The following is a 1,029,433-nucleotide window of genomic DNA, read 5'->3' as shown; positions in this document are numbered from 1 at the left end:
TACGTATAATTCTCAATGAGAATTGATTGTAAATAGTCTGTCAAATAATAAAAACAAAAACATTGTCGTGAACAAACTCGCGTTTTCCCAACGAATCTAATCCAAACACTAGATTACATTAGATTCAGCTGGAATCAATCATACATAATAATTATTTACTATTATTCACGTTATAGTACCAGAATTGTTTACTTATAATTCTCAATGAGAATTGATTGTAAATAGTATGCCAAATAATAAAAACAAAAACATTGTCGTGAACAAACACGCGTTTTCCCAACGAATCTAATCCAAACACTAGATTACATTAGATTCAGCTGGAATCAATCATACATAATAATTATTTACTATTATTCACGTTATAGTACCAGAATTGTTTACGTCTAATTCTCAATGAGAATTGATTGTAAATAGTCTACCAAATAATAAAAACAAAAACATTGTCGTGAACAAACTCGCGTTTTCCCAACGAATCTAATCCAAACACTAGGTTACATTAGATTCAGCTGGAATCAATCATACATAATAATTATTTACTATTATTCACGTTATAGTACCAGAATTGTTTACGTATAATTCTCAATGAGAATTGATTGTAAATAGTCTACCAAATAATAGAAACAAAAACATTGTCGTGAACAAACTCGCGTTTTCCCAACGAATCTAATCCAAACATTATAATAATACATACATAATATAATACAAACATACATAATAATTATTTATTATTATTCACGTTATAGTACCAGAACAATTTACTTATAATTCTCAATGTAAATTGATTGTAAAATACTCCCAAAAAAAAAGAAAAAAAAAAAGAGAGATCTTATTGAGTTCGGCTGTCATAAAAATTTCCTGTAACTTGAATTCTACAGCGAAAAATGTCTCTAAGCTGTGATACTGAAGATATATTAATCGCTTAACGTACAACGACGTCTGGTAGACGGCGTATATCATTTTTAACGTGGACGTTTAGACGATGCCAAGAATTGTACATAATTTTACGTTGGCCTACATTAAATGGTATTTTTAGTACGCGTAGAGTCCTATTTCGCCTGTGTGTCAACCGGTTAATAATACATATTTTATTTAAACTTTCATCTCGACTTTCTCCATAGAAATATGCTGAAGTCATTGTTACAATGATGTGCGTATGATACAACGTTGTGCGTATAGTAATTGATATTGCCAGACCTATTGATCTTTGCAAACTCTATATGTAGCTTTTTTTTAACTATACCAAAAAAATCTACGCGATTAATCGAATAACGTTGCTTGTACCGGATAGCCTTGGCCAGTTCAGAGAACAGGATTCGTTCGAAGATCAACGTAGCAGTCATTTGAAAGGAACAAACAAGATTATACACGGTCATAAAAATTCCCATGTCGATCGAGGAAACAGAAAAAAGGTTGGTCGCGAGAGGAAATGACAAATTAAACAAGCTAATACGAACCTTGTACGCTGCAGATACACCGAGACCCGTGAAACGCAAAAAGCATCCGGCGGACCTCACACACACGCGCGCGCATCACTCTGAAATAAAAAACAAAAACTAAATTAGAGAAACACGCGCCATTAACAAAACAACATTAGAGAAACTCACTGGAGGACTGCTGGCACTGTTAATTCAAAAACCTTCTATTTTCTACTCTGCTCGACAAATTAATTACAAAACGTACCAAATTCCCTCCGCAAAAAAGAAAGAAATAGAGGAAGAAACGCGAAAATTTTCACACTAAGCTCGTTGATAAAAATATTTCCACGATCAATGATTCCATGGTATTTCTTTTTGGAAATATATCAAAAAACTACCTACTGGTATTTTCCTCAGCAACACGCCACGGTAAAAAAAATATACTAAAATGTACAGCTTGCGAGTACGTTAGAAAAGAAAAGAAAAAAGCAAAGATTTGCACGTGGAGGAAAATATTGCTCAAAGGAAATTGCTAATCCAATCATCGACGATGTTTCCTTGTCGTACTTTCGCGTGTTTCAAAATCCTTTGATCCTATCGAACAACCTGTGTATACAAATTCCATCGGCAATGGAACCGGCGTTCTTTAAAAACAGCCACGCCGCGATATAAATCAAAGTAAGTGCGTTGGACTCGTGGACAGAATGGCCGGGAGGTAGGTACATAAAACGGGAGCAGGGGAGTGGCAAAAGGATAGAAATAAAGCGAGAGAAATAAAAGGCTGTTGATACATGCACGTACGTAGGTACTCGCGAGAGAAGGAACGTCGGCCGCTTCTCGGCCCCGTCTGACGGCCAAATCGAGCAGCAAGAGACGCGGCAGCACGTGCTTCTCCCGCATTACGAACCTTCCGAGGAATGCGGTCTGCAAACATACAGGTTAAGGGACTCGTGCGAGCCGGCCGAGCTCGTAAATCACTCAACGATCGTAATCGCCGGGTTCCGCGTATACATTCGCTAAACATCGTGTTGCTTTCGGGGCGAGCGTGTGTGCGAGACACTGTTCCGTTTACCGGCGTAAGAAATCACTCGGGGACCACACAGACACGCGCGCGCCTCCTCTTCTGCTTCGAGAGTTGCGGAAGGTAATGGGCTCGCGTCATTCAGCGTCACGTGCATGGATTCTCTCAACTTTCTCGATCAGCGTGAAACGTGGTGCATCGTTTGTCTGGTCGCGGCACTCGGTTCACCCGGTGACTCACTCGCTCGTTGCTCCATTTTATTGCGTACGCGAGACCCAACCGAGGCAACAGCCACGGAATTTCTTTAAGGAGAAACCGTTCCGTGCAAGTGGCTCGGATTTCCTGGCAGACGTACGATTTGTAGCAGCGAGATTTCCAACCTCTTCTTCCTCTTCGAAAATGTACTTTTGTCGGCGCAGTCGTTGCTTTAAATTTGTTCCTTGTTGGTTGTTCTGGTTCGTGCGAATTGCTTTGCTTTGTTTCGTTCGAGCCAGTCTGTTGCTCTTTCGACACGACGATGCCAACTAATTTGTAGCGGCGCATGAGTCATAGGACGATCTGGACCGAGAGTGACTCATGTTGTTGTTTTGCCTCCGAGTATCGACGCTGCTACGACGCACGAGATTTAAAAGTAAACAAACTCCGGGCGAAACGATATCGCTGCTACGTGCAACCGTCGACCGGTGTCAAATTACCGGTACTCCCCCCCCCTTCCAGTAAAAATAGACGAACATGGTCTCTAGGACGATCATTATCATTATAGCGAGTAGCACTGAGATTTTTAAATGTATATGACTATCACAAGTATTCGGTTGTTTCGTCAACATTTTGTTTAAATCAACATGTTTAATATCCACCATCGTTCGTGCACTTTAATAGCGAAATTTAATAGCATCGTTTGTGCCCGATGTTGTTCTTCTGTTTGATAATTGGAATATTGAATAAATAATGAGAGAATAAATATGTGATAAAATTGGTATATTCAATTTCAAACGGAAAGTGACATTGTTTCGAGAAGTATAAGAAAAATTCAACCATATTAGTCTAACACGAGTATTTTAACATTTGACTAGCGATTGTTATCGTCTATATATGTACAAGACGTGCATGGAAAATTAAAATATTGCTATTACTGTTACAACAATATTACTATATTTCTCGACACTCTCTTCAACTTGCAATTCCTTTATCAAATAGCACGATAATACACTAAGCTCATCCATCGAAACGTGTCGATCAAACTCGGTCAAACTTAGAAACTTTCACACAAAGAAGACTAAAAAGAAAACACCGTACTGACCTCAGTAAAGAAATAAAATAGACAAACTCGAAGATGGTACCCCCCTGGGAGTAGCCATTCACGTGTTATTTAGCAATTAAGTTTGAAAAATTACCAAATGTCCAGCTGGACAAATTGTAAAGTGCAAATTAATATAGCAAATTCTACGTCAATATCTTCGTCTCCATGACTACGTCCCTGGCCCTCGATCTTGAAATTCCTCCACCTTTGACACGGAGATAAATACGCTAAGCTCATCCATCGAAACGTCTCGATCAAACTGCAGCAAACGTAAAAAATCGCCCTGGCGTCGAATAGAAAATCCTACGTCAACATCCTCGTTTCTACGACTACTGCGTGTCTCGGCTCGGCCTTGAACTTGAAATTCCTCCACCTTTGACACAGAGATGTATACGCTAAGCTCATCCATCGAAACGTCTCGATCAAACTGTAGCAAACGTAAAAAATCGCCCTGGCGTCGAATAGAAAATCCTACGTCAACATCCTCGTTTTTACGACTACTACGTGTCTCGGCTCGACCTTGAACTTGAAATTCCTCCACCTTTGACACAGAGATAAATACGCTAAGCTCATCCATCGAAACGTCTCGATCAAACTGTAGCAAACGTAGAAAATTGCCCTGGCGTCGAATAGAAAATCCTACGTCAACATCCTCGTTTTTACGACTACTGCGTGTCTCGGCTTGGCCTTGAACTTGGAATTCCTCCATCCACGGCGCATCACGATAAAGCAGCGCAGGTTACCAAGGCATGCCAGTGTCCTCTATGGCGGTCTCGTAAGCAGCAAGCACAAGGTGAGCCGTTGCTGCAGCCGCACGGATTCGCGATGTTTACAAACGCGAGCGGAAAGGATGAGGGCAGACGAGTCTGTTTAAAGGGCGGGCTAAACGGAGGGATGAAAGCGGTTAGACAAAGACGGAGAAAGAGGAATGTGGAGCGGGGAATCCGTGGGACGGCAAGAGTACAGCGGATTGCGAGCGGAGGTGGAGGAGATGAGGAGGTTTGAGGAGGATGAGGCCAAGGAGTACGGGGCCAGAAGACGTGCAGTTAGACGCGGAACGGAACTGCAACGGAGCAGAAATGTTATCATAAGCGTGGTGAACTTGACCTACTCCATCGAGTGGTCTCCTACAACCACCACCAGCACGATGATATGAAGTTACGGGCCGCTCGTGCGAACCCGTAACACGATAACAGCTGTTGCATACCTCTCGATTCGCGGGACAGCAAAAGTTTCGACGATCGCGTGTCACTCTCACGTACACACACCGTCGCACGCAGACAACGCGGACGCGTACACGCGTCTCTACAGACAAAGAGAGAAAGAGTCCACGCTCCTGCTCTCCCTCTCATTCTCTTTGCCTCATTTTTTTTTTTTTTTTACTCTCTTTCTCTTTCTCCGTCGCGCTTTCTCCGGTTTTTTCCCAGCTCCCAGCAGACACGTTCGCGCGTACGCGAGACACTTGGCGTATACGGCCAGCATCCAGAAACGAGTATTCCATCCACGTCGATCACACGACAAACCGCACGTGCCCCGTAAGGATCGGCCGACAGAGGGGCAGAAAAAAGTGGTTGTTTGGAACTGGGGGTTGAGGGATCTCGACACGCCTAACCTGAGCAAACGTGGCTACCACGCTGACTCGAACGCGAACGTACGTAGAACGGCGTGTCGGTGACGGCGTTGCGTAAACGTCGATGGCGCGCCTCGATTTGTCTCAATTTGTCGCTAGTCGGAAATTTGTCGAGAGGTTAATTGAAGTCTGAAAACTGTTTAAAATATTGATCGCGTGCTGGCGTGTTTGATTACGGATGATTGATGACGTCTGCCGTAAGTGCGGCGTGCTGGCGGTTTTTTCTCCAAGTTATTTACAGCAAGTAACTGTAGTTGCTGTGTACAGGGCTTATGAACTTTCCATTGGATTCCTCTTTTTGCTCGTCAGATATTTCCAAACAGCACAGCGTTCTTTCCTAGCTTTTTGTCGCTGCTTTACGAGCGTAGCAATTGTTTCGAGAGTTTCAACAGAGAGTTGACGACCTTGCGAGAGAGGGAAATTATCATTTTGATAATCGTTTTTCTAAATGAATATTTATTACCGCAGTAGAAATAAAAGGTAGCGTTTGCCATTGAAAAGATACGGCTGGCTATAAAAATATCCGGAAACCATTCGCTCAACTTTTCGTAAACAAAATCATTTTACGTAGCCGCAAGTAACGTGGACGCTTATCGGCGACAAACGATCATCGATGAATCTTTGTCTTTGCAAGAATATTAAGAATCGTCTTCGCTTAACACGGCACGAACCATGTCACAGGGTTAGATCTATTTGCGTAAATCGAGTTACGCGTCGCGTTACGAATAACGAAGATCTAACTTCTTTCATGGAAGCTGCGTGAAAGTGGGACGAACCTAAGTTCTTTGGCTTTTCAATACCTTTCGTTAAAAGTACTACGTTCTTTTAGGAAATATCCTTTTTGGAACTCGTTTAACGGAGAAAGTTCTAAATTAATATTTGCAGCGATTACAAAGCACGGTTGACCCAATTAAAATTTCACCTGTTATAATAGAAATTTGCGAAGAGCTACAGCATGTTATTTACAGCGTTGATCGAGTTATGGCGGGATAAATTTAGAACGATGATAGCGGAGAAGTAAAACGTAAAAATCCTCCTACACATTAAATCAGACTCGCGTCCTGAGGAACCCGCAGGGACAAAGATAAATCCCTCTAATGGATTTCCTCCCATTCTATTTCCTTTCTCCTTTCATTCTACTCGCCGCTACTCTTTAGTATAACGACGACGATACAATTTTCGTACGTTCTGAAATAATTTCCCGCGTGTTCTACTCTTGTGACTGATCATCTCTGGTGATTGACGATCAAATTTGAGAGACTTAAATACAAATACAAAATGTTGGTCAGCCGCGAAGTCTTGCGACTATCATCGTGTGATAGCAGGATAATCGTTGCATCTGGAGGAGGATGTGCGATCGTACGCAAAGTGCAACAACCTGTTATACAAAGCGTACGCGAACTAACGTCAGCGACATGACTCATTGTACGATGGCCCGAGAGCGAAAGAAAGCGAAAGCTGGAAGACAGATTGAGATCGTGGAACGAGTAAAAAAGTAAAAGTGAAACTGCTGGACCCAAGGAGACCTGCGGGGATCTGAGACAAGGCTCGGGTTGTCCTTTAAAGAGGAAGGGCAGAAAAAGACGAGGCAAGAGGAAAGAAGGATATCTCAATAAGACATCGATTGCTCATTAGTAACACGAGAACGATTCCCTGCTCTCCTTCTGCGTTTTATCCGCCGTGTATACAAAGAGTCGCACTTCTTTATCGTTCAGCAAGATCCTTCGACTTTCCTCTTTCGAACGGGGCAAACTTGACCCGGTAAGAATCGCTTTTATCGCCGCAGCTACGTACATTCGATAACATTCGTATTTCTTGGTAATTGGAACTTGGACGAAAATGGAACCAGAATGTTTCGTAGGAAGCGTGTAACTTCAGCGCGCAACTAAATGTCACATCGTTGAACGTTGAAGACAGTGAGAAGGACGCGACTTAATTACGACATGAAACAGCAGTGATCATTTTGACGTCGAATTTGAAAACTGCTCCTCTGAACATAGAGAAGATTAGAAAGAGGAAGCTGTTTTCCAAGTGAACTGGCTGAAAATCCTCCACACGCTAACACTCGTAATCCACCTGTGCCTGCAATTGGAAGCAGCCAATCCTCAGCAGAGACGTAGCAAAGATTAGAAACAGCAACCTGACTTTCCTCCAAAATCATCAAAATCATGTAGACGAAATATTATTATCCAACTAATAGCCAAATCATCAGAAGCAACCTGACTTTCCACCAAAATCATCAAAATCATGTAGACGAAATATTATTATCCAACTAATAGCCAAATCTTCAGAAGCAACCTGACTTTCCACCAAAATCATCAAAATCATGTAGACGAAATATTATTATCCAACTAATAGCCAAATCTTCAGAAGCAACCTGACTTTCCACCAAAATCATCAAAATCATGTAGACGAAATATTATTATCCAACTAATAGCCAAATCTTCAGAAGCAACCTGACTTTCCACCAAAATCATCAAAATCATGTAGACGAAATATTATTATCCAACTAATAGCCAAATCATCAGAAGCAACCTGCTTTTCGACGGAACCGTGAAAGCTCATACAGGAAAATTCGCAGCTATTAGAGACTCGCATGATCCTCTTAATGGGAATCGGTTAATCTCGAGAGGAGACGTGGCAAAGGTGAGGAACAAGAAGCTGCTGTGCGAATAAACTCGGTGAAAATCCTATATACACCGGGACTCATAGGTTAGAGTCTACTTAGCCATGTAATCGGAAGCAGCGGATCTTGAGGAGGAAGCCAGTAAAGATCGGGAACAGGACGTGCAACAAGGAAGTCGTACGCGAAAGGGCAGATCGCCGTCGATGTTTACAGGCAGCAGGAGCGATAAGCGGACCGGATTCCTGCAGCACGCTGCCATCGCGATAAGCCCTTTACCTTCTCTCCGTCTCTTTCTCTTCTCCTGGTTGGTCTTTTTCCCGGCAGCCGGCACGCTCTCTCCATCTCTGTCTGTGCTGTGGTGGCGCGGTCGTGCCGCGAATCTGGAGCACCAGGTATCCGCTAACGAACCGTGCAAACGTGTCAGCCGGTGCTCGTACCGGGCGCACACAGTGTCGCGTGCACACGGAAGTGCATATAAAGCATACACGGACACACGCGTGCACCGGCGTGGTCTCGACGGTAGTTTACCTCGAACCAGGCAAGTTCACCTACATTCGCGTGGGGTGCTGCGCCGCAGAGGGAGAAGATTAAAGAGGGATACTCGACCGGAGGTAGAAAGAGAACGAGGCAACGAGCTGAATGAACGGCCGACAGAGGGAAGAAGAGAGAGCAAAGGGAAGAGCGAGGGATGGGCAGGGTGGCGACAGGGGGGAATTTAAACCGGCATTCGAAACTTCGCAAACCCCTTATAGCGACCTCGCCTACCTGTTATCTCGATCAACCATCGATCGGTGGTTACTAACGAAAGAACGACTTTAGTCGTCCTTCCTGCCTCCTCCTCACCCTCCTGCTCCTCCTTTCTCTCGCCCTTCTTCCGCGTTCCGCGTTTCACCGTCTTCCTCGTTTCCGAACAGCCACCTCCGTCTTACCCAGCGCTTTGAACTTGACCCAGTGAACGAGGAGGAGAACCCGCAGTACAGGACTACTGGAATATTTCAGTTCCAACGAGCCGTACCGTACCGCCACCCTTACGAACCAGCTCTGCCTTGCGAGGGACGCCACGTGTGACACGAACCCCGAGATATCGAACGACTTTTAACCCGTCGGGGGAATCTTTCTGACTCGATCGAGCGTCTACTCTCAGTCAGCGAAGCGAAGGATTATTCCGCTTGTGTATCGGCTTTCAGCTCGCTGCTGCCTCGTCACGCTGGCTCCTTCTAAACTGGCGTTTAGCTTCGCTAGGCTACCGGCGGATTCATGAAATTTAGAAATTCTCGTTCGGAAACCGGCTGCCTTTCTCGCGTTTATAGCGCCACCTTCTTCCAAGTTTCACGACTCCAGCGTTGGGTAGGTTCGTTTGAAACTACTAGGGAACATTTCAAAGTGGTGGGAAATAATTCATGGAAAATAATTAATGGAAGTGGCGGTGGCGAATCTCGTTTCCACTCTGTGAACGTTTAGCGGACTGTGTTCGCGCGCTTCTCAAAGATCTAAGGACGTGAACGAAACAATACTCGAAGAAATATGAATTTCCACGAACATCATTCGCACGAGCTATTGATTGCTACTCGTTCGACGAAAATGAATAATTCCAAGCGATATGACGCCGCGTTTAAACTCGATAGGACTGCGAAAGGGTTAGGCAAGGGTTGCTTCGAGTCTCCGCGGAACTTTGGCAGGCTGGAAGTTTCGTTATGAGATACACAGCTCGTTGGAATGATTTAGAGTCGTATTATCGTAGATTTTGGGCGAACGAGGGGAGATATGGTGACTGTGCACGAAACTGTGTCTTGGAAGTAGGCCAGCTGGGACAAGCGTATGAATCCTTAATACCTCGGTAGAATGATCCGACACGTACTAGATTTCATTATTATTTCACACGCTATGCGGTAACTTTAAATTATTATCAATTGTTTTCAACTTATCTCGGCGTATTTGTTGCCAGATTCATGGCAATTACCTAACTTTCTTCAGCGATAGACAAAAGAACGGCACGTTTAACAAGTTTCGTTGAATCGTAGATTTTCTAACTTACCATGTTTGTACATTCCTCGAGGGCTCTCGTTTTCAAGAAGGAAACACTCGTTTGGTGCTCTGGCGAGAACGTTTTCCACCGCTGTCGGATATACTTGGCAAAGATACTTTGCCGGAAAGAAAATGCTCGGGTCAAGGAGACGAGATGTAGGACGCGACTAGGCTGAGTGGTGAAAAGGGTTTAGACATTGAAGATAACAGCAAGTTAGTTTTTAACTATGAAGAATGCTACAGCCTGTAACGGACTGGACTATGCCACTGCCAGATTTAATGGTCACCGTTTCGAGTGCAGTTTACCTCTCTTATTCTGTAACGAAAGGAAATATAGGCGACTTCTTCATAGTGTTCTACGATTCAGCAAGATAACAGCCTGTGCAATCTCAGTTGAAAACACTGTACAACGCGTTAACCGTTCCACAATTTTATCAGATGTTGTTCGATCGACACGCGATGAAACGTAGCTTCTGACAACCAGACGAAGGTGACATAACTTCCGCTGAGTCTCCTTTTCAGCAGATTTCTCAGGAGAGAAAGCTTATTATGCGTTAACGTAGCTCGGACATCTGCTGCATCTTCTTTTTTTCAATAATAACCGAAGAAAACACTGCAAGTGCAAGGAAACAGATTTTTCACGAGGAAGAGACGACTTCGACCGATCAATCGACATTAACCGTCAACCGGTACTAGTTGGTGGATGAAATCGCGTGTGAGAAGGTACATTGTTCTCCAGGCCTGTTCCATTTTTGCACTCACTGCATTGCTTCTGATCCTGACAGAGCTGTTCAGTAATTAGCTTTCAATTCGCCACTTATTTATCCTGTTTGATCCGACCTACTAAGAATCAGCCACATCAAATGGAAAGATCGAATAGGACGTCGACTACGTGATTCCCCATCGATCTGCCCATCGGAGTTGCCCGCAAAATTCCAAACGCACGAACAAGCAACTACGTCAGGCTGTCCTTGTTCGTAGCAAACGGCGTCTCTCGTTTCGCTCGAACGGTTAGGATCTCGCGTGGCCGGCAATCGTCTTCCTCGCGGCGTCCTTGTTGCACGAGGAGGTGCGCGTCCGCCCAGTCCAGTCGCATTCCCGCTCGCTTCTTCCGTCTTTGTTGCGCCAGCTACCTGCTGGCTAAGTTGTTCGCGGCGATAAACAAAGGAAAATACCGGGGCTGGCTGAGCGCTGGACGAGGAGAGCGGCGGGTGAAAGACGAAGAAAAATAGCGACGGTGAGCCAGAGGGATGGCACGTGGAGGTCGGTGAACGTGGCCAGACGGTGAGCAGAGGGAAAGGGTATTTGTGTTGGCGAAGGCAAGGGGATGACGCGGCGGTAGCGAGTCGAGGAAGCTTCGTTGGATATCCATGCTTCTTGGTGGTCGTGATTGCGCGTTAGTCGTGGTGGTATTACCGCAAGAGGACGTTAGGAGAGAAAGATGCCGAGGGAGGAGGGAAAGAGAGGGTGTAATCGGCCGACATAACGGCCAAGCCTGGTGGCTAGACCGGGAGGGAACGAGGAAGAGAGAAAATAGAGGCACGTCAATGGGCGAACACGAGAGGGCCCGCCGTGAATGTGTGAATGAAGAAAGAGAAGCTGGGATCAGGCGGGGATGAATGGGTGCATCTTAGCAACGCCGCCAGTCAGCTGATATCCCAGCCTGACATCTCTTTTAGGGAATCCCGCAGCCACCGCATCTTGAATTTCAAATTAGCGGAAACTTACCCTCGTGTTTACGCGCGCGGCCTCTTCCTAGCGAATGATAGCGAATGATGATCCGACGACTTGTATTTTTATCGCGCCGACGTTGGTCCTTTAGGAACGTCGTCCCTTTAAAAAGAGGCTGCTACGAGATGAATGGCTAAATGTCGTTCAAGTCGAATATCCCATGAAAACGGTTGATAATGTTCGAGTTAATGACGTTAGATATGGTCAGTTGGAAAGCGAGAATCGTGCGGCGAAGATGCTGCGATCGACGACCTTAGCGATTTTTACTTTTATCGTATTGGTCTTGCCGACGTCGTCGATGCATCGCGAACGTCATCCTCAGAAGAGAAAGAAAGTACGAGATGGTTGATTAAATATAATACAAGCCAGTTACTTAACCAGTTAATTGGGTCAACGATATCGATCAATGTATAAGTTAATGACGTTATACAACGATCCTTATCTTCGCCGTATCGATATGTATAAGAGCGTCCACGATCGCAGTTTTTGAAGAGGCAGCTACATGATCGATCGACAGATGAACGTAATCTCACCGACCTATTTCTAGTGGAAGACTGAAAATTGATTGCGCAGAGGATTGGCAAGATGTAAATTCTAATTGACGACGCTAACGATCTCCTACAGAGAACTGAACCACAGAAGGACGAGTACGATTCGAAGGACGTGTGTTTACGAAGAAATTGAATTGCGTTAGGATTCGAGCAGTTGCAATGACTGGGATGCTAAACGTTACCGCAACACCATAACGTGATACCTGCAAGCACAAAACTAAACCGCAACCGCTGAAATTCACGCAGTCGATTCAACAAGCACGTCGAGCTACACGAATGATGCCCGACCCTCGGCTAGACATAAAGTCGATCTTAAAACGCTCGTAAAACTTCACCGACCATTCAAGCTGCACGCGCACAAAGAAAATCCAAGAGAGAGGGAGAGAGAGCGGATCGGTTATCGCAGCTGATCCTTCGCAAAACGATCACGCCTGGTGACGTAGTGGAACGATCGTGGCAGTCGCCTTTAAACAGGGCCATTGACCCTTCGCCGTAGGACCACGCGAGGAAAGGTCGTAGTAGCGGGAAACGATCCGTTCCATTCACGAACGCTCTAAGAGAGGCATTATCTCCCTACGACCCTGAAATTCCCGCTGCCCTCTGCCGCTCTTCGTCCTTGCGCGTCTGTACACTGATACGACGCCGTAGCAAACCAACCCCTCGCGTTCCTCGTCTCGCAGGCGATGAGTGGCGGCGCCTCCTCGCCTCAGCCCCGGCATCTTCCTCTCTACCTTACTTTATCGCCTGTAGGCGCCTGGCGCTTCTTTACGCCAGCGTGTGAAGCGTTAATAGCTGCTGTGAACCTGACCCAGCCGACGTGCCACACCAACACAAGCGAGCACCCTTTGCAAACCACTACAGAGAAAACGCTAGTTGTACGAGAGCCGCGTCATTACGGGCCGTGGCAGCCGAGCGTACGTCGTTACTGACGCCAGCCACTTCATTAACGAGCTGAAACTCGTGCAATTGGTGCAGTTTCTCAACTACCAGGCCGGCTATATCGACCACGCACGCTCTCTGCCGCCCGTTTTCCCTTTCTATTTCTCGTCCCCTACGACTCCCGTGAAAGGGGATTAGCCTGTCCGACGAAGATCAACCTGCTAATTAATCTGTCCGCTTCACCGGGCAGACTGTTTTTCTGCACTTTGCCCGTACATAGTAGAAGGTCGAGATGGTGCGTGGTGATCTGACGCAGGGCCAGGACCCAGCGATTTGACCTACTGACCGAGATGAACGAGGGATACTTTTAACTTTCTCTTGCACATGGGTTAAATCTACATGGGATTCAAGGAGGATGAAAACGCATCTAATTGGAACTGATTCGATCTCGTTGATCCTTACTAAGTAGCCTTCTTCGGAGACGAATTTATTAGGACGCGGGACAAGCAATTGTTTCTTACTTTCCACTTGTGCAGCGTGCAGTTGCGAATGAGATAGGAATGATAATATTGGAAACAGGATGGAGCGCAACACCGAGCATAAACTGCGGCAAGTTAATTTAATATTCGCACGGTTTAATGATCTTCATTTATCTGACAACGAGGAAGCGACGACACTGTTGCCCCGTATAACGAAATACACAAAAAGAATGTGGAAGGGAAAACATGCGAAGCGAAGTAGAAGGAATATTCTCCGAGGCAGAGCCGAGGAAGCTTTCCGAAACTTCCGCCAAGGAAGCGCGCTATGAAAAGCACGCTGGGAACCCGAAAAGCGACAAGCGATGATCACCGGTGAAACTTACAAATTTAAAACACCCGATTGTCCTGGCTGGAAACATCGCAAAGCCTCGATCCGCTCGAGGAAAGCCGCCTCCTCCGACGAGGAACAAAACGAAGCGACGCGAACGAACCTCGATTTGCCCGAGTTCCTCCGTCCCTTTCTCTTGCTGCACGTTGGAACGCGAAAGCTCGCGTAAATCCCCTTCTGAATGCGGCGGCAACCCAGTTTATCGGCCGTAGGCGCCACAGGCGCTTCTTTATGTCGGCGTGCGAAACGTGAATGGCTTCCGTGAACCTGAACCCGACCGACAAACCACCGTCGCCGCCAATGTCAACGGGACAGGCCGCCGTTAACCAATGTCAATACACCGGCGACGTGTGTCACCAACATGGACGAATCGGCACACGGACGACGTCGCAGGCGGCCGCGGCGTTCGTGGATTTGTTTAGCTTATACGGTGGCCTCGCTCTACAGCTTCGTGCGATACATCCGTGTAATACATACTTACACACGGCCCTGTTCCCCGCCACAGAGAGGCGAAAGGCTTCTGTTTAATGCACGAGCGGTTGGGCGCGTGCCAGTTCTTTCTAGGGTCGATCCGTCCGTGTACGAGAAGAAAGATAAAGAGAGACGGGCAAAGGGAGATGAAGAGAGAGAGAGGAAGGACGGGGAGTAGGTGGATTCCGAGTTAGACGAGAGGAAGCCAGACCTGATGGAGAGAAGCACGGGACACATAGCTAACGACCAGACCTGTTTTCTTTGACGCGCTATCTGTCACGTTTGATTACGATCGTAAATCTCGCGCTCTCATTACAGCGCTGCCCACGCGGCCTCACAGAAACGACACGTTAGAGTTCGTTTGGATCTCGCCTGATGAGCTCTGCTGCCTTTCCTGCAGCTGGCGTTCTTCTATCTGGACTAGTCGAGCGTTTTTGAACGTTTTCGAAACGTAGGAAAGTTGGTTCTTGGAATTTTCATGAATATGATGGAAACACGTCAGTAAGGTAGAGTTATCTTTGTGTCAAGTTCATTTTTATGACTCAGGCTGGTTGCTATATGGTATCAGAACAGGTGTATCGTAAACTACGTTTGGCTACCACGTGCTCCTTCCAAACAGTAACGTTTCCTCGGCTCAGGTGCTTCAGATCTACGGGTCACGCGACTCGCTGTTCAACGAATAATTTCCATCGTGTACCTATTTTAATAGTTTGTTTATATCACGTAGCTCGTATTCTCGACCCAAGATACAAGTACCAGAAACAGCCACGAATCTCATGGAGTGAGCGAAACGATCCAACCGTCACAGACCCAAAGCTTCGAGAAGACCTGCATCGCTGTCCACTTTTTGAAACCTGCAAACCTTCCTCCGGTCGTTCCTACGTTCCCAATCCGTAGATTAGGAGCAGGCAACTCGATTTCCCTCGTTTCTTGATAAGCTTGACAAGCAGCACGCACGCTGCTCTCTTCGCAGGCACACGCGAAGGTAAAAGTAGACTTACTTGCGGGCAGGCGAGCGTTCCACGTGTTCTGTGTGTGCGCGAGCACGTTCCAGCGCGACGGCTAAATAGACGGTAGAAGAATCCGTGCGCAAATCGCGGCCGCTGCGAAGGTTTTGTCCCGCGGCGTACCTTTCTCTGTCTCTGTGAAGTGGCGCGTGCCGGTGTTCACCAGCCAAGGAACGAGCACCGCGCGCGTCTGGTTTCCGATGGCGTGACCGAGGGGCCGAGATTTTCATTGAGGAACAATAGGCACATGACACCTGCTGAGAGCAAGCCTAGACCTAGATTACGACAATAATGCCTGGCTTCAGCCGGCCAAGCGGATGGAGCACGAACACAAGCGTCATGGAACGAAGAAAGACAGGGCCACGTGGTGAAGCAAAAGGGAGTCTGAAGGTGGACGAAGAGGTAACGTGTTGGCGGAACAGAAAGAGACGGAAACCGCCTGGCACGAGTCTAGGCACTGGGGCAATGTCACACCTAAGCTATTATTCTCATTCACCGCGGCCAGACTTACGGCAGACTAATAACCTGTCACCAACTGCCGCCACGGTTGCGACCAAGCCTCCTTCCGTTTCCTTCGTCTCTCTGTCTCTCTCTCTTTATCTCTCTGCGTCACTCTTTAACGTGTTACTGGCAACCCTCTTCTTTCCTCCTGCTTTTCATTATTCTATCTCGCTCTAATGGGATCCGTGTTGGTAGCCTGTGCGCGTGTACACGTCAACGTACCGCTTTCCTCCCCCGCAGGCACGACACCGTCGAACCGTTCTCTTTTACAGCGGCACGAGCCACGGTCCCGACTATTTATGTAAACGTCAACTAACCTCAGGCAACCCTGAAGCAGGGCTATTAACTCGGCCGCGTGCCGCCGCAGACGCGTGGTTTCCCTGCTGATGAGGCGGTCGAGCGCGGTTTCCGGCAAGAAAAATCACATTCCCGTTTGCTTTGTGCCGCTTCGTCCGCGCGACTCCGTGCGAGCGACAGAGGTAGACAGATAGACATTTATGACTGTTCCGATGCTTCCATGTTATTGGGAATGAAGAGTTCCTCTCTTTTTTCTTTTTCTTTTATGAGGGAAGATTGCAGAGGAAGAACGTGGCGAGTCGAATTTCAAAATTCGGTACCTTGCCGGTGTGAAAACTACATTCGATTCTAATTGTAGCGCCAGCCACTTTTTAAAAGTTTGTACTCATGACACGTCAATTATCATTCACGTGTACCATTATTTATTTAAAATTATTATTATTATCAATTATTATACACGTGGAAGACGAAGGCTGGTGTGAGAGCAACGCAGGTATATTTTTCCTTTCGGTTTCCTACACAGCTGGTACGTTTTGCTTGTGTTACATCGTGTGTCTTTGAATTTTGCGCAAACATCCGCACACCTAATTACAACCACGAGCAAATAAGGGGAATAAAAATCGTACCTGATGCCGCATAGTCGCAGATTGTCGCTGCTCGCTCGTGGGCTGCAGGTGAAGCGTCTTGGGGTTTCAAGGATTGTCCGAAGGAACCTGAAAAGTTTGGAAAATGGTCAGTGTATAAAGTTCGTTAGAGAATGGTATAGATAGGTTGGAGGGAAGTTTGAGATCGATGATGGGAACATAGGGAAAAAATTGGTATAGCGAAGAAGGTTGGAAGTTGGGCAAGTTAAATTGCTTTAAGTTGGGCTCGTTTTATTCAAAGACCAATCTCATCCTCGAAGGCACTGTCGCGTTCCAAGAAAATTTCACCTAAAGATAACGACCGGTTTCGTAAGATCCCTCGCAATTTCATACTTGTTAGTAACTGCAGCTTCTTCGCGTTAAACGTTTCGTTCCAACTCTACCGACTCTTCGATTGTTCAACCAAACGTGATAATGAAACTAATTCCCTGTCTGAGCGTGGGTCTGGCGGTTGGGAATCCACGTAAAACAATAGGTCCAGCACGTAATTCGTCAGGAAGCGGCTAACTGCGAAGAATCACGCATACAACAGAGGCAAAAGGAGTTTCTCCAAATAGAAAACGACCGCGTATCCAGCAGCCACGAGATAAAGCACTGCCAAATAGCCGGTAGATCGAGCGTAATCCTTGGCCGGTCCATTCAGCCAGCCATTCAGTCATCAATTTAGCCCGGCAAGTTGCGTTCACGCTCGAAATCCCTCTAACGTATCAGCCTGGCCAAAAAGAAGACAGGTGACGGTCGTGCGAGTTATAACGGGGCATCGAGCCGGTTAAAAGCGAACTGACCTCGCGCAACCCTGAAGCGAGAACAAGCTATTAACGCGGCGTATGCCATTCATTCTTGCCTGGTTCCCCGATCGTTCGTCTCTGTCCCGCCGTTTACGCCGTCTCGTTTTCTCCTTTGCCCTGTTACGGTATACGTACACACACGGAAAACGACTGGCTGTGTCGTGGCTGATGGCCTAATAGTACATAGTTCGAAGCCATTCACGAGCCAATGAACGGCTGGCGGAGATGGTTGCAGGGGAATGGCACCTTTTGTGCAACTGCTTTCTGTTCGTGTTCCTGTCACCGTGATAGCAGAACGTGGTACAGTCGGTAGGAAAAATACGGCAAGGTCGTCAACCGGACCCTTCGCTGAGCTATGACCACGTTTCGTGAGAGCGTCGATGGTGTTGATATTAGTAGAATTATGCAGTGGGCGAGGAAACCGCGTCAGGATTAAAGGCTTTCTGTGACAGACAGCGATTTTATGTCGCGATTCAGACGCGATACCTCTACGTAGCAAGCGTATAAGATTATAAGCTGCGAGTGGCTTTCCCACTGGTGGAATATCGAGGTCTGAATGTGTCGCGTAATTTACTTGAAACCGTTGTAGTTTCAAGTCAAATTAGGACAGCGGCGCATATTTTCCAGCAAACTACGAAGCTTCTACTTACAGGAACGTTTTACAAAGAACAATACGAAGAATATATAGAAATAAAATCTCGTTATTCGTTTTAAATTGCACGATATTTGCCGGCGCGCTTCGATATGCACGCGTGTACACATTCTGATAGCGCAAAGGCTATCTAAGAGACGATTAACAATTTCATCTTGTGAACGTGTCAGAAAAACTGACAAAACAGCGTTTGCCTGGCTTCTGCGTGTCGACAGATTTACTCGGCAAATTCGAACGTCACGTACATTGAAATGTCAGGCTAATTTTACCGCTCATTGGCCGACATCGTGTTCGTTTCATCGACTATACACAGCGAACGAAAACGAAGAAAGAAAAGAGAACGAGCGGAGCTGATCGAGCACATGTACGTGACAAAGCGATGTTGGCGGAAAGGAGACTAAAGGTTGGATAGATTAAAGGGAAAGAGAGGGTAGAAAGGGTGAGAACGCGATAAAGAGAGGGAGGTGAAGGACGAGCAGCCGCGTGGCGTGGGAGAATCTGTGTAATTCGCCACGTGGTCGGGCACCCTGGGTCGTACCGATGTTACGGCTGCTTGATCGTCTATAATACCAGCGCAATCACTTTGCACGCCCTCCAGGTCGATATTTTTACCGCCGCCGGTTGATTTATGGTCGTCACGGTGTCTCGTGAGAGTTGGGCCAGTGAAACGATTCGCATAACGACTCGTCAACGAACAAATGTCAAATATTTCGCTAATCGACAGCAAATATCTCTCTGTTTAATTTTGAAGCGCGTGAAACGTCAATCCTCATCCTCTTTTCTCTCCGAGTTTCCCCGCTACGTATACTTTTCTACTTGATTTTTCCGCATAGCTGACAGTCCTTAACAAAATGAATTTGTATTTCTCAGCTGTTCCTCGGATGATAGACTAGAACCTAGTGCTACGCTTCATGCCACCTCTATACGTGTGATGTAGCTCATTAAGCAAACAGCTACCTGCCCACGTCTACCTGCACGAAGGTGTACGAATCTGTGTACCCAGTCACCTGTACACGTGTGTCAATATACTTTTCTTCGCATCTGGAAAACTGCGAGTTTGCCGCGCTCATAGAGCTTACACGATCATTGCAGTCTTCGAGGCTCAAGGCCTACTCTACATCCCCGTAACGCAAGTGCCAAGTTCTACCTGTTCCACGAAACGCACGCAGACTCCAAGCTGTTGGCCAAGTAACAATTGAACGAAGGGAATCTCCCTTCGTGCTACGAATTCCCTAAAAAAGGTATCCACCATATGGTGAACCATGTTGGAGCCTCGCCTGCAGGAGCCTTCCATCCTGACGATCTCTTCGAACCAAACAGAAGCTGCCAGTCGAAAGACCAGCCTGGAAGATGGAAGTCGCTGAGCTTTGGCCAGCTGACGAGAGGACAGTGTCCTGAAAGGACAACTGGCACGTGGCTGCGGAGATCGATCTTTGGATTGGACTGGTCGGTGGCGTGAGACAAGGCACGGCGACCGGATCGAGAGGTCCAAAGAAAGAAGGGAAGACGAGAGAGACCGGAGGAAGAGGAAGAAGGAGGGCAGCGAGGATGTAAGAGCACAAGACAGCGCGGAACAGGAAGAGCAGGACGAAGGAGGACGAAAGGGAAAAGAGGGTCGGACGACGGTGTACACGGTGGACGTGTTGCACGTCTCCGGCGTGCACCTGCCTCTCTGCTGTCTCTGTTCTTTGGGAGGGCGCGTGATATAAAGTGGCTGAGAGGAAACGTCGCGGCGCCAGAGGCAGCCCGACGACTAAAGGGAAACGAGCGGGATGGGGTGGACGGGCGGATGGGTGTGCGGGGGGCGAGGGGATGGAAAGGGAGGGATCGGGAAACTATTGACCACGTTGGGAAGCCGTTTAACCCCCACGGGAGGACGTGCACCGCGCTTACACACATACACAGAGACAGGAGCGAGCGAGAGAGTTTCACAGGCAGACACACAATGGTCTCACGCACACGCAGCCCGTGTATACGTACACGTGTGAAACGAACGACGAGAGGCGGAGGCAGCAAGGGAAAGCATAAACGGTTGCACACAAGGAAGTTCATTCATGACTACGGAACTTTGGTAGGTGTGAGGTCTGCACGGACACGACCTAACGCCCAGTCACATCGTATTCGAGAGTACGCGCGTAGTACGCCGCCCTTTCTCTCTCTCTCTATTTTTCTCTCTTTGTACGTTCTCTCGCTCTTTCGCTACTTGGACTTGGTGTGCAGCGTCGTCGTAAGCAGTCCAAGGATAAAGAACCACTACGAAGGAAGATGGAAACAGGTAACTGAGAGAGAAGGTACGGATGACATTGTCGTAAAGCGATAAGATAGAGAGCAGGCACGTCCAGAGCACCTGCATGCGAGCAAATCGCTGATCGGTATCGGAGGTCGAAAGTGAAATTCGCCTGTGTAATTATCGCGCGCCAGGTTACACGCGACCTGCCGACAGTTGGGAGCAGACGAGGATCGGGTTCGCTGGTTTCTTCCAGCTTGCGATAAGATAGACCAGATACCTGTTCCGCTCGTGTAGGCCACCGTAGGCTTGTTTCCTTCTGAGCGATTTACCTCGTCGTCTCTTGCAGAATTCGGTCACGAACGATTCTGACACCAGTCCAGGTTTCACAGCAAATTATTCAAACTATTGGTGGCGCTAAGTCTCGGCTTAATCGAAATTCTTCATTGTCAGAGCTGCTTCGAAATTTTGAAACCAACACTACGACAGTGTAAGTGGTGGAGTATCGCGAGACCAGTTGGTCAATCAAACTTTCCATCGATCGAGTAATTAATTAATTAGACCTGAACACGTGTACGATATTACATGATCAAAAGTTTCCTATCATTTTATTGCACTTTTTACGCATAAAGATTACAAAATTAAGTAAATCGTTCGCACTAACAGCTGCAGTGCTACTATAGTTTTCCTAGCAGAATTTCTTATTGTTCTATACATCAAACTAGAGAAAGTTGTGTCGCACAATAGAGCTGACTATACCCTGCAGAGTTCAAGATCGAATTCTCAGATGTTGAAAGTTACAGTGATTCGTGTAAACCAATGCTGTTCGTTTAATTTCCCGTGTATCGTTGCTCTTAAATTATACGTCATACGCAAGATTATGGTCTTGGAAGATTATCGTCGACTCGCTAAGAGAGGAGGAAAATAAATAAGAAGCGCAGGTGTATTTATGGGGAAAAAGAAATCACTCGTGAAGGCACTTTCGTTTTAAATTGAACCGATAAACGACTTCTACGAGCCGATCGTTTTTCCCACTTCATAGACACTCACTTTCGTTTATTGAAAGAACTCGAAGGAATATTTTTTCCTTTCCTTCGTAGAGTGGCTCTGTCAGGTACCGTGATACGATCGTTGTAATTGTCCTATCTAATTACGTTCAGAATGATTTGCCACTAGTAGATTCTAACAGAGAATCATCATCCATACGAGATACCACGTGCAACAAAACTGACAAAAGCTTGTCTCAGTAAACGAATAGTATTTTCTGTACTTTGGCGTATCTCAGTCGGTCAATTAAGTAATTCGATATATAAAAAGGTGAAGTCGCTATCGTAAGTGTTTGTACAGGTGAGTCGTACGATAGCTTTTTTGGCAAAAATCGTCGCCAAGGGTTGAGATAAGTTGCGATAAGATAGGGAGCATCCGCTTGCGTTTCTTCGCTGTAAGTCTGAAGTGAAGTGTAGTTGAGTACATTGAATATCAAATAACAGGAAGCACAATTTTTATTAAAAATAATTTGACCTATGCAACTTGAGGATTTCGATAAAATTTGCATATTTTGATACGCTGTTGTAACTCTAAACTTCGTCCTGGCATTTTCTCCTTGCTTTGCTCCAAGAAAGGACAGCAACAAATTGTTAAAAAGATTGAAAAAGACAGCGTGCGATTTTTATTTGTTATCGTTGGCTAAAACCTGTGTCTCACTTACGTCCTTCGGTCTCGTCCCTCGTTTTCTCTCAAAAGGCAAACCAGTCGACCAAATTTCCCAATATCGTTGGGTGCTCGAATTGACATCGAATTTCAAACTTACGCAAATTACGTGCTTGCACGATTTCCATTCAATGGCGGCGAGAAACCAAGGTAAATAAAGATAAACCGCGAGGTACGCGTGACAATTACAAGGTTTCCCGTGAACTTGCTAAAGAAAGCAGTTTATCGAGAAACGAAGTTGTTCGTTAAAAAGTACAAGGCACAAAGGAACGCGGCTGGTGACTGAAACGGAGCGAGCTGAATTTCTGGCCCGAGACTCTAAGCTTAATGTTGGAAAATCGTTTCCATACATTAGAATAAATAACGACGACACAATGGAAATTATAATTGCCGGTGAATCGGGCGGCTCTGTTGGATTCCACGTTAATGTAATTTACATGATATTGCAGTTCGTTGAGGCAAACCATCGGGCGTAGATGAATTAATCGATTTATTTTAATTTACGCGCTTTGTTCATTGAAATGTTACGCGAAATACTGTACACGACGCTGTTTTACTATGCCGCTGAATGAATAACGCGAAAGTCGAGTCGAGAAGCAGTTAGAAACGAAGCAATTAGATCGATCAACGATGTAAATGTAACAGATCTTCGAGAGATTTTTCGATAGAGAAAGGAATGTGTAAAAATTGCATTGCGAATGCGGTGAGAGGAAATGACAAGCATCAGCTTTTAGACCGCTGTTGCCACGTAAAATCAACAAAGACGAAAGAACGATGTACGAATAAATAAATAAATTTCAATATTCTTTTACTCGCCATGAGATAATACATCGATGGAAATTGAAAAATGAGACACGCACTCTGAAACGAGTATCGTGTACGAGTACTTAGGAAAGTTCTAAGGAGATAAGGAAGCGCTTAGTAGGACGCGATCGCCGTTTCTACTTGAATCTCTATCAATATATTGCCTTTTTCCTTGGTTTTACTTTCTTCTTGAGAGGAGCTAATAACGTTGCTGGAAACTCAAGTTGGGCTAACGATGCTGCTGTCCGATCGAGCAATTCCTTATCTCCTTAAAACTTCCATAAATATGCTACTGCTTCAGACGCTTATTTACGTACGCGTGTATTTCATTCGCCTATTGTCTGTAATACTATTACGTCTATTCGTCTATTGTCTATAAACTCCGATCTTATCAATATAGGCAATCTTATCGATATAATATACAAAATTTGATTAAAGTGATATACACTTGGCAGAGAAAAATGACTGCGAAAGTTGGAAACGTTAGAAGAGAGATTCGCAGGAGAATGGCGCGTAATTCGCAGGAACTTTACACGAAGGAAAGGATAAATTTATTATTAACGTCACAAGGACCGACATAATCGTCGTCCTAACTCGAATAACGAAAATCTTCTGACTGTAGGCGCGATGACTCGACCGAGTCTCGACTCAGTGGCCTGGACATTATCAAACGTAGGATGAACGAGCGAGAAAATTAACAGGCGAGTTCGTATTTTCCCACGACGAAAAGCACAGCTTTGACGGAAGATTTATTTCCCTGGAAAGTTCGAAGAAGCAGAAAATGCCCGCTTCCTCCTTCTTCGATTTCGCCCGAGCGGTGTAAACGATTTCCTGAGTTTCGTTGCAACATTGCCACGAACGTAAAAGTACGTTCTCGATAAGTCGGTAATTATTCACGGCACTCTATATAATAGCGCGTAACATGGACAAAGTAGAGGATTAACAAGCCAAACGTTGAACCAAACGACCCATAAAGATACACGAGATAGCATAAAATGGCCGTTAAATCGCGACACGGCGAGCAAATTGTTTGAAGCGTAGCAGCTTTTTCAGATGATCGCCAAGTCGATGAAGGTATCCCTCTCTGTATCCCTGTTGCTTGCACTCGTCGCGCTCTTCATCGTGCGACAGCCGCCTACCTAACGCCCTGTTACGATTCGCCGATTAACGATAATCGTGCCGTTACGGTGTTTCAGTGGCTCAAAGCGCGTGCAACTGCGTCCTGCCTCTCCTCTTTGCGTCCTCGTCCCTCTCTGTTTCACTCTTGCTCTATCGTTCACCAGAAGCACGCGGCCCAGGCGTTGATTACTGGGCGGCACAGCGACGTCGGCTAATAGCCCCACTAACTACCCGGAGCCCTGATTGTTAGGTTACGATCACGGTCTTTGAAACTCGCCCCACGCATAATAACTACCAGCTAGCAACGGGGATGAACCGTGCTTGGGCTTGCGGCTGCTCGAATCACACGCTGCTAAGACGAGACGCAGCGCACTTTGTTTGGCGAGAGAATCTCGTGGAAAAGGGGAAACGTTGGCGTAATAATCTTCCAGGCTGTTGCGAAGGTTCCCTTCGTTTTGCAAGAAAATAATAGCAAACTTAAAGAGCGAATAAGACACGTGGACGAAACACGTGGAACAGCGCGCGTTTGTGTGTGGAAGGAGCAGGTAGAAAAGCGAATCGATGGTATTAGTATTTGTGGAGGGAAGGGCGGTAAAGAGCGCTAGAAGGGGCGACCAGTGGAACGAAGTCGACAGGTTTGTTTTGTTGCAGCGTGCTTGAGAGCAGTTCGAGAGCCTTCACTGGCCATCGAGAGTTTGTAGCCAGGCGAACAACCGTTTAAACTCCGCTTGGATATCACTGACCTGCCCCCATATCGTAGCGACGTCACCTCGACAAACTGTTGGCCCACATGTACCGCCGGTTACGGGCTTCGTTCTCGCCCTTTCATCTCTTCGGCTTATCGACGTTTTACGCTGGCATTCCCTCCATTTATTTCGCAGCCTCGCGCCGCTACCAACGTCGCTGCGCGCTTGTTTCCGACCGAAGCTGTCGCGTTGTCTTCTCATCGCCGCGACGTCAAACGACCTTCCCCTTCTGTGTCCTGTCGTCCTGCGAATCGATAGGCCTTCCACTGTCTGACGAGATTCCACGAACGGAACGCTCGCGACAGGAACGTGGTCTGTACGAACCGCGATATTTACATTGTATTCAGGTGTACGGGTTTCGCGTTCAATCGCGCGAAAGTTGGTTACTCCAACTTGTATTTTCATGTTTCAAAAAAGTGACTACATTTCCATGGATTTCGAGCTGGTCCTGTTGCATACGACACAGCGCAATCGGTCAAAGGCCAGGACAGTTGAACTCGATCAGCAGAAAAGTCACCGAGTTTGCCTTACAGTCACAAACGGTTTTAGTTACGATCCTAAGTGTCTTGTACATCATTCTCCGTGCTTATTGTAACATTAGTCTTGAAATTTAAAAAAGAATCCGTGTTCGGGCCCTTTTTGTCAAAAACTGCAGTCGCTACAATTTGTTTATACGGCAGAAATATCCTGCATAGATTCACCATAATTGCAACGCTATATTCGATACAGTCCATTATTTATGGTTTAATCCAATAACACGCGATACCAAGAAAGATACAACGCAGAGAAATCGACAGAAATTACGCAACAGTTGCACGGAAGGAAAATTCCTGCGCGATTTTTCGCTGGTCTACTCAAATTACCGGAAACATAGCGTATTACAGCAACCCTTTTCCATTATTACTATTCGGTCGAACGTTTCGTGGGTGCTTCCTGTCCCGCGATTCGGCCAATGGAATTTTAATGTCAATATTTGCGAGCACGCAGGATGCTGCGTAGTTCGTAGGGAGTTATGTTGCGCCGATGCGTGTGTAAATAATTACGAGAGGCAACTAAAATATTTGCAACGCTTCAACGGTCTATTGTTGGCGGTTTGCTGATCATACTTTGCCTACCACTGCCGATGCTCGTCTATTTGAAAATTTCCTGCGGAAAGCGTCGTCGCGTTTCCTCTAACGACACGCTCCTTTGTTCTTCAACGATTCTAATGATAACTCGTTAGTATCGTCGTGCATTACATCGAATATTTCGCTCGCTTTTTCCGATAAACGCGTGAACAGTTAAACGTTGTATAGATTCGCCAGCCATTGTACGAAACGTCTGTATTTTACGCAACGCCGGTGCAGATATTCGAGAGACAGCGGTTGGCGAAGGAACAGGGACAATCGACGTTCAGCAACAATGGAAACAGAGCCGGCCAGACAGAGGTAAATGCCCCGGAAGCTCGTACGTCGCAGAATCCGACGGCAGTTTCCGCGAATCCTTTATTTCTCGGAAGTTTATGATTCAAGTTACGGCGATCCAACAGGGGAAGAAGAATGACTGGCCAAGTTATATGGCGGTCGAAACTACGCTGTCGGCAAAGGGGACAAGTTCAAGTGGCAAGGTCAAGTCCCACGCCACCCACCAGCAAGATTTATTATAGTTTCCATACCGTGTCACACGTTGACCCAGTTTGAAAAAAAAAAAAAAGGGGAGAAAAATGTACTCCGTGGCGACTGTGTCGAACGACATGGCTCGTGATCCGACGATTTATTTCCGGTCGCGTGCGTTCCGAACGCGATGGATTGATTGCCTTCAGGATTTCGTTAACGAGTTCCACCAACTCACCAACTCGCGCCTTCTGCTTGTGTGCGGACACGGGGAAAAATGGAAAATCGAACTCGTCGCTGGTGTACGACGACCGTGGGCTCGTCGATGAATTTTTTCAAACGCTTTTCATCTTTTTCATCTAACTGACCGATTTGATAACGATGGAAATATTCTTCGCGGAACGACGTACTTCAAATCCTAGTTGCCTTGTTCGCTTGTATATTTAAAATGTAAATTTCTATCGAACGAAATCTATGGAATGTTCATCGAATTAATTCCGGAGGAATGTTATTAGACTATCATTAGATGTATTGTCATGTACATTGCACGTTTCATAAAACGACGTTAGGTATGTGGCAGTTGTTGAAGTGGTCCCACTTGGAGCAAATGTCTACATCCTTTTAGTTTTCTCATGCACTGAAACCATCGACAGCGTATGAACGATAGACTGGGACGAAGGCAGACCATAGACAGGCGTGGATGGCTTAGGGCTTTTCAGTTATAGTTTCAGCACCTGGACCAGCTCAAATTATATTGCTACTCGTACTTACACTTCTGTATTAAAATATATTTTCTACTTTACAATTTACCCTCTGTTCATACATCTCATAACCTCAATAGTAATTCGTACGTTAAAATATTCCTCGAAACATCTTCATCCCTTGACAGGCTGAAGAACAGAACGAAGCCACGTACATTGTTCGCTGAATACGATAAACAAATTATATTTCACATCAATATCGAGGGATTAAGGAAGCATAAGAGAGAGAGTTGAATCTCCTGCACGAGATATAAACATTCCCTTCGTCCGCCTCATCCACTTGCTTCGGAGAAGTAGGAAGCTTTCTTCGAGTACAGCCCAACCACCTGTTATACGAACAGGAATATACAAATCAACGAAACAATTGCGTGAAATCTTCTAAGACGACCAGGGAACCGTTCTACTCTCCTCCTTCTGCTCGTATGAAACAGAAAAGCGCACACAGTGGAAACCTGTCCGTGTACCTGCTGGAACCCTCTCACGCTCCTCGCCATCCTCGGCAAACAATTCCACATCGACAAAATTTCCACATCCTCGAGCCGTGTGCTGCAGTCGTCCGCGACCTGAATCCTCTGAGCGAACACCTTGGGCCAGTGGACGGTGCATAGGCTTTGCTAGCGCGTAGGAAGCTGGCGGCCAACGTGTGATGGCGTCCTGAAGGACCTGTTGCTCTGACCGGTGGTCGGATCGGAGGGTGTTGGTGTTTGCCTGGCAGTTAGAAACAAATGGCCTCTGGTACGCAACAGAGACGGCCATAAAGCGGCGGCGGTTAGAGGCGGAGGAGTCGGTGTTGGTGGAGCAAGAGGGAGATGAGGAGACGGAGAAGCTGCAGGAGGTGGGGAAACGGTGTGGCAGGCTCGCGAGTACATCTACCCTTTGTTAATTCGGGCTTAATGGAGGCGGAGGGGCCTGGAAGAAGGAGAGGCGCGGCGTGTTGCCTCTGCGAGCAAAGCAGACAATGGGGTCACTAGGATGTTTCGTGCCAAGTTTTCATCGCCGGACAAGTTTAGACCGCGGCGTACCGCCGACCACGGCCTTGCTCGTGCTCCTTATTCCAGCTGGACGTGCACGAAGCGAAGGATAAAGAGAGAGGGAGATGAAGAGGAAGATGGAGCAAAGGGAACGATAGCCGGAGCGAGATCCAACCGATAGGATCGTACGGCTTCGAACACACGGCGTGTTTTCGCGGCCGAGACAGACCTGGCGTGCTTTGGCGAAGCCGACTCGTACATTATGGATGCGGCAGCGAGCCGTGTTTTACGTAATCGGCGCGTGCCACCGGTAATGCGCGGAATGCGTATCGTGGAGAAAGGAAGCAGCTTTGTTTGGCAACGCTGTGTGCCAACATATTTTCTGATGAATACGCCCGTTTGAAAAACTCCGCCGACCGATAAACGCCGATCGAAACGACCTTCCTATTATGACTGCTCTTGACCTACGACCACGTCCATTATGTTCCTCTGCAGGTTCGAATCTGCCGATCGACCGTGTTCCTTTTATCGCGTGATTCGTAGTATGGGAACAGCGGTAGATCGAACCGAAAGGAGGCAAAGATTTTGACCATTCGAAGCTGCTGGACTATAAATCGTTGGAATGGACTTCTTGCAGCTTCGTGGTGGCGCTTCTATTTATGGGAATTTGTATTGTCCTTCCTTTTTCCTTTTAGGGCTTGTAATGGTCCCAATTCGGGAGGAAATGATTCAACTTGCGCAGGAATACAAGAAGAATAAACAACAATTAGAAGGAAGATGTCTTATCTTTTTAAACACATTGCAGATCTCCTCAAAGATGAAGCATGGCAAACGTACAGTTAAATGATTTCCCATATTGGTGGAAAGAAGTGGTGCCATTATAAAGTGTACAAGCAAATTACCTGTATGTTTGTTTGCTATTCTCTGTGAAGTTTTACTACAGCGAAAGAGTAGGAGTAACTGTGACAGTAATAACAACAGCGGTTGGCCTTGCGTATAAAAATTGCTTTCATAGCCAACTACAAAGCGCACAGTTATCGAAAAATATTTATAACGTCGTCAGCTGTCTGTTCTTCCCTTTCTGCCCAAGTTAACCCATTTTAGAGGCGACCGAAACTAATGAAAAACGAAATAGAATATCGAACAGAAGAGCAGTTCGGTGCGACCTAAGGCCTCTTTTCCACTTGCGACTAATCGCGACCACAAAATCCATTGTCGAATGTGACACAATTTCCATTCGCGTTTCCGCGACACATGGCGATTTATCAGACGCGTGCAACTACCAAGTACATGGAATAATAATCGCCCACGACTGAACGTCATTTTGCTGACAGAGGTGCGACAACTTCTGACTGACGGCGTTCCAGCATGTAACAGTGTTAACTTGCAACGATGCTAGATACCATTATACAGTAATAACATATAACAATACCTAACATTATAATTTATAATGCCTTGGATATGACACAATTAATATAACAATGGGAAAGTGTTCGTGAAGCTACACGTACGTTTGCCAATGCTCGACAGAAAGGCAATATCGAATCATTCACGTTGTTCCTCAGTTTCACCTGAAATCTGTTCCTCGCAGCTGACTACTTTTTCCACGCAAATGGTTCATCAACCTTTTACAGGCAACGCGATGGCGGATCGATCGGTGTGTTAAAAACAGTACGGTTCCGTTAAAAAGAAGCAAGAAGCTGGGGAAGAGTGGGGGACAGGCCTGAAGCCGCAGCAGCAGGTTAACACCTGAAGGAAACTGAATCGTCAAGCTTGCCCCGGATCCGGCTGACGGGACCAGGAATACCGCAACGACAGAGACTCGTTTTGAGCGGAGAAGCTGTCGAAACTCACGTCACGGACGTATTGACTAGGAAATCCGACGTAGGAGGAGTCGGAGGCGAGCGATGAGAGGGTGAGCCAGTAAACCGGGACTCGACCTCGCTCCGCATCTATGCCGCACACATCGAACCGAATGCTGCACGGCTGTGTGCATATCGGTGTGCAATACATCGAGCAGCGGCAAACTCGCAGTGCGAGCGAGCGAGAGAGAAAGAGAGAGAGAGAGAAGAAGGATGACGGCGGAGGATGAGGATGAGGTTGGAGGAGGTTGAGGGTGGAGGAGGCCCTCCAACCTCGTTTTCGCTTTCGTTCGGCCGCTAGCTCACGTGGCACATATTCACATATTCATCTCTACGCCCCTGCCTTCATCCCCTTGGCGGATACACACGGAAACGTAGCACGTGAGCCGATGTTCGTACGCGTACGTGTGTGTACGTGTGAAACGCACACGGCCGAGGAACGTGACGGTATTTCACGTGGATGCGAGAGAGGCTCAGCTGTGCCGTGACGTATAATCCCCGACGTGGCCCTAGCGAAACTTATTCGGCCACGTGCTTTCGAAACTTGCAGCCGACGCGCGGCGTGTGCGTACACACGGACCACCGGGTTCCCACGCGATCCCGCTCGCTACCCGTCGCGAAATCGGGATGCACCGTTGACCTTGCGGCTATTGCCACACCGCACGATCTACGATTTACGAGGCCGCCGCTGCGCACCGAAATAGTTGGTGGAATTACCGTTTTCAATGGCTCGAGGTATCGCGTGGGCTTTAAGAACGAACATCGAACAGGTGCGGCGCTTGCGGTTTTTTTACGCGCCCAAGAATTTTTTAGGAAAATCAGGTAATCTGATAATCAGGCAAGAAAGGACAGGTACGTGCCAACAGCCGATAATCCTGGCTTTTCTCAAGCTTCGAGAAATATTCCAACAGAGTGGAAAGACGCGATTCCATCGAAGAAGCTGCGCGATCTTGCGAGGGCCGAGACACAGAGCCAATCTGACTCGGCTTTAACGTGCATCCAGTGTAGGACTGTGGTGCAGGACGCAAAATAGCCGTTTCGCGAAAATCCCCGAAGCGTGTCATTCGAGCTTTAGGGAACCTGTTGCTCACCTCTGCCTGCATCGTCTCTCACCTACCACCCTACTTTCCTTTTACACTACCCAGCCCTGTCTTCCGTTCTGTACACCAGCGATCGCGTGTACGTGTGTACAAGCAGCGACAACAACCACTTTGCGAATGCTCCGAGATCCGACCCAGAAGTGAAAGCAAGGAAGGAGGAAGAACGGAACGCACGCCACTGTCTTATGGTAAAGTTCGCGGGTTGCACCGAGGGACCAACGGGGATTAAGTGGCGGGGCGCCACTTGTCAGGCTGGCCGTTTCTACACCTGTTCCCTGTCTATTGTCTCGATTTATTCTGTCACATCGGGTGCGTGGAAAAGTTTCAGTCTTTTCTTTTCCTCGGCAATTTCCTTCTACTTGTACAGAGTAGACGCAATGGTCCTAATGCCGTGGCCCATTTCGCGCGGCTTCTCGTCAGCCAGAAATGCCATTGCCACGTTCTCTGCTGTCCGACTAAACTGCGAATTTTAGTCCTTCGAAATGCATCCACGTCGTTCGTTCAGACATGGGAAGAGACGAAGTTTGGCGGAATTAAGATGAACATGGAAAAATGGTAGAATGCTTCGCACTAACTGCGGATCTAAATCGCTCATAGAAGAACAGATGATAGCAGCGGAAAGTAAAAGCGAATAAATCGCGCTCTTTATATTGAGAAATATGAAAAATATCGCGGATTCAACCTGCCGAATAAACCTTCGTTCACAGACCTGAGCAGAGACGAAGTTCGGCAGAAATTAATGGATATCAATGTCGAAAAGTGGGAGGATATTTTGTATTAATTGCGGGCTTAATTAAAGTCATAGAAACGCGGATATTATCTGCTGCTAACTACTACATAGGAAAAGGCTGGAATCGTGGAAAAGATCGGCACACGACGCTCTTGGTATTAAAAAATACCCAAAATATTGCGAGTCTCGGTCTTTCGAAGTTGTCCATTCAGTGCTATTTGGAAGAAAACGTATAAAGTAGCCAAGATGGAGGTAACTTTTGTCTGGTTTGCGAGAAATACGGAGACGAAGGTGGTTTTAATGCGGATAGAGCGAAATAAAGATTTCATCGGGGCGTACTCGGCTGGCGGAAAAAGAAGGAGGGCGGATAATTCAGGGAAATCAGGCTGTGGCAAAATGTTAACCGGGCCAAACACAAACGGTGCTCGTCCCAGTAGTACTTCTTTTCAGCCGCAAATGCCGAGTACCATGTAGACGTTGACAATAGAAGCGGGCGCACAAAGGCCAGCAGTTCAACTAGAAAACTTCTTTCATCCTCCTCGAAATCAGCGAGCGTTGAATCGCAAATCGTCGCATTAAGACGAGCCGCGACTTTTCCACGAGAGCAATCTCAGCGTACCACGCGCCGTGTGAAGAGTTCAATTTGTGCCAGAGGCAAAGATCCGATTCACCTCGACTCGTCGTCTACCATCGAACTAGCGTGTACATTTTCAAAGAGCGAACGCAGGAGGAATTAAAGAGACCGACTATTGATTCCTCTGCAGCTTGGAAATTGCTTATCAGAAAATGGATTTCAATTACGAAAGAATATCAGGAAACAACCAAGTTACAGGAAAATCGATGCTTATTCGAATTCAGCCCACTCGAGTTTGACTAACCCAACTTCAAAAGAACGTTTAATAGAAGATACGAAGAAGAAAAAAGAAAGAAGGAATGGGAAAAGTGGAAAACAATATCGAAAAGTGGAAATAACATTGCGTTACAGAGCGACCTTGTCCTTTTCAAAGCAACCGATGGTCCGATGTGTATCAACTTGGAACTTAAAAGCCAAATAAAATAAGAAACTGGCGTTAGAAAAGTAGATCGGTCACAGGTCGGATGATTCTGCTATTTGGCATAAACTTTCTCCTTCTTTTTTCCGTGACAATGACGCTACGCGTTCGGCTGCCAATCGTTCAACTGAATCGAGCCCGAATATTTCCGTTTCCACGAAGACTATGCGGCCTGAAAGTTTCAGTTCCCGTTCTTCCCCGAAGAAGCAGACCGCAGTGTCTACGAAACTTGGGGTCAGAATGCAGAAGCTGAACCGGGAGACGATCGTCTATCGCGAAAATCAAAATATCTCAGCATCGTGGCATTTGGAAGTGGAAAATTCAGTTTGCCATCGGAAAGTGCAACTTTAAATTTCCCGTGCAGGCGGCGGAGCCTGAAAATCCTCGGAATTCGGACCTGTCCTGAATCGGTGGAAGTAGACCGCAGTGTGCAGGATGCTTTGACGCAAAATGCAAAAGCGAGACGAGATCGTTGGTCCCGACAAGTCGATAATATCAAGACAAACCGAACAAAGTTAGAAAATATCGCACGGCCCATCCTGCAGCTGACGTTTCCACCGAAAAAGCGGGGTCGGGCGATGGCCGGAAGAGGGGTCACCGTAGCAATGACAAGGCAACGAGCGACCTTGGGAGCCTTCCCACGGACACGGCTAACTCGTACGGCGAGCGTGCAGGGGGGAACGAACGCAAACAACGAAGCAACACGGCAGCGTGAGCACAGTCGTCACCGGCGGTAACCTACATTTACCATGGAAGAGAGGAGAGCAAGCGAGCCGCTTCTACGTGTACGTGCACGAGCAACAGCCCGAAGGCGGTCGAGGGACCATTTGCTGTGGCATCCACTTGCACGGTTATGAATGGAGAAACTTCTGGTCTCGTGGGCTCGCGTAAACGTTAACACGCCGTCCGTACACGCGAGGGTCGGACCGCCACGAAGAAAGGGCTCCGGTTTATATTCTCTGCGAGGCTCGTGCAACTGCAAGATCCGCCAGGCCAAAGGAACGGAAACTGAAGAAGGATACAACGAACAGAGGGAAGGTGAATGCGAGCGGCGAGGACCGCAAGATCAGCGGCCATCCGCAACGCGCTGCTGTTGTACGCCAAGCATAGCTCGGCTTCTCGCTCGCTCTCGCGTCTTCTCTTCGTCTTACCCTCTGCCCATTCCGCAAGCGTTTATCCGACGTGTACATAAATATCCGGTCGACTACTCTGTGTACACGAAGAAGAGCGAACGAACGGCGATCCCGGCCGTCTTCCCTCGTGGCAGGCCCTCGTGTACGTGCATAAGTACGTGGCCCAAGTAGGAGATGAAGCAACCGTGCACCGTGTTCCTCCATAAATATACTTTGCTTACATTCGTAGGTTCTTGCGGATGAGAGAGCCGGGCTGGCGAGAGTGGCCGGTAGCTGCGAGAGTACACGCCGCCAAGCAGCGGCGAAGAGGGGAAAGAGGCAGACAGATGAGGAACGTGTACACGTACATGAAAACCACCAACACGCAGAACAATGGAGTAAGCAACAGGTACGTGTATGTACCTACACACGTATATAGACAGGCTGGCGCATTTTCCACGTGGGCCGTGCGACTGTGCGCTCGTACATATTCGTACATAAGCTGGGCTCACCCTACGCTAGGTATCACAGCTCGATGCGCCTTCTCTTTCTCTCCTTCTCTGCGTCTTGTGCCTGCTCTTCCGCTTCCTCCCACCCTTCCACACCCTCCTCACACAATCTTTTCACCCTTTTTATCGCTCGACCCTGTTCCCTACGCGCGCTGTCTCGTTCTATCCGTCTTTCCACGTCGGTCTATCTTCCTATCTGTGGCTCAAGGCCGTTCTTCTTCGCTCCACGTGGATGAATCGCAAATCGCGGCTGGTCGCCAGTGGACGCGCGTCAAATCGAGCGGAAGCGACCAGACCAACGCCAAAGGTTCTTCCGCGTTCCTGCCGCGGCTCTGAGACCCGCTAGGTGCCAGGCAAACGAACACGACCCCGTTGTTGGGCAGAAAGAGAACGGCTCGTGGTCACGCGATTGCAAAGGACGACGATGGCGATACGTTGACCGCTCGACAGCTGAGCTTCCGTGACGCGTAAGCCGTGCACTTGCGAGGCTGTGAACCGTGGACAGACAGTAGAAGAGATACCGTAGCTACCCTACTGTAGGAACCTACTGTTGTTCCAAACGTGGGCGAATCCGCGGCCACCTTGCGACTGTAGCTTCTGCAGCTACGTCGTTCGAAAATAGAATTCGAGAACGCAAGTCGATGGGAAGGTACCGCAAACGAAACGTTGCGTCAACGTCTGAATGGGTTGGTCCTTGGCTCTTGCGACCTCGTTGGACACTTTGAGAAGCGCGTACCTCGAAGCAAGCGATGACGAGTATACTCGTCGAACACAGAGTACGCGTGGCTGTTGTAATTGGCTGTCTTCTTTTACGTAGAGTAGACCCGTCATAACGCAAAATATTGCCGTTTCTCCGTGACGAGTATACTCGTCAGAGGCAGCTAACTAACTGTTTTCGACTGGCTTTCCCACTGTGTATGGGACTCCATAACTTGACAAGTCATTTATCGTCGCGTACGTACATTCTCCTCAGAGTTCCGACGACGAGAATTGAATCCAAGATACTTTTATCGATAATTTTAATTAACGTTAACGAAAGCTTCTTGAAGGACAACTGTTTTCTTTTCGCGGATACTGCATGCTCCAGGAACTACGTATGAACCACCCTATAGAAGATCGAATTGGCAGAGAACTAGAGAGACGGATGGAGGAGGAGGTTCGTATGGACGTATCGTAGTACGGCATAAAGATGATAGAGCCGAATACCGAGCGCATACCAACAGTTTGACGTCTGTCTGCCAGCATAACCATCACGGAATTCCGCCTGGTGTTCTTGACCTATTAGCTGCAGGGTTGCAACCTGACCGTTTCACTTTCTCTGCTTGCGCAGCACTGAATGGAAAATTCGAGACCGAACTGTGAATGAGAAGAATACGGTTCCTACAGGTAGGCTGACGCGTTATTTACTTATTTATTTATTTATCTACCTATTAAAGCAGACGTATAAGTACGCGTAATATGAAACGCACATAGAAATTAAGTTCACGAAACTGCGTACTAGCAAACAGTAGATAGCAAACTAATATAAATCAAATAAGGGACAGCAATTCTTAATCGACGACCGAATTGAGAAGAAATATCAATCGAAGTTTACTATTATGCCATTGGCATCCGTATGGTAGCATACAGCGTTCCATGGGGTTTGCATAAAGGAGATCATAATATCGCAGACGTCTCGCAGGGGCGTTCGATTCGAGGCACTCGACGATTCAATGGCAGTCGACAAGGCCATCGAACACTCTGCAGGCGAACAGACTGCCACGAATCTTCCCTGCGTTCTTATGGCGACGCGAACATTAGCTTGGAAAGGATCGAACGAAAGGAAATTTTCATACAGTCGATGATATTCTTACGTTTTCAGCGACGATAATGCAACAGCTGGTGACGAACGAAAGCAACGGCGAAGGGTCTGGCAGGACGTTCACACGTTCGATCCGAATTCGCGAAACTTCGATTTGAAAATAGCAAGGCAACTTTCACCGAGCATCGGCACGCACGGCACGATAACATGTTATGACGACACGGCGTGTTTACCCGGCACTCGCTCAACACCAATGTAACGATATAAGCCATTCGTTCTGTTCCTGAAGGCATTACGCGCCGCTATAGGCGTCGTAATATCGTTGTTTGCGGATTGACCGCGTTTTACCATTCGGCTAATTAATTCCATTAACTCGCTGCGGGGTGGAATAAAAGCGCGCGTATCGGCGCCCGGCAACGGAATTGTAACGCGGCCACGCGCACCACACTATTCCGTGTGTATCGAATTAATGAAGTTGGTAATCAGCGTTGCCAGATTCTGACTTTCGTACGCCGATGGGGACGAGGGGGGAGGAGGTGCCTCGCCCTCCCTGCTCCGGCGTTCTCGCCCGACAAAAGTTAATTACTGCGGCCAGATACATGGGCGTGGGCGTGATTAATTATCGCGGCGGAGCGACGAACTCGCACCTTTGCCGGCATACGCAGAAATTTATGGAACATGTGCTTTGCGCTGTTTGGGAAATAATACCTGGTTTAATTACGAGACCGGTGTGCACGCGCGTCTGCAATTATGGGGAAATAAAATGACGATAACGAACGAGCAGATCATTACAATAGACGTACGTCGATGCGACGCGATTCCGCTACCAATATCCCGCTTTTCTGTTTCTTCTTTTTGCCTCCCGTTGCTTCCTTTTTTCGGCCACGTTTGTACGCGTCTGTGGATAGCACTGGCGCGCGTTGAAGCGGATCAGAAGCAAGTAATAACGACGCGGCGAACGATCAACGTTATTTTCACGTGGTCAAAGTTCCGTCGACGGAATTCGCGATAATCGCATTAATCGTGGTAATTAATAGGGCGAGACGTCCCGCAGCTTCGATATCGTCTGATAATCGACACCCTGTCAGCGTAGCGATAAGCGAGCAGCGATCCGACCAACGCTCTTCGACTTAAGGAGCAAGCAGCGAGACGATGCGCGTTGTTGCGTATCGAAGGAACGTACGTCGACGAACTGCAAACAAATCGACTGCGAATAGTGACGAAAGGTGGAGCTGTTTGACTTTCAGTGGAATGTTTCAGCGATCTACGTTGTATATTCGGCTGTTTAGCTTGTAATTTGTTTTGTTTCTAATTGTATGTGTCTGTATAGTTAAATACGATATGTACAGTGAAATGATTGGTTTCAAAATTTAATTTACAATTGTACGTTCATTGTTACAGGGCTCTTCAGCTCGGCAAACTTTATGTAAATTCTTACATCATCCGACTAATCGATTTCTCGATTTTTATTAATACAGGCATTTGCATTAAGTCGGACGAACGAAAGAAATAGCGACGAATGTACAGTTTTAAATAAAATTTCCAAGCTGGTCGTTTCACCAGGTCTGATAAGGTTTGATTACGCAAGTTGCGAGAAAATTTTGTAATTTAACGAGCATCGTTTGTCAAGATCTTCCCATCGTCCAAGGGAATTATTTTTTACGTAGTCTGTGATAGAAAAGCAGTGTTCGATGATTAATTGATTTTCCAACGTGAGAAATCGAATCATCCTGTCTTTTGTCAATAAGAAACACGTATGGACATTGGAGAAAATATCTGCGGGGAAAAGGCCGACGAGTTGCAACTTCTCTTCCCAACGTCGACTTCGAAGTTCCATGCAAATCGATATCTAACGTTTACTTACAATGTGCAATTATTATTAACGTAACAAATAGTGTAGATATAAATACGTATTGTCGCGACTTGTAACAAGAAATATGCTAATAAGTTAGTCGCTGTGTAATTGCTTGACTATGTTAATATGCGACATTCAGGAAACAATAGAACTTACACAAATTTATTATTAATTTAATAACTTCGCGTTACATGAATTCCAAACGCACTATTCTATATAATATGCTGCCAGAGATATTTTAATAAATAATTCCTATACGTAATAAACTATTCAGAAAAAGCCACCGCCTACGCCAGTTTATTATCTCTTTGATAATTCCTCGTTACGTCGATTTAATTCGCTAGGTATCTGACGTTTTATCATTTAACTGAATTAGCACCTGCAATATATTCTACAAAAGATATTTTAACAACTAACGAGAAGATATTTAATAATAAACCAAGCAGCAAATGCTTCCTTAACTTAACACCCGGACAAACCATCGCCTACGTTCCATTTCATTTAAAATTCTACATTCGCAATGTTATTCCTTTCGTTCGTCCAACTTCACGCAGATTCTTGTATTGGTTTGGAAACTAAGTGATTGCGGGTTTTGTCATTAGATGGTATTGGCAAAACCCGCAATCATTTAGTTGCCAATATTAACAAAAGCTGAGAAACCGACTAATTGGATGATACAGGAATTTTATTTTTCTTTTTATTTGGAAGAATTTTACAATCAATTCTCATTGAGAATTATAAATAAATTATTCTCAATAATAATAAATAATTATCGTAGCTGAATCCAATGACTAAATCTAGAGGGTGTCCCTTTAGCCTGCGGATCTGATCCATCGTGTCGAGTAATTGAATAATTAGTAGGTTTTGGTGCTTGCTAATTTACATCGTTACATCTATTACTAAATTTGCATATTTCTTCTTTAACTGTAGGTATCGTTTCGTTGGTAACATAGCAAGGTGCATCTATGAAGAATCTTAGAGTTTCTTATTCAAATCGTCGAAGAATTTCCACGTTGGAATTAGTTGGATCCCATAGGTCCAAGCAGGTTTTCATATGGCTAATAATACAGGAATTTTCTTTTTATTTGGAAGAATTTTACAATCAATTCTCATTGAGAATTATAAATAAATTATTCTCAATAATAATAAATAATTATCGAAGCTGAATCCAATGATTAAACCTAGAGGATGTCCCTTTAGCCTGCGGATCTGATCCATCGTGTCGAGTAATTGAATAATTAGTAAGTTTTGGTGCTTGTTAATTCTTACGTTACATCTATTACTAAATTTGCATATTTCTTCTTTAACTGTAGGTATCGTTTCGTTGGTAACATAGCAAGGTGCACCTTTTAAGAATCTTAGAGTTTCTCATTCGAATCGTTCAAGAATTTTCACGTTGGAATTAGTTGGATCCTAGGCTAATAATTAGCTAATTTACATTAGACTAATAATACAGCAATTTGCGTGAAGTTACAGCTACAAAAGAAATAACGACGAACGCAGAATTTTGGATGAAATGTGGAAACCGGTCGCCTGACCAGACCTGGTGACGTTGGCTACTGTTAAATCATGCGAGATCGCCGATCACTATCCCAGATGTTTGTATCCGGCATCGAACACGATATTACCTACACGTAGGTGTATCGACGATGTTCTGAAACAGCGGTGCGTTTATGTACTCACTGGCAGACTGTAAGTACGTAGTACTGTTATGCGTTGGCATGCGTGACGCAACAGGAAGGTGCGATCCGATGTGGACTTCCCTGTGCCGCGTTGGAATTATATTTGGAACATCGTATCGTCCTGTACATCGCCAACGTTTCAGATAAGCAAACGCATTCTAAAAGACATTTTCGCTGCCGTTAGCCAGGTGGCATTCGCCCGAGGAATGTGTTATGCTACTTGGGGGCCGGCATTATTACGCAGGTATAATGAGCGTAACTGTACGAAATATGCGCAGCAAGGGATGGAAAACAAATATTAAGTTACATATTTAGAAAGTTCGTAGCGTGTCTAAGGTAGCGGATATTAAATTCTCCTTTATATTTCACTACGATAGAAGAGCATCGTTTATTAGGATATTTTATCAGACAGAGGAACGCAAGATGCCCGAATGGGTCGTTTTTCTCATTGAAAGATAAATATTCAGCAAGCAAACGTTCGATATGGAAGAGAAATTGTCAAGAGACAGAGAAAAGAGAATTTTTTTTTTTAATAAACGTTGAACCTCGACTGGAATATTCTTCTATTCGCAAGATTGTCGTTTATTCTGGTTGTTGTGAATTTTGTTCGTGCCACGCAATCGAATACGTTAGAAATCTGTGGCGAATGTGTTTCTATTAAAAAATGGAGAAAAGATTTCCGGCAGAATGACGAGGCTATTCAACGGAAGAATGAAATGCTAATCCACGAACGTGCGTTGCTTCTGAATTTTCCTTCGATCTCGCTTTCAATTTCCCGATCGACCCGATGTATTAATTTAATTTATCGATTCACTTCCCTTATCGATCTTTAATAAACATGCCTCCAAATTTATACGACGAACTTCCCGAAAGAATTGTAAGAAATGTTTCTAGTTTTTCCTAGAAACCTACAAAAAGGAAGAAAGGAATTTTTCTATTACCATCAAAAATATTTCCAATCTTTGACTTAATAAGTAATTGTAAAACATAAACAACGAGCATTGGAGAATTTCCTCAAATTTTTTGAAGACTCGGAACATCGACGAAGCTAATACTGAACGTAAATAATCCAATGAGAATGGTTTCGAAGATTTCTAGCATATACTGGGTGTTGCTAATATACAGAATAAACCGCAAATGTAAGTTTAGAAAACACAACATAGCTGAACGTATAAACGAAGAGTATCGATGTTGCAATTATTTTATTAATTCCGTATATCAACTTTGTGTCTTCGAAGCACCGATTTTCGAAATTGTTTTATCCAAAATAATATTTAATATACAGGGTGGTTGGTAACTGGAGGTACACGCGGAAAGGGGGTGATTCTACGCGAAAAAAGAAGTGGAAAATGTAGAATAAAAATTTAAAAATTAAAAAAATAACGTCAATCGAGACAACGATCTACAGTGAGATCCGTTATAACGAGACGCGATAAAGTGCACGCGTACCGAACGAAAATTCAAGGTCGATTTTCTCGAAAACAAAGCCTCAAACGAAAAATTTTTATTCTATATTTTCCACTTCTTTTTTCGCCTAGAATCACCCCCTTTCCGCTTGTACCACCAGTTACCAACCACCCTATATATACATATAATAATAGAATATAAAATATAAATAATAATACATATAATAAAATGTAATTTAACAAAACGCAACACGGGAAGCTTCCAAGACAAATGTATGAACATTACGCGTTATCCTGATCGTCGTTATAATCTTACGCTTGCAAGATGATTTAAGATGATTTAAATGATCGATCCTTTCGCATGGTTATTGGCGTGTGATAGTTTCGTAGGAAATAAAATGTCGTTTAGTATGCAGTTCGTAATGAGAAATTGTATAATATGAAATATGGATCGTCTATGGTTCTAACCGTATAAATATTTATTAGTTATGGCAGTGTTATCACTATGGTCACGCTTTTAACCCCGTTACGGTGCTCAACTTTACTTCGCGTGCGAAGGTGATTCGCATGCATGTAAATGTTATCTTTGCGTTGTTCACTGCGATGAACAGACGGTTCTAGCGCAAATAAAAGAAATATGAATCGTATCGAACAGCGGATGATGCAATCGATGGGGAAAAATGACGAGTTTCCAAAGGTCGAAGCAAAATGGAAAATTTGTCTACGCAGCGATGACGTACTGGCCGTAAGATAAAACAATTTCATCCTCTTTAATTAGCCGCGGTACTTACATAGCTAATTAATTAGCCGGTAATTAAGCATCGCAAAAGGATAATTTCTCTTTTATCCGGCGAGATCTCGTTTTAAATGAAACTTTCCATTGATTCGAGTATTCGAAATAAACCTGTTGCTAATCTCTCCGCGTGTCCTCGTTAACGTAAATAACTGAGCGTGATATTACACGGTATAATAGATCTTCTTACCCTCAGTCGTACGTCTTCTTGCGCGTTTCAAACGCGTCGAAATTACCAGTCGAATAGGAAAATATATCGGCTGATCTGCCAACAATGATTTTCCACGGAGGTTAAACTCGTTCCCTAAATCCGTCAGAAGTGAAAAAGCAATGAGAACGTGAACACTTTTCCGGCAGTCAGTGTGCAACAGCGAATCGAAGAATTCCCATAAAAGACACGCCGTAAGATTCGTAGCCTGAGGAAGTTCGCGAAGAATGGAAACACCATAAGAAGGCGCGATGGTTTCTCTCACGGCGCTTGTACAGTAGCCGCTTAGAAAACTCCCATAACGAATCCAAAATTCCATTCTCTCGTTAGACTGGTTTGCCAAGGTCGCCAGGAATTCCTCCCTAACAAGCCAGCGTAATTAAAGGAATAATCTTTAATTAAAGTAAAACACCAAACAATAAAATTAATCATCGCGTTATCTTCTTACGAGAGTTCGTAATTATATTAACGCAATTAACGAACCCCTGGCGTTCCTCGAGCGAGACGCGCGCTTATGCGTGTTCGACGGCCGAGGGAGCGTCGGGACGCGTCGCAGCCGAGCGGACAGCTCGCCGCCAGCGTCGAGCAGCTGCGTGAAACAGCCGGCTGGACGAGCCTCGTGTGTACACATATACTTCAGGTATAAGTGCATTAACGTTCTTCCTGCTGCACTTCATTTCTCCCCGCGTTCCTCTCGCTCCGTCTACTTCGCCCTCTCTCCGCATCAATCGACGATTGATTGGCAAGACGAGATAAGAATCTGCAATTTGGCTGTACAAGAAGCAGGCTTGTTGCTGCAGCAGATCCAAGGTTACTCGAGTGTCGAATAATTATCGAGCGACGCGATACCGAGTGTGTACAAGGACGCGTGCACGTGGACGTAGGCTGAAATAATTAGAGGGTTGGCTGGTCGTACGAGTTGATCGAGCGCCCATGCGTTTCATATCTTAGGATCAACTATTTCAAGCCATTTAAAGGCCTAACGATGATCTATCGTAGCGCGTTACGGATACTACGTCTACTAATACTTTACGGATACTAATTCTGTGTTTATAGTCTGTAGATTTAAATTCTGTAGATTTGTAGAAAGGTGGAAGAGGGAAATGTTAAGTTGTAACGCGAATGCTACGGCATTTGCTGTTTTATTCCGAGTATTTGATCTTCTCATTGATTTTGACTATTAGAGTGGAAACTGTATTTAACCGGATACTGCGTTTAATATCATCGACAGATCAGAGGTCGAAAAGGCTTGCTCGTTTCGAGGGAAGAAAAATTACTTCGCAGTCTTAGGAGAAATAGCCGCGCGTAGAAATGGAGAATATGAAGCTCCTCTGACTTGCAACTATCAAGCTAGCTGTTAGGAATAAAAACGAGAATTAGTTGGTATAAAACGTTCCTCGCTGCTTCCTTCCAGATTAACACGCCATAAAACCTCCCAATTCCAGCACCTAATTAACGCCAAATATTAACGTACGTATTTCCCTCATTTGAGAAGACTTCTGATTAATCCTTTATCTGATTTCCGTATCCCTTTCTGCTTGCTTGCGCGAACTTCTCACTGGCTGCTGCTTCTGCAGGCGTAAATATGCGATATCGATGGAAAAACCAGAAGACAAATATTAACAAAAAGTGCGGAAAGCGCATTGTGCAAAGATTATACGACAGCACGCGGAACATTCGACAGTTTGAAAAATTTGAGATTGCAAGAAACGAAGGATCGACCGTACGAGTCTGTGGAAACAGCCGCTCGAAAGCGTACAAAGGACGAGCATACCGGAAACAGCTATAGTGTCGTGCCATCCGTGCTATAGCGTGGGCAAAAGGCAAACGACAGAGTGGGGCCTGATGTTGGAAGAGGCCCACCACATGTACGTCTGCACAGCTGTCCCTTCGTGTGCACTCTCAGCCAACGTTTTGCTTTCCCCCAGAGGCTAGATTCTTGCTTCTTACTTGCCCTTCGTTTTTCTTCAAATTCGCGAAATTCTGTTCACGGTTAGCGGAACTGCGTGCAACGACGATACTAATTGCGCACAGTGCGCGTACGTATTTTTCATACACATCGTATGGTGGGTTGTGTATTTTTAAAATAGCGTACCGTATGCTATACGCATCGTCTTTGATACAACGTGTTTCTAGCGTAGCGTGTGTTCAATGTAATTTAACATAAATGCATGGCAACTGAATTGATTACGGAAGAACGTAGATGCGTTAATTGCATTTATGTTTTTTGCTTCTCTCAATGAAAAGCAAGGATTCATGAAGTGTCGGATTTTTCAGACTCTTTCATCGCCCTTTATATTACGCGTACCAAACGACCGATACGAAAGATGAATTGTATTACGAAGATCGTGGTGTAGATTGAAATACAAGTCGATGGAGCTCGTATCTCTTGCACTTTCTACTATCAGTACGTTCTTCAAGTACACGATAACAGGTGTGGTTTTATGATCCATTTGCTTTATCGATTCCTCCATTAAAAGATTATAATATAGATGTGATTCCATACGAATGAATACTTTTTACCACTTCAATTTTACTAACTAAATATTTGATTCTTCGCTTAGACAGGAACGAAAAAGTTCGATATCACGTCCCTTGAAGCGGATCTACTTCTCGCTTGGGTAATTAAGTGACTCTTGTACCGGCCACTATCGGACATCTATGAGAATAAAAAGCCAATATCTTGCCCTCGTGGTGTCCTCGTGCAAAAAAGAAAAATCGTAACAGCTACACTCTGCCATACACTTGTCCCTAAACGATCTGGTAGAACAAGAATCTTAACACGCCCTTAATACGTACACAGTGATTGATGAAAAAAATAAACTCTAAGACTTTGGGCGTTTCCAATTTTACAGTCCTCTCCGTGTAGAACACAACGAGTTAGCTTTTTCGTTGGCGAAAGATATTTAACGTATCTCCGGTCTATTTGAAAGTAAACACCAGGTACATTTTTAATTATTCGTTGCGCGTCTCACAATGTGAATATTCTTTCGTATTTTCCTCAAGCTTAAGAAACGTACGAAAAACATCTTGCGCCTACGTAGATTGAAGAATTTTTACTTCAATTTTCCAGGATCGTTAGATTCAGCCAGAATCGTACGATGAATATTTATTATTCACGTTATAGTAGCACGCCGGAATAATTTATTTATAATTAATTCCAAAATTCTTCCAAATAAAAAACAAAAATGTTTTTCCAGGAGATGTATAACCCCGCAAAGTGTGTACTATGTCCTTGCTTCTTTATCTCTTTGTATACATAAAACACCCTATATATATATACAGGGTGGTTGGTAACTGGTGGTACAAGCGGTAAGGGGGTGATTCTAGGCGAAAAAAGAAGTGGAAAATATAGAATAAACATTTTTCGTTCGAGGCTTGGTTTTCGAGAAAATCGACTTTGAATGTTCGCTCGGTACGCCTGCACTTTATCGCGTCTCGTTATAACGGATCTCACTGTAGATCGTTGTCTCGATGGAAAAATTAAAAAAAAAAAATTTTGTATTCTACATTTTCGACTTCTTTTTTCGCGTAGAATCACCCCCTTTCCGCTTGTACCACCCTGTATATATATTTAAACGAGTATCCTTAATGAAAGTTCAAAAAGCTGGAAAAACGCGTGGCTTCGCGGCGTCTAGCTCGGTTAGAGATCAAGGCAAAGTGAAAGAGACAACTCGTGCTAACTCGTATGTGGAGCACATAACCGAACCGTAGAGGAATAAAAAGAAGCAACGAAAAAGCAACTGTGTGTGCATTAAATTGCGGCAAGTTTCCATGGTTCGCGTCAACGGCTAAGAGACATCCTTGTCACTTTCTTCTCTCTCGTATGCTGGTCCGCCCACAAAATTCAACTCGAGTGCATTCCACCTTGCTCGGCTTGTTCACGCTTATTTACTGGACGGTGATTGCTGTTCTCGAAGAACAGTTTCGCGATAACCACGAACGTCCTCGCTGTGCTTAGATCAACGCACTATAGCGGCCGTCTCGCTATAAATAACGAGGCCACGGTAAAAAGCACAAAACTGAAACGAGTTCAGTGGAACATCGCGCAGAAGAAGCCGTGAAAAAGTTTGTAGTCGAAGGTTTAGACTGGCGACTTTAAAGAAAACGATCGACCAACACGGCGTAAGGAAACAATAAAGGAAACGATCGACAAAACGAATTCATGTATGAACGTATTTTTACGATTTCAACGATCATAAAGTGTGCAACATCGACGTTCCATCGTCGCTTATTTTTAAATTGTTTTCACCGATTAGATATCGTTTATTGCCGGGTAATCGATGAATTCTGCGCTGACGTATCGCGCTCTCCAACGAAATTGATAAGGACAGAATGGAAATTTTATTGGCTAGAAATAAAAATAAAAAGGAACGACGAAGACGCGAACGAATCTTCCAACTATTTCCGCTGTAATCAGAATCGGAAATGAGAACCTAGAGACATCTCGAAAGTGTTTCCCTTATTTCTATATATTTCAAGATTCTTCCTACTTGCAAGAAGGCGATGCCTCGTGAAAATGAAATTATTAGATTGAGAACGTAGGCAACTAGCGGCAGTTCCGAGGGAATCGATTCAGAAATATATCCCGGCGTCGGAAACATAATTAGCATGTCAGTGGCGTGTTACATACAGCGCCTCGCACTATTTTCGTATTCTCATGTACGTCGAGCCCAGGTGCCTTACGACGGTCCTCTTTGGGGAACTTTCCGCGTTCACCGAATCGCGGTCGGTAAACAGTTCCCTTCACGGATGCATATGCGCGCACTATGAGCCCAATTCCGCCAGAAACGATTGGTTCCCTCTTCGACATCCTGACGTATCGCCGATATTGCAGCTACCTTCTATTCCCAGCTTTTCTCGCGATCCCACGATTTTGTTTGCAGTATAGATCTCGCCTGTGCGAGCGAGACAGAAAGCACGAATTTATACGAGGCTCGTCCGTCTCTCTCGCTCTTTCTCATTCCCGCGCAAACGCTCCCACTATATATTATGTCCATCCTATTCTCTCGTTACGCCATGTCTCTTCTATTTCTCTATATACTTCTATTTTCACCGCTGCTTTATTTCTCGATGTATTTTATCATGTGTACCGTGTTTGCAGCGGTAATAGAGTTTTATTTGTGCGTGGAATCGAAAAGTATTAAACAGCGGCCATTAATGGCCACACGCATTCGATTTACCGTCCTATTGAGCCATACATTGATACGTGATGCTCTTTAAATTGTCCTCAATGATAGAACAGGCATCGAATGCTCTTCGATTTTTTATGATTTTAAAGATACACGAGAAACAAAAGCAACGAGAGTCCTTGCAATTTTGAACAAATCGTAAGATACTCTCTTCAAAACTCTGAGATAAAATGTTATCGAATGGATAGATCTCGAAACGGAAAATGTAGTAGTGCTGAACCGAAGTAATCTGGAGTATGCTATTGAGAACGGCCGCTAGACTTTCCGAACCGTTTGAAAATTTAATGTACGAACTGTAATTATATTTGGCGTCAGCTTACATCGATTTCCGAGAGAAGTACGGAAAATTCGTAGCTTCTCTTGAGATCGGTAGAGCTTTGGTGTTATATCTGCCCGGTAGTTTGCAATAGAGAATTTCTCGTTCCAAGTAATTTACCGAAATACGTGTTTTATATCAAAGAAAAACTACATTCAAATACAAGAGTCCCAATAATGTTGAATTAGAGCGAAATTTCGTATCTCTTCCGCCATTTTGTCATAACCTACATCGTATATTATATACTACATTCTTAACGTAAAGAAAAGAATCTACGATACGTAAGACCAGTTTAGAAGTACGTTCGCGTGAAAAGACGATGGTTACGTAGAATCGTTACGAAAAGAATTACGTTAAAATTGTAGAAGCGTGAAGAAGAGATACCGTAAATATAAAAGAAAAGGTTGCTTAATCTAACCGTGAGCAGCGCCGAAATTTCGTCGTAGGCGTTCCGCAGCCCGGTATGTTCGTTGTTACAAAACGTCGGCCTTCGGCCGCTCCCACCAAGTCAGATTTCAGTCCAGAGTTCTCTCCTCGTGTGCCTTGGTTTCGTCATCGGCGCAGACAACGAGCTCCCGGGGCTCGCTCGCACGAAATTCTAAACACCGCCGCGATATAACAAAACCACTGGCCACTGGCCACGAGAACGTCTTCATCTAAAACTATTCTCGCGTCTCTGCTTTATCGGCTGCTGATATCGCACCGCCTTGGCACTTAAGCTCCATTTTCCAGCGGTATTATTTCCAAGTACTAAAAATAGGATAAATATACCTTTTCGTTTAAAGTTTCGACACTACCGTACTAGGATACTCGTCCCAGTTATTTCAACTACATTAAGGCAAAAGATATTTAAAGTCATCAGGTCGATGAATTTATAATGTCATTTTATGTATTTCAAAAATTACGTATACATGCCTCGTTACGTAGAATACTCGTGAATTCGCAGAGCAACTATTTTCGATAGCGATATATATTCATTTCATCGTGGTAGATTCGAGACTGTGATTTTCATTTCAGAGGAATCGTTAACGTTGCATTCATCGATTCGTAATTCGAATTGATTTCTGGGCTGCTCGATACGCGTTGTTTTCGGCACGTGTTCCACGAAAGTGGACTCGGTTGGCAAACACGTCGCCGTCAGCGTATCTCCGACGTCGCGCCGTGACACCGTGGGCAAACGACGCCTGGTCTGGTATTCATACAGAATCGAGTTACAAAACCGAGTTGTAAAAGGTCTACATTGACGTTGTCTTATATCACGTAGCCGACGCAAAGCGTAGCGCACCAGTACCATCAGCAGCAACAGCGCTGCTACCCGGTGCTGAGTCACTGCTGCGTTGCCGATACACATCCACGCTATTGCTGGTGGCACGGTCGTGTAGCGTTGCCACGTTTCGTGCCTTCCCTCCCTTCACACCACGCCCCTTCGTCCAACACGATAGGCGTCTATCCCCACTCCCTGGCCCTCGAACGATAAAGAGGAAAACAGGAATAAAACAAAGACGGAGAGACCGTGCCGATGGAACTACCGTAGAGAAAGAAGGAGAGCGGCGAGCCAAGCGCAAGCCAAAAAGAGACAGAAACAAAGAGAAAGAGGGACAATTCAAGAGCAGAGAAGGACGAAAGAGGCGTCGCACCGCGCGTTCAAATTTCATTGCGTCAAGCTCACGGTACTCTCGCGTCTGCTTAGCGCGGAATTCAGAGAAAACGTCGGTAATGGAGTTTCGTGAGATAAACGGCAGCAGCGACGCCAGCGCGGCACGGTGTTGGCCCTGGTACCGGATAGGGTTACCAACGGGGCAACCAAAACATTCTCCAACAATGAAAATCCACCCTCCTCCGATCCTCCCTTAGACGCGCGTTGCAAATGTATATTCCTTTATATATAATATATATATTCCTTATATTATCTACTAGATATAGTGTTTAACAGAGAACGTTCGACTTGTCCGCTTTGTTTTTCCTCTCGAGTCGAAGTCGTTGCGGCGAGTCAACAATCCTCGAATCTCCAAAGGCGCGAAAACAATCCATCCATCAGGGGTGTTTACGGTACCGCGCTCGGTCTTCTTTCAGCGGAGGTTGGCTGGCAAGAGCGACCAGACTCCGGCACCAGAGTCCGTTTTGCGCTCTGATTGCTAACCCCGTGGTTCTTAAATCACCGGTGATCCCGATTTAAGCTCCGACCGCGTGAATTATTTTTCGCGTTCAAGGGAGCAACCCGAGCTCGGTGTTTATACATCACCGTAGGCGTATGTACTATCGCGGCTCGTATAAAACACCACTAAACAACGCGCTTCCTTTCTTCTGCCGGCTTTAAATTGTTTACGTAACGGTAAATATAATGATCTTTTTCCAGTACACGCACGGTAAAACGCAGAATAGGTTCGCGCGAGCTTCTGCGTTTAATGCAGAAATCTAATCGACCGTTCGATCGTGCCTATCAGATAACGGGCAACAGTAGTAATGGATGGGCTTTGGTAAGCCGTGAGAATGCCAGTATCGAACAAAAACGTCCGCCGCGATTACAATTACCGTTCGTTCGTTAGACGCTCCAATTTCCTACGTTTCTAACGATTGGCCTTACGTCAACTACACAGCACTTTGCAAAAGATGTACGCAAGGTATTTATATCGCGTGTTTTCCATGCGATCTTTTCACCGAGTTCCACGAACAACATGAAGATGTTGGTTTCGTTGAGAGATTGGAAAAATCGTGAATTAACCACGTTAGTTAGGTTCGATTCGGAAGAAGCCGAACGACTCGATGCTCACAAGCTCATTCATCGCGCAGACACGATATAAACGATAAGAAATTCTGAGCCGAGTTTGGGAAACGACGTTTGTGGCTTCTGAACGGTTAATTTCCCACTGTAGTTAATTTTGTACAGTACCTTATTTCTAAGCGAGTTACCAATTTCACTCTCATTGTCAACCTGTTTGTATTTCGTGTGGCATATAGCAACCAGAAACCTGTAATTATTTGTTCCGGTTTTTCCTACCTATTTCCGTCCTGATAATGTTCTAATCAATTTTCCGATGGCCCATGTGTATATGACATTGCTCTTTCATTTATCCCGAGGTTCGGCGGAAAAATCGGGCAATATCGTAAATAACAGAAAGGCCAATATCAGCATATTTTTCGAAATAATTGGGGAAGCTGGCTGGCGTGTCCTTGGGAATTCCACGCAAAAATAACGTCACCGATACGTAGTGCTTCTTCGAATTAAAAGAGAATGCCAGGCGATTTTCCGGGAAAACGATGCATCGGAGAGTGGCTGCACGGCCGGGAACGTGGCATGGAAAAGAGGAAGCTGACGTGGAAATAAAAAGGACGACAAACGAAAAGGGGAGACGAGCGAGAAGCAAGGACGGCGCGGCGACCGAGAGACGGAGAGAGCGAGAGAGACAGAGAGAGAAGGAGGGAAAATACGTGAGAGAGTTGTGAAACGGGAACGCCGTGCGCATCGCAATGCAAATGCAACTGACCCGATAAAGCTGCATTGGGTCATAGAAAGGGAAAATACAACCTACAAACGTGGGGTTGCCGCCAAAATACGATTTTTATAGCCTCTGGGCGCCACGCTCTTCTCTTCTGTCTCTCACAGTGACGTCCGTCGCCGACCAACGCTACCCTTCGGCGTCCCACGCACACCCCCGCGTTTATGTTCACCATCTACGTTCATCCTGATTCTGCCCCTTCGACTTGCTCGCCCGATCTTCGTCACGAAGAGTACGAGAATGGAAACTCGAATGCCCGAAGCTCTACCTTCGCCGTATTCCTGTCCATGCTGTTACATACAGTTACGCATACGCACGTGTGTGGAAGAACTTATTTTTCGACTAATAAAGACAGGAATTTAGATGCGGTGCGATCGATCGCGTTGGAAAATTTCTCTATCTCAGACGACGCTGCTCGAACGAAAATGGCAACTCGAATGGTCCAAGACCGCTGATTTCCCTCTGCTTAATTTTCATTGACCGTATTGGCTTCCATTACAGGGTAGAATTTATTTTGCAATTAATAAAAAAAGCCGGAGAAAAAGATCTAGTTAGACTTGATCAGATTCGATGAAATCTGATTATTGGATTCGTCTCGATCGATCGTGTTGGGCGTTTCTTACTCGCTGCTCGAACGAGAATGGAAATTCTAATACGCGAATCATCCTCGTCTTTCTTTGCCATCACTCTGTTCCCAGTGATAAGTAGAATTTCGTTTGGAATTAATAAAAAGACGGACTTACACTCGTTTAGATTCGTCGCAGCGAAACGACTTGCCGAGGAATCTTCGCGTGTCTGGCTGCTTAGTCGCTTTGCTAATTGCATTGTTCTTGAGCCGCGAGAAAACCACTCCGCACGTATCACCGGCTTTGATGCGGCCCAAGAATTCTTAAATGTTCGTCGAGAAGCTAACTGTTGCACATTTCCCTTTTTTCCTCCGCTTAAATTCTAAGACTCTACGCGAGATCCTCGTCTCTTCCGAGGACGTGTTCCACGTCGTTTGCTTTCCTACCGCGATCTTCCTCTTTACCCGTACGATCATTTCCGAGTACAAATCGGCTCGTCTTTAAAAACTGGTTGTATCGTTTCAGGCTGCGCGAACGCGTCGTGACAGAAGTCGACGTTACGTCTCAATTAATTCTGAGAGCGAAGGGATGGTAGCACGCACCGTGGAATACCGACGAACGATAATACTAAATTCGCATTCTCAAGGAGAAAATTGCACGCTGCCTTCTAATTGCAACGACCAAATATCCAGCGACGTCCTTAAATCTCGTTGCTCGATTTTACTTACCGAGTCGCTGATAACCGAGCCGCTGGTAAACAGACGCGTGAAATATACGCGCGACAAACACGTTCGCAATATCAAATTTCTCGCCATAGAATATCCAGATATCTGCTATCACGTTCGATGAAACAACGATGAAATAAAAGCGGGAGAAAGAAGCGAGAAATTAAAGAGACCAGGCAGCAGACGTATTATTATTTCGCAAAGAATTAACGAACAGCCGAATGGCGTTGGATTTTAGGGGAAATCAAATGTTTCATTACGGTGAAATTTTGAATGGCACAAAGTCAAAACAGGTAACGGCGGTAACATAGCACGGTTGCATGGCGGCAAGTGGGGCATAATAAATTTAGGTATCGATCGAGCGGCAAGAGCGCGCGGATCTCTCGACCGGCGCACACCAACGCGCAATATTGTTGCACGTGAAAATAACAAGACCGCGTTTTCAAATTATGGACAATCTCGCGGAATTCACTTTTATGAGTTAGACGTGATCAATAGTCGCGCCGGATGCGGCGGGGATCCGACGACGAAACGTTACGGCTGATTGTATCTATACCACCCCCCCCCCCTACATAAACCTAATTAAATTCGAAACAAACTTTAGCCAGAGTGGCGGTATTAGTTTCTAGTGCGTTTTAATTAAATGCATTCCGCCCGTGAACGATCGCGCGAATTCGAAAAAATGATCGGACGCGCGTCTTCCTCCTGCCTTTTCCAAAAATCCCCGTTATTTTCGAATCGCGTTTTCTTCTCCGTTTCCGTCACCAACCACGTGGTAGTTTGCAAGACAGTCTCGTTATATCGAGCCTGTCCGTTCATTTCTTCATTTCGTGGCATCATTGGCATCGTGGAAGAGACGAACGAGTTACCTCCATCACAGAAACAAACAATAGGGTGAGAAAAATAATTAGGTAGATCGAGGAAATACTTGCGCTTTTCTATTTATCAAATTAATCGATGCGTCTTGCAGGCAGCTCGTATCCTTGTAAAATATAAAATGTTATCGCTATAATTATCCTTCGTTGCTATTATTTCATTGCTATTTTGTTATTATTTCAGGTTGCGACAAGAGGATGGCGAAGAGAAATTTGTCGTACGATCGGCAAACCAGTAACTGTGACAATACCATTTTATAGAACAGAGGCGAATTAGTAGACAAGTCTCGTGGAGACTTTTCACCGAGATTTTCCATCGATTTTTCATCAAACTTGAAACACGCGAATGTCCAGTTCTCGCGCGGTTTCGCAGTACGGAAAGAGGAAATCTAAATTACCGCATGCCCCTTGCACCGAAATCAGTGTATGAACACGTGGTTCAGTGGCGATCGGTCGGGGTAGAAAGTGCTTACGGGGGTGAGAGTGTAGAGTGAGCGGAGAATGGGGTGCATGGACATCGGCCGGACATCGGAATGGGAAACGGGTTAGCCGAATGACCGGTGGTCGGAATTATAGGGGTGGTGAATTGCGAATACTCGGCGTCTCCATGCCAAAAACAATGCACGCAGTAAAACGGTAAATGGAGAAACGACCTTATAAATGTCTGGCCGATTAAACGCCCATCGGGTTCATTCGCAAAGACCACGTTATAAGTGGCGTTTGAAGGGAACGCGAGAGAACTGTGCGTGTCTATGCGGCTGTCACGATTAACCGAGATGTCGTAGGAAAAACTGAACCGTGCAACGAGAACGATATATTGCGGCAGCAGTGATAAGTAGCGAGCGTAAATTCATATTTTTAGGAATTCAGATAACGAAATCTGGACAGACGATCGTCGTTTTGTAACGAACGTTTTAACGAGTACTGTACCCTGCATGCTTTGTACTTTATTATGCTAATGTATCGACTCTTTTTATACTGATACCTTGTATATTTTGTACAATTTTATCCTTCGTACGTAAAGCGTCTAAGATGTAGCGTTTGTTGAAATATCTGTGATAGGACGATAGTTTGATCGAATCTCGTTTTTTTAATTAACTCATTCGTACAGATATGAATGTGCATAAGCGTACTTTGTATACCAGATATGTTTGTGTGTTACGCGCATTCCCAGTTTCTTGTGAACGTAAGTACAAATTCGTAGCCTAATGGCAAGCAACGAGAAGATACGTCGAAAGAGATTTCTCTGTAGCAAGCAGAAATGATTAAACAATTCTGCATTTTTATATTTTATATTATATCATATTGTAATATTAAGCGTCCTAATTCTGTCTAATTTCGACCTTATCGTACGGTATCAAATTCTTCGAAACCCTAAGAACAAAGTGGCAAGAAAATAATTTTAACAATTCTACGATTAATAAGGATCGTGCAATTATTTTACATTATATCATATTGTAATATTAAGCGTACTAATTCTGTCTAATTTCGACTATATCGTACGCTATCAAATTTTTCAAAGCCTTAAGAATGAAATGGCAAGAAGATAATTTAAACAATCCTACGATTGATAAGGATTGTGCAATTATTTTATATTATACCATATTGTAATATTAAGCGTTCTAATTCTGTCTAATTTCGATTATACCGTGTGCTATCAAATTGTTTAAAACCCTAAGAACAAAGTAGCAAGAAGATAATTTAAACAATCCTAACGATCGTGCATATATTTTATACTATATCATATTGTAATATTAGGCGTTCTAATTCTGTCTAATTTCGACTATATCGTACGCTATCAAATTCTTCAAAGCCTTAAGAACAAAGTGGCAAGAAGATAATTTTAACAATTCTACGATTAATAAGGATCGTGCAATTATTTTATATTATATCATATTGTAATATTAGGCGTTCTAATTCTGTCTAATTTCGATTATACAGTACGCTATCAAATTCTTCAAAGCCTTAAGAACAAAGCGGAATTGCACGTGGGAAGACGTTTAGAATTGCGAAAGCGAATCGATGATTTAAAAAGGGGAGGAAATATTTGTCGAAATGTCGGTTACCGTGGAATTCGTCTGTAACAAACGGACTGCATATTCCTCCTCTGCATTTACATAAAATTTCAAGGCGCGGGAATGTAGAAAAAGCGCGCGCAACGTGTGGAAATATAAGAAATATTCAAACTGGGCTAGTAAAATAAATCTTTACGCGGTCTCGCTGCTTTCCACTCGCCTTAATGAAAACATCAAAAAATCCGCAGCCCGGTAATAAGTTTTCTATAAAAATACGCCAAAGTAGAAACACGTTTCCAGGCTGACAAATACGTTCTAACGGCGGATTTTACGCGTAAGGAAAAACATAATACACTGGCGAAAGAAACGCATCTTGTTGGCGCGCTTCTCGAATCGCGCATTTCGGTAATCGATATATACGAAAGGTGCGCGCGAGCGGCCGAATCGCTTTTAGTCTCATTTAAAATGCATCGCAGTATACCAGCCTCCTCGTCCCTTTCTCCTCGCGTACGTACGCTAGCGCGCGTTTTCCTTACATTCGCGCGAGTATTTCAAATGCTGTGGCGTTCGTCCGTTTGAAAAACGTCGAATCGAACTCGTCAAGTTTCACGCGATACGTCGGAAACGTTTTCTGTCTTATCCGCGTATTTCGATAGTTGGCTATTTTTAACGCGTGTTTATCGATACTTTCCAATTAGTTTCGACGATAACAGTTCCCTACTTAGTCTACATTCTGTCTATTTTTACCTTCGTCGCTTGTTTACAAGCCGTAAAAAAACAATGCCAATTTCATGGCCTCGTATTATCTAGTTCGATCTAAAATAATTCCCACATGATAGTTCATCTACCTGCTATCTATTGGTAGGCAAAGGAGTTCGGCTTTTTACTCGCATAGATCTGGAAATCATTGTACATTCGATAGAAATATCGGTGATGAGATAAAATTCTAAGCGACAAATTGAACCACGTTTTAACGAAACAAAAAGGAAAATTCTCGATTAACTCGAATCCGATGTTCATTCGTTAAGGTCTTACGTTATTTACTAGACTACTAGATTTCCTATTAAATTATATAGAAAATTTCAGTTTCTGAATTCCCCGGTGCGAAAAGTCAGGGGAAATTCTTGCAAACGACGAACTCACTTCCGAAAATATTTCTTCTTCGTACGATCGATATTTCTTTTCTGCCCTGGGCGATGATTAAACATGATAAACATGGAATGGTAGCGAGGGCGAGGTATTAATAGCGTCACCTTGGAAGGCCAGCATTTCCTTCGACAGCAATGTCAGGTTACGTAAGGTGAGAAGAGTAGGACAACAAAAGGGTGAAAGGGCTAATAATACGTGGAATTAATTTTAGCCTGCCACGACGAGATACGAGTCGCATTGTTAATTGCCAGGGAACCTGGAGAGCCTCCATTAATCAACGGTCCATTCAAGGTATAACCAATGAGGTATCGACGGGCCACCATAAATCGTTACATCGCAGCGGCACCGGCGAGAGGAAAGAGCGACCGATCGACCGGACTCGTGGCGCGACTTTCAATAAAATCGCCGTGCTGAAAATACGCGAAAGTCGAAATAGAAGCGGCGTATCGATCGACGAAGGGTGCTCGAGCGAATCTACGAAATGTCGAAGGTCGTAGCTGACTGGGCGACGCCGTTCCTCCTCCGACCGATCGTTTGCCAGAACAACGAAAAACCAAGCAGTTTCCCGATCGTTTTCATCGGCCACTCACGACCATTTCCTTGCATGCACGCGTCCGGACACGCTGTTTACGGTTTCCACGTGGCGCCACGCCCCAACCCACCGCGCGCGCCACTTGCCAAAGTCCACGGAGTCCCGGCAAAGTTTCCTAATCGTAGGCCGGGGAATCCCCGACTCACCCACCCCACAGTGTCCCTGTCCTTGCAGATCAGCCGAGAGACGCGCCGCCGGAACAATCGTTGACCAAATTCTCTCGCCGCCTGGAAACCGGAGCCTCCCCTTTAAGCGTCTTTGCTTTAGACCCATCTACCCTTTCGACCATAGACTTCTCCAGAGCTGGCGCTTTCTTCGAAATCGTGCCTGATAACGTTCTTTCTCTTGCAGCAAGAAAGTTTCGCAGCCATTCGCGATACCAAGTGGAATGTTACGATGTAACGTTCTCGCGGTGTATTTTTGCGCAGTCGAAACGTTCGCGCTATCCTAGCCTACGGACAGGTCGACGATTTATCGATCGTCCGGCGCGATCTACTTTCTAAATCGAGAGCGATCTTCGTGGAATAGAGGGAACTTATTTGCGCATGTGGGAAGACAACGTTTTGTCGCTTGTTTGCGTACGATCGTTTCCAGAAACGATCCTTTCCACGACTGTCCTCGTCCCAAATCGGAACCGATGATTCCGCTTGTCGAATTTTGCGGGTTTTTCGATGAGAACACAGTGGGAGACTTCGCTTCTATTCTCATGCGAACGATATATTATTTTCTGGAAAAAGAATATCAGTGGAGACACATCTCGAAGCAAATCTTAGAAACGAATTACGATCGAACGTTTAATCTACGAACATCGATCGTCTCGTAGAATCATTTCGGACCAATCTACCCTTTCGAGAGCGGTCTCCTTTCCTCGAAATTATGTTCTTCCCAGGCATTGATGACATCGAACAAACTTCGTAGCCAGCCTCCGTACAAGTATAATCTACTATTTTCTCGAAGGGAAAATATCCGCGGATGCACGCCAACGCGTAGCGCTTCGTTTAACGTGATTTTCAAAAATACTCTTCCTAGAAACATTTTTCAAATCGTTGCCGACGGCGTTCCTCGCATAATCGACAAGATTCCCCAGGCTTGCTAAATACCAGAGGAGATCGAAGTTCGCGCGATAATCGCGCAGACGACAGAACCTACCCTGTAGGTGAGTCTGCCGCTGGAAATAACGCGCTGCTTTTTGAGAACCGAAGAAAAACCGCCGACAGATCGTTATCGAACGTTGATCAACGCGTGCGAACATCGGCGTTGTCGATCGAAGCAGGAAGGCACGTTGCGTGTCCGAAAATAGCATCCATCTCGTACGACTGCACGCAATCGCGGCCGCGGTTGGTCCGTGGCGTATGGAGATAAAAGCAGGGGAAAAGGGAGGACGCGGATACGGGGGCCCATGGAAACCGCGAGAAATCATAGCCGCTTCTCACCCCGTTCGTCGTTGCAGCGGCACAAAACGAAACGGTTCTCTCGGCTTGCCGCTAATCTCGCGGCCGATCCGATCGGGGATGAGCACGTACCTGTAGGAAAAAAGGAAGGAAAAAGCGGAGGACACGGGGGAGCAGGCAGAGACAGGTTGGGAAGGTGGAAGGGATGGGAAAAAAGACGGCGAATGGTAGCAGTAACTCGGTGTACATTCGGCGAGACAAACTTGATCAATGGCCCCGGACGAGCAGAGTCGCGAGGAGGATACGTGTGCGAGGCACACGGAAGCGTGGCGCATTGTACGAAAAGCGAGCGTGGTATTAATAACAATTCTCACATCTGGCCGAACAAACGTACATGCCATAGACGAAAGGGGTTGATCGGGTGTACGTGCGTATAAAATATACATAGAATTTCGTCTGTAAACGTATACAGGGACACCAGCGGCGATACCGGCGGAGAGAAGGAAGAAAAGAGGGAAAAAAAGGAAGGGAAGAAGCAGGGGGTTAGAAAAGGGGGAGGAAAAAGGAGGAAGGCAGAAAGGAAAGGAAAAAAACGCAGCGAAGCGCGTGATCGTCGGAGTTTTCTCCTGGTGGTCCCCTGACGGCCACGTGGGAGGGAGACAGCGAAAGAGGGGAAAGGACAGGGTGGAAAAAAACGAGGGAGAATAGCAGCGCCACCAGCGCCAACCATCATCCCCTTCTTCTTTCTCTATCGTTGGTGCGCAGAGAGGCAGCGGTGGCTGCAGCGCGTACGTACATTTATTCGAAAGTTCACAAACACGCGGCCAACTTGCACTCTGCTAATAAGTCATCGGTGTTCGTTCGTTCGTCGTCAACCACCACCCAGTAGCGCGCCGCAGCCCCCACTACGGGGGTCGCGTTGCCTCTCAACCGACCCACCCCCGGTTCTACTTCCCCTCGTTCCTCCTCCACCTCCTTCCGTTTCCCCTCGTTCCACTTCGGCTCGGTTCTACTTCGCCCACCCCCGTTTCCCTTCCCAACCCCCTACGTGTACGTAGAACCTTCCAACCGTGTTCGTTCGTGTACCATATCCTCTAGTCTATGTGTATGTGTGTGTGTGTGTGTGTGTGTGTACGTCGGTGCGCTCGCGTTTTACGCGAATTCCACCCATCCCCTGTCGAATTCAAACCGACTCACACGCACGCTCGCGCACACTAGCAACGGCGCTTTCAAGCACACGCTAAACTACGCTGCGGTGCGTTCGTGTGCGATACACGGCCGTGTAAGTTAACCCCGTATTTCTCGCTTGTACGTGCACAGGCATTCGCGTGTGCCTGACGCGCACAGCCTCGCTGCGAAATCCCATCTAACTATAGACGCGCTGCTCCCTTCGTGTACACGCTTACACGTGTACGTGTAGAGGCAAGTTTTTGTAGGCACACCGAGACGAAAAAGCTGACGACCACGAGCGAGCGGCGCGTGTGTGCGCGATCGCGATCGCGATAAAGCTTCGCGAAAGCGTATACGGTGGCGCAGCCAAGTTTCACCAATACCGGCAGAACGCTATAGCAAAACATGAATACACGGACAGATACGGTGATGGTACTGGGCGCTGTTCGTCCTGCTTTAGACAACGCCGGCTTGCTCCGCCTCGCTCTGACCGGGTTACGCTTGCAAGCACGCTAGCTCCGTTCTCCTCGGCTCTCTCGCGCCTTCTGTCTTCCCACTCCCCTGCAGCCGCTTCAATTTCTATCTATATCGCCGTCTCCGTCGCTTCGCCTCCGGTTTTTTGCCCGTCTCTGTCGAGAACGAGCGGTCGGTCGAAAACTGGGAAACCGTGGGTCGCAGCGCGCCCAGCGAGAAGAAGAGACGTAGCTGTGACGACGCGTGGTCGCCGCGAGTAGCGGCGCGCGTTGCGCCGTACTTAAATTACATGATTAAAGGCACTTTAATTAGTTATTCGACGAGAGGGAAATTTATCGTCGAAGCAGTTCGTACTGGTTTTCGCGCGGTTTAATTTCGCCTCGAGCCGGGGATAATGAACGCGACCGCGCCAGTGTTCCACTGTAATTCGGTCGGAGGAACGAGTCGCAGAACGCCACTCTACTCGCTTTCAAATATTCGCGTAAACCGGACGATTTTACGCGCGGCAAAATCGATAGGGAAATTTCCACGGAAATTTCATCGTGTTACGCAGCTGGTATTTATAGCGCGCGTAAAGCAGATCGCACGAGACGAGCAACTCGGCAATGCCAGTACGAAACGGGGAAAATCGATTTACCGGACCGATCGAGAGGAACGCTCGGCTATGGCGACGCACACGCCAGGCGGATTACGTCGGATACGAATTTCCGAATCGAAGATCAGCACGGGCTATACAGGCGGGCGAAAAACGAAGGGAAAGTCGCGAAACTTAATCAGACGCGCGGTGATGCGCCAGACGAATGAGCGGCTCGTCCTGCACCGGAACAGGATATTTCCCATCGCGGAAGGACGAAAGAGAGAGAACGTTTTTCGTGTCGTGTACGCACACGCTGCACGGCCGAGTATTAAAGAGGCAAGAAACGCCTAGTTCTCCCACGCGAGGCAAAGGATCGGTGCGGAGGGTGTGCAGCAAGGGGAGAAAAAGAAAAAGAACTGAGAGAAAAAGGTGATCACGTTCGTTTCTCGCGGTCTGCACGCGCGCTGCCTTTCGCGGACCGACTTTCGACGATTCCATACACACGTAACTACCAGCTGTATCTCTCGCTCGCTCTTTTTCTCTCCCTGTTCCGCTCTCAGCGCGCTGCTCTCCTTCTCCCTCGTGGCTACGGTGAAAGCAGTGCCGGTGAAAGGTGATTGTGGCACATCCCGCGTGCCGACGCCACGCGTGTCTTTCCCCGTGCCCATTTTAATACCAAAATAGATTCCTCCGCCTTCTTCTTGCTCTCGCGCGAGAGCACGCGATCGATCGACGATCTATTTTTCTACATGTGCGCGCGTGTATTGTAGGAGCGCGAGGGGGTGGAAGGCAACGCGTCGGCGGGGCCGTTGCGACGAAGAAAATATCGGAGAATCTTGTACGTCGTCGTCGGCGTCATCGTCGTCGTCATCGACGGTTGCTCGTTGTCCAGAGTCCAGGCTGGCGTAATCCGGCCTGCATCAGACTCCCCTTTGCCACCCACGTCCAACCCTCGGTCGTCTGCGTCGCACCCTGCACGTTCTCGTTCTCCGTCTCGCTCCATAATTCAGTCGGCGCTGCGATTGGTCGACGTCGGCCGCTGACGTCACGCGAAAACCGGCAGGATAATAAGGAACGAGGGGAGGTCGGGCGGCAGCCACTGGAGAAGATACGAAAGGGATGCGAGAAGAGAGAGAGAGAGAGAGAGAGAGGAAACGAGAGGGAATGAGAGGTGGAGACGCCGAAGGGGGGTCGGGAAACGGTGGTAGTCAGGCTGCCACAAAAATACCCTGTCAGATAGAAACTGGCGCCCAAGCCTGGCGGACGCTACCAGCGCCGCTCTGCTACCGACGCTACTTGCACGATACCATCACGCCGATACCGCCTTCGTCTCTTCACCCTCCGCGCTTCCACGACCCAGCTGACGCGTCCGCCCCCGTATCTTTCTCTTGCCACCCGGTATATTTCCTATATTTCATCGGTTTTCTCTCGCCACTCCGCCGGTGACCAACGTGCTCCTTCCAACCCCCACGTGCCACGTTTCTTTGCTCGTCCGCTCTATTCTACGCTCTGGTTGCCTTCCTCGGCTACGAGAATCCCTCGTCGAAGCCTCGCGGAACGTTCGCTGGGAAAGATCAAGGGAGAGAGATAGCGGAGCCGCCGCCTCTCGTAATTTCCTCGTTATTCGTTTATGAAATTTAAATGGAAGAGCTCGGGGAGACGAGATGGTGGTGGTGGTGGTGGTGGTGGTGGAGGAGGTGGAAAGCAGGTCGCCGAGGATCGGCGAGGAGGAAGGTCGCGAAGGGAAAACGTGGATACGATGGAAACGCCGCGAAGGAGCCGCTGATGTCAGGTCGAAGGATCGATTTTCAAGGAAGATGGCGTCCTACGGTGGCCGCTCCACCCTCCCAGCTACCCTCACCCTCGCTCTCTGCCACCCACACGTGCGCGCACGTTAAAGCGTACACGTAAAGAGACACACTTACACAAGCCCTGGTCCCTCGTCGCCACCCCTTGCCCTCTTGGAACTCAACGGTCGATGAAGTGGAGTTCTCCTCTCCTGCCTCTCCTCCTCCTTTCTCTCGCTCGCCCTCGCGCTTTCTATTCGCTCTCTCTTTGTCTGTCTTACGCTCGCTCGTACACACGCGCGCATACATGGACACATAGATACATAGACGCACACAGGGACACGCGCTCTCTCCGTTACTGTTTCTGCTCGCTCACCTACTCGGTACTTTCGAAAAATAAAGAGAGATAAGGAAGAGAGATAGGGAAACGTAGGGCTGTTAAAGAAGAGCCGGAGATAGGCGATGGAAGACGGCCGGGGTTCATTATGCTTCTTGAATCGTAAACAAACAAACAACCGCGACCTGGCAGGATCCGCTCTGTTTCCGTGTGCAGAATCGCGAGCAAGGATCGCGAAGACCGCAATCAGTCGCGATTCTACGCCAACCGACGAAAGGGAGGAAAGACGAGGGGACGGGGTGGCACACGTTCGAAATTATACGCGGCTGAAATATCCATCGCGATGGAAAACAATCCAAGATGAAGTTGACCCGGAAATTTACTCAAATAGCAACTCGGTATCTTTAGTTTGAACAGCGCTCGCCCCGTTCTCTCTGCCGGGCCACTATATATATAACCAGCCAGGCCAGAATCTCCACCGTGAAGCTTTCCAAAGATATACCGGCAATTAAAGCTTTGCGCCTGCGAGTCCGCTCTGCTGCAGGACCAACCTACCTCAAAACTCAAAACTAGAACGATACGCCAAGGTAAGTTATTTGAGCGAGGAACACTTTGCGTGGAATAATCTTGCTCGCGTGTTACGAGACCACGTCGTTGTTCCGTGTAACAAAGAGAAAGAACGAGCAAACGTCGTTCGTTTCGAGTCCAACGGCACGATGTTTCGCGACAAATTGCTCTGACAAGAAAAAATATCAAACACGAGGGAATGATTCGAGTAACTTTATGCTACGGTTATTCCAGCCTCATTCCTGTATTATGGAATACCGTTGCTTTTTAACGTAGCAAAGACCGGGCACGAGGAAATATCGTACACTTTAGGCCCAACAGAGAAAAGTATCAGGACAGCCAGGTTCAACAAAGAAAAGCGCTAGGAGAAATAACAAACATCAGTGGGAATCGGTCGAATGATACGGTAGACTCGTTTGAGTCAACGAGAGGTACTTTGTGTGGAATGATTCAACTTGTGTATTATGAGACGCCGTTGCTCTTTGAGTATGACAAAGAAAAAGAAGGAGAAAATATTATCATTAGTGGGAATCGGTCGAATGTTACGGTAGGCTCGTTTGAGTCAACGAGAGGTACTTTGTGTGGAATGGTTCAACTTGTGTATTATGAGACGCCGTTGCTCTTTGAGTATCACAAAGAGAAAGAAGGAGAAAATATTGTATACTTTATGTGCGACAGAAGAAAGTATCGCAACAAACAAGTGCAACAAGAAAAGGTATCAAACACGAGGGAATGATTCGAACAAACGTACAGTGGATTATTTGAGTCAGCGATAAGACGTAACACGTAGAAACTGATGGGGGCAAAATAAAAACTGAGTTCAAGAAAGAAGATATTTCTTTCAGTTTCTTTCGTCGATCCATTTCATTGCCCCACGACGTTATTTTTGAGCAACATGGAGCAATATTTCTTAAGAAATGACGTCTACAAAGTACATCACGAAGATGGCTAAACTGGCGCGAACGTCTGCAGTGTTTGGTAGCCGCTCAAAGGTATAGAGATACCAAACACTAGAAGAAATAAACGTATTAAATAGATCGCATCGTGAAAGAAAAGAGACGGGGGTATCGACACTGCATATGTACATTTTCTTTCACCTATCTTTACGATAATTCATTATCGACGTCATTTTTCAGTAATACGTTACGACATACGGATATAAAAATATGGATATTGTGGGAAACTAACAGGAGGATCGTGGGACAAGGTAATAAATCGACGAAAGAGACTGAAGCGAATTAATTATGCGAAAGCCGCGAATACGTAAGTGAGCGGATACTTGTGAACGAAAGTGTACACACGCGCCACTAAATTAACATAACTAAATTGGCACTGAGAATATTAACATCGAGCAAACTTCTTCCCTTTTTCACCATGACAAACTACGTCCCCGTAAAACATACCAGTTAAACTGTCGATGTAAACGATATACACATGCCATTACGTGCTACTCACAATTATTTTGTTCCACTGTATCGAGCATCACGCGTTGTACGTACACCAAAGCGGCACATTGTAATCCAATTAACACTAACCTTGATCAGGCCCGCTCTCAAAATTTAATTGAAAATTGTACGTCCGTCGTTATTTCTTCCGTTCGTCCGACTTCGTGCAACATCGAGAAACTGATCAGTCGGATAACGCAAGAATTTACATAAAGTTAGAGGAGGGAAAGAAATAACGATCGACTCTAAATTAATAAAATTAAATTAACAGAATTCCAAATTAAATTCTCAGGCTGTCCATTTGGCCTGGTAAAGTTAACGTTAATCGATAAAGATATATAATTATAACTGACATAATTCATCGTAACAATAACAAGCTAACTAGCCTAAGAGGAAACGCGGATCGCCGAAAGATGGTTCATAAGCGAATTTGGCGAGTTACTCGGCTCGACTCGGACCAACTCAAACAACCCATCTTACCCTGTCACGCGTGATACTCTGGAGCGTCGTTGCTGGCTCCGAGCTTGCAACACGTAGCGCCAGCAACGTGCAAGTACGTACGAAGGTGCGAGCAACCACCAGCCAGATCGATCGATCGTATTTGTTTATTAACCTATCGGCCGTTTCGATTGAATTATTAGGCTTTCGCGGGCTACGCGGATAGGACGCGCGTAGGAGAGGACATTACGTCGAGATAAATTTTGTGGGTTAGCGGTTACGCCGAGGGACATAACTTTTTCACAGCGAGAGCTGGCGTGCACGCGACGCGAAATACACCGCAGGGGAAAGGCAGAAGTAGCGTTGCTGACCGAGCGGCTGGCGATCGGCCATAGGGACAGGCACGGGCTGTTAGGGCGAGTAACGCGGGCGCGTGCGCGCAGCGGGGGCCGCCGCCGCTCGAAACTTCAAACGTGCCACGTCGGCGCCGAAATTGCAGCATTATTACGAAGTTGAATTCGACCGCAGGAATAATTACGCGCGGCCGCCGCCGCACAGATTAATATTTCCATTCGATTTAGAGGCGATTCGCCATATATTTCAATCCGCGATTAATGACTTTCGCTATCCTGTTGGGCCGCGCCTCATTACGAGTAATCATTCTGTGTACCGGCGTGTCGCTCCGGTTCGTTAGCGGTTCGCGGATTCTTTCGAGGGATAAACTCAGCGTCACCGCGTCCGCTCGTTTCTCGCCGAACAACGGAGCCTGCGAGGCCGCTTCGGAATTGAAGGAAATTCCGCGACAGTCGCGTCCGACTGTTCCTCAGTGGCGATGCGGCGCACGCTTCTCGTTGCGTAACGTCCGCGCGCTCGTCCGCCATCGAATTTCCGTAATTAATTAGCGCGATCGATAGCGGAGAAATCCGAAAAATTGGAATTTCCAGCGGAACGTCACCGAGAAAAATATCGGCGCGGAGATATTGGCAAGCAAGAATCGCCGCACGGGCTGAAATTCAATTTGGCTTTTAAGTAGACGATAGTTTAACACAAAGGACGAGCAACGGCGGTTACGAATCGATGTAATTAAATCATAGCTGGGGAAAAATAGAAAAAGAGGGGGGCGAGGCGAACGAGGGGAGAGAATGCAGGTCGAAATATTGGACGGAATATCGCGCAGCAAAATTCTGGCCGCAGCTAGGCAACCATTTTCATCGATCGCCAGCGGCCGAGGGGGTGTGAAAAGGGGTCGGCCATTTTGTTTATCGTGCGCTAATGTCGAATGACCGCTAAAAGTGAATAACAGTTGCTTTTCCTACCCTTCAGTCAAACGTTAACGCCACTCTTCCGCCAGTAAATACGTTCGAATCTAATTCGTCGCGGGAAACCTTATCGACAACTGCTCGCGGACTGATGGATCACGACAAATATTTATTTCCAAAGAACGTGTACGTATTTATATATTTTCCTGATCGAGTAGATGGCCGAGAGTTTTTCACGCAACCGAGACGAACGTAAATCGAAGGACGCCGAACAGACGATCGATGAAGGGGTAACCGCTGTTCTGATTTTCCTGCCGCGTTTCAGAAGCCACAGAGGCGATCTTAATCCTTCCACGATCCTGCGGTCTTCGTATTTCAATCTTTTCCTCGTTTCAGTAAGCGGGAAGAGAGGCTGGATCTTCTAAGAAGATAACGATTTTCCCGCGTCTGGTCAGGAAAGCAAAAGCGTGGCTCGAACTCGATCGCCAACTTGTACAATTGCGGCCTTTTCTTCGTCTCGACGATTACGTCTTTGTGATTTTTCCGATGAAACGTACGATTAAACACGGTTCGCAATAACCTGCTACTCAAGCGATATCAAAGCACCAAAGCAAGCTACCAAAGCGCCGATATCGAATAATCGGCCGATGGAAAGAGCTTTCGTTCGCGTTACGTCATTACGACTCGTAATTAGCGTGGGTGGGCTTTCGCTGCGATGCCCCGTACGCGAGCAAGACTCGCGAGAAAGCGTAAAAGCGTCATCGTGTTACGTGGCGAATTATAAAGAATAGAAAAAGGAAGAAGGGAAGGAAAAACGGTGGAGCGCGTTTGCAGACGCTGTCGCTTTTATCGTCGGAATCGGCGCGGCGAAGGAACAAGCTCGTGGAAAGCGTGACAGGTGTTGGGCGCGGGAACTGCAGCGAGTCGATGATCAATGCGATGTTCGTTGGTGGGCATCGAGAAGCGGCGGCCAGTCCATTAATCATTGATTAAAGTTAACGAGCTATGCTCCGCGCTGTAGACGCAGGAAAATTTGACGAATTACGAAGATCAATATGCAACGTGCCTGATCAACTATCAGACAACTCGCACGCGGCCAACCGTCTTCCAAGCTTCGCGTTCGTGCGATCGTGACCGCCAAAATCTTCGATTTCTCGTCTCATTCGACGACAAAGTCACGCGAGCTTCCGTTCGATCGTCGTCAAGAGGAAGAAGAAGAAGAAGAAGCTGCGCGAAATCGAACGTTGTAATTCACCGAGGAGGATTCCTGGCCATCAGTCAGCTCGCACAGCAGCGTCGCTGCTCCTCCTAATTAATGTTAATGTCTGGCGTTTCGGCGCGGTGCGTCGTCCAGGAAAACACGTCGACGGGCAGCCAACCAAACGGTGAGGAACGGGGCAAAAGTGCAGTTCGGATTGTTAGCCCGCAGTTTCAAGAGCGGCGGCCTCGCGATTGGTCGGCTTTTTGCGCGGGAATCGATCCTACGTTTTCAGGGGATGCCCCGCCTGTGTAACGAGGGAGAGGAGCAATGAACTTCCGGCGCAGGCCAGCTGCCATTGGACGGTTCCGCCTGCTGCTACAACGTCATTGGACCGTCCTGGAACAGCGGCAGTTCGAATGTGACGGCCAAGGATGAAGCTTTCGGTGACGCAAGCTGCGAGCCGAGTTCGCGTCGCCTTCCAATCTACGACGAAAACAGATTCCGCCAACTGGGACGAGCATTTGGCGCGTTGGAACTTGTATAATACGATTATTCTATTGTTCTATTGAACATTATGACGCGAAGGTCACGCAAGACAGCATACGTTTTTCTTGACTTTTTTAATTCCGTTAAAAACCTGCTAGCAGACAGGAGAACATAGTTTGGACGAATAAAGTTTCCGTACTATGGCCAGCAATATTTTTGGAGATACCAAGAGGATGGAAAATAGACGTTTGGCCCGAGAATCAAGCAATCGACCATCTGCTAAATTTTAACGCTGCTTGCCTGGTCTGGTCGCTTTACTAAAAATAGAGCGACCAGGTGGAACAGGTTTTATGTTTGTTGATGTAACTACTTCAAGAAAAACTCTATATCCTTATTTATGCATATCCGTGACCTAGAAACCGCTATTACGCAGGAATATTCTAAATAAGGAAAGATCCCTTGAATATACATTATGTTTTGGGTTGCAAGGTCTAGGGACAAAGGGACTGATAAACAGATTTCTATTTACGTTGCTTGTAGCCTCTGGCTAGAGCTGTAAGGTTAACCTTTTTGGTAATGTCCTTTTGCTAGGAATATAAGGACGTGCTCCCTATCGATTCCATTGTCTTGTAACACCAAGATAACGAGGACCTGGATCAGCATAAACTTATACCTTTATTTATTTCAATATATTTTTCTATTACAAGTTCCTCCATTATCGATTCCATTGTCTTGTAACACTAAGATAATGATGACCTGGATCAGCATAAACTTATACCTTTATTTATTTCAATATATTTTTCTATTACAAGTTCCTCCATTATCGATTCCATTGTCTTGTAACACTAAGATAATGATGACCTGGATCAGCATAAACTTATACCTTTATTTATTTCAATATATTCTTCTAGTACAAGTTCCTCCACTCGTCCTTCTACCAGTCAACCTACCAAGTCTACCTGAACCTCGACAATAGCAATGGAACAACCAGAACAATAGTTGATACTACGTTCGGGAATATTTCTGGAAATATACATGTTTAGCCTGAAATTCGAATAGAGCGACAATTTTTATCTGGCGAGCTGCAAAACGTCCATAAAATGAAGTGGAAAGGACCCATGATTTGTTATGTTCTTCCTGCGTAGAAGAAACTGTATCATTGGTAACTTTACGTTAAATCGAAATAGAGAAATCCGTGTGTTTCTGGATATTGGCAGCAGTCGAAAAAGGAGGAGAATGGGAGGTAAAAATGAAGGAGAAGCGCATGCGGACGCTACTGCTAAGCGTCTTTGTTACGCTGAATATGCGTATTAATTCAGTAATTGTACATATTAGTAAATGAGCTTATTCGATGTATGCACATACTAATCGGCCAATAAATGTGAATAAATTTACGATAGTTTCATAAATGCGAATACATTTACAAGCGTCTAGTAAATGCGAGCAAAGTTGCGACTAGTAGATATTTTTACACCTAATCGATACTTTTGCCAATACGAATGCACACACTGACCATAGCCAATATAAACATTTCACGTTCTCATTGCTACGTTTTTACCTCAACCTTCGTTTCAACAAATACGTTTGCTAATGTAGCAAATTGAACGCGCTCGGTCAAAATATGCCTCGTATTTCGCAGATACAGAATCATTCTAAACTGCGATAACAAACAAATATGCTACGATACATCGAAAAAACCAACAAGCTTCTCGCAGGAGAAAATCACGCCAAGTGAAAAAGAATGAAAAACAGGAAATACGTTTCCACACTTTCACCACGCATCCGATGATTTCACGTTGTTCGACTCTGCCGACGACCCTCCATTAACGTCACCATACATCGTCGAAGAGAAAACCTGGTCGTTCACGAGGAGGGTTGCGAGAGAAAGAGAAAGAGGAGAATCCCCTTCTTTCCAGCCGATCGTTCCGTTTACCAACGTCACGGACAAAGATGACCCCCGTTGCCACTTTAAATACCAGACGCCTCCTTAGGAATCACCTGTTGACTGCATTTCCTTGCCGCAAGGAAATTACAGACACAGCGATCTCGTGCGAGGGCAGTGAAACTCGAGCGGAAAAACTTTTCCAACGATCGTCGATCCGTTTACCCAAGCGCGGCTACTTACACGACTCGCTTCTTAACCTCCCTATCTACCGTTTCTTCTCCGTTTTTCCTGCTTCTTCGTCCGTTTTGTCTATCGTTCATTCTGCTCTCTCTCTCTCTCTCTTTCTCTGTCTATCTATCTATCTTTGTCCCGGTTGGTCTCGTCGAACCGCGGCTTCTTTCGCTCTTCAACGTTGGCCAGAGCGACGTGGCTGTCTCTCTTCGGCCCTTTTAATGCCGCGTTTCAACGAAGAAAACTTCATGCTCCGTGTAAAGTGGCATAATTAACTTGCCGTGGCGACTTCTTAATTGCGGAGGAGGAAAAGTTCAAGGACCGAGCCGCGTGTATTTTGCAGCGGATCGCGCGAAAGCCCGCGGTAAGAGCCGGAGGGGCAGAGAAGGGGCAGCAGAGGGGGGAAAAGCGAGCAGCAGAAATCGCGTCAACACCGGTGATTAATACGATAACGAGGAAAGGAATAAGGGAAAAGATGTTTACCGACCAACGACGCCGACTTCTGCCGACGTTCTTAACCGGACGTTAAATGATTACATTGGCAATTACAGCGGAATTACTGTAAGCTCGGATTTCGCGATTCTCTTGTCCGATTTTGATAGAAAACTTCCTCACACGCGCGTCCACACCCCTCGAGCTAACGATACGCTGTTCTACGAGGCTGACTTTTCCGCCAATTAACCCCCGCACGAGACGTTCCGGTCTTTCGAGTCGTTCACGTTGAATATGTTCCCAGTTACGATACAATCATCCTCATCTTTCTTACACTTCGTACAACTCCACTAGGAAAGGAGGATATTTACGACCTTCGCTAGCCGTAGCTTGAAACGTCCATCTGCATCGGTAGATCATAGGAGACTTAATAATTACAATTGTGTTATTTAATTTTAAAGTGTCTTCCAAAGTTTCAATTTGCTTTAGTTCCATTCTAATTGGATTCTACTTTTGTTTTACCAATATCTTCCTGGAAGAGACTTCCTCATTTTCCTTACATTTTGTAGAATTCCTAGAAGAGGAGGATATTTACAATCTTCACTAGCCATTGCTTGAAACGTCCACCTGCATCAGTAGATCATAGGAGACTTGATAATTCCAATTGTGTTACTTAATTTTAAAGTGACTAGTCATAACTTGAAATGTCCATCTGCATCAATAAATCATAGGAGACTTAATAATTACAATTGTGTTATTTAATTTTAAAGTGGCTAGCCATAGTTTGAAACGTCCATCTGCATCAGTAGATCATAGGAAACTTGATAATTCCAATTGTTATTTAATTTTAAAGTATCTTCCAAAGTTTCAATTTGCTTTAGTTCCATTCTAATTGGATTCTACTTTTGTTTTACCAATATCTTCCTGAAAGAGACTTTCTCATTTTCCTTACATTTTGTAGAATTCCTAGAAGAGGAGGATATTTACAATCTTCACTAGCCATTGCTTGAAACGTCCACCTGCATCAATAGATCATAGGAGACTTGATAATTCCAATTGTTATTTAATTTTAAAGTGTCTTCCAAAGTTTCAATTTGCTTTAGTTCCATTCTAATTGGATTCTACTTTTGTTTTACAAATATCTTCCTGGAAGAGACTTTCTCATTTTCCTTACATTTTGTAGAATTCCTAGAAGAGGAGGATATTTGCAATTTTCGCTAGCCATAGCTTGAAACGTCCATCTGCATCGGTAGATCATAGGAGACTTGATAATTCCAATTGTTATTTAATTTTAAAGTGTCTTCCAAAGTTTCAATTTGCTTTAGTTCCATTCTAATTGGATTCTACTTTTGTTTTACCAATATCTTCCTGAAAGAGACTTTCTCATTTTCCTTACATTTCGTAGAATTCCTAGAAGAGGAGGATATTTACAATCTTCGCTAGCCATAGCTTGAAACGTCCATCTGTATCAGTAAATGATCGTAGGAGACTATAATACTTTGGATCGAGTATTTTCAGTCCCAAATTTGTTTATTAGTTTGCTTCCAATCGTCTAATATTTAGTTGTCTACCTTATATTCTATATTTTAGAAGCAATTGCTCGTATCTGTCATATTTAATATGAAACATATGGATTAGCGTAGAGAAGCAAAGAGACAAGAAGAGAGAATGGAGGAGGCTGGAAGAATACGAAAGTTGGAAAAACTATTTATCATTGATAATACTCATGAATATTTCTAATAAGAAATTATATACAATATCGCAACATGTCAAATTTATGCGATTGCTATTTCAACCACGTCGAAGTACACCTAATCTGTACCTGTCTAATCTACAGGTGAGACAAAATAATGAAAACACAACTTTTATATATATTCTACGATACTATACATACATATACGACACACACACGATACGCAAAATGTACTTAACTTACTGTAATTTACTGTAATTATTTAATGTAATTAAGATAAAATACCGCCATGCAAATTATCACAGTCGCCTCGATAACTCAAAACTCAAGGATATCAATTAGGAGTTAAGTTATACACGGTGTGTCTAGATTTCTCCTGATTCTCTTCAGGGTATTGGTCGGAATGGCTGGTACATTTCAAGCACCGCGTAGCCAGGCTTCGAAATGCAAACGAAACATATAGTTATCGATTAAACCAGCTCGCCACGTCCAGTTACAAATCACTCACGCGACCGTGTGTATAATGAGCCACGCTGTGGGCAAACTACGCTCGTCGCTCGACTTATGTTTATTCCGTTAGCTGCGACGGTTACATCATAAACTCACGTAGGACGAAGCAGAACGAAGGGGAGAAAAACGAAGAAGGAAGAACGACGAGGAACAGCGAACGTAAGAAAGGGGTAGGAGAAATTAACGAGAAAGTTGATTCCCTTATCTAGAAACGTGATACGGAACGATATTTTTCAACATTTTTCATTTTTTTTCTTTTTTAACGCCAGTCACGATACCATGCGACGTATAATACAATTCCTATTATTATGGCGTATCCCGTGTAAATACGTCTATTTTCGTAAGAGCCAGGACCATTCTTAGCCTCGTACAGAACTTGATAATTGACACGGATTATCTGGCAGGCGATCAGAGCCAATGGAAACTTGGTACACGTGCAAAATAACGATCGAGGACACGATGCACAAGGGGTGGTGGAAGTAGCTCGGAAAAATCAAATCGTTACTTTATTTCAGCTAATCTATGCTTGATCTTAGCTTGGATAATATCGTTACAAAGTTGAAATTCTCCGTATTGTTTGTTATTGTCGGTACAAGTATGGCACTTGGATTTAAAAATCACGTTCGTTTACGGTTTTGTGATATTTTTCTAGTCGGTTTGTAGCTATTTTACACGCGGATATGTTCGAGCGTTAATGCCAAAAGATAGAAATATTGGCGCAAAAGGAGGATGGAAAACACGACGCAAAGGCTGGTGGAAATAGCTTGGAAAAATTAAATCAAACCTTTATTCCAGGTAATTTATGCTTGATTCTACCTTGGATAATTTTATTACGAAGTTCAAGTTCTCCCTCCACATTCCTTCTTTTATTATTAATATACTACGCCTGGATGAAAAAAATCACTTTTACGGTTTAATTATATTTTTGTTGTTAATTAAGACGAAAGAATAGTTTCTAGGGATTTTAAACGTAGATACGTCAGATATTAACGCTAGAACACAGATTTAATGTTAGAGGCGATTTCAATTTTCCAGAAAATTATTTCCATCCCACATGTGTGTACTATACCGTGCTTCTCAAAATTAAATAAAAATCGCCTACCCTCTACTTTCCCGTTTCTCATTGCACACTAGCCCGTGGTTGTACGAACTTGCGAACAAAATTACGTTATACAGGTTGTTACAAAGCGATGACTATTCTCCAGTTTTCAGACGTCGAATAAGACATTTTACATAAACAAGTACTTGCGAACAAAATTACGTTATACAGGTTGTTACAAAGCGATGACTATTCTGCTGTTTTCAGACGTCGAATAAGACATTTTACATAAACAAGTGCCTTAACAATTTTCAGTTTGATACTTTTAAAAGTTCATCGAATAATTTCTCACAGCGGAGGTCTCTGCCGTTTGAAATCTCTTCCAGGGAAATACAAAAATCGAGGCTCGTGCTATTTCCACGTTCGCCGTGGTATCTTGCGCGGACAATTTATTTCATGGAAAACCGTGACACTGCCATGAAGCACCATTATAGTCGGCGGGAAAAGACTTTTGCAGCCCTTCGCTGGGCTTCGCCACTCACAAATTGGGAATCCAGGGCGCAGAGTTAGGCAATCGGCGCCGGATTGAATCCGCAGCCCTCGGATAATACGACCGCGTCGCTGTATAAATTCCTCTTCGTCTCGCATCTCGAGAGTCAGCAATGTACCGTTGGATCGCCACGGCGGAATAAGAAGACCGGCGATTAGGAGCCGGTGGCATCGCGAGATTTGCAGTTCGCCTTGTCTCGTAATCGAAATCCACCCCACGTGGCTCATCGAATTGCCGATTTTTCGAAGCTAATCCTTCCGCAGGAAATGGGACGTGGTTGACGATCCGGGCTTCCAACAGGATCGCAGCGACACTTAATCCTCTTGCACGGAGAATAAAAGGATAGGAGAGTGTGTGTTTTTGTGTTTGCGCCTGTGTCTGTCTGTCTGTCTACGGGTTTATCTGCTGTCTGCCATCTTCTCACATTATAATTGCGCGTTGCGAAATTTTTACGTAAGCACACGGACGAAATCGTTCTGTTGCAGCGAACCGTTTCACGGAGTTTGTATCAGAGACGCAAAATGACGTCTCTTTGCGAGCAGACGATTCAGCAAAAATGAAGTTTCATTTGGGCGGAACCGATTCGTCGATAAATCCGAAAGAAATTTAGAAAGCAAGCCAAACGATTAAGAAATGTTCGTTTCTAACTGCTCCGATTTCGAGTAGCTGTGTTACGAACGATTGTGATGTTTTTCGGCTACCAGTGACTATCATCGATGATGGTAACCGCTACAGATAACTGGAATTTTCCTCGGTTACCTCGCTAACCATTATCTATAGGGCGAGTTTTTATTTTGCATAACGACGATCATTGTATTTGTTTGGCTGCCGCTAACCAACGTTGATTCGACAAGGATTTTTCCCGGCTATTGTCGATCGTCGTTAACGTTGTCGTACATTAACGTTAGTTGGAACGTGTTCATTGGCAACGTAGAAAAGATTAATTACAAAACCTGTGTATTTTATAAACGAAAAACGACATGAAAATATAGGAAAGAGAGAAGAGAATAAGAGACATCGTGGTCGAATATTAAGGCGAAATAAAACTGTTGTAGTGCAATTACATCTTCTTCTTTGTTTTATTTATCTTAATCCGTTGTTTCACGTATTTTCATATCGTTGTTCCGCTTAATAAAATATACAAGTTTTCTAATTAACTGGCTTCACGTTGTCAACGAATACGTATACTAACCATCAGTAATGTTAATAATAATCGACAACAGTCGGCTGCAGAACGAGAAAAAATTTTTGCCATCGATAATGGTTATCGGTGAACAAAATAAAATTCCAGTCATCGTTACTGCGGTAAGCAAAAAAGATTTCGGTCATTTATATTGGTTACTGGTAACCGAAATCAAATTCCCGTCATCGATAATGGTTATTCGTAACCAAAATAAAATTCCCGTCATCGATAACGATTACCGGTAATCAAAAAGGCTTTAATCATTTATGACGGTTATTCGCAAGTAAAATTTCCCTAATTAAGGATATTAACTCTTGTAACATAATTTTTTAAATTTATCTTATGGCGGTTTCGTATTCCTCTTTTGTTATCATCTATTTAATTATTTGTATGTTTAGCGTTTAATAAATTCATTAGCGAGCAAAAAAGGGAAAAATAAACGCGGAAACATAGGTAATTTATTATTATAGTATTTGCAGAATTATATAATATTTATTAGTTAATTACATGAAGTCGAGGAGCTTCGTTTGTTTAGAAAATTTGTTTCGTATTCCTCTTTTGTCGTCATCTATTTAATTATTTATATGTTTAGCGTTTAATAAATTCATTAGCGAGCAAAAAAAAGGAAAATAAACACGGATAATTTATTATTATAGTGTTTGCAGAATTGTATAATATTTATTAGTTAATTAGCTTCGTTTGTTTATGAAATTTGTTTCGTATTCCCCTTTTGTCGTCATCTATTTATTTATTTATATGTTTAGCGTTTAATAAAATCAATAGCGAGCAAAAAAAAGGAAAATAAACGCGGAAACACGGATAATTTATTATTATAGTGTTTGCAGGATTAAATAATATTTATTAGTTACTTACACGAAATCAAGGAGCTTCATTTGTTTAGAAAACAATTATATTAACAACATACACAAGTATACATATATATACACTTCTTGTGTACGAAGTGCAGAAGTAATTTCTTTCAGATTTTTCCTAAACTAGAAATAAACTAATTCGTCGACAACAGCTTCTTGCTATATATGTGCCAGTACAATAAGCTTAAACAGCCTTACAGAAAACACCAGACGTAACTCAAAAATGTACTTATTCTACAATTGTTATATTAAATCGTCGAATGTTATTATTTTAATGCGCGTGTTACAGAGGAAACCTGATGAAAAACGCGGGGTTGCGTCCGTTTTTCAACACGTTTGCCAAACGAATTGTTCGGTCTTTGCGTCGATACCGCGCATCATCGTAGTTCGCCACGTTCACTGCGTTTCTACGTTCCCTTTGAACCCGACTTAATTTCTGTTACAGGGGTATTACGCCGAGGCCATTAACTCGCCTCGTGTAACTATTAACTTCCGGCGGATCTGAATGCCACACGCATTTATAATAATTCTTCTGCGCAAAAAATGACTGCCAAGTAACGAATCAATGTTGCGTTTATACGTACACCTACACGTACGCGTATACGCGAGAATAAATCTGGCTTCTACGTGACTAAGTGACTCGCTGTAGAAAGCGCGTGCATTTATCAAAATGATAGCGCGCTGAAGGATGGGCGCGCCAACGTTCTTCGAATTTCTCAATCAGCGTAAAGAGCTCGATGAAGACCGACGAAGAACGAAAAGTCTGCCGGAGGACCGATATTTTCAATTTTTCGGAAAAGATCGAGTCGCTCTTCCCTGTCGTACGAATAATTGTGCCATTAAAGGGTTGGGTTTAAAACGTTTGAGAGTTGGTTGTGTCAAGGCAGTGATCAAGTTTTGTCCGATCAACTTTTGGTAAACATAGGAATAGGGAATTGTACTTTTAAAAAGCTGAAATCACTGGTCTTTAAAAAATACCTAATAATAGAATATTTTTATATTTATCGAAGCAATTCCATGTTATGTAGTATATTTTTGGTATTTTAAATCCGTCTGGGACTATGATCCCTAAACGAGGGTTCGCACATTTATAAAATTGTAGAACCGGTCGTTTTGTCTGCTGTGGCGTTTCTAGCGTTAGCATCTAGCGATCCAGCGATCGATCCGGAATTTTCCTGATAGCTGATACGCGGTAGAAATTAGAAAAACGTGTGGTAAGTTGTAGAAAACGAGGAAACTGGTTAATTGGGGTCCGATAAACAGAGTGCAGGACTCCTGTACACTTTGACAAGTGTCAGTCATTTTCACTGCTATTGGTATAAGTAGCCTTGACACAAAATTATTTTCAGTTTGAATACATAAAAATATTAGAATAAGCAAGGTAGTGCAATAGAATAGAGTGGAAAAGAGGGGAGGTAGACATGTAAGAAGGGAATTAGATGTAAGAGATGTAAAGTTCGTCCAAAGCCGAAAGGCACGGTCTAAACAATAATAAATAAAAATAAAATACATAAAAATATTATTCTTTTAGTTATCGTTGCGAAAGTCATCACATCATTGCGGAAAAAATATAACAAATTTGAATTTAATTTGAAAATAAATTTAATTAATTAATAAATTAAATTTGAAAATAAATTTTTGTAAAGCCAATCGATTGGACTGGTGTGGTAGTTCTAGTGTTAAACATCGTGCAAAATATCAACAGATCGTTCATCCCTGTAATTCGAAAACTAATTCGACAATATTTGGCGAACAGCAAAATATCGTATTTTGTAAAGAAACTATGCTGTTTTCTTCCATGTTTTCGCGAGATACAATTTTCATGAATATCATTTTCATTAGAATCGTATTATTGGAAGAATTTAAATGCAACAACGATCAGATAGATTTCGATTCTTAAAACAGTACAGCAACAGCTTTAGCCCAGAAATTCGAATGAATTACACAGATTACCATACAAACATGATTTTTATCCCACACAACATAGTCTTTTCATTTTCTATTCTTATCACGAGAAATAAAAATTTCTACTTTGGTTACGGCTCCTATATTTCTCCAATTTTCTTGCTTCCAAAAATTGTTAAATAGATTCTTCTTGTAATGGATTCTAAAATAGACTGCTGCATGCACTCTGCAGTCATTGAAATTTTATATTCCGTAGACTGCAATAAAATTCATTCTTTATATCCCATTTATACATCTCTATCCTACAGCTATTTAAATCCTTCGCGATTCGTCAATTATGATAGCTACATTTTACTTATAATTACATTTATTTACACGTTTATTATTCTTCCTTTTGTTCATCCATCTGTATGTAAATTCCTATATTATCCGATTAATCAGTTTCTCAATTTTTGTTAATAGAACAATCTACATAAAGTCAGACGAACGAAAGAAATAAAAAGGGTGAACGTAGAATTTTAAATTAAATTTCGAATGTTATTATTTCATTGTTGAATTAATCGCCGACTAAAAATACTCATACGTTACGGAGTATCTTTAATGGATGTAAAATATTTGCACGAACTTCTGCCAGATTACAACCAACCTTCCCATTCTACCGTGAATCCTTTGGGAGACAAACAGTCCATATAACTGGAGTTCATGCAGTTTACTGATTTACTATCTGCGATTTCTCATTCAAGTAATAAAACGTTCGCATAGGCAAAGCAAGGAGATTGAATCAACAGGACTTTGGTTAGTTTGGAGGCCGACTAAGAAGTTGAATAAAAAATCCAGGATGCTGGAAACATAGGAAATGTTGAGATTTCTCGAATGGAATATCAGAAACGTTTATTTCCAAAAGAAGATATTCTGTTGCGACAAATTTTCGCCGAAGGATTAAAAGAAGCTTGAAAAGTGCTGTTCCGAAAATGTCAAGTTTCCCTCTCGCATTTCCATGTCTCATTCAAATTCCACAGATTTGAAATTCCTCCGGCTGCTTTCAGACATCGTCGCATCCAACGACCGATTAAAATCTCGAGGAATAAAATAGTTTCCAGCGGTGGAACTAATTGTACGGTTACGGCGCAACTATAATTTCGCTGGTTTCAGGTTGCCCTAGCGAGAATTTTTAATTTCCGCGCGGCAAAAAATTCCAATCTTCCTGTTCCGCGAGATCGCAATCGCAGAAATTTCCAAAACCTCCCACAAACGCGCCTCCGCTCTACGAAAATTCGCAGAAGGGAAATTTCTCTCCGCTAAATTTTTCGTTTCTCGTCGAACCTGGAAAACGTCGTCCGGATGACTTGGAGGCGCGGTCACCGGGTCCCCTTCGGCTCGTTGTGTCTAAAAATGAAGCAACTGGTCCTGCCACGTTCTGAAATAGGCCGATTCCTAGGACAGCTGCGGGCTACAGAATGCAGCATAGAAGCGGACACAGAACGAGAAAGGAAGAATAAAGTAAAAGAGAGAAAGAGAGAGCGAGAGAGGAAGGTAGAGGGAAAGAGGAGGTGAAAAAGAAGGAGAAGAGGAGATTCACCGTTAGAATCGAAACGATACGCGACCACGGTGGTCCAGCGATACGATTCCACCACGAATCACACGATTTAGGGTCGTCGAAAGTGCTCGAAATTTCCATGGTCGCGCCTAACGTACGTACGCGACAGGATACTTCGATATTCTTTCGCAAGCGGCGACTTTTCGTTATCGTCCGTAAGAAAAGCCATTACAAGCGACCGGTTCTTCGAAACGAAACAAGAAGTGCAAGTTGCGGCGGATCAACCGGCCACAGAACGATACGGCGAGGACAATTAGTAGCCTTGCGAGGATGTTGCTCGTTCGTTTCGGGATCGAGATAAGATTTAATATCTGAACTATGTATATACAGGGTGGTTAGTAACTGGTGGTACAAGCGAAAAGGGGGTGATTCTACGCGAAAAAAAGAAGTCGAAAATATAGAATAAAAATTGTTTTTTTCTTCTAAATTCTCCATCGAGACAACGATCTACAGAGAGGTCCGTTATAACGAGACGTGATAAAGTGCACGCGTACCGAGCGAAAATTCAAAGTCGATTTTCTCGAAAACAAAGCCTCGAACGAAAAATTTTTATTCTATATTTTCCACTTCTTTTTTCGCCTAGAATCACCCCTTTCCGCTTGTACCACCAGTTACCAACCAGCCTGTATATGCAGATGGAATAACACGTAAAAGGGGGCAGGACGTGATTCCGTATGTAAAAATAAGAAAATAAGGTGGAATAAAATTTTCTCGGTTTCGGCTTAGTTCTCGAGAAAATCGAGTTCGAAAACTTGTGGAATAAGCTCAAGTATATGAAATATATGAACGTGGCTAATTACCGAGCGGATACGAGCAAACGAGCAATAGGATGTTATCGTAGAAGCGAAAACAAGCAACAAATATAAAGTAGAATTTTTCCTCGAAAATCGAGAATCGATCTGCTGCTTGCACGCGTATGATAAATTGTCAAATTTATTTTTTCGGAAGCAAGGCGTCTCGAGAAAAAATCCTATTCCACGTTCTCGCCTTATTTTTACGATGTAGAGTGACGTGCTGTCGATCATTTAGTCCCGTCCAGTCCAGGTTTCGTCATGTTCGCGTATACTTGATAAATATTCAAAGTCGATTTTCTAGAGAATTAAGCCGACGATGGAAACGCGTTATTCTATACCTTTTCCTTATTTTTCCACAAGGATAATTGCATATTAGTTGGTTCATTTATTTGCATAATAATAATTATTATTCGCTTCATACGTTGTCAACAATTAACTATTTCTTTTTTTAATAACGTTGATCACAAATGGTCAACGAGACTTTGAACTCAACTATTTGTACTCAAAAGTCATTTGGACCTGTATCGATTAGCCTAGGTACTCGTCTTACTTTAAAAAATGATAATAATAATAATGATATAATTAAAAAGAAAATGAAACGTTGGATTTCTATTGTCCTCGGTATTTACTTCGCCCCAATGAATTATTCAAAAGTTGTTTTAGTTGGTATAATTTGTCAGAAGTTAGTAATCTAGGATAACATTGAAATCCATTAACGCAAGACCTATGTCGGTCAGCTTTGCGCTGCTATCTGTACTAATTCATCTTATTGTTCGAAAAGTTACTTTTACCTGAGCAATCCATCATGTGGCAACCTCTCAGGTACCAACGATTCAACAGTGCGTGGCTATATCAATTGTAACAAAAATCTACGTCCCTCGTTGCCACATTACACGCTGTTGTTTTCAAGTTAGAATTTGCCAATTATCCAGCGAAAATGAATTGTCTAATTCTGCGTATCGCAAAAAAGACGACGATGCTTTGACCCAGTCTGAACTACTAGCTTCAACTACCTGAAAAATCCACAAAGAAAGGAGAGCAAATGCCAGGTGTCCTGAAGTCATACCTTACCAATTATCAGGAGGAAATCAATTTTTAAATTCTGAATATTAAAAGAAAGACGGTCTGAGACCCAAACCTATAATCAAACCAATTAAACATGTAAGTCGCTTAAAGCCGGCTGGAAAATTCAGGAAAAAGGAAGATGCGCCCGAACGAAGAGAAAACGAGAAAGCAGATTGACGGCCTCGACCTGTAATTTGGAAATTATTGGAACAAAAGGAATTTTGTAATTTTCTATACATCGAAAGAAGGACGTTAAGAATCGACGGGAAAGGAAGATGCACGTAAAGCTGGGACAAACGCGAAGATCAACGATGCCATCCACGCGGTGCAAGGATCGAAATATCAAAAAGTAAATATAGGCTTTTCGATAAAAAAGATACCAGTGACCTTGAATTAAAAAGAACGCGGTATAAATCGCGTGCCGCTGGAGAGCGTGCAACTTTCTTCTAAGAAGCTTTTCATACGAAGAATGCAGATGTTCAAGCGATTCTGAGGATCCTAAAACTACGTCAGAAATCGGCAAAAGGAGCGATAGCCCAAGAAGGACACGTGATAGCACGAAGATGCCAGACGCGCAAGGACCGAAATCCCAGAAGACCTCTGGGTGGAGACCGCTTTTCTGCTCGCACGGTGACGAGAGATGCACATGCGGACACGGTGTTTCTGGTTCACGGTCGAGTCACAAAGTGGCCGGTTTAACTTTTAAATTGAGTGCAGGGCGAGGCAGTGGCGGGCCCGAGGAAGGGATAGGCAACAGAGAACGAAGCTACCAGGCACAGGGAAAACTGTGCGACTCGAACTCGGTGCAAGTAGGCATGGCTTCCTGTTGGTAGCCGATGCGTGACGCCCACACCAGTCATCTAGCTTCTTGCAAACGCGCTGGCGAAACCACCGGTCTCTGCCATTTCTCCTGTCCGCTGACGGGATCATCGAAGGCACGCTGACGCGTCATGAGATCGGTTCTTCGTCCACGCGTAACGCGTGTACCGGTCTACGTCCTGTTTCTGTCGATGCTACATCCTCGTGAAAACGTATGGGACCGTTAACGGTGGCGCGGCATTTCCGTACGGTAGGTGCGGTTCAGCAACAGTCGTGCGACCGTTTTACTGTTAGACCAAGCCACCACGTTGTAATTATCAATCGTTCGCGTTTATTTTTCGCGGGCAAAAAACTGTTTCCTCCGATACGCGGCCGGCTACCTCGTCAGTCTGGAATTATTTCGATCCGCCGGTCAGATAATGTTTAATTTTAATTTTTAATTCGAACACGCCGGGTTCAGCGATGCTGCGCTCTCTCGACTGGAACGCACGCCAGCCCGTGAATCCGAGCAAATTGGAAATATACTTTCGTACGGCGGAAGAGTCGAGGACCGGGCTCGAAGATCGCTCGCTCGGAAATGTTGGCCGGTTGCACGCGCAATGGTAACTTGACGATTCCTTTCGCAGAATGCCACTCACGGTCTTTGTATCCTTCTTTCTCCTGCAATTCTAATTCACACAGGTCTCTGTGAGCAGATCAGTGCCACTGTGTTACGTGATCGATCGTCAGATATTTGTCTTTATTTATCGATATTTGAACTTTTTCTCAGCAGATTGGGATTACAACAGGGTCGCAGAAGACGAGGGGCAATACGAGTAACGTAAGACGCACGTAGATCTGTGCAGGTTGATATTAATGCGGATTATCAGGATAAATAAATTGGGATAAAAATAAAATCAGGATAAATGCAGGTAGTTGTACTATGTAATATGGTTATTGTACTGGTATCGTGTATCGGTATTGTAATTTAATTTTCTACTCTTTTCTCGTTTTTCCTCCAGCAATTATAATTCACACAGGTCTCTGTGAGCAGATTACGTGCCACTATATTACACTATACTACGTGATCGAATATCAGATATTTTCCAACAGATTATAATTACAACAGGGTTGTAGTAGATAACGGGTAATACGAGTAATATAAGACGCATGTAGATCTATACAGGTTGATATTAATGTGCATTACGAGGATAAATGCAGGTGCCTGCGTGTATAGCTAATAGAGTTTACCTTAAGTTATAATTATCATTATGCTTTAACGTGCATGTGTTTTTGTTTATGCGCACGTTTCACGATTATTCTTCTGATTTATTTCCTATGTGCAACTGCAAGTGACCGCAGAGCTGGAAGGCAGGCTAAAATACACGATACGATTATAATTCTAATTACGAATTACGTTCTTATGATTAGTTTACTAGTATACTTTCTCAACTATCCTTCATACTATGCTTCTTGTATCATCTATATAGTATATATCTGTATATACTATACTATACTATATCTATATAGTATCTTGTATCATATATATAGTTGCAAGATAGTAGCTGCACATATTTTACAAGAATGAAACGCTGTATGCTTGTGTGCTACATTGTTATGCCACTTTGTGCTCGCTTATCTGCTATATTTCTTACACTATACATTTACAACATTACATAACACGTCGTTGCTCTTGAGTCAACGGAAGACTCACGCTCGTTTGTGCCTTGGAATACCAACGTTGTTTTCGTTTGCTAGATACCATCGCCGTTGTTTTCGTTTGCTAGATACCATCGCCGTTGTTTTCGATCGCCAACCGGAGTTACATCTGAACTTTTCATAATAACACCGGTCGATACAAATAAACGAACGTGTTCTCTAGGACAGTTATTATAGCGAGTGAGATAGTGGAGCAGAGGAGCGTACAGTCGAACAGTAGCATTGAGCGAGCAACGACTACGACATACACTATCTCTGCACTTGTACTTACGATGATTTTAATATAATTGACTATTATCATTTTCATATCACTGGTCTCTTTAATAAACCAACCAACACGTTTAATATTCATTTCACTGTTATACAATTTTTAAGGAATTGAATGAGATTACAGGGCTAGTACGATACGTTTGCACGATAAGATATTTGCATGAATGAAATACGATTTGCAGAATTTGTTAATTCATTTAGTTCTCTGACTCGATCGTTTGCACTTGGTTGATTTTAATATGCATTTTCGTTGGGAATTTGATGGATCCTTTGGAAGGAGAAATATTTTATTCGATATCCTAGTTAGTGGCCGGTTAACCGAATTTCTGCGGATTAAATTCACTTATCTAAACGTGAACTCCTATTATTTGAATGAGAAATTGTAGGTAGCAGGCAGAGTCAGTAAACTTTCATTATATGAACTCTAGTTACAACGAACAGCAAAACCGAACGAATTATTCTCGAATATATCAAGCCACTGGCGAATAACGAAACGCTACTGATTTGAAACAATTGAATTCTACTTAATTAATTTTCATAGCAAAAGGAAATAGTTCGTAGAAAACTTATGATTATTTGGCATTCACTATAACAGAATCTATATATCGTTATAACATAATAATAATAATAATAATAATAATAATAATAAATGACGAAAGTATTAGAACATGTGAATGTTCATATTTAGAGATATACATACAAGAAAATTTGATGAAAATTTGAAAATGTACGCAGAAATTACAAGACATTTGTCGCATTCTAAACAACCAATCACACGTTCCAATTGCATATTTAGAAATATTTAAAACGTTACATTAGTGGGCCTCATTATACGTTCAAATTATTCATTTAAAAATACAAATACAAATTTGAAAATGTACGTAGAAATTACAAGACATTTGTCGCATTCTAAACAACCAATCACACGTTCCAATTGCATATTTAGAAATATTTAAAACGTTACATTAGTGGGCCTCATTATACGTTCAAATTATTCATTTAAAAATACAAATACAAATTCGAAAATGTAGGTAGAAATTACAAGACATTTGTCGCATTCTAAACAACCAATCACACGTTCCAATTGCATATTTAGAAATATTTAAAACGTTACATTAGTGGGCCTCATTATACGTTCAAATTATTCATTTAAAAATACAAATACAAATTCGAAAATGTACGTAGAAATTACAAGACATTTGTCGCATTCTAAACAACCAATTGCACGTTCCAATTGCATATTTAGAAATATTTAAAACGTTACATTAGTGGGCCTCGATATTTAGCGCCAATTATACGTTCAAATTATTCATTTAAAAATACAAATACAAATTCGAAAATGTACGTAGAAATTACAAGACGTTTGTCGTATCCTGTACAGACAATTACGCGTTTCAATTACACGTTTAAAATACATAGATACAGATTGGAAATAAATTCATGAATGAAGGTAAAAAGCACAAGTTGTAAACGTACAATGAATGCGAGTCGCAAGATTATTTAAACAATTCAACATACGTTACAGCAACAAGCCTCAACGTTTAGAACCAATTAAGACAACTATTTTAAGGCTCTATACTACTTTTTTATCAGATATACGACCACAGTAAACGCCTCGTAAGTTTCATAAACATTTGCAAATTGCAGAGAATGAAATTGAAAAGAAATGAAATTTAAAAAAGCTTCGTATAATACGCGTAATAGGAAACGTATAATAACAATAAATAATACGTATAATAATATTCCAACACGTTCGCGAGTCACCGCGTGAATTGCTGCAAACGTTCCGATAAATAAAATCCTAATATCTGCCAATTATCGCCATATTATTCAAATTACAGTGAATAAAACGTAATGACATTATTAGGAACAGGTCCGAAGCGATGAGTATCGTGTGGAACAGAGAGCCGCGTGTTTTGAAAATTGGCCGGAAGTGGCGGCGCCTCGGCACCTTCGAGCGAAACGCTGAAAAGAGCATAACGCGAGGGCAGAAGCCGTGGGAGAAAAGCAGGATGAAACGAGTGGCCGACCTTGAAACGTATCGTACGAGTTCCGTGTAAATGGACGATCTGTGCCCGACCGAGCCAAATAAGCGGTTTCGAGGTATCGATTTTAATTTAACATTAACGAGCTCGTTCATTAAACTTTTGATAATGCATTGCTCGATAAATTTCGCCAGGTGAACTCTCGCCCTCGTAACAAATACGCGGGGTCACTATTACGCGCCGGCTATAATTATAAAATACTTTTCGAAACGCGAGAATATTTCCGCTACAACTTTTCCGCGTTAACCTCGAACAACGAAATTAAATTCTCGTTAACCCCGTGGATACAGCTCGATCAATTAATCCCGATTAATAAAAGAATAATAGAGGAAAATGAGCGTTTTATTCGATGAATTTCATCGATTAGAATTGTCGCGAAAAATTAAACGATCGATGAAATAAATCGCGTCAGTGTAAATCATTGCCATTAGGAATTCTTATCAGACAAAAGTGAGAAATGTGCTGGCGTGTGTGTGAATTTAAAAAAAAATGGGATCGCCATGAAACTTGAAACGTAGAACAGAGAACTATGATAAAGAAGGTCGGAGAAGAAACTGTGAATCGAAATAAATGTATTAATTATTTCGTGAATAAGAAATGGAATATACGCAATGAAATTTTCAACGACAAATAAACGAACGACGAATTAAACGAACGCAGTGCTTCGAAAAAAGTAACTGGATCTCGCTTCGATTATGGATTCGATTGCCGTTAATTGCACGCCAGATATTTCTCATGGCGACAAGAAGTAACATTAATGGAAATAAAATTGCACATATAAATGTATAAATAATCTGGCTAATATATAAAGCGAAAAACTTGGCGTCGACCGTCGACTTAGTCGGCTAACGATCAAATCGGTGAACCGTTTTGCACCTCGTATTCACGCGCAATGGCCCGTTCGTGAGACCGACGACACCGGAAGTCGTCGACCATTCGTACGACAAGGTGGAGACTCGTGGAAAGTTAACGAGCGTGCCACGACGTCGCTCCATCTCCTCGCGTAGATTTATCGTGTTCCGATTTACAAGGCAATTCGCGTGCTGCAATAATAAACATAGCGAGTAGCGATAGCAACAATAATAGCAGAAACAGCAGCAGCAATAATAACACTTTGAATTTCACGAGCGACGGTATTAACAATTACAATGGTAAAAATAACGACGATCGTCGTAACGAATAACTGATAACTTGCCTGTAACGAGCGTCGTTGTTATAATTGCGAAATAAAGATATGATAATAAAGAAATAAAATATGAAGAAATTGCAAGTGACGTTTATGATAATCTCCGTATAGTTGTGATATTTTCCTTCGACGATAAACAGCAGCGCGTACGTTCTTGTAAGATAAATCCGTCCAAATCTCGCATTTGTCGCTATGATTTCTAAGCGAAAATAAATTGGAAAACTTAGCTCGCTTTCTTCGACTCGTTACGCATCGATTTTCCATATCGATCTTGTAGTTTGAAGTGTGACAGATTATTCTAATTTTAATCGCCACTTAATCTATCATTAAGTAGCTTAAACTTTCATAACAAGTTGAGCCGAGATTAAATGTAACATTGAATACGATAACATATTTCTAAGTATTAGTTAAGTACCAGTTAAATGCCACATTCTTAAGATTAACGTACAACTTCTGAAAATGTACGCCAGGTCCTCTCTCCTGGCTGTGAAGCCGAAAAATAAGTAGAGCCACACACACACACACACATATATATATGTCGGGTTATCATTAGAGTTAGGGGCGTGTAATGAATGTTCCCGTGAACCCTTGTTACGTACTATAAATGATATCTTACTGATACAAACGTAATTACTACAGAGTTTAACGAGTCATGTATATTTGATAAAAAATTAGTATACCGAGTGAACAGTCGTTTTAAGCAGCTCGTAACAGATCAATGAAATTTGAAAAATTCGTAAAAGGTTTACAGAAGCGAGCCTATGTACATTAGGTTTATCCTGAAAGCTGATATTATATTCCATTTCAGGTTCTTCTTTTTCAGATTAATCAGCAGTTCTTTTGTACGTGCGAGTGTTTGCCATTAGAAGCTGTTCCTTCTTTCAGAGTTCTCTTGTATTGACGAGCATGAATTAAATCGAGTAAATTAATCATTATTGAAAAGAAAGAAGAAAATAGACCTACAGTCTTAAGTACACGGATTTGTACGGGTTTCTCGTGCTTGTGGAAAAGCAGCGACACGCGATCTTCGACAGACGCGTCGTCGTATAAAGAGAACCCGGTTGCAAAGTAACACTGAACACCGTCATCGTGGCGAAACAAAGCGGCTCCGCGGCACAAAGACTATTTCATCCGTCTGTGAAGAAATGTCAAACACGTCGGTTGTCGGGCCCGGCTAAAGGCAACTGGAAAACGAAAGGGTAAGATAGAGAAAAATCGCGGTCTGTGTATTCATAGACGCGGCTCGAAAGAGACAGTGGCGGAAGAAAAACGGAAGGTGGAAGAGGAAGCGAAACGTGAGAAGCCGAGGAGGAAAGGGAAAGCGAAGGAAATGAAATAATCTGACGGCACAAAGCAGACAAGAAGAATCACTCGAGGTGACTTAACTCTCGAAAAGTTTCAACTTCCAACGAAAACCCTTTAACCAAGTGAAAACGACGGACGTAGAAAAAGAGGAGGCAGAGTAAATTTCAATTTCCACGGCGCAACATCGTGTCTCTTTGTCGAATGTTCGGAAGAGGATTCGGGACAGCGTTGTCGCGTTTCGTTTAAAAACAAAGCAAGAGGAGGAGAAAGAAAAGCGGATCGGTGTTTCACCTCGCCTTTCTCCGCTAATTACAAAATTAAAGGACCAAAGAGACTGCTCGCGCCGGATGAATGAAACCCCTAATTTACCGGGCAACAGTCGCTTCAAGGTTACAAACGTTTGAAACAGAAACGCGGCGGTAAAAGCTGCGCTCAATGCTCCGTGCATCGTGGAGGGGCAGGGGGGAGCGTAAAAAGCATCGTCGCCGTAAGAAGAGAAAAAGCAGCAGAACAGAGAATTAAAATAGTGGCGCCACCAAAGAACAAGATACAAAACCCGCGTGGATGAAGGGAACGAAAAGAGAGGAGAGCCAGTGACACGGTACCGGGAAAAGAAACGAAACGATCGTGATACGCGTCTAGCGAAAGGGGTGACGCGAGTAAAAGCGGCCACAGCGAGCAACGAAGAGGAACAGAGAGGAGCGAAGAGAGAAGAAGAGTTGGAAAGTGAAAAATAAAAGCGTCCTTCAGCCGTCTAATTATTTTAATTTGCATCGGATAATGAACGCTGCAATTAAAAATAATAAAAAAGACCTGTTCACCCCTCGCGTGCCACGTTCCCTGCTCGCAATGTGCAAAGAGAATGTAAACACGGATGAACGAAGGCTGACGCGCGACAACCAGCCAGAGAAGAGAGGGGAAAAGGAAACGGGAGAAAAAGGTGGAACGAAACGAGGCGAAAATCGGGCTGACATCGAGTCCTGCGTGATAGGGTTAATGAGTCAACGGGTCAATTACACGGCGTCGATTGTAAAGCGCGTTCGAAATACAGCGGAGTCTCGGTTATCCGATTGCCGTTTGGCCCAAGTTCCGTATTGTTGCACCAGGTGCTTTGAATTTTATCGCAACTTCGCTTTGCTCCTTTTTTCTTTTTCGCCATTTTTTCACGAAATGTACGAAAGCGTAAATAGTTGAATATTTGCGAAAGCAGTTAGTCAAACTTTCAACGACCATCCATAACGAATTAAGCTAAAACAGCCAAACGTAGAAACGTTTTCTATGATTTCATTGCACGATTTACGAACAGTGATACCATCTTCCGTGCACGTGCCAGGTAAGTGGCATCCACAACACGTGGAATGATCGAGGTGCCAGAGCGAGGACGAAAAAGGAAGACGAAAGAAAGGAAAAGGTTGGGTGTATTGAAATTGTTCTTTGGTCATCGGCGATCGAACGTTCTCGTTACCTATAAGAACGACGAACACCTTGAAGCGCAATCTCGTAGAAAGGATTTCTTTCCTTAATTTCAATATGAGCTTTCTTCCGCCAGCTACGGCACGATAATGGGCGAAACGAAAGAAACGTTAATTCCATTGGCCTAATCCGATGTTATCGATGAGAATAAAAAGCCCGGCGAGTGACTTTGCCGCGGTAGAATTTCTCGGCGAGCATCGCGCTTCTTCTCTTTCTCGTGTGCCCCGTTCCCAACCGACCAGATCCTCGAATAATTGTGATTCTAAAATGTAGTCAGTCTTTCGCGAGTACCTTCAGAAAATGCACGCCTTCTCATACTCTATTAAGAATATTATTTCCTTCCGTGGAATCGTTCTTCCGCCACCGCTGCCCGAGGACGCGAAAGACCAGAGTGGAAGAAGCATCCCCCGATTCAACTTCTATCCAACCACGTGCGTCTCTGTCTTGCTCCCTGCGGCACCGTTTCCGTCCTTCTCCCACCCTCTTTCTTCTCGTTTCACCTGTTTTTCCTCGCCTTTAGCCGATCTCTGTCGCGCTCACGACCTCGATCTTTTCCTCTTCTGCCTCTGTCTCGTGTTCTTTGCCACCGCGCCGTTTGCTCCTTCTCTCTCTTTCTTCATTTTTCTCTCCGTCTGTTTCCCTTCGGCTCGCCCTAGCCGCCCTCGTGCGCCCGGTGCACACGCGGAAGGGGAAATTTTCTCTCCTCGAGTTTTCTCCTCTGCTCGCTAAGCTCCGCTGATATTACCCGACGAGGAAATTTCGCGATATTCCTTGGCGAGAGATTTATAGAAAAATTAATTATGCAACTTGGAATCCTCTTGCCTCGGACGGCCGGTTTGCACGCGAGCCGAGAAGAGAAGGCGAAAGCGAAGCAGCCGGTAGACGCGCCACGCGTGCACACTTCGAATCGCCGATCCTCTCGCGTTTCTATCGATTTTCCTACGTTTCAGTCGTTGACCGCCTGAGTAGCGGCCAACGCGACAAAACGCTTCCGCGTCACGAATCCTTTTTTCGCGGCCGTCGTATCGATCTCTTGGAAAAATAAAAACGCGCTGTCTAATGCTTAGTCTTACGTGTATTAGCCCCGTTGATGATGGATAGTCTCGGCGAAAAGAGAAGAACGAGAAGCCGAATGAAAGTGCAAAGCAGCTGCCGATCCTACGAAAAGGACGCGTCACTTGCGTATCTCGCGTGTTTCTTCGTTCGAGTACGACCAGCGTTTCTGGTGTTTTAGATGTCTTTAATGAAAATAAAAAATCATGAGAATAGGCGCCAGTTGATGTATTAATCGTTGGTAGGGTCAGATCAAGATTCTGAGAGAATTAATTTTGGCGAAGCTAATGAATCTAGGGCCAAGGTAGAGATAAGCTTTGTTATAGATATATATAGATATATATATAGATATTATGTGCGTTATGTATGTATAGATGGTACATGTGTGTTTGGGTGACGATCTTATTAAATAAAATAAAACGTCTATATACATATGGATTTTGTTATATTTATATTCTGTGATTCTCTACGTTGCGCTGTATTTGTACGGAAGCGAATGTAGTAATCCCATAGGGAAGGCAATAAAAATTATTATAAATTTATAACGAAATATATTTCCATATATTTTCATAAGTTTTTACTCGAAAATAGTGCTCGATATTTTTCGCTACTTGCACGTTCATAAAGATTAACATCCTTCGATGATTTATTCGGTTTTCCTAATTGTTCGCGTACAGTTTCGCTAAAAGTTTGCCAGGCACTTTTACAAGGCAAGCAGATATCAACAAAACGATGAGAAAAGGGAGGAAATAATCGCGGGATCTATAACTGGCACGATCACGACATATTGACGCAACTATAAATCCCCTCGATTCTAAACACGTCGAGCATCGTGTATTTATCTCGAACATGTTCAAAGATCTGTTAAAACAATCAACGTCCGATTCTCATCCTTAGAACCGATAGGCGCAAGAAAGAGGGCGGAGATCTCGCTAGAGCCAGGCGAATTATGCGCTGAAAACGTTTAATGGAAGATAAAAGCTGGCATAAAAGCCTGACGTAAATAATCAACAACGAAGATGCGCAAATTACGCACATTGTTTTATACGACTGTGGACAACAATTTCCTCCGAACTGCATCTTTTAGATTAATCGAGATACACCAAAGGAGCCTCGTGCGCGTGTCACTGTTATTTCCAGATTATTTCAATCTTGACATTTTCATAAATTCACAATTATTGGAAATATATCGGGCGTTTGTTCTCGCCTAAATCGTACAGGCATCGCAAGGAAACAGCCAATTTATTACAAAGCTGCCACAGACGAATCTTTCAACAAGCTCGATCAAATTGCGGGGATAAAAGCTGCAAATTACAATTACAAAAACTACTTTACTTGATCGAATTTTATATCGTTCTACGAACAGGGCGTAAAATTATTACGTGTAGAAAGTTTTCCGATTCTATTGAGAAAATCGGGAGAAACGGGATCCACTGAAAGGGAATAAGCGAGTTTTGCAGTTATTTGAATAGGTAGAAACCTTTCTGGAAACGCACGAGGCGCACCGACTCCGCCGAACTAAAACCTACAAGTGGCACGAAAACTCGCGATTAATAACAATTTGTGTGGCAAATTCTGCGCTGTCGTACGAACGACACGCGTTAACAATCGAGTCGCTGTGTCAGAGAAATGACACGCCTTTCTGGAAGCAGCGTGCGAACCACCTCGATTCTACCGATAAAACCTGAAACTCGTGCAGAGAAACAGCTGATCGATAATTTACATAGCAGATAGTTCATTCATACGGCAGATTGCGCGATATTCTGCGTACGGTGTAGAAACGAGACAAGTCCTAAGGGAACGTTACCGAAGAGGAGACACGGCAAATGGCAGATTGGCGAGCACCGGCGAAGACTGTGCCCGGTAATGAGATGAACGAGCATGCGGATCGCGGGAATTTCAAGAAAGATACAGGATAAACCTGGACAATGCGGAAAATTACAAGGAGCCGTAGCACGCGGATAACAATGCCGCCGGTGGAACCCTAAATGCCCGGGCCCTTTTCCGCTGACGAGGTTGCCTAGTTATTGCCCCGGAGAAGATGCGCCCGATGCATAGATTACGCGCGGCATGCGACGCGCTCGTACGTGATGCGCCGCAATTTCGGGCAAACGGGTTTATTCTGATACGACGTCGTTCAGACGCGCCACACGAAATTAGTCCAACGTTCGTAAACGCCGAGCCCTCGAGAGAATTTGCAAGAGTTACAAGGACTCGTTCTCCTTCCGGATAATAAGGAACTTCATCCTGTCGCAGACTTTCATTGCGCACGCCCTTCGCTTACGACGTTTGCGCGAGAACGTATCCTGGTTGACACGTGCAAGAGTAGATCCTTTGTCTTTTCATTTATTTTTCTTTCCTCCTTTTCGTGATTCCTTTGGCCAAGAGTTTCGGTTTTATAGGGTTCGTTTAAGTTGCTCGTTCGGTAGGCTTTCTTGAAAGTTGAAAGAAGTTGAATCAATTTTCAGGGGTTTTTTACGAGTTTGTTCGCGTTGACGGATTGCGAATTTAGTCTTGCGGCTGTTCCACGAAAGAGGATTGTGTGGCTTTCGCTTGGAAACTAATGAAAAATTGGTCGAAGTTGGAGTTTTTCGAATTTTTCTGAAACGTTCTACGATAATCTTACTTTCAGATCCTGATCGACCGAAGTAGTTGGTAGATCTTCCTTCTCTATATTGTCTTCTCTCTCCTCCGTTATTTCCTCTTCCGCTCCTCCGTTTTTCTGCCCTCTTCGTGCTCCGTTTCTTCTAAAATTTCCATAAAGTGATTCCTCCACTCTTCTTCGCTCATTTCTTCATCTATACCCTCTCTTCTTCTTCTTCTATATTTATTTGTGTATTTCCACGCTTCTTGTTCCGTTTTGATCTTCTTGATTTTCTCCATTTCTTCTTCTTCGTGTCTTTCCTTTCTTTGTTGCACCACTTCTTCCTCTATGAACGCTTCTCTACTGCATTTTCCTTTCATAAACTTTCTCATCTCTCTTTTTCTCTCCTCCCACTCCTTGTCGTACCACACTTTCCTTATCTTCCTTATTCCTTCCACCATTTCCTTATCTTCACTTTCTTCTTTGGCATTGCTTCGTTTACCTTCCTCTTCATTTCTGTCCACATTTCCTCTGCTGTCCTTCCATCGCAGGTCCAGTCTTTACGTTGCTCCAACATTCCTCCATTCCCTTTTCTCCTTCTCTTCTTCTTTCTTTCCCCCGTTTCCTCGTAGTTCTATTTCTAACGGCATGTGCTCCGACTCTGTTCTTTTTCCTACTTTCGTGTCAATTATTTCTTCGGATCGACCGAAGCAAGTCGATCAGAAATTACCATCCAATCTTCCGAAACATTCGCGTAATTTGGATTTCGAAATACCCCGCCACTTCTGATTACTCCTTTTCCTTTATATCTCGGCCATCGAATTCCATTTATATTCGTCAATGGCAAGGAAATGATTTATCGAGCGATTTATATACGATCATGTAGCAGCATGACGCGAGCAACTTTTTCCTATCGTTCAATTAATTACTCGATAAATATCCATTGCTCCGGACGTTGGACTAACAGCCTGAGCAATTATTACCAGCTATATATGGAATTAATTGTTAGTAAGAAATGTCTCGTATCAATAAATTCATCGGATCACGCTGTTCCATTAACATCATCTCGCCAGCCGAAATTAGCACCTGCACACGAAAGGCTATTTCATACGCTGAACCGACTAATACGCGATGGTATGTATCAATGACGTTTTACGCTGCTTAATGACTGTATTACGCTGTAGCGTAAGCTCAAGAGATGCGCATGGATAGAGAGAAAGTGACGCGGATATGGCAGAAGCTAACGGGCCCGTTTCGCCACAAATTAGCGTCGTAGACGCGCGCCTTGATATTTCATTTGCAACAATGTCGCGTGAAATAAACTCGCAGGGAAGACGCGTCAGGTGTGTGTTCTTCAATTTGCGTAATGCAGAGCTTAAGCTCGATGGCGAAATAATTCGTAGAGTTTACGTAAATAAAGGAAGCATCGGATCCAAGGTAGTTGACTCTGAGCAATTGATAAGACGATAAAATAAATAAATTTCCTAATACCAGGCAGTCCAACTATCGATGAGCTTATCAAGCAACGAAGTAACGTGTGAAAGTTAGACAAAGAAAAAGCTCATATGCAGAAGATTTTCACTTGGAACGACCAATTAATAGGACGATAAAAAAGCAGATTTCTGTCGTTCGTACTTCCACAGTTTCGTAATTCCGGGCTCGAAATAGTAACGAGTTTATCAAGCAGCGAAATAATGTGTCAGAGTTACGTAAACGAAGGAAATTGCTATGTCCAAGAGATTGTCAATTCTAACGACGAGTCGAGTCTAGCCAATTAATAGGATGAAAAAACGCGAACAAGTTTGTGCAGTTTGTACCGTTCGCATTTCCGCAATTCCGTGCTGCGACTGTTAACGAGTGCAATAACATGGGAAGGTTATGCGAATAAAGAAATTACTATACGCAAGATGTTCTTCGATTCCAACGACTCTGGACTCGACTCTGGTCAATTTTAATACGACGACAGACGCTGAAGAAATTCCTGCCTTAGCCCATTATCGAAGCTTTCTATTTCAGTCGCCAAGTATTCTTCAGATGTGAGAGATCACGTTTGTCAGTTTATATCGGTTTACTGTACTGACCATTTTAAAGAATTCCATGAGAAGTGATATGATTTAATTTCTTATTTGTTTCTTCCAGACAAATAATTCTTTCTTTTCTCCTCTGTTATAAAGAATGCAGGACGCGATGTTTGCGAAGTAACATTGTCTACCAATCGTTTTTTTTTTTTTTTTAGTTTATTCACAATTTGTCCGATTTGGACATTTGGTAGAATTTTTTGGCTGTTTGATTATCACGTGGGTGACTACCCCCAGCGGGAGACCATCTTCGTATTTGTTAGGTCATATCCTTTTTAGTCTTCTTTCCATGCTTGATGTGTCGATCGTTTCGAACAGTAAAAATCGATAGCCTGCACGAAGAATTCGGATGTCGTTTACTGCACCTTTGTCCTTTGAAGTAAAAATGGGTTAGACGATCTAACAGCAAAGCGGAATAACATGATAATCGAATGATTTAAATTCAGCGAAATTGAGCGAAAGGTTGCGCCGATGGAAGATTAACAGCGGACGAATTACGAAAAGCGCGGGAAAACGCGAGCGTCGGGAAACTCGGTAGTAGAGGGAAAAAATTGAGTAACACAGATTAAAGGCGGAGACTGGATTCTCGTTGTAGTCGTACCACGTCGACGGTGCTTAAAAAGTGCCCCCTCGGCGCCGCGCGAGAATACAAACGCGACAAAAAACTCCCCCTCGAGAAGCTCCTCGGGATTCCCAACAGTCGCCCTAAAACCGACCACCCTAAAAGGGCATCCCTCCGCCCTTCTAACTTCCTGCCTGGCCGCCACTGCTGCTTTACCGACGTAGGGGACCCGATCGAGGAAACTTTTCCGTACAACAGGCTGCCTTCGTCCGATGTCACGTGATCCAGGAGTTCGAAGGGTAGAACCGGCTTCTCGCAAAAATTACGCTACCCTTTTCCTTCCTCGGTTAGTTCTTCTTTATTTAGTTGGCAGCTAGTAGCGAGTTAGCCTCGGCGTCTTTACAGTCTTTGGAAATTAATTCGAAGGAAGAATATCGTTATCTTTCGTTATTCACGATGAGAAAAGTTGTACGAGTACGGCAGAGAGTTAGATGGGAAGGGTGGACGATATTATTGGCGGAAAATTGAGGAGTTAAAGTGGCCTCTATGAAAATTTAAAGGTTTCTTCCTTTTTTTTCTTTTTTTTTTGCTTTCTTTTCGAGAGATGCCGCGGTCTCGTCGCCTTACATCAACCGCTCGTTGTTCCTTAATTAAATTGACTTTTTGACTACGATGCAATTACCGCGTCGTGAATAAAGCCGGAAAGAAAATTCTCTGACCCAGAAAGCGTTGCTGAAAAATTGCCGTGGTTAAGCATGACGAAGAACCGCGATTTCTTTTCTTTTCTGTAATCTTTTCTTTTTTTTCCACTCCCGCCCTCCCTCCTCCTCTTCTCCGCTTCTTTTTTTCTTCGCCCTGTTTTCGCAGATTAAAAGTAAATTTCGAATTTACGCGTGCCCACCGGCATCCGGAAACCGCTCGATCCGAATATTACGGTCGGATTAATGAGAATTTACGATAACAAAGCTGACTGTAAAAATCGATCGCGATTCCAGCTATCGTACCGGTTCCACTCGAAATGGAGAGTGAAATGCCCGCTTTGAATCATTTTCATTGGCTCTTTGATAAACGCTGGCGACCTGAGCTTCGAAAAATAAGAGAAATGGAACTGAGGCTGAATGTTACGTAAGCGAAAACTCCATCGTGAGTATGTAATTCCTGCTAAATTATAAGTTTCTTCTCGCTCCGTTTTATTTTTTTTTTAAATCCAACATATACGCTGGATATTAACATTTCTTTTTAAGCAGCAACATCCCGTGTTACGATCGATAAAGTGTTTTCGGCACACGCGTATATCTGGAATTGGACCGGCCGCATTTCGTATTCATTGCGTGGAATGAACATTAATGGGGAAAAAATAATAATTCATCAAAAGTGCGGACAGGTTTTCGTGCTAACGACCTCCAGTCACGAATCGAGCATTCCTGCGTAATGAATCAAGATGGTGACACAAAGTGGTGGCACCCTACTGACCCTAATGCGTGCGATCGCGTTAAAAAGAATAAAACGCCGGAAAGAAGGAGACAAAGAGCTGCGTAACAATTGGCAAATTTTCTATTGCTCCTCGATATTTCTATATAAAAGACAAAAATATAGATATACAGCTACATGAGAAGATCTCTTAGTCTGGTGAAAAATGCGATAACAGAGGCAGGAAAATAATTAGCTGATAAAAATTGCTGCAGAATAACACGGTAAGACGAGATCGTGCAGTTTTCGATACGAAACAGATAAGAAAGTTATTTACAAGAGATATTTGTTGAAGTTGTAGGGAAACAGTGAATTAGCAATTATGTACACGTATCGATTCACACGATCTTCTGGTCTACATCCCGTTAAAGTTATCTGAAGCTAATAACAGATTAATTGATTATTATTGTTAATTTCTCTGAGATTTCGATAATTCCTTAGGAATCTTCATTAATTCGTCTTCCTCGTTAATCCGCCTTTACGTCGTTCGATTTCGAGCTGCAGCTTTATCGTAGAATACGATAGTTCGCAACTGTCGTGTCGATGTTCCAAGATATTTCTAGGAAACAAGGTGTTTCTTATAAAAAGCCATAGGAATATTATTCTTCCATTTGTCACGAACAAACATGTTCAATTGTTTTCTTTTTTCTAGTTTCTTAAGGCACAAATACCAAGCAACACGTTACGTAAAAAACAGGTAATCGCTACGTAATACGATGACACGTGTGATTTTTTCGCCAGGAGCCGCGTCCTACTTGTCGCTTGGCGCGAGAACGTTTGCACAATGATAAGCAAGTCCATTTCTGTATCATCGCTAAGTGTCCTAACTTTCCGATGATACGATAGACGATAGGCCATCGTTTAACACTGCACATTAGTTTACACCAGCGAATATTCCTTAGCCGTCTGAACGATGAAACGAAACAACTATTACATAATATCTACGTCATGTAACACCTACGCTCTTCATATTTGAAGACCACCGCCGTGAAATCGCGTTGTTATTTTAAATATTGCATCGCTGGCTACACACGCAACCGCTAGAATGCGGATTTTTCTGCGTTTGCAGGAGATTCGAAAGCGAAAAATTCTGCAAAACGCGTGTATGAAATACCCAAAAGCATAGTGTTTTCCACGATACGATACTTTGATGTAATAATTTTATAATAGTTGATGAATAGAACATAATTTTTAACCAACATCCTATTTGTTTAATTACATTCTCAAACGCGTGAATTCGCATAAAAATGTTTGAGTATTACGTTTCGGATGTTGGATGTAGTATATTCTGTACAAAATTTGAAAATGTTAGCCAATTGTTTGGAACGGTTAAAAAATTCTACCAAGTGTCCAAAGTGGACAAATTGTGAACGAAAAGAATTAAATAAAAAAAAACATTGTTTGGTTGCATAGGATATTTTTGAAATTAGTTAATTTCGATTCGTTAGGCGAATGAAACTGTTACGTGAAATTAAAAAATTGTTAGGAAATTATATTCTCAAACGCATGGATAAAAATGTCTGATTATTACGTTCCCGATGTTGGATGTAGTATACTCTGTACAAAATTTGAAAAATATCAGCCAATTGTTTGGTTGCGTAGGATATTTTTGAAATTAGTCGGTTCGTTAGGCGAATGGAACTGATACGTGAAATTAAAAAATTGTTAGGAAATTAGTTTCAGGTGAATTGTTTGGTTACATAAAGTTACATTTGGTTTTAAATGTTAGTGTATTTACATGTATTGATTCACGTGTACATGTGTTTAATACATCTCTTGCGAAATTAGAAATTCTCTGTTAAATAATCGTTAGTTACTTGAAGCACGTTAATAAGTCATTTTGCTCCTTGCACAATTTACGTGCTTTTATTTTGGAGAAATACCTATATTTATATCATTCGTATAAATTAACCAAAATGTGCTGTTCAAGACCGAAGCTGGAGTATTTGAACAACAGAAACATTTATCTTATTATTATACTAAGCCACGTCACCGTAAATCAGGCACAGATTAAACCTTGATTCTACGACCTTCTGCTATTTCAAAATATATTTAATATTACGCGTCTTAGCTGCATTATATGTATTTAAAGCTACAACCTTGTAATGAAACATCGATATAAGACAACAACGAAGGATTGGCTACTGAACGAGAAATAAAAATGATTTACAATATCGCGCGTTAACGAGGGAACAAACAACGAAGAGATTAGAACTAGTCAGATAAATTAGTGGCGTAAATAGAAGAACGACGAATTGGGTAGAAAACGACAAATAAAGAATAATTTACAATAGAGCTCGTTATTAATGAACATGAAACATAATGACGAAGAGATTAGAACGAGTCACGTAAATTAGTCACATATAATATAAGGAGCGAAGAATCGGCTACAAAACAGGAAATAAAAAAAATAATTTACAATTCACGTTAATGAACGCATAAAACGAATAAAGGAGAGATAAGAAGTAGCCGCGTATAAACATAACAGCGATGAATTGGACAGAAAACAAGGAATAAAAAATGATTTACGACAGTGCTCATTAATGTAGAAACAAATGACGAAGAGATTAGAAATATGTTAGGAACATAGATCTTTCTGTTCGTTCCAATCGCTCCGCTACATTCTTTCCACCTGCATTTCCAAGACGGACGGACGAAGGAAGAAGAAAAATCGGACGAGAAGGCTTAAATATATTCAGCTACGTATACACGTGAAACGTCTTTTGAGCCGAAGCTCAGGGTCGACCACACCGGATACGGGGACACAAAGTTTCGACTCTACCAATTCCACAGGCTAAAGGAATTTCGAAGGCCCTTTCGGGATAATGGGCCATGGGACCGAGGGTTCAGACCTGTTTGAACCCGGCTCTCTGAACTTAGGCTACAAATACCAGTGGGCGCCAATATTTCGAAGTAAACTCGACCCTTACACTTCAGGTAGGTCGCACAACGTTTCGACCAAGCTTAGGCCCGTTCAACCACGAAATCGTAGACTTCGCTGATCAATGACCAAACTTTCCAAGAACTACGATTGTAAAGCTGTAAAATGGTTGAAAGCGAAGGAAAAATATCTACCTTATTACCAATACATATTTTTATTATTATTACAATGGATATTTGTTCCTGCTAGAACGAATAATTTTTAATTGACCAGAAGGACTTGAAGAATATCTACTTTGTCATCGATATTTATTTTACCATTAAATCGATGAATATTTCTTCCTGTTAAAATGAATAGTTTTCAATTGGCCAAAAAGGTGAAGATACTTGAACTTGAAGGAAGAACATTTTGTTAATCCGATGAATATTTCTTCCTGTTAAAATGAATAGTTTTTAATTGACCAAAAAGGTGAAGATGCTTGAACTTGAAGGAAGAACACTTTGTTAATCCGATGAATATTTCTTCCTGTTAAAATGAATAGTTTTTAGTTGTCTAAAAAAACTTGAAAGGTTTGAACCTGAAGAAAGATCTGCCTTGCCTTTGTCAATAATCTACTTTCTTATTGATCCAATGAATATTTCTTTGCCAGGATGGATATTATTTATTGATCAGGAAGCTGAAAATGTTGGAACTTGGAGAAATGTCATCGATACCCATTTTATCATTAAATCGATGAATAGTTATTTCTGTCGGAATGAATAATTTTTAATTAATCAAAAAGGTGAGGATGCTTGAACTTGAAGGAAGAAAACTTTATTATTAATCCGATGAACATTTGTTTCTGCTAGAACGAGTAATTTTTAATTCGTCAAAGAGTGGGAGATCGGTCGCTAATACTAAGAAGCGCTTGTTCTTTGCAAAGCCGCCATCGATAAAAATTATCTGTCGAAGGAGAAATTCTGTTCGCACCGAGGATGAAAGAATTAAAAATAAACTACAAAAAAGAGACGGATACGGTAAAAAGTATTTATATTTTTTTAACAGAAAAAAATTGAAAAGAAAATGACAAATGACAGTTTCTTCCACCTGTGTTATATCTGCAATTGTTATCTGCTTTATTGTAACATTCAAGGCTAATGTTTCTGAAAATGTATCGTCGTTTCTGAACAAGGGAAAAAATGTGCTATACTTGAAATCGATTTTCGCTATTACAAGGGAGAAATCAAAGTTCGCCTGCGGAGAAGAGGTCGTCTCCTTTTAAAGGGTCATGAGGTCACATTAAAGTCGAGCTCGTGTTATGCACACCCTTTTCGTCCTATCTACGCACATGTAGCTTAAAAATGCGGACGAGTCGGAATAAGGCCGACTTCAGCAAACAAGTGCAACCCTCGGTGACAATAGAATCCTTTAAGACCGCGGTTAAGCCACCTTGCACCTACAAAACGAGGTACAAAGGCTTCCGTAACTAGCTAAAAAGCCAGACGCCTTTTCTTTCAAGTACAATGCTTTGACCCCGTACGTTGCTCGGTTCACCGATAGAGTCAGTCGATTCACCAGCACAACCATCGCACGCACAACCATCGTGTTAGCGTTGTATTCGATAACTGTATGGATTATCGACACGTATATTAGCGAGCCAGTGTTAGGAGATTGTTTTAATCAACTGGTTGATCCAACGTGTCATGATTGTTTTCACCGAACATTTAGTGACTGTACATTCGAGTGTAATTTGCGTTCAAGTTTAGTATAACGTAGAGATTTATCATTTGTTATGATGAAATTGTAATCAAGTTCGTACTAATATGGCTAGAAACTATATCACGAGTGAAATGATAAACTGTTGTGTTCTTTCGTTTCTATGAATTTTGATATATTACAAAGGACATGGTAATTGTGCTGTTGCTGCGTTTTTATACATTTATAAAACTGCTTGGGCAATTGTGACACATCTTTTAGCATATTACAAAGTTAAGTCGCGAGATATATGAAATATTCGTCAGAGTGCAGCTCTGTAATATTTATGATAAAAGTTTTATTTGCCTGCAATGTTTCCCTTTTAACAGAAATAAGGATCGAAATATGACATCCCTTCGTGGGTGGGACATGCAACATTAACAACAGAAAGTTCTGCATCTCTCCCCGTAGTAACATTCATACGCAGGTTTCGTAAAAGCTGAATGAAATTCCATTATACGCTTCGGGCTAATCTTCAATTACTCGCCATCCTTTTCGCTACTTAAATAATTTATCAAAAGGCAAAAGCTATAGAATATGTCTTTTGGAAAATGTATAAAATACAGGAAATTTATAAAAACCGGATCTCTCGGATTTGTCCTACGGCGACCAAGTTCAAAGCTTTGTGATTTCGCTGGTAAGAATACAATTATTTAAATTAATCAAACCGTGAACTCCTCGGTTAATGAAATCCTGTCTAGAAAGTAGGAAATATTTTTTAACTCGATTCGCGAGTATTTCGTGAATCGTAACTCGACACTTTCTAATTAATAAACAAAGAGACACGAACATATCGCAAATTAATTTTCACTACGGCTACATTTTATACAACTTGATACAAACACGACCGAAGAAATAGGAGCTGAAGGAGGATTTTTCTTCGCTTTCCAGACATCATAACGTCATACTTTGGATATCGTAGGTATTTTGCCGTTGTATCTTTGAATTTCCCACGAATATATAAACATCCGCGACCTAATGATTATTCAAAGAAATTTAAAATATACAAACGATGTTAATTCGATCTTGTCGTATAAGCAGGCCAAGAGGCGTAGCATTATTTGCACTGCGTGACAGCATTAAAAATGCAAAAAGATGGACTTGGCCTCGCGACGTCCAGTCGACGAGAGGAAATTATCATGAACGTTGCGTCAGTGTCGGATCAAAGTTCGAATTTCCACCATCGAATAACAGATCGAACTGTCTTCGATTCGTTCGCGTAAACTCTGCAAGCAAATACAGGCGCATTAGCAATTAACGTCGCGATATAACGCCAGCGCAACACATAAGCCTTCGGGTTAATTAGGTGAATATCGAATTCAGCTGCACACGCGTCTGTCGAAATTCCTCTTACATAAACTCCAACTGTACGTTTTCGTGGAGACAGAAATTTCGCCACCGGAAGCCCGAGCTAAACTACTGTATGGCGCAAACAGTGCAGCGGGGCTAAGATTTAATTCGCCGAAAGCGCGGAGGTGCGGGTCATTAACGTAATGGTAAAATCATCCGCGGATCCCCGCTTAATCTTTCCAGTTGTAAAATCCTCACGTTCCTCGTCATCGATGTAACGCTGTAGAACGACCGCCAGAGACATCGTAGAACATCATCGTGAACTGTCGACGTCCCGTGGCGGAACGACGAGGACGAGAATTCTCTGCCTCGTCGCATCGTCCGAGTGCATCGGAACGTCCACTTAAAAATAGAACGCGCGGTCTTGATTCAATTTCAGAAGCCCGAATTACATCTGCCCGGATAAATTTGCGGTCGATCCGTTCTCGAAATCAATTAATAACGATCCCACCAAGTCATCCTGCGAAATATATCGGCGCAAAATCGTGATTAGCTTCGGTTAATAATCCACGGCCATTATGTATTTAATCCTCTGCTCGAGATAGTTCAAAGAATTATTAACCCGCGTATGGGTGTCGCTTGATAAATTATCGAGCATTTTACAGCGTAATGTAATAAATAAAACAAAGTATTTAGCTGGTAAATAGGGACGGCGAGTATATTCGTCATTCGCCGTATCGATCTGTTTTCAACGCAATAATTTCTTCATTCGAGGATTCATAATATTTTTAGGTATTTCTGTTAACGATAAATCACGTCATGGTTAAATGTGGAAAGGGTAAATTGACTTAAGTGAAATTGATTTATCTTTGTTACTTTTTTGTTTCATGATTGTGGAAGTTTCTAATTAAGGAATAATCTGGCTAATAGGTTAAGAGAAGAAAAATATTTCCTTTCGCGAAATTTCCAATTAACTTGAAGATTTTGATATTTGAACTTATTTAGTAACAACGGGGGAAAAAGCGCGATAACGTGAATTGAGTGACGCCTGTGTTTCCAAAAATGGCCAATTTTCACCTTCCGCCTCAACCTCGAATCGAAATCCAATGACGAATTTCGATAACGTTCAAACAGCACTATAATTCCGTGAGAGTAAAAGAGAATCCATTTCGTATAATTTTACATGTAAACTGTAATATACTATAATATTGCCTTTCGTATATAAAATATATATGAATACGTTTTTCATATTCCATTATCGTGCACGTATATCGTTTGTATAGAGCGACATAAAGGTAAAAAAATATTTTCTATTCGAATGTTATAACGTTAATTAATTAAAATGTCACTATACTATATTTTTAAGAATCCATGATATTTGCCGAGAAAATTATTTCCGTTTCACGAAGCTGGTTGCCTGTGAAAATGTGCGCCGGTATTTATACGGCGACCCGAGTATACCAGGCAACGTACAACACCTCAGACGAATGGAGAGGAGAAATGCGCGCGGCTGCAGCGAAAAACACTGCAAGGACGCACGCCGGATGCTCATCCGTACATGCTGGCCGACATTCAACAAGTGACTGACACTGATGTCGCGCGAACGATATCCTACATCCTCTAGCCTACGAACCGACAGGGTTGCATCGACAGGAACGCGGAGCGGGGTCGATCGTTTTTCCCGAAAGGTCAAGAACGAATGAAAAAAAAAGTTGTGTTCTTTCGCTATTTCTATGCGCCGGCCCGCCGAACGAACAGAATAACGAGCGCACTAAAATACTTGAAATAGCCGGCGTTGAACCGCATAGTCGCGTAACCTCAATATCAGCAACAGTAAAACAACTTCTAGACGTTCCTCGTAAAACGTAATAGAACGCTTCGAAATCGTTTAATAACCCCTTCCCGATTGCGAACTCGATTAAAAAGTCCGCTTTCGACGTTCGTACAAAACATGCAAAATCACACAAGATTGTTCGGGGCAGATGTTAATTAACGACGTGAAAAGAACGTACTCATATATTCGTAGGGAAGAAAAAAATGTAATTCGAATGTCTGTCGTTGTTGTTGTTCTTGTTATTAATTCGGTGAATATGGTTGGATGTACGATTATCGAGAAAAAAAAAAAAAGAAAAGAAGGGAGAAAGAATGAAATCCGTAGCGGATTTCAATAACAATCAAAACACGGACGTAACAAACGAGATGCGACGGGTTTAATAATTTACCAATTGAAAGTGCAATTACTCACCGTGCTCGCCGATAATTTCAAGTGACTGAAGGGCCCGTGAGACATACGGAGTGTATCTCAAGGGTTAATTCTGGCCGGTATACCGTTGCCGAGATTTCCAGCCGATCAATCATTGACTGGTTACGCCAATGCAGCCACCTATAAAGCCACCAAAAATTAACGTGAAGCGATAATTGCCGCACCTATTCCTCGAAATATGTATACGCGATCAGCCTTGTTCATGCCTCTCCGCGATCTCTGCACTTACGAGTGAGCTCGTGCATATCGGCGTGAACGCCGTGAAACTGCGTCGTTACTTTCCGGTTATGACTCAAATAATTAATAAAACTAAATTTTCATTCTACCTAATTAAATTCAAATTTCATTACGCTGAAAGTTTCGTTTGAACACGGACAACGTGCTTCCCATTCTAGCAACGTCTAGTAACGCGGATTAACCTAAATGCCATATTTTTTCGTTTACTAGTTCAAGTATGAAATAACTTTTACTTTTTCTTGCATGCGTTTCTTAATACTGTACATAAATTTCATTGAATGAATCTACACATCGACTATAATTTCATTACAGACGCATAATCATGCTGATCGACGTCATGAAATAAATAAATATATATGTGTGTATAATGCGATAAAGAGAAAGAGGCAAACACAATGGCACGTTCGAAATAAACGATTAGCTACGGAATTTTCTGACGATAAATTCAAGTTCATTGCGTATTAAATAAAAAATACGTTTATTTAATAATCACCGTAAGAAGCTATATATTAAAAAATTAAGATCAAATTCATGTATTAAAAATAAGAAGATAATGTATCTGATTATTATCGTAATAAAGATAAACTAATGGTTATGCACAGCAAGTAAGCATGTACGCTATTCTATTGATTGTTATCGTTTAAAATAAGACGACTTTATATAGTGTTAATTGTAAAAAATAGATTAACACAAAGATGAAATACATTTGATATAATCGTCGGTCGTTTTTAAAATATATATATACACACAGAATAAGAACATGTATGGTAGGTACGCGGTATTTATAATTAACGATCGAACAACATACTCGCCATCAGTAGTTCTCTGTGTTCGTTAATGTACGCTGATTTCCGCTGTAGCTTCTTTATCTAACCTTCAAACCGGTTGGCCATCGTTCATCGTTATGTTGAAAAATTGCGTAGTCGAATTGATTAACGAAGAAGAACAAAGCTGCTACGACAAATACAAGTTCTTCTCAAACTGTTCAATTAGAAATATCGAATCGAATATCGAGAATTATATTACAAATAACCTAACCTCGAAACGCATTTATTTACTCCTGCGCACCATCGTCAGACGATGGCGCTCTTTCTGCAATTCTTGACAAGCACATATATATTTCTTCCGCGTCGCCACAATTTCGAAATTGTACGTTTTCTTTGTCGCTTGAATCAACGTACGGCGCAAATTGAAGATGTTCAAGGAACTTTGAAAAATATCGCTTCATAATTATATCTTTGGAACGCAGCTTTCGATTCTCGAACTCGCTTTGTATATCGAACGATATCATTGGTGGAGTTCAGGTAATGGCGGCGCTCGCTGCACGGGGCCCATAGGCGCGTAAATATCAGCACGGATGAGCGCCAACGAGCAAAGTAAAGAACTGGCTTTACTCTCTACTCATCTCGAAACAGAAGAGAAAGAGGGATAGAGAAGGAAACTAGTGACAAAGAACGAAAAAGAGGGGCTAGCAAATAGAAAAAGAGAAAATCGAGGGGCCGTCATAATTCCTTGAATTGAACGGCGGGTTATTCTCCACCAAGGTTACACCGACGTAGAGGTTGAACGAAGCAAGCGGGCCAAGCAAGCAGGCTAGCAACCTAGCAGGCAGACTAGCATGCAAGCAAGTAAGTAAACGAGCAAGGCAGTCAGGCAAGCCAGGCAAGCAGACAGGCAAGTTGGCTGGCAGTGAGACGCAGAGAGAAAAGCGAAAGAGGGGGCACATGACGAGTAGGATGAGAAGAGGTTGGGTAAGAGAGGAAGGAGGAAGGTAGGGAATCGATAGAACGACAAGGACGGTGCGCGAGTATATACCGCAGCACGGCAGCATCAGGCGTCGTCGGCGGTATATGGAGTTAGATCAGACGGGTGGAGAGAGAGGAGGGTAAAAACGTTTCGAGGCGTCCCTGTCTGGCGGCGCCACCGTTGCGTCGCTGTAGAAACGTGGTACCAATGCTGCTGATGGTATATGTGTGTGAGTTAGCGGTAACGATATAGAATAAGGGAATGTTAGTGGTAGTAGGAGTACGGTGGGGGAAACGTCAGGCTGGCAGGCTCGTGGGAGAGAGAAGTGAACGGCGGACAACGAGAGCTCATGGGGCGACAAGGAAGGGGATTGGTCGAAGCGTCGGTACGACTGGGGGGAGGAAGGAGGGCAACACGATCAGGTCGGCAGGCGGGTGAGAGAAGGAAGAATAGAGAGAGAAGGGGAGAGAGAGAGAGATGGAGGAAGAAACGTTGATGTCGAGCAGCGAGGTGAGCGAAACAGAATGAGGAGGGGAGTGGACGGGCGGTTGGTCGACAGCATGGGAGAGGGTCAGAGGGGTAAGGGGAGGTAGAGCCGACTTTATGCAGCTGCGGGACGATAACAACGATGGGCTACAGGACCGCCGCTATAGCTGGGGAAATGCCAAATGGGCTACAGGACTGTGCCGGCCTAGCTGTACGTTCGCTCGCTCGTAGTGGCATGGCGGACGGGCGGTAGAGAGAAGCAGGCAGGAAAGGCGGGAAGGAGAAAGGGATTTCAAGCGGTCGTCTCTTCTCGTCTGCCTCTGCGCTCTACCTACCTATGTATACCTACCTACCTACCCGGCCCGGGTGCTCTCTCCGGGTACTCTTCTCTCCACTGCCTGGAACGTACCGTCCTGGCCATACCTAACCTCTACTGTTTTCTGTGGCTAGCGCCCTTGCTGATGTTCCTCAACATCGGAGCACGTAGCCGCTTACGCAGACTTCGATGTCATTCATCTTGAGCGAGGTCGATTATTGTTCTCTTTCGGGTACCTTATGTCCGTACGAGTATGATGTCACGCAGTACTTAGGAGCACAGCAGCCTCTGTTAAAAACCATAGAAAAATGTTGAAAATTATTTCTCTTCACTTAATTGGTTGAATTTGTCAAAAATTTTATATTATTTTATAATAAGTTTAATTGTTCGAAAATGGACAACCTTTTCGAACAAATACGTATAACTTTTTGAAACAAAATATCTGTGCCAATGTTCAGACTAAGGTTATGTAGAGTACGTACTAATATTTTACTATGTATGTTTTATATCGTTGAAATGGGAGTAATTTTCCTCTTCATTTAAAAGAAACGACATTCGTTACTTAAAATAAAATTTCTCTTATAATTAGTAATACCAACGAAATTTTAGAATCGTATAATAAACGTTATATTAATAAACACCAAGAGAAGTTGAATCCACGGTTTTATAAAGCATATTATGACTTCTATGTAGCACAAAGAATACAAGCAATAACGTAGATGGTACGTGAGAAATGGGGGAATTGTATATACATATACAAGTGAAACGAGAGTGTATTCTTTATATATATGTTATATATATACATATATATATATATATATAAAGAATACACGACCCGTAAAAATCCATATTTAAAACACCAGGACTTCACCTTCATGAGAGAAATTAATAATTCGTTCCTTTTCTTTTTTTGCTTCAGGGTTTTATACCAGCCTGTCCAGAGTTCTATCTGGGAAATTTAGATTTCGTTGGAATTTCAAAAAACCATCCGAATCGATAATTCACTGTTAGAGACGAGAGACTAATTTTTTCAAATGATCGTACCTAATTCACTCATCGTTGCCAGGCACGAGAAAAAGTAACGTTCGATTAATGCAATACAAGAGAAATCTAACTTTATCATGTGTTTGAATTTGCCGCTGATTGCTGTAGGTGGATATATAGAGGCGCGAGAACAGCATGCTTTCGACAATCGTCAACGAGATACGTCGGTCCACGCAATGACGTCAGAGGCTGGTCCAATCCTGTCGAATACGTCCGTGGCCCGATCTCACCCTATTGAGCGAGAGAGAAAGGAAGATGCGGTGTATACGTATATAAGGTAAGCTAGACAAAGATGGAATGGCAGGTATATAGATATCGACAGAGAGGAAAGAGACAGAGAAAGAGAGTCGCAGAGGGACGCAAGAGCCAGCAAATAAGAGCACAGTCCGACAAATAGAAGGAGAAGACAGTTCGAGTTCCGCTCTCCTGCTCTTACGAGACGTTGTGCACGCTGATTCAAGCCTTGCAATATTGTTGCCAGAATTGTTCGTTATAATTTACAATGTTCAGAATATTACTGATGTGATCGTTGAGACAAATCCTGATTTTCTATGACATATGACGCGCTCGAGCACAAATACATATAAGTATTTTTCGTACATGACAAATTATTTTTCATGCAAAAGAACGAAAGAGGTTATGCGACAACGATTGAGAGAAGAAAGTATCAAAACACCTACATGTTTTCTATTCTATTCAAATGTCTAAACTAGAAGTTTATTAAATGTTATAGCTTTAACAGACACGATTGATAATGTAAAATAATTTTAACTGTGTTTTATATTTTTACCGTTCACAAATTACGAAAGAGATTCAATGCTAGCTTGATGTTAGAGTTAGAATTTAAAATTTCCAGTAAAAATCCCGTCTTTCGAACTTCATTGCATATTTATCGACTAGCAGTAATAAATGGACTTACAAATTAGTTCTCTCTACAAAATTGTTTATTGCCACTGCGAACTAAAACGGTCAATTACTAAAAGACAGATACGTGCATACTCAAACAGAAAACGATACAAGTGTTTCATTCGAAAATTAAACGTGTGAGGTTATTAGCAATAAATTATGATAGTAAAGTAAAATTATTAATGCGCACCTCATGTACACATGATATTTCCAAAAGTTTTGTATTACTATTGAAATTATTGAACTTAATTGGCGAAATTAAAAATTTAGTATTTGTTTTTTTGGTATTATAGTAATACCGTGTTTATGAAATGGGATATTATTTCATTTTTCAAATTATTAATTAGAGGTTAGTAAAATATTCAAATTTGCAGTAACCTCAATATTATAAATTCAATATTGAATTCAAAACTTTCAATAAAGCCTTCATATGTTTAAAATACTTGTATATCATGAAAATTAGGCATTATTATATAAACTTTTAGAGAGCTTTAGAAAGGGAGATTTAGAAAAGCTTTCTACATTTTATTATTTGAATGTTTTTTTATACGATTAATAACTCCATATTTAACATTATTATATCTTTTCCAAACTACAAACATAAATAATAACATATAGTATAACACGAATTGCAATATTTGTTATATGAACGAAGTTGAAATAATTTTAAATATAGAATAAATATAATCATCGGGAAAACTGATAAATATAATGTTAATTTTAATATTAATGAGTACATAAATGCAAACACATAATAAATTCTTAAAAAATATATTATAATATAAATTAATAAAAATTTCATGGTTCGTAGATTGATTAAACTCAACATAAAATTAAAATCTATAAATATACGAAATTAGCAATTATATGTATATACATATAATGTAAAACTTAGTGTAACAATATATACTATTATTAGCTAAAGAAAATAATGATAAACTATTAAGATTGCTAAAAAATATTGCTAATTTATGTTGTATTTAAATTATACATAAAAATTTATTTTTAATAATAATAATAATGCACGTTTAGTTTTTTTGTTTCGTCAATTAAGATCAATAATTTCTATAATAATGTAATTAAAAAAGTATTCTTAGTGAGCATATACATATGTATATATAAAACACAAGGGAGCAGTGAGAAAGTAGGTTTGGCATAGCCTACGAATAGGAATTTCTGATGTTCTAAAAGAAGCTTACATAAATATTGAAATCTGAAATATTTATCTAAATATCTTTGTGTGTTACACCCAAAAAATAAGAATAATAAAAATTAAACGCACATTACGTGCAAAAATGAAAGTAAATATTATTTTACATAAGAGTTTAAACTCCAGTTATAAGCTTAGTTCGAATTGCAGTCGCTAGGCAGCGCATGCGCATATACATCTATCTTTCCCACTGAAAGTTTTTGTGCAAAGGGAAAAATTGAAATTTAACGTATAAAAATCAAAATATTCTATCTTGAGTTACTAACCGCTGACAGTACTAATAGTGTATAATTATTTGCAACAGAATTCTTTCTCACGTTACATATTATGTTGGAAAAGTACGAAAATAATTAGATACAATATCGATTAATACATTAACACATACATATATAGGTAACTATATTAATAAAGGAACAAAATTGTATTAAATCGTTATGTTACTACTTACAACTTATTTTCTGAAAATGAACGAACATTTTCCTTTTCTTCGCTGTTATACCGTTCAGCAATTTAATAAATATTAATTAATCAATGAAATTAATCTTTTCCAAACTTCAACATATTCACTTTTATACAGGTCATAATGTTCAAACAATCTACACTAAACCAAACATTAAAATAATTTAGAAATATACTTATTTTATGGATAATCAATTGCAATTATTGTTGATTAATTTTAAAATACTGCACATAAGAACTTAGTATAAAATGTTGTAAACCAACCATATAATTCCAACTTATTAATTTTTTAAAAATTGTATACTGATATAGATTTGTAAAATTTATGCAGGTAGTAAAACAGTGTCAGCAGTGCCATCTGTTGATACCATAAAAAAGTATAACAGTTATAGACAGAGTCGATAATTTAAATTTATACGTATCTTTTTACTCTATACATATTTATTAAAATTACATCCATAAATAGAATTAAAAAATATGAAAAAGATAATAAACAGTAAAAAGGATATAAATTATTTATCAATTATTAATCAAATTATGCCATTATTAATCAAATTAAAAGAATACCTTCATAAATTACATATTTTTAATAATAATAAAGTTTAGAAATCACTTTAACCAACTTTTTTATATTGTACACATCACTGTAAAATGAAAATAAAATATTTAGACGCTATACTTTTACAGATAAAAAATACTGCAGAATTTTATTAAGGTTCAGATGAGGAAATGTATCAGGGGATATGTAAAAACACTGAAAACGAATTTCCATTATTTTATTTAAAAAGACATTCGTCGTACAATATATGTATAACAATTCATCTTTGGTATAGACTATCCAACACAGAAACGCGTAAATTTTAATTAGAATCTCTATGCTTCTATCGACGAAGCATGTACAAAAAGCCTTTATTTTAAAAAACCGTCTAAACATTCACTTCACCATATTATGAGTATTATGATATTTGTCAACACTTAGAATCACGTCTCAGTATTCCTGACACAGATGAAATAAGTAAATTATCTCTGTTCCCAATGTAGCTAAAACACAAAGAAAAGAAAAAAATATTTGTATACACTTGTACTTTGAAAAACTAAAGGAGAAATTAAGAAAAGTTATCGTTAAAACCATTCTCAAGTATTAAACGGTCGTGGTTTCATCTTAGGATTAGATTTTACATTCGTGATAACTGGTGCCTGGGACAGAAACTGCATACACTGCATAGCAGCATGGAAATATAAATCAACATAGAAGGGCACGTTTTACCGCAAAAAGGTGTACAAAGAATAAGAGGGCGCAATTAGGTGCAATATTCGCGAAGAGAAATCATTAAATTTTAGATAATGCCGAGATAACATGTAGCAAAGCATAGCATTGGAAAGGAAGCTTATGTATTACTTGTAGCGTACGAGAAAAAGGTTTTAAAACGAACACTTAGTTGAGGCTAGGTACGCGAACTTTTTTGTACCGGTGAAAGACCTTACACTTCGCGTGTAGTAAAGGCTTTCAAACAGAAGCGACTATAAAACAGTTTTTTATTCCCTTCGCATAGCATACGTTCTGTAAGAGAAATTTTAAACGCTTGCAGCCTTTAATTTTATATAAACAAACCTCTAGTAGAGGACGTTTTGACTCGTTTATTATTTTCTAAACATGCACTCTTAAAACGTTGATATATATGGAAAAAGAGATAGATAAATAAAGGAATAAAATTTATTTATTGTAAAAGAAATTAAATAATGGAGAAATAAATATGACATAATTTAATCGGTAAATGAGCATATATTTGAAAAAATGTATTAAGAAAAATATTATAAGATAATATGTATAATCAAACGCATAAAGTTTAAGTTACACGAAGAAGTTAATTAAAATATCACAAAAAACATGTACATATATGTATGTAAAGGTAGCAAGAACATTTCAAAGTTACTAGTATTCTTTTTAATAGAATTTATATTTCTTCTTTTTAATACAAGTAGAAAAAGTATAGCATGATATATTAGAGCGTATTGAAAAATCTTTATAAATTATTTATTTAGAAAGGAAGTCTCTTATTGACACAGATTATTTGGATTTTTAAATTTCTTTAATCTTTAATGTCCTTTAATTCGTAATTTTAAATCAGTGTACCTTCAATATTAAATATTGAACCATTGCATGGACACTGAAACTTTCTGTATATTCTTACATGAAACATAAAACATCTTACAAAATGATTTGCATTTCCCAGTAAAAAATGGTATTTCAGCATTTTATACAAGAGAAAAGTGTCGTAGAAAAAGCAATATCTCATACGTTCGAACAATATGTATTTCAAGTACCAAATATTCGATACATCTTGTTCTTAACATTATGTCGAGGAAAAAAAAAGAATCGTATCCAGACAATATTATTGCTTCAACGGAAATTATCGTTAAAATGACGGAGACTTTTTACATCTCGATCTACTGAATTAGTTGGTTGAAAATTGATGCTCCGGTGCGCATAGTAGAATGACTAGCACTCAGGATCGATCGGGTGAAAATGCTGCTGCACCTAACATTATCGACTAGCTGAGGACAAGAGTAGCACGAACCAATTCGAGGAAACAATACCGAGAGCGGATTAGTTTTCAATCATGTACATCGATATACTTTAATCGCAATTCTTTTATCTTTTTATGCCGTTCCTTTAACTCTATGTTGCGGACGCTAATCTTTTTTTTTTTTTCTTTATCCCATTATATTTAATGTAATAATATTACCACGAGAATATATACACCTAAACAAAATTTACAGTATGAAGAATATAAGGATGAGTACGCTCTGATTTCGATTCGATATCACGGTTATCCTTTCTCTTATAAAATAAGTTTGCTCGCGCAAATTCGAAGCCTTCGTTAGGAACAATGAAATAAAAGTTGAACGCTCGGATTCTAATTGCAAAATTCATTTATTTTGCTCTACGAATGCAGTCAAGAGTTCAGAGAGAACAGAATCCTCAATCCTTTTCTTTTCCTGTACAGTGCATACCGTTTCGGAGTCAGTAATGTGTTACTCTTCGTTCAATAAAATGTGTGTTAAGATCCGATGATCGTCGAACTTGATACGATGAAATAGAACTCAGTTTTGTGCCCCTGCCATGTAATACACACACGCACGCACACATACATATTACACACATACGTTAATTGTTTAGAGAACACTGGAAAATAGTAATTTTTCTACAGATGATCTCGTGTAATAAAGAAGAAAAGAAAAAGTATTTAAAATACTTGACTGAGAAAGAAAAGCAACGGAGCAGTCTCTTAGAGGATACGAGTCTTTAAGGATCTCCGTCGAAGGTTATCGTTAAAAAGTATCAATTAAGTCCGTACATTCTCTCCTACACTTATATTGACATGTTACATAAAATAGCCAATGAATTACAAATAATAATCGCTAATCGATACGAAGCTATTGTTTATTAGTATTCCCTATCTTCGGTACTTAATGTATCTCGGTATCTAAGGTATTTTGAAAGGACGACAAATCTTATGCATACAATTTAAGTAGCTGTACGACTTGTAAGCCGCAAGAAAACGTATTCTTGATGGATATCACGTTCTTCGGTTCGCTTACAAGATCTACAACCATTATTACATACGAGTTCAACTGATAAAATGTGCCACGAGTAAAAATGATATCTATATATAGATATTTACATACAAATATCATTTTTACTACATTACAGTATACATATATACACACTATACGTGTATATATACATACACATGTATAAGCGACACATTCATTTCATTTCTAACAAAATACAAAGCATCAACGTTTTATTAGTGATTTACGACTGATTTGACGAATATCCGATATTATATCATGAAAAGATAATAAATAACAAGGCAGTGTACGACGGCCATGCGACCATATGCGAATAATAACACAATAAAGCTGCAATGACATACATCTTAGAGCGTGGTCGCATCAAGTCGAGTATCAAACGTTGATTGAAGATCTCTAAGTTGACACGTCACAGTAAAAAAATGTTAACGTTAAACTTACAAACGCTTCTTAATTTAACGCTTTGCGGTTCATAGTCACATTGAAAAAAACAAATAATTTATTCCATTGAATTTTACATGATCAATACATTACATTCTCATTTGTCGTATCGCGCGTTATCCAATTAGTTTTATCAGAATACTTCAAGTTCGACACCTGTAAATAATACTTATAAATCAAACCGCAAAGAGTTAACGATCCCTAAACTTAGAACATCAACGACGCTATTTTACGTTAATTGAACATGATCGTGTACGTTTGAAGAAAAAATACTAAGGTTCGTTGAAATCGAGCACTCGAATAAAAATGAAACACAAAGCAAGTAAAGAGCAATCATACGTCGCAAATTACCAATATGTACTTCGGTTCTTCCGACTATCGACGCAAGAACAAGAATGGATGATATGGGGATGATGATATCTGATGATGCCGTGAAAGTCAGCCGAGAAGAACTTCATACATATTGTCAGTTAGCGTCCAAAGATTTTAATTTTATCGTACTGATTGGCAGAGTCAGTTCACATTTTCAAATACGATATTAATAGACATAATATAAAAATATAAGGTATTTACCGAAAGAACAATTAAAAAATTCGTTATGGCAAAATGTCGGCAGTTTACAGTCGTTAACGCTTCGGGGCTGTTAACATCGAGCTTTTTAGTATTTTTATTAATCATCGTTAACAGAGGTGACCCTAAAAATTTCAATAAAATCGTTCAATCGTTGCGGTTGAGCATTTTCGGGCACACTTATGTTATCGATTATGCATTCGATGAATTTGCAATCGTACTAGATTTTATAATATCAATTGGAAATTTTCCTTATATATCTGACTTAAGGATAAGTTATTGTGTAGGATCAAATCGAACATCGGCAACGGTCTTATCCGCTCTGATATATCCTCGGATATATTTCATCGTGAAACGAGGACTATCAAGCATACAAGATTCAAATTCCGTTTCAGGTAATAAATGGAGATCATTATTTTTTAACAATCTCTATTCTCTTTCTATCAATTCATGATGAATCGTGCAACGCCAAAAGAAAATTACTGAGTATTGAAATGGTTTTTGTTGTAAGGACACCTTATAAATAAATGCGAGGTCTGTCAAGTGTCCTGTAAAATATGCATTCGTTTAAAGTCTCACAATCGTTTAAGGTTCAAAGTCTCATAATCGTTACTGACTATATGTGCACTTATAGATAACAAGTCTAGAACACGCTGACGTCGCAATTCGTTTATTTCATTTATTCGCTTTTGTGGATCGCTGAGCTTTTCTAGCATAGCCGCTGGCGAAAAAGGGAAACGAACCAAAATCAAAAAACAGAAAAGAGAAAATACGGAAGCTTCGATTGCTTGCTTATTATACTGTCTACAGTCTACAGTCTTCACAGTGTCTTCAATCAGGCAGGATGTATATTAATTTCAATAAAAATATTAGTATTAGTACGATAATCTGCCAAAGAAATTACTATAGGTGATTAACAAATGAATTGTTTTAAATTCCCTATGTCTATCAGCATATCGTTAAATCACAGTCAATTTTGCAGGAATGGATAATAAATAAATAATCGAGTTCTTGTCAAATTCGGAAAATAATTTACGAATCCTAAAAAGAAAGAAAAGAAACTGTCGGGAAAAAAGCGGTCATTTCATAGAAAAAATGTTCACATTATCAATCCGTAGGAATAAATGAATAAATTTTCAAACCGAAGTGTTTTTCCTTCTAATCGGATTGTTCTATATTAAATACATTTTATATAACTAATAAAATAATGAGTACGTGCAATACACCATGTTACAGTCATATCATTGACCATATACGAATGTCATGACTTTTATAGGACATTAATAAATGCAACACAAAACTTCCAATCGCTCAAAATCAACTTAATATCGATAAAATGTTAATTATGATACACAATATAAAATACAGAAATACGCAATGCATATAGGCCAACATCATTCTAAGCTAGAAGTATATGTTTCGATAAATAAATGTCAAAAAAGGCAAAAAAAAAGAGAGAAAAAGATAGGAATATGATATTACATTATAGTAACTCGCACAACGTTCCTCACAACGCGAAAAAATATATCTAATATAGTCGAATAAAATTCATTGTAAAACACAGTTTATCGATAGTAAGTGTAGACTTATGATTCAAAGATCACTGTGTTACTATCAGTTTATAAAATTAAGTACACAAGAGAGTATGCAAAAATTATATCGTATGGTCTAAAGCCAGCGACTTTTCGAGGCATTACCAATTCAGTCTTAAAATCATATATAATCAAAGTTCCCTGATTGTTGTTAGAAACTAAAATAGTGATCAAATCTTTAAACATTATATGTATAATTATAGAAAAATCTTCAAACTGATGAATTAGTTCATTTGGCACAAAGTACATTCGGTATTTTAGCATACTCCAACTATGATGAATTTGCTATCCTATAAATGTTCATACCGTAACATTTCGTTTAGGCAATACAAAAGAAGGATACACATCGTAAAATGTAATAGAAAACAAAAAATCAAAAATACTTTTTAATTTTACTACAGCGAATGACATTTTCGATTATCTCTGGGTCGATTTAAATTAAGAATAATCTGTCTACTATAAAAAATACATTTGTGTAGACAAACCAAAAATGGCAGGACAAAGTATAACGAAATAAATTAAGCAAGTGAAATAGGAACTGAGTGTTCGTGAATTTTTAAAGAATTTTCTATTTAACATAATCGACAAGCGTGCAATATATCAAACTGTAACATTAGAAAAGATAATCGAACGTGAAACACGCTGTATATGTCGCATCATCGTCTTCCTTCACATTTGTTGAAGAAATAGAAATCTTATGAACTGTATTTTAAATTAACGTATTACATCTTTAACGTCGTACGATTTATGTAAGGTGTAGGGAGCCAACTTTTCAGTTTATATCTGCGGATAAGTATTGTGGGTTGGGGTTATGTATGAAGGACTTCTTAAAATGTATAAGAACAAGATTAAGACGTCGCAGCTACAACTACAGGGGGAACAACGTCAGGTTCGCCGGCACCATCGGCTACTGCAGAATCAACGACCTTTTTGACTTTTATAGATTCTGCACTAGTCTCAGAGGAACTCTCTGGTTCACCATTTTGCGCAGATGTACTACCGCTCGTTGACGAATTTTCATTCGATGACCCCTCGTTTAGTCCATTTCTCTGTAATTTATCATCTGACAGTGGTACATCTGTATCTCCGTTTTGTGTTGTACCATTTAATTTTTTCTTTTCAGAATCCACTGTATTCGTTTCTTTTGTTTCATCCGCTACAGTTTCTTCTTTCGTTGGTTTCTCTGTCAATTCCTGTTTTGATGCTTCTGCACTTACTTGTTTTTCTGCATCGTTTGCGGACGTTGCTGTTTCCTCTGTTTCTTTCGTTTTAGGGGATTTTACGTTAGTCAATTCTGTTTCTGTTTCAGATTTTGTTTCTTTAGCTACTTCTGTCGTGTTTTTAATTTCAGTATTTGTATCTGCTTTGCTACTAGTAGCTTCTGGCTCTGTTATCGTTGGCGCAGTAATTTTTTCTACACTTGTCAATGGTACATTACCATTTTCTGCAGGTTTTTCTTCTGTCTTAGTGGGTTCTTGCGCAGGTTTTACCGAAGATTCATTTTCTGATGCTTTAGTTTCTGTTATACTAGGAGTAATTACAACTTTTTCAGTGGATTCCTCTTTCGTTTCTTTTTCTGGTTTATTAGCACATTCTTCTGATTTTTCGTTTATACTGTTACTATCTTTCTCTTTTGATGCAGTTTCAGCAAGTTTTGCCTCTGACACTTTCATGTCATCAGATTTAGTTTCTTTAGCAGTATTTGACGATTCTTCAGTCTTATTCTCTGTAATAGAAACTTCTTCAGACTTTGATTTAGGCTCACTCATTCCAACGTCCAAGGGGTCATTCGCAGTAGGAGTTGCCTCTGGGATAGATTCTACAGACTTCTCTGTATCTATTGGCTTTTCTACTTTTTCAGAAATCGCAGACTTCTCATCATCTTTTGAAGGTATTGCTACTGATTCGGCGTTACTACTCACGTCAGCTTGCACATTTTCGGAAGTGTCTAGTTTTGTACTCACCTCTGATGGCTGAAGTTCTACCTTTTCAGCTGTATTTTCCAGCTTTTCAGCGTTTGGCGCATCTTTTGTATCAATAACCATTGGCTCTTCCATTTTCACGTCTGTGACTGAAGCTTCCTTTTGTTGCTGATCTTTTATACATTCTTTTGCTTCTTCTTGAACAACTTCTTTTGTTTCTACTTTATCGGTCATTTCAACATCTTCGGAAGTATCCATTGGTTCACTAACATCAGATGTACTCTTACTTTTATTTTCTTGAACTTCTGTAGTTTCTAACTTTTGTCGTTTTGTAGAAGTTTGAAACGTTAAATCTAAGAATGACTTAACAGTTGTGGAAGCCACTCTTTCTTCATCAGTAAGAGGAGCATTGCCTTCACGCAGTACTATAACAGTTGATAAGCCTGCTTCTTTCGCAGCAGCAGCTTCTATAATAGAAAAACATAAGAATTAGTATCTATTCATGAGTATCACTGTGGTTTGTAAATGCTAATATACCACGATATACATAGTTACTAACCTTTGACAACATCAGTTAAGAAAATTACGCTTGATGGTTCAGCTCCAATTTTATTTAATATATTTTTATAACTACTTGATTCTTGTTTTGCACCTACTTCAGTATCAAAATAACCACTGAAATACTAAAACACACACAACAATACATTGTTATACTTTATATAAACTATATAATAAAATATAATATAAATAATTTATTACATTCAACGCTCATATAGTTATAAGTACTTGGCATCTATCACAGGTAAACTATAATAAAGTACCTTAAGTAAGTCACCATGTATAGAATGTCCAAATAGAAGTTTTTGTGCTTCAACACTACCACTTGAATAAATATAGACTTTTTTACCATCACTCGTCCATGATTCTAGTGCTTTCGGTACATCTTCATAAACACTATACAAATAATTCATTTATCATTTGGTGAATCATTTTTAATTGTTCATCATGTTACAAATTGTTTATCATAATTGTAGTGATATATTTATGCCAAACTGAAGTGAGCCCTTACACAACATATTCACCTCACTACATATGGTGTTTATATTATATAGCTATATATCATTATTTATCTTTAAACTCTTTTTAGATATATAGCATTTTCCTTTGATATTAATTAAAATATAACAGTTAGCAATAAATTACGAAATATATTCAGAGATATCTATAGTAGGCTTACAGATAAACTTTTTATAAGCATACTATTGAAAATATATCATATTTCATAATCATATATATCATAATCACATTTTTTACATGTACTAATTTTAAATATTGAATTTTGGAACCTGAAAGTGTTTTTGTTGTAAATTTTAATGAGAAGAAACTATCAGAAACTCACTGTGCTTTAATTGTTCCAGAATTATAAGCTTCGTGCCACATGTGCCCCTGTAATTGTTTCAGTGCACCAGTTTTTCTGTCACCATCCATTTGCCATAATATATTTTTTACAAGTGATTTTCTCTCTTCTTCTGCATTAGTACCAGTAATTGGTACAAAACCATCAATTTTATCTTCTTCATCTTTCTTTGCCTACAATCAAAATATTTAATACTTAAACACAATGCTTTCTTTATTAACAAAATCACACATGTAAAATTCATTTTAAATAATAAATAAATATTATTATAAATATTATATTATATCTTTAAAAATATCATTATTTTTAAAAGAATATATAACCAAATAATTATAAAATAATTATCCCAATTTATATTTTTTTTAAATTGTATTATTTATTTATAATAAACATTCTTGTATTTAATTCTATTTTTGTTTTAAATTTCTTTTTACTATATTATTTATATTTACCTTAGACATATGTGATAACATTACAATAGATTTATTATAAGTAAATGAACTTTAGAATGTAAATTAATATGAAATAACATGTAATGATATAAAACTTCAATAATTAGAAAAGTAAAATATGTATGTTAAATGAAATTCTAAAAGAATAATCAAATAACAATAAACAACTGAATATTCAATGATTTGATTTAAAGAAAATTATATTTATATAAATTGAAAAATAAATATAGTACTAAAAATTTATTTAGCTCCAATCTCAAGCTTTATAAATGTGCAATCTGGGTATCATTCCTCTGGGACAAAGAATGTTCCCAGGTCAATGTCTAGCAGTAAGCAGCTGCCTCTTACCTGTCATGCTATTGGTCACTCTCTAAAATACATCACTAAAAGTTGAAGCACTAAATTTACTGTACTGAATTAAGATTTTAACAACAAAAGAAAGACATTTAAAACATAAATAAAAGAGTAGTATAACATATATATATATATATACATAATATATATATATACATATATATATATGTACATATATATATGTACATATATATACATTTTCTATAAACAATCCATGTCATTTAAGTATCATAATTCTTTATATTATCCTCAAATATTTTAATATTTCAATATTGATTAATAAAACGGTTATTTTTACATACAATATTTATGTTAATATTCAATTGTTTCCAATATTTACCTGCTCCTTTAATTTTTCAAAGTCTTGTTTGAATTCTTCATCTTCCCATTTAGCTTCAATATATTTCTTTAAATTCTCTCGCACGTAAGGAAAAAGTGTGTCCTGAAAGGAAGGTAAACGTGAATGTAGTGTGTGCTCGTCGATCGAATTAACTGTGCGATGCGCCGTTACGGTTTCCGTTATTTTGAAAAATCGCATGTGTAATTATGTTACGCACAGTAATGCTTTCGTAGCTAAATAATCCACGTTTCGAATATGCAGAATTTTCTAAATGTTTATTTAGTTTGTTTTCATTTAAAACATGTTAAAAGTAACAACCTCAACATTTCGCAAAAAAAAAGAACATTAACAGTAAAAGTAAACAAATATAAAAATGTTAATGTTCAAAATAAGAAAGTTCGACATGATTTATATGATATTTTATTCGCTTTAGATTAGACGAAAGCATCTATTGCCTGCCATGAAACTCGCTGTCTCACGAACAGGGAACCTGAAACTGGATTTCAGCCGGCATAGTAAATGCTGAGAGAGAACACACACATACAATACGCGCGAAACTATAATCCACAAATTTTTTTTCGTACAATGACTCCATGATAACGTTCAGAAATTTCTCTGCGAGATATTAGCTGTGTGGAAAATTTTGATCATTAGGTAATGTCAGAGAATGTGTTGGAGAACCGGTGAAATGCGAGAACTGTAGGGCGCGTTCTGCCTCACGGCCATAGTCTTTGTTACCTTCACGAAGCTTATGCTCGTCGTGGTGCCTTCGATGTCAATTAAGATCACCGTTTCCGACAATAAAGTTTCCTCTTGATCCTGAGTACGTTTTTCCCCGGCCATTTTTACGATTGACTCGCCTTCGACCGTAGGATAAATAACAAATATATCACCTCAGTACGTTCAAGCACGGTGTATATGTCGACGCGTTCTTGTTGAGAGCCGGCGAGTGAATTCGTTCCTCGTTCTGCGCCGGTGTGTGTGCGAAGCTGCCTCTCCCTTCACCCCTACTTGTGCTGAGCAACCAGGATCGTATTTATCACGCTTATTCTCGATTGCATTACCATTAAACTCCCTATTATTTTTTCCATTAAATAGTTGCAATTTTTACAGCTGTACATAAACTTTCATAATATTTTAGTTGTTTAGACATCAAACATTATTTTTACCGCCTTTGCATTCGCTATTATTATATTAATTCTATGAAATTATCGTTCTACTTCTATGGCAAATTGTTTATTATACAGTATTTAAATTTACGATTATAGAAGCATAATTCGAATGTAATTTGCAAATATAATGTTTATATTTAGTAATGCAATGGTAAAGCTGAATTTTATATGTTTTTGTTCGAGTTAAAAACTTTTTGATAGGATTATTAGTTTGATCTCAATAAAAGATTATTATCACTACATGCAATATTGTTTTGTTACGAAATGGATGTTTAAACATATAATCTGGGACAATAAATTACTGAAATAAGAAAGATATTTTTTAAAATGTTAAAGGGATCTCAGGCGATAGATACATTCCTGAATCTGGTACGAAAATTCTAGATTGGTGTTGGTGAATATGTACTTGCAGAAAAGAGCATGTGTTACGTATGTGTGAATCGCTCACTTCCTTCAGCCAATGAACGAAGCTGGTTTGCGTCTGTGCGATCGTAGCACGTCATTATTGCTCCGCAAAAATTGTTTTGATGAATAGCCATTTAATAAATGTAGACTTTCAAAAAATTTTCTATTAGAAGCTTTCTAAAATTTAAGTATATTCTCCACAATTTACTTTTCAAGTAAAGTAAACCATGATTACAGTAAAAAACCAGGATAAATATTGACTCGCTCGAACGGTTTCCGATATTACTCCGCGTAAAAGTAGTTCCTCATGTGTTATTTTTGTTGATTTTCCAAAAAATTAAGGAAATTTGAATGATATTTACAAGCAATACGAAATACTATGTACGATTCTTTTATATTTGCTGAAAATGCAGATTTTCCTACATCAAAAAGTTAAATGCCTTGTTATGTACGATTGCAAGTACAAAGTAACACAGCTGGTAAATTCGACCACCTGATTTTTGCGAGACAGCGCCGCATCGGACACTGAGGCGCAACCATTTAAATTTTGACATTTGTCTCAGCTGCACGTGTCTACCTTGACTGTATCTACATATGAGAACAACGTGCACACTACTACTGTTCAAAATTGTTATGCGTTTTCTTTTCTTTTTTATTGCTCCATCCACTTATGTTATGATATTATATATTTCATTGTAAATATATAAATATTTGAAAAAATGATATTAGATATAAATATAAATATAAATATTTAAGCAGCACTTTAATTTTTGTAATATGATAATAAAGATGTTGCAATGTATAAAAGTCTCAAATCTTATTATTTTAATCCAACAATTATAAATAAAATTATTACATTATTAAATATTTTTTGGGACATAGAAACTATATTTTATACTAATTAATAAGGTTGCTTGGAAAATATTATACTACAAAAAAATTAAAAATATAAATGCTTATTCGGTTTTTATTATAAAATTTTCTTAATAATTTATTCACAGCAATAAGAAGTAATTACATGTCATATATACAGTATGTTTAGAAAATGTTAACTATGTACATGTATAATAAATTACATATAATTCTTTATTGTAAATATATTTAATGTAATTACAGTATTATAAATAATTGTACTAATGTTATAAATACATAACTGAATGTGTGTATGTGTGGAATAAAACTGAAATAATGCACAATAAAGACTACTTTGCAATGATTTTTCAATATTTTATTTTTGTAATTCTGTTTATATCCATGAGTTTTTTCATATAAATACATATAAATTATACTGCTTTACTAAAGTAAAAAATGATATGTTAAATACGTAAAATAGCTTTAATATTTTTAACTGCCTTGATGTTGTGAAACACGTTTATGACTTTTTCAATATTAAATCCTTAATAACACTAAAATTAGTAAGCATTCCTGTAGTTACAGTGGTATCTTGAGTAATTGGAATTTATTTATTTTGGAATCTTCATATTTCTTCTACATTTGAAATTTTAACAATAGTTTATTTTCAAATACTAAAATTTAATTTTCAATGTTTTTATAGATAATTTCAGGTACTATGTTTGCAACACATTGCAGTATATGCTGTTTATGTTTCATACTTAATTACCCTATAAGATATTATATACATAATGAAGGACTGATTTGAAAAAGTAGTATAATACACATATTATTATCATTATAAACCAAATAATTATAAATTTACTTGAGTGCTATTAAGATCATTCTAAATTAGAAATATTATAGTAAATATATCTTACAAAAAAAAAAAAAAAAAAAAATGAAGTACATTACAAACATATACAAAAATTGAAAAATATTTCTAGAAACATGATATTAATTTTATACAAGCAAAGAAAAAATTATTTTCTTTTAGGAAGCTTTGTATAAAATTGTATAAGTTTTTGTGTAAAATGCTAATAAGCTTTTGTATTAAAATATTTAATAACAAGTAGTTTAATAAAATGTTAATATAGTATTTATTATTCAGTTGTTTAATATGAATGTATTTATTTCATGAAATAATAATTCAATGATTAAAATATACAAAGAAATATTTTAATACATTATTTAGTAGCAAGTTACATGTCATTTTTTTATGTAAGAAAGATAAAGAAATTCCTGTTTTTAATTATTTAAGTAAAATAAAATTAATGAAAATAATCTAAATTGTAATGAAACAGTAAAAAATTAGATGTTAGACCACGTTCTTAGTCAGTTCTTTTAATTTTAAATTGCATTTATAAATATATAAAATAATTAAAATAAATATATTTTTGTAAATAAAATAATCTACTAATTATAATTAATTAGTACAATTTTAATTTAGAAATTTAATTTAGTTTCACTGTATTTTTGTTTGATTTGTATGTAAATCATATCTACTTAGATTTTATATTTTGTAATTTTTTTAGTTTCTCTCCCAGATGTTTATTTAAATGTATTCTAATTTCTTGTTGATTACTACACTTTTTTCCACATTCTGGACACTCTGGATCTCCTTCTCCGTGTTCTCTCTTTCGATGTTTAGATCGATTATTATAGGTAGAAAATGATTCACCACAATCTGGACATTGATAAGGTTGTTCACCAGTATGTTTTCTACGGTGATGATCTCTGGAGTCTTTTCTTCTAAAACTCATATTACAATATTCACAGACAAATGGTTTTTTTCCAGTATGTAATAATACATGATTATATAAAGATTTAGTGTCATTAAATCCTTTTTCACATTGAGCACATTTATAACGTCTTTCACCATCATGTTTACTTTTAATATGATTTACTAAAAGTTGTTTTACTCTATATGTTGCATTACATATGTCACACTGATAAATAGGGTCTACTCTTCCTTCATGTACTCTCTCTTTATGTGCTTTTAAAGACATTTGATGTTTAAATTTCTCGTGACATTGTGCACATTCATACCATGGTTTTTGTTTTATTAAAATTGGATCCTGATTATTTATTTCATGAATTTGTACCATATGATATTTTAACATACGGTAGGTTGGAAAATCTTCTACACAAATTGGACATGTAAATAATTGTGGTAATGTTACACTTTTATCATTTTTCCAATGCTTCTCTAAATGTTCATTCATATTTTGCTTTTTACTAAATGACTTATTACATATGTTACAAGTGTATCTGTTATGAGAAAAATGAATTTTTCTATGAAGCTTTAAAGCGTTTGTAGTTCTACATCGTTGACCACAGATATCACATTGATATGGTCTCTCACCTGTATGAATTCGATGATGTTCTTTTAATCTAGCTTTTAACTGAAATGACTTACCACATAGTTCACAAATGTGAGGTCTTGCTCCTTTATGAACAAAGAGATAATGTTCATATAAAGAATTTTCTGCTCTAAAATCTTTTCCACAAGTACTACAAATGAATTCATTCATATTTTCATTATGCCTCATTTCATGAAATTCTAGTCTTTCTTTTCGTACAAAATGTTTGGGACACTTAGAACAATGATATTGACGTGGAGAAATTACTTTTGTCTCATTTCCATCTATCATTAAAGAAAGTGTAGAATCTTCACAAGTAGCACATGTAACTAAGTCATTAATAGCATCTGGATCTAAGTCTGAAATTAGTTTACCACAAAGATTACAATTTATAGATACTTTCTCCTGTTTTGTTGTTGCTATAGCTTTTTGTATGACATCTTCACTAATAGCATCTTCACTAGTACCAACTTGTATTTGTTTTACACCAGAATGTTTATAATTTTTTTGATGTCCATTCAATCTAGTTCGTTTTGTAAATAATTTTCCACACTCTACACAAATATAACGTTGTAAACTCTTGTGTGTGTGAAAATAATGATCCCATAATAAGTTTTCATTACTTGTTTCTTTATCACATAATGTACATTCATATTTATCTATTTTACCTAGCTTGTGTCTTTCCATGTGAAATTCATATTTTAAGTGTGAAAGATAGCGAGCACCACATAATTTACATACATATTTTAAACAAGATTTATATATATCATTTTCATCTTGTATATCATTTTGTTCAAGCATAGTATCTTGTGATGTTGTTATACATGTATCTTTCTCACTTTTATAATCAGTCTCACTGTCTAGCCAATAAGTATTATCACTCTCAGGTTCATTTTTCACTAATGGATCTGCATTTTCTTGTAGTTTTGATATTTTTGAGAGATGAACAGAATTAGATTCCTTAAGATCTTCTTTTGTGTCTTCTTCTACTTCAATTTTTATGTTTTGTTTGCTAGATAATGCATCAATACAATTTAAATTTTCCTCTTTGTAGTAATTTGTTGAGATTAATACAGGTAATGTTAGGCTTACTTCTTGATTAGGCATATTTTCAATATCTTCAGTAATTGTTGTTTTGTTTCCATGTTTTAAATGTACATTATTTTTAGTATTATTAAGATGTACTACATTTTTATGTATTTGTATATTCTTTTTCTTTATATGTTTGTTTTCAGAATGATTTACCATAGCTAATGAGATTTGGAAGGTATAATCACAGCCTTGAGGATTACTAACTAATAAAATCATTAAATCTACATTACAATTTGGACATGTATATATAGCATCACTATGAATTTGTGAAAAGTCTGTTACTTCTTTAGATAGATCAAAGAAGGATTCTATTTGTGATACATTTTCTAATCTTTTAGAATATTCCAGTACTTCTTGAATAAATTTGTAGTAAAAAGTAATTTTGTCATAACATGACAAACATACATATTTTGAACCATTATCATCAATAGATATCTGTAAAAGTCATTTAAGGTAATATTAATTCAAAACCTTCTCATATGATATATTAATAATGTAATAATATAATAATGTAATAATATATATATTTTCTTATATAAAACAGACAAATTATTAAGATATTTTAATAATCATTAAGTTTAAATAAAATGTTCAGATTTTAATCTGCAATTAATACTTTTAATTTCTATCACGTATTGTATATTAACGTACTGAAATTGGCAATGTTTCCTTTATTTTATGTATTAAATCTGTTGATCCTTCAAAAATACTTTTATGCTTTCCTTCTACAAGATTTACACCACATAAACGACATATTAATGTATCCTTTGAAGTATCCATAATTAGATCTCTGAAAAATTTATTATTAAATATAATTTATGTAAAGATTAAAAATGTATAATATATTGCATATATTAATAGTTTTCCATATCTTAATAAATCATTGAGTAATTAGTTGAAATTTATTAAAAATATATTGTATTCACTAAAATATACTACACTTACACATAGTTTTGATGATTTGTTTATTTGAGGTTATTATATCTTTATGTAGGTATAATTACCTACATTAATTAAAACATAATTTTTTTATTATAAATAGTATATAACTTATTAAGGTTTGTTTTAGAGATTTTAGATAGTACTTAGTATTATAATTATATTATTAGAATTACAACATTAGCAAATATTTTTCTCAACAGTAACTTAAATTTTTATATATACTATATGAATGACGTTTGGCAAGTTGTTTATCCTTAACTCTATCATACTATACAAATCTTCATGCAAACCAATAATTACTAAATACACATTTTCAAATGGAGGTTACATGAAAAGATGGTCTTTAAGTTATGATTTATGTACATACATATGTAGAATGTATATATACATTATCTGAAACAAATATTTGAAAGAAAATAAAAGCACGTCAGTGAAATGTACAAAATGTATTAGTGGTAAAAGTTAATTCTATAATGAAAAATTTAATAGAAACAATAAATGGATAGATAAAAGAGTATAAATTTTCTTATTCATAATGCGTTCAATATTTTCTGTCATTTTTATATATCAAAACAATAAGTTTTGGCAAGTGAATTGACAGGTTACATGCTTAATTTGCAGTTTATATACTATTTTCACTAACTCATATGCAACATAATTTGTTGCTAATTTGAGAGAGTAATATTTCATTCAATTAAAAAATATCAATAAAATGTTGCATGAAATATTAATGTCATTATGGGGATGTTCAACCAATGCTTTGCAAATATTGGAATCAGATGTAATTATAATATAATATTTATTGATATTGTAATTTATTTTGAATTATATATACAGTTTATTTGTGTTTTTTAAATGTGCTGTTTTCAGACTGTAGATCTTGAAAAATATTTGCATCCTGGTGAACGTGTATTACTTAAAGAAATATTGGATGTAGTTGAACAATGCAATATTATTAGGAATTTCATTCAAGAATATACCACATCTGATGACTTAAATTCTACTCAAAGTATTACAATTTAGCAATTAGAAAATTTATCTCATTATATATTAATTTATAAATCATTAATTCTTAAATATAAATGGTAGATTTACAAGATGTTCCTCGTGGTTTATACTTACAAGCTCTTTGTGAAGGAATAGATCAATCTTTGGAACCATTTCGTAAGGAGATTGTTGATTTAGAAGATGTAGTTCTTCATGATAGTTATACTCCATTGTCACTAATACTTTGTCGTATCCAAAAATATATTTGTCTATTTTCTGTTTTAAATTCTATCATAAGAGAGGTAAATAAAGGTTATTAGTATAAAATAATATAATATAATATCATATAAAATGATATATAACACACTTAAATAAAAAATTAATTCTTTTAATTTATTCCAGATTCGCACACAAAAAATTCATGGCTGTAAACTATTGCAATGTTTGCATCAAAATATGTATACTGGTATTCCTGATGTTAGATCTGCAATAGAAAAGTAAGTATTATATTACATTATTTTGTTTTCTACTATTTTACATATTTACTTTTGCCAATTACTTTATTTCATTTAGAATGTCTCACTGTGTGCATACAGTTTTTTATAAACATTTAACTAGCTGGCTTTTATATGGCCATATAGAAGATATGTACAATGAATTTTTTATTCAAAAAATATCTGAGAGGGAAAACAGTTTGATATTAGTAGACAATAAGGATAATTTTGATAAAATAAATACAAAATTTACTGGAGATATGTGGAATTATGACGTTCAAATTGATCTACTTCCCTCTTACATAAGACCATCTTTAGCAACTAAAATCTTAACTATAGGGCAAACTATTATAATGTTTGGAAATGACCCAAGACAGAAAAAAGGTAATTTATATTTAAAAAATTTTAAATTGCTTGAAACATGGAATGAAACCACTAACTTGTTTACCTATTAACAGATTTTGCTATAGTTGATCAAACTGAAACTTCTATATGGGGAGAAAAAGAATATGAATATTTTCTTAAACTTCAAAATTTACAAAAAAGACATATTTTTAATATTGTTGAATTTGAACGCACAATCGATGAATTGAAACAATGTATAACAGAACTTTTATGGCGAGTTGCTGTTGAAGAAGCACACCTTGTGCAACAACTTAAATTAGTAAAAGATTTCTTTCTTATGGGACGTGGAGACTTGTTTCTTGAGTTTATTAGACTTACGGCTCATATATTAAATAAATCTCCAACACAGCATACCTCTAGGGATATTAATTTAGCTTTCCAAATGGCCTTAAGGAAAATGCATTTAAATGATGAAAATGCCATGGATAGTTTTAATTTTATAGTTCCAGTTCCACCACATGAAAATGAAGATATTGAGGTAGAAGGTACAGAATTTACTGAAAAGGAACGTGAAGATCCAATTGGTAAGATATTTTCTTATTTAATGATATATTTTTTAAGTGGACAAATCTTCCGATAATATAGTATTGATATTATTATAGAAAGACGTGGGTGGGGTATGATTACTTTAAAGTACAAAGTCATATGGCCATTACATTTATTATTTAATCCATCAGCTTTAAATGATTACAATACATTATTCAAATTTTTGCTAAGGGTTAAAAAAACACAAATTGATTTATGGAACCTTTGGAGTGAGCATATGTATTATAAAAACATGTAAGATATGATTCTAATATTTTATACATAAGCAATCTGATTTTTATTAAATATTAATAGTTTTCATTATTACAGTGATATTGGTGTAATTCAACTAAGAAATAATTTAATTTTCATTATTGATAATTTACAATATTACTTACAAGTTGATGTATTAGAAAGTCAATATACTATAATGGAAACAAATATGAAAAATACCCGAAATTTTGAAGATGTACAAAAAGCACACTGTATTTTCTTGGCTAATGTTATGTCACAAACATTTTTATTAGGGAGTTCAACAGAAAGAAAAAATCCTGTACGTTATATTTTAATTTAAATAATTTTTGAATTTTTATCTATCAATTCATTTGATAAATATTTTTGATAGGTCAACAAATTAATAAAACTCTTATTGCGACTTTGTGATGACTTTATCTTACAAGCATCTATGTGGGAAGTAGGTAATTTGCTTTTAACAGAACAAGAAGAGCTTAAAACATTATCTGATACTCTTGATAGTTTAATGGGTTGGTTAACCAAAACATTGAATAGAGTACGTGCACAACCAAGTGGAGAGCATTTAGCTCAATTATTGTTGAGATTGGATTTCAATAGATGGTTCAGTAAAAAAATGTAAAGAAGATTTATTTGAGTATCAGTAAATAATGGAGAAACATATGATGTATCTATGGTATTTTGTTTTAAAATTATTCTTTGCATAAATCTATCTATTATGTATATATTGAACTTTTTTTTTTTTTTACTTAAAGTACTAGTCCTTTTTTGACAGTGAAAAGTACAATTATGCAAAACTCCAATTTTGAGCTTAATTTAATAGGAATATATTAGAAAAGAAAAAATAATATCTTTAAATGAATGTAACACATAACAAGTATTGAAATAAATTTTTCATTCATTTGTTTATTGAAAATAAATTATTTATTGAAAATAAATTATGATAATTAAATATATTAAAAGTGAATAATTTAACTTAAACTTCAGCCAAACTATTGAGTACATTCAGTGATACCAATGGAAGGATAAATAATTGTAATTCTCATAGAGGAAATTAAAAATTTTATATTTTTATTCTCATTTACCATATTGTTGACTAAGTGTACACATAGATGAAAATTCATCATGAAAAATATATACAGATATGCTTATGATAAGAATAACAATATTAATGATTTTATTTGAATTGAAGATATTCACATTTGTACATAGCCTACATCTCATGTACCCAAGTCAGTTGTGGATATACATATAAATGTATTTACAAATTTAAATACTTTTTTTTGCAACTTTTATAAATAATACCATATCTGGAAAATAATTTTATTATTGTATAAATTCTTATCATATTTCATACAAGTACATTATAAATGTATTTCATAAAAATTAATAACTAAAATAATAAAATTATGCTATGATATTTCAATATTATGAATACTATAGCATAAATAGAGTTACATTATGCACTAATACTTACTGAAAAATACAACTAAAACAAATGCTATCATCACCCACATCCAGCACCGCCAATATGATTGTGTTTGTTCTTGCAGTTTTAGTGATTCTGTTTTTAATTTACTTGTATTAACATCAGTTAATTTATCAGATTTTTCAAGTAAACCAATATCTTTTTTTATAATGGCATTTGCTGCTAAAGCATGCTCTTTTATGCTACTAGTCATGGAAAGCATATTCTCAGCAATTTTTTCTTGAATATTTCTATTATATTTTAAAATTGCACCTAAATCATCATCATGCATGTTTGTACTAGTTAATCTTTGTCTTATACCATCTTCTAATGTTCCCAGAAAAAAAAGATGATTATTATATTCGTAAATTATCTTTTTTATAAATAGTGATATTGATATACCTTTATCACTATGGAATAATTCAGCACGCAATTCTCTATTATATTTTGCTGAAGTTTTTTGATGTATCTGGGTTGTTATATTTGGACCTATTGAATCATTAAACGTTGTAGAACTTTTTGGTAACATTTGTACAGCTGCAACTCTATCTACTGGACTTGTAAGTTTAGTTGTATTTACTAATCCCTTCAGGAAATCTATTCGTTTAATGTAACCCATCATGGTATCCTTAGATGGTTTACTGAAAAAGTATTAAATTTTAATAATTTTATAATAATTTCAAGTACATTAAGTTGTCATGTTGCTCATATGGCGCACATTGCTTAAAATTGAAATTTTTGTTAATAAATATATATTTTTATTAAAAAATAAAATAGAATTGTACCGTGGTAATGTTTGTAATTGTTTGATCATATCATCCAAAGCAAGGATGTACTGAAATGATTGATACATTTGTTTTGAATAAATTACATTAATTTTAAATAATTAATCATTTTTTAAATTATTTTTTAACCTTTTCGAGCTTCCAATCCTTATGAGGATCATCTTTTGCCATGAATTCACATCTTGTTAAAAGTCGCCTGATATCAATTTCTTCTCTAGACATTTGATTCATTTCTGGTAATTAATAAACAGTTATAAAAGAAATTCATAAATAAGTACTATATATAAACATATAACGTTTTTCCAAGTTAATCCTTTTTACTTCGAGATTAAAGATTACATATGTAAAATGTATACAGAAAACAGAAGTAACCACAAACTGATACAAAAGCACCATACATTATGTATCTATGTCATTTGCACACTGTTTTACACGTTTACAAAATCCTCCTAGAAACATCTATCAAATTATTTATTAAATTAAGGTATTATGCATTGAGAATAATGTTTAGTAGTTCGTAAATTTTTAATCGTCGGTTTTTTAAAATATTACAGTACACCTGGCTACACGTATTATTTCGAAAGTAATTAATACACTATTAACACAATATGTACATATTCTTTGTTATCATTTTTAAATATGCCGCTACAAATTCATAACTAGACGATAACAATTTATTGTGAATGAAACGGTACATAATGCATTTTTTGATCCTACCGCAACTAACTGACTTCATCAGTAGACGCCTTTATAATAACATAATTGTTAATTTGTTCTATGTATATTACATATTACAGGTGTGAGAATTCTATACTAAGGCGTGCGGAATGTGTAGTAAAGATAAATTAGAAAGTTTATAATATACGAATATAGATAGGTACTTTGAGAAATACGATAGTCACAGATAGCGATTGACGTTGGCATACGGCATACATCACTTGGGGGGCCGATCCCAGTACATTTCTCGGTAGATTGACAGAATCGCTAAGATGGCTGATATAAAAGAATCTCCGCCGCTATTTGATACTAATGAGGTGAAAGTTGATGATTTAGACGACGACGATGAAGATATTTTTGCATCAGCAGTACAGGTAGTTTTTATATTGTTTTCAGACATGTGCGTAAAAATTTCACAACCTATGTATTAGGTTCACAAGTTTATTTCTATTGTATTAAATGTAATATTTGTAATTTGTTACTAAAATATAATAAGATCGTTTGTAATAATTTGAAACATTTCTTGTAAAATAAAATTTAATATTGTTTAAACATAGGATCAAAGTCAATTAGAAGATTCACCTCCTTACAACGGAGTATCAACTATTCAAACAGAATTACCAAAGTTAACTTTACGAGATGCACCAGAAGAAAATTCATTTTCATCGGTATCAAGTCCTGCACCAGGACCATTAAGTTCACCTTTGGGACCAATGAGTACTGACATAGGTGATCTCCATGATGTTCCCATAAACGATAATACAGATGTACTTTCAACAAATGTTATACAGACTCAGTCACCTGATGTGGTATATTTTAGATTATTAAATGTTAATAACAACAAGTTAAAAAGTATATGTTATAGTTTATATTTTACAGGTATCGACAGATTCTTCTGATGTTTTCTTAAAAATTACTGTAACTTCTCCTCAAAAAATAGGAGATGGAATGGGTGCTTATGTTGCTTACAAAGTTGAGACAGAAACAAATATGCCAATATTTAGAAAGAGAAACTTCAGTGTTATTAGACGCTTCAGTGATTTTCTTGGCCTTCATGACAAATTAACAGATAAATATCTTAGAAATGGCAGAATAATTCCTCCTGCTCCAGAGAAGAGTGTTATTGGTATTGATAGATATTTTGAAGTCATATTATTTTTATCATACTATTCAGTAAAATAAATGAAATAATTATGTGATTAGGGACAACTAAGATTAAAATGTCCGGTGACAAGAATCAAGAACAAAATTCCAGTTCTACAGAATTTATTGAAAAACGCAGAGCAGCACTTGAAAGATATTTGAATAGAACTGCAGCTCATCCAGTGCTTAGTGTTGATCCTGATTTTAGAGAATTTTTAGAAGCTGGTAAATCGTAGTATAAAATAAAATAACTTTTTAAATGCAATCATACTTATAACTGTGTATATCTTAAACAGATATGGAATTACCTAAAGCTACTAATACATCTGCACTTAGTGGTAAAGGAGTAATGAGGCTGTTTAACAAAGTTGGAGAAACTGTTAACAAGATAACATATAAAATGGATGAAACTGATAAAGTAAAATTAAAAAATGTTTAATAACTTATATTTGCAATATATATAATATATATATATATATATATTATAAAATATTTCGTATCATTTATTTGATTAATTATATCGAAAATTTTTAATAATTAAATTTATAAAACATATTCGTGTTAAGCAGTATTTTTCATTTTTCTTATTTTTCAGTGGTTTGAAGAGAAGACATCACAAATTGATTCTCTTGATGTTCAACTGCGTGCATTACATTCTGCTGTTGATACCTTAACTAATCAGAGAAGAGAATTAGCAACATGTACTGGTGCAACAGCAAGATCCATTGCAGTTCTTGGTCATGGTGAACCAGGAGCATCTCTTGGAAGGGCATTAGCTCAGTTAGCTGAGACATTGGAAAAAGTAGAAGCGATCAGAAGAGCGCAAAGTAATAGCGATCTGTATCAGTTTGGAGAAATGTTAAGAGATTATGTTGCACTGATTGGAGCAATAAAGGTTAGTAATCTATTTACATATAAATGTTGCGCATTCCAACATTTTAAACATTTTAAAATATTGTCAATTTTAGGATGTATTTCATGAAAGAGTAAAGGTTTTTCAAAATTGGCAACATGCTCAAATGATGTTAAATAAAAAAAGGGAACAGAAAGCACGATTAGAACAATCTGGAAGAACTGACAAAACGAGTCAAGCTGCTACTGAAGTAATAGAATGGGAAGCAAAAGTTGATAGAGGGCAAGAAGAATTTGACAATATTTCGAAGATAATTAAAAAAGAAGTTGAACGATTTGAATTAGTGAGAGTGGAAGACTTTAAGAAACAATTAACAGAATATTTGGAAACCATGTTACAATACCAAAACCAACTTATTAAATATTGGGAAAGCTTTTTGCCTGAAGCACGAGCAGTGGCATGAACATTCCTGAAGTAATATTGAAACTTTTTCTTATTATAAGGAAAAGCAAAATCTATAAATGAAAAGTTTCGTGCAATTTTTTAAAGCAAACTTTTAATGAATGATAAATAACGTTTTATGAAAAACGTACATTTATCGATTTGCGGTACAATAATAATGTTTGCATAATAATGAAAGAATTATCATCTTATGGCAATATTTGGAAAATTCATAAACAATAATTTCGAAATACTGCCAATAATGCTTTTATACATGGAAAAGCAACAAAAAAAACGTGGCATATTTCATTCAAATTCTTTTATGTCGATTATTCCTGAGTATCATGCGTTTACAGTCTTCTTACTATTAGTTTATATTAGAGATATAAAGCGCATAATACTGTTTGTTAAGAAATGTTATATGATAATAAAAATCGATTAAGATTGTATAAATAGAGAACATTAAATATCTATTTGTTAAAACAAAGATTTTTCACATTATTTTCAGGATAGTATATAGGCATTCCAATAAAATTTTTATTAAATTTAATATAATTATAATATATATACTTTGATAAGTGTGGGATAAAGATATCATATTTTTCTATATGTTAAAAAGTTAACTATAAATTGCAATAAAATTAAATCGTTAAATAATATCTATCCCTATTTTATTTATTAAAAACATTTCATTAATATTTAATAATAAATATTTTTTTGACCATACGTAAAACACATTTAGAAGACTACAGAGAACGAGAGAACTTATCAAATGCTGTTTTTATAAAGTTGGCCAACTTGTTTTAGTATGCAAAATTGGTATAGTGTCACGAATGTGTTAACTCTTTCGTATGTCGTACAGTGCGTTAGTGATCATGAATTAAATTAGGTTATCAATTATTCATTGTGGTTAATTGTCATTGACAATTAACAAAATTCATGCATGAATATTGTTCTCGTTTGTACGAGTGTTTTGCATACGTGGCAGAGGTTGCCACCAATCAGAAAACGGGAGTTTTGATAGGCGTGGCTTCGAACACGTACACTTGCCTGTGCCTTCGGCAGCCATAATCTTGAGAAGTCGTGTGTGAATTCTTGTCGTGATTCTCTGTAGACAAACAGAGTTCGTTGTTCATTTTACATTCCTCAGTAGGAACGATCTACTGAATTTTCGGTGAGCAGTGTAAGTTTAGTGAGTTTATTAGTTCTATTGTTTTAACGAAATATTAGTACAATATAAATCATCTTGCCGGTTCTACCCGATTCGTGGTTTAACATTGAGGAACTTGACTCATCTTCAATGATTATGTCGTCGACCTGCTTGTCACCCATATGTCATGTTTATCATACTTTTCTCCAAAATTTTCATCTAACAAATAATCCCATTATAAAACACTTTACATATACGCACATGCACGCATCGAATATACACTTACGTATACGCGCACCCGCACAATATATATATGCATATATGTATATACAATTATATATTATATATATATATATGTGTATATACACAATATCATTTATTTTTTTACTCTATATTATTACGTGCCATAAAATGATACATATATTTTACGGAAAAGTATATTTAATATAAATATAGAATTAGATTTTTTACTAATTTATAGAGTTAGTAATGGAAATCTTTTTTATTGAATTAAAGAATACGTGTGTTTAAATATATTACATGTATCATGTACAAAGTACTATTGTACATATCAATAGTACTCAAAGAAAGTTAACTAGAAGATAATATTTCAAATAAACTATGATAAGATTGTGTAATATTATGCAAGAAATCAAGAATACTTTAGTTAACTGCTTATAGTTAATCTTTTCTTATTATGTACAAATTAATTAATGAAATCTTAAATTATTATTATATAAATTGATTATTATCATATAAGTACTTTACTATTACAGGTAGAAATATATAAAATGGATGTCCAAACAGGATTGGTATATGTAGCAGTAGTAGTCATTTCTGCAGCAGTTATTGTTTTAGTATCAATGTTTGGCATAAAAGAAAAATCTTATGAAGAAGCAATAGCAGAACAGAGAAAACTTCCTGATGATCTTTTGTTAAGTATGTATAATTCTATCATAATATGATATAAAGATGTCAAACAAATAATTTGGTTTGTCAATTATTGAAAAAGGGATTTGTAGTGCCTTATTGATTAAATGAATTATATTAAACATGTTTTAATATTATTATGAATAATTCTTGGCACTTAACTTAAATTATTATATTAGAAGTTAGTATGAAACATTTTTATAAATAAATATGGTAATAGTTGTATTAATATTCATTTTAGATAAAAAAGATAAAAGTAAAGAAAAGAAACATAAAAATAAGGCAGGAAAGAAAGTAAAAGAAAAGAAAGAAGAAAAGGAGGAAAAGGAAGATAAAGAAGAGAAACCAGAGCATGTACAATTTGAGGAAAATCCACAAATTTTACCATTAGAGCCATTACTTCGTGTAAGTACATTTATTAAATATATGATTACCTTTCTTCAAACTTTCAGTTGATCTAAATAACTTTTGTAGAAATATTTGTTTAACTTATGCACAGAATGTCCTGCAACATCGGAGAACTGCTCATCGGATTCTGCTGTTTATATACTTTTTTTATAGTTTTCATATGCAGGATCCACTATCAAAGCGATTCTCCAATGTTGTGTGAGACCTTGTATTTACATTATTTGTTCAAAAAATAAGTAAAACTATCAGAACCAGTTAAAATTGTTTACTTAAAAATACATTTGACATTATATTTGTTAATAAAATAAGTTAAATAATTATTAAATTATTAATTTTCTAAGAAACTTCAATTAGAATAATTGTATTGTTTATCTTTTTTTGTCTGATAAGATATAAAAATTGATCTATCTTTTAAAAAAATGTATTGTTCAATGTTAATTGAAGTATATAACAAATATAGTTTAACAAGATTGAAGTTCGTTTCTCTAATTTTTAAATATTTATTATATATTTATGCGTGAATCGTCATGCATATTTATAAAATAAAGATATACACATGCGCTTTTTTATTCTTGAGTTTTCATACATTTCATGCATGAAATATGGTATGCTTACATATTGTATGTCACACTTACATATATGTCATTTAAGGTCTTTCTATTCATGATGTATCATATTTCTGGCTAGGTGTCATCCAAACCATAAGGACTAATTATAATATTTTAATGTAACTGTTCAATAACATGCAACATCTTTTTACATTTGTACATCACTTTATCTGAACTAATGCATTTATGTTTTACATGGTTTAAGATAACAATCTTATTTAATCAGTGAAATTTTGTAAAAAACACCCAAAAAATGTAGTTTGTCTCTTTCTATTATCTTCCATCTTAGTTTTTTAATTACTATAGTAATTTTTTTAAATGTACTAATGTGAAATAACTGCACACTCCTATATCAATGTAAAAAATCCAGTTAATAATGTTTTCCCTCTAAAGTCAAATAAATCATATATACATTATATTAAAATGGACATTTGCTCTTTTAAAGAGATAATTTCAATTTTTTTGGAAAAAATTTGTATAAAATTAAATTTATTTAATTAGCGTATGGAGAAATAAAGTTTTGTAATAAAAAAACAATTTACAAGCAAGTTGTAGTATTTTAAAAACAAATGATTAGTGTTTGTTATACATATAGTAATATGCATTTTTAAAAATATGTTTACATAATTAAAATTTTCTACATAGCAACTTTGTTCTAATTTTATAATTTTTTAATTCTTTATAAATGTATGTAATATAATTAAAATTATGCCATGGTAAGTTAATTTAAATTGTAATGTTGAATATGTAATGAAATATCTTATCTTATATTAAAATAACCTCACGAAACATTTAATATATTTAAAAACTGAAAAGTACAATAAGAATTTATGAATTTTTATATAGATTTACATTAGAAATTAAATAAAATACTAATATAACATGAGACAAGTTATTTAAAGCAAAAGTTTGTTTTTTTTTTGTATATTGCTCATTGATAAACAGTTCTAGGACCTCAAGATTAATTTCTATAAATAACTGTTCCATACTTGATAATATCTTATTTTTATTGCTACTTTATCATGTAGATGAAAATTAAGAGAAATAATAAAAAGATATAAAATCCAATTGAATAAAAAATACTCTTTTAATGATACATTTATATTTTTTAATTATTCATTTCTAGAAATTTGAAAATGCTATTATTGAATAACTAATATTTTCACAATTATATTAAAATTTAGTAGTGGTGAAGAGTATTAACTGTTTTTTCATATTAATATCTTTCTTTTTAAATTGTGAATGATGCAGTGGCTTTATCAATTTCAGGTATATATGTTTGGCAAGAAATCAAAATAAGTACAATTTCAAGGTGAAAAATGCATCTATAATATTTATATATAAGTAAACTAAAAGATACTACTATTTTTTTTGTAAAAAATATTTTATCTATTGATAAAAACCATAATGATTAAAAAAACTATAAATTTTTAGCTCCTTTATATATACATATATACACAATAACTAACCAATATAAATAATTCTATATGTCCATTTTGATATAATGTAAAATAATATTATATACCTGTTATTATAAAAGTGAAAGTGCATTGCCTTCACTACTTTTAATTAGTTCAATACATGGGAAACATTTTATATATACATTGAAATCATAGGAGGGTAGCAAAGGAAGTAAGAAGAAAGGCAAGCATGAAAAGGTAAAGCCAATTCTTGTAAATAAAGATGAGCCATTGGTTATTGTGACTGAATTAAGTCCTTCACAACCCCTCTCAACAGAGGTTAATCATTTTGACCTCATTCAACCAAAGGACGACCTCGAACTCATTCGGAGTCATAGTGTGAGTGAACTGCTTTTGGTAGAATATTTTATCTCATATGTGTTCCATTCATGTTTTCATATTTTGCATAACTTGCTGCTTCTTTAACACTAAAGCTATATATAATGCTTCTTTTGTATTGTTAAAGCATTTTTCAAATTTACCTACGCCTTCAGATTTTAAACTAATTTTAGTTTGATAAATTAATAATATTAAAAAAATTTTAATAAAAAGAGTTTTCATAAATTGAGTTTAAACATAAACTTTTAAGTTGATATTATACACGATATAATTGTTTATTAACATTTTCGCTACAATATCAAGTTATTCTAATTATTTATTTTTTTCTTGTTGTGTGTTCTGTATGTATGTTTTTTTATGAAATTTTATTAACACATGATTTAATACAAAATTAACTATTATATCTTTAATCTTTAGAATTGTCCCATACACAAGTTTAAATACATATCCTAGTATATTTTAATATGGTTTGTTCAACAGAAAGAAAATTTACAACAAATTGGTCAGTCTGAATCAATTATAAATAAATCTCCAAAGGAAACTCCAACAAAAGTAAAGAAGAATGTGAAAGATTCAGTGAAAAAGAAGGATGACAATATTAAGGAAGAGAAAAAAGAAACAATTAATAATACCAATACATCAGCAATAGCTAATAAAGATTCTGTAAAAGAAATTAAAGAACAAAAAGAAACTCCAGTTAGAGATGTAAAAGAAATTATAAAAGAAACTGTAATTTCTACTCAATCATCAAATAAAGAATCGAAAAAAGCAAAGAAAAAGAATGATATTCTAGCACAAATTGGTAAGTTAATATATTAGTTAATTCAATTTCTATATTAATTTCTTTAAATGAATTTAAAAAATCTATATATGTGTTTTACTTTAATGTCTTTTCATTAATTTTTATAATTTATTTTTTATTTAATATATTTATATTGCATAAAACAAAATTATATATACATATATACAGCCATATTTCTTTTAGTATGATGTTTAATATTTCTTAAATTAAAGATGATTAATTAAGCTTATGTTATCAACTGAATAAAGTGATTCCATATATTAAACTATCTTATCAAGACATTTTTATTATCAAGTGCTTATGATATATATATATATATATCTTTTTTCATTTTTGACTCCTTTTTTACTTTAGGTGGAGATAAGGATGCTGTCAATGTATCTTTATTAATGCCTTTAGTTCAGAAAGCTGAACTTAGCCGTTCTGAAATACAAATTCTTATTGACCAACTTTTAAATAAACAAATGGATAATCCTTCAGAACATTCAGAATGGACAGAAGGTCGCGCAGATCCAGTTATTAAATTAAAAAAGCAACTTGCAGAAAAGGAAAAAGCTTTAGCCGATGAACATGAAGCAAATATTGCATTTCAAAATAAATTGAAAGAGTTACGTGCTGAGTTGAATTCTGAAAGGTCTAGATTATCAGCTAATGTAAGACAATTAGAAGAAGCATTGAATGCTAAAGTTACAGAAACTCAAACTCTACATACACGAATGCAACATATCTTGGAAAGTCATGCTGCTGAAAAACAAGGATTTACTAGACAAATTGAACAATTGCAAACTAAAGTAAATGAAAATGCTGCAATTATTCACAAGATGCAAGAGGATCAAGGACAAACTCAAGGTCATATGCAACAAGAGTTGATTGCACAACGTAAACAAATGGAAGTACAATTTGCACAAATGCGTGATAATGAAAATGCATTAAAAGCACAATTAGCTCAAAAACATGTAGAAGTACAAGAATTACAAAGTGAGTTACAAGCAACTTGTGAGAGTAGCACTGCTGAAATAGAAATGTTACGGCAACAATTAGGACTTATGCAAGGTCAATTGATGCATTCAGAAGGACAATTACAACATTTCAAGGAAGCTGGAGATAGACTGCAAGATGTTGCTAGGCAGCTTGAGGTAAGAAAAAATTGATACAAGCCTTTAAAAGGCTTAATATGTCAATTTTTTCAAATAGATAATTAAAAAAATTCCAGAAGGAAAGATCATAGATGTGGGTTGTTATTTGTACAATAAGCTTCTTCCCTCTCCTCATTTTTTGTTGATAAAAACAAAGATAAATAATAATTTTTACATTATACAAAGCGTTAATAAATTGCTAATAAAATATTTATATTTATTTGTTTAGGATTCCCATCGTGCACATGCTGATTTAGAGCACAGACTAAAAAGCGCTCATCGTCATGAACAGGAACTTCAAAAACAAGTGAATTCATTGCAAAGTGAATTAAATTCTGTAAAAACAGAAGCTAATGATGCTTCAGCATTAAAAACAGAATTGAATAAAGCTCAGTCTGAATTAGTGAAATTAAAATCTGAGCTGTCAGTATCAATGAATGAAGTGAAATATGAGGCAGCTGAAATTACAGCTCTTAAAGTGACACTTGTTGACAGAGAGGAGGAACTGAAAGTATTTCAAGAAAAGCTTATTAACAAAGACAAGGATCTAGAAACATGTAAAGAAGAACTTAACAATGTACGAACTGAATTAAAGCAGTCAACAGAAAATATAACACAGTTGGAAACACAGTTAGAGTCAGTACAGAAGAATTTAGATACTGTACAAGACGAACTTAACAAGACAACAAAAAGTCTAGAAATAGCACAAGGCGACGTTAATACTAATCAATCGAACATGGAGAAATTAGAGGAACAGTTAAAGCAGTCCCAAAATGAATTAGAAGAAACCCGTGCCGAACTCAAAGCTATAAATGAAACAACAAATGAAATGAACGTGTTAAAGGCAGAGATAAGTAGGTTACAGAAACGTGATCAGCGATCAAGTGAAACTCAGTTACAGATTACACGACTGCAGGAAGAAAATGATAAACTTTCTATACAGGTATCATTTATTTAAATATCAACATAAATGTAAATTATATTTCGTTGAAAATATACAGATTATTTTTTTTTCAGCTCACAAATCTCGCAGATTTGCAAAAGCAACTTAAGCAATTACAAGAAGAAAATGAATCACTGGCTTCTCAATTAGCAGCAACTACTGAACGTCCAGCTGCAGAAGGCCGTGAAAATGGAATTGATGATAATGTTCAAAAGAATGTACAACTTGTAGAACAAACCAATTTGTATGTATAAGTCTATTTTAAAACACTTAATTTAGTATATTTTGATTCCTGATGATCAATGTTTCCTATATTAATTATATCTTAAAGGCTGGCCCAAAAGGAGAGTCAATTAAATGCTTTAAGAACTGAATTAACACATAAAGAAGTGGAACTGAATCAATTAAATACTCAGATTGATGCATTACGAAGTGATGTAAACAATCAACGTACTCTTGCTGCCCATTTAAATAATGAATTGGAAGCACAAAGGTCCAAAAATAATGTAAGTTATAATATGTATAGATAATCTTTTTCCAGTATATTTATTTAAGATATATATACATGTATATACATGTGTGTATATATATGTTAATACTACCAACACGTAAGTGGTTAAATTGTTATATAAATATGCAGTTAAATTTTTATATAAAAATATTTTTTTATATTTATGTATTTTTGCAATCAATTTTTATTGCTTCCATCACTTTGCCAACCTTCTCTTAATTTTGAAATTTCAAAAGAATTCTTTAAATATATTTGTCAGTCGTTTATATGAAATATCTATCTCAAAGTTTTACACTGATCTTCATTTCTTTATGGTTGGAACAGGAATTACGTGTAAAAAACTGGAAAGTGATGGAAGCTCTTTCCGCCGCCGAATTGCGTGCTAAATCTAATAATGGGAAAAACTTTGATGTAAGTCCCCATTTTACCTATCTTAATCTTTATTCTTTTCTTTCTAAATTTAGAACTGATCTGTTTGTTTTTAATATTTTATATATGTATAATTGAATAAATTATAATCTCTCACCTACGCTCTCGCCCCTTTTCCCCTCCACACTCTCTCTAAAATATGAATATTATACATGTATATTCATTCATTTGTTCTCTTTAATAAAATAGATCAAATTTAAATGAATAACAATTAATTTTTAGGAAATTACACAAAAAGTAAAAGCAGAAGAAGAAAAGTTAACAAAGGCTTTATTAGAAAGGATATTCCCAGAAATAAAAGTATCTGAAAAATCACATGAGCTGTGGCTCAAAGTTTTTGAAGAAAAGGTGAATACAGTTTTTACTGAATTGAAGAAAAAGAATACTACTGATAATCATTCAGAATTAGAAAAACAAAATAAAAATTTACAAGATATGGTTTCGCATTACAAACAAATTATTGACGATACAGTAAGTTTCTATTGTATTTGTAATATGTTCTTGTTAAATTTTTACTTTGATTATATTTATCAAAAATGTATTTACAGGAAGGTATGCTTAATAAGCTGCAAAGTCATGTAGAATCAGAGGAAACAAGGTGGGAGTCACAGCTTCGACAGAAAGAAAGTGAGGTAGCAGGTCTTAGAATTGAATTGAATGAACTCATGAGTAAATTAAATATAAATGAAAAGGTAAGCTCTGTAAAAATATAAAAATGCATTTATCTTTAATATTTTGAAATGTAAGTAAATAATTTCATATGTTTGTAGTTACAAGATAAGGTAGTAGAATTGGAAACCAGACTAAAAGAAGCTGAATCTTTTAAAGAACAAGCTAATGCTGAATTATTGACACATAGATCCACACCAAAATCGGTTTTGAGTGAAGTAGATACTCATGATTTAGGTACATTAGAAAAGCTTCAAGAGGTAAATCAATAAAGAAATAAATTATTACTTGGATATGCTGAATAATATGTCATAAAGCTATTGTTACATTAATTATAGGAAAAGGCACGATTGTCAGAAGAACTTCAAATAGAATGTAACAAAAGAGCAGCGGTAGATGCAGAATTGGATAAATTACGATGTGTAGTTACACAACTTCATCAAAAAATGTCACAACTTAAGGTATTATATATGTAATGTATATGCATATGTATATGAACAACCTGAATGTTACATATTTTTGAAATCAAATTATAAAATATTGAAATTAATTATAAAGTACTATATATTTTTAAATTGTAAATATTATCAAGGATTTCTGTTAATTTTAGAGTGAAGTTTATGGAGGTTGTAGCAGTTCAGAACAGCCAATATTAAATGGACCGCCAGCTTCTGAATGTTCTAATTCCGAGGTTAGTATACATTGATTTTAAATGTTTCTTAAGTGTCATAATTAATTTTTGTCCAGTGCCTTTTGTATAAAAAAGTTAAAAAGCTTATGTTATAGCTGTAATGACAAATATTATGGCTATAATGCGAAAATGTGAAAAACTACATAATGCTGCAAAATTCTGACGTGATGTATCAATTATAATTAATTTGTGAAATTAATTACTAACAACAGACCTTTTGTGTTTTGCTGTTATTGTACTATATGTAATGATTATATGGTAACAATTTATATATAGATATTATTTTGTAAAAGTCAATTAAATACATAACCGTTTCAGTGGAAAGTAAACATTTTTTATTATGAAGTTTTCTTCAATTGAAACATGGAATTTACTTGATATAATATGATTCTAATGATTGGGGTTAGGTTGTCTTTTACAAAGTATTATCTACGAAAAATTCGTTGTTTATTAGATACGTAATATAGGCAATCAAATTGATAAATTAATGGGGAATACATAACATTGTATTGAATATAGTTAAATCATATTAAATTTTATTTTATTAATACTAGCAGCAAGAGAAAAAGCCCAAATATATATATAATTGACCTTTGAATTTGGCTGCTAAATTTTACAAATTCAACAAACTCAAATGTGGTATTATTGCCTGCACATATTAATTTAATTCATATATACACATAATTTCATTTAATATATTATACATATTAAACTCATATATACCAATTATTCAATGATACCACAATTTATACCTATATAATACTTTTGTGCATTTAATGAAATTTCGATATTATACGATCGCTAACAACAACGATTAATTTGCTAATGTTGCTTATTAGCAACTACTATTACTATTTTATAGATATTTTGTGTATAGTTTTGTATTTAGAAAAATGATATCAAAAATTTACATTTTTGATTTAATACAAACATGAAATTGTTTTCGGAAAAGAAAATATTACTTCGTCAACCTATAATTACATAGTTCTTATAGAAAAAGAGTTATACATTTATAAATAATACATACATTTTACTACATTTATTCATGTGCCAAAAATGTAAATTTTTTTCAATAGTATAAAAAGATATCTGCTTTCGAATTCCATCATTTTTCTAAATGCAAAGAAATTTTATGGATCATATATTATTTTGAAATAATATAAGAAAAATATGTGAATTATTCTAATAAAATATAAAAAGTTGAAGTTTTTATCAAACAGATATGTATCAGCAATTTGATTGTTGTGTATCATTTGATGTTTGAACCATCTCTATTAACAGAACGACAATTTTGAAAATTTTTCTTTGCTTGATATATTAAAAAATTTGATAAATTGTCGTCACCTAATGTAATGTGTGGTGAGTTAAATAATTATATATCTGAAATGCAGCTCCCACTAGCAACACAGACTCTGATAGCTGCATTAGAAAATATTCTTCTCAAGAATACAGAGTTCGCAAATTGTTCCATAACCAAGCCTATCAATTTGGTTCAGTCTCAACAAGAAATTGACAACAGCCCCCTTACTACAAAATACTCCTCCAAATCTTGTCATATGACAGATCACAACACACAGGCTAGCTGGAATCCATTGATGGGCCAGCAGCATAAAAAGCACAAGAAAAAAAGGAAGGTAAACTCCAAAACTGTGAAAAGAGGAACAAATATTACTGGCTCTGTTACTGTATAGGTGCACTTCAGTTAGTTATTAAAATATGAAACATTTTTATTTGGGCTCAGTATTACAATGAATGTTATTTCAATTAGTATTATGTGTTTTATTAGTCCTAATTATTACATTCATTACAAACGCTTACTCTTTGCATTGTAATTGAATGTTCTATAATATTGCAATATAAATTACATAATATATAATTTTTAAACGTCTGCTGCAACATTTAGAAATAATCAATACTAGAAACAATTTTTTGATATTATATACATAAGATAATAACAATTCCTTGTGATAATCCTGAGACCTGTGTTATTATTTTATTATAATATTACAGAGTATTATTTGGTAGTCTATAATTTAAACAGTATTTTGTAGTAGATCTATTCTTCATGTATCTCAATAATTTCATTGTTACATACTTTATTGTGGCTGTTCATATAAGCATTAAGAGCAACCATTTACAAGTGATCTGTAGTTATACACAAAATGATGAATTTATATATACATATAAAATTGTGTTTTATAATCATACATATAAACACTTATTATATATTGGTTTTATGTATAGTAAAATAGTATTCTGCACAATTTATTAAGAGTTACTTAAATACGATTTATGTTTGATCAATGTATGTATATGTATATATATATATACACACACATATATATATATTGACTTTAAATTATTAATTTCGTATGATTTATAAATGAAAGATTAAAATAGCAGTACTAATGACAGTAAAACTTTATATTTTACTACACTTTTATGTAGTGGATTTGTTTATGAAATGTGTATAAACACATAATATCTATAATATTTAATAAGCTACGATATTCGTGATATATCTATCGAAAGTGTATGCTAGCAGCATTTTATATATCATATATGCATTTTGTTTTAGTTTATTTCGTTCTGAAAGGAGGAAATGCGAATAGCGTATGTATTGCAGCAAGCATCCTACCTAATTTTGTACAACAATGTTTTCTAAAAGTGAAAATAAATTATTTTTTAGGAAATTATCTATTATGAAATCATTTAGTATTGCAAAACAAGTTTCAAGAATCATTGGCAATTTTAGTTTGGAAAACTCGATGCAAACTGTAATAACATACTTGTCCCATTGTCCCAGTGTTTGTTTCATAGAAGATAAAAAAGTATTTAAGATTTGCTTAAAATAGCGGTTATTATTAAAACAGCAGCGATTCATCGTGACTCCACGATTAATAAGAACATTTGCTTTGACGTACGAAATCTCATGCTATAACGATGAATAACAATTTTGTTATTTTGATTGTTCTGACAGTCCACTAAGAAACCCATGGCAAAACGGCGCAGATTCGCAGGTATGCAAATCAAAGTATGAGATTCTGGAACTTTTCCTTCTTTTGAAAGGGTTGATGGTAGACTGCTATTAGCAGTTTATGCCAGGTCTTACTACAATAGTCTATTTAAAAATATTAATTTACGTTGCACCACACATTATTTTTTGTAGTATTAAATGTTATGTTCTTTTTTTAATGGGCACTATTTTATCATTTGCTTACAATTAGTAGCATTTCTACAACCAAGGAATAACAAACATAATTACTCAATAATTGAGTTATTTATAATATATTAGACAGGTTGATATTTTATAATATATTTAATATTATCTTTTTTTATTAAAAATTTATTGGTTATGCTTTTTGTTAATTTCTATAAAATATAATAGTCATAATTCAGATGTTAGAAAAAAAATCTTGAAATATCTAAGAATTGCAAATTTATTCTTATATTATTAGCTAGATATCTCTGGTTACACATAAATATTTAATTACATGTAACATAAGTAAAATTTTATCACATATTGTGTAATATCTTTTGTATTATACTTGTACATATTTCATTTGATAAATTCTCAAATTTCTTAAAGATATTTACGTTAGTGATTTTTTATTATTAGCTGTTTTAAGTTATGAGCTATCATAATGTGTGTGTCCCCTGAAATATGTTGCACAGTGTTTAGATCTCATTAGCTTTATACTTTACTTGATCATGCAGTTTGAATGTCTTGCATCTTGTCTGTCCCAATATGTTGTTAAGGGAGATCAATTTCATATATTTTTATTTCCAATTACATCAAATTTTACATATTATGAAACTCGTTACATTATAGTACAGTGTTATTTGTACTGATGTAAAATATAATCATGTGTCCATCAAATTATTTTAGAATATATCAATGCCGTATGGATAGTAAGGAAACTAATTGATTTGTCTAATATCAACTATTCACTTCTAGAAAGCGCAATATTTTTTATATAGATATAGAAAAGTTGTACAAAGACGAACAAAAGTTTATAACATTGCCGGTGCGGAAAGGAGCGATGCGAAGATGATGGGTATCAAAGAACATGCATAGCTACATGTGGATCAATTTTTATGAACACAAACACTGGGGTAAAGGGCACACTATAAAGAAATTTTATGTTTGCTCTATCAAATTGATTATGTGATTTTTCATTAATTTGAATCATAAATAGTTATTCATTATAGTTTTCCATCATTGTTATATTTTATTTTCATAATTTGCATCGCTTTTGCTCTTATATGTTTAATTAACTTTTTTTACAGATGGTAAACACATTATTGGACATAACATAGCATTTTTTTTTAGCAGCCACAATGTTTAGTAAGAAACATGCTTATATTAATAGATAACAAATACTATTAGTATTATTTTGCTATATAGTTAAGTTTATGCTGTTTGATTTAAATTTTGTAATATTAAATTAATGTAAGAAAATAATTTAAAAAATACTAATTTCTTTATTTTGAAATTTTTACTTTTTCTAAAAGTTCAAACAGCATGAATATTATTCAAGCTTTTTAAGTGATCCGTTTATATATTTTTTGCTTGCAGTAATATATATATATATATATATGTATTTGTGTAATCCTCACATGTGCAATTAATATTTTATTAGCTAACTAAGATATTTAATATTGCTTTTGTGTACGGTGATGGATTCTATTCAATACAATTTTAATATTGCGTGCTAATTTATTAGCATATGCTGTTAAGAAGGGTATGTGTAGTAATGTATAAAAATGTATCATATAAGTAACATATAAAATTAAAATATAAATAAGCACGCAAAAAGTAATTAGATATATTGTTTTAGTTTTTATTTCCAGTAGATATATTCTCACCTATCTATTCGTATTATATATACAATAAAATTAATAACATTGAAATCAATAATGAATCAGAAAAGTGAATTGGCTGTTTTGTATCTGCTGGAATAAATGTACAATTATTTTCAATTTTTATCTATATAAATTTTTTTTCAAGCATAGGATAATATGATAAACCTCTTAATGTATTTTTCAGGGTGGTTCAAGAAAAAAATAACTTTAAAGAACAAGCTGCGTTAACGCAGCACGACACCAGATAATTGATAAAGAAAATACACAAGAAATTACATATGCTCCAATACTACATAAACATCAATGGTAAATTTTGCTATTGAGAAGACTAATATCACGACGGAAATATGATGAATAATGTTTCTTATGGAAAGAATATATTATTTTATTATATGGAAAGAAATATAAATAATGAACTTTGTAGTTAGACACTAAGAAATGATGAAACTGCTGTTTGTCACAATTACACAATTAATAGATATAAAAAAAGCATAATTAAAAAATTATTAAAATCATGCATTGTAAATTACAGAACAATAGTAATTATTGTTTAAATATTATTTCTGTTACATAAAGCATGTTTATCAGGTTTGAAGCCTTCATAGTTTATTTAAAATTTATTATTCATAAAATCATTTATAGAATAAAATGTACGTACATATGTATAAATGTACGCCTAATGGAACGCACGAATTCTAATTTTGAGTAGGTAACACAAGTATTTTTACGTAATTTTTTTTAAATTAGTAACGAGCAATTAGCAGAGTCTTAGATTATTTTCATATTGTTAAAGAATTTGTATACAAAGCTGAGATCGTTAATGAATTGATGTGCAATAAATATGTTCGTGCTATCATTAGTATAAAAGTATATAGATGGAATTCAATACGTGGTTTCTTAAGGAAAATTCACGAACAAGTAATTAATTTCGTAAAATATGAGAAAAATTTAATAAATCAACTCTAATGAACTTATAAATCAGTAATTCAAAAATGTGTTCGAACAGGATGTTTTGAATATATTAAAATATAACGAAGTATACAAATTATATTAACAAATTTATGTTTTAAATAATTTGTAAGTACGAAATTTGGACAATGATATAGAGTAGACCGTATGTAAATGGGGCATTTAAAAGAGCGTTTGTTAATGTTTTTATGTGTTAGTTTATTTTACAAAACAATATAATTTTTATTATAATCTACGTTACAAGATATGAAATAGGTGATAATACTCTATTTATAATATATTAAACACTTGTTTCTTAAAGTATCATTGTTTCGTTTATTTACAAAATTGTATAAGGTTTAACACACATAGTACTTATTTATATTTTACATTTAGTAAAGTACGTAATAAGATTATTGTTTTATTTCACGTTACGCAATATACAAATTTCAATAATAATTTGTAATTATAGTGAACGATGTAAATTATTTATTCACATTTTATAACAATCCCAAGTTTCAGGGTAAAATACCTTCAATCAAATAATTTTAACCAAATACCTGCTATAATGGTTATTCAATATATTTCTTCAGTTTTTGATAATATCATAAAAAATGCAGTAATAGTATTTTTTTTAATGGTATTTAGTTTAAAGTACAAAAAGGAGTAAAAAATGGTATTTATTCTATATAAGTAATTGGATAATCCATATACGATACTATAATGAAAAAATATTTTTAATCTATCAATATTCACAATTATAATAGTACAATACAACACGATAAAATACAATACAATATAACGCAATTATTCTAATGCATTTTTTAAAATCAATTAATGACTTAATCTGTGATGAATAAGTATATAAAACACATAGAATTTATAATTTATACCTATATACACTTTATTCACCATAGCAGTATCACAGGTTACAAAATGTCTTAAGATCCATTATGTACCAATTAAGTAACTGATTATTTTTGTTTTTAACACATTTAATCATCAGATCATTGCTTAGTTTAGCATAGTTTGTAAAAATCCTAGAATGTAACTACCCAAATCTTCATCTTGATTTGTCCATGAAACATACACACTTTTTTGATCATCTTCATCACCTTCTACTTTTACTAAAACAGATTCGACAGATATTGATCCATCTGTTAATTGAACTGTCCAGCCTGGTAATCTCTCTTTCAGAGGTTGTAATAATTTTAAAGTCGTTGAATGTGCTGGACCAGGATCCCTTACTTGTACAGTGGATGTAAATCGTACTATATGTTTAGTTATACCTGCAGCTTTTGTTACCTTAAAAACAAATTTTCAATTATTTATTATGTATAGCTTAACAAATATACAAGTATGTATTATCGATAATTGAACGAAACGTGATAATTACTTCATCTGCGTCCACAAGACATACTCCATCTTCTCGTAACATTAAAACACTGTGAAGTAATCTTCGTCGTTTAGGATCTGGTGGCAAAGCCGAATATCTTTTGGCTTCAGACTTCAATAATGCTAAAGAAGCGTCTACTGGCACTTTGGCAATGGTTGTGATAACACAAGTTTCTCCATTTGCAGGATTGTAACAATTTGTTCCAAATTCTTGTTTTATTTTTTCTTTTAAAAACTCCATTTTAGCAAATTCTCCATGTACAAGCATAACATTTTTTGGCTCACAATATTGTATTAATTGCATAATACCTTTTGCATCTGCGTGTGCAGAGAAAGACATATACTCTACTGCCATTTTGACTTCGACAATCTGTCTGTTTTCGAATTCAATTCTTCTAGAACCATTTAAAACTTTATGTCCAACAGTGCCTTGAACGCAAAATCCAGGCATAATAACCATATTTGCTTCGTTTGGAGCCCATTTCTTAAAAATTTGTAAAGATAATCCTGCATGCAACATGCCCGGTGTAGCAAATACTACCATAGCTCCAGGATTATCAATATATGCTTTATCAAATGGTTTTATATGTTTAAAATCAAACATATTTCTTTGCACAAAAGTTTTCTTAATTTTTTGATTAGTCCAAGTAATAAACATTTTATAATAATTATTCGCTTTTTCAGTTAATCCTAAAGCAAAATATACAGGAACTTTTAAATTCATTCGCTCCCAATATGTTTCTAATAATATACATAATTCTTGTGCACGTCCAAGAGCAAATACAGGAATTAATACTTTGCCACCTCTATCTATGCATTCATGAACCTAAAAGATAAATTTATAAGTCTCATGTAAAATCTAATACACGTGTAGTATTAATAATATGAACATACTTTCTTTAAGAAGTCTCTTTCTCTACATCTTTTAGAATCTCTGATAGTTGTTGCATATGTTGACTCTGATATTAATAAGTCTGGTCTACATTTATCTATCCAAGCAGCACCTAAATGCCTATCAGGAGTCATATTGTAATCCCCAGTATAAACGATTGATTGTGAGCCAACTCGAATCCAAAACATTGCAGCACCAAGTACATGTCCTGCATAATATGCTTTTATTTCTAGTTCCGAATCAACCATCACAGATTGATGCAATGTAACAGCAATGACCTTTTTCATACAGTCTTTTATCATTTGTGACGTAAAGAAGTTGCTTTCTCCTTTACGTTCTACTGCAACTTTTCTCATATCTTCGAGTAAGATTGGTGCAATGGCTTTTGTTGGATGCGTCATATAAATTGGTCCAGTATACCCTACCTGTAAATGCAATCATTTTGTCAAAGATCATATTTTAATATGTAACTTTTATGATCTATATTACCATTTCTGTAAAGTATGGGAGGGCACCACAATGATCTAAATGAAAGTGTGATATAATCACACAGTCTATGTAATTAGTCGTTGGTCCTTCTGGGATTATGTATGAAAAATCTGGGAATCGTCTTTCATCATTGAATCCCATGTGCATGCCACAATCCAACATAATGTTCTTTCCACCCATTGATACAAGAATGCAGCTCCTTCCAACATCTTGACCAGCTCCCAAAGGGGTTACTTTGATATCTGGCATTTCTCTAAATAATGTATCTCAATTAAAATAACCTATTCATTTCATTTATTTATATAATATTATCATATAATAGACAAATATCTATTATAATAAGGAAAATTAGTTTCGTAAAAATAGAGAAAATATTATTATTAAATTTGTAATCAATGATATAGTAAACTTTCTATCATTATAGTTGTTACCTATAATATCAGTCCTTTGACTGATAGGCTGTTTAAAAGAGTTATTTGATATGTTATCAAAAACGGTCAATTCACAAATATTAATTAATCATCTTTCATTTCGTTGCTATTTTTGTATAATGAAGGACAAACCGAATATCGGTCCTTGTTGCTTCATGTTATTAACCTATACTTTTACCGTGTCTTTACCGCAGACGACATAGAGAATGCAAGCAACTGATAGAATACGACCAATATAGTAGCGGCCTAAATTAAAACTAAAATCTTCTATGAAATTACAAATAAAATATAGAGAGGATATTCTATAATCGCAGAAGAAGTGTAGACTTTTATTCTTATACATACTTCTGCTTTAAAAAATTGCGATATAATCTATAAATAACTTAAGCATAAATTATGCCCGATAAGTAATCAATTAATGAAGAGAGCAAGAAAACCAGCAGAAGGAACAACGAAAGCTGTACGAGCAGTGTTGGTAAAACGGATAAAAGTAAAAGTAAAATCAGAAGCCATTGTACAGAGAGAGAGAGAGAGAGAGAGAGAGAGAGAGAGAGAGAGAGAGAGAGAGAGAGAGAGAGAGAGAGAGAGAGAGAGAGAGAGAGAGAGAGAGAGAGAGACATTATTAGTTTTTCTATAATTATTTTAGATAAATATTTTATTTCTACATTAAAGTATGTTGACGATCGATCCACGTGTTCAACTCAACGATAACCATGGATGATAAACGATGTCGTCATCGATAACAAATCAATGTTCATGTGCCGAGCCTGTGCAAGCGCTGTGTACGTGAGAATCAGCAGGGACGTATGAATTTTCATGTGCGTCCTGCTCCGTAAATAATTCTATACAGTAATTGTTCAATATATCTAATATATTTCATAAGTTCATATAACCAATGTGTACCGTTCGTATTACCAATTTAATACGGTACACATAATTTTATAAAAATAGATATATAGGATATACACATATATCGGATTAATACTACGATTTATAAGATTTGTTCATTTGCATTTTTTTACATTGTGGAAAGTATCTAGTAAACTTTGTAAAATTCTGTTCTTTGATTGTTTTGAAAGATTGTTTTGAAAGACATCCATAACATGTACAAAATTCTACGATTCCATTTGTAGATACGTGGTGTTCCTGTTTTACCTATAATAAATATTGATATTTTATGTACAGTTACCTACATGATCGACCGACACTCAAGAATTTTTAAAGTAGCGTTGCGCCTGTATCATGTCCAACCTTCTTCCACCGGACTGTGGAAACACGTTCCTGCCCCTGGATCGTTAGACGCAGTTTCACCAGTAGCCTCCTGTACGGCTACAGTGAATAATTAAGTAAATTAATATTGCAAAAATGAGGAAGTACTCGCGGCGATTTGGTTTGAGAATTTTCTATTTTGTAGCTACATATGGTAAACTAGAGTTGCAAGATGGAATGAATAATTCACTTTGATAGTCCTTCTGGCTTTTAGTCATTTCTTTTTCAGCACACTTTATTGCTAGAATATTTATGATTGAAAATACTGCTCGGGATATGTCGTTCGTTAGTAATGAATTTCTTTTCAAGTGGGATTATACCGTTTACGCGATAAAGTTGTATTATAAATAATATGAGCCGATCGTTTTTAAGGATATATTAATAAGGAATAAAACTAACATACGAATATGGTAAGTTTCAAATTTGTCAAAGAAAGAAAAACAAGTGACGTTTTATATTATTTTAGAAATTCGAGAAGCGATAAATTTTAAACACAAACGCAAGACTTGCGGATTTTCCCGATTTCCTAAATCACAATTATCTGGGAAGGTATGGAGGCAGGCTCGTACACAGTTTCAATACTTTATTCATATAATTTCGTAGTTACGGCATTATTTCTATATATTTACATATCTCCAATTTTTTCAAGGGAGCTTGTAATGCGTGCCTGTGCGCGCACTACTATATTATCCGTGTGTATCTGTACGTGTATCTGTATGCGTGTTCACATGTATTCGTGTTTGTTTGATCATGTTTTAGATCAAGTTGTAAAACGTATCGTCGATATCGTTTCATTTTCTCTTGTCGCTGCTTACATTTTGTTCTCGTCCCCTTTATACTCGTGTCCTATAAAACATAGAACGCTACGGCGAAAGAAAGAGAAACTGCGAATTGGTTGCGCGGATCCGTCGTGTTGCATCATGGCGTCGAAGATCTGCGCGTCTCTAAAGTCGGGAATTCTAACGAAAACGGCACAGGAGGCTTCGCATCGACATGTAAAAAATCTAAATGCATTATTTACGCTACGGCTCGTATTTTATATACTTGGCTCGTATCCACATTTAAGTTCCCGAAAACGAAAGGGGCTGGCCCGTGCGTGCCGAAGGAACACGCCGAGCCAGCCAATTGGCTCGATCGCTTTTTCTCTTTCGTTGCAGGAGAACACATGCGTGTGATTACACGTGCATCCACGCGCGCCACGCACCAATGCGTATGTGTATATACCCTTTCCTGTCCGAGGAGGATCGATTTCCGATGTAAGCATTATACGCGCTCGAATCCTATTATACATACACACATACGTATAACAATATACATGTATACGCGTAAGAATCGGGAGCTTCAGCTTCTTAAAGAACAAAAATATTCAGCGCGGTCGCTGTTGATCTTTCGGCATTGCGTAACATTCACCGCACAATATCGTCTGTTTTCTCGTTCTGTCATCCACTTCTTCTCCCCCATTTCACACAGAGTCTGCGTTTTTCTCCGCTTTTCGCTGTCCACGAACAGAGAGAAAGAGAGAGAGAGAGAGAGAGAGAGAGACACGCGCACACACACACACACACATAGTTACTTTTCGACTATCTATAGATTGAATCGGTTTAGCGCGCCCGAACGTATAATAACTGTACAATTGTAAAATATAATTCCATCTAGCTATAGCGATTCTAGATACACTTGTGTGTCAGCTTATTATTCATTTTTTTTCTTTTTTAATTCTTTTCTCTTTTTGTCTGCATACTATCCAACGACTTTCGGTTCGCCATATCAAGTGTCTCACGCTAAGAAACTTTTCGCCTGCGGACACGCGCCATTTTTCCTTCCTACGTCTCATACACGTGCCCACACACACACACATATACACACGCGCGCGTTCCGTTACAGACACAGACACATATACGACATTCGTTCGGTTTTGTTTCTCTCGCTCTCGCTTTCCTCTCACCATTTATCATTTATCACGCGTTCCTCTTTCTCGCTAACACTTTGCTTGTTGCCGCACTACGTATTTTAATAGTTAAGTTTAGGTATGACGTTATCCGCGACACACTTAAGTTCGAGGCTTTTAACGCGTTAAGTTAGAGTTTAGAGTAACATTTTGCTCGATAAGATATCTTTATTAGAAGTTAATTAGTTTAGTATAAACGTTAATCGTCAGTACACCGAAGGATATGCAGATAGAGAGTTTGGAGGGCAGTGATAACAATATGTTCGTGTTTTCTCGATGGGTGGAACGCGTGTTCTTGATTGATGGCGTGGCGTTCGTTGTGCCACGCCAACGAATAGCAAAGTCAGTTGCGATTGTTCATTTTTCAAGAGAAGAAAGCAGCAAAAAATTACCTTCACCACGGTACTCTGTTCCGTATACCACGAACACGCTGATACGTTATCGTCGATGAATTACGACCGACATCGTTTAACTAATCCGATAATCGTATCGCGTTCGATCGTACGTCAAAGGCGCGCGACTTTCTCGCTTCTCTTGTCCCTACCAAGACAAACGACTTGTTTAATCGTCAGAGAAAATTATCTTCGTACTCGAATGCATAACCTTTCGTATAAGCGTTAGGAAAACGGCTACGTTTAATCGCACTTGCACGCTTCGAAATTTCATACCGTTTCACGTAGAAATTACGTAAATGCAATCGGTGACGCTCGTTTCAACGTGCTGATACATCACGTTCCATCCTTTGAACGAATACGAAGCGACGACATAAGAAAGAAAGCAGTTTCGAATTTTACCAAGTTTCACTAGAAAAGCCGTAAGACGATCGGTCCGATCTTCGTCGTATTTATCATTCGTCGACGTGGCAGCACCAGGACGTTCCGTTGTTTTAACCTTTTCGCTACTACGTGCAACTGCACTCTGCGTAAGATGCCACGAACGCAAGTCGTGCTGCACTTTGCGTTCGATGATCGCGAGAATTTTATTTCGCGGTGGACAGCAACGACATTAGACGAACAACGAATATGACGTTTCTACGCAGAGAATGGACAACCGGAAAAATGCTAAGATGCGATATCGTTAAGACTGCCCACTCAACTTTAGCCACGTAAATACACGAAATCCACATCGACTTATCGTTTTTTATAACCTACGATCGATCTCGATGGCGTGACGCCTGTGGCAATGTCGAGGAGCGAAGATCGTCGTGCCATCTTTAAGCGTCATGCGTAAACCGGTTTGTTCGATCGAACCGATTCCACGAGGTATCGTGTGAATAAGAAACCAACGACGAAGAGAATGAAGAGAGAGAGAAAATAGACGAAGAAGAAGGAAGATAAGAAGAAAGCGGAGAGTTGGAAAGCTCGTGACATTTTTATATCGGCAAAGATCGTGCTATATTTGGATTCGTCAAGTTCTTGTGCGATTAAGGTACGAAATGTTTTCGTTCGTCGTATTTTTTTTTTTTACCTTCATTTCTCCCCTTTCCTTTTTTCGATCCTTTAGAGAGAGAGAGAGAGAGAGGGAGTTTAAAAAGAAGTCTCGGTCGCGTGCCTAGCGATGCTTTTCGGTTTCTTTTTCGGTTACCGTACGATCGGCCAATTCTTGCTTTTCGTAAAGAGAAAGCCGGGAACCAGCAGCGATAAACTGCGAGAAATACCGTGACTCGCCTCCGCGGTACTTTCGATTCGCCTCGTCGTACGAATCGGATCGTCGAGCCGATCGGATCGGTCGAAGAGTCTTTCGTTCTGATATGCGTTGGAACCGCGGTCGGTTCGGTTCGGACCTCGGCTTCGGAGTTTCTTCTAATTAAAACGCGTTAATCGTGCTTCCCTGAGAGCCTGTACTCCGACGTTATCGAAGGTGACGCCTCACCAAGTTTCTGCTACCGTCGTCGAGGGCGCTGGTCGAGTCGCTGGCGCGATCGACCGGAAAAGCGATGCTTGTCCGAGAAAGAAACATCCGCGTGATATCTTGCGCTTTGCAGATCTTACTTCCAGCGTATCGGTACTTAGCGATCAGACTTTCGTCGTAGACGTCGGATCGCTAATTGTAGAAGTTAGTTGGCGCAGTAGTTCCTTGCGTGGAAAACGATAAGAGGCGAGAATTCGAATAAAGAAGCCGCAACGACGGAGACGAATTGGCGTATGATAAAAGGAGAGAAATTGGACGATCGATCGAGTAAAAATCGCAGGCGGGACGTGAGTAGAAAAAGAGAGCGTGTCACCTGCTGCGTTTGACCTGCGACGCGATAACAGCGCGTTTATCGTTGGCGATCGGAGCGATAATTGAAGTATAACGAGAACGAAGTTTGGCGGGGTCGTAGGGGCGCGCATCGAGGCGCGTTCAACGCGAATCGCAACGATAACGAGACTAATGAGCGCACTCGTTAGCGAGAGTCGCACGCCGTGGAATGAACAAGAACAGGTACGATAAATCCGATAAGAAAATGCTCCACCAACTTTCTCCGCGAGTCGTTCGAGAGAGCGGTGCGAGGTCGAGTAGCGAACGGAGAACAAAGTTGTCGGCGTTCCTCGAACATTTAGCCACCGTGCGATCTCTTCGAGGCTGGAAACACTTAGCGATTGAAATAACCGTTGCATTTCGTGGAAGAGAGAGAGAGAGAGAGAGAGAGAGAGAGAGGAGGTAATGAAGAGGCTGAGAAAATTCCTATTCTTCTCTTTTTCTTTCTGTTTCTTCTTCCAAACTGTTTTTTAAATTTCCTCGCTTGAGACGAGACTCAGGACGTCGCACGATGTTCGAGGCACGCCGTGCGTGGATCGAGTGGCGAGTTCTTGGCATACGTTTGAACATTTACAATAATTGCACAACTTAGAAGCCCTTTAACGATCGGACGTTTCCTTCGTATCTCGTCCTTAGCCAGTTTCCTGGCCGAAACGAGAACGTTTCCTCCTCTCCACCTCCTGTCTGAGCGTCATCTTCACATTCTCTCTCTCTCTCTTTCTCTCGCTCTTTCGTTCATTCAGAGTCACACACTGGCACTTGCCGTTTCGACGAATGGTCGATCGCTGTGGGACGACGCACAGTTGGGAAAATCAATGGCAATCGCGTTTGCAAGCGAGCACGTATCGAACGATCTTAAATTAATCGAACTTACATATCCCCCTTCTTGTCAGTATCACGTTTCATTATTGCTTATCCGTGAATCCATCCACCGACTCTTCCCTCTTTTCCGGACGACACGCTTTATCGAGAGACGTCCTTTAGCCGACTGCGGGACATTTGGACGAGCGCTTTCGCTTAAGGAAATCCCAGCGGGAGTTTAGTTAATTCAGCAGCTTCGCGGCGATAGAGACGACCGAATTACGGCAACGAGTAGCAATTTGGCTTAGGTTGGTCGACGAGGACGTTGAAACACGCGCGTAATCGACGCGGTCTACGAACCAACTGGATCGTCAGCTAGTCCAGACTGGTGCTCTTTTCACGTGATAACGTGCTCTGGTCGGTTTAAAAATTAGGCGAAAGAGTATGTCGCGGGTAACGACGAACATTCACCGGCGAATGAAATAAACGAATAACAAATTAAAATAGCGTTTCGAAACGTACATCGTGCGGAAATTAAAGCATCGATAGTCTATAGGATATCCGTCTTAAGTTTATTATCGATTGAACACGCAGTAGAACAGTGATCTCTATGTACACGTAGTTGCAATACGAACACCAGTCTCGACCAGACGCCCGTTAGAAAGCCGGGAACACCAAGCAGCGTGATACGAAAATATAGAGTATTTCGCCGGTAATTATACTTTGGTCGCGCAAGAGGCAAGCTACGCTTTCGGATGGCAAGGTGCACCGTAAGAAGAGATGCCGCTGTCGACTGGTAGCCGGAGGAGAAGCCCGCGGAGAGTTTCTATAGAGGCGGATAGAGTTGAATCGAAACGGCCTCGAATATCCACGAAACGGAGTTCGTGCGACGCGCCAGTATAATTAACCCTTTGCAGCCCTTTGTTCGAGGATGTACGTGCAGCGAAATTTCGCCTGACAGTTTTTATTTCGCAAGGTATGCGGCGGGATATCCGACAGAGACGCGAAACGTCGAACGAAAGGAAGCATCGCGCGGCGCAAGCAAGAAGATCATTCTCTGCAAAGGAAACAACGATAGTCTTCCAGGAAGAGTACAAAAAGACTATGCCGCGCGAGTATCGAGATAAAGCGACACGAGGAAGGAACGCGCGCTGGCGATTTCGGACATCAAAGGGTTAAACACCGGTCAAGCTTGATTCGTTTTTTTGTCTTTTTCTTTTTTCTTTTTTTGGCAATACTGCGTTCACACCCTGTGTATACGTATAAGCATCGATCTGCGCATGGCTACGTGTCATTTACTATTTCGACAGTGTCCTCCGAGCGTTTCCGCGCGCGATCACTTACAGCTTACAATGTCCGCGTCCCGCAAGAACGCGTTAAATTTACGGCTAATACACCGACGTTACTTCGAGTCGCTTCTTTATATTCAAACAAAACAACGCGGACTATCTCTCATCCCTTTCATACCGTTTCCATCATGCACACCGTAACACGTATCTGCACGCTCTCTTCCATTGTTGTGTTAATAAAATCTATAATTTAATAAACAATTTACACGCATAACATAATCGATAAATATCGTGTATGTATATATATATATATTTTTTTTTTTGCTTTCTTCTATACAACAATAAGTTCATTAGTCGCTAGATAGGATCGTTCGTATTGATACTTTCGTTCTTGCGCGTTAATTCCAACACTTTCTCGTTGCTTTGCGCTCGCGCTTCATGGACTATGGCAACGTCCGAACGAAAGCGAATTTTACTCTTGCTCTGCTGGTCTTTGCCGATCCTCGAAATACGTGGCGCGCACAATTTACGTCTCCTCGAACGATCGTTTCTCCTCTCGAACGCTTCACCTAAAGGAGGATCATCGTGCACCTGAATGCTATCGTTAATGCGCGATGAACCTGTCCATGTACAACGAATATACAACTAACAACGTGTCTAGCAACGAGGAAGAAGTTTGATTTTACGAGCCTGCGCGAGAATATTCGTCTCTCCCTTTCAATTAATTTTCCTTTTTCGGGCAAGTGGCGCGCTCGTATTTCGAGGACTCGACGCTTCGAGTCGCGTCGCCTGTGCTCGACGTCGCGTTAGCGTCGACAAAGTGCTGCAACTAAAGCCGAGCGTCGCTCTGACGAAGAGTAACAACGCCATGCTCCGCGTCCGTCGCCGCTCGGACACGTTCTCGATCGGCACAACCATTCGATACATCCTTCCGCAACGCACCTTCCGTGCCTCTGTCCCTTTCCCTTCTTCTCTCTTTCGCGTCTGCGTTTCTTCTTCATCCGCCTCTTGCTCTTCCTCTGCCTTTCCGCTCGACGCGATCGGTCTCGTCCCGTCGTTACGCCGATCACCGCCGCGAGCTTCGGACCGCTCGTTGTCTTCCATCCTGGACGCGCGCAGCCTCCGCCGACAGGATCGTCGCGCACAGCGTCGACCAGGCTCGATCTCCATCGATATAACATTGGATATGCTTATAACGCTGATTCACCTAAAGTTGACCGGCGGCTGAGAGATGGGATCTTCCCAGCGCGATGACGCACGGTCATCGGACGCTGCCTGTGCCGCCGGAACAACGATCGCATCACGACGTCTGCGAAGATCGCTCGAGACGACTCGTCTCGGGCGCAGTCTCCTCTCTCGTTCGCCGCGTTTATCCGCGAGGAACACAGCCCGTTCTAACGTTCGTGGAGAAACGCGTCGAAAAACTAATAGCTAAATAGTTCGCCTAGCACCAACGAAGGACCTAAGAAGAGGCTGTCACACGTTCCTCGTCAAGTTCTTGGACTCGCGTGTTCACCTGGCCACGAGGTTTTCAAGAGCACGTGCGCCACTCAAGCGGACGCGTGAATCTCGAAGACTGGCCGTCTCTACACGTACCACTCTTTGATGTCTATCAGTTCTCGTTTCTTGTTCGCTTTGCTGCCATTTGCGCCGTTCTTCATGGGCCCGTTGAACGGCTGGCCGGAGCCAGCAGCGCCGAGCAGCGCAGCGTTCGGGTCCTGACAGAAGGTCTTCGTCTCGTCCACTTTGTAGCTGGTCTCTGGACGATTCTTGAACTTGAGGATGATGAGGATGATGAGCACGATGGCGATCAATGCGGCGGCTATGATGCCGATTATCAGCGCCGCGTTCTCCGCCGCCTCGGACGTTATCCTCTTGTTGTTGTTGTTGTTCTTCGGCGGCGTCGGCATCGGCGGGTAGATGGGCGGAGGGGGCGGTGGAGGTGGGTCCGTCATCTCCGTGGTCGTTGTTTGGGTCGTCACGGTGCTCGATCTCTGCGTCACAACGCTACTGCAACGTTCGAAACGAATGATTGTGAGTATCTGTCGCCTGAATGCTCGGAATATCCCATCATCTTTATCGTTTACGTGATATCGTTTCAAACATGATATCGAGTATGATAATGGAACGTAATGAAAAATTCAGAATGAACGACCTGACCAGTTGCGATCTGTTTGGAAAGCGTGTAGCTAAAACGTGTGGCTAGTAAATGCGTGCAAGCGATGACGAGTATACTCGTCGAACACAAAGTGCGTGTGGCTGTTACAAGTTGTAACGAAACAATCGTTTTATTTCTTAATTGTATCACTCGAATTTATCGCAGTTTACTATGTTGCAATTTGTAACTACTTTTTACGCACGACGAGTATACTCGTCAGAAACAGCCAACTGGTCAACGAATGATCATTCCTTTGTTGCTAAAATTTCTTGCGTTTTTCATATCGGTTTCAAGTTTATGCAACAAATAAATGTTAATTATTCGTTTACGTGTAACAAAATTGAAGATTCTTAATTTATAGATAATATCTATAATATAACAGTTACAAATGTAAAACCAGTCGAGAATGCTGTACATGTTCTCTCAGTTGCTATATGGGTACAAACTCTGATTAGAAGCGTGCAAGCTCGAACAATTCCATTTATTGGGAATAAGTTTCCATCATTTTTTGTCTATCGCGCTTTCACGATACAAGTTGCTCTATCCGACAGGGGAGAAAATATTTCGGATAACCGACGAGTTCGGATAATAAAGTTACCCGGTTACGAGTTCGCCTAACTGACAGTGAACAAAAACTGGTTCGGACAAACGAACTTTTACCGTATTTTTATCTATTCTCGAATTTATCAATTCCACGGAAAATTAATATTTTTCGATGGTTTAATTTTTTGAAAAATTCGCAAAATTCAGTGACCGCTGTCTTACGTTTCTATCGATTCTATCAATTTTGCAAATAACTGGTATTTTTACTTCTCTGTCGAGAGGGAAGTCGTTAAGCGAAGAAAATACAGGAAAATTGAGATATTTCCAGTCGTCCTCGTTGAGAACGTTCTCGCGGCAAGCGTGTGGAAAATTTGATAAAGCGGAAGATTATGCGACGTTACTATAACATTTAAGCTACGGAACAACCGTGCGACCATTAATTTACGTTAACGCGCTGTTTAAAAACGAACTATCGTTCGAAGTATCAGCTACGAGAATTTATTTCTACGAATGTATTTGAGAATTTATAGTAATCAGCAAATGATTGCTAATCTTTCGCCCAATTTTAAGATCGCAATGGAGGAAATTGCGAACACTATTGCTACTATCAATTTCGTCTCGAACAATTCGACCAGCAGCTAAATCTACCGCCAGTTTTAAATGTTCGATCGGACGAATCAGTTGAAACTCTTAATTAATCAAATTGACGAATTAAATTTCACATGAAACTCCGTAACTCTGGGATTTTGTGTGATAATTAAAAACGCTTTTACAAACTTAGACAAGTTATGAAAAATTGCGCGTGCTGCAGTAGGAAATACAAAATACATTAAAAATTGCAAACATATATTTTTAACGCTTCAACCATCGACCAATGCTTTCGCGAGATATTCCATAGCTCTATAACAATTAATGTCCGAATAATTATAATTATGTAGATATTCTGCATGATTACTTCATAAACACGTTATTATTGTTTCCCTAAAATCAATTCCTTTGATATGGAACAACGTATTATTATTAGATCGTTAAGCCGCGTTATATACGTCGTTTAACAGCGGGTTAAAAAAAAAAAAAAAAGCTCCCTGACGCGAGAAGAGTTGGCAAGTTTTTCCATTTCCTCGAAAAAATAAAACGCAATCTCTGGACGAAACTTCTGTCAAATAAATCAGGCGTAATAAAATACGTACATAATACAACATCTAATTTTCTCTATTCAATAAATCTCTCGTTTCATTCCTATCGTTTTCGTCGCGAAAGTAACTAAACAAATATCGTAAAATAAATTTACGGCGTTAGAAAAATCATACAGTTAAATAAAACGTACAAATTGAAAGAATTTGTCGATATATTTCTCGCTATATACGCAGCTGCAATAATTATAAAAAAGTACGCTGAGAATCTGAGAAGCGATCTAATCGCCGGTGAAATACGCGAACACGTACAGCACGTACGCTACCAATGAGAAATTTGGAATTGCTTTGCTCACTTCTATTATTTTCGAAATGGAAACATTACATAGACGACGATAATAATTTCCCTTGTCCCGACAGACTTTTAACAAAAGACTTTCCGAGAATAACGCGATCTCAAAAGCAAATTGTTCCTCAAATTTTCCCGGAGCAACGTGTCGCAACGATCGGAAACTTGTGACTCGCAGCTCGCTTCTAAAGCAACCGAAGTACCTTTATTAGCACGCAAAGAAACCAGAAACCCGGAATCACTTCGCAAGTTGCATCGTCGATTCGAAATTAACGCTACGGACATCCACGTAGCTACAGTTTCTCTCACTTGGACCAACTTCTAACGAAAGAGCTGCCCTAGGTATCGAAACCAAAATCCCAGATCGACCTGCAAACTCGCTACCTCCCGTACAAAACTCCGTAGAAAATTCCAAACTTCTGGTCGAGCAACGAAAGTACACCCTGTGCATGCACCTGGCGCAGAAAAGAAAAGAAGAAGAAAGAACCGAAAGGAAAGAAAAGCGAAAGCGGAAGTCGGAAGAAAAATGGAATACGTTTCGATGGCGATGGAAACAGTTGAAAATTGGCGCGGAGCAACGACGCCGGAACCGACGTGTCGCCGGAAACGCAGCGGACAGACGTGCAGGCACAACGAACCCCGGACGAGTTAGCGGAATTCGTGTGGCGGCGAGGTTCCAACGTCGCCGCGGGTGTCCTCGCGAGCAACTGGCAAACTCACCTGACGTGGCTGGTTTCGAGGTCTGTGGTTGACACATTGTACTGGACGGAGTCGGTGACGATGTCCCGGGTCGATGTCGACGGCGAGCCTGGAGACGTTTGCGTGCTGATGTGGCTGGTCGTGTACTCGCGGCCCGTCGTGTACGCCACCGAGCTCGAGTCTGCTTTCGGATATGGAAACGAGAAACACAGACAGAGATAGAGAGGGAAGCGTCAGCCGGCTGCTGCAATTACGTGTATCCGATTGGCTCGAACAGGGGGATGGGGTAGTAACGTGCTACCGACAATATTTACGCGTGCGTAGGCCGGCGATATTCACGCGTGCGTGGCCAGCAGCCACGTTGCGAGCACCCAACCGCGCTCTGGGACTCGTGTTTCCTGGCTTCCAGGGACAACCGTTCGATCATTCACGCACGCATACCGACCATCGTCTACCGCGTTCTGTATATACGCGTTTCTATACAATTCCGCGCTACGACCGGTTAATTGCTTTCCTTTTTCGCTCTGCCCTTTCGTAACGTCGTGACGAACGCGCCACTATAGACGCGTTTACGTAAAACGGGTTGAAAGTTTCCGGGAAATTTCAGACGCCGGGTGCCTCGTGCTTGTAGCTCGGCCTGGCGATGTTTCCTAATTACAAGCCTCACCGTTATGTTTCGTAATTGGCGAAGAATATGGCTCGGTTTTACGGAGAATCGACGATCGTTAGGTCCTCATCTTCGGCTTCTATTTTTACGACGAATTGATTACAAGCTGGCTATAGTTTTCCTGTTCTTCTCAGTCACTTGCAAGCTGACGATTTGTATTATACTCTTTGCCACGTTTGCCTTCGCTCCATTTGACTCTGCTCTTCGCTTCCCTCCGATATCCTTTTCTTAGGTCTCCTACTTTATTCGTGCAACGAGTGGCATTGCAAAATGCTATATTTGCAAGCCACTCATATCGTGATAGTATCTAGCGAAATGTAATATTCATTTGGGATAGAGATCTGGTCAGAACAATAGGATTAAAATATTCAGCCAGAATTTCGTAACAGTGATACGACCCGGTTTAAGAGCTGGAAATACACGAGAAGTTTCAAGCGTTTTAAAATGTTTCGGCTGATGGAGAAATGCCAGATACGACGTTTTAAGCAAACAGATTTTATGCATCGACCAGCTATCGCAGTAATTATGCATAGAACTGTACATGTGCAGCAACGTATTTGGTTCTGGTGAAATTAGTCTGGCTATAGTCTGCGAGATACTTTCGCCTGCTAATCCTCAACAAACATCACGCGTTTGATAGTTTGCATGAATTTAAACGCGCGAAGGGATCGTCGGATGATGGAAAGCACGTAGCAGAGTTAAAGGAAGAAAAGTTGGCCGGTTGACGTTCGTCCGAGGTTGAAGTAGGTTTGATAGTGGTTAATGATGAAGTGGCTGGATTAAGCTGAGTCGAGCAACTAGCAACTTGCGTTAATTTTGTATAACACTACAGGTAACTCGCCTTGCTTTGCCGACAGTGGAAAGTTCACGAGAGTTCACGAGATACGAAGTTGACGAGAATACTTGGAGAATCCATGAAAGCGAAGAGAATGAAGAGGCGCGAGTAATTTGTCGTTTCGATTCTTTTTAAATACTCTAAATATCTGACATTGTCATTTTTTTGTGTTTTCGATATTCTGTTTAAAATACTCGTTTTACTGGAAACATCTATTCTTCTAAAAGGCTTCGCTTTTGTTTCGAAGGAGAATTCGGTTTATCGCTGGAGGAATACGAAACGATTAGAATCGGAATGTCAGTCGACGTGGTCGTGAGGTCGATGATCGTTAAAGAAACAGCCTTGACTAATTGTAAGTCGGTGCACACACGAAACATAACATGCGAGGCAGAAAGCTCGCTTTACAACGTTCGCCATCGATTCGCGGTTGAACTAGTTACAATATGTCTACCGGGTAGGTTCGTTAACCGACGACTAGGATTCGTCGATCGAAGCGTCTGCTGTCCTAAAAAATTACACCTGGCTGAGAATAGTTGTGGAAAAAAAGTAATTTCGTCGTCAAACTCGCAACCGTCTGTTAGATCTTAATTGGTTTTATGAATGAAGCAATCTAATTTAGAGTCTTGTAAATACCTATGATAATTGAAGATTAAATAGAATACTATCATATTCGAAAACTATCACGTTTGTCTGTACATAATATGACAGGATTTTAACAAACATACAATTTTCAATTTCTTCCAACGATGTAACGATACGAAGATTAAATTAATAATCATCGATCGAGAACATTTATTCGACCAGATTACCTTAGGCTACTATTTTTTTATCCGTATGGTATAATTACTGTAACAAGGCTGTTGGAACTTTCTCAAAAAGTGTAACGATATGTACTTTATATGAAAGAAAAAACTATGAAACCATTGGTCGAAAGCTGTTATCCAACCAAATTACTTTACAATTACTTCAACAAGACTGTTCAAAGTTCCTTAAAATATTGAACGATATCGATTTTAAATGAAACAATATGGTCTTTAGATGAGACAAGGAACCACAAAACCATCGGTCGAAAGCTATTACCCAACCAAATTACTTTACGCCACTATTTCTCAATAGATAGAATAATACAATTACTACGACAGGACTGTCCAAACTTCCTCGATAGATGAAACGATATCGATTTCAGATGAAAGAAAAAACCATAAAACCATCGGTCGAAAGCTGTTATCCAACTAAATTACTTTACAATTACTTCAACAAGACTGTTCAAACTTCTTTAAAACATCGAAAGATATCGACTTTAAATGAAACAATATCGTCTTTAGATGAGACAAGAAACCATGAAACCATTGGTCCAAAGCTACTATCCAACCAAATTACTTTTCGCTACTATTTTCCCATACAGGGTATAGTACAATTACTCCTAGAAGACTTTCAAACTTCCTCAAAAAAAAGAAAAGAACATCGATTTTAGATGAAACAATTTAGATAAAACAAGAAACCATGAAACCATTGGTCGAAAGCTACTATCCAACCAAATTACTTTACGCTACTATTTTCCCATACAGGGTATAGTACAATTACTCCTAGAAGACTTTCAAACTTCCTCAAAAAATCGAAAACAACATCGACTTTAAATGAAACAATATGGATTTTGGATGAAACAATTTAGATAAAACAAGAAACCATGAAACCATTGGTCGAAAGCTACTATCCAACCAAATTACTTTACGCTACTATTTTCCCATACAGGGTATAGTACAATTACTCCTAGAAGACTTTCAAACTTCCTCAAAAAATCGAAAACAATATCGACTTTAAATGAAACAATATGGATTTTGGATGAAACAATTTAGATAAAACAAGAAACCATGAAACCATCGGTCGAAAGCTACTCTCTTCAACCAAGTTACTTTACGCTACTATTTTTCCATACAGGGTACGATACAATTACTCCAACAAGGCTGTCCGAACTTTCTCGATAGATGAAACACGATGTCGTGTTCATCTGAAACAGAAGCCCATAAACCATCTATCGGCAGCTACCATTCGACCAAATTACACTACAGTTTTTCCCTACGCGATACAATTACTTCGACGAGACTAATCAAACTTGCTCAAGCTACGTTGCAGCGGAGCTTCGATCGCGTGATAAAGTAGCCGAATCAGGATTTCGTCGAAGGTGAATCTGGTGAATAAAAATGAACAATAAGACGATAAAATGGAATAGTAAAATGGAGAAACGAACTTCACGAAGGTTGTTCCGAGTGTTTTGCTCGACGTTGGACGCGAAATTGCCTTAACCGTGATAAACGAGCGGCGAGCGAGCGATGAAGAGGAGCTTCCTATTCCGCGATGAAGAGCGGCGTACTGAAAAGAAGTCGCATCAACGATCTCGTCGAACGGGGGAGTGCTATTTTCGTGACGGTCAACTTAACCAGTGGCAGTGGGGATTGGCGGAGCTTTCGCCGCATCAAGTTGAGGGATATGCAGATGAAGAGGACGCCCACGGGCCAAGTATTTCCATAACGAGTTTCCATGCGTGCCTCGATCTTCTTTTCCCATTTTTCCATTTCTTTTCTTTTTTTTCCTTCCGTTTCGTTAGCTTCTTTTCCCACTTTTTCTCATTTATTCACGTTAATGGTCTCAAAGCTCGACGAACTCGATTTGCTTCGATTACGAACAGCGTAGACGATTCCACAGCGAATTCTATCTGGCTAACAATAAATATTAATGCGGTGGTGCGTGCAGAGGAACGTCACCGGAGGCTGCTTGCGATTTTCATCGACTGTTCTCCATCGCGCGCGATCCTCGACGTTGTTCGGCGGGCAAATTTCGTTGTCGATATTTGTACACGTAATAATTGATCTTCGACGTTCGTGGAATCTATTGTTTCATCTTAATGAATTCTAGATTATACGAAGATACGAAGAAATCGAGAATACAACGCTTGCTAAAATATCTTGTACAGAAAGGCGCGTCTTTAATCGTCTGATATTTTCATATCGTTCTACTAGAATCGATTAAAAGTAATCGTTTTCTATTCTTTCCTTTAGTTTTTAATTACGCGCACTCCACTTCGACTTGCATAAAGCAAGGGAGATCGTTTCTAACATCAAAAAAATCGCGGCTCTATTTCTGCAGACGAGAGAAGCTCGAAGAGATTATCAACAGCTTCGTAAATGATGCTCGTACCGTCTTTGAACTGGCGGAATTAGAAAGAGACGAGTAGTGGGAAGCAAAAGAAGAAAAGAAGCATCGTCGAACGATGCAGAGATGTAACGACAGTAATAGAAAAGGAGTACTTGGATCGAGTGACAGAATCGTGCGCAGGAAATGTTTCTCGAACTAGATACGCTTTAATGGAAACTCCTCTCGAGCATTCTCTAAACAAGAAGTCTCTTTCATCAACAATGCTCTGTAAAGCTATTGCGAACGGAATACGAAAACCGTGGCTCTTGAAAAAGACCATCAGACGAATTTCCGGCGCGTCGAGCCTTGGAAAACCACACCAGTCTTGGAAATACTCCGCCTGCATGAGCACGTAGCGCATACTAGCAAGTGAACGAGAGGAAACTATGCGCGGAGGATCAATACCTGGGATAGTATGGTTCGTCGTGAGTATAGGCAAATCAAGTGTTCCGAAAACAACGAACAATAGGAAACTGAAAAAGAAACAGAGAAAAATCGGGCAAAATTCCTGCAGAGGTGAAAGTTCGAGGCGAGCACATAGGAGGGAAGATTTTTGCGTAATAAGAGCCTTATCAGAAAGGTTTGATAAGAAGCATTAAAGAGTCGTAAGAACTGGTCGTATGAATTTCACATATGCCTCCTTGTTCGAGAAGGATGTTCAACGATTATGCAACGTTTGCAATGCGAAGATGACGATCGATCTTGTCACATCCGATAGGAAATAGCACCGTGGCAGAAGCTTGTAGCGAATTAATGGCAAGTCTACAGAATTTGTCTGAAACGAAAGCTATTAAAAATATCTAATCAGCGTTCAAAGGTCTTTGAACGTTTGAAGAACCACCCGCACTCACTTAGCTGCCATCCTGAACGGTGCACCGATTTGTTTGCCAGCTCGAACATCGTCGATTTATTATTAGTTTGCCATTATATGAATAATGAAAATACTTCCGTGGCGTCCTGAGCGAAACACGTGTTTTCGGCGTGGCAGTCAAAGTGTTAATCCACCGCTGGTATGGTCGTTGGTCATTTTGCCACGAAGACAGGAACGTTTAACGAATGTTTAGTCGGATTAATACCTTTGGTTAACGATCACCAGGCCATAGCTGCAAGCTCACGAGTAAAATACGATCAAAGTAAATGTAACAAAGTGGCACGAAACCGATGAAAAGAAAATACAGAAGGAAATGAAACGGACCAGTGGCGGATGTGACGAAGATCTCCTCGGTGGTGACGGGTTCCCCGGAGCCTTCCTCGCAGTCCTCCTCGTCGTCGCACGACGGACGCTGAAGGTCCTCCTTGTGATGCTTCGGCCTGAACGTCGTCGGCGACCTCGTTGGCGCGACGTAGACGGGCGTTATTATGTCGTCTGTGAAGAAGGAGAGACAAAGTGGGGTTAACGATTATTGAAATTGCGTAGGATGGCATGCGATGCTCGCATAATTTCCGTACGATTGCGTGGTTCTCGCCACGGTTTGCGTCATCGGTGTAACGGAAAACGAAAATGTGGTTACCGGGCTGGCGGCGGCGGCGGTGCAGGGAAAGGGCCGATAATGGAGATAGAATGCGTATTTGATTGGGGAATTTTGTTGGCCGATATCAGGCTCGTTTCAGCTTTCAATTCGGTTGCCACGGGAACGTGGTCGGTTTTTCATTTTCAACCATATCATTCCGGGCTACGCGCGCTGATCCTGTCTCGATGGATGACAGGCATCGATGGGCTCCGAGTGGGAATAATGATATTATTAACCCGGCGATCGGGATATCGGTTGTATCAAACTCGTGAGTGGAGAGCTTTTTTCTTTTTTTATTCTTCTTCAAGATTCGAGAGACGATTGGATCGGACGATCGAATGGTCGAGGGTACAATTGGAACGGTCGTAATTGACGTAATTCGCGCTATTGTTGGAGCGAAAGATATAACGATGATGTGAATATCGAATTACGAGGAATTGTAAGCTATAGTTGATTCGTATGGCGCTTTGGTCTCGTTTATTTTCACATTTCCTTTCTTCATACTTGCGCGTTCACGCTGTTTATTATTTCAGGCGGAAGACGTAATTACGATCTTTAAATCGTACGGCATAATTCAATTAGTATTTCGACTACATTTTTTTAAATATTCCAACTCACTGTGCTTTCAGGTTTACGCTATGCATCGCTTTGGACAGAAAGCGTAGTTTCTAATTTCATGGAATATTATCGTAATCTAGAAAATATGTTAAAAACCAGAGTATATTTATATTGAAAATGAAAACACGGAGGAAAATTTCCGTCCTCGTAAAAATGTTTATCGACGTTTCGTTTAATTCTAAATTTAGACCAAGTGTGAGGGTAAGTTTTATAACCGTGGCCCTAAATAGGTTTAACCTTTAAGCTGTGTTACGTTCGTCATTAATTACAGGCGGAGTCAATCTGCCTCGAGTAAATAAACAGAGAAATGGTATTTTGTCAAGAGGATTATTAAACTATTATCAAACACTGGGGTAAAATAATAAAGATGTTTATTCTGAAAGCAGAAATCTACGTCTAAGGATTATCAGGAGGAATATGTTTTATCTCGTGTATTGGAAATTATCTTTTCAACCTTTCGTTGGACTGTATAATTTCCATAAACATTCTATCTATTTTCAGAAATATATTGTTTCACGTATCGTTATTATTATGCATATCGTATTGTATTTAATCATTGACGAATTTCTACATTACATTTGTATTGTGTTTCATAACGTTGTGTCGATAGCTTTATGAAATTTTCTCAGTAAAACCCCTAAACTATACCGAGCTTGTATGCGTGTAAATTCGAATTGCTTAAAATTTCCCGCGGGAAGCTTCCTCGAAAATGCGCCACATTAACAAACGAAAAAACACTGCACGTAAAATGCACAATGAAAAACATACAGGTAAAAGATAAAGTAGATTAAATATTACAATTCTTACAATTGAATCTACTTTTACCATACACAAAAAAAAAAAAAAGAAAAAAGAAAAAACGAAGAAAAAGAAGAAAAATACGTTCTTCTGCGGTACAATGCTTTAAATACTTGGTGACTCGATATTATCGCTGGAAATGTCGCGCTTCTAAAATTATCCGGCGCCAGCTGTTAGTCGTTAGCTGCTTTCGTAATATCGTGACGATCGGTGCGCGTCGACTTATTAAAGGGATCGTATTAATTCAGTTTTTAGTCAGCCGGAGAAGATTTCCGAGCCGGCTGCCAGACAAGACGAGGAGGTCGACGAAGGAAAGAGAAAGGAGGGGCGCCAGCCAGGGATCCTAAATATGCAAATGAATCGAAGATACAACCGGGCAAGCATGAAGACGAAAAGGTGGCATGCCATGCGATATGCGAACCCATTCGTGCGTGTGTGTTCTCCTTTGCCCTCTTTCGGTTCCGTTATTATTTTCACCTACAGAGATATATATCTCATCGACGATATTTTCGCAATCGATTTCTTAGAAAAAATTCATCGCCAATTTCGTTTGCGTTATGGTACATTCGAATGATTATGCGAGGCGATTCTCCACTTAATGAGGATATTTTGTGATATGAATTTGCTATCGAGGTGACTATTTTGTTGGCAACTAAGTGATTGCTGATTTTGACATTAGGTGGTAATTACAAAATCAGCAATCATTTAGTTGATAAACTAATATATTTTGAAATAGCATTTGACTATTTATCACTGAGTATTAACAAGAATATAGTTATCGCTTAATGAGGATATTTTGTGATATGAATTTGCTAGCAAAGTGACTATTCTGTTGACAACTAAGTGATTGCTGATTTTGACATTAAGTAGTAATTACAAAATCAGCAATCACTTAATTGACAAACTAATATATTTTGAAATAGCATTTGACTATTTATCACTGAGTATTAACAAGAATATAGTTATCGCTTAATGAGGATATTTTGTGATATGAATTTGCTATCGAGGTGACTATTTTGTTGGCAACTAAGTGATTGCTGATTTTTGACATTAGGTGGTAATTACAAAATCAGCAATCACTTAGTTGATAAACTAAGATATGATATTTTGAAATAGCATTTTGCTATTTACCACCGAGTATTACCAAGAATATAGTTATCGTAACGCAGTGTAATTAATTCAACGAAGTATATTAATCGTGAAAAACATATCTGGGAAGTTCATACGGGATAAAATAATCCGCAGAAGCTGTCAGCAGCATATTCTAATGTTTGCATACATACATCATAAGTAATTGCCGTTTATCGATATTTTTCTGCAAACATATTTCTGCAAACATAAAAAATAATTAGTTCTGTCTCGAGATAATTATAAATCGTGTTTGATCGAGGGTTTTAAGCGATGGGTAGATTTAATGCACGTTTCTTTTCCATTCGTAATGACGGGATAACTGAAAATGACAGTTAGATTATTTAACGAAATGTTACGTCGATGTACGTGATGTTGAGAGGGCCGGTGGAAATTGCATTTGCACAGCATCGCTGTTTATGATAAAATGTCGTGTATTTTATATTTCAAGTAATTTATCAGTATTATTCATTCAGAACAAGAACGATAAATTTATATGACCAGAGTCCTGCGCTTTCGAAATGATTGATTTCTATAAATTATCGCAGTATTTGAAAAAATAAACAAGTGCGAAAACGATCATCGATGAAACAAATAACGAAATTCCTATCATCTCGACTTGTCACATCGATGTTTATTTCATTTCCGATATTTATAATCGATAACATTTTCATAAATAATACATTAGATAACAGAGATTCCGTAGTTGCCAAACTCTGTCAAAATATTGTCCCTCCGTCGATTTCATTTCTTCATTTCTATTTTAAATAAATTGCTTTGCAAAACGTATTTGTCGAAAAATCTGCCAACTACGATCGATAGCACTTTCATAAATAATATCGCCGAACAAAAGAGATACCAAGACTAAATTTCCAACGTTACGTTTCAATTCCGTTTCGATCTAAGCTTCCTCATTTTTCTCATCGAATCTCATTTTTAATTTACGTCGAATAATTAGTCGCATCGCGTTGCAATTAATGAAAAAAAATTTGGTAAGAGCCGCCGAAAGGCGACAGTGCCTTACCATTTATATGTGTTCCATCCTTGTCTAGGGGAGTGCTAAACGTCTCTCCTTTCATACTACACGCTAGATGTCGTCTGTTGCGTTCTTATATAGCAACGTAGCGAGCAAACGACCACTAGCGAGAAAGCAATTTTTCGTGAATAGCTGGAAAACGAGGGATCGAATCGAAAAGTTGTAAGGACATTTCTTACTCGCCACGATACAACCGATCGAATGATATAACGTTCGAGTTCGTTCGTCGTGTATGAAAAATTAGTTATATCTATATGTATATACTATGTCTATATGTATACTTGGCTATTCAGCTTTAATTTTCAGTTCACACATGCGTAATTATGTTCATTCTCAATTTCTTCCCATTTTATTCTCCTCAATCTCCGAAGATGTCTGTTAATTAATAGATGCTCGGAATAGCGACTAGCAATAACATCGAGATGGAAATTATTTTGCAAATGCACATGCGATTGGACTAGATGACCAGATGATCGAATGTCTAGGTGAGATTCTCTCGTCGAGCAGATCGATTTGTGGACGCGTGACTGGCAATTCCCAGTGAGTAATTGTTCTCTCTCAAAACAGAAAATATCGTGCGATTAACTTTGTCATACGTGTTCCAGGAGAAGTTGGTGTAACATGCACGCAGATATATAAAATATGGATATGTGGTAGATAGAAGACGAGTTAGGCGCGTAGAAGAAATTCCTCCGCGAGCAAGCGTGCAGAAGGAATTACTTACGGCCTTTGGAAATGTTACTTACACTTACCGGAACCAGGCTCGTAGATTGGCGTGCATTCTTCGTCCTCATCGTCGGCGGCGCAACCACTTCCGGCACCGGAAAATATGAGGTCGTCCATGACGCCTGGGAAACCGGACGCCGGCGTCTGCGGTGGAAAAGAGATATGAAAATTTATTGCGTCGTACTAAATAAAAAGGTATATTCCGTTCGAGTGTTGGACCATTGTTTCTGTCAATATGAAGGAAGAAAATGTTAAGTAAATTATGTAATTTTTGTTGAATAATTGATAACAATTTGTAAATATCTAATACCTTTAATAATAGTGTTAATAATAATATTATTATTAAATAGTAGTTACTTTTAATAATTACTTTTACTAATGCTATTATATATTATTTACTAATAGTATTATTATTAATAGTATTATTAAATAGTACATAAATAGTATATAAAATTGTTATTAAATAATATATAATAATATTAGTAAGAGTAATAATAATACTTTTAATAATAATATTATTGTTAAATAATAGTTACTTTTACTAATTACCTTTACTAATATTATTATATATTATTTAATAATAGTATTATTATTAATACTATTATTAAATAGTATATTATTAAATAGTATTAATAATAATACTATTATTAAATAGTACATAAATAGCATATAAAATTGTTATTAAATAATATATAATAATATTAGTAAGAGTAATAATAATACTTTTAATAATAGTCTTAATAATAATATTATTGTTAAATAATAGTTACTTTTACTAATTACTTACTATTTTATTATTATTTTATTATTAAATAGTATATAAATAGTATATAAAATTATTATTAAATAACGTATAATAATATTAGTAAAGATACTAATAATACTTTTAATAATAGTATTATTATTAAACAATAGTTACTTTTACTAATATTATTATATATTATTTAATAATAATATTATTATTAATACTATTATTAAATAGTACATAAATAGTATATAAAATTGTTATTAAATAACATATAATAATATTAGTAAAAGTAATAATAATACTTTTAATAATAATCTTGATAATAATATTATTATTAGAAATATTAGAGTCAGGGCTAAGCTATTAATATTTCAGCTAATTAAATATTTTTAACAATATTATTATTACAAGCATTAGGGTCAGGGTTAGGCTATTAATATTTTAGGTAATTAAATATTTTTAACAATATGATTATTAAAAGTATTAGGTAAAATACAGTTTCACTTTGGGAATTTAAGGCAGTTTAATTTTATTAGAACACGAGGAAGCATTATCTTGAATGTGACGTTCATATTTATTAAAGCACACGGTAAAAGTTATGTACGTTGGCAGAGAGATTTTTATGAATTACCAATTTCTATTATCCATATCTATATTCTAATATTCATATCTAATATAGGATTCGGTTATTACGACTAAAACCTTCGTAAGCGTAATTAAGCCCAGGACTTCACAACGATTTACACAAACTGATGTTACAGATCATTAATTACGATTATGTAACGTACTGATAAACGCACGACAATATCTATATATAACACTACTAGCGAATGATTTATCAGTGAATAATACCTAGTTAAAGACATAAACAAAATTGGAAAACAGAATATCTTTCCGTGTTTACAATACTTTACGTAATCCTTTTAATGAAATTAATAGAAGATAGTACAACAACTCAATTAAATAACTAGAAAAATCTTCGTCAAATTTGTTAGAAACAAATAACTGTAAATCAGGTGAGCAAGTATATTATCCTCTGTATTTTTCTAATTTTTCTATATTCGATTTCTCTACGTTTAATTTTCCAGGCATCCATCATCATGTGCATAATTTCCCTGATCAACGACTGCGTAAAATATTGTTGGAAATTTGATTACCTGTTGCATCCTCTGCAACGGAGCAGCACGGTCCAGCAGACTTCCCGGAGGTAATAACTGAACATCTCCTCTGGTGATAATTCTTCCATCCTTCGCCGCAGCGAGTTCCAAAATTCGAGCGCCATTTACGACCAGACCGGCGATTATGCCCAAGAACGACCTTTCTACTCTGCCTTTGTTGCGATTCCATCGACCACCAACTTGAATAGTCGATTGACTATTGAACACCGTCAATTGGCGACCTGCGAACAACAGTAAATATTGTCAGAGAATGGCCCTTTCAATTAACCATTCAATTTCCCTCGATTGGTTAGTCGTTACGCGTAAATGGTATCTAAGCACAAACAGTTGTAATTAGACCGATGATATTCATGCACATTCGCATTTGTATCGATGTAATGAAAAATATAGAATTTAGGTAGAAAATTGCTTTACCTATTGTTAGTATCTTATCCACCTGTTAGATATTCTAGACAGTGGCTTATTTCCCATATTTATTAGGTGCTTTCTGTGTATTTTTGCATCTGCAAATTTTCCATACTATACGCGGTTTAATTATAATATCGTATATGATAGTCCAATTAAGTATACATTGTTGCAAATAGCGATCAACGTAGAACAGGATTTTACAATTTGTAGTTTACAATTCGCAATTTTTAATATTCAATTTAATGGCTATAATATGAAATGAATTATGTCATTACGCTTGAAATTTTGTATTATATATATAGAAATAAAAATAATTTTCGACAAAATTTCGTAAGTTGTTATTACTTATCGATACTTTGAAACTGAGAATTTTACTTTTGTCATAATTATATTCGTTAAAATCGTACACAGTAAAACGATGCCTATTCTATCGAGGCATTTTCCATTTCCATGGGGAAATTATTTTGCGGTAATAAAATTATCAAGCAAGTTACAGCTAACATTATGAAATGTTTACCACCTTTAAATAAACTACACACAATCTCTCGGTTAAAATTAACTTAACTTCTCGAAATTATCCGATTACCCCTCGAAACGATATTAAATTACCATTAACACGTTTAATTACAACTCTGCGAAGCGATAACAAAGTATAATATATGACCCCCCTCCAAAGAAAAAAATAAAAAAAAAAAGAAAGGAAAATGCTACTTTGTACGCGCTGGTGAGTATCAAAGGGATAATTTATTCCGTTTCATTGACTGACAAATGTTTTCGTTTGACCACTTATCAGGCGAACAGAAGTCTCAGAGTCTGGCATGGACTATTGACTTGTCCACTTGGTCAAATAGCGTGTCTTATAATTAAAATTAGATGGAGGCGATCTTCTTGTGTCCCCTACTCGTTCGCCAGGGTTTGCTTCCAGACCTTTCCCTTTGAACGGTCTCAATTTGGTTGGTTTTAAGAACAGGATAACATGTTACGTGTGCAACCTCTTTAGGGTCCGATTCGTCCTTCGAAGACGACACCACACGCTGCTTCCACTATCGGCGGCAGATTTGTGATAAGAATAGCTTCCGTGATAGATTCTATTACGCAAGTTAGAAAACTGTCTACGACCAGGCTGACAGTGTAATCCATCTATCTATATATATGTATACATACAAATATATTCATGTTAACAGAAATGGAAATTCGAGGTTTCAGATATGTAATAAAAAAAAACTACAAATTGGCATTTTTAAAGGATGTCATATTTCATCCTAGTTGTTTCTTATCTATGATATTGGAAGCCTTCTTCTTTTTTGAACGTTCAGTACGAATCGATTTTTGTTGTTTTTCTAATTTCTACGCTACTTGCTGGCTATGAATAAATACAATTATTTGAATAAAATATAATTGCAATTGATTCGATAGAGCCAGAAATACGAGCTTTGCAAAGATAGATAACATGACGTCAATATATCTTATATAGAACCAATTAATAATTAATGTTATGGTTGTAAATAATGCTTTGGTTCAGAAGGGTGACAGAAATACCTACCCAACTCAAGAGCCATAAATAAAATACATTGGTATTGAAGCGAGAACATGTAATTAGCGTAATCGCCTCAAAATATCGTAATGAAGTGAAAAATTGCCCGCTTATAACAAATATGACTCAAGAATATGACTTACGTCCTCCTTGAGGACGTTTCGTAAATCCCATTAGGCGGAAAGCAACAAAATTGTAAATAGCACTGCGACGGTGTCGTTAACGAGGCGATAACGTTGCAACGAAATTCGTGTCGGATGAAATTTCATCCGAGACAACTTTCGAGGAGCAAGTGGCTGACTGACGGTTTCGCTCACAAGCGAAGCGAATTCGTACGTTCATCTCAGATATGTATATTAACAGGAGACACGGATCAGGCCAGCATAGTCGTCTCAGAGGTCCCCATGCTCGTCAACCTCGAACCGTGACGATAAAGTCGATCGGCAGAAGATCGATAATGCGGCTATTTTTTTATTAGGCGACTAGAAACCGAGGACTTGGCACGCGATCGGACACGTTCGAGTAGCTTCACCCACGTGACCTGCCATAGGCGAGTTAAATACCACTTTGTAATAGGAAAGCAACAAACCGAGCGAGCTTTCTCGCCATCGAGCTTGCTCAGCAGCTGGAGGACATGGAGGGTCATTATCCTTCGACTATGGATAATAATTTTCGGCTGCCCCGAGAAAAAATGAACCTGGCTGACAGCCTTACCAGGGTCGCAGAATCTACCAAGAGGATCACTCTGGTGCCGTTTTAGGCAGTGCGGTAATGGCCTCTTCGACCGTCCTGCCCTTCCGCTCGCTTTTCTGCTTCCGTACGCTTCTTTATATCAATTGGAAATATTTTAGTTAAAAGTGGAAATGTTTTTTTGGCGGGCGGGGGGTAGGATATGATTTTCAATGATATTTGACGCTCCGTGTGTTCAAATATAAAGTAGGTACTTGGTTGTACTTTTTGGATAAATTTGAAACATTGTTTTTGTGATATATATTTGCGATTGACGATAGCTGGTTCCGTGGATAATGTCGATTTTGGTTAATATTGATTTAACTCATTGGTGAAGCTGACAGATAAATAATTTATGAGATCATCTAAATAATTTATAACAAATTACATATTCTTTTTCCAATTTTTCTTGCTGATCTATCCTGATCTGTAATGATCCGTGATGTTGACAGTATTTATGTAATAATTATACTTCCCAGCTAATGCTAATTTATTTACATTTAGTGTAACTAATTATGCACGCGAATTAGAAAAGTTTCACGTAGACGATTCCTTTAGAATTATTTCATTTTTAAATATCGCCTAAATCGCCAACAACTTCTATTATCATCTGCAGAATTATTCTAATTCTTTTGTCATCGTGAACAATGCCTATATATAAATTATTACATGGGCAATTTTTGTCTTATTAAAATGTAGCTTAAGATAAAAGTTATATATTCGTAGCTGGTAAATTAGAAAGCTTTCAAATAAGAGATGGAAACGTTTCGATCTGGCATTCTGTACATATAACCGATGCGTATTGCGATTAAGTGAATTCCAAGCTTCTCGTGGATCTTTTATACGTAACGTCAATCGAGTTGACGTCATTACTATAGTATACTGTGACTTCATATCCACTGTGCGTCAGATAAAATAAGCGGACATTATACTGTGTTTATGGCAGCACGCTTGTATTCTGACTTGATATTTAGTATATCATTGAAACTTCCGCCAGTTCTTTTTCTATTCTTGTAAAATGTACATTTTATCAAATATATCTATATACCGGAATAATATTCGCTAGAGTGTTAAACTGACATACAAAAAGAGACTTTCCTGGCGTCGACGAAATTTCAACAAATTTTTTACGCGCCTAATATACTCGTATAAAAAGTTTCTATGTGCGTTCGAATACATTTACGAGCTACTATGTAAACACAAAAAAAGGCACGCGTCAGCTAAACTGAAGAGGTGTTCTCTGAGTGACTCACGCGGAACTCGACTCTAGTTCACATTTTTTCTGCCCACTCGACTGGCACTTGCCGACCAAGCATAGTGAGTCTATCAGCGTAGTATAAAAATACAGTTGGTTGGTCTCAGCCTAAGTAACACACACATATATACGTATATATAGATATATAGAAAGGAACGCACGTGCCAGCACGCGTCTCGTAAGTATATCGTCAATACTATACTCGGCTTCCTCAATGACTTTTTGTCAATAACAATGACAAGAAGAAATTGGTGGAGCGACAGATGCTTCCCCGAAGAAGATAATCGTGTCACTCACACCGCATTCCGATTTGAAGAAGTCCAATAAACTGTATCACTTTATTAGGAGAGCAGAAGGTTCGTGAGTGAGTTCGGGTTCCCTGTCCGACTTAATCGTGAGATTTTAGGCAACCAGACGTCGTTCGTCGGAATCCATGACCCCTCCAAATCCTCGTCGACCAATAGGAAACGACTCGTGAGTCTTCCACTTGAGTCTTTTTCTTCAGTTTCTTTAAATACGATGTTTTGAGTGGATCGCAGATTTTATTTAAGTACAGAGGGGAAATTCGAAGGTGTAAAAATAATGCAGAATATTCAATGTAAAATACGTACTCGCGTTATTACTATAATATTTGTATAATTATTTGAAACGTAGTTAAATGCTACGAATGTGAGTTGTTTAGTTATATTTTTGGAGACATTAAATCGCATAAATATCCGCACAGTTTAATAATAACATTGTTTGATTCTTGTAATATATTGAAATTCACTTTGATAATTCATTTTATTGATACAATTAGAATTATTACATTCTATTTGAGCATTACGATAACATAATTTCTAAATTACATATTTTTCAAGAGCATAATTTGTAAACTATAAATTTCCATCGTACAAACAATTGATATATGCGATTATACGCTACAAATATTATTACCACGCGTATAATTTCTCAAATAGAAATTATGCTGGTTTATTCGATATACTCTGCTTCTTATCATGGCGAATGAATTAAAATAATTCCCCACCACTCTTCCCTATTTAGTATACAACCCGTCTCTTTATAGATACATGTAGAGACTTATCGACAAGACCATCATGTTTTTAATGAAAATGACGTTCGACTTACCGATCGTAGAGAATTTTATTTTAAACAGACCTGGATGCGTTTCTCGTTAGATCGGTGGCATAAGAATTTCGCTCGTTTAACCGTCTAACGTTTCGTGGCAATTAGCTCTTGCACGACATAATCTAAATTAATAAGTAAACTGACAGGCAAGTATGGCGAACGTGGAGGTGGTGGACCTGAAAAGTGGGTTAAGAAGTTGTCTTCGGACGCTTAGATAAGTGGCGCATTCGGTTAAAATGGATCAGGAGAGAAGAACCCGCAGGTGGATCGGGTTGCCTAATATTTGGCTTCGCCTTGGAATTCCTAAATCGACGTCCGGCAGCGATGGCGTCCGGTTTTCGAGCGGGAAGCGACGCGACGCACGTTGCAGTCGCGAGCAAATTTTATTTGAAATAAACGCGGGAAAATGAGAATGTTTGAAACAAGCTATTTCATTATTTTTATCTTGTTGAAATACTATACCATTGGTAACGTACGAGAAGAAGATATTTATTGCGCTACTCGTACGTTTCAATGTTTTTGGATTATGATAATGCACAGTGTGAGTTTAATAATACTGCATCGGTTCATAAAATATGCAAAAGAAAACAGATTTTCCGTTTCGATTAATTTCTGCGAATAATTTGCATCTTAATATCAATCTGAATTTTAAATATTTCTTCTATTATATTTATTTATTATAGTTAGTGGATGCTGTATCTAACAGATGAATAGAAGTAATCAAAAAATAAAGAGAACAACGGATAGAACGAAAAGAATTTATATTTGTTCACAACAAAAGAAAATTTCATTTTTTCGCGACTTCGACGGAAGAACTGACACGAAAGATTTCGTCGGTTTTTCTTTGAATACGATGAAATGTAATTGGTAATTAATGTAATGGTAAGGTAATGTAATTGTTCGCGTACGGATAATCGGAATGCCACGATTCGGTTTTTGGCCGATCGGCAGGAAACGCGCGTGTGTTCGATTTAATTCCACGCGACGTTTATCGTGCGAAACGGGCGAACGATCGAAATGGAAACGCGGCGGCCATCGGACATCGGTCCCACGGACTCGGTTTGGGAACTGTTTGCTTTCACAACGATTTTACGGTGGGAACAAGGAATGCCATGGCGCGTACGCTTGGGTATGGGAAACATCGATGATTCCCAGGCGATGGGAGCACGACGTTTCGTACGTACGAAACGTGAACAGGACATGTAAACGCACTTTAACGTGCGCTCTCTAACCAGTTTAGCGCGACATGAGTCGCTTCTTGCTTATTTAACGCTAACGTTACCAGGTCCGGTGAAATGACCAGTTTCAAAATTTCATTTACAATCGTACGTTCATCGTCTAATTTTACGTAAATTCTCATGTTAACAAAAATTGAGAAATTGATTAGTCAGATAATATACAGGGTGGTCTGTAACTGGTGGTACAAGCGGAAAGGGGGTGATTCTACGCGAAAAAAGAAGTCGAAAATATAGAATAACAATTTTTTTTTTTAATTTTTCCATCGAGACAACGATCTACAGTGAGATCCGTTATAACGAGACGTGATAAAGCGCACGCGTACCCAGCGAAAATTCAAAGTCGATTTTCTCGAAAACAAAGCCTCAAACGAAAAATTTCTATTCTATATTTTCGACTTCTTTTTTCGCGTAGAATCATCCCCTTTCCGCTTGTACCGCCAGTTACCAACCACCTTGTACAACGTCACTAATGTATACTAATTTATTACCAAAATGTAATGTTAGTAACTTGTTTTCATCAAAGAATCTTCTTTCAACCTTCAACTACTGTACGAAGTTTCTGAGTTATGGAACGATAATCTTAAATAAACAGCCACTTGGATTACCCTTACGCAATCTACCAGCCAAGCAAGCAATTGAGGAGCGTGAGAATATTAACAAAACTTCGATGCGATACGCAGCACGTGCTGTGCCATTATGACTACGCATGGTCAAGCAAACAGGCTGCAAAAGGGGTCTGAATAATGCAAGAATCGTGTGAGAGCCGTGGGTACGTGAGCTCGTGATCGTACGGCAAAAATCATTTTACACAGGAGAGAATGGCCGTGAACAAGGATCTTTGTACTGCGAGCGAAGCTACGATGGAATGTTGTTACTATGTCATACACCTACAGTCCATATATATCTATATAATGCTATCCATGTTTATTTTTAATAATAATTTTTGAAAGTTTGATATAATTGTCTGCTATAAAACTTTCAAATTAATATTTCCATGAAATATTCGTAGACCAATGCTCCGCTATTTGTTAGCAAAAATTTCGCAGCGTCGAATATTCAGTGTATAATATGTAATGATATTAATAAAAAAGAATTTCATCAAAATACTATTCTATCGTATTTAAAAAATGATTTCATTATCCTTTGTCATTTTTATCTTTTTGTTGCGATGTAGAACATATGCTCATCGCAGAAGTATGTTTCTTATACCACGAAGCGTTATAAATCTTCATTTCGAGTAATAATTACAAACGAAATAAAGTAGAGTTTGATCTGAGATACTTTATCGTTGATGCTTCATTATTTTTACTTCTTTTCTATGATATGGAACTCTTGTGTATCGTAGAAATATTTTTCTTGTAGTTTGAGGCAACATAAATCTTTATCTCGAGTATCAATTAAGAACGAAGCAAAGTTGAATTCAATGCAAGAAGTTTAGCTATTTATCATTTAATAATTTAACGACGAGTATGTTTCATCTCTTAGTTGTTTTCATAGTTTCGTATCAATATTGATAAAACGTAATAGCGTAATCTAAATAGCTAATAGCATTTATCTGTCGAGTTTATCGTCTTCTTATAGAATTAAATTAAATTGTACAGGTATCGAGCTCTGAAAATTTCAAATTACGATATCGATCCTATCTCAATTTTAATTCCAAATGAAAATTTAATTCTAAGTAATCAATTAATTCTAATTAACGTTCCTGTATGAGACTTCAAAATTTTCGATTTAAAATACCTCTGAAAGGTGTAAATACGTTTAACAAGTAGCATAAAAATTATCACGAAAAAGTAGCATTTCGTTCGACTGAAAATTACGTTTGCGTATATACATCGTAACAAAATTGCATTTCCTCTGATTGCTACAAAGTTTGTATTATATAAATATATCTCGTTAAAAAATACATCGAGCGGAATAAAGTTCGTATTCACGCGGAGTTATCAATGAAGAAGTAGTAGTAGTAGTAAGTAGTAGTAGTAGTAGTAGTAGTAGTAATAGTAGTAGTAGTAGTAGTAGTAGTAGTAGTAGTAATAGTAGTAGTAGTAGTAGTAGTAGTATTAATTCTAAATAACGTTCCTGTATGAGACTTCAAAATTTTCGATTTAAAATACCTCTGAAAGGTGTAAATACGTTTAACAAGTAGCATAAAAATTATCACGAAAAAGTAGCATTTCGTTCGACTGAAAATTACGTTTGCGTATATACATCGTAACAAAATTGCATTTCCTCTGATTGCTACAAAGTTTATATTATATAAATATAGCTCGTTAAAAAATACATCGAGCGGAATAAAGTTCGTATTCACGCGGAGTTATCAATGAAGTAGTAGTAGTAGTAGTAGTGGTAGTATGCGGTGGGCGATGACTATAGAAGTAAATGAGCGGAGAAAACCCGTTAATACCGCTATAGTAGCAGGTAGTAGGCTCGTCTGGTAGGTTCAGAACAACCTTGAGATTTCAAGGCCGTTCCTAGTACGAGCTCCACTGGTTTAGGAGAACTACCACTTCAACATGTTCGCCGGATGCTTCTAAACACACCGCTTAGATCAACCCTAACCTTCTTTACGCTTTATACGTATCGCGCGCCTATGCCAATGCCTATAGATCTCTACGTACTGTGTCTTTATTATCCTTTTGCCGAAATACAATTTTTTATTTCCACTTTCGTTTACGTTTTACCATTTATGTATATTTATAATATTTATTAATTTATGATAGTTATCATGGTGGTTGGCATTTGAGTTGCAGCTTCAATTCTTCAATTATTTATTATGGAGAATTATTTAATTCTCCATTATCTTGTTTATGCGGCTTTCATACTGATTTCTTGGGTATATTAATTTATCGACGAATTATCTTCAATGATACGAGAGACTGAAATTAGTGAAAATTTTCTGAAGAGCTTTTAATTGGCGATGTAAAAAAAGGTTTCAGATTCGTGAATCGATTAAGAAAAAGGCAATTAACATAATTTAACAATAATAATCGATCCGTGTAAGTTCATACTTTGCCGAACATAACTGAAGAAACAGAACTGCAGTAAAAATTTGTTTCTCTTATTCAAATTCTACATTTTGACGAGTCTTATATGTTAACACATATTTTGAGCATATTGTATGTTCTTTTATTATATATTGTGTGTTGTATGTTATATGTTGTGTATTATGTGATGTATGTTAATGTTGTATCCTAACAACAGTTTACGCGTATCCCAATACTCGGACTTAATCGAGTTGTAATCTGAGAAGACGATGGCAAAGTGTGGATAGCCACCTAATAAAACGTCCATAAAACCGAAATTAGATTCAGGTTGGCAAGGCGTTCCTTCTGTCCGGCACATTTCAAAAACGTGAGAAGCGTATACAGAGCCGCACACTCCAACAGTTTGAGCATTCGATACGTATAGAACCGCCACTTTCCCATGCCACGTTTTCTCATGGCTTTGCTACAAAAAATAATGAGATTTCGGCGGCTCGTCGAGCCGCTGCTGTGAGAACCAACCCGTGAGAAGATGTTGAACTTGAGGCTGAATTTGGTGATTCTTGTATCAGGTGACTATCAAAGGGATGCAAGTCGTTCTACGACATCGTTAGCGAGTCTTCTCCCAGCTGATTTAAACGTCCATCAATGACGTTGCTGCGAAAAGATGGAGCGGGAAGAACACGACGATATAAACTAAAAATTATAATGAAAAATAATATAAATGACATTTAGCGATTTGTTTCCCTTATACTTCCAGCAAAACTATCATCTACTTTATAAAAGACAGTTTGATCGTTTGATTATTCTCTTCGCTATATCGGTTCTGTTTTTCATAAACCGAGTTGATCATTTTCCTCAATGCATCCCCATTTGTGTACTTTGCTGCGTATGTCGGCTGTTCCTCCAATCGTTTCGTGTATTTTGCTTTATTACTTTTTGCCAATTTTCAAGCTTCTAACAACAATACCTTTGTCCACAACGAATCGTTAAATTTTTATCGAATAAAAATGTAATCTTTCCTCGTTCTGCTTAACCTTTTTCGCAAAGTTTAGCAGCACTTGCCCTACGTTCCACGTGCGTTGCTTCATTTTAATTACGCACCTCGTACGGGATTTTTTAAACAAAATTCCGCGGTTAACTGGCTGAAATCTTCCTCGAGGATGGAGCGGCGTGTTGGCAGGTCGATCGAGCGAGGAAAGCGCGCAAGGGGTAAATCGGTAGGGCGTTCGTCGACCAGCTTGGCTTCTCTGGTCTCCTAGTCGATCTGGGAATCTGTTTCCCCTGAAGTCGCTCGAATTCCCACGATCATGGGAACAGCGTTTCTCGGTTGGCCGGCAACTCCTTGGGAACGGTGTCCCGTGGGAAGTTCCCTGGCGTCGAGATCGTGCGAGACGAGGAAGAAGAAACGACGCGCGCCCAACTCTTTTCCAGACCTGAACGCCTACTACCGAAGCAGATCGGTCCGCTGCTTCCAGGGACGAACTTGTCTCACGCTTTCGACCAGCTAGCCTGTGGGAATCGGCCGTGTCTCGTTCGGGAATCATGCACCAGACACGTGAGAAAGTATGCGAGACGCGGCGAGCCGACCAGATCATCCTTGACATTTTTGTCACGTGCCGAGCGTGATCGTCCTTTCGAATGGCGAACCTCAAGTTCAAAGGGCGCGCGTCGGGTTCAGCCGGGTGACGGCGTACGAGGAACGAAAATCTGTCGATAGCAAAATCTCAGATTTTTCTTTTCTTTCTTTTTCTTTTGGAAAGGTTTTAAGAAGATTCTCTTAGATAAAGATAAGAAGGTTTTAGGAAGATTCTCTAAAAAAGAGGTGAGGTTTCGCTGAAAAATTTAAATTATTTCTTGCCAGACTTGTACGTACGAATTTTTGGTATTATTAAGTTAGAGAAAATGTCAAATCTTCCACGTTTCTGTTGGTCTTGCACGAAGTTTCATTATACGTACAGATATGCTATTTACCAACTTCCTATCGGTCCTTATCGGTCTTCTAAATATATTGCAGACATATTCTCCCCTAATCAATAGAATCCACGTCTGGTCCAATTACAAGCCATGAGAAGCAATCTCGATAAGGGTCGAGCTTTACGATCGAGCGAGTTCCATTCTCAAGGATTCCAGCGTAAGGTCGAAACTCGATACGGAGGGTTGGAGGATTTAAAGACCGCTATAACATTGCTATTAGGTTACGTTGATACCCAAAATAAGAGAACGATGAACGCGTTAAAACGAATTGCTATGGTGTTTTCATGCCGTGGTACAATTAACGCGACCCTTTCACCGTAGTCGTTAAGAGTAAATTAATTTTGAGATTGTAAGGGCGCGACAGAAGAAAAGTTCTCGTAAAACAGACACAAGGCAGGGTACTAATATTCATGCAAATTCCTATTATTCCGAACCAAAGCACCAAAGAATCGAAAAAAGATATGGGAGCTGAGCAGGGATCTATTTTACCCACCAAATATTACAACGAATACTATACTTTGAATTTGAATATTTTTACATGTTATACGCATTCTACGTTCTTCGCAGTTTGAAATTCAGATGCATAGAAATTCGCGACCCACACGAAACGTGAATTTGTAAAAGGTTCCATCGACGAGCGATATATTTAGCTTGTCCCAAAAGTTTCTTTCCTTTCATAAGCAAATAATAGACGCGCAGCATTTTTTCTTTTATATCGTTTTACTGAATTTATATACCGTGCGTCTATTATTTCCTCACAAAGCGAAAGAATCTTTCGGGACAATCCAATACACGCCTATTAGTGTATGAGCTGTATTGTCAACACGTATTTCAAGATTCTCGGCTGAAAAATTGCCAGTTTTATACCGGCGATATACGTCCAATACTCCAGATGGTCCCTTTGGACACCTTACGCGCATATCAACGCGGTAGGAATACCGAGACATTGACAATATGTACACGTACACATCGACGTCCTGAGAGTCGCTGGAGAAACATCTACGAGACAGAATTTACGCAGCGACCTTAATAGTTAACGAGGCCAAGCTGGAAGGGCCAGGGAAGGGAAACGAAAAACGGGAACAAGACGAAGAAGAGATAAAGAAGGTATCCTCTCGGAACGAGGTCGCGCGGCGAGAACGAGGATCGCTCGCTTCTTCGGCCAATTAAATCGTTCCCACGGGATCGCACCGTGGGAGAGTCTATTCGGAGACGCAAGAATCGTAGCACCGGGTTTGCCAGGGTTTCATCCGACTCGAGAAAGTCGTTGCGAAGAGCGACGATCGTCTCTCCTTCGTTTCGCTTTTTGTTCCCTTTCTCCGTGGTCGTCTGTATGTCTGGTTGCCTGGTTTCTCTTTTTTCATTTTTCGGACGGGTTCCGCGGACACGTGCAAATAGGAGAGGAGACGTCGGAAGCACGAGCGTGCTCGCGTGAGAACTCGACAAGGGCTCGTGGGAAAACAACGAAGGCGCGTGGCGCTTGTCGCACCAGGACTGCATGAAGTCGCAGAAAGTCGACGCTGTCTGAGCTTGTGGCGCGAACCCACCCCCTCGCGGGTTCCGCTTTTCGCTACATGTTTACGTGTACAGGGTGTTTCATAACACACGGCACCGTTTCAGCGGTAGATAGGAGGCACAAGACAATGAAAAACGTTTTCATATAGTCATGTGTCCTGTTTGACTTGTTCATGCTGTCGATTCTTTATTTGAAATTGTCATTCTTCATCCTTATTTTAAATAAAATTTGCCCAAGCCTGTAGTTTGCATGCGAGATGTTTCATAAGACGCGGGAGCCACTTCAGGAGTAGATAGAAGGTACAAGAACAATGAAAACTTTCAAATCGCCATTCTTTATCTTTACCTCAAATGAAATTTGCGTATTGTATACTTATACACATATACATAGCGTTTCATAATACGTGGCAGACACTTCAGAAGTGAACAGAAGCAATGAAAAGTAATGAAAAAGGTTTGTATAAACGCGTGTTTTATTTTCACTTCATTTTAAGCTCAGATCAATCTTGCTATGAACAATGGACCAAAAAGAAGTTCCTGTTGAACCCAATGAGTAGCTTCCACCAAAGTCCTCAGAGCTGTTAGGAAATGCAAAACGAAGTACATCACGTGGAGCAAGTTCTTCTATTCGACGTTGCAACATGGCAATCGTCCAAAAGTCATCCACCTCGAAATTAACTCTAATATTACCACTACAAAGATATAATAGATAATCCTTAATGAAGGTTCTACCTCGTTTCCTTCGATCCAGTTTAGTTCACTGACCAAAAACAATGCCCAAGCAACGATTCGCTCCGCTAACGAACAGCAGGAATATTCAATTATTTCCAAAAAGATTCATTGACCTGCCTTCGTGAGAGCCATTCATTCGTATTCAGAGTGCGCCGTGCACTAGGCAGAACAGGTTTCTCGACGCACGGACACCTGTTCTCCTTGCAACGCGTGTCCCAGGACGTAAACAAGAAACCGGTTTGGTATTTCAAAAAAAGAAACTTTTATCAAGTACGTTCGCGAAGATCCTTGAAGGACGCGTCTCACTGGTTTGTTAGTCTCGGAGATTAGGAGATCATGAGGAAGAAGGTTCGCCCTAGGCATTTGGGATCCCCTTCCGAACCCGCAGGGCTCTCCATTTAAGGAAATGATCACTAAACAGAATTCAAACAGCAGGGTAGCATAACGTAGCTGGAAGTTTCTGCTTTTGGGCGCATCGTGACGTGCAACGCTCGTCGTTGTTCTTTAATCGATTATGGAAGATCTCGTTTGATTTTGGTAATTATTCGATTAAACTTTCTTCCATTTTCAATATTTAACTGCAGTCTTCCCTTACGAAACGAAGAGACACTGCTTGCTGCTTTTACGGTGGTTGCAAATATGAACGAACTGGCACGTTCAGTTTTCTCTACAACTAATTACCTGTTCTTTTACAAATTCTCTTGCTGATGAATTCCGAGCATATCGGCGCAAATAATAAACATTTTCGCCATGCATTCTGATCATTGTGCGCTCAAGATCGAAACAAATGGAATTTCGAAAATAATTTCAAGTCAGTGTAGCTTTTTCTGTTGCTAAGGGTCCAACGTTTGCCGCTTACGGTGCTGTGCACAAGAAATCTCACTACTGGCGACTTGCCTAACAGGGAAACATGATACAGCGAAGCGTTGAAAGCCTAAAATCTACAAAGGAGGGTCTGGCCCTCATAATTTGTAGTTTCACGCCTATTTAAAGAAATGAAACTGGTAAACAGACCTTATAGGGTAGCATAAGGCGTTTGGAAGTTGCGTTCTAGAATGCGGAACGAAGGTATTAAGGGCGTGAAGCTTGGCTTCATCGCTCATTCAATTAAAATGGTTAACTACATTAGAAAGCGCGGACTTCTGTTTCTTTGGAAATTAGAAATTAGAAACGAAGCTCAGTGTCGATACAGCAGGAAATAAAATTAATATCCGCTAAGTTCGACAATTATATCGTACAAATAATTCTTTTTATAATCGCGGAGAAAATTATATTTCGCGCCATCTTAATTAGATGAAAAATTCTTCCCTCTGTTAAAACCTTCATATTTCTAAATTTCTCATCGAGTCATATGTATTTTTACACGGGCCCAAATTTCTCATACTAGTACAAATAAAATAAAAATAAATTTCAAAACCTGGATTAATAATAGTTATTAATATTCAACCATCTTAATTATTCTTCGTACGACACTTGGAAAAACTGATTTCTTATTTGAATTATTTATTTGTCTGCGGAGGTTAATGAGTCAGTCTCATTATCGTTGTTTTTTTGGCGATTAGGAGCTGATGCGTGCGCGGAAGAACATTTGGCAAGTTGAACGGGAGGCTCAGGTATAATTCACCTTCCTTCCCTTTTACCCTTTCGCTTGACCTTCGTGTGGAAAGAAACCAATTTGGTAAACAAGTCTGCTAGGGCACCATAAGACGCGTGGAGCTAGGTCCTGGCTTGTCCTGATCCTGGAGGAAGTTACAAGTGTCCTTGGAAAGCTGCGGGCACGCGCGAATCGTGCCACTCAAGTGCCATCGTTTTTCTATTACGCGACGAACGAAGGAATTTAATTTCTAATGGTTAAAAATTCATGGCAAATATTATACGTGATATTTAGAAATTTGAGTATTAAATTTCCCTAGAAGCATTGACATTATTATCGTTTAAAGCGCAAATTTTAAAATATCTATCTTCTTCGTTTGATTGTGTCTATCGGTTAAGGAAAATAAAAGAAAATTTAATCTATTCTATTTAATTTAATTTAATATTTAAATATAATTTAATTAACTATTAATTATAATTTAAATTTTAGCTATTTAATTTAATCTATTGCTCAAAAGAATTAACTGTAACCGAAGCAAATAAAAGAAAGAAAGGAAAAGTGGAAAATCGCTGTCCACTCATACCATCTGAACGATTCGAGTCAATTTTTAAATATTAAGAATCGGCTCTGAATGTTGCTCGACTGATAATTTTGGACAATGTTACATTTCTACATTAGATGCATAAATTTTCAGAATATTACACACACACACACAGATATATATAAATCGTGTTTGTACAAAGAAATGACTAACAACAATGTAATAAAACATAATAAAAAATCGGATTTTGATGGTCTCAGGGTGTTTCACGAGAAAATAAATTCCAACAGAGGAATATTTAATAGCAAATTTTGTTAACGATGATTTTTACGTCGTTTTACGTCTCTTCCTAGTTACACGCTCAAGCATGATGCACGCATGCAGCAAGAAAGAAGAGTAGTGAAGAGAATCTCACTACCTAGATACGCTTGGAGACTAGGAGACCATATAATCCAGAATCCTAGACAAGCTGCGTGGCACAGACTACGTTTTCACATAGACGTGCCGTATCTATGGGATCTACCTTACCAGTATTTTAGACATTTTATATTGTTATATTTATATAATTATAAATTGAAAATTGAGGCTTTTCGTTATTTGCTAAAAAAGGCGTTCTGTTACCCTGCAGAGTTAGAACAATTTCTCTGCTTCGATCTCGATATTGCAAAGACATATTTATATTTTTATACTTTCGCACTTTAAATGTCAGAAATGGGAGAGAAGCTTCGATCACGTTCGATCAATTTTCTAATTGTATTGGCAGCACTCATAGCCAGCTAGTGATTTTAACATTCAAAAATGTTCTAAATATAAATTAACAGAATATTTAGTATCAGGATCTTAGAAACGCGAAGGAAGCGCCTGAAATTGCTAGACCGCCTGCGTCAATTTCGAGACTCGTCTACGATCTACAAAGCTGCCACACAGATATCCGTCTACGCTTTCGTACCGAACATTCTCAAGTTACTTTGCATCGACACGTGCACGTCACTAACACGCAAGCAGCTAAATACCAAACAGGAACAACTTCGATGATTATTTTCCTAAATAATCTTCCAACAATTGCGGTACATCTTGGCGCGTATTTTACGACTTACAACATGCCAATTTGTCCTAACACGCGCCAGTCGCACGAAAAAGTCTTTTACACACCATCGATATTAAATACGCTCTTTCTGTGACAAAATTTCAAGCCAAAGTACGCGAATTTCGCGTTACGGAAGGTGCGCATGGTAAGAAGAAAATTTTGCAAATTATGACGCAAAGTCGTACATTATGTACGCTGCACATGTTCCAAAAAGACGTGTGCAAAGTGTGGGAATATTTTCGCGCGGCAGGTACTCGCTAACGCGTCACTTAACGCTCGCCATCTTTGTTGCAGCCACTCGGGTGGCTATCAGGGTAGCAAAGAGCAAGAACAAAATAACCCGCGAATCCTTCGTAGTCCCGCCAGTCCGCCACGGTCTTTGAAAATCACGCTAACGGAAATTTTATATCCTCCAGGTAACAGGATCGCATGATCTCGAGGGAAGGACACGGTGTCGGGGCGCGTCGGTCAGAAAGGGCGAGAAAAAAGGAACGAACCGGATTTACAGGCGCGCGGATGAAGACGAGTCACGTGACATTAGGAAACGTCGATCGGCGTGCGTTAATGACCCGTTAAAGTTCGCGGGAAGGCGTGAAGAACGTTGTAAACACGAATTAATCGAAGACCCAGTACCAGGCTCGCAGAATCCGCCAGCTGGTTCCTTCGTCGTTGCCACGAGCGCGGTTTCGGCGTCAGAGAAAGGGTTAATTTTCGACGACCACCGACCAGGCTGCCATGAGATCCCCGAGATGTGTCGAGCGCGAGCGACTTTCCTCGTTCCGCTTATCCCTCCCCGCCTGTCTCGGTCGTTGTCTGTCTCTTTCACTTTCGTGCGAGAAAGTCATCGCCGCACCTGCCGCCGAGCGAACAAGTCGACCTTCTTTCTGGGTTCGTCGGCTGGCGAAAGGGTTAACACTTGTGGAGAATCTGGTACCATTTTGATCAGGCGAACAGGAGAGCTTGGAGGATGGGCAGCGCAGGTGCCTGAATCTGTCGCCTGGGTTAAACCGGCTTTCTTTTACTTGCCACGGTCGACACCTGCCACTGCTGCTCCGCCCATGAGTTTCGAACGGCCTCGAGCTACGCACCTGGTAGCCTTTTGCCACCTTCGATGATTTCCTTCGTAAGCGCGTTTTACGAGTTCAACAGGCGACTTCGGCTACTTGTTACGATGCGTAACGAGACGCGCGGTATTTGGAAACGCGTGCATATCACGTTGAAGCGAGCTCGTCGTCAAGTTGCAGAAGGAAATTCTCTTTCACGTTCGAAGGACACCGATGGCTGCCACGCGTGTGAAAGAATGCGGCGTCAGCCGGTGGTAGGAAGCATCGATTAAAGTCGATGACGATCGGTGTCATTGACAGTCAAAAGTCAATATTCTATAGCGCGGCGATTAGGCGAGCAGGTAAGGCGAAGAAGTCGCTTTGGGCCGGATCACGGGACGTCGAGGACCCCGAAATCCAAGGCTCCGGGTTCGCGGAGCGTGGCTGGCACGCGGCAAAGATTTCCCCGAAATCATTCGAGCGTGTCGAAGCAGCAGGGTATTAGAACAGAGATGGAAGTGTTCGGAAAAGGCGCCAAGCCTGTCCGACTTTTATAAAGCGTCGCATAAATTTCTCAGTCGAATTCTGAGTCCGCCCATATTGTAAGCGTATGTCGTTCGACAGGACTCGTGTAACTATTGTAAACGCTGTACGGCTGGCTGTTGCCCTACGAAATTGCCAGTCGCTGTAAACAAGAATCAGGAAAGCAGGTGGCCCCAGATGGTAAATTTCTGGACGAAATGTACGTGCACGGACGTCGCAAGAAGGATGTCGCCGACCAGATGTAATAAACGGTAGAGATACATGGCGCTAGTGAAAACGGGATTGATGGAGTTATAATATGAAAATAATTCATCGATCGCGATATTACGTTTTCGGCCATAAACCTGCCAGGAGACTAGAACCGCGCAGCAGGCCTTTCTAAGTCGTTCTATCTAGCTTTTTATGAGTAGGTTTCTCTCCGGTGTTGGGTGTCTCGCGCGTTATTTAACCCGTTAACATAATCGTTGCTTGGCCGTTAGGTTTTCTGCTCGCCAGAGTGGAAATTAATTACTGCGGGCTAATAGGGAATTTCCGACCGGATTTAGGTTTCGCGAGCGTAGACGCGAAATTGCGGTAATTTTAATGGAAACATGCCGGGATGGATCGGCAAATGATATTCTGGTAAATTGCTATCTGCGAAACGCGGACGATTTATTTGACAATTCAGACGCGCGCGGGGCAAATGCAAATTTTTCTCGTTCTACGGGAGGATTCTTTTCTGACGCGAATCTGTGACTTGGGAACGACAATTGTGTTGTTAGCAGTAGTAAAATTAAAATAAAATAAAAAATAGTAAAATTAAAATAAAATAAAAAATAGTAAAATTAAATTCGCGATTATTTCTATGAAAATGGAAGCTCGAAGTATTACGATAAATTCGTAGGTCGTTCTATTCCCGCGACATATTCAAATTTAATTAATTAACGGGTTATTAAAACTGCTGTTTTAATATTTACCGTTGCTTTTGTACATTGCCAAAAACAAAATTAACAAAAAGATTCCACTTTTGCAAATCCAAAATCCCTCGGACCGGACAAGATTTTCCCATCTCGTTAACGCGATATCGATTATCATCCGGCGTATTTTGTTTCTCAAAAATTGGCGACGTAAATTTTCGATCATCGCGCGCGAGGGACTTGCACAGGACCGCGTCCAGCGTGCTTTCGAATTTCGCGTCCAACTCGCTCCCGTCTCGTTCATGCTGCTCTGATGAACGTGAGAATAATGTCGATTCGAGCCGTGCATTTTCGTTCTCACGCTTCGTGCGGAGCGTGACAGCCTTCGGGAATGACTTGTCCGGAGTCGGCGAACGCGTCCCGTCCTTTATTAGTCCCGGCATTCCTCGTGTTTGCCGCGCGACACGGCAGCACGTGCCGCGCAGGAAAAAAGAAAGAAAAAAGCGACTGGAAAAAACTGCGACGCAGCGTTTCGACGTATCGCTGCTTCGTGATCCTGAATTTCGGTGCACTTCCTCGTCGCGCATGCTTCTCCGATAATCGTGAGAAGGAACCGGATTCGAGCAAATTCCCAACGAGGATAAAAAGTGGCAGCTCGAAAGGAAGAACCGTTTGCTTTTCGAGAAAATCGAGCTTGAAAATTTGTCAAGAATCCTCGAACAAATTAATGGTCTACGTTCAGCTACCAAGTTTTACGTTTTCGTACTTGAAATTCAAACTTGAAACCTACTTCGCCTTGTTTCTTATCGCGTTACCTCAGTGTCTGTGCTTTTGCTATTTGTACTCTGACAGCGTCTACGCTTCGGAAACGTACGCGTTCGAAATGTAGAAAAGAAATGTAGAAATACCAAAGCTAAAGTATTAAAAAGTCGTAAAAGTATATAGAAAGCACGAAAGGAAAGTAATGAAGCTACTTGGTCGAGAATTATAGATAAAGCTCGTATCAATCACTCGGTTCGTAACGTGTCTTTCTATTGAATTTTCGCGCCAAACACGCGAACGCAACGGCGTTTTCCCCGCCGTCCAGCACTTTTCCAACCGAAGAAGAGCGCCTGTAGAACTCGACGACTCAATGTTCTCATTCGTTGAGATTTAGACAAGAGCCAAGAATCAATTAAACCGATGTTCCTCGTTAATGATTAACAGCATAATAATATAATAAATAGCATAATTGAAAACTATTTAGAAGAGGAGATTGTACCGCGATTCTACGCTACGTTTCCCAAGGAAAGAAGCGATTTTCGCCAGTCGTCGCGCCCTTGGCGCGTTCCTTGGAACGGCGTCCGATCCACTCGGACGATCGCTTCACGCGTGATCACCGTTTGCCAGACGAAGGCTCTTTTTCGCTCATGTTCCTCTATCACGCGCGAGAAGAACGCACAGACCACGGAATCGTGGTTCTCACGGCCCGTGGGAATCGAGCACGCAGAACAGCACGCGGCTCGGATCTTCCAGCAACGATCTTTTTCCAAAGGAACCCCGCTGGAATATTCATCAACGGGTTGCTGTTCGCCGCGACGCACAGGCCAGCTCGGTTTATACGAACACAGCAGAGATAACGAGCGCCTTTTTCTTCTCACATTCTTCGCGCCAGCGTCGTGTTTCACGAGCAGACTTCTAGTAGTTTAGGGTTCGCCGGCCGCAGAGGAAACCCGGCTGACGAAAGAGGCTGCGAAAAGCTGCGAATTTTTTAGCGAGAATTTTTAGCCGGCCAACTGGCCCTCGCAGGAATTCGCAGAAAAAACCAAGCCAGATGTCCCGGCGAAGATTACCAGGAGAGAAGGGCCTCTACCTGCACACAGATAACGCGAGACGCGAGCGTGCCGAGCGTGAGAAGCGAGGCACGAAGGGGCGGCTTGGTTTTCTCAGAGATAACAAGCTGCCAGGAGGCTCGAGGAGATTTCTCGAACGCTAGAAAAAACCAGGTTACACCTGCACCATCTCGTGCGATAATTTGCTAACCAGCCTGCGAGTATGAGAGCGCGAATATTTTTTTGGGGGGCTGCGAGCTTATCGGAACGAAAGCTGCGTAGACCGCGGATTTTTACGCACGGTCGTATCTTTGAGAACATAGTTGAGAAGGCAGAGACTCGGCAGAATAGTTGTTTTAGCTGCTGTGTATCGCAGAAAGTACTATAGTTCGTATATTTTATGTATCTCTTCGTGTTACGCGACGAACTTGGATTTTTTCGAATCTTGCAAAGACACGGTGGATCTGTTGGAAGATGAAGAGATCGCCGCTGCTTGAAAAACGAGGCTGAGAAGACGAAGGGAAAACTGCATGTTAAAGTTTATAGCATCGTTGCGTAATAACGCGATCTGTTCCTCGACTGTTCGCTGGAAACGACACTCGGTCAGATACAAATTTTTCAATTTTCCGCACTTCGTTTGTCCCCTGGAATTGAAATTTTCAATTTCCAATTTTTTCAGTTATTTCCGACGTGCGCGTTTCGTCGTTCTGTTATCGACGAGATCAGCCGCTTTACAGCGCAAAGTAAATACTCTGTACAATGCCAGTCGTGTTTTACGATTTTCTGTTTAAGTAAATTTCGATTCGATTTTCCCGCCGCTCTCCGCTTCCTGCGGCTCCCAGATTTTCCGCGTCGTTGCGTCCGCGTTGCATTTTCGTCGCCTCGTCGAAGCATTGCTTCTTTGATAAACGATTCGTTCGCCTTTTATTGCGTTACTATTCCATTTAATCGATTGGTGTTACATCACGTTTATGGGACAGTCCTCGGCGTCAGATTTATACGCGTTCGTCGAGTTCTCCCTTGAATTATTAGCCCGAGGAAGCGCAACCGTATTTACGTTTATATTTCACATTTGTAAATAATTTTATCGCGTCGTGTGAAAAAATATTAAAAAAGAAAGACGACTATAAACTACGATTTTCTCATTTTATTTTCACCCCATTCTATGTACAACTGAAAATTGAATTACCTCGTCAAAACTATTTCCCCTGCAGCCATTAACTTTGACAAGTTCTACCATCCATTTCATTTTGCCATTCTTCGATCAATTTTGTCTATCAAACACGAACGAGCAATTTCGCTTATCGCGCATTCAGCTTCAACGTTATTTATTTTCTATCTCTGTCGTTGTATATTTAACGCTAGGCTAATCGATCTTTACCACCTACTCGAATATATCGTATTATAATATATCGTAATATAAGGTCACCATGCGCTGAAATATTTTTGCACCTGTCGTACCATCGATCTAAGCAGACTCATTCGAGATTTCCAAGTTCCTGCGATCTGCTTGTTAATTTCCAACGATCGCTTTATCAGTACGTGCTTGTCCTTTTCATTTTTCCCGTATTTTCTCGCGTATGCGCCGTTTCCAAGATAGCTGCGACTATGTACGCGGCACATCTCGCCACTTTTTTCACGATATCTCGTTTGCCGAGGACCTTCCCACCTTCCCACCTTCGCCCCGTCGCCCTTTCCTTCCTCACCTCCTCCGTGAAGAAGCTTTCTCGCATCGACTGATTCCCTAGTAACCCTGAGAAGAAGCGATCTCTCTCCGGAGCCGCTTTCTCACGGGGCTCGGAGCCGCTGCGGTTCCCACGAGCCGCCCTCGTGGACGACGCACACTCCTCGGGAATTTGCCTCTTCTTTCCAAGAACGGCGCAAAAAGAAACGAGATAGGAAGGAAGCCGGTGCACAGAAGAATCCTCGTTTCTTCGAATAAAGAGGACAGATCCGGTCGAGGTACGTACCCTCGCCGAGGTGCCTATTCTTGTCGCACTTTTCCATGCGCACGTCTACGTATCTCGTCATGGCAGTCGTAAACGAGAAATAATAGCATCCCCGGCGGTTGGCTGGCAGCGGCACTGTGCAGTCACGTGGCGGTCGGCTAAGTCCATTGGAAATTATCGACGAGCCGCAGCCAGACGCGAAATTCCACGAGTTCAAAGGTCCACGACGCTCGTTGCAGCGAAGGGGAGAGATAGGCGGGAAGGACCAAAGGTTCGAACCCTCCCACGACCCCTGCGGGTCTCCGACTCGCATCGACCGACAGACTGGTTCCTCCTCGAGGAATCGAGCGTGAGAAACATCCTTGCCCACGGTCAAATTCAACCACCTCGGTATTAGGGCCTTAGGCGATGCTAAGAAGCGTCACTCGAATCGCTGCGAGCAAAACGCTCGCCGTAGGGCTCACCGTCATCGCGCTCTCGCAATGCTAATTGCACATCGACGATTAATATTCCACGTCGCAGGAGGCATGCTGAGCGACTTGGTGGAAGCGCATTTAGAAGGATTTTGATTTTTAAAGATAGTAGGGTGTTGCACTTTTTAGAAAAATTATGGTATTTGATGAAGGTATGGGAAACACATATGTGATTGTCAAAGTGGTCTAAGTAAAGAGAATTAATTTTGCACGTTGCAGGGTGCAAGTAAGTGACTTGATGGAAGTGAACTTAGAAGGATTTTGATTTTTAAAGATAGTAGGGTGTTGCACTCTTTAGTAAAATTATGGTATTTGATGTAGGTATGGGAAACACATATGTGATTGTCAAAGTGGTCTAAGTAAAGAGAATTAATTTTGCACGATGTAGAGAGCATAGTAAGTGACTTGGTACAACTAGACTTAGGAGGATTTTGATTTTTGAAGATAGTAGGGTGTTGCACTTTTTAGAAAAATTATGGTATTTGATGTAAGTATGGGAAACACATATGTGATTGTCAAAGTGGTCTAAGTAAAGAGAATTAATTTTGCACGATGCAGAGAGCATAGTAAGTGACTTGGTACAACTGGACTTAGGAGGATTTTGATTTTTGAAGATAGTAGGGTGTTGCACTCTTTAGTAAAATTATGGTATTTGGTATAGGTATGGCAAACACATATGTAATTGTGAAAGTGGTCTAAGTTGCATGTTTTTTGTTTGGAGAACTAATCTTGCACGTTGTAGGAAGCATAGTTAGGTGACTTGTTGGAAGTGAAGTGGATCTCATAGATGTTAGGATCTTGCACTTTTTATCAAAATTTTGGTATTTGATGTAGGTATAGCAGACACATATGTGATTGTCAAAGTGGCCTAAGCTGCATGTTTTTTGTTTGGTGAACTAATCTTACACGTTGTAGGAAGCATAGTTAGGTGACTTGTTGGAAGTGAAGTAGATCTAGAAGGATTTTCATGCTCACACATGTTAGGGTTCTTCGTTTTTTAGTAGAATTATGGTATTTGATATACAATGGCAAACACATATGAGAATATGAAAGTGGTCTAAGTCGTATAAGTACGTATCGCTTAATAATTATATAGTAAATTATTATACAAGAGAATTTTCTATTATATTTTATTATACACTAAAACCAACACCATAATATTTCCTACTAATTTATTTTATTTTTTGCTGTTATTTTTACCATTCGAAAAATAAATATCTCTTCCTAATAAAGCTATATGAAACGTAGAAAAATTTTTGTTAAGCTGAGTCAAGATTTCGTTAACGTTGGACGCATGAAATTCGAGTTTAGAGCGTAACGTGTTCTACTAAGAGCATATGCTCTTAAAGTGGTCAAAACTACCCCCGAACCAACGTAACCTTGTAGATCCGTGAATTTTCGACCGAGGCGTGACCTAAGAATTAGGATGTCAGAAGTTGGGTAGAACGATTTTGAGATACTCTCAAATCGTTCACCTGTTCATTATACATGTTCTCTCGATAATGAATGGTTTCAAAGTTCGATTTAACGAAAATAATTGCATTACTTTCAATAACTTAACAAACATTTAAACGACAAATATAGTCCACTCTCATTACGACATTTGGATTACTTAAAAGACAGATGTTTCATGAAAATTGGCATCTTAAATAAAACAAAGCCTGTAGCCGCGCTTCGAAAGAAGACAATTCTCGTTCATCTTTCGAAATTACACACAATCAACTTCTGTTTTCATATCGTAAAACATCGATAAACCAACTTTTCTAAACCACAATTTCAGTATTTTTCAAGAAACATACACATTCCCTGTCATCGATAAATGAACTTCTCTAAACTACAATTTTAGCATTTTTTAAAAAACATACACATCCCCTGTCATAGTCTCTTCAATTTACATTACCGATTTCTTCCTCACCAATCATCAAGATCCACCTGTTTACTAATTACTGCCATTGCACGGACTAACTTCTTTAAATCCCTAGGATATATTAAACCTGGTATATTAAACCCTGAGAATTTCAACTCAACTAACGCCATAAAGACAAGATATTGGCTGATAAATATCGCCAACTACGGACGGTCGTAATTACTCGCAACAAGCTGCGGCATTGTCGACCTAAATTCCCTGATATTGAAATTCACGTCGCCCTCATCCTCCGTTTTATTATTTCTGTCGGCAATAAAACGACACCGGGCTTCTTCATGACATATTCATGAGCCGGCGGAGCGCAGCCATTCGTGGAACGACTATTATATTCCGGTCCTATTAGAATGCATAGAAAGTTGCCGCAGGGACGTAAGGCGTCACCCCAAGGGGAACAACTGAATAGATTCTCCTAATTAGCGGCCAGGCAAGTATACGACACGAGGAAGGTTTTTCAAATGCCGGGCGTGGCCAACGAATGGCCCTCTAATGCTCAATCTATTTATCGCTCTGTTGAGAGCCATTGCTTCAAACCTTTAAAACATTCCGAGTCGATTTTCTTCCAATCTTCACGTTCGTTTGCGGATGGTTCGCGTCGAAATTGGCGATCGGACGCGCAGCTCGAGCGACGAGCCGGGCATTTAACGCGAGTTTACGGACGTTTGTCTGCGACGCGCGTTACAATTGCTGGGAGCAGGAGGAGACGTCCGGCAGCGTCGAAGCTTCCCTTTAGTCCGACTGATCTACTTAGGTAGCCAGGAAACACGAAGCTGGAGGAGGTGGAATGGATGAATTGTCCTGGGAAATAGGACGCAACTGGAGCTTGTATCGCACCGACATAGCGGGAAGGAAGTAACTTGTTTATCTTGGAAATACGAACGACTGAGGATGGAGAAAAATCGAGTTGATCAGCAAGTTTTACGACGCACGAAATATTTGTGTGGCTGTGACGGTTAAAAAATACGTGAAAGATATTTTTTAAATAACTGTTCAATCTTCTCGTTTCGTGGTCGATTATCGTTCGAATATCTTGCGATTTTGTCGTCGATAGTAACGGCAGTCGAGCTGAACGTTGCGGCGTCTACGTGCTATTTAAGATATTTTTCGAGCAGAGAAACATCGGCAACAGGGGGTAGCTTGCAGAGGGGTTGCTTGGAAAGGGCGCGCAAGTAAAAACATCCTCGAACAGGGTTGGCTATGGGCAATACGGAAAAAGACCTTCCACGTGACCTTTTTTATCAGAGTCTCAGCGAAGGAAGGAGGATTTCGAGGAACTGGCTCGTTGGAGAAAATACCACGTCTTTCTAGCGAGCTTTAACATCGCATCAGCTACTTGTGCGTTGCTATTAGCGACGACGACGACTGAAAATCCTCTGGCAATATCATTTTCTCGCGCAACATCGCGTCTTCCTGAGAGGAGAGATTTTTTCAACTGAGACTTTCCTTTAGAACGTTTTCTAATCTGAAATTTAAAATGCCCTGTACTTAGAGCAGTTAAAAATAACGCGTGTTTATTGGAGCGACAGTGTGAATTTTGCAACGCTGACGATAACTCGTGACTCGTGAAATTTCACTATAGCAATAATTTGCTTGCAGAACAAAAATAATTTGCTCGTAGAAGCAAGGGGATCCTCTTGTTGTTACAAGTTTCATGACCACAGCAAGATAAGATATTTATACAGATAAGAGTTTAATTTCATGGTCCAAGTGCGGATATTTATTTTACGGATTCATATTTAAATTTAAAAGACGAAACGTAGATAGGAATTTGTTTTGCCTACCGAATATAACAAATACTATCGTCGTACATCTTCGCAGTATTATGTGAGTCTTGTGCATTTTTCCTGAAATTTGAGTGACGAACACTCGAGCGAAGTATTTAAATGGCTTGTTAATTGTTCGTTGTAACAGCATGTCAGATAGTTTCCTTAGAAAACGAACGAAACTTAAAACAAATAACTCGAAGAAAAATAAATAAAAAAGGGACGATCGGGGACGACAGAACCCAGTCACGTGATTCCAATGCGCTCGACATCGTATCGCCAGGAAAGAAAAAAAAGTAACGATCATCGCGTGTAATGGGATCTGGGCACGCCCCAGGCACGCGCGTGTCACACGCATGAGAGAGGACATGTGACTTGGGGACACGCAGCCCTCCACATATGAAGCAGAGCAGCAGGAAGCTCGAGGAGGAAGTCTTTCAACGCGAGACGTCGCTGGGATGTGTGGAAAAGGGGTGGCGGGACGAGCCTCGAATCGAGGACGATGATCATGCTAGGAGGTTGCTGCGTCGTCATGGGAAAAGGGTCGAGGTTTCTACGCTGTATCGAATTTCTAGGGAACAAGGTGTCAGCATCGCAAGGAAGGATCCTTCCTTCGCTGCGACAGTTCCAGTATTTCTCTGTCGATGTTGATTTTTGCCGCATATAGTACACATACTACCAAATATATAGTATCGAAATAGTAGACCAAATATATAGTTGACGTAGGTGGAAAAGCTTCAGGCCGTTTAGTGTGCAAAAGAAAAATCTTTTCGCTGTGAGTCATCCTCGTTCATTTGCCATCTGCTACAGGTGCATCTGGATTTTTATGCGAATTCATATTGTCGTTAACGTGGTCGTGGCAAAATTGAAGAATCTTGGTCTTCCATTTGGCAATGTTCCACGTAGCAATGAGAATGGAATTGCAGCGTAGAATTTAATTGCAACTTCCCTTGCTACATAGTTTATTGATAATGCTAGAAGATGATGTCACAACTGTACAGTCAATAGAGAGAAATACAAGTTCCAATGAGATTTAATTAATCGTTTCTTGGTTTTCGTCTGTGCCATCTATCTAAACGAATGGAACTTTCAATCCTCTTTGCAACTAACAGGTGGCACAGCTGCACGCTTTTCCAAGAATACCTTGTTCTTTTTCGTAAATTTCCACTTGCGTTGACGCGTAAGCTTGCTTTTCCTCCTGGAAAGCTTGTTTCCTATCACTCACCGTGTTTTCTCTGCAAGCTCTGGGAGCTAGTCAGAGATTAGTTCCACTTATCAAATATTATCGAAATTACTATGCCCTGGATAGTTCGCGTATTCTTGCGCGTTCTCGCTGCTCCTGTTGACAATAACTCGCAGCTTGTGGCTTGTAAAATCTCAACAATGGCAATATACAGAGAGTTCATTTAAAAAGAAATGAAATATTCCTTCGAGAATCATTGCAGGTGAGTTAGAAATTCAGAGAACTCGCTCTACTCAATTGTCATCATCTCAATCACCAAAGAATCTATCGTGTGCTGTAAAAATAGAACTCGACTGTCTCCTATTATTAAATACAACGATTATTATAATTTCTGCGAGTTCCTCGTACGCATTTTAAAAGTCATCCATAGACATTGACGACAACGATAGTGAAATGTTCCACAGAAAAACCAAGATTCCTCACATTTTTCTACCTCAAAGACTTTCTCCACCGCTGTACACGTACAAACCAATTTACAATTGTTACATTTCCATTCTCTGGTCGATTAGAAAAACATAAACCATGTTTGTCCTAAAGGGTTCAGATGATCTAGAAACGTATTAGGCGAACACGGACGTCAGGAGCTTGCTGGGAACTTGATTCGCCGGGTCGGCGCGGTTTCAAATGGGGTGTTGGAAGGGACGAAATTGGAGCACAGTGTTGTTGCGTGGTGTTGTTGGCTCAAAGGGTTAATGCGACAAAGGCTCGAGTTGTGCGCGACTAGGACACCAGAAACAGACAGAAGCTATATCTGTAACAAGAAACTCTCAGTCTTCCTGGTTCCTACCTTTCGTGCGACTTCGTAACTCGCGACCGAATAATCCTGATCTCTCAGCAAATTAATGTTTCGAGCTCGCTATACAGTGTACTTATAATATCATCCCTTCACAGCACGCACATTTGCAAGTCTTTAGATTCCGCTACTGCAACACCCTGTTTTTTAAATAATCCTCGTTTTTTAAAGCTTCTCGTTTTAAATTCACCGTGCGATATTTTTAATTCTTCTACAACGTACTAATTCGCGGCTTTTAATTCTACAGCTGCCGTTTGCGTTCCAACATCTTCCAGATCGAGCGACAGAGCCGGCGCAAGGCAGCTTCACCGCGATCTACGAAAATTACCCAATTTAGAAACACCGATTTTGATTAACTTTTTGCAGAATCATGATACCATTAACAGACGCAAGACGTTCTTTTAGCGGCGATGATTCAGTTCAAAGAAAAATCATGAAAGTTCAGTGTAAACTCCATAAAGTCCTCGTATCCTGGAAACTGCTTTAGATGAAAAAATCCGGGCGCTTTCAGAGAAACGTACTTCTCAGAGAAATTAAACTACATCAATAGATTTTTGCGAAACTCATACATGATTACCGATCTTGTACTTTTATTAAATTTGATGTCTCTTGAAGGCGAATTATGGATGCGAAAAAATATTACTTGGATTTGTTTAAAAAACTGCTTGTAAAAAATATACAATATGTAACAGAGCATTTGTAAATAAATAATTCCTCGTAAAATTGAAGTGTAGGATTCGAATGTGTATTCAGGCAAAATTATCGAGTACGAATACTCTTCTTGTTACAATTAAACGAAATTACAAAAAGAACATTCGCATTTGCATTCGTAGTTGGCGTTGTGGTAGCTGAAATGTAAAAGGAACATTTAACTCGCAGAGCTTAAAATAGCAGCCAGGATACAACGCAGCAGACGATGATAGAGACATCCTCGCACATTTCTATTTTTCCATATTTTTGTTTATATTCATCCGCCTCATTTTCACGCGTGTAATAAAAATGAAACAACGCATCACCCTAAACGGTGCTTCTTGAAGGTTTGAATCATGCGCGCGCTCGATGAACGTGGTTTTGGCGCAGGTCAGGACACGAACAAAAGCTATGTGGCTTCGCCTACCAGGATACCATGAACGCGCAGCGACGTTTCATGGTCACCATGGATATTTTTTCTACCTGCAGTCGACCTGCTTGGCGGCCAGTCCCCAGGCAATGCGACTTACGGAATGTCAGTTCGGCCAATTGAGTGTTCCGAGCGATGGTGTTAATTAGTCGGAATCGAAAGGGTTAAGGGTCTACTTCGAAGGTCGTACCACTTAAGGACTAGGAGAACATGCAGTAGCAGGAGCTACAGCCAGTTTTTCGATGGTGTCCACCGAAAGTCTTTCACCACGCCCAGGGAACAAGTTGCGGCTGGATATGGCGTCTTGGCTCCATTTTGACGCTGACGAATCACAGGTTTCAAAATGAAATTAGAAATTGTACGTTCATTGCTACCTCTAACTGCTACGTTTAACTTTGTGTGAATTTTTATACTTTTGTGCGATTTTTGTATCTTATAGAAAAATTGAGAAATTGATCGATCAGATGATAGAAGTCAGAGGAAGAAGAAGAAACAGCGATGAATGTACAACTTTAAATGAAATTTCGTGTGTCCTGCGGTCGAGCAATTCAACAGCGTTGACTGTTCTCATTTAAAAACCATTTTTCAAGGAAATCGCGCGTGTGAAAATTGTTTGATATATTCTACGTTTAAGTACGAGAGATGGCAAGTGCTTGGAATGGCAAAATAACAACGTTACCTGTTTATCAGTTTTATATCTGTTGAATTAATTTATAAAAACGAAACAGTCTATGTGTGTATTTTAATGAATTAATGTACGCAACCATCTTTGGAGAGATTACATTGAATGTGCAATTAGCAGAACTTTATAATAGCCATTGTTTGGCATTCATCGTGAGTTTAAGTCGCTACGAATCAGACGAGCTACGCATAATTTGATAAATTTAGCTACCAGGCTAATATAATTCGCGTAGAGCATGCCCCGCCCTGCAGCCTTTTATGCAAGCAAATTTATTCTAATTAAATCAAATTAGATGCACCCCTCTCCACTCTTTCGCATCTCCTTCTTCGTTGCCTCTCTCTTCCTCCCGTTTCGCTTTCTCTTCGCTATGGAAATATAGCGATATCCTCTTACTATATTCGCATTGAACGTTCGCAACGTTCATTCATTTTCGCAAGGACGAAAATTACAGCAACTGGAAGAATGAAAATTGGTCTGTCGCGTGGTTTACCGTAACATCGTCGATTTCTTTGTATTTCACAGATAGAAAAGTCTAAATGGAAGAGACAAGAGAAACAGTGGAAGATAAAAGTACCGAACGAGTCTTTGGAATTGTCTGTCGCGAGCCACGCTGTTGGCAAATAGCGTTCGATAGCGTGAGCTGATTTTATTACGAAAGATGATAAATTTCACCGAAACAGTTATGAAGCCGGATCGCACGCAACCCGGGAGACTCGAACGCGCGACTGCGAAACGTCGTTGTGCGCTTAACGCGCGTCCATTGCACTTGCACGCGGAAAATAAAATTTTGCCGAAGCAGCTGTTGGGAAATTAAAAGGAAGGAATTCGAAGAAAATTCTCACGGGTCCTCGGAGTTCTTTGCTACTGAAATTTCCATGAAATTTACTCTCCGAAGTCCCAATTTATATTTTCTTGTTCGTACGTTTTATTTCGTCTTGGCCTCCAAATGCTCGAAGCGTCTTCGAATTTACGAATAAATTTTAATTTCCACGAAAAAGCGCAATTTTAACAGAACATTGTAACTACCTTTAACACATGACAAGTATACTCTTCGTAACGCAAAATACTGTCGTTCATTCGCGACGAGTATACTCGTGCAAGACAGGTAACAGGTTAAAATTCTAGTTATTATTTCACCTTAATTACAATTCAGGTTAAAGTTCAGTTAGCAGTTTCACGTGACGGTAAAAATCGCCAGCTACAGTTGCGAGGGAATGTACATTTACAGAGACGTTTACTACGATGGAGAAACACCATAGATGTTGCCACGAGTGGCAGGATATTATGAGCGCGCAGAAGGCACTTCCATGGCTACCCATAGCCGCCATAAAAAACTCGGCGTTAAGTATACTTAAGAAACAGATTACTCGGAGCAGCTGTTTACCTTCTTTTTAGACATCTCGCAAGCTGCACGATAGCGATCGTAAAATCTAATGAAGTGGATTAATATCTTCGAAGGTATTAGGGCACTAGAACGTGGAGGTGGTTTAGAAAGAAAATTTTCGTCGGTCGTTCGAACGGCCGTGTTTACCATTTCACTTTTGAAGACGTTTCCATTAGGAAAACATGAATTAGAAAACGGGAAATTACAGGAAAACACGTTGCGAGTGCGATACCTGATGCACTCATCGGGAAACCTGCTAGTTTTTTCGTCGACTTCTATCAGGAAATTATCGGTGTACGAGGAATTTGATGGAAAAAAAGGTACGAGAAACGTTCGTTGCCTTTGCTGCCACAGCTTTTTCCATAGGACGCCATAATATCGTCGGGGTGGAAAGCGAAAATATATTTCCCGTGACGAACAGGTAGGTACTCGTTTATTCCTCGAATTTTGGTCGAACGAAACTGCAAATTGTTTGCTTTCGAACAGGAGTTCAGAAGAGCGCGAAGGTTGCAAAGGCTGCGCGTGGAAATATTGAAAATCGTGGAAAATTGGCAGGAGGAAAGTCACCGGATCGGGAAAGCATAAACGTCGGAAAACGTGAACGATTTTCCTTCCATCGATGCGTTCTTTTGCGTCCTTAATTTGTACAGTGTCAAGAAAAATAGACCAATGATTTTCTCTGTGAAATAGAAATATGTATATGGTATTTATTTATCGTGATAGAATGTGAGAAACGGAATTTAGAAATTCCCTGGCCAATTCATAAACAAACAGGATCGTACACTTATTGACACGTTGATTTCTTTGTAATCAGGATAGCATAGGTTTCAAGCAGGTCTGCAGGTCTAGGAAGGTAAAAGGACATTTTGAGGAATCTATCGATTTCGTTGTCCGCTAGAACAGGGTAGTATGAGCAGTGGAAAATCGTGGATAGAGCAACGTGTTTTCCGGAAAGTTCGCTGCGCATACCTGCGCCTGCAATGTACACAATGCTATCGTTAAAACTTTGAAAGTAATTAAAGTGAAGTCTTACGGAGCTAATTGTAACTTACAGATGTTTTTTAATCAGAATAGAGAAGCTTACGTGTGTATATGTTATAGTTAAAAATTAATTGCAAAGTAATAGGACACATAGGAGAACAATAGAAAAAGAACAACTAATTGTTAATTGTCGAATGGATTAATTAGAAACCTGTGGTTAGAAAATCGAGTGGAAATGTTTGATCCCATTGAGTTGGCTAATGGCTTGAAAATAAATCCTACCAAATTATCCTATCTACTCTATTATTAATTATTATTATAATAACAAAAGCTATTCCTATTTTGTAATAATTATTTGCTTCGAGACAAGAGCACAATATGTTTCTTGCTGTTTCATTGAATTGATAAATTGAAAATAAAAGATCCAGTTAATCCTATTACTAATATAATTGTTATATGATTATTGCGTTTATAAGAACAAAATTTATTTCCAAGTTATTTTATAATTACTGTTTGCTTCAAAAAAAGTGTACAATAATTTTCCTCGATAAAGAACAATCGTATTCCATTGAATTCACTTGGTTGGAAAATAAAAGATCCAATTAATTCTGTTACTAATATAATTGTTATATGATTATTGCGATTAATTCTGTATACAAGAACAAAATTTATTCCCGAGTTATTATAATTACCGTTCGTTTCAAAAAAAGTGTAAAATGTTTTAAAATTGTCCTACTGGACAAATTGTAAAATTTAAATAAAAAAAAAAATGTTTTAAAAGAACAATCGTATTGTACTTTTTCTTGCGCGCCAAGCTGTTCCATTGAACTCACTTGGCTGGAAAATAAAAGATCCTATTAATCCTATCACTGATATAATTATCAATAAATTAGTGCGATTAGTTCAACAATTAAATTCCAATAAACAAACTTATCGCTGTCTTATAATGATCGTTTGCTTCGAAAGAAGCGTGCGATATTTTTCCCGAAACGAAGAACAATCGTATAGCGCTTTTTCTTCCTCCACGAAGCTATCGGAACTTTTCAAGCTCGACTTTCTTCCAATTAATCCTTGACCGTACACCGACACAGCTACAAAAGGAGAATTTAATACCTTCGTTCTTATCTCCCTAACTGCCCATCTTTACTTTCCTTTCAGTCCCCAAATAAAGAAGCAAAATGTTTCATACGCGTAAAAGAGCTTCTCACAAGGCCACTGCAAGCGACAGCTTAATTATTCGAAGAAACTTATGATCGTGGTAACGAGCGGTATCGTGGTTGGCGCTGGAATTTAGACGGCACACCCTCGAGGAACTTAATTGCCTGGAAGAATTTACAACCGGGCGAAAGAAACCAACGAAGAAGAAGAAGAAGGTTACCGTGAAATTAAGTGAGAAGTGACCGTTTAATGAGCGCGCCAATTATCTCCGGCTCGGCTATTGGGACCACAGTAAAACGATGGAGGTGGACTTTTCTTGATGAGTCTCCGCTCATCGCCCGCTTGTTAGATCTGTCTCGTGAAGCCAACTTCTTCATCCATTGCGTGGGAATTAAAGAAAAAAGTTGAGGCATATGCTTTGAATTATTAACAGGCTCGTCGATAAGATTTCCTTGAAAAACAAATACGAAATTTCGTCTGTTATTTTTAAGCTTCTTCGTTGTAAGAAAAAAACAATAACGCCATGTGCAAGTATAGAAAAATTTAAAAAGTACAAATTAAATAATAAAAAAATAAAAAGTTTCATGTTCTTCTACGATCATCTTTCCTATCACGTTCCTGCCCTGTACTGTTTGTAATCATCTCTTCTTCGTTTGTAATAATTTCCTTATTGAGTTTTGTTAAGACGAATTATTAGACGGAAAAGTTAAAAAAAAGAACTGTTAAAGAACTATTAAGCTAATTCATGTCTTTGAATTCTCAAAACGTGTTAAATTATTTCTGTACCTTGAAATGAGAAGTGGCAATGTAATATTTCTGCAGCGAGACTTTTAAAATATTTGTATGTTCCATATAAAAAACAACAATTTTTGCAAATTCTATCTAGAAAACTATAATGGCATTTGTATATGCCAATTGTTCATAAAATAAACTTTCTGCAAAGTACAGCATAAAAGAACACACAGTGTAAGCTTCGATTCTCCGTTTAGTAAATTAGAAAATAAATTAAGAAAGAAATTGGAAAATACATTAGAAAAGAAACTGGAAACGGTAGAATCTTCTGTGCGAAAAATGATTCAAAGATGAATTTTTTAACATATCCTTAACTGCTAATATCTCTTTATGAACAAACTGTATTAACTTCACAAGTACAGACGTTGCAAAAATATCTTTTGCATTATTTAATTTGTCGTAATATGTATATCGCCAACTGCAAATAATAATATTATTGTAATTAACACGGTCGTTAACGATCCCCCAAAAATAACGCTTAATTCAACAGGTAGTCGTTTAAAAAGAAAACTTTCGGAACAAAAAGCCCTGTATCTTCCACGAAAAACGTCGACTAATCCATGAATCATAGTTACACACATAGTTAACTACCACAAGAAGCGTCACGCGGTTGGTTCTAACGGAACAGGCAAAGGGAATGAAGGAATGTAACAGAGTAGCAAAAAAACGAGAAATTGGGCGTGAGAATGTGGTGCTAGAAAAAAAATTGAAGTCTATTATTTGTCCTTCTAATGCCAGGAGTCCAGCGAACCTAAGGAGTTTTTTTGCCCCAAGGAAATTTGACACCGCGTCGCGTGATCTTCTAACACGTGCGAGAACATAAGTCTGGTGGCTCGGGCTACACAATAGAATCACGTTAAAGTTGGTTCGTTCGACAAATATCAATTTATCATCACCGGTAGCCTAGTTCTTTTCCAGGAGAGTAAAATATCCGAAGAGCGACAACGATTCTCATTTACTTTGAACCATTTGGCCGCCAGAAACCAATCTATGCAGCGACGAAAAGCTTCGTTAACATGAACGAAGGGAGTAGGTTGTTAGAAACTGGCAGCAAGTCAGCGGACCAACCGTTGAAATTCATTGACGACGATTTATGTGGGTAAGGGTTAAAAGCCTACGAGCCAATTAACATGCCCTCGGAGGCTAGGGAAGCAGGAAAGTCCCGTAGGTATGTTTCTGAAGGAACTTTCGAGGAACCACGTTAGGTTCGTTCAATGGCTGCTACCTCTCGAATATGTAGCCAGAAAATAATTGTGCCATTCAGTGAAAAATTGCAATCTTTCTTATGACACGTAGATCTAGAAATTTATATCACAGCTGTATACATTGGCTGATTTTACAAAAATTTAATTTTGTATTTAAAATGCGTCTATGCCCATCGTTTGAAATTATCATTTTTAAGGGAAAAATTATAATATAATTTCCTGGTCGTACAAAATTGTACAATCAATTTTTTTTACATTTCCATGGTAGTTGGAAAATAAACAATTCGAAAGATGAAATGACGTAATATAAGGAATTTGTATAAACAGCGAAGCAAATCGAGTACAGGTATATGTATAGAATAGTTCTTTAAGCTTTGTTGGTTTTGTAGATTCGGCAAACAAAACAAAAATTAAAACAGTAACAATTATCAGGTTCTAAGAAACAGGACGACAGAAGTACGACAGAAGCACGAAAGAGGTACTTTGCAAAAGTGTCTTTTGCTCCGCCTCCAAGGGCTTAGACCTCCCCAAATGTATAAAATTTCCTAAGGGATTATACCTGGCCTTATACATGACGAAATTTTAGACCGCATTAAAACATACTTCATACTTTCATACTTTCTTTCATACTTCCCTATTCCTTCTTTCGTAGTTAATAAGTAAAAACTATTATTTTTATGTAATGTTATTAATAATTTCAATTAAGAGTATCTTACTATTATTACTAATTGTATATCGTAAACTGATATATAATATTGACAGTTCATGAAAAACATACTTTCTTTCATACTTCCCTATTCTTTCTTTCTTAGTTAATGAGTTAAAACTATACTTTTTTGACGATTATAATTCATTTCAATTACGCGGATCTAAACTATTATTATTAATTGTATATAGTGCACTGATATATAATATTGAGAGTTCATGAAATACTTACTTTCTTTCATACTTCCCTATTCTTTCTTTCTTAGTTAATGAGTTAAATCTATACTTTTAAGACTACTATAATTCATTTTAGTTAAGCGTATGTAAACTAATGTTACTAATTGTATATCGTAAACTGATATATAATATTGAGAGTTCATGAAAAACTTACTTTCTTTCATACATCCCTATTCTTTCTTTCTTAGTTAATGAGTTAAATCTATACTTTTATGACTACTATAATTCATTTTAGTTAAGCGTATGTAAACTATTGTTACTAATTGTATATCGTAAACTGATATATAATATTGAGAGTTCATGAAAAACATACTTTCTTTCATACTTTCCTATTCTTTCTTTCTTAGTTAATGAGTTAAATCTATACCTTTATGACTACTATAATTCATTTTAGTTAAGCGTATGTAAACTAATGTTACTAATTGTATATCGTAAACTGATATATAATATTGAGAGTTCATGAAAAACTTACTTTCTTTCATACTTCCCTATTCTTTCTTTCTTAGTTAATGAGTTAAATCTATACTTTTATGACTACTATAATTCATTTTAGTTAAGCGTATGTAAACTAATGTTACTAATTGTATATCGTAAACTGATATATAATATTGAGAGTTCATGAAAAACTTACTTTCTTTCATACTTCCCTATTCTTTCTTTCTTAGTTAATGAGTTAAATCTATACTTTTAAGACTACTATAATTCATTTTAGTTAAGCGTATGTAAACTAATGTTACTAATTGTATATCGTAAACTGATATATAATATTGAGAGTTCATGAAAAACTTACTTTCTTTCATACATCCCTATTCTTTCTTTCTTAGTTAATGAGTTAAATCTATACTTTTATGACTACTATAATTAATTTTAGTTAAGCGTATGTAAACTAATGTTACTAATTGTATATCGTAAACTGATATATAATATTGAGAGTTCATGAAAAACTTACTTTCTTTCATACTTCCCTATTCTTTCTTTCTTAGTTAATGAGTTAAATCTATACTTTTATGACTACTATAATTCATTTTAGTTAAGCGTATGTAAACTAATGTTACTAATTGTATATCGTAAACTGATATATAATATTGAGAGTTCATGAAAAACTTACTTTCTTTCATACTTCCCTATTCTTTCTTTCTTAGTTAATGATTTAAAACTATACTTTTTTGACTACTATAATTCATTTTAGTTAAGCGTATGTAAACTATTGTTACTAATTGTATATCGTAAACTGATATATAATATTGAGAGTTCATGAAAAACATACTTTCTTTCATACTTTCCTATTCTTTCTTTCTTAGTTAATGAGTTAAATCTATACTTTTATGACTACTATAATTCATTTTAGTTAAGCGTATGTAAACTAATGTTACTAATTGTATATCGTAAACTGATATATAATATTGAGAGTTCATGAAAAACTTACTTTCTTTCATACTTCCCTATTCTTTCTTTCTTAGTTAATGATTTAAAACTATACTTTTTTGACTACTATAATTCATTTTAGTTAAGCGTATGTAAACTATTGTTACTAATTGTATATCGTAAACTGATATATAATATTGAGAGTTCATGAAAAACATACTTTCTTTCATACTTTCCTATTCTTTCTTTCTTAGTTAATGAGTTAAATCTATACTTTTATGACTACTATAATTCATTTTAGTTAAGCGTATGTAAACTAATGTTACTAATTGTATATCGTAAACTGATATATAATATTGAGAGTTCATGAAAAACTTACTTTCTTTCATACATCCCTATTCTTTCTTTCTTAGTTAATGAGTTAAATCTATACTTTTATGACTACTATAATTCATTTTAGTTAAGCGTATGTAAACTATTGTTACTAATTGTATATCGTAAACTGATATATAATATTGAGAGTTCATGAAAATCATACTTTCTTTCATACTTTCCTATTCTTTCTTTCTTAGTTAATGAGTTAAATCTATACTTTTATGACTACTATAATTCATTTTAGTTAAGCGTATGTAAACTAATGTTACTAATTGTATATCGTAAACTGATATATAATATTGAGAGTTCATGAAAAACTTACTTTCTTTCATACTTCCCTATTCTTTCTTTCTTAGTTAATGAGTTAAAACTATACTTTTTTGACTACTATAATTCATTTTAGTTAAGCGTATGTAAACTATTGTTACTAATTGTATATCGTAAACTGATATATAATATTGACAGTTCATGAAAAACATACTTTCTTTCATACTTTCCTATTCTTTCTTTCTTAGTTAATGAGTTAAATCTATACTTTTATGACTACTATAATTCATTTTAGTTAAGCGTATGTAAACTAATGTTACTAATTGTATATCGTAAACTGATATATAATATTGAGAGTTCATGAAAAACTTACTTTCTTTCATACTTCCCTATTCTTTCTTTCTTAGTTAATGATTTAAAACTATACTTTTTTGACTACTATAATTCATTTTAGTTAAGCGTATGTAAACTATTGTTACTAATTGTATATCGTAAACTGATATATAATATTGAGAGTTCATGAAAAACATACTTTCTTTCATACTTTCCTATTCTTTCTTTCTTAGTTAATGAGTTAAATCTATACTTTTATGACTACTATAATTCATTTTAGTTAAGCGTATGTAAACTAATGTTACTAATTGTATATCGTAAACTGATATATAATATTGAGAGTTCATGAAAAACTTACTTTCTTTCATACATCCCTATTCTTTCTTTCTTAGTTAATGAGTTAAATCTATACTTTTATGACTACTATAATTCATTTTAGTTAAGCGTATGTAAACTATTGTTACTAATTGTATATCGTAAACTGATATATAATATTGAGAGTTCATGAAAATCATACTTTCTTTCATACTTTCCTATTCTTTCTTTCTTAGTTAATGAGTTAAATCTATACTTTTATGACTACTATAATTCATTTTAGTTAAGCGTATGTAAACTAATGTTACTAATTGTATATCGTAAACTGATATATAATATTGAGAGTTCATGAAAAACTTACTTTCTTTCATACTTCCCTATTCTTTCTTTCTTAGTTAATGAGTTAAAACTATACTTTTTTGACTACTATAATTCATTTTAGTTAAGCGTATGTAAACTATTGTTACTAATTGTATATCGTAAACTGATATGTAATATTGACAGTTCATGAAAAACATACTTTCTTTCATACATCCCTATTCTTTCTTTCTTAGTTAATGAGTTAAATCTATACTTTTATGACTACTATAATTCATTTTAGTTAAGCGTATGTAAACTATTGTTACTAATTGTATATCGTAAACTGATATATAATATTGAGAGTTCATGAAAATCATACTTTCTTTCATACTTTCCTATTCTTTCTTTCTTAGTTAATGAGTTAAATCTATACTTTTATGACTACTATAATTCATTTTAGTTAAGCGTATGTAAACTAATGTTACTAATTGTATATCGTAAACTGATATATAATATTGAGAGTTCATGAAAAACTTACTTTCTTTCATACTTCCCTATTCTTTCTTTCTTAGTTAATGAGTTAAATCTATACTTTTATGACTACTATAATTCATTTTAGTTAAGCGTATGTAAACTAATGTTACTAATTGTATATCGTAAACTGATATATAATATTGAGAGTTCATGAAAAACTTACTTTCTTTCATACTTCCCTATTCTTTCTTTCTTAGTTAATGAGTTAAAACTATACTTTTTTGACTACTATAATTCATTTTAGTTAAGCGTATGTAAACTATTGTTACTAATTGTATATCGTAAACTGATATGTAATATTGACAGTTCATGAAAAACATACTTTCTTTCATACATCCCTATTCTTTCTTTCTTAGTTAATGAGTTAAATCTATACTTTTATGACTACTATAATTCATTTTAGTTAAGCGTATGTAAACTATTGTTACTAATTGTATATCGTAAACTGATATATAATATTGAGAGTTCATGAAAATCATACTTTCTTTCATACTTTCCTATTCTTTCTTTCTTAGTTAATGAGTTAAATCTATACTTTTATGACTACTATAATTCATTTTAGTTAAGCGTATGTAAACTAATGTTACTAATTGTATATCGTAAACTGATATATAATATTGAGAGTTCATGAAAAACTTACTTTCTTTCATACTTCCCTATTCTTTCTTTCTTAGTTAATGAGTTAAAACTATACTTTTTTGACTACTATAATTCATTTTAGTTAAGCGTATGTAAACTATTGTTACTAATTGTATATCGTAAACTGATATATAATATTGACAGTTCATGAAAAACATACTTTCTTTCATACTTTCCTATTCTTTCTTTCTTAGTTAATGAGTTAAATCTATACTTTTATGACTACTATAATTCATTTTAGTTAAGCGTATGTAAACTAATGTTACTAATTGTATATCGTAAACTGATATATAATATTGAGAGTTCATGAAAAACTTACTTTCTTTCATACTTCCCTATTCTTTCTTTCTTAGTTAATGAGTTAAATCTATACTTTTATGACTACTATAATTCATTTTAGTTAAGCGTATGTAAACTAATGTTACTAATTGTATATCGTAAACTGATATATAATATTGAGAGTTCATGAAAAACTTACTTTCTTTCATACTTCCCTATTCTTTCTTTCTTAGTTAATGAGTTAAATCTATACTTTTAAGACTACTATAATTCATTTTAGTTAAGCGTATGTAAACTAATGTTACTAATTGTATATCGTAAACTGATATATAATATTGAGAGTTCATGAAAAACTTACTTTCTTTCATACATCCCTATTCTTTCTTTCTTAGTTAATGAGTTAAATCTATACTTTTATGACTACTATAATTAATTTTAGTTAAGCGTATGTAAACTAATGTTACTAATTGTATATCGTAAACTGATATATAATATTGAGAGTTCATGAAAAACTTACTTTCTTTCATACTTCCCTATTCTTTCTTTCTTAGTTAATGAGTTAAATCTATACTTTTATGACTACTATAATTCACTTTAGTTAAGCGTATGTAAACTAATGTTACTAATTGTATATCGTAAACTGATATATAATATTGAGAGTTCATGAAAAACTTACTTTCTTTCATACTTCCCTATTCTTTCTTTCTTAGTTAATGATTTAAAACTATACTTTTTTGACTACTATAATTCATTTTAGTTAAGCGTATGTAAACTATTGTTACTAATTGTATATCGTAAACTGATATATAATATTGAGAGTTCATGAAAAACATACTTTCTTTCATACTTTCCTATTCTTTCTTTCTTAGTTAATGAGTTAAATCTATACTTTTATGACTACTATAATTCATTTTAGTTAAGCGTATGTAAACTAATGTTACTAATTGTATATCGTAAACTGATATATAATATTGAGAGTTCATGAAAAACTTACTTTCTTTCATACATCCCTATTCTTTCTTTCTTAGTTAATGAGTTAAATCTATACTTTTATGACTACTATAATTCATTTTAGTTAAGCGTATGTAAACTAATGTTACTAATTGTATATCGTAAACTGATATATAATATTGAGAGTTCATGAAAAACTTACTTTCTTTCATACTTCCCTATTCTTTCTTTCTTAGTTAATGAGTTAAATCTATACTTTTATGACTACTATAATTCACTTTAGTTAAGCGTATGTAAACTAATGTTACTAATTGTATATCGTAAACTGATATATAATATTGAGAGTTCATGAAAAACTTACTTTCTTTCATACTTCCCTATTCTTTCTTTCTTAGTTAATGATTTAAAACTATACTTTTTTGACTACTATAATTCATTTTAGTTAAGCGTATGTAAACTATTGTTACTAATTGTATATCGTAAACTGATATATAATATTGAGAGTTCATGAAAAACATACTTTCTTTCATACTTTCCTATTCTTTCTTTCTTAGTTAATGAGTTAAATCTATACTTTTATGACTACTATAATTCATTTTAGTTAAGCGTATGTAAACTAATGTTACTAATTGTATATCGTAAACTGATATATAATATTGAGAGTTCATGAAAAACTTACTTTCTTTCATACTTCCCTATTCTTTCTTTCTTAGTTAATGAGTTAAATCTATACTTTTATGACTACTATAATTCATTTTAGTTAAGCGTATGTAAACTAATGTTACTAATTGTATATCGTAAACTGATATATAATATTGAGAGTTCATGAAAAACTTACTTTCTTTCATACTTCCCTATTCTTTCTTTCTTAGTTAATGATTTAAAACTATACTTTTTTGACTACTATAATTCATTTTAGTTAAGCGTATGTAAACTATTGTTACTAATTGTATATCGTAAACTGATATATAATATTGAGAGTTCATGAAAAACATACTTTCTTTCATACTTTCCTATTCTTTCTTTCTTAGTTAATGAGTTAAATCTATACTTTTATGACTACTATAATTCATTTTAGTTAAGCGTATGTAAACTAATGTTACTAATTGTATATCGTAAACTGATATATAATATTGAGAGTTCATGAAAAACTTACTTTCTTTCATACTTCCCTATTCTTTCTTTCTTAGTTAATGAGTTAAAACTATACTTTTTTGACTACTATAATTCATTTTAGTTAAGCGTATGTAAACTATTGTTACTAATTGTATATCGTAAACTGATATATAATATTGACAGTTCATGAAAAACATACTTTCTTTCATACTTTCCTATTCTTTCTTTCTTAGTTAATGAGTTAAATCTATACTTTTATGACTACTATAATTCATTTTAGTTAAGCGTATGTAAACTAATGTTACTAATTGTATATCGTAAACTGATATATAATATTGAGAGTTCATGAAAAACTTACTTTCTTTCATACATCCCTATTCTTTCTTTCTTAGTTAATGAGTTAAATCTATACTTTTATGACTACTATAATTCATTTTAGTTAAGCGTATGTAAACTATTGTTACTAATTGTATATCGTAAACTGATATATAATATTGAGAGTTCATGAAAATCATACTTTCTTTCATACTTTCCTATTCTTTCTTTCTTAGTTAATGAGTTAAATCTATACTTTTATGACTACTATAATTCATTTTAGTTAAGCGTATGTAAACTAATGTTACTAATTGTATATCGTAAACTGATATATAATATTGAGAGTTCATGAAAAACTTACTTTCTTTCATACTTCCCTATTCTTTCTTTCTTAGTTAATGAGTTAAAACTATACTTTTTTGACTACTATAATTCATTTTAGTTAAGCGTATGTAAACTATTGTTACTAATTGTATATCGTAAACTGATATGTAATATTGACAGTTCATGAAAAACATACTTTCTTTCATACATCCCTATTCTTTCTTTCTTAGTTAATGAGTTAAATCTATACTTTTATGACTACTATAATTCATTTTAGTTAAGCGTATGTAAACTATTGTTACTAATTGTATATCGTAAACTGATATATAATATTGAGAGTTCATGAAAATCATACTTTCTTTCATACTTTCCTATTCTTTCTTTCTTAGTTAATGAGTTAAATCTATACTTTTATGACTACTATAATTCATTTTAGTTAAGCGTATGTAAACTAATGTTACTAATTGTATATCGTAAACTGATATATAATATTGAGAGTTCATGAAAAACTTACTTTCTTTCATACTTCCCTATTCTTTCTTTCTTAGTTAATGAGTTAAAACTATACTTTTTTGACTACTATAATTCATTTTAGTTAAGCGTATGTAAACTATTGTTACTAATTGTATATCGTAAACTGATATATAATATTGACAGTTCATGAAAAACATACTTTCTTTCATACTTTCCTATTCTTTCTTTCTTAGTTAATGAGTTAAATCTATACTTTTATGACTACTATAATTCATTTTAGTTAAGCGTATGTAAACTAATGTTACTAATTGTATATCGTAAACTGATATATAATATTGAGAGTTCATGAAAAACTTACTTTCTTTCATACTTCCCTATTCTTTCTTTCTTAGTTAATGAGTTAAAACTATACTTTTTTGACTACTATAATTCATTTTAGTTAAGCGTATGTAAACTATTGTTACTAATTGTATATCGTAAACTGATATGTAATATTGACAGTTCATGAAAAACATACTTTCTTTCATACATCCCTATTCTTTCTTTCTTAGTTAATGAGTTAAATCTATACTTTTATGACTACTATAATTCATTTTAGTTAAGCGTATGTAAACTATTGTTACTAATTGTATATCGTAAACTGATATATAATATTGAGAGTTCATGAAAATCATACTTTCTTTCATACTTTCCTATTCTTTCTTTCTTAGTTAATGAGTTAAATCTATACTTTTATGACTACTATAATTCATTTTAGTTAAGCGTATGTAAACTAATGTTACTAATTGTATATCGTAAACTGATATATAATATTGAGAGTTCATGAAAAACTTACTTTCTTTCATACTTCCCTATTCTTTCTTTCTTAGTTAATGAGTTAAAACTATACTTTTATGACTACTATAATTCACTTTAGTTAAGCGTATGTAAACTAATGTTACTAATTGTATATCGTAAACTGATATATAATATTGAGAGTTCATGAAAAACTTACTTTCTTTCATACTTCCCTATTCTTTCTTTCTTAGTTAATGATTTAAAACTATACTTTTTTGACTACTATAATTCATTTTAGTTAAGCGTATGTAAACTAATGTTACTAATTGTATATCGTAAACTGATATATAATATTGAGAGTTCATGAAAAACTTACTTTCTTTCATACTTCCCTATTCTTTCTTTCTTAGTTAATGAGTTAAATCTATACTTTTATGACTACTATAATTCATTTTAGTTAAGCGTATGTAAACTAATGTTACTAATTGTATATCGTAAACTGATATATAATATTGAGAGTTCATGAAAAACTTACTTTCTTTCATACTTCCCTATTCTTTCTTTCTTAGTTAATGATTTAAAACTATACTTTTTTGACTACTATAATTCATTTTAGTTAAGCGTATGTAAACTATTGTTACTAATTGTATATCGTAAACTGATATATAATATTGAGAGTTCATGAAAAACATACTTTCTTTCATACTTTCCTATTCTTTCTTTCTTAGTTAATGAGTTAAATCTATACTTTTATGACTACTATAATTCATTTTAGTTAAGCATATGTAAACTAATGTTACTAATTGTATATCGTAAACTGATATATAATATTGAGAGTTCATGAAAAACTTACTTTCTTTCATACTTCCCTATTCTTTCTTTCTTAGTTAATGAGTTAAAACTATACTTTTTTGACTACTATAATTCATTTTAGTTAAGCGTATGTAAACTATTGTTACTAATTGTATATCGTAAACTGATATATAATATTGACAGTTCATGAAAAACATACTTTCTTTCATACTTTCCTATTCTTTCTTTCTTAGTTAATGAGTTAAATCTATACTTTTATGACTACTATAATTCATTTTAGTTAAGCGTATGTAAACTAATGTTACTAATTGTATATCGTAAACTGATATATAATATTGAGAGTTCATGAAAAACTTACTTTCTTTCATACATCCCTATTCTTTCTTTCTTAGTTAATGAGTTAAATCTATACTTTTATGACTACTATAATTCATTTTAGTTAAGCGTATGTAAACTATTGTTACTAATTGTATATCGTAAACTGATATATAATATTGAGAGTTCATGAAAATCATACTTTCTTTCATACTTTCCTATTCTTTCTTTCTTAGTTAATGAGTTAAATCTATACTTTTATGACTACTATAATTCATTTTAGTTAAGCGTATGTAAACTAATGTTACTAATTGTATATCGTAAACTGATATATAATATTGAGAGTTCATGAAAAACTTACTTTCTTTCATACTTCCCTATTCTTTCTTTCTTAGTTAATGAGTTAAAACTATACTTTTTTGACTACTATAATTCATTTTAGTTAAGCGTATGTAAACTATTGTTACTAATTGTATATCGTAAACTGATATATAATATTGAGAGTTCATGAAAATCATACTTTCTTTCATACTTTCCTATTCTTTCTTTCTTAGTTAATGAGTTAAATCTATACTTTTATGACTACTATAATTCATTTTAGTTAAGCGTATGTAAACTAATGTTACTAATTGTATATCGTAAACTGATATATAATATTGAGAGTTCATGAAAAACTTACTTTCTTTCATACTTCCCTATTCTTTCTTTCTTAGTTAATGAGTTAAAACTATACTTTTTTGACTACTATAATTCATTTTAGTTAAGCGTATGTAAACTATTGTTACTAATTGTATATCGTAAACTGATATGTAATATTGACAGTTCATGAAAAACATACTTTCTTTCATACATCCCTATTCTTTCTTTCTTAGTTAATGAGTTAAATCTATACTTTTATGACTACTATAATTCATTTTAGTTAAGCGTATGTAAACTATTGTTACTAATTGTATATCGTAAACTGATATATAATATTGAGAGTTCATGAAAATCATACTTTCTTTCATACTTTCCTATTCTTTCTTTCTTAGTTAATGAGTTAAATCTATACTTTTATGACTACTATAATTCATTTTAGTTAAGCGTATGTAAACTAATGTTACTAATTGTATATCGTAAACTGATATATAATATTGAGAGTTCATGAAAAACTTACTTTCTTTCATACTTCCCTATTCTTTCTTTCTTAGTTAATGAGTTAAAACTATACTTTTTTGACTACTATAATTCATTTTAGTTAAGCGTATGTAAACTATTGTTACTAATTGTATATCGTAAACTGATATATAATATTGACAGTTCATGAAAAACATACTTTCTTTCATACTTTCCTATTCTTTCTTTCTTAGTTAATGAGTTAAATCTATACTTTTATGACTACTATAATTCATTTTAGTTAAGCGTATGTAAACTAATGTTACTAATTGTATATCGTAAACTGATATATAATATTGAGAGTTCATGAAAAACTTACTTTCTTTCATACTTCCCTATTCTTTCTTTCTTAGTTAATGAGTTAAATCTATACTTTTATGACTACTATAATTCATTTTAGTTAAGCGTATGTAAACTAATGTTACTAATTGTATATCGTAAACTGATATATAATATTGAGAGTTCATGAAAAACTTACTTTCTTTCATACTTCCCTATTCTTTCTTTCTTAGTTAATGAGTTAAATCTATACTTTTAAGACTACTATAATTCATTTTAGTTAAGCGTATGTAAACTAATGTTACTAATTGTATATCGTAAACTGATATATAATATTGAGAGTTCATGAAAAACTTACTTTCTTTCATACATCCCTATTCTTTCTTTCTTAGTTAATGAGTTAAATCTATACTTTTATGACTACTATAATTAATTTTAGTTAAGCGTATGTAAACTAATGTTACTAATTGTATATCGTAAACTGATATATAATATTGAGAGTTCATGAAAAACTTACTTTCTTTCATACTTCCCTATTCTTTCTTTCTTAGTTAATGAGTTAAATCTATACTTTTATGACTACTATAATTCACTTTAGTTAAGCGTATGTAAACTAATGTTACTAATTGTATATCGTAAACTGATATATAATATTGAGAGTTCATGAAAAACTTACTTTCTTTCATACTTCCCTATTCTTTCTTTCTTAGTTAATGATTTAAAACTATACTTTTTTGACTACTATAATTCATTTTAGTTAAGCGTATGTAAACTATTGTTACTAATTGTATATCGTAAACTGATATATAATATTGAGAGTTCATGAAAAACATACTTTCTTTCATACTTTCCTATTCTTTCTTTCTTAGTTAATGAGTTAAATCTATACTTTTATGACTACTATAATTCATTTTAGTTAAGCGTATGTAAACTAATGTTACTAATTGTATATCGTAAACTGATATATAATATTGAGAGTTCATGAAAAACTTACTTTCTTTCATACTTCCCTATTCTTTCTTTCTTAGTTAATGATTTAAAACTATACTTTTTTGACTACTATAATTCATTTTAGTTAAGCGTATGTAAACTATTGTTACTAATTGTATATCGTAAACTGATATATAATATTGAGAGTTCATGAAAAACATACTTTCTTTCATACTTTCCTATTCTTTCTTTCTTAGTTAATGAGTTAAATCTATACTTTTATGACTACTATAATTCATTTTAGTTAAGCGTATGTAAACTAATGTTACTAATTGTATATCGTAAACTGATATATAATATTGAGAGTTCATGAAAAACTTACTTTCTTTCATACTTCCCTATTCTTTCTTTCTTAGTTAATGAGTTAAAACTATACTTTTTTGACTACTATAATTCATTTTAGTTAAGCGTATGTAAACTATTGTTACTAATTGTATATCGTAAACTGATATATAATATTGACAGTTCATGAAAAACATACTTTCTTTCATACTTTCCTATTCTTTCTTTCTTAGTTAATGAGTTAAATCTATACTTTTATGACTACTATAATTCATTTTAGTTAAGCGTATGTAAACTATTGTTACTAATTGTATATCGTAAACTGATATATAATATTGACAGTTCATGAAAAACATACTTTCTTTCATACTTTCCTATTCTTTCTTTCTTAGTTAATGAGTTAAATCTATACTTTTATGACTACTATAATTCATTTTAGTTAAGCGTATGTAAACTAATGTTACTAATTGTATATCGTAAACTGATATATAATATTGAGAGTTCATGAAAAACTTACTTTCTTTCATACTTCCCTATTCTTTCTTTCTTAGTTAATGAGTTAAAACTATACTTTTTTGACTACTATAATTCATTTTAGTTAAGCGTATGTAAACTATTGTTACTAATTGTATATCGTAAACTGATATATAATATTGACAGTTCATGAAAAACATACTTTCTTTCATACTTTCCTATTCTTTCTTTCTTAGTTAATGAGTTAAATCTATACTTTTATGACTACTATAATTCATTTTAGTTAAGCGTATGTAAACTAATGTTACTAATTGTATATCGTAAACTGATATATAATATTGAGAGTTCATGAAAAACTTACTTTCTTTCATACTTCCCTATTCTTTCTTTCTTAGTTAATGAGTTAAAACTATACTTTTTTGACTACTATAATTCATTTTAGTTAAGCGTATGTAAACTATTGTTACTAATTGTATATCGTAAACTGATATATAATATTGACAGTTCATGAAAAACATACTTTCTTTCATACTTTCCTATTCTTTCTTTCTTAGTTAATGAGTTAAATCTATACTTTTATGACTACTATAATTCATTTTAGTTAAGCGTATGTAAACTATTGTTACTAATTGTATATCGTAAACTGATATATAATATTGACAGTTCATGAAAAACATACTTTCTTTCATACTTTCCTATTCTTTCTTTCTTAGTTAATGAGTTAAATCTATACTTTTATGACTACTATAATTCATTTTAGTTAAGCGTATGTAAACTAATGTTACTAATTGTATATCGTAAACTGATATATAATATTGAGAGTTCATGAAAAACTTACTTTCTTTCATACTTCCCTATTCTTTCTTTCTTAGTTAATGAGTTAAAACTATACTTTTTTGACTACTATAATTCATTTTAGTTAAGCGTATGTAAACTATTGTTACTAATTGTATATCGTAAACTGATATATAATATTGACAGTTCATGAAAAACATACTTTCTTTCATACTTTCCTATTCTTTCTTTCTTAGTTAATGAGTTAAATCTATACTTTTATGACTACTATAATTCATTTTAGTTAAGCGTATGTAAACTAATGTTACTAATTGTATATCGTAAACTGATATATAATATTGAGAGTTCATGAAAAACTTACTTTCTTTCATACTTCCCTATTCTTTCTTTCTTAGTTAATGAGTTAAATCTATACTTTTATGACTACTATAATTCATTTTAGTTAAGTTTATGTAAACTAATGTTACTAATTGTATATCGTAAACTGATATATAATATTGAGAGTTCATGAAAAACTTACTTTCTTTCATACTTCCCTATTCTTTCTTTCTTAGTTAATGAGTTAAAACTATACTTTTTTGACTACTATAATTCATTTTAGTTAAGCGTATGTAAACTATTGTTACTAATTGTATATCGTAAACTGATATATAATATTGACAGTTCATGAAAAACATACTTTCTTTCATACTTTCCTATTCTTTCTTTCTTAGTTAATGAGTTAAATCTATACTTTTATGACTACTATAATTCATTTTAGTGAAGCGTATGTAAACTATTGTTACTAATTGTATATCGTAAACTGATATATAATATTGACAGTTCATGAAAAACATACTTTCTTTCATACTTTCCTATTCTTTCTTTCTTAGTTAATGAGTTAAATCTATACTTTTATGACTACTATAATTCATTTTAGTTAAGCGTATGTAAACTAATGTTACTAATTGTATATCGTAAACTGATATATAATATTGAGAGTTCATGAAAAACTTACTTTCTTTCATACTTCCCTATTCTTTCTTTCTTAGTTAATGAGTTAAATCTATACTTTTATGACTACTATAATTCATTTTAGTTAAGCGTATGTAAACTAATGTTACTAATTGTATATCGTAAACTGATATATAATATTGAGAGTTCATGAAAAACTTACTTTCTTTCATACTTCCCTATTCTTTCTTTCTTAGTTAATGAGTTAAAACTATACTTTTTTGACTACTATAATTCATTTTAGTTAAGCGTATGTAAACTATTGTTACTAATTGTATATCGTAAACTGATATATAATATTGACAGTTCATGAAAAACATACTTTCTTTCATACTTTCCTATTCTTTCTTTCTTAGTTAATGAGTTAAATCTATACTTTTATGACTACTATAATTCATTTTAGTTAAGCGTATGTAAACTATTGTTACTAATTGTATATCGTAAACTGATATATAATATTGACAGTTCATGAAAAACATACTTTCTTTCATACTTTCCTATTCTTTCTTTCTTAGTTAATGAGTTAAATCTATACTTTTATGACTACTATAATTCATTTTAGTTAAGCGTATGTAAACTAATGTTACTAATTGTATATCGTAAACTGATATATAATATTGAGAGTTCATGAAAAACTTACTTTCTTTCATACTTCCCTATTCTTTCTTTCTTAGTTAATGAGTTAAAACTATACTTTTTTGACTACTATAATTCATTTTAGTTAAGCGTATGTAAACTATTGTTACTAATTGTATATCGTAAACTGATATATAATATTGACAGTTCATGAAAAACATACTTTCTTTCATACTTTCCTATTCTTTCTTTCTTAGTTAATGAGTTAAATCTATACTTTTATGACTACTATAATTCATTTTAGTTAAGCGTATGTAAACTAATGTTACTAATTGTATATCGTAAACTGATATATAATATTGAGAGTTCATGAAAAACTTACTTTCTTTCATACTTCCCTATTCTTTCTTTCTTAGTTAATGAGTTAAATCTATACTTTTATGACTACTATAATTCATTTTAGTTAAGTTTATGTAAACTAATGTTACTAATTGTATATCGTAAACTGATATATAATATTGAGAGTTCATGAAAAACTTACTTTCTTTCATACTTCCCTATTCTTTCTTTCTTAGTTAATGAGTTAAAACTATACTTTTTTGACTACTATAATTCATTTTAGTTAAGCGTATGTAAACTATTGTTACTAATTGTATATCGTAAACTGATATATAATATTGACAGTTCATGAAAAACATACTTTCTTTCATACTTTCCTATTCTTTCTTTCTTAGTTAATGAGTTAAATCTATACTTTTATGACTACTATAATTCATTTTAGTGAAGCGTATGTAAACTATTGTTACTAATTGTATATCGTAAACTGATATATAATATTGACAGTTCATGAAAAACATACTTTCTTTCATACTTTCCTATTCTTTCTTTCTTAGTTAATGAGTTAAATCTATACTTTTATGACTACTATAATTCATTTTAGTTAAGCGTATGTAAACTAATGTTACTAATTGTATATCGTAAACTGATATATAATATTGAGAGTTCATGAAAAACTTACTTTCTTTCATACTTCCCTATTCTTTCTTTCTTAGTTAATGAGTTAAATCTATACTTTTATGACTACTATAATTCATTTTAGTTAAGCGTATGTAAACTAATGTTACTAATTGTATATCGTAAACTGATATATAATATTGAGAGTTCATGAAAAACTTACTTTCTTTCATACTTCCCTATTCTTTCTTTCTTAGTTAATGAGTTAAAACTATACTTTTTTGACTACTATAATTCATTTTAGTTAAGCGTATGTAAACTATTGTTACTAATTGTATATCGTAAACTGATATATAATATTGACAGTTCATGAAAAACATACTTTCTTTCATACTTTCCTATTCTTTCTTTCTTAGTTAATGAGTTAAATCTATACTTTTATGACTACTATAATTCATTTTAGTTAAGCGTATGTAAACTAATGTTACTAATTGTATATCGTAAACTGATATATAATATTGAGAGTTCATGAAAAACTTACTTTCTTTCATACTTCCCTATTCTTTCTTTCTTAGTTAATGAGTTAAATCTATACTTTTATGACTACTATAATTCATTTTAGTTAAGTTTATGTAAACTAATGTTACTAATTGTATATCGTAAACTGATATATAATATTGAGAGTTCATGAAAAACTTACTTTCTTTCATACTTCCCTATTCTTTCTTTCTTAGTTAATGAGTTAAAACTATACTTTTTTGACTACTATAATTCATTTTAGTTAAGCGTATGTAAACTATTGTTACTAATTGTATATCGTAAACTGATATATAATATTGACAGTTCATGAAAAACATACTTTCTTTCATACTTTCCTATTCTTTCTTTCTTAGTTAATGAGTTAAATCTATACTTTTATGACTACTATAATTCATTTTAGTGAAGCGTATGTAAACTATTGTTACTAATTGTATATCGTAAACTGATATATAATATTGACAGTTCATGAAAAACATACTTTCTTTCATACTTTCCTATTCTTTCTTTCTTAGTTAATGAGTTAAATCTATACTTTTATGACTACTATAATTCATTTTAGTTAAGCGTATGTAAACTAATGTTACTAATTGTATATCGTAAACTGATATATAATATTGAGAGTTCATGAAAAACTTACTTTCTTTCATACTTCCCTATTCTTTCTTTCTTAGTTAATGAGTTAAATCTATACTTTTATGACTACTATAATTCATTTTAGTTAAGCGTATGTAAACTAATGTTACTAATTGTATATCGTAAACTGATATATAATATTGAGAGTTCATGAAAAACCTACTTTCTTTCATACTTCCCTATTCTTTCTTTCTTAGTTAATGAGTTAAAACTATACTTTTTTGACTACTATAATTCATTTTAGTTAAGCGTATGTAAACTATTGTTACTAATTGTATATAGTGCACTGATATATAATATTGAGAGCTCATGAAAAACATACTTTCCTTCATACTTCCCTATTGTTTCTTTCTTAGTTAATGAGTTAAAACTATTATTTTTATGACTGTTATTGTTCATTTCAATTAAGTGTAACTTGCTATTATTATTAATTATATGTAGTACACTGATATACAATACTGAGTGTTTATGAAAACCATTATGATAATAAGAATAGGTAATTGAAAAGAATACTCTTTAAATCCAATTGTAATTCAAAGCAATTCAAAATTATTTACTTCGCTTATTAAATGTCGCAAATTACAAGAACTAAATTACTTTCGATGTTCTGTATAATTTTGTACGTTACGTGCTCTTCTATATCTTTGCAAAATATTCAATCGCTTCGATCATTTTCTATTCCTCAAACAAGTTCGATAGACAAATCACCAAGAAATTATGATCACCAGTTAGATTTCCCTCAAGTATTTTCAACAATGGTAACCAATTCCCACGACACGCACGTCACCCGGGTCATCATCGAGGGCCACGAAAACGCTGGCTACTCGTGGGATCGTTCACCCTACCAACGTCACTAGCTTCCCACGGTTCTGGGACCGTGAATGGCACGAGGGAAGCTTATAAAAGGGACCGAAAGACTACAGTCCCATTCAGTTGCTTGCCAGCAACCATATCGTTGCTGTACCTTCACCACTTTTTTCGCGAGTCGTGTACTTGAACGTTGCAACGCGAAACTGAACTGTGTGTTACTTTTCTTGGGTTCAAATTTACCTGTTCTGTTTGTTAATAAAAAAGAAGAACGATCGAGAAATGATCGTTTGATTTGTTACTGTAGCTCACTGGTAGAGTAATTTTCTTGTTTACAACAGACGTGTACTATTATTTTTTAATTTATATAGATGTGTATAAAATACACAAGTGGCTTACAAATTACAAATGATAAAATAATTTACATAAAGTTACACAAAATGAAAAAGCTGTGACTTTTCTTCTGTTCACATATTGTAGTGTTATTTAGTAATAACGCATGAAAGTGCAACTTTCATGGTGACATTTTATCATTTCACGTATTGGTGACTATTTACTGGCATATTTTCCTCAAGCAACGTGTATTCTTAAATTCAAATCACTATCAAACATGCTAGTTCATAGGAAAATTCAGAGATTATAGCAGGGTCAGGCTTGGGCATTGTCTAAATGGAACATTTGACAAATGATTATTTAAACGATATATCATCTTCTTTGAGCAGGTATTATTTTGAAATAGTTGGTAACTGATTAAATAATTTGGCTATATCGTTTACAGTCAAACATACCAAAAACACAATGTCTAATATTCAACTCACATTAATTATATGTTATTTTATTTCCAAATAGTTAACTAAAATAGAAAATTATTTGACAACAATTTACCTGTTCTTAACCCAAGATAAAGTTACTTTTCCTCATATTATTTTGAAAACAAGAAGAGCAGCAAACTACTTGAAGATAATTCATCGTTTCAAATTATCATTTTTTAATCTTCATTTCAAATAAAATTTGCCCAAGTCTGAACAAGGCTAAGCATCGAATCCGCATGAGGAAACTATGACGATTCAACGAGTACTTTGACTGTGATTCCTTTGACGAAGAGTGGCGTCTAACGAAACCTGAAGAAAGAGTGGTCGTTACTTACCGGATGGATGATTGGACTGCAAATTGTAATCGTCGACCTGCAGCGTGCTGTTCGGCCCTGTTCTAGTGAATCTCACCACGTGGTACTGGTTGTCATTCACTTTCACACCGACCTCACCGATTGGATGATCGTTCGTCCCCATATTGTAAACAGCGAACACGTTTCCCTCCACCTGGAAAGTGACGAAAAATATAATTAACAATTGCTGTGAACGCTTATGTCAATGACATATATGAAATTCGAGAGTTGCAGCGATTTTGTTGTCCGTATCTGTACAGTAGCTCGTGGACAAATTGGTGGAACGACGTGGACAACGATTTTGCGAAATTCTATGTGCGAGCAAACTTGATTAATTTCCATTGTACGTATTCATTTGGTCGATAGTAGAGACAATTGTGTCTTTGATGGTAATAATTTTGTTTCTAATTGTATATTTTCCAAATGAAGAATATTAGTATCTAATAAGAGTAGATTTTTACATGGAATATCCAGGTTTCTTGATAGAATTTCTATCAAATATGTATTTCGACGTTTCTTGTTTTTCATTTGGTAATCGTATCGATGATTTTAATGAGAACTGAAGTATGAAGGCGTTTTAAGTTATCCTTATACTTGTTTAAATATTTCTTGTCTAGATTGTCCAGATTCACAGGCTTCGTATGCTTCATAAGATCAAACTTTTGCTCCCTTCGTTTCTTTTCTTTGATTTAGTTACTTCAGATTACTTTAAATACTCACTTAATCGATTAATCAATGTTTGATCATTATATCATTTGTGTTATTTTTCTAGAAATTACGTAGTACCATTAAATTGTGTAATGAATTAATTAAATAAATAATAAACATATTCACTTAGATTAAAATTGACATAATTAACGTCTTTAGACATATTTCCACATGTTTCTCTGTTTTAAACGTATCTCGTAAAATAAACTGCTATTTAATATATATTCCTGCTTACGCATTTAGCAGCGATTAAACTACAATTTGCCTGTCATCGCCACTTAATATTCGAATCTTATTACCTACATCTAAAAATGCCATTTGCGTTTTTCTCTCTAGTAATAATCAGCGTGAAATATTGTCGCACATAAAATTACGTATGTAATACGCAAATTCTATTTAAATTTAAATATATTACAGCATTATATCATATACTATGTAACATATGAGAGAATTTGGCATTTCACAGGTAAAATCACGCGATATACATTCTTACACTTATCGTAATCAGTTAATTAACAAGTAATACTTATACAGAAATTACAAATTCCTTCCTTTCTTGAAAATCGACGTAACAAAACTTCCAAATTATTCTATGATTATTAACAATTTAATGGTTTTACGAAACACTGTGTGTGAACAAATTTTGTACTCTTTAAGCAGCTTATGAACTATGCCCTAAATTAATCCTGTAATTACTAACAATTTAGTAGTTTTACAAAGTGGTACGTGTGAGCAAATTTTCTACTCTTTTAAAGCAGCTTATGAACTATGATCCAAATTATCCTATAGCCACTAACAATATAATGGTTTTATGAAATATCATGTGTGACCAAATTTTGCACTTTTTAAGCGGCTTATGAACTACGACTCGAATTATTCTATCGTTACTAACAATTTCAATCTCGAGATAGTCGTTGCTGGAAGCAGATTCTATTCTGACGAGGACGGCGTCGCTCACGCTTGTTACAAAGCCCAAGGCCACCGTGTCTCTCTTCATTTCCGGCCTCTGATTCGGCGGGAACGTGTAGGTGATAATTCCTCTGCCGGCTCCGAATTCGTAAGCTGCTGCTTCTGTAACGACACAATTGCGCACCATGAGCCCAGGAAATACAGAGTTAATAGAAAATTAGTAAATATTAAACGCTAGAGCTAATCAATCATCACTAAAATGTGAAGTCTGTGAGGAAGGAATCGCAATGACAGAGATCGTATTACATGGAAAAATAATTTGCCGGAGGAGAAGCTAACATTTCACCTGATACATTTTTACCAAAAACTCATTCCACTTTCCAGTGATACGTTATCGTACAATTATAACAGTTGCTTATTATAGTACCTATCATTAGTAATCGTGCTATCGACACTGGTTTGTCAGGATGAAAAGACACGAGGACTATCTTTTACAACTATCAAACAACGTATAGTCAACATCTGTCGTTCGAGGACAATTCACTTTCGATTCTTTTAACTCTATGTTTCTATGAATCTAATTAATGGCCAAAAATTTCCCATTTCGCACAGTTGCTGTTAGTCCACGACCTATTACCCTATCATCCAATTTAATAAATTTATCAATAAGATTTGTCTCGTGATTCTACTTAAATATTTCTTAAGATTCATCGATCTTCTAAATTTTACATTAACTATATTTGTATGATTCCATGATATTATTCTAGGAGAAACATTTCATTCTACGTTCATTCATTTTATATATACAGAAGCAGAATTTTCAACATGACGTTCTCTTCGACAAACAATGTTGATAACAATATTGCAAGAAATTTTTTTAAGTTGCTTATCTTTTTCTAAAATATCCAGGTCGTGAAGTATATATGTTTACAGTAATAGCGTTAACACCACTCAACCTAAGTGCTCTAGATTAGAATGATCAGATACGCCCCGTAAAACGAGGCAACTTATTTCGTCTCTTCACGCAGTCTCTAACGACAAATTTTTCGTACAAGAATTTTCTACCTTCGAATAACAAAACGCCGAAGAAAGAGGCTGCTAATCTACTCGTTTATCAAACTCCTTAGAAAATATACGCGTAATCGGATATTCTTAATACAAATTACTGTCGTTTTACTTAGGCTAAATATACTCGGGACGTACAAAATTTAAATACATTGTTTTAATACATTCGCTCAATAAAATAGCGCGAGATGGTATTTTCTATGGAAAGAGTCTGCTGCGTGTCACAACGAAGATAGTTACATTGGGAAATATACACTCTGTACAATTTCGATACGCATTACATTATTATCTCGAAGACGCTTTTGATAAGAGAAAAGAAAAAAAGAAAAGAAAAAAGTGAGGAAGATAGGAATCGTCGGATTAAGCTTCCTTGAACTTCAAGGAACGTGTTTATTGTGAGTCGGTAGAAACTACTGGGATACTACGTTATCAACGTTCGTCAACGATTTTATTAAAAAATGTTTCAAGTGGAATATGTTGCATTTAATGGCCAAATGAGTACATTTTGATTTCTTAATATCTTACATCTTCTAAGATACTAAGATAACTTTCGGCTTCATATCAGTACATGTAATATTTGTTATATTTGACATTCTCTAGAAAAATGTACTTTGTACCGGAAAAGCCATAAGTTTGGCAGATACTTTAACTCGAACTCGTCAGGTTTGATGTATGAAAGACAAAGATGATACAAGCTTTATACAGCTCTCCTGCTTTATACATTAAACTCAACAAATTCGAGTTGAAACATCTACAAAAGTAATTGTTCTTCGGTAACAATATTATTATACATCATCAATGTTATCATTACTAATTCTATTATTATATTCATTATCAATATATATAATAATATTGTACAATGTATAAAACACAGAGATAATAAAAGCGTCTGTCCTTCTGCTTCATACTATGCATCAAACGCAACAAATTCGAGTTGAAACATCTACAAAACTAATTGTTCTTCGGTAACAATATTATTATACATCATCAATGTCATCGTTGCTATTTCTATTACTATATTCATTATCAATATATATAATATCATTGTACAATGTATAAAACAGAGATAATAAAAGCGTCTGTCCTTCTGCTTCATACAATACATCAAACGCAACAAATTCGAGTTGAAACATCTACAAAACTAATTGTTCTTCGGTAACAATATTATTATACATCATCAATGTCATCGTTGCTATTTCTATTACTATATTCATTATCAATATATATAATAATATTGTACAATGTATAAAACACAGAGATAATAAAATCGTCTGTCCTTCTGCTTCATACACTACATCAAAGTCAACAAATTCGAGTTAAAATATCTGCTGAAGTCCCATTACCTTAGGAATGAAACTTTATTTTACAAAGTAAGTTGAAGCTTCGGTGACAATATTATTTTATACGTTCCTACCATTGCCAGTACTATGTCGATCATTATATTCATTATCATATTACATTGTCAAACAACGATAACAATACTGTTACCAAAATAATATCATTTTGCAACCAAGCCTGTCGCTAACGAGTCGTCTCACCCGATAGTTTCCATCGACTCAGCAGACAGTTGGCAACTAAATGAGTGCGGATTTCGTCATTAGGTGGCAATGACAAAATCCGCACTCACTTAGTTGCCAAGCGAATATTTCACGCGCGAGGGAAGAAGTGCTAGCTTCGTGCAACGAGTCCTACGGCGATGTTTAAAGTGCTATCGAAATTTTCCCGCCTCACAGAACGCAGCCTGTTATTTGTGCGCCGTGCACATGAAATATTCATGTTTTTACCTTCGTTACACGTCGGCCCAGTAAAACTGGTCATGTCGCAGTCGCACGTGTAACTGTTCCACTGTTGCACGCACGTGCCATGATTCGAGCAGAGATCGTGCGTGCACTTTTTGCCAGCGTGCATGCTGGCGTACATGTCGCAGCCAGATTCCACCAGAGAGCTGGGAACCACCGCGTCGGAGATCAGATTGGTGCTCTCGCCACTCAGGTCCAGCGACGACAGACAGCCCTCGAAACCGTGTCTGCTGAGAATTTGCTTCGGTAGCTGGCCGTACTGCGACTTCTCCACGCCACCTGAAATTATGCGAACGTCGCGTTAGTTTGACGGAAGATCGCGGTTTCCTTGGACGCTCGGACAAATCCATAGATCGTCAAATGGTTTGCACGATGGTCGAACGAACTACATTGCAAAGAATCGTTCAAAGTAACGACCAGCTCGTTGCTAAAATGTCGTTTATCAATGATAGTTAGGTTTTCTTTGCCTGTTGATACGAAGAAACAATTACCCGCAAGTGATAGAAACCAAGCGCTTGGACTTTGGAATGGTATAAAATGGAAGATCGACGATAAATTAGAATTTCTTTTTGACCAAGAAACGAAGCTCAGTTGCTTGCATCTGCTTTTGCAAGAATCGCTTCTCTTTTGACTTTGTTCTCGCGATAAATAAATTAATTAATAGTAGTAGTAAATTAGTAATAAAGGAAGCATAATAGTAAAAGCGTCATGATTTTATCAACTTTGTTTAAATGTAGCTGAAAATGTTTAGAAGAAGGTGAAATATTTAGGAAATGTTCAGATTAGGATCGAAGCTACGAGATCACAAGTTGATATGATTTTGATTATTGTATCAATCATATGTATGAATTAATTATACGTATAATACAAATATAACGCGTGTTCTATAAATCGCTAGTAAGAACCACGTGCTGCTTGTGGTTTCCAAATGCATTTGAAGATTCAAGTTCGAAGTTGCAAATATTTTTTAACGCTCCTGTCAAACATTTGCGTCTTTTATGTAGCGTTCGTAACAAAATTCTAACTCTGGCAAGTTGCGTAAATACATTGCAGGGAAGCGATTAGCGCAATCTCGAATTCGTGACCGTTGTCAGTGGTTTGAAAATCGTTTATCAGCGACTGCTTCGCGTAAATCGGATATAACGTGTCCGAGAATCTGCTATAAATTGAAATTTGTATAGACAGAACTGAACAGTTACTCGTGGTCTGCCAACGAATATCAGTTAGTTTCAAGCAACGTTCAACGTTTTGTCATTGACGCTTCTCAGGTACGGTTCCAGTAATTATGCCACTGCGTGACTTAAAAACGAGTCAGATTACTTGAACGAATTGCATTCTGAAAGAGAAACACCAAACCTAACGTACAGATACAAAGAATATCTATCGGTTGATAATCGAATCATTACGATATTTTCACTCATTTTCCGAATATAAATTAGAGCGAGTTAAATTATCTTGCCTAGTGGGCAGATCGAAGAACTTTGTACAGTTCTCAATTTGTGTGCTCGTTTAACAAAACTGCAATTTTCAAAAATATCATCTTATTCTTCTTGGAAGTAAATGGTATTATGTTTAAGATCGATCTGTCTTTCTTAGTTCTCAATTTTATGAATATGGCAGCTTTTCAGACAGTGTAATTATCAACTCGAACATAGATGTGTCCAACACCATTTACCTAATTCGCTATTTTATCTCGTGAGAGGTTTTTCCACGCTTTTTCTCGATCCTGCTAAGAGACAATTAATAGAAATTGCGATTACAACCAACAGGTGCGTGAATTTCTGGAAAGTACGATGAAGAATTGGCTGATAAGTGGAAGGCGCGCGATCAGTCTTCTCTGCATCTTCCTTCTCGTGCAGTCGTTTTTGGTTACTTGGTCGAATTCTGAACCCGAAACGAACTCTGCGATGTCACGGATGGCTGTAACCCCTGCAGTGGAATATAGACTTGTACAGAGATGTCACTTGGGTATCCATGGTCGCAAGTTTTTACCCAAATGGTGCAAAAAATTCTACTGATGTTCAGACTTTCAAAATTTACGACTGATACGCATATCTTTGTTCCTGTTCCTCCTCTTTTTGATCATCGACTTTCGCTTTGAATCTTGAGGAGCGTTGACGTTGCAAGATTCACAGGACGTTGATTACCAATTGGTCGATTATTAATTCACTGATTTTCTGTATTCAGAATCCTGTTCCTTGTCAATTGAATTACAAAGAATGCAATAAAGGAGATAACGCAAACATTGAATTTCTTACGATTTAGTTATAAACTATAATTACAACATTTTTACAACTACGCAAATTCAGTCTCCTCACTGACTTACAGATGAACGTGCTGGGAATATACGATATATTAAAAGCAACAAATATTTTGATACGATCGAGCTTAGGTTCCAACTATATCGAAATATAAGACACAGAGTATATGGAACGAATTACAATTACGCTAAACCAAGCAAACGTATCCGTGACACATCAAGAAGAATTTCAATATTCGAGTATGGAATTTACTTCTTTTGCCATTTTGCTACCAGAAAGTCTGCTTAAGATCGTCTAACGATTTCTGCGACTAACCGAAATCCGTGGAAGTTTCGTCAATTCCCTTTGTAGGGTTAAACAAACTATCGTCATAGTTAATCGTCTTTTCTCGCTTCAGAGAAACGTAACGCGAGTAGATCTACGTGGAGCAGATGCGCAATGAAAGCGAAGGTACAGAGCGTTCAGAAGCTTCAGTGAGCGAAATTAAAAAGAATTCTTCAGTCAAGAAATATATGAAGATTTTCGATTAAACGATCTTCCAGAATGCGAGATGAATTTTCTGCATTTGACAAAATATTTGTCCAATATTTTAAGACTTTGCCACTTGGAGGAAACGCGAGACATTGCGCGAATATACAGCGGCTCGCATTAACATTAGGATACTCTGTGAAATAGAATAAATTTCTGCATGTACGATCAAACGACCTGAGTTTCTTTGAGAAGCTACAGTTAGTTGACTGGACGACGTTGAAGTTCCGAAAAGATCGCGAAGAAAATGGCGAAGGTCGCTTTTCACGTCTATTTTATCTGACTCCGTAATGAAAATTTTAACAATACGTTCTGTGCATTTATGTCTGCTATATACACGCTAAAAATTTAATCGGAATCGTTTGGTGCGCAAGTGGCCAATCATCGAAAGATACAAAAATCTTTTAGATTTGTTACAGGGAGAGGCGGAAAGTGGCGAGAAGCTGCGATTCGCACAATTTTTCACCTTTTGTAGCTCGCAGCAACGTTAATGCCAAAATTATTTTGCATTAAAGAGTGTTCTAATATTAATACGAGCCGCTGCTTGTCGCAAACAAACGATCAAGGTAATCGCGAATTTACGACTCTGATTCGAATTGAAAAATTGTTTACGAGCGATTGTTCCGCGTAGCTCGGATATAACGCGCTGCAAAACCACCTATAAATAGGAATTCGCCTAGGTTCAATCAAACAGTTGCTTGGAGCCTCAGAGAATCCTCAACTCTCAAGCATCGGTAGGTATACGCTTAAGCTTTAGTTTCTCAGCTTTAATTCCACTGCTCGTTACATTGCACGCGTTAGAAATGAATCAGATTATCACAATCCCGATTATTTTCTTGTCCAAAAATTGCATATGGAAGCTTCGCTTGTTTCATAAATGTAAAAAGAACAAAGATCCTTAGCCCTGTGACTAGGGAAATCTCGTCACAGAATTTCCAATTTCTTGAACGTAATTTTTTCCTCGCTTGTCGAGCTCCAATTTTCAAAAACGTGCTTCCTTTCTTCCTACCAATAAGTGGCGTCACAGTGACATATTCAGGGACTGAAACTAGTCCAATTGAAATTAATTTGTTGCCAATTTTGTGGACATAGCGTGAAATTAAGAATTCCAACATAGCTGACGTTAAAAAACAAAAACTACACTAAGACTTGCGATACAGTTTCGTTTCCTCGTGTAACGCTGCTTATACAGAAGATCCCCCAATTTCTAATTAATCGTAGCTTCTTCGATTTGATTATATTTCCATTCTATTAAGATATAATTAAGAAGAATTGGAATTGCATCATCCAACAGGTGAATCAAGTTGCAGAAAGCGCCATGAAGAACAAGCTGTTTAGTGCGACATGTATGGCCAGCATTCTATTTGCCATCCTTCTCATCCAATTTTCGATAACTTTATCGAATTCTGAACCTGTTGTGCGCGGCGTGGTGTCAGAGGAGGAGCGGATGGGCAAAGGCAACATTCCAGTTGCCAGATCCTTTATCAACGTGAAAGCGCACACTACTCCCATTCCAAAATGTCCACCTGACCGTCCAGTATTTCTCAGTGGACATTGCAGGGCAGTTTTTTAACTCGCCATTATGCAGTTAATAGGTTTCTACGTTTCAAGATTCCGCGAAATCAATTACATTTGTCTCTGTTTCTGTTTACCTTTCGTCGCTTCGTCGATGATATGCAGTGAACGTTACTCACTTGCTTATTGATTGTGCATATTTATGTAGTAGTATATTATATATATATACATATATATATATTTGTACTATATATATATACACACACACATATGTATATATATTTGTACTATATATATATATATATATATATATATCTATATGTAGTCCGTAATAAAGGGAGTAAAGGTTGCATTTAACGTGTCATGATTTATCAGCCTATTTAATTTATTTGTTTTATTTACCTGTTTAATTTATCAATGTGTTTAAATATACCCGGAAATATTTAAAAGAGCAACGAGGTCGTATGATCGAATGTTCAAGTGGAAAGCTGATATGTAATTGTTGAGGTTATTAGATGTATAAGCAGGGAAACGCGTGGATAAATTGTAGAGTAGAAAATATATTTTAACCCCTTAACCTACAACTACGGGCATAGTCCGTAGTACGATGATCGAGCCAAATATTTATAATATACAGGATGGTTGGTAACTGGTGGTACAAGCGGAAAGGGGGTGATTCTACGCTAAAAAGGAAGTCGAAAATATACTTTACAATTTATCCACGCGTTCCTCTGTTCATACGTCTAATAATCTCAACACGTATCATTCATTGTTGTAATAGATCCATTCCTAAGATTGCAGTACAATAATGAACAAAGTTCTACCTGGAAAATATTGATGACAACATGTGGAACGATGCTTGAGGCTAACAGGCGAGAGACGAAAACTGTCCTATTGCAACTGTAGGAATGTCAACTTATATATTCGTGGACACGTTATATCCGATTTACGCGAAGCAGTCGCTGATAAACGATTTTCAAACCGCGGACAGCGGTCACGAATTCGAGATTATGCTAATCGCTTCCTTGCGATGTATTTACGCAACTTGCCAGAGTTAGAATTTTGTTACGAACGCTACGTAAAAGAGGTAAATGTTTGACAGAAGAGTTAACAAATATTTGCAACTTCGAGCTGGAATCTCCAAGTGCATTTGGGAAAAATAGGCAACACGTGTTTCGTACCAGCGATTTATAGAACACACGATATATTTAGATATGATTTAGATATATTTAATAGATTAATTTAAAATAATTAGATAATTGAGATATATTTTAATGTATTTAGATACATTAAAATATATTTTCATACATTATATTGTATTATATTATTATATTATATTATATATTATTTTATATTATATATATTATATATTATGTTATATAATATAAACAAGTATTGAAGTTATATATTAAATATTATCATATAGTACACAGGGTGGTTGGTAACTGGTGGTGGCGGAAAGGACGTGATTCTACGCGAAAAAAAGTCGAAAATATAGAATAAAAATTTTTATTTTTTAATTTTTCCATCGAGACAACGATCTACAGTGCTGCTAGTATGGACTCTTCAGTAAGGCTCACCTAACAGACCTATGCCTTAGACACAATGAGAGAAGAGAGAAAGTGAGTGTTTCGTCCAAGATCTGCTAGTAGACAACGATATACAGTGAGATATAACGTACCGCACGCGTACCGAGCGAAAATTCAAAGTGGATTTTCTCGAAAACAAAGCCTCAAACGAAAAATTTTTATTCTATATTTTCGACTTCTTTTTTCGCGTAGAATCGCCCCCTTTCCGCTTGTACCACCAGTTACCAACCACCCTGTATAGTAAAGTGCACGCGTACCGAGCGAAAATTCAAAGTGGATTTTCTCGAAAACAAAGCCTCAAACGAAAAATTTTTATTCTATATTTTCGACTTCTTTTTTCGTGTAGAATCGCCCCCTTTCCGCTTGTACCACCAGTTACCAACCACCCTGTATATTGTTATGTTATATAATATAAATAAGTATTGAAATTATATATTAAATATTATCATATATTATATATTATATGTATATATTCTACCATATTAATATACTAAAGATATTAAAATACTCTACAAATACTCCAATATGATAGCAATATCGCAAAAGGAAACATTTTATACGAATGGGACTGTCTGTGCAATACTTTAAGATTCCATCGGGTGGAAGAAATCGCAGCGAGTTGCGCGAACATATTTGCGAGAAAGCGATTAGTGCAATCTGGAATTCGTGACTGTTGTCCATGGTCAGAAAATTGTTTATCAGCGACTGGTTCGCGTAGCTTGGATACAACGTGTCCGAAAACCGTCTATAAATTGAAATTGCTATAGATAGAAACGAACAGTTACTCTGAGCCTGCCACTGAAAATTAGTTAATCTCGAGTTAGTAGTCAACATTTCGTCATTGCTATTTTACAGGTACGATTTTATTCGTTATGGTCACTTACAAAACGAATTAGATTATTTTTCAACGAATTCCAACAGGAGTTGAGAAGCTTTCCGAAAGAGAAACTTTAAACCTAACGTACAAATGCAAAGAATATCGATCGGTTGATATTTTTGTTCATTCCCCGAATATAAGAGGAACAAAGATCTTCGATCTGTCGACTAGGAAAAATAATTTAGCTCGCTCCAATTTACCTCCCCGTTTAACAAAACAGCAATTTTCAAGAATATCATCTTATCCTTCTTGGAGGTAAATGGTATTATGTTTAAGATTGATCTGTCTTTCTTAATTCTTAATTTTGCGAATATACGCTATAGCACATTTTCAGACAATTTAATTGTCAATTCGAACATAGATGCTTCCAACACAATTTACCTAATTCGCTGTTTTGTCAGATGAGCGGTTTTTCCAGACAGTTTCTCAACTCGTAGTTGGCGATAATTTCTCCAATCGCATCGTTTTTGCATCTTGCTAAGAGACAATTAATAGGAATTGCATTTACATTCAACAGGTGCATCAACTTCCGGAAAGTATCATGAAGAATTGGCTGGTAAGTGGAACACGCGCGATTGGTCTTTTCTACATCTTTCTGCTGGTGCAGTCGTTTTTGGTTACTTCGTCCAATTCTGAACCTGATGCGATCTCTATGATGTCACGCAAGGCTGGAGTCACTGGTCCAGCTGCTAGAATCCGCCCTCGAAAAGTTACAAAGCCGAAGATATGCGACAAGAAACATTAAGATTCCTCAAATTTATATGATTGACACGCATATCTTTGTTCCTGTTCCTCCTCTTTTTGATCATCGACTTTCGCTTTGAATCTTGAGGAGCGTTGACGTTGCAAGATTCACAGGACGTTGATTACCAATTGGTCGATTATTAACTCACTGATTTTCCGTATTCAGAATCCTGTTCCTTGTCAATTGAATTACAAAGAATGCAATAAAGGAGATAACGCAAACATTGAATTTCTTACGATTTAGTTATAAACTATAATTACAACATTTTTACAACTACGCAAATTCAGTCTCCTCACTGACTTACAGATGAACGTGCTGGGAATATACGATATATTAAAAGCAACAAATATTTTGATACGATCGAGCTTAGGTTCCAACTATATCGAAATATAAGACACAGAGTATATGGAACGAATTACAATTATGCTAAATCAAGCAAACGTATCCGTGACACATCAAGAAGAATTTCAATATTCGAGTATGGAATTTACTTCTTTTGCCATTTTGCTACCAGAAAGTCCGCTTAAGATCGTCTAACGATTTCTGCGACTAACCGAAATCCGTGGAAGTTTCGTCAATTCCCTTTGTAGGGTTAAACAAACTATCGTCATAGTTAATCGCCTTTTCTCGCTTCAGAGAAACGTAACGCGAGTAGATCTACGTGGAGCAGATGCGCAATGAAAGCGAAGGTACAGAGCGTTCAGAAGCTTCAGTGAGCGAAATTAAAAAGAATTTTTCAGTCAAGAAATATATGAAGATTTTCGATTAAATGATCTTCCAGAATGCGAGATGAATTTTCTGCATTTGACAAAATATTTGTCCAATATTTTAAGACTTTGCCACTTGGAGGAAACGCGAGACATTGCGCGAATATACAGCGGCTCGCATTAACATAAGGATACTCTGTGAAATAGAATAAATTTCTGCATGTACGATCAAACGACCTGAGTTTCTTTGAGAAGCTACAGTTAGTTGACTGGACGACGTTGAAGTTCCGAAAAGATCGCGAAGAAAATGGCGAAGGTCGCTTTTCACGTCTATTTTATCTGACTCCGTAATGAAAATTTTAACAATACGTTCTGTGCATTTATGTCTGCTATATACACGCTAAAAATTTAATCGGAATCGTTTGGTGCGCAAGTGGCCAATCATCGAAAGATACAAAAATCTTTTAGATTTGTTACAGGGAGAGGCGGAAAGTGGCGAGAAGCTGCGGTTCGCACGATTTTTCACCTTTTGTAGCTCGCAGCAACGTTAATGCCAAAATTATTTTGCATTAAAGAGTGTTCTAATATTAATACGAGCCGCTGCTTGTCGCAAACAAACGATCAAGGTAATCGCGAATTTACGACTCTGATTCGAATTGAAAAATTGTTTACGAGCGATTGTTCCGCGTAGCTCGGATATAACGCGCTGCAAAACCACCTATAAATAGGAATTCGCCTAGGTTCAATCAAACAGTTGCTTGGAGCCTCAGAGAATCCTCAATTCTCAAGCATCGGTAGGTATACGCTTAAACTTTAGTTTCTCAGCTTTAATTCCATTCCTCGTTACATTGCACGCGTTAGAAATGAATCAGATCATCACAATCTCGATTATTTTCTTGTCCAAAAATTGAATATAGAACCTTCGCTAGTTTCATAAATGTAAAAAGAACAAAGATCCTTAGCCTTCTGACTAGGGAAATCTCGTCACAGAATTTCCAATTTCTTGAGCGTAATTTTTTCCTCGCATGTCGAACTCCAATTTTCAAAAACGTGCTTCCTTTCTTCCTACCAGTAAGTGGCGTCACAGTGACATATTCAGGGACTGAAACTAGTCCAATTGAAATTAATTTGTTGCCAATTTTCTGGACATAGCGTGGCAAGTTCAGTGTCACTGAAATTATCAAGTCAAACAGCAAATATACATAAGAAATTTCAGCTGCTGCAAATTCAAAAACTCAAGCCAACTTCCAAGAAGCGCCATGGCAAACTGGTTCAGAGGAATAATGCGTTTAAGCAACGTTCTCTTCGTCGTCGTTCTTATCCAACTTTTAGTGGTTTCTTCATATTCCGAGGCTGTCGACGACAATATGCAACTAGAGGAAGCACGGGGTATTATCGTACCGCGTCAAAGATGTCCACCTGGTCAGGTGAAGACTCCAAGGGGATGTGCACCCTCGTAAGTTCACTGTTCGAATGTTTATAAATTTCATACTCGCAATTTTTATTGCGATTAACATTCGCGCATCACAACTACATTCGTTTCTATCATACTTTTATCAAATTGATTATTTTTCGAATATATTGAAACGCTTGTTACAGTTTGTAGAAAGACAAGTGTTTTTTACTTAACTCGCATAACTTTTCTTCCCAACAATTAAACATTCTACCATTAAAATAATAATTCGACTAACCGATGAACGAAACAAAGACGAAACCCTGTTAGCAATTAGTAGCTCTCAAAATTAAAACACAAGTTAATTAAAACTGCGCTTAAAATGCTGTTACTGAATTTCTCTATGTTCCAGTGGGCCCAGCGGATAAACTCGAAGCAAGAGGAACTGGATTCGAGCACATCGGTAAAGCGATGAATCTACTTGCTATATTTTATATGCTATAACAATTCTACCTCTTGTTTCAATTTGAATAAATTGAATATACAAAACACTCCACGTCTCCTCCGTTCAACTTGCCATTCGCCGTAAATTCCAATCGATTTCAATCCAAGAATCTGCGCCACCTGCTTATGGCTAGTCGTTGACGCGCAAGACAAGCGAACGCGATTCTTTACGACATCGACAAATGGTACAGTCGTGGTGAATTATTCTGGAAGAGCTGGTACGATGATCAGTACGCGAAATGAAGGATAATTCCCGAACCAAACGACTTGACGAACGAGTCGTTGCGAAGCTGCGATTTTTCATTGCGACTGTAAAAACACGCCGACTTGCTTGTTATTTACCAACGCTATCTTTATCACTTGTTTATCGAGTTATACCGCTGACGAACGTTAGAAAAATAACGAAGCGAATGTGGGAGACCGGCGCAAGGGGACAGCCAACTGTTTATGAATCTAATCTCATTTCTGATAGAATAAATACGGTTTATAGGTCAGGTGCGTTGTTCATTTCAGCTACCTGGTAACGCATTCGCTTTGTCAATCGGATCATCTTTCGCGTAATCGTAGTCGGTTATCGGTGAAACTTCTTTCACAATTCCAACTATCCAGACAGACTTCTGCCGGTTTCTTAGAAATTCGTAGTATCGCTAACGCGATAGTAAGTACCGATCGCGTTGCTAACGTTAGTGTGACAGAAATAGTGTGGAATAATTAGAGATGACATTATCGTGATCGGAATGTCAGCAATTGAAATCGCCGTGATCGTAAAATACAAACGTTTGACGAAGCAGACCGGGGAATATTTTCGACGAGTATACTCGCGACGAAGGAATGGCAATGTTTCGCGTTACGACGAGTATACTCGTCATGCGTGAAAAATAGTTACAATTTACCGTTTAAATTGCAATTTAGTATTTTGATCTAATCGCAGCAAATCGTGGAAAGTAAAACAAGTCGTTTCATTGCAATTTAATTGTACACTATAGCAGCCACACGTGCTCTGTGTTCGACGAATATACTCGCGACGAAGGAATGGCAATGTTTCGCGTTACGACGAGTATACTCGTCATGCGTGAAAAATAGTTACAATTTACCGTTTAAATTGCAATTTAGTATTTTGATCTAATCTGTGTTACATAGGCCGAGCTATCGTTTAACATGATCGCCTCAGTTATTCTCGTGGCGAATAAAAGTGTTTTGCCATGGACGATACGACCTCGAGAGACTTTCAACTTGACATCTGACTATTTTTCATTTTTTAAGTAAGCTAAGTATAATTCATCCATTGCTCCGTAACTAGCACCATAAAACATATTTCTCTTCATTTCTCTTCTTTTTCTGTTCCCTTATCGTCACCCATTCACCGCTACATCCTGTTAGCGAAGCTGAAATTAAACGAAATTCAAAATACTCGGCAAACGAGTAAAGTAAGAGGAAACTGCGTGTACAGGCAAAAATAAAAATTGCCTTCTCACGGGAATATTGCGGTTAGAAGTTGGATATACAAAAGGCGAAACGCTCGAATTACGTCCTTCATTCGACGGTGATCAGTAGTGCGGCTGTTTTTCTATTCAGCGCTGTGTATCGTCGGCCTCTTAAGCATCTTGTTAAATAGCTCGTGGACTTTTAATTTGACGACGGAAGAACAGAAAGGATCGTTCAGTGGATCGGAATTTACAAGATAAATCTTGCAGAAATTCCAAGATTTTGAAAAAAGTATCATGAAGAATCGATCGTTTCACGTATCGTGTCCGATCGATGCGTTTTTCGTTCTTCTCGTCGTGCGACTGTCACTAACGTCGTCCACTGCTCAGACGATCGACGATAAATTGGAAAAATACTCCGCTTGGCAAGAGGACGCCACTCCATTATTTGCACTGTCAGAAATCAGAAATCGATCGGCCAAACGTTACACGGCGGAAGATCAGCATCGAACGAACGGGATGAATACCTTGGTAACGGACGTGGATAACGGGGAATCGTCGGAGAATGGAAATTCCTATAAGAAGAAAACTAATCGGGTCGGAAAAATGATGGATCGTTGGATTAGAAGAAAGAAGCACCTAATCGGTCTGTCTCGTTTGTTTCGTGGTTTCAAGTGTCCCAGAGGTACGCTGAAGGATCATCGGGGAAAATGCAGAAAACCTTATCAGTAGTACATTTCACGATGTTAATTTTATATTTGGAATATTCCACATAATCGTAGTTATTTTACTTTCGATGATTAATTTGCGGATTCGTGAACACGCCGAGCTGCTACAAATTTTCTAATTCTTTGTTCGTCGATTAATACGACGAAGAATTGATCGCAGAATTTCTAACCATTTTGTGTTTTCAAAATTTTTGTGCCTATAAATGTTCTTAGAAATTTGATCAAAGTGTATGGTATGGACACATCCCGAGTTTTGCAGATTCTGTAAATAACATCGAGTTGCTACAATTTTTCTAATTCTTTGTTCGTCGATTAATACGACGAAGAATTGATCGCAGAATTTCTAACCATTTTGTGTTTTCAAAATTTTTGTGCCTATAAATGTTCTTAGAAATTTGATCAAAGTGTATGGTATGGACACATTCCGAGTTTTGCAGATTCTATAAATAACATCGAGTTGCTACAATTTTTCTAATTCTTTGTTCGTCGACTAATACGACGAAGAATTGATCGCAGAATTTCTAACCATTTTGTGTTTTGAAAATTTTTGTGCCTATAAATGTTCTTAGAAATTTGATCAAAGTGTATGATATGGACACATTCCGAGTTTTGCAGATTCTGTAAATAACATCGAACTTACACGTAAGAAATGTATACGCATATGCAAATGCATCGTGCTACTTTAACTTTGTATTCTTTAAAAACATCACAGAAATATAAGCAATTTATCTACAGTTTCTGGCAATTTCCTTTCGTTCACCTATTGCACGATCTTCGTACAAATTCTTCGCCTGATTTGAAGCAATCGTAATGGATTTAGCAATTAAATATTCCACGACGACGATGATTAACGATATCACGACGGTTGTTAGATTATAACGAGTGTCAAGCTTTATACAATTTACATTTTTATCGTATTAAAAATATTTCATTAAAATTTTAGATATTTTACATTGTTTTATATTGTTGTTGATATTTTATATTGATAAAGGAAAATGATCTCTGCCGTGATTTTTGTCGACTAATTATCAGTTGTATGAGAGCAGACCCTTTCAGGATGTAAATAGGTAGCCTTGAAGAACAAGCGTAATTTTTTATCTCAGTCCTTCCCAAACTGTTTGCCAACGTTTTAAGCCGCACGATAACGGGAAAGCTGATCGATCAATCGGTTCACTCTTTTTACAAATTTCCCCAGCGATCGAACTCGCTAGCTAACTGATATCTCTTCGAACACCATAAACTCCACTTATCAGGCGAAAATATGTCTCTTCTAAACGCTACAACTTATTGTTCCGAAGATAGGCGACGATAAGTCTACTGCTCTTTTATTTTTTCCATTTTCTATTTCTATTATGTGCAAGTTTCTAATTGGTCTGGGTGGTTGGCTGGAGGTGGTTCGAGAGACATTGAAGAGGGGATTTTCGGCGTTATAAATTATTTTGCGAATCTTGCAAAAGGTAGGTTCCCTCATTTTTCTGCCTATGGTAACCCACTGTCGACGAAATATTTGCAACGCTTCTTACATTACGTGGTAAGTCTTCTGATCAGCTGCGAGTCTTTCGCTACTTGAAACTTAAATTTCTGGCACTCGGACGACGCTGCAGATGCGACCATATGCGTTGAAAAATATGACAGATTTTCTAATTTCCTTCTCATTTTCAATCGTACAATTTTGTACGTCTCATACGAGTTATATTTTCCTACGTCTTCTACATTTCGTTTGGTAACGCGTTAGCAACGCTGATATCGCTTGTTATCACTGCACCGGATATTCTTTCAGTATAGCGACATTCAAGGAGTCCCAGCAACTTTCTAAGTACAATGAGAAATTGGTGCAGCGATATGCCATTTTGGACGAGTAGTTTCCTCATTTTTATAATTCTGTTGGCAACAACGTTAACGTTATCGAAATGCGAGACAATGGAGGATCGAAATATATTGGCATCTCCGGGAATTAAGATGCGATCGGACAAGGAAGTCAACTTTAGATATATAATTAATCCTCCTCTGCGTCCATGTCCTAAACATCAGAAAAGGGATCACTTGGGAAAGTGCAGAGACATCTTGTGAGTATGCTGTTACACCTTCGAGTATTTACGCCAGCTTTGGATAAATTACAGAAAAACAGCGAGCTCGAATAAAGTTTAGTTAATTAGTTAATTACAATTAAGTAGAGTTTATTCGAACTGAAAGATAAAAGCTAACTTCGATCGCTTTGTTGCGTTTCATTCGGACGTAACGTAGACGAAACAGCTTTATTTCGCGATTAGATCAGGTAAATCGCTTTCGAATAATTTTGTATTTTATTTTACTGTCTGCAATAAGGTGACTAGTAGTATTGAGATGTTCGTTTCAACGTTAAGTATCCAATGAAATATCATTCATACGTGTACTTGAGCTGCGTGAGATCCGACAAAATTATTTTACCAAGGTAACGATATTTCCTTTGAAAATTGCTTGAATTTCCATTAAGTACGATCTTAAGTACGATGAGTCTGCGAGCTTGCGGACACCGGCATCTCCGATCCAGACAATTGAAAATTGTTTCACGAGACATTTATTCGAATATAAAATATCGTTTGAAACGTATAAACGTTTTAAAGTAACAGGCAAGTAGAACAAGACGAAATAGTCGTTGTTCAGATGTTTCGTTTAAAACAATACTTTATATATTTATTTTGTTTTTTAATAAACTGTCTGATCGTTGATTATATTGATAATTATAATAACACTGACTTCCAACGAATCGTTTTTTACCTACGTATATAAATGAATGATGTTACGACAATGACACCAGAGTAGAAGACGGAAAATAGTTGGATATGCAAATTACAGAAAAGTACCAAGAAATGTGGAGATAAACGCAGGAATAAACGAAAGCATTCAATCTATCGAATTAATTTCATTCGTTTTGTACTTGTTTTAGATCAACTCTTATAACAAACACTTTAGTCCAACACGTATAACAAACACTGGTTCCATAAAATTTCCTCGCAACGACCATTTGGTAACACTAATTTCATATTTTCTTTTCACATTTCAGTGGATATCCTAAGAACGGTTGCGAGCTTCCAGCTGCAAAAATCGTCAATCTACTTGCGATAATTTTCACCTTGCGAGTATTCTCCTCTCTTTTACGTTTGTAGCTACGACGAAATAAATCATTTTGAAAACAACATACGTCCAATGCTTGTTTCCTTCGCGCTGCACTTGCTAATCGTTTACAAGTTTTCTGTTCGATGATGATACACACTGATCGCGATGAAAATTCGCGCAAGCGTTCGCTGCAGCTACCCGTAACAATTTATCAGCAACAGGCTGCTCGTTTCTCGCTTTAAAGGGAGAAATTAACCCTTTTTATTATTTTCTTAAGTATTTATTAATCGACGAAAGATGCGAAGGAAATGGAAGTCGTAGCGTATCGCGAGAGTGAAATTCGTGGAAAGGATTTTTCGGAAAAATCACTTGTTAAAAAAGATTCGATTTGCGTGAAATGGCTGGGATAAAAGGGATGATCTGTCCCTTAGGATAAAGGCAGGTCCCTCAGGTAGCTGCGACCAACGCTTGCGCGATGTTTCGTCATGAAAATCGGCGCGTGCACGTGGAAAATGTTTTCCACGATATGTTATTAAGGAAACCGAAAAAATCGTGGTAAACGCGATTACAAGATCAGTAAATAAAACACAGACAGTAAACAGAAATGTTGATTATGAGTGCACGCTACTTCCGGATTTTTATTTTTGATTTTTTATGCGAGATGCAACCACAAAATAAAAGAAATCTCATATCTATTTCATTTTTTTCGCGATTTCCAATGCTTCTGAGCAACTGGTAAACAGCATGAAGTCGTTTCCTAGCGATAGCGAGGAGTCACGAGTTTGTTCAAGTTTGTTACCGTACGCGTAAAATGCTCGTTTTATTTCCCGACCACGCTCCGTCAAGAACAAAAAGTTATCATCGCTTTGAAGTTGTTTTACGGTTTCGTTTCACAGTTTTGTCTTTGTCTTTTCAAATATTTCATGTTCATTCGGTTGCCCTCGGATGCACTTGCAATATTTGTCCATAGCTCGTCCGCAGTTTTCGCGCTCATTACAAAATGCTCTTCCGTTCTGTTTCCCAACATTCTGAACCGTAAAACGCCGGTTTCGATCAACCGGTTGGCTGTTGCGACCTCTGTGAAAAGTCTGAAAAGCGTGCGCCGAAAATGTGTGGCAAAAAGTAAGCGATGACGAGTATACTCGTCAAACACAGAGTACGCGTGGCTGTCATAGCGCAGAAGTAAGTTGCAGCGAAATGGCTGTTTTATTTTTCTTACGCGTGACGAGTATACTCGTCGTGAAGAAATGGCAATATTTTGTGTTATGAAAAATAAAACAGTCATTTCGTTGCAACTTATTTCACACACAAAATATTGCCATTTCTTCACGACGAGTATACTCGTCGGAAACAGCTAACTGGTTACAGCTCGTGTACCATGGAACTTTGAATATCCGAGCTAATACACGTCGGTCGGATAATTGAATCGCTTCGCTTTCGTATTTGTGAAAATTACACATCTCGAGTTTACTGTTTTGTAAAAATTCACGTTGAGCAGAGACGAAGATTTCCGTATAAGAACAAAGTACAAAATTCCTTCAGATTCCATTTTCGTTGGCCAATTTTCTTTACAAGGAACGTGTAACGTAGAGAATATCTTACGTCTTTTATTGTTTGGAAGAACATAAAGTGAGATTGATAGATAGACAGAGGCATAAACGTAACAGTCAGTGGCAAGCTTAATTAGTAGGTCAGAAAACAGAATCAGAAAAGAAATGAATGAAACGAGTGTGTAACAAACATAGCAAACATTCTCAGATAGCTTTAAAAGTCTGCAGACTGTAAACCAAGTCTCTTCCTTAGCCGAGAGACTGAGATGAAGATTAACCCATTGTTAAGTAAAGCAAAACTCAGATTATTTTGATGAACACTAAATAAAGCATAGGATTAAATAATCCTAGTCGTATCGTGATCGTTTTTCCAATTAATTTCGATTAAGCAATACGCAAGACTGGTTGATGTAATCAAATGATGAGTAACGAAAGTACTTCAAGCAACAGGAAAACTCAGCTCAAACAACCAGATACTATAAATGAAATCTCATTCGTATAAATAAAGTACACTTTTAAATATCTTATTTCTACGTTATTTGTATCTTATTTAGTATCTTGTTTGTATATTTTACCGTGACATTTTGTTATAATTTTATCGGTTCGCTTATACAACGTAACAGAAGATATGTTGCGTTGGCAACTAAGTGATTGCGGATTTGGTCATTAAGTGGCAATGACAAACTCCGCAATCACTTAGTTGCCAAGCGAATAATAACAACTCTGATAAAAGTGGCTTTTTTCACAAGATGTGCGCGATATCGGAAACTTTCGCCAATGATCGTACACACACGTGGCGTTTGTTTGGAATTTTCCAATTACAGGGGATCTCCAGGAAAACGATGATTAATATCAACTTGTGGAAATACTCGCGTGCATTTTGTGATTATAAAAATTCCTCGAACGGTTTATCGTCTGGCAACTGTTATCAGTCGTTTATCGTGCCGTACCGTTGGTCAGTGTCGTTAATAAAAAGCGAGACGACGGTCGAGATGGTCAAAAACTGCTAATGATTCTAATCTCGCTTGTGGTGGAATATTGTGGTTACGACGCCGGATGCGTTTCTAGTTAAATTGCACGCAACAATCTGCTCTGCAGATCAGATCGCCTTTTGTTTCAATAGTGGCCAGTCGTGCAAGACCTCTGTCTTCGTTGTTTCCTATCTGTCAGCCAGTTTCTCGCCGAGTTTTTCCACGTGGACGACTGTGTTGCGTACGCGAAATAGCTGCACAGCCAACGTAATCGTCGATTGTAGCTCGCAAGGTAGCGAGAAAAGTGGTGCGTGATAATCAGCCAGACATTCGTTCAAAGTAGCGGAGTTTTCAATCGAATTGTCTCGGTGGAAAGGAAGGATGAGACCGACCGGCGTGCAATTTTTCATCGGCATTTTCTTCCTTCTTCTCGTGGCTCGATCGTCAGCAACGTTGACAAAACTGACCACGTTGGACGATGTGGTGCCCGATAAGTGGAGGGTCGTGTCTTCTGGCCAACCTCCGCAAATCGAGCTCCGCTTGTTCAAGAGTCACATGCCAGAGGACAAGACTTGGTCGAGCAGCATGGAATATACGATCTCGCGGAGCACCGACGAGCCGGGAAACCAGGACGCGGATGAGAAAGCGGCAAGCGCTATGCCGAAAACGCAGCTCGGGTCTAGGCACATCATTCGAGGCGCCAGGTTCAGGTGTCCCACCGGTCAGCGAAGGGATCACTTGGGAAAGTGCAGAGACGTCTTGTGAGTGTTCCATTGTATCTTCTCGAAATTTTCCTATTCTTCCAACGTTCCAATGATTCGTCTGTATTCCCATGTTCTGTCCGCGTTGTGAAGAGCATCTTCTTTCTCGTGTACTTGATTAAACAGCTGCATTTTGTATTCTCTACAAACAGCCTGCGATTCTGTCGAGTACGTTTCACCCGATTATCCAAATTTTTATCCAATTTCAGCGTGGTACCGCTTAAAAACGATGTATAAGCGCATCGGACAAGAAACAGCGCAGAAGACGCAGAGCCTCGTGAAAATTCCATCCTTCACCGACGAGCTTCTTTCTTCTCCTTAAAGTTTTCTCTTAAAAAAAAAAAAAAAAAAAAAAATAATAAGAGAACCTTCGATGTTCTTTTCTTCCAACTTCTTCTCTCACTTGTTACACGCTTACACGGATTCGGATCGATATCTCAGTCGGACTGAAGGATCGTCAACGCGATGCTGACGTAATGAGACGAGATAAAGCGATTTTCGAAGGTATCAACGGTATCGGTGTATTATTTATACGCCAATGCGTCTGATGGATGTTATTACGCGCGGTACTCATCGATTTTCAACTCTTTATCTCGCGGCGCGATATATCGGCCGAGCCAATCCCTCTTCGCCTCTGCCACGACGCGATTTATCGTTCACGGGATTTTCGAAATTCACCGTGATTCATAAAGTAATATTTCGCCTTCCAACTATCCCGATACGCTTTTACCCTGGTCGAAGGTCAGCGATATATCACTAAGCAACGTTTCTTACTTCGCGGCTCGAATAAATGCCCGCCGTGTTTTATATTTGAAGCATGCGGAGCTCCGGCTATAAATTAGATTTCCGCGTTTTATAACGCGGTATCGCGTCGGCTTCGCTTTTTCCGTCAACGTGTACGCGTGTCAAAGACGACATAAATGTCCACTGGGTTCGTTACTTGCGCTGCAACGTCTACCGTTAGAGAGCAGCATAAATGCGTGTTGCACCAAACGTTTCATTAGCATCGTGATAAGGCTGGACACTATGGCGATTTATGCTGGTCGAATTAGAAACGTAGTCTGCGCAGTTCTACTAAAATTAGAGACAAATGCAGAGATGAACGTACGTGTTCGAACTCGTTTAACGCACGAACATTTAATAATAATAATGTGATCATACATGTTCATATTTGTCAGTTAAAACAAGCATTTACCAGTTAGCTGCTGCGACCTGTTTGAGAGATGTAAGCGATGACGAGTATACTCGTCGAAGACTGCGATGACGAGTATACTCGTCGAAGACTGCGATGGCGAGTATACTCGTCAAAGACTGCGATGGCGAGTATACTCGTCAAAGACTGCGATGGCGAGTATACTCGTCGAAGACTGCGATTACTAAATTGCAATTTAAACAGCAAATTGCAACTACTTTGTATAAGTATAAGAAAAGCTACCTGGTTAAAATAGCAAATGGGTTTCTTAGTGTCTGGTAAATTCAAACTTCTGATGGAAAAACGAATATCTTGAAAAACGTGTAACAATAGTAAAAATAATTGCGTTAAAATTGCGCCGTGTTTTCTCGAAATATGACGAAAGATATATTGAAAATTGTATGTGATCGTATTGTATAATCTTTGAGAGACGAGAAAACTTGCGTGCAAGATTCCTGCGAATTTCCTATACTGCGATACTGCGAGTGTTTACGTCAAAACTCTTCCACAGAGATTCGAGTTACCGATATTCGATCGTGTTTTGTCTCGAAAAATTGTCGAATGAAAATGGCGAATTTGAAAAGATATTACTCACCGATGTACAAGATTCCATCCAGGTCGAGGTTCTCGTTGCTGCCCTGACTATTGACAGCTGTCACATGGTCATCGACGGCGAGCGTGTGTCTTTTTGGTGCCGGTCTTCCGATGCTCACTGCGTGCCATTTGCCGTCGTTCAGCCTGGACCTGGAAGTGTCCCTGACCCTGACGGGGCCGTCACCCAGGTCGAACACGTAATGAATGTGTCCGTTGACTAGCTCCACGGCGATGAAGTCGCGTTCTCGACCGGCGTTGTAGAGAATTAGACCGTTCGATTCGCGTGTTCTGAACTGCAAGGCGAGAAACAGCGTGTTAATCGACTTAAACAAACGTAAGTTTCCCTTTATAGTTGCTGGACCTGCATTTGCGACGACCACCTTGCGGATAAGGAAATCACGGATGAGAATTTTGGATGGGAAATGCAAGTAAAGTATAAATGAGAACTGAGTAAGTGCCAGTGTGTACGCCACTTAATGCGCGCTGTTGACGAAAGAAAGTGGAAGTTGAAAAGAGAAGAAGTTGAAATTGAACCTGCTGTTACGTTTGTAGAATGTACGAAGTGTAATGTTTGAAATTGAAATTGATATCGAGGTGAATTAAAATAAAGAATTGTTTCTAAATGATTTACCTGATTCTTAGTATAAAATAGATTTATTTTCCTTATACGTGTTTTAAATAAAAATAGCAAAGGTGTCGTTGAATCTTCCTTTTCAATCAAATTTTCAATAAAATGTTGCTCAAGTCTGAGTTCAAGCGGCGAGTTAATCCTCTGCTTGCGATCCTATTTTTCACTGTACGCTGTATCGTTTATGTTCATACGATGCTTTTTAAGCTTTTGTGTTTCAAAAGATCCTCAAAATTCTCGAATATTCTTCCCAACTTCTACAGCATCCAATACTTTTTATCGTTGCACGTCACCTTGCTATTTTTAACCAGTTAGTTGTGGCGAGCTCTTTGAAAACTTTGAAAAGTGTATATCTAACATCGCAGAAAGTAAGCGACAGCGAGTATACTCGTCAAAGACTGCAATTACTAAATTGCAATTTTTTAAACAACAAATTCTAACTACCCTTTACACGTAACGAGTATGCTTGTCATAAGACAAAATATTGCTATTTCTTCATGACGAGTATACTCGTCAAAGACTGCTATTACTAAATTAGTATATTTTTAACAACAAATTGTAACTACCCTTTACACGTAACGAGTATGCTCGTCATAAGACAAAATATTGCTATTTCTTCATGACGAGTATACTCGTCAAAGACTGCTATTACTAAATTAGTATATTTTTAACAACAAATTGTAACTACCCTTTACACGTAACGAGTATGCTCGTCATAAGACAAAATATTGCTATTTCTTCCTGACGAGTATACTCGTCAAAGACTGCAATTACTAAATTGCAATTTTTTAAACAACAAATTCTAACTACCCTTTACACGTAACGAGTATGCTCGTCATAAGACAAAATATTGCTATTTCTTCGTGACGAGTATACTCGTCGAAGAACAACTAACTGGCTAAACAGAAACGTGGAATAAATGAAAAATTATCGGTCGAAAATTACGCGGATGGAGGGTTAATTAACAGGCGTCTGTTCTCCCAACAATACAAGTTCGATCGCGAAGATCGATCGTCCTCTTTGCACGACTATCAAAGCCGCGCTTCTCTTTCAAGAGAAAAACTGTCGATGGAATTAAACGAGCGAGCCGGAAGTTGTATGAGAGGCGATGGAAAAACAGCAGAAGCTCGTCGATTACAGTCGACGTAATTACGAAGGTGACGGCCAGAGAAGAGCTTGTCTGTCACTTGACACGGAAGAACGGCGCATGATTGGGTTTTTACGTGCGCCAGCGTCACACGTGCCACAATTAATCCGGAGTTTGTGCATCGATTCGTGAGCACCGAGCACCGATCCAGGCCAGGATGGATCTAACTGGGCGAACCTTTTGTGGGGACGCGTCACCGTTGACATTTCATTTCCTCTGTGGCCCCTGAGCCACGGCACGCGAGTTTCCCAACATGGGTCGAACCACTTTTCCCACCAGATATTTCAACTGGCCTTCGTAACACTTTCGTTCGCGTGCAAGTAACGTCTTCAACGTTTTCCAATTTTGTTAAAGTTGAATTTTGCGCGGAATAATCAGACACCTTGTATGTTGCTACACCTTGTCTTTTTGTTTTAACCAGTCAGCTGTTGCGTCCTCTGGAAACTTTGGAAAGTGTGTACCTAAAACGTGTGGCAAAAGGTAAGCGACGACGGATATACTCGTCAAGCACAGGGTATGTGTGGAGATTATAACGTACAATTAAAGTAATCGAGTAACGTGTAACCAGATGACTGTTTTATATCTTTTACGCATGACGAGTATACTCGTCATGACACAAGATATTTGTATTTCTCCATGACGAGTATGCTCGTCGAAAACAGCTAGCTGGTTAATGTAACAATAGCGTAACGAGGAAATATCGCGTACTTCAGGTGCAGCAACGTATTAGAAACGAGAAATTTATTTGAATCAGCGAGGAGGTGGGTCCGCTTATTTGCTAAATCCCCAGAAAGCAGTAGGCAAAATCGATGTATCCATCAAAGTGTTTCAGCGATAAAATTAAACAAACTTCAAAAACTAAAGCTATAGACGCTTTGGTTTCCGAGTGGCTCATACAGAAAGAAATAAAATAAACAACAAAATAATTTCCAGGAATAAAATCATATCTACATATACACGTTACCAAATTATAATAATTGCGACTGAGAATACCAACATTAATCGAACTTTTCCTTCGACCAGTAGCAGTTACATCTAGAAAACTATGAGTAGAAAACTATGTCTGACGACCTGTCAATTTCATAATTGAACTTGGCAAACTCGGCAGCAAACTGCAAACTATGACTCAAATATCCTTCTGGATTACCATTTCTTCTGGGATCTGGTAAATGAAGAGTTTGTTTCCTACCAGCTATCTACCTACCCTTTCTCGTGACATTTCGTCCACGTGAAAAAACAAACATCGTTTTTATTTTTAATGAAAAACCAATTTAAAAATACTGATGGTAATATTTACAAACAATGACTATAAAAGATTATGCTGAAAAATGTCTCGATCACATAGCATGACTCAAATATCCTTCTGGATTACCATTTCTTTTGGGATCTGGTAAATGAAAAGCTTTTCCTACCAGCTGTCTATCTACTCTTTCTCGTGACATTTCGTCCACGTGAAAAAACAAACATCGTTTTTATTTTTAATGAAAAACCAATTTAAAAATACTGATGGTAATATTTATACTTAAAACAATGACTGTAAAATATTGTACTGAAGAATGTCTCGATCACACAGATACACCGAATTCTTATAAAAGAATTTCCCAGTCGCTTTTAATTTTTTTAATTTTTAATTTTTACAAATCTTTTTAAAGTTTTAGTTTTTCAAAGAAGAAAAAAGAAAAGAAAAAAGAAAAAGAAAAGGTATCGTTGAAAAATGTTTACCTGGAAATAGATATTCGTTTCCACGTACGCTTTCAGCACGGGCAAGCCGACGAACGTGTGCTTTGATGTGAATGTCACCGGATAATGGACTGGATGGTTCCTTTTGCTGAATTTCCCCGTAACCCTGATGATCGGTGTTACACCTTGATGAGAAGCCTGATGATTGCCGGAACTGCGCGCTATCTCCAGGTACGGGTAGCCGTTGAACCAGATTTGTTGGAGAAAACCAACGAAATGCGGGATTTCCTCACCGGCGTGCAAGTAGCCACCGACGTGCAGCGTTCGGAATTCCAAAATGCTTTGCTTGCCAAGCTGCGTTTCGGCTGTCAAACAGAGCGGACAGTTTTTCAGAATTTCTGAGAAATTACAAAATCTCAAAAATTACTCTTCTCAAACAGTGACATGATCTTAATTTTAAAACATGCTGTTCGACCGTCCGAACGTTTCTTCTGATTCAAATGACTTTTAAATACAAAAATGACGTTTCGATAAATTTCTACACGTTCGACATTCTCTTCGGAGGGACAAGTATCTCGATTTATCGTTTGCACTTTCTTCGGCGAAGAGCAAAACCTGCCAGAGTTTCTAAACACGGGCCACGTTAAATAAGAAAATGGACTGAGATTAAGGGAAAATCATTAATAAGAATCTGGCCTTGCAAGGAAGGAAAAAGGAAGAGCAGAAGAGAAGAGAGTCGAAGGAACCTCGAGCTGCGAGTTACACGGGAACTATTTTAATTATTAGACGGCCCTGGGATTGTCCTTATCCAGGGACAATGAAAACTCGATATCGGTGCATTGTTCTTTGCGACCATCTTACCGGAGTCGAAGCCATTAAGCTTAATTGTCCCCGGACACAATGCACTGAACTTTGTAAATTAGTAGTGCGATGTAAGTATCGACAGCCGTTGCTAATAAATCTACCAAAGTTGCCTTGAAACGTAGCTCGCAGCGAAGCTAGAAATGAAAGGGGTAAGTTTCACCCTATTAGACAATTTTACGTAGATGTTCGTATTAGGCTTGGCGAATTGTTGTTCGTAATGAGGATAATAATTAAAAGTTTGACACGACTAATCATTTCAACTATTTTATTGCTGTGTTTATTTTAGATATAATACAGTTAATAATTAGAGTGGGTAAAATTGTATTTTGTGCTGAGATCAAATAAACAATGCATGAATAATTCTTTGTATTTTGCTTTTTAGACAAAATGCTAAATAATTTGGACGTTGAATTTGTATTAAAATTGTAGCTTTCGTACGTGTCTTTCAGTTTTATTCAATTTAGCACGGTTGTTTTAATTTCAGCTTGGATTTCAGTATTTCTGGTGCAGCTGACAATATTGTTATAATGGAATCAAACATTGTTTCAGGAACATTTAATGCAAATACGAAATACGAAAAAAGAAATTGTTTCATTTAATAGCTGAACTATCATGGAGAAGTTTATGTTTCAAACACAAACGTATGAAAAATACAATGTTTAAAAATCAACAATATTTATCACCTTATTAACTAACACAGAAAGTTATTTGAAAACGATTCATCTTAGAGCAAAATTATGTTATATCTTCCCCGTGTTATTTCTGGTTTAGAAACAGCAAAGTACCTGAAACGCTAATAGGAACCCGGAGATGACAAAATATTAAAACATGAAATTTGAAATTGATTTATCTTATCGCCAAATTATGTTATATCTTCCCTGTGTTATTTCTGGTTTAGAAATAGCAAAGTACCTGAAACGTTAATAGAAACCCGGAGAAAATAAAATACCAAAGCAGGAAATTATTTGAAAACGATTCATCTTAGCGCAAAATTATATCTTCCCTGTGTTATTTCTGGTTTAGAAACAGCAAAGTACCTGAAACGCTAATAGGAACCCGGAGATGACAAAATATTAAAACATGAAATTTGAAATTGATTTATCTTATCGCCAAATTATGTTATATCTTCCCTGTGTTATTTCTAGTTTAGAAATAGCAAAGTACCTGAAACGTTAATAGAAACCCGGAGAAAATAAAATACCAAAGCAGGAAATTATTTGAAAACGATTCATCTTAGCGCAAAATTATATCTTCCCTGTGTTATTTCTGGTTTAGAAACAGCAAAGTACCTGAAACGCTAATAGAAACCCGAAGAAAATAAAATACCAAAACATGTAACTATTTGAAAACCATTCATCTTAGCGCAAAATGGTATCTTCCCTGGTTTCATCATCATTTCATTTCATCATCAAAATCATTTCTGGTTTAGAAACAGCAAAGTACCTGAAACGCTAATAGGAACCCGGCTAATAGGATGAGAAAATACTAAAACATGAAATTTGAAATTGATTTATCTTATCGTCAAATTATGTTATATCCTCCCTGTGTTATTTCTGGTTTAGAAACAGTAAAGTACCTGAAACGCTAATAGAAACCCGAAGAAAATAAAATACCAAAACATGAAACTATTTGAAAACCATTCATCTTAGCGCAAAATGGTATCTTCCCTGGTTTCATCATCATTTCATTTCATCATCAAAATCTTTTCTGGTTTAGAAATAGCAAAGTACCTGAAACGCTAATAGAAACCCGGAGAAAATAAAATACCAAAACATGAAACTATTTGAAAACCATTCATCTTAGCGCAAAATTATATCCTCCCTGTGTTATTTCCGGTTTAGAAACAATAAAGTACCTGAAACGCTAATAGGAACCCGGAGAAAATAAAATACCAAAACATGAAGTTATTTGAAAACGATTTAGCTTAACACAACACTGTATTATATTTCCCTGGGTTATTTGTAATTCAAACATATTAAAATACCAAATCAGAAAACTATTTGGAAACGTGTTATCTCGACACAGAATTACGTTCTACTTTGGCCATGTTATCTGCAACGCAGAAATAATAAAACACTCGATACGATTCGTTATTTTAAATTGTCGCTTCTTGCCTACTTGGAATACCATTCGCCTGGAATAATCGCGGGTCTGTGCATGTACAAATATACTCTGACCTCGCAAACACGAAACCCATCTGGATCTTCGCAATTGCAGGCCGACTAAAGGCTGTCGCGACGAGCGAATAATCAGAACCGCAAAATGAGACACGTTGAAACGCCTTCGTCGTTAAGCCGTCCCCTTAATCGCTCGACCCACAGAATCCAAGTATGTATATACGTTGACGAGCGGCAAACAGGACATAGCTCATGTTCGAAATTACAATGCCAGGCAGCTGGCTGTGATCTGTTAAGGGCCGCCCTGACTAACGACCGATGGGGCCGATCGTGACCCGATCGACCGGTTTAATCGAATCGTAAATTGACATCAAACAACGATCCGTGGAAATTCGTGGAAGCCAACGCCGCCGTGTTAGCCTAATCCGCTTACGGACGAAAGAGTTTCTCGCAAGACACGCTTTAACCACAGCAGCGGTAGTTTTGCGGCAATCGGCGTTCGCTGAAATTTCGCGAAACTTGCACGCGCCGCTGGCGAGTTTCGCCGAGCAACGGCCGATTCCACCGAGTTGTACGTGTAACCGGCGCTTCAGGCCGAGAATTTGATTATAACTCGCAGAACGCTTATCGCTTGATCGAATCGCAAGCGAAACAACTTGGAAATTACCGGAATATTGAATTGGCCGGCGCTGCCGATTCCAATTCGCTCACCAAAGTAGCCACGTTGGCGTAATTATGTAAATGAAAAAGTGGAGACTGGCTGACGAAAGTATCTCGATACTTTGAACGTATCGCCGGCAGAGATGGCGTGCAAGATCACCGACAGTGATTTATCACAATGGTCGCAGAATCACGATCACGGTCGTGATCCAACTTCCTTCAGCGGCGTGATTTTCTTATCTCCAGCGAAATCTTGCTCTTATCTGCGAGCGTAATTTTTCATGTTCAATCATTTCTTATGAAATACTTCGATATAGCTCGCGTGAAAATTTCATTTCTAATTTTCCTAATTACGTTTAATGTTTTAAGATTAAATATCCTGCTAATGTTTTTACTTGCAACAGAACGGTTGACGGAGTTTTAAAGAATTCCAATATAATGTTTCCAGACGATAATTAAGCCAACATTTTTCTTTAGAGTAGCTTGTCATAAAAGTAATCGCAAGAATATTAACGTTGGAAAAGAGAATTTCCTTTTTTCCCTTAGAAGTCTTTTAATATCCATGGGAGAAACTTTCGTTCGCCTTACGATATTTATTTTTAAATAGATAAAATTTTACGTGTCTGTAGAAGATTTAAAGATGCAAATTTTCATAATCGTCGTCTTTTTTAAAGAACGACTTTAGTTGGTCGTTCCTTTTCGTCCTTTGTCGTCCACACGTTCCAAGCATCTAAGAAACTATCAAACTTCTACACTCAAAGTAAATGTAACGCACACCGTTCAAAACTAAAATTATCCCCCGAGATAAATCGGAATTTGTATCTCGGTTAATGAAGTAATCTGCGGCGTTCAAAGACTTACTAACGCCGACTGAAAGTTTCAGAAGGTATATATCGTTCCCAGCATCTCAAACACGCAGATCTAACTGTCAACATTATTAATTAAACGCGTTCCGCCAGTATCCTGTTAATCCTTTTCCTATTTTGGCTCCTTAATTAGATTACATTTTATAAAAATGAAAGCCACAAGCATATCACGATATTGGCTTCCAATTTTCTTCTAAATTATCTGTTTCTCGTTAATTAAGGTGTGCAATCATAATCCTCTATAGACATACGTTCCATTAAAATTCACATGAAATTCAAATCACGTTGGAAATCAAAAGATCGACCATCCGATTTTTACATTTTACACTCCAATTTCCCGACTTGACAATTTCTCCAGATGCAAACGGCCCAAGAGAACGAACAATCGATGAACTAGCTTTTCGCAAAACGAAGGAAAGTGGAAAGTTCAAGTGTCCAACTGAGAATTCGCAGGCGATAGAACGACAAAGCGCGTTGAGTTCAAGAAAACACAGGAGAGGCACGCTAATCGCAACAAGTTCCGCGTCGTTGGGTTTTCCAACGCTTTTGCTAGTTGGCAACTAAGTGATTGCGGCTTTTGTCAATACCATCTAATGACAAAATCCGCAACCACTTAGTTGCCAAGCCAATATTTCTAAAAGCTCGATGGCCTTAGCATCGCATCGTTGGGCTGCGACAAGTGGAACCACGAATCTGTACAAACAGCCATAATTTACGTACGACAGGAGGAAAAATTGCGAAAGGAAGAGAAGCACTTGGACGGCGTTAATTGTTTCATCGCGTGCTGCTTCGACGCACGTGAATTTCCATGGCAAAGCGAAACTATGAGCGGAGGATCTTTGTCAGTTACAGTTTCTCGTGGCCAACAACCCAAGGATGTCATGCACTCAGCGGCGTAGTAATTATCGTGCGATCGATGCGAGCGACGAGCGACTAAGTGAAGATCGTGTGCAGCTTATGGCGATGCTGGTCGGTCAAGCAATTTAGGGTATTGCCACGTAACTCGATATTGCTGGCACTCGCCATCCATTTAATAGGCTGATCTGGGGAGCGGGCCGGCAGGTTTGGGTGTTTCGCTTTATTGAAGAGCCATGATGCTTTGCAACAAACGTGCTCCTACTTGACAATAGCCAAAGGCTCTGTTTTAGACGCTACTTTATGGCCTGTACCCTTCACAGTGCGCTTCATACCTCCACTTGTTCCAGTTTCCAACTTGCACGGCCATGTTGAACGCTTGCCATTCCGATTCTCCTAATTGAAATTAACTCGGAGGCAGCTAGTTTTAGGTCGCCTTTGCGGCATGCTACAGAATCGAGTGGAGAAATGTTCGATGGTTGCTGCAAGATTCTCTCGCAACAAGATTCTTAACGTGTCGAATATCTACATGTACATGGAATTGACGAGATATTTAGCGAAAATTAGTGCAAAACCGTATAGGCAAGATTGTCATGTCTATAAATAATATAACGTTTCTGAAAAGTGTATTACACTGTTTCGTAGTCAATGTAGGAGAATTCTTACGCACGTTACTGTTTATTTATTCCATTCCTCTGACTTCGATCTTCTAGAAAATTTCATCGACTAAAGGGAAAATATTCCACGGTTTTTCACGAGTACGAATAATTGTGATTGATCGGTCGATTCCTTGAACCGGTCGATCGTCATGTTTCATAGGAGACCATCGGTGTCCTAGCACTTTTACGAATGCTAGAACACTTATACGCATTTACTATAACTCATCTACCATTCAACTTTGTCTCGTCAATTCCACTAAAAGAAACATATTCAAAGATCGTGCTCGCGAGGCCCAGAAAGGATGAACGTTTGAAGAAACGATTAATATTCGCCTAACGAGTCAGTCGTACACTTCTCTGTTACCATGAAATTCACACAGTGCGGATGATCGTTCTCGATGGATAGAGAGTGGAACGTGCTAAACACAATTGAACGTAGTATACATAGTACATATGTACGTGTATATACGTACAGGCGCACAAATACATGTAGGAAGAGCAAGAGCGAGAGCGAGAGAGAGAGAGAGAGAGAGACATATACTGGGTGTCGGTTATCGGTTATAGACAGCGATACACTGGCGTCCTAGATACGCTGCAAAGCGCATATATTACGGCCAGCTTTACAAGAGATTGGACGCGGCGGCATTGAAACTTTATGCACGGTTCGGACAGGCCGATTGGATTTTCCGGCCTATCCAGACTACCCTGCCCGATAAATATAGGGACACAAGCAGCACCGTGTTTCCAATCGATTCGAATATTATTCGACACTGTTCCGGACTCTTTGGATATATATTAGCTTATTTATTTATTTATTGTACACCGATTAGGTTGGCTTATGTATATTGTAGCGCGAAAAGATTTTCATTTGTCACAGACGAACTTCTTTTTATTCAGTTAGCTCTTTGCGATGAGTAGACTTGTGAAAAGACAGCAATATTTTGTGCTATGACGAGTGTACTAATTTTTGTCAGACATTTTAGGTGCACACTCTTCAAAGTTTTCAAAGAGGTCTAATTGTAGTGGATTACTTGAGAAACTTACTTTTATTCAATTAGCTATTTGTGATGAGTAGACTTGTGAAGAAACAGCAATATTTTGTGCTATGACGAGTATACTAATTTTTGCAACACGTTTTAGGCGCACACTTTCCAAGGTTTTCAAAGAGGTCTAATTGTAGTGAATTACTTGAGAAACTTCTTTTTATTCAGTTAGCTATTTGTGATGAGTAGACTTGTGAAGAAACAGCAATATTTTGTGCTATGACGAGTGTACTAATTTTTGTCAGACATTTTAAGTTCACACTCTTCAAAGTTTTCAAAGAGATCTAATTGTAGTGGATTACTTGAGAAACTTACTTTTATTCAATTAGCTATTTGTGATGAGTAGACTTGTGAAGAAACAGCAATATTTTGTGCTATGACGAGTATACTAATTTTTGTCAAACATTTTAGGTGCACACTTTTCAAGGTTTTCAAAGAGGTCTAATTGTAGTGGATTACTTGAGAAACTTACTTTTATTCAATTAGCTATTTGTGATGAGTAGACTTGTGAAGAAACAGCAATATTTTGTGCTATGACGAGTATACTAATTTTTGCAATACGTTTTAGGCGCACACTTTCCAAGGTTTTCAAAGAGGTCTAATTGTAGTGGATTACTTGAGAAACTTACTTTTATTCAATTAGCTATTTGTGATGAGTAGACTTGTGAAGAAACAGCAATATTTTGTGCTATGACGAGTATACTAATTTTTGCCACATGTTTTAGATGCACACTTTTCAAGGTTTTCAAAGAGACCTAAGTATTTTTCATTTTTGTTGGTAGATTACTTTTTATGTCGAGAAATATTTAACGACTTGATAGTCGAGAGAACCTTGAATGAAAGAAAATTCTCTGTCTACCTGAATGTATTTTATTTTTTTATTTTTATTTATATTTGCTTTATCGTACGGCAAAGAGAATTTCGAAAAATTTGTTCATCTTCCCTGGCATCTTTGCTTCCCGCTCGATGTATTTCATTTTTATTCTGCTCAATGGAATTTCATTGTTATCCACACTACATAGCAACTTTTAGTTTCGATAGGTGGAAGCTGCATGAAAATTTAATTGATCAACTTTTTTTACTTCGATAGAAAATTAGAAATTACGTGTGCGTTCCACGGGCGGAAACAAGCGAAGTTATAACAGGTGGTCAATTTAAACTTTCAACTCATTAAAATTGTGTGCGACTTTAAAGCACGGAAATTTTCCACACACGCGCTAGTGAATTTGTTGCTCGAATCTCTTCCGATAGATGTTACGTATTTCATACGACATTATTCTGTCAAATTGCTAAATTGACTCGACATAGCCAGCTTTTCAACGTTTTAACTAGAAATTTTTCATCTCGTTTCGAAGGATATCGCACGATGATTTATTAAATAACAATATTACTGGCTCAATCAATTATAAGTTGTAGACTTTTGATTCTTCTTAGGCAAACCATTTTTATATTTATGCAAATTTGTAATTTTACGTCGTACAGGATAATTGGTTTATAAATTTTATTAAATAAAATACGTCACGCTATTAAAATTCTCAATGCAACTTTAACGGATCATGGTATATAAACATTAAAAAAACGTATGGAATATGTATATATACACAGAGTATTGGATTCAAGCGATTTAAAAACATTTAAATTAACTTATACACAGATAATCTGACATCGAGATCGTTAAATAAAATCAACCTATTTTCCAATAATATCGAGAGAAAAAAAAAACGATATTTTCAATCGTCGAAATAAAACAATTTTTCTTGCTTGCAAACGTTTACAGCGACGATAATTGTAAAACGCGATACGAAATTGCCACGCGACGTATCAAAATTCACCGCAATTTCCCATCACCCGTTTTCGTTCCATTTTCCTCAATAATCGAGACGAACGGGAAACTAGCATTTCAGCTTTTCATCGTAATATAAATAACAATAATTTCCACGTGGAATTGCCGCAGAAACCTTTCACGTTAATTTTATATTCGAAAGCGGTCTTCGTTGATACAATTTTCAACGTTTGTATACGACTTTGCCCGAGGAATCGGCAGGCGAATGAGAGACTCGATGAAAATGCAAATGCTTGGAGCATAGCGAATGTTAAAAAAGACCATTTCCAATGGTCTAAAGTAAAACAAAACTAAAAACGATTCTCTCTTTTCAGTTTCCATTATTTGATTTGATTATTCACTCGTCCGGATATAAAATTTCATCGCACGACTATAACCGAAACACTCTGCTTCCTTGGAATCGCGAAAATCGTTTCAGTGAATTATGAATCGTTTTATTCGATCTGAGTCGCGTTATCGATCGCAGTTGAAATGCTCAAACTCCGAAACAAGAATTTATCAAACTTGGAGCGTGACAACTGTGTGCAAAGAGATATCATTTATTTAAAAAAAAAAAGACACTATCGAGCAATTCCAGGGCAACTTGCTCTTCGTGTTGCTTGCTTATCGAGCCTCATAAAACGTGATATAATATTTACCATTCTTACGTCAGTCAAATACAGGTGATTCATGAATTTATGGTGCAGAAACATGACGATTCGTGTTTCATATTTATAGCTCTTGGCTCACTTTCGCACATCGAATCAACGATGTTACAGTCTCTGTACAACCGAGCATTTATTTCTTATCGTTTGTCAGTAGGAGAAGCGACAAATCGATGCAGAATTTTAATTTGATTAGATTTAAATTCGTCGTCGTGTTATTACGTTTCACCTGCCTTGCCTTGTGCCTTCGCACGCTCTTCTTCCAACTGAGTCGGCAGATTATTTTTACGATGCTCGTAAAAATATAATAATACGCGACAAGAAGCCTGTAAAACGAACGAAATAAAAGTAGAATCCTGTTAGAATGAGCGAGCTGAACGATTTTCTACAACCATGTTAATTTCAACGCCAACAGCCTGTCCACTTTAGCAACTCGAAGCCGAATAACGTGTTAATCGCAGTCAACGTGTTAATACGACAAAATAATATGCGTTGCACGATACACAGCGCAAACATGCATCTTCGTATCGGAGAAGTTTCCGGCAACTTCAGTGGCGCAATTTTTGTCAATACCACCAAATGACAAAACCCGCAGTCACTTAGTTGCCAAGCCAACAGGTTGTCCTTCCGTAAATGATCGCCCGTGACATGCTGTAAATTGTCGTTTAGCCTCAAATGTAATTTATATCGCGTGAGTTATAGTTAGTCAACTATACTCACCAGGTACACGCTGGGAAGGGAAAGGAAAAGGGCCAGGTAAATTGAAAAGAATCGAAGAAAACGACAAGGAAAGACAATGACGGTATAAAATACGAGAGAAGGCGGTTGATAAATTTCATCGATCGGATTCGGAACACACCTGGATGGTTCTCGAGGCGCGAGAATGGCAATTCCGCAGGCGTGGAATTCCTGCAGGAGGAAGGACGGTGTGTTTCCTGGCGCGGAGTCCGCTTCCGGCTGACGATTATTTATGTAAAAGGACGCTTGGCAGGCAGAAGGCGAGGCGACGCGAGAGAACGACAAATGGCAGGGGCGAAATAAAAATGGCGTGCAAGTTTCGTAGGACGACGCCAGGAATTCTCCGGAGTCGATCGATCCTCCGCGTCTCTTGCAACGCACGGACGCGTTTCCAGCCGCCGGCCGTTCTCCAGTCGATCGCAAGGAACAGCCAGAGCCATAAAGAGAGCATTTGCATGGCTGGAGGTGTTGCGGAAAAGGGCGGGAGACTTGGCCGGGCAGGCCAAGTTTTTAACCAGGCGATTCGATCGCTGCGCAGGATATTTCCAGTGTTTTTACAGCCGACGTCTGTGTGTAATTTCGTTGGCCTATGTAGGACGCAATCGTTTCCAGCTTATCGATCACGGGGAACGTCAAAATTCTTCTTTCTTATGGTTTCATGTGCGCGGAGTCTAATGGCGCGCTATAAAAGTTTCTAATCATTTCGTGTTCCATGAAACTCGAGAATCCAGTCCGAAGCTCTCTCGAAGCATAATTCATCAGCTAATAGTAATATTCGTAAATGGACGCGGATTTTTATGCAAATTTACGCTGTTGAGGATGTAATTGGAAACGTGGAAGCTTGGTAGAAAATTGTTTTGTTATTATTGGCAGTGTTGTACTTTGGATATTTTGTATATTTTCTACTTGGAAATTTTCTATAAATTCGTAAAATGTAGCTACGAGTTGTAGAGAAAAAGAGAAGCTTGTACATAGTGTTACGTTAATTTATATTAATTGCACCGGTCGTAATGAGTTTGGTAGAAAATCGTTTGACTTGGAATTTTATTATTTGTTATTATTGACAGCGTTGTACTTTGGATATTTCGTAAATTTTCTACTTGAAAATTTTCTACTTGAAAATTTTCTATAAATTCGTAAAATGTAGCTACGAGTTGTAGAGAAAAAGAGAAGCTTGTACATAGTGTTACGTTAATTTATATTAATTGCACCGGTCGTAATGAGCTTGGTAGAAAATCGTTTGACTTGGAATTTTATTATTTGTTATTATTGACAGCGTTGTACTTTGGATATTTCGTAAATTTTCTACCTGGAAATTTTCTATAAATTCATGAAATGTAGCTACGAGTTGTAGAGAAAAAGAGAAGCTTGTACATAGTGTTACGTTAATTTATATTAATTGCACCGGTGGTAATGAGCTTGGTAGAAAATCGTTTGACTTGGAATTGTATTATTTGTTATTATTGACAGCGTTGTACTTTGGATATTTCGTAAATTTTCTACCTGGAAATTTTCTATAAATTCGTAAAATGAAGCTACGAGTTGTAGAGAAAAAGAGAAGCTTGTACATAGTGTTACGTTAATTCATATTAATTGCACCGGTCGTAATGAGCTTGGTAGAAAATCGTTTGACTTGGAATTTTATTATTTGTTATTATTGACAGCGTTGTACTTTGGATATTTCGTATATTTTCTACTTGGAAATTTTCTATAAATTCATAAAATGTAGCTACGAGTTGTAGAGAAAAAGAGAAGCTTGTACATAGTGTTACGTTAATTTATATTAATTGCACCGGTCGTAATGAGCTTGGTAGAAAATCGTTTGACTTGGAATTTTATTATTTGTTATTATTGACAGCGTTGTACTTTGGATATTTCGTATATTTTCTACTTGGAAATTTTCTATAAATTCGTAAAATGTAGCTACGAGTTGTAGAGAAAAAGAGAAGCTTGTACATAGTGTTACGTTAATTTATATTAATTGCACTGATCGTAATGATCTCATAAGTTAGAAATAAAACTTATGTACATACATTGACAATCATGTACAATGAATAGCTAATGGAAAATAAAATAAATAAACAATATATATAGACTTCTGTTCTCTTTATAATCTCACAATTTTCTGTTAAACATTATAACCTGCAGTTTGTTCGAAATTTCTCAATTTCGTTCATTGTATGCAAATTTGTTGCTAATACAGGTAACTTGAGATTTCTACCTACAATTTTGTTAATGGTATCGACTCGATCTAAATTGTCCCAGTAATTTTGCAATTGTGACACACTTCGTACGTTTCTGCACGTTATGTGTGCGTTTTAATCGCAATTTAACAAAATAAGCGGTTGCGTTTGGAAAGAAATAAAACGTCAAACATAAGAGAACAATCGAAAACAATCTTCGTCTTTTTTAATAAGAAATTCATGGAACATGGCGTTATAGAAGAAAATTTATCAATTTTCCGATCAGACAGTCAAAGGATAAGATTCCTTCAGGAGAACAAAAATCAATCGTTGCTTTTCTTTCACCTCCTACCTCTACTTTTCTTTTCTCTTTCTCAACTTGCAAATATCCTCCCATATCCTTCTTTTTCTCCTTTGCACCGATTTCTCAGAATTGTTTGCGTGGCACTCGAAGCGATCTAAAAATTATTTTAAACGGACCAAGCAAGTGAAAGTCATACTTTTATGTATGAAGACTGAAAAGGAAACACCCAGCAGACCTCACAAAGGACACAACTTAACAAACACGAAGATGGTATCCTGCTGGGGGTAGCCACCCACACGATAATCAAACAGCTAAAAAATTCTACTAAATGTCCAAACTGGACAAATTGTGAATGTAAAGAATTAAATAAAAAAAAATAGCAATGGAACTATTGCAAGCTAAGAGTTTCTTAATTCCATTCATAAAACCTTATCTTTTCTTACTTTAAACTCGCGGTACGACTTCCTCGTGCTTCGGTTATCTGGATATAGCGCGTGTCATACGGGATTGCTCGTATATCTTAATCTTATCAAGAGAATTACGACAAACGTTGACAGGTATGTTACCGGCAACCTCGTTTTCAAGATATCAAAGGCGAATTTCTATCGTTCCAACGACGCCAGGATCGTAATGCTCGTATCGAAAGAGGAAACGATGATACAATGGATACAGGGGCGTAGGAATGCGATCGTAGATAAAAATTAGAAAAAGTACGTATCTTTGTAATTTCTCAACTTTATCGGTTTTCATATGGAAACTGTAAATAAATATTTTTCAAGAAATCAGCTAACTGAAATTAAATCTTCGCTAAGACGAAGATGTAAGGTTTAATAAATAAATGTGATTTAATACCGTGGAAATGACAGGTTAATGATTTCTATAGAATTATTTATCGTAATTTAATCTAATTTGTAATTAAAATAAACTGCAGTAGCAAAATTAAAAGGTAAAAGAGTCGTTTCGTTGGAATTTGATTCTTGTAACAGCCACGCGTACTCCGTGTGTACTCGTCAAAGCTCGCTTTTCCGCACACTTTTCAGGGTTCACGTTTTTCGAAATCGTGAAACAGGTCGTAGCAGCTGGTTAGGTTAAAAAAAGGATCGATAAATAATTCGTTGGTAAGGCAAGTCGTAATAAAAACTTTCCTCTTCCGTTCGATTACATTTCCATGAAACTCGCAGCCACATTTCTGATGGGAGTCGTCGCGTCGGTGCATCGACAAGCAGCTGAAACCCCGTGGCGAGATGCCCTGGAAAATCTTCAATTAGCATTCATAAGAGCGACCCGATTCCAAGGATCGCCGGCTGAATGCAAACGGCCTTGCATTTGGAATTTGCGATTTCATCCGGGGCCACCGCTTTGGGAAATTTGTAATTTAGCTGGCCGTGTGTTCCATCGTCGTGCACCTACCACTGGTCCGAGCGGGCAAATTCCGCCGGCTGAGCTACGACCTGAACGCCATGCTTTTTCCAAAGTTTCCAGTTTCAGTTGCAGCTGCAGTTGGCGAGAAAGACGCATAAGCAGCCGTTCTTACAACCCCTAAGGGAGATCCGATTTTGTCTCTTCGTTCCTCGTAGCTGATTTACAGGCTCGTCGTGCTGCCAGGTGAGCAGCACACGGTAGTCAGTTTTATTGAAAGCGACAGCGAAAAAGATACGAGTTGACGATACCAGTTCTCGAGTTGGCAGGTTCAGCAAGGTTTCTTTGCTTTTTGCAAGTTTATACAGAAGATTATGCTAATGATCAACTAATGTCTGGGTTAGCAATCTCGCCATGCTGTCTTTTTCGTACAGAAGTTTGAAAAATACATCTGAGGGAGTTTCAAGTGTAGCGAGAAAACAAGCAGCTTTTGGTGAATTTTTGTTGTATGAGATGTTCAAGGAATGTCAGTGAACAGTCTTGAAATAGGAACGTAATTCTTCTAATCCTCAGTTCCTCTTATCGTTTGATCTCCACAATGTAATGGTCATCTTTGACAGTGTTGAAAAATACATTTGAGGGAGTTTCCAGCGTAGCGAGAAAATAAGCAGCTGCCTTTTGTGAATTTCTGTTGTATGAGATGTTCAAGGAATGTCAGTGAACAGTCTTGAAATAGGAACGTAATTCTTCTAATCCTCAGTTCTTCCTATCGTTTGATCTCGACAATGTGATGGTCATCTTTGACAATGTTGAAAAATACATTTGAGGGAGTTTCCAGCGTAGCGAGAAAATAAGCAGCTGCCTTTTGTGAATTTCTGTCGTATGAGATGTTCAAGGAATGTCAGTGAATAGTCTTGAAATAGGAACGTAATTCTTCTAATCCTCAGTTCCTCTTATCGTTTGATCTCCACAACGTAATGGTCATCTTTGACAGTGTTGAAAAATACATTTGAGGGAGTTTCAAGTGTAGCGAGAAAATAAGCAGCTGCCTTTTGTGAATTTCTGTTGTATGAGATGTTCAAGGAATGTCAGTGAACAGTCTTGAAATAGGAACATAATTCTTCTAATCCTCAGTTCCTCTTATCGTTTGATCTCCACAACGTAATGATCATTTTTGACAATGTAACTATCGTTGGCAGACAGCTATAGTCACAGTATAGTCACAGTCATCAGAACGCAAACGTTGAGAGTTTCTCCTACGGTTAAATGGTTTACTTTTCTATCTTTGGTTTTACTACGCGAATTGGAATATTTTAAAACGTCGATTCGATTTACGGCAATTAATTAATTTTTTGAAAAGAAAAGCAACTTTCTATCTGGATCGATTGCAATCTACAGGCTGGAGAATTATGCTCAGAGATATTTCATTGAGAATTAATTCGAGTGCGATTGTCTAACGCACGGAGAATACTAAGATAACGAAAAGTGTTGGTTCAGTTACCTTCTCGCTGGCCTGTCGATAATTTACAAGCATCGAGCTTAATACCAGTCGAAGCTGTCAAACCGTAAATTATTATCGAAAATATCGGCCAGCCTGAGGCGTTTTCCTTCTACTTTCTTCGAGAAATTTTCCACGGCAGTTGGCTGTTTCCTGAGCCTTTGAATAATTAACGAAAATCGTCGACAGCAAGTTTCGCGAGAGGAATCGACGCGTCTTTGCACGCCGAGGAAACTGCAAATTAAAAATTTCTTCCGCGTAATTTCTCGAGCGCTCGATTCCACAGCTATCGAGATAAAACGTAAGCGTGGCGCGTTCCTTTCTAAACAGAAGCTTTCCAGTCTAAAAATATTCTCGAAAATCAACCTGTCGATGTTTGTTCAGCCGTCTTCAGGAATTTAACGAAGCAGCGTTTTAATAACTATTAGCAATTATTTATATGCAGCGATGTTATGTCTACGCTATAACAATGAATTTTTATCGCAATTGCAATGACTCGTATGCAGCAAGACTCTTGTTCATTCAGTGTCTTCCTGAAACCATTTTCTAAATTTTTAACAATTTTGCAGATTGAATGGATACACTGGCAAGTGAGAAGATTAATTGAGTTAGGAACAATTTTGAGACAAGCAAAATGAAAATGCGTATTTTCTATCCACCTGTTTCCATTAACAGCAATTTTAGAATTGCAGTGGCGCGAGCCTATTAACGCACAAGCGCCAGAAAGCTCAGTAATCGAAGCACTTGATCGATCAAAAATTTCTTTCAATCGTTCGACGAAATAGAATGGCTTCTTTCATATCAAAAGCAAAATATTGGGTTGGCAACTAAGTGGTTGCGGATCGTGTCGTTAGTTGGTAATGACAAAATCCGCAGTCACTTAGTTGCCAACCCAATATATTGGCTGCGTCTTAAAAAATCATTCTCATAGAAATTCCGGAAGACTTCAAACTATAATATTTATAAGAAACGTAGACGATATACGAAAGCGTAATTGCAGTGACGAATCGACAATTACTATCGTTATCTAACTATACTTTTTTATTTCTATAACGAAAGACGCGTAAATTTGTCCAATTTAGACGAGTTTTCCGAATAAATTTTCGGCTCATAGAATTGACTATTATTTAATCTATTTTTTAAATTAATTATTTATCTAATTATACTTCTTTATTTCTATAACGAAAGACGCGTAAATTTGTTCAATTTAGACGAGTTTTCCGAATGAGTTTTCGGCTAATAGAATTGACTATTATTTAATTTATTTTTCTAATTATACTTTTTTATTTCTATAAAGAAAGACGCGTAAATTTGTCCAATTTAGACGAGTTTTCCGAATGAATTTTCGGCTGATAGAATTGACTATCGGAAGAGAAACGTCCGTGGCGGATCCTCTGTTGCGCACTTCGTACCATTTTCATTAAGAAAAGCGTCGCAACCACGAAATGACACTTGTTTCCTCGTTTCTGCCACGCAATTTATCGACGAGAAACTTTCAGGTGGAATAGCCGAGCAATTTCGAAATTTCATACGTCTCGTTCCTTTCGATTTCTACTTCCACTTCGACTCGATTAATTGGAAAACTGAATAGAATTTCCTTTCCCATACGACGTGCTATTATTTTCTTGCAAATTATTTTCTACTCGTTTCTATACAATTGTCGCCTAATCCAAGACTTGAAAATTTCAAATCTCACTCTGAGAATTTTCTAATATTTTCATCTCTAACACCAACACCTCTTTTTCTCCGTTTCTTCGTCCACTCAAAACTTTTCCCGTGTTTCCTCCTAAACAATATCCGACAATATCCATACAACGTTTGTACAAGTCTCAAAATCCCAAGATCATTTTACGTAGGCGATTTTGCGCGTTTAATTTGCAACTGTCGCGTAGCGCAAATTTCAACGTACCGACGAAGAATCGCGGATAATCAGCCAGCCGATTTATCGCATACTCTCGCGTCGTATCGTATTTTCACGCGAATTATGACGCGAGTATAAGCGGCGCGAGGCTCGTACCGGAAAATTCATGGAAATAGATGGTTAATTTTATTTTAAAAAGCCTCCTTTACTCGAGAGAGAATCGCCGTTCAACGTAATAAACAAAGTAAGATAAAACGGAAGACGCCGGAGGAGGAAGTGGCTCGTACATTGAAGTATATTCGAGTAACGAATAATTAATAGAAAATGAAATAAAATAAGGACAGACAGTGCAAGCCAGGATATACGCGTCTCATTTTTCTCGGTCTTAATAAAATTCTTTCCGCTCTGCTTTCTTTCATTTTCTTATTCCACTCGGCGAGATTTACTTTCCACTTTTTATTCTCTGCCCGGTTTCCTTTAGCACGCCGCCCTCGTCGTATTTCCTGCGCAGCCAACGCATTGTCCTTCCATCACCTCGGGCTTCAACGTGGAATTCCTGCTGGAATTGCTTGCGCTCGCCTCGGCTGTTGCTTCGATATTTATGCTAAATAGGGATTTCCTATCTAAATACGATATTGTAGCGCGGGCCAGTGTCGCAGAGGAAACAACGCGCCGTACAATGGCCGTGTTCTTCGGCTGCTGCATTTTCGCATTAAAAGCACAACTAGATTACTGCCACTACTTCTTATGCAATTTTATTAGTCGTCTCGTATGGTCTCCCGATTTTTACCCAGGAACAGTATACATGCTGCGTGTTTTTGTGCAGTGGTTTTCGATGGCAAGGAAGAGGCTGCTCAGCGGGAAACTATGAAAACTTCCTGTTTCATTTTGTTGAATTTTATTTGATGGAAACGCTTCGAATATTTGCGGCGATTTCTCGCTGTAAAACAGACACCACCGAACATCCTACTGAACGTGGCACGCACATACCGCAAACAAGGCAAGTGAAATACTAAGGACTCCACATGGAAACAGCAAACTAAATCAATAATAGTTTGTTCGTTTCAGAAAAATCAATTCAAGTACCTTGAACGTGTTCGTTTGAACGTTAAAGTGAGTTAGTACGAACACGTCTTTTCTTGTGATCTGACTCAGTGAATATTACCATCTTCTACCGTGTGTAGCATAATTTTCGTTAAGATAGAATTTGAAAGTGGATAAGTTTCTGTATTGTCGTTCGTAGAAAATACTTTGACAAATTGCACAGTGTTTTTATTTTTCTTTTTTTTTGTAAATTTTGCTCGTGACAGCTGGAAGAATATTTGGAGAAATTTTTGGGGACAAACGCGACTCGTTTCAACAAATTCTGTTTCTGACAGAGCAATAACAGTTTTACAAATTTCACCGTGTCACCGGAGAAAACGTACTTCCTACTTCCGCGAAACAGAGTAATATCGCGGGTAATTCTATCACGCGGAAACTCGCGAATATCTTTCAGAAATATTCCGGCCGTTGCAAATTTCTTTCGCCGGACAACATTTTGTACGTTGGATCGCGTCGCACGTTAAAATCCACGTCAAATGTTACGTGAAACGTAAAAGTACTTTACCGCAAACGAAGCTTGGCAACTGCAGCCTCGAGCGAACAGGCGAAATCTTTCAGCTACACAGCTTCCCCACTTATCGAAATTTCCCAGTAAATGAGGTCTAACGAAGGAAAATTCCACGTACAAAAGCTTCGTACGAATTACCTTTACGTTTTCGCTAAATATTGCTATTTCAAGCTTCCTCTTGCAACTTATTTTATTCGACGTACGTCAATGCGAAAGTTAGAGCGAAAGTTATGCGGTCGAAACGCTAGTTGTCTTAATTATAATACGTTATTGTGATTAGTTCGCGTTAAATAACCATCGTTACCTGTTTAACCAACATCTATTTAATCCATTTATTGCAAATGTAAATTGTAGTAAAGATCCTACAGTAACAATTGGAAGAAAGAAGATAATATCGAGCGATTGATGAAAGTTGGTCTCGTAGAGGGCTGGCTATTAGAAATTCCAGTTACAATGTGGCAAATAATTGGAGTTAAAGTAAGTTTTATTTCGACTTGTACAGGTTTCCGCGGAAGGTTTACGAAGAAGATCGTAGTTTCACAGAGTCCGAGTGTACCTGGTACGTTAAACTGCTTAGTCGTCGAGCGATATCGCAGCGTGATAATTATCAATTAAACTCTAGAATTTTAATAAACTTGGCAAGTTTCCTGGAAAATCGATATGATTTATAATAAAAAGTACAAAGATCTAATTATCGTTATCAAAGATTTCTATTCGCTGTGAATTACGAACTGGCAGTATCCTGGTAACAAAACTTTCCTGCTGCAGTGTTTTAACAGCGTACGATAGGTTTTCGTTCGAAGGAATTGGCGACGCAAAGTTGCGCCATATCCGGGAAAAAGTTGCGACATTGATCGTACGTATAAATCTTGTTCGACGAAAATTCATTGAGATTCGACGTTTTGGCAAAATATTTGCCGGCGATATGAGGCAAAACGGGCAAACGTTAAAACGAACTGGAACGTTCGAATCGTCGGAAAGCGGAAAAACCTGCGTTTCAAGTTGCGAGCGGAACGAGGACGCGCACGTTGGTTGCAGTTTCGCAACTGTCGTTACAAAGCGTATCGATGCAAATGAAACGACACGACGTTAGAAACGTGGAGCGTAGGGTAAGGAGCGTAGCAGGGCAGAGTAAATTGTGTGCCTGTGCCAGATGTAAAACGGTTGATTGCCTTGCAAACGTTGCGTTCCCGACGACGATTCTACACAGAGCAGGTAAATGGTAACAGTGTAGGAGAGTTGTAGCCGAGTGCCTATCGCTGCCAATGAGAGACAATCGGATTTAGGTTCGGGGCGATAAAGAACGCGCGATAGATTGGAACGCAGTGCTAACTGTTACGAGCTAGTTAGTCCGCGGTGTTAGGACGCGTTTGACGATCGTAAAAGTATCGATACGCTTTGTCGTTTGTTCGTAAAAAGGGAAATTGCTTCCTTAATCGATGCGACAACTTTCGTTGTTTGTACCGTTGTTTCGTACGCTGCCTTTAATCCTTTTATCGCGACATGTTTCAAGTTGTTCCTACGGTTGTTTCATTCCAGCTATTCCAAGTTACCGATGTACAGGGTGTACATAAAACGAGACGATTTTTACCATCGTTTTTCGACTAGTTTTTTGGAACTCGAATATTTATACATTTTTATATTTAACACTGTTACGATAATTAAATATTACGGGACTCGTTAAGGGAAGAAAATTCTTGTCACAAGACAGGAGAAATATTTACAAAATTATTACAATTGAATTATTTACAAATTTTCAACCGTTTCTGTCGAATCGAAAAATATAGAGAAATTTTATGGGTCTTTAAGCTATTTAAGTTTCAGCTTGCTATTTGAGAAAAGATTTATGCACCGATACAATAATTGTTTATAAATAGTTCAATTCTGTGATGATAATTCTAGACACAGCAATGTACTAATGACACGTGTTAGAAGATCAAAGTCATTATCGATGATCGATAATCGTCTTTCCTTTAATCGCTCAAAAATTACTGCATAGAAATAATTTGTTGTTTATACAGGGTGGTTGGTAACTGGTGGTACAAGCGGAAAGGGGGTGATTCTAGGCGAAAAAAGAAGTCGAAAATATAGAATAAAAATTTTTCGTTTGAGGCTTTGTTTTCGAGAAAATCGACTTTGAATTTTCGTTCGGTACGCGTGCACTTTATCACGTCTCGTTATAACGGATCTCACTGTAGACTGTTGTCTCAATGGAAAAATTAAAAGAAAAAAATTAAAAAAATAACGTCAATCGAGACAACAATCTACAGTGAGATCCGTTATAACGAGACGCGATAAAGTGCAGGCGTACCGAGCGAAAATTCAAAGTCGATTTTCTCGAAAACAGAGCCTCAAACGAAAAATTTTTATTCTATATTTTCGACTTCTTTTTTCGCCTAGAATCACCCCCTTTCCGCTTGTACCACCAGTTACCAACCACCCTGTATATAAATTTCTTTCCTATCGTTGCAAGGTTTCTATTGGAAGCCGAACGCCATAGCGAAAGAGGAAAAATTGAGAATATTCTTTGAGCGATTGCTTGAACGACGAACGATAGTGACTGAGATACTTTTGATATCACAGTTCGTTGTAGGCGAAGAGATCTATCGTTTTCGAAAGAGCTTGTCTTCGGGGTTCAAGCTTTCGCGAAATCCAAACGACCGAAAATACGATGTTCCCCTGAAAACGCGACCACTCGTTTGAAAACGACGCAGAAAGAAAAAGAGCATTGGCGGCCGGCGAAAAAAGAGGCAAAATGTTGGAAATGAATATTACATAAACCTGCGATCCAATTTTCTGCTCTCAACGGAAGCTTACGTCACCGCGAGGCATCCAATAAAAAATGAACGACGCTCGGTTGAAAACGAAAAACCTGGCCAAAAGCTATCTGCGCGTAACTCGCCATTGACGTTCCAACAAAAGCAAAAATATCATCGTGACTTTTTAACGCGATTACAGCTCGCAGGTACGCCGAAGGCGTCTCGCTTCCAACAACTTTCCAAAATATCTCGCTCGCCGGCCAAATTACGCGTCTCACACGGCGCACAGTTACGAAATGGTTGATCGCAGTTCAAACGTAATTGTCAGCATTGACAAACTACGTGGTAGAACGTGTCACGTTGTTTGTACGATTCTCCCTTCCATTTCCCACTACGATTTTTTTTTCTTAATTTTTGACACACCTTGGGAAAATATTATTTACGATCTTCCTCACCTGCGCGATATATTTTTCAAATATCGTTGCGTCTGTATGACAACGTGTTATGCAAATCTCAAACTGCTACACAGCGTTGTCTCTACCGATTGGAAAAACGTCTGCTCTTTAGAAACGAAAATTGACAAAACCAATTCGGTTTCAAAAGTAATTTGAAAATTCACGAATTGAGTTACGACTTTCCAATCGATCTTCGCGAACGTAGCTATTGTACAGTTTATTTTCAGCGTTTCGACGCTAAGGGAATTCGACTAAAGAAATTAGCGTGTCCACGAATGCAGTTAGAACGTTATCGACTGAGCAAAGAAACCTTGTCTTTGACATTCTACAAAAATCGTTGCTCTAGTTGCGACGATAAGAAGAATAAAAAGTCAGTGGCTCTTCTGGCGGCTGGAAAATCGCGTCTGCAGTTGGCTTTCCAAAAAATATCGATTTACAACGTACTGACTGATAGACGTGCGCGTACGAAAAAGCGATAAAACCGATCCGGATAGAAATATTTTCTCTATTCGAGCTGGCTCGTTGCAGACGACCGAGTTCGAATTTGAACACGGCAACCCCTTTTTGTATTTGTTCCTTGAAAAGCGCCAACGAGATCACCCATGTGTGACTAAATACCTCGCACGAAAATCCAGAAAGGGATTGGTATAATAGCGCGATGAACAAGGATGATCTGAATTCACAGCGTTCTCGTTACTCTCGTTGTGGTCTATGCAGGTGGCTTAGTCGGATATTCGTCGAGTTTCCAAGATGATTCGGTCTGGCGCATAGGCTTTCAATTTTCTACCTGTCTGTATTTTTTTTTTTTTTTTTTTTTTTTTTGATAAGAGCCATTTTGAATTCAGATATCTCACTTCGTTCGTGCGTGAGGTGGTTTGAACGCTGTATTGAACTATCGTGGTCCTGATTTCTATCTACAGTGAATTGCGATAATATTGCGACTGTGCGATACGCGCGTTTGCTTGAAATCGTGTTGACGAATCGATGTATCGAACGTTAATGAAGTGTCGTCAATCGTACGGAAATATCACGCAGAAGATGATAGGATAGAGAAGTTTGCGCAACTGAGGCGAAGACAGGCATCTTGCAAAGTATCACGCTTTTCAGACTCTTGTTCAGTCAGTGTCTTCCTGAAACCTGTTTCTAAATTTTTAACAATTTTGCAGATTGAAAGGATACACTGGCAAGTGAGAAGATTAATTGAGTTAGGAACAATTTTGAGACAAGCAAAATGAAAATGCGTATTTTCTATCCACCTGTTTCCATTAACAGCAATTTTAGAATTGCAGTGGCGCGAGCCTATTAACGCACAAGCGCCAGAAAGCTCAATAATCGAAGAACTTGATCGATCAAAAATTTCTTTCAATCGTTCGACGAAATAGAATGGCTACTTTCATATCAAAAGTAAAATATTGGGTCGGCAACTAAGTGGTTGCGGATCGTGTCGTTAGTTGGTAATGACAAAATCCGCAGTCACTTAGTTGCCAACCCAATATATTGGCTGCGTCTTAAAAAATCATTCTCATAGAAATTCCGGAAGACTTCAAACTATAATATTTATAAGAAACGTAGACGATATACGAAAGCGTAATTGCAGTGACGAATCGACAATTACTATCGTTATCTAACTATACTTCTTTATTTCTATAACGAAGGACGCGTAAATTTGTCCAATTTAGACGAGTTTTCCGAATGAATTGTCGGCTCATAGAATTGACTATTATTTAATCTATTTTTTAAATTAATTATTTATCTAATTATACTTCTTTATTTCTATAACGAAAGACGCGTAAATTTGTCCAATTTAGACGAGTTTTCCGAATAAATTTTCGGCTCATAGAATTGACTATTATTTAATTTATTTTTCTAATTATACTTTTTTATTTCTACAACGGAAGACGCGTAAATTTGTCCAATTTAGACGAGTTTTCCGAATGAATTTTCGGCTCATAGAATTGACTATTATTTAATTTATTTTTCTAATTATACTTTTTTATTTCTACAGCGGAAGACACGTAAATTTGTCCAATTTAGACGAGTTTTCCGAATGAATTTTCGGCTCATAGAATTGACTATTATTTAATCTATTTTTCTAATTAATTATTTATCTAACTATACTTCTTTATTTCTATAACGAAAGACGCGTAAATTTGCTTAATTTAGACGAGTTTCCCGAATGAATTTTCGGCCGATAAAATTGACTATTTAATTTATTTTTCTAATTATACCTTTTTATTTCTACTACGAAAGACGCGTAAATTTGTCCAGTTTAGACGAGTTTTCCGAATGAATTTTCGGCTGATAGAATTGACTATTATTTAATTTATTTTTTAAATTAATTATTTATCTAACTATACTTCTTTATTTCTATAACCAAAGACGCGTAAATTTGCCTAATTTAGACGAGTTTCCCGAATGAATTTTCGGCTGATGGAACTGACTATTATTCAATCTATTTTTCTAATTAATTATTTATCTAATTATACTTTTTTATTTCTATATCGAAAGCCGAATCGATGTATCGAACGTTAATGCAGTGTCGTTATCAATCGTACGGAAATGTCACGCAGAAGATGATAAGGTAGAAAAGTTTGCGTAACTGAGGCGGAGACAGGGATCCTGCAAAGTATCACGCTTTGTCCGACTTATCGCACTTTCTATCCCTTGAATACAGGAAATTCTTGCCTGTCCAGAGCCACTGGTAATTAAGTCGTGTCTCGACCGATTCTACCAGCGACAAGATGAATTCCTTGCATACTAAGATCAATTAATTCCTTGGCAGTTAATAATCTCGTACTTTGATATTAAAAAGTGCCAATTTGTACGAAGTAGAGCAATCGGTTTTGAGTGAACCCCGAGCAACTGAATTGATTTAACCCTTGACCTACGATTTACGTTCGAGAATTTTGGGCCGATTTACGTTTGGTCCGATCATCGTACTATGTGCTATGCCCGTAGGTTATGGGGTCAACGTAAGACTATGTCGAACGATGGTTTGTACGAAATGGAAAAATAGTATTTCGCGAGAAGAGTTGTTCATCGACTTACCTCTGACAGCGGGCTCGTCGTCGATCTGAAATTTCAAGGAAGCTGCCCTCCTGGAGAACCTGAGCGTGTGCCACATATCGTCGTTCAGACCTTGTCCGGCGACCAGTGTCTGAAAATAAAGGGAAATATATGACATTAGTGACAAAGGAAATACACGTTTAACAGGTTTTTCTTGCTGCTTGCGACAGAGATTTGTTATTATTTTTGAACAAAGCGAGAAGCCAGGCTGGAGCTTTTAATTAAAATTGCTGTGTGCGAGCGCTTGTTGAACCTTATAACTCGTTACGTAATTAAAACATTTTTCAAATTTTTCATTCTCGCATTATATTCGTCAAAGTATTTCTCCTACTTATATTTTTTAATGCTGTTCGCATCTATAGAAGCCCATCACACGAATCGAATAACTTAATATTAAATAATAAAAGTTAAATAAATTGCATTCAAAGTTATAATACGAGTCAACGTTACGATTCAACAGCTACTCGACTAATTTTACTAATTTTATAATTACTCGAGATTGGATAAAAAATAGCGATATTATCGTTCGCGGTGAATCACCACGGAAGGATAATTGCAAAGCTAAATTTGTCTCGAACTTCGATCAAGCGGGTTTAATTAAATTAGGATTCCTATGAACCGTTTCGGCCAGAAACCACGTTCTACAATCAAAATCTCGCTCTCATAGTATTCAGAATTATAAGCTGGCCGCAAGCTTGCAACCTGCGTTCCATTCTTCGGCTTACGGGTCGCCTTCAAACGAAATTGATTGCGTGCTGCAGGATGAGACAGCTCGAACGCCGAGGAAATTCGCGCGATGAAAATATCTCTGGCGGAAACGTGCCGATTATTGAATTACACCGTGCGGATGCAATAATGGACACTTGAGCGTGAGCAATTAGCACGGTGCGATCGCCGGCCATTAAGAAAATATAACGAGGCTATTTTTCAAGGATTGTTCATTAAGCCCTTAACTCTTTCGTCAGCTTAATGCTTTTCCTTGAACCGTTGCATCGCTCCCACGGCGCTCAGAAGCTTCTCGTTTTCTAGTTTTCCACGCGGCGTGGCGATATGTTCGTTACGTAACAGTTGATTTCTAATTACAGCTAATTAGCAAGGAACTGTACTAAGCCGATCGATTTCAAACAATTTCATCGATTGCGAAATGATAAATTGAGGAGCAGAATTTATTTATTTCGTCGAAGGGAAAGATACTAGGTTGTCCGAAAAGTGCGTTTCCTTCGCAGACACGTCTTTTACGACAACGCGTCTTTGCACAAACATGAGAACTAATCTGTCGAACGTTGTGATCCTAATTCGTGATTTGATAAAATAATATAAAATGTTGTGCATCCGTTGTTTCTTTATAAAACGAAAGAAACTTTCCGGACGACCTAGTAGAAAGCCGCGAAAACGTCCACGTGGCTTTTTCACTCGCCTGAGATACGTTGAGAAACGACGAGAAGCGAGTGAGATGGTGTCAAACAGACCCAACCATCTCGTTACAAATAATATCTTTATATCTTTGTCGATAGAAGGCATCGATTTATGTAGCGACAGGGTAGTTTCTCAATTGGTAGATGCATTTTCTGCCATATCCGGTTGTTACGGTTCGAACTGGTTTGGCAGAATGGCACGAACACTGCGTAGGAAAATGGTCATCGGCCATCTGACGAGGCGAGCTCAATTTTTGCTCTACTTTCCAAGGAATCGAGAGCCCCGAGGCCTGCAAATGGAAAACCTGAAATTCTACTCTGTCGAACGGAGTTCGCCATCAAGTTTCCCATTACAATTACAATTCTCGAATATACTGCAGCGAATGAACGTGTTCTGATTGCAATAAAAAATTATTTTATCGCAGAATTACCGCGGTGGATCGACATACGAATCGGTACGACATTACAAAAGATCCTGTGACGTATAAATCGATCGTTCGAAATTTTCGAGGACTCAGCCGGAGCTCTGTGTATTCTCATAATTTTGCACGACAAAGGAAAACGTCGTGTTACTTTGAGATACGGAAAGAAGCGAAGTACTCGTCGATGGAGCGACAGCGCGTGGAAATATCGCTGAGTCGATTGGCCGAAACGTGGAGTATCGTTTGGGAGTTTGCACGCACGACCGACGTATGAGACAGTTTGAAATAATTTTCGCCCGACGACGAACGAGTCCGTCTGGGATTTATGGCAGCGGAAAGCAACGCGATCAATCGGACGTGTGTTCGTCTCGGTCGGTCGCACTCTATGACGGAATTTCGAATTCCACTTGTGTCATAGGTGGCATTTTTCTATCGGCCGTGTGGTAGCCCGCGACAACCTACAAAGCACGCAATCGTCTTACCTTTTACCTTCGCGCGTTCATCAATTAATAAACAAGAAATGACAATTAATAAATAAGAAACTGTAATTATTCATTTTATATTCGGTAGAAAATTGTCCATTTTCACGAGTTATGGGGGCTGTGCTTTAGATCACATTGTTATATTATTATTAGTATTATCGTTTTGTTTTATTAAATGCCAAAAACACGACAAGTTCCACCGCTTTTTCATCTTTGCACTCGTTCCATTTCATGGTTTTCCGGATAAATGGTAACAACTTCTCTTATTCCCAGGGATTATCGCTCTTAAATAACGTGCTGCGAGAATGTTTCATTCGCAAGGAGCTGGGAAGACGGTCATCCGTTTAAGGCGCACAGTAAACAAAATCTTGCGATTCGACGAGAACGTAACGCGACAAAAATGGAATTTTCTTGAAGAAACGGACAAGAGGATTCTGAAGGGAGGGCGGCGTGGCGATTACGGCAAATCCACAGCTTTGGCTGCGTGTGTATTTTCGTTACGCCAGAGGATAGGTGAAATGTATGCACGGCCCCGTTGTTCAGAGCTCGCTCAACGATCCTCGATACGCGTACAGTTAACCATAGCGGTGAGTAGCATCGATAAACTAACAACACGGAGCCTCTCTCGTTTGGTTAAACCACCATAAATCCGGCCAACTCGTCACTATCTGCTAACTGGTTTGGTCTACGCTGCCAGCCGCGATATTCATCTATCACGTGGCATCTGACACACGTTTGTCATCTGACGTCACCTTTGCACCGCCAGCTATCGTTCGTGCTCGCCTCTGTGAAATTTCACTGTTATTTTCAATCGCTGCGGCTGGCGACCTTCCGATCGACGACAGTCACGCTCGTCCCTGATCAAATTCATTATCATCTCTAGACGAGATTAGTATATTCTCTTCTGAGATACATAGTTTGTCGATTTTAGTCCAACAGAATTAAAGGTGATGTATTTACATATGAAACAAGGAGAGATATATTTTGTTGGGAATTTTGCATTTTAATAAATAATGGTATAGGAACACTAAATTTACATTTAGAATTCATATTAGAATAGTTATACATTTATTTGATAAGCGATTGCAAAGATATTCATCGATACATAGCTGCACACGCATGATTGTTAATTGAACAGTTTCTATTCATTTGATTTTCGAGACACACATACTTCCACACACTGATATTCACATACAAGTATCACTACTAAGCAGCTAACACAGTCTAGCACATAAAATTGTACATATCTCGATATATTTATCATAATTATTAGGTCGTTTTATTAAGCTCAGTTCTGTTAGGTTTTAGCATTCTCGAGGAGGATTCTGGTTTTTAACGATGAACGCGATAGCAGATGTAGGTTAATGACAGATATTAAAAAATATAACACGTTATAATAGCATGCCGTGTCGCAATTTAAGAACACGAAGTGTTAACTCACGAAGAGAAGAAGAGTGGTTTGTCGTAATTTCGTAATTACATCAGTTTCTTTATATTTCACAAAATCGCCAGGTCTAAACGAAAGAAACAACCACGATGAAATATTAAATGAGTGTTTAGAATGCTCCTTCATAGCCACGCTCTTCGGAGGTAGAATTCCACGATGTAGGTTGATCGAATTATGCAGCACCCTGACCTTGATAACATATTCCGAGCTCCTCCTCGTTCTCATTATCTAATTGTTCTACTCTCATCAGAGTTGCTATTAAAAAACTCTACAAACTGTCCAGCAGTTTGTCTACATGAGAGAGGAATCCTAACATGGCTCAAATGCTTCTAAGTCGAAGTGACAACTTAGGGAAAATCGAAAACTAAGACCGACAGAAATCATGCAACACTTTGACCTTGATAACATACTCCGAGCTCATAAAAATCCACGAACTTCTCCTCGTTCTAAACACCTAATTGTTCTACTCTCATCAAAGTTGCCATGAACAACAAACAAAGTTGCTGGAATTCTGACTTGGCTTGAACACTTCGAAGGGGAAGTGACAACAAAGTGGAAAATAAGACAGACAGAAATTGTGCAGTACCCTGACCTTGATAACATACTCCGAGCTCATAAAAATCCACAAGCTCCTCCTCGTTCTAAACATTTCATTGTTCTACTCTCATCAAAGTTGCTATTAACAACAAACAAAGTTGCTGGAATTCTGACTTGGCTTGAACACTTCGAAGGGGAAGTGACAACAAAGTGGAAAATAAGACAGACAGAAATTGTGCAGTACCCTGACCTTGATAACATACTTCGAGTTCATAAAAATCCACAAGCTCCTCCTCGTTCTAAACATTTCATTGTTCTACTCTCATCAAAGTTGCTATTAACAACAAACAAAGTTGCTGGAATTCTGACTTGACTTGAACACTTCGAAGGCTAAGTGACAACAAAGTGGAAAATAAGACAGACAGAAATTGTGCAGTACCCTGACCTTGATAACATACTCCGAGCTCATGAAAATTCCTCGAGCTCCTGCTCGTTCTACTCTCAACAAAGTTGCTATTAAAAAACTCTACAAACTGTCCAGCAGTTTGTCCACACGAGATAGGAATCTTAACTTTGCTCGAACGCTTCTAAGTCGAAGTGCCAACTTAGGGAAAGTCGAAAACTAAGACCGACAGAAATCATGCAGCACTCTGACCTTGATAACATACTCCGACCTCATAAAAATCTACCGGCTGTTCCTTATTGCAAATATCTAATTATCTCGCTGAGGAGAAATTCCGCGAATTGCTGCAATTTGTCCTCGCAAGATCAGAATCTTCGCTTGGCTGGGGGAAGAAGAAGGCGCAACTTGGCGGCGGCAGCGACGATTGGAATAACAAAAGCTTTGAAATCTGACGTCGTCAGCCAAACTGGCTGAGAAGGTTCACGGAGGTGACGTGAAAAAGCACTCTTACCAGCGAGAGCCAAGTGAAATTACATAGAAAGTCTATCAGTAGACGGATATTACGGTCCTCCCCGGGGCAACTTTATCGCCGACTCACGCTCCGATAATCGCGCGTCTCTGCCGCTACCTACGAATCAATCCGGCAATTAAGGGACGTTTTGTCGCGGTGCTCGAGCTCGATCCAGCTTTATCGAATTCATCGGCTCCGCTTGGCTCGGCGCAGGAAATCGCAGCTGCATAAAGCGTTCAATCATGCCACGCCACGCGATAGGGTTTATCGATCGTCAGACGGCCTGCGTCTTTTTACCTGTTGTTTTATCGCAAGGCTGGTGGTGCTGATTGGCTGGTAGGATCGGCGGATTATTAAAAATATCGTTGAAAATTCGACGCAGTTGTTGCTCCATAAACAATTTCGCTGGGTCAGGGTTAGGCAAGGGACAGATTTCTTTAAAAATAGGTTCGTATCGCGTGGCTTCGTACCTTTTTCCGCTGGCTTTCGTTCGCTGATTATAGTTTCGACGCCTGTTAAACGGACACGCGTATTGGAAAATGGGAAATTCGTGTTGCCAATGAATCGTTGATCGCCAAGTTCTCGTAAAAGTTCTTTCGTTTTATCATATATTTAATAATAATAATAATAATAATAATGCTCCCTTCTGTTCTATTAAGAAGAAGACTACACAGCGTTTGGAAAATTAGGTTGTTGTAAAAATCATTGTTATGAAAGAGATGTTTGTGAAAGAGAGACACTTTATATGGAACAAGCTAAGAAGAAAGAACAAATCCACATCTGTGCAACGTGGAAAGCTAGTTTCACGAAAAATAAAGATTCCGACATTGATGCACCGCATGGCATTTAATCAAATTTAGTTCTCCGATTCTACGAAATCACGGACGATACGAGCTAGGAAAACGAGAACTGCGAAATTGATGGAAGTTTTGAAGCTAATTGCAGGATATATATGGATGTATGTTGTTTGCCACGGAATAAATTTAATAAATCAGTTGGCGATTCCGTTTGTGCCGTGCGATTCGACAGGGACGAAGCTGCATTTTTCTCCAAAATACTTCTCTGAACGCGGCTTTTGATTTATAGCGTTTCACACGGTGATTTGTGTTTAATTATAACGCATTGTGCACCGGCAACAGGCCTTTGCCGATTGTAATTGCGATCAATCAATGAAACAGATCGCAGACGTAAACTTAATACGATTATTCAACGGTCATCGATCGCAGTTAGGATCGAACAACGATCGATCAATCAAAACTGTGACATCGAATTTTTAATAACGTCAGATTTTATTAGAATTTATTCGACGTTTCTATAGCTCATCATTCATAAACGAAGAATTAAATATTTTCGAAACGACGAAACGAAGAATTACGTTTCCTCCAGTTCCACGTGTAGCTTTCTATTTATCTCGTCATTTTATGTGATTATCGTTTTATATTGAGGAAACTACGCATTTTTCTATCTTTACATCCTACAGCTGCTTGGTGTCGTAGAATTTGCATAACCAATGTTCCCAATAAATATTACGTAAATAGCTTTATATTTAATTTCTGTGAATAAAAAATGAAGAAATTTTCCTTACAATTCCTTATGTATTAAGTAAATTTGCTACTTTTACGAAAATAATTGAATTAACAAGCTTCTCAACTCGATTTACGAAGAATCAAGAAGAAAAAGATGGATTTACTCGCGTGGAATCTTCTGACGTCAACGCGTACGCGAATTACAACAAACCCAAACAACATCTTCCTTTGCAACAAACTCGTACAATTAGCCGAGTGTTCTACGTGTAGCGTGGAACGAAAAGCAGGTTACAATGGCAGCGAGTAGACTTCCGGTCTGTCGTTGCAGAGAAAATTAACACGGTCCGAGTGGAGGAAATATCTGTGTCGACCACCCAAGTCTGTCACGAGCTCGTGAAGCAAACGTTCTCGCCTTATCGCGTTCATTCTCCGATTGCTTCTTCCTTCGACGATCCATCGGCGGAGAAGTTGCTCCTCCTTCTCGAGGAAAACCGGAAGAACGATCGTAAAGGAGAGGAAGAAAAAAGCGAGAGAGACGCGACAACTTGGCTGGCTGCGCTCTTCTCGTGAAAAGAAACAAACGTACGAGCTGAAGAGAGAAAAAGAGAAGGAGTCGTTCGTTCGCTTCTCTCCGGAAGAATTATTTCCAAGGACGACTCCGGCACATTACTTCCGGTCCGTTTGTTTTCCACGGATAAAACTCGTCGGACGTAGCCGAAAGAAAATAAATAGAGATGATGCGGAACGCGACGATCGAGAGAAATGGGGAAAAAAGTGAGGGATCGAGAGGTTGAACGAGTTGGGGGCGTAGAGGCGGAAGCGGAACCTTCCCGGAAATTGATCAGGGGATCGTAAATATTTGACGAACGGGGGCAAATTTTAATTAAAATTCGCTATTTGAATATTCAGCCGGCTACAAAGAATTTTCTCCGCGGCAAATCAGCTTACCTGATCAGCTCCGCTCTCCGTGCGCTAATTTCCACGGTATCTCTTTAGGTCAACTAATCGTATTTCCCTCCATTTTCCCCTCCGTTCCTCCCATGTTTTCTTCCGCCTGCCGAAATTCGTGTTTCACTCGCAGCGAAAGTATTTGAACATTCCGTAGGAACATTTTATAAATAAACCGTACAGCGGTTTAGAAGAATATTTCAATTATATAGAAGCTTTTTGAGAACAGAGTTAAGTTAGACAAGCTCGCGAAGGTATTTGAGGCCTTGTGGAAACCTTTTGTGGATATATCGCGTGTGTTGTACGAAACGTAGCGAAAGTATTTGAACATTCCGTAGGAACATTTTATAAATAAACCGTACAGTGGTTTAGAAGAATATTTCAATTATATAGGAGCTTTTTGAGAACAGAGTTAAGTTAGACAGGCTCGCGAAGGTATTTGAGGCCTTGTGGAAACCTTTTGTGGCTATATCGCGTGTGTTGTACGATACGTAGCGAAAGTATTTGAACATTCCGTAGGAACATTTTATAAATAAACCGTACAGTAGTCTGGAAGAATATTTCACTTGCATAGGAGCTTTTTGAGAACAGAGTTAAGTTAGACAGGCTCGCGAAGGTATTTGAGGCCTTGTGGGAACCTATTGTGGATATACCGCGTATGTTTGGAAATTTCTGATTGTAATAATATGCAGTATAATGTAATAATTAATTACTGTAATAAGTTACGTAATAACGAGGCAGAATTAATTAATTATGATTATGTTGGCAAAGTTTGGGAGGAGTTTAAAAATATTCCTGGAAGCTACGAAATATTTACTGTACAAGTATACACTTTGCAAACATCACCAAATTATTTGTACCACTAATTAATTGTTCGCTGCATTGGTAAGCCTCGTATAACAACTTTTTGATAAATGTACAGTTGCAATAAATTGTTTGTGACTTTGGTATGCATATTCAGATCGATTAAAAATTTTAGAGCTTGAAAAAGCTTCGTATAACGCGCATAATATATTCATAAAAATTTCCCGTGGCAAATGTGCAAATATTTTCGCGAGTCATTGGAATCGATTTTCCACGACCAACAAGGCGAGATGCAAATTTTAGGAGAAGAGTATGTTAGGTTGATGCTGATTGCAGGACCTCAAATATTCCAGAGATCGAGGTAAAACTTAATTAGAATATCTTAATGAAAACTTTGGGATTATTTGTCTTCGACGAGTTTTTCAGAAATTTTATGAGAAACCTAGCGATTATTTTCGCATGCAGAGAATTTTTATATCCAATCAACATATGTAAAATACGATGTGATATTTTTTGCCACCAAGTCTTTAGTTCTCCACAACGAAAATATCGTGGAAAAACATATATCATCAAACTGGTTTTTCACCATAAAATTTGACACGTTGATCTGCTGAAAAGACTTTAGGTCACGTAAAACGCTATTATCGGCCATGAAAATTCTAGATAAGATTTAATTCATCCAACAACCTCCGATAGAGCTGGTTTTAACTTAAACTTTGCGCTCTCTACTCAACAGCTTATAAGTTTAAAATTCGCCTGATATTTCTTGCACATTAACTAATGAATTTTGAAATTGCGTTTCCAAGTTTCCTACGTCGATTTAAAATAAGAAAACTGCCTTCCATAGCTACACTTTTCACAAGCTACAAATATATGTTAACAGTTTCTTCATTTAAAATTCCTATAGAACCACTGCTACGATACGACAGAAAAGAAAAAGAGACAAAACCGACATGATAAATGTATTTATGATGGTCCGGGTTACTGAAATGAACCTACCTTATATTAAATACCAATGAAAATCATAGTGATCTGTTTATTATCTAGATAATGGGCCCTCGTAATTAGCTTGAATAACTGTACGTGCATATATCACCTGTGACACGTGTACACACGTGCATACGCGTGTAACGCAGATAATGGAGTTCTGCCGGTGATTCCATCTGCTTGCAGCACTAACTTGTTCATATTGTTTCCATCATTTATTCGACATTCACTGGCATCTCTATTCACAGTGTTTCGATTCTCGATTTGTGCAAATTGCACGCAAATACATTTCCGCGTACGTACGATCGCCTCATTGAATCTCGCTTTATTTGCTTCCACGATAAATCCTGTTTTCTAATCTACTGTCTGATTACTCAAAAATCATAAAATATTTGACAAATGAAAGGGAAAAACCATCTTTGTATTCGTATCCCCTTTCATCTTCATTCAATTTAGACGATCAATTTCAAATACTGTGATTTAAAACGTGAACTCTTTGAAACGAAATACTCATCGTATGCAGAGTTCACCTGTAATTATATTGTAGAAGAATTGTGTTTAATTAAACCTAGCAATTATGGGAAAGGCTGTGTTTCCAGAACCGGTTGATTTTCATTATTGTTCTATTGTTAAGTTTCATTTTATTATTTAACTTTCTCTATTTAATTCTTTGCTGATAATCATCCCAAAGGAAATATCCTAATCGTATTGAGCAGATTTTTGCGACAAGCATCGAGATCTAATCTACTGTCTGATACTTAAAAATCATAAAATATTTAACGATATTTTTATTCATATGTCCTTTTCCCTACGAAAGTAAAACATTTTCATTCAATGTAGACGATCAATTTTGATATCAATTTCAGATACTGTGATATAAAACGTGAACTCTTTGAAACAAAATATTCATCGTATCCAGAGTTCATCTGTAATTATATTGTAAAAGAATTGTTAATTTAATTATTTGTTAATTGTAATTAATTAAACCTAGCAATTATGGAAAAAGCTGCGTTTACAGAACCGGTTGATTTTCATTATTGTTCTATTATTAAATTTAAAATAATTATTAACTTTCCCTATTTAATTTATAACGATCGTCTCACTGAATCTCGCTTTATTTGCTTCCACGATAAATCTTGTTTTCTAATCTACTGTCTGATACTTAAAAATCATAAAATATTTGACAAATGAAAGGGAAAAAGCATCTTTTTATTCGTATCCCCTTTCATCTTCATTCAATTTAGACGATCAATTTTGGTATCAATTTCAGATACTGTGATTCAAAACATGAATTCTTTGAAACAAGATATTCATCGTATCATCGTAAGAATTGTTAATTTAATTATTTGTTAATGGTAATTAATTAAACCTAGCAATTATGGAAAAAGCTGCGTTTACAGAACCGGTTAATTTTCACAATTGTTCTATTATTAAGCTTCATTTTATTATTTAATTTTCTCTATTTAATTCTTCAATTTAATTTCTCATAATATCCTAATCGTATTGAGCAGATTTGTGCGAGAAGCATCGAGATTTCACGAAAATGAAATGAGCAGAGAATTTTACAAATACGAACTTCCCATCACACTGAAAATTTCCAAAGAGTTTCCAAACGTTTGCAAGCAAATATAGTCTACATATCAGATATACTACTCTATGTTTTAAAAATATATTTTTCAGAAAATCACACAGCTCGCCTTACGATCTTCGTCGATCGTTTTATCGAGTGGAATTTCTAAACGCAGTATCATTTTTTTTAAGCTTTTCGTTTACTTTTCATCATCTAAATTACGAATATTCTCCGATCTATAGCGTTGCATATCTACGCAACGAGTAATTTTGCAATCGCGATGCTTCCACTTGGTGGAAAAATAAATCGCTGGCCGACCTCGAGGTCAGATCGCCGATTCTTTTATCGATCGATGCTTAATGCAAATTCGTCAACTTTCAACCTCTCCCCTATCGCATAGCTCGTCCTACTTTCATCTATAGTTTAACCACCAACCAAGAAATACCATTTTAACTATAGAATAAAAGTTATATAATTATAATGAAACTTTTCCAGTGAGAAAAAAGAAGTTTTCACCATACAGGAGAAAAAATACACAGTGGCGAACGGAGGAAAATTTAAAATTCATACTCGTGTATAATAACTGCACTAAATTAATCCTAACTTTTTAACTGAACAATTTTTACCATATTGATAACAGGTACGTATATGCTTTTGTCAATTATAACTATATTTTCTAAAATTATAGAATTTTAATGATTCAATCGTTTTTGCCAATTACAATTCATCTTCTAACGTTATAATTTTAATAATAAAGTTATAGTTTCAATAGCTCAATTATTTTTGTCAATCAAACAAATCGATGCTTGTAAAGTTGTAGCGTTTTAATAATTTAATTCTCAAGTTAATTATAATTGTTTCCCTTCTTATTTTCTGCTTATCCATTGCAATCTCATTCAACGATGGAAACTTCATTTCTTATGGTATTTTGCAGACGATAAATGAAGAATTTATTACGTAATAATATTAATTTCTGTTTTCACAATTTTTTTTATTTATGGTGCAATGTTATGATGCTTTTTTCATTATGATGCAACGATAATCTTTCCATTCTGGAATTTGCACAGAGAAGAAACTTCAATTGCAACAAATTGAAATTCTCCATCGACGTTTTCCCTCTTCTTTTAACCTTCTTCCTTTCAATTTCCTTTTATCTTTTACTGCTTAATACGAATATAAGGGAATACTGGGATATTTGTGATTAAAAAAATCTGTCGATCGATGAGTTTCAATCAAGTTAAGATCAATAATTACAGACACGAGGTTCATCGAGTTCAACTTTGCAGTTTAATATATTCGTGCTGGTTATCCGAACGTTTCACCGGGTCCTTTCCCAATTTCGTTTTCCAATTTATAACCCAAGTGTGGGTAGGTAATTTCGCGCACCGTTAATTAATTCGACCCATTTAATTGGCACACAACGTTCACCCACTGACCTAATTCTCGTTTCTATCTGTTTACCAGTCGGACAGCTGCGAATCTATTTCCACATATGTGAACGCAATTCGAATGTAATACAATGTTATTTATTTAATTGATAAGATTTTCAGTGATACCATCTACACCGTCCAATTTGCATTATGTATTTTAATACATCGATATTTCTCTCTCTCTCTCTCTCTCTTAATGTAAATTTTTTTCTAAAAATTCTGCATAAAAGCGGAGTTATATTTTACACTGGATTAATAATTTTCCTATTGCAAGAGTTCAAGCTTTGAATTATTAAGCTCGCAGAGAACAAGCTAAGTCCATTCTTGTTAAATTTTATGAATTTTATGCTACACGAGATGCTTTATTAATTACTCTACTCACTTTGATGCAATTTTATGTTCAAAAAGAAGGATTTTAACATTACACGAGCTGCTAAAATCTGCTGAATCGAGATATTTTGTACAGTGGCAGCTATACACGTACAGTGTACAGTCAGCAAAATTAAGTTTTATTTGTCGTATATTAGACAGTTGTAGAAAAAATAATTATACTTTATGTTTATAATCACATTATGTTTATGTATGCAGGATAAAACAGTGAAATAACTTTAGGAATTCTTCCAAGCATTTTGTACTTTCTCAACTTTCTTTCGCTTATGGTCGCAGTAATTTAACGTTTGAAAGCTTTCAGCAGCCAAGTTGAAATAAAAACAGAGCTCTCGTAACGCAAGATAAAATATCTTATTGACGCAGTGTGAAATTACTCGACCTCAGATTGTTTCTCTGTAAAACAATACGATCAGAGAATAATACGATTCATCGCCTCTTTTCCCTTACAGTCTTTAATTAATAGACGAATTTCCGTTATTTTTTAGTTTCATTCCCTTTATGAGCTACGACGTTGCGTATGCAAATTTTTCTTAACACATGCAGACTTGGTATATACATATGATCGTAAGAGAACTCACGCTTGGCTAGGGTAATTGAAATGTTCATTACCGTATCAATTATTCCGTTCAATTATCGAGACCGTGTAGAGGCCGAGATTGAAACATAAACGTAAATTACAGCCTCCTCTAATCGCACGCGGTTGTATTCTACAGCTTCGACTAGTTTCCACCGGGAATGGGAATGTGTGAGCTCGCAACTGTATTCCGAACTCGATTTTCACCGACGAATCCGTTCGCTAACAACATTGGGAACGTCTAACATAATATTCAAGGAGATTTGTTCAAACGGCGGCAAATTGAATGAAATTTTAATTCAAAATTACTCGCACGCCTAACTACTGTTCTTTTTATCTTCCAACGCACGGTGCCTGCTCGAAAGTTGCCAGCATTTTCTATTAGATTTTCAACGAACATTTGCTCATAATATGTGCCCTTAATATTATTTAAACAATGTAAAAATCTTTGGAGAAGCTATTAACAGCTCTAAGAATTATTAACTTATTCTAAATTTTATATAACAAAGAACGTGTAATGAATACGTTAAATATTAATATAATAAAATATGCACGCGATTATTCCTAGGGAAAGGAACATAATATTTATATAATAATCCATCTGCCTTCGACTTTTTACAACAATCTTTGCAACGCTTGTACATGAGTTATTTGTCTGGCACTGAACATTCCAGCACGTAACCGCATCAAACATAGTTGAAGCTGTAAAGCACACGCTGATCGAGTCGAAATAAACGCGTTTCAAACACATTGGAAATTAGTTGATTAAATTAAAGTGGAAATTATTCGTTTCGATTTCGCGATATTTCCAGGTTCAATTAGAGAACGTTCACTCTGAGAAATTGCATAAATGTTTCCACTGACTGTAATTATGTCGATGACGGTGTCTGATGTATTTTACAGGATTTTATCAGAATTCAGCTTTATACGTAATTCGTAAACAACATTTACGTTATCATTTCGTTAATCATTACAATATTAATACATTGTTATATCGACGCGATTGTCTGGCTATTTAAATTTTTCCCAAGATCATCCGCCACTCTAATCTGGTTTTTGGCCCAACAGCCGAAGAAACGCGTTCCCCTAACTCTTGGCTTATTCGAAATTTCAGAGACACTGCAATTGGAAACAACTCGTTGGCAACTTGCAAGCATGCAGTGTTGTTTCAACGTACATAAGCTGCTCGCATTCGCGGTTCCAGTTTGCAGAAGGGCGAAACGTCTGGTGACGCGAAGCACACATTGGACTCGGGTAAAATGGAGCGAGCAGACAGCTGCATTGATTAAATAACGAACACAGAGCGTGCCGACTTTCCTCCAATGGAAACTGCAACGCTCGTCGCAGTATTATGGAGAAATAAACGGCAGAACGTATGACAAGATACACCCCGACAATTATCACTCTAAGCTTCCACTCTTGCTACCATCTTTTTATCGTTTTCTTTCTTCTTCTACGACGACACAAATGTTGTTATCTTTTTATCATTCTATGTTGAGCAGCTAATATTTTCCCTCGTGATGACAAGGATTATCTTCGACATTCTTTTGTGACTTGCTTCTAACCATGCTTTATACAGTACAAGATAGATATTGGTCAGATGTCTCTTAGGACATTATTTTCTAAAATTATCTTGCACCCATCTTCTCAATTACTCGTTGCTCTATCGCCATCAAAGAGTTCAATGCGAAAAATGTAGAGAACAGCTCATCCTTTGTGTAATGTCCAGACGTGCACGCCTTTCTTAAACAAACATTATGTTTTAATTATCCGGTAATCTACAAAATTCATGTAATGTGCAGAACTGCACAAAATCTGCAAAGGTGTAGGAAATATTTAAAATACTCGAGTACTCGACATAATATTTGCAGAGCGAAACAAACCTGCTGCTACTTAAGTTAAGTAAAAATGTGAATTTACAAATGTAAATTCTGCCGTGAGGATCGAGCAGAAGACTCTGCAGGCGTTCTTTCGATAACAGTTTGGTCCATGGGAATCTTTCAATGCAAAAATCAGTTTACGGGAACCTAGCATCCAGTTAGGAACGGCAAGCAAACTATTGTTTCACGATTGAGTATTATATGCACTGGTGCAACGTCTAGCGTCTTTCTCTGTTCCAGCAGCACCTTCCGCCGGAGGACTCGAAGCTCCGGGCGAGCTATGAATTATGAATACACGTGGCGTCTATTTTCGTTCGATTTGAATTTTTACAGTCAATTTATTCCATGGCGGAAAAACCAGCCGAATGAACCGATGAATTACGATCGTGCACGGGATGAGCAAGGTCGTTGGAATTTTCATGCGTTATCGCGTGCCACGGAACCGGCGGATTTCAATTTGCTCTGAGCACCGCCAATGCCTCGCACGTTGCTACTAAGAATCCACGATGCACACGAACGATATTTATTTTAAGAGCGACAGTTTATAGTTTCGCAATGATCTGAGATCGCGTCGTTCTCTTAGTCTGCGCAGTTTGCCGATCTTGTCGGCACATTTCCTAAGCTTAGAGCGGCTGTTGCAGGTGTCAGATTCCCCAGACTGAGAAAGAAGAACTGTGTCATAATTTTGTACCTAAACAGTGAACTGAACATTTACCAACGCGTCGTTTCTACTTCTGATTTTAAGTTGAGCAAGCGCCCGGATGCCTCTGAGTGGCAGTGTATTGCACATAACAATAGTAATAATAATAACAATTAATATTATATACAATAACAATAACAGAGAAGAAAATAAAGCGGCGTTCTCTGTTAAAACTAAGTGAACGCTCGCATACTTAGTTAACGTAACGATTTCAACACAAGGTACAAAAGTAGCAAAGTCTAAATCTGACAACAGCAAATCCCCTTTCGTTTTTTCTTAGCCTAGCCGCGAGTCTCATAACTAATTAAATCACGAAACAGCTCGTCGAAAGGCTTTTGGTTTTAGACCAGCATCCCTCCCTTGGCAAAGCTTCTTCTTTGAATATTACGCTGTTGATGGCACTGCGGTAAGAGAAACAACTTCACCGCAAAAAGGCTGAAATGCTTTACGTAACGAAATATTCTTTTACAGTATTCTGCTGTGTTATTTCTACCGGTACTACGATATTCTCGGATCTCTAACGAGACCGGCTTAAACAATACCGGCAGGTAACCAACGCTGCAGGCAGTTTTCCCAAAAAGGTAGCATTATTAACTAAGAACTTGGCAAGTATCGAGCTGGCGAAAATCTGACCAAAGTTCATCCTCGCGTTTTCTTCGTTAAGCCTCGATGTAATTTCGTCGTATCTTTTGAAGAACGAGATTTGAAACTGCGACGTTCGTCGATTCGTAAATCAAAGCTGCTCGTCGAGTATCAGCTGCTGTGATAAGAAGGCAGCACGGATCATCTGAGCACGTCGATTAAAAAGCGATGGAAATGAAATCGCTTTTTTCGGTAGTGCTATAAATTCGTAGTCGGTTAATAGTCGTAGTAATAAATTCAACTTTTTACCACTGGCAGTTTTGTAGCGGCAAAAACAGCGAACGTTTTGAAATTGAGAGTTGCACGGTTGATGAGCACGTTGGGATCTTTCAGCGCTGTGAGTTTCGTACGTGATAAAAACGGAGCTTCACTCCGCTCACGATTATGTCGATTGTAAATCGGTTTGTTTTTTTTTTTTTTTTTTTTGCATTACAACTCTTTGATAAAGCTTCAAATATGATTTATATGTAAAATATTATACGTTTGTACGTATATCTGGCGTATGAAGTAAACGAATACGAAACCTATTTTTTATTTCTTTTCCGATAAATGCGATTTAAATGCCGTTGGCTCGTTATCGGTGCGAAGCTTTCTATTAGGAAGGAACTTGCGAAAAATTGGAAACACGTCGACTCACCTTTTCCTTGTCCCCGATGTGAATCAGCATCTTCGCTTTGCCCTCTTCCAGGTAGATCTGCAGTCGATCCGAACTGTTTTCCAAACTCGTTGCTAGCAGAAGACCACGTGGTCTGGTGGTTTTGAAGCGAACTACAATCTCCTCGGTCTGAGTTTTCGAATCCTCTGGCATCAACGCTGTCATTTGTTGCGTCCCGTTCAGGTGCAACGTTGACGCGTCTGGATGAAAGCAGAGACAAGATCAGCTGATTTGTACGAACGTAAATGCGCTGATGATATTTTGGCTTATTCCGTAAAAGTCTTTCTTTTGCAAACAATGCATCTCTATACAATTTTATACGTTTTTATACAATGGAAGCTAATCTATAAAACGTGTGTGTTTTTAATTACAACAAAATAGATCATATGTAATTTAATAAAAATAATATAAAGCAAAGCGCATTTGTTATTTCCCAAATAAAAAATAACGTAATAATATGGTGTATGTAATTTCGTTTATTTCGATAAAAATCGAGGATAACGAAATAACGTGAATAAAAGTAATGGAAATAAATGTGCTGCTATTACGCCTCTAATAATATTGCATTAGAATGCATTATCTTATTATATCGCAGGATTATTACGTTACACTGGAAACTCGTTGCTCGGATAATTTCAATAACATGATTAAAACTCCATCGTGAAAATCATGATTTTCGTTAGGAACGCAATTACGCTACGTATTAACAAGTAAGCATAACTGTACGCATGTTCTCTTTACGATTGCCATTAAACGTATGAAGTTTTTAAATATCGCAGTATCGTACGAGGTGCACGGAGCAAGCGACGTTATAAGAAAAATTCTTTACCTTTTCCACAAGTAGGGCCAGTGTATTGTGTTCCGGTACAATCGCAGTGAAACCTGTTCCAACCCTCGAGACAATGGCTACCGTGCATGCAGGGTTGTGAAGCACAGTGGGACGTTTGAGTGTGACAAGCCGGTCTGACAGCTCCTGCAAAATTGTCCAGAGAAACGAAATTACGTAGACAGTGACAATTGCTCTTGGTTCAAGTTTTCCCATCCCACTGAACACTTCACTGACACCAGTGACATCGTATACGACCAGTAACGTTGTTAGGCGAATAATTACTATACTATTTTTGTGATTTAATAATCGGTAGACTACATCAGCGAAACATCAGGATTATACGAGGATTATAAGGATAGAAAATTATTAAAAGCGATTTTGAAATATTCGCAGTTGTATTGGGATGGCAACTAAGTGATTGCGGATTTTGTCGATAGATAGTAATGACAAAATCCGCAATCACTTAGTTTCCAAGTCAATAGACGAACAAAAGTACGTGGACGAATTAAAATAGAAATGGAAAATTCATATTATAAATATCAAATTGGACATTAGGTTCGACGAATAATTACTATAATAATTAATATACTATTTTTGTGATTTAATAATCGGTAGACTACATCAGCGAAATATCAGGATTATACGAGGATTATAAGGATAGAAAATTATTAAAAGCGATTTTGAAATATTCGCAGTTGTATTGGGATGGCAACTAAGTGATTGCGGATTTTGTCAATAGATGGTAATGACAAAATCCGCAATCACTTAGTTTCCAAGCCAACAGACGAACGAAAGTACGTGGACGAATTAAAATAGAAATGGAGCACGACGGAATTAAATAATAAAGACTGTCGCGTTCAAAATGGAAAATTCATATTACAAATATCAAATTGGACATTAGGTTCGACGAATAATTACTATAATAATTAATATACTATTTTTGTGATTTAATAATCGACAGACTACATCAGCGAAATATCAGGATTATACGAGGATTATAAAGATAGAAAATTATTAAAAGCGATTTTGAAATATTCGCAGTTGTATTGGGATGGCAACTAAGTGATTGCGGATTTTGTCATTACCCTCTTATGACAAAACCCGCAGTCATTTAGTTTCCAAGCCAACAGACGAACGAAAGTACGTGGACGAATTAAAATAGAAATGGAGCACGACGGGATTAAATTACACAGACGACTGTCGCGCTCAAAATGGAAAATTCGTATTATAAATATCAAATTGGGTATTAGGTTCGAATTGAAATTTTCGTGAAATATTCACCGAGGATCAATATTACGTAAGATTAATTCTAAATGTTGGCTTGCAGCTTAAATAAATATTCAGTTTATAAATATCGAATGACAGTATGAACGGAAGTCCGTTCTATGTGTAATTAATAATCGATGACCGATTCGGATTAACCAAATCCACACGGAAGGATATTTTTCCAGATGTACACACTGGTATGAAAGTGTTAAATGCTGATGAATATCGTTGAACAAAGTAATGTTACGTATATCAGTGCGAATAGTGAATATATTTTTTAATTAATAAAATATGTAAAAAGTAACATTTACGTAAAGAACAGAATTAGTGAACGTGTCTGAGTATTCGATAAATAACGAAAGAGAGTATTGGTTGAACAGATGCTGTGGTGTCCGAGTGGTTAAGGAGTCAGACTCGAAATCTGATGGGCTATGCCCGCACAGGTTCGAATCCTGTCCGCAGCGAAAACTTTTTTTACCATTAAAAATACATTTTTTTTGTTCCGATTTTTTATCTTCTTACTTTTCAACCATTTTTAGCAACAATAAACAACATTCAAATATTTAAATAAAATATTTAACCATTAATATCGTTGTTTTTATTTCTTCTACCTTACTACTGTTCGATGCTTTGTCATGTTTCATTTTGTTTTTCTTAAAAAAAGGGGGAGAAAAAGGTAGTTACATGTTGCAACAATATTAATGTTAATTAATATTATAGTTTATAATAGAAATTTCATATAATTATATGTATACAATGTATGTTTTGTATAGTATGAATATTGATATAATAATACGTGTATGTCAATGTTCAGTAACATTATTTTTATTGGTTTTGCGTGCAGCAAGATTATTCTACTGTGGAGGTAAACATGTTTCTTTAATGGTAAAAAATGGAGAAACTGGTAAACACAGTATGTGTACTATACATATTGTACGATACACGAAGGAATACAATTAGGTCAACATTTTGCGGCTGTTTTGCATAAAGTAGAACGCTATTATAAAAACTACTTTATTATATTTTTGCAGTATATCGTCCTCTTCTATATCGATATAAGCAATATTTTATACTATCTTTTTAAACCTATTCTCCAAACAAAAATGTATCATTAAAGAATTTTATAATTGAGTAATACATTAAATAAATGTCACGATGTTACAATGAAAAATAGATCAAACTCCAATGAAAAATCTTTACTGTTACAATATTTATCTATTCATAACAAATCAATAAACTCGATAAGACAAACAAAATGATTAATTGACTCTTGAATGAATCAATAAAATTATATAGCTTACTAACACCAAGTACTAATTTTATGAATTAAATAATCGAAACATTATTATCATTAATTTCCAAAAGAAAAAAAATCTGTGATACCACCAATAATTCCTAAAATTAATATTTTGAATTAAAAGTGATTTTAAAAAAGGAAACTCGATAAGACAAACAAAATGATCAATTAACTCTTGAATGAATCAATAAAATTATATAGCTTACTAACATCAAGTACTAATTTTATGAATTAAAGAATCGAAACATAATCATTAATTTCCAAAAGAAAAAAAAAAAAAATCTATGATACCACCAATAATTCCTAAAATTAATATTTTCAATTAAAAGTGATTTTAAAAAAGGAAACTCGATAAGACAAACAAAATGATCAATTAACTCTTGAACGAATCAATAAAATTATATAGCTTACTAACACCAAGTACTAATTTTATGAATTAAAGAATCGAAACATTATAATCATTAATTTCCAAAAGAAAAAAAATCTGTGATACCACCAATAATTCCTAAAATTATTATTTTCAATTAAACGTGATTTTGAAGAAGGAAACTTAAATTTTCGTAATTCCTCCATGGAATCTCTTCCACTATAAGATATATATACAATCCTGACACAACAAATTGCAATCTGGCGTAAAGTATACTTTGCGAACTTCGATGTTTCGAGGATCAGCGATCAGAAGATTGACAAGCTACGTTATTCTCAACGAAATGGAAAGTCGATGTTCGCACTCGACTATAAAATATGGAATATTCTCTTACCAGAATCCTGTTGCTGAGCGTATCCAGCTATATCTATTGGTTGGCCGTTTATGACAAGATCCCTCATGCAACCGACGTAACCCTGTCTCAAGGCACCTGTCCATAGTACTGGAGGGACTGTTAGGGGTGCAAATGGAGCACCCACACCGCCGATATACAGCAATCCATCGAGATCTAATTGCGTGGAATCACCTGAAACACGAAACGTTACGCTGTTATTTATTTAATTTACCAGCGAGGAAATTATAATTATAAATGGCGTACATTTATTTTATAATTTGTTACATGAGCATATTTAAACGTAGATCTTTCACGACGAAATATTTCCTGTAAAAAGCAATTTATAAATATGTAGCTACTCTTAAGCAACGAAACGATAAAGTTACTGTAGCAGATTATAAATAATATCAACCTGGCAATATTTATCCGCCGAAGAGAGTCAATTTTTCTTCCAAACGCTACAACTTCTCAATCTTTCCTCTTTCAAAAATAGCTCGAGTCTTTCGAAAAAGATTTCTTCGCACTTTCGCGCTCTGACTACTCTCACACATGCTACACTGTCAAAGTACATCTGACACTGTCAAACCACAGAATCTGAATTAAAGAAATTACGTTTGTACTTGAAGATTGTCCTATTTACATTGCAAATAGTTCCCCAGTCTCATACAACCGGTAATTAGCATAAACAGTATTCTTAAAAATCACTTGCTCCTATTGTTCTTACACGAGAATATTTCTTCTCAAGTTACTTAATATTACGTCAAATATAAATAAATAATTGTAAAGAAATTTGCTTCTTTTACTGTTTGTTAGGGGAAAACAAAGCTGGAAATTGTCGAGCGTGCATGTGTGCGTTAATTAACCGTTTCTTCCCTTCGCTGCTCGTTTTTCCAATTTCTAATCGGACATCGTGAGCGATACAAACGGAACGTATCGGTGACAAATGTAAAACGGTGCGTGATGAATCGACGCGTTCACGTAGTGCGTAATTCATACGCGTTCGTTCTTTCACGATCGGTGTTCGACCCGTGACGCGTGAAATTCGTTACCAATATATCCTTCGAAAGTTTGCGTGATGTATGTGACAGTGTGTCATCGTTTGTACGGATTTTTATTTCTTTTTTTTTTTTTTCTCTCTCAAGGCAAATATTTTTACAACGCACGTTGTTGTAGTGCGAAGTAACAGCGCTCGTAACAATTATAAATAGTTTAGTCGACGTGATATAAAATCCAATGTTGCAACAATTGAACTTGAAGCTTGAAAATATATCTCGTTTTCAATATCATGACCATTCTCAATGTAACACATAAATACTAATATACATAATATTTAATTAATTTAATAAGATATTCGATTAAATTTTTATCCAGACAATTTCTTATTCGAATAAATCCTACGGGATATTTGTTCGTTACTGACGAATAAAATTTCATCCTTAATTTTTATTCGTTGTCTGCTGTTAAAATAGAAGTTCGCCTAACGCCGATCGTATCAAGAAAATCGTAGACTCACAGTGTGAAGTGACCATTGGTATTCTAAAACGATTAAAAGAAAGAATTAAAAAGAAGAAGACGTTACGACCAATTGCCCTTCTTATTATTCGAATCTCAGGTGGCTGCTATAAAGTGAGTACTTCGTAGCACTTTCCACTTAGGTCTCAGTCGAAAATTTCGCCTTAATCCAGACCATGCCGCTCTACTTTATCACACATAATCTCCCTTACGAAACATCTCTACGTTCTAGTAATTATCCTCGTTATCTGCCATTTACGATCCTCTCATTACGCACTCAAGCAGCGAAAACGCGCCATCTCCCAGACGAGGTTGTTCGAAAGGGCTCCAACTATGCCTAATTGTTCTGCCTGACGCTCACGAGCCCCGCGTTTAATCCTGCGTTAATTAAACGCCGATGAAATTATTTTACTTGCGATACTTTTATTTCATTGAGGAAAAATTTATTTTCCTTTTGTTTCATATGTTTTATTGTTAGTTGAAAGCAACGCATCTTAGTCCTGGGTATTCACAGTCAGATAGCGAGACGACTCTTGGAAGGCTTAGTGGCCAGCGACCGAGGAGCAGTGGTCGTCACTTGTGGAAACGGCTTGAGAATATTTATACAGATTCATTAAAAACTCACGAGCTGCGCTTAAGTTCCATTATCCTCTGGTCGGTTATTTTTCTTTCCTTACTGCACCGTTCGAAACCAAGAGTTCCCTGTCTCGTGAAAAAGAAAAAAAAAAAAAAAAAGAAAGGAAACTGGAGGAAGAAAGTTCACTGACTCTCGAATCAGCAGTGAGACAGACGTAGCACTATGAAAATAATATGGTTATGGAGTAATTGGATTTTCTTGGTAAACATAGGTAGATGTGAATTTTGTTGCCTTGTAAATTATATTTGGGAAGGGATTTTTATTTTCAATTTGCATTTGGATATTAATCTGTATTTTGTATTTGATTAATTTTGGTTACGTATTTGATTAACTTGTTTGTATTATAAAACCAGATTAAGAAGAGCTTTTCATATTATTGATGATAATTGGCATTGAAATAATTTGTTGAATAAAGTGATTTACATACATAGAACATGAATAGCAACAGATGAGAAACTATACATGTAAAAATAAGAAAAAACATTTGGATATTAATCTGTATTTTGTATTATAAAACCAGATTAAGAAGAGCTTTTCATATTATTGATGATAATTGGCATTGAAATAATTTGTTGAATAAAGTGATTAACATACATAGAACATGAATAGCAACAGATGAGAAACTATACATGCAAAAAAAAGAAAAAACATTTGGATATTAATCTGTATTTTGTATTATAAAATCAGATTAAGAAGAGCTTTTCATATTATTGATGATAATTGGCATTGAAATAATTTGTTGAATAAAGTGATTTACATACATAGAACATGAATAGCAACAGATGAGAAACTATACATGTAAAAACAAGAAAAAGCTCTTGGATATTAATCTGTACTTTGTATTTGATTAATTTGTTTGTATTATAAAAGCAGATTAAGAAGAGCTTTTCATATTATTGATGATAATTGGCATTGAAATAATTTGTTGAATAAAGTGATTTACATACATAGAACATGAATAGCAACAGATGAGAAATTATACATGTAAAAACAAGAAAAAGCACTTGGATATTAATCTGTATTTTGTATTATAAAAGCAGATTAAGAAGAGCTTTTCATATTATTGATGATAATTGGCATTGAAATAATTTGTTGAATAAAGTGATTTACATACATAGAACATGAATAGCAACAGATGAGAAACAATACATATAAAAACAGGAAAAAGATTTCCTTATTCATGGGATACGTTCAATTTTACAACTAATTGATATTGTGTTTTAAAATATTGGAGTTCTTGAAATTACTGTCAATTTTCAATTATTTTCTTCATTTTACAAGAGTTTCGTATTTAGATCTGCCCACAAAGTATGCTCGATTATTGTTTTTCTGTAGCGATACGTAGATACATTTTGGAATTAATTTAGGTCTCAAGTATGAACATTTTTAGTGGCTGTATCGTAGAATATATCGCAGAGAACCTGCTTTAAAATTTTTATTATTTCGTACATGTTCATAAACTTTGCTGAATTGAGGCGGTGCTACAGGAAAATATCGTTGAAATTAACATTTATACGAGTTAAGCCCCCTTCAAGGTAATAATTAGAACATTAAAAAGCTGCTTGAGGAACGCTTTAATTATTGTACTTTTGATTCATGAATACCTCAAAAATATTTCATTACAACTTTGCTTTCATAATAACAGTAATTATACATTTGCATATTAAACATGCAAACGCTTCTATCTTTGGCCTTGAATTTTTATATCTGCAAAATAAATTCCTTTACGTCCTAAGTCTAAATTTCTTGCCAACATTTTATGTCTTCGCAATCTATGATCAACGCCAGTTTACTAGTCGCGTAATTTAACTTTATGCAAATTACCTTCATCGCGTTACATGTGCATACGACTAAATTTAGTAATTTTTTAATAAAATAATATTAAACACTCTATTGCTCCACGTAACTTGACGCGAGAAACATCGTTGTAAAAACAAACTTGAAGAAACAATGCTTTTTATCAACGTTTCGTCCGTCGCTTCTGCTCGTCTTAAAACCAAAACCTTCGTGTTACGTCGCCTTTCTTTCGGACGAAATTCCAATGTTCCTTAAATTTACAAGAACCTTCGATATCTTTGCCTGGGTTAATCGAGTCCGATAAACGTGGCATCTGCAACAACTCGTGCGCTTAAACTCTGTACAAAAGGACGATCGAAGTAGTACACGTTACACGACATGGAATTCGGAAGAAAAATGTGGAGAGAAGGTTACACGGACGAATCTTATTTTCTTGGGCAGACGATAAGATGGAGAGAAAAATGAATATGAGAGGAGAGAAATACCGAAAGACGCGGAAGCACGGAAGAGAGGAAATTGCAGTCGACCAAGGAGGATGAGTGCTCCTCCCTCCTTGAAAATTGTTACCGCCGACAAGCGTGTAAGAGCTCGGCGATGAATCGAGCTGACTGAAGCGAAGAATTTCGGCCGGTGATCATAATTTGCCAGATCAAATTTATACCGTGCTACTTTATTCTACACGGTAGATCACCGGTGGCCGATTGCTGAATTACGTCAATCGCGTGTCTGCTGCGGATATGTACAGTGCGGCGAATGACTATACACTCGGCAATATTTTCACATTATCGATCGTCCACATGAATTTCCTCGAAAACAAAAGGCGGTTTAAAAAGGTCCATGGCCAACGACCCACTTTAGATTATTTTATGGAGAATTTTACGAGGCTGCCTGATGAAGATGCGATTACAAATATTACGCAAACGCTGGTCCGCCGTCTCCGTACGAGATGAAAATTAGAAAAACAAAAGATAGATATAACAGCGTGATACTTGTTGAATAGGGAAACTCACCGACTTACTCGCACGTTCAATTATTGCAACCTGGCCACGCATTATAATATTGAAAATCTATGTAAATAAGCTCTACGTCACGTAGAGGGAGGTGGTGCACATCCGAGTTTCGTCGGAAATGCTTCTCACTTGATCAGCAAATTTCCAATCCAATGTTCCTTTTCTACCTCTTGCGTTAATATCTACCAAGTATGTAAATATGAAACCGAAATTTTTGTATAGAAAATACACGTTTATTGTATGAAAATGATTAAAAATATTATATTCGAAGTATTGCCGATCGCTAGCTATACATTTTTCCCACCTGTCTGGCAATTGGTGGATGCTACGCCAAAAAAACTGTCGCTCTTTCGAGGCAAACCAGTCATCGAGCCATTTTCGTACATTTTCGTAAGAAGTGAAGTGCTGGTCAGAAAGAGCGTGTCCCATCGATGCAAATAAATAGTAATCGGACGGAGCCAAGTCTGGTGAGTAAGCCGCGTGCGAAAGTATTTCCCAACTGAACGCTTCGATCGTTTCCTTGACCGGTTTTGCTTGTGATGGTGCATTATCATGAAGCAAAATTACTTTGTGTTGCCTTTTTTGATATTCTGATCGTTTTTCACGCAAAGATTGATTCAAATCGATCATTTGTCGTCGGTAGCGCTCAGTATTAACGGTTTCGCCAGGTTTTAACAGCTCATAATAGATCACACCCTTCTGATCCCACCAAACACAGAGCATTGTCTTCCGTCCATAGCGATTTGGTCTTGTAGTCGATGTCGCTGGTTCGCCTGGAGCTACCCATGATCTTTCACGCTTAGGATTCTCAAAATATATCCACTTTTCTTCGCCAGTCACAATTCGGTGGAGAAATGACTTTCTTTTGTATCTGGCGAGCAGCATTTCGCAAGTGGTTTTTCGGTTTTCCTGCTGTCTTTCATTCAGTTCATGTGGAACCCATTTTCCCACCTTCTGGATCTTTCCCATGGCTTTCAAACGTATGGAGACGGCTTCTCGTGTCACGTTTAATTGATCAGCGAATTGTTGTTGCGTTTGAGCGTCATCCTCATCCAACAATGCTTGCAATTCGCTGTCTTGAAACTTTTTCGGTGGTCTTCCACGTTCTTCGTTCCTCGCGTCAAAATTGCCACTTTTGAATTTTTTAAACCATTCAAAGCACTGTGATTTACCAAGAGCATGCTCACCGTAAGCTTCGACAAGCATTCGATGCGATTCTGCAGCAGTTTTCTTCAAATGGTAACAGAAAATCAATGCTGTCTGCAAATCGTAGTTTCCAGGCACAAAATTGGACATGTTCAACGCTATTACAAACTATGCTGTTGTATGAAACTTGTATTGTTCTGAGTGGAAAATGTTTGTGAGATGTCAACAAAGACTTTTGGCATCAATGACGCAGTTTAGTGATAACTACATTATCAGCTAGGGCCATCTATAGGCAAATTCCGGTTTCATACTTACAGACCTGATACGGACACCGGGTGCAACCACGTTCGACGCGACGATCGTGTAAAAATAAAAGTAACAGATACAAAGACAAGCGAAAATTACAGTGCGAACTAAAAACGAAAATCGCGCCAACGAAGCGAGACGAACGTGGATGCGCAGAGTGAACGACGTTCGGGACACGCGTGAACTTCTGAACGTGTCTGAGCGCTCGCTTATCGTCTCCAAACTGGTTTCCGCGATTCTCCGGATACGTATAGGATTTTTTTATTTTTGAGAAGATTCTTCTATTCTATTGGCTTAACCGTAATCGCGCTTTAAATCCTGGTGATTCATGTTTTACAGATTACGCTGCTTTCAACGCGAATAACGCCGCCGACCATTTAATTCAGTTGCGCCTTTGAGGTTTTAGCATCAGAACGAGATAAAGGATTTCCGAGTGTTTCTTTCGTTCCAAGTAAATCGCTTCGTGCTTAAATGCTTTCCATCTCTTTGTACGCTTAAAGAGATTTTGATTTATCGGGATTGAAATCGCGCAGTCGTGTCGCGCTGGTTGAAGCGCTTCTTCTTTGCGATTTGCAATTTTTTTCTTTGCCAATGTATTATATTCTGTGTTAACCAGTTAGCTATTTTTCACGAGAATAGTCGTCATGAGGAAATACCAATATTTTGTGTTACGACTGGCCCTCTCAGTAATAAAATTAGAAAACGAGACAGTCGTTTCGTTAATTCTGTATTAACTTAATTCTATGTTATAATACACACTTAAGTACACACTTTTCAAGGTTTTCAAAGATGTAAGAACCAACTGGTTAAGTGTTTGAGATGTTTCTACTTCAATTTCTGGTTGCTGCTTATAGTTGCATTCATTTTACACTTCCTAGAAAGATTCTTTGTCTTAAAAATCTTGGTACGCGTAATTATAACATAAATTCCAGTTATTTGAAATTTGTAAAGCTGTCCAGCAGCAGACACCGTTTCATTCTTTGATGATCTATCTCTCCAAATCATTCAACGCTGCTGTTAAGCACTCGCATGTCAGAAGCTAGCGGTTCGTTTTCATTTTCAATCGTATTATATTCAAATTCTCTCGCTTGATCATAGAACGATATTAAAATGAGGAATTCAACACGATGACGCGTCTATTGCGTTCTTCTCCCGTCATGTGCATCCGCGATGATTGAAACGCCGCAACAGACGAGGTATAATCGGTTCTTGATAAGATGTTTGCGGGGAAGGGAAATTGTCAGAGTGGACAGCAATTGGAATCGTAGGCTAAGCTTAATTGCAAAGGCTTAAGCCGGTTGCATGAGGGTTTTTCGCGTGTTACGAGCGCAGTTGGCCCGCAGCAAGCGTTCACACTCGAAGAATTCGCGCAAACTCGTCCCAGGCGAGGCGACGAAGCACAGTTTTGAGGCTGAAATTGCTAAAGGGTCGGTTCTCAAAGGGGAATTTCACGGACAAATTAACTGGCCGTGTAATTCCAGCGACCACCAACAGCTTCGTGAAACTTGCGCTACCGTTGATTCTCGATAAATACACAATTCGACCCAAGTTGTGAATTTCTTTCGGTTAACGCTAACACCATGAACACGCTCCAATACTCAGCTGTATTCGAGATTAGCGAGCGACAGTTCGCCAAACTTTTGATACTCCAGATAGCAGCGCGTTTGCTGTTCGCTGTACAATTTCTCTTCCTCCTTTTGCATTATTTTAATCAGTTAGCTGTTTTCGACGAGTATACTCGTCATGCGTACGAAGCAGCTACAATTTGCTGTTTGAATTTCAATTTAGTAATCGCAGTAAACTGCGAGTGAAAGAGTCGTGTCGTTGCAAGTCAGTTCCTTAATTCGTTGCAATTTAATTAATAATAAAATAACAGAATAAAAGACGCCACTGGGGATCGTTCGTGGTTGGAATTTTACGACACTCCGCCATCGCGTACACGTACGTGAAAAATCGGCGGGAAATTCGGCAAGACGACGGTGTGAGAATCAGGCCAAGACGGAAGTGGCCGGAGAGAGGCCAGGAAGAACGTGATTCCAGCGGTGAGTGCCGGCTTCTATTATTCTGAGATATACAGGGTGTTTCCTACTTTTCCGGCAACACCGTAGGCGCATAATCTACAAATAAAACAAAGAAGAAAAGAAATGGTGCGGAACAGCAGATTTAAAGCTGGACAATGCGGAAAGTCGATCGTCTTTACTGTGCCTGTACCTGCGCCACATTTCTTGTTCTCTGACTATTTACTGCAGTAGTTTGTTATCGTGTGATGTATCGTGTGAGACAGCGTCGTGTAGAAATTCCAAGATTATTTTCAAACGAAGAACACGCCGAATTATGTTTGTGCGTGGTATCTGCTGTACGAGAACACCAGCGTGTGTTTCCTGCAAGAAAAGTACCACATGGTTCGGTATTTGTTAACATCTATTCAGGCTAACACCTATTTACCTACAATTTTGTAACAAAACTATTACAAATTTTTCCTTATTTTCACTTGTAGATCATATGCTTGTACGATCTTGCAGGACGAGTAGAGAACACCCTGTATATTGAGCTGGGCGACAAAGAAGTCGACGAAGAATCCACCACTGCGGCAACTCTCTCTTCCTTTTTGTTTATTTATCGGTTTAATAAAGCTCCGCCCGAAGCTATATCACAAACTTCCCTATACTTCTTCGTTTGTTTGACTTTTTATCCTTTCCCCTATCCTGGCACCGGAGTTTTCAGACTTATGAATAAATTCGCGATTAAATCTACCAGGAGTTTCTGATTGTCTTCTGTGCGGCTCAAGGAGATCCTCTATAATTCTCTCTTTGCATTTGGCGACGAGAAGTTAGATTAAATGAGAATTTGTCTATTGAAATTGCTATTGTTATTTCTTAGTTACTTGTTCGATTATATTCCACAACGTTGTATTGTATTTAGCGATATCAGATTTGATCTGAGTTGTCTTTGGAATTGCTCGAGCAGATTATTTACAATTTTCATTTTGCATTTGAGGGTAGAATGTCAGATGAAATGGGAAATTGTCATAAGTAAGATTATTGTCTTTTGAACGACTCAAGAAGATCCTTTAGAATCTTCTCTTTGGCCTTGGCGATGAGGAGCTACACAGGTTCGATCTGGATTGTCTTTGGAATTGCTCGAGCAGATTATTCATAATTTTCATTTTGCATTTGAGGGTAGAATGCCAGATGAAATGGGAAATTGTCATAAGTAAGATTATTGTCTTTTGAACGACTCAAGAAGATCCTTTAGAATCTTCTCTTTGGCCTTGGCGATGAGGAGCTACACAGGTTCGATCTGGATTGTCTTTGGAATTGCTCGAGCAGATTATTTAGAATTTTCATTTTGCATTTGAGGGTAGAATGCCAGATGAAATGGGAATTTGTCATAAGTAAAATTATTGTCTTTTGAACGACTCAAGAAAAGATCCTTTAGAATCTTCTCTTTGGCCTTGGCGATGAGGAGCTACATTAGACGCGAATTTTTCATATTAACATAATTTATAATAATCCGAATTGATTCATTCCAACAGAAGATCGTTCAAAGTAACGCGTTATGAGAAGTGTTGGATTAAATGTGAAATTGAAATGTGACGATACTTGTCGATTATCATTTAACATGTTTCTAATTTACCATGGAATTCCCTCGGACAATTAAACTTCCTAAAATTTATTCTCCTACAAACGACATGTACCGCTTCTTCGCCGAGCTCCATAGAAAATATAAATCGAAGAGGCAAAGTGAAATCGGCATGTTCTATTTTATAACGAACCAGTGCAAGAACCTCTGTCGCCAGTTTTAACACCAAGTTACACCTGAATTAAAATGAAAGCTTATTAAATTTCAATCAAACCGAAATTAAACTATACCTTTATCAAGTTATTTAAAATGTTTAAAGCCGGTCCAGCAGCAGTCACCGTTTCATTCTTTGATGATCTATCTCTCCAAATCGTCGAACGCTGCTGTTAAATACTCGCATCTCACAAGCTAGCGGTTCGTTTTCATTTTCAATCACGTTATATTCAAATTCTCTCGCCTAATCATAGAACCATATTAAAAACTATACACCAAGAAAAAAAAAAAAGATTTTCCAAGAACAATAACCATTACGAATTACCATAAATGTCCAGCCATCGTAGTTTAAACGACCAGATCTAAACGACTAGAGTCCGAGCTCTAAATTTCGCTCGATTAATCGTGATCGTCAGGAGCGTAGTACCGAGGTAGCGAATAAAAGCGAGCGACTTTCTAAAAAGACAGATCTAACGAAGGGTAACTACTAAGCGGTAATAAAACCAGAGGATCGTAGAAAAAGGCAAGAGCGCAAGATTTATTACGTTCCACGCATGGAACGGTTAGCTGCACCTGCAGATAAGTGTCCTCGAGCGTGTAACTCTGAATTATGAGTGGCTTGCTTCTCGATCCCGCGCATTTTTACCCTCCTTCGTCGTTTATTTCGTCGACCGACCGGATTTACAGTTCCGCCTGTAGTCCGTAGATTAGACGATAAACGCCATACATCCTGACGAACGAGTGGGAAAATTTATAACGAAAGAAAGAAAAGAGAAGAAAAAAAGAAGAGTCAAGAAAGAGAAGACAAAGGTTGCGTCTGCTTACCTGGTGTACGGAATTCGACGATGGAACCGTCGACGGTGACGCGTCCGTCTCTTTCGACTCGACGAAGTGCCACATCGTGCCACGTGCCGTCGTCGATTCGTTGTTTCGACGATTTCACCTTCACCGGTCCGCTTCCGAGGTCAGCGTGCAGGTACAGATGGCCATTGAAGATCTCGAAGGCGAAGAGATCTTGCTGCAAAAAGGAAACGACGTTTTACTTTTACCTTCGGATGGTAAAATCGCGACTTTACAACTTTCACCAAGCTTCCAACGTTTCTAAATATATGTTGAGATATGTGTAATTGTCTGTTAAATTGCACTGGGTTAAATGCGTAGTAGAGATACTTGTATGTGGGCATCAGTGTGTGGAGGTATGTGTGTGCGCGGCGTCTGGAACACAGATAAATGTAAACTAGTGAAGAAAGTGGTGAGACGCGTGCAAGTGTGTATCGATGAATATCTTTGCAATCGCTTATCAAATAAATATATAATTGCTCTAATATAAATTCTAAGTGTAAATTTAGTGTTCCTATACCATTATTTCGGCTTCAAAGATCCACAATTCTCAACAAGATAATTAAACTACCCGCGAATCAGTGAACGTACAAAGTGCACGTGTTACTGTCTCTTCGTTTTTTCTGAATGATTCCCATCTCTTCCCAAAGTTTTTATATTTTCTACTAAATAGCAGCACTAACTGTTAGCCGCAACAACCGTGGCAATCGAGCACGTGGACGTTCTTTGACGTTGAAAAAATATCCCCAAGATACGCGTAGCTCTGTAGTCGCTGAAACCCGAGCAGAGGACGAACGATAAATTAAAGAAAAGAAGAATACGATCGAGCACAAGCTCTTTCGTAGCGACCAGCCGCGTTTATTTCGCGACTAATAGCCATGTGTTAACGTGTGTATTTCCAAACAGAGAGTTAGTAGTGTGCGTGACAGACACGAACGCGAACCCGCCAAGCATTTGTTCGCGGGATCCGGTGATTCCGCTAATGAGCAACTGGCGCCCTTAACGAGAACCCGGTTTTCGTAACTTTCCGATTTATTTCACGCCGTTGCGCGCTACGCAACCGCGATTATTCGCGACGACGCTGACGCCAGCCCCGCGCTGCTCCTGTTTCGACGTTGAAATATAATTGTGGGAATTACGAGGCGGTACTGTTAAACCGAGGGAAACTCGACTGCAGCGACGAAAATGCATTTCCTCTCGATCGTCGTTTGGCCGACTCGTGGCCCATATCTGCCTCGTCTGTCTGTTCGTCGAACGTGCAGATTCTGCGATATACAGAGGATGTGCGACAAGCTGATTCCTCGCGAACGAATAAGTGAAAAGCGTGGAACGAAGGTTTTTCATATGGTGGGGCTTCGTTTATTGGAGCAACAATTTGTACAGATTTTCAGCTATTAGGTTGTCCGAAAAGTTTCTTTCTTTTACAGACACGTCTTTTCCAACGCTGCATCTTTAACAAACGTGAACCTTAATCCGTCCAACTTTGTGATTTTTATCTTGACAGAAGAAAATGGACCATACGTAATTCGATGAAATAATATAAAATGTCGTGCATCCAACGTTATTTTCTCACAGAACGAAAGAAACTTTTCGGACGACGTAATAGAAACGCGAAGACAAGAGAGCAATTTGCCTCGTCGCTTGAATCTTATTGGACTAGTGGCGCGACACGTCTGACAGTAATTTTCAGAAGACTGTTGCATCGTTTCTGGTATCTCTCGGATTTATCGTAACGTAAGATGCAATTCTGAATGGAATTACACGCGTCATTTTGAAAATTAGCAGACATTCGTTGATACCTGGTTCTTCAAACTTCAACGTACCATAGTGTGTATCTACTATGATATTAAGGAGCTGTGCAGGGTGTGAAACGCAGATGGTAGTCCATGAGATAGTTTCCAGGAACAAAGGTGCTTCGGAGCAAATTTTTTTCTTTTTTTTTTATTTAGTTGTTTACATTCACAATTTGTCCGATTTGGACATTTGGTAGAATTTTTTGGCTCTTTGATTATCATGTGGGTGACTGCCCCCAGCGGGGTACCATCTTCGTGTTTGTTAGGCTCGGAGCAAATGGAAGACAATTTTAGAATGAAAACGAGACAGGTGAGCAGATCGCTGAGGAAATAATTACGTAAGAGAGTTTGAACGACTTGTGCAGAAAAGACAATGTACAGATCGTAATCTGTGCAAGCAGGACCAGCATCTGCGCTAGTAATCTCAAAGGCATAAGTAGCTCAAACTGCCATAATAAACCACTATTATTTATTATTAAATTATTACGTTTGTCGCTGAAGAGAAGATAGAAGAACCGAAATTAGATTCTTGCGAACGTCGTCGAAGTAGACGTTGAAGTGTTTGGAGGAGAAGTTGGATATTTCAATTTTCCAATTAGTTTATTTATAATTACGACGAGAACGAGCAAGCACAAGTTTAGCCTTTTTTCGATTTTTCACTTTGTCAGATAAAAGGACAATCTTCGATTTTGTCAAATAAAAGAACAATACACCGAATCTTAAAACTGTTCCACGAAAAATCGGCACACTCGGCATTAAATTATCGCCTCCTTCCTCCGCAGTTTTCGCATATGCATCTTACAAAATTCATTTCCTGATTGTTCGACGATTTTATCGAGATTAATTAAGGATCCGATAATTTCACGTGAAATCGGTCGGACGTGGTTCGTTCTGTTAACGAGGTGCTATCAGTGATTTTAATTACATTCTCCCCGAATGATTCGTTTTAGGCTTTCGTTAATTAAATGTATTAGTAATTGAACGAATAATATCTGACGAAGAGTTTCGGTGATTCTATTCGGATATTTCACGAGACGTTTTGCATGTAGAACGTTCATCTTCGGATTAGGAAATACAAGCTCAGTCGGTTGTCTATTTATTTTTCCATCGCAAGCTGATACTGTCGTTTATGCTATACATAGCCCAACGGAACTTTTATTCTACACAACAATGGAACATTTGTTTTTACAACGATTGATTTAATGGTAGCACGCGCCAGTTTTTTAATTAAAATATAATTCCTGAATATTTTGTGCATATAAACAACAAAGGCGTGTTTATTATATCTTCGTTTATATGGCGCATAATTCGATGAAATTCGATGTACAATATTTTAACTAACAATTACCAAAGGCTCAAGTTTTCAAACGAAATGTTGCTTTCGTTTCATGTATATTTTATATATAACAAAGCATTTTAAATCACGTGAACCAAATTGAACGAACGATACATTCGAAATTCGCACCATTTCTGTAAATTACGATTTATCAACGTAGAAATTCGTCTCTTACTTCGACGAACGATCGCAGGTTTTTCAACAGCGACGATGTAATTTGATTACGATTCCGTATCGGTTCAGTCTTCCAGCGACAATTTTCCAAACAGTATTCTCCATTTGATCAGATAAAAAATGCATTTTCATCGTGGCTGGTAATTCAATCGCCTGTCCTCTGCCATTTCATACAATTCCATTTCGTTATCACTTGCTTTCTCGCTCGAACAAACATCGACTTTCAACCGATCGTCGTTTCCAACTTTCATTTACATTATCGTTCTTCCACCTTCGTTTCTTTATTCTTCTCCCGCCGATCTTTCCCACTGCTATTTAACTCTTCCATCTCTTTTCGTTTCTTCGTCTTCGTTCCGCTTCTTCTCAACTTGCAGCAGCTCGTATACATTTTCAGATTCGCTTTGAGCTTCAACAATTTACACTCAGATAATCCAATCTCAACGCATTGCTAACAGTAAACTTCAAAGTGTTTGGAATAACGCGGACGATTAATAAATAAAATTCACGAGGAAGATTTTTCTTCCTCTGAAGCAGATTATTTTCCCAAGGACACTTTATTCTATCAAGCCGACTCTGCCTCGTCATGTGATCGAACCCACATTGCGCCAATATTTTCGCATATGTTTTCCACATATTTCTACGATATTTTCACAAAGCATATCTTTTTCACGAAAATTATTCTGCAAACTCGTAAAATCGTACGTATTTCTCGTTCAGCCGGCTGCTGAAGCGAGCGAAACTCTGATTAGAAGAAGACTAAAGAGATATTTCTCTTCGTGTTCTCTATAGTAATTTTCCTGCCATTGATTACTCTGTGAAACTACGATTTTCTTCCGCGGAAACCTGTACAAGTCGAAATAAAACTTACTTTAACTCCAATTATTTGCCACATTGTAACTGGAATTTCTAATAGCCAGCCCTCTACGAGACCAACTTTCATCAATCGCTCGATATTGTCTTCTTTCTTCCAATTGTTACTGTAGGATCTTTACTACAATTTACGTTTCCAATAAATGGATTAAACAGATGTTGGTTAAACAGGTAACGATGGTTATTTAACGCGAACTAATCACAATAACGTATTATAATTAAGACAACTAGCGTTTCGACCACTCGCGAGGAAGCACGTCAACGGGAGTCGCAAATTCCCCTTACGATTAGATAATCGACGCCGCGAAATGATGGATCCCCTATTTCGATTAGGATAATAGAGGTAGTTAAATTAAATATGATGCTGATATAACGAGTTCTAAATCACAGTTTATTGCAACAACTTTGCAAAGAAGATAGTTACGCTGGTGCGCGTGTGTAAGTTAAGTAAGCGACTGATCTTAGGGTGGAAACCCGGTCGAAAGATGTCGACTGTTTGAAAGATGGAAAATCAGCCAAGTTCGGTGACGATGCTGTGGCGGAGGAAAGCCGAGGATGGGAGTGTCCAGCGCACGGGACCATCGGATTTGTCGATGACAATTTTGGCTAGGAGAGTGAGGGAAATAGGCTTCGTTGTTAATTGCTTATTTGCTATGGTGGTGGGTGAGGAAGGATGCCAACCGCCCTTGAGATAAAGTTGCTAGTGGGAGGCCCCGTACGTGAGAAAAGGCAACTTCCCGTGTCAACCAGCGGTGGACGATAAACTTTAGAAAACAATTCAGCGAAAGGATATTTGTTCGGTCTGAAGGACCTTGACTAGAAAGTTCCTGAGATTTATAGAGAGTACTTGAGACTATTGAGGGTACGCAGTAAGAATCTTAAGACACCAGACTACCATCTTGCGTAATTGCGTTACCATCTGACGTAACAATTAAAAATACTTTTGAATGCTTTTACGAATACCTTGTCCGCCGACTAAAAGAAGAAAAGAAAGGAAGAAACAATATATCAAACGAAATTTACATACCCTTGTGTGAGCTCCGCTACGGCTGTACATGATCAAGCCGTTAGGTTCGTTGGTCCGGATTTTGAAGGATATACTGCCGGACTTGGCCGCCTTCCAAGGTGGCAGGACCTGAAACACAGGAGACATACGTCTCTTAATACCTTCCACTCTTGGCTACCACTTCTGAAAGACGTAAAACAGAAAGAAAAGGAAGACAAAGAGAGGTAGATAGATAGATAGATAGATAGAGAAAAAGAAAGAGAAAGAGAGACGGAAGGAAGAGCGAAATCCCTCGACGTCCTGAAGAAGAATGGAGAACATGGACAGCGTCGGTGGTCCAGCGTGTTCGGAATCCAAAATTTCCTGCTCTTCGTCGTGCACGAGTCCATTCATCATGCATGACAGCTTAAATAATCACGTTTCTCGTGCTCGTGGAATTTTTACTTCAATTTCGCTGCGGTACCGAGTCTCCTGCGGCTGACTGATTTACGTTTCGCCATCGAGAAATTCACCGCAGTTCCGTCTCGGCCGCGTGTCCCATCGCCGCAAAATTCTCGTGCGACCCATTTGTTGCTTGTTTCTCGGATTTACAGAAACAAAAAACAAAAAAAAAAAAAAACGGGAGAGAGAGAAAAAGGACTAACAACGTCAGATCCGTGACGAGACGGGAGAAACAATTAGCCGCGAGTCGCGCGATTTTGCCTCGTCCTTCGGTTGCTATCGTTGGATCGTACGGTGACATCGCACGAGAGTTTCCATTTTTGTCCAGATTTTTCAATCAGTTTGTTTAATTTCAAGACACCTGAATTTCATTCTCATTCTGCGTCTATGCAATCAGCGAAGAGTCTGTAGCTCGACGCGTCGACGACAACAGACGCTAATCAGCGTCCTACGTATTCTACTTGATGCGCTATCTTAGAATAAATGTTAACTGTTAAACAAAACAGTAAAAGAATCAATGGATGCTACAAACAAAACGTCGCGAACATTGTTCTTACGTTACGTGTTTGAACAGTAAGAAACCGATGTTTAAACAATGTTTTGAAGACCTTTTACTCAGCAACGAGGAGGCGGTCGAAAATGGAATTTCAGTCTGTTGAATATAGCAATTAAAATAATATTGGAAATTGAAAATAATATTGGAAATAGTAGCAATTAAGTTGATTTCACTCGTCGATGATGATGACCTTTCATACAATTTACAATATACATTTATATTATTATTAAATATCACACTTGTTAAATGCTATACTCTTCTGAATCTCCCAATTGTTTATTAAATAATCCAACAAATACGTGGGAATTCAGGCTATACGCTTTTCAGAGCGTATCAGTGTGTTAAGTTTGGTTGAGCAAAATTGAGCGAATGGACGAGCTACTATACTTTTCTCGATGATTATCAGTTGCATAGCTTCGATGACAGCGTTAGACGATCGATGCTGTTATATTTAACTCGTAATTATCAATTTATCAATCTGTATCTGCAAGAATCTTCGTCTTCATCTTCCTTTTCCAACGCGTTAGTTGTACGATACAATGAAAATGCAGCGGCTTGAGATTAACCGAAGATCGATCGAGCTCACAACTGTTACGTGTCACCGACGATCTAACGATACGATTTCTTGACGAGTTTTTCTATCGAAATAGAGTTCTCGTGTGATGAGAGCAACGTGGAGTGTCGGTGTTGGATTTAGGATACTTGAGTTAAGTTGAATTGGAAAATGTTTAGCTGTAGCTGCTATCATGATCTAGGGTTTTCAACGTTTTGTTCGAGTCTGGCAGGTTCGTACGAGACGGAAGGTGTCTGGGTAAGGTACACGAAGATTCGGAAGAAACGCGGTCGAGAAGCCCGCGTTTTACAAGTTGGAAAGGAGATCGAAAGTGGTTCTGGGAAACAGATAGCGAGAAAAGTTTTCTTCTTCTCTCGACGTGGATATTTAGTTTTTCAATTCTACTCTGCAAATAGAATCTTCCCTTTCTCGTAACATTAAGCGACGTATCGTTGATGGGATAGAATCGACGATCGAAATTTTCTAACGTGTTATATCGTATGGAAATTTCTTTCTGCCGTGTAGATTCTGGTACAGTAGAACCTCGGTAGCTCCAACGTCTGCAATTCCGAAAAGCTACGTGCAATGGGACTACAACTTTGTTCATTCTACTGTGCTCAGTTGTAGGAAGCTTCGTATAAATGGGAATAGAAATTTGCTGTAATTTCTTCTTTATATAGATAAATATGCAAAATGTAAATATAATCGAAGAATAAAATTTTGTAATTAAATTATGATTTCGTTCACGTTCAGACGCCTTGTTTTATCTCTGTAACTCGATTCAATTCGAAGAATCGCAGTTCATCTTTGTAGCTTACCGTGTGAATTTTCATGTAAACTGATAGTTTTTCGTCAGTCAATTGAAAAGCAAATGTTCATAATTACTATCATTAATTTGTGCCATTGCGTCGTTGAATGTCTATAAAACGACAAGCCTAACACGTGTAGAATAAAGCTGATAATAAAGCTTCGTTATAAGTTGAAAGCTTCTTTATTGCCAGAAAGCAAGTTCCGATAAGCTTTAAAATCTTCGTAACTCGACGACTTAAACTCTTCCCTTGAGATTCGAGTTACGCAGGCTCTACCGTAATACGAATTCGAACAAAGTTTCCTTGCTTTTACCTTTGCAAAAACAAAATCCTGTAGCATTGGATAGTAAGTTTAATCGTTAACTTTGCGTGGTTATGAAAATATAGAAAGTAATCGACCTAATCATCTTAACACGATGACTACTCAATTACGATTACTCAATAAAGGTTATTGAGATTAACGATCTACTGATCTACTGAAAATATAGAAAGTAATCGACCTAATCATATTAACTACTCAATTACGATTATTCAATGAATATTAATAAGCTTATTAAGATTAACAATCTTCGATCTACTGAAAATATAGAAAGTAATCGACCTAATCATCTTAACACGATAACTACTCAATTACGATTACTCAATAAAGATTATTGAGATTAACAATCTACTGATCTATTGAAAATATAGAAAGTAATCGACTCAACTATCTTAATACGATAACTACTCAATTACGATTACTCAATAAAGATTATTGAGATTAACAATCTACTGATCTACTGAAAATATAGAAAGTAATCGACCCAATCATCTTAACACGATAACTACTCAATTACGATCATTCAATGAAAATTAATAAGAGTATTAAGATTGACAATCTTCGATCTACTGAAAATATAGAAAGTAATCGACCTAATCATCTTAACTACTCAATTACGATTACTCAATGAAGATTAATAAGATTATTATGATTAACAATCTACTAATCTACTGAAAATATAGAAAGTAATCGACCTAATCATATTAACTACTCAATTACGATTATTCAATGAAGATTAATAAGATTATTAAAGAGTTGAATTAAAGAGTTTAATCGAAGAGTATGAAGTATCGTAGAAAATACTATGAGAAACAAGTTTCTCGGCAAGAAAAGAAAACTTATGCATCGAAATTCACGGAAAGTAAAATTGTACCTGCGTGTGACCGTTTCGAAGGAAACTCAATGTCCCATTCGTTTACGTAGATGGCATGGACCAAAGCCAAGAAACAATTAACCGATACTTATTGCTATTTATAGAATATTTGTCTCTGTAGAGACGAGTTTGCGACACCATCTTCTGGTATTATCGACCAAGAATTATCATTATCATCATCCTCTAACGTTATCCTTCTTAGGAAAGGAAAATTCCACTTCAATTCTACGCTACGTTGTTTCCCATTGCTGTGCTCCGAATGTGTCTTTCTTTTACAAACATGTCTTTTAAACAATGCATCTTTATGCAAACGTGAAACCTAATCAGCCAAACGTTGTGATCTTTATTTTAATGAAACAAAATGAAAAATGCGTAATTTAATGAATATAAAAGAAAGAACGTTTTCCAATGAAAAGCGAAGATCGTTCAATTTTGCCGCCTTTTTTACCAACAGTCTGCGATTACATCAAACTATCAGGTTACCATGAAACAACTGAACAGGTCCAGGACTCGAAAACACTATCTTCGCGGGTTTGTTCTTTGAAACGTTTCAACGTGTAAGTTACAACACGAGGCACGTTGCTGCGCGTTTAAATAAAAAATCTTTACTGCTCGACCTGACGACTAGAAGGAATTATCGGACATCTGTTTCACCGAAAAATGCGACGGGAACACGTGACAGGATTTTACGGTGTCGTTCGGTAGTTCAGAGAAACGAGAACAGTAGGAGACCGCGAAAGGAAACGCGAACCACCACCGCAGCAGCTATTTCGTTTGATGTGGATTCATAGCGGTTAGGCGTGAGTTGCATTGTTCGTACAGTTCACCTTTTAACGCTGTCTTCCTTTAAATATGGCCATTTTACTCTTCGATATCATGGCTGTAATAGTTCAAACATAACGTAATTGTCTGCGTTCTCGTCTTGACGAAAGAACCAACAAAGTAGCCTGATCGCTTTAGCGAAAAATAGATAGAGTTTATGCGAGTCTTGAAGGTAGCTCGTAGCTGTGTTCGAGTATACAGGGTGGTCTGAAAATCAGTCTGCGCGATTGGGCAAGAAAATGTTTACCAAAACGTACAAGAGAAGAACGCGAGTGAACGACGAAGAGAGAAAGGGGAGTTCAGCGACGTATAAAATACAAACACTGTGATTTCTTCTTAACTCGGAAACCAAACTTTCTTCCTTCTGATTTCCGATCAACGAAACGTTTACCCAACACGTTCGTCACATTTTTCTTAAGACACCGAATACGATTCTACGTACATTTGCATACCTTAATAAAAGATAAAGAAATGCAAATTATATCCCAAACATCTCCCAAATACGTCTATGCCAAATCGTGAAAAAAAAAAAGATTCGCTTGGTCTGACACTGCATCGTGTTACGCTACTGGAGCCCAGCGAACCATCCAACTTCATGGTGTTTCTTCGCGATAATCTGTGCCGTAGGATCAACAAAATCCATGAAAAACGACAGAACAAGTTAACCACCCATTATCATCTTTTGTCTCAATTTTACTTCGATCAGCGTCTTTTCATTTCGGTTTAAAGTTCATTTTGGAAAATAGCCGGTCTCTTGTTTATTAGCCGGGAAGAACCGGACGCCGCTATTCGTCCAGCAGGTTCCGCATAAGTAGCCGAAAGCTGTGCGCGAAACGAAGGCCCTTTGTGTTGGCCGATTGTCTTTCGAAGCGGGGCAGCTTGTAATTTCGAATTCAGAGCGGTTTCGGGGAGAGACGCGGCGCGGGCTGCACCAAGTGTAATTGCAGCTCCGTGACAGCGAGGCCAATTTTCGTGATGAAGAGTCAGCTTGAAAACTCACGGTAACGAGACTCATTATTTATTCTTGCTGCTTTTGTTTGCCTGGTATTTTCTATCCTTGTCGAGCAACTGGCAAACAACTTCGGTCCGTGGCGCTCGCCCTCGCTGCAACGTCCTTCTGCATCTCGTCTTTCGGTTTGCATTTGTTCCCAGTTGAACACTATAGCTCTCCCCGCTCTTTTATTAATATCTCGTCTTTTCACGTGCGATCTTCTCTGACAAGCGAAACCACGTTTAACGTGTTAAGAAAATTTCTAGTGAAAAACTTGCACGAGAAATCACACCCATTGAGAACATCGTCGTTTTATCTTCTCCTCCAACTTGGCAGGTTTGTCAAGTGTTGAAAAATACGTTGAAAAATAGAAGTGTTGAAAAATATGTTGGGTTTATAGTCTCAAACGACTGCAAGAGTGCGATAGCTTGTTTCTCGTATTTTCGTCAACAGTTATATTTTCAACTATCCGAGAAAACCTTCAGAATAAAATAAAAATTGTACCCATGGTATATCTTCCAGGTAAAAATAAAATATCCAGGCGATCAGCTTTCCATTTTCTTTTTAGCCTACATTTTTCCTCGAATACCCAAATATCGATTATTTTTCCTTCCTTTTTCTTGCCAATTCCTGGACAATTTCTCCGTAGCCTGCACGAGATGATCCCGCGCGCACAAAGTCAAAGATTTGTCTAAGAAAATTACGTCGGCAGTTCGCTGTATCGGAGCTTCGCGCTAACGAAACGGAGCTCCTGTGGGAATATCAGGGAACTGTCGGCACAGGTTAGTCCTTCATCCGGCTTCGTGAATTTTCTGCAACGCGTTCATATCTTATCGAACGTGTTCTTCGAAACGAGGAATATCTTAACCGGTTCGACGTGCTTCTAAATTCGAAGCAGCACTTCAAATTCTTCCGAGTAATTTTGCTTTTATGATATTTAATTAGCCGATGCATCGATGACGCATGAAATTTCGCGTAAAATTCATTTATCCTTGACTTTGTGACGGTGTAGAAGAGTGGACGAGAATTTAGCAATACGACGATAACAAAGGACGTTAGAATATTTATAAAAAGAAGATTCTAAGTAATAAAATAATAACAATGATAAAAATAATAAAACATAGCGTGAAGGCTCCAACTTTCAGATAAATATTAATAAGCTTAATAATTCTTGACTAATATTTGTAGTCTTTCGATATTAACTCGATCTAATTATATAAAATACGTAATTTTTTGTACAAATTTTACAGACTTGTTAATTTTTCACCATCGCAATGATTTTTCATCAGCGTAGAAAATTGTTGTATTTAATATAACAAAATGTTTTCTTCTGTTTGCCTCGTCGCGTAACAACTGCAAACGATGTTGAACTAATTAAGAAGCTATTTCTGATATTTCCGCCATTATAACAGATGCAACTTAATTCAAACTGCAGCAACTTAAGGTTCTCGCGGCTCCAGTTACAGCAGCAGTGACGTAATTCAGAAGTTGCAACCTGCAGGCTTCTATGGTGCAACTTATAGTAGCAAGTTGCCACGAGTTACAATTAAGAAACTTAAAGCTGTTGGTCGAAACTGGTAATCGATTTATAATAGCAGGATCTTCGGTCGAAGGTGAAAATCTTCCAATTGCTTTGTCGTCGAGCGGCGATAAAATCGAAAACCAGAGAAACCACAGCGAAAATGAAAGTAGATCGATGTTTAAAGGCTGTGGACGATCGCGATGATTCACAGCGAAGAAACTTGCTCGAAAATATTAATATTAATATTAAATATTACATTAAAATATTAATATTAAATATTTCGGAAATAAAAATGTAAGTTAATTCCTTAAAATAATTCAGTTCGATATAATTTTGGGGAAAATTCGAGTTGAGGAAACTCGATGATCCAAGTTAGATTCTATGAACACTGCAAATGTGCTAGTTTTAACAAAATAGCAAAAAGTAAATTTCTGATCGTTTTTTGAAAACATAAATTTGCTTTGAAAAGTAGACATTTCTGTAGAGGCAACTATGAACTTGTACCACAGTATCGAAATAATTTTCTAAATAAATAAATAAATTTTAACGGTTTTAATCGATAAAAACGTTCGGAATAATTTTTATTCCAGTGATTTGTGTGGAATTTAACAAAATTGCACTAATCGAAAGGATACATTTCGAGGAGCGAGAGCGTTCGTATAGTTCGAAACAAGTAGTTGCGATACGACTGAGCGAAAAATAAGTTGCGATTCTCGTAAAAATCTCTCAGAATTTACGTATAATAAATAAACACCTTGTTGGCAAATAATAAGTTCGCCACGATTCCTCAAAATATCTTCAAAGTGATTTATTGTCCGCTCAAGTGACCAATTACGGCAAAGCAAACTTTGAAATCCTATAACGCAGTCTCTCATTGATCAGCTACGTACTCCTTCCACTTACTTTTCCATAAAGTTCGGCGAGCAAATTTCCTTTGGAAAAAGAAAAGTTAACATGGCGCCGGAAGAGAGTGGGGGGAAGGAGCTAAAGAAATCCGAACATAGCTGTCGGACGATTAAACTACGACAACATTGGGAAGATTAAAAAGCCGGAAAACGAGAAGGCAAACGCGATTGAAAATGAGAAATCCTCGACGCCTTGAGCATTCCAACGTGGAATGGAGCTCGGTGTTTACCGGTTCGTTCATTAGTCGACTCTGCAAATCGATCGTGCCATAGTAGGTGGCAGGAAAATTAGTCGGCGAAAGAAAACCTCGTACGAGTTTGTTGAGAAGAGCGAGCTGAAGTTACGTAGCCGCGTGTGTACCAACTCTGACAGGTACTCTGATACATCGGGCGTAATTGTATTCGATGTGTTGCACGTATACAGGGTGGTTGGTAAATGGTGGTACAAGCGGAAAGGGGGTGATTCTACGTGAAAAAAGAAGTCGAAAATATAGAATAAAAATTTTTCGTTTGAGGCTTTGTTCTCGAGAAAATCCACTTTGAATTTTCGTTCGGTACGCCTGCACTTTATCACGTCTCGTTATAACGGATCTCACTGTAGATTGTTGTCTCGATGGAAAAATTAAAAAAATAACATCAATCGAGACAACGATCTATAGTGAGGTCTGTTACAACGAGACGTGATAAAGTGCACGCGTACCGAGCGAAAATTCAAAGACGATTTTCTCGAAAACAAAGCCCCAAACGAAAAATTTTTATTCTATATTTTCGACTTCTTTTTTCGCGTTATCTGTTAATTTATAATTTATAGGTGAGTTTAATTAAAACGGAGATACAGATCGATGTAATGAAGGTGAATGTAGAAACGTGCTGATATTTTACGACGCGAGATTTTATCGAAGAAACAATATTTTTTGATGGTTAAAACGAACGATCTCTCAGGGATGACCTCATCGCGCGTGTCACACAGACATTTTATAATATAATTCGCAGGATAGATATTCATACGAGATATAAGTACGCGGAAACGAGGAAGAAATGAAATTTCGAACGAGTTTCACAAACGCAACGTTCAACCACATTAAATAATCCGTCAGCCAATATTTCCACCAGTTTAAAAATAAATTCTTCCTTCCAAAACGTACGTCGAATTTCTTAAACGTTCCAATGAAATTATCTACCGATGTTTCCTGTAAAACACACGTTTCATATCCTTCGTGAGCGTTGAAAATTCTCGTTGTTCGCAAATATTTGGACACTTTGATCGATCGTAATAATATCCGGATTTGACCAAAGCGTATAAAATAATAATGAATTATTAATTGAACGCAGCGTTCGTTATTTACTTGCTTTTTACGAAATTAACAGACTGCGGATTTAAATTTCGTATTAAGATAACAATAGCGATAATATATTCTGTTATTATACATTGCATATATTGCAATTTTTATTTAAATATCAGCGCATTGACGTTGGGAATCTTTCTATCAGATAGGAAGACTCTTCTTAATCTAATTTATAATTCAGAAATTAAATAAAGAGTCTGTTAACTAAGGAAATGATTGAACACGGGTTCTAACGATTCTAAGCGTCAGTTTTTTATCGTTTTAAAAAATGGATTTAATCGCGTTATCACGTTACGTTACGTTAAAGTCATTTCCATTCGATGTGCAATTTCGTAGTAAAATGTGTACAGGAAAAGCGTAGGTAAAAAGTCGAGTTTTTCCTTGAAATGTAAAAACACAACGCGACATCTAACGTTTGTGGAAAAATGTATATTTTCATCGAATAGATAAACAGAATTCGAAGGAAAAATTGGCTCAAGAATCGTTTCATTTTTCCCCTGTTATTTTTCCTCCTATTTCGAATAGAATCGACTCGCTTAGCTTTCCGTTCGTTGAATATGGAATCAGACCCTGCGAAACTCGCGTTCGTTCGTTCGATAGCATTCGATAAAATCAATTTGTAAAATATGTTTATTGAAAGGGAGAACGAGAAACCGAATATTCCACTCGGATCGAAAAGCGTAGGAAGAAAATAGCAAGTGAAACCGAGTCGACCGGTTCTCCTTTTATTTTCATTTTTTCTTTCTACATCGCTTCAATCTTAGGAAATTTCAGGAGGAGGAATCGCGGACTCAAGTGTCGCTCCGGAGATGAAGAAACCGGGAAAAGGAAACGCGAAGAAGAGCCAAGGCAGCGGAAAACTTAAACGAGCGACTCGGTTTCTATCGTCAACAGGAATATTCCGTTCGTCCTCTTAACGAGCTCATTATCTTCCTTCAAGTGCATATTAATTGCTTACCCTCTGTTAATTAGTAGAAAATTGGTCAACGAAAAGGAGTTCTCCTGTCCTTTTGTCGCCGCCATCACGCCACCTACATTTACACACCTTACGATTGATGGTAACAGGCGACAAGATTTAATGGAATATAATTAAACAATTAACAGAGTTAATTGCAATTCTGTTTACGATGCTTTCGAGCCGACAAATTTAGTGCAGATGTTTGCGATACTCGAAAAGCGAAGGTGGGCATTTCATTATCAACCCGAGCTACTTCGCCTGCTTTGAGAATTTTTCAACATCTGCTGAATAGAAAACCTTCTCCCCCGCCTTTCGACGTCAAATAAAATATATTTTTAATTACATTTAAGTCTTGAATTTCCGCCAAATGCGTCAACATCCGCATCGATTATGATCGAAAGCTTGCAGCGTATTTTCTGTCACTCAGATGCCCGCGTGGACGTTCATCCTACCACGTGTCAGTGTAATCCGCGTAGTCGAAGCGTTCGAGGGAATAAGTTGGCGAAATATGAGGAAAGTAGCGAGGCGGGCGAGGATCCTGCACGAAACAAATGTCCACTTGAGAAATAAACTGGCCGAGCCAGCAGAGGAGTTGGCGAGACCGGGCCATTTTTGCGATTCCTCGAGGACCATCACGATGAATCATAGAACTCGTTCCACGGTAAAATCTCTCGAATTAGCTGGGAATGAGAAATCTCGTTTAGACCGGCTGGCCATTCTCTCCCTCCTCTTCTTGCCGCTCGCGCAGCTACTCCAGCGGCGAACGCCAACCCTCTGCTTGCGTGGTTCCTCCACCCTCGGCCCTCAGAAATTCGTCTGGAAAGTCGGAACCGCAAAGTGGTGCTTCGTCGTGGCTGGCAAAGCAGAATATTTCATGGCGAAAGGGTCTTTCACCCTTTGCCCTTCGACTTTCCAGTCAACCGATCCTTCATCCCCCACCACGCCACTTTAGCTTTGGCAAATCAGGTCCGCGAAACTGTGTCGGGGGACGACGCAGCGACGATCAATTAGAGAAGTTAAATTACTTGGCGAAATAAATAATTTGCCGATCCTGCCGTCCTAACTTTCCCTACGCAGAGACACGAAAGGCTGGCTGCTGTGACCGAATCGAGTGCACGCGCGGATTCGGCCAATGTTTTATGGCAAAGTATCGACGAGCCACGTGGAAATTTGTCTGCACGTGGCGAGAATGCGCAAGGAGGGTTCTCAGCTTTTCCAGAAGCGAGCAATTTTCCGAAACGTATCATACGTGTCCGTTTGAAGTTCGTTCGACCAGATGGAAGTTAGACTGTTCATTTTGCGTGTAATAATAATTGTTTGGTGTATGAGATTAGGCCAAGCTATTTTTCAGAAGTTGCGATTTTTCCACCTTGCACGTTATGAGGTTTGCGACTCGGGCCACGTGGACAACTTAATTGGCATGTTAGGAGCTCGACAAAATGGACAAAAATCTCTTCAGCTATTCGTTCGGATATTAATTCTATCGTTTCGTGTCGATTTTGCAAACGTTTGGCAAATAGAAAATGTGAGGAAGAAAAGAAGTCTAAAAGTAGAAAAGGATGCTACCTGGCTTTTTAACAGAAGAGAAGAGCAGACGTTGTTTTGTGTGTGAAATGTGAATAAATTGTGAATGTGCTGATTACGACTGTCGCGTCTACTGCAAGTTGACTTTAATGCGATTTTTTCTGTCTGGTTAGATCGTACGAGAAAATAGTTTTATCTACTTGTTCTTTAATCTTATCCAACCAAGATAAATTGGAATACCGCGAATTATCAAATTACCTGCATCGTAACGAAATCGCTACTTGGTGCCATTTCTCAGTTAGACCAAAGTTTCAGGTGCTTGCCATTTTTCGCTATTACCGAGAGTTTGAAATATAAAAGTTTATCAGTTTCTCTGTGAATGTTACGCAGTTTCATTTGCCCCATCGTCTGCTGTAATTTTTTATTCGTCTCAAACTACAATGGCATTTCATTATTCCACGCATAATACGTTTCCTCGAAAAGTAACAGATTGTCACTTAGTTTGTGCGATTAAGCACGTCGGAATTTAAGATGTCGAACAGATTTTAACGACGAAAGCTTCGAGGATTGCAAGAACAAAGATAGTCTGCCGAGAAGACAGTGGAAATTAGCGAAACTTCGCATCTGTACTTGGCTAATGGGTTTCGCAAATTAGAAACTTGCCATTCGGCTGTAAATTTTGGAAACGTTAAGTTCGATAATATCGGCGAAGGAATTTCGAAGAAAATGCAACAAACGGAGGCAGCGAATCGATGGATGCTTGCAAAGTGACAGATGGAGAAGTTTTCTGTATTAAAATCAACGTTGGAAATATTTGATTACGCAAGTTTTGGAAGCTCGCAGCCGCAACTTGCAGAATTAAAAATCGCCTGAAACAAGCTTGAGATCGATAAGCCAGCGAGAAATTTATCCGAAAAATTCAGTCGGAAATTCCGAAAAATTGTTGAAATTTCAAACTGGAAAAAATGTCCAACACCGCGAGAAATTTTCATGGAATTCAGTTTGAAATTTCCACGAGTGTCCAGGCGCAGTGGAAATCGAACGAAGCAACGGTGAACGATCAAATTGGTAAAGACTTGTTTAGCAGCCAGGAATTCGTTCTCGATCCTTGCGCGGTGAACAAGATATTTGGATAGTTGCGGTTGCCAGCGAGGACTTTGTTTAATTAAAGTGGCAAAAGCGCTAGACGCAGCATGAATTATCGCTGTGTGCCTTCGTTGCAAGTATTTCCGGAATTTGTAGCTTGAAATTAAAATCTTCCGAATTGTGGGATGTCGCGCGAGAGCGCCGATGGGAAATTTTCGTCTGAAAATTCCATGAAAATTCGCTGCCCCGAGTTCTCCAATGCAAATTTCCACGTCTTCCGCCGACACGAATTTCACGCGCAACGAAAAGAACGAAACGTTCGATGAAAATTTTCATTGCGTTGCTTGGCTCGAAACATCGACGTGAAAAAGAAGATTAGTCGATTAGAAATTCGCTATCTATGGCTCGCCAAAGTATTTCTACGTTTACTCATAGATTAGCAGTAGATTTTTACGCAAATTTTATTTTTAAAAACGTAAGCAAAAATGCAGAAAATTGTTTCATCTATCGGATACTGTAGAATTATACTTTGCACATTTTCTATATTTTTTCATACGTGCGATTCTGCACTTTTCCATTTTCTATAAACGCATGTCTTATACAGGGGGGTTGGTAACTGGTGGTACAAGCGGAAAGGGGATGCTTCTACGCGAAAAAAGAAGTGGAAAATATAGAATAAAAATTTTTCGTTTGAGGCTTTGTTTTCGAGAAAATCGACTTTGAATTTTCGCTCGGTACGCGTGCGGTACGTTATAACGGATCTCACTGTAGATCGTTGTCTCGATAGAAAAATTAAAAAAAGAAAAAAAAATTAAAAAAATAACGTCAATCGAGACAACGATCTACAGTGCGATCCGTTATAACGAGACGTGATAAAGTGCACGCGTACCCAGCGAAAATTCAAAGTCGATTTTCTCGAAAACAAAGCCTCAAACGAAAAATTTTTATTCTATATTTTCCACTTCTTTTTTCGCGTAGAATCACCCCCTTTCCGCTTGTACCACCAGTTACCAACCACCCTGTATAAGACCACCCTGTTTAAAAATTGACCAATACGACTATGATGTTACGATGTAAATAACACGTGGTCAATTGTACATTAATAAAAGATTTCTAGAAATATCTTGTCCGAGCTACCGTTAATTACTGTTTGTTCCAGAGGCTTATCAACGCGAGTCCGTGTCTGTTGCAGAAAATTCCCGCGATATTTAAATTAAGACGCGCGTTAAGATCTCTACTATCGCGAGATATTCAAATTACACGGTGGTCCGAGCGTTCCGAGCAGACTATCGCGTGTCTTATCGTCGTATCATCGGTCTGCCTTCAACTGGAAGAGAATACCATAATCGTGGTAAAAATCAGCGACTCGCGAGTTTTCTTGAAATAGGAGAATTAGAGGCGGACATCTGCCGTGGATGCTGCAGCTCCGATTGCGAGGATTTTCGTACAGATGCCAAGAGAGTTCACGTGATAAGAACTTCGTATTTTACAATTTCAAAAATAATTGTTTCGCAAAATATTCTTACAATTATAATTCTGTACGTTTTATATCGATGAAAACTGGTGGAAGTTGGTTCTTCAGCAGGAAAAGGAAACTTGTGTATCAACTGCGTGTAGAAAGAAATTTAGACGTAGAAACTGACGTTTATTGGCGTTTACGTTTTTCTCTCTAAAGATAATCTTGTAACACCATCGCACGACTATTTAGAAAGAGAAATTCCACTCAAGTTCCTACAGTGTTTTTTTCATTGACACGTGGAAGATTTTCCAACAGAAAATTAGTTCAATATTTTCTACAAGCATTCGTCGATCTTCCCCGTCATATGTATCATCTCCGTGTGTGTATGTGATCGCGTGGAAATCCAGGCGATCTAATTAACGGGGAAAATTGGCCGCGAGTCAACGGCTACGCGGATCAAATTTTTCAACGTAATTAGCGAAAGCTGGAGAATCGAGCGACCAGCAGCGACGAACAAAAACGGAATGCAAGTGTCGATGTTCGTCAACTTGCTGGAACCCAAGTGCCCTAATTAGAACAGAAAACCAAATACCTCTCTCTCAATTACCGAGTTGCCAGTGGAACAGGTAGCCGATGTTCGTGTTTGATGTCGAGTTTGCACGAAAGAGACCCGATCTGGGTTTGCTTATGGGGGTAGAGAAATTCTTCCTGCTTGGTGGTGGTAGTGGGACCGGATCCGTGGCGAACCGCAAGGACCTTTATCCCGTGGGATACGCTTAATCCGTGAAAAGGATGACAGGAGACGGATAATTCAAAGAACGAGTTTCCACCAGAGCAGCGAATAAAGCGCTACTTTGAAGCGGTTGTAAACACACTGGTCTTCAGAGGTGGTTTAGGCAACAGCGACAGTACGAAACTATCAGTCCCCAGTCACTTTCTTCTAATCCTTTCCATTGCTCCTGCTATTCAGCGTCAACCGTCTATTTGTTCCTTTTCACCAGCTACCTGTTTCCCACGAGTCTACTCGTCACGAAGGAATGGCAACATTTTGCGTTACGACGAGTACACTCGTCATGCGTTTAATTGTAAAAAGTAGCTACAAGTTGATCCATTTGCATCCAAGCGCGCATTGTTATGCGATCTGCGCAATTTCCATTTTAATCTAAATAATTTTTACTTTTTTCCTCTGTTATGAAGAATGTAAAATGCGAGGTAACATTGGTGATAACATAACAGGTGGTGATGGGGACCAGTCGCCAGTTGAACGCCGCTGATGCCTTCAAATGGCCCCTTAAGTGGGCCATGATGCGAATGGGTTAAATTGCAATTTAGTAACTGCAGTGCATTGTTTCTCACGTAATCTCGCGTGCACCCTGCGTATTTAGTAAATCTTGGAGTAATTTTTCCCGCGTCCAGTCATCGCGATATCCTTCGCAATCCTTGCGGTTTAGCCCGCTCATACTTAAGGAGACCATTAAGGAGATAATCCTTGCTCGCCGATCGATCTACGGTAAACACTTTATCTTGGCAGGATACGAAGGCGTTTGCATAATTTTCACAGGGAATTCGCATGGATGAAAGGATCGTTCGCAGTGTCGATGCAGTCGTAAACATTTGGTTATTCAGCGTTTCGAGTTTTGTAAAGATTTACGAAAGAGGAGTGGAGTGTGTATGTTAGTCTTATGGGACGATGTATCGGTTTATGGGTCGTAAAAATTCCGAAGTAGCTGGTGAGAGGAGATTTTGTGGCTACGATTTGGATAAAACCATAGATGCCATTCTCTTCAAATCATATTACAGCCTTCGGTGAAGAAAACAGAGATCATAGCCAGCTTCAGATTTCGAACGCGGATCCATGCAAAACCTGAACTCAACGTTCGCGTAACGATCGTCGCGTAGAAACTGCGAACGCTTAGGAATCTATAGAACATTTTCTTCTGGGAATTTCCCTTTCGAAAGCGATGGAAAGTTGTAATTCGAATTTGAAAAATTGTAATTTAGCGAAACGGACAATAACTGGTTATTTAAGTAGAATATTGAAGAAATTCGTGTGTACTTGTATTTAGAACGAGATGTTTCCTTCATATATCGCAATGATTAAATTGTAAGTCATAGAGAATGGAATATAAACGACAGGAAGAACTGTTTTAAAATTGTTCAAGATTCGAAATCAAAGAGATAAATAGCTTTAAATGGAGAAATGAGCGAAGGGTTCAGATGGTTTCACTTTTTCAATAGAACATCATGTTTCTTTAGACGAAATATTGAATGAAATATTTGAAAAATTGTTGATTACAGAAGAACAGAAATTTTCGCGTCGCTTGTTCTAAATTTAAATTCACGTAGAAGATTCACACCGATATTCTGATTACTCGTTGCAGTGGATAATGAGGTTTTGAGATGTCTATTACAAATCTTCCTGATACTCGATTCCTCGAAAACTTCTTTGATATAATCGATAATATACATATACGCAATAGGACAGAATTTAATTTAAGATAAATAAAATCTAAATTAACATAAATTGCTTTGGAGCAACGATACTTTTCGAACATTCCTTTAAACACTTTAAACTGTCTGAGACGCAGAACCATTTCCAAAAGAAAAATCTAAATTAACATAAATTGCTTTGGAGCAACGATACTTTTCGAACAGCCCTTTAAACCCTTTAAACTGTCTGAGACGCAGGACCATTTCCAAAAAATAAAGTTTAAATTAATATAAATTGCTTTGGAGCAACGGTACCTTTCGAACCGCCCTTTAAACCCTTTAAACTTCCTGAGACACAGGACCATTTCCAAAAAATAAAGTTTAAATTAATATAAATTGCTTTGGAGCAACGGTACTTTTCGAACAGCCCTTTAAACCCTTTAAACTGTCTGAGACGCAGGACCATTTCCAAAAGAAAAATCTAAATTAATATAAATTGCTTTGGAGCAACGATACCTTTCGAACAGCCCTTTAAACCCTTTAAACTGTCTGAGACGCAGGACCATTTCCAAAAGAAAAATCTAAATTAACATAAATTGCTTTGGAGCAACGATACTTTTCGAACAGCCCTTTAAACCCTTTAAACTCCCTGAGACGCAGGACCATTTCCAAAAGAAAAATCTAAATTAACATAAATTGCTTTGGAGCAACGATACCTTTCGAACAGCCCTTTAAACCCTTTAAACTTCCTGAGACACAGGACCATTTCCAAAAAATAAAGTTTAAATTAATATAAATTGCTTTGGAGCAACGGTACCTTTCGAACCGCCCTTTAAACCCTTTGAACTTCCTGAGACGCAGGACCATTTCCAAAAAATAAAGTTTAAATTAATATAAATTGCTTTGGAGCAACGGTACTTTTCGAACAGCCCTTTAAACCCTTTAAACTGTCTGAGACGCAGGACCATTTCCAAAAGAAAAATCTAAATTAATATAAATTGCTTTGGAGCAACGATACTTTTCGAACATTCCTTTAAACACTTTGAACTCCCTGAGACGCAGGACCATTTCCAAAAGAAAAATCTAAATTAATATAAATTGCTTTGGAGCAACGATACCTTTCGAACAGCCCTTTAAACCCTTTAAACTGTCTGAGACGCAGGACCATTTCCAAAAGAAAAATCTAAATTAACATAAATTGCTTTGGAGCAACGATACTTTTCGAACAGCCCTTTAAACCCTTTAAACTCCCTGAGACGCAGGACCATTTCCAAAAGAAAAATCTAAATTAACATAAATTGCTTTGGAGCAACGATACCTTTCGAACAGCCCTTTAAACCCTTTAAACTTCCTGAGACACAGGACCATTTCCAAAAAATAAAGTTTAAATTAATATAAATTGCTTTGGAGCAACGGTACCTTTCGAACCGCCCTTTAAACCCTTTGAACTTCCTGAGACGCAGGACCATTTCCAAAAGAAAAAGAAAAAAAAATCGAAACCGAACAAAGACATCGCACACCATTGTCCTCGTTGCTATTTATCCGCGTTGCTGGGAAATTTCGCTGCAGATTCGCCGGCATATTATATCAGTCGCCTTGTTACCAGTCGCTCGTTAAATATTCATGTAACGTTTCCGGTGAATATCCATCGACCGACCTATAGAGGAATATCCGCACGACATCACAGCGAAAACATGCCTCGTGTTCCCTTGGCTGTATCGGCTCGCGTGTATCGCGCACAGGGATTATAGAAAGCATGACATTATTGCGTGAACGAAATGGCGTCATCTTTGCCGTAAGACGCCTCGTCTCCAAGGGAAATTCACTGCCAGCCTGAATTCCGCGTGACACTGTGGCTGGCTGTATACGTTGGCTCCGTTTGCTATAAACAATTTTTACGTGCCCATTGTATACGTTGTATAGAACGTCTCGACATTTCGATCGTATGCAACGAGACATACTACTGTCATCATTATACATCGATACAATTTCCAAACCATCTGAAAATCTATAGAGAAATTATTTATGGCAAACGTGTTTTCCGTAAGAAATTCCTGTACTGCGTGAAAGCCATCTTCAGCGTGTTTGCACTAAATACTATTATTAATTATTAATCATTATCAATTATTAAGCAATCAGATTTTCTATCTAATCTCATTCAAGACGACTATTTATCTGATATTATAGATATTAAATAACCAACGAAATTGCAAAATGTTTCATGGAACGTACACACACAATGAACGAACATAGCATGTTCTTACGGAGAATCTAAAGTGTTCGAACATCTTTACTAGTCTGTGTAGGTTATATGTAGTTGGTTATATTTGTCGCAGTATATGTTTGATTCTACCGTTTAATTATAAATCGTATTATGTAAGTGATATTAACGCAGAGATGATACAATTTTCTTGGAATTATTTCTCTCCTATGAGAATGGCAGCGATGATAGGAAAGTACTATAAATACTAGGACTTTCGGTTTGGTTCTCTGGAGAGCTCTGTGGAAAAAGGGAAGTGTGAAGGGAAAAAGGAGAAGGAAGCACAAAGTGACACGAAGAAGGGAAAATAAAGGGTGAGAATACTAGGAAAAAGAGAAAGAAAAGCGAAAAGAAGTCAGGAACGAGAGAGGTACGAATCAGAAAAACTGGAGGAGAAGAGGTTAGGAAGTCAAAAGCGCGGCAAATAAAGTAAGGTAGGGAAACGACAGATGGCGTCAAACAGAGGAAGACCGAGGAACGCGGGTAAAGCGGCAGATAAGGCAGATTTTAAAAACACATTGGATAAATACAGCTTGTAAGAAAAAGAGACACCAACCAGGGAGAGAGGAATGGAAAAAATAGAGAAAATGGAAAGAGGATTTGAGGCAATGATCAAGGAAATAAAAGGGATATTCGAAAAACAAGTGGAGGAAATGAAGGGGGAGATGAAAGAGGAAAGGAAAAGAAGTGAGGAGAGCCAAAGAGAGAGAAGAGTGGGAAGGGGAAAAGAAAAGGAACTATTGGGCAGAATTAGAAGGACAGAGCAGAGAGAGAGAAAAGAAGAAGGAACATAGTAATCAAAGGAGACTGGAACGAAGAAAGCAATGAAGGGACAGTAGGAAAAAATGAAAATAGGGGCAGAAGTAGAAAGAACACATATGCTAAGGGTGGGGGACAAAAACACAAAATAAATATAAATACTGTTGAAGTGGTCACCGCTTCTAAGGAAACTCTACATCTGGTCTTTTTTAGTTTTCTCAAGCACTGAAGCCATTGACAGCGACGAAGACAGACCATAAACAGTAGACAGGCGACGTTGGCTTCGGGGTTTCCAGTTATTGGGTAACACAGCTAGCGTGCGGATCTGGACCAGCTCAAATTGTATTCTTACTTATAATTACACTCCTATTTAAATATATTTTCTACCTTACAATTTATCCACGAGTTTCTCTGTTTGCACATCGAATAACCTCAACAAATACTAAAGAAGATACTATTTAATATGATGGTCGTTATGGTGAGAAACGATTTCCCCAATGGTAAGCAATGTATTTCCTTTTTAACCGTGAAACAATTTTATCGAATTAATCGGAGCGAAAAAAGCCTGATAAATTCACCGGCAGATAAAGATTCCTTTCTGCTATAGGGAAAATAATTGCTGCAACTAGTTGTTTGCGATGAAATACCGTTTGACCGTTTGCAATAAAAAAATAAAGGGCCAGCGTATCAGTTAGAAATGATAGATTTACTGCCGCGTATTTAAACACGTCGAGTTATTTGGCGCGGCCAAGAGAATCTGATAAACGTAGCGAGCGATAAAAAATTCTTTTTACCGGCTAGAAAATAATTTCTCCGACTGGATATAACCGGCGAAATATCGTTTCATTCTCGGAAACAATGAAGGATGATTAAATCCTGCATTTTCAATTCTCAAACTAACAAGAATTAAATTATCGCTTTACAATATCCGTTACAAATGATAAAAAGTAGCCTTAATTGGCAAGTAGACTGTGCACGTTTATGCAGATTTCCATTTTTATTGATACGACTAGAGAAATTTAATCGGCGATATTCGTTCCAATCGTTGAACCAAGATCACAGGAAATAAACGCGACGCATTTTCTCATGTTAATGCTTTCTATATGTAAAAACGAGCATTTAACATGAAACGTAAAAATTCAGAACTAGCTGATAAATTCGTGAAATTTTGTAGAGAACAACAAAGAAATTTGTAATATAGTTTTCTGAAATATTTGAAAGCAACGTCGTTTACATAGAAGAGAACGCGTATTTAATGCAAAAATCAAACACAACGTTTCTCTGTTATTTCGGGAATGTTTTATTTCAAACGAGCAAATGAAATTGCTTTATTATTTTAAAACTCTCTTTTGTAGAATCAAAATTTAACTCGTATACGTTATACGTATATTTAATTTGCATATTGCGTTTCTCCCCTGTAATAAGTACGTGGACGTTATACTTGAAATATTTGATACATTTTTGCCTATTACGTGCATTATTGATATCCGATGTCTAGCAACGAATGATCCAGAGTCAACGATTGTACGATCGGTCAGAGGAGATTTGATCGTCGAATAAAAATCTTCGTGCAGCTTTTCACGCATAATAAATAAAGCGCATCGCGCCTTGGGAAAAGCACCACAGCTACACCGACTTTGCGCTATCGATTAGAGCAACTTGCGTCACATCACACGAGCTTCATGCGCCCTCAGGTTTCAATTTGTCGTTAGAAAATTCAACTAGATGTTTGCACAGCTTACGCAACGAAAGCCAAAGAAAAACGGTACGAACTGTATTTTTAAAGATCAGCTTTACGCGGAATCAAAACGTTTTAAATCAGAGTTAGAATATTATTTTTTTTAAACAGCTGCTTAAAAGCTCAATTAATACAAAATTCAGTGTCAGATATATCTCGTCGGAGGAAACATTTTTCTTACATTGCTTGTTTATAATATCCTATAAACAACGGCAGAAAAAAATGCGAAATTAAACATTTTGGCGGGTTTGAAAAAGAAATAAACTTTAAGGTGCTGTAACAATTATTTGAATAAACTTTTTGATCAACTTTTTTAGTTCACCCAGAAGAAAAATATATAATAATTTAATCCTTTCTTGGATTTTTGTTTCAGTCAAGAATTACAAGGTGGATAACAGCAGCCCATGAAATAGGCTTATAATTCTTTTTTTACTTAAAAAAAAATTTTTTGTATTCGTTAAATATATACAAAACCATAGCTCAAAATTCGATAACTTCATTTCTTTCTTTCTCTTCTAAAAAAAAGTCACAAAAAGACGCAGTTTTGGAACATTCTAATTCAGGACACCCGTTGAATTTTATTTAATTTAATTAATTTTATCCCTCAAAATCCATGAATTCATCTTCGTTAAAGATCGACGTTAATTATACCAACAAACTGTCATCACCTATCATCATACGTTCAATAATTGGCAAAATAAAGAAAACCGTTTCGACAAATTTGGCCACTTGAGCCTTAAATAATGCCGTGCTATTTCCCAAAAATAAAACAAAATTCCTACCGGGACGTTTGCCGAATCTGTCGAAGAAACCGGTCAGTTTGTCCAACTTTGGAATATTGATCGGGCCGCAATGTAACCTCTGGGCCACGATACGAGGCGCTAGATCCCCGGTTTCAGATCAATTTCACTGGAGACGACGCGGTGGGACGAGTAGTTGCACAGCTCGTGGCAGATTCGAGGGATACTAGCCAGGGCCACAAGTTAGTTACGTTGTTAGCGAAGGGAAATGCAAGGGATGGTACGTGTCGGAAGCCAAGGTTAGGTTGGACGACCTGTTCCACCGAGGGTTGCACCGGTCGAGGATTCATCCTGAAACCGCATTCCTTGCGATCCCTAGACGAATCGGTCACCGAGGTGCAAGGCGATATTATTCGGCCAAATGCTTCATTCATATTGGAGGAAATTAGATCTCGTTGAAAGATTAAAAAGGCTAAAACGACGTTTATTTTTTTATAATGTTGGTCTGGTCTGGCGATGGGACGTTTACTTGTTCAGCTACTTTTTCGATTATTTTTAAGCGTAGAATTGTAAATAGACTTTTGCTTTACATTTATTTACATTAATTAGAATTGTCGGACGATCGGGAAAAGTGAATTTTTATATTTAAGTTGCCCAAACGTTTCTTTCGTTTTAGAAGGAAATAATTTCTTCTTTTATATTATTCCAATTTGCATATTGTTTCGATAGAAGAAAATGGATCATACTTGATTCATTATATTATTGATTGATTATAAAATATTATAAAGTAACGTAAAACAAAAGACGTTGTGCATCTATTATTTGCTTGTAAAACGAAAGGAACTTTTATTTAGATAGATACTACTCCAATATGCATATTGTTTCAATAGAACAAAATTGATCATACATAATTCGATGAAATAATATAAAAGAGAAGACGTTGTACATCTATTATTTCTTTATAAATAAAACGAAAGAAACTTTTGGGCAACCTTTTATCATGTAGATACCTTTTATGAATATTATAGAAAGGTGGAATGTTTTAGATATTTTTGCAAATATACGCTGTAATAAGAAATTTGCAAATTCAGAAGAATTACGACATAGTTTACAAAAAGAACGAGATTAGGATATTCTAAATAAACTTATCGATCTGTATTTCTGATGATAATTTAGTAAAGCAAAGCGTAGAAAATATTGCGATAAATTGAATTTGTAGAAAGGAATTTTTAATATATCGTCCAAAGTTCACGATTCAATGATACGTATTATTTCTCCATTTTGGAAATTTCAATTTCGTTATAACGATTGAGAAATAGAAATTGGAGGGACAACGTTTCCGATAGAATGGATATTCTATGGGATATTCGAGTTAGAAGATAATTTATTTCCTACTACGTTTATACAGTGAAATATATTTGTTGTTGCGGCGCAAAAACGACAATCCACGATTTACTGTGTTAGTGATTTCCAATTTTCCGCTTATTTCCGCTGCCGAAATAAAATCAGGATGCAACGAAATCGTTTCGTTACGACCTACTATATCGCTAACATTTGACTGACGCTATCTCTCTCGAAAACAACGTTCTCGACAGCTAAAACAGGCAAAAATATTCCAAGCAAGATTACCTTTCTCTTCGTATTTTCGAAGCTTCTATTTTAATCCTGCTGGTTCTCAAATTTGTATACTCCAATGCAGCTTTCGTTTCAACAAACAGCGAAGCTTTCGATATTTTCTGCTTCCAACTTGCACACGATATTCAGGCAAGAAATCATACAACGTCGACTGAGAGTTTGCCCCGTGTGTTTTTCAAATTTGGAAAATCCTTTCATTCGATAGGAAAATGCTATCGCGTTCAAAATGACGAAAACTATGCAACAGAGTTAAGAAATAATATTGGGATGGCAACTAAGTGATTGCGGGTTTTGTCACTACCATCTAATGGCAAAATCCGCAATCAATTAGTTTCCAACCCAACAGACGAACGAAAGTACGTGGACGAATTAAAACAGAAATGGAAAATTCATATTACAAATATCAAATTGGACATTAGGTCCGACGAGTAATTACTATAATAATTACTATACTATTAAAGTAATTAAAATTAGTATAGTATTAAAATAATTATTATTTTTGTGACTTAATAATCGACAGACAACATCAGGATTATACGAGGATTATAAAGTTCGACAATTGTGGAAAGAAAATTATTAAAAGCGATTAACCCAATAACCCAATAATAATAACACGAATCTCACTCGCCACGTGCCTATCAGTTTTTCAATAAATAAATGCTACGAATATATAATACTTTCCAAGCTAATACGTTAAAAGTCGAGGCATAACATTGGGAAACCAAAGGAGCTGCATTTATATTCCACATGCTTCTCCAAGTATAATATATCTTTAGTATAATATATCTTTTACGCTTTCGAGATAACCATGAAACAAGAACGGATGAACAGACACGATATTCTTGAGAAAAACCAGCTAAATAAGTATCCTGTTTTATGTGCTGGCATATACATCATGATCACGAGGGAGTATCTGCCAGCAAGCTTATTACGTTATTCGATCTATGTGAATTTCTGCTGAATAGAGATGTATCTGGGTGTCGTTAATATCAAGAGCTGTCAGCTGTCATAGTGGAACGTCTACTTCTTGGAGGAACCGCGAGATTAAGGTTGATAGGATAGGACTCGTGGATTGATTAGTGGCTCGAAATATGTCGATAGAAATTAGCAAGGAAGGTTCGCAGGTATGCGATAACTTCAATCGAAACTGATTGCTACGGATTCGATCCAAGTCTCGTTAATTGCGTTCGTATAATATATCGTACACAGGGTATTAAAAGACAAAGTGCGAAGCTGAAAAGCCTGCAGCTATTGCCGAGAGGAGTGAGAAAATCAATCGATATCTATCGATGAAAACCGTCAGTTTAATCTGTCTTGTGTGTTAAAAATATTTGAAAAGTTTCCTCCATTTTTATAGAGAAAAACGTAGTTGAATTATAGTATTGTAATAACGAAATAAATAAAACAAGCAGAATGTTTGCAAGTATATGTGTAATTAGTATATTTTACCGTGGCTTGATGCAAAAAGTACCAATGTCGATATTTATCTGCCCTTTCAAATTTCTTTTTTAATACGAGAAGAGAGAATCAAAGATATCTGAGTCTTTCATCACGTTTTACATTTTTCGCAGACAATTTATTTTCTGAAAAATGTTTATGTTAGCTATGTAGATGTCGTTATAATCATTTTTGCATAGAATCAGAAATTGTCGTTTTTTATACAGAATTTGTATCGTTTGTTTCAAACGTCTGGAAACTCAATACCAATCTCCATGTTTAACTCGTTTTTTGCAAAAATATGACACTGCCCACTTCTTGCATCAAGCCATTGCTGTATCGAAATTGCAGCAAATCACGTCCAATTACTCTCTGTTCCACGATAATAATTTTTATATTAACAAACCTTTTTTTCCACCGTGCTACAATATTTTCTCTCGTTTCTGTAATTACTATATCCTTTACATTCTGCATTGCCCGTAGCAGTTACAGTAAGCCATTAAAGTCTTGGAATTTTATCTCTCAATATCCCGCATAGATGGCAGAAAAATAAAGTAACGTGGTACTTCACGACGAAATGGATGTATAGGTACATTTTTAGGATTTACATTTACGACAGCTACATATCTTCCAAATTTGAACGTATAAAAGCCAAGTGTTGGCAATAAATATTCATGAGAGTAGAGAACCTCTCCTTATGAAACTACTGAATTACAATTACGTTTAAAGACGTCGAATGACACCTTGGAATATTTATTACATTGTTATTCTACCTATAACTTACTTTTATTTTATGCACTTTGATTTCAACCTCTTCTCTGTGAGAGCAATTCGGATTGTTAAATTTTTTCTCAGACAAACCAGGAGTTACGAAACTCGAACGATATCAAATCGAATCGCTGATTGCTGCAAGAATAAAAATCATCGAAACGAGCCACTTTCTTTTGGCAGTTGCAAGTGACGCTAAATCACCGACGACTGGACTATCAACAATGTTCTCTTCGAACTTGCTGCCTCTGCTGACATACATTTTTTTGCTTGCAGAAAATTACAAGCGGAAAGGGGGTGATTCTACGCGAAAAAAGAAGTGGAAAATATAGAATAACAATTTTTCGTTTGAGGCTTTGTTTTCGAGAAAATCGACTTTGAATTTTCGCTCGGTACGCCTGCACTTTATCACGTCTCGTTATAACGGATCTCACTGTAGATCGTTGTCTCGATAGAAAAATTAAAAAAAGAAAAAAAAATTAAAAAAATAACGTCAATCGAGACAACGATCTACAGTGCGATCCGTTATAACGAGACGCGATAAAGTGCAGGCATACCGAGCGAAAATTCAAAGTCGATTTTCTCGAAAACAAAGCCTCAAACGAAAAATTTTTATTCTATATTTTCCACTTCTTTTTTCGCGTAGAATCACCCCCTTTCCGCTTGTACCACCAGTTACCAACCACCCTGTATATTCATATTGGTGGAATGAAAGTGAGACACATTCGCAGAAGTGGGTCACATCCGTAGAATAATTCTCGGCAACAACACGAAAAGCCATACGGCGAGTGATTTATGTGCCGAAGACAAAGAATTTAAAGAGTTTGAAGCTTTCCCGTTTCAAGTATTACAAACGACCTTTGGCCTGGCTAAAGTGCAAAAGGGGAGCGTACGGTGTTCGCCTTAACAGTGTCACGATGCACCCTCGCTGCGGCTTTCCATGTACTTGCCTGTGCCTGCATTTGCCTGGAGCTGTCGAAGTAAAGTTCCTGGCGAGTTGCGGCAACCACAAGTTGCTTCGTGTAAGCTGCAAGTTTCCAGCTAGATGCGCAACGTTATAGGTGGATGCATAACCGCAAGGAACTATGCCATGGCCTATAACGTTGCCTTTTGTTAAAAGTACTTTGACCGTGGCGCTCGAAATTTATATCTTCGGCATCCTCATGGATTCGGTCGTCTACGTTATCCTGTTGTTCTGTCCATATAAGAAAATCGAAATCCTTCGACATTTTTCCGCGACGTGACAGAAAAGAAAGAGAAAGAACGAGGATAAGGAAATGGCCACAGTTTGCGAAAAGAGAAAGCAACTTACAAAAGAGAACTGCGAAATTGGACTTCGGCTCAAGATTGATAGCTATTTATGGACCAGAGAACACGTGTATGGACGATTCTGTGAAACCAGATTTCCAAAATTCGATGAATTGGACTTTTTTTTGGAGATTTTTAGATCGTGGGAAATGTGAAATTAGGTTTGAGCCATGTGGCGTGGTAAAATCGCTAAGGAAATTTAGAAAGTGGATATTCTCGACTCCTAACTGTTGGCGAAGAAACAGACATTGAATTTTTCTATTCGTCTGATTTCTAGGATACCGTTGATCGAAGTATCACGTTAGATGAGTAGCAGGTGGAATTTCTCCGGTTACTGTACGCTCCATTATAATACGTACAGCTCACCTGAGTTACACGTGCGAATGTAGAACTTTATACACTAGAAACACTGGTAATAATTGCATCTGCTGCTAGAAATGCTTTGAATTACAGTTTTCCAGTGTAATTTCGTAGCAAGTGGAATTCCTTTAATTACGATATAATTAGAAAGCTCTAAGCTTTATTCAGATAACTCCGCAACATTCTCAATTTTCCTCTCTTACATCACCACGTGTATATACATACAGATTTATTAATTTCCAAACATCGATCCATTGACTCTTGGTGGCAAGTAAGAAACTAATTGTAAGAAGCAGAATTTCCTCGATTAGACCGACGTGGGAATGAAAAAAGTAAGGAAACTGTATGGACACAAAATTTCCCAACGATATTTGCTGCCTTAGAACCTGTTTAATTTACACGATAGGAGGACTGATCGAATAAGTCTGAAGCTGCGTAATAAAACGTAACAGAATGCAACTGAGCGTAGAAATCGGTTGCCAGTGAAACCATCGTCGTCCTCGGTCCGATGATCACTGTACCGAGCGCACTATACGACTCGATTTCTTCGAGAACGTCATCAGAGATCGATACCACTGCGGAACGTTTACGTTGTATCAAACGCGGAAGAATGTGGACTCGTTGGATTTGCAATGAAACAGTTGCGCCGTGTTTTTGCACGGCGGTTAACAGCTGACTGGAAGGAGTTGTGGAGTTCGTTGCACCGGAAACTTGGCACACCGGTAGCCGAGTAATCGAGAAATATATGTATATTCAAAGTTATTTCGTGTTTTCTTACCCAGAGCCCCACCGTGCTGCAGCTGTGCAAGAGTTACGATATTGGTGTCGTGGTTACGCGACCCATTGCTACACCCCGAGCTTCGTAGACGAGAATTTAGAGAGAGAAAGACAGAGAGAGAGAGAGAGAGAGAAAGAAGGGTAGAGGTAGAGTGAAAGAGAAAGAAAGAGAGAGAGAGACAGACAGACAGAGCTTACTCGCGAGGTGAGAGAACCAAAAAGGGGACAGTGTACGTCTTTCCATGTAACACATTGTATATGTATGTTTATGTGTATATATATAGATGTATGGTAGGAATGTGTGAGGGTACGTGTACGCAATGTAGGTGTAGGTACAGGTGAAACGATCGTGAGACAAGCTGAACTGATGGAACGTCGATGTTGCATGTCCAAATTTTCTTTCGATCTTCTCGCACTGGTCGCCGATGCACCGATAACCTTATGCACTCCTCCCATAGCTGAAAAGACGATGATGACCCAGCGACGTTTCGTGGCCTGTTATTCCGCTTAACAACAAGGTTAGCCGCTTGTTGCGTAGATCGCTCGTTGCGATGCAAACGACGCTAAATTCCTACGAGTCACGTTATTCTGTATGCAGAGTGTTCGCGCCACGTCGAACGAAGATTCTGGCTCTGACGAATGTTCGTTCGTTTTGTCATTTGCGTTAGAATCTCGTTCTGCCCTCGTTGCCCGTTTCTTTTCAGCAAAATCTCCTCCCTTACGACTGATCGAATTTTAAATTATCGCCGAGTTGGAAATAGCTGAAACAGCACCGCGTTACGTTTGATCCGCTGGTGACGTTGCGCCTATCTTGGAAAGATCATTCGTGCACGTTAGAAGCGTGAACATTAACTTGAGAAAACGAAGTGTTGGACGATTTCAAGCGTAGAATGCAGATACCTGGTACGAACGATGTTTCGATAATTTCGATAATTAATAGCTAATTAGGTCGATCCATCATCAGCGAACGCGATATTCTATTCTCGTAACAAATTAAAATACGTAAATTATACAAGCTATCGAAGATACGGTAATAAATATAGCGGTTTGATAATGTGGATAGTTATTAGCTAATTAGGCCAGTCGTTCGATGAATCTGAAATTTTGTTCTCGTAACTTTGATAACTGATTCAAGTATTATGGATGACTGTTGCAGTATTAAACAGGGATTATCTAAAGTACGTGTATCGTATTATCGAGTACATCGTTAATATAAGCTACAGCTAAATGTCTTAATTAACGGCTAAATATTTTAATTAACGACCAAATAGTCCAGAGTTTCCATTCTACTTCAGCCAATTAATTCTTTGTCTCTGTTGTTTCGAAGTCGGGCTTGTCTTAGTTCGCATGTTCTTCCAATGCATTTCCCACGGCTCAGTTAACTGCCAAACGAAAATCAGCGTTTCAAAGTCTCAGCAAATTGTCCCTTTCGATAATTCAACAGTCCAATTTTCCATTCCAGTCGATTCATTGGTTTAAACGTCGAATCGAAAAAAAGAGACTCAAGATGTGGCCAAAATTTCTGTTACACGCGGTCAAAAGATCATTCTTTCCGCACAAATAAATATAAACTCGAGAAAATAGAGATTTTCCATCAACTTTTTCGAATTTCACCGATGCAATTACCTGTAACGTGTTACATACGTAAATACACCACGTACAGAGAATTTTAATTAAAGCGGCGTGATCAAGCGCAATCCAACTAAATGATCATCCTTCTACGCGGATAAAAGTCTACGTTAATTCCACAAAATCGTGAAAAAATCTGATATTCGTAATTTTAAACAGTTTGACAGAGTCCTGATAGAAGATATATTAGCTGAACGTTACAGATTACGTTCGAAATTGATTTTCTCGAAAGCTAAATCTCCGATGAAGACACTTCGACGCTATTTTTCCATACTTTTGACCTACTTTTGTGCAAAGAAATGGCCACATGTACCGTTATTTTCGAACTATACCTTGCTGTTGCATATCGAGAAAGGAAAGGAGAATTAACCAGCGACTTGGCACTTTCAATTTCAATTCGATTCGATCGTATCACGAACTACTGCGCGCTGCGAGTAACAAAGTTTCTTCAAAGTTCGAAGTTTTAAAAAACGGAAAACTCTGCACATCGCAGATAAGAAAATGTTCTCGCCTCGCAATGAAAAAGATGAGTCGTCACCAAAGGACTAAACGTAACGCCGAGAATAATTTGTGCAAGTATCGTGGCTAGTTGTCAGCGAGAACTGGCGACGAAACCTATCGACGTGAAACGGTTGTCTTCCACTTTCCCCAATTTCCCGCGAACGTGTGTGTTGCAGCAAAGTCTATCGAAATAAAAATGCGAATCGTCGTCGATGACGATGGCCAGCCGGTGATCGAGGGACAAACATGGTCCGTGTCGCGTTCACACATGGAACGCGGTCCGTTTTCGTCCTGAAAGAACAATTAGACGTAGATTTTGTTGCGTCAACATGCAGGCGGTGCGATTCGTTCCGTTCCTCTTTTCTCATGCATTCTTTCAAGTGCATCGAGCTAAAGGCAATTGTCAGACGCTTATTAGTCGCTCATTCCACCAGGCACAGAGGATGAGTTCGATGAAATGAGTATATCTGTAGCCGGGTCCAAGATTCACGTCGCGTCACGGTTAATCAAACATCGAGCGATTCGTCTCGCGAGCAATTAATCGTCGGATGGAAAAGTCAGCCAACGTTCGACCGTAGCGTTCCGCAAACTCTACGACTCTACGATTTTTCTTCCCGTTACAACAGTTTCGCGCTAGACACATTGACAACGATCGATTTCGTATTATACGACGATAGCATGTTGATGATAATGAACGCGAGCAGACGCGTGTCGGATCCAACTTCTTTCTTGCTTTCGCGCGCAATTAATGAGAAATTGGATTTGAAGGAAACGCGAGCGCGAGTATCGCGACGATGGCGTAGATGAGGTCGGCGATCGTGACGAGATGAGTGACAGTGATGACAATAACGAGAGGAGCGAAGATTATTGCGTGCATGTGCAGTGACCAGTGGTGTATACCTATGAAGGCTAGGCTTTAAGATCGTGAGCAAGATCCCCACGCGTGAACTATATATACAAATCGTGACAGACTTCCTAACCATTCCACAAGAAAGCCCGCGGGGAAGCGAGGAAAAATCGGCACGACGACGTGGCGAAAGCATCCGAATTGAAGCACGCGATGCAAGTGGGGGATATTCCATCGACTCTTTCCACGTGTTCCACGTTAATAACTTTTTCAACTTGCCTTTTAATTCTTCGCTAGCGAAAATATCAGCTTTAAACCGCTGTTATAGTAAAACACGATTCGGTTCGTTTTATTGTAGACCGTTGGAAAAAATTCGATGGAAAAGGTCGGTCTGTAGGAAAAATTCCATCTGCTCGAGTGTGCTCTCGGTAGCGAAGCTAACCCAGTTGCTGCTGCTTGATCATTCAAGTCGTCGAGAAGCAGACTGGGCTAGGGGGCGGGATGGGTGGTTGGGTTTCAGGGTTGCAGGCCATAATCGAGAAACTGGATGGCAGTTGAGGAAGAGAAACTGGAAACTTTTCATCGTCGTGCCGATTTCCCCTCGTTTCCACCGCGTCGCGAGTCTCTCTCGACAAAAAAGATAAAGAAAAGAAACTAAACAGAAGATGGAAAGAAAGAGAAATATATATATAGAAAGAGAGAGAGAGAGAGAGAGAAAGAGAGAGAGAGAGTGGAGCAGGGTACGTGAGTGGTTGGTGAAGAAAAGTTGGTGCTCTGGTGATCGCTCCTCGCTAAAAAGCTAAGTTTCGCGTGAGATTTAGCCAATTATATACGTATATATATATATATATATATATATAGAATAATTATACAGGTGCGTATCAAGTGGCCGGGCGAATCAGCTTCAAAGAGAGCGCGCTTTACGGCTGCGAGCTCTCTGTTGTGCTTCATTCAATCAATCTTTCTTGCTTTTTTTTCGTTATTAAATTCATTTTTTTTTCTTTACTTGCTTTTTTCTCAATCGTTCATTTCTTTTTTTTTTTGAAAGCTTTGGATACTGAGGCTTACCAGGTGGGACTCTGGGCTGGTGAAGGTAACCACGGCGCCGTGAAGTCGCCTTGCACTTATTGTCGCCGCAGCCTTCTTAACACCCGTTGTGTAGATCCAATTGCGTGAGTTCGGCCCGATTTTCGACCACGACCACGAAGGCGCGCAAGAGGCAACAACATTGAGAATCGATTTTAGAAATTTCGTCTGTTTTCGGACGGCTAGTCGAATTTCGGATTTCTCCTCGACTCTTTGGTTCTCTCTTTTTATTTTTTTTTCAACTTTATTCTCTATACGCTCGTTACCTTGGTCTGGCTAATTCGGGGGATAAATTATATTCGTTTGAACGACAGACAGGCGCACGGATCGAAAGAAAGTTGCGAATAATTAACGCGTCGCGACGCTCATAGGTTGTTAAGGAGGGTAATCGTGGGAATGCGAAACGTTGACGAAAGGGTCGCGTTATTTCGATTATTCTCGAAATACCTAAAAAAAAAATGCAGTCCTGGAAAAGAAGATGGATTACTGATCGTTGAGTCTGCTGATGGTTTGCTTCGTCCTTCCGATGCTTCCTGATAAAATTCCGTTAGAATTATACTTATCTAATCGACTTAAATAGTAGCCTTAGTTAATTAATTAATTATCGTTAATTGATGAATTATTCTAAACGCATCGTGACGATTTACAGCTATTCACAGCGATTTTATATAAATTTTCCCGAGGTTTGGATGATCGAGTTCGCTTTGTACGATAATATTTCTCTCTGGGTAAAAGTTAACAGCAATTTTCGAAAGGAAACACCAAGTTTGAGGAAGAAAATATTAAAAACCCTGCAATTTGACGAATTTATCTGTTCTCGAATGAAACCGGGTGTATCGAATTGGAAATTGAAATCCGTTGAAAGTAATATCCCAAAACGTTTTCCTAAAACATTTCCCGAGGACTTTCACATTTCCCGAGATATTACACCGCTCTCAGTTATTAACAGAACTACCGAGTTGTAATTCGCAGCTAGATATGTTCAAACACGTATGAAAAATCAAGTTTCTGTAATGCAAATAAATAAATATCTGGTATAATAAATAACGTCTGTAGGTAACGTAATTATAAATAAACAATGAAACTTTTATAACGAAAATAAATCAGTATCTACGTAATATAATAATGTTTCCATGTTTTTAGCAATTTCAAACATGAGATATATTGCCAATTGGATGGATTTGCTAATTCCACGATTTCCCTGCTTCTTCTTTCTTTCCAAATTTCCCGACTTTTCTACGCAACAGAAGCGAGAGTTGCTTTCGACCAAACTTCATTTATCCTCTGTATCGACACACGTTGTTCGATGGTTTCCGGCCGAGACTCGCGAAACAACAATTAGCGCCGCACGACCGACTAACTTCGAATCGCTGCGGACCAGCTCGTTATCCGCGTCGCTGTAACCGACAACGAATTCGAAAAGAGAAGTGGAATATAGCGGGAATTTCACGGTATCGCGGATTTATTGGGCCGATTATTTCCAGATGCCAACGCGCGTTTGATTATCGGCCGACATTCGCATCGTTTCACGCGGCTTACAATGTCTGACGTATGTACGTCGAACGGCGAATAAATTATCGTGACTTTATGGCCTTAAAACGAATCCCATCCTGCAATTCCGCTCATTGAATTTCGCGCGCGCGTTAATTCTTAATTAACGATGCCTTCCAATTTCCACATCGCCATTATGCTAATTTATCGTTGCAGTTGTACGCTTTCGTTTAAAATTCCATGTTTTTCGCAGCAGGCGCGCGGTTCCCTTCGCGAGACGATTATTGCGATCGACTACATGATCTGCGTTTAACGCAAAAATCTATCAATTTATGTATATCGTAAGCGATAACCAACAGTTGGTTAATTTTATTCTTCGCTGTAAATGCGGCGAACAGTGTAATTCCGTTTTAAAGTGGCAACGACTTTTGTAATGCATTAGTTGCATCAGAGGATCGAATGCTATGAATACGATGCGGATTTATGTTAAAGTACAAGACGATAGAAATGATTTTAATAATGAAAGTAATTAATAACGAAGAGAGTAGCTTATTAGTGATGATTAGATGGTAGGATGTTTATACATTTATGGCAAATTTCAATGCACCAAAGTATGCACGTAATACTAAAAAATGTATTAGTTGCTAATTTATAGTTCCTAATTTTTAGATTTTTAGATCCTAGAGGTAGAATAAGCAAGGTAGTGCAATGGAATAGAGTGGAAAAGAGGGGAGGTAGACATATAAGAAGAGAAATAGGCGTAAGAGATGCAAAACCGAAAGTTCGTCCAAAGCCGAAAGGCACGGAGTAAACAATAATAATAATAATACTAAAAAATGTACAGATTGCGGAAATAATAGACGATTATGATATTCAGAAGAATGAAAGAAAATTCGAGAAAGTTAAACGATATAAATTTACATAAACGTTCATAGACTGGCGATGAAAAGTCACAAGTGTTCGCTTTTGATGATTTTAATAATGAAATTAATTAATAACGAAGAGAACAGTTTTATAAGTGAAGAACATTAGTGATGATTAGATGGTAGGATGTTTATGGCAAATTTCAATGCACCAAAGTATGCACGTAATTCTAAAAAATGTAGACATTGCTAAACGATATAAATTTACATGAACTTTCATAGACTGGCAATGAAAAGTCACAAATATTCGCTTTTACTTATACAAGACGACAGAAATGATTTTAATAATGAAATTAATTAATAACGAAGAGAATAATTTTATAAGTGAAGAACATTAGTGATGATTACTAGGATGTTTATGTATTTATGGCAAATCTCAATGCGCGTAATACTAAAAAATACAGATTGCGGAGAAAATAAAGGATTATGATATTCAGAAGAATGAAAGAAAATTCGAGAAAGTTAAACGATATAAATTTACATGAACTTTCATAGACTGGCAATGAAAAGTCACAAATATTCGCTTTTACGTATGCAAGACGACAGAAATGATTTTAATAATGAAATTAATTAATAACGAAGAGAATAATTTTATAAGTGAAGAATATTAGTAATGATTACTAGGATGTTTATGTATTTATGGCAAATCTCAATGCGCGCAATACTAAAAAAATACAGATTGCGGAGAAAATAAAGGATTATGATATTCAGAAGAATGAAAGAAAATTCGAGAAAGTTAAACGATATAAATTTACATAAACGTTCATAGACTGGAGATGAAAAGCCACAAATATTCGCTTTTACTTATACAAGACGATAGAAATGATTTTAATAATGAAAGTAATTAATAACGAAGAGAACAGTTTTATAAGTGAAGAAGATGTTTATGGCAAATTTCAATGCACCAAAGTATGCACGTAATTCTGAAAAATGTAGATATTGCTAAACGATATAAATTTACATAAACGTTCATAGACTGGCAATGAAAAGTCACAAGTGTTCGCTTTTGCGTATATCAAGGAATTCCCATAAAGAACTTTGCAAGAATATTCGAAGGTATCGATAAGTTAAGTTAGTGATACGTCGATAAAAATCAGAAGATATATTTGCTGAAGCAAGTTACGAGAAAATTACTGGGGACGATATATCAAACACTTTCTTCCACGGAGAACAAAATATTGCTATGAAATAGACGAGGGTAAATTATGACCCGCCGTGAATCTTCCTAAAAGATAGTAATACTTAGAGACTAAAGTATGTCAGCGGAGTAATATTTGGTAAATCGGAGGATGGTTTTGTATTTCAGTGAATTTCGAAAATTTTCACCTTAATTAAAAGGAAATTATACAACGATCACTACGCACTTTAGCTCAGCGTTTTAATATTATCACGTGAATGCAATGCTGCCGATTTTAATTCTTATTCTGCCGTATCGCTGTTTCATATCGTAACGAACTCGCGATTACTTTAACAATTAGTAAAATCTTCGGTCTGGAAAACGTTCGTTCGATATATGTACACCCGTTATGAATTCTCGATAATACGAGAATCAAAGAGCAACGAGAAGATCGTGAATTGCTATTATAGTGCGATGAATAAAGAATTATCACGGATAAACGAACGTAGCAAATAATAAACGATGATCACGATGCACGCGTAATTGAATATTAAAAATCAATGCGCCGTGGAAATAAAATGTAATCGTGGAATTCGATTTGGGAATTCAGATGATAATTTAAGCCGGCTAAAATTGTTATACGTATCGTAATTACATTTTATTTATTTCGCCAGATTTTAAGCATTTTTATTGAATTTCCATGCTAGTGAGAGTGTCTCGTTATAATTGTCACTATATCTATTTATCATTATTGGCCACGAGATTATAATTTTGTCGATACTCGTGACCAGAAAGAAAAAGATTGAAATATGTAAAAATGCACAGAATACAGAAAATATTCAAAGTAAAATACTATCTCTAACAAAATAGAAAAGAATTTATTTCTTCAACGAAGTATACGAAAATTTACATTTGCGTGGACGTCAGCAGTCTACTGATAACTCTTTACCGATAATCTCAATACAATCAATTAATTAAACAATTACACAAAAATATCCACAAACCGTGTAATTTTTCACCATCACAACGCAAGGTAAAAGGTCATAGTCCTCTACGCAACTTTAAATGGGAAAAACCAAATTCCTTCAAACTTAAAAAATACCTAGGAAAAGAAATAGGAATTTTAAATGGCATTTGTTCTAGTAGAATGATCGACATAGCTCCGTATGCTCGCGCTGTACCAAAGCCAGTTCGCAATTATTTTTTGATTCGCCATTAAATCTCGACGAACGAGGCTCGAAGCACGCTCATTTCTGTGCAATCTAGTCGAGACATTAATTTACTTTAATAGCAGGGCCGGGTTTATGATTCGATTCGATTGTCGCGGCCGAGCCAACGATCTCCGAGCAGAAATTCAGCAATTATCGATTGGTTGGCGTATTATTTCGCGCGATAATTCCATTTTCGGTATGTTTAATGCCGAAATGACGGCCACGCGAGCGTTTTAACGCGAGCTCTCCTCCCTCCGCCCTTTAATTTATCGCCGCGCGGCTCGATGATTGACGAACATTCATCTTCGTTCGCGTTACTCGCCTGATTTATGCCTCGACCTATGCATTCGACTTTTCCGGGCTCGATACTGTGTCTGTTTCGCGAGACATCGATCGTGAAACTATGTGCGTTTCAATGAAATGAGAAACCACGAGAAATAAAAACAGAAACGTTTGAACAGCATTGACACTAATTTTGCCAAGCTCGGTCAAATGGTCGACATTGCAATTTAATTTAAAGCTGTACACTCATCGGTGTTTCTTTGTTCCTTCCATTTCCTGCAATTTCTATATTATCTCTTTGATCAATTGCTCCATTTTTCTTGATACAACAATTTACGTAAAGTTAGAAGTTAAACAAAGGAAGCAACGATGAACGTGAAGTTTCAAATGAAATTTTCAAACTGGCCATTTGACGACTGCAGGATTAATGTTGGAATATACAGGATGTCCCAATTTTCCAGCTGGACGTTGCCGGTATATTCTGTAGGAAGAAACGTCGTATAAACGTAGGTCATCGGAAGTATCGTTAACAAGTTATGGCAAGAAAAAATGATATACGAAACGTATGGCAGCGTGCGTTACTGCGGTGCAAGGTATGAACAGGAGAGGAATACTTACACCTGGTAGCAGTCGGTGGACGTCGCACCTATTTCTACAGTTCCAATTACAACTGTTGTTTCAAAATGTTCATCGTTCCTGTTAGTACAAGATTAGCAGCGGCGAGAGATTGAATTTATTATTCTTCCCAGGCTTTCGTTTATTTTACCCATTGAAACTGCACTTCTGGCTACTAGCAGATGCAAGTATTTTTCGTCTATTCGTATTTTCTATTTTATATTTTTTTTTCTATTCGTATGCAGTAACAATATTTTATAGCAAGTTCATTTCGTGTGTCGTTCATTTTTCAACTCGTCGAACGATTCTTCCAATGACGTTCATATAAGATTTTGTTCTTACGTTAATCGATAGAAGAAAAAATTGAGATACCCTGTACATGTAAATAATATAACGTACATAATATACAGAGTGTCTCAAACTTGATCGGCTACAGTACGAGGTTTTAATCTATAGGCAGAAAAAAGGAAGAAATGTTGCAGGAAGTTGAGCAGTAAACAGATATTGTACGCGAAGTCACTGTATTATCGTGTTTATCGTGTAATTGCAACTGTGTGTAGTTGGTAGTTATAAAATATAATAATATAATAACGCGATTATCTAGTACTTTTAATTCCACGTTTGAAAATGTTGTCGTTGCGCTCGGATGCAAGCGCTTTACAACGACCAACAGTGGAATTAATTACGTTACGAAGTTCTACAAAGAGAATTCCGCTGAGCCTCGATAACTGCGTCGTTACCCGCTTCGTGCTTGCAACATTTATAACTCTGCAACAAAGCGCTCTTTCGCAGACTTTGCTTAACATTTTGTTCGTCTTTCTGTCTGTAGATTAAGCTTTTCGGACACCGTGTATATTATATGTTATATCAAGTGATAATTACGAGTAAATATGTGCTTTAAGCGGATAGATGATGTTTGACGATATACACGTGGCGCGAGTTTGATGCACAGTTTACCATTAAAATACAGGGTGGTTGGTAACTGGTGGTACAAGCGGAAAGGGGGTGATTCTACGCGAAAAAAGAAGTCGAAAATATAGAATAAAAATTTTTCGTTTGAGCCTTTGTTTTCGAGAAAATCGACTTTGAATTTTGGCTCGGTACGCGTGCACTTTATCACGTCTCGTTATAACGGATCTCACTGCAGATCGTTGTCTCGATGGAAAAATTAAAAAAAAAAAAAAAAGAAAAATTAAAAAAATAACGTCACTCGAGACAATGATCTACAGTGAGATCCGTTATAACGAGATATGATAAAGTGCAGGCATACCGAGCGAAAATTCAAAGTCGATTTTCTCGAAAACAAAGCCTCGAACGAAAAATTGTTATTCTGTATTTTCGACTTCTTTTTTCGCGTAGAATCACCCCCTTTCCGCTTGTACCACCAGTTACCAACCAGCCTGTATTATAATATGTTTTATTGTTATAATAAACTGTAACTGATAGCGTCACGACTGTCTTGTAGAAATTTATTAACAGATAAAATAAAGGTCGTTAGTAATTTAATTACAAGTAGCAGAATACACAAGAATGTAAAAACCAGTAGAATTTATTGCACAAGGTGAGCGTGTTATTTAAGAACTAAATTCCTGTCTACGAGACTGATCCCCTTGGCTTCTGAAATTTCCCCTTATTTACGTACGAACTAACCTGTGGGTAGGAAACGTCGCACGAACACAAATTACTTGAACGCCATTAACTAAATGTTAATTACATTATCTGTTACGGATGGCCCTAATTAAATTCGCTGAAACGATAAATACTTGGTATCGTTACGTCACGATTAATCGACCGTGATAAATGGACGATCAACAGCGAAACCAATTAATCTTGAATCTCTCTTCCAAGCTATTTCTAGTCGCCATAAATTTCTAGCACGCCTAATAGCTATAATACATTGATTATTTCGTTAAATATGTTAATTCATAGGAAGAACCGTGCCAGTCAGATTTATCATTCGCGCACCCGCTGCTGAATCATCATTGTCACGAGCTTCGAATATTTTACTTTACAACGACGAAGTGAAGCTTCCCACCCCCACCCCTCTGCGTAACAATGAAATTTACCAGAAAAGTAAAACCAGTTGATACAGTCTCGTAGAGTAATAAAACGTAAATGTAATTTAGTTGGACCATCCATGTCGAAAAATCAAGCTAAGTAAAATAATAAATGAAACAAAGTAAAAGTTAAAGTAAGCAAAACGAAAGCAATCGAAGTAAAGATCAAAGTTTAAACGGTAGATTAATAAACTAATAATACTGAATATAAATAACTAATAATACTAATATAATAATAATATAAATAACTACAAATAAAATAAATAAAACACACGGTGAGCCTCTACGTTTCTTAATTGTATCGGCGTAGAAAGCTCGCCATATGCAAATACGATAACCCTTCAACGATATCGAACGTTTCACCGTCGAACGGAGCAATAAATTCGACGAAGAAGATTCGACCGATAGAAACGATTAATCAACGCCGTACCTCGTTACGCTTTTATTAACAGATATCCAAAGAAGAAGATACGCGGATAAATCAGTTTGCCTGTTTCGTGCCGAGCAGACGATAAATGAAAACGTTGGTGGTGCGATAAAACGAACGTGAATCGTTGAATTACCGCGACTCATATTGGCGAGATACGGGAGCCGCGGCGAAAAGAAAGAAGAACAAAAAAAGAAACAAAACTACGTATATTATCGATTAGTAAAATACGAACGATCGCCACGGACATGAATTCAGCCCGTAATGCCTCGTGTCCTTCCCCTTTTCCCTTTCTTTCCCCATGCACCTTCCCCCCCATGGCGACCGCCTGCTTTTTTTATCGCGTCCTGTTTCTCTACTCTCGCTCGTCCCACGGGCCTTCCGTTTCCTCAACTTCCTCTGTTTATTTTGTCCCTGCGAACGACCTCGTGCGTGTTTTTCGCGATTTGTTTTTGATTTACAGTTGCATTAACGCGTAACTTTTTCGGACAATGCCCGCGCCGGAGTTTCAACGAATCCGAGAGCAACGCGAGCTTTCGTCGACCCGATGTAACGTCAGGGAAAAACATGACAAATTCCATCTCTGTGAATTTTCTAATTTCGATAGCACACATTCTGGTACATTCTGCAAGTGGAAGCTACGGAATTTACGGTTTAGTTATGGAACGATAGCGTTTACGATTATCGCAGGCTGGTTTGTTAGTATATTTTTATTTTTTCCAAAGTTCTAACATTTGTTCTTCTGTATTATTTAATTGAATTATATTGTAGTAATCGCACGTAATAAAAAGAAACCTACTTTTGCCACAACGTAATAGATAAAATACGAAAAACAATGTCCGTTTCGTAAGCAGACGTACTTGTAGAAGGTTTTCTAGCTTCGTTTGCACGTCACAAGACGTGGCAAATTTTCTCTTTACATACTTATTATAATATTATAGTATTATTATCTATTATAAAACGTTTAAAAAATTAGAAGATCACGCCGATGACGAAGCGCGGTCTGCCGTGCTTTTACGCTTTTCGAACGTCGAGGACATTCTGCCAGAAGATTCCACTATCGAATAACCGCGGTTTTACAAGCAGTTTACAGAATTACAGTAGCGAGGCTATGGACGAATCGTTTACGACGATGCGTGCGGCAATTCAGCTCGTTTCTTGTTGCAGACGAGTTGAAGAACGCGTCTGCAATTTCATGACGAATGATAGACGCAACAAAGCGGATTGCCATTTTGTCGTGAAATTCAGCCAGTTTTTTGTCGATAACGCGTCACAAGGAGCGATAACTTTAAGGGTCTGCGTGTCCCGTGTAAGGCGAATTGTGTGTACAAAAACTCGTAGAACATCGCGGTAAAAAATACGAACAAAGTTACGAAGAAACAAAACTATTTAAAGCGCATTGTTGCTTATTGTTGCTGGAAAATGGCAATTATTTTCCTGCGCCACCCTCTTTCCATATCTTTTGCGAGTAAATTTTGCGCGTTGTATATTGCAACGTTTTGAAATTTCTATAGCAAATGAATTATAAAATCTACCGATTAAGATATTTCTTCAAAAAAAGGGAATCTCAGGAGAGAAGGCGGAGTTTCTCATTGAAGAAAATCGTGAGATTTCCTTCGCGATCGTTTACTCAACGAATCCAGCTAATTTCGTATTCGTTGAAAATCACCGGAGCCATTTGCACTTTTCCTTCACATCGAGATTCTATTCCCTCGCAGGATTCTCCGCCGAAAAAGATTTTACTACTCGCGAGCGAAAGAACGACGTGGCATGGAGGCCACGAGAGAGGGGAGACAGAGCAATGTAACGAATCGCTGTTGATTCTACGGTCCTTCTTCGGCAATAAGGTCCCATTGCGAATGAATTAGCATCATCAAGATAGTAAAGTCTCCTTACAGTGAATTCAGGCTGGCAATTTAGCCAGCTACATCGTCGAGCACGTCCCCGGAGAATAAATCCCCTCGAGATCCTTCCATAGGATAACTTTCACTCCGTCCCTTATAAGATTTTATAGGATACTTTTGTAAGATAAGTTTAACGAGCTAAATCGTGCCGTTCCTTTCGGTTTTATGAACGAAAGCAGTTACTATTAAAAATGAAAATCCTTGCGATAATTGAACGACGAAGAAAGAAACAATTAGACTTACGCGTGTGAAATGCTACGTGCAAGTTTGAAGGGGAAAAAGTGGTGGATTCTTCGTGTCTTTTCAATTTAGACGTTACTATCCTTTGTAATGTCTATGATTTAATTTTCCATCTGATAATTTTCTACTTAATCTTTCTACTGATAAAAATCTAGGAAAATTCCTCTAGTAATTTCTATTACTAGTAAATTCAATATTCGTAGCAATTGCTGGCAATAATTTTCCTCAATAGAATTCTAATAATAACAATTAATCAAAATAAGGTTTCCTAATAATTTTCATCCACAAAATTCCTGTAACTTTGAAAAATAATTTCTGCTAATAAAATTTTATACTCGTAGTAATTGCTACCAATGCTCGTCCTTAATAAAACCATAATAATAATAATTATGCTAATCTCTTCTAGTAATTTCCGTTACTAGAATTCTATACTTGAATTAATTTCTTAAAGCAACTTCTCTCGATAAAATTCTCCTCCGCTTAATAATTATATCGCACATTCTCCGCTGCGTATCTCGTGGCTGAATCGCAAAAGCGATTTAAACTCTTCGAAGCTGCACTACTGTCGTTCGTTTCGAATTCCAGCCGATTATTCAAATTGCCCGAAATCGATGCGATCTTCGTTCTAACAATTTTACGTGGCAGCTACTAACCTGATAAAATAAATAATTACGTCGTTATCGCTCTTGCAGTTTCCTCTGCTACGATAAACAGTCTGCAAGAATGTACATGGGCGAGCTCGTTTTCGTACGACTTAAAAGCGAATTATTATTTTAATATTCTCGTTGCCGAAGATTTTGCTACTCGATATTCTTCATTATTGTACTAATTGTTATTATTATATAATTTTTATGATCTCACAACATGGAGTTTCTTTTGTAAGATAATAATAAATAAATAAATATACAAATATTCTACTATTACGTATTTTTTAAAGAACAGTCATTTTGATTGGCTTTGGTAGAGATAGCTACGTCTCAAATAGTTCTAGCGTTAAATGCTTGCTGAACGATGCGTCATCGTCGATGGAGTCTGAACAAGAAGGGGAGGAATTGCAGCAAAGTTTCGTCGAGATTTTCGAATTATTTCGAGCGCCACATTTTCGCGAACGTTTTCGAGGACGTCACGTAAGCCACGGTCGTTGGGACAACTCGAGGCTTCCGCGATTTCGTGACTGATTGTGCCGGCAGTCTATGCGAAACGCGTGCACAGAAATATGGATAGAAATATGCGCGCCGCATACATCGGCCTCTCGTCTTCCGCGAGAATTCCAATCTTGATGAATATTATCGGGCTGTCGCGGAATTGTTTAACAATGCAGCTACCAAGCCGGTCGGATTGGCTGATATCAGAATCTCTGTTTTTATGTTTTCATGTACTAAAACCACTACACGCATCTCTGATAATATCAACGTTCGCTCGTGTTGAGAGAGAAATGCGGTTGTTATACGCGTGACGGACAAAGTTATTGGCGAAGAACAGCTTTTCGTTCTAAGTGTAGCTCGATATATCGATACGCGGTGCGTTAAAGAATGAGCACGTAAAATATATAGACGTGAAAATTCCTAAGATTTTCTTTCGTCGAAATATTAAAACGAAGAGTAGAATAGTCGGGTATCGTGAAAGCAGTTAATCAAAATTACGATTGATTAATGAACGAAACCTAAATACACGTAAGTACGGTATTACGTTATCAAAATGCTTTCTATGATTTTATTTATTACACGACTTAACACTAATACTTTGAGGTGTAGTTGTGTCCGTGATAATTGTTGCGCTGGCTGTAGATGTGGCTGCTAGGGTACTGCTATTTTTCTTCTAATTTAAATGCGTGGAAGAAAGAAAAACAGGAAAACTACTACGGGTCCCGAACTATTGTAACCTAAGGCGCTAACCACTGCTTTTTTTTTTTGTTTATTTAACCCAAGATACAATTAATTACATTTTGGTATTCATAATAAACTGTGAATTTTGGTAATGATGTGTTAGGCAAAAGTACCGATACGCGACGGTACGACATAGCCATACTATATTATGTGTCAGCGCTTTACATTTTTTGTGTTAAAATCTAATCTTTGGATTTAAGCCGCTGGGGAGCGGAGCTTTTATGTAATTTTGTTTTTGGTTGATTTTTCTGTCCTGAAAACAACGCTAACCACTGCGCTACCGTCGTCCAGTAGAAGTTAGTGTCGAGTGGCGGTATTTGTTGTCGAGCGCCGCCACAACTTCATTGCAAACGACGATATAAATATAACTGAGCATAAATCTACTGCATTCATAGCGTTAACTTGAAATTAATAACAAAACCAGTAGAAGATTCGATACAAATATAGGTCAGTATAAATCTGTTAAATCATTGATAAAGCTAATAACAAAGCTACTAAAACATTCAATATAAATATAACCGAAAATTGACTTCACATTTCACCCACGTTTCCATCTACTTCGCTTTCTTTTTTCTTTCTGAAGAAATGCACTTCCACTATTTATCAGCTGAGCGAACTCGAAACGAATGAAAATTTCCAACCATCACGTCGACCAAAGCCTATCAGCCTTTTTCGAACCGCAGGTTACAACGAGATTCTCATCTCGATCCGAAGCTCATAGTTAGAGCTCGAACTGGGGTATAAAGTGGCACGAGGAGAAGCAGCACGAACAGCCCGTAAAAATGGAGAACAGGGACAAGCGGTGCACCGGTATCGTTTATACGTACAATATTTCGTGGCACGTACGTCACGAGCACGAGCTCGAGCTCGCGGACCCGTTCGTTACGTAACAGCTGCAGTCTGATAATGAATGTGAAATACAGGCGAGCTGAGTTACGAGCCGTTATTGCAGGGCCCGCAAAACGCCAGCCGAACTTTGAGCCTGTTCGACGAAGCGCTTCACGCGAGAAACATCCAGACGACTGGAAATAACGTATAGGCAAACCATAACACGTAATATGATCGATGTAGTATATCGATGCCGATAAGAGAAACACGGCTTCGTTACTAATTTGAACGCCAATTTCCAAGCGTGCACGGATCAAATTTCAGAATGGCAGAATTTCAAGACCACGGGAAGAACGTAATTTGATCCTCGCCTTTCTAAACGTACGACACGGGACATTCCAATTCACGCGCCAAGGAACGTCCAATATGCAACAAAATAAACTTGTTATGCTGCCTTGTGATCTTCGAATTCTATCTTCCTTGAGTGGATCGTTGGATATTTTGAAACCATCGAAGCTAGAGGAAATAACGAGTCGTGTTCGTTTTGTCCAATTTATTAAATTACCAATTACGACAAGTTGAAATTATTGTGTTTAACGCATTTATATAAAAACCTTCTCATTTATTTTTCAAGGATTTAAATCGAGCACTTTTATTGTTAAGAATAATTACTCAAAGACGTCAAAGATTAATGTATCAGTTTGTCCCAAAAGTTTCTTTCGTTTTACAAGTAAATCGTAGATACGCAACATTTTTTATGTTCTATTGGAAGAAAATGCACCACACGTAATTGAATAAAATAACATAAAACAAAAGCTATTGTACATCTATTGTTTTCTCGTAGAACGAAAGAAGCTTTTGCTACAACCTAATATGTAAACGTAAGTATGTATACCAATAAATACCTTCTTCGAATCGATTAAATTTCCGGTTAGAGAAAATAAAACAGCCATGAATATTCAACCGCATAAAACGGCGACACGTTTCATTTTCATGGAGGCATTAAACCCTCGAATTCTTTCATTCTGCGACCGTCCGCGAGCCACTAACTCTGTGAGTTTCAAGCAAGCCCAGAGCCATATTACAGGGAAACCTTCGTCCGAAATCCACTCGGTCGTCATAAGGTTAGCATCATATACGTTTGGCCGGTGGTGTGCTTTACTGTCTTAACAGCTGTCAACCGTCTATTCGTCGTAAACCACGTTTCAGCCTGAGATCATGAACAGAGATGAAGGTTGCACGTCGCGTGGAACAACGAGCGTGGCCGTTATTCAACCGGGTTAACCCTTAACAGCCGCCCTTATATTTCTTCTCGCCCCTGTTCGTCGCGTGCTCATCCCCTTCAGGGATGCTTTTGCGCGGCGAAGAAGAAATCTCAGCCAGTTGGAAAATATACAGCCCCGGCTAAATAAAATACCGTCGACCAGGTATGAGCGGTATCTTCAGAATGAAGAAGCTCGCTGTATACGAGAGTGCCGAGGACAATACTAAAAAATATGGCAGCGTTGCTGCTTCGTTTGCCAACCACCCTGTACATATAATTCCTTTTCCACCATTTCTGCCTGCGCGACCACCCTTTAAAAACGTGACTTCGGCTTTCACGCGCGCAAAACCGGTTGTTTTTCTGTCTGAATTATTAATTTGGATTTTTCGACGTTCGCAAGTGAGAGATTTAGTGTCGAACGGTGTTTTCTACATTTTTTCGGGTTCTACTCGACGCCTGCGGAATTTTGCTTTTGAAATGTTCCGTAAAAGCATGATACAAGTATTTGAAATAAGTATTTTAAATAAAACGCGGGTAAGACGATATAGTAAAATGTAGACTCTAATAATTGGTTTTAAGGGCAGCATTTAATATATTAAATAAAGGAATTCATTTGTTCAATCGACTAAATCGATCGACCAAATTAATTCAGATAATTTAAGAGAAAATATTAATTTTGACGAGTACTTAAAAAAAAAAAAAAAAAATAAGATAGAAGAATGAATCAAATATTTTCATTCTTTCATTTTATCAGAGATATTTCATTTATCCTCCTTTCATTTAAAATACAACGTTCCTACGTGTGGAACGTTACGTGTAAGTAACTCATACGTGTCGTCATACATATGTATATTTTGAAATATTCCTGCTTCGTACCATGAATTTTCCATTCGCGGTTGTTATTTCACTACATTATTCGCTGTTGAGGAATAAGCTAAACTTCTTAAACGTCTTCGCAAAGAGTCACAAAGAAGCATTCTACAGCGAGAAATATCGATTTTTCGAATCTACATTCGCTAAACAGAGAGCGCTGTAAGCTTCTAAAGTTTTAATAAGTCAAATAAATAGAGCAGGCTTTCCTTTCAAATTGCACGTTAATCGTTTTCATGATACAAAAATCTGAGAAACTTCATACATTTTGTAAGAAATATCTAATCAAATGCGATATACCAAAGATAAATATGCAAGTCATCCCGATTATATGACCTTTGATCTAACTTGTTACAGATTATGTAGAAAGCTTTGTTTTTTTTTAAGTAAAAATTAGTACAAGCCCACGAAATTAAAAAACAGCATAATTCTGTTTTCTTTTACCTTTATGCTAAATGGTAGTATACTTGTTTGACTAATGGCGTATCTGTTCTACTTTCAGGTATAGTATCAGCAGAGTTTGCTTCATTTTGCCATGCCAATATTATAAATGTTTTCCAGACAGAGCTTCGTTACGTTAAAATTTCACACAAAAGAACAATTGCCCCTCCCCCCATGCTAATGTTTGACGTAAGAAAGAAAAAAGCGAACGATTCTCTGTTCTATAACTTTTACGTAAATTCCAATGTTCGCGGAGGTTGAAACCGCGTTAATAAAAAAATAATTGCAATATTATTCGCAGCTACGATCTTTGTGATATTTAGAGCGATAGAAATACTGTAAACCTAAGTGAGTTAATTTCGAAGGAATTTCACGGTTGATTTAAAGGAACAAAGCATTACGATAATTGCAGTAACCCGTAATAAAAAATCTGCGATTTTCTCGTTTCCGTATGAGCGAGTTTGAAACGGCGATTTATGAGGAAAACGCTGACCAGGCTTTTGTTACTCCTGCATTGTTCCTGCTGACCGTTAAGGCAGGCAATCAGGTTCGTCATAAGACTAAAACGTGTCTGCGATCCTTTTAATTAACGCCACCACCTTCTTATTCCTTCGCGCGACTCCCTTAATTAACTCGCGCGCCCACTTTTCGAGAGGTCGGCTTAATTGCACGGAATAAAACTCGAAAATATAATCCACTAACGAATTTATTTACGTCGCGTGTCGTTGCCACGATCATCAGCCTTTTAGGAAACAAACCTCTCTGACAGAATTATTACGCTGTTTCACAGCTCTTACGATATGAGAAATTTTAATTAATTAACTTGCCCGTTCTCCTTCAGCTTTTTCGTGTCTACGCGTTTCAAATTTCTACATCATCGTAGGTAATATTTCGAATATTCGGGGCTCCAATGAAATTTCCACGGGTTGTCCCGCGAAAATACATATAATATGCCTGTTAATGATGAATTAATGCGAGTATTATTCTCGAAACTCGTGTCGAATTCAGAATGACAATTCCATTGTTTCAGTAAATTGAGACAGTCGTAACAATATTATCGTGACGGTCGTAAATTGTCAAATTTCCATTTTCCGTTGTTTCCACGTTATTGAATTTCTCAAGACGTCGCGTTCAACTCTTCTCAAATTATTATAAAAGGCAGTTAACGTAACGCGATTGCTTGATTACGTAGCCAAGCAACTCGAGAAATTTTCCAAGTAATTTCAAGATTTCGTTAAATTATCCTAATGCAAGGTATATCAAACCACAAATCGGTGACCGCCTGTTTGCAGTAAAACACAGAGTAATTGATTTCCATCTCGTCACGATAATTTGAAATTAACATTGAATCGTTAGAACCAATCTCGATTTCAAGGATAATCAAAATATCGCTAATTTTAATATGAAAAATGACTACACATTTTCCCGACAAATATCAATGTCCCTTAAATAATTGAAGAAACGCGTCAAAGAAAATTCCCAACATCGACGCTTGTTTCTAAAAAGAAGGTTGCAGCTGACATTCGTGGAATCGCGTCGCGAAAATTGCAGGAAGCGTTGAGACGGCGAGGGAAGCGGTTATGGTTGCGCGAACGTCATTAAGTGTAAATTTCGCGGCGCTAACGTCCGACGGAGGCGACGATACGCGGAAATACGTTGTACGGAATAGACAGTGACACGCCAACTACGTTGTTCGATGCGTTGAAACCGCTTTAATTTGGAGTTTCGCGGACGACTACGGAATAACCGAGCAACCGAGGATTTCACCGTTTCGTGTGAAAATACCGTAAACTGTCACTACGACATTTGTCCACGTGTTTCGTCCGAAACCCGTGTAACATAGGAAAATACGCGAAATATGGATGAACATGGAATGAACAGAGAGAAACAAGAAAATAATTGAAGTTGCTACTTTAAAATATCTTTCTGTCGATGTCCGTGCGCAATTATCGCTGATATACGGTGATTTTCTAACTAAAATACAACGAACATTTTTGACCATATTATCATTCTCTCGTGTATCTTTTTACAAACAATCTTGAAGCACTATAATGAGATACGATTCATCGTTACGTATTTTGGTAGATAATTTTGCATCGTAGTTTGACGATGCCACAAAAATATAGTAAGTTGCTAATTTCCAATTGGCTGGATTTTCGCGTTACAACAAATACAAGCAAATGACTTTCCTAAACATTTTTTGAAAATAATCTGTATACTACGAACATTGACATACGTCGTTTACCATTCTATTTCCCTAAAAATCTGTGATTACTCGGACAGTAATTAAACTATGAAATCGCAAATTTTCTTCCAACAATAAAATAGAAATTAATCGGCAACTATTCAAACGATAAAATAGAAATGAAACCGTTGGAACACGTGTAACTAATAGCAGCGCGTGTAAGGCACTGCAGAAACAGCGGGCAAACAAGAGAACGAACAAAACGATACGCCCAAGCGTAGCGGTGGGAAATTAATGGAAACGACTATTAACACGAATAAATACAAAGGAAATGCAGGACACGTAAGGAAAGCGGAACAAGAACAAGCAAGTGGATGTAGGCGGTTGAAAAGGAATGGAAGAGGAGAGAGGAGAGAGGCGCGGGAGGACAGAAAAGGGACAGGAGGACGAAAGGAGAGAACAGAGACAAAGTGGCACGTTGAAATGGCAAATGTTTACTATACCGGAGCTTTACGAATTATGCTAATCCCGCACCAAGAGATGGCCTGTGGCCTGTGAGGAGGAGACCAGGAAATACACGCGCTAGTGTTAGCATAACACGTTGTACCATTCTATTCGCGCGCGCTATTAAAAACGAAGAACGTTAATTGAAACTACGTTATAATTACACGTGAAACGTCGTTAGACCGGAGTTGATTTTAATCCGTTTAAAAATTAAAGTTGAAAAGCTGCTACGAGTATTTGCCTATCGCTGCATTTGGATATCGATTCGCTCGATCCAAGTACATTAAATTGGCAAAAGTTTGACGCTGTGAGAGTGAAAAGTCAAATCGCGCTTCTCTATCGTTGGGTTGCTTCTTAAGGTTAAGAAAAATATGACAAAATTCTTCGTTGGTGTACCCTTCGATATTACGTCAGAGTTTGCCTCGGAATTCAATTAAAAATCTTCCGCCAAATTAAGATTGAACCATAAATTTTAAGACACCTTATGGTATGGTAAGCTCGATAGAACACGTGAAACGATGAAACAGAGAAAAATATGGAATTATATAGGAATTAAGACATTCCTGAAGATTTGGATACCTTTGTCTCAAGAAGAAGCTGCTGAGTTACCATTAAATCCAAATACGAAGAACGTTATGAAAATTAAATCCATATTAAGCGATTCGTAACAAAAAGTTTGCATTTTATTTCAAAAGAAAGCGAATTAATTTGCATACTGAATAATTACGCCTCTTTTGAATTCCCTGGATTTGCAGATTTATAATTTGCAAAGATTCCAAGTTAGCAACAATGGTCCAATACTAGCTATTTTCTGGTACTGTCCTTTCACGCGGAAACAATGAGATTCTTTCATTGCTTGCTTTCTCTCATTCTCGGAAAGATCTGGTAAATATCAAGTAAATACAATACGGAAGAAATAAAGTTCATTTCTTGTGCACGGAGAATGTTCATCGATTTGACCTCTTAATTGAACGTTCCGTCTGTTTTCAATAAATTCCAATTCAGGCCGACCTTTTAATATTCAAATCCGCGCGTTTCTGCGATGCTTAGCGAAATTATGAACACGGCAAAGAAAATAATTGAATTATTCAGATGGTTCGCAGTGCCTTGAAGAAATATATATGGTAATTGTTCCAGGCGTAATAGACAAAACAAACAACTACAATGTTCTTGGATAAATTGAAATCGAAGAATAGGAAAATTTCCGCCAGACACGTACTATGAACTTTATAAAACGTGGTGGATACTACGAACTCTGCTTATGAAATAATTTCTTTCGTTTTGACGAAATGTAGAAAACTACATAATATAAACAAAATAATTCCAGTATTATAATTTCCTCGCCCGAAATATCTTTTTGTCAACAATTTCTTCAATTTCTCGCCCCTTCAAAATTCGACAACCTTTTGATCGAATTCCTTATCTCCTTAATTGGTCATCGCGAGGCTAATTAGTAACGGATCAGTAACTTATGGTAGAAATGGAAACTAAATAAGCAACAGCGAAGAACGCTACCGAGGCATCCTGAATTAGTCGATTAATTTCCAAATATCGTTGATCGTTAGTATCGCAGAAACCATCGAAACAGCCGTGAAAACGCGACTATAAATACGATCGTGGCACGCTTAATTATTATAAATCACCGGAAAGGATGGCCAGCGGAGATAAGGTTTTTTTTAAATCCACCAACCTGGTCACGCCCTTTAATGGAAATTATCGATCACCCGTGGACTGATGCGTCCCCCCCTTCTCCCGGAAGAAAATGTATTTTGAATTACAGAGACGAAGCTGGTCGGTATTGTGTATTTATTGAGAAACAGCATCGTGAAATATCAGGAAATGGAGAGTAGTTGGTTGAAATCGAATAGTCAATATCGAGAAATTCGGTCTAACTGTTTGTTAGGGTAACTAGAACTCGAAAACAAACGTTGTAAAATGAGATGTTGTTGGTTGACTGTTTACAATAATCCGTAAATTGGAACTCGTGTGCTCATTTGTTTGTATGTTTCAAGGACTACTTAGTCTTTGTAAAAAAGTAATTGAGAGGTATATGGTTCCTTGTGATCGCAACAAAAAAGAAAACAGAGTTTGTATGTTTACGTAAAAATTTGGAATAAACAAGACGAAGTAAAGTGAAACTAAAACATCGTTGAAGAAGAATTCGAATTAAAATCGATGTTGGAATAGCAGAAGATCGAGCCAAAGCTGTTAAAAAGATAAGAGTAAAGATTTTCAAGTACCGAAATTAGGGTAAAAGCTCAGAAGTGAAAAGCGAGAATCTTAAAGAATCAGATAGCTGAAAAGCGAGAAATCAGGATATCGGAGAATCGTAGCTGATGAACCAGTTCGAAGATCAAAGATATCAAGTGGTCATGTATAAAATGTTAAAACGTTGGAAAATTTAAAAAATATGAAGCATCAAAGTGTCAAAAGATTAGGGTCAGAATATTAAACAGGATTGGATTAACACATTTTCTAAAATAGATTGTTATAAGGTATATTAATTTAAATATATTTTTTACAAGTGCAAGAAATTAGTATACACATTATTGTATTAATATATGTACCCGATTTTTATTAAAATTTCCTAGACGTTACTGCTTTAATTAATATAATGCTAGTCTTTGTATAAGTATAAAAGAAACTTGTTTATGTAATTGTTTTGTTACGACCTTTGTTAAAACCACATCATAGGCATAAGATAATAATACAGATCGTAATCATTATGTATCGGCACGTACTATTAATTTGATTGTGCAATTAAATAACATAATATCAAAATTAACCAAATGTTGAAATACTTTTGAGCGATAGTGTATATGTGTAAAACAACATTGTTCTATAAATTCATTAACAATAAATCAAAAACAATGTTGCGTTACTTAATAATCCAACCATTTAACTGTAAGATATTTGGAAAGTTCATGTAACAAGCATACAATATGGCGCCCGGAAAGTACCAACTACGTTCCTCTATGAAATTAGTGCAAGACTTATATACGATTAACATTTCACGCAACGCTTTTATAAGATACGTTAATCCGTAGAAACGACTCGTCGCGGTAAATTTATACATAGAATAGAGTTAGAAAATACAAAAGAACGATATTTTCTCTGAGTATACGAAGTTAAAACGGTGTTGGACGCAAATTAATTGGTTGGAAAGAGGCGCCTTGAAGCGTACTAAAAGAGGTGGCTTACCCCGTTGAAATACCATGGAACGAAATCCTGTTGGACAATGGGCATTCTGCTGCAGCCTGGAATTCCTTTTGCTCCCGTATTCTTCTACTGTTTTGCATGGTTTTTGTTGCAACACTCGCGACATTTTCACTCAAACGAACACACAACGCGTAAACGGAGAAAAACGAACGTTAAAAGTTACGTCGCGTCACGCGAATCACTGACGCTATGCTTCTACGTCGGAAACAGAAACGAAACTAACGCGGGTACAACACGGGGCCTCGTGAAATGTCAACTATCGAACTACGTATAATAGTACACGAAAGTGTTTCTATTCTATTGTGTATATATGTGTGTATATTCATATGTATATATATATGTGTGTGTGTATATATATATTCATATGTATATATATGATTTATAAAATAAATGCTTGGTAAAATGTCTGTATTTTGATAAATAATTCCAATAAAAATCGAAAAATTTTTAATTGCATTGCTTCTAACATAGATATATATATATATATATATATACTTAATGCGACTTACTTTATATAAGAAGAATTCTATTTCTCAATTCGATATCGAGAGTTGATAATGTTAATACACGATGAAACGATAACCGAAGAATCCGAATATTCATAACTTTTCACGATATATGATAAATTACATTATGAAATAAGTTAAATAATTGCCCCGTATTGCTTGTGACGTACGTGTTTGAGATTCTCGGCGAGACTAAATATGGCAGCAGAAAATCAACCAATCACAGCGCCGGAAGAAAGTAAAGCGCGGGAACAAATCGTGACGTCACCTTCCTGCGAATCGATTCTCGATCTCAATAGAAGCAGTAAACTCCCGACAGTCGTTTTGCAAAATGGCGTGCTTTAACGAAGTGTATAATAAAATTCGCATTTGAGAGACGCATAAGTAAACAATATCGAGATATTTCCCGCGAGAAATTCACGTTTGGTTGCAACATAATAATTTACGTACGTATTCTCGTCGTATATAAACTATCGAACTACATACGGTAGCACACGAAAGTATTTCGACTATTAATGTTCTTTTTACTTCCTGATCAAGTTTTATACTATCAAATTAATATCAATTCTTTGGATAATAATAATTGAATTTAACAAAATCGTATACTGAATTTCAATACACATATATTCCAATTAAAATAGACAAACTTTTAATTGCATTGCTTGGAACATACATATACATATACTTAATGTGTCTTTCTTTATATGAGAAGAATTCTGTTAGTCAATTCGATACCGAGAGCTGATAATGCTAATACACGATGAAACGATAACCGAAGAATCCGAATATTCAGAATTTTTCACGATATATGTTAAATAATATTATGAAATGAGTTAAATAATTACCCCGCATTGCTTCCGACATATGTGTTCACTATTCTCGGCGAAACTGAATATGGCAGCAGGAAATCAACCAATCACAGCACCGGAAGAAAGTAAAACGCGGGAAGAAATCGCAGCGTCTAGCTTCCTGCAGTAATCTTTCGATAATCGTTCTACAAAATGGCGTGCCTTAAACGAAGTGTATAGAAAAATTCGCATTTGAGAGACGCATAAGTAAACGATATCGAAGTATTTCCCGCGAGAAATACACGTTCGGTTGCAACATAACATGTCACGTATGTATTTTCGTCAAAAACTGATTTCGAGGGACGTGCATATATACGTATCGAGTTATTTGGCGAAAGTTCGACGACAGACTGTGACTTTCAAACAGTGAGTGTGTGAGCCTGTGTTTGTTGTCCGAGGATTTGAAAAATATTTCGTTAATCTGTTATCTTTTGTTTACGTCGGCTGTAATAAAGTGGTGTTTACGTTTTGTGGCCCCTCGATGACTCAAACAACGAACTCGAGATTTTAATAGATCTTCGGAAAGAAGTCGTAACCTTGGCCTTCGGTGAGTTGTGATTTCATAACTTTTTAATTCATAATTGGTAGCATAAGGTTATTGCAAGTCTGATGAAAATATGGATAGCAACCAATTGCAGTTGAATGTCTGGCCTGTCTTGCACTATTGAAATTTTGCTAGTCACTAAATTTACCAGTATTAATATGTTCCCTTGCACAAGAATGACGATAAAATAAATGAAATTTTACTAATTGCAAGTTATTTGATTATCCTATTTAACGAAAAATTATAAAATCATAAAATAGAATTCTATATAATCCGAAAATCGTAACTTGTCAATCTGCTAGTACGTGTATTGTAAATTGGTAAACTTTTGTGAAATATTGAATTCTTATTATTGTTCCTTGCAACTTCGATTTTGCGTACCATATTTAAAATGTACATAAGATGTAAAGTACATTAACAAGTAACAGTAACAAAATTGTTTCAAATGAGGATTATCATCCTAATCTCAACTTATCAATTGTGATCTGATAAATAAGAATTCAAAATACAGTTAAACTGTGTTGTGCATACAGTAATCTCTTTCGGATGAGATTTAAATATACATATTGTGATATTGTATCCATAATAACATGAATAATACGAAGCTTCGTATTATATATATTATATTTTTTAATATATTTTGTATATCTCATTTTATGACAACAGACAAGCAAGCTAAATATATTCCCATCATAAGCTTCGCTCTAATTTCGCATCGTTTCACCTGAATTTATCGTGAAGTTTCATCCCGTCAAAACTTTGCGTCAATCTTTTTTATCTTAAAGGATTAACGACAGTTGCAGAACGCCGCGTTGTTTCGGGTTTTGTTTAAATTTCCGCCAAACGAAATTCGTTTTAGGAACGAAACGCCATTCGTTCGCAGAGTGCTGGTCAAAAGGTGTCTCGTTATCGTTTCGTGATTACGGCAATAATGCCGGAATTTCGCTCTGCGGCATGGAATTTGTACGGCAAAATTGCAGGCCCGATTTGCGGTTTAATTCCAGAGAAAGTGGGAGTCTAACGAGGCCTTTGATTATCGTCGGGGAAGGGTTGCGTCGATTCGGGATCGTCGTTAGATCGCGTCTTAATTAAAGCGTTACCGTAACAAGATTTGAAAGAACGGACGCCACGTTAATTGCCTCGCGTCCCTTGAATCCTGGTCAGATTTTGCAAAATGCAAATGACAAAGCTCCTTCTCATTGTGATATCGCGGCGCTATTAACCTCTTAACTGGTTATAGTCTCTCACGAAAGTATTTCAACATTATGGAAAATTCTAACGTAAATAGTAACGAAAAATATTTTTGGAATACAATATATTTTCTATCTATATAGTTTTTAAAATTTAGTTTTTAAAATAGTTTTTAAAATTAGGTCATTATTGTCTCTAATGACACGAAGCAACATGCTTCGTTTCCTGAGCCCTCGATTTCCTTGTTGCAACGGAAAAATTTGCCAGAACTGGTCATTAATGTTAGGAACGAAACGTTGAAACGGCGAAACAAAAAGAAGCGAGCGCGCACGGGGGGAAATGAAGTTTCGCGAAAAATGGTGGTTCTCGAGTGGCTACTAACGGCACGTCTGGTTACAACTTTCGTTTGCAATACTTTTCGCGAGTAATTATGACGTACTGGGTCGAGAGTAAGTAGTCGGGCGTCCCTGAAATTTGAGCCGTTGAGAACGAGATAATAACAGGGCAACTGGCTCGCTGCTGTGTGTATACGTTTCTGAATAGTTTTTTACCTTAAATGAAATTAACTGCTACCCGGCGGAGTTTCGACGTAGCGATAAACACGCCATTGAAAAAAAGCGACGAATGCGAACGAAAAATACGTAAAGGTTTTTTTGACAAAATAAAGAATCACTTTGTCAGATTTCAAGAAGAGTTTGGGTAAATTCAATTTATGCTATTTGTTACTTGACTTATGTTTGACACTAAAAGTTATCTTTGCAAGCAGCGAAGTGATTGTTTTATTTGCAGTTTGGTTGCTTCCAATTTTTTCATTTTTACGTTGCGTATTACAATATTGATGTTAAAATATTATTATAGAAGAACATGTTAGCAATTTTATTTCCTGTTTGCCCTTTTCTCTCTTTTTCTTATTCTGTTTTTCGATTATATCAATGCTCGACGTTCACGATTCGTTACGTATTACGTAAAATCTTCCCGCAAACGTTTAACTTCATACTTACGTGCTTTTAATATTATACAATTACCTGTAACTACTCAGAAAAACGGAAGAGGTAATTACGTTCTCCTGGTCCGAATAAATTTATCTCTGAAAGGATTAAGAACACTAAATTCTTCTATAACACGAAGAATATTTGTTCACAAAATCTTGTTGTAAGTAAGCTGTTCGTAAATTCGTATAATGAAGTTTTGCTACTCGATTATGTGAATGATCCGTCTCTATTCGCGTAAAATGAAATCACCAGGTTTCAATTAAATTTCCATTGAAATCGACGCGTGTTTGCCAGCACGCAAACGTTTAAACGTAGTTTTACATCGTCGCGACAAAACAAAAGCTTTTTTCGTACGCCTCGAGTTCGTCACAAACGACGCAGTCAACTGGCGAGCTACGCTTTTTACTGTTTCTCTATTCTTTTTTTATTTTGTTAACGAAAAAAGGACGCGAACGTGTCTGCAAAAAATCAAAATTTCAACAAATATTTCCGGTAACGGTTGGATCCGTAACGATTGTTTATTTTGATCTCGTAGGTTTTGCGCGTGTATATTTTTACGCTTTCTGCATTCGCCTGCATCGATGGCGTATAAAGTGAACGTGGCGCAGCTAGAAAAAGTTAGTTCGACTTTCTTTTCACCGCGTACGAATTTGCAAGTTGTAACGGAATATTCAACGCAAGTGTTTCTGCCACTCGATAATAAAATATACGCCGCATTCTACGTAACATTGCGACCGTAACTACCACGAGATATTTTTCTTTCACTAGAGTCAATAAATACAATTTTTTACGTATCAAACAGCTTCATAAAATTTATTTAAATGACATACGCAAAGATAAAAGTGTTCTCTTCCCCTTTCCCTTTCGTCTTTTTATATCGTACTCTAGAAATTTGCAACTGCAACTCGTATCCTTATTTTGCTACAAATTTTCCAACACTTGGAATAATAAATATTTCCACAATATCTTCCCCAACAAAAACTAAAAATACCAGGGCGTTTTTTCCCTTCCCGGAGGAAGATAAACATCAACAAAGTGTTTCTTTTGTTGCGAGCATTGGAATTTCTTGGCAAATGATGTACCAGTAGAAAGAATATCAAAATTCTGTTGTCATAGTATAATCACAGTCTTGTAGTCAGTCCAGTCGCTTCGTGTCAACTGTAGATTATTGTTGTACAATTTACAAGTCGCTTTCCTCTGCAATTCAACGTATTCTACTATTAGCTTGTCCCAAAAATGTCTTTCGCTATCTGCACGCAGCTGCTTTATCTGGCTATGTCGATACAAACATGAAACCTAATCCGTCGAATGCTGTGGTCTTTATCTTCTAACTGTTTTCTAACTATCGTAGGACACGTTTCTTAAAACAAAAAATGCCGTGATCTATTATTTTCTTCTAAAACGAAAGAAACTTTTACGACAACCTAATATATCGTTCGGACGAATATCGAATGACTTGTAAAAAATTATGTTCGGCCAGAAATGAAAGATAAACACCGAACTCTCGATCGTCTCGTTTCACGGGCCGTCCGAATCGTAGATAAACTTCGACTTGCGATTTCTTTCTGTTCGGTCAGCGTTCGTTAGTTAGGTAATAAATACACGGGACAGCGCACACTGGCGTGTGTCAACGTGCGAAACGAGCGAACATGGCAAATCCGGTAGATAAATCTGATGGCTTCCGGGAAGGTGCATGTCGTAAAACAAATCAGTCAGTTTTTGGTTCGCGTCGATTTTTTTCTCCCGCTTTTCGAGCGCCTCTGTGAAATTGCGCGTTGCCAACGAGCGCAAGACACGCGTGCAATTTTCTATATCGATGCATTGACGACCAAGCAGCGAAATTGAGCGTAAATCGAAGAAGTCTAAAGATGTAAAATTTTGAGTAATCGGAATCTTTGAAATCGGAAAGGAAGAAATTCTCTTCTTAAAGAAATGAAACATTTCTACGTGGAAGAAGCTACAAGAAAAACGTATCTCAAATAGTTAGGGGCCTGTATCGTTTGCTTTATTTTTATTGCAGCAATAACGTAAGAAAGATGAGGGGCTCGTACGAGAATCGAACAGAATAATGCAAGGCCATTACTTACCGAATCAAATGAATCGTATTTATAAAGTTTCCTTGCGAGTCGTAAAAATGAATTACGATTGCGTGAAATGAGATTTTCCTTTGAATCGACCGTTGCCAAGTGTTTCTACGATATTTACGCGAACGCTATTAAGCATTCGAAATTGGTCCGTTGTTAAAAATATTTGTTTGCGCGTTACCTTTAAAAACGAATCGGCAAGCTATTCCATCATTGAACGAAATTCATATAGGGACGTGCATCAGGCAATTTATTCGCGGAATATGCGCGTACGATGAGGTACGTACGTATACTGTGTGGTGTAATTTAATTCGCGATATTCACTAAACTCGTCGATATTCTTGTTTATTTAATATTACCGACTTTAACAAGGGTAATTATTTTTCAACGTGTACGCTATATCGCGGTATGATACGTCGAAATTTGTTCCGATAAAGGAAAAATGTGCCGAAAGTTTCTCGTAGAAAATTCAACATTTTATAATCAAATTAAAATATACAGGGTGGTTGGTAACTGGTGGTACAAGCGGAAAGAAGTCGAAAATATAGAATAAAAAATTTTTTTTTAAATTTTTCCATCGAGACAACGATATCTACAGTGAGATCCGTTATAACGTACCGCACGCGTACCGAGCGAAAATTCAAAGTCGATTTTCTCGAAAACAAAGTCTCAAACGAAAAATTTTTATTTTATATTTTCGACTTATTTTTTCGCCTAGAATCACCCCCTTTCCGTTTGTACCACCAGTTACCAACCACCCTGTATAACATGGAAATATAGATTTTAAACGCGGCATTTTATTAATGGCAGACTCAAAGTGTTTTAGACAACGTCGTGTATTATCATTTAATACCATTTTCCATTAAGCTTGCTGCAATGTCTCCAACCTATTAACCGACTTGTTCTCTAATTTCGAAACTTCTGAGGGAATCGAACGTTAATAGCGACAAGTAAATTTAGTTACGCGCTGTTCGATGGATGTTTAACAAAATAGCTGAAAATCGTAACGATGTAAGCGAAGACTTTGAGAGTTTAAATTTAATCACACGAGTATTTCATTTCTTTAGAAACACCGGCTATTTAGTTATAGTTAGTTTCATAGTTTGCAAGACGACCAGGATATCGCCAGGTTATCACCGGATTTTTAATTGGCGTTAAGCGACGAAACAATAAAAATTCACGCTACGCGCAGCTATAAAATATCACAGTGTGGTAAAATGGAATTATTCAGGGTCGGAGGGAACGGTGAAAATCAAATAGCAGTTAGGCGAGTTACTATTCCACTGGAACTGTATTCGAAGGAGCAGCGTTCCAGTTGGAGAAGAAAATTTCGCGTCTTGCCGCATCCGGCCGATAAATAATTCAATAGTTTGAATGGTTGCGGTCGGGCTTCGATGGAAATGGTAAAATTGAGATGCATAATTCGCGGGCAACGGCCCTTTCCCACCGATTTCGTGGAAAATACACGTACAGAGACCGTGGGGGGTGGGCGACGCGAGCGCAACCACCGGTGTATGCGTTAAATCTACGATAGAGCTGGCATTAAATAAATAGCAGGCCGAGTACAGCGATGATAATTCGACTCGTAGCTGAAGATTTACATGCATTTGGTGTAACGTGTTACGGTAAACATTGCTATGCATCAAATAATTACGCGTTTAATAAATGGATCAACGTAATAGCAGAGTGTTAATAACGAGCGTGGAATACGCCTACGTGTGCGTTTAAATATTTGATACTAATCCGTAATAATTACGGTTTGATGTTTTGATTTCGAGGTATGCGATGATAACGATGATAATGGGTTAGCAACGGTTCAGAATCGCTTGCTTTTCAAACGAGGTTCACGGAAATGGTTTACAGCGGCGTTGCATTCTCAGGATATCTCCTTTTCGTTAAAACGATCTATCCGCTGCTTTCTCAACGTTTCTGATATACCGACACGTTTCAAGTTCGAATGATATATCGGCGTTTTTTGTATATCACAAATAAAATTGTATCGTGCAGATTATAATGGAACCTGTAAATTACACACCGATGAACGCACTACGAATTGCTGTTCAATTCTGATTCGTAAATTACGACGAACCGTCATTTTCTCCATTCTATTTGCACCTTGAACGTGCAAGAAATTTTCACGAAACCTGGTCGGTTTCAAGGTCTTAAATATCAACCAATCATCCGAAAGATTTCCGCGCGTTTGTACGCAGATTATACGAGACTATAATCTAGTTGTAATCCAATTATGCGAAACATAGGACTCGTTGATGCATGATAGTCAGGTAACAAGGAGAAACCGGACGAGACCATACGACGACGAATTTTTATTCGTTTTCGCGTTCGATGGCCGAGCGAGTGAAAGAAGCTGGCGAACGTTGCGACAACGTGGCAACAAGGCGAAACGCGGGAAATTAAGACAAACGCTGGAAACCGTGAAATTCGCTCTCTCGTTCGTTAACTCGCTGCAGGAAGCGCGATCCCGTGACAATAGCATTCCGTTCGGCTTGGTTAAAAAGCTTAGCGACGACAACTGAACGGAACACGAACATTAAATCGGTAATGCGATAATGCGAATCCGGAGCAGTGGGAATAATTCGGGATATAACGAGTTTCAATTAGAGTGGCCGGCGTGCAAATGACAACGAGCTGACCCGCGTACTCGCGAGTATGCAAATACGGGTTTGTCCGGCTACGAAAATATTCCGCGACTGGAATTGCTTAACCAGCGGTATTAGTAACAAACCGAGCGATACTGCGCGTTTATCGCGCTGTAACCACCGTAAATTGCGCGCGCGGAAGGAAGCTGGCGAGAAGACGAAGCGATTTTTCCAAATTACATCTCTTAATTACCAACCATTTTTTATTAACCCTGTTATTTTATTTAGCCTACGTTATAAGGGTAGTATTTGCTTAAATGAAAGAAATGTAAGATTTAGTGCACGAAATTTCTATAAAGCCATTACATTCTTTGATAGAATCTTATAATTAAAATAGGTTCTAGCGACAAGTTTGATACCGTGTGATGCATTTTGGCAAAAGTAGAGAAGAAACGTGATATAGCGTACTTCGGTTGGAGCAGTAGGAAAATACTTGTAGAATACGCGCTGTACATTTAGAATTCGACCATTAACACTTTGCCACGTTGGTCATATATGACCCGGCTACGGTTTCTTCTATGACGCTATGGGTGGTCATTGGTGACCGGAGCACTTCAACTTCTTACAATTGTAAAAATTGTATGAAAATTGACAGTTAGGACATTTTGAATATAATCGATAAATAGAAGATACTTTGCAATAGAAAGTGCCCCATTGAGCAATTAAACAATTTTATTAGAACATCAATAAAAACAAATGAGAACAGGTCTTGCATCTAACGGTGCATTGTGTTAAAACACTTTAAACATAAATGTGGCTCGTCAATACAATCTGGACAATATGTGGTCACCCTTTTGGTCCGATTCTGAGCGATTTTTGATCCTAACTGTTTAACATTTTTTTTATAACACTCTCTGCAAAATTTTCGTGCCAGGTACGCTTGCCCTTCTTTCTTCTGTATTTCGTGTGGCAATCTTTATCGAATAAGTATATTTGACGGTTCTGGTGAATGCCTCTGTGTAAGGTGCATGGCAAGTGCCATTCTAAAATCTGGTACCTTGATTTTTGTTTTTGTTGCTTGTTTATAGAGTATCATCGCGTTTGAAATTGATGTATTTAACGATAACTCTAAAGCTAATTTTGTATACCACTTGAGGGTTCTTCTATGTGCTTAGAATATGCTATCATTTGATCTGACAAATCTACAGCACATTTTCCTCTGTTGTAATCTACCACTACCATTGGTTTATCGCAAACATAATTTTTTTTCCGGACCTCTACCATTTCAACCGAATGTTTCGTCGAGATCATAAAAATAATCATAGTACTGTTTACTAACATCTTCTACACGTTTCATCAATATATTCTGCACGTTTTGCTTACGACGAAATGACGAATGCGATTGGTTTGTTGAAATAAACGAAGCCTCGTTACAATATGTCGCTATCAACTGTTACCAAGACGCCACGGTGGTCACCCGTGACCAACAATAAGATAAACGGTCCATTGGGGAAGAATGTTGTCTTGCACCATCAATTTATTATTATTATACCATTGTATGCTTTGAATAATAAAAATACTGCCGTGGCGTCCTGAAGGAAACGTGTGATTTCGGCGTGGCAGTCAAAGTCTTAATACGTGTGGTAAGTAAATTGTGATATTAGTTTTCAATTTTTTAAGCAAAGATATCCAACGATTGTGGAATTACGGATTAAGTTCCAGCAAATGTTAAAAACATATATTATTTCAACTTTTATAAATTATTTAAAATAAATATTGAAACACATTTATTAGAATATTACTTCCATATGAATATTTTCTGGAACAAACGGTCCATTGGGGAAGAATACTGTCTTACACCATCAATTTATTATTATCTTGCCATTATATTTTTTGAATAATAAAAATACTCCCGTGACGTCCTGAGGGAAACACGTGATTTCGACGTGGCAGTCAAACCGTTAACGCTAATTGTATCAAGTTTGAAAATTGCACGTAAAACTGTACGTGAAGCTGCAAGTTTCAAAATCAAATTTACGTTTAGTCGCCTTGGACTCCACGTGGAACCTCATCGCCACATTCGTCGGGTTGCAGGCAACTGGCATTTTCGTGACAACACGAGGGCAAACCATATTACCACGAGTCAATCGTCGACAATTTCTCTGTAATCTTAAACGAGTGTGCGTTCTGTTTTTCGTATTCATAGCATTTAATAAGTATGTGCATTGTATAAATTTGATCGCCATGTTGGCGAGCTCGCGCGAATAATAAAATGAACGCGACAAAGGTTGCTGCGCGATAATTAGTTTTTGCGCGATCGTGAAATTCCCCGAAGGACCTTTCGACCCGCTGGCCAATTCTCTCGGCTGGCAAATACTCGATATTGCACCGCGGCCAAAGGGTGTCGCGATTTAATTGAACCCACTGTCTAGCGCGACGAAAGTGCTCGGCGACCCCTTTTTTTTCTCTCTCTGTAACCCCGTTCGCTGGCAGAGATTGCCCGATACCGCGTGCATTGCTCGTTAAAGTGTTAGATGGTTATTTTATATACGAATATTCCGCAGTTTAATAGTTTTTTCGTTCTATGACTTCGTGTGTAGTAGACACAGCGTTATATGAGCCGCGCGTGTCCAAAAACATTTCTCTCAATGAGATTCCGGAAGGTACATTTGTTAGCACATCGACGACGAGGGACGATAATTCGCGTTTAACATATTTCACGCGGTGTCCTATAGAAAAGGTTGAAGAAAACGGTAAAGAAAGCATTAAAGGAAATGTTGCGAACGTGTTTTTACATTGCATGGTTGAACAGTAAGGAACCGTCATCGATGTTTAAACAATTTTTTGAAAAGCTTTTATCTACAATAGTAACGAGGAGGCGATCGAAAATGGAAGATGAGTCTGTGTAATAATCATCAAACTAATGATTTACTTAGGCATTTTAATTCTAACGATTGCAATAATATTAATAATTTCGTATCTGTTGATCCACTTGATCGTTAATAAATCACCTTCCGTTAAGATAAAATTTCTAGGAAAATTTCATCGGAATTGCTGGTGCAAGTTATCGAATATCTGTCATATTTCGAGGTTCAAACGAGTCCGAAAACCAGCCTAATTAGATGGTTTCGCGTGTAGTTCAGTAATTAAATGTCTTTTAACGCGCTTGGCTAATTAGCCGGCCCGTGTTAATTACGCGCACACCGAAAAACCCGTTCACGACAATAACCGACATTATCGGTTCGGCGTTCGCATTAATTAAAATCCGGCCTATTTGCTCCTTAATTGTTCAACCACGATCATCCAGAGTGTCTTGAAACGTCGAAAAGTCGGCTGCCGCCATCGACCAATTCTCGAAACTCTGGCGAATAAATCTTGAGATTTTAATTGGGACGTCTGGTGCGAACGAACATTCTCGCTATTTTCTCCTTCTAACCCCTCCCCCTTTACGTTTCATCCCTCCTTCGTTTTTTTTTTCTATTTTGAGAAACGTGACGAGTTGCTGGCAACGTTTCGTCTCACGGGGAACCAATTCACCCGCGCTTTTCACTTAACCGTTTCATTTGGAATTCACCGCTTCGCATCTCGCTCACAGAAGCGAGGTACCTTCGCGAGCTAACGTCCACCAAACAGTGGACATATTTTACAAATTGTGTATTGTCAATCGACAAAGAATATAATCCTTCCGGATAGTGTAAACAACGCTCAAGATTGAAAAATGGTTGCTTGTCGAAGTAATGAAAATGCTGACGTAGCAACGTTGTCAATATAATCGAATGGCGGTTTGAAGTCGCAAATTCTGTTGGTATTTTACCCAAATATTCGCATACACAGCTGATGAAATTTCAAAATGTTTTGTATAACACGAATGTTCGTTGTTAGTGTTGCAACACTTTCCAACTTTGAGCGACTTTATGATCAGCAGCGTAACCAATGTAAAATTAGATACACATACAGTTAACACAATGATCGATTTAATTTTAAGCCGAATAGTCAGCAGTTCGAATAACAATTGCCATCTTCCGCGACTTTTACCGGTGCGGAATTTTGTTCGTCGCGCCTCGTCGTCGTTTATCGTGGAACACAAGCCGAACGGAAGGTGTAATTATTGCCTTCCACTGGCTATAACGATCGCGCCATTCAATTAATTAAAAGGGCCTCTTTCACGGAGCTGGAAATTTCCTTAAAGTTCTCGTTTAACGCTGATAGAAAAGTTTCGTCTAGAGTCGAACCTGGCGAAAATAACGAGGGCGGATAATCGAAGGGACCATTTTCGACAAGTATAATCGACTTCGTTATGTTAACGATGATTACGTTTGTCTCTTCGGCCTGAGAGGAGATTCGTTTAATCTGCGAAATGTTCGTAATGTTCTCGATAAAATTTGTATTCTTCTGCTTTCGTTGCTGTGAATTATAAGCTGAAACAGATTTTCTGCGTTGCTTCGATATTTTGAAGAAACCACTGGTCGTGTCTGGATATATCGAGTGGAATTGTTTTTGTAGAAGGTAAAAATCGAACGCTATGGGATAACAGGAGACGTTACATGGCGAATTATCGTCTTTCGTAACCGGAATAAAAGACAAAAGAATGATTTTTCAGCAGGACAATGCTTCTATTGCTACGAAAAAGCATTTTTCGAATTTCGAAATAGAACTATTGCCAGTATCGAGTCTTCATCGGAACACGACCCTGTGGTCAATTCTAGTGAGAAAAGTTTAGGGTTAGGAGAGTTCAACTGTGCAAGATACCGTTCAACTTAAAAAAAGAATAAAATCCGCGAGTGTGGATATTTAAAACGAAACTTTAAATGAGCTAGCGGATAGTGTACCTAACGGATTAATAGAAGCGATGAGAAACAGAGAAAAATCCATTAAATATCTAGTGAAAACGTAAGAAAATTAACATCGAGTTCGCATCTCTTCGCAGCGAAAAATCCAACTTTAACGGGAAGCTTAACTTTCTATAGACTTCGAAAGAAGAAAATTGTTGTTTGTTGTGTCTTCGGTTTAGTTTTACATTATAACACGTCTTAATTTTCGTTTTAGTAGCACGAAAGGTCTAAAAATATTCAGAATTGAGTTTACAATTATTCACAACGTTGTATCTCTTCTCTTCTTCGTGATAAAGTCGACTGAACTGATCGTAAGATGATCGCATAATACAAAATTTGCTAAATCAACTGTTCTTCTCTTCACAACGATAAATCCAATTTTAATGAGAAGTTTAATCTTCCATAGACTTCGAAAGAAGAAAATTGTTGTTTGTTGTGTCTTCGGTTTAGTTTTACATTATAACACGTCTTAATTTTCGTCTTAGTAGCACGAAAGGTCTAAAAATATTCAGAATTGAGTTTACAATTATTCACAGCGTTGTATCTCTTCTCTTCTTCGTGACAAAGTCGACTAAACTAATCGTGAGTTGATCGCATGATACAAAATTTGCTAAATCAACTGATCTTCTCTTCACAACGAAAAATCCAATTTTAATGAGAAGTTTAATCTTCCATAGACTTCGAAAGAAGAAAATTGTTGTTTGTTGTGTCTAAAGCTAAACGCTTTACATTATAACACGAAATTATACGATCGATTTCTTCAATTTTCGTCTTAGTAGCACGAAAGATCTAAAAATATTCAGAATTGAGTTTACAATTATTCACAGCGTTGTATCTCTTTTCTTCTTTGTGATAAAGTCGATTAAACTAATCGCGAGATGATCGCATGGTACAAAATTTGCTAAATCGACTATTCACCGATTATTTACCCGCGATATTCGTTACAGAAATATCTTGCGACCTACGAGCAAAGCAGCTACTAACGCTATTGTATCGTTTGATGAGAAATCGAAGAGATTTCAATTGAAAAGCCAGTTTTGTTGGCGAATTACAACGGATGAAATGAATTTAAAACCGCCCGCGTAACCGAACAATGGCCGGTGATCTTTCAATGAATCCGTAACAGCCACGATGGCCCGAATCGAACGTGTAACAGCCGTCCTTCATTTTCCCGAGGTAACGAGAGCGGAGCTAATACGTTACGCGATTCGCTTCGAAACGAACACCATACAATTTGCTAGGAAATGGTGTATAATTTATAGAAACGAGGTGGAATGGAAACGTTCTGGGGTTCATTATTAGTCGAAACGAAAATATTCGCCGAAGCTTACGATACATCTTGCGTTTTCCGCTTTCTATCCGCTTTGTTTCATCGTTGATTCTACTTTCTCGTCCGATTAATTATCCGCTGGCTGCGTGGAAATTGAAAAATTTAAACGTAGCTGCGAACAGGCTAGTTTTCTTCTTTTTCTTCTTTTCGTCGTCAGAAACTGATTAATCGGATAATATTAAATTGTCCGACAAGTTTCTTCGTTTTATGAAGAAATAATAGACGCACAACGCTTTTGTTTTATATTATTTTGCCGTATTACGTACGATCCATTTTCTTCTGTCGAGATAAACACCGCGACATGGTTCCAGACCATGGTTCCATGGTGGCAGACTTGGTTCCACGTTTCTATGAAGGTGCACTGTTGTAAAAGGCACGTTCGCGAGAGAAAGATACTTTCGGGGCAACCTAACGCAAGAATTTACATACAGCAAGACGAACAATAAAAATAACGACGAACATGCGGCTTGAAATCAAATTTTCATACCGGGCCTGGTGCTGTTAGTGTTAAATTCTGCCTGTCTCTTTGCTTCTTGCGAAATCCCGATGCTTCTCACGTATGAAGTATCTAAGCTCTAGAGTACCGCGCTTCCTATAGATAAAACAATTTTCCACCAAGGTTTTAATCTTTCATCCGCATTCTCGAAGATATGGATTCATAAAAATCCCGTTTGCCAGGATTGAGTCGTAAGTTTGCGACGAGTAGAACGTACCTTCCACGGTCTCTTCCTTCCACCAACATCGCGCGCGTGCTAAATAATTTCTTGCGAGCTGTTCCGCGCTTCCTCTGAAAATTCTCGTTGGATTCGTGTCGCTGTTGGAATACACGCGCGATTTCCCGGCGACCTTAACGCGCCATCGATCAACCGACCGAACTATAACGCCATTCCTTCGTCATGTTAACGGCGGTATGGCGATTGTCATTCCACTGAGAGTCTTTCATAGCTCGGTGGAAGGGCTGGCTGCGACGGCTTGGAACGTCATCAAGTTTCATCAGGCCGTCCTTTATTTATGGCGTAATGGCAGCCATAAAACGCGTGGCGGCGGGTCGGAAGTATGATTCAATTACGAAAATGTCACGGAGGCCGGCTTGAAAATACGGCGTTTACGTTGGCCGTTCAATTCGGTGGCCGAAACTCGGTTTATAGATATTTTATGAGCCCCGTGCCTCGCCTGCCACGCGTTTTCATTGCCGCGTACATCACACGGCCGGAATTACGCGGATCGCAGGAATTTCCATCCCGGGATCGTTCGGAATTCGTTTCATTCGCCGGCGATTCTTTCACGGCGAGAAATTGTTGTAACGTGACAACAAAAATTGGCCAGTTTCGACTCTACTGTCGATCCTTTCACCTCCATTTTGTGTACGTACAAAGTTTCTACGATGCGTCCAGTTTGAGTTTCTACGATGTTCCAGTCTTTCAGTGTTTTCCACGGACGATAGAATATCGCAACCAGCAAACGACGAATCGTACGCGAGGAAAATATTGCTGACCGCTTGATTGAAATTGTCGAACGTATCTTGGCAAAAAGTATCGATGCAATTTGTTGGGACGCGTAGAAGTGCAGTAGAAATATTTCTTTTACCAAGCGGCACATTTTACACGTGCAACGACTGTTTTCGCGAGAGTTTCTCGAGAAATTCTATGCAGTTTCTCATGCGGAAAGAATCGCGCTGCCAAAAAGATGCGGAGTTCATAAATATTTCAAGAAACGATCGGTCCACGTTAATCGAATAAATGAAACTTCACATCGGAGGATTGTTCTGTCATTCGAAAATCTCATTATTCGACTGATTTTGTTTGGCCGGTAGTTGGGACAAGCCAGGCTCTGCTACCGCGCTTAATATCTCAGCGAGCCTTCTTCGTTCAATGGGAAACGAAATTTCAGCGAACGAATCTCTCGGTTCGATTATCAATTCGAGCGTCTAATGAGAATCTCGCTTGCGACGCGGCAGAACAAAACTTGTTCCCACTTTTTCCCTGAAATGTCTAGAGCAGGGACGGCGCACGGCCCAGAACACGAAATTACGATTCCACCACTTTTACCGGAGTTGCTAATTGAAAGAAAAATCGATCGATGCCACTTAAATCGAATCGTTCGTCAGCCAAATCCTAAAAGCGTCGATGAAACGTACAAGTGGACACGAGAGGGGATGCGTTTTAATTATCGGTAACTACCGCCGGTCTGATCATGGACAAAGAACGATGGGAACAAAGAGGAGAAGAAGAAAAACCGTTCGAGTTCCCTGGATGGACCGAGCTTGGGAAAAATTTACGACTCTTTAAGACGAGCTCCACTCCCTCTTCTTTCTTGCTAGCCGTCCCTTCGATTATTTAATATTTGTCCTGTGTAAAATATTCTCCTCTTAATCTCTCTGTCTCGAAGTAAAGACGAGACAAGAGTTAGGATTGGTCAATGTTCGGAAATATAAGGTGTGTTTAATTTTTTGAAAATATAACGCGACGTACATTTTTACGAATATTGATCATTTGCCACGGGCAATTTGTAACTTCTTACAATTGTAAAAATTGAATAAAAATCGACAGTTAGGGCATTTTGAATATAATCGATAAATAGAAGATACTTTGAAATAAAAAGTGCCCCATTGAGCAATTAAACAATTTTATTAGAACATCAATAAAAACAAATGAGAACAGGTCTTGCATCTAACGGTGCATTGTGTTAAAACACTTTAAACATAAATGTGGCTATATCAATCAATACAATCGTCAATACAATCTGGACAATATGTGGTCACCCTTTTGGTCCGATTCTGAGCGATTTTTGATCCTAACTGTTTAACATTTTTTTATAACACTCTCTGCAAAATTTTCGCGCCAGGTACGCTTGCCCTTCTTTCTTCTGTACTTCGTGTGGCAATCTTTATCGAATAAGTATATTTGACGGTTCTGGTGAATGGCACTGTGTAAGGTGCATGGCAAGTGCCATTCTAAAATCTGGTACCTTGATTTTTGTTTTTGTTGCTTGTTTATAGAGTATCATCGCGTTTGAAGTTGATGTATTTAACGATAACTCTAAAGCTAATTTTGCATACCACTTGAGGGCTCTTCTATGTGCTGTAAAATATGCTATCATTTGATCTGACAAATCTACAGCACATTTTCCTCTGTTCTAATCTATCACTACCATTGGTTTATCGCAAACATAATTTTTTTTCCGGACCTCTACCATTTCAGCCGAATGTTTCGTCGAAATCATAAAAATAATCATAGTACTGTTTACTAACATCTTCTACGCGTTTCATCAATATATTCTGCACGTTTTGCTTACGACGAAATGACGAATGCGATTGGTTTGTTGAAATAAACGAGGCCTCGTTACAATATGTCGCTATCAACTGTTACCAAGACGCCACGGTGGTCACCCGTGACCAACAATAAGATAAACGGTCTATTGGGGAAGAATGTTGTCTTGCACCATCAATTTATTATTATTATACCATTGTATGCTTCGAATAATAAAAATACTGCCGTGGCATCCTGAGCGAAACGTGTGATTTCGACGTGGCAGTCAAAGTCTTAATACGTGTGGTAAGTAAATTGTGATATTAGTTTTCAATTTTTTAAGCGAAAGATATCCAACGATTGTGGAATTACAGATTAAGTTCCAGTGAATGTGAAAAACATATATTGTTTCAACTTTTATAAATTATTTAAAATAAATATTGAAACACATTTATTAGAATATTACTTTCATATGAATATTTTCTGGATCAAATGGACCATTGGGGAAGAATATCGTCTTACACCATCAATTTATTATTATTTTGCCATTATATTTTTTGAATAATAAAAATACTCCCGTGACGTCCTGAGGGAAACACGTGATTTCGACGTGGCAGTCAAAGTGTTAATTTAACTGGACACAATGACTGATCGACGAGATTATGACTAATCGCGCGTACTTTTTCTTAATCTCAGTGTTAATTTGATGGAGTTTCTGGGAAATTAGAGCCTCGCACGAAACGTCATAATCGATTTGTATTATCAGATAACGATCCATAAACGCGCTGGAAATAATAGCAGAAACTATTCGTAAGAATCGTAGAAGGATAATGAATCGATTATTATACGTCGTCCTCGAGATCCTTTCAATTTAATCTCACGGAAAATATTTGGCGTTGATTAAATGGAAAGCTCTGAATCTGCGAAGTTTCCAAAAATCTGATTATAATTCGCGAATCACATACGACGTTCATACAATCAAATAATCAAATGAATAATATAAATGAGAGAAGAAATTTAGTTTAATTATTACTGTAATAATTTAATTTATATTATATTAATAATTTATATTAATAATAATATAATTTAATAATAAATTCGTGAGATTAATATAGAACAAATGTAGGTCCTTGGTAATTTAAGATTTCCAGTAAAATAACAATTATTAAAGGTATTATTAATACCCTGATGATTATTCAGGTTTCTAAGCTTGCACAGGTGTCTTAGTACGTACATGAAACTGACTTGTAAACGATTCTAACGTATCGATAATTTTCCAGTTCATCTTTATCTATTCATTATTTAATTTACATATTTTTATGAATAGATTTATGGAGAATCATAAAGGTTCAGCTTTCGTTCTCTTCTTCGTCGCACGAACATTGTAAATAATCGAAACAGTTAAAAATAACGAGCGTAGAAACTTTCAAGTGAAGCGAAGTTTTTATCGGGCGATTTTCCAGGATTTACGCGGCAGTTTCGGATCAACTCGCGCGTTTGAAAACGCCGTGGAAACTTTGTCAAACCGAATAACGCGCGATACGACCGCATCGTCGGATAACGCGATCTCGTGTTAACGTGGAAAAACGACTACGAGAAATTTGCCAGTTTCCCTACGCTGCAAGCGGTGTATTTCAATGTTTTAGTCGTTTAATTCCGCGGCAACGCCGACGAGTAAAAAATAAAGAGAACGCGGCGAATTTCTCAGCCGCGTCAATTTCCCCGCTAAGTAAAATTTGGAACGATACCGTTTCGTATTTTCCACGTCAACTGTTCCAAGTTGTAAATCCTGCAGCCACTGCGTATCAGCTTCCGCATAGAAATTTTGCAAATTATGTAGAAAACCGAAGAAGAGCGAAGCGATCTTGGACCTTTGGACGAGAAACGAGGCAGCCAATCGGACGAGGGTGCGCCACATCCTCAGGTTCCGCGCCAGGAAGCTGACCCTCGTTTCTCCTATCGAGCCAACAGGACACGGACGCGATTCGCTGAAAATTATGCGACAGCTCATAACGCGTTATGATTGTTCCGCTCGTTTCTGCAAGCGGACGTCCAGGAAACGACCGACGAGATATCTCGGCGTCTTCATCACGAAACGTAAACGTATCTAGCGTGAATTACGAACGTCCTATCGTATCAGCTCTGCGCCGTTTCTATCGCGAATCTTAGGGTGTTCCCTGGCCTAATGCTTCGATATTTGCCGAACAATCGTCTTTCGTGCTCGTTTATGGACTTGGGTTTGATCCTGGAGAAAATGAAGAACAGCGTGGCCAACGAAGCAAACGGAAATTTCGCGGATTTCGAAACCTCTTAGGACAAATGACTGTTGGTTTTTAACTATCGTTGTGAAAAATTCTTTCCTTCAAATTATTTCCATAATGCGTTATTTTTATCGCTAATTATTTTGCGTTATTCTTGGTTTGTGATGATCGTGTCTTCCGTCACGTTAACAAAAAGTAAGAAACTCTTCCTCTCAGCAGCTAACGAAACTCCGATTACAAATACCTGGCAATGGATCTTAGGTTTAGATATGACAATACCAAATTATATATTGATAGAAGAATGCAAGCTAACAGAAATCAAAGAGAAAGCACTAAGAAGAGCAGCAAGGTATGAAGGGAAAGCCATAGAATCAAAAAAGGAACTAGTAAAGGAGTACATAGAGGAAAGAGAGAGAGAAACTGGGGAAATGGCCAAGAAGGGAAAAGAGCAAGAAAGAGGAAGCAGGGACTAGAAGAGGTGAGAATTGGGGGGACACAGATGGAAGCAAGAGGAGAGCAAGAAAGGATGACAGTAGACCAAATTATAGAAGAAAGAAGAAAGAGAGAAGCAGAGGAGAGGGGGAAAGGATAAGGGAATCCAAATATAACATACGTTACAGAAAAATCGCCAAAGGAGAGTTACCAAAATACTTAGAAGGGAGGATGAAGCGGAAGGACAGAAAAATATTAGCAAGATTCGGATGTGCAAACGAGACCAAAGCAAGGGAATGCTGGAAAGAAGAGGAAGAAAAAAGATGCAGACCATGTAAAAGGAGAAAAGAAGACCTGAGACATGTAATGGAAGAATGCGAAATAACGGGAGGACCAAAGGACACAGAAAACATACTAAACGAGACTGCAGAAGGACTAACAGAACTAAAAACGATAATAGAGAAGAGAAGGGCAATACCAGACGGGGAGGAACGACGATGAGGAAGCACAGCGAGCAGGCAAAAGCCCAAAAGTTGCCATAGTTTTGGAGACAGAATAATTAAGGGGGTGCAATATAATAGAGTGGATAAGAGGGGAGGTAGATATATAAGAAGCGAAATAGGTAAACGAGATGTAAAAGCGAAAGCTCGTGCAAAGCCGAAAGGCACGGACTAAGCAATAATAATTAATAAATAGCTGACACTATATGATGTAATTTTTATCTGAATAATAAGTTGCATTGTTATTTATCGATGGTTGGAAAGAGAAGCGAGACACCTAGGAAACTTTTTCATAACCTTGCTGGAACATGCTATTCCCAGGAGCGAGACTTCTCAAGTTTAGCGATAAGTTGGAAGTAGAGTTCGGCACCGAGGCTAAGTCAACTTTATAATTCATGGCAGAATTTTTGTGCGGCTTTGCAAGTTACGCTTACCTGAACACGGCTTTAGTCGCGTCCCTGGATGCTTCAATTATGAGACTAGTAACTTTCCATCGCTTATCGAGCCCGTGAATTTCGTTATTCTACATCTTGAGTATGTTACGCGCTGGAAAATAGCATCGCCCTTTTAATTGCAAATGCTGCTGAAGCATCGACCACCAGAACCTAACATTTACATCAAAGAAATCGAAACGAAAGATAGAAAAACACAAGGCGAGAGTGGAAGGGGCAAAATCTTAATCCAAAAATCCCATAAAATCCCATAGAATTACGGATTCGTTCATTGTGACTATCTCGATAATTGCAAGTTACGAGATCAGATTCTCCAAATGAAGAAATTTCACGAAGAAAGTGACGGCAGATGGGCTGCGAATGAAAATCTGGCTTTCCAAGAGGATGACGAACATGGTCCTCGGCGAACGAAGGGAAACGCGATGGTTTTCCGAAAGAGCAGAGGAACGCAGATGGCGCAGATGCGGGGCGCGTAACCATTGGACGAATTGACATCGGAAATTCGGAAAACAAGCCCCGTTAAATGACAAACGCTAATGCGAAACGATGCCTCAATTAAACGGCTGTATGCAAATCGCATTTTCCTAGTGGGCGTCGGTCGCGTGTCCCACGTGCGCTTATGCGCGTACGTGGCCGTGGAACAAGCGATGAATTCGCCTGCGACCCCATCGACCAACAAATGGATATGCAGATTTTCCCAATTAATCGAATGATCATTTTTTCTCGCTTCGAAATTCGCCTGCCCCTAGAAAATACGCCAACGATCCCGCGGGAATATTAATAGCTCTTTTGCTCGCAACGACGTCTGGAGCTCACGCGAACGCACCAAATTCCCCCGTAATTGCAAATTAAATCCTGCGAGTTTCAGAATGTTCAGCTTCGTCGTTTTTCGTCGTACGGTTATCGTGCCCCTTAAGACTCTCAGCGTACGATTAAAAATTCTGTAACTCTCAGATTTTAGATTTTTCAATGTGAAACCTGTGTGTTTCTTTCTTTCTTTAATATCAACAAATACGCTGATTCTAAATATCGTCAAGAATCGACGAATAAAAATGTATGGCCAAACAAGCGAAACCTCAGGATGGAGAAACACCCTTAAACAGGTTAGAAGTTGCAGAGTTTCTGATTGAGAGATTTAGCGGTGTTTTGGAGAACGAAATTTTGGGAAATTTAATTGTGTAGATTCTCCGTTTGGAGCTGTTAGCGAGCTACAAGTTCGTTTTATATTTTTGCAAGGTTGGCGAGGTAGTATACTAGGAAGATTGATAAGAACCTTTCGAGCAGTTTCTTGAATTTCGTACGTGCTACACAAGGCATATGTTGCATGAGATATGCAAATATGCGAAGTGGGAACCTTGTACATAACTTTAATTTAAGAGAGTGGAAATTCTGGAATTTTGGCGTAATATTCGACACCCTGGTGGGATTAGATACATCCAGCTGTATTAAAAAGCAAAAAGGAGGAGGGGAGGGTAAATTTATTTGAATTCCTCCTCTCAAATCTTGAATATTCATTACTTGCCACCGACCAATTAAAACAACACTAGGAACAAGTAGCAGAATTTGTTTTATATTAATTCTTATCTTTACCTTACTTCCAACGAAAAGATTTCGATAAATTTAGTCCATTTGTTATTCCCAAATTGCCTCGGTTTTTCAAGTATCGTACATATATTAAAAACTGCTTGTCGATGGAAAAAACGATCATATAATATATATGTCGGAGACGAAAGGACATCGGGGCCTTTCTTTCGCGATTTTTGGGAAGATGCCCAATACTTTAGTGTACGCTATTTATTATAGCTGTACTTAAATAACGAAACTTAGAGGTAGTCGTTATGATTCAATCCGATTATGTTTGCGATTATGTTATTCGATGGAAAAATTAAAAAAAAAAAAAATTAAAAAAATAACGTCACTCGAGACAACGATCTACAGTGAGATCCGTTATAACGAGACGTGATAAAGTGTAGGCGTACCGAGCCAAAATTCAAAGTGGATTTTCTCGAAAACAAAGCCTCAAACGAAAAATTTTTATTCTATATTTTCCACTTCTTTTTTCGCGTAGAATCGCCCCCTTTCCGCTTGTACCACCAGTTACCAACCACCCTGTATATCTATGTGTTTAGCATCGACGACAGCAGGTTAATTAGATAAACGTCGCTTAGAATTTGATAATTTTGCGATTAAAAATTTCAATAGTCCACATTGGCTCAGCTTCTCAAGCTTAAATTGCAGGGGAAAGAGTAGCATCTATTAGAAAACCGGGAACGGTACATGGTCTCTGAAATCTTCTCTTTGCCATTCCTTTGTGTAGCATTGCAACTTCGTACTGCTCATAAATCTTTGCCATCTGCATCGCTGCAGTATCGTGGCATTTAGGAAAATTGCGTTAAACGAAATTTCAGCTGCTCTTGACTAAACGCATCTCTGTTTGCCAAGTAACTTCATCAACCTCAAGAATCATTAAGTTTGATCCCATTGAATAAGTAGCAGATATAATATTAAATAAATAGAACATATTAATTAATATTAATTAATTGCAACGTGAGAGAGAAAATGATTGGTTTTAAAAGAATATTAAAAAGAAGTTATATATAAATTACATAATACAGGAAAAAAGATTCTTTTCTTTAGGCATTAGATTTTCCTTGTAATATTATCCTATGGTGGAAAGTTTCGTAGTATAATGTACTTACTATAGTAGTATAATCATATTTCACATTCATATTCAGGTTATGACAGTTTAATTACATTTAATTTGCCTTTCTGTTTTCCAACAAAATACGACAAAGTGTCGTACAAGGATTTCTACGGTGACGAGGAAGCTGGCCTTTGCGTCGCCATATTTCACCGTCTAATTTGTAAGCCATGCAAACTATTTCTGACAAAATGTTCTTAAAAAGCAGCAGGGAAATTTAGGTAGTGCTCTTTTAGTATAATTGTCTACGCCAGGAATAGTTTTATCCCGGTGAAACGAAACACGACAAACCGGATTCGCCTTGCAAATAAAATTCTATTTCAAAAATGATCTTTTCCTCGTTCCAGCGAGGCTTCCTTCGCGCGCTTTGTCTATTTTCCCCTGCATCAGACCGGAATAAATAAATAACGTTGCGGAATTTCATATTAAAAATATAGTTCAACAACGTGATCCAATGCACAGCTTTGAAAACGCGTTCCTATTATTTCGAATTCGCCTATCTTCCTCAAACCTGAAATAACAAATCTTTCGCATTTTTCTCCAACCTGTTACCCTCTTTGACGTTTCATGTTATTGTATTTTTCTACAAGCAATATCACACATACGTTAAACAATACGAGAACTTTTCGTTATACATTGCTGACTTTATAATTATTCTTCAGGAATAATTTTGTCTATATGAATCTGTTATATATAAATATATTTAGAATATAAATTTATTTAATTATGAATTCTTTAGTGTAGTTTTTGGCGTTTTCCAGATCAGACATCTTATGCGTGAAGCTCTTTTCTTACAAAAAGAATGTTTCATAATGACTCAAATATTCAAAACATGAGATAATTTCTTAATTAATATCATACACTTTTTACTGCTTTTTTAATCATAATACAAGTTATTCTTTTTCTTATTGGACTTCTCTTTCATTAAACAATATCACACTTTCACTAATTGTTTCTCTTTGATTAATTTTTCTTCCCATATGATACACATAAAACGTGTGCACAGTAGATAATTTATTATCAGAATGTCGATCAACTTTTCGATCCAACGTTTCCATTTGCAATTGGATGGAAAATGGCCGGAGGAACGTAGCGGAAGTAGGTTCATCCCGATAATGTGAAAATTCGAAAGAGCTTCAGAGATTATCTTCTTTTCGCTTCCATGGGAAACATTTTGATACAGCGGATCCGAGTAACTTTAAGCGACGGTATCGTCGAAAATTTTTCATTACAAATTTCTAAAGTAAGAAGAAATAATCGTTTTTTATATCTTTTTTTTTTTTTTTTTTGTTAGCGTGCTTCGGACCATGCGACTATTTTCGCAGTGGGTAACGGTTTTTCGATTTCGTTTCCATTGCGCGCAGCCTTTCAATTGGATGGCAATGGTGGATGGCCACGCGTCGCGTCCTTTCCTCCTCGTTCGTGGATTTTCATTCTGCCGGTTTCAATTTCGATATTGGCGAATGTTGGATTGGTTTCACGAACCGTCCACATAATCCTTTAGAGTCCTTCCACCGCTACACATACCATTATCACTCGTCTAATTTATTTTATCTCGCCGCAAAGGATAAAGATTTATTACCTTGTCCCAAGAGCTTCTTTCGTTTTATAAGGAAATAATAATAGGAATAATAATTTCTTATTTTATATTATTTTATCGAATTATGTACGATGCATTTTCTTCTATTTCCATCATTACGATCATTTATTTATGATCATTGATCGTAAGGTGATCGTAAAATATGTTGAGCATCTATCATTTCTTCACGAAACCATGAAACCAACTCTTATGGGACAACCTCTGATTACCAGTCTGTAATTATCATGGAACTAAATTGTCCGATTTAAACGGAGAAACTTTATGAACAAGTTAGTAGCTTTAGGCTCTTAAATTTGTCAAATGTTCCCACTTTTGTGCATAAGTACACTTGTCTATGGAAGAATGATTCCTGCAGAACCATATTTCCGCAAGTACTATACGTTCGCAGAGACGAAAGCACGGTGGAGCGTCAAAGGAAGAGCTAAAATCTTCGAGTCGTTTCGACTCGTCGAAATTGCCCAGTAAACGAGCTTTAACAAACGCATTTCGACGCATAGAAATTTTGTACGATGGCTCATGCTCACCTTTTCGGGAAGTGCTCTAAGCTGCCTCGTTAGAGCTCGTTTCGTTCAACGCACGTAAATTACAAAAATATAATTATAAATTTGATGATCTTTCCTCGTTGCAACAAACAAAGGTCGTAGTAGTTGTCCTATTTCATGGAACCACCTACGACCGTGGAGTTGCGTGGAAGGAAAGCTGCAGACGTAAGAGGAGAAACGAAGAAAAAATGGGAAATGAACGAGCTGAGCCGAGGGCGGATTCAATCTGCGACTCGTCGGTCGTCGGATCCTCGTCGTATCGACGGAGAACGCGCGTGTCGACGAGCACACGGGCGAGACGTATGATCCGCTTAGGGAGATGACGCGGCATTTTCGTGTCTCGCGGGATCCGCGCGCGATTCGCACGAATAACGTGAGCCGCGCACGTGCATCGACATCCAGCGCCGGATGCGCTGGACTTTTGCCACTTTCGCTCCGATGTATTCAGGCCGCCGCGAAATTGAATTCGTGCACACTGTGACACGCCGCATCCCCAACTCCTGCCTCGGATATTTTATCAACCCCCGTGTACATACTCCGGCGCGGGCTTGAAAGGGTTGCGGCGAACGACCATCGAGAATAGAAATTTTTGGTAAATCTTTGCCCCGAAGGCGCAGCGGAGACACTTTGTTCGACTTGAAAATTTTGGCAATTAAAGTGGTTGTTGGCGCGTAGACTACGAATTTCTACGCACATTCGAATATTAGCTGACTTTGTCGTCTGCAACGTCTCGCTTGTTTTTTCATTTAATTTAACGCTAATTTTAGCATTCTCGGTCGAACGATCGGTTCTGAAATTGAATTTAAAATCGTCGGATAACATTTCTTTTGTTCGTCTAACTTCACGTAAATTCTCATGTTAACAGAGATCGAGAAATTGATCGTCGAAGAGATAATTCGCGTTGTTTAGTCGGCACGCTTTGTTTCAATAATTTGTCAACTGGTAGCGAATAATGGATTATTTCTGAAACAGGTATAACGTGATAAGTACGGTAATATTTATGGGAAGTTACGTAGAATTTCTAGAAATTTACTGTTGTTTGTAAAAGTATTAAACGTGGCAGTGATATCGATACAGAGGAACCAGGTACTTCGCGATTAGCTTAATTAACATTTATTGGCCCTTGGTATTATTTAAATGAGATTTCTGTCGAGATTAATTCTCGATATCCAGCAATTACTTAAAATCAATCATTTAAATTGTTAAACGTTTCAATTTTCATTAACGTATTTAACATATTTTTGAATAATGAGTTAACCAAACCATCCCGTGGTATTCGTCGATGGAATTCATCTAAGCTACAATTTTTATCTCAAATTAAATAAATTTCACGACGAAATTGAAAGCAGCTTGATAAATTCTACAGAATAAATAAACGAAAACGCGGAGGACTTTGTAATAAAACAAACTACTTAACAAACCAGTTAACCGAATTTACGGAATTTAGTTTTAAAAATCTTTCATGGGGTTAGGTCGTGGAGCGCGAAAATAGATACAAGCGACGAGTATTCTCGTCGAACGAACTGAAATAAAGCTTCTGCTCGACGCATATACTCGCCATACTGGTCGAATGAGAAAACGACACCGAGCTATTTCTCAAAATTTCACCACGACATAACCCTTCGATCTTATCGCGTGTGAAACTTCACTGCATGGCCTCGTCTTTCAACAAAACAGTCGAAAAGCTGCAGTTGAACATGTTGTCTGACAATCAGTCGACACTGAACGAAGAACAAAAAATTATCGCAACCGCTATAAACACTGTAATATGATATTCCACGCGTCGTAGTCTCGCTCAAGATTCCCACGGGACGTTCGACAAAAAACTCTTTCGTTCGTTCTGCGCCTGTCGAAACGCGTACACTGGAGCACCGCTGCTCTAATTCGTTGTTTGGTCGGTGATTATCGAGGAATTAGGTCGGCGCGAAGTCGATAACTGCGTTCGAAGGTGGCTCGCGTATAAACCACGTCGATGGTCACCATAATCCTGGAACAGCCACGCTCGTAAACAAAGACCGCGCGACAGCAGCAACTGCGAAACGTGCTTCGAGGAAGCGCGTATCGGCGGCCACCTTCGCCTCGCCATAAATGGCAGCAAAGAGAATTTGCAATGGTAACGACGACGTTTCGTGGTTTCTGAAAGCGCCTAGTATACGCGTGTTTCTCTGGGCCTCAGGGTCTCTCAAACTGTTTCGCTGGAACTCCATCAACTTGGCCAAAGATCTTGTTAAACAGAATTTGAAGATATCAAGAAGAGTCCGAGGATATGAAGTCGAGGACTTGAGCGATCTCTGATCTTAGGAACTGGGCTGTCAATGTCCACGCAAATCTGTATTTTTGCGAGTGTAATTGCTGTTAAATAAACGGGTAGAACTTGAAGAGAAATTTGTTTTTCTGAGAAAGCGTTTGAAGTGCTGCACCGCAGGACTCTGTACGGATGAACCTAAGAGGAGGAAATAAAAGAGTGAACCGAGAGCAATTATGCAAATTTGTATGTTTATGAATGTAATTAAGCAGATGAAGGCTAAGCAGAGATTTCATGTAGCAAATACGGTAGCAAGTATTTTGAACATTCTACTTATTTTGCATATTATTCCAACTATAGCTACACCTTCTACGCTTTCGTTGCTCTTGAAATTTAACGTAAACGTATACTTAAGCTGGTAATAATAGTAAACGAAACACGAGTATCTTGTACAGGTTATTCCAAAAATCGCGGTACGAGCGGCGGGGTGGTGATTGTACATGGAAAACTAAACCGAGAAAAATGGATAACATTTCTTCCTTTGAATATGAAATATTTCTGAAGAATGACGTATATTATCTGCAAGTTTCGAGGCAAGAAACTTTTCTTTCTGCTCGTGTTTGTGCCATCAAATTCGGAGCGTACTAACAACAGCGTTGAGGAACTAAAAGCAGACATTGTTTTGGCTTAGGAAGATTTCAAAAATACGCGTAATTCGCTGCAAGAAGAGCATAATAATTTAGTTGCAGGAGTACAGTACTACTGTGTATGCAGCAATTATGTTGTTACATCAATCAAAGGATTTTTAACAAGTAGCAAGTTTATCCTTATTTACGAAACTATGCAAATTAAGCACAGAATAAAAGAACATCGTGACATTGGCCACGTCACAAGTTAACTCGTGTTTTCATGGTCAAACGTTGCAGACCGGCCACGAGGAAACTCGCGATGCGCTACATTTCTACTGGAAGTAGCTGGAGAATGGATAACCGTGGATTCCAAAGGATGCAGCATTGCACCTGGCACTTCTCGAATTTCTAAAACAGCTGCTTATAATGATGCACCTTTCAAGCTAAGAGACCACGTCTTAGGAAAAATAGTCACTGGCAGAGAAACAAACGCGACTATAGCGTGTGGCGTATGCTGTTCAAAAGGAAAACGCAGCGAAAGAACATATACAGGGTGTTTGGTAACTGGTGGTACAAGCGGAAAGGGGGTGATTCTACGCGAAAAAAGAAGTCGAAAATATAGAATAAAAATTTTTCGTTTGAGGCTTTGTTTTCGAGAAAATCGACTTTGAATTTTCGCTCGGTACGCGTGTACTTTATCGCGTCTTGTTATAACGGATCTCACTGTAGATCGTTGTCTCGATGGAAAAATTAAAAAAAAGAAAATTAAAAAAATAACGTCAATCGAGACCACGATCTACAGTGAGATCCGTTATAACGAGACGTGATAAAGTGCAGGCGTACCGAGCGAAAATTCAAAGTCGATTTTCTCGAAAACAAAGCCTCAAACGAAAAATTGTTATTCTATATTTTCCACTTCCTTTTTCGCGTAGAATCACCCCCTTTCCGCTTGTACCACCAGTTACCAACCACCCTGTATTTGCAAAAGCTGTTGTGATCGTTACACAGAAATATTCAAAGTTGAATAATAAATAAAATTTATTCAAGTTTATTTATATTGTTCTACTTCCACATGCAATTGCGAAATAACAACCGGTGACATGAGACAAATTCTCGGTAAAATTGCCGGTCAGCAATGTATTAACAACAGGAAGAAAACACTAGCAGAACCAGGAATTTTGCAAGTCGAAACTCGCAATTGGTACACGTTGTCTCTAGTTTTCTCTGAAACGAACCCTCCAACGACAAAATGTTATTCCTCTTCCTCGACTCATTTCTCCGCGTAGAATCGCTACCCTGTCACGCTACTCTCCATTTCCATAGTTTGTCCGAATTATGAGGAACAGCATATACGTGAAATTAATATCCAGAATCGATAATTCGAATTTGATAGTCGGGCGAGAGCCATAATCGAGAAATTGGAATGAAAAGTTTGAGAAGCACTGAGACCACGTACAGAGAATGTTCGGAATGCTATGAAACGCGCTTGACAATCATTGTATGGAGAGTCATGAACCGTTGCTATAGACACTAAAGGGAAAATGGCGTTTCAACTGCTTTCTGTTCTTTGCCAGGCGAACCGCGCCGCGTGATTCAAACGCGGCTCTGTTTAAATTTCCTCGCTGGTAACGCGTCATTCGGTAAGGTCAGCCATTACGAAAACCCTTCATACCTCGACTATACGTGTTTTTAAATTTGCCTGTAACAATACCGGCAGCGCGTTTACTAAATCATTCTGCCTGTTCTTCCGTTTAACGATCTGCTTTTCATTTTCTTTCTTCCCTGGGATCTTAGCGACCACGTGCTCCAAGAATTCATTTCCTTTCTCGCGATAATTTATGCGCCTGCATCGAGTAATTTCGCATGGAATAACAATACGACGTAAGTTTCGTCGACCGGAATTTATTTCTAGAATTTGTCAACGATGCCCGCGACGCTTGGCGACCTTTTGTGTTTGACGCGATATCATGGACGAAAGGGAATCGTAGATGAGACTTTATGGGTGCGGTAGAATGTCGATTATCGGAAATAATAGAGGGATAAATCGTTTCTTGTAATTGCTTTCCTGTATGGCAGATTTGCTAGACCAAACGTTCCAGATATTCAACGAACAGACGTAGAAGGCCGATGAATTATCGAAAGAGGGAAATTTGTAGAATATCCGATCGCGTCGTTCCCCTCGGACTAAAGGCATTGCAATTTATTTTAATCACATAGAATCGTAAGAACGGGTTTCTAGCCAAGCTACGAACAAATTCTCTACGTCATCTTCCTTCCATTTACTTAAAATTCTCAATGAGAATCGATTGTAAAATACAGCCAAATAAAAAAGAAAAATCTTTCTTCCGTCCGCTTATCGAAAAGTTCATCAACTTTGTCCGCTTTGTCAACTGTAACTTAAATCAACGCAAGCTAAGTAATTGCGGATTTTGTCATTAGATGACAATAACAAGATTCGCAGTTACTTAGTTGCCAACCCACCACGTATATACGAAATCCCACAAATTTCGAACACGCGTTTCGTTTATGCGATTAAACGGAGAACGTTTTTCATATATCGTAGAAGTACGGGAGGTTTTCAAGCGATCAGATCGATTGAAATGTACATCGCGTTTTCATATCACAGGCGTAAATTAATTTTTAATTTGTATCAAACGTAGTCGACTGTCCTCGCGGAGAAATTACATCGGCAACGAATGTGTTGTAGGTTGAAAAATTGCCAATAGACAAAATTTTCTGAACATTATCGCCGACAGACTATCGGTTGCTGGATCCTATCGCTTTTTACAGAAGCGAATGATATATAAAGACAGCTAGAATGGCAATTTTAAATTGACAGCGTGACAGGAACTCGAGTGAAACAACATCGATTCGAGCTGATCGAACGTAACATTCGTTGCATAAAGGAAAGCAATGCTGTTCACGTATGGTTCACGCTAGTTTCCAAATATAAACAACTTGGAACAAAATTTACATACTACGTTGTCACGAATATACCACTGCGTTTAACTCGCACGCTTTTTTCAGCCACCGGTCAAGTAATATTTACGTAATCGACATTCCATCGCGACCATAAAACTATTGTATACTCTTCGATCTTCGCCGTCCGACACGATATCCGACCTCTGGAAATCCATTTCCAATCGACAATCTCTTTAAAATAGCATATTAATAACGGTAATACGGGAAACGAGACGTGTAAAATGAAATGGACGAAAGAGAGGAAGAAAAAGGCTATGAAATACTTTAATTTTACTAAAACAATTTAAAAAATTAATTCGACGAGTGTCTCGAACACAGAGCGATAGAATATTGAAGAAAATGAAGAAATTAAACGCAAGATTCGTCGCTGGACAAAATCGAAAACTCCATGTGCAATAACGTTTCCCATTAAAAGAAGAAAAAAGAAACAATACATATACAGAGTCCGCGATATGCAAATAACACGTAAAATAGGAATAACGTGATTGTTTATGGAAAAATAAAAGAACATAAAATAACGTTTTCTTCGTTTGCGAGCAAGTCGAGTTTGAACATTATTAAATTAGTCAAACAATTATTTCTCGGCCGGACCCTCAAATATACAACAAACAAGAAAAATGAAAAACAGCGAAGAACAAAATAACATTAATTAAAAGGAAGAAATTAACGAGAATCGCGAGAGTCTATCGAAAGAAATAGTGGAACGAAGATTAATCCAACGAATGGCTCAAACGCAAAGAGTTAAAAAGTAGATACACCAGGGACTACACGCGCGATTCGTTCGTTAACACCATCAGAGAGAAACGAGCAAAGTAATTTCCTCGATGCTGCCGCCCCTCCATTCGTACTTGGCACTGGGGTTTGTCGACGTTGCACGAGGGATATTTCTTATTTTTCATGAGGAAATAATACGGCGGGAAATACTCACGAGATGAGAGTCCCTGGTGGTGAAGGTGATTGGGTCCGAGGCTCTGGGTTCCCGACAATGGAAATCCATTTTGCCCCAGGCGGCCGCGCCCGCGGCTCCGCTCCTGGCCGCGTCGATCAGCTCCATTTTCACCCCCTCCGCCACGAATTCGACCTGCAAAAAGGGTGGAAAAACATTTTCATTACATCGGCCGGGCTATCTCGATCGCGCCGGATGCGCTGTAACCGGATTTTAATATCGCGATGCAAAGCCTTCGGGGAACAAAGCGCGAATTTGGGAAACGCCGGTATTCGGGCATTATCGACCCGGAAAAAGCGTGTGCGTGCGTTTCGAGAGGAGGTTGATACGGAGGTTCAAGCGAAATTCATTTCGCGTTCGTTAGTGTACGGTTATCTGTATGATAATTAGGTGGTCGGTAATTTTCTTTCTTGCGAAACATTTCAACGTTTGATCTTTCGGTTGCAAAAGATTTTTCAAGTGTAATGTAATTTCTATAGTGAAACAATTTCGCACTAAGGTCCTATGTTTCTCATTATATTTTCGGAAATGCGAATTTGCATAAAAATCCATAGCATCAATTTTATGTTGTCAAATAATCGGTAATATTTCAATTTATTAACCAAGAGTAAAATATAATATACAGCAAGAGTAAAATATATAACACAACAAGCTGGTACTTTGTGGGAGAACAGTTTGAAAATTCTACTACTTTTGTATTTGACTATGCGTCCTTCTCACAGTCTTGAAGCATCCTGCATTTATCTTGTATTTGTGTAATAATATCTGTTCAGGAGAATCTACGATTATTTAGGAATCTACGATATACGAGGAGAATTTACGATTATTTCAACACGGCTGAAGATATTCCTTTCGCGATATTTCATCCGCCACCGATAATCCCAAAGAATACGAAGCGAGAACAAGAAAGGAACAAGCAAGCGATAAAATGAAATCGTATCGCGGCTCGTAAAAATATTTCGACGTTTGCCTCGTCATTAAACGTTGCTTAGAAATCGAATGAAATAGACTCGTGCGGAAGAGCAACAACCGTAAAAGCGATAAAGATAGCAATGAGAATTTACGTAACAATAAGTGGACGAAGAGAATGGGATCGGATATCGAGTATTTTTGTTGCGAATCGCTGGACAGGTGAACAGGCTGAATTGAAAGATAAATCCAGTTACGAGATTATTAACGTACGCATTAACATAGTAATTACGTATTAGCCATGATTTATGTCTTTTATCGAACGCGGAGAATTGCGATTTAGTATCCGCTGCAGAGGCGAAATGTTATTTATCAGGAAGGTCGAAACCGCGGCGGATAGTTAAAATTCGCTCGTTTTTCTGTCAGATTTACGCGCCAGCTTTTTCATCCCTTGCATAAACAATGCAATCAAGCTAATTAATCGATCCACCGCTTATCGGGCACTAATGAAAAAAGAAAAAAATGCTGAGGGGGATAATCGATCGATGTAATTGGTCGCAAGTAACGACGTTCGATGTGTTGGCAATTTTTGTTAATTTAATAGAAACGATGAAGGAATTTGCGGAGATTACAAAATTTTGACAACTACGCGCATATGTTTGTTATGTTATCGTACAGAATTTCCGTATCTGTGAAAATATGACGATATCGACGTTCTTCTCCAGATACGGAAATTTATTTATTTTTGTAACAATTTCTTTGCCGAGGACCAACACCGGTTACATGTTAAAAAGTTAGGTGAACGTTAATGCTCGCTATCAGTGCACCGTGTAACGTAACACGATGTACACAATCCGATTGCAGCGCTGAAATTTCGTACCTGGAAACTGGAAACTAAAGTCAGTTATTCGCCAAATGATACGTTTCTATTGTATTTAGCCTGCGCGTGGATCGTCCAAGCAGACGAAGTTTCGTTACATCTTAGACGTATTTTCAACAAAGTGTACGAATTCTATGGCGGCTAGGCTGTGGATATATTTATTTATATTCGATACAGTTTGTAAAAATGTTGAGAATTGTGGATCCTGATAGCGGAAATAATGTTACAGGAGCACTAAATTTACACTTGGAATTAATATTAGAATAGTTATATATCTATTTTATGGACGATTGCTAAGATATTCATCGATACACACTTGCACGCGTCTCAGCACTTTCTTCCATACCAGCTGTTAACTGAATTGTTTACATTCCTTTGTTTTCGAGACGCACACACATACCTCCACACACTGACATCCACATACAAGTATCTCTACTAACGCATTTAACCCAGTCCAGCGCAGAAAATGATACATATCTCAATAAAAAAGATGCACATAAACAGCTAGGTGTAAATAAGTGTACAACTCTTGTGTCGTCACAGTAGAACACTGTTTTGATTTCTAATGGCTCGCGCAATGATCTGACTGTAATTAAAGAATTGTTAACGCTGTCGAAAGAACATTTAACGAATCGTGTGTTCTTATCTACCATATTCATACACTATCCGATTAAGTGCAAATATTAGGTTGTCCGAAAAGTTTCTTTCGTTTGATAAGGTGATAAGTAACAATTTCTGTTTTATATTATTTTATCGAATTAACTTCGTTCTATTTCTATTATAAATAAACTAATATAAAACAACAAACATTATGCGTCTATTATTTCCTGATAAAACGAAAGAAACATTTCGGGCAACCTAATATATTAAACTTCACGTCATTTCGTGCTAAACTTTCAGGTGGCTAGGGAAATGTAGAAAATCGGATAGAAAAATCTGCTCACTATAGAATAAGCATGTGTACGTACGAGTTTTAGGCGCCGAAAAGCGAGCTATAAACTTCACTTGGATGTGCCAGAAGCTTCTAGCGAACACGTCTATTGTACGTCCAACATTATCTTACAAAGTTCAAAGCGAATCGGCGATTTCGGCCAGGCGAACGTCTATGTAACGATCCTTTATGGTTGAAACGCGACGATCAAAGTGCTAAGACCTCATTAAGATTTCTGACAGACCTGTGACTGAATACGCCAACTTTGGCCAGCATTAGCGGACGACGGTATAGGCGAACGAGTGAATCGGCTTGGCTATGCGAGTTGTCTCCGACAAGTGGCACGAAACCATCGAAACCGCGACACACGGTATTATTTCAGAGCTGCTGGGCTCGTGTTTAAATTCCACTACAGAATATTCTAACCGGCCATGAATTCGAATTCACGCAAGTGAAATTTCCTGGCTGGAAAGACGATCCAAGGGAATGTTATTCGACGAATGACGAACGTTTCTGTCGTATTTAGACTGCGCGTCTCGAACATTAAAGTAGACGCAGTTTCGTTGACGTGTTATACAGTGGAGCGAGTAATTGTAAATTGTAAAGGCAATGTCATTGTTCGATTTTTCGTAGAATTAAAGCAAAGATCGTTTATAGTGTCAAATTATCAAATGTTTTTCCAAGTCTATCGAAGATTAAATTTCCTGTTGAAATTGGCTTCTTCGCCACTGTCAGTGGATTGGCAACTAATTGATTGCGGATTTTGTCATTAGATCATATTGACAAAATCCGCGATCACTTGGTTGCCAATGCAATACGATAAATCGAAGAAATAGCGCAGCAAATGTGTATGCGTTTCTGATTATTCGCAGCACTGTATGAAGGAACTTACGGCGAGTAGATCGTGTTTCTGCGTATATTTGTACCGAATATACTTTGTAAAATGATGAACATGCACGTAGAAAATAGAATGTTCTTTCATCGATATATCCATTCTCCGTCTGTGTGTCTAAAATATAATATAAATATGCATAAATATTCGCGATGAAAATTCCGCTCCAAATTGCTAATATCTGATCTTGCATGCTAATGTCGATGCATATTTTTGCAGAATGCAAATAGAGAAACGAAATCCGGATAGAAATACGTTGTGCGATTAGAAGATTATATAAATTCGTTTTCTATTTTGCATTTTTTCCATAGTCCATATGTTCTGCATACTTATGTGTACCAACATATGCAAAACATACTGTACATGCCTCGAACTTACTGCGTATGTGCGTAATATATCACCACGAGGCTATTTGTTAAAAAGTAGCCAACTTTCTATCTGGAGAGAAAGCGAAAATTCATGATTCATTAGCTACGAAATACAACGTTTCTTGATGAGATGTGCTGACTCGGTATCGTAAGCTTCACACGGTCCTCATATACTTTGGAGGTGTTTTTAAGCGTTTATTTATTATTTTTCTTTTATTATTTAATTTGTACTTCACAATTTGTCCAGCTGGACATTTGGTAAATTTGTCTAGCTTAAACGAACATTATATGAAAACGAAAAAAATCAAATCAAGAAACGATTTAAAGAGAGCTTAGGAAAAATGGGAGAATATTTCAAGTAGTTTCAGAATTTGGTAAATTCAATGCAATTGCATGCGAGCCATAATAAAATCGAAAGGAAGCCTCGTAAAGTATACAAATAACTGAATTTAGTAACTTTTTCCTGTGTATTAGATAAGCCTTATCAGCTTCATCTAGTTCTAGTTTTAAACAATACTAATTCAGTATACATTTTTGCCATTTCTTAGATATTTGTTAATATTCTCACAAAGGGTATAGATATTCCACTGCTTTTTTTTCATGAAAATTATACTGCAGACTTGCAAGGATACATATTTTGTATCTGTAAGTATACAAATAATTAAACTTATTAATTTTCTCTCATGTATATCAGATAAACTTTATCAGCTTCATCTGCTTCTAGTTTTAAACAATACTAATTAAGTATACATTTTTGCCATTTCTTAGATGTTTGTTAATATTCTCACAAAGGGTATATATATTAAACTCTTCTTTTTTTAAAGAAAATTATTAATTAAACTTATTAATTTTCTCCCATGTATATCAGATAAACTTTATCAGCTTCATCTGCTTCTAGTTTTAAACGATATTAATTAAGTATACATTTTTGCCAATTCTTAGATATTTGTTAATATTCTCACAAAGGGTATAGATATTCCACTGCTCTTTTTTCATGAAAATTATACTGCAGACTTGCAAGGATACATATTTTGTATCTGTAATATACAAATAATTAAATTTAGTAATTTTCTCCCCTGTATATTAAATAAGCCTTATCAGCTTTATCTAATTCTAGTTTTAAACAATACTAATCAAGTATACATTTTTGCCATTTCTTAGATATTTGTTAATATTCTCACAAAGGCTATATATATTAGACTCTTCTTTTTTTATGAAAATTATTAATTAAACTTATTAATCTTCTCCCCTGTATATTAGATAAATTTTATGAATTTCATCTACTTTTAGTTTTAAACAATACTAATTAAGTATACATTTTTGCCATTTCTTAGATATTTGTAAATATTCTCACAAAGGGTATATATATTAAACTCTTCTTTTTTTAAGAAAATTATTAATTAAACTTATTAATTTTCTCCCATGTATATCAGATAAACTTTATCAGCTTCATCTGCTTCTAGTTTTAAACAATACTAATTAAGTATACATTTTTGCCATTTCTTAGATATTTGTTAATATTCTCACAAAGGGTATAGATATTCCACTGCTCTTTTTTCATGAAAATTATACTGCAGACTTGCAAGGATACATATTTTGTATCTGTAAGTATACAAATAATTAAACTTATTAATTTTCTCTCATGTATATCAGATAAACTTTATCAGCTTCATCTGCTTCTAGTTTTAAACAATACTAATTAAGTATACATTTTTGCCATTTCTTAGATATTTGTTAATATTCTCACAAAGGGTATATATATTAGACTCTTCTTTTTTTATGAAAATTATTAATTAAACTTATTAATCTTCTCCCCTGTATATCAGATAAACTTTAGCAGCTTCATCTGCTTCTAGTTTTAAACAATACTAATTAAGTATACATTTTTGCCATTTCTTAGATATTTGTTAATATTCTCACAAAGGGTATATATATTAGACTCTTCTTTTTTTATGAAAATTATACTGCAGACTTGCAAGGATACATATTTTGTATCTGTAAGTATACAAATAATTAAATTTAGTAATTTTCTCCCCTGTATATTAGATAAACTTTATCAACTTTATCTAATTCTAGTTTTAAACAATACTAATCAAGTATACATTTTTGCCATTTCTTAGATATTTGTTAATATTCTCACAAAGGGTATAGATATTCTACTCCTCTTTTTTCATGAAAATTATACTGCAGACTTACAAGGATACATATTTTGTATCTGTAAGTATACAAATAATTAAACTTATTAATTTTCTCTCATGTATATCAGATAAACTTTATCAGCTTCATCTGCTTCTAGTTTTAAACAATACTAATTAAGTATACATTTTTGCCATTTCTTAGATATTTGTTAATATTCTCACAAGGGTGTATATATATATATTAGACTTTTATTAATTTCATCTACTTTTAGTTTTAAACAATACTAATTAAGTATACATTTTTGCCATTTCTTAGATATTTGTTAATATTCTCACAAAGGGTATATATATTAGACTCTTCTTTTTTTATGAAAATTATTAATTGAACTTATTAATCTTCTCCCCTGTATATCAGATAAACTTTAGCAGCTTCATCTGCTTCTAGTTTTAAACAATACTAATTAAGTATACATTTTTGCCATTTCTTAGATATTTGTTAATATTCTCACAAAGGGTATATATATTAGACTCTTCTTTTTTTATGAAAATTATACTGCAGACTTGCAAGGATACATATTTTGTATCTGTAAGTATACAAATAATTAAATTTAGTAATTTTCTCCCCTGTATATTAGATAAACTTTATCAACTTTATCTAATTCTAGTTTTAAACAATACTAATCAAGTATACATTTTTGCCATTTCTTAGATATTTGTTAATATTCTCACAAAGGGTATAGATATTCTACTCCTCTTTTTTCATGAAAATTATACTGCAGACTTACAAGGATACATATTTTGTATCTGTAATATACAAATAATTAAAATTAGTAATTTTCTCCCCTGTATATTAGTTAAACTTTATCAACTTTATCTAATTCTAGTTTTAAACAATACTAATCAAGTATACATTTTTGCCAATTCTTAGATATTTGTTAATATTCTCACAAAGGATATAGATATTCCACTCTTCTTCTTTTATGAAAATTATACTGCAGACTTGCAAGGTACATATTTTGTATCTGTAAGAATCTTCTAAATCAACGACGTTGTACGATACGTTCGTTGAAATTAATTATCCTACGAATGCTCCTCACGTTCACTGTAGCTCTACAGAGCTATGAGCGTTCACGCGCAGCTGTATCTCATTTCGTCCTGGAGATACGGACGAATGTTGCTTGCCTTTCAGCTCTCGCCGATAACATCATTTTTATGAACATTTATAGCAGGCAATTTCTTACGAACATAAAATTCAATTCAAATACTCCGACTATTCGTGGCCAAGTATCGATCATCTCTTCGCGTCATCCGTGCGTCATTAAGCAAACAATGCTATCCAACGGGGAAACGACAGAACCAGGATATTTCCCCGGAGAGATGGGACACCAGTCGAAAATCCAGTGGCTGCCGCGTTAAATGAAACTTTCGGCATCGTTCGAAAAAGAAAAAAAAAAAAAGAATCCACTCGCGTGACTTTCTTTGTACCGTCGTGTATCGAGCCCATTCTTTACTTCACTTCTCCACTGGAGAAAGGAAAAGACAGGGACGAGCTAGCTATCGTATAAATTTCCTTGACAAATGCACGCGCGTTTTAATATTTCACCCCTTTTCTGAATTCACACGAACGAGAATTTCCAACCAATAGCCGTGTTTCGGTAAGCGCTGCTTCTTGCATCGTCCGTAGTCAGAGCTTTCGTGCTTTCTTGAGATGCGTAAATTCATTTCGATTATATAGAGTCAAACAACGATTATCTTTCTGAAAACCTCTTCAAGCTGCAGTCCACCAAATGGAGAATTTTTATTATATTTCTCTGCATATTAATTTTTCACATACATTAGATTCTACGTGTGTATTCGTGTTAAGAACCACGCGATAATAATAGTTTTAGTGGATTCAATTTTAATTCTTCAATTTAGCTCCTCTTCCAAGTACTCTTTTATCGTCGCAGAAATCGTTAACTACATAAAATCGCTAATTAACCTGAAACTCTTATAGAGAGGCTTGCTGAACCCGAACCCTATTACAATTATTTCTCTTCCGCAAGAAACTGCCGCTGTACTTTTCGATAGTAGCCTGCCTTGTTTCGCGACTCACGGCCGGACAGTTACGTTCGCTAAATAAATCGCGGCAGGTTAAAGTGGATCACGCGGAACCCACGAACGAACGGATCTCGCTTACCTTCCTCAGGCATCCGACGAAGTTGTTGATCCCCTTGGCGCCCTGCAGGGATCTCGCGTCGGCGCCACCGCCCACCAACAGTCGATCGCTCGCCAAATGTGTGAACGAGCCCGCAGTGTGGCCGTGTTCCGCGTAAATCCCATCGACGATGGCGGACAGCTGCAACAAGCAATGGGGCCAAAGTTCGTCAGGGCTTTCTCGAAAGTTACGGCGGCGTCGCTGGCTTAAAAACCTCTCTCTCTCTCTCTCTCTCTCTCTCTCTCTCTCTCTCTCTCTCTCTCTCTCTCTCTCTCTCTCTCTCTCATTCACTCGATAGGTCCCTATTTTGGATTAAAGCACAGCCAACTCGGCCTGTCGCGAACGCGGTTTCGCGCGACAGATTAAATCTCATCGGTCGATGTCGGCTTTCGATTCAAAAGAATTCGCCTGGACACGAGTGAAATTTCGACTGAAATTTCGTCGACCTCGTAACGTTTGCTCTCCACGGGACAATTGCCGTGTACTCGCGTTGTCTATGCTCTTTTCAGTTGGCAATTTTTTCCTCCTTCTTTTTTTTTTTTTGTTGGGGATAAGATCTGTTTCCTTTTTCTATTTTTCGTACGATTAATCGTACAAGATTTGGGAGTGTAATTTGTAAAGAGAATATTTTTGTTAATACCGTGACGATTGGCTAGTCTCGGACGTAAACTCTCACGTGGAGGATTAACAATATTAGAGGAAGAGTACAGAGAAAGAACGTATTTCCTGTGTTTTACGGAGCAACAGTTTCAAAGCTCGCTACGTTACCGAGCAATCTCGTATTATCAAAATTCTCTTTATGTTTGTTTCTTGGAATAAACATATACGTGTTCCTTTACTCTTCCTGAAACTCTAAAAAAATTTTGGTCATAATATTAGAATATTTTAGATATTAAAATATTCTTGGGACAGTCGTCTACTGTCTACTCAATTAGGAGTTTTTTCTGCTCCTCCTGTGTTTCTTTTTTCGTTGTCGGAGATGAAAATTATAAAATAGAAGCTCTGTAATTTTATCCGTATTACTATAGTCCATTACGCGAACTGATTATAGGCAATAAATTAGAAGCTGTAACAATCCTCCCTCTCGTAACAATTATTTCTTCGCTCAATTTATATTCGAGGAATTCGCGTGTATATTTCAAATTGAACTGTCAGAAATGAACCCTCAGTAGGAGAAACAAAAAGAAAGAATATCAGCTACAGAAATCGTTGCTACCATCGTTCTCCCACTTATATTATAATCCATGGCGTAAAGCTAATTTATTTGCGGTGTTTTGAATAATATCTTAGCTGTCACATACTACGCATACTACACACACTAGTGTAAAAACATGCTGCACACAATAATCCAACAACGCTGCACGTTGCAGATTTTAGTCTGCAACGTTTTATCGAATTAGGATGTTAAATGATAGAGCGTGATAGATGTTGCTTACTTTATACGTAATTTAATCTGCAACATCTATGTAGCGTATAATGAATTATTAAGGCAAAACCGCCGACGACAACCGTAAACCCAGTCTAACGAGAATATAATTTGCCATTAAGGAGGGTCAATCTTACCCTCACGACGCGGATAAATACATTGGAAAGAAAAACGAGCGGTTGCTATTTCGTGTTGCGGTTAATATCTTTCTCCTTGCTGGTTAACTATCCTCAGTCGAGGAACAAAGAAACTAGCAATTTTCGCATCAACTTCGACCAGATATTATTCCGCGAACTGCACGTTAACGAATGCCTGAAACACACTAAACGCCAGAAGATAGAAAAGAAAAGACAGTTTATTTATTGCATAGAAAATTAGACAACAATTTCACGATAAGCATGAACGTTTCACGTTCCTGGTAATCTGCAACGCTCAACAAATATTCGAGAGTCAGTTGAGAAAAATGTATTACGAAGATGATCCACACGGAACGAGATTTATGGTCATCAGATGCAACACTATTGCCAGAACGCTGATCTACAATGTACACTGTAATGTGCTAATTATGCAAACACAGAGTATGTGTGAAGAATGTTTTATTTATTTTTATGTGAGAAATGACTGTTTTATTCTTTCTTTGCCATTCCTTCGTGACGAGTATACTCGTCAGGAACAACTAACTGGTTAGTAGCATAGATGCGTGTGTATGAACGCATAACATTACAGAAATATTGTACATGTAAACGTGCCTTATTACGATTACGTGAATTGTATTAATTTCGCCAATGCTTCAGGCTGCAGACTGGAATTTTATTGGAAAAATGCTCGGCTATTTCACACGCATCATACAACTTTATCAGAGGTGATAAAACATGCTGATGGTACAATTATCAGTTGTATGTCCGACAGTTGTATGTTAGGCGACATATCGATGCATTTGTAGCAGTAGGACGCGATTTCGATTCTTTCGTTACTACGGCTGATTATGGTCGTTTGTCACGAAACGATCTACTGCTGCTTCACATACAACGTTCATATTTTTTGAGATGCTTGCCGCAAGAAATATGAATGCTTCTTCCCAATACACGGTGACCTAGAATCTGCATGTAAGTCCGTCAGACCGCAACGCTATACATCGTTCCATAAATCAACTCTTACGACTCTGCTAAAACTCATTGCCTCGTACAACAGAAGTTGCTGCTCGAACAGCTAACAATTTACTTGCTGCACGAGTTCTACGATTTCGCGCAATTCCAGTTGTTTCCTTTATCGTAGTCCTGCAAAGTCCATCAATCACACCGGTATATTATTACAAAGGTTGAATATAAATATTTCGTTGAGTCGGTGAATGTCGAAAAAGGGATAGGAAAAGAAAACGAGAAGGCAAGTGCCAGCTTTTATTAAATTTTCACCGGTGACCCACTTTTTATTGCATTTTTTGGAATAATTAAAACAAGACAAATTTCATGGACTGAAAAATGTTCAGACACGCGAGTGACTTGGATAACATCGTCCAGGACAAGTGTGAAAACATAATACAACAAATTTGGAAAAATTGAACGTTATCGGGAAATATACTTGTCGCGGTTTCCAGCGTGAAATAATATAAAACGTGCGCGTTTCGAACGATCAAATTTCACCAGTTTGTTCTATGAATAGAAATAAAAAAAGAATGTTATATAATCGTAGAGCTGCAAACGGTTGTAAAAATATGGTAACGAAAATTGATAGAAATGAAATTGAGAGAGCAAACATTCCGCCAATGGCGGGTTTTTCAAAAAATGTATCGATTATTTCGGTAAACTTTGCGTCTCGATTCCAACAAAGCAAATTGCAACGTTAAAAATTACTACGATTCGCTAATAATTTATTTATTACTCTACTTTACTATCACTAAATTAAATTATCACTTTTCTGACCGACACACATCCAACGATGCAACGTTAAAGTAGCCAAAATTGAAGTACCAAGTAAACAGAAATAACAAAACCGCGAATCAACAACAGCTGGATCGTCGATCGCAACGACGCGTACCGCAAGCTCATCGGACACGAGAAATCCGACACGCGTCGACGATCTGCTGGAGGTGGCGCGCGAGGAGCAGACAGGAAGCAAGTGGCCGAGAAGTTCTCGGTGGAGGGCCGGTACAATATCCGACGAGGCATCGAGCAACGGTAAACATCGTAATGCAGCACTCGAGCTTGGCAGCCGCCTTTCGAGGAAGCCGAACGTTCCCGCCAGCTCCTTAACGAACTGTTCTCTTCCCCTTAATTTTATCACGCCGCCTCTCTCCATCTGCGGCGGATTTGTTTGCTCGCGAAGGAACGGCCAAGAGAAGATAAGAACCCGGGAATTATGAGGAGATCGCTGCTCGGCCGCTGGCCCACGGAAGAGCATCCTCCAGAGCAGCCTAATTACGAGCAACGAACCTCGTAGCTACCCCGTAAGAAGAAACCACCGTGGATGGCGTTAGAAGGTGGTGCTACGGTGCGGCAGGAGTGCGTCGAGGAGATCTCGCTCTCACGCTGTTCCCTTTTAGCGAAAAAGAAAAAGGAATGAGATAACCGGCGGATAACGACTATCGACGCCTTCCCTTCAGCTCGTAATGGACTACTCGACGTTGCGCTCCACGAGAAGAGCCTCTTGTCTAAATGCTAAACTTTATGGGGGCCGTCACAGTTTCCCTCGGTTGCCCCGGGCTTCTCAGCATGACGATAGTCGAGAGAAACGACAGCTCCGACGATCTTACGCGACGGATTTTCCGAGATCTTGTGCCTTTTTCTTCTTTCTTTGATTGGACGATCCAGACTTTTTTCTCCTGCTGCAAATTGGCATGAAAAGCAGCCACAAGACAGTAATCTCGCATGGGGCATTTTGGACGACTCGGTACGTGGTCGTGAAGTGCCCTTTTCACGCCACGCTTTGCCACAGTTACGACAGTTGGGAGGAGAAGTGGCGCTGATGCGACGATCTTGTCTGAAAGCTTTTGGATTTTCTATGGAGTTTTGGAAAATTTGCGTTGATTGGGATACAAGGCGGAGAAACCACTTTACGTGCCACGTTTTGCACTTGATGTGGTAGCTTGGGGAATTATCTTGATTGCGATGAAAGACAGTGGTAGAGTATCGATTCTGTGTGGAAGATTTTGCATTTTGTAGGCAGTTCTCGAGCTGCAAGTTTGAAACGATTAAATTTCATTTGGCTATGGCGTCTCGTAGATTTCCGACGAATTAAACACAATGGAATATTTGGAATTTGGATTTCGACGTCGATGAAGATATCGAAGCGTTGAAACAGAATGGAGCAACGTGAAATTAAAAAACGTGTTTTATCGCGTAGAAAACACTAAACACAGCACACCCCTGGGAGGGGGTTAGCGAGGTAGAAACATTAAACGAGGGAATTTTTCGTTCAGTTTCACCTGTAAATTGATATAAATTGAAGACACGTGCCTCGATTTCCCGCGTTGATCGATCTATCGGCCCAGAAAAATAATTATTTCGCTGACATTGAATTATAAAAATTAATTACCGCACCTGTCAGCGAACACGAAAGGGACAATAGACGCAAATACGTGTGATTCATCAGTGACATATTAAATCTTTAGGAAAAGACGAACAAAAAATAATATAAATTGTCCGTCAGTTTGAATCCATTTATCAAAACGAATGTAACTAATTTAGTTAATAGCTGGTTCCAAAAGATTCCGAATTTCTAGCGTTTCGTTCTAGTCGCTTTGTCATGAGGTTACCGTCTTTCTGTTTATAGAAAACGATGATCATTTCATAAAATAGAAACCTGACCTATACAAATTTAGTAGATAAACGAGAGAAGATTTTGAAATTCAACAATGAATTTTTTTTTTTACAAAAATTCCCCTTTTATTCGGTTTCGACGTTAGGCTCGCGTTCTTCGACGACTCTGCGTTTGATGGTGCACAAAATTTGACAAATTCGTCGCCTATTTTCGAGAAACGTATTCGCGAACCTAGCGAGTCGCTGAGAACGAAGAAATCGACGAAACTGGTCTCGTCACGCTTTCCTCGCGATTTTCCCATTTACTGCACGATAGTTGCGAGTTAGTTTATCATCCGCGGAACAAATTATTACAATGGAACGTCGAGAAGAAGCAAATCGGTACGAAATTGCTTAAAATGCGAAACTCTTGCTTGGACCTCGCTGATTCTACGCTCGCCTTAAGAATATCCTGCGAGTGTACCACACGGAACTTCGTTTCCTGTTCGCGTTGGATTCTGAGAATTACCGTACGAAATCCAGACCGGATTGATTGGCTTAATTAAAAAGTTTTACGCTGGTTTCGCCACGAGCCAGGATTTTCCTCCGGCTCTAAGCCGATATTACTCACCACACTCACCGCTAACCTTCGACGCGATTAACCCCGTTGTTTAATTCCTCTGCGCGTGGAAAACAGTTACCGCGAAACGGCAAGGACCCTGTGCACACGCCGAACAACGTTGTTTCGTTGTTCCACTGGATTTGCAAAATCCGCAGCTGTAGATGTAGATGTTCAAGAACTGGCTATCTTCCGGACATTTTTCGAGCTCTTGAAAATTCATCCAATATTACGAATTGCACGAACCTACTTGGACCGAGTGGTCGATTAAGCTGCTTAAGACTTAACAAACAAATAGAATTTTCTACGACTTAACGAAAAGATCGAATATTTAACTATTCGAAACTGGAAAGATCTATTTACAGATGCAGATCATTTTATCTTCGCTCTGATAAATTTAAATTATACTATTTACGTATCAAAAGTAAAATTATATTACGCGTAACGAATGGGAAAATCTTCGACGAATTGAATAAAATTACAATCGGGTAAAGCATCGACAGAACTATCTGTCTAAATCGTGTAAGTTTGAGTTTAATTAAAAACCGAAAGGGAAATCTGCATACAGATTGATAGTCCTGTCAATTTATTTATTAATCGCGCAGTTTGAAAAATTATACGGAAGGACCATGGAATTTTCTATGGTTGGGAAACCTATTTTGTGAAATATTCTCATTCAACGACAAGTTGTTACTCGAATCTGGCGCGCTCTTACAACGCTGTATTCGTTCGCGACGACCAACCAAATGAGTGACAATTCCGCTTCGCATTATCGTGGAAAAGTTACACAGGAAAGTTGTTATGAAAGCCGTCGCTGGAAAAGCTGGCGGGAGCACGCGAACGTCGGTGAGAGAATATCGAAGTTTATTTTAGAGGCCAATCGAAATTCGTTGGCAGCCGAGCAACACCACGCAAGTCGACTGTTCCAGGGTCGCACAGCTTTCAAGCTGCCTCACAATTAAAACTTACACGCGCCACAATCAGCGCGCGGCACGGAAGCAACCCTTGTCTCGAAACTTGGCGATATTATAGCCGTACAGACGACCGATCTTCCAAGTGGAAGTTCAGTGCGAGATAAGCGCAATCAACGAGCCCGTTCCTTTCGTAATTGCACGCTAGTGTAATGAGGTCGATGTTCGAGCAATTCCTAAGATTTCAACTTTCTCCGTGACAAGATAAGAAAAGTTTCGTAAACCTATTTATAAATTTACGTCGCGTACTTTGTTCCATTTTGTCCATTTCTTCCATTTTTCTTTTTTCTACAGTTGCACTGTCGATTATCCAAAGTATAATACGCAACTGTAATGTCAGAAATTGTAGAAACTTGGCGTTGAGAATTCTTTCGTCGCTTGTCTCGAAGCGATCGAAATCTTCTCGCTAATCATCGACGATGGAAACTCATCCGGAGCGGTGGTTAGCGAGAAATTGGATGAAATGGTCGAACGGGAAATGGAATTGCCGCGGCTCTTTGTCCTTCTGCTAAATTGCTGCAAATTGTTACCATTTTTTATTTCTGTTTGTCGCGGAATGTATCGTCGAAATGAAAATGGCCGGCGGAGTGCAGGGGCGTCGTTAAATCGGCAAAATTACACGGGACAGAGGCCGTTCAGAATGATTTTACACGGCGGTTGTGCCATTTTAAATACTCTGCAATTTGTATAAAATCTCGATTTCTCGCGAGCACTCGACTTTCGTTCGAAAGAGAACAAATTTTCCCTGCAATCTCGTCCATTTCGTTTTAACGCGTAGTTTTCAACCGTAAGAACAGCGACGCCTTCTTTCCTTTTTTTCACTCTTTCTTCGTTATCTTTCGTATCATTCGAAAATCCGATTACAAGCGACTGGCCAATGATTATTTATCCGACCATTTTCACGCGAAGTTGTTTCCTTCATTGGATCTACGTAACTTGGAATATTAATCACGTGGCAGATTCACGAGATATTCGTAAAGAGTAACAGAATGAATAATATAGAGCAATTCTTGCGAAAAGATAAGAAGAACATACAGAATAAAATTATTTCGTCCGAGGCTTAGTTTTCGAGAAAATCAAGTTCGAGGATTTATCAAGTAGACTGGAACGTGGTCAATTCCAAGCTGAATAGGAGAAAATAAATCGCTGGAATTTTATTCTACGTATGGATATAAATCGAAGATATAAAATACAATTTTCTACCAATCAAACTTGCAGCTTCCGCCAAAACTTTTCATGCCAAAGGAGCGTTAAAAAGTATTCGAAACATTTAACTGGTAAGCAGTTCTCGAAACGAGGAATCTTCTACTTCCAAACGATTTAATATTCTTTTAATTTTCCACGAATTTAATATTCTTTTATTCCACATGAAAATTATACGTCGTCGTGTAAAATTACGTAATCGATATCAATATTGGTACCTCCACATACTTTCATTGGCTACTTGTGAACATATTGGGTGGTCCGAAAAGTGTCTTTCTTTTACAGACACGTCTTTTACAACGACGCATCTTTATCCAAACGTGAAACCTAATCTGTCGAACGTTGTGATTTTTATCTTGATAGAACAAAATGTATCATACGTAATTCGATAAAATAATACAAAAGGAAAAATGTTATATATTATTTCCTTATGAAACGAAAGGGACTTTTCGGACGACCTATTATAAGAAACGCGTGTTTTGTTGTAATATTAATCCAATTGGAAAATGTTTCGCACCACGCAAGATACGCCAGCGTTAATATATTTACAAATATATTACACGTATTAGAAGAAACTCGTGTCTCGATGTAATATTAATGCAATTTGAAAATGTTTCGTACCACGCAAGATACGCTGGTGTCTATATATTTACGAATATATTACGTACACGTATTACAAGAAACTCGAGTCTCATTGTAACATTAATGCAATTTCGAAATATTCTGCAGCACGTACGATACGTACGTAAAAACTTGTCACGCTAAATGTTCGATTACTTGCACGAGCTGTATGTTAATCTCGCACGTGCCACTGTATATTAACACTAGAACCACTGGTAATTAACACGAAGCTATTTGTACCGAACCAGTGAAAAAGACTGATCTTTAAAAAATACGTAATAATAGAATATTTTTATATTTATTGATTTATTACTTTCTTACAGAAACAATTCCATGTTATATAATACATTTTTGCTATTATTAATCCATCTGCGACCATGACCGACCTAAACGAGGGTTGGCACATTTATAAAATTGTAGAACCAGTGTTTTGACTGCTGTGGCATTTCTAGCGTCAGCATCTAGCGATCCAGCGATCGACCGGAATTTTCCTGATAACTGATATCGTCGTATCGAATGATACGCGGAAAAAATTTGAAAAAACGCGTGGCAAGTTGTAGACAACGAGGAAACTGGTTAATTGGGGTCCGATAAACAGAGTGCAGGACTCCTGTACACTTTGACAAGTACCAGTTATTCTCACTGCTATTGGTATAAGTAGCCTTGATACAAATTATTTTCAGTTTGAATACATAAAAACAAAATAAAATCCATTATATTATTCTTCCAGTTATCGTTGCAAAAGTCATTACATTGCAACACGAAGTAGGAATTTGAAAATAAAATTGTAAAATCAGTCGATTCGACTGGCGTGGTAGTTCCAGCGTTAATCTCATCGAATCTGCTGTTCCAACAGATCCTACCGTCTCTCTATCGTGGAAAATCGCGCAAAGTATCGTCGCTTTCGCAATATCTCTGCCAAGTCTTATAAACAAAATGCGCCAGGAGCGCGTAAAAACTAAAGAAATGAAAAAGCTACGACACCGTAACTCGTGTTATAACGCTGATATCCATAAAGGGGAAGGAGTTCTCGATGAACTCGTTCGACTGTTCGTTTTATCTAAACAACCGCGCGAAGGAGCATAAGAGGACGAGAGGCTGGAACGATAATGGCGGTTATTAAAGCGCGATTTTGCAGGGATACGTCGGCGTTCGAATAATTTTATTAAAGTTCACCGATCAATAGCAATGGCGGGACGATTCGCGCGCTGGAACGAACCGCTGGAAAATTGCGATGCAAAAGTCGTCGAGGTCCTCCGCGAGCCGTATTTTACGATGCCGTTAGAAAGCGGCGATTCTCGAGTTTTTTTACGCGGTTTTTATGCGACCGCGGTTCGCCGACGTCGCCTCGACGGAAGAACACGGGGGAAAAAACAAGTCTGCGAGAATTTTTCCCGAGCTTTGCTCGTATTAAGCTCGTTTACAAAAGCTGGTCTCGCCGCTGCTTCGGCCGCCCTCTAACCGAAGAAAGCCGCTTTGTATACAACCGTCTTGACACGCGATTCAATTTCCAGACCGCTGGAAAAATGTCGCCTGCGAGACTGTCTGCTTATTTTACGTTTTTCCAAAGTTGGCGGAAATTCGCAGATCACGTGGTTAAAAATTGCGTTACTTTCGTCGCTACGTTTGCTGGCGCGCTATTTTTATTTCCGCCAGTGATTTACACGGATAAGGATAATTCCTCGCGATTTTCTTTATGCGAAAAACGTTTTTGAGTTTCAAATTTCGCGCTCACTGCGATTCCTCGGCTCGTACATCGTTTTTGTGATATTAACTTCCGACATTAGGCTGTTTCAGATCGCATTTCTTAGCGTTTCGACGTATGAAATTTCTGTGACAATAGAAAATTGCAGTCAATTATCGTTTAAACAAGTGGCCTAGTTTCACTGGTTTTAACGTACATTTAATTACGATAACATTAAATTAAAAAGTAATTTACTGGTCGATCAAATTTCTGATAAATCCTTCGCTTATTCTTCGGCTCCTCACATATTCCATTTTCTGCATCCTCATACGCGTTCGTCTGCCAGCTAAAGATATCAGCGAATGGCTAAGTTGTAAATTGCAAATTATAGGATTTTCCGCCTTTATTATTAAAATTATTGTTGCTAAATGAACGTGTAAAATGTGCACTGTTATTACGTATATTACGTATGGAAATTCGTTGGCATCAAATTTTCCTGCTCGTACGTACCGTTGCGCATGGTCGAAAAGAGCGCAGTTATGAGAAAAGGGACAAAATAACAGCAGCTACGTTTCTCATTTTGTAATTCCCACATTTCGTTATTATTCTACGTCTATTTTTTTACGAAACAATATTATCTTTATTTTAAAGCCAATCTTCCTTCCCTCGCGGACCTCGCTGTATATTTTCTTCCTTCGATATCGATATTTTCTTCTCACCGACTGTTTAAAATTGCCACGCTACTCGTAATTCTCGAAAATCAACCGGCACGAGAATCGACAGCAATCAATTTCAATTTCATCGAATGTCCAACGTGGCCGTATTTTCAATAAACTTTTCCACCCTTCACCTTCCACGCTGTACCAGATAAGAGTCGACCGTGATCCGTTATTGCGTATACCGTTTCAGGCAAACGTCAGCTTTCACGTGTCACGTTAGCTTTCGGGAAATCTTGCTCGACAAGTAAATCGCGTTAATCAATTTCCTAGCGACTACGTTTGACGTTTCTCCGCCAACTTTTTCCGCCGTCTGCGGCGCAAGACGTGCCGCTGCTATACACGTGTCCCGCTGTCGTTCGGTTGCGCGAAAAGTCAGCGGCCAGGCGTAAGGAAAGTCGAAAGTTTTCCTCGTAAAATCAGCATTCGAGTGTCCTATTCTATTTTTTTTTTTCTAACGATATCTTGCCGCCGGATGGCGCTTCTCTGTTTCTCTTAACGATAAACGCGTTCGAGTCTTTGTAGACGTCAGCGTGTTCAGCTGCGTGGAATCGAAGAGCTTTGGAAAAATGAAAACAGAGGATATTTGGAATTTATCACATGACGTGGAATATCCAAAATGAAATGTTCTTTCGTTTAACATTATTACCAGGCTGTGGATATTTGTGGATTTTCGCGAAATTAAAAGCTGCACAAATACACGCGAAGCATGTAACGCGCGGGAATATCCGAAACAGGGAATTTCCTGCGATATTTTCATATTTGGTTTATCGACGGACTACCTTTATATTCGATAATAGAGGAAGATGGTAAAAATCCGCGGTCCAATTATTTCATTAAAAATCCATTGGCATCTCTTTCGTAAATAAAACTGCGTTCGTTGTGCCTTTTTCCTCCTCCTCAAATTTCCCTCCACGAACCTGTTCAAATCCGCGTTCCACTTACGCACCGATAGATACTTTTCCGTTGTGACCGACAGAGTTCAGCTCTGACCTTTTCGCCGAGCTTTCGCCGTAAGAGCCGTTTAACGAAAGAAATATCAGCGACGAGTGGAATTAATCGCGTTAAGCAATTTTCCAGGCTGCGGAGGCGTCGCCGCGGCATCGCAACTCCGATTCCGTAGGTGGACTGCTGAATACGAATTAGCGAACTCGAATGGAAACTGCGCTGTCCGATGGAAAACAGGCGGAATGGAGAAAAGCGAGAGGAGAGCCGAGAACGTATGGGTTTGCGGACCAAGTAAATTACAGCGTTGGGCTTGCAGCGTGCAGCAGTTTACTTGTTTCATTAATTCTCCCTCTTTCCGCCTCGTGCTTCGTGTTGCTGTTTTCCTTGCTTCCTCTTTTTTCCTTCTCCCCACTGGTTTCCTTATTAGTTACGCTTTTCCCTTATTACCCTGTCACCCTTTTACGGGCTTCGTCTTTGTCTCGTCTTAACGACCCTTCCTTTCCACTTTTCCTTCCCGAGTCTCCCGTAGCCTGCTCGTACTTCTTTCGAGCGTCTGCCTTTCCCTCTTCAATTTTACTTTTGTTCGTCGAGCAGGAAATTTTGTTCAGGCTGTTTGCAATTTGCTAAACTTAAGGCTAACGAGGCTATGAGTAACTGTAAGGGTTGCAGAAGTATATCCCAGGTTCGTGGAAGTTTGTGCTTCAAGTATATGGAGAAATTAATAGCACGTGGCGATCAAACGAGTATTTTATAATTTCGAATGGAATTTGACGTGTTTTATCGACCTCAAGCTTCGTGTAATTTCTGGTAAATTTATTACCAGAAATTTATTATAAGTCTAATTTTATTTAACGCCATGTCACAATTAAATGTGAAATGATCGTGAAATCATTCAAGGGAATTAAATGGCAATTTTTGTGAACGTAAACAATTGGAAATGTAAAAATGTGAAGTCCAATTTTATGTAACGCGATATCACAATTACATGTGAAATGTAAACAATTGGAAATGTAAATATGTAAACTGTAATGCACACAATTGCGCCTGCAACGAGATAAATTTTCAACATTTTTGCTTTTTAATCCTCTTAACAATCGCCGTTTAACATACACCGCTCATAATTCTCATGCCTGAAACCTCGAGTTTCCTTCAGTTTCACTCATCCGCGTCATCCATTGCTCCCCATTTCGCGTCACTCATTTTCACGCCTCCGCGACACTCATGCACACCCTTCCACCATTTCTATCCATCTCTTATTTATCTCCATTTTCCATTTCATTCGCCCGTTTCCATCTACCATCGGTCTCGGCCATCTCGTCCCCCTTTCCATTTCTCTTTTCGCTTCCACTTTCACGTTCCAGCCTTTCGTTCGCCGTCCTGTCGTCAGCTACCCATCTCTTTCCCCGGCGGCTTGTTTTTCAGCTCTGCCAATTTCCAACTCGCCTCTTTCCATTTTCCATTATTTACCTCCGCCTCCTACTTCTTTCATCCTCAAATAAACCTGTCATTCTCTAATTTCCCAACGTTCTAAATCTTGCGTCGCGCTCACTACGCTTTCTAATCTTCTCATTCGCCAGCTCTGTTACTCTCTCGCTTTAGCGTTTACTGTCTTGTTTGGTCTCTAGTCACTTGGGCAACGTAGATTTATTTGATTCTCAATTTGGATAATTTATCCAGTTGGCTTATGAACAATTGCCACGTTTTAAATTATCTCTCGTTATCACAAGATTTTCCGCTGTTAGTGGCGCGATAAGTATCGAAGTACGAAGTCTATTGCTGTGTACGCGTATCGTAATTCGCTAAAGAACCGCCAGTTGAATCGAGGCCAATACATATTAGGTTGTCCGAAAAGTTTCTTTCGTTCTATAAGGAAGCGATAGACGCACAATGTTTTTTGTTTTATATTAGTTTATTGAATTATGCACGACCATAATAATAAAAATAGAACGAAATGGACCATACCTAATTCAATAAAATAACGTAAAACAGAAATTGTCGCTCATCTATTATCACCTTATGAAACGAAAGAAACTTTTCGGACAACCTAATACATTGATGATATTCTCTTCTAACTGCATTATAACAGACGTTTCTCACAACGTTGCATGTGCATGTTACGCCTGTCCAATTTTCATTTAGAAACTGAAGATAAACAAGCAATACTGACGCGTACATAGATGTGTGTACATAGACGCACATCTATAGGCAGAGTTCAGTGTAGTGGTATCGACACTTTTTCTCGAATATCCTGGAAATTAAGTCCAGTCCATGTAGGGAAAAATGATTGAAAATATCGATTTCTGCAACATACAGAGAAATCATGAAGATCGTAGCGAGCTTTCCTACAGTTTCAGCAAAGTTGCTAAATTTATGCCGCATATTATGACGTTCAGCATTTTCCACTGCTTCGATAACTTCAGCCCAAACTGTGTCAGATTCCGCCTGTATGTCTTGGCAGCCGTCGTTCTCATATTTTCTTTCATCTTGCCAAAGTATCTGGTCCGCTGTGTGGTTTTTCATACTTTGGTTAACGCGAGGAATAGCGCGACCATGTTCGGTAATCGCAGCGCGCTTCCACACGCGGCTACGGTGAACGCGTCGCTGGCCAGAAAATATTCGCGAGCTCGGGCGAGACGAAATCTCTCGACAGCGTTTCCTCTTCGTGGCGCGATTATGCTCGCGGCCCGGCATTATTTGTTGCGCCTGGAAACGACCGACAGGGAAAATACGCCGGAACCCGGCCACCAGATTGTGTACGAACATGTGTACGTAGATGGGAAGGCGGATGAAGCCACGACGAGACGAAGAATTGCAGAGAAGAATGTTGGACGCTGCACGTTCTTCGCACACTTGGCACCAGTGTTCTTAATCTTCCTGAGGTATCTGCGCCACATTCTTTCAAATTCTAGGTCGTTTCTCTTGAATTGTATAAAATATCGTTGTTGATCACCTTCTAAGTTTTCTCTGCTATTTCTATAGCTATAACCCTTGGCGCTCTTACGACGAGTGTCACTCACCAGATATCAGTTTTTATCTCAGCAGCTCCTTCGACAAAGGATACCTCTGTCTATAAGTTGCGCGTCTGTGACAGTGTATGCGTCAGTATTGCTTGTTCATATTCTGTTTCTAAACGAAAATTGGACAGGCGTAACGTGCATATGCAACATTGTGAGAAACGTTTGTTATAATTCAGTTAAAAGAGAATATTATCAATGTATTGTTTTTTTGTGAAACGTGAAGAAAAGCAGGATTGTAAAAGCAGGAATATCATACACTTAAAGATTAGAAAATACGACAATACTGTGAATAGAACTGGTATTTGAGTGAATTTCTTTCTTCCTTTATTTATTTCAATTATTTTATTTCTTAGTTCAAGTAAATTTCAAATAAAATACTTAAAATCGAATTAAAATTGAAATAAAATTTAGAGTGCAAAAGGTTAATATCTTTCGTGTTTACTCGCGTCTTTCGTATTTCCTCTGTCGTTACAAACTCGATGTTTCAGCCCAGTCGAAGAGGAAGCCACAGTTTTAAACAAATCTGTATAACTAGTTTTTAGGGATTTTGAAGATTTGATATTCTGTCGAGAAAAGAAGTGCCAGTGCTTGCTAAAACGCCAATGTGTGTTCCTTTTGTCTCTTCTTTCTGTCGAGTAGTTGTTAAGTAACGTCAGAATTAGGCTTCGAACAAAACGGTAAGAATCTTAGGGCGCCAGCATCTTGAAGAAATCAAGTACAAATATGTACAATTAATACAAATCAAAGTCACAGATAGTTAACTACAATTAACAATTGCACTAGCTTTGAACAGATTGGAAGATCGTTAATTTCAGGTGTACAATTAAATCTACAATTCTGCGAATGCTTGTCCTTGTCTCTTCTTTTTGTCGTGTAGTTAACAGCAACGAGGAAATTAGGCTTCGTAGAGAACAGTGAGAATGTTAGGGAGCCAGCATCTTGGAAGAAATCAATTACAAATATGTACAATTAATACAAATCAAAGTCACAGATAGTTAACTACAATTAACAATTGCACAAGCTTCCAACAGATTGGAAGATCGTTAATTTCAGGTGTACAATTAAATCTACAATTCTGCGAATGCTTGTCCTTGTCTCTTCTTTTTGTCGTGTAGTTAACAGCAACGAGGAAATTAGGCTTCGTGGAGAACAGTGAGAATGTTAGGGAGCCAGCATCTTGGAAGAAATCAATTACAAATATGTACAATTAATACAAATCAAAGTGACGGGCAGTTAACTACAATTAACAATTGCACTAGCTTTGAACAGATTGGAAGATCGTTAATTTCAGGTGTACAATTAAATCTACAATTCTGCGAGTGCTTGTCTCTTGTCTCTTCTTTTTGTCGACTAGTTGTTAACTAATGTCAGAATTAGGCTTTGAAGAGAACAGTAAAAATCTTAGGCAGCCAGCATCTTGAAGAAGTCAAGTACAAATATGTAGAATTAATACAAATCAAATTTGAAAAACAATCTACGTCACGAATAGTTAATTACAATGAACAATTACACCTCAACGACATTTTTAATCTTAGCTGTACAATTAAATCTACAATTCTGCGAGTGCTTGTCTCTTGTCTCTTCTTTTTGTCGTGTAGTTAACAGCAATGAGAAAATTAGGCTTCGAAGAGAATGTTATGGAGCCAGCATCTTGGAAGAAATCAATTACAAATATGTACAATTAATATAAATCAAAGTGACGGATAATTAATTACAATTAACAATTGCACGAGCTTCCAACAGGTCGGAAAAACTTTAATTTTAGATGTACAATTAAATCTACAGATCTGTGAGTGCTTGTCTCTTCTTTTTGTCGTGTAGTTAACAGCAATGAGAAAATTAGACTTCGAAGAGAATGTTAGGCAGCCAGCATCTTGAAGAAATCAATTACAAATATGTACAATTAATACAAATCAAAGTGACGGGCAGTTAACTGCAATTAAGAATTGCACGAGCTTCGAGCAAATCGGTAGAACTTCACGCCACTCAACGTCGTCCTTAATCTCAGCTGTACAATTAAATCTACAAATCTGCAAAAGTTCATTTAAGCTTCTTCACGCGCATAATAGCGAACGAACAAGTACTTAGTCGTCAGATCGAAGCTGGTGGATCCAAAGAATGATCGACAGGTGCCATAGAATAATCGCAATTTTTCACTGAAACTTGCCACGCCAAAATAGCGTTAAAAAGCGTTCGGAACATTTAACTGTGAAAAACGACGGTGATTCGGAACGAACGTGATCGAGCCGGTTCGATGGTTCACGAACACCAGCATTTCCCCTCGCTTTCATTATTTCAACTACGAATTCCGTATTGGTAAATACGGGACATCGTGCGCGTATTTTCATCTCATTTAATTCTTCCAAATCATTAATACGCCGCGAAACGGCCAAGGGATTAACGCCGTAACCGGATTTCACGGTTTTAACGATGCCGATGTCGGTTCGCCGTGGAAAAGCGGTCGATTGGTGCTCATTACGCAATAAAGTTGCCACGCCGCGTTCGCAAAATGATCTATTCCCATGACTGGTCTTTCTCTGCTCGCCTGAAATCCACTTGCGCGCCTCCTGCCCCGCCGCCTAAGCGTTCCATCGCTGGTTTCTTCTCGAGAGCCTTCGTAGATCATGTCGCGCGAAAATAAATGATTTCCCCGTTTTTAACGAGATCGTAAATTACGGCGATGCTCCGAGTGTCTGAAAAGCGGCTCGCGAAATCTTGCCAAGAAAAAAAAGAAAGAAAGAGAGGGAAGAAAAAAGAAAAGAAGACCGGCGGAAAATCATGGCTCGAGGGGGAAAAGTCCATCGCTGTGGTCCATCGCTGCGACCTGTTCGAGTTAAAGTTAATGAAAGCATCGAAGAGGTTGGGCAAAAGTGTAGCATAAAGTGGAAACGGTTTGAAAGATTGTTTTGTCAAATAACGTTCACCAATTTGCGACGTCTGCGAAAACCACGCTCGTCATAACGCAGAACATTGCCATTTCTTCGTCAAACGCAGAACATTGCCATTTCTTCGTCAAACGCAGAGATACGCGTGGCTGTTGTAATATAAAATTAAATTGTGACGAAACTATATTGTTTTATTTTCTGTTACGTACGACGGCTGATAGAGAGAATTTGCAGTAAGTTTGCGCGTGGTATAGTCTGTCGTCGTTTCATTATGCGTATTCCTTTTTATGGAAAGTCGGGAATGACACGAGTTGGAAAATCGTCGGCCGTTATTTTTACATTCACTCGTGAATTCCTCGGCGACTGCGAGTTGAGCGAGGCAGTGAAGCGCAGGCGAAGCGCGTCAGTCACGGCTCTTTTCCATTTCCTTCGAAACGACCGATGCTTTGAGCGTTTCTTTCGCGTCGAAGCATCGCGACGCGGTTATTCGAGGTACTCGGTGACTGAAAATTGTCGAAGCACAACCGGCAGTCCTCGGCTTTGTGGATCGTTTTAAGGAAATTAATTAACGAATTCGCACGTTACTTTATGTCTGTGATTTATCCCCTTGGAACCAGGTGTCTCGCAACCGGAGCAGCAACGCTCGGTGGTAAAGAGAAAAAGAAAAAGAAGAGAGAAGCTGAAGAGAGTTGATTAAAAATGTTAAATCGTTGGATAATTGAAAGAGTGAATGGAATAAGAAGGAATTTCTAACGTAATTGTAGACGTTGTTCGCACGGAATTACAACTCGTGATACTTTTACAACTCCACTCTCGTTACATTAATTACGTTTTGTATTTTTAAACTAACTTTCCAAATGTTTAAGAAATATCGTTTAAGAGCTTCGCTGCAACGAAATTTTAATCGTAGCGAAATTTAATTAGCGCCAAGGAGACATTTTTCCTCGAAAGGCAAAGACTTTCGTCAAACACTGAATAAATTCTCGTACAGTTTCGCTACTAATTAACAATTCTTTGATTCTTAAACGCGTGTTTGCTTTATAGATTTGTCCTTGTTAAACAGCGCTTTGGAAACTTTCTTTCCTCGTTTCATCACGATGGAACAAGAACTACAATAACTATAACACTACAATACTTGAAAAATGGCTGATAAAATGAACAGCTTTGAACAGAAACTGGACAAGTCGAAAATGTTAAAAGTCGTGGCGAAACGAAGAGAACTGAATTAAACGCGACTTGTTTAAACAACCACGTTGAGATCTTAGATTTAGAAAGCCATTAGCGTGACAACTGACGGAAGAAATGGGATTTTTCAAAAATGTACCTGGCAAATCTTTCTCGACGCTTCGACTTGTCCGGTTCTCGCGCCAAAAAATGAGAATTTCAATTTACTTTTCTTCTATTTTCTCTCGTATTTCTCAACCAGTTTCCCGGATAACTGGCACGCATTTACTTCCTAGTGGCTGATACGATTTTTCTTTTTCCGAAGAGATTTTGTATCTACGAGAAGAAAGGCACGCGATTAACAGAATACTCGAAACACGTTAACATTAACGTTTGAGAACAAACTATATTTTAGAACAAAAATGGACGAGTTTTAAACATAGCGGATTTTTCTTCCCAAAGGTCAGATCGGGCAAGTGGAAAAATTGTTATGGACCGTACGGCACCGCACAAAAATACGTAAAACTCGAAAGAGCAGAATTTTTGTCACGGGATTCGAATCGCCAGCTTCTACTTAAAAAGCGAATTTACCTGGCAATTTGAGAGGCAAATCGTAAGCATCGAAAGGTTCTGTTGGCGAATATTTCATATCTGGATCGGTCTTTTGTCCCCACGTTGCTTTCTGGGCCATTTGCTCGCCTGTTTTCCACTTCTGGCCAAACACGGTTCAACGGCAAACCGATTTACATTTTGATTTAATTTATTCCATCGTAAACTCATAGCGCTCGGCCGACGTGCACGTGTGTACAAACCGGGTCGCTCGGCCGTCACACGAGCGTGTGGCATCCGCGCTTTTTGCGGTGAAATTAAAAACGTTTAGCCGCTCGAAATTGAAAGCTTCCATGCCACAGGTTCGCAAGAATACACACGCCAGCTTCGTGTATACTTTTGTCCAAGTAAAATAGCCGATAAACTAATAAAATGAATTTCGATAGAATCATTCCAGTCGCCTTACTGAAAATCCATCTCGCGCGATGTTCTTTTTCCAGTCTTCTGCTCCTCCCTTACGTACAGTTTATCGCGTATGCTATAAACATTTAGAATTTTATTTACTGCTTACGAGATATATTTTATTATTATTTATTATTGCTTAGTTTTTGGCTTTCGGTTTTACATCTCTATTTCGCTTCTTATATATCTACCTCCCCTCTTATCCACTCTATTATATTGCACCCACTTAATTATTCTGTCTCCAAAACTATGGCAACTTTTGGGCTTTTGCCTGCTTGCTGTGCTTCCTCATCGTCGTTCCTCCCCGTCTCGTATTGCCCTTCTCTTCTCTATTATCGTTTTTAGTTCTGTTAGTCCTTCTGCAGTCTCGTTTAGTATGTTTTCTGTGTCCTTTGGTCCTCCCGTTATTTCGCATTCTTCCATTACATGTCTCAGGTCTTCTTTTCTCCTTTTACATAGCCTGCATCTTTTTTCTTCCTCTTCTTTCCAGCATTCCCTTGCTTTGGTCTCGTTTGCACATCCGAATCTTGCTAATATTTTTCTGTCCTTCCGCTTCATCCTCCCTTCTAAGTATTTTGGTAACTCTCCTTTGGCGATTTTTCTGTAACGTATGTTATATTTGGATTCCCTTATCCTTTCCCCCTCTCCTCTGCTTCTCTCTTTCTTCTTTCTTCTATAATTTGGTCTACTGTCATCCTTTCTTGCTCTCCTCTTGCTTCCATCTGTGTCCCCCCAATTCTCACCCCTTCTAGTTCCTGCTTCCTCTTTCTTGCTCTTTTCCCTTCTTGGCCATTTCCCCAGTTTCTCTCTCTTTCCTCTATGTACTCCTTTACTAGTTCCTTTTTTGATTCTATGGCTTTCCCTTCATACCTTGCTGCTCTTCTTAGTGCTTTCTCTTTGATTTCTGTTAGCTTGCATTCTTCTATCAATATATAATTTGGTGTTGTCATATCTAAACCTAAGATCCATTTCACATATCTTCTTTGTATACTATCTGGTCTTTCTTCCATGTTCCAGCCTCATACCTCTGCTGCAAACAGCGTGCTTACGAGATACATTAGGTTGGCAACTAAGTGATTGCGGGTTTTGTCAATATCACCTAATAACAAAGTCCGCAATCACTTAGTTGCCGACCCAATAGATCTCGTGCAAATATAAATCGCGTAAGAACCACGTTACAAATAGAAGTTTCAGAATAGTTTCGCTACTTTTGATGGTATCGCGTTAGCGTGGAGAGAAAGTTTGTCGCTGGTAATTGAGATTATTTCAATTTTAAAAATTATTTATTGTATTCACATGTGACGAATAAGTCAGCAGCGAATTAAGCAGTTGGCTGTGTTTCACGAGTATACTTTTTGCCACACGTTTTAGGAACACGCTTTTCAAATAGGTCGCAACAGCTAACCGTTTAACGAATGAATAAATTAATTATCGATATGAAATTATGCATAAAAAATAATACAAGTCTGATGAACTAATTGGTTTGAACGGCGAATAAAATAAAAATTGCCTGGTTAAAAATAGCTTATTATTTGTTATTCGATAAAAATATGTTGCTTGCACAGTGCGTGAATGTTTCTGGGAGGAATGTAACTTTTGAGAAAATTTCGTGCAATTCTTCCACGTCAAATGAACGTCGTGTTTTGTCATGTTAATACGTGCAAATGTGTAAATTTAATTTTCACGAATTACAAATGCGCGGTGCACTAAATTAACCATTATGACGTCACATCGTACGCTTCTAACGCAACTGTACGAAATTCGTTATCATTTCCATTTACGCACAGCCTGACGTATAATGTCTGTCACGTACAATTAATTTCTGTTAATTAACGTTGTTATCGAAAAATATTATATATCATAAATTTGAATATTTGTACGTTTGATCATCGCACTAGCGTACCGAGTTATTTACATTCGACGAACATAGTTCCCTTTGATAACAGATGGAACAGAGGAATTTGTTAAAATTCGTACAACAGCGGCAGGAAAATGTAATCTTCTTGTTTTACCGGATAAAAGAATCTCGGTGTATATCTGAGCCTTTTATTTTTTGACGAACGAGTTTCGCCGATTAAATTGTTTGTCACGCTACGCTAGTTTCCCTACATTTTCTATTTCTACGTAAAAAATAGAAGGAAACAGCACGGCTGGTTGAACAAGAAAAATTAACTATTTTCAACCATTTGCAAACTTTTCCTATTTTCTTATTTTCTCATTGATCTTAGACTAAATTGTACAATTAACAGATACAATTAACCAATCGATAGTAGATTCTACAAATAGAATCGTTTTAGAAGATTAATAATACAATATAGAAGTAGAATTATCATAAATCAACGAACAGTAGAATATTTAAATAGAATTATTAAAAATCAACGAATTATGGTTATACAAGCAAAACTATTCTAAATCAATTGATAGTAGATTATACAAGTAGAATCGTTTTAAAAGATTAATGATACAATATACAAGTAGAATTATCATAAATCAACGAACAGTAGAATATTCAAATAGAATTATTATAAATCGACGAATTATGGTTATACAAACAAAACTATTATAAATCAATCGATAGTAGATTATACAAGTAGAATCGTTTTAAAAGATTAATGATACAATATACAAGTAGAATTATCATAAATCAACGAACAGTAGAATATTCAAATAGAATTATTATAAATCAACGAATTATGGTTATACAAGCAAAACTATTATAAATCAATCGATAGTAGATTATACAAGTAGAATCGTTTTAGAAGATTAATAATACAATATACAAGTAGAATTATCATAAATCAACGAACAGTGAAATATTCAAATAGAATTATTATAAATCAACGAATTATGGTTATACAAACAAAACTATTATAAATCAATCGATGGTAGATTATACAAGTAGAATCGTTTTAAAAGATTAATGATACAATATACAAGTAGAATTATCATAAATCCACGAACAGTAGAATATTCAAATAGAATTATTATAAATCAACGAATTATGGTTATACAAACAAAACTATTATAAATCAATTGATAGTAGATTATACAAGTAGAATCGTTTTAGAAGATTAATAATACAATATACAAGTAGAATTATCATAAATCAACGAACAGTAGAATATTCAAATAGAATTATTATAAATCAACGAATTATGGTTATACAAGCAAAACTATTATAAACCAATCGATGGTAGACTACACAAGTAGAATCGTTTCAGAAGATTAATGATACAATATACAAGTAGAATTATCATAAATCAACGAACAGTAGAATATTCAAATAGAATTATTATAAATTAGCGAATAATATTTATACAAGCAAAACTGTTATGAATCAATCGATGGTAGACTACAGAAGTAGAACTGTTACAAAAGCAACGTCACGATTACGTGATATTATTTTCCAACTGTTTGAAAACGATGATGAAAATGACGATTACAGCTGTCTCGAGGTTCGACCAAATTACGCAATCGCCAAAACTAATCATTTTATTTATATTAAATTATTACAAATTAAGATTACACATAACAAGTTACACATGGAATTATCAGAATTTCAGCATTTTAATTCTACGTATCGTATTATTTTTCCACTGTTTCATCCGACTATCTTCGTCGTCCATTTTCCAACAACTCTCGAAACGTGCACCTCGTGTGATTTAAGAGTGTCAAGTCCACCGGTAGACCACCGGCAAGCGTAAGAATAAGAAGGAAACGACGAAAGAAGAAACCTTTCAGCCTCGATGGTCTGAGGGAAAAAAGCAATTTCGAAAGTAGATCTTGGGGAAAGCAATTCGAAAGCACGAGATACCGACACCTTCGCTACCTTTTTCGACATCTTTAGTTCAACCTGCCGTGAAAAATTAATAATGTGGTATTATTGGACACGGTCAGGGTCGAGTGTTCCAAGGAAACTCTATCGATCAGGTTTTAATAAATGACAAGCGTTTTTAGGAAAATTCACGCCACGTTATTTCGTTCGGATCCTACGATTCTTCATCCTCCGTAAAAATCCACTGCACTTACGTTTCGTATTTTATCGAGCTGAAGTTGTTTCCTAAATTTGCATCTTTCTCCTCTTCGTTTCGGCCAAATTCCCATCGATATGTTCGTATAATTGCAAAGTTTGCAAAATTTCAAGCATAGTAAAATAATTTCCATTATGCAAGATTTATGTTGAGGAAAGGAAGAATTTTTCCAAATCCGACAGATATGAAAATTTGTCGCTCTTTCGTCCATAAATCTACGTATTCGTGATAGTGATTTTCTTTTTCAATTAGCCAATTAGGCTCGGCGGTACAGTCACATAAATCTCGCCTTTGCAAGTTTGCAAAACTGGACGTAACAGCTGATCAACTTGGAATTAAAAAATATTTCACAACTCGCTCCAATTTCAAATTTGTCCGCATCGGGTAGCTTCTTTTTCTAATTGCGTAACTTTTTCGACACTTTGTTAGCAGAAAGCAAACTAAAATAACTTTCGAACTAAAACATGGAATCGTATGGAAACAAGAGAAGAAAGAATAAGAAACGAAAGGGAACAGAGAATCGTAAGAGCACGTCGTGCAGATATTCAAAGCAGCTTGGAAAAAACACCAACACCACGAATAGCCTAACATTTTAAAGGATTCGATCTCCTCTTCTCTATACGATTTCCATCGTACTTTTGTCGTTCCAAGTGTCAAAGGATGGCACACGAGAAACTTTTTCGTGCCTTCGAGAAATCGCGACTATTTTTAACAGGATCCCGCTCGTCCATCTCCTTATGTCCGCGGGCTGCGACCTCTTATCCTTCGACTTGTGCCACCCCCTAGGGATACAACGAGAGAAGTCGAGACGTTCCTTCGATCCTTCCTATCCTTTCCTCGTCAACTTCTTATTTCCTGCCACGTGGCTTCTATTCTGCTAACGCGCCACAATTCCGCCTTTCCCCGTGCAACGTAACATCGTCCAGAAATTCCAATCTAAAGTTTAACTGCTAGAAATTTCCCTCTGCGAGTCGGATCTCGCTGAGAATTTATCAGCAAGTTGCTAACGTTTTTTAGCAACAGATACAGTCCGCGGGTGTTTCGCGTGTATTTGGTAGGATTGCAAGGATATGGTCGAGTCGGAATGAATTTCTCGCGGTTCCAAGTGACCAGGGAAGGTGGGTTGGCTTGTTATAGAATATTGTTATAAATAATGTGCAACAGGATGCGGCCTAGTAACACCTACAAGCGGCCACGAGGCGACTCCTTGTGAAAAAATAAGAGGAAAATGTGGGACCAAATTTGTTCGCTCAAGGTTTTTGGGAAAATCGTGTCTGAAAATTTGTCAAGTATACTTTCGATTATTTAGTCCAGCTGGACAAATTGTAAAGTAGAAATTAAATAATAATAAAAAAAATATTATTGAACTCGCAAAATTAATGCTCGCAGTGTTGAGTCGTAAGCCACGTCTGACTGCGATAATCTAAGTTAGATTCGAGTTGAGTCACTTGGTCTCAGTGCCACTTAATGATCAAATTATGTTTTATAACACATACCTCTACATACGACGTTCTTCTGGCAAATATTTGAAATTTATCTTGAAGTTGCTCTCGAAAATATTCTAAATTCATCTTCGAAAAATCGTGGTGGAGTTTTCGTGTACAAAGTTGCCAAAGCATTTCGAACCTGCTAATTCTAATTTGCCTGATGCCGTTTCTTTTGTCTGTAGGCGAAGTATATCTATATCGTTGGAGATGTGTGAAGCAGCAAGCGAAATACAATAAAGATATTGTTTCGTCAGAGTTCGTGATACGAATGCAACGTTTGAATCGCGAATTCAGACTCCGTTGCAGTTTCGTGGCCAGCGAACCGTGCATTTTCTCCGACTAATCTGATCATTTCGTCACTATCAGCGTCCATTGTACATCGTCGAATATTATCACGAAAACTACTGTATATAGCAGAGAATTTCAGATGCTATCGATATTTGATACAAACGCTCGCTGAGTGTTCGTCAAGCATTGTCTTCCACCCTAACTTTTGTCAAGTTGACAGTGACGCTGAATTATATTAAATTCGTAAAGTACACGTACAATCGTCGTATCATCCTCGTTCGTAGACGATTCGAATAATTGTACAGGGCGATTCATTTTTGTAATAGTTTAACGATATTTCACATCAAAATGTATAATTGTCTTCTACCCTAACTTTTGTCAAGTTGACAGTGATGCTGAATTATATTAAATTCGTAAAGTACACGTACAATCGTCGTACCATCCTCGTTCGTAGACGATTCGAATAATTATACAGGACGATTCATTTTTGTAATAGTTTAACGATATTTCACATCAAAATGTATAATTGTCTTCTACCCTAACTCGTGTCAAGTTGACAGTGACGCTGAATTATATTAAATTCGTAAAGTACACGTACAATCGTCGTATCATCCTCGTTCGTAGACGATTCGAATAATTATACAGGGCGATTCATTTTTGTAATAGTTTAACGATATTTCACATCAAAATGTATAATTGTCTTCTACCCTAACTCGTGTCAAGTTGACAGTCATGCTGAATTATATTAAATTCGTAAAGTACACGTACAATCGTCGTATCATCCTCGTTCGTAGACGATTCGAATAATTATACAGGGCGATTCATTTTTGTAATAGTTTAACGATATTTCACATCAAAATGTATAATTGTCTTCTACCCTAACTTGTGTCAAGTTGACAGTGACGCTGAATTATATTAAATTCGTAAAGTACACGTACAATCGTCGTATCATCCTCGTTCGTAGACGATTCGAATAATTATACAGGGCGATTCATTTTTGTAATAGTTTAACGATATTTCACATCAAAATGTATAATTGTCTTCTACCCTAACTTTTGTCAAGTTGACAGTGACGCTGAATTATATTAAATTCGTAAAGTACACGTACAATCGTCGTATCATCCTCGTTCGTAGACGATTCGAATAATTGTACAGGGCGATTCATTTTTGTAATAGTTTAACGATATTTCACATCAAAATGTATAATTGTCTTCTACCCTAACTCGTGTCAAGTTGACCAATTTTTATAAAATTATATATTTTTATATATTTTTATACTTTATACTTATTTATATTTATACTTTATTTATACTACTTAATTATATATTCTATACAATTATTATAAAAATGAATCCTGCTGTGTAATAAATAAATAAACAAATAAATAAATTTGTACAAGTGCAGCTATTAATTGTCATAATTAAATATAGCTAGTAATTATTACAATTAAATACTGCCAATGTAAAAGTTGAATCTCTCGTATGTTTCGTACGTTGCTACCACAGCCACATACACCGGGTGTCCAAATATTTATGCACACGATACTGTATATACCATCCACTTATGTGTGTGTGTATATATATATATAACTTATGTTATGTAGGGACACGATCGTCATTTCGTTTCCTGATCGAACGAGGGAAATCTTGTTAAGGAAAGGGATCAAGGATTGCGTTTAGGGTTATTGCTCGAAGGAAACCGAACGATTTAATGGGCTCGTCCAGGTTCTCTGATCCGACTGCAGGTACGAGGTATTGTCTTTATCGACGTTTTCAGTGAAAATATGTCAAACCGATATTTCGAACGACGGGCAGCCGATGCTTTTAACCGTCGATTAATTTTGAAATTTATGTCAAGACACTGGAGGTTGCGATCGATCGGCAGCTTTTATTTGGCGCTCTCACTCGTCTTCCGCATCTACGATTACCGATCTCCGCATCCCGACGGTTAAGCAAATAGAAAAAATACCTGAATTTCATCAGCTTATGGGTTTCTTCATTTGCTAAACGCAGCAAAGTAATAAAAAACCTGGTACTCAGATTGTATAGAAATTGTGCTATACATTTGTATTATTTCTACCCTGCACGTTATTATTTGCTACTACAAATTACATAGCAGAGAACGTACATGGATTTTAGTTTGGTGGAAATGGTATTTCTTCAATTCTGAATTAGCAGGAATATCAATTATCAAGTTTCACATGAACATTTATAACATGTTCGTAGCACAGATTGCTCCAAGTTTTCGTTCAAGTTCGGATCAGCGAGGAAACACGCAATCGTCAAAAGTGGTTTCTATAATTGACCTTCTATATGGCCACTTATTCATATAATAGCAACATTTTCATCCGTGTCATAAATTTAACGCGGTTCGCTAACCTTCGCACACAGTCTGCACACAAATTAAGAAAAAAAAAAAAAAAAGAAAAGAAAAAAGGAAGGAAACGAATAAGGGCAGGCAATTGCTCTCCGTACTTAAGAGAAAGCGCGAATGAATCAATATCCAATAAATCGGCAGACGAGTAGCTACTCACCCTGCAGAAGCTGGTGATGGAGGATATCTGAAACAGAAAGCAGAAAGGAACGATCAATCGTTGGAATACCAAGCGAAATAGCACAGCGATAAATAATTGGATATCCAACTTCGAGATCGGATCATCGTACCGAATATTCCCACACACTGGAAGCCTCTTTTTGATTATGGCCAGTCCAATGACTTCATAATATCATAAATATGATACAATGTAGAAATAATAGTGTTTAACACTAGAACTACCACACCAGTCAAACCGACTGGTTTTACCATTTTATTTTCGAATTCTTACTTTGTGTTGCAACGTAATGACTTTTGCAACGATAACTGAAAGAATAATATAATGAATTTTATTTTGTTTTTATGTATTCAAACTGAAAATAATTTTGTATCAGGGTACTTATACCAATAGCAGTGAAAATGACTGGTACTTGTCAAAGTGTACAGGAGTCCTGCACTTTGTTTATCGGACCCCAATTAACCAGCAACTTGCCACGCGTTTTTCAAATGTTTACCGCGTATCATTCGATAAAACGATATCAGTTATCAGAAAAATTGCGGCTCGATCGCTGAATCGCTAGAAATGCCACAGCAATCAAAACGTCTGGTTCTACAATTTTATAAATGTGCCAACCCTCGTTTAGGTCGATCATGGTCGCAGCTCTAGCGTTAACGTGGTGTTCAGTCATCAAGTTGGAATAATTCTAATAATATTGGAATAATAATATTATCAAACACGTACAATTAATAAATTCTATCAGAGTTCGTTCGCGTCTTTCAATTGAACCATCGAATGGAAAATATTGGAAGCTTTAAATGTTCCTAATTCGACGAACATAGTGTCATCTCTCGTACAATCAGAACGAATATTATTATTCAGACTTTACAAGTACAAATAACAAACTACCAATAGTAGTTGCTTCTCTCAAGTAACTGGAGCAAGTTTGACAATAGAAGAAAAGGAATTTTGCAAGTAAATTTCCTGATCGGCCGAGTAAACTCGTGCTGTGCAAATCGTCACGAAACGATGATTAAATACAAAGATGGAATGAAGAAAATGACCAAACTTCGTCTCCTACATATATATATATATATAGATACTGCGGAAGAACATTTTAATTAAAGAGATCCGTGTACGCCTAATCTTTTAAAAACAAGCTGCACAGCTCGAGTGGAAAGAGGGCAGCGAGCGAATTGAAATTCAAAAGTCGTCTGCAGACAGAAACGTCGACGACGAAGGAATAAGGAAGCTCTTCGAGGAGCTGGTCGCTAGGCGAAGAGCCTGCAGGAGCTTCTCTACGAAAAACTTTCGTCCTGATTATCATAAGAAGTTTCGCGATGCTCGAAAGAAAAGAAAAAGAGGAGATCGGCCGTTTTACGTATTCCTCGACGTTACAGCGACCGAACTTGTGTGTACACCACCACCGTGGAATTAGATAACCGAGCTGACTTGTCTTCGAGCGTCGTCGCTCGCACGCTTTTGCTAATGGCGCGCTCTTTTAAATTCCTCGCGATCCTCCATTTTGTAACTTTCGTCTGGCAAAGGGGATGGGACAGGAGGGTGGTGGGACGATTTTAAAACGCCAGACTTTCTAGGTCGGCCGGAATTAGACGCGAATATAGGAACAGCACGGTTTGAGGCAGTTGCTTAAAAAATACACGGTGTCCCAGTTCTTCTTAGGAAAACGGTGTCAGGGTATCGTACGAGTGGAGATAAGAAAAACGTTGTACAAGCGTAGCTTCGTAAATGTTGACACGTAATCGAAGGCTTTGCACAGCAGCGACCAAGCGGCTGCGATTCAGTACGCGTAGATTTTGTCATTTTCTTCTGTCGTTATTTGTTAAATGTTCTTCTTCATAGACGTAGTATTAATAATAATAATAATAGTAGTAAATATTAATAAATGTAAATGAACTGTAAATGAGACATTTTTCATTCCAAAGGCGAAACGATTAATATTCTTACGTTGCACGGATCGTCTGGCAGTGTAAAAGAGTTCGAAGCGATCGAGGTTGCTCAATTTAAAGTGATTTTACGCACAGTATTTTACGATCAGCCATGAAATTTAATTCGCTACAAGCGTTTGATGAAAGAGAAATGCAAAGATCGTGCGATTCACCGTGTATCGATCTTATTAAATTGGTTCCAGTTGACCCAATTTCCGACGTTTCTTCGTATAACGAATTGTCCCCGTTTCAGTTTCAACTCTCACTCTCGCGCTCCTCGCAAATAAGGAGAATTAAGCCGAGACAAGTTCGTTGAATTTTAATTTAACGAGCGAAATCTGTTGGGTCAAGGCCGAGAGAGCATTTTACATTGCAGAAAACTGTTTCGTTAAATGTTAATTAACGTTCAGATCCGCCATCCGGAGAATAAATCAAGGAGAACATAGGCCATTAAAAATAAGTAAACGCGTTTCTCTCCACCTTCTGCTTTCCCTTCTTTAACATATCTTATTGCTGCGAGTAAATGACTTTATTCTTAATCGAAAGAGCTAGAGAAAATGGGAAGCTCGTTTCACTATTTTCATTCTCGTTCCCCTGCTTTTTCCCCCCTGTTACTCGTTTCTATTATACGTCTACCGTCGACTTTTAAACTAAAGAAATTTCACCCCCTCGTGCTTCTTCTTACGCATTTCATCTGCACGAAAATACCACTGCAAACGGGAAATTAGAAAATTACATTTGTTGGATATTTTCCATTCCCCTTGCAATTTTCCTATTTCCCGTGGACAAGCAAGCAAGCTCGTTCATATCGACGCCTAATTGTTTTACCATTGCAAGCTCCCAAACAGCGTGGAAAAATCCTGAAAAATTCACCGGAAACCTCGCTACGCGATACGATCAGCTGTTCGAAAGATTCTTCGCGGGAATAAAAATTCTGACTGTAAAGAATCGCGAGCCGAGACAAAGTACGAGAAAATTGTCTATTAAACGAAAGACTGACAGATAGAAATCGAAGAAACACGACCAGATGCAATACAACTTTGTCAATGAAACGACCATTCGCATCGTCCGCTATCTCGCTACACAGTTATCAGTTCTGCAAGTATGAAACCGGAATTTGCCTATAGATGGCCCTAGCTGATAATGTAGTTATCACTAAACTGCGTCATTGATGCCAAAAGTCTTTGTTGACATCTCACAAACATTTTCCACTCAGAACAATACAAGTTTCATACAACAGTATAGTTTGTAATAGCGTTGAACATGTCAAATTTTGTGCCTGGAAACTACGATTTGCGGACAGCATTGATTTTCTGTTACCATTTGAAGAAAACTGCTACAGAATCGCATCGAATGCTTGTCGAAGCTTACGGTGAGCATGCTCTTGGTAAATCACAGTGCTTTGAGCGGTTTAAAAAATTCAGAAGTGGCAATTTTGACGCGAGGAACGAAGAACGTGGAAGACCACCGAAAAAGTTTCAAGACAGCGAATTGCAAGCATTGCTGGATGAGGATGACGCTCAAACGCAACAAAAACTCGCTGATCAATTAAACGTGACACGAGAAGCCGTCTCCATACGTTCGAAAGCCATGGGAAAGATCCAGAAGGTGGGAAAATGGGTTCCACATGAACTGAATGAAAGACAGCAGGAAAACCGAAAAACCACTTGCGAAATGCTGCTCGCCAGATACAAAAGAAAGTCATTTCTCCACCGAATTGTGACTGGCGAAGAAAAGTGGATATATTTTGAGAATCCTAAGCGTGAAAGATCATGGGTAGCTCCAGGCGAACCAGCGACATCGACTACAAGACCAAATCGCTATGGATGGAAGACAATGCTCTGTGTTTGGTGGGATCAGAAGGGTGTGATCTATTATGAGCTGTTAAAACCTGGCGAAACCGTTAATACTGAGCGCTGCCGACAACAAATGATCGATTTGAATCAATCTTTGCGTGAAAAACGACCAGAATATCAAAAAAGGCAACACAAAGTAATTTTGCTTCATGATAATGCACCATCGCAAGCAAAACCGGTCAAGGAAACGATCGAAGCGTTCAGTTGGGAAATACTTTCGCACGCGGCTTACTCACCAGACTTGGCTCCGTCCGATTACTATTTATTTGCATCGATGGGACACGCACTTTCTGACCAGCACTTCACTTCTTACGAAAATGTACGAAAATGGCTCGATGACTGGTTTGCCTCAAAAGAGCGACAGTTTTTCTGGCGTGGCATCCACCAATTGCCAGACAGGTGGGAAAAATGTATAGCTAGCGATGGGCAATACTTCGCATAAAATATTTTTAATCATTTTCATACAATAAACGTGTATTTTCTATACAAAAATTCCGGTTTCATATTTACATACGTGGTAAAACGATCGGATATTAAAAATCCAAGATGCGATATTAAAACTTGGGAATGAGATACTCTCTTTTTCTGTCGCCTGGTCGATCGCAATGGGGCGAAATAAAAATCGAGCGGATTAAAGGAAAAGTAGCATCGCGGTAATAACAATGGTTGCTGGTTGGAAGCGTTGCCCGAATACCGCTGGCTTTCCACGTTTTAATGAAAGTCCTTTCTCCGAAACGTAATGAACTTGACCGAACTTTATCGTCGCGAGTTGATCAGCGAATTTAATCGGCCGCCAGCGAAGCGGATAACCGATCAGAGGCGAACAATGGACTTACCAAGTTGCCTGGTCGTGGCGGTAGTTACGTGATAACTGGCAAATCAAGCTCTGTGAGGCGTGTGCATGTACGCCAGGGCTTGTTAAAGTTGTTGGAAATTTTTCTTATTTCGGGAAACTATCGCGTTAAGGTACAGCGAGTAATCCGTTTATTGAAAGTCAGTCAGACTTAATATGAATATAATTGTTCGCTTGTAAGGAATTGTACAGGGCGCTTAAAGGAGAAACCTATGGCTTTAAACATCGATAATTCGATGTTCGTTTGCGCGACAAGTTAAAAGATTCGAATAGAAAGAAACATGAGAAAAGCTAAGTACAAATATGTACGCTACGTATTAAAATTAAATTGGAACAAACAACGGATAGAAATAAAGAATCGAAGTTTTATTCACCATCGATGGATAGATATCCGATCGAACGAGTATTTACTGGAATAAGAATTTAGTCGGAGAGAAATTTAATCGCATAACTCGTTCGAATAAAGTGATACATTATGGATAAATATTTCTGTGTTACATCGTATGCGAGGTATATATTTTCAAGTTTCGTTGTCCAGTTGTTGCGATATTGGCTTCTATAATTAACTTTTTGCAAATGCCAGATTAGAAAGTTTACCGTTGCTCGGTGAATTATTCGTCTGATAAATTAATACTCGGAACTGTATCGGTATATATTTGTAGAAAATTAAGTGGAAACAAACAATTACTCGTATTATTATTCCAATAATTCTGCGATCCTTATTCGAACGAATATAGAAAATAATTTGTTACGGACAAGAAGTAATTATTCCAGGAAAAAATTATTTTCGCTATGTTCACTGATATCAATCCATTCCGTTAATTATATTAGATATTAATTCGAAATAATTTGAACAAAATGCTGTAAAGTAACTCTGATGCAAAGTAGTTTATTGCGACTTAATATAATAATAATGATAATAATTAATAAATAAATAATAATAATAATATTTAATAACGCGACTAAGAACTTGTTGTACTAACGTTGCTGTACTGTATCTTATATTTTAGAACGTGGAAGCTTGTCGTATCTTAAAAGTACATGGACAGCATGAGAAAGCACTATAAAACAAGTATGATAAAAGCGTGAAAAATATTCCACATCGTAACACAACTAAACTATATACGTTAGCACGTGACAGTTAAAAAGCTAAGGGTTTAATGTAATAAGAGTTGAGCAATTTTCAAGTCATCGACGTTACAGCTGTCTTTTATACTCGGTTATTTAATTACAATTATTTAATTACGATTTATCTTTAATTTCCTAACGTAGCCAGATTTCCAATTCACTTTTTACATTGCTTATTTTTAACAAATTTATCGATTCCAAATATAGTGTTTAATGGTTTACGTGACGTTCGATACTGATTTATCAAATATCATTAACTGACGCGATAAGCCCCGTTGATCGTGTACTAATACCGTTAATTAATTACATTTAGAATTATTATCCTGCGGTATAATCGCACATTCATTTACGTTTTAATGTCAAATATACATAATTAATCACTAATGACAGAGACGAGAGAGATACACATATTATCTGCCGTATTATTGCTATGTAATTATAGTTCATACAGAGACTAATCTGTGCGCAGCAGCGTAATCAATTTCATTATTTATAACGATGTAATAGTTGCAAAAAACGTGTGTTAGTTTGTGAAAGCGTTACACGTATACACATTTACTTTATTTCGGTTTTCATTTAACTATAATTATTCATATTCGTCGTATAGTTAACTATACGTTAACTAGTTACTGTTTTTGACGAGTATACTCGTCACGAAGAGACGACACTATTTTGTGTTTCGACGAGCCCTGTAGGTAACAGTCGTTTCCTTGCAACTTAATTTTATATTGCAATAGCTACGCATATTCTGTGTTTGACGAGTATACTCGTCACGAAGAGACGAGTCTATTTTGTGTTACGACGAGCTCTGTTGGTAATCAAATTAAAAAACGAAACAGTCGTTTCGTTACAACTTGATGTTATATTGCAATAGTCACGCATATTCTGTGTTTGACGAGTATACTCGTCACGAAGAGAAGAGTCTATTTTGTGTTACGACGAGCTCTGTTGGTAATCAAATTAAAAAACGAAACAGTCGTTTCGTTACAACTTGATGTTATATTGCAATAGTCACGTATATTCTGTGTTTGACGAGTATACTCGTCACGAAGAGAAGAGTCTATTTTGTGTTACGACGAGTTCTGTTGGTAATCAAATTAAAAAACGAAACAGTCGTTTCGTTACAACTTGATGTTATATTGCAATAGTCACGCATATTCTGTGTTTGACGAGTATACTCGTCACGAAGAGAAGAGTCTATTTTGTGTTACGACGAGCTCTGTTGGTAATCAAATTAAAAAACGAAACAGTCGTTTCGTTACAACTTGATGTTATATTGCAATAGTCACGTATATTCTGTGTTTGACGAGTATACTCGTCACGAAGAGAAGAGTCTATTTTGTGTTACGACGAGTTCTGTTGGTAATCAAATTAAAAAACGAAACAGTCGTTTCGTTACAACTTGATGTTATATTGCAATAGTCACGCATATTCTGTGTTTGACGAGTATACTCGTCACGAAGAGAAGAGTCTATTTTGTGTTACGACGAGCTCTGTTGGTAATCAAATTAAAAAACGAAACAGTCGTTTCGTTACAACTTGATGTTATATTGCAATAGTCACGCATATTCTGTGTTTGACGAGTATACTCGTCACGAAGAGAAGAGTCTATTTTGTGTTACGACGAGCTCTGTTGGTAATCAAATTAAAAAACGAAACAGTCGTTTCGTTACAACTTGATGTTATATTGCAATAGCCACGCATACTCTGTGTTTGACGAGTATACTCGTCATCGTTACTTTTTGTCACGCGCTTTTCAAAGACGACGCAACAGCTAACTGTTTAACTGGTTATATACCGATTATTATCGATTGGTTAATAGCAACGCGTCATACTCAGACTGCGTTTCTACAAATTCAAATATTTATGATGAAAAATATGCGAAAATAGACCCAAAAATAGGGATAGAAATATTCGAATAAATATTTCCCTGGTGCAAACACCGTAACAAGTATCGTGTCGCAGATAATCTGTATATTTTCCACGCTACCTACATCTGGCACACATTTTCCTACTTTTCGCATGTGCCACAAAAGCGTACGAATTCGTAGTCCGCTGGTAGGAAAGACGTGTCCTTTAGAAAGCGGCCGAAACGTCGCATGTCGTAGACCGTCGGCTCTCCACTCAATAAACCAAACTTCCTTCAGATCCGCCATCCGAAAGCTAACCTTGAGGTGGCTGAAGCGAACAGATGCTGCAGCCCGAACATCCCCTGATACCCAAGTTACAAGTTAAAGCCGCGCCTCGAAAAGACAGATTGCGCGATCTCTCGCGTGTCATTGGTCCGGCATATACATTCGCAATGTATATTCCGGCCCGAGTGGCAATCTCTGTGTGCGCGTCTCTGTCGCCCTCGAGAGCCACAGTTATCGTCGCATCTCGCTCCCCGCAGCTTCTTTATGCCCGAGGAGAAGCGCGACGACCGGAAGCAATGGCTGAGAGCCGCACGCCTGGTGACACATCCATCCAGAAAGAGACCGGAAAAGGGATATTTCGGTAGCGTGTGTGGCCGTGGTGCGCGCTCGGCCAACTATAAATCAACGTGCACCAACTCGGCTTCAACTTATGCATCGATACGTATCCTTCGTCGTCGCGACGCGGCAAACTCACGGAATACCTGGCAATATCGTATCGAACTGTGCCATCTTCGGCCAGTTTTCCTCCCTCGAGGCAAAATCCATCCAACGAAGCAACGAAATAGCGACGCCTCTTACGTAACGCGCGCGCGATAGAACGAGCGGAGATTTTTCTCGTTCGGGTAATTATGTAAGAAGGTGAAAAATGGTTGACACGGGAAATACGGAGACGCGGACGAGAGGAAAGCGCGGCTTCAACGCTGCAGCAGTCGTTTCACATGGAAAAACACTGATATACGTACTCTTTATGGTACGGAGGTCGTAGTCGCGGTTTTTAGCTCGCGAACAGAATCCTGGCGCTGAGAGATTGCCAGATAAGAAGAGTTTTAAGAGTTGTAGAAATAACGATTGTTTAAGTATGGCGTTTGTACCGGACAAATTCAGACGAGAAGTGGACAGTTTCTACGGATTATCTTCAATTATCTCTTGAAATTAAATCTCGCGATGCGTCTGATTTGCAACAGGATGGTAATAAGTTTGACGATTGGTGTAGATCCAACTGCTTTCTTTCCATAGATGCGGAGATGCGTGGCGTTTCCAGCGAACGAGCGCAGCTGTGGTACTCGACCGACAACGTTGCTGAGCAAGCCAGTGGTTTGATTGGAATATCAAGTAACGAGTAAAAATAAAAAATCAAATTTTGTGGAATTTACCTGAACATAAATGTGATCGAAATGAAAATGATGTATAATATTTAAATATTTCAATGTTCATTGCTCAGTTGTTTTTTGCTTTTATAATTAACTTTCTTCAAATGCCAGATTAGAAAATTTATCATTTCAAATTGTTCACGTGGTAAATTAAAGTAAAAATAGTATCTGTACAAACTTGTACAAAATTGATCGAAAACAATCAATTGTTCGTATTATTATTTCAATAATTCTGGAATTATTATTCGAACGAATGTAGAAAATAATTTGCTACGGATAACAGTTTTAATTATTCGACAGATGAAGTATTCGTTTGATATGAATTTATTCCGATAATTGTCCGAGAAAAATATTTATTCCAAAGTTTAAGGGTTCATCACGAGATATAAAGATAAGAAATAATAAGATTGCACCAGCACTTTCTTTGGATATCTCTATAGAATAACCTAACACATTTTGCTATGGAATAATTATTATTGCTACATATATTGATAGATAAACATATTACGACATAATTCATCACATAAAACAGAAACTCGTTGCAACCAATTCACATGTCCTGATACAATCAATCCTATTAGAAGCTCGTTAAAGGAATGACCTCATCTCACTGCATTTTTCTAACAATTAACTACAATGTACACATCTTACTCAATGTACCTTGGTCCTTCTAATTTCTTTCAACGCAATTACAATTTCAAACTTCCACAAGCCAAACTCCCATCAAATACGACCAAACATCTGTCACACACGCCATTCCTCTTTCACTACTCAACCAATCGCTCAATAATCTCACAAACATTGCTCTATAGAATAACCTAACACATTTTGCTAAGGAATAATTATTATTGCTGCATATATTGATGGATAAACATATTACGACATAATCCATCACATAAAACAGAAACTAGTTGCAACCAATTCACATGTCCTGATACAATCAATCCTACTAGAAACTCGTTAAAGGAATGAGCTCATCTCACTGCATTGTTCTAACAATTAACTACAATGTACACATCTTATTCAATGTACCTTGGTCCTTCTAATTTCTTTCAACGCAATTACAATTTCAAACTTCCACAAGCCAAACTCCCATCAAATACGACCAAACATCTGTCACACACGCCATTCCTCTTTCACTACTCAACCAATCGCTCAATAATCTCACAAACATTGCTCTATAGAATAACCTAACACATTTTGCTAAGGAATAATTATTATTGCTGCATATATTGATGGATAAACATATTACGACATAATCCATCACATAAAACAGAAACTAGTTGCAACCAATTCACATGTCCTGATACAATCAATCCTACTAGAAACTCGTTAAAGGAATGAGCTCATCTCACTGCATTGTTCTAACAATTAACTACAATGTACACATCTTACTCAATGTACCTTGGTCCTTCTAATTTCTTTCAACGCAATTACAATTTCAAACTTCCACAAACCAAACTCCCATCAAACACGTCCAAACATATGTCACACACGCCATTCCTGTTTCACTATTCAACCAATCGCTCAATAATCTCACAAATATTACACGCACAATGCCAATTATATATTTAATAACTGTATATCACACACACACACACACATATAAACGTATAACCAGAGCAAGCAACAACCCTACTCATTCCCATTCAATGCCAACTCCTCAAACCTCCGCAAACGAGACGTAGCTTTCGCTTGGCCTGCGAGTGACACGCGTGCACCTACTCCACCCTGCGCACACCCTCCGAGTACTGTTCTCACCTTTAACGAGTACAGTTTGTCTAGAATTCACCTGCGCGATGGTGGGGGTGTCTAGACATCCAATCTCTTTGCCCTCTTCGTCGCACGCGCTGCGACTTGCATTAGCGTTCACGCCGGAAGCTGCAGCCACCTGGGGCGTACACACGCGATCGACGGCTAAGATTCCAGAGATTTTTCCTCACGAGACCGCCTGTACGTCGCGCCAAGTGCCAAAGCCATGTGCATATAGGGTGGTCGAATTATCCGAATTACAATCAGATATCGTTAATGATGACGAAACTATCGGCGCTAAAACGTCGAAACGTAGAAGATGGATGGTACGGAGAGTAAATCACAGACACATTCGACGTCACCTAGGTATCCATTGTTGACCAGTTAGCCGTTCTCGACGAGTATACTCGTCGTCGTTTACCTTTCAGAAGTAGAAGCTAAAGTTTTCAAAGAGCAACAGACAGCTGTTAATTAATGAATTAACACGCGAATGCTGCGATAAATGCAGACATTTTACAGCCATTGTGTTCCACGAAACACGTAGAGAATGTTTCCCAGTTGCCTGAGACACCCTGTAGAGTAAACTGTACAAGTTTGCTCGCCTGGCGCGGAAAAGGACCAGCTTATCGATACGTGGCGCTGGCACAAAGAAATTGCGGTGGTTGTAATGCGCGTACACGCGCTCGGCAAACGAACCAGCAAGAGGATGGTGGAAACGTCTGGTGAAATTGAGCTCGTGTTTGTCTTTTGGCAAAGGTGGAAATTGGTCGACGAATTTCTCGCGCTGCAATATCGTTCAACCGTGGCCAAGATATTCTCGAGGATTTAATGGCATTCGCGAGGGGATTAATGATGGTAGAGCCGCGGTTTTACTTTGGACTTACAGAAAGTGCTAGCGATCAAGGGATTAACAGTGCGACGAGGGTATTGGAATTGGAAGGTCGGAGAAGCGTGGAAAGGGAAAAATTGATGTGACGAGATAAGTGGGAGGTTGAAACATTCAAAATTAAACGACTTAAGAAGCAAACGTGAAGATTATTTTCATTATTTGCATACTTGTGTCGCTTATTGCTGCAATTCTCTGCACTTTTAACTTTACGGACTTGGAGAAAGAACGAGCAAAGGATACGAATTTATCGAGGAAATCAAGTTTGAATAATTTAGTTTGTTAGTTAGGAAACGAAGTTGGATGAAATGAACTTTCATAATATAATGCTTGTAACTTAATTAGGCGTCAGGATCAAACTGAGTAAACTTACATTCTTTTAATCCTTTTTCAATTTGAAAAATTGCAAAATACTGCTGCAACGAGATACTTTATCATCAAAATAGATTCTTATGAGAAGAAGGAATATTTAATTAATTTGATTAATATTCAGCCACTTTGTTCCTTGCTAATATTTCTTCCCTGTAATTCTCTGTTATTCGGCAATTTTCTTTCTAATTGCAATTATCCCCAACGATGTACTCCACGTACTATAAAATAGTTAGAAATGAACGTTCTCTATTTTTTTTTTTTTTTTTAATTAATTCCTACATTGGATTTGTTAATTTTAAATTTATTTAATTACACATTTATCGTGCTGTGTTGGTTTTTTTTTAGCTACAGTATGATTGGCATTTTGGGATTATCACGTAGGTTTATCATACGACAGTCTGCAAAGCTAAAATAAGTCAGCTCGAAGCTTCTATCTTTTTCCATACTTTACGCGGAATTTACATTTTCTCTAAGCGTAAAAAATCGCTTTTTATCTTACGTCGTTTACAATTCTAATTTCTCGATTATTATGATACGGGCGTGATAACGTGGCACGTTCCAGATGATTGTCGCGGATGTTACGCTGAAAAATAATTCTTCTGGCAACGGTAATAACATTATGAATTAAGATGAATCTCGTTAATATTCTCTTCTGTCCTTTTGTATTTTCCTTGTTGACTTACCGATGGAATACATTTTTCTCCAATTTCCATAAAACTCTTCTTTTTCTACGTGCCGTGGCGTCGTATTTGAAAGACGCGTGAACACGTAAACTCGATCGACCCAGTTTTACAAGAATTTATAATTCACACTGGACTATCGTAACTAATATTCTGAAAAATGAACCGAACATAGTGCGAAATAGATTCAAACAGAATTCCACAAAGATAAGGAACGATACTTCGATTTCTTCTTTCTTCGTATTTTCCATCCACTGTAGACGTAAACTGTTTAATGCAACAGATGAGGAACAAATGCGAATAAAACACAAAATAGCAGAATATCCGTGTTATTGCTGTAGATTTTCCAATTGTATTGCTATTATCCGATTGAAAAGGACAAACAGAGTACACATTTTCTTTGTATTTTATATTTCTTTGTATTTTATATTTCTTCGTATGTTCCTTATATTTCTAGCAAGTTTACAGACTGCGATGATAACGAGCAAACACGCGAAGTATCTAAAACGAACGCATTTTTAATTCGCCGTGTTTTACGTTTTACACGGAGACGTTTTGTACAAATTTTAGCATCGAATCAACGACGACGAAGTTCACAGAGAAAATGAAAACTACAAAGCAAACAAAGATGAATAACATTTTCCTAATTTCACCAATCGAACTTGGTAACTTGGCTACTGATGGGGCGATTTTTTGACATCTTCCCACACGTTTTGTACAAATTTCAGCATCGAATCAACGACGACGAAGTTCACAGAGAAAATGAAAACTACAAAGCAAACAAAGACGAATAACATTTTCCTAATTTCACCAATCGAACTTGGTAACTTGGCTACTGATGGGGCGATTTTTTGACATCTTCCCACACGTTTTGTACAAATTTCAGCATCGAATCAACGACGACGAAGTTCACAGAGAAAATGAAAACTACAAAGCAAACAAAGACGAATAACATTTTCCTAATTTCACCAATCGAACTTGGTAACTTGGCTACTGATGGGGCGATTTTTTGACATCTTCCCACACGTTTTGTACAAATTTCAGCATCGAATCAACGACGACGAAGTTCACAGAGAAAATGAAAACTACAAAGCAAACAAAGACGAATAACATTTTCCTAATTTCACCAATCGAACTTGGTAACTTGGCTACTGATGGGGCGATTTTTTGACATCTTCCCACACGTTTTGTACAAATTTCAGCATCGAATCAACGACGAAGAAGTTCACAGAGAAAATGAAAACTACAAAGCAAACAAAGATGAATAACATTTTCCTAATTTCACTAATCGAACTTGGTAACTTGGCTAACGATGAGGCGGTTTTTTAAATCTTCCGAGAAAGTGACGATCGAAATATTGTTCGAATATTTACGTTTTCCACGCAGCTGTCGATAATTCTCAGCGTCTCTTTGAAACGGCGATGCTCCTTCGAGAATTCCAGCAACGAGATTCCTTGCAGTCGCTCAGACGAGGCTTTTACACGCCGATACAGCGTTTCGTCTTTTAATCCTTCCGCCTTCTTTAATCGTTTCGTCATTCGTCGAGCTTAAAGCGGGTCTCGCGAGGCCGGAAACGACACAGCTGAAAAGCGGCTAGGAAATAGCAGCCGTTCAAGCGTCTACACGGTGGCAACGATTTCTTCGAGCCATTCGACGAAGCCGAGCAACTGGCTCGGCTCTGCAAAAGCAACACGCGTCTCTCCTATCGCAGTTAACTTTTCGAATTGAGCGTTCGACGATGGAAAAACTCGCGTGGAGCGAGTGACGAGCGGCTCGGGTTTAGAGCAGACAACGAGTAGTCAGATGACCGTCGGTTTCGGTGAAGCATTGTACCAGGCATGTAAATATGAAACCGGAATTTTTATACAGAAAATACACGTTTATTGTATGAAAGTGATTAAAAATATTTTATTCGAAGTATTGCCCATACATTTTTCCCACCTGTCTGGCAATTGGTGGATATGTTCAACGCTATCATTTACATGGCAATGAACAATTACGTCGTAACGAGGAAATTCCGTTACGTGTCCTGCTATACAACATATTTTTTTTTTTTTTAATTTAGTTGTTCACATTCACAATTTGTCCGATTTGGACATTTGGTAGAATTTACTATACAACGTGACTTAGAATTTCCGATCAATTCTTTTTGTTACACACTAAACCTGAGAATATTTTTAATTATTTTCAACGAACCGCATATTCTGAGCTGATAATTAATATCGTACGTCACAGACGAAAATCTTAACACGCGTCATTGAGAAATTAAAGAAACTTGGGCTATCTTTTTGGTCAGCAGTGTAATAACCGTATCGCGAGACATTTGCCACGCGCCAACGAAGAAGATCGCCCTCTTTGCATACGTCGTACGATATCTGCGTCTATTGTAGCACACGGTACACGTTACTCGCGATATAATCGGTCCACATCAGGCTGGTTACTTCATCAATCATAAAGGAACGACTAGCGAGCAGATGGTGCGAAAGACGTCGGCCCGTTATTGACATACCCGGACCAAAGGTATGCCGGTCTCTTTGATCGAAAGCTCGACTGCCAATCGGCGAGAATGCCGCGTATTCCATAATTCCGTCGGGAATATTCGTAATGGGGGAAACGAGGTATTCGACGAGACAGGACTGTGCGATGATGTGGGAAAGTGGAGGAAAATGTTAACGGGTGACGAGCAGCTTGCCAATTCAGAGAGAACACTTTGGTTCTGATACTCTGACCATGACATTTCGTATTGTATCCTTCTCTTTTTTTCTTTTTTTTTTTCCAACGGGGCGAAGTTTGAATTAAGTTTGTTATTTAAGTTTGTTACACGTGGCTCGCGGAATTTAAGAATTTTAACTTGTTTACGCAAAATTTATACTTTTATAGTGGACTGTGAATTTTTATTTGTTTAGGAAAAATTTATACTTTTATAGTGGACTGAGAATTTTAATTTGTTTAGGCAAAATTTATACTTTTATAGTGGACTGAGAATTTTTATTTGTTTAGGCAAAATTTATACTTTTATAGTGGACTGAGAATTTTAATTTGTTTAGGCGAAATTTATACTTTTATAGTGGACTGCGAATTTTTATTTGTTTAGGCAAAATTTATACTTTTATAGTGGACTGCGAATTTTTGTGTCTTTATGGAAATATATTTGATAAATTGTTTAATATCAGTTTCATATAAATATATACGTAACACAAGGAAATATAAAAGATACGAAGTGAGGTACTTGTTGCAATATTTGGTGGTCCAAACGAATCTCTACGTAGGTTTCGTTGTTATTAATTAAATGAAGAAGATATTCGAGTTTTAGTGCGTCGTGTCTTCTTCGCGAAACCGATTGAAATCTACGTTTCTACTATGTGATGATAATTAATGAAAATTTATTTCGTCTTGCAAGCTAAAGAAAAGCTCCATCTTCGTAGGATTAAAATTATGGAATCTTATGTCACCATTAGGATAAAGAAAAATTCTTCAGTTTCATTAATGACGTTTCGACTAATAAATGAAAAATGGCATGAGTCTTTAAACAATTCTTCGTAGGGTTAAAATTATGAAATCTTCTGTTACCATTACGACAGAGAAAAATTATTCAGTTTCACTTATGACGTTTCGATTCAAAATTGGAAAATGGCGTGAATCTTCAAGCAAATCTTCGTAGGGTTAAAATTATGAAATCTTCTGTTACCATTACGACAGAGAAAAATTATTCAGTTTCACTTATGACGTTTCGATTCAAAATTGGAAAATGGCGTGAATCTTCAAGCAAATCTTCGTAGGGTTAAAATTATGAAATCTTCCGTTACCATTACGATAGAGAAAAATTCTTAAGTTTCATTTATGACGTTTCGACTAATGAATGGAAAATGGCATTAATCTTTAAACAGAAAGATATACTCGGTGGTAACTTACTCTAAATGCTTGGTTGAAATATGAAAAAGTTACGAGAAACGCGAAATACGAGAATATATCGTAAATATACAATGGTATGCAAGAAGCAAACTATGCCATCAGTCTGTTTGTTCGCATTTTATGCAGAATCTGCCTTAAAGATAAAAATCGAAGTTTCCAAAGGTTAGGGTGCTTCGGAGTTTTAAATGGCCAAATGAAAAACTGGCAAAGTGGCGCGAATAATCTTTTATCCAATAATAGCGCGCATTTCGCCTTATTGTTTAGCAGAAATTTATCGTATAATTACGCGCCAACTTTGTGCGGTGCACCTGCGGAATTTTAACCTCGTGGTTATTTCATTAACAGGTTAATTCTACTTAACTATTTTAATACCAGCAGATATTAATAAAGCGCATATATTATTCTCTGATATTGCTAATAAATTAAATTTCAGCAAAGTAGGTGAATTATGACGCAAAATAAACTGTGAGTTACTTGCGAGTAGCTTACAATGAAATTTAAAATAGAATTTATGGGAAGAAAGTAAATTGCTATTAATATCTGCTACGTTGATCGCCATAATACACGTTTGCAATAAATATATCCAAGTTCCTGCGATCATACTTGCTCCAAACTTTTCTAACATGATCACGACACTCCTCTACAGCATAACGAAATTTTCAGATGGATCGTAGAAAATTTGAACAAGCGTGCAGATATTTTCGCCAGTTACTACGTACAAATCATCGATATATCTTCTTTTCCCATCTGCAAATTAGCTGGAAAAATATTTCACGATCGAGTGACCAGTGTACGTGATAGCTATAGCTATGGATGTATTGGGTTGGCAACTAAGTGATTGCGGATTTTGTCATTAGGTGGTATTGACAAAACCCGCAATCACTTAGTTGCCAACGCAATAGATGTAACACGCGCAACCTGCAAATAATTTCGTATCGTATCGTTTTGCACGTTGCGAACGTCTGACAGAAAAGCGAGACACGTGGCGGAACTCGTGCGTCGCGTTTTTGGTCTTTGGTTTGTTCGGCGTTTCGCGCGTTTCCACGTCCACGAGAGCTGAGCAATAGGAATATCGCAACGATATTCGCGGCGCACGATTCTCGCCACCTCCGTAATGGAAAGGACGTCGGAGGCGGAGGACGTCGGCGAACAGGAAGCGGCGAACTAGTTATCAAGGAAGGTGAACTTGCCTGCGTATATTCACAGGCCGACCGGTTAGATTGAAACTGTCAAACTTTGCCCGTCAAGTTCCAAGTTTCTTGCCGTTGCTTCCGGCCATGTTGGTCTGCCCGACAGATAGTTTGCGGTGCCGTGGAAATTTGTTCTTTGAGCGCGTATTTGTTTTCCACGTTGTTTATATCTTTGTGGGTGTTGCAATGCGCTGGTACAACGCGACCAGATGTTTGGGTAAAAATTGATTAAGAAGTGGAGCAAACGTCGAAGGAAATGCAAACCTGCAGTTTTTTAAATTTCTATTAATTAATTATTAATAAATAATTCATTTCGAAATGTATACCATAAATTAATTCCTTACTTTTCGACCATTGTACCATGTAACGTACGCAGGTTTACATTTAAATGGAAAATTTGTATTTCTACGTTGTCAATTCCTCCCCATTTGCAGAATTTGATTATTAAAGATACGTACATGACGCGCGAGTACGAACAGACGCGTTGACGTATCGCGAAGACGATTCCTCGACGACTGAAATATAGAAACGAAATGGTGCGAGTCGAATGTAGCGATTATTTGATCGCTTAATGGTTTTAAATCAATCGTATAGGACTGAAATGACCGGATCGTAGGGACTTGGAAACATGTCGTACCGAACCGACATGACCGAGATATTTCTCTAACCTTCTCGTTAATTAACGTTACAAAGTAGCGGTATTTTTACATAAATCGTGCTATTTCGATTTATTAGAGTCGAAAGTAACGTTTCTTTGATCGCCGGTTGGTTTTGTATCATTCTTATGATTAGGACCGACACGACCGGGTCGTATTGAGAAACATTTCGCACCGAACCGACATGACCGAGATATTTCTTTAACCTTCTCGTTAATTAACGTTACAAAGTAGCGGTATTTTTACATAAATCGTGCTATTTCGACTTATTAGAGTCGAAAGTAACGTTTCTTTGATCGCCGGTTGGTTTTGTATCATTCGTATGATCAGGACCGACACGACCGGGTTGCATTGAGAAACATTTCGCACCGAACCGACATGACCGAGATATTTCTGTAACGTTCTCGTTAATTAACGTTACAAAGTAGCGGTATTTTTACATAAATCGTGCTATTTCGACTCCTTAGAGTCGAAAGTAATGTTTCTTTGATCGCTGGTTGGTTTTGTATCATTCATATGATTAGGACCGACACGACCGGGTCGTATTGAGAAACATTTCGCACCGAACCGACATGACCGAGATATTTCTGTAACGTTCTCGTTAGTTAACGTTACAAAGTAGCGGTATTTTTACATAAATCGTGCTATTTCGACTTATTAGAGTCGAAAGTAACGTTTCTTTGATCGCTGGTTGGTTTTGTATTATTCGTATGATTAGGACCGACACGACCGGATCGTATTGAGAAACATTTCGCACCGAACCGACATGACCGAGATATATCTCTATCATTCTCCCTTCATATTTTTCACCAAGCGTTCTATTTCTACAAATTACAGTCGAATGTACCATAACGTTTATTTGATCGCTGTAGGACTTTCGTAAAAATCGTACACCTCGGGCTCAAACGACCGAATCGAACATCGTAACGTACAGATTTATGTTCGATAATGTAATTTCTATATGTGCTTGTGGTAAATTTTCATCCTTAAAAGATCTTCTGGCGATCCAACGGCAAACACAAACACGCTTCGAAAGTCTATGCACAACGAGTAGTTTACTGGAAACGGGTACGCGATTAATATTGTTGCGCTTATCGCGCGCGATCGCACGAGAAACGAGAGTACACATTTCTCTGCGGCTATCTGTTATCTTGTATCGGCGATAGCGCGGAGAATGCGGCCGCTGTCACGATACACAATCACGATTTAAGGATTTTGGACTCGGTCGTATCTACTGTCCCATAATGCCAGCCATTTTATGGATTCCTGTCGTTCTACGATTTATTCTACGTTTATTTCCTCGCATAAACTTTTTGTTCCCTGATTTTCTGACGCATACGCCTCGTGATGCTAACGAATGTCGCTGCACTGTACGGGAATGCCAGGTCGTTGCATATGAAGTAGACGATTTCAGCGTGAAATCGTGAAACATTTGGCAACTAAATGTCACTGTCTTATGCTATGTTGTTATATTGCGTTATATTAGGTTGTCCGAAAAGTGTCTTTCTTTTACAGACACGTCTTTTACAACGATGCATCTTTGTACAAATATGAAAAATAATCTGTCGAACGTTGTGATCTTTATTTCGATAGAACAAAATGTATCGTACGTAATTTGATAAAATAATATAGAATGGAAAATATTGTGCATCCATTATTTCCTTCTAAAACGAAAGAAACTTTCCGGACGACCTAATATTATCTTACATTATCGTGCAACAAGTTCGTGCCATTTGTTCCTCTGTTATGTACGAGCTTTTCATTTTACTGTGATTCCCATTCTGTTGAAATACCAAACAACAATTGTTTCGTTTGGAAATATCAAAGATGCTAAACAAAATCTTGCAAATATTCAACCGACGAGCCTTATGTTTCGTCGAACATAAAACGGGCCACGTCTTAATCTTGTCCAGCTTCGCTTGACGACCCTATTTCGGATTTCTCTTCGAACAACATGTCGCTAAGCCATTTTTGCATATAATTGCCAAGTCGGGAGAAATAAACGCTAGAACCACGTACTTGACATGTGGAAATACGGATAATATGCGAAAAAACGAATCGCCACGGAAGACTCTGGAGACGAGAAAATTCCTTCGTTCTTGCCTCCGCTTAATTAGCGGTATTTCCATTTTAAATCCCAATTTGCAGACCCTCGTCGTCGCTCGTATTTATTTACGCACTGCATGAGACATTTCTACGACTCTTTTATCTCTCAAAATTTCTCGGTTAGCTGGACATTCGACGATTCTTATTCAACGATGATCCTGTCACTGCCAGGCGAATGCTAGCGAAAATATGAATTTGCACCAGCATCGGTAGCATAATCGTTCGCCTATAGCCGATCGAAGCTAATAACAGAGCCGATGTGCGATCGATGACGACGTTAAATCACGGCAGTGTCCCATGCGAATCGAATTCGATACGAAGCCTCGCACGGCCGTCCATCTTGGCGAAGGGAACGGGGACATAATCGCGTTTCATTTGCCGCGTGGGATCTTAGAAGAGGCACTGGGGCTATCTATTTCTGGCGGACTATCGGTTATCTTGTATCGGAGATAGCCGCGCGGGGAATGCATCGCGGCAGCGTGCACGCCAACGATTTAAGGGCTGCGGATGTGCAAGGAGCTATGAATTAGGTCGCCAAAGCCATGCGGAACCCGCGCTAATGTTCCCGGTAACGGCACTCCGGTTAATTTCCCCCAACGCTCCACGTCCTGCTCGATCGTCTGCCTATTTGTCCGTGATCGGTGCCGGTCAATGCGATGTTAAGCACGTTAATGGGATTCTTCGAGCGAACGATGACGAGCCTGACAGCTTGGACTGCAGCTCGTTGGAAACGTCTTGCGGTTTACATTGGGCGAACGAGCTCGGGAAAATTTAGTAAAACGAAGGCGTAAAGTCTCGTTTACGTTGGCGAACGTAGCTGGAACGATCGTGTGGGTCGTTAGGAGGAAGAAAGAAGCAGTTAGCTGATGTAAGAAACGAGCGTTAGCTGGTTTTCAGTGAGTTGAAAAATTGCAGGTAAAAATCGCTGCAAAATTTTGCACAGCCTTCGATGTAAAAACCTGGGAATTAACGAGTTGTTGGTTTAACAAATTGAAACGTTTGGTTATAGCCACATTGTGTTTCACGGGTAGACAAATTTTGGATCCACACGCGTATGATAAAGACACTGAAGGGAAGAATATAATTACAGGCGAATAAATGTGCGAAATTGAAGGCCACGTAATGGGAATTTACGACTCCCGTTGACGTGCTTTCTAGCGATCGCGTCTCTCCGCGAATGGTCGATAAAACACAGTTAACCGGTTAAAAGGAAACGAAAGTCGTTGAAACGCGAATGACAGGGAAACGAGCATCGAAACGAATGGAAATAAAAACTAGGCCGAGTAAATGAATCCTGTCCAGCTCGGCTGATGATTGTTGACGCGAATAGAATCGATTCGACGATGGCGAATACGTGGCAGTGTTAAATCGACAAACCGGTATTAGGCTCGCCTCTCCTCTATCGCCATGTTAACGCGTAAATAATTGCATTAGCGACCCTATGGCGCGTAATACGCGATGAATGTCGCTGTATACCCAGAACACACTAACGATATTGCTCTCACGTCCGTTCGCCGATCTATTTGCTTCGGGACACCGATGGTGAACAACGAAATCGACCCGAGTCCGCTGTGTTTCCGCTTTTAACGAGGTTAATGCGAGGCCTCGTGCAGATCGTTTAGAGTGTCCATCATCCACACACGGGAAAAGTTGATTCTTTCATAGCCTTGCGTTGCAGGCTTGCAGACGCAGCGTGAATCTCGTGTACAGTACTCTTGTACATTGAATGGAACAGATGTGGGGCGGATAGGTCGTGACAGGCACAGTTGATGCATAAGATTTTTGTCTTCATCAGGGTTTTCTTTCAACCATCTGGGCCGCTCTCTCTTCTTTTCTTCTAGGAATCGTGAAAAACAGGACTATGAGTGCCGGGATTCGAACCTGAGTCTGCAGCGTTCGTAGCCAATTACGTTAACCACAGCGCTGCCATCGTCCGGCTGAGGATAGGCTCTTTGTGTAGCAAGTCACGGAACAGGAACCGTTGAAAAGTTTGCTATCAAGTGCCGCTACAGATCAAATGGCAATCTTGAATATGGTGAAATAGAACACACACGTGGACAATTTTAATCTTCTGATGTTTCGTACATTAGAAGCTGAGCATAAATGAAGATTGCAGGGAAGAACGTGGCGAGTACGTCGACTGTTTTATCTTTCTGTCGATCTACGGTATATTTTTATACAAATTGTATAAACTCATGACATATATATTTATGGCATTGGATATGTAGCTAACATATAGTAGAACGTACTGAAATATGTTTAAATCACAAACTGAGCTGCGAATAGAAAGGTGCACAAGTGCAAGGAACAAGTAGCAGTGGTCAATGTACGATCAGATGTGTGCGTAGAACGAGGCTGCTGAAAATCGGAAATATTACCACGTTACTCAACATATTTGGCGAATTTCATAAATTATTATTAAAGACGTATCTCATGAACAATCTGCAAACGCGATTGAGAACCCACAACCGAGACAGACTTTCGTTTCACCCAGCAAATATCATACAGTGTATATCTTCTACATTCGTGAAATTTTTCTGACGCATTTACGTTTCCTACAAGTGCAATGAGATTCGATGAGAGTAACTTGATGCCAGCAAGAGACACAAAGAACAGAATCTTGCCGCTAAAAGAAAATTTATTGGAACCAGGTGTACTCATACGTTTGATTAAAAATAGCAATTCTCCTTTGACAGGGGATGATTGGGAAGAAATTGACACACGGTTTTAATAACAGATTCAACTCTATTCGCGTTATTTTCCTTTCATCGAGGATACATTAATATCCGATATCGAGTCCTGGCAATAGCATCGTGTTTAATATTAAAATAGACGACGGGACAAACGCGGCCGCTTTAAACAACATTATACGAGCAGAATGAATACGCGACCTTTCGTCGTGCGCTCGTTCGATAAAATGCACTGCGGTGTCGATAAAGTGGCCGCGAAATCGCGCAGCTATTTACAATAAAGTTTAATGAACCGACTCGACGACAATGACTATCGACGTGTTTTCAATTGCCAGGAGAAACGAAGCTGCACGGGCAAACGGCGTGACAGCTATTGGAAAACATTTCCAAGCTCGCGAAGAAACGCCGCGAGACTAATATCTATCGTCGCGTGGCTGCTCACATTCCTTTCCGTGTTCACGCTCCAATGAGAAAGAATTCAGCGAGGTTCACGAAATTCTAGAGGCGGATCGATGATGAAAGACAGAGAGCCGGCCAACGTCGATGCCGAGCATTAATATTTCATGAAGTTTGCCCGACTGAGACTTGCAACCTCCATACATTTGCAAATTCGAAAATAGAAAACCATCTTTTATCTATGGCTTTGAATTCTCGAAACAGTAAATCGCAGAGAAGCGGACGATAGATCTGGGCAGCGAGAATTTGTACGGTTGACGAACGATCGAGAATGGAGCGAGCGTTTCTGAGAAATCTGAGAGATCTGAGACGTTGAAAAGTTACTTCGAGACTTGCCTTTAAAAGAAATTTAACCCTTTCAGCGCTGCGTTGTCCGACCGCTCACTTTTTACGAAGAAGCACACCGTGATCTATGTATCTTTTACGAAAGACATTGTAGTCTGCTACACATTTTGGTTTTCCTTTTGCTTTGTCGGTTTGATAATCAGTTCTTTTTTGTTTCAACGAAATCATCAGAATGTGAGGTAGAGAACAGTTTTGCTATTATTAGTCCATCTGGGTCCATGATCCCTAAACGAGGATCGACACATTTATAAAATCGTCATATCGAATGATACGCGGTAAAAATTTGAAAAACGCGTGGCAAGTTGTAGAAAACGAGGAAACTGGTTAATTGGGGTTCGATAAACAGAGTGCAGGACTCCTGTACACTTTGGCAAGTACCAGTCATTTTCACTGGTATTGGTATAAGTAGCCTCGATACAAAATTATTTTCAGTTTGAATACATAACAAACAAAATAAAATTCATTATATTATTCTTTTAATTATCGTTTCGAAAGTCGTTAGATCATTGCGGAAGAAAATATAACACGAAATAGGAATTTTAAAGTAAAATTGTACACGCAGTCGATTTGACTGGTGTGGTGATTCTGCGCATACTAAAAACATGTGAATTCGCATAAATATCCTATAATATCACTGATAATGTTCCGATTAAATGCGCGATGAAACGACGAAGAATTTCGAAGGAGTTCGAAAACAATTCTTTCTTTATCTCCACGAATCTCTGCGTTTCTGGCGTCGGCTAAAAAAACATGTACTTGATGAACGATTTCTAAGGAACAAATATCAATAATTACGTTACGTGTGTGTGATCTGAAACTCTCTAAACACTCGCAGTTTAATTACAAATACTCGAGGAAAGTGTTTTTCGAAAATAGATGCGATCAGATGGTCAAAAATAACGTTACCCGTTCGCTGGCTTCGTAACACCAAACCGGAATATCAATTTCAATTTAAAGAGGACTGTGGTCGTGTTCCTGCGCGATTTTTACAACGAGGAACGAAACCTATGAACCTATGAACCTATGAACTGGCGCGAAAAAAGGTAGAAGACACGGAGCAAATACGGAGAGAGCAGGCGGTTTGTTTGCGAATGCAGAAGTACCCCAGCGTGCAAGTATATTTCCAAAACTTGTTAAGCTCTCTGCCTTCCTGGAGAATCATTATTAAAAGGGCTGGATGCGCGCAAGCAGAAGCTTATTATTCGCTTCGGCGTTGAATAAAACATGGAGGAAACGGGAGCGCGTGTGACGAGCGATTTAAAATATTCAATTGAATGCACGCTAGAAGCGGCAAGCTCTTTCCCTGTGGAAGCTTCGTCGATTTTGATCCACGCCAAAGTAGTAAATTACACGTGCGACACGAAATTACCGGAAAAGGTAAGTGGCTTACAGGTATACTTTAGTCAATTTACAGTAACAGCACACGAATGTTAGCAAACTGTATAAATTAATGAGTGAACTAATGGCCAGAAGCGATACATATCGTCTGCTTATAGAACCAACGCGTAGTAGAATTTTATTATCGCAATAGGCGGCATCGCGATTCCCAAGACGCAAGGGGCATCCACAATAGCCACACGCTATGGATACCGAAATTTCGCCGAAATCATCGTACAAAAATTGTTGAAGTGGTCACCACTTCTAAGAAAACTGTACATCTGGTGTTTTTAGTTTTATCAAGCACTGAAGCCATCGACGGCGTATAGACAATGGACTGGGACGAAGGCAGACCATAGACAGTAGACAGGCAACGATGGCTTTGTAACATCAGTCCACATCAGAGACCAGGCCACACACAGAGAGCAAGGTGGCAGCTAGATGTCTGCACATCCTTGGCGCGTACTCTCAGTAGTCTTAGGGATCCACCATGGGTCTTGGCATTTTCATAGTTGAGGTCTTTCAGACCAAACAAGTATCTTTCGTTTCAGGTTTCCTTTACATTTATTGCTTGCCACGGGTCGACACGGGAAAGCTAGTTTTCCTCGCGTTTGGTATCTTCCGTTAGCAACTTTCTCTCGGGGGCGGCTAAAACCCTTCCTGGTCCACCAACCTTCTTATTATCCAATCGGAAGCGGTGTCTACTGCCCTCACTTTCCTAACCAAAATTGTCATCGACAAATCCGATGGTCCCGTGTCCTTGGACACACCCATCCCTAGCTTCCCTCAGACACAGTATCGTCGGTGAAACTTCACTTATTCCGTATCCTTGGAATAGTCAACGTATCTTTACCGGTTTCTACCCTCAGACCAGTCGCGTACTGAACGTATCAGTGTAATTAGGTTTTACATAAAGTTGCTGGATTGAATTGTGATTTATGTGTGTTAATTCAGCGTGTATTCCATCGTGATCGCTGAATTCATAATAAAGTTTAATAAAAGCAAAATTGATAGTTGTGTTTCGACTCAGCTATTTTATTTTATCATTGAACCTTCAAGTTTACGTGACAGCTTCAGGGTTTTCAGTCAGAGGGTAACACTGCTAGCGTGCGGACCTGGACCAGCTCAAATTATATCGCTACTTGTACTTACACTCCTGTATTGAAATATATTTTTTACTTTACAATTTATCCACGCGTTCCTCTGTTCATACTTCTAATAATCTCAACAATTGCAATAGGCAGCGTCGCGATATGCAAGACGCAAGGGGCCTTCACAACAGCGACACGCTATGGATACCGAAATTTTGTCGAAATCATCGTACAAAAGTAAATCAAAAGAGAGTCATTTTTTCGTTTAAGGCCGAGCGTTTCGTCCAAGTTTCTACTAATATCAAGTAATTATTTCTTAAATTAGTGGCGACGTAGCTTTCGAAAAAGCTTTCTTATTTGATGTGTATTTTAAAGTCCGAGGATTATAACTTTGGCGCGAACGTTTCGTTGAAAAATTTTGTCGATATTTGTTAATCTGTACGAGATTATTTTATTTCGTATCCATTAATTATTTAAAACCAATTTTACCACGTGATAACGATAAATTAATAATAGAAAATGCACAGAATTTATTCGTCGGTACGTGATTATCAGTTGTGACACTGTACATTAAATTGCAAAATGTGTGTGAAAGGTAAACAAGTGTCCGAGTACTCTCGACTACTCGTCGTATCATTGGTTGCTTGTAATTTTCATAAAATTCAATCCATTTCACGAGCCTGTGGAAACGAGATGAAACGAATGAATCTCATTACCTCTTGAACCTTCCTCAGGACGATGATCTTGTGCCACTGATTATCGTCGAACCGGATTCGGACTGGCTTTATGTGCAGATCTAATCTTCCTTTAGCCAACGTCATGCCCACGGCTGCCCCTCCGTCTCTCAGAGATACGGTCAGATAATCATCTCCCTGTCCTGCAATGACACAAAGAAAGAAAAAAAAGCTAGGTTACTTTGATGTGAATTAAACGGCAGGCTTGTGGTTACAGTCTCGTGGTTTCGTCAGCAGCCAGTGGAAACCGAAACGCGATTCAAATTGATCTGCTTTGAAATCGTAGCGAAAGTTGGCCCGAGTCAACTTAGGATAACACGCGGACCTAACGAACACGAAGCTCGTGTGGCAAGAATTTGGGAATTCTTAGCGTATTTAATAACGTATTTAATACGAAATAATCCGGTGGAATAAAACGAGGGAAATTCACAATTTCAAAGAAAAATTAATCCCAGTGAACTGGCTGTTTCCCTTTGAGGCCTCGTAATGTCGAAAGATCGGTTCATCGTTTCGCATCGTTTCATCGTAGACGCAAAATTGCGAGCTTAAGCGGCGGCTAAGGTTAATTCGTACAAAAATAAGGCACGTCTTTGTGAATTATTTGCGACGACACAGTTAAAATCTCTTGATTAAAACCAATAGTACATTGAAGTATGACATTCGAAGAATATTGTATAAAATTTCCACGGAGAAATATTAAAAAATACGGCAATGGCAGCAATTATTCGGACGTGTCTCGGGAAAAAGTAGAATTGCTTATAACTTGGTGCTGTATCATCTGAAATCAAAAAATCAAAGTTCATTCGTTGGGTAACAGTTTTCCCCAGGTAACGCTGGGAGGGTTTTTCGAAATTTCAATTTTTCACTTTTTTGGAACACCTTGAAGGGAAAATTATCCGCAAATTTTCGCAAAATCGGTTAATTTATCCCTTCAAAGTGTTCCAAAAAAGTGAAAAATTGAAATTTCGAAAAACCCTCCCAGCGTTACCTGGGGAAAACCGTTACCTAACGAATGAACTTTGATTTTTTGATTTCAGATGATCCAGCACCAAGTTATCAGGGACACCGCAATTCTACCTTTTTTCCGAGACACGACCGAATAATTGCTGCCATTGCCGTATTTTTCAATATTTCTCCGTGAAAATTTTACACAATATTCTTCGAATGTCATACTTCAATGTACTATTGGTTTTAATAAACAGATTTTAACTGTGTCGTCACAAATAATTCACAGAAACGTGCCTTATTTTCTACGAATTAACCTTAGCCCCCCTTAAATCGTCCGTAAGAACATGTACCGCACGTGGCGGCATTTTCAAACTGAATTTTCCAAACTGTAAATTGCACGTTCGTAAAATGGGCTGTGCGACGAAACGCCCGGTTCGACGCGACGTTGCTCGCGTTGTTCTACGTTTTCCGTGTGCGATGGCCGTGCCATAGGCGAACTTCGATAAACCGCACGGCCAACAAACGATAATCGCGCAAACAGTAACATATTCCTATCTCTGATTTCTCGTTAATACGTAACTTCGTTAACCCTTGCGCGCGTAAAGAGCAAAGGTGCGCAATGAGATTATAATTGGCGTTAATCCGGCGTAAATGTAAGATACACAGGGCCGGACGTGTATTTAATCCGGTCTGTAACCCAAGCATAATTATACGAAGCCGCAGACTCGCCTGCGCCCTTTACCCGGAAACAATAAAAATAAAGTGTCGTTTGCCGCGTCTTAATCCCTCGTGCGCGTAACGAGCTCGCCGATATACCGAGCATAATCCGCGGGCTTTTCAGTTCGTTCGCCGTGATAATTATTAACGACGAGCTCTCTCTGTCTTTCTGTCTCTTTTGCTCCTGTTTCTGGCCGAGTCAAACCGGAAACGAAAACCAGGCAAACTAATGGTAAGCGGATACAAGCGATTTATACACGTCGTTTCAAGTTCTAATCCGATACGAGCTCGATTACCGAGAGAAATTGTCGAGAGTTTGACGAGACTATATTTGCTCTTTTCCTGCGTTTCCTTTTTTCTTTTCGTCGTATTTTTATTTCGTCGTTTTTTGGAGTCTATCGTTTGAAGCGCGGCTGGTGAAAACGGAGCGCTGGAAATGACATTATTTCCGCTTGTTTTCCCGCGGTTAATACTGTTTTATTATTATCGCTGAGGAGATTTGTAACCGTGAAATGGACGACTTTTATCAATTCGTTGCAGCATTCTATTTCATATTGGTTTACTCCGTTTTCCTGCTATTTCCCTTGTCGTAACAATATCCTTTTTCAGACAATTTGTATTTGTCGTTTCGTTGGACCGTTTCGTTACGAAGTGAAGAATCAATTTTGCGGACACGCATTGCTGGGAGACCTGTTTCTAAACGTTCTGAGACGAAGTATTGTCGTGTATTTAAATAATCCTCGTGGTTGAATTAGTTTGATCGCAACGATAGTTTGTTTTCGTTGAATCAAGAATATACGTTTTATTGATATAATATTTAGTTATCGGGTAATCTGTCGAAGGATACTTATGCAAAGACGTTTTTAGAAGGAGGAATTCTAATTTGAATAGGACGAAAATAAATAAAAAAATAATTCTATTGAAATTTCAATCGAACAAATATAGTTGCCACGTAACGACTACGTTCACAGAAAATATGCCACGCGAAAGCCAAACTGATCGATCGAAAAGTAAACGCTAATTATGCACACGCATACTATATTTTAGTAGAAATTGAGACATTTTCTGGGGAATATAGTCGATCGCGGAACGTTTCAAACTGCTTAGGGGGGAGGGGGCTAAGGTTAATTCGTACAAAATAAGGCACGTTTTTGTGAATTATTTGCGACGACAAAGTTAAAATCTGTTTATTAAAAGCAATAGTACATTGAAGTATGACATTCGAAGAATATTGTGTAAAATTTTCACGGAGATATATTAAAAAATACGGCAACGGCAGCAATTATTTGGACGTGTCTCGGAAAAAAGGTAGAATTGCGGTGCCCCTGATAACTTGGTGCTGGATCATCTGAAATCAAAAAATCAAAGTTCATTCGTTAGGTAACAGTTTTCCCAAGGTAACGCTGGGAGGGTTTTTCGAAATTTCAATTTTTCACTTTTTTGGAACACTTTGAAGGGATAAATTAACCGATTTTGCGAAAATTTGCGGCTAATTTTCCCTTCAAAGTGTTCCAAAAAAGTGAAAAATTGAAATTTCGAAAAACCCTCCCAGCGTTACCTGGGGAAAACTGTTACCCAACGAATGAACTTTGATTTTTTGATTTCAGATGATCCAGCACCAAGTTATGAGCAATTCTACTTTTTCCCGAGAGACGTCCGAATAATTGCTGTCATTGCCGCATTTTTTAATATTTCTCCGTGAAAATTTTATGCAATATTCTTCGAATGTCATACTTCAATGTACTATTGCTTTTAATAAAGAGATTTTAACTGTGTCGTCACAAATAATTCACAAAAACATGCCTTATTTTTATACGAATTAACCTTAGCCCCCCTTAAATACGAATGAGTTGAGTAATTAAACAGATTTTTAGAATTAGAGAATAGGCTCGATTTCGCCTTTGGGAATTACATTTTTGTCAATCGAATTGTACATTATACGTTTTTGAGATGTTCGTTGAACAGAGTTGTACGACATTTCAGTTTAGAAATATCTTTGTTCGATAAGCGTGTTCGTGTAAAATTCTACTCGAAAGAATTGGCACTTGCCAGAGGCGAATTGCATTAAAAGGATAATAAAACTTACGTTGGAATAAATGAAGAACGTAACAGGAACCTCAATTACGCGAGACGCACTATGGAAATACGCGCGTTTCGCTCAATGGTTTAACTACGACTGACCTGAAACGACGTACTACGCTCGTCCCGAGGGTCACTTCTAGGAATTCCTCTACACAACAACGATGACCACGAGGGCCAATGAAAATTTTCACAAAGAACGGTGATTTAAAAATTGTTAATTTTGCTCTTGATCATTTGATAATTAATAATGGTCGTTACTATTACTTATAAGAAATATTCTATGGATAACATTTTACTTTCTATGTTTAGTTATATTTAACAATTATGCAATTCTGCAATTTGTGGAATTTCTTAGTGGCGAAAGAAATTATTGCGTGGATTGTAATTTTGAAATTTAGAGCCGCAAATGCGATAATTGAACGTTTTAAAGCTCGGTGGGTATTCTTGTATTCTTGTGGGTTAGTCAGAATTGTTTGCATTGAGTTGTTTTATTTTGGAAAATTACCATTACCATTACCATTACCATTTTATGGCAAAATCAGCAATCACTTATTCGCCAATCCAATAAATTGAAACAGAATATTCCAAAATTAAGCAACTCGAAGCAAACAATTGTGAATAACCCATAAAGGTACAAAAATAGCCATTAAATATTTAAAACGTTCGACGACAAAAATGGAATAAAATTATAAATGTATTGGGTTAGAAACAGAATTTTCCAAAATTAAGCAACTCAAAGCAAAGAATTACCAAGCAAATACCATAAAATGGTAATGGCAAAATCCGCAGTCACTTAGTTTATATTGGATAATATATTGTACAATTTTATTTCATTTTTGTCATTGAACGTTTTAAACCTTGATGGATATTTTTATGCCTTTATGGGTTATTCAGAATTGTTTGCTTCGAGTTGTTTAATTTTGGAAAATTACCATTACCATTACCATTAGTATTTTATGGCAAAATCCGCAATCACTTAGTTGCCAATCTAGTATATTGTACAATTTTATTTCATTTTTGTCGTCTACGTAATTCGGACCATCAATGACGTTTATTTCAAATATATACAAATTACAGATCTATGGTTTTGTTGTCAATGAGACCTTAAAATATGCTCATAAATAAAGATAACTTTCACAAATCTAATTTAAACTCGTAAATCCTATGAACTCGTCGTTAAGCTTCGTACACAATGTTTTTCATAAATGTTAATAATGCAAATCTCTTACGTTTTATTTTACAAATATCCGTCGATGAAACGTTCCACGAAAGAACTGTCTATTGTAATCAACATGCAGATAAATATGTTTTTATCATTGAAAATGTACAATTGAAAAATATCTTGTTTAACGTTGAAACATCTCAAATATTTACCTACACATATATGTACGTATATTTAACAAACTATTACAAAAATTGAAACGAGTAATAAAATCCGTGCATTGTAATAAAAAAGTACCAAATTAGTTTTGGAAATGCTCACGTTACACGATTGCTAACGAAACAAATGCAAGTTTATGACAATCTGCAATTCAAGACTACCAGTTATGATCCGTGAGCTGTAAATTTCCTTTCAATCCACGGCGATGTGTTCTAAATAAAAGCAACTCAAAGATTTACGTACTTGAACTCGTGCAATTAAATAAAAATAGATATGTCGATGTGACTTGTTATTATTCGGCTGGAAATTTTTATGGAAATTCATATTTTCCGTACAAGTGAGTCAACTATATTTTAAATAGAGATTCGTATAATCTTCCATATTCTAAATATCATAACAAATATTTTACATCGCGCGTATTTAATATCCGGTCGTCCGGAAAGTTTCTTTCCTTTTAGAAGGAAACAATGGGCGCACGACATTTTCCATTTTATATTATTTTATCCATTTTATTCTATCAAAATAAAGATCACAACGTGTCATAGAAGAGATTAGGTTTCATGTTTGTATAAAGATTCATCGTTGTAAAAGACGTGAGTGTAAAAGAAAGACACTAATATTTAAATTTTCCATAAATGGAATAAACACCTGTGCTGTCTCGTTGTAATTTTTACCTGTCCAAGTGACACGAGAGATATTTTTTAAGATATAGCCGTTTCGTACAATGCAGACTGTTGCAGTATGCTGCATTAGAACGTATCTATCGTTAAATCAGAATTATTGTCGAAAACAGTAACACGCAATGTCCAATTTGGAAAACGAATTCTTCAATAATTCGATTGTAAAATATATCGATATAATAATATTACGACTAAATCGATATTCGTCACACGCCCCTACGTATTTATTCGAACAATTAATATTCGTTATTTGCGTCACAGAATGGCAGGGCGCGTAGATATCAGCGCAATAATTAAACTACAAACACGTTATTCAACCTACTAAACATTTATCAAACTAAATTAGATATTTCCGTAGGAAAATCAGTTGAGTATTTTTAATGGAAAATAGTCGCAACACTGTCATACTAATTGTACAGCGCGGTAATAAAGTGTCGTATCGTTATTTATTCATTTATTTGCATATCTAATTTATTAATTTTGATTTACGAATTCTCGTGTACAAACGACTATAAGCAAATGGGAGAATATTTTGAGTGAATGTTAATTAGCGAAACATTGATGGTCCTACGCTACAATACGTGGAATAATTGAAAAGCTTGGAAACGACGATTAAATGGTAACGCAGGCCGAGTGCAGTAAAACAGATTTGTATCGTAATAATTTAGAATAATATTTTCATTCTATTCTAATCGTTTCTATGTTAATTAATTTAATTTGAAGCAACGAAGACTTGCGAATGTAAACCAACAGCGGCTGGAAACATTCACGTCGTTTTTGGCACCTGTCAGAAATTCGAATTACAATATTTTCACGTAAACTTGCCATTTTCCTACAGTCGATTTATTTGTTTATTGCTTGGTCATCACGTCGTCTTACAGAGGAAGAAAAAAGAAATCATTTGTTACGGTTTATGACACACATCCTCGGAGTGCCATTTTTACCAAACGTAGCGCGGCCATTTCTGAAAGTCTCCTGCCGCCGAGGTATTTGCATTTAAACCGTGACCGCACGCTAATTATTCCGGAGTTAAGGCGTGTAAAAAATGCAGGCTGCACCGTAGACTTAATTGCAGCCGGCCATTTGCATACGCCTAACTGCATCACGCGTGCATCGTCGTCTCTAGCTGTGCCAAGGTAAAACAAGCCTTCCGTTCGCGGCCCAGAGGAGCCAAGATGCTCGGCAACGAGCGAGATAACGAGTTACCCTGATGTCTCGCAGCAATTTCGTAACTGGGAAGCGTCGAAGCTGAGAAACGATAATCGCGATTATATCGCGTTGGCAACTAAGTGACTGCGGATTTTGTGATAAGATGGTAATGGCAAAACCCGCAATCACTTAGTTGCCAATCCAATAAATTGAAAGAGAATATTCCAAAGTTGAACAACACGAAGCAAACAATTGTGAATAACCCATAAAGGTACAAAAATATCCATTAAAATTGAAAACGTTCAATGACAAAAATGAAATAAAATTGTACAATATATTGGGTTTACAACTAAATGACTGCAGAGTTTACCATAAAATGGTAATGGTAAAGGTAATGGTAATTTTCCAAAATTAAACAACTCGAAGAAAACAATTGTGAATAATCCACAAAAGTATAAAAATATCCATTGAGATTTAAAACGTTCAATGACAAAAATGAAATAAAATTGTACAATATATTATCCAATATAAACTAAGTGACTGCAGATTTTGCCATTACCATTTTATGGTATTTGCTTGGTAATTCTTTGCTTTGAGTTGCTTAATTTTGGAAAATTCTGTTTCTAACTCAATACATTTATAATTTTATTCCATTTTTGTTGTTGAACGTTTTAAATATTTAATGGTTATTTTTGTACCTTTGTGGGTTATTCACAATTGTTTGCTTCGAGTTGCTTAATTTTGGAATATTCTGTTTCAATTTATTGGGTTGGCAACTAAGTGATTGCAGAGTTTGCCATAAAATGGTAATGGTAAAGGTAATGGTAATTTTCCAAAATTAAACAACTCGAAGCAAACAATTCTGAATAACCCATAAAGGCACAAAAATATCCATCAAGGTTTAAAACGTTCAATGGCAAAAATGAAATAAAATTGTACAATATATTGGGTTGGCAACTAAGTGACTGCGGATTTTGTCATAAGATGGTAATGGCAAAGTCTGCAATCACTTAGTTGCCAATATTCCTTTGCTTCTCCTACGCGTTTATATTTCCCCGATATATCTCTTAGTATTTCTATTTATTATTTATATTTTTGCTTATATCTAACTCGTTGCCAACACGATAGTACGCGCGTTTACGAAAATTTTACCGCGAGCTGATAATATCGAGATGAACCAGTTACCTACGCAGCCATCCAAAACTTGAATAAATATGAAAAAAATGAAAAATAATAAATTACCATTTACCAGAGAAACTGGAAATTTGAGTAAAAAGTAATATGAATAAAATTTAGTATTATGTTTGTTTTGTATTCCGGTAAACTTGTTATATATTTTATTAAAAAAAAAAAATATATATATATATACAAAATAAAAACTCGCGTACAGTTCGTGCGTATTACGTTAGCTCATCGTTCGCGCTATTATACTTTCGGAAACAATTTTTTAATCGCAAATTTACGAGATAATACACGAGCGAGGTAAGATAAGAGATACTTTACGCATTTCGTCGGTTTGTTATATTTTATTACAGTTCGAAATTCCACGAGGTTTGCCTCGTTCTCTCGCATAAATCTGTTGTCGTGCAATTGAGTTTCTCCGTGGACGTAACTCTGTGCAGTGTGCACATTCTGCGAAATACTTTGTTCCGGGTAATGGAGTTGTATATAGTTGCAAAAAGATGATATCGCTGTAAAGTTGGACATGCAACTGAACGCCGTAGCTTAGTATAATAACGTAGTTTGATTCTAAATTAGAAGACCAGATAAATCTGCTACAATGGACGCAACAATTAGGGATTATGTGATATATTTAAACACACGGTAATTGCCGATAGTTTCTGATATTTTGCGATAGCATTGCTATACATTTCGGATATCCTGAGACGTTTAAAAGTCAAATAAGCTCACGATGTTTTATAATTTAAGAAAAAATCTCTGTTAAATCATCTTCTATTCGCGTAAATCGATCGGTTCAAGCAAATAGAATTGGACATTGGGCGTTAACTTTCGCCAGTCGTCGTACCATTTTTCCAAATAATTATTAACTACGATTTTTTATTTTTTTTCTTTTATATCGAGTTATCTGTGAAAATAATAAATTGAATTATCGTAGTCGATGGAACTGACGATTAAAGATAAACAGTTGATAGAGTTGCAAATGTTGGCAAATCGAATAAATATTAAATAAAAGGGAAGATATACCGTAGGAAATAAACAGACGGAAATGGGAATTCCATTTAATTTTACTTGCGAAAACCATCCTTCATGCGTTTATTCTTCGCAACTCTCCTTTAATACAATTAGTTCTTCGTGGAACTTCATATCGAAGTCCAAAGTGGTTGAAACTTTTAACTTGATTATTTGTTCCTTTCGTGTATATTACATTCAAGCACTACGAACTTAGTATTGTGCATAAAATTTGCCTAGCAATGGCGTAAACTTTATTACACCAAGTTGCACGAGTTGTTAAAAATCTTTGAATTAAAATTATACAGGGTGGTTGGTAACTGGTGGTACAAGCGGAAAGGGGGTGATTCTACGCAAAAAAAGAAGTCGGAAATATAGAATAAACATTTTTCGTTTGAGGCTTTGTTTTCGAGAAAATCGACTTTGAATTTTCGCTCGGTACGAGTGCACTTTATCACGTCGCGTTATAACGGATCTCACTGTAGATCGTTGTCTCGATGGAAAAATTAAGAAAAAAAAATTTTTAAAGTAACGTCAATCGAGACAACGATCTACAGTGAGATCCGTTATAACGGGACGTGATAAAGTGCACGCGTACCGAACGAAAATTCAAAGTCGATTTTCTCGAAAACAAAGCCTCAAACGAAAAATTTTTATTCTATATTATCGACTTCTTTTTTCACGTAGAATCACCCCCTTTCCGCTTGTACCACCAGTTACCAACCACCCTGTATAATTCAGAGAATAATTAAGATAAGAGAATTTTATATTCAGAATTTTCAAGCTTTTTTCACTACTAGAAATATTCATAAATACGTCCATAACATAGTATAAATATTTAGAAATATGTATTTAAAATAGCAAAAATGTTTATACTGTAAATATCGAGTTGGCAACTAAGTGATTGCGGATTTTGCCATTACCATCATATGACAATATCCGCAGTCACTTAGTTGCCAGTCCAATAGAAATAGGCTGTCACGTTGAAGCGTTGAAATGCGAAAGAATGTGGAAAAAACGTGTTGTCGCTGTATTGTAAAGACACAGAGAACGAGACTGAAATGGCAGAAGTGTAGAGAACAGTAAATTCATTGGCAAATGCTTATCGGCGGGAATTCGAAAATAAAATGAGATAACGGAAGAGAAATCATCGATGTCGTTATGAAACATTAACAGCTAATAAAAATAGAAATTTGTTAATTACCGGCTGGGCAGGAAGCGCGATTGCGTCCATTGGCTGTTTGAACAAAAAAGCTTTTATAAATATAAATTTAAGAAACACCTTGTGTTTTATGAGACGTGAATGAAGATGGAGCTAAACATGGAGAACTGCATTCCGAACAGCGTATGAAAATGAAAAAGAATCGCCTTACAATAGCACGATATTTCTTTCGAATAAACCAAATCGGCCGTTGAATATTTCTCCACTCTGTGTCTTGCCATTTCGCTTTATCTTGTTGCAGAACATGTCATGTTCTTAGGACAAAATGTTTATACAGCGGGCTGAAATTAAATTGTATACTACGTAGCTATGTTTGCCACTTGCAGAATTGGAAATTATTGTCGGTGAGAAAGTTGCATGCACGTACATTGCTCGTATGTGTACCATTCGCGTAACTACGCCAGCTATGAAAAACGATATCTGAAAGAAGATTTCGCGAGAAACATAGTTTCGTAACGCGTACAAATTTTATAAGTTTGATATTATAATCTTTCCGGAATCTTTTTTCTAATAATAATTTTCTAATAATAATTTCTAATAATAATATTTTGCATAATCTTGCCAACTTTTCCAAACCTAAGGTACGTTGGTCTATGTGAGAAACCTCGACGTATAAAGCCCAACACAAACATCTTAACACCCACACGTTCTGCCTCGTTGCACATCCTTGTGCAAAGCAAGCCCGTTTCGCCGCATCTCAAAAATAAATCAACCCTTCCATCAGCCTGGCCTTTAAGCCCGAAAAACACACTCTCCGGCCGTGGGAAGTAAAAGCTATAAAAGTGGCGCTTTAAAACCTTCCTGCACTCTCGTTATGATAATCGCGGCGCGCGCTAAATTAGTCACCCGTTTCACGGGATAACGCGCACGATATCCCTGGCGAGGGCAGATTAACGCGCGAGATATTAAGCAGAAGTAGAATTGGCCGATAAGTATCGCGACCAGCGAAACGTAGTATCTGGTGCAGCTGCATCGTAGGTGAAATCAGGGCGAAAGAGAGAAGGAGGAGGCTGCGGCATCGTGAACTCGAAATCTATACGCTAGCGTTCGCGCGAGTACGTTCCGCAATGCTGTAACACGCGCGTCTACAGGTCGTTGGGCGTAACGCGGTCAGCCGGGTACGCGGTGCTCGGCTGTGCGCGCCAAAATAAGTAGAAAATGGAAAATAACATTTTATTGTCCGGGAACCTCGTTTCCCGGAGAATCGAGTTTCCACGTTCTTGTCGAGTACACTCGAACCTGCTTGATTTCGCATAGCGAGAGTCAGTCGCGAGCATACGCGCCTCAAAGCCATGGAATTTATTCAAAAACTCTTACACCTGTGCTTGTGTAAATTGAAAAATGAACAAGCGTAAAGTGCGTACGCGAGGTGTACGTATTACACGTGTGAGAAGTATGCAGATGTACGATAGAAATTAAAACACACGTATAAATAGGCTTGTTACATACAGGGTGTTTGGCTGTACAGGTGTCAGAAAATTTAGGGGCTGATTCTTGAAGCCAAAATAAAACGAAAATCAAGAATACAAAAATCGCGTTTTCGGCTTTGTTTTTTAGTTATTGGCGATTAAACAGCGACCAAAATACGCCTGCACGCGAGCAGACCTCCTTACACGAGCGAAAGGAGGTCGGTCTAAGCAGCGGGGCGCACAGTGATCCTCAAACCGAACACATGGGCGCCGGGCTACCTCGTGCGAGTCACAGAGAAGACCACGAAATTTAGAAACGCAAACGGCCGCGTGTTGCAAAAGAAATGGTAGATCGAACATTAAACCTGCTTACTCGTGGAAATGCAGAAGAAAATCAACCGTACACGTGTGTAAGGCAATGTCAGGCGAACTTTATTTTTGTAAAGGGTATACTCACTTTTGACTCTCGCTGTACGTAACACTGCACGCGTGTAGGTATACACACATGTACGCAAGTATATGCAGATGTATTCATTGCACACACGGCGCGTGTTCTACTTTGCTACGTCGCATCTCTGTCGTCCCTCTCCGCAGTACTGGCCCCAGGTCGCTTATTTGTTCCCCAGATAAGCTGTACCGGTGGTCAGCCGCTTAAATTATGCACATTTTTGCCGGTGCACAAGACCACGCTGCCGAGACGAGTTTTCTGTTGCCGATCTTTATGACTGAACATCGCGCTACAAGCGAGATCTACGTCCTCCCGTTTCTAGCTGTTACGTCATTGAATCACGATCATTAAACCGTGGATTTTCATGTATATGTACAGAACATGAGAAAGCAGAATGCAAGAAGGTTATGGTAGGTGAAATACCCAAAGTAAATTGGTCTGTTTCGCTTTGATTTCTTTGATCGTGTTCGCATGGAAATATAAAATCGCAGGTGATCGGCAGGCAAGGAAACGATCATTTGAAATTCTCTAGGTGAAAATGCAACTTGCTAGTTCCATCATTGTAATCGATATTATATCTCGATGTACATCGTTGCAAACGTTAGAAGCAAAATCTTCTGATGGAGCGTACGATCGGCGAAAGTTCGACGTATCAATCAAACGTACGAGAAAATAATAGGAAGCGAATGAAAAACGAACGCGGGCCAAGTATAGCCGTCACTCACGCGTTTGCCCCTCCTATCTTAAAAACCTCGGTCCGCTAACACGATATATTTCTGTAATTGCAGCCATCCATCACACAGCGACCGCAAAAATACCAATCTCGCCCTTCGAGCAACGAAAAAAAAAAAAAAAAAAAAAAAACAAGAAAATGGAAAAAAAAAGGAGATCCCGCTCGTAATACCACACAATGTATCGTTGAATCCTCGAAAGCAGCTACTCCAAAGCTCGATAATCGAGGGCTGTATCGACGCAGCAAACCGCCGTGAAAGTGGCAGCGCACCGGTTCCACCCTAATTGCAATTATCGTCATCTCTGTTTCTTCCAATTCTCCGATGCTCACGGGATTGTGATTATCCGCTTCTATTTACAGTGTGCACACCGAGTAACGAGGAACGGAAGATCATGTGTGAGATATTACATTCGCCATACTCGGATCCAGCCTTCTGCAACGAAATCCGAGCGGCACAGAGGCCGATACGTTATCAGAAAGGAGGATTCCCCTGGGACCGACGTCAATAAGAAAGCCGCCAACTACGCTTCTCTAATTATCGGCAACGGGATATTAGCTGCAGCCTCTACGTGACACTGGCTCTGCGTCTGACTGCAGCGAATCCTGTGTTTCGCGAGGGCAAGACAAAGAGAACGGCTAATCGGGTTCCACCGGGACCCTAGAAATGTGGCTGACTATAGCTGACCGTGGTATCTCCATGGGAGAAGAATAGAGAAATAGCTAAATATTTCGTAATTAGTCTCTTGCACGTGAATTCTTGTTTTCCACGCTACACAAATATCGACGAAGGCGGACTATGATTTTTTGTACAATTTAAGATTCTTTGTATTTGGTATTTTTAATATTCCCTTGCTCGTGGTGACTGTAGATCGTCGTTTTGGATAATTTTATTAATTAGCGGCGTGGCTAAACGATCTTCCAACTCTAGGGCAAAGATAGACAAAATTTTATTGGGAAGATTCCATGCGAATATTTTGGCTTGGCAACTAAGTGGTTGCGGATCTTGTCATAAGGTGGTAATGACACACAAGAGTAGTATTAATTACATAAAACTAATATTAGTGCAATTTTACAAAGCACAATTCACGTAGTATTGGCGTCAGTATGTTTGTAACAAATCAGATTTTACTTTGATCTCAAAATTATACGAGTGAAATTTATTATAATATACCACCTGCTGTCTGTCGATATTATTAAACAATAAATTATTGTACGAATCCCAAGTTATTTTTCAATAATCGTCGTTAGGGTGTAGGAACAGTGTATTAGCTTGGCAACTAAGTGATTGCGTGTTTTGTCATTACCACCTTATGACAAAACCCGCAACCACTTAGTTGCCAACCCAATAGATTTAACGAGTCATTTAGAAAAATATTGCTAATTACATGCAATCGGAGAATTCTGTTATGGAAAATTAGGAAAAGTAAATCATTTTGCCTGCAGGATTTTATATAATCAATATTACTCTCATGTTAAAGTGAATATTTATCTTACATAATTAATTTCCATAGTATTCCGGAGTTTGAAATGGAAATAATTGTTTTAAAGTAGCGTCATAAAGTAGAAGATAACAATTAACATAAGCTGAAATATTTTGTTCGAAAACAGTGTATGATATTATAATTACAAATACGGTTACATACTCGGTTTCTACAATTTCCTTCGCATGAATAAATACGTATAATACGATCACACAAAAACTGAATTCAACTGCACGAGCTGCATCGGGTTTGTCAAGAGGAAATTATGTGTCTATTATGATAAATAATATATTAATTATTTATATTCGCTTGCGTAATATAATAAAACTAAATAAAAATTATCTTATACTTTTCAGCGATATCAGAACTATCGACAGTAGGCAATAGTTCAATACTTAAAAATTAGAATATTGTGCCTCTCAATTTTATATAATACGATTTAACAATCAGTGACAACAATTTCAATTCTGTAGATTTTAGTATTGAAAATTCTACCAAAAACTACATTCCGAATATCAAGCAACTTCACTGATTCATCTAACTGTAAGTGAACTTGCATGTAAGTATACAAACTTAATCAATTGAAACAATTAAAAATAAATTGCGTAATGATTCAATGTACAATTTAACAATCAGTGACAACAATTTCAATTCTGTAGATTTTAGTGTTGAAAATTCTACCAAAAACTACATTCCAAATATCAAGCAACTTCACTGATGCATCTAACTGTAAGTGAACTTGCATGTAAGTATACAAACTTAATCAATTGAAACAATTAAAAATAAATTGCGTAATGATTCAATGTACGATTTAACAATCAGTGACAACAATTTCAATTCTGTAGATTTTAGTATTGAAAATTCTACCAAAAACTACATTCCAAATATTAAGCAACTTCGCTGATTCATCTAACTGTAAGTGAATTTGCATGTAAGTAGACAAACTTAATCAATTGAAACAATTAAAAATAAATTGCGTAATGATTCAATGTACGATTTAACAATCAGTGACAGCAATTTCAATTCTGTAGATTTTAGTATTGAAAATTCTACCAAAAACTACATTCCAAATATCAAGCAACTTTACTGATTCATCTAACTGTAAGTGAACTTGCATGTAAGTATACAAACTTAATCAATTGAAACAATTAAAAATAAATTGCGTAATAATTCAATGTACAATTTAACAATCAGTGACAACAATTTCAATTCTGTAGATTTTAGTGTTGAAAATTCTACCAAAAACTACATTCCGAATATCAAGCAACTTCACTGATTCATCTAACTGTAAGTGAACTTGCATGTAAGTATACAAACTTAATCAATTGAAACAATTAAAAATAAATTGCGTAATGATTCAATGTACAATTTAACAATCAGTGACAACAATTTCAATTCTGTAGATTTTAGTGTTGAAAATTCTACCAAAAACTACATTCCAAATATCAAGCAACTTCACTGATTCATCTAACTGTAAGTGAACTTGCATGTAAGTATACAAACTTAATCAATTGAAACAATTAAAAATAAATTGCGTAATGATTCAATAGACGATGAACATAATGAAATAGAAAATATTAAAATACCACTCGTCTATATTTTATTCCTTCGCAGCGTATACTTCGATGTAATACTCTGTTTTGAAAGATCTGTTCGGCTCTTTAAATTTTCCCTTCCGTGTTGCTGCTTATATCGTTAGCCCATTGACCCCTGGTGGCAATTTTAAATTCTACGAACGCTGTTTTAAAAGCGTTTTTCTAGCCACGCAGCTGCCTTTCGTCAGAACAAGATTTCAGTTGTAGTTGGAAACTTGAATCTCCTCCTCAAGACATAATTTCACGGGGGCGGAGCATCCGCAATTTTGAAGCAATTTACGAAGCACGCCAGGGACATTTACTTTTTACCTGGAGTGGCTTCAGTCGCATGGCGACCCGAGAGCTTGTAAGAAGCAGTGCCTGCAATGCGACCGATGCGAATATTTCGTTGGTTTCATGTATATTTAATCCATAGGAAAGCCGCAGGAGAGGTTTCGCTGCGCAACCAACGAAATTCATAGGATGCTTTACACGAATTTTATAAAATGACTTTTGCTTTGCTCGCGGCGACTTTCTATCGAAGTACGTACTTTGAATATTTCGCCAGTTTCACGGATAAATGGAAAAACGAGGGCGCCGCCACGTTTTACGAGCAATACGTTGCATTAAATAAGCTACGATCGAATGATTCCAATGAATTTTCGATTAAGACTCGCCTGAACGACGAATTCTGATAGTCTCGATCAGGACCATGACACGAGTTTCGAACTAACCATGGGAAATGTTCGCTGCGTATGAAGATGTTTTCCTCTTTTCATTTGATGAGTTCGATGTTTGAAGAGAAGTAAATAGAAAATATCGTGGAAAGAAATTTGTTCGCTGAACTTACCGGAATAAAACAGTAGTCCATTCGGTTGCCTGGTTTTAAATTGCAAGCTGATTGATTCCAGCGTGCTGAGGATCGGATCTCCTTTGCTCAGATTTATCGTGAGATACTCGGTGCCTCTGAAAGAGGCTTCTGATGGCGCTTTATCTGCAACAGAACAGCATAAAGAATTCATAATTAACCGATAGATAAATAGCAGGTTGAAAATATAAAAAGCAGAGAATAAACGTAACGTGACCTAATATGTTAGAAGATCAGAACATCGTCGTGTGGAAGAATACGATTAAGCGTATAGTCAGAGTGTAGAAACTTACGTCACTTTCTAGAGCATGTGACAAATTAACGCAGATTGCAGGAGATTCATTACGTTTCAATTTGTTAAGTAAAATTTATTTGTAAGTATATTTATATATGTCGGACATGAAAGGACATCGGGGCTTCCCTTTGCAATTCTTGGGAAGATACACTGTTTATTATAGCTGTACTTAAACAATAAAACTTAGAGGTAGTCATTATGATTCAATCCGATTATGTTTGCCCGAGATTTGTGACAGTGGGCTTGGGCTCGAGGTGACACGACCGGTCGCCGAACGTAGCCACGGTCACGGGATGGACATTTTTACCTAACAGAGAAGTGCCAATATTATGGGACACGCGTTGTATTAACAATCAAACCCCGGGCAGGAGCAATGTCGCCGCTAAACGGGACTGTCTAGCAACGGCGGCTGGAATTTTCTTGGTATCCCCGGCCAATATGCAACGAACAAACGCGATCGTAAGGAGAGGAAAGTTTCCATCAGTCTTTTATCCTTGCGATCACCTTGCAGAGTTTTCACATCGTCTTTACGCGCAGTACTATACCGAGCGTCACAGCAAACGTTACTTTGTGCTTCAAAAGAGCTAGCCCGTTGATCGTGGATTCGTTATTGAACCTAAGAACATTGTCGTTAACATCTCGAGTGTCTAATCACCACGGTTATTTGTCAAACTCTGTAAAAATCATATTTATACCAGTAAACATAATCTCCGTCGTACAACAACGATGACTAGTCCGAATGAAGATTCGTTACACGCCCCTAAATATATCATAGTACTACGAATAGTAAGATAAATTAACATTCAAGTTCATTATGCAACTGTTACCAACGTGTATTTTTATTATCAATTTATTAGGCGAAAGCAAGCCAAGATTGCTCCATTTAACGTAAAATTGACAAATTTGTAAAAGCGAAAGGAGGCGGTACGTTGAATTTCTGAACGCATGAAACATCCATTAGGCAGGTAATCCACTTTCGTGGATTATAGTTGTACGTACAATTTCCACTTGCTTGGATTATGCTTGTTCCTGCAATTTCCAGCTTAGTAAATTTAATTAAAAAATAACAAATTAATTTCCAACGGTTAACTGCGATAAATAGCTACGTTGGATACTTCAAATTTAATTCACTTCAACAAATAGGTACGTCAGACTCTTCGAGCTTCGTTTCCAAATTAATTTCATTGTGCAGCATTTCAACTTACGTTTCTTACATTTTCCTATTAATTGCGTGTAGATGAGGTTTGTTAGACTGCGCTTAATAGTCATGAGGCTGACATTAGGATGTGAATTTCTGATTGATTCCAGCATTACGTGAACTATGGTGGCTTTCCACGCTCGCCACCGGAGTTTGCATACCAAACGCAATTCTCGAAAGTCCTCGCCTAACTATCCTTTTCATACAAATGCGCGTAATCCTCTGGCCTGACCTCTGATATCACCGTGTCTACAGCTCAAGTCTGCCTAGAAGCTTCGCTGATGAGTCGACCAGCAACTGCCGGATGGAACCTACTTCCCTTTCCTCGTCCTCCTCTCTCTTTCCTATCATTACATCGCCATACAGCTTTACTATTAGTGGACACGGGTGTATTCAGCTGGAGATTAAAGTAGTCTTGATATTTTGGAAGATGATTTATGGCCTTGCTTATCCTTGCAAGCAAGGAAGTTGGAATACCAGTGTTATACAACTTGCAGCTACGTTCAAGCTGCTCCTCTGCAACTTGTTGTTGCAGATTCTTCCTTCGTTCGCGGATCAACTCGCAGCAAGAGCAAGCTAAGCCATCATGCGTATCATAATTCTTCTAATTTCGAAGCGAATCTCAAGCAAGCGCTGAGAAATTTCCCAGCAGACACGTGCAACGATTACTTCCAAACTCGCCATTGTCACGTCAATCTGCATCTGAGGCCAGACGTGTGCAGGTCCTCGCCGCGTACCCTCAATAACCTCAAGGACCCACCATAAACTTAAACTTAGTTTTAATTTAAATTTAAATTTTATTATAAAATTTAAATTTAATTTAAATTTAATTAAAATAAAATTGAAATTTAATTTAAATTTTTGTTTATTAACCCTGTAAGTGTTATTGGTTTATGGATGGTCCTTGGAACAGTCCTTAGGTTTATTATACGTTCGTACAAATTACGGAGGAAAAGCGGGTATTTACCTAACGGGAAAGCTAGTTTTCCCCATGAACAGTGTCACCTACGAGCCACGTTGGTAGGAGGCTTCCTCCTCCCATCTTCATTTATTAACGTGGGCTATGACCAATTGGCATCGCGGATCGCTAGCCTCACTTTTCCCAACGAAAAGTGTGAACAACGAATCCGCGTTGTCAGTTCAAAGGGCACACCCACACCGAGCTTTCCTCCGTAATAATACGAGAACACCTCGGCACTGAAACTACAAACTCTCGTCAGTCGACATCTCTCAGATCAGTCGCGTAAACTGTGCTTACAAAGTTGTGTTATTTAACAAAGTTCGATAGAAAAGGAACATAAAGTTGCGCTACGGCTCAACCTTCTTGTCTTTAAAACCTAAGCCTTAATTTTACGTGACACCATCTTCGTCGCCGACAGTTTGGTAAATTTGGTTTCCCTGCGAAACGCAAGCTTCCTGGAATCGCCGACAGATCTTTAAACGGTGTGAAGACATCGCCTCGTCGAGATGAACAAAGGCCGAGGCCTTTTGTCCAGGTGCATCCGCTTCAGGTCCGACTTAATTGAAGGCAACGAGCGTGGCATAAGGGTTTCGCGCTTCGTCTCTTGTCCCTTTATTTTTCCTTCGTTCAATATACTCGAGCTTTTGAATTCGCTGTGCAGACGTCTGATCTCGTCCACGTAGCCGCGAATACGCGTCGCGGGTACTGGCCAGACGTTTCTCATTATTTTCCATCTTGCCATTGTCGTCAGCCGACCAAACAAAAGTGCAGCCGACGCAAGGCCAGGCAAAAAGGCCATAAGACGCGCTTTAATGGCCCTGGAATGGCGCCAAATTGCGTCGCTTCGGTGCACCGACTCGTCGATTGAAACGTTCATTACCAGCGCAAATCAAGCGACGATACGCATCCGCAAAACCGTGTCTTGCAAAGCCAGTGACTTATCGAGATCGATCATCTATTTTTAACGCACTGATACGATTAAAAAATTTAGCAAATCGACGAAGAGTACAGCGAAGGTTAAACCAGTTTTTCGTCCATTTTTGGTCCTTCGATTTTCCGACTGAATTTGCTGCCAAATAATAGTTCACGATGAGACATGGAATGTAGTAAATTTTCAAGTTTAATTACAGCAGACCAGAGCCGGCAATTACGTTAGAGATTCCCTTATTCGAACACCCATTAGCCTAATATCCGAACGTTGTATTATTCGAACGCTCTATTATCCGGACGTAATATTTCGTCGAGTAAAGGACGCCCTTTTCCGCTTGGAACGCGTACGTGTTTCATTAGTATTCACGCGCCATGTATTATTCTACGTAATTAGTGTAATTTCTTGTCTTATTCGAATTTTCACTATGAGAATTTAGTATGAAACTAACGTTAATTCAAAAATGGGGAAAGTGGCGTAGGCGCGACGTAATTAGGAGAAATGCACGTTGGAAGAGCCGCGAACATAGGAAAACAAAAACACGATAGTGAAAATTATGTAAATTACGTGGATATCTCGGATGCTGGGAACAGTAGAAAAATGTGAAATATTCCTATGTAACGAAATGGTCTCTGTTACGTCGGCCGACTCTCTACCTAAACCAATCCACACACCACGGGCAAGATGGTAGCCGGATGTCTTCAGATCCTTGCTGCGTACCCTCAATAGTCTCAAGTACCCTCCATAAATCTCAGGAACTTTCTAGTCAAGGTCCTTCAGACCGAACAAATATTCTTTCACTGAATTGTTTTCTAAAGTTTATCGTCCACCGCGGGTTGACGCGGGAAAGTTGCCTTTTCTCACGTACGGGCCTCCCACTAGCAACTTTATCTCGAGGGCGGTTAGCATCCTTCCTCGCCCACCACCATAGCAAATAAGCAATTAACAACGAAGCCTATTTCCCTCACTCTCCTAGCCAAAATTGTCATCGACAAATCCGATGGTCCCATGCGCTGGACACTCCCATCCTCGGCTTTCCTCCGCCACAGCATCGTCATCGAACTTGGCTGATTTTCCATCTTTCAAACAGTCGACATCTTTCGACCGGGTTTCCACCCTCAGATCAGTCGCTTACTTAACTTACACACGCGCACCAGCGTAACTATCTTCTTTGCAAAGTTGTTGCAATAAACTGTGATTTAGAACTCGTTATATCAGCGTCATATTTAATTTAACTACCTCTATTATCCTAATCGAAATAAGGGATCGATCATTTCGCGGCGTCGATTATCTAATCGTAAGGGGAATTTACGATTCCCGTTGTCTCTGAAACAGTCTCATTGCTATAAAGACGATGACACAGGATCAGTGCGTGTGTGTGTGTGTGTTAGAGCGATGATATGCAAATTCGACTTTTCGACTTTGCTTCACAATGTAATTTCAAACAGTCTGAGACTTGCCTTGAACAAATACAGTGTTTCTTGCGTCGTTGTTTACCTGTAACGCTTTTTACACGAAGAAATAAAGCGACGAGTAGCGTTGGGCGAAGACGAGCCAGCGTCCGAGAGTTGAAATGCTTTTTGTAAATAACAATTCTTCATACAATGTAGGAAAAGGGTCTGCAGCGTTGAGAGGGACATTCCGTGTTCCATTTCGTATTCTCTTACGTTGTATTAGTATGGAAGAGCAATGGTACAATTCATATTGCTGCGTTGGGAATTCTACAGATGCGTAACTTTTGTGACCCGAGTAACTTTTGTAACTTAAAACACGCTTTTTCTTTTATTTTTTCGAGCGAAGAAACGTCTCTATCTCTACGACAGAAATTACCTTATTTCGTGTTACTTAGAGTGAAACTAATCGCTCGTTCTTCGTTGTCTCGCAGCTCTCGAGAAGATGATAAAAGCAGAAGAAAAGTAAATTGCATCGTATCGTCGTAACGCGCCGACCAGATATCCGATAACGTTTCTTTCAACTTTTTATTTCATCGTTGCACGTAACGTAATTAAAGGACAATATCGATCGCATGGAATAAGCAAAGGTTGTTTACGCGTTGCATCGTGTAATTAACTGTTAATTTGTACAATTCGTTTGACGCAACGTGAAACTTGCATGATATTTTGTAATTGAGTAGCTAATTATCGCGATATCATTGGCCAACGTATTTTTCGCTTATTTTTCAAAAGTCGTCTCGTTTAAATCGCCACTTTCCTTCTCTTACTTTCTATCCTACTAAACGAAATCTGTTTTTATTACTTTAAACGACTTACGTCTTTCGTTAAATCAACTTCTCTATCATAACACTGGCCTCCTTGTTTGAAACATGCTATCCAGCACTTTTCCAGATACGTTGAGATATTTCAAGTTGCCAGTGTTTTCTGCGTTTAATTAAAGTTATATGGTGTGGGCTATTATGTAAAGTAACGAGGAAACATTTTTAATGGAACGAGGGAAAAGATGGAAGAAAGAAACCGGTAGAACTTCAGCTTTGAAACGGTAGATGGGACATTTTAATTAAAACAGGGCAAGACGTTTAAAATTTCACCGCTTTTCCAAATGCATCTTAATATACTACGTGCATCTGCATTTGAAAACTGCGTGGGCTATTACGAAATATTGGCTATACACGTCATGTGAAATGAAATGAAGAAAAACAAGAAAATGAAAGAAGAAAAGCTACTAGAACCTCAGTTTTGAAACGATAGATGGGACATTTTAAACGGGACAAGACGCTTTCAAATTCCTTCTTTTTCTAAACGCATCTCCATTTTAAAATTCAATTAGCTCTCACAAAATATTGGCCAATATATATTAAATTGAAAAAGAGAACCAAAAATGGACAAAGATCCTACTGAAACTTCAGCTTTGGAATGGTAAGTGGGACATTTTAATGAAACAAGACGCTTTCAAATTTCTCCTTTGCCTAAACGCATCTCCCTTTTAAAATTCAGTTAGCTCTTACAAAATATTGGCTGCGTATATTAAATTGAAAAAGAGAACCAAAAATGGACAAAGATCCTACTGAAACTTCAGCTTTGAAACGACAGATGGGACATTTTAATTAAACAGGACAAGACGCTTAAAAACGTCTCCTTTTTCTAAATGCATATCCATTTTAAAATTCAGTCAGCTCTCACAAAATATTGGCCAATATATATTAAATTGAAAAAGAGAACCAAAAATGGACAAAGATCCTACTGAAACTTTAGCTTTGGAATGGTAAGTGGGACATTTTAATGAAACAAGACGCTTTCAAATTTCTCCTTTTCCTAAACGCATCTCCATTTTAAAATTCAGTCAGCTCTTACAAAATATTGGCTGCGTATATTAAATCGAACGAAAAGAAACAAAGATGGACAAAGAAGCTTTGAAACAAAACTCAACATCCACACGTCACAAAAGTCACCAGCGAACGCCGCTGTGACATCAATCACATCTCAACATTCATCAGAGATAGGATATCGACCCCCGACCTTCGGACACTTTTCCACATCATAACCTACACCTAGCCCCTCAACATCCTAAAACCAAAACGTATATAAACCGAGACTTCACCCAGCTCGGGCAGTTCTTGTTCTTGTTCTAGTCGCTGTTCTCGTACAATCGCTTTTCTCCGGTGTTCAGTGTTATTCTTGTAAGTGCTAAAATTTATAATAAAGTTTAAAATAAAAGAAAATTAATAGTCAGGTTACGACTCAGTCTTTTTCTCTCTTACAAACCAAGTATCAATTTTACGTGACACCGTACTCGTCATTTCATTGTTCCTTGAACCTGGTAGCTTTTCGATCTTCACGGCAGGCGAACCTGCACAAGTATCAAGAAGATCATCGAGCTATTTGCGACCGTAGCTCGCGAAGGAAGACATTTTCGCGGATGGGAAGCCTTGGCCATCCGGCGGAAGATCATCTTCGCGGCTTTCCGTTCTCCGTTTGAGTGCAACATGGACAGCTTCTTCTTCTTCTTCTTTCTCTTCCTCTTTCTTTGCCTCGTCTCGTGTCAGGAAGCGGAGACACGAGTGAAAGTGTCATTAGCCACGTCGAAGGGAATATTCTCGGCAATCCTCTTTTCATCTCGCTCGTTTCTATCTATTGTTCACGGTGTGCTCGGCTGCTTCGAAAGAAAACGACGTCGAGCATCTAATCCTGTTAGACGAAAGCGGTTTGCATCGTCTTCGTTTAACGGCGAAAAGAGTTTGCGAGGAAAAAAGAAGCCACTTGGACGTGGTCCTGGTGCGATCCAGCTTCTTTCCATTTGTTTGGATTTTTCGCCGAGAGGACGCTGAATCAGTTTCAGGCTGACTTCGCGCTTTATCTCGGCTGAGGCTTGTTCAACCGAAGCAGCTGGCGAGAAAATCGTACTTTCAATTTGGTGTGCAAGATGCTACGAATTGGCTGTATTCGTGAGAGCATTGTTTAAGGATTTGGCGAAGCAGCGTGTTTTGTATTTGTTATTACGATACGATATGATGTTTAGTATCAATTTTCAATACAGTAGAGTGTGGGATCTTTACCACAATTAGTTTATTTACAATAAATGGATTAAACAGACGTTGGTTAAACAAGAAATGATGATTGTTTAACGTGAACTAATAGCAATAACGTGTTATAATTAAGACAACTAGATAGTTCATTTAAAACACTCGTCACCACGGATCTTCCTGACTTCTCCACTCACATTCCCTGGCTTCTCAACTCGCACTGACTGTTAATTCGTTTTTGTCCCTTGGCAACCCCTTGTCTCTTGTCTTAGCCTCGTGTCTTTTGTCTCAGCCCCACCACGCACATGTTCCGCTTGCTTATAATTCGCCTGACACCCCCCAGGCTCCTCGTCCACGACGCTACAAGAGTCTTGTCCGAGCTAACAGGCAGACAAGATCATTTGGATAATAAAATTCTCGCATAACGAAACAATTGTTTTCCCATATGAAATTTGATTTATTCAAGCATTGTCAAGGATTGTTTAAATATTTATGCATCTCGTATCGTTTTCGATTCTGAGTCGTATCATCTTTTTCACCTAGGAAACCGTACAGAGTTAGATTCTTTCTCTGGAGAAAGTACCATCCCATTATCACTTTCGTTTGCTGTTTCTATTTGTATGAAATTCATTATATCAGTATATTTGATTATACAAGGTGGTTGGTAACTGGTGGTACAAGCGGAAAGGGGGTGATTCTACGCAAAAAAAGAAGTTGAAAATATAGAATAAAAATTTTTCGTTTGAGGCTTTGTTTTCGAGAAATTCGACTTTGAATTTCGAGAAAATCGAGACGTGATAAAGTGCACGCGTACCGAGCGAAAATTCAAAGTCGATTTTCTCGAAAACAAAGCCTCAAACGAAAAATTTTTATTGTATATTTTCCACTCTTTTTTTCGCGTAGATTCACCCCCTTTCCGCTTGTACCACCAGTTACCAACCACCCTGTATTTGATTTGATATATTTTTCCTGCTGTTCCCAGCAGATCTGAGGGATCTACGTGCTTCAGGCAATTTTCTACATCGCGTTTCTGGTTTCTAATTTCTGTGATCGTGGCTGCACCAACGTCCTGATTTCGTTAATTCTGTTACGCTGTTTCGAGTTTTTTAACCTCTTAACCTTAAACGTAATATTTACGTTTGGTCCGATCATCTACTACGGGCTATGCCCGTGGTTGTAGGTTAAGGGGTTAATCATGCGATATTCTATTTCCACAGATGGAACGCTATTAATCTCATGCTAAATTGCCCTAATCAAAATTCACTCTGTCGAATATGGGAAGAACACGTCATTTTATACGAACGCTGATAAAATATGTACATATTTGAAACTGATAACAGAGCGTTCGGATAATGCAACATTCAAATATTAAAGTTGTGTAACAAGCAGCTCTTTTTCTTCGATGAAAATTTTTCACGCAGACCTACTCGTCGAGCACAGTTTATTAAATTCAGCGTTTCGTATTTTTCCATAATTCCGTTTCCAATTTTTCGTTCCGATGGTTCCATTGTCCACCAACAAAATGCTACGTAGACCTAACGACCCATTAAGAGGGCAGACTTATCGAGATCAGATCTTCCAGTAAATAAACGACCATAAAGCGGTAAAATATCAGGACAGCTGACATCACGGATACATCAAGCTGAGTAGTCCATTCTTCCATCCTCCTTAAAACTGGTCGAGAAAAATGAAAGTAAATTCAGAGCGGAATACCGGCAATTTAGCACGGGCCAGAGCCCTTTAAGTACGGTTCACGCTAACAGAGCTTACGGCGGCACGCTTCTTCATTCATTGGACAGCGGGTTCAGGACGCGGGAGTGGCTGAAGTAGAAGTTTTCAGCACGCGATGGCTTCGACTCGGAAGAGGAGAGTCGAGGAACGGAAAGCTGGTGTCTGAAAGCAGGTTGCCAGAGGGTTGAATCTCGCCAGCATCGACTAATTGTGAAACACGCCCACACGGCGACTCGTTGAATTATGAAGAAACTTGGACGCTCGTTGCGCGTTCCCGAGCGAATTTCTTTCGCCACGCGATTTATGGGATATCGGTTGAGCCGGGTTTCGCGGCAAACCAGCCCGCTCGATCATCCAGGGGTTAATTTGTTCGTCGTAATTACGCTCGAGATAAATGCAATGCCCGGTCTCATCTGGCGTTCCAAGGCAACCTATGATTTATGCATAATTGTATTTTCTATATTTTTCTCTCAACCTGATTTACAATGTCACTTTCCGGCTTCTTTGGGTTTTTAATTAAGCGAATGCTGCTTCTTCCGTTAATGATAATTAATTTAATACAAATATCGTTAAACTCGTCTACCTTTGGTATTCTCTTGCCTGAACGTCTCAGGGCTGCAGTCAGAGGTATAGTTGCGTTCTTTCGCATTTCTACCAGGTTGTTACAGTCTAAGCGTAGCGTAAGTGTAACATCGATTGGGTGTTTATTCTGAATATGCGATGTTAAATAAGTTTATTAACCAAGCGAATGAACGATGGTTCTCGAGATGGAATTTCATGCCAATGAGCGTATCTATCGTACGTCTCTTCATCGTAGAAATGAGAAAGTCGGAAGGTGCGATTAAACGTTTTATTGTTGAATATCAAAGTGTTCCAACTGACGTTTCAATGGCCACATTTAATAGTTCAATGAATCTACAAGGCAGGCAAATGAACAGTGGTTCTCAAACAGGCTTAACTTCAATGATACATCATCAAGATCAAAGAACATCGCCATGGTAGACGAAATTTCATTATGAATTTTATACTTTCACATTAGAAATCGACAAGTTAAAACGATGAAAACCAGGCAAATGAACAGTGGTTCTCAAACAGGCTTAACTTCTATGATATAGAATCAAGTTCAAAGAATATCGCCATAGTAGACGAAATTTCATTGTGAATTTTATACTTTCACATTAGAAATCGACAAGTTAGAATGATGAAAACCAGGCAAATGAACAGTGGTTCTCAAACAGGCTTAACTTCTATGATATAGAATCAAGTTCAAAGAATATCGCCATAGTAGACGAAATTTCATTGTGAATTTTATACTTTCACATTAGAAATCGACAAGTTAGAATGATGAAAACCAGGCAAATGAACAGTGGTTCTCAAATAAGCTTAACTTCTATGATACAGAATCAAGTTCAAAGAACATCGCCATGGTAGACGAAATTTCATTATGAATTTTATACTTTCACATTAGAAATCGACAAGTTAGAACGATGAAAACCAGGCAAATGAACAGTGGTTCTCAAACAGGCTTAACTTCTATGATATAGAATCAAGTTCAAAGAATATCGCCATAGTAGACGAAATTTCATTGTGAATTTTATACTTTCACATTAGAAATCGACAAGTTAGAACGATGAAAACCAGGCAAATGAACAGTGGTTCTCAAACATGCTTAACTTCTATGATACAGAATCAACGATGGAAGAACATCGCCATGGTAGGCAAAATTTCATTATGAATTTTATACTTTCACATTAGAAATCGACAAGCTAGAACGATGAAAACCAGGCAAATGAACAGTGGTTCTCAAACAGGCTTAACTTCTATGATATAGAATCAAGTTCAAAGAATATCGCCATAGTAGACGAAATTTCATTGTGAATTTTATACTTTCACATTAGAAATTGACAAGTTAGAATGATGAAAACCAGGCAAATGAACAGTGATTCTCAAACAGGCTTAACTTCTATGATATAGAATCAAGTTCAAAGAATATCGCCATAGTAGACGAAATTTCATTGTGAATTTTATACTTTCACATTAGAAATCGACAAGTAGAACGATGAAAACCAGGCAAATGAACAGTGGTTCTCAAACAGGCTTAACTTCTATGATACAGAATCAACGATGGAAGAACATCGCCATGGTAGGCAAAATTTCATTGTGAATTTTATATTTCCACATTAGAAATCGACAAGCTGGAACGATGAAAACCAGGCAAATGAACAGTGGTTCTCAAACAGGCTTAACTTCTATGATATAGAATCAAGTTCAAAGAATATCGCCATAGTAGACGAAATTTCATTGTGAATTTTATACTTTCACATTAGAAATCGACAAGGAGAACGATGAAAACCAGGCAAATGAACAGTGGTTCTCAAACAGGCTTAACTTCAATGATACATCATCAAGTTCAAAGAACATTGCCATGGTAGACGAAATTTCATTATGAGTTTTATATTTTCACTTTAGAAATCGACAAGTTAGAACGATGAGACGTTTATTGTTCGCAGCGATTCCAACTAACATCTCGACAGTTACTAGTCGCATGTATTGCACACTGTGCATTTCAGCTCGTACTTTCTATTTTCTTTTCTCGACTAGAGTCAGCATCTTACCTTAAATTTTATCATGAAATCCGCGAAAGCTAAAAAATTGTGGCTTCAGGACGGTGTTAGGAGGGTCTCGTCGAACGTCTGCCAAGTGGAAAGTAACACGTGCACCAGTTAGTGTAACGTAATTAGCATAAAAGGGCGGATGTTCCGGGCTGGTGTATCCGCGAGTCGCGATAATTACGTGATATCCGGCAGATTGGTGTGTCGCTTAGCACGGTTTTGCTCCATTGGGGCTCATTTGCTGCGCCATCTCGCGCTTCCCTAAATCCACCGTTCGATTTCATCGTAATTTCCAGCAGCGAACGTAAGTATCGCGTAATTAACGTGGCCTGCTTCGCTACTAATTAAGCCGCTTCTCCGGGTATTGAATAATTTCCACGCATACCATCACTCGTCTCGTCGCCTTTAATTAATGCAACTCTTCGACAAAATCTTGCACTCTCGTCCGGCCCGAATAATTGCTCGATAATCGGATCAACGTTTGATCACTGTCTGGAGATACAGGCCGACATCCTATGGGATTTCGTGGCACGCCAACTGATATTAGATTGTCCGAAAAGTTTCTTTCGTTTTATACAGAAATAACAGACGCACAATGTTTTTTGTTTTATATTAGTTTATTGTATTATACACGAACATAATAATAGAAATAATAATATAAAATAATATAAAATAGAAATTAGTGTTCATTTAATATCACCTTACGAAACGAAAGAAACTTATCGGACAACCTAATATATCGATATGAAAAGAAAGCAGAGATTTTCTAAGACCTACGACCTGTCTATAATTTAGCGTAATCAGTTCCAGACTCGTATTCAGCGTAATTACCGCAGCTGATAAACCTGTCTAAATGTATCAGCAATATAGCAGATGCTTCTCAATCCCATGAGTTTGCATCGTTCTCGTTGCTACTTGGATTCGAAAATGATGGAATATAATTGAAGACGGATTAACGCTTAACCACACGGACCGGTAGCCTGTGAGAGGAATGTAAATTTTGATTTCCTTACGGTAACAATAGAGTGGAGGATTTTGGAAATTTGGTATCCGAGTGAATTTAATGGAGCAAAAGATATTCATAAAGAAATAGTGAAATATCCGTAGTGAATTAATTTTTCTAACACGACACGAATAAACATTTCGCCAATATTACTACAAATTTTTCATTAAAAATAGTACTGCATCTACCGTGCTCGAGGAAACATTGGATTTTCTGTACCACGTGCTAGACATCGAAAGATGCATTTAAATATAGCAAAGATAAAACAACTTTACTTGAAAAATACTAATTTTTCAGCGGCAATTATAATAATTTGGCAATAGCAGCCAGCTGTGACATTAGTTGAAATTAAATAACCTGTTAACCGCATCGTCTGCGTCATCGACGTTGCACAAGCGCAGCTACGTACTGCATTCTAAAGCTTTATTAATTACATCGTATTCACCGGGAAAGCTGGCTAACGCGTTTTTCCACGCGCAGGATAATCGCCGATATAATCAACTCCACTGAATTTAATATTAATTACTTGAAATTGCTCTCGCCACGCGTTTAACGTGCTATTTATTTTAATATACATTTTCACCGTTAAAGAGTACACTTTTCTCGCTCACCTAATTGCCACGTGCGATCTGAAAAATTACCTTCAGACTAAGATCCAGCAGGAGCTACGTTTAACATGATGAGACATTTCGTGAAATGATTCTCTTGCTATTCGTGCAGAAATGTCACGGTATCGTCATCGTGAGCGATCTTCAAGTTGTATTCGTATCCAGCTTATCGTTACTAGCCTGTTACATCGTCAGCTTCGCGAGCCCTTGGTCCTGTTGCGAGATTATCCGCCAGCTTTAGGGATCCGACGACTCTCAAAATTCTTTACAACACGTTGGTTACGCCTGGAACGCTGCTCTTCCATCTGCAGTCCCTCCCAGGTGACGCACGTTGTCTCCATTGAGAGGATTTAGTCTTCTACGTCCCTTTTCTGTAAAATTGCAAATCCCATCCTCGCCACGTAGTTACGACCCTCGGATTATTCACCTTGGGACAACGTAGATTCGTAGCTGGTGGCATATTCGCGTACAAAATTGTAAAACAGTGCATGGAGCGTGCAGAGATTGTTCAGTCTGTTAAGCTTCCTGGTCCAGCCAGGTCCTTTTGCCCATTTTCCACACGATTTTCCTTACTCGAGGAAGCAATTACGCTTGCAGCGGTTGGATAAACCGAATTGCAAACAATTGCCAACTCTCTGGCCCATCGATTGCTTCTTGGTCGCTTGCTGTGTTTCAGAAAAATGCTAGAAACTTGCTCTGTCACCTGCTATCGCAACCAGCCGCAGTTATTCGCTCGCTTGTATCACTGCGCATCATCCTCTTCGCGTCAATCGCAAGATGATAAGATGGAGGTAGGGAAAAGTCGGGTTTTCCGCGTGCTTCGTTAATGTCGCACGCTCAAGAAGGCTACCCGCTCAGAAACAGCAATAGATAGACACCCTGCGTGCCACAGCCATCGAAACAATAACCAAATACTAGCGGAATAGCCGTCTCTGAGATACATCAGATGACAATCCCTTCAGAGGGACTGGAACCTCAGTATAAGAACCTGTTTGGAATTTTAAGTGAATTCTCTTGAGTGAGGATTCCCTTCTTTAGGAAATTCCGAATTGCATATTCTGCCCGAGCTGTAAACCCAACGACTCCGAGGTCCGGTAAAAGATCCCTGGAGAGGACCAGGAGGAAGGGCAGGGTGGACAGGCAAAAGCCAACGGCTGGTAGGGAGAATCAGCAACGTAGAAGGACAGTTCATCATCAGACATCGTGCCGTACGGTTGAAAGACTTCACTCCCAACAAGATCTTACCACCGCTGTGCATCACACGTTACGTTTTTACAACAAGTTCAACACAGTGTTGGATTACTCTAACACCCGATATATTAAACCTCCTCCATCTTGAGCGTTGATTCATTTGACCTGACCGGTTGCTAGATAATTCGCAACAGAACCCTCCAAAATGAGCGCTCGAGACCATTCGGTCGTAACACTTTGAACCGTCACTCTGTTGGATTTGCATGATAAATTCGATTGCCATAAACAAAGTTCAATTTCTTCAGCTTATTTGTGAAACGTTCGAACCGCGACGCGAGGAGATCACCGGCGATCTATCATTTTCCTGATTTCCTGTGTCTCCTACGTGACATTAGCGTTGGCTTCTCCCGTGCTTCCACCTAACTCGTGCACTCGTGGTTATCAGTGCGCTGATCCTGGCACGAGCATCGATGGTTCAAGTTTGCAAACTTCTCTCAGTCGCATAATTCCCTCAAACAAAACACGCAACGTCTCTCTGCTCCTGTTCTGCTCGCGCGTTCATCCATCCGTCCGATGTTTACCGTCTTGAAGGCGTCGTGAGTTGGAACACGCGTCGCGTCTCAAAGTGCAGGCCTATAACGAACGGTCTGAAGACGCTTTATGCGCGGCAACGAACGATACACACGCAGTTACTAATCCGTATTAATCGCCGACCATTCATTAGGAAGTCAGCGATGGGTGGTGGTTGCCCGTAGGGGATGCTCGTGCTATGTAGTTTCGCACCTGGCGCACTCTCACGATCAATCGTCCCACCCCCGCGGCCCTTTTACCGTAAATCTGCCGGCTAAACTCCGTCGATGCAGCCGTGGAAGACAATGACCAAGTGAGTTGCTACTCGTTGCAATACGTTGGAGAAGGCAGTTGACAAAACATTAGGTCGTCCGGAAAGTTTCTTTCGTTTTGTAAAGAAATAATAGACGCACGATGTCTTTTGTTTTATATTAGTTTATCGAATTGTGCAGGGTCGTAATAATAGAAATAGAACGAAATGGATCATACTTAAATTAATAAAATAATATAAAACAGAAATTGTTCACAATTGCACACGGCTCTGACGTCTCCAAGTAGCTGGTCCAGGGTTTGGGCGGTGTTGCCCTGTAGCTGACAACCCCGAAGCCATTGTGACATCAACCAAATCTCAATGCACATCAGAGACCAGGCCACACACCGAGGCCAAGGTGGCAGCCAGACGTCTGCACATTCTTGGCGCGTATCCTCAATAGTCTTAAGAACCCACCATGGGTCTTGGCATTTTCATAGTTAAGGTCCTTCACACCAAACAAGTATCTTTCGTTTCAGGTTTCCTTTACATTTATTGTTTGCCATGGGTTGACACGAGAACGTTAGTTTTCCTCGCGTTTGGTATCCTCCGTTAGCAACTTTCCCTCAAGGGCGGCTAAAACCCTTCCTGGTCCACCAACCTTCTTATTATCCAATCGGAAGCAGTGTCTACTGCCCTCACTTTCCTAACCAAAATTGTCATCGACAAATCCGATGGTCCCGTGTCCTTGGACACACCCATCCCTAGCTTTCCTCAGACACAGTATCGTCGGTGAAACTTCACTCATTCCGTATCCTTGGAATAGTCAACGTATCTTTGCCGGTTTCTACCCTCAGACCAATCGCGTACTGAACGTATCAGTGTAACTAGGTTTCACATAAAGTTGTTGGAGTGAATTGTGATTTATGTGTGTTAATTCAGCGTGTATTCCATCGTGATCGCTGAATTCATAATAAAGTTTAATAAAAGCAAAATTGATAGTTGTGTCACGACTCAGGTATTTTATTTTATCATCCAACCCTCAAGTTTACGTGACACCATCATAGCCTGTCTACTGCCTATGGTCTGCCTTCGTCCCAGTCTATTGTCTATACGCTGTAGATGGCTTCAATGCTTGAAAAAACTAAAAAGACCAGATGAAGAGTTTTCTTAGAAGTGGTGACCACTTCAACAAATTTAACCAACGACACTTCTCACCACCCACCACACGCCAATTGCAACGGTCGCTTCTTGGACGTCTCCCCGGATCGTTCGATTTGCCTGCTGTTCCATCTTCATCGACGAGCTACCAAACACGTGCAGATGACGAACTTGTAGTTACAAAGGAAACACGCAGGTGTTCTTTTAAAATCGAAATCAATTTCAATTTTTCGACTCCGAATTCGTGCTATCACCGAGGGAGCCGGTCCAAATGTAATCAGCGCGAGTAACATTTTCCTAAAAAGGAGAAGCAACGACCCGCCGACCTACAAGCGCGTCAGACTGGAAAACAACGAGAGAACAACTGGAAGATGATAAAAGTGGAAGAATTTTACAATGCACGAAGTGCTGTCGAAGTTGCGGACCATCTCTGCGTAAAAATCCGGCGGAACCGTAAAAAATTAAATCAGAAGAAATCTCCGCTCTTCTGAGTCGCGTACGCACGACGCTGTTATCGCGGGTCGCTAAAATATTCACGTGCCGCTGCGGGGATAGAGCGCGTTATAAAGCGCGTTTACCAAACCGGAAGCTACGCTTTTCATCGCGATAGGGAGCGTTTTTATTGCGCGAAATAGCGCGGCTCGGTCGAGGGACGAGGCAAGTTACGAAGAGATTTTAATAAATTCCGATGACTCTGGCAGACGATAAAAGTGGCATTAACAGTGTCGTTCGATCTCATCTCCGATGTCCTCGTTGTCCCCCGTCGTCGTCCACGCGGGATTAGCCGAGTAATCTCTCGAAGAGCTTCGTGAACGGGAGTAACGAGATCCCGGGAGGAACGAAGACCTTTTCTCATCTTGGAAGTCGCGTTTCTGTCCTCGTGTTCCTACTTTCTCTCTCTTTTTCTCTCCTTTCTCCTTTCCATGCTTTTATTCTCGACCTTTTTTCTTCTTTCTTACTTTGCAGCGCGTGCAGAAAAAAAGTTTCCGATCGGAATAAACTCTGGGTTTCTATGGTCTCTCTTGTCCAGTGTTTCTCTTCCAGGTATCTCGTTTCTTCTTTTCTCACTGTCGCTCTGCCTTGTTTTAAGGAGAAGGTTTCTCAAGAAGAAACAGATGGAAATAGCGGAACGTTGTTGCTTGATACATGGAAGCTCGATCGCGATGATGCGGCGGTTAGACGCTCGGATAAACGCGAATTTCGATAAATATTTCAAGTGGTTTTAAAGTTTCATTTTCGACTTGTTAGCCAGCCAATTATCATTCCAACATTCGACCCATTCCACTTTGCACCACTCCAACCAATATTTCCCGACCTTCCCTCAACTTTGATTTTAAATAAGTTTCACGGCAAATTCCCTTTTAGAAGTTTAACTTCAAGTCGATCATTTTTCCTTTTTCTTAATTTTAGTTCCTTAGTTATCGGCTATCCATCTCCTTTCAGATAGAAATCTGTCTCGTTGCTAATGGCTTGGCAACTAAGTGACTGCGGATTTTGTCATAAGATGGTAACGGCAAAACCCGCAATCACTTAGTTGCCAATCCAATAATTGCACCGATAGGTGGACCGCTTTCGCGTAAATTATATCCTGCGATTAATAAGCGTTACAAATCCTTTAATACGATAACTCGGCGGAAATAAAATTACCGGTAAATTAATTCGCATAAAAGAAGAATAATCGCAAGTAAAGAGGTGGCAGCTTATATCGCGTAGAAGAAATCCGCTTACTCTTGTGCCAGCCTGCAGCAATCGGCAACGATTTCCACGAACAAAACCAATACGCGATACTTCATGAAAGCTATAGAAAAGCCCAGGCTCTTGAAACATTCAGCCGCTTCGTTAGTAGCTGCTAACACGCTCGTAAAACGCACAGCTTACACGCTAATAAGACATCGGCTGTAACCCGTGGATAATAAAGCTCTTGGAAAGCTGGCTTGCCAGTCCTTTTAAATAACCAACGACTTCTCGGTAATCGTCAGGAGGAGGACGATAATCCGGATAATTCCTCGACTAAGGAAATAACGAGTAACGAAGCAAAAAAAGTCGATCGACGTGGTCGGTTTGCAGGTCGTGTTCCTCGTTTCGTCGCGTTACTTCCGGCTACTCCGAGCGCGCAATGAAACAAACGACCCTGAGCAGCTTAAGCGAATGGCCGAATAGAAGTCTATTGATTTCGATCTAGCTCGTTTAATAAATCTCGATGGATCAGCGGGATGAAAAAAAAAAAAAAAGAAAAATGTGTAGGTAAAGAAGTGGGCCGATTTATTTCCTGCCTCCTTGTCGTTGTATCCTCCATACATCCGCAGGATTATCGAGTTAATCCTGGCAACGTCCTCTTACAGGACGAACGAAAAAGGATCACGAAATATGTACACGGCAGCGGATACGAGGAGAAATTTTCAAAAGGGAAGATTCCCAGCGTGCCCTGGCCGCTGAAAAAATTATTCCATGGATCTTCAACAGAAACTATGATTCCATGGAAAAATGTTAATGGGATACGTATGGCAGTAGGGTTTTGTATTTTTGTTGCTGATAAAAGCGGTTGATCTGGACGATCGCTTGAGTTTCCTGGGAAATTTGTAGAAAGTGTTTGCACGTTTTACCATAGGAAACTAAATATTAGGTTCTGATATGCGAGATATTTTGAAATTGCGTTTCATTCGCGTCGTAAACTCGCCAGCTTCGCCGTAAAAACCAAACACTCTCGTTTTAATCTTTTTCGGATAAACTTGTTTCTTCTTCCTTTCGTTTCTCTGCTTTCTCTTTCTTTTTCCTCTTTTTTTTTTTTTTTGTTATAGTGTTCTTTGGTACGTGTCGCTAGGGTCTCGGTTTCGCGGGGATCTCGTTACCTGAAGAAAGTTTCTGGGCAACTCGTTAAGCAAGTAAGAAGTTGAACGAAATTCCAGGAAAATAAGATGCGATACGCCGCCCCAAAGTTTCATCCCCATGAAATATCACGTATTTCCGTCATTAAAACTTCGATTCCCCAGCGCGGGATAAGATGTCAGAGAGACATTAAATCATTCGTGGCTGAGAAATCAGGAATATCGTTCGAGCATCCAATTAGAAGCTACGAGTTCCAGGGACGTGTTATAAATAGCTTTCGGAGCAAAGAGTCGAGACGCTGCACTTCCTTCAAAATTATTTCCTCTGCGAATGAACGGGGGGACACTCGTTTTGCTTTCTTCGTTTGTAACTTCAAGCTCTTTGCGTTTAAAGTGGTCACAGCAGTCACTTGACACTAGAACGATCGATAGTTAACGCGAAGCTATTTCTACCACAACCAGTGAAAATCGCTGGTCTTTAAAAACCTAATAATAGAATATTTTTATATTTTTCGATTTATTATTTTCTTACAGAAGCAATTCCATGTTACGTAGTACATTTTTGCTATTATTAATCCATCTGCGACCATGATCGACCTAAACGAGGGTTGACACATTTATAAAATTGTAGAATCAGTGTTTTGACTGTGGTATTTCTAGCGTTAGCATCTAGCGATCTAGCGATCAATCCGGAATTTTCCTGATAACTGATATCGTCATATCAAATGATACGCGGTAAAAATTTGAAAAACGCGTGACAAGTTGTAGAAGACGAGGAAACTGGTTAATTAGGGTCCGATAAACAGAGTGCAGGACTCCTGTACACTTTGACAAGTACCATTGCTATTGGTATAAGTAGCCTGATACAAAATTATTTTCAGTTTGAGTACATAAAAACAAAATAAAATTCATTATATTATTCTTTGAGTTATCGTTGCAAAAGTCATTACATTGCAACACGAAGTAGGAATTTGAAAATAAAATTGTAAAATTGTAAAAAATTGTGGTAGTTCTAGTGTTAAATAGATCGGCGAGTTAAGTTTTTCTGGCAACATTTTGTTATACAAATCTACTTTCGATTTTAAATACGCCACATTGCTTACTTATATTTTCTATTATCTACGGATTTTTCTTCATGAAAAATGTTTAAACTAATCGGTTATAAATAAGACGTAAAGAACGTCAGAGCAGTGGTTGATTTTGTATTTGCATTTTTCTTTTCTTTTTTTTTTTTTTTAATAATAGGAGGCAATTTCATTGTGTTTAATGGTAACAGAGAATGTTAAAATACAAAGGTAGAAAATTAAATAGTTTAGAGTTTGCAGTACTCGTTAAGAAGAGCGTAGAATCGATTTTCTGTAGACTAAAGTGTCATTTTGTTTCTGCAAGCAACTTGATTAATGTCTCGTAGAAAAATATAGAAAGTTAATGAAAGAATCGATTTGAAATTACACTAATTAGAAAAACTTTAGAGAAATTATAGTATCACGATGACAATTTATCGCAAATGTCAAGAGAAAGTTTTACAATTAGCAAACAGAAAGATATTATTTTCTTTGCTTTATGAAAGATGCTCAATGTGTCTGTTTCTAATTGGAATACAACATTTGAACATGTCAATTATCTAATATGCATGTAATTTAATTACAGATTGTCTGACACACTTGAATCGTCCATTCAATTAACCTACATCTGTAATTTCTGAATAAATTAGGCTCGTAAAGCGTACCTTTATAACGAGATACAAAATTCTATTTTACTGTAAAGCTATTAACTTTAAAATCTACGTTAATTAAACATGTTTTATACCTTTTAACGAGTACTATAATCTCTTTAAGCAGTGTCTAAGTTACGACGCTCTGAAGAGTCGTTAAATGTTTTCTGGGGTATCGCGGTGGTTAGCGAGGCAGCAATTATTTTTCTTGAAAATTTCATCAGCCGTACTTTCACCTTTATTTATTTCAACGCGGATGCGTTCTAATATTCCAGTGGACATAATTAACAGCAATAACAATGATCCGATCATCGTAAAAGAATATCGCCATTCAGAAAACAGAAGAAAATTGCACGCCTCTCTTAAACACCTTTTGCAAAATCGATTCTCCGTAAAGTACACACCTACAACTCTTTTTAAACGTTAGGTGCGTTGGAAAACCTTGTTCTTGTAAAAGAAGTTGGAAAAACTGCACACAATTCGCGTAAGACTAAGGCAAACAATGGAGAAAACAATGTAAGACACAGAACTGCATTCGATAAAAACGTTTTATTGAATGTGTATTAATGTGTAAAAATTCATAATTTTTTAAAAAATCCACGTTTTCTTATTGATGGAAAAAATATACCCAAAGATGTATCCTTCGTCTGATAGTTTCGTATCGAGCTTTGTAACGAGCCATCCAAGTTCTCCAATCTCTTTGAAATCTCTGAGATGGGAAAACAAAGGAGGATGCATTGGAGAAAATAATCAACGCAATTTATAAAAAGCAATACATTAAATCGAGCATAATCGAAATACCAAAGAGGATAATCAAATAATCAAACTTATTTTTATATAAAATTCATAATGGCCCTACTGGAATTATAAATATCAAGGGAACGTACCATTGGTTGCCATTTACATTACTTTTTTTTATTATTTTACTATACCTTTTTACTATCGGCTTGCTCGAAATTTTACTGGCTTGACAACTAAGTGATCGCAGACTTTGTCAATACCACGCAATGGAAAAATCATGGAAAACAGAATTTCGAGTTCCTGTAGCAAACGTTAATTGCTTATTTCGCGTGAACCGCGGCGGAAGAAGCTTTACACCGACGCGTATACACGTCGCACGCGCTTAACCGGCTAAGGGAAGCTCGACTTATCGCTCGGCCGTGTAACTCTATGAAGAAGCTTGCTGGCTGAACGAGGGTCATCGAGGTCTGTGCATAACCGTGCGCGCAATATCGCAGCCGATTTCGATAGAAATGTTTAACCGCGATCGTGCTTATCAGCCTGCACAGCGGCTCATAAACAGCCTATCGCTATCTGCTAGGAGCACGAGAAGAAGGAGGAGGACCTTGTGCCCTTCTTCAACAGCTATTCGCACGCCTCGTATCTATCGACCTGGCGCATCCGCTCGACGAACGATCGCAGATGCTTCACCTTCTGCCACGAAACTGTCGCAGATACGCGAATGATATTTCCCGGCCTCTTAATGCCGCGCCTCGTCCGACCAAACGAAGCTTGAAAAAGCCAGCGACAGGGACGAGCGTTCGCCGGAAATGTGGAGAAGATAGGAACGCGGTGGTTGGCGGGTTTCGAGAGGGTGAAACGAGAAGTTTTCAGCGAAAATACCACGACTCGACGACGTTAGGCGCCATAAGGGAACATACGATATGGATTGGCTGAAGTAGAAGATATTTTGATGACTTTTGATGACTGTGCAAGGATTTACGATACCTAACGATCTTCTATACGCAGTTTGGGAGAATGTGCGACGAGTAATCGTGGGGTTGACTGCGGATATCAGAACTGTTGAAGTGGTCACCACTTCTAAGAAAACTGTACATCTGATCTTTTTAGTTTTCTCGAGCACTCAAGCCATCGACAGCGTATAGACAATGGACTGGGACGAAGGCAGACTATAGACAGTAGACAGGCGACGATGGCTTTGTAACATCAGTCCACATCAGAGACCAGGCCACACACAGAGAGCAAGGTGGCAGCTAGATGTCTGCACATCCTTGGCGCGTATCCTCAATAGTCTTAGGGACCCACCATGGGTCTTGGCATTTTCATAGTTGAGGTCTTTCAGACCAAACAAGTATCTTTCGTTTCAGGTTTCCTTTACATTTATTGCTTGCCACGGGTTGACACGGGAAAGTTAGTTTTCCTCGCGTTTGGTATCTTCCGCTAGCAACTTTCTCTCGAGGGCGGCTAAAACCCTTCCTGGTCCATCAACCTTTTTATTATCCAATCGGAAGCGGTGTCTACTGCCCTCACTTTCCTAACCAAAATTGTCATCGACAAATCCGATGGTCCCGTGTCCTTGGACACACCCATCCCTAGCTTTCCTCAGACACAGTATCGTCTGTGAAACTTCACTTATTCCGTATCCTTGGAATAGTCAACGTATCTTTACCGGTTTCTACCCTCAGACCAGTCGCGTACTGAACGTATCAGTGTAACTAGGTTTTACATAAAGTTGTTGGAGTGAATTGTGATTTATGTGTGTTAATTCAGCGTGTATTCCATCGTGATCGCTGAATTCATAATAAAGTTTAATAAAAGCAAAATTGATAGTTGTGTCACGACTCAGCTATTTTATTTTATCATCCAACCCTCAAGTTTACGCGACAGCTTCAGGGTTTTCAGTCAGAGGGTAACACTGCTAGCGTGCGGACCTGGACCAGCTCAAATTATATTCCTACTTGTACTTACACCTCTGTGTTAAAATATATTCTCTACTTTACAATTTATCCACGCGTTCCTCTGTTCATACATCTAATAATGTCAACAAGAACGATGGAACAAGTTGAGAAAACGTCGTTCCTGGTTTATTTCTCGCGTTATGAACGATTTCATTGTGACAACGACCATAGCCAAATCCACGCCATTCCATACTACCTTGACCTTTGCACATGGCCCAACATTACACTTTCCCCATTACGTAGGGCAATCTGGACCCTCCCCTTGCCCGCCAACACCTACAAACGCAAAATATAAGAATTTTCAGGCATTCGACCACAGGAAGAGTGTTTAGTTTTTAGTCTTTAGCCTTTAGTCTTGAGTCTTGAGTCTTGTGTACAGTTTGGCCGTGATTTGAACTTCGCTACTTCATTGTAATATTATACTTAATCATTTTCGTGAATAAAAGCCTAGAAAATTATAAAAGCACGGTCAAGTTAAGTTATGCTCAGCTACTCCTTTTTTATCGTTAATTTTACGAATTTTCATCTTGCTGGAAATGTACAGGGTGTTCAGGCTATTGCTAGTCAGCGTTCTCCTCGTAAACGACAAGTCTGAGGAGAAGATAAGAAGAGTGGCTCAAAGGGAACTACGTATTCACGATAATATCTTTCTGTATGTGTTCTATCTGTATGAGAAACAGGGAAATTTAAAAATACAATTTATTAATATAGTACGATAAAACTGTATCATGTACCACATGTTAAATCCTATGTGTGATTATAATGACGACAAGGTTTGGACGTTCTTAGTTCCAATAAATGAAGTTATTATCCCGCCAGAGTTTGCAGAAAAACAGAGAATCCTGTCATATCGATGAGATGCTCCTGTGGCGCAACATTTTTACGTAATTAACGTATCGTCGATAGCCAGTTTTCGATCGTCGTAACAAGTATCAAAGTTAGCGTTATTATTAAATCGCATGAAACGCGATTTGCTGGCCATTCGCATTTCAGAAATTCATAGCCCGAAGTTCGGGACACGCTGTGTTCTCCGTTTCATCGGTCCGAGGCAATGTCAGCCGCCACCGTGTTCGCCAACTATATACGCGATTTATGTCACTCATCGACGATTCAGAATTGGGAATTGCGTGTCCGGAGTTCGGTATACAACGTGTTCGCTATTTCATAGCCTCGTAACCAGCACTCGTGCCTCGTACACTGCTACACACACCGATTTTAGCATCGAGCCTTTATTACACCACTGCAATCGTAGCTTTGCAAGTTTGCCTGAGACTTGTCCTCGCGGCCAAGTTTCCCGGTAAACAACAAAAACGAATTACTGTTTGCAACTCAACATCATTAACTTGAAACTTTCTCTACGCTACTTGGCTTTCATGAGTCTCGCTGCAATGGATTATACGTTACAGGGGAATAAAGTCCCACTCTGTGTACAAATACGTACAATGTTTATCAAACAATAGCAAAGGAAACAGCGATCGAGTAATAATATTGAAGCTTCCTCATCAGCCATAGTGTACGATTTTTCACATGAATGAAATCCGAACGAAATTAGGTGTTGAATTAGATGTGCATAGAGTGAAAATATTTGAACACTTATTATGAATTATATTATTATGTTATTATTATTATATTATTATTATATAATATTATATTATTATATGAATGCACTGTGCCAAATAATTTTATAATATCGTTAATTATTCGTACAATTACTACGTAGTATAAAATTACACTAATTTATCAAATGTCCAGCTGGACAAATTATAAAGTACAAATTAAATAATAAAAAAAAAAAAAAAATTACACTGTTACAATATACAGAATGGATCGAGTGATGTTTCACATCATTGGAAATGGAAATATGTCACACAACTTCGATTCCAAAAGTATCTGATAATATATCTCTCATTATACGTCCTTTGATAGCGCTACTTTTGCTTCTCTTATTATCAGTGGACGTATAACGAGTCAATTCGTATCCTAGCAGCGACAATCGAACAGATTAACGAAATACCCGGGCAAACTAATTAATTAAACTTAATACGATTGCCAGATAACCGAGTAAATCCTCTGGAATCGGCGGTCCGCTTTCAAAGGCCAGTTGATAACCGCAAAGCTCGTCCCTTCGTCAGAGAAACGAATCTCCAAAGGAGTGCACTGATCAAACTGAATATGCATGGCCCGATTGATATGAATCGACGAAATCTTCATCCCATCGAATGAATACGAATCATCGTTCACTAAAGTTTCTCGAGCAAACAGATGATTCTGTCGAGGGAACTTTTACAGTCGATGTTCAAAAATTTATCTCTTTCTTGGTTTTACCTAAATACGTCACGAGTTTCTGGTCTCTTTGTACTTTGAGAAAATACCATCACATTTCCATCGCATTAATTTCTAATCTATCTAACAAATTTCTGGACTAAGGTAGCTCGATGTGCGTATAAAAGGATAGTGTGCGAGTCGTATGGGCTGTGGCAACTATGCGAGTGCGGGTCGTTCGAGCTGGCAACTAGGCGAGTGCGGGTCGCTCGAACTGGCAACTAGGCGAGTGCGGGTCGCTCGAGCTGGCAACTATGCGAGTGCGGGTCGTTTGGGCTGGCAACTAAGCGAGTGCGGGTCGCTCGAGCTGGCAACTAGGCGAGTGCGGGTCGCTCGAGCTGGCAACTATGCGAGTGCGGGTCGTTTGGGCCGGCAACTATGCGAGTGCGGGTCGCTCGAGCTGGCAACTAGGCGAGTGCGGATTTTCCCAATGATTACTCCGCATTCTGGCGATGTTTCTTCCGGAGAATCCTAAGTTCTTAACTGAGTGCCTCACAGTATCTTCTAAAGTATCTTCTATTTATCAATTATATTGAAAATGCCCTAACTGTCAATCTTCATACAATTTTTACAATTGTTAGAAGTTGAACCGCTCGGGTCACCAGTGACCACCGTGGCGTCACAGGAGCAACCTTGACGGGTCATATACGACCAACGTGGCAGTCAAAATATTAACATGAGTAAAAACATTAAAATTCCCGACACAACTACGTACACTGAGACTCGGAGAAATCATAGCAAGGATAGAGGCCATCTAAAACCCGGTACCACGTACAGGGCTGACCCTTGGGATCAAATAACAGTTGAACATCCGGCAGGCAACCGAGTAAAACAGAGTCGAGTAACACGTTGGCAAGAAAAGGAGCTGGCCCATTAAGTAACCACAATTTCTCGACAAAATACTCGCCGGTGTACAGGATCTCTCTGGAGGCAGAGTAAACATCGCACATTCACCGTCTGTCGGCGTGTAAGCTCTCAAGGTCAGAATTCATGGGAGAAAACGAGCGGAAGCTTTTGCCAAGGAACAAAGGAAGTGCCTTTTCAGTTAAACGGTCCGCGTTGGCCAGAAAGTGTCCGAGTGGCGGAGGTGGCACGGCCGCAACGGTGCATGGGCTGGTAAAGCGGAAGCCGGGATAGCTTGGTCCGCCCGTAGTTTCCGCCAGGGGTCTGTCCTCACGTGTCGCGTCGACGTGACGCAATATACATGCTAATACGGTTGCTTTGGCCGCTGTACGAGCCACAGCGACGTCAGGAAGTGTCTTTTGAGATGGTTTCGAAGCATCCACAGACATGGCACACCTTTGAGCTTCCTTCGCGGTGGCCCGCTTCAACCTCCTTTGCCCGAGGCTACTCGATTAACGACACTTTGCTCATTATTCTACGTAATTGACTGGCGATTGAATGAGAATTTGCCGCAGTGTGAAATTAATTTCGTTGCGGGGTTCGTTCCATGGTGAATTCCGTGTAGGGACAGGTTAGAGAAGTAATTATATTCGCGGGAAGTTCGCCTGTGATTTTACGTCGTTTCGTGCAGGACACACGCTCCATGTTAGTGCTTTCTTCTGCTGATTCTATGTCTGTTGCTTATGACATTTTTAAGAAGCTTGCTTATGGTATTTTTAATACTTTTCCTTAACTCCTGTCCGTGGGGATATAAATTTGCGTGAACATTCGCACTTTGATGATTCGTCTTCTGGAATTTATCTCCTTTGTGGCTGCTGCATTTCTTCGTTATTTTTCATTGAAATATATTTAGAAACGTGTCACAGTTCGCGTTAGCTAATTCCATTGTTAACGATATTAAGTGAATACGTTCGATGGGCTGGTAACTCTTTTGCAACTTCATCCAGTTTTCATTCTTTGGGAATTGTTTCTGCAATCTTACGGATTGAGACCTTGTACAAGTTCTTGTTGATGAGAACGTGTTTCAAGCTCACGACTGTACAACTTTTTCCTTTGCTACAGTTACGAATAAAAGTTAGCGTATGATCATCGGTATTAACTGTCGTCGTTTTATTTTACATTAGTAGATTTGCAAGTAATTTGGTCTGTACTGTGATTATCATTATCGCATAAATTATTACACGTTATTTGTTGTTGAAATTTAAGCTCGACTGGTCTGGTAATTAATTTCATCAGCTTGTCCGCTTTGGGATAGTTTATATTGATTTGTACGATAATGATTCGACAATTTAACGACGAGCTTATGAATAATTGAAGTTAATAAATAACTATATGAATAACTGTAAACTTGGACTAATATGATCACAGATAACTGCAATAGTCTCGGTTAAATAACCAAATTTATGGCCCGTCTAATTTTATTTTCGTCTGTATAATTTACGTGATAAAAACAATTAATATTTGCCATTGTATAAAGTTGCCATAGTACCTCAGACCTAATTTGAATTATGGGTCTAACGAGACAAATTCAGCGACTATAAAATTCCCAAAAATTTGGAGCTTTGCACGAACGTAGTTGAAACGTAGTTGAAAACAACCCTCTTCAGCTTCCACGTTGTTATAAATATTTTAGGAACCGTAGAAGATGGAGGGGGAAAGTTAAATAAAAATTTGTGGTGATATTTATGAGCCACAAAAGTAATTTTCTTCTCGAAATTTAGCCAAATTTTGTCAAGTCTTATTCTTCTTTGCTGTCGCGCGCACACATGGTGTTTGAAAAATATTGCAAATGTATGAGTGAATTGAGACGACAAAATTTCTGATCCCCTCGAGGATACGTTTGTGGGTGTTTTCATCCCCAGGAGCGTTTTTCAGCTGGAAAAAAATGATCACGTTATTAGCATCGCACGAACTACATTTGCGCAAAGTTTCCAATTTGCTTAAATTTCCGAGTCGATGAATTTGCCTTGTTTAGCGGAGATTAAGGGAGGAAATTATTTTTCCCTCTGAATTTCAATAGCACTGGAACCTAAACGTAAGCGATCTGGGTCATTCACACCCTGAGCAAAATTCCTCTCGCGAATATCGTGGGGACGAGTTTTTATATTTCCTGAGAACCCTTTTAGACATTCGGCTGGGAAACGAAGCGTGCAACAATGCAGTAAAACCACGAGGAATCGTAGCAGAAATTCGCCAATTTCTTCGATAAATGTAATTTTCAAATTGAATGCTTTCTTTACAAAAATACTTTAAGCTATTTTCCACACGTACAAATGTTCAACCACTTTTTATATTTAACGTGAGCTGGATTTTCCGTGGCGCCGTGTATGCGTAATTACATGTTTGCATTTATCTAATCGATTACACTATAAACTGTACGGTTTTAAGGAACTTGTTATGAAGAAATGAGAGAAGCGATCGAGTATATCTGCCCCAAGGAAATTGATGTGTAAATGGCGTGCGTAAAATAAGCAAATGACAACGTACGTGTACGTAAATTAAACGTAACTGCTCGTAATCTTGTTTAACGATAGCAACTTTTATTTTCTCTCGTATTTTCATCGCTATTATTACAGTATCATGTGTAATCAGCTTTTTGCATACTTAATGGAAAAATCCATATGCTTCTGGCGAATTATCTGAAAGTAAGTCGCAATCGCTGTATCGAGTAATCAAACGAGAGAGAGAGAAAAAAAAGGAATAAAAGTAGGAGAGAGGCAAATACCACAGGTATTTCTCTGCTCATCTTTTTCTATTCTTCAGATTCCATTGGCTTTTTAATCGTTGCTCGATGGAACTCTTGGGTTAATTTCGTTAAATTGCTAATACGATGATAAAACGTCTATCGCAAGAACATAATGTTATAAATGTTAGAAAATTATACTGCAGATGGGAAATTTTTCTTGTAACTGGCGTGAAGATTTTTGACGTCTCGAATATCTGAGAGATTTTGTATAATTTGATGGAATTTATAGTTTCACAAGATTCTCGTGAAGCGGTCGAAGGTACTGAAAAATAATAGCAACAAAGTAACAAAAATATGAAACAAACGATATTAAATAATAATAATACAGAACTTTCAAAATCAGACATAAGTAGATTCCTAAGGAATTTCAAAGTGCAAAATTGCACAAAACTCTCGCAATATACAGGGTGGTTGGTAACTGGTGGTACAAGCGGAAAGCGGGTGATTCTACACGAAAAAAAAAGTCGAAAATATAGAATAACAATTTAAAAATTTAAAAATTTAAAAATTTAAAAATTTGAAAATTTAAAAATTTGAAAATTTGAAAATTTAAAAATTTGAAAATTTGAAAATTTAAAAATTTGAAAATTTGAAAATTTAAAAATTTAAAAATTTAAAAATTTAAAAATTTGAAAATTTAAAAATTTGAAAATTTGAAAATTTAAAAATTTGAAAATTTAAAAATTTAAAAATTTTAAAAATTTAAGAAATAACGTCAATCGAGACAACGATCTACAGTGAGATCCGTTGTAACGAGGCGCGATAAAGTGGACGCGTACCGAGCGAAAATTCAAAGTCGATTTTTTCGAAAACAAAGCCTCAAACGAAAAATTTTTATTCTATATTTTCGACTTCTTTTTTCGCGTAGAATCACCCTCTTTTCGCTTGTACCACCAGTTACCAACCACCCTGCATAAAATATGCAAAATGTAATGTTTTTCATAATATTAATAAATCAAACAATTTTCTACATTCCATTGCTTAATTGTATTTTCAAAAATGCGAATTTGCATAAAAATTCACCATCTACACGCAAGCATGAATAATTCGCTGAACAGTCACGAGCCACTGTTCCAACTATAACCACTACCAATATAACGTACCATAAACGTACCATAATAGCCATTTTTATTGCTGCTTGCACATCATATAATAATAAGCAAAGCTTAGAAATGCCAAGCTACGCTCTTGTCCGAGTATTTTCCTCACTGCCAGCCACTAACGAGAGGATCACCCTGTAGATGAGCCGGATGCAGCAGCGCTACTTCCCCTAGATCGTTAGGGGTACTTGGTCTTATTGGTATTTTCGCGCGAATAACACGGTGAAATAAGCTCGGCGCCGACGCGATAAGCTAGCGGATAATCTCGCGTGCGAAAGCCCGCGAAATGCGCACTTGGACCGCCTGTGGCGACTATTGAATTTATGATTTCGCCGCTCGCCTGATATCGAGACAAAAGCACTGGTTAAAATGTATGAATAGCTTCATTGCTTGATCCCTCTATGCAGATTTCTTCCGCTATGATTTATGATAGATGTTTAGGTCGATTTGCCGCGGCGAGCTTTCGGTTGACACACGAGGCTATTGTATTTTTGATAAATGTCGGCCCGTTTAGGTGACTGGCTCGCGATATTTTCTGCAAGTGGGAGATATTCACGCGCTCTGGCTTTATTTAATTTGCCAATCAAACGAGAGACATTAGAGCGTGCTTTTGTGTGTGTGTGTGTTTTTTTAGAGCGATTTGCTGTTTTTTTTTCAGGATTTAAAAGGGTAGGATAATTTTTTTGACTTTTTGATGGGATATAATGGAACCTGAAAGACGACAGTTTAATCGCAAATGACGTTATTCGATGTTATAACGAGATTGCATTATGCGATGATATTGGAATTGTCATTTTTATTATGCGGTATACGGCAGGTTTAGTTTATTTATGAATTAGGCGAGATGAAGTTAGAAATTGTTTCAGAATATTTTTCAACATATAAATAGCGTGATTATTTGGTAAATTACATGTTCGATATCGAAGTATGGTTGTTCGTTAAGAACTCGAGAAAATTCAGTTTTCATTATTTTTTAGTTATAAATCTTGTTCGAATTATATCAAATCCCTGTCAAAGTAACCTACCAATTATTTCTATTATTTTTCATTCTACATTAAAACAATTTCTAAAGATTGTTGTACTCGTTGTTTAATGCTTTTTTATGTTGACTCGAACAAAGAATAAACATCGACTCAAGCAATTCTGCTACTCTTGTTCTATCATCAACAACAGATTATTCTATTCCTCTGCTCAAAATACAGACTATTTTGTACCTGTGAGTAAATTTACCGTAGTGTTGGAAACACTTTGCGTCAGTGTGTAGAGTAAAATACATTAATGGGAAACATTTGGTGTGGTAATTCGCCAAAGCAAGGAGGGTCACCACGGGTGTAAACTAAATGTACGTCTATGTGGCTATTTAGACAAGACTAGGTCAACCCTTCGTCCTTCGTATCGATAGCAGTTCTACATGGACGCAGTGTTTAGTCGTTAATTTGCATATCTCCTGAGGTACAAGTACATTTCGTACGAGTATTGGTTACAATAGACTCACATTAAGTAATTTCAGTGTGCAACCTACCGAATTGTAAATTCCACTGTTTACACGATACTCGTTGATTTCTTGATCAATAATCAGAAAATTTAAATGACGATTACATCCGGTCCGAGCAACTATTCTTCGAAAATCTTGATAAATTTGTATTTAAATGAGAAATGTGTGAAATGAACGTCGAAGATTGGCAGATGTGATTACTTGAATTATTATGAAGAACGAGGCAGAAGTTAAATTAAAAATTGCTAAAGTTGAGTGAAAAATAGGACAGGATATTGATCGGATGTTTCCGATAAATTGTCGTATTGTTTATCGATACATATTTTATCGGCTGTAAATAATTAAATTGAATAGAGAAAATAGAAGAAAATTTTCACTATTATTGTTTCACTGCTTTTACTAATAGTAGAAAATGTACTTTTTTTTGTATTATCGTAACAATAGTTTGTCAACTATTATTTATTTTATTCGGCACGATGAAATGTAATTGAGTGGATATATAGGTCAGGAAAAATGGAAGGAAAATTTCTTTTTGGGAAATATAAATATTTGAAGATACATATCTTATCAGCTGTAAATAATTAAATTGAATAGAGAAAATAGAAGAAAATTTTCACTATTATTGTTTCACTGCTTTTACTAATAGTAGAAAATGTACTTTTTTTTGTATTATCGTAACAATAGTTTGTCAACTATTATTTATTTTATCCGGCACGATGAAATGTAATTGAGTGGATATATAGGTCAGGAAAAATGGAAGGAAAATTTCTTTTTGGGAAATATAAATATTTGAAGATACATATCTTATCAGCTGTAAACAATTAAATTGAATAGAGATAATAGAAGAAAATTTCAGGGAAACGCACTATTATTGTTCCACTATTTTTACTAATAGTAGGAAATGTACTTTTTTTTGTATTATCGTAACAATAGTTCGTCAACTATTATTAATTTTATCTGGCACGATAAAAGGAATTAAACCTTCATAGCAACATACCAGCACAGCTTTATTGCTAATAATAAAAACTATGTAACAATAGAAACTGTTTTATTTAATTATTTAATTTTATTAATACACACGTCGGAAAAAACATGCTAATATTTTCCCGTGGCTTTCCACCGATACCAGAAACGCAACAAAACGTACGATTAAAACTCCGTGCTTTAACAACGATTTAATAAACTGTCTCTAAATCGTTCGAAAAAGAAAAGAAAAAAGGAAATAAAACTATGTCGTTGGAGAATATTTTCAAACTCTCAGGGCATTCTCAGCCTTTCGTAACCGAACTAACGAATCACCAGCCGTTAACAATCCCATTCTAAGGGACACATCGTCTCTCAATTTCCATGAAAAACGTCCGTTTACATAAGGGTAGCTATTTTAATTATCTTCAGTTAACATCAGTTGGAGGTTGTTCGCGTTTCACAACGCGATACCGTGTCGTGCGCGACGAAAACAGCTGGCCACTTTCGTCGATTTTTCATCGAGTCGCGCCACCAGGAATTCCAGCGAGACCAGCGCCACGAATTTCTGCGTGAAAAACTTAATTAGCGACCGGCCCACCCCCAACACCACCCTCTTTTCTCTTCTCTTTCTCCGTCTGCCTGTTTCTCTGCGCGTTCCACTCGCGTCAGACATCTGCTAACAACGCAACAAAACGACTGTTTATAATCTACCAGCGACTCTGCTGGCGTGGTCGAGGGAGGCAGCAAGCCACCCCCAACCCTTGTCCACCACCCCACGCCGCAATTTCTCCCACCGTGCACGCCACCACTGCGGCATAAATCCCAAGCCGAGAGAATATTACGTTCTACCACGGCCATGGAAGGACTTTAAACCTCGCCTGGCTACCCTTAGCCACTGTCACGCGAGTATGTTCGACTATTCTGCCGGAAACAATGTCAGCGAATATTCTATTTTTGAAATTCGCGCCACTACCTTCCACGTAGGCGCGCAAACCAAATGAGATGCGTCGTCCCAGCACGTTTAACTCCGCATCGCCGATTCTTCCGTCTATGTATCGGACGTTTCACGGTGTTTAGGATGAAGATTTTCCCGAGTTCGCGACATACGGACAGCGTATCTGCTATTTTTCACAAGTTACAATTTCCCACGCATTGTGTGCGTCGTGAAGTTAACAGCTCGGACCACGTGGACAACTCGATTGGCATTTTAAGCGCGCGACGAATCCCTTCAACAGCAAACCACGTGTCAGAAACTTGGACACCAGTTGGGAACTCGACCATAGACCACGGGACGATGCTGCGCACCCTCGACCAGGTGCGCACGTGACGCACCACGACACTTCGACAGTCGCGTGACTGGATCCACATGGACTGCCATCTCATAGAGAACGTTGACGAAGACACATCCCTAGACTGACGTTTGGGACACAAGAACCAGGCACTTAGAGAATAAGACACCTGAAAATAAACGTTGGAACACCGAACAGTTACGATTTAACCGATCGCCAAGCAGTTCAGAGGTCGCAACACGCGGCTATGCTTGGCCCATTTGCGTGAAACAGCCTGTGCAGCATTTTCGTTTCTCCCTTATTTTCCTGCTTCTGCCTGGGGTTCCCCGTTTCCGCCAGACTGGGTTTTTTCCTTTTTATTTTGCTCTCGATTCGTCGCGGATCGCGTGCCTGGCCAGCATAATTTTACGCGTTCGCTTGAAGCGATGAATCTCTGATTTTCCCTCTGTTTTTGTTGCTTCCCGTTTGTTCTTTGCTCGGAGGGTAAAATGGAAATGAAGCGAAGGCGTGCGATGTTTGCAAAGGACGGGACACTTGGTCGTGTTTTCCTTTTGTCGGTAAATTTAACGCCTTTTATGCACGTTTCATTGTATTTAGATTTAAGGGCTTGTGCACGGTTTGTTCTTCGATTTGAGAGTAAAATGGAAGGAAACGGGGATGATCCTCGCGATGGACGATACATCTTTTTTCCAGCTTTTACGTCACAGTGAATTTAGTTTGTTTTGTGCGCATGATCACGTCCGGAGTCAGGCGACTATGAATGGTATTTTAAATAGGTGCTTGGTGCTCGTCGAGTAATCGATAAATCTCTTTAAAAGCGTACTCGAAGACTGAAATACTGTTTTAAAAAACGAGGCCGCGCTTTACTTTGGAAAGTCGAAGCTTCATTCATCATTTATTTCGCGATATGAAAACCTGGCGTTAGATTAAAATTTTTAAACTTCGTTCCGCGAGTTCTTCCAACTTTGTGCTTCTGCTTTGCTGCAACGTTTCTCACAGACGCGCCAAGTATTTCTGCAAATCGTTCGACGAATTTCTCGTTCGGCAGTTCGTTCAATTTTACATGTTTAATGGGACCAACAGCTATTGTCTCGATTATTCGAATATTGTATGGTTTACCATACGTTTTACAGGAAAATTACGAAGGAAAAGTGGTGGCGCAACAGCACGAGTGGCGATTCTGACGCAAAAGTACGTGCCAATGCGGAGGTTTCGATTTCGAAAAAGAAAGAAACGAGTTTGGAAATCCAACAGGGAGCCGTGTTTTAACTGGAAGCTTTGACGTATGAAATTCCTGTTTCTTTTGTATTGTTAAACATGGACAATGCGTTTCCTCCCGCTGCTGTTATCTTACTTCCGCGATATCGGTCTGTACGTATTGTTACTTTCTTTTATTTTCTATTCAATTGGAGTAGTTTTATAAATAAAGATAAGATCGGTGCTTCTTGAAAATCTTTCGATTAACGTAACGAGCGTTGGAAATTTTGACCAAGTTGAAGTGTGCACAGCTGCGCTCTTCGAAACTAATTTATTATGCGCAGCCTGTAACGAGTTACGTGTATTTTTTTAAACCTTCGGAAGCTGAAACGATGTTAGCTTTTAATTCCTCAACGCTACTACTATCCTCGAGACACACTTTGGATTTGATAATACAAAGACGAGTAGAAACAGAAGTTTCGTAGCTCAGAGTTTGCAGTTAGTTAGTACGCGTCGCTTTTTTCGAAGACGAAGACTTTAATGAAAAATTTGATTCTCTTTTCTTCGACTTATTTTTGCATGTACAATCATCAGCTGGCCTGTTGTACCACGATTTTCGGGACACCCTTTATCTGTACGTAGGCACACAGACGTGCCTCCGTAATATCTGACCTCACATATACGTATACACATACATATATGTAAATTTTATAGAATTCAAATTACCCGCCACGCAATATTTTTACTTTTGCTTTGCTTTACCGGCAGCTATTTTACTGAAAAGCTAGGAAATCGATTGTCGATTTTCCAGGTAAAATTTGTAGCAGATTTGTTATTATAGTATGGTGGACAAATGGCCTAAGAAATATCAGTGGACTATAAACGATATTGTGGGAAGGCCTAAGTGCCATTAGGTCAAAAAGGGCCTGACAGTCACCTGGAGAGTCGAGTTGAGATAGTCGTGAGTTGAGAATCGAGTTGAGATAGTTGTGAGTGGAGAGTCCAGTTGAGTAGTTGTGAGTGAACAGTTGAGTTGAGTAGTCATGAGTGGGGAGTCGAGTTGAGTAGTTGTGAGTGATGAGTCGAGTTGAGTAGTCGTGAGTGGGGTGTCGAGTTGAGTAGTCGTGAGTGGGGAGCTTCCTATGCAAGTTACATGATTTTTCTCGCAACACGAAAAACCACAAACTCACGAGAATGGCAAGTTTCGATATCATCCGTCTCGCAATTACCAAATACGCGCAGATTCCGCGAAAAAATAACTTACTCTACATATTTGTATTTAATTACAACTAATTATAACGTGCTTGTTTCTTGTTATAATTACCTATAGCTATTATATCTAAATACATATAATTATTATTTGTTATTATTATTTCTTATTATAATTATCTGTAGCTGTTATATTTAAATACATATAATTATTATTTGTTATTATTGTTTCTTATTATAATTATCTGTAGCTGTTATATTTAAATACATATAATTATTATTTGTTATTATTATTTCTTATTATAATTACCTGTAGCTATTATATCTAAATACATATAATTATAATCTGTTATTATTATTTCTTATTACAATTATTTATACATTATATTATTTGATTTTTATTAATTATTTACACATTATACATATTATAACACATATAACAGCCTGTTTGTTGCATCATGAAACGTTTGCCCTTTAATTTGACCGATCTTTCGTATCTTCCACGTGTCAACGTACGTTTCCAGAAAACGTTGTTTCAGCAATGTAGCAACGACAGACCCAAGAGCAACTGGAGAAGATGAAACGGATCAAAGGCCACGTAAAAACGACGTTTTTGCAGATCGTGCACGAACGTGTAACGAACTTTTAAGACGGACAGCGAATAAATTACACGAGCTAATTACCATATGGAAGAGAAAGTTGGCGGGCATTGTACGTTTTTGCACAATGCGTCTTCATTGGAAACAAATCTAGACACAAAAGGGATGAATTACGGCCGGTCAGGATTGTCGCGCGGCTTTTCAATTTCCAGCTTGAATTCCGTCCCATGCATCGAGCTGGCTCGGCCTTTGTACTTTAAATTGTCCTGCTATCCGCTGAATATTAAATGAACCTTTTCGAATCGCGCATCATTTGCATCTCTAATAACGCGTTAATTTTCAAAAACACGCGCACCTTCGACCAGCGAAACGTGGCCATCCATCCATACGTTTCAATCCAAAAACGGCGAATTATTCGAACGCTTCTCTCTTCCTCGTTGATCTCTGCAGTCGTTTTCCAAAGAGAATTTTTGCTACTTCGTTACACGGATCTGACGAGCCTCTGGTCGAAGGTGGACGAGATTCATCGTGTTTGCTGCGGAATATGGCGGAACAGCAACGAAAAATTGAGCAAACTATGATAACTTAGCTGGTATCGACTAAAGTGTATATCGAGGGCAATCTGCATTCTATGGGGAAGAACGATTAATCAGACGAGCGAGCTGCGATTTATCTTACTCTACGCTTTGCCTCATGGAGCAACTAAGATTAGAAAGGATGCAAGCAATTTACCGATTAATCTCTCCGTCGGCGTTACTTTAAATTTCTCGCATTATTTATCGACTTTAGTTTCACCCTTAAATCATTGTCCACAATGCAGCTTGTAACACAGCGACTAACCAACGTAATTGCAACATTGTAGCAAGGCGTTGTTATGTATTGCTCGGAGAAATTGGGCAAACCCTTGTTATCCTTGCAGACGTAAAATTTACTGCAGCGTACATATACATTTTCCTTTTTCTTTATTTTCTTTCGAATAACGTACTGCCGTTATTACCACGATGTTCCGCCACTTTTGTATATTTCTCGAAGCTGTAGTTCATTAAAAGCTGCAATATCCACGAGGTATTTTCAGATTGAAATTTTCCCCATACGCGAGATGTTGTTTTAATAACAAGCGTCGTTGCTGCGTTATTTTTATACCACTTGGTCATTCAGTTTTCGAACGAAATTAGGCGACAATTGATTGAAATAACGATAAACTTGGGTTACGCTTATCGCGTTTCATGTTTCTACATTGTGCACCGTAAGAATTTTCTAAAAATATCTAGACAAATGATCATCGACTCGACTGTAAATCGTTTGATTCTACATTCTTGGTGATCTAACTTTAGAGATTAATCGTGTGTCAACAATAATTGTAGGACGAATGGACTAATTCTTGTGTCTACACTAATTGCAATAATCGAACAGATTAATCAAAATCTTTGACAAACGTTCTAACAACCCAAAGTACATTGCTGACACGATTAATTACGTTTGGATATTAGCATCCTTTGCGGTAGCACGTGGAAACCAATTCTGATCATCAGATTATCGCGGATGAAACGGCCGAATTCCCGCTACACGCGACATATCGTGAAACGACGATAATTTTTCGTTGGTTCAGGTAGAAATAATTTTTACGTTCGTATCTGTTAATTAAAAATTTGTCACGCTAATGCAGCTTTCGAGGAAGCTGCGTTAACATTGCAAGATACTTCCAATTGCATTTAATCCTGACATTAATAGAAAATATATTCGTTAACATAATTTGCTGCTTGGCGATCGATAATCGATTGCGTTATACACAACGATCATCCACAGAGATTCTGCAGTTTGAAATTCGCTCGCAAAACACATACGAATGTCTAATTCATAGGCAACCGAGCAAATTCTACAACCAACAGACTCTTCTAAAGATTCTTTTTTTTTTATTTTATTTATTAAAATTTACAATTAATTCTCGCATTGAGAATTTTCAGTAATTTTTTCTGGCGTGGCGCAGTGACATGGCTAATTATTTATAATAAGTTAATACTTATTATAGATCTTCTAAAGATGGCACGCGTTCACGAAATTGGCCATTTCACATGCAACGATCTGTTGGAAAGTTGATAGAGGAAAATCCGGCTGTATCGTCGTGTCATGAAAATGCTTTATTCCATCGCGTTAAGGTGGTGTCTTCAATTAGAATGTTCTGAAACAGCGTATTTTTGTGATTTTTTTTAGAAGGGAAAGAAGGAAATGAAGTTATTGAATTTTGAGATATGGTTTTATATATATTTAATGAATGCAAACAAATTTTTTTTAAAAGTAAAATAAACAAATTAGAACAGATTTCTAAGTCTGTTTCATGGGCTACAGTTTTCAATCGGCGTGAAAGATACACCTTGTGATTCTTGAACGAAACGAAAAACCAAAAAAGGATTAAATTATTATGTATTTTTCTTCTCGATGAACTATTTAAATAAACTTTTCGACGAACTTTTACAGTTCAACGATGAATTAAAAAAGAGGCAGAAAATAGTGTGAAATTAAAAATTTTGGCGGGTTTAAAGAAGAAATGTGTTTTATAAAAAGAAAAATTAAACTTTGAGGTGCTATAACAATTATTTAAATAAACTTTTCGACGAACTTCTACAGTTCAACGATGAATTAAAAAAGAGGCAGAAAATAGTGTGAAATTAAAAATTTTGGCGGGTTTAAAGAAGAAATGTGTTTTATAAAAAGAAAAAATTAACTTTGAGGTGCTATAACAGTTATTTAAACAAACTTTTCGACGAACTTTTATAGTTCATCGAGAAGAAAAATATATAATAATTTAATCCTTTTTTGGTTTTCTGTTTCGGTCAAGAATTACGTGGTGGATCTTTCACGCCGATTGAAAACTGCAGCCCATAAAGCAGACTTAGAAATCTGTTCTAATTCTTTTATTTTACTTAACAAACAATTTTTTTGCATTCGTTAAATATATATAAAACCATACCTCAAAATTCAATAACTTCATTTTCTTCTTTCCCTTCTAAAAAAAAACCCACAAAAAGACGCTGTTTTAGAACATTCTAATTCAGGAAACCCCCTTAAGACGCAACTGTTTCTTAAGAAAATAAAGAAATAGCACGGATGATGGTTCGGGTGAACGAGATACGGAGCGGAATGCATTAACCAGAGCTACTACGATCTACTGATCAATACTAGCGATACGTCTACCTACTCCGGACTACATTATCGTGGTCCCTTTAGCTTAGTAATTAGCGTGACTCACTGTATTCCCACGCCCAGTAATCACCAGCACCCGCCGTAGGCAGCACCGTGCTCCATGCTTCTATGTGTAAACAGAAAGAAGGAGAGAAAGAAAGTAAAAAACTGAACCATGCTTGGTGGATATGTGGATGAACGAAATTACCCGAACACCCTTCCGGCTGAATTCAAACGAATTTTATTCGATGCTAGTTGCCGAATGAGGCGAATGATAACTACGAGAAAAAAAAAAAAAAACGGTGGAAGGTTTAGATCGCACGGCAAGTGCAAGCTGATTTTATTTAGCAAATAGGCTGCTACTCCAGCAGCTAGAAATTATCAGAGAGCTTTTTTCATTTTTAATTGTTTCACTTTCAATTTTAATTTACTTGCCTTGTAATTCTTTTTCGGCAGCTCTCGTTGAATATCGATATCATAGGGTGGGAAATTTGGAATTAGTATTCATCGATAAGTGTTTAGCGTTTGCGACAGTGTTCAAACTAAATAGTTAAAACTGCAGTTTGTTATGAATTTTATTCATATCGTTATAGTTGTAATTTTGTTAAATGGAAACTGCAATCGATAACACGAATAAGCCTCGATATCATAAGGCAACAGGTTGATTTAATTTAATGTATGTTAATTAGCATTCTTTTATCCATTTGCTTGTTGACAAATGAAATTAGCTTCGAAAGGCGATGAGATTGTGAAAAAGGCAGTATAAGACACATTGGTGCGAGAAATTCGATCTAAGAGTGCCCTCAGACGATCAATATACAGGGTGGTTGGTAACTGGTGGTACAAGCGGAAAGGGGGTGATTCTACGCGAAAAAAGAAGTCGAAAATATAGAATAAAAATTTTTCGTTTGAGGCTCTGTTTTCGAGAAAATCGACTTTGAATTTTCGCTCGGTACGCCTGCACCTTATAACGTCTCGTTATAACGGATCTCACTGTAGATCGTTGTCTCGATGGAAAAATATAAAAAAAAAAGAAAAAAAATTGTTTTTTAAATTCCATCGAGACAATGATTTAAAGTGAGATCCGTTATAACGTACCGCACGCGTACCGAGCGAAAATTCAAGGTCGATTTCCTCGAAAACAAAGCCTCAAACGAAAAATTTTTATTCTATATTTTCGACTTCTTTTTTCGCGTAGAATCACCCCATTTCCGCCTGTACCGCCAGTTACCAACCACCCTGTATATTTCCAACGCAACACTGTCAATATTTATCGTCGAATCGTATTTTCGTAGAGAAGCTTAAATATCGACGATATTAAATATCGTCTGATGGCACTCAATAAATTTTTGTCATCATCCAAGAGATAAGGATTTTATTAAATGAGTTATTGGAAACATTGACAGCTTATATCCTGATATATTTCTAATAACACGATTACAATATGCTTGTCAAGTCATACGTTACGTCTCAAGAACATCGAGGAACAACATGTCTATTCTGTATTCTTAAACAAACCACCATAGTAACACTTTCAATCTTCTTTGTATTCCAGCAACGACCTCCTATTACGTCTAACGACGATACTACCAAACTATACGTCTTTTCTTTCGATACGTCACGCGAAGTAAAAGTAGAAAGTTGTTTCCGCGTCGTTTTTATTCGACCAAACAACAAACGAATTCTCCAACATTCTCAACGAATGAATATAATACATTTTCAATGCCAATGAAGTTTCAAAATGTTTCCAACCATACAGTATATGTGTAAAAAAACTTCTGTGTATTAATATTTCCAAACTAATAATTCCATTTCCATGAAAAAAAACTTTCTGTAATTTTAAATACTTCGGTGAGCCACTGCGGGATCTCGCCAAGTTCGCGTACGTTCGATGCGAAGGAACTGCAACCGCAGAGCGCAGTTTCTGTCGTATCTCTGCGCGACGCAAAAAAACGTCTCGAGTATAAATTGCAAGCGACTCGCGCGATACATAAAACATATCCATTGGGAATATCGGGATACACAGTGTCCGATACACAATCGAAGATACATTTGCCGCTGCTTCTTTCTCGCCGAGTTATCGCGTTTTCGCGCCTCGTAAAAACCATAATCCGTTTCCTGGCTCGCACGCGATCCTCCGGCTTCGGAATCGACCGATACGCCAACCTCCGCCGGTCTCCCTCCTCTCGGCCATCGAAATTCCACAAAAAAGTTTGTCCCTTCGATCGCCGCAACGCTGTAACCCGATACCCGGAGATTTGGAGCGCGTGTCGCGCGTAAAGTATCGCGGTGGATGATGGAGGACTAACAGAAAACATCGAACCGATCCTCGACAAGTTGTTTTTTTTTCTCGGAATTTTAGCCGATTAATCGGTAACGCGTTGCTGTCTAAACGGCTCGTTGCGCAATTTCTGTACAGTATCGTGAGTCCGCACGCGATTCCTTTTTGTGTTTGATCGAAATCGCGTGCAAATTTTGGTTTCCATTGTGTAATAATACGACGATGCTGCAATTGATTAGATCGTTGAATAAGTTCAGTCGTGTCATCATTATTCATTTGTAATGCAGCATAACAAGCATCAAAGTAATTAACAATTCCGATCAACTATCGCTGCCTCTTAGTTGTTCGTTTACTATTCTTCGTTGTTCTTCTTACTGTTCTTCTTTACTGTTCTTCACGTTGCAGTTGATTTTTCACGATTCGACAATTTTCTCTGTTATCGATATGGAATTTTTTGGTAGCTGGAAATATGAAGAAAATGAAGACAGTGGCGAAAAACAACGATCGGAAGCTTCGATATTATTACAGGAAGTTTGACGAATTTCGTAAAAGAGGGAAATAAAGCAGCGACCGAAAATGTTAATCAGATTTATCCATAAAATTTACATACAACAACGCGCGAAGGTATTAGGTTGTCCGAAAAGTTTCTTTCGTTTTACAAGGAAATAACAGACGCACAGTGTTTTTTGTTTCATGCACGAACATAGTAACAGAAATAGAACGAAATGGATCATACCTAACTCAATAAAATAATATAAAACAGAAATTGTCGCTCGTCTATTATCACCCTATGAAACGAAAAAAACTTTTCGGACAACCTAGTAGATCGTAGCGCACGTTGCAGTTGATTTTTGTCGATTCGACAATTTTCTCTGCAATTTTTTGGTAGCTGGAAATATGAAGAAAACGAAGACAGTGGCGAAAAACAACGATCGGAAACTTCGATATTATTTCAGGAAGTTTGACGAATTTCGTAAAAGAGGGAAATAAAGCAGCGATGGAAAATGTTGATCAGATTTGTCCATAAAATTTACACACAAGAATGCGCGAAAATAGTTTCTCCAGCATCTCGAGAATAAAATTCTCACCACAATATCGCAACCTAATGCTAACTCGTACTGATTTCATTAATTGTAGATGATAAACGCAAGATAACGATGATAAACGTAGATAAAACGCGATAGAAGAGATCGAAAAAGACACTTTGACGATCGAACTCGTCCTGCTTTTCTGTAATTTCATATTAATCTCTTAAGAATTCTTCCTTCTTTATTTCTTCGTTGTTCACGTCGGAATTAGTACGCGCGAGTTGTAGTTACACGAATGGACTTCAGCTTGCACACAAATTTGTATATTATACAACTTTACGTTACAACTAAGATTCCACAAAGATTTGTATATCATCCAATTTGTATATTGGCCAAGCCAACAGATCGTGTCTTGTCAATCGAAACATATCGTAGTTTGCTCGCCTTCGTAATTCGATTACGTCGTTGGGTCGGAGCATGTAACCGCGCAGGAAACAGTAATTGGTTGATATTTAAACAATGATATGTTACCAGGCTGGTAAAGTCTGACAATGAAACGTGACTATTTTAGCTGAATTAATCGAATGTTTAGAGCTGGGAATTACAACCACATTGGCGAACCATCGCTAAACACCACAATTAACTAAGTGATCTATTGAAAATCACTATGATTGACCATTCGGATATACGCGATACACTCGTATCGTGATACGTACATTGTTTGCTGAATTTGACATGATTTGGTTAAAACGTAGAGTGTTTTCTTTAATCAGTTAGCTGTTTTTCACGAAGAAATATTCTGTGTCAGCGATCGAGTTGAAAAGTAAAACAGTCGTTCCATCGCAATTTTCTAATTCTTTGTTCGTCAATTAATACGACGAAGAATTGATCGCAGAATTTCTAACCATTTTGTGTTTTCAAAATTTTTGTGCCTATAAATGTCCTTAGAAATTTGATCAAGGTGTATGGTATGGACACATCCCGAGTTTTGCAGATTCTGTAAATAACATCGAGTTGCTACAATTTTTCTAATTCTTTGTTCGTCGATTAATACGACGAAGAATTGATCGCAGAATTTCTAACCATTTTGTGTTTTCAAAATTTTTGTGCCTATAAATGTCCTTAGAAATTTGATCAAAGTGTATGGTATGGACACATCCCGAGTTTTGCAGATTCTGTAAATAACATCGAACTTACACGTAAGAAATGTATACGCATATGCAAATGTATCGTGCTACTTTAACTTTGTATTCTTTAAAAACATCACGGAAATATAAGCAATTTATCTACAGTTTCTGGCAATTTTCTTTCGTTCACCTATTGCACGATCTTCGTACAAATTCTTCGCCTCATTTGAAGTAATCGTAATGGATTTAATTGTATACCATATTGTATTGCAATTGAATTCTATATATGTATATAATGATTAAAAAAATTCGAGGGCAACGCAACAGAATTTGCGAAAAGACACTGCGTTGAAAAGCAAAAACAGGATATGGAAAATTATGAAATGATTTCGATCGGCACAACGAGAAATTAGTTAGAAATTAATCAGTTAGAAATTAATTAGAAAAACTGAACCAATCGCGACATTTCTTTATTAGTTGTTATAAAAAAATTTGACTGGAAAGGACACGCGATTTTGTTTATTCGAATGGTGTTTATGTCCCTTGTTCGTTTCGTCCTTCTCTGTCAGGCAACCGATCCGTGTACACGTAAATATTTAACCAACGAGCCTAATTTGTTCAGTATTAAGTATATTTCTATGCAGTGTGTTCCACGAAATCTCGCCACCTGATTTATCTTCGTCGTTTCAAGGAATACGTGAGAATATTTGGAATAAAAATTGCACGCTCCAACGTGTTTTCATCGATTTAGCAGATATTTTAACTGAAATTTGTGCTATTGTACGTATCAAAGCGGTGTTCTTGTGTTTACCTTGTCGTCTTACGTTCGCCTTTCAACCGTTAACAAAATTCAAATTAAAATACCTGACAAACAAAGATAGTTGAACACCATTTTGCAAAGAATATCAAGACGGATCGATCACGATTCCATCGAAAAAGAGAAACAAAAGTGGCTTTTGTATCTTCTTTACGGTCCACGCGTGAACAAACTGCTATCACGTGCCATAGGATATTTTGTATTTTTTGAAAATCCCATAACTTTCTTTGCAAAATATTGTCGAATATTCTTCGAATTAACGAAGACATATCGGGTAAACAGAGTTCACGAGACACGTCGTACTTAATTCAAATTACTTAATTATTCGCATCCGTAACGTACTCGCGACCTACAGAAATCAAATTCTCCTTAAGATCTTCTGATTAATATAATCTTCCTTATATAACGTAATAATATTAAATATAATCTTAAGATCTTCTCACATAATTGTAGAAATCACGCTGATGTCGAGCCCAAAGGACAAATCAGGCGCCAAAGCGTCTTCCTCGCACGGTAAGTGTGTTATTGATATTCGTTGAAAAATTTAAACAATTAATTTAGATGGAAATACGAGCGAAACGTATCGAGTTGTGGAGCGACATTGATTTTCAAAATTCACCTTCCTGAAATATTTACGCGAAGATTTTTCCGAGAAAAGTAGTGGAAAAGGAAAAGTAAAAAATAGACATTTCTTCTATTTTTTTTTTTTATTGTAACTAGTCGTAAATTTTAGTCGTTAGTAAATTTTAAATTGTTGGATTTTTCTCTCAGTTGTGAAACGTTCGAAACAACCTGTACGACCTCAACCGGAGAATATCGTCGATCATAGTGATATGAGAAGTACGCTGTCGAAAAAGCTATCGGAATTAAACACGTTGCACGAGACAATGTTCGAGGAACACAATCGCTTGATTCAGGAGAACATGAAATTGACCCAGGATCTGATTAAGTTGAGACTGGAGAAAACGCAAGCGATTACCGCAAAAGACGAGGTGAATCACGTAAACGGATGAATTTGTTGCGGGGGAAATTTGAATTGGCACTGAAACTTTGAAAAATCACGTTGACAGGAAATCGAAGATTTGAGGTCAGAAGCAAGTAAATATTGCGAGAAATTGGAGCGTGATATCATCGAGGTTGAGTCGTTAGTTCAGAAAAACAAAGAACTGGAAGATGCAAACAAAGATATGCATGAAAAGAATAGCGAATTGCATAGACAGCTTTCTGAACTGCAGGAAAGGTTGGTCACAAAGGACAAGGTATGTTTCTACGTAGAAAATCGATTCCTACGATGAATTAACATCGCTAATTCCTACGTTTTCTAGGTAATCAAATCGAAAACTACGTTGGTGCAAAGTAAACAAAGGGATATAAGTATCCTTAAAGAAAAGACTGAACAACTGCTATATATATATGAGAAGAGCATGAAAGACAACTTGAGGAACATAAGTGACATGTGTACGGAAATTTGCAGTCCGTCGACGTCGTCGTCGTTGTCTACCATTCAGGACAGTCAGGGGGAGGCGGAAACCACGGTTTAATATTTTATTTCCATCGCGATACTTAATAAGCGAAGAAGAGAATATTTCGTATGTGGTTAAAACGTATGACAAAATTCGATGATAGTGGCAGAGTGGATAATCGCAGTTCTCCATGATTTACGTGTGTGAACCGTACGATTATCTGCCATTCACTTGATTATTTTATATCGTTCCTTTCTCTTCCAACAATTTGTTAGAAAATTCTCATCGAATATTGAAACGATCTCTTTCCGCAACTTAGTCTCCTCTTTCGTATCGAATGGTTTTGTATCTGCGGTTTCAATTATTTATATATATGTGTATATGTGAGCTGTTAGAATTGTGATTTTAGCTATGACGTAATTTGACTGTAGGACTATTAATTGGGATTTTAGCGTGACGAAGATAAAGTTAAGTACATGCGAGAAGTGTATCAACCGTTAGCTGCGAATAGCGTGGACAAAAACGTTGGCGAATTCAGCTACAGAAATTATTTCTAAGCGACGATATAATTCGTATTCTATTTATAACTGCGCTCCGTGTCGCGTTAAAACTGAAATTGAAATTACGGAATAAGGTTTCTGCACCGCCCAAATTCCGCCCCACAAACGCCAAATCTTCTTCAGCGTTTATTCGTGACTAAATCAACTTTTCAGTCTGAGATTACCTTACATTTAGTTCGAACAATAATAATAATAATAATTATTGTTATTATTAAACGGTAAACAAGTTTTTGACTCGAGAAGGAAAATGTTCCTAAATTCGTCTCTTGAATTTCACTTACAAAATGTATATATTGTTCCTTTTTCATGCGCCTGGAATACGTTTTATTATAAAATTATGTACACCATCCAAACGATGCAAACCATCCGTAGAAAAATCGTATTTTTCAAAATATGACTAGGAATATTAAAAAAAATAACGCAGTTATTATCAGCAGTGCTACAGTTGTGACGAAAGAAAGCAACGCAGAAGACTCTGGAAAAGAATGTCCTCCGTTTATGTTGTCATTTAGCCAGCGGCACTTTTCCTTTAAATTCCAATTGCCGTCTGCAGGCTGCGGCACTTTCATTGAATGAAAAGATCGATCGAGAGACGAAATTAGACAGCGGGAGGAAATTTGGGCTTCTCGGTGTATTTTTAAGGGAACGGACATTGAAAATTAACGCACGTTGTACGTACAAATTGTAATTAATTACCCGCTGCGTTACAATTCTCCCAAATTAAATGGAATGTTCGCATAATAAACGCGAGCAGCGGGTAATTCTTCGATTTACTGTCAACGCGACTGTCTTCTTTAACACTGCGCTCTGTTAGTCTCTTTTGACGATCTCGTGAACGTAGAAGACGAGTTTAAACATATTCTAGCGTTTTATGAAACGGATTTCACTGTTTTAAATATAATTGGACGACGACTGTATCGCTTCACTTTCATTTTCCAGCCTACGACCCCCCTTTTTCCTCCCTCCTCTTGCCTGTGAACGCGAATCGTCGAAGATAAATTCATTAAACGACTGACACAACTTGCCGGAAGTTGTTGAATAGATAGGAAGCGTGGTGTGGTATTTGTACGCGGTGTTGGCGAACGCAGAAGTGGGTCAACAATGAACGCTCTTAAGGGGGAAATAGCAGCTCGGCAATTTACTGATCTCGATGTTCGCGTTTCTCATTTACCAGAATCCCCTAATTCGTCTATCTCATTTAACTATTTCATTATGCTGACAAATGTTTTGTTAATTCGTCGCGTGACGCGTACTTCGCCTGCTTCGCGCAACCCGCGTCGCCCTTCGCGAGATAAACAGCCAGCTGTTTGTTATCACCAGCTCTTTCTCTCTCTTATTGCACAAGGGAAAAAGATTATATCCGACGTCTGGTAGCAGCGTTCGTGTGCCAAGTATACGTTCGATTTAAGAGGGTATTCTGGTCTAGAAGTTTGAAAAAATGGAAAATTTTTTTTTCGTATTTCCAAAGTTTAGACATTCAAGAATATGCTCTTAAAAGGATTTTTCAAAATTTCAGTTATTTTATGAGTTACAGCCAAACTTGTCTGAAAACTTTAAACGCGTTTTTCTCGAAACTACTTTTTTCGAGCTCAGCTCAAAATCTTTAATATTACTATTTTTTAAACGTTCGGAATTGTCAAAAGAACGTGCGAAATGAGAAATTTTTTTTCATGAATTTCGGGCGGTTTTTGAAGCTCTGTACAAACGAAACAAAAAATATTTTTCCTATCCTTCTTTTTAGCATTTGTTTATTGATATTTTACGATTACGTAAAAAATTCACGGAAAAGAAAAACTCAAAATTCACAAAGTTATGAGCTGGCAAAGTGGGTGGTGCTAAAAAGAAAGGGTGTCCTGGCGTGTATGATTTGAAGCCTTCTGGTCATCCGAAGCGATAAAGCCGAACGGATTCTTAATTAGTATAGATGCGGCTATAGCGTGAACCTTGGAAAAGTCAAAACAATATTTTTTCACAAAATGGCGGCCGTTTGAAGAAAATTTTCCTTTCTGGCATGTTTTTTTGGCAATTCCGTATTTTTTAAAAATAGTAAAATTAAAAATTTTGATCTGAGCGTGGTTGAGACGATAGAGGAATGTACAAAGAACATTCGCGCCAAATTTCAAATAAATCGGTTCACTAGAATTTGAGATATCGTGCACGCCAACTCGAAAAAAGTAGTTTTGAGAAAAACGCGTTTAAAGTTTTCAGACAAGTTTGGCTGTAACTCATAAAATAATTGAAATTTCGAAAAATCCTTTTAAGGGCATATTCTTGAATGTCTAAACTTTGGAAATATGAAAAAAATTTTTTCAAATTTCTAAAACTTACGAAAATTCTGAAATTACAAAATTTCTAAAATTTCTAAAATTTCTAAAATTCTAAACTTCTAAAATTACGGAAATTGAAACATTTGTCAACGTTAGTCAGGATGCTGGAGAAAATATCTCGTCCTAAATAATTCCAGTTTTTCTAATTTCTCCTCGGCGTTTCTTCAGCAGAATCTTAAAAAATATTTTCGGCATTCGCCTCACGCGATTTCCAAGCCACCGTGCGTAATGTAAAAGCGTAATCTCTCGCGCGATAATTGCGAAAATAAAATACTCGTCGTTTCCGCGGCTGCGTTAGTTGCAGCGTCAAACAGCAGCTCGCTGTAACATCGAACGGTTGCATTGAGACGTTAAAATCAGAACGAGATCGATCGATCGTGATTATGGTGGTCGATGGGCTTAAGATAATCCGCATTGAATCGTTCAACGAATATGGAAATGTTCGTATCGCTGTATGTAGGTCGGTAATCAACAGTCTTGAGGAAGGGGTAAGTCAACTCTGTGGAGCGAAGGGGTTGCAGGTGGTAACGAAGCCGATGCTCGCACTCGTCGTTCACCTTATTCGCCGTTTATCGCCGGCATCACGCTCCTACCATTTCCATTCCACTTCACAAGACAATCGATCAACAGCGAGATTCATTGGCTGACGCGTTCGTACAATTGCAGAATGACGAGAGGAAATAGTAAAAATAGAGCCGTGACTTTGCCATATCGGCGCAAGATTTTCCCAGCGAAATGAAAATCTTCAAGGGAAGATTTCCGTTTGTCCACGGAATATCGACGAGGAGGAATTTTCTTGATAGTTTTGTTTCTTAGGTTTGCGCAATTGAAAACACGTAATATGAGAAAATCACGGGCGTAGAGTGAAAAGGCTGTGAGAATGGTGAAAACGGAAGGATGAGAAAAATTACAGACGCGGAGGAGACGAGGACGTGTTATTGCGTTGGCAACTAAGTGATTGCGGGTTTTGTCAATACGACCCAATGGCGAAATCCGCAATCCGTTGGTAACTGGTGGTACAAGCGGAAAGGGGGTGATTCTAAGCGAAAAAAGAAGTCGAAAATATAGAATAAAAATTTTTCGTTTGAGGCTTTGTTTTCGAGAAAATCGACTTTGAATTTTCGCTCGGTACGCGTGCACTTTATCACGTCTCGATTTTCTCGAAATTCAAAGTCGATTTTCTCGAAAACAAAGCCTCAAACGAAAAATTTTTGTTCTATATTTTCGATTTCTTTTTTCGCGTAGAATCACCCCCTTTCCGCTTGTACCGCCAGTTACCAACCACCCTCTATAAATACAGTAAGACAAAATACAATCGTAAGACAAAACGAGACAACTGCTTCGCAACTTTTGATTCAACTTTTTCAGTGTCGCTTTAAATTGACAATTACGATGGCTGCGAAGAAAATTTCTTCTTTCCGCGTGTACGAAAATTAATCGTTTTCCATCACTGGAAAATACACCTGAACAAAATGTATCTTTCTTTGTTATCGTTCACGAAAATGCCAGAAATTCAACATGTGGCAAACAACAATTGAAAAATATTTATTTTATTATAGAAGCTTTTCTTCTCGATTATAATATCGTTAATCGATCAAGGCAACGTAATTACAAGAAAAACGAAGATTGTCAGGATTCGTAGCGGAATTTTTCAACGCTACCCTCAACAGCTTTTTCCTTCGACTCGATTGTCTTTTCTGGCGAGAGGCGCGGTCGTTCTGCGCGATATAATGTAATTTCCACGGTTTAACGACCACGTTCAAGTCCTGTGGTAGACTTTTGCGGGAAGAAAGAGAAACGGACGATGAAATAGCGACGGACCGCGATGGAAACGGCGAGAGAAAAACGAACTAGAGGATTTATTAGGGTCGGAATAATCAGTCCTCTTTCAGATCTGTTGCAAACACCACAGAAAGGACGACGCTTCTCCCGCTGGAAGAGATCGCAGGGCAGAAGCGCGATAAATGGAATCCGACCACTGTGTCACGAAATTTCGCCAACCATCGGTCGTGAAATTTATTCGACGAGGAAACTTTGGCAGCAATGATCGCTTGTTTCTCCGATGTTTCGTGTAATTTTCGTAAACCGTGTTATTTGGTAAAAGAACAAGGTTTGTTTCCTTTGGGTATAAAAGGATCATCGTCTAGCGTCAAGTTGTGTCTAGTGTTCTGGTATTTTAGCGAACGATGTCGCCCATGAAGAAACAGCGAGTACAAAGTTCAAGCTTCCTTTCTATCACGTTCAATCAAAGTTCGACGAGTATTTAACGGAGTATTTAAATACGAAAAATTACAGGTTTGATTTTGTATGGAGTTAAATGGAAGGAGAAGTATAGATACGTTTCAAGAACTTCAGTACGTTGGAAAGTCAGTTGACAGTGCTAGTCGTTTTATTTGCATTTTCGTTAATTAGGTTACAGTGTTCTTTGATATTGGTATATCAGGAAATATACGATAATGTTCCATTGGGTTAATTACATTGCATGTTATAATTTCTTTCTTTAGTGGGAATTGCGTGGCAAATTAGCCGGCGAGCTTAATTTTCATCCTAACTTGCTGATAATCTTCTCACACAAAATGCAGCAACAGCTGCTTGTTAACATTGTTATTCGTTAGTATTAAATTACGATGAAATTCCGAATGAGGAAATTGCAAGAAAAAATAACAATGCGCAAACCAATAACATCAGAGTACCAGTTTTAGGAGAATTAAATCATTGATAAACGTAAATGCGAGCAACATCCAAATACTTGGACAATTACGTGCTTATGCAATGTAATCATGTTGAATCGATGTTGACTGCAATTATCCATTGAGACGGTATTAATAATAACGAAGAATTATACTTCGATACGGACACGTATAACGTTGTAATTGTTAAACGACTAACTCGTATCTCGTGCATTAACAAGTTACAGCGGAATAAAAATGTCTCGTACATCGGATGTTTAATAAATATTTCCAATTACATTTTCTTCAACGTTGAGCGATCACATAGTATACGACGATACAACGCACGGAATGTTAAACGCGCGATCATGTTTAACGCATGCCGTGCTTTTCGTTAACGGCGTTCGTACGTTGAATTTTAATAATAGAATTTTTCGTTGGCGTCGAGCGTATGATTTATTATAAAACTACGACGTCCGGTATCGGGGAAATATTTCGCGTTTCGCACGAACCAGCGGAGCAGCAACATCGCGCATACAATCCAATTAATTGCGATACTGACACGACCTCTTTTCGCCATCAGCCTTTTACACCGCTACACTTTCCGCGCTGTTAATCCGTTAATGCCGTGCCAGCTCGAGTTCCCCTAAAACGATATCGATCACCACGTCGCGTACTCGTAACGCGCGCATCTCCGCTAAAGCGGTCGAATTTTAATTATTTGCTCGGTGTATATGAAACATCGTCGTGCGAAAACAAAACTTGACACGCTGCGTTCATTCAGATACCATTTTAATCGAATTTTTACGCTGTTTTGTATCTTTTAATTTCTTGTATAGTTAATTAGAAATTCCAGGTATTTCCGCGTGGTGTACAGCCACAGGACGAATATCGCATTGTTTGTAGGAAAATAAGAAGAAAATGTGGAACAAAAGTTGTTGATTATCGGGTTGGTTGATGGGAAAATCGAGTTTGAAAATCGATCAAGTATACTTGAAGCTAATTCCGGACTGGATAGGACTAAATAATCGACAGGAGGTCGTTCTGCGTGTGAAAATAAGCGTTTTCGAGGAAAAAATATTTGAAAATTTATCATACGCGTGTGCTAGTAGTAGAATTCCTAACTAAACAAATTCAAAGTCTATTTTCTTGAAAATTAACGCTAGAACTACCGACAGTTAACACGAAGCTATTTCTATCAAAATTAGTCAAAATTACTGGTCTTTAAAAAATACGTAATAATAGAATATTTTTATATTTATTGATTTATTACTTTCTTACAGAAGCAATTCTATGTTATGTGGTACATTTTTGCTATTATTAATCCATCTGCGACTATGATCGACCTAAACGAGGGTTGACACATTTATAAAATTGTAGAACCAGTCGTTTTGACTGCTGTGGTGTTTCTAGTGTTAGCATCTAGCGATCCAGCGATCAATCCGGAATTTTCCTGATAACTGATATCGTCACATTGAATGACACGCGATAAAAATTTGAAGAACGTGTGGCAAGTTGGAGAAAACGAGGAAACTGTTTAATTGGGGTTCGATAAACAGAGTGCAGGACTCCTGTACACTTTGACAAGTACCAGTCATTTTCACTGCTATTGGTATAAGTAGCCTGATATAAAATTATTTTCAGTTTGAATACATGAAAAGCGAAATAAAATTCATTATATTATTCTTTCAGTTATCGTTGAGAAAGTCATTAGACGATTGCGGGAAGAAATATAACACGAAGTAGGAATTTTAAAACAAAAACTGGCGTGGTAGTTTTCGTGTGATGTTATGTAGGTTATATTATATTAGCCACAAATTAAATTTAGATATATCCAATCGATAATTGGCCAAGTTGAAGTATACTTGATCAATTTTCAAAGTCGATTTTCTCGAAAACTAAGCCGAAAATGAGAAAATAGTATCCCATATTGTTTTCTTATTTTTCCATAAGAAATCTCGTCGTGGTCGCTTTTACATGTTATTCGACCGAATTTTTAATTACGTAGGAATAACATTATGTTTAACGAATACGATCAGCCGACAACGCGATGCAAATTGGAAATTAATCGACAACGTATACTTCGTTGCGTCAGTCGGAATTCTGCGGCATTTGCTTCTTCAACAATTAACGCTATGTGTCACGGTTTAAGTAAGCTTTCATCGGAGAATAATGGTACACAGTTTTGCATGTAATGAAATATTGACAGAAAGTCAGTTTCGTTTCGTTGCTAATCCTGGAACCGCGTCGGCAATAATTTCGTTGTACGCGATATCCCCAGTGAACTCTGACTTTTGCCGCGCACGCTACTAACCGCATGAAGCGTAGGATGTTTCATTCATTGTGCAACGATAAAATAACACGAGCGTCCTATCGTACGGCGATAAAATTCACGGTATACGTCTTAAAGAGAACTTTGAGGGAAGATAGAGAACGCGATTTCGAAAGATCGTAAATGTGTTTTGCGAACAGACTTTGCAACAGTTTAATCGAAAAAATCATTTCTCCTTTTTTTATTGTTAGTATTTTATTTTTTATTTTTAGTATTCGTGCCTTGTCGATTTAGTTGATCGAAAGTATAACCAGGCAAGGAAAAATCCTTGAAATTTGTCAACAGAAAATTCAATCAGAATTAAATAATTTTATAATCGATATGCATTGATTCATTTTTTAAATTTCAAAGTTGAACTCGATATCATTTATTCCATTCTTTCCATTTTTTTCATGTTGTTTTGTTTGGAATAATTCATACATATTTGCTACAAATCTAGAAGAAAGTACTGAGTTGGCAACTAAGTGATTGCGGGTTTTGACATTACCACCTAATGACAAAACCCGCAATCACATAGTTGCCAACCCAATACACTGTTTTTACACCCCAACGACCATTGTTGAAAAATAACTTGGGATTTGTACAATAATTTGTTGATTAATAATATCGACAGACAGCAGCCGGTATATTATAATAAATTTCATTCTTATAATTTTGGGATTTTTATTATTAATTTTTATTATTAACATCATTATTATTTTTAGCATTAATTTTGAGTATTTTTATCGTATTCCAAATATTGCGAACGATTCTGAAAATTAGTAACCCGGTCTCTCAACTATCAGGTTGGCAACTATGTGATTGCGGGTTTTGTCATTAGGTGGTAATGTCGAAACCCGCAATCACATAGTTGCCAACCCAGTTAGTAGTTAGTCGTTGAAAACGATCAACACACAGGGTCCTTTTTTTAGATATCAATATATTGACAATTTTGTTAGAAAATACAGCTTAAGATGTGTAATCCTTATACCATTACACGAGATTATTTTTTTTCTTTTTTTTTTTTTACTAAGATTAAATCTACCACAGGCTTCTTTATGAGATTGAGAATTTATCAGAAATAGCGTGTACCTTGGCACACAATACACGAGGAGATTATTCTTTTCTTTATCGAAATTAAATTCATCGTGGGTCTTTTTATTGAATTAAATATTTATCAGAAACAACGTGTGTACACCTTAACGCATTTCGCGGTAGAAATACTTTGCAGATTATCAGTTAATCGTTGGTCACGTAATACATAGTGTCCCCTTTTATGCTCTTATTAATGTCGCTGGAGTATTATCAAGAATTATTATGCATTTAGAATTATTATAATGCAGCATACTATGCGGCCTGTAAGAACTTTTTCAGCCTCCAGTTCAATAGGGCAATGTGAATACCAAACATAATTACTATTTACCATTTTCCCGATTATTCATATTTTTCTAAAGTGCAATTTTTAACGAAAACACGAAGATTGAAGAATATTTGCGTGTAACAAATGTAGCACGAAATATACTGCGAATAAATCGTTAGAAAAATAAGGAAAAATTTCAGAAACCAATTTTGACAAAGTATCAAGTCCAAGCCATAAATAGTAGAATCTAATAATTAGCAATCTCATTGTGTATTTAATTAATTATTAGACTTCATTAGGAATAGACTAGAAGATGGTAGAATTTTAGGTTGAGACAAATATTTGTTCCATTCGTTGAATCTTCTTAAATTTGCATATTTACAATCAGACTTTGGATGTTTAAAATTGAAATACGAAGTAATATGCAGAAAATATCGAAAGGAAAATGGTCGCTACGGTATTTAGAGAGTAAACCAATTTCTTAAACAAATTTCGACTCTGCAATTCCTCGTAATTAGAATGCGGATGTTTACGCGTTTATGAAGAAAAATTGAAACGTGCAAAAATGTATAAAAATACGTACAGCAATACATGAAATATCCAAAGTAATTCTTTATTATACTATTTCTTAAACGTTAACCGGTTTCAAAATTTAATTTAAAATTAACAATTCTCTCGTTCGTCTAACTTTCTGCAAATTCTCATATTAACAAAAATCGAGAAATCGGATGATATAAGAATTTACATAAAAAAATAACGATGAAGGTGAAATCTTAAATTAAATTTTGTACACAAAATTTACAAGAGTACGATTGACGTACATAAGAATTTCAATTCGCATAAACGTCCACCGTTTGCTCCTAAATTCGCCAAAGATACGAATTTACATAAGCAACTGCGGTTTAATCGCCAGTTGAAAAAAGACATCGGTCAATTTAATTCACGCTCGCGAGTCGCTCAAAAAAGAAAAAAGAAAAAGGAAGACACGCGTTTTTCCTGCACCGTGAAAAAGCCTGGAGGAATGCCGGATCACGTTCCGACAAATTTAAAAGGTCGTGAGCGAAATTTCATGTTTCTCCGCGGACAGCCAACGTCCGGGATTTACTTTAATTGCGATTTACTATGCGAAGTAAAACTCCGTGGCTCAGCGTGCACTTACGCTCGTACTAATGCTGTCAGACGCTATCAAATCGACGTGGTCCACTTTGTCGCTCGTTTGTTTTTATCACCGAAAAAAGGCTGACCGGCACATGGCTATGAATTCAGCCCGGCGATCCCTCTCTCATTATAATATATTTGAATAAATCTCCAGTTTTTATAGTCTGCGGCGTATTTTTATCGTAATCCAAATTTTGCGAACGATTCTGAAAATTAGGAACCCGGCTTGTTTCAGCACAGAACCATAGGACTTTATTTTAATGCGACCGAACAGTCTTTGCAACTGACGTTTCTCTCAACTATTATCATCCCAATACACTGTTTCTATACCTTAACGAACATTGTTGAAAAATAACTTGGGATCTGTACAATAATTTGTTGATCAATAATATCGACAGACAGCAGGTGGTATATTATAATAAATTTCATTCGTATAATTTTGGGATTTCTATTATTAATTTTTATTATTAATGTTATTATTATTTTTAGTATTAATTTTGAGTATTTTTATCGTATTCCAAATATTGCGAACGATTCTGAAAATTAGGAACCCGGTCTCTCAACTATCGGGTTGATAACTATGTAATTACGGGTTTTGTCATTACCACCTAATGATAAAACACGCAATCACTTAGTTGCCAACAATACACTGTTTCTACACCCTAACGACAATTATTGAAAAATAACTTGGGATCTGTACAATAATTTGTTGATCAATAATATCGACAGATAGTAGGTGGTATATTATAATTAATTTCACTGGTATAATTTTGGGATTTTTATTATTAATGTTATTATTATTTTAAGTATTTATTTTGGGTATTTTTATCGTATTCCAAATTTTGCGAACGATTCTGAAAATTAGGAACCCGGTCTCTCAACTATCGGGTTGACAACTATGTAATTGCGGGTTTTGTCATTACCACCTAATGATAAACCCTGCAATCACTTAGTTGCGACAATTATTGAAAAATAACTTGGGATCTGTACAATAATTTGTTGATCAATAATATCGACAGACAGCAGGTGGTATATTATAATAAATTTCATTCGTATAATTTTGGGATTTCTATTATTAATTTTTATTATTAATATTATTATTATTTTTAGTATTAATTTTGAGTATTTTTATCGTATTCCAAATATTGTGAACGATTCTGAAAATTAGGAACCCGGTCTCTCAACTATTTGGTTGGCAACTAAGTGATTGCTGGTTTTGTCAATACCATCTAATCACTTAGTTGCCAACCCAATACACTGTTTCTACGCCCTAACGACAATTATTGAAAAATAACTTGGGATTTGTGCAGTAATTTGTTGATTAATAATATCGACAGACAGCAGGTGGTATATTATAATAAATTTCACTGCTATAATTTTTAGATCAAAGTAAAATCTGTTTTATCACGAGCATACTGATGCCAATGCTACGTGAGTTGTGCTTTGCAAAATTGTACTAATGTTAGTTTTATGTAATTAGTACTAGTCTTGTGCGATTCTACCAATTGAAATAAAATCCAGAAAATTCTACTTATCTCATAAATAATTGTATTTATCAACGAAGATAATTCTTGCTGATTCGACTATGGTTCAACATGGTCTGATGACTCATCTCTCTAGCGTTAAAGAGCGAGACTCGCTGTGACAATTTGTATCACAGTAGAATTCCATTTATATATTTTACTTGAAATTTTAATTAGTTTTTCTTCCAATTATACGATATTAAATTGTCTGGAAAGTTTCTTTCGTTTTAGAAGGGAACAATAGACGCGAAACATTTTTATATTATATTTTTTTTCGCACGTAATGCAAAATGGATCATACGATGCAAATCGTAGGATAAGAAAAGTAATGCGTCAAAAGAATATAAAACGAAACATATAGTGCGTCTATTGTTTCCTTGTGAAACGAAAGAAACTTTCCGGACAACCTAATACCTGGCCACGCGAAAGTCTCAGGTATCTGACAAAGTTTGTACATTCGTAGCGCGATATAAATCGTTTCATAGTGAGATAGACCGATGAATTCTCATCGAATCGGATGAATATTTCTTCCTTTCGCCTGTATCATTCTACTTTCTACGATTTTCTCATAAACCGCAACGTACATTGAACTCGTTCGTAATAGAAAAATTTCAAGTGGAATAAAAGCTAGAAAAATGAGACGGTGAAAGTTCTATCAATTTGGCTTGATCTCTGTTTTCTCTGGTTGGGCGGATGATTGTTTTAACGGTGGTAAGATCGAGACTTTAGCAGATTTTAAGCAGCTAATAGGCTGTTTGTGGCGAACAAAGTGGAGAGATTAAAAGTTGGAAAGCACGCTGTGATAACAAGCGAATATACGGGAAAAGCGTAATAAAGCTTTCGTGATTTGAACAAGTGATACGAAACAGCTGATCGAGACTGGCGATTTAGTCGCGGCTAATTAACTTTCTCACAATTAAGTCTACCTTCACCTTACGACATTTGCCCTTTGCTGTCGCACACTCCAATTTTCCCTCGTTTTGTCAAATAGAGTCGTTCAAAGTGCAACGATACATCCAGCGTTTTTATTCGTTTTCGTATGATCTTTTTTAATTTTCAGATTACCAGCCATACAGATGACATATTTTCGTCATTCTTCGTCCAATCTATCGAGATTTCTAAATAAAATTAATTTTAACGTAATTTACGATAGTTTGATCAACTTTGTATATGAGAAATTTTCTACAGAAATACACGTTTGTCAATTGTAATTCCCTGCTGTATAATCCTCCAAGTAGAATTTTATTTATTTCCAAGAATAAAATCCCACCCTTAATACAGGGGTTAAATGCCATACGATCGTATCGTGGAAGAAAATTTCATCCCTCGAATATTCCGTGTCGTAGCTTTTGACCTTTTTCGCAGTTAATCGTCTGTTCTTCTTCCATTATCTTGAAACATTGTAATTGTTAAACAATCGTACGTTCGTCTGAAAGTTTCGGATCGCGTGTATTTCGACCATTTCAGCAAAGCAAAAACCTTGTTCCGCAGCTGGTTGCAAAGCTCATGCATTTAAACGCGCCCTTAACTTGCTACTTGCTAGCGAGTTTTCTTTCAACTTACGACAGCGCTTTTTCAAAAGAGTGCTTAATTTAAACAATTGTCAAGTCACAGGAAACGTATTGCCTCATTGATATTGAAAGTGGCGTTCCACTCGGCTGACAAACTTTCCACAGTTTTGGTAAAATATCGCACGGGATCTTTGGTGTTACGAAGGGCTGGAAAGAGAAGAAGCAAGAAGATGGTAAAGAATTTCTTCTTCCCAAAGCGGAAAATATTTTACCGAAATAAAACACTCAAAGACGTATCTTCCCACGATTGCTCCATTCTTTACGGAAAGGTGGAAAGCGAAATGGAGAAATGTAATAAAATAAAATAGGATAGAATTCTATGCCGAGCTCTTTGTATCATCGGAATCAAAGTACTCGGCCAGGTGTTTGGAAAAGGAAGATGGGATGGTAGAGAGGATAGAGAGAAGAGATTCCGGGAAATGTTCTTTCTAAGCAACATTGCCAGTCAGAAAGACAATTTTTAACTTTCAAGTCCTTCTATCTGTCGATATTCCGAATATCGTTAGGAGAGGATAAAAGTAACTGCGATTTTCTCACGGCTAGGTAACGCGTGCACAGAATTGCAATTACTGTAAATTCGAAATTATTGAAAGAAGGAGAGAAAAAGTTAGATATAAGAAAAACGTGTGAGATAAATAAATAATAAATAAAAATACTAAGAAATGTGTCAGAGAAACATAGACGCGTAAGGGAAGCAAAGAAATGTTGGCGACTAAGTGATTGCAGATTTGTGAATACCACCTAATGTTAAAATCCGCGATCACTTAGTTGCCAATCCAATACAAAGAAAATGAGAAGACACGTTGCGCTTTGTGCAGAAGACCACAGAAATAGTAAACTTGATGCTAATCGAAGCACAGTAAAAATCAGACAACTTGAAACTTTAAACTTCCATCCGCTACTTTGTGTAACAGATGGCAACAATATCTGTTTCCATCAACAAATTCTGTTCTATGGGTTGGCAACTAAGTGAATGCGGATTTTATCAATAGCATGTAATGGCAAAATCCGCAATCACTTAGTTGCCAACGCAAAGAGAAAAATATTGCGCTGCATCGTTTGGCACGAAGCTTGTTAGCGAACCAAGCAACAAGCGATAAATCTTTTTTGCAACATTTCATTCGGACGCGGTCGTTGAGGAAAATTTGCCTGCGCATTCGCAAGCTGGCGATTTTTACGAGCAACTGCCGCCTCTGATTAGAACAACCGCCGCGTCTCTTATATTCGTTGCTCCTTTTATCGTTGCCTTCGCTTCCTTATTATTCACAGCCGTATCAATGCTTTAAATTAATGCCATCTTCGCGCGGGGCTCATTGTTGCATAAAATACGCGGCCGCTCGTGCCGTGAATTTATAGCGCGATTACCGGCGACCTAATGCACGCTCGCCTTGTAAATCTTTCTTGATTCACGTTGGCCGCGATACAGTGTCTGACAGTGTAGCCGGTTGTAATGAAATTACATCGCCATGCAAAGTATCGATGCAACGAAAGGACAAGCTTACGCCGGTGTGTAAAAGTGCTCGGTCAAATGGAACTGTTATTTTTACTTTCTCTTTGCAGGTAACAGCAAAAGCCAAGCGAGTTTCGGCTGGCAAGAAAACGAGATAGCACGAGTAGATGATAATAAAATCAGCACGAAAATGGGTGTATTCGTGTTGTTTAAAATGTACGATCATTGGATGTTTTTTAGCTTCGTTTTAGGCAAGGTCGCTCGATAAGACGATTCGTGTTATCGCAATCGCGACCGGGTGTTTCATTGAAAACTTCGAGAATTATATTAGGTTGTCCGAAAAGTTTCTTTCGTTTTATAAGGAAATAATAGACGCGCAATGTTTTTTGTTTTATATTAGTTTATTGAGTTGTGCAGGGACGTAATAATAGAAATAGAACGAAATGGATGATATTTAATTGAATAAAATAATATGAAAGAGAAATTGTTGTTCATCTATTATCATCTTATGAAACGAAAGAAACTTTCCGGACAACCGCGAGTTTCCATAATCAAAGCAAGGACTCAGAATGACTTGTATAAATAAATAAATAAAAAGGAGAAAGATGTATTAAATTTCTAAACAATTCTAAAATTTCTCTGCATGAAAAAAGGTACCTGTCTTAAAGAAGATTTCCTTGCAAACTCATTTTCTATATTTGCATATCTTTTTAATAGCAAAAATCCTGCTTACATTAAACAATACAATTGAGATTGCAAAAATTCCACTGCATATCATTTTCCCCATCGAATCATCCAATTTCTGTAAGTGGAATTTCCACTGTCCTGTTAGTCATAGCTAACGCAGTTGCCTAGTATTTTCTATATTTGCATAGCTTTTTAATAACAAAAACCCTGATTACACTAAATGATACAATTGAAATTGCAGAAATTATCAGCCTGAAATTCCACTGCATATCATTTTCCCCATCGAATCATCCAATTTCTGTAAGTGGAATTTCCACTGTCCTGTTAGTCATAGCTAACGCAGTTGCCTAGTATTTTCTATATTTGCATAGCTTTTTAATAACAAAAACCCTGATTACACTAAACGATACAATTGAAATTACAGAAATTATCAACCTGCAATTAGAGTGAATATTATTTTCCCCCATCGAATCGTCCAATTTCTATAAGTGGAATTTCCACTGTCCTGTTACCCATAGCTAACACGGTTGCCTAGTAGAGCCACGCTGTGGCCATTGCACGGATCGACACAAAAGCTTCGCTCGGCGAAGATGAAGATCGAAAGCCGACAAACGCGGTGGACAGAGCTGCGACCTGTCCGATCGTTTCCGCAAACAAGAGACTGTACACGCGGCAACAACAACGGTCGTAAACAACGAAGCTTCCGGATGTAAAACAACCTACCTTTCTCACAATAGGCGCCCTCATAATCGCCGGACCGGCACTCGCAGAAGGGTCCACTGTCGGTGGAAATGCAGATTCCGCCGTGTTGGCAGGGATCACGCGTTTCACAGGCATCCGTCGTATTGGCTGTCATCATGTTGCGTAAACTCTGCAACAGACAATGGAAAGAAACGTTAACGTACCGGCGGATATTAAAGCGGGTTTGGATATCGCGCGACCGGAAGCCCACGACAAATCGATATCGAGGGTCTCTTTACACGAAAAGAACGCTGAAAATATGCGATGAAAAAGCAGAATCCTGTTCTTCCTCCAGAAGAAAAAAAATTTTCCTTTAAGAGACTATAAATGTTTTCTATTTTTTACTTTTTCCTTGCGAACGTACCTTTTTCTGATTAGGATTGGAACTAGTGTGTTTGTGTGAAAATGGCTGGTACTTGTCAAAGTGTACAGGAGTCCTGCACTCTGTTTATCGAACCCTAATTAACCAGTTTCCTCGTTTTCTACAACTTGCCACACTTTTTCAAATTTTTACCGCGTATCATTCAATGTGACGATATCAGTTATCAGGAAAATTCCGGATCGATCGCTGGATCGCTAGATGCTTACGCTAGAAATGCCACAGCAGTCAAAACTGGTTCTACAATTTTATAAATGTGTCAACCCTCGTTTAGGGATCATGGTCCCAGATGGATTAATAATAGCAAAAATGTACTACACAACATGGAATTGCTTCTGTAAGAAAGTAATAAATCAATAAATATAAAAATATTCTATTATTACGCATTTTTTAAAGGCCAGTAATTTTCACTAATTTTGATAGAAATAGCTTCGTGTTAACTGTCGGTAGTTCTAGTGTTAAGTAGCTTGTAAGTATTATTTCACTGCTTGGTAATCAATGGGTTGATGAGAAAGTTGAAATGGCAAATGACGTGTGAGAAATGAAGATTTTTGTCTATTTCGTCGTCAGCATCATTCATCGCTTCGGTACTGCACAATTTCTGCGTTTACAAGATTTAGAAGTTTAGAAGGAGAACAAATGGTAAAAGCATAGTCTAGTTGGCGCTTACGATCGCAGCTTTATCGTGATAGCCCTAAAAGCTAAAATAAATTATTCTACGATTTATAACTTCTTTTTCGCTGCATTCTGCATGCAGTTTACGTGGTTGCTCGCTAAATGAAAAAGTCGTATCTTTATTTTCTAGCGATATTATTAGCTTACTCTTTAAATTAGCTTCTTCTTTTCTATCGTTTATGACTTTAACTGTTCAATTAGAAAAGTGCAAAATTACTCTCGATATATAAAAAATTAAATCAAACTTCGACGTTGGCTCGTAGGTTTCAGTCAAAATTCAATTCGATCGTTTAATTCAAATTTCAGGATCATTCGATCACCGAAATACAAATTATTATCGAACGAAGCATAGAATAGGAATAAAAATGAAATATATTAGAAGATTAAACAAATTATCCTGAATTATTGGACTGTAATCTCAGGACCCAGTCCTGGAAATGTAACGTACATTTCATTATATTTGATTATTATTTTCCTATGTTTTTTTTTTTTACAAATTTTTGTTTGGCACGTCAAACAATTTTTGATTCCAAAGATTTATGACGCGTTGGATTGAACGTAGAGTCCAATGTTCCCAATATTCGCCAGTACAAATGCCAGAAAATAAATTGATGCTTTTGCGATATTAACGCGTATTCCATAACTGTCCAAATTTTACGCACTTCTGTTTAATCGCCAATCATTTAATCCATCCCAATTAACATGCTGTGTTCCAACAAGTTATAAAATGATAATTCCATGTGTGATACGAATAATTCATTATGTTGGAAAAATGTAGCACGAACCGATATCAAAATCGTATTAACAAATGCTTAAAATGAAACTGATAAATTTGATGAAATTAAATAAAATTCAAAGACGCAGTTGGCAGAAACAAGTTTCGTACAGTTGCTCGCATATAACATACGTATAATGAATGTAATTAATTGTATCATGAAAATTTTTAATTCCACTTTTGTTTTTTTATAACGCAGAATTTAAAAATACATTTCCTGTACCAGGAAACGCTATAAATATCGAATGGTTGTCACATTTTTATTTCCAGGAACAATTACAAAATAAATTAGTTGGATTTGGTGCACGGACTTGCCCTACTTTCGCTTCCGCTCACAAGTCTCATAACATTTCCCATTTTTAACAAAACTCTGTAATTCGTCGTAGATTATATTTCGTTGTACTTAAAATTGCACAATGTATTAAACAATTGGCTTTAATAAAATCGCTACGTTTTTCTAGCTTTCTCTTACGTCTTTCCTGTCGAGTACTCTGTGATATCTTTATCATCCAGTGGATTCTTTTCAATTTAAAAACTGACACGCCAACCATCCTGAAACTCTCGAACGTGAACGTACTGCGACGATCAGAAGATCTTGCAAAATTGAAATTCATCTCGGCGACAAAATCCAGCAACGCTTAATCTTCGTTGGATTAAAAAAAGCTTCAGCCAGCGAATGATCCGGTCTCAGCACGAAATCCATCAGCTGTGGGACGCTGCGAGCTACCGTGTTTCGATGCCACGTCCGAGAGAGCAGCGTTTGCTTTCTGTCCAAGGCTCTTCCATCTCGATTCTTCGTCATCGTCAAAATGGCCAAGGGCCAACAACCGGACGATCCACGTAATGGACGATTTCGACGTAACGTGATGGACCAGACCAACGTGGTTGACCCGATAACCTGATACGTGCGGTCGCGAAAGCTCGCTTTCTGGTCTTTGGCAAGCTCTCCAGGAGCAAGTCGTGAATATGTAGGCCGTGTTGCATCGTGGGAAGCCAGTTTGCCTGAAAGATGATCCCCTGGTGCTAGCGTTGGCGAAGACGAAGAGAGAAAACAGAGGAAGGCGCAAGCGAAAATGAGAAAAAGAAGACGAAGACGAAGAGAAGCGTCGGTAGCTGTGAACAGCGTAACGCTGGCTATGTCTGCGTCAGGACTAATTAAAGCTCGTTTCGACTAATTAAAGCTGGTTTACGCATACTGCAAGGTGGCTGTCTCCGCGCCACTTCCACGATCCGCGTTTTACCGTGGAAATTGTAGGAGCGCGGCAACCACGCGTTTCACGAGCTCAACACGCGCGCCGGAATCGTTGGCCATAGCAGTTCGCGCTTCAGGACACTCGTGAAAAGCGGCCAGAGAGATGCGTTTGTTGGGCAACGCTTCTATTGTATCTTCTCTTGACGGCTGTCTGTAGCTCGATCTTTCCTTTATCCTTTTTTCTTTGAAATTCTTCGAAGGACCTGGGGGTGTCGGGCGAGTTATAAGCAAGCGGAACATGTGATTGTTGGGGCTAAGACAAAAGACGTGGGGTTGCTAAGGGACGAAAACGAATTAACAGTCAGCTCTGTGCTGTCTGTTGCAGTTGAGTTGCAGTGAGTTGTACGTTACCAATGGAACACATCATCGCGACCTTGAGATACCCACAGTTAACGAAGAAATATGCAAATTCAGATATAACATGAGAGTTAACAACCACCAAAACCCATCAATTACTCAATTACTTGACACGATCGGATCAGATCCGCAGGCTAAAAGGACATTACATTAGATTCAGCTAGAGTCAAACATACGATAATTATTTATTATTCACGTTACGGTACCACGGCAGAGTAATTTGCTTATAATTTTCAATGAGAATTGATTGTAAAATTCTTCCAAATAAAAAAAAAACATTGTGAGTTGAGAAGTGAGAGAGTGGGAATTGCGTCGTCGAGAGAGCGTTGGACGACGAGAGTTGCAAATAAACTATCTAGTTGTCTTAATTATAATACGTTGCTGTAATTAGTTCACGTTAAACAACCATCATTTTCTGTTTAATCCATTTATTGTAAATAAACTAATTATAGTAAAGACCGTACAATAGTACGGTTTGTTATTCGAATATTCTAATAGCTGAAATGTTAGCCAAATGTCAGTCAGTGGCAGAGAAATTCTTCCATTACAATTATTTATTTTTATTAGTTTTATTGTTATATTTTATATTTATCATTAGACCGCGAATGTTTATGAATTTTGGGAAATTTGCAGAACGCATAGGATGTGCAAAAATGTACGTAATGAACATTTGACCAGTCGGCTGTTGCGAAGTGAAAGCTGTATACCTGAGACGTGGGTGAAAAAGTAAGCGATGACGAGTATACTCGTCAGACACAGAGTACGTGTGTTACAGTATAGAATGAAACTGTAACGAAATGAATTTTATTTTTTCATTGTATCATTTCATTTTTCATTGTATTATTTCATTGTATGAAAAATTGCCATTTCTTTGCGACGAGTGTACTCGTGAAGAACAGCTAACTGGTTAAAGCGGAGCGCTACGATATTTGTACGAAATAAATTTTTATTCAAATTCCCTTCCTTCAATTATCTTCGTAAGAATATAAATTCGCGTATTGTATCTGGTGGCAGAGCAAATGAAATGTCGATGTATCTTGCCACCCCGTAGATATTAAAACAAACTAACAATTCCCTCTGTTCGAACGATAGAAATTTAATATCAACGAAGCTTCTGGCCACTGTGCTTTTGTGCGAAAGTTCCACGTGCGTTACGAGACTCGTCACGAGCCAAACAAACCGCTAAAATAATCGACGAGATACGAAGCATAAATATCCTGGCCATAAATATTTCGCGAAATTATAAAAAGCAACAGAGACGACGACACTTGGCCACAAATAAGACAATTGAATTTTATCGCGTAACAGAGGAAATCGTAAGTTTCCAGCAACGAGCAACCGTATCAAAGCACAGATAGGATATTTTATTCTTTCGAGGTCTGTTACAACAGTCGTAGTTGCGGTTGTTCCGGGCTAAATAAGTTCGCCGCCAGATTTCGTGCTAGTTTATTAATTCAATTATACTTTTGCCAGGGCACTCTGTTAGCGGATCACGTAGGGCCACTTGTATCAGCTGACGGTGTAACTGTGTTTCAAGACTATTGCGAATTCAGGACGCGGGCCAGAGTCGTGCGGCGAGAAACGATACGCGGCCACAAAATCAAATTTCAGTTTCCGGTTTGTAATAGCCGTTGCAGCGCTCGCATCAACTGTAATCGTCTCCACTTGCAATTGACTTTGCCCCAGTGGTTTCCAGCATATGATATTATTCTTCTTTAATGGGACAAATTTTCTTCAATATGACAAACAATTCTTTTTTACTATCGCCATGTGTTTGTATCGTACCTTTCGCGTATCTTCCATTCTTTTACGTTCCACTGTCAACAGACCAAATTTTATACATTTTGCATTTTACGATTCTATAGAATTCTATATTAATGGTTTCTATTTAGCTTGCTGTCTGCTGACCTACTTCCTGGCCAACTATTGGGTTGGCAATTAAATGATTGCGGATTTTGTCATTAGGTGGTAATGACAGAATCACTTAGTTGCCATAGGAAGCTGATGTTTTGAACGCGTGCTCGTTACCGATGACGACACGCGATATAATTTCAAGAAATTGAGATTAAAACTCGAGATTCAAATTGAGAATTGAATTGAAGGAAATCTCAACAGACCAAATTTTATACATTTTGTATTTTACGATTCTATAGAATTCTATATTAAAGGTTTTTATTTAGCTTGCTGTCTGTTGACCTACTTCCTGGAAAACTATTGGGTTGGCAACTAAATGATTCTGTCATTAGGTGATAATAATACGGAATACCATCTTCGAGTTTGACTATTTTTGTTAGGTAGATGACACATTTACACTGTACATGTGAATGTGTGTGTAAGCGTCAGAGGACGTTCAGGTCTTAGTTGAGACAAAAGACTGTTAGAAGCTTCTAGAATAGTCTGTTTGACAACAAGTGTGCGTGTAAGAAGGTTATCGACGTCTTCAGAGTGTAATATATATGTATCGATGTTGAGTGCAAATAAAGCAATTAATTTATTATACCTGAACAATTTTATTTCTCTTCTGAGGTCAGTGAGGTGTTTTCTTTTTAGTCTTCTTTCTATGAGAGTTTTGCTCGCTTCAGCAGTCATTTGAATGTGTTGCCGTTTTTTTGAAAAGTGTGTGGCTTTCACTGAATTATTTTCTAAAGTTCATCGTCCACCGCGGATTGACGCGGGAAAGTTGCCTTTTCTCACGTACGAGGCCTCCCACTAGCAACTTTATCTCGAGGACGGTTAGCATCCTTCCTCGCCCACCACCATAGCAAATAAGCAATTAACAACGAAGCCTATTTCCCTCACTCTCCTAGCCAAAATTGTCATCGACAAATCCGATGGTCCCGTGCGCTGGACACTCCCATCCTCGGCTTTCCTCCGCCACAGCATCGTCATCGAACTTGGCTGATTTTCCATCTTTCAAACAGTCGACATCTTTTGACCGGGTTTCCACCCTCAGATCAGTCGCTTACTTAACTTATACACGCGCACCAGCGTAACTATCTTCTTTACAAAGTTGTTGGAATAAACTGTGATTTATAACTTGTTATATCAGTGTCATATTTAATTTAACTACCTCTATTATCCTAATCGAAATAGGGGATCGATCATTTCGCGGCGTCGATTATCTAATCGTAAGGGGAATTTACGACTCCCGTTGACGTGCATCGAGTGGTCGAAACAGGCGGATATTTTGATAAAATGTGCATAATTTGTTTCATTGATAAACGTAATCATCGCGCGTTTGAGCGAAGAAAGCAGTCGGGTGTTTCACGTCGCCTAGTTTGATTTTGAAACTCTTCTCAACAATTGTACTTTCCACACGGTCTACAATAACGCGTGGCGTTACCAATTTTATTCGGCGGTGCAGCAAATACTTTGATACGTTGGAGCTTCCAGATAGATACGCTGGATGCAGCAACAAGCATACTTATATAACTATGCGGCGCATACTTTGCGAAAGCTGCACTTTCTGCACTGCTGGAATATCTTGATGTGTAATCGAGTAACCATAATTCTCCGCATAGCTTGCACGCGCTCGTTAATAATCGCATTCTCGCGTCTAAAATTTCAATCTTTTCTCAAATACACGATGATTTCAGCTTCTACGTAAATAAACAAGTAACGAAGAAATAGCCGAGTCATTTGCAAATGACGAAGCCACAAGGAACGAGCTTTCGAGTCTCGAACAATGTCTTATCTTCGTCGATCCGACGAATTCGCTCTACCACGGCCAGGAAATGTGGAAAAATTGGAGAAAACCGTAAGAAAAGTGGAACGTAACAAGAATCTTCAAGAGCGAGCAATCACATTCGACGTTTCTCAGTCGAGCAGATGTGGTGTATCGTCGTTGATTAGCGCGTGGAATTGTCGAGTGTCGAAATTTTTAATCAACTTTTATTTCCTCCTTTGTTGATCCTTGTTAATCAATGGAAAATTGTTCCGCTGTATACAAGTGGAAACTTTTGCAGCGAGCTTTACAGATAAAAAGTCGATGACGTTTCTTCACAGCTAACATAAACAACGTTAATGTGCTAATTATCGATTGTTCGTTTCAATAATTGTTTGAATATTTGCACGTGATAATATTTCCCTCTGTTACGAGGAAACAGTACACGTACATTTACAGCATTTTTCCATCGATTCTTCGTTTCCAACAACGTGGTTTCTCAACGTCATTTCTCAAACTAATTTAACTATACCGCGTTATGCGTGCGATTATCATGTACATGATAGCACCATCGCTGGAAAATGTGTTAATCATCGATAGGTGAAATGAAATGCGGCTGACCATAGGACGTTTGGAAGGAACTGCGTCGGAAATTTGATTTGAGAAAACAGAACGCGTTCCGCGTAGACCGACGTGGCGCGATATTTCTCTGTACACGGTTTTCAATTTAAAAAGCAAGTATCCTCGGGCGAATTGCAGAAAGCACACAGCACGATTTGTCGGGACGTAAAACATGGTTTGGTGAATTTTCATCGCGGTCCCCAGCGCGGCATCGCGAATAAACAGGAAACGCGCCTTCGTCCACGTTATTTGTATCTGTCACGACTGGCAGGTTGTAGGAGGAGCAGGAGGAGACGATTGTACGGAGGAGGACGCAACACGCGTTAGAACGCTTCTCTGGTTGCACGCGAATATACATTACCATGGAACAGTCGCTATTGATTATCCTGACGTGAGTAGAATCCGGGCATCCGCATACGGGGCATCTGCCACCCCTTTACCTCGCCCCTCTTTTCTTACGTCGCATACTACTGTCTCGCCCCGTGTCCCGAATACGAAAACCCGGAAGCCGATACTGCGCCAATGGCTAATGTTTCCCCGCGGATCGCTGAGGAAATAACTGTGAAATAAAGCTACGTACGCAGCGGCTATCGAACGTCGAAGTGAATACAGATATCGCAAATTTCTCAAGTTGAAATTGAATTATACCTATGGTCCTGCTTTATTTTTGCTGAGGATTTTGCATCTTAACCACTTGGCCTATAACCACGACTCGTGGTGAGGGATTTGTGCCATAAGCGAAAACCACGAGTCTGACTTGTGGTGAAGAATTTGTGCCATGAACGTGTTACGTCAGGCCACACACAGCGGGCAGAATTTTTTTTTTTTTTTTTTATTTAGTTGTTTACATTCACAATTTGTCCGATTTGAACATTTGGTAGAATTAACCGCGGGCAGGATGGCAACCAGATGTCCGCTCATCCTTACTGCGTACCCTCAATAGTCTTAAGGACCTGTCATAGATCTCAGGAATTTTCTAGCTAGCACCAAATGGATTCTTTTCTTTGTTATATCCCCACTACGCACGTGTTTATTAGATGCCCGTGTAACGTCAATCCACATCAGAGACCAGGCCATACACCGTGGACAAGGTGGCAGCCAGATGTCTGCACATCCTTGGCGCGTATCCTCAATAGTCTTAAGGACCCACCATGGGTCTTGGCATTTTCATAGTTAAGGTCCTTCAGACCAAACAAGTATCTTTCGTTTCAGGTTTCCTTTACATTTATTGTTTGCCATGGGTTGACACGGGAACGTTAGTTTACCTCACGTTTGGTATCCTCCGCTAGCAACTTTCTCTCGAGGGCGGCTAAAACCCTTCCTGGTGCACCAACCTTCTTATTATCCAATCGGAAGCAATGTCTACTGCCCTCACTTTCCTAACCAAAATTGTCATAGACAAATCCGATGGCCCCTTGCGTTAGACACAGCCATCGCTAGCTTTCCTCCGACACAGCATCGTCACTTTACTTGTTCTTCATCGTTGGAATAGTGAACGTGTCATTACCGGGTTTCTACCCTTAAATCAATCGCTTACTTAACTTATACATACGCATCAGTGTAATGATCTTCTTTGCAAAGTTGTTGGAATAAACGTTAATTTATACCTGTTAATTAATGCCTGTAATTCCTTGTAACGTCTCAATAATTTTATTCTCTTCTGTCTTCTTTTCTTTTGTTTTTTTCTTTTCGTTTTTTGTCGAAGGAGTAATTGAAATTTCCGTGAAGAAATAATTTGTCGATTATGTGTTTGACTGTTTGATAGTTTGTACGCGTACATGTAGAAGTAGGGAAGGTATAGTGTACGTAAACGCTAATGACCAGAGCTTTGAAAGTTTAACGATTGTCAATTATCACTGAAACGTTGATACGATTTTAAATACGTTTGTTATGCACGTTATTACGTGGTTTATTATGCATAGACGCGTTAATATTTTCTGTGATCATAATACCACGACGATATCAAAAATGACAGAAAGAATCGAATATTATTTCAATTATCGTGAACATTGAATCATTGAGATATTCATCTAATATATTCGAATCTTGTTGTGTCTTAAAATAACTAATCGATAGACAATTTGAGTTGTTGTTAACATTGGATCATTCAAAATATTCGTCTGCTATATTCGAATCTTGTTGTGTCTTAAAATAATTAATCGATAGACAATTTGAGTTATCGCGAACATTGAATCATTGAGATATTCGTCTGCTATATTCGAATCTTGTTGTGTCTTAAAATAACTAATCGATAGACAATTTGAGTTATCGCGAACATTGAAAAATACTAGATTTGAAGATTAATACTAGAATTGATACTATTATTTACTTTCTTTTATATAGAATTAGATACTTAGATACTAGATCGATACTAGAATTAGATACTAGATACTAGAATTAGATACTATAATTATATACCAGGCACTAGGATTAGATACTAGATAGTACAATTAGATACTAGATATTAGAATAAGATACTAGATAATAGAATTGGATACTAGATACTAGAATTAGATACTAGATATTAGAATTAGATACTAGATACTAGAATTAGATACAATCAGATACTAGAATTGAAGATTAAAAAGTAAAATACTAGAAAAAGAAATATTAGAGAAATTTGAAAAATAGCCCAGTGTTTCGCTAAAATATATTCTTCACCTGAAGAAACAACGTGTACTGTGTACCGAGGAGCGTGGAAAGTAGCGATAACTGGAAGGAATTTGCGCAAATTAAGGACGCGTGGACGCGTTAAAAGCGGTGACAACACGTTTGCATAACGTGAATTGCAGCGTAACGTGAATTAACTATATGTAATGAGAATCTCAGCGTAATGAGACGGGGATTCGTTAAGATGGCAACTCGCGTGGATGTCGGCAATTGAACCTAAATTCTCGATGTAGAATGTAGCAATTGCACTCGTGTGATAGATATCTTGTTTGTATCATCGATATTGTTTCAATCATTGATATTCAATATCGCGTAATGTGTCTGACAACACGTACAATATTCGTCAAATAAATGAGGCGAAAAAATATTCAACTTATTTTCTTACGCGTTAGAATTTCCACGCTAAAAGTACCGAACTTTAAAAAATGATCGAAATTAAAATATATTTAGTTTGTAGGTACAGATCTGGCCGTAATTTTATTTCTTCTTCGTTCTTCTGGAAAATATTGCGTTTCCAGTAATAGCAAAAATAGCAAATCTGCTACTGGTCGTTTTTGCGTATAGTTAAATCCGAACATTTTTAAAGTACCGTTTTTGCTTCTTCTTTACTCAAACGGTTGGACCAAACAGCAAGTTTTTGCTTGAAACTTATGAACTTGGATTTCGAGATAAGAAAGACAAGGTACAACATGTGTTTACTAGCCGAAAGGATTGCGGAAAGAATCATTTGAGATTGCTGGTTTGGTAGGATTTTGCATCCAACAGGACGTTGCTACATAAAAGTCACGCGATATTAAACAGTCGAATTAGACAAACTTTTCTGGAAATTCCTTACGCTGAAACGACCAAGCTCGACGTTATCGCTTAAAATTTTTGTAAAGCACTTGGCACACAGAAAACATGAAATATTAAAATTGAATTACGATGCAGGCGAATTTGCATAATCGCTAGAGCTGCTAAAATCCATAATCTCCGTCTCAATTAACTTCGCAAACATTTTTCAAGCGGGTGAATAATTCGCAAATAAACATTCGAAAAATTGATCGCCAGGAATTCGCAAAAATATGCGATATTTATCACAACGGCGATACAATTTCATCCGAGTGCTGAACAAACGATATCTGTTTAAAGCCGCGCGAGAGATCGGATTTAACGCGCGAATTTGCCACTCTGCTCCACCAACATCGCACAATGCGAATTCCGCGATATTTGTTCGTCGATTTCTTCGCGACACGCAGCCAACTTTCCAATTATTGCGTTGGCAACTAAGTGATTGCGGATTTGTCGATACCACCTAATGATAAAATCCGTGATCACTTAGTTGCCAATCCAATACAAAGAAAATGAGAAGACACGTTGAGCTTTGTGCAGAAGACCACAGAGATAGGAAACTTGATGCTAATCGAAGCACAGTAAAAATTAGACAACTTTAAACTTTAACTTCTGTCCGCTATTTTATATAACAGACAGCAACAATATTTTTCGCGATAGCTGTGAAATACGAATAAACATTCTGTTCTATTGGCAACTAAGTGATTGCGTGTTTTATCAATAGCATCTAATGACAGAATCCACAATCAGTTAGTTGCCAAGCCAATATTCCAGGTACTTGATATACTTTTGCGAATTGCGTACAATCATCTGGGAAATCGTGGTACAAGCGATCGGCTGTTGATTCTACGTGCAAAGATAGGTCGAAGAGGAAGAACGACGTTTTCTCGTTCGAGGCTTCGTTTCCGAGAAGAACGAGCTTGAAGATCCGTCAGGTGCTCGTATGCTAATTGCGAGTCTCCAGCTGTCCGACTGCGTTTTCTCCTCGTGTTCGTATTTCTGAACATGGACGATATCACCATTTGCTTCCTGTCGTTGCTGTTATCTTGTTTCCTTATGTTCTCTTATTGGCAACTAAGTGATTGCGGGTCTTGTCATTAGGCGGTATTGATAAGTCCGCAATCACTTAGTTGCCAAGCCAATACAAAGGAAGAAGACACGTTGCGCTTTGTGCAGAAGACCACAGAATAGTAAACTTGATGCTAATCGAAGCACAGTAAAAATCAGACAACTTGAACTTTAAACTTCTGTCCGCTACTTTGTGTAACAGATAGCAACAATATCTGTTTCCATCAACAAATTCTGTTGTATGGGCTGGCAACTAAGTGGTTACGGATTTGTCAATACCACCTAATGGCAAAATCCGCAATCACTTAGTTGCCAACGCAATACAGCAGGGGACAGTGTTATCGTTGTCTGACGGTACCCGCGGGATAATTTCAGTAATCGCGGTACTCGATTTCATCGCGAGAGTACGAGCTTGCTGGATCGTGACTGTCAGCGGAATTTTGTTACGGCGAAGGAGAATGGCGTCGACGGTGGCCCGTTAGAAACGACCTGCCACTGGTACACTGAAATTGGATGGAAACTCGGCGAACAGGCGAGAATATATATTGTAAACTCCGTGACAAGTCCCGAAATCGGTTCGCAGTCTACAAACTTTCGTCATATCCCGTATGCGAGCGGCCATCGTGTGTTGGGCTTGCAGATGGGTAGAGGGGGCGGTAGCGAGAATTTACGGGTACCTCGTTTCTGCTACGTGACGATAAGTGTGCCTAACATTAAGCCCATAAATTCTCCATAGCTATCTCGGTGCATGGGACAAAGCTGCAAGTCGCGGCATTTTCCTACCTCGATTCGTTGATCGATGGAAATTCTTCGTGTACCTCGTTTGTCAACGCGCTCCAATCTGCCTAGCTATCGCATTTTTCTCTCCTCTCGCGACGGTAATCGAAGCTGCTGAAATACGAGAGCCACATCTTCCTTTTCTTTTTTCTTGTTAATTCCTAGCGGCAGCGCTTTCACTCTTCCGCGGTTCCACAATTCCAGCTTCCAGCACTACGAATTAGCGCACTTTGGATCCAACCATCCATTGAACATGGGACATGGTCGCGTCTTGCTATTGCAAATTAGTCGGATGCATTAGGAATGAGACTTCTTATGGAACGTAGGCAACTTCATTTTGGTTGGATAATCCGATCAGTGGCCTTTGCTATGTCGCAAGTCAACACTTTTGATTTACAGGAGGACTGTGTTTTTAATTCTGCCAATTGTACCTGTGAAAGATTGGTCAACTTCGTAGATGAAAAAGCAGTGGAATATTTGAAATTCATCTTGGAACTTGCTATTATTTAGATTCGCCTCTTGTGATAGAAGAACTCGAGGGAATAGACAATTTGTTCTGGTCTTATTTTTCTAGAATGTGACATTAATTGCGTATTTACGTGAAAACGGAGTTGATCGATTGAGGAAACGTTCGTGGAAGGTCCACAGATTTGAGACATTCGAGGTAACTAAAATTGAAAACGTGGAGAGTATGGTTGCTGATTTATGGCACGGTAGCCTAGTCTCTGGCTGTATTCAAGTTACAAAACCAGCACGAGGATGAACTAAGAAGACGTTCGTCGTGTACGTGTGCAACTTAACAGTTTCGCGAAACGTCATCCGTTAAACACCAAACTTTCGTCATATTCATCGTGCAAGGGATCGTGGCCACGGATTTGACGTATGTACTTTACGTGACGACGTGTCTGATAACACACTTTGAATAAAGTTACGGCCGACAAGCTGCGAAATGAACTACTCGCGTAAATATAATCGCGTTTCGGTATGTCATCGCAGCCAACGTTACACGCTGAACGACAATATTTCTTGCAGATTAGAAGCTACAACGGACCGTGTTATTAGCGACAGCATAATTTAATATGCACAGCTAGAGCTCCAGCTTCCTAGCTATCTAATTTAGAAACGTGCTCGTCTATTGCCACATCGACGAAAACGCTTGTTTCCAACTTCAGACACACGCTTCTGCTCTATGACAATTTTCTGGTTTTTCGTTGCTTCATGTGGGCGTTTGTAAAACTGTTATCGAGATTCCAACGATTTATTAAAGGCGATTTTTGGTACACGCGTGCGAGTAAGCATCGAAGATGGTATCTCGGTGGGGGTAGCCATTTACACATGTTATTTAACAATTAAGTTAGAAAAATTTACCAAATGTCCAGCTGGACAAATTGCAAAGTACAAATTAAATAATAATAATAAAAAAGAGAACTTTGACTGCAAAAATAGACAAACTCGAAGATGGTATCCCAGTGGGGGTAGCCATCCGCATGTTATTTAACAATTAAGTTAGAAATGTCCAGCTGAACAAATTGCAAAGTACAAATTAAATAATAATAATAAAAAAGAAACGTGCGAGTAAACGGTAACGTAAGAAATCGCTTCTTAGTCGAAGAGAAAGCAGTGAAAGGATATTTGAAAAATATTCTCCACGTTACATCGAAAATAAATGGCCAGAGTAACGAATTTCTGTTAATTATGAATCCGGTACTTTGAGCGTAGCTGAAGAGACAAGCTATCGTATATGGTAGAATAAATAATTTATAATAAAATATAACGCAGCTATTTTACATATTTCTCTGTCGTTCTCTTCCTCGTTTATTAAAACGTCTTCATATTCGCTACAATTACTATTCCTATTTATTCCTGGTAAGAAGTTAAAATGATAGTCTTGTTTTATGAGAATTATGTGAAGATGAAATTTAAAGTAAACAGTAATTTAGCATAATTACATAGAAACTGGCTTTTAAACTAATAAAGTACTATTTCTAACAAACTTTCTTGAACCTGTGATGTGTTTTCAGGTTCAAAACCTACCGCCCTTAATTACTCAACACAGAGTCAGTTAGTTAAGGTAAAAGGTTAACAGCAAGTAGAGCTTCTCAGTGTCAAAGGTCTCAAAGTGTACGTCCTTGGAAAAATCCATATTCACTTATCCTCCGAATTCGTTGATGTTAAAAAAATCTCTATTTTCACTAGCATTGAAATTAATTAAAAATTATCGTTCAACGACGACCAATTTCGTTTAGAAACCTTCTTGTCAGTCGACCACATCTCTCGTCGAGTAGCTTCGCACCTGTCCAACGTAATTGCAAAAAATTTCACGAATTTCAATTTCATTAGTAAAGTGGCGTGTAGTAAATCGCTAAAATCGCTGTTGTTAGTGAACTACTATAGTAACTATCGCGATGGATGCGTCACACGAAATCGATATTTCGTACAGTCGTTTCAGACAATTTACGATTTAATGTTAGAATCGCCAAAGGCTGGTTGAAACGACGACGAATTTATCGTTTCAATGGAAATTTCAACACCTGCCTCGAATTATTTTACGAGACATTTCTTGACGTACTCTTCATTCTGATTTCTTCGCTGCAAGTTTTATACGTCGATTGATAGTCAGTGGTGGATTGGTTAGTTTTATACGTCTACTTGTTCGATACCAAATGAATTTTGAATGCACAATCTTTTACGGAGAGAAACGTTGGATGTTTTAAAGGTCCTAAAGGTCAGAAGTAAAGGTGACGGTGTATTTGGCGGAAATAGATAGTTTGGCGGAGGACACGTATGTCAGAATGACGTCGGGCTCATGGAATATGGATGACGGTTACTGTGGAGCGAGTGATTCCGTGTTTTACGACATGGCAAACGAAAATATATAGAGAATATTGTCATTTAAAGATTAAACACAAGATTCATGAAATATGGATAAGTGTGGTCACGGACCAGGTGACTCGATGCTTTACGGCGTGTGTTTGTTGTCGATATAATAAATATATACTAAATTACGCGACAGTACACTGCCAGTAGCAAGCATTAAATTTATTACTCCACCGAGTGCACCGTCTCAACCAATCGGTTGAATCCTCAACTTTTTCCATCAACTGATTGCACAGTTATTTTCGCGTAGAATAACCCATATGGTAATCTTACGTGCTTTTTAACTATTTTTTGTTATAACGTTTTAACAAAGTATCAACCCATCCATCTTTGCTTGGTATTTTTTTAAACGTTGCAATTCTTCAGATTCCTCTACGTTGTGAGTCAGTCTCTTCATAGCTAAAATTTAAGTTGATCTCCTTATAGTCTTTGCATGAAGAATTGCTCTGAAGCGTGTAATGTGTCATTCCCAGAATAACACATTACATCTTTGCTTAGTATTTTTTTAAACGTTGCAATTCTCCAGATTCCTCTACGTTGTGAGTTAATTTCTTCATAGCTAAAATTTAAGTTGATCTCCTTATAGTCTTTGCATGAAAAATCGCTCCGAAATGTGTAATGTGTCATTCCCAGAATTGAGAGTAAGCTATCAATCCATTCGTCTTTGCTTAGTATTTTTTTAAACGTTGCAATTCTTCAGATTTCTCTACGTTGTGAGTCAGTCTCTTCATAGCTAAAATTCAAGTTGTCTTTGCATGAAGAATTGCTCTGAAGCGTGTAATGTGTCATTCCCAGAATAACACATTACATCTTTGCTTAGTATTTTTTTAAACGTTGCAATTCTTCAGATTCCTCTACGTTGTGAGTCAGTCTCTTCATAGCTAAAATTTAAGTTGATCTGCTTATATTCTTTGCATGAAAAATCGCTCCGAAATGTGTAATGTGTCATTCCCAGAATTGAGAGTAAGCTATCAATCCATTCGTCTTTGCTTAGTATTTTTTTAAACGTTGCAATTCTTCAGATTTCTCTACGTTGTGAGTCAGTCTCTTCATAGCTAAAATTCAAGTTGTCTTTGCATGAAGAATTGCTCTGAAGCGTGTAATGTGTCATTCCCAGAATAACACATTACATCTTTGCTTAGTATTTTTTTAGACGTTGCAATTCTCCAGATTCCTCTACGTTGTGAGCCAGTCTCTTCATAGCTAAATCTCAAGTTGTCTTTGCATGAAAAATTGCTCTGAAGCGTGTAATGTGTCATTCCCAGAATAACACATTACATCTTTGCTTAGTATTTTTTTAAACGTTGCAATTCTTCAGATTCCTCTACGTTGTGAGTCAGTCTTTTCATAGCTAAAATTTAAGTTGATCTGCTTATATTCTTTGCATGAAAAATCGCTCCGAAATGTGTAATGTGTCATTCCCAGAATTGAGAGTAAGCTATCAATCCATTCGTCTTTGCTTAGTATTTTCTCAAACGCTGCAATTCTTCAGATTCCTTTACGTCGTAAACCAGTCTCGTCGTAGCTAAGTCTCAAGTTGATCTTCTTATAGTCTTTGCACGATGAACACACATGTAACTGTATAAAGTACACATACACTGTGATACACCTAACATCTTATCCCTAGAATTGTACTTTCTAAAGCTTTCAGCTGAAAACTGTAGCAAAACGGGGGTGCGAAACTCTTTGTAACGAGTTGCCGAAAGCGTCGACTCTGACAAAGTGGGAATTTCAAAATCACGCGAACTGTCGTACGACATTGTACGATAAAATCGATAGCAAACGAACAATTATCGATTTGCGGAAATATTGGTTTTCTTTCTACCACAAATCACCGCGAGCCTGCTAATTCCATCAATCTCCACTTGCGACCCTTTCATAATCTCTCGAATGACATGGACAACCGTGGGGACTCACGATGGCTATGTAACAAAAGAGGCAAAAGGAAAACGTAGCCGAGGCGGAAGAATAGAGAGATTACACGACCGATATCAGTGTTTGCAGAGCTGTCAGGCGTGTTCGTTCAGTTCCTGAAACTTTCACAATTTACAAACTCTCGTCAAACATTTATCAAAGGTTCCGTCGTCTCGTTTAGCTTCCATTTTCCTGTGCGCGACAACGAGGGCGGTAGCCGGGTTAGCGGCGAATTCGTAATTCTCTTTCGAATCTGCGGATCGTCTTGAAACAGAGCAAAAGACCGAGTTAGCGTGCAACGTGGATGAGATTATTCGCGATTGCACGAGGCGAGCCCGGCCTGTTTAACTCTCGCCGCTCCGTTTCGCCCCTTTTCACTCCCCGGCACGACGAGAGACCGAGGGCTTCCGTGAAACGCTAAAACCGGTGGCGTACTCGAAATAACTGCGTCGAGATTTTCAAGCTGGAGAGCCGCACGCTTAATGGGTGCCGCCTTTTCACCGGGAGAACCATCTTCGTGTCACGTTTCCTCGTCTTCGTTTATTTTTTCAACGTCGTTCAACCTCGAGCACCGCTGCTCGCCGGGTTGCTGATACTTTTCGGCCCAATGTACGATGTATAACCCGCGTTGCTCCGTCTCTTTCGCATTTTTCTTTCGTTTCTTCCTCATCTTTCTCTTTATTTTCTTCAGGTTATGCGTTTTCAACGCTTGTTGAGGGAGGTCTCAATGGCAAATAGAGGCGGATAAATTTCATTTCGAATAACGAAGACGAAACTTGTTGGTGAATATTTATACGGCGAAAGACGATTTCATTCGGCGATAAAATTATTTGTCAGCAACAAATGTATGGCGATGTTGGTTAGTCGGAATAATTTGGGCTATTGGTTCGACGATACTAATTTAGATCTAAGGGTGGAAATTTATAGGTTGCGAAACAGAGGACAACTTGTCCAATTATTATTATTATTATTAATTCAGTATAAAGATGTGAGTCCCTTCTAAAGACCTTAAACAGAAGGTTATTTTAACACTTTGACTGCCACGTTGGTCACGGTTTCTCCTGTGACGCCACGGTGATCATTGGTGACCGGAGGGCTTCAACATCTTACAATTGTAAAAATTGTATGAAAATTTGCAGTTAGGGTATTTTGAATATAACCGATAAATAGAAGATACTTTGAAATAAAAAATGCCCCATTGAGCAATTAAACATTTTTATTAGAACAACAATAAAAATAATGAGAACAAATGTTGCATCTAACGATGCACTGTGTTAAAACACTTTAAACATAAATGTGGCTCATCAATACAATCTGGACAATAGGTGGTCACCTTTTTGGTCCGATTCTGAGCGATTTTTGATCCTAACTGTTTAACATTTTTTTATAACACTCTCTGCAAAATTTTCGCGCCAGGTACGCTTGCCCTTCTTTCTTCTGCATTTCGTGTGGCAATCTTTATCGAATAAGTATATTTGACGGTTCTGGTGAATGGCCACTGTGTAAGGTGCATGGCGAGTGCCATTCTAAAATCTGGTACCTTGATTTTTGTTTTTGCTGCTTGTTTATAGAGTACCATCGCGTTTGAAATTGAAGTATTTAACGATAACTCTAAAGCTAATTTTGTATACCACTTGAGGGTTCTTCTATGTGCTGTAGAATACGCTATCATTTGATCTGATAAATCTACGGCACATTTTCCTCTGTTGTAATCTACCACTACCATTGGTTTATCGCAAACATAATTTTTTCCCGGACCTCTACCATTTCAGCCGAATGTTTCGTCGAAATCATAAAAATAATCATAGTACTGTTTACTAACATCTTCTACACGTTTCAACAATATATTCTGCACGTTTTACTTACGACAAAATGACGAATGCGAATGGTTTGTTGAAATAAACGAAGCCTCGTTACAATATGTCGCTATCAACTGTTACCAAGCCGCCACGGTGGTCACCCGTGATCACCAATAAGATAAACGGTCCATTGGGGAAGAATGTTGTCTTACACCATCAATTTATTATTATTTTACCATCATATGCTTTGAATAATAAAGATACTGCCGTGGCGCCCTGAGCGAAACGTGTGATTTCGGCGTGGCAGTCAGTCTTAATACGTGTGGTAAGTAAATTGTGATATTAGTTTTCAATTTTTTAAGCAAAAGATGTCCAACGATTGTGAAATTACAGATTAAGTTCCAGTAAATGTGAAAAACATATATTGTTTCAACTTTTGTAAATTATTTAAAATAAATATTAAAACGTATTTATTAGAATTTACTACTTTCGTATGAATATTTTCTGGAACAAATGGTCCATTGGGGAAGAATGTTGTTTTACATCATCAATTTATTGTTATTTTATCATTATATTTTTTTAATAATAAAAATACTCCCGTGGCGTCCCGAGCGAAACGTGTGATTTCAGCGTGGCAGTGAAAGTGTTAAAATAATCAGATTTTACTTTTATCGAAGAAAATTCTAGCTGATCGATAATCGTCAAGGAATGAGCTTATTTTGCCTTCTCGTTCTTTCATTCTGCCTTCTTCTTTCTTAGTTTGTCGTAATGGTATATATAGTGAGTGGACTAATTTTTACCAATAACTTTCCGTTCTTTTAATGATGCATTTTCTCGAAATTTCACAAGCTTCGTTCAAAAACCATTTGTTACTGTTACCATTTGTTTGTTAACTCGACAAGAATAGTTTATCCTTCGCTAACGATAATCGTTCGTTCCAAAACTGCAATCGCCAGTCGACATTTTCAAAATCCACAAGAGTTGCTTACCGATGAAACGTGAAAGAAAGAAAATTTGTCAACGTAGCGTATCGATTTTCCTCGTGCAGGGAAAAACGCGTATACTCTGCGTAACGCACAGTACGTAGACGCTGATCGATACCTAATTAGACAAAACTACAAGAGTCGACAGGCAAACGAAAAACGAAGAATCTTCTTCGATCGCTTTGTTCGCCAATGGCAAACTGAAAGGAGGAAACTCTGCCAACGAATCGCTTTAACAAGTTCTCGTCATTTTGCAAGTACTCGGAAGCACTTGAATCCTGGACGACGTACAATTGGAGTGGGCGAAAAGTTAAATACGTCTGACACAGTTTATCGCCAACAGTACCGCGAATCGTGAAACTTTCTCGTGCAACTGTGCGTCGAGAATCCGCCATTCGTTTGTTCCTCGGCTGCTCTCGAAAAACCTCGAGCCGACAGCAACGAACGATTCAGCGCGATCGAATCAGCGCGCCGCTTTGCCAAAAATTCGCAACTTTCGCCCGATAATTTCAGGACTCGCGGACGTCTCTGTCGATGGATATCGGCGATTTTTGAAAAAATCAGGCACGCTCGATGGACGAATGGACGATGATGAAATATGCAGTTTAACGAGCCTGTAAAATTCTGGGGCGGTCGTATCCCGCGCCCAGTTTCGCCATTTCACTGCTGAAATATAAATGCGCCAGCTAACTAAGCAGCACCGCGGAATGGCCGTGCTTTAGTCACCGTACGTGCACACGTCACAACGCTCGATAATCAATTTTTCGCAAGTCGTTCGTTAAGCCTTCCAATTTCTATCTTAAATATTGAACAAACCGATTCCGGCTCGTGGCCATTTAACGGCCAGGGTACTCTTCGCGAGTGCGCGGAATCTGCAAATAAATGAAACGTCGGATCGCTTGGAAAAATCTCTTTCGATTTTTCATTATCGGTTTAGCCGCAAACATAAAGACGATAAAGACGTCTTTCATCAACGGAATTTTCAGCAACAAAGCTTCCGTGCACATTCGAGATTACAGCGTGTAATAGGAGAAGAAGAGCGAGGTAAAATTCTAATCGGCTGTATTCTTCTGCGTTAAGTAAACGGAATATTGCTTATAAAAGCTGAGGGAATGATGGGGTTGAAAAGAATTTACGTGGTGATGAAATTTTCTGCCACGACCCTCCGACCATGCTTTACAAGTTTACAAGGACGGGATTAAAATTGACTAGGTTTGCTTGTCAACACGCGATCGTACGGTTTTATCGCGCAAATGTTTTACGACTGCGTTCTCACGTACAGAACGTATCGACGTTTTTACGGTAAGTCAGTGAAAATCTGAGAAAAAATGTATTTGGGTTCTAGCGAGCGCGAAAATATTTCCAGTCATATTACTCCGGGTGTATTAGTCCTTGTAAAAACGTCATTTCTAAAAGAAATGTTAGATTCTTCGTATTAAAATGAAAGTCACAGATCGACTACTATCGACAGGATTTTTATCGAACCGATGTCTGAAAGAAATTCTTCCTCGCGTGTGTAATTTGCTATAAATTGTATAGTACAAGTATCGATGATGTATAAATATCGAGATACGTGTAATTATGTGTGCTACACTAAATTAGTTGCGTAGTAGTGACACACGTATATGAGTATGAGTATGTGCGTGCACAGCATAATGTAATACACTACACATGTACTCCAATTTCATTAACTGTTTACTCGATTGAAAGTTTGATTAACTGTCTTAATAAATAATATCTGACTCCTTACATTTTCTTTGGGATAAATTTTTGGAAAAGAGATGCTGTTATGATGAATCTTGAAGCACATCGTATAATACGAAGCTTCGGTTAAAGTGGTCTCGGATAAGCAAGACGACAGTGTACTTCATATTGCGAGAAGGGGAATTTCGTATGACTTTTTTATTGATAGTAAATATTGGCAACTAAGTGATTGCGGATTTTGTCATTAGGTGGTATTGACAAAATCCGCAATTACTTAGTTGCCAAGCCAATAAGAATGAGTTTCGAGTGACGGAGATGCGCGAAACGACTGCCATTGAAAATACGACTGATTGTGTTTTCTGTCTCTAGTCCTCGTACACTATCTGTACATAATAATTTACGAACGAATTCGAACAGTTATGGCCTTTATTATTACATAATATTGAGATATGTGTAATTTTGTGTGCTACGCTAGATTAGCAGCGTAGTAGTGACACGCGTATATGAGTATGAGTGTGTTGGAGTATGTGCGTGAACAGCGTCTCGTAAAACAGAAGAATGCAACTGTTCCGTCGATAAGGAAGATGGCGAGACAAAGAGAGTGCTGAGACGCGTGCAAATGTGTATCGACGAATATCTTGTACATCACAAATGAAATAAATCTGAAACTATTTTGATATCAATTCTAAGTGTAATCTAAATGTTCCTATATGTTTATTTCCATGATTAAGATGCACGATTCTCAGCAATAAATAAATTGAAAAGACACGTAACGAAGCGCATGCGAGTAGAAAATTACTTTGAAAAGTCGTCATGAATTTCATTCTATATTTTCTATATCTTTTGATGTTTCGTTCAATTTTTTCAAACATACGTTTTACTGCAATGCTACGGAGTAAGTTTTAAACCGCGTTGGCCTCCGGTACACGGTGCATGGATTGCTATTGATTTTAGAAATATCTCAAAAATTTGCCTTGCAATTGCATGTGCCCGACGATTGTACATGTTCGGTGCTTCAATATTTGCCATGTTGAAACCAAACTAAACCTTTCCATTTCCCTGTGTTTCTAGCTTAACCCCCTCACTCGCAAGTGCACCGCGCGTTCACGCCGGAGAAGCTACGACAGCGATATCGTCGTCGAGACACTTCATCGTACGCGTCTTGGTCATACACAGGCAGACAATGATGAAGAATACAAAAAAATAAAACGTTAAACGTAATCCTCGTGCGCGTAGAATGTGGTTAGTGTCGCGAAGATCGATGACCCAGAACAGTCGTGCCATCCTATGAGAGTTTCGAAAATTACTGCCATTGCACGCAGATGGAATATTCTATGAAAACTACTATCTTTGCATTATTATTATCATTAGCCTGCAAATCGGCGGCAAAACATAAGATGGGTGAAATATTAGGTTGGCAACTAAGTGATTAGGTGGTAATGACAAAGTCCGCAATCACTTAGTTGCCAACCCATTACAAATCGCTGCTATTACGCGACGAGCTTCCAAGGGAATTTTGTATTTAGCTGGATGTTGCTGGAGAATTGCGAAAATGTGGAAGATGAATGGACCACAAGGAACAATTTTCTAGAAACCATGGATACAGAAAAGTTGTCTGAAAACGATGACAATGGGATGACGAGACGAGCAATACGATGATAATACGTCTTTTGTGGCGAATTTAATTTTTGCTTCAAATTGAATGGCACTATCCAATAGATGGACCTAATAGTTTTATTTTTCCTTTATAGATTTTCCATTCTTCGTAATACTCGCGTTCGCCTCGGTTCTATTAATTTTACATCCATTCAAAAATATAATAGAATACCAGGGCAGTTTGTAATAAAATACCAGGAAAAAGGATGCTACATAAAATGGTACCTATCATAGGCTGTACTATGAATACTATTATTTTTCAAGTATCGTGTTCGATGTCGAATAGCAATTTCGAAATGCTTGTATTTATTTGATAAATTATTGAATAGATTACACGCTTGTGATTATATTTATCTACAGTGTGTAAGGATGCACGCGATAAAATAGGATTACAATCAGTGAACGTAATAACAGTATTTTCTACTTCATTCGCCAGCTCGAACGTACACCTTTTAGACATGGAAGATGTTAATATTTAAACAAAATTTCTCAGAACCATATTTTATGGATAGCTCGTCGCAGTTCTCGTTTGTCACTGAGTTATTATTCATGTTTCCATAGCGCTAAATAACTAAAGAATGATACGATATATTCAACAATAAAATATGCAACGTATTTAACACTAAAACTATCAATCTACACCGCATATCTAAATATAACGATTAGAATTAATGAACCGTGTAATAAAGATCAATTATGTATCGTATACAGTGTTGAAGGGATTATTGTTCTAAATGTTTGTTCATAATAATTTTATTCAATTAATTGTCTTTTATCACTTGCTTACTGTAATCGATAGAAACAAAAATTTATTACAATGGCTGTTTCGATACATTAAGTAACAATTAATTAATAACACTACTATAAACAAATATATAACAACTAGCTATGTACATGTAATTATTACTCATTTTCTAAAGTTCTACCTGGACAAAAATCAATTAATTTGTTCAAAGTCCAAATTCCTATTCCAAAGACAGAACACCTGTACACTGTGGTTCCTACAGATTTGGTGATTTCAGTGTTACCACTCGAGTCACGCGATAAACGTTCCCAGCAGTGTAATCAGTAAATCGCACTTTTCCAAGATTCTTTTCAACCATTGCCGGAAAAAGAAGGGAACACGCCTATTTTCTTTCCTCTGGGACGCATTGTTTTCAACTATCCGCAGCAGCTGAATACGGCATCAGCCTCGCCAACTGCGAAAATCCCTAGAGGCGACAGTCGTTGCGCGGAGAAATTGCCAAGTGATCGGGTGGCAAAGGTCGAAGGCGACCGAGTTCCGCCGCAAGTAGGTTCCTAACGTTAAGCTATTCCACTGCACGTAACTAACAGTTTCCCGCTGCTTTTCTTCTCTTTTTATGAGCTTTTATCGTCAAAATTATTTATAACACAATGTGTGCAGAATAACTAGCGCCACGTTTAAGCGGTTTATGAAACATCGTTATCAACCTAATGGTCGTGTAAGCGAATCCTTGCGGATTATACAGAGAATGAATTGTTTTAAAAAAATTAAACAAGCAGCTGCAGAGATTTTTGAATTGCAGCTGACAATTACGATTATTTATTTCTTACTGCGACAATACGATCGAATAAATAAAAATAACCACGGCGACCTAACCTAACGTGAGCAGGTTAAGCGAGTAGCCTGGAGACTGTTTTGTAGAAGACACTGCAAATGGTAAAATTGAAGAATTTTGCTTTTCCATTGGGAAATGTTCTACGTAGCAATGAGAACACTGCAGAGTAGAAATTAAATGCAATTTCTTTTTACAAATAATTATTGACAATGCTGGAACATGGTGTCATAATGTCGCCTGTGTGGAGGAAATTTAGTTAATTGTTTCTTCGCAATTGCAATTCTTTTCTTTTTCTTTTTCACGAATTTCGACTACGTTCACGCATACGTTTTTCTCTTCCCTCTTGTAAAACTTGTTTCTTCGCACTCGTGTTTTCTACAATTTTATTCCTCGGTTTTGGATTTTTTTGCAAGGGACACAGGCAAAAGAAGTGTATGACCAGACTGAAAAATATCCACTGGCTAGTCCTGTATACTTCTTTTTTGAAATGGTTTGACCAAATTACCTGGAGGGTAGTCTACAGGAAAATGTAATTTATCTGACAATATGCAAATACCAGTGGCAATTAAAAAATAACTGTGTCTAAGCAACTTGTCTTATTGCATTTTTATATATAATTACTATACAAGAAGGTGTAATTTATCTGACAATATGCAAATACCAGTGGCAATTAAAAAATAGCTATGTCTAAGCAACTTGTTCTTAACAATACAATACTGTGTATACCATTTGTTATATTATATTTGTATTATTGTATAATCGTATATTGCATTTGTATATATAATTAGTATATAATCAACAATTATGTATTATAATTGCATATTGCATTTGTATTGTCACACACAATAATACAATATCATACACAGTAATATTCGTGTTTTCTACAATTTTTTCTGGATTTTCCAAGGGACCCAGGCAAAAGAAGTAGATAACTAAATCAGACTGAAAAATATCCACTGACTAGTCCTGTATACTTCTTTTTTGAAATGGTTTGACCAAATTGCCTGGAGGATAGTCTACAGGAAAATGTAATTTATCTGACAATATGCAAATACCAGTGGCAATTAAAAAATAGCTATGTCTAAGCAACTTGTCTTATTGCATTTTTATATATAATTACTATACAAGAAGGTGTAATTTATCTGACAATATGCAAATACCAGTGGCAATTAAAAAATAACTATATCTAAGCAATTTATCTATAACAATACAATTCTCTATACCATTTGTTATATTATAATTATATAATCGTATATTGCATTTGTATATATAATTACTATATAATCAGCAATTATAATTGCATATTGCATTTGTATTATCATACAAAATAATACTCCTGTTTTCTACAATTTTTCTGCATTTTCCAAGGGACACAGGTAAAAGAAGTGGATGACCAGACTGAAAAATATCCACTGACTAGTCCTGTATACTTCTTTTTTGAAATGGTTTGACCAAATTACAAGGAGGATAGTCTACAGTAAAATGTAATTTATCTGACAATATGCAAATACCAGTGGCAATTAAAAAATAACTATGTCTAAGCAAATACTGTATATCATTTGTTATATTATATTTGTATAATTGTATAATCGTACATTACATTCGTATATATAATTACTATATAATCAACAATTATGTGTTATAATTGCATATTGCATTTGTATTATCATACACAATAATACAAATACACTTCCTTCGAAACGCGTTATCTAGCACAGCGAATGTCATAAAATGTACAAGACATTGTGGCTCCTTTAATTCGCAGTTATTTCACTGATGCAACCGCGGTCCTCCGCCACCGAATTCAACCCTCTTTTATGTCCTCGCCATCCAGTTCGTGAAATTAGTCGTAATCTCATTGGGCTTCCTCGATGAGATCGCTGGTATAAAAGCGGGCACGAAGATTATCGAACCTCGATACCGAGCTAATTGCGGATCCGGGCTTTTATTTCGACTGTTCGGCACATGAAATTTTTGTCTGGCCGGCAAATCGCTGAATTTTACACGCCAGCATTCTTTTGCGTACGGGGTAATTTAATAACCGATAGCGTTAACAAACTGACGAGTTACGAGTTGTAAGTTATAGATTTGTCTTTACGATTTTTCAGTTAATGGGAATATGGGAATTTGTAAAATTTAATTACGAAATTTTTGTTCTTTTCCATAAAAATAATTTGTTGTGCCATGACAGTGAATATTTTTATGCTATGTACAATATTACGTTACTATTATTTTCTATTGTATTGTTATATTATATTGTTACAGATACTATGCTATGTTATTGGTATTGGTAGCTTGAAATTTATGACTTGTGGATCACTGTGTCTACCAGTAATGAGCCTTGTTGGAGATTGGAAATCTGTACGTAAATATTTAATGATATAGTATTGAAAATATCAAGGAAAATGTATATTCTCTGAGCGATTTAGTTTGTAGTTCGTTCAATTTGCAACATCAAACGTGTTTCGTAACGTCCACTACTGCACGGTAAGTTGCAGAACGTTTAGAAGATTCAGGATATGTGTAAATGTTACTATTGGGTTGGCAACTAAGTGGTTGCGGATTTTGCCATTACCACCTAGTGACACAATCCGCAACCACTTAGTTGCCAACCCAATAGTTGCAAAGACTGTTCGGTCGCACCAAAATAAAGTCCTATGGTCCTGTGGTGAAACAAACCGGGTTCCTAATTTTCAGAATCGTCCGCAAAATTTGGATTACGATAAGAATACTTAAAATTAATAGTAAAAATAATAATAATATTAATAATAAAAATTAATAATAAAAATCTCAAAATTATACGAGTGAAATTTATTATAATATACCACCTGCTGTCTGTCGATATTATTAATCAATAAATTATTCTACAAATCCCAAGTTATTTTTCAATAATGGTCGTTAGAGTGTAGAAACAGTGTATTGGATTGGCAACTAAGTGATTGCGGGTTTTGTCATTAGGTGGTAATGACAAAATCCGCAATCACTTAGTTGCCAACCCAATATGTATCACAAAATACAGTTGGCACGTATTACACACGTTTTGAAGATTTTATCACAGACCTGTTTGATTAAAGCTGGCGTTTAAAATTATCAAATGTCAAAATATAATAAAATAAAAATAAACAGAATAAAATAAAATACCAAATAAACGATGGTACAATCCCTGACTCCGAAAAGGCAAGTGAGGCCAGGTTATCTGAATTAAAATTTTTGAAACTGTGCCAAGGGAAAGTAGCAAGTTACGTTATAAACTAAATCTGAAATTCTGTTATTATATAGTTTCCTTTCCAATTTCAATCACGACCAATTTATTACGTATAGCAATTCATAAATTGTGCGATTGAATAATTATTATGTGGTGTCTATAACGTGAATGTTGTATCAAACTGTGATATGTTTTGGTGCATTTGCGGAATTTTCACTATGTTTCGACGAAACGTCCGATTCGATCAGCCGGATTCCTGTTATGTAACGAAATCCCTTTTGTTGCTGTACATATACAGACGTAGCATGAAATTTAACAGCGATAAAATCTATTCTGATTGGAAATATAAATTGAAATAATGGGCGCAGCTGAGGGCGGATAATTCTTTTAGGAAATTTCATACACTCGTTTACTAAATATCATTTATCGAGGACGATGTATAAACTGGGAAAATATCGTGGAAAAGTAAATTAGAAGTTTGAATATTTAGTGATATCGTGATCGATGAGATATTTCTTTCGGGCGTACATTATTAATTTAGCGTTTTCAGTAACCCACTTTAACGTGTGTTCATTCGTCATTTAATTTGCAACAATGAGCTCCAAAGTTTGAATTATTAAACACAATGAGAATTAGATTTTCCGTGGCAAAGGAAAATTAGATTGTCAAAAAGAAAAAAAAATATAGCTAAAATATTTTTAAATGGCAACCACACGTTCATTCAATTATTTGGCATTTTGGTGTTTCAACTTGAGGCTAATAATTAGTTACGCCGTTGTTAATAGAAATGTCATCCAACAATCAAGTACTTCAAAACTATTTCATTCATTTATCAACGGCGTCCGTAATGGCATGGCGAATGTAGTCCGCTATAATTGCTTCTTCAGCTCCAACTAATTAAGTGCAGCCTCATTACAGTTCTCGATCGAATCGTTGGTACAACTGCACGAACGAACGTAATCGAAACGAACAGAATCCATCGAACGACTTGGCTCCATTTTTTCCCTCTTGGGCTTGTCGAAATCACATTTCATTTCACGTTACTACCGCGGATTTATTAACTTATTACTCCATTTTACGTGATACGTAATTACAACTTTTGATAATTAACATTCCAATCAGTTGAATCAAAAAATTCATTTCACCAGTTCCCAACTCAATTGCAGGTTCTAATTTCCAACTCACGTTCAATATGTCGCTAGTATTAGTGTACTTACTATCTGGATGATAGCGTTGCAACGTCATATATTTACGAATTATAAAAATGGAATTATAAAGGAAACGTTGACCATACTTGAAAAAAAAACAAGGAAAGAACAGCAACGCATGCAAACATGGCTGCTGAAGCGAGCAAAACTCTCACAGAAGGAAGACTAAGAAGAGAACACCCCACTGACCTCAGTAAAGAAATAAAATAGTCAAACTCGAAGATGGTATCCCGCTGAGGTTAGGTTAGCTATCCACATGTTATTTAGCAATTAAGTTAGAAAGATTTACTAAATGTCCAGCTGGACACATTATAGAGTACAAATTAAATAATAATAAGAAGAAAACAGAAAGCTTTGACTGCTTAAAATAGACAAACTCAAAGATGGTATCCCGGTGGGGGTAGCCATCCACATGTTATTCAGCAATAAAGCTAGAAAAATTTACCAAATGTCCAGCTGGACAAATTGTAGAATACAAATTAAATAATAATAATAATAAAAAAGAAAAAACTTTGACTGCTTAAAATAGGCAAACTCGAAGATGGTATCCCGGTGGGGGTAGCCATCCACATGTTATTCAGCAATAAAGCTAGAAAAATTTACCAAATGTCCAGCTGGACACATTATAGAATACAAATTAAATAATAATAATAAAAAAAAGAAAGCTTTGACTGCTTAAAATAGGCAAACTCGAAGATGGTATCCCGGTGGGGGTAGCCATCCACATGTTATTCAGCAATAAAGCTAGAAAAATTTACCAAATGTCCAGCTGGACAAATTGTAGAATACAAATTAAATAATAATAATAAAAAAAAGAAAACTTTGACTGCTTAAAATAGACAAACTTGAAGATGGTATCCCGGTGGGGGTAGCCATCCACATGTTATTCAGCAATAAAGCTAGAAAAATTTACCAAATGTCCAGCTGGACAAATTGTAGAGTACAAATTAAATAATAAAAAAGAAAATATTTAAAAAATGTCCCTCTTCGTGCCTTTTGCACAGTGTACGAAAAACTTAGCCAGCTTCGTGCGCCACCCAACGACAATTCCATTTCCAACTGAGAGAAACGAGAGGAATAGCATTTCCAAAATTACCAACTGCCCAACTTCACCATCATTCGCTGCACTACATTTCCATCTCATTATACAACCAGATAACGTCTAATCGTAAGCCTAACGTTCAGCAAGCACAGCTTCGAATTAACATTTCAATTAGTTGGCGCTGTACAGGTTCGTCCCCTTTCGCGAGAAGGAAATCCATCGTCCGGTTGAATCTGCCTCTTCCCTCTTTCTCTCTCTCTCTCTCTCTCTCTCTCTCTCTCTCTCTCTCTCTCTCCCTCACTGTTAAATTTCTAATTATACACGCTTTTTCCGGAAATCGTCGCATCGTTATTCAACGACTCGGTGCCGGGGTCGGCTCGTTCAACTTCGGCCTACACGCGACTAACGCGACCGTATTACGAGCGTGATTACGAAAGTTGTCAAGTTGATTAAACGTTGTGCCTGGACGCAAGTTGCCTCAAAGGGGTAATCGCGCGAGGTGTCCGCCCGGGGGCATGGCCGAAACTTTCTTAAACTGGCGAGATTGCAAGAGTGATTTTCACAAAGAGGCGCAGGAAAGCCGGGGTGAAACGGAATTCGACGACGTTGTTTCGTTGACGACAGACGCGATATTGCTGCGACAACGTACGACTATGATCATCAGGCAGAGGCAGTAAGTTCACCAACGCGTCTTCCTATTTTTCTCTGGCCCCAGCTATGTTGGCCTGTGACAGCCGTGGAAAGTTTGCCTCCTTTCGCATTGGCGAGTCGAGTTCAGCTATGACGTTTACCTTGCGCCTTACGTGCTCTGCCGAGGAGAAAGTTTGCAGAGATAAGAACGAGGAGGATTTGTTACGATCGGTGTTGGAGAAGATGAACAGCGGTTGGCTCGACGAAGTTGAGAATATGAATGATTTTCAAGCGAAATATTTCTTTTCTTACGATATCGGCTTACAGATGTTGGATTATGTTTTAGAACGTAAGAAAAAGAAATTGCGTTTGCAATGAAAGTAGTTATCGCGATCTTATTGTTAAACTTCCATGAGCGACTTTGTTTTAAGATTGTCGGTTAACTGTTCTTTAAGGAGTTAGCTGCTATTGACGAGTATACTCGTCGCGAAGGAATGACAATATTTTGTGATACGACCAGCTCTGTCGGTAATAAAACGTTCGTTTCGTTGCAACTTCATTCTATATTACAATTCCGCCATTCTATGTCTGACGAGTATACTCGTCGCGAAGGAATGGCAATATTTTGTGGTACGACCAGCTCTGTCGGTAATAAAACGTTCGTTTCGTTGCAACTTCATTCTATATTACAGTTCCGCCATTCTATATCTGACGAGTATACTCGTCATCGCTTACATTTAAGGTACACACTTTTTAAAGAGACTGCAACAGCTAACTGGTAACAAAAGGATCGTAGGATTGCAAGTCAACGTTATCTAAAAGCACTGTGCATGAGACAATTAAGAAAAATAAACGACAGGCAGAATTTCACTATGAAAATCAGTATTTATTTTTATTGCAACGTTTATTCGCTTTCGTTCCGTTCAATTGTACGTTTATTGACACAAAGCTATTTCACATACGAAACTGTTTTGAACCAAAACGTTGCTTCCTAACACGTAAAAGAATCTGACAATAGTTTTGACAATAATCCACCGTATTAAAACCACGTTCTTACCAATAAATCTGCACAGTATTTCGCAAAAGAATAATATTCAACTCTTTCAGAAATTCTTTTCCAACTATACTCAAACATTTCCCTTTACCAATCGTCAACGATAAAATCATTTTCCCCTCTTCCTATAAAGAATATTCAATGCGTCAGAAATTCATGAACGAAAGATGAATTTCACGAAGACAAATATATATTTATTAACAATCTGTTAAAGCATCGATCGTGAGAGGATTAAAAAAAACAACATAAGATAATCTGCTCGAAGCAAAATACCAAACTAACTCTCTAATTACTTGCAGTACGCATTGTTCGTGGATTAAGAGAGACACGTGCTCGACCATCTCTTCTAATTCGAAACTGATTGAACCTCCGCATTCCACCATGATTCACCGATCGGAAACAAAAGAAAGAAACAAGAAAAAAGAGAGAGAAAAGGAAAAGAAAACGAAAAACACGGAAAGGAAGGAAGAAAAACGAAGGGAAATAAAAGAAGGACGTTGGAAACGATGAGAGAGGCATGGAAGCATGTAGCGGGGCGTGTTCGCGTGCCGCGCGGCACTAAACCATCGATCGGCGTAAGAAAGGAACGGGAAATGGACGGGAACACCGTGGACGCATCTGCAGTCGGAGAATTAAAGCTCGGCTCAAGGTATTCACGGAATTCGCACGTTCGCGCGTAAATACCTGTCGGCGGCGCGTGTAAACCTTTACGCTGCTGGAAATTGACTAAGTTTCGCGGATGGAGGGGCGCGGCGATAGCTGGCGGAGCGTATTGCTCGGCAATTTATAGCCACGCTATTTAATAAGCAGCCTCGACGCCGACGTTCACGTCGCCTGAACCGAGTCCAGGCTACGCCACGCCGGAATCGTTACCAGCTCGTTTTCCGATTTCATTTCCGCCCTTGTAAACCCCAAGCGCTACTTACAATCCACTTCGTATCGGCCTGCAAATTTCCACCGACGTATCCACTGGGCTTGAAAGCTTTCCTGACGATCGAAATCCTAAGCTTTTTATCCAAATCAAGCAACATAATCAATTAATAATAACAATAATAAAGATCTTCGCCATAAGACAATGGCGGAATCGCGATGCAACGAAGAAGTTGGTCGGACTTGTTGAAAGAATAGAACGACTGTGCCTGCAAAAGCGTAAGCTTTGGTTGGCCGTTCGTAGTCATTTTCGAGACAATTTTCAACTGGATTGCGCGAGCTCGTTATCATCGCGATCGTCAGAACCAATTAAAACCTTATCAGTGGAACTTTCTGAAGGCTGCAAAATTTGAATTTAGAACAATGGAAATAATGCAAAGTCGGTGGATAACTGTCGCATAGTTTAAACCAGTCTGCCAGGACACTCGTAGGAGTTAAATGAAAACTGGATGAGGAGCTTTAACCATCGTTGACCGGCCATTGCTTTCCAATTTAAACGTACGTAGCGGAAAGGACAGGTCAATTTGTGCCGAATTAACGAAAGCGGCGTGTCACGCAAGCCGAAGCGTGCAATCTGCTCGCTGTAAAAATGTTTTGAAGCTGGCCAGGCGGTCAAAAAGTTGGCATTTCCACGTCACGCGCGCAAGCAGTGACAACAGCGTCTAATTACGACAATGTCTGGTTGTAATTAGAGCGATTATTGTTAGGTGCATTGTTTGCATTGTTGCAAGAGAAAATGAAATAAAATATATTTATAATACTATGGAAGTAATTTTACGTATGAAACTTTTGCAAGATATGTTGCTTGTTATACACAAGGATGGTTGATAACTGGTGGTACAAGCGGAAAGGTGGTGATTCTACGCGAAAAAAGAAGTCGAAAATATAGAATAAAAATTTTTCGTTTGAGGCTTTGTTTTCGAGAAAATCGACTTTGAATTTTCGCTCGGTACGCGCGCACTTAATAAAATCTTAATAAAATGCACTGTATAAAACCTTCTGAAATTTCATTAACTCGATGCAGCTAGTCTCTTTTAGTCTTTTTCTACTTTTGAATAATAACACGAAGTACAAGTATTTATTTAAGATTTTCTGTTTATTATTTTAATTATTTATACGAATCATTGTAATTGTGTACAGTTAGATTTGATTAATTTCCACTGCAGAGGTAACTGTTCTTCGTAATTGCCTGACTTTCGCGATTTCATTGTTTTGTCTTTTCTGTTTCTGTAATTTGCAAAAGTAGAAAGTAAAAGTCCGGTAATTTCGTGATTAATAACCAAACACTTGTTGCTCGTTAGAAGATAATATTTAGTATACGCCGTCAAGAAAAGTCCATTAACAGTTAATCGTAACGAAGTCAGCTTCTCTCGAAGCTAAAGTTGCTGGCTCTGAAGTCAACAAGTGTATAATGTTGTTTCGGTAAACACATTAACTCTGCGAGTTACGAAAATACGCGCTTTTTCTTCCTTTTTCCTACAAACTTGCCGCCTATAAAACTTAGCTACAAAACACGAAGGATGCAACACGAAGAATATACGTTTCAAGAATCAAAATTGTGGAAAATCATTTTCTCCGATAATTAGGAAATTTTAACACACTCGTCTTGCACGTTTTTTTTTTTCAAATTTGATTTCTTCTTCGACTTCTTTTTTCGCGTAGAATCACCCCCTTTCCGCTTGTACCACCAGTTACGAACCACCCTGTATATGGCCGATGATGTATTTGTAGGATACGTGAGAATCTACCATCTCGGCAATAAAATTGTTAAGAATTGTGTATCTTAATAGCCGAAATAATGGTATAGGAACACTAAATTTACACTTAGAATTTATATTACAATAGTTATATATTTATTTGATAAGCGATTGCAAAGATATTCATCGATACACACTTGCACGCGTCTCAGCACTTTCTTCCATGCCAGCTGTTAACTGAACAGTTTACATTCCATCGTCTTATCCACACATACTTCCACACACTGATATTCACATACATGTATCACTACTACGCAGCTAATCTAGTCTAGCACAAAAAATTATACGGTTCTTTCGCCGACTATTCGGAAGAATGCAGACACGGCAACCGTCGCGGGTGCCACGTAAACTTGGGGGTTGGATGATAAAATAAAATAGCTGAGTCGTAACACAACTATCAATTTTGCTTTTATTAGACTTTATTATGAATTCAGCGATCACGATGGAATACACACTGAATTAACACACATAAATCACAATTCACTCCAACAACTTTATGTAAAACCTAGTTACACTGATACGTTCAGTACGCGACTGGTCTGAGAGTAGAAACCGGCAAAGATACGTTGACTATTCTAAGGATACGGAATAAGTGAAGTTTCACCGACGATACTGTGTCTGAGGAAAGCTAGGGATGGGTGTGTCCAAGGACACGGGACCATCGGATTTGTCGATGACAATTTTGGTTAGGAAAGTGAGGGTAGTAGACACCGCTTCCGATTGGATAATAAGAAGGTTGGTGCACCAGGAAGGGTTTTAGCCGCCCTCGAGAGAAAGTTGCTAGCGGAGGATACCAAACGCGAGGTAAACTAACGTTCCCGTGTCAACCCATGGCAAACAATAAACGTAAAGGAAACCTGAAACGAAAGATACTTGTTTGGTCTGAAGGACCTTAACTATGAAAATGCCAAGACCCATGGTGGGTCCTTAAGACTATTGAGGATACGCGCTAAGGATGTGCAGACATCTGGCTGCCACCTTGTCCACGGTGTGTGGCCTGATCTCTGATGTGGACTGACGTTACACGGGCATCTAATAAACACGTGCGTAGTGGGGATATAACAAAGAAAAGAATCCATTTGGTTTCGGACCAAAGATTCATTCTGCCCCGAGCTGCGAAGTGCGAAAGGTTAAGCGTCATAGCGAAGCAAACACAATTAGATATACGTAATTATTCACTCTTGATCGTTAATCGTTGACCGTAAATTGTTGACTGTTGATTGTCAACAGTTTAATAAACTTTTTTGTTGAACATCAAGAGTATTTCTTGAGGGCACCTTCACCAACATACCACCTCACATATCTCAGTAAAAATAAGCTTCATCGCAATGATCCGACAGATTAGCGAGTAGCCCTATCTGTGTAGCGAAGTAGCGGCGCGTGATAAAAGCGAAACTTGAGGTATAACTTAGATGAAGTCTAAGGGACAGTTGGCCAGACTGTCCTTCGCCTCACACGCCAGTTTCCATCGTGTTTGTCTCACCATCTTCCTGGCTATATCGTCAGCCAGCACGGATTACCACAACGGAAACTCGTCGGTAGATTTCGCAATCCCCGGAGTTACATCTAACCGGGAAACCCTTGAGGAAATTATTACACGCCAGAGTAACGCTTTCAGGATCGTGGTCTAGTTTCACACCAGCAGCTTTGCATATCGTTATCGTTGTTGTCAGTGTGGTTTGCTTCCGCCACGTGTTCCGCGATTTTAAAAGCATCGTGTTAAAAGCTTCGCGACACTTTCCACCAAACTTGGTTAGTTAAAGGCGTCTCGGATTAGTTGTTTAAGGGTTGGTTTCTTTTATTTATCGTCGCAACAGCGCACGTCGCTAAATTTTGCGATCTTAGGCGTAAGAAGCGAGGTCTGAGAAATTCTTTTAAAGCTGAGAATCTGAGAGCAGCTTGGCTGTTATTCATCTTAATTCGTAGATTATATCGTAAATTGTATTGATAGGTTATTGTGTTGATAGATTTCTCTCTTAAAATGATCTTCCATTAATTCGTCCAGCGAAAAGACGCGTGCAGGGGACTTTGAATTTTGCGTATAATGTCTACTATTCGTTGTCGAAACTAACGAAGATTCTCAGTCACCTTAGGTTTCATCAAATCGTTCGGTCTTCCCGGAAAAATGTAGAAAGTTTATGAGAAGTTTGTAATGTAGAGAATAGAAAATTCGCGAGCTTGGATTAAGAACGTAGGTTGCAATTTTCCAACACTGTGACTTACAGTCGATTGAAAGTTTATCTAATCAACTTTTATTTTAGTTTTAATTAACTTTTGGTCAAAACCTCTCGTTGTCCGATTACCCGAGGTGTCTGAAAAATCGTGGCCACTGATTTCTAAACCATCCTGTGTATTAGTTCGTCTCGACCAGATATTGCGATCTATTTTTCATAAAAAAAAAGAAAAAATACTGACGTTTCCAAACTGCAAAAATATCGCGCATTGTTACTATCTACAGCGTACTATAAAATTTGTTATAATACAGCATATAACACGTTAACATTAATTCGATGACTACTCTTCATTTCATTGTACCGAGCGGTATAACAAGAGTAGCGTCGTTCGAGCATAAAGTAGGCGAAACATAGACTACGCTACAGGCAAACTTCTTACTCTTCAAATACGAATAATGCACTTTACGGATTTCGCAATGATCGTCAGATCGAAGAAATACCGTTTCGAGTCACCATGATTTCTACGATACTTTCGCCGGACTCGGTGAACAGCTTTGCCGCGTTTGCACAGCCCTGAAGATTGGAAACTATAAAATGAAGAGCCGAAGAAGATGTGCCCATTTCCCAGCCTCTATCGTCGCACACTCGCACACCGAGAATTTACGCTTCCATTTACACGATCTAGAATCTAGTAAAGCAGATTTCAAACAGTTGTCACCTCGCAATCGTAAAACGCTCGAATCCTCGCTATGCGGATTTCTAGTCTATTTCGGTTGTTTCTTCAACGTTCACAGCGAGAAAATTTTCTCTCTACGAACGTTTCTTTCGTTCGTTTCAATCATCGCGTTAACTCGCCGTTAACACTAGAACCACCGATAATTAACACGAAGCTATTCCTACCAAAACCAGTGAAAATCACTGGTCTGTAAAAAATACGTGATTATAGAATATTTTTATATTTATTGGTTTATTACTTTCTTACAGAAACAATTCCATGTTATGTAGTACATTTTTGCTATTATTAATCCATCTGGGACTATGATCCCTAAACAAGGATTGACACATTTATAAAATTGTAGAACCAGTCGCTTTGACTACTGTGGTATTTCTAGCGTTAGCATCTAGCGATTTAGCGATCGATCCGGAATTTTCCTGATAACTGATATCGTCATATCGAATGATAAAAAAATTTGGGAAACGTGTAGCAAGTTGTAGAAAACGAGGAAACTGGTTAATTGGGGTTCGATAAAAAGAGTGCAGGACTCCTGTACACTTTGACAAGTACCAGTCATTTTCACTGGTATTGGTATAAGTAGCCTCGATACAAAATTATTTTCGGTTTGAATACATAAAAAACAAAATAAAATTCATTATATTATTCTTTTAGTTATCGTTGCAAAAGTCATTACATCATTGCGGAAAAAATATAACACGAAGTAGGAATTTTAAAATAAAATTGTACAACCAGTCGATTTGAAAGTCTGCGCAATGGTTCGATGTAAATGTATGCATGATATTTATTTTTAATTAGCTTTAATTGCTTTTAATTCTAATTAATTTTAATTGCTTTTAATTTTCATTATTTTATTATTGCTCTTAATTTATATATACATACTTTCAATTTTAATTGCTTGAAATTGCTTTTAATAAACATTGATAAAACAACCAAGAAGGAGTAATATGAAATATTGAAACACATCATGGTAAAATGTATAAAAAAATATTGCATAAAAAATAACGAAATAACGATATTGTGCAAAAGATATTAAAATAAATCGTAGTTAAATTACTTACTTTTCAATTACTTTCCAATATCCTTGTGACACAGAATGCATGTTTCCAAATTGCAAACTCCAAAGTATTTTGTTATATTTCGAAAAATCATACATTTGAGAGTGACGCTGCCCGTTTGAAGCACCGTTGTACTTGAGCTTCCTCTTAATTTATTCAATCGATTAATTATTCCCCCGAATATGTTTATTTAATCCTAAATATTTTCTTTCCACGTAAAATTAATTACAAAAATACTGTGTCCGAAATATCGCGTTGGCAACTAAATGATTGCAGCTTTTATCATTAAATAGTATTGACAAAATCCGCAATCACTTAGTTGCCAACCCAATATAATTTCCACGTTAACAAAACAATTCCACGTTCCGATTTATCATCGTTCAGAATTTAAAACGCCGATTAATGTTGCATCGACTGCTTCATTTCTATTTAAAATACATACTGCATCTTCTATTTCTATGTACCTACGACAACCTGTATATGTACTAACAGCAAGTACATAAATAAAACAGCCAGAACGTGCGAAACGTCCATCCACAGGCACACTCGATCCATTTTATACGATTTGCTACAACTTCGTAGCATGTTGAAAAAACACTCGGAAACCGGATCAACCTCAACAAAAAAAAAAAAAAGATGAGCAAATTGTGAAACAAGGGAAACCGAGTGGCAACCAGAACGATCATTACGAAAGCTTCGATCGCAACAGGTGTGTAGCCAATCTTCGTAGGTAACAGGTAAACCGAATACAGAACGCGGATGAAGGATAAAGTCGGCATCTGCTTTTGAAATACACCGTGGTCCGAAATTAGGTGAATTCTATGGGTGCAAGTGAAACGAAAGCAACGAGCAACAAAATTCCGCTGCGATCTTCACCAGCGAGAAGATCGAGTTCAAAAGCTCGTCGAGTACGATACATTTGTTTGCCTCGTGCAATTCCAACTGGAGGCAAATGGATAAAGAAAGTCCTACGTGCTGAGAACATAAGTCGGAATTGTAGAATAAAATTTTGTCGTTTTAGGTTCCGAAAACAGTAGAAATTGAACGTTTTACCGAGGAATTAGCTTGCTGCGTTGGTCGACCAATTGAACAAACTTGCAGACTCGATCTTCGCAAAAATCAGACTCTTCACGAGAAGGTTTTCTTCCGCGTTTGCCATTTATTTTCACGCGTAAAATAACCTAACTGTTGGTTGCCTGTTCTTCGTCAACTGGGAATTAATCAAATGCACGTACAGGCTGTTGCAAATTTAAACGACCAGGGCTTAACATCTACAGGCGAGAAGACGAGAAAGAGGTGTAAAGTTTATGAATGAACATTGTGGCGCAGAATTATGAAAAAACCCGTCGTTATCTGTTTTATGCATTTTTATATAACAACAGTTTATACAATATTTGTTTATAACTCTATAAAAAAAGCTTCCTCTTTACTGGCAAACACGTTCTTACCTTCTTTCCATTTGTGGTTTGAACCCTGGGCAGTTTGGCGTTTAGTTTGCGACACCCTGTACACTGGGCAATTTTTCCTCGGAAACGAGGCAGCAATTCCAACGAAACTTTGTTATTCCCGATTTTCGCCTAATTTCTTTCGGACTTGGCTCGGACCGCCAATTACAACTCCGCGTTGTACATTTTTTAATCGGCCGGAATGTATACACTGTGGTGGGATAGGTCGTGATAGTGTTGCTGCTGGTGTGTATAAGATTTTTTTGTCTTTTCTTTTGGATTTTCTTCTTCCAACTATCCGAACAGCTCCCTTTTTCTCTCCTAGGAATCGTGAAAAACAGAACTGTGAGTGCCGGGATTCGAACCTGGGTCTTGAACATTCGTAACCAACTACGTTAACCACTCCGCTGCTGTGGACTCTTTTGCACACGTCACCACCTTATCATCATAACCTACACCGAACCCTTCAGCGTCGCCAAACCAAAACGCATATAAGCCGAGACTTCAGCAAGCTCGGCCAATTCTTCTTTCTCTGATTCAGTATATTATTCTACCTCTGTAAAACCATTTTATTTTTAATAAAGTTTGATAAAAGGAAGTTATGAGTTGGGTTACGGCTCGCCCTTCTTTTTTTTATAACCTAAGTCTCAAGTTTACGTGACACTGCTGTCGTCCGGCTGTGGATAGAGTGTTTGTGTAGCAAGTCACTGGACAGAACCCGACAGAACCCGTTTGCTGTCGAGTGCCGCTACAATACGGTCGATGGAATCGCTTAAACGTCTACGGGGAATGTAGGTCGGGGCATGGTGGTCAGATTAAACATCGTTACGTTGGTAAAGATGGCGTACTCGCATATTTCATTTGTTATCGGGCCACGGATACCTGATAAATCGAATGGCTGGGTCCGTGCAACCGCATAATACCGCGATGCATCGAAAGCACCGAGTGGCCCTGGCAAAAATTTAAGCGAATGGTTTTCGACTGCTCGTGAGCGGGCCGCGATAACGCCTCCAATTGAATACACGAACGAACGAGCCTGGCCGACTAATATCGCGGCCGTTTGTTCGCCCATGCAGCCGCTCTTCCCTCCGATGTTTGCTCCAACAGAATTTAAAACGATGCATTCGCTGTATGAATACTATCAACCCCGGTCCGCGGTTTCGTTTCTTTCGAATTGGCTGTCGCTGTATAAATTCCCAGCGACGAATTCGAATTTTTGCAGCTGCGTGGATTGAAAACGCGCGCAACTACGTTCCTCGTTGGCATTTAGAAATTTGAACCAGTTTTTGATGGTTCTAATAGATTTGAACAGAAATTGTTTTACATTTGGACAATAATTAATAATTAAACTGTTAGTTGTTTTCAACGAGTATACTCGTGATGCTTTGGCGATGTTTCTGTTACGACGAGTATACTCGTAATGCTTTGGCGATGTTTCTGTTACGACGAATATACTCGTCATGTTTCGGCGATGTTTTCTATTACGACGAATATACTCGTCATGTTTCGGCGATGTTTTCTGTTACGACGAGTATACTCGTGATGCTTTGGCGATGTTTCTGTTACGACGAATATACTCGTCATGTTTCGGCGATGTTTTCTATTACGACGAATATACTCGTCATGTTTCGGCGATGTTTTCTGTTACGACGAGTATACTCGTGATGCTTTGGCGACGTTTTCTGTTACGACGAATATACTCGTGATGTTTTGGCAATGTTTTCTGTTACGACGAGTATACACGTCGCGTGTAAAATGTAGCTGCGATTTGCTGTTTAAATTGCGGTAAATTGCAGCAATAAAATTAAAAAATAATACAGTCGTTTCGCTACAACCTAATTCTATGTTATATACCCTGTGTCTCGAGAGTATACTACTCGTCATCGTTTGCTCATCGCGACACATTTTAGCTACACACTTTTCAAAGACAGTGGCAACAGCTAACTGGTTAATAAATAGAAAGTTTATATAATGGCACGAGTTCCTGCACTGAATATATTTGGTTAATATCCAGTTTGATCTTCTTTTTCTTTTTTATTGGAATTTTGACATGGCAAATTTCTTCCAGCAGAATTAATAGATCTTTTCTCTCTTTTTAAGAATTATAGGTTTATCTATTAGTCTATTTTTTATGTACGAGATTTTAAATTGTATCTCTCGGATAGTATACCGAGGAAGTTGAACAATTTCAAAGCTTTTTCAGAGTCCTATATCTGTTACTTCGTGCAATTTTATTAATTTTCATCGAAGAAACGATACATTATGATGCATGTTGAATAAATGATTGTCGTATACGAAGATCTTTGCTGGTTGCAACATCGATACGTGGAAGTTGCTACGTTCTACGTAAACAATGTTTCCTTCGTTCAACTTCTTCGTTTCCATTTCCATGCTACATCGCGAACGATACAATTTCCCTCGGCGTGATTTTTCCTTAGAGAAAGATTTTTCATGCCGATCCTGCAGTTCGTTTCATAACAAACAATCGTGTGTTTTATTTCCTTCCTCGTTACCTCCATCGTTTTATTATTTCCCTTATATAACAACCACGTGTACCGATATTCTTGTTAGCAATGTAGCGTATAGACGAGTTTCATCAACTTTCTTTTATCTATTGTTTAACAAACGTAGTATCATGTCAAAAGATGCTAATTATTGTTTTGTTATTTTCATGTGTATTCTATTCCTTTGTATCATATCATTTTTATGTCATATTATTTCTTCAATATTACATTATATTTATTCTAATGTAATTTGAACTTATGTTTTACCAATTTTTTACTGCCAGACGTTTTTTTCACATACTTCACGTTGATTAAATTGAAAATTAAATTAAAAGCTTTTCCCCAGAGAGAGAGAGAAAGAAAGAGAGAGAGAGAGAGAAGCAGCAATAACGAAATGAATTATCTTCAGATAATATAAATTATCGTGACTTCTTCTTGAAACAGCTAGCTATTCAACTTCAATTTCTATATCGCTGTTTATTCTCCGTACAAACGCGTTTAATGCGAAAGAATGTGATTTTTACGTGGGAAAATCCACGTGTGCGATAAATCAGGTCATCTTATTACTATCCAAGCGCTATATCTCAATCGGCTGCTCGTTCAATGTTGACGTGCACGTTTCTTGTTAAACTTGATGCCTTAAATCATTAAACACGGCCGTAAGTACCTGTACAAAAAACCTTTTATTATACTATTTTCGTTAACACAGCTGGACAGCCATCGATCATTCGAACTTCCTACAATTTTATCGTATCGGAGTAAATTGCTAGAGAAGTTGAAGTTTCCCCTAAGTTCAACATAGACTCGATCTACGATCGTAGATCGTAAATACACAGATAATGTTAATAATTAAGAGACTGCAATGGCCAGCGATAAGAATGTAAATACGGGATGAAATAAAAAGAAGGAACAGTCCATCGAACGATCGTTAATAACCGCTGGTGAATGATTTACGTGACAATAAATTTAGGAAGACAAGATGGATTATTAGGTTGTCCGAAAAGTTTCTTTCGTTTTATAAGGGAATAATAAACGCACAATGTTTTTAGTTTTATGTTGGTTTATTGAATTTTTATTGCATTTCAAATTACCTGCTTGAAATTTGATTGCCACAGGAAAATGATAATCTACATTTTTATTATAATTTTATTATGTACGTATGTATGTGTATATTGTTATGTACTGTATCTGTCATTGTATACATATATATCTATATTGTTTTGTATATATGTGTAATATGTTTTTGTATTATCATGGCTTATGTATGTTATGTTGCATTATGCTCTACGTCATTTAGTTTTGTAATTTGTTTTCTGCTTGATCTTCACAATATCAAGCCTTGTATAGTTCAAGTTGTTTTTATCCATTAAAATGGACCATACCTAATTCGATAAAATAATATAAAAGAGAAATTGTTGTTCGTCTATTATCATCTTATGAAACGAAAGAAACTTTTCGGACAACCTAATACCATCGTTTTACACGTGTTCTCTCCATCGTTTGCAGCAAGTCATCGATCGGTTATGAACGTTTATTGGATGTGTTGAGAATTGTGGATTTTAATCGCCAAAATAAAAGCAAAGGAACACTAGGGTTACATTTAGAATTCATATTAAAATAGTTTTAGATTTGTTTAATAAACGATTCCCAGGATCTTCGTCGATACACATTTGCACGCATCTCGGCACTCTCTTTGTCTCGCCGTCTTCCTTATCGACGGAACAGTTGCATTCTTCTGTTTTTCGAGACGCTGTGCACACACGTGCTTCCACACACTCATATTCACATACGTGTGTCACTACTACGCGGCTAATCAGGTGTAGCACACAAAATTATACATATCTCAATAGGATGGAACCTGTTGAAGTAATTGGTTGAAGAAAAATTCTACATCTTTATTTGTGTATATCCGTGACCTTGAGATTGCTATTACATGGAAAATAGAATTTAGTGAAACAAAAATATTCTAAATAACGAGAGGTGCATATTATCGTGCCCTTGAATATAAATTATGTTTTGGATTGCAAGGTCTAGGAACAAAGAACCTAATAAATAGATTTCTATTTATGTTCCTTGTAGCATTAGAGCTGTAAGTTTAACTCTTTTGGTAATGTCCTTGTGTTATAAATATATGAACGTGCTGCCTATTTTTCTATTGTATTGCAACACTGTGAGAGTGAGGATTTGGATGAGAAATTGTTGTTCATTTATTATGAAACGAAAGAAACTTTTCGGACAATCTAATAAATAAATAAATTAGAAAAATAAAGGATAAAGATGACTTAAGAAATAAGAGGAAATGATAAGAAAGAAAATAAGTGTAGCCTTGTTTCAGCAATTTTCTCTCTTCTTCTCACGCTTTCACAAAAGATTAACATCCACTTTTTCCCCTCCTAACGCTACTCCGTGTGTACACGGTGAACAATGACACGCACGATCTCGAGATTGACACGCAGAGAGCGTTTCAGTTTGTACTAGAGTTGGTACTGTGGTAGTAGGATCGCTGGTGATTACAGTGCGAACGATAAAAGCAACGCTGTTCGACTGAAAGCATTTATTTGCCTCGAGTCAGAACAGCACACTATGTATGTGCATATTATGTATATGGAAAGCGTGGCGCGAGATACGAGTCGTGTAGGTGGCTGGATGTATTGTTTCTCGCGTGGCCCTTTCAGCTTTTCTTCATCCCTCGTGCGCGTTTCTCGCGTCGGAGATCAAGCAGATTCCCCGTAGGATTTACAGCAACTTGGCGAATGCTGATTCGCCTGATCTCTGGCGAAAAGCGCAGTCAAGTCGAGAGAACGAGCCAACGTTTATTCAGCTGCACGAGCATTAGACAGGCTATCTTATTATTCTGATTACGCGAGTACCGACGTATAGTGTTCCGCGTAATTTTACCCTGGCGTCCTGTTTCCACACAGCAAATAGAAATCCACGAACGAGCAGACGTACGAACGAAGGATTCTTGAGAGAAACGTAACTTTAATCCCTAAACAGTTAGCCGTTTTCGACGAGTATACTCGTCATGAACAAATGGCGATACTTTGTGTTACGACCAGCCATTTGGCTAGTAAAATTGAAAAATAAAACAGTCGTTTCACAGCTTCATTCTACAGCCACAGATACTCGACGAGTATACTCGTCATGAACAAATGGCGATACTTTGTGTTACGACCAGCCATTTGGCTAGTAAAATTGAAAAATAAAATAGTCGTTTCACAGCTTCATTCTACAGCCACAGATACTCGACGAGTATATTCGTCATGAAGAAATGGCGACACTTTGTGTTACGACCAGCCATTTGGCTAGTAAAATTGAAAAATAAAACAGTCGTTTCACAGCTTCATTCTACAGCCACAGATACTCGACGAGTATACTCGTCATGAACAAATGGCGATACTTTGTGTTACGACCAGCCATTTGGCTAGTAAAATTGAAAAATAAAACAGTCGTTTCACAGCTTCATTCTACAGCCACAGATACTCGACGAGTATACTCGTCATGAACAAATGGCGATACTTTGTGTTACAACCAGCCTTCACGTTAGTAAAATTGAAAAATAAAATAGTCGTTTCACAGCTTCATTCTACAGCCACAGATACTCGACGAGTATACTCGTCGGCGCTTGCATCTTGCCACACATTTTAAGTACAGGTGCTTTTCAAGCAGATTGCAACAGCTAACTGGCTAATCGTTATTAGCATATCGCTAATATTTATTGTTTATGTCACTGTTTGTTATGTTCATTGTTTATTTATCATCGTATAAATGCGGAGTGAAATTCAATTTCCATCGTGTTGTCTCCATACGCTGACCTTTTCCATTCGGTGCAAACCTGACTGAACAATAGCAAAAGCATGAAAAATCTTGCTTTTTATAATTAATTACTATCACAATCATATTTTATATTATTTTATCAAATTATGTTTGTTCCACTAAAGACCACAACATCTGACAGATTTGGTCATATGCTTGCACAAGGATGCGTTGTTGTACCAGACACGTTTGTAAAAGAAAGACAAACCAATAGTCGAAGTTACAGCAGTTGAGAAGTAAAAGCCATTGAAAAGCTCGGTATTTATGAGACGTCACGTTGGAAGAGGAGAAAACGGAAGAAACTGAAGGATACAAACATTTCAATTAACAATCTCGCAGTCTCCCTCTCCCTTTTCTCTTTGCTCTTCTCTCATGCACTTCATCAGCTCGTAGAAAATTTTATCGATCCAATTATCCCGCTGATCCGTGTTTTTATGGGTTAAATGGACAAGCTCTCCGATGAGTAGCCTCTTTCGTTAACGATTCTGTTTACCACGATAAGATAAGACCAAGTTAACAACCCTCGAAACAGTATTTCGGCTTGGCGCTCGCTACATTTTCATGCTCCGCGCGTATACGACTTTCCATTTGGAATTCAATGAACTCGCCCGACCGATCCAAAGCCAACCGGCTCGTTCTCTCGGTGACTTTATTACCCACCGCTTTTCAGCCAATTCAGCCTGCAAGCGGACGAATAAATTGCAAGAAATTTGTTGCGTCGTGGGCGGAGAACGATGAGTGCAACAAGAGAGAGAGACGAGCTTCGCGAGCTCCAGCGAGGAAACGTATACGAGCGGAAAGGTGAATTTTAAAGAAACGTGTGGCATCGTTTCGCAGGTTAACGTGGCTGACACGCGGCTGCAAACGAATTATTCGGACATTTCTAGAAATACACGTTGATGCGTCGTTTGCGATTACGTTATTTGCGCTGTATATAGGAAAAGATTTGACATTTCGTCGTAAGAAATTGTATCGTGAAATGTTGAAGCAAACGAAACGTTTAAACGAGCGAAATATCGCAACTAAAATGTTTCATGTATTTATGAGAAATTTCCAGCTGAATTTACAGAACATACGCAGACATGTATCAGATGCAGGAATTAAAGCACACGTTGCGATGTTTAATGGGCGAGGGAAATTTTTGTTCGGGTTTCATTTTCCGAATCAACTTGGATTTTCACGAACGTCCGTACAACAGTCACGAACAATGCTACACTCTGGATATTTTATACACGTGTTGCGTGCATCGCGTGCAGTTTTGAATCCTTGAATTTTCCAGAAATGCAAACATTCGTGGTCCACTAACGACGCTACTTGATAAATAACGTAACACGGTTCGGGAACATTGCGGTAATACACGGCGCGCCAATTGCCTTCGGCCGAATCGTCGGATAAAGCGTTTAAAAACTTGATAGAGGATTTATTTTCGCTGCAGCGTGTAGTTTATTCTACGGATATTGAATTGTGAAGTATATTTTCGAAAACTACTCTACGATACTCTGGCGTTTTTAGCGAACGTTTTAAAACAATTCGTGTTTCTGATTGAGTGTTGCTTTCAATATTATCCGCATTCTTTATCTTCTCTTTTTTTTTTTTTTGTTTTAATAATAGAAAATTGATATGTTCGTCGAGCGACATAGATCGCATTTGCACGGGAACGTTTTAACGTTAAAACACAAAATTTCATTAGACGATCGTTAGAGGCAATAATGTTCTTGAATAATAAAAATGTCGATATAAAGGTTCTTTGTGCGTATTTATCGACGCAATTATCGTGAAAAATATAATAATGGCCGTACAAATAAATAAATAGATGATTGACGTCAGGGCAATAAATGCCCATACCTGACCATTTCACGTTCGATAAAGCCATATTTAATTAATTTCGAAACTTCTGCATCGCTGTTTCTATGATCCCGCGATATTAATATTAATGAACCGGGTATAAAGTTGAAAATTCATAACTGCACTAAATCACTCTTTGTCAGGGGCGCGTTTGAAAATCTGTGTTTATGAGATGCAAATTAGCGGTCCCCCGATGAGGGCACCGAGCCTGACCTGAAAACCTAACGAGTGGTAGTAAGCCAGCTTTAAAAGTGCAGTCATCTTTCTTCAGAGACTCGTTCCTCGAAAATTACGAAAACTCCTACTGTCGCTGGTTACAGAAGAAACGTTATTTTTCTGTAAAATCTTTTACAAAAGAATTTACCGAGGTTCCTTCTTTAGAATTTAACTTGTCTAACGACTTCGTAAAAAACGATGTGTATATATGTGTGTGTGTATCGTATGAAATATCGTTGTAACTTTGTTAGTAATTCCGAGGCAAAAACGTGAAATGTGATACTCGAAATCCTATCGTCGTTTGTTTCGCTCTGTTCGAACGAGAGCGAGAAGGGTAAAGTGTGCGTGAAATAGAGACGCGTGTTTAATGTGTCCAATAATGTAATAAATAATACGTAGAAAATGGTTCCATTGGAAAAATATTGTACAATTCGGTGATTAAATCTTCACGAATTTCTTATCCTATGGCAAAATTTCAGCTTTCGTACTTTCGGATCGTGACTCAAATAAAAAGTCAGGGCATTCCATTTTGATGAATCTGCAGCGACAACCCACATACCTATACATATATATTTAACAGTAACATAGTCAACGTTACACGCTACAATCATTATCTTTTAGGTATTTTACCTTCGTCATGATTAAAAACTGTTCATCACAAAATACTTTATCTACAGAACATCGGTCCACTTTTGAGACAAAGCAACATAGTTATACATGTATAGGTACATATTTAACGATATTAGCAATCGATGTGACACATTCTTGTCATCATCTTTTAGATATTGTGCCATTTTACCTTCAGCTTAATCGAATATTATTCGTCACAGAAATTCTGTCTGTCGAACATCAGCCCACTTTTATGACAAATCCATATACCCATTTTGTGTATAGATATGTCTTCGACAATATAATTACCGATGTTACAAATAACTATCGTCATCTTCTAAATATTACCACATTTCCCTATCGTCATAGTTAAGTACTGTCCATCAGAGAAATATTGTCTGTCGAACATTAGCCCACTTTTGTGACAAATCCACATACCATTTTGTGTATAGATATGTCTTCGACAATATAATTACCGATGTTACAAATAGCTGTCGTCATCTTCTAAACATTGCCACATTTTCCTTTCGTCATAGTTAAGTACTGTCTATCAGAAAAATTCTGTGTGTCGAACATCAACCCACATTTGTGACAAAGCCCATACATATATAGATCTTCAACAATATAATTGCCGATGTTACAAATAACTATCGTCATCTTCTAAACATTGCCACATTTTCCTTTCGTCATAGTTAAGTACTGTCCATCAGAAAAACTCTGTGTGTCGAACATCAGCCCACATTTATGACAAGGCCCATACATGTACAGATCTTCAACGATATAACTACCGACAGTACAAATAACTATCGTCATCTTCTAAATATTACCACATTTCCCTATCGTCATAATTAAGTACTGTCCATCAGAAAAATGTTGTCTGACGAACATCAACCCACATTTGTGACAAATCCACATATCCATTTTGTGTATAGATACGTCTTCAACAATATAATTACCGATATTACAAACAACTATCGTCATCGTCTAAATATTACCACATTTTCCTTTCGTCATAATTAAGTACTGTCCATCAGAAAAGCTCTGTGTCTGGAACATCAACCCACATTTGTGACACAGCCCATACATGTATAGATCTTCAACAATATAATTACCAATGTTACAAATAACTATCGTCATCTTCTAAATATTACCACATTTCCCTTTCGTCATAATTAAGTACTGTCCATCAGAAAAGCTCTGTGTCTGGAACATCAATCCACATTTGTGACACAGCCCATACATGTATAGATCTTCAACAATATAATTACCAATGTTACAAATAACTATCGTCATCTTCTAAATATTACCACATTTCCCTTTCGTCATAGTTAAGTACTGTCCATCAGAGAAATGTTGTCTGTCGAACATCAGCCCACTTTTGTGACAAATCCACATACCCATACACCTGTAGGTATATATTTAACGATGTCAATAACCGATGTTTCGAGCCACTATCGATTATCTTCTAGATATTATGCCATTTTGCCTTCGTCATAAGATATTCTGTCTATCAGACGTCCGTCAACTCTTCGTCTCCGTAGCAAGATCGAAGAAACCGGACGACAGAATAAATTATTTACAATTGAGTCAAGTATATCCAGCAAAGATAACGTCGCAACGGAGCATGATTAGCGAACGGTGGATATTCCTTTCAACCATGCGACGAATACTTTACATGGCGTTCTCCCAAAATAGAGTGCTTTCACGAGGCGTTCTCGTGGCCATGCACGAAACTCGGTCGCCCCGGCGTTACAGCGTGTTACGTAACAAATCCGTGTAACCCAGATTACCTTTCTTGCCATTCGGCCTGGGGTGGTTTCTACGAGAGGGCGGCTCTTACTTTCAGCGACGCCGGGGCCCTCGTGGCTGTGTGCCTCGTTTCAAAGAGAAGAAAAACACACGAATAGGGAAAAGAAAAGGGAGAGAGAGATACTCTCGTTTCTCGTCTGGCGATTACCACGCGATGCACCCAGCTAATGCGAGAACTCGCAGCGTTCTCTCGCGAGGATAACGATGGAAACGCGCCCGGATTACCGAGCCCCCTCGTTACCTTTTATTTCGTCGTTCCCCTTTCCTTCTTTCCCCTCCCACCGCCGCTTTTCTCTCTTTTCTTCTCGTTCACGCGTTTGGCGTCAGCAAACACGTGGCAACCCGCTGAAAAAAGTCTCCGGTTAGGAAGAACGATAGAAATACTTTTAGCGTTGGTTCGTCGGCCACGTTGATGCACCCCGAATCAGAAGACGTTCTTCAGCTTCCTCTCTTTCTTTTTTATCTTATTCCTCTCTATTTCTCTCCCGTCATTTCGGTTTTTTTTTTTTTACTTCCTTCTTCTTTTTTATTCCCCCACCTCCGCTTTTTGTTTGGGTAAACACGGGGATGCCGCAACGGGGATTCCCAAGCGACCTGAAAAATATAGTCTTGGCGCTGTACAAGTTGATTCGATTGATGTTACGAAACCGCCGACCATCCGTTGATTTTTCCATGGAAATCCTGTTGCACCGAACGAAGCGGGAAAATCGCGCGGGTTTTGTAACGAACGAAGTATCACGAGATACGTACAGCGATACGAAGAGACACCAAGTGCACTGTTCCAGAGGAAATTGTGAACCGAAGAAGCAAAAATGAGAGAAAATGTTCCACATACACATCTGTGTGTAGGTGTACGGTTTTTCCGCTATTTCGTAGTTGTGGTGGTGCAAATTGATGTTATCTATGAGTCAGAATATAAATTTACAATTTACTTATTTATCTATATGTTTACTTACTTACAGCATTACAAATTCTAGTTACATTTTGTGGATATCTGACGAGTCTCTACTTGATCAAATCTGTAATATCGTTTTTATTAGGTTGTGTTTGGTGATAGGAAAAGTGTCTTTCTTTCACAGACACGTCTTTTACAACGATGCATCTTTACGCAAACGTGAAACCTAATCTGTGGAACGTCGTGATCTTTATCTTGATCAAACAAATGCAGCTAAAAAGCAGGCGATCGATCGACGACCTTCCTCTACAAATTATTTACAATTCTCAATTTCTCAATCTTCCATCGTTGGTAAACGATGCTCGATTATGTAACGAGTGGCACAGTGCTGCGCGATGTTACAAGTTGCACCACTGAATAAACTTGTTACGTGATATCGAAACGAAAAGGAAGAAAGCGCGTTCGATTCTGGTCTCTGGGAAATTAGAAAGCAAGTCGGGCAAATACGTGGCACAGCTGGTTATTTTGAAGGATAACTGTAATTCTACGTTTTCCCGCAAGCTCGTGCAATGAGAAGGAAAAACCGAGGTAAAAGACGAGACGAGTAGTAGGTCTGTTATTGGCGATATCAGTAGGTAGCACGAAGACACGCGACTTCCAAGCTCTGTTCCACGATAACTGCAAGCTGCTGTTTCATTTTGAACAGTTGGACGCTTTCTTTTCTCAGCGTCCTTACAAACCAACATGTTTTATATTTAATCTTCCGCAGGCAGCACCAGGTCTACGCGAAATTTTCCTCATTTAATTTCGTCGATACGAACATGTCAGAGTCCGCAGTTCCTGCACATAAGATAACCTACACGTACGATGATCTGACCATCGAAATACTGTTTGCTGCTGTTTGTTTCGGTTTTGAATACCACGGGGACTAAAACGAGCACTTTGTGCCTAAGTTTGTCGCTAAGTTTCTTTTCTTTTTTTTTTTTACTTTCGCTGATTTATTTGTAACTATTACACGTAATATTCATAAATAGTTTTATATTAAATAAGTAACATTTGGCTTTCGCTACATTAAGCGACCATTCGCCGGAATTGAATGTCGCAGGTGCAAATTGCTTCTACTATGTAACTTTTCCTAAGTATGTGAATTTTTTTATTTGCATAATTTTGTTCCTCTTGATTGCCTAAGTGTCTCCTATGGCTTCTATGTCTCTCACGCGTTAGTAAGTACGAGATACTAGGCTATTTTGTAATAATAAATTTTGTAATAATAAACGATTCACTCAGACATTCGGGAAATTTAGGTGTCTTAATAATTATGCCTTTCTAGGGGCTGGAAAATTTTTTCGTATTTCCTCGAAACATCACAGCCTTATGGGCGGAAACCTACAATATTTAAAAAATTTTTTTTAATGTTTAAATATTTGTTTAATGTTCTGTTGAATTTTTATGTTCCTTGCGAAAAGGCTCAAACTTCTGGCCCAACTATCGGTTATATAGTAAATTAGCGACTACAGTAAGTAGCTGAGAATCTTCCCAGACGTTTCTAAAGGCCAAAACGATAAGAAATCAGCTGAGGAACTGGAAAACCCATGACGTCGCCGCGTCAGTGAAAAACCATATGGTCGGGATTAATGATAAATCATATTTTTCATATACAGGGTGGTTGGTAACTGGTGGTACAAGCGGGAAGGGGGTGATTCTACGCGAAAAAAGAAGTCGAAAATATAGAATACATATTTTTTTTTTAATTTTTCCATCGAGACAACGATCTACAGTGAGATCCGTTATAACGAAACGTGATAAAGTGCACGCGTACCGAGCGAAAATTCAAAGTCGATTTTCTCGAAAACAAAGCCTCAAACGAAAAATGTTTATTCTATATTTTCGACTTCTTTTTTCGCGTAGAATCACCCCTCTTCCGCTTGTACCACCAGTTACCAACCACCCTGTATAGTAAAGTGCACGCGTACCGAGCGAAAATTCAAAGTCGATTTTCTCGAAAACAAAGCCTCAAACGAAAAATGTTTATTCTATATTTTCGACTTCTTTTTTCGCCTAGAATCACCCCTCTTCCGCTTGTACCACCAGTTACCAACCACCCTGTATAGTAAAGTGCACGCGTACCGAGCGAAAATTCAAAGTCGATTTTCTCGAAAACAAAGCCTCAAACGAAAAATGTTTATTCTATATTTTCGACTTCTTTTTTTGCGTAGAATCACCCCCCTTCCGCTTGTACCACCAGTTACCAACCACCCTGTATTTTTCTAATATATCGCCATGTGAAATTCCTACTGTCGTAAAATAAGTTTCTAATTGAATACTTTTTATGATAACCTCCTTTTTTTAACCCCAGTCAGCCAGATTTGCGAAGCAGCGGTTCATCGATCTCAACGATGGCTGAACATTAAAACCGAAGATTGAAACAACAACTGAATGATTAAGAGAAAAAAGCGTGCTTAATGTTTCTAATATTTCCAACGAACACGATCTATATTGGCCGATAAATCCTCGTACGGCCCACTCCGCGCGATTAAATCGTACAACTCTCTTAAACGCTGCAATGATAGGGACAAACGAGCGAGCGAAATGCTTTCGCGCCGCCACAGCTCGTTAAGAGCGGAGAACATTGTTTTTCCGTTACGACCAGGCGAACAACGCTTTTAAATATTTGATTAAGCCGATAAAGATCGAACGTGCTCGTCCAACAGCGACAAAATATAAATTTGTCCGCCAAGAGAAATGAACGGAATCGCGCACCTAAATTTCCTTTCGTTTTACCTGTCCTTCTCTTGCTTTTTTACTTTTTCCTCGCTTTTTTTTCGTTCGTCGACAAATGGACGATTTCTAGCCACTGATAACAATCACAGGAAACAGCGACGAGGGAAAATATGAGAACACGCCGCTGTATCCATCTGGCCGGGCATTATTTTAATCGTAAATCTTTACGATCCACTGAAAAACAAATTGACGTTCGCGTATCTGTTCCATCTGTCTGCATAAGTCTCTTACGTTTATGCATATTGCGTGGGCCAAGGGTTGTGCCGTAACCTTGCGTCGTAAACGGCCGTGTAATATCTTCGAGAACACCCCCGTGATTCCGCTGTTACGTCCTCTCGATGTTTATTTATAGCAAACGAGACGAGGGCATCTGGTTTGCACGATGTTTCCATCAAGGTGACTAAGGTGTGAAATAATTTAACAAATTCGCAAATAATTCATAGAAGTACAGGTTACTTTCATTTGATTAATTTTTCTTTTTGTTTTTATTTTTTTTTAATTTATTCCTCATCGTTGCATCCCCTTCTATGTGACTATCAGTGACTATCAATGACTATCAGCGACTATCAGTGACTATCAGTGACTATCAGTGACTATCAGTGACTACAGTTACGCGGATTCCGTCAATGTGTAAATGTTAAATTGTATTTGCACGGTTAGTTGGTACAGTCTCAGCTATTTAGTCAGCTGCTGTTTGGCAAATAATTAGTCGGCTATTAGTTGGTTGGTTAATTTGCCACGTGCTTTGTATACTTCTACAAATGGTACAAAAGGTCTGTGTTAACAAGCTTAGGATCTTTTGACCTTGCGTTTTGTTAATTGCAAGCGATTTTGTATTGTTGGGTATTTTTTGTTGTTGGGTGTCTTGAGTTGCATCTTGAGTCTTGGAATTTGTTACAATAGCAAAGTGGACGTTCGATGTTGTTGGTGTTGCAGTATCCACAAGGAACCATGTTTGCCCTTGTCGACAGGCAAACACAGTACATTGCGAATGCTGCAACACGCTAAAACTAGTGATATTGGAGTGTGGCCTATCCTGAGCCTGGTTGTTTCAATCAACTTCCTCCTCGCGAAGATCATAACTGGACTTATTTCATGCGTGTTTCTCACACTGCGTTTATGTAGGAAGTTGTCGTAGTTCAACCGCCAGTTGTTCCATTCTTCTCGTATCACTGTCTTTGCGAGGTGTTCGTTTTTTCAGTCTTTGTTGTTAACTAAAAGCTGTTGGGGCGTGGCGTCGTTTTCGTTTGTGTTTCAACTTTCGCGTGAAACGGCTTCAAGCGATCCCATATCGAATGATTTGACCGATTAGAGGAAGAACGACAGTGAGTAATTACGAGTTTCGAATGAATGAACGTAGCGATAAATAAGAAAAAAGACTACCAAAGTTAGTCAAAAAGCATAACGGCCTTCTACAAGTTGGCACTAAACGATTAATAAAATCTTGGCAATTAATAAACGCTATGGTGTTTAATATGCTAATGCGTTGGTAGCGGCAGGATATTATAAAATAAAGTGATAACGTAGCAAGAGGAGCGACGTTTGTAAAAAGAATGATCCTCGGCGCATATAATTTTGAGAAAGTAAATTTTACCAATGCTTCACGTATCTCACTCGTAAATACCGAATTTGCATAATTCCCGTGCGAAAGTGAATTCCATGCATGCGACAATTACGATCGCGATTGTACGCCGCGCTTTACACCGACCGTACTACTTGAAAATAATTTAATCGCCACAATTTTCCTGCGCCGTTAATTACGAAACTCTATAGCAGGCAGCCGAGCCTCGTTAATGCGATTCCAATTATCTCAACGAGTCGCATAACTAAACACAATGAAAGCAATCCACAACGACCACGTGATAGTGGCGCTAAAAACTCCTTTTCCTAAACACTCGTCGGATAATCGTCTGACAAAAAATCCTTTCAGTAACGAGAGTGAAAAAAATATACAGGGAATCACTCGATTTTTATTTACGCGTAAAGTTAATCGCCACTGATCGTTACGCAGCTATCGAGTAAAATACTTTTTCTCAGTAGAAAAATCGAAGTAAACCGAGTCCTTCGTTCGTCCAATATTAACTTGGACGAAACGCTATGAACCACGTAAGAAACATTGTTCTTTGTTGTCGGGTAAGAAGAAGTGGAAAAACCGGAGGTCCAGCGATACCAGCTGATATCAATTCGCTCCGCGATATTAAAAGCTTTAATATCGAGTGAACACCAGCGGTGGAAACGTATATCTGATCGAGTCTTCTCTGTCTTGGTACACTTGTATATATATATATATATGTTCTTTGACCACGTGGATGTGTAAGTAGACGCGGAGGGACGCGTACAAACGGTGGATAAAAGTGGGTATATCCGTGGTTGTTGGACGAGTAAACGCGATCCATTGTGGGCTTCCGGACATGTCGGTGTGTACACGCCGACACATACGCGCCGCTCTATACGGTCAGCCGTCTCTGCGTGTGTTGGTAAATACATTCGATTTATTGGAGAACGCAATAGGGCAGCTGGAAAGAGCCATACGTTCCGTGCTCTGATACCTAAAGCCTCTTTTTCCGAGGACCTCGTTCGCGTTTTGTTGTTGTGCTTTTCGTTATCCACCGTTTCTCCCATCTCTTCTCTTCCTTCTTTTCCTTTCTATATAAAAGACATGTCGCAGAAGCAAGGAGGCTCGGCCCTCCGAAAATATTTCCAAGCTTCTCCATATTAAGCGTATTAAGAATCACCGTGAGGTTGGTTCATCTTCCAACAATTCAATTCCATCGTGTGTTTCAGTATTCAGCTAGAAATATAGCTAACTTGGCATAGTCACAAGTGCGACACTGTTTTACAAATAATATCGAGATAATATCAAAATCAGCTTTGTAGAAAAATTTCAGTTATATCTATATCGAACTGTGATGATTGTACTGGCAAAATTTGAAACCGCCATTTCTTTTGTAAAAACGTCTCTGAATATTATGCTTTTCTCTGCAACTTGTACGAGATAGGCTGGCGCCCATGTGTCGTTCGGTTTGAGGATCACTGTGCGCCCCTTAGCTTAGGCTAACCTCCTTTCACTCGTGCAAGGAGGTTTGCTCGCGTGCAGGCGTATTTTGTTCGATCTTTAATAGTCGGTAACTAAAAAACAAAGCCGAAAACGCAATTTTTGTATTCTTGATTTTCGTCTTATTTTGACTTCAAGAATCGCCCCTTAAATTTTCTGACATCTGTAGCTCAACACACCTTCGCAAACACGCGCGTCTAGTAAGAAATTACAAATATCAGAAACATATATCGCAATAAATATGAAAATGAGTGCCACTGAAAATCGATGCTTATTAATTGAACAACGAAATTGCTTAAATATTTTTCTAATCTCTGCAAAATGTACGTCCACGAGTACGTTTTAGTCTCCTACGTATTTTATCTATTTTTGCTTTCGTTCCGAACTTTACCAATATAATCACGTTCACCTCGGCGCTAACGAAATTTTCAAATGTTTCATGCAGCACACGTAACGTATTCACAAAGCACATCCACGAGTGCGCGAATACTTTCGCGCGAGCGACTGCGTGTCTCAGCTGCTTCTATTTCGATAACGTCACAAATTCCCGACAAACGAGATCAGGTGTTGTTTTCTGCGACACACGCCGCGTATACGTTCCGGTCGAAAAAAAACAAGCAAATTACAACGTATCACGTTCTGTTGCCACTAAGTTTGCCGCTTGAAAAGTTTCGGAAGCTGAAAGGCTCGCCTCGTTCACGTATTGTAAATTGAACGTTACTACGCCAGTGCAACTTTATCTGCAGCTAAGTTGCCGCGTTGTTCTCAACTCTGACAAGCGTGAGAATATTCGCAGCGTTGTTTTTGCGGCAGCGCGCGCTCCAACGAGCAACGAACATTTTTCTGCCGCGGACTCGTCGCCCTTCCCGCCGTCTCCTTGAGCTTCCGCCTGGACTTGCCTTTTATTATCCTGCGGACCTTTCGTATCTCGCCTTTCGTAAGATTTTCACGTTGCGTTTCGTTTCTTCTCTCGCTCGCTGCTCTTCCTCGCAACGTCTGAAACGCCTGTTCCGCCTCGTATCTCCTCGTGTCCCTTTGAGCGGGCCGTGGCCCATTGAAAACCGCGTCAATGATTTCTCTGCTTCTCGCTAGCGGACAACGTTCTCGTTGCAGCGATCGATCGAGCGAAATGATAACGCGGAGAAGCAGAGCCACGTTCGTAGAATCGCATAGTAGAATTTTGTTGTTTCTGCCGAGTTTCGATTTCCTGCAGATAAGTCTAATTGTTTCTCAGCTCACCTGATATGTTTTGTCTTTTGTCCAATGTGTCCTTCTAAATGTAAACCTAAATATATTTCGCTGTATCAGTTTGTAACTCGGTGAATAAAACGTGAAAATCAAACATTTATCAATACAAACGGAATTAAATAACAATTTGATAGCACAGAGAATTGAAATGGTAACATGCAAATTTATGTAATGTTCAAGGAATAAAGGGCGACACAGAAGGATCAAGTTACGATCAAGTTATGAGGAATAACATCCATTGTGAAGTGATCATAACGTTAAAAATAAAATCACCAGTTTTATATCTTTTTTATTATTAGCTTCCCAACGTATCTGCTTGTGCTCGTACGCGATTCGAAAAAACCGATTAGCCTGTAGATTAATTTGCATAAAATCTGGTCAGAAGGCACATGATTTTTTATTAAATAATATTCCCATTGGTCGTACCAATTTTTCCTACCATCGACAAAAACAATTTACAACGTCTGTTATCAGAAAAGGAGACAATGAACCGATATTTTGCAACATGTTTCTTTAACAAATGTAGTTGAAAAATATGTAATAAAAGATAAATAGAACTGGACGAATTGGCAACTGGCAAATTCGCTGGACTGTAAAGTGGTAAATACATGAAAAGAGAAGAAAAGAATCTGTCGTTGTTTTCGCGTTGTTTCTCTCGATAGAAGGGCAAAGAGTCGAGTAACAACGTGTTCGCGGACGTAAATGCGTGTATTTATGAAAAATGACTGTCAGTCGTGAAAACGTAGGTAAAAATAATCTCCGCTTCTCAAGGTTTCGTATACAAATTTCAATGCACTGTGCAAATGTTTTCACCTGGATTTTTCTCCTCTGTTTTCGTATGACCTGCTTCGCCGTGGTGTTTAACATCGGCCCAACGAGTACACGACCTACATTAATTGAAGGCAATTAGCATTTCACCCATTTAAGCTGAAAACGCTTCGCTACTCTCGTCTTGTTACTTTATTTTGTTATTGTTTTGTCATTAGTTTGTTACAGTGGCCGTGCATCTACTAGTCAAAAATTTCAATTGATCTTTGCTTCTGCAAAATGGATTCATTTTACCGTAAATTGTAGCTGTGACGTATATTCGGCAAGATTATTAAAATGACAAACATCGTTGTTTTTTTTTTTAACAACGATTTAAATTTTCTAACGAAATTTTTACATTGTAATTAAAAAAAAAAAAAAAAAAAATTGCGAGATATTCGAAAGTTAGGAATTCGACTGGAAATTCCAAATTTTTCCATAGTATTTTTCATAGCTCGTACTATTCTCAAATTTCGTTGAATTTTGCATACAAATCCTGAACCACGAGCTTAAACAGATGCCTGTCCATCTCAAAGGATTGTCGTTAAATCCGTTTTATTATTTATCCGTCTAGCATCATGTTTTTTGCCAATCGTCGCCAATTAGCGTTGATAAACTAATATAAAAAAATAACTCAATGACTTATTCGCATTTTTATGTCACTTGGACAGAGATGCTTCAGCGTTTTCTGATTTTCTCGCGTATCCTTGCGACATCGTCTGTCCACCCGAGTAGAATTTTCATGAATTAAAAATCCCATTTAGAAAAATATATTACTAGAAAAACAGCGACTGAAATATTTACCTAAAAAACAGATTATTTATTTTAAATAAATATTCCTCGTGCTCCTTCTCGCATTATCTGACATTTTTACAAAACGTTAAATCGATCAATGATAAGTTCGGTATATTTCGTAATATACTACTTTCGTAATATTTCGATAGTTTCGTAATATTTCGAGGCGCGAAGTTTTATCAACAATGTTCCGAAAAAAGCAGTGTAATTAAATCGTTGAAAAATGAAAGCCATGGCGGAGGCAAGGTAGAGTCGCAGAAACCACAAAACTGAAAACCAGTTACGTTTAGTATTGGAGGGGGAAAGGGGATAGCGTTCCCTTTTGAGAACATGAAATTGTCAGAAAGTCGTAACGTAAATGGAATTGGAACTCGATTAAATTGAACCACGCTGTATTCTTCAAGGGCTGAAGACGTACGACACAGACTATATGTTGTGGAAACTGAAATCATTTTGTCTATAAGCTCGAAAGCAGTGAATTTTTGTTCACCCCTAAACTACAAATAATCCCATCATACGATCAAGTTCAAAGAGGTAAAACTAGGAGCAACTTCATTTTCACAGCAGTTAGTACCAACGACGCTATAAATAGCTCTAATGGTAGGGAATTTTCCGACAGGCTACTGAAAATATCAAAAAACGACTATTTCCAATTGGTTGAATAGTTAAATGGATAGCTTGACGTTTCTTTTAATCGATATACCGATGGTATCAGGAATTTCGTTGAATTTAAACGGCACGACAGTAATTAATTTTAGTATAAACAGCGTAACAGTACGATAAAATAAATAGAGCAATGTAGGAATGATATATAGTGTGGAAAGTAAATACAACAATGCTATGCATGCTGGGAATTACATTACGCGTAATTATAGAATGTAGTATGTGTACTGTCGTTACATCAAAGACTAAGCTTTTCAACCGAATGCTCTCCATGTACATTAACCAAATACTAACAGCTTATTATTTAAACTGAAATATCGACTCCCTTTAACATTTCAAAGTCACGATATGCTCACTATACCGCCAACACCGCGTGCAATTAATTTCATATTCAACGAATCTTCTTTGTTGCGCATTAAAACACAGCGAGAAGAATAATAAAAAATCAGCAACCGTGTCGAGCAATGTACATCGCGTTTATTCCCTTCATTCGTTACCACAACAAAATTAACACTCGCTGTATGTATTTGCATTGCAATCAACGCATTGAAAATTATTGAATTTTATTAAAAAGGCAATAATTTTCTGTTCATTTAACATAGACTTTCCTATTGCGAATATAAAAATTGTATATTTGTGACACATCACAGACGCACTTTGTTTCAACGTAATTGTCGTTGCTCAATCCGCCGACAACTTGCTAAATAGTCGGAAACACCAGGACCAAGCCGTTGTTGGGCCGATCAAATCGGCTGACGCGTGACAATGACAAAAACAATCTGACGACCGATGTCGGCGCCGCTGTGACTACTACGAGCAACGAGCGACAAGAACAGCAAAAACATCGATAATATGTCCTTCTTTGTTTCCCCTGTTAAGAAGAACGAAGTCAGTCTGTCGTGTAGTAGACTGGAAGCGACAGAGCCAGGTCGTAAAATTAAAGCTTACACGGTTGAAGACCGTAATGTGTAACTTGAGACGTTTTGGGGGAGATAAGCAGCTCGAGCCTCGTCCAGGGGCCTGCGATGTCAACCCGGAACTATTTCTTTCTTTCAAGTAGGTAGGTCGACGGTAAAAAATTGCCTGGCAACTATGGTCACCGGGTTCCTACGACCCTCGATGCAGCTAGATCAATCAATATCACCGTTCAACGCATTAGTTTACGACCACACTGTATCGCTTTCAACTGCCATACTTCGTACTCGACTGTCTCAGAATAGTCTTTTTCTTTGTCTCTACTCGCTGCATTTTTTCTTTATTATTTAATTTGTACTTTACAATTTGTCCAGCTGGAAATTTGGTAAATTTTCAAACTTAATTGCTAAATAACATGCGGATGGCTACCACCAGGGGGATCCATCTTCGAGTTTGACTATTTTAAGCAGTCAAAGCTTTTCTTTTTTTCTTTATTATTATTTAATTTGTACTTTACAATTTGTCCAGCTGGGCATTTGGTAAATTTTCAAACTTAATTGCTAAATAACATGCGGATGGCAACCCCCAGGAGGATCCATCTTTGAGTTTGGCTATGACTCGCTACATAATGCAAAGTGCGAAGGGAATTCTCATTTTCCAATGTGGTGAACTTGCGGAACCGGCTTGAACCGTGAAGATTTCCACGGTTTTCTTATGTGTCGTGAAGCTCAACATTCTGAACAACGTTGATAAACAATGAAATCTAAGAGCAACCATCTGCAATCGCTGCGATTAATTGGAAACGGTTGTGCAATATTGTGGGTGACAGGGTCGGTTTTCTACGACAACCAGTAGTTCCGGTTGTCTGGTTCCCCAGCATGTAACCAGCTGGTGGCAATCGCGGCCACAGAAGAAGTTAATTGAAAATAAGATAACGCCGGTATCGAGCATTGCAGGTTGCCAGGCGGGTCCGCTCGAGCTGAGAAACTGGACGAGCAGGCTTGAAGAACAGCAGGGCTAGATAGGATGAAATATAATCCCTTAATTAAGTCTCGCTGCTGAAGCTGCACCGTGGAAAACACAGACGGAATTATTGTCCCGCAGATGGGAATGTCAAGGGAATGGACGTCTACGAAAGTAATTGCGCTCTGGTTTTCAGAATTGTATGAATTTTGGATGTATAAATTCTACTGGGACCTTCTGATACAGTATGAAACAAATAATTTTGAAATCAACGTCCACGTTTATTTTACGTGCTACGATTTTCAAGTGAATGGATAGTAACGAGGAATGCACCTTCCCCCTTCCCTGTGAAATAGGGAAGCAACTTAGGGTTGATACAAACTTCTGCAATGTTGATAATTTCAGCACTTAAATATTATACATGAATTCATGAAAGTTTGAGGATGACAATGAATTAGAAAATTAACTTTCTATCGTCTAACTCGTTTTAATTTTATGCAACAAACATCTATGTGCGTATACAACACACACACGTACTCAACGACATATGTGTACAATGTGTCGATTCGTATTCCAACGTAAAAATTACTGAACAACTAAATCGTTGAATAAAATTGTCAAATATTACTATGCATATTTTGCAATATAAATAATTCGTGTCTTTTTTTCTGCATATATTACACATTGTACAGGACAAATTTATGTTACGACCTAACGTGATGTCTTCAGAAATGCATGACAATTGTCTCCCATTTTTCGAGTTACATTTCACCAACGATAAATCTAAAAATTCAACTGATGCTATTTCTTCTGGTATTATCGTCTTTTTTAACATGTCACTGGCAAAGATCAGACGTCTCGCTCGTGTCTTAGTGGAAACGCTTACAGATACATGGATTGCCGAATACCTTTGGCACGGCAAACAGACATCAGACGTTGGAATGGAATTAAAGATTCACTGGTCAGACGTACATGTGTTGGTTCTTACACACACCATTATACACATCGTATCGTAAAGTTCAACTGCCACTACCAACGAGGGGAACAAAGTACATAACTAGGGAACTTGACGTACCGATATAACACCAGTCGATTGAAATATTCACGAGGCCATGTGTTATCGATCTACCACGCAGCGTGTACAGGCGAGCGATTCGAAACACACGTAGGATGCTGATATCAATAAAATATCAGTCGGACAATGTATATACTTGCGTCTCCTTTCGACCAACTATGACTGGCACGGGCGTTTATCTTTGCATCGACGGTGCGTTTTCAGCTTTGTCCGTTTGCTTTTCAAAGCGTCTGCGTTGTATCATTCTACATCGTCTAACAAGAAGAAGAGATTTCCGCGCTTGTGCTATCGAGACGTGCAAGCGCTCAATTGCTCAATGTATAACGCGAAAGTACATACAGCCAACTGGCGACATTGTATGAACAATTGTATGAATTGTCCGAACATTATTGTACAATATTCCCCGGGACTCTATCGCCTGATGAATTTCATCAACTTCGTGAGTTCATTGGAATGTAAAAAGTTTGTGATTGGTGAATAATTTTTTATCAATTATTTACTCATTGTTATAATAAGAAAGTAATATGTGTGTACACATATTGTATGACAATTGTTCCTTTGCTAAGCAACATTTTGTATTCCTATAGCTACAGTGAAGTGAGTCAGTGATAAATACTGACAAGTACTTAAGTATTGAGTTGCCAACCCAATATTTTGAACACGTCTTCCTTGGAGCTCTGATCAATTTCATCAACTTCGTGAGTTCTTTGCAATGTAAAAAGCTCGTGGTTGGTGAATGATTTTTTATCAATTATTTACTCATTGTTATAATAAGAAATTATTCAATATGTGTGTACACATATGACAATTATTCTCTCGCTAAGTAACATTTTGTATTTTTATGGCTACAGTGAAGTGAGTCAGTGATAAATACTGACAAGTACTTAAGTATTGAGTTGGCAACTAAGTGATTGGGGATTTTGTCATTAGGTGATATTCACAAAATCCTCAATCACTTAGTTGCCAACCCAATATTTCCAACAAGTCTTCCTTGGAGCTCTGATGAATTTCATCAACTTCGTGAGTTCTTTGCAATGTAAAAAGCTTGTGGTTGGTGAATAATCTTTTATCACTTATTTGCTCATTGTTATAATAAGAAAGTAATATGTGTGTACACATATTGTATGACAATTATTCCTTTGCTAAGTAACATTTTGTATTTTTATGGCTACAGTGAAGCAAGTCAGTGATAAATACTAACAAGTACTTAAGTAGTTGAGTAGACCAGTAGGACGAGTAGTTAATATTCCCATAAAATATTGGTAGATAAGTATCAATGTAACGGTATACGTTTAGAATGATTTATAGTTTAAAATTACATTTTGATTATATAAAATAATTAAACAGTATAGACAAATATGCCTATTGGATAAATTTCGTGAGTTTAATATTAAATAAATGATCCTGTAATATGTTCATTCATAATGTTTCATAATATCGTCGATAGTAATGTTAGAGTGGTTATAATTTGAAATTAATATTCTGTTCATTGTAAAAACGTAATATTAACTATAAAATAATTATTATAAGAGGCATTTATACCACTGTATGGAAAAATATTTATTGAAATTTGAATATTCTATGGCATCATTAATCTAAATATCTAAATATCTAGATATCTGGATCAATTTGAATATTCAATATCTGTGAGTGTTTCCTTTTTTTTTTTCTAGAGTTTGGACGAGCTAATATGACTAAACGTACCTGTTGAAACTCTAAATTTACTAAAAATTAAGTAAATCAAAAAGTATCATATAAACACGTCATATATGTTGCAATGTCTGAGAAAGTTTCAGAGGTCTGGCAATTTCTGTCACAGCATACGATAGCTCAGATTAGCTGGAATCAGCTGGCAGGAACGTGGCCAGAAGGCGCATAAATTATTCTCGTTTGTCGCTTCGCAAACAACACACAAAGTCCATTTAAGCAACATTTACATGGCGTGGCTTCCATGGAAATACAACAAGATTTCGAGAGCACGGCACCATGACTCTCCGCGAGGAAACGTAATCAGCTCTAATTATCTTAAACTTCAAATCCGATAACCATCGGTTACAAAGCCGATAAACAGGGTTACTTTGGGCCAAACCGCATGGCGCAAAATTCATTCTCCAATGCAGTACGCTGACTTATAGTTGTTAGAAAATCATTTCGGTATATCCAACTCGATTTGACAGTGACACGTAAGAAAAGGTGACTTGAGTTCTACTATTAGTTACACTGATTGCAGATCGTCGCTCATTTCATCGTATTATCGGAGTTTTGTTAAACGAACAGGCAACGTGGATAAATCAATTTGTTATGATAAAACGTGTATATGCAAAACTTTGTTTCTGGACCAAAAGTTTTATTTTTCCCCAATTCTGTCAATCTATTTCTGCTATATCTTTCTTCCTGAAAATAAACTGCGGTAAAATTGTTACAAAGAATGAAATATTTAATCAAATAATAAAAACGTCTAATTAATAATTAAATGATTAATTAATTAGTAATTAAATAATACAAATAATTAAAAACAAGGAGTCCATACAAAACGGGAAGCCAATATCTCGAGAAATAAAAACCTAAGCAGCGGGAAAGTTTCTGCTTTTGACGAGAAAGTTGAACTGTCTTACTGACATCAAACTGGAAAAAATAAAAAAAAGACAAGTTTAATTAAAAAATTAATTTTTCCCGATACTCTACATCGTTTTTGTTCCTTCAAACAGCTTTGTTTTACTTCTAAATATTTTAATGAACTACGGATGATAAATAGTAGCTGATTGTAAATATTGGCAAACACTTTGCAAACAGCGAACACAGAATGATTATAGTCCACGCAAATCTCGATACTACCACAGATGACGTTATTAATTTTCTCTGAGTACTCTCAGCACATTCTAATAATTCTTCCTGACGATTCACAAGTCTTTGTGAAAGTCTCTTCTGCTTTCCTCCATTTTAACATACCATAATCTTCCCTCAGTATTACAACTGTTTTGCATAAACGTCGTGTCACAAATATAAAGCTTCAATTAAACAAGAAAAAGAAAATATCGTTCGCAGCAATTCTTACGAAAATCTTGTAACGCCTATGCCAGTGTACATCAATTTTTCAAGTAATTTTATAACAAATTTTCTAGCTTATCACTGTTTGAAACAAGAATATGTTTGTATATTACAAAACACCGTTGATTTTCAACGAGTAGTTCCAAAGGTAATTAAAATCATTTTGGAGGACGATAAAATCACTTGAATTGCAACGCACTGCAAACACTGAAAAAGGAAGTAGGAAATATCGTCAGCGTCGATCAAATTAACTAAACGCCACCTACGAAAGACGCGGAGCAAGAAACGTTCGAAAGAGGCTGAACCGGCTGCAACGTTTATTTCCTTCATCTTTCACAGCCACGATCGAAGAAACATACATTCAGCAGGTGCTTTCACGAGACATTAATCGTAACGTCATTAAGCTTTCAGTTGAAAGAGAAAAGCAAACGAGTCTTCCTTCTTTTAAAAGCAGCGGCGATCAGTACGGCAGGTACATTGAGTCGGTCGAAAGTAGCAGGACTTAACAGAGGGGCGATTCGTTTTGCTATTTCATCCCCTGTTCGTTCATGGCTTCCTCGAACGCGTTAGGAGCACAGTTGCCGGCCGAAAGACATTGGAAAAAGGGGAATAAAAAGCGGAAACGAGGACGAAGATTAAGAGAAAGAGGGAAAGAAGAGCGGGGACGGGGTCGAGGAGGAAGAAAAAAGGGGTGGAAAGTGGAGAGACGCCTTGATAGATGATCTTGGTAATTATTTGCGGGCATTTCCTTCGTTTCTGTTTTTTATCTTTCCCGTTCTTTCACCTCCGCGTATCGCCCTATTGCCCGAAACGAGACATCGTCTTTCTTCCAGCACGTCTTTCCTCTGGCTTTCGTGCCAGCCTCGTTGTTCCGCCTCGTTCGCGTTTCTTTCGCGGCCTGTGTTCGCCTGTTCTACCAGCTCCGTGCACCAGCCACGCTTTTTCCTCTCATTTTCTTTTATCACATCCCACCTGGCTGCGTCACTTCTGCTGACAGTATTTTCCCCGCGCTGGTCACGATGGATGAGCAGCCACGTCCACTCGCCGTAGCCATCGGCCCGTGCACTCTGATAAAGAACAATAGACGACTGCTGTTCCTCATTGTCAGCGCGCTGGCACCGTACGATCGGCTGTATTATTTCTGTCGAATCGATGGCATCATCGGCACTGGCTTATTTCGACGTTCCAGGAACAGATTACCGGGAGAAAATGTGACCTCTCTATGTGTCGCAATACTTCATACGATATCGCAAGAGGACATGCCAAGATAGGTTAGGTGCAGTGATTACGCTTGACAGACTGGCATTTTACATAAACGTCGCGCTAATATGGCTGAGTATCTTGTTGCAGCGGTTGCACAAAATAATGGAAACGTCTCTTGTATGTCGCGTACCTGTTATACGTATACAATCGGACCTCTATGACTGGAGAAGCTGCAGAACAAGTGGATTTTGTTCATTCCCTGTGAACCTCTAAAAGTCGAGATAAAACTCCTTAACTCGAACTAAAACTCAACTTGACTGAAACACTCTATTCGCTATGCGCATTCAGATGCGTTGTTTTACTTATTTTAATAGCCAGACCTCAACGAGTCGGGCTTCTATGACCGCTGTCTCTGTAACTCGAAATGTACCTGCAGCTACGCTGTGCTGTCCAGCTGGACAAATTGTAAAGTGCAAATTAAATAACAAAAAAAAACTTTGACTGCTTAGAATAGAATAGTGGGGATAGCCATCCACATGTTATTCAGCAATAAAGCTAGAAAAATTTACTGAATATCCAGCTGGACAAATTGTAAAGTACAAATTAAATAATAATAATAAAAAAAAGAAAACTTTGACTGCTTAAAATAGACAAACTCGAAGATGGTATCCCGGTGGGGGTAGCCATCCACATGTTATTCAGCAATAAAGCTAGAAAAATTTATTGAATATACATCTGGACAAATTGTAGAGCACAAATTAAATAATAATAAAAAAAAGAAAACTTTGACTGCTTAGAATAGACAAACTCGAAGATGGTATCCCGGTGGGGGTAGCCATCCACATGTTATTCAGCAATAAAGCTAGAAAAATTTACTGAATATACAGCTGGACAAATTGTAGAGCACAAATTAAATAATAATAAAAAAAAGAAAACTTTGACTGCTTAGAATAGACAAACTCGAAGATGGTATCCCGGTGGGGGTCGCCATCCACATGTTATTCAGCAATAAAGCTAGAAAAATTTACTGAATATCCAGCTGGACAAATTGTAAAGTACAAATTAAATAATAATAATAAAAAAAAGAAAACTTTGACTGCTTAAAATAGACAAACTCGAAGATGGTATCCCGGTGGGGGTAGCCATCCACATGTTATTCAGCAATAAAGCTAGAAAAATTTACTGAATATACAGCTGGACAAATTGTAGAGCACAAATTAAATAATAATAAAAAAAAGAAAACTTTGACTGCTTAAAATAGACAAACTCGAAGATGGTATCCCGGTGGGGGTAGCCATCCACATGTTATTCAGCAATAAAGCTAGAAAAATTTACTGAATATTCAACTGGACAAATTGTAAAATACAAATTAAATAAAAAAAAAAAAAGAGGAAACTGTGTTGTGTGTCACAGGATGTGAGCTATCGATCTTTTGGCATTGTCTACTGTCTTCCAAATATTTAGATCGTCTCGAATAACGTAGAACGACAGAATCCCTGCTTCTTCAAGCACACGCATATCCAACGAAGCTAATCGTTTTTCGTCAATCGAATTGCCGTCATCTGTCGCATTAATCAACATTGAATAATTAAATTGTAAGAGGAAGATCGAGATTCCAAGACTTGTTCCCATTATTTTATTCAATGCCAGTGTGTAATTAAATTCCTATTTTTATGCAACTAATTAACAGAGCAGGTCTTGGTCTGTCAAGTGCAGCAATGACTATCCTATTCTTCGTCTTTCATCTTTAAATGTCCCACAAATGCATCCTCGGTCTATGGGGTTGGCAACTAAGTGATTGCAGGTTTTGTCAAGGCTATCTAATGACAAAATCCGCAATCACATAGTTGCCAAGCCAATAGTAACAGGCTAACACACGATCACAATTTAAAGTGAAACATCGATCGTCGAGATGGCAGAGCTGAACGTACACGTGTCTTTCACGGAGATGTTTTTCCCAATTAATTTCCACCAGTCGAATACTCGCGATTCCTACGACTGCTTCAAGTATTCGCATCTATTCTGTGCTATTGCTACACGCTCTTGGCTATCTGTCTGTCATAGACCACATTCATCCTGTGGGCAGTCAGTGGTCAGTAGTGGGTTACTTACCGCAAAGCTGACTATCTGATGCGACAATACGACTATCTGCCTATTATAAACGCGCGAGAGAGGTTCCTTTACAGCTGCAACTAAATATATAGCTGTTCCCATGTATAGAGTCCATGACGAAGCAGCGCAGTGATGAGAAGTAACCTAGTTCTCGGTGACCTATTTGCAATGTTACTCTTCCCTCCAAGCTTTTCCTTTTCTACTCTGCAATTTTCTCATCTCCTCTGTCCATTCTTCTTTGCTTCTCTTCACTTCTCTTTCGATTTCTCTCCATTTCTGTAACTCCTTTCGTTTCTTTCATCCATTACATCATTTCTGCTTCTCCTTATTCTACCGTCTTATCTTCTTTTTCCTTCCATTTTTCCCTTCTTCCCACGTTTCCATCTCTCTTTCTCTTCTTCTTCTTCGTCTTTTGTCTTCTTTTCCATTTCTCTCCTCTCTATTCTCCGAACAATGAACACACCAAGATTTACTATATCTGTGAGCAGTGGAACATTTCAAGAGGAATTGAAATGATCAAAAATATGTTTCTATAGTTGTCCAGGACACTGTGCGATGTAAATGGATTTCTCACGAGTGGAAATTTGTTCAAATTGCACCGTGATAGCTTTCGTCGTGTATACAGTGGCTACAAAAAGTATTCGCACACCATTGCATCCTTGCCAAATGTCCAGCTGGACGAATTGTAAAGTACAAATTAATAATAAAAAAATAATAAAAAAATTGCATTTAACCTGGCGTTAAATAATTAATTAGGTTTATTAACTTTCGTGTTATTTGGCAATACTTTCATATGACTACGAAGGTTTACTGCTAAGAAGCAGAAACGCTTCGTTTTGTAAAACAAAAGTGCCAATACGTTTCGTAGCCACTGTAAGTAGAACATTTATTTCTTGTCGACTTTATAACGCGGTTGTTTAAAAAATATTTCTAAAGATTCGTTGCGTGGCTATCCGCCGGATTAACAGCGGCTACCTTTGATTTAAAATGCTAATTATCAGCTAGAAATAGCCAGGAAAATAATAATTTTCGCTGCATCGATTTCCCGGCGATTCGAAAACGCCGATACCTTGTTTTCGAATATTTCAGAGCACGAAATCTACGTCGATTTCAATATGCACTCTGCGCCTGCTTTTAATATTTTCATGATTGGAATAAACAAGGAAGCTCAAAGGGAATTGGTAAAATTCTTTTACAGAAAATCCAATGCAATTTTCAATAGAGGGAAACGAACGCTGATGTTTCATTCGATAAAGTCAAATAAACTCTCGATTCCCGGCCAATTTCAATTTACAAGGAGTCGGGCAAATGTGCTCCACTTAACCGTATAGACTACGCGTTTCGTGCATCGAGCGTTGTTCGTCAAAGAAATACAACATGATTCAATAATTCATAAAGCAATCGTCGATGGGATGATTTTCTGATTCTCGAATGAAACGTTGCAGTGGAATAAATTCTCCCTTTTCCCCCTTTCCGTAAGGGGCTTCGTTTATGCGAAATTCTCTGATTTAATGACCGTGAAATTATAAATATTAATTCTACATGTACATCTGCCAGGATAATTATTCCACAGTTTCAAAATCTCCACACAATTGTTACTTAAAATTATTAACGCGAAATAAACTTCCAACGCTATCTTACGGTCGGCTGCACTCAGCCAAGTTGAAATACTAATAACAAGTTGTTAGTATTTGTTAGGTAATATAACAATGCAATCTATTAATAAGAAATTCTCGTGTCACGACAATAGAAGCAACTGATTTTTATGAATTTCTTTTAGACTAACTGCTGGTTCTATGACACTACACCTTTTCAAGATGCAACAAATAGTTTCCATATATAGAACACATTTCTATTTCAAGTTTACCACATGTCCAGCTGGACAAATTGTAAAGTACAAATTAAATAAAAAAAGAAAAAAATTCCTACTCCAAAACTATATTTACATCCCAGAAAGATCTACTCCCATAGTAGCTATAGTATAGTTATACATATAATATAGTATAGCTATATAGTAGCTCCCATAGCTACTAGTTAGTCTGCAAAGAATTCGTAGAAACTAATCGCCTTTAATGTTGCTGTTACTCGAGGATCGACTCGAGTTTCTTTTTTCAACTGTTCGGTATCGATGTCACTGCGTGTGCACGCGGCGATGGTTTCCTTATCTGTGTGAAATACGATACGCGACGGTTGCTGAAAAAAGTCGGAGCAAATGTGGCGGATAATCGGAACTCAAGATGTGTTTAGATATTTGGATGACAAAAAAGTATGGTCGCGTGCGTGTGACTAAATAAGACAACAATAAGCTGGTCAATAGATTCACTGTTGCGTTCACAAAAGCGATACTATTTTCTCAGCAAAAGATACTATTTAGAAAAAGGAACGAGTGTTTCATTACAAAGATTGATCTTCGGTGTTATTTTTTAACGAGCAACTGGCTTCGTTTGGACTATAAATCACTGACGCGGCCAGACAATTCGCAAGAGTGTCTTGAAAAAAAAAAAAAAAAGAAATAGAAGAATGGAACGTTTAGGTGAACAGTGTGAAGCGTTATTAAAATAAACACGTCTGTAGCATAAAGCACCGATGCGAACAGCGGTGGAATATTCATTCGCAGTTTTTCCGGCGCTGATATCAAAATGGAAGTGTGGCGCAGCGCGAACCGGGAAATAAGCGATAGGGAACGGTTGCCTCTTTTCTTGTTTTTCTTTTTCCTTCTTCTTCCTCTTTTTTTTTGCGAACGCCGCTCTTTCCAATGGTTCACCGGGGAAATCTACGAAGTGGTTATTAAAATTCCATCCGGATCGTGATAGCGCAACAAGGAAAATAATCTCGGAGAGACAGATTTTCTTGGAATTTTTCTCGCCTCTCGCGGCGTTCCCGCGAATTAGGATTTTGTGTCGCGAGAAGCCAGGATTACGGCTGGTCGTTTGATCAAACATGCACCTTTGAGTATTCGCTGAAACGTATGAATGATCGTATCGCGGTTCCATCGACGATGATTATCGTTATCGCGTGAACTGTCATTAACAGGGATTATATAATTGAATATTAAGCCGTGTTTTCAATTTTAATATCCCTTTTTACAGATTACTTGCGTGCCACGGCTGATCGAAAATTTCATTGCCAGCAATTATTAAGATTATATCATCGACAAGCTTGCGCGTATAACAGAGATCTCTTTGTTATTCATTTATGTTATTCAGTTATGAAGTTACGTCGGCAGGCATATATTTGTTTAAGTTAATAAATAATTTATCTAACTATCTGATAAATGGATATGTGTACGTATAACGTGTGTGCAAATAGTTGTGCATTGTATTATCTTCATTAATACAGATATGTTAGTATTTCTTGGAATTTTTTATAATCTATCGTGGTATATGCCATAGTATATTGTATAGTATATCTGATAAATGGATATGTGTACGTATAACGTGTGTGCAAATAGTTGTGCATTATATTATCTTCATTAATACAGATGTTAGTATTTCTTGGAATTTTTTATAATCTATCGTGGTATATATTGTAGTATATTGTATAGTATATCTGATAAATTGATATGTGTACGTATAACGTGTGTGCAAATAGTTGTGCATTGTATTATCTTCATTAATACAGATGTTAGTATTTCTTGGAATTTTTTATAATCTATCAGGTATATATTGTAGTATATTGTATAGTATATCTGATAAATGGATATGTGTACGTATAACGTGTGTGCAAATAGTTGTGCATTGTATTATCTTCATTAATACAGATATGTTAGTATTTCTTGGAATTTTTTATAATCTATCGTGTATATATTGTAGTATATTGTATAGTATATCTGATAAATGGATATGTGTACGTATAACGTGTGTGCAAATAGTTGTGCATTGTATTATCTTCATTAATACAGATATGTTAGTATTTCTTGGAAATTTTCATAATCTATCGTGGTATATATTGTAGTATATTGTATAGTATATCTGATAAATGGATATGTGTACGTATAACGTGTGTGCAAATAGTTGTGCATTATATTATCTTCATTAATACAGATATGTTAGTATTTCTTGGAAATTTTCATAATCTATCGTGGTATATATTGTAGTATATTGTATAGTATATCGAATAAAATATATTACGTAGTATATCGTAATTAGTTGATGATTTGACTATACCTTGCAGTCAACACATTACTTTCGCATGGATATGTGGTGTTACATTATTCGATAAAAAGAAGGAAATAACGTGGTTCTGTTATTTTCTTGCAATGCTAATGGTACTTTTTTTAATACAACTGCCAGCAGGTGACGTTATGATATTTTTGATTATAGCATATTCCGGGCAATTCGATGCAATTCTCATTATATTGAGCTTTCTACTGGCAAAAAGAATTTTAGCTTTCAGTTTACTTAAACGCACAAATTTGCAACTTTGTGGTATTGTAAATATTAGCAATTTCATTATATTTTGCAATATACCATAACTCTGTTTCCTTAATATATGGACCTCGAGTTTCTTACGTTTTCTACAGCCTTCGCTGGGAATATTGCAAAATTCGACAACTAACAATTTAGACGTGTCACCGCGAAAAGCCATCCGTTCGCCGATAAAACAAGTAACATTTTGCTCGTATAATACAGAAATATGTAAAAGCGGAAAGTCGGCTAATGGTCAGACGAAAAAAAAGAGACTTTTATTTATCGTTGCCAGGAAACATAGGTACGAAATTTCGAAATTCGCAACGTTATACAAAAAAAAAAAAAAAAAAAGAGAAGATCTCGTTGTTGCTACAAGAAACAAAAAGAGACAAACGAAGAACCTTCCACTGGAAATTTTCTATTACAAAGCGGTTTCCCAAAAAGCGTACTTTCCTCTGTTGCGTCGTTCTTCTACCTGAACGACGGTATATTTTTCGAAATCGTACACTCACAGCCGCAATATATTTTATACAGATGCAATACGATATTTGCAGAGATATGTTTGTTGCATCGCCCTTCTACCTAAACGACAGTATATTTTTCGAAATCGTACGCTCACAGCTGAGATATATTTTACGCACACGCACAATACGATATTTACAGACACGACAAATTTCTATAGATACGATACAGTATAAGATACAGATATAATAATAATAATAATAATAATTTAGTAACCCAGGATTTAATAAAACAGCAACTTTCAGACAAACGCTGCAATATAAAAACATAATTTACAATATAAAATATAAATTAGCAATAGAAAAACCAACATGCTGCAGACCATCGAAACAACAACGTAAACAGTGTCCCAGTGTGAGAAAGCAGTAACAGCATGGCGCCCTCTGACCTGGACCCCTGCGACACTCCCAGCGACGCCCCCACCATAAGAGCCAAATCCATTGAATATAAACCTTCCCAAAATCAGCTCGCAGTAAATGCAACCATATTACAATTACTACGTGACTCTATCGTCGCCATAGCTAGACGATACATAGAGCCGTATGATAATTTCGCGTGGTGTAGAGGAATTAGTAACGGCGAACGACGACCATATGAATTTCCGCGGTGGCGATGTCTAAACGTGACCCACTTTCGTCGTTCCGCCCTTTCTCTTCCTGGCCGATACGCGCAACATTAATGAGCCCGGCAACTCGTGGCTGGAGATCGTCGCGGCGTATCAGCGAGGAAGAACCGACTGCGGGTCCTTTAATTATCCTAATACACTGATTATCGGTGGGAAAATCAGAAAAAGCCACGCTCGCTCACACTCGTTTCCACTCGCCACAGATATTAGCGCGTTTCGTCGTTTCCGAGAGCAGAAGAAGCTAACAAAGAAGAGACTAAAATTAGAAATTAAATTAATTAATTGAGAGATTGAGAAGTATGTTTAGGCCGACAAGGTAGGGAAGCTTCTCGGGGATATTCGCGAGACCTGAGCAACTATAATCAAATTGAATGATACGTTGCATATTTATATTACACACTATACATTAATTGTAATTATTTATTAATCAGGGTAGGTATAATTGAGACGGAAATAGCGAAAAGACATGGTGCTTTATTGTTATTTAATCGTCGACATCTGAACTCAGAATGATTCTAACTATCCTAACTAGAAATAACTGCGCTTTGACCTCGTTAACGGGGACCAGCAGTCGGAATAATCACAGGTTATCGATCGAGCACGTGGAATTGCGTTACAGTACCGACATTGTAACATTGAGCTTCATTTCGTTGATTAATATTACGTGTACGTAATATTCTACTTTAACAGGTCATCATCCAATTAAACAGCACGTATACGTTTCTTAAATAAAGTTGCTCTTCAATATCTGGTCTGGTTGATCTTTGCAAAAATATAATGGTAATCATGTTGCTGTTATTAACAGTAGTCTGGAGAGAAAATGGTCAACTGTATAAATTACATACATTGCAAGTTTTAGTTCTGAATTGACAATTACGATACAGTGGCTCTCAAACAATCTTGTTCTTTCTACATTAACGAGATAAGTAAGAATTTCATAATAATTTAAGTGTTTAGTTAAAAAATATATAAGTTAGACTTTCTCCAAAAGTCTTCTTAGTCGATAGAGAAATTCCACGTTAAAAGCTGTGGAATAAGAAGATGTCTGAGGAACAGAAAAATTAGCTACGACGATAAGAAATGGCCAAAATTCCTGCGAAGACGCGGAAGAATTCGAATTTTCCAGAGACACGTAGCAATCTGTTGCAAGCGCAACTACAAAATTGCAGGTCCGCTGTGTGTCGCGAACAGTTGCGCGAAACGAACGCCGCCGGACTAAGCTGACTGAAATTAACGTGTGATACGACCACATTCGTCGACTTGATCTTCATCGGTCGATGGATTTCTTTACGAACGCTGTTTCTATCGCTGTTTTTATTCGCAAAATTAAATGAAATTCCCTGTAAATATTAGATGCACGAGCATGCGTGTAAAGTTGATAATTACAAGCTGCATAACGAAGCTAATAAATAATAATTGGACGCGGCTTCTAACGAACTGTCGTCCTGACGAACGAGATACCCAAAGATTCACGTAGCTACGGTAGAACCTCGATTATCCGCTCTGACCTGCACCAGGTCTGCTATCGGATAATCGGAATCTCGGATAATACGAACGAGTTTATTAGTATTTATAAATCGTACAATAAAACCATAGAAAACATCTCGATAACGTGTATTTAGTTTTAACGAATTATTTGCAAGCTTCGTTAATTGCTTCCACAATGTCTGAAAGTACAAGGAATGAAGGACAACACGTGCAAACCAGCTGGCTGCTGAAGCGAGCAAAGCTCTCATAGAAAGATGACTAAAAAGAAAACACATCACTGACCGCAGTAAAGAAATAAATAGTCAAACTCGAAGATGGTACCCCACTGGGGGTAGCCACCCACATGATAATTAAACAGCTAAAAAATTCTACCAAATGTCCAAATTGGACAAATTGTGAATGTGAAATATCAAATAAAAAAAAACTTCGAAGTTAAAAAAAAAACAGGTAAATTCGCACGCAATTTTACATTTTTCGTTCCCAGCAAACGCTGGAGCAAATCTATCTTTTCTCGTTCGTATGGAATCGTCGTATTTCGACATATTAACCTCATTATGTAAAATTCGTGTACAATTTTTCTTTAAAAAACAATTATAGATATTTACTAAATAAATTAAATTATAATTTATATTAATAAATTATTTTTTTTTTTGTACGAGAAATATATATTTTCTCTTTCAGTTGACAATGAAATTAGATCTGACGTAGAGTTTCCAGTGTCGAGTTAATTCCTGAATAACATTCTGCAACCATATTCTCCTTCAAATTAAAGTATCCGAGGTTAATGTTTAAAACAAGGTTTCAGAAATTTCTATGCAAATTTAATTATGGCATACAGAGTGAAATTTTGAAATTTTCCATGTTATATCGGTCAATTGTAATTCGTACGGGGAGTAAGTGGAGAAAGAATATTGTTAGCAAATATTGTTAGCACAGATAAGTTATAGCATCTCAATGTTGACTAGAGTTTTAATTGGGAATTTTCCGCAAATACTGAAACACGATCCGATTAATTGGCTCGCGAAAGCACTTGGTAAAAACGTACAACGTGCAGATTATTTCGTAGTTTATGTTTAATAAATAACGTAATTTCCTATAAACAGAAACTACAAGAAGTAAAAATCCCAGGAATTTTACAATTTTAATTGAACCCGGCGAGTTAGTTTCATTTCGATGTTAAACATCGCCTTGTTCCTATCACGTAAATTCTACAAACATGCAGTTTCGTAATGTAATTACGAAATAATTTCATTCCGCTGTAATTTCTCTATTAAACAATCGACCTCAGATAACACGTGTACAGTACGCGTTTCACGACGTTAACATTGAAACTATCACACGCGACCAAGAATACGTCGATACGTAACGTACAAGTCACGGAAAATACATAAACAGTGGAGACAGACACATTCCAGCGATTAGAGAATTTTGGACGTGCGTAGTTGACGATTGTAATTCTTTTAATTCTTGTAATTTAATATTTATTTTCTTTCGTAATATTGGCTTGCAACTAAGTGATTGCAGGTTTTGTCAAGGCTATCTAATGACAAAATCCGCAATCACATAGTTGCCAAGCCAATAGTAACAGGTTAACACACGATCACAATTTAGAGTGAAACATCGATCGTCGATGATGGCAGAGCTGAACGAACACGTGTCTTTCACGAAGATGTTTTTCCCAATTAATTTCTACCAGTCGAATACCTGCGATTCCTACGACAGCTTCAAGTATTCGATTTTATTCAATGCCAGTGTGTATGCGATAATATGCAAGTTAACTCATTTGCACATTTATGCAAATTCCTATTTTTATGCAATTAATTAACAGAGCAAGCCTTGGTCTGTTAAGTGCAACAACGACTATCCTATTCTTCGTCTTTCATCTTTAAATGTCCCACAAATGGTCTGTGGGGTTGGCAACTAAGTGATTGCGGATTTTGTCAGGACTACCTAATGACAAACTCCGCAATCACTTAGTTGCCAAGCCAATATTTACTTCGTTCTTCTTTTTTAATTATTTAATTTACTCTACAATTTGTGCAGCTGGACACTTGGTAAATGTTTCTAACTTAATTGCTGAATAACACATGGATGGCTAATCCCACTGGGATACCATTTTCGAGTTTATCTACTTTAAGCAGTCAAAGTTTTCTTTTCTTTTATTATTATTTAATTTATACTTTACAATTTGTCCAGCTGGACATCTGGTAAATTTTTCTAACTTAATTGCTGAATAACACGTGAATGGCTAACCCCAGCGGCATACCGTCTTCGAGTTCGACTATTTTATTTCTTTGCTGAGGTGTTTTCAAATACGTCAAGGTGATTAGAAAAGTGGAAACGAAGCATTCGACCTATTTCCAAGAATTATTTCATCTTCTTATGTAACACCAGTTATAAATGAAATTCCACTTATTCGGTGGATGTAATATCTGAGACCTGATATCCGTGTAATAGATTCCATATCCTTTTCAGCTCTGCTAATAAATCGACAGTAGATCTGATATTCTTCAGTATCAGTAGATCTGATATTCTTCTTCATTTAGGATTTCAACTTAATTGCAATTTCTATCGATAGAATTTTCAATATAAAATCACAGTCACTCGTAAGTCTTGTCACGTTTCTTATTTTAAATCCGACAACGTGAAAATGCATGTTCGCTCGTTTCAAATCTAGCAAACGTTTTCCGGAAGACCTGGCGGTGGCTCGTAGGTCTAAGAGTCGTAATCCAACTGTGCAGAACGAAAGACGAACGTCGATTACGCACGTGTTCCACTTGCTCAGTGGCCAGCACCTCCTGGTTAACGTAAAATGACGCACGAAGGTCCTGCACAGATTGAACCAATTAAACGGCGATTTAATCGACGCTAAGTCGATTACACGGTGTTTCTGGGCAAAAGGTCTAGCGATGCGGTAAGAGGAAATGGTAGAGGAAGAGACGAGAAAACAGAAATTCACAGAGAAAATAGAGAGACAGCGACGTCTTCTGACCGCCATGTAACGAGCCGAAAGGGGATGCTCTTGGCCGCTGTCAAATTAATATGCTCGTCTGTCTGTTACTGCGATTCCGCAAGTTATTTTGTCCGCGCCAGAGTGTACCAGGACCAAAGCAATTTTCAGAAATATTTGGAAACTTCGCGGATATTAAACGGTTTTCTCTTCAAAGGATGCTTGACTCGATGTACGTGAGCAGAATCTGTTGCAAAAATTCCTATCGTTCCGATGCACGGAACATTATTATTTGATCATCATTTTCGAATATAGTTTTCTCCAATCAATAGGCAAAGAACATGAGGCTGTTGGACGACGTGTTTTTCAACATTTTTGTCGATAGTATCGCAACTACGTTTAGGAGTAATTGTTTTACGACAGTCATAAAGCATCTTGAGAAATCGCATGATAATCGCGTGTAGAGACAATGAGGTGGAGAAATTGACGAAGTATGCTGAAGTTTATCAATTTGGTGTCTGAGAAGTGCAATTACGTTAAACGTGTGTACCATCGACGAAATTTTGATTAGGAACGTACCAGGGTCGGTTATTCGCTGTTTCCATGTACACGTTGATCGAATAGTTTCATAGAAAGAAGACTCAAATGAGAACATTCCACTGACTTCAGTAAAGAAATAAAACAGTCAAACTTGAAGATGGTATCCTGCTAGGGGTAGCTATCCACATGTTATTTAGCAATTAAGTTAGAAAAATTTACCAAATGTCCAGCTGGACAAATTGTAAAGTACAAATTAAATAATAATAACAAAAAAAACTTTGACTGCTTAAAATAGACAAACTTGAAGATGGTATCCCACTGGGAGTAGCCATCCACATGTTATTTAGCAATTAAGTTAAATTTTTCTAACTTAATTATTATTTATTTAATTATTTTCTAACTTAATTATTATTTAATTAACTAAATGTCCAGCTGGACAAATTGTAAAGTACAAATTAAATAATAATAACAAAAAAAACTTTGACTGCTTAAAATAGACAAACTTGAAGATGGTATCCCACTGGGAGTAGCCATCCACATGTTATTTAGCAATTAAGTTAGAAAAATTTACCAAATGTCCAGCTGAACAAATTGTAAAGTACAAATTAAATAACAAAAAAAGAAAACTGGCTGCTTAAAATAGACAAACTCGAAGATGGTATCCCACTGGGGTAGCCACCCACATGTTATTTAGCAATTAAGTTAGAAAAATTTACCAAATGTCCAGCTGGACAAACTGTAAAGTACAAATTAAATAACAAAAAAAGAAAACTGGCTGCTTAAAATAGACAAACTCGAAGATGGTATTCCACTGGGGTAGCCACCCACATGTTATTTAGCAATTAAGTTAGAAAAATTTACCAAATGTCCAGCTGGACAAATTGTAAGGTACAAATTAAATAATAAAAAAAAACCTTGATGTATTAAATAATCGTTTTTAATAAAAAACGACGATGTCTCTGACTGCAGAGGAACATTGCAAGTACATCTTCTACATAAATTCTACATAAAAATTCTACATAAATTCTACATAAAAATAAGCTGAGGAAGCTCGGTAATTAACAAAGTTAGCGACGTTATCTGCGCAACAGTGTTAAAACCTTCACAAACGAATGAAACAGAACTCGATGCTCGCTAAAGACATCTCGTTTAAGGTAGCTCGATTACGTAAAATAATAAAACAACGTCCAATTCTGAGCTTCTCGCACAGCTGTAAAACAACGTCTCAGACGTGAGTGCGTGAGTTAAGAGCTTGAAAGTAAAATCATAAAAGTGTTTAAAAGTAAAAAAAGGAAATAATAGACGCACAATGTTTTTTGTTTCATATTAGTTTATTGAATTATGCAGGAACATAAGTGGATCATATCTGATTCAATAAAATAATATAAAACACGAACTGTTCATCTATTATCACCTTATGAAACGAAAGAAACTTTTCGGACATCCTAATATTATACGACTGTACTGTTGGCAACTAAGTGATTGCTGATTTTGTCATTACAATCTAATTTTATCTTCCGATACTCGGAATTCCTTGTTAATTGTTTAAAACATTCCTTGTGTCTAAAAATCAACATTACAGCATCGACTGTATTGCTATTGCAATTCTCCTGCAGCAATGCGATCTTGTGATGTGTGTTCGTTAAAATTAAAGTTAAAACTAAAATCAAGTATCTTTGATTCCCTTTGAAATTGCAGATACAAGTAATCTTCGTATCGAGGGTAACGTTAAAATTCAACGAAACTCTGCTTATCGTCCTTTCAATTTGCCCATAAAATGAAAAAGAAGGACACGTCCAACCAAATGTTCGCCACCACTTACAAAATAATCGCGCGAAAGAACGGCGGCCATTAACGATGGGAAATTAGCCCGAGGGAGGAAATAGCCGATGAAGAGAGAGAGTAAGAGAGAGAGAGAGAGAGAGAGAGAGAAAGTTTCAAGCCTTGCGAAACGATGCACGTGGCCTATATTATCAGAGAATTAAATTTTTCCGAGTAATTTAGCCCAGTTTTCGGAGTGGTTCCAGCTACTTTCTTAATTACTTACTTGGCGCGTTTTTCCCAACAGGTCGCGAATAATCCGACGAAAATTTTAAGCGAATCGAAGAAACTTGCCAGTGGCTACTATTCTCCATCGATGAGACGAACGCGGCCGAATGATCAATTAAGCACGGACCATTTAATTGTTTCGCGCCCTTTAAAAAATCTTGACCCGATATTCCTGCTGGAAATTGCCGATTACTTTTGAAAAAAAAAAAAAAATCAATTCCATCGGCGGACGATTCGTGAAATTCATCAGGACACGGTCTTCTCAGTAAGCAGCTGGCCATTTGGCTGTACATGTTACTCGGATGAAATGGTTCGAGTCGAAGAGAGAAGCAGACGAGACAAAGTTCAAATGCAAGTCACGGGCTTCTCGATCTTCTGACGACGGTCAATTTCTTGAAACTGAAAACTGCTTCTGAGTGAATGCTGACTTCTTGAAAGATACTTGGCGTTTATACTTTTAAAGCTACGTTCACAATGGCTGCGAATAGTATTGGTAGTATATATAAAGTTATCTGGTAATTTCAACATTTTCTATTGGGTGCCTTTCTTTTATAGACACGTCTTTTACAACGATGCAGCTTTATACAAACGTGAAACCTGATCTGTCGAACGTTGTGATCTTTAGTTTGAATAGAAGAAAATGGATCATACGTAATTCGATAAAATAATATAAAAGGGAAAATGTTGTGCATTCATTGTTTCCTTATAAAAGGAAAGAAACTTTTCGGACGACCTAATATTTGCATCTCGCACATTTCATTTTGGTGAAATTATAATTATAATACAAAATTCGCAATGCAAGGATTGTTATTTTTAATAAAAAAAAGAAGAAACAGAAATTACTTCGTGAGCATATAAATAGTACTCGGCATTGAAATCGAAATTTTTTATAATTATAATTTAGTGAAATATAAAAAAAGAAGGGACTCGAACGTTGATTCTGCTGATTTTTTGATAATTTGGTTGTTGAACATGACGGCTGGAATGCGCGATCATGATTCAAAAATTATGACAAACAGGTTTTTGTACTTTTTACGTTGCACCGAGTCGAATGCAAGTGTTTGAAAATGAATAATTATTATTGTATATTATATTATTATATATAATATTATTAATGATATTACATATTATTATATATATATATATATATATTATTAATAATATTTTTTTGCACAAGAACAATATGAAAGTCTGTGACGAGAACTATACAATAATATAATATACAATATTGTTAATATTATTAATAATACACTTATATTATACTTATATTATTAATACTATACAATAATATAATATACAATATACAATATACAATATAATAATATAAAGTACAATATTATTAGTATTATTAATATTAGTATTATCAATACTGTTAATATCATATATATTAGTATTAATAATATTATTAATAATATACTTATATTATTAATACTATACAATAGTATAATATACAATATACAATATAATAATATAATGTACAATATTATCAATATTACTAATATTAGTATTATTAATATTATTAATAATATTATATATATTAGTATTATTAATATTATCAATATTAATAATATTAGTATTATTAATAATATTAATAATATTGTATATTATCGTATAGTTCTCGTCACAGAATTTCATATTGTTCTTGTGCATAATAGTGAAATTACTGGCATAACGCTCAAATTTTCCGCTTTTCTTCGTTAATCAGTCTACCGCGTACTAAAAATGGATTAGGCTAAGCAATTGTACACGATTTCAACACCGAGTACAATTTATATGATGACAAAGTACTTTCTTTTCTTTTTATTATTAAAAAGTCTAACAATCCTAGCATTGCGAGTTTTTCTATACATTTTGAGAAATTTTAAAGTGTAAAATTGCGTACAATAGACGCAATATGAAAAGGTATATAAAATATCCAATGTTTCCTATAATACTTGACAGGTAATACAATTTCCTACCGAGGCTCTTGTTTAATTACACTCTCAAAAGAGCGAATTTGCAGAAAAATCTAATATAAGCTAATAATTGAGAAAAATACGTACAATTGCGTTGTGTTCGGAGCTCGTACAATCGCACGACAGTTCGCATGTAGTACGTGTCAGATCGAACGACCGTATCACACTAAACGTATTCGACACCAAATGCGGCGTACGAAGGATTGGAACCGAGAAATATAAACATTGAATTACTACGCAGAACAAGGTGAATGTCGTACAAGAAACAGTCTAAATTACATGCGATATAATATATTTAATTTATTTTCTGTGATAAATAAATGATACGAATTTTTATATATGTATATATATGTATATATATATGTATGTGTCTGTATAATATGTATGTAAGAATATAGTATATGTGCAAGAAATTTAATATATGAAATATATGTTGTTTAACATATATACATTAACGTATCTTCAGTTCTAATTAATTAATATATGTATATTAGTGTATCTTCAGTCTTAATTAATTAATATATACATCTGTTACATTTTATTATATATACATGTATAATATGCATGTAAAAAAATAGTATGTGTGCAAGAAATTTAATATATGCAATGTATGTAATTTAATATATAAACATTAATGTATCCTCAGTCCTAATTAATTAATATATATGTTTATTATATTTTGTTATATACTAATACATATATATATATTTGTTAACATATTATAGATACATGTATAATATGTATATAAGAAAATAGTATATGTGCAAGAAATTTAATATATGAAATATATGTTGTTTAACATATATACATTAACGTATCTTCAGTTCTAATTAATTAATATATGTACATTAATGTATTTTTAGTCCTAATTAGTTAATATATGTACATTAATGTATCTTCAATCCTAATTAATTAATATATATATTTCTTACATTTTACCATATGTTAATATACACATTTATTAATATATTTTATATATACATGTATAATATTCATGTAAGAAAATATTTTGTATGCAAGAAGTTTAATATATGTAATATATGTAATTTAATATATAAACATTAATGTATCTACAGTCCTAATTAATTAATATATATATTTCTTACATTTTACCATATGTTAATATACACATTTATTAATATATTTTATATATACATGTATAATATTTATGTAAGAAAATAGTATGTATGCAAGAAGTTTAATATATGTAATATATGTAATTTAATATATAAACATTAATGTATCTACAGTCCTAATTAATTAATATATATATTTCTTACATTTTACTATATATTAATATGCACATTTATTAATATATTTTATACATACATGTATAATATTCATGTAAGAAAATAGTATGTATGCAAGAAGTTTAATATATGTAATATATGTAATATAATATATAAACATTAATGTATCTACAGTCCTAATTAATTAATATATATATATATTTCTTACATTTTACTATATATTAAAACACACATTTATTAATATATTTTATATATACATGTATAGTATGTGTACAAGAAATGTAATATACGCTATGTATGTAATTTAATATATAAACATTAATGTATCTTCAGTTCTAATTAATTAATATATGTACATTAATGTATCTTCAGTCCTAATTAATTAATATATATATCTCTTACGTTTTATTATATATTAATATACACATTTATTAATATGTCATATAAATATATAATATGCATGTAAGAAAATAGTATGTGTGCAAGAAATGTAATATACGCAATGTATATAATTTAATATATAAACACTAATATATCCTCAGCCCTGATTAATTAATACGTAAACGCTGTAGCAAATACAATGGTAGGTAAATACCTTGCATAGTCGCGGTACTCGTTAAACATACAATGAGACGAGTAGTTAATCAATGAGAGTAATTTAATCACGTTGTCTACAATGACGAGTCGATTTGTATGAGATTCATTTCCGGAATCCGTTGAACGTTCGAACTTGCAAGGAGCGTAACTATTTGTACAGCTGCGAGTATTTCAAGAGCTGTTTGTATGCGTTTATTTGACACCCAGTAAAGCATGCACAGCGCGAGCTGTGCAGTTGCACGCACTGCGCGCAGAAACGAATCTAGGGATTTCAAGTTTTGCTCGCGCATTCAATATTCCGATTTGCAGACAGCTTTATTTCGCGAGCAACGCTAAGAGCGTGGAATAATTGCACTTGGAAGCAATGACGACCATTGAACAACGACGAAAATTGTCAGCACTGTAACGCAGATAGCAAGACAATGAAGAATTAAGTGATAGTTTCATTTTTTTCAAAGAATTTTTATCTTTAACAATTATTACCGAAAATTGCACCATTGCGATGATAGTTTCTAGGGATATTTTTAATTGAATAATTTAGGTTAAGTTATACAATTTATGCGGTAAGTTAAATGACGTGTTCGTTTAATTTTCAGAAAATTATTTATTCTAGCTACGCGAATTGTTGTGTTTCCAGTCGCACCGCGTGAAGAAAATAGAATTAAATAAATCTTAAAAAACGATTTAAACTATGTTTGTGTGTGAAACGAGAAGTTTCCATTTGTCGCATTAACTTAATAAATTCTATAATTCTTATTATGTTTAATGCCAACGAATAATAAAAATCTTGAATTAAATATCGTAAAAATATTAATTAGATTGTTTAGATTTATATTGTATTTAGATTATTTATTTAGATTTATTTAGAAAAATATTATTTAGATTATTTAGATTTGTATTATATTCAGATTATTTGTTTAGATTTATTTAGAAAAATATTATTTAGATTATTTAGATTTGTATTATATTCAGATTATTTGTTTAGATTTATTTAGAAAAATATTATTTAGATTATTTAGATTTGTATTATATTTAGATTATTTATTTAGATTTATTTACAATCTCAAACAGTTCCATTTTTAAAGGGCGTTAACTCCGGAAACTATACGCAGACGACTCTTCGATTCATCGATTCGGCTATAGGAAATTTTCAAACGAATATGATACGAGCGTACAACAAACTTGTATAAACAAATTCGTACAAACAAGGAGGCAGACTCACAGTTGCCAACAAATACGAGAAGGGACTAGTCGGATGAAATTTCATCTTCGGTTTCGAGATATCCTGCTTCGTACAGTGAGTCACAAAAGTATTCGTACACCGTGAACTGCCGCCTTTAAACGATTGATATTTGTCTACGATACGAGTCTCAAAAAATTTCTACCAACAGGAACCTACGTTGGGATTACGAAGCTTCCAAACTGGCAATAAACTTTATCGCAAAATAACGCGTCGATAAAACAAAAATGTCATTATACAAATTATATTAAAAATACAATTAACGTATTAACAAATAACAGTCGATCGAGCCTCCCTTGCATTTTATAATACTTTTCACACGATCATATTTATGACTGTGACATCAAGTGTACACGTGGATGACTGCCATTAGGTTGTCCGGAAAGTTTCTTTCGTTTTGTGAGGAGATAATAGACGCGCAATGTTTTTTTGTTTTATGCACATAATAACAGAAATGCAACGAAGTGGATCACAATTCAATGAAACAACATAAAACAGAAATTATTGTTCATTTATTATCACCTTACGAAACGAAAGAAACTTTTCGGACGACCTAATATTATGCGACTGTATCGTTGGCAACTAAGTGATTGCGGCTTTTGCCATTAGGTGGTAATGACGAAATCCGCAATCACTTAGTTGCCAAGCCGATAAAACCTCGAAGATCAAAGTTCTCCACAGGCAACGATATTTTATCTTCCGATACTCGGAATTTCTTGTTAATTGTTAACAATATCGCTTGCGTCTAGAAGCCGACATTACAACTTCAACGTGCTATGGCGATTCTGTAGCAGCGGTGCGATCTTGTGATGTGTTTTATGCGGCGTATCAAAGGAAGGCGAAGTCCAGGGTGAAAGCTTTACTTTGTCGACAGAAAGACGTTGCAAATGCGACGAGCAAATCGAACAGGTTATTTGTCGCAAGAGAAACGTGTACACGGTGTATCGTATCGAGGTGAAAGGAAAGGTTCATAGAAAGCAGCATCATTGAAGTAGTATTTTTAGCTTCTACGAGGCTACATTGTGTCGGGGTAAACACGGCCAAGATATCGTGCGACTACGATTCCCCGTGATTATAAAACTCGTGTTTCTCAATAAATTTTATCAGCTGCTTCCTTTAAATTTCTTACATCGTCGATTAGAGAGAAGCGATAGGTTGAAGTATAGTTTCAGCGACTTTTTTTTTATTTGAAAGTATTTTACAAACTATTCTAATTGAGAATTATAAATAAATTATAAATAAATATACAGGGTGGTTGGTAACTGGTGGTACAAGCGGAAAGGGGGTGATTCTACACAAAAAAAGAAGTCGAAAATATAGAATAAAAATTTTTCGTTCGAGGCTTTGTTTTCGAGAAAATCGACTTTGAATTTTCGCTCGGTACGCGTGCACTTTATCACGTCTCGTTATAACGGATCTCACTGTAGATCGTTGCCTCGATGGAGAAATTTAAAAGAAAAAAATAATTTTTATTCTATATTTTCGACTTCTTTTTTCGCGTAGAATCACCCCCTTTCCGCTTGTACCACCAGTTACCAACCACCCTGTATAGTAAAGTGCACGCGTACCGAGCGAAAATTCAAAGTCGATTTTCTCGAAAACAAAGCCTCGAACGAAAAATTTTTGTTCTATATTTTCCATTTCTTTTTTCGCGTAGAATCGCCCCCTTTCCGCTTGTACCACCAGTTACCAACCACCCTGTATAGTATGTTTGATTCTAGCTGGATCTAACGATTTTAACGATTTGGCAAGAAATTGGTAAAGATTCGGAGGAAATAAAAAATGCGGAAATCGTTTGAAAATTAGAACATTCGAATAAATAAATAAAGGAAAAGAGCGATGGAATATTTATCCGGCCCTTGGTTTCACGCCGGCTCGTTTATTCTACGCCATTAAACGTGAAACGAAAACGAAACGTGTCATTGATAAAATCGCGAACGAGGGAAATCATTGAAAATTGAACGTCCTCGATTCCCTATTAACCCGTTAAGGTAGAAAATAGCGGTCCGCCTTTCCCCATCTCTCGATCTGTCCTATTTCCCTGGCAAAATGTAAAACGAGCACCGTAATGTAGAGTAGATCATCTCGTATATCGAGAAAAAGGAACGTTCTGTGTAGCTCGTCGAGCTATAAGCTTCGGCGTATCGATCGCTCGTAAAGCTTTGCAGCGCGTGCAAACATAGATTTCAGGAAGCGGGAAAATACGCCAACAATTGCGAATATTGCGATACCGCTAACTGCATCAGCCTTGTCCCTGCAAAGCCTCTTACGTATCGCGTTGATTAGTCTCGAATCTGCTTATACTGTCTCGTATATACAGGGTGACCCGATAGTTAAGTATAGATGGCTCGGTCGCTTTTCAGATTCGATTAATTAAAGAAGCATTCCGGCGGCGCTTTATCGAGTGTTTTACCAGTTTCACCAAACCCAAGACGAGATAACGTGGCGACACTGTTCGCTAAAGTTTGCTTTTTAACGCGTTGGTCGCCCAGCGTGGTTCAGCTGAGTTTGCTGCGGGGTCCAAATCCGACCGCCGGTACGTAGTACGTAAACAGAGCGACAAGCGGGAATTCATTGTTTATCGCCTTCGATTCATTGTAAAGAAAAGATTATTTAGTTCTGAAATGCAGAAAGCGATAAGCTTTCCAGTTAGAGTATTCCGAGAGATCTCATGGCAGATATCTCAGATCTTTCACTTAGTCGAGAAGCATACTCGTGAGACGTACGTCAGTGATGTGTTCATCCTCAAAATATTGAGTAAACAGCGTGAAAATATATTTGAGAGTGAGGAGAGTAACGATGACGAAGTCTACAATTATTGCTGGAAGTGACCAAAATCAGCCCAAATGTGTTTGGAATGTTTTAACACACACCATGCGATATAGCATAATGTAATATTTCATCCAGAATATAAATTAATAAAAAGTATGGTATAATGTGTTTTTAATATTCTTATGTCGTATATCCTATATTTAATTAACTCGAACAAGAAGAGTGTCGCCCATATTTGGGTGACGGGGTCCCTACAGAAGTACACACGTCACATAGATACGGGTGACATGGCGACAAACGTGTTTTAATTGCATGGGTCAATGTTGAAACGCGTGGTAGGTTGCCTCGAAAGAACAGATATATTGATTTTATCTATTTATTAAGGAATTGGAAATTTCCATTTGCAGATTGCGGGGGAAAAATATGAGAAAACTTTGTCGATGAGAAAATTTCCTTTCTCGTCTTCGTGTTATCCGTTGGATGAAAAAGCGTACTTCGATATAACGTAGTTACAGCTTACAGATCAATCTTTGGTTATTTCTATTTACGATCGTAGTACGAACTTTATATTCCATAAAAATAGAAAATTCTTGGAAATATTTCTTAGAAAATGTGGTTTGTACGGGGAGTGCATTCGATACTCACGTTAGGAGAGAGTATCGTAATATGTGCAGGTCGCGTGATGCTTCTGTTACTTAAACTGAAAAACTGAAATTAAACAAAAGTAAATTTCGACGAGATTTTATGAAAACAAAATTCTATATACATTCAGTGATAAGTTAACTATTATCTAAGTTCAATCATACAAATTATTATTTCTTTAATCACCGGTCATTTTCACCGCACACGCTAGGAAAAGGTACACACGAAATGTCGATAGATTTAGTGTTAACATTAGAACTACCGATAGTTAGCACGAAGCTATTTCTACCAAAATTAATCAAAATTACTGGTCTTTAAAAAATACGTATTAATAGAATACTTTTATACTTATTGATTTATTACTTTCTTACAGAAGCAATTCCATGTTACGTAGTACATTTTTGCTATAATTAATCCAGCTGGGACCATAATCCCTAAACGAGGGTTGGCACATTTATAAAACTGTGGAACCAGTGATTTTGACTGGTGTGGTGTTTCTAGTGTTAGCATCCAGCGATCCGGAATTTTCCTGATAACTGATATCGTCATATCGAATGATACGCGATAAAATTTTGAAAAACGCGTGGCAAGTTGTAGAAAACGAGGAACCTGGTTAATTGGGGTTCGATAAACAGAGTGCAGGACTCCTGTACACTTTAACAAGTACCCGCCATTTTCACTGCTATTGGTATAAGTAGCCTGATACAAACTTATTTTCAGTTTGAGTACATAAAAACAAAATAAAATTCATTATATTATTCTTTTAGTTATCGTTGCGAAAGTCATTACATCATTGCGGAAAAAAATATAACACGAAGTAGGAAGTTGAAAATAAAATTGTAAGACCAGTCGATTTCACTGGTGTAGTAGTTCTAGTGTTAAATATATTACGTAAAATATTATCGCTACATTTTGCCATTTAACAATAAATTATCTCTGAGATTGTAAATAAAATTCTAAATAAAAGTAGAGAAATTAAAGTCATGAAGATACACGCACAACGTTTATTATTAATTCTGTATAACAAGTTGTAGTCATTTTTTAAGAAAACCTGACGATGCAAGAATATCTGAAAGGCAGGAGAATCGCGATTATTCTTCGTCTACGGATAAAAATCTCGTTATCGATCGCTTAATCGAAACACCGATAGTTCGTAAATTCGCAAACTCCTTTAACGTCTGTCTGGCCGCTCGGCGTGAAAGTAAAACACGCGATCTATAACAACCGTCAACAACACGTACGATTGTCGTACGTGCTTATTACCGTGAAATATAATTTTCACTGGGTGTCCGCCGCACGACGTTATTAATGTTGCATTAAATCGATGAAACACGCGTGCGAACGCCTTTCGAAACAAAGCAGCCTTGCAAGCTCGAGACTAAATCGTCGAGCCACGATATTTCCTGGAAGATACGACGATATCCCCAAGGGAAAACGAACGAAACTATCGCGCCAGGTACGCGTGTCCTGGATCGATGTATCGATTCCTTTGAAATTATGTACAGCCCTTTGCCGAAAACACGTAGACGCGGTGGGCTGTACACATCACGGAACGACCAAATACGGCGGCTATTCGCAGCGACACGATGTTTCGCAGATATTTCAAAAGCGAACCGTGCACGTGCAACACTTGCTCGATTCGTGCTACGGCAGGGTGTCAAGGAATAAAAGAAAGTCGACGTGTGGCTGTAAAGCGAACGAAAATCGTCAAGCCTGCGGGCCTGTTTCGCAAATCGAATCCTCCTTCTTTCGGATATTTCGCGGAGGAAATGTTACGCGGAGATGTAACGTCGCCACGATTGCGTTACGAAGAGAACTCGGTTTTGTTCGTCGATGTGATAATATTGGCTTGGCAACTAAGTGATTGCGGATTTTGTCATTAGGTGGCATTGCCAAGATCCGCAATCACTTAGTTGCCAACCCAATATACAGCTCGAACATGTACAAATTAAAAAAAAAATTATACAAAACAAAAATGGTACAAAAATGACAAAAAATACTGAAATGTCAGTTTTCTAAACAGTGCGAAAATATACACACACAAACCAGACATTTGTGTCAACTGGCTTCAGCGAGGAGGATAGTTATGTAGTCGAAAGAATAATAATACCAGTGATTGGAAGAGCGTAAGAAGTTTCAAGAATGTTTGCTGGTGTTTCAGACAATGGTATCGTGTGGGCCAATACGTGTTGCAGCTTTAAAGCATACAGTGAATGAAATTGCTATCGATTCGTTCGTTGTATTTGTAGGTTGCTTCGGATTTTCATTTTTCAATTTCAAGAACGTTCACTGTATGTATATTTTAAGGACGCACCACACACCATTTTAGCATAAATATATAGGAATGTCCCATTGTAATAACCTTAATCTGTATCAGATTGTATTAGAGTGCTGCTTTTGCATTGAAGTAGAACAAACGCGTATCTCAACAACGTATCTCGTAACATTAGTTGCGGAAAATTGCTTTGCTACAAATGTTCTCGCTTCTCTCTCTCTCTCTCTCTCTCTCTCTCTCTCTCTCTCTCTTTTTGGTGGATCTATGGGGTTTTAGATGGGGTTTCCGTATCATAACCGTGCTGAGACAAGCACGATAGAAACTAGAATAAATCGAACGTTGCCGACTAAAATATCGAACCACCTATTTGGATTCGAACCGAGAAGCTCTGGATTATGAGGCCGAGCCCCAGCCGACGAGCCAACGCGGCCCTTAGTGTCATGAATTATTCTTGTCATACATTTTAAGGTAGTGAGTTTAGAGATAGTTGAATAAAAGTGTTGGGAAAATGTTAAGGAAAATTTTGTTGATTAGCAACATTTTGCAGAATGTAATATTGGGTTTGATAATAAAATGACCTTTACGTGGGAAGCAACTAATTTTATTAAAAGATAGATTAAGAAAGAGAGACTGCGGATTTTGTCATTAGGTGGTATTGACAAAATCCGCAATCGCTTAATTGCCAACCTAATATCTTTTAATAAAATTATCTTTACATGGGAGAGATTAATATGTTTCGAAGAATTTTTTATTTTCTATTTTTCTGTATATATATGCTTGTACATATTGTGTATTTATATACACTACGCGTATACACTTTGTGTATTTGTATGAAACTTGGAAGTAAAATTGGAATAAGCGGATGCAATTTAGAGTGTAGGATTAAGTTTGATTAATTAATTAGAATATATACAATTAAAATTATGTGACAAAAATAAGATAGACAGATGTATAGGTGCGTATAATCATATTTCGATTGCCATGAAAGTTAACATTAATCTAGTGTACATTGTACATTATTTTCAATTACAATTGTTCATATACAATTGTAACGTACATTGTACGTGTTCTTGGCCCCAAGAAATAGCCGATTGTTCAATTAGTTTAAGTGGTGGCTCTTCAATATGCCATAGAAATTTAATACAGCGAATTGGAAATGAAATTTTTACACGCGTCAAAGTGAAAGAAAAATTGACTTCTCCTAACTTCGAAGAATTACAATTTTCTGATTAATATAGACGACAAATCGGCGCAAAGATTTTTGAAGAATTTACGTAGCAGCTGAGATTGCAAGAAAGAAAAGAAGCGCGCCGTTCCATTTTTCCGCGTTAGTATCTAAGAGATACTCTCTGGCGATTAATTTCTAAAATCCAGAGCTCTTTAGAACAGGCAATGTGAAATTTGTCGCCAGTTAAATCGTGTTCAACATGTAACAATAGAAAAATCCATTGTCCCGCCGTTTCAAAGAGGATATAAGCTAGTGGGCGATAAATTTCCCCTCCGGTTCTCCTCTTTTAATCTTCTTTCGCAAGTGCTATTAATATCCCGCAAGAACGTCCAGTAAAAAATCGCTGGTTGTTTATCAATCCGCGAAATAGAGCTCCGCCCCCTTTTCCCTGTCGAGGAATATTCACCAAGGTAGAGTAAATAAAGCAGCATATTTGTCTTAATAGGAATCAGCCAAGCAGAAGGAACAATCGAGGGGTAAGTTCCCATTGGATGTGGGGCGGGCAGGGGGGGAGGGGGGAGAGCAGCGAAACAGGAGAGCAAAAGAAGGAAATAATAAAAAGGCAGAGATAATACCTCGTTTTCGTAGAACGCGAACAAGCCGGCTGTGCTCGGAAATGGAACAACGTAATCCCATTTCGGCTTTCTTCCCTTCAGTTCCAACGCCAGCAAAGAGTTACTAATGAGCAGAATGGGAAAACCGCGACGAGAGAATATGCAATTCCCTCCGTCATTGCCCCTTAATTGCGACGGTAGAACGAGGGGCAGCACTGTCTTGAATTTTTACCACGTGGCAACGCGCCGCTATCATCCACAGTCGCTGCAGTCTCAACGCGATGTCGACTGAACGCGAGAAGAAAAAAAAAGAATGTTGAGAATTGTGGATCTTAATCGCCGAAATATATGTATAGGAACATTTACATTACACTTGGAATTGATATAAAAATAGTTTCAGATGTATTTCATTTGTGATGTACAAGATATTCGTCGATACACATTTGCACGCGTCTCGGCACTTTCTTTGTCTCGCCATCTTCCATATCACATTGCCAACGGATCAGTTACATTCGTCTGTTATTCGAGACGCACTCATATTCACATACGTGTGTCACTACTACGTGGCCAATCTAGCATACGAAACTATACATATCTCAATATAGAAGAAGAAAAAAATTCCAGTCGCGATGTTTATCATGCTGCGATGAAGTCATCGTGGAAGACGGTTTCGTGGATTTTTAGGGACGAGAGCTGCGAAACGAATGATGAACCGCGGACAGGCCGCGAGACGAGAGGAATCGTTAACTCGGCGAAAGCGTGAAGCTTGTCGGAATTGCGATCGTGAAACAGAAACGACGGGAAAGCAGATCGTAAAACGCGAGTTTATCGAAACGTAGAGTAGAGAGACGAGGCTTCCAGTCGATTGTGAAAAATACGCCAACGAATTGGCTATTCATTACGGCTGGTTCCGCGGTTGAATACCGAAACGGGGCGGAAGGGCAATTCCCTTTTTGTCAGCCAGACACCGAAAGGTGCCGGGCTTGCAATTTATCGCCATGCACGACCACACGTACACAACTTGCAGCCATGCATAATGTATCCTGGGACGAGTCTTAGAGAGAAGACGCGTAAAGGCAGCCAATTTGCCCGGTGAAATATTGGCTTGGCAACTAAGTGATTGCGGCTTTTGTCATTAGGTGGTAATGACAAAGTCCGCAATCACTTAGTTGCCAAGCCAATATTAACTTTTAAAGTTGCTACGGATAACTTCGAGCCGAGTTATCTTTACCACGTGTCAACTCGCAACAGGCTAAATATGTAGGTACAATAGGACTGTACATAAAGTGTGTCCGCGATGTTAGGAACGCGCGTCGTTATTCTTTGTGCGACGTCGACCTTCGTTTCCACCGCAATCCTCTGTCGAGAAATCACGACGATCGCGTACCATGAAGCTACCTCTCATTTAACAAGACACTCCACGTGCTTTACATTCTTCTTTCTTTCTTTGATTCGTTGTTTGTGTAATCTTTATGTATCGTAGATATATTTTCAAAAATGTAATTTCCACTATACTTCAAATTGCAGCAGTAATTTCAAATATTCTCTCGTATTCGATAAGTAGTTTCCCAGTTAATTCTTAGCAAGTACACGCATGTTATATTATCCGAACAATTCGATTTGCCGAACCATCTCAGTCGCATTGGTTCGGATAATCAACGCTTTACCCTAATTTCTGCTAGTGAAGTACATATGTGAATTTGATAATTTTTCACTTGTATACACAGAGAATAGTCAGTGTAAAAATGAGTAGATAGACTGGTGGGATGATGCATATGGCTTTCATACGAGTAGTATCCATATATTGAGTTGGCAACTAAATGATTGCGGATTTTGTCAATACCACCTAATGACTAAGTGACGCAATCACTTAGTTGCCAACCCAATATGAAAATCTTTTTCACATTGCGTGAAAGAATTCTAAGAACTTGCACGCTATTTCTTCGTAGCTACATAAACGCATCTTCTACCCAGATGCTGTAACGTCATGAAGTTTGGAGAAATTTGCAATACTGAACTACTTTTCGAATTAATGGAATTTTTACGCGCTCCTGTTCGTTTCACTTCACTTTGCTTTAATTTTCTTCGTTGTTATTTCAACAGTTTATCGCAGATAAAAGAAACAGTTATAGTGCATTCACAATACGAGGAATGAAGCGGACCTGAAGAGAATGCAGGAGTTTCATTTATCATGTTATAACGTGATCATTTAGCGAGCAGGATATGAAAAATTCAGCGTACGAAAAAGGAAGGGAAAGCGTTCGGTTTAAAGCAGTTCGTCGATGTCTCTTGACGCAAGTCATCGATAGACGGTCATTATCATATATCATAATAATTGTCCTTGCCATGTTATTGTATTATAATGTAACCTAATTCCATAAGTTTCACTCTGCTTATTCTAATTTAGAATGAACTCTGACAGTTAATAAGCCACGTAGAATAATTTAATTGCATCGTATTGTGATCAATTTTATGGAGACAAAACTTGATCGAATTAATACGACCTGGCATTTGTCATCCTCTCTACCTTTCAACTTTCCATTCTTCTCAAGATACAAACTTCTACATGTACCGTATTACGTATGTACAATACACATATGCGATATATACGTATCCATGTGTATGTGTATTGGTGGAAAAACCGGACGAGATGAAATTTTAATTAAAATTAAATACCACCGATCGCGCTAATATCTTTGACTTGGAAAGGCACAGTGACAAATGATACAACGAACGATCACTTTTTACATTTTTGAAAAATCTACCTAGAAAATGCTTCTCGATATTTCGACTTGCCTACTGCTTGCACCGAAATGCTGCAATTTCCAATGAAATATTTTGTTTCTTCGCGTCTTTATTTTTCCTTCACTTTCCTTCGCGCTACACAGACAGTTTCCCGGATAAACCGCTGACGACCGACTACTGGTCGTCTCTTGTTGCCGCGTGTTTACTTCCCAATGGCTGATGCTATTCTTCCTCGTTCGGAAACATCTTCAATCGAACTGATATTTTAAAGTTGGACAACGTTGGACGTAGCCGATCGCATCAGGCAAATGTCTGACTTGTTTGATCCTTGCACCACTCGATCGGCAATGCATGAACAAGTAGAATTTTTGTGAAACGTGCACCTGCTCGACTTTGCACCTGAGGCCTAAGTATTATCCGCGATAATTGTAGCTGCTGGCTGTAGATGTGGCTGCTGGGGTACTGCTATTTTCCTTCTAATTTAGATGCGTGGAAGAAAAATCGGGCTACGGGGCGCCGGGATTCGAACCCGGGTCCCGAACCTTCGTAACCTAACGCGCTAACCACTGCGTTTTTAATGATGTTTATTTAACCCAAGATACAATTTTAATTACATTTTGATATTCATAATAAACTGTGAATTTTGGTAACGCTAACCACTGCGCTACCGTTGTCCGGTGTTAGTTAGTGTCGAGTGGCGGTATTTGTTGTCGAGTGCCGCAACACACCGAAGTGTTCAACTACTCTAAACACGTTGCTTGAGGCGTTTAGTTTGACGACGTATTTAAAACACGTATGCGCATAAATCTCGCAATCTTCTAACAGCTGTGACTCGTTCAATTCTGATTAGAATATTAGCATCGTTGAAGAATGAGCGGATGGATAAGGCAGGCGAAAGAAGAGGCGATCATCGTGACCGTGCAGATGATCCACGACGTAATGCAAACAAGATTGCGCAACAACGCGTGCGTAATTCTGGCTGAGACATTCGGATAATTCGAGGCTGTGGTTTGTGGACGGCAGAGCATGCTCGTGACGCTAATTACAACGAATGCCTTCGAGTGGATCACGTTTACAGCGGAACTGATATCGCCATGCAAAACGTATATGCATATAGTGTTACTAAACATTGTTAGGGACAGCAGCAGACCGTACATTTTCATGGTGCAGTGTATAATGTTAACTATCGATGAAGCAACGATGATTTGATTGAATTACGGTTTAATTGAATTGAAGCTCAAACTCGTGTAATTTTCATTGGCTGTCTTTGTGTGACTTTCGAGTACAGAAATCTGGTTTTTTCGGTTCACTTTGCGGGAAAAACATTTCACCAGCTGCAGAGCAAACGGCATTGAAAGGCATTGAAAACCTGTTCGGTTTTCGAAGTAGCATGACTCACAAAAACTTTTTACTCGAATGAAACTAACGACTAACAACTTTTTGCTAGATTTATCCGGAGTACTCTGCTATATTTGTCTTACGATTTGACTAACGTATCGCTGAAACGATTGCTCGGTGCCTGCAAGAAAATTACTTTCCATCGTAATTATCGATTTTCAGTGACCTTGAATGGTCATTAATCGCGTTATACGCGTTCTAAAACTAGTTATTTTCACTGGCAAAGATACTGTCACACTCGTCGCAGCGCATCCCTTTCTAGCCAAAACAACGTTAAACTCAATCTCCTGTTTCCATCGACGAAAACAGACGTCGCTTATTTCGGATGCTCAATTCTCTGCGCGAATAATTTACATCAATTCAATCAGCTGTACTATTATTTATTCGCTACTTTAAACGCTCCATTTTCGTTTCTACCTGTAGCAAATTCTCATGTTTTTATCAAACGTTTCGTTCCATTTGATACATTTTCATCCAACGTCTACAAACCTGCTCCTTCAGCAAACAGATGGAAAAGAAATTCCTCTCTGTTGCTATGATCAGTCGCGTGACTGAATTCTAACCGTAAACGAGACCATGCGAAACAGACTGTACCAAGTTGTCCCACAATTTGTCTGTATTTATTGGGTTGGCAACTAAGTGATTGCGGATTTTATCATTACCACCTAATGACAAAGTCCGCAATCACTTAGTTGCCAACCCAATATTAACACTTCACCGACCGCTAGCGGTTCAACAGCATACGCACGTCCGACCGACAGCTCAGGCGCAGATTCTCCATGGCGCCGACTCTGTTTCGGTTTAGACTCTCCAATACCATTCTTTTCGTTCATCGCTAACGGTAAGTTTTTCAAATCGGCACAAAACTGTGGGAGCTTGCAAAGTAACGCAACTGACGCAACTGAGAAAGCTACCTTAGCACTAAATGACAAATTACTGCTCGAATAATGAGAAAGATTGTCTGCGACAAAAATCCGATTAATCGGCTATCGATCGGTAAGTGTCAGCGACAAAAATCCGATAAATCGGCTATCGGTCGGTAGAATGTTAAGACGACCGAGTGTATTGTCAGAGTGGATCGAGAAACGTAAGAGGAAACGATGTTTGAACAAGCCTGTAGGCCTGAAGATAACGGATCAGGAGATCGATAATTTATGGTGGCAAACAGGCTGTGAGCCGACGACGCATCGCATTCATACCGGCGACGATACTCAGCGATGCAAATGGGTTGCTGCACACCATCGATGCGGCTGGATGGCACAGTCAAACACCAGCAATACCTGAGCTTGACAGCCGGAAATGCGTAGGCTGGCATCGCGATGTGTCATGGTTGTTTCGTCGTTTGACAGATGTGTTTCTGTTGGCCAAGAGTGGATCGGACGAAACTAACATCGGTGTCCTTGAATGCCGATATCGATATCCGAGAATCCTGAAGGCGCGGTCGTGTGGCGCAGCCAACGATTCGGTTTATCGTGTCTCCTCGATGTGTATCGCCATCCTGGCCAACGACAGCTGACTATATTTATGCTCGCCGATGTCTATTCACGCGGATTCCTATTTGCCACGATCTTCGATTATCGATCCTTTCGACGATTAAAATTAGGGAAACCTTCGCCATGTTTTCAAGGATTTGTTTTACGATGCAGCTGTTTGAAGAAAGAAAAAAAATCATCGCAATGACACAAACACAGGCGGTTAGTTGTTTCGTTGTTTCTGGAACGACGAAATGCGATGGGAATAAAATTGCAAACTCGACCACATTCTAACAAACTGCGACAAATAATTCTGCGAATATACTCGAATTATTTGAGTGAGAAGTCCGAGTGAATATTCTCAGTGCGGTCGCTAGTCGCTGTAAGCTGCATGTAATGTTTAAATAAATAAATAAATAGTATCTTAACAAATTGCGTAGGGCGCTGTGCGCGCTCCCAGAGCCAGCACACTTTTCAACATACTTGGCAAGCAATAGGACGCATATATGCAGATTTTTAATTTGCATTTGGTATTATACAGGGTGGTTGGTAACTGGTGGTATAAGCGGAAAGGGGGTGATTCTACGCGAAAAAAGAAGTGGAAAATATAGAATAAAAATTTTTCGTTTGAGGCTTTGTTTTCGAGAAAATCGACTTTAAATTTTCGCTCGGTACGCGTGCACTTTATCACGTCTCGATTTTCTCGAAATTCAAAGTCGATTTTCTCGAAAACAAAGCCTCAAACGAAAAATTATTATTCCATATTTTCGACTTCTTTTTTCGCGTAGAATCACCCCCTTTCCGCTTGTACCACCAGTTACCAACCACCTTGTATTTATAATTCAGTCTTCTTCTATGTCTAATCGCATCTCTCAATTCAAGAACGTTGCTGCTATCACTGGATTTATTTTCGTCGCTACTGTTGTTTGGTGCGTCAGATGAATCATCAAACAACAATTCACTTTCACTTTCATTTTCTTTATATTTATGTGTCATTTTGCTACTTTTATAGAATTGGTCATAAAATAATGTTTATTATAAATTATCAGTAACAGATTAAAAATGTAAATGATTTTTAAGAAACTGTTTACAAATTAAAACACGGACTTCGAAATAACAAAATGTACAACAATGAAACACTTTGTAAGATACGGTAGACGATCGACACAGATCTACCGATGTACTAACTATACTGACTGATTGTTTTTACATGCTTGGAATGACAACATTCGGTTGTTTTGCTACTCATTTGTCGCAAGAATGAGCAAGGTTTCATTACCCTGGTAACATAACAAAAACATTTGTCTCTGGTTGCTTAAGTCATCGACTCGGTCGAAAAAACATGGAAACTTGATATCTCGTGACTCGGCTACAACGTTTGGCTTGCGAAAAACGAGACATCTCGTGACCCGTACGCAATGTGTTAAAGAAAATATATGCAACCGTATTATTAGCCAGGAACTTCTATAGTCAGGAAATTAATCGTTCATCGTTGTCAAATCGATCGTTGTTAGCTCTTAAACGTTGATACAACTGAAACAGCACGTTAACAACCAGAAAATTCCTAAATAAAGAAATGCAAATTATCGTTGCGCAAGATTATTGTGAAAGAAAGAAATTAATAATTCCAGTGATCGCTAGACTGTCGCTTGCGCTGCATATTTATGCATTTTTCGGCAATTTCACATTCGCAAAATCTACACAGCACAGCGCATTACGAATCTGCATACAATATGCAAAAATATGTACGTCCTAACTTCTCATTAATCTAATCCTTGTAGTCCTTCGAGCTTCTCGAAAAAGCTCCAGTCGTTTGGTCCAATTTTCAAAAGTTGTTCCGCTCTAACGGGTGTACGAATACTTCTGTACATTACACATGGAACATGTATACGAATGGAAAGACAAGAATCTTCCAAGATTACTCGACGTATCTTGCTACGTTCACTCGAACAACGTGCACGTGACTCAAGGATTATCCGTGTCCTTGGCTTCACAATGGTTAGATTACAGGTGCGATAACAGGATTTCAATTACCCGAAATTCATCGGGATAATATGCAAATGAAATTTCGGATCAAATCGGCGTTGGCGTCTACCAACCAATGGCCAGCTTCTAATTCGCGTGACTAATACATCTACACAGCGTTTAAGTGGTGTGGCAAGGAAAAGGTTGGCATAGATTAAGAAGTTGAAACGAACAGGTGATTCGGCACGACCTTGCTATCCGAATCATCGTATTGTACTGGAAACACACAGAGTGATAAAAAAAAGTAACGAGTTCGCGAAACAGTCGGCGTTGTATTTTAACTGCGCCGGCCTTCACCTGTTTTGCAATCGATAGCCGACTGAAATGTTCTAGTTGCGTCTTTGTTGCACCGAGTTGTTGCACGCTACCTTGTGCCACATTCAACCACTTTGTTTCAATGTTAGCATTTGTACGAAGGAAACGAAGACACGTTATATATGCTCGATAGAGTGTCTCAATATCAAGAAATTCGAATGAAAGTGATAACGCGGAAGGAAAACGCGCCTTGTTCTTCCGTTTGGTGTTACTTGATCATTTTCTTTTTCTTTCCTTTTTTTTCAACCTTTTCGAAGCCTCGTTTTACAAGTTTTCTTCGACTTGGCGCAAGACTAATCCTCCAAAGTACGAGCCATACTTCGTTACTGTTGACATTGAGCTTGAGAGACTGATAGAAGAACGAGTGGATGAATTTGTAATAGAAAAGCATATTGAAATAATTAAAGGTATAAGTATGAGAGGTGAGTAAGTCAGTAATACTGACTACTGCTGATGTATAAAGATGATTTTTGTCTTCATCCGCATTGCCGCCTTTTTCTCATTTAGGAATTTTGAAAAAATCGAACTACGAGTGCCCGGATTCGAACCTGGGTCTTACGCGTTCGTAACCGGTTACGCTAACCACTGCGCTACCGTCGTCCAACTGAGGATAGGGTCTTCGTGTAGCAAGCTACGGAACAGGAACCGTTGGAAACTTGCTGTCGAATGCAGCCGCAAGTATAATGTATAAGTATAGGTTTATGCTGATGCAGATCCTCACTCTCATAGTGTTACAATAAAATAGAAAAATAGGGAGCACGTTTATATATTTATAGCAAAAAGGTTAACCTTATAGCTTTGGTTAGAGGCTACAGGGAACATAAATAGAAATCTGTTTATTAGTTTCTTTGTTCCTAGACCTTGCAACCCAAAACATAATGAATATTCAAGGGCACAATAATATGCACCTCTGCTTATTTAGAATATTTCTGCGTAATAGCAGTCTGCAGGTCACAGATATAAATAAATAAAAACGTAGAGTTTTTCTTGAAGTAGTTACTTCAACAGAGAATATTCATCAAGAAGAAAGGGGTAGGAGAAAGGAAGGAGGCCAGTGGAAAAATGAACCAGAAGATAGAATAGAGTAAGAATTAAAAAAGGAAAGAGAAGGAAGATACAGAATCTTTCCTTCAGGAATTTGTAGATTTACTTTCTTACAATTTCTTTCAAATTTTGGACCATACGTTACCCAGTATATCGCCTATACATAATTCAATTTTTAACGTTATTGGCGCGAATGGAATGGAAAATGTTGAGGTTGAGGTTGACTGATTGAAGGACGAGTGGATGAATTTGTAATAGAAAAGTATATTGAAATAATTAAAGGTATAAGTATAATGTATAGGTATAGGTTTATGCTGATGCAGATCCTCACTCTCATAGTGTTACAATAAAATAGAAAAATAGGGAGCACGTCCATATATTTATAGCAAAAGGACATTACCAAAAAGGTTAACCTTATAGCTTTGTTTAGAGGCTACAGGGAACATAAATAGAAATCTGTTTATTAGTTTCTTTGTTGCTAGACCTTGCAACCCAAAACATAATGAATATTCAAGGGTACAATAATATGCACCCCTGCTTATTTAGAATATTTCTGCGTAACAGATATAAATAAATAAAAATGTAGAGTTTTTCTTCAAATAATTACTTCAACAGTTACCAATCCAAGTAGTCGATTTACCGATAGAAACGGTGGTTTCCGGTGGTTTTACCGATAGAAACGTCAGGTGGTGAGGAAAGTTTCTTTCGTTTTGTAAGGAAACAACCAACGTTTCTTGTTTTACATTATTTTATCGAGTTACGTATGATCCATTTTGCTGCGATAGAACTGAGCTAGAAAGAAGCTTGCACGACGATCTGATACCCAAATAATCCGATAAGATAAAGCGAGTTCTAGTTTTCTAAAAATTCAGCTTCTAATTAACTCGGTTTCGAAGCATCGCTTGAAACAAACGGCCCGGAAACTGTTCCACGTTTATAGCTGTTCGAAGTGCAACAAACGTGCTTTTAAATCCTGCGAAGAGAAGAAGAAGAAAAAAGGAGAAAAATAAGTGGTAGGAAAGTAGAGCATAGGAGAAGAGATAGAAATAAAAATTCCCCGATAACAGGCAAGTTGCGCGAAAAAGGAAGCAACGAGAAGATATCAATGAGACCTTTTTTCCTCGACATTAGTTATCCGTTTGAAAAAGCTCGCTGTTCATCCTTCGTTTAATAGAAATCCGATGCGGCTGCGATTGCATTCTTACGGCACAAACACGTTCAGAGGGGCGGATTTAGATGCAAACTACTTTTTGAAGTACTAACTCTTCTGCGACTCTCTTGAAAGCACGTGCGATAAGCCTTCGATCTGTTTAATCCCCGAGGCCGTGTTTCAGTTCTCCCTTTAGCGAACCTTCTGCACGATCCATCTTTGTTCGTAGCGTACAACACGTTCGCTTCGTCTTAATGAAATCGCCTGAACGCGCGCGTAAATCGCGCCAGCGTAACTTCCCGCTTCCTACGATCGATCGCGATAGTTTTAATTCGCACGATCGTCTTCTAACGCGCTGCGTTTCTTCCCGCGCGACGATCCGCCACTCTCATGGCGAAACGAGACGCGTCAACCGGATCCAATGCAATCTGTCGGCCTGGCAACTAAGTGACTGCGGGCTTTTTGGTTACATGTTATTGACAAATCCGCAACCACTTAGTTGCCAACGCAATAGTCGGGTAAAAAGATTTTATAACTCGGCGATAGACACGGGCCAATCCTGTTTCTGGGCTTAAGGCGGAGCAACACGCGAGAGGACTTAAACTTTTCGTATTCTGTAAATCCGGCTACCGGAGTGGATGTTCTTCTGGTGGTCGTATCAAACGCTCGACCCGATAAGTCGTCCCTTTTCTTCTTTCCACCGTCATATTTTTCTTCCTTGCTCGCTCACATTCTCTTTCTTTTTTACATTCGCTGGTCTATTCGCGTATCCTCGTCACCGGAGAGCCCATCTTCATCATTCCGGCGTTATCCTCTTTCCTGGCGCGCGTTGTCGCGCCAGAAACTTAGAACCATCCCTCTGATTATGTTTTTACCGTCAAGTCGGCTTCTTTCAGCCCGGAAATTACTTCCATCCCGCCGTCTCTCTGTCCCGGTCTCACCTCTTCTCTCCCTTTCTGCTCTACGTTTCCCTCGCTCCGTCGCAGATTTTCCGCAAAGTAATACCGTTTTATGCCCCCTAAAGATCCTCCTACAGCGACTATCTAAGCGACGGATAATCGAGTTCGTTCAACGCCAGGCAAATAACTCGTTGGGAAGGGAAACGGTGCCGGTTCCACTGTTTTTCTTCGGTTTCTCCGAGTGTCGTTGCTCGTCGACGCGAGTGTGTTGGCCTTGGACGCGGGTGTTCCAACTGCTACGAGACGATATCCAAAGACGAAGAGAATTGGTAGGAATTTGTCGAGGTTGAGAAAGTGGCAAATGTTGGCGGATTTCAACGATTGGAAGGAGCGCGACATTTCTGTTTCACCTGCGATTTAATTAAGTTTACACAGAGATGGCGGAAGTAGTTTACGGTTTGCGTAGGTCCGACTACTTTCATATAAAATAGTCCCCCGGACGAAATTAAAATTCCCATGAAATTTATGGCTTCGTTTAAAGCTGTCGTGTCGTAGCTGCAAACGAGAACGTAATCTACGTTTTCCGATCCATTTCGTAGTATTTCGCATTATGCTCGCGTAGTCTTTGCTGATATTAGATTGTCCGGAAAGTTCCTTTCGTTTCGTAAGGTGATAATAGATGAACAATAATTTCTGTTTTATATTATTTTATTGAATTAGGTATAATCCATTTCGTTATATTTCTATTATTACGTTCGTGCATAATTCAATAAACTAATATAAAACAGAAAACATTGTGCGTCTATTATTTTCTTATAAAACGAACGAAACTTTTCGGACAATCTAATAGTATACGACACTGATAATATGATATTGATATGTCGAGAACTGTGCATCTTAATCGCCGAAATATATGCATAGGAACCTTTAGTTTTCCCTTAGAATTGATATAAAAATAGTTTCAGATTTATTTAATTTGCGATGTACAAGATATTCGACGATGCACATTTGCACCCATCTCAGCACTTTATTTGTCTCGCCATCTTCCTTACCAACGGAACAGTCGCATTCTTCTGTTTTACGAGACGCTGTGCACGCACATACTGCACACACTCGTACTCATATACGTGTGTCACTACTACGCGGCTAATCTAGTGTAGCACACAATATTACACATATCTCAGTATGATATTTACCGAATAATTTGCAACTGTAAAATACAAAATCTGCAGAGCTTGAAACAGTCGGTAAACACGAGCTTGCGATGGAATATCCTCTGCATCGTATAATTCGTAATCTCTCTGAATTCGGTATTCTTCGCTCAATACAAACACATTTTTCACAAACCGCCAGTTTCCACGTCGGTTATCTCTCTTCTACGATTACCTGTCTTTGTTAATCTCTATGGAAAACATCCAATTAAGGGAAGAAATCCAAGCGTTTGCTAAAAGACATTGTCATCGAAAATTCCCACACGATGTTTCCCTCGTTCATAACGAACCCTGCGCTCTTTTCTGCAACAGTTTTTCTTCATATTTTCCCCGCCAGTTTCCCCCGTCCTGCTAATTGCTATTGCACTCAAATTGATATGACTCGCGAGAAAACTCTCCAATATCAATAAGTAAGTTGCTCAAATTGGTATAAAACTGTGGGAGCTTACAAAGCAACGAAATTGAGTAAGGTACCTTAATACTAAATAACAAATTACTGCTCAAATAATGAGAAAGATTGTCGGCAACAAAAAGCCGATTAATAGGCTACCAGTCGGTAAAGTGTAAAATAAACGATACAGAAACGACAAAGATAGAAAATAAACGAGACACCTTGTAAGCAGATCGTACTGTCGGCAGATGATGTGCATACTTGTTGGCACAATTTTAACGAAGAATCGTAAGCGCTCAAACTGACGCTTCGCGCGTTACGATCCAATAAAATCGAACATGTCCGTGTGAAAATGGCGATGTGACTCTCTCGGCGAAAATAATTTGCTGGAAGAACCCGCACGTTTCCCTTGCCGCTAGAATCCCTCTTTGCCCGGTAAATCAAACGCCGGTTCCTCTCAGCCGTAATGAACACGAAGGAAAGAAACACAGCAGGAAATGGTGATAAAAATTGTCAGAATTTGGTCGATTGATAGAAGCAATTTCAAGGGTCGTTAAGTACGTCACGTGAGCAAATTGGCCGAGATTTTTCCGCGATAACCGAAGCAGCCGCGATAGAAACGTCGCGTTAGGTTGCAGCGGCTGTTTTGAAGAATCGTTGGTCTGTTGAAAAATACAAGAGCTTGCGGAAAATCCTGCTAGATCGTGGACGATTCTAGCGCGAGATAACGTCGCTCGTTTGTCCTCGACAAGCTTCTGGGTAGCGTGCGGAAACGCTTTCGCGGCAGCGTCTTTCACCGTCGACGACGACGACGACGACGACACAATCCAACGCGGACGTCCACGGACCTACGTTGCCGTGTCATTGTCTCTTGAAAGCCGACAAAGCGCGTCCGATTATTTTCGCGTTCTGTCGAGACAGCCCGACCCCTTTGTTCATTTTCAATGCCTTGCCTCAGCTCGATTCATCCTTTCCTGCCCCGATGTCCTTGCTCGCAAAACCCAGCCAAGAAATATCACGGGTCGTGTACCACCCATGGCTCATAATAAATGAAGAGTCGAATATCGAATGGAGGCTGCCGCTTTTGTTCCACTTATCGGCCAGCTGTTGTCATCTCCCGGACCAGTCGACCAGGTGGCACATTTATCTTGGCGCAAATAGACAATGAGTGGAAATTAATATCTTGAGGACTCAGAGAAGACAGGAGTCACACGATCGCGCTGCTTCAAAGTCTGTGGCAAGGTCTCTCTTTTCAACTATTCGCGTTTGTTAGCCAAACGATTGCTCGATCCAACCATCGATCTGTCTCGCTTCCAGGGACCTCGCCGCTACGACCGAAGTTGCGCACAGCAGTTTCGTACAACGTGGCAGCAATGCTTCGAGCCTTGTGTTTGGTCGTCCAAGTTTCTTGCTTTCAATGTGCTGCTGATCTTCATCTTTTCGCGGCTGCAATAATATTTTTGCAGCTAAACGATGCGGAAAAGTTGGCGGAAGCTTCAATCTGGTGTTACAGTAGTCCTGTAGTTAATCACGGGAACGACTAAATCCGCGAGAAATAACTCGTCTGGGAAATAACGATGCTATGTGCTCTTGAAATTTTCCAGGGAATATCACGCAGAACCTGCATTTTTGAAAGACCAACTTGAAACATTTGTAGAGCAACTATGCACTTTAATACCTTCGTTAATATCTCTACGCGGAGAATACAGTGAATGGTTGGACGATGGCAATCTTCTTTCAGACTGATGCGTCTTTGTGCATAAAAATGCTGAAGAGGATCGAAGGCAAACGGTGACCGTTAGAAGATATCGTTTCGAAAGAGGAAAATATGAGATATGGTGAGAGGGCCACTTTCGAAATCGATGGAAGCATCGACTCTTGATCAAAGAGCAGGAGGCTTTCATGACTGAAAGGATTCGTTGCGAGGTCCGAAACGCTGTCATTTCCCAGCGGAAGTGGGATCCTGCGTGAAGAATGTCAAAGCTAACTGGAGAGAAAAGACGAAGAAAGGCGAGCAGACGAGAGAAAGATTGAAAGTCTCGGTGAAAGCGGAAGATTCTGCCCATAGGACTCTTCACGCATATTTCATTCCAAACGTGTCTCTCTTTTATCTTCTCTTTCATTCGACGTATACATATTATACACGTTACACGTATTATATATCGCAGGATTTTACTTTTTATCGAACCGTTTAAATATACATGGTGTCCAAAAAACAAAGATGAAATACGATTCATGGTGATTAGAGTGCGAGTACTTACGCAAATTGACATTCTGCGATTTTATACCGCCGACTGAAGTGAAATTTAAATAACGAATTTATATACGCGATCTGTTCAATTTTATTAACTTTACTGCATATAATAAAATTTGATATGTACGGTACATCGTTATGCAATTAATTATGATTGATAAATGTCTTTATGACGGATTAAAACCGTATTATAATTATCCATGTCCAAGTATACTAGGATTTCACATAGATATTGGATTTTACTGAACTAACATCGATTATTATTAAACAAGATCGTCAAACGTATGAGAATATTTTGAATAACGAAATATGCAGGAAGCCGCCAATTCGATACAGTACCACATTACGTGAGCGTGTTGCCAGTATCAGCACGGTTATGCAGAAAAGATTACGGAAAAAGAATTCCCTGGAAACATGGGAAATGTAATATTGGCTTGGCACCTAAGTGATTGCGGATTTTGTCAATACCACCAAATGACAAAATCCGCAATCACTTAATTGCCAACCCAATACAAAGCAAGTAGGAAGACACGTTCCGCTTTATGCAGAAGACCACAGAGATAGGAAACTTGATGCTAATCGAAGCACAGTAAAAATTAGACAACTTGAAACTTTAACTTCTGTCCGCTATTTTATACAACAGACAGCAACAATATTTTTCGCGATAGCTGTGAAATACGAATAAACATTCTGTTCTATTGGCAACTAAGTGATTGCGGGTTTTATCAATAGCATCTAATGACAGAATACGCAGTCACTTAGTTGCCAAGGCAATATTCCAGGTACTTGATATACTTTTGCGAATTACGTACAATTATCTGGGAAATCGTGGTACAAGCGATCGGCTGTTGATTCTACGTGCAAAGATAGGTCGAAGAGGAAGAACGACGTTTTCTCGTTCGAGGCTTCGTTTCCGAGAAGAACGAGCTTGAAGATCCGTCAGGTGCTCGTATGCTAATTGCGAGTCTCCAGCTGTCCGACTGCGTTTTCTCCTCGTGTTCGTATTTCTGAACATGGACGATATCACCATTTGCTTCCTGTCGTTGCTGTTATCTTGTTTCCTTATGTTCTCTTATTGGCAACTAAGTGATTGCGGGTCTTGTCATTAGGCGGTATTGACAAATCCGTAATCACTTAGTTGCCAAGCCAATACAAAGGAAGAAGACACGTTGCGCTTTGTGCAGAAGACCACAGAAATAGTAAACTTGATGCTAATCGAAGCACAGTAAAAATTAGACAACTTGAACTTTAAACTTCTGTCCGCTACTTTGTGTAACAGATAGCAACAATATCTGTTTCCATCAACAAATTCTGTTCTATGGGTTGGCAACTAAGTGGTTGCGGATCTGTCAATACCACCTAATGGCAAAATCCGCAATCACTTAGTTGCCAAGCCAATATTCAACATTGTTTTTGATCGGAAACGTTCGATGTTACGTTTCAATTTGTAAAAATCGCTTTGTAAAAGTGGTGCGCGGAATAAAATGAAAGATGCGCGCCACAGTCACACAACTGTCCGCTCAAACACGATAGATAGCGGGTGTGCTAAGATCAAAGATACTGCGGGAGAAATAGCCCGCTCGACGAAGAGAAAAGGATTTGATACATTTGCCGGCCGGGATTTTCGAGAAGAAAGTTCTTCGAGTACGACTCATCCTTTCTTCCTCTTCGTTTCCTCCTGCTATTTTTCATCGAAATCTAGATCCTCGTGTCAGCGGAGGAAAGTCGAACACCGAGTTTCTTCATCTCTTTACTTCATATTCCCTTTGTCGGCGAAATGAACGGTTCCTCCTCGTAATTCTGCGTATTCTCGTTCCCAAACTTCCTAAAGCGTGTCCTTGAGAATGAGAGCTGTGCGCTTCAGCGCGAAAACTACCACAATGGAATTAACGTGATTAACATCGGGTTGGCAACTACGTAATTGCGGATTTTCTCATCAGATGGTACTGACAAAGTCCGCAATCACTTAGTTGCCAACGGAATAATACATCGACGTTGCGTTTCCATCGACGATAGCCGCTAGAAATGTGAAAGATCCCGAGGAAATTTTGGGAAAAATGTCGCAGACATCTACCGGGTGAACGAATTGAAAATGGAGCGACGCTGAGAAACTGAACACTCGCGGCTATCGTAACGTTAATTGCAATACAAATTAAAAGAAAAGCGAATGATTCTTCGGGAAACAATTAAATGTGCAGTATGCATTTTATACTGAGCTCACGAAGTTGTAGTTATATTAGCAAACGTGGATTATCGATCCATCGTTTATTTTCCTCAGCAACTGAAATTGAGGCGCAGCGCTTCGGTGAATCGCATTATTGGCAGATGCATAATGGAGCTGCTCGATAAATAAACAACATCGGATTCACCACGTCACTGCTGCGTTCTAGCCTTAGATAAACCGGCTCAATTTTCAATCTTAGCGTTCAATCACTGACAAAACTCGATGATTCCGCCATTCTCTTTCATTACGCGATATATTCCGCTTGAATATCAACACCTAACGTCTTACGAAAGGCTGTGTGCGAGAAACGAAACTGCAATTTTAAAGTAGACAATTTTTTTTTTTTAACGCTGTACCCGCCAGCATTTTCACGTTATCCATTTTCTTCTTGGAATAACGTTGATACAAAGTGCAGCGACTTGTTCGTTGAATAATTGTGCAGGAATTTTGATAAAATTTGCATAAAGGCAAGATGAAATTTGTATAAATATTGATGAAATTTTTATGAATATCTGACAAATATTTTCATGCGAGAGAAATTGAAACAAGATTCGCGTGATGGAATTTTTAGTAGTGCGTTATAAGTTATCGTAATAAATTATTAAATATTTATCACAACGTTATAAATCCGATGCATTGAGATTAAATACGTGTCGGTGAACATTTGATAAAGCGTGGGCATAAATTTACATGCAAAAGTGAAAAACGACTCGCGCAAGATGCTCCAATTGTCCATATATTATCACAGAAATTATCGGCAATTTTTTTCTCTGTGCGTGACCGCTTTTAAATAAAAAAAAATAAAAAGAAACAGGAGACAAATGAAATATCATTTTTACACATTAAACGTTGAAGGAAGATGAAAAATGATATTAAAAATATTTGAAACTCTGTAGAAAATATGGAAAAAGTATTAATTATCGGTTTTTTTTTTTCAAAAACACATCTTCTTCTACAAATATTGAATTTACCTTGGCAGCCATAATTAGACCGCGGAATTTCATGCAAATTCACATTTTTCACGATATAATTAAAAACTGTTTTGCCTATCGAATATTACAGAAAGCTGAACCTTCGATATTTCATATGCTTCTTCGTATCATCTACGTTCTGTGAAATTTTCCATTTTTCCGTTTCCCATTAAACGTACAAAAATCCACGGTCTAGTCGTAATTAAAAAATCATCCATCCACAAGGCGAGCAAATTCATCGAATCGATGTTACGCGCCACGATATCAGACGAAAATGCAAATCCGAAAAACACGTTGCGTAAACGCGCGTTACTCTGGCGATGCATACGACGACGTACGCTCGACGTCCGTAGCAGTTTGATAACCTCGTGCGTTGGGACGCTCCTTTGGACCGCCACGATCCGCCGTACGATAACGCGACGCCGCTTCGACGAACACGAAGGCTCGTCGCGACGCGTGCGAGCGAACGAAAGAGGAAGAAGCTCGCCAACGTCGATAGCACACGATCGTCCGAATTTCGCGTGTCGAAATGACTGTCGTGCTCGAGGCCGAGACGAGCGAAGAGCAGGATATTCACGGTCGATCGAGCGAATGTAAACTCGAGGAGCCACGGATATCGTATTTCTTTCCGGGAATGAAAGGAATGAGAAACCCGAGAAAAAAAGCGAGCGAGATAAAAAAGGAGCGAACGACCAGCAACGAGACGAAGAAAGCAGAGGAGGATCGGCGTTTCGAGTCGTAAGGAGACGAGGTCGAACAAAGTGGATAAAGTGGATAGAACGAGATTATTTGATAAAACGAGTGAGAGGAGCGCTGTTATTCGCTAAAAGTCCTTGCGTGGTGCTAAAGACCGATACCAAAACTCGGTTGACGCACAGGGTGCGTCGCGAATGATATGGCTACTTGCGGTAGATACTGTGCCACTTTTATCGCCAGATCTGGCAGCAGACGCGGAAAGAAATAATTCTTTCTCTGTGCTGCAAAGCTGCCGTGCAGACTTTCGAAGTGGATTTTATGAGAAGGAAGAAGAAGCGGAAGGACTATGTATTCTCGCGCGGAGATATTTCTCGCGGCGGAAGGAATGGAAGGTGGAAGCTGTGTAGCAGTAGGTAGAACGCAAAGTTCAAGTTGTACACTTGAAGACATTTGCGTTGTTACGAAGCAGAAGCTCGAACTTGAAGTTCATTTCTTCGCTTCACTTTGGAATATTTCTTACTTTCGTCGCACGAATTAAACATCTCTCTCTCTCTATATATATATGTTGTTCAATTTGTAGGAACAGTAGAATATTTGTTGGTTTTTATAGGTCTGTTTTTTTAACCCTACGTCGTGCCTGACTCAACCTCAGTTCTTATCTCAGTAGCTCCTTTTTTTGTGAAACGTGCGAAAGAAAAGCAGGATTGCATCCTGGAGATTGTTTCAAGATATATGATACACTTAAAAATTCGAAAATACAGCAATAGTGTAAATAAAAGTGGTATTTACGTGAATTTCTTTCTTCCTTTATTTATTTCAATTGTCTTATTTTTTAGTTGAAGTAAATTTCAAATAAAACACTTAAAAGCGTTGGCAGCTTGCTGGTAACGAAATTGAAATAAAACTCCCAGTGCAAAGGGGTGATGTGTGCATATGTGTGTGTTATATATGCGTAGACAGGAAACTTAACAATTTCCAACGAATTGGCAATTAGAATAAAGTCGCGATAGAAGCGTTGCAAGTCATAAGATACCGTTTTACGCGTATTTTGTGCGAAGCATGAAGATATTCCAGATAATTACATTAAACGGCTGAGAAAACTATGTACACGGCGATGCAGTTGTCTCATTAAGAAATGTACCGTTCTGATTAGTCAGAGTGGCAGAGATGAGAGCGACGCAAAGCAGGATTTGTAGCCGAGACGATTTCCCATTGTTTGGTTGAGTGTACCAGTAGCGCAGCTGCACTGCAACCATATACGTACGATGCATTTCACCACCTAAGCAGTAACTCGTTTAATATTCATGCGAATGTATCGGCAACTAACAAAACCATTATGCTTGCTGGATGGTCCAATTAAAGCGATATGGATCATCAACAAAATACTGCTGTTTCATTGAATGTCATAACAAAATTGTTGTTATTTCTGTATTCAGAGATAGGATCACAATATTGAAATTATTTTATTCTTTGGATAAATCTATCACATCGTTCTGGGCCGAAAAACCTTTATTGCACTTTCTTACATGGACTAGGGATAGAAACAAAAGAATATCTTAAACCTATCGATTATATCTAGAACTATTTCCTAGTTATTTTTTATTGTAACTAGAGCTTCTGCATATGGTCCAATTAAAGCGATATGGATCATCGACAAAATACTGCTGTTTCATTGAATGTCATAACAAAATTGTTGTTATTTCTGTATTTAGAGGTAGGATCACAATATTAGAATTATTTTATTCTTTGGATAAATCTATCACTCCGTTCTGAGCTGAAAAACCTTTATTGCACTTTCTTACATAGACTAGGGATAAATACAAAAGAATATCTTAAACCTATCGATTATATCTAGAACTATTTCCTAGTTACTTTTTATTGTAACTAGAGCTTCTGCATATGGTCCAATTAAAGCGATATGGATCATCGACAAAATACTGCTGTTTCATTGAATGTCATAACAAAATTGTTGTTATTTCTGTATTTAGAGGTAGGGTCACAATATTGAAATTATTTTATTCTTTGGATAAATCTATCACATCGTTCTGGGCCGAAAAACCTTTATTGCACTTTCTTACATGGACTAGGGATAGAAACAAAAGAATATCTTAAACCTATCGATTATATCTAGAACTATTTTCTAGTTACTTTTTATTGTAACTAGCGCATCTGCACATGGTTGACGAGCGCGAACTCACTTGTCGTCATTTTCAACAAAAATAAAAGACTATACGAATTATTTAAATACGTCCCTAATACTACGATTAATTACGTCAAAAAATTATGTCAAATTTTTATCAAAAATATCATTTATTTAATTTATGTCAAAAATTGTACGAATTATCGTTATAAGAAAAAGGAAGTTTAATTAGACAAGACACTCCAAACAAAATAACAAACTATGGAATAAAATTCCTTCGTTTAAGACTATCGATCGTTTACTCGTGTACAGTACGGTGATTAGCCAGGTTCAAGTAGACTCGACAAATTTTCAAACTCGATATTCTCGAAAACTAAACCTTCGATGAAAAATCTCTATTGCACATTTTATTCTTATTTCTTCGTAAGCAATCGCCTCGCGCCTGTTTCTACGTGTTATTCGGTCGCACCCTATATATATATGCGTATATATACACGATATATTACAACGTATTCGAAATTTCATCTAATTAGCGAATACGCGATAAATCGAAATTCCTGCAATTCCGTGGCACGGGATTCCGTATCTCCGCGTGCGATCTTTAATCAAGCAGAAACCACGGCCGCATTTTCTCTTCCTCATTTCAATCGCGGAGCGCGAACAACCGCAAAACAAGCCAGCTAATTCGATCAATTTTCTGCCGGCGAGTAAACACGTGCTCGCTACGTTCGCGAAAAATCGAACAAGGCGGCGGACGTGGGAGGCTGTGGGAGGCGATCGAAAACCGCGTCGGAGCATGCAGTTACGTGGCAAGATATTCGGCGTAACGCGTGATCGTCGATTCTCGGCCACGAGGAGGCGATCGTCTACGAGCCGCTTTTTCTTCCGAGGGGTGGAAAAAGCTCAAGGTCACGGAGGCGAGACAGAATCGCAATGGACAAAGCGTAGCAGTGCCCCCCCCCCCCACACACCATCGACCATCCCTCTAGTGAAACTACCCTTCGCGTACCCTTCGTGTGCCTCTGCCACACCCTCCCCTGCCGCCATATTGATCGGTCTGCCCCTACCAACCGAGCCACCCCCTACCAACGGCCCGCGATGCCAGCGTCGCTGTGCACCCGGCACAGCGACGTTGCCGCGTCTTTTCGCGGTTCCTTTTGCCTCGACGCCTTTCACGGGCCAACTTTCCTTTTTCATCCTTTGGCCACATGAATCCAATGGAAAAATCGCCACGCGATTACTTTCAAATTTGTCGCGTTTCTCTTCAGCTTCTCCGTTTTGTAGGTTTCGCGCGGACGTTGCGCGCGTCTGCGCTTCCTCTTTGAAGGTCAGCTTCTTGTACATTTCGATCTTGAATTTGAATTTCCTTGAATTTCCCAGTAATCTTGTCGATTTCTCGATTTCGACTGATTGTAGAAGCCGAGAAGAGAAATAACCGCCTCTCAGCAACGAATAAGAAATTGACCGAGTTCTACGAAGAAACTAACACCCTAGATAACATCCCAGATTTTTATTCACGCAACTGAGCCTAAAATAACACGCGAAGATTTATTCCACCCACTGAATGTTGAAATATTTTGTCTGAATTTTCATCAATACGGAGAATTCCACGATTGTCGATGAAACTTAACGAAATGAAACGAGATGCAATTTAGCGGACAAGATATTGCTCCTTAACACTAGAACCACAGATAGCTAACACGAACCAATTTCTACCAAAACTAGTGAAAATCACTGGTCTTTAAAAAATACGTATTAATACAATATTTTTATATTTATTGATTTATTACTTTCTTACAGAAGCAATTCCATGTTATGTGGTACATTTTTGCTATTATTAATCCATCTGCGACCATGATCCCTAAACGAGAGGGTTGGCGCATTTATAAAATTGTAGAACCACTCGTTTTGACTGGTGTGGTGTTTCTAGCGTTAGCATCTAGCGATCCAGGGATCGATCCGGAATTTTTCTGATAACTGATATCATCATATTGAATGATACGAGGTAAAAATTTGAAAAACGCGTGGCAAGTTGTAGAAAACGAGAAACCTGGTTAATTGGGGTTCGATAAACAGAGTGCAGGACTCCTGTACACTTTGACAAGTACCCGCCATTTTCACTGCCATTGGCATAAGTAGCCTTGATACAAAATTATTTTCAGTTTGAGTACATAAAAAACAAAATAAAATTCATTATATCATTCTTTTAGTTATCGTTGCGAAGGTCGTTACATCATTGCGGAAAAAAATACAACACGAAGTAGGAATTTGAAAATGAAATTGTAAAATCGGTCGATTTGACTGGTGGGGTAGATCTAGTGTTAGTGTTTCTTGCGTAGAATATGAGTCATGCAACTTATCGTTCGCCCAACATCTTCCTACGTATTAAAACTCGTGTTTGATTTTCGTTCGGCGGGAAATCTATTCCGGGAAACGGAATAAATATTAAATTAGCGTCATAGGTATTTGCGACGCGTGTGGCTGACTGTTTGTCGTGAAAGAAGTACGAGCGAAACGTAAACGCCAAGTTCACCAATGGCTGAGCATATTGGTTTTAGAATGCCAAGGTCCAAGTTCAAGCTGCATGATTTCCGCGACCTCAGCGCGTGGAAACTTCGCTTTATAATTAATCACCTTGAGTCTGTTTCGTCCGTGTTCTCCTATTCCAAATGCAAAGCTGCCATTTTTCACCCCCTTCAATTTCCACGTCCATTACACCGTTTTTTATTGTTTTCTTTCATTTCCTGTTAGCGGGTGTTTTTATGAAACCACGCTAACGTCTCTCTAAGCACTGTACCTCGTAATTTCTCCCTCTCCTACGCCGCCGGCTATTTCAGTTTCTCGGAAGAAATCCGTTACTTTTTACAGTTACTACGTTAACGATAACAAAGGTTACAATTACTTGGTTTTTAATGTGTTTCAATTGGTGCCGCGTATTGTCTCATGTTCACCACATTTTCTACCTTCTCTCGTACACTTCGAATGTTTGCACTTTGGCACTAAATTTGCCAGCGTCGGTCAAATTGACCGTTTTCGAAATTCTACACAAATTTAAACATATTTAAACGTCATTATATCGCTTCATAATTTCTTAATTTTTGCTAAAACCACGCATACAATATATTTTTCCGTATTTACTTTTAGTTTGATTCTTTTCTTTTCTAAGGAATAATTGTATTCTGACTTACCTACCACAACAACAAGATATTTTAATTACTCTTGAAATAAATGCAATTAGTGCAAAGAAAAGTCAGATGACAAAAAAGATCAGTAATAACAAATAACAACAACTGTTACGTCTGCGATCTTGTCATAAACCATAATCCATGCCTCGATCAAGATGGCCATCAGCTATCAAGACATATCAACTCAGTGCATGGAAAAAACCATGGAATAAAATTGTCAACAAGTTCAGACTCATTACAACAAAAAATTTGTCAAGTGAATAATTGTAAAGGTTACAAAATTACGAAAATTTGTTTACAATGCGGGAAATATTTATGCGGCAAATGTACATTTGACAATAGGATAATTTGTAAAAAATACAACTAAGTTCAATAAGATATATTTCTATATAAATAACAGTGTAATTTTATTTAAGTATATAATTGAAATTAACCAAAAGTAAATTTCGACGAAATTTTATGAAAACAAAAATTTATATACATTCAGTTATTAGTTAACTATTATCTAAGTTAAATCATAAAAATTATTATTTCTTTAATCATCGGTCATTTTGACCGCACACGCTAGGAAAAAGTGTACACGAAGTGTCGATAGATTTAGTGTTAACATTAGAACTACCGATAGTTAACATGAAGCTATTTCTACCAAAACCAATGAAAATGACTGGTCATTAAAAAATACCCAATAATAGAATATTTTTATATTTATTGACTTATTACTTTCTTACAGAAGCAATTCCATGTTATGTAGTACATTTTTGTTATTATTAATCCATCTGGGACCATCATCCCTAAACGAGGCTTGACAAATTTATAAAATTGTAGATCCAGTCGTTTGGTATCTCTAGTGTTAGCATCTAGCAATCCAGCGATCGATCCGGAATTTTCCTGATAACTGATATCGTCATATCGAATGATACGCGGTAAAAATTTGGAAAACGTGTGGCAAGTTGTAGAAAACGAGGAAGCTGGCTAATTGGGGTTCGATAAACAGAGTGCAGGACTCCTGTACACTTTGACAAGTACCCGCCATTTTCACTGCTATTGGTATAAGTAGCCTTGATAGAAAATTATTTTCGGTTTGAGTACATAAAAAACAAAATAAAATTCATTATATTATTCTTTTAGTTCTCGTTGCGAAGGTCGTTATATCATTGCGGAAAAAAATATAACACGAAGTAGGAATTTGAAAATGAAATTGTAAAATCGGTCGATTGGTGTGGTAGTTCTAGTGTTAGTCCACACCGACATATTGTACACTGAAAATTCCCAGTTTCCAAGTTTAGAGGAATAAAAAACTTGGCGTTTTACAACGTTGCATAATATGCGTTAAAGTTGGCCAACTGTTAAAATAATCACTGCCCTTCCTTTTTAACCTCGCTGTTAGGTGTCTGTATTCTTTGAATATTTCTGCCGAGCTTCTTCGTATTTATTTACTTTTTATATTAAAGATAAAATGCCTGCTGAATTTTCCAATTTTCATAATCTGCTTACAACGCTTCCCTTTCTTCTCCGTTTTCCTCCGCCGATTACTTCAAAACATAATTAACATGAAACATTTTCCCTACTGGAAAATACGAATTAATCTACAAGTAGCGTTCTTTCGTTTTATAATACGATAACATCGGTGCAGCGAGCGAAGTAAATAGGAAAGCAAGTTTTTTTCAAATTCTGCTGTAACAAACAATGGTTTGGGACTGGCGTTGGCTTCCCCCCAAGTATTTTAACCGCACCCGCTTTCTCCTATAATTACGTAACTAATTAGCAGGATCATTATCTCTGCGCTAAGTTCGTTTCGCTCGTTTATCGTTTAAATAACGCGTTAGAGTGCGATACGAGGTGGCTCTGTTTCTTCAGCCCCTGACGCGCAATTTGTTCATTTATTAATTACGAACAACAAACCCCTGGGAAATAATTTTCTAAAGCCACAAAAATTCCGACGATTATAATAACTTCATGCTGTGAGTTGGTAAATTTCATTTCCAATTCGCCGTATTAAATTTCTACGGCATATCGAAGAACCAGCACTTAAACGAATTGAACAATTGTCTATTTCTTAGAGCCAAGAACACGTACAATGTACGTGCACCTGCACATCTGCCTATCTTATTTTCATCACATAATTTTAATTGTACATATTCTAACTAATTAATCAAACTTGATCCTACGCACTAAATTACATCCACTTATTCCAATTTTACTTCCAGGTTTCATACAAATACACAAAGTGTATACGTGTAGTATATATAAATATGTACATACATATATATACAATATACATGGTGGTTGGTAACTGGTGGTACAAGCGGAAAGGGGGTGATTCTACGCGAAAAAAGAAGTGGAAAATATAGAATAAAAATTTTTCGTTTGAGGCTTTGTTTTCGAGAAAATCGACTTTAAATTTTCGCTCGGTACGCGTGCACTTTATCACGTCTCGATTTTCTCGAAATTCAAAGTCGATTTTCTCGAAAACAAAGCCTCAAACGAAAAATTTTTATTCTATATTTTCGACTTCTTTTTTCGCGTAGAATCACCCTCTTTCCGCTTGTACCACCAGTTACCAACCACCCTGCATATACACACAATATGTACAAACATATATATTCAGAAAATAGATAAAAAATTCTCCCAAACATATTAATTTCTACCATGTAAGAGCAATTTTATTAAAAGATATATTGGGTCGGCAACTAAGTGATTGCGGATTTTGTCATTACATTGTATTGACAAAAGCCGCAATCACTTAGTTGCCAGGCCAATAGAAATAATTCGAGCACCATCGCTGTAAAGTTAGACAAATTTGTCGATAATCCTTTGGAAAATAAAGCCCTCGTCCCATTGAAACTTCGATTAAGGTCGTCAAAAATAATTACACGAGATTGTCAGAAAAATTCTGTGGATTTAGTGCTTCGGGGAGAAACGTTAAACCACCGTTTCCATAAAATCAAACAAATTCATTGAAAACGAAGGATCAGCCTTCGTTTCGTTAAAACTTTGATTAAAGTGTTCAAAAATAATGATTTGAAATTGTCAGAAAAATTCTGTCGATTTATTAGTCGAATGTTGAAACACTGTTTCCGTAGAATTAGGCAAATTCTGTCGATAATCCAGTGGAAGGTAAAGTCTTCGTTTCGTTGAAACTTCGATTTACGTTCTCAAAAATAATCACTTGGGATTGTGAGAAAAATTCTGTCGATTTAGTGCTTCGAGGAAGAATTTTAAACCATCGTTTCTGTAAAATCAGACAAATTTCGTCGATAACTCATTGAAAACCAAGGACCAGCCTTCGTTTCATTAAAACTTTGATCAAAGTGTTCAAAAATAATGATTTGAGGTTGTCAGAAAAATTCTGTCGATTTATTGGTCGAATGTTGAAACACTGTTTCCGTGGAATTAGACAAATTTTGTCGATAGTTATCTGGCAAATTGAAAATCACCCTTCATCTCGCCCTTCGTTTCCACTGACCGCCACTTAAGCTGAAAGCATAGTCTGTTTTCCATCTGCCGATACGTTATCAGATACCATTAGCTGCAGAATATAGAAAGATGAAAATTGAATATAGAAGATGAAAATTCTATTCTCTTATCAATTACCTTTAGAAGCTAACGAGAGACTACCGTGCGAGTGATACGAAGAGAAGAGTTTCAAGTTCGCGATGCTAGCGCGATCTATTGAAGCAAAATGGATGATACACAATTCGATGAAATAATACGAAAGGAAAAATATTCCGCATCTATCGTTTCCTTATAAAACGAAGGACAAGCTTTTTAATAAGCTTGATTTGATAAGCTGATATCAAATTCAAATTTTCGAAAATAAAACAAATTCAAACTTGGAATTTCAAATTTCCAAATTCAAAATTCGAACTTCGGAAAATAAAAGGACCAGGAGAGAAGAATTATTTGTGACGTTAAATGAAACTTAGATTATAAATGAGTCTCAAGTTGTGAAACACCGAGAAATAGCTGCAACAGATTGGGCTCGGATCTGTCTGGCGCTGGTGTTTGATTGGTCGCGTGCTCGCGCGGTTTGCCGCAATTTTTCAAACCGGTGCAGACGAGCGGTTTGCATTAATTTGTCGCTGCGTTTTGCCTTCCCGTGTAAACTGCTTCATGTAAATCTACGCTATGTTAAAACGCAGCGGGAAATTGGTGCGGCGGTGACGCTGCCGCAAACCGCTCCACTGTACCACGCCTTTAAACTACGTATGGCAGAATAAAATTTTGTTGAAAATCACTCGCCACTTTGTTTCGACCGTTTGAGATATGAAAGCAAACAACATATCTGACAAAATAACACGTCTTTATCTTACAAATAATCGCTAGGGATCCGTTTGGTGTAATACGAACCTACTGAAATTCGATCTTTAAACCGAGTTCGTAGAATGAGCTTTGCACGTGACACGAACCGATTGCTCACGTGTACGTGTCGTGTAAACCTGACTATAATTATGATCAATTAAAAACTCAAGACTAAGCATGTAGTCTTATGTAATGTAAACGTAAAGCGTTCGTTAGTTTTTTGAAAAATAAAAATACCAAAAATAAAATACCGAAGTTTATAACAAAATATTAGAATTTTTCCAATTTATGTTATTTTCGAAAAAAATGGATCACGCGTGATTCAATAAAATAATATGAAACAGAAAATGTTGGGCATCTACCATTTCCTCGTATAACTAAAGAAACTTTCGGGACAACCTAATATTATAATATCATATATAGTAATTTGATTATTTTAGTATAGTAAATATTTTTATATTAATTGAGAGTTTGATAAATAACGATAACGATTGATTAGCAATATTTGGATAATAAAAATTACCTTTTGCCTTTGAAACATGATCATTCAAGAAGCTTAACCCTTCGCACTTCTATGTCGAGTGTGACATCAGTTTTTATCTCAGCAGCTGTTTTGTCGAGTCCCACTCGACATTCTTTCAGTCCCTTTTTTATGAGACGTGTGAAAGAAAAGCAGGATTGCATCGTGGAAATTATTTCAATATATATCATGAGCTTAAAAATTACAAAATGCAACAATAGTGTGAATAAAACTGGTATTTAAGTGAATTTCTTTCTTCCTTTATTTATTTCAATTGTCTTATTTTTTAGTTAAAGTAAATTTCAAATAAAACACTTAAAATCGTTGGCAGCTGCTGGTGACGAATTTGAAATAAAATTCCCAGTGCAAAGGGTTAAACCTTCGCGAACACGAGTGCAAGAGGATCGTATTGTCGGATGAACAGTTCCAAAGACGTCGGTGAATGTCAGCAGTCGGAACGCATTAAAATTGAACAAAATCAAGAACGCAATCGGTCGTACGCAAAACGGTTGAAGGAGTACGATTGCGCGTAAATACACATTGCGCAAGTATAGTATTCTGTACTTGGTACGCAAAATGTTCTGTTCCATGGTTTGTCTGTAATTTCCCAGGGAAGTTTAGTTTCAATTCAAACCATCGTTACATCGAATCGATAACGTAGCATATTATGCAAATACGCAAACGCTACGGGGAATCAGATGAGCTACAAACCGTAAGACACGAAAAAGCATTAAACGTCACGACTATTTTATAGTCGATATATAAATTAATAGCTAACTATTGCTAAAAAGCACTTACTAATCAACAACAACAAAAAATATATATAGCATATGAAATATAAATTGCGATTTGAAAATCTCATTAATGATACACGGAAATTAAATGGGCGATTTGTGGAGGTGCGAACCGATTTAAAATATTGCCACTAGAATTAATCAGAACAGCGAATTATTAAAATGTACATATAGCCACGTAACGTATTAGCAATTAATAAGCTTAACTGGCACGTGTAAAGTTCCCGCGTGCTTTCCGATTTTAATAAGAAACTGAAAATCGTTGGCAATTTCGAATAATTGTAATTCAATCAGTCAGACACACCGGAATCGTTTCTGTTGTGAATTTTGCATCTTAATAACCGAAATAATGGTACAGGAACACTAAATTTACTCTTGGAATTTATATTAGAATAGTTATACAGGGTGGTTGGTAACTGGTGGTATAAGCGGGAAGGGGGTGATTCTACGCGAAAAAAGAAGTGGAAAATATAGAATAAAAATTTTTCGTTTGAGGCTTTGTTTTCGAGAAAATCGACTTTGAATTTTCGCTCGGTACGCGTGCGGTACGTTATAACGGATCTCACTGTAGATCGTTGTCTCGATTGACGTTATTTCTTTAATTTTCTTTTTTTTTTAATTTTTCCATCAAGACAACGATCTACAGTGAGATCCGTTATAACGAGACGTGATAAATACGTGATAATACGCGTACCGAGCGAAAATTCAAAGTCGATTTTCTCGAAAACAAAGCCTCAAACGAAAAATTTTTATTCTATATTTTCCACTTCTTTTTTCGCGTAGAATCACCCCCTTTCCGCTTGTAACACCAGTTACCAACCACCCCGTATATTTATTTGATAAACGATTTCAAAGATATTCATCAATACACACTTGCACGCGTCTCACCTTCTTCCATACCAACTGCTAACTGAACAGTTTGCATTCCTTTGTTTTAGAGACGCCGCTCACACACATGCTTCCACACATTGATGTTCACATACAAGTATCACTACTACTACGCAGCTAACCTAGTCTAGCATATAAAATTATACATATCTCAATAGTTTCATCGCGTCAGACTGACGCTGTTATGAGCTGTTCTCTTCACTAGCGAGTATGGTAGCGGTAGATTTTGCACAGTTAGATGATAAATCAGTCCATTAAGCGATCAGTGCTCGCACGCTAACTTTTTAAATATCTTAGACTACATCAACCGCCTCCATTCGATCGCGTCCCATCCAACGCGTTGTCACCGAGTTTTTCACTTCAAACTTCCCCGCCTCTTCCCCCCACTGACCTTAAATACTTTCAAAGTCAACTTCATATCTGTAGCCATGGCTTTTTTCATCATATCCACGCTCTACCTAATTCACATGGCATTTTCACCAACCTTCTATCATGTTTTTTCACCTGTCTTTTTCACTCGCACACGCTCTACATGCAAAGCTATCACAACGTCTTCTCCTCGACATGTAAAATGTCTTTTTATAGCCGCGCCCTTTATTCCTTCCTATCAATCTTTTTTTACCAATCCGCAACGTTTCCTACTTTACGATACTTCACGGCGAACGATACAGGAGCTTCCTTCTCTTTTTAAATTTTGTCGCGCGTCTCCGATCATCTGCGAAAATTCAACCACTGCCATCGCGCAAACTCCCTTGTTTCAGTCGTCTGTTCTTTGTCGTGCGCGCACGCCCTTCCGCATGTTTCCTTCTGAAAAGGTTTATTATACTCGCTAATTTATTAAAAAAACGAGCGATAAAATTGTAATAGTCAGTGTATATTAAGATCACTTTAAATACAAGTACAGAGTCGTTAGTGTCGTTATTGCCGCGCGCTTGATGCTACTGTTCAACTCTACGCTCGCTATTCGACTGTATGAGTCGCTATAAACATCGTCCTAGAGAGCACGTTCGTCTATTTGTATCGACCGATGGTATTGTAAAAAACGTTCGAATGTAACTCCCGTTGACGGTTACAAAAAAAGGCGATAATATTTCGTTCGCAGTTTGTTTACCTTCGAGCCTACCAAACCAAAACAACGTCGACGCTCCAAGGCACAAAAAAGTATGGGTCTCTCCTGATTCGAATCTTCGTTGACTCATGTACCGCTACACTTCGTTTTCGACTGGCCATAAGTGCAGAATACTTGTCGTACGAAAGACAAGGAAAACGTAAAAACAAAACAGAAGACCACGCTATCCTTCGTCTTCCGTACGATGTGTTTCACGATATGTGTCTTTTAATATAGTCATTTTTCGACCCAAATACTCTGAATACTTTTCTATCGAAAAATAATTGAGAAGTGCATCACGTTCTCAACACTGTGACTTGCAGTCGATTGAGAGTTTCTTTAATTAACTTTTGGTCAAAACTCTCGTTGTCCTATTATCCGAAGCATCTGAAAAATCGTGGCCACTGATTTCTAAACCACCCCGTGTATTAGTTCGTCTAACGTAGATGTAACAATCTATTGGGTTGGCAACTAAGTGACTGCGGATTTTGTCATTAGGTGGTAATGACAAAGAAATTTAGTTTCCAACCCAATAGATCGTCGTATCTACGAAATTATTCGCAATCGCAATGCAGCAGGACGCTTCCTTCAGGGCATTCGCGTGTTTCGTAGTAAAATTCCCGTGAGATTCTTCTCGAAAAATATTGAAACCATCGGGAACGTTGGTCGAAGCTAATAAGAACATTAAACTCGAGAGTATGGAAACTGTCTTGACCCCGTAACCTACGATTTACGTTCGAGAATGCCCGTAATATTTACCTTTGGTCCGATCATCTACCACGGGCTATGCCCGTAATATTTACATTTGGCACGATCATCGTACCACGGGCTATGCCCGTAGTTGTGGGTTAAGGGGCTAAGCTTGAGCTGTTTATAGATCAGCTGTTCGTAGTCGTAAATTTCATACAATTTCCAGCACTTTCAATTTTCCAAATTTATCGATTAAATTCTCTCTAATTTGAAAAATCCAGCCTGGTCATCTTTCAGATTCGAAAGTTCGCATCCGCAGAGGTGAAACGCGCGGACGAAGAACAGGAAAGAGGATTAAAATCCCTTGTCAGGGTCGCGTTATGAGGTTGTTTCTCATTCTGGTTCCACTTTATTAGATCGATGCGATCCATTCTACTTTGATTCCTGCCGGATGGAACGGTTCGATGCATCTTATGCTTGCGTGATCTCTGTGCACGGCCGTGCATATTAATATGCACGAGGAAGAAGGTGCGCAGGGACATATCGATACGCTCCACCTGTGACATCGATTAATCGATGCGGTTGACGGATCGAGGATGGTACGCTGTGAAAATATAAAAGCAACGGGGAGACGCAAAAGGTTACGAACTGTTTTATAAGAAGAAACGCTGAGACAAAGCGACAGAATGTGTAAAAATAGGCAAATATAGCGACCATTCGCATAAATATCTTCCAAGACGTTCAAAATATTTCATTCCACTTTGTAACAGATTTTCTTTTTTTTTTTTATTCAACAATCAAGAGATTTTAACGAGATGTCTGGCGACGCACAATCAGAAAATCTAACAGCGTTCGAAGTTTCAATTGACTGGAAGTCTTGGCAACTATCTTTATGAAAATTTCGCGCTGAATTTTATTCACAGAATTTTATCTTCCGTCTATTCAGGAATTCTCATTCAGCACGTGCTGTATTTTTAACATTTCTGTAAAAATTTCATCTCCAACTGCATTTCGACATCTGCCTTCCCTTCGTTCAATCCTTTTCGACCATCTCGCTTAAACGTGAAAAACGTCGAATGGTTTACGAAAATCATTCACGTCGTTTTTAATTAATCTTCGCGATAATAAACAAAGTTTACTGTAAATTCATGGCAAGCGATAGCGCGCGGCCTTATAAAAATTCGTCGATTCTAGCGAGCAGATAGAAAGAAATAAACAATTATTAAGTGGCGTGCGAGGGTAATTGAGACACAGGAGAAATTCTAAACTGTGGTGGCGTGTTGTGCCGAAAAATTTCCACAGGGCAGCATGGGCTTTAATTAAACACGAAAGCGTAATGCTTCAAAATAAATAGCTAATGATGTGACCCACGTAAAGTGGGTCACTGGTAAATGAAGATATAAATCACGTGGCGCGTTCAGATTAAACAGAAACACAGTCGGAAAAATGTAGCTGGAAAGTTTAGGCCGCGCGCGATTAATCACATGCGCACGACAACGAACTCGCGTCATGTCGCAGCGAAGAAGCTGCACTTTACATTGAAAGTGGCACGTGTTAGATTTATAGTCTCGCAAACTTTAACGTCAAATTAAAAGTATCAATTTATCCCATTCGCAGATCTCACACGTTTCTAATTAACACGTTGACTGTCGCGCGTGTTTTCAACAAAATCTCCTTCAGTATAGTATGAAAACTCGTGTTAAACGTACACCTAGTTAATGTAAAGTAAAGATAATTCGAATACAGGGTGGTTGGTAACTGGTGGTACAAGCGGAAAGGGGGTGATTCTACGCGAAAAAAGAAGTCGAAAATATAGAACAAAAATTTTTCGTTTGAGGCTTTGTTTTCGAGAAAATCGACTTTGAATTTTCGCTCGGTACGCGTGCGGTACGTTATAACGGATCTCACTGTAGATCGTTGTCTCGATTGACGTTATTTCTTTAATTTTTCTTTTTTTTAATTTTTCTATCGAGACAACGATCTACAGTGAGATCCGTTATAACGAGACGTGATAAAGTGCACGCGTACCGAGCGAGAATTCAAAGTCGATTTTCTCGAAAACAAAGCCTCAAACGAAAAATTTTTATTTTATATTTTCGACTTCTTTTTTCGCGTAGAATCACCCCCTTTCCGCTTGTACCACCAGTTACCAACCACCCTGTATGAAACTTATCGATGTACTAGGAATTTTTATGCAAATTTGTATCGTCGTGAACACAATGAAATAATTAACAATCGTTAACAAATGAAGTTTGAAAATATTTCCTGCAACGATATGCGTAATACACGCGCAATATGTCCATAAAATATTTCCATAAATATTCAAACAGTTCGTTCATCAGCGTGCAATGTTCCACCGCAGAAAATCAGCAAAAGAGAAGATAAAAGCAATTCAATTGCAGACTTTTCTATTGTTTCAGATATCCGATCGCTTCTCTGTCTGGACCGCTTTAATTCCGCGTATCAAATAATTTAACGTGTCCAGGTTCTGAGAAAGAGGAGAAGAAAAGCACCGAGTAACTGAAATTATTCGCTGACCCCAAAAGCGGCGAGAGGAAAAGGGAGCGTTTCTTTTACCGTGCGATTTCCACCGTCCACGTTACTTCGTCTTACTAAAATTTCCGGGCCACGAAGCTTTTTATACGAAACCCGGGGCGACCTTTTGAACGGCGGCGGTCACGCGACGCACAGACACAGCCGAATGGCTATGAGGAAGCAGCGGATGTGTCCTTTGAAAAATCGTTCGTTCCACAGTAATTTCTCTGACCAAAGTACTACAGCGTCTGCACGAATGGTCATCTGAAAGACACCGCGAGTCCAGCTACGCGTACATCCATCCAACGATCGAACCATTCATTCGTTTTACGTTGCCATTTTCAATCACGTTCTGTTGTTTTCTCCCGAATTTATGGTCATAACGATATTCTATTTTGTAATTGTTCAAGGAGAACTGCACATCTTTTCTAAAGTTTTATTTTCTTAGAATATTGTTATATTAGAGTATTGTTAATTTGAAAGGCTTCTTAGCCTCATGGTTTTCTAGGAACATGTTGCACAGATGATGCAAACAGGACAGTTTCTTCTGTAATTGTATAAAATAGGAAATAAATTGTAAAAAGAAATTAATAAAAAGTAACGCTGCCTGCGTGCGGATCTGGACCAGGATACACATTGTACTTCAAGTTAAACTTGTTTAAATATATTTTTCTAGTACACATTCATCCACGCATTTCCCCTCTCTCTCTTATGAGATAAAACGTTAACAGTAATAAACTAACTTTCCTTATCTGGCTAACACGTGGCAATTTTCTGTATCGCTGAATTTTTTTTTATTTAATTTGTACTTTACAATTTGTCCAGCTGGACATTTGGTAAATTTTTCTAACTTAATTGCTAAATAACATGTGGATGGCTAACCCCAATGGGATACCATCTTCAAGTTTGTCTATTTTAGGCAGTCAAAATTTTTTCTTTTTTTTTCTATTATTTAATTTGTACTTTACAATTTGTCCAGCTGGACATTTGGTAAATTTTTCTAACTTAATTGCCAAATAACATGTGGATGGCTACCCCCAACAGGGTACCATTTTTGAGTATATCGCTGAATTGAAAGTGTAGCGAGTATGGTGTTGAAATAACGTGCATAACATTGTCGTGAAAGATGTACACCGAGTTGGCAGTCGAATCATTGTTTCTCATCATTTTCCACCGCGTTCTCTTCATTTCTCCCAAATTTATGTCTACAGCAATGGTATTTTCCAAAAAACTAATTTCCCTCGTTAGGATGACACGAGTTCAGATATCAGCCTCAGTGAATCAAAAGTGTAGCGAGTTTGACGTTCAAATAAAATTGATTAAACCGATAGAAAGTTTCCGATACGACTGAAGAGGAAAAACAAAGACGCAAACATGTACAAAATGCACGTAATCCGCAAGGAAATAAAAGCTATTCGAGCTTCTTGCAATATTTCTTCCCATGTCTGCAATTACACGAATAAAACTATGAAATTGCATAAAAATTCCCATGTAACGATCGTATTTGTGTGTGGATGAAAATCGACATCGATATTACCAAACACAGGGTCGCGTGTTTTTCACAATTACGACAACCAATAATTCGACAGCGGCTGCTAGTTATCTCGGTTATATCGCTAGTTCTCTCGTTCATAACCGTTATTATTGTTACAATTACTATTTCTATTGTTAAGTGGAGGATCGCGCCACGTTGTTCACTAGGCTGGCGTAAAATTGTGTCAAAGTAAAATCGTTACGGAACGCTTTCGCCCGGCCAATTCCAGTCACGGAGCGAACAAATTCAATGACACAATGCTAGCCGGAGGAAGCGAAATTCGATGTCTCATGAAGAATTCGCGCGTTGCGCGCGCTATGGCAACGTCGCCCCAGAAGGAAACGGCAACGTCGTCCCAGAAGGAAACGGCAACGTTCGCGATCGCGTCGCTGCGACGGACATATTCTAGCGCGTCAAAGGTTCCGGTCGTCGTTTCCCTCCCATTCTGCAGCGTGTCGCGCGGTTTTCCAGTCACGAACATCGGCCGGAAAAAAAGGCCATTAAAACGTACGAGAGAAAGCAGAGAATATTTCGTTCCTTTTCTCGTTCGATGGGGAAAAATCGTGAACGATAGACGAAGATAGGTGGCCGGCTCGTTTTCCCTCAGCTCTAAGCGAAGTGGAAAGCGGAGATCGTCTGATTAAATTGTTCGATTCCTTTCTTAGCTACTGGAAAAAGGGGTTCCTTTGTTTCCTACCCTATAGCGCCCTATCGACTTAACTCTTTCTCTTGTTCCTTTTTATCTTGCCACCTCGTCTCCCCGTTGCTCGCCCCTTCTTCCTGCGGTCTTCTCCATCCGACTCGCTCATAGTTATTCTCCTGCTCGACTTTACAGCCGCGAAACGTGTTTCAGGTTTTCAACTTGAGGCGGCATCGTTTGTTTCACGCTCGAAGAAACCGTACGACGTTCAATGCCACTTTTTCACCGCGACCAGTTCCTTGGCCCGAGTTCTGGCCCGGTTATTTATTCCAGCGGGATTAAAAGTTTCGTGCTGGATACCGGCGAACAAAGAGAGTCGGCCATCTCTCGCGACCCTTCACCCACTTTCCATCATTTGTCGTCATAATTTACGAGATAACTTTAATCTCGGTAATTGAATTTCCATCGTGCCGTAATTTATCATTCTAAAGTTCGGCTCTGAATAAATGCAATCCGGCTTCTTTTCTTTCTTCTTTTTTTTTTTTTTTTCATTTCAAGAAAGTGATTTCTCGCTTCCACGACGAGCATCTCGTCGACGAAAGACGGCCGACCAACGGGGGAAACATTTCTCTGTTGTTGGTCTTATTTTCCATCAAAAATTCGCGAAAAGGACCGTTGCAGGGAATTTTATTATCGACGCATTCTCGCTCGTTATCTATAGCTCTCGCCAATGATGAAAGTAATTTGACGAAATTCCTATGAAGCCTATTGACGCGCAAATGCTTCCCACTTGAACTCTGCAATTTCCATTTTTCCTTTGATTAAGAAAATCGACGACCAAATAATTTCCATAGTGAAAGAAGAATACTTGGTTGACAGTTGTTGAGGTTGACTGATTGAAGAACAAGTGGATGAATTTGTAATAGAAAAATATATTGAAATAAATGAAGGTAGAGGTATAAGTATAATGTATAGGTTTATGCTGATGCAAATCCTCACTCTCATAGTGTTACGATACAACAGAAAAATAGGCAGCACGTTCATATATTTACAGCAAAAGGACATTACCAAAAAAGTTAATCTTATAGCTCTAGCTGAAGGCTGCAAGGAACATAAATAGGAATCTATTTGTTAGTTCCTTTGTTCCTAGTCCTTGAACCCAAGACATAATTTATATTCAAGGTCACAATGATATGAACCTCCCCTTATTTAGAATATCTTTTCACTAAATTTTATTTCCTACATAAAAGCAGTCTCAAGGTCACGGATATATACAAATAAAGATACAGAGTGTTTCTTAAAGTAATTGCTTCAATAAAAATCACACGCACAGACACGCGTGGGTGTATAGATAGATGTAGACGTATTTTCACAAATGATATTCCCTCGAATGGCCTTGGTGGAAAATACATTGTCGGTTAAAGGAGGCGATGAATTTCATGGGAGAGTTGAATTTAATCAGTAAACTTTGGTGATTGTATCGTTGGATTTGCAGCCTGACGCCACAGTGTTAATTTACAATTTGTATTCAACATAATAGCTACATTGCTCGGTAAGTTATAGCTTGCGGATGAAAATGCCACGAGGTGAGCAGAAGCACAAGTCCCTCGATGTAACCTTAGCTTTACCGATGACCTTTACGTACCTGAAACATTCGCTACATCGATCCAGGTGTATCCTTCGACCATGCGAATAAAACGAGTTTGTTCTACCACGATAATAATCAACTATGTCAAAGAGCAGCGTGTCCGTTCGTCGAAACAATTACTCTCACGTAAACGATTCCCAGTAAACAACTAACCGCACTGTTTGTACGCCGGCTCACTTTATGGCTTTTTGAAACAGCATTATTGCGTTACTATAACGCTCGCTGCTCGTTCTAACTATTATTTGCCACGCTTCCAACGTACACCTAATCAGAAGCTGCTATCACTGCTACAGACTTTGGCATTCTCCTTCGTAAATGAACGTTGGCGAAGATAAAATTGAGGATCTTCGTGTGCAGACGGCCGATAAAATGAAACGACGAATCAGGTAAATCGTGTTGGAAATTTTGCTTCTAAATCAATTTCCCGATGTTACCTTTTTTGCCCTTTGCACTCGTACGTCTTATTTTTTTAGTTAAAGTAAATTTCAAATAAAACGCTTAAAAGCGTTGGCAGCTGCTGGTACTGAGATTTTTTTTGTTATTTATTTATTTAAATTTTACAATTTGTCCAGTAGGACATTTGGTAAAATATTATAGCTTAGTGGTATAATAATATAACATGTGGGTGGCTACCCCCAGCGGGGTACCATCTTTGTGTTTGTTAGGTAATATCCTTTATGGGTACTGAGATTGAAATAAAATTTTCGGTGCAAAGGTTAAATATCAATTTCTTAAAAATTAAAGCGTATAATAAATTAATTTTCTCGTATCATTCCATTATTTTTCTCATTCAAACGTTGCTCTTTCATAAGTCAGATTAGTATCTTTTTTGAAACGTGCGTTAAAAAGGCTATTCTTCCCTTAGGGTACCTTAAACACATCGCTTGAAATTTTCATTAGGAAACGTCGAAATGTGAGAAAGCTTTGTTCCGAGCTTGCAGCTATTCCTTTTGAAAACGGCGTCACTTCGTTCGTTAAGCTTCTTCCTATCGAAACACGTTCTACCGTGTCCGAACCAGGTTCTCAAGTTTCATCGATTCAAGTTCGATTTTTCCGCTGTTCCTCGAGCTTCTCGAGTTCGAAAATCAAACAGGATGACCGAGCTTCGTAAAATAAATGAAAATCCCATAATAATCCATCTATTCGACGAGAAGGTTCACTCGACTCTAAACATTTATCACAGACCCGTAGATCCTCTTTTCAGAGAACTCGTCGATTACGTGTTTCGACCTTCACAAAACTGTAGCCCGAAGTGGAAGAAAAATGATGGTCGCTAATTATAATATAATTCGCTAATTATAACGAGAATATAATTACGCCACCGCTAAATGTGTAAGGGTCTTCGATTTCGATAGATCTGCTAATTGCTGTTATTACAAAAGGACAGACTGTTTGATTTATGTGCAGCTCTTCTGGCCCCGATAGGCAAAGGATAGCACTCGGTGGAAGCAGAGGGAAATTGCGACTCGATACTTGCAATGCAAATGAATCGCGGATCGAAAGAAATTTCTCCTACGAAACATTCAATCAACATTACCAGATAACAATTTCTTTTTTCCCTGCGATATGAATAGATAATCGAGTGCACTTGCAGGCAGGTCGTCTGATCGATAACGGACCTTTCTACTGGGAAATCTGATTCACCATGTAAACCTGGTTTTCTGGAAATGTTAACGTGCTATGTAAGAAATCCTTGCGACATCTACGTTTGACAAATCGTACGTAGGTTCAGATATCGTTGTTGACGTTATAATTATCCGATTGCAATCAGCAGAAGTGGTATTTCTCGAGAGGCAAAGACATGTCCCCGAAGCAATCTCTAAAATGTAACGATCGATGATAAAAACAATTTCCTGTGCCCAAACTGTTGGCAGCTTCAAAACTGTCCCCAGCTATTCCCACGAAGAAAACTAAAAAGAAGAAAAAAAAAAAGAAGAAAGAGAGAAGAAGAGGAGAGAAAATAGATAGAGGAACGTGGAAACAATTCCATTCCCTAGCGACCGTGAATAGTGCAAGGGCCACGAATCAAGAACCGCGTTTCTCCTTAACAACGTTTCTTCCTTATCTCGGTTACCCGCGGAAATGGCATTACTGGGCAAAACATTTTCTATGGAAGACATTCAATTTTTTGGTATCTCGTGTCCTTTACTATACCGGCTGTCCTCTTATTGTTCCCCGCCGCTGCGTTTGTTCACATTCTTGCAATTTATCGCGGCAATTCCTAACTTGCATCTTTGTCCACGTTTTACGAAAAAACCTAAGAATTGAACAGGTTCGAGAGATCGCAGGATTAAGAATTTAGTTCTCAATATCGCGATTACGATGAACTTGAACATTTATCGTTAGACTTTCTGTCTTATCTTAATTATTACATTGACGCGTATAAAACGTTGTTCGTATTAATATTATCAGATACATTTTATCGTATTGTTAATTGCATCAACGATATTGAATAGATGGAGCGTTCTGAAGATTTGTGATAAAATTGACCACTGTGAATAAACAATATTTGCACGTGTTTCCTTTTTTCCCATGAATTTACAGTTGGGAAGGATGCCATAAAAGTTGCTTTTCAACCTACAAATTACTTCAAAACTCGATCCTAAGAATTTGTTAATTCTCGAACTGACGAATTTCGTGAATCGGAGATGGTTGAACTAGTTGGTCGTTGGACGAATGTATTAAATCAGGCAGAAATTACACGGATGAAATAGGCGATATTTTAAAGGAACAACAGGCAGATTAAATGAGAAAGGTTTCACGTGCATCGATCTAATATTTAAATTTATCGCGAAAGAACGCATTACACGTGGATCGAAGCTTTAAAAATTGCCGATACTTCAGGATGAGAGCAAGTGAATTACAGTGAAGTTCTGACGCGTATAAATGGAATGACAAAGGATAAAGGAATTCATAGATAGGAACATTAACAATATTTCAATGTCAGCTGCTTCTTTTTCAGACAAACACTATATTTCTTCGTCGTGCGCCAGAATAATAGAATGAACGAGCGACGCATAGCGAGTATCTAGTGTAAGTTAGAGGAATAAATCGAAAAGTATATTGTCATTCGAAGCAACATTTAAACCCGCCGTGCTTTTGTAAAAAGCTTGCCACGAGTATACAATAACGTTCACGTCTCGTACATTTCGAATAGACACAGGCTGGTCGACAAGAACGTCGCGAAACATAATTCGTCTATTCTTCCCCACTTCTCTCATATTTTGTCGCACACCTACGTATTAAGGCGGTGTCTTGAATTAGAATGTTCTAAAACAGCGTCTTTTTGTGATTATTTTTTTTTTCTTTTTCTTTTTGAAGGGAAAGAAAGAAATGAAGTTATTAAATTTTAAGGTGTGCTTTTATATACAGGGTGGTTGGTAACTGGTGGTACAAGCGGAAAGCGGGTGATTCTACGCGAAAAAAGAAGTCGAAAATATAAAATAAAAATTTTTCGTTTGAGGCTTTGTTTTCGAGAAAATCGACTTTGAATCTTCACTCGGTACGCGTGCACTTTACTATACAGGGTGGTTGGTAACTGGTGGTACAAGCGGAAAGGGGGTGATTCTACGCGAAAAAAGAAGTCGAAAATATAAAATAAAAATTTTTCGTTTGAGGCTTTGTTTTCGAGAAAATCGACTTTGAATCTTCACTCGGTACGCGTGCACTTTACTATACAGGGTGGTTGGTAACTGGTGGTACAAGCGGAAAGGGGGTGATTCTACGCGAAAAAAGAAGTCGAAAATATAAAATAAAAATTTTTCGTTTGAGGCTTTGTTTTCGAGAAAATCGACTTTGAATCTTCACTCGGTACGCGTGCACTTTACTATACAGGGTGGTTGGTAACTGGTGGTACAAGCGGAAAGGGGGTGATTCTACGCGAAAAAAGAAGTCGAAAATATAGAACAAAAATTTTTCGTTTGAGGCTTTCTTTTCGAGAAAATCGACTTTGAATCTTCGCTCGGTACGCGTGCACTTTATCACGCCTCGTTATAACGGATCTCACTGTAGATCGTTGTCTCGATGGAAAAATTAAAAAAAAAAAGATTTTTATTCTATATTTTCGACTTCTTTTTTCGCGTAGAATCACCCCCTTTCCGCTTGCACCACCAGTTACCAACCACCCAGTGTATTTAACGAATACAAAAAAATTTTTTTAAAGTAAAAAAAGAAATTATAACAGATTTCTAAGCCTATTTCATGGACTGATTCTTGACCGCAACATAAAACCAAAAAAGGATTAAATTATTATATATTTTTCTTCTCGATGAACTAAAAAAAAGGTAGAAAATAGTGTGAAATTAAAAATTTCGACGGATTTATAGAAAAAAGGTGTTTTGTAAAAAGAAAAAATAAACTTTAAGGTGCTACAACAATTATTTAAATAAACTTTTTGACCAACTTTTTCAGTTCATCGAGAAGAAAAATATATAATAATTTAATCCTTCTCTGGTTTTTTGTTTCGGTCAAGAATTACGAGGTGGATCTTTCCCGCTGATTGAAAACTGCAGCCCATGAAATAGGCTTAGAAATCTATTATAATTTTCTTTTTTATTTAAAAAAAAATTTTCTTGTATTCGTTAAATATATATAAAACCATACCTCAAAATTCAATAACATCATTTCTTTCTTTCCGTCCCAAAAAAAATCAGAGAAGGACGCTGTTTTAGAACATTCTAATTCAGGACACCCCCTTAATATCACTTTGGCGCTGCATTCGAGGCGTTAATTTCCAGATTGAAGCGAGCCATCCCGCGAGAAGTCAAAGGGAACCGTCGCGGAACAGCTCCGTCCGCTTCAAACTAACCAAAAAAAAAAAAAAAAAAAAAACCAAACAAAACGAACAAAAAGCAAAGAAAACAAAAACTAAAGGAAAAAAAGGAACGCGATCCTCGAGAGAGAAAGCGGACGTGTAACAATGCATCTGGTTGTACACACAGAGCAATCAGCGTCAGCGATAAGCGACGTCGTTTACAGGTTGGAAATAAGAAGCGCTGCCAGAGCGGTTGAACAACGATGGAACGAAAAGGGGTGAACACGGAAGGGAAACAAGGGAAAGAGAGAATGGAGCCGATGAAAGTGCTTGCACGTGTAAAAGCAGTCGATAGCGCTTTTCGTTCGCATGACCTTTACCTTTGCCGCATATCCATTATACCAACGAAAAGCCGCTACTTCCCTGCACCAGCGTCTCCAACTCTGTCTCGGGGGATCGCCAGGGTTCGCTCGTTCGTTTGTGCCACGCGAATGTAGGTTAGAACCTTAAAATCGACCCATATTCCGCGGCAGCCTTCCAAGCGCACCGCTTTTCTCCTTTGTACGTGAAAACCGAGCGGAGAAACGGCGGGCTAGCGCTGAATATACGGGCGGAAGGAAGGTCACACGAGGGCAGAGAAAGGAGGAAGGCGGAGGGCAGTTACAGAAATTCAAGCACCGATGTTCGGCGCTGTTCTATCGTTTTTCTGCGCGAACGTGCCCGCACTGTGCAGGCCCACGATACACAAAATGCTGGAGCCTCACGCGATATGCCGGACCGACCGAGGCTGATTAAAGCGGACCAACACGCCCGGCGATGTATCACTTTGTAGCCTCCGCACACCAGCGCGAGACTCGTGTAACCTGAACTTTTTTCGTCTCTTTTTTTCCTCGCTTTCTATGTTTTTATTTTTTTTCTTTCCTTCAACTGGAACGCGGCCTCGATGCACTGCCTGCAAGTCCGCTGGCATTTAAACGTCGACGAGAACGACGACGGTCAATCGGGTGCGTAAAAAAATGGAAGGCCCGGCGAGCCTAGCTGGCTAATGCGGCTATAACAAAATCACGACACGCGAGGTTAATAGGCGGAAGAAAAAAATTGCCGCGACCGAGAATCTCGTTACAGGGAGATTTAATGCGTCGGCTGCAGGTCTGGCGCGGGGGTCAGGTGCAGCGAGAAACGCAACGGCTTGCAATTTAACGCTGGATAAATTCCATCGAACGTCGCCACGCTGAAGAACGCGAATTTTTATATTAAAATACAAAGGCCAGGCTATTGTAGTATATAAATAGAAAACTGGAATTTAAATTAGAATTTTCTTCGCTTGTCATTACGACTTGCTCGACTTCCAATGTTTTAGGTATTTTTACTTGTAACTAAGGAACGAAGAATGCGGGAAGGGAACATGATGCGCAATATTTAAATTGAATGATCAATTCCTCGTTCCCTTACTTGCTTATTGGATTAAACGCGCATGTTTCCATATCGTTGTTGAACATTCCAAAAATGATCGTTTGATGGCTTTGTTATAAATTCCATAGATCTGTCACTTATTTTCAAAAAGTTGAAGTAAAGAAATGGAAAAATCGAGAAAAATGGTCTCATCGTATTTCTCTCGTTCGCTTCCTCCGAATGTGTTTGTGCTACTACCGTGTAAGATATCAGCCTAAGCGAATGTGTATTGTTTATCTAATTATCTCATTGTCATTGCTACCTCTCCTGTAGTCGTCGCCTCCTCTGAATTTTTGTTTATCACTGTGTTATAAAATCAATAATAAATTCAATAATAAAAATCAATAACAAAGCAAGTACATAATCCTATTTCCTTAATATTCTACGCACACAGTAACCTGTTTTGCCGAACAGAAAAATACGGAAGATAAAAAACGAAATGGTTTCGCAACACGTCGATCGCGCTCCGAAATAGGACTAATTCTCTCGTAGAATTCTCACAAAGCTAAGCGATCCAATAATAAGTAGACAGAGGACCACGCGTTTCTCAATTTCGAACGAGTATCGCGTTACAAACGTTCGACCGGTCGTTTCGTATCGAGTTACTTCAAGAGATATCGATGATCGTTCGACGAAACTGCGGTTCAAGCGAACGTCTCCAGCTGAGGACGACGCTGATCTTAATCGCTCGTGTAGTCGACAGTTGGGCGCGGATTGTCGAAAAAACAAAACGAGTCGAGCGCTAGGCAAAAAAACGAACACGATAAAAACTCCTTGCGAAACTATTTCCCACGGTTGCATAGAGGAACAGGCCTTTTCGAATTTAACGAAACTGACGAGGCATTATTCGCGGTGACGTGTCGAGACAAGGATCGTTGATCGAGTCCATTGACGCGAGACGCACGCGGCATATGAAAAAAAAATCCTGATTCGTTCTAGGAAGTGGAATTTGGATCGTGACGAGAAGGAAAAAGCGATAACGCTGCTCGATTTACGTACAATGGCGCATCAACGAATCTGCCACAAAATAATACCTCTCTTCAGGATAGAGTGTAAGCCTGATTGCACTCGACGCGGCCAGAGAATTGAACGAGTCGATGCACGAAATTTTTCAATAGCATCGTGGATATCGTTGCTAAAATACTTTTCAATGGCTCGTCATACGGTCTGAATAATCTACAATGGCCTGTTCGTTGGCAGAGAAAACAAATGGACAAGTTCGATCGGGCTTTCAGACCCCGTAAGCCGTAAGCGATCGTTTTAAACGGAGGACTGCGATTTCCAGCACCGAGTGTATCAGCTTTTATGTTTTCGCTTGAACCGCCGGCTGTAAATCAAACTGCTAAGTAATACAGGACATTAAACCGTGGAAACGTTCTAGAGATGACATCGGCGGGGGAGGGGGAGGGCAGAGAAGGATCGTTAGTCGTAACCGCAGCAGCGCCAGGGACAACCGATCCTGTAGGATTCCCAGGATAACCGCCGGCTTTCCAACTATGCCGATTAGTTTCTCGTGGACACAGTTTGGGGTATCGATCGTTGAGCCGTGATGACCATTCGTGGCTACAGTTTCTTACTCCACTGGCTAACTGACTAAATAGAATATTTCGAATCACGGCCTTGGTCCATCTTCGTCGGTTTCGCTATAGCGAAATATACTGTACGTTGAAATATTCAGCGGTACAAAGGCAAACCTTGGGCGTTGTACGTGAGCGGAATAATATATTAACACTACATTGCCTATATACAGTGGGAGACAAAAATAGGTGGACAGGTAGAGGCCATAGATATCAATGAAGTTTCGTTGAATAGGACTTGTTTACAGAGAGATATTAATTTCTATTATTTATTAAATAATCTACGTACGGTGAAGCTTGGCTCGGCTAACGGAGAACACAGCTAAATCCGGACTGGACAGGAATAAATAATCGACAGGATGCTGTTCCATGTATGAAAATAAATCGAGATTGTAGAGTAAAATTTTCCCGCAAGACGGTTTGTTCTGGAGAAAAATAAATTTGAAAATTTCTGATACGCGTGTACCAGGCCAATCGTTCACTGAAAATGTTCAGGCTGTATTTTTTCAAAAATTATTAAACTATTTTTTGCCAAGTTTTTAACAATAACAACACATTTTACAACGATGAATCGTTAATTTTGTATCGAATAAAAATGTAATTCTTCCTCGTTTTGCTTCGCTTTTTTCGTTAAATCTATAACACGAGCATTTGGTTCGACGTATATACTCGTCGTTGCTTCATTTTAACTACGCACCCCGTAAGTGACCTTTCAAACTAAACTCACCAGTTTAACAGGTTAGTTCCTTCTTAAATTTCTCTTACACGCTGATCTATCTTCGTGAATAGTTAAGTTAGTCAGTTAAAAGTAAAAATGGGTTGTATCTAATCTGACTCGTTCGGTGATTCGGTTCGATCTATTTTATCTCGCGTGAAAAAGTTAGGAATTTTTGTATTAGTTGGTCGGAGGTGGAAGCGATCAGAGTTGCTGGAAATGAACAGTGTGGAAATGAATAAGTTCAAGTTTTAACTCGAAACTTAAGTTTGGAATTTTGGATCATCCCAGGTCTGGCGCACGTCCAAGTATTAGAAATTATAGATTAGAGTGGATGAATATTTTGACTCCCGAATTCTAGCATAACTCACGCTTGCGTGGGATATTTATGGTGGCTAATCTTGTTTTAACGATCAAATTTTCATCGAATCGATATCCATTATAGATCCTTAGATATTTTTACGATGAATATTTCATTGAATTAAATGGAAAACAGTGTGTTGTGATTTTCAATTTCCAATTAAAAATTTTATGCAAACATTCTCCAATAATGAGTATAATAATTGCAGTAGTGACTTTCTAATTGCTCGTCTTTTTGTTCCTCGTAATTAGCCAATCGACATCCTCGCTACTGCGACAATTTGCCTCAAGGGGTGCCAGTGTTCCCTTTGACACGCCGCAAACTTCGTCGGCTGAGTAGCGTAACCAGATCCGAATTCAATTGTTCATGAATATTAATTATCCACAGGACGATAATGAAACTTTCTTATTTCTAATTCTTCGAAAACTCTGGCTAATGTATCCATGAGATTTGGAGGTTACAGTGAAACGCGATAAATTTTCGATTACGTTTACGTGTATACACAACAGACGAAAGAAAACGAGTCAACGTCGCTAAATAAGCAACTGTGCTGCGAATTATATCGCGTTCGGTCTCGTTTTAACCAGAAAAACCTCACAATCCTCACAAAAGCTAAAACCTCACAAAGGATTGAAACTAAAAAAATTCTATCGTCGCATTAGCATTGTCTAACCGATACGTTTCTTTTCATTGCATTCGTCAAAATATCACGTCCGAGCTGCAATTTTCCACCAATCCCAACCACGATCTACATGTACCTGTCTTGAACATTCGATAAACTCTCACCTTAAATATTCTAAATTAGACGCATTCTAAATCCCCAAATCTATAAACAGGCGTTTCTTTCAACTGTAGCAAAACTAAGCATTTCGATTTGACTGTTAAGGCCGTTAAGAGGTATAAGACACTTTTGAGTCAAAATGTTCCTTATGGTTATTGTTCCATCAGATAAAAAGTGGGCAAACGTGGGTTTTCCAATGTTTCCCAGGATTTTCAACCGCAAGCGACCAACACCCAGCAAAAGTTTTCCTCTGCAACAACATCGTCACCGAACTTCTGACTGGATCTACGACTACAGATCAGTCAACATCTCTGCACTGGGTTCACTACTTTAACTGAGTCAACATATATTTAATTAACATATACATATGTCGGAGATGAAAGAACAGCGGGGCCTTTCTTTTTGAATTTGTTGTGGAAAATCCCCAATACTTTAGTTTAGACTTTTTATTATAGCTGTACTTCAATAATAAAACTTAGAAGTAGTCGTTTATGACTTAATCCGATTATGTTTGCCCGAGATTCGTGATAGTAGGCTTGGGCTCAAAGTGGCACATCTGGTCGCAAAACGTAGCCACGGTCACGGGATGGACGTTCTTACCTAACAGAGATATGGAGTAGTTGTATAGCTCTCCTTAAAAATATAGTTGACCCGAGAGATACAGAGAGGTACAGAGAAAAGTACATGAGGAGTTCCACTTGGAGTGAGGGCAGTAAGCTGAGTTCCACTTGTACTGTGGACAAGTAAGTTCAGTTTCACTTGGACTATGGACAAGTAAGTTCAGTTCCACTTGGGCTTTGGACAAGTAAGTTCAGTTCCACTTGGGCTTTGGACAAGTAAGGGCAGTTACACTTGGACTGTGGACAAGTAAGTTCAGTTCCACTTGGACTATGGACAAGTAAGTTCAGTTTCACTTGGACCATGGACAAGTAAGTTCAGTTCCACTTGGGTTTTGGACAAGTAAGGGCAGTTACACTTGGACTGTGGACAAGTAAGTTCAGTTCCACTTGGACTATGGAGAAGTAAGTTCAGTTCCACTTGGACCATGGACAAGTAAGTTCAGTTCCACTTGGGTTTTGGGCAAGTAAGGGCAGTTCCACTTGGACTATGGACAAGTAAGTTCAGTTTCACTTGGACTGTGAACAAGTAAATTCAGTTCCACTTGGACCATGGACAAGTAAATTCAATTCCACTTGAGCTTTGGACAAGTAAGGGCAGTTCCACTTGGGCTTTAGACAAGTAAGGGCAGTTCCACTTGGACTGTGGAAGAAAGCGCATTTGCTATCCCGTTGACCGTGGATTCGTTATTGAACCTGAGATCATTGTCATTAGCATCTCGAGTATCTAATCGCCACGGTTACTTGCCAAATTCTGTAATAATCATATTTGCACCAGTAAATATCATCTATATTGCATAACAACAATGGCTGATCCAAATGAAGATTCGTTACACGCCCCTAACCCCAATGAGAACTCAACACATATATACGCAACGAGCATAATCATATCTACAATTGTTGTTGGAATAAAAAGTACATTATAACGTGCTATCTCGGCGTTATAATTAATTCAGTCGCCTCTAATATCCTAAACGAAATAGGGTACCGATTAGTTTCGTGGCGTCGATTGTATATCGTAACGGGAATTTACGCGTCTCTCCTCGAATGGTCGACAAAACACCAGGAATATTTTGAAGAAAGTTAGCTGTAAGATAGTGTGAAAGAAAGTTGAAAGAACTGCAGAGCGACGTGAAACGTGAAAGCTGTCTGGTGCGGAACAGACGTTCGCAGTTTGCGGAAAGAAATAATTTATACAGACAGGGAAAGACATTTATGGCAAAAGCACGATACACGCTGGAGAATATCAGTTCGTAACGTGAACGCGTTCGTCAAAATGCCTAAACATGGCCGGCCACATAATCCTATCCATCAGCTTATAATTCCATGTCGTCGGTGATGCAACTACCTGATGTTGCTTTCAGCGTAGCTATCCTTTAATGACACCCTCCCTGGCTTTTCCAGATCACCCTCCGTGCATGGATAGTTTCAAAGCGAGCCACGTCCCTTCGCACTGTGACGCAACCAGCCGGCTTTGATACCCGGCGAGTATGAACGCGGCGATTAACCCCGCATCACCCTCTTATCAAGCGAACCCGTATCCATGCTTCTTCCACCTCGACTCGTTCACTGGCAACCCCATTTGGTAACCTATTGTTCCTGCTTCTCTCTTTACCTGTCCGCTTCTCTTCCTTCTCTTTTATCAATTCCTTTTTTTTCCTTCTTTATCGATACACAAAGCAACGTTTATCGTTGGGAACGTACGGACTGTACAAATAGTAGAACGCATTTCAAATAGAAAATATCGTAGGGGCTGTAGTAGCGTCTAGGGAAACGTTCTGAGTGGATGAAACAACGCGCTTGGTTTTTGGGGGCTGTTCGAGGGTTCGTGACTGACGTCCACAATTCACACACACGTGTCCGACGTGTTGCGGACGATATTGAAAAAGATTTGCTTGGTCCATGTTTGAAGAATGTAAGAGCTTCCGTGTTGTCTGTCGTTTGTCACACTGATGCCTTTCTGAATCCGAGATGTCCGCGCCATTGAACAAGTTTGTTTCCTTCGGTTTTATTCAATTGCCCGCAAACTCTACGATCTCCAGCTGGTCTGGTTTTGCGCCAAGGTCTTCGATTTAATTAACTACTTATTTATTTCATTCTAATTCATTCTCTTTTGCTTTTGAATTATTCTTTGGCGCATTGATGTCTATTTAAAAATTCAATTACTAAGGTAACAGCCAAAGAGCAGGTACATCAGCTAGTTTCACACGATACGAATCCACGAGCTGCAGTTGTTTTCTGTCGTTTTGTCATCGCTTGTTAGAGAATGCTCGATTTGGCTGCAGACACATTCGCGTTTGGTATTAATGACCGGAGGATTGTTTTTGCCTGCAGCTGCAATATCGAAGATCGAAGGGCGTCGCGGCGGTCGGAAAGGCAACAATTTCTTGGCATAGCCAGCGTCTAGCCGTGTAATCATTTTTGGCAGTGGGGAGCATTGAACGTAAAAAGCAGTTGGAATGCCGCCAGTTGCACAGCCAACTGCACTGCCTCACCTGTTACTGGCTTTGTGTACGATATACAGCCAGAAGAAAAGACATGGTGTTCATCTCGCTTTTGTTAAGCAAAAATGAGCACGGCATATTGTTCGTAACTACGGGAGAATATGAACTAGCGTGCACATACAACGCAAGCAAAACGCGTGTGTACTTGCTGGAAAATTTGATTAAAGGAAAAGATATTGGCTATGTGGAAAAAAATAGACGAAAAGGAATTATAATGAAAATTTTTCTTCATCTAACAGAAAGAAGATTTCCTGCAAAATTTACGATCAATTCTTTAGCAAACTAGCGATACATGAAAATATAGGCACACGAATAATTGCGCAGGAACGTGCTAGTTGAAAAGGAAACTGTTGAAAAATAACGTTAAACCTGTAATCTGTGATGATTTTACGATCTTATTTTAGCGAAAGGTAAAAGCGTGAACGAAGAACGTTGCACAGAAGAGATTCGCTAGGAAGCTTTCGTACACAGTTGGTGGCCTCTTAACAAGTTTTAAGAAAAATACGTTTCCTTCGCGTAACCTTAACAGCGAATAGAGCACCTTGCCACTGGAATTTCGCGCTTCAAGTAAACGTACCAGTTCCTATTTAACTCGTCTGGATATTAAAACACGCTAATTCATCAACTGCGTACTCCTACTTCGCGTCAACTATTTCACCATAGAATTTTTCTTCAGTTCATGGCGAAGCTTTTCTTTCCGTGAATTACTAACAGCGACATTTTTACAAACAAGTTTCGTTCCACCGAAAATACACTTCATCGCTTACTCGATAACATGTTAACACTAGGACATTGCGTACACGTGTACGACACGAAGCATGAGCGAGCTAATTTTCCTGAGGTGGATAGGTCGTGATAGTGTACTGCTGCTGGTGTATAAGATTTTTGTCTTCATTCGGCTTTGGGTTTTCCTTCAACCACCCGAATTGCTCTTCTTTTCATTTAGAAAACGTGGAGAAAAAACCGGACTGTGAGTACCGGGATTCGAACCTGAGTCTCGAACGTTCGTAACCCATTACGCTGACCACTGCGCTAACCACAGCTCTGCAGTCGCTTGGGACAGAAACCGTTGAAAAGTTAGCTGTCGAGTGCCGCTACATTTCTCAACACTTTCGCTGCCTTGTTTAAAACGAAAGAAGGTCTAATTGAAAGGTGTAATTTTCGACACATCCTCGTAACAGCGAACGTGTTAACAGACACGTGACATTTCTGACATAATTCCAGTACAGCTACGAGTATAAGCGATCGCGTATTCGAGACCTGAAAGTTTGTCCTTATCACGTACTTGGAAGAACTGTCCTCAAGCTGTTTGCAGTTGAGAGAAAAAGAAGACGAAGGAATGGCGGCTGAAGAAGGAAATGTTCGACAAGATTTCTTACTTGGCCAGCAACCTCTTACTCTGATCTAAGAACTACTAAAGTGACCTCAAAGCTACGCGTCTATGTGTGTTTTCGCGTGTGTGGTGGTAGTTCTTTCAGGTAGCGCGCATACTTGAAATGTTTGTGCTACCTGTTAAGAAACGGTTGGGAACCTTCCTCCATGGAATCGTAGCACTACACGTAACGAGGACAGAGGCCGCTCAAGCATCCCCTTTCCTACTTTCCTCTCGCGCCCTTGTACAATCTAGGCAGCAGCTCTGCTCCTACATTTCGAGCCACTCTCCGCCAATCCTGGCTGTCTGTGTCAAGCACTCGACACTTTCGTTTCGTGCATTCTAAATAACTGTGGCCGAGATACACCGCATTCGCCACGCCACTCTTCCGCGCAAATAATAAATTCTCCATCAAACACCAGCTACCTACAGAGAAACTTTTAAACACGTTCCTAGCGATGGATGCAACGAGCGAATGCTTCGCGTCGAGCTTCTTTTCACAAACATTCGCCACTGCTGGTTAGTCATAAGTTTGGCTTGATTAGCGAAACAACTTAACTGAGATGCTTAAGAATTTTCCTCTCGTGTTTCTCGTAATGCGTTCGATTAGATCTTTGTATTATCAGTTATCCTTCGACAAGGATGATAGGTACATAGATATGTGTAAGGACTTAATTAATGGGATTGCTGTGCAAGATTTTCTAGATTTAATTGAAGTATTTTTTTCATAAATCTGCAATATAAAATATTTCTCGATTTTAGATTCAACGACAGTATCTTGTGACATTTTATATAATGGCAATTAGTTTGATTATATTCGCTTGAAAAGCACTGCAATTGGATGACCTCCTGAGATGCTGAATGAAGACTGGAATTATGTTTATTATTACGCATCGTTAATTCCAAACTAAATTCCGAACGTACCACAAAGCTACAGCGTTGCTAATAATTATACACTGAAACAGCAATTTTCTGCATTGCTTCCTCGATATTTCCAGAAAACAAGGATATTAGGAAACGTTACACGGCGAATTATCGCTTTCCACAACTGCGACGAAAGACAAAGCAGGGGAGAATTTTTGAACAAAACGATGCTGCTATTTCTATAGGCGCCACTACAAGAAAGTGGTTTCAAGATTCCGAAATAGAATCATTGCCGTGGCCAGCATCGAATCGTGATCAGAACGCGATCGAGAACCTGTGGGAAATTCTAGGGAAAGTTTACGATCGGGAAAAGCCACCTATAGATAACGTCGTTGAACTTGAGGAAAGAATAAAATCCGCGTGGGCGAATATTCAAAACGAAACTTTAAATAAGTTAGTTGATAGCGTATCTAACAGATTGATAGAAGTGATATAAAAATAAAGAAAGATTCGTTGGATATTAAAGAAAAACGTCACGAAACTAACGTTAAGTTCATATATTTTCACAGCGAAAAATACAATTTCGAGAGGAAATTTAATCTCTTGCCAACTTCCAAAGAAGAGAACTGCTGTTCGTTGCGTCTTTCGTTTCGTTCGCTGTTATAATACGAAATTATGTAAACGACTTTGCCAATTTTTCTCTTAACATCGCGAGAGATTAAAAAAACGAGGTTATAATTGTTCAGCGCGCTGTGTATTCCTCAGACGCGCATCGCACGTCCGAATACATCAAAACTTTTCCGTAAAATGTCACGTTATTTTCCGCAAACTTGTCACGGTGAACTTGCTGAAAAATTAAAACGAGAACAAACCGCGCTGCGTTCTCTTTTTTTTTCTTTTCGCTTTTTTTCTCATAATTGTCATGCCTGTTAACGAACAGTTTCGCGTTCACGGGAGAAATAAATAAACGCCGTGGCGTACAGATTTTTCGCCACTTTCAACAGCACTCCAATGCGAATACATATAATGTAGTATACGGTTGGCCGGCCGTTATTCGCCGTCGAGGTTGTCGACAGTTAGGGCAACACGTAGCTGCATAATCGTATGCAGATGCACGACTGGCCGTACACTCATCCACCAAACTCCATTCCTACTCCACATGCAAATCGTCCACTTGCAACGAACCCGCCAGCAGTAGTTGGTACTGTATGATCGAGCGGCTGGCCCGTTTCTCTATTGGTACATCGGTTATGTCTCGTATATTTACGTTGCTCAAATTCAGAACCGTGCGATTTCTTTGTTAAAGGAACCGGAGAATTATAGAGAAGCGACCAACAGTGAAATCTGACGGATATTTTTAATTAGTTAGGTTTTGCGTCCTCTTTGAAAACATTGAAAAGCGTGTGGCAAAAATGTGAGGGAAAAAGTAAGCGACGACGAGTATACTCGTCAAATACAGGGTAAGTGTGGCTGTTATAATATGGAATTTATGAAGAATGTGATCAAACGACTGTTTTATCTTTGAGTTTTATTACTGACAGGACTCGTTATTTCTTGGTGACGAGTATACTCGTCGAAAGAGCTAAGGTCCGTTGGCTTCTCAATTTCAATTCTTCAGTGGAACTGTATGATGATATCATTCGTCAAACGAATTTCTCAGGAGGTAGATTAATTACGCTTTTTGTAAATTTCCCAATTTCGTGGGAAAAAGTGAGCGATGACGAGTATACTCGTCAAATACAGGGTAAGTGTGGCTGTTATAATATGGAATTTATGAAGAATGTAATCAAACCACTGTTTTATCTTTGAACTTTATTACTGACAAGACTCGTCGTTTCTTCGTGACGAGTATACTCGTCGAAAGAACTGACTGGTTAAGATGCATTGGCTTCTCAATTTTACTTATTCCGTGGAACTGTATGATGAGATCATTTGTCAAACGAATTTCTCAGGAGGTAGATTAATTACGCTTTTTGTAAATTTCCCAATTTCGTGGGAAAAAGTGAGCGATGACGAGTATACTCGTCAAACACAGGGTAAGTGTGGCTGTTATAATATGGAATTTATGAAGAATGTGATCAAACCACTGTTTTATCTTTGAACTTTATTACTGACAAGACTCGTCGTTTCTTTGTGACGAGTATACTCGTCGAAAGAACTGACTGGTTAAGATGCATTGGCTTCTCAATTTTACTTCTTCCGTGGAACTGTATGATGATATCATTCGTCAAACGAATTTCTCAGGAGGTAGATTAATTACGCTTTTTGTAAATTTCCCAATTTCGTGGGAAAAAGTGAGCGATGACGAGTATACTCGTCAAACACAGGGTAAGTGTGGCTGTTATAATATGGAATTTATGAACAATGTAACGAAACCACTGTTTTATCTTTGAATTTTATTACTGACAGGACTCGTCATTTGTTCGTGACGAGTATACTCGTCGAAAGAGCTAAGGTCCGTTGACTTCTCAATTTCAATTATTCAGTGGAACAGTATGATAAGATCATTCGTCGAACGAACTTCTCGGGAAGTGGATTAATTACTCTTTTTGTAAATTTCTCAATTTCATTAGGATTTGGGGTAATTTACGTACGTCCGTGGATCTGGATTTGTGAATTTGAGAATTGAGATTCTCGGAAAAGTAAAATATAACGCGTTTCCGCGAATACAGTTGCGAGCGTATAAATAGACAAGTGGTTGCACGTAAATCCAACTAATTGTATCTGTGTCATAAAAGCTTTAATTTATGTTTTTCTCGTCCTGTGATACACGATCTAGAAATATACTGCTCGCGCTTTGAAGCGCTATGAATATAGAACAGCGTGCAAATTTTTATTTCCAGTAATAATCACAAACTGATTGCCAGTTATAATTGATACAGATAAACATCTCAATTATTTATCACAATAGAATAAGTATAAATAACCGTGAATTTCCAAGTTAACTAAGAAAAATAACGTTCGCGATATCAGCGCATATCTTTGTTTACCAATTTAATAATAAGCCGATCGCTTATATTGTAAATCGTCGAAAATGAAAATATGCTGCAAACAATTGTGCGTCTCGATCCAGTTTTTATAGTCACGTGAATTTTATCAAGCGCATGACTACATCAAATTATTAAGTAAAGTGTCGCACAGATCAAAATTTACTGTCCACTTTGTACTAATTATGCACGCCACTTACCGAGGGCTCATTTGTGCGTGTTTCGCAGCGAAAGGATCACAACGTTCCGTCAGCGTTCATAATAATAGCCTTGTCAGTAATTTGAGATAAAATAACAGAATGTAGTTTGTGGTTTAATTAAAATTATTCAACTCGGACAACTTGCAATACTCTTATCGTTAGAAGCGTATAAACAGAAAATTAGGTGAATCAATTTGCGTGTACGATGGAAATTAAATTTCACTGTTGCGTAGATGAACGCATAAATTATTTTCATATGCGTAATCCTATCGATGATTATGTTACATCAACTTTCCATTTTGAACGTTATAGAAATTGATGAAAAATTACCTGTGCAAAATGAACAAAATTTGTTGTAAAGTAAAACAGTGTCTGTTTTATCAGATGGAAAACTTTTATGAATAGGGAGAAATAACATTTGTGAATTTTATATGTTGCTCGATTTTACCAACATCTACAAATTCCTTTGTTCCTTCCATTAATGACACTTTACTCGATCATCTTTATTATGCGCGTAGATCTAATCTGCTGACCGCCAATATCACTTTGCAAAGTACATTAACAGCTAATGGCGTATAGGTATGGTACACTTAGTATTACGTCGAATAATATGGTGGAATTAAATGAGACGGAAATTGCAAGCACAGAGTTGTTTAAGCGAAAGGAGACGAGAACTGTCATTATAAGAACTGAAAGTGAAGAAGTAAAATGTAAATTGGAATTTCTCCCTGCTGCTATTCTTTGTATGTTGCATATTTTATACAGGGTGGTTGGTAACTGGTGGTACAAGCGGAAAGGGGGTGATTCTACGCGAAAAAAGAAGTCGAAAATATAGAACAAAAATTTTTCGTTTGAGGCTTTGTTTTCGAGAAAATCGACTTTGAAGTTTCACTCGGTACGCGTGCACTTTACTATACAGGGTGGTTGGTAACTGGTGGTACAAGCGGAAAGGGGGTGATTCTACGCGAAAAAAGACGTCGAAAATATAGAATAAAAATTTTTCGTTTGAGGCTTTGTTTTCGAGAAAATCGACTTTGAATTTTCGCTCGGTACGCGTGCACTTTGTCACATCTCGTTATAACGGATCTCACTGTAGATAGTTGTCTCGATGGAAAAATGAAAAAAAAAAAAGTATATCTGCGCGTAATACTGCGTCTATTTATCAGAGAATTCAAAATTTCAAATTCGAACTTCTATAATTTATTTATTTTCAAAAAGGACTGTACCATTCTACCAGTTTGCAGTATAGTAAATTTAACAAGATTCTGTGAATCAGTTTGCAACAATGAATTGATAGCAATAATGCCATTTACTGGGAGCAAATTTTCTCACGCGATGATAACACGTGCCGTAACAAAGCCAATAAAATCTACGCGCAGAAGAATAACAGAGTCCCGATAACATCGAATCGTAATAATGAAAACCGTCAGATTGTTTGTATTCGTAACAATATAATGTACGACATTGCTGGAAAACAAGCGTCCGTGGAAAGTACAAACGCGTGTAGTTCGACAAGTGCATTCAATTTTAATAAGCAACACGACAGCGAAAGCCATTTCACTCTGAAAATGTTTGCATTTATCTCAATAAGCACGAAAATCGCATCGCCAACGAGCTCTTACGCTTTTGTTAGGACTTTTTCTTTATTCATTCTACGCCTATGTATTGTATGTATTTCGACGCATCGACCGAAAGGCAGCTTAGACAGCTGGTTCAATTCTGTGACGTGTGAATACGCGCGTATCACTTTACCGACCGCTAGCGATTCAACAGCATACGCACGTCCAACCGGCATCTCAGGTTCAGATTCTCCCTAGCGCTGGCTCTGTTTCGGTTCAGACTCTCCAATACTATTCTTTTCGTTCATCGCGAACGGTAAGTTTTTCAAATTGCTATAAAACTGTGGGAGCTTACAAAGCAACGCAACTGACGCAACCGAGCAAGGTACAAATTACTGCTCAAATAACGAGAAAGATTATCGGCGACAAAAACCCCTTAAAAGGCTATCGGTCGGTAAACGTCAGCGACAAAAACCGATTAATCCCTTCCCGTGCCATTTAGTTCGACGAAACAGACCAGGCTGATGCTCGTAAACAGGAACTAACATTCAGTTACGATCGTAACGGGCAAAAAAACAGTCCGCGAGCTCGGCTTGTTATGTTTACGTTTGGGCCAAGTATCTGGTCGCGAGTCAGACTCGCGATATTCACGTTTAAGCCAAAATGTTCATCGCGAGTCTGACTCGCTAAAGTACGGGAAGCGGTTAACCGGCTATCGGTCGGTAAAGTAGTATTAGTCGCAGGATAAATTCGTTCGATGCGTTCACATTCTTTGCAACGTGTTTTACTTACACGGAATGGTAAATAGCCGCGTAAGATGAAATTGAAGCTGAAAAGGCACTCTCTGCTAATAGCAATCATTTTCATTCTCACATATCAAATAATTACAAGAAATATGTGAACCCATTTTTAAATTTAGTTTTATCGTTGCACGAAATGATTCGAAAGTAATAATTCGAAGTAGACGAGGAAAAAATTCGTGTTTTGCTAAACGAAACAGGATACTTATTGGTACGAGAAGTATGTGAAGTGCCGAATATTCCAAAATCCTAATCAAATCTATCAAATCAAACTATCCAATTGCAATTAAAGATATTATATTAAATAAATTGGTAGAACAAAGAGAACGTGAAATACGTAACGAGAAACAATAAATTTACCTATCACACTTTCCTCTCTCAGTTTTACCTAAAACAGATGCAAGATATTGTACGTTTGGAATAGCGCGATGAAAATATTGCCTTGGCAACTAAGTGATTGCGGCTCTTGTCATTAAGTGGCAATGGCAAAATCCGCAATCACTTAGTTGCCAGTCCAATAATTATGAATATTAAATATACAAAATAATTATGAAACATTATAGGGATGTCGTGGAGAAGGCTGGGTCGTGAAGACGAAATAAATTATTCGCTCGGATAGTACAATCAATTATAGAGTTTCATGTTTCATGGGTGGGAAAAATGGCCACTTGGCAATATTAACCGCGAATATCCCATTGTGATACGTAGCTATATTACGCACTGCTTTTGCGTTCCCCACTACACAATGTAAATATGAATGAGCACGAGAGTCGGTCGTTGTGGACGGTTCTTCGCTCTTTATGCAGATGCACGTTATGAAGTTTTAATTAAAGGAATTTATGGGCCGCGGCGCGACGTTTAACGGTATCACGGAAGTTCCCTCTCGTTTGCTTTACGTGCTTTCTTCTTCCTGTTCACTCTCGCTGCTTTCTTTCACTTTTAGTCTATGCTACGAGGCCAAATACGCGTTGAAAAGTGCATGCGATCCTAAAGAGGTCAGCCACTCTATTCCTACGGGACAATTTGATCGTCAATCGAGCTTCCTCGCTACACAACGTCGTCTTAGCTTCGGTGCTTTCTTCCATTCTTTCGCTTTGTCCCACATGACACAGAGAAATGACACTTCTTTCTCCTTTTTTCTATTTTTTATTTATTTATTTTTTTTTTTTTTTGCAATTTTTGAGGTATGTTTAATTAAAGTTTCTGTGTATATTTGCTGAAATATTCCCTCCTTCGTCCTTTTTTTTCTTCGTTCGTTGTTGCTTGAAACAGCTCATAGCGAAAATTGCTGAAGCAGCGTACACACCGTGGAAACGCGACGCGGTTGAAAACAGTTCTCCGTAACTTAAACAGACGAAATCTGAAAAGCCACTTCGCTATTTGTGCACCCTGAGACCTTTGACGAAGTTGGTTACACCGGCGACATAATAAGAAAACTTTTTCAAAGGATCATTCAAGAGACGAGAATTACCCACGAATTTCTGCCTCTGTTTTAATTTACTGAATGTCAAACATGTGCATGATATTTGTTCGAAATGTGACGAATTATTTTTTTCAGTTGCCGAATTCTTTCTTTAAAAGAACGTCCGCAGTCGTTGCACAGTTTTATGTAAAACAGGTACAGAGTAGATCACGTAATTTACCCTATCGTTCCAAGCTTTCGTCCTTTTATCCCTTACATTCTTTAAATTGTTTAACAATTACTTGCAAAAAATCAAATATCGAAATAACTAACATATTGCAACATTAATAATAAATGTCCCAATGAACTCAAATGGATATCAATGTTTCTGTACTGTCGCAAAAACATGTGTCTGTCTATAGCGACAAACAATTATTTTGCTCAACGCTTCGTTATCCATCGCGATTCACATAAGCAACGTGTTGGTAATATTCCTCAAAATGTGTGTAACATCGAAGGACAAACGAACGGAGACGTTAAAAAAAAAAACTGAAATCGCTTGAAGAACTCAGCTCAAATTTCATCACAGGCGTTGTCCTCGAAATGGTAAACAATCGCACACCACAAAGTTCCACGAAAGTGTTGGTACATATGCACGACTTACAGTGTTTCTTTTTTGCCGGTTTCTCCGTCTCTTTCACACTTTTTTCCCCATCGCGTGGCCACAGAGAGAGGTAGCGATTATTCACGCTCCATCAACCTCAACCACAAAATCCTTCCTTTCTACATCAAAGTCTGTTTCACGGCCGGTTTCCTTCGCGTTTGCATCTGTTCCCCTTGCTTGTTGCGGCTCACAGACGACCGTACACCACCGCAAAATACCATGTAGACGCGCGTTTCATTTACATCGGTTACAAGGGGTCGAAGATGCCGAAATAAATTCGATTTATCGGATACCGCAACGAGCCGGTTGAAGGGTTTCAACGAACGTCAAGATAACGTAACCTCGTCTCGGGTACTTTAAAGACTTTGCTACTTGCGCTTGAAATAAGCCAGACAAATTGACAACTGTCGAGACTCAACATGAAACAACCGCGTGAGAAATCTGTTGTATTGTTGGACCCTAAGAAGTAGCTCCGCTTGTGAAAATACTTGCGGGAGAGAAATTTAATTCTGAATGAAAAGAGGAATATGTGGGCAAGCAAAGCAAATCTTCTAAATGAACTACTTTACGATATAAATACGTTCGTACTTTTTCGTGGAGAATATCGAGACGGATCGATCACTGTATTTTAAACTGCATTTAAAAATACGTGTGTCATCTTAGTTAGCATCACATCTGGCAGATTATGTCCGCTTGATCTTTTCGTATTTTCGATACTTGTAGCAATAATCGCGCGCATACGCTTGAGACGAACACACTGTACAGTAACGCGATAAAATCAAATATTACAATTCCTAATTATTTTTAATCTTCTAATTATCGAGTGTTTCTTCGACGTTTTAATAATTATCGTCGACGTTTAAATACCAACGAAAGCCTAATTATCAATGCTCCACACTATTTATTAACATCCAGGCATTATGATTGAATTATTTTTTAACAATTTATATACATAATACAAATTATTTTTTTAACACATAAATTAATTAATTTAACAAAAACGACAACTACAAATTCGCGAGTAGTTTCATAAATATGGACGAGAAGATGACAGAAAGTGGTCCCTTCAGTTCGCAGTTCATCTGAGGTCCGACATTCGGCAACAGCTACGCGGTGACACACAATTACGTGTGCCAAACCGATGTTACGAGGGAGCGCACCCACGTCGTTGCCCGACAATTTTCATGGCTGTCCAATAAAAAAGCAAGGAAAAGCAACGTCGAGGTGCAGACAAAAATTTATCGTCCGATGGGGGAAAAAGGAACGTCAGGAAATTTCAAGCATCGTGTTCCAACTGACATGGTACAAGCATTAAAGTTGAGATGAAGAGAAAATAAGCCCGGAAATATCCGCTATTATGCTATTCAAATTATGTAAGACGCTCAAGCGTTTACAAAGAGCGGAGGAATCAGATCGCCGGCGACGAGGAAATGTTTTATAGCATTTCGAAATAACGATGTGGATAAATGATCGCATCTAAGCCAATAGAAATAGCAGGATCATATTTAAGCTAAAGATGGAGTAGGAATTCTTCTATTTTGCGAGTCTCGTAATACGCAAAAATTGCAGCGCGGTTCAAACGAAATGAATTACCATCGTCAAGATTTTAAACAAAATTCGACAAGAATTTTGAGAACTTAACCAGTTAGCTGTTGAGACCTCTGTGAAAAACCTGCACCTAGGATGTGTGGCAAAAAGTAAACGACGACGAGTATACTCGTCGTAAGGCAACATACTGCCATTTCCTTGTGACGAGTATACTCGTCGTAAGGCGACATACTGGCATTTCTTCGTGACGAGTATACTCGTCGTAAGGCGACATACTGGCATTTCTTCGTGACGAGTATACTCGTCGTAAGGCGACATATTGCCATTTCTTCGTGACGAGTATACTCGTCGAAACAGCTAACTGGTCAATACATTAACCCTTTGCATTCCTACGTCGAATGTGACTCAGGAGCTCCTTTTTCGAGTGCCATTCCACATTCTTTCAGTGTAACCTTTTTTTGCGAAAACCAGGATTGTATCCTGGAAATTGTTTCAAGATATATCATATACTTAAAAATTCGAAAATACAACAATAGTATGAATAAAACTGGTATTTAAGTGAATTCCTTTCTTCCTTTATTTATTTAAATCGTCTTATTTTTTAGTTAAAGTAAATTTCAGATAAAACACTTAAAAGCGTCGGGAGCTGCTGGCAACAAAATTGAAATAAAACGGTTAACGTAGTTGGTACATGATGAAACTTGAAGTATTCTCAGCAGATATGAAGACTTAGAGAAAAGCTTCGAGAGTATCGATACGAGTAAAGAAAGCTGTTTGCCTGAGAAAGTAACATTTGCAAGCAGCCGGCGGACAAAGAAATTTACCAGAGAATATTTCATCTTCGATAAATCAACGTTGTATAAAATTCTCAAAGTCGCTAGACAGGGCAGGTCCTTTCTGTGTTCGCGAAACTTTCGATTCTTCTTCTCTTCCCTTCGAGAGTTTCTTTATGAAAAAAAAAAAGAAAAAAAAGAGGAGATTACGAGAGCAATCTAAGTTTGCTGGCTTTCAAATTTAGTCTGGATTAGTATTGAGAATGAGCGAGTATTCATAAAGAGGAAGCTGGATCGAGAGGAAGGACAGAGAGGCGCGAGAGATAGGGCAGCGAGTACAAAAGGACACGGGAAAGGTTGAGCACGAGTACCGACCAACTTTCATGATTCCTGCGCGAAACTTATTCCATAAAGATTCTTGTCAAAACTTTCTTATTGCCGAATAAAAAGTCAAAACTGCATAGAGAGCTAGAAGAGAAGAAGAATATAGCGCAGGATACGCGACGGCTAATATAAGCGGAACAGCTTTGATTCCACGGATACCAATATCCTTGCTGGTCTATAGCTGTCCGACAGTATCGATATTACATTCTGTCGACGATATATTTCAGCCATGAACGGATAATCCGTATGCCCCTAACTATAGGCCATCGAAAATGTATTAACGTTATTAAGTTACGTCGACTTCCATTACAACCGTGAGAGCTTAATGCTCAAAATGTATCACGAGTTAAGAATATTTCACATTTTACTGATAGCTTATTACGAATTATCCGAGTCTTCGTTATTGAAAATTTATCTATTCCTGAGTTGGCAACTAAGTGATTGCGGATTTTTCAATACCACCTATTGACAAAATCCGCAATCACTTAGTTGCCAACCCAATAGTAAGGAGGCAATTGGACGACATAACGTAGCTATTAATTTTTCTTTCTTTCTTTTTTGGATCTTTACAGTTTGTGTAGATGTAGCAGATGTTGCGACTGTAGCGCGTGCACGTTTATCTCACTGGAGAAATAAATTGATCGAGAAGAAACGTAAAATTGCATAAATGCGATCGCGAGGAATGGAGGATCAGTCGAGCGTTTTCTTCGCAGTCTTCTGGGTTGATCAGCCAAGTGAAGTTCCTTGGTTGTAGCATTGCGATGATGGTCTAATTCCTTATAATATTTTCTTGCACATTCGGATAGGATAATGTGTTAATTATCCTAGTTTCCTTTATGTTATCAAACAACGATTGTATGACAAGATTGCATTGCAAGGTCAACACACGAATTCATGATAAATTATCTTCAATCGTCGACCATTTTGAAATTCAGATTTCCATACTTCTCAAAATATTCAAAAAATTAATCGAATGGGCAACATTGGCGATTAATGATACTTGGTGCTCAACCTGTCCAAAGATTCAAACTTGCTTACTCATTACATATCCAGGTGAAAAATGAAAATCAGATTCAACAGTTCTTTGCATATCAACAAAAGGAAGAGATCCAAGCGGCAAATATATCCAAAAATTGTTGGCCTTTCATAATCATTTCCATATCGTCACGAAGCAATGAAAATAAAAAAAGAAAAAGGAAGGGAATAATTTTTACGTGCAAAAGAAATATAATTGTCAAGAAAGAAATTCGTATCTTGCTAACTGAAAGAAACAGGAAGTGCATATTCCCCCTAACGAAGCACTACGTGCATAATGTGATATTTTCAAGTTCAGCACCCCATTGTCCAGGCAAATCCACTTGCATCCTTATCGCCAGCCATCCTATACGTCGATCATTATCAATATAAGCCGTGAATATAGGTAGTTGAATTAAACTGCCTGGTCCAATAACGCCATTGGTCACAGCAGTTCCGCAACTCGCACCACCACCTCCGGATTAAATCATCCTATTATTCAAGCATCGTCGTTCGAATCTTCCACTGGCATCGTTACATTGTATACAGAATCATAGCTGGGAATTTCCATTCGCCCCATCTGTCACAAAACCTGTCCGTGGACAGCTCAAGAATATCGATGTTATGTCGCTGCAATGCTTTAAGATTGCACACAAATTCATTTCAGCTTTTTTATTCAACAGCAAAAAACGTCCAACGTTTTACGATCTTATCGTGAAACTTATATTTGACGGTACAGTCGGACCTCGTCGGGTAACTCGATACCCAACGCAAGAGCCGAGATCTTCGAGTTACAGAGCTTTCACGGTGAAGCAGATTGGACGAACGAAAGCTTCGTACGAGGGAAAGAGCGTTGGTATCTCGAGCTTCCTTCTTGAACTCGTTTCATTCTACGTAGATTAACGCGAAAGTTACAGACGCGACGGACGATGGCAATTAGAACGGTTGGCTTGCACTGATATGCGCGTGGTGAAAAAGTAGACACAGCTTGGGTCGTTTTACATTATTCGTGACAATTAGAAAAAAGGGGACGATATCGAACGACCGATTTCTCATGACGAGAGGTCTGGGCTATTCTAAAATCGAGCCACACCGGTAAAATAACGCACGTGGACGCGTGGGGAATATTCGAGTTAAAGGAAATTTTATTTCTACTTGTAGAGATTTTCGCAGCGGAGCGCAACAGAATGAAAAAAAAAGTTTCTATTTGGAATTCTTCTAGCGTCATCTGCAACTTAGTTCCGATTACAGTTTCCTATTTAGTATATCGGGTAATTCGCGAGCGTAACCATTTCGATCGACAATGCGTTTCCGAGCAACAAGGCACTTCCGCCTTCCATTTCAATTTCCTTTCTCCGGTTATGGGTAAACGAAACTTCAAGATCGGCTATTTTACGGCAGCTTCATTCAAGTTGAAGTCGATCAGCATACATTTTGGAAATTTCAATTTCCTCCGCGGCGAATAACTTTCCGATGGAACATGAAGATGGAGCGACGGTTATTCGTTTCGAACGGTCATCGACCTTCTTTGTTAATTCGCATCGAGCACGAAAGGCGTTTTCTTGTCCCGCGAGCCCTCGTCCAACGCTGAGAAGCAATTCGTACGATAAACAATTTCCTGTTGAATTTCAATTATTTGTTTTACGCTAATCTCTGACTCAATCATTTGTCTTTATCCGCAATTACTGGGGAATTCCGATGATCTTAAAAATGACAATTTCAATTTCCAATATCCTGTCAGACGATTCACGAACAAGACCGCTAAGCGAGAACGCTTTTTATCGCGTCTGGCCGTCCGACTGGCGCGAAAGTCGAGCTTCGATCTGCTCGTCGTTTGCGCGACACTTTGGCCGCGAAAGTCCGCAAAAGGATTTGCAACTTTAAAGTGGCGAAGCCGATGGCCAGGCGCAGTCCAGATTGCTCGTACGTTGTAGCAATTGCAATTTCGTTTTCTGACATCGCTGGCAGACAAACAGCAATTCCCTCGTTCCACGTGTCTGCTTTTACGTGTTGCCGACGTATGTGTGTAGCAAATTGAGCGCGATTTCTTATTTTATTATTTGCCAACTGGCGGAAATGTAAAATAAGTTTTTCACGCAATAGTTCTTTCTCCATTTATAGCAAATATGTCCGAGAAGTCCATTGCATTAGACGTGGCGAATTTAGCGTGATTTTTCATTTTGTTATTTAACAAGGAGGACAAGTGGGTGGAATATAAAGTAATTCTGTGATACAAGAAATTTGTTCTGCTTTTATCCATAAGAAATATATCGCAGAAAGAGAGATCTACATCGACGTGTTTTTCGGACCTCAGTGTGCGTGGCAAATAAAGTATCACATTTCGCTTTGTTATTCAACGAACGTAGAAATACAAAATAAAGCTTTCATACGAAAAAAGTGCTCTTTTCTTTGCCAGGAATGCAACGTAAAAACGGTGAGGATTTTTATACGTTTCAAGATCAAAGTGTATAGAAAATGATCCCATAATTGTCTCCAACAATGCGATTAACTGATCTCTGGAGAAAAAACTAGCAACTCACAAAAACATGGTCGATTCTCGTCAAAATAAATCGGTGGTGTCTCTCTAAATGCTCGCCTTTTTGTTCCCCTTGTTTAGTTGCCTTTTGTAATTGATCGCTCGTCATTCTCACTATTGGCCCTCGAGTTGCTTTTGACACACCGCAAAGGGTGTAACCTGATCCGAATCCGATTGCCCACGAGGCAATGACGAAACTCGTTCATTTCTAGCTTTTTAAGAATTAGACTTTCGCCGCGTATTCGTGCGATCTTTCTCGTTAAAACGAGACGAAACGCGATACAGTTTGAATCGCATTTACCTGCCTAGTTAAACAGACGAAAGAAAATAAGTCAACGTAGCTAAATAAGCAAATGTGCGTCAACTTGTACCGTGTTTGGTCTCGTTCTAATCGTAGGAACCTTGCAATTACATTGGTACAGGTTTATATAATAAAAAAAAATTTTCCATGCTCGCCCTGTTTTTCTCTGAATTCGGCAAAATGGCAAATCGTATCTGTTACATACGACTGAGCACACGATAGTCGATCGCCGAGGAGTCTGGATTTTCGACCAATTACAGGCACGACGCTATATCTCTGATTTGGAAGAAAAGGAAGCCCGAAGAAAAGAGTACGACGTGTAAACGGGACAAGCGATAGATTTAGGTGAAATGGCGTAACTGCATATACCAGCCACCTGGCAGTAGCCGGAAAGCAATTATTTTCGTGCTCCAAATCCTATTCCCAATTACCTGCGACCCGTACACCGAGTCTCATATTGGCGATTCGCCGACGTTCGCTAAAAACTTTCAGGTCGCCCGGATGCCGGGCCGAGTGGCCAATAAATAAACAAGTTTTCAATTAATTTCATCGACACCGGACCACGGTTCGCACAGTTATACGATCGTAGGCTCTATTCGTCCACGTCAAAGTTTCTCTCGCGTAAATTAATACGATCAGCTGTTCGTTTGTCCCTCTCGTAGCGGCCGAGTCACAGCCTGCTTCCCCTCTGCTTTGCAAAGTCGCATCCGTCGTTTTTCTGTCAGACGTAACCCAATTTCGCGGCTATCAAACATTGCCAAGGAACGTAATTATTCATCGATTAGAAGCGCAAGTACGGCGGGAAAATTCGTATAATTTCCTTGCCGCTAAGATCTTGATAGATCAGGTCGAAGAGAGCGGCGAAATTGGCTAAGTTAATTAAAATGGTAGATTGGCGACCGCTGAAATCGATTGGCCACGTTTCGAGTAGAACGATTCGATTAACCCTTTGCCGATAAAATGAATAATTTCATAGACAATAAAACGAGGAGAAATTTGATTTCCAAGTAAATTTCCAGTATTATGCTTGGACATTTTGCCTGGGATTTTCTCACGCTGCGCTGATTTCTTGCCTTTTCTCGCCAGGGAAGATTACATCGATCGTCGTTGTGCAAAAGGATTATTAATTTTGTGTTTAACGTGTTTCAAAACTGGCGAACGTGTAACGGGCGGAACACGCAGAGCAGAGAGTAAAGCGAAAGAATAAAACGCGTAGGAAACGGTAGAATGAAAAGTATAGGATCAAAATGTGGGTCACGCCTCGACAAAATTTTGCTCGCGTTTTAGCCAACGATTTATCATTGCAATGCAAACAACGGGAACAATCGAAGGGAATGAAACTTTTTCGAAACGAAATCAAACGAACTCGAACCATGCTTCGAATTAAATTCAAATAAATCGTGCCTCCAACTTCTACTGTATAACGAGCAGATTGAATTTCCTTTCCCATTGGAAACTAACAAAATATTGATGATACGCGTCTAAGCTATTCGTCGTTATACACGGTGACCAGGAGGAATTTTCGCAAAAATCGTGCATCACGCTCATCTGCAGAACAAACTTGGAAAATCGCCCATCATTTCACGCTTACTTTTCATCACATTGTACAGTTTCGCCCACCCTGCGAGCCACGCGGGAAAAAGAATAGATCTTTCGTAATTTCGAGTTTCATATTTCAATCTCTGAATGCTATTTCAATTATTTCGTCCTCTTCGGGATGATTTAACAAGTATCATTGTGCTCGTAGAAAACACTGCGAGTGTCAAGAAACATGTCTTTCTTGTACTAGTTCGAATTCACGAAAAGGGAAAATGTATGTGTGGAAAGGCTGATGTTCGATTCGATTGACAGACAAAAGGCAGGAAAAGATTAACTAACGTTTATTGGAACTTGTATTCTTCTTTATTTTTCTTGTATTATTCGTAACTATTCAGAAGAGAAATTTCACTTAAATTGGCACGTAGAACATCTCGCAATAGAAAATGAAAATTCTCCAATCCTGCCACCTACGGTGTTTCTTGCACGCAGCGTTTCACAATTATTGGGTTGGCAACTAAGTGATTACGAATTTTGTAATTATCGCCTAATGACAAAATCCGCAATCACTTAGTTGCTATTACATGTCAGTATATTATTATTGTTATATTGTTACATGATATACTTTCTTTTTGTCTTTCTCTTACAAACATGTCTTTTACGACAATTCATCTTTATATTTACAAAAGTGAAGGCTAACCTGTCGAATGTTGTGATCTTTATCTTAAGAGATCAAAGTGCATCATAAGTAACTCGATAAAATAACATAAAATAAAGAACGTTGTGCATTTATTATTTCCCTGTAAAACTTTCAAAGAAACTTTCGGAACGACCTAATAATATCAACGTATATACTAATAATATTAACATATATGTCGGAGATGAAAGAACATCGGGGCCTTTCCTTTGGAATTTTTAGGAAAATCCCCAATACTTTAGTCTAGACTTTTTATTATAGCTACACTTCAATAATAAAACTTAGTCGTTTATGATTTAATCCGATTATGTTTGCCCGAGATCTGTTACACTAGGCTTAGGCTTGAAGTGACACATCTGGCGCTAAACGTAGCCACGGTCACGGGATGGACGTTTTTACCTAACAGAGGTATGGAGTAGTTGTATAGCTCTGCTTAAAAATATAGTTGACCCGAGAGATACAGAGAGGTACAGAGAAAAGTACATGAGGAGTTCCACTTGGACTGTGGACAAGTAAGTTCAGTTCCACTTGGACTGTGGACAATTAAGTTCAGTTCCACTTGGACTGAACAAGTAAGTTCAGTTCCACTTGGACTGTGGACAAGTAAGTTCAGTTCCACTTGGACTGTGGACAAGTGAGTTCAGTTCCATTTGGACTGTGGATAAGTAAGCGCATTTGCCATCCTGTTGACCGTGTATTCGTTATTGAACCTAAGATTATTGTCATTAGCATTTTGAGTCTCTAATCGCCACGGTTACTTGTCAAATACTGTAATAATCATATTTGTACCATTAACTATCATCTATATCGTATAACAACAATGGCTAATTCAAATGAAGATTCGTTAAACGCCCCTAACCCCAATGATAACTCGACATATATATTACACGCATTACACAGCATAAAATTTGCACAAGTTTATTGAAGATCTAGAAGACTAAGAACTTGAAGAACAAGTATCGACGTTGCACCGCTGAATGTACAGCTTCTCAAGTTCAACAGAAGAAATATGAAGGGAGGAAGGCTTTGTCATTAGGCGGTAATTACAAAATCCGCAATCACTTAGTTGCCAACCCATATAATTTCATAAAGTGAAAGGTTCCCAACACGGACATCGTAACTTATGTAAACAAACTGTGTCACACGGTTTTCCCATGATTCAAACATTCTATTATGGAAATATCCGAGAGATTTAAGCAGAAAGCGAACAGCCTCGAAACACAACCCCATTACCAGTAATCAGATGGACTTGATCCCCTGGGAATAGGAGCTTAGAAGGTTCAATTCTAGGCAGAAAGGTATTGGGATATACCGACACGCTACGTGAGCGTAATTGAAAGTTTCCAGTTGGGGGGAGGAGCATAAATGGCGTATACGCGCTGGCGTCGCGTTCTTCACTCGCAGTTTCGCTTCTTCGGCGAAGTTGGCGAAACACACGGCAAAAGGGAAGACGAGAGCAGAGTAACTGGCTGAATGAAGCTTACCATACCGTGTTAAGTGTAAAAGTAGTGGATGTTCTCTTAGTTGAACGAGCGAAACCGGGCTTTTTTATGGTTGGAATAGGTACACCGGTCTCTTTAGAAAGTACGAAAAACACTCAACACAAGCTGGAGAAAACTCGTTGGAAAATTCCTTTCGTGATCGGAACCACTGCTTCCCTCCTGTCCCGTTTTTTTAACAAATGCCTTTGAAAAGTATCTAACAGACATCTCACGGTGAATATTCGTTTCGCTAATGCATTTGCAACGCGTTGTTTGCTGGGTCAACCTGTTCTCCAAGCTTGTGATTCCGATGGAGATGAATGGACGTAACGTTAATGTCGTTGATTAGAGAGACAGCAGAGTGTATCTCTGTTTAATTACGAATTTCAATGGGCGAATTTTTATCCGAGCAATTTGGGAACATATTTGGACACATACATTTATACGAGTTTTTAATATTTTATTATTATTTGCAATAATTCAAGTAGTAAAATAATAACAAGAAGACTGAACATATTCATACAAGCTGGTATTTTGACGAACACGTAAAAGTAAAACGTAAACGTGAAAGTAGCACTTAGACAGAGATTCGTTTTACCTGCTAAATATTGTAATTGTACTAACATTGAATATTTTATTCTTCTTCAGTCTTCGGAATTTCCATAAATTCATAAAAATGAATTTATGTAATTCTACTGATGAGCGTAGTAATTGAAGAAACTTTTGCAAATTGCAACACGGGAATATCGTAAAATAGAACTAAGATAATTACGTTACAAGTGATACGAAGGGATATCAAATGATCTTTTCGTTTTTACACCACTGCGCCCCATATTTTTACCTGAGTTTCGCGTTGAAAAGCGAATTTAACCAATGTTAACGATTGCTGGAATTGCAACTGCTTGAAAGACGATGTCAAAGGTAGCGAGACCAATCATACTGATTAAGCGTTCACAGTATCGAAACGGTGATACATCAAACGTACAACGTTACATCAATGCAATTCAACGTTGTGGTTATCAACGCGAGACACTGTACCACATCAAAGAAAAGATTTTAACGTGGTATAATTAAAAATGTCTTTGTAGTCGGATACTGAAAAAACTACCGGTTTGGGTTATCGATTTCATAATGCAAGCAAAAACTGGTAGATTATAGAGTAGATAAATGAAACATATTGGAAGTTTGTCAGACTATACGACTAAAGAACGAAACGTTATTTTCAGTTCAATGTATACATTAAGCGATATTAACGTAATATTTTGTTGCATATTCTTATTTTTTCGTCATGAGAAAAATTCCTGAAGTTTACGTTGTATTTATTTTTTGTGTTATGTATTTCGTAAGATAGTTTCATATATGAGATACTTATGTATGGAATAGCGAATATTCTGGCGTTTGATTATGTAATTATGCAATTTAGGATATTCTTGAATTTTCACGAAACTATGTCCCAACGTTTCCAGAAAAATTAGATTGTTAATCGGCTTGGCAACTAAGTCATTACCACCTAATGATCAATCACTTAGTTGCCAAGGCAATAGAATTTTTTCGATATCAACCTACTGGGATGAACGACGTTTACAAATTATATTCAACTTATTTCCAAATTTCTGAGAATTATAATAATAATATCGTATTATTGTATTATCGCCAAATTGTGGCCACAGCCGAGAGAAAAATCCATTTTAAAAGGGTCCGAATACTCTCCTTGAATGATATTCCAAATATTCCAAGAATTGAAACTACTTAATGAAACACATTATCTCGATAAAATAATGCTGAATTATTTATACGATACAATCGTTAAGAAATGTTTGTAAAGGAAACAAGTTCACTTTTGCTTCTTCAATCTCTCGTTCTTACAATCTGTACGAAGCTGCATCCACGTCCGGATGAGAGGTTGCAGGAGGAAAATTCTCAGATAAAAGTGCAGCTTCCGGAAGGAACGTATACACGGTGTATTCCTGACGGAAGAGGTGGATTTTCTTGTTTCTTCGAAGTTTCCGTGGTATATACGGCAAGAAAGTTTCAACTGAGGATCGAAGCTTTCTCGGGTGTAACAGTACAGAGGCGAGATCTTGCCGTTAAGATTCTTGAAAATTATCGAAATGTCGAAACCGCCATTTCGTAGCGACACACGTTCTCCGTGCAGCCAGCTGCCAAAAAGAGCACGAACAGGCGAGAGACTTGCGAGGATCCTTCCGAGGAACCGGGCGTGTGTAATAAACGCGAATCTTGACACGAAACAGGTGTAAATGAGAATAGATGGAAGAAGGAAAGTGGGAAGGGCGGTAATAAAGGAAATGATGTTAACGGCAAATACGAAGAAGTATTAAATTGATAAAGGAAATTTCATAAATAACGAAATTTAATGCGATGTCTGAAGATCGTGTTACGTGAAAAATAAACAACAACAAGCTAGCGAGTGGCTGAAACAGTTCCCACGAGTATCGTTTTACGTACGAAGAGAAATAGGAATATACCGTCTAAGTAACTAAGCCAAAAGAGTTGCAAAAAAAGGTTCTCATATTTCTTAGATACCAAAGAATGCGTGAGAACGTTTTTACGCTACCAATATCCGATATCGATAACGGTGTTCTAACGGCGAGATAGAAATCTGAAAACATCACGGCCTGGCCGAAAAGTAGCGATGACCGAGAAGGTGAAAGCGACGTGTGCTTCTCGTAGAGTTACTGGGATACAGCCTCGTCCACAGTGAAACGAGAGAAACACGAGAATAAGTAACCATGAGAATAGAACAGCCGTGCGCGAAGTAGCTTAAAAGGTAACCCGACGAGGGGAGAAAAGAGCGGATAGAAAATTGACGAAAGAAAAAGTGGAAGGGGGAGAAAGGTAGAAAGGAAAGAGGACGAAGGGCGTATCGAGAGAACGAATCTTCTCGGCTGGCATGGTTTGCTTTATACCATCTAACTCGTCTTCTGTTTCCGCCAGGCTCGCTTCGCTATTGCTCGCACCATTGTCTTCAGGTTGGCTGCAGAGTGCGCCGCAAAAGGGTTTCCAAACACGCTCCGCCCCATGCAGTCACCATCTTTCTACGGCCTCGTTCGCTTCCTCTTACCCAGCTCCACTCGCCGGAACAGATCCAAGATGAAAATAGGTTGAGCCTCGAGTGGACCAGGTAGCGCGGAACGGGCTTAAGGAGGTCGTAGGTCGCGGAGGGGCAATGAACACGAATGTAGGTGGCAGTGACGGTCTCGGCGATACTTCATTATCGGATGAATCGAATGGAGAAAAAGTGTAGCAGGCTGGTTGTGTCTCGGTTGAAACGAGAACCGTCCGTCTATCTGGGCGTCGTCGAAGGATATGAGTTACTGACCCGTGTATAAATGAACGTTATGAATTCACTGGCAGAGGGCATATTCATCCATAAGTCTAGCCGTGGGCTCTTTCCTCTTTCGGGATCGAAGCATCGGCCGTACTGGCATACAGAGGAAATCGAGGATGAGTCCAAAGGCAGAGGGCAAAATAGAAGAAGTAAAGTGGAAACGACGGCGGTGCCCTGAAACGTTTGCCATCGCTCGAGAAAGAGGGAGACGCGGCGTTTCTATCTTGCCGTGAGATCGAGAGGAAATCTTCAGATCGTCGAAGACGAGGAAGATTGCCACCGTCCCGACAGGAAAGGATGACGACGAGGCCACGAGGGCGACGGAGTTGGAAAAGGAGTCACCCAACCCCCAGCCGCAATTCTACATCGCCGATGAAACTGGCGCGATTTACTTCGCCGCTACCGTTGCCACGTATCTGTGAAATAATGGATAACGCTTCGAATCCTTTTCATATTCCTGCCGCCTCCTCCCTTCTTCCGTTCGGCTGAATCCATGATTTCGCGAATAATGGAAGGTACTCGCTGTGTAGAGATTTCGATTATGATACCTCTGATAGACTGCAAGTTTGCTTCTTAGACATTAAAATGCTCCGGTGACCCGTGCTACGAGTTGCGCATCCAGCCACCAAATTCAGTTTCGCGTAATTCTATACCGAATCTCGTTTCAGTGGATTATTTGCAGTTAGAACTATAGCGTGAAGATTTTAGAGAAGAACTCTGATAAAACAGAATCATTCGTCTTCTTAACTTTCCTAATACCTGCTATGTTGTAATGCAATGGAAACATAATATGAAAACTGTTGCCTACATGTTGCAGCATATGTAACATTTCAGTTGATTCTCTGACGATTTCACACAGATCCGTCAAGCAGATCCGAAGGATTTCAAGTCCAAACGAAAAATATCAAGCCCTACCTCATCCTTGCGGCCGTTACAACCATTTTCACATCAATCCTCCAATCAATGTCGTCCAGATCGGATTCTACTTTCGAGCATCTGACGAGGAGTCTGCAAGTATAATCTAACGCGATGAGTTTCCGTGCAATCTGAAAGCGAACGCTCCCTTAACGGAAGCCAGAAGGATTCTCCAAAAGTACAGAATTACAAGGAGGAGACAAGAGGAGTGAGACGAGAGGAGAGACAAGTCGAGTGGCCATTCCACTCGGTAGGTTAAGGACACTGAAACGAAGATCTAAGGCAGCAGACCCGCGACAATAGAACCGTCAACCAATTGTTCAACTATCCGGGCCTCTCGCGATAGTTGGACAAGATCGATAGATGGCGTAGCGCGTTCGTCGAAAGGAAATTTCATTGGGAAACCATTGCTCGTTTAAATAACGCCACTTCGATGTATCGGGATATCGACGATGGTAACAGCTTTCTGTGATGAAATTAATTCGTCGGCGAGATATACGACGACCCTTGAAAACAAATTCAAATGTTACTAACGTACAGATCTCAAGAAGCTTTAAGTATTTTCATGGTTAAGTCTCCTGTACAGAGCAAAAAAAAGAAAAAAAAAATAGAGACCTCGCAAAAGTGAATTACCGTTTCTAGTGGCTTGAAATTGAAACGAGCCAAGGTTTCAATTAGGTAATTATAACTGTCGCTGTAAAAGACCTGCGAACGCTACTTGTGGATTATTGAACCTAATTTCACTCGAAATACATAGGAATTTAAGACAGCGTTTGCATCAGAATTTACTCTATGGCGGTTTCAATCTCGTTACATGTATTTTAAAGTGAAAGAGACGAAGCTATACAAAGTTTGCAAAGTATCTTGTAACTGTTGTACCCGCAGACATCCAGAGCTAATAAATTTAGTATTTCGAAACGCGATCCTGGACTTTGTTTTAGAACTCTCTTACTTACACGGACGAGGAGATACGATCAAACGCCTAAACGGTGACTCATACATACATAGCTCTCATACTCATACATACGTAGCTCGCGGTTACACTCAAACTTATCGCGCGTATTAGCGCGTTAACGTCTTCGCCAATATCGTGTGACCGTTTGGTTCATTGTGTTGCGATCGTTCGAAAGCGGATAGCAATGTAAGTGTCAATCAATTCCCGGCGAAGCTAAATTGCGTAGCACACAATCGACGAGCAATCAGACGTCCCTCAAGAAGAATACATTCCGTCATACCTTGTAGCAAACGTTCCTATAAGACTGCATTATACCTCGAAATTATGCATTCGCCTCGATAAGATCCATCGCGTGAAATTTCAGCGATTGTGGAACCGAGTGTCTTCCTTTCTCTTCGACCCTCTAAAGTCCTGTCTCTCTGTTCCACCCACCCTTTTCCCATCCCCCAGTCTATCTACCAGTCTCCTCTTTCCCCCATTCATCCTATAATCAGCCAACTGTCTCTCTATCTCTCTTTCCAGCGAATCAACAGCATGAACCACGCTTTATGCAAATTACCAAATCTCCGCATAATGTGCCTCGTAAGCCTGTCTACGGTTGTCTTAGCTCTTATGGCAAAATGGCGGCCAGACGTTTTACCTAACATGCCCTGTATAATTTAAACATTTCTTACGCTCCTGATACTTCCTACTCTTCAAACGTACACGTTTATATAACCAGGTATCTTTGTTTCGCACGGTAAATTCGCGAATGTAATTGTTCGCGCGTAAATGTTTCATCGTGTTAACGCGAACGAGAGACGACTGTGTCTGGGAATGTCAGTAATAAACACTCGAACGACGCAACGTTGGTATATTGGAGAAATTTTAATTGAATAGTTGGAAGATTTTATCTTCTGTTATTGCTATAGCGAGGTAAGAGATGCTAGCAATAAGAAAATCTTATTAATCCTGCTGATTTACTATACTACATGAATGTTAATAAAACGTATAAATTAATGAGAACCCGATAGTAAAACTAATGGTTCAACAAATAATACAAATTTTAATTACTTTGTCTTAGAAGTGACTCAGAGTATATTAAAATTTAACGTGCAATTCATTCATGTATCTATCAATTTTCATTAAAATTTTACTGCTAATTAAACGTTAGTGCTTGAATTAATAACGACGTCTTTTTATAAGTATAGAAGAATCTTCTCTGTGTAATTTGTCTACAGAGTCAGAGGCAAGAAAATATTATTTCTGAACGCTTTGTAATAAATTTTGTAAAATTCACGTCATAACAATAAGATAATAATACGGATTATAATCGTTATGTATCAACACATACTTATAATTAAATTATATCTACCATTAACAGTAAATCAAAAATAATGTTGCCTTGCTTATTACAGTAAGTAATCCAAGCATTTAATTGTAAGATATTCGGAAAGTTCATGTAACAAGCATACAATATGGCGCTTGAAAAGCGCCATTTACGTTCCTCTATGAAATTATTGCAAATGATGCAAGGCTCCTATACAATTAACACGTTATGGAACTCTTTTGTAGTATATTCTAACCTCTAGAAACTATTTTTCGCGGTGAATTTATACTCTAAACAGAGTTAGAAAATACACAAGAACGATATTTTCTCTGAATATACGAAATTAAAACGATATTGAACGCAAATTAATTAGTTGGAAAGAGGCGCCTTGAAATGTATTAAAAATGGTGACTTACCCCGTTGAAACACCATGGAACGAAGCCGTGATGGACAACGGGCGTTCTGCTACAGCGTAGGATTCCTTCTCCCATATTTTCTTCTTCTGTTTTTCTTGGTTTTGTAGTTACACTCGCGACATTTTCATTCAGATGAACACAACGCATAAACGCAGAAAAACGTCGAAAGTTATGTTGTGACCCGCGAATCGGTGGCGCTATACGACGGAAACAGGAACGGAAATAGCGCGGGTGCGACCGGTGCCCCGTGAAATACGAACCACACACAGTAACACACTAAAGTATTTCAATTATCAATGTTCTTTTACCTCGTCATAATATTTTTCACTATAAAATTAATATCAATTCTTTAAATAATAATAATTGAATTTTACAGAGTCGTATACTGAATTTGAACATACATACATATGTATGGAACATGGTACGAAAAGAAACGAGTGCTAATAATAACAAAATAAATGCTTGATACAATACGAGTTTCAAAAATGTCTGCCTTTCGATTAATAATTCCAATTAAAAGAGAAACATTTTCAATTGCGTCATTTCCAATGTATACGTGAGGTGACTTACTTTATGTAAGAAGAATTCTGCTTGTTAATTTGATATTGAGAGTTAATAACGTTGATACACTGATGATAACCGGAGAATCTGAATATTCACAACTTCTGACGATATGCGTTAAATAAAATTATGGAACGAAATTTCTCGACGTACGCGTTCCCGCGTTTCTCACAGAACTAAATATGGCAGCAGGAAATCGGCCAATTACAGAGCCGGGAAGAAGGACGAATCCGGAAAGAGATTGCGACCTCTAGTTTGTAGTGGAACATTTCCGATCGTCATTTCGCAAAACGGTGTTGCTTATACGAAGTAAATAGTAAAATTCGTATTTCAGAGACGCATAAGAATCGATATCGAGATATTTTCCGTGAGAAATTAATATTTCGTCGCGACATAAATCGCGCATAAACGAATATGTATTTTCGTCGTGAAACGATTTCGAGATACGTGTATTTGTGAAAAGTTCGAGAACAAACCGCTACTTCGCCATTATACGCATTGTACGCTGATTGTAACAGACTGGTATTTACGTCTTCTGGTGACTCGGTGCTTCAAACAATGTTCATCGTTGGAAAGAAGTCGTAATCATTGGCTTTATGTGAGTTATAACATTGATTTTATCTCTTTAATTCATAATTGATAGGATGAGGTTATTTTGAGATCGATGAAACGATAGATTGTAAGCTAATGGAATCGTATACGAGGCCATCTTACATTAGTGAAATTTTGCAAGTCACCAAAGTTTTCAGTATTAATATATTCCCTGTTGTACTAGTTCGATGATAAAACAAATGATATTTTACTAATTGCAAGTTATTTGATTATTCTATTTGACGAAAATTATTAGATTTAGAAAAATTATTAGATCATAAAAGGTAAATTATTGCGTAAGGGGTCCTATATGTAACACTCGTGCGCCATTTTGAAAAATATTTAATTATGATCGTAAGAGATGTTTTGAAATATTGAATTTTTATTATTATTCTTTGCAACTTAAATTTTGTGTACCACATTTAAAATGTACATAAAATTTAAGGTATATTAACAAGTAACAACTATAAAATTGCTTTAGATGAGGATAATCATTTTAATCTCAACTTATCAATTGTGATTTAATACACAATAATTAAAAATTTGGTTAACTTGTATTGTATATAGAACTGTATTTTTATGACATTTAAATATATATTAATATTGTGTCTAGAATAACGTTAGTAATATGACGTTCCATATTACATATATTTGTTAATATCTTCATTCTTTTCATTTCATGGACATATTTTCCGCTATTCAGTTCAACTAATGTTAAATCCGTTAGAATTGACGATACACAGGGGAGATAGTGTACGCAAAAAGTATGTATCTGGAAAATAGCAAACAGACTGCAATTCTCCCAATACTTTCACAAAATTTCCGAACTGTTAAACACGAAGTGCCAAAAAATTCGTTTGTACAACGTACAAGCATGGCTTAGCGGATTTCCATTGGATTAAAATAGATTTTTAATTTCATTTGTAATTTAACATAGGCGTATCATCGGCGACGTTATATTTTTACAGCGTTAGTTTCATAAACACGCGTATATAGAGGACAGTGTTGTCAATATAAACACAGAGAAAAAGTTTCCATGATGGCTACAAAAACGTTTGACCGAGCGTTGTCGTTTAGGAAATCGAATTAAAACGTATGCGTATAAATATGGATCCGGTATCAATATGAGTTTGATGCTCTGTGTGCGTATTTTTAACGCTTTTAATGGATATTTCTCGATATAGATACAAGAGATTCCCGTATTTTCATTTGCAAATTTCACATGTTATGACAATTCGGTTTTTACTAATTTCGCTTTTTCTAATATTTATCTTACATCGTACATTATACGACAATCCTTTTTATAAATTATCCTTTTAACCTGATATTTAGCATCCTTCGATTGTGATTTTCATCGACCTTGTTCGACAATTATACCACAACGTTTCTAAAGGCTATTCAAATTCTTTGTCGAATGTTATACTCTTTGAGGAAAAATAATCGGAGAAGTTGAGATCGAATTATTTCCCTGTTATTTTTTCATTTTTAACTGGGTAGTGCGACGGTTGTTTCGCTGACTGTTCCACGGTCTATTTATTGTTTATATTTTTATATCATTGATTACGTAGAGATAAGCCGGTCGCTAGCGTAGAGAAAATTCTAAGCGTCGGGCGAGGCGTTTATCGCATCGGTTGCATTCTCAATGCAACTTGTTTGGAGATGAATGCGGAGATACATGGCGATTTATCTCATGCGATAATTTCAATCGGCTCTCGTTTCTCGGGATCGTTAATATCTCGTTGATGTAAAAGCGACCGTGCGCTCGACGACAATAAAGATGTTCGACAGCCGTGAAATACAAAAGGTAGTCACGGGAATCTTCATCCACTTTGTAGAAAACGACCGATATTACGCGATAGGTCGATGGATTTTAATCCACTCTTGAAAATGCTGTGTACCGTTAATCGATCCAACGGAAATTACGTGTCCACTTTGGTACGCGGTACAACTTAAAAACTCGTGCGATTCCAGTCTGCAAATTGAATTCCAAAGTCGTCCTGCTCTATTGGTTAACTATCAGTGTCGATACTTGCGACAGGCAATACTGCAGCGACTGTTACGTAGTAACAGAAATGGAACATATTTGGAGGGGAAAAGATTTGAAGCGAACAGACGCCGATTCTCCATTCCAGCTTGTAATTTCTCTATGGAGGAAATTGCATTCATATAGGATTGTTGGTTTTAATTATTGTTGTAATAAGAATATTTGAAAATTTATCGTTGCAAGTGTATTCAAGTGTCTTTCTAAAAGAATGAAACTTCTTCGACTCGGTAAGCCTGTGGTGTTTCATGATAATGATTCATTAGTGTACGAAATGAAAATTAGAACAATTGGCTCGGCAATAAACGCGAAGAGAGTGTTTATTAAAAATTAAACTACATTTTCCTCCTTATACTATTTCTCTCATTATACTAAAGGAGTACTTAAGGACTTTGTAAAGTTTAATGTTGTTGATTGAAAGTAAGACGTATTGCTTTAGAATTTAGAAGGCTGAGACCTTGTTTACCAGTGTGATTGTTGCTATTGCTGCTGTGGCTAATTGCAACTCTTACATCATGTTTTAAGGCGATTACGTACGTACATAACTATCAGAGGACCTTAATCCAACTTTGGTCTGTACTCCTCTGAATTGGGATGAAATAATATTCGATTCTTGCATGTTATAAATTATGTATTTATATCGACATTCACGTCGATATTCCAGTTGCATCAATCATTCCTTTTATTACTAATGGGGTTAGGTAATCCTTTAGAAACGAGAACCAGAAAGTAATAAAAGTATAGATGTGCTTTTAGGAATAGGATTTTTTTCTAAATTAGATAGTAAATTACACGTGAAATTGACAAAAAGAAGGTGTCTTTAAAAGTTATAATATAAAGTATAAATATATATATATAATATAAAGTATAAATGCAATTATTGTGGAATGTAAGTGTCTGTTGTTTCATGAAGGAAAGGGAAAATAAAATTTGTATATTTAGGAAAATAATATTTTAGTATGCTATAAATCCCCTGATTTCTTCAAACTTCATAAAATTGTAAGATCTAGGTAAAAGAAGAGATAGTAATAGAAAATGTGTTGAACTTTTGAAATTTCCTTTTACAGTCACAATGTTAAAAGAACAGTATTCGATACTGTAAATTAACTGAAAAAATTGCAAATGAAATGTGTTGATTGAACGTTGGTTTAATAAAGCAAAAGGTTGTGCATTAAATAAATACGAAACAGTGTTTCCAGCTGTGACCAAAGAGAAGATAAAATAGGATTTAGCTTTCTTCGAAATGTCACAGAGTTTCCAACAATATTTTTCTACAGTTCAGAATTTTAAGCTGTGTATTTCTCGAAAATCGTACTCTTTCGCAACAGTCGTTTCTTTCTCAAGTAGATCAACGTAATCGCAGATTTTTGAAAGTAAAGAGAACGAGAAAGGGTCCGACGAACGCTTGTTCCGTTTTTTTGCTATGAAACAAGATCCCCGATACGCGTATCGAAGTCCTCTTGAAATTCTACGGCACGAGTTGAAGAAGCCTCGAATCGTCAAGATTCTTTTTCCAGTTTCGCTAAATGTTCTCGATATCGTCGAGGAGATTATGTCGTCGAGTACGATAAAGCAGTATCGAGTGACTCAGCCTGTACAGTTAACTGACTCCAGATGAGATTGCGTAGCATTACACAACTATTTTTGTTAATCGATTTGCCGAAGTGATCTAAATTTCGATCTAGTTCGTCACGTGCTAACTTCTCCATTTACCATTCAATTCTCCCCGATTTTGTTCAAGCTCTCGCGAGAATTCGATACCTTTTCGAGGAAATTCACTTTCGGCGATGCTTTAACTGTACATTTAACTGTATTCCAATATTTACAAAAGGAAGGTTAAATGATGGGATTAGCTTCGTACTAAAAATTATCTACACATGTTTGATACACTAGAGGAGTAATAAAGATAAACTAAATTGAGAAAGATAAGTTTTTCAGAAAGCCACTCTTGAAACAGGAGATTCTAAGTAGAAAACTATTGATTATATAGCGAAGCATTTAGCAGTGAGCAAAATTTTGTCTTTTACGATTTAGCTGATAATCTTTGGTTTTTAAGCTTCCAGTAAAATATTGTCTATGTGTATTAGTTGTTACTAAGCAAGGTATTGAAACAGCTATATTCTAAATGGTGACAGTGTGATTCTAATTTGCATAGATTCGATGTTTCAAATATGCCACTTCCCTAGCACATGTTAGTAGAAAATATTCCGCATACTAATGAAAATACCACAGACTAGAATTGAAGTGCGATCTTTCTTTCTAAATAGTTATTAACAATACTCGAATTCAATAAATGCCACTAAACATTAATTAATTGTTTCTTGGCCTTTGTCTATGCCAGCCAACAAGCGAATGGATCACTGAGTTTTCTTTGCAACGTTAATGGCATAAGCTTCCCTTTTGCCCCAAGCAACTTCTTTCTCAGCGCTTACGGTGTTTCCTTAAAGCACTCTTCGCATATTTGTATTTCCATAAGAAGTTGGTATCTCAAACAACACTTTCTCCTAGCCACCTCCTGCAGCTTCTATGGCAATTAGGTGACTGCGGGCTTTGCCAATACCAACCAATGACAAACCCCGCAATTACTTAGTTGCCGAGCCAATATTACTCGATTCGACGCAAACTAATTAAAAATTAACTGGCAGAATATTTCAAAGGGAGGGAAAATTGACGTCACGTTGCGTGGCGGAATAAAACGTGCGAATAATTTGACGAGACGCGAGGTTCCACACGTGGGAACCGTAAAATGGTATTGAATGGAGCGGCGGGAAGTGCTGGCCGCGATATGGCGAGTGCATACGGCGCTGGGAAAACACGAAATCTTGGCAGTGAAAGGGTTAAAAGCGTACTTAACCCGCAGGACATAAAGTTGTAAACGACGTTGGCGTATGAAGCTGTAACCCGATTCGCGTGGAAGATATCGCCCGATATCGCTGCGACATGCAAACCCTAAACGTGTTTACAATGCATCAGTTTTATGATCGGAGTTGCATTACCCGGCCACCGACCATTTCCTTTAATGAACGTTGCGCGCTTTTATCATACGTCATTTGTCAAATCACACTTTTGCCCGGCGGCTTCGCCTCTCGGAAGCCGCCTACCCAGGCAATTTGTTTTCATTTCTGCTAACGATTCTGGCCGTCTCCATTCTCGCGGCCCACTTTCCATGCAGCCGAACGTGCGAATCCTTCGAAAGAGTGCAATCCTTTCTCGGCGATCGATATTTTGCCCGCCACTCGCTTCTTCCTTCGCGACTTGTTCGCCAGCAGCAACGTCCCGCCATGAATTTATGATACACATCGGTGTAAATTTCGGTTAACTCACGATGGATGAAGATAGATAATGCTCCGGCTGTAATATTGTCAATTATCGAGGAGAAGGTAGCGTAGATAAAATATGGATGAAATAATTGATGTTTCAACCTAGTCACTGCGACCGATGGTTCATCCAAATGTTGCGATTTACAGCGAAATATCCGTATCGTGGGCAGGTTCGTGCATAGACGCCAAGGTAATGCAATTAACTTGGCAATTTTTATTCTCATTGCTAGTTTGCAAAATACCTGCCCTGAAACGTCGGATAGTTGGTAAACGCGTGACTCAACGATTAGCGAGTATCAGGTTGTCCGGAAAGTTTCTTTCGTTTCATGTAACGTTCTTTATTTTATATTATTTTATGAATTTGTGTCCGATGTATTTTGTAGTAACGGAATAAAATTGATCGAAAATAATTCAATAAAATAATATAAAGGAAAAAATATTGTGCATCTCCTATTTCCTTATAAAACAGAACTTTTCGGACAACGTAATATTCGAACGCTTTTAGGGATCCTTTTATTTTGAAATTTCGCTAGCACCGTAATGAATTCGAATGACTAATTACGTTAATAAAGTGTGAAAGCTAGGAATGATGGAAGTTGAAAGATATCACGGATTATACGATGGTTAGAAATAAAAATTCCACGATCAGACCAGCTCGACCGATGAAAACAAAGTTGCACAGCTCTCGGGATTGGAATTCGTAAATATTTTTCAGTTCCATGTCGTTATCCGGAAAGTATCTTAGTTTGTAACTTTCAGATGTAGGTTACGGTGGTCCGGAACAGTATTCAATCAATTTGCTCCTGTACCAATTACGTAGCACTATTGAGAGTTTCATGGCGCACCGATAGTGTACAGTTCTATTCAATGTATCATCGATACATCATTACATTCCTGTTACAGCTAGCTGCAGTAGTCTCGAGACGTCCATATGTTCGGAATATTACAAATTGCAAGTTCTCTCTACAAAGTAGAGATCTTTCTTGACCAAACTACAATTAACGCAAGTTTCCCCCACTATGGTTGGACGAATTTTTATACGGAGACCACATAGCAAAAATACGACAGGTTCGTTTAGGTTCATTTCCGGACGTTTACCTATCTTGCTGATTGAAAAGTAGAATTTTAATACGAAATATTTGCAAAACGGAATGAGTTAGATTTTAAGGTACAAGTTTCTTGAAAATAAGTGCTAAATACACTGTGTTTGTTAAGAAGCGAGTAATATTAATTTTAACTTAATTCCGATCAATCTTAGCGAGTATAATTAACATTGTCAGTATCTTTTAACTGTTCCAAAGGTTAACAGAAACACATAGTCGCGAAAATCAAATGGGAAGATAGTTGTTGAAAACTATGGAGTTAGATCAACGTACTCGATCTTAACTCTTCTAGAAAAATCGTGTTACGTGATTTATTCTCTTTTTATTTGCGGCCTGTAACACTTTGACTGTCACGTGTGTCAAATATGACCGGCTATGGTTTCTCCTGTGGCGTCACAGTGGTCATTGGTGACCGGAGCGCTTCAACTTCTTACAATTGTAAGAATTGTATGAAAATTGACAGTTAGATCATTTTGAATATAACCGGTAAATAGAAGATACTTTGAAACAAAAAGTGTCCCACTGGACAATTAAACATTTTTATTAAACATCAATATTTTATATTAATATATATTATATTTTATATTTTATATTAAACATCAATAGAAAAAAAAATTAGAACAAATGTTGCATCTAACTGTGTACTGTGTTAAAACACTGTGACGTCCTGAGCGAAACACGTGATTTCGGCGTGGCAGTCAAAGTGTTGAATTGTGTCAAGCAAAATGGCAGTTGGCGAGTACGAATATGGTGGAATTAGAGATCAGAACAATTGGTGCTCTGTCAATTCGTCAAACAGATAGAAATAACATGGATCGCAGTAGAGAAACGTAGAAAGCTCGTCTGGTACATGGAGGATTCAATTTTCTCAGCGATCCCGAAATTTAGATAGAAGGAAGGAGTACTTGGAATAATTCCACGCAGCAAGTGGCAGCAGTTTGGTGTCAGCTAGAAAATAGACGAGGGGACGTGTAATATTATTGTTCCGAGGCAAGTCACAACGGCGTGCTAGGCGACGAAGCGACGTATCGTTATTCCGGACTAGCGTACGATGCATCTGACGCAATGCAGTTGTACCTATGCACTGTATGCACATACATAGGTAGGTGGGGCGCATTGTTTTCAGATTTTCCCCTGCCACGCCATTTTCGACTTTACTTCGTCTTATACATTGCTGCCTGTACTTTACTACACGATTTTCCTCTCTGCTCCCGATATTTCTACAATTTCGACCTATAACATACTTTTTACAGCTGCCTAGTTATACATCGATTTCCTGTATTTTTCTATTTTACCAACGAACTTGTTTCACGCTCGTTTCAATACCTTTTGGAATAAGCGAAAGTAACTGGTGTCATTGTCTGGTTTCGTTCATGGTATCTTATCAGAAAGGAACGTCGATTATGTGAACGACATGGGTGTCGCTTTGATTTTCCACAATTAGGGTTAACACTTTGACTGCCACGTTGGTCATATATGACCCGGCCACGGTTCCTCCTGTGACGCCACGGTGGGTCATTGGTGACCGGAGAGCTTCAACTTCTTATAATTGTAAAAATTATATGAAAATTGGCAGTTAGGATATCTTGAATATAACCGATAAATAGAAGATGCTTTAAAACAAGAAGTGCCCCATTGAACAGTTAAACATTTTTATTAGAACATCAATAAAAACAAAATTAGAACAAATGTTGCATCTAACGGTGCACTGTGTTAAAACACGCTAAACATAAATGTAGCTCGTCAATACAATCTGGACAATAAGTAGTCACCTTTTTGGTCCAATTCTTAGCAAGTTTTGATCCTAACTGTTTAACATTTCTTTTATAACACTCTCTGCAAAATCTTCGCGCCAGGTACGCTTGCCCTTCTTTCTTCTGCATTTCGTGTGGCAATCTTTATCGAATAAGTATATTTGACGGTCCTGGTGAATGGCACTGTGTAAGTGCATGGCGAGTGCCATTCTAAAATCTGGTACCTTGATTTTTGCTTTTGTTGTTCGTTTATAGAGTATCGTCGCGTTTGAAATTGATGTATTTAACGATAACTCTAAAGCTAATTTTGTACACCACTTGAGGGTTCCTCTATGTGCTGTAGAATATGCTATCATTTGATCTGATAAATCTACAGCACATTTTCCTCTGTTGTAATCTACCACTACTATTGGTTTATCGCAAACATAATTTTTTTCCCTGACCTCTACCTTTTCAGTCGAATGTTTCGTCGAGATCATAAAAATAATCCTAATACTGTTTACTAACATCTTCTACACGTTTCTTAAATATTTTCTGCGCATTTTGCTTACGACGAAATGACGAATGCGAATGGTTTGTTGAAATAAAGGAAGCCTCGTTACAATATGTCGCTATCAACTGTTACCAAGCCGCCACGGTGGTCACCCGTGATCACCAATAAGATAAACGGTGCATTGGGGAAGAATGTTGTCTTACACCATCAATTTATTATTATTTTGTCATTATGTGCTTTGAATAATAAAAATACTGCCGCGGCGTCCACTTTTGTTGTTCGTTTATAGAGTATCGTCGCGTTTGAAATTGATCTTTTTAACGATAGCTCTAAAGCTAATTTTGTACACCACTTGAGGGTTCCTCTATGTGCTGTAGAATATGCTATCATTTGATCTGATAAATCTACAGCACATTTTCCTCTGTTGTAATCTACCACTACTATTGGTTTATCGCAAACATAATTTTTTTCCCTGACCTCTACCATTTCAGTCGAATGTTTCGTCAAGATCATAAAAATAATCCTAATACTGTTTACTAACATCTTCTACACGTTTCTTAAATATTTTCTGCGCGTTTTGCTTACGACGAAATGACGAATGCGAATGGTTTGTTGAAACAATGGAAGCCTCGTTACAATATGTCGCTATCAACTGTTACCAAGCCGTCACGGTGGTCACCCGTGATCACCAATAAGATAAACGGTGCATTGGGGAAGAATGTTGTCTTACACCATCAATTTATTATTATTTTGTCATTATGCGGTTTGAATAATAAAAATACTCTCGTGGTGTCCAGAGGGAAACGTGTGATTTCGGCGTGGCAAAGTGTTAATTTGGTTAATTATTTTTGTCCAGCAAATCTGTAACCTGCTTCATTTCAGAGAACATGTTACTAGAACACGACAGAATTGGAATTGTAGTTTAATATCTAGTAGCGTTGTTTCCAGTATTAATTATCTTCTATGAAGCAAATTTTCTGTGCATTTAATTACCATGTATCGTTACCCATTAACTAATTCCATTCTATTTACTATTTGTGTCACTATGATAATTTCCAATCGAACCATTCTAGTGCTGCTATTCGTATTATTAGGGAAATGTTCCCTCTCGTTGAGCCAGAATTTACCAGTAATTTCGTTAATGAATTAAGGAAGGAAGCTGCTATCGTTACGTCGATTGACTAACATTGTCGTTACGTCGTTAAAAAAAGACTCTAATATCGTTAGATCTCCTCTCGTTTAACTAATATCGTTAGTAACAGATAAAGTTACAAATATCAAACGCTAAATGTAATATGATACGACAAGCGACGATAACCCGAATCAGACCAGAACACAGCAAACTATCACGTTCACATCTTCTCCTAAACAATAACCTACCCCATGTAATATACCAATAATTATCAATAAAACGACGCTGGAATGTAAGAAGTATAACAAAGCAAGAAGAAAAAGAAACAACTACAACCTCGACGCCATAGCAAGGTATTAGGTTGTCCGGAAAGTTTCTTTCGTTTCATAAGGTGATAATAGACGAACAACAACTTCTGTTGTATATTATTTTATTAAATTAGATATGATCCATTTCGTTCCATTTCTATTATTACGCTCCTGCATAATTCAATAAACTAATACAAACAAAAAACTTTGTGCGTATATTATTTCCTTATAAAACGAAAGAAACTTTCCGGACAACCTAATACGTCGGTAGCTTGCTGCAATATTATTGGAATTCTCGATGATTTACGACCAAGCCGAATCATCCCTTCTGGTTCTAGCGATCGTAAACGCTTACCCAGAACGTTTAGTTAATTCGGCAAATAGTCGCTGATAACGTTCGATATTGCTTTGACTGTAAACCGATAAATAAGAAAAATCAAAAAAGCAGAGTAGCGAACGCACGTTCCACTTAAGCAGAGAATTATCGGAGATTAAGATTTTCATCAGGCTAACGATAATATCACGTAAGATGGCGCATGATATTTCGCGTAACGCTGCGACGTCCAATTGCCGTGTAACATAGGCGTAGGGTAATTTGCATGCTGTATAACACGTTGCAGCGTCACGGGTAAGCTATCATTTGCCGGTGTTCCGCAAATCTTGCTCATTTTCGGCCGCATAATCACTCATTGAACAATCCTATGGGCAAGCCGGGCCAAGTTCAGTAATAGGCCCGTAAGACGAACACACAGGACGATACTGTTCGCATTGGCCACGTTGTGTGCGCCCCGTGTTACATTCAATCCCGTACGCTCGGAATTGCTATTCGCAAACAACGCGTGGTTTCTGCATACATGCATCGAATGTGCGGTTAATTACGATCGCGTGGTCCTGTGTGTCCGTGCATCTACGTGTTCGTTTATATGTAGGTTCACGTATGTACGTGTGTCTGTGCTGGCGAACGAACTCACTCGAGTCTGTCTGAGCTTCGTGCACGTCGCCGCGTTATCGACACTCTATTAATTGGATTCCAGTAATTTGATTACGTAAGAAAGACGTCTGAATACCCACAAATTCATGTTGCGAAGCTTCTTTCTTCGGCCTGGAGCGAATCGCGAGGCAAATGGAACTTATCGTGCCCGTTCGTCTACGTACGACCTTTGAAATCTGATCCCCACACGAGCTTCCACGTACACACGCGACCGTATTCGACTTGTTTATCTTGGGTTGGCAACTAAGCGATTGCGGGTTTTGTCATTGGGTGGTATTGACAAAACCCGCAATCACTTAGTTGCCAAGCAAATATATTACTAACGACGTGAAATAAGACGGCAGATCGCGTTCTGTGTTTTAGAAGGCTCGTCGTTGCACTTACCCTTGGCGATTTGCGCTTGATATTCTCGACGCACGGAAATCCACCACACTGAAACACCAAACACAGGCGTACGTTAATACCTGAAGATGAATCGAAAATAGGTTCTTTTTATCGAACCTTAGAATTAGTTTGTTTGTAAAATACATTGGGCTAATACAACTGTATTTAGAGACGTATGCAAAATGTTAAGGAATTCTTGATATTTTCAGCAATTTTTTGGAAAATATACGAGAAAATTGTGACTAAGGAAACCGTGTTCGTTCGTTAGTTGGTAATTTGAAGAATTTTGCGAGAGATATACGTCTCATTATCAGCTTCGTTATCCTGATTACTCGGCATTAATTAACAAGAGAATTCTGTACGTATTCTACATGTATAGGATCATTTACATGGTATTGAAAAATACAATTACAACGTAATATACAGAAATGCAAAAATATATAAATACAGAAGCATTGTTTAAAAAATTGTAGAAATAAAGAAAACATTGTTCCCTTAGGTTTGCTCTTGGCTATATATCTGATATTCTTTGTGTTTTCACATAAGTATTCCTGGACTCGAGTATTTTCCATAAACCACGAACAATAGCATGAAACATAGATGTAAAGTTCTTGTATTCACCAAAGAATGGAATATAATTCTATGAACATTTTATCTTTAATGGATGTTATATAAAACCTTGTTATAACAATACATTTCCTCTCACCTATCTGTTTACATCGGCCTAACGAGCTGACGATCTAAAGATCTGCATAGAATCACACAGACGAAATATTCCAAGCATGGCAACTTTCCTTGCAATAGAATTCTAAGATGGATTTCCTTGCGCGAGTCCACGGAATTTCTCGTGTCAATGCCACCGCCGTATTTTGTATCACGCTATAGCTGTTACCCTACAAAGATATACGATCTCATGAAAAAAGATTATCCCACGATCTTCCACGCTTCGCATCTTGAGTTAGAAAGAGGGATATCTTCAAAGAGCTTACAATGCGATTTTGCCGAATCCTTTTTCACCCCCAACAGTTTTCGTTCCTTCGTCTTATCGTCCTATAGCTGTCTGATATGTCGCGCCTAGTGCGCGCGATAAGATAAGCCGTGCACTTCCAAGCAGAATCGTTTGATCGGCAAAATAAACTGTTACGAGACCCTAACTTGATTCGCGATTTCGCTAATTAATCTTTCGTTTCTTTCCTTGAGATTTAAAATACCTTTCTTGCGACCCGTTATCGCTTTGATCTTTGATAATCCTGTTAATGTCGTACCTCGTTAATTGCGTGGCATTACTATCGATAAAGATGTTCCTGTTGTTAGCTTTGTATCATTTCTGGTATTACAGAGACACGTCAGTTATTAATTGTCCAATCTATGGACAATACTATGGGCAGGATTAAAAGATTCTCATGAGTTTGTCAGAAAGATCGTCGATATTCAGCTAAGTAATCGCTGTTGCGAGTAGGCAGATCTTCAAACACGCGCAAACTCTCACCAACTAGGCACAAACTCCCTGGAAGCAGGATCCGCAGATGGCAATCGATGGCACGTAAACGGCAGTCGCGCGATCCGCCAGAATTTTCGATTATGCCACTTCTGAATTTGTAGGCAGAGACTCGATGGTTTCAGAAAAAGCCAGTCACGTTCGTTCATTTACTTAGCCATTTAACGCTACAACTAAGACGAAGCTGACGAAATGACTGGTTTCTAAAAAATACGTAATAACAAAATATTTGTATATTCATTGATTTATCATTTTCCAACGAAAGCAATTCCACGTTATGTAGTACATTTTTCCTATTGTTAATGATCCTTAAACGATTGGCGGATTTATAAAATTGTGAAGCCAGTCATTTTATACTGGTGTGCTAGTTCCAGTGTTAATGCGACGAAGCCGACAGAAGTCTCGGATTTGGACCTTTTGACATTTTCCCGGCGACTGACTGAAACCGATCATCAACGGTTCCATGTCGGCGAATGTTTAAATTATCGGTGCTCGGGCCGCCACGAACCCTGACACGGGTGCTCGAAAGAGGTTTTCACGTTTTATCGCCTACACCTTGGACGATCGACTCCCGAGCGCTCGTATAATCGGAAGATTCTTTTTATAACGCGGCCATTACAAAAGTATCTGGCTTATACATATAATACCGCAAGCTATGGCACAAAGATCGAAGTACGCCACAAAGACGAAGGCTACAATAGCTGGCTATAAAGCAGGCCAAGTGTTAAGCTTATCAAAAATTGTATACACCGTATCCTTTTACGGTGTACGTATACGATCGCATTCGCTTTTTCAAAAGCAGATTCAAAGCTGGGCTAGCGGAGCGTTACATGGACGATGTAACGGTGAAAGGACCTAGGTAACAGGCTTCTGAGGATGTAATCCGCGCACAGCCAATTTCATGGTTGCCGTGAAAGGATTATTTAAAATAACAGCGTCCTACCGCGCAGCTTATCAGAAACTTTCATCCTCGTACGACCGATTTCATTCCGTCGTAAAAAATGTCCAATTCCAATTTTCCCCCTTTGAGCGGACGGATTTCGGCCAATCCGCTTACAACATCCGCCAGCCCTTTTTGTTTTCGAAATTCAACCGTCGCGGCAATCGCGAAACCCCCGTAGACGAAGGATGTGCTTGGACGAACTCCATCGCCGAGTCAAACGCCGGATTAAGGCCAACCGGATAAATAGTCTGCGTAGAAATTTGGGGGAATCGATATGAACCGGGCCGTGTTCATCAACGCTATGTCTCGTCTTCCGAGCGATGTTAATCGCATCTCAACTTTTCCAATTTCATCCTGGCCAAATATGGCCGCGTATGTAAGCATTGTCCCAAGTTCCACGTTACACACGTAGGTAAGTTGAATTGCTGCTCGTCCGAGACAATTTTATCCGGATGATTATCGCACGCGGCAATGGTTGTTCTTCTTCACTTGGTTTTTCCTTGATGGCCTCCCCTTTCGATGAAATAGCCGCCATTTGTTTGCCAATTTGTAACGTTGTTCTTGTTACTGGGTTACTGTTACTAGCTTGTTCCAAAAGTGTCTTTCGCCATCTGCACGCAGCTGCTTTATCCAATGCAATGTTTAAGCAAACGTGAAACCTAATCTGTCAAACGTTGTGGTTTTCGTCATCAGTCATTGTCTATTATTTCCTTATGAGACGAAAGAAACTTTTGGGATATTCTGATACATATTTGTGGACCATTCGTGCTAAACGATAGATGGCTGAAATTTTCAGATGAATCGCCGTCTAATTTATAAGTAGCTGCGTAGATTTCTTAAAACAGAGAATGGGATATCTCACGAGTCTCAAGTTACATCGCGCGCGAGTTTGGATACAAATCGGTTCGTGAGACGAACAAAAAACGCTGGTAGATATGTTTTAGATGCTTGTCAACATGTTTTATTTTCGTCCTGCACGAAACAAGGTTTACTTAGAAATGTAGAAAAACTGAGAAAGAGTCAAGGACGATAATATTTTTACTTGGTCGAATTCTGAGAATATTAATGGTACAGTTAAAATGCGAGATTTTTACCATAAAGCTGAATGTATGAATCCTTTGTTTTTGTCTTAAGATCTGATAATCTTCATCCATCATCGCATAAGTTTCAAAGCGGGTAATAATTGAAGGCAAAAGTTTTAACAAGTTGCTAGCAATTTCTGGGGTTAATTTCGTTTTCCGTAAGGAGTACAGGAGTATATCGAACGCAGTAGTGGAATATCCATTGTTTAACGATTTTCTTTATGCAAATACTTTCTGTGGGACGATTTTAACAGATTGCCTGATGTTAAATTCAAACAATTAAGTTCGATGTTTAACAAGCGATACGTAGGTCTCAGTTAGGAAGGTTTAATAATAGATTTAGTAACCTGGACCAATCACTTTTCCATTTTATTTTCTTTCTTTTCTCTAGTCCCTTCCCTTTTCTTTTTCGTTTCCGTGTCTTTCTCATTTCTGCTTCCTCTTCCCCTTCCCTTCCACCGTTTTATTTCCACACGTTTCTTCTTTTGTCCCTCTCTGTCGTTCTTCTTTTTCCGTCTCGTTCTGTCTTCCCCTTTGTCTCTATTCCTTCCTCTCATTACAAATTCATCTCTTCCTTTGAGACACTTTAACTTTCCTGCGTTTAAAAAGTTTCGCAATTTTGAGAAGGAAAACGAACCACTGTAAAATCGAAACGGGAAAGTTTCCACGTTAACAGCAACTTCTTTATATTTATCTGAATAATAGAAAATTAAAGAAGAAAATGGGGCATGTTCAAGTGGTAACAGCACCGCTATTCAACCCAATGAGAATGTCATTTTATTCCACCTCCTCGCAGTTTCTCCGTGTAAAACAAAAACAGAACGATTTTTTGAAATATCTGAAATATATGTAGCATCGTTTGGGTCGTATCCAAATTCGCGTACAATGTAACTTATTGTGTTAGGTTGTCCGGAAAGTTTCTTTCGTTTCACAATAAATAGACGAACAACAATTTTTATTTTATATTATTTTATTAAATTAGATATGATTCTTTTCGTTCTATTTCTATTATTACGTCCCTGAATAATTCGATAAACTAATATAAAACAAAAAACATCGTGTGCCTATTATTTCCTTATAAAACGAAAGAAACTTTTCGGACAACCCAATGCCTGTGTCATCGTATCGTATCCACTGTCGTTGAGAAAATTACTCAGCCGAATTATAAATTAAACAGCGATTCGTCGGAAACGTTGAGCGGACGATTTACGAATACGCGACACAATATGCTGGTTTTAAGCGAAGCGCAGCTTCTGAGAAGAATCGACGACGTAAAAGAGGATTGCGGGACGAACGTGGTAATCCGACCACACGCAATTCGATATTTACGACTGATCTTTATTATCCTGAAAAAAAGAACGTGCCATGTGCTAAGTGTGCTTTCTAAAAGGACATATCATCGAGCGATTCGATAACTGTGCCAAATTCTAGCTAGTACTCGTGGGGAGATCATCGACTTCTTCTAATAATCGCAATTCGTAAAATTTTGTTTGCTTTGGTCGAACACAGGTCTAGTGTGTAGCAGGGCAATGAAACGTGTAATGCTAATAGCAATATAGTCCAACTTAGCTGCATTACGACGCTATGTAAAGCACAGGAATTTATTAACAGCATCGTTAGCAGGAAACAGAAAATTTAGTGGAATTCAATTGACCTGTGATTAAAACTTTGGCCGATAAATTTAGCGCGGTTCTGGCTTTTCCAATTTCACCAATGTTTCTATTTTCCGGCTCTCGGAAGCTAAAGTTATTCGAGCAGCCGTAAAAAGTAAAATGGCAATCATCATTTCAGATTGAAACGTTTAATTCCACGATACATTAAAAACGCTAAACAATAAAGTCACATAAAGACATCGGCATTTTCATCTTAGTCGACGATCTAGCGCGAGTAATTCATTTTATTTGCTACTCGTCCGTAGGAAAGTTAGCATAACCGAACAAGTATTCAACGTACAAAACAGGTGTCTTAATGGGACGGCCAGTTGATTCAGCAGATGAAGAGAGACAAACGTTCTGTCCTCGTATTAAAGCCGCCGAGAAACGCGTTCAATTAAATAACAGATGACGGATCTTGTCGCCTGGTCGCTGCATTTACAAGCAATTTAGAACCGTTGTCTCGAGTATAACTTGACTGATACGGAAACGCTTGAACGTTGTTGACTTGAAATGTGGAGGATTTGCGAAACGTGACCCGTAGTTCGATGAGAAGATCACCGACCCTAGTCACTGGAAGCTAGAAACAGCGCAACTAAATTTTAATTAAGATCAAGCCTGGTCTCTAGGCTTCTTAATACCAATGCTTCTAATTGTTCCAACCTTTCTGTTTCAACGAACAAAACTTACTTTGCAAAGTCGTCATCCTCGTCTTGCAGCTCACGCCACGTAGCAGCATGTCGTAGCTATTTGTTGTTTGGCAACTAAGTGACTGCGGATTTTGTCATTAGCTGGTATTGACAAAGTCCGCAACCACTTAGTTGCCAACGAAGTTGGTCCACGTTGATCGCTTTCCGCAACGAGTTTCCTCAGCGGATGTTGGAAAGACGTTGCATTGCAGGTTGCAACGAGTCCACTACTTATAAATCGGCGCGTATACGTGTTTAAGTGCTTTCCATCGCACGACAAGCTGCAGATGCACGGCACTTGCAGCGAATCGCGTATTTCGAATGGCAGGAAATTCGTGGCTCACGAACAGGCTTTGATACTTGTGGTTCATGGGCCGGTGGACGTCGAAGCTGGAAATTGCGACGTTTCGAAAGGTCCCGCAGTCCTCCGCATTTCGATTATTAAGTTTACGTTTCGACAGAGTGGCGAACGTGCAATTTTGCGCCACCGCAGCTTCCTCAGCAACAGTCTTCGCGAACATCTCCGCAGCAAAATAGCATCAAAAATAGCCTACAGCTTTTTAACGGATTACAGTGGCTCGCGAAAGTATCCGAACGCTCATCGTGGGATATCTGTAGTGGACGGTGAAACATGCTGTTGATTTCGTTAACTATATTTACAGATATTTTAAAATGTAGAATAGAAAAGTTAATAGCTCGACTGATGATCTCGATGACTCGATACTGATATTGACTCGTGCGACTGACTGACTGACTGACTGACTATGGCTAGAGAATATCGAGAATAAAGTAAACAACTTTAGTCACCTTGACGAAACGTATATTTGTATCAAATATCTCGCAACTCTTCTAATGTCCGTTTTAAGATTCGTTCGAAACTTTGCGATAACCGAAGGTTTTTGCAGGTGTCCGGTTTCCCACGCGAGCCATTGTGTATGAGTCATTTTCTGATTTACGATTACGCTGCAATTTATGGAACGTGGTTATATTAAAAAAAAGAGCGCAGCAAATGAGCAACGAGGGTTTGTAAAACCCTAGGAGAGTGAACTGTTTCCCAAGGATGCACATATTCTTCTGGAAACATGAATATCTTGAAGCTTGCGCGGTGTTCGAGAAAATTTATGGTTCACGTGGCCGCTTAATATTTATGATTTGTTGTCGACGATGAGGTAGTCGGTGGTGGATAAAATTGTTTCGATTGAGAAGCACACGTACCGTGAAAATCTGGAAAATATCTCCTTTGGTAATCGTATCTTGGCGCACAAATTAATTTCCTGTCTAACTACCAAACATATTCCATAAGAATAACGACGAATATACAGGGTGGTTGATAACTGGTGGTACAAGCGGAAAAGGGGTGATTCTACGCGAAAAAAGAAGTCGAAAATATAAAATAAAAATTTTTCGTTTGAGGCTTTGTTTTCGAGAAAATCGACTTTGAATTTTCGCTCGGTACGCGTGCACTTTATTACGTCTCGTTATAACGGATCTCACTGTAGATCCTTGTCTCGATGGAAAAATTAAAAATAAAAATTAAAAAAATAACGTCAATCGAGACAACGATCTACAGTGAGATCCGTTATAACGTACCGCACGCGTACCGAGCGAAAATTCAAAGTTGATTTTCTCGAAAACAAAGCCTCAAACGAAAAATTTTTATTCTCTATTTTCGACTTCTTTTTTCACGTAGAATCACCCCCTTTCCGCTTGTACCACCAGTTACCAACCACCCTGTATAAACACTGAGAATATGTAAATATATTAACATAAATTATAAATACAGTGACAGCTGCATGTACTCGATGGAAAAATCTCTAAAATTCTGCGTTTTATTTCCCATTCTTGAAAAATCATCATAATTATTATTCGATTCTGAGCTCGCTTCAACTTTCCTTCAACAACGTGGATTTGTATCCCACTTTTATGGTTTATTTTGGAAACATTAAATTATCGCGTTCACTGTCCCGATATTTTGGATTTAGTTCAATTGAACGTTCAGGAACCTCAAGTGTCATTCGTTGTTCTATGTATCTGCTTGCCAAAGCAACATTACCGCTAACAATTGGATTAACAGTATTTGTAGCCAGGCCAAACCCATCAACTTCATCTTTTTGGCTGTTATTTTCCTTCATTTTTAGACCATACGATATCTTCATTGCGTGATCTTCCTTAACTCTTTGTTGGCCTCCTGTGTGTGTTATATTCACTCATTTATTATCGTGTTAATCTTTTCGAATAGTTGCTAATTAATCAGTTAAACAAATAATTTCCTACGAGCAAACATACATGTAACTTGTATGTAAATTAAAGTAAAATTCAGTAGCGTGCGAATGTTGTCTTATTTCTTCGTCTATTTTATTAATTGCTGTAAAATATCGTTTGCAGCAATACTCGAAATATTTCCCAGTTCTCAGCATCCTAAGTTTCTTAAAATCCTGCTCGTTGAACCTAAAGCACACGAGATCCTCTCGTTTCTTCGTTATCACGTTACAGGCTAATGGTGTCTCGTGACACTGTTGGTTCCGTGGAAAATTGCCGATTGAATTTTAAGATGTGCAAGCTTAGGCTAACCCTTGCCATACTGCGTGACGAAAGCCAATGTTACTGGTCGAAATTCAGGGACTCCTGCACAAGCATCAGGTGCGAAGCTTTGTCGTAGAAGGCGAGCTTGCAAGCGAGGCGGGCCAAGCACGAAGGAAAATACATTTTCTCGCGACTTGGTTCGGATTATCCGATTGGGAGGATCGGTCGTAACCGGTGAACAAACAAGAGATCGGCAGACAGGTAGGAGGTGACTCGATAAAAGGAATCGCGCGGAAAACGTATAAAGGACAAGGGTGGAAGAAAGAAATAGCATCTCGACTGCTCCAAGTGGCGAGAGTAGACGAAGACGTATCGATTATCTCGCTCGACTTTGCGCAAACGAGACCGCAGCGGCGCGAAAGTACGATCGAAGATAAAGCCACGTTCCACCCTCTGGCTAAGGTTGCCGGAGAAGGAAAAGGACGAAGATAGGGGATGGTTCGAGTCTCCCTGGCGGACCTCCTACCCTTCTGAGGATAAAACTCAAGGGACGACTTAATCATCGATGGGCAAGGCCTTTCTCCTCGATCCAACAAAAGCGAGTAAGGAACTTGTCTAACGATCGCGAATCCTTCGAGAGAAGAAGAAAAGAAGAAGAGCAGCGGATAACCGGTTGTTCGTTAGCGGAAAAATTTCCTGCACGCTGATTTCCAGCTAATCCGTGGCTCGAGTATCCAACAAACGTCCATTCTCTACATCTATTTGTCTATTTACAGGATAAAACTTTTGATGTAACGCATGAGGTCAACGTGTAGGGGGCGAAGACACGCCAAACAACACGTAAAAGCGGGAGAAGAAAATATGACACGAAATTTGTTCACTTGTCAGAATTCGTTGGGATCGATCACAGTCTCGTCTGCGATTTTTGATTGCCCGATATGGGAAGCTTTCACGCCCATAAGGCACGCGTATTATACGAAACATTTTGGAATTTCATTAGGGACGTGTCACGAACCTTCCACTTCTCATATGCTTTTCAATCTTCAGTGAGATGAGACGGTATCGATCGTAGCGTTGAAAGATCGAAGATACCGACCGCGTTCGTTGTACGTTTTCACGACTGAATTACGAAGAGAACGCAACAAGTTAATCAAACGTCAGGAAATAATTCACCGTGGCGGCCAACTATCTATCACTTGCGGGCGAATGAAACGGATGATGTGTAACTGCTTGGCTGCTCAGCCAACGCGCAGTTTACCAAGTTTCGCCAGTCTGACCATATTCGTAAGAAAGTAACAAGAAATGTCAGACTCGCGGGCTACATCCCAGGTCTCTGAAATGAAACCTGTAAAATTTAAAATTGTAGATAGCATCGATACCGAGACACCCTGTACATACACGCGACTATAAGCTAGCGAGTGGATATTTCGGAATTTACAGCTGTGATAGCTGGCGGACGGCCGGTTTTGCACACATCTTCGTAGCGAGCAATGTCGATATCAGCATCGCTCCTCATTTTTCCCCCGTCGCCTTTCTCACGTCGAATTACGCGATCGAGCAGCGGGAGAGAGCTCCGGGCACCGAATTTATCGAATTTCTCCAGGGACCCCAGCCACCGGAGGAGCTGCTTTAACGTTCCAGATTCTCCACGGCTGCTGGCTACACGACGTCGCAGCACGCCGTCATCCTCGTCGCCTAACGATAGCAAGAACACGAAGAGGAAGAGAAGGCTGAACCAGCCGGGACAAGTTGAGCGTATAAGTGAAACACATAAAAGTGCAACAAGCCAGATATGTCAGGTCCAGAAGATGGCTAGGTGGGGTGCGCGCGTTATATCGGACAGCGAGAGAAATCAATGGTTTATAAATAATCGCAGCGTAGCTGGTGTCGGGATCTCTCACTCTCTTCCTTTCTCTCGCCTTCCGTTTTATTCCCGAAGCTACGGTATTAAATTCCTATTATGTCGGTGCTGAGTGGAAGCCAGCTTGCCAGAGGCAAGAAGGTGGATAGAGACTCGAGTTAAGGGTGTAAGAAACGAAAGGCCCCGAGCCGAGTATAAGGTATCGTTTGAAAGGAGACTCGATGGCAGTCGAGGCCAGACTTCCACTTGCAGACATTTTCTTCCACCCCCTTCATATATCCCGCCGCTTCGTAGTTCAGCTTCCGCCTCCTCATCCCCAATAGAAAAGAAGGCGGACTGGGGTCTTGGATGACCCGTCCTCCGCTCGCGACCATCCAAACGTCATCTTGATATCTGACCAGACACCGTGTGCAGTTCTAGCGCCTTCCGCACGATTCTGCTTCTTCTTGTTCTTCTTATCGTTCGCCCGAGAAGGAAAAGGCTGGAGAAAAAACACACGGTGATTTATTCAACGTATTCCCTGCTTTTGTCTTGCGACGCAGCCGAATGAAAGGAAGACGAGAGGATACTCGCGGGAAGTCGATTGCTTCTAGGATGCTCAGGTGAAATTGTCGATTTATTTCATCATCGGATACCCGATGAAATATTTATATTGGTCGCAATACTTTGTTATTGGTGACGCGTACTTTAACCAAGTCGTAGCTACGGATTGAAAAGAACAAGGAATGACGGAAGCCGAAGAAGGGCAGGGCTTATTAAAGAAAATTGCGAGCTATCGTCCAAGGATAACAGTAGCTGGATTTCCGCAAGCCGAGGCAGAAGTTGACTCTGGCAAACTTCTCCAAGTTAAAGCGAAGATCCTGGAAAATCTCGTTCCCTCTTTGCAGGTTGTGAAGTCTTGGCGATAACAACGATAACAACGATAACGCACGACTGACGACGCTTCGAGAGGCATTCTCGTTCGATGAGAGGAGATGAAAAAAAAAAGAAGAAGAAGAAAGAAAAAGACTCCGCGGACTCGAAGTAGTTTGATAGTCATAAATATTCTAATACCGGCTCGAACTAGCACGTGAACTTATTCCGGCGTCGGTTCTTTGCGTTTTTCAAGCTTTTCGTCCCTCGGTTCACACTTTGCACTCGCTGCTTGCAACCTGGTGAGACAGCCTTAACGCTTCTTAAACTTCAACGTGAACTTCGGCCAGAGTAAATAGTTCCGCTCTGTAAACAACGTTGAATTATTCATCGATTCGGTAGAGATAATTCATAAAAGAACACACGCCATGCTGTCAACCTTTATTCCCTTGATATTGTACAACCATAGGAGCGAGTAGTTGAACAAAAGAAGAATGCAGTCGTTTTCAAGAGAAATTTTTAGGGAAACGTAATACCGTCGCGGGTCTGAAACTTCTTGGGCAACGTATAATTTCTTTTTCAAATTCCCTGCTTCTCCTTTGAACATTCTGAGAATGTCTCTCGCGTGAAATAGCTGTAGCTTCGTGGCAGTTGGCGGATTAGCACGTGTTTTCTTTACGCGAAGTTGAACAACATTACAGCACACGATACATATGTACGTATATAATGTAAATTACGAATCGTTTAGTTATTTTATTTGCAATAGGAAATTGTAAAATTATCGACTAGGAATCCATAATTTGTCAGTTCGCTGCTACTGTTAATTGGTTATTAAATTATCGTCCCAGCATCCTGATCGGATTGATTAAAGAAACTATGTCAGTTTGGGGCGCTAATATAGGTTCAAAGTGATCGGTGAACGTGTACCAATTCTACGCTCAAGACGTGCATTTGCCACGGTTTTGTTGCGCGATTAGGCACAAAATTTCGGATGTCTGACTGAATCGTCGTAAAAGTTTCGCGAACATGATCGCCATTAGTCGAAATTCTCTTCAGTTTCTTGTATCCCATCTTAACATATCCACCCTTTTATCTTCTTTCTCTGGCTGCCCTTCTTATGTGTTGCTGTAACTCTCTTTCTTTTCTTGTCAAATCATCGTCTATGTATACACCCTTTTCCAATTTGCTTGAAATTCTCTTTAGTTTGGTTGTCATAATTTAGAATTAAATGGTAAACGAAAGAACCATTCTATTCTTCAATTTTTTTGCCGACAAGGCTCGTCGTAATACAAAATATTGCCACTTCTTTGTGACGAGTATACTCGTGAGAAACAGCCAACCGGTCAAGAGATGGAAGACACAGATAAGCGAAAGCGTGGCTGGCGGAACCGAGAAAAAAAGCGTCTCTAGTTTCTGCTGTTCAAGAATCTCGGGTGGGAGAATCGATATCGAAAGCGCATCTGCAACCGCACTCGTAAGGTTTCTACGTGTGTTACAACGCAAACATTTGCCATGTGTTTTGACGATGAGAATGTATTTCTCCCCCGTGTTATGGTCGTATTTCGCTCATAAAATTGCTATCCCAAGCAGCAGACGAGAGTGTCGTAAAAAACATTTCAGTTTCGCGTTCAAAACACCGATTGCTTGTCTTTACCAGAACTTCTCCACGGGACAATTTTCTCCCTTTTTTTTCCCCTCAGACCATCTTTACGATCGCGACACGTATTTTTGCGAGCCTTTGTTATTTCCGCACGACTCGTTCCGCGAATATTTTGTCGTAGTTTTTCTGCAGCTGTCCGTTAGGTTCTTGAAATTTCGTAATTAATTGCCAGAGTTTGCAGGAGTCGTAGAGGAAACGTAAAGTAGCCACTTGCGCTGATTTACTTTGTTTGTTCGGTGGACGAAACGCGAGTCAGGAGCTGCGTTTCCGATATCCGGGCCTCCCGTAAAGGATGATCGATGCTTCGATCTTCTCACGACGATTTCGACACGTGGCTTGTAACCGTTTACTTTAATAAGTTTCAGGGAATTATTGATTTTAACGTTAATCGAGGTAAATTTGAATTAAAAACGTGAAGCATTGAAAATGTTAATGCATTCTTGTATATTTATCAAAAAGTTTGTGTTTCACGTTAACACTAAAATCACTGGTCTCTAAGAATATTTCTTAAGAAAATTTCTATGTTTATTCGTTTTTTTTTTCTTTCTTACAAAAGCAATTTCATGTTATGTAATACATTTTTTGTATCATTAATTCATCCAGAACCATAATCCCTGTATGAGGGTTGGCGTATTTATAAAATTGCAAAACCACTTATTTTGATTGGTGTGATGGTTCCAGTGCCACCATCGTATCAAATGATACGTGGTAAAAATTCCAAAAAACGTGGGAGAAGTTGTACAAAAAGAGGAAACTGGTTAGTTCAGGTTCTGTAGACAAATCGTAGGATGCTTTTACACTTTGACGAGTAACAGTCGTGTTCACTGGTATTGATATAAGTAACCACGATGCAAAATTATTTTGATTTTGAGTAAATAAAGAAAAATGAAATTCATTACATTATTCCTTTAGTTATCGCTGGAAAAGTCATAACATCATTGCGGAAAAAGAACGTAACGTGAGGTAGGAGTTTTAAAATAAAATTGCAAAACCAATTCATTTTGACTGCTGTGCTAATCCTATCATAATTTTCTCTTCGTGGAAACGACTACCACTGACTGCACATTCTCTAACAATTACGAGAACTTTCGAGTATCTAGCAGATATCGAAAACTGTGTCAGCTTTGACGCGTTTCGTTCTAGCAAGCGCCTTTACAAAGGCGCCAGCGTTACAATTAATTAAAATTTGTCTAGATGTTACAAGCCCCGCACTTAATTGCTCGGCAAAGTGGCTAAAGCTTAAGTGCCGTAGAAGCTGGGTGAATTGACTCGAGAATATTCAAAGCCTGATTGCTTCTAAGACTGACTTTCGAAGTCTAATGATTCTGTCTCACGATTGACTGCTAATTGCCTGGATAATTGCTCATTGACCACTAACGTCAGAACGTGCCAACACTTGTATTCCACTTTGCTTCTATTTAGAGAAACCTCCCTTGCGATGGTCCAGGAGATTGCAAAGAATTGGAAAAAATGATTTTCCCCCTGATTTTTTAATTGTTACAAATACACAAATATTCTGTCTATCGTACGACTAAATATTTAGCATTAGACACATTAGATAGTTAGATGATGGTCATAGAAAATCACGTGTCGTCTAAACGTAAGAAACCTTCCTGTCGACCATTTAGCTATTTTTTACGAATATAGTCACCCTGAAGAAATGGCAAGATTTTGCAGAAGATTGTTCATTTTACCCAGAACATTCCACGCGAAGATAAATGAAACATCTACGAAATTAGAATCTTTATCTGAAACATTTATCTATAAACGATATAGTCTGCGTATATTGGTGAGATCTAACCACAGTTCTGACTATTCGTTTCCTGTGACGATATTCGTCTGACGATATGTAGCGAATAGGAGACTTGGAGTTTATGAGCTACAGCGTGGGAAATACCAGGATTCTACGTTGGTATTTTATCGAGATCGCGTAATACGTCTGACACAAAGGGCGGCGGATCAGTCATCGTAGAATGGCCGAGTTTGGATGATTCCTCGGAGGGAGCAAGAGGGAGGAGACGATGGTGAATTACACAGATCCGGAAGCACTGTGCTCTGGGAATATGGCGGGAATTTCGCCGGAAGCGGAAAGCATTCCCACTCTTCCGCGTCGCAACCGCGGCCTGGCCTGTTCGGGCAACCGCCGACAAAACCGAGCACCGTTTCTCTCTCCAATGCTCGTAATTCGTCGGCCTACGAACCTCTGTGTGTGTGTGCGCCGCGCCTCTTCCAACTTCTCGCTTCTTTTTTCACTCAATGGCAACACGCAATGGAAGATCGACGATCATTTCGAGAATTGCTTTATTTACGATGGTAAAAAAACTCATTGGGAATGTTCTTATACTCGTCGGTGCTTGGTGACAAATAATTGTAGCGTGTTAGCCTTATTTTTGATATTGTACTGGTATCATTTAAATCGCTCCCCGACAATTCCCGTAATATTTCGAATCCTTTTGGTTTCTTCTTTTTGACAATGTGAGTGTCGATTTTGTAAAATACGTACACAAGATTAACGCGTACGATTTCTTCGTGTTTGTCTTGTAACTGATACTTGCCTCGTTATCTCGTGAAATCGTTGTTTCTTTGGTGATTTAAATCAGTCGTCATGTTTCATATGAAAGCGTAAGCGGGTTTGACGACGACAAAGCGCGTGTCACGTAAAGAATCGAAGATGAAAATTTCAGGTGATTATGGAGGTTTTCTTCTCTTGATACAAAATTTGAAAATATTGCGTCGGCACTTTCATCGCATCGTCGCGTTTTAAGCACCAACGGTTTAACTGTGATTCTTTTAATGCAAGTACTTCCTATGCATTATATGCGTAATGCAGCTTAACAAACTTTTACATTGCGTGTTTTCATCTTTTTATCTTAACACGTTTTTTTCTTTACTTATCAAAGATTTTTTTTTTATACATGGGAGCTTGAACTGCGGGCTCGAACATCCATTGACTGTCGATGGTGAGGCCCAAATATTTCATCTGAAATCCTTTCTTAATTTCCTCTACGCTTATGTCCAAACACAGGCCGGGCGAAGGAGTCCCCCTAATTAAGTCCTCTTAATTTCCCCCATTCCCCGCGGGTTTTTTAATTGTCCTCCGCTCTTTGCCCTACTTCTAACGTCCACCTTCCCCTTTCCATATTTTTCAACTATTTCGGAATTTCCTTTATAGAGCAACCCAATATTCAGTCTCATGAAGAAAATTGAGAAAATAATGCGTGAAAAATTGTCAAAACCCTTCTTCCCCCTCTGGTATTCGAACCCACGTCCTTCGCGGTGACAGCCAAGTACGCAGTCACCTTTTTTTTTATGATGTTTATTTAACCAAGGATACAATTTTCGTTACATTTTGATATTCATAATAAACTGTGAATTTTGGTAATGGTGTACTAGGCAAAAGTACCGATACGCGACGGTACGACGTAGCCATACTATATTATGTGTCGGTGTTTTACAATTTTTTTGTGATTTTAGGTCTATTCTTTGGATTTAAGCCGCTGGGGGGCGGAGCTTTTATGTAATTTTGTTCTTGCTTGATTTTTTTTGTCCTGAAACTTGGTCGCAAAACAGGACTTATCGGTAATTTACATTTTGGCGCTCTTCTCCATTAAGATTTTTTTTTAATGATGTTTATTTAACCAAGGATACAATTTTCGTTACATTTTGTTATTCATAATAAACTGTGAATTTTGGTAATGGTGTGCTAGGCAAAAGTACCGATACGCGACGGTACGACGTAGCCATACTATATTATGTGTCGGTGTTTTACAATTTTTTTGTGATTTTAGGTCTATTCTTTGGATTTAAGCCGCTGGGGGGCGGAGCTTTTATGTAATTTTGTTCTTGCTTGATTTTTTTTGTCCTGAAACTTGGTCGCAAAACAGGACTTTCCCCACGCAGTCACCTTCTCCATTAAGATCTTCACTGCGTACAAACTATGCTCCTTGTGTTACTAGAAATTTTGTCGGTGACACTTGTGTCTCCGTCGTTTGAACGTCGAAAATTTAGCTCTATACGCTGCGCTCCACGTGTATACTCGTCGTTGTTGCTTTGTATTTACGCAGCTCGTAAGGGATTTTTAAAACTAAATTTTGCAGTTATCTTGATCGTTGTCCGCTTCTGAGAAACACAGGTTTTTCTTTAGAAAATTACGCGAGACTTTGAAGCGACGACTATCACGTCGAGGACGAGAAACCAGATTATTCCGACGAGTAATCCTTCAATTATCGCGACCTAATGGATCCGAATGTTCTCGTGCTACCAAACAGCCACTAACGAATCGCTAATTATATGCTGCGTAATTGTAAATTGAACAAAACCTTCGCCCCCCTGTTGCACTACCGTTGCACTGTACGTAGAAGCAGAGAGCGACACAGGGTTGACGTGCCATCTATTAAGAAGCGCATTGGTATTCCATGATTCTGCTTGTCCTGAATCGCCACTCAGACAAGCCAATGGAAATCGAGGACGTTCCGCAGCCAGGCCGATGCACGCATTAAAACGCAAATACATGGGCTCCGCGAGCGGAGCAGCACGATGCCCCGCTTGTAATTGCATTGGCATGAAATTGCTTCTCATAATGTCAAACCGTTGCAACCTCGTCGCCGTGGCGAAACTTTCGCGGAAGTATTTGGCTCGCAGGGAGCACTTTCATCGACCGCCACACATTTCTTCCCACTGATGAATTTAATTAGTCTTTCGCGATAGAGTGCCTTTCAGACTATCAGAGGATGTTTCCCTTGATGTTCGTCCGGTAATTAGGATAAATCGTCGAGATATTACACGATTATCGTATCAGTTCTGGCACAATCGAACTCCTTAAGTTCAAATTCCTTCTTACTTTTGTCTATTTATTTATTTTTTCTTTAGCACAACGACTTAACCTTTTACGAGACAAAGTAGGAATTGCGGAAGGAATTGAGAGGTGTGTATGTATGTATTGTCCGTGATAATTATAGCGCTGGTTGTACATGTCGCTGATGGGGTACTGCTGGATTTTCTTCCGTTTTTGATGCATAGATGAAAACTCGGATTCCGGACGATCTGACTGTTTGTTAGGTTCACGTTGTTGTAGATCTTTAGGTCGCAGTTCTGTTCGACTATGTTTTGGAATTTTTTCCAGTCTGTCTTTCTGCAATTGTACCTGGGTGCCTCGGTCTGTGTTTCGAGTGTCAGGAGGTCCGATGTATTCTTGTTTATGTGAAATACTAGGGCGTTATGGTCACTGTCGTAGGCTAAGGTTTTAAGGGTGTTATTTGGACGTAGGTTTTGAAATTTTAATCGCGCATCTTCTAAGCATATGTCCAGGTATGAACCTCCTTTTGGGTAAGAGGGTAGCCCGGAGCTCTATAAGTTTGTTTTGAAGTGAATGCTTTTATTGCCTAGCCAGTTTCTAATGAAGTTGCCCCTCGTCTTGTTTATTTCGTTTTTCCAGCTTGTGTGTTTTGCGTTAAGGTCGCCTGCTATTATATAGTAGTTTTCTGGTTTGTTGAGCTGTACGGGTTCGAAAAGTTTATTGAATTCGTCGCTAAATTCTTTCCGGTTTCCGTAGGTTGCGTAGGCTGCAGTGATAAATAGGTTTTCCTTATCGCTTATTTTTATTTTTATGATCGTTGTTTCTAGGATTTTGAAACTTGTTACTTTGTCATTCAGAATTGTTTTGTATTTTATAGGGTTTTTTATGAGGATTGCTGTTCCTCCTCCTTGGCTGGCGTTCGGTCTGTCTTGTCTTATCATGGAGTAGTTTTTGAAGTGTACTTTGTGTCTTTTATTTAGTTTTGTTTCTCAGATGAGTACGATGTCGGGGGTTTCTTTATTTATTAGGGTTAGCATACTGTATCTTTTTTGATTTGAAATTAGAGAGTTGGCATTTATTGCAATTATTTTCAGATGTTTTGAGTTTAATTTATATGTTTTTTGCTGTACTTGTTGGTTTAGTGGTTTTTGGTTATTTGTCATATATACTATTGAAAGTGTTGAAGATGGCGTCGAACCTTTCTTCATGCGTTGATAGTGTTGTTTTTATATCATTTAATTGCATTTGATGTTCTTTTAACGCTTGGAGTATGCTTTTTTTAAAGTCTTCAATAACGTTTATTATGTTTAGTTGCGGGGGGGGGGGGGTGTTATCGGTTGTAATTGAGCTTTGGCCTGAGCGCGGATCTAAGTTTGTTATTTGTGGTGTGTTTTCGGTTATTTGATTTATTGTTGTTTGCTGTTTCACTACGTCAGAGAACTTTAGTTCTGGGACGTATTTACGGCTAATTTGGGCAATTTCTTGCCTTTTTTTATTTTTTCTGCTAGATTTTTGCGTAGTTCTACGAGTTTGGGGCACCCTTTGTATGACGCGGGGTGTCCGTAGTTTTTGCAGACTACGCAGAATATTTTGTCCTTAGTGACTGCGTCTTCTTTTTTTATTTTGCAGTCGCCTGGGCCATGGGGCTCTGTGCATTTTACACAGCGATAGTTTAGGTTGCAGTTTTGTGCAGTGTGACCTAGTCGCTGGCATTTATGGCATTGAGTTATGTCATCATTTCTTTTTATTATTTTTTCCCATTTTATCTTAAAGTAGTTAAAATGGTTAATTTTTAACAGATTACTTATATTGCTGTGGGGGGATAATTGTATTATATGAATTGGGAACAATATATTGTTTTCCCTTGATCTTTTTGTCGTAAACCGTGAGACTTTTGTAACTTGGACGTCGTCTATTTGTAAGGATTGTAGGTCTGTGAGTATTTCTGTTTCAGTGTAACTATTGTCTAAGCCTTTTAGCAAGTATATGTGGTGTTTTTCTGTTTTGGGTGTATAGGTATAGAAGGTTGTATTTGCTGCACGGAGTGTTTCTTTGGTTTTGTGAAAGTCGGGTATGTTTCGGAGGTCGAGCGCATGTTTACTTGTGTGTATCCTTCTAATGTGGAAATTTTTGATATTTGACACTTTTTCTATGAGTGTTATTGTGTCTTTTCCCCCCCCCCCCCGTGGCGATGATGGTGGCGCTGGGCCTTCAGGGTTGTTCCATGAGGCCTGTCCCCTCTCCGGTGATGGGTGTCTTGGCGATGTGGTGGGTCTGTGTTTACCCATTTTGCCTCTTAATGAGTCGTTTTTTTTTATTTGCTCTAACGTTGAGCTCGGCGTTGAGTAATTTGATAGTCCCTGTTGAGGTTGAGGTTCTGGTTCTAATTGAAGTATGCAGAATCTCTTATTTGTTACAATCGCTGGAGGTGAGGTTGCTCTTATGGGCCTCGTGATTTTGATTTCTACAGCCTTTTCTTCTTGTGTAGAGTGAAATTCCTCGTCTGTGTTTACTATTCTTTTCGTCCTGGCAACCAGATTTGGTTGTGGGTTGAGTTTCCGCGTCCTTTGCGCGGAAAGTCTTAAGCTATTGTTAATTTCTATGACTGCTTTTTGCGCGAATTGCGTTGTCGAAAGTGTTGCTAGTGTCACTTAAAATTCGTGATAAAAAAATCGATTTGCAATTGCTACTGTGTGTAGTTATTTATTTATTTTACTCGAACATTTAATTGTGATGTATTGGGTTGGCAAGTAAGTGACTAAGTTAACTGTCCTTTAATATTTTTATATGCTTCTATTCACCAAAGTGGTTAAGTACAATGTTACAATGAAGTAGCGAAGTTACAAAGTATTAAAATAGTTGTTCAAATCACAGCCAAGACTGTACCCAAGACTAGTCTCGTGGTCGAATGCTCGCAGTTTTTATATGTTGAGTTTGTAGGAATTGAGGGGCAAAGAGAGGATGCTGAGTGCCCTATGTAATAGGGAAAATTTAGTGTTGGGCCATATGCAAAAGTCAGGTCAAAATCAAAGATTCATTGTCAGGTAGTGTGGAATGGCGTGGATTTGGCTATGGTCGCTGTCACATACCCCCTTCCTTACATTGTTTTTGGTCCTCCAAAGTTAACGTTTTTTCCTGCTATTGTTGATCCTCGTTCTCGTCTTGTTCCGATCTGGTTTATTCCTGGAGATGGTAGATTTCTTTGGTTGCTTAATTGAACATTTTGACATTGCGGTGCAACGTGTGTCAATTTACCACGCTAACCACTGCGCTGCCGTTGTCCGACGGAAGTTAGTGTCGAGTGGCGGTATTTGTTGTCGAGTGCCGCCACAGAATATTTTTCTAAGTTCAACTTCGTTTCGATTTTTAAGGAACTTGGTCGACATGAAAAATCGTATTAAAAAGTGTTTGGCCGAAGAACTTGCAGATGGAGAATTGTATACTTAGAGTCATTTAACTCGACTGTTTCTATAGTATCAATTTTCGTCCACTTCGGATATTGCTCTTCTATTTATACCAAGTGATATTAACTGTTATTTTCGTCGATAGTCGCTCGAGATAAAATCAGAGGCCAGAATTAGTTTGACGAATCTCATTTACAGCGTATAATTTAGAAGCGTCCAAATTCCTATGGATGGTATTTTGTATGTACTAATAAACTGTAAAAAATAAGCACTTTTGTGGCGCGTGAATTCCGTACATAGAATCGTTGATATTCAGCATGGCGATGTAAGTCCTTACGCGCCTAGTATATGGGTTAGACAACGTCATACTCTGTGACCCGAAAAAAAATTGACGTCACAGCACTCTGTCATGAACATCTTCCATCCACTACTGCGGACGTTGAGAAAAAAATATTCGCTGCGAGGCTTTAGTTACTCGGCAACGTATTCCTATTTCAACTTTGAAAAGTCATCACGCGAATTTTTTATTCATATTGACATCCCGTAATAATAATACGATATATCGTTGCGTGTGCCACGTCGCTCTACTATCCGCATCGCGAGCGAGCTTTATCTGAAAATAAATTTATGAAACAATTGGTTGTAAATGGTCGAATCTCGCTGCAGCAGTCCTGTGTGAGATGTTCCACAAATTGAAAAAAATTGTTCATGAGCTCAACTTCTTTTTATAGCTGTGCCAGTGCTATAAGGTGAAATTCGACACCGGAGATTTGCTCGAGCCCGTAGTCACAGGTCCTAGATAACGCTGTTCAGATCAGAATATCTTCTTAAGTTACACAAAATAATCTTGCGTGGTCAGGGCGAGAGGGAAAGTTTTTGTGAGCCTGTGCGAAGATTACGCGGAGTTTGTAATCCGTGCAATAAAGAGCTACACGCTGTATGCATTAGCAACCATCAGCGCTGAGTAAATTATTTGTGTGAATAATAATAATAATATTAGAATGTTATTTCAGTGATGTTGTATCAGCTACACGAATCACTTGCTTTGTAGCAGGTAATTCCGACGCTCGCCGCGCGTCATGGGATTATCATTTAGTTTTATGTTTTTATATTAGAAATTTTGTTACAAATAATTGCTTTATACTACGTGTTCTACGTCAAACTATGATTCTCCTTATTTGCAAACACTGTTTATAAAAGAAGACTGATTCTTCCATCTGCTATTAGTATTTAGTATTAGTATAATAGTATTATTAGTATTTATTAGTATATTATTTTTAGTACGGTATTATTAGTACGATATTGCAACAAATATTGAAATACAATTGGCATTATTTCGTAGTATGTTCCTTTCTGAATTTTCCAACCGTCGTTCTTACTTTTTCTTTCTGAATTTTTCTCAAACCTTGACAAACCACATAAAATTCTGTACTTTTCGCTTAGCCACGATTCTTTCGCTCGACACTAAAGTCTTCAATTTTTAAAATAGAAAAAAGTAAAGAAACGTTTATAGCTGTTAAACATTGATCATTTCCCACTGTTAGCCGGATATACAGAGATTATCCGATCGGTAAACGTTAATTAACGCCTCCTATTCCGTCATCAATTTTATTAAGAGAGGAATGAAGGCAGAAATCGTAATTAATTGTTCTATATGCAATTGCACGGTGAATGAAAAGTCGTTGGATGGTACTCGTTGTATTACGACAAATCGATCATCCTGCCTTTCGATAATGCCGCATTGAAGCGTGCTTCGGGAAATAGGAATCTCGAGCAGACACGCGAAAATACCAAACGGGTCAAGCCGCTGCAGTTCATCGTTGGGAAGCGGTAACAATAACGCGAGCATTAATCATACTGGTTCATTATACATGCTTGCTTTTTGACAAACGATGAATACTCGAAGCTATAAAGTTATAAAGGCTTTGCGAAACAACCGTGCCATTATCTCGTTGCGAACAATAGGAACGCACGTAAAATATGCACCGATGGCGTAATAGCCGCATTTCCAGGAAAGTATCACGAGGGGAGAGATAGATTTTATCGGAAAGCTACGCGCAACGACGGACCTGAGGGACGTGGAAATATTGAAGTGGCTCAAAGGACTATACTTTGGCTGCAGTTTCGCCGCGAAATTGTGGCTTCAAATTTTCATCTCGAACGCTCTTTAACCATGTGGATTACCCTCCGACGATATTGACGAGCCGATATTATTCGGCCAGTTTAAATGCCAGTTTATTCTGATTGCCATTTTCATTTCCACATAATTTCATGGCAAACGAAACTCTGTGCTATGATAGTCGCTAATAACTCTCGCAGATCAATGCGATTATCAACGAGTGAGATGAAATAAATAAAGAAATTTCAAATCTGGATATATATGGCCGATGAGAAATGTCAAAATGCTTGCAGAGGCGAAGAGTCACAGGATTTGCAAGCGTTGTGTTCTTCGGCATCGTTACGGTTCTCTGTGTAATGTACTATCAGGATATAACGAAATTGGTTTTTGCAAATTCATTCGCAATCGCAAAGTTAGCGATTGGAAGAGCTTTCTGGCACAAGGACTCGTGAAACAATGTAGTAAATTGTTATCGTTGGTTGATAGTTTTGCAATATTATCCACGTTTCAATTAGTATTTACAACGATCATTAAAGAGCCTCGTTTTCAGTACATAACAATTCCACTATTTGTCCAGAAAGTACACTCCACATTTATATATATTTATCGTGGACCTATAATTCTGTCTTCAGCGAGCTTCTCGTTTATTAATCCTGGCGAAATTGTTTTATCGTTTGAAACGATAAATCTCTTTATTCTGAGAATGCTTAATTCCTAAACTACGAGAGAAACGAAAAAATATTGTACGAACCAGATTAATTCAAGCAGCGATATCTAAATCCAATAGACACATACATACACATATCGATGTTTAATATAGCTAATTACAATATGCATGTGTACAATATGTATCATACGCGAGATAAGCTTATCTTGTCAGCCCTTTAATATCATTGCTTTTTTGTTGATACAAAATATTTGCGTTCTAAATCTGTGCGCCAATTGATCAATATGCATATGTACATAGCAGAGTTGAACAATTTGAAATTAAAATAAGATACACTGAATCGGAACAACAATTGCAGGCGTTTACATTAACAGCGTATCCATTAAAAATTGAATATGGATCTCATTGAAGTAATTCCAACTGCTGTTAATTACATTTCTCGTTACTTCATCGTCTCGAATAAACGAAAACATTCTACTTGTTCTCACACGAGGTTGTAGAAAAATACAACGTACACAGCAACTCTTATTAATAGCACTCTGTCATCACACAGTGTTCACAAAGTTAGTGTTACGCGTATTTTTTTGGTAATATATAATTACTAACGTATAAAATGATGTTACTGAATTGATGGGGTTTTTCATATATCAAAATATTTACTGTAGCTAATGAAAATATGAATTTTATCTACTTAATACTCATCGTCTCTTTTTTGCACATCACTCGATAAACTAAATAGTATGCATATTCTATATAAAATATACATACATATATATATATTGTATAAATATTCAATTATATAAAAAATATTATATAATTATATATATAATAATATATATATAAATATTCAATTATTGTACTATATTTTGGGGAGAGTTATCTTTTGAGAGGGAGAAAATTGATATAATGTTAACCCCTTGGATTCCTATGTCGACTCCTACTCGACATCACTTTTTATCTCGGGAGTTCCTTTGTCGAGTGCCACTCGACATTCTTTCAGTGCCACCTTTTTTTTTTGTGAAACGTACGAAAGAAAAGCAGGATTGCATCCTGGAAATTGTTTCAAGATATATGACGCACTTAAAAACTAGAAAATATAATAATAGTGTGAATAAGTGAATTTCTCTCTTCCTTTGTTTATTTAAATTGTCTTATTTCTTAGTTAAAGCAAATAAAATATTTAAAAGCGTTGGCAACTGCTGGTAACGGAATTGAAATAAAATTCGCAGTGCAAAGGGTTAATGTAACTCGCTCATTGTCCAAATATCTGGCTGTGTTAAATTCCGCTGCTATTTAATGCTATTTATTAAATAACATCATAAACGAGCGTGGAAGTCGTAGAGATACGCCGCAGCGTGATGAAGCGAAATAAAGTTGAACTTATCGTGCAATTTCACGCATGAGTGAAGCACGCAGTGCGTGTGTCGCGCACCTTCCAGCGCTCAGCTACGCCGATGCTTTCTTAATGTGCGTGGTATTTTCGTCGACTCGAGCCAAAGCGTCCAAACGTGGTTGAAAAAAGAGGGCGATTAACACGTCAGAGAAACCTATTATTCCCTTTCTCTCTCCCTCTCTCTCTCTCTCTCTCTTCAAGTAATCGATACTCGTAACATTCCACCTACCTCGGAATGCTGGAAATATATAGGTTCGGTTGATTTGCCGAGGCAGGTGAAAAATTATTACGGTCCTCCTTAAATCTCTCGACTACTTTCAAAATAATGTCGACCTTCAAAGAGATTCCCTGTGTTCGATTATTAGTAGACTCCTCGTTAAAAATTCAGCGAATGGGAAATATTCATAATCCGCCCACGTTGTGCAAAGGGCACTCGAGAAGCTAACACATCTTAACAGCAACAAGGATCCAGGAGAAACGAGTATTAACGAATGGCCGACACCCACGCTCCTCTGTGCACTTGTCAATACAAAAACCACACACACACATATCTGTTCGAATCGCAAACGCAACATTCGTGCGAAGCGTAGTCACTTGCTTTAATTCTGTGCAAGCTCGTCTTAGTGTGCTTGATACTAACATTTTCTGCTCTCGAAATATCGCTCGCGTTTAAACGTATTCTCTTCAGCGTTTTAAAGAAATTTCCGCGCCATCGATTTATGTAAATATCGTGCGTAATATATTTGGGAAGGATTTTCCAGCGTCAGATACGGGAACGATGCAACGACGAGAACTCGGACAGATTAGAAGAGAATTTATCGTGTATCTGGAAAAGTATGCATTTATTTCCCTGACTAGTGTTTTTGTTACTGTCAATTTTTGTTACGACCGTTCGCGAAGAGACGCGTCAGTGAGAGGTAAATTCTCGCTATGATTCTGATAGTCGACGCCGCGAACCAGTCGTTCCCCTGTTTCGATTAGGATAACGGAGGTAGCTCAAATGATCGTAACACTGAATTAACAGGGTTAATATGAACTTCTGTTTCTAACAATATTTAAAATTATAATTAATACATTACAAATGATTTAACGATGATACAACTGGTTTATTATTATAATTCGACTCGACTTTATAATATTTGTCGACGTATTCGTTTGACTAAGCGATCTCGATTTTATTTCTTTGAACTTCCCGAAGCATTCAGTTTGAATTCTCGTATGATACTGACTGCCCTTCGCTTTTTTCCTTTGCTTCTCTTGCAGACGACCCCCACCACGCTCGGCTCTCGCAACCGTTCGCGCCTATGCACACGTTGCCACCTTTTTTGTGTAGGTAAAATAACGGACCAAAGGCGATTCGATGTTTTTTAGAACTCGCTGCTTGACGACAACTATGCGCTTATCGCTACTTTGAGTATATCTCGCTGGTCATGTAATACGATCTGTCTTCGACACTATAGTGCCAAGGGAGACGGTTAGGAACGCGATCTATAGTAAGCCTCGGGGCGTAAGAATTTTAATGCGCGAATAAGGAACGACAATTCACTTTCTTCTTGCTTTACAGTGTTCGAATAAGAATCCGTGTAGATAAGAAGTAGCGACGTATTTGTAAAGTTGAGATATTAGCGCGTAAAGACGCGTTAAGAAGTTGCTGTTCAAATGATTTCTCACCGAACTGCTTTTCTTTCTATCTTCTCTGAAAACAGGGAATCAAAGCTTATTCCACTTGGGTGTTTTACGTTCACTTTGCTACCTTTTGCTGAAAGTTTACATTACGAAAAATGTTCACATTGCCATGAACAAACATCACCATAAATGTTTCTACATGGAATTGGAAATTGTCGTTTTTTATATAGAACACACAGTTGCTTAGAAACTCGATACCGCGTTTAGCTCGTTTTTGCAGAAGTATGAGATTCCTGCACCGAGCCATAGAACGCACACTACGATATCCTTTGTTCGTGAACTTAGTTTTTCGTCGCTGAATCGACAAAAAATACTGGAATGTTTACTGGCTTCGAAGAATCTTCGCCAAACCCCATTCTTTACAATTGCCATGTATTTTTGCGTGTCTTGTCCTATCCTGTTGCATACTATGGTGCACGTAACGCGGTTCTAATTGCAACGTTGTCACTGTCCAATCCGGAAGACCATCTGCGTGAAATGTCAAGGTGAAAGGGACTATAAATCGTGGAGTCTAAGAATGACGGACACGTGAGACTCGTAACAGAGATCCCATCGATATTATGATCCTCGATACGTTTCAATTACTGGCTCGTATGGGTGGAATATAGTATAACGCGAATTAACAGCTCGCGTCCTACATAGCTGTGGCAAATGCGTGTAAGAAATTCAAACACATTTATCAATCGCTTCACTGGTAAATTTCGCGCATCTCACGATACGCGAGCCCGCATGGCCGCTATTGATCGACACATAATCTACAAATCCATCCATCATAGTCCACTCGTTGATAGATCATGGACGCGTTATCATCCGCTACAGTGACAGTGATAGTACAGGCCTACTACACCAGCCACTTTTAATGTAGATATTTTCATTAACCGAGCAACATTATTTTCCGTGACAATCTTTTTTTGCTCCCTGTTACCCTTTTGTGTGTGTGTGCTTTTTTTTTTTCTTTAGTTTTTTAAGAGTCATAAGTTGAACGAATAGGCGAACAGGCGTAAAGCTTATCTCTCCACTGATAACGCTTGTTAATGTAATTATGGAAGGTTGCACGAGCGGCGTGCTGCGAGTTAATTAAGTTCACTCTGACGAAGCAGCCACTCTACGATAATTCTGCTATCTTGTTTTACTTTCAATCGAAGGGCCCGTAACAAAAATGCCCGTCGTCCGCGTTCCCCCTTTTCAGGCGAACGAATCGACGCTTCGGTGTCTCCAATTTTCCATACGTTTCCAACAAAATATATTTATCAAATTACGCAGTCGCTGCGATTTCATGTTTTTCAGTTTTCCACCATACGGTTCGATGATTTTAACGAAATATATGTATATATCGTATTATACGATCGCGGAACAACGTCTAATTAAATTTGGAAACGGTGATAAAGGTGGTTGCCATGGAGGCGACTAATGCTGGCGGTAAATCAGGATACAAATTATTTTTCGCAATATCGATGTTAAATTGAAACATCCGACTTGTTGCTCGATAGTAATTGGCCGTGATTGATTATAACGTGTTCCTTCGGATCGTCGAATGCCAATAACGCGGCGGAGGAAGCGCGCTCGTAACGTAGCGCTAATTGCATCATATCAGATTAAGGAAATTAATGAAAGCTCGCGTGTAAGACCGGCTGAATAATTACATCGCATACCGTTAATTGCTACATCGAAAAATGAAATAAGTTTCGCGGGTATTAGTGGCGATTAATCCACGGCGATCAGTCAACGTCGAAGCGAAAAGACGCCGGAGGCAAACTTATCTTTCCAGCAACCATATCCTTTCGTCGTCTATTAATCACGTTTATCGTCTTTTTCGTTGCTTTCGATTCCCTAGCTCCGCGGACGCGTATGAAACACCGGCCGTTCAATAACACCGGATTCAAACTCTCGGAAAAAACACCGTTGAAACGCGCATAATTGATAGCCTGTCGCACGTGCCGCTTTGCATACATTAACTTATCTGCCTCGCGGCTTATCGCGTCGTATTACGCCACGTAATAAACGATTAGCGTGCGTAATAAGCGCGTGTGTGCAATGTGCAAGAACCACTGAGCGAAGGCTAATTGTTATTTAAAGGAGTATGCTAACTGGCAACATGAGAAAAATCTTTGTCTCTGGATTTTCGTGAGCGTTTTCGCTTCTCTGGAAGAACAGAATCTCGGAATTGTATTTGCAGCGCCACTTTCTCGCATTCGTACGATTAACGAAGGTGTAGAGATTTGGAGAAAACGATACGCATGGAAGGCGCAACACGCGAGCTTTAAGCACAGTTTCAGTGGAAACTGGATTTTCCAAAATAGCCGCACGCCGTATCTCAGAATTGTCGAGAAATTATTCTTTTTTCTTGTTCTTTAGGCTCGCGTTGCTGACCATGAAAAGGTTGGAAATATTAGACACTGGAAGGTGGAGAAGCTGTCGTTTAAAAAATCGTGAAATTCTCCATATTTTCCCTCGCAGTTCTCGTTCACGTTATAACCACGATTATGTTAATTAACACTTTGACTGCCACGCTGGTCAAATATGACCCGGCCACGGTTCCTCCTGTGACGCCACGGTGGGTCATTGGTGACCGGAGAGCTTCAACTTCTTACAATTGTAAAAATTATATGAAAATTGACAGTTAGGGTATTTTGAATATATAAATAGAAGATACTTTGAAATAAAAAATGCTCCATTGAGCAATTAAACATTTTTATTAGAACATCAATAAAAACAAAATTAGAGCAAATGTTGCATCTAACGGTGCACTGTGTTAAAACACTTTGAACATAAATGAGGCTCGTCAATACAATCTGGACAATAGGTGGTCACCTTTTTGGTCCGATTCTGAGCGATTTTTGATCCTAACTGTTTAACATTTCTTTTATAACACTCTCTGCAAAATTTTCGCGCCAGGTACGCTTGCCCTTCTTTCTTCTGCATTTCGTGTGGCAATCTTTATCGAATAAATATATTTGACGGTCCTGGTGAATGGCACTGTGTAAGTGCATGGCGAGTGCCATTCTAAAATCTGGTACCTTGATTTTTGCTTTTGTTGTTCGTTTATAGAGTATCGTCGCGTTTGAAATTGATGTATTTAACGATAACTCTAAAGCTAATTTTGTACACCACTTGAGGGTTCCTCTATGTGCTGTAGAATATGCTATCATTTGATCTGATAAATCTACAGCACATTTTCCTCTGTTGTAATCTACCACTACTATTGGTTTATCGCAAACATAATTTTTTTCCCTGACCTCTACCATTTCAGTCGAATGTTTCGTCGAGATCATAAAAATAATCCTAATACTGTTTACTAACATCTTCTACACGTTTCTTAAATATTTTCTGCGCGTTTTGCTTACGACGAAATGACAAATGCGAATGGTTTGTTGAAATAAAGGAAGTCTCGTTACAATATGTCGCTATCAACTGTTACCAAGCCGCCACGGTGGTCACCCGTGATCACCAATAAGATAAACGGTCCATTGGGGAAGAATGTTGTCTTACACCATCAATTTATTATTATTTTGTCATTATGCGCTTTGAATAATAAAAATACTCTCGTGGTGTCCAGAGGGAAACGTGTGATTTCGGCGTGGCAGTCCAAGTGTTAATACGTATGGTAAATAAATTGTGATATTAGTTTCCAATTTGTTAAGCAAAAGATATCCAACGATTATGGAATTATAAATTAAGTTCCAGTAAATGTTAAAAACATATATTGTTACAACTTTTGTAAATTATTTAAAGTAAATATTAAAACATATTCATTAGAATATTACTACTTTCATATGAATATTTCCTGGAACAAATGGTCCATTGGGGAAGAATGTTGTCTTGCATCATCAATTTATTGTTATTTTGCCATTATACATGACAAAACATGTGATTCCGGCGTGGGAGTCAAAGTGTTAAGAATAGCTTTGCTTCTCGATTCGAATAAGTGGAACGACCGTGATCGTGTCAGCCAGTAAAATGCATTTGCCCCGAGTCCAGTGTGTAACTCGGTTAATCTCACTTTCATTTCTACCTTTATCTCGCGAATACTCTTAAGACACAGATAAATAGATAAAAATCAATTTTATGGAAGAACGTCTCATGGTTGTTTTCGAATGAAATATCAAAATTGTAAAGAGTGATGCCGTCGAATAGAACTGTGAAGCACTCGGTTAAGAACTTTGGATTCTCCGGAAGAAACATGACGAGAAGAACGAGTTAATCTTGCTTTCCCTTCCAGCCGTAAAGTATGAATATTCGTGGAGGATATTAAATATTCCGATGGAAAATCGAACACGGTCAACTTTCAGAATCAACCTACTGCTATTAGGGTATTGTAAAAGCCGGATATTAAGGCGGATAAGCGATAGCTGAAGATTGTAAAAACCAGCTGCTGCGATTTATTACTTGGGAAAAGCCAGTAAAATCTGTGTATTAGAGGGTTACATGCTGTAGCCTTGTATTATGCTCTTTTCTTACCTATAGTACTTATCTCCTTTATAATTCTACGTTTGTTAGAGAAATTTATTCGCGACGTGGATATATGCACGTTGCTTCTAAGCCGAAACTGATTGCACGTACACAAATGGTTACGCGACATGTTACCATAATAAATCATGATCTCGGTTAACGAGTCACTTATTGCAGATTTATTCGAACTTCGCTTTTCAAATTATATTCCGCGTATGCGTGTTCACAGATGAAAGCTACGGTATTTTCTCTGTAATTGATCGCCGCTATATTCCTCGTAATTGATCGGTCGCCGGTTCCACTGCTGGTTAACGAAGAGATCAGCCAGTGTTGCTTTTGACGTACCGCAGGCAGCGTAACCTGGCGCCAATTCCATCGGTTTGCATGAAAAATACTAATTACCCGTTAGACAACGACGAAACGTTTTTATCTCTCGTCTTTCCAAAAGCAAACTTTCACTAGCCTATTTGTGGAATTTTTCTGATTAAAACGAGACCAAACGCGATATAATTCGAACCATAGTTACGTGTATACGTAGCGGACGAAAGCGTTTGATCTCGTTTTAATGAGAAAAACCACGTCGATCAATAACCTGTTATAGATGTTTAGATATTTTTACAACGCATATTGCATGGAATTAACCTGTTTCGTGGAATTAAATGGCAAGCAGTGTGCTTCAGAAATTCCCAATTACAAGTCAATAAATACACACCAGTGTCTTTCTAATTGCTCGTCTTTCTGTTCCCCGTAATTAGCCAGTCGTCGTTCTCGCTGCTGGTGAAATTTCCCTCAAGCGGTGCCTCTGTTCCCTTTGACACGTCGCGAAGTTCGATAGCTGAATAGCGTAACCAGATCCGAATTCAATTACCCATGGGACAATGACGAAAATCTTCTTAATTCTGGCTGCTTATAGACTGAACTATCGCTAACGTGTTTATGAGATTTTTCTGATTGAAACGAGACCAGATATAGTTTGATAGGTATATTGGGCTGGCAACTAAGTGATTTGGGATTTTGTCATTACTACCTAATGACGAAATCCGCATTCACTTAGTTGCCAAAGGGTCCTCCAAGAGGATCAACCGTTTAGCTGTACTGTTAGGACTTCGCAGCTTACGAATTGCCAAACACTCGACGTACACGCGCACTTGCAATTCTCTGGCATCCTCGACGACTATACTGTGTGTCTTATGCACTTACAGCACACTCAGGAGCGTAGGAATTGCGCAAAATGTACACACGTGCATACGTATGTACATAGTCGCGGTTATATTTTCCCAATGCATGTGTATAGTTTGTACCGTTCAAAATTTACACCCGTTATATTCTTGTGTCTTTGCGAAATCATCGCCGTACATCGTATCGAGGAGCAGCATGGAATTCGAAGAGTTGGCAAACCGCTCGAAGAAGGAGAAGACGAGAGTTCATTTATTTGTACGCGTAGAAACAGTGAAAGCGCAGCTACGTGGCTGGCAGAGACACACCGGCCGTTTCATCTTCTTCCCAAGCTCCGTGCCGTTTCTTTGTGCGTTCGAATTTCCAGCTACCGTTTCTTAGATGCAATTTGCCAGCAGTTACGTAATTCACACGAGCGAACTCGTGTTCCTTTTTTTTCGTTTCTCTGATTCGGAAGAAGATCGTCAAGACACGCTAAACAAATTGATTCGAAAAAAGCGTAAGAGCATGAAATTTGTCAAAAAAAAGTCGCAGCGAGAAAGCACAGTTCTTGTTGGATGTAACACAATGGGCGATAAACGTGGGAACAACAAATGCTACGAGCGGACAAGCTGCGTTTTTTGTTGTAATCTGATCCGAGTCTCGTCGGTGGGAAAAAGCGCGGGAACTGGCGCATCGCGAACGACGATTAGTTGCTATTGACGAAATCCGCATTTTCTTAGTTACCAATCGAAAAAATTCGTATTTTCATGAACTTTGCCAAATGGATGATAAATTCAAAAAAAAAAAAAAAAAATAAAAAGGAAGAAGCTCTTCTACGTTATACAAGGTGTCTTCATTTTAAATGGTCAAACGTTATACGCAAACGTAGGTCTACAAACGCTTCGTAAAAATAATTATGACAAAAATATACCTACAGACGAACGTTATCGTGGCAGATGTATCGATACGTAAAGTTCTCAAGTACCATTCAAGTAATTCATAGAAATTCATCCACGTTACACGGTTGTCTCAATTTTAAACGATCGAACTTCGTTCCATGAAGTTTATTCCACGGAAAAAAATTGTTAAAAATGTTACACGCAAACGCCGGTTTATAAAAATGCAAAGGCTTTATAAAAAGGTTAGAACAGAAATATACGTACAGACGAACGTCATGGAAGATGTATCCATATCACCGACACATTGTTTGACCCGCAAGATCGCCGCGTCGTACACTTTCGTCCGCGTGGAACGATAAACGCGATAGCGCGTCGCACGAACGAGAAATTCGACCCAAGAACCGGCACGAAAGATTCACGATGCGTTCGGTGTTTTTGCGGGGCAAACGAGCATGAAAATCGGAGAAACTCGATCCTTCAACCATACGTTCGAAAGCAGGAGACATCCCACTCGAACCCACCAGTTTTTATGCTTCTGGTCTAACTTTTATACAAAGCGTTCGCACAACCTAATTCTCCATTTCTTTCCTCCTTTCACATTCTTCTTAACATTTTTTCTAACGCTTTTTTCTCTCGTCTTCGGTGAAGTCTCGTCGTTCGAAACTGAGATACTCAACGGTTACGTACATCGCTTAGGTGCATCGATTATTATCGTATATTGTTAGAAACGATACTTATACGAAATATATCCTGCATCACTATCGTTTCATAGTCGTCATCAACATCAAATAGTCTTAACTAGAACGTGAATGGGTCGTACAAACTTTACACGTGTTTGCTTGTCGAAGAAACAAGGCAATGTGTGCCGTTTTCAGCAAGTTCATCGTATCGTGCGGAAAGTATCCAGAAAAAGGAGTTTGGTGGAAGGAGACGACGGGGCATTGTTCCTGCCAGCGCCGGTTCATATTTCTGCAGGTGGCCGGCTGCCAAGAGTGCATCCGCGCTTTGCCTGTTATTACGCTCAACTATTCGAATTTTAACGACGCTGCTCGTTTGCCAGCGGCCAAGCATAACGGACGTATCTGCGAACGATTAGATAAGGAGACAAATCGAGAATATCCGTGAGGGGAGGGGGGCCGGGGACGTTGCTTGGTCAACGTAACTCGCACGCCATAGTATAATTCGGCCGACGTTATCGTCCTTGCTACATCAGAACGCGCTCAATGCAACAAACGTTGCCTACAATGCACGTGGCCGACTTGGATTTATCGACGTGCCAGAAATTGTGTTTCTCTCGGTTTCGTCCTTTGGATACCTTCGCGGCCACGCCCCTGCCAACGTCCGAGATTACATTCATCCTTCGTGTTTCATTCGTACACGGACGAGCAGTTTGTGGCTGGATGGAACTCGCCACGAATTCCCTCCAACGAGACGAACACTGCCACGCTAAATTGATATTGTCGTAAGGAATATGAAGTAAGGTGGAAGCGCCAGGCAGCGAGATTTTCATCTACAACAATGACTCCTATTAACCCTCCACTGTCGACAGCTTGTTTTGTAATGCTCCTAACACGACTGAATACTGGCTCAACCGTGGCTATGATACTGACCTACAGTTGGCCACGAAACGTTTCCAACACTGTACACTTTTAGCAATTCTTCTTAGCTTTAGATTTTCGAATTTCATTTGAAACGTGCGAGGACGACGGTGTGTTACATCGTGTCACATTGTGCTGTGTAGATAAATGGAGGGAAAATTATTATTCATATTTATATTGTTGTCGTTATTATTTAGTGTTATTTATTGTAAATGGACGAAGACAGAGGTGTATTAGGTTATGTAACGCTACTATGCAGATAAGCTTTCCGGTTATTATTTATCTAAGTCTGAAAGAGAGTCGTAAACGTTTCACACTTTAATTATATGATACTAATTATGGACATGAAATTAAGCAACAATTAAATTGTGCACATAAAGTACTGAAACTAATAACGATGATTCATAGTTTAATATTTAATATTTAGTTGGGTTTCCTATATGTTCAACATGATACAAACGTTTTGGGGAAATAATTTTCTTTTTTTAAATAATCAACACTGATTTGTTTTCATTCTTTTACCAAACGTTCCTTCATTTCTCACGAGCTGACTTTTTCTTCTCCTAATGAAATATTAGTGATTATTTGTATTTCAAAATTTGTGTATATCGACCTCGTTCGCTCATTCTGAGCACATTGGTAACGCAATTAATGCGCACTTGTGATTCAACCTACGTACAAACATGTACAAACATCGAGAGTATTTAATGGAAAGATTGAACTAAGAAATTGCTGAATGTGTATCTTGCGTTCGAAAGATATTCCGACATAAAATTCGCAGTTTCTCGGTGTTCCTTTTAATATTTAGACGACGATAAATAACAATTCAAAAGATTTTTTCTACCATCATTTAGATACTGCGGCGCATCACGATGTAATAGATTTTTCTTGATTCTTGTACATCTGTCAAAAATATAAAGCTTGGGAATTAAAATTGTACAGCGTGTTTCGTGACCGACTGTAGGTATTGGCAACTAAGTGATTGCGGCTTTTAATTACATTTTAAGAATCACATTGATAAAATGATTTTGAACACTTGTTACTTTAATAAAATAAGACGTGTTCAGAGCGAAAACTACCCTTTTCGACTATGTAGCATATTTCTACGAAGAAAGCAGCATGCAAAAGATTTATTATAGAAACTCTTAAGGTCAATGTTGGACAGGTAAATTTCCATCCAAATTTTAGCGAACGTTCGTTCGAAACACTGCGAATCATCGCGTAACGATGTGATTCTCAAAATGTTACGAGTCTCGCAGCATCGCGTGCTTAATCCGTGCAACAACGCGTGCAACAACGGGATATTTTGTAATTGACATCTTGTCGGCCATAAAGAAGAAGGTTTCGCTTTAATTGTTATCCAATTTTCGAACAGAACGCGATTATTCACGGAGAAATTTCAAGCAGTCTGGCCGCGAACGCTATCGTTTAAAATACCGAACGTTTTAAAATCCGAATAAATCCTTGGAAATGTACGGCGTTCTCTCACGGACGCGTCTAAGTAGTTGCAGCATGTGCGGTTTCAGACAGGCGCTGCCGTAAAATCCAACTAAACGTTAAATTACTTTTAGCAGTTTATCGTTGATTTACGCGGCCGGTTCCCTGCGAAACAGTTGCAAGAAAAATAAGCGTCGTCTTTTTGATTAACGTAACAACCACAGAGCCTAGCAAGTAGTTCTCCGCGTCGCTCTCCTCTCTGTTATTACACAAGAGTCCATTTCAGAAAACGAAGAAGCGCGGAAAGGAATTTTCAGCTGTAGCTGTGTGCAAAGAACAAGAAAAAAATACCATTTCATTTTTTCGTCTGCTTTTCTTCTTTCCCCCCTTTTTTTTTTTTTTTTTCTTTTAAACGAGCCTGGCGTCACGAAGCACCGGAACGGTGTCAGCAGCGTGCGTAACAATACGTCTGTGCGATGGCTGGCCCAGATTAACGTGGACGTAGCCAATTCTTGATATCTTGGAGATAAAAGTTATGAAATGTTTCTGACGATTACACGCGACCGATGGATTTATATTTAGTACGTATTGTCGTATTTAGTCGATTGTAGACACGAAAACCATGAAAACGGTTGCTGCGAAAAGGCAACCTTTCAGACTTCTTTCCCAAGTTGTGAATTTTTGTAATTTTAAACATTTTATTTTACACTGGAAATATCTGTTGGGTTGTCAACTAAGTGGTTGCGCATTTTGACATTAGTTTCTATTGACAAACCCCGCAATCACTTAGTTGCCAGTCGATTGTAGACACGAAAACCATGGAAACGGTTGCTGCGAAAAAGCAACCTTTCAGACTTCTTTCCTAAGTCGTGAATTTTTCTAGTTAAAACATTTTATTTTACATAGGAAATATCTATTGGGTTGACAACTAAGTGATTGCGGCGTTTGTCGATACTATCTAATGATACAATCTGCTATCACTTAGTTGCCAGTCGATCTTAGACACGAAAACCATGGAAACGGTTGCTGTGAAAAAGCAACCTTTCAGTCTTCTTTCCCATGTCGTGAATTTTTCTAGTTAAAACATTTTATTTTACACTGGAAATATCTATTGGCTTGACAACTAAGTGATTGCGGATTTTGACATTAGTTTCTATTGACAAACCCCGCAATCACTTAGTTGCCAGTCGATTGTAGACACGAAAACCATGAAAACAGTTGCTGCGGAAAAGCGTCCTTTCAGACCTTTTTTCCGAGTCGTGAATTTTTCTAATTGTAAACATTTTATTTTACACTGGAAATATCTATTGGGTTGGCAACTAAGTGACTGTAGACACGAAAGCCATGAAAACGGTTGCTGCGAAAAAGCAACCTTTCAGACTTCTTTCCCAGATAGTGAATTTTTCTAGTTAAAACATTTTATTTTACATAGGAAATATCTATTGAGTTGACAACTAAGTGACTGCGGATTTTGTCAATACCACCTAATGACAAAATCCGCAATCACTTAGTTTCCAATACTACCATATAGAGCGCCACGGCGTGTAATTAGGATTTAGTTATTGATGATACAGATGGAATAAATCGCGGAGATTCTTATATTAAATAGCGCTTAAGCGATGCCACGAGTGTTCCGAATATCAAAGTAAAATGCTGCTGTTATATCCGGACGCAATGTGGTTAACGTGTTCCACAGTGACAGATACATAGAGAAAGAGAATGTTGGTGTATGGAGGTTGGTAAATCGTGGCACAACTGACTGGCGGATGATTGCTTGGGAAAGAAATCGGTAAAATATATACAGAGTAGTCTAAGGACAAAGAAAACACGCAAATTGCTCACTAAAAAGCTATTCACTGTATGAGAAAGCGGTTCGCATAAGAACCGAATGCTTTCAAAGGGGATATAGTCTGACCTAGTTAATTTTTTTGTAGATCACCAGGTATAGGTCATAGCAAGGCGACATACGTTTCTTTGTACAAATATATCATCGTCGACGTACATCTTGAACAAATATATTGTTTGCTTTCGTACAAGTTATCTTGGGAATAGTAGCTTTCTCTACAACTGACACGTGACACGTACAAATACGATCATCTTTCCGATGAATTTCCACCATGCTGGTGCAAAAATGGAAAACTCTGCGATGCATTTGGACTATCGTACATTTAAGATCTTCTAATAATCAGATTAAATTCTGAAAATAATTTTAAATCAGAGCAGCTATTTCTCGCTCGTAAAGAACTTGATGTTCGGTCCCTTGCAGTGTTGCCTATGAGAAGCCTTCGTTTGTGTGAAAAAGCTGTTGGTTTAGCAGACGTTGGAACTCTAATTTGAGAAATTCGATGTGTAAGTATTGAGATATGTATAATTTCGTGTGTTGGACTAGATTGGCCGCGTAGTAGTGACACGCGTATGTGAATACGAGTGTGTGGAAGTACGTGTGTGCGCGGCGTCTCGAAAAACGGACGAATGTAACTGATCCGTTGGCAGTGCGATATGGAAGATGGCGAGACAAAGAGAGCGCTGAGACGCGTGCAAATGTATCGACGAAGATCCTGGCAATCGTTTATTAAATAAATCTAAAATTATTTTAATATGAATCCTAAGTGTAACCTTAGTGTTCCTTAACTTTTATTTCGGCGATTAAGATCCACAATTCTCAACAGTGAGACACAGGGAAAGACACAGGTCTTTGTCTCTCATATGTCAAATTTGACTAGTCAAAGTTGTGATATCTGCTAAACTAATACATTTTTCATATAAATAGCTTAATTTATTTTTCCAGGGGTCGATCGTTGCATTTAAAGCTACATACCGTGTATCACCTACCTAATCACCTACAAAACAAAAAGAGACTAATTACGCCAGATTAGCGTAGCCCCTACAAAACCACTTTTTCATACAGTAGATAGTCTGCCAGTAATTTGCATGTTTTGTTTATAACCGAACGCTCTGTACATAGGATAAAAATTTGTTTGTTACTGACCTGCTTCCCAAGGGAAATCATTTTGAATGTCATGAACATGTTCGCTGTACGAATATCACGTACATGTTACTTGTTTGAAAAACCAGCTTACACATTTGTGTCACAAAATCACAGTAATATATCGTTGGTTTCTGTCCCCTAAGAAAATCATAGAATTGGATTATAAATTGTTTACGTGCTACTGTGTTAACTATGTATGTACGCACGTAAATGTTTTACAAACTACGATACATCGCCGCACCGTTAAGCTACCGGAAAATACCAAGAAAAAGGAGGAACTCGCCTATCGTCGATTGTCGCATGTGCACAATTTTGAAACTTTTCTTCATTTCTATGGGTTTCGTCTAAAATTTATTGGGTTGGCAACTAAGTGAGTTGCCAAGAAGAACGCCATAGAAGACCCACTTTAAATCGTAGAATACTTTTTATCGTAGAATATAAAATACGCTGTACTATAATGACAAAATATAGCACTGCGTGTGTGTGTGAAAGAGAGGAGGGTGAGAATCTTAGATTATCCGTGTAGTTATTGTAAATTTGTAGTTGCCAGGTAAATATATTCTCAAGAATATATTTCAGCTTGTGCAGCTTGTGCATGCTGCTATCTGGAAATTGAGCTTTGAACATCTTGTTCGTTCCGCTGCTCGTTTATCGGTGTATTAATCTTTTGGTGGGCAGAAAGTTTTTGAAAATGCGAAAGCAAGTAAATAGAGCTATAATTTACATATTGTGGAATAGGATTGCCGAGAAAGCAGAAATCAAAAACTAATGTGTGGTTTTTAAGTAAACCGAGAACAAAGTAGCGAAAAAGGTGAAATGAGTTTATTATTTAACGAGTAAGATTGCTCCTTTGTAGATAATCTGATTAATATCATATAACATACGTAACAATTATTAGTTGCAGATGAAATTCTAAGACAATAGTAGCAGTATGCAATTATTGTCGTATTCATTTTGCCAAATGCTTCGACATCTTTGTTCGTCGAACTGGTAATTCGTACATACGCGAAAAATGTTAGCCGAATTTACGGACGAGATGTCTCGTAACAGATAACAGTAAATAGGACCTGTTTCTTCACACAAGCTAAATATTTCGCTGTAGCCAAGTCAGGATAATCCACTCTGAAGACATTTTTCTGGATCGAGGACCTCGAAACGAAAACTTCTCCCTAACAGGAATCACAAATACTTGGAGAAGTCCAAAAATAAACTGGCCATTAGAGGAGTCACTGCATCGCTTTATCCTCTCTGCCTATTGATCGGCCGTTTCCTACTATTTTTGACGTAATATTTGAGGGATGGGTCTGTCGAGCCATTGCCAAGCAAACACGCGCGAAACACCACCTGCTATTTCCACTGTTACACGCGTGGTATAAAATTTGTCGTTGAAATTGCAGCATCTTACTGATCGAAACGTGGACTCAGATTCTACTCGCCTGGCGTCATTAGCAAAATTGTAAATTTCACTATTTTAATCTCACCACACCTAACGAAATTATTAATATTTACTTCACACAACAATCTTTTAGTTTCGATACCAGAGATCTCGACAATAAGGATATAGCCAGTTATTTTGCAATTCTTCAAAATCGTTGCCAAAAGGTGAAAATCTGCCACGGCAACTAAGTGATTGCGGATTTTGCCATTGTCACCTAATGACAAGATCCGCAATCACTTAGTTGCCAAGCCAACGTGTTAAAAGTCTGCATCTGCTTCGCTATTGATGACGTTACTCGATGCAAGTAACTATACAAGAACCGGTATAAACAGAGCTGGGGTAGCAGGTAAAATGGTGCATAAAATAGAAGAACACTGTGGATTTTTTATAACGCCACGTTACCTTAGCTCGTTACGTAACGAATATTTATACATCGTTGGTAGTTGAACGTTGGATACTGCGTGGTGCAACGATCACCCTTTGTGAATCTCACTGGTCGTTCTATTTCTACGCTACGAGAGTCGCAACTCATTCATCCCTATCGAGTCTTTCATATATCCCACGCACAAGTAAATATACGATGCGCGCTCTATTCATCGCGAACAATCGCCAAGTTCATTGTTACCTGACCTGAGAGGAAGAAAGATTTATTTACCTTAGCGTCCCGGCTCTTCATCTCCTGCCTCCTGGGCACCATGTTCTCCCCGTCGGCGTACACGAGATTCCTGATGAATCCGTTGAACCTCGGCTCGAAAATCACACTGGGCAGCGCCAGCAACGTCAGTTTGCTGTTGTACCAGCTGGGCATGCCGCCCACGTAAACGTCAGAGTTGCCAGCCAGTTTGCCGAACTCGAACTCCTTGCCGCGGGACGTGGAGACCGCGCTAACTCCGTCCACGGTCAACGTGGTGTTTTCGTTGCACCTGGTGATCTGAACCTTGTGCCAGTGACCGTCGCCCAGGTCGTGGCCGACGGTGACGATCTGTGCACCGCCTCCGAGATTGTATCTCAGCCTGAGCGCGCTCTCCACAAGTTTCACCTCGAAGAAGTCGTAAGTGCCGCCGTCGTCGGTGTACAGCAACAGACCGTTGCCTTGCTCGGTCTTGAACTCGAACTCTAGCGTGCCGTTCAGACCGGCGTTCCATTTTCTGAACTGAGCGTAACTGGTGGCCGAGCCCTCCAGCACGAAGGACGTGGCTACCTGGCCGAGCAACACCACCAGGAACGGCATCAGCGCGCCTGTGTTGCTGGTGACGAGCGAGGAATGCATAGTTGCAGGTCGTAGCTGTGGCGGATCGCACTGCTAAATCCTGTTCATCAGATTGTTCAACAGCACGTGTTGTTTCACTCGTACGTCAAGGACACTTGGCTGGAACTTTGACAGTCGATTAGTCTGCTCTTCTTCCCTTCGTCACATTACACCGGATAAATGCCCGCAGAGGATGATCAACAGCGGCGGCTTGACACTCGGCTACGAGCTGATCCAGCGAGCCTGATAGCTTGGATCGGTGGACGTGCAGCGTTTGATCAGCGTAGCTACTTTGTGTACTCGTTCGCTAGCCACGTTGTACCGGCTGCAGTCGCACGTGAGCACGCACGCGCGGACGGCCTCGGCTGCGTGCGTGGGTGGCGGATATGGAAAGAGAGAGTGACTGTGCACACGTCCGTGCGGAATCGCTTGGCGAGTCTTTCTCCTAGACGCTCGTTTGTTTCGCACCCTTCGCTAGGACGTGTCCCTGCGTCCGCTTTGTCCGTCTTTTATGGGATCGCGCGGCCGACGACGAGCGATTATCGACGAGCCGGAACAAACAGCAGAGATGGCGAAAGGAAATTGTCGATCAAACGAAAATCCTACGTTCCGACAAGTTCGCGAGAGAACAAGTGGAACTCTTTGAAAATTGTCGCGGTAGTTGGCCAGGCAAGTTGCTAGAGAAACGAAATGCAGCACTTTGGATTCGCTGTGCTTGGCAAACGGCAGTGCAACTGGATATGTATTCGATGTTAACGGTCTTTTACTTTGCCGATCGCAGAGTGAAATCGGACGAATGAAGAGTAGCCGACCACACGAAACACGCTTCGAACACGCTTACCACCCGATTCTTCTCTTAACGCGCGTACACACGTTCGAGGTACACTTGGATCCCCTGTAACGAACCGGATGCTGCTTTATGAGAGTATCACTTCACAATCACGTTATGCACAATTTGATTCTGACGAATCTTCTGCGGCCTCTCGTACGTGTGCAAATCGACACTAGATTGCGCTTAATGAATTCACTTTCCAGTAATCAGATGAGCGAAAGCTCGTTAGCGAGATTTTCATCTAGCGAATCGATGTGCAGTCGGTATTTTCTCACCGAGATCATGTTCACGCTGGATATACAACTCCGCGAGTTATTGCCAGCTTGGACGATTTTCTTTTCAGATCCTTCGTTGTGTCCGCTAATTATCTCGAAAGAAACGCGATAACGTCAAGGCTAAACGGTTGTTACACCAGTTGGACGATTCTTTTCTAATTCGATACTTCTCCGAGAGCTGCTCGAATCCGATGAGAAGCTTTAATTATTTCCGTCATCGTGTCAGCGTTTCCTTCTTTTTGTTTGTCTCGTCTAGTAGCGTTTCAGCCCGAGGAAAGAATTTTAATTCCAAGATAATTAACGCGACATTTGCTCGCGGGTTTGTTATTCTATCGTCGCCTCGCATCAAGGGACTCTAGCAGCGACCTAACCTAAGGCACCTCGAGGCGCCTCGTACCACGTCGCTGACACACTTTCTCCGTCTGTGCTCTCGACAGAGTCTCTTCAAGTAGCCCTCAACCTGCACTTGGTCGATTGCTGGTGTCGCCTCTCTTTCTTCTGCCACGATCGCCCTGCTATGGCGATGTCGAGTGAGTCGCAGCAATTAGTGGAGTTTGCTCAGGGTCACGAGAGATCGCACGATCGAAAGGGAATCATTCGACCTCGAAGCAACGACAGCCGAGATTCCTCGAAATACCGTGCTACTTGGATACGTAGCACGACCTCGACCTCCTAACACACGTTAACACGACCACTTTCACCACGCACCCTACGCAGCATCAACAGCCAACATGTCACGACCATTGGAAAACCTCGCACACGCTCCGATTACGCGCACAACTCTCTGTGTCGCTCACTCGTCACGCAGCTCGCATCGCTCGTACAACCGTGTGCTCTTTAACGTTGTCTGTCCTCCGTACGAAGAAAACACACGGACTCGGAAAGGATCTCGCTGGAATGTAACGAGCACCGCCGCGATCCACCGCACTATGGCGCGAGTACTTTCGCCAGCGCCGAAAACCTTGCGTAGCCTCGTACGTTGCCTGCTGTTTCCACTCTGCAGACAGGTTACTCCACGTCGTCGTCCATCCAGCGTACGTTTATTTCGCGATCGATCCGGCTCTCGTGGCTCGGCGTACGCCCCATTTTTCTCATCCAACCCTGCCGAGTTCTACCGCCAGCCACACACACTGCACCTGAACGAGAGCGGCAGCTCTCTGTACAACCGCGCGCACGACTACTATCGTTGGCCTAGCGTTGGTCGAGCGTGGGCCTGATGATACGTTTGGTCAGATATGTACGTGGTAAGAGCGTGAGCGCCGATTGCGGAGGTGGATCAACCCTCTCGACGGCTCCCGGCTTGATACTGGCCTAGCGAGAGGAGAACGCTCGGTCGAGACGGTCGGTCGGTTGGCCGACGACGTTGGTGCGACGCCCCCGGCACGACGCCGACGCCTCGCGCCGTTTCCACGCGCAAGCGCCCGCTTAGTTTCGCAACGAACAAACGCAGCGCCGAGGACGACGAGCATCGTGAAAGCTGTAAGGCTTCAGGTTGGAGAAGGACGCTACTACGTTTTCGAAGATGCGGTGGAGAGGATTCGCCGTCGTGTAGTCTCTCTCTTCAGGCTGATACGCCAAGTAGATGGTTGATCCGTGTGGTGGTGGTGTATAGCAGCGAGATTGCTCACGGCTACCTTGGAGCGCCGCGGAAAAACGCTGGCGACGAGATGCTCCCGTTGAAAAATTGCTGGGTGCAAGCAATGATCGGCAAGCGTTTGTTGCTTTGCGGATCCACTCAGCCGCTTTTCTACGTTACGACGGGTCAATGATTGCTTCCTCCCCTGTACGACCCACTACTTTTGTTTGCCATAGCATTCGCGCGATTAATTTATTTATTGATTTAGCATCGACAGTTTGCATATTCGAAATATTTGATGAACGTTTGTAACGTTGACAATGGGATTCCAGTTGTGTCTGTCGTAATAACATTTCCAGATGCTTGCAACGTATTTTATCATGATTTTATTCGGATAATCAGGCTTCTAAAATTACGATAGAATACGTTTTAAGGGTCTGTCGGTGTTCATGAATCAAAACAGCATCGCAGGATACGTTTTGATAATGCGATGCCGCGCGTGCATTTAGGTTTAATTAATTAGTTAATCGATTGAAAGTTTAATTAATTCTCACGGTATTCGGCCATTTACGTCCTCGTAGTGTTCGTGTTAAAATTCGGAAACGGATGAATTTATGGTCAAGTTGGAAGGATAATACGAGACTTGGGTCATACAGGACCCGGATAATCGAAACTCCACTGCAATTAGGAATCTCGGATTATGAGAAAAGCTGTTTGCAAATTTATTATTCTCATATTTTCGAATAAGGAAAATAGCATGTACAACATGTAATACGTGCAATAATTGTCAGTGGCAGCCATGACCGAAATCGAATCGTCCTTGAAGCGAGAAATAGTTGAATAGTTATGGCCTTATAGAACCATCGGAGATCGGTTGAAAGAAATGGCGGATATTAAATTTTACGATGAACTGTTCCAATAGAGAACATTTGTTCGTAAAATGGTGTGAGAGAAAAACAATGTCGCGTAACTACGATGAATCATTGAACGCAATCGAACGAGCTTGCATTAGCGTGACATAAGCCCCATACTCAAATTTTAAAACGCGTAATGACTATTTGAAACACTCGAAACTGGGTTAAAAGCACCTTTTTAACGTGCATAACATTTTTAGAGTGAAAATGGGATCTGTAAAAAATGATGACCGTAAATAATAACAGTTACATGGGAGTTTCGCTGTTATTCAATTCACGTCTTTCCATTTCCACGTATATTTACGTAAATAAAATAGAACGAGCCATAAAATAGAGCGGGAAATTTGAAAATGTCACCTAAGTCCTTTCAGCTACATTTAAATTACATTTGGTAATCTCTTTGATTAATTACGATCGAGCGATTAAAACGTGGAAAATCTGGTACAGGAAATGTAATTGTAAAATATATAAACCTGATTATTATTTGCTGCGATACTCGTAACGAGATGGAGCAGGTAAATAATTGGGAAAAAGAAATATCTCTGGTGGTAGAAGGTAGACAAAATTATTTGCAAGCCCTGAGCTTTCTCGAAATAATAAAAATACTGGATTATTTCGCGAACAATGTCAGAATAAGTTTACGTAAGTCGTTGCTGCAGCGTCGTGTACTATACGTATAAAGAATTCCAAATTTCTGAGCGCGTCTCCGGTGAACCTTCAGACCTGCTCCCGTTTTATCGCGTCTGCTGTGTGTTCTAAACGTCTCGTGTATTGATATCGAGTGTGTCTCGAATTCTAGCGTTTGCTACAAAAAATCTCGCAACGCGAATGTAAAACTGGAACACAAGAAAACAAGTGGTTCGTAAATGCGAGATCCAACCATTGCAAGGGCATCCAAAGAGACGCAGATGTTCGTCCTTTTAGAACAATATCGCAGAAACAATTAGAACGATTCCACTATTCCATCGCTATGTAAAACAGTTGGATTTGTTATTCAACGAAATGAAATATAATTCCACCACTTCCGGTCAAATTACAAATCTACAGGACCCTAACGTTTGCGCTTAGCACAAACGCTTACAGGACTTTCGCTTCAAACACGAGATCAAACGAAACGTATTGGCAACTAAGTGATTGCGGATTTTGTCAGTACCAGCTGATGGAAAAGTCCGCAACCACTTAGTTGCCAACCCAACAGATCCCGCGAAGCAACGATTGGCGAATATACATTTTCTCCTTAATATTAATCGACCTGTCGGCCATCCCCGTTCATAAATCAGCCTATTACGAATCGAGGAGACCAATAAACCAGTAGCAAGGGTTTCGTTGCGCGATCCATTCATCGGACAAATGCGCGAATTCAATTAATTGCCGCAAGGCAAGCAGCGAGATAAACGACGACGAATCCGCGTAGAGAGGCGCCGGTGAAAACCACCGAGCCTCCACAATGCGCTGAAACGAAGTGGAAAAGCGCGGCGGGGGTTGTAGCGCGAGGCGCGAGAAGACGCTACGACGATGGAAGAGGGCGAGAGGATGAGAACGAGAGGGTGGAACGAGCAACGTGGACCAAGTGTCCGAATAAGAGTGGGTAGACAGAGGGGAAAAGGGCGCACAGTCGGCGTACAAAGGCGGTTGCAGGCGAATAGAAGGATGGTAGGTGTCTGGCAAAAGGTGGAAACACCGACGGGCCAACCAGCAACGGCAACACAGCGACGAGGCAATGCTGAGAAAGCATGGCACAAGCCCGTGAAAGGCAGCGATCCGCGAGAACGATACAACACGAACATCCAAGATGGCTAACGTCTTTCTTCTCCTTCTTCTTGCCCTGCGCTTCGTCTTCCCTCGCGCCCCTTTCCCTCTTCGGTGCTTTATGGCCGAGGGAGGAGCGGATCGACGCTGAAGAGAGGATTGAGTGTCGAGCGGAGTGTATTTGCCGAGATATCGTTGACGCTGGTCGTCGAGGATCAAGTGTCAATTAGAGGACTTTCACGTTAATTAGGAGAGGCGTCGCGTCGCGGCATCGTTTGACAGGTCTGCTGGTTTTCCGCGCAACAAAGGGATTTTTCATCGACGTTCAGGTAAGGTGAGATTTGTGGGATGATTGTGAAAGAAGAAGAGGGCTGTGCTGTTTGGAAACGGTAGTTCGCGTGCTGGTGTCGTATGAAATATCATGGAAATAGCAATAATCATTCGGAGCATGTTACTTGAGATTATGCGCGTGATACGAGACAAATTCCCGTACAACATGATTCCCCATAACGCGAATTCATATAGCGCGTAACGTATTAAGCCGCGTTACACGGCAGTCTGCTGTGAACTATCAGAGCTTAACGTTCTATCGAATTAAGCGTGAAACGTAACGGCATAGTTGCTCCTCCACTTTTCACCTGCGTTTATGCGAAACGTCTTTCTTTTATTTTACGACACGTTTACTCGCCAACGGTATTAAACGGTTCGCTAAAACGTGCTACAAATTATTAATAATTCCGCGCGAACTCTAAAGGCTGCTCCGTAAACAGCTGTCTCTCGATTCTCCGTGCAGTTTCAGCCGAGCTTCTCCCAATAGACTAACCAGCATCAACTATCTTCAGCGGCTTTCAACTATCTTCAACGGACTATCGCCGACTTTAACAGGCTTTAACAAACTCTAACCGAGTTTCATCGACTAACTTCCTCTTCAGCGCGCGTTGCACTTTTGATCCATTACGCGCGCATCCTGCAGTCCTATCGTCTACCTTTCAACTAAAAATCTACTCCACGCTGGCAGAATTCGTTAACCTATGCCGTGTCACCGGGACAATTATGAATTTTTCGCGAAACTTTAAAAGCCAAGCGGCAAAGTTACCGCCGAGTATTTAATTAAAAACAAAAAAGCTATAATTGCTGGGATTGCGTTGAATTCTTGCCACTTTGACCTGCTTTTACACCTGGTTTACTCGAACCAAAGAAAGTTTCACCTCCGCTAATTATATACGCATGTATATGCACGTATATATCGTGTATATATAGCGTGGGCCATCAATGAGCCACGCGATACTCTCACTTATTTCGTTCTTTTCTAAACAGTCGTAGTTAGGGCTGGAAGTTCCAAGAACTTTCCTCCTTCTCGCGGTGAAGTTTCTTCGTTCAGCAGGAGTATGGGTTATACGCGTCGCTGTTCGCTTATCCACGCATAATTACGTCGCTGCTTTCCACCAGAGACCGCGGCGGATCGTTTCGAACGCGTTCGAATATTTATACCGTCAGCGCTGAACCAGGTTATCGGGAACTAAAAGTTTGCCAAATAAAAATCTATGAGCGAAAGTTTGACCCGGTTTCTGTTTCTTTTTGCACGCCAGCGTAAAAACGATTTACATTTCGCTTAAATTTCAATACAGGAAACTTGAAAAGCTTGTGCGCGACGTGCAGTGGCTCGTCAAAGTGTCGGTACAATTATCATGGAATAGCTATTACGTATACAGTCGCTGGAAAATGTATATGTTGGAGTACCCATGGTCCTCGTTTTAACAAAATTAAATTGCGAAATTTCATTCAGTAAGAGAATTTTAACAAACTAGAAATATATGCGTATTCTTACAAGCGTACGAAATGATTTTTCAAGAATTGACCTGATTTCAACGATTAATTTTACTTTTAAGAAAAGAATGCGATACCTGCTTCTCGTCTGAAGATATTAACCAGTTAGTTGTTTTTGACGACACTCGTCACGAAGAAATGGAAACATCTTGTGTTACGACGAGTATACTCGTCGTGCGCAGGAAGTAGTTACAATTTGCTGTTTTAATTGCAATTTAGTCATTGTAGTAAATTGCAGTGATAAAACTAAAAAATAAGACATTCATTTAATTACAACTTAATTCTATGTTATAACAGCCACACATACCCTGTCTGGCGAGTATACTCGTCATGCGTAAAAAGTATTTACAATTTGCTGTCTTAATTACAATTTAGTAACTGTAATAAATTGCAGTGATAAAATAAAAGAATAAAACATTCGTTTAGTTGAATCTTAATTCTATATCATAACAGCCACATATACTTTGTCTGGCGAGTATACTCGTCATGCGTAAAAAGTATTTACAATTTGCTGTCTTAATTACAATTTAGTAACTGTAATAAATTGCAGTGATAAAACAAAAGAATAAGACATTCATTTAATTAAATCTTAATTCTATATCATAACAGCCACACATATTCTGTCTGGCGAGTATATTCGTCATGCGTAAAAAGTATTACAATTTTTTAATTACAATTTAGTAACTGCAATAAATTGCAGTGATAAAAATAAAAAATATTCATTTAATTACAACTTAATTCTATGTTATAACAGCCACACATACTCTGTCTGACGAGTATACTCGTCATACGTAAATAGTACTTACATTTTACTGTTTTAATTACAATTTAGTAACAGTAATAAATTGCAGTGATAAAAATAAAAAATATTCATTTAATTACAACTTAATTCTATGTTATAACAGCCACACATACTCTGTCTGAGGAGTATACTCGTCATGCGTAAAAAGTATTTACAATTTGCTGTTTTAATTACAATTTAGTAACTGCAATAAATTGCAGTGATAAAACAAAAGAATAAGACATTCATTTAATTAAATCTTAATTCTATATCATAACAGCCACACATACTCTGTCTGGCGAGTATATTCGTCATGCGTAAAAAGTATTTACAATTTGCTGTTTTAATTACAATTTAGTAACTGCAATAAATTGCAGTGATAAAACAAAAGAATAAAACATTCGTTTAATTAAATCTTAATTCTGTATTATGATAGCCACACATACTTTCCGTCCGACGAGTATACTCGTCATCGCTCACGTTTTGCAACACGTTCTAGCTACACACTTCTCAAAGAGGTCGCAACAGCCAATTGGTTAATAGACATCCATCAAATGGTAAAAATGTATGCGTACTAAGTATTGCTTCATAGAATAAAATCTGTATATACATCGTACGTGGTATCTCGAAACGTCATTAATACTGTGATGAGCCAGCAACGTCATGATTGTACTCGAAATCAGATTTGTGTATAGTACTGTAGCACGGATACTGTAGTAGTGTAGCACCGTAGTACTATCTGGCATAGACAGATAGACACATCGGCACTGTAATCTGACACGGTCGTCATGATCAAATTTGAAACCAATGCGAAAACGTATCCAGAAGTTAGAAGATATTTGCTGTATGTTTCATACGATACAAGCAACTATCGTAAACGTTAGAACTGATCCTACAGAAGGTTGATGCTCATTGATGCGATCAACAGTCGACTATTTAAACACTTTAACAATCTCTGCAAAACACGTACTCGTTGTACTCGAATATTTTGTAGATTTTACGTGCAACGTGGATTTTCAGATTTCTGTCAAACTTTTGCCGATTTAATAGAACCTCGTTACTAAGTTAATGAAATTTCACAATGTTTCATACTCTTGCTACATATTCATAAAAGGTTTGTATGAATGTTTGTACACGGTTTGTATGAGGATTGAACTTAAGGAAACTTCGTTGTCTTTCGATATGGTAAAGCAACTTCTGTACTGCCACGCAGTTGTGTAACAGCAGGATTGTTTGCGGTCCGTACAGCCAATTCACGCGAACTTTCCACCCCAAGACCGAATTTCGTTATCTAAATGGTTTGCGGCAACTTGTAACGTCACCTCCAAATTAAGGTATCGCATATTTGTTACGCTTAACTATTAATTACGGGATTAATTGGGTCAGATCATATTGTTTTCCTAGAGGACATGTTCAACGTCTGACTCGTCCATGTGATACAGATACGCATATAGCTTGTCAATTGTTATGGTAAATATAGTAATCGATAAACGTAAGAATATTAAATGTTATATTATTATATTGGGTTGGCAACTAAGCGATTGCGGATTTTATCATTACCAGCTAATGACAAAAACCGCAAACACTTAGTTGCCAAGCCAATATACCTTTATGCGGATATTATATATCATTTCTTTTTTTTTTTTTTTCTCAAACGAAGAAATTCAATGCAGCAACGTACATTTTATGATCGCTGGATAGTGATCTTTCGGTGATTTATGCATGGAATTACATGCACATAGAGAAATTATGCCAGTTATATCTTCCAATTTATCTGCGTACGTCGCGATATTGTAACACGGTTGTCTCGTTGCAAAGAAATATTCCACATTTATTATTCGTTAAATCGAGCGTTATTTGTTTATGAAAGTTACTTGTATGTAAAAAAAGTATGCATAAAAGTTTGTACTTTAGCTAAATATACCAAGAGACGTGAAAAAATTTCAAGTAACTCAAGGGGCTGTCCTGAATTAGAATGTTCTAAAACGGCGTTTCTTTGTGATTTTTTTTAGAATTAAAAGAAAGAAATGAATTTATTGAATTTTCAGGTATGGTTGTATATATATTTAACGAATACAAAAATATTTTTTTTCAAGTAAAAAAAGAAATTGTGACAGATTTCATGGGCGTCTTTCAATCGGCGGGAAAGATCCACCTCGTGATTCTCGACTGAAACAAAAAACCAAAAAAAGGTTCAAATTGTTATATATTTTTCTTCTGGTTGAACTAAACAACGGCAGAAACAAATGTGAAATTAAAAATTTTGGCGAGTTAAAAAAAAAAATAAACTTTAAGGTACTATAACAATTATTTAAACAAACTTTTTTCTGCCTCTGTTTGGTTCACTTAGAAGAAAAATATATTGTAATTTAAACCTTTTTTGATTTTTTGCTTCAGTCGATTGAAGACTGCAACAACAGGACACTCACGAAATAGGCCTAGAAATCTGTTACAATTTTCTTTTTTGCTTTAAAAAAAATATTTTTCCATTCGTTAAATATATATAAAATCATACCTGGAAATTCAATAAGTTCATTTCTTTCCTTGCCTCCTAAAAAAAATCGCAAGAAAACACTGTTTTAAAAAATTCTAATTCAGGACAGCCCCTTGAGTTACTTGAAATTTTTTCACGTCTCTTGGTCGTTGCGAATGTAATATACATATACAGTGGAACGTGGGTAATTCGAACCTGTATAATTTGAAAACCTCTATGAGACTAGAATTTGCTTCATTCGGTTGCGCGTCGCTGTGAAAACCGCTGTAAGCCGAGATATAAGCTTCCTCTGACTCGAATTATTTTCTCCGCGTTTTCATCCGTTATTTTACCTCTGTAACTCGAATCGAGGCAAGTCCAAGTTCACATCTACACGGTGCTCTAAAAATCAGTCGTTTTCAAGCATTCGCGATAGCTCTCTTCTGAGAAGAAAATCAAAAGTCTACCAGTTTTCATATATACACGAAGACAGCTACGTATATGTACATGCTGTCTTTTGTCCTTGTTTCTCTATCATGCAAACTGGTCGTTTTTCGTCAGTGAAGCCACACGCGTCTACGTAGAATTTCCATCTTTACGTCTTGGAATATCTGACTTGGCAACTAAGTGATTGCGGCTTTTGTCATTGGATGGTAATGACAAAAGCCGCAATCACTTAGTTGCCAAGCCGATAGAAACCGAAAAACCCGAACCGTGTGTAAAGCCTCTGCAAGTCGAATTTCCGTTGTTTCATCGAAGCTCTGTTACTTGAAAACCCGAACCTGCGTAACTCGAAGACTGAAACTCTTCCCTGAAGATTGCAGATTCACCGGGATTCTACCGTACCAACGTAGCACGCTGGACGAACCTAACGCTTAACAGTTGTTGGAAGCTGGAAAACCGCTATACTTCGACTACATCGCAGGAAGAAAAGGTTGGCGAACGAAGCGCCGAGAGATAAAAATCGTGGAAATAAAATGGAAATCATCTCGATAAGGGTGGAACAGCTTCTCTTATTTTTATTCTCTTCGCAATCTCTGTCTTCTTTCTTATTTGCTCTTATACATTTGTATCCGACGTAGACACGAACCTTCTCTTATTTCTGTAATGCGAAAGTCGCATTTTAATAAGTCGTTGGCAAGTTTAATTGAAGAGTGTCACCCATATTTGGTGCCCACGAAGCATACCCGTCACATACATATGGGTGACGTGGCAACCAACGTGTTAATTAACTCGAACAAGGAGGATGTCACCCATATTTGATCCCCATGGAAGCATACCCGTCACATAGATATGGGTGACGCGGCGACCAACTTAAAGTGTTAAAATCAGGGAACATCTGCTTTGCCTAAAACGTGGCTGAGGAAACGCTAAGCGCTGCGAACGAAGAAAGTAAGGTTGCGCTGTATCAAAGGGCGGATGAAATGGGGAAAAAGTAATCCCTTAGGGTTGGAAGTTGACAAAAGAGGGCGTAAAGAGAATAGACGGACGCGACCAAAGACGAAAGGGGAAGAAAGCGACAGAGCAAAACGACGAGTATCATTCAATCTTGCCGAATGAATCCACTTTGCACGCGCGCGTTCCATTTACATTTGAATGATGGAGAACGCTGGGAAATAAGCAAAGCGGGTTCTCCGTTGCAGCTGAAACGCTTACATTTACCTGCTTCGATCGGTTGATCCCCTGGAATTTTACATTTCCCCTGTAACGAAGATTCCAAAGGAGAAACAAACGCAGCAATCGAACTTGCCTTTAAATCAAGATCGACCGCCGAGGCAATTCTCTTGGAACGCGATTGCTTCAAGTTGAAAGTATCTCGAATTTCTGAATTGCTTGGAGGAGGGGAAACGCGAGTCAGAGGCAAGTGGCCAGCCGTGCAACAACATTTCGCTTTCCGAATTTCCCTCCTGGAGAATCGATCGCAACAGGGACAGATTATTCAATTAAATTGACTAAAAAGACTAAAATACCTTCGTAAATTTGACGATGTTTGCAACAGTAGCAGGCTAAGACGAGATAAATCGGACAAACAAACAGATATAAATAATTATTGGGAAAAAGCTGTACACGCAAGAGACAACCGGATAAAACGTTTCCTATATCCGTCGAACAATCTAAAGTTCCGATCGCGATCGAAGTAATAACCGATTAACCGATTGGTCTGGATTTCTGGAACATCGGATAGCGTTGGTGGGGCGCGTTTACGAGGCAAGTGGTGAAGATGTTGAAAAGAGCGGAAGAAAAGCGGCGTGTTCGCCGGCAGTTAAGTTCGCGAAAGTTCAATCCATGGATGATGCACGATGAACTCGTCGAGCTGACCTCGTATCGGCAAAAGACCAGTTCTGAATTTCCAACTTGGCTCTCTTAAACGTTGTTGCCGTGTATTCGTGCGACCCGAGTTCCTATCTCGAATAGAGTCGGGCTACTCGACCGTTTTGACCCATAAAGCGGTGGGTCGAATTAAATAAAAACAAGCAGAATATCGGCATTGAAGTGGTAAATGCATTGCGATATATTTACACGATTTTCTTAATGACATTTGGCGCGTTTATTTTGCAAATGGCGCGAGTCGAAGTTTTGTGAAAAAATTCAAAAGACGAGAAGTTTTCGTGTACTTTGGCGCTAGCTTTTCATTTATCAGTCAGCTACTGATAATATGATATATAATAACATAGTAATAATAAGATAGTCAGCTAGCAATTTTGCAGAATCTACAGCTATTTTTGAGGGGTCTATGTATGTATTTCTATGAGAAGGAAGAGTATCGCTAGAATATTTGATAATTTTGAAGAGGTCGTTCCATGGACGTGGGTCAAGATGAAAATTAATTAACCGAAAGGGGAAAATGGCAGCATCGATGCTGGTGACTTCTACTTGGTCACGGACACTGTCGCCTGTAGTAATTATAATTATAAAGTCCACCATGGCCCGTGTTGGCGTGTAATTAACCTACAACAGACGACGCCATTTACTTGAAATGGAAGAAATTTAAATACCAATAACCGAGCCAGGAGGAGGAGGGTGTCTTAGGAAGCGAGCAGAGTGGCGGCAACCACTTGAGAATCCTCGAGCAATCTAGCCAGAGAACCAGATGCTACGGAAAGCTTTATCAAGCTCAACTTGCGAATATCATGTTTGAGACTAGACACTTTATTTTCATTATACATATTTATATTTTTTATTGTTCAATTTTTATAACTCCTCGCAAGCATATATTTTATAATCTAAATGAAATTGATGGATTATTTTCTTGTATATAAGAAAAATATATGTATAATTATTATATGTAATAATTTTCTTATATATATATAATAATTATATATAATAATTTTTGTATGTATAATAAAAATAAAGAAAGCAAAATAATATACATAAGGCGTTTAAGAAAAGAATCTATCAGTTTCATTTAGAGTTTACAATGAGGCTAAAGTAATTGCCAGCAGGGGTAGAGAATCTTTAACCAGCAGAGGTTCGTTGTATCTTTTGCATTTTGTAATTTCCTCGTTTATAATTAATATGCTTGCAAATACCATATATGAGACTACACACATTAGTTTCATTATACATATATATATTTTTTATTCCTCAATTTTTATAATTCCTTGCAAGCATACATACATTTTATAATCTAAATGAAATTTATGGATTATCTTCTTGTATATAAGAGAACAATTATGTGTAAGATATGTATAGCTATTATATGTAATAACTTTCTTATATGTAAGAAAAGTAAGAAAAACTAATGTTATATATATACACACATATTTGTTTTCTTTTTTCTAAATTCTTTTTTTAAAAGCCTTATAGCTATCTATATATCTATATATAATAATTATATATAATAATTTTCTTATGTGTAAGAAAAATAAGAAGAACTAATGTTATATATATATATATATATATATATATATCTATATATAATAATTATATATAATAATTTTCTTATGTGTAAGAAAAATAAGAAGAACTAATGTTATATATATATATATATACACACATATTTGTTTTCTTTTCTCTAAATTCTTTTTTTAGAAGCCTTATGTATAATAAAAATAAGAGAAAGCAAAATAATATACACAAGGCATTTAAGAAAAGAATTTATCAATTTCATTTAGATCTATACATACTTGTGTTATTATATTTACTATGTATATATATTATGTTATTATATATTATTGCTATACATATATAATATATAAAGCGTTTAAGGAAAGAATCTATCAGTTTCATTTAGAGTTTACAATGAGGCTAAAGTAATTGCCAGCAGAGGTAGAGAATCTCTAACCAGCAGAGGTTCGTTGTATCTTTTGCATTTTGTAATTTCCTCGTTTATAATTAATATGCTTGGGAATATCATATTTGAGACTACACACATTATTTTCATTATATATATATATATTTTTTATTGCTCAATTTTTATAACTCCTCGCAAGCATACATACATTTTATAATCTAAATGAAATTGATGGATTATTTTGTTGTATATAAGAAAATAATTATGCGTAAGATATATATAACAATTTTCTTATATGTAAAAACAATAAGAAAAACTAATGTTATATATAATGTTATATGTTATATACACATATTTTTTTTTCTTTTCCCTAAATTCTTTTTTCAAAAGCCTTATAGCTCTCACTCTCTCTCTCTCTATATATATATATAAAATAAAAATAAGAAAATGCGGAATAATATACATAAGGCGTTTAAGAAAAGAATCTATCAGTTTCATTTAGATTTTGCAATGAAGCTAAAATAATTGCCAGCAGAGGTAGAAAATGTTTAACCAGCAGAGGTTCGTTGTATCTTTTGCATTTTGTAATTTCCTCGTTTATAATTAATATACTGCGAGCGTTTCTGTATTTGTGGAAAATTGGAAAATTCGGAAGTGCAAAAAAAAAAAAAAAGAAAAACCAACATAATACGAAGATATCCAAACAATGGGTTATACGATGTTTGTTATTGTATATTTAACATTTGACTGATACGACGACAAATCGAATGTTCAGTTACATCCGCGGCGCTTGGAACGTAAAACACCGGGTCTGGGAGCCTGTCAATCTCTCCCTTTGACATTTTGAAACGAGCAAAGACGACATTCGGGCGAAACAGAAGTACGCAGCTGTAAAAGGAGGAAAAAATAAGGTGGAGATGAGGTGGACGATAAAACTGATACAGCTGTGCTTACGAAATCGCACATGTACGATATATTTAAATATAAATTGTACGTTTCGAGGGGAAATTATATGCTGCGGGACAAATTGTTGGGGTTCAAAAACAATCAGCAAATGAAGTGGTTGTTTTCAACGATGTTGCATTATGGTTTAAAACAAATTTAGTATATGTAACAATTATTAAAAATATCAGTCTTTTATACGAAACATTTAACGCTGTGCGCATAGGTTGTCGTAATCTATGGAATTGTACGGGGATCGCGATACGAAGATTTATTATACGTAGAATTATAAATAATGTAGCGAGTTCAGAGCCAATATTTCGCGTTTCATTATGCGCAGCGTACGGTACTTGGCGCGGATCATTTTATTATGTGCGTTGCACGAAACATTTTAAAATTTCATCGCCACTGCAATGAAACGCGACTATCGGGATTACATTGATAATTGAAACGAGTCTGGAAATTTATACGGAAGCTGTGATATTGAAATAACGATAAAATAAAGTTTTCTTGTTTTAACATCGCTTTGTGTCTCTCTTTCAAAAAAAAAAGATAATTTTTAAACAAAACAGCCAAAACTAGGAAACTGGTAAAAGTCTGGTCCAAAGACGTATTTGAAGAGTACTTGCAAAGAAAACCGTAAGAAACAAGCTTTTCCAGAGGAAAAGAAACCTTATACATCAGCATAATCTAAATTCGTGAAAAAGAAAAATCTGTCTGCATGTGGCATTCCTCGGTTGTAAAGAAAACTCAATGTTCCATTTATTTAGACAGATGACAAGAGCAAAAAACGCTTAACTAATCTTTCCTGGTATTTATCTTTTTCTTCTATAGAAACGACGTTGCGACACCATTTTTTTAATTATTATCAGTAACACTTTCTTAATTGCACTTTTACTCAAATTTTCAATCCTGGCGCTTGCGGCGTTTTCCGCAATTTAATTAAATTTTTTGGCCATCAGACGTGTACAAGATTGTACGTACATATTTGCATAATTACCAAAATAGGCGACAATATTTCAATGTTTTGGAAATTTCAATATTCCGACAAGCGATATTTTGAAACTTACATGGAACGTCAAACAGAAGAAGAATTTTAACGCGCGATTAATTTACAACGTATAAGTTACAGCGAATGTTAAAACTGTTTCTCTGTAAAAATGGAAAACCTAACTTATCCTTCCCTTCCGCTGTGCTCGTGCGATTCAGCCAATACCGCGATAAATGTTGCTTTCAACGGCGGAACACTTATATCGCGTCTGACCTATAAGCCATTCGTACTACTGATAACGGACACAAAAGAAGATCGTTGAACGCCAAAAGCGTCATTACAGCTACGATCTATATATATATATGTCGAGTTATCATTGTGGTTAGGGGCGTTTAACGAATCTTCATTTGGATTAGCCATTGTTGTTGTACAATATAGATGATAGTTAACACTAGAACCACAGATAGCTAACACGAACCAATTTCTACCACAACTAGTGAAAATGACTGGTCTTTAAAAAATACCTAATAATACAATATTTTTATATTTTTCGATTTATTACTTTCTTACAGAAGCAATTCCATGTTATGTGGTACATTTTTGCTATTATTAATCCATCTGGGGCCATGATCCCTAAACGAGGCTTGACAAATTTATAAAATTGTAGAACCAGTCGTTTGGTATTTCTAGTGTTAGCATCTAGCAATCCAGCGATCGATCCGGAATTTTCCTGATAACTGATATCGTCATATCGAATGATACGCGGTAAAAATTTGGAAAACGTGTGGCAAGTTGTAGAAAACGAGGAAGCTGGCTAATTGGGGTTCGATAAACAGAGTGCAGGACTCCTGTACACTTTGACAAGTACCAGCCATTTTCACTGGTGTTGGTATAAGTAGCCTTGATACAAAATTATTTTCAGTTTGAATACATAAAAAATTCATTATATTATTCTTTTAGTTATCGTTGCGAAAATCATAGTATCATTGTGGAAAAAAATATAACACGAAGTAGGAATTTTAAAATAAAATTGTAAAACCACTCAATTTGACTACTGTGGTAGTTCTAGTGTTAATGGTACAAATATGTTTATTACAGAATTTGACAAGTAACCGTGACGATTAGATAATTGAGATGTTAATGACAATAATCTTAGGTTCAATAACGAATACAGTCAACGGGATAGCAAATGTGCTATCCTCCAAAGTCTAAGTCGAACTCAACTTACTTGTCCACGGTCCAAGTGGAACTCCTCATGTACTTTTCTCTGTACCTCTCTGTATCCCTCGGATCAACTATATTTTTAAGGAGAGCTGTACAACTACTCCATACCTCTGTTAGGTAAAAACGTCCATCCCGTGACCGTGACTACGTTTAGCGACCAGATGTCACTTCAAGCTCAAACCTACTGTCATAAATCTCGGGCAAACATGCTCGGACTAAATCATAAACAACTACTTCTGAGTTTTATTATTGTTGAGAATTTTGGATCGTAATAACCGAAATAATGGTATAGGAACACTAAATTTACACTTAGAATTTATATTAGAACAATTATATATTTATTTGATAAGCGATTGCAAAGATATTCATCGATACACGCTTGCACGCGTCTCAGCACTTTCTTCCATATCCGACTGTTAACCGACTGAACAGTCTACATTCATTTGTTTTCGAGACGCACACACAACTTCCACACACTGATATTCACATACAAGTATTACTATTACGCATCTAACCTAATCTAGCACATAAAATTATACATATCTCAATAATTATTTAAGTACAGCTATAATAAAAATTCTAGACTATTGAGGATTTTCCGAAAAATTCCAAAGGAAGGTCCTCGATATTCTTTCATCTCTGACATATATGTACACACATCTATACATTAGAAACCATTTCATCAGAAAATAGAATGATCCGACGAGAAGGAAACGAACAAATTTCCCATTAAATGCAATTACTATCGTCATCGAAGGTCGACTTGTTTGATGGAGGTGAGCGCGAACGCGTGCTACATCCTTCTTTCTTAATTTTCTGAAAATCCGCTGTAATTTTGCCCGACCGCTGGCCCCAACCACTGTCGTTCAGCTCTTAACCTGGTCTGATATAACCGAGAAATAAATGGAAGCAGAGTGGCGCGATTATCAAGCCGCGATGCAGATGAGGTGGGACGCGAATGGCGGCGACACGCCGGCCCGGAAAAAGCGGAAAATAGTTGCTGTCGAAGCCACGTGACAGCAGAGCATATCATTGACTGGTCCTTTCGATTTCTCATTTCCTGCGGGTCGTCAGATCGATCGATGACTGCGAGCAACGTCGCTGCTGTGTGTCGCGCACCTGAGATGCGTTGCGAAGATTTTTTTTTTTATTTGGTAGACTTTTTACAATCAATTCCCATTGATAATTATAAGTAAATTATTGTGGCGTGGTACTGTAACATTGCGAAGATGTTGTGAGAGTTTGTGAGGATATAACGTGGCGATACCGCGCGTACACAGTGGAAATGACGCGCGTTATGTTCAACGTTACAATGCCGAGAATTTGAACGTTCACGCGTGTATATGAAACAGCGGAGAATTTTATGTTCCGTGGACGATGATCGATCGAACGTGATATGAGTTTCACCGGCAGATCGGTTAAATCTGTGCGAGTAATACACATTGCATGATTTGGCTTGCTCGCGATAGATCGCGTTCAAACAGCGTACGATCTTCTTGTGTAGACTTTAGACAATTTTCTTCTTTCGTTTTGTGTTACGACGACCAGGTTTTCTTTAGAGAAGTCGATAGAATCGGAATTGGAAATAGTATTAGGTTGTCCGAAAAGTTTCTTTCGTTTCATAAGGTGATAATAGATGAACAGGAATTTCTGTTTGATATTATTTTATTGAATTAGGTATGATGCATTTCGTTCCATTTCTATTATTATGGTCGTGCCTAATTGAATATGCTAATATAAAACAGAAAACGTTGTGTGTTTATTATTTCCTTATAAAACGAAAGAAACTTTCCGGACAACCTAATAGGATTACTGGGGAAATTTACTGGAATTTAGCAGAGAATTGACTAGGACCTTTGAAAATTCTCCGATGTGATCTGTTGCAGATTAATTTCGCACGTACAAGTGTTTGCAAAGATAGTAAGTTACAAAGACAGATTTGATATTGCAATGAGAATTGGAGCAGAAAATATTTGCAGTTTCGTTTCTAAACGTGTTCTTTACATGGATCGATTTGACAATCGTATTTTACAATTAAATATTTATTCGACTATATTTTTTATTATATGGTATACAATTTATTTATTTAATTATATTTCATATTTTTAGTATGTTCAATAAGTTGAATAAATTTTCTTGAGATGTACAATTATTTCATTATATCTTTAGAGGTTAGGTTACAATATTTAATTAGGTTAGGTTACAATATTTAATTAGGTTAGGTTTGAATATATAATTTTTCTAACATTCCAATTATAATTTAGGTTATGATCCGTTTCTATTTGTTGACTTGGCAACTAAATGATTGCGGATTTTGTCAATACCACCTAATGACAGTGTTTGGAAAGATAGTAAGTTACAAAGACAGATTTGATATTGCAATGAGAATTGGAGCAGAAAATATTTGCAATTTCGTTTCTAAACGTGTTCTTTACATGGATCGATTTGACAATCGTATTTTACAATTAAATATTTATTCGACTATATTTTTTATTATATGGTATACAATTTATTTATTTAATTATATTTCATATTTTTAGTATATTCAATAAGTTGAATCAATTTTCTTGAGATATACAATTATTTCATTATATCTTTAGAGGTTAGGTTACAATATTTAATTAGGTTAGGTTTGAATATATAATTTTTCTAACATTCCAATTACAATTTAGGTTATGATCAGTTTCTATTTGTTGACTTGGCAACTAAATGATTGCGGATTTTGTCAATACAACTTTTGACAAAATCCGCAATCATTTAGTTGCCAAGTCAATACTTTAAGATATATGGCTGCAGGTCTTTGCCTGATTAATTACGGAGCAGCTGTTGAAATTCATAAGGACAGGAACGACTGAAATATTGTATGATTTATCTGGAAGATTGCCCATCGTTACTTTCATATAAATGGTCCGCGAGTTTGATTTAATTAATAACGATGACGCGGTATGTAATATCCATCGCGGTTGCGAGGTGTGTTGTGGCTATCCCATCGATTCAAATTAATTCTGTTAATGGCTGTTCGTAGAGTTAGCGATCCTTCGCTATTGATTTTCACGGAACCCGCAAACAACTTCTTCCCCTACAGTTCTACTTGCACATCTTATTTGATATCATATAAATAAAGCGATTTTTTCATTGGTCATTCTACAACATTTTTCATTCTCTTTTCTAATTTATTTTTTTTTTCTTTATTATAATGCTATATTATAATTAAGTAAATTAAGTGATTGCGGATTTTGTCATTGCCACCTAATGATGAAATCGTATTTATCACGAACTAACAGAATAGGAAATATCTTGAAAAAATAAGAAAGAGGAGAGTTTCGCGAACGAGGAGGTCTTTCCATCATTGTTCGAAATTCAATAATTACGGCCGGATAGCCAGGAGAATTCGTAGGAATTGGTGGAAGCGAAGATACGTAGCGGTGGACGCGATCGATCGCCACTTTATTAGTTTTCAATGGCGCGACGAGCAGCAAAGAAAGGGCGAAAGAGAAACGAACAGGTCCATAATAATATCGCGCTCGATCGTGCATCCTAAAAATGCAGCCTAAGGAATTGCGCGGTCTGTCGAACTGCGAAATGAAGCGAGACACTTCATTCCCCTTTCTACCGTATCGTCGTTCGAGAAGGAAAAACTTAAGGAGCCAATACGGTTCGTGGCTGGGCCGGTTTTATCAATAAAAATATTCGCATTTCTCTTTGCCCGCGAAATTGATACTGCACACCGCTTCGCTCTATTTCTTCGCGATATTCCTTTTTTCCCTTCGACTCGCTCGGTTTTGATCGGCTTTCCGTTATTTCCTCGTCCGAAGTCTTCCTTGTGCTAGGAACGTATACGGCGCGAGTTTTATCTTTCGATTTGCAAATCGTCCGATTGATTATGAAACGTAGAATTTCCAGATTTGATAGAAATTGCGCAAGACGCGTGTACCTTTTGCTGTATTTTTTTTATGCTAGAATGTTTTGCAACAGCAGCAATTTTTGCCCATTTATCTATGAAAAATGTTTAAAAGTAACATGGAACGTGAGCAGAAGTCGGTGATCTCTGTCGCTTTTCAGAATTTCGTTCAGCGTTCGATGTATCTTATTGTTAAACTGTTCGAATAAGGGGGATTATAATGATATCCAGGTTCTCCGGAAATTAATTGTACGTTACATTGTGACGTGTCATTTCGAAGCGTAGATGTGACTGTTTGTTATTTGTTAGCCAAGCTTTTGTTCTCGTCGTTCGTTTCCTCATTTCCTATCAGAATTATGTCGTAATTAAATGAATGTCTTATTTCTGAATATTATTCCTGCAATTTATACTACAATTAGCAAATTGCAATTTAAACGCAAATCGTAACTACTTTTTACTGATGACGAGTATACTCGTCAAACACAGAGTACGTATTTGTCATAACATAGAATTAAGTCGTAATTAAATCACTGTCTTATCTTTTACTGCAATTAGTAAATTGCAATTTAAACAACAAATTGTAACTACTTCTTACGCATGACGAGTATAGACGTCAAACACTCGTCAAATTAAATGACTGTCTTATATTGAATTTTATTCCTGCAATTTACTACAATTACCAAGTTGCAATTTAAACAGCAAATCGTAACCACTTTTTACTCATGACGAGTATACTCGTCAAACACTCGTCAAATTAAATGACTGTTTTATTTTTGTATTTTATTCCTCAAATGTATACTACGAATACCAAATTGCAATTCAAACAGCAAATTGTAAGTAACTTCCTATTTATGACGAGTATATTCGTCAAACACTCGTCAAATTAAATGACTGCCTTATATTGAATTTTATTCCTGCAATGTATACTACGAATACCAAATTGCAATTCAAACAATAAATTGTAATTACTTCTTACGCATGACGAGTATACTCGTCAAACACTCGTCAAATTAAATGACTGTTTTATTTTTGTATTTTATTCCTAAAATGTATACTACGCATACCAAATTGCAATTCAAACAGCAAATTGTAAGTAACTTCCTATTTATGACGAGTATATTCGTCAAACACTCGTCAAATTAAATGACTGTCTTATATTGAATTTTATTCCTGCAATTTACTACAATTACCAAGTTGCAATTTAAACAGCAAATCGTAACCACTTTTTACTCATGACGAGTATACTCGTCAAACACTCGTCAAATTAAATGACTGTTTTATTTTTGTATTTTATTCCTCAAATGTATACTACGAATACCAAATTGCAATTCAAACAATAAATTGTAATTACTTCTTACGCATGACGAGTATACTCGTCAAACACTCGTCAAATTAAATGACTGCCTTATATTGAATTTTATTCCTGCAATTTACTACAATTACCAAGTTGCAATTTAAACAACAAATTGTGCGTAATTTTTACTCTTGCCGAGTATACTCGTCAAACACAGAGTACGTGTTTGTTATAACATAGAATTAAGTCGTAATTAAATGACTGTCCTATTTCTGAATTTTATTCCTACAATTTACTACAATTAGCAAATTGCAATTTAAGCAGCAAATTGTAACAGCTTCTTACTTATGACGAGTATACTCGTCGAAAACAGCTAACTATTTAAAATAGCGTTCCTTTTGCCACTCGGAGACTCAGCTCGCTCGCTCAGTTTCTAATTCAACCTCGCCTTTAATCAATCTTAATTCGATCACGATCGAATGGAATCCGAACGCGATAGAACACGTTCGACAGAAGTCGGTGAGAAAATTTCCTTCGCGCGTCTTTTTCCTCCAACGCATTCTTATTCCGCGGGGTGCGCGCGATAACGAGTCCGTGGCCACGAGGCCGCGACTTTTCTCCTCGAGTCTCGACCCAGTTTCCCATTTACAAAGGACCGTCACGGAATATATCCTCGTTTAATTCCAACGCGCGACGCGGCACGTCCGCGTGTGTGCCGTACGATCCGCACCGGCCATCCAGCAACCGGCAGCATCGAATCGATGAAAGTTTATAGAGACTGGCTGTATAAACGACCAGCAGGCAACCGATACAGCACCCGCAGTCCCACGAACATCCCTCGAGCGTCGTTGCGTCGATCTCCTCGTCCATAGTTGAGGACGCGCAACGTTTTTCGTCGCCGCTTCGTTTCCTCCAGCGACGACAGACTTCCTCGGTGAGTGCGTGATTCGCTTAAAATTCTGATATGGTAAACACGGAGAAAATAAACGAAAACATCGTGTGGGTGTTAAAATTGAGGAATTTTGATTTTCCATTGGAAATTGATAGAAGCTTCGAAATAGCAAGCTATTAATTGTATAGTTTGTTTAAAATGCGTCATAGCAATATTGAATTATTATCTGTCGTTAAATAACTTTCTCAAGTGGCACTATTTTGGAAATTGCACGCTTCTCTCTTAAACTTGTTGTGATTTGTGGCAGAGACACGTGTAGTTGTAATATTGTAAAATTTCATTCGCATTTTTCTTTGTATCTCCAATGTAATTTGTAATTTATCAATGCCATCGTTTATGGTTTAGAGCAACGATACTTGTAAATATCGTGTGGTATTTAATTTGTTCGACACAGCGGAATTGCTTTCCTCGTCCGTCGATTAGAAATTGTTGGAAATCGCAAAAGTAGATAGTATCGTCGTTACAGTCTGAACACGATTGCCCTTGTGGTGGGAAGGCAGCAATTTAAAATTCACCAGTTAGGATAATGCATGCATGTGCTGGAGCAAAAACGATATTTTCAAACGAAGAGAATTTTACTGGAGGGACCGCGACCCAATTGCAGCGTAAGTGAGACGAGGCAATTTCGCGTCATCTGTTAACGAAAGCTCGTCTGATATCGACATGTTTCGCCTTGTTTAAAGGGGACAATTTCCTTCAAGGTCGAATACGTGTCCAACGCAAGACTTTCCATGTACAACATACTTATGACCGTATAAATGTCGCTGTCATGGAGAACACGAAAATAAATGGTATTTATCAGGCAACGTCGTTTTCAATTTATATCTGATGCTTTAACAGCACAGAGACTTCATAGCAGGCGATGTAATAGATTGGATACATTGAGAACAAACTGTTTCTCTTGAATTATTGCTTCGTCAAATCCAGATGTAAATGATTTTCAGGAATTTTTCAAACGCGTCTGCGAATTAAAACACGGATCATCCGTCACAACTGCGAATTAAATCAACCCGTTTAATATTTATGTTTCCTGGCATTCGGAAGTCACGTTGATGAATTTTGTAAATCGAAGAGTAGCGCAATGCGACAACGTTACGAACGCTGTCTCTTAGATCTGCCTTAGCGGCAGAAAAATGTGGATGGTTCATTTAAATGGTAAGTTTGAATTTGACTGTGCTTATGGTTAAATCCTTCGTTGAATTTCAACAAAGTGTTAACCAGTTGGCTGTTTCTCACGAGTATACTCGTCACGAAGGAATGGCAATATTCCCCGTTACGACGAATATACTCGTCACGAAGGAATGGCAAGATTTTCCGTTACGACGAATATACTCGTCACCAAGGAATGGCAATATTTTTCATTACGACGAATATACTCTTCACAAAGGAATGACAACATTTCCCGTTACGACGAATATACTATTCACGAAGGAATGGAAACATTTTGCGTTACGACGATTATACTCTTCACGAAGGAATGGCAAGATTTCCCGTTACGACGAATATACTCGTCACGAAGGAATGGCAAGATTTTCCGTCACGATGAATATACTTGTCACGAAGGAATGGCAACATTTCCCGTTACGACGAATATACTATTCACGAAGGAATGGAAACATTTTGCGTTACGACGATTATACTCTTCACGAAGGAATGGCAAGATTTCCCGTTACGACGAATATACTCGTCACGAAGGAATCGCAAGATTTCCCGTTACGACGATTTTATACTCTTCACGAAGGAATGGCAAGATTTCCCGTTACGACGAATATACTCGTCACGAAGGAATGGCAAGATTTCCCGATACGACGAATATACTCGTCACGAAGGAATGGCAATATTTTTCGTTACGACGAATATACTCTTCACGAAGGAATAGTAATATTTTCCGACGAGTATACTCGACTTTCTTAGGACACGAAGAAAATGCAGGCAGATAAGCGAAATACGTGTCTAGCGAAAGTAATAAACTATTCGAAGTAATTACAATTACAATAATTATAAATAATGGTAATAAACGCTACCGCGAAAAACGGAATAAACAAGAAAAACGGAGGAAGTATGGCATTTCGTTATTCGTGAGTATACACGATATTCTATGTAAATGTACATGTTAGATATGAATATATATAGCTGAAGGTTACAAATCAATATTAATTATTATTATTTGCTACTATTTGTGTCATTTTCCTGTTTGATAGATCAGCCTACAGAAGTGAGTTGTTTAGAAGCGAGCCATCTCTGACGCCCCTAGTAATTCAGCATCATTTGCTAATCGACCTCTTTGATGATTAATTCGTCGCTTATTCATCAGCAATCTGACCCACAGCTCGCCGGATTCCGAATAAATTTCCATTTGCAAACGAAATATTCTATGCACTCCGGAACACGGCCATGGATATTGGATAAACAAAAACAAAGAAAAAAGGAACAAAAAATGGGAGAAAAAGACGGCAGGAGGGAGAAAAATGACACGTGTCCGCATCTAACCGTGGAGAAATGGTAGAAACGTGCTCGAAACGTAGAAACGCAGAGGAAAGATCGTCAACGATGGGGCTGACGCAGAAGGCAATTCCGCACATTCGCGGCCAGATCTATCGCTAGTTAAGTGTCGCAACATCGGTATCGGGGAATACGTTGTTAAGCCTGTGCCACACTCGTCCATACGTTCAATCCCCACGTGAAACTTTTTGCCGTAGCGGCCATGCGACCCGATGCTCGATACTGCGTAATTCAATTGAAACTGTGGCTCGATCGAACGACCGGAGTTGCCTGGTTGTCGATTAAAAAAGGAAAAGAAAGAAGAAAAAAAAAAAGGGCAGTCGTTGGAAGGAAAAAAATGGGCGCAGCCGAACTAACCGACGCGACGCAGCTATCTCGACGCAAACTACTCGAATCGTATTGTATTTGTATCGTAGACGCGCCTAATAATCGACTGGTTCTACGCGCCCTCCTTTTTTGACAGTGTGTTGCTTACGTAGAATCGTAGAATTTCACTGTGCTTATGGTTAAATCCTTCGTTGAATTTGAACAAAATGTTAACCAGTTGGCTGTTTTTCACGAGTACACTCGTCACGGAGGAATGGCAGTATTTTGCATTACGACGAGTATACTCGTCGTGCGTAAAAAGTAGTTAGAATTTGCTGAATTGCAATTTAGTAACTGTAGTAAATTGCACTGATAAAACTAAAAAATGAGACATTCGTTTAAGTACAACTAGATTCTGTATTATAATAGCCACACATACTCTCTGTCTGACGAGTATACTCGTCACGCATAGAAAGTAGTTACAATTTGCTGTTTTAATTGAAATTTAGTAATTCTAATAAATTGCAGTAATAAAATTAAAAAATAAACAGTAGTTTCGTTACAACTTAATTCTATATTGTAACAGCCACGAGTACTTTTCGTCTGACGAATATACTCGTCATGCGTAAAAAGTACTTACACTTTGCTGTTCTAATTGCAATTTAGTAATTGTAGTAAATTGCAATGATAAAACCAAAAAGTAAGACATTCATTTAATTAAAACTTAATTCCATATTTTAACAGCCACACATATTTTCTGTCTGACGAATATACTCGTCATTGCCCACTTTTTTCGGCACACTCTACGTACAAATTTTTCAAAGAATCGCAACAGCTAACTGGTTAATTGGTTACGTGATAAATGCATTTGTTTCTACGAGCAATAATTGCCGAAACGAATTGCGCATTATTTAAGCTTGCAGAAAATTCCATAATTTTATGAAATAATTAATGACAGCAAATTAGTAGAATTCCACTTATCTGAAATTATCTGCGAACAAATAGTTCACATAACTCAAGTTTGTTGATTCCGCTTATTACTACGATTTTCCCCCCAAATGTCAGGAATTTGCCATTAAATAAATAGATTCGATCGACAGCAGCCCATTTAACCGGACGTTAATTGGAATTTCGTTTTCGTAAATGAAGTTCTACCATAACACGTTAACTATTCGAGTTAATCAAGAGCAGATTCTCTTGGATCATGCAACTTCGTATTGAAGTTTACAAGCAGATGGCAAGAACTGCGATATCTCGAATCAGTCAGCTCTACGTACATTCGTTGCTTTGGGTCGATGGTAAAACAGCTTGAAAAGGATTTCAGTGCATGGCCCTTTGCTCTCGAGAAATTAATCGAGAAACGGTGTTCTTGGTGCAGCAATTTCTTACGTTTCAAAACTTTCTCTTACAATTTCTATCCGGAAAATTAAACAATGAAACTTAAAATTAAACAATAATTAAAAATTAAAAAATAATGAAAATTAAAAATAAAAACATGCAGTAGCGTTACAATAAATGAAATTAATCAAAAATTTGCCGTAGTAATTTGTAAGAATTTGATATCACGAAGCAACATAATGTTAACGTTAAAAGAATTTATAAAGCAGGATAGAAAAAGAAATTAATTCCTCCAAGACAAACGACCACGCACTCAAATCCTCTTCTCACTGTTTTACCATCAACCTGAACCATCGAATACACATACGGTCAACTCATTGCAGATTTCCCGATTCTGGCCATCTGCTTGTTAGCGTCTCGTTGCCAGTACAACGAGCCTCCACTGTTTCACTTTGCCCCAGGTCGCTTTGCGTTAGACAATGTGCCCAAGTTTTAAGATTATACGCACAGTTTTTCCTCAAAATATGCGACCGACCCGGTAGGTTGCTATTCCGCTCGACTCAGTTCTCGAATAGGACAAAAGCAATACATCAGAGTCGCTAGTACCGCAATGGGAAAGCTCTTGCAAATATTCTATTCGTCTTCTACCAAACGACGTGGCTATGTTCGTTCGACCATACAAATTTACGATTTCTCGCTTGCTTTTCAAACGAAATAGAAGGAACATGGCGAGAGTAGCCACGTTATTTAGCAATTGAGTTAGAAAAATTTACCAAATGTCCAGCTGGACAAATTCTAAAGTACAAATTAAAATGAACAAAAATCCTACCTTGTCAAGCTTGGAAGAAGCTTGGAGAAGCTTGGAAATTATACTTACGCGAACGTTGATGTTATTTGAGACAATGTACTCGCGCAGCTGGAGGCGATGTAGCGAGGTCGTAAAATCGGTCAGGCGTTGAAGTAAAAACATGGTTGAAGAGCGAAACACGTAAGTTGAGACATTTTAGGGGAGATAAGCGGCTCGAGCCTTGTTCAGGGCCGACCATGTCAACTCGCAACTAGTTCTTTCTTGCGAGTAGGTAGGTCGACGGTAAAGAATTCCCTGGCAACCCTGGTCACGGTATGCAAACGACCCTGAGTGCGGTTAGATCAATCGGTGTCACCGTTTAACATTTTCATTTACGACCTCGTTGTGTATATCGCTGCTAGCTATGCGAAGCTTGCGCTGGTAGTTTCTGCGACACGTACAGACAGTGTCACGTATATTCCAACTGTACGAATTTTTTACCTACGCTAAACATTTTGCACAGTCAGAACGTTTTAGAGATGAAACGAATTTGCATACACCTCGTGGCCAAATTTCTATTTAAGAAAAGAAAAGAGTACAGTAATATTTGCTCTAAGTTATTTTTTTTTATCTTGGGTCAGTGCGGGTACAAATCGGAACTTAAAAAATGAGTTGGTAGTGCAAATGCAACTTGATAAAAGGAGAATTATTTTTGTGAAATCGAACGATCAGAATCGACGACTTGCAGGAGAAAAGGTGGAATTTGAGGTGAACGAAAAATGATGTTTAAACAAGAATTATTTATTAAAAATATTATTAAAAATAATTATTTATGATCGTCACTGTATGTACAGCAATGGATGCTGCACGACACTCCCATAGACATTTTTGTTCATTTAATTTCGGGCCAGACTCGTGTGAGCCACTGGTGGTACACGCCGCCTTACGGGGCAGACACGTGTGACTCATCGGTGATGCACGCCGGCATATTAGTATACGTAATAGAACAAAATCATTTGCCTCTTTGAGCAACGAAATGTCAGCTGTAAAAAAATAACTTGGAACCCATAGATATTTTTCTTCATTTAAATTCCGGGTCACTACTGGCCCACGAGCATATGCAATGTTCTACAAAGAAAGAGAAGATTGAAAAGGAAACGCGAAAGGTAAAGAGAAGCAATGTCGTATTGCAATATATTTTAACAAATATAATCACGTGGCGCAAAAATGTGTTATTGTTCTTGGCAAAGAGAATTGAACAGACGCAAGTAAAGAAGTTTATCCCTGGCCAATCTCACTGTCATATTTATTATTCGAGGATGCTTATCAAATTCAAATACGCATCCATCTCTGACAAATCCCCTTCAAGATGTCTCGTACCTAATACCTTGTCGCAACTTATTGTTAGCTATCGCCCTTTTTCGCATTGAAACTGCCGTTGAAGCTGACCTGGATCGCTGGAGATCGATTGGATCCGATCATAGAGATTTTCGGGGCATCGGCCAAGCACGAAAGAACACAGCGACTGCGTATTATCTGCGTTTCGAATATTTCAAGCGCAGCCCCTGTTCATATCGTGTCGTACGCTGGAAACTTGGCGTAACTCGGTTGAAACGATAGGCGGATCAGACGATTGGAATGGTCGCGTGGTCCTCGATGGCTGGGTAAACAGCAGCAGAAAGAAACGGAAGAGAGAAACTGAAACTTGAGAATGTAAAATTTGACAGAAAGTTGGGCGGAGTATTGAAATATCTGATCCATTTAAGTTTCTGAAAACGATGGTGGAAACTGGGTGACGCGAAATTACCAGTCGCCATCTATCGTAACGATTGCTGGCGTGTCAGCCGACTTTTGAATCGCACGGAATACTCGAATCAATCACGTCGATTACGTCGCGAAACGTCAGCTGGCCGACGACGAGACGCGCGTCACAAGTTGGTAGCCGAGTCTTATTAAAATTTGTTTCTTATCTGCATCTGCTTCCAGAGTGCTCCTCACGTGTTCCTTAGGACTCCTTGCTCTTGTCCTTCGAAAGAACGTCCGCGTTATTTCGGTTTCACGCCATCGACGATAGTTTCACGCTTCGAGACAGCCAACGTTGATCATGGAAGCATCAAAAGGTCATCGATGATACAGGCAGGTCCTATAATGAGCTCCGTATGCTGTCCAGCTTGCAAAATTAACATGGAGACTGTAAAAAGTTTCCAAAATTAACATGGAACCTGTACAAAGTTTGAAAAATTAACATGGAGCCTGTACAGAGTTTCCAAAGTTAACATGGAACCTGTACGAAGTTTGAAAAATGAACATGGAGCCTGTACAATGTTTCCAAAATTAACAAGGAGCCTGTACAAAGTTTCCAAAATTAACATGGGATCTGTACAAGGTTTGAAACATTAATATGGAGCCTGTACAAAGTTTGAAAAAGTAACATGGAGCCTGTACAAAGTTTCCAAAATTAACATGGAGCCTGTACAGAGTTTCCAAAATTAACATGGGGTCTGTACAAGGTTTGAAACATTAATATGGAGCCTGTACAAAGTTTGAAACATTAATATGGAGACTGTACAAAGCTTCCAAAATTAACATGGAGTTTGTGCAATGTTTGAAAAATTAACATGGAGTTTGTACAAAGTTTCCAAAATTGACATGGAGTCTGTATAAAGTTTCCGAAGTTAACGTGGAATCTGTACAAAGTTTGAAAAATTAACATGAAGCCTGTACAAAGCTTCCAAAATTAACATGGAGTCTGTACGAAGTTTCCAAAGTTAACATGGAGCCTGTACAAAGTTTCCAAAGTTAACATGCAGCCTGTACAAAGTTTCCAAAATTAACATGCAGCCTGTACAGAGATTTCAAAGTTAACATGGAGCCTGCACAAAGTTTGAAACATTAATATGGAGCCTGTACAAAGTTTCCAAAATTAACATGGAGTCTGTACAAAGTTTCCAAAGTTAACATGGAGCTTGTACAAGGTTTCTAAAGTTTACATGGAGCCTGTACAAAGTTTGAAACATTAATATGGAGCCTGTACAAAGTTTGCAAAATTAATTTCCTCAAGAAAAGAAGTCAAGTGCCTCGAGTTGATATTAAATAGCAGCAGATACGAAAGAGTATCAAGGATACATGAAGACCTTGCGAAGAGTAACTCTACTGCGTAAAGAACACAGCCCAGAAATGCTGCTTAGCCCTAGTCTCTGGCTAAAACAACCTGATGTTAGGTTGTCCGAAAAGTTTCTTTCGTTTTATAAGGAAATAGACGCACAGTGTTTTTTGTTTTATATTAGTTTATTAAATTATGAAATGGATCATACCTAACTGAATAAAACAGTATAAAACAGAAATTGTTGTTCACCTGCTATCACCTTATGAAGCGAAAGAAACTTTCCAGACGACCTAATAGAAACCATAGTCATAGTTAAGGACAGCAAGAAATCAGGCAAATGGAAACATGGGTTGCCTTAGCAGATTAGAATTTAAAAACTGACTACTCAGAACTTTACATTATGTCAGCAAACGTTACTAGTGTTTGAAAACTGACCAGTTGGAACTACTGTTAATATTAATCAGCCAATAGGACAAATGGTGTAACATATGAAGATTAATGTTACAGAATAAGAGGGAAATATGCGAGACGTTTTATTTAAATTATTTGCTCGTGCAATGGAAGAAAGAAATGGCGAAGAAATCGTAGAATCAACGTACTGAAATGTAAACAGAGAATACAACACGTGTCAGAAGAATCTAATCGCAAGACAAATTTTCTTCGATTGTGACACCTTTTTCTGTTAAAAATCTACAACACTTGCGAGCGTACAATGGGAATTAAAAATTGTAGCAAACCAACAAACCGTAGTATTGGAAGCTACAATGGAAGATTAGGCTACAAACGGGAACTTCTGTATATACAAACTTTGGACAATTATTAATTACTATATGCAGTTACGTATATTTGTGTATTTGTTATAAAAATGAAGATTTCTATAGATTTGTCGAATAAATTTTGTTTGATCGTATTCGACAATACAGGCTGTTCAAAAAATGAACACGTATTTCATGGCACAGTGAAAATTTGGCGCTCTCCTTTTTAGGATTTATTTTCGAGAATTTTGTTGCTCGCACACGTTCACGCATTTTATTTCTTGCGTAGATTTCTCCTATTTTTATATCACGTTTATTACGCATTGGGGAAATATACAGTGACGTGCAAAAATACTTGAACGCTCAGGTTGTCTGAAATCGAGCTTGTCACCTGCGCTGAACGTTTCAGTAGAACAATCGCGAGTAGTCGCAGATTACTCAACTGCGTGGAAAGTAGAGAACAGCAGGAAGAAAGACTGCAGCAAGTCACATCTGATATGTTCGGATACTTGACCGACTGATAATCCGCCATTCTCGCCACAGGAAACTTTTGTGCTTTAAATTCTACGTGTTGTATAAAAAATCTGGAAATTAACACACATTAATCTCAATAATATTAATAGAGTTTCAATAATTTACCCAATCGTCGTCAGTTTCTCAATTTTCTCGTCTAAGGTTCCTAGCATAAAATCGTCACCAAAACAACGTGTCGAGCGATTTCAATTTCGTGTCTCTTGTTACACGTTGTATACATTGAAAAATAGACCACAAGTTGTAATACACTGGCTTATCATATTACACTCTGTCGGTCTCATATTTCACGTACGTTATCGACTGCGATCTGCAGATCTTAACGACGTTTTTACCGATCAGACAAAAATAGCTCGTGAGACGAAAGTAACGCGCGAGTAAGAGAAGATACGAAATAATTCCGAAGCGGTTCGGATTGACTTCGCTGCCCTTCGCTGCAACGAGGCTTCCTTGCCTGTGACATCGAAACTTCGATTTGTACGTGGCTGGGCGCCATTGAAGAAGCGATTCGCCAGCTTACGATGGTATCCTCCGTTAATAGAGGCTGGCCACGGTGAACTTTTGATGTATGTAAATGGATGAATAATGGCCAGGTGAATATGTAGATTGGAGGATGACAGATCGAGAACTTGCTTGCATCCACTTTAATGATTTATGACTGGCTATTATCCCGAGACTTTGTCTTGCTTCATTTCTTCGCCGACGCTAATCACGAGATCTTGCGCAAGTTTTTCGCCGCCGCTGACAATCAATTCCAATTAACTTTCGGCAGAAGAGAGGTGTATGGAAAATTCTACGCTGAAAAATGTAGGACGATCTGGATTATTCATGTTTAACGAAATTTCAATGCGATGGCAGAAATATTTTTAGCATTGAAGGAAAATCATTGGCAGGTGAATAAATGCAAATGTTTGTATATATATATATATTTTATATTGCATTTTAAACGTAGATATTGTCACCTTTTCCTTTAAGATTTATTTTGACATATAATTTTGACGTGCAAATATATAAATCTTGAAATGCAAAATACGTGTTTAATGATGCTGTTTAGTAATCAGGTGTGTAATGTTAATCGTTGTTGTATATTCGTGTAAAGTGTAAAAAGAGAGGAATTGTTTGGTATTAGGTTGTCCGGAAAGTTTCTTTCCTTGTATAAGGAGATAATAGACGCATAGTGCTTTTCTTTTTTGTTTTATATTATTTTCCCGAATTACGTACTATCCATTTTCTTCTGTTCAGATAAACACATTTCACTGACTTGGTTTCACGTTTGTACGGAGGTGTAAAAAAACACGTTTGCGAAAGAAAAACACTTTTCGAACGACCTAATACTTTGTAACGTATCGAGTTCGTACAAATACGACGAAAGTTACTTCTCATATTTCGGCGCATTTTGAAATCGATATTTTGGGCCGGGGGTGGGGTGGAGGGGATTTTTATGAAACTTTAAAATCTTCAAATTCGCAAATATCCAGGTTTTCAAAATTGTTGATATTTAAATTTTCAAACTTTCTGATCTCCGGGTTTTCGAGTTTATTAATTTTCAATTTCCCAAATCTCTGAATTGTTGATGTCGTCGAGTTTTTAACCAGGTCATTCGTTAACTCGAAACTTCTACATATAATCACGAAATTAATAGATAACGAAGGAGTAGACGTTTTTAGTCCTTGCAAACTATGAAATGAACGTACGACGTTAGTTATTTTGATAAAACCGGAGAGTGGAAAATTAATAAATAAAGGATTAATAATAATTTAGTGTACTTTTCTTTCGTTGTCAAATTAGAATGGCCAGACTAATATTGGGCGTTTCTACTTAAAGCTTGCACAGAATATTAAAATAACATTCTCGTTATATTAGACAACATGATCCATTCTAATTTATTCATACAATAAAAGTGTTAAATTGTGACATTTAATACATTTTGCATAAATACAGTTACGACATTCAATTCGATATTCGAAGAATTCAATGTATTTAATTTATTGTTACTTTAAGAAAAGATTCTGACGTCAATATTAATAATTGAGGAATTTTTCTAAAACAGGTATCTGAATTATCATTGTAATAAATTTATTGTAAATATATAAACAAGTATATATTCTCAGTTGGGTTAATATGAAATTTTTATTTATTTCCTAAATATGAAAGAATAAAGCTCTTTTACTATTAAAAGACTGAAATTAGAAATTCCACTTTTTCCCAGAAATTTGAATTATTGTAATAAATCATTGTAATAAATTTAATAAATTATTATTGTAAATATACAAACAAGTATATTTTCTCAGTTGGGTTAATATGAAATTTTTATTTATTTCCTAAATGTGAAAGAACAAAGCTCTTTTAATATTAAAAGACTGAAATTAGAAATTCCACTTTTTTCCCAGAAATTTGAATTATTGTAATAAATCATTGTAATAAATTTAATAAATTATTATTGTAATAAATTTATTGTAAATATACAAACAAGTATATTTTCTCAGTTGGGTTAATATGAAATTTTTATTTATTTCCCATATGTGAAAGAACAAAGCTCTTTTAATATTAAAAGACTGAAATTAGAAATTCCACTTTTTTCCCCAGAAATCTGAATTATCCTGACGATATCACAACAACTGTAATATCTTAATAATTGTAATGATTTACATGTATTTTGATTGAATTTAATTACCGCACGTTGCCAGTTACTCAACCACACGTGATATCGTGCAAAACAGGAAAATACGAAAACGATAAAAAATACTGAAATTTCAGTTTTCTAAAATTGAAGGGTTGGCAACTAAGTGATTGCGGATTTTGTCATTAGGTGGTACTGACAAGATCCGCAATCACTTAGTTGCCAAGCCAATACACAGCTCGAACATGTTCAAATTCAAATAACTATAATTACGTGTAATTGTATAATATCGTAAATATAACAAAAGAGAGTCCTTTTCAATATTAAAATACTAAAATTCCAAATTCCACGTTACCGCAAAAACGTCGATCTTCAGAACAAAATTACAACAACTGTAATTTCAATCGTGACGTATTTACGTTCCTTGCCAATTCCATGATCTTACACGTTGTCATGTCACGGAGAAAGACAGGTATTATACACAGTACTGGAATAACAGTTTCCTAGAAGTACGCAGCTAAAATAAATTCAAATAAAAAGATTGTGACGTCAATATTAATAATTGAGGAATTTTTCTAAAACAGGTATCTGCATTATCATTGTGATAAATTTATTGTAAATATATAAACAAGTATATGTTCTCAGTTGGGATATTATGAAATTTTTATTTATTTCCTAAATATGAAAGAATAAAGTTCTTTTACTATTAAATAAACTGAAATTAGAAATTCCACTTTTTTCCTAGAAATCTGAATTGTCCTGACGATATCACAATAACTGTAATTTCACTGTTATCTCTAGACTAATCAACATTGATTTAATTGAAAAATTATAAGTCACAAGTAATTGATTCAATTTAATTACCGTTCATTACCACTTACTCGACGTGCAATGCAAAAAATATTGAAACGTCAGTTTTCTAAAAGTATTGGCTTGGCAACTAATTGATTGCGGGTCTTGTCATTAAGTGGTATTGCCAAGATCCGCCAAGAATCACTTAGTTGCCAATACACAGCTCGAACATGTACAAATTCAAACAGGTATAATTACATATATAATTATGTATAATGTCGTAATTTATATAACAAATTGTATAATATCGTAAATATAATAAAAGAGAGCCCTTTTCAATATTAAAATACTAAAATTCCAAATTCCACGTTACCGCAAAAACGTCGATCTTCAGAACAAAATTACAACAACTGTAATTTCAATCGTGACGTATTTACGTTCCTTGCCAATTACATAATCTTACGCGATATCGTTACACAGAGAAAGACAAGTATTCTACAAAGTACTGAAATATCAGTTTCCTAGAAGTACGCGACTGAAACAAATTCAAATGTGTATAATTAAATCGCGTCTCGGGTTTCGTTGAATTCAGTTGCAACTCTTGCAGCCACTGGAAACGCGAAGAAAAGGGAGGAAGAGGACATCGAAAGGGAGCTTTCCGGCTCAAATTTCGAAAAGCAACATAATATTGCGGCCAGGGATACGTACGCGTATTTCGTTATACGTGTGCATGTTAATACACAAACACACACACACACACACACACAAACACACACACACACACAGACGATAGATAACGATGCGCGTGTAGGAATATGCGCGGCCAGTGTGCTACTTTTAAAGCGAACAGACACGATGAGTATTACGCCAGCTTCTATATAATCCGCAATATTCACCGTGTACGACTACTCTATCGCCGAAACATTGACCATTCACTTGCACCCACGCAGACATTTCCCACTGTGTAGATTGTTAATATTTAATACGGCTGCTACATAATACCAAACGCGTATTTACCACTGAAAAGCTTTCAGGGTGGCTTTAAATACTCCGGCCAGATTTACGACGCTCTATAAGCAAATGTTTCGTCGCGAAAATTTCAATATGTCATTAATACGTGTGTGCTAACATTTAAAAAATCCTAAATATCGTGCACGTACGACCAGGACCACGTACACGTTCCGCTGATTATACGTTAGAGTTTCAAGCTGTTGCAAGCTGTGGTTCCGGTACTTACAGGGGAATCCCGGTGACTGAGACGCGCGGATTTTTATGAAACTTTGCATAATTATCGGTGAAACTTAGTTAAAAATTTCACCATAATTTGCTTTTTGCTTTAAGGAAAAATTTTATCTCTTTTATCTCTTCTGATGTAAATGATAAAAGCTACCAAAAAGTGCTGGAGATTAAAGTTTGAGCGTGTTCAATTCTTAGAGACGAGCAAAATGTAATTCTACCGAGCTACGTAGTTAACTTTGATCGTTGTGAGTTGTATAAATAAAATGATTTATATTTAGAATTGCATTTTTATATTTGCATTCTCAGTCGACGACGATATCTGTACGAGAAAATGATGCAGCTGAATCGTAAGAGTTAGATACAAAGATTTGTCTCGCTTAGTAAAAGTGTACAAATAACAGCTGTACATATTGCAGGTATTTTGTATAGTGTGTCGCGAACAGTTCGCGAGACTTATATTGAGTTGGCAACTAAGTGATTGCGGTGTTTGTCAATACCATCTAATGACAAAATCCACTTAGTTGCCAGTCGATTTTAGACACGAAAACCATGGAAACGGTTGCTGCAAAAAAGCAACTTTTCAGACTTCTTTCCCAAGTCGAATTTTTCTAATTATAAACATTCTATTTTACACTGGAAATATCTATTGGGTTGGCAACTGAGTGATTGTAGACACGAAAATCATGAAAACGGTTGCTGCGAAACAGCAATCTTTCAGACTTCTTTCCCAAGTCGTGAATTTTTCTAGTTAAAACATTTTATTTTACACTGGAAATATCTATTGGCTTGGCAACTAAGTAGTTGCGGATTTTGACATTAGCTTCTATTGACAAACCCCGCAATTACTTAGTTGCCAGTCGATTTTAGACACGAAAACCATGAAAAGGTTGCTGCGAAAAAGCAACCTTTCAGACTTCTTTCCCCAGTCGTGAATTTTTCTAATTATAAACATTCTATTTTACACTGGAAATATCTATTAACTTGGCAACTAAGTAGTTGCGGATTTTGACATTAGTTTCTATTGACAAACCCCGCAATCACTTAGTTGCCAGTCGATTTTAGACACGAAAACCATGAAAAGGTTGCTGCGAAAAAGCAACCTTTCAGACCTCTTTCTCAAGTCGTGAATTTTTCTAATTATAAACATTCTATTTTACACTGGAAATATCTATTGGGTTGGCAACTGAGTGATTGTAGACACGAAAATCATGAAAACGGTTGCTGCGAAACAGCAATCTTTCAGACTTCTTTCCCAAGTCGTGAATTTTTCTAGTTAAAACATTTTATTTTACACTGGAAATATCTATTGGCTTGGCAACTAAGTAGTTGCGGATTTTGACATTAGCTTCTATTGACAAACCCCGCAATCACTTAGTTGCCAGTCGATTTTAGACACGAAAACCATGGAAACGGTTGCTGCGAAAAAGCAGCCTTTCAGACTTCTTTCCCAAGTCGTGAATTTTTCTAATTATAAACATTCTATTTTACACTGGAAATATCTATTGGCTTGGCAACTAAGTAGTTGCGGATTTTGACATTAGTTTCCATTGACAAACCCCGCAATCACTTAGTTGCCTGTCGATTTTAGACACGAAAACCATGGAAACGGTTGCTGCGAAAAAGCAACCTTTCAGACTTCTTTCCCAAGTCGTGAATTTTTCTAGTTGAAACATTTTATATTACATAGGAAATATCTATTGGGTTGGCAACTGAGTGATTGTAGACACGAAAATCATGAAAACGGTTGCTGCGAAACAGCAACCTTTCAGACTTGTTTCCCGAGTCGTGAATTTTTGTAATTTTAAACATTTTATTTTACACTGGAAATATCTATTGGCTTGGCAACTAAGTGGTTGCGGAGTTTGTCAATACCACCTAATGACAAAATCCACAATCACTTAGTTGCCCAATGGACCAGTCTGCGAGGCAACCTGTGAACTTTTCGTAAAATTTCCTCCGTAAGACGTTGCGATTATCCGCGCAGAGGAATTTCCCTGTGCCTTGCTGCTCATCCTTGGTTCAACTGGATTGCGGAAATTGGATTAACGAAGCGGCTAGCCGCACACCGGCATCGTCTGATTATTTCCAATGACAAATGAGCCGCAGAGGCCTGCCATTGTGGAAATTCAGATGGATACACTTTGCCGCTGATAGTGTGACCGCGACACCATTGCTGGATGCTCAGGCGTTCAGCTGCGAATAAAGACGACGCCACATCTCGTGCCCACATATATTTCGTTTTAGAACCGCAACCATGGTAAGGTATTACGGACGTGATGCATTATGAGCGCGGAACAGTCCGAAACTAGAACAATATTTCCTGGATAAATTTTGCCTGGAATACGAGGTCACGAAACAGCAAAAGAAGATGCTAGTTGAAACTGTTGGAACTACTCGCTGCCACGGTCCACACGAATAACACTACGAGGTTGATTTAGTGTATTTATACTATCAGCCGAAAGTATGAAACGCGACCATCCACTTGGTTATTTTTCCACGTGGTATAATTTAATTCATTAGAGAATTAAAGAGGAAAGAACGTATGGCGGTTTTATTTTACGTTGTGCTATTTTTGCCGCTACATTTTATTTTAGCGATTCGACCTTCGTACAATTGATTTTTCGAACTGGAATTCGAAAATACACGTAGCTGATCGCTTGGAATTGGATTTTTCATAAACAACTCTGTCATGAGATATTCAGATCGTCATGATCCTTAAAAACATGTGATTGACCGTAAGATTTCGATGTTGAGTAATTTAATAAAAATTGGATATTTCGACAATTTGCTGCATGCGCGAGAAAAAGTTTGTAATAAAAATAAATAAATGAAATAAAAATAAAAGTTTGTAGTAAAAAATAGCGATTAGTGAAAAGCATAATTAATCTGTCTGGCATGAAGAAATGAAGTATTAAATATGTGAGCATCGTTCAATTTTCAATTCAATTTTCTCGACAGTTGTAGGTGAAAATAAAGTCCTTGCGTAGAAAAATATTTCGAGCAATTTATTTCTGATTTGCAATTCGATTTACATTGGAATCCTCTTGTAAACTGCGATATTAATTAACGAGTTTAACTGTTGCAAACTGTTTAAAAAGCGTGTACCTACAATACGTCGCATTGTTCACATTGTACACATTTTTTTCATAACAATTATTTATATTTTTTTATTTGCCCGTTTTATTTCGATTTGGCCAACAGACGTTGAAAAAAATCTTCAAATTTACGAATATATTTTAACTTCCGTTAAAATCGCAATTTAAACAGCAAATTGTAACTACTTTTTACGCATGACGAGTATACTCGTCGCAACAGAAAATATTGCCATTTCATCGTGACGAGTATATTCGTCAAGAACAGCTCACCGGATAAAAACGAATAATATCGTTAAGGAAAATTGGATGTACGCAGATCGGTAGACCGTGTGACTACCGTGCAACATAAATCGCAGGAGATTTAACGCTGCTTGGTCAGACGTCCCATCGCATTACACGGAGCCTTGCGAAGTCTGTTGTATTGTTCAGTCTGTGACTGAAAAATACCTTTGTATCCGCAAACGTGAAAGGAAAGTAGGGGAATAATTTCGAAGATAATTATTTAATAAAATTCCATTGTCACTTTAGCGAAGATATTCTGTACAAATTCAACGTTAGCTAGAAGTTGTTACATTGGTCTAATCAAATTGTTACACTTACAAGTTGCTAATGAAAATATTACCAGAGTACATTTTCAAACGTATTTAACGCAATTATACATCTAATGGAAAATTATTCGAAAGTATAGAAACATAGTCTAAACTCATTGTTGCAAACAACTTCGAGCAACTTGAAGTAACTTCGTTGTTATTGCTCAACGACTATTCCTTACGAACGAATAACCGGATTAAAAATGTGAAAGTTTAAATCGTAGCAACAATATCGAAAATAGAAGAGATAAAGAAAGACTAATGTGTCTTCTGTAGCGGCCCATGGCCATTGAGAAAGTTGCAGCTTTGAAGTACACGTGTTAGCCACGTGGCCCGCGAAACTACGTCACAGGACAGGACGTCGTAGAAGACCAAATCCTGGAATTTACTAAAAAATCCCATGGGCCTTCGAAGAGAAAATTTATTGTTTTATCAAAGGAAACGAGGAAAAACTCATAGTGCAGCATAGTTGTTACGCATACTCGTACAGAGTTTGTATCGATTCAATATCAACTGTGTATCACTTCTGCGTCATCAACGCTTGAGTTCCACCTGTATCACGTTACAATCTAAAACAACACACGTTCGGCATCGAAATAAATGTTGTTCAAGTTAAGTACCGGAGATAACATCGAACACGTGCTTACCACCTCGCTTCTAATCTCGTGCCACATAAATAAGCTGATTTCAGTTTTATAAAACGAAGTTTCAGTTTGATTAAAGAGAGAGTAAAGTAACTTGCCGTGATACTATCACAATTTTCGAATATTTTTCATTTCAACTCGTTTCCGGTACTTGCCGTTTTAATATTCTCCCTTCAAAATTATACGAACTCTCTGTGTTGACGAACATATATGTACATAAAATTATACTAAAATATACTATGCTACACAAACCCTCAAAAATACAGTACAATAAATATAGTATATATTTCAATTAAACTAAATTTAATTTTTATATTTTTTATATACATTTAATTTTTATATTTTATATATACAGAGGGTGGGAAGAGTATATATTTAGTAGCAGTAGTATATATTATTTAGTAGTAGTATATGTTATTATATATTTAGTAGTAGTAGTGGTATATATTTCAATTAACCTAAATTTAATTTTTATATTTTTTATATACATTTAATTTTTATATTTTATATAGATAGAATTTTTATATTTTATATATAGAGGTTGGGAAGAGAATATATTTAGTAGTAGTAGCATATATTTCAATTAAGCTAAATTTAATTTTTATATTTTTTATATACATTTAATTTTTATATTTTATATATAGAGGGTGGGAAGAGTATATATTTAGTAGTAGTAGTAGTAGTATATATTTCAATCAACCTAAATTTAATTTTTATATTTTTATATACATTTAATTTTTATATTTTATATATACAGAGGGTGGGAAGAGTATATGTTTAGTAGTAGTAATATATATTATTTAGTAGTAGTATATATTATTATATATTTCATAGTAGTAGTAGTATATATTTAAATTAACCTAAATTTAATTTTTATATTTTTTATATAGATAGAATTTTTATATTTTATATATACTGAGGGTGGAAAAAGTATATATTTAGTAGTAGTAGTGTATATTATTATATATTTAGTAGTAGTAGTAGTAGTATATATTTCAATCAACCTAAATTTAATTTTTATATTTTTATATACATTTAATTTTTATATTTTAGATATACAAAGGGTGGGAAGAGTATATATTTAGTAGTAGTAATATATATTATTTAGTAGTAGTATATATTATTATATATTTCATAGTAGTAGTAGTATATATTTAAATTAACCTAAATTTAATTTTTATATTTAGTATATACAGAGGGTGGAAAGAGTCAAGATGAACATGGCTTTTGAGCTCATAAGTTTCAGAGTTAAGTGACGTTTAATCCATAAAAGCATCTCTTTTCCCAGTCTACAAATTTCGCTTCAGTAGCGATGATCTTTCTAGCTACGTAACTACACGCATAACGATAATCCTTGTCATGTGTAGAGAATATTATTCGCCGTATTAGTTGTCTCTATCCGCTCCTCTATTTCATCTACTTCAAGTAGAATATTATAGAGCAGCAGCCTGTGTGCTACCTGAACCTTGCAGCGGTCTATTTAACGAAGCAGCCTTCAGTGTACGGAACTTGCGGCTATTCGGAGGTGCATGGACAGTTAACGAGGCAAGACGCTCGTACGCGTGTAGTAGAATTATTATAAGTAGGATACACGAGATACTTTTATATATTTCATAAATATAATGGAAATTTTGCACCCATGTCTATTAACCAGTTAGCTGCTTCTGACGAGTATACTCGTCACAAAGAGGTGGCAGTGGTTTTATATTACGACGAACACTGCCAGTAATAAAATTAAAAAATAAAGAGTTCTATATTATCTATATTATATTATATTCTATATTATAATTCTATATTATAAGAGCCACATTTTTCAAAATTGTCAAAAAAGTCGCAGCAGCTAACTGGCTAAGAATCTTCTGTCTATTTGCATGTTCGCTAGCAAAATTTGTCTTCGGATATGTTCTACATCCTGTGCAATAAAAATACAAGCAATAAAATTTCATCGCGTATTTATCAGTTTCCTCCGCACTTACCTTCTATCGAGAAAATTAAAACGCGTGAAATAGTACACGCCACGAGTGCCAGCGATTCGTCTTGGCCGGCCAATGAAGGAGAGAAAAGCGTTTGAATAAATAGCGCGTGAGTGGGGAGATACTGCAACGAAAGGAAACATGGCGGATATTTCTTCGTCGATGTTTACCCGCCCCGTGAATACATCGTCGATGAACGAGAATTTATCTAGCGGAATAATGCGACTCGTTCGGTGAATGGCTCAAGTGTCGACAATTCCCTATCGTTTTATCGGCTTGGCAACTAAGTGATTGCGGGGTTTGTCAATACCACCTAATGACAAAATCCGCAATCACTTAGTTGCCAACCCAATAGTTGTCATCTTGGCGACACTTTCGTAGTTCGCCGAAGGAATCGGCTGTGTCGTTGCCTCGTCGAAAAAGTTGCATTTCTTCGCGCGTACCTGCACAAATCGTTCGGCGAAGTAATTTTCACCTAGCGAAACAGTTTTCTCCGTGGCCAACGCGTTGCCTTCACCCCGTGTCGTATCCTGTCTACGTTCCTCGTTCCCCGTGGCACACTTTGTCCTTGGTTGTTAAATATCGAGAGCGTTTTTACGACCCAGGTAATGGCCAATGTTTGGTCGATTACGCGATTGCCTAGTGGAAAAGTTTCGGTACTCACGTTTCCAGGGATATGTGACATTTATGAGCAGCCTGGCCATCGGATCGAGTACATTAGAGAATAGCTTTACAAATATAAATGTTTACGTACGAAGAAACTATGCTATATATACAGGGTGGTTGGTAACTGGTGGTACAAGCGGAAAGGGGGTGATTCTACGCGAAAAATGAAGTCGAAAATATAGAATAACAATTTTTCGTTTGAGGCTTTGTTTTCGAGAAAATCGACTTTGAATTATCGCTCGGTACGCGTGCACTTTATCACGTCTCGTTATAACGGATCTCACTGTAGATCGTTGTCTCGATGGAAAAAATAAAAAAAAAAATAAATAAATAAAAAAAAAGTTTTTATTCTACATTTTCGACTTGTAGAATTACCCCCTTTCCGCTTGTACCATCAGTTATCAACCACCCTGTATATAGGCTGAGTCTCCCAACATACAGAGTTTACAATTTACCGATTATTAGCCGATTAATCGGCTTTTTGTCGCCGACGCTTACCGACCGATAGCCTATTAATCGGCTTTCTGTCATCAACGCTTACCGACCGATAACCTATTAATCGGTTTTTTGTCGTCGACAATCTTCCTCATTATTTGAGCAGTAATTTGTAATTTAGTACTAAGGTACCTCGCTCGGTTGCGTCAGTCACGTTGCCTTGTAAGCTCCCATAGTTTTATACCAATTTGAAAAACTTGTCGTTCGCGATGAACGAAAAGAATGGTATTGGAGAGTCTAAGCCGAAACAGAGCCGGCGCCAGGGAGAATCTGCGCCTGAGTTGCCGGTCGGACATGCGCATGCTGTTGAACCGCTAGCGGTCGGTAAAGCGTTAAAACAACTCGTAAGTTATTGGTTGTAGGGGAAATTGTTTTCTTTCAGAAGGGAATTCTTATCGCGATATTTTTCACTGAAGGGATAGTACATTCGGGACAGAATATATGAATATACAGGATCTAATTATTCAAAAATACGTACACAATTCTCTTGTGTATTATGATATTCCAGTATATTGAGAGAAGATCTACGGCAACTAAGTGATTGCTGATCTTGCCATTAGGTGGTGTTGAGAAAATCCGCAATCGCTTAGTTGCCAACACAATAGATATCAGGTTGTCCGGAAAGTTCCTTTCGTTTCATACGGTGCTAATAGACGAACAACAATTCCTGTTTTATATTATTTTATTGAGTCAGGTATAATTTATTATTATAATAATTCAATAAACTAACGTTAAACAAGAAACATCGTGCCTCTATTATTTCCTTATGAAACGAAAGAAACTTTTCGGACAACCTGATAGATACATTTCAATAGTTCGTTAGGCAATTTCTTGTTTTTTAAGCCGGATACTCACTGCAGGTGGAGAGCATCGAAACGATCGCAGCGTTCGGACAGAAAGCGATATTTGCTACAAGTTAAACGGTTTTCCCTGCTTGTATCGTAAATGTGTGGCGATGCGAAATAACAAATGGAATAAAGTTCGAGATTTCCGATAAAGCAGTAACGACTAGCTATCCAAATAATCGCCGACAGTGGCATTTATTACGACAGCGAAAATAAATATATTTTATGTAATTGCGTGAAATTAATCGAGCCAAGTTCGTAAGTGAATCGTTTCCCAGAGGATGGAACGCCACGATAGCGGATAGCATCGAATCCAAAAAAAAAAGTCAGCCGCGTATTGTTCACCAGTTGGCTGGCAATCATCGAGCAGGACCACATTTACAAAGCTGCGAACGTACAGCCGTATAAATAACCGGGACACGTCAGTGTTTTCTGTTTCGAAAAGCGAAAACCGACAAAATATAAGCGTCGCTTGGTATTTCCACGTATATGAATTCCCTATGTTGCGCAATTTCTTTCCACGGGGATAAAATCGACGATATCATTGCCGGTTCGTTCATTTTACCCGGAATGTCCCGTACGCCGTTTATGTGAATGATTGGAACAGCAGACTAATCGCGAGTAACGAACGTTGGCGCCAAAAAACACGTCGTATAAATTCTCGTAGTTTATATTTTCTAGTTTATAGATGGATTTTCCGCTGTGACGAAGCGACATAAAAATCTACACGATCCGATTGACAACAGTTTTGCGAATGTTAGTTCGGTCTGGCAACTAAGTGATTGCGGGGTTTGTCAATACGATCTAATGGCAAAATCCGCAATCACTTAGTTGCTAAGCCAATAGTCGTCAGTTTGGCCACGCTTTTGTAATTCGCCGAAGGAATCGGCTCGTCGAAAAGTTGCATTTCTTCGCGCGTACCTTCACAAATCGCTTGCGGTTTCTGCTTTCTTTTTCTCGTTAACGTCGAAGTGGTCAATTTTGTAGAAAAGATAATCCGAACGTTCGCGATAGTACGAATAATCGCGTGATAAAACACGACGCTTTTTTTGAGAACTTTTGAAAGCTCTTCTTTCTTCTTATTCGACTATGCGTATGCTTGGAATTGCCGAAATCGATGATCTTAATGGAAAAAACTGGAATACACGGCGTTGAGTATAAATTGCTGATGGTAGGAACAAGATGGGGATGAAAAGTGGTGTTTCAGGTTCGATGAGAGATTTCGTGAAACAGGTAACTGTTTGGAAGGTAACCGAGTTTGAAAAAATAAATATTTTGCTAAACCGGGCAATGGATAAAACAATAATGGAAGATGAATTTAATGGAAAATTCGGGTTGGCGAGTTTGCCGGTTTGTGTGTTCCAGGAGTTCGGTAAAACACGGTGAGCGTAGGCGAATAATAACTAGAATTTCTCGAATAATAAGCAGAATTCGTAGACTTGTGCGGATTCAACGACAGAACAAACCGGCACCCCGCAATTATTCCACGTGCGAGTAGCCTCATCGATCTTCGTCGCGAACAACAATAGCGCAGAAACCGGCAAATAGGTGCAAACAAATGCATCAAGCTAAGCATGCAGCACAGACCCGGAATATCCTGTTGGACGTATAAATAATATTCCCATGTTGTGCGTTCGTAACCTGTTTTTAAAACAGGCATTCTGTTGGCTGTGTTTGGGAAATATAGAAATGTTCAATCCAAAACAACAGCTATAAATAAGGAGAAACATAGATAAATAGATAGATAGATAGAGAGAAATAAGTAAATAAAAATGAAATACATAAAATTCTAAATAGGAATTATAAATAATATAAAAATAGATAGATAGATACAGATGGAAAAATAAGTAAATAAAAGAGAAATATAGAATATTCATTGATAATTTCAATTCTTATTTGGAAATAACAAAAATTCATTGATAACTTCAATTCTAAATAAGAATTATAAGTAACATAAACATAGATAAATAAATAGAGATAGAAAAATATGTAAATAAGAAAGGATACAAAAAATTCTTTGGTCATTTCAATTCTAAATGGGAATTATAAATAACATAAAAATAGATAAATAAATACAGGTGGAAAAATAAGTAAATAAAAAAGAAATATAGAATATTCATTGATAATTTCAATTCTTATTTGGAAATAACAAAAATTCATTGATAACTTCAATTCTAAATAGAAATTATAAGTAACATAAACATAGATAGATAGATAGAGATAGGGAAGTAAGTAAACAAAAAAGAAATACAGAATATTCATTGATAATTTCAATTCTAAATGGGAATTATAAATAACATAAAAATAGATAGATAGATACAGATGGAAAAATAAGTAAATAAAAAAGAAATATAGAATATTCATTGATAATTTCAATTCTTATTTAGAATACAAAAAATTCATTGATAATTTCAATTCTAAATAGAAATTGTAAATAACATAAACATAGTTAGATAGAGAAATAAGTAAATAAGAAAGAAATACAGAATATTCATTGATAATTTCAATTCTAAATGGGAATTATAAATAACATAGAAATAGATAGATAGATACAGATGGAAAAATAAGTAAATAAAAAAGAAATATAGAATATTCATTGATAATTTCAATTCTTATTTAGAATACAAAAAATTCATTGATAATTTCAATTCTAAATAGAAATTGTAAATAACATAAACATAATTAGGTAGAGAAATAAGTAAATAAGAAAGAAATACAGAATATTCATTGATAATTTCAATTCTTATCTAGAGTACAAAAAATTCATTGATAATTTCAATTCTAAATAGGAATTATAAATAACATAAAAATAGATAGATAGATACATATGGAAAAATAAGTAAATAAAAAAGAAATATAGAATATTCATTGATAATTTCAATTCTTATTTGGAATACAAAAAATTCATTGATAATTTCAATTCTAAATAAGAATTATAAGTAACATAAACATAGATAAATAGATAGAGATAGAAAAATATGTAAATAAGAAAGGATACAAAAAATTCATTGATAATTTCAATTCTAAATGGATACTATAAATAACATAAATAACATATAATACTATAAATAACATAAAAATAGATAGATAGAGAAAGGCAAATATGTAAATAAGAAAGGATGCAAAAAATTCATTGATATCTTCAGTTTTAAATAATAAAGGAGAAGAAAAATAGGTGGATAGACAGGAAATTAAAAAGAAAAAGATGAACAAGTACAGAAAATTCACTGATATCGTTAATTTTTATTTAAAATACAAAAGATTCATTGATAGTTTCAATACCAAATATAGCAGCGTTAATTAAGCTGTGCTTCGTGCAGGCAATTAAAAATGGACGAGGACTGATCAATAATATCTGATTCGATTGAACGAATCTGATCGATTCTATAATAAGGACAGATCAATTTTAATTAACTTACGTCGTGCAAATGTAAAATTAATCTAGTTTATTTTCAGTAGATCTCTAAAAAGGAAAATAACGAAGAGATTGGTAATTTGAACGAGATGATTCCTCTTCTTCATGAAACGACAGATATAAATGTGTAATCGTCCACATTAATTATTATTTTTTTGGTTTTTGGAATCCAAAGTGGAAGGGACGTTTTATATAAATTTATTTATCGATAGAATGCACGATTGTTCTTGACAAAATTTTTATTCCCATTGATACTCGATTTTATCGTTCTATTTATTTAATCGACGAAAACTCACAAAAGTTACTTCTTCAAAATTTTTCAACTTCTCTGTTGGAACAAAAGAAGACGGTATATGACACATAAAAAATAGCTAACAATTTTCAACATACTCGACGTTCTACAACAAATTGAATTATCCAAATCGACGTGGCCTGGCGAATGAAAGAGTTGAGCTTAATGCAACTTCATTATTACATACCTACTTTAGTTTCAATTTAAATGCAAATTTTTCATTTTCAAAAAATCCAGCAATTCAAATTAAAACATTCGTACTGGACGTATTATAAATATATATACATATAGTTGTTAAAAATAAATAACTCGTGAAACACGGCAGCACTTGAGGGATGTGTAATCGGTTTCAAGCAGAAATTTCGTGACGAGAAACCTATGACGAATTTGACAACTGCGCACGTTTGCCTTTTATCACGTACAAGGATGAACGAAATTGAACAAAGTTCTTGCACGAGACAACTGTCAGTAGCCGTTGCTCGGCGACTAATTAAAAATGTTTGTTCGATATACTGGCACTGAAACGTGTTATTGGCGAATCTGTCATCGGTGCAAGCAACCACCGACGAAGAAAAACACGAAAGGAGAGAGGATAAAAAAGAAGGAAAAATAATTGGAACGTAGTCGCGTGTAAAAATGACACGCGCATCGAGCGAAATTCGTTGCGTTCAACTTTCCGGTTTTAATGAACGAAAGTAATGGGAAAATGTTTAATTGGAACGAGGAAAATTAAAAATCCCCGATAGCCATCCAAGTGCCAGATACAACAATTTGCTCGATATCATATGACGTTTGTTAATGCTACGGAGTATTTTCAAAATATCCTTAATGAAAACCGCTTTTATTACGTTGTTAATGAAATTATTTCTCCTTGTTTATCTTCTTATCTATGGATTTTCTAACTTTTCATCCTCCGCTTTACCAAACGTAACCGCAGCTGTCCCATAGTCGTCAGAGTGAAGATCACCTAACCTCATTTACCTCGTACGACGAAGAAAATATAAAACGATATTCTGGAATATAATATATATTTTCTGGCAAGAAAATTCTATAAACGACGATTTTCCAACAGAACAAATGCAACTTACAATCAACTGCATCAAATATAGGGAGAATTTATTAAAAATAAAAAGCGTGTTTTTAGAGAGTTTCGTCGTCAAACCTAACTAAAGACAGAGGAATAATATTGTTACGCGCCGAGGCTACTATAAGCCGTGTTCCTAACCGTCTCCCTTGGTACTACAGTGTCGCAGACAGATCGTATTACATGACCAGCGAGATATACACAAAGCAGCGATAAGCGCATAGTTGTCGTCAAGCAGCGAGTTCTAGAAAACATCGATTCGCCTTCGGTCCGTTATTTTACCTACACAAAAAAGTGGCAACGTGATCATAAGCGCGAACGGTTGCGAGACCCGAGCATGGTGGGGGTCGTCTCCAAGAGAAGACAAAGGACAAAATCGAAGGGCAGTCAGTGGCAAATGAGGATTCAAACCGAATGCATCGAGAGGTTCAGAGAAATAATATCGAGGTCGCTTAGTCAAACGAATACGTCGAGAAATATCATAAAGTCGAGTCGAATTATAATAATAAACTCGTTGTATCATCGTTAACTCATTTGTGACGTGTTAATTATAATTTTAAATATTGTTAAAAACAGAAGCTCATATTAACCCTGTTAATTCAGTGTTACGATCATTTGAACTACCTCTGTTATCCTAATCGAAACAGAGGAACGACTGGTTCGCGGCGTCAGAATTGTAGCGAAAATTTACGCCTCTCGCTAACGCGTTTCCCCGCGATCGCGTCTCTTCGCCAACGGTCGTAACAATCGAGATTCACAATTTCGACTAAAATTAAATAACCAAAAGAATAAAAGTGAATTACAATTTAGGAACCCGAAGAAAGTACAAATTTCGAACAAAATGACTTTCAAATAAAAAAAAAAAAGTGACTTTTCCTTCTTACACCTGCAATACCAGCTGGCTGCGTCAGAAGAGGAAAAAAAATTCAATAACGTGGGAATAAAACGGTCGCGGGGGACTTGCAGAAAATATGGCGTTCCGAAAGAAAAGAGCGGACAGAAAAGTGGAAGAACCAAGTGGCGAGAGGGACGAGTTTTCGATAGAAAATCGCTATCATCGTCTTTTACCGGCACTTCATCAGAGTCGGATGATCGGTCTGACGCTTGGAACCGTGTTGGAAACGCGAGATGCGAAATCGCGATATTCATGTGGAAGTAAGGAACGCCGAGTCTGGCCCCGAAACGACGCTGGATAATTAGAAAGTTTATCTGAGGAGAGATCTCGTCTCGTAATCTTATTCGCATTAATTATTTTCCCTGCGCGCTTCGGATCTGATTAAGACGGGTCCGCCCCTCGTCCCTCGGCGCCTCCTCGTCGAAAAATGTCGAGGAAAAGAGGAGAATCCCGGACCGGGGCGCTCGTCGACGACAAGAATAAAAAGTCAGACGGAAGGAGGGAAAAAAGGAGGGCGAAGGTTGGAAGGAGTTCAAGGGGCGAGAAGATAAAATGTGCGGAGGAAGAAGCGCACGAAGTAAAAAAGGAGGAGGAAGGGAGAGAAAAAGAGAGCGAAAAAAGGAGGATTGAAATAAAAGGATGGCGGGGAGGAAAGTTTCGTGGAAAAAGCCTGCACGGAAGTTATCCGCTGTCGTGGAGAGTGGGAAGAAAATGCTGAAGGAGAAAGAGCGAGGCAAGGACAAGGTCGATGAGAAATTTACGAGATGCACTAGTGGAAAACGAATTTTTAACGGTCGCCTCTAACAATGGAAATTTCGCCTACGGTCACGTGAGTATTTCGTCTCTCTGTGTCTTATAGTCGATTTTTACAATTTCATGAATCGTTAGAAAGAGAAATTTCCTTCATTTTCTTCCAATTTTTTTTTTTTTTTTTTTTTTTTGAAAGGTCACTTCATACGGTAACACTCTTTTGCACGCGATATACAATGAACGTTACGAAGGTAATAACTTGGAGAATTTTTGGAGGTTATGTTGGGCTGGCAACTAAGTGATTGCGGGATTCGTCATTAGATGGCATTGATAAAATCCGCAGTCACTTAATTGCCGACCAGTTAAACGTCGTATGCCTGTTGTTAGCAATTTTGTTATATGATTATTATACCATACGTAGAAATATTGTAGAACTGTGATTGTTCTACTTGTCTTTGATTTGATTGCAAACAGAGTTAATTTAATTTACTGGTATTTCGTGGTTTGATTAGAACGTAGGTTTTTGGCTTACAATGGCGCGCTTCCGGTTCTTAGTGAACCTAAGGACATTGGGTTTTCACTGAAACTCGGTTTTCTGCGTTTGAACTTCGAGTTTATGCTGGTTGCTAGTAGATTACATGAAGTGATTATTTGTCACGTGTTTTGCAACGAGGATAATACGCGAGTTTTGAATACGTCAAGAATTATGATATTTGGCAGTAGCTTTGGTAGGTTTTATATCATAATTTTTATAATTATACAAGCTTTGTTTTAACGCGACGAAAAGCCACGAAACAACGTTGAGTTTGTAGTTATTCACTGCACTGTGTAATACCTTTCGACAATTCTTAGCACTCTGCGCAAGAGTAACAATTGTTTAACTGTTGGCGAATTCGCGTCTTACGTACTCGATGCGGTATCCTATGAAAATGTTAAATGACACTGTTAAATAAGACAGTGAAGAAAGCAACGAATGCTACAAACAAGATGTTACGAACATATTTTTACGCTACATGCGTGAACAATACGAAACCGTTGTTAGTATATTAAATATAATATCCGATGCTCGGAAAATTCGTTCCGATTTTTAACCATTTTATTAATTTGAGAAGTTTTTCGTAGTACCTATTCATAGGGAAAATTCTTCTCACGCTAAAAAACTACAATTTTTAATCTAAAGAAATGATTTTTGATACAATATTACATATGTTAAATACTGCTCGGAAAGTTAGTTCTGATTTTTAAGCAATTTAATAAATTGAGAAGTTTTTCTTAGTACCTGTGCATCGGGAAAATTGTACTCACGCTAGAAAACTACTAGAAACATCTTTAAATACAATTTCTAATCTAAATAAATAATTTCTGATATAATTTTACACATGTTAAATACTGCTCGAAAAGTTCCTTCCGATTTTTAAGCAATTTAATAAATTGAGAAGTTTTTCGTAGTACCTGTTCATAGGGAAAATTCTTCTCGCGCTAAAAAAACTATAATTTTTAATCTAAAGAAATGATTTTTGATACAATATTACACATGTTAAATACTGCTCGGAAAGTTAGTTCTGATTTTTAAGCAATTTAATAAATTGGGAAGTTTTTCTTAGTACCTGTGCATCGGGAAAATTGTACTCACGCTAGAAAACTACTAGAAACATCTTTAAATACAATTTCTAATCTAAATAAATAATTTCTGATATAATTTTACACATGTTAAATACTGCTCGAAAAGTTCCTTCCGATTTTTAAGCAATTTAATAAATTGAGAAGTTTTTCGTAGTACCTGTTCATAGGGAAAATTCTTCTCGCGCTAAAAAAACTATAATTTTTAATCTAAAGAAATGATTTTTGATACAATATTACACATGTTAAATACTGCTCGGAAAGTTAGTTCCGATTTTTAAGCAATTTAATAAATTGAGAAGTTTTTCTTAGTACCTGCGCGTCGGGAAAATTGTTCTCACGCTAGGAAACTACTAGAAGAATCTTTAAATACAATATCTAGCCTAAATAAATAATTTGTAATACGATATTACTTATGTCAAATGCTGCTCGAAAAGTTCGTTCCGATTTTTAAGCAATTTAATAAATTGAGAAGTTTTTCTTAGTACCTGCCCATTGGGAAAATTGTTCTACCGCTAGGAAACTACTAGAAGAATCTTTAAATACAATTTCTAATTTAAAGAAATGATTTGTAATACGATATTACACATGTCAAATGCTGCTCGAAAAGTTCGTTCCGATTTTTAAGCAATTTAATAAATTGAGAAGTTTTTCTTAGTACCTGCGCATTGGGAAAATTGTTCTCCCGCTAGGAAACTACTAGAAGAATCTTTAAATACAATATCTAGCCTAAATAAATGATTTGTAATACGATATTACTCATGTCAAATGCTGCTCGAAAAGTTCGTTCCGATTTTTGAGGAACTTTTCGGACCTAAAAAATTCCATTGAAACGTTTTTCGCCGAAAAACCCGGCAGGTTCTGTGGGGATGGAATATTCGAGTCGCGTGAAAGGCAAAGAAAGGTTGTGGTAGAAAATAGCGACTATAGAATTCGACAAACGTATATGAAATCGAAATGTAAATAGGAGAAACGAACTTCGGAATCTTCTCGACCATTCGAAAAATACGCTGCAATTGATGCTGGTTAGATCGTATCGTCCTCAAAGTGTTAAGAGTCCGCGTTACTTTCAGCTGAATACAAGTCAGCTCCGACGAGCCATCAGAGTTTGCCAATTGAGTGTCGAAGAACAGAACGAGAGGATTTCTGTACTCGAGGAAAATCGAAGAAATAAGATTGACAAAACGAAATTGCGAGGAAGTTGTGGGTGGAGGGGGGCGGTTTTCGCGGAAGAATAGTGCGACACGACGGAGCAAATTGATAAAAGCGGGCGGACTAACAATGAAAAAATGGAATTGGCGAGAAAAGAAAGAGAGGAAGGAAAGAGGAAAAGGAAACTTGTTCCTCAACTTTTCACTTCCAGCTCTCGTCTCGCCGACAGCAACTGACGTCGTTTCGTTTATTAATCGCCTCGATTCTGCAACAGCCGAACGTAAAACTTGCAGCTACGCAATTTGTCACGAGGACGGAGCTTCCATTAAAATTGACGAGGCGATGACTGACTCTGCAAAGAGCAAACTTCTCAATTAAATCGCGGCGAATCCAGAAGTTGGCAAATAACCCAATGAACGCTATAGCACTGCCGTTCACGCGGCTATGTTTTGTCAATGAAGTAACGAAAGAGTAATTAACGTGAAATATCAGGTCGCCTTATGAGTCTTGTCACTTTTTTCCGCCGAGAATTTGACGCCACGAAATTGGAGAACGCTGCGACTGGCAAAATCGAAGAATTTTGATTTTTTTAGTTGCAGAATGTTCTACGTATCGATGAGAATACTGTTGCAAAGAAATTAGCTGGAATTTTATGCTCGTAGATTGTTATTGATAACGCTAGAAGATGGTGTGATAACGTCGCCTCTGTAGAAAGAAATATTAGTGTTAATGAACAATTAGTTAATTGTTTCTTGGCTTCTGTCTCTATGACGTCTGTCTAAGTCTAAATGAATGGAACATGGGACGAATTGGTCCACTTAACAGCTAAATCCTCCTTTGCGATTCTTCTTTTTCTTTGCAAATAGCGAGTGCCACACACAGGCTTTTTTACTGCTATATTTTTCCTTTTCATCAACTTGGACGAGATTAACGCACAAGCTTCGTTTCCTGCCCCCTGAAAAACTTGTTTTTTTGGTACTTATAGCTTTTCCTACAAAACAAAAAATTAACAACAAAATTGAAAACAAAAAATTAACACACAACCACGTGGTGGTTAGGCAATTAGAGTTAACAAAGACACTTAAGCTCCATCGTAAATGAGAGAAATAGGTTTATTAAAATAATCGATAATTGAGCTAAAGATTATTGCATGGTGCTACTATTTATGTTAGTTGTACAGAAAGAGCCATCGATCTCTTTCATCAGAAAAGCTTGCAGTTGCTAATTCTGGAAAAAGTCTGCGGAAAAAATGGATTAAAAATTCCAATATTAAAAAATCCCGTAAATCCGAGACGGTCACGGTTGCTCGACTGAAAAAATCAGACAAAATTTCCATTATTTTTGCTTCTTCTGTACGCATTTGTCCAAATTCTTCAATTCTTAAACCGCGCCGGATATTTGTATTTATTTTCAATGGCTAAATAAATAATTAAAAATATTGTACGTGGTAGCATTCAGAGCGAAAGTTCTTTCTCGATCTGGCAATTTCTTTTGAAACGATAGCGCTTCTGTTCCCTTGACAGGGATAATTCATCGACCTAGCATTTTCTATTATTTACAATCGATATCTCCGATCACCCCTTTCGAGATAGCAGTAAAATTTCATTTTTCTGTGCGTTTTTCTGGGCTGGCCTCGAAACGTTAACACGACTCTGAGACACGTCTATCGAGAAGAATGATCGATTGCCCTACCAACGCGATTTCCTGAAATAACTTTCACGATTTAATATCTTACAATCAATCAAGATTATCTTTACATTTTCATGCTACATCAATACATACACTTTATCAAATTCTTCCAAAAACGATTGTACATCAAAATTTTATAAAAGTATTCAACTAGCGAATCAATCAATCAATCAATCATTATTATTATTATCATCATCATCATCATCATCATCATCGTCATCATTATTACTATTATTATCATCATCGTCATCATTATTCTTGTTGTTATTGTTATTAGAATCATCATTATTGTTATTGTTATTATCATCATCATCATTATTGTTATTGTCTTTGTCATTGTCATTGCCATTGCCATTGTCATTGTCATTGCCATTGCCATTGTCATTGTCATTGCCATTGCCATTGCCATTGTCATTGTCATTGTGATATTGCATATTGTGATATTGTCATTGCCATTTCCATTGTCATTGTCACTGTCATTGTGATATTGTCATATTTTCATCAACATGGTTATTGTTATTGTCATCAACATTGTTATTGTTATTGTCATCAACACTGTTATTGTTATTGTCATCAACATTGTTATTGTTATTGTCATCAACATTGTTATTGTCATCAACATTGTTGTTGTTGTTGTTGTTGTTGCCGCTGCTGATGCTGCTGCTGCTGCTGTTGTTGTTGTTACACATTCTATTTGTAATAGCTTTGAAGAACTTAAAATCATTCATGTCCTTTGCTGGTATTTCGTATTACGAAATCAGAAGAAAAATTACTCAAGCGTTGCGTACAAATAATTCACGTTACGTCATAATCTCGCAGATAAATTCAAATTGTACTTTTAAGGCGCTTTTCCAAAAGTTACAGGTGTCAAGGCTGTATTACGTTTAAAATTACATATTGTTTAAAGACGCAGAATGGCAAAGTTGAAGTTTCTTATCGAGTGCTACAAGAATTTGAGAAATTACAAGTTTCATGTTCTGCGTATGCTGACAACGCTGAAACTGCGTTTCGTTGATTTCAACAGCTTTTAACACATTACCGCGTGAAGTTTCAAAAACAATCCAGAAACTGTAACACAATCGTAGTGCCACGAGTACACATTATCATTCATTGTTTCTACATATTTGTCATTTTCATAATTCTCGAAACTCGCGAATCCCCAAACAAGTTTCAATTTCGTTCGAAAATTTCGGGAAAATACCGACGATAGCCACGAAGCTACCTCACCAAGTAGAAGAAAACAGGAAAAGCGAAACAGCTAACTTTCCACGCATTTTGCTCGATTGCTTCCTTCGTCTAACAATTAGATTCGTTTAACCTCGTGCAACCATAAAATTCATTTCAAGCGACGTCGTAAACCACAAAACGTATGCCCAAACGTAGTCATTTTGTCGAGGTACGCGTTCAATGTAGAAAGATCTGAACGAGGAAACTGAGAGGAGAACGCGGCCAAATGATAGCTTCATAACGTAGAAGCTCTCGTTGTCTTACGCATCGGACAAGGAATTCGTGACGAAAGCTAAGGAGGAGGATAGAATTCATGGAATTCCGTTGGGGAAGTGCAAAGCTACAAAAAGTTTGTCCTTGGTCGTGTGGCCGTGTCTCTCTCTCTCTCTCTCTCTCTCTCTCTCTGAAGCCTTGAAACGGGAAACAGCCGCGTTCCAGCTCGCGTGAGAAGCAACCTTAAAGCTGCGAGCTTAAGTGCACCGGATTTCGAGTCGCGTTTCGTTCACGAATCAGCCGATGCTTTGCTTGAATCATCATCTTCCTGGTCCTCCTCCTCCTTGTTCTAGTACATCGTCCTCTCTTGCTTCTCTCTCTCTCTTTCTATTTTCCTGTTCCGCCGGTCTTATCTTTCACGTTCGCGGCAATGTGAATTATACCGACCGAAAGCGTTCATTCGTCCGCATCGAGGATCGAAAGTCGGACGAGCTCGTACCCTCAATTTTAATTATCGCGTCCGACGAGGATCTTATCGCCGGGCTCGCGTGGAAACGGACGGCGGTTCGCCCGTGTTATTTATTTCGCGCGTATTTCACTGCTCGCGCGCTCCTTTTCTTTAAAGGAGCGCGTTTCTCTATTCGACACGACGATGCATTCGAATGTTGATGCAAGCGCCGGAACCGGTTGCTTTACGTCTCAGCCCTCGACGACTTTGCGATGGCGCGTCGAACCGTTTAATGGAAATTCTAATACCCGATCCGCTCGAATCATCAGGCGTCCCGCGTGTCGTACTCGAGCAGAACGCACGTAGAAATCGTTCGTCACAGCGATCGCCTTCTAATTTCCAACCGATTCTTCCCGCCTCGTGTTATGCTTCTCTGACTCTGACTTATTTCACGCTCGCGTACCGAGAGACACGAAGTCGGTGGACGCGAGAAATAAAGCGGCCCAATAAATGAAATCAAAAAATCTTGTCTTTGTCTGTCCCTGATGGCTGTAATTCTGTGATTTTAACTTCTTAACTGGTATCGTTGTGTCGTCGGGGATCATGAAAATCTGATGTCGAATTGCTCGTTTTTGGAATTTTGAACTCGATTGAAATTCAGTGCTACGCTACTGTACCGCGATAAAGATTCACTTGGAAATAGCGAAATAAGGGAAATATACAAATACGAGGAATGTAGGAAGCAGGTTTTCAATCATCTTGACCAGTTAGCTGTTGCGACCTCATCGAAAAGTGTGTACCTAACATGTGTTGTAAAACGTAAGCGATGACGAGTATACTCGTCACAACGCCAAGTATTTCCATTTCTTCATGACAAGTATACTCGTCACAACGCCAAGTATTTCCATTTCTTCATGACGAGTATACTCGTCACAACGCCAAGTATTTCCATTTCTTCATGACGAGTATACTCGTCACAACTCCAAACATCGCCATTTCTTCATGACGAGTATACTCGTCACAACTCCAAACATCGCCATTTCTTCATGACGAGTATACTCGTCACAACTCCAAATATCGCCATTTCTTCATGACGAGTATACTCGTCACAACTCCAAATATCGCCATTTCTTCATGACGAGTATACTCGTCGCGGCGCGAAGTTTTGTTATTTTTTCATGACGAGTATACGCGTCACAACGCCAAATATCGCCATTTCTTCATGACGAGTATACTCGTCACAGCACGAAGTATTGTCATTTCTTCATGACGAGTATACTTGTCACAACGCCAAACATCGCCATTTCTTCATGACGAGTATACTCGCCAAAACAAAAATTTACCATGTCTTCCTCTCATTTGTATTACGGTACACGTATAAAGAAATTAATTTTCAACATGTTGAATAATTTTTGCTTTTTTAATACTAATTAAAACAATAAAAACCTTCCTAGTGATTGTTGCTAATATTATCGAAATCCTCGTGCTATAATAATAAACAAATGATATAAAGACGTAAATATACGTAGAAACAAGTAGGAACATTGAAGGAAGAAAATTAAAAAAAGAAAAGAAAAAAGAATTTCTCATAATGGTCCAACGTTTTCGATCTGAAAATGTTATCAGAACATGATTTTTCGTAATTTTTGTTAGGAAGCCATATTACCCTCACTTTTGTACAATTTCCAGCAATGATTATTTTTACCTGATCGGATATGGAAATTATGTGTTTTAGATTTATTTTTATAAAACGCGACACCTCCAATTAAATTGCTCTTCTTTTACTCTCACTGTCAACCTGGTTAGTTTACCAACACCTTTAAATTATTAGTTGAATTTTAAGAAAAAAAACATAAAATTAGGAAAAGGCCATATCACCGCCATTTCCACTAATATTTTTCCAGTGCGTAACCAAAAACAAGTAAACTTTGGTTCGATTAATTAATCGTGCAGTCACTGTAAATTGAAGAATATGAAGAATATGAAGTTGAAGATATCCACGTTGCTCCATCCTTAAACAGTTTGAACTGTTCGAAGAGTTGCTATTTCACGTTTATACAGTTTACGAGCTCGATATCCCGCGCTATGTCTACAAATGATTTTCCAATATCGCGCGCGATTCTACGGCCAAGTGCATACTTGCACAGTCGATCAGAAAAATATTATAGGGGAAGAACGAGTTTTAAGTGATAAACGGCATGGGCGAGCGCATAATCAGACCGAAGTAGAACGAGAACGATTTTGGTCGGACATCATCGCGTACCGCCATCTGAAGCATGATCGAAGAACTATAAAGACCGCTTGTCGGAGCGGGAGTTTTCTTTTTTCTGTTCTATCGATTTTCTACGATAAAACGTTGCAACTTTTTCGCCTGTACTTGATTTTCACGGTACAGTAAACTCTACAAAATACGATGTATAGGAAAAATAAACAAATAGTTATACGTTATCTTTGCTCGCAAGGAATATACGCAGCAGATAATATTATTGTACGAAGCTCTGCGTTTTGGTTTCGTAACTCTTTTTTATCGTAGAATTGCTATCACGTTGCGGGACACGTTTCATTTCTCAGTTTATTGCAAGATGTTTGCGTGATCGTTAGCGTTTACAAAGCAAATATCGATGATTTCATCTGGAGTTTTGCGTGGGCCGTTGTTTTGCACCGCTGGTTCCGCTTATTTCAATAATTTCTTAGTTACGGAACATCAATACCTTGCTGACGTCTGCAAGAAAAAAAAAGTGTATTTAGTCGTAAGAAATATCGATTCAAGTAGGAACTATACTACAGATTACGCGGTAAAACACAAGGCAGAATAATGTTCGAATACTAAGCATCGCTGGTAAACGTTGGTACGTAATTTGATGGATTTCACGGAATAGAACAGTGACGATAACTGCTCGATTATAACTTTACTGATTACATCATTAACAACACATGGTTAGAGCTGGCACAGTAATTAAAAAATTCCCATCTTTGATACAGTGGCTACGAAAAATATTTTCGTACTGCATTTATTATCCTATCTGCTTGCGTTTATCGTATTTATATTATCTGTACTGTACTTACAATATTTTAATTAGATGCAATTATATAGAATGACGTGATTCCTTGTGGGAAAACAAAGAAAAATATATCGCATGAAATTGTTTCATTGTTGGCCAAGTTTTCGAGAAAATCGAGTTCGAAAATTTATCGAGTCACGTCAGGCCCATGTTTTCGTAGCCAAAGAGCAGCCTAATTGATGAAATGCGCGATTTATTCCTACGTAATATAATAATAATATTTATAATATTAATACTAATAATATAATACTAACTAATACATACTACTATCTATTGGGTTGGCAACTAAGTGATTTTGTCAATACCATCTAATGACTGAGTACTGCACAAGTGAACATTGTGTATATATATAAAAGGACATTTCTCTATACATTTATATTATTTAACACATATATATAGGATAATATTGTATAATACACAATAAATTTCATAACGTGCATTGTACAGTACAATGTATTTGTACAATATATATTATACAAAGTGATATATGTATAACATATTATTACTTTGTATACTATATATTATACAAATAACAAAGTACAATAACTAAGAACGAAATGTTTAGCATTATACAATAATTAGCAATTTACAATAAATTGTATAACATGTACTGTACAGTACAATGTACTTGTACAATATATATTATACAAAGTGATATATGTAATACATATTATATTATATATTATTACCTTGTATAGTATGTATTATACATAGTACAATAACTAACAAACAAAGTACAAAACTTAGTACAAAACAAAACATAGTACAGTAACTAAATATAACAAAGTACAATAACTAAGAACAAAATGTTTAGCATCATACAATAATTAGCAATTTACAGTAAATTGTATAACATGTATTGTACAGTACAATGTACTTGTACAATATATATTATACAAAGTGATATATGTGTTACATATTATTACTTTGTATAGTATACGTCATACAAGTAACAAGGTACAATAACTAACAACAAAATGTTTAGCATTATACTATAATTAGCAATTTACAATAAATTGTATAACATGTATTGTACAGTACAGTGTACTTGCATAATATATATTATACAAAGTGATGTATATAACACATATTATATATTATTACTTTGTATAGTATATATTATACAAATAGCAAAGTACAATAATTAAGAACAAAATGTTTAACATTATACAGTAATTAGCAATTTACAATACATTGTATAACATGTATTGTACAGTACAATATATATTATACAAAGTGATATATATAATACATATTATATTATATATTGTTACTTTGTATAGTATATATTATACAAGTAACAAAGTACAATAACTAAGAACAAAATGTTTAACATTATACTATTATAATTAGCAATTTACAATAAATTGTATAACAAGTATTGTACAGTACAGTGTACTTGCATAATATATATTATACAAAGTGATATATATAACACATATTATATATTATTACTTTGTATAGTATATATTATACAAATAACAATGTACAATAATTAAGAACAAAATGTTTATCATTATACTATAATTAGCAATTTTCAATAAATTGTATAACATGTATTGTACAGTACAATGTACTTGTACAATATATATTATACAAAGTGATATATATAACACATATTATATCATATATTATTACTTAGTATAGTATATATTATACAAGTAACAAAGTATAATAACTAAGAACAAAATGGTTAGCATTATACAATAATTAGCAATTTACAATAAATTGTATTACATGTATTGTACAGTACAATGTACTTGTACAATGTGTATTATACAAAGTGATGTTGGCAACTAAGTGATTGTGGATTTTGTCAATGTCACCTAATGACAGAATCCGCAATACTTAGTTGCCAATACAAACTTAATAATAATAATATAATAATAAATGCAATAACTCGTACATAATGAATTTCGTTCTCCGCTTATTTTGCCACGTAGAATCACCAGCTGACCGGTCGTGACACGACTTTTTGGCACGTCCTGTATACTGTGCAGCATCCTTTGCGCTTGTGCCACGAATTGAAAAATCTCACGATCGTCGATCTTGCTCCATGGGAAATTTCACTTCGCAAAGGCGATCGAACTGAAAAGCCTCTTTATCAGAAGCTATCGAGTCGTATCGTATCGCGGCAGCTTCTCCGAGCGTAACGTTATCGCGTGCGCTCCTCGATGCCGTGCAACGGCCAAGTAAGTCGAAATTTCGGAACAATGTATCGCTGGGATTCACGGCAGAGATCAGAGATGGCCCGGTTCTCGCGATTTCGATCCTCGAATCGTCTCAAACAGAAGAATAGAGAAAGAGAGAGTGGGAGAGAGAGAGAGAGCCAAATACGGGCGCGACACGGTCCGCTCCACAAAGGCGGCGCATTTCGTGCCTCGACTTCGTTTTTCCCCGGTGCAGGGCAGATCGAATAACGCGAGACGTGACTCCGAAGATTGCATTTCCGCGAGATGAAAACTGCAGAAATAGGGATAAGCGGGCGTCGCTCGTGCGAATAAACCGTCGGGGCGTGCGTGAATTCAAATAAACCTCGCCGAGAAAGCGATATGACGTGCTCGAACGGAGTGCCGACGATATTACCGTAGCCTTCCTTCGCCTCGGCAACGATTGGAAATAAAGTCGGCCTCTGGCAATGGCAAGGGACGCGAGCCTCGCCTCCGGATTATATCGTAGGAGCCGCGACTCCAGAGACGCTGAATTAAGAGCCTCGCGATATTTGAAAACGCCGGAACACGGTGAATTAAGGCAGCCGATATTCGAATCGTGGAAGGTGAGAGACGCCGTGAAAGTGTTCCGCTTGGCTGACGTACAGTGGCAGGAAACAGCATCGTCGCGGATATTTTTATATTTTTTTTTTTTTTTTTATCAAATTTTTGCAGACACTCGACAGTGCGTACCGTTGGATGTAAAAGTATCTTTGAGTATTCGATCTTTAGGGACGCGTCAACTCTGAAAATTCTTTACAACACTTTGGCTCTGGCGCGTCTGGAACGCTGCTCTCCCATCCGCGGTGCTTTCTAGGTAACGCGTGTCGTCTGCATTGAGTGGATTTAACGTAGTTTTCTACGCCCCCTTTGCCGCAAAACTGCATAGCTCGTTCCCATCTCTTGCCACGTAATTGCGACACGTTGCTAACATCCCAAGGATTATTCACCTTGGGCCAACGTTGATTCGTAGCTGGTGCCATATTAGCGTACAAAATTGCAAACCATTGCCATTGACCGGCCAGAGGTTCTTCAGCTTGTTAAGCTTACTGCTTCCATTTAGGGCTTTTGGGAGTTTCTCAATTTTCCACGCATCCTTACACGGAACCAATTACGCTTCCACTGGTTGCATTCATCGCATCTGCAAACACGTTAGTATTTATTATCATTTATGGTATTTCAGAAAAATGCTAGGAGCGCAGTGCACGTAATCTGCTGATACCTCTACAACATTTGTCACGTGTTATTGTTGCCTATTGCAATTGTTTCTTCATTTGTGTTACTATAAATTGTTTTCTTCGTTTCAAATAAATAATAATAGCGATAATAATTGGTATGAAATTTATGATAACTTGGACCCAATTAATATAATAAAACCTGGGAAGATGCTCGATGTTCCGAAAAAACTACCGCGGATAATAAAAAATTTGAACATTCCATGGCTGTGAATAACTCGTGCATTAAAATTGTAAAAAACATTTTGGTAATGTAATACATTACACATGTATTCCAGTTTCATTAGCTGTTTAAAGTTGATTGAAAGTTTGATTAACTGTCTTAATAAATAATATCTGACTCCTTACATTTTTTCTAGAATAAATTTTTTAAAAAAAGATGCTGTTATGGTAAAGCTTAAAGCACATCGGATAATACGAAGCTTCGGTTAAACTGGTCTCGGATAAGCAAGACGCCAGTGTACCTCATATTGCGAGAAAGAGAATTTTGTATGACTTTTTTATTGATACTAAATATTGGCAACTAAGTGATTGCGGATTTTGTCATTAGGTGGTATCGACAAAATCCGCAATCACTTAGTTGCCAAGCCAATAAGAATGAGTTTCGAGTGACGGAGATGCGTGAAACGACTGCCATTGAAAATACGACTGATCGTGTTTTCTGTCTCTAATCCTCGTACATGATCTGTACATAATAATTTACGAAAGAATTCGAACAGTTATGGCCTTTATTATTACATAATATTGAGATATGTGTAATTTTGTGTGCTACACTAGATTGGCCGCGTAGTAGTGACACGCGTATATGAGTATGAGTGTGTTGGAGTATGTGCGTGAACAGCGTCTCGTAAGACAGAAGAATGCAACTGTTCCGTCGATAAAGAAGATGGCGAGACAAAGAGAGTGCCGAGACGCGTGCAAATGTGTATCGACGAATATCTTGTCAATCGCATGTCAAATAAACCTGAAACCATTTTTGTATCAATTTTAAGTGTAATCTAAGTGTTCCTGTACATTTATTTCGGTGATTAAGATGCACAATTCTCAACACATACATTATGATTATATCGATAAAGTTTGAAAGCAATCTGAGCATGCAATGCATAGAGATTGTAAGATATTTGGTACAAGTATATATTTCATTTATTATAATGTTATTTATAATGATATTTCTAATAATATATTTATTCATATTTTAACTATATATATTTATGTACAGCCATTATATTTATAATAATACATTATTATGTATAATACTAATTTCTTATAGTAATAACAAAAATATTTGAGCATACGATATTGTATATATTGTACTATAATTTATTGTACGAATAAACCTGCATATTTTCAATGGAACTTTCATAGGTTTTGCAACAAATGTCTTATAACTTCCATACGCATTTTCAGGCTGATTGCAAATTTTACCGATCACGACAGTCGTGTCTCGTTGTAACGTCAATGAAATCTCGAAATTCTTCCATACAACGCATACAGTATCGATATAAAAATCTTGTACGATAAGTGTTGCGATACTTTCGTGTAATCGAATTGTCTAATCTATCAGAAACAGATCGTCGAATTGGAAAATACGATAACTGCAGCGGCAACTGGTTGCTACATAGCTGATAAAAAGGCAATTCTATTCTCGTATAAAGTCAAATCAGCTACGTTGTGCACTGAATTTGAACAGATATGCAAATGCAACGCGTTAATTGCACTTCTTTCGCCACTATTTTACGCTGGTAGAGTCGTCAGGCTGCTCTGTTTGTATTTCATCCGGTGATTAGCTACAAATTGACCGTTAAAGAGTTAGCCTGCGTGGCGAGATACGCAGCCACGAATTATTCACAGTGTTTTACTTTCGAAACTTCGCGACACTTAAGCTGCTTGGATGAAATGAAGTTGCGTCGCGTGTAACTGCGAATCGTTGACAGGCTGCAATTAACTTTTCTAGAACGCGATATCCTTAGAACAAAGTTTCAGGCGAATACACTGCACACATTTCAGGCTATTTAACCCTTTGCGCTGGAAGTTTTGTTTAATTGCGAGGAAAGAAATTCCAATGAATTATAGTTTCTTATTGTAATACAAAAGTCGAAGACTGATAATTATAATTGCTATGGGTAGACTGTTATTTTATACCGTTATGTTATTGTGTATTATTGTTATTATTATATTATTATTTATTTATTTTACTTATTTTATCATTATATATTATAGTGTTATGAATGAATGAAACAAAGATAGAAAAATACTTGTACAGGTTTATATATAATTTCCAAATTATTCTAATTAATTGTAGTTTCTTCCTATGACATAAAAGTTGGCTAAGTAAATTATTTTAAATTAGATATTAGATAAGTAGACTATTTGGCAACAGCGATGAATAAATAAAATACAGGTAAAGAAATACCTGTACGTTTTTATATATAATTTCCAAATTATTCTAATTAATTATAGTTTCCTGCTATGACATAAAAGTTGAATACTACTAATTGCTTAAGTAGACTATTTCAAATTGTATATTGAACAAGTAGACTACTTGGTAACAGCGATGAATAAATAAAATACAGGTAAAGAAATACCTGTACGTTTTTATATATAATTTCCAAATTATTCTAATTAATTGTAATTTCTTGCTGTGACATAAAAGTTGAATACTATTAATTGCTTAAGTAGACTATTTTAAATTGTATATTGAACAAGTAAACTACTTGGTAACAGCGATGAGTAAATAAAATACAGGTAAAGAAATACCTGTACGTTTTTATATATAATTTCCAAATTATTCTAATTAATTGTAGTTTCCTGCTATGACACAAAAGTTGAATACTACTAATTGCCTAAGTAGACTATTTTAAATTGTATATTAAACAAGTAGACTACTTGGTAACAGCGATGAATAAATAAAATACAGGTAAAGAAATACCTGTACGTTTTTATATATAATTTCCAAATTATTCTAATTAATTGTAATTTCTTGCTGTGACATAAAAGTTGAATACTATTAATTGGCTAAGTAGACTATTTTAAATTGTATATTAAATAAGTAGGCTACTTACAAATAAAATAAATAAAATATAGACAAAGAAATACTTGTACGCGTTTATATATAATTTGTAAGTTATATATTATTTATTTATTAATTTATTGAGAATTAATAAAAGGATACTTGAGGCAGATTTAATGATGCCATTGTTTCTCGCGAAACATTAAATTCGATAATCAATCAATAGATGTTCTTGTATCATCTCACCATCTTAATAGCAACAGTTCTTTTTGAAAAACAAACGTTGTATAATTTTTAACGCGCTTAGTTCTATCATAATTGCCTAAGTTCTTCCATTTTCTGTTCAGGTTCCCACAAAATCTCCTAACTTATTCTGAATAATCTCATACATATTTTTTGTAACGCCTAAAAAAAAACAAAAAAAAAAAAAGAAGAAAAGGAAAAATATGTCTTGTATCTATATACAGCAGAACAATCCATAAATAAGAAACGCCCTCTAAAGTACATAAAATAAAACGATAGTAAAAGATACAATAAATGTAAACGATTGAAGATTTTGTCCACGGTGTATAACGTAGACATACGCAACGAATTCCCAATATAGTTTTCCTCGAATAATAATCGTCGGATGAAAAAATCGTATACCAGACTTTTGATTTATTTTTGCATGAGGAATCGCCTCCTGCTTGTTTGCACGATACATTTGACCGCGCCTTATATAAATCGATAACAATTACATAAGACGTCAAAACCAAACAGGTGAGTCACTTGACGCGTTTCTTGCCACCCACGTTTGTCGTAAATTATAACTTTATGACGTACCCACTGAATGGCGAGAGATCGGCAATGATGACAATTTCATTAAAACGAGCCTTGCTACAGACACTTGCTAAAAAGTAAAACAAACTAAAAACCTTCTCTAAAAGTGTTTTAAGAGGCTCGAAAAAACGATTGTTTCCTTTTCTTTTTTTGTAAACGTTAAACGATTCGATGTTTGCAGATTACAACAGATAAGAAGTAAAAGAAACTAAAAACCTTCCCTAGAAGTGTTTTAAGAGGCTCGAAAAAACGATTGCTCCTTTTTCTTCTTCTCTTTTTGTTGTAAACGTTAAACGATTCGATGTTTGCAGATTACAACAGATAAGAAGTAAAAGAAACTAAAAACCTTCCCTAGAAGTGTTTTAAGAGGCTCGAAAAAACGATTGTTCCTTTATCTTCTTCTTTTTTTGTTGTAAACGTTAAACGATTCGATGTTTGCAGATTACAACAGATAAGAAGTAAAAGAAACTAAAAACCTTCGCTAGAAGTGTTTTAAGAGGCTCGAAAAAACGATTGTTCCTTTTTCTTCTTCTTTTTTTGTTGTAAACGTTAAACGATTCGATGTTTGCAGATTACGAGCGACTGTTCAGGAGTTGTTTACGAGCGTTAGGCGTGCGCAGACGAATAAGGAAAGCTGAATCTGACGGCGTTTTATCATCGAAATTCTTGGAAATAAATATGCGCATAGTGGTACGTATATGAACGATGTCATCGAATGGAAAACTGTGTATTAGAAAAAGTTGGTCTGCTTTTCAGCATTCAGAAAATAACGAAGGAAATTTCAGTCTCGTAGAATCTATTCCCCGGAATGTTACTCCTTGCTATTCCGGTGAAGTGGAGGAATGATCAATTCATAACACTTTATAGGAATTTAGATTATCCGCAGATTTTCAACGGTGCATTTGTAGGGATTTAAATAGATTTACAATGCATTTTCGAGAATTTGAATAGTTTATGGCCTGGTGTGTGGATGAAGGCTCGTTTTATCCTATCACGTGCTTCTTCCTATCTATATATCCTTCCTATATCTCTCGTTTCGATTGCTTCCCACTCGCTGGTAATTCAACAATGAAAAAGAAAGAAAGGAAGTTTTGTTGTTCGATAGTAACGTCCACTCGTTTCTTTTATATTGTTTATTCTTTAACCGATAGATACAACAAGTTCTCAGAGATATAGATACTTTAGTTGCTATTATTGTTTCGTGCGACCCAGTTTCTCGAATTAGAAACTCGCAACAGTCGCAAATTGATTGTTCCCTGTCAAAGATCAATATTCGATGCAGGTATTTCTGGCTTCTTCTTCGTTTTTTTTCCTCGGGGCTTTCTTTCTTTTTCCTTTTTCGATAAACAACTTCTCGAATCGGAGGAATTCAGACGCGAACCAGCAAACCAGCATTCGTAGCTTTCAAGAAAAAGCGGGAATGTTGTAATTTTGAAATGGACCTTCAAAAAACTAGAGAAGAGGATACAAGTTTTATTTCTTTATATGCATAATAAATAGGTTTGATAATAATTTCCCATTAAAAATAATTCGTTTAAGTGTATTTACTGTAGTCGACTGATCAATTTATAATTTCTCGATGATAATTTTTATAATTTGTAAATTCTGTCTACCAGTTTATCATCTCTGTTTCTTTGATCTTCTTCATAATTTCTGTTTAGATCAGTTGTTCTAGTCGCGTAGGTAACAGGTTGTTCATTGCCATTTACAAAAATTCATAAAATCGGTGTTGACCCTTTGCACTGGGAATTTTATTTCAATTTCGTTATCAGCAGCTCCTAACGCTTTTAAGTGTTTTATTTGAAATTTACTTTAACTAAAAACTAAGACGATTTAAATAAATAAAGGAAGAAAGAAATTCACTTAAATACCAGTTTAATTCACACTATTGTTGTATTTTCTAATTTTTAAGCGTACGATATATCTTGAAACAATTTCCAGGATGCAATCCTGCTTTTCTAGGACATCCATTGATTTGCACATGAAAGAACGTCGAGTGGGACACGACAAAGGAGCTGCTGAGATAAAAACTGATGTCACACTCGACATAGGAGTGCAAAGAGTTAATCTATGACAGTTTACTAACGTGAGAAATTTTCATTTGGATATAAGTAAAAAAATGTACTATGTAATATAATTATTTATATCTTACACACATGTAATATGTATATACACATTATACAAAGGTGATTAATTTATTCATCAACGACCAGCTTAAACCGCTGTGTCTAGAGACATTAAATTTGGAAAATATATCTATTTTTTGGTATCGGATAAGAAAGGATTTTTAGAAATGCGGATTCTAAAGAGATAGAAACAAGGTAAAATTTTCTATTTACCTGATAATCGCATTTCTATGTCCACTAAAGTTGGAGGCCTGAAATTCAGCGTGTGATCTTCTGATGAAAAATAAACAAACACGTGTTCCAAGGTTTTTCGAAATCCAACCCTTACGGGGGTGAAAAAGGGGAAAATCTCCTCAAATGATAACTGAACTTAGAAACGTGAAGCTTGGCATACGATCGTCTCACTAAAAATAAACAAACACGTGTTTGAGTGTTTTCTGAAATCCTTATGGGAGCAAAAATATGCGAAAAAATCAAATTTAAGTGGAAAAACCAAGCTCGAAATTTGGCGCGTCGACTTCCCATTAAAAATACACGCGTTTTTCGAGATTCGACCTTTTCAGAGATAAAACGCGTAGTGTGTTTTGTCTCAAAAGAATAAGCTTGTCTTTGTGTCCATGAAACCTGGAGATTTGGCATCAGACGAACGAACTGGTCCTTGAAAAACCTACGCTTCAACGTTTTTCGAAATTCGATATCCAAAGGAAGTTGGGACAGACGCTAAAAAATATAAATTGAAACATTGTTCGTATATTTAGAACACATTTTTGTCACCTGTTGTTGCTCCGTAAAAATAACGATATTTATACAGGGTGGTTGGTAACTGGTGGTACAAGTAGAAAGGAGGTGATTCTACGCGAAAAAAGAAGTCGAAAATATAGAATAAAAATTTTTCGTTTGAGGCTTTGTTTTCGAGAAAATCGACTTTGAACTTTCGCTCGGTACGCGTGCACTTTACTATACAGGGTGGTTGGCAACTGGTGGTGCAAGCGGAAAGGGGATGATTCTACACGAAAAAAGAAGTCGAAAATATAGAATAAAAATTTTTCGTTTGAGGCTTTGTTTTCGAGAAAATCGACTTTGAATTTTCGCTCGGTACGCGTGCACTTTATCACGTCTCGTTATAACGGATCTCACTGTAGATCGTTGTCTCGATGGAAAAAATAAAAAAAAAAATTTTTATTCTATATTTTCGACTTCTTTTTTATATTGTATATTGGCTTGGCAACTAAGTGATTGCGGATTTTGTCAATACCACCTAATGACAAAATCCGCAGTCACTTAGTTGCCAACAAAATAGAACACATTTAGAACGCAGGACAACGAATCGTTTCATATTCTTCCACGTTCTCCATCTTCTGTCTCTTCCCTTTGCACGTCTTATTCGATGCACGCTAAACGCTAAATCCTCCCTTGCGCAACACCGCTAAGCGTGACTCTTACGAAGATCGCAATTTCAGCGACAAAATTGCGAACGAAGGGTAGCGTGCCAACGCCTGTGCCACATTCCACTCCACGTAAGGAGCAACCGCGAATGCAGCGCAGCTGCAGTACCTCGATTTCCCTTAAATAGAGTGTCGCAGCACCGTAAGCTCTTACCACGAAAGCATTAATTCGATCCCCTTCAACACTAGAACTACCGATAGTTAACACGAAGTTATTTCTACCACAGCCAGTGAAAATCACTGGTCTTTAAAAAGTACGTAATAATAGAATATTTTTATATTTATTGATTTATTACTTTCTTACAGAAGCCATTCCATGTTATGTAGTACATTTTTGCTATTATTAATCCATCTGGGTCCATGATCCCTAAACGAGGATTGACACATTTATAAAATTGTAGAACCAGTCGCTTTGACTACTATGGTATTTCTAGCGTTAGCATCTAGCGATTTAGCGATCGATCCGGAATTTTCCTGATAACTGATATCGTCATATCGAATGATACGCGGTAAAAATTTGGGAAACGTGTAGCAAGTTGTAGAAAACGAGGAAACTGGTTAATTGGGGTTCGATAAAAAGAGTGCAGGACTCCTGTACACTTTGACAAGTACCAGCCATTTTCACTGGTGTTGGTATAAGTAGCCTTGATACAAAATTGTTTTCAGTTTGAATACATAAAAAATTCATTATATTATTCTTTTAGTTATCGTTGCGAAAATCATAGTATCATTGTGGAAAAAAATATAACACGAAGTAGGAATTTTAAAATAAAATTGTAAAACCAGTCAATTTGAGTGATGTGGTAGTTCTAGTGTTAATTAAGGGCTCGCTACCAGGCGCAGACATTTCCACCCACCTTCTACCGTTTTCCATCCTGAAACACTATATCCAATGTCGTTTTATCCTGCTTTATTTTCCTCGAAAGAAGAGACGAGAGAAGATGATTGGCCGGACCAAGCGAAAATTCTAATTCGAACGCAGCGATGTATTGATCATGCAACCGCTTGATGGATCCTGTGTCAATGGATCGAGATTATCGATAGTCTCGGTTGGATTAAGAACGTTGCACGGCGCATTCTCTGGATAATTAGGGGCTCGTTGTTACGAGATGCGCGTAGGAAAAATGCAGTTGGAAAAAGAAGCTTCCCTGGGAAACGTTTGTTGCAGAGAAGTTAGCAATTTAGGTTGAAGTTTCCAAGGTATTTGGTTGCATAGATTTTGCTGGAAATTTAGTTGAGAACTCGAGGCAGAAAAAGGCGAGCCACGGTTTTCTCGATTTTTGTAAGAAACAGCTTACTTTAAGATTCGGTTCTTTGATAACAAGCGGTGTGTTTCATTAAAAGTACCTAATTTAAAGTGCTAATTTAAATTAATTTAAGCGGTTTAATTGTAGGTAAAACACTGGATCTTCTATGGGATTACGAGTCTTCCTGTTTCGCTGATTATTATCTAACTATATTGTATAATACATCATTTATGCTAATTTATCGCTACCTTGTTTCATTGTATTCTAATTTACAGCTAACTTGCGTCTATGCTATTTTCCAAACATATACATAATTCCATAATTTACAATATTAAATAGTATACAATTTACCTGCTTCTTACATGTGTACTGTCTTTAATATTCATGTCTTGTGATAGGAAAATTATTGCAAATAATCTTCTATGATATTTGATGTTAAAAACAGAAACTAATTCTGCTTCACCACCAATTAAATCAAACGATTATTAGAAATTTATTTGCAGTTAAAAATATATATTTGTCCTACCCCTCTGAATAATTGAGAAATGTTAATTGTCAGAAAAATTATTGCAAATAATCTTCTATGGTATTTGATGTTAAAAACAGAAACTAATTCTGCTTCACCACCAATTAAATCAAACGATTATTAGAAATTTATTTGCAGTTAGAAATATATATTTGTCCTACCCCTCTGAATAATTGAGAAATGTTAATTGTCAGAAAAATTATTGCAAATAATCTTCTATGATATTTGATGTTAAAAACAGAAACTAATTCTGCTTCACCACCAATTAAATCAAACGATTATTAGAAATTTATTTGCAGTTAAAAATATATATTTGTCCTACCCCTCTGAATAATTGAGAAATGTTAATTGTCAGAAAAATTATTGCAAATAATCTTCTATGATATTTGATGTTAAAAACAGAAACTAATTCTGCTTCACCACCAATTAAATCAAACGATTATTAGAAATTTATTTGCAGTTAAAAATATATATTTGTCCTACCCCTCTGAATAATTGAGAAATGTTAATTGTCAGAAAAATTATTGCAAATAATCTTCTATGATATTTGATGTTAAAAACAGAAACTAATTCTGCTTCACCACCAATTAAATCAAACGATTATTAGAAATTTATTTGCAATTAGAAATATATATTTGTCCTACCCCTCTGAATAATTGAGAAATGTTAATTGTCAGAAAATGTACTATTAGTATTTGAACAAATTTCCTAAACTCGCATACCATTTATTCCCATTTCAATTTCATACTGAATTGGTTCCTTTCAACCATAAATTAGACATTCGAGAAAAATGAGCCTATTTTGTCCTGTGTAATCAAATTAATCGCTCGTCCGTGGCTTTGCCCGTTTCAGTATTTGTTTAATAACAATTTATGTCTATTAATCTGCGTTTGTACAGCCTTCAGGTGTTGCATTGAAACAAAAGCGCTGAAACGCGTGTTTATTTATTTTTAACGAAGAATTTGTTTGCCTGATCCGAAATCTTCAGTTTTAGCGGATACAATGATACGCTTGTCCTTTGAGAAAAAACACCCTCCTAAGGGTTGAATTTCAAAAAACCTTGGAACACGTGTTCATCTATTTTTAATGAGCAGTTCATATGCCGAATTTCAAGCCTCTAACTTTAGTCGATATACAGGTAAGCTTACCCTTTGAGAAAAAAGCTCGGCTATTTTTCACCCCCGTAAGGGTTGAATTTCAGAGAAACCTTGGAACACGTTTTTCTTTATTTTCCATAAGAAGCTCATACGGCAAATTTCAAGCCTCTAAGTTCAGTGGACACAGAGATACGATTATCAGGTAGACATAAAATTTCACCCTATTTTTACCCCTTTGGAGTTCGCATTTCTAAAAATCCTTTCTTACCCGACATCTACGTCATGAAACAGCTATTCTGTTCAAATTTCACGTTTCTAGATGCAACGGTTTGGTCTGGGCGTTGAGTGAATCAGACACTTCTGCATTTTATATACCGGGTGAGCGAATAAGAAGTATCATCTGAAATAACTCCTGAGCTATTGGTTTTGTCGAAGAACGCAGTTTTATTTTCTAATCTCTTGTATTTTAATCGAAATATCGAGCTAACCTCGAGTATTCCAAGTGCCACTGTATATTTCATACGACGTTGATCGATCCGATTGAGCATTTTCTATAAAAAAAGAAAGAGTATTAAGTTATAATGAGAAATGTGTAGAAACGGAGTTGAAATCCGCTTTGGCGGATATTTCAACCGGAAAAACGGGGAACGACGTGAGTCGCTATTCTTCCGTATATATCGTCCTTGTCTTTTATACGTCAAATTTGAGAAATTCAAGTTAAAATATTTGCCACGCGGTAGATATTTCTTGGATATAAATACCTGTTTAATTAATTGGATATTAATAGCTTTTTGCATGGAATATTCAGTTTGGACAAGTAATGTCATGAAAGATATACGGTGTCACCTAGAAAAGTTCAGGTTGCCTTGACATGTTGGAAAATGTGAAATGTAAAAAGATAAAATTGCATACATCAAATGTGTTGCTCGAAATATAATTCGTAATTCGTTTAAAACGTTTTTTCGGTAAAAACCAGTACGTCCATTATTTTTCATAGTATTATTTAGATGTCAGTTACGTAAATATCAGATATTCATACTTCTAGATAGATGTATTTATTGACTCACCCCCTATATAGATAAGCACATTCTTTTTAGAATTTTATTGACTAGGAAAGTCTATTTTTTAGTGTCTTTTTATATCGATACGTATTTCGGTTTCGTCTCTTTTCAACACGATTGTACATATTCGCTGATAACGGAGTGAAATTTTTCAACAGTTTTTCTTTGACGAACGTTTCCACGAGGCTGATATTTGCCGATCAGCGCCTTACGAAATTATCGAACGACAGCGACAGACACTTGCGGTAGGTTAACGTAATAAAATAATAAAGTTAATATTAATTTATGACAGCTTACTAACGTGGACAATTTTCATTCAGATATAAACAAAAAAATGTACGTAATCGTGATTTAATCTTAATTATAATTGTTTATATTTTACATATACGTAATATGTATATACATATATGTTGATAACAACTTTCCATTAAAAATAATTTGTATATTTATTATAGTCGACTGATCAATTTATAATTTCTCAATAATAATTTTTGTAATTTATAAATTCTATCGACTAGTTTATCATCTCTGTATCTTTTATCTCTTTCACAATTTCTGCTTAGATCAGTTGTTCTAATCGCGTAGGTAATAGCAATTCATTGCAGTTTAAAAAAATTCATAAAATCGGTGTTAATTTACTAACAGTTTTACTAACAGTTTACTAACGTGGGAAATTTTCATTTGGATATAAATAAAAAATGTACGCGATAATTATTTATATCTTATATACATGTAATATGTATATACACATAGTGCAAAAGTGACTGATCTAGTCATCAACGTTCTGCCCAAACCGCTGTACACACCTACCGCCTACACACGTGAAATTTGGAAAGTTTATCTATTTTTTGATGCAGATGTCGGGTAAGGAAGGATTTTTACAAATGCAGACTCTAAAGGGGTAAAAAGAGGGGTAAAAATTGTATGTTTACCTGATAATTATACTTCTATGTACACCAAAGTTAGAGGCTTGAAATTCAGCATGTGAACTCCTCATTAAAAATAAGCAAACAGGTGTTTCGGTGATTTTCTAAATGCAACCCTTGTGAGAAAGGGGTGAACAAGAGACAAGCTACTTTCTCAAAGGACCCTATCTCCACATCCACCAAAGTTAGAAACGTGAAATTCTACATATAAACTCCTCATTAAAATTAAACATACACGTGTTTGAGCGTTTTTCCAAATGCAACCCTTGTGAGAAAGGGGTGAAAAAGAGACAAGCTACTTTCTCAAAGGACCCTATCTCCACATCCACCAAAGTTAGAAACGTGAAATTCTACATATAAACTCCTCATTAAAAATAAGCAAACACGTGTTTCGGTGATTTTCCAAATGCAACCCTTATGAGAAAGGGGTGAACAAGAGACAAGCTACTTTCTCAAAGGACCCTATCTCCACATCCACCAAAGTTAGAAACGTGAAATTCTACATATAAACTCCTCATTAAAAATAAGCAAACACGTGTTTCGGTGATTTTCCAAATGCAACCCTTGTGAGAAAGGGGTGAACAAGAGACAAGCTACTTTCTCAAAGGACCCTATCTCCACATCCACCAAAGTTAGAAACGTGAAATTCTACGTATAAACTCCTAATTAAAAATAAGCAAACACGTGTCTGAGCGTTTTTCGAAATCCAAGCCGAGGCTGAAATTTGCCGACGTCGCCAACGCCTCACGAAATTATCGGGCGACAGTAACAGATACCTCGGGTAGATTAAAATAAGCGTAATCCATCGAGAGGAGCGTGGGTGGACAGGCGCGAGGAAAGTAGCTTATTTCACCGAACGCGGAGAAGATTATCTCGAGCTCGTCCGAAGCAGAAACCTCCGGTTTCCTGATTCATAGGCTGCCTCGTGTTACAAGCTCCTCCTGTCTTCACCGGCAGCTCAACGAGCATCTTACACCGTGCACGCTAATTAAAATTACGCCCGGCTGAGCTCGGCTCGCACGCCTATGGCTATCGCGCGTACTATAGGAAATCGTAATTGGTACTCGTTAACCGCCACCGTAAACGTATCACTATGCTTCGTATCCGTGGCCTGTTTACGCCAGAGAGAAAGTATCCTGCCGGATTCCTCAATAACCGTATTCTTCGCTCTTGATAACTCTGTTGAATCTCTCGCGTTTTCAGGAAATCCTCCGCAGGCGTGTGTTACTGTTCGATATTTCCCGTATCGTATTATGTGGAAATTTCATTGAGAAAGTTCGTAGCGAGGGAAAACACTTATGGTGTCATTGTTACAAAGTAACGTTATTTAACAATAAATAACTAGAGCTACCGCGCCAGTTAAATCGACTGGTTTTACAATTTTATTTTCAAATTCCTACTTCGTGTTATATTTTTTTTCTCGCAATGATGTAATGGCTTTTGTAACGATAACTAAAGGAATAATATAATGAATCCTATTTTGTTTTTTATGTATTCAAAGTGAAAATAATTTTGTATCAAGGCTACTTATACCAATAGCAGTGAAAATGGCTGGTACTTTCAAAGTGTACAGGAGTCCTGCACTCTGTTTATCGAAGCCCAATTAACCAGTTTCCTCGTTTTCTACAACTTGACACACGTTTCCCAAATTTTTACCGCGTATCGTTCGATATGACGATATCAGTTATCAGGAAAATTCCCGGTCGATCGCTGGATTGCTAGTTGCTGACACCAGAAACACCAAACGACTGGTTCTACAATTTTATAAATTTGTCAAGCCTCGTTTAGGGATCATGGCCCGAGATGGATTAATAATAGCAAAAATGTACTACATAACATGGAATTGCTTCTGTAAGAAAGCAATAAATCAATAAATATAAAAATATTCTATTATTATTATTATTATTATTTTTTAAAGACCAGTCATTTTCACTGGTTTTGGTAGGAATAGCTTCGTGCTAACTATCGGTAGTTCTAATGTTAATTATGTATAGGTTATCGACTGGCAAAGGTAGGAGAAACGTGTTAGAGTAACAGAAACGATACAGGAAGCGTGTTCAAAGTGAGAAAGAATTTCTACAATTGGAAAAAGTATATTAGTAAGAACAGTAGATCGTCAGTTAGTCTGTGGGAAAGAGTATTCGTGGCGTTGAATTACACTTCGATTTTCTGAAATTCATAAAATTGTAGCTTGTAGAGGGAGGAAGAAAGAGTAATGAAAATAATGTTTTTCGAATTTCTTTGTATAATGCAAATTCGACAGAAAATAATGTGAATAGATCAAAAGGAAAATCCAAAAATCGAGTAATTATTTCATTGTTATTATCAATATTATTGATGAACGTAATTAAAGAAATAGAATCTAAATAGAAATTTGTTTCGTCTAGCAAAGTATCATAGTAAATCCTGAACTTCAATGACCCCGTATGTCTTTGCATATTGCGCGTACTATGCTGGTTTCTGGAATCTGAAATTTTCGAAAAATGCGTAAACATCCGCAGTCTAAACATAAGCGTAAGTTCACGTCTTTTGAAATATGTAGACTGCAGCTTTTTTAACGCGAATTTAGACTTTTCTATACGTCGTTAAAGAAGTAGGACCTAAATAAACGTTCTTTTCAGTTTCTAATTATTATAAATATTTTCTCAGGATATTTCGTATGTTCTTCTTACGCGTTATGAGTATTCCATTCATTTTTGCACATTTCATAATCGACATTTTTCGTAGATGCATACACATCCGCGGTCTAGCAATATTACTATTATTACAAATTACAAATTATAATAATAATTGTAATAACAATGTGTGTTCAAAATTCTGGTACAATCAGTTGGTTGATGATTCTACAAAAAAAAAAAAAAAAAATAGGCCACAAAAGAAAAGTAAGATTTTTTCGTTGAAAGGTTCGTTTTCGAAAAGAACTAGGTCATTTACCACAAAATAATTTAGGTCAACGAGCAGACCTGTGGACAATATTTCCAGCACTTGTTATATTAACAAAACGATTCTCAAAAAGCACTAATCTGCACATTTGATGATACTGACAGAAGTTTCAGCTACGGTGACCTTTTTTTCTTTTTTTAAATTCATTTAAAACTCATTTTTCTCGAAAACGAAGCCTCGAACGAAAAAATCCTACTCCTCGTTTTCCACCTATTTTTCCACGCAGAATTTTACCATCCGATCGCTTGTAGAAGAATTGCGACGGTTTGGCACACTCTCTGTATGATCATCTTCGTTTCCTCTTACGTGTGTTCCGTTACAAATAACATAACATAGAAGACATAAAAATATTCGAAATTTTATCAAAAATCACCGATTACCAGTCTGGAATTTTATAAAAATTTGGAAGAACTCTGAGATAGATGTCAACGGGAATATTTCATTATAACATTCGTTTAACACTTTCTTACAAATTAAAACTTAAATAAATAATGTGATAAAAACTTAATTAGAAATAAATTTACTTAGAATCGTTTTGTTTCGTATTGTAGATACAGCGTCGAATCGTCAATAATGTTTTATTATATTATACGTTTTATTGAAGTTTAGATCGTCGATCTAACTATGACAAATGTACATAGGAAGCCCGTCTTAATGTTCAAAAATGGGCATATTACGTAACTTTAATGCAAACCGAGAAGCAATTTCATATGAAAAAGGCGTCACGCGTTTCTTACATCAGCCTGTGTTATTTGCGATGGAAGATAATGCATATGTTCGGCATTGATTCTGAAACCGGCTGAAAGGTTGTGGGTGTACGTAGAGCGAATTAGAATTGGAAGCTACTCGATGACTCGCACGCTTAGTCACCTGATGAATATTATGGCTGAATGTTCAGGTGACAGCGACACAAGAAACGACCGGCAGGTTGTCATAAGCCTTTTCCTCCTTCCGTCAAACTTCTCTCTTTTCTATTGCCATTCTATATCCACTTGCAAATTAGCGATAGCTATATAATGACAGTATCATTTACTCGTCATTACACACGCATATTGCAGGTACAGTCAGTCACAAAGGTATTCGCACACTCTTCAACCAGTGTTAGATGTTTGCGAGCTTTTTGAAAACTTTGGAAAATGTGGAAAAAGTAAGCGATGACGAGTATACTCGTCGAGCACAGAGTATGTGCGACTGTTATAATGTAGAATTAAGGTTTGATGAAACGACTGTTTTATTTTTCATTTTATTACTGCAATTTAGTGCAATTGCTAAACTGCAATTTAAACGACAAATAATAACTATTTTTTAAGCGTGACGAGTATACTCGTCGAGCACAGAGTATGTGCGACTGTTATAATGTAGAATTAAGGTTTGATGAAACGACTGTTCTATTTTTCATTTTATTATTGCAATTTACTGCGATTCCTAAACTGCAATTTAAACAGCAAATAACTATTTTTTAAGCGTGACGAGTATACTCGTCGAGCACAGAGTATGTGCGACTGTTATAATGTAGAATTAAGGTTTGATGAAACGACTGTTTTATTTTTCATTTTATTACTGCAATTTAGTGCAATTGCTAAACTGCAATTTAAACGACAAAGAATAACTATTTTTTAAGCGTGACGAGTATACTCGTCGAGCACAGAGTATGTGTGATTGTTATAATGTGGAATTAAGTTTTAATGAAACGACTGTTTTATTTCTTCTTTTATGGCTTGTATGACACAGAATATTTCTTCATGACGAGTATACTCGTCAGAAACAGCTGACTCGTTATAATAGAACAACTTGTCTAAAGGAGGCCAAACGACTGGAGCTTCTTTGAGAAGCTAGAAGCATTAAAAAATTGAATTAGAATTTTGAGAAAATTGAAATTAGATATAATCAGATAGAAAATGGTAAAAATCGCGGTTTTTCGCGACTTTCACGTAACCGTAATAAATTTAAATGTCCCTTTTTAGAGATCTTTCGCAAGATTACGAGGAAATTTTCGTCGTGTACCCAACCTACACAAATCTACGAAACGTGCTTTCGAAATTTTCGCTACAAACGGATAAAAAAGTTATACATGATGACTTTTACTACTTTTATCGCCACTTGTACCAATTTCAATTTCCTCAAAATTTCTTTTACGCGTCATCCAGATGATCTAACGTTAGCTCTTCGAGAAGGCTCAAGTCGTTTAGGCCACTTTTAAAAAAGTTATTCCGTTATAAAGGGTGTACGAATACTTTACTATTAACTTTGCCGTGCAATGAAATATACTTCTGGCCGATACGTGTTGCAATTCTTAGTTAGAACATTGTTGCAGCGAAGTTTTCAAGCACAAGTAGAAGAATTTAATGATTTGGTAAAATTCATTAACCGATGATTGTAGCTTTGCTCGTATCGTAATACAAAATCTCTTTATCGTAAAACAGTGCAGCTACATTATGATGTTTGATTAATTAATTAAAGATTAAATTCTGAATATATCAGCATTTCAACAAGCAATTAACATGCTTTCTGGAACTTCGCATAACGATTAACATGCAACAATATTATTCAAAGGCAGTACAGTTATTTACACATAACGATTAATGATAATAATATACAAGGAATGTTAAACAATTAAATGCGTGAATCGGAATTCGGTAACAAAGTTCAAAAACCACATTTCCTTCCTCGTGCTCTCGCCAGTGCGGGTCTCTTTCTTCCTCCCAACCAGCTAAATACGTTTGACGAGTATACGTGTCGAAGAGAAACATTGTTTTAGGCTGTACATATTATACAAGTAACATAGTACAATAACTAAGAACAAAATGTTTAGCATTATACTATAATTAGCAATTTACAGTAAATTGTATAACATGTATTGTACAGTACAATGTACTTGCACAATATATATTATACAAAGTGATATATATAATACATATTATATTATACATTATTACTTTGTATAGTATATATTATACAAGTAACAAAGTACGATAACTAAGTATGTTTAGCATTATACTACAATTAGCAATTTACAGTAAATTGTATAACATGTATTGTACAGTACAATGTACTTGCACAATATATATTATACAAAGTGATATATATAATACATATTATATTATGTATTATTACTTTGTATAGTGTATATTATACAAGTAACAAAATACAATGACTAAGAACAAAATGTTTAGCATTATACTATAATTAGCAATTTACAGTAAATTGTATAACATGTATTGTACAGTACAATGTATTTGTACAATGTGTATTATACAAAGTGATATGTATATAATACATATTATATTATGTATTATTACTTTGTATAGTGTATATTATACAAGTAACAAAGTACAATGACTAAGAACAAAATGTTTAGCATTATACTATAATTAGCAATTTACAGTAAATTGTATAACATGTATTGTACAGTACAATGTATTTGTACAATGTGTATTATACAAAGTGATATGTATATAATACATATTATATTATACATTATTACTTTGTATAGTATATATTATACACGTAACAAAGTACAATAACTAAGAACAAAATGTTTAGCATTATACTATAATTAGCAATTTACAGTAAATTGTATAACATGTATTGTACAGTACAGTGTACTTGCATAATATATATTATACAAAGTGATATATATAACACATATTATATATTATTACTTTGTATAGTATATATTATACAAATAGCAAAGTACAATAACTAAGAACAAAATGTGTAGTATTATACTATAATTAGCAATTTACAGTAAATTGTATAACATGTATTGTACAGTACAATGTATTTGTACAATGTGTATTATACAAAGTGATATGTATATAATACATATTATATTATGTATTATTACTTTGTATAGTGTATATTATACAAGTAACAAAGTACAATGACTAAGAACAAAATGTTTAGCATTATACTATAATTAGCAATTTACAGTAAATTGTATAACATGTATTGTACAGTACAATGTATTTGTACAATGTGTATTATACAAAGTGATATGTATATAATACATATTATATTATACATTATTACTTTGTATAGTATATATTATACACGTAACAAAGTACAATAACTAAGAACAAAATGTTTAGCATTATACTATAATTAGCAATTTACAGTAAATTGTATAACATGTATTGTACAGTACAGTGTACTTGCATAATATATATTATACAAAGTGATATATATAACACATATTATATATTATTACTTTGTATAGTATATATTATACAAATAGCAAAGTACAATAACTAAGAACAAAATGTGTAGTATTATACTATAATTAGCAATTTACAGTAAATTGTATAACATGTATTGTACAGTACAGTGTACTTGCATAATATATATTATACAAAGTGATATATATAACACATATTATATATTATTACTTTGTATAGTATATATTATACAAATAGCAAAGTACAATAACTAAGAACAAAATGTGTAGTATTATACCATAATTAGCAATTTACAGTAAATTGTATAACATGTATTGTACAGTACAATGTACTTGCACAATATATATTATACAAAGTGATATATATAATACATTTTATATCATACATTATTGCTTTGTATAGTATATATTATACACGTAACAAAGTACAATAACTAAGAACAAAATGTTTAGCATTATACTATAATTAGCAATTTACAGTAAATTGTATAACATGTATTGTACAGTACAATGTACTTGTACAATATGTATTATACAAAGTGATGTTGGCAACTAAGTGATTGTAGATTTTGTCAATACCACCTAATGACAAAATCCGCAATCACTTAGTTTCCAACCCATCATAGAAACACAATTTCCATAGAAAAAGCAACAAAGGTGACACGGTTGTCCATTCAGAAAATTTGAAATGCAGCTCTCGTTGCATAATTAAGAAAGACTGGGCGAAGCTTTGAATCATTAATGTCTGTAACTGCTTCAACACCGAACAATGCGTACACGAATTAAAGCGGAATCGCCTACCGGTTCTAAACGGACGTGTGCCTTTCTAACTGTTGGCGGCGCACAATGGTCTGAGGGGAGGACCGAGCGAATAAAAATCTGCGCCATGAATCACAGCTCACAATAACAGAAAATTTTGACTGGTCCTAATTTAGTCGCCAGATAGCCTGCTGCTGTAGCTTTAAATCTTCCGCCACTCACACAATAAATGATCTCCGTTTTCAAATTAACTATTGTCCGGCGTTAGGTAAGAGGGTCAACTAGTCTCTCCGCTTTGCTTTATTTCCACGAGTATCGTTCTCGCGTGCTGTTAACGATACAATGAAGTAGCAGTGGTGGAAAAATAACTCGACCTAAGGCGGCAATAGCCAAGCACACCACCTTCACGAGGTTGCGATAAGTTTTACGTGCCTAGCTTGTGGCAAGTAAGTGATTGCGGATTTTGTCATTAGGTAGTATTGACAAAATCCGCAATCACTTAGTTGCCAACCCAGTACAATGCGCTTTATCTGACGAGAACGACGTTCGATATCGTTCGTGTGAGAGCCGTTGATGAAAATTGCTATATATCCGTTCTTTGCCATTCTTCCTGTATCGTTAATTTGCATGTGGCTGGAATTATCGTTCGTTGACAGATTGTCTCTGTTTCGAGGAATGTCAGTTCGTAATATGCACGCGCTACTGTTTATCGGTATTGTGAGATACATTGTGCAAGTATTACAGAGAAGTATATTAAGTATATTAAGTTAACGTGACTGTGGCGCGACAAATTGACGCGATGCTGCGACATCGATGAGATGAAAAGCTGAATAATTCATTTCGCTGTTGTTTGTCGCTCGCGTGCATTCGCGCTAATTCTGCCTCGCTCCATTCGCAGTGTTTCAGTCTCATTGTTTTCAGTTTCGTTCAGCTTCAGAACAGAAGATATAGTTTTGATATTGGAAACTGTAGGAAGAGTCGAAAAATTTTTGCTATATCTTCAACTATGGTGGGTAAAAATGGAAACTTGCCAAGCCAATATTTCATTGTTCACTCACTTAATTGCGTATCTTTTCTCGTTGTATTGTTAATGAATTTTTTTACAAACGTAACATTAGACAAATAAACATTTTGGACAACCTTTTCCCACACATCTAAACCGGACACAACGTGGAATTTGTACGAGCATTCGAGACAAAGAGCAACGTAACGAGCATTTTTCCTGAAACTTGATATCAGAGGATCGGACGCGTGCAAAAATCTGTTTATCACATGCTTGTTAGTATTTTTCCTCAGTGAAAATATCTCGAATATCTATTTCTTTGTCTGACCACACACGGCGACGCTTAAGTAGCGCCGATGCCGAGAATAATCTTCCCATCTGTTGCTGAATGCTACGTAAAAATCATTTATCCTCCCTCTCGTTCCGACAGATATTAATGTTGACATTGAATAAAAGAACAGTGTTTTGTTGTAACTTAACAAACTCTCTTGGAACAAGCGTGCAAAGCGGCGACTACGAGTGCACTTGGTCAGAAGAATAAACAACACCCTGTGTAGTAGCAGTTTGTAGCAAAAGTAAAATATACAACAACTTAATGCAATATGTTTTTGATGTGGACCAATTAAAATTACGGAATGATCTGAATCGCCATTTTTGTAAATTGCTCTTTGGAGAAAGGAAGAAAACTCTGAATTGGAAATTTTAATTGTATTATATTTGCAGGAACGAACCTCGCATATTCTGACACCTGAATGTCCCTCTTTTAACTTCACTGACCATTTAAGCCGGAAAATCTACTAATTAACTTAACTAATAACTAACTTAAGCAATAACTATTGGCTTGGCAACTAAGTGATTGCGGGTTTTTTCATTAGGTGATGATGACAAAACCCGCAATCACTTAGTTGCCAGCCCAATAGTTGAGAGAAACGTCAGTTCCAAAGACTGTTTGGTCGCATTAAAATAAAATCCTAAAATGGCCCTGTGGTGTAACAAACCAGGATCCTAATTTCCAGTAATAGAAAATACTGAAAATTAATACTAAAAATAATGATAATATTAATAATAAAAATGAATAATAAAAATCTCAAAATTATACCAGTAAAATTTATTATAATATATCACCTACTGTCTGTTTATATTATTAATCAATAAATTATTGTACAAATGCCAAGTTATCTTCCAATAATGGTCGTTAGAGTGTAGAAACAGTGTATTGGATTGTGGTACTTCAAAATTCCTCCATTGCTTTATTGCTTGCTGAGCGACGTTGCTGGTTGAAAAAGCCGTCCTCGATGCAACGTTCCGACAAAATGGCACTTGTTTCATGCTAATAATAAAGAGAATTGTAAGTCCAAACTGATAAAGAGAATTGCTGTGAACGTTTCACGGTAAATGTCATAATCAGCGCGCATCCTCTCGACGAGGATGACTCAATAACTGGAAGCAAGGTCGTGTTACTTTCCTCGGCTCGAAACGGATCGAAGTTTCAGCATACTTAGGCGAGTAATCGGTTTACAGTTACTTCGAGCGAGTAAAACGACTACGTCGACCGGTGCTGTCTATAAATCACTTCGTTCGTACAACGTTTCCGTTTCTCCAATGATCATGAACGATCAGGAGAACGTTTCTAACGCGTTCGTTTATCGATGGCACTTGGCGATACGCGTTTCGCACGTTCCTTTTCGCCTCTTTAGCCGGATGCGACTTAAAGAAGTGCTCATGGCCATTTATAGATTTCGAAGGAGGCGCCGTCGTCTTGTGTACGCTCGTTACGCGCACGATCCATCGCAGATTCGCAATCGATCATTTCGACGTTCAACCTGCCCGTCTCTTCCACTCGAGTTCCTAGACGAAGCCTTATAGGGATGCAAGTGGCAGGCTGTGTCTGTTGGCAGTCGCTGTGGGACCTAAAGTCGCTCTAGAGACTGCAATTTCGATCGTGTCCTGCTCGCCATAAATTACCTTCGCGCCGCGATTATTAATTTAAAAGGGTAGCTTCCTAGTTGCTCATCGAAATGGACATCTCGCTATCCGTTTCCACGCCTACGTTTATAATTAATGGAGCGCTCGTTGCGCCTATTATACAGCGCCGTGTTACACGTCCGCTTAGACGTTTTTGGATTAACTATTATTAGACTATGGATCGTTGCACAGACTAATATTCTTAAGAAGAGATATCTCGTTTCGTTTGTTGAAACGTTACGTTGCATAATAATACACAGGGTGACTGTACTTCTTGCTGTGAATCTATGCCAGCGTATGCTACGAGTCGAGATGAGAGAAAAATGTCGTGTGAGTGAAGGTTTTGTTGAAACGGTGGTTAGGTTACCTGTTTATGACGAATATACTCGTCACGAAGAAATGGCAATATTTTGCGTTATGACGAGACCTGCAGTAATCAGATTTCACAATAAAGTAGTCCTTTCGTCACAACTTAATTTTATATCATAACAGCCACGCATACTCTGTGTTTGACGAGTATACTCGTCACGAAGAAATGGCAATATCTTGCGTTACCACCAGACCTGCAGTAATCAGATTTCACAATAAAAGACTCCTTTTGTCACAACTTGATTTTATTCATAATAGCTACACATACTATGTGTTTGACGAGTATACTCGTCACGAAGAAATGGCAATATTTTGCGTTACCACGAGACCTGCAGTAATCGGATTTCACAATAAAAGACTCCTTTTGTCACAACTTGATTTTATTCATAATAGCTACACATACTATGTGTTTGACGAGTATACTCGTCACGAAGAAATGGCAATATTTTGCGTTACCACGAGACCTGCAGTAATCAGATTTCACAATAAAACAGTCCCTTCGTCACAACTTAATTTTATATCAAAACTCTGTGTTTGACGAGTATACTCGTCACGAAGAAATAGCAATATCTTGCGTTCCAACGAGACCTGCAGTAATCGGATTTCACAATAAAAGACTCCTTTTGTCACAACTTGATTTTATTCATAATAGCTACACATACTCTGTGTTTGACGAGTATATTCGTCACGAAGAAATGGCAATATTTTGCGTTACCACGAGACCTGCAGTAATCAGATTTCACAATAAAACAGTCCCTTCGTCACAACTTAATTTTATATCAAAACTCTGTGTTTGACGAGTATACTCGTCATCGCTTGCTGTTTGGTACAAGTGTTAGGTACACATTTTTCGAGGAGTTCGCAACTGGTTAAAAAATTGTAACAAAAATGCGAAATAACAGCGATGGTTCAAACGCGTTCTACTCGATTCTTGAAGCTTATCGAAATTTTTCATTTAATCTAATCTGATATCTACGTTTACTTTCATCTTCGTTCAGGTCAGAGTGTGAAAGAAACGGAAAAATTGAAGCGAAAGGAAGAAAACAGCTTCAAAAACTGAACGTGATCGCTAGATTGCGCGTCACGAAATATAATCGAAGTATGCATATTTAAATTTGCCACGGTATCGTGCCGGGACTACTCTTCTGATCCTTCTTTGGATCTATTTATCCTGCAGAATTTTCAATATCATATCGTAACCGAGAATTTTCCTCCTAAAAGTACTAAATTTTTCCCCTATTTGTTCATCGCGTCACATAAATCGGCATAAAATTCATTTTTATTCGATTCTGTCTATTGTGTACGTCCCTTAAAGGTATTACAAATTCATATCGTTCCGAACGACTGTGTTTCATGTAAACCGAGATGGACTGATCGTACGACAGTTAACGTGCAAAAGTATCGTGAATCATAATCGAAGAATATTTATAAAAGACACTTCGAATGCGAAGAGACGAGTTTCTCAGGAAGAAAAGAAAAACTATGCATTAACGTATTCCAGATTCACGAGAAAGAAAATCCTCCTGTATGTGCCACCTCTTACGATTAATCGCGAAGAATGCTCAATATTTCGTTCGCTTGGATTAAACAAAATGACACACACAAAAGCGAAGAAACCATCATTTCCTAACATTACCAATAACGATTAGTCTTTAATCCAAAAGTTTCTTTCATTTTATGGGGAAATAACAGATAAACATTTTTTCTTTCGTACGATTTATTCCGCAGTAATAAAACAAATATACTGTGCATACATTATAATTCAATAAAAAAATATCCTGCATCCATTATTTCCTTATAAACCGAAAGAAACTTTACGGACTGTGTAATATCTGACACCAGAAAATTCCACCCAAACGTTACGCTACGGTGTTTTCACCAGTGATAATCCAATAGAAAAGATCAAAATTTTCAATTTCGCCGCTTACAGGGTCTTCTAGGAACAATGTTCGATATTGCGGATCGCTGCGAATAGAAGAGCCGACACAGAAAAGAAACGCGTAGCGTGTCCATTTACGCCTGGTTCGTACAAAGTGTGCAAAAGATACGCACGAAGATCCGCCAGCTTCGACTCGCAATTGGACTATCAGTCGGAAAGTTTTTGCCGGCGCGGCCGCCTGCATAGGAAAATTTTCACCCGCCACGCTTAAGTGTAAGGAGCCGTGACTTTCTGTTTTGATCCGCTTGAACTGGTCGCGGCCACTAGTTCTGTCCTCGTCTCGGTATATTTGAGACACGGCTGGTGGGAGAAGGACGGAGAGGGAGTCGTAGGGCCAAGCAGAGTGGGATTTCGCGCGAGTGAGGAGAGAGGGATGGCGGAACTGTCAGTGCTACATCGGTTCTCTTCACGTAAGGACGAGCCACAGGGATCACCTGCGAATCACCTCTCGTCGGGACACCACTTCTCAGCCAGGTGAGCCTCTGCTCTTTTTCTCTCTCTCTCTCTCTCTCTCTCTCTCTCTCTCCCTCTCTTTCCCTTTTTTCCACGCTCGTCGCAAGATTAATCGTCGCGGATTCGCTTGCCCGCGAGTTGGATAATTTATGGCGTCTCTGGTGGATCGGTCGCTTTGTAAACACGAGTAGGTATTTTGTCCGGCTCGGGAGATTAATCGTTCGACCGGCAGCGAGCTGAGTTTTGTCAGGCGAGGGGAAGGTTTTAAGGGCCCGGAGATTTTCCCCAGGTTATGATTACATCGGAAATTTAGTCCGAGGTCTGCGGAATTTGGGAATTTGTCGTCTCCGCGTCGCTTGATGGATCGTAGCTTGGCCATTGAATGTGCAGATACACTGGCTGCCGTGACTGCACTGGCTCGCCAAAGCCATAGAAAGCTTCTACGGCTGCCACTCTACGTGCGAGAGATTTTCGCGTTTCATTAGGCTACGTGGACAAAGTTTGAAATAAATCTGAGAACGAACGTAGAAATTGCAGGATATTTATTGCTGCAAACCGTATTTCGTATGGCAATTAGTATACAGCATGAATAACCGGCTGAAGCGTGTAAGTGTTAGACATCGTAAGTGATCGCGTCGAATACCGAGGTTTGTTAATACAACGTACAGTTCATTGTTTAAACGCTCGTGTGCTCTCTACGATTGTACTAAATGTATATTAAACAAATGTGATTAATATGTACGTTTATACATATATATTTCCACATTTGTGTGAAACGTCATGAATTGAAATGAAAAAAAAAACAATCATGAAAATCGTCGATTTTCCCAGCAACGTTAAAGAAAATTGCAAAACCTCTGATGTAACAGCTACGTTAGAAATACGGACCTAATATGAAAAGTATAAGTATAGTATAGTCTTGGAAAGAACTTATTTAATGTTCGCGTGTATGCGTGTTGATATAATACCTCAACCGGTTTCAAGATACGATTATATCGTGCTTAACTGCACATTTCGGTTATACTGACACTCTTATGGCGGCAATCGTGCATTTTAAATCGACTCTAGACTTTATTGCGCTAATATTATGTCATATTACGTTAGAAGATATTCGTACAATATTTCTGGTTAAACTAAGAAACTAAGAAAACGAATGACACAAACGAGATATTTGAACAATAGCAGGGCTGTTCACCTGAGAACTGCAGAGAAGGTTTGCACGTCTCTGTGGAGTGTCTGTCTTTATCGAATGCTATAGTGGACTATTTATTATAGTGGAATGTTTTTTTTTTTTTTTTTTTTGGAAATGTCCACTGTACGGAACGATGCGAGTACAGCTCTGTAAATGGCTGTGCAATGCGCTGATCGTGTCGTTCCTGCACTCCAATTCACTCGAGCGATCTTCATGAACGCACATTGTAAATGCACTTACGTTGTTCTCAGAGACGAGTCTGGCTTTAGTTCCTCGCAAATTACGAAATTTAATATATTCTATCTGTAATCATTGATTTTAACGGCACATTTGATGCAGATAAAAATCTCTGTGAACGAGACGTGTGTCGAGCAATCATATTCAAATACACATTTGCAGAGAAGTTGTAAAATTATTGAAACTTGAAACTTCTGCTTTGAAAGAAATTTCGAACAAAAGTTCACACATTTATAATTAATATATACAGCATATGTCTTTATGGTTGATTATTATATTGATTATTATATTAACTGATTAATTAATACACACAATATCAACATGTATGGTTAATTGTTATATACAATGTATACAGTATTAACTTTTATGTTTGATTATTTTATTATATATATATTAATTATACAACAAGATTAATTAACGTGTACAATATCAACCTGTAAGGTTGATTGTTGTATACAATGTGTACAGCATCAACTTTTATGTTTGATTATTGTGTTGTATACATATTAATTATCCAACAAGATTAATTAACGTACACAACATCAACCTGTAAAGTTGATTGTTGCATACAATGTTTGATTATTGTATTATATATATATATTAATTATACAACAAGATTAATTAAGGTGTACACTATCAACCTGTAAGGTTGATTGTTGTATACAATGTTCACAGTATCAACTGATTAATTAATACGCACAATATCAACCTTTAAAGCTGATTGTTATATACAATGTATACAGCATCAACTTTTATGTTTGATTATTGTATTGTATACATATTAATTATCCAACAAGAATAATTAACGTACACAACATCAACCTGTAAAGTTGATTGTTGCATACAATGTTTGATTATTGTATTATATATATATTAATTATACAACAAGATTAATTAACGTGTACAATATCAACCTGCAAGGTTGATTGTTGTATACAATATATACAGTATCAACTTTTATGTTTGATTATTGCATTATATATATATTAATCATACAACAAGATTAATTAACGTGTACAATGTCAACCTGTAAGGTTGACTGTTGTATACAATATATACAATATCAAGTGATTAATTAATACACACAATATCAACCTGTAAGGTTGATTGTTATATACAATGTATACAGCATCAACTTTTATGTTTGATTAATGTATTATATATATTAATTAACGTGCACGATATCAACCTGTAAGGTTAATTGTTATATACAATGTATACAGTATCAACTTTTATTTTACAGTATCAATTGATTAATTAATACACACAATATCAACCTGTAAGGTTGATTGTTACATACAACGTATACAGTATCAACTTTTATGTTTGATTATTGTATTATATAAATATTAATTAATGTGTACAATAGCAAGCTTTCAGGTTGATTATTACATTGCAAATATTAGTTATGCGATATATGGAATATCAACCTTTGATATTTACATTCGATAATTATATTGTATACAATGTTGATATAATGCAATACAAATAAATAAATACAACAGAATACAGTACGATATAATAATCAAAATTAAATATTGATTATAAATGAACTTTGAAAACTTAATTTCGCTATTGATGAATTAATATTAACAATACACTTTCTTTATTACTCGTGAATATTTCAAAGTGACAAATGTGGAAAGTGTTGTGCGATATTTTATGCGAGGAAAGAAATATTTCCTGCCACTGTAAGAAATATCTGATTACATTTCGTATGCATCCTAATAATATCTTTATTACCTGAAATTCCAAGATAACAGCCGTTCTAATTTATTTACTAAGAGAATGAAACTTTCTACTAAAAACGGCGTTCCATTTGCATAAAATGTATATAGAACACACCATGTTTCGTGTACACTTATTATACACGAACGAATCTACGAGCTATCGGTGCGCTCCAATTCCCTTGAACAATTCTCTCAGACTCTGTATCGCTTTTTTCTTTTTTTTTTTTTTTTCAATGACAATTATGGCTTTAATAATCCCTTGTTAATCAGCGTCAAGATTGTTACTAACCACGTTTCCATAAAACCAGCCAGAAAATTAATTTTCAATTATGCGTACAAATATTCCCAGTAACATAGTTGCCAACCCAATAGAATTGAACTAGTGAAACTTACCATTTAAGCTCAATCTTCGTCGTGTGAGATTTTAATTTCAAAACGTTTATCGCGTATCACGTAATCTTGGAATTTCAATGTTACTGGACTTGACTGAAATCGGTTTTAAATCATCCACGACTCGATGACTGAAATCGTAGCAGCTGATGGTGAAAACTTATTCCAAGATACAGAGAAATTTCAGTGGAGAATCTTGACGATAGTACGCAGAACACGGAGATTACGGTCAGTTGATAATTAGCATATCGTGCATTTGCATATTATGTACATGCTTCCTAATGTTGTTATTATTAGACTTTTATGCAAATTCCTATGTTCGTGAATTGAATTAAAGAAGCGAAATCTAAGCAGAAACATGAACAGATACGCGCAAAATATTATTATGCATATCGTGTGTATACACTGTGTGCATTGTTGTTATTCCTTTAAATTTCCCATAAATGCATAAACCGCTGTTTTCACTCTGATCGTTACATTCCTCTTCTGATCCTTTCCAACAGATTTATAAAAACTCAATGTGTACCAAAGCGCTAAGCTCTTTATCAATTCTTCGCATTACGATCTTTTCAATGGCTGCGCACGTTAGCATCAGCTTACTCGCTGATTTTACACGGTGTCAAGTGCAAAACGTTGAAATATCGCGTACGACTGATAACAATCTATCCGAGAGAATTGAAATCACTGGGAAAGATAAACAAGGTCAAAGATAAGCTTAGATAGGAATAAAGTGGAAACACGGTGGAATAGATTAAACACACGTGCAATTAATTAACTAAGGATCGATGGTAAGCCAGGTATGATAAATATATGAATAAAATAAATAGTATAACGAATAAATGGAAAGTACAGCTAAAATGAAAGTTTGTCTTATTACAACAATATTTTCTTTTATCGAGCCTTTAATTAAATTCTTGTAATTTAGATTTTTATCAAGTGGAAATATAAATATTGCCATTACGAATTAACAATTTTTATTTAAACGCTGAAAATCATAGTTATGATACTAGTTGTAAACGTCTAATTTATTATTGGGATTCGATAGCGGAACAGCCTTTAGGGCTGAATCCGTGTTTCACCTAAATTACCTGTGTTTCATGTTCCTACCTGAACGTAATTCTCCTCGTACGCTATAAAATCAAATTTATTATCACGTCGTATTATACGATACGATGAATTTTGTATTCAAAACCAGGTTTCTCGAATCGAATGAATCCGTTGAAACTATCGAAAGTGTACAAATTCGAGTAATTTTTATGACAATACAGAACGCAGCTAATTTCGCAACCAGGAAAAACAAGGCGGATATAACGAAAATTTGTCGAACATTTTCTACAATTTCACAAATTTCACAGCTAAGGCCCACCTACCAGGTGAAATTTTTATTCAAGAAAATCGCTGAAATGTCATTTTCAAAATGACCTACAGTATTTGTGAGCGTGCAATTGACAGGGAATATACAAGTGACGTTACCCTACAAACAAAGAGACGAGTACATACACGTACAGTGACCCACGAAAGTACGAACACTTAGAAAATTCTTTCTGTGAATTTATTACGCGTGTTGTAGAAAACATTGTCAAATTTCGCTCACACGTACATTCTAATAAAACACGATGATCGTATTGGTAAATTAAAAAAGAGAATCTTAAAATGTACGGCACATCCGTTTGAAATGTATACGCGTGGTTATTTCTGTAAGCATCTGAAATGGGGAAAAAAGTTTCGACTGAAAGTTGCTTGACTTCATAAGAGAAACTTAATAAGATACTTCAATTTTCTTTTTTTTTTTTTTTTTTTTTGAATTCTTGTTTAAGAAGATTTCAATGGGAACGTAACTTGTTTAGTGGAAACATATATTTTTTTTTAAACACCATTTCTCTAAAGGAAGATGTTAAGGTACTTGATGTTAAGGTCGAAGAGTGACTAGTTAAAAAGATATTTTAACTTTAAAATATAATGTAAAATATAACTTCAAAATATAATATGAAATATACCTTTAAAATATAGACAAAAGCATCGCGTTGTATTTCCTTGGCTAAATGTTTTAAACTGATCATTGTTCGACCTTCGTATCTTTCTCCAAGTGTCTTAATACCCTTTTTCTAGAGAATTATAAAGTGTAACAAATGATGCACGTATAGTTCCATTTAAGAAAGTTACGTTGGTATTGAAATCTCTTTATGTTAGGTATATTTTGAAAAAATCGAAATGTCTTATTGAGTTTGCTCCTTGGTGAAGTCAAATATCGTTCGTCTGAAACATTTCTTCGTGATTCTGAGAAATAGTGTCACGTGTATGCACTTAAAACGGACATACTGTATACTGAATTTACGATATATTTATTACGAATAATAAGTACATCGATTAATGAGTGAGATAATATTTAGATCTAGTTAGTAATTACACGGTTAAAATGATTATTCATGTTGTAGGAAATGATTTTGTGATCTCTAGAAAATACGTGTTCGCGGTAAATATCTTGTATCCGCTATGTCCATATTCAAATTTGTTCTAAACTCTGGCTACGCAACTATAATAATCGTATTCCACTAAAACGTTAATGAAGTTGCAAAAAGTTTTTCATATATCCATAAAAGTTTGCTTCGTGATATGTGTTGAAATACTTTAATGAAACAGCGTATGGTTGCAAGCTAATATAAACTTCATGAACGAATATAATTACACGTTGTAATTAAAACGTTGTTTTTTCTGCTATGATAACGGATTAAAAGATGAAACGTCGACAGTTTGTCGATAAAAGCATTTTATCGGATTTCTTGTTGTTTTTCCCTTTACGGTTCAATCGATTTCTTTCCTTTTAAGGAAGAAAAACAAGGAACTGTTGGAGACTAGTCTGATACAACAAATCATAGTACAGCCAGACAAACGATAAACAGAGTACGCGCCATCCTTCGCCACCCCTGTACAGAAACGTCTGTACGAAAGAAGCCAAATGACTCACGCTCGTTTCAACGATCCTCTCGAGCGGATTCGCGCGATTAACATTCGTGAGCACGTGAACTCCGAGAGAGTTCAAGAATATTCAGTGTCTACAAAAAGCAAGTGACTAAAATTTGGTATCATTTAGTAGTAGTTTCATATGACTACAAAAGGTATTGAGACGATATTCTGTATATTTGTTACTTTATTGTTCTACTAATTAATTAGATGCAATTTTCATAGTAGTTTCATATGACTACGAGGAGTATTGGCACGCTATTCTGCATATTTATAAAATTTGTTAATTTCGTATGATTTAGTAGTAGTTTCATATGACTACAAAAGGTATTGAGACGATATTCTATATATTTGTTACTTTATTGTTCTACTAATTAATTAGATGCAATTTTTATAGTAGTTTCATGTGACTACGAGGAGTATTGGCACGCTATTCCACATATTTATGAAATTTGTTAATTTCGTATGATTTAGTAGTAGTTTCATATGACTACAAAAGGTATTGAGACGATATTCTGTATATTTGTTACTTTATTGTTCTACTATTTACTTAGATGCAATTTTCATAGTAGTTCCATATGACTACGAGGAGTATTGGCACGCTATTCCACATATTTATGAAATTGTTTAATTTCGTATGATTTAGTAGTAGTTTCATGTGACTACAAAAGGTATTGACACGCTATTTCGTATATTTATCCCTCATTGTTCTACTAATTAATTAGATGCAATTTTCATAGCAGCTTCATATGATTAGAAAAAGTATTGACAGGCTATTTTGTATATTTATTTCTTTATTGTTCTACTAATTAATTAGATGTAATCTTCATAGTAGTTTCATATGACTACGAGGAGTATTGGCACGCTATTCTGCATATTTATAAAATTTGTTAATTTCGTATGATTTAGTAGTAGTTTCATGTGACTACAAAAGGTATTGACACGCTATTTCGTATATTTATTCCTTTATTGTTCTACTAATTAATTAGATGCAATTTTCATAGTAGTTTCGTATGACTACAAGGAGTATTGGTACGTTATTCTGTATAATTATTACGTATGCAAATTTCATAGAATTTAGTAGTAGTTTCACGTGACTGCAAAAGGTATTGAGACGTTATTCTGCATATTTGTTACTATATTAATTAGTTAATTAGTTACTATATTAATTAATTAATTAATTAGATCCAATTTTTGTAATAGTTTCGTATGACTGTGAGGAGTATTGGCACGTTGTTCTGCATATTTGTGAAATTCTTTAATTTGGTATCATTTAGTAGTAGTTTCACGTGACTACAAAAGGTATTGACACGCTATTTCGTATATTTATCCCTCATTGTTCTACTAATTAATTAGATGCAATTTTCATAGCAGCTTCATATGATTAGAAAAAGTATTGACAGGCTATTTTGTATATTTATTACCTTATTGTTCTACTAATTAATTAGATCCAATTTTCATAATAGTTTCGTATGACTACAAGGAGTATTGGCACTTTATTCTGCATATTTATTACATATATTAATTGCATATAATTTAGTAGTAGTTTCATATGACTACAAAAGGTATTGCCAGGCTATTCTGCATATTTGTTATCATATTGTTCTACTAATTAATTAGATCTAATTTTCATAATAGTTTGGTATGACTACAAGAAGTATTGGCACGTTATTCTGCATATTTATTACGCATATAAATTTCATATAATTTAATAGTAGTTTCATATGACTACAAAAATTTGATACTATGAGAATGCAATGCAAATCCTGTTTATATTAGCAGAATTCTTATATATTCAGATATTCTTATTATATTTTCCAAATTTCGACTGAAGAACAATTTTTCACTGTTCATTCTTTATACCTATAATACATTATAACTTATTTGTAATTTCATCTATCTGTAATAAATGACAGACATTTAAAAAATCTATACAGATTTTTAAAATATGATTAAAAAAAAACATACATTCGAATCGCTCGAACATGCCAACATTGAACAGAAAATACACAACAATGAAGGTGGTTTCCATTGTATTAACTCGCAATTGTCACACTTGTTTTACGAATCTCGGTTGTCACACTGCATCAGCCGAGACCCATTCGAAAATCGAATAGCTGTCGTTCAAAAAATATCACTGATATCGAATCGAAAAAATTCGCCAATGTAGTTTGAACGTCGAATATGTTTTGCTAAAACAGGGTTAACAAACTAAGTGACATCACTCTCAAAAAAAAAAAAAAAAAACATTCCCACTGTATGTTTCGAAAAAAAAACATTTTTACGAAAACAAGCTATAACTTCTTTATATTTTAACATTTCTCGCCAAAAAATTTGAGACGGTGCTTTCGAGGCACATAGTTTGCCAGTGCACGTTGCAGAAAAGATATCTACTTCAATTTTTCATCAAAAAGAGCAGCTGCTGAATAAGGAAAATGATGCAATTATACGAGAAAATCAATTTATTCGTAGACTCAGGTAGAACAATCTTTCATTCTTTCTTTTTTTTTTTTTTTCTACATATCGATTTACATGTGAAAAAATATATTTCATGACTTCATCAGTTCCTCCCTAGTAAATGCACAAGAATATGTAAAATAATTTGCACGCAGATAAAATACGTCATTGCATCAAGAAGTACGTCTTTGTCGCACTTGGCTCAACACGGTACGTTACTATAACTTTAGAGAGTTGTCAGACGCAAGCTGACGGGATTCTTAGCAGCGTAATCATCAGACATTATAAAAAAGACACTTGGAATGAATGGTAAATTGCACGCGTAGATTCCATTATAAACGACGCCTCGAAGACGTGTCTCTGCAAAGTAAGACTGTGGGTCATTTAAGACCCGTAATCACATCCGTGGGTTAAGAGAAACTTTTTACATCAGTTTGATCCTTCAGCGTTGCGAATTCCATACAGCAAGCAATTCCTATAACGTGGAACGTATCTCCCGCGTTGAATCGGGTCCCATCGTGTTTGCGTTAATTTGCGATAACTGGAAAGCGTCGAAAATACATCGGCTCGTCCCAGCAGTAACGCGGTCGTTGGTCTACGCTACGTTAATTTGATGGAAACTAACCGTCTACTTTTATTCTTGTTTATTTTATTTTTATTTTATTACCAATTGTAATTATCATTGTGATGAATCTTCTCGTATTTTTTACAAGTCGCTATGCTTCTCTATTAACTTTGCACTCTATGCCGAATGTGACTCGACATCAGTTTTCATCTCAGCAGCTCCTTTATCGAGGTCCACTCGACGTTCTTTCATGTGCAAATCAATGGATGTCCTAGGAAAGCAGGATTGCATCCTGGAAATCGTTTCAAGATATATCGTACGCTTAAAAATCAGAAAATACAACAACAGTGTGAATAAAACTGGTATTTAAGTGAATTTCTTTCCTCCTTTATTTATTTCAATTGTCTTATTTTTTAATTAGAGTAAATTTCAAATAAAACACTTAGAAGCGTTGGCAGCTGCTGGTAACGAAATTGAAGTAAAATTTGAAATAGAATTTCATAAAACTGCGATGGTAACGACCGAACTTGTTTTATTATTATTATTATTTAATTTGTACCTTACAATTTGTCCAGCTGGATATTTGGTCAATTTTTCCAACTTAAGACCGAACTTGTGGGCCGAAGCATCTGTCGTTGCCGGAAAAGCGTGTTACTCGTGGCATGAGCCGATACTTGCGCACGACAGTGCACCTGCGATATACTGCGATATAGTCGCGCGGTATATCACGAGCGCGTCCGCGCGCGCGTTTAATCGCCGAAGTGGACAAAGCGAGCCGCCTAAGTATCGCATCGCATCGCGGTTAATTAAAGACGATGCAACGAGCGCGAGGGGAACGGGAGAGGGGCACGGCTGAAAAGAACCGGAGAGCTACGTCCGGCGCGCGCCACCGAAGAGAATCGCGTCTGCCACACGTCTGCTTTGTGCTCGAGCCATGATGAAAGATAGGAAGGCTGGCTGCCTCGAGTGACCAAGCCATCTCGGGACGCGGCTACCTAAGTAATTGCACGCGTTACGTGTCGAACGACCAACCGTTAAATCATCATCATCGCGCGTTTCGTACAAACTTTCCACGAATTTTCCTTTGTTCACTGGCTTGTCGCTTCTTCGGTCGTCGAATTGCAATCACTGGAACTTTCCGTCCTTTTTGCCTATTAGCCTATTAATCGGTTTTTTGTCGCCGAGGCTTACCGACCGATAGCCTATTAGTTGGCTTTTTGTCACCGATGTTTACCGACCGATAGCCTAAAAATCGGCTTTTTGTTGTCGATAATTTGTCTTATTATTTAGGCAGTAATTTGTCATTTAGTACTAAGGTACTTTGTACAGCAGCGTCAGTTGCGTTGCTTTGTAAGCTCTGACAGTTTTATACGAATTTGAAAAACTTACTGTTCACGATGAACGAAAAGAATGGTATTGGAGAGTCTAAACCGAAACAGAGCCGGCGCCAGGGACAATCTGCGCCTGAGATGCCGGTCGGACATGCCTGTGCTGTTGAATCGCTAGCGGTCGGTAAAGTGTTAGAGTGCATTTGACGAGTATACGCGTTGCAGAGAAACTTTGTTTCGACGCGTCTCACGTGTACACTGGTCGTGTGAAATAAAAAGATTGCTTACTGTAAAACATTTACTGTAAAAACTCCAAATTTTAGTAAGAAGAGATAAAAGTTTGTTATTTAGTGGTGCGTTTACTTTATATTGCCACGTTAAAAGTATTGTGTATTTTTATGCAGAAAAATTGGACTATTTAGTACATTGGTTATTTTCTGTGAAACGTATTTCTTTGTACAAACTCGGCTGATTATTTTCACCGTTATTTTTATTTCATTAATATTTGTATTGCAATTAATCAAGTCGGTAAGAAAAAGTTACTTTTTATTTTGTTCGCTGTGCACGTGTTTATTACATTCTTCGTTATACAGGGTGGTTGGTAACTGGTAGTACAAGCGGTAAGGGGGTGATTCTACGCGAAAAAAGAAGTCGAAAATATAGAACAAAAATTTTTCGTTTGAGGCTTTGTTTTCGAGAAAATCGACTTTGAATTTCGAGAAAATCAAGACGTGATAAAGTGCACGCGTACCGAGCGAAAATTCAAAGTCGATTTTCTCGAAAACAAAGCCTCAAACGAAAAATTTTTATTGTATATTTTCCACTCTTTTTTTCGCGTAGAATCACCCCCTTTCCGCTTGTACCACCAGTTACCAACCACCCTGTACACTCGAAACTCGTGTTAATGACTGTTATATGTCGCTTCTATCATAGTTCTATTACATTATAGTAGGTTGTCCGAAAAGTTTCTTTCGTTTTACAAGGAAATAACATTTTCAATGCAAAGAAACGTATGCCACGACAGCTACAGGACGACTGGACAAATTAACATTTAACATTTGACAAATTAACTTCCATATATTTGTACAAACATCGCCAGATAAAGCAACCTAGTACCATGTCTATTAATTTTAATTATTTATTTAATTTAATTATTATGCAATAATTTTGAAAAAGTTGCTACAATAATTATTTAATTTTAACTAATTCTCATCTCATCAAGACGCGTCTATTATTCGCATTGAACTGCTAAAAGCTGACCGTTACCGACCAAACGAAAGAGAAGAATATCGCTCGTTCATCGAACAAAAACATGCTCGTTCTTTTGCTTGTATCCACCTGCAAAGAAATTTATTCTCAATGTGTCGAATAACCTTCGCTGTCACTTACTACCCACACGCGCTCATTTCTCATATTAGTCCATCGTACGTTTTGACACATTCAACGTGTTACCCTCGGCCTATTCATTTGTCCTGCTCGTAAAACGCGTTCGTTTACGAGCGTTCGAATATTCGAAAAGTCGCTCACTCTTTCACGTACGCGTAGCTGCAATCTTCTTCGCCGGTTAATTAGAATACCTTTGGTGGTTAGATCGGACAGATTTCCATGGCAATGGTCGGAGTAAGCGAACTGGATTAGCAATCGATTAGGGTACCGTATCAATTAGCGGCGGGAAAATAGGATTAACGCTGGTGTGCAGCGGGCAACAGTGTTTTCTGGTCGCTTCAAGCAAACACGTGCGTGCCATGTGCGAATGCGTGGCTAATTGTACATGCGGAGCACGGCTGCTGCGTTTACGTTCTACGTGCTTTCGCTAGTCGAACACTGTAAATCATGGTTTTTAGTCGCTGCTGTCTCGAAATCTCGTCCGGTTAACGTTAATCGTCGTTCCTAGTACAATACACACTACGTTAGGTGACAATGTGTTCTGTGAAAAATAACCTACGGTCGATAAGTGATATTATTTGGCAACTAAGTGATTGCGGATTTTGTCAATACCTTCTAATGGCAAAATCCGCAATCACTTAGTTGCCAACCCAATAAGTTTCACGATAATTGATAAAGTTTGAACGAACGACTGAATCTGAATGCAATTTTATGCCAAGTTCAATATTATTTGTCAAATCGATTAAATCACAGAAAATATTCATTGTAACATCTCGTTTCAATCTGTACACGTTAGGATTTAGTATTCTGTTATGGTTCGATTTCAATTTAGACATTGACTAGTTTCACGGATTATTTCGAGCGGATGGAGGTGGACAAATTGAATAGGAAGAGTTCGATGATGAATGTAGATCTCCGCGTCAAGTCGCGTCTTCGTGAAAATTCCAAGGAAACCACGGAACTGTGTAATTATACAATTTGATGAATTCGATAGGAAAATTTCACGATAAAGGTAGGTTTCCGCATCGGGTCATTTCTTCATCGAACATTTCAACGAAGATACACAGCATACTGTGTAGTCTTATTCTATCCATCTTATTGGCAACTTCTCAATGCGAGAATTGATTGTAAGTTTTAACAAATAAATAAATAAAAAAAAAATCTTATTGGCAACTAAGTGATTGCGGATTTTGTCAATACCGCCCAATGACAAAATCCACAATCATTTAGTTGCCAACCTAATAGAATGTACTATACGTGGCATAAAAATCAACGAACTGGAATCCACTCCTCGAACGTGTCTCATACGAGAGTACTGGCACGCCGCGATCATCTTTAGAATCGACGGGTTAAAATGGACTACGACGAATTAGAAACGAGCTACCACGTATCCGGTGTATTCCGAATGATCATTTTGCACTGACGCGTTAATATCTCGAGCACACCTGAGAATTGAACTGTAAGCGGCCTGGTCGAATTCCATCGCAAGTGGCCTCGCGTTCACGCACGTTTAATTATAGAAATGAAGTCGTGTACCTGGCCTAACCATACTCATGGGAGTAGCGTATGGTAATCCTAGCGAAGTAAGTTTTAGTAAAACTATAAATAATCCCGGCAATAAGACGAATAGAACATGGTGGAATACCTGGGTCAGCAGACGTTCTGGTTTAGACGGTTAGATTTAAAGGCTGCGGTGTTCTCATCTTCGCCTTCGAATTTCCTCCCACGATGCACAGAAAAAATCTGTAAACCTACGCTCGTTATACGCCGACGTTGCCCAAATTTCCAACCTACTCGTTCGACCTGAAATCGCCTCGGAATCTGTGAATTTAAATTTAGTCTTGGCCCTCGCGACGATATGCAAATCATCGATATTTACCTGTTGTGGTAGATACGAAATGATCAAAATTTAAGACAGTATCGTATTTAGAATCGTTGCGCGAGTTCCTACGTCTATTTTTCTCAGTGAGTCAAGTTTGAAGTTTCGATGGAATTGGTCGGCTCGGTGCGAATGTTGTGACGTGTTTTTTTTATTTAATTTGTACTTTACAATTTGTCCAGCTGGACATTCGGTAAATGTTTCTAGCACTGTGACGTGTGTTTATACTTGATGTGCTTCCATAATCAGATGGCTGTTGCGATTTCGTTACAAATTTTGGAAAGCGTGTACCTAAAATGTGTGGCAGAAACTAAGCGACGACGAGTATACTCGTCAAGCACTACAGTGTGTGGCAGAAAGTAAGCGATGACGAGTATACTCGTCAAGGAGCACAGTATGTGGCAAAAGTAAGCGACGACGAGTATATTCGTCAAGTATCATGTGTGGTAGAAAGTAAGCGATGAGGAGTATACTCGTCAAGGAGCACAGTGTGTGGCAAAAGTAAGCGACGGCGAGTATACTCGTCATAGCACGAAATATTGTCATTTCTTTTTGACGAGTATACACGTCGAAAATAACTAACTGGTTAAGAATTGAACGATAGAATTCGATTATTTTAAATGTCGATAAACGAAGAAAAGTAGAGAATCTTCGCTTAATTCGTTTAATAGGGTAAACAATGTGAAAGAAGCGTAGATCGTACGATTAGTATTCTGAAAATTCGTATTAATTACAACTTATGGTCGTTTCTTCCGACTATTCTACACTTTTTATCCGAAATTTTATTCCTTCGACTGATGTAGAATTTTTCCTATTTGTTATTTAAATATCCTTGCAACGCATCCTGTGCTTCATCCTCGGTATTGAGTTTTTCTGTTCGCAAAGGAAAAATGAATTTTCTACCTCTCTAAACGAAATACCAATCAATCTGGAAAAAATCCAGGAAGCTGCCTCTGTTGCAGTCTATTCGATATTCGTGCAAAATCCAATCCCTAAAATGCGCGTTGTCACAGAGAATATAGTTGTGTGACGTTTGCTGACCGGACTCTCGATAAGAACTAATTTTTCTAGCGATGTTACGCAACTTTGAAGCAACTGTACGACCTGCGACTTTTAATCAAATTAACTAAAAAGAATTCATACTATCGCAAACGCTATTTTTCTGCTTTGTATTGGAATATCTAAAGGATGTACAGGGTGGTGAACATGAAAACTGCTTCAGATCTCCGAGGATAGATAGTCCGTTAAAACCACTGTATAGTTGAACGTATCGTACCAACTTCTGTAAGCGATAGTTCCATTTTCTAAGTAGATGATATTCGAAACAACAGAAATATCTGAAATAGGCAGAATTTCTGCGACGAACTGTACACATGATGATAATTAACACGCACAAAAATCGACTTAAATTTTCTGAGAAACACGTGCGTGTCTCCGATGCGTGTCAAAGAAACCAGTCATACGTTCTAACATTCGCTAGATGCCAACCATCTAGCGCGATTCCATTAATTTTATTAACGGAATTTTTCAAGCCAAACTTGCAGAGTTATTAATATCAAAAAATTGTACGATCAAATTTTACAAATTACAAGTCGCTACTCTATTCGACATAGAATGGTAAAATTGCAAAAATCGTAAAATGGAAGTCTGTAACCTGCAATTCGTAATTTGTCAACTCGCTAATATCGCTCGTTAGTTGCTCATTGCGCGAGCAAGCTCTTATGGCGTTAAAGTTTCTTCATGCTTTATCTATTTCTTAGCTTTTAGTCTTTGAATCGTAAACGCGTGGCAACTAAGTGATTGCGGATTTTGTCAATACCAGCTAATGACAAAATCCGCAATCACTTAGTTGCCAGCGCAATAAATATCTCAGCAGAACTCTGCTGCTTTCGTCAACCTAATGACACGGTTCGACGTAGACCTTCGACGATGATAACGAGCAGAGATCGGAGAACGAAACGTGCGTGTATATGGTGGTCGATCGACGAGATGCACTAGCCGCTGCTTTCTCCCTAAACGAGCTAAGGAGGCTTCTAATTGCAGCCAGCGATGACACGAACGAGTTTCTATCGTTCGACGAATATATCGAAAACGAACGACGACGAAGTCGGTGTCGCTCGATTCTTAACCATAAAAGACCATCCGCGTTACGTCATGAGACGTGACTCACGATAGCTACTGGCCTAAAAACACTATTGCGACGACAAACCACATCGCGTCGATATAATTTCCTGCAGTGAGCATCGTCAAGGCTGTTCACGTTAATTCGAATTTAAAGGCGCCGATTTGCCCTTCTCCGCCGATCCGAGCGAATACACCGCGCGGACTCACCGATCGATCGATCGATCGATCTGCTTTCGTGTTGAATTAGAAATGATCATCGGTGAAAAACTCTTCGATCGCCATTTTTGGTACGAAGCTTTTTACTAGTTTGCTGTTGCAACCTGTCTTTCAAAAGTGTGCAGCTGAAATGTGTGGGAGAAATTGAGCGACGACGAGTATATTCGTCGAACACACAGAGCGCGTGTGGCTGTCATAAGGTAGAATTAACTTGTAACGAAATGACTGTCTTATTTTTTCATTTTATTGTTGCAATTTACTGCTATTCGTAAACTGCAATTTAAACAGCAAGTGGTAACTACTTTTTGCGCGTGACGAGTATACTCGTCGAACAAAGAGTTTTGATATAAAATTAAATTGTGACGAAAGGACTGTTTTATTGTGAAATTTGATTATTGCCAGGTCTCGTCGTAACGCGAAATATTGCCATTTCTTCGTGACGAGTATACTCGTCGAACACAGAGTTTTGATATAAAATTAAGTTGTGACGAAAGGACTGTTTTATTGTGAAATTTGATTATTGCCAGGTCTCGTCGTAACGCGAAATATTGCCATTTCTTCGTGACGAGTATACTCGTCGAACACAGAGTTTTGATATAAAATTAAGTTGTGACGACAGGACTGTTTTATTGTGAAATTTGATTATTGCCAGGTCTCGTCGTAACGCGATATATTGCCATTTCTTCGTGACGAGTATACTCGTCAGAAGCAGCTAACTGGTTAAGTAGGTTTCACTGATGATTTCCGTTTAAATCGACGGTATGTATTTTCAGTTGAATTCAACTTAGTTGTTGCTAAGAATATAATTGAAATTCCATTGGTTTTTTTTAAAGTAAAGTTTATCTTGTTTTAACTCAGTTAAAACATCACTCAGTACAAATAGCGATGAAATTTCAAAAACTCCACGCCATATTTCACGTATGTAGTACACCAGGAACTAGCCTGTCAAAAATGTTGAAATCAGATAGGATATTCGTGACATTCCGCTTACTTGGACCGGATTTCAAGAAATCTGCGACGTAAAACGAATTCAGTTAATATCGCCAGGCAAGGAGCGAGTAAGAAGGATCTTTTGGGACGAATTCTATTTCAAGAGAGGTGGATTTAACGCTTGAAAGCGGCACAAAGTATTCACACAGAATATACAGCCCGCATGGCCTTGTTTTCACATCATGCGTTAAAAATGGCTGTCTTTCATCTCAGTGTAAGTGTGCGCGCGTCTGATCATTAACCTTTGATTGGAAACCTTGAGTTATCATCGATATTAGAAGCTTCATATGCTACTTCATCGAACGATTTAATTTTAATAAAATCGATAAATTTATATTTTATATTCTGTAGGAAGTATACTGCGAAAGCATACAAATACAAATGTCTTAAATTCTTTTTCAAACGTCAAGTAGCTTTATCAAAGAATTCTATATATATATATATCTACTGTAACATTCAAATTGATTATCGAACATGTTGCATACAATTTTCGATAAATTCATTGATAATTTTAACTTGCTTGACATTGTGCAAGAAACGCGCCAAAATCTTTCTAAACGCGTAAGTAACGTAGAAATGCTTAGAGCTGATCCGATAAGTCGTATGTTAAACGAACAGACTGAAATATTGGCTTGGTAACTAAGTGATTGCGGGTTTTGTCATTGGATGGTATCGACAAAATCTGCAATCACTTAGTTGCCAACCGAATATTACATAACCTAACCTAACCTATTAAATAACCTAACCCCAATCACTTAGTTGCCAATCGAATATTATATTATATTTATTAATTGTATCGTTTGATTGTCGACTATAATTTGATTTTGCAATTTGATAATTTGATAAGCAGAAAAAGAGATTGTATTGGCTTGGCAACTAAGTGATTGCGGATTTTGTAATACCACCTAATGACAAAATCCGCAATTACTTAGTTGCCAACCGAATATTACATAACCTAACCTAACCTATTAAATAACCTAACCCCAATCACTTAGTTGCCAATCGAATATTATATTATATTTATTAATTGTATCGTTTGAATGTCGACTATAATTTGATTTTGTAAAATTATGATCTTCTCTCGCACTCTTTAACCGTCAAACATTCTTCTGTCCGCCATTGTGTAATAATCATGAAACTCTTAAAACTTGTAATTTGTCAAGCAGGTACAGAAACAACGTTCTAGCAGAAATAGAAACATAATGTTCCTGTCGCGATCTGACTTTCGTCGAAATTCGTTTGCAATTACGTCATCATTTCGAAATATATCACAATTACGAAATTGTGATTTTATGGTGGTGAAACGTGGCACACGTATTAACGTAAGTACAGTAACCACAGTTGTTGGCACTGTTATACGTTGTTACGCAATTAATAATTGATTTATTTGCGTATTTGATTATCGATTATCAAAAGTAATTATATTTGATTCCCGTGGCTGTGATGATCGAGCAATTTCCGCGTTCATTCGATTACGCTGATACAACGATTGAAAAGCATGGTGGGAATGATAAGAGCATACGAAGAGTGAATGTAATTAGGTTATAATTTGCAACAATGTTTCATTGTAATATTACGTCTCCTTCCTCTTGCAAATATTTCTGTAACAATGAATTGTAGAGTTAGACATTAATGTACAATGTAATATACGATAACATAGAATAATAGGCACCTAATTGATCAAGGACAAAGCAATGATAAATAAAATTGGACAAAATGGGTTATACGTTGCTATGTTAAAGTACAAAGAATAGAGGAAAAATCATAGATATAAAACAAATTTAATATAATAAAATAATGTAATATTTTCCTTGTCTTGAAAATATTTCTGCAGTAGTAAGATATAATATTAGACTCTTTAATAGTGACAAGTTTAATATAATAAAATAATATATTGTTTTCCTTTTCTTGTAAATATTTCTCCAGTAGTAAGATATAACATTAGATACTTTAATAGTAACAAGTTTAATATAATACAATAATATTGTGTCTTGTTCTCTTGAAAATATTTCTAAAGTAGTAAGATATAATATTAGACACTTTAATAGTGACAAGTTTAATATAATAAAATAATATAGTGTCTACAATAATAATGCCAGTGCAATGATAAATAAAATAAGACAAAATGGATTACACGTTGCTGTGTTAAAATACAAAGAATAGAGGAAAAATCGTAGATATAAAACAAATTTAATATAATAAAATAATGTAATATTTTCCTTGTCTTGAAAATATTTCTGCAATAGCAAGATATAATATTAGACACTTTAATAGCGACAAGTTTAATATAATAAAATAATATATGGTTTTCCTTTTCTTGCAAATATTTCTCCAGTAGTAAAATATAATATTAGATACTTTAATAGTAACAAGTTTAATATAATAAAATAATATAGTGTCTTGCTTCTCTTGAAAATATTTCTGCAGTAGTAAGATATAATATTAGACACTTTAATAGTGACAAGTTTAATATAATAAAATAATATAGTGTCTTGCTTCTCTTAAAAATATTTCTGCGGTAGTAAGATATTCTAAAATTCTAAAATTCTAAAATTTCTCTTTGGCTTTCTTAAATTATATTTTGATAATAAGCAGCTAATTCATTAGGAAGCAAGCAAGAAAGAATAAACCGAGGTAAAATAATTTACGTGTTGCTGTGTCAAAGTACAAGCAATACAGCATGAATCATAGATGTAAAACAAATTTGTTATACAATGTCTATTAAAAAAATAATTTAGAGATACTTGAATGTCCTCAAACTTGGTAGAATTGTAAAATAGGAGTAAATATTATCTTATTTATATTATATTACATATTACATAAACAAATATAGAGTGGAAGTTAGGATTAAAGCGTAAAACTTGGCAAAAGAGATCAAAGCGAAAGCTACGTGGGAAAATATACAGTGAAGGAAGAAAAATAAGTTTTTAGCACGTTTTGCTAGAGAAATCATTCGAGCGTTGAAAAATCTACTATTCTATGCAAATATATATAAAATTTCCCTCAAAATAACGAAAATTGCTCGTTTTCAACGTTTCTATAATTCTAATATTCACCAGATTCCTCGACATTATAATAGATAATTATCCAGTAGCGTTAAATTAACTGGAAAAAAAGCAAAAGTACAAAACTATTTGTTTCACGTACACGACATAATCTGCAAATAAATTAACAATAAATTATAATAATATAGATGCTGAGCATCGAATTAATTAATTTCATGAAATTAATGATAAATTTAGATCTTGCCCTGGTTAGTCCTCTAGGCGATTGCCTAGTTTACCAAAATCAAGAATCAGTCTCGAAGCTATTTATTAAACATCTGAGTAACCAGAAACTCATCGAACCGAGTGATCCTCCATTTGCTCGCGAAGAACGCGTGTCCATTACCAAATGTAATTCGCAAAAGTTCTATACTCGAAAGAAGAGGAACGTGAGTTGAAGGTGGATCGCCAGTATCGAAGTGAACCTTCTCTCTCTCTCTCTCTCTCTCTCTCTCTCTCTCTCTCTCTCTCTCTGTCTGTCTCCGTCTCTCTCTCTCTCTCTCTCTCTTTCTCTCTACTCCGAATGAAGATCGAAAGATCTGTTCAGTGGTAGGTGGGATGAGTGGGCGCATACAGCTTCGCCGCAATTACGTTTCCTCGTGCGATCGTTTTCGAGCTTCCTTCGTCCACGGTCATTCGAGTACTTGACCCCGGAACTGGTACGGAATATCTGTTAAATACTGCAGCCACGACTGCTTAGGATCGATAGGTTCGAGTAGCTCGATTAAAATACACGTAAGTTGGTGTTATCGGACAGCAAATATTTTTGTTGTATTTCTCTGAATATAATGGAATCAATGGAGTCCACATATCGTTTTCTTCGTCAGATGTATTGGGTTGGCAACTAAGTGATTTTATCAATACCATCTAATGACTGTGTACTGTACAAGTGAACATTGTGTATATCTATAAAAAGACATTTCTCTACAGTTTGACATATATATATAGAATAATATTGTATAATACACAATAAATTTCATATCGTGTATTGTACAGTATAATGTGTTTATACAATATATATTGTACAAAGTGATATATATAATACATATTATATTATACATTATTACTTTGTATAGTATATATTATACAAGTAACAAAGTACAATAACTAAGAACAAAATGTTTAGCATTATACAGTAATTATCAATTTACAATAAATTGTATAACATGTATTGTACAGTACAATGTACTTGCACAATATATATTATACAAAGTGATATATGTAATACATATTATATTACATATTATTACTTTGTCTAGTATATATTATACAAGTAACAAAGTACAATAACTAAGAACAAAATGTTTAGCATTCTATAGTAATTAGGAATTTACAATAAATTGTATAACATGTATTGTACAGTACAGTATATATTATACAAAGTGATATATATAATACATATTATATTATATATTATTACTTTGTAGAGTATATATTATACAATTAATTTACAATAAACTGTATAATTGTGTAAATTGTATAACATGTATTGTACAGTGCAATGTACTTGCATAATATATATTATACAAAGTAATATATATAATACATTTTATATCATACATTATTGCTTTGTATAGTATATATTATACAAGTAACAAAGTACAATAACTAAGAACAAAATGTTTAGCATTATACAGTAATTATCAATTTACAATAAATTGTATAACATGTATTGTACAGTACAATGTATTTGTACAATATATATTATACAAAGTGATATATATAATACATATTATATTATATATTATTACTTTGTAGAGTATATATTATACAAGTAACAAAGTACAATAACTAAGAACAAAATGTTTAGCATTATACTATAATTAGCAATTTACAGTAAATTGTATAACATGTATTGTACAGTACAGTATATATTATACAAAGTGATATATATAATACATATTATATTATATATTATTACTTTGTAGAGTATATATTATACAATTGATTGTATAATTGTGTAAATTGTATAACATGTATTGTACAGTGCAATGTACTTGTACAATATATATTATACAAAGTGATATTGGCAACTAAGTGATTGCGGATTTTGTCAATACCACCTAATGCCAAATTCCGCAATCACTTAGTTGCCAACCCAATATATACTGTGTTGGCGTTTCGAAAAGTTCCATAAATATGGAGAAGAGTATTACATTTTAAGAATCACGTTAATAAAATGATTTTGAACACGTGTTACGTTAATAAAATATCACGCGTTCAGAGCGTCGATCGTGTCGAAAGAGTAGTCGATGCCTCGAAAGATACTTCGAAAATCGTTCGCTTTCAAGCAACGTGTTCGTGATTCTGCCTGTAATATCTGTTTCCGTTTTACTGCCTTGTAACAAATGTCTGTCGTGTAATTCTTATTCATGGGAAGTTTGACTTAGGAGTAGGAGCATTGTTATTTGCCATGGGAAGCTTGCTGCTATTACAACAAGTATAATAACACTGTGGGGAATAAATCGCATATATTACAAAAAAAAAACCGTGAAATATATCGTGTTACGTAGAAACCAAACAACTTACAAACTTGAATCTGTAAATTTGTATTACGAAAAGGAAATATTTAACTCAGCAGCAACTCATTAAAAAATAAATACCAGGTATTTATTAAATACTAAACACACTTATTGACAATAATAAAAAAGTAAGATTGACAAATTCACTGGCAAAATTGAATTGTAAGTAAGCTCGCTTTTCTGCTGCTTTTAAACGACGAATACCGCGTTCACTTTTCCCATTTCGTTTTTACTTTGTATTTGCACATGAAACACGCTGCAACCGGGCACAACAGTAAATTTAAACAAAAGAGGCGTCCGATCGCGTGAGTCTGCTGCGTCCGGATTTGCGTGCACCCGGATGCAACGAACTGTATCCAAACTAATAATTATAATGAACGTTCAGGTACCGGTATCTTTAAAACGTAAAACAGAGTCTGCTGATAATTTTGCTTTTTTCCATTGTTTTCGAAAAACGCCACCGCGCTTTTCTTCTTCCAAGCATAACGGTTTCAATTGACTGAAGATTTTATTCACGACATGAAAGCTTGTTCACAAATGCAACGCAAAGGTCACTCGTCGTTGTGCAATTTCTTTTCTACGTACGTTTTTCTGTACGTTACGAGCACAAGATAGAACGAACTGTCGTGGACATAGTACGAAATAATACGTCGCGTCATATTTTATCTGAATTATTTTCTGCAAAATAATGTGTCATAAAATTGCACAAAATATAGTACGCTTAATTGTGTTTAATTAATTCCTCTTTAACTTAAAGCGTTTAGCCTGTCTTTTCTATCTATCCTTTGTGACACAGGAATGTTATAATAAATAATTTTCAGAGATCAACGTGGTCGGTAAAAAAATTACTCGAAAATGCAGTCAATTTGTTAGGAGATGGACGCAATGACTAGAAAATGTAAATTGGTAAACCGATTGAAATTTCAAGTTGGAAATTTGAAGTGGGTTGTTAATTAATTCGAGAACAGTATCGTTAGAAATCTTCTTTTTCTTTGACAATTTTTTGATAATAATCTTTAGGTTTGAGAGATAATAGAAAGAATAAAAAAAGTTTCTAAATAAAACAAAAGATGTTGCTTATTACCGAAAACAATTTTTGTACTGTGACATTCTTCGTATTAAATAGCGTAGGTTTAGTTTAAAAAGAAAATAGTTCGCTATTTCAGTCAATTTTTTCATTATCTCAAAATTAATACATTATTATTTCTCAACATTAATACAAAACGAATATATGTTTTAATATTTATTTCATTTCAAAATACAACTATTTTATTATCATTGCTATTATCTCTATTATTATTGCTCTGGCGCAATGCATCTTGCTGGCCGAAAATCCAAAAAATACTCACGTAATTCGAATGTTATCTAAAAGACAGTAAGATAATCAACACCTTACCGACCGCTAGCGATTCAACCGTATACGCACGTCCGACCGGCACCTCAGGCGCAGATTCACCCTGGCGCCGGCTCTGTTTCGGTTTAGACTCTCCAATACCATTCTTTTTGTTCATCGCGAACGATACGTTTTTCAAATTGGTATAAAACTATGGGAGCTTACAAGGCAACGTGACTGACGCAACCGAGCAACGTACCTTAGTACTAAATAACAAATTACTGCTCTAATAATGAGAAAGATTGTCGGCGACAAAAAGCCGATTAATAGGCTATCGGTCGGTAAGTGTCGGCGACAAGAAGCCGATTAATAGGCTATCGGTCGATAAGCCTCGGCAACAAAAAACCGATTAATCGGCTATCAGTCGGTAAAGTGTTAATCTTCGGTTGAGCGAAACACGGTTTATCTAAGTAAAAATTTTATTATTAAACGTAACTCATATTTGGCCATATTTTGCCATATTATACATCATATATTTTCGATTGGTTTCAGGAAAAAAAAAAAAAAGACGGATCACGGTGGCAGAACGATCGTCGTTTAAGCTACGATGGCAGCACCGCAGGCCTCCTCGCGTTTGGAATTGTTGCAGGTAGGAATATTTCCTCTTCTGGCGAACTATTTCTTCGATAAACTCGGTTACACGTGTTAAAACCAGCATAAAAATCTCGTATGAAATTGTGATCAATAGCTTGTGCATCTTTGCTGATCTCTTCGCCTGTTACAAATGACTCTACTACTTTTAGGTTAGCAACTGAGTGATTGCGGAGTTTGTCACTAGGTGGCAACGACAAAATCCGCAATCACTTAGTTGCCAATATTTAAACGATTCTACGAATATTCAAAGTGGAATTTTGAAACGATATCGATGACAAATTAGTAAGATCGATTAGACACAAGTTGATATTTTTAGAATATTTATTATATTGTCCAGTCAGTTGTACATATACATACATAGTAAATTTGAACATGCACACTGGAAAACTATAGACACGTCGTTGAAATAATCGTGTGGACTAACCTTAAAACCTAAAGCATCTTCGTTCTTCGTCTGTATCGAAATAAATCGCAACATCGATTAAACGAAGAACGAACTTAATGCACGTTTCGGAACGCATCGAAGCGCACAATGTGTGCACGAGATTGTCGTTTTGATTGTTATCGATTCACGTACGTGTATTCACGTCACATTTCTCTAACGTTCAATTGTAATTTCGTATAACGTTCTGATTACACGTGGCAAATGTTTTCCGCTTTACGATATCGTAAGGAACACGAAATTTAAACGGGAGGAAAAACCACGTTCTACTCGCAGTCCTTACATCTACATGTACATGACCAGCTCGTAAATTAATTTAAACAAAGTAAGAAATATCGAAATTAAAATACGATTTCGAGCTTCCAAGCTTTCAGTATTATCGTTAACGCAAAAAAAAAAAAAAAAGAAACCAGACTTGGCAAAATTCAGATACACGCGATAATCTTCTGCTTCTTTGGACGTTGCGCTGGCCAGGAGTGTCTGGTCGTCTCGTAGAATGAAAATCTGACATTCCATGGAACTGGTGTTCGAAGCCAGGTTGGCAACGATAATGGTAAAATCCGTGTAGTTGCGTAGAATCCAGGCAGGAGTATTCGTTTCGATTACCTAACCGTGTCCACGATCGCAAGAGTCCTTGCCAGTCCTGTAATCTTGAAATGCTGGAGCTGGTTAAGGCGGTGCGCGTTGTATCGCCTTCTCCTTTGGCCCACGTAGCGCATATATGGCATCTTGTTCTTGGCTCGTATACACACAGCTGCACGACTAACGACTAATACGTACAGATGTAGCCGAAATCAACGAGCACCGACCATGTGTTAGCAAGTGGCCACGCTTGTCTCCGACCTCTCCCAAGCCGGTGATTTGTCAACAGTGGAGTTTCGGGAAATGGCCACGGTTCGACGAGACATTCAATAGTCGCTAAACTGAACGATCATGTTTCAGTTGTCGCAACATTCATCTTCGATTACGTATTATGTATCATGTACTTTTTACTATTATTATCATATTATGATTATCGGTGAGCCTTTTTCCACTTGAACCGATGATACGTGCGACCTATATGTACAGGGTGACTCCTAACGTTTTTACTCTTTTTATTTAATTTGTACTTTGCAATTTGTCCAGGACATTTGGTAAATTTTTCTAGCTTAATTGGACGACTTTAAACAGCTGAGTTATTCGTTGTATGAAAACGTGTCTGGAAGAAAAATTGCATGGTATCTAGGCAGACGTACAGTGCTCTAATTTGTATTTTTTTTTTTTTTAAATTATCTTAGCTTTTTAGCGAGATATTAGGGTCAGTATGAATTTTTTTAAATAGAATGTCTAATATTTGTTTCTCAAAGTAGGATCAATTACGCAAAATTTGATGATTTACCCGTGTACGTGTCCCTAGATACTATGCAACTTTTCTTTCAAACGCTTTTCCATACAACCAATAATTTGCAAGCTATTTTAAGTGACGTCAGGAGCCTCAGCCTGTATATTACTAGAAAACACATATACAGGGGAGAGTCGTGCAGTAGCGAGCGTTTTAAGCATCTTCCCCATAAGTTTGACCAGAGTGGAGGAAAGTCAAAATTTAAAAAATGGAACTTGATAATGAAATTCAGTGATAGGAATGAAAATAAGTTTCAACAGGAAAGTGTTGTGATTTGTAGAGACGTACGACATATTTTCAATGAGATTCTTCTTCCTTTCAATTATTATATTTCTCGCAATATGCCAGTGTGCTAACGTGTACGTGTAAATAATTCAATGAAGATGAAGAATTATGATCAGGTCAATTATGGTCGTGAATGAAGTTTGCAATTTTGCGTGCCATCTCTATTGGATGATACGTACATGCATCGATCATCGGCAATCTGGATCATCTCGTTGGGAAGTTCTTAAGTGCTGAGCTTGTTGACTTATTGCCAGTCGTGTTGCCAGAGCCAGAGGGTTCATCAGCCTGGCCACATCCTGCTACAGTCTAAAGTCTAGGCAGAACTCTTATCGCTTTTCACGTGCCACGCCACGGGTCACCGTGACCCCGTGTCCCCGAGTCATCGCCCCGTGCACGCGATCCTCGCATGCGGACAGCAGAGAGCGCCAGGCCTTTTGTCGTCAGCCAGAAACTATAACATCCGCGACTACATCCGCGACTTTTAAAACCACGCTAACTTCTTAAAAGTACTCTGCCACTCACAGTTGCTATGCAGCTTAACACTCTGGAGATTGGAAGCGCCAATCCGTGTCTTTTATACTTGATGCGGTGTCTTATAAAAAATGTAACTGTTGTTAAATGAAAGATTAGGAAAGAAAAAATAATAATGGACACTTTGGACGAAATGTTACGCAAGTATTTTTGCATTAGACGTTTCGATAATACGAAACTATTAATTTCAGTATATTAGATGTAATATTGGTCGCTTTGAATGGTTTTCAATCGCTGCGAAACAGCCGGGAAGTGAGGCTACGTGGTTGCCAGAGCAGCGGGTCCCCAGAGTGTTAAAACCTGATGACACATTTATGCTTCCGGCTATCGACGATTTACTTTTGCAAACAGATCGACGCCGCGCCGTACGTCGACCTTCCACACGTGCACCACCTCTACACGTGGTGTCTCTGTAATTGTGGTATAATTGGCAACGCGGGGTGATTCTACATGAAAAAGTACGTCGAAAGTGTGGAATAAAATTTATTCATTCGACGCGTCGTTTCCGGGAAAATCGAACTTGTAAATTGGGTGAGTATAGCCAAATCTGGCTAATTCCGAACTGCACGGGACGAAATGATCGACAGTAAGTTGTTCTTCGCGAAAAAATAAGTGGAAAGTGTAGAATAAAATTTATTCATTGGACGCTTGGTTTTTGGGAAAATCGAGCTTCTAAAGTTGTCGAGTATATCCGAACTTAGCTAATTCGGGGTAAGACAGGGCCGAATGATTGACAGGAAGCTTTCTATATGTGAAAATGGGTCGAAACTTTCATTCGTCACTAGCAAATAAATATCCAATCGGATAAGTATTTTTTCGAATAAAATATTATTTTTGTAAGAATTTATCTGAAGAAAAATTTAATCGACTTATTTATTTGGATAGAATTATATATTGTATATAAATATTTACGTGTTACATCGTGGATAGACGTGATACTAAACGTGATTTCCAATATATTTATAAGCTTCGTTCTGCAGTAGTAATATTTATTGGCTTTGTTAATTGCCAGGTTAGAAAGTTTATCGTCACGTGATAAATTATTCGTCCGATAAGCGAATAGTAAGAATTGTACCGGTATCTGTATACGCTTGTACAAAATTAGATGGAAACGGATAATTAATCAGTTAGCTGTTGCAACCTCTTTGAAAACTGTGTAGCTAAAAATGCGTCACAGAAAGCAAGGAATAACGAGTATACTCGTCAAACATGGAGTACGTATGGCTGTCATAATATAGAATTAAGTTGCAACGAAACGACTGTTTTATTTTTTAATTTTATTGCTGCAATTTACTGCAATTCCTAAACTGCAATTTAAACAGCAAATAATAACTATCTTTTACGCGTGACGAGTATACTCGTCAAACACAGAGTATGTATGGCTGTCATAATATAGAATTAAGTTGCAACGAAACGACTGTCTTATTTTTTAATTTTATTGCTGCAATTTACTGCAATTCCTAAACTGCAATTTAAACAGCAAATAATAACTATCTTTTACGCGTGACGAGTATACTCGTCAAACACAGAGTATGTATGGCTATCATAATATAGTATTAAGTTGCAACGAAACGACTCTTACTTTTTAATTATATTGCTGCAATTTACCGCAATTCCTAAACTGTAATTTACTGCCATTCCTAAACTGTAATTTACTGCAATTCCTAAACTACAACGTAAACAGCAAATAGTAACTACTTTTTACGCGTGACGAGTATACTCGTCGTAGCACGAAATATCGCCATTCCTTCGTGACGAGTATACTCGTCGAAAACAATTAACAGGACAATCGTATTATCGCTCGAATAATTCTACAATCGTTATTCCAATGAATCTAGAAACCAATTTCTCCCCCATAACAAACAATTATTCCACGTATAAAATACTCGACTGATACGAACTTACTCCGATAATTATTTATCTGAAGTAAATATTTTTATTCGAAATAATTCGAATAATATTCAACTCCGAGAAGAACCGCAGACCAGACGACCAACGTGCTGTGTATTTCGAGCGGAACCAAAGTCACAAGGGCGATCTCTCGAATAACAGAAGCTATGGAACAAAGGGCTGACTCTTGGTGAAGGGAAGAAAGAAGCGGACATGGCGGTAAGGCGGGTAAAGAATATCAAAGAGATCGAAAAGAGTACGGTGGACGCTTGGCTTGTCAACCGCGACTGGTTACCAAGAGCCGTAACTATAATAATGTGACGTCACTTCCTTCGTCTTCGGTCCGTCATTCGATGGCCCCTGCGCTTTCTACTTCGAGTAGATAGCGATCGTCTGAATTGTTCTTGACCTCTCGCAAGAGACGCGTGCATTTCGATGCGACTGTGAATCGGAAATTGTCCGCGCAAGCGTAATTTCTCTACGAGCAGTGATAGTCATTAATAGTCTTTACTACTACGATTTTTCCAGCTAAATTCCCCAGTTAACTGGTTCAGTCGAAACATGAAAATGTAACCAGCTCCCGTACATGTTGTAGCGCATAGAAAATTATTATTTATATCGGCGACTTATTCGAAGAATCATACGATTAGGAAAATTGAAGTTTCTCAGGAAGGAAATTAGCTTCGAGTAAAAAGTCTACTCTGAGAAGTTAGCAACAAGTGTACAGTTTGACGCGAGGAAAAGACTCATTCTGCTTTCGTAATTTTAACAACGAGCTCGCAGTTTAACGAAAGCTGAAATCTGCCACTTGCAGAGGTTTCCACTTGTCGAAATTCCCGAGGGAACGAAAATCCGACGCACAGAAGCTCCGCGCGAACGCACATTCGAGTTTTCCGTATTTTCAGCTTCTCCTTGCACCTCGTTTCATTCGACTTACGTTAACGAGATAGTCGAAGAGGCAGCAGACGATGAGAATTCCGCGCCCGAGCGACGAGAAACGATCAGCTCGCGCGTGGTCGAAGGGCGAAGGAGCGTACGACTTGCCTTGTCTTTTCTTCACAGAATCGAACGACCGATTTCTCACATCTTGCGACACACGGCACAGTTGTAGGTTCGCTGCGAGTTGCGCAGGCAGCGGCGATACAACTTCTGTTCCATACACTCAGAGATAAACTTCTACTCGTAGACGTCCGACTATTCGAAATTCCAGCCACGCAGGTAAAATGACGCACCTTGATGACACGTGGCGAATAATTCGAATTGGATTAAATTCTATCTCGCAGAAATATTTATCAAAAGGGAATGGAGAAAATCGCGGTGAGACTCGAGCCATACAGCTTCCACTGTATAAACCAGTTAACTTGTTAACTTTGCGTTTGACGAGTATACTCGTCGTCGCTTGTATTTATTTGCGCACTCCACGGGGCCTAAACCCGTGAGTGTTTGCTGAAACTAAATTCCGCAGTTAACTGGTTGAAAAATAAGCGCGCGTATTGCTTGTTGCTGTGCATCGCCTTACGCAGAAACCAGGTTTCGCTTGGAATTTGATAGATGTGCGAAGTACGGCGGATTGATTTTTCGTGGGTGGACGAGGAGGAGAGGATTTTCTTTGCGCTTTCGATACATAAATAAGGCAGAAAATGTGTGCATATCGATAACAGAGCTGGCGTAGGTCGATTCTTACGGTTCTTCAGCTACCCACGTTGGCCTAAATCTCGTGACACGTTCTTTTTATCCTTTAAAATCCTTGTCGTCGACCTCTTGCTGAGATTTTCCGACACGAAATCGTGCCAGGTTGACGTCATCTTGTAAAAATAGTCGTCCGTCAACCTGGCCAACGTACAATAGTTATGAACGCTGAGCATAATTGCACGCTTCGATCGCATAAACATCGCGAGGATATCATTTTTAACGCGATAACTGGAATAAATGTAACGTTGATAACGCGAGTATATTATTCATTTAGTTGTCATCGTGTAGCTTAGTACAACGAAATGGGATAGTAGCGGTGGGATTGCGACGTATAATGATCTTGTTAGTATACAAATTTAATTGATTCGATGTAAATCAGGGAACACGATGTGCGAGTAATGTGGACGAGTTTAAAATATCGCTGGTGCGAATACGTAGCAGCATTAGAATTGAAACAACGAGATTATGTACGTACGTAACAGTATATTTATTAATTATTTTAAAACATGATAAGATGATATATACGCGATATATACATCGTTAACTTAGACGTTCAATTTATGCCAGACGTAATTAATGACGTGAATGTTGTACGTGTACACGTTAACGTTTGATAACGTGATAGTAATTTATCATGCATCTACGTTTGTCTACCATCGTGGAATACTCTGAAAGAGGTTAAAGTTCGTACGCTCTCGTCAGTGAAAATACTTGCGCTTGTGGAAAATAGAATTCACGATGTGAAACTACTCTATTACGTGATAACACGTGAAACGTTGAATTTCTTGGTTGAATTTTCTTTCGCTTGGCACTCGAATAAATTTACTCATTCCTTCTCGTATAATACGATCTTTTTAATGAAACCATTTCCGTAAGATGTCGTCGAGTTTTGCAAAGTTGGTCGCTATCTTTGTTTATGAAAAAGAAGGTTGCTATCAGTAGAGCATCATTTTGAAAAGCAACGTGCAAACCAACGTGTTGGCAATTAAGTTGAGGATTTTGTTAATATGTCATAAAATAACATTGAGAATTGTGTTTGTTCCAGAAAATATTCATATGAAATATTTATATTTATAAAATAAATTTTTAAATTTAAAAAATTTTTAATTTTTAATATTTATAAAAGGTGAAACATTATATGTTTTTAACATTTGTGCAACTTAATCTGTAATTCCACAATCGTTGGATATCTTTTGCTTAAAAAATTGGAAACTAATATCACAATTTACTTACCACGCGTATTAACACTGACTGCCACGCCGAAATCACACGTTTCGCTCTGGACGCCATGAGAGTATTTTTATTATTCAAAGCGTATAATGGCAAAATAATAATAAATTGATGGTGTAAGACAACATTCTTCCCCAATGCACCGTTTATCTTATTGGTGGTCACGGGTGACCACCGTGGCGCCTTGGTAACAGTTGATAGCGACATATTGGAACGAGGCTTCGTTTATTTCAACAAACCATTCGCATTCGTCATTTCGTCGTAAGCAAAACGTGCAGAATATATCGTTGAAACGTGTAGAAGATATTAGTAAACAGTATTAGGATTATTTTTATGATTTCGACGAAACATTCGGCTGAAATGGTGGAGGTCCGGAAAAAAATTATGTTCGTGATAAACCAATGGTAGTGGCAGATTACAACAGAGGAAAATGTGCCGTAGATTTATCAGATCAAATGATAGCATATTCTACAGCACATAGAAGAACCCTCAAGTGGTATACAAAATTAGCTTTAGAGTTATCGCTAAATACATCAATTTCAAACGCCATGATACTCTATAAACAAGCAACAAAAACAAAAATCAAGGTACCAGATTTTAGAATGGCACTCGTGATGCACCTTACACGGTGCCATTCACCAGAACCGTCAAATATACTTATTCGATAAAGATTGCCACACGAAATGCAGAAGAAAGAAGGGCAAGCGTAGCTGGCACGAAAATTTTGCAGTGAGTGTTATAAAAAAAATGTTAAACATTTAGGATCAAAAATTGCTAAGAATCGGACCAAAAAGGTGACCACCTATTGTCCAGATTGCACTGACGAGCCACATTTATGTTTAGAGTGTTTCAACACAGTGCACCGTTAGATGCAACATTTGTTCTCACATTTTTTTTTATTATTGTTCTAATAAAAATGTTTAATTGCTCAATGGGACACTTTTTATTTCAAAGTATCTTCTATTTATCGGTTATATTCAGAATGTCCTAACTGGAACCGTGGCCGGTTAATATATTTTTTCATTTCTTATAAATCTTATATATAAATTCTACTAAAAGTAAATTTACTATTTTCTACATATAATACTTTGTACGTTTGTTATGTAAATATCACTGCTTCTATTAATATGGAAAATTTAATGTTAGTTTAAAAGAATTTTTTAAACCAACTTATAATTCGGGAATTAGAAATATACAGGGTGGTTGGTAACTGGTGGTACAAGCGGAAAGGGGGTGATTCTACGCGAAAAAAGAAATCGAAAATATGGAATAAAAATTTTTCGTTTGAGGCTTTGTTTTCGAGAAAATCGACTTTGAATTTTCGCTCGGTACGCGTGCACTTTATCACGTCTTGATTTTCTCGAAATTCAAAGTCGATTTTCTCGAAAACAAAGCCTCAAACGAAAAATTATTATTCTATATTTTCGACTTATTTTTTCGCGTAGAATCACCCCCTTTCCGCTTGTACTACCAGTTACCAACCACCCTGTATAACAAATAAATAATTATATAAATTCTTATAAATGCTTCAAAATATCTTTACCACACAGTAAATAATTTCTTTCTACAGAGAAGATACAAATATACATTCAATAGGTCATTCAATTCATCAATAGTATTCATCAATGATATTGAAAAAATCCGCAATCACTTGGTTGCCAAACCAATACAAGCAACATCATTGTTCTACAAAATTTACTGAATTAAAGCGACGGGAGAAAATAACAGTGAACTTGATGCGAGCTCATCGTAGCACTGCGAAAGTAAAATGTGAAAGAGCTGGTGACACTCCGGAGCCAGAGATGCGCGAAACATGGAAACACGAAATGACATTTGATTTCGCGTAAATCATCGCGTAGACAAATGATACGCTTCTTGATTGACAATCCAATAAATCCGAGACGTTGAAATTGGACTGAAGTAGCGACCCAAGCAAGTTACGTAGCCGTAATACGATCGGACAAAGTATCTTCGCTAATACGTGGCTGGGAAGAAATGATAAAACTGGCGATTCATCGTAATAAAACATCGTGTGGTTGTCGGAGCGACGAAGCTGCGGCGAAGGTAATTTTCCCGGGGTGGACAGGTGCGATGAATCGTTGTGTCTCCTGTCTCTGATTCGATGCCACCGCGTTCCCTCCGTAAAAAGAGAATTCCATCTGCAAAGATAGACAGCTTCGCGTCCCCGTAAGTCGCTTGAGCGACGAGCTGCCAACGATAACGAGTCCGCTCGGTAATTACGTTGCTTAACTGGCCAAGTATCCCGCGGAATTACAATTACAAATCGCCGCGAGGCTTCTCATCAATTATTTATACGAGATCACCGTTACGAACGCTGTGGAACACACACATACATACACACGCACACAGATAGGGCGTGCTCTCTCGTTGCAAACCTACATTTCGGATTTATCCGCGTTTCAGCACGGATAACACACTTCCAGTCGCGTTATCGCCTTCTCTCCTTCTTTTCGTTTTTTTTTTTCACTTTTTTTCCTTTCTTTCTCTTTTTTCTTTTTTTTTTTTTTTAAACTTCGCATTGTGTCACGCATGGGGAACTGTGAAATTCGTGTAAACCACGGCAGATGAGTAGAGAGAAGTAAGAGCAAGAATTGTATTTTTGTAAGGACTGTGCTTCGCACGTTCAGTTGTGTGAAAATGGGTCGAACATCTGGGTCGATTCGTAATAACTGTATTTGTAGGAATTGATGATGAATTCACGATTGGAATAGGCAGTGTATTTTAGCTTTTTATGGAATTAGCGAACGATGGATTTAAATTACGCATTAAAATGGTGCAATATGTTTCAGTATTTATAACGTACAGTACCGTTTCCACGTCACTGATTCTATTAATTTGGGACATTTAATTTTAGTTTGAATAACATTTTTTTAATACAATTTATAATTTGGAAGTTAGAAACTGTGAAGATCAAGAGGTTGTAGAATAGCAAATAGTAGTTTTACAGGCAGATTGTAGTGATCCAATAATAAATATTTATCATCTATCAATCAAAGACAAATATTAATAGACATAGCAGTAATATGTTCCACTATTTTCTACATATAATACTTTGTATATTTGTTATGTAAATATTAGTAGTTTTATTAATGTGGAACATTTAATATTAGTTTAGAAGAATTCTCTTAATGCAACTTATAATTTAGAAATTAGAAACTGTGAAGATCAAGAGGTTGTAGAATAGCAAATAGTAGTTTTACAGGCAGATTGTAGTGATCCAATAATAAATATTTATCATCTATCAATCAAAGACAAATATTAATAGACATAGCAGTAATATGTTCCACTATTTTCTACATCTAATACTTTGTATATTTGTTATGTAAATGTCAGTAGTTTTATTAATGTAGAACATTTAATATTAGTTTAAAAGAAATTTTAATCCAATTTATAATTTGGAAGTTAGGAACTGTGAAGATCAAGAGGTTGTAGAATAGCAAATAGTAGTTTTACAGGCAGATTGTAGTGATCCAATAATAAACATTTATCTTCTATCTATAAAAAGTACATATTGAAAGACATAGCAGTAATATGTTCCACTATTTTCTACTTCTAATTCTTTGTATATTTGTTATGTAAATGTCAGTAGTTTTATTAATGTGGAACATTTAATATTAGTTTAGAAGAATTCTCTTAATGCAACTTATAATTTAGAAATTAGAAACTGTGAAGATCAAGAGGTTGTAGAATAGCAAATAGTAGTTTTACAGGCAGATTGTAGTGATCCAATAATAAACATTTATCATCTAGAAAAATTCATCTAAAAGAAATATTAATAGACATAGCAGTAATATGTTTTACTATTTTCTGCATATATTTATATGTAATTTGTAATTTAATTGTATTTGTATATTTGTTATGAAAATATCACTGCTTCTATTAATGTGAAACATTTAATATTAGTTTAAAAGAATTTTTTAAAACCAACTTATAATTTGGAAATTAGAAAGTGTGAAGATCAGGAGCTTCTCGTATAACAAATAGTAATTTTACTGGTAAATTACAGCGATTCAGCAATAATCATTTGTAATTTGTCAACCAAAAACACATATTAACAGGTGTAGCAGTAATATGTTTTACTATCTACAACGTGCACTATTTCATATAATTGTTATATAAATATCACTGTCTTTATTAACGTGAACAATTTCTATCACCTCAAAGGAATTGTTTTAACACAGTACAACTTATAATTTAGAAATTAAAAAGTGTGAAGATTAAGAGATTATGGAATAGCAAAGTAGTTCTACAGGTAGAACTACATCTATCAAGGAAAAGTACATATTAAAAGCTTTTAATTTACACGCTAGCCTTTGTTATTTCCACTAACGATAAAGCTCTTGTTAAACGTATGCACCATGTGAAACAATCGTTGTACGTGTGTACACTGTTACTGCTTTCTGACTTTTAATATGAAAATAAAAAACTGCTCGCGACACGAGTCGTAATTTTTCTCCCCTTTAGCAAACAACTACAGATTACAGAGAGTAAAAAGTAAAATCTCAACGATCTGTAAAATCTCTAAAATAAATTACTATTATTAATTTATTTAATTTGGAGATTTTAGAGATTGTTGAGATTATAAATTATTTGAAATAACAAATTATGTTTCTTTTTTATTAAATATAAATTTAAGAGTGTTAGTGTTATTTATTTATCAGCAAAATCTCAACAATTTCTAAAATTTCTAAATTAAATAAATTAATAATAATTATAATTTAGAGAAAATTAATAATTTAATTTAGAGAATAATTTGTAAATTATTATTATTATTAATTTATTTAATTTAGAGATTTTAAAGATTGTTGAGATTATAAATTATTTGAAATTACAAATTATGTTTCTTTTTTATGAAATATAAATTTAAGAGTGTTAGTTTGGCTTATTTATTAGCAAAATCTCAACAATCTCTAAAATCTCTAAAATAAATTATTGTTATTAATTTATTTAATTTAGAGATTTTAGAGATTGTTGAAATTATTAATTTATTTAATTTAGAAATTTTAGAGATTGTTGAGATTTTGCTGATAAATAAGTAGCAATAACACTCTTAAATTTATATTTAATAAAAAAGAAACATAATTAAATTTCTAATAATTTATAATCTCAACAGTCTCTAAAATCTCTAAATTAAATAAATTAATAATAATGATATATTTTAGTGATTTTGGAGACAACAGTCTCTCAAATTTATATTTAATAAAAAGGAAACATAATTTATAATTTTACCAGTTAAAATTCCAATGAATCCTTTATCAAAATAAATTTCATAATAAATAAATCTAACCCCTTCCTCCAACAAATTAATCTCCTCGATTTAAGCTAACTATATTACGCTTTCTAAATCTGACGTTTAATGTTGGTAATATTAGTAAGTTGCAAACTAGTTGAACGCTTTGAACACGAGGATACTTTTTTATTCAAGAGACTCGCAACTCGTTACATCGAATTTATCGAGTGTTTGTGATTTTCTATTTAAGGTAGAATTTTGCATATATATTTTTACAACATTCGAATGATTAAACATGATGCACAGATACGTGAAAAATTCTAAACTAACAGCGAAACTGGAACACGAAAATGGAACATTAACGTAGCTTTCGTTAAATCAATAAAAATTCTTTTTTCTTTTTTTATTCCACTATCCAACATATTAACTATACTTATTAACACACGTTTAAGCTATGCTTAATTATGCTAATTATTTCAAGCGCAATTTTTATTCTTCACTGTATTCCTTTGATACGTAATTCCACGCAAAATTTCAGCAAAGTAACAGCAGTGCAATTTATCACTTCGATGTACCATGTCAACTACGAAACTTTCGTTCTCGCGAACGAGACAGAAATTTAGACAAATATAACTCGACCGTATCATACCTCGTCAAACCTGCAGCATGAAATTGAATTTAAACTGTGGCTCGCCGCAGCTCTAATCGACGCTTCCACGAACGAGGAGGAATTAAACGAGAAAAGAACCATAAACGATATTAAAAAAAATTGGTAAAAATTCGGTGGATAAAGCAACGCTTAATCGTTGGCTCGGTGCTAACGATCCGAGGAAAGCAACGATTCTTACGTCTTTTTTACGTTGCGCAAAACGAGAGAAAAGCGAACATGTTTTCCTGTGGCGATGTTCCCTCGCGTTTTCTCCGCGCGTTGACCTTTTTCTACGGGGACTGGTCTCACTTCGAAGTTGCTGTTCGCAGTTGCAGGTCTCGTTCCATACTTTAAATGCCTGGAAACGTAAGAAGAAACGGCGGATCACAACCGACAATTAAGTTCTTCCGCGTTATCCGATAGCGTGCGTCCATTTTACGCCGATTTTACAGCCTTCAGATAACATGTTTCAGGGTTAGATTGTTCGTTGCGATTTTACTGCTTGTGTGTTAGGAAAACATTATACCGTGAACACACGTTGCCTCTTAAACCATAAGATTGATAAATGGAACGATCGTTTAAATAAATTCTTACCGGTAATTGGGCGAATGCATCGCGCTTGACTGTCAGCGAGTGTTTCGTGATGTTCTTAAACGTCAGATTTAGAAAGCGTCAGACGAATAGTTAGCGTAAATCGAGATGATTAATTTGTTGGAGCAAGGGGATAGATTTATTTATTATGAAATTTATTTTGATAAAGAATGTATGGAAATTTTAACTGGTAAAATTATAAATTATGTTTCTTTTTTATTAAATAAAAATATAAGAGTGTTAGTGTTAGTTATTTATTAGCAAAACCTCAACAATCTCTAAAATCTCTAAAATAAATTGTTATTATTAATTTATTTAGTTTAGAGATTTTAATTAATAATACATTATTATTATTAATTTATTTAATTTAGAAATTTTAGAGATTGTTGAGATTTTGCTGATAAATAAGTAGCACTAACACTCTTAAATTTGTATTTAATAAAAAAGAAACATAATTTGTAATTTCAAATGATTTATAATCTCAAGAATCTCTAAAATCTCTAAATTAAATAAATTAATAATAATAATTTATAAATTATTCTCTAAATTATAATTATTACTATTAATTTATTTAACTTAGTGATTATTATTAATTTATTTAATTTAGAAATTTTAGAGATTGTCGAGATTTTGCTAACAAATAAGTGACACTAACACTCTTAAATTTGTATTTAATAAAAAAGAAACATAATTTGTAATTTCAAATAATTTATAATCTCAACAATCTCTAAAATCTCTAAATTAAATAAATTAATAATAATAATTTATAAATTATTCTCTAAATTATAATTATTACTATTAATTTATTTAACTTAGTGATTATTATTAATTTATTTAATATAGAAATTTTAGAGATTGTTGAGATTTTGCTGATAAATTAGTGACACTAACACTCTTAAATTTGTATTTAATAAAAAAGAAACATAATTTGTAATTTCAAATGATTTATAATCTCAACAATCTCTAAAATCTCTGAATTAAATAAATTAATAATAATAATTTATAAATTATTCTCTAAATTATAATTATTATTATTTATTTATTTAATTTAGAGATTTTAGAGATTGTTGAGACATTGCTAATAAATAAGTGACACTAACACTCTTAAATTTACATTTAATAGAAAAGAAACATAATTTGTAATTTCTAATAATTTATAATCTCAACAATCTTTAAAATCTCTAAATTAAATAAATTAATAATAATGATTTACTGTAGAGATTTTGAAGACAACAATCTCCAAAATCTCTAAACTAAATAAATTGATAATAATAATTCATAATTTATTCTCTAAATTAAATTATTAATTTTCTCTAAATTATAATGATTATTAATTTATTTAATTTAGAAATTTTAGAGATTGTTGAGATTTTGCTGATAAATAAGTAACACTAACGATGTTAAATTTGTATTCAATAAAAAAGAAACATAATTTATAATATCAAATAATTTATAATCTCAACAATCTCTAAAATCTCCAAATTAAATAAATTAATAATAATAATTCATAAATTATTCTCTAAATTAAATTATTAATTTTCTCTAAATTATAATTATTATTAATTTATTTAATTTAGAAATTTTAGAGATTGTTGAGATTTTGCTGATAAATAAATAACACTAACATTCTTAAATTTGTATTTAACAAAAAAGAAACATAATTTATAATCTCAACAATCGCTATGAAATATTTGCCTGGAGGGAAGGTGAGCAATTTAAACGACACGTCGGTTGCCATTGCAGAATAAGCAATTAATCAGTGGTAGACTATAAAATCACGAAGAACCATGGAGCTGGCCAATTACAACGAAATCGACGATATTTCACATCGGCCCGTTGATAACCGAGGGAATTAGATCGTCGACGTTGCGCGTATTACGTCGCTGCATAATTGCTGGTATCCTCGGTGCTATAATCACGTAACGAGCTCTGTAAGCGGATTTTTTCCTCGTTCGCGACTTCCAACTTGGGAAGGTTAAGCGTGGGCATCGCCACGTAAACGTATCGTACTTATGGTGAGGTCATTTTGCGCGTTTACGTCGTCGTTCTGTGCGAGAATGCGTCTGTTTCACTTCCTAGAATCGGATCACCTACTCACGTTAAATCTCGATCAGATTAGTCAAGTTACTGGAATTCGAGTCGTATAAGTCGGAGTAACCTGATTTCAAGTGGATGTTTAATGGGAAATGATATCACGGTAAGAGAAAGACAATTTGATTGAAGAAATCGGTGTGAGCAAGCACAAGCCTGAAAATAACATTACACGCGACTACTTTTCATCGCGATACAACTGTTACAACATTGCAACTGTTGTTTCTCTGGAGTCAAGGAACAGTTCGATACGTCTCAATTTGAATTTTGTCCAAATATGGAAATATGGTTCTAATTAATCTTCCTGAAGTAGCAACTGAACTGGGAGATGCATGTAAAATGCAATTCTAAATATTTTTAGGTTCGTGATTGCACGTTCTTTATATTTAAATTAGTAATTGTTAATGTTGGTAATATTAGTAATTATGTGTAGTATATTTGATATTAACTTTAGTACAATCGAAGACTTTTCTTATATTTGTACAGTAAAACTACAGTAATTGTATATATACAGCTTTCGTAAAAGATAAACACTACGACGTAGATTTTACGTTGCTGTATCTCTCGGATACACCGCAATCTCCGAAGGAATTTTTACGACCACAACCTTCGCAGAGTTAAAGTAAAATATAAAAAATTCACATTAAAGTAAAGTGACACTCCAAGTCTAGTGACTTGGTTAATATAAATGAAAAAAGAAATTTGAGAAGATATTTCGAATGACTACTTCATGCTGATAAAGAGGTTTCGAGTTACTTGAATTTAAATTGCTTCAATTCAGGTAACTCGACTAATCCAAGCGAGACTTCGTGTTTGTTCGAATTCAAGTTGCTTGAGTTCATCTATGCGAGTACAAAGTTCACATGCGAGTTAATTAAATAAAAGAACTTGGAATACTTGACTTCAAGTAGCAACATTTTGAAATATCAGCGATGATACTTGAAGCACATATTGCTTCACACTTTTTATGTTTATGCATATAAATTGTATCATAGAGAAAGTAAAAATTAGAAGAAATTGTGAGAATCGCAACTTTATTTAAAACTTGAACAATATTTCAAGTCAAATAGAATAACACGCCAAAGAGGTTTCAAGTTACCAGGATCTAAATTGCTTCAATTCAAATAAAGGACTCGCTCAAAGAAGACTTGAAGCTTGTTCGAATTCAAGTACATCTATATGAGTACATAGTTTGCATACAATTTAAGCAACTCGTATCCAAATTGCTTTAATTGAACAAAAGAACTTGGAAAACTTGACTTCAAGTAGCAACATACTGAAATATCAGCGATAATACTTGAAGCACATATTGCTTCACACTTTTTATGTTTATGTATACAAATTATACATTTGAGAAAGTAAAAATTTGAAGAAATTGTGAAAATCTAAACTTCATTCAAAACTTGAACGATATTCCAAATCAAATAGAATAGAAACAAGGCATAAAGGTTTCGCGTTGCTGAATTCCAGTCGCTTTTCAATTCGAGAAACTTGACCAGCGTAAACAAAGTTTCAGACTAAAAGGACGATCATTCTGGTGCGGTTTACGCGATCGCGTAATCAGTTACGTTGCTGGTAAAACGAAGAATAACGATTTCGGTTTAATAGCAACGTAAAAGTTATACCTACGCTTCTATTGCTAGCGGCTAAAAGTTTGAAGCTTCTTATGAAACTCGTAAAAGCCGACGTTTCGTGATGTTTTGCTGTTTTATGACAGGTTATCCAGTACCTAAGTGCACGGTATAAGTGTAATGGAAACTTAAGTTCTCCTCTCCAGTGATTTGATTTATCGCTTTCTTAACTTTATGGTGCGAGGCGTCGAGAATTATGGTGATAAGAGTGTTTAGTAATTTAATAACTCATTCTTCTAATTGCAGTGTTCGGCATTATGGTAATTTTGATAACGAGTAGTTTGTAACAAGGCAAAGGATATCGAAGGTTAATCTTGAACTATCTGTTCGCCCATTAAAAAGCTATTTCTTTAATCATTTCTTTATTAAATTTATTCAATTGAATATTAAATATTCAATCCACTTATACCGTTGCATTTTTTATTCAATTCGTGTTATTCCATTTTCCTTGCAATTAAAGAAAATTTCCAGTAACCTCGTGGCAAACTTTTCATAAGAAAAGCAACGAAACTTAGGAAATTACCCTATGCTACTCGGATACTGCAACGTATTTATTTTATGAAATACATCTGTTAATTTATAAATATTTCAAATTTTGTTCAATAAAAATTATTCAGAAGATAACAACGAGATACAAAACGTCGCCAGCCAGTACAAACGTACTGGGACTGTTCCACACTAAATCAAAAGATCGCGATCGCGCTGCTTGGGACTCAATTAAAATACAGGGTGGTTGGTAACTGGTGGTACAAGCGGAAAGGGGGTGATTCTACGCGAAAAAAGAAGTCGAAAATATAGAATAAAAATTTTTCGTTTGAGGCTTTGTTTTCGAGAAAATCGACTTTGAATTTTCGCTCGGTACGCGTGCGGTACGTTATAACGGATCTCACTGTAGATCGTTGTCTCGATTGACGTTATTTTTTTAATTCTTTTTTTTTTAATTTTTCCATCGAGACAACGATCTACAGTGAGATCCGTTATAACGAGACGTGATAAAGTGCACGCGTACCGAGCGAAAATTCAAAGTCGATTTTCTCGAAAACAAAGCCTCAAACGAAAAATTTTTATTCTATATTTTCGACTTCTTTTTTCGCGTAGAATCACCCCCCTTCCGCTTGTACCACCAGTTACCAACCACCCTGTATAGTAAAGTGCACGCGTACCGAGCGAAAATTCAAAGTCGATTTTCTCGAAAACAAAGCCTCAAACGAAAAATTTTTATTCTATATTTTCGACTTCTTTTTTCGCGTAGAATCACCCCCTTTCCGCTTGTACCACCAGTTAACAACCACCCTGTATATCGCCTAAAATAATATCGTGTCCAGGTACTTTCAGCATGCCAGTGCGTTTGCATTTAAAAAATAGAAAATTACAGCTGGAAGAAACGAAGTCTTACGTTGAGCCAATATCAACAGACATTGGACGGTTCGTTAACCCCTGGACGTGCGAATGAAATGGGACTCGATGCGAGCTAAAAACACCATTTAATTTAGCTGCACATGAAATTATGTAGAACTGTTGGCGTCCGACAGACGTCAACGTGCAAAGTGACATACTCAGGGAACGACGTCTGTCAGACGTGTTTGTGCGGCAAGGGGTTAACTGCATCGTATCGTTGCAACGATGACACGGGTCAACTTCATCGATTGTCTTTATCGCGCACGCTAGTCGAGGCTAACGTGTTTACGAAGCGAAGTGAAGGCTCGCGTACGAAAGAAGGACAATGTAAAATGTAATTTCGTTGCACGTTACCGAGCAAAGGAGGATCCGCAATCGAAGGAACGAGCTTTTCGTGCTGCCACACGAGAGACAGCTCGCGCTGCAGCTGCGTAAGGGTGGGATTTTATCGAACGCGATCGAGCAAAGTGGCTCGTTTACGCAGACTTTTGTCATTCGAAGTGGGCAACCAATCTGGAACGAAAGTTGCATAGAAAATGGGATTTTTCAATTTTATTGCTGCAATTACTAGATTGCAATTTAAACAGGAAATTGTAACTACTTGCAAGTGGTTTTTACGCATGACGAGTATACTCGTCAAAAACAGCTAACTGATTGATCGTGTTATTCTTTGAATAATTCTGCAAACAATATTTGCAAAAGGAAAGAAAAATGCAATTGTGCAGACAATAGAATAATTTAATAATAACAATAGAATTGTATGAAACAATTGAATTCTGTATAAAAGACAAGAAATTCTACGTAGAAACGACTATAATGGCATTCGTATGTGTAACAATTTTTCGACAAATAAGCTTTCTGCGAGATAGCGAACAGCATGGGTTTCGATTCTGCCTTTCTGCGTCAGAGAAGAAATTCTAAACAGCAGAAATTTGTATGTCAGAAATTATTTGATCGTGAATTTTGTAATATTTAAGTAGCAATATCTCAACTTTATAAACATTGACGTTGACTACTTCTTTCACCAAGCCATAGAAATATAACGATATGAACTGTTTCTAGCAGAGGCAATAATTATTGGGTCATCAGATGGTATTGACAAAATCCGCAATCACTTAGTTGCCCACCCAATATCATCGATCGTAATTATATAATAATTACAAAATATAATTTAATCGCAATTAAAATTACAATGACGACGACATTTAATAATTTTAATAATTTTAATTTAATAATTTTATTTATTAACAATAACAAGCTGAGCCTATGAAGCGTAAATGACGACTTCTATAATTAAAAATGACCAGATCCGGTCAAATGACCAGTTCCAAAATTAAATTTAAAATTAAATTAAAATGGTAAAACTTGAATTAAAAATAGTACTTCTTTGGTTCGTCTAACTTTACGTAAATTCCTTTATTATCTGATCAATAATTTAATAATCTGATTAATAATTTTGTTACGTAACTTTCTACAATTGTAAACCTTCTTACAATTGTAAAAATTGAATGAAAATTGACAGTTAGGGTATTTTGAATATAATTGATAAATAGAAGAAACTTTGAAATAAAAACTGCTCCATTGAGCAATTAAACATTTTTATTAGAACAACAATTAAAAAAGAAGATGAGAACAAATGTTGCGTCTAACGGTGCACTGTGTTAAAACACTGTGGCGTCCTGAGCGGAACATGTGATTTCAACGTGGCGATTAAAGTGTTTCAATTTCTCGATTTTCGTTAATATAAAAATTTACGTAAAGTTAGACGAACGAAAGAGATAAAAATGAGTGTACAGTCTTAAATTAAATTTTGAAACCGAGCCCGGTAAGCTTAGTGTTAACACTACAACTACTACACCGATCAAATTGTCTGGTTTTACAATTTTATTTTAAATCCTACTTCGTGTTATATTTTTTCCACAATGATGTAATGACTTCACAACGATAACTAAAGGGATAATATAATGAATTTTATTTTGCTTTTTATGTATTCAAACTGAAAATAATTTTGTATCGAGGCTGCTTATACCAATACCAGTGAAAATGACTGGTACCTGTCAAAGTGTACAGGAGTCCTGCACTCTGTTTATCGAACCCCAATTAACCAGTTTCCTCGTTTTCTACAACTTGCCACACGTTTTTCAAATTTGTACCGCGTATGAAAACGACTGGTTCTACAATTTTATAAATGTGCCAACCCTCGTTTAGGGATTATGGTCCCAGATGGATTAACAATAGCAAAAATGTACCACATAACATGGAATTGCTTCTGTAAGAAAGTAATAAATCAATAAATATAAAAATATTCTATTATTGCGTACTTTTTAAAGACCAGTGATTTTCACTGGTTTTGGTAGAAATAGCTTCGTGTTAACTATCGGTAGTTCTAGTGTTAATAAATTTTTTTCCTGGAAGCGAGCCGGTCGCGTGTCACTGAAACGTTTCACAGCGGCAGAAAGTGCATGACTCGCCGCGTCGTTGGCAACGTAATTAAACAATGTCATAAAGGAAACAATTTGTCGTAGCGATGGCGTGTTCATGTAACATCGTTCGGACACATCGGTGTAATAATTTCTGGCCAATTAATCATCCTTAATATTATTTACTAACAATAAACGCGGCTGAAAAATCCCAGACAATTTTATTCGATTCTTTGTTCGGCCAACGTTAAAATAGAGTTTCCTTTTTGCAGTTTATCTTCTCCTGCATAGTAATTTCTCTACTTCCTCTGCTTTAAATCTTCGTTTTTTCTTTTTTCTTTTTTCTTTTTTAATAATCTTTCGTTCTTCCCTTTACACCTCTTTCGACTTTTTAATTTACAATTGGAGTAAGAGTAGAATTAATGTAAAAATGTTAAATATGGACAAAGTTTCCAATGGAAATCCGTTTTCCACCGCCGATCATAATTGATGGATCGCGCACGGATTGGGACGAACGTGGCACGTCCGACAAAGTAAATTATTTTCAGCGAGATGCTGCGCTCACCGTTTCCAGGTGATCACATCTCGTTAATGATCGCACATCTGTTCACGCAGAAGATTCGATTATCAACGTTAGCGGCGGAATTGGATAAAAAGGAAAATCACGAGCGAGTTAGAAGCGTATTAGTCGCGGTCTATTTATATGGCAGCAGTTTGCAGGTTAAACTGTAGTTATCTTTCATCTTAATCGATCCGCGCGTCAATTCATTAACACGTGCACACACGCGTACGCGTGAACAAATGTACAGGGTATCCTGGAATTTTCTATTTGAATGTCTTTCATATTGGAACAGTCGTCGTATAGGAAAAGGAAAAGCTGGAGACTTTTGTTACGAAATCGTGACACAAGTGGAAAGCGATAATATTGGCTTGGCAACTAAGTGATTGCGGATTTTGTCATTAGGTGGTAATGAGAAAACCCGCAATCACTTAGTTGCCAACTCAATAAACCACAATAAACGCGTTCATTCAAGTAATTCGTTTTTCGAGCATTGAACGTTGATTGCGTGCTTATGCAATGACATTGAGAAATGAACAGAAAGCCAGATCGATCAGCTTGACTTGTGAGAGATCCGCATAAAGTTGAAGTTGATATCCGAGTGAAGTGAAAATTGACATAAGCAAAAATATGAAAAAATCATCTGTAAATATCTTTTCCGGTGTATGATATTCTAAAACGTTTTATATATTGCGTATCATTAAATTTGTCTTGAAAACAATCAATTCATACATATTTGATTTGTGTGCAACTATAATTTCTCTAAATGGTTCGTGTAGTCATCTTTCAGTATGGCAAATATTATTATTATTTATTAGTTACATTATTAGTATTAGCCAGAGAATTATTACATGAATTTAATTAATAAATTTAATTGCTAAATTTAATTAATAAATTTTATATTATAATAGAACGAACGAAGCATTTTTATCAATCAAACGAGTGGATTCTTATCAGCGAAGAGAAATTTTTCTATGTTTTTACACGACGACAATCAAATGTCCTCTTCAGCTTCAGTGTCAAAGTAATTTTCCACCAATTTAAACCTTGTCATCTTGACCGTTCGAATAAAAGAACAGCAACGTTTCGGTGCGTATCGCGTCTCATCCGACACATTGTTTCAATTAAAGTCCACTTTCGCCAAGTTCATAGCACACAACTAATTCCAGCTTCTCGTCGGCTCTTTCAACCGCTTTACGCACGCAATGGATTCGCGGTATCCGCCTCGTCTCAGCAAATCGACTACTTCGCAATCAAAGCCAATTAATCTGCTCGTTAACATCGGCACCGATCGCACGCGCCGCTCTCCTCAAAGCACCGCACGCAAAAAGTTGAAACGATCGTTTCGTCTACTCGAAATTATTGGCTTGGCAACTAAGTGATTGCGGGTTTTGTCATTGCCACCTAATGACAAAACCCGCAGTCACTTAGTTACCAACCCAATACACTGTTTCTACACCCTAATGACCATTGACTTCTTTTTTCGCGTAGAATCATCCCCTTTCCGCTTGTACCACCAGTTGCCAACCACCCTGTATAGTAAAGTGCACGCGTACCGAGCGAAAATTCAAAGTCGATTTTCTCGAAAACAAAGCCTCAAACGAAAAATTTTTATTCTATACTTTCGACTTCTTTTTTCGCGTAGAATCATCCCCTTTCCGCTTGTACCACCAGTTACCAACCACCCTGTATAGCAAAGTGCACGCGTACCGAGCGAAAATTCAAAGTCGATTTTCTCGAAAACAAAGCCTCAAACGAAAAATTTTTATTCTATACTTTCGACTTCTTTTTTCGCGTAGAATCACCCCCTTTTCGCTTATACCACCAGTTACCAACCACCCTGTATATTTTACTTGAAAGTGTAATTAGTTTCTTTTTTTTTCTAATTATATGATATTAGGTTGTCTGGAAAGTTTCTTTCGTTCTAGAAGGAAACAACATTCTTATATTATATTGCATATTGCAATTATATTATGACTTAGGTGAAAGTGACGCAATCACTTAGTTGCCAACCCAATATACATGCAGATACGTCTTCATTTTGTTAATTGCAGCGCTAATGGAACTTCAGGATATTTTACGTAACGCATAGACGTAAAATTATTCACCAGTATATCTGTGTGTATATATATGTATATAGATTTGTGACTGGGTGAAAGAAGTAGTCAATGTCAATGTTTGTAAAGTTGAGATATTGCTGCTTAAACAAATATTACAAAATTCACGATCAAATAATTTCTCACATGGAAGTTTCTACTGTTTCGAATTTCTTCTCTGACGCAGAAAGGCAGAATCGAAACTCCTGCTATTTGCCTTCCTCGCGTTTCGTATTCTCCGCAGAAAGCTTACTTCTTTGAAAAATGTTCACATTTGCATTACAGTCGTTTCTAGATAGAATTTAGGACCGTTGTTGTTTTTAGTGAAAATTCAATTATTTGGTTGTATCGTTGTCACAATTACGCTGTTATCACTACATTGTTGTATCGTTCGCACGATCGTATCTAAACTCGATACAACCGGGTTTAGCTAATTTTCTCGCAAAAATCTGACTCTCAGCGCCTATCTAATGTATCTACGTATGAACTGTCCAGGTGGACAAAGTGTAAAGTAGAAATTAAATAACAAAAAAAAAAGGCATGAACGACAAAATCTGTCACGTACTACGATGGAGAAAGGATGAAGGTATTTTCTGCAGGAGCAAACGAGCTATTTAGCAGACAAATTACAAGAGCCTCGTGGCTGTTTCTAAATTTTCCATCGTTTCGAGTCGTTTGCGGCGCAGCCGCGGCGATTCCCACAAGCAATTCGGGTAGCCGCTGGTCGAATCGATCATTCGGTAGGTCGTTTGAGGAAAAATTGGGAAAGTAACTTTGCTGTATAGTTGGAGGTTTGCGTATGTAGGAAATGCAGAAATTCATGTGCAGAGAGACGCAGAGATCCGCGAGAAGGCGAGGCTCTACGGAATCGTTAGGACGGTCGACAGAGCGAAAACCAATCATCTCGCACGAGCGACGATGCTCTCGAGGAACCTTGAACTCTGCACTCGACCAAGTTGGAATTTGTACGCGCCAGGGATCGGGGGATACCACGGATTCCCTGTTCATTCGCAAACTGCATATCGCTGGGAATAAAAGCGTGCTCCGTGGAAATTGAGCCGGACTGGGTCACGGAAGTATTCCACTACTCGCAAATCGAAAGCTTTAATGAACAAGATACGCTGGCGATCGATGTAATGTGCACGCGGTGCCAGAGCCTCGATGCCAACGTGCTTTTGTTAGAGAAGAATAGAATTTTGATTTCGCGAGAGTAAGCATTTCCTTACGGGATTCTTTCAGTGGAAATATTGAATTGCAAATGAATAAGAATATTTCTTGAATAAGAAATGATCAAGTGTAGATAAGTGTATAAGTAAATGAATAAGTATGCAAATATGTAAGTATGTAAGTACAAAAGTAAATGAATAAGGATGTAAGTATACAAGTAAATGAATAACAATATAAGCATGTAAGTAAATGAATAAGTATGTAAGTATAAAAGTAAATGAATAACAATATAAGTATGTAAGTAAATGAATAAGTATGTAAGTATAAAAGTAAATGAATAACAATATAAGTATGTAAGTAAATGAATAAGTATGTAAGTATAAAAGTAAATGACTAACAATATAAGTATGTAAGTAAATGAATAAGTATGAAAGTATACAAGTAAATGAATAGCAATATAAGTGTGTAAGTAAATGAATAAGCATGTAAGTATAAAAGTAAATGAATAAGTATGCAAATATGTAAGTATGTAAGTACAAAAGTAAATGAATAAGGATGTGAGTATACAAGTAAATGAATAACAATATAAGCATGTAAGTAAATGAATAAGTATGTAAGTATAAAAGTAAATGAATAGCAATATAAGTGTGTAAGTAAATGAATAAGCATGTAAGTATAAAAGTAAATGAATAAGTATGCAAATATGTAAGTATGTAAGTACAAAAGTAAATGAATAAGGATGTGAGTATACAAGTAAATGAATAACAATATAAGAATGTAAGTAAATGAATAAGTATGGAAGTAAATGAATATAAGTAAATGAATAAGCACATAAGTATATAAGTAAATGAATAAATATGGAAGTAAATGAATATAAGTAAATGAATAAGTATGGAAGTATATAAGTAAATGAATAAGTATGCCAGTTTGTAAGTAAATGAATAAGTATGTAAGTATAAAAGCAAATAAATAAGGATGTAAGTACACAAGTAAATGAATAACAATATAAGTATGTATGCAAATATATAAGTATGTAAGTACAAAAGTAAATGAATAAGTATGCAAGTATACAAGTAAATGAATAACAATATAAGTATGTAAGTATATAAGTAAATGAATAAACATATAAGCATATAAGTGAATGAGTAAGTAAGTGCATAAGTAAATGAATAAGTATGTAAGTATATGAGCAAATGAATAAGCATAAAAGTATACGTGTAAATGAACAAATATTCCGAAAATCTGTAATTGCAATGCAGTCGAACCTCTATGAGTCGAAAACCTTCATAAGATTGCAAATTCATTCCCTTCATTTGATTATATCGATCTTTTAATTATTACATCTTATTGCTACTATTATTGATAGTACTGTTATTGCTGCTATATCGTTAGTACTGTTAGTATTATTTCCCTATTATCCCCTTGTTCTTTCTTAGTTAATATGCATTTTATGCATAATAATTATTGTTTAATAACTCCGGAAGTTTTCTCGATCTTCCAGCTAATCCATATTTTTATAAACACAACATTTAAAACGTCGAAGATTTCTTATATCCTTTAAATATTATATGGAACTCTATATCGAGCCTACTTTGGATATTTTGTGTATCGTTACATCCTTTGCGTATTCTTTGTATTTTTCCACCTTCAAATTGAAATGTTCGAATATTGCCATTTAAATCCGGAGATAAATATGATATTTCTTGTCGTCATCAACGTAACTCTCTTCTGTTCTGTGGACGAAAAATGGCTGAAATTTCAACAAAAAATGGCCGTAGATCGGACACTTTCTGTTCGGAAATACTCATTACTTTTAACCTAATGACGCTATATGTCTTAAGACTTATAAAGTCTCGCAATGTACTGGCAATTCTGATCAAGTTTGGCTGTTTGAATTTACAAGACAAATGATGATAATACGAGGGAAGCTTCCCTTTAGAGAGACCGTTATTTGTTACAGTCGAAAACAGTATTTGTCGAAAGAAAGCTTTTCCCTACATTTATAATTCTCATAATCCATACAAATCTTCTTTTCCAATCGAGATATATATTTGTCAATTACTATACATTTTCCCTTCAGTTTTGCATCATAATAACGCTCAACCATAATTTTGATAGAACTTTAATAATTGATTAAATGTAACTAAAATGTTAAGTATCGGAAAAAGTAAGCGATGACGAGTATACTCGTCAAACACAGAGTATGTGTTGCTGTTACAACATTGAACTAAATTGTAATGAAACGAGTGTTTTATTTTTTCTACGCATGGCGAGTATACTCGTCAGAACACAAAATATTGCCATTTCTTCATGACGAGTATACTCGTCAAACACAGAAAGTGGCTGTTACAACATAGAACTAAATTGTAGTGAAACGAGTGTTTTATTTTTTCTACGCACGGCGAGTATACTCGTCAGAACACAAAATATTGCTATTTCTTCATGACGAGTATACTCGTCAAAACAGTTAACTGGTTCAAAATAATCCAAACATTTACTATGGCGTATTAACAAACATTAAATGGCGACCGACGCGAGCAACTGCTTGTATTATATGTATGAAATATGAAAATAAATGATGAATAAATAATGATATTCAAATCAGCATGCACGTCTAAGCGCAATAAATCATTAAAATGATACGCCACGATAATTAAACGTACCGTATTTTACTTCTGCATAAATTTTACTCCCACATAAATTTTACTGCTCGTGTTTGGAAAACTTATGGCACTAGGTCGTTTTCACGGAAATTTACATTTTTCCGTCACCCCATAGAAATTCCATACAAGGATTAAAGGATGTGAAAACTTTTTGTCGAATATTAATACAGAAGGAAGATGGAATTTTAACGTGGCCAAATAAATCTCAGAGATCTTCGTAAGACCGTGAAACACTCTTTTATCCTTCGAATTTTCCACTTATTGAAAATATTTCCCATAACGCCGAGTAATAAAACGAAGATAAATATGGCGAAAGATAACATGTTTTACGTAACGTTATGTCCTATAACATTCTTCGCGCTTTTAACTTCACGAATAGTAATTTTATTTCTTTATAATTTTAATAGTAATAATCTTCTCGTATAAAATATCTCGTCAAGCCAGATGGAATTACAGGAAATTTTATTCGAACGAAGGTGTTTAAAAATGAAATTTAAACATGGAATTCGTAGGATTTTCAAGGAGTACGTGTTATCTGCGCGCGGCATCGTGTAAATCCATCTCTTCAGCGACCTTGAACTTTGAATTTCAACGTAGCTGCAGCTGAAGTTTTAAATAATCCGGTTAACAAGCGACGAAACACGCGACTTCGGCGGATTTCTCGAACGTATTTCCCCGCGAACGAAAATTCGACATTTATTCGAGAAGCAATTTTATTCGCTTTGATCGGGCGTATATACAGGGTGAGTTGTGTGAAACAAAACAGCTAAATATCTCTGTTAGTGTCGAAGACAAGGTAGAGTGTCGGACAGGAAAGTTATAGTTTCCCGAGGAGACAAATACGATGGTACTAAAGAATTGATCGACGCTTTTTTCAAAATCTTTGGCAAGGTCATCGGAAATTTCCAAAAGACCTTGAAAAAAGCGTCAACAGTATCGTCATATGTGTCTCCTTGAACGATATAACTTTCCTCTCCGACACTTTTTCCTATCTTCGATATTAACAAAGATATCTTTACGTTCTGTTTTACATGACACACCCTGTATATCGAATTTTTATATTCGATGCAGACGCGAAGAAAGCGGTGTATAAAAATTAGAATAAAATGTTTTAGTAGTCCTGTGTCATTTCCATTTAACGATTGGTACCTTGGCAAATACATTTCGTGGTCGAGTGACCTTGAACTTTACTGCTTGGAATTGTTTCACAGAAAATGGAATATCAAGCGTACTTGACAATACGAAGAACAATCCGGGAAATTTCTTAGCGAATGTTACGCTTGAGCACATAATTTACAGGATAGAAATCTCAACTTCCACGAAAAAATTAGTAATTCTTTCATATATATAATCTTGGTAACCATAGTACAAGCGACAAGGGAGTGATTCTACGTGAAAAAATAAATCGAAAATGTAGAATAGAATTTTTTCATACGGCGCTTCGTTTCCGATAAAATCGAATCTAAAAATTTGTTTGGCGCACGTGAACTTTAATTACCCACCGGCTAGATACGAAAAAATAATTAGCAGAAGATTACACTACGTACGAAAACGAATGAAAAATGTGGAATAAAATTTTCTCCTATATAGCTTCGTTCACAAGAAAATAGAGTTTGAACGTGTTCGATTAAGAACTAGCCTGATGCACGCATACCTCATCAATTTTGAGATTTCATTTTCTCGGAAACGAAGCTTCCTACGGGAAAACTTTATTCTACATTTTTTACTTATTTTTATACGTAGAATAACTTCCTGTCGATCATTCGGTCCTGTCTAGCCCGAAATTACTCAGACTGAAGTATAGTCGACAAATTTAGAAGCTCGGTTTTCCCAAAAACGAAGCGTCCAATGAGTAAACTTTATTCTACATTTTCCACTTGTCTCTTCACGTAGAATAACTTCCTGTCGACCATATTCGGCCCTGTCTAGCCCGGAATTATCCAGATTTACGTAAACTCGACAAATTTACAAGTTCGATTTTCCCGGAAACAAAGCGTCGAATAAATAAATTCTGTTCCACCTTTTCGGCTTGTTTTTTCGCGCACAATCGCTCCCTTGTCAATTGTACGCTGATTGTGCTGGGACACCCCGTATAATGCAATCTGAAAAATAGAAAAAACAAGCGGTATTAATTATATTCTTATTTTCTGCGAGCAGCTAGCTGGAAATCTATAAGATTCCAAAAATACCAAAGGTATTCCTGAAAAAATATTCTCTTTTTGAAACGCTGATTAGATGATTGACGTCACGATCGATTATCGGCGTTTCAATAATTTATGTACTTCGTCTTGCCTGTTTACGGTGCCGAACGATCAGGCAGGCGAAACGAACAAAATCAAACAGCTGAAAGAGTGATAAATTCCGAAATTCGTTTCTCCCGTCATTTTTTCATCTCGTAATAACCTACCTTGTAATAGCAACGCTGATGATAGCGAGTTACGTATTGATAATCTGGCGATTACCACGATGACCACATTGTCATCAACAATCGAAGGGTAGGAAAGTTGCACATGCGCGCCGATGGAGCGTAAGCAAACCGAGCTTGGTAACAACGCAGTTGTGATGGTAACCCTCGTAGTGTCAGCTCTATCACCAGGTTACAATTCATCGTCGATTGCTGCTCGATGGCTGCAGTTTGGCAAGAAATCGTGGCTGAATGCGGAAACGCAGGAAAATCGCAGATAAGTCACAGCGAAGAATTGCACGTTACGCTGGACGATGTCTGCGCGATAAATTGCCGAAAATTCAACAACTGACAATTGGCAAATTCTCTGTCGAACGTTGGAACCAGACAGACCCCAGAAGACAGAAACTTTGAACTGAGAAAATTGTACTTGAAATAAGAAAATACCGTAATTAACGCTCTTTTTATCGGAAGCTTGATATTGGAATTAGGAAATTAGCATAATCAATAAACGTAAGAAGACGAAGAGTAGGCGCGTCTGTCTCTTTTCTCGATCGATGCTTCGCTTGAGATTTCACAGTATTTTATTTGAATAAATACAGAGAAAGTTTCTGAATATCCGCAAGTTTGACAGTAGCTGTGGCTATTGACAGTGTCTCGGACGACACTGGAAGAAAGATGACAAGCAACGTAGAGGCTTTCTGTACGTACAACGAACAGTTTAAAAGGTGTTAACGAAGTTTCTTCGATAAATTCTTCGTTTGAAATTTCTTTACTATGTCCGAAGGCTTAGGTTGAAAATTAGAACGCGTTTCGACGCTGTCTCGATAAATACGTAGAAGCAGAAAGCTGACAAGAACGTATTACTAAATATTTAACGTGACATTATGGCGCCATGATTTCTGCTCTACATTCCGCAACTAGGCCAAAATACAAGAGCCACGAATTCTCCGCGACTATGAACGCTCGATCTAACGATCGATAACGAACGACAGCCATAATCCACGATGATGATAATCGTAACGATTACAAATATCTTGCAGCGATTGGAACTGAAATACAACGTGGAAATATGAAAAACTTGCGAGGATTGTTGAACGAAAAAATGTTCCTGCAACGTCTGTTAAATTGCGGATGCTGCGTAGAAGCTTTCGAAGAAAATACACTTTCGCCAACTTTTATAAAAATAAACCTTTACAAGCTTGAACAAAGTTTATACTGTTAGAAACTTGCTGCATAACGAGACACGCGTTGAATCGTTCGTTTAACATAGAAACAAGAGAGTGGCGCGTATCAATGTCCAGGTAATAAACCGCTAATCAAATAAGGAAATTGTAGCCTGTTTTCATGGAAGCAGAGTTCTGAAGTTTCGTCGCCAGAGCTATGAACTTGACATCCATAAGAGCGACCTTCCACCCAGCCACGTAACGCCGTATCGATTGCTCGTCAGCAGAACGCTGACGTAAACTCCTAACTGCAATAGTTTAATTGAATCTGGAAGCTTGAAGCATCGATGACGAGCTATCAAATGGCTAATTAAACAGCGAACTCGCGGCTACTCCATCGAATCTGTGGCTTGCGAGTTTCGCTTCGCGGATCCTGTGAACTTGAGGATCGCAAGGTCGGTCCTGAAGCCACAGCCACGTGATATCGTATCGGATTGACGCAAGCTTGTAACTTCAAGTTGAATCGCTTGTCGCGTCGGAGAGGTGCGAACAATGGGCCATAAAATAGAAAGCTGGCACTTTGAATATAATTCTCGAAGGTGAATGATAAATAGAAGGTGAGGACCATGTAAGGTGTAAATATCGTGTGTATCTCTGGCGAAGAGCACGTGACAAAAACGCGAAGAAGAAGGTTAATGTTCACTCGTGGAAGCGACGAAGAATAGCCATGAGAGATGAAGCGCAAGGAAAGAAAGAAGCAAAGCAGAAATACGTCGATTCGATCGAAACAACTGCAACCCCTCGGAGTCTCCATGGACATGGAATCGTCCTGGGCAGCTCAAGAGATCAAGTCCAATCTGAATAACATGGTACTGTCTCTGGCGATATTGTTCTACAAACGTTACTCTTTTATTACGAGTGCTCCTTTTCTTTCTGACAATGTCCAATGATATGGTACATATACCTGGTGGCGAAATTATTTTCTATACAAATATATATTTTTAATGAAAAATTTCAAATACAGAACGGGGCATATAAATGTAATAAATTTGTGCGTTGTTAACAGTAGAACTACCGATAGTTAAGACGAAGCTATTTCTATCACAACCAGTGAAAATCATTGGTCTTTAAAAAGTACGCAATAATAGAATATTTTTATATTTATTGATTTATTGCTTTCTTACAGAAGTAATTCCATGTTATGTGGTACATTTTTGCTATTATTAATCCAGCTGGCACCATAATCCCTAAACGAGGGTTGGCACATTTATAAAATTGTAGAACCATACGCGGTAAAAATTTGAAAAACGTGTGGCAAGTTGTAGAAAACGAGGAAACTGGTTAATTGGGGTTCGATAAACAGAGTGCAGGACTCCTGTACACTTTGACAGGTACCAGTCATTTTCACTGGTATTGGTATAAGTAGCCTTGATACAAAATTATTTTCAGTTTGAATACATAAAAAGCAAAATAAAATTCATTATATTATTCCTTTAGTTATTGTTGCGAAATCATTACATCATTGCGGGGAAAAATATAACACGAAGTAGGAATTTTGAAATAAAATTGTAAGGTCAGTCAATTTGACTGGTGTGGTAGTTCTAGTGTTAATGGTCGTATGAAAAAGCTTGACAGGATAAAGTTGTGCTGCAGGGCCACGTGCTACGATGGACAAAACTTTCTCTAAAAGTCACTTTTTTTCAATGAGGTTTCACGGTCGTCGTTAGCTTCTCGATAGAAAAATATATTTTTCCACAGGTTGGCTGTAAAAAAGTACTAGTTCATTTATGTCGAGAAACAATTAACTCAGCAAATATTTCAACTCTAATTTAACATGTGCGAGACGCGAAGTATTCTTGGGTTTATTCATTGTCTTCGTCTTTTGTAATTATAGTTAAATCAGGTTGTTGCGGGTTCGTTAAATCGCTGCATATCACACTGTCGTTTCTTTAACGAAATTTTTGATCGTTTCTTCGAAATGTTACATCGCATATTATCGTGTTATATTGGATTGGCAACTAAGTGATTGGGGTTAGGTTATTTAATAGGTTAGGTTAGGTTATACAGGGTGGTTGGTAACTGGTGGTACAAACGGAAAGGGGGTGATTCTACGTGAAAAAAGAAGTCGAAAATATAGAATAAAAATTTTTTTAATTTTTTTAAAAATCTACAGTGAGATCCGTTATAACGAGACGTGATAAAGTGCACGCGTACCAAGCGAAAATTCAAAGACGATTTTCTCGAAAACAAAGCCCCAAACGAAAAATTTTTATTCTATATTTTCGACTTCTTTTTTCGCGTAGAATCACCCCCTTTCCGCTTGTACCACCAGTTACCAACCACCCTGTATAATATTGCCACTTAATGCAAAACCCAATATATTGCAAATCACGCGATTGTTATCAACATGATACGAAATTGTTTGCACGTTTCTGAAATGTTTCGCTTTTCTGTACAGTTCTTTTCTGTATAAAAAATATTTCATAAAAATTACTACCACTAATAGTGTGCCAATCCGTAGACTGTCTTTTATCTGTCACTATAGACCTCATAATTATGACATAAAATTTACTATCGTAATTGCATTGAAACAGTGACAAGATCTGCTTTATTTATTGTCTGCAGCTTTTTCCTTAATTTATTTCAATTTATACATATTTAACTGATTTATTTATGCGTATATGTACCTACATATGTATTGGGTTGGCAACTAAGTGATTGCGGGTTTTGTCATTAGATGGCAATGACAAAAGCCAATATGTTCAAAGCGATGTCCACGCGATTCAACGCACCTTTTTAAACAGCTCATTGGTTTCGCTATCTGTAAGCATAGTAAGTCGTGAAATTCAGAAATCCTTGCGACACATTTATGGCAGTTTCACTTGCAGTAATTTGCTTAAGAAAAGTAACCGTCCAAACGGACCAAAGCATACGCGTTTCGTTTCTTCTTTCATCGCCTCGAAGCTACCTAAAGCTGTGTAGAAATTCTCACTCGAACATTCCCATCGTTTGTGATTACTCGTAACAGCGTAATCACACAATGGCGCAAAATAACATACGGTGGCTATGATACGATCACAAAATAAAACCATATCACGCGATGTAATAATAAAATCAGGTTCGAATGAATTTTCCAATTCGAGGAAAAAGGAAGATAATTGTTCTGAGCTTCAAAGGGAAGATAATTGTTCTAAGCTTCAAAGAGAAGATAATCGTTCTAAGCTTCAAAGGGAAGATCCATATAGGTGTGAACAGACTGGGATCCGAAAGGAATCATCGGATCAGTGTTCACACTGATCATTCACTGTTCACACTTGAACCAGGCGTGCAAGATCGCAGTATCGCGCCTCTGACACACATGACCATTTATAGAGGAGAAGCACGTTCTCTGACGTTCCTTTTGCTCGCCAGGACGTCGCGTTGCAGTGTCGTTGGTGTGTCATTGATGCGACGACGCGGCCAGTTTCTCCATTTCCATCGCCTGATATTTGCCGCACATGTTCGTTGCTGGTCGATGTTTTCGAAACAACGAGACACGATTCTCCATTTGCGTTTTTCGTTGCGCTCGCTGGAAAAAACGCAAAGGCCGGCTCGACTATTCGCTGTCTCGTTGCTGATTTACGAATTCGTTGCGGACATTCGCTGGGAATTTCCAATCTTTTCGTTCGATCGTTCTTCTTGGCGCAATAGTAACAAGTTAATGGGAAGGTGATTATTTTTACAGAATGTAAAATGAGAGGATTTCGAGCAACATCGAATGTGATTATTGATGATTAGTATTATCAGGCAAGTTCGATTGCTAGTTTTATAGCGTAGTGGTTAATCTAATTTTCTCAAATTACATGGACAACTTATGTAAGTCTGATTATTAAAGGTGACGCACAGTCTGAAACTTTCCTTGCGCGGTGTAATATCTTGAAAGCTCGAGAAAGTTTACGTTTGCGTGTCTATGAGCAACATTGCTGAGAAAATAATTGCATCGACGAATTGAAGGATTTTTCTATTTTCTGATACGTACAACATCTCGTTTAATCGAAACTGATATAAACTGTTACTGTAACAACGAAAAGTGAACTTTCTTTTTCCTATCTTCTCGTCGGCGATCGGAATCAAAGAGAAGATTCTTTAGGCTAATTTGGTGCCTCAGGTTCCTTATACAGGGTGAACCAGGAATCGTGATCAGTAGAGAAAAAATTTACCGAATGTCCAGTTGGACAAATTGTAAAGCACAAATTAAATAATAAAAAAAAAAGTAGAGAAAATTCGCCTTGGAATCCTCTAGCAGATAGGTGTTTTATTAAAAAATTATTGGTTTATTTGCGAAAACTTCAAGCTGATGTCGAAAAATCATGAGGAATAGAGAGTTGACAACAAATTTGCTATAATCACGTTGAAAGTCTCTTGAAACCGCGCTGTACCTGATAAAGCGATTTTCGATCGAACTATCAAAAACACAGTAATCTCTGATATTGGTTCACCCTGTATGTCGTAACGTCGATTCATTTGACGTCAGTCTGGCCACTGACGTCATTTTGGCCACTGTCTTCTTAGTCTTCTAGAACCCTGTTTCTTCAGAACCGGTAGAACCGAGAAGATTGCTGCGAAGATCCAGTTTGATGTAGTGGCTGTTGCTTCTTTCTCGTATTGTCGGTCTGATGAATTGCGTGTCAGAGTCATCGTGCAACGTTTTGTTTGATACATAGCACGGTGCATCCGTCATCCTGCGGAGTATTTTGGCTTGAGATCTTCGTACGATGACAGTATTGGATTTACAGACACGACCCTGTAGCTCGATGCCATAAATCCATATCGGCCTTGTTATCTTTTCTATAAATAAGTGTCTTATTCCTCGCTGATAATCCTCGCTTTCTGACAAGTTGTCAGTAGATATTTTCGTATCTTCCATCTATTTTCTCTCTTCTTACCATTAATTGTCCCATTCAATTGACTTTATTGCGCGTAACATATTGGGAAGATCTATTGGGTTGGCAACTAAGTGATTGCGGATTTTGTCAATGTCATCTAATGACAACATCCGCAATCACTTAGTTGCCAATCCAACAGATATTGTACTGTTGACAGCTGCGGTATTTTTATGCGGTTTTTACGCGTTTGATAAAGTGTGGGATGGCATTGCTCTCTCCTGAAAAAGAAACTTACACGGGTTGGCTTAGCCTCGTTGATTTTAGCTTTCCATTTGAGAAGCTACTTTTGGAGCAAATTCGGGTGATCTTGAAGGTAGGAGAATGCAATTTTAGGATCTTGTGGCTTGCAAATATCGCTGCATCACTCGCCAACGTTCCCATTTTGGTATTCGCTGTGGTTGGTTAGTCGAATATATATAGCGAACGTGGAACTGGAAAGAAATATACTATGATACACATAGGAACAAATTTATACACTGTATATTTTGTACGCAGAATCAACCTCTGAATCGATTAGTAAATTGTTGGCCAATGTCCATATTGTCCATCAAAATCCAATGGCCATCCATTGTCTATCACGAACAATCACTTGTTAATGTAAATTAACCGGTTAGCCGGTTTTGACGAGTATACTCGTCACGAAGAACTGGCAATACTTTGTGTTTTGACGAGTATACTCGTCACGAAGAACTGGCAATACTTTGTGTTCTGACGAGTATAGTCGTCACAAAGAACTGGCAATACTTTGTGTTCTGACGAGTATAGTCGTTACAAAGAACTGGCAATACTTTGTGTTCTGACGAGTATACTCGTCACGAAGAACTGGCAATACTTTGTGTTCTGACGAGTATACTCGTCACGAAGAACTGGCAATACTTTGTGTCCTGACGAGTATACTCGTCACGAAGAACTGACAATATTTTGTGTTCTGACGAGTATACTCGTCACGCGTAAAATGTAGTTACAATTTGCTGTTTTAATTGCAATTAGCAATTGGAGTAAACTGTAACAATAAAATTGAAAAATAAAACAGTCAAATCACAAATTTATTCTGTATTATAGCAGCCACACATACTCTGTATGTTTGACGAGTATACTCGTCATCGGTTACTTTTTGCGACACAATTTAGAAACACGCTTTTCAAAGAAGTCGCAACAGTTAACTGGTTGATAAGATTAAAGAACATGGTTCTTATTTCAAAATGAACCAGGGAGAAGCAAATAATTTTTTCAGTCAAGTACCATCGACGAATAATATATGGAAAATAAAATATTAAAATTAAAAACCTTGCGGCGCAATCTCCATTCGACCAACGCGTCTTCTGCTTTCTTACATGAACGTTTTGCATGAAGAAATTTCCAATGAAGGCAAGCAAAGCAATGTTTTAACGATTTCCACGTACAAATGCAACAATATTTGACTCGAATCGTAAATCTAAGATTTATCCAATCGGGCAGAGAGTCCTCGAAAGCGTTACAATTCTGAAAACTTACCAACTAATGTAATGTGAGCTCGCCAGGTTTTTATTTTTAATAATACGAGTTCAACAATTGAGTAATACCCTATAATAATAATAATAATATTATTATTATTATTATTAATACGCTATTAAACGATACCGCGATTATACGATTATTTCGTGTTCAACATGTACAGGTTTCTGATTTTAACAAACTTATTTTCTTCTCCTTAGTACTTATTTCTAAATAAAACCATCTTTTTCAACTTTTCCAATGTACACACCTGATCGTTTATTTTCCCCCTGCAAGTTGTCACCCGACAACGTACATTGAGCCCCACCGCGCGATAAGAAGATATCTCGAGACTTCACCTGGGCCAACCAGACAATTATCCGCAAGGAAGAATCGATTTCTTGAAATTACACGGTGTTATCGTGGTGAAACGAGCGTGTTTTCCAACTTTCAGCTCTCTAGTTGTCCTAGGCAAGTAGCTGAATCTTCGTTTAAAAAAAATTCCGCCCGGACAGACAGGCAAAAAAGTAAGCTGAATGAAAATCGTTGGAAAGAAATTTCCTTATAATATACAGCACGTTACAGTCTTATCTAGCTTTTCTACATTTACTTTCTTTACATTTGCCTCACTGATTCAGCCACGATACGATTGCGCGGTTTCTCGCCAGCCATTCCACGCTGACCTCCTTTCCTCCGCTGCTACTTGCTTCTTTAATGTACCTGCGATCCTTCCCCTTGGCCCACCTGTCCCTTTCCCCCTTTCTTTTCCTCTTTTTATTCTCTCTCTTTCTCTCCGTCTCGACCGTTTCGATGGACCGGTACACGGCAATCCAGAGTCTTATTTAAGGGCAAGGTGAACGTACTGCTGTTGCGAGGTCAGGTTTTCAGTGCCACCTACGCAGAAGCCGTTGCATCGAGTCGTTATTTTGGAAAATAAAAGCTGTCTCACGCTCCTTTCCATTTTCGTCCGTTTTGTTTTGCGTTTGGTAAAAGGTGTTTTTGCTTCCAATACACCGCAGGTGGCAAAGTCAGGAATAGAACGTGCGACCGACAGACTGACTGGGAAAGTTGAAATATTTTTAGAAGTAATCGATTAATTGCTGCTTGTTGCAAAGGCATTTCACACAGCAACGCTTTGGAGGAACGATCTGAGCAAACGTTTGTTTGAACAGTTTACGACGTATCTCGTAGCGATGAAATTGCTTTACAGTTGTTGTTGAACGTTATTTATACAGTTTCTTTGTTCGAAAATTTCCTTTGTATTTCGAAAGGATCGCAAGTTCGTCTGGCAAACATACTTTTGTTCGACGCACCAACTGTGGTTAACACTTTACCGACCGATAGCCGATTAATCGGTTTTTCGTCGCCAACGCTTACCGACCGATAGCCGATTAATCGGTTTTTCGTCGTCAACGCTTACCGACCGATAGCCGATTAATCGGTTTTTCGTCGCCAACGCTTACTGACCGATAGCCTATTAATCGGCTTTTTATCACCGATAATCTTTCTCATTATTTAAACAGTAATTTGTTATTTAGTATTAAGGTACCTTGTTCAGTTGCGTCAGTTGCGTTGCTTTGTAAGCTCCTACAGTTTTACACCAATTTGAAAAACTTACTAGCGAAAAGAATGGTATTGGAGAGTCTAAACGAAAACAGAGCCGGCGCCAGGGAGAATCTGCGCCTGAGTTGCCGGTCGGACGTGCGTATGCTGTTGGACCGCTAGAGGTCAGTAAAGTATTAAAAAATACTTGACACGGTCTCGATCATGTGGTTTGACAGTTTTCTTTATCGTTGTTTCCCTCTTATTGTACGTGTACTTGGTGAGTGGCTGTCGTAGTGACATTTATAGCGTTATTAAACGTTCTTTATACCCATTGTGTAAAACGTAGCTTACTCTCCGGAGAAGTTTGAGTTTTAATTTGTACTTTCAATTAATCCGAAAATATACTTCCGTGAAATACGTGAATCGCGTGAAACGCACTTGACACGCTTTGGTCTTCGTCGTTGTTCCCTTGCTATTGTACGCGTACTTCGTAAATCGCTGTGAAAATTCTCTTTCACGAATAGGCTGGGTATTCGCGTGCTCGCTACTCCAATCGATTGGTTAACATTACGTGGCTACACTGTTAACGACTTGTAAATGGTTGGTAATTATGGCGTGAGACACAGCAACCTAGAAAGGAAGTGACATGTGAAGAATGCGCAATTAAGAAAACACATCAATTCTACGTATTAATCGCGATATAAAAACGAATAATCTTCCTAGATCCTCTGACAATCTGAACGCCTAACGAAACGACGTATTCGTGTTAATTTCCAAAAAGCAAATAACGCAGCTCGATCCAAATGCTCGTTGAGGTTAGCAACTAAGTGATTGCGGATTTTGCCAATAGATGGTATTACAAAATCCGTAATCACTTACTTGCCAAGCTAATACGATCTCTTTTTCTGCTTATCGTTCGTTTGCGAGCATCAAGTGCAACCTGAACATCGTCGCGATTACAATAATCGATTTAAGCGGAAAGCAAACAAGTGCGGAAGCTGTTTTTCCATCGTCGTTCGATCACGTTGGTGGAAAAATCACGTTTAATCGACGAAACGTCAGCAACGATGTGACACGGTTGCGTAAAAAAGCGAAAATATTTCAGGCAACCGATCGAAGCATCGATGCTAATCGACGTCCAATCAACGTCTCGTTATCATTACGAATTACGCGTTCACGGGTGGCCGAGCCAGGAATTTGCACGTGTACAAAGCGAGAGACGATGGACGCGGCGCGGCCGACCAGGCTCATTAGGAATAAATCAATTAGCAGGCCGCCTGATTGCCGGCTCAACGATTCGACGGCTATCCAATTAACAGTTTCCTCTTGATTATCAAACAATACTCGATCTTTCGACGAAGACGAATCCCTGGCCGGTTGATTCGCGCAAGCGACAGGCGCCAACATCAGCTGAACGTTCGCGAATACGATTATTCACCACGACTTTAATTAAGTGGCTGGTGGGAGTTGCGTCGACAGGTCTTTCACCTTTGCAAAACGTACGGCGTAAGGTGGGGGAATTTCAAGCTACGGAAGCTTTTTCATCGTTCGATCGGAACTAAATCGATCTTTTTAACCTGACAAAATTTGTTTAATTATATTTGGTAAAAAGTTTCTTTCGTTTCATAAAGACATTTTTTGTTTTATTCGTTGTTTTGTTACTACAAATAAAATAACACAAAAGAGGAAATGTTGTGCATTCAGCGTTTGCTTATATTGGGTTGGCAACTAAGTGATTGTGGATTGTGTCAATACCACCTAGTGGCAAAATTCGTAATCACTTAATTGCCAACCCAATAAAATGAAAGAAACTTTTGGGGCGACCTGAAATATTTGAAAACCTGGTAACTGAAGATTTGTGATCAATGTCTTATAAAAGCTCGTGCAATCGCTGTTGAAAATATGTGTAATTGTCGAGAAGAAGTGTTCCTCGTTTCGTCGGCTTAGCTTGAGCGAGAAAATGTTTACGTTGTTGTTGTTTTACGTGCTTGAAATATCTTTTATTACAAAAGTACATACGTAGAGCAGATAATGAAGCTGTAGAAGAAGAATCATATACGAATTTTCTGATTCGTCATATGCACGTGCACTGCTCGTAACACCATCTGACGCACGCGGTGCGTCTACCCGCGTTTCTGTCCTCACGTCGTTCGAAAATTGATTGTAATACATTGACTGACGATTGATTGTATATAAAACGAGCCACGTATTGGTTTTCTTCGTTTTTACTCCATCACTTTGTTTCGAATTTCTTTCTGAATGACGCGTTTCTAATATAATTGCCAGATGTGATCGATAAGCGATAAGACGAGATGGCTACTTTGGAATATAAAAATAGAAACGGTATACTACACGTGGGCGAAAACAAAGGCTACAATTACGTGCTTTCGATGTGGAAATACAATTTCGATTATAAACGCTGTTCCTTAACCAGTTAGCTGCCGCGATCTCTTTGAAAATTTTGAAAAGCGTGTACCCAGGATGTGTGGCAAAAAGTAAGCGATGACGAGTATACTCGTCAAGCACAGAATATGCATGGCTGTTATGATATAGAATGAAGTTGTCATGATATGACTGTTTTATTTTTTAATTTCATTACTGCAATTTACTGCAATTACTAAACTGCAATCTAAACAGCGAATTGCAACGACCTTTTACACGTGACGAGTATACTCGTCAAGCAGCACAGAATGTGTGGCAAAAAGTAAGCGATGACGAGTATACTCGTCAAGCAGCATAGTATATGTGGCAAAAAGTAAGCGATGACGAGTATACTCGTCAAGTACAGAATATGCATGGCTGTTATGATATAGAATGAAGTTGTCATGATATGACTGTTTTATTTTTTAATTTCATTACTGCAATTTACTGCAATTACTAAACTGCAATCTAAACAGCGAATTGCAACGACCTTTTACACGTGACGAGTATACTCGTCAAGCAGCACAGAATGTGTGGCAAAAAGTAAGCGATGACGAGTATACTCGTCAAGCAGCATAGTATATGTGGCAAAAAGTAAGCGATGACGAGTATACTCGTCAAGCAGCATAGTATATGTGGCAAAAAGTAAGCGATGACGAGTATACTCGTCAAGCAGCATAGTATATGTGGCAAAAAGTAAGCGATGACGAGTATACTCGTCAAGTACCACAATATGTGTGACTGTTGTAATATAGAGTTAAATTGCACTGAAAGGACTGTTTTATTTTCTTCATCATTTTTCTCGTCATAACACAGAATATTTCTACTTCTTCGTGACGAGTATACTCGTCAAAACCAGCTAACTACTTAATCTCAAGTCCATTAGTCGATCGCTCGAGTAATAATGAATCGTCTAACGCTTAGTGCCTGGTCTTTAGGCTCTCGCTTGGAATTAAGGGAAGAATTCCGTCGGCTTCAGCGAGGTAACGAGTTTACTAACCCCTTGGCATGTAGGTTAAAAGGAATCGATGAGATTGCACGGCGTGCGAGCGCCGCGTATGCATCGCTCGCACTGTAGTCTGTGCAGCTATCGCTGTAGGAGCCGCGGTTAACCAGAAGTCGCAAGCCGGCCGGCGTTAACTTTGCTCGCGAATCACAGCTTCGACTTAATTGTTTCCACGAGGGAGATCAGCTACGAAGCGATCGCGGATCGATCGAGCCAGTGGAAACCAGTCGCGTTGATCGCTTCGTTGCTTCGTCGATTGCGCGATTTTAGGAGATCGCGCGATATAAAAAAGGAATTTGGAAGGGAAAAGATTGCCGTGCGTTTAAGAATCTCTTCTGGGTTAAAGACGCGATAAAGTTACGAGGTGGAATCGAGGCTATTGCGAGAGAAGTTGAATTGGAAGAAATTCAAGTGCAAACAAGTTTTTGGACGAACGTTTCGCTCGATTACACGATCATTCACAAAGTGACAATTGTCGATCACTGCAGCTTGCTCACTACGCGGCAAACTTGTGACGTTTGAAGAGTTGTTGCTGTGGAAGGTTGATCCCTCGGCAATATTTCAGATTGTGCTTCTTTGCTGGGCTATCCCGTGTTGGCAGGTCATTTTATCGTTGAAAAAGAACACGTCCGAGTAGTTTGTTTCGTTAAAGTGTTCGTGTAGATTCTGAAAAACAAATATAATCTTTGGGTCGTTACAGGATCCATTCACAAGATTCGAGTTAAAGATCGTAGTGTTAAAAAAGTATTTAAAAAGTACAAGAAATACGCAGACTCATAGCAAAGTATATGAAAAGTATAGAAAAACCGTCTTCAAGCCTATTATCAATTTCAAAATGCAAACTTCACATGTTTTTAAAATTTAAAGCTTAAGTTTGCATTTAAAAATTGCAAACTTCACACGTTCCTTGAGTGTCTTGTACTCGACCGCATAACGATCCTAACCTAACCTAAACCTAACCTAAACGACTCGAACCTAAACGATCTTACGCATAAGTCCAACGCCTGTGCTCTGTGAAAACTAAGAAAATTAAACAAAAGCAAGGAGCAACAATTTCCCAAACGGATAGCATTCTGCTTCAAAAATCCCTTCAAACGACAAATTTAAAAGAATTTGTCACGCTCGTGCACACGTTCACGTAACGGAATTGATGAGCTCCGCTAAAATCTAGGAACAAACCTAAGTTTATAAGACTTGCAAATTTGTCATCGATTGACTTTTAAAGCTAAAGACGAGGCTAAAAATCGTAGAAGTCTGTCGCCATCGAGAAACATTGCCCCGCAATAGATATGATAAAGCTAAGAGAAAATTACGTGCGGTTGTCGCAGGCTCGCTTTCAGCAGAAGCAACTGCAAGAGAAGGAGCAGAAATTGCTGCAGCTTTACGACCAACAACAGCAACGAGCTTATCAAGTGGTGCAACGAGGCAGCGCCGGCTCCAACAGCTCGAATCATGCTACCTCCATCAGCCAGCACACCGTCACAAAGACCTCGAGCAGCAGCCATACAACCTCGACCTCGCAAGGTGGAAAGGTGAGCGAATCCTCGCGTGGAAACGCGCCGTGCGTTGTCGTAACGCGGTTTCACGCTACGCTTTCTTGAATGGGCTAATGGCCGCTGTTTCGTGGCTGAGAATCACGACGAATCGCCTTTCAGCCTTTCGTTCCGTTCCTTCTCTTTTCTTTTTTCTTTTTTTTTTTCTCCCACGAAGCACACATTCGTTCGTTAACCTGTTAACTGCGGAGTTTAGTTTCAAAAATCCCGCGCGTAGCGGAAATCAAGCGACGACGAGTATATACGTCGAACGCAGGACAGATGCTCCTATTGTAAATTTTGCGAAGAAAATAAAGCAAAAGGAGGAAGGAGTAGATTCTTGCTCGATAGAAAATTAACGATTCATCGTTGACAAAGGTGTTGTTATTACAAAATTAAAAATAGCTAAAAATAATAAAATGAAGTGGACGAAACGATTGGGAAAATGGCGGACATACGCAGCGAAGTACACAAATGGGGATGCATTGGGGAAAACAATCTAACCCCAATCAAAATTGGGGAAAACTATTGAATCGCTATCGGTCGGTAAAGTGTGAAATAATAAAAAAAAGAACTTGTGCGTATCCTTGGTCGTTCACAGATTTCCTCGTTCTCGTTGCATTTCGGAGAAAGTCGCGACGAAAGAAACGAAAACGTTTTCATTTGTTCATTTGTTTATTTGCGTTATGGCACGTTTCCGCGTCAAATATCAGCGGAACAATGCCTGGCTGCAATTAGAGCGGTCGTTGTTAAGTGCAATGCTCGCATCGCTGCGTGAGGCCAGTATTTTGAACAGTATCTTCATTAAATAGACGATAACGCGAATAAACAAGCGTAGAAACGAGAACTGTTTTGCTCCTCTCACCACGATTTTCTCCAAGAGAAAATCCCTACGGGACTTTTCTTCCTAACCAGTTAACTTTGTTCGACGTGTATACTCGTCGTGCAAAATAAAACAGTAGCATTTGCTATAAGAATTGAAGACTTTGGTAAAAAGTAATACAAATGACATTTAGTGAGTTTCCTTTATATTTCCAATAAACCTATTATGTATTTTATAAAAGAAGTTTGATTATTTGATTAATCTCTTTGGTGTATCGATTATGTATTGTTTCTTACGAATTAAGTCGTTTATTATTTTCCAATTGTTCGTATGCTTTAACTTATTACTTTTTGCCAATTTGTAAGTTTTTAATAACAATAGCTTTCTCAACGATGAATCGTTCATTTTTCGTCGAATAAAAATGTAAAATTTATTGTAGGAGCAGCCGCTCTGCGTTCGACGTATATACTCGTCGTTGCTTGACTTTAATTACGCGCCCTTTCAGGGACTTTTAAAACTAAATTCCACAGTTCACTGCTTAATTTATCCATCCTCTACGCCCTCGCGAAGCTTTGACATTGAAGTTAAGCACACCCTGTATATAACACTGATATTCGCATATAACATACGATGTGTTACATAAAATATTTGTGAAGAATTCGAAGCAAGGTGGATGGTTGCGTTTATTATTGAAGAAAGGTAAGAAGATTAAGGGTTTGGCGAGCCTTGACCGCAATCTTGAGAATTCGTAAGTGAGCGTTGTCGAGCGTGGAACCAGTTTGTCGGGAAGTGAAATTATGTCAACAAGTAAAGGTAAACCTTCGAGTAACATTGAACGAACTTGTTCTGAAAATTTGTTACAATTGTGAGGATCAAGAAATAGGAGAAACGATCTCTCCTCGTGATTCTTTTCTTCTTCCTTTTTCTTTTCTTTTTTTTTTAATTTATTGTTCATCGTCACATCTTCTGATAAGTTGTTGCTGACTACGATTACGTGTATTCTATAAACATACTAAATACTTTTATACTATTTAAATTATACTATTTGCATGCTACATTTGGTACATTTACCTTGGTTATTGCTGTTAATTAGCAATTAGTTAGTTGGCAAATTAGTACAGTTTGTACAGTTCTAGAAGATGGATAAGTTTTATTAAACTATTATTCTAACTTATCCATCTTCTATCTTCTATCTTATCTATCGTTGCTTTCAACCAGTTGGCCATTTTTCGCGAGTATACTCGTCATGAAGAAACATTTTGTTACCACGAGCTTGTCACTAATCAAATTCAAAAATAAAACAACCGTTTCGTTGCAGCTTAATTCCACATTATAACACACACTCTGTGCTTGACGAGTATACTCGTCGCCGCTTACTTTTTGCAATGTATTCTGTTACTTCAGAATGATTGCATACTTCTGACATATACAAACACTTGCAACGCTATCTTATCCATCGTTGCTTTCAACCAGTTGGCCGTTTTTCGCGAGTATACTCGTCATGAAGAAACATTTTGTTACCACGAGCCCGTCACTAATCAAATTCAGAAATAAAACAACCGTTTCGTTGCAGCTTAATTCCACATTATAACACACACTCTGTGCTTGACGAGTATACTCGTCATTGCTTACATTTTGCCACACGGTTCAGGCACGTTGCTTTGCAAAGTTACCAAAGTGGTCGCAACGGCTAACTGGTTAACAAACAACGACGAGATTAATCGTAAAAATAACATCTGTTCGCGAAGGTGAGGCAGATGTTCGACGAAAGACGGCAAACGACGGTGAAGGGCATCGACAGAAGCTACCCACTGGAGCCGCTGGAGAACAAATCGCGGAAACAGACGAACGGAAACGGCGTGCAGAAGAACGGAAATTTGACGGTGAACCGACAGTCGGTGACTGTGAAACGAGTAGCCAGGGCTGACGTGAACAGCAATTTGAACGGTGGCAAACCGATCGTCTCGTATCACGAGGAAATCAGTCGAGAATCGTTCGGTCCGTGCGCGCGCCAGGATCAAGAGGATGACGAGTTTGGAAACGAGAACCACGTCGCGCAATATGCGAATGGAAATCATCGAGACGAGGTAACGCGCCATTTTCCAAACGTGACAATTTTCCCCATTGAAATAGCATTTCTTAACATATTTTCTTCGTATGTACACACACACACGCGCGTGATACATACGGTACGCGTTGGATTCGAATTGCCACGTATTTTCGCCATACGCGAAGCAGCAAGTATCGACTTACCTCGTGCAAAGGGTGGAAAATCTCGGACACGAGGTGTAAGTTAAAGGATGAAATTTGGAAAAATACTTTCATAGTAATTCGTAGAACTTTCCTTGGCTTCTTGTAATGAACAGTAAACACAAAGACGTAACTGAAAAGTTTATAGGACGAACGTTTAAAGACTTTGCATTCTTAATACTTAAAGCACAAGGATAAATACAATTTGTTTAGCTTAGGATCAGATCTATTGATTGTAACGTGTAATTGAGGTGAAATATTTCAGAGCTACGCTATCATTTCCACTCGACGTATTTAAATACACGTTCTTTCGCTATTTGGCAATTTTAGTTGTGTACATAACGCATGGAAATATTCCCTTGGACAATTTTTACCTCGATATTTCAATTGCATTCGAGCAGACACGTATGGAGGAAGTTTTGAACGAAGATATGATAGAAAGGAATCGTATGATGGCGAAACTTCATCTGATGGAGTACGACGAGACGTTGAAGCACCGTGTTAAAAACGACCTCGAGAGCGAGGAATTCCCCGAGGACTTTATGGTCGATGTTCCTGACAAGCTTCCAAAACAAAGTGTTACCAGGAAGTTATCTCAAGCGGAGGTCAGGTTGGAACGCTTTAAAAACGCGAACGCGAGGCGTGGTAACAACGTTACGAAGAACCCAGCCATTGCCCCGAAGAAACGATCTGACCCAATATTTCCAGCAAAATCCACTTGCAGGTACGTAGAAATAAAGCCAGAAACAGAAAGTAGAAAATTCCAAGTCGTGAAAATAATACGCAGATGGAACCGAAACGAGAACGACGTTATTTTTATATTAAAATGGTGAAAAAATAACTCGTATCGTATTTGCCGCCAGTGAAATCCATTTGCCCGCGAGTCTACCATATTTATAAATCAATATTTACGAATACGTATCCGTATATATTTATGAAATCCTTAATTTCATCTGGGCTCACACACACACACACACACGTACGAGAAACAACGTACCGCCGGTTGACAATATTTTTATAATTCTACGAAATCTTCTGTTTATCTGAGAATAATATTTTTACACGCCTGTTTATCTAGCCAAACCTCGCCGAGAGCATTAAAAGCGCAATTTTACTTTATATCAGTCGGTAAAAGTAGATTGAAATTTAAGGTCGTGCAGTGCTGAACTGCGAGGTAACTATCGTTAACTGGATAATTGGCTGTTGCAAGTTTTAACGCGCGTTCGACATTGACAATTAAGATACGCCGTTCTCGTTGTCGATTTCCAATTTCCAACAGAGATCATCGCTGAAACCATCAAACTACTGGAAACAAAATTCCCTGCATTTCTAACGATATTACAGTTGCACTGCGGACGTTTACGCGCATTTAATTAAGACAAAGTGTACACGTGCACGCGCATAATACACGAAGATATATAAAATATCCACAGTATAGTTGCTGTAAAAGAGAAACAAAGAAATGTTTGCTTACGTCTCTTCAATCTTATTCACAGAACTATAATTCTGCATAAACATCCGCGGTCTAGTTACGACAAATTTCAACTAACGATAATTCGGACAAAGAATGATATTTCATGTAATCTTTGTCAGCACTTTACCGACCGATAGCGATTCAACAGCACACGCACGTCCGACCGGCATCTCAGGCGCAGATTCTCCCTGGCGCCGGCTCTGTTTCGGTTTAGACTCTCCAATACCGTTCTTTTTCTTCATCGCGAACGGTACGTTTTTCAAATTCGTATGAAACTGAGAGCCTACGAAACTGTCGCAACTGAGCAAGCAACCTTAGTACTAAATAACAAACTACTGCTGAAATAATGAGAAAGATTGTCGTCGACAGAAAGCCGATTAATAGGCTATCGGTCGGTAAGTGTCGGCGACAGAAAGCCGATTAATAGGCTATCGGTCGGTAAGTGTCGGTAACGAAAAACCGATTAATCGGCTATCGGTCGGTAAAGTGTTAATAATTAAATGGCTAAAGATATCGTCGACTGGCCGGATATCAGCAGTTGCTGTTGCTCAATGTACCATCGAGAAGCTTAGCAAGTGTTCTGTTGTTTCGCGTGAAACAATACTGCACGCTAAATCGTATGGTGAAACTCGTGTCACACGAGCAAAGATATCTTCGGCCAATCTAAAGTATCGCGAAGACATTGTTTCTAGCGTTTTCTGCGACAGTGTTAGGTGTAACTTGTTTTTACACTTTTGTACCGTGTCATTGCTTCTTAAAATTCTCATTCTGTCTGTCTATTCACATCCTTTTACTCTTCTTTCGTACATACGCCGCGCATCTTCCGCTATTTCTCACTTCTCCTCTGTATTTTGTCCTTTTCGCTCCTCCGTCCCGCGCGTTAATCCGCTACAACAGAAGAATACGTTTGTCGAATAAGTAAATAAATCAAATAAATATTTTGCATTGCAAATGAATGAAATATTTCTATTTGAAAAAAGAAAAAAAATTATACATACGAGGGAGGAAAAAGAACGTAGAGAATAGAAAGCATCTTAACGCGCAAGTAGCTCGCGTCTTTCGACGATCGAATCGAACGTTGACAAATGCAAATTCTCCGGCCGCTAATTGGCAATCAGCGCTAACAATCCGTCGCTGCTTTCGCCCCGCCAAACCTCTCTACGCCGCCGATTAATTTCTCGTTGCATAATTGCGATTGCTGACTAGGCTCGACTCGTTTAAACCCACGCAACCGTAGTAGCCTAACAATACGTGCTGCCTGGAAGTGATCATCCTTGAAAGAACAACTAAATGGCGCGTTTCCGGCAAAGTTAAAGGCGCAGCGTCTCCGGTTTGTCGCAAGAAGGAAGATGCGCCCGCTCTAATTTATATGTCCGCCTAACATTAAAGCTATCGGAGAAAGGATAAATCGGCCGAAGGACATTAAACGCTGCATCATCAACCATAACAGCCTACTCGCCAAGCATGAAGCCGTCGTAGTATCGGAGACAACGTGGACGAAAAAAAGAAAGAAAGAAATAAGAGAACAAAGCGTCTCGTGAAACAATTAGTCGCACCACTAGCAATATCAAATTTGTATATTTTCCATTGGATTTTCCTTAGTTGCTTCCTAGTTGAACAACGAATAAAAAAAATGTATCGTATTTGATGTTAAATTAACGAAATGATTCTGCTAAGTTTAACTTTCACGGCGGTTGACCGACGCACTTTCTTCTCCTCAGTGACCGAACCGTGTTTTCCGGATCCTAACGATGGACCGTACTTGAACTCTCACCATGTATATTGTTGCAACATTTTCTATATCGAAGTTTTACGCTCCGAACGGAGGGAAACATCGGCGACGTTCGAAGCTCCACGTGGCTTTTCTCGCGGCTTTACCGCGTAACCAACATCTTTTTAACAAAATAAAACCGATCAGTCGAGACGAATAGCCAAAGATCGAAGCCAGCTGCCCTAGCTTTGTTTTGTCGCGAAGGAGAATCCTAGAAAATATCGTGTCCGCCTGACTCATTTTCCTCTGCTATCTTCTTCATGTCGGCTAACCACAACCGCAAAGCAGGATTAACACCAGATAACGAACGAAACCCGCATTGTAGAGCAAGAAGATAGAGTTATGAGAAATGAGGATTTCTGAGGCTTGTAAGTTGTAAGCAGAGTGGAATATTGTTATACTGATTGTGATTTCATAGCGCCAGCCGAATGACCAAGACAGCTTCAGACAGAAGATCGAACGATGGGAAAAATCCTGCAAGTAGCAAATCCAGAGGGAAGACACTGGTCTCTGGAAATGTGGGGGAAACGGTATCGTTGGATTCCGGGAGAAATGTGAGACAAAGAGACGAAAATCCACGGTTCTTCTGTGGAGAGACCGAGAAGTCTGCCACTGTGAACGCCGTTGGTTCGAAAACCGCGAGGAAATTGTCGTCTGAAGATAGAATACGAAGAAGCGAAAGGTCTGCGATATTTAATAAAGAGAAATCTGCTATTAAATATCCGATAGACTCGAAAGCTGCAAGAACATCGACATCCGAGTCGCTTAAAGATAAGACAGGAAAAAGGGAAAGTCGCGAATTATCCTCTAAAGATGCTGGAAAATCAACCGTCACTTCTGCGACTGGCGCAACAACTGCTAGGCAATTGTCTTCTGAAGCTTTAAGAGATGTCAAGGATCAAGGCGATCATGGTAAATTTATCGGCGAAGAGTCTGAAAAATCAGCAACGACTTACGCGATTCATCCAAAGTCTGCAGAGAGACCGATTCGTAAAGTTTCCGAAGATACGAAGGACGTTAAGCGACGAAGTGAAAGCCCGAGATTCTTTTGCAAAGAGTCTGAAAGATCAGCAACGACTTACGCGATCGACTCAAAGACTGCAGAAAAGTATACTCGCGAAGGTACGAAAGATACGAGGGACTTGAAACGACGAAGTGAAAGTCCGAAATCCCTCCCCAAAGAGTCTGAAAAATCAGCAACGATTTACACGATTCGTCCAAAGTCTGCAGAGAGACCGATTCGTAAAGTTTCCGAAGATACGAAGGACGTTAAGCGACAAAGTGAAAGTCCGAAATTCTTCTGCAAGGAGTCTGAAAAATCAGCAACGACTTACGCGATAGACTCAAAGACTGTAGAAAAGTATACTCGCGAAGCTACGAAAGATACGAGGGACTTGAAACGACGAAGTGAAAGTCCGAAATTCCTCTCCAAAGAGTCTGAAAAATCAGCAACGACTTACACGATTCGTCCAAAGTCTGCAGAGAGACCGATTCGTAAAGTTTCCGAAGATACGAAGGACGTTAAGCGACGAAGTGAAAGTCCGAAATTCTTCTGCAAAGAGTCTGAAAAATCAGCAACGACTTACGCGATTAGTCCAAAGTCTGCAGAAAGACCGATTCGTGAAGTTTCCGAAGATACGAAGGACGTTAAGCGACGAAGTGAAAGTCCGAAATTCTTCTGCAAAGAGTCTGAAAAATCAGCAACGACTTACGCGATTAGTCCAAAGTCTGCAGAGAGACCGATTCGTGAAGTTTCCGAAGATACGAAGGACGTTAAGCGACGAAGTGAAAGTCCGAAATTCTTCTGCAAAGAGTCTGAAAAATCAGCAACGACTTACGCGATTGACGGAGAAACAAGTAAAAAATTCTCTCTCGAAGGTTTAAAAAGCGTCAAGAAACGAAGCGACAGTCCAAAACCTACAACTTACGCGATCGAGCCAAAGTCCGCAGAAAGATTGATTCGTAAAGTTTCCGAAGATATAAAGGACGTTAAACGCCGAAGTGAAAGTCCGGAATTTTTCTGCAAAGAGTCTGAATGGTCAGGTACCACTTACGCGACTGATTCAAAGCTCGCAGGAAAATTAGCCCGTGTTTCCTTGAAAGATATGAAGGACGTTAAACGACGAAGTGAAAGCCCAAGATTCTTCTGCAAAGAGTCTGAAAGATCAGCTACCACTTACGCGATCGACGCAAAAACAAATAAAAGATTCTCTTTCGAAGATTTAAAAGACGTCAAGCAACGAAGTGATAGTCCAAAATCTACAACTCACGCGACTGACTCAAAACGTGCGGGAAGATCGATCCGTGAACCTTCTGAAGACATAAAAGACGTTAAACGGCGAAGTGAGAGCCCAAGATTCTTTTGCGAAGGATCTGAAAGATCAGCTAAAACTTACGCAATTGATCGAAAGACTGCTAATTCCTCGAAGACCAGAACACCACGTAGCGATAGTCCGAAATTCTTCTGCAAAGAATCGGAGAAATCAGACACGGCTTATGCGATAGACTCGACAATTCTTCCAACGTCCCCTAATTATATGAAAGACAGTAAGAGCTCCGTATTAAAAATCGAATCAAAGAACAAAAAGGATATGACTAATAACACGATAAGAGAACCGACGAACGACGCCATGAAGAGACACGCTACATTTCCCAAACGCGATGCAGTCAGCAAATCTTCTTCTCCGGAAGGTCCAAAATATGACGTGATATCTTGCGCAAAACCGGAGTACCAAACTCTGCGTAAATCTACCGAAACCAAATTACCTGGCGTTTTCGAGCGCCTAACAAGAGAACGTAGCTCGAGTCCTCGGTCTTTCTGTCGCGAAGGCAAAAGATCAGCCACGACGATGAGCACCCGCAACAGGGACACCGAGTCCCCCTCTGTATCTGCAAAAGTGGTCGAGGAAATGCAAGAGAAAGGCAGTGAGAGTCGAAGAGTCGGTTCTGGAAAGCGCGATGCTTCGATAATTCGTGCTGACGAATCGAAATCACCAGAGTTCGCGAAAGCATCGTCCAGAAGCTGCAGCGTAAGTCCGCAGTACTTCGGCTCGGATTCTGATAGATCCGCCAGCATCCTGATGGTCACGCCGGAGACGATAGTGAAAGCAAAAACAGACTTAGCGTGCTGCAAGAAAAGAGAACAAAGTCCTACGTTATACGTTGCCAAAGGCGAGAAACTCGTCACGAACGTGCCGAGAGAAGCGACAAGAGGATCGCCGACAGAAAGCTACGACGAGACAGCGAAACGCTTCATCAGAAGCTCGGTATCGCGATTTTTCTCGGAGCAGTGTGAAGGAGCAGCAAGAAACGTGGAGCCGAGAAAGCTTCAGCTGACAGACGCCAGAACACCGAGTCAGACGAAGTCGCAGTTCGATGATGAACGAGCTGAGAGGGACGAGGGAACGAGTTTCGTCGCAGACGGCAGTCGCGACTCATCGCCCAGGTCTCGAGAAATCGTGGAAAATAGAGAAGAAACGCCAGAATTCTTGCGTTACGAGACAGAAGAGTCCGCCATCGCTACGAGCCTTCAGTCTAAGATTTGCACAGACGTTGAGCAACCGCCCAAAGGTGTGCACTCGCTTAAACAAACAGTTGCGTGTGAGATTACGGCAAGACCAAGGAATCTATCGACCAACGTCAAGGACAGATTCTTAAAGAGTCCTTTAAGCGTCAAGGACGACAACTTGACAGCCGAAAACGCGAATGCACTTAGCCGTAGAGGGTCCGCCGGTGTTCTACGTTCGACGAAACTGATTCGCGACGTGCTGCAGCGTCAGAGTGGCCAAGATCAGGTGGATTATGCTTCGCCTGGAATATCCAGCGAATGGGAAGAGCGACCGAGGGCCGACAGGATGCAGGCAGAAGCGAGGGTGGACAGGAAAGTTGAGGAAAGAGCTGGGACGCCGGCTGGTCGCCAACTGGGGTCGAAAAGTTGCAGGTCCGCGGAAGTGGACACGCAGATCGGAGAAATCAGGACGCCTGAACGATACGTAAAACAGGAGCAGTTTCGAGGTACTTACTCGAGATCGAGCAAGGGAACAGCCTGCGAGAAGTCGAGTGCTGGAAAGTTGCTGACATATTCCGTGCGCAAGCCGGTTAAACAGAGAGGATCGTTGCTGGAGTCGAGCATTTTCCAGCAATCGCTGAGAGATCGAGATTCGGCGGACGAGAGGCCCGTTAGCTCGAAACGTACAACGCGAATTGCGTCTCTGAAGAAGGAGCCTGCAGCTTGTGCTCGTAGCTTGCAGAGTCGAACGAAGGGAAACGCGGCGAATGGAAAGAACAAAAGCGACGTTTTGAAGGCTCGCAGCCAAACAGCGAGTCCGATCTCAGCAAGCAGCGGAAAAACGAGCTCAGAGACGGTTGCTGATAAGAGGAACATGGACAGATACGATGCTTCGAAGCGTATAACGCGAACGTCCAACGAATCCATCGCTCGTAGCTCGAAAGGAGCAACTGATGTGGCAGATCGAAGCGGCGAAACCAAAATCCCAAGAGCTGGAGCACGAATTGCCAGGAAGCAGAGTATCGCGGATGAGAGGAAGAAAGGCAAGACATCTAAACAGGCTGAAATTTTGAAGTCCATGCAGCTCGTTCGCAGTGCTACAAGAGGATCAGACTTTCCGCAGGAATCACGAAATATGGTTGACGAATCAGTTGACGACGGTACAGTCAGAGACGAACAGACTGAAATGAGGAAAAGTTGCTGCCCCTCGACGATCGATATTAGAAGGTCGGAGGCCGGCTTAGCTTCTATAAAGGAACTTTCCAAGAATTACGAGAGAACAGACTCGGTGGAGTCAGCTCTCAGACGTTTCGATTCGATCGGAACTGAGGCTGAATCGATCCGAGGTACGTTGGAACGAAGCGTGGAATCGATACCGAAGGAAATACGAAGGAAATCTGGCAGAAGCATTGGCCGCAAGGCTGACTCAAAGACGATTTCGCCGAAAGCACTTGATCCACCGAATGTAAATCTTTTCGCTAAGAGAACGTGCGCCAGCAAAGCTACGACCGTATCCAGAAGCGCAATGGCCGCCGCTAAAGGAAGACAGGCTGAAACGCAAGAAACGCGGAGGCAGAAAAAATTGGAGAAAGCCAGAGACTCGATAGAGATCAGCCGAATTGCCATAAGATCGAGATCGCTGTCGTGTAAGCGGAAGCTTTTCCAGCACACTGATTCCAGCGAGACTGGAAGCGTTGCATCGAGGTGCAGCATCGATTCCTTGAGAACCGTGGAACGTCTCTCGACGACATCCAATAAGAAGAAATCGCGCGACTCGGTGAATACCACGTCGAAACGCTTCGAATTCTCTGGCAGCGACGAGACGTCGACGCAGACGATAGACAAAGCAGAAACGGATAAAATGTCAACAGGTGTGGGTTGCTCATCGACGAAGCAACTGAGATCGATCGAGGATATTCGTAGGTCGATCGAGGACGAAAGTTGGGATCGCGAAACGGGGCAACCGTCGGTGATGTCGGCGATCGTAGGCAGCGTGGCGAAAGCAGCGGGTCGATCGGAACCTCGTCGAATAAATGTCAATGATCGCGCTGGAAATAGAAAAGAGATATGTTCACCGGGGCGGTCGGTGAACCTTACCGCGAGCAACGACGCTTTAGGGGATACGGCGCGTTCGTCTGTAAAGTGTACGATGCGTTTCCCCAGGGTCGCGAAAAGTCCGAGCCCGGAGACGACCAAGGAAACGAGCATCCGTGCGAGAAGAAACATCCCAACGTCGCCGTCCAAAAGTCCGGACACGGTCGCTAGGGTAAGCAAGAATTGCATAAAAGGTATTCCTCTTTCTTCAATGATTTTGACGTTTCGATGGAAGCACACGATTATGGTAACGTGTTTCTGCTTGCAAATTGTTAAGGCAAATGGTAAACTCATTTTTAGCATGTCATTAACCAGTTAGCTGTTGCCACCTGTCTGAGAACTTTGAAAAGCGAGTACCTGAAACGCGTGGCGGAAAGTAAGTAAATGACGAGTATACTCGTCAAGCACAGAGTGTGTGTTATAATGTGGAATTAAATTGTAACGAAAGGACCGTCTTATTTTTGAATTTTATTACTCACAGGACTCGTCGTAACGCAAAGTACTGGCGTTTCTTCGTGACGAGTATACTCGTCAAGGACAGAGTGTATGTTATAATATGGAATCAAATTGTAACGAAAGGACCGTTTCATTTTTGAATTTTATTACTCACAGGACTCGTCGTAACGCAAAGTACTGGCGTTTCTTCGTGACGAGTATACTCGTCAAGCACAGAGTGTGTGTTATAATATGGAATTAAATTGTAACGAAAGGGCCGTCTTATTTTTGAATGTTATTACTCACAGGACTCGTAACGCAAAGTACTGGCGTTTCTTCGTGACGAGTATACTCGTCAAGCACAGAGTGTGTGTTATAAAATGGAATTAAATTGTAACGGAAGGGTCGTCTTATTTTTTAATTTTGTTACTCACAGAACTCGTCGTAACGCAAAGTACTGTCGTTTCTTCGTGACGAGTATACTCGTCAAGCACAGAGTGTGTGTTATAAAATGGAATTAAATTGTAACGAAAGGGCCGTCTTATTTTTGAATTTTATTACTCACAGGACTCGTAACGCAAAGTACTGGCGTTTCTTCGTGACGAGTATACTCGTCAGAGACAGCTGAGTGGTTAAAATGGTATTAATCGCTTTTGTTAAAACTTGGCTTTCGTTAAAAGATAACGAGAAACGCGTCAATTGTTTGGCGTTACAGTTTCAAACGAACGCGTATCTGTTACAGCGTGCGTCGAGCGAGTTGAAAGCTCAAGACACTAGATCGACGAAACGGCCAACGACTATGAAAGGCACAGAGCCAATTGGAAACAGGAAGGCGTTAACGGCGACGAGCACAACTACGAAAAAATCAGCGGACGTGGTCGATAGCGCTATTCTCGAGAATGGTCTGCATTTACGAGACCAAACTGCCGAAACGAAATACGATAACGACTCGCCCACGAAGAAAAGCGACGCTCTGGTCGTCGACTTGGACGAGCAACCGCCGAAGGAAAACGAGCCACTTCCGCGGAAGCCGCTCTTACGAAAACAGTCCACCGAGGTGAGCACATACCTGTTAATCGATTATGTTAAATAAAAATAACGCAGACTCCATACAGAGGGTTGAGTTAATAATTTTGTAGTGAAACGAAGGTTTTGATGTAACAATGTAGCAATTGAAGCAAGTTGTTCTAGTGGCATAGGTTGCAAATTTTAAAGCTGCTGTTCTCCTCGCTCCTTTTTCACGTTCATGTTCCTTGGGATGCTGCGCTGCGAGTAATCATGGACTCGAGCAGATTTGCTGCTTTCTTTCTTCGATAATTCCAAGAAACCTCAGCTCCTGCCTGGATATGATAAATGAAAATGTTTTTGTAAAAAATAAATTGAACGCTATGCTTACGTAATTGAAGGAGGAGACGAAAAGACAATTTTTCAGCGAGACAGTGCTCCTATTCGTACAGCCGCCGGTACAGAAAAATGATTTCAAGATTTCGAAATGGAATTATTACCATGGCCAGCATCGAGTCCTCGTCCGAAATCCCAATCGGCAGCCTATGGGGAATTCCAGCGAGGAAAGTTTATGACCGAGAGGAGCCACCTGTAGAAAATATCGTTGAATTTAAAAAAGAAGAATAAGATTTGCTTTGAATAAGTTGATAGACAGTGTAGAGTAACAGATTAATAGAAGTAATCAAAGATAAAGAAACATCTGTTAAAAATATTGAATGAAAATGTAACAAAAGTAACTAAGTTAATTACGCTGAGTTTATGTTTTTTCACAATGGAAAATACAAGTTTAATTAGAGGAAGATTTCGTTTTCCTCGAGATTTCGAAAGAGACAAATTTCTGCTTGTTTAATCTTCAGCTTTGGTTTACGTTATATTAAAGGATTTTGTCAATTTTTCTTCGAATATTATGAAATATTCTACAAATGAAGTACAGTTGATAATTATTCATGGCACTGTATCTTCTTACCAAATTTTGCAATACTTTGTTCATGAAAGGTGCAAAATAAACAAAGGTAGCAAAATTTGCATACGTTAAATGTTAACCAAATATTTCATAACTGTGTATCTTTTCTTTATTTCTTTTGTAATATCTATTAAAATATTAATATCCATTTCGAGCCATATTAATATTTATTTTCTATAAAAAGTTGAAAAAGTACATACTCTTTGTATCTGATGTGCCAGAAATGTAAGAAATCTCAAGGACAAAGAAGTAATTATACTTGCATTGATAGTTTCACTATAGGAAAAAATGTTCTCATCTTTGTTACAAAATGCAAACAAAATTTATATTATAAAAGCATATGATAAAATGCAGCGATTTAGATAAAATGTAATCAAATTTAATAAAAGCATCCTAATTGTAATTCTCGCATAGCTAGACATATAATACAAGAAAGGAACTTCACACATTTATTCTATTAATTTGCAAACATAATTCGTCCGCGAATGATGTGCTCTTGGTTGCAAAGATAATTTCAATCGAATATCGTATGCAATTTTTCTGCCACAGCTTGAAGTTTGGTATGTGAGAAGTAAGTAGAAAGCTTTAGAGAGTAAAATGTCTGGTGCTCTTTGACGCTATTTAACCCGGGAAATCCAGCGATTTCGCTGCACATGGATTCCTCTTCCTCCAATTTCTGATTAATCGAAATATTCGCAACAGCGAAATTTCCTAGTCGCCTTGCTAAATTTTAACAACAAAATTAAACTGTAGTATCAACAGGTATTTCCTACATTTCATATCATTGAATAATTTTGTTAATATTAGGAATCGAATAGTTACCCAGTTGCTTTTACTTTCCCCTCTGTTATTCTCATTTTATCTTCTCTCATATCGTTCGTTTGCTAGAAGTGTGACATATATGAAAAATCACCAGTTTACCAGCTATTTATTAAGACAAAAGTATCATAAACAGCTAATAAAAATAAACTATTTTGCAAGAGCAGTGACCTCATGCGATATAAAAAATTGTTAATCCATCATTTAACAATAAGCAACATATATGAACAATATTTTATTAGAGTCCCTGTAAAGCAAAAGACTATTAGCCAAATTGTAAATGAAAAAGATTGTTCTATTTATAAATAGTTTATAATTAACAATTCTAATATTAATAATAGAGTTTTAATACCTGTAATATTTTAATATACATTAATAATTCTCTGGCTGAAACTTTCTGTTGAAAAATTGGCCTTCTTCTATTGCAACATTTTTTTGAAATTAGCCAAATTGTAAATGAAAAAGATTGCTCTATTTATAAATAGTTTATAATTAACAATTCTAATATTAATAATAGAGTTTTAATACCTGTAATATTTTAATATACATTAATAATTCTCTGGCTGAAACTTTCTGTTGAAAAATTGGCCTTCTTCTATTGCAACATTTTTTTTAAATATTCTATTGAAAATATTCTATTGAAGTAAAAATAATTATCGTTTAACGTTTCTATTAATTAGAAACAGATTACTTCCATGCAATCAACACGGCCACCATCGGTTTCGTCCACATCTGGTGGTAGCCCCATGCAAGGTCAGACTTCCGGTTCTAGAAGCAAAATGGCTTCGAGAGCAAAGACGCCAATTTCCGGTTCAACAGGATACAAAGGATCAGCTTCCAGCAGAACCGGAGGAGCCGCGGCAGCGACGTAAGAATTTTTAGAGTAATTGGTTTACCTGTTATGAGATTAAGGAACTTGTAATATCTCAGACAAATATTTCAGGGAAATATTTTATCGTCAAACTCGTAGCACCTAAAATTATCCTTATTTTAAAATGTTTAATATCCTACAGCTGATATTATTATTTTGCTCGATAAATTTATACACTGTGAGTAGAAAGAATGTAGCTAAAAGAAGTTGTTAAAATGTGACGTCTGTAACGATGAAAATAATTGTAAAAAAAGTAATATTTTTACTATAAACAAATTATAAATAATTTCTAAATAAACCAACGAAATATCAACAGGTATCAGAGAAAAAGGAAATATTTCGTTATCCTGCTATCTTAGAATCGCTTGTGTCGAACATAACCTTAGGAGTTGAAGGAACTTTTCGATCAATTTTCTTTACAGAAGAAGATATCAACGTTTTTTTCAAATCTCATCAAATTCTTTTTTAAAGATGTTACAGTGACGCTCTGGTTCCTTGCAAAATGTGTGGCCGCCGTTTCGCTCAAGATCGAGTAACCCTTCACGAGCAGATTTGCGCGAAAACGACCCAGAAAAAGAGGAAACAATTTGATACGATGATGTATCGCGTAAAAGGCACCGATCTCGAACCGTTCGTGAAAAAAGGACTTGTGAAAAAACAAGTGGAGGTCAGTACTTCTTGTCCCGAATCTCTCGTCCTCTTCCGATCCTTCAAAATTCCCATCTCAGTTCATCCTAACTGTACGAAGCTTTAAAGAAAGTAAATTTGAAATCCATGTTTGCAGAGGTAAAAATTAATTCTACTCGTTATAAAAAAATATAACGCGAAGAACAAGACTAACGTAAGAGTAAGAATTGTATGCAGTGTATTTGGAGAAAACGTTAAGTATCGAGTAAATAAGATTTTGTAATTTATTACTGAAACTACGAAATCAGTGAAAATAACTGGTAACTGTTAGTCAATTAGTTATTGGTCGATTAATTTTGAAAAAATGATATCAACCATCCACTATATATAATTATCTCAATTTTCTCAGTAATTTTCAAATAATATTAATCACAATTCAACATGCGATATAATGACAATGACGATGCTAGAATATTTTAGGTTGGCAACTAAGTGATTGCGAATTTTGTCATTACCACCTAACCTAAAATCTTTTCAGTGATGGAAGAATACCACTATCTTATATATATTTTAGTAGATAGAAATCTTTTTTAATGGCAAGGCTGGTCCGTATCACGAAGAGAAATCCATTATCGATAAGAGATCCATTTATACCACGAAAGAATCAATCGTTTTATTTTTTTTTTCTTCTCCTTTAAAGAGAGAAGGACGAGAGATATCGATCTGGAGGAATGAGACGGATTGTCGTTTTGCATGTTTCAGAAATCGAAGAAGCCGGAGATAAAGTCGAATTGGCGGCGCAAACACGAGGATTTCATTAACGCCATACGCTCGGCCAAACAAGTACAAGCACACCTGGCCGCTGGAGGCAAGCTCAGCGATTTGCCACCGCCGCCGGTTAGCGATAACTACGATTACATTCAGTGTCCCCACTGCGGAAGAAAATTCAATAAGGCCGCCGCCGAGCGTCACATTCCCAAATGCGAACACATGTTGCACAATAAGCCAATACACTCGCGAGCGCCGAAACCAAGGCGTTAATTCTGCCGGAGTCATTTCTGCTAAACGATCTTTCTATATACGTACATCGAGCAGGAACAAGATAGATAAAAGTGTCTTTATTTTGAGAAAAATCAACTTGAAATAAAATTTGAAAAGAAGAAAAGGAAACCAGAACGAAAGATTAAATTAAATTGTAGCTTGAAGTGTGATGTTATATTTATAGTAAAATGTGAAAAAATATAGACACAATAATTACGATATTTTTAATAGAACGCAGCTTTCATGAAGCACCTTGTCTCTATCTTGTTCGTGCGATCGATGCAGTTTTATACAAGCGTCGCGTTAATTATGGAATACTTAAAAAATGTTGTATGGGATCTTACATAAATGGAGAAAAAATTCGCAGAAGACCGTCATCTATCGGACATGTGCACGAGACGAATGTAAAAGCGATTTGTATCTACAGCTTGAAATCTTTGGGTTTTCTCCGTGTATTTGGGACAAATGTATTTTTCAATTATACTAAAATAAAGTACGAATTTCCTCTACACCCTGTATATACATCTGTACGTAGCGAAACGAACGAATGTTTGATCGTTATTTTTTCAAAAGATATGCAGAAATGATAATATATACATATATCTCCTCTGTTTATTTTGTGAATTAAAAGATCATGAACTAATAACTATCTGTTTAAGAGAAATTAAAATTTACGGCATCCCGTTGTGAAAATTTATAACATATATTTTGGAACGCTTACTTTATACGTATTTGTATCTTTTTATACAATAATAGTAGCAAAATATTGTATGGCTATTTGTCGCATTGTAATCGATCCTCCCAAAACGAAGAACGTATTGTGTCCTCATATAATAACCGTATGTAATTAGTGAACGTTGTTTAGAATTGATGAATTAATTATTAGCAAAAGCCGTTTTGATTAATATTAAAAATATTGTGATTTATTTTGTAAGTTTTCATTGAAATAGATTGCCACACCGAACGAGGAAACATTTTTATAGCGCTTAATCTTCTTAATATACGGAAATATTGTAACATTATTGTTATAATGAATTACTGGGAGCTAATAAACTAACTTTTTAATAAAAGAATAATAATGACGCAACATATCTACCTTTTCAATTGTATTAAATATTATATCGTATTTAAAGTACTACGAGACTTGTTGGATTTTCTTATCTGGAAAATGTTGAAAAACTGTTGGATTTGACGAGAAAAAATTATAGTGAATTAACACGAAATTCTAGGAAATTTAAGGAAATATTAAACCTGGAATGTTGGCAATGAAAGTACATACGTAATTTGGACGGAGTCCATGAGAGCAGACGACGTGGTATTCCCGGTTGATATAAGAAATATGTATTTAAAAAGTTGTCTGTGTTCGTCAGATTGTCATGATTAAAACGCGAAGTCTTACAATGTTTTTGAACCCGTTCCACGTATAGAATAAAATAATGGATCATTTAATTATCTTGGTGGCTTTAGTACATTTATTGTACTGTCCATTTACAAAAGTGGAAGAAAGTTTCAATCTACAGGCTATGCACGACATTTTATACCATGGCTTTAACCTGTCGGAGGTAATTATTATTGTATTTATTGGAACTATATGATATTAGAAAACAAGTGTTTAAGAATTAAATAAGTAGTAATAAGAGAGAGAATATTTGTCTTTCTGCCTTGACAGGTTGCTGACATACAATCAAAGAGATATTACGCAAAAACTTAGACATTATATTTAGAAGCAGATGCATGTATTTATAAACTTACGATCAGCTGATATAGTTTCTGCACGCTTGAAGAGTTCACTAATATATTAATTTCTGCTTTCATTAAAGTGAAAGTATATTAACAAAATTTTTGAAATTATATATGTTCATTAATAACATACTATGATAATTTGTAGCCAAAACCATAGCCATAAAGATAGCCAAAAGGAAAATTAAATAGTTTACAGCATTTGTATAAAAACATATTCATATATTTATTAAAAAAGAAAATAAAGACAAATAACTAATCGTTTGTAACATATTCTTGTTCTATGATAGTATGATCATCATGAATTTCCTGGAGTTGTGCCACGATCGTTCATGGGACCAATTATAATATCAGGCTTGGCATCACCATTAATAGCAATCATTAATTATTTGCAACTTAATAAATTTTTTGCTCAATACATTGGTAAGTTGATTAATATTATTCATTAGCATTATTAACGGCTTTTGTCTTATTATTGATATTAAATCTTTAATTTATAAAACATATCACATTAAAAAGAGGTAATTAGTATCATGTTTTTCCAGTAAGAGCAACATTGGGCTTGTTAGTAATAGGCACACTGAAGCTATATAAAGATGCTTTACAAAGCATATTTGGTTTGCAATTTACAAAATGGCTTGTTGCAATTACTGTGACACAATATCACTTTATGTATTATCTAAGTCGTCCATTGCCAAATATAATGGCTATGCCACTAGGTAATTTAAATTCAATATTATCTGTATTTTATTTAGTGGTTTACATGATAATTACTACTTGTATATCATATGTATATTGTAGTACTACTGGCTTTGTATGGATGGTTGAAACAAAATCACATGATATTTATTTGGTCATCTGCAGCAGCAATAATAATATTCAGAGCAGAACTTGCCATGCTACTGGGATTATTCCTTTTGTACGATATAGCCAACAAGAAACTAACCATACTAAGGTATTTACATATTATATTGTGGACCATTGATTCCTAGTATGGCTGTAACATTGCATACAGAAGTGATTAGAATCATCAAGGAACCTTCTGCAAAACTGCACTGATTTGTAAGCTTTGTTTGCTTATAAAACTTATTAACATAACAAAACCCTTCTGTCAAAAATAACTAAATTAAACATAAATTTGATAAACTGCAATAAGACTTATGCTATTGTTAAAAGTAGAAAAGAAAAGTGATTAAAAATAATTTTGTAACATAGAAAACATTCATCTATTAAAGCTATATAAATCATTAGAACAAAAGCTTCATAAAATTAATAATTTTTTAGACTGTTTAAAATTGCGATTCCGGCCGGTATATTTTTTCTAACGCTAACGATCACAGTAGACTCTATATTTTGGAGACGATTATTATGGCCTGAAGGAGAAGTATTTTACTTTAACACTATCCTTAATAAAAGCAGCGAATGGGGTGTATCCTTTACCAGAGTCACTATTTTTAAATGCATTTATTCAAAATGATAATTTTAAAGTATTTTGTATATTACTTAACATAAAAACAGACATCGCCATTCTTGTGGTATTTTTACTCAGCTCTGCCTCGTGGGTTAGGTTTATCTTACTTTTTAATACCTTTGGGTATGTTATGGGATGCACGAGTTCGAGCATTAACAGTTCCTGGTATAGCATTTGTTGCATTGTTCTCATTTTTACCACATAAAGAATTGAGGTTTATCATATATGTCTTTCCACTGCTAAATGTTAGTGCTGCAGCCGTTTGTCATAGAATGTAAGTAACTTACATTTAATTTTGCTTTTTGAACTACTTTTAATTTTTAAATGTCTGAAATTGTAATTATACAGTTCTTTGTTTCCTTAAATTAGATGGGAAAACAGAGGGAAAAGTCCATGGAATGGAATTTTAGCACTAATAATTTTAGGCCATCTAGTTTTAAATGCTCTATTTTCTATGTTTCTTTTATGTGTCGCTGGTTCTAACTATCCTGGTGGTTTAGCTATTGCTAAATTACATAGACTCGAAAAAGATTCTATCAACCCAGTGCATATACACATTGATATTCTAACTGCACAAACAGGAGTTTCAAGATTTACGCAAACAAATAGTTCTTGGATGTAAGTTTTATAAATGAACTATTTGAAGTAGTCATAAAATGACAAATCTCTCTAAAATGATAATATGCTGAAGATAAATTTCGTTAGACCCAAATAATAGTATAATCTAATTTATGATTAATTAACTTCCAGTTATTCAAAACAAGAAAATTTGACTATTGATAGTCCTGAAATGCTTCAATTTACACATCTTTTAATGGAAGCTAAAAGTAAATACTCACCCAATATAAAACCATATCTTAAAACACACGATATCTTAGATTCTGTAGATGGTTTTTCTCATATAGCATTAAATTATAATATGTTACCACCAATAAGGATAAAAACTAGACCAATTATATTTATCATGAAAAGGAAGGCTAATATACGATATGATCCCAAGAAAGCATCACCGCAGACAGTTTTGAAACAGTCAAAAGAAAATGCTACAAAGAAAAGTATAGGCGGCAAGGACGTCCTAAATGACACTGTACAAAATATGGAACCAATATTGGATGAAATAATGGAGTCGTTAGAGCAATTTGAAAAGCCATTAAATATTAATGATATAAATATATTAGATTTAGAAGTATCAGAAGATGAATTAAATAACGAAACAAACGAACCTACCGAACTCATTGAATCATTAAGCACAGAAAAGTTACCTAATAACATATCTGAGAATAACTTATCACAGTTAAACACATCAATCACTGAAGAAAACCTACAGACCATACCAAAGCTACAAAATGATATCATGACTGAAAGCAATACTGAATTGCAATCTGATATTGAGAATAATTCTAATATTAGTGAACAAAAATTGGATATAAAGGAAGAAGAAAATAAAAAGATAGAAGTAGCTAAAGAAAGATTAAAACTTGATAATGTTCAACAAGATAGTAACATTTTAAAGGAAGTTGTTAAAAAACTTATTCAAGAAAAACTGGAGGCAGTTAAATTAAGAAAAGATGCAATAGACGAGAAAGTATTACCAGAAATTCCACAGAAAATTAATGCTAAAATGAAAAGAATAATTCCAATAAAAATAGAGTCATCACAAAAGATAAAAATTATAACGAAGCAAGACTTAAAAGAAAAATATTCGGTGATTCAAGAATTAAAAGAAAAACCTGCAATAGCTCAAGATATGAAAGAAAAACCTGTAATGATTAAAGAAATAAAAGAAAGACCTATGATAATTCAAGAGACAAAAGAAAAACCTATGATAAAGCAAGAACTAAAAGAAAAGTCTGCAGTAATCAAAGAAACAACAGATCAACATAAACCACTTAATATGAAAGAAAGCATCAGAAATATAATCAATCAATTTAAAGAATTCGAAAAAGATTTTGTACATGAAGATTCAGAAATAGATAAAAAAGAATTAGATGTTAAATATAATGAGCAACCTACAGAAACAAGTACAAAAGAAGCAGAAGATTTACAAAGAATAGATATTATGACAGAAAATAGAGGTGTAAAAACAATTAAAGATGCCAAAGAAAGTCTACGGGACATAATAAATCAGTTTAAACAAATAAAAAGCGAATTAACTTCAGAAGAAGACGATCTATTTGAAAAGATTGAAGCTACATATATGGAACGACCAATTGCAGAAACGTTAATGCAGTTTAGTGAAGCTTTAAAAAATTTAGTACAACGAAGAAGAAAAAGTAAGACATTTACTATAAACACTTTTGAAAATAAAAATGATAAACCTAAACCACAAATTTTACCAAAACTGGCAGTAGGGGATCATCAGTCTCCAACAGAATTTCCAAAAAATTCAAAAATGCAGAATTATAATAATGAAGGAAAGATATATAATACAGAAAAAGCAGAAAAAATCATTCGAAATATTAATGGAAATGATGGCTCAAGCCAAGGTACAAATAAAGTTTTACAAGAAAGGTATTTTATCACGTATGCCAATAACAAAAACGTCCCCATAAATGCTCAAAAATCTAGTAATAGTGTTTCAAACACTGTAGTAAATGACTATGCTTCCAACGAAAAAGATGAAATGATGCAAAAAAAAAATGAGAAATAGCTCAAATTGAATGTTGAATTACTCATTATTTTGTGCTTTTTAATAGTACAGCTATATAATTATAGTAAACTGTAAATACGTTGTTCTGTGATAACAAAAATGTATATCTTAATTAATGCTCATGCATTACCAACACGGAAAAGGACGAAATTTATTTTTCCTGTGTTATTGTTTAAAATATCAAAAAACACTGAAAAATGATAAAGCATTTGTTTAATATATAGTATCACGAAGATGCCACAACTGTTATTTTGTATGTATACTTGTTAAAAACAAAAATTCAAATTAGAAATTTAGATATTTAACAGTAGAAGTTTACGTATTTAATATTAACATGTATGTATATAGTAATTGTTTTGTGTATTGTAAAAATATCTTATTAATTTTTTATATGTTTAGATGTTGATATATTTATCTATATATTATATTATTTGATATGAAACTAATATTTACCAATGCATGTTTTAAAAAAAGGCATAATTCTATTATTCACCTTTGACTATTTACAATTTTGCTAAACTGCCTTATGAGAATGGTCTCATTATTTTCTTTTTTCTATCCTAGCATTTAAATTTTGCTTTCTCATGTGCTGTGCTTTTCCTGTTATAACTAAGACATTACTGTATCTTATGTTACTTAAGTTTATTTCTTTAATCATATTCTCATCAGATAGAGCTTATCACAAAAAGAAAGTACATTCATTTCCATATTGGTATTTGCAGAGCATTCAAGTGCCTTAAAATCTCTTCCAAATTCTATATGTTGTAAAATATTAAAAAATTATATGTATACATATATAACATACTATGTATTAATATTTTGCAATAAGTAAAAGTGATTTAATATCAAAACTGTAAATTAATACCTAATATTACTATTTCAATCATTGATAATCAAATATGGTCAAATTGCAATTAAAGATTTTATTAAAGAAAAAATACAATTAATCAATGTTAAATTTTTTTTATTGCAATAAGTTTCTTATAATTCTATGAATATTTCTCGAGTAATATCTTTATTCCCTTAAATGATTGTATTGTGCAATACACAGTAAATGCTACAATGATCCAATATACCACTTTATCTCGTGTACCACACTTTAAATACACAGGAAGATTATCTTCACACTGTTTAAATAAATGGAAAATAATTATATATAAATTACACGGAGTTCATTTAATTATCATACATCACGTCATTTTATATTTATATCAAAATCAGTTAGACCTGCATTCTTGCTTGCTTTAATTTCAGTTTCTGTAGATCTTTATCAGAAATTAATCGTGGGCGCCCCATGCAAATTGATCGATGTAATAAGATAATGTTCTTACGAAAAGCTTTTAACTGAGCAATCTACGAATGTAATTTTACATGTTTCAAATTATTTAATAACATTCAAGAAGCATATTACATAAATATTTTCATTATGATCAATTTATAATGTAATGTTTGTGTAATATACAATACAAAAGAAGTTGATATGTTGCCGGAAAAGTAGTAAAAAATATTTTCAAAAATATTTACTTACAGCCGACATTTTATCGTATTTATTCTATCGTTCTATTCGATATATATTTTATATGTTCACGCACGATGTCCGACTTTATATAAACGAAAAAAATTGAGAGATGCTAAAACAGTGTTGCTTTGTTTGAATGCGCGCGGATAAATTATATTTGGGTTGCGGAAGAGGGCAATTTTCTTATTACACAGTTGGCGAAACTGAAACGTAGTTTACCTAGATGGTAGGAGAAGGAACGCATGCGTACTCGTTTCGCGACGCAACAGTCGTAAACAACATTTTTTCCATTCAGATTTCTAACGAGTTTACACTTGCACGATAATTAGAGCGTCCAGGCGGGCGCACCAGGATTTTTCCGCGTTTTCGTACGATTTCGCGGAAAAAATGGGGTCAAGCTTGCACGTTCAGTGTACGTGATACGTAAACTTATTGCTTTTTGGCATGCGGTGACGTCATCCGGATCGTTCTGGAAGAACCCTGCAGGACAATAATGGCGGGTATGTATTTACGTTGATGGACGAAATATTGATTGGTACCCGAACGAACTGTCATTGGGGACCTAATGTATTACGATTGTTCGGTTTCAGATTTGTATGCTAAATACAACTGCACCTATTGTCAAGAGGATATCTCGGGCCTACGTGTCAGATGTGTAGAATGCCCAGATTTCGACCTCTGTTTGCAGGTGAGCGAGTGAACGCTTGTTTCTCGATCACGTGTTCACGTCTCCTTTCTTCCCCGCCCCTTCCCTTCCCCCCGCCCTGTTCTCTCTGTCACATCTTCGTCTATCCTTCTGGCTTTACTGGATTTTGCGTGTTGAGATTCCTTTTTTTAGTCCCCACCCTTTTTTTGTGGAACAAGTTATACTGTAACTACCTTTCTACTTCGCGAATTGAATGAAACCGGTGATCACGTGGAGGCACGTACATGCGTACATACTATATATGTCAGTTCCGTTAACACGATACGAAAACATCAACATTCCACAACAAACTTCAGAATTGTTCGAAAGAAAATAATATTTTTAAATTCTACAGTGTTTTTCCGCTGGCGCTGAAATTGGCCCACATAAAAATGATCACCCTTATCAGTTTATGGTAAATACTAATTATTTTAAAGCGTGAAATATAATTTTTTCATATAATAACATTTAAAAATTTAATAATTTTTTATCACTATAGGATTCTGGCACCATTAGTATATTCAACGGTAGAGGAAATTGGACTGCTAGGGAACAACTTAGACTTTTGGATGCCATTGAGCAATTTGGTTTTGGAAATTGGGAAGACATTAGCAAACATATTGAAACACGTTCACCAGAAGGTAAAATGATTTTATATTGAAATTTCTTATATTCTATTATATGGTAATTTTATGACAATTTAAAAAAAAGGTGTGCTTGTATTTTAAGCTAATTAATAAATTAATTAAATACCAATCTTTTACTAGTAATATCAGTACTTAATTTATTTTTGCCTTACAGAAGCAAAAGAAGAATATATTGCTAGATACCTTGATGGCAATATTGGAAAACACACATGGCCTCCTACAGAAAGCTATAAACCAAATCTTACAGATCAAACTAAGTCAGATCATGGACCTCTATCGCCTGATCTCACATCTCGGTTACCACCTTTGGATATCACTCCAGAAGAAGCTGCACAACTGGGATATATGCCACAACGAGATGATTTTGAAAGGGTATGTTTTAAATTATGCGACACACCTTTGTATTACCTTTCGTATTACATTATACCTGTATTAAAATATTAAAATTTCCTTTACAGGACTACAACCATGAAGCAGAGTCACTTGTTTCTTCATTATTCTTGAACCCTGCAGAAGATGATGATTTGGACATAGCACTTAAACTTGCACAAGTTGATATGTATACTAATAATTTAAGAGAGAGAGCGCGACGAAAAAGAGTCGTACGGGATTACCAGCTTGTTTCTGCGTTTTTTGCTTCTTCTAGGAAAGATAAGACAGTGAAGAGAAAACAATCGAAGGAGGAAAAGTATGTTTAATCATTATTTAACAACAGTAACGTTTTATTTTGCGCGATACTTTAATGGGAAATTTGTGATTTACAGGGAGTTTAGGGATAGGATGCGAGTATTTGCACAGTTTTACACAGCACAGGAATACGAACAGTTTCTAACAAATCTTGAAAGAGAAAGAGAACTACGATTACGTCTTTCAGAATTGTATCGTTACCGAGAGCATGGTATTACAAGACACGAAGAATGCGCTCATTTCGAACAAGTGATGGCACAAACTCAGGGACAAAATGACGCAGTGGATCACTGGCATGAAAAGAAATCTGTAAGTATGTGTATCCACATATCTATTAACTTTTTCCACATTGCAATGGTGATTGAAATTTTTTTCGGATGGTATACCTTTTGTTTTATACTCTATTGTGTAATATTAGGTATATCTACTCGAATCTCAAAGTACATTTTATAAATATACATTCGTAAAAGCTAGTAGAATTCTTGAATTATTAAAAACATCTGTTTTCATCATTTATATTTATGCTTCTAATACGTTTTAAACATATTTTATAAAAATAAACATTGACGATCATTATTTCAATATTAAAGGATTCTTAGGTTTCTTTTCTATGTTTCTCCATGTTTTGTTGTTTAATATGTATATTGTTCATTCTATGATTACGTCAAATATATTATGAAAAAATTCACACGCGTTTAACACAAATGTATCGATCGAATATTACAACAGATACGAGAATATATTACTAATTATAAATAATTTCAATAAAAGTATGTGTGTGAATACGAAATGCAGAGTTTTAATTATACAGTATACACTAGCTTTTGCTTCTTCTTTCACTAATTCCATTGTTTGTGGTGCGTGTTGCCAGGCATTTGTGAACAGATTGTATCAGTTTGCATTTCACTTAGGGCAGCAGTGGGCCGTCCACACCAATACACCGCCACACCTCAAAAAAAAGGTACAGGACTATTTTAAAACAGATTATTTCAACAACCTTAATTCATGAAGATGACAACACTACAATAACGATTAAATTCACTAAAACAGGTGATTTTAATCAAAGGTAAATTTGTCCCCTATTATACCTTGCAGAGAAGAAGAAAAAAATTACTCTTCCACCGACCGAAAGTACATTGCAAAAGACTTACCCAGCAGCAGCTTCTCAATCAATCAAACCAATCCCAATCGGATGACGACTCCAGCCAATCAGTGGGTGGAGCCGGATAACAATCCAAATTGTTCCAGCCAGTATTCTACCAGCTCCAGTTCTGCCACAGAAAAGAATTATACTGCGGCTGCTTCCGGAAAATCTTGTGCGACAACAGGAGACTCAGAGGAACGGGATATAGAAATGGAAGCAGCGGCTCATTTATTAACAAAGCAAGAAAAGTCTCTGTGTCTTCAACTTGATTTGAAGCCAACACAGTATTTGACACAAAAGACGTTGTTGTTGCAAGTAAGTTTTTAGTTAGATAAATTATTTTTTATCAAAAATTAAACTCGTTGTAAAATAAGGCATATCGTGCTACTTAATTTATCGTAGTGTTGTTATAGAAAACTGATACATTTATTCAGACATGATTGATATAATAAAATAATTTAGTTACTTTTCATTCTATTATTCATACTATTCATACTATTCATACATTTCATACTATCTTTTCATTCACATATTTGACCATTACCTCATAACTTTTGTTTTCAAAAGCTTTCTTTAGTATTAACACAATTTCGTTTGATATCAGAGATATTGTCGTAGTCGTAGATAGATTTTAGGCGAAAACTTTACTTTTCGTTAACTCTTCAAATATACACGTTATTTATACACATAAATTATATGATTGCAGGAACATCTAAATGGTAATAGAAGATCAGGTGTTGTACCTCAGTCGGAACCAGAGAGTAAGATATTACATTATCTGGTAGCAAATGGCTGGATCGCGGCCAATTGATTAAATATGTAAAAAATTAACGACCATTTCAACTCTAAGTCACCTTTTATTTTTCAAACTAAGTCCTAGGTATAATTGAAATTTGAGTCTGATTTAATTAACATATATAGGACAGGTAGAGAGAGAATGTGTGTGTACATAATTTAATATGTAAAGATATTCTTTATTCTTGTTCAAATGGTGAACGTTTAGAGAAATGTATTGGCGGATGAATTGTTAGGGACGATAGAAAACAAGATTAATTAACTTGTCTTATTCGTTAGCGATACATTAATTTAAACTGTCTTTAAAATAACTCCATTAAAAAGTATAAAATTCTTTTATTAAGAGTTTTATAGTTTTTGTTAAATTAACAGTTATCGTATATAACGATTTAACTGTCAATTTTATTGTTGATATTCTTGATGGCTTTTTAAAGACTCAAATATTAAATTATCAACGCCGTTTCGCATGGTATACTTCCGCTAACGTGTGTACTTTATTCTAATGAACATTGTTACCTTAGATTGTCGTTTACCTTTTAACATTACATTATGAATTATTTAACACTTCTTGTCTAGAAAATCTCTTACACTGCCTTTATAGAGCCATGAACATATTGCTCAATTAATTCTTCCACTGTCATGTTTTCTTGTACAGATTATTAATTGCACATGCTCCTTTCTATCTGTTTTAAATGTGATTTGTTACCATACTTGACAATAAGGAAATGTAAAGAAGAAGTCACGTCGTAGTTGAGATTTCTAGATCGTTGTTTAATACAACACTTGAATGATTGGAACATATCCATCCGGGAATTTATCATCGATCGATACTTTATGTACAAGTATTTAAAAGTTGTCGGCTGGATATGTATTAAAATATTTAAATAAAAGGCACTTTAAAATATTTATATAGCTGAGATTCATGAAAGTATTGAATATTATTAGCTTAATAATAAGTGTAATGTCCTTGACAAATTATACACACATAGGTAAACATACACATACAGATATTTCTTCATATTCTTACAAATTTGTTCATTAAAAAAAGTACTCTAATCGTCTTTCGCATGCATGATTCAAGCGCAAACTAATGCATTTTATTCCATAGATTCTTGAAACGATTCAAAGGATATTCCTTATTGATAAAGGATGGTACAAAGAGCAGGTTATAAGAGGATATTTGTTATTACAATGAAGATACTATGGTATTAGATAATTTATCTGTTGCCTGTGTAATATTTGTATATATGAACGAAAAATAGTACCTTCTTAGTGATACTACTTTTAAAGCACAAAACGTAATCGCGGTATAAACTAACAAAGAGTTAAGCGCATAGTGTGATAATGATGGTGTTCGGAGCCAAACTCGTATTACAAAAAAAGACACTTTAACGTTTTAAAAAAAAAGCTAATCATTTTCCATTGCTTCTAATAGTAGCTATTTATAATTTTAAATTATTAAATGAAGAAAGGAGGAGTAAGATATTAAATTTGAGAATGAGGAGAAGATATACCCTGGATGGACGATATACCGTGTTAACAACAGCTTTTGTTGAACTTAAACGTACAAGGTGGAAGCATCGAGGAACCACACTATTTGCTCGATGGCAAAGTTCATACCATTTGTATTCTTGTATGCTTAGGAAACTGGAAAAAATCTATAACAAGATTAGTCGTTTGCTTTAACGTAATTCAGTACTTCCAAGAATATCTTCGTTTACCTAAGTCTCGAACGGCTTAAATTCGAGAGAAAGATTAAAATGAGAAAAGTTTATCTTGTATTATTATATATGCAAATGTAAAAAAATATGTGAAAAGGATATATATATATATATATATATATACGTATGTACATAATACGAAAAAGAAAATTGCTTACGATCGTAAGTAATTATTAAAAAAAGTCATATATTTGAAGAGAAAAAAGAAATCTAAAAAAATACCTTTCATTTCGAAATAATACTTATTGTGGCATATTGCTTAAATACTAAATAGCTAGATAACAAAGTAGGGAAATAGCTGCTCATATTTTTTACGGAGAGTAGAAGACTATTATCCCTTTCATTCGATGTAACTGTATTTTTCGCCCAAGCTTCCGCAAATGGGCGCGATAATTTTTTTACGCTCGCCCTTATGATGTTTATTTTTCTTTTCTTTTTTTTTTTTTTTTTTTTTTTTTTATTGCTTATTTCAGACCTGCACGGAAGTCGATTGATGTGCGAGTTCCGTTTATTATCGCGTAATTTTTACAATGGCGCTAGATCTATTCTTTTTTTTCTTTTTTATTTTGCTTAACATTGTTTCTACGTTCGTAGTATATTTTATTTTTATTTATTGCTTCGCGGAACTTTCACATTCTTTTAAGACGCTTTTGATGCACTTTTTTGTAAATCAAATATTTTGGAAGCTTTATACTTTTACATTTTTGTTTTTCTTCTTTTTTCCTCGGTTTATCTTAGTTTTTCTTCGTTGTTTTCTAATTGTTGATGGTAACTTGCACGGATCGACATGTCCGTCGTTTCACTGTAATATTTCTATGAGAAATGGTCCACTGTAAAAATAGAAACTGTTCAAACGAATGAACATAAGGTTATCTCGAACGAAGAGACCGCTACGCCTTCCTGTAGTTACTTAAAACATATAGTAATTTACGAAGTTGAAAAGAATAATCCGATAACGTGAAAACGTCGCGGCGATCATTGTAACAAATACACAAGCGCACTGCGTCGTTCTAACTTTTATAAAATTTAGGGAACGAATTGAATACATATTTTTTTTTTGTTTTTTGTTTTGTATCGAAAGATGATAAGATATAGTGATTTGTTTTGTTCGAAGAGATGAGAATGATCGTCTACCGAAGAGTGAATGTATTGTCGTTGGATTGGAAGTGTTTCAAAATTGAATACCAGTTTTATTCTCATAAGTATTTGTATAACGAACAATGAGTTTGTTGCTCCTCATTGTTCTAGAAATAATGGAAGAATTAATATTTCAAAGCGAAAACAGGCTTTCATTCTTGTACTTGAATCAAACGAGTCGTTGAATGTATAAAATAAACTGTACAATAGGTATTTTCCCTTAAAATTATATTTCTATTTATTATATCATTCTCCGATTGTTCCTTGAATTCCTTCCTATTTTTTCAGCTCGTGTATCACAATCTTTAAAGCAGTCTTTTACGCCTCTAATAAGCAACGCTATTTATCTTCATCTTCAGCTGCATTGAAGTTTATTTTACTAATTTAAGTAGCATATATATATTTAGAATTACATTTGACATTTTTAAATTATCATTCTTATCTAGATTTGTTCATGAAAAACTTAATCCATCGTGTCAAAGCAGCAAATTTTGTTGCTTTTGAAATATTTTAATTTTCTTTCTACAACAGATTTTTCCACGAGGTAATCGTGCTCTTCTGATTTTTGCTAGATATTGCGAGAAACACGTTTTTAATAAGTAAGCAGAAAAGAATTTTTTTCTTCGTTGAGACAAATATTTGCTCGGCGAATTAATTCTCGCACATTTTTTCAATCTTAACATAACTTCTTACGTCCTTCTACTCTTCTAAACAGCAGATTTATTTCGCATGTTACAAAATTCGTCTTCTACAACCGGAAGATATTTAATATTTTAAGACTTTTCCTCCAGTACGCCTACCAAATGATATCGTATTACCAGTCATTGAAATCACCGATTAAATTTAGTGACTTTCCTCGTTAGTAGATAAATTACGAACTTTAGTGCATCTGTGAAAAATCTTAAACCATATAAATTAGTAGAATGCGCATGATATGAAAAGATTTATAAAGTATCCGAGGTAAGGCGCTCGTTTCACTTAACTTGTTACCTTTAGTTTCAAATTTTCCGGAATTTAGTTTAAAAAATCCTTTAAAATAAAATATAGCCAAATGAGGAAATATTACATTCTTGTTCGCTAAGAAATCAACGATTCATCGTTGAAAAATGGTACTGTTGTTAAAAGCTTAAAAATTGTCAAAAAATAATAAAGTACGCAAAACAATTAGGATATATGCAGTAAAGTACACAAATGGGATGCACTGGGGAAAATAATTGACTCGATTTATAAAAAGCAATATATTATACGGAGCATAACTTACATTTTGCTAAAGTTTCGAGCTTTTATAGCAAATGGTAATTTTTTATTTCACACGACGAGTATGCGCGTCAACCGCACCAAGATAAAGTTCTGGATTGACGCGTGTACACGTCGAACGCAGTTAATTGGTTAAGTGACAGATCAAACAAGCTTTGATGTAAACACAACTGTACTTAAATATCGGCTGCTTTAGCAGGCATCTATTACCATAGATTACTACTTAATTTTTTATATTATGTAATATATTGTATTTATATAAATAGCAATATTATGCTGTAACTTATTCCTACCTTGCTCCTTGCAATCATTAAATTATAATAATGTGATGCAACACGAGTTCTAATCTTGTTAATTTCTAAAATCTTAACCGACTTTAAAAACTTTCCGAGACCTTGAGAACCAGATATACCCATTTATAGCTTCATTTATTAATTACCATACTTTGATAGAGCAATTCTATCGCCAACTTCATCAAGTCTAAGCTAAGATCCTCGACGCGTTATATACAACGCTTTTGTCGCATTTAGAATAATCGACGATTATAATTGTCCCTGAAACGCATGTGCCTAGAATAAAGAATCACTAATAATGCGTCACGTTAGAGAAGTCTATGACATTTCTTACATCGAGAGGCTCTGATGTCTTGTCACTTCTTTTTTCTGATTTCCGCACGTCGTTCGCCGCCTGCTACAATGTCGTGTAGTTTTCCGATTATGGTTTTTTCAGTCTCCTTATTGGCGTTACTGTTCCATAAACACAAACGCTACGATTATATTACTCTCTTTGTTCGGACAAGTCTATGGTACTTCTTTTTCGACGGCGTTTAAGGATATTCGCGAATTTTGTGTAACAGGATCTGTTCATCTTCGACGAATAATTCTCGAACGGTTCTGCGTGCTGTTATTACGTGTAAAATCAGACAGATGTTTTTCAGGATGTTTGGTGCAATTGATAATCGCGGAAAATATTTTGGAAGAAAAGAATGCGTTCACGCCGAGAAACCGGAAAGTCGTTTGAATTACGTAAGATAAATAGGAAATTTAATTGTTCCGCATACTTGATTTAAACCAGTTGTTGGTATAAAAATGTGACGTTAAAAGACGTAGACACGTATATAAATCTTCGCTTGACTCTCGAATTTTTATGTCTCGCCTTGTCTCCGTCTCAAAGAGCAAGAAGGTTTTTAACGTATGTATGGAAACGTTTAACGCGACATTAAAAGCAGAAATGACACGTGTCGATAACCTCTCTCTCGTCTTACTCTGAAATTTGAGAAATCTCGTGGCGATAGAAGGACACGATTGGATCGATTTTTGGCGCGAATACGTTCGCAACGTTTGCGAACGTATCCTTCCTCGTTCTGAATTCTTTATAAATTCAACACGAGTATACGCTTCGTTCGTATTTGTTCATTCCGGAATTTTTCCCCTTGTGTTCTTCCACGATTTTGTCATTCTCGTCTAGTAACGAGTGATTTGCAATCGAGTAAAACGTTCTTCGCCGATTCCGTGAAGCTTGGGAATAAATTATTCGTTCTCTCGTTCGATTTTTTAATATAAAGCGATATTCTGTTATTATCGGTTTCGACATCTCGTTTCTGAAACTGTCTGTCTAAACGATCATGGTATTCGCTTAACTCATCAAGCACCAACCGTTAATGTTTTATCCATTAATTATAATATATATTATATGTAATATATTTTTAAAATCGATATTTATAATATACAAAGTATGTGTGTATTTATATATTTATATATTAATTGGATATTTATATATTTATTATATTTATCAATTTTTATAGTTTCACGTGTCATATTTTATACATTATAAATATCAATTTCGTTGTATCTGATAAAATCGTAAAGCTATACATGTTATAAAAGAGTAAAGTCTAGTTGGAAGAAACAAGGTGTATAAAATGTCGAACGAATCTTTGACATTCTCTTTCGTAGCCACGTTGTTGGAAAATAGAATTCGATAACACAAGTTGATTGAGACAGATAGCAAATGGTTCGATGAATGTTCCACTGACTTAGACGTATAAATAACACTTGAATGCGATTCAGACAGGATAACACGCGATAAAATCGTCGAATCGAAACAGACAAGATCACTAGGATTGTTTCTATGTAGTTTGCAACGGCCATTTTGTTCGGAAACAGGTGATAAAGAAAAATGCCATGTAGGAATAAAAAGTGAATTGCTTACACGGTTTAATAACCTCTCTTTTTCTTTAATGAAACCTGCATTTCTACTGCGTCGTGTAATTCATACACGTCAAACATAATTTATGGCAACATTGTTCCTTCTTTCCCCGAAGGTATAGATGTTTCGATCGTCTTTCGTTTCTCAATTGTGATATTCCTTTGCCGATAATATCGTTACGCGGTTCTTGCTTTCTCAACATCATCGGAAAAATGTTTGCATCGCCGTAGAAAAGCGGAGAGATACGACACATGGTTCCGTACGAACGCGTGCAATAAAAATAAAATAAAAAATAAAACTGGTAAATTTCCAAAAATCCGATTACAGAATATCTTCTGTTCCTCACGTCATTTCTTGTGTCAAGTACGCGTTCTTATGGATATTGTATAACAGCAGAGATTAGATAAAATTTCTCGTGCATGCGTGAAATTTGAATTTAATGCGTTGATAAAATCAGATTTAGATTATAGTGCAATTTATGTTAAAGACTATTGCAACAGAGTTACAAAGTCTGAAACGTCTTTGTTAAAAAAAATTATGAATTAATTTTATGAATTTTAGAATAAGAAGCATAAACAAAAGATTTATCTAGTGAGCTACTCATTTATTAATAATTTTAAATGTTCAGCCGTCGAAATATGCTCTTCGATTTCAAGCATACGATATTTCATGTGTCAAAGAAAGAAGAGAACATTTAATGGAAACGATATCATAAACAAACTGCTGTTTCTTCCCTGAACGTTTATATCTTCCATTTCGCATTATATAAACCCGTTTCGCGAATAACATTGAATTAAGTAACAGTGAGATTGACGGTTCTTTTTGAAATATACTTTGCTCGCCATCTGTCGAGTAGACAAGAAATCAATCTCGCGATCTTGCAATAAATAATCATATTTTTCATATGATTTTCTGACGCTTTTTTCATTCCTACGAACTTGTCATTTACTATTCGCAACTCAGTTGTACAGTGAATCATAAAATTAATTTTTAGAAACGTCTTAACGTAAATATTCGAAAATATTGATCAATATTTCCATAATCTTTTTCCTCTTTTTCCTTTTCTTTTTTTTTACAGTTATGATGACTTAATTGATTAATAATTCAAATCAAAGTATTACAACGACTCCAAATTCAACGTAAGAGACAGAAAAGTCAAAGGGCAACATATTTATCGTGCATTTAATTATTGGGTATGTGAGACAGCGATTCGAAAAATATCGTTCTATCGTCAAATGCAATCTAATGAATAACACAAAATTTAAGAAAAAGTTTTTTGCACATATTTTTTTCACTAATTCTTGGCTTGTTATAGGTTGCTGCTCGAGGCGGAGAATGAATAAAATTATTGATCAAGTTAAAACATATTCGTTTAGTATATCTAATTAAGCATGGCTGGACGATCGATCTTCCTGTGACAGATAACGATAATACGTCACCGTTTACTAATTCGATAATATTGTAATATAATCAGAGAAAAATAGTGTATAATATTGTCTTCTAGTATTAATATTAGTATCTTAATCTAGTAGTAATATTGTCTTCTGGTAGTACAAAAATAGTGTATAATATTGTTTTAACTACGAGGCGAAAGTCTTAAAAAGCACGAATGCAGAACTTTGCAAGTTATTCGATATCGTAGAAAAATATCCAAGCAACGATACAATTAAGTTCTTCAATTATATTGCACATTTCATGCTCTTTTGATTCCTATGATCTGTTATAGAATTCAAATAAAAATGCAAGGAAATGAGATACATTATGAAACTGTATACGTGTTATAAGATTCCTTTATAATGACTAACATCGTGTTTCAATAACCAGGTTAGGAAACACAGGAGGAATCTGTTTCTACATGTTTTCCATCTTCCTGTCTTTACGAATAATGTACATTTAACGTTAAAAAAATAAGAGAAACACCCGAGTTAAAATTATTTCAAACAACTTCTTTAAAAACGGTACAAAATAAAACAATAGAATCTTATCTCCGCTCATATTTATCTTGGACAAACGACGAACAAAGTCCTGGTAGAAGATACAAGATGAAAGGACAAATGATTCGATTTAACGTTAATATTATTCTCCACGCTTTTTCTTCTTTTTATCCATTTGCATATATTTTATGTAATTAAACTGTAAAGCTACGGAAGAAATTTGTTTTATTGATACAGACGCGCGTTCATCAATCAAGCGCTAGAAAAAAGAAAACACACTTCATTAAAATGCTCGTCATCATCAATAAGCGAGACCAACATTTTGCTGAAAGTTGGAATAACACGAAGATAAAGGTATAGCGTGGGTTTTCAAGTAGCGATCGGCTTGTGTGAGTCGTCGTTCTTCCCACCTTTGACCACCTTCAACCTCCACGATTAATCCTACCACCAGAGACTGGATCATATATAAGTATCATGAGCAAGAGGATTTCTAGAATCGTAGTTTAATCGTGGCTCACACGTTCAGGTGAATATCTGGCGTGTTTACAGTGTCTGCTGTTTCGTGAGTTACTGAGTATCCTCGAGAAGCGATAAATACAAGTAAATATAAAACGTCAACGTTCATCGTCTTATAATGAAAGGTTAGTGGTCAGCTGCGGTTTACATTGGCTGCAATTTTATGATTTTCAAATTTCCAAAAACGTCCAAGTACAACATTTTCTCGTAACTATAATTTTATTATTTGAGAAGCTCGGCCCAAGTTCACCGTCGTTGTAAAGCAAGTAAAGAACGATCGATATGATTGTTGGAAAGGTTTCTGCTTCGCAAAGTCTTTTTGAAAACGCGTTCCGTCTGCGTTCAATCTTTATAAGATTTTGTTGACAATTGCGATAATTGCAAGACAATGAAAGCTAATCGGTAAAATCAAGTATTCAATTTTTAGACAGAATTTTGGGAAGTTTGTTGTTTCATGAAGTTTTACATTCAATACATAAATGTGGTTCTACTGTATCCGATTCTTCTATAAGTAGATATCAGTCAATGAAATAAAATATCGATCGATATTAAATCTTCAAAGAGAGCTTCAGAGAGGTTTCCATTCTGCAAAATTTGTTGAAAGGCTGTAAAATTTACAACGTGTGTTCTAATTATAATTTTCAATTTCTCTTTGGCAGCTATGCATCAAATACTGATCTGTCTGTTCCTTGTCATGACAATCGTCTATGCGCTTGCCCGACCCGACGACTCGACCCCGAACTTACTTTCCAAAGATCTTGCCTCTAGAGACAAATACCCAGCCAAATTTGACAATATCGATGTAGATGAAATTCTGAACAGTGATCGCTTGTTGATTAATTATCACAAGTGTTTGATAGGCGAAGGAAGATGCACTTCTGAAGGAAATGAAATCAAAAGTAAGTGATAATACACTATATAATTCGTCTTATTGTGGAAAATATCGGAACGTACTCGCTATTAATCGTATAAATGATATTTTTAAAAAATGTTAATTAATTATCCTATTTAACATTTTACGACCTGAGATTTTTCCTTGCTTGTGAAAGAATAATTGTAATTTGATTAGTTTCGTAATCTATATACGTTTTTTATACTATTATATATTCTATATATATTAATCGTCTTTATACATATATGTTATAAACAGAGTATCACAACGTAGTAACAAAATGATACAATACAATGGTAAATAAATAAAATAAAATTTGAAACAGGAACATATGTATTGTACACTATTAACTTCTAGCTCATATAATGTTATAAGAAATAAAGCTTTTATACACACATATTCTACACAAAAAATTAATATAATTAATAATAATTGTGTACTCTATTAGTAGAATATCTACTTTGATTCTGCTTTGATTATGTGACATTATACGATTCTCAAATAATTTCTTATTGTTATTGCAATTTGTCATAAGAATCACATTATCACTAGTTCTATTTTTACTTTCAATTCCTTCATATTATCAGCTTCATTGTATTAACGTGTTAATTCAATCATTTCCATAGAATATATATCTACTGTCATAAATGAAACAAGAAGCAAATAATTGCACTTACACATCAACTATCCATTTCTTTCTCCAAATTTCTAATCTATCGTTTAAGGACAAGATCAATTTGCTATATCTTTTCAAGCGCGATGCAATACTCTTTGACATTTTATATTATTTCTCTTTCATTAACAGAGATATATATGTATGCCATTGATCAGTAAACAAATCATCGCTGAAATGTTATCCATTATTCTGCAATACCTTCAGTTCCTATGTTTCAGAGAAACATGTTTCTTGTTTTGAAATTTAGTCAATTAATGTTCCTGTTTTCACCTTTCAGAGATCTTACCCGAAGCTCTAGCCACCGACTGCCAGAAATGTACCGAAAAGCAAGCAGAAAATATTAAGAAGGTGGTCTTCTTCTTGGTCGCGAAAAAGCCACAGTTGTGGGACAAACTCATGGAGAAGTACGACCCTGAAAAGAAATACAGAAGTAAATACGAAGAGGAAGTGAAGAAGCTGAGTGTAGCAGCTAATTAAACATAATTATTCGAACATAGGAGATTCGACCTTATAATTGTTTAGGAACAAATGGAATTGCCCATTCCAGAAATTATTCACGTCCCTAATAAACACGTAAACAACGTAACGATCGAATGACAATAGACAAACGGACGCAATATTTATTTGTATATGCAATGCAAGCGAAAACAAAAAAAAAAAAAAAAGAAAGTAATCTCGAGACGACGAACATGTAATTTTATAATGCGAGAAAAATAAAAATTGATTTCAACAAACGAGTTTGTATTTATTTTCAAAACATAAACATTCCCAGGAAAAATTGGTCGCGTTAGCCGGCATTCGTCGTTCGTACCTTCCTGTTTTCGATTTCGCGCACGAAAACGACTTGGTTTCGAGTGATTTCGTATTCATCGAGTGACTTTTACTCGGGTCGTTGTATCATTTTCGACTTTCAACCAGTTTGGAACATCAAACGACTTCAAAACTGCCCATTACATAATTGCGAAAGTGATCTTGATAATTTTAATAAACACGACGTCGATATTACGCTGTAATTTTCCTCGTGTCTAATAATTATTAACGGAAAGATGTCATCGTTATGTGTGTTGCAATTGAAGTGTACTTGAATATTAGACGAACGCATAAATTCATAAATAAGTTAAATGAGAGAATATTTTTTATCGAAATATCCTTCATAGTTTCTAGATTCTCGTAGTACCAGCTTATGGACGTAATTGACTTTCAGTGTAGAATTAAAAGAGATATACTTTCCTATGATATTAACAAAATTAATCATATAGCAATCCACTATGTTCGCAAGTTCCTAGAAACCCGTATTCTCTTCGAATTTTACCGCAGGATGTAGCAGAGAATCTTGCTTTCGTATGTGCTTTGTTTCATATATACATTCTTGAGACCTTGCGGACCAGGCACTTTAATTCTAATTATATCTAATTATGTGGTTAGTTACCTTCTTGTAGAAGAATATTTTTCAGTTACTCGTAGTTTGCTGGTAATTAAAAATCATAATCACTTCCTTGATCATTTTAACGATTATAAGTAAATAAGTATAGAACAAATAGAGTATAATTAAAAGTAAGTTCAATGCTTTGCAGACGAGTGTCTGCAAATAGCTACTCAAGTCTTTTTACCGTTGCGGCTGCGTGTCGGCATATAGCCGCCCAAATTTGTTCACAGTTCCGGAGAGTTATTTTGAAATAGTTGGTGTACGTCTATTTTTCTAAGTGATAATCTTATGTGTATGTACGCATGGGTATAGTAAACTAAACAGTATTATGTTTCTGATGAAAGAAAATTATAGATCTTTAGAAATCTCATCTTCCGTTTAACGTAAACTCGCAATGCAGGATGATGGTCGAGTCAGAACGAATTTCAATCTTTCAATGGCATTACCAGACGAATCAGCAAGCTTTTTATATATTTTATATAGTTTTTATAATACCTTATACACGATGCTTAAAAGATCCAGAAGGGACATGTTCAATAGTGATAGTAGTGATGACGAATATTATTTTGAACCTGACAAGATAGAAGACGATGACAGTGCTTCAGACAGTAGAAACAAACTCCGTTCAACAAAGGTACTGTTCAGATGTTTCAATATTTCTAGTGATAGTGACAGTGATGATGAACTAAATATTGAAGAAAATAATACAAGCTTCAACAATGAATAACGCAATCGTTCAATGTGTATATATTCTCAACTGCGTGCGTCAATACCTCTCGTTCACAGCGACGCTCGCTCGTCGAGAGGCCCTGTCCGCATATACGTTTCTTAGAAATAAGCTACTCATCATCCTCTTTTCTCTATTTCCACTCGCCGACAAAGTGAGAGATCCTAGAACAAGAGGTTTGTGAAAGCGAGAAGCCATAATTTTTTGTGATCGAATGGATAATAACATCGTTTAATAGAAGACGAATATAGATATGATTAATGCTTTGTCACCTTAGTGTTAACGACCCTGACGTATTATATGCTGTTGGGTCAATCACTTGTTCATTTACCGCTATCCTGATCCTCTCACTCGTTCTCTGTATTCTTTCTTGTCCTGTTCCTTCCTATGTAATTTATATAAATTTATGAAATCTATATAAATCTACTTCATTCTGTAGCCGACTCTAATTGATTCTTTCTTAACTTTCTGAAACTCCTTTTTATTGCCAAAGCAAAGTACAACATTCAGATATTCGGTGACACATTTAATATTTTTTATAGCTAAATTATTAGTAAGTTAATTAATCTATTCTTCCCTTAATTTGTTTAAACTTTCTTCTATTACCAAAACAAATTATAATATTTCTCTATTCACTGATGGATTTACTGTTTTCAATATTATTCCAATATTATCTTCAAATATTGTATCATATAATGACAGATAAAGTACAGAGTGGATATTACATGTAATGCTTTTTTGTGTTCTACATTTTGGAGGTCATGTGACTACCTTACCATTTTTGTGCCATAAATGATGGTATTGATTCAATATAGTAGTTATATGAATTGAAACTAAAGTCTTCTATGAAGTTATAAATAGAATATTGAATAGATTTTGTACTTACAAATATTTCCACCTGAGAAAATTGCAACATAGTTTATAGATAACTCCAACACAGCAGTAAAGAGACAAAAATCGCAACAAAATGAGCAAGAAAACCAGCAAAAAAGAAACAAAAGGACCAACAAAAAGATCAAAAAGATCCACAAAAATTTGCTTCAAAGAAATACGTCAACTTTTAGAAATCTTGTATGATGTCTTTTGTTTTGTCTTGGGTGATATGTGATGTTCTACAGTATCTTGAAATATCCCACAATGTTCTATGATGAAAGGAAAGAGAATTTTGTAAAGATATACATATATATATATATAATTTATATATTACATATTATATTACATATATATAGTAATATATAGTAGTATATAGCAGTAGTATATATAGCAGTATATAGTAATATAGCAATAGGTTATAAATTACAAGTTGCATAGTTTTTAGGTTACTATCATTTTTCAAATAGTAGTATTCAAAAATATTAATACTTGTGTCGTTTTAGTCAGTAATCGCATAAGTCAATTATGTCATAAATTAATATTATTTATCAATAAGATATCTACATTACAAATACAAGATCTTATATGTCTTATTACAATACAGTACATAATCTATATTACATAAAAAGAATAGAATAACTTACGTAAGAAATTCATTTGTTTCATGAATTATAGAATTTTGTATGAAAATAAATATCGAGAAAATACAATACCATGGTACTAATAGAACAGAATACCATTAACACACAGTAACGTAATAAATACGCGTCTAACGCATCTGCGCCCTGGTGACAAAACTAGAAATTAAAATTTGAAATTACCCCATTTCGCGGGGAGTAATATTAAAAAGTGGAAGCAGCTGTAAACAATTCGTTACCATAAATGTGCAGAATTTAATACACATCGACATTTCATCACTTTAAAATGGTGAGAATGTTAACTTAAATTGTTCTGTACTTAGAGTTATTGACATATTGCAGATAGATCATGGCCATTAGTATTCTCTTGCTTATTCTAATGCTTCAGATTGATCACGAAAATTCTCGTATGTTCATCGTTGTCATTTAGATATATATAATAATTCATCGTTATCATTCAGATATAGGTAATAATAGGTATATAGTAATAAAGTGAGTACTCCGCAATATGTTAACAACATTTATAATGATTTATCGTATTTCAACGTAAATAGATGGATATCGAAATAAATTTAACGAAATTCCGGATGGTGGCCGGGTACTGACAGAAGATGACACGTTCCTGAGCCAAACATCTGCTGATAAATCTTGAAATAAATATTTGAAATACCATTTCACGCTGTGTCACATTGGAAAGAGGAAGCAACTGACGAGAGCTGGTCGAAAATGTGGAAGATTTAATATACAACATGGTGGGGTGGCTTCAAAATAGTAAGAATTTTAATTTAATCTATTCACAATCTAGAATAATTTATAGTGATTTTTAGTTTTTCGATGTAAATGTATGCTTATTAGTTTCCAATGAAAGTCACATACATCGAGAAACACAAATCACGTATTATTGGAATGAAATTCTTTTCCTTTTCACTTCCCTTGACTTTTTTCCTTGATAATCTCTTCCGTATCTTTTTTTTTGCTTTTTCTCTTTTCTTTTTTTCCTTGCCCTTTCTTTCATTCATCGAACTATGCTCATTAATGGAATATAGTTCAAATAATAATTTTACGATATTTTATTTTCAGTTTATTCCTCTAAACTATATTAGCTCACTCGTGTTTACTTTACGCGTCTCCCCTCGTTTAAGTCTAACGTGTTATTACTTTTTTTACTTCGAATTTAATATCGAATTGTTGAAAACATAACCCTTCGTGCACGTTTGACTTTCAGGCGACCTTCCCACTCCCTGCCAACCGAACTTCGACGTGTAAATCGCGTTACGGAGGTCATTCTACCGACCGGGAATCTAAGCGATTAGACGTATGTGTCAGGGTGACGGGTATCCCTTTTTCTATTTTACGCAATACTTAATTAATTACATTAATTAACTAATGTTTTTATTCATTAATTTATTACAATATACTATTAGGTTATCTTTTTTCCTTCGATTATCTTTTTGTTTATCCCATTTGTCAGTAGTTCGTACAATGAGTTTTCAGAAACAACTTAACATTGATCACTGCTTCGCTTTATTTAATTTGTTGCTGTTTGTTTGTGTAATTTGTTCTTTTTATACATTTATTTTAATGTTTTGGTCTTCTTCTGTTCTCAGATTATGGTTTGATTGCAAGGAAAACATGGAGACGTTAAAGAGATGCCACGAAATTCGTAAGGACGTCATGATGGTGCTTAATGATCAATCTGATAGATTCTTATGCAAATATGGTAATATTTAATTTATTCTAATGAAAGCAGACGTATTCATACATTCTCATAACGTCCTCTTTTTAATGGATAGTTGATAATACTTATTTATTTAATATAATATATATTTAATCGGTATACGTTCTTACAAATAATTCGTAATATCAACGCCATTAGTACGTGATGTAATAGAATTGTAAATAATTTTATGATCCATTAAGAGTACAATGATAAGGATAGACGAGATTAATCACTTTGTTTATTTCGAACATATTCAGTTCTGTATTTCAAATAAGTTAAATGAATTGCTTTATTGCTTGACATTAACATTAAATTCTTTAAAATTCTATTTAAGTGAGAAATTAAAATAACTTTTACATTTTGCTGCATTTTCGCGAATTTTCCATGATAATAGTGTCATTTCGATCTTTTTCAATTTGTGCTATTTCTGAAGCGAATACGTTCTACGCCTTGCATTTTCTGCCTGATGCACAGGTAGCTTGTTAAATATATTTGAAACTCTAATAACGGACATTCAGAGTTGCAATTTTTACAAATTGGGTGCATTGCAAAATACTCATAGACATCTAGTACGTTAAAAAATAGTTTATAATGTATAACTATATTATATATAATATATAATATATATATTATATATTATATATTATATATTATATATTATATATTATATATTATATATTATATATTATATATTATATATTATATATTATATATTATATATTATATATTATATATTATATATTATATATTATATATTATATATTATATATTATATATTATATATATTATATATATTATATATTATATCTATTGACTATGTTATATAATATAACGGCATATTTTATATTCTTAATAATATGATATTTTGCTGCGTGTGCTAAATGAATATTAGTTCATAGTTTTGAAAAAGCAGTATTTTGATAAATAAACACTCGATAGGAAGAAGAAAACTGATGATGCAGAAAATGATACAGAGTGTTTTACTTCTTTCCCTTCCCCCATTCTCTCTCATAAAGTTTTTTTACAGAGAATTTTTGTGATCGCGCGCAATGCGATTGGTAGACTCAGTGTTTGCTCGTTGTATTATTTTTGATATTCTTTAAAGCATCATAGCTGTCATTAAGTTTAATTACAATGATCACTTGCGAAATTAGAGTCAGTGTGTTCACCGATTATTACTTGAGCGGACGCGTTACTGGTCTTTTATTTTTCTTTTTTTACATATCTTTTTTATTAAACATTCGCTTTCGGTAGTAAAGTCGCAGGTCTCGCAAGAGGATAAAGCCTCTCTTGAAGCTCAAGAATGTAAGTATTTTTGTATATTGCACTCTACGTTATTTTATTGCTCGTATTTAACTCGAACTATTATTAATTTCAATATTGAAATAAAAGTTTAAAATTTCAATATTGAAATATACAATAAAAATGTTTAACTTTTGTAGTAATTAAACTTTATAGGAATTTCAATTCATTTTTATATAAAAATTTCAAGTTTGCATGGAATTTGAATTTAGAGAACATTTGGATTTAAGTTTTTTAATAATCAGAAGTTTGTTTTTAAGGACAAATTATAATATTCCATGTTTTCTTACAGTTTTCTTCCACTCCTTATTTCTTCTATGGAATTGCATGGCTCCACCTTGATAACGGTCTTCACGATGACTTTCCTACCAAAGCATCGATGATCCTGTTCCTCGCATCTAATGGTGAGTCGCATGCATTTTTGTTCCTCTGGTCACTCAATCATGTCGTAGGATGACAGGTCCGAATCGACACGGGTGACTGGTTGTATTATGTAGAACTTTTGACGAGCATAATGACCGCGGGTATAATACTCGTGAGTAGTAACATTTTTTGACTGTGTTTTATATATTAGCTCAGGATAGGTTTTCTTGCATGTCGCGGTTTTAAATATTGAAAATAATGCATTAATATGTAAGGAATTTGTACGAAGAACATAATGTTGATACATATTCGTTATGATTATTTATATAATTATATTCAAATAAATAACGAAATGATTTTGTTTAATTACTTTATAACGGAGAAGTCTGATTCCCTCAGATTTCGTTTCAATTATTATCAACATTATTTTAAGGCTTATGATGATTAGATTTAATCTTTATCTATCTATTTTACGATAGAATAGAACAAATGCATTATTTGTGTTTTATGTGAAATATGAAATATGAAAGTGTGAGTAAAGTCTAATATTGCCTTCCCGATAAAAACGTATCAAATTTCATGTGCAAGAAGACACTTCGCGAGAGGTAGATTTCAGAATCAAAGCAAGTTTTCAATGTTTCTTTGTATTTCCAATGTATGTTTTGATAAAGGAATCGCCTCAGGATATTTCTATTTAATATTCAGTTGATATATCAATAATCATCAAATCAGAGATCAAATTAGACCATTATCCGCTTAGATGCAAAATATAATTGTTAATCATACTTTTAGCATAGGATTTTTAGATTTAAGCCTTTCCATGTTCATTGCCAGGACCCCATTTACGTGCGCAAATGCTACTTGAATGGGAGAAAGGCAATGAGCATGATGACTAGTTGATAATGTTGCGCGGCAAACTTTGGTGCCGGTGGCGTTCCGGGACGTCTCTCTAGTAGTAGATTTAAGTTCCAGAGGGCATTGCGCCCGAAGAAAGAAGAGGCCACGAGCCGAAGAGGCCCGACAAATTGTCATGGAAGAGGGCAACTACTAATGTATTATAATTATATATAATATAATGTTTCTTGTTACTACTATGTCATTATGCTCGTTGTTAGTATTTTTTTTTGTCTTGGCCGATCTGCATGTCGGCCCTCTACCACATTGGGCAAATCGCGGGTTTTTTATTAGTATTGCGAGAAATTACTGATTACGATTCTAATTTGCGTTGCGACAGAAAAATATTCGAGTTTATTTTAGTGTTGTGAATTATGATATCGCGGTTGCCTTTAGCAATTTTTATTATAAATTGTCGGAATGTTTTAAAGCGTTAATACATATTAGAGTTTTTCTTGTATGCTTTAAAGCTTTTTCCTTCGTTTAATGTTAGATTTACAAGTGTTAACCTTTTACTAATTTTATAGTATCGCAGTTTGTTTTAGTACGATGTTTGAAATAGGTTTTTCTTCCTATATGAATATTAATTTTATTTTTGTCTTAAGAATTAGTCTTTCGGTATTTTATCGTGATTATTTTAATTAACTTTCTAGTTAGAGTTGCGTTGATGAATGACCGCGTTTTTGAAAGTAGTGTTGCGACTAAATCATGCCCAATCTTCTTCCACTGGACTATGGAACCACGTTCCTGCTTCTGGATCATCAGATGCAGATTCATCAGTAGCCTACCATATGGCTACACTGGACTCGTTGTTAGTGTTGCGAACATGTAAATTTGAGTGCATAGAGTAATAATTATTAATGTTACGTAAATAATTCACACGGGAATTTCCTGTTTCTTTTTGTCAATAGTAAATTAATTAACGTTCCAAAAATAATAAAGCACTCGTCGCGATTTGCATTGAGAAATTTCTGTTTCATAGCTACGTATAATAAATTAGAGTTGCGAAATAAAATGGATATTCCACTTACGGCTGTTCGGTTACACCGAATGGTTCATGGCTCTTCTGGCTTGTAGAGTCATTTTTTTTTCTGTTTATGATTGAAAATACTGCTTAGATATGTTGTTGTTTGTTAAATAATGAATATTTTTTGGGTGGGATGGAATTCCATTAAATAATTTCATATTGCATTTAAGCAAAAGTAAAAAAATGTAGTCAAAAAGGAAAAAAGATATTTTTGTACATTATCACACTATTAATTTATTTGAAAAATACATAAGTAAGAATGATCAGTATATATTTTTAGAATTAATAACCTGAATATTCGTTATTATAATATTTATCTTAAATAACAAATATGAATTGTTTATGAATCAGTTTGGTAAATGAAGTTGTTAAAAGCTCGTTATTAAATTAAGTGTCATTGGATTGTTAAGAAATAAACCAGGTGATTTTTATCTGTTCTTTCTTCATCTTAGTATTCACCTTCTTTCTTCATCTTAGTATTTAGTATAGTACTTCACTTCAATTTAAAACTCAAGTTAAATTTAGATTCAAATTTTTCAATTCAAATCCTTAGACTGAAACTCGTGTCTTGATAGTTTGATATTTTCTTGTGTCTAATATGTCTTCCTTTCAGGTGTTTTTCTTTAAATGCACTAATCCAATAAATGAGTATGTTCCAGATTGATTAACTTGTAGGAAGTATAAATTATGCATATAGAATTTTAACGACCTCTCAAATGCCTATGAACGAACGACTGGAAAGTGGAATAGTATAGATTTAAAAAAAATGATTTAAGGAGAAGTAACATGTATGAAGAAGTCATATTTGAGTCCCTTCTATTGGTATCTAACTATATATATTTATAGAATTGTACTAATTTTTGTATGGTTTAAGTTTGTTTCAGGATATTGTGAAATCGACGGAATGACATTTACCCTTGCTTTGTACAATCCCCTATACAATGGGAAATACAATTTCCCATTCCATCCCTTTGTGATATTTTGATCTTTATATAAATAGATCTTTTTTATATCAGACCCCCATTTAAAATTTTCTGGTCAGGACTTATAAAAGAACCTTCTGAATCTGATAGGACCTATAAAAGAATGTTTTATTTTGTTTAAATTAATTTAAATTCAAGTTCGTTTCAGAAATTTCTACAAGACTACCAGGAAGATACAAAGTATTTACAGATACATATAAAGAAGAATTTCACGATGCACAACACTGAAGATATCATAAAATAACATTTTATAAAATACCTATTCTCCCTGTCCCTTTATTATGTTTAAATATATGGTAGTTAAAACTCATGAGAGTTCTGTATTAGTTAGAACATAGAGGGGGTTTTGAAATTCGTAGGTAAAACAGTTTTAAGCTGCTTTCGATGCTTCGAATGGTTTCAATGCTTCCAATGCTTTCAATGCTTTCAATGCTTGTAGTTAGATTTATATTAAGTGCATGCGTAATTATGGGTGGCATGTGAATGATGAAGAAAATTAGTATAATTCTTCATGATACGCATTTTACCTTTTTTTAAACAGTTTTAAGCGTCAAATATTCTTCATTTCTTTGACAGCAAAGATGTAAAAAGAATATACTGTCTCTTAAAGAAATATAATTTAGTTTAAGATTTAATTTGTCTTTTACTTTTAGATGTCGTAATCGGTTTAGCTTCTCGCGTCGGTTTCCTTAAAGTTCCTTTTGGTTTGTCGTTTGCGCAACGATCGAAGGATCGAACGTTTCGCAAACGCACACGAAAAGTAGAATTTGCTGTAATTTTTTCTATTCAAAAGTAGTAAATTTTTGCGTAAAAGGAGGGTGGATGGGATCGTGGATAGGGTGGGTCTCCACTCACAGCAACCTCCACGTGGTGAGACCTGGACACTTAGTATTATTTCATATACAATTGCTAACTGTATCATTGTATATGATAGAATTATGAATTGTATTTTAAATAATATTATGAGCTGATTGGCTGTGATCGCGATTGTATCATGTATAGTTGGAGCATTTGTTAGATAACTTCATCGATTTCTGCATAATCATGTATTTTTACCTCGTAGTTGTTTTACGCTTATGTTAAAGTATCATACTGAAACATTTCGAAAGTTAATAATATCATGTCTTTCCAAGTTTATTCTGCGATATATTAAATTCTACGTTTAATTCTGTGTTAAAATGAGCAACTTTTGCACAAGTATTCGCATTGTAGTTGTATTGTTCACAATCTCTTAATAATCTACACAATAAAGTTTAATCTTAATTTCAAGCATAATCAACGTTGTAACTTTCTTTTGTGAATCATTCAACAATTCATTAGATCGTCTGCGTTTATGCGTGTAACGAACGAAGATCTTCTCATGGCTACTGGCTTTTATCGTTTTCGATTCGGTTGAGATTAAATAGAGGTTGAAAACTGACATGACATGTAGATCATTTCTATGTTCCCCTTAGCAAATCGCAGATGGCGTAAGAAACAAGTCCGGTCTTTTTCGATGTCGGTATTTCAGAACCCGTGAGACGTAAATTCTCATTTCGTCAAATGTCGCGTGTATGCTTTATGTCGACGATACGATCCACTAATTTGCCGATCTACTGTTAAAAATTGTTAGAATGTTGGTAAAATGCAGCCAATAAATACGAGTCATGAAAAAGTAAAGGTCGCTAGTATTGATTCGTTTGTTACTTAGAAAGCGATAGCTTGAGGGGCATCGAGTTATCGCATCACCAAACAGAAATTCTCTTACATAACGACTGTTGCAATACATCAATTTTCGATATCTATCAAGGCGCTCCTTGACGAAAGTCCCTATGACTTCACGATCGACAGATCTAACTAATACAATTACGAGGTGCTTTTAAGAAGGAGATTTTAGTATAAGGATTCAGAAATACGTGTCAAGGATTTCTTCTTTAACCAACGAAACGACGATACTTTGACTCGAACGAGTTGCATAAATTGATTACACGCAATTACCAGATAAACTCTTGCGTACAAGATACTAGAAATGCCCGGAATGGAGAATGTGACCAATCTCGGTCTTCGAGTGGAGAAATTTAAGAAAGATTTCCTCAAGCATTACCAGGCCAAGTTCCCAATCTTGTTCCGTATTTGTTTTGATCCGATAGGCACTCATAAGAAGTCGCGTGCCTTTATCGGTTTCTTGCTCGGATTTTTTATGGCTGTTCTTCTATACGAATGCATTATCGTCGACCTGCAGTTCGACGCGTATACCAGCGTGAGCCTTGGTGGTATTTTGATTATGATGCTGTCAATTGGATGTGCCTTGTCGATTCAGGTGATAATCAACTCTTCCGGAATATTTTATCTTTAAAAATGATTTTCCTACCTATTATTCGTAGTAGAAACACACCACCTTCGTTGATACTTTCGTAAAGCAAGTGTAACGCAGGTAAAATTTAAGTGCAGTTCCACCGAAAATAAACACATGATTTATTGTTTAACTTTCCACACTACAATTTCCCGTGTACTCGAGATTAGAAAAGAAAAATTAACAGTCACTGCGATATATTTCATGATACGTCTCTCGAAGATTACTTCGTAACTAGTTTTTCTCGGCACGTGTCGAAGCTCGTTTAGTCATTGGAAATGTAACGTTATTTGTCAAGTAATTGCGATTATATCCGCTGCGTGTAACTGCAATTGATCACAATCCGTTAACTGATTACGACTGTTGTAATTAAGCCTGATTCGCATGAACGAACAGCTCGTCATGATATAACGCTGAAATCATTCTTTAACGTATTTAATGGATTCCACATTTGTTCTTTGTCACATTCTTCGTATACATAAATATTTTTCGCGCCGTACGTTTTAAATTTTAAATCAAGCAGTCCATTATTTATAATTCCACACACATTTTTCATGATTTATTTACAATTCTTCCATCTGCTTCGGATCAGATATTATTATTAGCCCTTAATGGACCAAGTGTGTTTCTCAAGCACCACCGATGTGCGGCGCTCTACTCTTTAAAATCTGACACTTAAAAACTTGCAAGTCGAAGTATGATGAAAATAAGTTGAAGTTGCCGGTCAATATTCACAATTAAAAGTCGGTGCGTTAAGGGTTAAATTACCTGGATAAGATCTCGGATACCTGTTATTCAGTTTCTGAATATTTATAATATTTACAATAATAAGTAACCAATATTTAAGAACGAACATATTCGATATTTACCATTGTTAACACATCGCAGGCGAGATGCTTTGCGAATAACGAAGTGGTGTTACTATGTCTTGTCAGTAGCGAGAACTGCTGTTGTTTTTCTTCAAAATTTTGGACGATATATTTCATATTTTAATAAAAACGCTAAATATCTTATTGGAAATATTGAAATATGAAATTGGATATATATATAAGGACTTATTTATTATCCATTTAATATTTGTTACTTATTTCTAACACAATAGGTGAGGTGTATTTCCATCTTGACGATACCAGCGTTTTTTGGCCGAGCAGGTCGAAGTATGTTGAGAGCACTGATTTTTGGATACATCATTGCCGGGCCATTGTTTAATTTAGTGTATAACGCTAAGGAGGTGGTAAGAACATTCGGCTGCACTACACAGTTGACGTACAACCTTACCAAGACAAGATTTGATTTAATGTTCAAACCGTTTCAACAGGTACATCTACTATTCTGTTAACAACGATTAAATAAGTGTAAATTAATTCTTACGATGTCTACGCGAAACGTCGATTTTTATTAGAAAGGATAAAAAAATATACAGTATTAACTAAGTAAAATAAAATATGCAACTTCATGATTCCTGTGTTTTCTGCAAATTAGGGAGCTCAAATAACACTGCTCGTTATATTTTAATTAAAATTCATATTTTGAGCGAATTCATATTAAAGCCAAAATAATTTCGATGCTTATTTCAATGTTTGTTGGGTTACACAATTTGGAATAAAATTTTCCGAAAGCACAGGAACATCCAGTATGATCCAGGTAGAGATACGAATGTCTGCGTGATTTTTTTGCTACGTCGGCGCCAGTTACGAAAATTCCTCTCATTTTTAATCGTTATATTTATTAAAAGGCGATCCTTGCTATGAAAGCGGATGCAAATGAGATAAAAGACACGCTTTCTTCGGTGAGGGACTTAATGAGCCCGATTGTCGAAGAAGTGGAGGGAGAGGAAGAAATGTTACGATTAAAGGAGGAAAACGATTATTTGGACGAGTTGCAAGGTGATACAAAAAGAAGCAAGGAAATCGAAGAGAAGCACGAGAAAAAAATTGAAGAAGCCAAATCAGATGCAGAAATATTTGAAGCTAAATATAAGAAAAAAATCGAAGCTCGATGCGAGGAGCAACTTAGTCGAGGTGCAGGAAGATGTAGGTATGTTTGAAAAACCTGTTACATATCTTGCAATTTATAATAGCTTTTAATTTTAATATTGCCCGAGTATTCCAATCAAAATATTTGGCAACTTTCGCTAATTATAAAATTGACCAAATATTTATTTTATTTCTATCATTTATTATTTATACTATCAAATTACGTTCTCTCTATCTTTTCCTCATTTTATTTGAAGTAACGCTTTTCAATTATTTAATGGAAATTACAATACATTTTTTTTTATAGGTTTCTCGTGAGTTAGAAATTTAAATTTATATTGTCAAATATGTATAAATAATCTTAAAGGGACATGTTCGGTAATGCTTACGACAAGTGTTACGAAGCAGTGAGCGTATTTGTTGCTTGGCTGTTGTGTTGGCCGATGAAACTGACTTTCGTCTGTAATCTGGTTCAAGCACTGGGTGGTTCTAGTATCTGTGATCCTGAAGGAAAGGTTGATAGTGGCATCGGCGAAGGATACATCGCTTTGAAAGGTGTTATTATAAAATTATTGACTATTAAATACTGAACGGAAGTTCAATATTATTTTAAAATAATCGTTTTACAAACATATTAACCGGTTAACGTGTCCAAGCCTGATGCGATCTATTTTGTTAGAAAAGATTCGTCTTTTTCTCTTATTAGTCACGCGCCAGCCACGGAAGACGTAGAACTTGATCCATGTCTTTTAAAATTACCTTAGAATTTATTATTATTTATGTCATCTTCTCGCGACGAATGAACTCATAAATGTAGATCATTTGCTTCCCGAGAAGAAAATATTAATAAATGTCAATTTATGTAATTAAAATAACCAATTAACCAAAAGTGGAGTTGACCAGTTTGGCTTCTGAGAGGCTCGCACATCAGGCACCGTTTGTGAATCGCGATTTCCTGTGTTAAAGTTCACCCGGACGATCTTTCTTCGAAGGTGCTCGGGACGAATTCAGCCGAAGCTTAAAGGACGCTAAGTTGCAATACAAAGTGAGGAAGCCGCCAGTGATTTTGGATCTTCAAGATTCGGCGTATGCTGCCAGAGCGGTAATACACGAATTCACAGTGCGGAGAAGATTGTTCCAGTCCGTGATGACCATCGTAAAAAGATGCTTGTCCTTCGTGTTTCTAAAAATCATTCTCGACGCTCAGAGATACCACGACGAATATTTGAATGACATTGAGTTCGACAATATATATGTGTCGCCCTATTTCCGCAAGATAGACGCAAGAAGAAGAGCACGTGGTAGTATGACTCTGTTGCCGTTCAAGAAAATCGAGAGGAGAAAGTTTGTTGATCCTTACAGTGTGAAACCGAGCAAAACCGAAAGGTCTCATTTGACTGGACAGATAGTTAAATTGCTTCTTGAGCTCATCACGGCCAGTGTTTTCGTTATTTTGGATTGGTTATTTTATGAAGTGTTGGATTTAATCAGAAGGCACGCTTATATGGAGTACGCTCAGGTAGAATTCATTTGTACAAGTAGGATATAAATAGGGTAGATCATTCTAAGTATCAGTGGTTCACGATTAAGGAGTTGAAATGATAGATGATACATGCGCCACTCGAAAGTCTTAACACGTTGCTTATCGGCAGCCTTCTAATAGGCTTCATAGCATCGACATTTATCGACTGGTTGCCTATAAATCGGCGTTTTGTTATTTCGGTTATCAACCGGCAGGCCACCGGTTTCTCCCAAATCTATCAGAAGCGGTAGAGGTAGAAAGATTATTAGACAGATTCGCACGTATACTGTTAATAATAATAGCGCGTTATCTACTTTTTCAATGTGGACAGCGATGGTGGTGATGAGAATATGTCAACTCCGAAATCGATAATATCTGTAATCTTGAACTGATGGTCTGTCGTATGTATCCGCTCGATTTACTGCGAGTGAGTAATTTGTTAAGACTATTTTAGAAAATTATGCACGAATGACGTTGACGTGTCAATGATGAACCTGAACAGCTTCGTGTCACAGTTGCACAATGAATAGTACGTGAAAATGGCATTTCCAGACCTACCCTCGAGAAATGAACTACAATGTTGACGAAACGTCGCAACACAATACAATGTACTAATGTCAGTGAAAGTCATTTGATTTTCCACTTGACTGCACGATTGAAACCCGGAGAATCACAGATATTGTGCAATTACTTACATATTTTACATACAGGGCGAATCTCCTAACATGACGACTTGAAATAACTCGTAAGTTATTCTTTGTATGAAAAATTGTTTCAAACGAAAGTTGCATGGTATCTAGGCTATCTAAAATATTAGACATTCCCTTTAAAAAACTGAACGTGACCCTAGTATATCGTTAAAAAAGTAAGGTAATAAAAAATAAATTATAGCACTATGTACCCCTAGATATCATGCAACTTTTGCTTCAAACATCTCTTCTTACAACGAATAATTTGCGAGTTATTTTAAGTCGTCATGTTAGGAGAGTCACCCTGTATATATAACTATAATATATAATAATGATAATATAATAATAGTATATAATAATGTAATGATACATATATATTTTGCAAAAGAATCTACAGTTCGCATCGTTCTAAAATAATGTGTTTTTTCAGGCAGGTCACCACGACCTAAGTTTGGAAATTCGCGGAACGGGGGTGATCGCATCATTAATCAGAAACGCAATTCGCGGTTTCAACGTGAAGAAACGAATCAAAACCGTGGTTTCGAACAGTGCGTGCCTTCCTCGACCCACGAAACTACCCGCTTACGTAATCGTCAGGATCTACGGTACCTTCATCGCAGTTTTCCTCCTGATCTTCGCGTCCATCTACACTGAGAGATTACGTCGTGGCATTTGCTCGTTCTTTTATCGAAGAAGAGAAAAGAGACGAGTATTGTACCTCTATAACGAGAGTTTACGACGCAGGCTCTCGTACACCAAGTTCATGAAGGCTAAGGTGAAGAATATGGTGAGAACGCGTCATTTGGAAAACGAGGTGAATTTCTGGTTGGCCGTGAGACTTAAATGGCCGGATCGTTTTGGATGGCTCAAGTACTTCGCCTGTGCCAGGGAAAGATGTTTAATCTGCGGCGATCCTGAGCCTAGAAAAGGGCCAAAGTACCGAGCATGCACCACTCCAGGCTGCCCCTTCTTGCATTGCGCTGAATGCTGGAGAGACGTAGGAAAGATTTGCTATGCTTGCACTGAATTTTCCGATACAGAAACGGAAGAGTACGACACGCAACGCAGTGACTTTTAGTTCAGTTAACTGTCGACCAAGCAATGGAATAATTCGTACAAGTTGCCTAAACGCAACATTATTGATAAACACAGTAACTCGTTCGACATGTTTGAAAAAATCCTTGAGGCTCGCTTTTATAATCACAATGTTGAAATACAATGATGTAAGCTAAGCAACAAAAATTTCAGATGAAATGTTGAGTTAATGCAACGTTAATCTTTAAAGAATTAAAGACTTGTTGAAGATTTATAACTGAAGACATTAATTAATAAGCTTAATTACTGAATTATATTATATGGATGGTGGTACTGTAATCATAACCATTCTTTATTTGTGTACTAGGATACTAATTATTGAATATGAATACATTAATCCCTTATTTATGTCTTTTGGTAGCCACTTAAATGAGCATCAGCTGTTACAACTTGTATTTGTGATTTGTGATTAAACCAGTAGAATTTAAAACAAGGAAACTTAAATTTATGCCAAATCGATTTATTCCAACGTTTAACATACGATTAGAGGTTACGTATTCTTTTGAGGAAAATACATATGATAGGATCAATATTACGCCTCGAGGTACCAATGATACCAGTCAAGATTGTAGGTAGTAGTGGCTAGAAACATTTTTCGGGAAACTATGATATCATCAGAGATGGTAAAGCCATCTCTACGTATAAATCTCACGTACCAAACTCGACAAGAAGTCTCAGATTTCATGAGGAAGAAACGAGAACTTAAAACGTGCATTTACTATGTTGGATTTATGAGGACTGTGATGCTCGAACGGAATACAAAACATTCAAGAGCACAAAGTAGGATCATTCCTAGTTTTATAATACAATGGTATTATCCGAGGAATCTCGCATCTCCATTAAATTTCCACGAAGCCAACGATGTATCAAGGTAACGTTAACATAAGTATAATGAGTTGCAGACGCGGAGCGATTTACGTCTGTTTCACATAATTCAAGGAAAAATTGCGATTGTGCGACGAATCTACTTGAATACGACATGAGGTCTCGCAAATTGGTTAAATTCCGTTCACATACACGAAGAGGCAAGATGCTGTATGTTGTTATAAAGAGAATTTAACGATGATTGCTATAATTGTTAGTATTGTACAAAAAACAAAGTACATAATACGTATACTGTTCTTATTAGTTAAAATGTTGTATCCATGATTTCGTAATTGAAGAAAACTCGAGTTCTACTCATCTTCTTTGCAGCATTTTAAATTATGTAAGAAGGATAATTTTATTATTTCACCGTTTTACTGTTTTACTGCTTCATCAGTTTGTCATTTCGTTACTCTGCCATTTTATTACTTTATCATTTGAAGAGCGCTCGAGGGGAACGCGACAAACTAGGGTTAAAGTTCCTGGAAAAGGAATAGCTTGTTAGATTCAGAAATATAAGTTTCCTGAGTGCAGGTGACAGTTCTACGATATTTTATGAACAATTTTTTAACGTTCAATAGGCTGTAAAAATACGTATTTAATTTTGCAAGCAAATAAGGGGGCAATTTTAATAACATGGAATTGATTATGGAATTTTACAATTTTCCTATTTTACTATTTTCTCGTCTTATAACTCTACTGTTTTATAATTTTATTGTTTCTCTATGTTATTACTCTATGATTCTATTATTCTGCCATTTCTTCGTTTTACTGTACTATTTTCAAAATTTGTAGGGAACTCTGGTATTTCAACATTTTCATATGGACGCCGTACAAGAGGAACAATAGAGGTACCGGTCACCTGTTGCAAGCTAAAATCGAATTTCATCCACATTAACAAGAATTGCTCGGTTCGTCGAACATCGTAGCGCGCAAGAAAATGATCCTTCCGTGCGCATTTTTCCTAAGGAATTACGCGGTAGGTACAATTTCCTTTAGGTATGATAAGTAATTGGCCGCGATTTCGTGCTACTAACGAGCCATGCACGAGACATATAAGATCTCCACGCTAACGAGCTGGACGTTCAGTAATCGAAAAAGCCAGCAACGGTGAATCTCCGCTCAACGAAGATGAAGACTGTCCTGATTGCTGTCGTGGCTGCTATCTGCTTCCTGCTCGGTGAAGTACATTCCGAAGACAAATATACGACGAAGTACGACGACGTCGACATCAACCTCGTACTGAACAACGAGAGACTTCTGAAAGGATACGTGAACTGTTTACTCGATCGTGGTACTTGCACCCCGGACGCGGCTGAACTTAAAAGTGAGATTTTTCCTATGTAAAAAATTTTTTTTATATATATATTGAGAATGATTGTCGTTTTGCGTGATAAGTCGATTATAGTATGTTGTTCTATTTAGATAATTTATTATTTATGTATGCATAGGGGTGGTTCGTATTTATTTAAAAAATGAAATACATTTTATTGTGTTATTTTTATTTTATGTTCTGCTACATTTTGTTTGTGGCATTTCGATGCTATAAAACTGTTGAATAGTGAAAAATTATAAGTAAAATGTGTAGTGAGCGTAAAAACGTTGGAATAGAAACAGGGAATGACTAATTTTCTTCATGGAATAGGACAAGAAATGTCTCCATTCTTTCTATTTTCACCGCTTGTAAATATTATTATAATAATGTAAGAATACTTTATTTAGTCAGACTGTACGTTTATCACAAGGAGGTTCTTTGGCTTAGCGTAGTGATTTACTTGTTACATGTACACGCTTCCTAATCCTAGGAATACTAGGAATACTATATGTACTAGATGTACATGTAGTTTAATTCCTCTATCTTAGTTTTAATATAATTTATATGTGCATGATTTAACTATGGTACCAATGTGCTACAGTACAATGTATTTTCCTACTTACTATTTAATTACATTTGTGTTATTGCTCTGTGATTCTTCCTTAACTAACTTCGCTATTATGAAGTTTTTAGAATTTAACTTGTCTTCCTTTTCATAGCTTTCTGGTTGCACTATGTAAATTTTCAACTTTTTCATTAGACTTTCCAAATCATCAAATCTTCATTTAACTTTTCTCCTTGTTCTATGTCTGTGCTGATTACGCTTAGCTTCATGACTACTTGAACGTTTTTCTAGATACTGATAAGATGATTGGATATTATTTATTTCAATAACAATACAAGCAGGCATTATGTATTTCGTTCCAGTATTAATTTTCAATTTGGAGGAAGAAATTAGGATAATATAAAACAATCACATCTTTCTCTAATAATCTTCTATCTCATCCCAATTAGAGTTTCAGTGCCATAGAATATGCTATTAATTCACTATTACTTTAAATTATAAGAAGACACTTATAACAAAAGAAAAATACACATCAAATGAAAGCAATAATTTTTGCTAATTCAGTAATGGATCAAAATAATCTGACTGGCCTTCCCATGTAATATTAGAGTCCATGCTATGAACAATACAGTTAAACTCAATGGACCTTGGTCCCTCAGTAGTGCACTAACATATTAAAACGCGATTATCTAAATATAATAAAGTCGTTACTTAGTGGCATTCCATGTTTCTTCCCCTTACCCTCCACATGTTTAACACAATCATCCAATGACTCCAATTAAAGACTACTTATCATGTGTCATAGCCTGGCGTAACCACCGAACATCCAACGAGTCAAAACAAAGAAACACAAACAACGCGTACAAGAGGTTATGGTTGAGCGCCAGGAGGAAGAAGAAAAGCTATGGCGGTGTCGTTTAGAGCATCATCGCAAAGGTCGTTACAAGGCACCTTCGCTCAGAGAAATGTCGGACGAGTCAATTACGATATGTCCGTGCGCTCGTATGCATATTCCAGTGATGTTCAGAACGTTGTCGTTTCACGGTCGACCGCAATTTTATGAGCGTCGTTACTATTCCTGAGGTACAAGGCCGCGCATTAAATCGGTTACGCGTCCTTTGCCATCTAAGAAAAAGGATCCACGCGTGTTACAATTACTCGTGTATAGAATTTATTTCTGCTCGCATCATTGCAGCTGAGATTCTTGATTGCAAGGAAGTTTGTTATCTCTACTTTTTGTCTTCTTTTTAGGAAGCTGTGTGTTAGCCTTTTGCGACAAGATCCAATCTCATTAGAGTGAATTTTGTTGAAAGCAGGATTCTCGTTTGGAAAAAAAAGAAATTGCAAGTATTTCCAAACTCAAAATTCATTCACGCGGTGGCCTTCTGTCTTTTGTCATCTTTCTATTGGCAAGAACAATACGAGAGGAATAATCTTCATATTACTATGAAATTTTGTCATCGTAACAGAAATACGTTCAAGGTACACCATGTCTAACCCATTAGAAGATAATTTTAGTGCTGTAACGAATAACTAGAGAGCAATTGATTGATTATGTAAGCATCATCCAATCAAGTACATGTTAGTTATATAATATTAACAATGAAGTCCATAATGAAACTATATCCAATAATTTGGAATTTGAACATTCAATCACACTATCGCTCTAATTTGTATTATATTATGTACTTATATTGTATACTGTACTATTGTGTACATACTCATCAGACACAGAGTATGTGTTGCTGTTATAATGTAGAATTAAGCTATGACTGTTTCATCTCGTTTTACGCATGACCAGTATACTGCTCATAACAAAAAATATTGCCATTTTCATATCTTCATGGCGAGTATACTTGTGAAAAACAGCTAACTGGTTAAACACTTATACTCGTCTCGATGCAGTGTAAGAAGTACAAGTTTCTTTTTGTCGTAACTTTCGAACCTCTTCCGAGCTCTTCTCTTTTAAAACACGTCCAAAAAGATCAGCTGAATCGCTGTATTAAAGCCCCTTTTCTATGGTCTTTACCGAAATCGCGAATGAAATATCACGTTAACGCAAAACGTTGGTCCTTAAATTGGCGTTGAGTTGAATTAGCGTGTAAAAATAAATTCAATGATTTATAATTGAAATTACAGAAAACTTGCCCGATGCATTAGCCCACGGATGCTCAGCGTGCAGCGAAAAGCAGAAAGAAATAGCGGACAAGCTTTCGCAATATCTGATCGACAATAGAGAGGAAGAATGGAGTCTTCTGGAGGCTAAGTACGACCCGTCAGGAGCTTACAGACAACGTTACCTTCAGAACCAATTCAAAGAAAAAGCTGTGGACTAAATTAGCCTCGTAATTCAATGGCATCGATTATCTTCGCTTCATTCTTGTTCATATTAAATCTACTTGGTATACACGTAATGATGCACTGCAATGATTTGCTAGAAATGCTTACAGAACATCCACTGATCGGTATGGATTATATGATAAAAACATTTTAAAACAATGTATTACGTATTTTACAAATCTGCACATTCCTTCGAAGAGAAATCATCAAGGGCCTTTCTATAATTGTAATTACAACCAATTAAAGTTATCTGAAAAATACATCAAAGTGTTGATTTTCTAATCTAATAGAAAGACGTATACGAAACTTGAAAATTATTTCCTTTCGGTTTTCTTGTTTAAAAAATATTTTAGCGTTTAAATTATTTATTACAGGCTCCGTTTAAAACTTGAAAATATTTCAGTTCCAATTTTTCAATAGAAACATACCTTCGCCTACATTTACTAGAGAGAACTACATATTTAAAGTTTGAAAATTATTCATCTCAGTTTGAAAAATACTTTTTAAAGTATAAGTTTAATATTTGAAAATTGTCCACCTTAAATGTTTCAAGTGAGAAAATAGTTTCAGAATCTGTAAAAAAAAATCTGCTTCAGACCTTGAAACATATTCGACTGAAATTTGTTGATTATAAGAAAATTAAGATACCTGACGTCTTAAATGTTTAATTTCCAGAACAGAAGATTGTTCGACTGAGATTCCTTCAATATCAAAAGAACAAGAAATTAGATTCGTGTCTAATTCTCTGTCACAAAAACTGTAATTTCAACGACAGAATTACCGAAAAACTATTTGTGCACGAGCCAACATTTAGGATTCATCTAATTTGCATGCTATTAGCGAAAATGATCTGTTGCGTCTCGCTCGAACACAATAATTAATTCGAGACTAATTAAACGGTGATTAATGAGCCTGCGACTAATCTATCAACTTCGAATAGAGACAGGCCTGAATTCGCGTTCAGCTAAAAGTGGAATCAGATCTAATAACTGGAGCGCCGAGGAAGACGCGAGTGCCGGACGAATCCTCGATTATCCTTCGAAGTCAATTACTCATCGTGATCCTTGACACGGAACGTCTTTTTGCATGAAACAATCGACTATTAAAAGTCAGTCGCGACCTATGGCGTTAAACGTCATGCAAGAAATTGCAGTTGCGTTACATCGTTCGACGAATTATTTGCTGTGATATAGACGTTGGTTTGCGCGACATTTAAGCTGTCGATTATAATCAGATAGAAACGACGTGACCGAACTACAATTTGCGACCAATTGCACGCCTGTCATGATAACAAAAACAGTTAATTGAATTGCATCTCTCGTATCTCTTGCATCGTGGCTGTATCAGCCATTGCAACACGAATGCAAGAAAATTATTTTCTTGGTGATGGTATCGCTTTACGAATCGTGCAATTTCTTTGGGAAAATTTATTTCTTAGTCTTTAAAAGCTTAATTGTTATATAAGGATTTTTATTTGAAGAAAAATTGTGAAAAATGTATTACGAATTACAAATTTTTCGAGCTTGCTTTCGTCCTTCATCCTCGAATTCTGTTCGATTTCTGTGCAACAGGAAAATGTTAACACGTTCGGGTAAAACGAGATCAAGGCGAGGATAAAAAATAAGAGCAATATTAAAAGTAAGCATATTTTATATCGAAGAAATTCCTTTACTGTGTAATTTTGCACACTTCTCTTCTAATTTTGTATACTTCTCTGTATTTCACATAATCCAAAATAATATTCATAAGTTATGGGGAAAATAATGATCTCCTCCCCTCGTTACATATTTATGTATTTGTATATTCTACATAGGCCAACACAATATTCACAAATTATTAAAAGAACGATCTCTACATTCTCCATTACACGTTTACACGTTTCTCCACTTCTTACAACACTCATATATTATACAAAAATGTCTCTATTTTCCCCATTACACATTTACATACTTCTATAATTCATATAAAGATATAAGAAAAGAGATTATTTTTATTTTCCCCACTGCGTATTTGCATATTTCTATATTTCGTACAACCCAAAGCACATGCGCAAATTACAAATAAAATTATCTTATCCAAAACGTTCTTTCCTCCGTAGACCTCCAATATCAAGACACGTAAGTCGAAGCGCTACTGTTTACCCTGTGTGTGTGTGTGTGTGTGTGTGTGTGTGTCTCTCTCTCTCTCTCTCTCTCTCTCTCTCGCAAGTGAGAGAAAAGGGGAAATGAGAACGCTGCATAATCTTGTGCTACATTTTGTGGTTTAAAGTTACCAAAAATATCCCGTATCCGGACACTCCAGCAGGCTGTGAAGTGTAAAGCCCCGTCTCCACGTGGGTGGTCGGATCTCCCTAGGACTCACAATCCTTTGCTGCTTTCCTAGAAATTCGAGATTTCCAAAGGGAGCAAAGAAAAAAGAAAAAATTGGGAAGCTGAAGGGAAGAGAAAAAAAAATTAGTGGAGCGGGGTGGAGGGAGGAGGGGGAGAAGACAAAAAGAAACGAGTGTATAACAGGCGCGTGACTAGAAACAAAGAACTTAAAGAGAAAAAGGAAAGAAAAAGAAGAAGTAGAAGAGAAGAAGAAGAAAAAGGGTGTCGTGTACACACTGGAAATTGCGTTCACGATACAGTCAATGGTGGATCGCGTGTAGGTTAAAGTTAATGGCCCCGCGGTGGCTGTCCAATGGACAGGAGAACGCGTTTTCAGTGAAAGCGCCGACTTTTATGAACTCTTCGGGACACTTTATTGCCGGCTTTGGCTTTTTTAGATGCACGATACCTGAATTCCACATAGATAGACCCGTCACCGTGAAACGTCTTTGAGGTAATAAAAAGGATTATGGGCTAGCCGAATGCCGAGAACCGCCGTGAAACTATTAAGCCGGCATAAATCATGTTTCGTGAACGCGTCTAATCCATAAGCCTAAAAAGATAAAGTCTCGTCGAGCAACTGCCCCGAAGAAGGTATCTTCCGTCGATTCCGTTAGCGATCGAACCCAATGATGAATCAAACGTTTCGCTCGTAGCTTTTTAAAGGATGAGAGTGGCGTTGTGTGAGATAAAGATCGACAGGTTAGGATACGAGAACTAACCTTAAAAGACGCGGTCAAACATTGCACGTAAAAATATACATTCGTCGTTATTTCTTTTGTTCATCTAACTTTATGTAGACTCTTACATTAACAAAAATTGAGAAATTGATTAATCAGATTAATGTATGAATTTTCATGAAGTTAAATGAACGAAAGAAATAACGATGAACGTGGAATTTTTCATTAAATTTTCAGACGAAAAATATTTTTAGCCTGTAGGATACGACAATAGCGGATGACTTGACTTGCGTAATTTCACCTATTCGAATTAAGCATTCCTTCTAGTAAAATAATCATGGAATTGGTACTAAAATTTCGCTGTCGTATAACGAATATTAATAGGATAAAATTTAATTTTCGTAACGAGGAGAGTCGAAAAACAAGTTGTACGAGAAGACCACGTTGGTCATTAATAGAACCTAGCTGGTTGAAAAGAGGAGTCTGAAAAAGGACAAGCAGTTTCGGTCTGAAAGGTCGCAAAAAAATTTTTCGCACTAGAATTCCGAGAAAACGGTCATATATCAAAGGTGGAACTGAAACAATAATTATGCTCCTGCTGTAATATTTTAACAAAAATTTGAAACACGGTAGAATCTAGGCGAACGTTTCATCAATACGTTTCGTGGAAATAATAATTCTCAATGATGGAAGAGTACATCTTTGATTTTTTATTACCTGACCATTTCTTACATTCTTTATTATTACAAGAAAGATATTTCATATTGCGGAATATCGAATTGGAGTTAGTATTACAGCGGAAAACAGCACAGCTATATGTACTTAGTGACAAAAGTTAGGGAGCATAATGATCGGTATTAAAATTACTGTATGTTTTTCATCTTCCAAGATACATTAGCTGGTATATTGTATTAAAAATACAATAAAGACATAACAGTCCATATATGGACGTACAATAAGTTTCAACGTTAAATATTTAAAACGAATACGAAATTGTGAAATTTGGCAATCCTGGTCCGCTAATACGAATAAAGGAAACTATAGACAGATTCGTGTATGATAAATATAAACATACAATCTATTTTTCGACACAGAATTTTAGTAATTAATTTATGCGTGCCGTGAGGTGAAATAAATTAAGGATCACCGCTGTTCTTTTTTTTATTATTTAATTTGTACTTTACATTCGGATTTGTACATATGGACGTTCGGTAAATTTTTCTAGCTTCACCGCTAGGTTACCAACTTATTGCTCATCTCGTTTTGCGTCGGCATGTTCCATATTTCCAATTCCATTTTACGATATTAAAGAGCACCGAACGGCGGCCATGCGTTCCGATGTAAATCGTACTCGACGCTGTCACCGCATTCGATAGGTGGACGGCCGACGAACAAGCATCGTTACTCCGTTAAAGTAGCTTCTGGCTATCATTATCTCTTCTCGAGAGTCAATCTGACGCAGCAATATAGGAAGCTGGCCTCTGAGAAAGCGCACACGTGTTGGGTTGAAGACAGGTAGCCAACTTCGAATGTTCCCACACGTGGTTTTAGTCACGTCCATAATTAATGCGTGACACGGTACAACTGAATACACAAAATCGTTCGTTTTATCTGAAGAACCGAGGAATCGTAAAGTACATTTCTTCGACAGCCATTTATGTCCCCTTGTGCCTGTGTAGTCTGTGTAGCTGTGTCGCGTAACAGCTCCACTCTGTTAATTTAACCATGGAGCGATATGAATTTTCTAACGTTTCCATCGAACAAATACGAGTTTATTCGACGTTGCTTATCAGATAAGATAGAAGAGTGGAATTTTCAAACGGCACACTTATCCCAATTTATCAGCGAGGTAATCGTTCATTGATTTAATTCGTAGTAGCATTCGGTGGTTGTATCGAGAAGCTGATTTCCTCGAATAGGTTAGGGTATCTAGGATATCTAAATAGGATATCTAAATTTTGTAAATATATTTTACAAGTATAGGACAATTGAATCTACTGCAATTGATTACTTCTGGTAAAACAAAAAGAAAAAAAGATGAAAATGTGACTTATCATATTATTACAGACACCAATAGATTTCGCATAAAAGTTAACTCTACTTGTAAACAATAAGAAGAAGAGGTTGGCTGTTATGGATCAACAAAGATCTTTCTTCCTTTCTTCTCTACTGTCTACGAAGACATTTGGCATATTATTATTCTGGGGATTTGTGAATATTCATCTCCATTCAGATGCCATTGCGGACTGACAATGCGCATATATATATTCGTACACATTTGTAGTGACAATCAAGTTTTTTTTTATGCCACACTGCTGGAATTTGTCCAGCTGGACAAATTGTAAAGTACAAATTAAATAATAAAAAAAAAGTGCTGGAACTTTAGTGTCGAATTTCCGTTTAATTTTGAATTTCTTCGTTCCTAATACACCATGAAGCGTTCTAAGCTTGCAGTTATTCCATCTTCCATATGTAGCTTTCTGCTGCTGTTTGCCAGAATGCTGCACCTTATGTCCACACAGGTTTTATTATTCTTTTATATATTTTTAATTTATTGTCCGTACAAGAGGAAGGTTAAATGTTTTTTTTTTTAATTTTAATTTCTGCTTTACAGTTTGTCCAGCAGGACATTTGGTAAATTTGTCTAACTAGGTTAAATGTGTGGCTGATTAGCCAGTACATTTTAATTTCTAGATGTTCCATCAGAGTAAGAACAAAATGTACCTTTTATATTTCTCTGCTGCGATCTCTTGTGTCTTCAAATTTATAAGAAGAATATAATTATTGTAACAGCATCTTAAATCTTATCGGTGATTTTCCAGTCTAACTGGCAACAACTTGTTTAAACGTTTCAGCATATTTAACGAGAGTTGTTTATTATTGAAACGAAGGTACTCGCGATTATACGAATTCAAAGGTATCGAATAAACCTCGCCACGGGTCGTTCGTATATTATGCATTATGTACGTATCCCAACAACGATCAGCAACGTGACAAACGTCGTGGAAGCAGGCGAAGCGAGGAAATCCGACGAGGACCGGCGGAATTCAACAAAACGGATCGGTAACACGCGAACCCCATAAAGCAGTATGAGGCGTGACTTTACGACCCTTGCAATCTCACTTTCTTTCCCTGTTTCGCGCGTGAACATCGGCAACGACCGACACCGCGATCGAAATTATTAGGTTAGAAACTAAGTGGTGCCAACCCAATAAGAAAATCGAGCTCGATGCGACACCGGTGCAATTCGTCAGTTTTGTACGAAGTGCTATAGGGAATTAATGTTATAGTTTTTGCCAACTTTTCAGTAATTTTCAGTAATTTCAGTAATAAAACTACACGCAGAGATACACTTTTAAAGAAGCAAACTGCTCGCCACACAAAACTTCGTCCATTTAACTGTCCCAAAAAAGAAAAGAAAAGATATTGCTACAAAGTGGAATTTTGTAGATAAGATTTCAGTCTTCTCTCGATCAACTCTCCGCTCGAAAAAAACTGACTCGAGATCATTAGACTGCACAGTGTACGCTACACGAGGGCTTAATTTACGCGTTCTCGTTCACCAAACGATCCCTTCTCCCGGTAATTGTTATCGTTGTTCCATTAAATTACGATAATTGGCGTAGATACGGTGATCCTGGCGAGGGTTCGCGCGCGTTACGCGTTCACTTTCGCGGACTGTCACGTGGCTAAGCTATATACGCGTTTCTCGCGCTGCAACCGGCCGGCTATCGTGGTTATTAAGGAAACAGACGAAGGAACGAAACGAAGGAAGAGGCGCGTTGGGTGGTCCCGCCCCGCTGTTTATGGGGCACTGCATCTGCTGGCCCCGTATAACCCTCTACCGTCGACCTGTGTGGTCCCACCTTACGTCCGACTTTACATTCGATTCACTACTTGCTAATGGTAGTTGCATTAGCATTAGGTGACCGGCTGCGTCTTGGTATTATAACCGGCACCGCGTTCACCGGCCTCGGTTCTTGCGTGATTTTTCAACCGTGATATTGGCCCTCGTTCCTTTTCGCTATGAATCTGTTCGTTAACCAGTAGGCTGCTTTTTCGACGAGTATACTCGTCACGAAAAAACGCCAGTACTTATACTCGTCATGTTACAGTTTGCTATTTAAATAGCAATTTAAGCGAAAAGTAAAATACATTCGTAAGGTTTAAGACGTCAGGATTATTTAAAGGCCAAGACGAAATGAAAGGGACAAATAAGAAAAATTGTATGTAACGTGAACAGTGCGATACATTTTAGGTATACGATTCCCAAACAGATTTTTTTTATTTTTTATTTGTATTTTACAGTTTGCCCAGCTGAACATTTGGTACATTTTTCTAACTTAATTGATAAATAACATGTGGATAGCTACTCCCAGCAGGATACCATCTTCGAGTTCGAGTATTTTACTTCTTTAGTGAGGTTAGTTTTTTTTTTTTATTTAGTTGTTTACATTCACAATTTGTCCGATTTGGAGGTTAGTGGAGTGTTTTTTCAAACAGGTCGCAACAGTTGGTTAACTCTTCGATTCTTGCAGATTCCACGATTTTCCACTCGTTCTACAGGCTGCTCACAGGATACAGGAAAATGTTTGGAAGAAAAGTTAAATGGTTTGGAATATGCAAATGTATGTTGCTTTCATCAAAAAGGGAAAAGTTTAAGAGAGCTGGTTCAATGATGTTTCTACCTTCGCATTTAATGACGTTAAATGATAAATCCATCCAACAACGATCAGGTAAAAACTAAATGATAATTTAATTACAGTGTATCATGTAGACAACGCTGTAAGTGTCACCGAAAACGTTAAATTTCCTAATAGATTTTCGAAATTTTATTTGTTGATGCGTCAGAAAATTTGCTACTTTTTGCATTGATGTATTGCAATTATGAACAAACAAAAAGTTGAAAATACAGAAAACCGAATGTGCCATTGGTTCAAATTTGCAAACACTGTAAGCAACAATCCTGTTTGTCTCCACGCGACTTGTACAAAAACAAAAGATACACTTTTTTCCATATGTTCTTTTTATCTTTATTACAAAAATATGGTTTATAATGTGGCGAGTAAGAATTGTTATAAAATTGGTGATATTCAGCGTGCGTGTGTTGCAACATGTGTATCGCATATGGCACTTGCATTCTGTTACATTTACCAAATGTCCAGCTGGACAAATTGTAAAGTAAAAATTAAATAATAATAAAAAAAAACATTCTGTTATACAGTAAACGCCATTAGTAATTATTTACAAATGCAAAATTTCTCTTGAATTCTGTACCACGGTGTGTCCCTATAAAAGAAAATAAGATTTTTTAATTTTCCTATTTACAGTATCGTTTACAAGGAATCTTCAGCTACAAACTACGTATTGGCTTGGCAACTAAGTGATTGCGGATTTTGTCATTGGATGGTATTGACATGCTTCTTTGCAAATAACAGGACGGCACATAATTTCCAACGGTACCGAGAAACTTGGTCGTGCAGCAACGACCTTAGTTTCACTTTTACCGCACCATTGCCTCTCTCACTCTCGTAGCTTAAACGATGTGCAGCCTACACGGTGCACAGTCATCCGAAATTCTCGCGAGCAAAAAACCGAATGAACAGAAAGTGAGAGAAAAAAGGCATTTTTCCAGCAGACCAATTCCAATATCGCGTACGATATGGTTTGTCGAGACTGAACGATGCACGTGGTCGTTCGTGGTCGTCGCCGCCTGCAGGGTGAAAAATACTTGTGCGGCCGAGCGTGCCACGTAAGTAAGTACTCGATCGGTCTGGCCCGAGAAGGCATCGATCTCGCCATTGATCGATCGATCCGGAGGTCTCGGATAAGATGCTGTCGTCGTCCTGGTCTCGACCTGCTCGTCGTCCAACACAGGGTGGACCACACGCGTTGTGTCGCCTCTCTGACCTTCTCTCCGTCTCTCCTTCGCTGCCTCTGCTCTTGGCTCGCTCCATTCTCTTCTTTCTCTCCTTTCTCTAGCTCTCCTTTCTCTAGCTCCCCTCTGATTCACCGCTCCACTCTCACTTCGATTCTCCTCTCTCCTATCGTTGCTCTCTCTCCTGCCTTTCGCTCGCTACCATCATCCATCGTGAGTCCTTTTTCTTCTGGTTCAACGATCGTGCACGCGCGCGTCTCGCTCGAAAGGTGGAAGGTGAAAAAAGCGCAGGGTGAAATAGAGGAAGGACGAATAAAACGCTGCATATTATATGCAAGCGACCTGAATTTACAAAATCTTTTTTTCTTTGCAGTTTCGTTAGAGGCTCGGGTAGAAGAGTTGCGAGGAGCGACTTCTGGTACTTTATTCGCACTCCGATTTTCCGAATTTCGTTTACACGGCGTCTGATAAAGTAGACCTCGGAAGTTGTAAGAGGAATCGAGTCGTTTGGTCGAATTTTCGAGCGGTTATTCTATTTTAAAGGGCGCTGGAACACTTTGGTAAGTCGCTGTAGGGTAACCTAACCTAACATGGAACAGCTGATCTGAGAAACATCGTAAATAGAGCAACATGCTTTCCTTGCGGCGAAAATAACGCGACGTTAACACGCGACAAAATTAATAGACGTACGTTGCTCGTACGTTGATTGTTAACTATGGAAAAGTTGAAGGGTCTTAGAGTAACAGAAAATGTGAAATGTTGCGAGTTTAAGAAACGCTACACTTAGGTTATGTAACACCTGCTATGCAACACCTAGGAAATTTGTAAAGAAATCTCAGGAAACTTTGCTTCTTTTATGAAAAATGGATATTTATATAAATAAAGAAGGAACAAATATGTTGCAATTTTTAGCTTATACTATATCACATTCATTTTCTTTGTTTCCTACAGGTTGAACCACGAACCTGCAGCACATTCTTCGTGATCCCAACGAAAACAGCGAATATATCGGACCTATTTTTCACTATTATTCCGTCTTTTGTAATCGTCGCTACGGAATAAATATAATCCTCTACCATCATCATCAGTGGCAGCATCATTGACATGTTGCATGTTGCGTACACTCAACGTGCTCCTCCTTATTCGGCACGTAGGTATTTTGGCAGAAAAATAATAATACTACTAAAAAGAAAATAAAGAGAAATAAAAATATAATAAATTTCCCTTGGACGTTGGGAATAAACAAATGCGTTTAATGACAAGTTATACAAAAGAGATATTTTTTAAGGTTTCTTTGCTGAGAAGAAATCGACATTCAACTCACCTCTCAAAAACTTGTATCCAAACTCGGCCATCAACTGCATCCGACAGGTCTCCAAGTAAAATTCAAACGTGGATATTTTTTAACTCGAAGGAAATAAAATTGTTGAGTAAACACGATGAAACTGTTTTCTCGAAAAGGAAGCCTCAAATGGAAAAATATCTTCGCAGCTGATCTCACAATCTTTCTAATCGCCAACTATCCAAATTTACGTATAGCAATCAAAATTCCAAGCTCGGTTTTCTCAACAACGAAGTCTCAAACGTAAAAGACATATTCTACATTTCACACATCTTTTCACGTAGATCCTAGCGCTCCTCGGTTGTGCTATTGGTTCTGGGACACCCTGTATATATATATACAATATAACATATAACAAATGATACCGAAATTAAAGAGAAAAGAGAGGGAAAAATCTATGCAACCGAAAACTTTTGCACGCCACTGTATACGCGTTTCGACTTAGCTCGCCTACTCTTCCGTTTTGTTTCGCCTTCTTTTCTTTTCCTTTGCTTCTTGGCAGAACCGCGCGTAAAAACGCCCTCGCTCGCGTCGTTCTTGCGCGCGCCGGACGTTATTTATACTGTACGATTGGCCAACTTTTTCTGCCTGTTCTTTCCGTCTGTCTTCTTCTCCGGCGGAATTCTCATTCTTAGCTGTGCAACGTTACGCCGCGAGTTGCACACGTTCGACATTCCTCCGCGTGCCGCTCGCCGAGGGTGCTAATTGATTACGCAAGCCATTCGCTCGAGAAGTTGCAGACCCTTTCGCTCCGGATCGTAGCGCACGTTCGATAAAATAGATAAATAAGTGTTATTTTCAAGGTACGTGGGGAATTTCGTTTTAAGAATTCCCTAGGGAGCGCGTAGTTCAAATCAAGCGACGACGAGTATATACGTCGAAGGGAGGGCAGACTCTCCTGTTATGAATTGTACGAAAAGGATAAAGCAAAACGAGGAAGAATTATATTTCTGTTAGATAAAAAATTAACAATTCGTCGGTGGTAAAGGTATTGTTATTAAAAACTGAACATTAACCTTAGCAGGTTTCAAAATTCAATTTCAAATTGTGCATTCGTCGTTGTTTCTTTTGCTCATCTGACTTTAGGTAAATTGTTATATTAGCAATTAACAAGACAGTGTAAGAGTTTACAGAAAGTTAGATGAACGTGGAATTTTAAATTAAATTTCGAAACCCGTCGTTCGACCGAGTCTGCTGAGGTTAGTGTTTCAACAGATCTTTTAGGGTCATCTTTTTTTGAAAGGAAGGAGGTTGTTTCTTAGAACGACAAGTGATACTTGTGAAAAAATTGTACTTATTAAGAAATTAGAGTCGACTACAATTTTATTAGCACTCAGTTATTTCCTATTAGAAATTAATTGCACTTTCATGATAATTCAATTAATAGGAAAGTCTATGTTCTAAAGCCTGGATTATCCTCAAGCTAATAAACGAGCGTAAATTCTACGATACAATATGGCAAGTAAGTTGCTTCTATAGTGGCGATCTACCGTGCAGTCGGACGAGATCGTTGCTACTTGTTCGAACAACGATCTTACTATCTCATTTAATTCGTTAATCTCATAATTATTAATCATTTATTGTTTTCATAGAATTACACGTAGGACCATCGGCGAGCCATCAAGAAATTATTCCGGAGAACGCAACAATTAACGTTAATCATCGCTTAAATGGGTAAAAAGAAGGGCACAATGGCAATGGACAATTAGTCTGTGCGTCTCGCTCCTGGCGTATGATCACCGTGCAAACGCTAAGAGCAGCTCTCGCCACTCCTCATTCGCCGGGTTCTAATCGACCTTAATTTCCCCGTGAAACACTAAATCTACCCTCAAACGGGTTGCCTGGCTAGCCTCAATAAAGCAAGAAGGGAAACGGCTTCGAACACCGATCATTACCGTCTCAGTTCAGCTTGCACCGATCTCAGCTCACCATGGGCTCGCCTTCGGATTCCGCATACTATTTATTACAGCGTAACAATATCTTTCATTACCTTTACCTATAATAACACCTATTCATCTTTGAGAGCCGCTCTCCTTTCCCTGGAACCGTTTCTTTCCAGAGGAATCCTCGTCGCGATCCTCCAATATCACGCATACATAGAGAAATGGTAGGCAGAGTGAAGGAGAAGAGGAAGAGAAAGAGGAGGAGAAGGAAGAAGAAGATGACGACGAAGGAAGGGAAGATAGAGGAGGAAGAGGAGGAGGAGGAGGAGGACAGGAGACAACAACGGTTGCTCCTGGACGGAGGACGAAGGAGGGCAAAAGCAGCCACGCCACGGAGGATGAGGATTCCCCTCGGCCAGCGAGCAGCGAGAGAAAGAGAGAGGGCCACCCACGTCGAGGGCGCAAAGGCGATATTTAGCGGAAGGCAAATCTCTCTGGGGCCACCCACGTCGGCTCCTTGGTTCGTCGTCGGGGCTACCTTATTTCAGGGTGCAACCAAGACGGCTGTGTTGCCTCTCTGTGCTACGGTGCGTGAGCCACTAGCACGGTAGACACGATACTCCAGGGACGACCGATCCAGTCACAGTGCCCTGATTCCTTTCGATGTTATCCCGAATGACAGCCACGAAATTTGTCGGGTATCGTTGGACAAGATAGTAGACCTGAAAAACAGGATCTTTGCTTGGCCAAACGATGCGTTTGGAAGATACAGGTTTCTACGTACACTATCGTGCGTTGGTGTTTGCACGTTTCCGAATTGTATGAAATTGTTGCAAGTATGTAAAATGTATTGGGTTGTCCGGAAAGTTTCTTTTCTTATATAAGGAAATAATAGACGCATGACATTTTTGTTTTGTATTATTCTATCGAATTACGTATGGTACATTTTCTTCTATTAAAATATTTAACATTTGACAGATTAGCTTTCGTGTTTGTGTAAAGATGCGTTGTTGTAAAAGACATGTTTGTAAAAGGAAGACACTTTTTGGACAAGCTAATGCTTCGAATGAAACTCTTGAACTTAAACGCGATGCCCATTTCGCTGTGATTTCCAGAGGAACAATGTCAGTTACGACACACTGCGAAGAATTGGCGGCTGCGCTTACGCAGCATTTTGTACACCTGTATATATTTCGTATATACCAGTGTATATATACAGTGGGCTAGAAGTTTTGAAGGCAACAAGTGTGTACAGTAATTTGCTCGGCGATGTTCAAACGCGTCAGTGTTGTACATGATGAGGACAAAGGTACATCACGTTGTGCTAGTCATCG

The 1,029,433-nt window shown here is 37.7% G+C and overlaps 15 protein-coding genes, 14 long non-coding RNA genes and 2 other non-coding genes across 55 annotated transcripts; 20 read left to right on the top strand and 11 right to left on the bottom strand.

The window, feature by feature from the left end:
* Positions 1-116,075: 116,075 nt before the first annotated feature.
* Enoph (enolase-phosphatase E1) lies at positions 116,076-125,029 on the bottom strand. Its single transcript, XM_069130576.1, has 6 exons — positions 124,799-125,029; positions 124,061-124,162; positions 122,897-123,087; positions 122,319-122,451; positions 122,057-122,180; positions 116,076-121,964 (listed from the first exon to the last, which is right to left on the bottom strand). Exons 1-6 carry the CDS (start codon positions 124,901-124,903, stop codon positions 120,424-120,426), a joined length of 2,196 nt encoding a protein of 731 aa, XP_068986677.1. The 5' UTR covers positions 124,904-125,029; the 3' UTR covers positions 116,076-120,423.
* Positions 125,030-127,730: 2,701 nt separating this feature from the next.
* LOC138188596 (zinc finger protein 665) lies at positions 127,731-131,142 on the bottom strand. The gene is made up of 3 exons (XM_069130537.1): positions 130,929-131,142; positions 130,635-130,773; positions 127,731-130,418 (listed from the first exon to the last, which is right to left on the bottom strand). Exons 2-3 carry the CDS (start codon positions 130,761-130,763, stop codon positions 128,031-128,033), a joined length of 2,517 nt encoding a protein of 838 aa, XP_068986638.1. The 5' UTR covers positions 130,764-130,773; positions 130,929-131,142; the 3' UTR covers positions 127,731-128,030.
* A 143-nt stretch (positions 131,143-131,285) lies between these two features.
* On the top strand, positions 131,286-134,909 carry Grip75 (gamma-tubulin complex component 4). Of its 2 annotated transcripts, none has more exons than XM_069130539.1 (10): positions 131,286-131,439; positions 131,547-131,706; positions 131,796-131,934; positions 132,015-132,214; positions 132,315-132,409; positions 132,486-132,790; positions 132,865-133,335; positions 133,414-133,591; positions 133,667-133,889; positions 133,962-134,909. In XM_069130539.1, the coding sequence occupies exons 2-10, from the start codon at positions 131,638-131,640 to the stop codon at positions 134,208-134,210; spliced, it is 1,929 nt and encodes a 642-aa protein (XP_068986640.1). In that variant the 5' UTR covers positions 131,286-131,439; positions 131,547-131,637; the 3' UTR covers positions 134,211-134,909. The 2 variants fall into 2 exon arrangements, with proteins under 2 accessions (XP_068986640.1, XP_068986639.1); XM_069130538.1 differs by having other exon boundaries at positions 131,527-131,706.
* Use1 (Vesicle transport protein Use1) lies at positions 134,636-136,699 on the bottom strand. 3 transcript variants are annotated; one of them, XM_069130541.1, is made up of 6 exons: positions 136,559-136,699; positions 135,971-136,074; positions 135,842-135,891; positions 135,459-135,697; positions 135,066-135,383; positions 134,636-134,898 (listed from the first exon to the last, which is right to left on the bottom strand). In XM_069130541.1, the coding sequence occupies exons 1-6, from the start codon at positions 136,575-136,577 to the stop codon at positions 134,858-134,860; spliced, it is 771 nt and encodes a 256-aa protein (XP_068986642.1). In that variant the 5' UTR covers positions 136,578-136,699; the 3' UTR covers positions 134,636-134,857. The 3 variants fall into 3 exon arrangements, with proteins under 3 accessions (XP_068986642.1, XP_068986643.1, XP_068986644.1); XM_069130542.1 differs by lacking the exon at positions 135,842-135,891; XM_069130543.1 differs by lacking the exons at positions 135,842-135,891; positions 136,559-136,699 and adding an exon at positions 136,537-136,552.
* Positions 136,700-136,792: 93 nt separating this feature from the next.
* Positions 136,793-139,482, top strand: Snx1 (sorting nexin 1). The gene is made up of 7 exons (XM_069130540.1): positions 136,793-136,932; positions 137,116-137,367; positions 137,438-137,684; positions 137,762-137,926; positions 137,998-138,119; positions 138,297-138,596; positions 138,670-139,482. The coding sequence occupies exons 1-7, from the start codon at positions 136,831-136,833 to the stop codon at positions 139,015-139,017; spliced, it is 1,536 nt and encodes a 511-aa protein (XP_068986641.1). The 5' UTR covers positions 136,793-136,830; the 3' UTR covers positions 139,018-139,482.
* Positions 139,483-139,811: 329 nt separating this feature from the next.
* Positions 139,812-155,209, top strand: LOC138188904 (kinectin). Of its 3 annotated transcripts, XR_011175744.1 has the most exons (19): positions 139,812-140,178; positions 140,922-141,084; positions 141,317-141,480; positions 143,708-143,890; positions 144,371-144,692; positions 145,047-145,828; positions 146,058-146,771; positions 146,846-147,015; positions 147,103-147,277; positions 147,607-147,693; positions 147,934-148,182; positions 148,260-148,403; positions 148,482-148,640; positions 148,719-148,841; positions 148,991-149,071; positions 150,463-150,705; positions 152,052-152,091; positions 153,053-153,187; positions 154,122-155,209. XR_011175744.1 is itself a non-coding variant. In XM_069131052.1 (18 exons), the coding sequence occupies exons 2-18, from the start codon at positions 140,937-140,939 to the stop codon at positions 154,163-154,165; spliced, it is 3,828 nt and encodes a 1,275-aa protein (XP_068987153.1). In that variant the 5' UTR covers positions 139,813-140,178; positions 140,922-140,936; the 3' UTR covers positions 154,166-155,209. The 3 variants fall into 3 exon arrangements, 1 of the variants encoding a protein (XP_068987153.1); XM_069131052.1 differs by lacking the exon at positions 153,053-153,187 and having other exon boundaries at positions 139,813-140,178; XR_011175745.1 differs by lacking the exon at positions 147,607-147,693 and having other exon boundaries at positions 139,814-140,178.
* Positions 155,210-155,764: 555 nt separating this feature from the next.
* IntS11 (integrator complex subunit 11) lies at positions 155,765-158,434 on the bottom strand. Its single transcript, XM_069131053.1, has 5 exons — positions 158,093-158,434; positions 157,662-157,914; positions 157,175-157,597; positions 156,282-157,106; positions 155,765-156,190 (listed from the first exon to the last, which is right to left on the bottom strand). The coding sequence occupies exons 2-5, from the start codon at positions 157,908-157,910 to the stop codon at positions 155,900-155,902; spliced, it is 1,788 nt and encodes a 595-aa protein (XP_068987154.1). The 5' UTR covers positions 157,911-157,914; positions 158,093-158,434; the 3' UTR covers positions 155,765-155,899.
* A 7,426-nt stretch (positions 158,435-165,860) lies between these two features.
* On the bottom strand, positions 165,861-795,679 carry Nrx-1 (neurexin 1). 11 transcript variants are annotated; one of them, XM_069131031.1, is made up of 27 exons: positions 792,489-795,679; positions 751,042-751,089; positions 563,472-563,619; positions 540,484-540,543; positions 499,170-499,313; positions 492,657-492,689; positions 482,288-482,448; positions 454,990-455,016; positions 426,634-426,792; positions 418,319-418,471; positions 363,393-363,467; positions 330,992-331,099; positions 325,777-325,969; positions 314,749-314,940; positions 311,425-311,568; positions 310,578-310,795; positions 293,255-293,363; positions 267,929-268,251; positions 264,433-264,724; positions 243,982-244,275; positions 241,116-241,294; positions 239,498-239,669; positions 182,939-183,180; positions 181,054-181,177; positions 176,412-176,582; positions 170,544-170,703; positions 165,861-167,650 (listed from the first exon to the last, which is right to left on the bottom strand). In XM_069131031.1, exons 1-27 carry the CDS (start codon positions 793,101-793,103, stop codon positions 167,227-167,229), a joined length of 4,968 nt encoding a protein of 1,655 aa, XP_068987132.1. In that variant the 5' UTR covers positions 793,104-795,679; the 3' UTR covers positions 165,861-167,226. The 11 variants fall into 11 exon arrangements, with proteins under 11 accessions (XP_068987132.1, XP_068987134.1, XP_068987135.1 ...); XM_069131033.1 differs by having other exon boundaries at positions 165,861-167,647; XM_069131034.1 differs by having other exon boundaries at positions 181,060-181,177.
* LOC138188935 (U6atac minor spliceosomal RNA) lies at positions 180,253-180,357 on the bottom strand. Its single transcript, XR_011175762.1, has one exon. It is a non-coding gene; the product is annotated as a U6atac minor spliceosomal RNA (small nuclear RNA).
* Positions 180,770-183,000, top strand: LOC138188897 (uncharacterized). Of its 2 annotated transcripts, none has more exons than XR_011175736.1 (3): positions 180,770-180,847; positions 180,965-181,288; positions 182,870-183,000. It is a non-coding gene; the product is annotated as an uncharacterized LOC138188897 (long non-coding RNA). The 2 variants fall into 2 exon arrangements; XR_011175735.1 differs by having other exon boundaries at positions 180,965-181,228; positions 182,870-182,982.
* Positions 244,844-246,239, top strand: LOC138188760 (uncharacterized). The gene is made up of 2 exons (XR_011175653.1): positions 244,844-245,264; positions 245,766-246,239. It is a non-coding gene; the product is annotated as an uncharacterized LOC138188760 (long non-coding RNA).
* LOC138188638 (uncharacterized) lies at positions 250,446-251,734 on the top strand. Its single transcript, XR_011175586.1, has 2 exons — positions 250,446-250,744; positions 251,284-251,734. It is a non-coding gene; the product is annotated as an uncharacterized LOC138188638 (long non-coding RNA).
* LOC138188892 (uncharacterized) lies at positions 261,931-263,911 on the top strand. The gene has a single exon (XM_069131048.1). It carries the CDS (start codon positions 262,266-262,268, stop codon positions 262,647-262,649), a length of 384 nt encoding a protein of 127 aa, XP_068987149.1. The 5' UTR covers positions 261,931-262,265; the 3' UTR covers positions 262,650-263,911.
* On the top strand, positions 313,073-313,154 carry TRNAS-CGA (transfer RNA serine (anticodon CGA)). The gene has a single exon. It is a non-coding gene; the product is annotated as a tRNA-Ser (tRNA).
* On the top strand, positions 385,982-495,950 carry LOC138188896 (uncharacterized). Its single transcript, XR_011175734.1, has 3 exons — positions 385,982-386,775; positions 463,925-464,020; positions 495,625-495,950. It is a non-coding gene; the product is annotated as an uncharacterized LOC138188896 (long non-coding RNA).
* On the top strand, positions 545,777-546,476 carry LOC138188901 (uncharacterized). The gene is made up of 3 exons (XR_011175742.1): positions 545,777-545,801; positions 546,123-546,182; positions 546,441-546,476. It is a non-coding gene; the product is annotated as an uncharacterized LOC138188901 (long non-coding RNA).
* Positions 795,680-807,518: 11,839 nt separating the features above from the next.
* Positions 807,519-809,222, top strand: LOC138188732 (uncharacterized). The gene is made up of 2 exons (XR_011175638.1): positions 807,519-807,778; positions 808,303-809,222. It is a non-coding gene; the product is annotated as an uncharacterized LOC138188732 (long non-coding RNA).
* A 74,831-nt stretch (positions 809,223-884,053) lies between these two features.
* On the top strand, positions 884,054-972,708 carry LOC138188883 (microtubule-associated protein futsch). Of its 4 annotated transcripts, none has more exons than XM_069131030.1 (9): positions 884,054-884,509; positions 953,732-953,935; positions 956,507-956,845; positions 957,410-957,732; positions 960,672-966,027; positions 967,033-967,347; positions 969,759-969,946; positions 970,421-970,616; positions 971,339-972,708. In XM_069131030.1, the coding sequence occupies exons 3-9, from the start codon at positions 956,516-956,518 to the stop codon at positions 971,615-971,617; spliced, it is 6,987 nt and encodes a 2,328-aa protein (XP_068987131.1). In that variant the 5' UTR covers positions 884,054-884,509; positions 953,732-953,935; positions 956,507-956,515; the 3' UTR covers positions 971,618-972,708. The 4 variants fall into 4 exon arrangements, 3 of the variants coding, with proteins under 3 accessions (XP_068987131.1, XP_068987130.1, XP_068987129.1); XM_069131029.1 differs by lacking the exon at positions 884,054-884,509 and adding an exon at positions 909,425-909,491; XM_069131028.1 differs by lacking the exon at positions 884,054-884,509 and adding an exon at positions 940,321-941,902.
* LOC138188895 (uncharacterized) lies at positions 950,781-968,028 on the bottom strand. 2 transcript variants are annotated; one of them, XR_011175733.1, is made up of 3 exons: positions 967,796-968,028; positions 967,360-967,630; positions 950,781-953,069 (listed from the first exon to the last, which is right to left on the bottom strand). It is a non-coding gene; the product is annotated as an uncharacterized LOC138188895 (long non-coding RNA). The 2 variants fall into 2 exon arrangements; XR_011175732.1 differs by lacking the exon at positions 950,781-953,069 and adding an exon at positions 958,163-959,370.
* LOC138188900 (uncharacterized) lies at positions 969,147-979,126 on the bottom strand. 2 transcript variants are annotated; one of them, XR_011175740.1, is made up of 3 exons: positions 979,007-979,126; positions 969,626-969,974; positions 969,147-969,325 (listed from the first exon to the last, which is right to left on the bottom strand). It is a non-coding gene; the product is annotated as an uncharacterized LOC138188900 (long non-coding RNA). The 2 variants fall into 2 exon arrangements; XR_011175741.1 differs by lacking the exon at positions 979,007-979,126 and adding an exon at positions 972,714-972,788.
* On the top strand, positions 972,928-977,740 carry Alg12 (Alg12 alpha-1,6-mannosyltransferase). Its single transcript, XM_069131042.1, has 8 exons — positions 972,928-973,179; positions 973,648-973,780; positions 973,903-974,076; positions 974,159-974,312; positions 974,642-974,786; positions 974,876-975,102; positions 975,198-975,446; positions 975,579-977,740. The coding sequence occupies exons 1-8, from the start codon at positions 973,054-973,056 to the stop codon at positions 977,476-977,478; spliced, it is 3,108 nt and encodes a 1,035-aa protein (XP_068987143.1). The 5' UTR covers positions 972,928-973,053; the 3' UTR covers positions 977,479-977,740.
* A 130-nt stretch (positions 979,127-979,256) lies between the features above and the next one.
* Ada2b (Transcriptional adapter 2B) lies at positions 979,257-984,804 on the top strand. 3 transcript variants are annotated; one of them, XR_011175729.1, is made up of 11 exons: positions 979,259-979,497; positions 979,588-979,685; positions 980,038-980,097; positions 980,182-980,323; positions 980,484-980,701; positions 980,788-981,017; positions 981,094-981,325; positions 981,928-981,977; positions 982,112-982,475; positions 982,867-983,040; positions 984,064-984,804. XR_011175729.1 is itself a non-coding variant. In XM_069131043.1 (10 exons), the coding sequence occupies exons 1-10, from the start codon at positions 979,491-979,493 to the stop codon at positions 982,969-982,971; spliced, it is 1,506 nt and encodes a 501-aa protein (XP_068987144.1). In that variant the 5' UTR covers positions 979,259-979,490; the 3' UTR covers positions 982,972-984,804. The 3 variants fall into 3 exon arrangements, 2 of the variants coding, with proteins under 2 accessions (XP_068987145.1, XP_068987144.1); XM_069131043.1 differs by having other exon boundaries at positions 982,867-984,804; XM_069131044.1 differs by lacking the exons at positions 982,867-983,040; positions 984,064-984,804 and having other exon boundaries at positions 979,257-979,497; positions 981,888-981,977; positions 982,112-982,384.
* Positions 984,805-986,168: 1,364 nt separating this feature from the next.
* Positions 986,169-987,574, bottom strand: LOC138188899 (uncharacterized). Of its 2 annotated transcripts, XR_011175739.1 has the most exons (3): positions 987,364-987,574; positions 986,632-987,273; positions 986,169-986,561 (listed from the first exon to the last, which is right to left on the bottom strand). It is a non-coding gene; the product is annotated as an uncharacterized LOC138188899 (long non-coding RNA). The 2 variants fall into 2 exon arrangements; XR_011175738.1 differs by having other exon boundaries at positions 986,169-987,273.
* A 4,095-nt stretch (positions 987,575-991,669) lies between these two features.
* On the top strand, positions 991,670-994,030 carry CSP3 (chemosensory protein 3). The gene is made up of 3 exons (XM_069131045.1): positions 991,670-991,853; positions 992,388-992,627; positions 993,574-994,030. The coding sequence occupies exons 1-3, from the start codon at positions 991,847-991,849 to the stop codon at positions 993,771-993,773; spliced, it is 447 nt and encodes a 148-aa protein (XP_068987146.1). The 5' UTR covers positions 991,670-991,846; the 3' UTR covers positions 993,774-994,030.
* Positions 994,031-994,173: 143 nt separating this feature from the next.
* On the bottom strand, positions 994,174-996,858 carry LOC138188893 (uncharacterized). Its single transcript, XR_011175731.1, has 5 exons — positions 996,750-996,858; positions 996,336-996,591; positions 995,722-995,834; positions 994,907-995,613; positions 994,174-994,764 (listed from the first exon to the last, which is right to left on the bottom strand). It is a non-coding gene; the product is annotated as an uncharacterized LOC138188893 (long non-coding RNA).
* Positions 996,859-997,120: 262 nt separating this feature from the next.
* Positions 997,121-998,778, top strand: LOC138188898 (uncharacterized). The gene is made up of 3 exons (XR_011175737.1): positions 997,121-997,249; positions 997,515-997,731; positions 998,568-998,778. It is a non-coding gene; the product is annotated as an uncharacterized LOC138188898 (long non-coding RNA).
* A 6,479-nt stretch (positions 998,779-1,005,257) lies between these two features.
* Positions 1,005,258-1,012,653, top strand: LOC138188891 (protein sneaky). Its single transcript, XM_069131047.1, has 7 exons — positions 1,005,258-1,005,548; positions 1,006,684-1,006,899; positions 1,007,317-1,007,618; positions 1,007,925-1,008,112; positions 1,008,550-1,009,076; positions 1,010,199-1,012,261; positions 1,012,523-1,012,653. Exons 1-6 carry the CDS (start codon positions 1,005,258-1,005,260, stop codon positions 1,010,844-1,010,846), a joined length of 2,172 nt encoding a protein of 723 aa, XP_068987148.1. The 3' UTR covers positions 1,010,847-1,012,261; positions 1,012,523-1,012,653.
* Positions 1,012,654-1,012,849: 196 nt separating this feature from the next.
* CSP4 (chemosensory protein 4) lies at positions 1,012,850-1,016,214 on the top strand. The gene is made up of 2 exons (XM_069131046.1): positions 1,012,850-1,013,054; positions 1,015,747-1,016,214. Exons 1-2 carry the CDS (start codon positions 1,012,859-1,012,861, stop codon positions 1,015,941-1,015,943), a joined length of 393 nt encoding a protein of 130 aa, XP_068987147.1. The 5' UTR covers positions 1,012,850-1,012,858; the 3' UTR covers positions 1,015,944-1,016,214.
* LOC138188902 (uncharacterized) lies at positions 1,016,209-1,017,375 on the bottom strand. The gene is made up of 3 exons (XR_011175743.1): positions 1,016,729-1,017,375; positions 1,016,596-1,016,648; positions 1,016,209-1,016,520 (listed from the first exon to the last, which is right to left on the bottom strand). It is a non-coding gene; the product is annotated as an uncharacterized LOC138188902 (long non-coding RNA).
* A 6,144-nt stretch (positions 1,017,376-1,023,519) lies between these two features.
* Positions 1,023,520-1,026,020, top strand: LOC138188645 (uncharacterized). Its single transcript, XR_011175594.1, has 3 exons — positions 1,023,520-1,023,732; positions 1,024,327-1,025,438; positions 1,025,826-1,026,020. It is a non-coding gene; the product is annotated as an uncharacterized LOC138188645 (long non-coding RNA).
* Positions 1,026,021-1,026,917: 897 nt separating this feature from the next.
* Positions 1,026,918-1,027,909, top strand: LOC138188647 (uncharacterized). The gene is made up of 3 exons (XR_011175596.1): positions 1,026,918-1,027,019; positions 1,027,604-1,027,678; positions 1,027,821-1,027,909. It is a non-coding gene; the product is annotated as an uncharacterized LOC138188647 (long non-coding RNA).
* Positions 1,027,910-1,029,433: the final 1,524 nt, after the last annotated feature.

The sequence above is a fragment of the Bombus flavifrons genome, chromosome 17, assembly GCF_040668555.2.
Source record: "Bombus flavifrons isolate JBK064 chromosome 17, iyBomFlav1_principal, whole genome shotgun sequence".
Lineage (NCBI taxonomy): Eukaryota > Metazoa > Arthropoda > Insecta > Hymenoptera > Apidae > Bombus > Bombus flavifrons.
Note: the sequence above shows the minus strand (reverse complement) of the source record. Positions and strands in the feature narration are given on the sequence as shown.

Coding starts and splice junctions, on each gene's coding strand:
- Nrx-1 (XM_069131031.1), bottom strand. CDS start 793,103: ATGCATTCCTCGCTCGTCACCAGCAACACAGGCGCGCTGATGCCGTTC. Junction 492,690..499,169: donor TGGACTACTGTTTTATTCCG/GTAAGTTCAGCG, acceptor TTGTTCAAACAG/CCAATGGACGCAATCGCGCT. Junction 331,100..363,392: donor CCAGCCCAGAGTCCCACCTG/GTAAGCCTCAGT, acceptor CCTGTGTTTCAG/GTCCTGCCACCTTGGAAGGC.
- LOC138188596 (XM_069130537.1), bottom strand. CDS start 130,763: ATGGATACTTCAAAGGATACATTAATATGTCGTTTATGTGGTGTAAAT. Junction 130,419..130,634: donor AGGAAACATTGCCAATTTCA/GTACGTTAATAT, acceptor TGACTTTTACAG/ATATCTATTGATGATAATGG.
- Grip75 (XM_069130539.1), top strand. CDS start 131,638: ATGTTGCATGAAATATTAATGTCATTATGGGGATGTTCAACCAATGCT. Junction 131,935..132,014: donor TGACTTAAATTCTACTCAAA/GTATTACAATTT, acceptor TATAAATGGTAG/ATTTACAAGATGTTCCTCGT. Junction 132,215..132,314: donor TAAATTCTATCATAAGAGAG/GTAAATAAAGGT, acceptor AATTTATTCCAG/ATTCGCACACAAAAAATTCA.
- Use1 (XM_069130541.1), bottom strand. Junction 135,698..135,841: donor CAATTACAAACATTACCACG/GTACAATTCTAT, acceptor ATACTTTTTCAG/TAAACCATCTAAGGATACCA. Junction 134,899..135,065: donor TGTTTTAGTTGTATTTTTCA/GTAAGTATTAGT, acceptor ATTATTTTCCAG/ATATGGTATTATTTATAAAA.
- Ada2b (XM_069131043.1), top strand. Junction 980,098..980,181: donor ATCACCCTTATCAGTTTATG/GTAAATACTAAT, acceptor TTATCACTATAG/GATTCTGGCACCATTAGTAT. Junction 980,702..980,787: donor AACGAGATGATTTTGAAAGG/GTATGTTTTAAA, acceptor TTTCCTTTACAG/GACTACAACCATGAAGCAGA.
- Enoph (XM_069130576.1), bottom strand. CDS start 124,903: ATGGCCGGGGAAAAACGTACTCAGGATCAAGAGGAAACTTTATTGTCG. Junction 124,163..124,798: donor CGAGCATAAGCTTCGTGAAG/GTAACAAAGACT, acceptor CCTTCCTTTCAG/GACACACTTTTTCCTTACGT. Junction 122,181..122,318: donor TACATGGTGACTTACTTAAG/GTACTTTATTAT, acceptor TGTGTGTTTTAG/TATTTCAGTGGTTATTTTGA.
- IntS11 (XM_069131053.1), bottom strand. CDS start 157,910: ATGCCAGATATCAAAGTAACCCCTTTGGGAGCTGGTCAAGATGTTGGA. Junction 157,598..157,661: donor TCCCATACTTTACAGAAATG/GTAATATAGATC, acceptor TTGCATTTACAG/GTAGGGTATACTGGACCAAT. Junction 156,191..156,281: donor GTCTTGTGGACGCAGATGAA/GTAATTATCACG, acceptor TTTGTTTTTAAG/GTAACAAAAGCTGCAGGTAT.
- Snx1 (XM_069130540.1), top strand. CDS start 136,831: ATGGCTGATATAAAAGAATCTCCGCCGCTATTTGATACTAATGAGGTG. Junction 137,685..137,761: donor TCCAGAGAAGAGTGTTATTG/GTATTGATAGAT, acceptor TTATGTGATTAG/GGACAACTAAGATTAAAATG. Junction 138,120..138,296: donor AAATGGATGAAACTGATAAA/GTAAAATTAAAA, acceptor CTTATTTTTCAG/TGGTTTGAAGAGAAGACATC.
- LOC138188892 (XM_069131048.1), top strand. CDS start 262,266: ATGAGACCGACCGGCGTGCAATTTTTCATCGGCATTTTCTTCCTTCTT.
- LOC138188891 (XM_069131047.1), top strand. CDS start 1,005,258: ATGCCCGGAATGGAGAATGTGACCAATCTCGGTCTTCGAGTGGAGAAA. Junction 1,006,900..1,007,316: donor TGTTCAAACCGTTTCAACAG/GTACATCTACTA, acceptor ATTTATTAAAAG/GCGATCCTTGCTATGAAAGC. Junction 1,009,077..1,010,198: donor CTTATATGGAGTACGCTCAG/GTAGAATTCATT, acceptor GTGTTTTTTCAG/GCAGGTCACCACGACCTAAG.
- CSP4 (XM_069131046.1), top strand. CDS start 1,012,859: ATGAAGACTGTCCTGATTGCTGTCGTGGCTGCTATCTGCTTCCTGCTC. Junction 1,013,055..1,015,746: donor GGACGCGGCTGAACTTAAAA/GTGAGATTTTTC, acceptor TTGAAATTACAG/AAAACTTGCCCGATGCATTA.
- LOC138188904 (XM_069131052.1), top strand. CDS start 140,937: ATGGATGTCCAAACAGGATTGGTATATGTAGCAGTAGTAGTCATTTCT. Junction 147,016..147,102: donor CTTGTAGAACAAACCAATTT/GTATGTATAAGT, acceptor TATATCTTAAAG/GCTGGCCCAAAAGGAGAGTC. Junction 148,183..148,259: donor AACAAATTATTGACGATACA/GTAAGTTTCTAT, acceptor ATGTATTTACAG/GAAGGTATGCTTAATAAGCT.
- CSP3 (XM_069131045.1), top strand. Junction 992,628..993,573: donor TGAAGGAAATGAAATCAAAA/GTAAGTGATAAT, acceptor TTCACCTTTCAG/AGATCTTACCCGAAGCTCTA.
- LOC138188883 (XM_069131028.1), top strand. CDS start 941,768: ATGAAGCGCAAGGAAAGAAAGAAGCAAAGCAGAAATACGTCGATTCGA. Junction 941,903..953,731: donor AGTCCAATCTGAATAACATG/GTACTGTCTCTG, acceptor CGGTTGTCGCAG/GCTCGCTTTCAGCAGAAGCA. Junction 953,936..956,506: donor CGACCTCGCAAGGTGGAAAG/GTGAGCGAATCC, acceptor CTGTTCGCGAAG/GTGAGGCAGATGTTCGACGA.
- Alg12 (XM_069131042.1), top strand. CDS start 973,054: ATGGATCATTTAATTATCTTGGTGGCTTTAGTACATTTATTGTACTGT. Junction 975,103..975,197: donor GCAGCCGTTTGTCATAGAAT/GTAAGTAACTTA, acceptor TCCTTAAATTAG/ATGGGAAAACAGAGGGAAAA. Junction 975,447..975,578: donor CAAACAAATAGTTCTTGGAT/GTAAGTTTTATA, acceptor ATTAACTTCCAG/TTATTCAAAACAAGAAAATT.